This window comes from Schistocerca gregaria, chromosome 4 (genome assembly GCF_023897955.1).
Source record: "Schistocerca gregaria isolate iqSchGreg1 chromosome 4, iqSchGreg1.2, whole genome shotgun sequence".
Lineage (NCBI taxonomy): Eukaryota > Metazoa > Arthropoda > Insecta > Orthoptera > Acrididae > Schistocerca > Schistocerca gregaria.
In genome coordinates this window covers 193,681,432-194,834,864 of record NC_064923.1, presented here as the reverse complement: position 1 = coordinate 194,834,864, position 1,153,433 = coordinate 193,681,432, and the positions used below count along the sequence as shown (strand labels likewise).

Here is a 1,153,433-nt window from a genome sequence, read left to right as displayed (position 1 = left end):
TTACAAGTAACTCAGCCACTATATTCTTGTAGATCGATAGTAGGCAATGTCTCCTACACTTCAGTGATAGTTTGCTGTCCTGTACCTTCTTACCATGTGTGTATGTACATGTACAACTTCCTCAGTGCCAAATTCACTTGTAGCTCTGTAGGAGGTTACTCTTCCAACACTTTTTTTGTCCTATCCCTTCTTACCATGTATATGTGGACAAGTTCCTATACACTATACACTTGTAGATCGGTAGGAGGAAATTCCTCTGGGAGCAGCTTTAGGACAGTGTGCCATCATTTTAGAGTGGAATTGTGGACTAGGACACACAGTAAAGTGAAGATATACACACGCAATTGAAAAAGGAAACAGAACCTGTTTAAGTGTCCTCAGTTGAACTGCATACAATGGGGTGAGCACAGTTCTCAGGACAGTACCTTATGTGCTTCATCTCCAGCAGCTCAGTTAAGATTGAGTCTTTTTTCCCACCAATTCACAAGTGGAGGAGAGTAAAGGTGGTGATGCCAACAAAGCGACATTCCCCCCCTCCTCCCCTCAGAGAGAAGATGAGGGGACCATCCAGGAAGAGCCGCCATCTTGAATAAATGAGAACTGCGCCAGAATAAACATCATTCCCCTAGTAGTCATGCCATTAGAAGGAGGCGAAGGTCCAGTGAGGTCAATGTGAACAACACTGAAACGTTCATCACGTTCTACTTATTTTTCAAATTGCGATTTTCTGCTGTGAGTGATCTCGGCTTTCTCACGGCAAACACAGGATTTAGTCCATTGACATGCATCACTTTTTATGTTTGACCAAATAATTCTACTAGTTTGAAGCAGGATGAGCTAAACTATGGAAATGGAGAAATAATTGATAGCAAAAAGCTTGATGAATCTGAGGTCTGATATTTGCCTTTGAAGTGTTACACCACATTGTTTTTCCTGATGGAAGTTGATATGATTTGAAGTTAAAGGAGTTGTCCCCTATTCAGAGGTGCTGCAAATGTTTATCTTGGAGCTGGCTCTTGGCGATTTCATCATAGTCAGTTTTCATTGCTTCATAAGCCCAGATCAGGCTCAGAAACAATATTGTCGTGGCCACTGACATGACGAATATCAGTCAAAAACTGTGAAAGGTACTGCCACTGCCTCATCTGTCGAGGAGACGTCTTTCATTGCTTTACTCAAAGGCAAATGTGAGTGGCTTATGTTCAGTGAAGGCTATGAAGTCTCTTCCTTCCAGTAAATCCATTTTTACAGAAAGGTAAATACCCAACAATTCAGAGTCACAATTACTGTAAGCTTTCTACGACTGGCTCAGTGTCTATGGAAATAATGCAACAGGTTTCCAGTTTCCCTTTTCCAGTTGTTGGATTACAGAACCAACGGCAACATCTGATGAGCCTGTGCATAGAGCTAGTGGTAACCTTAAGTTAGGAAAAGCCAGTAATGCAGCATTTGCCTTATAATTTTTACAATTCTGAAACATCTTCTGTGTTTCTTCAGTCAACTGAATTTCTCTCTTATCCTTCCTGTTGCTCTTTTAAGATAATCATACAATATCGCCTAAGTTTTAACAGCATTTTTATGGTAATGATGACAGTAGCTGTCAATACCAAAAAATGTACAGATCTCATGCAGTTTGTCTGGTAATTTGTATTCAAAAATTCCTTGCACTTTCTCAAATAGCAGACGAGATACCTCTGGTGTTACCTAGTGGTCCAGGAATTTTATTTAATGTACTCCAAAGATGGATTTTGAGACGCTCATTCGAAGTCTGTGATTAGCCAATCCATCTAGAACGAGTATGAAGAGCGCACAGCGTTCTTCAGTACTGGATGAGGAATTAAAATATCGTCTAGGCAAGGAAACACAAAAAAACAATCCAATCATAACTTCATTAATGAACTGCTGGAATGCTAAAGTTGTATTCCAAAGACTAATACTCATTACATTAAAGTTATGCAATCGAAATGGTGTGATTATAGCTGATTGTGCTTATTCTCTTGAGAAATGGGTTTTTGATAAGTCTTAAACAGATCAATTATAGAAAACGTGTTTGTGCCTTGCAGAAGACAGTGCAATCCTTTATTAAAGGTGCAGGATAATGGTTAGGAGGTCTTCTTTCGTTTAAACATCTGCAGTCTCCACACAGGCATAATAAGCCATCCGTCTTGGGTGCTATGTGAAGAGGACGCCACTCTCATACGATTGGAGTGTAACCCTCTTGCTCTAGAAAACATGGGTGAGCTTCAGGGTAATGTTGTATTTGACTTCATGTTTAATTTCGCCAGGTACCAAATTAGGTATAGCTATATATGAATACTGCATCAATAGATTTATTTATTTTGTGTTTTGACTCATGGTACTTACGACTTTTTCATCTGAGATTGAAGTAACTTTATTTGCAGAACTGAGCTTGGTTACATCATATATTAATAACTCTTGAGTTCATTGGATCAACAGAAACATCACTACTGCCATCAACAGAAAGTTCGAAACCTTCAGTTTTGCCGCATTTGTCTTGGACAGCAGAACTTACCTCTGATTCAGCTGTTGTGTAACGTTTCCTTGCTCAGACCAGTTGCATAGAAGTACACATTTTTCAGGTTTGCAGTGCTGTAGGAAGCGAAAGAGGTACTAAGAGTACCTGCCCTTGAGTTAGTACTTATTTAAAGACTTACTGCAGCATTGTTACATCGATGGTCGAAGCATCTGTGTTGAGACATGCCGCAATAACCAGTTGCCAACCCAGTTATTTGTTGCTCAAGCCCCGAATTTATTGTCATTAGGTAGTCATTGTTACCGGAACAGGACTGGCTACAAGCATCACTTTGCATGACGAACAATTTGTTATCTGGATTCATTTCAATTATTCTTTCAGCCGTTATAGCCACTTTCTCAAGTTCCTCTTCACTGAAAACTAAAATGGTTCTTATTGAATCCAGAATTTTTCATAGCCACATTGTCTTAAGGATCTTTTCTGACGCATCTACTTCTGCCAAGGATTGCAGCTTGCGTAGTAACTGGATATGGTGTCCCAAATCAATTCAGTGACTAGTTTCTCAATAGGCTTATCTTCGCTCTCTTTGAGTATGTTCAGTAGATGTTCCTTAGCCAATGAATCTTTATTCACCTCTGTGCTACGAATAACGTCCGAAATGTGCTCAATGTGTTTTGGGTATAATTGTGATACTAGAGGGTTAAATTTAGCCTTTTCTGTAACAATTTTGCAAATGACAGAACTAAATTTCGAGTTATTCACTCCAAAAAGGCAGAATTTTGATGCTGAACTTATTTGCTTCCAGTCGATCCTCATGCATTTCCACTAATCACCATTCTTTGTTATTATCACAGTCTAATAAAAATGGTCACGACATTCTCTGGTGTGAAAGTTGTTACCGGTCGAGAGCTGGAACGACGCTAGCGGACCAAGTGGTGAAAAAGCATACAGTTACATGCGCCATAAGGATAATGTTTGATTTTGATTTTTTCTGCTTTATTAATGGAATAGTTGTTATATTTTTTTGTGTTCCATGTGTTAGTAAGTTACCAAGAGACATGAAATATCGTGAAATACATGTAAAAAAGGACGAATCAGTGACATAAGTTACAACCCATTTATGAAGAAACACTTCCAAATATGTCTATATTTGGAGCTCATTCCACTTAAAAGCAAGAGTATATAAAAACATTTCATGTGTGAGGAGCATGTATTTATGTTGTTGTCCGTTGTTATTTTCATAGGGATTTTGCTTGAAAATTTAAAAAAAATGGGATCGAGTAATTCTCCCTTTCTAACACAGCACTCGACTTTCTAATACACGTGTATTTTTGTTAAAGTAGTTACTTTTGCCTCAAAAACAAATGTGTTGGAGATTCTTGCCATTTGCAGCTCAGATCTAGCACCAGTTGTGAATCAGGTTTCTCTATGTTGGGAAACAGTTTTATTGATTATGACGATTTATTGTCAACTTTGTTTGATTTTCCCTTATGCTACAGTTGTGGTTGCTTATTTGATACGTTAAATGATGTAGCTAAGACATTCCGTATGGGTTTCCTGCTTTCCACATTAACTGATTTGGCTAAAAGTGTAGTGGACCAAACTCTGCTTTACTGGATAGTTATACGACATTATTCAGGAAGTGTCTGTCCTTAACAGGAGAACAGTAAATAAAGTGCCCTGTAACGCATCATTTCGTATCTTCTGGGGTCCTTTGGTAGTTAAATAACCATAAATATTGTGCAATTTTTTAGTTATTGTCGATCTTCTTGACTCCACATACACTTCCTATTGTAAAAACTGTGTTAAGCTTAGGATTCGAATTCATCCCAAATCGTATTCACAAGTGTAGCTTGCTATCCGCTAGGGTTGTTGCTATTGCTAGAGGTAACAAAAACGAGAGGGAATGTCGCGATTCTTGTGTAAAACTGTATATCATCAAGTTGTTAAGCCAGAGAATCATATTTGAAACTATTACTATAAGCTTCATAATTGTGTCTGATGTGGCGTACAGTTCTAAGAGGCTACAAGCTAAGGAAGTTACCTGAATCCAACAATCCTCAGGGCAATCTCATGTCCACGAGAAGTTGGATGCAGAACTTCCGGTGGCTTTAAGAGCTGGAGAGGCACTAGAACAGTCACAAGCCTGTAGCGTTTTAGACGCTGGGCGTCACATGTCTCTTACAGCTTCGAAGATGGTTGAAGACTCACAATGACGGCGCCATTTAAAGTCTGTACAACAAACAGAGAGTTGTACCTTTCCTTGTGGAATGTGCGAGGCTTCTAGTGAGGCTGCATTTCATTATGATCTATTAACTGATTATGTTAATCATAAATTAGTCATTATATGAGGATGGATTAAAAATGTACGTGCCATAAGACCATTAAAGTGGAAGAGAGAAACGGTTGATTTGTGTTGCTCTGATGGCAAAACCTCACACCCAGTTCTAGGTGATCCAGATAAACCTATAAAACTTCAGCACGAATATAATGACTTAAGGCAAATAGTAGTGGGACAAGGTTCGTTTCATGCATTTTGTTAGTGCAGGTTGCCTACATCAGGGTCAGGTATACATTCAGGGAAAACTATTGTTGTCCTTTGATTGAGAGATATTTAACCCATTGTTCTTCTTCAATTGACAGGTTCTTAACCTATTGTTCTGCTAAAAGAACCCTTCCTTTTTATTGAAAGGTCCTTAAACTGTTGTTCCCCCACCCACCCATCAGGAAACCTCCAACTAAAGGAATAAAAACACCTTGTAACCACAAAAGGGAACTGTATCTAACAACATGAAAGAGTAATGACCCAGAAACAGCCAAATACTATAAAAACTACTGTGTTACATTAAGGGAGGTTATTAAAAAGTCCAGAAGCATGTGCATCATGTCTGAGATTAATACCTCTGATAACAAAACCAAAACAATTTGGAATATTATTAAAAGGGAGACAGGGCAACAAAGAGTACAGGATGATGGCATCACCATCAAAGTGAATGGGAACTTGATAAACAACAAGCCGGAAGTTGAAAACACTAAGAATAATCATTTTTTAGATGTTTTAGAGAAAATAGGATCTAAATGTTCATTAGAAGGAGCAAAGCAGTTAATGGAAGAGGCCTTACCCACACCATTTGATACAATTGAAATTCCACCCACTTCTCCTTCTGAAATTAGGAAGATAATAAACACTCTCAAGAATAAAAGCTCACATGGAATTGATGGTATTTCCAGCAGGACAATAAAAGCTTGTTCGCAAGAAATAAGTGGGATTCTTAAACACATATGTAATAGCTCTCTGAAGCAGGGTATTTTCCCAGATATACTGAAGTAAGTCATTGTTAAACCACTGCATAAAAAGGAGATACGTCTGATGTCAACAACTACCACCCAATCTATCTTCTGACTGACTTGCCATTCTATATTCATGAAGATGCAAAGCTGGTACTGTTTGCTGATGATAAAAGTATAACTATCACACCCAACAGACAAGAATTAACTGGTGAAATTGTAAATGATGTTTTTCAGAAAATCATTTAGTGGTTCTCTGCAAATGGGCCCTCATTGAACTATGACAAAACACAGTATATACAGTTCCACACAGTAAATGGAATGACACAATTACTAAATATAGACTTCGAAATCGGTAGCTAAGGTAGAATATTCCACATTTCTAGGTGCATGCATTGATGAGGGGTTGACCTGGAAAAAACACACTGAGGATCTGCTGAAATGTTTGAGTTCAGCTACTTATGCTATTACGGTCATTGCAAATTTTTTCGATATACATCTCAGTAAATTAGCTTACCATGTCTATTTCCATTCTCTGCTTTTGTATGGCATCATATTCTGGGGTAACTCATCATTGATTAAAAGAGTGTTCATTGCACAAAAGCGTGTAATCGGAATAATTGCTGGAGCTCATCCAAGATCATCCTGCAGACACTTATTTAAAGAGCTAGAGATCTTCACTGTAGCTTCACAATATATATGTTCACTTATGAAATTTGTTATTAACAGTCCAAACGAATTCAAAAGTAATATCAGTGTACATGGCTACAACACTAGGAGAAAGGACGATCTTCACTAGTCAAGGTTAAATCTAACTTTGGCTCAGAAGGGAGTAAATTATGCTGCCACAAAAGTCTTGGGTCACTTACCTAATAGCATCAAAAATCTGACAGATAGCCATATAGCATTTAAAAGGAAATTAAAAGAATTTCTTAATGGCAACTCATTCAACTCATTAGATGAATTGTTGGATATAGTAAGTGGGAATTTCCCCAACACCCACACAAAAAATTAAAAACATTAAGTGTCATGTAATATTTTGTGTAATGTAATATCTTGTATAGACACCTTTTATTAACCTGACACGTTCCATATCATTACGAAGTGTCGTATTCAAGATCTATGGAACAAATACTAATCTAATCTAACCTAATCTAATCACTGTCGCTGATACAGGTATACTTTCAGGTCCGAGTTATTGGAATAGGCCCTCGCAACTCTTATCAATTTGATTAACTGTTTAATTAAATTCAGCAGCGCCTCTCCTGGAAATTGATGTCAGAAAAAAGGTCACTTGGGCTGCTTCCACTAACCTAAGTCATCTGATGGCCACTTCTTCCTTGGAATTGGTGGGAAAAGGTGCTGGGCTGCTGGATAGGATGGACATAAGTCTTTATTTTTCAGACAGTCTTTATTTAAACAAGCTCCATCCAGTGTGTTAACCATGAGGTCCAGAGTCCAACTGACCTAGTGCATAGTACTGCCACCAGAGGGCACTGTCATTCCATGGCAGTCTGGAGAAAAAATGGCGGGAAAAGGACTCAGCCTGTTCTAGGCTGCTAGCGAGAGAAAGGAGTGCATTTCATTTATTTTGGAACAATTTATTTAGCGATGGATTTCACGTAGTTCGTTTATTACACTGATACAAAACACTGGCTTTGACGTGCTTGGGGTCACACTACATAACCTACAAACCTGCAAACTACTCGTAAATCACCGAAATAATGCACTACACTGATGTACAGACATGAAAACAACTCGTAAATTGTCAAAATAATGCATGTAAAACGCTCTGCAGATACGTTCACTAATTGTAAACTGTCGAAATAATGCGTTGTGTGGCGTACAGACCAGCAAACTACTCGCAAATTACCGAAATAATTCAGTACACTGATGTACAGATACGTAAACAACTCGTAAATTGTCAAAATAATGCATGTAAAAGTCTGTGCAAAAAACAATACAGTGCACAAACACTTTCGGACTATCGTCAACCGCAAAGTATCAGTGAACTGCCCCTCTACAAAACTCCAAGGTGTACATGCCGGTGGCACACTCACGCCCCTTCTATACGGGAGATGGCTCTGGACCGTGGGCATGTGTTTACTGTTGCTGCTGCGATGCCTCTGTACCTGCGGTCCAGCAAAGTCCTAATTGCTGAGCGACTCACCATCGTAGGTGCAGATGAAAGGTTCTCAATGTTGTAGTGATGTCCCATATCTGTGTAAATAAGAGTAAAGTCTCTGAACCCGCTATAGAAATGTGTTGCAATGCTTCCCAGAACAGCACAGAGTGAATTGTTCCTAGCAAACCTAATGGGACATGCAAGATGTGTGTAGCTGTGCATGTGTTTACTCTGGCCGACTCATCGCCGCGAAATGTTCGCACAGCAGCTCACCGTCGCAAGGTTCAAATGGTTCAAATGGCTCTGAGCACTATGGGACTCAACTGCTGTGGTCATTAGTCCCCTAGAACTTAGAACTACTTAAACCTAACTAACCTAAGGACATCACACACATCCATGCCCGAGGCAGGATTCGAACCTGCGACCGTAGCAGTCGCACGGTTCCGGACTGCGCGCCTAGAACCGCGAGACCACCGCGGCCGGTACCGTCGCAAGGTGCCAGTAAAAGGTTCTCAATGTTATACCGTCCTTGTGGGAAATATCTAGTGCTGCGGGGAGTATATACGGTGCATGTGCTTACGCTATCTGTCTTCGCGGTATATGTACAAGTGTCTCGCGGTCGATAGCTATATGCATGACACAAAAGCGACGATTTGGTACGGACCAAGATACGAACTGTATGTTTACTTCATGTACATGGTATGTGATGATATATTGCCAAGTTGGAGATCGCTTTCATGTTGTAATATTCAAGCTTCCATCCTCAGTGGCAGAGCAGCGTAACTGAACAAATGTCTCTCCTTATATGACGATCTGTACATCACTGTTGGAGGGTTTAAATGCCAGCGCTATATGGCGATCTGTACAAAATAGTTTTTCTGCTGGAAGTCTCGTCTGCAGAAAAAAATGGCGGACAGTGCTCCTGCACCCGCAGCAGCAGCAGTTTGGCGGCTAAATTCATTAAAAACCAATCAGAATGCTCCATTCATTCACAAGATATCTTTTGTGCTGGGGCGTAGGAGCTTCTACAAACCGGCGAGAACGTTTACCGTTTCTGAGATGTATGTTGAAAGCAGGACGTAGCGATTTCCAGTAAGGGTAACATGTGACGAGCAGGGTGCCTCGTTAGGACCATCAGGAAGAATGGAATCGGCGTTATTCTAAGCTATTTTCGTAAACAGATCCGTTAAGACATGAATTTCCATTCAGACAAGTTGAGACATTACGAAATCTGCTACAAAGGCGACCGTTAACTATTTCTGTGGCACTTTACAATTTCCGAGAGGTAAACTTTGCTCTTATTTACATAGCCACGTGATGTCAGCATAACATTGAGAACTTTTCATTTGCACCTACTATGGTGAGTCGCTCAGCAATTAGATCTTTGCTGCACTGCAGGTAGAGAGCCATCATACCAGCAACGGTAAACACGAGCATGCGGACCAGAGGCGTTTCACATATGGGACCAGTGTGAGTGGGACACCCGGCGTGGATGTCTTGGACTCTGCAGGGGGCAGTTCACTGATACGTGGCATTTGATGATAGTTCGAAAGCGTTTTTTACGTGAGATGAGAGTTTGTGCACTGCATTAATTTCGGCTGTTTAAGTGTCGTGAGGGTGTTTGCATAGCATTACACATGCATTATCTTTTGACAATTTACGAGTTGTATTCATGTTTGTTGCATTATTTTGTGAACAAGTCTGTAGGCTCTGCAATGCATTTTTTCTACAATAGACAATTAGCAGACGTGTTTGCAGAGCCCTTTAAATACATTATTTTGACAATTTACGAGCTGTTTGCTTGTCTGTACATCAGTGCACTGCATTATTTCAGTGATTTACGAGTAGTTTACAGGTCTGTAGGTTATGTAGTGTGACTCCAAGCACGTCAGAGCCAGTGTTTTGTATCAGTGTAATAAATGAACTACGTGAAATCCATCGCTAAATAAATTGTTCCAAAATAAATGAAGTGCACTCCTCTCTCGCTAGCAGCCCAGAACAGGCTGAGTCCTTTTCCCGCCATTTTTCCTCCAGACTGCCATGGGATGTGTACTAGGTCAGTTGGACTCTGAACCTCACAGGTTGGAGCTACTGCCTGTGACAACTGGAATTGTTTAAATAACGACTGCCTGCAAAATAGAGACTTATGTCCATCCTATCCAGCAGCCTAACATAGGCTGAGACCTTTTCCCACCAATTCCTAGGATGAGGTGGCGGTCAGATGACTTAGGTTAGTGGAGGTAGCCCAAGTGACCCTTTTTCCCACTATTTTCTTAGGTTATTGGAGGTAGCCCAGATGACCTTTTTTCTGCCAATTTCCAGGAGTGGGGCTTACTAGAGGGGAAGGGGTTAATTAATTGATGAATTTAATTGAATAGTTAATGAAATTGATAAGAGTGAGAGGGGCTATCCCAATAACTCAGACCTGAAAGTGTACCTGTATCAGTGAGGGCAAGGTGGTGGGTTGGAGGTTTCCTGAGGGGTGGGTGGGGGAGGGGTGTGGGGAACAACAGTTTAAGAACCGTTATATCAAAAGGAAGGATCTTTTTAGCAGAACAATAGGTTAAGAACCTGTCAATCAAAGGAGGACAATGGGTTTTCCCCCCTAAGTGCATACCTGACCATGATGCAGACAACCCACACTAATAAAATGCATGAAACAAACCTTGTTACACTAACAAGGCATTTTTAAAATACAATCGGAAAATATGTTGTATGATTTCAGATTTGACACACAGCAAAATAATAGAAACATGTTCCTTATGTACCTACATACCTGCACTTCATAATATTAACTGCATTATATACACATACCTCTCATAAAATGACTAGCTTGCTTACACTGCATCACTCATCATAACAAAATTACTGTTATGTGAACAAAGCAGTGGTAACAGCTAGTGTTCCCATAAAACTCTCATTATCTCTAGATGGAAACAAGGAATATAAATGTGAATGTCTGTTGACATCATATGTAAGCCGAATGTGAACATTAGCCAGACTTCTGGAACAAAAAGATGGAGAAAGAGTTTTAGAATTGAAATATACCATGAGTCTCAAGCATTTCCATAGGAGACCAGTCCAACTTATCACTTGTTTCAAAACTTCATGAGAACAGCTGAGTACAGTAAACTTCGCTTTATCATTGGGCAGATTACAATGTTTATCAGGCAAGAAGAGTTACAAAATGCTTAAGTGTTAGTGTCTTGCAAATGGGAATTCACCTGACTTGCCTTTCCCTTTGATCTTGTGGCTCTACTACAAGAAATGCATTGCTCACATTATTGAAAGCCAGAGGAAGAAGAAAATGTCTCATTGTAAAACTCCATGTCGACAGTTTATGGGATGACAAGCTTCATGAAGGTCTAAATAATATAATTTCTCTGTTGTGCACAATATGGAACATCTTGGTGACGATACCACCACTGTGGTAGTGCTCTTCTACAAAATGTCAGCACCAGTTATACTTTTATTTTTATTTTAAATCACGACTACTTTCGTGTCTCTGATATATTCAGTCGTGTTTTAAAATAAAAGGAAAACTGCATCTAGTGCTGACATTTTTTTCAATACAGTTTACATTAGTGTTGAAACTTTCAACATAGGGTGCTAAGTACATTTCTCATTACATGAAAGCCAGTTTTTCATGCGCAACAAATTTGGAAGGAGCTAAAGTTCTCAAAAACGATGACATTTGCCTAGAAATTATTTAAATTATATGAATTGCTTCAATATCATGTGCTTTTGTGGGTTACCAACAGAGCAACCGATATCTCGTGGTGGTACCAGTGAACTACGGAAGTCAACACACTTTCTCTTCTTTCTCTGTGAATGAAAGCAACAGTGAACTATCATCACTAGGACCTTGACTCTTGTTACTTCTTGATGAATTCTTTGGCACAGTATTCTTTGTAGTAATATCAGTATTAACGGTCAGGGAATTAAACTTGTTTCACATGTACAGTTTCCCCCTATTAGGCTTGCTCTCTCACTTGTCTGACTCACCTGAAATAAAATATATCACAGGAGCCTCAAGCTATAATTTTAGTGTAAGTAATTTTAGTGTAAGTTGGGTATAAATATCTGACTTAGTCTTTCCTAATGGAAGGCAACTAGATGATCTGACTTTTTAATGGGTACCTGTGTTTTCTTCTTTACCGATTACACTCAAATGATTCCAATACTAATTCTAATTACACCAAGAGACGATTATTTTTTCCTCTAAGATCTTGTATACTGATTATAGTCATGTTTGGATCATAGTGATGAATCACTATGAACACTTGCAATTTTGTTATTGATCTGGTCCTAAATCTTGGATGTAGACGTTTGGAAACGATAACTTTACTGATCAGCCTTCAGAACAGGTGATGACAGCAATCTCGACATTAAACACTGAAATAAACAGTACTAATGTTGCGCAATAACATTTATTTGATAGTTAATTGTGAACTAGCTTTCGGATTTATAGGCCATTCTCAGACAACTAAAGACGATTAACGTGTCTGATAATGGCCTAGACAGCTGAAAACTGGTTCACAGCCAACTATTAAATAAATATTATAGTGGATGATCAGTATTGTGTATTTCAGTTTTTAGTGTGTTTATGTTGCCGAAGTACCGGCAGAACATTCCATAAATGTTATTCTCATCCGTTTCGCCTGTGGTAGCTTGAGCCAGCTACCTGGTATGTTATTTACTGCTCCAGGCACTCAGAGCATTCATGGTTAGCCTTCACATCCGATGGGACACAGTTCCTTCTATATTGTTCTGATTCTTACATAGTCTGTGCCCTTGGCAATGACAGCCTAAAGTCATTTACAAATTGGACATGGTTAAACAGAAAAAAATTTGAAAAAGGTAATACCACAAAGTGCTTCAATATTATCAAACAGACAAGGTAAACAATAATGCTGGAGAGAGATGTCCAAAGTCAAGAAAGTTTGGAAACCAGTATTATTACATTACTTACACATGAAAATTAAAAGTACCACATTGGTTTCGGTACAGTAGTGGTTAAGTTTATTTAACTGTTGCATTTACCTGATGCCACTGAGAAGTTAAGGACTGTATAACGATTTGTTGTTTAAAGTCAATGACGTAAGTATTCTCCAGAGAATACGTCACTGGCGTATATAATGAAATCTATGTAAAATGCATGAATAAGCTGTTTTCAAAAGTTGATCTATGACTTAATATTGCTCCATCACTTGTCTTCTGCCTCTTGTACACTCTCTCAAATAGATGTATACAGCAAGACACTGTGTATTTATTTTAATAATATACTGAATAATTAGAAATGCATTTTGTTTAATTCGGTTTCATAATTATAATGATCTTGTCTTACTAACTATGAACCATCTGTATCTTTCTAGTTCATTAGGCCATTAAAAGTGGACGGTTTGATGATGTGACAATTGTGCGCCATCAGTACACTGTCATAGGTAGCCTTATGATCTCTCAAGTCGAGCCTGCAGTCTTATTTCCTTTTTTATGAAGCCTGATTATCACTGATATTGACATGCAAACTATTTATTACATTGCAATTTTATATTTTGAGGTACGCTCTCCAGTGATGACTTCTGCACATGACTTTTGCAAGAACTTGAGTTATCAAGTAACTGAATATTCATCAACATGGTAGGAGTTCCAATTTCATCTTTAATATAAAATTATACCTTTTCACATCATCTCTTTACTCTTGCTGTCATCAATGTGATATTTCTCACCTGTCAAGCAGTGAACATTCAAAAATCCACTTCATCATTTTATTTATTCCATTTTTATTGGGCACATAACATCTGTGATATTTTATGAAGAGATTAATTGAATAGAAATAGCAAAAATGCTTTACAAAGTAAGTTATCTATCACATATTTAATCTACTGATTAATCTTTAGTATGATTAAACGAACAACATATTGACATACCAGGCCCTGGTTTGGCTTCTTTGCATTCACTTGAACACTATTGACTTTGTGAGCTTGATGATGACTCTTCTGTAACCAAGTGTGGCATAATAATATTAAGTTACAATAGAATAAGTAATCATCCAGAAATTTTTTGCTATATATGTAACAATTCTTTTAGAGAAAGGTTTACAATACAGCATGGTGTGAAAATTGAACTCAAGTCAAACTAAATAAGTCATAGAAGAAAGTAAAGCAGCTAGTGTAGTCACTAAAATGGATAGAATTTGGGGTTGCTAATAGTGATGTCAAAGTTTGTGAAACATCTGTCCAACAAAATAGTAATAACATCAAAAATTTTGGCATCTGCTGTCTGAAAACCTTACTAGAGTAGAAAGCGAATATGCTGTAGTTATTAAAGCTAGTACAGGTAGGCAGGGTACATTAGGATCCTATTTACATTTTTAAGTGGGCTCACACAAAACATAGAGAGCTTTATATTTTTATTTGCAAAGAGATATACAGGAATTTCTGCAATTATGAACTACAGCATCTCTGAATTTAGATCTTAGGTGGAAATACATGAGAGTGGCAATCCCATTCGACCTTTGGTTAACTATTGGACATGTTCCAACTGTAAAGCGAAATTGGGAGGAGGATTCACATTTCATGAATATTTTAGAGTTTGGAGTAGCTGTGCGATGGCTAATGGCGTTATAGATATAACCATTCTTGATGACACAATTCTGGTGTGACTTGATTTCACTAATCTTTATACTAATGTCCCTATTAATGGATCCATTGAGATTATAAAATGTATTACTGACTCATGAGAAAATTAGTATATTAGAAAACTAATGGACTTGTTGTAATTCTAGAATTCATCCTTTACCACAACTTTTACATGTTTAATGTGCAGCGACATCACCAACGAACGCACTTTGCTGGAATAAATGAGTGAATCCATCGCTGACTATAAAAACATCTTTGCCATAGTCAGTATAGGAACTGTTGTTATTGCTAGTTGTTTACCTGTCGTTGGATATCTACTCGAGAACAATAAAGTTATTAGTGAAATAATCCAGTAACTATTTTTGCGGACAGAGGTAAGATATGAGTTCCCATAAATGACAAGATATGTTACCCAGAAACAAGGAAAGTTAAGCTGAATGCACGTTTTCAACAGATTCAGATTTCCAGTATCACTGATAGATTTAAAATCGTAGTTTCGCATCCGAATTTAGAAGTGATAGAGCAAATCGAAGAAAGCTTGTCACAGGAAAGTTACACTGTACTAATGCAAGCTCTCTCGTGGCGCTACACAGTGCACCAGAGCGGCAATTACAAAAATAACTTTCGCAAATGAAAATATGATCAGTCACAAGTGCTCATTGCACTATGTGTTAGCAAGCTCTGAACTTCTGCCTGAACAACCTTTACGTGTATTATGCCTCACAAACTTCCAGCCACCATTCGCACTGTCACTGCGTCTGTGTGTGCAAAAACAAGCAACAGCCAAGACTCGGACTCAGGAACGTGGATAGTTGTGGAAGCTGACGTCAGTAACCCTGGAACGTGCATGAATAGTTCACACCAGCAGCACACATCGACTGAACCCACAATAGAGCAGCTAGCAGCACAAGTGGCAAAACTCAATGTGCATGCAGCCACGCACCAACAGCAGCTTCAAAGTACAGTAGGAAAAAACGGCGAGAAGTCCTCCCACAAAACTCTCCAGGACAATAGTACTGGTAGAGTCAGCGCAAAATACCATCACCACTAGAAAAACAGTCGGCAGGCACGTGTGGGGCGAGCGGAAATGGTGGAGATTACGGGCAGGCGTTCTAGGGGAAATTGCGAGCGCCGGAGGGGAAGTGCCATTATAAACTGAAGCTCACATTTTTTTGTAAATGTTAAGTGTGGCCCCTCTCCACCCTCACTTGCATGACGAGCATTCAAAACGGTCTGTTACCTCTGATTTGGTCAGTATCGAAAAAGACATCCGTTGAAAATGCAGCGATTTATTTTCGCTTGGCTTTTTAACCATTTGTAACTTTCAGAGAAGCGACATGAGTGGCGAATTTTGAGTAAAACCTCGATGTTTCTCTTGTTGTTATGTTAATTTGCTTCTTTCGCCAATACACAGCGGGTTACAAAATGTCTCCTCACTAACGTGTTGTGCAGACACAACTGCGAGAGAATTCTGAAATAGTTGTTTATTAAGTGTGGAACTGATACGAAGTAAGGTCAGAAGCTTATGAGAAGCACATCGTCGCTACAAAACAAGCGTGTAATGTCTTCAATTATGTTGTTCCCAAACCCATAGCATCTCTCGTTTCGTCAGTTATTGATGGCTCTTAAAAATTACTATCTTTCATTGAAAAAGTCTGTAGTTAGTGGAATAACATGTTAGATAATAAACTTTTGCACAATAAACATATGGCAAAATAGTCTACTCTTTCCCTGTCATTTGCCAAAATCTCTTTTCTATATCTCAAATCATTTACTAAATATGAGGAATGCTGCAGGTTTTCACTCCAGTTTTGTCAATGGAGTGGCGCGAGCGGAAATAAGTGTGCTACATCAGATCAATTTTCTAGAGATTGGTGACAGATACAGACCTCCACCCGAGACTAAACAAAAATTCGATATGTTAGCTAAATATCATATGCAGCAACATATGTAATATGCACCAAGCGAAAAATCATAGCGACCCCTATTTTTCATTGTTAACTTTATTCATTGCTAACTTTTACTTCAATGCAGATATCACAATAACTATGACCAATAAGGAAATGGTGATCATACCATTATGAACCTGACATATAAAGCTACAAGTAACACAAGATTTTTTTTTTTTTCAAATAGTTTAGGTAAAATCGTCTGAGAAAGATTACAGGGCTTGCGCCCCGATTCTGTCATCGCTGACTGCCTGAAAGGTGGCAAACACTGTCGGCCTCCCTTTCTGAACAAACGAATGAACTCGTCCAGCGCTTTGGACTAAACCTCGTCACCGTGCACCGGCCACCGTATACTGTTCAGGCTCTATAGCATTGGCATTTCAGCAACTCAGCCCGTCAATGCGCTCAGTCCTGAAACTAACCAAATTTCAAAGCCGGGCATTAAAGTGTGTAACATCTGTCAGCAACAGCACAGGTGTCTGGTATGAAGATATGCAAACGCGATGTTAACAGGAGTCAACCAGTCTCACCGATTGTTTATGTAGGACCAATTATCAGGTGAGGTGTATCGTGCTGATACAGATACGGGAATCAGTGTCTATCCAAGAAGGACCAGACACACTGCCGGCAACAATGCTATCTGTGCTTGTTGTGGCCAACAACTCCAAGGTCACTACCTATCATGAGAAACAGTTAGCATTGTATCTGGATTCAAAGTTCCGCCTCACATGCACTCCTGTGATTCAAGATGTGCCTGTGGCTCGGCGTATGAATATGTCTGGCACCTCTACGGCTACTTCCACGACGGAGTTTTTTGATTCGGTTCCATGCCCAAAACAAATAGGGTGTACATGTGCGCATCATGCAAAAGAATCCCATGGTTCGTAGCGATTTGTGTACTGCAGGCAGTATCACAGAGTTAACTGAGGAGCCACTTTTTCAAAACCTGCATCAAGATTTTGAGCACTCACCAAACTCTGCTGTGACACCAGGTAATGCACACAATACTCAACACTACATACGCGTAACACCATTTGCATTCTGCTCTCGGTACCTGCATCCAGAGAAGCTACTTGCGGCAAAGAGTTCGGCCGGCTTCTGAAAGCAGATGTGACCAGATCAGATAGTCACTGGGCATCCCCAATCCACATAGTTCATAATAAAGATAATTCCTGGAGAATTTGTGGCGTTTATGGGGTACTCAATACCCACACAAATCCAGATCGCTACACTGTACCCGACGTTACTGATTTTAAAATCACCAGTGGCAATGCCAAAATATTCAATGTGATAGACCGCGCCAGGGCACATTCGCAAATTTCAGTGGCGATCACACCGTTCGGTTTGTACGAGCAGTGATCACACCAATTCAGCTTGTATGAGGACAATTTTATACCATTTGGTGTCTGGAATGCATCCCAAACTTGGCAGTAGTTCAAGCACGAAATGCTTCGAGAATTCCGTTCGAATTTCGCTACATGGAGGACATTCTTGTATATTCTACTTCATCAGAAGAGCAAGTCACACACCTGCACAAGCTCTTCTCGCCACCTACAAGAATGTGACATAATTATTAACGAAGTGAAGTGTGGTTTGGGAAAATGTTAAGGTTAATTTCCTGGGCTACTTTGTCTCCCCGGCAGGGCGATCACCATTACCTGAGTCGGTCAAAGCTGTACAACAGATACTCCCTTTCACAACTTCCTCCTCTCCAAACTTACAAGGGACTTTGCACATTTCTAGGCATGCTGAACTATTGCGGACGTCACTTGCCTAAGCTAGCAACCGTTCTAGAGCCGCTCACAGCGTTACTCGCCGGCAGAAATACTATAGGAGATCGTAAAGTACCTTGGAATTTCGGATGACGAAGCAGCTTTTCATCACCTCAGGAAACATCATCACAGGCAACGTTGCTGGGACACTCAAGATTGAGCGCCTTTTTGGCACTTACAGTAGATGTGAGCCAAATATCAATGGGAGCAGTTGTGCAAACAAAAAGTCGATGGCAAATGGCAGCCGCTCACCTTTTTCTCTGTGAACCTGACACAACAGCAGCAAGTATGGAGTGTTACTGATCTAGTCTGGCTACATTTCAAAGAGAAAAAAGGAGAAATTTGTGCTTGTACTTCATACTTCATCACTGCATCTTTCCTGTCTGTTATTGTCATATTTTTAAATCGTTTATAGACTTTATTACTGCACCTTTCTTGTCAGTTATTGTGTTATTTTGCAATCGACAATAGGCCTCAGGTGATGCAGCATCTGAAAAACCCATAGCGAGAATCTTCAGTTTATGAATTAGAAAGGAAAATGTAAGTACAATACAGACAAACACAATCAGTAATAAAAAAGGACTGGTATATATTTTTCTGTTAAAATATCTTGGGTGTATTTTCTACACTGTCTAGTCACTTACTGTTTTAAATAAGTACCAGTTGTTTGAGTTTAATGGATGAAAGGAGAAAATATAAAAATGCAGTAAATGAAGCATGCAGAAAAGAATACATACGTCTCAAAAATGAGATCGACAGGAAGTGCGAAAGGGCTGAGCAGGGATGGCTAGAGAACAAATGCAAGGATGTAGAGGCATATGTCACTAGGGGTAAGATAGATGCTGCCTACAACAAAATTCAAGACCCCTCAAGAAACGAGAACCACTTGTATGAATATCAAGAACTCAGACGGAAAACTAGTTCTAAGCAAAGAAGGGAAAGCAGAGAGGTGGAAGGAGTATATAGAGGGTCTATACAAAGGCAATGTCCTTGAGGACAATCTTATAGAAATGGAAGAGGACGTAGGTGAAGATGGAATGGGAGTTATGATACTGCATGAGGAATTTGACAGAGCACTCAAGACCTAAGATGAAACAAGGCCTCAGGAGTAGACAACATTCCATTAGAACTACTGATAGCCTTGGGAGAGCCAGCCCTGGCAAAACTCTACCATCTGGTGAGCAAGATGTATGAGACAGGGGAAATAACCTCAGACTTCAAGTAGAATACAATAATTCCAATCCCAAAAAAAGCAGGTGTTGACAGGTGTGAAATTTACCGAACTATCAGTTTAAAAAGTCACAGGTGCAAAACACTAACACGAATTCTTTGCAGACGAATGGAAAAAATGGTAGAAGCCGACCTCAGGGAATATCAGTTTGGATTCCGTAGAAATGTTGGAACGTGTGAGGCAATACTGATCCTACGACTTATCTTAGAAGATAGATTAAGGAAAAACAAACCTACGTTTCTAGCATTTGTAGACTTAGAGAAAGATTTTGTCTACGTTGACTGAAATACTCTCAAATTCTGAAGGTGGCAGGGGTAAAATACAGGGAGCGAAAGGCTATTTACAATTTGTACAGAAACCAGATGGCAGTTATAAGAGTCGAGGGGCATGAAAGGGAAGGAATGGTTGGGAAGGGAATGAGACAGGCTTGTAGCCTGTCCCTGCTGTTATTCAATCTGTATATTGAGCAAGCAGTAAAGAAAACAAAAGAAAAATTTGGAGTAAGAATTAAAATCCATGGAGAAGAAATAAAAACTTTGAGGCTTGCCGACGACATTGTAATTCTGACAGAGACAGGGAAAGACCTGGATGAGCTGTTGAACGGAATGGACAGTGTCCTGAAAGGAAGATATAAGACGACTTCAATAAAGGCAAAATGAGGATAGTGGAATGTAGTCGAATTAAATCAGGTGATGCTAAGGGAATTAGATTAGAAAATGAGACACTTAAAATAGTACATGAGTTTTGCTATTTGGGGAGCAAAATAACTGATGATGGTCGAAGTAGAGAGGATACAAAATGTAGACTGGCAATGGCAAGGAAAGAACTTCTGAAGAAGAGAAATTTGTTAACATCGAGTATAGACTTAAGCATCAGGAAGTCTTTTCTGAAAGTATTTGTATGGTGTGTAGCCATGTATGGAAGTGAAACATGGACGATAAATAGTGTAGGCAACAAGAGAATAGAAGTTTTTGAAATGTGGTGCTACAGAAGAATGCTGAAGTTCAAATGGCTCTGTGCACTATGGGACTTAACAGCTAAGGTCATCAGTCCCAAATGCTGAAGATTAGATGGGTAGATGACATAACTGATGAGGAGGTACTGAATAGAATTGGGGAGAAGAGGAATTTGTGGCACAACTTGACTAGAAGAAGGGATCGTTTGGTAGGACGTTCTGAGGCATCAAGGGATCACCAATTTAGCACTGGAGGGCAGCGTGGAGGGTAAAAATTGTAGAGGGGGACCAAGAGATGAATACATTAAGCAGATTCAGAAGGATGTAGGTTGCAGTAGTTACTTTGAGATGAAGGAGCTTGCGCAGGGTAGAGTAGCATGGAGAGCTGCATCAAACCAATCTCTGGACTGAAGAAAACAACAACAACAACCATTTGTTAATCCTAGAAATTGTGTAATATTATTAATCAGTAATCAGATACAAATTATATACTTTATTCAAAAGTTTATCCTTGCTACATTTATCAGAAGAGTGAATTGATTCTGGCAGTTCCTTGTTACAAAGAATGTAATCCTAATAATCCGTGCAAGGTACATTGAAATGAGTGTCACAATAACAGTTGTCATTTTATGAAAACTAGCAAGACCTTTTTCATCATACTACTACATGTTAATTAAACTGAAAACCCTTTTATGGCAGTATTTGTATCTGACATACACAGCACAAAATTAAGTACTTTCTTTACATTTTCCACAGAAAACATTTAAAATTTCAAATTATTTAAAATATGATGGTCATCTTTCTTCAGGAGCCACTTTCTTCGTTGCCCAATCTTTTATATGTTTGAGAGGTTACTACCGTTATCTTTTTCTGTAGCAACTCTCCCACCAGTTGCATCTAGCAGTCAGGCCTACAAGATGTGTGGCCTGCCAAGGCGAGTGCTTTTAATATTTATGCATAGCAAATGTTGATATGACGTATCGTAGCCACTGCTACTGTACATTGATAGCAAAGCCCTGTACTCAACTGTTGTACTATAATTTTTGCTTTTTAGTTATCTCAACCCAACGGAATTAAATGCATCTGACGTGCAACCACACGTGGTTTGATTGTGACCGTTGGTCAATACCAAGAATCCTAAGTTCCCCATGAGTTTCACCTGCCTACCTTTGCATAAACCTTCCACCAAAAAGCTTTCTTCTCGTCGATATTATGAAAAGGGAAATAATTATTTCTAGCTACTCTTAAATATTCCACATGCATACCGTTCTCATAGTCTTTAGTTTTACGGAGCACACTGAATATAGGTGTTTCAACTTCAAGAACCAGCGACCAAATGTCGGAACATGGCCGCTCACCAGACCATCCCACACTTCCTCAGAAGTGGGGGAGGATCCTGTTACCGTGTTGGTCAGCCACACTCGAAGCCCTCTAGTGCTCTGGAATACATCCTTTCTTTGGTTCTGCCAAAGGTGACCAGAGGACTGTCTCAAAGATAATTACAGATTCTACATTCACTATCTGTGGTCCGCAGACAACAAACGATAAACTCATTTCTCAAACATCATGAAACTGGATATAGGGATCTGTTTTGAAGGAACTACACATATGAATAATTAAATATACAAATTGTCCTCCTTTTCTACATCAATATGAGGTTTCGGTGTATTAAATAAAAATTGTGTTACCATAAAACTGCTGTTTCGACAAGGACAACAAAGAATATTGTTAGACAACGGACAGTACAGTACCCAATGAGACAATTCTTTTGTATGTCGGGTAGTACTGTACCCTTTCGTGTTGTCGCACTTTGTTCAAAGTCATCGAATAATGAAATCTCATTAAATGCAGACAGAGGAATACTACATTGAGACAAAACTTAGGGGAATCCTGAACATCAGTCCAGTGAGGTAAACGGTTGCAACAAATCCATGGTAGATCCCAAATGTTTGAATACTGGCCCGAGGTCCACTTTTTTGTATAATTCACACAGTCACCAAAAAATGGTTCGATTGATTTGAAGAACTCTTTTTCTGTAATAATTCCTTCTTCCACAAGATCATTCAACATTTCTTTAACTGCTGTTATCATAAATCTATTGACGTCTCTAGAAATTAACTTTTGTATAAGTCTGTCAATTAAATTAGAGGTATCAATGAGTGAGATATTTTGACTCTCAGTTTGTTTAATCGTAGCAACATAAACTTCTAACTGATCATCTACAAACCTCAACCATTGTGGCGAAGAGCTATTAGAGAAGAAATTTAGCAACATCTGAGAGCAGTTGTCAAGGGACAAAGAGTCTAACATAAGTCCTTCAAAAATATCCAGGACCCTCTGCAAGGAGGGAAGAAGAGACAGTCAACGTGTTTTGCTGTTACTTAACAGGGACTTGTATTGAACAACAGCAAACTGACAGAATTATTGCAAGGCATGGATTCCAACAGTAAACGTGTGAAAATATTTGTAAATTTGAACAGAATCCTCTCAACAGCAGTTAGCGGATCATCTGCTGCTAACTGAACATTATTGTGCAAAACGTGGGCACCACAGCCTGAATAAGAATTATTAAGTCGGAATTATCGCCAGCTAACCCAAAAACAGGTAGACTTGAAGTTTTATCACTGAGTGAGTGAAATCTGTCAACAATCCGCTGCGCTTTCTTTTGACTGCTTACTGTTAGTTAAATCGTGCATACATGCCACACACTATTCATAAGCACTGTTAACACATGCTGTGTCGCTCACTTGCTTCACAAAATTAATTTCTATATGGCTACAGCTCCGTTAGGAGAAATGTTTCAAGTGTTGCTTCTTAATACTTCATTTGGATTTGCTTTTACTTATCTCGAAGGCCATGAAGTGGAAGGTCGGCAAATTAGAGGCGGGGGTAGGATAATATCTGCTCTTCTTTTCAACATAATCTCTTACTATTTCTTTAGGCATAAGGCGAGTTAAACGAAATGCGGTGTAGATTCTGAAAATACATTTCTATAACGTGATACTTCTAGGAAATTTGTTTTTCACAAATAATTAATTAAATGAGAACTGATACTACAGCATTTTGCTTCTAGATTAAAAACCGGGACAGTTACGTGTCCCGAATGATTTTCCCGAGACACCGGGACAGTTACGTGAAAACTGCGACTGTCCCGGCAAAAGCGGGACGTTTGGTCAGCCCATACTGATCGCGAATCGCATTTCCACCCACCTATCGAAGGGAGACATTTTGAAATTTTTATAGACCACAAGGCTCTAGTAGCTACACCCCTGGAAATGGAAAAAAGAACACACTGACACCGGTGTGTCAGACCCACCATACTTGCTCCGGACACTGCGAGAGGGCTGTACAAGCAATGATCACACGCACGGCACAGCGGACACACCAGGAACCGCGGTGTTGGCCGTCGAATGGCGCTAGCTGCGCAGCATTTGTGCACCGCCGCCGTCAGTGTCAGCCAGTTTGCCGTGGCATACGGAGCTCCATCGCAGTCTTTAACACTGGTAGCATGCCGCGACAGCGTGGACGTGAACCGCAAATTAGAGACACTGTTGCTCCTGGGGTATCGGCGAGGACCATTCGCAACCGTCTCCATGAAGCTGGGCTACGGTCCCGCACACCGTTAGGCCGTCTTCCGCTCACGCCCCAACATCGTACAGCCCGCCTCCAGTGGTGTCGCGACAGGCGTGAATGGAGGGACGAATGGAGACGTGTCGTCTTCAGCGATGAGAGTCGCTTCTGCCTTAGTGCCAATGATGGTCGTATGCGTGTTTGGCGCCGTGCAGGTGAGCGCCACAATCACGACTGCATACGACCGAGGCACACAGGGCCAACACCCGGCATCATGGTGTGGGGAGCGATCTCCTACACTGGCCGTACACCTCTGGTGATCGTCGAGGGGACACTGAATAGTGCACGGTACATCCAAACCGTCATCGAACCCATCGTTCTACCATTCCTAGACCGGCAAGGGAACTTGCTGTTCCAACAGGACAATGCACGTCCGCATGTATCCCGTGCCACCCAACGTGCTCTAGAAGGTGTAAGTCAACTACCCTGGCCAGCAAGATCTCCGGATCTGTCCCCCATTGAGAATGTTTGGGACTGGATGAAGCGTCGTCTCACGCGGTCTGCACGTCCAGCACGAACGCTGGTCCAACTGAGGCGCCAGGTGGAAATGGCATGGCAAGCCGTTCCACAGGACTACATCCAGCATCTCTATGATCGTCTCCATGGGAGAATAGCAGCCTGCATTGCTGCGAAAGGTGGATATACACTGTACTAGTGCCTACATTGTGCATGCTCTGTTGCCTGTGTCTATGTGCCTGTGGTTCTGTCAGTGTGATCATGTGATGTATCTGACCCCAGGAATGTGTCAATAAAGTTTCGCCTTCCTGGGACAATGAATTCACGGTGTTCTTATTTCAATTTGCAGGAGTGTATTTTTCAGTGAGACACTGATCTCAATGCAGGCGGATCGAGTACATCACACAGTCCACAAATTATACGCAGCACAAAGCAGCCGTCTAATACAGGAGCAGCGAACAGCGTTGCAGCTCAGATGTGCGTCAGCCCATACGTGCCTGCCGGAATTTGGTGTGACGTAGCGGAAGGGAAGCAGCGACCCCCACATACCAGAACAGCCTCGTTGTGAATTTTTGACGAACACCCTCGGCTTAGAGTCACAGCCAGTCTCCACCGACGTTGTGTGGCCCGGATAGCATGAGCTCGTGTATCACTTACATGCCAGCGTAGTAAGATCGGTAGGCATATCTTTGTACCTATTTCTCACTTCCCGACGCCATGAGCAAGTTTTTGGACATCGTGGAACCGCTACCATACTTTGCGGGAGTACATTGTTTGCTAACATTATCAGTCGTTTTACCAGGTGACCATAAGTCGTCGAAATACAAGATATGTCTGTTGAATTGCCTGCGAGGACCCTATTGCATGCTTCGTTCTCCAGCTTTCCGCGACACATAACTGCAGGTCGCGGTGACAATGGGGAAACCAACGGGTTCACAGCATGCTCAAAACTGCACTAATTTCCAGCTCATCGTGATCCTCCGAAACACTGGTACTAGATTTACTCGGATTAGAAACAACAGTGAAAGAGGACATACAACATTCATCAGTACAACTAGTCTATGGCGAGCAGCTAGGTGTGCCAGGAGAATTACTCTTGCCAGTATCTGAACAGCCTGTCACCTCTGAGCTTTACAGGGTGGTCCATTGAAAGTGACCGGGCCAAATATCTCACGAAATAAGCATCAAACGAAAAAACTACAAAGAACGAAACTCGTCTGGCTTGAAGGGGGCAACCCTGCGCTATGGTTGGCCCGCTAGATGGTGCTGCCATAGGTCAAACGGATATCAACTGCGTTTTTTTAAAAAATAGGAATCCCCATTTTTTATTACATGCTCGTGTAGTACGTAAAAAAATATGAATGTTTTAGTTGGACCACTTTTTTCGCTTTGTTATAGATGGCGCTATAATAGTCACAAACCCATAAATACGTAGTATCACGTAAAATTCCGCCAGTGCGGACGGTATTCGCTTCGTGATACATTACCCGTGTTAAAATGGACCGTTTACTAATTGCGGAAAAGGTCGATATCGTGTTGATGTATGGCTATTGCGATCAAAATGCCGAACGGGCGTGTGCTATGTATGCTGCTCGGTTTCCTCGACGACACCATCCAAGTGTCCGGACCGTTCACCGGATAATTACGTTATTTAAGGAAACAGGAAGTGTTCAACCTCATGAGAAACGTCAACCGCGACCTGAAACAAATGATGATGACCTAGTAGGTGTTTTCGCTGCTGTTGCGGCTAATCCGCACATCAGTAGCAGACAAATTGCTCGAGAATCGGGAATCTCAAAAACGTCGGTGTGCTACATCAACATCGATTGCACCCGTGCCATATTTCTATGGCACGACTTTGAACCTTGTGTACAGTTCTGCCACTGAGCACAAGAGAAATTACGGGACGATGACAGATTTTTTGCACACGTTCTATTTAGCGACGAAGCGTCATTCACCAATAGCGGTAACGTAAACCGGCATAATACGCACTATTGGGCAACAGAAAATCCACGATGGCTGCGACAAGTGGAACATCAGAGACCTTGGCGGGTTAATGTATGGTGTGGCATTATGGGAGGAAGCATAATTGGCCCCCATTTTATCGATGGTAATCTAAATGGTGCAGTGTATGCTGATTTCCTACGTAATGTTCTACCGACGTTAATACAAGATGTTTCACTGCTTGACAGAATGGCGATGTACTTCCAACATGATGGATGTTTGGCACATAGCTTGCGTGCGATTGAAGCGGTATTGAATAGCATATTTCATGACAGGTGGATTGGTCGTCGAAGCACCATACGTCCTCACGCTCACCGGATCTGACGTCCCCGGATTTCTTTCTGTGGGGAAAGTTGAAGGATATTTGCTATCGTGATCCACCGACAACGTCTGACAACATGCGACAGAGCATTGTCAATGCATGTGCGAACATTACGGAAGGCGAACTACTAGCTATTGAGAGGAATGTCGTTACACGTATCGCCAAATACATTGAGGTTGACGGACATCATTTTGAGCATTTATTGCATTAATGTGGTGTTTCCAGGTAATTACGCTGTAACAGCATGCGTTCTCAGAAATGATAAGTTTACAAAGGTATGTGTATCACATTGGAATAATCGAAATAAAATGTTCAAACGCACCTACGTTCTGCATTTTAATTTTAAAAACCTACCTATTACCAACTGTTCGTATAAAATTGTGAGCCATATGTTTGTGACTATTACAGCGCCATCTATCACAAAGCGAAAAAAGTGGTCCAACTAAAACATTCATATTTCTTTACGTACTACACGAACATGTAATAGAAAATAGGGGTTCCTATTTTTAAAAAAAACGCAGTGATATCCGTTTGACCTATTGCAGCGCCATCTAGTGGGCCAACCATAGCGCCATTTGATTTCCCCCTTCAAGCTATACAAGTCTCGTTCTTCGTAGTTTTTTCGTTTGACGCTTATTTCTTGAGATATTTGGCCCGGTCACGATCAATGGTCCACCCTGTATACACAGTTTGCTCAACTCAGCACAGAATGAGGAACATTCAGCCTACCAATTCCGTCACATGTGGAGACTGGGAGGTGTTTGTTCACAGAGACGTAAAAAAAGCCCTTCGTGTGGCTCAGGGATGATGCCGTGCATCCGTTCATTGTTGAGTCATACTCTGGACCATAGAGAGTAATCGCAAATCTCTATTTCAAGAATAAAAACGATGGCGAAGAGAGACAGTCTCAATAGAGCGGCTCAAACCCATGTACGCCGGTGAGGTTGCACTCATTACTCAATCTACAATGTCGCTCTCCAACGTGGAGGCCGATATTTCTGCCGATAGTTTTTACGAACTCTCGGTACCAGAAGAGGAAACCGAAGTGACAACCGTAGTCACTGTTAGAAATTTGAAAAAGTTAGCAATGAAAAATAGGGGTCGCTATGATCTTGCATTCGGTGTTGCTGCGTATGGTTCACCATGATATGACCATCATTTCGTTAATGTTCATATTAGTGTGACATTTACATGGAGGTGAGTCACTGTTAGAAATTTCAAAAAGTTAGCAATGAAAAATAGGGGTCGCTATGATCTTGCGTTTGGTGTTCAGCGTATGGCATTTAGTTTACATATCGAATTTTTCTTTAGGCTTGGGTGTAGGACTCGATCTGTCGGCAATCTCAAGTAAATTGATCTCATATAGCACACTCATTCGCGACCGCGCAGCGCCTTTGATAAAACGAGAGTGAAGTACCCACAACATTCCTCATATTTCGTAAATGATTTGAGATATCGAAAAGAGTTTTAGCAAATGATAGTACGGAAAGAAGAGAGTTTTGCCACATGTTTATTACTCAAAACTTTATTTTCTGCCGCGATATTGCACTAACTACAGATTTTTTTAACGAAATAATTAAATTTTAAGGGCCATCGATAGCTGCTGAAACGAGAAATGCTATGGGTTTATGAACAACATAATTGAAGACATTGCACATTTATTCTGTACGGAGGATGCGCTTTTTCGTAAGCTGCTGATCTTACAATTCCTCAGCTCCTCACTTAATAAACTTAATAAACTACCGTTTAAGAACTATTTCGCAATTATTTCTGTGCAACATGTTATTCAATGTAGAGAAGTTACATAAAACTGCAACCAGTTTCTATTTTTGAATAATTATGTTTTATTCCATTAACCAGCTTTCGAATCTTTTCAGGTTCATCTTCAGATGGTTTCTAGAAGTTACATAATTATTTGTCGCATAATACTGAGTGCTTGCTTGCGACAGTATGGGTGGCTTTGCCCGTTAGTGTCCATCTGTCTGCCTCCATTCTGATATCGTCAAGACCTTTGTTACAAACAACAGTTGTATAGCACATGCTGCATGCTGGCAAAGTTTCGCTGTCAGAATGCAAAATTAATATATATATATATATATATATATATATATATATATATATATATATATATATTGGGTAACAGAAGAAATATTGAATTTAATTGATGAAAGGAGAAAATATAAAAATGCAGTAAATGAAGCAGGCAAAAAGGAATACAAACGTCTCAAAAATGAGATCGACAGGAAGTGCAAAATGGCTAAACAGGGATGGCTAGAGGACAAATGTAAGGATGTAGAAGCTTATCTCACTAGGGGTAAGATAGATACTGCCTACAGGAAAATTAAAGAGACCTTTGGAGAGAAGAGAACCACGTGTATGAATATCAAGAGCTCAGATGGCAACCCAGTTCTAAGCAAAGAAGGGAAGGCAGAAAGGTGGAAGGAGTATATAGAAGGTTTATACAAGGGTGATGTACTTGAGGACAATACTATGGAAATGGAAGAGGATGTAGATGAAGACGAAATGGGAGATACGATACTGCGTGAAGAGTTTGACAGAGCACTGAAAGACCTGAGTCGAAACAAGGCCCCCGGAGTAGACAACATTCCATTAGAACTACTGACGGCCTTGGGAGAGCCAGTCATGACAAAACTCTACCAGCTGGTGAGCAAGATGTACGAGACAGGCGAAATACCCTCAGACTTCAAGAAGAATATAATAATTCCAATCCCAAAGAAAGCAGGTGTTAACAGATGTGAAAATTACCGAACTATCAGTTTAATAAGTCACAGCTGCAAAATACTAACGCGAATTCTTTACAGACGAATGGAAAAACTGGTAGATGCAGACCTCGGCGAAGATCAGTTTGGATTCCGTCGAAATGTTGGAACACGTGAGGCAATACTGACCTTATGACTTATCTTAGAAGAAAGATTAAGAAAAGGCAAACCTACGTTTCTAGCATTTGTAGACTTAGAGAAAGCTTTTGACAATGTTGACTGGAATACTCTTTTTCAAATTCTAAAGGTGGCAGGGGTAAAATACAGGGAGCGAAAGGCTATTTACAATTTGTACAGAAACCAGACGGCAGTCATAAAAGTCGAGGGGCATGAAAGGGAAGCAGTGGTTGGGAAAGGAGTGAGACAGGGTTGTAGCCTCTCCCCGATGTTATTCAATCTGTATATTGAGCAAGCAGTAAAGGAAACAAAAGAAAAATTTGGAGTAGGTATTAAAATTCATGGAGACGAAGTAAAAACTTTGAGGTTCGCCGATGACATTGTAATTCTGTCAGAGACGGCAAAGGACTTGGAAGAGCAGTTGAACGGAATGGACAGTGTCTTGAAAGGAGGATATAAGATGAACATCAACAAAAGCAAAACGAGGATAATGGAATGTAGTCAAATTAAATCGGGTGATGCTGAGGGAATTAGATTAGGAAATGAGACACTTCAAGTAGTAAAGGAGTTTTGCTATTTAGGAAGTAAAATAACTGATGATGGTCGAAGTAGAGAGGATATAAAATGTAGACTGGCAATGGCAAGGAAAGCGTTTCTGAAGAAGAGAAATTTGTTAACATCGAATATAGATTTATGTATCAGGAAGTCGTTTCTGAAAGTATTTGTTTGGAGTGTAGCCATGTATGGAAGTGAAACATGGACAATACCTAGTTTGGACAAGAAGAGAATAGAAGCTTTCGAAATGTGGTGCTACAGAAGAATACTGAAGATAAGGTGGATAGGTCACGTAACTAATGAGGAGGTATTGAATAGGATTGGGGAGAAGAGAAGTTTGTGGCACAACTTGTCTAGAAGAAGGGATCGGTTGGTAGGACATGTTTTGAGGCATCAAGGGATCACAAATTTAGCGTTAGAGGGCAACGTGGTGGGTAAAAATCGTAGAGGGAGACCGAGAGATGAATACACTAAGCAGATTCAGAAGGATGTAGGTTGCAGTAGGTACTGGGAGATGAAGAAGCTTGCACAGGATAGAGTAGCATGGAGAGCTGCATCAAACCAGTCTCAGGACTGAAGACAACAACAACAACATATATATATATATATATATATATATATATATATATATATATATATATATATATATATATATTGTCTAAAAACTGTGTGAAGTGGTAGTCTATACTAACTGGCCATCAAAATGGGGACAGACAGATGAACACTAACGGAAAAAAAGTCGCTCATACTGCCGCAAGCCAACACCCAGCAACGTGCTAGAAATAATGATGTAACTTCCAGAAACCACCTGAAGATGAACCTGAAAAATTCGAAAACCGGTTCATGGATAAAACATAATTATTTAAAAAAATGACTGGTTGCAGTTTTATGTAACTTATTTACATTCAATAAACAGTCTCAGGTTCTAAAATATCTGTTATGGATAAGCATAACATGTTAGTGAGGTGACATTTTTTAAACTCCACTGTGTTTTGGCAAAGGAAGCAGATTTTAACATGGCACCTTGAAAAATGTGAAGGTTTTACTCAAAATTCGCCACTCATGACGCTTCTTCGAAAGTTACAAACAGCTGCATTTTTAGTGGAATTCTCTTTAGATTGGAACCAAAGCAGAGGTGAGATACTTTTTGAATGGTCACCATGGTGGAGGGACACTACTTAATATTCACAAAAAAATGCGAGTTTCACTTTTGAACAGCACTTCTCCTCCAGTGCTCGGCATTTCCCCTACAGCGCCTATCTGTAACCCCCACCACTACCGCTCTCTCCACGCGTGCCCTGCCGACAGCGCCTCTAGGGGCCACAGCATTTTGCGCAGATTCTACAGTGCGGCTCCCCCGAAAGCGTGTTGCCCGTAGCATGTGCTACACGTGCCTCAGAGCAGCTGGGATAATTGATAGTCTGTGACTGATATCCTCCGACGCCACGGATACGCGCAGTCTGCCGCTGTCCTGAAATTCTTCCGCTTCAGCGCGGCCACTGCAGCTTCTCGTGATCGAGCGCTCTTGAGAGAACGTTCGCTGGCGGCTCCTCTTGTCCCGACGCCAGCCACCTGGCGCGCCACTGCGCATGCGCGGGAATTCCTGGCAGCGCGCGCTGATCACTTTGCTGGCCGCCGCCCACGCAGCGCTTTGATTAGCTTCTGTAGTGACCCAGCGCCCGTGCCGGGAGCAGATAGATGGGAAACACTGGCCGCTTTCAGGCACTGCCTCTCCCGGGGTGAGGAAAGCGCGTGGGCCGCTCAAAAAAATTCTCCCCTGCTTTCACCACCAGTTCTCCACAGATGCAGCTGTGTGACGTGATCCAGCCTAGAATCGGATTTCACAAATTCTTGCCGCTTGTGTTACGTAAAACTAAATGCATTCTGCAGTTCGTGAGCCATATCAATGCTGAATAATTCTGGTGGGATTTTGAAACACATGTATATACGGGCTTTTCAAAATAGTACAGATGCATTCAAGTGACTGTAAAAGCGAAAAACACGTTTCGCTTTCTAACCAAGGATATATCAAAATTCTCGACGGCAGGCTCTAGGTATTTAGATTATATTCCACAGTTAGTAATGAACAAAATACGTTTTGATCCAGCCATGTTTTCACATAATACGGTTTGAAACGTTCATTTCACTTTTCATATTGATTTTAGTGATGCCACAGGCCATGACGTAAGAAAATAAAGTTATTAACATTTTGTTGATGGTAAAACGATCTATTATCAGATGCCCGACTCTTTTTGTTCTACAATAATGAGTTACTTAGCTGTTTACTGCAGAATGAAAATGATGTCTCAAAAACAGCGAAACAATTTAATGCTGTAGTAACAGTATTACAAACATGTGACCTGCCTCACACGACGCAACAATGGAATTCCGACTGCGCTGTCCTGCATAATGCTTCGCAGTTCTTCATGGTTGTAACTTAGGAAGTGGGGATGAAGGGTACACTTAGGATGGAAGGTCAAACCCCGGAAATGTCACTCCTAAAACAACAATTACCAAATTCATTGTTTATTCAAAACAGGTAAGAGACAATCAACGTGGGCATCTTTTATAAAATATTAGAGATGTCTTACTTCTCAAGCAAGACAGCAGACAACAATTAGCAACATACTTAAAGAGATGACCCACAGAGATTTCAAATAAATTACAGTCTGAAGTTGATTCAAAGAAATGGCCAAAAATTTTTTTAAAAAATTTACAACATGAAGCCGGTTTACGAAAATCATCAGTTCGTTTAGAACCCCCCCCCCCCCCCAAAAAAAAAAAAAACAGCACAACAAGTGAGTAGAATTACAATTCACACTCAACAAATTTAAAACCTTTTTTTTTAAATATCTCACAAAATAAGCGTCAAACGAAAAAACTACAAAGAACGAAACTTGTCTAGCTTGAAGGGGGAAACCAGATGGCACTATAGTTGGCCCCATAGATGGCGCTGCAATAGTTAAAACTGATATCAACTGCGTTTTTTCAAAATAGGAACCCCCATTTTTTATTACATATTCGTGTAGTACGTAAAGAAATATGAATATTTTACTTGGACCACTTGTTTCGCTTTGTGATAGATGGCGTTGTAATAGTCACAAATATATTGCTCACAATTTTAGACGAACAGTTGATAACAAGTAGGTTTTGTAAATTAAAATACAGAACGTAGGTACGTTTGAACATTTTATTTCGGTTGTGTCAGTGTGATACATGGACCTTTGTGAACTTATTATTTCTGATAACGCATGCTATTACAGCGTGATTACCTGTAAATCCCACATTAATGCAATAAATGCTCAAAATGATGTCCGTCAACCTCAATGCATTTGGCAATACGTGTAACGACATTCCTCTGAACAGCGAGTAGTTTGCCTTCCGTAATGTTCGCACACGTATCGACAATGCGCTGACGCATGTTGTCAGGCGTTGTCGGTGGATCATGATAGCAAATATCCTCCAACTTTACCCACAGAAAGAAATCCGGGGACGTCAGATCCGGTGAACGTGCGAGCCATGGTATGGTGCTTCGACGACAAATCCGCCACCTATCATGAAAATATATGCTATTCAATACTGCTTCCACCGCACGCGAGCTATGTGCCGGACATCCATCGCCATTCTGTCATGCAGTGAAACATCTTGTAGTAACATTGGTAGACCATTACGTAGGAAATTAGCATACATTAGATTTCCATCGATAAAATGGCGGCCAATTATCCTTCCTCCCATAATGCCGCACCATATATTAACCCGCCAAGGTCGTTGATGTTCCACTTGTTACACTTACTGTGGATTTTCCGTTGTCCAATAGTGCATATTGTGCCGGTTTACGTTACCGCTGTTGGTGAATTACGCTTTGTCGCTAAATAGAACTTGTGCAAAAAATTTGTCATCGTCCCGTAATTTCTCTTGTGCCCGGTGGCAGAACTGTACACGACGTTTAAAGTCGTCGGCATGCAATTCCTGGTGCACAGAAATATGATACATGTGCAATCGATGTTGATGAAGCATTCTCAACACCGACGTTTTTGAGATTCCCGATTCTCGCGCAATTTGTCTGCTACTTACGTCCGGATTAGCCGCGACAGCAGCTAAAACACCTACTTGGGCATCATCATTTGTTGCAGGTCGTGGTTGACGTTTCACATGTGGCTGAACACTTCCTGTTTCCTTAAATAACGTAACTATCCGGCGAACGGTCCGGACACTTGGATGATGTCGTCCAGGATACCGTGCAGCATACACAGCACACGCGCGTTGGGCAGTTTGATCACAGTAGTCATACATCAACACGATATCGACCTTTTCCGCAATTGGTAAACTGTCCATTTTAACACGGGTAATGTATCACGAAGCAAATACCGTCCGCACTGGCGGAATTTTACGTGATACAACGTACTTATACGTTTGTGACTATTACAGCGCCATCTATCACAAAGCGAAAAAAGTGTTCCAACTAAAACATTCATACTTCTTTGCGTACTACACGAATATATAAAAAAAGGGAGTTCCTATTTAAAAAACGCAGTTGATATCCGTTTGACCTATGGCAGCGCCATCTAGCGGACCAACCATAGCGCCATCAGGTTTCCCCTTCAATCTAGACGAGTTTCGTTCTGCAGATTTTTTCGTTTGATGCTTATTTCGTGTGATATTTGGTCCGGTAACTATCAATCGACCACCCTGTACAGGGAAGTACATATAATTGACTATCTTCACAAATACAAGTTTTACTAATAACAGAATAACAGGTTGCAATTTTTTTTCTTTTACAGCAATATGCCAGAGACGTCGAGTGATGGCAATAACCCTAAATCACACGCGCGCCTTCGTGCTAATCTGCCTTTTAATAGTCATCCAACCAGCGGATTTTAAAGCAAATAGTAACTGCTGGTCTGCATACAGTCACACAGACTCTGCTGGCTGCTCCTACTTCGACAACACGTACATTAGAACCAACCGACCAACAAATACACTCTGTGCAACGCAAATCGTTTGATGAAACGAAGGCAACGAAACCACTTACACGTACGATGGAGAGCGTTGTTCGCGATGGTCTCGAGGGATGAGTCTCTGCTAGAAAACGCCCCAAAGCAATGCGACGAGCAGCGTCCGAAGTTGACATCAGACAGGTCGACCACAAACTCGCGACCGTTTTGCAAGGTAGACCGGCCGCGCCACCCCTGGCCGAGTCCGCGTGTATGCCCCGTCGTCCCCTCAAGCACGTCCTAGCACCTCGTGGAGAGTCCGACGACCAACAGGGGCAAAGATCGTAGTAATAATAAAAAAAATGGTTAAAATGGCTCTGAGCACTATGGGACTTAACATCTGAGGTCATCAGTCCCCTAGAACTTAGAACTACTTAAGCCTAACTAACCTAAGGAGATCGCACACATCCATGCCCGAGGCAAGATTCGAACCTGCCACCGTAGCAGTCGCGCGATTTCAGACTGAAGCTCCTAGAACCGCTCGGCCAAAGAGCTGGTATGCCAGAAAAGGAGCACCACGGCTCAATGGTTTTGGATGTGTAGCTTTCATCATATAACTGAGTCTGCGATCTTGTTCCACTTCGTTCGGTACTGTAGTAACAGTATTACAAACAACAATGTACCTCACACGACGCAACAATGGAATTCCGACTGCGCTGTCCTGCATAATGCTTCGCGGTTCTCCATGGTTTTGGATGTGTAATTTTCATCATATAACTGAGTCTGTGACCTTGTCTCACTTCGTTCGGTACGTTGTGAACTTTATTTTTCCCATTCGCCAAGTAGAATACTGGTATACATCCACACTTTAATCTGTCTTCTCAGTGATTACAAGAGAGCTCAATATTACTTAAATGTGGATCCTGGTTGAAGTACGTAAAGCGAAACACGTCCCCTCAAGTCATAGGTACAGATAGTAAAGCTCTTTCAAAATATAAAAACATGCATTTATGCAGTCTTTCCCACACAAATAACATATCAATGCACCGATATTATATATTTCTCTGAAAATGATCATTCGTAAATTACATCACGTGTTATTACTTGCTGAGCTTCCATTTTGACGATGTCGTAATTTTCGCAGCTCTAATCCTCCGTGTACTTCCTTTCGATCGCTCCTCCGCGGGTAAATAGCCCCTCCCCGCCCCATGGTGATCGAGTGAACAGAACTGTGCAATCAACACCACACTGAGAACTGCAAGATCAAAATACAGAGAGCAGCCAACAAAAGACCGGGCTAATAACGCAGGCTGGGATATATCTCTCGAGTAACACCATCTGAACTGTCGGCTGCGGTGTATGTAATTCGATTTGATCCGATTCATGTTTGTCAGCACTAAATTACTATGGGAAAGAACACGAAACGCCCTGATTTGACTCAACAGCGTTAAAGAGCATACCACAGTTGGGGTGCAAACGCATCAAATTGTACTTTTACCTCGGCTGCATTTAAAACGCTTGGAACGATACCCCTCATATAATTATACAAGGGTCACTCCAAAAGAAATGCACACTATTTTTTTAAATCCATCTTTTATTCTACATGTTTGAAAGTTTTACAGTGTGTAGATACATCCTCTAGGAACAATATTTTCATTTCTCCACATAATTTCCATCCCTCTCAACTGCCTTACGCCATCTTGGAACCAGCGCCTGTATACCCGCATGGTAAAATTCTGGACCAACCTGTTGGAGCCACTGTTTGGCAGCGTGCACAACGGAGTAATCATCTTCAAACCTTGTTCCACGAAGAGAGTCTTTCAGTTTCCCAAAGAGATGATTGTCACATGGAGCCAGGTCAGGACCATAAGGCGGGTGTTTCAGTGTTGTCCATCCGAGTTTTGTGATCGCTTCCATGATTTTTAGTCTGACATGTTGCCGTGCATTGTCGTGCAACAGCAAAATATCCTGCTTTTGCAGCTGTGGTCGAACACGACTCAGTCGAGCTTGAAGTTTCTTCAGTGTCGTCACATGTGCATCATAATTTATGGTGGTTCCTCTTGGCATGATGTCCAGAAGCAAGAGTCCTTCGGAATCGAAAAACACCGTAGCCATAACTTTTCCAGCAGAAGATGTGGTTTTGAATTTTTTTTCCCTCAGGTGAATTTGCATGATGCCACTCCATTGACTGCCTCTTCGTCTCTGGTGAAAAATGATGTAGCCATGTTTCATCACCTGTCACAATTCTTCCAAGAAATTCATCTCCATCATTCTAGTACTGTTCCAAAAGTTGGCTGCATACCGTTTTTCTTGTTTCTTTGTGAGCCACTGTCAACATCCTGGGAACCCACCTGGCACAAACCTTTTTTAACGCCAACACTTTCAGTATAACACAAACAGCCATTCCCCGAGCGAAGAAAATCTCCGACCCGACCGGGACCCTGCGACTCAGAGGCGGCGAAGGGACTCTTATTTGAGGTGGTGATACGCAAAGGCGGTCACGCTCACAATTTAAAACAAATGAGATTCGAAATCGAACGGTACGCGTAGGATAAGCATAATGTAAATAGATCACGAGGTTTAAATAAATTCGAAAGTGCCTCATTATACAATTCCCGTAAAACAACGTGGATCAGACCAGACACGAGACCGCCAACGTATACATTTCGTGCAAAGACGAACTAGTAGTCCATTACGGCCAATAGGAAACACTGATTCCAGTCACTTGACTTCCACTCCAGTCACGGAGAGTCGTTCCCGGCAGAGCAGCTGTTAGCGTCAGTTTGTGCTTCTGCGCTCCCTCGTAATAATATTGCATAGTGCCAATCCTTATAATTATTATTACGGCGACACAGTTACTTACCTTCTGAGACCATTTCAGGAAGAACAGAGAAACTTCTACAAAAAAGGCCAACGACTGTAACAGAAGAGTTGTTGTTGTTGTTGTGGTCTTCAGTCCTGAGACTGGTTTGATGCAGCTCTCCATGCCACTCTATCCTGTGCAAGCTTCTTCATCTCCCAGTACCTACTGCAACCTACATCCTTCTGAATCTGCTTAGTGTATTCATCTCTTGGTCTCCCTCTACGATTTTTACCCTCCACGCTCCCCTCCAATACTAAATTTATGATCCCTTAATGCCTCAGAACATGTCCTACCAAACGATCCCTTCTTCTGGTCAAGTTGTGACACAAACTTCTCTTCTCCCCAATCCTGTTCAATACTTTCTCATTAGTTATGTGATCTACCCATCTAATCTTCAGCATTCTTCTGTAGCACCACATTTAGAAAGCTTCTGTTATCTTCTTGTCCAAAGTATTTATCGTCCACGTTTCACTTCCATACATGGCTACACTCCATACAAATACTTTCAGAAATGACTTCCTGACACTTACATCTATAATAGATGTTAACAAATTTCTCTTCTTCATAAACGCCTTCCTTGCCATTGCCAGTCTACATTTTATATCCTCTCTACATCGACCATCATCAGTTATTTTGCTCCCCAAATAGCAAAACTCCTTTATTACTTTAAGTGTCTCATTTCCTAATCTAATTCCCTCAGCATCACCCGACTTAATTCGACTACATTCCATTATCCTCGTTTTGCTTTTGTTGATGTTCATCTTATATCCTCCTTTCAAGACACTGTCCATTCCGTTCAACTGCTCTTCCAAGACCTTTGCTGTCTCTGACAGAATTACAATGTCATCGGCGAACCTCAAAGTTTTTATTTCTTCTCCATGGATTTTAATTCCTACTCCGAATTTTTCTTTTGTTTCCTTTACTGCTTGCTCAATACATAGATTGAGTAACATCGGGGATAGGCTACAACCCTATGTCACTCCGTTCCCAATCACTGCTTCCCTTTCATGCCCCTCCACTGTTATAACTGCCATCGGGTTTCTGTACAAATTGTAAATAGCCTTTCGCTCCCTGTATTTTACCCCTGCCTCCTTCAGAATTTGAAAGAGAGTATTTTAGTCAACATTGTCAAAAGCTTTCTCTAAGTCTACAAATGCTAGAAACGTAGGTTTGCCTTTCCTTAATCTAGCTTCTAAGATACGTCGTAGGGTCAGTATTGCCTCACGTGTTCCAACATTTCTACGGAATCCAAACTGATCTTCCCCGAGGTCGGCTTCTACTAGTTTTTCCATTCGTCTGTAAAGAATTCCCGTAATATAGCTTAAGAAGGTCTACCAGTCACTGGCTGAAGCAGAAGAACCTTGGTGAAGACTGGAGAGTGATAGACGTGAAATCCCCATCTAAAGGACTACGAAATTTAAATCACTTAAATGCAATGAAACGAATTTTCGTAAACAAACACGAAGATATGGGAAACCCTCATATTAATATGGATCAACTGAAATCTACATGCCACAGCAAGATGTACAATGATGGAATTCTCTTCTGAAACGTGATTGGACAATAACAAAGGTCTTTTCTTAACCACGAGCTGAAGTATTTCTCTACCCTCTAACCGCAGTGGACAAGAAGAAATAAAGTTAATGGTTTATTGTAAACTGTTTTCGGACAAAACTAGCGAACTCAAGAGAACTGAAGTTGGTATGTATCTATATATCCATCATTGGCGATATATCCATGTTGTTCAACACGGAGATAGAGGAAATTGGTTGCTAATATTTGGAAGATGACTCTGTTTTATATGTTTAAGCAGTGCTGTTTTCTGGGGGAACGATGGGGGATGAATACCCCTAAACGTTTTAGTCGACAAATTAATTTTTTTACAATGCTGCCGAAGATTTATTTCACGGACGTAAATTTATAATTTCATTTTTTCGTGTTGGTAATTGCCATACGAACGATACCAGTGACGTTTTTGGTGGGAAAAGCGATGTCATTGACGGTTTCAAGCATTTCGAAGCTGCGGAAACCGTTCTCGACAACTGAATCTCTGGCAGCCAGTTCGACAAGCATGTAATGTCCTCACCCGCTAGTAGTAGGCGATGGTACCGTTAAACGGATATGGGTACGCTCAAAAGCCGAGCTACCATTAGATTACGGTCTCACTACCATGATCCTTCGGGAGCCAAACAAGGTTACAAAAGATTTTTGTAGTGTAGTTTCTATTGTTGTTGATGATAGGTGTGGATTGTTTTTCTTGTATTGTCTTTTAGTGGTGTTTTATAGGTTAAAATATGTGTTGGGTAATGTTTCCGTGTATTGTTTTGTATGTCAGAGGGTTGATTGGAGTCACCTGTTTCATTTGAAGTGTATTATAGGTCAATTGAAGTGTACGATACCATTTTCTTTTATTTTTCATCAGTTGATGGGAATCGCATGCTTCATTTGAGGTGATGTAAACTGAAGTGTTCGATACCACATTCTCTGCTTCATTTGAGCTGAAATCAACTGAAGAGTCCGTTACCATTTTTTTTTTGTAGTTCTACATGTTGGTGACATCATGGCTAGAAACAGACGAGTGGTATCCCATGCCTCAGTTACAAGTGATTTTCGCTGCATTGTATCCAATATTGGAGTACCCTCCCGCTTTTTTATTTTTTTTTTAGTAAAAAAGCACTGTGTTTAAGTGTAACAGTTACCTCAAAGAACGTTTCTAGTAACAGGAAATACAATTGTTGCTCACTCTATTCTGTCATGATGATTTGAAATATTTTAAATAATTGTGAAGCGATAATAAAATCAGAACATTCCATAAAATACTGAAAAGGAATACCTGTGTTACAAGTCAATACATATTTTTTTTCTATGGTATCACACAGATTTTTATAAATACGCAGTATGATATAGTATGGCAAGCATTATACAATAATACGTAAATTATTTTGAAGGAAAAAAAACAAGATTGCTTTTCGGAACCGTTTAAAACGGAATATGTCCAAATGGTTCATTCAAATGAGAACATGAACACGTTTAAATCTAGTTGTTAAACGAGTATTTTAGTTGCAAATTTGATTCACAAATATGAACTGCCTTTTGACAAAAAAGTTAAGACCTCTGTATTAGTTTATTATTTTCATTAATATATGTGTGCCTGAAGTAAGTTTTATGCTGGTTGCTCTGGAGCAACGTCTTCAGAGTCTTTGCAGATGATGCCGTCGTTTACCACTTAATAATGTCACCGGAAGATCAAATCGATTTGCAAACTGATTCAGAGAAATTATCTGCATGGTGAGAAAGGTGGCAAATTGACCCTAAACTATAAAAGATTTGAGCTGCCCAACACGACTACTAGACGGTAAATAACAGAAGTTTAAAGGTTGTAGGTTAACTAAATACCTACGGACTATATTTACAAACAAGTTAATGGATCTGAAAAAAAACTTTATTTGTCACTTGGAAAAGTTAAACGTCGCGCTGTTTTAAAAATGCAACGAAAAGCGTTGTATCGGCCGCTAGATACATTGACTGGATTCTCAGTTTGTGTAAACCATATTTATGAGCAAAGCCTGATGTCGCAGTTATTGTCGAGAATTACTAAGCACAGCACGAAATTAAATTAAAATCTTACATTTTTGTCTCTGAACAGCACATATCCTTTACAGCTAAGTGGCCGAGGCATTAATAAACTTGAAATTTCACCATAGAAAGCGATTGCTCCCCAAATACTTGCCCACAATCGAAGCAAAACTAGACTTCCCCATCAGTTTGTTAGAGACATGAGATATGTAGAATTCTGTAATTCTGTGACATCACAGATGACTGCATTTGTTCTCATCATGTATTTATGTTCGTATGCATATATTAAACTGGGAATCTAGAAACGACGGGGAGGCTTCGTCCCGCTGCAGCCCTCGGTGGTTCACAACCCCACCACAGGCACAGCAATCCATCCACCCCACTGCCGCCCCACACCGAACCCAGGGTTATTGTGCGGTTCCGTCCCCAGTGGACCTCACAGGGAATGTCTCATACCAGACGAGTGAAACCCCAAATGTCTGCTTGGTAGAATAATTATGGTGCATGCGTACGTGGAAACGGTGTTTGCGCAGTAATCACCGACACAGTGTAACTGAGGCGGAATAAGGGAAACCAGCCAACATTCGCCTAGACAGATGGAAAACCGCCTTAAAAACCATCCACAGGCTGGCAGTCACACCGGACCGGCCCGCCTTCCCCCTCGGGAAGCTTCTCGTTAGACCACGCGGCTAGCCGGGCGGGCATTTTCATCATGCTTGATTCTCCAAAGTAAAAGATTCTTTGTCGCCTCAGGAATCAGCTGATTTTGAAACTGAGCCGAGCTGTAATATAATGTCATTAAAAGTTTATACGTTATTAGAATGGTGAAGACTGGGCGCCCGATCCCGGAGGATGTTCGAGTCCTCCCTCGGGCATGGGAGTGTGTGTTTGTCCTTAGGATAATTTAGGTTAAATAGTGTGTAAGCATAGGGACTGATGACCTTAGCAGTTAAGTCCCATAAGATTTCACACACATTTGAACAGAATAGTGAAGAGCATCACTGGATGAGTTTGTTTCGCTTGGTGAGAATATGTTTATAGCGCCGATTATGGCAGGCGATGACAATCTTGTCATCGTTCAGAGCTCAAAAGATCGGATCGATATATACAATGAAATCAGCACTGATCCAACTGTGTCATAAATGTGAAAAGCATTACCAGCCACTTAGATGCATATTTGAATGGCTAAATGAATAAAACAATGGACGATATCGAACAGTTTTTTTGAAATTTGGATACTGAAAACATACTCAAAAACAACAAGATATTCGCCAGAAAGCTGTTATACTATGTATTATATATAGATTTACAATGAGCAGTGTGAGCCTCTCTCGCAGTAAATATTAGGAGGAAACAGAACTATTGTACACAAATAAAGTTTGACAAAATCGAAAATATGGCATCACTAAACAGGAAATTCTTTAAACGCGAAAAAATATTTCGATTTCCTGAGTACCGTGTTAGATATTTTACACTACTGGGCCATGTTATCTTGCTATTGGAGGAAATGTTATGTGTTCCGCTATGTTGGGGATCTTTTTGAAAATGTAATCTTAATTTGCGCAGTTTTTCTCATTATTTTGTGAAGAGTATGTTACACTCCTGGAAATGGAAAAAAGAACACATTGACACCGGTGTGTCAGATCCACCATACTTGCTCCGGACACTGCGAGAGGGCTGTACAAGCAATGATCACACGCACGGCACAGTGAACACACCAGGAACCGCCGTGTTGGCCGTCGAATGGCGCTAGCTGCGCAGCATTTGTGCACCGCCGCCGTCAGTGTCAGCCAGTTTGCCGTGGCATACGGAGCTCCATCGCAGTCTTTAACACTGGTAGCATGCCGCGACAGCGTGGACGTGAACCGTATGTGCAGTTGACGGACTTTGAGCGAGGGCGTATAGTGGGCACGCGGGAGGCCGGGTGGACGTACCGCCGAATTGCTCAACACGTGGGGCGTGAGGTCTCCACAGTACATCGATGTCGTCGCCAGTGGTCGGCGGAAGGTGCATGTGCCCGTCGACCTGGTACCGGACCGCAGCGACGCACGGATGCACGCCAAGACCGAAGGATCCTACGCAGTGCCGTAGGGGACCGCACCGCCACTTCCCAGCAAATTAGGGACACTGTTGCTCCTGGGGTATCGGCGAGGACCATTCGCAACCGTCTACATGAAGCTGGGCTACGGTCCCGCACACCGTTAGGCCGTCTTCCGCTCACGCCCCAACATCGTGCAGCCCGCCTCCAGTGGTGTCGCGGCAGGCGTGAATGGAGGGACGAATGGAGACGTGTCGTCTTCAGCGATGAGAGTCGCTTCTGCCTTGGTTCCAATTATGGTCGTATGCGTGTTTGGCGCCGTGCGGGTGAGTGCCACAATCAAGACTGCATACGACCGAAGCACACAGGGCCAACACCCGGCATCATGGTGTGGGGAGCGATCTCCTACACTGGCCTTACACCTCTGGTGATCGTCGAGGGGACACTGAATAGTGCAAGGGACATTCAAACCGTCATCGAACCCATCGTTCTACTATTCCTAGACTGGCAAGGGAGCTTGCTGTTCCAACAGGACAATGCACATCCGCATGTATCCCTTGCCACCCAACGTGCTCTAGAAGGTGTAAGTCAACTACCCTGGCCAGCAAGATCTCCGGATCTGTCCCCCATTGAGCATGTTTGGGACTGGATGAAGCGTCGTCTCATGCGGTGTGCACGTCCAGCACGAACGCTGGTCCAACTGAGGCGCCAGGTGGAAATGGCATGGCAAGCCGTTCCACAGGACTACATCCAGCATCTCTACGATCGTCTCCATGGGAGAATAGTAGCCTGCATTGCTGCGAACGGTGGATATACACTGTACTAGTGCCCACATTGCGCATGCTCTGTTGCCTGTGTCTATGTGCCTGTGGTTCTGTCAGTTTGATCATGTGATGTATCTGACCCCAGGAATGTGTCAATAAAGTTTCCCCTTCCTGGGACAATGAATTCACGGTGTTCTTATTTCAATTTCCAGGAGTGTACTTACTTTATCTATATTAGAGCAAACAACTGCCACATCGACGCAACGAGTTCTCAGTCACAGAATAGCAGAGAAATAGGCAACAGAATACTAATCAGTCGAATTTGTGGAATGAAAGATCAGTATAGTTTTTAAGATCATGCATTGTTAATGAATATTGTAGCTTCATTTTCTTAATTTTCACCTTTAACGAAATTTTGGACTTAAAAAACCTACGTACAGTAGTTCATAAATGATTCAGAATGCTTTTCCGAAAGAATGTTGAGACAATAATAAGATTCATTCGTTCAATTTTGAAAGATCTTTTGTTACCAGCTTTTACTTTTCCAGTTTTTCGAAACTTTGGGCGATGTGGTCGCATTGCACAAGGAGCATACAGCTTAATGAAAGGTTTCGCTAAATCTAATATGTCACAAAACTTGCACTTACTAATGAAGGAAAACGCTGTATGCACATTGCAATCTGAATTTATTTCCTATTTTTTTTAATTATCTGCATCTGAGAAATTGTCTAAATCATAACGCCGTGAGATATGCTGCATGCAGGTTATTCTTCTCAGATGTAAAACAGTACTACGACGAAACAATGAGGGTAAAGAACAAAAAGTAAAATTATGAATACAATAAACTGTGGCTTGATGACGCAAGGAAATCACTGTAGAAGGGAGAAAACTCCTAGACGCTTATTATTACAACGCAATCTGAAGCATTCGTGAGGTGTTCATGCCTTGAAGAAATAATTTTATTGCTCAAAAAATGGTTCAAATAGCTCTGAGCACTATGGGACTTAACATCTTAGGTCATCAGTCCCCTAGAACTTAGAACTACTTAAACCTAACTAACCTAAGGACATCACACACATCCATGCCCGAGGCGGGATTCGAACCAGCGACCGTAGCAGTCCCGCGGTTCCTGACTGCAGCGCCTAGAACCGCACGGCCACCGCGGCCGGCTATCGAAGTGCACACTGTGTCTAACTTCCTGCACGTGAATCAGAATACAAATGTAATACTTACAAGTCCACCTATTATCAAATAAAGCAAGTTTTATTTATCGTCTCATTGTTACTATAAGTTCGCCACTAAACGACGGGATTGCTATTAAATACTGTTTATTGGGGACGTATCTGTTTGGTCTTGTAGTATCGCAAGTAGTACTAATAGAGTTTTTTCTTTTCTGCAAGAGAGTAAAAAATTATTGTTCAAAGACATGGCAAAGACTCAACATGCAAAGGAAGCCTACATATAGAGCTGCACCTGTTGATGTGAGTCATGACAAACAGAACTGTGGGCATGCTGCCACATAAAGACCGTGAAAAGCTTGCTCTGATATTACAGTTCAGCGATGCAAGACGGACTTGGAGAGCAGCGGCTATATTACTTGTTTCGCTTTCTACAGCAGACGCTCTCGGGGTACCGGCGAAAACGTCACGTGAGGATGTCTCTCTTCAGCAAATAAATACCCGACCGTTTGGGCGGACCTACAGCTCGTATCTCGCCGTTGAATCCATCGATATACCGATGTCGAATACAGCGATTATCTCTCTTTTCTGTATACGGAATTTAATTAAGAACTCTGTGTGTTGTGTAAGACGAATCTGACTTTGTTCATAGCTACTGACGCCCGCGCACTCACAGAAGACGAAACGTTCGCTTTCTGTGGCATTTTCGGCCATCGTAGATATTGGTACCCATCCCCCCATGGTTTGAGGCAATGGTCTGACTACAGTCTGATTAAAATAATTTGACAATTGACGTCTGTCAATTGCCGATACAGTGTTGCCACGTCGATCGGCTGCCGGCTACAGCTCGGCTATAGGCGACACACAAACACAGCGGGTCACTTCACAAAATGTGCAAAGAGGAACAATGTTGGAAGCGATCGCCGCGAGATATGACGAAAGGGTGAGACGTTCTGTGGACGGCTCATTTTAAATGACCAATGGTTGAACTGCTGCCGACAAAGCATTTTTTAGCCGTGAATTTAAACTATTATCCTAACCTAACCACAACCTCTTGTGTCCAAAGTATTCGAGAAAACGGCGATCATCAGTCTGTGGCAGAACTAAAATCAAGATCTCTTTGTTCACGGCGATTACAGCTAACCTTTACGAGTAACTCAAGACAGAAAAAATCAATTTTAGCGTTAAAATCAAACTGAAATTTCTCGGTATTGTTGGTTAATCTATCCTCACGCTGGCAACAAGAGCTGCAGCTTTACCAACCAATGAACAGTCCTGGTTGGCACTTGCTTGCAGACTATAAGCGACACAGGCAGATTCCAAACGAAGTAAAAAAGATAGGACGAAAAATGAGAGCAAAACAAAAACGTCGATACGATGATGAAAATGCCGCGACAAAGTATTGGAAATAAAAAATTATATTTCAATCAATTAAGTGAATAAAAATAATAAAAGAAATATTTTTATCAATCGCTGTGTTTGACAAGATGCTAAAGTACTACCTCGTACACGAATTGTTTATATGCTGACTACTGCACTACTCCACGACGTTGCTTTAGGTTTTTGTATTTATGAATATGATGACACAGTCGCATCGACGAATTGCAGCCTTTCAAAATTCGGCGTCACTCAGTGTCATGTGAAACTTACGTAATGTAAGGCGACGTCTGTGATTGTAATAACTCTAAATGTGACGCTGAACAGCGTCTTGCGCGGAAGAATCCAGTGGTGTTTGCTTAGTGCTGCGTATGTATTTCGTTAGCGCACGCGTGTATAAAGTATGTGTGTTTAGTTAGCGCACGCGCCTGTGCGTGTATGTATGTAAGTGTGCGTGTTGCTTTTGGGTGTGGTTATCATGTGTGATGAGAAACGGAATAAAAGGGTCGGACCCAAGATTCGGTATCTAAATACATCAAGAAAGAAAGCCTGATAAGGAACTGAAAAACTGACCAATCGTTGTTAGGCAACGGCGAATGATTTGGGCGTGAAGATGAGCGCACTGATTGAAAAAATGCTTCAAATGGCTCTGAGCACTATGGGACTTAACTTCTGAGGTCATCAGTCCCCTAGAACTTAGATCTACTTAAACCTAAATAACCTAAGGACATCGTACACATCCATGCCCGAGGCAGGCTTCGAACCTGCGACCGTAACGGTCTCGGGGTTCCAGACTGTAGCGCCTAGAACCGCTCGGCCACTTAGGTCGCCGCACTGATTGAAGGAATCCAGCTATTAACTATCAAGTAATTTTAATCGGACTATAGTTTGCATCAGGCTACGACACAAAACTTGACTACCGGAAAGTACGTGGAGTAATCACAAAGTTTAAATTGCCGCCCTTGAAAACAAGGTCATGTAATTAATTTTTTGTTTGTTTGCGGATATAGGTCTGCAGTCCTGAAATTCTCGCCTCGAAGTACAGTAGCACGTCGCTAGGGAAACCGAAACAAGATGGCGCAGTTCATTCTCTTCCGGCAGCAGCGTAAATGTTTCAGCTGTGTCATGCCAATCCAAACGGATTAAAAAGGCAGCTGGATTGAAGTGGCACAACTGCAACGTTTCCGCTGCAACTAAAAACGAAATACCGCACGATACTACACCTTATCGACAATTTTTCGCCTCCTCCAGCGCACAGTGGGTCGGAATCCCAAAAACCTGGTCAAAATATAAGTAGTTCAATTTGTTCCAAACTTAGTATGTAAGGGTTTACGGAGTTTCTGATTAAGAATATAATATCAAAAAGTAAAAAAAAAAAAAGAACAAAATGGCGGACCCAAGATGGCAGGCTGTATGTACACTACTACCATTTTTTAAGTATAAAAGTAATTTTTAGGGAATTATCGAGGTTACTGATGATGAGAGTTCAAAAAATTTAAAAATGGTGGATCCAAGATGGCGGTCAAAATCTATGTCTTTTTATTTATTTATATTTATATATTTTTATTCATATTAAAGTCAGTATTTAGGGGTTATTGTAGTTAATGCTTAAAAAATAAACCAAAAAAGTGGAAAACTCGAAGAAAGGACCAAATATAGGTTACAAGATGGTGTAAAATTTTACAAAAAATTATTTAATTTTAATTACAATTATTTATTTTGTAAATTTTTTATAACTTAATTTACAAGTTTTCATTGTCTTATTCTTTTCATTTTCTGCTTCAACTGAATCGTCATCATCCTCAAACACTGTTTTCTCATTATCTGCATCTGCATCTAAATCTTCATAGTCTTCCGCCACAGGAACTAAGAGGGCAACGGCTTCCGGCGACAAACTCTTCAGTTTCTTCGGCGAAGATTTGCGTAAGGAAGAAACGTAGGGGTCTGTCGTTGCGAACAATCTCCTGAACACGTCTTCCATAGTCTTAACTCTTGAAAACTTCCGAGAAAAACTCAGGTGATATTGCTTTACAACTTATTGGTTGATTCCTGAGCATCCTTCGATAGTTGACCGATGGGTGAAATGCCCGAAGAAATAATGTCTGGACCGTGAATCAACAATCTATGGACTGCTGTTGGCATGTTGTACCAGGGGTATTCTTTGACATAGTGCCTGGCAGTTGCTAAGGCGTATACTCGAAACTTTTCATCGTCGATCTAACGTCCGCTCGAAATCGTCTGCAAAATTATATGGAAACGGTGGATTAGTTCTTCGGAAACTCCAGTTATCAGCGCTGATGTTGGAGTGTTTTCAAAAAAACGTCGAGCGGTGTTGCCGTCATTCGTACTGCCAAACCCTTGTTTCAGCATGTCAATTACAATTCCAAGCTGCTCTTTGAAAGCTTTTTGAATGTTGGTTTTCAGTATTGCTTTTTCCTCTTTATCTTCTGCTTTATGTGCCTGCCACTTTTTTGTTTTCATTTGGTATGCCAAATGAATACAACATTCAAAACATCGAATCCAGGCGTGAAGAATTGATAGCCCGTACTGCAGATAATAGGCGGTAACTTGTTTTTTCAAAACATCGTCAATGTTATTAAATTGGGCAGACGTAGCCTTGCAGAGATAGCACCGTTGCGCAGATTTCGTGTTGGTGATTCGATCTGTTTGTCGTAATACGCTTTCTCATTTAAAGACGTTTGCTCTGTTTCCTTTGTAAATTCTAATTTCAGTGGTCTGCAAAAGAGGGTTGAAGATGGCTTCGGATTAATCCATAAGATCTTTTCTTCTTTAGTTTCTTCATTTACACCTGCAAGTTTCAGTGGAACAAGCGAAGTGAAAAATAAAGTTGCTTCTGAAATACTCGAATCTGAAAACTTCATTTTATACATGCTTTGCCCGGGGGTTCCGTCAAAGCCCCACTTACAAAAAAGGCTATATTAGACATTTCTGAATCACTCATATGTAAAATATCGTCTCGTTTCAGCAGTAGAACACGTTGAACAGTGTGGTCTAACAAAGCTTGCAACCGTACCTTAGCTTTTGATTCGGTAAAAGTGAGGGTTACGTCTGGAGGGGAGCAAGATTTTTTTGCTACCAAAACAGCTGAATACGGTGGAAATAGTGTGTTTAAGCCTTTTCCTTTAGCCCCATTTCTCAAATGCTGGTAAGATTCTTTTGACAATTTAAAGTCGAAAAGGAGTGCTAGACCTTCATTTGCATCATATGAGGATGGCGATGATGTCGAAAATCGCAAGCCTGCCTTGTATTTTTTCACCTTTGATAGACTTGAGCGTGCCGCGAAGATCGAAGACTTATTTGCGCGGCGAACGATAATTCGACAGGACTGAACTTCGTACGAATCTCCTCAGTTCTCCTTCATTTCCACCTATCAGATAATGTTTCAAATTTTGTGGCAGGTCGGCCTGTTGATTTAGTCACACTTGCAGGTTTCGAACCAATCGGAATATATACTATTGTATTTAACCAGGTTTCGTTCTTCTTGAAAGAATATCCTTGTCGCCGAGTTGCTTCATTATACTTGTTTCTTAACTTCGTTAACAAAATCGAAATGGTAGGCCTCATATCATAGGGAATTTTAATTGTATGTCCACTTTTTTCTGTCAACGACCTTTCCAAATGTTCTATGACCCCTTCCAAATCATTTGACAAATACTCTTTTGTTATTAGAAAAATATCTTTCCTCGAAAATCCTATTCTGGAATACGCTGGATCAGATGAACCTGAAATTTAAAAAAAAACCGGTGTTACACTTTTCGTCATTTTTCTAATTATTTTATTCTTTACAATGCTTCTACGTGTCGATTGTAATTTAAATTGTACAAATAAAAATCATAATTAATTGATTATACTGTCATTTTTGAAGATGTCTGAACAATGACATTTTACAAGTGTCACTTAAAACGTGGCTCAAAGCCAGAGTCGCAACTAGTCGCAAGATTTGAAGCTTAATTTACAAAGGTAATAATATATACTTGCGTACACAGCGCAAAAGAAAGAGGAATGTCGTGGAATTCGTAACTTATCTCTATTTTTTAAGCGCATTTTACGATTTTGTCATTCATTTCCCTGTAGTACGTTAACTGAAATGTAAACGTCCGTAATTGATGATTTAATAGTGATATCAGTGTTTTTTCACTAGTACATACCTCCTGGAATACATTCCATATTGAAAGTATTGGTTTGGCTTGCAAAACACATAAGTAACTTCCTTCAACAACACGACTGCTTTTGTAGCTTGGCTAGCTGCGCGCACGGTAACGATGAACTGCCGCATTTGACCTGAGATATTACCGAACAAATGAACATCTGGTCGTCCACACAGCCGGCATTCAGTTGTCCCAGCCTTGCTGCTGCCAACCTAATAGTCCAAAATCCCCATCTTAAAACTTTTTTTTTCTTTTTGGCCACGTTTTCAAGATTCTGGCCCACTGTGCAGCGGCGTGATTCGGTAGGGTGGCGTGGGGATTTCAATGTGTGGTACGGCAGTGTTGCGCGGGATTTCGGTGTGTACCATGGCTAGAAACAAAGAAAACACTAATTATGTAAATACACTCCTGGAAATGGAAAAAAGAACACATTGACACCGATGTGTCAGACCCATCATACTTGCTCCGGACACTGCGAGAGGGCTGTACAAGCAATGATCACACGCACGGCACAGCGGACACACCAGGAACCGCCGTGTTGGCCGTCGAATGGCGCTAGCTGTGCAGCATTTATGCACCGCCGCCGTCAGTGTCAGCCAGTTTGCCGTGGCATACGGAGCTCCATCGCAGTCTTTAACACTGGTAGCATGCCGCGACAGCGTGGACGTGAACCGTATGTGCAGTTGACGGACTTTGAGCGAGGGCGTATAGTGGGCACGCGGGAGGCCGGGTGGACGTACCGCCGAATTGCTCAACACGTGGGGCGTGAGGTCTCCACAGTGCATCGATGTTGTCGCCAGTGGTCGGCGGAAGGTGCACGTGCCCGTCGACCTGGGACCGGACCGCAGCGACGCACGGATGCACGCCAAGACCGTAGGATCCTACGCAGTGCCGTAGGGGACCGCACCGCCACTTCCCAGCAAATTAGGGGCACTGTTGCTCCTGGGGTATCGGCGAGGACCATTCGCAACCGTCTCCATGAAGCTGGGCTACGGTCCCGCACACCGTTAGGCCGTCTTCCGCTCACGCCCCAACATCGTGCAGCCCGCCTCCAGTGCTGTCGCGACAGGCGTGAATGGAGGGGCGAATGGAGACGTGTCGTCTTCAGCGATGAGAGTCGCTTCTGCCTTGGTGCCAATGATGGTCGTATGCGTGTTTGGCGCCGTGCAGGTGAGCGCCACAATCAGGACTGCATACGACCAAGGCACACAGGGCCAACACCCGTCATCATGGTGTGGGGAGCGATCTCCTACACTGGCCGTACACCTCTGGTGATTGTCGAGGGGACACTGAATAGTGCACGGTACATCCAAACCGTCGTCGAACACATCGTTCTATCATTCCTAGACCGGCAAGGGAACTTGCTGTTCCAACAGGACAATGCACGTCCGCATGTATCCCGTGCCACCCAACGTGCTGTAGAAGGTGTAAGTCAACTACCCTGGCCAGCAAGATCTCCGGATCTGTCCCCCATTGAGCATGTTTGGGACTGGATGAAGCGTCGTCTCATGCGGTGTGCACGTCCAGCACGAACGCTGGTCCAACTGAGGCGCCAGGTGGAAATGGCATGGCAAGCCGTTCCACAGGACTACATCCAGCATTTCTACGATCATCTCCATGGGAGAATAGCAGCCTGCATTGCTGCGAAAGGTGGATATACACTGTACTAGTGCCGACATTGTGCATGCTCTGTTGCCTGTGTCTATGTGCCTGTGGTTCTGTCAGTGTGATCATGTGATGTATCTGACCCCAGGAATGTGTCAATAAAGTTTCCCCTTCCTGGGACAATGAATTCACTGTGTTCTTATTTCAATTTCCAGGAGTGTATATTTTTTGAAGTTATAATTAAAATGTTATCAGTGCCCCTTGAATGTAAAATGCAGGTGTAATGCCAGATGACACCCTATTTGAGAAAGAGAACATTGGAATTATGCACAGACGTGCACATATGTTTATGACCTGGAAATGAAGACTCAATCATAGAATGGATTCACACTTCCTCTTCAGGTAAGGATTTTAAGACGTGGTAATCAACAGAGAGTCGTGTCAAGTTTTTTGGGATTGTACGGGTGTTATTCTTCTGGAATTTCTAGAAACCAGCCATCGGTACATTGAGGAATTATTTAAGTGCAGAGAAGCCATAAGTAATTCAACTACGTAGTATATTTTTAGCAATGCGTTGGAGGATCGGAAAATAGGGTCGTAATGTGGCCCACTATGCGCCCTCTGTTCGATGGAATGAAGAACAGTTTACAGATGAACAGTTTGCTGAACAGTTTACAATTTACAACAACTATTCGATGACACAGTCGAGGTGAAAAAGTCTGTGTAGAAGTGGACACGACAATGCCAACCTGACGTTTATCAAAGGGGATTCAAAAATTTCTTTTAATGAGGGCCGCTAATGCATAAAGGTAGATGTTAATGGAGACTGTGTGGTATACACTTTGTATAATGTAGTTACATCTTGTAACCTCCCCCTTACTAATCGGCCTATCCTGCTTGCGATATAAAATATGACCGTGGGTCGCGCGTATGCCTAATGGGTTTTTACTATTTGGATAAGGCTTTCCCCAAGAAGTAATACCGCTAAGTGTACAACCGACCCTTCTGATGGAAAAGTCTACTAAAATTAAAAGTAATTAAACCCAACAGGGCTATAATTTGGAAAAATGGAAGTTATTATGTGCATTCACTCACGAACAACGCCGTACACAACCACTGATCACGAATCCAAAAGTTACACTAATGAACGAAAAGGAAATAGTTAACGGTCGCCAGCCCACTAGGGCTGTTTACATCCAAAATCCCGTACAAGATGATGGGAAAGAAAAACATGTATTATTAAACACTGACATGGCAACTGAAGGTTGTTACGTTTTTTGACGCTAATTTTAAGTGAGTATGTAATGATAAAGAAAACTGAGAAACCACTCTTACGTTATGTTTGGCATTAAATTTTGACAAAGGCGATCGAGTAATGATATGAAAATATGCATTTAAACTGTATGTTGGTACTGAACTTTGTCAGGTGAACAATGACTTTCATTGACCTCAACATAACGCCATCAAAGAAATTTAATAAAAAAAAAAGCAAGCACTTTTTACTTTGCTGTTACTTATTTTGCAAGTGGATTTCATATTATTGTCTGAACAACTGAGCCTTTTTTTACTGACTTGAACAGAATTAAATACTAGAATACGTACCAAATCAAACGGCCATGTGCTCCAAGCTATAAGTATAATAAATAAAACTTCCGCACTCTTAATTTGTGCATTTTCTTTAGATTTGGATTTTTTCCAGTGATAGCTTCTCAAACCTGAAAAATGAAAATGCTTTGCTTTAGTCATATACTGAAGCTTCTGTTGTACAACAAATATTTGGAAGTAGACTGAGGCTGAAATTATTAAAAGTGAAATTATTCATTAATAAACTGGCTGTAACTATTCAATTTGTTTCTTATGACACTCGGTTAGTATATAAGGGAAAAAAAGGAATAAGGATCCTGCTTGGTAACAATGTCTGGGGGCAATGAAGGCACAATCGCTCTGTTATTTAAATAAATGTTATCAATCAAATCACATTCAGTTGTGCTGCTGGGTTAGCCATTAATACTTTCTACCAATGAACAGTCTCATTTCAGAGCTGTGCATACGACGAAACTCGGAGCCGACGACGAAATGGTGTTGCTGAAACTGCTGCTGTTGTTGAAGGCATCTTGTGGAGCCACGACTAACTACAGGAACGGGCAATCGTAATTTATACAGCCTCTTCCGCCCGTCCACTGTCCATACTCCTGTTACAAGACATCTGGCCGGCGCGTGTACATGATGCCGCCGAAAAAAATACTCTCTACTGAGAGAGCGTTAACGCCATTCTTCCGCACACTACAAGCGCTGGAACCCGTCTCCCTCTATCCACGCGCTCTGCGCAACAACTGCCTCCCCAAAGATTTTACACCGCACAAGCACTGGTATTATCGTTGCTAGAAGATGCAAATAACAATACCTTTGGCTTTTTCCCAGAGCTTGTAAGTTTCACAGTAAGACACAGATGAAACTCAACAGACTTCTACCTACATTTACACATACGGTGAAGCAATGTTCTTACTTATTAAAAGAAAACATTTAAAATACAAATATTTACACACAATTTAAAAAAAATTATATACCGGTAGCAGGTGCCATGCATCCTACATTTTCGGTGCACTTTCACTGACCTACATCAGTTACTGACACTCCAAGCAGGGTGACGTAGTGATCGGAAACGCATCCGGCACAATGGCGATTTGAATCCCTGTGGAACCGCCTAGATTTTGCTCTTCTGTGGCTTCCCTTAATGCAAATGTCAGGACGTTACCTCTGAAAAGGACACGGCTGATTTCATTCCCCAGTCTTCCTCAACGCAGGTTTCAGCTCCATTTCTAATAAGCAAGTCGTCAATGGGGCAGTAGAACCTATTGTTCCTTTTCTTAGTTTGTGACGAAGTTATAAGCATTTTGGTAAAAATTTCGATACAGTCCTCACGTGTCGGTGCAAATACTCCTGGTCTACCTAATGACACAGATTCGAGAAGGGGGGCTCATATTAGAGATGAGCAGACTCGTTTATCCTTGGGAACTGGATTAAAGTTAACTGTCCCTTTGGGACCTTTTCAATTTTACTCATTCGTAGTTAATTTTCTTCTCTAACTGTTTAATGTTGCGTGTGGTTTAAAAAAGTCAAAATTAAACTAGAAGAATCGTGCCCAAAAACGAGAGTGCAGCCAATATGAGAATGAACTGTTGGTAAGGCAGAAGGGGCGTGGGGGAGGGGAGAGAGGGTAGGGCATCGAGAGGGAACAAGTTATGTTAGTTTCACAGTGAATGGCGAAAAAATTTTGAGATTTCAATAGAAATGGTTCTGGGAACTCTTGCTACTAAATAATACACATTACATGTTAACCCTTATTTCGACTGGTACCCAATTTATACATCTGGTTGTGTGGTGGGTCATGGTGGGAGGTCAGTTTGTGAAGATTAGTTTTTTCTAGGAATGGGAGGAGTTTCAACTGTGTCTTTTCCTGCACATGCTCTATAACAAAAATATTGGATAATATTATTCAAGAAATTTTTAAAATGAAAATTCACGAAATGTTTGTAATGAAAATTTCTCTCGTGACACTCCATTCGAATAAGAAAGTATATTCGGATTATACTACTACTGTAGCTCTTTGATGTGAAGTTGTTACTCAGTTCGTGTATACAGTTTTGAACGTTTTCTCTGTAGCATAAGAACTATCTATTAACCTGTACACTAATTTTTCCCTTTTTTATTTTTGTATGATCTATTGTGATTGCAAAAGGAAATGTTAACCAGAGAATCTACGACATGCAATATTTACTTTCGAGCACCAAATCCTATAGTCCATGAATTAAAAAGTGGATCATGGTCTGGTTCAAATGGCTCTAAACACTATAGGGCTTAACGTCTGAGGTCATCAGTCTCCTAGACTTAGAACTACTTAAACATAACTAACCTAAGGACACCACACACATCCATGCCCGATGCAGGATTCGAACCTGCGACCGTAGTAGCAGCGCGGTTCCGGACTGAAGCACCTAGAACCGCTCGGCCACAACGACCGGCGATCGGGATCTGCTATCTATGCTTGAAGAAGGACGTTCTGGAGAATGCCAATTAAAAAGTGAAATGATCGTTTGGTATTGTTGGCCGAGAGGTCTCATTCGGGTTCGTCCGCCAAGTGCAAGTCTTATTTCAGTCGGCACCACATGGGGCGACTTGCAGCTGATGATGAGGACAACACAACACCCATTCTGCGAGCGGAGAAAATCTCCAACTCCGCCGGGAATCGAATCCAGGCCCAACGCATCGAAGACAAGCACGCTACTACTCAGCTTTTTTTTCTGGTTGATCTTTTTTTGTTCTATATTGTTTGGAGCGGACGTCAGAAGACACCCGTTTAGGTTCTTCGTTGATCCGTTCACTCAGTTTTTTTATTACAGAGAGTTGCTAACCCTCTGACCGAGCACGCTGAGCTACCGTGCCGGCACCCAGCTAAGCTGGCGGACAATGCCAAAAAAGTGCTGTGTTTTACTTCAACATGGCAACGAGCGCTGGTTGACTGCGTCGCTTCTTTCATGGTGCGTTTTGTGCAAAGATAACTAAGTTAAAGAAGAAACCACAATATGTCGTTTTGAGCTGCAAATTATCTTTGTTCACTTTGCCTTTCGACAACAACTGTTGACATAAAAACCTAGTATCGACTGAACAACCATGGTAAATCGTATTAGAATTTTTTTCGAACCTTGGCACCACTTCTGTACTTCTTTCATTATTTTACTTGTGATACTTGCGTCTTTCTTGCCCCCTCGACATTCTATCTCACCTGTTAACCTCACTCTCACATCATCCGTTTTAACTCCCATCAGTGCTACTGTCCGACTCACACTAACCTGACGTCCTTTTTGCCAGGGCATCTGGTTGAGTCGCACCCTGTTATCACCTGAAAAGCACACAGGGGTCGACAGCAATGAAACATGCGCATTACACGTGTCATCAGAGAAGTGCAATACCTTCTTTACGGAACTGTTATAATAAAAAGGGTTCCATCAAAGGAACACTGAGTACAGATTCGAATTTAAATATTCATTTACATATAAAGAATACTAGTCGCCTGGGCACTAACAAAAACGAGAAGTGAGAGCTGAGGTGTTTGAGGAAATGGTTACCTTACAAGTTAATGAAAACATTGTAAATTTGCACATGGAAATATCTGCAGAAATTTCGTACACACATCAAAATGAAGTGGTATCAGAAATGCTCGAAATTCGAAGTAAAAGAATTGGAGAGTTGAGCGAACAAAAGTGAGATTAATATGGTCTCCAGGTAGTCAGACAACGCTTTAACCCTTTCAAAGGAATACCAGCTGTGTCTCAGAATCAGGAAAGTGAAAACTGAGGAGGAAAGTGTTTGATAAATTCATTTAATTTGATTTGCAAAACTTATTTCTAACGACTAGTAGAACACGCATACACAAAACCCAAATTACCATTGATAATTATTATTTGTGGAATTTAAAATGCAAATTATACTCACTTTGATTTCAAAAAACGTGCACTGGCATGCCAAAAGTTCCAATGAATATTTTAATTTAATATATGCATATTTATAAGGAAGTTATAAATTACCTGTAGTGGACGTTGAATGGAGTACGCATAGAAATAGACGTCTAGATGTCGAAAACGGTCTGAAACGGCACAAAAACGGAAGGACGAAATAAACCAAGAAAATTAAAAAACGAACCTGAATTAAGCACGATGGAAGTAGAACGAGGAACGAGTAGCCACCCGAAAAAGAACGAGACCGAGGCGAGGACTAGAAACGTCGGAGATAGAACGAGGGCAGACGAACGAGTGACCACTCATAAAAGAATGAGACCCACCGAAGGAGACCGAGGCGGGAACGAGATCAGCCTGAAGCGAACGCTGAAAAAGTTTAGTCCTTCTTCGTTCCTTTCGTTCAAGTAAGTTAACCGTTCCTTTGCACCCGTTCCTTAACGAACAACTTACCTCTAGAGCGTAAAACCTTGGAAGAAACGTTTGTCTTGTACAGCCGGGGGCAATATTTCCTTGGTCTAGACTGTTAATATTTCGTGACACATTCTCAGTTTATGACTTCCATCAAGTCATTCCGGGCAGAGGCTAGGACGGTTCTTAACAACACACCAAAGCTGTCACCCTCGTCATTCGTTGCCAGTTATTAGTGATGTGTAATTAACGCATTACACAGCCACTTTATTATTATTTTATTATTGTACATATTTTTCACATGCGCCTTCCCTACTGCAATACAGTACCACTTTTACAACTGTTGTAAAAGAAATCATACACTATGAACAGAGACCCATCGGCTGGTTTGATTCATTACCTCATTGCTCAACGGTCAGCATACTACTATCTGTATAGAATCAAAAGATACGCCCTCCCGTCGGAGGTTTGAGTCCTTCCTCGGGCATGCGCGTGTGTGTTGTTCTTAGCATAAGATAGTTTAAGTTAGTTTAAGTAGTGTGTAAGTCTAGGGATCGCTGATCGCAGCTGTTTGGCCCCTTAGGAGTTCACACACATTTGAACATTTCAAAAGACACGTAAAAAATACTGGTGGGAGTACTGGTACTGGATAGGGCATGTCGTGTGATTGTTAGCCGAGAATACTGGCGGCAACTGTGGCCAGGACCCTAATGAAGCACCGAAGAACGACTGGTCGGTCTCACTCAGTTCGTGTTCCGCCACGGCCGATTTCTGCACCCGCCGCAACCTGCAGTGTCGCTTATGTCTGGCGATTCTGATACTGATTGATCGGCCAGTTATTCCAGCATAGACTTACGCGCATGTACAAGGTATGCGGTATATTCCCGACACTGCAAGTGGGTCGCTTTTCTCCTTTGCCGAGCTGAGACACTTTTTGATCTTATGGCGTATCTTGGACGATATTGCAACTGCAGTATCCAGGAAGAACGGGGAAGAGTTTCAAGAGATTCGTCTCCATGACATTATCTACTCTGTCAGTCACATGCAGTGAAGACAGTTGTGGTCTGCGGTGACAAAAGAAAACGGTTGACAAGTCTGTCTATAAGGTAAGTCGGACTGATTGGAGAAACACACACATCAAAAAAAAGTTTTGCATCACCCCTGTTCCCAGAACTTCTGAAGGTAGACGTTGACTGTGGATATTGTATCACAGACACGTCCCTTTGACTGGTCAGAGATGGCTCTAAACCCGCCCAAACACCCCATGCATGCCGGCCGAGGTGGCCGAGCGGTTCTACGCACTACAGTCTGGAAACGCGCGATCGCTACGGTCGCAGGTTTGAATCCTGCCTCGGGCATGGATGTGTGTGATGTCCTTATGTTAGTTAGGTTTAAGTTGTTGTAAGTTCTAGGGGACTGATGACCTCAGAAGTTATGTCCCATAGCGCTCAGCGCCATTTGAACTATTTGAACCAACCATGCATGGGCAGCGCCTATTAGACGGAGGGGGTCCGACAGCCGATCAGTTCCAGTCATTCCACCGGGAAGGACGTACGCAGCTTGGCATGTGTGTAGTTCAACCAAGCCTAGACGGTCAATAACGCGGTTCGATCGCGTCCGCATTGTTACGTTGAGCCAGGAAGGGCTCTCAACAAGGGAAGTGTCCAGGCGTTTCGGAGTGAACCAAAGCGATGTTGTTCGGACGTGGAGGAGATGCAGAGAGACAGGAACTGTCGATGACATGCCTCACTCAGGCCGCCCAAGTGCTACTACTGCAGTGGATGACTTCTACCTACGGATTGTGGCTCGGAGGAACCCTGACAGCAACGCCACCAAGTTGAATAATGCTTTTCGTGCAGTCACAGGACGTCGTGTTACCATTGAAGCTGTGAGCAATAGGCTGCATGATGCGGCACTTCACTCCTGACATCCAAGGAAAAGTCCATCTTTGCAACCACGACACCATGCAGCGCGGTACAGATGGGCCCAACAACATGCCGAATGGATAGCCCAGGATTGCCATCTCGTTCTCTTCATCGATGAGTCTCGCACATGCCTTCAACGAGACAATCGTCGGAGACGTGTTTGGAGGGAACCCGCTCAGGCTGAACGCCTTATACTGTCCAGCGAGTGCAGCAAGGTGGAGGTTCCCTGCTGTTTTGGGGTGGCATTATGTGGGGACGATGCACGCCGCTGGTGGTCATGGAAGACGCCGTAACGGCTGTACGATAAGTGAATGCCATCCTCCGACCGATAGTGCAGCCATATCGGCAGCATATTGGCGAGGCATTCTTCACGGACGGCATCGTGTACATCTTGTGAATGACTTCCTTCAGGGTAACGACATCGTTCGACTAGAGTGGCAAGCATGTTCTTCAGATATGAACCCTATGGAACATGCCTGGGATAAATCGAAAAGGGCTATTTATGAACGACGTGACCCACCAACCACTCTGAGGGATCTACGCCAAATCGCCGTTGAGGAGTGGGACAATCTGGACCAACAGTGCCTTGATGAAGTCGTGGATAGTATGCTACGACGAATACAGGCATGCGTCAATGCAAGAGGACGTGCCACTGGGTATTAGAGGTACACCGGTGTGTACAGCAATCTGGACCACCACGTCTGAAGGTCTCGCTGTAGGGTGGTGCAACATGCAATGTGTGGTTTTCATGAGCAATAATGAGGGCGGAAATATGTATATGTTGGTACCTATTCCAGTTTTATGCACACGTTCCGGAACTCTCGGAACCGAGGTGATGCAAAACTTTTTTTGATGTGTGTGTGATTATCTTTTAGCCACAGTTATGACATAGGTGCAAACGCTGCTGACCATCTGTCCTGTGCTACAGGCTACAGCATAGGTCTGAATCGTACAAAATTATTAAGGCTTTCGAGGCCTTTTGTTAAAATTTGCCTGTTGGCTTCTGCTTTGGGTTCCGACGTTTGTTTGATAATTCCTCTTGACATTTTGTCAGCACGAGTGGCTGGCATTCTCCAAGCTTCACGCTCCATTGCTGGTGGCGACTTCAGTCGAGCTAGCGGTCGCAGACTATATGTACCTGCCGCGCCAACACCCAAGGGCTTTTCCGTGGTCTTTACCGCTGCAGTTCTCCTCTTCCTGCCTGCAGCACAGCAATCTAGGTTCCTTTTACATGGAAGTTTTTATCTTTCTTTTTAAAGCTATTGTCATGTTTTTGTATTTCTGTAGCTTCTCTACAGCAAGAACTTCCGTGTCGGCGAATTTCACTATATAGTCGGTCACACACAGTGCGTGCTCCACCACGGCCGATTTCGCCACCTGAACCAACCTGCAGTGTCGCTTACGTTCAGTGATTGTGGTGCTGATTGCTCGGCCAGTTATTCCAGCATAGACTTACCCGCATGTACAAGGTATGCGGTATATTCCCGATATTGCAAGTGAGTCCGTTTTCTCCTTTGCCGATCTGAGACACTTTTCGATCTTCTTTGTGGGTTTATAAATAGTCTTTACATCGTGTTTGCGCAATATACGGTGGATTCTGTCCGTCACTATGGAAATGTGTAACAGAAAGGCCAAACCCGACATTTCCTTTTCCGATATGTCACTTCGCCGAGCGTCTGATTCTGTGACATTACTTATATAACTGGTGGAGAACCCGTTGCTCCTCAGAACGCTTTCCAAGTGTTGCATCTCGCGTCTGAGGTTATGCGGCCCACATATTAGTCATGCTCGTGTTACGAACGTGCTAATCATGCCTCTTTTCTGATTCGGATGGCTCGTACAGGTCCGCGTTTTTCGTTTTCCGATACACGCTGTGTCCCAGTTTTTGACCATCTCACGTCACCAGCATATCTAGAGAGGTTAACTGTTTGTCTTTTTCTACCTCCATGGTAAATTTTATATAGGCATGAGGACTGTTCAGGTATCTTAGCAAGTGACCGAACTGTTCCTCACAATGACTCCGCACAACGGAGGTACCGTCGACTCATCTGCACTAAACCTTAGGTTCACAACGTGACAAGTTCAGCGGCTGTGCTTCGCAATGTTGAAAAATGAAGAAGTAGGCCACCACTGGACTAAGTGGACTATCCATGTGAAACGACAACTTCTTCGAACAGCTGGAAGGCCTCGCCACGGGCAGTCCATTTAGTTCACTTCTTCACGGAACATTTCGAAGCACAGGTGCTGTACTTTGCACCTTGTACAGATAAACCGACGATACCTTCCTTGTGTGGAGCTATTGTGAGGAACAACTCCATCACTTCCAACATAAAATTTACTATGGAGGTAGAAAAGGACAAACAGCTAACATTTGCAAATGTGCTGGTGACGTGGGACGGTGAAAACCTGGGACACAGTGTGTATCGAAAACCGATACACACGGACCGATATCTGCACCAACTACCAAAGCCAGGAAAGAGGCATGATTAACGCTCTCGTAACGCGAGCATGACGAATGTGTGTGCTGCAGCGCCTCAGACGCGAGATGAAACACCTGGAAAGCTTTTTGAGGAGCAACGGGTTCTCCACCACTTACATAAGAAATGTGACAGAATCAAACATTCGATGAAGTGACATATCGGCAAAAGAAATACTTGGTACGGCCCTTCTACCGTAAATTCCCACAGTGACGGACAGAATCCGCTGTATACTGCCCAACCAACGCCAAGATCAATGTTAGTTATAAACCGTCTCGAGTGCAAAAATGTTTATTCACATGAGCGGTTTCGGTATCTCTAGAACCATCTTCAGATCTGCAGTTTCGGTTACAAGAGTAACCTGTCCACACATAGCAACCTCCACATGCTGCGTCACATGTGATAATGAAAAAATGAAAAGAATTTGTATCAATAAAATATTAAAAATGATTTATTAACTTTGCTTTGAACATCTACATTTTAAGAAAAACTTGTGATTTCTGTCGCGGCTAAATTCAATTAACAATGTCATAAATAAGGTATTGTAACTATAAGCAAACAAGTTCGTTACGAAAGTCCAATAGAACAAAATGTTTTTTTCAACTAAGCAAACTTTTCCCATGCTTAATTTAAATACAATACTTTCCCAAATAGTTAATCAGCGTGGCAGTGGATGTTTTACGTTATCTTGTTGCCATATTGTCTAGCACCTGCACTTCCTCTTAATGAAGCAACTTATAATGTTATAAGATCGTTGTCTTAAAATAACATTTTCAGTGCTGACTGAAACCAAAACTTTGAGCCTGTCATCTAACAAGGGGTTGCCGTTCAAGAATTTCGAGTCTAAAAATTTCGTGTCTGCTTGTCTAGCGGTAAAGCGCGTGTGTTGAAATCAGGAGGTTACCGGAACGGATCCTGGTAGGACAAGGAATTTTTTCAGTCTGCCTTTAACCTACCAATCACTTGTGAGTGATGTGAAGATTCGCCACAAACGATATGCAATTAGGATTTCACGTTAAACTGCAGCTCCCCTTTCTCCGTTTCGATTACTGGGGTTAATTAGGGACAGGCGAGTAGCCGAAGATTGAGACTCTTGCACGAGGCCATTGAGCCCCATGAAATTATGATTGGCGATAAAACAGTTGGCGTTAGAGGGCGATGCTGCAGCGTATATGCAACGTACCGCGACTCTGATGCGAGCTTCATGATAACGCATGTCCGCATAGCGCAACTGTCGTAACGCAAAAGTTACGACATCTCAAATGGAAGACACTCGAGCACCTACCCTATAGTCCTGATGTCTTTCCATGCAATTCTCGCGCCATCTGCTCCTTAAAAGAGGCGTTGAAGGGTTGACTATACCAGTCGGACGAGGACTCTGCGCAGGCAGTTACTGACTTCTTCCCTCAGCAAGACCCGGTGTTTCACCAAATGGGTATCTTCAACCTAGCCCGCCGGTGGGATCATTGTCTGAATCTAACAATGAAGACTTTCACGACCGGATGTTTCAGCCGCCGAGAATTCTTCCTGGTTGTATGGCCGCGGTTCATGGAACTCTTCTATCCTTGACGTTTCGTCCAAAGCTACGTTGGACATCTTCGGAGGCGCTCCTGGTTGTATTAAGTCGGCAAGACTCAGCACAACTAGGAGCACCTCCGAAGATGTCCAACGTAGCTTTGGACGAAACGTCAGGGACAGAAGAGTTCCATGAATCACGGCCATACAACCCGGAATAATTCTCGATTGTCTGACTGCCGACAGCGATTTTGCATGATTGACATACTGATTCTGGAATGTACGGCGTTAAAATGGAAACTTTTTATCGTCGCTTACATTATTATAATGCTGAAAATGAACTTTTCCCACAACGGTGATCATGACATTTTATATATATGAGTTTCTATGAGTGTTGGGCTGAATGAAATGAGGTACTTCAATGTCGGTTTCCTGTGAAATCTAGCTCATTTCAGGCTATTAATCCTTCGTTAGGGACCTTAATTATTATGTTCTTTTTGAATGAAATTGCTGCAGTTTGAAAGTTTTTTATTGCTCATTTATTTGACACTTCCTCTACTTCGGCGTATTGTCATTATCAAGTGCGAAGTTGAAACATTGATTAAATATTCGTCAAGTCTGTATGACGTGTCCTCATCGCAATATTACGACACGTACGTGCTCATCTACATCAGTCGTCGTATGAGAAGATCTGGCTGCTAATATGAAATAGGTATTGCAGCAGACGTTACGCACAAAGGGCACACTTTAACGCCCATTGCTGTGCTAATAAACATAAAATTAGGCTCTGACATGGTTGATGTCTGCTATAGCACTGTTAGTATCTGTTGCACGCAATGGCTGCTGCAACACTTATATTGAATTCGCACTCAGGGCTTAACAATAGAACGAGTAGCGTATATTACCACATATGCGTAGTAATATTCCCACGGCTACATGTCTTTCAGACGTGTCAGATGTTTAATGAATATTTCGTCCTTGAACTGGATAGTGGCCGCAAAGCCGAAATCGCTACAGTGTCAAATAAATGACGATAAAAGAACTTACAGACAAATGAAGGTGACTTCATTAAAAATCATTGCAACTGGCAAAATTATGTTAATCATTCTTTTAAAAAAAATCTTAGCGGGTTTGGTGATTCGTTCCTAGATAGCACAAGATCTGAGATAGGAATGTTTACTTAATTTGTATCAACTGCCTGCCGCAAAATTCAGTCGAACAACGTCATGTAAAATAATTACGTCTAAACCCCCACCGCAGTATTAACCTTTTATGCGACACTGGTAAATACACATACCACTGCTAAAAAAACTGGAACTACAATGAATAATTTTTTCCTGATTCATTGTTATGAATTTTTACCAACCCATACATCACGATAGACTTAAAAATACCTAATAAATTGAGCAGGTTTATTCCATCCTGTTTCTAAAGAGTACGTATTGACATGTATTTCACTGTTCTGCTAAAAAAGATCTTTTAGCACTTAAAGGGTTAAAGCAAACGTTTTTTATCTTAAATTTTTGAGTCCGTAGGCTGCAGAGTAGATACTACGCGTAAATGCGACCCTAGGCTGAGCCACTATTTTGCCGAGGCGCTTATGATCGGACTTTAGGTTCTTACGCCTTATGATCTAACAGTACGTTCCTACACCGTTCGACGGTAAGAATGTGCACCATTTCATCCCAACTAATCGAAAACATCCCCCACGCGAGAATACCTACGCTGTCCGCAGCTCGTGGTCTTGCGGTAGCGTTCTCGCTTCCCGTGCACGGGGTCCCGGGTTCGATTCCCAGGGTTTTTCTCTGCCTCGTGATCACTGGGTGTTGTGTGTCTTTCATCATCATTTCGTCCCCATCGACACGCAAATCGCCGAAATGGTGTCAACTCGAAAGACTTGCACCAGGCGAACGGTCTACCCGACGGGAGGCCCTAACCACACGGCATTTCCATTTCCATTTACCTTCGCTATCTCAATAATAGAACCATGCTGACAAGCGGGATGCATAGTCTTAAGACGCGTGCACACTAGGCTAACGGAGGCCAACGGACGACAGCCAGTGGATTCGGCCGATTATTTCTATTCTTAAAACAGCTTCATAGCTTTGATTGTCAGCCATGTATAAAACTTTTTTTACAAATATCTGTGAACTTGATACAGACAAACTGCAAGTGTCTCACTCTGAGGACATGTAGCAATTAATTTTCCGAAACTAGTTAAAAAGTTGGCAACATAGTGAAAGAACTGGAAGCGAGGTGTAGCAAAGCTAATGCAGTGAGCGCTCAGCTACGATCTACTCTCTTCTCTTCTGCAAGAAGGAAGTCAGTACCAAGACTAAGTTATCTGTGCACCATTCAATCTTTCGATCAACTTTGTTGTATGGGAGCGAAAGCTGGGTGGATTCAGGTTACCTTATCAACAAGGTTGAGGTTACGGATATGAAAGTAGCTAGGATGATTGCAGGTACTAGTAGATGAGAACAGTGGCAGGAGTGTGTCCACAATGAGGAAACCAAAGAAAAACTGGGAATGAACTCTATAGATGTAGCAGTCAGGGCGAACAGGCTTAGATGGTGGGGTCATGTCACACGCATGGGAGAAGCAAGGTTACCCAAGAGACTCATGGGTTCACAGTAGAGGGTAGGAGGAGTCGGGGCAGACCAAGGAGAAGGTACCTGGATTCGATTAAGAATGATTTTGAAATAATAGGTTTAACACCAGAAGAAGCACCAATGTTAGCACTGAATAGGAGGTCATGGAGGAATTTTATAAGGAGGCTATGCTCCAGACTGAACTCTGAAAGGCATAATCAGTCTTAAATGATAATGATGATGCGTTAAAAAGTTAATTTAGTAAAAATTTGGGCATCTGACGACTGTTTATTTTAAATAGTACGTACACATGACATTTCTGCTGAAGTGGACTTTACAAAGTTAAGTAGTTCTTATTATCTATGTTGCAATAAGGTGAACAAATATTTTGTGTGTTACAGTATCTACTCGGTCTCCTCCCGGAGCAGATCAAGGAACCCAGTCATCGAGTACGTCACAGGGTATACTGTTCTGAGTAATAACTGTTCAGAAAAAAACCGATACGTTGCGCCTTTCCCAATTTAATTGGCATTGAAGTTAGCCAGTTAGGTCTTTGGGCACGCAGCCAAATTCAAGCAGCCTGCTAGAGGAGGTGCTACCAAACGTGTTCTTCCTTTGGTTTCCTAAAACAAGAAAGCAATAGATGTGATGGTATTAAGGATCGAAGCCGAGGCAACTGCTCAGCAGTCTCGTGCGCCATCATTTACGTCATGAGAACAGCTAGCAGTAATTGTATCTGGATGGCTGCTTGAATTTCCTCGCGCTGGACCTGAATGGCAACTTCAATGCTGATTAAATCTGAAACTGCGCAACTTATCGAGTCTGTTTTTGATCAATTATTTCTCAGCACAACCTACACTGTTGCATCCTTACAAGATTTTCATACTGTTTATAAACGCACTATATACAATACAAGCAAGGAGACGAGTAAGTATAAAATGGATGGACCAACGACGTCAAGAAAAATTTTGAGTCGTAACAGGTTATAACAGATGATTAGTGAAGAAGGTAAATTAATTTTTCAGTAGACTACAAGTCGGTAAATAACTCAGTCATTTGTGTTGTCAATTTAAATGTAAATAATACACTACTGACCATTAAAAATGCTATACCAAGAAGAAATGCAGATGATAAACGGGTATTCATTGGACAAATATATTATAGTAGAACTGACATGTGATTACATTTTCACGCAATTTGAGTGCATAGATCCTGCGAAATCAGTACCCAGAACAACCACCTCTAGCCGTAATAACGGCCTTGATACGCCTGGGCATTGAGTAAAACGGAGCTTGGATGGTGTGTACAGGTACAGCTTCCCACGCATTCAACACGACACCACAGTTCATCGAGAGTAGTGACTGGCGTATTGTGACGAGCCAGTTACTCGGCCACTATGGACCAGACGTTTTCAATTGGTGAGAGATCTGGAGAATGTGTTGGCCAGGGCAGCAGTCGAACATTTTCTGTATCCAGAAAGGCCCGTACAGGACCTGCAACATGCGGTCATGCATTATCCTGCTGAAATGTAGGGTTTCGCACTGATCGGATGAAGGGTAGAGTCACGGTTCGTAACACATCTGGAATGTAACGTTCAAACTGCCATCAGTGTGAACAAGAGGTGAGCGAGACGTGTAACCAATGACATCCCATACCATCACGTCGGATGATACACCAGTATGACGATGACGAATACACGCTTCCAATGTGCGTTCACCGCGATGTCGCCAAACACGGATGCGACCATCATGATTCTGTAAACAGAACCTGGATTCATCCGCAAAAATGATGTTTCTCAATTCGTGGATCCAGGTTCGTCGTTGAGTACACCATCGCAGGCGCTCCTGTCTGTGATGCAGCGTCAAGGGCAACCGCAGCCATGGTATCCGAGTTGATAGTCCATGCTGCTGCAAACGTCGTCGAATTGTTCGTGCAGATGGTTGTTGTCTTGCAAAGGTCCCCATCTGTTGACTCAGGGATCAATACGTGGCTGCACGATCCGTTACAGCGATGCGGATACGGTGCCTATCATCTCGACTTCTAGTGATACGAGGCCGTTGGGATCCAGCAATGCGTTCCGTATTACCCCCCTGAACCCACCGATTCCATATTCTGCCAACAGTGAGGGGATCTCGACCAACGCAAGCAGCAATGTCGCGATACGATAAACCGCAATCGCGATAGGCTACAATCCGACCTTTATCATAAAGTCGGAAACTTGATGGTTCGCATTTCTCCTCCTTACACGAGGCATCACAACAACGTTTCACCAGGCAAAGCCGGTCAACTGCTGTTTGTGTACGAGAAATCGGTTGGAAACTTCCCTCATGTCATCACGTTATAGGTGTCGCCACCGGCGCCAGCCTTGTGTAAACGCTCTGAAAAGCTAATCATTTGCATATCACAGCATCTTCTTCCTGTCGGTTAAATTTCGCGTCTGTAGCACATCATATTCGTGGTGTAGCAATTTTAACGGCCAGTAGTGTAGTAGAAGATTTCTAAAGATACGTCCATTACAGTTTTCTATACCAGAGTCGATCTGAGCAAATTGCTTCATAGATTTACTGAACGCAGGCTAGGAAGTAAAGAGCTTTCCGTGGTATTTCTCCGCTGCTGCAACACGTTTCTATTGGTCCCCTGTGGCGGCTTTGTTCGATGACGACAGTGTCGGCGGAGGCACTCTGGTCGCACAATCAGCATAGCAAGAGCTTGCTGGCTGCAATGTCAGCAGGCGCTCCAGCAGTTAGCTGTGCGGTTTCCTTTGATGGCTCTCGCCGCTGTTGTCGCACGTGCTGGCGCCTCCTGCAGGCCAAGTCGGCAGCGCCATCAGGTAATTGATTTCGCCCACAGGACATTTGACCTCTGTCCTACTTACCATACGGGTGTATCAACTTAGCGTGATCTATACACCTTGGACTAAATCCCGACTAATCTCGCTGATCAGGACTATAAGGGAGGTGCTCGAGTGTTTGCTACATGAGTTGGCGTAACTTATTGGCGTAACTTACGCGTAACGGCAACTGCGGCATGTGGACGTGGGTTACTCGTACCATTAAGCTCCCATGGGAGTCGCGCGCTACGTTGCATATACGTCACAGTAACGCTATCAAATGAAAACTATTTGATCTCCCGTTGTGTTTTCGCATAGCTCAGCGGCTTGGTGCAAGTGTTTCGGTCTTCGGCTTCTTGCAAGTTCCTAATCTATCCCAATAATCCAAACGGGCAAATTGGACTTGCAGTTTCAAGTGGAATCCGGACTGCGTGTCTTGTCTTTTCTGAAGAATCGACGCAGATGTGATTGGGAGGTTAAAGACAGACTGAAAAAATCCTTGGTTCTACCAGGTTACCTCTTGACTTCAATACACGTGCTTTACCGCTAGACAACCACACCCTGCATTTTCAGACTCGAAGTTCTTGAACGACAAGTTTCAAAACGAAAAGTTAGAAGACAGGCTCAAGTTTTGGTTTTGGTGAGCACTGAAAATGTTATTTTAAGACAACGATCTTATAACATTATAAATAGCTTCGTTAAGAGGAAGTGCAGGCCCTATTCAATTTGGCAGTAAGATAATGTAAAACTTCCATTGTCACGCTGATTATTTGAGAAAGTACTGTATTTAAATTAAGCAAGGGAAAAATTTGCTTAGTTGACATATCCCTTTTTGTTCTACTACACTTTCGTAACGAAAGTATTTGCTTATAGTTACAATATCTCAAGTCTGAAATTGTTGTATTGAGTTTAGCATCGACAGAAATCACAACTTTTAAAAAAAAATATAGTTGTTCAAACTATCGTTAATAAATCATTTTTAATATCTTTTCATTTTTTGTGTCATTATTTTGCCTGTTGTCTATTGTTTCAGATACTGGACTACTGTACTAAGTAGTATATTCAGACTTTGATTCAGTGAAAATATGTCTCATAATAAATAAAACCATGACTCGATAACCAGTTTCATTAACGCAATTTGAGTTCCAGGCTAGAAAAAGGAATAGTCACACTAGCACACACAATAAATGGTGCAACCTGCAATTGTCAGGTATAGCTTGTGTAATACTGAACCTCAAGTACTGTCCGTCAGACGAAAAATCCGATTAAAACAGTAGAATGTGTAATGATTACCTTATAGCTCAACACTGTACAATGAGATCGTGGCCCTTGATTGTGGTCGCATTGAGGTAACATGAAACATCTACATCTACATTCATACTCCGCAAGCCACCCAACGGTGTGTGGCGGAGGGCACTTTACGTGCCACTGTCATTATCTGCCTTTTCTGTTCCTGTCGCGTATGGTTCGCGGGAAGAACGACTGTCTGAAAGCCTCCGTGCGCGCTCGAATCTCTCTAATTTTACATTCGTGATCTCCACGGGAGGTATAAGTAGGGGGAAGCAGTATATTCGATACCTCATCCAGAAACGCACTCTCTCGAAACCTGGCGAGCAAGCTACACCGCGATGCAGAGCGCCTCTCTTGCAGAGTCTGCCACTTGAGTTTGCTAAACATCTCCGTAACGCTATCTAACGCTATCTAACTGCTATTAAAACCTCTCGAAATCGTACGAATAATAATGCGAGTTGAATGACTGAATTTGTACGAACTGTTAGTTATGAACTATGAACTAATGAACTGTTATGATGCTGAGCCCTTGTCTTCGACGACGAGTGTCCATCAGAGACAAGGGTGTCATCAGTAATGCTCTAGAGAAGTGTGACACGACCTCTCTGACTCTCCATTTATATAAATGATCTGACAGACAGGGTAACACCCGTTTACGGATGACTGCTGATGACGCTGTGGTGTACGGAAAGTTGTCGTCGGTGAATGACTGTAGAAGCATACAAGATAACTTAGACAGAATTTCTTATTCGTGTGATTAATGGAAGCCTGCTGTACATTAGTTGAATGTAAGTTAATGCGGATTGCCGACGAGTAGGAAAAACAATCCTGTAACGTTCGAATACACCATTTGTCGTGATTTAAAATGACGTCCAAGCACTAACATTGTTTAAAAATGGTTCAAATGGCTCTAAGCACTAGGAGACTTAATATCTGAGGGCATCAGTTCCCTAGACTTAGAGCTACTTAAACCTAACTAATCTAAGGACATCACACACATCCATGCCCGACGCAGGATTCGAACCTGCAACCGTAGCTATCATTGTCTCTCGAGGTCAGTCTCATCAAGGCGAAATTGATGCCATTAGGTAATCATGTTTAATTCACTTTAATTTCGAGCAGCTTGTAACGGTAATGCATAGCAGAGTAGTGCCTCTAAAAATTTGTCTCAATAATTTTGTTTATTCCACTATCTGAATCAATAAGACTTGGGGGAAGATTTTGGATAGTACATGTGGTATGTACTATATGCTTGAAGTGTACTACTTTCGTTCCCACAAATTGTTCACTGCTGCTTTCACTCGTTGTTTGTGACTTCTGCAAGTTTTGTACGGTTGTCGGTTTAAATATTAGACGAATTCTTATACAAGGTTATGGATATGAAAGTAGCTAGGATGATTGCAGGTACTAGTAGATGGGAACAATGGCAGGAGGGTGTCCACAATGAGGAAATCAAAGAAAAACTGGGATTGAACTCTGTAGATGTAGCAGTCAGGGCGAACAGGCTTAGATGGTGGGGTCATGTTACACGCATGGGAGAAGCAAGGTTACCCAAGAGACTCATGGGTTCACAGTAGAGGGTAGGAGGAGTCGGGGCAGACCAAGGAGAGGGTACCTGGATTCGGTTAAGAATGATTTTGAAGTAGTAGGTTTAACATCAGAAGAAGCACCAATGTTAGCACTGAATAGGGGATCATGGAGGAATTTTATAAGGGGGCTATGCTCCAGACTGAACGCTGAAAGGCATAATCAGTCTTAAATGATGGTGATGATGATGATGATGATGATGAGTTATCCACAATTATATGAATTTAGCTGTTACGACATTGATTTAGGATGATTGTAGTATGTTCTCAATCTCAGAATAACTTAATAATCAGATATGCGTACAACACAATATACGAAAAGCGAAAACTGAATTTCGGAAGTCTGTTTCCTTTGTCCTTTTTAAGCCCCGTTTACACAGCTAGGCGAACACAAGCGAACGTGCAACATCGTGTCTCTAGGGTAAAAACTAGGTGCGGTGAGCGAACGGCATTCGGTCGTGATCGATTCACATTCGGTTATGTTGGCTCCTCTTCCGCTCGCTGTCGGTCTGTTAGCGAACCATCAAAAGAAGTTAGTGTCCTCTTCGTTTCGGCTCTTGTAGCACGGAAAGCTTTCTGCCTGCAATCGTGCCTACTTTTGTTGTTGTTGACATGAGTTGCTTGAACGATAGAACGGTTAGAAGAAAACGTATTCGTATTTCTGGGATTCAAGAGATCAACAATACAAGGAAAAGTAATATTAGTAAAAATATAAGGAAAAGAAATGTATTGATTGGCTGTGTGCACAACAACCATATGATAAATAAAATTAGAAGGAATGTTAGCATTGGCCGTATTTTTGATGATTTATTAACAGCAAAATCGATTTTCTATCCCATAATGATCATCTTCAGTGCTTTAGCGTACAAATTAAGGCTCGTTGGCACTGGTGTTAAGTTATTAGCAGTAACACAAACTATGAAACGATCACAATAATTATGTGATCATTGTTTGCTGTTAATAAATCACCAAAATTACGGTCAATGCTGACCTTCCTTCTAATTTTAAAAGAAATATAGTTACTCTCGAATCTCCTACTGGGAACGTGAGAAAAACGATAAATTCATAACATGTGTACATTGGGCAAGAATGGCGTGAACAGGCGCAAGCTTTGTAATTCTTTTTATGAAAAAGGAAAAGCACCATAAATTTCTTTGGAAGTAAACACATACAAATACAAATACACAAGCGGTTCTTAGTGAAACTGCGTGCTTATGGAATATTGTCTCAGTTATGTGACTGGATTTGAGATTTCCTGTCAGAGAGGTCACAGTTCGTAGTAACAGACAGAAAGTCATCAAGTAAAACAGAAGTGATTTCTGGCGCTCCCCAAGGTGGTGTTGTAAGCCCTTTGCTGTTCCTTATCTATATAAACGATATGGGAGACAATCTCAGCAGCCGTCTTCGGTTGTTTGCAGATGACGCTGTCGTTTATTGACTAATAAAGTCATCAGAAAGATCGAAAGAAACTTCTAAACGATTTAGAAAAGATATCTGAATGGTGCGAAAAGTGGCAGTTGACTCTACATAAAGAAAAGTGTGAGATTATCCACTTGAGTGCTAAAGGGAACTCGTCAAATTTCGGTTACACGACAAATCAGTCTAATCTAAAAGCCGTAAATCCAACTAAATACCTGGGTATTACAATTGAGAACAACATAAATTGGAAGGAACACACAGAAAATGTTGTGGGGAAGGCTAACCAAAGACTGCGTTTTATTGGCAGGACACTTAGAGATTGCCTACATCACGCTTGTCCGTCCTCTTTTAGAATACTGCTGTGAGGCGTGGGATCCTTGCCAGATAGGACTGACGGAGTACATCGAAAATGTTCAAAGAAACGCAGCACGCTTTGTATTATCGCGAAATATGGGAGAGAATGTCACAGAAATGATACAGGGTTTGGGCTAGACATCATTAAAAGAAAGATGTTTTTCGTTGCGACGGAATCTTTCACGAAATTCCAATCACCAACTATCTCCTCCGAATGCGAAAATATTATATTGAGGGAGGGTGAGAGAGAGAGGGAGGGAGAGAGAGAGAGAGAGAGAGAGAGAGAGAGAGAGAGAGATAGAAAGAGAAGATGGGCAGAGAGAGAGGGGGAGGAGGTGCCGGACAGAGAGAGGGGGAAAGAAGAGCAGCTGGACAAAGGAAATGGGAGGGGAAGATGGTCAGAGACAGGGGCAAAGAAGAAGATTCCCACACATATTAGAACGTGTGCTTTCTATTTTCTTTCTTTTTCATTTGCGAAGACTGAACCACAGCAAAGGGTGGCAGGAAACAGCTGGTACAAAAATAATCTTTATAAAAATAAAATATTACGAAATTTATTACTCTGGCTACCAACAGATGTCGGGAAAATACGTGTAAGCAGCTTGCGACAGCAATTCTGCACCAGCCACTAACATGGCGTGAAAATGTACATTTTTCAAAATTAAGAATGACGTGCAAGTACTACACTAACATATAATCCATAACACGTGTAGTGTCGAAAAGATGACGGTCACGGTAAATCAACGAAACGGTAAGAAACGATCAAATGCGATTGGACAGCCAACGGAAGCATCTCTGCTGGCGAATATTATGTTTACTGGACGCTAGGGAGAACTATAGAGCTATACAGCGTGTCCGGAGTTTGCAGACGAAGGAGATCCAGAATATTACGAAGAGCCAGGAATACCTGCGGTGGGAGGTGATAATTCATTTGCATCATAGCACATCAAAGAAGTTTAGAAAAGACTTACCATACACGACGTTTCTCAGATCTTTCTGTTCAAAGACAACCCTTATTTTTGTGATATAATACATTCAATCTCTTCGAGAATGTTCATAATGGCATATTTTTCCATTTAAGTAAAATGGTGAGACGATTACGTATGCTTGTGACATGTGCCCGTCTCTGATTAGTTGGCAGCAAAGGTACATTTTTCAGATGTGTTTTTCCTTCGTATTTAGGTATGTTCTTCATATCAGATATTAAAATTCCTGCTGGCTTAGTCGATGTTGCACGCTTCACATTCAGTACTTTGGATTCTGTATGTACCTGATGGTCAAAAATTACTCAGTGGTCAGCAAGTCTGATTGCCGCGCAAGGATCTGGGTTCAATTACTCGTGTTGTGGGGGAGTTTGTGAATAAAACAGTCAGCATACTTGTCTCTCTGAATGAATTTTAACGGAAAATGAGAAGAAAACCGGAATTTCAGTATAATGTCTTTTGCATTTCCTAAAAGTTTAGGTTTTTTTTTTTTACATTAGGGGTTCCTCAGTGCTCCCATTCAATTGTGCTTACAACCAAAATAACTAACACGTTAGCAATGACAAATCCTATAGAATTATATAGAAGATGGCTATGGCATGCCAGCCACACACATGGTGATTAAGATAATACAACACCAACTACCCTTCTGTACGAATTGGTTGTTCTTCAAGACTGTTTATCTATGTCATCATTTAAGCCGCAACAGACATTTTAAATAAGATCAGATTGAAACATAAATAGACTGAAATTTTTAATGGTAACCTGCAAAGGATGCCATTTCATTTGGTAAGGAATCATTATTTCAAATTACTTGGGGAACTCCAATTGCAAGAAGAAGACGACGTGTGACATAAAAAAAAACTCCTCAGAGTTTAAATTGTCCAAAGAAATTTCAGTGTATGTCGTTTATTTCAAATTTGTGTGTAAAAGTATTTCTTGGCATTAAAATTTTGGCGCATTAATCAATTATGTATACAACAAATTGCGAGTGCACCTTTTTATTTATTTTCGATTTCCTTTTCCGAAGTAGTTTGAAACTGTGCATCAACTGTAAAAGCACAGTCACTCTGGTATGTGAGCTAATCAGAATGATATGTAGATCTATGCAAATTACCTGTCTCCCAAAAAGTCAATGATGTCATTATAAATTAAAGTTTTCTCCATTGTTCGTATAAATGTTGTTATATTTTGGCGTGTACACAAAACAGAAACGTCAACCTACGTATTGTATTCACTAAAAGAAAGAACAGATTTCAGTTATTTATTACAGACAAACTATGAAAGGTAGAAACACATTGTGCATGTCACTGGGTAGAGGAAGATTCAAAGTTTAATGTTCGCACAGACACTGTATCATACACTCAATATGAGCATCATTCGTTGCTCGAGAAAAATCGAAACAGTAGTCAATTTCATTTCACACACGAATCAACAGACCCTTGTTTATTTAACGGACAGCTTCCACAATTCATTTTCTCAGCTGTTGAATGGTAGCTGCCATAGCTGGGACAAAGACTCTGTCTTTTAAAAAAATCGCAATATGTGAGATCTGGTGACCTGGCAGGCGAAAAGCAATAAACAAGACCTTGTTGTCCACCTCCTCTAATCCACCGTTGTAAGATGGTGTCGTTGAGGTAACGCCGCACCTCAAGGTGAAGGTGACACGGCGTGCCGTCATGCATAAAAATGAAATCACTGGAATCTTTGTGAAGTTAAGGTAAGAATCAATTTTGCAGCATGTCCAGATATGACATTCCTGTCTCAGTTTCTTCCGTAAAAAAGGGTCCATAATTTTTTTTACAAAAACGGCACAAAACCCATTCCGTTTCAGTGAGTCTCCTTCACGTTCGACAACGATAGCACGATTTCGTGATCCTCAAATTCTTACATTATGGCGGTTTACTTTACCCGATGGATAAAACGCCGATTTGTCCGAAAAGATGAGTCGTTAGGAACAAGTACCTCTGGCATATCTTCAAGTACTGTATGCGAAATTCGTATCTTCTGTTATGGTCACTGTGGCGCAATTACCGCAGTCGCTGCAGCTTGTCAGCCTTCATATGCAGGCGGTGTTTCAGAGCACGCCACACCGTTGTCTGAGGAAATTGAACTTCCTGCCCTGCTCGTCTTGTGGACTTCCGAGGGCTGCGTGTGACGGCATCTCGGATACGCCCGACATTTTCATCAGACATGCACGGCCAACCATTGCTCTTCCCTTTGCACAAGCAAACCATCTTCCAGGAATTGCGTATTCCAGTCATAAATCACTTGTGCAGACTCGGCTTTTTACTGAATCGACGACGGAATGCACGTTGCATTCCTACGATGGATTTACTTCGTGCAAATTTCAACAAACAAAATTATTTCTCTTGTGGCGTAGTCGCCATTTTGCTGCACACAAACAAAAGCGTAGTGGACATGGAAAAAGTGAAAAGAAGGGCAGCCCGTTTCGTGTATCGTGCAATAGGGGTGAGAGTGTCACTGATATGATACGCGAGTTGGCGTGTCAGTCTCTGAAAATATTTCAGTCACCAGCTTTCTATTCCGGATGCGAAAGTATTTTGTTGACATCCGCCTACGTAGGTAGAAATGATAATCATAATAAAATAAGAGAAATCAGAGCTCCAACGGGAAGATTTAGGTGTTCCTTTATCCCACGCGCCATTCGAGAGTGGAATGGTAGAGAAGTAGTATGAAAGTGGTTCGATGAACCCTCTGCCAGGCACTTAAGTGTGAATTGCAGAGTAAACATGTAGATGGTGAAGTAGGTGTAGATGTAGACGTGTCACAGCTTGAACCTTCCTATACCCAATGACACGCGCAATGTGTTCCTATTTTTCATCGTTCGTTTGTAATAAACAACTGAAATCTGTTCTCTCTTTTTGAGTCACCCGAGTTTTGGTATCAAACAAGTTATAAAATTACAGGGAAGATGTCGATGATACTTTATATTGTGCGCAGTCCAAATTTAGCTGAAAAGGTACATGAATTCATTTTAAAAGATTTAATTTTCCATTTTTAACTGTACGTGTTTTTTATAACCGAGTTCTCTATGGTCATGGACTCAAATGTTTTATTGCTAGCAGTTAGTTTAATCAGTCCTGTCACGTTAGGATCTTTCACAACCTGACGTCGTCCAAACTGGCTGAGCGCATTTGACTTCCACGAATCATGAAAAAAGACTGATGGGATAACGATGAAACGTAGTGTTTTGTATTTGGTGTTTCTCGCCTTGCAGATGACGCTCTTTATGTTGCACACCTGGTATGTGATGTTCTGACGTTGACATTTCGGGGAGATAAGGTACGAACAACTTTCATCTTTCGGAATTTAGGGTTCTGAATATTGCGCAAGCCAAAGCTAACGATGGAAGTAATTTTCGGGCAGCAGTGTTTGTACACAGTGAAAGGATTTAATGTTATTATAGAATTAACTAAACATAAAAGAAGTAATGCAAAGTGGAAATGAGCAAAATTTAACTGTGTGTCCACAATAAATTTACAATTGTGGCTTTCTGGTTAAACTGGATATATACAAACACATGTACACACATCATCAGATTTAAATTTTAAAACTGACAGTACACATACGGTGAAATTATTGCTATTTCAAAAACCACGTTAATAACAACGTGTGTTTTTTTCCAACTTCCTCTCCTCTCCGTAATTCTGTCCGCTTATCATCCTTCTTGCATCTACATAATTTTTCCTGCAGCTTCTGCATCGCCTGTTCCTCACTCTCGCGATCCCCCCTCTCCGTCTTTGTCTCTTTCTCTCTCTCACCCACCACACCCATCCACCCACCAAATCACACACACACACACACACACACACACACACACACACACACACACACACACACAATATATTTACATGAATACAAACACACTTGACAATCATGTCTTCTTATTTATGCACTGAAGAGACAGAGGAACTGGTACACCTGCATAATATCGTGTTGGACTCCCGCAAGCCTGCAGAAATTCCGCAGGGCGACATGGCATGGACTGTACTCGACTAATGGCTGAAGTACTGCTAGGGGGAACTGACACGATGAATCCTGCAGGGCTGTCCATTACTACGTAATCTTCTGAACAGCACATTGCAGGGCATCCAAGAAAAGCTTAATACAGTTCACGCCAGGGGAGTATGGTGGCCAGCAAAAGTGTTAAACTCAGAACAGTGTTCCTGAAGCCACTCTGTAGCAACTCTGGAAGTGTTGGGTGTCGCATTGTCCTGCTGAAATTTCCCAAGCACAATGGACATGAATGGGTGCAGGTGATCAGACAGGACGCTTTGGTACATGTCACCTGTCAAGTCATATCTAGACTATCAGGGGTTCCTATCACTCCAACTGTACACACCCCACACCATTACAGAGCCTCCACCAGCTTGAACGGTTCCCTGCTGCGATGCTGGGTCCATGGATTCATGAGGCTGTCTGCAGAGATGAGACCACTCACATAGTGGTTCTTGAATGGTTCCGTGATCAACGAGTTGATTTTTCATCGAGAATCGAACCAGTGGTAAAACGTTCCGATTGTTGTTTACAAAGATCTGATGATTACATTGAACAATAGTATCATGTATCTGTGTCACTCTGAACTGTAGTGCAGCAGTCAATACCAGTTACTTGTCCCACCATAATAATGTGTAACTTACTTTTTGAAGCCACCTGTTTCTGATATTTCGTTTTTCTTCTTATTTTTATATTAAATCTTTTTGATAAAACATTGTTTACGCCTTCTATGGACATTTGGAGATTGTTTTCAGATTTGGCTGACACCTTTATGTCATCTACAAATGTAAGCATTTTTATGTTTTCTCCATACACAGTTATACCTTCAGTAGATGTATATTTATATCCGTTTATTGCATTCTCGATGTCTATGTCGAAGAGTAATCAGGAAAGTCTACATTTCTTTCTTATCTCTTTCTCTACGCTCGCGTATTTCGCATTACTTTCTTTTATTTTGGCAACTGCTGCGTGATTCCCATACAATTGCAATGTTATTTCCATGTCTGGGTGAAAAACTTACTTCACATTAAACTGGTATCATTTTGGACAAATCTACATTGTAGAAAACTTTTCTAAACCAATAAAGCCTACGAAAAGTAGATTTTTAATGCTGATCATGAGAATTTTTTGCTCAGTCTCTTAAGCTAATTATTGAGCCTGTAGTCTCTCTATCATTAATTTTGATTGATATTTTGTTGCTCATGAACTTCGTCAGTACCTTCGAGACATGGGTTAGCAAGCTTAGTGTACGTTGGTCTTCAGATTTGTCTGATGTGATTTTGAAAGGTGCTGTAAATCATCATGGATTTCTTCTTTTTCATATATGTCATCGATGAGAACAGAAAAACTTTTTTTTGGTTATCTAATACTTGGAGCCATAGCTCCAGTTGTTGCATCATGATCGGGAGCCTTTTTTGCTGTTATATTTTATTTTCTTTATAGAATTTTCCGGTGAGTACTTATGTTAACTTCTTTATTGAATTCTTACCTGAATATTTTTGATCCAATTTAGTCCGGTAATACACCTAGTGCCTTTTCTATCATCTCATCGTTCATCCTGGGTTTACCATATAAATTCCCTATACATCTCTTACAGCGTTTTGGGAAAGCGTTATTGGGTATGATATACACACATAAAAAAGTTTCGTATCACCTCGGTTCTGAGAGTTCCGGAACCTGTACAGAAAATTGGAAGAGAGTTCAACATAAACATCATTTCCGCCCTTTTTATTGCTTATGAAAACCACACATTGCATGTTATACCCCACACAGCGAGACCTACAGAGGTGGTGGTCCAGATTGCTGTACACACCGGTACCTCTAATACCCACTAGCACGTCTTCTTGCATTCATGCATGCCTGTATTCGTCCTGGCATACTATCCACAAGTTCATCAAGGCACTGTAGGTCCAGATTGTCCCACTCTTCAACGGTGATTCGGCGTAGATCCCTCAGAGTGGTTGGTGGGTCACGTCGCCCATAAACAGCCCTTTTCAATCTATTCCAGGCATGTTCAATAGGGTTCATGTCTGGAGAAGATGCTGGCCACTCTAGTCGAGCGAGTCATTCACAAGATGTGCACGATAGACACGTAGTGCAATCAAAAGCTGCACAAATTTTTTCGACATTAATTCGCTGATTGCGAATTCCTTGACGTCAGCTGTATTAGGTATAGATCTAGCTACTCAATACATATATTTGTGCAAAAGTTAAGGAAGAAGACAGCTTTCGTAACATTAAAATAACACAGCCAACCAGCAAATAATTAATTGTTTAATACATTTATCTAGGTATCTACACCTGCTCCAATTCAGAGTTCAGGAGTTTATAAAAATCACTTGTGATATGGGCCCTGTTTATTACATAGGACAGACTGGAAGATCCTTCCGTTCAGTGTCAGGTATAAGGAACATTTATTGGGTAAAAGAGACACTGATGTACATAATTTCACTTTTGATGATCATCTGTTAACTTCCGGTCACAAACTGAAAAGTGTTGAAGAAATTTCCGTTTGACATAGGCTAAAGGAAGGTTGCAACTTCTAAGTACTCGAAGAGCTGGAGATTTTTAAGCATATTTCTAAAAACGATGGCCTCATCCTCAACGAACAGTTACAATTACGCAACAAAAATTTTTTCGATGGCTTTAATCCACTACTCGCGGATTTTTGATTGCTTCAATTTTTACTATGTCTTCCTGCCTCTAGTGCCGAAACATCTTTTTCTTCAACTCTCATACAGATGTGTACTACTGAAGTTTCCCTCATGCAGATGTTTTTGGATTGTGTAGCTGTTTATGTAAATATTCTACAATACTCTGCACTTTACGAAAAGGTTATTTCAGTAAAGCATACGAGATGGGCCTTAGTTGTGCTCCATTTACTTTACTACTTTGTATTTTCAAAAATACATTAAGCTCTCGTCTTTTAAATTTTGCTTTTTTTAAAATTAACTGTTCCTTAATTCGATTATTTGTGTTATAATGGCTCAAATGGGAATATGCCACTGTCCGCGCTCGGTAGGCGCCGTAACTTGTGTTTTGTTTTCGTAACAGTAATGTACGACACTGGGCCGCTCAATCTGATGTTGTTCCTTGCAAGGTGTACGTACCAAAGGCTGTAACGTTTTTAATTATTAATTTTTGACCTGAGCATGTCTACTCTAAACTTCGACTACTGCTTTCACACAATGTAGGTTTAAGTAAGGAACCTTTTTATGTGGAACGCTTTCTTCTATGTGTAATTTTATAGGGACTTTAAATTTTCATTCTGAGGAAGACATCCTTATAGGTGTCCAAGCCTAGGTAAATGTATTAAACACTTATTTTCAATCGATAACTGTGTTATTTCTCCTTTGAAACTTGTATATGGTTGCTGAAAGACAGTCATGTTCAAAACTATAACTATCGCATAAAGTGTCACTGTCACTCATAGCTCGCTGAAACTTGGGCCATAAGTAGAAAGATCTGCAACAGTATTATACTACGGAAGGCACCTGAAAAAATACGCCATGAACGAACAGAAATAACACTGCTATTGCAAAACAATACATACAATGAAGCGACCGCGATTCATGACCGTTCCCTAGACATTACAGAAGCCAGTAGATGGCTCTATGAATGATCTCACCACGGATGGCAGATCATGCTGTGTAGTGTGCTCGCTTGTTGGCCTCAAGTTTGGTAAGTCGTTCTTGCAGTAAGGCATTCCATTCCTCCACTAATGTGGCTCATACCCGCTGGATGATCGTTGGAGCATGTGGACGTGGTGCGATACGTCTCCTCAGAGCATCCCGCACGTGCTGCATTAGAAAACGCAACAGACCTCCACCCTGGCCTCTAATGAGCTCTCACTTGTTGTTGTTGTTGTTGGTGTCTTCAGTCCTGAGACTGGTTTGATGCAACTCTATCCTGTGCAAGCTTCTTCATCTCCCACTACCTACTACAACCTACATCCTTCTGAATCTGCTTAGTGTATTCATCTCTTGGTCTCCCTCTACGATTTTTACCCTCCACGCTGACCTCCTATGCTAAATTGGTGATCCCTTGATGCCTCAGAACATGTCCTACCAACCGGTCCCTTCTTCTTGTCAAGTTGTGCCACAAACTCCTCTTCTCCTCAATTCTCTTCAATACATTCTCTTTAGTTAAGTGGTATACCCATCTAATCTTCAGCGTTCTTCTGTAGCACCACATTTCGAAAGCTTCTATTCTCTTGTTGTCCAAACTATTTATTGTCCATGTTTCACTCCCATACATGGCTACACTCCATACAAATAGTTTCAGAAAGGACTTCCTGACACTTAAATCTATACTCGATGTTAACAAGTTTCTCTTCTTCAGAAACGCTTTCCTTGCCATTCCTAGCCTACATCTTATATCCTCTCTACTTCGACCATCATCACTTATTTTGCTCCCCAAATAGCAAAACTTCTTTACTACTTTAAGTGTCTCATTTCCTAATCTAATTCCCTCAGCATCACCTGACTTAATTAAATTACATTCCATTATCCTTGTTCTGCTTTTGTTGATGTTCATCTTATATCCTCCTTTCAAGACACTGTCCATTCCGTTCAACTGCTCTTCCAAGTCCTTCGCTGCCTCTGACAGAATTACAATGTCATCGGCGAACCTCAAAGTTTTTATTTCTTCTCCATGGATTTTAATTCCTACTCCGAATTTTTCTTTTGTTTCCTTTACTGCTTGCTCAATATACAGATTGAGTAACATCGGGGATAGGCTACAACCCTGCGTCACTCCCTTCCCAACCACTGCTTCCCTTCCATGCCCCTAGACTGTTATAACTGCCATCTGGTTTCTGTACAAGTCGTATATAGCCTTTCGCTCCCTGTATTTTACCCCTGCCACCTATAGAAATTGAAAGAGAGTATTCCAGTCAACATTGTCAAAAGCTTTCTCTAAGTCTACAAATTCGAAAAATGTAGACTTGGCTTATCTTAATCTACTTTCTAAGATAAGTCGTAGGGTCAGTATTGCCTCATGTGTTCCAACATTTCTGCGGAATCCAAATTGATCTTCGCCGAGGTCGGCTACTACCAGTTGAAACGGCCCCTTAGAAAAATTCTACAAGACTGTGCCTAAACTGACACACAATATTTTTAGCGCAACGCAATCTGACTTTCAATAATCCCTACAAAAGAATGGCCCTGACTAACAATAACCTATACCTTTCACAAATCACTTACCTCACCAAAAATCTTCGTTACTCGAACTACTGCAATACAGCGAGTGCCACTACCGCCAGCTAAATAAAAGATTCAAACTATGGAAGTCACTAACTACTTATAGGCACAGTTAGCAAATGAAAGATTTTAATAGAGAACAAACAATGTATTTACCTTAATAGTCATTATATATATATATATATATATATATATATATATATATATATATATATATATATATATATATGTTCATGACATCCATTCTTACAAATTTCAAAACTCCGCCATCTCTCTCCCCACGTCCACCACTGCTGGCAGCTCACCTCCAACTGCGCAATGCTACATGCTATTAACATCCAGCTGCCCAACACTACAATGGCGAGTATTACAAGAATGCCAACCAGCCACTGACTGCACATAGCACAGCCAGTGATTTTTCATACAGAGCACTATGTGGCGTTACCAATAAAAAAACCTAAACAGCCTACTTACATAGCCCCCATGCTCCCCACAAAAAAATTTCAAATTGTTTTGGGCAGTGGCCAATACAGATTTGAAAATTTTTTTCATAATCACAATAACAAAGAAATGAACTGCACACACGTATCAATACAATGTTGGTCAAAAGCTAAAATTTTCTCACAGTCCATAAAGACAGTCCTGATCGTTCATCACAGTAAAATAGCAGAGTATTTGCTCAATGTCTGAGCAGTGAAAGAAAATGCACATGGAAGTAGTGGATTTCCATGCAAATCTTGAAGAAGTAGTGTTGTCCTTCCAACGGAAAGACAGTGCTAACTCTTGACATGCTGACAGCTAATGGGCCACAACAGAGCAAACCCACAGCAGAGTCAGTCGAAGTTTTGCAGAATATTGGTAGGTAGGTCATAACAGAGCAGACCTACTGCAGTCCTTGTAGAAATAATGGTATTGGTGGGCCATCAAAGATGCAGACCCACTGTAGTCCTTGTAGAGCTGGCCAGCAGGCATCTGTTTGACTGTGCAGGTGCACAATCACCATTGAAGAGTCTTGCAGATAATATAGCAAGTCCATAACCACCACTTGTGCACTCACAAAAAAGTTTTTTTGAAATGTCCTTAGAACCAGCAATGCTGTCCAGTCCCTTGCTGACTTATTAACACACGTCCAAACACTGTCCCTACTTCTCACATATTGTCTATATACTATGACCAACAGAAACGTGTGCAGTGAAATGTAACTTACAAGTTACTTAATTTGATGAACTGGTGTCAATTACAATTTTATAACATAAGAATACAATAACAAAGGTACAAAATACATTATTAAAGAACATAACAATACAGATAAATTTGTAGAAGAACAGGATTCACAAAAGAATAGAAAGAAACAGATACATCCATGTTACAGGAATTTTGACATAAGTGAATATATAAAATAATGAGAATAGTTTTCGAAACATTAATTTCACACACGAGCATTAAAACAGAACAGAATAAATAATGTCTAAACATCTTTACATAGTATTTGAAAAATTCTACAACATAAATCTTATTAGCCAAACACATAAAAACAGGAAAAAGACAAATACACAAGGATACATAAACACATAGCGGAATAAACACATGAGGAAAGGACAGGGTTGGTTGTCAGTGTAACATTTGGTACTGCTGTCCAACCCAAAACGTCATTCCATAGGTCTTCCGTCTTATCTCAACATTTGTTTCCACCAAAAAAATCCTATCCAAGCATGCTTTCTGTATTCTGTTCACGTCCTCTTTCAAAATATTTTTTTGGCCAAACGGTTTTCTTAAAGGTTCTCAATGCATTCCTTCCAATTCATTGCAACTCATTCTCTTATATAGTCTACCCCCTCTTAAGCTAACTTAAATCCACTGAGCTCAGATGCTTAACTAAGGAACGATACAATGCAGCAGCACAAAACAATTAATACAAACAGCAATGACAAAAAAATTCAAGTAAGCAAAGCAAGCAGCAATAAATGTAATAACTTATACCTAAACATGACAAACCCACAAGCAGAAAAAATAGTACACTAAAGAAAAAAACGCAGATAAGGGAAATGTATATTCACATCTTAATATCTACGTCATTAAAGTGGTGCACCACAAAACTAATTCTACAAAAAATATTACCAAGTAATTGAAAAGAAAATTAAGTATGCAGTAACTGTTATTAATCCCTTCTTATTGATTTTTCCTTTCCAAGTGCTCCTTTTTCGAAGAACGTGGATCATAAAATGATTATTTAATAGATCAGTTGACAGAAAGTGTTCACATTAGCAAATGCATTTAATTTTATTTAATAAAACCAATGCTGCAACACAGCTAGAAACCAGATATCAAATGAAATAAGCAACTTTGAAAGGCAAAGCATAAAAATATCATTCAATAGTCATGTGACATTTCATAAGTTAGTACAAATTCTCTCAACTCTCGTAGAAAGACGCTTGTCATTATCAGGTGTGCAGCTGTAAGAAAGTATCTTTCCAAGTAATGAGCGTGTCGTTTTTGCGATGCTTTCTACAAAGGAATGTCAATAGTGATGATAATGGCCTCTTTTTTTTCTCCACCTGTGCCTCTGAAAGGCACACACTAATGGCTTGTTTCCAGGTGGCTGTCGCCCAGCTGGGTGCCCACGACGCATTACGTGTAGGTGGTCACTTAACTTTCTTACCGAAATATTTACGACACCAGTTTCCGCTACAGTGGCAGTCTCATACAAAAATTTTCACAGGTCAAGAATTTGCGCTACACATCTGTAGAAACAAAATCCTATTGATATAACAGTGGCCAAAAAATTTTCGTCGGCATTGTAATACATTCACGCAATTACGTACATTTAATAACTCTTAAAGTACGATTCTTGGTTTCCAGCAACCTTTTTCACAAATCAGAGTCCCTAACCACTACTCATTATTCCTTAACTTATTCGTCGACACGTCTTCAATATTTCATCATAACAGATGCATAGCATTATCAAATAACTCATATAGCATCAGCTTATTGATCATAAACATACCGCAACAGCGTAATACACATCGTCATCATAACATCATGAAACCTCAGCAAATTCTCAAAATCGTCGTAGCTTCCACCAATAAATTCAAAACCTAAAAAAAATTCTCTGCTCATGTCAAAAGTGTCATCTACCTCAAACGTACTTTAAAAATCATGATCTCATACCAAATACATCATTGAGAGCTCTCATAGTATCACAATGGTTCCGAAAAAATATGAACATTTCACAAAGTACAGACCAAATACAATTTCATAAGTGTGAAATTATCCAACTGTGTAATTGCGTACACATGTGTCACTGACGTAGTAAAAAAAAATATTTGTCTTTCAGTTAAATAATCAGATAGCTGTGTAAAGTTGTATAAGCAAATACCATATTAGCTAGGGCTCCTTGTGCTTGCCATACACATGGTACACAAAGCAAGCGTGTACCCCCTGTGGATTAATGTAATTATATCCTCAGGTGTTACAGATTACAGCAATGGAATGAAATGTATCACGGAAAACTTTCTTTGTAATTCAAATATGTCGAAAAATAAATGGTTTAAGTACAAACTTTATCACTCAAATGCGTGTCCTGTAGCGCTAAATGTGCATCTTGCTGTAAGACAATCTCTGTGGAAGTGTCGTAGTTATTGTCCTCCGAAAGCTAAGTTCTGCAGAAGTCAATGTACTTACCTTATGATAAACAAAAGTGAAATGCTTTGCGTATAGATATCTTAGTTATTACGCTTATTGCCGTGATGAAGTAAGTACTGTACTGTACGTATTGTTGTGCTACAGAACGGCTGTCTCATTGTAGCTATACCACAAACGTTACTACTAAAACATGTTTTACTTTGTAGAATAATACAGAAAAACTGTGCAGATATAAAACAGATACAGTGCAAAAGCAACATTGTAAATTGTGTCACACATTAGTAGCATCGTGATATAATCGTGTAGGTGTCACATAAACTAACCATTGACTCATCTGGTATCTCACAGAAAGTACTTTAAATCCAGAATGTATTTTCAAGTAAACCAAAATGTTGCATTAAAATCTCATTAGCAGTACTGGTAAATGTTCTAAGTATGTCAGCCTTATAGTCGTTATGTTTAAATAAGTTCTCTTGGTTCTTGACTGGATATTTAACTTCAAACATTGTTGCATGTTAACAATTTCTTAGTCTGACAAAGCATACTAGTAATGTAAAGTGAAATGTTTTATGGCAAAGACAAAGTTAAAAAGCAGATTATCTCCCAATAAAAGGTTTTATATGTGAAATGTGGTGCAAGCCGTTACTCTTCCTAGTACGCAGAGTTCCAGTTTCAACGCAATTATCATGTCGTATACGTCGGTAAGGAACACTGGAATTTTGCTCAAGGTTAGCGTCTATGTTATTTTTCTCTGAGCCAGCCGGCCCACGCGGCTGCCTGCGGTGCGAGTCATTCATTGTCTGTCTCTTTGTTGGCGCGCGCCGTTATTGGAATTAGGAGACCTAACTTCTACAAATTCACCTTGACGAGAAGGCCCTGCCCTGTTTGAAGCTCGCCAGTTCTGATGGAATTCAGGTCTGTCATTTTGTCGGTAGTTTACATTGTTTCTTGTTTGTCGGTCATGTGGTGGAGAATTTCTCCCTGAATCGTAACTACGCGCTGGACCGTTGCGTCTGAAGTTATTCTGTCTCCCTTGATAATAATTGTTTTTGTTCCCATATTGTCTGTTACTACGGCAGTGCAATCTTTCTCTGTAACTATTATTCTGCCAACGGTTGTCATACGGGTGGTGTCTGTTTTGGTCACGATTTGCATTGTAAGAATAGACTTGTCGTGTCCAGTTATTATTTCTGTCATCGAGGAATTGTGACGGATGTGACTTGTTATTGTTGTGTTCCTGTTTTCGCGTTCCGCGATTGTCAGTGTCAATTTCCAGTTCTTGTAACAGTCCCTGAAAAGCTTCAATGTCGTCTTTGCATCGTCCTGCTAAAATAATATGTCGTAAATGTTAAGGCAATTTGATTAAGCAAATGCGGAAGAGTTCTGAGGGGCTGTATGGATTTGAAAGATATTGATTCTTATGTAACATGTCTTCAACATATTTCACAAGACTGGAAAATTCAGATTGGTCAAAATGTTTCATCATAATGATGCTATGTTTTACTCGGTCTTGTGTAGCTTGAGACCAATATGCTGAGAGGAAGGCATGATAAAATTCTCCTTCACTGTGACAATCGTGAATGACCGATCGCATTCTTACAGCTGGTTCATTCTCCAAGTAGCCACACATAGATTCTAATCTGTGGTGCAGTGACCAGTTGGGAGGAAAACAATGAGAGAATTGATGAAGCCATGCTCGTGGATGAATGTCGTTGCCAGAATTCTTAAATGTTTTGAATCTACGTGTAGTAATGAACAGCTTATAGTCAAAATCAACGTGCCGGCGAGTAGCATATCGGTCATTGTTACGTCGTGTCGGCGTTTCCATCTCAAAATTCGGTGCACCTTGCCAATTTCTTTCATGATTTCCGAAATGCCCTGTGTTATTGTTTTGTGGCTTTTCCGTATTTCTAAGTTCCTCTTCCCGTGTTGGAGCGCGAGTGTCCTCTGAAATATGTAATTTTTGTATTACCTGCGTCAACTGATCTTGTACTTCCCGGATTTCTCTTTTGTGTTGCGTATTAATTTGATTCTGATTTTGTTTGAATTTCTTAATTTGTTCATACTCTTCTGTGTCAGTGATGGCTACAGGTCTTGTGTCATTCAGATCATCATCTACCTTTGCAGATAAATTAGTGAACTGATCTGAAAGTTCGGCTACTTTCTCCGATTGTGAACACATTTCCTCAGTGTGTTTTTCTGAACCAAGTTTCAGAGTGTCCGTTTGTGTGGAAATCGAATCTACTGTGTCCTTTGAGTTTTCCTGAGTTCTTGCAAGTTGCGTAACCGAATCGGTGGATGCAACTGAGTCCATTTTGGCTTGCAAGGTGCCGTGATTTTCACGAACAATAGTTTGCAGTTCTTTTATGTCTGCTTCGTGATTCTGTAATGCATTTTCATGCCGCGAAAAAATAGGTTGAAAATGCTCACAAATTTGTGTTTTAAGTCATTACAGATTTTTTGACATTTCGATTCAATGTTATGTAACTCAGTAGTTAAATCTTCACGTGTTTGTTCAAGTGTGGTGTCTAACTTCCAAAGATTTTGTTCCATTGTGTCTAACTTTTGAAGCTTTTGCTGTGTTTTTCTATGATTTTGTTCCATTTGTTGCATTAATTGCAATAATAATGTATTAGTGTCGTGAATCTGTTCCTCTATGCTTTTCGGTAGTGCATTTGCACCAGCAACATTCACATTTTTACAAGCAGAAAATGTGTCTTGACTTATTTGAGAAAACGGTGAGGACGCAAAACCTGAATGTACAGTATTTGCAAGACTGTGTCCTATCATTTCGGATTCCTGGCGCGAGCTGTTGCCGACCGATCGATCGATAATGCTTCCCTATTCACTAATTGTTTCACTGCCTACACCATTATTTGCAGCCCGCTCCATTTCCCTGTGCTCTATTACCAAATTACTACTTTGAACATTAGTTAATTCATTACATAGTTGCGCTAAAACACTGCTTTCGTCTTCACTGTCATTTCTCAGTTTACTTTGGAGCCTAGTATTACGTTTTTCACACGCCGTTATTGTCACAATATTTCATACGACAACACATAAAAACACAATTTGAAGAGCAAAAATAAGATAACACATTAACATAGCAAATAATATCTAGTTAATTGCAAGCGCAGCTGCGAAATACTTGGTGCAACTCTACATGCATGCCACAACTTTTTACTTTACAACAATGAAAGACTACAACTACAAAGGAGATTTTCTCTATAATCACGTGCTAACAATAAACAAAATCTACACTAATTACACAAACTACAAGAAAAAAATCTGAAGATTCCAGTGAGGTATCCTCGGCTAAGGGTCGACATATGAAACGTCCCCTTAGAAAAATTGTACAAGACTGTGCTTAAACTGACACACAATATTTTTAGCGCAACGCAATCTGACCTTCAATAATCCCTACAAAAGAATGGCCCTGACTAACATTAACCTATACCTTTCACAAATCACTTACCTCACCAAAAGTCTTCGTTACTCGAACTACTGCAATACAGCGAGCGCCACTACTGCCAGCTAAATAAAAGATTCAAACTATGGAAGTCACTAACTACTGATAGGCACAGTTAGCAAATGAAAGATTTTAATACAGAACAAACAATGTATTTACCTTAATAGTCATTATATATATATATATATATATATATATATATATATATATATATATATATATATATCAGTTCATGACATCCATTCTTACAAATTTCAAAACTCCGCCATCTCTCTCCCCACGTCCACCACTGCTGGCAGCTCACCTCCAACTGCGCAATGCTACATGCTGTTAACATCCAGCTGCCCAACACTACAATGGCGAGTATTACAAGAATGCCAACCAGCCACTGACTGCACACAGCACAGCCAGTGATTTTTCATACAGAGCACTATGTGGCGTTACCAATAAAAAAACCTAAAAGCCTATTTACACAGTTTTTCCATTCGTCTGTAAAGAATTCGCGTTAGTATTTTGCAGCTGTGACTTACTAACTGATAGTTCTGTAATTTTCACATCTGTCAACACCTGCTTTCTTTGGGATTGGAATTCTTATATTCTTCTTGAAGTCTGAGGGTATTTCGCCTGTCTCCCACATCTTGCTCACCAGATGGTAGAGTTTTGTCAGGACTGGATCTCCCAAGGCCGTCAGTAATTCTAATGGAATGTTGTCTACTCCCGGGGCCTTGTTTCGACTCAAGTCTTTCACTGCTTGATACCAGTGAAGTCTTAAGTGGCGGTAGTTTGGGCTCAGTGGTAGGCACGCCAGAGGGAGTCTGGTTCGGAGCTGTCCTGCAGGTAACTGATTTGTAACAGTTAGTTGTGCCATTGTGGTGCCAACTACTTGTGTCGGTCTGCAAATGGGGTGGCTGCAAATGATTGTATTCCGGACAAGCCTTCAATTGCGACGGTCGGCTTAATTGGAATGGGGCTGAAAAAGCTTCAGTCCCTGACGAGCCCCAAATTGCGACGGTCGGTGGGATGGGAGTGGGTCTGCAAATGCTTCTGCTCGCTGGCTCTCGTCGTCTCACTCGGGGATGATTTCATACCTTTTCTTCCTTCAGACATGTGCGCTTAACACCTTTTAAAGTGCGCAAATAAAATACTCTCGATGCTGCTGACCGCCAAGTACAAATGTTAACTAGGGTACAACCTAGGAGACTGAAGTCGAATGACGAATCGAACGCTTGTGTTAAGTTCCTTAAAACTCACAAGTTTTTATTCATAACTGAATGTAGTTCACTGGTGGTATTTTCTAAACAGTCATGTGCCGTTTTAATTATTACTCGAGTCCCCAACAGCAGTACTGAAAACGCTATAAATTTCGATAAAAGTTGTTGAATGCTGAAGAATATCGATTGAAATTTAACACATCGATCAGTTCGCTAAAACACTGCCTAATACCGATGCTTTAAAGTTCACTCGACACTGGTGTGAATTATTGAGTGTCGAGTACCACAAAATATTGAAAGTCCCGACTGCTTTAAAGTCCAGTGGCACTGCTTCAGAATCAATCACCTAAATGTGGTGAAAATAAATGGAGTCCAGCCTGGCCGTATCAGAAACTAAGTCTCGCAAAACACAGTTCGGAATGCTCAAAAGTAAAGAAAGTCCCACAGTAGCGCTTCAGCGGTTAAGTGTGGCGGCATTCGAATGGAAACAGAGTTCCACAGCTATGATTTTGCAGAAGTTCCGTTTGCTTACAAAAATAGTCACCGAAAGAAACAAGTGTGAAAAAAAAAACACGAGTCCCTACTGTGTTCCACACCGATAATACCGGAAGTCCGGATTCTTCGCGAAGAATTCTGTCTTCTACTTGCGCGCACACGCGAAATTCGGCAAAGTTCAACACTTCTAGAATAGCAAAACTATCACCAAAGTGTCGCGTCCAGCCACTGCTTTGTATAAGTTTTAACATAGAAGAGCCGGCCGGTGTGGCCGAGCGGTTCTAGGCCCTTCAGTCTCGAACCGCGCGACCGCTATGGTCGCAAGTTCGAATCATGCCTCGGGCATGGAAGTGTGTGTTGTCCTTAGGTTAGGTACGTTTAAGTAGTTCTAAGTTCTAGGGGACTGATGACCTCAGAAGTTAAGTCCCATAGTGCTCAGAGCCATTTCAAACTTTTTTTTTTTTTTTTTTTTTTTTTTGACTGAGAAGAGCATTCTCAGTTCTGTTTTCACCAATACATGTGCGCTCCAATTCTCATCAAAAAACATACATTACACAGATTTGTAGCTGCAATTGTCTGCCAGAAATAATGATTAAATGTTTTGCAATTACGTTTGCACATTGCGAGAATAATTATGTCCGTTTGTGCCACTAAATTACATTACAGTTCTTTACAAGGCACCGCTTTCCATACGGATTTGAGGTGCTCCTTCAGATTCACTGATCAGAATTTATGTATATAGAAAAGTTAAACAAATACGGACAAAACTACGCAAAAATTATTAATAAACAAAATACAACATATAATAATACTTACAAATATCGCAAACTAATCATTACGAAATGTGTATAGCGGCACACAATATCATACACTGTTCATGTGTCTGTCTTGTATTATTTGTTTCAATTAATGCTTGGCAAAAAATTGTTAATGTTGGTGTTTCACCTGCGAAATATTAACGCTCCAAATTATTCAAGTATGTCAGTTGTTGTGTTTCGACGAGATCTTTAAAATGAACACTCGCTCTACTCTTTACTTGCACTCCTTCAAAAGTTATCAATTATTCATTAGCATGCACATGCTGCAGATTTGTTTTTTTAATATTTTCTGATGTAAAATTCGCATATATCGTATCAGCGTCCTGGCTGTTTCGTCCCAACCTCCCCCCCCCCCCCCTTTTCATTTGCCGTACGCTACTTTGTTGTACTAATTTCCGTCCGTGTCCGATCAACGCAAAGTTGGATAAAGTACTGTCTTGAGGCCATGCGCTGGAACGGGCTAAACCCTTGTGACGTCACGTAACCGACAGCCGCTTGAAACTGACAGGTCCACGTGGAGCAATCTGCCACTGATCTCTCGCTCGCCGCCCTCTGCCTCCGCCGCCTCGCCGGCCGCCATGCGCTCGCCCTTTAAGTGCGACCCTCGATCATTCTTCTCTCACCAAATGACAGTCGCGTCACGTGCTGTTCAAGTTGCTGCTGCAGATGCAGTACGATACGCCCAGGCCCCCACAACTGCACGAGTGGTCGACTGTGGAGAACGGACAAATTGAATAGCTGGCTGCCGGCCATTAGAGTGGTAAACTGACGCGCGGAGTTCGAATGTTTATACATCACTTTTGGTTATAAAATGCCTTCCCTTGAGTTAGGTCATAAACATAATGCCTCATTTAAATACGTTACTACGATAGGGTACTTTTTAATTTATGAACAAACAGCAACTAGTCACTGTTTATGGATTTATCTTACGTACTACATGGAATCTGCTGTAGCTAAAAGTTATGTACTGGATCCCTATCATTTTTCGTAGTTCATTTACAATAGATGTAGGCAAAATGCATCAAAGTACTTGAAGATTTGCCCACTGTGTTAATAGATATGTTCTGACTCTACCTTGTTTTAGATTTTAGGACGAGAAGTGCGTTATATATGGCATAGTGCTTTGTCAACTCACGACCAAATTATCGAGTTTCAACCTAACTTAGACCATGAAAACACTACCGATCAGCCAGCTACAACAACACGACTTCAGGCAGACATCCAGTATTGCACTAGTCGCAATATTTACTGTCGAAGATGTACACTTCAGTTTATATGTGTGGTTTTTTCATCAGTTTCTGAGCAACTTCATAGCCCTACAGAATGAAACATGTACGCCCCAACAAATATACAACGTTGAATCAGGGTCTTCATAAACAACAATACTACGCAACACATCGGACTACAACCACTACAATGGCGTCCAGGCGAAGGTTCAAATTATGCCGCGACTGCAGGGAAATCAGTGAGTCTAGTTATTTTTTACAAGGTCTTTGGATGCGCCAGAGCCATACGCCGGACACAATGTCTTCTCTCTCGGTAGTGCCACGTGGCCGTCTGCAACCCGTTTTTTTTTTGCGACCGAATATACCCGTGACCACCGCTGCCACCACTCGCGGGCAGTGGCTACATCCCTGTCAAGTCTTTCTGCAATATCAGAGAAGGAACATATGAGTAGAAACACAGCTACAACCCTTTCGTTTATGTCACACAACACCGTCTGCCTCGGGCGTGGATGTGTGTGATGTCCTTAGGTTAGTTAGGTTTAAGTAGTTCTAAGTTCTATGGAACTGATGACCACAGCTGTTAAGTCCCATAGTGCTATGAGCCATTTGAACCATTTTTTTGCTGTGATTTTTTTCCCGTCAGTGTATACGTGAGTTGTTAGGGAAAGCACGAGAATCGATAGGGGAAGAGTAACAAATGAAATGAAAGTAAGGAAACAGGATAGTGTTGCCAATGCAATAGGGACATTGGTTCACCGTTGGAAGTGAAACAGTTGGGACGTACAAAAATCAAGCGTGCGCCAGAGCCGTATGGATTAAATAGAGAAGGAGATGGAGAAAGATTTAATGTTACATTTAGGCACAGGCAAGATTCTCAAAAATGTTCAAATGTGTGTGAAATCTTATGGGACTTAACTGCTAAGGTCATCAGTCCCTAAGCTTACACACTACTTAACCTAAATTATCCTAAGGACAAACACACACACCCATGACCAAGGGAGGACTCGAACCTCCGCCGGGACCAGCCGCACAGTCCATGACTGCAGCGCCCGAGACCGCTCGGCTAATCCCGCGCGGCCAAGATTCTCGTTGTACCCAATTTGCCATTGCCGCTACAGAATGATGTGGGTGTTTGATGCACAAGGATGGGTACTGAGAACACAAGTGATTAAAAAATCAAGAAGAAACCAGAGCACGTGAAAAATACTTTTCCTATCCGGCACGTTAACTGGTAATAGGAAGGATCGATAGGATGAAACAATCCACATTACAGACATATCTTACGCAAGCATTCATGGCTAGTTCGAATTGCCTGGACTTTTTATTGTTTCTGCCTGGTTGAACCACATCACTGGACCAATGTTGAACTTCGCATGTACCAAATCAGTCAGTTTTTTCCGTGGTGTAAATAGTATTACATATCCATATAAGTGCTCCACAAGTCCTTGCGCTTTATGTACAGGAGGGTGCACAGTGTATTGAAATTATTTCCACCCTTGCTATTCCTCTTGCGTGTGGTGTGGGCAAAGACAGATTGTCTCCGTATAATAACTCGTCAGTTTCTAATTTTAGCTTCATGCTCGTTATGCGAGTGGTATGCCGGAGATAATGGATTTCTTTATTCTTTTTGGTATGTGGTCTCATGGAAATAAGAGACTAAGAATATTGGTAGCTCATTTGGTGGCGGTAACAGAATTCATTTGATATGTAAGATACTCCAATCTTAAAACAGCCTCCCACCACTCCAAAGATCACTAATTTTCTTATAATCAACTGATAATGAAAGACAGCAAAATATAGCAAAATCCAGTTCATTCAATCAAAACATATTTAAAACTCCCCAAATAATACTCATTTTAATGCATGAAATATAAAGAATACTCAAACCACATCACCATCTACCCTAAAATCTCTTAATTTTCTGAATTTTTCTGTCTTATTGAATGACTAATTCCTTTGGGACAGTGATGAAAATATTAAGTAGGTGTGTTACTTACAATAAGGTGTTGGTTATGAACTTCAAAGTCGATAGTTATTCAGCTTCATATTAACAATATTGTAGAAAAAGATTCATCTGGTTAAAAAGGGGGCTTTGAAAAAATAAACCAGTGTAAGAAGCTTACACTATTATATTAATTAACACTGTACTTTCCTTTAATAGGAATTATCACAACAATAGAGAAAAACTTTCTGGCTAACAATAATTATAACTTCCGTATTTTTTAATATTTAACGTTAATAAGTTAGAAAGTTAAATTTAGTTCCAATTTATTACTATTAAAAACATCAATCAATTTCCAAATTTCTCCCATGCATTCCTTCTCAGTTGCAACCAACAGCTTCCCGCTGCTTCTTTCCTCTGTCTTGGAAGTCCAGTCTCCCTAACAACCTCGACTACTAACGTAAGTATTAGAAATGAAACGGATACCCGGCAACAGTCCGATATCAGGCCTGATTTCAATATATGGCCAGATGCCGAATAGTAAGTCAGTGTCCGGTGGATAGCGGAATTTCTATAAATTATAAACAGTCATAAAATCGACTTAAACTAATTCGCTTGTAAGATACTCTAAACACAAAAAACACAGTATATTCAAAGGAAATATCGTTTACTTTTTAACAAAATGTTAATATTGTTACTGATCTAGAGAAAAATTATGGTGAATGAATTACGAAGCAATTAGTGATTTCGTTAATCTTCATAAACAAGACCAGCTTCCGAGAAAAGTCTTTCGTTATAGGCACTGCTGAACGATAGTGCAGTTTCTGACAAACTTTATCAAATTCGGTTACATCTGTTGATCACCGAATACACTGGTGTTCAAAATTAAAGCAACAAACCGCTATCCTCAGTCCTGTGTCTAATCCCCGATACAAGCATACAGACTGTCAACCAGACGTCCGTACGATCGTGTTCTATGCAGAGGATGGCACTCCAGTCAACAGAAAACCTTACCAACGATGACGTCAGGGCAACCAAGAAACGAGGTAGTGTCTGCCGAGTACCCCCCCACATCCATAATCGCTGCGTACACAGTCACAGGCGGTGCAGTAGGTGCAGAGAAAGTACCTACCAGACTCTCTACGGTGGAGCGCCGTAGAAAGGAAGGAAACAGAACAGTTTGCAAAGTGATGTGGCCTGATGGCTTAATGTCAATTGTTCTGTTATTTCTCGGGTGTGGCGACAGTTTACAGAGACCGAAACCGTTTCGCAAAGACCAGGACAGGGGCGATCACGTGTGACATCAGAAGAGAGGACCGTTATTTGGCTGTGAGGGCATGGCAGTACCGCCTTAGAACTACACGGCAACTAGCTTGTGAGCTAGCAGCATCCACTGCACGTGTTGTATCGAGGAGAACGGTGTGGAGAAGGATTCGGAAGACTGGCCTTTATTATCCTGCTTTATGTCTACCTCCAATTAGTCTTTACGGAAGGGAACGTCTAGAGTGGACCCGTCAACGTGGCACCTGGACGGTCGAACAGCGGGCCAATGTTCTGTTCACAGGTGCATCCCGATTTGGTCTGGACACGGATTCTCGACGGATTCACATCTAGAGGTAACGTGGAATACGATTTTGGAACCAACCATTATGGAAAGAGACATATCGAGAATGATCCCTAATGGTGTGGGCAGAGATTATATAGACCACTAGAAAATCGCTTCATGAAATTGCTCAGTTAAATCGTCAAGGTTTAACTGCTGTCAGATATCGTGAGGAGATCTTGGGATCTCATGTGCGGTTGTTGTGAGGTGTTGTGGGCCTAGACTTCATACTGATAGACGATAATGCACGACATCATACAGGAAGGGTGGTTGATGTTTTCTTGGAAAGAGAAGGTATTGCACGCATGGCTTGGCCTGCTCGATCTCCCGATTTGAATCACATAGAGAATGTGAGGGACACAGATTGCACCACTTCAGCATCCACCCTCTCTCCACGACTGCGAGCAGCTCTGCAGGAAGAATGGGCCTTATTGGCTCAGCATGAGACTGATGACATCGTTCACAGCATGCTCAGTCGTTGTTAGGTCTATATTGTTGCCAGAGGTTGTCATAGCCCATACTGAACACATTAGTCAGTTATTGGAATGAGTGGGCAAATCCGTTAAGTTGCAAAAACGAAGAAAATTTTTGTCTACCGTTATGAATGTTGCAGTTGTTTACGTTCTGTATTCTCCACATTGTGTCAACTTTACTATCACCTGTTTATTATGTTTTGTAGAAAAATAAACGCAAACTTGCAAAATTTCTGTTTGTTGCTTTAATTTTGCGCGCCAGTGTACGTCGCGGCTGTAATCGATTCAGACCGTCTTCAAACAGTAGCCAGTCTCATTTGTAGTCGCGTTTGTTCTCGACTGCTACACCGAAAATTATTATTGTTTTGATTTGCCACATCACTAAAGCTGTCGCAAAACGAGTAGTGAGCTTCGCGGGGCACAGTTTATTCAGTCTCGTCTCCTCTGCTTCCTTTAACAGGCAATGGAGCGAGCTACTTCTGCTGGAAGATTTTTCGTACAATTCCAGTTGGATTTTATGTCGTGCTCTTTCATCTTTAACAATCCCGAAACCATTTTGAGTCTTGGGTCTAGGTAGGTTGCAATCACATAATTTGGATCTTCATTAAAAGAGATGAAATAAGTTTCTACTTAAGCTTTCTAAAGGTCTCACACCTTTGGTAAGTAAGGGGTTCTTTCTGCTCTCTCATTCCGATCTAAACACATATTTAATGCAGCAACACGTGGTAATACGTCGGATATCCAATAGACACAATAACTTATTTTTGTTATTTCTTCAAAGGACTTCAAAAGCTGAACGCACTGCTCCACCAAACACCACTGACGAGACGTCAAATTAAATAGCGTATTTTGCTGAACAACATACAGCGCAGTAGCCCACTTTTGTACCAACAGGAGCTCTATTGTATAAAAGGTGGAATTCTACCTCAGACAGATATCTTGCATCTACTGATGTTTCGGTGAATTTAGTTGCTAATTAATCACCAACAGTTTTTCTTAAGCTAAACACTAATGGCTGAAGTGCCTTACCAGATGTCTACTACCATTCCCGCTATTTCAGCTGGACTTTCAGTGACTGAGTTACAACCCTGTGACGCGAATGGATGAAACATCTAGCAGAATCATAGACAACCACTAGAACACATTTTACCATGTCAGCGCCACTGTCATGAATGACTAAATGTACATACATAAAGCGCCAAAGAAACTGGTATAGGCATGCGTATTGAAATACAGAGATATGTAAATAGGCAGCGTTGCGGTCGGCAATGCCTCTATAAGACAACAGGTGTCTGGCGTAGTTAGAGCGGTTACTGCTGCTACAATGGCTTGTTATCGAGTTTGAAGGTGGTGTTACAGTCGGCGCACGAGCGATGGGACACAGAATCTCCCAAGTAGCGCAGAAGTGGAGATTTTCCTGTACGACCATTTCATGAGAGTACCGTATCAGAAATCCGGTAAAACATCAAATCTCCGACATCGCTACGACCGGAAAAAGATCCTGCAAGAATGGAAGCAAAGACGGCTGAAGAGAATCGTTCAACGTGACGGAAATGCAACCGTTCCGCGAGTTACTGCAGATTTCAGCGCTGGGCCATGAGCGTGCGAATCATTCATCGAAACATCATCGATATGGGCTTTCGGAGCCGAAGGCCCACTCATGTACCCTTGATGACTGTAAAAAACAAAGCCTTACGTCTCGCCGGAGCCCGTCAACGTCGATATTGGACTGTTGATGACCGGAAACATGTTGCCTGTTCGGAAGAGCCTATTTTAAATTGTAACGAGCGGATGGAGGTGTACGGGCATGGAGACAAGCTCATGAATCCATGGAACCTGCATGTCAGCAGAAGACTGTTCAAGCTGATGGAGAATCTGTAATGGAGTGGGGCGTGTGTAGTTGGAGTGATACGGGACCCTTCATACGTCTAGTTTGCGGCTCTCACAAGTGACAAACACGTAAGCATCCTGTTTCATCACCTGCAACCAGTCATGTCCATAGTGCTTTCCGACGAACTTGGGCAATTCCAGCAGGACAATTCGACACCCCACACGTCCATAATTGCTACAGAACGGCTCCAGGAACACTCTTCTGTGTTTAATTACTTCCGCTGGCCAACAAACTCCACAGACATGAACATTATTGAGCATATTTGGGATGCTTGCAACGTGGTGTTCAGAAGAGATCTCCACCCCCTCGACCTCTTACGGATTTATGGACAGCCCTGCAGGATTAATGGTATCACTTCTTTCCACCGCTTCATACGTTAGCCGAGTCCTTGCCACGTCCTGTCGCGGGGACCCACACGATATTAGGCAAGTGTAACAGTTTCTTTGGCTCTTCGGTGTAGTTTGCGTGGGTGAATATCCTAGCCACCTACTGTAGTATTAACCTCCGTTGCTTTATTTCGTCCAGTGTGAGATCCTAGAAAAGGCTGCATAGCAATTGCTCCGTGTTCCAGTTGGAATTGCGAAGACACCCTATGAGCTGTGAAACCTGGAAACCCGGCGTTGGTAAGCAAATAGTTCCATATATCAGAAATTACAGATAACTTAAGACAACTTACATGTTTATTCTGATTATTTCATAAATTGTGTCACAGTTTATGTACGGCTTGTCATTTTAGAGCGGTGTAAAGCTTACTCTAAGAGCTTTGTAAATCTGAATCTTTCTATGATAGTTAATCCCTCGTTGTCTAGTGTAATAATTTCTGATTGTATCTAATGATATTATTTGGCTTTTGCATCATTTATACCACAAAATAATTTACTTTCAAAATATGCTGACAAAGCAATTGCTTTTCAGTAGATATTGAAGACGAACCTGTACCAGCAATGGCTGAAGACGGCGAAGACAAGGCAGCGGATGTATGAATACCTCTATTAATTGCTTGCCATTGGACTGGATGATTCGTTCTCAAATGCTTTTTCGTAGCTGAAGTACCTTTTAGAAAAAAAACAAAGATTTCATTTGGTGTAAGGTAGGTTAGGTATTTTAGATTATTTGCAATGGTACTTTATAACTACGTATCACAAAAATATCCGCTCATTCCAAACAAGTTTAATTAAAATGAGTATTCTAGAAATATATACATACTTAACGATATTAATGATAATTTTTGTGGATAAACACTGTGTTGATAATTTCTGTGGATAAACACTGTGTTGATCAGTGTAATAAAATAACTAAAAACAAAAGTGTTAAAAACAAGAGAAGGCGTAAACAAAAATATAGAAACACCAAAAACAGAACACTGTCTCACTTAATATGGTGTAGCAAAAGCTTTGGCATTCAAAACAAATTTCACTTGTAGCGGATTGGTTAAATACAGATTGCCGGCAGATGTGGCCGAGCGGTTCTTGTCGCTTCAGTCTGGAACCACGCGACCGCTACGGTCTCAGGTTCGAATCCTGCCTCGGGCATGGATGTGTGTCATGTCCTTAGGTTAGTTAGGTTTAAGTAGTTCTAAGTTCTAGGGGACTGATGACCTCAGAAGTTAAGCCCCATAGTGCTCAGAGCCATTTTAACCATTTCATAAATTTGCCCTTCTCCATCGTCCCTGAAAGACCGTATCATCATCACGGAATCACCCTGGAATCATACTGGAGAAGGGAAAATCTTTATAGCATTTTCAGTATTAGAGAAAGTTTATGGCACCAGAAAGCAGACTGGTTCATAGAGTCGAAGAACATGAAAGGGAGTCAGGAGTTGGCATGGGAGTGACACGGGGTTGTGGCCTACGAAGTTACAAAGAAAATCAAGAATAAATTTGTGAAGAGAATCGTAGTTCAGACAAAGGAGGTAAAAACTTTAAGGTTTAATGACGACGCTGTAATTCTGTCAGACGTTATAGGGCTTGCAAGAGCAGCTGAACGGAGTCGTTGGTGTCTCGAAGAGTGGTTATAAGATGAACGTCAACAAAACTAAAACGATGGTAATGGAATGCAGCCGAATTAAATCAGATGATGCTGAGGAAATGTGAGGATATGAGACACCAACAGTAGTAGATAAGTTGCACTCCCTTCGCAGGAGATTAACTGATGATGGCTAAAGCTGAGATATTATGAAATGCAAAAAAGCTTTTCTAAAACAGAGAAACTGGTTAATATCTAGTAGAAATCTAAGTGTTAAGCAGTGTCATCTGAAGGTATTCATCCGGAGCGTAGTCTAGTATGGATGTGAAACGGGGACGACACACGAGAAAAAGAATAGAAGCTTTTGAAATGAAGTACTATAGAAAAACGTTGAAGAATTAATGGGTGCATCGTGAATCTAACGAGAAGTTACTAAACCGTTGGGAACGCTGTAACTGATTGCTACTGTTAACTCAGCCGAAACACAAATTGTAACAGAAAAGTGGTTCTACTGCTATTGTTGTCTAAAAATGCAAGTGACTGTAACTATCAACTTCAACACTTGCTTGACAGGGTAGCACTAGCACAGAAATTTGGTAACACAATAAAAAATAACAAATAACGTCTACTAAGAGTTATGATACAACAAGGTACTTAGCTTTGGTACAGTCTGATGCGTTGCACTTGAAGTTGTACACCTAATACAACGAAATGTAAATAATTTTGCAGTCTGTAGTCATTACATGATATTGTCACTAAGAATAAATGTGATCATGCAGACCCGCATGATTATCCCACTACTCCGTCAACAGATTACTGAGTTAGAGCTGTAAAACTACAGTAGGCTACCGTAGAGTATCGTAAGTAAGAGTAAACTACAGAAGTTTTCCTAGCAGCTTTGGTTAGTTAAGATCGCAATTGCGTTAACTGTACATTATGTGTGTTGCGTACCTTTCGACCTTGTCTGATTTCGATCGCTTTGTTTGTGTATGCGATCAGTGTCTCGCAAAATTTCCCTAGAAACAGGAAGCAGTGAGCCGTCTACAAACTGAGGGTATATAAAGGGCAGATAACTTATGGAAATTTTTGTTCTAGACAGTTGGTCTCTTACGTAAAAATAAACAGTATTTATGACAGAATTGAATTTTCAGTTTCAATTTAGGTTTGAAACGTAAAACAGAAGGACATTATAAAAATGAAAAAGTTTGTCATATAGCGATAGAAAACAAAGTTTCCTAAAGAAGGGTAAAATGGAAAAAACGCAAAACAGAAACATATCAAACAACGCCTCAATAGTTCGTTGAGCTTATAGAAAACATATTTCAGTATTTCTGAACAATTTTCGCACCTGTCTACAATAACAAGAAACTCTTGCCTTTGATCATGATGAAAAATGATCTATAGAATACAAAATAACAACAACAATTATATAGAATTTTTGTGTTTGTGCATTAAAATGTATTTCCATTAAAAGTATTTGCTTTGGTTACATAAAAACACAGAAGCTACATGGCCAACTAATTTCAATTGCTTATGAAATGCAATTTGTATTCTGTGGAGATATAAAATACACAACAGACCAGTGCTGAACGATATGGGATTCTGATTACGTGCAAAACTAACAAAAAATAAAGAGGAGTCGTCAGATCCTAGTTTTTCTCTCACATATTCATTTATGTCTCTTTCCCTGCCAAAAGCTACCAACACAGTAATTTTACTATTCATGTATGCACTGTACCAAAATAGCGAACCTTAGTTTTGTAAGAGTGCAGCTCTAGTCGTATAGAGCGTCATAGCTGGCCGGGGTGGCTGAGCGGTTCTAGGCCCTACAGTCCGGAACCGCGCGACCGCTACGGTCGCAGGTTCGAATCCTGAGTCCGGCATGGATGTGTGTGATGTCCTTAGGTTAGTTAGGTTTAAGTAGTTCTAAGTTATAGGGGACTGATGACCTAAGAAGTTAAGTCACATAGTGCTCAGAGCCGTTTGAACCATTTTGAACCTCAGATGTTAAGTCGCCTAGTGCTCAGAGCCATTTGAACCATTTGAACCAGAGAGTGATATTTTGTGCCTGTCGGCGTAAGAAATTCCACCTCCGCCAGTACAAGGCGGAAGCAGTGTACTCTACGGTCGACAGGGCTCCCTTTGGGGGGCTGGAAGAACTATCGGCGAGCGAGCAGGACGCACTGATCGGATGTGGTGCGAAAGCAGGAAGTGGTCCAAATTTGTGAGTGCCCTGTGGAGGCTGCTGCTAAGAACTGAGATGGGCCAGGCGAGTGATTTGTGCCGATTCGATGGCAGCCTTTTATGGTATTTGCTGTGTACCCTTAATCATGTTTACTGCGTTGGAATAATACCCACGTATTATTTTCTAAAATCTTTTCCAAGGTTATTGACATTACTTTATGCACTGAATGCATGAGGTGATATCTTAACAGTGATCTTCAATTACTTTGTACATTGGTGGACAGCTAATCGTAGCAGACACCAGTATTGCATGAACTAAATCAGAACACAGGGTTTAAGACGTTCGTATATGTATGAGGAAATATTTATGTATGCCCTGATCATGAAAGGGATTTTACTCCGTGCCAGTGCAAGATTAAATTAAAACTATCCTTCTTTGTGTTTAAACTCTTCATTTCAGTGTTAAAAATACACTACCGCTACACTTTTGCATCCCTGTGCTGTAGGGTAGGTAGTACGTTTTAGTAAGCAATATACGTAGTTTTACTGATGTGAGAGACGTAGTGATATATCTACTCTGTATAAATAACCATCGTTATCTTCAGCTGTTTATGCATTAATAATATTTTGCCGTCTTTACATAAACGTAGCCATATTTCATTTATTTTTAATAATAGTCAATTGAAATTTGTCCTGTAGATATTTAGGACCAGACAATAATTATACAGCGTGTCATGATGAGCAGTTCGAACGCAACTACATCGCTAATCGCTGTGAACAGCTCACACACTTAATGATTAATTTCTCTCTCTATGTATGACAGACTACTGTCTTTATTTAAAAAAGGTTAATTAATTCAGGGCAAACCTACTGCTTAATGAATTGTTTTTAATTACAGTCTTTTACAATACGCAATTGCTATAGCTTCTCTGTAGTGTGCCCTTTAATGTTGCTCACTCAAATCAAATAGACAAACTCCGAGTCAGTGATATAACATTAGTCGACACCGTGTTATCTCTTCTTTCTTCTTTCTTTCTTTCATTATCTTTTCCAAAATATTTACAACGAAGTACTTCTGTTATCACAAAATTCCAAACAAATAATATCGCCCAGCTAGACGTAGTACTAATAAATGACATATCTGAATTTTATATTTTTCGTTAAAGTAACGAACAGCCAACTATTAATATATCTGCGATTATATCTTTTCTTTTCCATCAATTTAAATTGTCATTTCTTTAATTTAATTTAAGTCTTTCTTTTCTCTTGGGACTCATTTGACTTTGGAGTAGTTTTGTTTCCCTTCAAGTCATATTTCTGGACCTATGTTTATTTCTTTTCATTATACTGACGGTTTAATTCGTTTTTATGTGCACATAGAAATCTATGGCAGTGGATGTGAACCAACAACACCACGACCCGACGTACAAAGTCTAAAATACGAAAAAATACAAAAAAATACCTCAGTGTCACCACCACTTGGTCCCTGAAGTTAAACAATCCAAGGAAAATTAAGCCTCTTCAGATGTTTTCAAATCGTGTCTCACTATAGTTCCCTAATTCGATGGTAGGTGCCATTTCAAAGCTAAAAGTAATGATAATACTATGATGTGCTTGCATGTATGGCTGCAATGGATTACTATTTAACTGTTACTGGAAAGATTTTGACAATTTGCGAGCAAGTTTCACTGAACGACCAAAGTATAGTTCAGTTTCGAAATTTTGTACTGCCTATTCAATCAAATATTTTGCGAATTGAGTCACTACCGCTCAGTGCAAACCAGCAATCAATCCTTTTCGCAAAGAGAGCACTGACACTATCACCTTAGAGTGTGCCAATCCTCCAAATAAACACAGGAAACACATTATCTCAGAGTGCGGTAATCATACAAAAAACACCACTCCTAAACAGAAACACTGGTCAAAATACACCGAATAATTCAGGGCAGTATCTGCCAGTAATCCTACTCACGTACCAGCAGTAAATGCTTGGGTTAAGTAAAGTTCTCTCAGTGAAATTACACTGAGGCACTAAGGTGACTATTGTCGTGAGATACCTTCTAATATCATGTCGGATCTCCTTTTTCCTGCGTAGCGCAGCAGGTCGACATGGCATGGATTCAACAAGTCTTTGGAAGTCCCCTGCGGAAATACTTAGCCATGCTGTTTCTACCTTCGGCCATAATTCCGAACGTTTTGTCGGTGCAGGCTTTTGTGCACGAACTAACCTCTTGTTTATGTCCGATAAATATTCGATGAGTGGCAAAATTCGCTCGAACTGTCCAAAATGTTCTTGAAAACAATCGCGAACAATTGTGATCCGCCGCGCGGGATTAGCCGAGCGGTCCGAGGCGCTGCAGTCATGGACTGTGTGGCTGGACCAAGTCAATTCCATGTAAACTCAGCCCACACGATTATGGAGCCACCACCACTTCCACAATGCCTTACTGACAACATGGGGCTATGGCGGGTTCGTGGGATCTGCGTCGTATTCGAACCCTACCATCAGTTCTTACGAAATGAAATTAGGTCTCATCCGACTGGACCACGGTTTTCCTCTAGGGTCCACCCGACAAGTTAATGAGCCAAGCAGAAGCGCTGCAGGCAATGCTGAGCTATTAGCAATGGCACTCGCGTCGTCCGCCTGCTGCCATAGCCCACTAACGCCAAATTTCGACGTACGACCCCCATTGATTTCTGCCGTTATTTTATACAGTGTTGCTTGTCTGTTAGCATTGACAACTCTAAGAAATGCCACTGCTCTCGGTCGTTAAGTGAAGGCTGTCGGCCACTGCGTTGTCCGTGGTGAGAGATAATGTCTGGACTTTGGTATTCTCTGTACACACCTGACACAGTGGATCTCGGTTTATTGGACTCCCTCACGATTTTCCTAATGGAATGTCCCATGCGTATACCTCCAACTAACATTCAGAGTTCAATGTCTGTTAATTCCCGTCGTGAGGCCCTAATCACGTCGGAAATCTTTCCTCATGAATCACCTGAGTACAGATTACCGCCATGTATATACTGTATGTGCATATTGTCGTCTCATGACATTGTCACCTTAATTAACTACGTAAGCCCGTTCCTTACATTATTATTTAGCAAGATCTCACGCTTCAGCAACTCAATTACAAACAAGGGGAACCCATTCAAATGTAATTCGTCGCCAGAAACTTGCGTAGCAAAACAAATCAGAGGGTAGTCACTATATGCAGCCAACTTACCAAACCTGCAAATATACTTCCGACTTTATTGCAAGTTCCGCCACTCCAATGTGACTATCCCCCCAAAGGATGACGTTTAGCACGACACCGCCAGCACGACTATGGGACCCATGTTGAACCATTTTGGAACCACTTCCGCAAACAAACATACAGCGCCACCATTACTTTTAACGATTAAGTCATTATTTCAGATGGTCATCATATCTTCTTCTTGTAACCAGATACTGCTTTCTGTAGCATCTTTGCTATTCGAACTGCTATTGCTGTCGGCAACCGATTCCTTTGTCATCTTTGCCGCTCGATTCGCTATTGATGTAGATAATCGCTCCTGCCTTGGTACTTTATAATATATTTTAAACAATTACTTTCAAGCAAATACTTATAATGACATACGATCAATACCCAAATCATATCATAGTCCTCTGCTGCGTCAACTAGTTAAGAGGCTAAACTACCGTGACGACAGCTAAAACATGCGAAATCTTTCTTTGACTCGTCGTATATGGTACCCAACGCTATAGAATTGGGGAAAAAAGGATTTTGTAACGCATCTAAAAGAAGGGATCGATTGATAGGCTGGATCATAAGGCATCACTGAGGCGTCGATTTGGTAATAAAGGGAAGTGTAGGGTGTAAAAATTGTAAAGGGGTACCTGAGTATGAATACAGTAAGCAGGTTCAAATGGAAGTAGCCTGCTGTAATTATTCATACATCAAGAGAATCGCACAGGATAGAGTGCTGCAGGAAACGTGTTTTTGGACAGAAGACCATAACAACAACATCTACATTTACATCGATACTCTGCAAATCATATTTAAGTGCCTGGCAGAGGGTTCATCGAAACACCTTCACAATTCTCTATTATTCCAATCTCGTATAGCATGCGGAAAGAAAGAACACATATATCTTTCCGTACGAGCTCTGATTTCCTTTAGTTTATCATGGTAATTTTGCCTCCCTATGTAGGTCAGTGTCAACAATATATTTTCGCATTCCTTGGAGAAAGTTGGTGATTAGAATTTCATGAGAAGATTTCATAGCACCAAAAAAAAAAAAGCCTTTCTTTTAATGATGTCCAGCTCAAATCCTGTATCATTTCTGTGACATTCTCTCCCATATTTCTTGATAATATAAAACGTGCTGCCTTTCTTTGAACTTTTTCGATGTACTCCGTCAGTCCTATGTGGTAAGTATCCCACACCGCGCAGCAGTATTCTAAAAGAGGACGGACAAGCGTAGTGTAGGCAGTCTCCTTAGTAGGTCTGTTACATTTTCTAAGTATCCTGCCAATAAAACGCAGTCTTTAGTTAGCCTTCCCCACAACATTTTCTGTGTGTTCCTTCCAATTTAAGTTGATCGTAATTGTAATACCTAGGTACTTAGTTGAATTTATGGCTTTTAGATTAGACTGATTTATCTTGTAACCGAAGTTTAACGAGTTCCTTTTAGCACTCATGTGGATGATCTCACACTTTTTATTATGTAGAGTCAACTACCTCTTTTTGCACCATTCATATATATTTTAGAAATCGTTTTACAGTTCGTTTTGATCTTCTAATGACTTTATTAGTCGATAAATGACAGCGTCATCTGCAAACCACCGATGACGGCTGCTCAGATTGTCTCCAAAATCGTTTATTTAGATAAGGAACAGCAAAGGGCCTATAACACTACCTTGGAGAATGCCAGAAGACACTTCTGCTTTACTCGATGACTTTCCGTCAGTTACTACGAACTGTGATCTCTCTGACAGGTAATCACAAATCCAGTCACATAACTGAGATGATATTCCATAAGCACGCAATTTCACTACGTGCCGCTTGTGTGGTACCGTGTCTAAAGCCTTCCGGAAATCCAGAAATACGGAATCGATCTGAAATTGCTTGTCAATAGCACTCGACATGTGACGAAAGAGCTAGTTGTGTTTCACAAGAACGATGTTTTCTAAACCCGTGTTTTCCTTAATACGTGTTTTCCTTTTGTTGACGTCTAGCTTATAATCTTTTCAAGACACTATCCACTCCGTTCAATGAACCTTGCTGTCTTTGTTCCCGATATAATTAGAAGTGAAGAACGAAACTCAATATTTGTATTTGTCTACTTGAATTTTAATTACCATTCGATTTTTTTTTATTTGACTTACTTTACCGCTTGCCTCATCTGCAGGTCGCATAACATGAGGCATAGACACTCATCTACAGACATCCACACAGGTCTACAACCATTATGTGGTTGGTCACTTACATATATCGAGAAATGTAAGGGGCCTATCATACCCACTGTAGATACGCCGAAAGTAAATTTCACTAGTGACGAAGCCCCCCCCCCCCTCATTAATAATACTTTCTCTTTACTAGGAAGTCTTCTGCCCAATCGAATATTCGGAGAATTCATACTTTCGTATTTTCTTTTGTAGACGAATGAGATTGAGCTGTGTGAAAATCCTTTTGAATCCGATTAATAGAAAGCTACTTCCAGAAGTTTTACAACGAGGAATAATAAGTATGAGTGTCTCTATTTCATATTACTCCATCTCACCAACTGCGCAGAAAATTTTTCGAAATTATGAACGTTTTTGGAAGTAACTTCTTCGTTGGAGAGATTGGTTCAAATGGGTCTGAGCACTGTGGGACTTAACGTTGGCGAGAAACTATGGTAGTTATAACACTCTGGAATCTTAAGTGTATTATATCTTTACATACAGATTAATAAATAGCTGAAATCTGATAAGTGTCTCAATCTGAATTTGTTGTCGGCAATAAGAGACTTTTCCGAATACCTCTTAAGAATGAGGAACAATGTAATTCCTGCACTCAAAGATACTCTCTGTTTCTCAGGAAAGTTTTCGTGGACTCCGTGCTGCTGGTTTGGATACGAAGTTTTAAAATTTCCCTGCGAAAGGAAGATTAATGTTATAGGTCCATCAACGACGAACACATTAAGAACATCCCACAAACTCGGATTGAGGTACAACGGGGAATACAATCCACTTTGTCATTTTCAAAGGAACCACGCCAGCGTTCACTGTAATGCAAATGAGTGAAAGTAATAAGCAGGGGAGTCATAGCAGCTGTACCCAGCTCTTCTCGGGTGCAAAACCAGGATGCCAAAAAATACTTGTTCCAAGAAAGCATAATACATATCAATTCAATAGAACGAAAAACCAGTCCACGTTGCAAAGATTTTATTTTTCATTCGATGACTAGTTTCGGGCAGAGACCCATTTTCAAATCAAACTAGTCATCGAATGAAAAATAAAATATTTGGAAGTTGGACTGACTAATAGAAATTGCCGGCTCAAATTCGTGCATACCATTTCACATTGCTTTCGTGATACAGATACAAGAGAGGAACAGTGGTTCTATGGCCCGCTTATTGATAACAGTCGTTTGTTCTCCCTTACATTCCTGTCAGACTGCTCCCTAAAACAACCAAGCGGGATCGTGCAGCGATTAGCACACTGGACTCGCATTCGGGAGGACGACGGTTCAAACTCGCATGCGGCCATTCTGATTAACATTTCCCGTGATTTCTCCAAATGTCTTAAAGCAAATGGCGAGATGGTTCTTTCAAAGGGCACGGCCGCTTACCTTCACCATCTTTCCCTAATCAGAGGTTGTGCTGCGTCTCTAATGACATGGTTGTCGACGGGACGTTAAACTCTAATCTTTTCCTCCTCCTCTGAAGCAAATCTACCACGTAAATCAATTAATAATGAAGATAATTAGACTACATGCCTGATGTGAGAAGGTAAGAGTAATTTCGTCTGGTCCCAGAAGCCTGCATGTCGAGGGATATTGAGGACTGATACTTGATGTGGAAAAATACCGAACTGATACGTCACGCTAGCCGTTACGGAGAGCTGCTAATGAGAAAGGCTACGAGAGACGCTGGTAGCAATTTGGATAAGGAGCTGTCCGCTTTTCTACGGACGCAGTCGAGGGCGCCCACTGCTGCTATCTGGATGTGGGAACAGAGCGGCCACTGTCCGCTCCCCTGTAACCGCGCTACCAAAAAATGCGGCACCACAGTGGCCGGCAGATACCCATCTCGTGGACCGAGAGGCCCTTCCCTGAACCGCCTCGCCGGTCCTCACTCATTGTACGGCGGGGTCGCAGAGCCTGATGGAGCTGTCTGCAAAGAGGGCCAGTAGTTTTGTTCTCCGACAGCACTGCCATAACAAACAGCGCGGCGCCTGTTATTAATGTTTTTAGAGACCACCGTTCGTGCGAAACTCACCTTGTTCATTTTTCACATGATACGCTGTGAACTATGGATGAAGGACAACAGGCAGATACAACACTGGTGTCCAAAATTAAAGCAACAAACGGAAATTGTGCAAGGATGCCTTTATTTTGCCACAAAATTGCTTAACCTGTGATAATAAAGTAGAAACGATGTAAAGAGTAAAGATCGTAATCAGCTGGAACATGCATAACGTAGACAAAAATGTTCTTCGTTTTTTCCCAACAATTTGCACATACTATCCGATAAGTGGTTAATGTGTTCAGTACGGGATGTGACCACCTCTGGCAGCAGTGAATGCCTGACAACGACGGGGCATGCTGTCAATGATGTCATCAATCTCACGTTGAGGCAATAACGCCCATTCTTCCTGCAGAGCTGCTCACAAGTCTTGGAGAGTGATTGGTGGATGCTGACGTGATGCAACCCGTCTCCGCCGGCCGCGGTGGTCTCGCGGTTCTAGGCGCGCAGTCCGGAACTGTGCGACTGCTACGGTCGCAGGTTCGAATCCTGCCTCGGGCATGGATGTGTGTGATGTCCTTAGGTTAGTTATGTTTAAGTAGTTCTAAGTTCTAGGGGACTAATGACCACAGCAGTTGAGTCCCATAGTGCTCAGAGCCAATTGAATTGAACCAACCCGTCTCCATAGTGCATCCCAGACATGCTCTATGGGATTCCAATTGGGAGAGTGAGTGGGCCTCGCTATGTGTGCAATAACTTCCATTTCCAAATAAAAGAACATCAACCACCCGTGCTCTATGAGGTCGAGCATTATCGTCCATCAATACGCAGTCTGGGCCCGCAGCACCTCGCAACAACCGCGTATGAGATCCCAAGATCTCCTCACGGTACCTGACGACAGTTAAATCTTGCTGATTCAACCGTACAGTTTCATGAAGAGGTGAACGCAATCCCTGCTCACACCATTAGGGATCCTACTCGATCTCGGCCACTTTCCACAGTGTTTGGGTCCCGACATCGTGTTCCACGTGTCCCCCAGGCGCGAATCCATCGATAATTACTATCCAGACCAAATCAGAACTCATATGTGAAAGAACAATGGCCCACCGTTCGACCGTCCAGGTGACATGTTGACGGTGTAACCTTCCAACAGAATATATATATATATATATATATATATACATATATATATATATATAGGGTGAATCACCTAACGTTACCGCTGGATATATTTCGTAAACCACATCAAATACTGACGAACCGATTCCACAGACCGAACGTGAGGAGAAGGGCTAGTGTAATTGTTTAATACAAACCATACAAACATGCACGGAAGTATGTTTTTTAACACAAACCTACGTTTTTTTTAAATGGAACCACGTTAGTTTTGTTAGTACATCTGAACATATAAACAAATACGTAATCAGTTCCGTTTGTTGCATTGTAAAATGTTAATTACATCCGGAGATATTTTAACCTAAAGTTGACGCTTGAAACCTCCGACGTTCAGTTGCGTGTTGTAACAAACACGGGCCACGCTTGGCGAGCAGCATCTGCAGAGACATGTTTACGATGACGACCGTGTTTACGAGTGTGGCTGTAGTGCACTGTTGTGGTTTGGTCTAGCTGTCACAGTGTCCGCTGCTATTGTTATTCTGCATTCGTCTCTGCAGTGTCTTGCTGCTATTGTTATTCTGCATTCGTCTCTGCACGCAGACCAACTGTAGTACACCGTGTTACCAGACGTCTGTGATAGTGTAGTGTTGTAGGAACTGTGACCATGGTGTATTCGAACTCTGAAAAGGCGGAGATGATACTCATCTATGGCGAGTGTCGACGAAATGCAGCTAAAGACTGCAGGGTGTATGCAGAACGGTACCCGAGCAGAGAGCATCCAACGTGCCGCACATTGCAAAACATCTACCGCCAACTGTATGCAACAGGTATGGTCGTAGCACGCAAACGTGTCCGTAACAGGCCCATCACAGGAGAAGCGGGTGCAGTTGGTGTGTTAGCTGCTGTTGCCTTGAACCCACACATGAGTACACGGGACATTGCGAGAGCTGGTGGACTGAGTCAAAGTAGTGTCATGCGCATATTGCATCGTCACCGCTTTCACCCGTTTCATGTGTCGCTACATCAGCAATTACATGGTGATGACTTTAATAATCGAGTGCAATTCTGTCAATGGGCATTAACAGAGAATGCGTTGCAGTTCTACCTGTTTACCGATGAAGCGAGTTTCACAAACCACGGGGCAGTGAATCTACGGAACATGCATTACTGGTCCGTGGACAATCCTCGCTGGCTCAGACAGGTAGAGCGACAGCGACCGTGGACTGTAAATGTATAGTGCGGAATCATTGGCGACCACCTCATTGGTCCTCGCTTCATTGCAGGGGCCCAAACAGCTGACACATACATCGCGTTTCTACAGAATGATCTGTCAACGTTGCTCGAAAATGTCCCACTGGAAACGCGTCGACGTATGTGGTATCAGCATGATGGTGCACCTGCACATTCCGCAATTAATACTAGGCTGACCCTTGACAGGATGTTCGACGGGCGTTTCATTGGACGTGGAGGACGCATAAATTGGCCAGCCCGTTCTCCTGATCTTACACCTTTGGACTTCTTTCTGTGGGGTACGATAAAGGAGAATGTGTACCGTGATGTGCCTACAACCCCAGAGGATATGAAACAAAGTATTGTGGCAGCCTGCGGCGACATTACACCAGATGTACTGCGGCGTGTACGACATTCATTACGTCAGAGATTGCAGTTGTGTGCAGCAAATGATGGCCACCACAAAGAACATCTATTGTCCTGACATGTCGGGACACACTTTATTCCACTCCGTAATTGAAAACGGAAACCACGTGTGTACGTGTACCTCACCCATCATGGTAATGTACATGTGCGTCAGTGAAAAAGACCAATAAAAAGGTGTTAGCAAGTGGACGCAATGTGCTGTTCCAGTCTCTTCTGTACCTAAGGTCCATCACCGTCCCCTTTGGATCCCTACGTAATTCGGTGCTCTCCGATACACACGATCGAACAGCGGAGGAGTGGTACTCAAGCGTCAACTTTAGGTTACAATATCTCCGGATGCAATTGACATTTTACAATGCAACAAACGGCACTGATTACGTATTTGTTTATATGTTCAGATGTGCTAACAAAACTAACGGGGTTCCATTTAAAAAACGTAGGTTTGTGTTAAAAAACACATCCGTGGATTTTTTATGGTTTGTATTAACTAATTACACTAGCCCCTCTCCTCACGTTCGGTCTGTGGAATCGATTCGTCAGCGGTAATGTTAGGTGACTCACCCTATATATATATATATATAACATTCACATTTAGTGTAACCTCGCAACAGTTTATCATTCTGTAACCTCGCAATAATAACGTGACTAACCTCCCAATAAAAAAATGTGACTCATATGTAACCTTTCAACAGTTAACTGACTGTGAATCTAAAATGGTGAATTTGAACGTCAGCATTGCTGTGTCATGGCCCTGAAAGATAATTCTGAATAAACAGAAAATTCTTACCTCTATGAAGTAGCCGGATAACGCGTATATATCTGCTCCTGTAAGAAATTTTTCTGGCACAGGCCAGTGCAATGGTGGCCGCTAGATTTGTCATGTATAAAAAGAAACAACTGATTTTTCTTTACGATAATCGGGATGATCATGAGTGCAGTAGTTTGTAAATTCTTTAAATTCAGATGAATGATTGTCAAAAAGTTAATTTTATAAAAAAAGATTATTATTAAAAGGTTTTTTAAAACATTTATATGGGATTTGATACAAAAATAGTACAAATTTACTTGTAACAAATTAGATATGCACGCGGCTATTTTTACCCTAAACTACATCGCCCAAGCACGACCGGCCCAACCGCCCGACTGCCAGCTACCACCACTACTGCCCACACTGCTCCTGCTGCAGCCGACACTTCTCTCGGGTCTGCGATTCTATTATAGCTTACATATCGCAGCTAGCGCGTGAGCAATCCATCGAAATTACATCTGCTCGAGTGCTCTAGCAATAAATTCCTTAGACATGGACCTCTTACAACGGGTTCAGTCTAGACGTTCCCGTCTGTGAAGACACGCCAGAGGTAAACAGACAGCAGGCCTCCAATTCTGCCGGAGCCTTCTGTGCACTGTTTGCCTCGATACAACACGACCAGGGGATGTTGCGAAATCCGATGCCAGTTGCAGTGCAGTAGGAAAGCGGTACCGTGTGCCCTTACAGCCAAATAACGGTCGACTCTTTCTGATGTCACGAGTGTCGCCCCTGCCCTGAACTTTGGGATACAGTTTTCGTTTCTATTTAGCGTCGCCTCATCCCAGAAACAACAGAACGATTCGAACGGAACGATCTACCTCGAAGGGAACGATCTATTGACACGTAATCAGCATGGCTTCAGAAAACATCGCTCTTGTGCAACGCAGCTAGCTCTTTATTCGCACGAAGTAATGGCCGCTATCGACAGGGGATCTCAAGTTGATTCCGTATTTCTAGATTTCCGGAAAGCTTTTGACACCGTTCCTCACAAGCGACTTCTAATCAAGCTGCGGAGCTATGGGGTATCGTCTCAGTTGTGCGACTGGATTCGTGATTTCCTGTCAGGAAGGTCGCAGTTCGTAGTAATAGACGGCAAATCATCGAGTAAAACTGAAGTGATATCAGGTGTTCCCCAGGGAAGCGTCCTGGGACCTCTACTGTTCCTGATCTATATAAATGACCTGGGTGACAATCTGAGCAGTTCTCTTAGGTTGTTCGCAGATGATGCTGTAATTTACCGTCTAGTAAGGTCATCCGAAGACCAGTATCAGCTGCAAAGCGATTTAGAAAAGATTGCTGTATGGTGTGTCAGGTGGCAGTTGACGCTAAATAACGAAAAGTGTGAGATGATCCACATGAGTTCCAAAAGAAATCCGTTGGAATTCGATTACTCGATAAATAGTACAATTCTCAAGGCTGTCAATTCAACTAAGTACCTGGGTGTTAAAATTACAAACAACTTCAGTTGGAAGGACCACATAGATAATATTGTCGGGAAGGCGAGCCAAAGGTTGCGTTTCATTGGCAGGACACTTAGAAGATGCAACAAGTCCACTAAAGAGACAGCTTACACTACACTCGTTCGTCCTCTGTTAGAATATTGCTGCGCGGTGTGGGATCCTTACCAGGTGGGATTGACGGAGGACATCGAGAGGGTGCAAAGAAGGGCAGCTCGTTTTGTATTATCGCGTTATAGGGGAGAGAGTGTGGCAGATATGATACACGAGTTGGGATGGAAGTCATTACAGCATAGACGTTTTTCGTCGCGGCGAGACCTTTTTACGAAATTTCAGTCACCAACTTTCTCTTCCGAATGCGAAAATATTTTGTTGAGCCTAACCTACATAGGTAGGAATGATCATCAAAATAAAATAAGAGAAATCAGAGCTCGAACAGAAAGGTTTAGGTGTTCGTTTTTCCCGCTCGCTGTTCGGGAGTGGAATAGTAGAGAGATAGTATGATTGTGGTTCGATGAACCCTCTGCCAAGCACTTAAATGTGAATTGCAGAGTAGTCATGTAGATGTAGATGTAGATTTACATTAATGCATCGGGTCATATCGGTTTACGATTCTACCTATGACCCTCCACAGTGGAGAGTCTGTAGGCGTCTTCTCTGTGGCATACTGGACCGTCTGTGACTGTGTACACAGAGATTGTGGATGTAGGACTACCATGCGAACACTATCCCGCTTGATAGGTACCCTGACGTCATTGCTGGCGTGGTTGTCCGCTGATATGAATGCCATTTTCCGCGCAGAATACGATCGTAACGAGATCTGTTACGGTTTGTATGATTACATCGTGAATTTGACACAGCACGGGGCAATAGCAGTTTTTTGGTTTAATTTTGGACACAAGTGTACATTCATAATTTTCGAAAATCTACGCCGACTGTTAACGAAGGTACGAGCATATGGAATAGGTTCCCAGATATGTGCCGGCCGCGGTGGTCTCGCGGTTCTAGGCGCGCAGTTCGGAACCGTGCGACTGCTACGGTCGCAGGTTCGAATCCTGCCTCGGGCATGGATGTGTGTGATGTCCTTAGGTTAGTTAGGTTTAAGTAGTTCTAAGTTCTAGGGGCCTGATGACCACAGCAGTTGAGTCCCACAGTGCTCAGAGCTATTTTTTTTAACCCAGATATGTGAGTGCCACGTCGACTTCTTAAATAATAGGACCCAGTAGGTTGTTCTCGAGGGCCAGTGTTCATCAGAGACAAGGGTATCGTCGGGAGTGCCACAGGAAATGTGATAGGACTGCTGTCATTTTCTACATACATAAATGATGCGGTGGAGAGGGTGAGCAGCAATCTGCGGGTGTTTGCTGTTGATGCTGTAGTGTACGGAGAGGTATTGTCGTTGAGTGACTGTAGGAGGATACAAGGCGACTTAGACAAAATTGCTAATTGCTGTGATGAATGGAAGCTGGCTGTAAATGTAAGAAAATGTAAGTTATTGCAGATGAGTTGGAAAATCAAGCCCTTAATGTTCAAATTCATCACTAATAATGTCCTCCTTAACACGATTGCGTCGTTGAAATATCTGGGTGTAACGTTGCAAAGCAATACGAAATGGAACTAGCAAGGCTTGTTGTAGGGAAGGCTATTGGTCGACTTCGGTTTATTGGGCGAATTTTGGGAAAGTTTGGTTCATCTGTAGAGGATACCGCATGTAGGACGCTAGTGCGACCTATTGTTGAGTACTGCCAAAGTGTTGGGAACCGCACCAGGTTGGATTAAAGGAAGATATCGAAGTAATCCAGAGGCGGGCTCACGAAAGTGTTATGGATATAGTTCGGGAACTCAGGTGGGAATCCGTGGAGGGAAGGCTAGGTTGTTTCCGAGGAACACTACTGGCAAAACTTAGAGAGCCGGCATTTGAAGCTGACTGCCAAACGATTCTACTCCCGCCAGTATGCAATGCGCGTGTGTCCCACGAAGATGTGATAGGAGAAAATAGGGCTCTTCGGTGGTTTATAAATAGACGTTTTTTCCTCGCACTGTTTGCGTCTTGAACAGGAAAAAAAACGACTATTAGTGGCACAGAGTACCCTCCGCCACGCACCGTACAGTAGCTTGTTTAGATGTAAATGTAGATGTAGACACTGTTTCAAGTGTCACCTTAAGAACAGAAAATTTCTCTTTAGTTGTAGGCAACTTTCGAAGAAACAATAAATAGAAGATCTTTCACAAACAATGCAAGCACTGTGTCTGACCTGGGAATTCATCCCGGGAAAGTAGGCAGGCTCCGTTCGCTACATACGCGCCTGCCCGTTGCTCGGATTTCGGCTCGTAGCTGATCGGTTTGCTGTATCACCTTCTTCCCACCACAATCCTGTTTTGCTCGTCATGCAGAGGATCCTGAGGCACTGATGTGAATGAAAGGGTACTTCACATTCCACCACGCGAGCACTTCCTAATTTTACTAGCGACACGGTTTGATAAAATTATATGCGCCCTCATCCGCACTTCACCGTTGGAAACGCCGTGTGGCCAGGGCCTTCCCTCGAGTATACCGTTCGCCTGGTGCAAGTCTTCCGAGCTGGCGCCACTGCGGCCATTTGCGTGTCGATCGGGATGAAATGAGGATGATAAGGAAAACACAACACCCAGTCCCTGAGCGGAAGAAACCTCCGACCCAGCCGGGAATCGAACCCAGGCCGTCCGGTATGACATTCCGTCGCGCTGACCACTCAGCTACCAGGAGCGGACCATTCAGGCTTGCACACAAGGTACTTAAATCAACGAAATCGATATCATCTTTGAAGCGATCGTACAAGGTACCCAATTTATACAGGGTGGTCCATTGATCGTGACCGTGCCAAAAATCTCATGAGATAAACGTCAAACCAAAAAACTACAAAGAACGAAACTTGTCTAGCTTGAAGTGGAAAAGCGATGGCGCTATGGTTGGTCCGCTAGATGGCGCTGCTATAGGTCAAACGGATATCAACGGCGTTTTTTGTTACATATCGTGTAGTACGTAAAGAAATATGAATGTTTTAGTTGGACCACTTTTTTCGCTTTGAGATAGATGGCGCTGTAATAGCCACAAACATATGGCTCACAATTTTAGACGAACAGTTGGTAACAGGTAGGTTTTTTAAATTAAAATACAGAACGTAGGTACGTTTGAACATTTTATTTCGGTTGTTCCAATGCGATACATGTACCTTTGTGAACTTATCATTTCTGAGAACGCATGCTGTTACAGTTTGATTAACTGTAAATACCACATTAATGCAATAAATGCTCGAAATGTCCGTCAACCTCAATGGATTTGGCAATACGTGTAACGACATTCCTCTCAACAGCGAAGTTCGTCTTCCGTAAAGTTCGCACATGCGCTGACGAATGTTGTCATCCGTTGTCGGTGGATCACGATCACGATAGCAAACATCCTTCAACTTTCCCCACAGAAAAAATCCGGGGACGCCAGATCCGGTGCTTCGACGATCAGTCCACCTGTCATGAAATATGATATTCAATACCGCTTCAGCCGCACGCGAGCTGTGTGCCGGACATCCATCACGTTGGAAGTACATTGCCATTCTGTCATGCAGTGATACATCTTGTAGTAACATCGGTAGAACATTACGAAGGAAATGCATACATTGCACAATTTAGATTTCCATTGATAAAATGGAGGCCAATTATCCTTCCTCCCATAGTGCCGCACCACACGTTAACTCGCCAAGGTCGCTGATGTTCCACTTGTCGCAGCCATCGTGGATTTTACGTTGCCCAATAGTGCATATTATGCCGGTTTACGTTACCGCTGTTGGTGAATGACGCTTCGTCGCTAAATAGAACGCGTGCAAAAAATCTGTCATCGTCCCGTAATTTCTCTTGTGCCCAGTGGCAGAACTGTACACGACGTTCAAAGTGATCGCCAAGCAATTCTTGGTGCGTAAAAATATGGTACGGGCGCAATCGATGTTGATGTAGCTTTCTCAACACCGACGTTTTTGAGATTCCCGATTCTGGCTACTGATGTGCAGATTAGCCGCGACAGCAGCTAAAACACCTACTTGGGCATCATCATTTGTTGCAAGTCGTGGTTGACATTTCACATGTGGCTGAACATTTCCTGCTTCCTTAATAACGTAACTATCCGGCGAACGGTTCAAAAATGGCTCTGAGCACTATGGGACTTAACTGCTGAGGTCATCAGTCCCCTAGAACTTAGAACTAGTTAAACCTAACTAACCTAAGGACATCACACACATCCATGCCCGAGGCAGGATTCGAACCTGCGACAGTAGCGATCGCGCGGTTCCAGACTGCACCGCCTAGAACCACTCGGGCACACCGGCCGGCTCGGTCACTATCAATGGACCACACTGTATACTGAATATGCACTTTCCAGTCACATTAAAGTGACCACGGTATATGTTCGCGGTCAACGTGCAATAGGCATGGCAGCTGGAAGCATTGGTGACAGAGGGTATACAAAGCGTGTCTTGGCTTTCGGGCAAGAGTGGGAGCACTGCCGAAAAAGCTACGTTTTTAAACTGTTGGCGTGCCGCCGTGGTGAAAGCACACCACACGTGGCAAAGTGGCTCTGTTCAAAACTGGCATCGAGGCAACTGTGGTGCAACTCAGAGCATAGAAGGCGGCGGTGAACGACGGCTGTCGAGATGGGCGGATAGACGAGTAACTGTTGAGCAACTGACCGCCCAGATGAACCAGGAGGGTACCAACAGTGTCTCCTCAACGAACGTTGCTACGTGTGGTTCTCCGCAGTAGGCGCCTGGTTCAAGCATCCATGCTGACTGCTGTTCACGGACGACAGAGGCTGGTATTTGCTTGCCAACACAGCAACTGGACCACCATTGAGTGTCGATAGGTGGCCTTTGCACACTGCGGTGGCGCGGCTCCTTTCGTCCCTTTACGACGAACCTGCACCTACCTGTGAACATTGTCTCAGCAGATCATCAGTAGGAAAGCCGAGCGAAACCTACTGTACTTCGACGTGAACCAGCTGCAATTACCGGCCGAAGTGGCTGTGCGGTTCAAGGCGCTTCAGTCTGGAACCGCGCTATCGCTACGGTCGCAGGTTCGAATCCTGCCTCGAGTATGGATGTGTGTGATGTCCTTAGTTTAGTTAGGTTTAAGTAGTTCTAAGTTCTAGGGGACTGATGACCTAAGATGTTAAGTCCCATAGTGCTCAGAGCCATTTGAACCAGGCTGCAATTAAAGTCACTAATCTACGTTTCGGGATAAAGTTTTCACACGAAATGAAAGGTTGGAAAATTTGTCCTTTTCTAATATATTCTGAAACTTAGATGAACAAGTATCTCTGCCAAGCCCGTGCTAGTCTTAACAGTCACTCACAATCCCTTTCTCTCACGTTAGCAAGTTTATGGTGTTTCATTTCTCGCAAAACGTAATAGCTACAAAAATACGAATTGTTTTTGATTGAGAATGCTCGCCAAATATTAAGTCTGTCGGTACCTAATGCAGTCACAGTTTTTAGCCACCGACCTGCTCAATACGCCTCACGAAATTTATGTCTTTTCTCATCACAAAATTCACTTAAGAATTTCGAAATTTCTACACACCCATCGGAATAATTATGCCGTCACTCTGCAACACTTTTGATGTGTGAAATACTGCTACATCCGGCAACTTATCATTTCCATTGGAACTACTACTACACACGTCCGAACTGTTTCATGGCTAGGCTCCGACTCCTCTCTAGAATACCTAGAATACTATGTCTTCTCTACCAGCAAAGAAAGGCGCACGAAGAATATTGCTTTACCATTGGTCAGTTTACTCAACAGCCGTTAGCAAAACAACATTCTCCCGCGTCAGTCCGTGCTTTTCATCAATAACCAATCGCAAAATAGTAAACCAAACGACTGCACATTTTACCGACGTAAATACCTAGTATGCTGAAGTTTTGTTTATGCATAAAGTTATTTACTATTGTTATATATACCTGAATAAACTTTCCCTTTACCATAAACTTACTTTACAAATCTATTCTACAAAAATCCCCTTTGTCCACATCCATACTTCTTCGAAATGTTCCCACACTAAATCCCACTACATAACCCGTTAAACAATTATCTTCATATTAACCTTAAACCACACTCACGCATCATTCATACTGCTAAAACATATTTATAACATTTTACATACACAAAAAGACACAATAACCCTTTATGAAAATACTAGAACAGTTTATGGAAAACATTCTATTACTTTAGTGCACTCTAGTGGGCACAATCGAAACTAAATCACAGTCCCCTATCCAATACTGTCCTCTATCGGCTGATACATGAACTACGTGCGCGTCCAGTCTCGTGTCACCATCTGTCACTATGCAGCTCTGAGACACACCTCCCACTTAGCCGCCTCCAAGGCAGGATCGGTATACGGCGCTACGCCTCAAGATGACTCATGTTTGAAGCTCCATCGGACAGAACCATTGGTGAGTATGGCGTGAAACATCTGAAAGCAAACACGGGAAAAACGTCCAGGCCGTAGGAGGAAGCTTTATAATGTGGGAAATGTTTTCTTGGCACTCTCAGGATGATATCGTCATTCTGGAAGGGGAAATTGATCAACGGAAGTATGCATCTATCCTTGGAGACTATGTTCACTTATGCATGCAGTTTGTTTTTCCTCGACACAATAGCATCTTTCACCAGGACAATGCAACGTGTTTCAGAGCTCGCAGTGTACGTCCGTGGTTCGAAGAGCAACAGGATCAGTTTACGGTACTCCCCTGGCCACCAAACTCCTCGATTTTAAACCCGGTCGGAAATCTGTGGAAGAATCTCGATCGGGCTCTACGCGCCTTGCACCCTCAGCCGAGAAACCTGGAGTTGGCATGTCTCAAAAAACGTCCAAACGTGTCTGAATTCCTACGGGATCAAACTGCTGAGCTCATCGGTCCCTAAGCTTACACACTACTTAAACTAACTTATGCTAAGAACAAAACACACACCCATGCTCGAGGGAGGATTCTAACCTCCGGCAGTAGGGGCCACGAAATCCGTGACATGGCGCCTCAAACCATTCGGCCACTCAGCGTAGCGTTGGCATGTCTCGTCATCCCCGTCGATAACTTCCACAGTCCCTTTGACTCTCGTCCTGCGCATCTCACGCTGCGATAGGTGGTCATTCAGGATCTGACAGATGGTCACAATAATGTGAGTGGATAGTTTACATACTTGGTTGAATAAACGGTATGTTGACGTCCTGTGAAAGGAAGTAGGTTACATAACTGTACAGAGTGTAAAATATATATATATATATATCTTACCAGGGGACTTAGAGATGGTGTATTGCGCTGTCGTTATTTCCGAAGTGGAGATCCAGTGCCACGATATACGTTTCAAGATACGGCTCCTACTGAAACACAATGTAACGTTAGGCCGAACGTCGTTTCTCGGGCAGCTTCGCTTTCTGAATGAGATACCGTCTTCACTGGAGCTCAAGAGGCCCTGCTGTTCCCATTAGAAATATCTCATTTGGTGGCTGACAGCCTGTTGGCCGGCGATAAGTTATGCCGATGCTCGCGGTATTGTGAGTGAGAGGAGGAGCCGTTGTTATGTGGAACAATGGGAGCGGCCGGGCCACGCCGGTGCACCTGCGGCGTACCGCGTCACTGCAGGACACGCGACTACGCCCACGCACGGTAGGTCTGCTGCTGTTCAGATGGCATCTGCGACAACAGACAACTCACCTACTGACGGGCGGGTCGGCCTCCGGGAGGACAGTATGTCGTCTGAGGGCCAGGGGTAGAACGCCATACTACACAGCGACGAACAATAATAGCTGCTTCAGTAGTACCACAACCACGTAATCTTTCATTCCATACGTCTCTAAATCTGGGGTAGTGCTTCGTTGCAAATAGCCTTGGCGTCGAAAAAGCTGTTACAATCTAGATAATCTAGAAGTATCGCTGTTTCTTTTGTCAAGTAAATGACTTAGTGATGTCGAGATGAGTGCCATGCTCGTTGCTATTAGGAATGAAATAATGAGTAAACTATCATCTAATCTGGGCAGCGTAAATAAAGACAAGGCCGACAGAGAAGAGCTCAGCTTTGCAGTATACAGATTATACTTGCCTTGTAATGGGTCGCCTAGCCAGGGAAGTTGTAGGACAAATTAAGGATATTGAAATTAAAGTCACGTTTTCTTTAGCATTCAGTTCCACAAAGGTGAATCAAAAGTTCAAGTGGCTCTAAGCTCCACGGGACTTAACATCTGAGGTCACCATTCCCCTAGACTTAGAACTACTTAAACCTAGCTAACCTAAGGATATCATACACATCCATGCCCGAGGCAGGATTCGAAACTGCGACCGTAGCAGCAGCGCGGTTCCGGACTGAAGCGCCTAGAACCGCTCTGTCACAGAGTCCGGCAGAATGAAAAGTCATCTTACAAGGCAATGGTCAGACTTGTCATGCCGAAACATGTATTGCTTTTTTTAAGCACTATTATTTAACTGTGCAAAAGGTCCGTATGCAAAACTGTAGCTGCTGACATGAACTGGAAGTCACCTAAAAAAATCACGAACATGGCTGTGTTTCCAGCTTGGCGCTTGCAGTGACGGCTGGCCACCCCTGGAAATGGCGAGTCGCGAGCGTTGTGCGCGTGGTCGGGAGGTGCGGCCGTCTTATCGCGGCGTTCACTGAAGAGGAATATCGCTGCACGGTTTTGGTGGAAAGGGGGAACGAATATTCGTTTCTGTGGCATGCACGTACTTTTAATTTCTGGTTCGTATTTCGAAACATACCGTCCTGAAACTGGGTAGAGATGTGAAAGATGTTCTGTACATATTCATCTATACTTCGCAAGCCGTTTTACGGCGAACATTCAATCTCCCCTCACAGGTGATGGCGAACCCTGTGAATGTTTTGCTGCTTGCCATGCAGAGATACAACAGACGCCAAATGAAGCAATCAACAGAAAATGCGCGTGAAGACTATGTGTTGTGCGACATGGTTGTTAAGCTTCTAGACGAGCATGTAAATGGCGCAGACATGTGACTAGAAACAACTGAAACACTCGATGTTGCAGACTGTGAATCTACAGACGGTAAAGAAGACACCGACGAAAGTTGCACTCATGAAGATTCTTCGAGTGATAGTGCCACGTACCATCATCAATTATCTCCGAAAGTAACACCAGCAACGACAATTACCTTATCAGACAAACAAAAAACGGTAACGGATTGGTTGAACGAAAGTGGTAAGAAACGCCTACGTGTCAGTACTGTTCAAAATAAGTATCGCTTTGTCCGTTCTGAACGTGAATTGTATAGATGGAAAAGGGAAGTCGCTGGACGGCGTAAGAGTCGGCTGGAAATTGCGACGGAGATAAATGCGCGACTTTTTGACCTATTTACAGATGCCGGACAACAGTCATTTAGTGTCAGCGATACAACTTTGAGTGATTGGGCGTTAGTGATTGCCAACGCGATAGGCGCTAAGGAATTTACAGTTTCTCAAAGTTGGATTAATCGCTTCAAAAGATCACATAAAAAAGTGGCAAGAAAAATAACAAAATTTGTATCGAGAAACAGGTCGGAAAATGAAGTGACATAAATCGAAATGATAGAATGCAAAAAATAAGATCGCTATTTTTAATGAATCATACGTGTACAAAGCAAATCAGTCAGGTTTTCAAAAAGAAATGCGTGCGAAAAGAACACTGTCATTCAAAGGGGAAAAACATATTGAGGAGATTGCGCAGTCCACGACTGCACTCACCCATTCATACACTATAATGCCCATAATTAGTCTGGATGGTTCAAAAAAAAAAAATGGTTCAAATTGCTCTGAGCACTATGGGACTCAACTACTGTGGTTATTAGTCCCATAGAACTTAGAACTACTTAAATCTAACTAACCTAAGGACATCACACACATCCATGCCCGAGGCAGGATTTGAACCTGCGACCGTAGCAGTCGCACGGTTCCGGACTGCGCGCCTAGAACCGCGAGACCACCGCGGCCGGCAAGGATGGTTCATTGCTGCCTAAACTATATGCGTGTCTTCAAGAACCAACTGGACGTTTTGGACCACGAGTCAAAAGAACAATCTTGTGGTAGACCCATTGAAGTCTGGAAAAATGGGAAATGAAAAAGTTACACTTTTCATGCGTCATGTTTTTCTTCCGTTCTGCGGGAACAAATCTCTTCTCCTTCTAGATTCGTGCTCAGGTCATAAAAGGTCTGATTCATTAAAAGCTGTATTTCGAGCCCATCCTGACAACAAAGTAGAGATTCTTCAGATTCCACCCGGCACGACGAACGTAATTCAACCTTTAGACAGAGAATTTTTCCGCCAGTGGAAGGCAGTTTACAGAAAACTAACAGAGAAAATTATTGTGTGCAGATCACTGCAATTTCCTGTCTATCACCGTGACAATATTCTCAAACTGCAATCGGTAGTACATTATCAATTTTCCTCCCCACGGTTTTAGAGTTTGATTAAATATGCGTGGCTCTCCTCGAAATATACTGATGCTAGGCCTGATTCATTCCTAACACCAGCCAAGTTTTGTCTACGGACATCTAACAACGTCTGTGATTCGCAGGGCTGTCATATGTCGTCTTTGCTTGTATGTTCTTGGTGCACAAAAAACCTATGTTTTGAACATTGTATCAATATTTCACACTTTTGCGGTAATTACAAGAAATAAAATTTGGACATGTTCTAGACCGTATATTTATTTGTGTCTATTTCATGGCTATTTGGAAAGAATGTTGTAGACAACATATCAGCCATATTTGTCAACGAATGTTTAATTATCATACGATCGCTTTCACTGGGGGAATCAGCTCTCTCACTGCTGTGGCAAGAGAGCGGCGAGTAGCTAACGCCACCTATAACCCTAGATGGCGTTGGTATAACGTAGCGAGAGAGGTCAGGGTTGTACAAGAGGCAATTATAAGCGCGGAAACCATGCGACAATAATGTATTACTTCATAAAATTGTTTTCAGACTTCCAGGTCATGTCAGCAGCTAAAATTCTGCATACAGACTTCTTGCAATGTTAACTTACAGTGATAAAAAAAGCAACACAGGTTTCGACATGACAAGTCTGACCATTCCCTTGTTAGAATAAGAGTAATTGAGTTACGTTACATTAGCAAAAAGCCACGCTAATAGTGTACAAGCTCCTCGTCTAGGCCGTAAAGACCCAAGCGGTGTCATGCTCTGCCTTGCGGCGACATGCGGATGAGGTATGGAGGGGCGTTGGTCAGTACACCGCTCTCCCGGCCGTTTTACAGCTTACCAGACCGTGGAGTCTCATTCCCATGGCCAAGTAGCTCCTCATTTGACATCAGGAAATTGGGTACACCCCGAACCACTCCTCTCACCGAGCAAAAACCCTTTGCAGTATAGCGAATCGAACCTACACTGATCACTCTGCTACGCAGGTGAACATGCTAGTACTGTGGGGGGCAGCAAATGAAAGAAAGACAGTCGGAGGATTAAGCAACAAGATGTTTTGATCCGTGCAGCTCGCGGATACAAGATAAAGAAACAAAATACAAATTAGAATTAAATCTGCGACTCAGGTTGCGTAAACGAAACATAGGAGGAGCGAGCTGCTTAGATTATCGCTGCTTGCGAAAACTCACATCTTGATCGAGACCAGAAAAGTCTACCAATCACCTCCAGATGGTGCTCAGCTCCCGATTCCTCCAACGGTCTGTCACTTCATGCCCAAAAAGTTACCTCCCGTTACTCAGTTTCCAAACTTTCAAAAATTCTCTAAGGTAATTCCAACTCTCATCTCCTCAAGACCAGCCCCATATGGTGGTCACTTCCTGGTATGCTCCTGGTCAGCTCCCGATTCCTCCGACAGTCTGTCTCTTAAAGTCCAAAAAATTACTTCTTTCTGCTCAGTTTCCAAACTTTCAAAAACTCAACATGGAGGGGATGACTTTAAGCTATTGCCAATGTGACAGACGAGAAATGTAACACAATTTACCATCCCAAACTCAGTGAAAGGACAACAAACTTCCAACTTTTTGCTTACAAAATGTACCTTTCACCATCATGAGGCTGGCACTCGATGGAAGCAATGTCACCTTCAATTGTCGGGCCGTGCACACCATGCGCTAGGCGGCACGACACAGTCTCATCAGATAAACCAAATTTTGGAGCGAAACAGGACCGATGTTCCCCATTATCCGAGCGGCGCAGCTGTGTCCTGTTAACACAGAAATGCGAAAATGTTGTGCTCAGATTATACCGAGGGGATGGCAATGCGTGCGCGGTGTTCAATATCCAGCATATTGGCAGGTGTCGGGTAAGTTCACACATAAGCAGCGGAACGGGCTGCACAACCTGGCTTTTGCGAAAGTGATTCACCACCTCAGGGAAGTGTGCTTGACCTAATGAGATACACAGACACTGTCCTCTGCAGACAAGGGAGATTCGAGATCGTTCTGGGGTTCACAGGACCTGTTAGGAGTGTGGAAAGCTTTCTCTATAAGTACGCATTTATAGTTCCCACAAATTTAAACGAAAAAACCGGAAAAATGATTTGGTATAAAAATGATTTGTTGGAGGGGGGGGGGGGGGAGGGCTATATGTGAGATTGATGTTACATCATGTACTTCACTTTCCAGCTCGTCTTACAAAATAGTGGTCAGCTCCTTAGTAAAGTACGCTGTTGCTTTGGAGCACTACAGGTGGTGTAAGAGTGTCACCAAGTGGTCTTGTGGTCCACCATCGCTGATCGTTATTGGCAGTAAAGTGGTGTGTATGTGGCAGTCCGTTGTGTGGTATCAGTGTAATAAGGTGGATCGACGTTGAGGCGTGACAGAATACTAGAAAGATGCTATTGTGGTAGAAAGTGCTCACTGCCACGCCTTGAATCGAACTGCCCGATCTGTAGGTTTTTCAACGCAGAATGTCTATCGTATCTGCAAGTAAAGGTATACCACTTGCAGCCACGTAACAGAGGTGAGTCCCGGGGGAGTCATATTTTTTGTTCCCCCCCCCCCTCCCCCCCCTCACCCTCCTCAAGTATGTAGATGATATCTTGGGTGAAATATATAATGATATATAAATTGTGGGAAAACCAGAAGAGAAGAGAATCGAAGCATTTGAGATGTGATACTACAGAAGAATGTTGGAAATTGGGTGGACTGGTAAGGTAAAGAATGAGGATTTTCTGCGCAGAATCGGAGAGGAAAGGAATATGTGGAAAACACTGACAAGGAGAAGGGATAGTATGATAGAATAACTGTTAAGACATCAGGGAATGACTTCCATGGTATTAGAGGGAACTGTAGCGAATAAAAACTGTAGATGAAGACAGAGATTGGAATACATCCAGCAAATAACTGAGAACGTATATTGCAAATGCTACTCTGAGATGAAGAGGTTGGCACAACAGGAGAGGAATTCGTGGTGGGCCGCATGAAATCAGTCAGATGACTGATGACTCAAAACAAAACAAAAATGTAATAGCTTGAGACGTAATTGAGATATATTGTCGGTTTTCTTCTGCAGGTATTGTAACTCAAAATGTTTTCTGCGTTCCTTGAGGTAGTTGGTACCGCGTGCACATGCGCGTAACTGCTTTGTTCAAGTAAACTCTCGTCAGCAGCCATGTGGACCTCACAGAAGAAGGTGTTCTGTGTGCTTTCTCTCGAGCAACTGAAAAGTCTGTTACACTGATACAACGTCGTTTTTTGTGTGAATATGGACTGTGAATAATTGACGATGTTCCCACTTAATAATCAAGAAATGGGACAAGCGGCTTCTGCGAACGAAGAGTTTCCTTTCAATGTCGAGCCACTGCATGAACAATATAGTTCCAGAGGCTACTGTTGACTTATTCCGTACGTCATTCCAACGGAGCTCTCATAAATCAACCCGACAAGCAAACAGGCAGTTACTGTTAGCTCGTTCGACAGTACACGGGTCGTCCATAAAATTTTGCGGCTACGGGTGTACAAATTGCAATTTCGTCACAAAATCAAGCCCGAGGATAGGTCGCGACGGAAGGCGTTCGCGCAGTCAATTGTAGTAAATTGGTTGAAAAAGAGACTTTCCTCAGTTTCGCCTGTTTCTCGGACGAGTCTACATTCCATTCCGGCAGCGTAAACTCGCACAGTTGCCGCATATGGGGAACTGAACCTTCACACATGACGATAGAGTGCGATTGCTAAAGGACCAAATTGTAGGTCCATTCTTTTTTGCGGAGCATGCAGTTAATGCAGCAACATACGTAGACATATTGGAGCTTTACGCAGTGCCACCACTTCCTTTTGATGGATTCTTTCGAGAAGACGGCGCACCATGCCATTTTGCGAACATTGTGAGGGATTTCGTGGGTCATGAGTTCCCAAAAAATGGCTTTGAGCACTATGGGGGACAACATCTGGGGTCATCAGCCCCTTGAACTTTCAACTACTTAAACCTAACTAACCTAAGGACATCACACACATCCATGCCCGAGGCAGGACTCGAACCTGCGACTGTAGCGCTCGCGCGGTTCCGTACTGATGCGCCTAGAATCGCTCGGCCACCGCGGCTGGCATGAGTTCCCAGATCCCTGCATTGAGAGAGGTACTCCATCCATTGCTTGCCCTCCCCCCCCCCCCCCCCTCTCCCAAGTAGCCCCGACATTACACCGCTTATCTTGTTCTATGGTTGTTTATCAAGAATCAAGTGTACCAGACACCAGTTCGTGACCTACCAAATCTACGCCATCACATTCGTGCAGCTATCGTCAATGTTAAGACTGTAATGTTCAAATCACTTGGGAAAAAGTGGAATACAGATTAGATGTCTGTCACGTCACTAACGGGGCGCATTTAGAGGTGTATTAGGTGGGGAAAAATATATTTTGAGTTACTATACTTGAACAAACATACTTTCAATAAAGATGTCAATTACGTAGCAAATTATTATATGTTCAACCTGGACATCCTGTACAATTTTCTGCCACGCCCTTTTCTACCGTACAACAGTTTCTTAGTGTTTAATAATAATAACAGAGCATTTATTTACTACTATCATAATACCAGTCCTCCTGTGTGTAAAGCAGGCAGTACAATAAATGTAGTACACATTCAGTACGTGAAAGCATACACTTCCTCATAATTCTAATAATTAGATGTTAGTATACTAATTTATATAATATAACTTCATAATTTATATAATATAACTTCGTATATACAGGCTGTCACAGAAGAAGGGGAACTTTTGAAATGTGTGGGGACACCCGTATAAAGTTGGCTGCATTGCGGAACAGGGAACTTGAACTGTAAACAATCTCGCCATTTATTAATCATGCGTCGGTGGAACTATCAACAGCGTGCTTTTGGTGTAAGAATATTTTACAAAAACAATGATGCCTCGGAAAGTGCGCAGACGGAGTTCTCGTGTTTTTTCAACGCAGCGCATCGTGCGAGAGTTGCCTCGAAACACGCTATAAAAAGTTGGATTTGAATTTTTGTAAAGAATGAACTGCTCTAAAAGAAGAAACCGACAGAACAACCGAGGTGTACTCGTACTCTACACAGTATCGAAGCTATTACGTGTTTCAGTCTTACGTAGCCCACGGCGATCATTTCTTAAGCAAACAGCGGGCAGTGTTTCCCGCGAGATTGTTAGCTGAATTTTCCGTTTTTATTTAAAATTTCATCTGAACAAGCTGCAGATCGTGCAACAGCTGAAGCAGACTGGTTACCAACTGCAGTTAGAATTCTGTCAGCAAACTACGACGAAACAGACGACGACAAGGGATACCGTAAGAGTGGGGTCTACACAACTCAGGCAAGAACACTGGATAAATTGAAACAAGTAACTCGAGATGAAATTCGTGGTATCCCAGCTGAGATGTTGCAACACCTAATGAGTAATCTCAAAAGAAGATTTTAAGGATCTACACAGACAGGAGGACACCGTGCACAGGATGTAATTTTCAAACATTGATAAATCAGATTATTGTCTCTTAAAAGATAAGTTGTAGTGGTTCAGTTGCTGCCAAGAGAAGTTGTTGTACGATTTTTTCTATTTTTATAGGGTGTACAAAAATTTACTGGCTTCCGTATCAAGTTGTGTATAAAGATAACATAATTGTTTATGCAATATATCGCCGGTACTCGAAAGAACATAGAGATATTAAAAACTTTAATACACAGTATTGATATTACACAATAATATTTATTTAATAGTTCGTTGTAAACCGACTTTCGGATTCCAGGCCACAGTCAGATTCCTTAATACCAAACACGTAGTCCACATACCTTCAACGAGATGTCTTATGTGTACAAAGATGTTTTGTCAAAGTTATGTGACACCTTACGACTGTATATCGATACAAAACCACAGGTGTATTATAATACCCAAAGAAGCTCTGAAAAAATAAATCATATATTACAGTACACTCAACGATTAAAATTACGGGAATGTATAAATCAAAAACTTTGTACAAGTGAGTAAGGGCACAGATTGAGCACTATTGAGCCGTGGCGTCTCTAACATTGGCTATGTAGCACTCCACTGATGCCACTAACTATTTAGGTTACCAGTATCGCGTCTACATCTACATTTATACTCCGCAAGCCACCCAACGGTGTGTGGCGGAGGGCACGTTACGTGCCACTGTCATTAGCTCTCTTTCCTCTTCCAGTCGCGTATGGTTTGCGGGAAGAACGACTGCCGGAAAGCCTCCGTGCGCGCTCGAATCTCTCTAATTTTACATTCGTGATCTCCTCGGGAGGTATAAGTAGGGGGAAGCAATATATTCGATACCTTATCCAGAAACGCGCCCTCTCGTAACCTGGACAGCAAGCTACACCGCGATGCAGAGCGCCTCTCTTGCAGAGTCTGCCACTTGACTTTGCTAAACATCTCCGTAACGCTATCACGCTTACCAAATAACCTTCTGACGAAACACGCCGTTCTTCTTTGGACCTCCTCTGTCTCCTCCGTCAACCCGAACTGGTACGGATACCACACTGACGAGCAATACTCAAGTATAGGCCGAACGAGTGTTTTGTAAGCTACCTCCTTTGTTGATGGACTACATTTTCTAAGGACTCTCCCAATGAATCTCAACCTGGCACCCGACATACCAACAATTAATTTTATATGATCATTCCACATCAGATCGTTCCGTACGCATACTCCCAGATATTTTACAGAAGTATCTGCTACCAGTTTTTGTTCCGCTATCATATAATCATACAATAAAGGACCTTCTTTCTATGTATTCGCAATAGATTACATGTGTCTATGTTAAGGGTCAGTTGCCACTCCCTGCACCAAGTGCCTATCCGCTGCAGATCTTCTTGCATTTCGCTGCAATTTTCTAATGCTGAAACTTCTCTGTATACTACAGTATCATTCGCGAAAAGCCGCATGGAACTTCCGACAATATCTACTAGGTCATTTATATATATTGTGAAAAGCAATTGTCCCATAACACTCCCCTGTGGCACGCCAGAGGTTACTTTAACGTCTGTAGACGTCTTTCCATTGACAACAATATGCTGTGTTCTGTTTGCTAAAAACTCTTCAATCCAGCCACACAGCTGCTCTGATATTCCGTAGGATCTTATTTTGTTTATCAGGAGGCAGTGCGGAACTGTATCGAACGCCTTCCGGAAGTCAAGGAAAATGGCATCTACCTGGGAGCCTGTATCTAATATTTTCAGGGTCTCATGAACAAATAAAGCGGGTTGGGTCTCACACGATCGCTGTTTCCGGAATCCATGTTGATTCCTACAGAGTAGATTCTGGGTTTCCAGAAATGACATGATACGCGAGCAAAAAACATGTTTTAAAATTCTAAAACAGATCGAAGTCAGAGATATAGGCCTATAGTTTTGCGCATCTGCTTGAAGACCCTTCTTGAAAAATAGGACTACCTGTGCTCTTTTCCAGTCATTTGGAACCCTCCGTTCGTCTAGAGACTTGCGGTACACGGCTGTTAGAAGGGGGGCAAGTTCGGTAGTATGTCGCGGGTAAGTTTTTTAGTCGAGGTGTATGTGTTGTTGGTTTTGTGGGGCCTGGAGAAGCGAGTTGGCTGCAGTGGCCTTTGGGGACTCTGGTTGTCCGGCGTGGGTCTCGAGGAACGGCATAAGGTTAAATCGGCCGGCGGCTAGCCTAGCCGGCTCGCTTTAAAAACTGGTAACGGCGGGCGGGGCGAAGACACGGACGTCACGTGCTGCCTTGTCGGCAAGTTCCCTGCTTACTCTGCAAGTTAAGGTTTACGGCAGCTCGACAATCGCCTCTGTGGTTTGGAGGCAGTATCGGCCTGTCTGGAATCCTGAAGTCGCGGCTCCTTCTCATCCAAATGGAGTTCAGTATTCCTTCTTATTTAAGTACTTGATATTGTAAGGCAATGCCTGTGTTGTGTGGACCTGTCGTATTAACGCAGCTACCAGAGTTTGATCGTATCACTTCGGTCAGTAATACTAACTGTAATTTGTGTTCTAGACCATATCCCGTGCAAATGTAAGAGTATTCTCTGCCATAGGTTCTGTGAAGCAAATAAATTGTGGCTGGATCTGTGTGGCAGGCAAGGTGATACAACGGTATGCTTGTGTTATTGTACCAGCAGGAGCTGATATGATCACTCGAGCATACTAGTAATTTCTACTGATGTTAAGTTTAACGGAATAGGTACTCGCTTTTCCGTTACTTTCTAGTATGTTGTGTAGATAAATTGGTGAATGTGATAAACTGGTCATAAATGTGGAGGGGGCTGAAGCAGAGGGGAGAAAAGAGTCTATAGAACGTAGGTGTAAAACAGTCATAACGAGCATGTTTTGTAAGGACGAGAAAAATATTAACTACCTGCTGTTACTTTTCCATTTCACACGCATACAATTCTGTCTCGCTTTTTTCTTCCATCATCTCAGAGTAGCACTTGCAACCTGCTCCTCAATTATTTGCTGGATGCATCCTAGTCTCTGTCTTCCTATACACTTTTTGTTCTGTACAGTTCTATGTAAGTCATTCCCTGATGTCTTAATAACTGTCCTACCATCTTGTCCCTTCATCTTGTCAGTGTTTTGCCTACATTCCTTTCCTCACAGATTCTGCGGAGAACCTCCTCATTCTTTATCTTATCAGTGCAACTAGTTTTCAAAATTCTTCTGCAGCATCACATCTCAGATCCTTCGATTCTCTTCTGTTCTGGTTTTCCCACCGACCATGTTTCACTACCATACAATGCTGTGCTCCAAACATACCTTCCCAGTAGTTGATTCCTCAAATTAAGATCTACATTCGAAACTAATAGACGTCTCTTGGCCAGGAAGGCCCTGTTTCCTAGTGCTAGTCTATGTCCTCATTGCTGCGTCCGTTATGGGTTATTTTGCAGCTTAGATGGAATACTTTAAGTTCATTTACTTCGTGATCAACAATTCTCATGCTAAGTTTCTCGGTGTACTCATTCTACTACTTTTCATTAATTTCGTCTTTCTTCGATTTGATCTCAGTCCATATTCAGGACTGATTAGAATGTTCATTCCATCCAGTAGATTCTGTAGCTCTTCTTCACTTTAACTGAGGATAGCAATGTCATCAGCGAATCTTACCTTTGATATTCTTTCACCTTGAATTTTAATTCAACTCTTGAACCTTTCTTTTAATTCGGTCATTGCTTCTTCGAAATATAGACTGAACTGTAGGGGCGGAAGACTACATCCCTGTCTTACAAGCTCTTTAATCCGAACACTTCGTTCTTGGTCATCCGGTCTTATTGTTTCCTCTTGCTTTTTGTACATTTTGTATATTAGCCATCTTTCTCTATACCTATTTTCATCAGTATTTTTAACGGTTTGCACTATTTGAAAGTGCTGATGTTTTCTTTCCAGGTCGACAAATCCTATAAAAGTGTCTTGCTTTGTCTTTAGTTTTGCTACCAATGCAACGTTGACATTGCCTCTCTGGGGCCTTTACCTTTCTTAAAGCAGAGCTGATAGTCGTCTGACACATCCACAGTTTTCTTTCCCATTCTTTTGTATATTATTCTTATCAGCAACATGGATGCATGAGCTGTTAAGCCGATTGTGCGGTAATTCTCGCACCTGTCGGCTCTTGCAATGTTCGGAATCGTGTGGATAATGTTTTTCCGAAAGTCAGATGGTATATCGTCAGACTCATACGCATCAACGCGAATAGTAGTTTGTCATCAGACAAGTCTTCCACTCATAGAGGCATTCAGTGCACTCTTTCCACCCATCTGCTACCTCCTCTGCAGTCAAGATACGAATTACCACTGCACTCTTTGTTACCACCCTTACTTGTAATTTCACCGAAGATTGTTTTGACTTTTCTGTACGCTGAAGACTGAAAAAGAAAAGCTCATTCAGTCCTTCCGACATCATTTCTTCTCCGTTTCTTCACATTTTTCATGCAGCCATTTCGATTTAGCTTCCCTGCACTTCCGTTTTATTTCTTTCCTAAGCGACTTGTATTTTTGTATTCCTTAATTTACCTGAACATTTTTGTATTTCATTCTTTCATCGATCAGCTGAAGTATTTCTTCTATTACCCATGGTTTTTTCGCATTTACTTTCTTCGTACCGATGTTTTTCTCTCCAACTTCTGTGATTGCCCTTTTTAGAGATGTCCATTCCTATTCAATTAAACCGCCTACTGAGCTAAGACTAATTGAGTTATGCTGCTGCTTTAATAAGGGTGAATAACGAATTTTTGGTTGGTCAGTAAGGGATAGATCAGGATTCTTTGCTTGATATGTATTAGTGGCCAGAATTTCATGTAATATCTGTTTTCTGCATTTATTTCATTTACTGAGATCACATTTAACATCACACGAATGACATTCATTCAGAGCATGTTGAGCAGTAGTGGAATCACTCTTTTTCTGTCTCCAACTCATTTAATGAGCAGTCAGTCTAGTAGTTAAAGCCCTACCTGATTGAGATACACATACTGTAGATTTAAAAAAAACATTTTTGGATAAAGAGCCCCTAAATTCAAAAAATCAGTATCGGTCTAGGTATGTGGCTGATGTACTATGTATCACCAGACAATGAAATGCATTTTTTCAAGATCTGAATTCACACAACGGAAAAATCAAGTTGGGAGGAGACTCTAACTATTTAAACCTTGCCATTCACATCAGTAAGCTATAGTATCTATTCAACATATGCAGGAAAGTAACCTCTACACACACAGTGATACCCTTCAGCTGCCATCCCACAACACACAAACATGCAGCCTTCCACTCCATGATGCACCGTTCAATATCTGCGCCGTTAAACAAACCAGATTTTAAAAATGAACTGAAAACAGTTAAAGAAACAGCACATAGCAATTGTCATAGTCCTACCCTAATTGACAATATACCTTGTGGAAAAAAGAGGATAATGGCACATCTATATCCTCCTCGTAAAACACTGAACAACACTGATAACAAATGGGCCTCCGTGATAGGATAGATGTAGGACTTCCCAGGTACCTGCCAGCAGAGTAAAATCCAGTAAATAAACTCCAGCTTTTTATGCTAGGAATGCTGTGGTTCAAATTCTATAAAACAATAAAGATAAGATTCCATCTCTAGACAGTCGAATTAATAGAATTTTCTGAAATCTATGTTGTTAATTTTATGTAGGTCAATCAGGTAGGGCCATACCTACTAGAATGACTGACCATGAAAAGAGTTGGAGACTGAAAAATTCCACCTTTGCTGAATATGCTCTGAATGACTGTCACTCTTATGATGTTAAATGTGATGTTCTCCTTAGATAAACTAAAGGCAGAAAACCAACATGAATCGAAATACTGGCCACTAATAAACACCCATCAAGTATCCTGACGTGAGCCTTAGTGACCAAGCACAATTCCACTTTTCACACCTACTAAAGTAGCAGCAGCTAGTCAATTTTTTTTCCCCACCGTTACATAACATGCTCATTATAACTGTTTAACACTCACCTTCCATAGACTCCTTTCTGCCCTCTGCTTAACCCACCCTTTTTTTTTGACCTGTTCATCACAGTCGCCAATTTGTCTATACAACATAGTAACCTACGCCATTATTCACTTGTGCAAAATTTTTGGCTTATAATTCCTATACCTTTAATCTTCGAGTGTAATGTAATTAAGATTTATTTGTTCAGAGCGTCTTTGGGTATTTCATTACTATTGTTTTTGTGCCGATGTGTAGTCGTCAGATATCACATAGCTTGAAAAAACAAAACAATCTTTTTGTAATGACTCTCGCTGAAGTTATATAGACTATCTGTTTGGGCTTTACGTACCTGACTATCGCCTAGGAAATCTAAAGCCGATTCATAGTAGACTATTGAAAAAAATTACTGAACGTCGGTACTGTATATTCAACTTCCTAAACATAATAGGTTAGGAAGAAAATAAGACGAAGATAAGTAATGAAACTAAATGAAAGAAATGAATATATGCGCTACTTCTTATGTGAATTTCTCTAGCTGACCTTCGGTTTCTGGCTGCCTCGGTACATCTTACAGTTATTGTTGTGCTGATTGGGAAAACAGCCTACACTTCACCCACCTGTTAATGTGCTATATATATTACACCAATGCAGCTAACGTGAAACATTTAAAACTGTAATTGTAAATTATTGTCCAGTTGTTGAGCGACTCACCAAAACATGAAAGCATGACAGTGTCATGCTTTTACTAATAACTAATCTATTTATGCTGTAAGTTTTCTTACCCTTATTACGTACCCTCAGCTCACAAAAATTTATAAAATTCAAATGGTCAGGATGTGTAAGGTAGTGAAATGAAATATTGCTCTTTTTAGACTTAGCGGCACACTGAGTGGCCGCACAGTTTGAGGCGCCATGACACGGATTGCGCGGCCATTCCCGCCGGCCTCCCTCGGGCATGGTTGTGTGTGTTGTTCTTAGCATAAGTTAGTTTAAATAGTGCGTAAGTCTAGGGACCATGACCTCAGCAATTTGGTCCCTTAGGAATTCACACACATATGAACATTCAGACTTCGTTTACTACAAATCCCACACATGCATTCCCAGACTTAGCATATATATAGATGTGGAACAAAAAACACAGAGATCCTATCGATGACATACAAAGTTATTAAAGGGGAGGGGGGTCAAGCTAAAACGATGCCTCTCTCAGGGTAATAGCAACAGCGCATTCTCAGTATATGTGAGGTGTTGACTGAGATTGTGAAACGCTAACTGAATGTCAGTCAGATCAATAAGACATAGTTGACAGGGGTGCAGGTCAGATGGACTCACTGCAGTGAAGACTAAGCCCTCAAAGATCGCTAATAGCCCCGGGGCGCCGATATGCTCACCACTGAACTGCCCAACGGGTGATATGGAGGCTGGTCATAGGTGAGCAACGGTAGAGGTCGCAGCCGACGTACCCTCGCACTGAGATGTGCAGAGATCACGGCTGGCGCGCCGAAACAATCAAGACTGCGCTCTGTGGCGGCGCTCCGCCAATTTGTCTAACATACAATGCACCTCGACCGGACTGCCCTGATCGTCTTCTATGGCCGACATCCACCGAATGCCTAGAAAATCTCTCCTCTCTTCCCTCCTCAACACCAAATCCTTACGGAATTGCGCAAATTGCGCCAATGGTGTACTTACGACACTGTTCCAGAACTCCCGCCTATAGCGGTATTCCTCCAGTGAGAAAGTTTGCCGCCGAAATCTATGCTCTCCCCCATAAAACTTGGCGCTAGAGAAACGTGTGTGCATTCCATACCTACGGCGGACATTGCCCTCCTTCCCAGAGCAAATCATACAACTCTGTCCATCGCTCATTCATGGTGGAAGGCAGGCCGTTGGCCATTGTCGGAAGACAGGGTTGCCGTCATGGGCCGACTTTATGACGAGATACCACTGTCTGCGCTCACAAGCAACGATGTCACGCTTCCGTAAAAGCCCGAATGTTTTCCTGAAGACCCTAAGGTTGTTGTTTTTTTTTTCAATTCTGTCACTCTGGGCACGTCTCACTGCCGTCCTCACCAACAAAGCAAAAACCTAGTGCCATAAATGTTATTGCTAGCGGGAAACAAACTCTGTTATCCCCTTCCACACCTATATTTTCGTCCTGATGACTCGCTACATAGCTGAGATGGCTGCAGTGCCTCTGCAGGGACTATTCTATTTGTCTTACTCTGAAACTTCCTGGCAGATTAAAACTGTGTGCCCAACCGCGACTCAGTTGGACCAGCGTTCGTGCTGGACGTGCAGACGACGCTTCATCCAGTCCCAAACATGCTCAATGGGGGACAGATCCGGAGATCTTGCTGGCCAGGGTAGTTGACTTACACCTTCTACAGCACGTTGGGTAGCACGGGATACATGTGGACGTGCATTGTCCTGTTGGAACAGCAAGTTCCCTTGCCGGTCTAGGAATGGTAGAACGATGGGTTCGATGACGGTTTGGATGTACCATGCACTATTCAGTGTCCCCTCGACGATCACCAGAGGTGTACGGCCAATGTAGGAGATCGCTCCCCACACCATGATGCCGGGTGTTGGCCCTGTGTGCCTCGGTCGTATGCAGTCCTGATTGTGGCGCTCACCTGCACGGCGCCAAACACGCATACGACCATCATTGGCACCAAGGCAGAAGCGACTCTCATCGCTGAAGACGACACGTCTCCATTCGTCCCTCCATTCACGCCTGTCGCGACAGCACTGGAGGCGGGCTGCACGATGTTGGGGCGTGAGCGGAAGACGGCCTAACGGTGTGTGGGACCGTAGCCCAGCTTCATGAAGACGGTTGCGAATGGTCCTCGCCGATACCCCAGGAGCAACAGTGTCCCTAATTTGCTGGGAAGTGGCGGAGCAGGTCCCCTACGGCACTGCGTAGGATCCTACGGTCTTGGCGTGCATCCGTGCGTCGCTGCGGTCCGGTCCCAGGTCGACGGGCACGTGCACCTTCCGCCGACCACTGGCGACAACATCGATGTACTGTGGAGACCTCACGAGCCACGTGTTGAGCAATTCGGCGGTACGTCCACCCGGCCTCCCGCATGCCCACTATACGCCCTCGCTCAAAGTCCGTCAACTGCACATACGGTTCACGTCCACGCTGTCGCGGCATGCTACCAGTGTTAAAGACTGCGATGGAGCTCCGTATGCCACGGCAAACTGGCTGACACTGACGGCGGCGGTGCACAAATGCTGCGCAGTTAGCGCCATTCGACGGCCAACAGGGCGGTTCCTGGTGTGTCCGCTGTGCCGTGCGTGTGATCATTGCTCGTACAGCCGTCTCGCAGTGTCCGGAGCAAGTATGGTGGGTCTGACACACCGGTGTCAATGTGTTCTTTTTTCCATTTCCAGGAGTATATATATATATATATATATATTAAAATGGTATCTGTTCTTTCGGACGCACAAATCCCATCAGTCGCACTATCCTCTGTGTCCACGGTGGCTCAGATGGATAGGGCGTCTGCCATGTAAGTAGGAGATCCCGGGTTTGAGTCCCGGTCGGGGCGCACATTTCCCCGTTGACGTATGTCAACGCCTGTAAGCAGCTAAGGGTGTTCATTTCATTGTAATTTCATCCAGATTTAGGTTATCCGGGATTTCTCTAAATCGTTAAAGGCAAACACCGTAATGTTCCTTTGAAAGAGCATAGCCTTCCTCATTCTTGTGACGTTTCAAGCTTGCGATCCGTCTCTAATGACCTCTGAAGTTGTTTAGCCCATTTCTAGATGTGATTGTTACTGTGTTCAGTAACCGGAGTATGTTACCAGTCCCAATTAGGAATGTCATTAGGCCCTGCTTGTGTTCAAGTCTCCTAGCTTCCACTTGGGATAAACATTTGAACGCCACATGCCCAGGGGATCCTAAATCACTGTAGTCAGACAGTGCTGAAAGTATCTTTCCTATTATGTGTACGTATTGGGACAACAGTCTGTCACAAAATCAACCATACCTCAGCTGGGAACGGTATGATTCTCTGTCTAATGTTTGGAAAGAGACTACAACAACCATCCCGGATTTTCAATGTCCTAATTCCGTCACCGTTTGCCAAGTATCCAGTCCTTTCTGATTTAACCTATTAGCTTTTCTGGAACCTGTGTATTCTTAAGTGAGAAAAGTGTGAGGAAAGGAATGACAATGATTTTTTTTATCTACGTTGTTATTTTATCTACGTTATTATTTTTCCAAACAATAATACTGTCCCCATCAAATTAGTTCCCTTCGGCAGCTATACATCGGTGGAGTCGCAGCGCTGAAATTCTTTAACTTGTAGTCCTTTTAATATTGTCGGCCCCGTTCTTTTGAATATTCTCCACAGTCTCAAACTAACGACCTTTTAAGACATTTATCAATTTCGGAAAATGAAAAAAATCCCAGGGACTGAGATTATGTGAACAGGGAGCTGTGGGCAGCAGGAATGTCCTTTGAGGTCAACAATTCCTTGATGGAAGTGGCTGTGTGACATGGGGCGTTGTCACGATGAAGCATTCACTTGTCTGCAGCGCCCAGTTTCACTCGATTCACTCTTTTCCTGGGATTTTCAAGTAAATCTTTGTAAAACATGTGTTTGACACTTTGTCCAGGAGGAACAATTGTTTTATGTGTAATAACCCTAGTGTCAGAAAAGCAAATCAGCATTGTTTTGATGATTGATTTACTGATTAGAATTTTGATCGATCGAGGACATGTCTCAGTGCGCCATTCCTCACTTTGCCACTTTGTATCAGGATCGTACTCAAAAGTCTAGGATTCATCACTTGTGATCACACGATGAACCGTTCTCGGTCAGTGGCAGTCCTCTCAAGAAGATGAATGCACACGTTTCTTGGATTGTCCGTCTCAGTTGTGATTTTTGATACAAACTTTTCACACGTGCAAAACTTCCGTCAAAATTTGATGAATAAGGGAAATGTTCAAGTTTAACGGGTAGTCCATCATCAGTATTGTCAAAAGTCTGTGTGATGTCAAAAGAGCGCGCACACTGTCGAAATTTTCGTCAGTTTTTAAAGTTGAAGGTTTTCCTGAGCGAGATTCATGTTCAGCGTGTTCTCGACCTTCCAAAAATGATTTGTGACAGCGAAAGGAATAGTCTCCAAATGCCTGTTTCAACTTTTTAAAGGTCACACTGCGGGTTTCCCGAGTTAACAGAAAACCGATGGAATAATATTGCTCTATAATCCGCTGTTCCATTTTCACAACACATGACAAAAACTCGACAACAATGATGGCACTTTCAAAAATTACGTGACGGCTGTACAGAGCTAAAACTCGGACTGAGCATCTGGAAGGGATGAACACACCGGTCTACGTGAGTAGAACAAAACAGCGTTGCCAGAAAGCTCGCAGTATTGTCAGGCTCATTACTTTTCTCATACATCTCGTATACAGAATTGAAACCGTAGGGAGCTATGTTGAACAGTGGTATGATGCTGGATCAAATAAGTTGATACGGTTTCAGTTACTTATTTTAACAATAATACCAAACACCAAAAACAATCTCTTAATGTTCCAGGCAGACACTTTAGACAAGCAATTTGCACGCCAGTGTATTTTCTGTTCTGGTAAACTCGGAATAATGAAGGGACAGCAACCAATAAAATATGAAGAAATTGAAACTATTGGCAGTCTTAAGGCAATAGAATAAAGAAAGAAACTATCCGTGACAATAGACAGATTACAGTACCAAAGCAAAGAACATCTGAATTTACCTATGCACCTCAGGTGGACAGCTACGTTTCATATGAGTTACCAAAACTTACAAAGCAGCTCTTGAACAGAAACCTTTAGGAATGAAGGCCCATAAAAAACAATAGTCTGCCTGAAATACACAAGAAGTCTTTAAGCTTTTAAAGGCTACTTCAACACGCACTGATTTTAAAGTGCAACGAGGAGATAAAATATATTAGTCTCCAGAAGTAAAACATTAAGTAAGGATTACGCCAAAGAGCAGTCGCCAAATGACCAGCAGACTGAGAGGCCACAGGACACAAAATATAAATACCAGTTAACGCCAAACTGGCACAGCTAAAGTCGAAATACAAATAATAATAAATGTGATTAGTACTTCTGTCAGTGCCACCGGCATCACAAGGTTTGAATACGACGTAAACAAAAATAAAACGGATTACATAAAGACAACGTCCACCCGCCAGCTTACTGCATGTGTACTGAGAAGGCAACCCTCCGCCCAGTGTGAGGCAGAACTTTATTAAAATTTTACACGAAGTAACAAACTTGCTTATTAAAAGAACAGAGCGTAACCAATGAGCGGACACAGGTCAGGACAGCACTATATTACAACTCGATGTGTCTCGATCACCAAGATGGCGGAACCTTATAACAGAAAACTGGGATTTTCCAAAATTTCCCTCCCCGCATCCAATTGGTGTAGACCGTACTCTCCACGTTGCTTCTGGATGAAATTAAAACCGCGACGAGCTCCTTGTCCACCAGGCAAGGCAGCGTATTTAGGGATCACATCAATGTGGTTCTATTATATCGAAGCATACCCTGAGAACAGAAGTCGCAAACTACCTAATTCTACAGAAAAATCAATGCGAAACTGATTAGGAATAACGTGATTTTGTGTAAAATACGTTATACAGACAATTGAAGGCATGCGTTGCAAGAAATTGGAAATAATTACTGAAAGAGAATAATAATTTAATAACTATAGTAAGGGATTGTAGTGTAATTTATATCCAACCCTGTTGACTGTCTTTACACATTATGCAATATATTAGTGCACAAAATGCCGAGCAGATAAAAGAGACAGAGGAAGAACACTGATCATCAGGTTTGTTTGAGACATTTTGATACCTACAGATAAATCTTCAAAGAAACTTAGAAGACACGAATTCGGTAACAAGAGATGATAACAAAAGACGAACTATCACAAAAAATACAAAAATTCTAGTGTGCTCCAAGGAATCAGAAAAAGTGAGAACAAAAATAGAGGAGGTACACTAAAATAAAAAGGATCGTACAAATAAGTATGTAGTAAGATAACTGAAGATGGAAGAAGCATAAAAGAGAGGAGTAAAAGTAAAGTTTAAAAGTAAAATGAGATTGCTTCGTTAAAGAAAATATTCAGAGGAGAAAAAATACGGTTTAAAATCTCCAGGGGGACATAGCACTTTATGTCAGTGAAAAGTGGACCATAGTAAAGAAAGGAGATGAAACGGCTTAAAACTTTTGGGTTATATTGTTGGAGATTTATGTTAAATATGAAATGGATCAACAGAACCAACGAGCAGGAAGCCCTTCAAAGCACCTGTGAGGAAAGAACACAACAGAAGAGAATCGAATGAAGACGACACGACAGGATAGGTCACATAAAACGCCATTCAGTTCCTTGGAAACATTCGTCACGGAGCAATACAAGGAAAGAAAGGGCCAGAAAAAACTGCATTGGCGTTTGTAAAACAAGTCTTAAATAATTCGGCAGCCAACAACAGTGCCGAAATAAGAAGTTAGCTCGTAACCGATCAAGATCGAGAGCTGATAAACAATCGAACGACTGATGCTAATGAAGAGGAAAACGACTATACTGTGTTCACCATAAACCTGATATAACATTACCATGTTCGCACCCGCGTTTACTGGAATCTCATTGGATTTAGTTTCACTTGGAGCGGAAGCCAAGTTCTCTCGAATACAGTCAAGTACTATAATAGTAATTCGTTTTATTCTCCGCATTATGAGACTGAGCGATAATACGGGTCAAAAGCTTTACCGGCGCATTTAATTTGGACAGCACTGGTCAGCTAGCTGGTCCAAAGAATCTTCAGTGATTTGAGAAGTTGAAGCTAAGACGTTAAAAAGAGACGAGCAGGAATCGTCCTTTAACTTTGATACAGAATGGAAAAATCTTTAGCAAAACACCAGTCATACCACAAGCTTCTTAAGAGACCAGACGGAAAGCTAAACATTCTCTCGTTCTTAGCTAACATAGTAATGTTACTAAAAACAAAGGCGATCAAAATTTCTAACACAGGGTAATTTTTTTGCGCGAGCTATGTGTGGCTCAAAAGCATATTGCAGGGTTTTCATCGTGTAGTTAAGTGTTGAAGCACTTCTTTTATGACATGCTGTTCTCTACCCACCAACGTTCGGCACTGACGTGTGACAAAGCTCCATGTGTTAGTTACAGTGCGTCTGGCAGCATAAATGTCTTGCTACTGCTCGCGACAAACTCCTTAACTTGGCTCCAAATCAGATCTGTTGTGTTCATAATGTAGTGGGATGAGTAACATTTAATCAGAATTTCTAAAATAATTGGAGGAAGTGGCAACAAAATGACTATTCACGTTGGTGTGTAGAATGTGTGAGTCTGGCGACATACCATCAGACTTTCGGAGAATATTATCCACACAATTCCGAAGAATGTAGAAGCTGACAAGTGCCAGAATTATCTTAACTGCTTATGCATCCAAGTTGCCAGCGAGAATAATATACAGAAGAATGCAAAAGAAAACTGAGGATGTGTTAGATGGCGATCAATTTGGCTTTAGGAAAAGTAAAGGCAACACAGAAGCAATTCTGACGTTACGATTGATAATGGAAGCAAGACTAAAGAAAAATCAAGATACGTCCATAGGACTTGTCAAACTGGAAAAGGCGTTAGACCATGTAAAATAGTGCAAGATGTTCGAAATTCTGAGAAAAATAGGGGTAAGCTATAGGAAGATACGGGTAATATACAATATGAACAAGAGTCTAGAGGAAAGACTAAGAGAGGACGATCAAGAACGAAGTGCTCGGATTAAACAGGGTGAAAGACAGGGATGTAGTCTTCTGCCCATATTGTTCAACTTGCACATCCAAGGAGCAATGATGGAAATAAAAGAAAGATTCAAGAGTGCAATTAACATTCGAGGTGAAAGGATATTAATGATACGGTTCGCTCATGAGATCATAAGTGAAACTGAAGAAGAATTTCATGATCTGCTGAATGGAATGAACAATCTAATGAATACAGAATATGAACTGTGAATAAATCGAGGAAAGACGAAAGTAATGAGGAGCAGCAGAAATGGGAACAGCGAGAAATTTAACATCAGAATTGATGGTCAAGTAGTAGATGAAGTTAAGGATTTCTGCTACCTAGACAGCAAAATAACTAATGACGGACGGAGCGAGGAGTTCACCAACAGCAGACTAGCACTGACAAAAAGGGCATTCCTGGCCAAGAGATGTCTTTTAGTATCAAACGTAGCCATTAATTTGAGGAAGAAATGTCTGAGAATGTATGTTTGGAGCACAGCATTGTATGGTAGTGAAACTGCACTGTGGGAAAGCCGGAAGAGTAGACAAAGCATTTGAGATGTGGTGCCATAGACGAATGTTAAAAATTAGGTGGATTGATAAGGTAAGTAATGAGGATGTTCTGCGCAGAGTTGGAGTGGAAAGGAATATGTGGAAAACACTGACAAGTTAGGGACAGGATGACAGGATATCTGTTAAGACATCAGGGAATAACTTCCATGGTAGTAGAGGGAGTAGAGTAAAAACAGTAGAGGCAGATAGAGATTGGAATATATACAGTAAATAATTGAGGACATTGATTGCAAGTGCTACTCTGAGATGAAGTTGAAACAAGAGAGGAATTTGTGGTGGACCGCATAAAACGGTCAGAAGACTGAAGACCAAAACAGAAAGACGGTGGGCAAATGATTGTTTTTCGATTTTTTAATATGCTTATCAATCTGTCTCCTGAGATCACATTTGCGGCTTAAAACAGTGGACACAGTCCAAATAAAGTGTATTCCATTCTTTCCTAAAAATTTAAAATGTATTTCCTTAATTTAAAAAACCTTTATTAACAGTCTTTTATAAACTATCGATACTTAAGAATTTATATTTACGATGATAACTGGAATTTTGCATGGAATTTATATTTACGATGATAACTGGAATTTTTCATGCAACATGAAATTAGAAAGAAGACATGCATTTTTCATGAAAAAAATGATGATTAGATATCTATCAATTAGCATATATTTGATGAATTTTATATTAAAGAGATGTAGGTATTCCGAATTGAACAAAAGAAGATCAAAGTGAGATTTCAACTAGCGATCCATGGACTTACAATGCTACCTATTGTTTCCCCTTCATTTTGTTCGCCACTGTTGTGGAGTCTTGCCCGTTTAGCACTACCATCGCCCACTATTAGCGGGCGAGGGCATTACATGCTTCTCGAACTGGCTGCCAGCGATTCAGTTGTCGAGAACGGTTGCCGCAGCTTCGAAATGCTTGAAACAGTCAATGACATCGCTTTTCCCACCAAAAACTGAACTGATAACTGCACTGCAATTACCAATACGAGAAAATGAAATAAAAAATTTACGTCCGTGAAATAAATCATTAGTACGCTTCCAAGTTCTCAACATCGTAAAAAAATTACTTTGTCGACGAAAAAGTTTAGGGGTACGCATCCCCCCAGCGTTCCCCCAGAAAAACAGCACTGACTATAGCACTACGTTCATCGTTGAATATTTCACTCAGTTTTATTGCCGAGTGCAGCCAGCCTTCCGACTGAGCTACCGTACTGGCTCCTGTTCAGCTACACATCCCGTTTACAAAAACTTTTTAACTTCAGTAACGAAAACATCAAAGCTGGTTTTTCTGTAAACTTGTGAAGAACATTAAGAACAGTCTGTTTCTCCCCATTTTTAACGGAGTTTGATTACCGACCAGGAAGCAGCGCCAGCCATGTTCACACTACATGTTAACAGCATGAGAACCGAAGCAGTGTGGAGACTGCGACAGTACACGATTTTTGAAATAAAAAATAAATAACTAAAGTGTTATTAAGAATAACGTTAACGGCTATTAATACATTAGAATATACGAGGGGACGCCAAAAAGTCAAGGAACTTTTCAGAAAGGAATATTTATTCTAATAACACAGGCCAACGAAAACGTTTTTTTGAAAAACTTTTTTACTTTGATAGCTGATCTTTATAGATTTTTATGAGCTGAATCCAAATCTAGCCTTAGTTTTTTTGTATCACCCATGGTTTTCGAACAGTATGCTTTTTACTATATAGTATAAAAATCCTATGCTGTACGGTAAATGAGGAAATCAACGAAACACTTTGTTACAATATAAGCATGGTTTGTATTTACAGTAGGATACTTAAAACAATGATATGTGCTAATAGAGGTTTCACCTGTCAGCTGGAATTGGTTTGTATTTTCTTTCTCTTTTTTCTCTGCAGCTTCTTGTGTAACCTTTTCTACGATGAGTCGCCTGCTGAACTTCTCGGTGAAGTGACCAACACTAGTCCCCCATCATGTCGGTGTTCCAGCGGCCTAGGTAGCTTTGTCCTATCACTTAAATGCCCAGGTGACAACGCTGTCCTTGCTCCTCACTAATATCTCCCATATTGTCCGGGAAGTAATCAAGGTGGCTGTTCAAGAAGTGTACTTTCAGGCTTATTAAACATCCTAAAGTTTTAAACTTCTTTAACACTGTAGCTATAACAGAAACATATTCTGGGTCTTTATCATGTACTAAGAAGTTTTTAAGGACTTGCTTGAATGATACCCACGGTTTTTTCTCATTTAAGGTCATTGTGGATTCAAAGTTAACATCAAACATCCGTTTTCTAATGTCAGGTCCGACAAAGACGCCTTGTTTCAGTTTATCTTCTGAAACGTGTGGAAACGTTTGGCAGAGATACTTTATCTTTTAATCTAGAGCCAAGCAATTCAGCTTTTTCTTTCGAAGCCCTAACCAAATCGTTAAGTTCGGTCTGAGTAAACAGTTTGGGCTCTAGATTTTCTGTATTACAATGGAATTCATCATCTGTTTCATGTAAATCACATTGTACACCAGGAAATACTTCTGTTGGAGTAGAATTTAAATCATCTGGTGGTTCAGGAACCGGCAAATCTACACCATACCCTACTGGTCGGATGGCGGATGGAAGGTTAGGGTAGCTTATTACCTTCTTGTTTTTCGAATTATGACCACTAATATCAACAGTACAAAAGTAGCAATCATCGGAATGGTTTCTTGGCTCCAGACACATCATAGGAACAGTAAATATAAAGGCTTTTTTTTCTCGTTTTTAGACCATTTTCTCAGATCTTCAACACACGCATAACATACCTTGTGCGGCGCCCAAGATTTATCTTCATCACCAAGTTTAGATCGCAAGCATGATAGATAAATCTTTTTCACAAAGTCTGTAATGTTTCTTTGGTATTTTTTAATGACATGAATATAACAAAAACAGTCAGCATGTTTTTACGACCATCATTAGACACTGTAGTGAGCACATGTACAGGAAATGGGAAGTGAGGTTAGGTTGACAATAAACAAAACACCATCTGTTGACAAAAAAATAGAATCGATCTTTCTTTGCCAGCAAATGTTTTTCAGCAGTGCTACCAACGTCATCTACATTCATTACACCTCCTTTTTAAATTATTTTAACTATATAAAATCTGTTAAATTCTTTAAAAAAACAGCTTAATTTAATAAATTTAACTGTAAAATGTGAAGAAATGGTGGGCGATACAGTTTTTATAAGATCTCCCACCCTGAAAACATAGAATAAGGTATTTTCAGCAAAAAAGTTTTTCCATCGTTGGCCTGTGTAATAGAAAATTGAAATATACATAATTTTTCTGTATGAAGTCCCTGCAATTCAACGCGGTTTGTCCAACGTTTCACAATTTTTTTGATTCTTTCAGACAAAAGGTTTTTTGGTTGCACATGTAACCAATTTCGCACAGCATCAGTGACTTCTGCATCAGTGGCAAATCTTCTTCCCATGATCGCTTCCTTCAATGGTCCAGACATACGGAAATCACTTGGAGTGACTGTATGACAGGCGTTTCAGCAGTTTGAATCCCAACTCCTTTGTTGTTGCAGCCGTCCATTTGGCAGTATGTGGCCGTGCGCAGAAAGACACGTTTTCACAGTTTCCGCAACGTTTGGATCTGATTGCCGGTTTCAGTTTAGTGTGCAACACATCACAATAGTTCTCACTCTTGACAGTTTCGCCTCTTGGGGCGAAATGAATAGCTGCAACACCTCCCATGTCCCAGAACAGTGTTATAACAATCTTATCAGCTGATGGTTGACGTATAAATTTCTTAACTTCTGGTGATGATGAGTGTTTTCAATCTATGGTTGCAGCCTTATTTTCCTGTCCATGAATATGCACTCACGTTTTGTCAACAGTAACTATTTGCTATAAAAATCTTTCTCCATCGTGATGATAATGGGCCACATGTTTACGAGAGATGTCCATCCCTTGAGCCTTATGCTGTGCTGACTATTCTTTCGCTACCCACCTTGTACATACTATCCGAGGGTTTAGTCTGTCGTATAAAACGGAATACGCTGAATCATGACTGATATGTAAAGTATTCGCTATTTCGTCCACTGTGTTTCGTATGTTTCCCATCCTACAACACTCTTGTGGATAAGTGCTTGGCGAGCACGGGGCGCTGAGCTATTGAAGTCTTCCTTCTTTCCAGGGCTGCATTTACTTCCCCTTCCCTTACTTGCTCCTTCCCCCTCGCCCTCTCCTCTCTCTCTCTCTTGGTGTCCTTGCTTATGTTGGCCTCCTGGTTATGTTTGTTTCGCAATTCAGATTTGTTGCGTAATCACCTACTCCTTTTGGCACTCCCTGGTCCCCCTCTGGGGTTTGACCTCCATTACTACTCTTCCGTAGTGTAATCCATGTGGGGAAGAGCACCTTACCTAGTGTCTCCGACGTGTGCCCTCCTAGTTCATTCCATCTTTTCTTTCACGTCATTGTCTGATGCTAGGGTGCATAGCCAGCATGGTAGCCAGCACGTGTGGTGGGGTCGCTGTGACCCTTTGAGTTGATCCCCCTGAACACACAGGGATCACACTTCTGATGCCTGAGCTGTGACCTCCTCATGCAAGCCTTGGAGTAGTTGATCGTCATCCTGGAGTATCGGAACTCCCGGCAATGGCCGCCATGTCAGACGGCCCTTCCTGTTGCAGGGTGGCGCCCGTGAGGAGAGCCCCTGATCGGAGTGGGTGGTATCAGGGCGGACGCTATGCAAATGAAACACATACAGGTCCAGAACTGTGGCCGTTCTTCTGCGGCCGTCTCTCAGCATGGAACTGATTCTTCTAGTGCTGCTTCTCCATCCCCTTTGACCTTCCCTTCCATGGCTATCCCCTGGGAAGAGGGTCAGGCCCGTCATCTAGGGGCAAAGTCTTTCCCCCACTATCTGGTTTGCACCAGGATTAATGGGGATACTTTCACCAATACCAAACCTTTATTCTTTGTGGAACACATTGAAGACAAGTTTGGCGAAGTGGACTCCCTGAGCAAGATGCGGTTTGGTTCGTTGCTGATCAAAACTGCTTCAGCTGCCCAGTCTGCGGCCCTTCGTGCCTGGACCCATCTTGGCACAATTCCTGTGTCCATTACCCCCCACCAGTCTCTAAATATGGTTCAAGGTGTGATTTTTCAAAGGGACTTCATGCTTGAAACCGATGAGGAACTTCGGGAAAATCTCGGACAGTGGGGCGTTCACTTTGTTCGGCATGTCCAGAAAGGTCCTAAGGACAATTGCATTGATACTGGTGCCTTTATTCTGGCCTTTGAAGGGGATACCCTCCCTGAGAAAGTAAAGATTATGTTTTATCGATGTGATGTAAAGCCGCACATCCCAACTCCTATGAGTTGTTTTAAGTGCTTGCATTTTGGGCACATCTTCCCGCTGTTCGCAGGGTCCTGTGGTGACTGTGGACGTCCACTCCGTGAGGGGAGTCCCTGTGTTCCCCCTCCTACATGTGTTAATTGTCATGGGAATCATTCTCCACGTTCACCAGATTGCCCAGTATATAAGAAGGAAAAGAAGATACAGAAGTCCCTTGATCGTTTAACCTACACAGAGGCTCGTAAGAAGTATACATGTCTTCACCCTGTGTCCATGATGTCTAGTAACGCTTTAGTTACATCTTCACCCCTTCGTCCCCCTTCCTTACCCCAGTCCCGGACCCCTCTCCTCCCCCCTCCCCAGCAGCTCCCACACCTCCTCCTCTGGACGCTGCTCCCCCTCCCCAGCCAGAGAAGTGTCCCACTCCTTCGGCGTCTGCCGGTCAAGCCCCCCCCCCCCCCCCGTGGTATGCCCCTTCCTGGCACCTTCCAGGCCAAAGGTCTGCTGCCAGGCGACGACCGCGAGAACCGCGGTCTGTCGGCACCCAGGTCGCTCGATCTCTTTCTGTTCCCGATCTTGCTGCAGCTGGCTCCTTTATGCCACACAGCCCTCCTCGATCTCAAACAGAAAAGAAGAAGAAACATAAGTCCCAGAACAAAGAGCCTCTGGTGTCACCAGAGGTCCCATTCCCAGCTTCACAACCAGATCCTGACCTTTTGTTCATGGATGTCGCCCCCTTCTTGTCGGTGACGGGTGGTGACCCAGCAGTATGACTGGCTTTAGCCTGTTCAACCCCCATTTAAATCATCGTTGTGTGGTTATCCAATGGAATTGTAATGGATACTACCGTACCTTTCGGAATTGAAATCCCTTATTTCGTCTTACTCTGCAGCTTGTGTGGTTCTACAGGAATCTCATTTTACTGATGGCCACTCACTGACCCTCTGTGGGTTCCAAGTTTTCTGTCGAATTCGGGTCGGACCCCTGTGTGCTTCTGGTGGCGTTTGTACGTTGGTCCGTACAGACATTGCTAGCACGTGGATTCCTCTTCAAACTACATGGGAAGCAGTTGCTGTTAGTGTCCACCTGGACTCTGAGGTCACGGTTTGCACCCTTTATCTCCCTCCTGACAGGACTCTTACACCTGCTGCTTTAACTGCCCTTCTTCAGCAACTTCCTCCTCCCTTCCTCCTTCTCAGGGATTTCAATGCTCATCATCCCTCGTGGGGCAGTGCATTTCCATCTAGACGAGGTCTTCTCTTAGATCAGTTTATTACAGACCACGACTTGTGCCTTCTTAATGATGGCTCCCCTACTCATTTCAGTGCCGGTCATGGTACCTTTTCTGCCATTGATCTTTCTCTTTCTTCTCCCTCTCTCCTCCCTTCAGTACACTGGTCGCCACACAACGACTTTTCAGATAGTGACCATTTCCCGTTGATTCTCTCTCTCTCTCCCTTCCTGCTCCCCGATGGACAGGTTACCTCGTTGGTCTTTCCAACGCGCTGATTGGCCTCTACACACTGCACAGGTCGTGTTTTCTTCCTCTTTCTCGGGTTGTATTGATGACGTCCTACGTGACGTGTCTGACGCGATTGTTCGCGCTGCTAGCCTTGCTGTACCGAGCTCATCTGGACCATTTCGTCGCCGGCAAGTCTCGTGGTGGAGTACAGCCATTGCCATTGCCATTGCCATCCGTGATCGCCGTCGAGCTTTGCAACACCTTAAGAGGCACCCATCCGTTACCAGTCTTAATACCTTTAAACGCCTTCGCGCTAAAGCCCGTTATTTAATCAAATAGAGCAAACAGATGTGTTGGGAACGATTTGTTTCTTCCCTCGATTCTACTGTCCCTATGTCACGGGTATGGGCTACACTTCGCTCTCTCCAAGGTTGTCATGGGCAGTCTTCCCTTCCAGGCCTTCACCTCCCAAATGGCGTTTCTATGGACCCATTAATTCTTACGGAACATCTTGCGACCCATTTTGCATTGGCATCAGCGTCAGCCGCCTATCCTACTGCTTTCCTTCACCAGAAACAGCAGGCCGAAGCTTCCACCTTATGTTTTACCCCTTGTCAGTCCGAATCTTACAACGAACCTTTTACTGAATGGGAATTTCTTTCTGCACTTTCTTCTTCTCATGATACGGCCCCTGGCCTAGACTCATTCATAAGCAACTGCTTCAACATCTCAGTGCTCCACAACGGCAACATATTCTCTGGGTGTTTAACCGTATCTGGCTCCAGGATTACTTCCTTTCTCAGTGAAGGGATAGCATCGTGGTTCCTGTCCTTAAGCCTGGTAAGAACACCCTGTTTGTTGACAGCTATCGGCCAATTAGTCTGACCAATGTTGTTTGCAAGTTACTTGAACGTTATGTAGCCCATCGGTTCAACTGGGTCATCGAATCTCGGGATCTATTGTCTCATTATCAGTGTGGCTTCCGAGAGGGACGGTCTTCGATCGGTCATTTACTTCGCTTGGAATCCGCAGTTTGGCAGGCTTTTTCCCAGCGCCGCCAGTTGGTTGCAGTATTTGTTGACCTTCGCTTGGCCTATGACACGGTCTGGTGCTATTACATTTACTTACACTTCATCAGTGGGGTCTTCGGGGCCCACTCCCGATTTTTATCCACCCATTCCTGTTCCAGTGGTCATTCAGGTTTCAGGTTGGTACTGTTTTTAGTTCTACACGGACCCAGGAGACGGACATCCCACAGGGTTCTGTCTTGTGTGTACTTCTTTTCCTCATTGCTATCGATGGACTTGTGGCCTCTGTCGGTCCTTTGGTCGCCCCTGCCCTGTATGTGGATGATTTGTGCATTTGGGTTGGTTCCTCTTCGATGGCCTCTGCAGAGCGGCAGCTCCAGGGAGCTATACAGCGTGTCTCTGCATGGACCCTCTTTCACGGGTTTCAATTCTCTCCTTTAAAATCGCGGATGGTCCCCTTCTGTCGCCGTATTACGATCCACCCTGATCCAGAGCTCTACCTCGATGCACAAAGATTGTCTATGGTCCCACAGTTTCGTTTCCTGGGTTTTCTTTTCGACTACAAGCTCACTTGGCTGCCCCATATCACACTTCTGAAGGTAGGATGTTTCCATAAACTCAATGTCCTTCGCTTCCTTGCCCACTCCTCTTGGGGTGTGGACCGCTCCCTCCTTCTTCGTCTTCATTGTGCTTTAGTTCTGTCTCGCTTGGACTATGGTTGTCAAATTTATGGTTCGGCTGCTCCTTCCACACTGCACATGCTGGATCCAGTCCATCATCGTGGTATCCGTTTGGCCACCGGTGCCTTCCCTACTAGCACTATTGATAGTCTTCTGGTGTCTTATGCACTCGCTGTCCATTCCTCTCCCACTCATCCTTCCTATTCTATCCTGTTCCAAGACCATGGACGTCGCCCACCTGATTCCCGCCCTTGGGCTCCACCTTGCGTCTCTTTGCCTTTATTTTCAGCTCCCTTCTTTCTCCTGTCTTCCTCGCTCCCTCCCCTCCACCCTTCCACCCTTGGTTAGTTCCTCGGCTTCGAATTCTGATGGATCTCCGCTGAGGTCCGAAAGAGTCCATCCCCCCGATGGTGTTCCGTTCCTTTTCCCGCCGAATTTTATTGGAGTTTCGGGATGCTGTAGTTTTTTACACTGATGGCTCTAAATCTGCTGATCATGTGGGGTATGCCTTCACGTCCTCTGTTGGAACGGAAAATCATCTGCTGCCACCTACATGTGGGGTGTTTACTGCGGAATTGATGGCAATTTCCCAGGCCCTTACCTTTATTAAACAGTCCCAACACAACCGCCTTTATGTATGTAGTGACTCAATGAGTGGCCTTCTGGCTGTTGACCGGTGTTTTTCGCGCCATCCCTTGGTGTCTGTCATCCGTGACCATCTCGCTAATATTCACCATGCTGCTTGTTCTGTTGACTTCCCTTGGGTCCCTGGCCATCTGGGTATCCCGGGTAATGAACTCGCTGATCGTTTGGCTGGGGGAGCAGTCACTTACCCCCCGTTTTCTGTAACCCCTCCTGCAGCGGATTTATCGCTTCACATCAAATCCCACTTCGCACAATCATAGGCCAACTCTTGGGAGGCTACTTCCCTGTCTAATAAACTTCGTGCGATTAAGGTGATACCAGGCCCGTGGCGTTCTTCCTTTCGGCTCTCCCGAAAGGACTCGACCACACTTTGTCGTCTCCGCATTAGCCATACCAGGCTGACCCCATAGTTTTCTTTTGCGCGATGAGCCACCCCCCCACTTTGTGGTTGTGGAGCCTTCCAGTCAGTAGCCCACGTTTTGGTTGAATGCGCCCTTCTTTTGGCTCTGTGTACTAAGTACAGACTCCCCCACACTTTACCTTTGATGTTGGCTGACGATTCCCGGATGGTCGACCTGGTTCTCGGTTTCCTCCGGGAAAGTGGTTTTTATTCTCAGTTTTAAGGTTTTTAATCTCTCTCTGGTGTTGGGGCAGGGCGGTGAGTGTTGGGGTATCTCCCACTGTAAGCCGTGTTTGGAAATTCCAGACTCCCCTCCCTGGCCGAGATCCTCTTTCCGTCCCCTTTACTCTGTTTTTATCATTTTTTCCCATACACAGTTCTACATTCTAGCGGTTGCACCTTTTAAGTCGTAGGTGGTCTTGCCTCTGGTGCTTCAGAGGTGGGATATTTCCTGCCTCTAGCATAGCGTTGGGTTCGCTCTCTTGCTGACTTACCTCTTTTGTTTTTACCATTGACAACATGACTGGCCTTTTACATTTTTTAGCCTTTTCCCTTTTATCCTTTTGAGTTTTCTGAGATGTCACACTATCGGAATGGACCACATTTGAAACAAGGGACTGATTATCTTGCTGTTTGGTCCCTTCAACCCCAACCAACCAACGAAAACGTCCTCTGTTGTTGACGTCGATGGCGTGCCCGAGCTTCCCTCGTCACCCAGAGAAGCTCTTCCCTGTTTGAAGCGCTCTACACATTCGTCGATCGTGTTTCGCGATAAACAGCTGTCACCATGCTGCGCTTGCACTCGACGCAGTTTAACACCTTCTGCAAACAAAATCGATTCACTGCCCTCATTTCCACGTCGGGACTGATCGACATTGCCATATATACGGTCATCTTCAACGACTAACGCTGTAATAAGAGTGACACGTACAGAACTGTTGCAGACAGTACTTCAGCCCTTGATACTAGCAGTGTTACCAAGCCCTGCGGCGAGAAATTGCAAACGTCCCTTACTATTTGTCTTTCTATCGTATTAAAATTTCATTTAGGGGTAATGTAACATTGTCTACTAAAATCAAATACCGGCCTTAATTTGAGGAAGACATTTCTGAGGATGTACGTCTGGAGTACAGCATTCTATGGTAGTGAAACATGGACTGTGGGAAAACCGGAACAGAAGAGAATCGAAGCATTTGAGATGTGGTGCTATAGACGAATGTTGAAAATTAGGTGGACTGATAAGATAAGGAATGAGGAGGTTCTACGCAGAATCGGAGAGGAAAGGAATATGTGGAAAACACTGATAAGGAGAAGGGACAGGATGATAGGACATCTGCTAAGACATGAGGGAATGACTTCCATGGTACTAGAGGGAGCTGTAGAGGGCAAAAACTGTAGAGGAAGACAGAGATTGGAATACATCCAGCAAATAATTGAGGACGTAGGTTGCAAGTGCTACTCTGAGATGAAGAGGTTAGCACAGGAAAGGAATTCGTGGCAGGCCGCATCAAACCAGTCAGTAGACTGATGACTAAAAAAAAAAAATACATTGTAATAGTATATACAAACTGAAAGGAGTACTTATATCCAAGAGCGTAACAACACCAATGTGCCAATGCTAAGTCAGGTTTATTCTTGTGATGACCGAAGTACAGGTGAAGACAGTAGGTCAAGGTCATCTGTTTCTAATCAAGCGTCGCGCTGTGAACAAAAGTAGTAGGAACTTTATTGACAACAGCGTACACGTTTTGAAGCGGCTCATTTTGTTCCAGGGCACTTCACTATATCATTTACCGCGGAGTGAATACCAAGAACGCAATCTCTCCACTGTCAGCTGTCAGGCTTCCGAACTCTGCCACCGCCCCTAGGACCGCATGGCGGAAACGCCCAGCTGCTTTGCTAGATACGGACCCAAGGGCGGCGTTCGCCGCTCCTCCAGCGTCCACTTTGAATGAAGTTTGCAAATCCTTGTCTGCGCGAAATCCGATCCATGGCGCGGCTCGCTGCGCATCGGATTTCGCACAACTTCGGGGACGGTGCAGAGTTTCCTGCAGGCAAAGCACGTCCTGGCCATTGTCTCCTACTGACCACGCTAAAATGGAGTAGTCTTGTTGGAGTGGTAACGCGATAACGATTTTAATTAGTTCAAGAAATATTTTGGAGACGAATTCATACTTCACACGAAAGTCTATAGAGAGGAAGAAAAACGAAACATGCATTACGTTAATGTACCGACTGTCATTCGCACCTCAAGCTCTGTTTTCTGTATAATTCAGTGCGAAAAGATTAACCTCATCTTTATACCTTTCGGAACAAAATTGAGGAAATAAACATGAAAGGTATTTCTGCTTCAGTAAAATGAATATTTTCAAATTTTATTGTAGCAGTATCCTGCTTACAACCGGCAGTACGATACCATACCTGAACTGATTGCATTAGTACATAGTTTTCATCATGAAACTTTGCGGTGAAGTGTATTGTGTCATAAAACCTTTTGGTGCGATAAAACACTGCACCATATGGGGAATGTAGACTCTGCTCGTAACTTTCATTCATTAGTTCTTTCATTCACTTGTCATGTTCCGAAAATTTCGTCAGAAACACAAACCTCCAGAGAAATGAAATGAGCGTGTGGCATTGTTGACCTTCAGATACATGCAACGAGTCAAACAATACGTTAATAAAAGAAAAAAAGTGTTAACTTTATTTTTATGCTCTATTAACAATAAACTATGACTACGCTGCTTAAAGCTGTACATGCTTATACCTTGCGAATTTCATCAAGTAAATTAGTTAGGAAATATCTACTTTTAAAAAATAAGCCTTCCCCCGTGAACCATGGACCTTGCCGTTGGCGGGGAGGCTTGCGTGCCTCAGCGATACAGATAGCCGTACCGTAGGTGCAACCACAACGGAGGGGTATCTGTTGAGAGGCCAGACTAACGTGTGGTTCCTGAAGAGGGGCAGCACCCTTTTCAGTAGTTGCAAGGGCAACAGTCTGGATGATTGACTGATCCGGCCTTGCAACAATAGCCCAAACGGCCTGCGAACGGCTGAAAGCAAGGGGAAACTACGGCCGAAATTTTTCCCGAGGGCATGCAGCTTTACTGTATGATTAAATGATGATGTCGTCTTCTTGGATAAAATATTCCGGAGGTAAAATAGTCCCCCATTCGGATCTCCGGGCGGGGACTACCCAAGATGACGTCGTTATCAGGAGAAAGAAAACTGGCGTTCTACGGATCGGAGCGTGTAATGTCAGATCCCTTAATCGGGCAGGTAGGTTAGAAAATTTAAAAAGGAAAATCTATAGGTTAAAGTGAGATATAGTGGGAATTAGTGAAGTTCGGTGGCAGGTGGAACAAGACTTCTGGTCAGGTGACTACAGGTTTATAAACACAAAATCAAACAGGGGTAATGCAGGAGTAGGTTTAATGATGAATAGGAAAATAGGAATGCGGGTAAGCTACTACAAACAGCACAGTGAACGCATTATTGTGTCCAAGATAGATACAAAGCCCACACCTACTACAGTAGTACAAGTTTATATGCCAACTAGCTCTGCAGATGACGAAGAAATTGAAGAAATGTATGATCAAATAAAAGAAATTATTCAGATAGTGAAGGGAGATGAAAATTTAATTGTCATGGGTGACTGGAATTCGGTAGTAGGAAATGACAGAGAAGGAAACGTAGTAGGTGAATATGGATTGGGGCAAAGAAATTAAAGAGGAAGCCGCCTGGTAGAATTTTGCACAGAACACAACTTAATCATAGCTAATACTTGGTTTAAGAATCATAAAAGGAGGCTGTATACATGGAAGAAACCTGGAGATACTAAAAGGTATCAGATAGATTATAGAATGGTAAGACAGAGATTTAGGAACCAGGTTTTAAATTGTAAGACATTTCAAGGGGCAGATGTGGACTCTGACCACAATCTATTGGTTATGACCTGTAGATTAAAACTGAAGAAACTGCAAAAACCTGGAAATTTAAGGAGATGGGACATGGATAAACTAAAAGAACCAGAGGTTGTACAGAGTTTCAGGGAGAGCATAAGGGAGCAATTGACAGGAATGGGGGAAAGAAATACAGTAGAAGAAGAATGGGTAGCTTTGAGGGATGAAGTAGTGACGGCAGCAGAGGATCAAGTAGGTAAAAAGACAAGGGCTAGTAGAAATCCTTGAGTAACAGAAGAAATATTGAATTTAATTGATGGAAGGAGAAAATATAAAAATGCAGTAAATGAAGCAGGCAAAAAGTAATACAAACGTCTCAAAAATGAGATCGACAAGAAGTGCAAAATGGCTAAGCAGGGATGGCTAGAGGACAAATGTAAGGATGTAGAGGCTTATCTCACTAGGGGTGAGATAGATACTGCCCACAGGAAAATTAAAGAGACCTTTGGAGATAAGAGAACCAATTGTATGAACATCAAGAGCTCAGATGGAAACCCAGTTCTAAGCAAAGAAGAGAAAGCAGAAAAGTGGAAGGAGAATATAGAGGGTCTATACAAGGGCGATGTACTTGAGGACAATATTATGGAATTGGAAGAGGAGGTAGATGAAGATGAAATGGGAGATACGATACTGCGTGTAGAGTTTGACAGAGCACTGAAAGACCTGAGTCGAATCAAGGCCCCCGGAGTAGACAACATTCCATTGGAACTACTGACGGCCTTGGGAGAGCCAGTTCTGACAAAACTCTACCATCTGGTGAGCAAGATGTATGAGACAGGCGAAATACCCTCAGACTTCAAGAAGAATATAATTATTCCAATCCCAAAGAAAGTAAGTGTTGACAGATGTGAAAATTAGCGAACTATCAGTTTAATAAGTCACAGCTGCAAAATACTAACACGAATTCTTTACAGACGAATGGAAAAACTAGTAGAAGCCGACCTCGGGGAAGATCAGTTTGGCTTCCGTAGAAATGTTGGAACACGTGAGGCAATACTGACCCTACGACTTATATTAGAAGCTAGATTAAGGAAGGGCAAACCTACGTTTCTAGCATTTGTAGACTTAGAGAAAGCTTTTGATAATGTTGACTGGAATACTCTCTTTCAAATTCTGAAGGTGGCAGGGGTAAAATACAGGGAGCGAAAGACTATTTACAATTTGTACATAAACCAGATGGCAGTTATAAGAGTCGAGGGACATGAAAGGGAAGCAGTGGTTGGGAAGGGAGTGAGACGGGGTTGTAGTCTCTCCCCGATTTATTCAATCTGTATATTGAGCAAGCAGTAAAGGAAACCAAAGAAAAGTTCGGAGTTGGTATTAAAATCCATGGAGAAGAGATAAAAGCTTTGAGGTTCGCCGATGACATCGTAATTTTGTCAGAGACAGCAAAGGACTTGGAAGAGCTGTTGAACGGAATGGATAGTGTCTTGAAAGGAGGAGATAAAATGAACATCAACAAAAGCAAAACGAGGGTAATGGAATGTAGTCGAATTAAGTCGGGTGATGCTGAAGGAATTAGATTAGGAAATGAGACACTTAAAGTAGTAAAAGAGTATTGCTATTTGGGGAGCAAAATAACTGATGATGGTCGAAGTAGAGAAGTTTTAGAATGTACGCTGGCAATGACAAGGAAAGCATTTCTGAAGAAGAAAAATTTGTTAACATCGAGTCTAGATTTAAGTGTCAGGAAGTCATTTCTGAAAGTAGTTGTATGTAGTGTAGCAATGTAATGAAGTGAAACATGGACGATAAATAGTTTGGACAAGAAGAGAATAGAAGCTTTCGAAATGTGGTGGGACAGAAGAATGCTGAAGATTAAATGGGTAGATCACATAACTAATGAGTAAGTATTGAATAGGATTGGGGAGAGGAGAAGTTTTGGCACAACTTGACCAGAAGAAGGGATCGGTTGGTGGGAAATGTTCTGAGGCATCAAGGGATCACCAATTTAGTATTGGAGGGCAGCGTGGAGGGTAGAAATCGTAGAGGGAGACCAAGAGATGAATACACTAAGCAGATTCAGAAGGATGTAGGTTGCAGCAGGTACTGGGAGATGAAGAAGCTTCCACAGGATAGAGTAGCATGGAGAGCTGCATCAAACCAGTCTCAGGACTGAAGACCACAACAACAACATCAAAAAATAAGCTCCGGTTTCAGTACATTGCTGCTTTTTATCTGCCGTTAGTAGCTATATATTCGCTTGATTACAACAGCGTTTATGAAGGATAGAAGAAAATATTCTCCTACATCTGTAAATACTAAGTCCTAGATTCACGGTCGTTGTCCATATTATATTGGTTGGTCTATTCAATCAGGTATCAAGCACCCTCCCCCATGCTCTCCCTGGAATTTCTCCCTAATTTCCAATCTTCCCATTTTAATAAAACACAATAAATACGGCTGGTGGAAAAAAGTGAAGCACGCAAAAGAGGAGGTGGAAATGACAAGAAATTTCTGTTGTTGGTAGTGTATGAGGTGTTCAGTGATTACAAACTCGATTTAAATGTACAAAGAACTCAGTATGACGTTTGCACAAAAATGGTTCAAATGGCTCTGAGCACTATGGGACTTAACATCTTAGGTCATCAGCCCTCTAGAAATTAGAACTACTTTAACCTAACTAACCTAAGGACATCATACACATCCATGGCCGAGGCAGGATTCGAGCCTGCGATCGTAGCAGTCACGCGGTTCAAGACTGAAGAGCCTACAACCGCCCGGCCACCGTGGCCGGCTATGACGTTGCACACATCTGGACTGACTGTTGGGTTGGGTGTCCCACAGTCATTGTATTCTCTCCTGAGCCAAGCTAGCGTACAACTTTTGCACTTGGTCGTCGATATCGCAGATAGTGGCAATGGGACAGAGTTGACGCCCGAACATGTCCCACACGGCTTCCGCTGGGGACACATCTGGGGCCTTTGCTGACTGTGTGAATACCCCAACATCACGCATGCTGTTGATTGAGCCACGTGTCTATGGACGAGCATTGTCCTATTCAAAAAAAGGCACCACGATACCGTCACAAGAAAGGTAACACATGTGGACGCAAGATGCCGTGAGGTACCATTGTGTTGCCAGAGTTCGCACCCTCTACCAACAGTGATCTGAAACTATACCCTATGGCTCCCCACACCATTACTCAAAGAGTAACGCTGTTATACTTCTCCAAAACATTGGAAAAAACGGTGTATACCACAGAGCGCCGCCATACTCGTCGATGATTACCTGTGGAAGTGCAGAACAACGATTTATTGAGGGGCGTTTGAAAAGTCCATGCAAAAATAAAAACTCCTTACATATTTGGGGTAAACCTTTTTTATTTTTCGACATAGTCTCCTTTTAGACTTACACACTTCTTACAACGCTGTTCTAATTTCTTGATCCTTTCCGAATAATAGGAATTGTCCAACTCTGCAAAATAGCCACTAGTTGCTGCAATCACCTCCTCGTTTGTATAAAATTTTTGTCCTGCCAGCCATTTTTTCAAATTAGGGACAAATAGTAGTCCGAGGGAGACAAGTCTGGAGAGTAGGGGGGATTTGAAACGAGTTGGAATCATATTTCCATTAATAAAGGACTTTTTTGAGGTCTAATCGCCGGCGTTTTTCTTGCAAGCTCGGTTTTCAAACGGTCCAATAACGATGAATAATATTCACCACTTAAGTTTTGTCCTTTTCCGGATAGTTGATGAGGATTATCCCTTGCGAATCCCAAAAGGCAGTCGCCATAATCTTTCCGGTCGAAGGAATGGTCTTCGCCTTTGTAGTGCAGATTCTCCCTTGGTAGCCCATTGTTTAGATAGTTGTTTGGTCTTAGGAGTATAGTAATGTATCCATGTCTCATCCACAGTGACGAAACGATGCTTTAAGTCCTGCGGATTCTTCCTGAACAGCTGCAAACCATCCTTGCAACGCTTCACACGATTTCGTTTTTGCTCAAGCGTGAGCAATCGCGGAACCCAATTTGCGGATAGCTTTCTCATGTCCAAATGTTTATGCAAAATATCATGTATCCGTTCATTCGAGATGCTCACAGCACTAGCAATCTCACGCATCTTATTTCTTCTGTCATCCATCGCCATATCATGGATTTTATCAATGATTTATGGAGTCGTAACCTCCACAGGGCGTCCAGAACGTTTAGCATCACTTGTGCCCATATGGTCACTCGGAAAATTTTGAAACCACTTATAAATTGTTGCAATCGAAGGCGCAGAGTCACCTTAATGTTTATCAAGCTTCTCTTTAGTCTCCTGAGGCGTTTAGCCGTCCATAAAGTAATGTTTAATCACCACACGAAATTCTGTTTCGTCCATTTTTTGACAATCACTCGACTTCCTTGATTCACACGAATGCCAAACACAAATAAATAGACCAATATGGCTGAAACTTGGTGTGTATTCTTTTCAAAGATGCTACGAACTAAGCATGACCTCGATACACGCCTGTGGTGCCATCTCTCGGACTTTGCACCGACTTTTTAAACGCTCCTCGTATCACTGAACAAAAAGCGAAGCGATTCATTAGCGGTTCATGCCTCTCAGTGACGACACCACTCCAAACGCAGCCATTTACATTGTGGTGTTAACGGTAGCCTGTGCATGGGACGGGTAATTCCATAGAATGGCTGCTACTGGTCTCTGACCAATGGTGCGGGATGAAACAGAACGTTGCAGGAAGTTCATTACTTGCTCTCGAATGGCGAGCACAAATGTGAAGGGCTTACAAGGTGCTCGGTATAAAATCATACCGTGGTGTGGTCGATCGGTACGTTTACAAGGACAGTTTCCTATGCATTCCAACACTAGCCACTGTCAAATCCGCATGCCCAAAAAATATGGATATTGCACTATTCGACTAACCAGCCAAATGGAGCGCCAAAATTAGGCCCCTTTCAAGGTTTGTCAGATGATTTTAACGCTGTATCACACAGAGAGGCGTTTGCCTTGGTCTGGACTGCCACCTTCCATATTTTATTTCTTTGGTGGAGAGCTGGATATTAATGAGACTGATTTATTAAGAGTCCTAATATCTAGGATTGACCCTACGACACACATCTTATGTAATTTCATGTCAACCTATTTAGCTGCTTGCAATTAAGTTTATTGAATTCTGCGGAGTTGACTGAGCCTCGGCGTAGGCGGACTGGGTGGTCAGGCCAAACCGGCGACAACTTTTCAAACAACATTGCGTTCCTGCAAAAGACTACATTCTCAGATGTTCGCGTAAGATTTGAAAGTTTCGTGTTAAAAATTATTTTCATTTGTTTTGATTTCTTACGGCTTGGTTGGTTGATTGTAGCTTTGCTGTCCGCAGCTCGTGGTCGTGCGCTAGCGTTCTCGCTTCCCACGCCCGGGTTCCCGGGTTCGATTCCTCGTGATGACTGGGTGTTGTGTGATGTCCTTAGGTTAGTTAGGTTTAAGTAGTTCTAAGTTCCAGGGGACCATAGATGTTAAGTCCCATAGTGCTCAGAGCCATTTGAACCATTTTGTAACTTTGCTGTTATTTAGCTTTGCATGACTTTGTGCCTTTCCGACTGCTAGAGAAACCATATATATCTGTCCGCGAGAGTACAACAGCAATTGGGACCTCTTTTATAATCTTTCTAAGAACATGTGCAAGCTGATTAAATCCTGAACTTTATTATTAATCTCGTTAATTAAACAAAGCGGTCCCTGTGGGTTAATGATCTGCCTAGTAATGCTGTTCATGATATGGTCCCTGTGCGTTGATAATTTTCGTAGCAAAAATCCTGAAATGAAAATATCTTAGCTCGTAATGTAATTGGTTGGAAATGCGGTGATTGCTGCTCTCTATGAATCAGCAGCAAATTTCTAACTACAGTTGCTGAAAGTTTAGTGCAGTGCTCCTGACAGCCGGCCACGGTGGTCTCGCGGTTCTAGGCGCGTAGTCCGGAACCGTGCGACTGCCACGGTCGCAGGTTCGAATCCTGCCTCGGGCATGGATGTGTGTGATGTCCTTAGGTTAGTTAGGTTTAAGTAGTTCTAAGTTCTAGGGGACTAGTGACCACAGCAGTTGAGTGAGTCCCATAGTGCTCAGAGCCATTTGAACCATTTTTTGCTCCTGACAAAAAGCAAAATATTTTATACACATCACTGAGTGAGACATTCCTTAAATAAAAATGAGTTAGGTGGAGGATGTGGACACTGTTCCGAGGTGAAATATTCCTTTAACAAACTGTTTTTAAGCAATCTGATATATTATTAATTGTATGAAATTCATGTTACAACACTCATTAACATTGACAAAGGGCAACATTTATATCAAACTCTTACTCTCACAAATGTTAGACAAATAACTGATAACATAAAAAAATCTTACAGTGCAAAATTACTCAACCTTTAATGAAAAATGTAAAGTTCCCTGATACGACTATCATTCAACAATGGTTACGAACTACGAGAGACCACAGAGCCACTAAATAAATAAGAAATGTTACCTTCATTCCTCTTCATACGGTTTTCCAACATCACTCCATCTCTTTTCATTCCAAATCAGAAATCGAATATTTCTCCTGTGTTTCACAATATTCAAACACAAATCATTGTATTTAAACAAAGATGCACTTAACTTTGCGTCTACATTGCCACATGTCCTCTACTCGGCGTCTCTCTCACTACTGTCTAACGACAGAACTCGCGCGCTGATCGCTACCAAGCAATGATGACAAAAACAACACATCTTCCAACGGCACAGCTACACTGACAAAAGACTGAGCGCGAATAGTAAGCGATTCAAAAATGTGATAAATGGCTCTGAGCACTATGGGACTTACCTAAGCACATCACACACATCCATGCCCGAGGCAGGATTCGAACATGCGACCGTAGCAGTCGTGCGGTTCCGGACTGAAGTGCCTAGAACCACTTCGCCACCGCGGCCGGCTCAAAAATGTCGCTTAGCGTTTGAGACATCTGTACTATGTACAGATAGGCTTGATAATACTCTTCACGAAATGGTCCCTATGCGTTGACAATTTTCGTATGCAAACAACGAACTCTCAACAGACCTGATTCACAGTTTTTCACAAAGTTTGCAACAGTCACTCTGGGAATAACTCTAGGGGGGGGGGGGGGGGGATCCATGCAAAAGATAATACAGCATTCTCAGGCGCTCGGGCGTTCTAGTGTGAACACTACGTGGCACCTTGAGCCAAAGTTTATCTCACTTTTTCATTTACTTTTTTTTGGGGGGGGGGGGGGGGGGGGCGGTGAATGGCGCCAGTCAGACGCGAAAACATGCAAAGTAACAAGTTCCTTGTTACGCTACAGGGAAAAGTAAATCATTGGGTAACTTAAAATTTATCTTCTAGGTGGGATGCTGGAGCTCTGAGTCTAAAAAACTGATTGGACGGTCTTTCATTGAGCCTTTCCTCTGGCTGGAATATTCTTTGGAAAGCGTTGGAGCAGAGAGGTGAGACAGTAGTCGCTGTAGACTAAAGATGGGGTAGAAATTAGATGGCTGACAGGAGACGACAGCATTGGTAACGGACTTGCATCTTGCGAGCCAGCATCCCATCCTCTGAGTGATGGAGGACGGGTGCCATCAGGCTGCTGCGAGAGCAGGATTTGTCGTCCTGCTCTTCTGATGCTAGTAAAAATTGATTGTAACTTGGGATACCACAACAGAAAACGGATTAGAATCTTTGGATCCGATCTATAGATTTGAATAGTAAACGCGCCGTGATATTAGGTTTTTTGAACATGGGCTCACTCATTTTTTGGCACTAATAGACTTTGCATGTGCAACCTTTCCTTAATTCCCACGCGCGATATATGCGTACATTACACGCCCAGCGGTTCTTACTACTTAGGCAAGGGACTTGATAAGACATTTGCCGCTTCAGCCTCATCGTTTCCCAGGGGTTTGCCTAAGACAGCTTCAAGTCGGATGTATCAATGTATTTGATAATTAATTCAGGTTTGTTTCCATAAGACACAGCGAGCTCCATGACCGTATTGATCATATCCTTGACAGGAGGAAGTGCAGCATCGGTAGTAAGTGTTTGATCTGTTTATTGCAGGTCGATTTCAGCTAGTGTGTAGCTATCTTCAGTGCTGCAAGAAGATAATGAGAATGAGGCGTTAAAATATAAATGAAAATCCCATCACAAATGTATCAGCTTGTAAAACGTAAATTTACTTATAATTATAGCCAAGTCATGATGACTCATCGTAAAAATAATAACACTTGGTACTACTTGATATTACATATAACAAACATCGGTTAAACTGAGTTTGCTGCTTACATTGCCGTGCAATCAGCCTCGGCATGTGATGTTGATAGTATTTAGCGTCCTTTTTATAAGTGTCGTTTGTGTTCGACTTTAAAAAAAAACTTTGGATCCGATTGATAGATTTATTTGGTTATATGGGCTAACGAGCATTGTCGTGCTGAAAAACGGCACCACAGTACCGTCTAAGCGATAATATGAGGTTACAGGATGCCATGACGTATCACAATGCCGTCAGGGTTCCATCAATCACTGTCGTCAGTGACATTATGTTATATTCGATGGCTATCCATACCATATCGCCAGAAACACCACCATTGCGCATGTCTAAAACATTGTAAGAATGGATCTTCTCTCCAGAGCGCCGCCTAAGCCGCCGATTATGGTTATCCTGGGTTCTGCAAAACCACCGTTCATCACTGAACAAAATGCGCGCCATTAATTAGCATTCAATGTATCCCTGTGACGGTACCACTCCAAACACAGCCATTGGTGTTAACGGCAGGCGGTGAATGGTACGGTAATTCCCTTTCTTGGCTGCTGCTAGTGTCCGACGAATGGTACAGGATGACACAGAATGTTGCATGAAATCCATTGCTTGTTCTCTGATGGCAGGTGCAGATGGTGAGGTATTACAGTGTGCTCAGTGCATCATCCTCCATTGGGGTGGTCAGATGCGGTCGATCGAAACCTTGAGGAGAACTATGCTTGCCCTGAATTTGCCACACAGTCCTGAATCAGGCTACTGTCACATCTGAATGTCCCACAAATCTGGATATTGCACGATTCGCTCTAGTCAGACAAATGGAGAGCGAAATTAGCACCCTGTTAAAGTCTGTCAGATGCTGATAGCGCTGTCTCACACGAATACGCGGCATCTCCGACGCCCTCACAGTGGTCACTCAGCATACGTCGCTGTTCATGGCCCTTGTATATCCTACGAAGCCCGGTAACAACACTAAGCGCGAACAATGCTAATGCACTCCAGTCGCCGTTCTACAAGGAATACGCAAATCTAATTATTTACATATCTGCCGACGGTGTGTGTGTGTGTGTGTGTGCCGATCATTTCTTCTAGCTGTTTCACATTTTTCCCATAATACAGTTGATGGCGAACATGCTATCATTTAAAAAATTCAAGGACACTGTAACCACAAAACGAATGCAATTATGCTCAAAGTTTTTTCACCTCCTGTATGACAGTGAAAGTTCGTGGTCTTGGATTCAATGTGAGGAGGGAATTATAGCGTCCCCAGTGCTATATTACGAAAAGACTTAGAAAACGGAATTTATAAAGAAGAGACATTTAAAACTTGAATAATAAGTGGACACTAGCCGCTCAGGCGAACATACATTTTTATCTATATTATAATAATTTCTCTGTGTAAGTTTCGAGGGCAAAGAAATATAACAAAATGATCTAAAGAGACGACAAGATACGCTCTTTTGTTAATTTTTTAGTCGTCTTCACTTCTTCTCTTGTCTTGGTTGCGTGTAGACGGACATCTTGCGAGTGCTGGCAAATGTAAGCATATTTGTATGAATTAAGCAGATAATATATTGATTTAATATTATTGTTCAGTTTTAATTTGTAAGAGGTGATCCCGATTTCATGTCCGCCTCCCTTTGAATTAACCTGCATTCGAGTAATTAACAGTTCAACAATCGCAGCGGCCGATGCAGCCAACCACGCCATTACGTGGCGATATTAACTTACAGAAAATTAGCGGAAGCGAAAAACTCGCTCGCTATTAACATAATATTCATTTTTCTCCACAGCCTCACGAAGTTGCAGAAAATACGTATCTTTAAGATTCTTATTTTCAGTACCATAGCCGACAGCCAGAGCCATGACTCCGACTACGTGGCAATGGTTAACGGAGGTAAGAAAAAATACTTTCGTCCGTGTGTGGGCCGCAATTGTAATTAATAACTAAAGATTTTGTGCTTTAAAGTGAACTGACTAGCCGAGGAAATTAATATGAAAAGTTTATTGCATTGTTCAACTTATATGTTCATGTTTTAAGATTCAGCGAGTCCAACGTTTATTAACGTAACAAGTAATTTGAGATTAATATTGTTAAAAAGGAGAACTTCAGGAAAGCATTTAATCGTAAATCGAAATCGAATGAAATATCATTTTTATTGAGGCCCACCACGTAAGTCGGCAACAATCAAAACAATGATAATAATATATTAAATTACGACGGCCAACGGACGCGAGAGAATGATAGAATAAACGGTACGCATGTAAGAAAATAGCTTTAGTATGGTTAGAAACAAAATATAAAAATGGTTCAGATGGCACTGAGCACTATGGGACTTAACTTCTGAAGTCATCAGTACCCTAGAACTTAGAACTACTTAAACCTAACTCACCTAAAGACATCACACACATCCAGGCCCGAGGCAGTATTAGAGCCTGCGACCGTAGCGGTCACGCGGTTCCAGACTGTAGCGCCTAGAACTGCTCGGCCACCCCGGCTGGCAGAAACAAAATATAAACTATAATTAATGTCGCCCGTTTGAAACTGCACGTGTGTGAAATATTATTCTGCTCCTGGGTAGCATTCAGCAAAGTGTTGCTGCACATGGTTGTATCATTCTTGGCACTCTGCCCACGAAGTGGTCGATTAGTTGATGATCCGGCCACTCTCTTTCTTCAACGGAAGTTCTGCTCATATCATCCAGTCGGTGAGGAGTGTTCCTGCGACAACCTGTTGCCCAATGTGTTCAAACGGTGTCGTGTGAGAAGAAGCCACATGCCATTCCATTCAATAGATTGCTGCTCGCTGCAGGATGGAGTCAACGAACTAGTGGCGGCGTCTTCGTGCAATATCTTATTGAAAGACAAACCTATTGCCTAAATGTCGACTGTGGGACATAACCACAGGTTGGGGGATCATGTCCACCTCTCAGTCTACCGTCGACAGACATGAAAGGCGTCCGACATCCGAAAGCGATACCTGTACAAAACATCCGTGTGGAACCTGATACATCGTGTCCACTTCCCACACACACCATTAGCTTAGTGATACGAGGCCTGCCGCTTGACTGCCTTAGTGATGGAAGGACTGGGAAAACAGGATTCCAACACCATTCGTGACACAAACAAATTTCAAATACACTTTATTACAATGACAAAGTTCCTTAACAAATATACAGGGGGTCCCAGCTATCGTGTCCACCCAAAATATCTCTGGAACAATAACAGCTATTGGAAAACATCTTCCACCGGTATCAATGTAGGGCTGGGGCCCATGAATGTACCCATGAATGTACGTATTTGGAAACATTCTAAAACGAAAGCATATATGTTTTTTAACACAAACGTATGTTTTTTTTAAATGGACCTCGTATATTTTTTCTTCAGCAATCCATAGCATGACAAAGCACATACACAATGGCGTTGACTTCATCGCAATATTCCCATTACATCCCGAGATATTGAGACGCGAAGTTGACGCTTGAAACACCCGACATGCACTGCTAGCGCACGTCCTGAGGCTCAGGCGTGAACCCCATGCTGCCCGAAATCGCGATGTGATTGTCATGCGTAATCACACTTCCATACTTATCAAGAGGTCCGAAAAGAATAATACTGTCTGCTGCCATCCTGCATTAACGTCGAACATTCCAGCAGGTATTTATCCCATAGGCTAGGGGTGATGCGGTTCTGTAACATATCTGTGTACCGCAACGTTAGTCACAAAGTTAACTTCGCTTATCGTTAATCCGTTACTAAAAAGGTAATGCCGTTCAACGTTAAAACTTTACTTTACTGTAGATCTAGTGCAGGTGACAGTTAATCATTCACTCGTAATAGTAAAATTCATGTTGATGGTTTTAGTGAAACTAGCAAGTGGACTAAAAGTTTTACCGTTGTTTCGGACCTCTTGGTAAGTATGGAGGTGTGATTAGGCATGTCAATCACATCGCGATTACGGGCAGCATGGGGTTCACGCCTGAGCCTCAGGACGTGTGCTAGCAGCGCATGTCGGGTGTTTCAAGCGTCAACTTCGCGTCTTAATATCTCGGGATGTAATGGGAATACTGCGATGCAATCAAGGCTATTGTCTATGTGCTTTGTCATGCTATGGACTGCTGAAGAAAAAATATAGGAGGCCCATTAAAAAAACATAAGTTTGTGTTAAAAAACACGTATGATTTCGTTTCAGAATGTTTCCAAATATGTACATTCATGGGCCCCAGCCCTACATTGATACCGGTGAAACTCGTTTTCCAATAGCTGTTATTGCTCCAGAGATATTTTGGGTGGACAAGATAGCTGGGACACCCTGTATATAACTTAACAATACGTCAACTGAAGTCAAACGGAATATGTCTCTGCCCCGACGCTACTGGCTAATCGAGACGCAACAGCCGGCCGTTGTGGCCGAACGGTTTTAGGCGCTTCAGTCTGGAGCCGCGCGACCGCTGCGGTCGCAGGTTCGAGTCCTGCATCGGGCATGGATGTGTGTGATGTCCTTAGGTTAGTTAGGTTTAAGAAGTTATAAGTTCAAGGGACTGATGACCTCCGATGTTAAGTCTCAGAGCCATTTGGACAATTTTTGAGACGCAATATATGCAAGACCGTTCAAGGAAGCGAGGCACAATCTCATTCTAAAACACAGACGTAAAATAACATTAAAGTACGAGTGGTAAAAACTGATCAGATTTACGTCTTACATACTGCCATTAACTACAAGAACCACTTTTCGCCAAAAAAAAGGTTAAATTTAAATTGAATGCAACAAACTCCTAATACTTTCTAATGGCCCATGGGTGTTAGAGACGGCAAGGAAAACGCTCAATTCAATGTAATTGCCCACAAAATCTGATAGAAAAAATGGACACGCATCAATATTTGACAGCATGCTGTCCTATTTCAATGAACGGATATGCGCTTAGACAGGAACTGAAAGCTTCACACAGAACAAGAAATGTAAAAAGTACTTAAACTCGAATTTGAAGCCAAATGATATAAATAAATGCAAGTGCAGTCACACCTGAAATAGAGGAAACAGGCTCAATTAGTATAAAATTCAGTGATTAAATAATGAGCGGAAACAGGTGTTGAACCAACATCAAAATTAATAGCTTCATAAAAATAAAGCACTTCATCAAGTGAATTAAGTGCCAACATAAGTTGCACTCGAAACCCGGTTTGCCGTATAAACACCAGTTAGGGCTTGCTGCCCCCCGAGATACTTTGCCAAGAAAAAAGGCAGCTTCCGTCAGCACACCAGAAGGGAGGAGAATTGATCCACAAATTTCTCTTACAAATTACCCAGATCAGAGAGCCCATTGAAACGATGCACAAGCGGGGAGTGCATTGAAGGGACGTTCTACGAACAACAAAATTTAAAAGAGAGCGGTTCTTAAAAACATGATTACAAAAACCAGAAATTCTAAGAGAAACTAGTTGCACCGCGCACAGTTTAACTAGCCAAAACATCCTTGCCCGGCCTCAGAAAATCAGATCTACACCGGCCTGTAAGACGAGGAGCAGAATACACTGGACCGTCGGTTAAAACCATTGAAGAGATTGACCGAACTGGTCGCGCAGCAAATTTTGTTGTGCCAAGATGACAACGTTTGGCAACGACGTTAATGACAGAGAATTAATAAAATCCGGCAAGCTGCTGGAAAACGCAAGCTGACTTCGCTGTGAGAGCCGTCTTCCCTCAGTGGAAGGGCCGCTCTGCTGGCCGCTGGCCACAAGAACGCTGCCAGTCCGCATCTCGTGATCGTCCGGTAGCGTTCTCGCTTCCCACGCCCGGGTTCCCGGGTTCGATTCCCGGCGGGGTCAGGGATTTTCTCTGCCTCGTGATGACTGGGTGTTATGTGCTGTCCTTAGGTTAGTTAGATTTAAGTAGTTCAAAGTTCTAGGGGACTGATGACCATAGATGTTAAGTCCCATAGTGCTCAGGGCCATTTGAACCATTTTTTTGAACGCTGCTACGGTGGTAAACGGTAGGCGGCTTTACTCCTTCCTTTACTGATCCGTCCAAGTGGCCACGGCCAGCTCGCCCCTCGTGCACCAGTAAGGAATTCGGTGATGAACCAAGGGTCCAGAATATGAGGCCACTCCAGCCAACGCAGAGTGTAACTGAAACCCCAACCTTGTCTCTGCTCCTCGACTAACATTCCAGTTCCACCACCGAACTCAAGAGCGAGGACGCTACGGTGCGTCATGTTAGGGCGCCACTGCCCAAAGATGAATACAATTGAGAGCGTGAGGCGACGTATCGATTCACGGCATGGCTCACTTACTACCATACAGTATTACCCGTAGATTCTTAAATGAAGCGACGGGCTCCACAGAGATACCGCCAATACTCCAATCGTGTGCTATTGACTTTTAACTATGGAATACAAAGTACAATATTATGTGATAGCTTCGGCTCTAGTAAATAACTCACCAGCCAACTCTAATTCGTCTGCATTCAGAATTTTAGTTTTCAATGAAGTCTTGTAGCAACTACACTGTTCAACGAGAAATTCATATTTGTGACTCTTCCCATGACTCTGCTCAGATGTACCAGAAAAGTACTGTAGCAGTTGACACTTAATTGAGAACATAAGCATTCACAGCATCCCGGTTTAAATTTTTCGCGGTTTCCCCCTAAAGCACTTTGGGCTAAAGAGGGTTCGTTACATGAACAAATCCGCAGCTGGTTTCGTTCTCCAGTCTGAGTTAATGCCCTGTCTGTAGTGCAGTATCCGTCGACAGCATCGATAAACTTTGACCTACTCCTCTCTTTCGATGTCTGTGTTTGGATCAACAAGCAGCTACACACCTTCTGTGTGTCATCTCAACGAGCTGTAAGTATCTTGACTAAACTTACTGTGGTAGATTCAACTTCCGTCAAGTATAAGCGAGATGCAGGCGTTCTGTTCTGGTCTACATTTATCACTGCTCCCGCTATTAGATTTCTTTTTATCATACGTCATGCATCGTGCAATGAACGTTTATTCTGTGAGCCTGTGGATGCTGATAACGAATGGTAATTCTAATATATGTATATATCACCTCCTAAAACACTGGATCGATTTCAGTCAACGTTGTTGCACATAATGCTAATTGTGTGGAAAGAGGCACTGTGGGAGGGAGAACTGCCTACCTCAATTAACGTGGCGGTGAGGATGAACCTGTGTTGACATAAGAGAGGGACAAAGAGATGAGGGGTGGAGATGGAGAAGTGGAGGAGGTTGAAGTGTAAGAGGCATGTGGTAGATGGAGAGGAGTAGTGGGCAGGTGGAAGAAGGTGTGGTTAGGCTGGTAGAAAAGGGGGAGGGTTTTAGATGGAAGATGGAAAGGGAGTGAGGAGGAAAGTGGTAGTGGCAGCGGTTACAGGGAGGCAGGTGGAGGACGGACAGTTTGTGAGGAGACAGATAGATATGTTCTGAGGCGGCAGGTGAAAAATGGTTCAAATGGCTCTGAGCACTATGGGACTTAACTTCTGAGGTCATCAGTCCCCTAGAACTTAGATCTACTTAAACCTAACTAACCTAAGGACATCACACACAGCCATGCCCGAGGCAGGATTCGAACCTGCGACCGTAGCGGTCTCGCGGTTCCAGACTGTAGTGCCTAGAACCGCTCGGCCACCTCATCCGGCGAGGAGGCAGGTGAAAGAGGCACAGGGTGGAATAGGGGCAGGGTATGAGGAAGCAGGGGAAAGAGGGACTGAGCGTGCTGAACAAGTTTGAAGAAGGAGCTGTTAGGGAAGGGACTTTTTGTCAACGTATTTTGGGAGCAAGATCGTGTCACAGGACAGAATACTACAGATAACTTCAACATGGTCTGTAGATTAGTTTGGTGTAAAACAGCAGAGATTCGGACATACATGGGTGCCATATTCATATGCGTATGCAGGGGAAGTCGCAATTGGAAAGCTACTAACGAATAAAAATTATCAGCCTTTCCACTATACATTATTCATGGAAAGAGTAGAGTATGTCCGCAATGTTATGACCTCTGGTACTCAAATGTGTGGTATCAGGTCACATAGTCCATCAACATAACACGCAAGTTACGTTGGTGGCTAAAGCACTGGCGCACAGGCGATGCGCCTTCCACAGCCGGTCACCAATATTAACAACACTAGGTTGTTTACAAGGGCAACTGTGACAACAACCCGCTCGACAAGCTGCCTACAGGCAGCACCCTGACTCCAGCATTCAGGCCATTCCGGCCACAGCACAGACACGCCAAGTCAATTCCAGCCACCTGCGTCTATACTACTACTCTTGATATTTTTAAAACATCGAGAGTTCGATACATTAATAAAAAAAAAACAAATTATCGGCCCTCGATATTTCGACAACAAGTGTCCCTATATCGAAGGAAATCATATCGACATATCAACCGTAAAAATATCGTCTGCCCATTGTACATATACTGCTAGTTTTAGAGTTGCCTATTTAATTATTGATTTATTATTAGATGTCGACGAGCTAGTAGGCTGTATATCCCGCAAGAAAATTTTTTGCGTTAATGAAGGAATTTTGTGCAGATAAAAAGCTTCTGTTACAATACTTTTTTGGTCAACTGTTGGATTGTTAATTAATAGCTGTGTACATGCTGTACTGTCATACAATATTTAATCCCAATTAACCTCCTATACCTTATTTTCTTAATTTATCATTGGCTACGTGACGAAATAGACCGTTTTTCACGCTGGTGTAGGAAAATTGCTTGGTGAAGCTAAACGTTGCAGTTCTGTTTACGTCAGCCGCAAAGACCAACTTGATCATCAAGATAGTTGCATTAGTGCATGGTGTCTGTTCTTTCAGACATGTCTGAAGGAACAGACACCACGTATTCAGATAGCTGATTCGCCTAGATGGGCAATGGATCTTCTCCAGTGCATATGCACAAGTACGTGCAGCCTCCTGCGGCAGTCTCAGAGTAGTGAGCATGGACAGGGACTTCAGATAGGGGGCGCTCGGGGGGGGAGGTTGGCGAGGAGAGGGGGTCGGCCGTAAGGCGTGGCGTTAGTTCCCGCAGGGGCGACAACGTTATGTCACGGCTGGCGCAGTGGTTAACGTTCCTGCCTAGTAAGCAAACGATATTGGAATCGAATCCCGGTCCGCTATATATTTTCACTCGTCGCCACTGATTCCGCATGATGTTCCGATGCAGCTGACATCAATAATCCCTACCCTTTCCTTTCCTTTCTCAACCCCCTCAGTTTACATACGATATTAGATTTTTATTCATCATTTTCAGCAAATGTTTTTGGAGAATACCGATGTAGAGGAATAGCACACTAGGTGCATAATTTTTTTTTAACGCAGGTGGTATGCGGTTTCTTCAGATCGGAAGTCTTGTTACTCCGTTCACATCCACATCCCCCCCCCCCCCCCCCCCCAACCCTGAAAGCAATCACAATTCTTCTTTTGTGCCACACATACTTGCTTCACACCGTTAAAGAGAAAGACAGCCCGCGATAAAATCTCAAAAAGTAGTAAAACGACACAGTGAAAGTAAAAGTATGTTCTACTACAATTTCAAAAGAACACTGTCAAATACTTGTCGAAAATTGCGAAAATAATATAAAACAAAACATCTGCACTCGATGTTGCCGTTCTGATAGCTATATACCTGGGAAGGAAATATCGCCAACATATATCGATATACAGTGTGTAAAGTATCGATATATCGATATTTTGTCAACAGCGCTACTCTTCACTCCTTCGCGAGATTAGCCGAGCGGTCTTAGGCGCTGCAATCATGGACTGTGTAGCTGGTCCCGGCGGAGGTTCGAGTCCTCCCTCGGGCGGGTGTGTGTGTGTTTGTCCTTAGGATAATTTAGGTTACGTAGTGTGTAAGCTTAGGGACTGATGACCTTAGCAGTTAAGTCCCACAAGATTTCACACACATTTGAACATTTGACTTTTTGACTATAGGAAAATGACGTCTGATAACGATACGCAAGAACATAGTGCTGTTATTCATGACCTTCTGCAAATGGAAAGCCCAGAAATCTTCGAGGGTGATCCCAAAAGTTAGGTCTCCTATTTTTTTGTAAGTATAGAACTCTGCGTGGCAGTTGTTCACACTGTTATGAAGGGTGCTCCACGCGCTGTGTGTAAACATGGGCACGCCATGCTGAGGCGTTCAGTCTTGGCTTGGCAGCCGTTGAGAATGGAGCTCCTGTTGGATGTTACAGCCAAGCGCGAATGGCGCGCACTTATTCGGTTTTTGAACACAAAGGGCACTGCGCCGATTGAAACTCATCGCCAATTGACGGAAGTATATGGTGAGTCGTGCGTGGATGTCAAAAATGTTCATAAGTGGTGTAGAGAGTTTGCAGCTGGTCGGACCGAAATCCACGACGAACAAAGGAGCGGGAGACCGTCAATTTCTGAGGAGACACTGTTGAAGGTTGAGCAAAGCAAGCTTGAAGATCGTCGAATCACCCTGGATGATCTCTGCACGTTGGTTCCCGAGGTTTCCCGAAGTACCGCTAACAGAAGTTTAACGGAAACATTGAACTACCAGAAGGTGTGCATAAGATGGGTGCCACGCATGCTGACTGAGGACCACATGCGGCAACGAGCTGATGCTTCCTGCGCATTTCTTCACCGCCTTGCAGCCGAAAAGGACAACTTTCTGTACTCAATTGTCACGGGTGACGAAATCTGGGAATAGCACTTTACGCCTGAGACCAAGCAACAATCACGCCAGTGGCGGCATCCTTCTTCGCCAAAGCCGCGGAAATTCAAACAAACACAGTCTGCCGGTTAGTCATGACAACTGTTTTTTGGGGTAGGAAATGGGTATTGTTGGTCGACTTGATGCCCACTGGGATCACAATTAATGCTGGCAGGTACTGTGAGACTCTAAAAAAAAATCAAACCGGCAATTTAGAACCGGAGAAGAGGAATGTTGAGCAAGGGCGTACACGTTTTCTATGACAACGCTCGCCCACACATCTCTCGGCAAACCGTTGCACTCCTGCAACAGTGTCAGTGGATCGTAATCACTCACCCACCCTATAGTCCTGACTTGGCTCCCAGTGACTATCACCTATTCCCTAGATTATAAGGACATTTGGCCGGAAACCGATTCAGCTCCGACGACGAGGTGAAAGTAGAGGTTCATAACTTTCTGAACAGCGTCTACAAAAATCCATCGACAGAAATGGTGATTATGTAGAAAAATAGCTAAATGTTCAAGCTGTAAACTTATGTAAACCATTGTAGAAATAAACAGTTCTATGTACTTATCAAAAATAGGACGCCTTGCTTTTGGGTTTACCCACGTAACTGAAAAACAAAAAGATAAGTGGATGTGCATGACTGTTATATGAATTTCTCCTGTGCTGTCAGTTGCGTTGTCCTGCTTTATGTCCATATGTCACTGAATGCATTTTATTTCTTATTAGCAGCCCGCCCCTGTGTGAAATGCCTATCAAAAGAAATTTCGGCTGAGAGAGACTTTGGTTTTGCTGTCACATCTTCGAATTTTTTTAAAGATTTTTCCCCCTACAGCATGCACGCAGTCGGAAACAAGAATCGTCACAGCACTGTTTTTACGCAATTTGTACAAGGGAACTGCTATTTTAATCCCCCCTCCCCTCCTTAATGGTTTAGGTTTTCCAGTCCATCCATGAGCGTCCACAGATAGCTCTATAATTAACATCACTCGAAATTAATATCGCGCAATTAATTACAAGGAAGAGGAGTGTGGGACAGATATAAATTGTAGTAGTAATTACTCAGTTAACCGCATACAAAATTATACATTTATAAAAAACATTGCGGCACATTCCGAAATGTTTCAGTTTTATTCATGAATTAATGAGGCGGCGGTATTACAGAGTAATACGATTTATGGACTAATGTGTCCAAAATACTTTCCCAATTACCAATCCCTATGTAAAAGAACGATATTCTGTAGTGAATTAGTCCCTCTTCGTTATGATGTGGTTGGGATTTTGTCAGGACCAGAATGAGTCGCGGTAACGTGGTACGAATCTGTAATGTTATATGTACAGGGCGGATTTCAACATATGAGTGTGTGGGTGATGTATCAGACAAATGCATATTACCATTCGTAGATTAATACAACGTTTCTTCCGCCAAATTTGTCAATATATTAAAGGAATATTAGGAAGACATGCTTGATTTGGAGACGCAGTGACAACCAGTATACCCATGAAGTCTCCCAATTTTGTAACAGTATGTCTCCACTTGTTAAAACAAGCCCTCTATATGGTTGAATCGAAGAATGGTTCCTTGTGTTCCTTGCCTGAAAGGGGGGGTAGGTGGGATAGGTCAATCAATAAGTACGTATAAAATCACAAACGAACATTCAGTACGCTTCGTAATATTTATATTTTAAGTAATTTATTATAGGCTATCCTTCAAATGGTTCAAATGGCTCTGAGCACTATGGGACTTAACATCTGAGGCCATCAGTCCCCTAGAACTTAGAACTACTTAAGCCTAACTAACCTAAGACATCACACACACCCATGTCCGAGGCAGGATTCGAACCTGCGACCGTATCAGTCGCGCGGTTCCGGACTTCGCGCCTAGAACTGTCGCCTATAGGCTATCCTTACACGTATCAACTTTGTTTGTGTACCAGGACATACGACACAGATTCTACCGCACGATATTTATTTCTTAGAAGATGTGCATGTTATCGAATGTGCTGCCAGTTTCAAAACCAAATAACTCGTAACAGCCACAGAGGAATTTAACATCAGAAGCAGAAGTTCCTTTAGCTGTATTAATTAAGTATCCGAATGTTTCGATTTTCACTGTGAAATATTATGCTTGAGATATAAATGAAATCGCTGAATAATTTTTTGCCAGTAGTTCTATAATCACAGAATTTAATCACCCTCTATCTGGGATCGGCCTCGTTTGATCTATTCCCTTAAATAGACGTGTAATAGGGAAACTGATTTTTATAGTTCATAAGATTCTTTAGGTACTGCCGAATTTTGTCAGTCAACAATGTATTCTGCCTCTTCATCATACTGTGAAGTTAATTTGGAAATGCTATCTCAGCACATATCATTATTGTGAAAAAAGTCATTTTGTTAATAGTTTTTCTTTTCCTTTAAATACAATTAGCCTAACTCACTGTAATTCTACAGACGCAAAAACGTATGTACTTTATCTTTCTATTTCTATTATTTCTAGTAATAGAACAATTATGGAAGTAAAAATTTTTTGGTAATTACTGAATCAGAAACTGAGCCAAATTAATTTCAAACATACAGGGAAAATTTATATGAAATAAAATAAAAGACCTGTGAAACTGGCTATTCTTCTATCGCTGTATATCTTTGCTTTTTATTACAAAAATTAAACATAAAAGGTAAACGCTTTTGGAATGTGCAATCATTCAAAAATACATTTTTTTTCTGTTGCATGCGTATGATCCTAACTATTTGTTCCTGTAAGACAAACCTAAGCCCGAAACTAGGACTGAAAATGAATCCTTGCCTTTCTATTTTTTTCTCTATTGTATTTCAATGCCCCATATAGAGCCGGATGGCAGCACCATAGGCATCGCTCTTCAGCCGAGACACAAACAGTAGGTACAGGACATGGAGGCAATAGAAACATAAAGGAGGAAATACGACGAAACAGACATATAAAAGGAGAAACATAATGGAAGACAGAGTAAAAAAAAGGGTGACTGTAAAAATGGTGATAAAAATCTAAAAATTGTACACAAAAAACGACACATTGTGACAATTAAAAGAAACATAAAACGAAGTACGGCTGGAGCATAAAAGTAGCGATGGGCGGTGTAGCACATAACACTCACTGCCAGCAACACTATGTACAAGTCCAGCACACGATTAAAATCACAGCTCATGACGTCACGGAAGAGCAGCTACAAACACAGCACTGACGTAGGACGTGGGAGGGACACAGACGAGGAGGGGGTGCAGATGCTCAGGGGGGAAGGAGGAAAAATCTGCTCTGGGCTGCCGAATTCTGTAGATACTTGCATACGCGCAACTATTTCTAATTACGAGCGTCAGCTTAAAGCGACTGTTCAACATGAATCTCATTCAAAGCGAGAAAGTCAAAAGAATGTCGAATTCTTCTCTGCTCACTGTACTTCGTTATTAACAATAACAATAGTTGTCAGTTTCTTGCTGGCACTTCCCGACACAAAAATATCAAGAGTTCACAGTGTGAGCGACTGCACTTGGTTCAAGTTCTGCATTTTACTTGCGCCAGTGATCAACAGATAGCTCTGCCCCGACTAAGGGAACGTTGTCGTCAACTTCTGAGTGCCGATAACGTGGTAATGACTCAAGTTTCACGCAACCATTGTACAAGGCTGAAGCGGTTGTTTAAAAACATACGCAACCCACCAGAGTCTTTCATTACAAATTACTTTTTTATACTAGCGATACGGCGATAGGATTTTGTGATTTTTGAACCTTAGAAATTGTATGTCACAGTAAGAGGGCTCTTCCATCCTCTCAGGCCTCTCCCTCGGCAGGTCCCTCCTGGCAGTTTTTATTCTTTGTCATGTGTGCTTCTTCTCTTAAAGTGGTTTTAAGGTGTCTTTGTTTTGGAGTGTTTTAATACTGCGGCCAACGTCGAACCTGTGTGTGTTACTTCAGTGTCTTTTGTGCTCTACGAAACGCCAGCTGTATTTTTTAACATTGTGTAGACTTTTTTAATTGTCCCCCATGAACGTCTCCGGGTCAGTGTATTTTCCCTCCATTGTATCCCCTTACTCTGTTTTTATGAACCCCTTTTAATCGCCTTTATATGTATAATTTTCTCCTTTCACTAGCTGTCATGTCACTCTGCTGAAGAGCGGCAGACTGTGCCACTGCCAGCCCTCCCCTGCCCATGTGGGGCAGGGGAATGAAATCACAATAAAGGAAAAAACAGTGTGCTCTGTTAGAGTGTGTTGGGTATGAAACTACACTACTGGCCATTAAAATTGCTACACCAAGAAGAAATGCAGATGATAAACAGGTATTCATTGGACAAATATATTATACTAGAACTGACACGTGATTACATTTTCACGCAATTTGGGTGAATAGACCCTGAGAAATCAGTAACCAGAACAACCACCTCTGGCCATAATAACGGCCATGGTACCTCTGGCCATTGAGCCAAACAGAGTGTGTACAGGTACAGCTGGCCATGCAGCTTCAACACGATACCACAGTTCATCAAGAGTAGTGACTGGCATATTGTGACGAGCCAGTTGCTCGGCCACCATTAACCAGACATTTTCAATTGGTGAGAGATCTGGAGAATGTGTTCGCCAGGGCAGCAGTCGAACATTTTCTGTATTCAGAAAGGCCCCGTACAGGACCTGCAACATGCGCTCGTGCATTATCCTGCTGAAATGTAGGGTTTCGTAGGGACAGAATGAAGGGTAGATCCACGGGTCGTAACACATCTGAAATGTAACGTTCACTCTTCAAAGTGCCGTGAATGCGAAAAAGAGGTGACCGAGACGTGTATCCAATGGCACCCATACTACGCTGGGTGATGCGCCAGTATGGCGATTACGAATACACGCTTTCAATGTGCGTTCACCGGGATATCGCCAAACACGGATGCGACCATCATGATTCTGTAACCAGAACCTTGATTCATCCGGAAAAAATAACGTTTTGCCATTCGTGCACCCAGGTTCCTCGTTGAGTACAACATCGCAGACACTCCTGTCTGTGATGCAGACTCATGGGTAACCGCAACCATGGTCTCCGAGCTGATAGTCCATGCTGTTGCAAACGTCGTCGAACTGTTCGTGCAGATGGTTGTTGTCTTGCAAACGTCCCCATATGTTGAGTCAGGGATCGAGACGTGGCTGCACGATCCGTTACAGCCATGCGCATAAGATGCTTGTTATATCGACTGCTAGTGATACGAGGCAGTTGGGATCCAGCACGGCGTTCCGTATTACCGTCCTGAACCCACCGATTCCATAATCTGCTAACAGTCATTGGATCTCGGCCAACGCGAGCAGCAATGTCGAGAAACGATAAACCGCAATCGCGATAGGCTACAATCCGGTCTTTATCAAAGTCGGAAACATGATGGTACGCATTTCTCCTCCTTACACGAGGCATCACAACAACATTTCACCGGCCGGCCGCGGTGGTCTCGCGGTTCTAGGCGCTCAGTCCGGAACCGCGCGACTGCTACGGTCGCAAGTTCGAATCCTGCCTCGGGCATGGATGTGTGTGATGTCCTTAGGTTAGTTAGGTTTAATTAGTTCTAAGTTCTAGGCGACTGATGACCACAGATGTTAAGTCGCATAGTGCTCAGAGCCATTTGAACCATTTTTTTGAACATTTCACCAGGCGATGCCGGTCAACTGCTGTTTGTGTATGAGAAATCGGTTGGAAACTTTCCTCTTGTCAGCATGCTGTAGGTGTCGAAACCGGCGCCCATCTTGTGTGAATGCTCTGAAAAGCTAATCATTTGAATATCACAGCATCTTCTTCCTGTCGGTTAAATTTCCAGTCTGCAGCACGTCCTCTTCGTGGTTTAGCAATTTTAATGGCCAATAGTGTATTATGATCATGCCACGGCGTATTAATTCGTTAGACGTGGCGCAATTTGCAATGTCGTGTCGCTACGAGCTAAATTTGTCAATTCTCTTTAATTTCACCAGTAGCTGAACATTCGCTTCGTTATCAAGTCATGGAAACTACAGCATCAGCGTCGCCACTGTTGCGCCCGTCCTCGTGAACGCTGCCCCGTACTCAAACACTATGAACCCTGCGTATTTGACACCAGTAGATATTTGCTGCAAAACTGCATCGAGCCGACGAGATGGTCAGTCGGTACGAGTTGTCTTTGGAGAATGGCAACTATCAAAATTCCAGAGACGCTTTCAGGTCTCAAGCGTCTGTGATGTATGTAGACTGAAGCGACAAATGGAAATTTGTACCAAGACTGAGTCGAACCTGGGCCTTCTGCTCACAAGGCGGATGTGCTAGCCGCAACGCCACTCCGGCACAGTGGCGTTGTACAACTTTACGGACTACCCGAGCACACCTCTCTCCTCGGTCCAAATTCCCATTCACGCCCACTTGGTATTCCCCCTAAACTCGAATAGCATTATGCTGAGGTGCTAATCCAATACACTTGAAGAGCCTCTGCAATGCTGTTCGATTTTAGAGGGAGTATCAATTGGTCCGAAGTTTGAATAGGATTTTCAGTTGAGGAGGGAGGTATACTAGGATAGTCCGCGCAATTGTGGAAAGCCATTGTATCAGGGTGGCGTAGTGGTAGGCGCATCTACAAAATGGCTCTAAGCGCTATGGGACTTAACATCTGAGGTAATCAGTCCCCTAGACTTAGAACTACTTATACCTAACTAACCTAAGGACATCACACAACACCCACCCATCACGAGGCAGAGAAAATCCCTGACCCGCCGGGAATCGAACCCGGGAACCCGGGCGTGGGAAGCGAAAACGCGACCACGAGATGGGGGCGAGGAATCTGAAATGAGTTACGAGTACAAGCTTGCGCCAAGACCTTAAAAAGATGCAGACATGAATGGTTATCTCCTTTCAGATGAATCAATGTCTGGAGACCACCAAAGGTTATCGCGAAATATCAGCCAAACGGCAGTAGAGATGGAGGCCATTCCTGAATCCTGTTGTCGTTGGAGCAGACGTATCTTAATCTGTGATTCTAAGTTTTTAACAGTGATGTCAGTTTAATCTGAGAATCAGAGAACTGGTAAATTTTCGAATGTTCCAGTTTTCGCTGGGTCACGCGAGTACAGGTGCCCTCGAGCAAACGTCGTTGTTTAGGCTAGCGTATACACAATCAGCTGGCGTCAAAGTCACAACTAAACAGCGGAAGGAAGGTCGACAGTTGACAGAGGAAGTCGGGAGCGCGAAATATGTGTCCTCTGTCTGGCTGCCAGCTAACAGACAGGCAGTCAAACATCCGCATCCGTGGGGCTCCGAAAATAGAACATTTTGCGCTGTAAACATCCTTCATTTAAGAATACAGCTCTAACTGTTCTGGCAGCAAATACTGGACTGTCAATTGCTTGTTGCTCACAGCTCAACAACATTACTACGATTAAGAATGTTCGTGTCTGTAGTGATCGAATATATTGAACTTGACGCTGCTTAAAAAACCTAAAGATGAGTGAAAAAGAAAAGAAAAGCTTTGGTGTTTGCCGATGATAGAGGCTGCCAAGGAGTTATAAAATCCGTGGACGGAATGAGTAGAGTCTAGTAAGAAGTGAAACAAGTGTAAAAGAATGTAATGGGATTAAATCAGGCGATGTTGAGAGAATCAGATTGACAAATGTCACTAAATGTAGTAGATGAGTTTTGGTATTATTGCAGCAAAATAACCGACGATAGCTGAAGTAGAGAGGATATAAGATGAAGACTGGCTACAGCAAGAAAAACACACCTGAAAACGAGACCTATGTTATCATCGAATATAAAAATGTGTGTTAGGAAGTCTTTTCTTATGGTATTTGCCTTGTCTACATCATAGTACGAATGAGAGACGTGGATAGTTAACAGCTCAAATAAGAATAAACTAGAAACTTCGGAAGTGTGATACTTCAAAACAATGATGAATGATAAATGTGTAGTAGGATAAGTAATGAGTATGTATTGAATCCAACTGAAAAACGGAAGAAATGTAGGACCAGCTCTACTAAAAGCTTGGACTGGTTGTTGGGATACATTTTTAGGTGTCAACAAATAGCCAGTTGATAATGGAGGGAAATTCAGAGGTTAAAAATAGCATAGGGGCCAAGGTTTCACAACAGTAAACAGGTTCAAATGAATGTATGTCACAGTAGTTCCATATACACGAAGAAATTTGCTCAGGATAGAAAGGCGTGGGAGGAGGAAGATGAGGAGAGGGGGGGGGGGGGGGCCTTCATTAAACCAGACTTCGTACTGAAGACCACAACATAAAAGTTTTACAGGATTACTTTTGGTAACGAATTATGAATTATCTACCGTAACTGCAGGAAAGAAATCAGAATAAAAAAAAGGTCCAAATGGCTCTGAGCACTATGGGACTTATCATCTATGGTCATCAGTCCCCGAGAACTTGGAACTACTTAAACCTAACTAACCTAAGGACATCACACAACACCCAGTCATCACGAGGCAGAGAAAATCCCTGACTCCGCCGGGAATCGAAACCGGAAACGCGGGCGTTGGAAGCGAGAACGCTACCGCACTACCACGAGCTGCGGACTTAGAATAAAAAGGTGAAAGATTAAAAAAGACGTTTTGAGAAGTGCGGAAGGCAGGAGTGCAAGTCGAAAACGTGACTAGTCGAGTGGAAGCAAATTTCAGAAGAGGCACTAAGGTAGAAGAGGAAAAGATAACATTTGCAGGTGACGTTGCCCTTCTAGCAAGTGTATAAAAGACACTTGTACAAAATCGACCTCGTAGTTTGTGAGGAATGTGAATTAAGGATAGACAAAAGTGTGACGGAAGTGTTGAACTATAGAGATCCTCTACATCAAATTTAGTGAAGGTACGATAGGACAAGAACGGAGCGAATTTTCCAATCTAAAAAGCAAACTTGTATTAGTATGTTCAACACAAGGAAAAGTCGGAAGTTTACTGAATATAAGGTGCGCTTGTTTCGCAAATAACTGTTTTTCATATAAGCTACAACATGTTTCAGCACCTTTGTCATCGTCGGTGGGTTTTCAGTTCTGTAAAACGTAAATACATTTTTAGTCAAAATTATCCAGACAATTAGTACTTCTCAAAACAGTTTTAGTCTGCTGTGATCACCTTAATTTTGCTACTTTATCGAATCTGTACTTTATTGGATATTGGTGGTGTGTCATCTGCAAGTCACTGCCTTTACTGTGAGCTGCGTAGAAGAGTTAACAAAACCACTTTACCTCTAAACGTAATTTCATTGTGCGAAGACAACGCAATCTTCCAAACTCACACACACACACACAAACACACACGCACACACACACACACACACACACACACACACACACACACACACACACACACACACTAAGCAGAGCAATGGAGAAGTGCATCAAAGTGATATGAGAACAGGTGAAAATCAGCAAACTCCCAGAGAATGGACAGAAGTAAGTCTGACTATGTTTTGGAAAGTGGAAATGGGTTGTCCACAAAAGAAGTTCCATATATGTGCAGTGCTTGTGTGTGCATCTCAACAAATGATGCAAATGAGACAGCATTTTCTAAAGCTGGCTGTAATTGCAAAATTGCAAAATGTAGTCGCGAAATAATTTCATATCACAAAATTACGTTTATAGATAAACTGAAAAGTTAACACGCCAACTAAATTCGCAGTGACATAATTTAACAGGAGATGACAAGCTGTCACCATCCGAGAAAGTACCGCAAAAAGCCCTAGTTACGAAGTGTTTTTGCAGATACGGTATCGGCTCGATGAAAATTTTGTCAACATAACCCATTACGCTATACCCGACTGCGAACATACTACAGAAAAGAAAATGATGTCAAGGTGTGCTCCAAGGAAGCCTAATAGGATTTCTACTATTCTATCAACACGTAAATGAGTTATCAGACGGAGTCAGCAGCACTGTAAGGTTCTTAGGTCGTGAAGTTGTCGTGTACGGGAAAGTTTCGTCATTGGATGATCGTAATGAACTATAAAAATACTCATACTTGAACAAATTTTTTCAAAAATGTTCAAATGTGTATCAAATCTTTTGGGGCTTAACTGCTAAGGGCATCAGTCCCTAGGCTTACACACTACCTAATCTAAATTATCCTAAGGACAAACACACACACCCATACCCGAGGGAGGACTCGAACCTCCGACAGGATCAGCCGCTCAGTCCAGGACTGCAGCGCCTTAGAGCGCTCGGCTAATCCCACGAGGCGACAAGGTTTTTACTCACCGTAATAAATAGCAGCTCTCTTCAAATGTTGATGAATGCAAAATAATGACTATAATTAGCAATGATATTACGCGAATTCCTTACAGACGAATGGAAAAACTGGTAGAAGCCGACCTCGGGGAAGATCAGTTTGGATTCCGTAGAAATACAGGAACACGTGAGGCAATACTGACCTTACGACTTATCTTAGAAGAAAGATTAAGGAAAGGCAAACCTACGTTTCTAGCATGTGTAGACTTAGAGAAAGCTTTTGACAATGTTGACTGGAATATTCTCTTTCAAATTCTAAAGATGGTAGGGGTAAAATACAGGGAGCGAAAGGCTACTTACAATTTGTACAGAAACAAGATGGCAGTTATAAGAGTCGAGGGACATGAAAGGGAAGCAGTGGTCGGGAAGGGAGTAAGACAGGGTTGTAGCCTCTCCCCGATGTTATTCAATCTGTATATTGAGCAAGCAGTAAAGGAAACAAAAGAAAAATTCGGAGTAGGTATTAAAATCCATGGAGAAGAAATAAAAACTTTGAGGTTCGCCGATGACATTGTAATTCTGTCAGAGACAGCAAAGGACTTGGAAGTTCAGCTGAATGGAATGGACAGTGTCATGAAAGGAGGATATAAGATGAACATCACCAAAAGCAAAACGAGGATAATGGAATGTAGTCGGATTAAGTCGGGTGATGCTGAGGGAATTAAATTAGGAAATGAGACACTTAAAGTAGTAAAGGAGTTTTGCTATTTGGGGATCAAAATAACAGATGATGGTCGAAGTAGAGAGGACATAAAAGGTAGACTGGCAAAGGCAAGGAAAGCGTTTCTGAAGAAGAGAAATTTGTTAACATTGAGTATAGATTTAAGTGTTAGGAAGTCATTTCTGAAAGTATTTGTATGGAGTGTAGCCATGTATGGAAGTGAAACATGGACGATAAATAATTTGGACAAAAAGAGAATAGAAGCTTTCGAAATGTGGTGCTACAGAAGAATGCTGAAGATTAGATTGGTAGATCACATAACTAATGAGTGAGTATTGAATAGGATTGGGGAGAAGAGAAGGTTGTGGCACAATTTGACCAGAAGAAGGGATCGGTTGGTAGGACATGTTGTGAGGCATTAAGCGATCACCAATTTAGTATTGGAGGGCAGCGTGGAGGGTAAAAATCGTAGGGGGAGACCAAGAGATGAATACACTAAGCAGATTCAGAAGGATGTAGGTTGTAGTAGGTAGTGGGAGATGAAGAAGCTTGCACAAGATAGAGTAGCATGGAGAGCTGCATCAAACCAGTCTCAGGACTGAAGACCACAACAACAACAACAACATTACGAAAATAAAATGGATTACTTAAGTTTTTTCGGAAGGACTGTGGGAAACTGCATCGCAACTGTAAAGAAAACCGCGTTCATTAAGCGGCATTTCGTCCAGTTGTAGAGTGGTTTTTCAGTGATTGGAGAGCTAATCAGTTAGGTGCGACAACAGACATGGGACAAATTTAAAGACGCTGTGTTAGGTCAGTAACAGGTCTGTATAGGCCACGCGAAAGTGTAACAGAATTTAGAATAGGTCCATTGGAGGAAACAGGAAGTTGTTCCGGTGAAAGCCTCCATTTAGGTGCGTTGTATCCGCAGAGATGGACTGGGCAAGGTGGTCAGGTTCCCCGGCTAGCTCGTACACCACATCTTACACCTTTAGATATTTATCTGTGGGGAAAGGCGAAGAAAATTGTCTACATTACTCTAGTAGACACCGTCCAAGAACTTGTTGCGAGGATAATTTTAGCCTATAATGAAATCAGGGAAACCTTTGATTTCGGATCGCAAGTGGAGGACGTTCACACGGAACGCTAAACACGTCCATCTGTTTAAACGGGGAGAAAGCAGGACTGGATCCAACAAACAGTTTCCTAGCATACCACTCGAAATGTTCACGCCAAACGTATGCTTATGTTGGTTCACATTCTTGCTATGTGTATTTTCGTCATTCCAAATGTGGCTGTTTCTAGAGCTATTCAGTCCTTCTCTGGGGAGACATACCTCGTCTGTCACAACACCTTGCTTTCCCAATTTGGAATTTCCATGAATTTATTTAACTACACAGGCGATACTGATTACGAGGGGGATTATCCTCTTCCACCAAATCTTGCACTTTCTGTAGGTATCACGGAAATACGCTTTTGTTGTATTGGAGGCCCAGTATTACAGCGTGCGAAATATGAAGCGACAAACGGATGCATTTTACCAAGTTGACTTGTAAGACATAATTTAAGAAGATTAATTTTGCTTATTCCTGACGAATTACCATTGGCCCTCCATCTGGAGGTAGGATTCGCAACAGCCATATCAAGTTCAGTTTTCTTCAAACTGAACGGTCCACAGTCAGCGTTCTCGTTTAGTGTGCACCATAAAATTTCGGATCTAGGTTAATCATCTGTCAACCGCTACAAACGCATTAGAGCATGGAATAACGCAGTTCTTAAATCCTCCGTTGTAAACTGTACATTTTGACCTGCATCGTAGTATGATAATGCATATCGGCGTATTTGTCGAAGGAATACAGATGATGCTCATTGGTACTACCAACAATGGGAGCACACGACGTTGGGATCACAGATTTACTTCTAATTTTGAGCACCTTTAGTAGGGTGTTAAAAACAACATAAAGGTGCTGGTAGTAACGTGCACTACTCTAGTAATTCAAAGACAATCGCAACAGAAATTTTACGCGTCTATTATGTGGCCTATGTGTATGTACGTAAGTGTCGGACGTTACAGTTCATGGTGGTCAAGTGATTAGAGTTCTAGCTTCGTCAAAAGAGCGTGTAATAGGCGACGGTTCGACTCTCGCAAAAACTTAATTACTTATCTACTTTTTTCAACATTGGTCATTTAATTTGATTTATATGCCATTTACGAGGTAATAAAATTAAAAAAACACGTGCATTTGTATTAAGTTTCAATTTGTTTTCCATGTCTACATCACAAGTACCATCATGCAACGTGTAATGTCGAGAGCACATCCGACGAGTAACTGCACATTACTCCTGTTTTCTAGCACACTGTGACTTACTACATACATCAAAAAAGGGTTTGCATCACCCCGGTTCCCAGAACACCAGAAAATAACGTTGACTGTGGATATTGTATCACAGACACAGTCCCTTTGATGTTCACAGATATCCTTAAACCAGCACGAAGATGTAAATAACTATGCATAAGCAGCGCCTATTATACGGAGGGAGTCCGTCAGCCGATCAGTTCCAGTCATTCCACCAGGAAGGAGGTACGCGGTTCGTGTTGTCTGTGGTTCAAAAATGGCTCTGAGCACTATGGGACTTAATGCTGGGGTCATCAGTCCCCTGGAACTTAGAACTACTTAAACCTAACTAACCCAAGGACAGCTCACACATCCATGCCCAAGGCCGGATTCGAACCAGCGACCGTAGCGGTCGCGCGGTTCCACACTGTAGCGCCTAGAACCGGTCGGCCACTCCGGCCAGCTTTCTGTAGTTCAACCATGTCTAGATGGCCAATACCGCGGTTCGATCGCGTCCGAGTTGTTACTTTGTGCCAGGACGCGCTCTCAACAAGGGAAGTGTCCAGGCGTCTCGGGGTGAACCAAAGTGAAGTTGTTCGGACATGAAGTACATAGAGACAGAGAGACAGGAACTGTCGATGACATGCCTCGCTCAGGCCGCCTAATGTAATGGATGACCACTACCTACGTATTATGGCTCGGAGGCACGCTGTCGACAACGCCTCCATGTTGAATAATGCTTTTCGTCCAGTCAGAGGACGTCGCGTTACGATTCGGACAGTGCGCAATAGGCTGAATGATGCGCAACTTCACACCCAACGTCCATGGTAAGGTCCATCTTGGCAACCACGACAACCTGCAGCGCGGTACAGAATGGTCCAACAACATGCCGAATGGACCGCTCAGCACTGGCATCATGTTCTTTTCAGCGATGAGTGTCGCTTATGCATTCAACCAGACAATCGTCGGAGGCGTGTTTGGAGGCAACACTGTCCAGCAACTGCAGCAAGGTGGAGGATTGCTGTTGATTTAGGGGGGCATTATGTGGGGCCGATGTACTCCGCCGGTGGTCATGGAAGGCGCACTAACGGCTGTATGATACGTGAATGCCACTCTTTGACTGATAGTGCAACCATATCGGCAGCATACAGGCGAGACATTAGTCTTCATGGACGACAATTCGCGCCCCCATCGTGCACGTCTTGTGAATGACTTCCTACTGGATAACGACATCTCCTGACTAGAGTGGCCAGCATGTTGTCCAGACATGAATCTTATCAGACAAGTCTGGGATAGATTGAAAATGGCTGTTTATGGACAACGTGACCCACCAACCAGTCTGAGGGATCTACTCCGAATCGCCGTTTAGAAGTGGGACAATCTGGACTATCTGTGTCTAGATGAACTTTTGGATAGTATGCCACGACAGATGCAGGCATGCATCAATGCAAGATGATGTGCTACTCGGTATTTGAGGTTCCGGTGTGTACAGCAATCTGGACCACCATCTCTGCAGGTCTTGCTGTATGGTGGTACAACATGCAATGTGTGGTTTTCATGAGCAATAAAAAGGGCGGAAATGATGTTTATGTTGATCTTTATTCCAATTTTCTGTGCATGTTCCTAAACTCTCGGAACCAAGGTGATGCAAAACATTTTTTGATTTTTGTATATTACTACTGATTGTGGACAACGTCTACTCGCACAATTATTAATCGAAATTTGACTTAGGCTTTCCAAGCTTGCCCCTCGTCCTTGAAACTGTAATTGCAAGTAGTGTTCTCAAATAACATAAGAAATTCACCACAACTTCATGAAAAAGCACGTAGGACTTTTGTCATTGTATTACCTCTCAAATGCCATATAAACTAAATAATATGACTGTTGTTGTTGTTGCGGTCTTCAGTCCTGAGACTGGTTTGATGCAGCTCTCCATGCTACTCTATCCTGTGCAAGCTTCTTCATCTCCCAGTACCTACTGCAACCTACATCCTTCTGAATCTGCTTAGTGTATTCATCTCTTGGTCTCCCTCTACGGTTTTTACCCTCCACGCTGCCCTCCAATACCAAATTGGTGATCCCTTGATGCCTCAGAACATGTCCTACCAACCGATCCCTTCTTCTGGTCAAGTTGTGCCACAAACTTCTCTTCTCCCCAATCCTATTCAATACTTCCTCATAAGTTATGTGATCTACCCATCTAATCATCAGCATTCTTCTGTAGCACCACATTTCGAAAGCTTCTATTCTCTTCTTGTCCAAACTATTTATCGTCCATGTTTCACTTCCATAAAATCGGGTGATGCTGAGGGAATTAGATTAGGAAATGAGACACTTAAAGTAGGAAAGGAGTTTTGCTATTTGGGGAGCAAAATAACTGATGATGGTCGAAGTGGAGAGGATATAAAATGTAGACTGGCAATGGCAAGGAAAGCGTTTCCGAAGAAGAGAAATTTGTTAACATCGAGTATAGATTTAAGTGTCAGGAAGTCATTTCTGAAAGTATTTGTATGGAGTGTAGCCAAGTATGGCTACCTTCCATTATCCTCATTTTGCTTTTGTTGATGTTAGTGACTCAAAAACATAAATTAAAAAATAAGTGTTGGCCGGATTTGAACCTTCTACTCGTCTTCAACCCTCTTCCTTAATGTGAATTACAAAAGGCAGCTAACCCACTGACCGAAAACGCTGAACTACCTTGACCATGTTATCACAATGAATTCTTACAGTCGGCACCTCCGCACACATACATCAGTTACATAATAGAGCGTAAACTTCTCTTGTGATTTTCTCAGGATTCCCAGAGTAGTGCACCTAGTACTAGGAAATTATGATGCTTTAGTGGCCTAGTCGCTCGAAGTGGCTGCGTTGTTTGAGGCACTATGTCACGGATTGCTCGGCCCCTCCTGCCGGAGGTTCGGGTCTTCCCTCGGGCATGGGTGTCTGTGTTGTTCTTAGCATAAGTTAGTTTAAGTAGTGTGCAAGTCTAGGGTCCGATGACCCCAGCAGTTTGGTCCCTTAGGAATTAACACACATTTGAACATTTTTACTGGCCTACAAAAGGGGTACGAACTTTGAAGTAAATCCGTGATTCCAACGTCGTTGCTCCCCCCACCTTGTAAGTTCACTGCTGTAGAAGTGAGTGTTCCAAGTAAATCAACTGTTAACGAATTCTTCCGACAACGATCGATGGTGTCAATACAATTTCTGAAGGTGATTGAATGACCGATGTATAAATGTCTCCTACACAAGCCATACCTGTAATGTCAGTTGTTTTCATATCGTAGATGGTAGTGCACGAGACTCTTGACACACTGGCTCGGGTTCGATCTCTGATACCGTCAATTGTTTGGTTTTTATATTGCTCTCTTGTTCGTCTTGAGGAAACTAAACGAAGAACGCCTCTGGAACGCTGCTCGACGACCCCATTGGCTAATTTTACTGCTAAGTAACTCGTAAACGGCACAACGTATAGAATTTTTTTCTTAACAAGTATTTCTCAGAACAACCTCCACTGCAACACCATTACAAACTTTACAGAGTGTTTCTGACCGCCCTGTATTGGTATACAACTTTTTTACGCACCTGCTGCTAGCCATCCAAGTACATAATTTTTATTCATCTTTCATTTTAGTTGGAAGGAGTGGCCGAGCGGTTCTAGGCACTACAGTTTGGAATCGCGCGACCGCTACGGTCGCAGGTTCGAATCCTGCCTCCAGGCATGGATGTGTGTGATGTCCTTAGGTTAATTAGGTTTAAGTAGTCCTAAGTTCTAGTGGACTGGTGGCCTCAGACGTTAAGTCCCATAGTACTCAGAGCCATTTGAACCATTTTTCATTTTAAAGTACCAAGACTGTTATCAAAGTCGAAGAAAATGGTAACTGCACTAGAATATATACATCAAGAATAATTTCTGACATTGTATCAGCTATAAATATAAAAAAGTCTGATATTGTGTAAAAAATTATAGCATTTAGTTTGGACTGCCACAGGAGATGTAGTAGTTTTAAAAAAAAATGATAGTTATAACAGTGCGTATACCAAAGGAAATGAATCTTTGTAATTTTTTGTTGTCATTGGTATCTATTCATTAATGGATATGCCAAAAAAAGTATCCCTGCAATTTCTAGTCAAAGAAGAAAACGAAAGAGAAAATACTGTGATAGAAAAAAAGATATCATATATTTGAGTAGTTCCACAGCACGTAAAAATGTACAGCCACTATATAGCTTAGAACCGGTTGGTGGCGGAAGAACTGTCATTTGTTCTCTTAGTGCTAGTACAGTATTTACTTAGCTACAATGCCCTTGTTTCCCCATATTAAATAAAACACAAAAAATTTTTACATGTCATTTATTTTCTCAGCCGGCCGCAGTGGCCGAGCGGTTCTAGGCGCTACAGTCTGGAACCGCCCGACTGCTACGGTGGCAGGTTCGAATCCTGCCTCAGGCATTGATGTGTGTGATGTCCTTAGGTTAGTTAAGTTTAAGTAGTTCTACGTTCTAGGGGACTGATGACCTCAGATGTTAAGTCCCATAGTGCTCAGAGCCAGCCATTTATTTTCTCTTTTAATTTTGGATAACGTTGAGGGAATATGAGCATATTCAAGTATGCATGTATTTCTTTGCTCATACCATACATGCTGCTACTGCATCACAACACATCAAAAATTTTAGTGAAAATTTCTTCAGAGGTATTCTATTTGGTCAGCTTTGAAAGAGGACACCCACCAGAAATTGCCAAAAAACACTTAGATATAACCACACCACTTGACGTGGACATTCACAGCACACTGGATGCCAGAACTAAAGCCGGCCATTGTGGCCGAGTGGTTCTAGGCGCTTCAGTCGGGAACCGCGCGACCGCTACGGTCGCAGGTTCGAATCCTGCCTCGGGCATGGGTGTGTGTGGTGTCCTTAGGTTGACCCAGAACTAACACACCAAGTTTCTGAATATTGCATCCTGTAAATGAATATACTCTCTATCATATGCTCGTTGTTGTAAACTTTGTTTTCGAATAGTCACCAACATGCTCTGTGTGAAAACAAAGAAACATGGGGCCGAAGGGTGGGGAGGGGGGGGGGGGGGGAGGGCGATTTGAACACTGAAGTCTAGTCACCTTCGAGAAATTCTCAGGTGACTGCCACCATTCATGTGACGAAAGCATAACATTCGTGCTGCTAAAATGAGGACTTCTAAACATTATTAGAGTGTCGAACTCATGACCAGAGGACAGGCACACCAGTACGCGTTTATTGCCATTCATATTTACACTGAATCGTCAAAGAAACTGGTATAGGCATGCGTATTCAAATACAGAGATATTAAAACAGGCAAGATACGGCGCTGCGGTCGGCAGCGTCTATGTCAGACAAGTTTCTGGTGCAGTTGTTTGTTCGATTACTGCTGCTACTATGGCAGTTTATCAAGATTTAAGTGAGTTTGAACGTGGTGTTACATTCGGCGCACGAGCGATGGTACACAGCATCTCCCAGGCAGCGATGAAATGGGATTTTTCCGTACGATCATTTCACGTGTGTGCCGTGAATATAAGGAATCCGGTAAAACATCAAATCTCCGACATCGCTGTGGCTGGAAAAAGCCGGCTGAAGGGAACCGTGCAACGAGACAAAAGTGCAATCCTTCCGCAAATTGCTGCAGATTTCAAACCTGAGCCATTAACAAGTGTCATCATGTGAACGATTCAACGAAACATCATCGATATGGGCTTTCGGAGCCGTAGTCCCAGTCGTGTACTCTTGATGACTGCATGACACAACTTGACGCCTCGCCAGGGCCCGTCTGCACCGACAATGGACTGCAAACGTATTACCTGAACGGACGAGTCTTGTTTCAAATTGTATCGTGCAGATGGACGTGTAGGGGTATGCAGACAACCTCATGCTCGCGGTTCTAGGCGCGCAGTCCTGAACCGTGCGACTGCTACGGTCGCAGGTTCGAATCCTGCCTCGGGCATGGATGTGTGTGATGTCCTTGGGTTAGTTAGGTTTAAATAATTCTAAGTTCTAGGGGACTGATGACCACAGCAGTTGAGTCCCATAGTGCTCAGAGCCATTTGAACCATTTTTTTGAACAACCTCATGGATCCATGGATCCTGCATGTCTGCTGGGGACTGTTCAAGCTGGTGGAGATTCTGTAATAATGTGGAGCGTGTGCAGTTAGAGTGATATGCGACCCCTGATACGTCTTGATACGACTTCGCCAGGTGACACGTATGTAAGAATCCTGTCTGATCACTTGCATCCATTCTGCATTCCGACGGACTTGGGCAATTCCAGAAGGGCAATGAGACATTTCCCATTTCCAGAAATGCCACAGATTGGCTCCAGGAACACTCTTCTGAGTTTTAACACTTCCGCTGGCCACCAATCTCCCCATTGTTGATCGTATCTGGAATGCCTTGCAACGTGCTGTTCAGAACAGATGTCCACTCGCTAGTATTCTTATCGATTTATGGAGAGCCCTGCAGCATTCATGGTGTCAATTCCCTTCGGCACTACTTCAGACATTAGTCGAGTCCATGCCACGTCATGTTGCGGCACTTCTGCGTGCTCGCGGTGTCCCTACACAATATTAGGCAGGTGTACCCAGTTTCTTTGGCTCTTCAGTGTAGATTGCATGAGAAACATTTTGATATGGAATTATGCCATTCTAACCACATTGCTGGTGGTGCTGACATCAGTGATAGTGGGTACTCACGATAATAGAAGAACATTTTTTTTTTTGGTATTGTCTTGTGATATGTCACCGGTGGACCACTACTGCTGCTGTGCAAGAGGCTCAAATTTGGACCAAACTGGCGGTGGAAAGCTTAAGTCGGTATGAGAACGTTTCCTGAGTACGTTACCGACTTGTACTTACAGGCTAAAAGTTGTCACCATCCGGATCAGCGTGAAAGGGTACTTCGTACCTTGGTACACAGGGCACATGTCGTTTCTGACGCTGAGACTTTGCCAGCTGAGCTGTCCCATCTTGAAGTTACATTTCGTCAAAATGGTTATAGTGATAGACAGATTGAACGTGCGTTGCGCTGTCGACCAACTGTACATCGGGTGATTGATGATAACTCTGAGTCAACACCTAAGTCTACTGCCTTTTTGCCTTACGTAGGAAACACGTGCAACAAGATCGGTCGTATTTTACGGACATACGATGTGAAATGTGTTTTCCGACTTCCATCTAAAATTAGAGCACTTTTGACTTCCATTAAGGATGATTTTGGACTGCGTAAGGCGGGTGTGTATCGTATTAAAAAATGGCTCTGAGCACTATGGGACTTAACATCTCAGGTCTTTAGTCCCCTAGAACTTAGAACTACTTAAACCTAACTAACCTAAGGACATCACACAACACCCAGCCATCACGAGGCAGAGAAAATCCCTGACCCGGCCGGGAATCGAACCCGGTAACCCGGGCATGGGATGCGAGAACGCTACCGCACGACCACGAGATGCGGGCATATCGCATTCCTTGTAGCTGCTGCATGGCACATATTGGTCAAACTATCAGGACCGTGGAGGACCGATATACTGAGCATAAACGGCACACACAATTACAGCAGCCAAGTAGATCTGCTATTGGCGAACATTGCTTGGATACTGGTCACCCCATGTTATATAATAACACCGAGAAATTGGCATGCACGTCCAGCTACTGGGACAGTGTTATTAGGGAGGCAGTTGAGATTAAATTAGCGAGCAACCTCTTTAACAGGGATGGAGGTTTCTGTTTAAACTCTGTTTGGAATCCCGCTCTCTCCCTTGTCAAAAAACAGAGGGTCAGAGTCAATGCTGCCTCACCTGCGAATTCATAGTCTCACTATCGATAGCTCTGAGTTTGGTCACCTTTGGTGATACCAGTGGCCAGTGTGTGTGTTATCTCTCCTGCTTCAGTCCGAAAACCGAGGTTTTAAATTTGCATGCACGCCGCCTGTCCGTTGCAGTTTGCCTTGAAAATGGCGGGTGTTCACCCGCCGAAATATCGGCGGTCGCTGAAAGTGTTACCTGGCTGAATTCTCCGAAGTTATTTGGAAGAAAATATTTGTCAATAAGAAATAATAATAACAAGAAACACCAGTACTCCTCCTCCTCTTCCTCCTCCTCCTCCTCCTCCTCCTCCTACTACTACTAATAATAATAATAATAATAAAGAGACAGAGGGATATTAATTATCTTATATTCGAGTGAAACAATCTTCTCTTTATTTTCATCGGAGGTGGATGACTGCTGATGCTTCGTCATTGTACCGTTGCCCAAGTGAGGTACAGGCTACGAATTATAAGTCCCCTCTCAGGATGCCCGGGATCCAAAGTGGGAGACTAGTGGGGGGGGACTAATAGGAACACACTGCACGAGGGGGAAAGGGAGATGCCATTTTTTGGCCAAAAATTACCTTCTTTATGATGATACTTATCATTTTAGGCTAAACGTATTTCTATATATCGGCGTAATTGTAAGGAGTGTGTCAGTCCTACATGAGAGTATAGTGTGTTTTGAGATTATTTTTTCCGAACGTAGTAATATTATATGCTGCACTCTTTATGGAAGCTTGCTGTGCTTGACACACTTACGACTTGTGAATTTATATCAGCCGTACTACCGTTGTGTCAGAGTAGGACACATTGCAAGAATCTTGGCAATTTTTACCCTGGTGTAGTTTTTATCTACTCTACATTAGAACATGGAACGAATGGTCGGGCAAGCATGGGCGTAACTTGTAGCGACTTGTTTGTGCCACCACTGTCTCGGTTGCCTGGTCTCATTATTTCTCGTAATTGTTGTCAGATGTACGGTCATAATTCCCATTATATATTCTTCAACTGGTGTTTTACATTTGAAAATGACGACGTAGTTCGTTGCAACCGGTAATGTAACGCCCCTTTTTTTTTAAGAAAATTTTTATGTACTGTGACTATGGCTTCACTGTTGTACTGTCAAATAAACGTTAAACGGATTTGGCCATTAACTAACACCTGGCTAAACATGAGAGGGAGTGCGCTAAACAGCCGTTACCTTGCCTTATGATAATTATAATGATTGTATTTATGATGACCGTTATAGTCCCTTAATTATATCCTAATAAGTAAAATAAGAGACCATAAGGGAAGGTAGGGCAAGTGACTGGCTTGTTAACTTAAGACCAACAATGGACCATTTGTCGTGAAACACTCATAGCCCACTGCTTGTAAGAATACAGATACCGAAGCTTCTAAATGGCTCTGAGCACTATGGGACTTAACATCTCAGGTCTTTAGTCCCCTAGAACTTAGAACTACTTAAACCTAACTAACCTAAGGACATCACACACATCCATGCCCGAGGCAGGATTCGAACCTGCTACCATAGCGGTCGCGCGGTTCCTGACTGAAGCGCCTAGAACCGCTCGGCCATCAGAGGCCGGCGATACCGAAGCTGTCTGGTGTACAAGAGTTAACAGATCCGTGATTTGTAAAGTATGTAAAATATAGATCATATGCCACATTTAGGTACACAGAGCACAGCTGGCGTCTAACAGTTCTTGCGAATGTTTCAAAAGCTGGGCCTCCTTTTTGTATGCTAGGAATAAACATCTTTTGTTTCTGCAAAAACGAAACGATGATTTCCTTAAAACAGCAGACCTTTTCAGAGGTATAGCAAGGGAAGAAACAAATCTACATCAATTAACACGCAAATTTAAGTCGCAATTTATATTTCAACATGAATAATCAGACGTCTGCATTGCTTTCTTCAGTTATCTTTTCAGAATTCAAGAGTATGTCTGTGAAGCTTGTTAAGCAGAAGCAAGTTACTGATAGACGTAAAGCTGTGGGTGTACGTTGCGGGTAGTTCCTGTGTAGCGGCGCTGCGTGAACTTTTTCAACAATCGTTCAGACGACGCTAGTGGCGGCTGGCGAGGAAACGTTCATGCCAATGCAAGAACGTTGACTCAATGTTCCATCTACACATACGAAACATAGTCTTTAACAAGTCGATCAGATTTTCAGTTCCCGGGCGGATTCTGTCCTATTGATCACACTTGCTTTCGATTTTGGTTGCAGTAACGCACAAAATTCAGGGATCACTCTTTGCCTGGTCGCACTTTATGGTCACTGAATGAAGCACTTCACACAGTTCACGCGCAGTGATGTTTGGGGAAATGTCAGCTACTGTCAAATCTTGGAGAAAAGTCGCCACACAAAACCTGACGTTGAGTCCCTGTTCTTTAAATAAGATTATTTTACACACAGTTCGTTGTGGCAACCTTCGGTTTTTATATCAGTTTTATAGTTACGATATCTAAGCATTCGTTGAAACACAGTTCTGTGGAAATTCATTGCTGTGTACATTTATTTATATTCGCGTTGGAGGTCAATATACTGAATTTCACGGTAACGGTCACTGACCAGAACATCATCATTACGGTCTATAAAGAATTACAATGAAATTAGAAGTATAAACCACTCAAAATTCAGTTACTCGTAACCATTCACGTATTCAGAGATAAAAGCATAACTTACTTTCTCATTCAGATGATACTCGTTGCTCGGCCAAGTAGAGAAAATTTCGCGATTCTGCGTCCTAGTTACTAATTTAAAATTGGAACGAAATTTAGCCAAAAGGCTACCACGTATACATCAGAAAGATCTATAGTTTCATTTGTAAGTAGGCTGTTTAGTGCTCTGTATAAAAATCACTAGCTGTGCTGTGTGCAGTCTGTGGCTGGTTTGCATTGTTGGCTATTTTAGTGTTGGGCAGTTGGCTGTTAACAGCGCGTATCGTTGTGCAGTTGGAGGTGGGCCGCGAGCAGTGGTGGATGTGGGGAGTGAGATGGTGGAGTTTTGAGAGCGGATGATCTGGACAGAGACAGTAAATTTGTAAGACTGGATGTCATGAACTGATACATATCTTATGACATTTGAACACTATTAAGGTAAATACATTGTTTGTTCTCTATCAAAATCTTTCATGTGCTAACTATGCCTATCAGTAGTTAGTGCCTTCAGTAGTTAGAATCTTTTATTTAGCTGGCAGTATTGGCGCTCGCTGTATTGCAGTAGTTCGAGTAACGAAGATTTTTGTGAGGTAAGTGATTCATAGAAGCTATGGTTATGCCATTCTTTTGTAGGGGTTATTGAAAGTCAGATTGCGTTGCGCTAAAAATATTGTGTGTCATTTTAGTGAATGTCTGAGTACGTTCAGTTTTGCTCAGCTGAAAATCTAATAACGTGATAGGTTTACCAGCACAGTAATTCATCAATTTTTCTAAGGGGATATTACAAATGGTTTAAACAAGGTAACCCTTTGATTCTCTAGAGACTACCGTAGGGTTTCTTATGCATACATTGCAAATAACAGATTAGTACAAAAATTGAAATTTTTTCATAAATAATTGGAAAAATGGAATTTACTATCCATCAAGCGACTCAAAGTTTGAGTTTACTCATTGACTTCGTAAAGAAAGTCCAAAAGGTTTTTTTCAACTTTATGACATGACTGTGTATTCATATCCATCGAAGCAATAAATAATGTTTGAGGGCTGGACTGGGGTTGTTTGGGAGAAGGAGATCAGACAGCAAGGTCATCGGTCTCATCGGATTATGGAAGGACGGGGAAGGAAGTCGGCCGTGCCCTTTCAAAGGAACCATCCCGGCATTTGCCTGGAGCGATTTAGGAAAATCACGGAAGACCTATATCAGGATGGCCGGACGTGGGATTGAACCGTCGTCCTCCCGAATGCGAGTCCAGAAACTAACGACTGCTCCACCTCACTCGGTCAACGTTTGAAAAAGTGCTGTTTGAAATATTATCCTTGGTTATTGAATGAAGTTATCTCTTATTTTATTGAGAAGGAAAAACTTATAAGCTAAATACTGAAAGAAAAAAAATCACATTTGCTATACATACATCACGAAATCTATATACAGGTCACATACATGGTAAGGTTGTTCACATACAAATACTTGTACTCCTTATATAAAGGTTATTACTTCAAGTAGGTAAGTAGCACTTTGTCTACTAACGTTTGATCATTCATAATGCTTTTTAAAATCTATCTGGTTTTATAGTCCCTTGACTTTGTCACTGTACAGTATTTTCAATGAATAGCTTCCTTCTTACTCCACGGCACTGGATATGATGTCCTACAAAAATTTTCGTGTGTGACAACCTCTATATTAAGTGCCAGGTTTATTAGCAAATATTCGCACATAATTTTCAATGAGCTTTGCGTGTCCAACTTTCTGTGTTTGGATCAGATAGTTCGACTCTGATCCTTTTGCTGCAATTGATGATGAATTGTTAAGTATTGCTGCGTTATTACCTTCCAAGTGAGGAAATTCTGACGTCTCGAAATCCTTAGAAATGTGGAGTATTCTTGGGCCTACTAATTTGTTTGCAGATGACGCTGTAATTTACCGTCTAGTAAAATCATCAGACGATCAAATCCAATTGTAAAATGATCCAGAGAGAATTTCTGTATACTGTGAAAAGTGGCAATTAGCACTAAACAAAGTAAAGTGCGAGGTCATCCACAAGGGTACTAAAAGAAATCCGAAAAATTTTGGATATACGATAAATCGCACAAATCTAAGGGCTGTCAATTCAACTAAATACATAGGAATTACAATTTCGAGCAACTTAAATTGGAAAGACCACATAGGTAATATTGTGGGGAGGACAAAACAAAGACTGCGCTTTGTTGGCAGAGCACTTAGAACATGCGACAAACCCACTAAAGAGACAGCCTACATTACACTTGTCCGTCCTCTACTGGAATATTGCTGCGCAGTGGGGGATCCTTACCGGGTAGGATTGACGGAGGACATCGAGGGGGTGCAAAGAAGGTCGGCTCGTTTCGTGTTATTGAGCAATAGGGGTGAAAGTGTCACTGATACGATACGCGAGTTGGGGTGACAGTCAATGAAACAAAGGCGGTTTTCTTTGCGGCGAGATCTATTTACGAAATTCCAGTCACCAACTTCCTCTTCCGAATGCGAAAATATTTTGTTGACACCCACCTACGCAGGGAGAAATGATCATCATAATAAAATAAGAGAAATCAAGCCTCGAACGGAAAGATTTAGGTGTTCCTTTTTTCCACGCGCCATTCGAGAGTGGAATGGTAGAGAAGTGGTATGGAAATGGTTCGATGAACCCTCTGCAGGCACTTTAAGTGTGAATTGCAGAGTAACCATGTAGATGTAGATATATGTGCATTTGGAGTCCTAATTAACCGTAGTGCAATTATTTTGCATTTGTTTGTAACCACGCATTTTCCCGAAGGTATATCAATCTTTGCAATTCTACTGTGTAGAAAATCCACTCCCAGGATGCAAGGAACCGCTAAATTTTTAATTAGTAAGAAGCGGCACGTACGTTGCCCGTCTTCTGCCTAGAGATCGGCCTACATCTGTTGCTTAACTACCTGTGTGGCAGCGTCTAATGCACCAGAAACTATCCAATATTGTACGGGCAATATAGGTAATCTCTTTATGCGATTAATTTGGTCGAACAAGGTCTGATTTGTAACACTTGTAGTGGCACCAATATCAGTGATTGCTTCCACACTAACACCATTAATAGTGACCATAATTGCAGCTTGCACCATGTATTCATCGTCATGTTTACAGACATTAGCTTCTTCTAATAATTCGTCCCTGATGTCGGCACCGTCGTTGTAACGAAGTGCTTTCAGGTTGATTGTGGGGTTGCCTCCACTTATAGATTCGACCGCGCTCGGGAGGCCGTTCAGAACGGTCGGCTCTAGTTTGACTGTTGCTGTTGGCCAGATTGTTATACGACTTCGCATATTCGCGCCGCAATAGAGCGACTACTGTCGATATGGTTTTGACTGTTCTTGTGTGGAATGACGGGCACAGCTTGCATTATGTTCGGCGTCTGGTTACTGAACCATAAAATTGATTGCTGGTTTGACCATTAATTGCCGTTATTACTATTCGGATACTGGTTGTTGTTCCGTTCATTTGTGTTTGTCTGATTCCCAGGATTATTGTTGTTGCTTCATTGATTTACATTCCGCATTTTCCACGGTGCCTTTTTATCGTGGTTAGCGCCATGGTAATTATTTCCATCTCCGAACTTGCGCTTATGATTCACACCGTTTCCCCTAGTTACTATCGTCATAATTCCATTTACTGGCTACGTAACCGGTATTCGCGTCATTCGAAGCATCGTTTGGATTATTTTGTAACCAGCCACATTCGTTTTGTAGTATTGACCTTTTCCGTGCTGATTACGTTTACTCTATTCATTACTACTCTGATTATCAACAGTGTCAATTGTTGCAGTTATTCGTGAATGCTTGGTAGGACTTTGCGCCGTCTTGCATTAGGTCTAAGGAGTCGATCACCGAAAGGGGAGGCTCCAAATCTTCATCTGATACATTTGTTAACTTCTCCCTAACGTTGATCGGTAATTTTGTCTTTAATATACGTAGCACTACTTTTTGTGAGATAGGCACAGACCGGTATCTCGTTTTCTCAGTGTATCGTTCAAAGTACTTGCGCAAGCTCCCTTTTTTAGGATTGTTCAGTTCAGGGGAATACACTTTGCGCAAACGTTCTTGGATTCCTGGGGACCAATATTTTGCAAGGAAAGTTTTCTCCAGTTCAGCGAGCGTATTACATAGTTTGGCGGTTTCGCTAGGCCATAGTAGCGCGTCACCGCTGATGTGTGGCATCACGAACTGAATTTTTTGATATTCAGACCAGTATCTGGGTAAGACATTCCTGAATGCGCGTATAAATACAACTGGATAAATGGACTTCTGTCCTCGGCAAATGTTTGAAACTGGCGATGCTTGAATAGACTTTGCTCAATTTTCGCTGAATTCATTATACGTTCGTCTTCGTAATTACATTTTGCTGGCGACAAGTCGGGCGTTTGGAAAATTCTTTCATTCCCGAATGTCGTCTTTCGTGCATTGTTGTCGTTCGGCGGTTGCATAGGAAAATTCATTTCCGTTCAGCTGTCCGTCAAAACGGCTTTCTCCAGATTTCGGACGCGAGCGTTCCTTTCCCACCGCCACATACGCATTTCTTCGTTTGGTTCTTTTTTTCGCCTCGCGCATTGTGCGCGGTGTCTGAATTCGCTTGTAGGCAGAACATATTTCTTCCTGCACGCGCTGCACAGCGTTGTCGACGGCAATATTAATTTTTGCATCAAGTTCCGTCTCTTTAGCGGTTTTCCAATTGGATATTTTAATATTTATGATTTCAGATAGATTATATAATGGTAAGACAGAGATTTAGGCTCTGGCTCTGAGCTCTGGCTCTGAGCACTTAACAGCTATGGTCATCAGTCCCCTAGAACTTAGAACTACTTAAACCTAACTAAACTAAGGACAGCACACAACACCCAGTCATCACGCGGCGGAGAAAATCCCTGACCCCGCCGGGAATCGAAACCGGGAACCCGGGCAAGGGAAGCGAGAACGATACCGCACGACCACGAGCTGCAGACAGGCAGAGATTTAGGAACCAGACTTTAAATTGTAAGACATTTCCAGGGCCAGATGTGGTCTCTGACCATAATCTATTGGTTATGAACTGTAGATTGAAACTGAAGCAACTGCAAAAAGGTGGGAATTTAATGAGATGGGACCTGGATAAACTAAAAGAACCAGAGGTTGTACAGAGTTTCAGGGAGAGCATAAGGGAACAATTGACAGGAACGGGGGAAAGAAATACAGTAGAAGAAGAATGGGTAGCTTGGAGGGATGAAATAGTGAAGGCAGCAGAGGATCAAGTAGGTAAAAAGACGAGGGCTAATAGAAATCCATGGGTAACAGAATACTGAATTTAATTGATGAATGGAGAAAATACAAAAATGCAGTACATGAAGCAGGCAAAAAGGAATACATACGTCTCGAAAATGAGATCGACAGGAAGTGCAAAATGGCTAAGCAGGGATGGCTAGAGGACAAATGTAAGGATGTAGAGGCTTATCTCATGAGGGGTAAGATAGATACTGCCTACAGGAAAATTAAAGAGACCTTTGGAGAAAAGAGAACCACTTGCATGAATATCATGAACTCAGATGGAAACCCAGTTCTAAGCAAAGAAGGGAAAGCAGAATGGCGGAAGGAGTATATAGAGGGTCTATACAGGGGCGATCTTCTTGAGGACAATATTATGGAAATGGAGGAGGATGTAGATGAAGATGAAATAGGAGATACGATACTGCGTGATGAGTTCGACAGAGCACTGAAAGACCTAAGTCGAAACAAGGCCCCTGGAGAGGACAACATTTCATTAGAACTACTGATAGCCTTGGGAGAGCCATTCCTAACAAAACTCTACCATCTGGCGAGCAAGATGTATGAGACAGGCGAAATTCCCTCAGACTTCAAGAAGAATATGATAATTCCAGTCCCAAAGAAAGCAGGTGTTGACAGATGTGAAAATAACCGAACTATCAGTTTAATAAGTCACAGCTGCAAAATACTGACGCGAATTCTTTACAGACGAATGGAAAAACTGGTAGAAGCCGAACTCGGGGAAGATCAGTTTGGATTCCGTAGAAATGTTGGAACACGTGAGGCAATACTGACCCTACGACTTATCTTAGAAGAAATATTAGAGAAAGACAAACGTACGTTTCTAGCATTTGTAGCCTTAAGGAGTGCTTTTGACAATGTTGACTGTAATACTCGTCCAAATTCTGAAGGTGGCAGGGGTAAAATACAGGGAGCGAAAGGCTATTTACAATTTGTACAGAAACCAGATGGCAGTTATAAGAGTCGATGGGCATGAAGGGGAAGCAGTGGTTGGGAAGGGAGTGAGACAGGGTTGTAGCCTCTCCCCGATGCTATTCAATCTGTATAATGAGCAAGCAGTAAAGGAAACAAAAGAAAAGTTCGGAGTAGGTATTAAAATCCGTGGAGAAGAAATAAAAACTTTGAGGTTCGCCGATGACATTGTAATTCTGTTAGAGACAGCAAAGGACTTGGAAGAGCATTTGAACGGAATGGACAGTGCTTTGAAAGGAGGGTATAAGATGAACATCAACAAAAGCTAAACGAGGATAATGGAATGTAGTCGAATTCAGTCGTGTGATGCTGAGGGAATTAGATTAGGAAATGAGACACTTACAGTAGTAAAGGAGTTTTGCTATTTGGGGAGCAAAATAAGTGATGATGGTCGAAGTAGAGAGGATTTAAAATGTAGGCTGGCAATCGCAAGGAAAGCGTTTCTGAAGAAGAATAATTTGTTAACATCGAGTATAGATTTAAATGTCAGGACGTCGTTTCTGAAAGTATTTGTATGGAGAGTAGCCATGTATGGAAGTGAAACGTGGACGATAAATAGTTTAGACAAGAAGAGAATAGAAGCTTTCGACATGTGGTGCTACAGAAGAATGCTGAAAATTAGATGGGTTGATCATATAACTAATTAGGAGGCATTGAACAGAATTGGGGAGAGGAGGAGTTTGTGGCACAACGTGACAGAAAGAAGGGACCGGTTGGTAGGACATGTTCTGAGGCATCAAGGGATCACAAATTTAGCATTGGCGGGCAGCGTGGAGGGTAAAAGTCGTAGAGGGAGACCAGGAGATGAATACACTAAGCAGATTCAGAAGGATGTAGGCTGCAGTAGGTACTGGGAGATGAAGAAGCTTGCACAGGATAGAGTAGCATGAGAGCTGCATCAAACAAGTCTCTGGACTGAAGAGCACAACAACAACTACATTTACCTTTTGTGAGATTCTTGCTGTTTACCCGAAATCTCATGGTTATTTATTTTGAGATTCGTAATGGCAGATGTTAAGCCTTCCGCATCCGACTGTCTTGCGGATGCGAAGTTTTTAGATTTTCAACATCACTCTCCAGTTTATTGACTTGGCTCAAAATTGGTGCATACGCTTGCTTCATATTCATTAACATTTTTAAATCTTTGTCACTTTGTTCCTGTTTGTTTGCCCACTGATCGGGTTCGCGATCGCCTCTCTCTTCCCACTGATCGCTTTCGCGATTGCGTGATTCCAACGTTTTCAGGAAAGCAGTAAGCGGGTCAAGCGCAATACTGTCTGCCGTCGTACCACTAAATTGATCCGTACCCGCCGCAGTTTCATTAATTGCGGTGGTCGGACGACCATTTTTGTTATTTTGTGCGATCGCTGAATTAGCGTTGGACATGTTCAAGTCTGGGGTTTGATTTTCTAACTCATTTGCAGTGAAATCTATGAGTGATTCATTTAGATTTACGCTTCATTTTCGAAATCTGATGGTGAAGCCATGGTTTCATTTGGTAAATTCTCTTTTCTACCGACTTTGATGACAATACGAAATTTTGAAAAATAGGGAAAAATTCCTCACACGAATGTTAATATTTAACCGTAACACACATATATAAATAAAGTTCCTGACTACGATGCTCTTTCATCATTGTACGACTAAATGGGCCATTTTGTGTTCTCTATCTGCAAAACAATCATACGTCGATTTTTGCAAAATTGTATTTTTCTTAATATACCCTTCCAAAATCACTGAGCTAAACTACAACTAACTACGATTTTACTTTTTGTAGGGAATCAAAGGAAAAATGCTATAGACGAGAGTTATGATCTTGACTGGGCAAAAAAATTCTTTTAAACGAGTTTTTACGCTACAGATGTACAAGTTGTTCTAAACTGGATTGATTGACCTTTTTCCACGTCGTGGTGAAGTACATAGGATGGATATATGAAATAGAAATACAAATTCTATATTAGAAATAGGAATTAAATTTTTTTAGGTACACTTATTCTTTTGTTGCGGCCACTCGTTTTGAGCGCAAAATATACTGAATCTTTTTGACTATGGTATATTTTATAAATATGGATGAATATTATTACTGAGTTGTGGAAATATATGCTTCGGCTAGTGTAAATTACGATGGATGGAACTTAAGCGTATAGAATATTCATATATTGGCAATAGTTCAGTAAGTGAATAACTGTTAATCAAAATTTCTTCAAACTTAATGTACCCCCAATTAAATTTTCTGTTCTACTATTATTTAAATATACTTTTAATACTTAAATATTCACCCACAACTATTAGTACGTGGAAGAATTAGAGGTATCACTTCTTATCCTTAATTAAAAGTAAATGAATTAGATATTTCACACACATGCCACTTTTTTTGACTTCATAATAAAAATTATTGAACGCACAATGTTATCACTTCACTTCTTAATTTATTTTACTCTTTTTACCTTTTTTGCTTGAAGTAAAGAGAAGTAGACAACAATCGTGTTGAAAAACACTTAATTTGTGTTTTTTGTAAACCCAGGGGAATTTCTGTCTTCTCGCCTCGCGATAAAATACATAATAATTTGATTTAATCTCGTGAGTATCACGTTCGCACCGTCAGAAAAAAAATGTAGCAAAGAAATATCTGTAACATTTATAAATTGGAAAGTTGGAACTGCTGTTACGAAATGAAAGAAAAAGTGTTAAACCATTATTATTTAACGAAGTAAATAATTCGTACAGAAATCTAACATTTTGTGAATAAGTCTCACAGCCGGTCAGAGTGGCCGAGCGATTCTAGGCGCTACTGTCTGGAACCGGGCGACCGCTACGGTCGCAAGTGCGAATCCTGCCTCGGGCATGGACGTGTGTGATGTCCTTATGTTGGTTAGGTTTAAGTAGTTCTAAGTTGCAGGAGTCTGACGATCTGAGAAGTTAAGTCCCATAGTGCTCAGAGCCATATGAACCAGTAATTCTCACAGTTTTGAACATAACAAAGAACTGTGCCGTATTTCGACGAAATACTAGGAAATTACAATTATCTTAGCTAAACTCTGGAACAAAAGAATAAATCATTCACAATAAGGTCATATTAGTACTCGCAATTGGCGATAATAACAGGATGATTAAATAACTTCCCAACAGGAATACAAGTTTAGTTCATTCGAACAAAATGGAAGAAAATAGGAGTCTAACAGCACAAGATGCTGTCGGAAAGGCGCGCGATTAATGAAGAGAGAGAAAATACGAGCGTATATTCTGATATAGAACAAAATACACATGATAATGAATCGCCACTCTCAATATACTGGGCGCAGTTCATTGACTCAGTGGTTAAATTATATCTTTAAACCTTAATATTCCGCTAGAAAAAGAAAATAGTCTGTTATTAAGTCGCGGGCAGGGCACTATATTGTACCTCTTGCCGTGCACGCAGCCGTTACATGACGATTATAATTACAATTTCAAACTTACCGATAGTTTCTTCCGACTGTTATACAGTTGTGGTGCCTCTTGCATTTGGAGGTCGTATTCTGAACTTCGTACGGAACATATAGATAGCATTGTATCGCTATTTCACTTTTCGTAGTGCGCACATATTGATATAAAACAGAAGCATACTGTGATTGAGAAGACATTGTCAGTTTTTCTTGGCGTTTCCTTAGGCGAATATCCTTCTCTTGCCACAAATTTCCTAGTGTTTAGCTTTCTGTCATTTGTAGCATCACTTATTTTGCTAACACCTTTCTTGGTTTCATTATTCTTCTTCTCTCTTGGGGCTGTCATTCCCACACTCTCCTTGGGCATTGTCTTGTATCGTATGTTTCAGCATACACTCCTTTATTTACACTGAAGCGCCAAGAAGATTTAAGTGAAACTTGTCCGCGAAAGGCAAAGGTTCCGAGTTCGAGCCTCGGACCGGCACACAGTTGTAATCTTCCAGGAAGTTTCATATCAGCGCACACTCCAGTGCAGAGTGAAAATCTCATTCAAGATTTAAGTAGTCTTATAGTCGGCGCATGAGCGGTAGGGCTCAGCATCTCCGAGGTAGCGATGAAGTGGGGATTGTCCCGTGCGATCCTTGCACGAGTGTACTGTGAATATCAGGAATCCGGTAAAACATCAAATATCCGACATCGCTGCGGTCGGAAAAAGATCCTGCAAGAACGGGACCAACGACGACTGAGGAGAATCGTTCAACGTGATAGAGGTACAACCCATCCGCAGATTGCTGCAGATTTCAATGCTGGGCCAACAACAAGTGCCAGCGTGCGAACCATTCAACGAAACGTCAGGATATGCGCTTTCGGAGACGGAGGCACACTCGTGTACCCTTGATGACTGCACGACACAGATCTTTGCACCTCGCCTGGGGCCGTCAGCATCGACACTGGACTGTTGACGACTGGAAACATGTTGCCTGCTCCGAAGGCTCTAGTTTCAAATTGTAGCGAGCGGCTGCACGTGGAGACGACCTCATGAATTCATGGATCCTGCATGTCAGCTGGGGACTGTTCAAGCTGATGGAGGCTCTGTAATGGTGTGGAGCGTTGGAGTGACATGGGAGCCATGATACGTCTAGATACAACTTCGTCAGGTGACACGTATGCAAGAATCCTGTCTGATCACTTGCATCCATTCATGTCCGTTGTGCATTCCGACGGAATTGGGCAATTCCAGAAAGGTAATGCGACACCTCCCATTCCCAGAACTGCTACAGAGTGGCTCCAGGAACACTCTTCTGAGTTTAAATACTTCCTCTGGCCATCAAAATCCCCAGACATGAAGATTATTGATCGCATCTAGAATGTCTTGCAACGTGCTGTTCAGAAGAGATCTCCAGGGTGTTGTGTGATGTCCTTAGGTTAGTTAGGTTTACGTAGTTATAAGTTCTAAGGGACTGATGGCCATAGATGTTAAGTCCCATAGTGCTCAGAGCCATTTGACCCATTTGCAGAGATCTCCACCCTCTCGTAGTCTTACCGATTTATGGAGAGCCCTGCACGATTCATGGTGTCAGTTCCCTTCGGCACTACTTCAGACATTATGTAAGGTGTCAGGCAAATCGAACACCTTCCATGAAAACCCCGACATGATAAGCAAATCCAGTAGTGTGTCACATAGCTCCGAATAAATCGTGACATTAAATTAACCAAAGTAATACGAGTAACGAGTGAGCAAATGAAATACCACAGACTAACACAAGAATGCCTAAATGCATATCACACCTTCCCACCGTGAGACAGACGCAGTTCCGAGGGGAGAAACGAGAACAGAAGCCGAGGGCATAACCGTGTTGAGCTGGAAGGCCTTACGATAAGGGACAGACACCCACGTCGCCAGCTAACCGCTAAGACCACCCCCAGCCCATGTTAAAAGCTAGAGCCCTCCAGAAGAACGGTATAGATCTTACGATAACACTTAAAGGACCACACCAGCTACAAGTTTTAGCGTGACACTTTTTCGCGTCTCTGTTACGTTGCAAACTTTATGAACATTGCCCCACCACGAAAAGAATAACGTTTCTCATTGGATAGACAGAATTTTTGCAGGCGGAGCTTAAGGTTAACATTGAGACCCCGATTGGTCAGATGAAAAAAGAGCCAGATAGTTTTTTTAAACCAACTTCGGTAAACTGTAGCAAGGAGAAGTTAGGAGAGAGTTGCTTCCGAGACGGCGAGGTGAGCGGAGCTGTGCTGCCCGCCGCTCCCTGACGAACACGACAAGGTAATGAACGCAAGCGATGCCGCATAACAGCGCATAAAGCTTCACTCAGAACTGTAGAAGTCTCGTCTGTTACATCCTCTTTTTGCGTAATACTAGTGTCGATCGTCAATTAAAGCTCATGGTGTTCACATTTGTCACTTGAAGTAAAAATCTGAAGCACGATGATTTTTCTGTTATATCGTTATTGAGAAGCCACATCAGCCACTGTAATTTACGGCAAGTTAGATAACTAATTAAAGATAATTGAGGGTCACTGTAGGCCATTTTGATAGTTTTCTCTTTTGTGAAACTTAATTTAAACCTAGATTATAGATGTGATATGGCATAGGTTATACTTCGATCCATTGTAGAAGTTGGAAACCCATTCAGGGAATATTCGTTCACGTTTTTGTTGAACGCAGTTGGTTCTTACCATCCTGTATTAACTCATTCCCTTTTATCAATAGTGCAATTTATAAAAAATGTTTGTGAATAGAATAAAATTTCCAATTGCAAACATAACTGCTTTTTCGACGTTATTTTACCAGCTAACGAAAATTAGGAGAGCCTTGAACCCCTTCCATTAAATTTAGTTAGTATTAAGTTTCTTTTATAGGGCGTGCAGTGGAGCTGACGCTGAAAGCATTAAGTATTTGGTTATATCATCTCTAGTCTCACTGAACTCTTCTGAACTCTGCATGTCATGTGTGGTCTGACGTCTCCTTACCAGCAACAGGTCCCAGGTTCAAACTAGTCAATTCCCTAAAAAACACGCTCAGAGCGTCGTTGCGCGAAAGTGGTAGGGAGACACGATATAGAACAACAGACACCAAGCAGAATGTTAGAAAAATATCCCGTTAAAAAATTTTCGTAATAATTTTTTTTTGTAAGGCGTAAATAGTTGATAACAGTAGCTGCAGCGATAGATAGTGAGGCATTCTAGCAGAGAAAATAGCAAAAGTAAGTTATGAATTTTAAAAATTGTTAGAATTAAGTGTTCTCCTCAATGCAAGCGTACAGGTGGCGGCTACATCGTTGACAAGTTGGTTCTGACCCAACAAGTAAGTGAGTGGATTGTCAGTCTTGGGTATAATAAGTGTCAAGTCGTGTGAACAAAAAGTTTATGAAACGCGTGAGATCGTATGAGCGCAGGTTGACTCGAAGTAGGGTTCATGAATTGCTTTTAAAACAGAAAATAAGGGATTCGGAAAGATTAGCAATGGCAGATCGAGACCTTGACCGAATTGAGGTAGAGACCCAGCATGATAATGGACAGAGATTTGAGCACAGTACAACAGACGATGCAGTATCGCGAGAAATAGGACATATAAAGCACCATAACGAGGATAATGTACGACAAGGCCTAGAAAACGTAAGTCAGCATACGACAGAGGAACAGGAAAGAAGAGAGACAGTCGATGAGGATTCTACCTTGCGTCTTGGGTACGTAGAACCCATAGCACAAGTAATCAGAGCTCCCTCACCACAGAGTACAAGGAATGCGAGCAGAAACGTGTCACAGCACAGTTCAATGCAATCGGTTGCGAACCAACACTTGTGCGAAAACACAGAGCATAGGACGTCGGAAGAAAACACAATAGGACCCATCTGTCTGGCTGAATTATTACAACAAATTACGGAAACCATGACAAGGCAAAATAAAGACATAGCCAACCAAATTCAAATTCAGAATGTAGAAACCACGAGACAAATGAGTGAGATTAAAGAACAAAACAAAAAAAATCAGTTACACCTAAGTCGTATTGAAGACGAGGCAAAAGAATCTCGAGAAGTGATAGGAAACTTAATAATAGGTCACAATCAATTGTAAACAGACATTGACAAGGTACAAGCGGACGTACAAACATTGCGTAATGACATTCAGGACGAGATCAAAACATTACGTAACAACACCCAGGGAGAAGTCAAGAACCTAGAGAAACAGATAAACGAAATTACTAGACACGCAGCAGGTACAGCGGGTGAAGTTGTTGAAAACAGTGTGTTACACAAACGTATCACAAAAGCAGCGCTGAAAAGATATGATAACCGGATAGTCAAAATAAAAGCGCAAACGAAGCGAAAATTTCAGAAACTGCGAGCAGAGTTGTTGCAAACCATTGAAGAGCGTAGTGAACAGGATTGCACAGAGTCTGCAACGACATCCGTATCTGTAACAGCACCGGAAAAACAAGTAATTAACGAAGATATTACGCATTTGCGATTCCATTCACAGGCGGAAAGTAACATACGTGAAATCAGACAACCTGCTCAACAACAAACACGTTTCGAAATTCTTGACGAACAAACGTCATCACAAACACATGCGGAACCACAAATGTATGTGTCAAAACAGATTGGATCGTGCAATGAAGCAGCAAGGTCAGCCAGACAAGGTACCGAACCAATGCCTGACAATGGAAAGCCAGGTCGCGAAGAGTACAGTGCAATGCATTCAGCTACACGTTCACAACCGATGGAAGAAAATTATTGCGTACCACTCCAACGATACTACGCAAGGGTAGGTGAAAGTTACAGTGGACAATATCCAATGGATCTACCACAACCGGAAAGAACGACGGGAGAAATGATCAGAAACAAAAGTGGCGAAGAATCGCGAATTTCATATAGAACTATGACGAAGTACGACAACGATCATTTCCTCACAGTCAGAAAATTTCAACACTTTCGAGAAGGAAACTCATAATATCCACGAACTTTTATTGATCAATTCCGAGTAGGATTACCAGAACACTGGACGCTAGCACACAAATTGGACTTAATATGTGCACACATGTCAGAAACAGTTGCAGAAACCTTGCAGAATGTTGCAGCGACATGCCGATCATACGAAGATTTCAGAGAGAAGTTTCTCTCACGATATTGGTCTAGCGAAGCACAGATCAGAGCGAAGTATGAATTATTACAGAACCCTTATTTTGAAAATTCAGGAGAGAAGAGTCCTGTGAAATTTTTCGAATTAATGACAAAGAAAAATCAATGCTTAGATGTACCATACAGTGACGGAGAGTTGATTAAATTATGCGCGATGATGCTACCATTGAAATACCAGCAATCATTAGTAGGTCGCGGAGGCAATGACATGGAAGCATTTAAAGGTATTCTAAGGGAACTAGAGCACGCAAGAAAAAGACGAAGCGCACGTGAAAACGAAAGCAAAAAGCAGTGGAATCCACAAGACACAGTACGAAGAAACAATAATTACGAACCATGTGATAGCTTCGCACCAAGAAACGACAATAGATTTCAACAAAGAACCGGTTATGGATTTAGAAGAGAATATGGCAATAACTATAATTCATCCAGGAACGGCAACAACTATTACAGAGGGAATAACGACAACCGGAACGGGTACTGGAGAACCAATAGACCAACAAATTATCAACAAAGAAACCAACATCAACAAGCGGAGAAAGAAAAGAGAATACAGATAGAAGAGGTGGAGGCACGACCACCAAACCCCGAAAAACGTTCGAATTGACAGCTAAGCGCCCATGCCAAAGAGAATGATACACCGACCCAGGACAATAGCAGCACCTTGAACAGAGAAGTAAAAATCTTATCACGAGGAGAGAAGAAGGAAGAAACAAATCCACAGGGACCAGATGAAAACGAAGACAAGAAAATAACAATATTGTGTTGGGATGAAATTAATTGGGAGAATACTGACGAGGAAGATGAATTACCAGAGGCATGCACAACGAATGTAGGAGGAAAGGACGAAGTAATGAGTATTGCAGAGCTATTTGAGATGGAAACCAGGGAAAGCGAATGCAAATAGGATAATGCACAGTCGACAGAATTTGAAAATAAGTTACGAGTGGGCACACAACCCAACGTATATAATGAAGGAAGTTTTGAAGCGATAATTGGAGCATTTAGATGCGATTATGTGGAAGTAGCGATGAAGAAGGAGAAGATAGACGAGGGTGAGGAAAAAGTAGAGGATGTTGAAGAAAGCGTAAATGAAGGAAGAAATAGAGAAGAGGAAGTAAAAGAGAGAGAAGTAGCAGTCGAAGCTAATCCTACAGAAAGTTCGAATTCACAAGGGAAATTCCTAAAAAGACTCATGTATGATTCAGTGGAGGATTCGTTGATGCAAGAAGAAGAAGAAATGAACCAACCCTTTCAAATTCAACCAATTGTGAAGGCCATGGTAAAGCATACCCCAGTCAATATTGTAATTGATAGCGGAAGTGAACTGACTGCGATCTCAGAAAATTTATTCATGCAGTGTAATGCCAATGAGTAATTGCCAGTTCTGAAAACACATAAGATTAAAGTAAGATGTCCTATCAGAAACAATGCTGCGGTAGTTACGACACAAACAAGGTTATCTCTTTCGTGTCAAGGTCAAAAGATCGAAGCCAACTTCGTGGTTATACCTAAACTAACTGTAGATTTGATTATAGGTGAAGATTTTTTAAATGAGAGACGAGCGATAATGGATATGGGGAAATGTAGTGTAACATTCTGGAATGTCACACTTCTCTTTGAGCAAAAGCTAAAATTAGAAGAAATACCAGCCATATACAAACAATTAAGAATGACACGAGGTAAAGAGGTTGAAGAATTAGAATGGTATGCACAAAAGGGGGAATCGCCTCAACTCATGTTAGAAGTCCATGAAGAAATCGACAAAAAATTGCAAGAATTTCAAGGTATTTTGGAACACAGTAAAAGAGAATTAGAGGGTATTTTACTAGATAAAGCAGAGGTATTTTTACCTAAGACTGGCAGTATTAAACACTTTCAGTACAAGTTTGAAGATTAATTTTATTACTGGTAAATAATCAGCACAATATTTCAAGATTATGCTGCAGATAAGATCGTCAGGAGAAAGAAGAATGAAGAGAGAGGAAGGTGGGAAAAAGAATGTAGTTTTAATAAAAACAAAAATAACACCAATAGTACCATAGATGAAGGTGAAGGAATAAAATGTAGATAGTATAACAGCATGAAATACTATAATGCTATACAACACGACACTACACAAAAAATAAAAAATAAACGAATTTGAGGATTCTTTTAGAAGCGATGACTCAAAACATTTTACAATTGTAACATGGAAAGGGCGCCGAAATTTGTAAAGCTTTTTAGAAGCCGTAAAACAATGTAGGTACTAGACATATGTTAGATGATTATAAGTAAAACTTTTTGTAAGAACTATTGTAAAAACTCCAGCAAGGACAACATGCAACGACCCACTAGTTGCAACAAGAGAAGTATTAAGAAAGAAAAGGATGTAATTAGCAAGACACGATTCCTACAAGCAGAAGTGTCAAGAGAAAGGAAAGGACAGCGAGACCAACAGAAGGCCCTTGTATCGGAAGTGGGCCGTAAATCTGCCCGCTAAGCAGAACCACACAGTGGCGGAACCCTCCAGAGACACGACAGGACACCGTACGCCAGAAGGGACCGGTGCAGGGACTGACAAGGAAACACCGGACTTTCACCGCTCGTAAACCCCGGAACGCCCTGACTCAGCGGAGCTAGCAAAAAACGGCCGGACGAGAAGACTGCTTGGGCAAGCCACCGCTGGCAAAAAAATATGCATAAAAGTCACACTATTGCTATTAAACAGTACGCTGATGCACGAAACTGAAGAAAACTTCCACAAAGTAAAAATGACACGCCCAAACAATTTATCAAACTGTTACTAAGAGGAGAACTTCAAAGCGACTAGTTATCAATAAATATTTCCATATCCTGCCCAGAGAAGAACCAAGAAGCAAGTAAGAAGCAGAGAAAAAGCAGGAAGAACAGAAGCTGAAGATTCGCAAGATCGAGACCAAGAAAGAAGATGGGTGAAGAATAGACGACATACCTTCCCAAATCCCTATCCTATTGTAAACTAGTTGTCTGCGAAGTATTATAATGAAAAACGACCGCTTTCAGCGACACATAAAGATGACTTTCATGCATACAAAGCCAATAAACCACAAGATTCTGCACCCACAGCTCCATTCCATTATGGGACCTCCACAACAGCAACACACACTTGCAAAGCCAACAAGGAACGACGACCGAAGCTGTACATCAAATAGTTGCCCACATTCATCTAGCTCAAGTCCGTCACCTTTGTGCAAAAAACATTCGTCAACCTCATGCTTAAACATTCATAGCATTGTGTGAATGTGTGAAACCAAATTATGTGATTTAAGAATTGTGCAAAAGAAACGTGTGAAAAACTAAATAAGTTAAGCACACCAGACAGCTAATAAACTACAAAATAACAGTTATTGACTATGGACTAAAGTAAAAAATAGACTATCGATAAAAATAAGTCATTAGTTCTGAAATGGACAGTATATAAAGAACAAAAGTAAGGCATAATAAACACTAAAACTATATGCCACTTATTTTCTCCTCATAAAACTAAAGGAATAACTATATTTTACTTATTCTCTCCTAATAAAAACAAAGAATAAAAAATTATCGTGTTGGAAGTTTTCCCTTTTTTTTTACATTTGTACCATTTGTTAGGATAATATCTCAATAGTTGTGTATGTATATTTCTTTGTCAAAACAATTCTTATTTGTTAGTGTAACAATATTGAAATGAGTATCTAGAAACAAAAACCTTTTTACTTGAACATGATATTTAGAAAATCTGTCAGGAAAAGATTTTACTTAATTACTACATTTATAAAAACAGTATTTCTAAGAAAATCGATGTGAAAGACTTCTTACTTGCGATAACAAACTTCTTAAAAAAAAACTTCACTATTAAATGAAGAAAGAAAATAATTTAAAAAATAATAATTATAATAGAATAAAAATATACTTCCCTTGTGAATATAAACATATTTTTGATAATGATGTGGAAGAATATAAAAATATAAAATAGTAATACAAACTAGCATAGCACAGAATAATGTGGCTTTACAGTAGGCAACAAAATTTAGATACGGATACCTGAAGTAAAAATCTGAAACGCGATAATTTTTCTGTGATTTAGTTATTGAGAAGCCACATCAGCCATTGTAATTTACGACAAGTTACATAAGTAATTAAAGATAATTAAGGGTCACTGTAGACCATTTTGATAGTTTTCTCTTTTGTGAAACTTAATTTAAACCTAGATTATAGATGTGATATGGCATAGGTTATCCTTCGATTCATTGTAGAACTTGGAAACCCATTCAGGGAATATTCGTTCACATTTTTGTTCAACTCTGTTGGTTTTTACCATCCTGTATTAAAACATTCCCTTTTATTAATAGTGCAATTTATAAATAATATTTTGTGAGTAGAATAGAATTTCCAATGTTAAACTTAACTGTTTTTTCGACCTTATTTTACCAGCTAACTAAAAATAGGAGAGCCTTGAACCCCTTCCATTAAATTTAGTTAGTATTAAGATTTTTTTACAGGGAGTGCAGTGGAGCTGACGCTGAAATCATTAAGTATTTGGTTATATCATCTCTAGTCTCACTGAACTCTTCTGAACTCTGCATGTCATGTGTGGTCTGACGTCTCCTTACCAGCAACATGTCCCAGGTTCAAACTAGTCAATTCCCTAAAAAACACGCTCAGAGCGTCGTTGCGTGAAAGTGGTAGGGAGACACGATATAGAACAAACAGACACCACCATGAATGTTAGAATTAGTCGAGTCGATGCCAAGTCGTGTTGCGGCACATCTGCGTGCTCACTGGGGCCCTACGCGATATTAGGCAGGTGTGCCAGTTTTTTTCGGCTCGTCAGTGTATATAAGCACTCATCTACGTACAAGCATTACACGTTTGTCATTAGTTTTGCAACGCAATATAAAAAAAATTGGTAGATTTTCGTAGAATAATTTCTCCTGCCAGCTAATCGTCGTCGATCTCTATGAGTCATAGCCCAATTTTCTGCTCGATAGGATACCGTATTTTTAATAACCATCTCACACAACCTTTTGGTATCAACACTATTTTATTCAGACCGTATTAGGAGTTATTTTTATTTCCAGTTACTGTGGCGAATATATCCTTGCTGTTCCTCTCTTATTAGACACTTCTTCACAAATTATGTAATTCCTAAAAAAATTATAGTTCGTCCGATTACGCCAATACTTTGTTCTGCTGTCCTACTTTCAGATTTTTTTTTGACAGGTACTGGTTTTAAATATCTGCTGGAATTCACGCTTTATTTTAGTGGAGTGGACAAAAGCAATAGGGCAAGGGGACGAGTGTCCATCATTCTAAATAAACGGTGGTCAAGATATGTAGCCTTGTGGGAAGCTCTTTATGAAAGGCTGATGAAACTCAGTACGAGGGCTAGAGTTATAGATATATTGATGTAGAAGTGTACGTCCCTACTGCAGACTCACCCTTGAAAGGAAAAGATTTTGAACAGATACTGATAGAGACTCTGGGAGCTGTTGCAAGTGGTCATGAACCGTTACTGCCAGGAGATTTTAATGTGGTATCTCCGTATATCCGTAGAAGAGGGTTGAAATCAAATAACGATTACGTAATTTTGAGGCAAAAGACCAATCTAAAGGTTCTGAATGTCAGAGTTAAAAGAAAGGCAGTTTATGGAAGTGACTATCATCTGGTGGAATGCAAAATTTATGTTCCCTATACTTTCAGAAGTAGCGGCGAACAAAAGATGTCGCAACACGCTGACAGGCCTGAGATCATAAGGTACAACTTAGACAGTTTAAGGGAAGATACTACTAAGTACATATACCAACACCGACTGACAAAGAAATTGGAGAACGCAGAGAGAACATTAGAAGAGGAATATGAGCATATAAAGAAAGCCATAGATGAAGCAGCGAAAGAAGCCCTTTGAGAACATGGCAAGAAGATGAAACCACTTTGTTGGGATGCATAAATAGTGGAGATGACTGAAAGGGAAAAAGCTTATTTGACGTTCTCGAATGTGAATGACGGTCAGAGTAGAGACAGGTGTACGACAATAAATATAGAAGTTAAGAGAGAAGAGGTAAAAAGCAAAAACAGTAAGTAGGAAGAAAGCTGTGAGTATGTGGAGAGGATGATTGGTGGGGCTCGTAGAGCTGAGGTACAGAGAGCAATCAAGTCGATGAGAGTGTCACGTAGTGACAAGTTACATCATGGTCAATGGAGAGCGTAGTTTAAGGATTTATTCCAGAAAATTCGTCCTGAATTTGCACATAGTTGTGTGGCGAGGATGCAGCAGGAGGAGGAGTTGGGGCGTTTAGATATAAAAGTTCGTCAACAGGCTGTGAGGAGCTGTAAGATGAGGAAGGCACCAGGATATGGATCAATATATCCAGAGATAGTGAAATTTGCCCACAAAAATTGATGCGGATGTTAAGGAGGGTGTCTGAATGAGTGTTGAATGGAGATGATGTTACATAAGACGGTTGCGTAAGAAAGGATCATGTAACAAGTCAGATAATTGTAGGGGATTGCAGTGATCCCTTTCGTTGGAAGAAAATGGGGATCAAATGGCTTTGAGCACTATGGGACTTAACTTCTGAGGTCATCAGTGCCCTACAACTTAGAACTACTTAAACCTAGCTAACCTAAGGACATCACACACATCCATGTACGAGGCAGGATTCGAAGCTGCGACCGTATTGGTCGCACGGTTCCAGACTGTAGCGTTAGAACCGCTCGGCCACCCTGGCCGGCTGTTTAGATTAGTCCAAGAGTGTAGTTTTGTACGGAGGAAAAAGAAAAAAAAATGAAAACAATATCTGTGACAAAATCCAACAAAAACTGCTGATGTAGTTTGGCCACGTGAATAGGATGAATGAATGCAGTATACCATATATGATACTGCAGAGGGTACCATCCTAGAGGAAGAAAAGGGGTCCCCCACAACGCAACTGGCTAAATGATCTGGAGACAGCGGAAGCAATGAATTTGAGCGTCGAGGAAAGTCAATACATAAGAAGATGGCGACTGGGGGGAGGAAAAATGGCTCCAGTCGTAGATAATCTGCAAGAAGAAGAAGTACCGTGCCCCTACTTCTGCCTCTTTATTAATGTATTTAGTAATTTTCTCATAATTTATCATTCTTCATCAATACCTAAGAGTCTATTACCATCTGGTGCTCTAAAAATAACATATCTCCTTTTATATCCCAATTTCTCTGTACATTACTATTGTATGGAAGCAAAAATCGAATAAATAAAAAGAAAAATGACAGTAAAATGTTGGCAGCAGAGAGTCCTGAGGTGAGGAAAGCGTTGCACAGGAAGGGTGTTAATAAGGAATGAAGATGTTCGAAATAATTCCTCTGCACATGATATTATTGAGGAAACAGCTGTATCAGCCCGACTTAGTAGACTGGGTCGCTTAACCACGCCTGTACTGCGGCGTTCGATTCGGAGCCGGTTCAAATCCTGGTCGTGAATGAAATTTTCACTTCCAGTATTTGGCTGGCAAGGGGAGGTCATGGCGTAAAGTTCTTGATCACCGGGCTTTGCGCCGATGTCTCAGATTAAATTCCAAACCTCTCCTCAGTGTCTCGTGAAATGAGGGCACGTAATACTGTTGATGGTGATCAGTCTGCCGGATGGGGACGCTAAGCTTGTTGCCATCCGAGAGAAGTAGACTATATCCCGACACCAGCCTTCATCCGCTCCCTTCTCTCAACAACGTCATCGTACTACACAGACGTAACAGTAGACTATGCGACACCTGATCAAAATTATCCGGGAACTGCTATGTAATGCGGAATTTAAGACTAGATGTCACGATAGGCGGATCCGGCAGTATGAAAGGAGACGCGGAGAATCGCGTTGTCAGAACAAAAGAGCAGCAACAGCAGATTCAAATGGTTCAAATGGCTCTAAGCACTACGGGACTTAACATCTGAGGTCATCAGTTCCCTAGACTTAGAACTACTTAAATCTAACTAACCTAAGGACATCACACTCATACATACACAAGGCAGGATGCAACCGTAGCAGCAGCGCGGTTCCGGACTGAAGGGCCTAGAACCGCTCGGCCACAACGCCCGACCAACAGCAGATTGTGTCCGGCGGGAGAGCTCCGTGACTTCGAACGTGGACTAGTCATTGGATGTCATCTGAGCAACAAATGCATCGGGGATATTTCAAACCTTTTAAACCTACCCAAGCCGACTTTTTGATATGTGGATGCGAAGTGGAAACGCTAAGGAGCATGCACAACTAACCCAAGAACAGGCAGATCTCACGTACTAAGCGCAACGAATCGTCGATCATTGCGGAGGGTGGCTATAAAAAATAAACAAATAAATACAAAATAAAAACAAACAAAAAAACAATCGCACTTGATCGTGAGTTTCCGAGCGGTAACAGCAGCCGAGCTAGCATAATGATTGTGCGTAGAGAGCTGAAAAACTGAAAAGAGTGCCCATAATCCCCACATTTCTGTGGTGAGTGCTAAGTGATGCTTGAAAGTGAGTAAAGGACGATGTGATTGGTCAGCGCATGACTGAAACGAGTTTTTTTTTAGTAATATAATCGCGCTATACCCTGAGCGAATCCTTGGTGAATAGATGGAGAATGTCAACTGCCATAATGTGTAGTGGTAACAGTGAAGTATTTTAATGTAACACAAAAAATGAAATTTTGATTATTTAGATGTTGTCTGTTATATGAAATTTAATTGCAGTAGGAAAGATAATGTCCTAGCTATGTATGTAATATTTGTTATACACTGGTATCCAAAAAGAAACAGATATTGCAAGGTTGTGTTTATTTTACCACAAAACGGTATAAACAGGCGATAGTAAAGTAGAAGTAATGCAAAGAATACAGAACGTAACCAACTGCAACATACATAATGGTGGACAAAAATGATCTTCGTTTTCTCGAAATAACGGATTTGTACATACATTCCGTCCACTGACTGGTTAATGTGCTCAGTATGGCGTGTGACCACCTCTGGCAACAATACAGGCCCGACAGAGACGGGGGATGCTGTGAACGATGTCATCAATCTCATGGTGAGATAATAAAGCCCATCCTTCCAGCACAGCTGCCCACAACTCTTGGAGAGTGGTTGGTGGACCATGAAGTGAAGCAACCGGTCTCCCTAGTGCAGCCCAGACATGCTCTATGGGGTCGACGTCGGGAGAGTGAGCAGGCCAAATCATGTCTGCCAGGTAGGAGATGAGATACTGGCAGAAGTAAAGCTGTGAGGAAGGGGCGTGAGTCGTGCTTGGGTAGCTCAGGTGGTAGAGGCCTGCGAAAGGCAAAGGTCCCGAGTTCGAGTCTCGGTCCGGCACACAGTTTTAATCTGCCAGAAAGTTTCATATCAGCGCACTCTCAGCTGCAGAGTGAAAATCTCATTCTGAAAACATTAACTACCCGTGCTCTATGAGGTCGATCATTATCGCCCTTCACTACGAAGTCTGGGCCCACAGCACCTTGCAACAACCGCACTTGATGTCCTAAGGTCTTGCCATGATATCTGACAGTATTTAAACCTTGGCGACTCACCCACATAACTTCATGAAGAGGCGTTCGAGTGGTCAACATATTCCTTGTCCCTCTTCCTCGATATCAGTCTCTTTCCACAATGTTTTGACCCCGAAATGGTGTTCCACGTTCCATCCAGAGGCGAATCCGTCGAGAATCACTCTCCAGACCAAATCGGAACTCATCGGTGAAAAGAACATACGCCCACTCTTCGACCGTGCGGCTGGCCTGTTGACGACTGCACTTCAGACGTTCTCTTATGCGAAGACGCATCAGAGGTACACATACAGCAGGTCTCCGACATACAGGTCACTCTGCTGAAGCCTTCAGTACACCGTTCGCCTCGATGCAAAACATCCAATGAATACTGCGAGATCAGATGCCAGTTGCCGTGCATTACCATGACAGCACAGTCGGGCCCTTACAGCTAAATTATGGTCCTCTCTTTTTGACCTGACACGTGGGCATCCCTGCCCTGGTCTCCAGGATACAGTTTCGGTCTCTATAAACTGTGCCCTCATCCGAGAAACAACAGAGCGATTCACATTAAGCCATCGGGCCATATCAGTTTGCGACTGTCCTGTTTTCATTCTCCTTATGTCCCTCCACTGGAGAGTGTCTGGTTGGCGCCTTCTCTGTGTCATACTGCACCGTCTGTGACAATGTACAAGCGATTGTTGAAGTGGGACTATCCGGCAAACATTACCACGTTTGGTAGGTGCACTGACGTTATCGTGGCCGTGGTTGTCCGTCGAAAGGAATGTCATCTTCCGTGCAGAACACGATCGTACGGACATCTGTTGTTTGTATGAGTATATCGTGAATTAGAAACAGGACGGGGAAACAGTGGTTTGTTGCTTTTATTTTGGACACCAATGTATGTAGCAGAGTGATTATTAAGTGACACTCCTTTCTGGTATTATATTTCTGCAGCTTGGTGAATTTAATCATCTGCTGCCTGACGTCTCGCTGCTAAGTTCCTAGTAGACTACAACTCAGAATTAAATTAGGCTATTTCTAATAGATCATCTGGAAGTCGTCCCAGCAATGAGACGACTCTAGACTCAAATCTAGTAAGCATTATCCGTCCTAGGATAACCTAAAAACAAGAAGGAAAATAATTTTTCCATCAGTAAAAATTCTCCCAGAAAAGCTCTGACCGTACGCAGGCTCCAGGATTGCTACGAGAATCCGTCCGAAAGTCCAATCCCATGTGAACTTGTCGGGATTCCTATATGCTGCATCACATGAATGGGGTTGTCATCCGTCCCGATATACTGGGGCCGTCACCGTGGACCGTCACCGTTATGAACCTTCTTGTCCCGATATCCCAACAAGTCCTACTTTTGCCCCGATTTTGCAAAATGCAGTAACGCCGTCTGAGAGCCGGCGTTGTTTGTTGTCTTTCCTGTTTCGACGATGCAGGTGCCTTCTAGATCTAGCGCCATCATTCCAGAAAATACCAGACTTCTTCAGTAGTATGGGGCTGGAACTATTTAAGCAGCGCCAAGCCCACGAATCGGGCAGATTACATTTTAATTGTGATCTGATAAGACGATTCTTTATAAACCTAATACGAATAACGAGTGCAAGTTAGTAATGCCTGAAGTGTTCACTAGTGGTATACAGTGTGTGAAGTTCATACTGACTTTTACTTTGATGACAAAAGTGTTCTTGTCGACTGTTTACCATCTAATAAACTTATCATAGCTTACGAAAACACCCAAGGATGGATGAGAAAGTCACTTTTCGGATGATTACACAAAAGAGTGGTCTTTTGTCATGAAAGGCCGTACGGATCAGGAAGCGTTGTGTGAGATTTGTAGCTGTTTCATTTCAATACCTCACGGAAGTAAGGCAGATGCGAGGCATCACATTCCAAAGTAGAATCATAAAAATAGATTCGTGGTAGCATCGACATCAAAACCTACTTCTCCACTCATGATTAGAAAGGATACCCTGGAAGAACTTTTCGTTGCTCCTGTAGAACTAACAACAGCTTATAAACTTTGTCAGGTCTTATCAGTCCATCAGTTCTCTTGACTGTACCGTAAAACTGAATACCGCAAATTAACCTGACTTCAGAGTCATAGCAGATCAATCTACAGTCAGGACGAAAGCTACAGCGATTGTTAAAAATATTCTCGCACCACAAACCGTGTCGGAATCCATAAAACAATTGCAAGAAATTCCATTTTACGGCATAGACACCGCTGCATCCTTTCGTTGTTCAATACTTTACTGAAACTGACAGAATACACCAGAAGCTGTTGAAGTTTGATTCACTGAATAAAGAAACATTCGAAACAACTGCAAAGTTTTGTCTAGGCACTTTAAGGTAATTGCAAATTCCATTAGATAAATTAATCGCTTTTTGTGGAGGCAATAACAATACCAACGTCGAAGGGCTTCTTCGGCTCGGCCAGCGGAATGTGTTTCAGCAAATTAAACAAGAACGAAGAAAAAGAGTAGAAGGAATTGTATACTCTGCCCATATTCCCCACAACACTACATTAAGCGCTGCTGGAGTCTTAACTGTCGATGTTGAAATAATCGTTATGAAAGCATTTAATTGTTTTTCAATGAACACGGTAAGCATAGAGAAGCTGAAAGAGTTGTTGTTAAATCCCGTAGCTTAGAGAATTCTTGGGCTTTGGATTCCATTAAAACAATTTTTGACGCTGAACACTGATCACATAAAATAATTTCAGATTTTTTCAGTATTCCGATTTGGGAAATTTACGTGTTTCTGCAGTCAAACTTGGCTCTGTTTAAAAAAAATATAAAAAGCATGGAGAGGAATAAAGTCTTATTGATAACTGAAATAAGAAATATATTTATCGACACTCAAAGTTGTATAAATGAAATGAAGACTGCCAATTTTACTGGCACGCAAACAAAGATGAATTTGAACGAATTAAAGAATGACAACCCTAACCAAGAAATAATTTCTTTTAATAAATGCCAAGTATTTGATTGGATGACGCTATATGAAACCCCAGACTAGGTGATGATTGCAGGCAATATTATATACCTGACTAAAACTGATGTGAAGGTTTCAGGCGACAACTGTTTTCAGCAATTATGTATCTGAAGAGCTCTTTAGAAACTACGTGTGACTCGGAAGAATGGAAGTCTAATCACTCCGTGGGAGAAATATGGATTTACTTTCTTAAGGAAACCGAAATCCTGAATGGAAATGCCTGCTAAAATTATGCGAGCACTTGTTTTATATTTCCACACAGAACTCCACTGTGGAAAGACTATTTCGCTGATGTCGGCCAGTGGACTGATGAAAGAAATCGACTGCTGCCAGGCAGAATGGAATCAATCTTGCAGTTCCAGTTTACTGATTGGCGACTCCATGGATGTGTGCACAGCGACCATATACGTGAAATTAGAGGGAAGGCCAACGTTCTATAAATATGTAAAAGGGAAAAAAAGTACTTGCTGAAAAAGATGAAATCTTCCGAAAAATGTGGTGTACCAACTACTTCTACCGCAACGAGTTCCATGTAGTTGTTCTAAATAAAAACTATATTAAATAATTTTTTACTTCATTACTTTACCCACATCTCAAAGTGTCCCAACGAGATCTCAGCTACATGTGGCATCCCTGTACTAGAAATAAGAAAATCGTCGTTACCTTTTCACAATAGACAATGGCGTATTATTCTGTATTCTTCAGGTACAGTCACAATTATCGTTCATATCTAACTTGTTACGATGTTATCAAATTTTTAGAGTACCACATTTTGAAAGGTGGCTGACTTTCAACACTGCCTTAATTAGCTTCGGGCAAATACTCAATCGGAGAACTAGCACCAGAGTGTTCTATTACAGTTCATGCATTGCTGACTTGCAAAGTCCAGAGACAAGCATTGTGCGCCACGGAGCGCCTAGCTTCTCTCTCCGTCACAAAACCCGATTGTCCATTAAGTAATTATTTTTGGTATCAGTACCTGCGACTTGCGCGTCACCATGTACAATGTATGTTGTTTGAATTCTCACATGATGTCACAGGAATTTCACTCATAAAAATATAACTACTCACGCTTCACAGCTGGAAAAATGTTAAGGAGATGCGGAAGTTATGGGTGGGAAGGGTGTGTGTGTGTGGGGGGGGGGGGGGGGGGGGGGAGGTGCGGGTGGGATGTGCTCTTCATGGTTAGGATGTGGTCTCTTCATTCCGACTAAGAAAATAGTAAATACAGAAGTATATGAACACAGTTTACAACACTGCTTACTGCGTGCAGCAAAGGAACTGTTCGGAGACGATGACCGTGACGTCATGACAATGCACCCTGTCATAAAGCAGCTTCTGTCAGGCAATGGTTTGTTGACAAAAACATTCCTGAAACGGACTACCGTGCCCAGAGCACCAACCTAAACCAAATGGAACACCTTTGGGATGAGTTATAACATCAAGTTCGCAGAGTTCAAGCAGTCATTGAGTCGCAAAATGGACACACGCCATTTTAAAGTCCACTAATAGACGTCCTCATAGTTTTGATCAGATAGTGAACACGCATCCAGTACACTCGTCTACACTCCACAAATGGACATGTGACTTAGCTCTCTTGTATCCGCATGAATAGAGGCCAATTCGCACGAACGAATAACACCCTCAGGCGGCTGAATCCACCCCGTTGGATTTCTCAGTCATCAGTGCCATACGACATTTACGTTTCACTGATAGGAAAAGAGCTGGAACATTATGCCAATAGAATAAGAGACGAATAGGCCTTTACTTCCAGGAAAATCCTGAACTGTAACTCGAAAGGAAACGGAGACATACTAGGTAGACAAAGGAAATGACACATGTAACGTCTTTGAAGAGTGAATAGGCATGTAACTAATACCTGCCTGTACGGTGCCAACGACGATTAATGTAAATGTTGAAATGCGTCGGGACAAGCAGCAGTCTCAACACAGACCTTTGGGATAGCCCCATTGTTGTAAACAGCTGACTTCCCAGCTCACAAGCTGACTATCGCTCCCATACCTTGATTATTACTGATATGTATTTTATAGTTAGCCTGCAGTTTTCTGACACCCTACATAAATTTCCAGTTGGTGCTTTATCATACACTTTCTCTCAGACGATGAAAATTAGATGCACTAATCCACCCAGCGTTTTGTTATTTTCTGTCACCTGTTTTATTGTGAACGCTTCTAACAGTATACCATCTATGCGAAAGATGCTGCACTGTTATTCCACAATGTCTATTTCTATATCTATTCTTACTTTCATGACACGTCCATATTATCTTCGATAGGCGAAATTACACTGACAGCTCGAAAATTTCTTAGAGATGAAGGTATTAGGTGGAAAACATGTGCTTGAGGAGCACAATAATGATTATATCGCTGAATCCTGTGAAGTCTTATCTGAAAATTCTCACTTTGATTCGACACAGAGAGACTGCTTCTTACCTCACTCGCTGCTGTTGAGACCACTTCTCTGCTCTCTTCCTTCATCCCAATGTCCATGCCTTTTTTTCGGGCATCTTTATATTTTAGAACTCGCCTTATATCATTAAATGCTGCCTGAGGAAAGTTACAGCAATTAATACTTTCCAACTTTGCTACAGAATCACTCTTTTATTTAGCTCGCAATGAGTTGCAGTAACAGCTAAGTTATCAGGAACAAATTCTCCGCCCGTGGGTGGACGAATGTTTTCGGAGAACTCCGCTAATACTCTTCTCTTGCTATTTCACTTTATTAATTTCCGTAACTAAAAAAAGCACATTCACTTACGTTCGAGGACCCCGAAGCACTTCTACAAGTCATGTGGTATTTCTCCTGCTCTGAATTCTGTTTCTCGGACATGGGTTTGCTTTGTATATACTGTTTCCAGAAAGAAATTTTGTCTTACGTCACCGTAAACAAACACGATTTGCTACCTAGTGCTAATTTAATGTATGGAAGCATCTTATTTAAATCTCGACACCTGTTCAAAATTCTTCTTGTAATCAAAGAATTTTTCTAATTTGATCGCTTAAGAAGCTATTTTCCGTGACATTGTTCAAAAAAGTTGTCATGATTGACCTTTCGACGAAATCTTTATCGCAAATGAAATTTCCATTTCTTTCAGCTTGCCAATCAAATGAGACACAGTTTTCAACATCCTTCACTACATTACAGTTCGTTGAAATGGTTGCCCATTCTAAACCGATCGAGATGGTTAACATTCGGCGTGATCTGGTTTTAGATCGGTTTTCGGCTACGTGTATATGGATTTTCCACAGTTTGACTAGAGATGAATAGCTATTACAACCATCTTTTCAGCATCTGTTCCTTTCTTTCGAACCACGATCATACGGGCGTATCATTGGATCGAGCTCGCCGCACTAGGGTGCATCAGCGACTTCTCCTTAACGACGGGTATCAGAGTTCCCAGAAAATACTCGGCGGTGACGTCTTCTAAGCGTGAGGAGTTCCATTGAGCAGACCAGGGCACGTTCAATTATACAGAATATGACAGCTCTCCGTTGCTAAAGGCTAAGTCATTTATTGCGCGCAGACCATGATATATGGAACTGGGGAAGAACGTGACCATGATATTTGGAACTGAGGAACAACGTATCAGTGATACATAATGATTATAATGTCAGTGAACAGTCCAAGCACTTAATGTGCAATCGACAGAAAATTTCGCTCCATTTTTCCAGTAGTTCAAGTACCTCTTAATAATAATTAAGTTAGCCCTGTTTTAAGGCAGTGATCATTAACGAAAAATGGGTAAATCCTGGGTTGTCAAGGTCACTTTGACGTTGCTTTCTTTCGAACCATGATTGGAATTGGCTCGGCAGGGTTGAGTCTCTCGTATTGGGATAGTGAAAATGAATCGATGCATTTTTATTTGTTTGCATATATTGTTTATATTTGTTTTAAAGAAGGAAATGATGTCATTTGTGTTAGGCAGAGCGACTTTCAGTTTGTAGGAGTGAGCATTTTTCTCAATTTTAAAGAAAGAAGAATATTCAGTAATCAAGTTTGATAAAATTTTAGGTTTTTTAGATTTTCTTAAAAAGCGAAAACTACATGGCTTACGACGAATGAACACGAGCAAAAGCAAAAGAGGGCGAGCGCGAGGAAGAACTGTAGCGGAGGGTGACATCTTTATAAGAAACATAAACAACAGCTGCAAGAAATTATAGTAAAGAACCCGTGACAAGCGAATTTAACTTCGAGTTACGACACACACGTTTAACCCGTTCTATATTTTCATCACAACGTATTATCAGGTAAAGAATAGGATAATGTCATCTCAGATAGTTTGTTGCTGAGCAATTCCGAGGGATGTTCTATAAGTAAAGCAAAACATTCTTTTTCTGAAATCAGGTTGCTTTCATTCAGGATTCCAGTACGCCACATTATTTCTCAATCTTCTGGCTACAAAACCCTATTTTTCAACATCATCTCTGTTCAATGAGACGGCCTTACGCTGCATGGTACCCCTCTGCTGGTCAACGTCGGAGTCACCGTCTTGCTGTGTGAATAACCCCCCAGCATCCAAGTTCTTTTGTTGTGGAGTGCATCCTTTATTGAGTCAAAGATATGGGAGTCGGAAGGTGTGAGATGCGGGCTATAGAGAGGATAAGAAAAAACAGTCCAATGACATTTTGTGAGGTCCTCTCTGATGCACAGACTTCTGTGAAGCTTTGTGTTATCACGAAGAAGGAGAAGCGCGTTTCCATTTTTGTGGCGCCGAACACGGTATGGTTGTTTCTTCAGTTCCCTGAGGGTGGCACAACACACTTCAGAATCGATCGTTGCCACATGAGGGAGGAACATCAAGCAGAACAACCCCTTCAGAGTCCCGGAAGATTGTTGCCATTACTTTACCCGCTGAGGGTGCGGCTTTGAACTTATTCTTTTGAGGAGAGGTTGTCTGCCGGCACTCTATGAATTGCAGTTTTGTTTCCGGTTCATAGTGATGAACCCATGCTTGACCGCCTGTGACGATTTTCGACCGAAATTGCACGGTCAGCCTGGTAAACGCAGTCCACTCCGCCCAGATGGTCTTTCGTCGCTCTCTATGGTCTCTGTTAAGCGGTGAGGACCCTAGCGAAAACACACCTTTGAGTACCCCAGCTGGGGGACGAGAGAGTGTCAGCACCACCAACAGAGACGTCCAGTGGCCAGCGCGGTGTTTGTTTGTGATCCGTTTATCACCACGAAAGAGAATGTCTTCACGTTCCAACACTGCAGGAATCACAGCTGTGTGCGGCCAGCCGTCCCGAGAGCGATCGGTCGGGCCTGAGCGACCTTGTTGCGATGATGACAGGCGCCTTGCCCAACGACTCACCGTGCTGTTGTCAATAAAATTCTTCTGAGGCGTTGACCGCATTGTCAATATATAAAGTTATGGGACGTTCCGGCCACTTGCAGTAGTGACCGAAATGTCGGACAATTTTATATATTGACAATGCGGTCAACAGCCCAGAAGCCGACGGTGTGGCCGAGCGGTTCTAAGCACTTCAGTCTGGAACCGTGCGACCGCTACGGTCGCAGGTTAGAATCCTGCCTCTGGCATGAATGTGGGTGATGTCCTTAGTTTAGTTAGGTTTAAGTAGTTCTAAGTTCTAGAGGACTGTAGTGCTCATAGCCATTTTTCAACAGCCCAGAAGAATTTTATTGATAGTGACAACGGCCGCGGATACTTACCATTACATTCACCGTGCTTTCTGTTCACTGCCGGTCTCCGGACATTCTGCAGGCGCCTATGAATGAATAGCCGCTCGGCTCCCCCTGTCGGAGGTTCGAATCCTCCCTCGGGCATGGGTGTGCGCGTCGTTTTTAGCGTAAGTTAGTTTAAGTTAGATTAAGTAGCGTGTAAGCTTAGGGGTGATGACCTCAGTAGTTTGTCCCATAAGACCTTACCACAAATATCCAATATGAATGAATATCTGCAACGCCTGGGCATTACATAAAAAAGGTCCAAGAGATTTTTACAACAGTAGTGAACATGGTGAAAATTAATAAGGTAAAACAAGGGGAAAATGTTTTAATTGTAGACGTGGCAATGGAGAAGGACAAGGAAAAATTGTTAAATAATCAAATGTTATATAAGGTGGTAATAAGTGCACCACCTAAAAAGTGAAATCCTCTTGCCATATTTTATGATGTACCTTCTATATCGAAAGAGGAGGAACTGTATGAAATGATAAAAAGACAAAACTTAGAGGACATGGAGGATCAGGAATTCAAAAAGAACTTTAAGCTGAGATTCAAAACAGCAGCTTGTGAGCCTAACATCGTCCATGCCGTTGCTGAGGTCTCTGGAGCAAAGCGGCGGAAAATAACAACAATGGGAAGCAGTGTACAGGCTTCCGTGTGATCAACGTAAGAGACTATCTTGCGGTATCTCGCTGTCAGAACTGTAGAGACCTGGACCACATTCTCAAGCACTGTAGCCAGGGGGTCGACTTGCTCCAAGTGTGGTGCGGAAAACCACACAAGAAAAGATTGAAATGCACTAAGGGTATGCAGCCCATGCAGAAATGAGGGGCAAAAGATCGTGCGGTGTCACTGGGAGAAACTGCCCTACCCACAGAATGCTTGAACAGAGATTAATTTCACAGAATCGGTAATCACTGAGACCATAAACGGGGGAACATGATGCCAAAGAGGAAATCCCCGAGTAAATGGAGGAGGAACGCGATGAGGACAAGCAAATTCAAAGAATTTTTGAGGGTGGTTTCAGGCACCCAGAGAACAGAAATAGTTGACATTGGAATACAAACTGAAGTGCCCACACCGGCTGAAGCTTTCTACTCACAAAGCCGGGGGCATAGGCGGACTGAAGACCAAGGGCGGCAAGGGCGTCATGTAACTGTTGCCCCACCAGTGGTTAAGCAGAGGAGCGAAACGCGCACAGAGGGACAATATTCAAACCAGGAAAATACAATAACAAGCACTAGCGTGCTTCCATCTGTGCAGGAACCCTCTCCTGTTAGAATACCACCCGTAGACCATATTAGAATATACCCAAATCTCGAACACGCCATGAAACTAGCTAGGCTGGAGCAACCGATTACCCTGACCACGGTGTTGTGACATGTAGTCCGGGTGAGGCATAAATATGGCAGGAAAGTCACCTTCTCGCCACCGACTTCGGAGCCCTGCGAGATCTGGTCAAGAAAGTATTCTAAATAAGAGGCGAAGAATTTGATCTAGATGAAATTTATGAACAATCAGTATTGCCAAGTGGGCGCATTGCATTCGACTGGTGAAAGAACTGGCCAGAAAGTCATGCACATACCTACTTTCCATAATGGCTACAATAACTATTGGATAGCTAAACACACATAACAGCAGACTCGTGATGCAGGAGTTGCGCAATGTGGTGGAGGAGAAGAGACTAGATGTGTGCTGCCTGCAGCAGCCGCACTCCCAAGCTTAGGGAATAGCCTTTGGAGCCACGACATGGCAGTTAGTCAGTAGCGGAGACGAGCTGAGAGTGGCGATAATAATAACGAACAAAGCATTGCGATTAACAGTTCTCTCGCAGCTATCAAATAGTCACTGCAACTTCGTGGAAATACAGTCTTCAAAATGTTCAAATGTGTGTGAAATCTTATGGGACTTAACTGCTAAGGTCATCAGTCCCTAAGCTTACACACTCCTTAACCTAAATTATCCTAAGGACAAACACACACACCCTTGCCCGAGGGAGGACTCGAACCTCCGCTGGGACCAGTCGCACAGTACAGTCTTCCGCGGGAGTGTTATCTCTCGCCAATATGTCAGTACGGAGACGACATTGAGTAGCATCTGAACCATTTCACTTGGGTAATCACGGGGTTGCGAGGCCGAAATGTGATAGTGACTGCCGACATAAATACAGAATCATCCCTATGTTTCAGTAGCACAAGTGACGCAAACGGAGGCAAGGCGGAAGAAACAATTATGGCTTTGCAACTTGTGGTGGCCAACAAGCCTAGTAACCCTCCCACCTATACAGCGGGAGGGGGACAAGGCACAAACATCGGTTTAACACTCACCACACAGTAAGCATCGTGAGAAATTGGTAAGTAGAAGATAAGGCCATCACAAGTGACCACAATCTGGGTGACAGAATGTGCCACTGGGACATTCGGTAGGAAGTGCAATTGAATTACAACAGAACAGACTGAGAGCACCTAGCAGGGGAGTGTGACATTCCTGTATTACCAGAAGATGACCAATATCAAAACAAATGTGGATAGATGCGCCGAAGAGCTGGTGAGGGCGATTACCAGAACAGTGAAGGCAGCCGTAAATCAGGAGGAGGGCCATAGCGGCCTCTCCGTCACCATGGTTCACCGAACTAGAGCATATGCGCCATTCTATCAGAAGACTAAGGAGGCACTACCAGCGCAGTGTCGTCTGGTGGGAAAAAGAACGATGGTAGCAACAATATAGGGAATTAAAGAAAACATTCCAGAAAGAGCTTTGGGCGGTTAGAGTTCGAAGTTGGAGGAGGTATGATATAAATCAACTAACTACTGACTCATGGGGAGTGCCCTTTACGTTGGTGAGGGACAAGATCCGCACCCCAATGGTATTATCCACATTTAGGTATGGAGACAGGATGATGGAATCCTGGCAGGAAACTGCTTAGGTTCTCCTGTGATTCCTGTTGCCTGACGACAGTGAGGAAGGGGAAACGGAGGGCCAGAGCCAGATGAGAGTAGCTGATCTTCTAGGATATACAAATGACAGGGCAGTATACCCCTTTTCTGAAGAGGAGGTGGCTGCCCAAGTAACACCTTTAAAGAGAGGAAAAGCTCCTGAGCCAGACGGCATTGATGCGGAGGTAGTGCAGTTTCTCGCCCTCAGTTGGTAACACCATTTACCAAATTATATGACGAGTTCCCCAAAATCTGGAAAACAGCAAATGTGGTCATAATAAAGAAAGGGCAAGAAAAAGACCCAACTGAGAACGAATCGTAAAGACCGATATGTTTCTTAGATCTCTGTGGAAAACTGTTCGAGAAATTGGTGGCTGACTGACTGCCCGTCGACTACTGTGCAGGATGAGTGACGTTCGACTTCAAGTCTGGGCTGTCAGTGGCTGACGCAATCGCCCTGGCGGCCGAGGTCTGTGACTCAGCCCCGTAAAAGTACACAGTTGGCATCGTGGTAGACATCAGAGGCGCCTTTGACCGCCTGTGGTGGCCTTGGCTCTTCTGTTTACGGGAGAAGGAGTGTCCAATGCTGCTATACGGTTGTCTGAATAGTTATTGCGAGGATTGGGAGGTCTCGCTATCATACCCTAGTGGGAGAGTTAGGAAATTAATAACAAAGGGGTACCCCTAGGGTTCTGTGTTGGGCCGCTTGTTTTGGGACATCCACAAGGAACCATTACTGGAAGGCACGCAACACAAGATGTGGTAGAGGTGATAGCCTACACGGTTGACCTCCTCCTGTTGGTGGCCGAATGTAGCCGCGAAGACATCGACACAAAGATTAAAGAGGGCTGTGGATATATTACTACAATGGTGCCAAAACACTAAAATGAAAATATCACCAAATAAGTCAATGTATCTCCAGGTGAGAGGACAACTAAATAGAAACCCAACAATTAGAACTGAGGGCTCACCAGTTCTCTGGCCACGAGAGGTGCATTACCTGGGAGTTATCATGAAAGGTGGAACTTCGCTAAGCACTTTGAAACCATAACCAATAGAAGTGATTAACAATCTAATATTCATTAGAAGCAAAATATTCCATCCCCCCCCCCCCACACCCGAATTAGTAAAGCTATATCACAAGAGTGTACTAACATCAATAGTGAGTTACGGCTCGGGAGTTTGGGCACTCAGGCTCACGAGGATGGTGGCTGCCATGGCAGTGAGAAGGGTAGAGACAAATACGTCATTAAGATCAGTTGCAGCCTACAGGACATGTCCGGTTGGGGCCTTTTTTGTTACAATGGGTCTTTGCACCCTTGATATCAAAATTAGAGAATAGCCAGCATGGTCCTGGGCGAAGAAGGGAGAGATCGTGAAAACAGGGGATATTCTGGGTATTCAGGCTGGGGACAATGGTGCAATCAAGAGAAGAGGAATAGAGCTGCGGCAGGGAGCAAGGGAAGTCGATGGCACTAGACGAAGAGCTTTCCAGTTCCTACTAGATGTAAGAGAATGGTTAGGTTTGGGATACTTTAAACCGACAAGGTGACTGTTCCATTGTCCCACTGGTCATGGGCCCTACCCGACATACCTGTGTCGGTTTGGGAGCAGGGCTACGCCTTCGTGCGACTTTGGTGCACCAGAGGGTACTTCCGACCATGTGATTTACGAGTGCTCCCTACACAATGATGTAGCAGCTGCTCTGAGACAGCAACTACCGAGTCACGACACCTTTACCCTGCTACGACAGGAGGGTACATTTCGAGTAATGAACGACCTGGCCTACAAGGTGGTGGTGTAGCGGTTCTAGGCGCTCAGTCCGGAACCGTGCGACTGCTACGGTCGCAGGTTCGAATCCTGCCTCGGGCACGGATGTGTGTGATGTTCTTAAGTTAGTTAGGTTTAAGTAGTTCTAAGTTCTGTGGGACTGATGACCACAGATGTTAAGTCTCATAGTGCTCAGAGCCATCTAAATCCAACACGTCCAGGACTAAGGGGATTGGAGTACAACACCGAATTAGACAACGCAGCGGATTTGATGTAGAGTAGGTTTTTTCTAGTAAGTAGGATTTAGACATAAGAAAATGAACAATAGGAACCTGCAGCGAATAGTCAAGATGTCTTGGGTTTGCCCAGTGCCAGGGGAACGCTGATCGGGATTAGCTCGGTGAGCAAGGCCATGCAAAGTAGGTTTATACGCGACCGGCACATCTGTGCAGGTAGTGTGGAGGTTAGTATTTAAGTGTACCACTAGCGAAAGTAGACAAGAATCAATAGTAATGTATTTTGACCATTGTAATTAACACTACTTGCAGTTCGTTTTAAACTAGCCGCAAAAGCTCATTGTCATAATTTTAGGACCCACTAATTGTATAAGGTAGTGGGTTATTATGTATAATAAAAGATTAAGAAAGTTCTCTGGTTTTCCGTCTCTCTGCTAGGAGCGCGATCTGTTACAGACGCCATTTTGAAGGCTACGTATAGCGCTGTAGGTGCTGAAGCGGTAATATACCTCGATGTCTCAGAAATAAATCCACACTTTCGGACCGAATCTGGCTGAGGAAAAAAATGTGTTACAATAGTTACTGAACACTCCTCGTATGTACACTACTGTGCTGTGTTTACTTCGAACTTTTCCTCTCTGTGGCATACAGCGGATCTCGTAAAATTCCATCAATTTTGAGATAGTGGAATCATCATCATCATCATCATCATCACCTTCACAAGTAATTGTGCTCGCTTGCTGAGCGTTGCGACCCCATTGACGAAGCGTCTCTTAGAGCCTGCTAAAGAGCCAGACCGGAAATCCTCTTGATATGATCTATCGGCGTAACTCGCTGCTCAACCCTTGGTCCCGTACCCTCAATCTTTCCTTCTATGATTATTTCTCCCTCTCTTCTCACAGTATGGCCAAAGAAATGGATAACTTCTTGACTGACACGAAAGGAAAGGCGCCTGAAGATACTGAGTTGCTCGATAACGGACACATCTGTCCTTCTCTCGGTCCGTTTTATGCGCAGCATTTTGCGCCAGCACCAGAGCTTAAATTCATCAATACGCTGCTTGTCTGGTAACCATAAAAGAAGACGAAAAACAATAGCCACACGTCCTAGCGAAATCGATCGTCTTATCTTCACAGGCTTCCGTGCCACAGATGGTTCACTCAAGATAGATGAAAGAATGCACGACTTCCAGTTTCTTTAATCGGCCTGTAATTTGGTCTGTGCATTTCGACCAATGATCATGAGCTTGGGCTTGCTGAGACTGAGGTCTAATCCATATTATAGACTAATGCCCTTCACTTTTGTTAGCCGCTCAATAAGTTCGTCTTCGTTGTTCGGTAGAAGCACGGTGTCACGAGCAAATTGGAGATTGCTTACATTTCTTCCGCCAACTCAGATGCCTTTAGTCCAACCGCCAAGAGCGCTCCAAATGACGTGACCTGCATAGATGTTGTACACATGGGGGGATAGGGCACAACCATGTCTGACAACTTTTGGCACTGAAGAGGTCGAACATGGCAACATTTGTCTTCACAGCTGCGAGGTGTTTATTGTATAAATTTCTGATCAGTACTATCAAGTGTGCTGGGATACCGAACTCTGGAAGCACCTGCCACAACTTCACCCCTACAACACAGCTGAGGGCTTTCTTGTAGTAAAAGAAGCAGATGAAAACAGAAAGATAGAACTTTCCCAATTTTATCAGTTACTTCTCATAGTCGAGGATCTGTTCCTTTGTTCCTTTCACTTAAAAAAAAACCGTAAAATTTTACTTGCGTGGAAAATGAGAATTGTAGATCGGTGGTTGGAGCAGTTCCTGATTGACTATTTTCTGTTAAGGGTAAAAATTTGACTGTACTGTTTGCCATGTCGATTTTCAAGAAGTTTTGGTCATAAATGCGAACGAAGTTGTGAATTTGATAAATGTATTCAACCTCTGTCATATGAGTATAACCACATTCTTTGTAAGTCTGTTCCTGGGACCACGGATATTGGTAAGACAGGTTACTTCTTTTGTAGAGAGTAGCAGGCACTTTATTATACAGTCTGTCAATGTACTCAGTTTAAAAAGGATGGAAGCTGGCCTGCCGTGTAGTGGAGGCGACATTATTGAAAAAGGATTTGGTAATAATATGCATTTCAGGTATATTGAGATATACAGGAAATATTAATGAAAGAACTTCAAATAAAGTCAAGTGTTAAGGTAATCCACTTTTTTCGTATTTGTAACTGAGTAGTTTCTTATTGTTAGGAAATAGCGTGTGGCTGAAGTTTGCACTAGAACTTTTATAATGCAACACATGGCTTTGTCTTATAGTTGAAACAAATGTTAAGCAAGGTAATTATATACAGGAGAGTTATTAAGAAATACTTTTGCTAACTTGCCTAGTTGTGAGAACTTCATGAAAGGGTGTATTATTGTTATGGTTTAATGAAGCATAGTTATACTTCCCATTTATCAGTTGTTAAGTTTAGGCCCTCGTTTTCCATTGTTGACCTTATTGAATGTTTTGCACACTCGCACTGCACAACGCGAGATGTGTGCTGCAGAAGCATTTTTGTGAAAATTAATGAAATACCGTCTCCCATTTGCATATCGCAAGTACGGTAAATGAAACTTAGTTCTGGACAGTCACATCACTATTCCTACTAGTAACAGGTCGCAGGACAGACGAGCTTTCCGTGCGCATACGTAGGCCAACAAATTTAATTATCATCAAAATTCATGTCCACTCTAAGACATAGTGATTGTCGGAATGTACGTCGTATTTGTGAAACTATCATAGCAGTCCAGAGGTTTAATATCAATAAAATTCTTGAAAGTGCTATCTTGTAAGTTTTCAAGCAGTTTCTCTGAAAATCAGATGCGTAAATTATATGTTCATATGCTCTCTAATTACAATAACTGTTTTGGTACAGTGATTGTTTGCAAGGCTAAAGATAAAGATTAACAATATCCAGGGCCAATATTTTAATCTGTACCATTTTGTTTGCAGTTAGATGGAATATGTAAATCTCACTGAAAACGGATTACTGTCTCGCAGACGAGTTGTTTAATGTACCGGCTAGTGTGGATTTCACATCGTGTAGCATGAGCTCAACGTGTTTCCATTTGAAATTAAATTTCCATTTAGTTCTGTTGCTCTGCACTGCAATTTATACTGAGTGGCCGAGCGGTTCTAGGTGCAACAGTCCGGAACCGGGCGACCGCTTCGGTCGCAGCTTCGAATCCTGCCTCGCGCATGGTGTGTGTGATGTCCTTAGGTTAGTTAGGTTTAAGTAGTTCTAAGTTCTAGGGAACTGATGACCTCAGAAATTAAGTTCCTTTGTGCTCAGAGTCATTTGAACCATTTTTTTGCAGTTTATATATTTAGATATCAAAATAAGTTTTGTATATTTCTCAGATGTCAACTTGACACATACAAACACGAGTTTACATAAACCCATCGCACCTATCGACCTTTTCTGCCAGGATACGTAATTATACCATAGTTTGCTGATTTTTGCCGTCAGATAAAGTTTTGTTTTGGAACCATACACAAACAAAAATTTCAATTTTAGGCTTTGATTTAGTAATTACTTTCAAGCTCTGTGGAGAAACAACTGGATTAATAATACACTGTATGTCGTTACAACACAGTTTTGAGTATTTATGACCAGTGAACAATGTAGACAAATTTTCTGTGAAACAGTGAAAGGTGGTCTGTGCAGGAATAGAGTTCTGTGTTCTTCCTGGAATTCTGAATACCGATTTGTAAAAGTATTTTGCAAAGTGTAGTACAACTGAGGTTCTTTCATTTTTATGGATTTATAATGTTATATTGTGTTTATAATGAGCGGTCTTTGCTATTGATCCTTGCTGCTGCTAATGATACACTCCCAGTTAAAAGTATTCTTTTTATTGAATCTTGAAGTGTTATATGGTTAGACAGACAATAATTTTTCATGGTATATGCTACCTTGTTTCCTTTACTGAAGTATACATGTTACTTTGCACAGTGATGTTGTCAGAAGTTGGGTTTGCATTTGTTCAGTGAATTCTGTCAGCGGTAGTTTAAATATTTTTCTATCAACATTTGTAGGACCTGACTTTTAGCGTTTATCTATGTAATGTTTATCTTCTGTTTGTGAGAGATTTCCTTTTTGTTTGCTTTGTTACTGTAACTGGTTTAAAACGTCAAAAGTTAGCAGAGCTAGGTCAAATGACAGAGTTGCAGCTGATGTAGCCTTTGCTGATTCTGCGAATAGGGAAGAGACAAGTGAACAAGGATTCTTTCACAGAATTGATTTAACTGAGACAGATAGGACAATGCCGCATGGAAACGATCAGAGTAATTTTTCGGTATCGAACATTGGACAAGAAAGTGCATTTGGGGATTTTGCTTTGGAAACTGAGTCTGTAGGATATAATTTGTCACAGCAGTCAGGTTCTGTAATGAAAGATTCACGTTTTGCACCCACAGCTTTTAATCAAAGTAAGCCAGTCTCTACTTTTTCCGATAGTAATGCCAAAGATAAGGACAACGATCTTTTGCAGATACTAGTATCAGAATGATATTTTCACTCTGCAGCGGAGTGTGCGCTGATATGAAACTTCCTGGCAGATTAAAACTGTGTGCCCGACCGAGACTCCAACTCGGGACCTTTGCCTTTCGCGGGCAAGTGCTCTACCAACTGAGCTACCGAAGCACGACTCACGGCTGGTCATCACAGCTTTACTTCTGCCAGTATCTCGTCTCTCACCTTCCAAACTTTACAGAAGCTCTCCTGCGAACCTAGCGACAATAGTAGATTCCGTTGCGTAGTGTCTCCACAGCAGTGTTGCCACTATTTAAGATCCAACCTACGTATATTAGTGGTGACTTCGCGTTGCCTTCCACTGACTTACAAATTCTGTCTGCGCACCGACAGCGGTTAATTACCCAACCTCCCGCTTATTTGTTTGGCTTAACAGGGGCACAACGTATAGGTAGGGAGTTGGAGAACAGAGATGACGATAGGATCTCCTGCTGATCTCTTGTAAACGCCTATCAACCAATTTTTTTGCCATAGTCTCAAGGTTTTTGCAGAGAGTCCAACAGGTCATTTCCTGGGCCCACGGAAATAAATAAAGTTATTACGAGACTGCGCAGTTTTAAATAATTTTCGGTGTTCTGAGACCATCACATATATAGGCCATTGGTTAACGTTCCCAAGGACTGCATCATGTTTACAAAATATTGGTTTGGTGCATAAGTTCGTATCGTTTTTTCCATAAGCACAACAGATACCCATAACAGAGACTTTAGTCATCAATAATATACACTCCTTAACTATTAGACTAGTCTCGCAACGTTGGGGCAACTTTGGATTCAGTGACTATAAAAATCACGTGGTTTTGAGGCGAAGAACTTATCGAGCTATGTTCCGAGAGTTTTTTATCCGATAAGGAAGTTCCTTGAAGGTTGTTCGATAGAGAGCGGAAAAGGTGAAAATCTGAGGACGCTAGATCAGATCAATGAGGTGGATGCGGCATGTTTTCCCAGCCTAATTCCTGTATAGTGTTTTTTGTCAGTCGAGCAGAATGTGGGCACACTTTATCGTAAAGTAGCATCACTTCACATAGTCTTCCTGGACTGCGTCTGTAAGACGTCTCAGTTGTTGAAAGTAAATGTCAGAAGTGATGGTTACACCTAGGGGAAGCAATTCGTAGTACATCACACGGTCTCTGTTCCACAAGTTGCACAGCATTGTCTTTTGTGGATGTGCACAGGACTTTGTGCGTGGAGTTGCTGCTTTGTTTGGGATCGACTATTACTTTCTTTTACTTATGCTAGGATAAAGACACCATTTCTCGTCACCTGTAACGATGCGGGATAGGAATGGTCGGTGTTGTTCACGACCCAATTGACAACGAGCAAGCAGAGATCCACGTACGCCCAACTGCCCAACAGCTTTTTTTTTTGTTTTTTTGTTTTTGTTTTTTTGAGCATGTGGTACCCTTACATCCGATTTTTGAACCTTCTCCGTTGTATGCAAATACCGCACGACGGTGGAATGACCACAGTTCATCACATTTGCCACTTCTACATTGACGCCGATCATTGTGGATTAATGAGTTTAAACAATCTTCGTTAAACCTCGAAAGTCTTCCTGGACGTGGAGAGTCTCTAATGTCAAAATGATTCGTCTTAAAACTAGAAAACCATTTTCTTGCCGTGCTCTGTCCAATGGCATTGGCGATACACGACGCAAATATATTTCTGGCCGCCCCCATTGCTGTCAGTCCCCTACCGAGTTCAAACGGAAGAATACCCGCAAGTTGGAAATTTTCGTATTTCTCCACTTCTGACTCCGTTTCCTAGCGTCCAGAACTCCACTTACTGTCTCCAAATGACAAAATAACAATATGTAAACTCAAATAGCAACAATGAACTACATATAATAAATGACAATCGATAAATAAACCTAAAGAAAACCGGAATACCAGTGTGCAAAACAAACGCTACGAAATTTTGCACCAACTTAATACGTGTCTTATATACAGTTGTAGCGAGTTATACAATAACAAATATTTTTGTTTTATGCCAAGACAGCTTAAAGTGTGGGTCTACAAGTAATTTCATTATTACGAAGCAAAGACGTATAGCATGGTATAGTTATTTTCAGTTTGGTGATATTTTTCCTTCTGTCGTCTGTTAAAAATTCAACAGCTGTTGGAAAGTATAAATTAAGTTTGATCTTGAATTGCTATAATAATAATTATGAAAGGTGGCAATTTTATTTACGCACTGTCTTTTAAATAGATATGATGGTATCTGATACTCAAGTACTAATGCAAAGAAACGTAATGATGCTAAAATGCTTTAAATTCTTGCTATGATTTAATCTTTAAAATTTAATAATTCTCTTCCTGTTAATATTTAATTAATTAACTTACGTCGTTCATATTTCGTAACGCTGACGGCGTAAAAATTTGAAGTTGTTCAGTCCCTGTTTTGTTTTCTTGTAATTGTTGCGAACCAGCGATGGTGCAATGCTGTTCGCTTTCAAGTCTACACATTTAGAAAAATCAGGTCCAGGAAACACTTTTAGATCACGGTTGCGATTTAGTCGGTATTCGCGTTATTGTACTGATTAAGAGTTATCCTTTCCGAAAGATGCAGGTTCGATTAAAGCTGTTTGCACTTTTGAGCGTATAATGAAAATATTCCTAACACGTCGCGTAACAAAATGTAACATGCGAATCACAACCGTGGTCAAGCGAAGAAAATATATGATGACATAAATGTTCTTCTCTGTTATTCAGGACAGGTTTAGATTAAACACCGCAATTTTCAGTCTTTAGAAGTCACAAGACGATACACTTAAAGAGATATTTGTTTTGAATAACTTGTATTTACCTTTTCTTATACAATATAGTGATTGTCCGCAAGGATTATCTCTATCTCTCCTTTTTATTGCTTTTATACATTCACATTACATACATCGATTAAGAAACTTTTCTTTCTCTACCGACCAGTACGATAACAAAATCCGCCCAGACCAAATGTCTTACATAGAATCAGTTCTCACTTAACAATCATATATAGTTTCGTAGTACAAACAATGCTAGTTTATTCCGTGCACTAGAAAGTCCTTGATTCACTGAGCACAGAAATTAAAATAATAAAATTAGAATAACATTTTTAATATCGTCAGTTCTTCTTTATATCGTGAAAATAAGGTTTGACATCGTCGTAATATTAGTTTTCATCGTTGTAGCGCTATAATCTCCTGCGTTACATAGTGTAGTTCACTGTATGTTTCACTTATATGCGAACTGAGGTCAAAATTCAGGTAGTAGTGACTGTTAACAGAACATGCATAAACAGTTTTGAAGTCCTAAACAAACATATGAAGGGATTATTTCAATAGTGGTACAAGTCCATTTTTGTTCCTCTTGAGATACAGAGTCCTAAAGTTAAATGAGCGCTAAAAAAATGTGTACTTGAGATACCAGAAATATTCAAGCATATGGCTTCTTGCTAGAGATGAACCTTTCTTTCTGTTTGTTTGGATAATTACTTTCAGAAGCATTATAGACAGAGAAGTGGAGGTAATGGACTTGTACCGCTATTGAAATAAGCCATTCTTGTGTACAAGGCTATTTGGTTGCTTGCACTTGTTCTTTGCTAGCACCGCTAAAGGAAGTCGACATTCACAACTCAGACAGGAAATTCAGGAAGTTCTGCTGTCACAGTGGCCAGGTTCGGGTGCGTTTTATCCGTTCAGTATAGCTTCTGTGAACTCACTCTCAGTAAATTAAGGAAGTCTACGATTTCAAGTGAAACACGGCTTTCATTCTAATAATCAATTTATCACCCAGTGAAATGAAGGCTTATATTTGTTCCTCGTGGATTTGAGAGTACTGCTTTGGTAATCCTCTTAGGGACAGTGCTCGTGCATGCGGTTGTGTATGCGTGAGAGAGAGAGGGAGGGGCAGACAGAGAGGGAGCGGGTAGATCAGAGAGGGGTTGATATATTAATATCGCAAAGGCAGCACTGTTGCTGTGTTTCATTCCAGAAGCTCTGCTGTTATTGGGTCTGTTATAAATTCCACAGTGCTTCTTATCCCCTACTTCACGCCTGGCAAAAGATTCAAGCTACCTGATATTTCTTTTTATCTACCAGTAATATCTATATCGAGAATCCTTTTTATTATGTGCAACAGTTTTACTTTCTCTCACGTTTGTACGGTGAGTTGGATGGAACTCAAAATAGTAGCAGATGAAAGTCAGACATTCATATCAGTGACATATTATTCGCATATAAATATCATAAAACGAGGAAAAATAAACAAGCACAATATGGAATTCATGTTTCACTTGGCAATAACCCTTTTGTGGAATAACAAGAGTCTAGCTGAATGATTCATCCATATAGGAAAGATACGTAATGGATGCATATGTATATTTTTGTCGAATTTACATATTTAATTATTCTGTACAGCCACATTATTAGCTGCAAGAGATTCCACTGGAATGTATAGTTGATTTAAAAATTAGAATGACAGCAAAATCACTCAGCCCATACTAAGTTGCAATTTTCTTTCGTGTATAAATATGGAGTTGTTCAGAAATATTGTCCGCCTCTATGTCATGTCCAAGTCATTACACACTGAGTGAGTGACGTATACGCCGTCTTCTGTCTTTCTAGTAAGCCATGACATGGATCGAATGACTTCCCGGGGAAACTACGACTCTGAACATCTCCGTACATAGCGATCCAGTTGCTACTCCCTCTTAAACACGCTGTTACCATAATCACCATGATCACCATTATCGCTATCATGGCGTATGGCTCTAGGTTATTCCGGTTCCTTATTGAACCTATCGTACAACCTCCATTTCGTTCGTCTTGTTTCGCTTGGTCAGGTAAGTCCAATTTTCACTCTCACATAGCAATAACTGTACTTCAGTTTCTCAAGTCGAGTTAAGAGCACAATTCACACTGCGTTTAAACTAACTAATCCAAACCAAGGATATTAGAATTCAAAGTCTTCTGTTAGGCACGACAGGAGAACACAGATTGCAACTGAGGAGCGCTCAAGAAGTAATGCAACAATTTTTTTTCGAAAACAGGTTGGTTTTATTCATGATTCCAATACACCATATTTCTCCTCGCTCTTTTGGCTACAAAAAACTGTTTTTCAATATGGCCTTCGTTTACTTCGACGATCTTACGCCACTTCACTTGGAGGGCCCCTATGCCCGTATGGTAAGACTCCTCTAGCCGAAGGCAGAGCCAACGCCTTGCTGCATCAGTAACCTTCCATATCTCCACGTACTGCTCCATTGAGACAAACAGATGGAAGTCGGAAGGTGCGACATCTGTAGGATAGCATGGGTGAGGAAGAACAGTCAAATGAAATTTTGGGAATCCTCTCCAGTGCCCAGACTTGTGCGACGCCTTGTGCTCTCATGGAGAAGGATTCATCGATTAGCTCGAATGAGAGTATCCGCACGTTCCAATACTGCAAGAGTCACAGCTCTGTGTTGCATTACTTGTTGTGGATCCCTCGTACGTGTAATCGGCTGTGGGCGGGAGACACGATTAAACAACACTGCTGGCAGGGTAGTAGCATTAACTAAAGGATGTGCTTATATGTTTATTCGAAAATAACCTGACGGGAATGAAATATGTTGCCCCCATTAAGCACTAATCCGATATATATCAAAATTTGTGGAGATGTTCATCATATGACGTGTGTTAAAAGAGAAAATGTTCAGTCCGTTCCGAATTGATGTCCATCGTTAACATCAGTAAGAGACGTGACCCTCACGACCACGAATACTCTCTTGCAGTCGTTGTAGTATGGAAGCAAACAGGTTCGAGGAATTTCTTGCCTTGCCTGAAACACATGACGTGTCCGTTTGCACTGCAACAGCGTTACATTGTGTTACATAGTGTGTTGGCAATTTCTGAAACGATTATTAATGATGATGCAAAGAGGAATCCAGGGAAAATAATGTCATAAAATGATCTAAAAATTTTAAACTTGTCTGAAGCAGCAACTGTTGAAAATCTTCACGGTGAATGATAACAGCAAAACAGTTGCAGAATAAAGGTTTATTGAAATCCTTGACCTCGGTTTCGGGATATCTAAATATACCTTCATCGGAAGTAAAAATACACCTGAACAGCAAGACACCTGCATTAGCAAAAAACTTAGCAACAAACATGACATAAGAGAGAAGACACTTATAGCTTTAAGTAACCAAGAAAATTACCAAAGGATTACAAGCACAAAAGCTTTTAGACACTTACTAAAATCACACCCTGCAGGGAAGATGCATATAACAATCATGCCAAAAGCGTCGTCAGTAGTTAAAATTAAAATATCACCTCCATCTGTACAGCATAATTACAAAGAGATGGTCGATGTGAACACGACATATTATCAGTACTTAGCCTGTGAACTAACGTGGAGAGGTTGTGGAAGCACTAGGGCAGACAATTTCACTCAGAGAAGGCACTTGTGGTACGCCCGAGGCACTCTAGCACATGAAAACACCAGATACATACTCATGCGCATCAAAATTTTAAAGGTAGTGCTAATTTAAGCCCTCTGTCTTAATAAATAAAACATATGAGAACCATTTAAAACAGCCGTATACAACAGAAAATATGAACACCAATTTGCCTGTGTCCTAGCGTCAAGCAGGTGAAGCTTGCGCTAAGGAACATATCCCACGAGAGAGGGCACTAATGTTGTGCGCCAGAATCTCGCGCATATTAAAGGCTAGGATACATACTAGCGAAAACGAAGAATTTTTTTTGTAGTAAATCGAAACAATCTGTAGTCATAAATAAAAAAACATAACAGAATGATTTAAACCACACATACACATCGAAAACTGTGAACAACAATCATCAAAAATACGTAAAATCTCAACAAGACAGGAAAGGAGCATCTCACCAGCACCAACAGAGAAGAAAACTAGCTTCTAGTCAGCCAGGCTATATTACGTTGGAGCAAGAAGGGCTTTGAAACTATTCATTTTTTTTCTTTCTAACCTGTACCTCGTTAAGAATAAATCCATCTTTTTGAGGCAGATGTTTGAAAATTTCTAATTCCTTGAACAGGTCCAGTGTGTAACCCTTACTCACTTCGTGTAGCAATTCTACGTCATCCAGTTTACGTGGCGTATGTTGTAAGAGCAATAGATGTTCAGAAAACGTGGAATTTTACACGTTTTCCCCATTTCTACCTAGCACGTGTTGCTTATATCTTACTTTAATGGATCTACCTGTCTGTCCAATGTAACAGTTGTGCAGTCGTTACAAGTAATTTTGTAAACTCCGCATTTAATGCCAAGTTTTTCCCGTGCCCCAATAGTATGAATCACTCTTTGTTTTAAGCTATTGTTTACGGAAAAGGCAACTCACATCTTTGTGAATGCTTTAGAATGGAATTTTTAAAAAAATAATACTGTGTTGGGTAATATCATTTCTTTCTACGCTCGTTACGTTGATGGCATTCTCATAATATTGCAAGGGAGTGACCAAGATTTGCAACTAATGTTTCATGTTTTTAACGGTTTTCAAAAAAAAAAAAACGAATTTCACAGAAGAGTTGCAAAACGAACAGAGAGAACTCATTTTCTTGATTTGAAGCTTAAGTTATTTGACAATGCAAATAGCTTAGGCATTTTCATAAAAATACTTTTTCTGATAATGTTATCCCAGCAGATTCTTGTCATGCACAAACTCACTAAATTGGCTTATTTCACTCTGTAGTTCACCGTGCCGTGAACACACCTTTAGAACAGGATTGTTTATATAAAGAAATATCTTTAGTAAAAGCCATAGCTATTAGCAACCCTATACGACCCTATGTTAACTGACCAAATTGTTAGGAAAAAATAGCTGTAAAATATTCAACCTTAGGAGATAACAGGGCGATAAAGAATGAGGGTAATAACTTTATTTCTATTCCATTTTTGGGGAACGTATCATACAAGATAAGGAGACTTCTACACAGGGTGAAAAGTATTTAAACCGACAAACTCTGGGAGGTTGTAGGGGACATCAAAACACATTTTTTCCCTAAAGTCTTTTTTCCTACAAGGTTTATTTAAACTGATGTAGGCCGTATTACGCTCTTCAGTTATAGGCAACTGCTGTCCACCAGTGTAGTACTGCATCGTCTCTGTTTACTAATGGAGCGATACATCTGGAGTGAGTACACTGATATGGTTGGTGCGTACTACGTAGCTCACCACAACGGACGAGCTGCACAGCGGGTTTATCAACAACAATATCCTAATCGCCGTATCCCGCATCATACGACCTTTGCTGCTGTGTACCAACGTCTGCGTGAGACAGGGTCATTGAGCAGATTACCTGGACAGCGACGCCTTCGCACAGTAAGAACGCTGCAATTTGAGGAAGCTGTCTTGCAGCAAGTGGAGCGGGATCATTTAATCAGCACTCGTGCAACTGCACGTAACATGGGGACGAATCAGACGAATGTAAGAACAGTCATTCGAGAACAGTTGTTACGTCCATTTCACTTACAGCGTGTCCACAATCTGGAACAAGTTGATAATCCACCCAGAGCACAGTTTTCGCAGTGGTACCTGGAAGAGTGTGAAATGCATCCTACATTTCCACCCTCTGTGTTGTTTACCGATGAAGCAACGTCTGGGAGTGATGGAGTCTTCAACATGCACAATTGGCATGTTTGGAGTGAAGATAACCCACATTCGCTCATCAAGTGCGGTGTGACACCGTGTTGTTGGGGACTGTTTAATTGGGCCATATCCACTACCTAGGCCATTAAATGGCAGGCACTATTACAATTTTTTCGCCAGAGCATTGCCAGAATTGCTGGAAGACGTCCCGCTCCCTACAAGACAAAGTACGTCGTTCCAACATGACGGGGCACCGGCACATTTTAGTCGTTGTGTGCGTCGGTTCCTGGACCGACGGTTCCCAGAAACGTGGATTGGCAGAGGTGGTCCTGTGCCATGGCCTGCTATATCCCCAGATACGCCCCCTCTGGACTTTTTTGTGAGGGGAGAGATGCGCAATCTTGTTAACGCAACTCTTGTTGCGTCAGAAGAGGATCTGGTTGCCCGGATAGTAGCAGCAGCAGGAACAATTCAGGATACTCCTGGGGTTTTTGCCCGTGTCAGACAGAACATGATCCGACGTTGTAACCTTTGTTTACGTGTCAATGGAGGAATTTTTGAAAATCTACTGTAATTGAAATTGTGTTGTGTTAATGTGCTATCTCTTGGTCATAAAAAAGTATTTGTTGGTTTAATTAATCTGCAGCCAGAGAAATTTTCGTCTACCAGTTTAAATACTCCCCATAGGAAAAAATGACATTAGAGAAAAATATTTGTTTTGATGTCGCCTACAACCTCCCAGAGTTTGTCGGTTTATATACTTTTCACCCTATAGAAGCAGTACGGTTAAGCGACACTGGCTCTAACAGACTCTGTCGAATCATTGACACACGCAGACGTCGAGGTCAACCATTTGTCCCCTAGGGGGGAGGGGCAGAAAGCTGTATTGGAAAACACAGCCCACCAACGTAACAGGCTGGTCCAGTGGGTTGCAGAAACGCCTGCCTGCAGGCATTCCCAGATGACAACAACAACGCCAGGGACAACTCTGGAAGCCGCCACTACGACAAGTGATGCCCGATTCGCCTGCAGGCAGCACCCACCATTAACTATGAGCCTCAGCCTCTCAGACATTAACCTCCATGGACTCTGGCATTAGGACTTAGTATCCTAGTTTATGTATGTGAAGCCACGTGGCTACAATCATATAAAGTATTCAGTAATGGGTGCCCTACTTCAATTGTCTTCAGCACAGCTAGTAATTCCGTGAGAAGAGCTTTTCGTTTGATGGAAACCACCACTGGAATCACTTCCCTAGACGCTCATGCGGTGGATCTCTCTGACGAGGTTTCGCCCATGACCAGACCTGCCGTAAGGCAGAACACATAGTTTAAGTTTAGTTTGATGCATTCACTCAGTCGGTGTTGTATTTTTAGTAAGATTAGATTAGGTTCCAGAAGGTAAGTTTTCTTCGAGATCTTCAGAACAGTACGTACCTTGCCATTATTTCCACAAAAATACAAACACTACATATTCGTATGAGACAGTGCTGCCGCCATAACGTAATTAAATTAGTTTTCACTTGGCTGTCAGGGAATGGTTGGAAATGGTGACGCTTTGCAAATATACTCAATTTGGAACTACTTTGCCTCACTAAAATTGTGTGAGTTTTTGCTGAAAGGATCCAAAATTTCTACAATTTTTGCGGCTTCTCTTGACGCTGGCGCGGAGAGTGGCACACATTTGCTACAGTGGTGACACCCCATCGTCTTTCAGACTCATCTCGGCTCTATGTACAGCACTATAATGGACGTAATTGCGTATGGAGACTCGGAGAAGAAAGAACGTTGCCATATTGGATTTGTCATATAAACTCAGGACTTCGCGTGAGATTATGGAATATCGTTGGGTAAGCAATACAGTCACTCCTGCTTCTCATAACTAATAATTTTGACATGAGACATCACATTTCTAGGATATTAAGGCTGGTGGCTGTGCCCTATCTTCGAGGTGCCTATGTTATTTCCCAAGTAGTAACACAAAACCGCATGTTCGCCCATGCTGTCCTGACCAGCCTCGATTCAGAGGGTGTTCGATTTTGCGATGGCGAGCGCTTTCACTAGATCTCTGACCACTGACAAATGCAGTTCTCTGTTGCCTACAATACTGTACCCGTTGCAAACAATGTGTGGCCTCTCGTGATCTCAACACGGCTTCCAGAAAGGTCATCCCACATAGTTCATAGTGTCACCCTGCCTATAACACTATCCCACATTTTAGGTTTTGCTGTCACAGCATTTTTCAGAGGGAGGCGTACCGTCCTATGATATGGTGTACTCCCTCGGAATGACTCATGCCTGCTCTTGTTGCTGCAATTTTGTGCTGAGTCCATCTTCTCGCCAGTGACAAACCGAGGGCGGGAGAATGCAAGGGTTGTCTCTCTATCATACCCCGTAGCCACTTACAGACGGGCGCCAAATCGTCTCCAAGACAGACAAGCATTATTATTAAATTCAGTACCTTATATTACTATATGTGTTTCTGTACAAAGGAGGGTCAAGAAAAAACTGTAGTGGTGTACTCTGGGAGGAGTGGGTGAGGGGGAGTCCAATAAAGTGTTGTGCCCCAGCCGGCCACTGCTGGCCGAGCGGTTCTGGCGCTACAGTCTGGAACCACGCGACGGCTACGGTCACAGGTTCGAATTCTGCCTCGGGCATGGATGTGTGTGTTGTCCTTAGGTTAGTTAGATTTAAGTAGTTCTAAGTTCTATGGGACTTATTACCTCAGCAGTTGAGTCCCATAGTGCTCAGAGCCATTTTTTTGTTGTGCCCCAAGCGCCGATTGGGGGTGGGGAGTGGGGGGGGGGGGGGGAGCTGGCGCCAATAAACTGTTGTGCCCCGGGCGCCAGTATGTTCGCTACGCCACTGCTCGTTGCCACTGGTTCTGCAGTCCTTGCACTAGAGTTACCTGTGTATGCGATCTGGCGCTTCGATACTCCCATGTCCCGCATGGTAATACGACGGTTATTCGGAAAGTAAGGCAATACGCCGGCTATTCGGAAAGTAAGGCACAGATGTCTAGTACGCCCGTCGATCGCATCATGTCGCTCTTTTCAGTTCTGAGCTCACAGTGAGAACGTAAAGATGGCTAGAAATTAACGTCTCTCGCCAAGTATTAGGTCTTAGCGAAAGATTTCGCCTCAAGCTATGCAATCCACATGACTTATCATGCGGTTCGTTCTACACGACAATTCTCGGCCGCACTCTGCAGGGGCAATGACGATGCTCCTGCAGTGTTTCCGATGCGCAGTGTTTGATCATCCACAACACAGCCCGTAATCAGCTATTCCTTAGGTTCATCTCTGCTCGAATAAACCGCTGGCGATGAAGACAATGTTTTGACACATACAATAAGCTGCAGTCCAGAGTAGAAAATTGTCGAAAAGCACTGGCGGCTGTCTTTTATAACGAGGGAACTGAAAAGTTGGCACAACGCTACGACAGATATCTAAGTCTGAGCGGCGACTCTGTAGAGAAGTAGCTGGAAGATATAGCTAACCGTTGCAAATAAAACAGTTTTGATTCTTACTGTGGTTTCCATTTCGCGACCTATCGTTCCTTACTTTCTCAATAGCCCTCGTAACTTGCCCTTCCTGAAAGCCCGTAAAATTGCGATAAATTGGAAGTGCAGGTCCTCTGGATATGCTCCGTTGCAATCTCCATCTCACAAGGTCTGTTATGTTAAACACACCTAATAGCCATAATATAGGCACATCTGTAAGAACAGCGGCTTTCTGTGCTGACTATAAGGTCGCTCAAGGATGAAATTTTAATTAGTGCAACTGCAGATACGGAAGCACTGGAGTATCAGTTTCGTAGAGCTGTCGGCGTATCACTTTCCATTTCCGTCAGTACTTATACTCTACTGGATATTAAAATTGCTACCAACGAAGATGACGTGCTACAGACGCGAAATTTAACCGACAGGAAGAAGATGCTGTGATATGCAAATGATTAGCTTTTCAGAGCATTCACACAAGGTTACGCCGGTGGCGACACCTACAACGTGCTGACATGAGGAAAGTTTCCAACGGATTTCTCATACACAAACAAGAGTTTACCGGCGTCGCCTGGTGAAACGTTGTTGTCATGCCTCGTGTGAGGAGGAGGAATGCGTACCATCACGTTTCCGACTTTGATAAAGGTCGGATTGTAGCCTATCGCGATTGCGGTTTATCGTATGCGGCATTGCTGCTCGCGTTGGTCGAGATCCAATGACTGTTAGCAGAATATGGAATCGGTGGGTTCAGGAGGGTAATGCGGAACGCCGTGCTGGATCCCAACGGCCTCGTATCACTAGCAGTCGAGATGAAAGGCATTTTAATCGCATGGCTGTAACGGATCGTGCAGCCATTTATCGATCCCTGAGTGAAGAGATGTGGATGGTTGCAAGACAACAACCATCTGCACGAACAGTTTGAGACGTTTGCAACAGCATGGACTATCAGCTCGGAGACCATGGCTGCGGTTACCATTGACGCACCATCACAGACAGGAACGCCGGCGTCATTTTTTCGGGTGAATCCAGATTCTGATAACAGCATCATGATGGTCGCATCCGTGTTTGGCGACATCGCGGTGAACGCACATTGGAAGCATGTATTCGTCATCGCTATACTGGCGTATCACCCGGTGTGATGGTATGGGGTGCCATTGGCTACACGTCTCGGTCACCTCTCGCTCGCAATGACGGCACTCTGAACAGTGGACGTTACATTTCAGATGTGTTACGACCCGTGGCTCTACCCTTCATTCGATCCCTGCGAAACCCTACATTTCAGCAGGATAATGCACGACCACATGTTGCAGATGCTGTACGGGCCTTTCTGGATACAGAAAATGTTCGACTGCTGCCCTGGCCAGCACATTTTCCAGATCTCTGACCAATTGAAAACGTCTGGTGAATGGCGGGCGAGCAACTGGCTCGTCACAATACGCTAGTCACTACCCTTGATGAACTGTAGTATCGTGTTAAAGCTGCATGGGCAGCTGTACCTGTACACGCCATCCAAGCTCTGACTCAGTGTCCAGGCGTATCAAGGCCGTTATCACGGCCAGAGGTGGTTGTTCTGGGTACTGATTTCTCGGGATCTCTGCACCCAAATTGCGTGAAAATGTAATCACACGTCAGTTGTAGTATAATATATGTGTCCAATGAATACCTGTTTATCATCAGTATTTCTTCTTGGTGTAACAATTTTAATGGCCAGTAGTTTACTCTGAGACAAAAAAAGCGGCACATCACGAAGGAATTATCCGAACTGGACGGAAATCGGTAGATGTAATGTACATCTACAGGAATACAAATCATTACAATTTCAGAAAATGTGATGATTTATTTAAGAGAAACAGCTTCAGAAATTCAACAAGGCAATGACAAGGTGGTCCACCTACGGGCATTAAGTAAGCAATTATTAGGCTTGTCACTTATTGATAGATTTGTTGGATGTACACCTGAGGGATACCACGCGAAATTGTGTCAGTTCTGAGTATTTAACGGTTCCGTTGGACAGAATTTGGCACAATATCTCTTAGCAGGACATCGAAGAACTATCAAAGACTACCAAACCGAATATTTAATTCTTGCGTAAGGGCCCGAGGCGGTGTTATTAACTTACTCAATTTGTGAAGCTCTTTCTCTTGAATAAATCATCCAAATTTTCTAAAATTGTTATTATTAGTTTGCCTTTATATGTACATCACATCTACCAATCCGTTCCATTTGCATAATTCCTTCTTATGGCATGTTTTGTCTTACAGTGTAGTTCCATTCAAGAGTGTGATAATTCTTTCGAAACTGTAAATACATTCACAGCTTTTCTCTACGACACTGGACTGAACACAGAGGTCGTAATTGTTCACAAAAATAAGAAACATGCTGACAAATTCATTTGCTAAAGAAAAAAGTAATTCTGATTGGAAGTTGCCTCATATAATGGTCAGTTTCCAGTTTCTCACCTTTTACACATATGGTAACTCACGTGCAGCTTTTTATGTGATAGTCTGTGCCCACTGGTCAATATCCGTGGAGCAGTCTGCCTGGTTGAGCTGCGGTGGTTCAACTTAACTACGTCTAGTTTAACAATTGTGTGAAGTAAGTGTTGCCTGTGATAAGTTATTTATGAAGTGAAGTCAGATCTTGTTCTAATAATATTGGGTCGTAATAGTAATTCGTCAACATTCACAGAGACAAAGACAGCATTTTAGTCAGGGCATTTTTTTTTTTTCTGTTGTCATTTCAGTGTCCACTCAGTTTAATTAAAAAAAATTGGCACCCTACAAGTTACTCAGCAGTAATACACAGTTTGTGAAGCTTTCAAATGAAACAATGAGGGCATAACTACCATCTGGTATCTGTACATATTGTAAGTAGCCTTTTGCTCCCTGTATTTTACCCCTGCCACCATCAGAATTTGAACGAGAGTATTCAAGTCAACATTGTCAAAAGCTTTCTCTAAGTCTACAAATGCTAGAAACGTAGGTTTGTCTTTCCTTAATCTAGCTTCTACGATAAGTCGTAGGGTTAGTATTGCCTCACGTGTTCCAATATTTCTACGGAATCCAAACAGATCTTCGGGGAGGTTGCTTCTACCATTTTTTCCATTCGCCTGTAAAGAATTCGTGTTAGTATTTTGCATTCGTGACTTATTAAACTGATTGTTCGGTAACTTTCACATCTGTCAGCACCTGCTTTCTTTGGGATTGGAATTATTATATTCTTCTTGAAGTCTGAGAATATTTCGCTTGTCTGATACGTCTTGCTCACCAGATGGTAGAGTTTTGTCAGGACTGGCCATCCCAAGGCCGTCAGTAGTTCCAATGGAATGTTGTCTACTCCGGGGGCCTTGTTTCGGCTCAGGTCTTTCAGTGCTCTGTAAAATTCTTCACGCAGTATCATATCTCCCATTTCATCTTCATCTACATCGTCTTCCATTTCCATAATATTGTCCTCAAGTACATCGCCCTTGTATAGACCCTCTATATACTCCTTCCACCTTTCTGCTTTCCCTTTTTTGCTTAGAACTGGGTTTCCATCTGAGCTCTTGATATTCATACAAGTGGTTCTCTTTTCTCCAAAGATCTCTTTAATTTTCCTGTAGGCAGCATCTCCTGAGATAAGCCTTTTCAACCTTACATTTGTCCTCTAGCCATCCCTGCTTAGCCATTTTGCACTTCCTGTCGATCTCATTTTTGAGACGTTTGTATTCATTTCTGCCTGCTGCATTTAATGCATTTTTTATTTTTTCTCCTTTCATCAATTAAATTCAATATTTCTTCTGTTACCCGAGGACTTCTACTAGCCCTCGTTTTTTTACCTACTTGATCCTCTGCTGCCTTCACTACTTCATGCCTCAAAGCTACCCATTCTTCTTCTACTGTATTTCTTTCCTCCATTCCTGTCAATTGTTCCCTCATGCTCTCTCTGAAACTCTGTAAAACCTCTGGTTTAGTCAGTTTATCCAGATCCCATTTCCTTAAATTCCCTCTTTTTTGCAGTTTCTTCAGTATTAATCTACAGTTCAAAACTAATAGATTGTGGTCAGAGTCCACATCTGCCCCTGCAAATGTCTTACAATTTAAAACTTGGTTCCTAAATCTCTGTCTTACCATTATGTAATCTATCTGAAACCTGTCAGTATCTCCAGGCTTCTTCCATGTATATAACCTTCTTTTATGATTCCTGAACCAAGTGTTCGCTATGATTAAGTTGTCCTCTGTGCAAAATTCTACCAGGCGGTTTCCTCTTTCATTTCTTAGCCGCAATCCATATTCAGCTAGTACGTTTCCTTCTCTCTCTTTTCCTACTACCGAATTCCAGTCACCCATGACAATTAAATTTTCATCTCCCTTCACTACCTGAATAATTTGTTTTATTTCATCATACATTTCTTCAATGTCTTCGTCATCTGCAGAGCTAGTTGGCATATAAACTAATACTACAGTAGTATGCGCGTGTTTCGTGTCTATCTTAGCCACAATATGGCGTTCACTATGCTGTTTGTAGTAGCTTACATGCACTCCTATTCTTTTATTCATTATTAAACCGACTGCTGCATTACCTCTATTTGATTTTTTATTTATAACCCTGTATTCGCCTGACCAAAAGTCTTGTTCACTAATTCCTACTATATCTAACTTTAACCTATCCATTTCCCTTTTTAAATTTTCTAATCTAGCTGCCCGATTAAGAGATCTGACATTCTACTCTCAGATCCGTAGAACGCCAGTTTTCTTTCTTCTGGTAACGACGTCCTCCTGAATACTCCCCGCCCGGAGATCCGAATGGGGGACTATTTTACCTCCGGAATATTTTACCCAAGAGGATGCCATCATCAGTGAACCATACAGTAAAGCTGCATGCCCTCGGGAAAAATGACGGCTGTAGTTTCTCCTTGCTTTCAGCCGTTTGCAGTGCCAGCACAGCAAGGCCGTTTTGGTTAGTGTTACAAGGCCAGATCAGTCAATCATCCAGACTGTTGCCCCTGCAACTACTGAAAAGGCTGCTGCCCCTCTTCAGGATCCACACGTCTGTCTGGCCTCTCAACAGATACCCCTCCGTTGTAGTTGCACTTACTACGGCTATCTGTATCACTGAGGCACGCAAGCCTTCCCACCAACGGCAAGGTCCATGGTTCTTTGGGCGCAGAGATCCATAAATCTGCTTTATCGTTTTGTCTGAAGAGCTGGGTGATTTGGTTAGTCTCCACTTCTAATAATTCCGTCAGTTTCAGAATATCATCTTGCAGTGTTCTGACTAATTATGTTTGTAACACTACGATGAATATTGTTTATAACTTGTACTGATTAATTTCGAATAATGTCAAGTGTATATTATTTACTATGAAATGTCTTTGATCTACTCTAAAGAAATGCAAAGGTAGTGTGACATATTTACTCTTTGCAAGTTATGTTCTTTATATTATTAGGAAGGAAGTGGCATTTAATTATGTATGTTCGTGTTGACTTCTTAATATGTTTAAATAATGTTATTTTTAAAAATATGTTTGCTGGCAACTATGTAATAACTGGTTCATACGTAGGGACTTTGTATTGTATAAAGAGAAACCCAAAGTAGTTCCCTCAATGCTACGGAAGTGAGTTGGCGCGCTAGGAAAAGGTGGATGTGGCGCTCAGTTTGCGTGGCAAGTGAGAGAGCACAGTAGTCAGTCGGTAGTAAGTAGCCGACGAGTAAACAGCGCAGGTGCCGAGTGAGACTTACAGTATTGTAATTGGAATGGAATGGCGTCGGATTTAATATGTGACTGTAAAATGGAGCTCTCGATTTGGAAAAAGCTCTAAAAATGATAATAACGACGCAGATAACGCTTTGTCCTGAGGTTGTCTGCAGTAAAATTTTACTGGAGATTATCCCTGTTTTGTAGAAGTTATTTATTGTCAGGGTAAAGAGTGTTAAATTAGTACAAACTTAATGATCTCAGATGAAAGAGTAACCCAACTCTACCTTAATGCTACATAATTCTGAAAGTGTGTATAGTTTTGTTGATACAATGAAACGGATAGTTTGTGGGACCATATATCTATATTCCATCATAACAAAAAGGATAAATCAGATTGGTAGGTTTCTGGCTAATGAATTCTGAAGTGATTACTAAGAAGCAAAGGCAGAAGGTTTATATGCTGTGTCTCCTTTCTGCTTTTGTATAATAAATGTGTGTATTAATTGTACTTGACTATTATCATGTGCTATCTGGTCTTGTGTGGGTTTTGAAGAGCAAGTTTAGACTATATTAGTTAAACGCAAAAGTAATGATTGAAGTAAACAAGAGAAAGGGATAATTTGCAAATCTTGTGACTACTTTATTGCTAAAGTGACAACTGTGGCTATCCACTGTGTAATTGTTCCATTTGGATGTGTTCATTGCATTTCACAGAACAGTATTTAATGAAAGTTCGTTCTGAATTAGTAAAAATAGGTTCTTTATAAATAATGTTTTTACATTATTATGCCTAATTAGACTGACGACCGTATAACTGTTTCATATAACAGTAGTCAGTTGCTGTTACTGCTTGCACAATTATTTTCTCTCTTTTAACTACCTGCAGCTATTCTTACGAAATTAAGGTTCGATACCAATTATCCGCTGGGCAAACTCGGTCAGTTTTATAAACCCCTCGCAGAGGGTAACATTTACTGCACTACCGCAGCAGTGTTATACGTGGTTGTCTTGTGACAGAAATAAACGCTGTCGTCACCAGGTTAAAATGCATGCCGGTATAACACGCGGAGCAGTAGCGTCAGTGTGGCAATGATCTGTCGTTTAGGACTTCCTTTCTTCGTCTGGATTTTCTAGAAATCTTCGTACAAGTTCGCCTTTACCACGCAAGTAATCGGTAACTTGGTGTGAGAAGCTGCAGGGAAGGCGGTAGCGCAGGGAAAAAATCTATGTTAATTCTGCCGTCAGTTCTCTCGTCCAACAAAGTGCAATGTAGGCAAAAAGATTTTATATAAATTTGAAATTCTTTAGTAATTTCCTCTGTCCATAAAAGATTTCTTCTTATCTGGTATTTTTAAAAAGTCTACATTCAATCTCCCCTCGGTAAAATAATGGTAAAGAAGTTTCTATATAGGAAACCTGTAAATGACCCTCAGCGTATAGTTAAGAATCAAATTACCCTATTAATGTTTTGTATTAAGTGAGAACTCTGCAAATGAACTTCAACATGGATATTTATTGCACGACTGATTACATAACTTGATGTATATTGATGAAACATGTGACAAAGACTAACAACAGTTTTGTTAGTTGTCAAAATGGAAGTTCGCATAACAGTTTTAGAATTTTTTGCATAACAGCTCGCGTGAATTCTGTGGACAACGGGTGCTTATCTCGCAGTGACCTCTATACGCGGCCTAGCTCTTAGTCTCAATGTCTCGTGCGTTGCCGTCGTTATCCGAACACACGAAACAGGGATCAAACATTCTCTTCTGCAGTGGCCTATAGATATAATATTCTAATAACAGACACAACGTATATGCAGTTTCCTCAATTAAATCAGTCGGCTAGCCGATTAGCTGGTAACCGCATAAATTTGGGACACTACAGCCTATGAATGCCAGACGACCTATCTGTATTCCTTTTTAACTGAACCCCAGCCATATAACAACTATCCTTTTCACCGCTCATCACCATTCCATGTTTAACTCATCAAGGATACAGTTAAGGAGTCGTTTCGTTGTCGGAGTTTGATCTTGGAGGACCCTGCAAGTGTTATTCCGAAAATGACCTTGATTGGCGTGTTGGTTAAGGCCTGTTTAACTTCATCCGTGGATTTTGTGTGCAAGCTCCCAGTGTTTTACATTTTGGGCATCCGCAGGTGTTGGAAGGCATGATGAGAAGAAAGGTGCTGACAGCTGATAAAATTGTTGTTTCATTGGAACACAACCGGTTTCGCGGCCTGAAACCGCATCATCAGATGCCATCTACATTATAAACAATAACATTAAGTGTCTCAACTTTGTTAATATTAAAATTAATAAAGGTAATATCTAAAATATACTCCCAGTCTTAAAATGTCGTAGGTGTACCCATCACTCCTAGGCAAGATACATTATTCCGTGAATATCACACGAAGGGTTGCAATGATGTGATCCGTTAATTTCGTAGAAATTGCTGGTGGGTGGATCATGAAATTTAGACCCTTCTTTTAAAATGTGCCTGCATATAAAGAAAAAAAATAGTTTATGGTCACAGACGGTTGATAATTTTTTAAAAATCCGAATTGATTATAATGAATAGTTACTATCAACGTGATTCCCCCCCCCCCCCCCCCCCCCCCCACACATGAACCATGGACCTTGCCGTTGGTGGGGAGGCTTGCATGCCTCAGCGATACAGATAGCCGTACCGTAGGTACAACCACAACGAGGGGTATCTGTTGAGAGGCCAGACAAACGCGTGGTTCCTGAAGAGGGGCAGCAGCCTTCTCAGTAGTTGCAAGGGCAACAGTCTGGATGATTGACTGATCTGGCCATGTGACAAAAACCAAAACGGCCTTGCTGTGCTGGTACTGCGAACGGCTGAAAGCGAGGAGAAACTACGGCAGTCATTTTTCCCGAGGGCATGCAGCTTTACTGTATGATTAAATGATGATGGCGTCTTCTTGGATAAAATATTCCCGAGGTAAAATAGTCCCCCATTCGGATCTCTCGTTATCAGGAGAAAGAAAACTGGCTTTCTACGGATCGGAGCGTGGAATGTCAGATACTTAATCGGGCAGGTAGGTTAGAAAATTTAAAAAGGGAAATGGATAGGTTAAAGTTAGATAAAACAAGTTTTTAAATTGTAAGGCATTTCCAGGGGCAGATGTGGACTCTGACCACATTCTATTGGTTATGACCTGTAGATTAAAACTGAAGAAACTGCAAAAGGGTGGAAATTTAACGAGATGGGACCTGGATAAACTGAAAGAACCAGAGGTAGTACAAAGTTTCAGGGAGAGCATAAGGGAAAAATTGACAGGAATGGGGGAAAGAAATACAGTAGAAGAAGAATGGATAGCTTTGAGGGATGAAGTAGTGAAGGCAGCAGAGGATGAAGTAGGTAAAAAGGCGAGGGCTAGTAGAAATCCTTGGGTAACAGAAGAAATATTGAATTTAATTGATGAAAGGAGAAAATATAAAAATGCAGTAAATGAAGGAGGCAAAAAGGAATACAAACGCCTCAAAAATGAGATCGACAGGAAGTGCAAAATGGCTAAGCAGGGATGGCTAGAGGACAAATATACGGATGTAGAGGCTTATATCAGGACATACTGCCTACAAGAAAATTAAAGAGACCTTTAGAGAAAAGAGAACCACTTGTATGAACATCAAGAGCTCAGATGGAAACCCAGTTCTAAGCAAAGAAGGGAAAGCAGAAAGGTGGAAGGAGTATATAGAGGGTCTATACAAGGGCGATGTACTTGAGAACAATATTATAGAAATGGAAATGTACATGAAGATGAAATGGGAGATACGATACTGCGTGAAGAATTTGACAGAGCGCTGAAAGACCTGAGTCGAAACAAGGCCACCGGAGTAGACAACATTCCATTGGAACTACTGACGGCCTTGGGAGAGCCAGTCCTGACAAAACTCTGGTGAGCAAGATGTATGAAACAGGCGAAATACCCTCAGACTTCAAGAAGAATATAATAATTCCAATCCCAAAGAAAGCAGGTGTTGACAGATGTGAAAATTACCGAACAATCAGTTTAACAAGCCACAGCTGCGAAATACTAACACGAATTCTGTACAGACGAATGGAAAAACTAGTAGAAGCCGACGTCAGGGAAGATCAGTTTCGATTCCGTAGAAATACTGGAACACGTGAGGCAATACTGACCTTACGACTTACCTTAGAAGAAAGATTAAGGAAAGGCAAACCTACGTTTCTAGCATTTGTAGACTTAGAGAAAGCTTTTGACAATGTTGACTGGAATACTCTCTTTCAAATTCTAAAGGTAGCAGGGGTAAAATACGGGGAGCGAAAGGCTATTTACAATTTGTACAGAAACCATATGGCAATTATAAGAGTCGAAGGGCATAAAAGGGAGGCAGTGGTTGGTAAGGGAGTGAGACAGGGTTGTAGCCTCTCCCCGATGTTATTCAATCTGTATATTGAGCAAGGAGTAAAGGAGACAAAAGAAAATTTCGGAGTAGGTATTAAAGTCCATGGAGAAGAAATAAAAACTTTGGGGTTCGCCGACGACATTGTAATTCTGTCAGAGACTGCAAAGAACTTGGAACAGCAGTTGAATGGAATGGACAGTGTCTTGAAAGGAGGATATAAGATGAACATCAACAAAAGCAAAACGAGGATGATGGAATGTAGTCGAATTAAGTCTGGTGATGCTGAGGAGATTAGATTAGGAAATGAGACACTTAAAGTAGTAAAGGAGTTTTGCTATTTGGGGAGCAAAATAACTGATGATGGCCGAAGTAGAGAGGATATAAAATGTAGACTGGCAATGGCAAGGAAAGTGTTTCTGAAGAAGAGAAATTTCTGAATGTATTTGTATGGAGTGTAGCCATGTATGGAAGTGAAACATGGACGATAAATAGTTGAGACAAGAAGAGAATAGAAGCTTTCGATATGTGGTGCTACAGAAGAATGCTGAAGATCAGATGGGTAGATCACATAACTAACGAGATAGTATTGAATAGGATTGGGTAGAAGAGAAGTTTGTGGCACAACTTTACCAGAAGAAGGGATCGGTTGATAGGACATGTTCTGAGGCATCAAGGGATCACCAATTTAGTATAGGAGGGCAGCGTGGAGGGTAAAAATCATAGAATGAGACCAAGAGATGAATACTCTAAGCAGATTCAGAAGGATGTAGATTGCAGTAGGCACTGGGAGATGAAGAAGCTCGCACAGGATAGAGTAGCATGGAGAGCTGCATCAAACCAGTCTCAGGACTGAAGACCACAACAACAACAACATCAACGTGATTAGTCTGAGCACAATACAAATTACTTTGAGAAATGATATAATGTAGCACTTTTCTTAACACGGCGCTGGGAATGGTAGAAACGGCCTGTAAAAATGGGTAAGACGGAGTGGCAGGTTGACGGAACGGAAACTGTCTTGTGGGCCGTGTGACGTCAGATACTAGAAGCGCTGTGTCCCTGTGCTTCCAAGCCAGCACAGTACTGAATTTTGTTACGCACTAATACTTAATCGCGTAAACAGAATTAGCCATAGTGATATTGTGCGTTAATACTAATTGATTGTTCAACGTGAACTGTGCATTTTATTTTTTATATAGAAAAAAATTACTTCCTCTAATATATTCAAAATAGAGCTTTTTTTCTTTTTATGAATAATTTTTAAATTTTCTGATGAGCTTTGGGTGGTGTACCCTGATTCGCTAAAATGTGTCGTTAACGCAGACCGCGACTTATTTAAATTAAGGTGTTTTTGAAATCTATTTTGAAATGATCGGCCGGTTTGCCCTATACATGTTTTATAAATACGCTTCATATCACTCTCTCATATGTAGTTGCACCTGATGATGCGGCTTTAGGTGGCGAAACCGATTTTGTGTCAACAAAACAATTTTACCAGCGGTCTGAATCATTTTCTTTCTTGATGAGCACAATTGTGAGTTTGAAATTCTTGCTTCTTAATTTTTGATACTTAGTTACCCGTTTCAGTATCAGGATTCGCTACAAACGTCATAAATTTGTTTATCGAATGTAAGTCGAAAAAGCCTGATGCGCATTTGTCGGTTCCTCGTTATATACATAATGGCTTAACGCCTCTACTTCCTTTCATAGCAAATGAAGCAGCCCTGTCTGAAAATTGATACGAGAAAACGATAGTCGTGAACAACTAAAATATTTTATAGCTAAAAATCATAATTTTAGGAAAATAGTACATTATATTACTCCCGTCGTTGTTAGATCTGCAACGGATTACTTAGTATACACGGACATTGCTGCGAGGGGTACACATTAAATTTGAAAAATGTTACGCGATTACTTTTTTCGTTTGTTTGCAGGTATATGCCTGTAGGCTTAGTACACACTGAAATTCCCGCACATTGCCTTAGCATGCGGCAGGAGGATATACGTTTCCTATTTTTTGGTCGCGGCAACGCAAAAAGTCTCATTGAAGATGGGGAGCTGAATACTGCTTACTACACCTTGTAATGCTGCATGAAAGAGGTAAATCACTTTTATTTAATAACTTTTACCTTAAAGGCTCCTTCTTCTCTTACATGAGACTAGTGAAGCCCGATCAACTTATTACAATTCTTACGAATAATATTGCGTAAGCTATTGAAAACTGATCGATATAAAGTATCTCAGGCACGCCTTAGCTTCATTTAAAGCAATAAGCAACGGTAAAACGCGGTTGGCGTTCGGTCGTTCGCCCTCTAATGATTCGTCACTAATCTCCCATATTTGAAACAAAAGTCTAAAAACGCAATGAATAGTATTTGTATGAGAAAGATTCGGCTAAATGATAGAACTGAAATAACTCACATGGCCATATATCAGACATTAACAGCAATTATTCACCTAATTCAATATACAGTGCAAAACTTACGTGGTGTGTACAAGAACAACAGAAGGGTCCGACAGACCGCAGGGAGGCTGAAGACCGCAGGCTTAGCCACAGCCTACGGGATGTTTCCAGATTGACATTTGAGATAGGAGTTTGGGAGGTAGCACATGAAGCATTGGCTGAAATAAAGCTGTGAGAGTGGTCGCGACATATGCTTGGGTAGCTCAGTATTGTGGTGCAAACTCTTCCGGTTCCGCACACCCTGGCTTGCTGCGATTTCATTTGTTAGCCGGGGAATGTTCAAAGTCCACTACGAGACACTTACACTTTCCCAGGCCCTTGGTTGTGTGGGTCTTTACTATGTTCCGGGCAGGGCTCGGGCCCTTTTTGTCAGCTCATAGTTGGTGTGGCGGCGCTGCCCCACGTGTCTTGCCAACTTACTGCTCGATGCATGCGCCCTGGTCACGTTGGCCGACATCCCAGGGCCCTCCTATCACATCGAACTATTTTTTTCTGGAGCACAGCTATCTTCCCTCTTTGTCACCTGTGCTCTTGTTGTCGACGAAGGCGGTTTACATTGAGATGCAACTGGCCAGTGTCCCCAGTGAGATAGAACAGAAGTACCCGTACTACAGGTGACACAATATGTGGCTGGAGGTGAACGCCCCTTTTCTTGACACTACTGCATGATCCACATGGCATGTCACTGTCAGGGTGAAACACCCAGTCGTTCTCGTTTCACCTCGCCGACTCTCTACTTTGCATCGCATGTGGGGCGCCGGACGTAGACAAACGTCGCTTCTTTTGTGACCCAGCAGTAGATGTCCAGCGAATTCTGGCCTTCCTCACACGTTAAGTTCCTGACTGTATCACACTGCTCATGATGTTGTTCCCGGATGAATTGTACTACCCGCAGACGAAGACCAGCTCTGTGAATTGGTTCCGGGGCCTTGCCTCGCCTGTAATCCGAAATAAAGGTAATACTTTTCCTACTTTTGAGTGCTTTCAACAACTCGCCACGTAGTTGGAATGTCACTGCTATGAGCAATTGATGTGATCTGGTGCAGTACATTTTTTGGTACGGTATTCCCCTTTATTTTCGAGAAGACGTGCATGGTTTCTCCACGGCTATGAGCGGTTTCATGGTTCACTCCACTGGTTTAAAAAAGTGACACTATAGAAAAAAAAATGAAAAATCAGTCAAACACAACATAATCACTCGGAGAAGAGAAAAAAATTCGTCTCTGATACATACATGTGATACCCTCTCCCCCTTTCCTTTCCTCCTCTCGTACCTTAGGTAGAACTATTGGAATAGGCTTAGTTGGGGGCCGATGCCTGAAGTGGCAAAGATATTCTTTTAGGGTCAAAGTGGCGGTGGCAAATAGACCTTATTGTGTAGGTTCCATTAAAAAAAAAGGGGGGGGGGGTAGCGTCTTGGAAGAAACAAAGTCGGTAGAGCGCTTACCCGCAAAATGTTGCGAGTTCGAGTCTCGGTCAGGCACACAGTTTTAGTCTGCCAGAAAGTTTCATATGAGTGTATACACCTATGCAAAACGAAAATTTCATCCTGCATTCAGCAACTCATCATCATACGACGCAGTGTTTAACTGATGCGGACGCCTCTATTATGGTCTAAAAGAACGAAGTCCCTTGGAGAATCAAAAATCGGGAGAGAAGCGGATGCCCTGGTGTTTGAAGATCACCCCATCAAAATCGAGGCGACAGCGAAAAAGTGAAAATCAGTTACGGATACTTGGAGGACATTTGCTTGGTGACAAGCTGTCCAAAAAGCTTCTCTGATCCACGCAAACGCATCAGCTCATTCTGCACAAGACACAGGTCATAGACAGTGTAATAAGCTGCAACGTAATCAAATTCATTCTTAATTTAGAGTAATATTTCTTGGTCCTGTACTTTCATTACTGCCTCCGTGGCCGAGGTCGCTAACGCACGCTTGTGCGATGTCATAGGTCTCGGGGGTAAGACGTTCGAATCCTGGTGTTGGATGAAATTTTCACAGCCATATTAGGCTGGCAAGAGGGGGAGAGTTAGTGGCGTAAAGTTCGTGATCATGAGCGTTTGCAACAATATTCTGTCCGCGGTGTCTCATGAAATGAAGGCATCCAACACTGTTGATGGGCACGTTAAGCTCGGCGGCCTTAGGCGCTGTTCGCTAGAAGTATGCTATGTGCCGGCACTGGGTTTCGTGCCTCTACTTCTTTCATCATCTTCAACACGGAAACCACACTACACTACACACACAACCATTTCAGTTTCCTATACTTAACAGTCACACTTATCTGCACGGCTCGTACTTCGCAACGGAATGCGCCTCCGGACGCGAAGCGAAGGGGAAAGCTTTCCAATTAGGCGACTGAACCTGCTCTTCGGGATCCCCCAGCCATTAATGCTATACGACTTTACTTTACTTTGTTCTTAATTTTCTTTTTTTTTAATACTGCGAAATACTTCTCTCTTTCTCTACTTTATCCTTGCCCCAAATCTAAGTATCTTACTTGACTTTACACTATCGAATGAAACAAACACTATAAAGAGTCTCGATACTTGATGCTCCTTTCCTCTGTTTTCATTCCCAAAACTTAAGGAAGTACAATGTCAGAAAAGCGTCTACGATATTATTATGTTTGAATCGGCGATTGTAGACCGCATGTAAGTCAGGGATTTTTCGTAACATATTTTACGGCATTGATGGATTTGTTTGGTTTGTGTAGGAATTACCTTAGAAAGATGGCTCTTCCAAATTCATAGACACCTAGAAAACTGCGATAACTGCATAACAACATAAGTGAGCGACTCCGATGATTTTGCCCTTTGAGTCCCGACAATAATAAAATACATTATTTTAAAATTTTTCACAAAATTAACATTTCTTATTACAGCAGGCATTCAAAAAGAAGTTGGTAAAAATAAACAATCAATTGTTTTAAGTAAGTGGTCTCAAATTGAAACCACTGGGATGTACCGATTTCAACCACCCATCATTTCATGTTATATGTTTGAAGCCATTTCGCATTTTTCCTAGACAGAATCCAACATCTCGAAACTCCCATGAACTCACAGTGCCTAAAACAAATTGGAGATCTAAATAACAGGCAAAAACTGACCTACAATTTAATAAATTAACATCAAAATTGGATAATGTCCCAGCGGGTTTATTTCGAAATTATTCATAAAATCAGTAGTACAAACGCAAATTTACCTTTCAATAATTTTAGATATACTTGCTTTCACTAGCACTGCCCTCCTCAAAGCGACTATTTAAAAAAATGTCACATGTCATCTTCTATAACCACATAGCACAATCTCCTCGCCAACTGTTCCTTGGAACGCCGTAGGTGATTGCTACGCTGCACTACATCGTAGAAGTAGCTCAGTGTACCACTAGACGGCCGGCCGCGGTGGTCTCGCGGTTCTAGGCCCGCAATCCGGAACCGTGCGACTGCTACGGTCGCAGGTTCGAATCCTGCCTCGGGCATGGATGTGTGTGATGTCCTTAGGTTAGTTAGGTTTAAGCAGTTCTAAGTTCTAGGGGACTGATGAGCACAGCAGTTGAGTCCCATAGTGCTCAGAGCCTTTTGAACCACTAGGCGTCTCTGTCTTGCGGTGGTTTCATGCGAAAGACACTGGTACTTCAAAACAAAATTAATGAAACCAGACGCAGAAACCACTGGTGCGGAATGGGTTAAACGGCAGATTTTCCGACAAATCCGTACAGTGGCCCATTTGTGAGATGAACAAAGACACTAAAATTTCTTCAAACAAATTTATCAGGCTCACATAATCTTTTTTGTGTTTATTGCTTCTAATGTAGTAAATTTGCGGGCATATCATTTTTTATGGCATCTTAAATATGACAAGTATTTATAGTTAAAATGTGAAGTGTTTCGTAATATTTGCATATTTGTTTTCCATTTGGAAAATACAGATTGAGTTAAGCCGGCCGCGGTGGGCGAGAGGTTCTAGGCTCTCAGTCGGGAACCGCAAGACTGCTGCGGTCGCAGGTTCGAATCCTGCCTCGGGCATGAATGTTTGTGATGTCCTTGAGCTAGTTAGATTTAAGTAGTTCTAAGTTCTAGGGACTGATACCCAGAGATGTTATATCTCATAGTGCTTAGAGACATCTGAACCATGTTTTTAGACTGAGTTATATTGTGAGTTGATGAAATTTCCGCCTTCCCTACGAATAACTGTTCGATTTTGTCTTTGTCAGTGTCGGTATTTATTACAGAAAGAAGGGTCTTTGCCGAAGTTTTATTTCTACAAAATTAGAAAAACGACTTACCCCCTTCCTGCAGTTACCGATTCATTTGTGCTTTGATTTTCAGAGACGCCATAGGGAGGAGCCCTGTTAATTGGTTGAAACGCGACAGCGTGGCGACCTGGTACAGATGCGCTGCTAAGTCCCACCATTTGGACTGTGTGTGTGTGTGTGTGTGTGTGAGTGAGTGTGAAATGGAGGCGAGCGCGCGGCCGGGTCGCTTATAGAACACCAGTTGGGGCTGAAGGCAGCCAGCCGGTACAAAGAAAACAGCGGAAGGCGGCGAATCGTGTTGCTGGACGCGAGCCGGGCCTCCTCAGCGTCAAGGCGGTGGGCTAGGGGAAGGGGCGGGGCGGTGGAGGAGGGGAGGGGAAGGACCTCTCAGCGGCCTGGCCGCAGCCCTTCTGGGCCCTGGAATCCCATACCGCAGCTACCGCACTCTTACAACAGCAGGGCGTTCAAAAGAAGTCCAGCCCTCCACTGGTCTCACAACACAGTCTCGTGGTTCAAGCTAATGAATAAACAGGACAAAAAACGGTACTCAGCAAACACCAGAGTGAACGCCACGTTACTTGGCGGGTGAGGTCTGGCAGCTCAGAAGCCTCATATCTACCTCTACTTCTACATCTACATGATTACTCTGCAATTCACATTTAAGTGCTTGGCAGAGGGTTCATCGAACCACAATCATACTATCTCTCTACCATTCCACTCCAGAAAAGCGTGCGGGAAAAACGAACACCTAAACCTTTCTGTTCGAGCTCTGATTTCTCTTATATTATTTTGATGATCATTCCTACCTATGCCGGTTGGGCTCCACAAAATATTTTCGCATTCGGAAGAGAAAGTCGGTGACTGAAATTTCGTAAATAGATCTCACCGCGAAAAAAAACGTCTTTGCTTTAATGACTTCCAACCCAACTCGCGTATCATAACTGCCACACTCTCTCCCCTATCACGTGATAATACAAAACGAGTTGCCCTTTTTTGCACCCTTTCGATGTCCTCCGTCAATCCCACCTGGTAAGGATCCCACACCACGCAGCAATATTCTAACAGAGGACGAACGAGTGTAGTGTAAGCTGTCTCTTTAGTAGACTTGTTGCATCTTCTAGGTGTCCTGCCAATGAAACGCAACCTTTGGCTCGCCTTCCCCACAATATTATCTATGTGGTCTTTCCAACTGAAGTTGTTCGTAATTTTAACACCCAGGTACTTAGTTGAATTGACAGCCTTGAGAATTGTACTATTTATCGAGTAATCGAATTCCAACGGATTTCTTTTGGAACTCATGTGGATCACCTCACACTTTTCGTTATTTAGCGTCAACTGCCACTTGCCACACCATACAGCAATCTTTTCTAAATCGCTTTGCAACTGATACTGGTCTTCGGATGACCTTTCTAGACGGTAAATTACAGCATCATCTTCGAACAACCTAAGAGAACTGCTCAGATTGTCACGTAACGTGTCAACCAATAGCAGTGAATCAACCGTAGCGTGCGCTCAAGTTCATTTCGTTCTGTCGGGGTGTGTTTACGACTGGTTTTAGCATTCTGCTTGGTGCTTTCGAAAATTACTCTTATTTCGAGGCAGTGAAAAAATGAAATATCACCCAGTGTTACACAAGCAGGCGAGGGAAATAGTGTTTCGCGATATCAATGCTTATACGGTAGCAGAAAGCGACACCCACGTCTGATCACAACACGTCTCCTGATGTTGGTAAAAAATCACCATAATAAAATGAGTTCTCTGGACCTGAAACGTTATTCAGTAGACGTAAAATTAACTTTGGTATTTACAGGAAACCTACCTCAACAGATAAGATCAGTTATGCCTCTTCTTGTCAACCCTTTAAGCACGGACAGGCACTCTTTCATCCTATGATCGACAGTAAGCCTTTCTGCTATTGCTACTGAGCTTAATAACTTAAAGTCTATAGCGGTGAATAATGGATATGAAGCAAACCTTGTACAAAAGATTTGTAACACCAATAATTTAAATTCATTTACACTCAATAAAAATGGCCTTACTGTTAATAAATACACCAATTCCATTTTTAAGTAACATTTCATTTCCATTTTTAGGTAACATTTCATATCTGATAGCCAACTTATTTAAAAAAATATATATATCACTGTGTCCTTTACCACCAATAATGACACCAAGTTGTCCTTATACGTATTGAGAAACTTCCAGCGACCAATTTCTTGAATCTCGAGTATATAAAATATAACACAACGTATGTCTGAGGTTTTATATAGGACAGAAAGGGAGGGCATTTAAGACCTGCTTTTATGAGTACTTGCTCAACAAAGATGGCGAGAATTCATATAAGTCAACTTTTGCAGAACATCTCAGAACAGAAGAAGACGCTTCTTCCCCCATTATAGCTTAGTATGGAAATGTTACATGTAGCTGAAAAAGGCTACAAAATTAACATTTTAGAAGAACTGGAAATATATAAACACTCTCAGATTTGTTGAAAAATCAACTAGCATTAAAAATAAACACTGTGTTGATTGCATATAATCTCTTATAAAATGTGAAAATTAGCACATACCTTTCATATATTAGAAGTATGGTTCACGCTTTCTTCATGTGTTTTATATACAATTTCTTCATATGACTTGGTAATATTTTTTTATTTATGCTTTTATATATGTTTCTTGTTGATAGCACAACAGGTACATAGACGTGATTCAGTTATTTTAAACTGTCAAACAGTGTTTAAAATAATCATACACAATACGTCAATTTCTTAACATACCATGGCAGTATCCTTCTGCGAAGAAGATATCGACTGTCTGCCAAATTTAGTAAGTTTCTGTGGCACACTTTTTATACTTCACATACGTATACATGCTGGTCCATTGATATTGACCGGGCCAAATATTTCACGAAATAAGCATCAAACGAAAAAACCACAAAGAACAAAACTTGTCTAGCTTGAAGGGGAAAACCAGATGGCGCTATGGTTGGCCCACTAGATGGCGCTTCCATAGGTCAAATGAATATCAGCTCCGTTTTTTTAAAATAGGAACCCCCATTTTTATTACATATTCGTGTAGTATGTAAAGAAATATGAATGTTTTAGTTGGACCACTTTTTTCACTTTATGATAGATGGCGCTGTAATAGTCGCAAACGTATAAATACGTGGTATCACGTAAAATTCCGCCAGTGCGGACGGTATTTGCTTCGTGATACATTTCTCGTGTTAAAATGGACCGTTTACTAATTGCGGAAAAGGTCGATATCGTGTTGATGTATGGCTATTGTGATCAAAATGCCCAATGGGCGTGTACTATGTATGCTGCTCGGTATCCTTGACGACATCATTCAAGTGTCCGGACCGCTCCCCGGATAGTTACGTTATTTAAGGAAACAGGAAGTGTTCAGCCACATGTGAAACGTTAACTACGATCTGCAACAAATGATGATGACCAAGTAGGTGTTTTAGCTACTGTCGCGGCTAATCAGCACATCAGTAGGAGAAAAATTGCGCGAGAATTGAATCTCAAAACCGTCGGTGTTGAGAATGCTAAATCAACATCGATTGCACCCGTAACATATTTCTATGCACCAGGAATTGGATAGCGACGACTTTGAACGTATTGTACAGTTCTACCACTGGGCAATCGAGAAATTACTGGACGATGACAGATTTTTTGCATGCGTTCTATTTAGTGACGAAGCGTCATTCACCAACAGCGGTATGGGTGTTGTGTGTTGTCCTTAGGTTAGTTAGGTTTAAGTAGTTCTAAGATCTAGGGGACTGATGACCATAGATGTTAAGTCCCATAGTGCTCAGAGCCATTTGAACCAACAGCGGTAGCGTAACTCGGCATAATATGGACTATTGGGCTACAGAAAATCTACGATGGCTGCGACAAGTGGAACATCAGCGACCTTGGCGGGTTAATGTATGGTGCAGCATTACAGGAGGAAAGATAATTGGCCTCCATTTTATCGATGGCAACCTAAATGGTCCAAAGTATGCTGATTTCCTATGTAACGTTCTACCGGTGTTACTACAAGATGTTTTACTGCATGACAGAATGGCGATGTACTTCCAGCATGATGGATATCCGGCACGTAGCTCGCGTGCGGTTGAAGCGGTATTGAATAATAAATTTCACGACAGGTGGTTTGGTGGTCGAAGCACCATACCATGGCCAACACGTTCACTGGATATGACATCCCCGGATTTCTTTCTGTTGGGAAAGTTGAAGGATATTTGTTATCGTGATCCACCGACAACGCCTGACAACATGCGTCAGCGCATTGTCAGTGCATGTGCGAACATTACGGAAGGCGAATTACTCGCTGTTGAGAGGAATGTCTTTACAGGTATTGCCAAATGCGTCGAGGTTGACGGACATCATTTTGAGCATTTATTGCATTAATGAGGTATTTACAGGCAATCACGCTGTAACTGCATGCGTGCTCAGAAATGATAAGTTCACAAAGGTACATGTATCACATTGGAACAACCGAAATAAAATGTTCAAACGTACCTATGTACTGTATTTTAATTTAAAAAACCTGCCTGTTACCAACTGTTCGTCTAAAATTGTGAGCCATATGGTTGTGAGTATTACAGCGCCATCTATCACAAAGCGAAAAAAGTGGTCCAACTAAAACATTCATATTTCTTTACGTACTACACGAATATGTAATAAAAATGGGGGTTTCTATTTTAAAAAACGCAGTTGATATCCGTTTGACCGATGGCAGCGTCATCTAGCGGGCCAACCATAGCGCCAGCTTGTTTCCCCATTCAAGCTAGACAAGTTTCGTTCTTTGTAGTTTTTTCGTTTGACTCTTATTTTGTGAGATATTTGGCCCGGTCACGATCAATGGACCACCCTGTATAATCGGGGTATATAGACTTATAATATCCCTAATTGTGCAGGCTTTTGAAGATGACAAATTAATTTGTCGAAACTGGTAAATATAACAAAATTTATTTGCAACTGATGACTGAAATTTATACTGACAAAATAATATTGCAGTTGCTGATAATTACAGGCGTGAATAAAATATTAAGGGAAATTGGATTCTAAATACAGAAAGACCAACGACGGAAGGAAACTGATCTTGGAGAGAGTTGTAGCAGCAAGAACTATGTTCTTGAGATCAATGCACGAAACGAAATTTGGTAAATAATATTAAAATACATAATTCCGCTTAAAGTGTGTCCAGACTCACAAAGATGTAGGCCCCAACCTGATTTAACGTTTTCGCGTTGCAAATTTTCTTGGAGTACCGCTCCTGTATAATACCATGTTTGGTTTTTTATTATGGCGTAATGCCGTATGTGCCGGCAGACGAAAACGTGCATTTGAAATTTAGCAAATAGTTGAAACTAGCCAGTAGTGTGGAATGAAACACTTCGTTTCAAATAAATTTACTGCCTCTGCGAAAAGATTAATAAAAGGCAAACTTTTTTAGCAGACCGACAAAAATAACTTCATTGTTCTGCCAGGCGATTAATGCTTGTCTACCGAAAACGTGGAAATAAAATAACATTCGAAGACAGAAACTAATTACATATTTTAGCCTTCCGTAATTATGTGAATTATTTTAATTCTCCTGATAGCTCCCGGCCACAGAATTATATTTTGTTTTCATTTAACATGAGAGCCGTAAAGAGTAAATAGCAAAATCACTAAAACTGGAGCCTATTCTCCTTCCCCACTACAACTCCGACTGCTCTGCGCATGTGTGAATCTGGCAGCTAGGGCCCACCAGAAAAAATTTTCTGGGTAGCTGTTCAAATGTGAGTGAAATCTGTAAGTAGGCTGTTTAGGTTTTTATGTTGTTATCGTCACCTAGCGCTCTGTATGAAAATCACTGGCTGTGCTGTGTGCAGTCTGTGGATGGTTGGTATTGTTGGAATATTCGCCATTGTAGTGTTGGGCAGTTGGATGTGAACAGCGCGTAGCGTTGGCGGTTGGAGGTGAGCCGGCAGCACCAATCTTTTTTAAATTGAAGTCAGCTGATAGGTATTCCTGCTTAAGGGAAGTCTCTCTAACGAAGAAACCACTTTCGACAAAGCTTAGGAATCCGAGTAATGAGGGAATTCGTATATTTCATCAAAATATACAAGGTATTAGAGATAAAGTTAGTGGACTGCTCATAGATGTTGACTCTGAACACTACTTAAATAAGGAGATAATTCAGAGGCTTCCTTTACCAGGGTACAGGTTAGCTGGCATCTTTTCTAGGAGCTCTTTGCGGTGTGGGGAAGTAGCCATGTACGTGAAAAACGGTATCCCATTTGAGTCAATTGATGTTTCAAAGCACTGCACTGAAAAGGTGTTTGAATGTTGTGCAGGTGTGGTTAAATTTAGTGGAGTTAAACTTCTAACTGTTGTTATTTTTAGATCTCCACACTCCGATTTCACAACATTTTTGCTAAAGCTAGAGGAGGTTCTTGGTTCACTTAATAGGAAATACAAAAATTAGTTATATGTGGTGACTTCAATATTAATTGTATAAGGTTTATGTGTTCGTTTTTCCCGCGCGCTGTTAGGGAGTGGAATGGTAGAGAGATAGTATGAGTGTGGTTCGATGAACCCTCTGCCAAGCACTTAAATGTGAATTGCAGAGTAGTCATGTAGATGTAGATGTAGTGGAATTCTTGACACTGTATCACACGCCAGTGCAGAGTTACTCGTGCTCACGAATGCATACAAACCTAAATACCTCCCTCACAAGGTAAATTAACATGTAAGACAGCATGGTCACCGAGAAATCAGATTACCACCTACAATACTATTGAGCTGGTATGGGCGCAAGTTAAAGCCCATCGTCATATCCTGAGAGGGAGTAAGAAGGACTGCTTTAAGCGAGACTGAAGAGCATACCTAGTGCGGTGGAATGCCCTGAGATTAACTGGTGGCGGGTCGGCTGCCGATTCTCCGACCTCGGCTGAAAAGCAAGCTTTGAGTGGTGCAGAGTATGGCACTCGAAGCACTGCTGGGTAACAGTGGCTAACTATCGATATGTTTCCATTACATGGAAGTACTTTTTGGCACATTTCTCTGTTTACAATGGCCCGACTACAATGTCTTGATTCGATATATGCTTTCCGCTTTAGTAGAGGCTAGCGAAATAAACTAAGTCCTAATCAGATTGACGAGTGTGGTGGAGACGACGTCATCTGGACGTAACTCGTTCTAGTCTCCCCAGTGGTACAGGAGGGGCCCATTTACATGGTTCATTTGGACGCAGCACTACTGCTAGATGGTTCGGTGATGCTGAACTGTGCGTGGTTGATCACGCGATTAACACGTGATATCCTCCATATTTGGTACATTTGGAATTTTTCTGCCGTACCCCTTCAAACCCTGCAACCGAGATGAAGTCGCATGCTACCGTTGAGCCTCCTAGGCTCGTTTTTTTTTTTTTTTTTTTTTTTTTTTCAATCTTGTGACTGGTTTGCTGCGAATTTCTCTCCTGTGCTTACCTCTTCATCTCAGAGTAGCAGTTGCAACTTATGCCCCCAATTATTTGCTGGATGTATTCCAATCTCTGTCTACAGTTTCTATAGCTTCCTCTAGTACCATGGAAGTCATTCCCTGATGCCTTATCATATTGTCCCTCCTCCTTATCAGTGTTTTCCACAGGCTCGAGTTCAAGTGTTAGTTTGCCTCTACCAGAGTCAACGCAAGCGCGCGATTGTCTATCGGTCATCAAGAACTTCTTCTTAAATTGAATTAATGGATTGGTTGGAATATTTCTTTCATTCGAGACACTATATCACAGAAGGAAACAGCACCTCCAGAATTGCTGACACATGAAGTAGTGAACAGCATTACTATTTCTACATGGACAAACTGCGTCTGACATTCAAAAACTCTACAGGAAGAAGTTTTTAAAAATGAAATGTACAGAGATGTGATGGAGCCTTTCATAATTAATCTTTACGATATTGAGCCGTCTGAATCACAAAGTGAAGGTGATGACTATGGTTTGAGCTAGCTGTGTCAGTACTGCTTATTACCTCGTTTCAAGTTATATCGTAAAACTTAAGCCTATACTACGTAACTTGAGACTAGGTGTGCTTGGCTGGTAACGGAGTGATAAAAAGATATTTATTCCATATGCAAAGTGAACTTCGTTTAAAGCTTGTCTTCGGCCTTCGACAACTCGCAGATTTTATTGTGAACTGTAATTAAAGTTTGACTAATTCTAAAATTACGCAAAATTTATTTTGTATTCGTCCTAGTGGACTACTCTCTTCACTTTTAAAACAGTAATTATTCGTTCGTTGCATATGTTATATCTCAATGATTAAATATTGTAATATCTTCTTCGGAAAGTTGTGCTGGAAAGATTATAGAAATCTGTCCTTGAATTCCTCAAGATTAGCCCTAACAAATAGCGAGTGGAAACTGGTTTTGTATTACGTACAGTGATAGGTCGGTACATGAACCATGGACCTTGCCGTTGGTGGGGAGGCTTTTGTGCCTCAGCGATACAGATAGCCGTACCGTAGGTGCAACCACAACGAAGGGGTATCTGTTGAGAGGTCAGACAAACGTGTGGTTCCTGAAGAGGGGCAGCAGCTTTTTCAGTAGTTGCAGGGGCAACAGTCTGGATGATTGACTGATCTGGCCTTGTAACAATAACCAAAACGGCCTTGCTGCGCTGGTACTGCGAACGGCTGAAAGCAAGGGAAAACTACAGACGTAATTTTTCCCGAGGGCATGCAGCTTTACTGTATGATTAAATAATGATGGCATCCTCTTGGGTAAAATATTCCGGAGGTAAAATAGTCCCCCATTCGGATCTCCGGGCGAGGAGTATTCAGGAGGACGTCGCTATCAGGAGAAAGAAAACTGTCGCTCTACGGATCGGAGAGTAGAATGTCAGATCTCTTAATCGGGCAGCTAGATTAGAAAATTTAAAAAGGTAAATGGATAGGTTAAAGTTAGATATAGTAGGAATTAGTGAACTTCGGTGGCAGGAGGAACAAGACTTTCGGTCAGGCGAATACAGGGTTATAAATACAAAATCAAATAGAGGTAATGCAGCAGTCGGTTTAATAATGAATAAAAGAATAGGAGTGCATGTAAGCTACTACAAACAGCATAGTGAACGCCATACTGTGGCTAAGATAGACACGAAACACGCGCCTACTACAGTAGTATTAGTTTATATGCCAACTAGCTCTGCAGATGACGAAGAGATTGAAGAAATGTATGATGAAATAAAAGAAATTATTCAGGTAGTGAAGTGAGACGAAAATTTAATTGTCATGGGTGACTGGAATTCGGTAGTAGGAAATGGAAGAGAAGGAAACGTAGTAGGTGAATATGGATTGGGGAAAAGAAATGAAAGAGGAAGCCGTCTGGTAGAATTTTGCACAGAGCACAACTTAATCATAGCTAACACTTGGTTCAAGAATCATAAAACAAGGCTGTATACATGGAAGAAGCCTGAAGATACTGACAGGTCTCAGATAGATTATATAATGGTAAGACAGAGATTTAGGAACCAGGTTTTAAATTGTAAGACATTTCCAGGGGCAGATGTGGACTCTGACCACAATCTATTGGTTAGGACCTGTAGATTAAAACTGAAGAAACTGCAAAAAGGTGGGAATTTAAGGGGATGGGACCTGTATAAACTGAAAGAACCAGAGGTTGTACAGAGTTTCAGGGAGAGCATAAGGGAAAACTTGACAGGAATGGGGGAAAGAAATACAGTAGAAGAAGAATGGGTAATTTTGAGGGATGAAGTAGTGAAGGCAGCAGAGGATCAAGTAGGTAAAAAGACGAGGGCTAGTAGAAATCCTTGGGTAACAGAAGAAATATTGAATTTAATTGATGAAAGGAGAAAATATAAATATGCAGTAAATGAAGCAGGCAAAAAGGAACACAAACGTCTCAAAAATGAGATCGACAGGATTGCAAAATGGCTAAGCAGGGATGGCTAGAGGACAAATGTAAGGCTGTAGAGGCTTATCTCACTAGGAGTAAGATAGATACTGCCTACAGGAAAATTAAAGAGACCTTTGGAGATAAGAGAACCACTTGTATGAACATCAAGAGCTCAAATGAAAACCCAGTTCTAAGCAAAGAAGGGAAAGCAGAAACGTGGAAGGAGTATATAAAGGGTCTATACAAGGGCGATGTACTTGAGGACAATATTATGGAAATGGAAGAGGATGTAGGAGAAGATGAAATGGGAGATACGATACTGCGTGAAGAGTTTGACAGAACACTGAAAGACATGAGTCGAAACAAGGCCCCGGGAGTAGACAACATTCCATTGGAACTACTGACAGCCTTGGGAGAGTCAGTCCTGACAAAACTCTACCATCTGGTGAGCAAGATGTATGAGACAGGCGAAATTCCTTCAGACTTCAAGAAGAATATAATAATTCCAATCCCAAAGAAAATCAGTTTAATAAGTCACAGCTGCAAAATACTAACGCTAATTCTTTACAGACGATTGGAACAACTAGTAGAAGCCGACCTCGGGGAAGATCAGTTTGGATTCCGTAGAAATGTTGGAACGTGAGGCAATACTGACCCTACGACTTATCTTAGAAGCTAGATTAAGGAAGGGCAAACCTACGTTTCTAGCATTTGTAGACTTAGAGAAAGCTTTTGACAACGTTGACTGGAATACTCTCTTTCAAATTCTAAAGGTGGCAGGGGTAAAATACAGGGAGCGAAAGGCTATTTACAATTTGTACAGAAACCAGATGGCAGTTATAAGAGTCGAGGGGCATGAAAGGGAAGCAGTGGTTGGGAAGGGAGTGAGACAGGGTTGTAGTCTCTCCCCGATGTTATTCAATCTGTATATTGAGCAAGCAGTAAAGGAAACAAAAGAAAAATTCGGAGTAGGTATTAAAATCCATGGAGAAGAAATAAAAACTTTGAGGTTTGCCGATGACATCGTAATTCTGTCAGAGACAGAATGTAGTCGAATTAAGTCGAGTGATGCTGAGGGAATTAGATTAGGAAATGAGACACTTAAAGTGGTAAAGGAGTTTTGCTATTTGGGGAGCAAAATAACTGATGATGGTCGAAGTAGAGAGGATATAAAACGTAGACTGGCAATGGCAAGGAAAGCGTTTCTGAAGAAGAGAAAATTGTTAACCTCGAGCATAGATTGAAGTGCCAGGAAGTCGTTTCTGAAAGTATTTGTATGGAGAGTAGCCATGTATGGAAGTGAAACATGGATGATAAATAGTTTGGACAAGAAGAGAATAGAAGCTTTCGAAATGTGGTGCTACAGAAGAATGCTGAAGATTAGATGGGTGGATCACATAACTAATGAGGATGTATTGAACAGGATTGGGGAGAAGAGAAGTTTGTGGGACAACTTGACTAGAAGAAGGGATCGGTTGGTAGGACATGTTCTGAGGCATCAAGGGATCACCAATTTAGTATTGGAGGGCAGCGTGGAGGGTAAAAATCGTAGACGGAGACAAAGAGATGAATACACTAAGCAGATTCAGAAGGACGTAGGTTGCAGTAGGTACTGGGAGATGAAGAAACTTGCACAGGATAGAGTAGCATGGAGAGTTGCATCAAACCAGTCTCAGGACTGAAGACCACAACAACAACAGGTCGGTACAATAGAAACAATATCGACAATAATTATAAATTATTTGATATAAGCGAGGTGTCTAGAAACAGAAAAGGCCATTGTTCTTTTAGTAATTATTTTTAATTTATGACTGACCATTTTTATATTTTCTGAAATAAGATTCTTTCAGCAGTGCGCCGAAAAGGTTCTGTACATGTAGATCACTCAGATGTTTGGTTAAGTCACTTAAAAAAATGACGGTTATAAATTTCATATATGCAAATATTTACTCTGCAACTCCAAGTAAATAACTGGGACTACAGTGTGCGAGCCATCACAAGGTGAATGTAATCTACAGGTTCGAAAGGGAGGGATAAATGCTCGTAAATGCGTCGCAGTTTTTCCTATTAATCACACATTTTATGAGGGCTATAAAAATTGTTTGAGGGTGGTCGCTATGTTGCTTTTCTTCTTCTTTTTAAATTTTCTTTTACAAGACATCACAAGATGAAATAACTTCCGAGTTTGAATGGGAAAGACAAATAAATGCACTGCGACATTGCCCATGTTCATCGCGGTATTTTCTTGCATTCAACGATCGAAACGACAAACAATGCAAATCTGACAACTGTTGTTGGCACTGTTCATCCTATTAGCCTGCGTTGTTATCCTCATATATAAAATTCTCGTTTCACAGCGTTTGTTGCCACACTCCTCCGAAACGGCTCGATCGATTTTGATGAAATTTTTCATGTCTATTCGGCAGGTCAGAGAATTAGTCGTAATCTACCACTAAGTGATAAACGTGGTCCACTCCAAAACTTTTTTTCTTATATTTTGGACAGAACTTTTTATTTTTTTTTTTATGACGTGGCATTACAAAATCCACGCAACGCTAAATTTTCATCCGTCTACCACCAACCCCTATTTTTTAATAGCGATTTTAGTAATTTAATAATTTTCAACCCCAGTCGATAACTGATCAATTACCACTTGATCAGTAATCCCCGCCAGGTGTCTACCGGTGATAGTCTTTCACTATTCAATACATATGTAATTGAAGAAAACGTACCAAAATCAACGACTCGAATATCACTCTTTGAATAGACGTAACTAGGTATCAATCGTCATTCGCCAAACCGACATTTAGGCCTAGCGCACACGCATCGATTTTTATCGTAAGGAAATGTATCGTACCATCAAATACTTTTAGTGTAACACAGGAGTTCCTATGTTCTTTGTTCCTCGAAAAGAATTTAACCGCACAATATTTTTACGTACGATAAAAATCGATGCATGTGCGCTTGGCCGTATTCATAATGCTGGCGATCACGTTTCGACGCGAAATTGCCGCCATGTTTGTATGCTGATTGACGAAGCGTGTATCGGCTGCAGTTGTTAAATCCGCGTGATCTACCGTAGAAACGCTAGAACTAACAGTGAACGATACTGCCGGACGTCGCCCTAAGGCTTTTCTAACTCCCTACACAGTTTCCGGCAATTATTATTGTTTGTGTCACGAGCTCCCGCCAAGAACGACTGTTGTGTTACACGTATACATTGTGTTACACGTATACATTATTCTTATAGACTAGAGATAATTGATGTGGCAAAATAACGTTTGCCGGGTCAGCTATAACATACAAAGCTTTTCAGAGGCGGAACGAAGTTCGCCAGGTATAGCTAGCTTTCCTATGTAATTGAAGTCCCGTATTTTAAAGACACACAATTTTGATGACGTGGCCTTCTTCACTAAGGCGGAAATCATTGTACTTGTCACCTTTCTTGTACGCGAATGTAACGTTAATGGTCGGCAGTCAATAGCCGACTGCCGAATTCAGCGTAACTAACGCAATGTCGTTACATTCGAACAGCTGGTTCCCTCATCACTAGTAATTGCAGGCTGCAGTCTCCTGGCAGCCGCCAAGTTACGTGGCGTGGACTCTACTATTTGCGTATACAAGCTACTCCTCACTCCCTCCAAGTCAAAATCAAAATTCACTGCTTCAAAAGATTCCTCAAGAAAAAACAAGAAGACAGCGATTACTGTCCCCTTGTCAACGACGTCATAGGACACGCAGCACAGTCTCAGATTACTTCAAGTAGGGGGATGGAAATCGACTTCGAACTTTCAAAGGATCCACCCCAGCTATTGTCTGAAGCAGTTTATAGAAATGAGGGAAAGCCTAAACCTGGATGGTCGGACAAGGATTGAAACGTCATACTCATGAAAGCGAATCTGCTAACCATTGCGCCATGTTACTCGGTGTTTCTCAAGAGTAAAGATGGCGGGAAATCCGACATTGTTATGTCGCAATTGAGAGCAGTGTAAATATTTTCATATGTCCGCTCCCATCACATCTCCCTTTGTCTGCCTCATTACGAAATGGGACAGCGTGTACCGTAGAAAACACGGCTATTTGCATTAAATGAACGTACTGCAAGAAACACTATACATTTGAAATTATATTCATAGCTTCTTTTGTCACTTTTTCAACAATTTCAGTGTTAAAGTTGAAAAACAAACTGTTTTTTTGTTCTTACTAATATTTGTTCATTCCGTACCAGTTTTCAGCTCATTGGGACAGTCAGAAAGCAACTGATTTGCATCCAGAAGAGACACTAGTGAGGAAGAAATCAAACATTAGAAACGAAGATGCTATCAACACACACAGTTTGTTTCGTCATGACATTAGATGAGCAAACTCTTTACCTTTTTCGGCTATATGTCGCACTCCTGTGTTGGCTATGTATCAACATAGAGGTGCTAGAAGCGATCGCAGGACATGTAACATGCAAATCGATTCACTAGCCTAGATACAGAGCCACACGGTGCTTCATTTCAAGAATTTTAGATTTTGGGTGTCGGAACCTCTTCAACCATATAAACGAAAACTGTTGTCCCCTCCCTCCCCACCCCCTCACTCCCCGCCTTAAAAATAAAAAAAAAATGGAAGGAGACTATCAATAGCAGTCAATTAATGTATAAAATGCATGTTTGACCATCAGCTGCTTTTATTTTAAACCCAAATATCGACCGCTTTCAGTCATGGACCGTATTCACGGATAAGGGTTAAACGGTTTAAGCCTCAATATTACATTTGTTCAAATTCAGATGGCTCTAACCACTATGGGACTTAACATATGAGGTCATTAGTCCCCTAGACTCAAATCTAACTAACCTAAGGACATCACACACATCCACGCCCGAGGCAGGATTCGAACTTGCGACCGTAGCAGCAGCGCGGTTCCGCACTGAAGCGCCTAGAACCGCTTGGCTACCGCGGCCGACATTACATTTGTCATTACTTAAATAATGTGTAGAGCGCGCATGAATATCGACATACGACACAGGACTTTCAGAAGCAAACATGCTAATACCAAGTGTAAACAGAGCAGTACAAATGTAATGTTGTGGCTTAAACAATTTTAAGCCTTGTCTTTGAAGATGGTTGATGACTGAAACCGGTCCATATTTGGATTTCAAATAAAAGCACCTGATGGCCAAACATGCAGTTTATATATTAAAAACAAAAATCATAAGTTACACTTTGTGATAAAACTTACAATGAGAAATATTTTTAGACAGTACGGTTTTGAAATTCGGGCTTTTGAAACAACAATAAAACTATAAGATTTAATACAAACAGCAGACCCCCTGTCTGTGCCTGTAGCAGCGTCAGTTTGCCCCCTAGTTCTGATCGATACGTATCGACACACCTCGGTAATCTTCGTGACTACGACGTCAGGTTTCCAGTTCCTGGCAATCGCAACGTACAAACAGTTGCACTGTAGCTGCTTGGTGGACGTGGGAGTAGTATTCAGTAATACAGTATTCAGCAATGAATGACGATGAAAATATTCCTGACCCATCGGAGCACTTACAATTCCGTATTCACGCGATGTGGCATGAGACACGGAGTAAAATGTTGAGTAAACGCTTTAAATGTCGTTTGCCCTCCAATCTTCGAATTACGTTACAACTGGTTTGATTTAAGCTCCTATTCATTACTACAAAGAAACATGAAATTTGGACACGAACGTCTAGTGCGTGGCGCCTGAGTTGGCAGCGTGCAAGATAAGAAGAGAAACATTCCCCCCTCTCACCCCGCAGCTGCCATTATTTTCTTCCGTTCCTCCACATCTCGTGTGACACTGCTATGGGGAGGGGCTGTAGGTGATATTCTTCAGACAGGTTTTGTTGTTCGCAACTCTCATAATACCAAGGGAAAAAGAAGTCACAAGTTTTATGTATTCATGTAATAAATAAATAAGCTTTTAAATGGAAAAAGTAACCAATCGAATAACAAGTATCTGACATGTTTTACACCTTTTTAATTTAACAACTACAGAGCTACATTATCTTGCTGCGCGCCGCAAAATTATTTAGTTAAGCAGACATATTATGAAAATAACTCCACAAGACATAACAACGAAGAAGGAGCAAGGCGATGAAAATGGTGTGTAAATAAATAAATGACTCATTGGCAATATCTGTGTATTTGTAGCTTGTAAATTAAATAATAATATGGACCATGGGGGAGCGGTAGAGAAGCAGAATACAGGCAGTTGAGGTGGATGGAGTGAGGAGGGAAGGCAGGATATCCAGAACAGAGAGGAGAAGAAATAAGGAAATTAGGGAATTAATGAATGTGGGACAACAAGTCGGCGGATGGTACAAAGACGATGACCAAAATCAGTCATGAAATAGTCGCCTCCAGGAATCGGGCACAGCCGAGAGTAACATGGAGAGGGGAATAATTACATTGATGAGGGAACGAGATCCGAAAGAGGAAGACTGTCACGGTCCAGCGAATGGGAATAGAGGGCAACTGCTGAAAAGTGGAGAAGCTCTTAAAAGTAAGTAAATTAAATAATCAGTTTGTATGTTGGTAGTCAAAGACGTCACTTAAATAACTTGACTGTCCATGTGTGCGGGTGACACTCGCTACTGTTACCATCGTAAGCTAAGAACGTTTCCACTATACTCAGATTTTCTTCTTGTTATCTTTCTTTCTGCAGCTACATTTCTATGTAATCAGGCTACAGTGTTAAACCCTATTAAGCATTATAATGTGGAAAGTAACTGTGAATCTGTACGGAATGCAACTGCTGCAGCAGCGGCTAAAATGTTGTATTCGGCTGTTACCAGTCCTAAAACCACCTTAGCATTGGACTTAGTACAATGCTGCACGCGTCTCTGAAGATCAAGTGAAAATTTCATTCTAGAAACGTGTTCTAGGATGTGGCTAACCCATGTCTCAACCATATCGTTTATTCCGAGAGTGCTAGCCCAGGACGTTTCGCAGGAAGCGTTCTGCGATGTTTGGAGGGCAGGAGATGAGTTACTGGCGGATACAAAGCTGTATGAGCCGTGCTTGTGAAGCAGCTGGTGGAGCACTTGCCCACGAAAGCCGACGGTCCTGAGCTCGAGTCTCAGTACGGCACACAGTCTTGTTCTGCCAGGAAGTTTCACTCGTCACGTTATGAATTATTCGTTGACACACATAACATGAGACATCGCCATGCTACTAGATCGCTGAAGTTGTTGGCAGTCGCAAACAAAAGATGACGTTTACCTATCACAATTCCAGGCGAAGCTCAACTTATTTTAGTTCTCTGTGGTTGATAGCGGTCGTAACAAGACGCTCGATACGAAGGTTATCGACATGTACCGATCTTTACTGACATGCACGAATCACAGGTGCAGAACGAAGCCGAAATTACTTTGAGTACACTGTTCACACACACACACACACACACACACACACACACACACACACACGCACGCACACACACACACACACACGCACGCACGCACAGAGAGAGAGAGAGAGAGAGAGAGAGAGAGAGAGAGAGAGAGAGAGAGAGAGAGAGGAAGTTCCTGGACCCACCCCTTGCCCATTACATCTCGTTGGTCACCCATTGTCATGGCAATGGTGCCGGCGCAATGGCAAATTATAATAATATTTTAAATCTCCGATGCTGGTTTATTCCAGTGATTAAAACAAATTACCTGGGAGGTGTCGGATCACCGTTCCGGCACGTAGCAGCCGAAATTAAGCCGTGGAACCACTTACTAACGAGATCAACATCATTTACTACACCAAGCAGAATGAAGTACAAACCAGCCGTTCCAACGTACAGCAAAGCAATGAAAAAATGGTTCAAATGGCCCTGAGCACAATGGGACTTAACATCTGAGGTCTTCAGTCCCCTGGACTTAGAACTACTTAAACGTAACTAACCTAACGACAACACACATATCCATGCCCTAGGCAGGATTCGAACCGCAAAGCAGTTACCAAGTCCTTTATTGCACTATGGCTTTATATCAGTAATTTATAGCTTATAACTGACATTCGTTAAACATAGTCCCCTATTCATGGGGTAAGAAATGGCGATAATTTCTTAGTTCAGTTTCGAAGCACACTGCACTATCTGAATAAGAGTATCCGGACACTTCTTAGTGGACATTACTGCAGAGTGTCCAACCTTCGCCCCTACGACGTATTGTACTCTGCTGTGGACACTTTTCTGGAGGTGTCTCAATGTGAGGAATGGCCGCCCATTCTTTCTCAGGGGAAGGTAGTTTAGGTGGACACTATTGTCAGGATCGAAGTCGACATTCTACCTCGTCAAGAAGGTGTTCCATTTGGTTCAGATTGAGACTGGGACACACCAGTTCATTTGAGAAGTGTATTGCACACAATCAGTTGCATCACTACTTTATCACAGGGTTCTTTGGTATATTTATACAATCTACGCCTGCAAACCGTTACTCTACTGTACTTAGTACACAATGCTGTAAAACATGTACGTGTCCTTCCGCACTTAGAATTTTCTTGGCGGACCACACCCTAACGACGAAAAACATCCTCATAATGTGACACCACCTCCTCCACACTTCACTGTTAGTGCTACACATATTACCAAGTAACATTGTCCAGGCTTTCTCTAGGCCCAAACCCTCCCATCCGATTGGTACAGTTAACAGCGTGACCCATCACTCCAAATCACTTACTTCCGGTATCCACTGTCCAGTAGAGTCTCTCTTTGCCCTACCTCGAGTGTCGCTTGGTACTGAATACAATGTATGGGCTGTGAAGCAAAGTGGCGACAGCAAAAGTACCAAGAAATAAAAAGAAGGTAAGATCTTCAAAAGGTTCAGCTCACTGCAAAGAAAAATTGTAACAACTAGGAGGCGTCAGCCTTGCTTATACTGACTCCTCTCACTTTTAAATCAATAAATCTAGTTTACGCGAGTTCGTTCTAATTTAATATCAGGTCAATTTACAAACAGTTTATGAGTAATTACTGGGCTCTTCAGATGATTTCATCTCCTTACCTTCCCCTTGCATTTAGAATAGCATCAGTGCCTGTGATACAGTAATCAGCAGGCTAGCGTTCGCCAAAAGTTCTGTTGTCCCGTGCTGGTGGAAAGAGACGAATTGAGGCACTGACCTGGGAAAGATGAAAAGTCAAAACAAACCATTTTACAGATTTTTTGTATCGAAAAGGTAATAAGACGTGTGACCAGTGGCATGGAAGTAGCGGAGTGTCAAAGTTGAGAGCGGCTGCGGTTTTACAAACGACGCAAGAATGTACTTGCAGTATAACACCATGTGTACTGGAATGGATATAGCAGTAAGTCAACAAGCCATCGAGTTACCAGCTTTTACTTTGTAACCAATTGTTCAATACTGATTCGATAGTAACTTTTGTAGGTGTTGCTAGTGCAATAAAATGCTTCCGAAACATGTTCTATCAAACAGGTAAGTCATATTTTCCGTCTGCAAAGAAATTTACTTGGTTGCATTCCGTGGTAAAGCCTAGTTTTCTGTTTTATTATGACCTGACAGATTTGTATACTTCTTTTGCACAGGCCACTTGTAAATATAAATATAACTGCGTAGTTTTGAAGAGAATGACGTGCGGATACTGCACTCAGAGTTTTGGAATTAAAATTGGACCAGTCAAGATAATTTTGTTTCTGGTTTAATCAAAATAAAACAAAGATAAAACAAAGAAGGCTGCGTAGCATCGAAGATCTTGCTTTGAACAGAAAACAAATATCTGTCACTGACTCCGACTCTGACTCTGGTGTAACAGCTGCGCCCACCAAAACAAAAATCAAATAGTTTTAATGGCTTTATTCTACGTAGTGGTAAACAGTATGGTTGATAATTTTAGGTTGAAATTTCTAGCGTCCGTGTATCCGTACATGACTTGTGACCGAGATATCGGCCTAATAGAGACGAGAAAGAAGTTTTACAACCAATGACTCCTGACGAAATAGCTGATACGATTAAAGAAGCAAAGAATGTACAACCATTCAGTGTTGTGAAGATGACGGAGGAAAATTTCTACGATTTCGCTTTGCTACGCGTTATACACTCCTGGAAATTGAAATAAGAACACCGTGAATTCATTGTCCCAGGATTGGTAAACTTTATTGACACATTCCTGGGGTCAGATACATCACATGATCACACTGACACAACCACAGGCACACAGATACAGGCAACAGAGCATGCACAATGTCGGCACTAGTGCAGTGTATATCCACCTTTCGCAGCAATGCAGGCTGTTATTCTCCCATGGAGACGATCGTAGAGATGCTGGATGTAGTCCTGTGGAACGGCTTGCCATTCCGTTTCCACCTGGCGCCTCAGTTGGACCAGCGTTCGTGCTGGACGTGCAGACCGCGTGAGACGACGCTTCATCCAGTCCCAAACATGCTCAATGGGGGACAGATCCGGAGATCTTGCTGGCCAGGGTAGTTGACTTACACCTTCTAGAGCACGTTGGGTGGCACGGGATACATGCGGACGTGCATTGTCCTGTTGGAACAGCAAGTTCCCTTACCGGTCTAGGAATGGTAGAACGATGGGTTCGATGACGGTTTGGATGTACCGTGCACTATTCAGTGTCCCCTCGACGATCACCAGAGGTGTACGGCCAGTGTAGGAGATCGCTCCCCACACCATGATGCCGGGTGTTGGCCCTGTGTGCCTCGGTCGTGTGCAGTCCTGATTGTGGCGCTCACCTGCATGGCGCCAAACACGCATACGACCATCATTGGCACCAAGGCAGAAGCGACTCTCATCGCTGAAGACGACACGTCTCAATTCGTCCCTCCTTTCACGCCTGTCGCGACACCACTGGAGGCGGGCTGCACGATGTTGGGGCGTGAGCGGAAGACGGCCTAACGGTGTGCGGGACCGTAGCCCAGCTTCATGGAGACGGTTGCGAATGGTCCTCGACGATACCCCAGGAGCAACAGTGTCCCTAATTTGCTGGGAAGTGGCGGTGCGGTCTCCTACGGCACTGCGTAGGATCCTACGGTCTTGGCGTGCATCCGTGCGTCGCTGCGGTCCGGTCCCAGGTCGACGGGCACGTGCACCTTCCGCCGACCACTGGCGACAACATCGATGTACTGTGGAGACCTCACGCCCCACATGTTGAGCAATTCGGCGGTACGTCCACCCGGCCTCCCGCATGCCCACTATACGCCCTCGCTCAAAGTCCGTCAACTGCACATACGGTTCACGTCCACGCTGTCGCGGCATGCTACCAGTGTTAAAGACTGCAATGGAGCTCCGTATGCCACGGCAAACTGGCTGACACTGACGGCGGCGGTGCACAAATGCTGCGCAGCTAGCGCCATTCGACGGCCAACACCGCGGTTCCTGGTGTGTCCGCTGTGCCGTGCGTGTGATCATTGCTTGTACAGCCCTCTCGCAGTGACCGGAGCAAGTGTGGTGGGTCTGACGCAATAGTGTCAATGTGTTCTTTTTTCCATTTCCAGGAGTGTATTATTGCACACAGCACTAGTGAAGATCAGTACTGTTTCTTGGATTAAAACTGTGAGATACAAGCTGCCCATCGTAGAAATAAAAGATTTGTTCCATGAAATGGAACCGTGGAGGAAGTACAAACTCATTCAATGGTCGACGGTTCCTCTCCGTCGATACATGAAGGCTGCCTTATGATTGTTTAGTTGGATTGTCCTTTCACGTTTCCTCTTTACAATCATGGTTTGGACCGTTTTACACGGATTGAAATGTCCTTGATGGATCCAGTGACGAACCCACGCTGGAAGAGTCTACTGTTTATGTTTCTCTGATGATAACAGATTACTCTCCGCCTCCTTATATACCGACTGGTTCGCTTCTCGTTGCATCTAGTGGTCAACTGTGCAATACATAAAGTTGTCCGGACACTTTTCATCACATTGAGTATAAATATCTCCTACACACACCAAAAAAAGTTTTGCATCACCCGTGTGAATAGACGTTGACTATGGACATTGTAACACAGACACAGTTCCTTTGACTGTTCAGACATGTCACTAAACCCGCCCAAATATGTAAACAAACATGCATGAGCAGCGCCTATTAGACGGAGGCGGTCCGACTGCCTATCATTTCCAGTCATTCCTCCAGGAAGGAGGTACACGGCTCATATTGTCTGTAGTCCAACCATGCCTAGACTGTAAATACCGCGGTTGTATCGCGTACGAATTGTTACTTTGTGCCAGGAAGGGCTCCCAACAAAGGAAGTGTCCAGGCTTCTGGAACTGAACCAAACCGATGTTGTTCGGACGTGGAGGAGATACAGAGAGACAGGAACTGTCGATGACATGTCTTTCTCAGGCCGCCCAAGGGCTACGACTGCAGTGGATGATCGCTACCTACGGATAATGGCTCAGAGCAACCCTGACAGCAACGCCACCATGTTGAATAATGCTTTTCGTACAGCCACGGGACGTTGTGTTACGACTCAAACTGTGCGTAATAGGCTGCATGATGCGCAACAGCCGGCCGCGGTGGCCGAGCGGTTCTAGGCGCTTCAGTCCGGAACCGCGCGCCTGCTACGGTCGCAGGTTAGAATCCTGCCTCGGGCCTGGATGTGTGTGATGTTTAAGTAGTTCTAAGTTCTAGGGAACTGATGACCTCAGATGTTAAGTCCCATAGTGCTCAGAGCCATTTGAACCATTTGATGCGCAACTTCACTCCCGACGTCCATGGCGAGGTCCATCTTTGACACCATGCAGCGCGGTACAGATGGGCCCAATTACATGCAAAATGGACCGCTCAGGATTGGCATCACGTTTTTTTCACCGATGACTCTCGCCTATGCCTTCAACCAGACAATCGTCGGATACATGTTTGGAGGCAACCCGGTCAGGCTGAACGCCTTAGGCACACTGTGTAGCGAGTGTAGCAAGCTTAAGGTTCTCTGCTGTTTTGGGGTGGCATTATGTGGGGCCGACATACGCCGCTGGTGGTCATGGAAGGCGCCGTAACGGCTGTACCGTATGTGAATGCCATCCTCCGATCGATAGTGCAACCATATCGGGAGCGTATTGGCGAGGCATTCGTCTTCATGGACGACAAATCGCGCCACCACCGTGCACATCTTGTAAATGACTTACTTCAGGATAACAACATCACTCGACTAGAATAGCCAATATGTTCTGGAGACATGAACCCTATCGAACATGCCTGGGATAGATTGAAAAAGGGTTGTTTGTGGATGATGTGACCCACCAACTACTCTGAGGGATCTACGCCGAATCGCTGTTGAGGAGTGGAACAATCTGTACCAACAGTGCCTTGATGGACTTGTGGATAGTATGCCTCGACGAATACAGGCAGGTGTCAATGGAAGAGGACGTGCTACTGGGTGTTAGAAGTGCCGGTGTGTGTAGTAATCTGGACCACCACCTCTGAAGATCTCGCTGTGTGGAGCTACAACATTCAATATGTGGTTTTCATGAACTATAAAAGAGCGGAAATGATGTTTATATTGATATCAATTCCAATATTCTGTACAGGTTCCGGAACTCTCGGAACCGAGGTGATGCAGAGCTTTTTTTTGATATGAGTAAATGTATGTATTTTACTAGGCAACCCAGCAATGTTCTGCAATTACTAAATATGCATGGGAATTGTATATTCGTCCTAATGTCCCGCTGCCCCCTTGCTGTGTACATCTCCTCCTTCCATTTGCTCCTCTTTGTCCATCTCATCCTCTTATCATTTTCTTTGTCCATCTCCTCCTACTCCCCCTTTATCATTGTTGATATCCTCCAATCCCCCCTCGTCTCCCCTCCCTCAAAAGTCTCTCGCCATCTCTACCTCACTCCTCTTTTCTGTCCAGCTCCTACTTCCAACTCTGTCGATTTCCTCTCACTCCTTCGCTCTGTCCATCTCCTCTCCCCTCCCCTTTCTCTCTCTCTGACCATGAGCTTGTTTATTGTTATTGCTAACGAAAACTCGATTGGGAAACGAAGTCACTTAAAACAAATGGGTAAATCGATTGGAATCATTAATATATCGCATGTAAGGGTTACTGTTTTTGGCTTCAGTGGCAGTATTTTTCACAGATTTAATCTGTAACCGGATTTTGACGCTCCCGATGATTCAAATTCCTTAGTAGTATTTTAATTGTAAGTCGGTAAGCCATAAATACAACATTCTTTTTGTCTCTCAAAACTGGCTGTTACGAAGAAAACAAAGCAGCACTCTGTTGTGAATAAAAATTTTTGTTTAGAATTAGACATAAGTACGGTATATATGTGGGGGAAACAATAAGGCTCATGATTTAAATGCTCTGATATTAAAGTTAATACTGACTGCAAGAAAGAAAACGAAACCGCACATTTTCAAAGCGCAGCATCTCCTTTCTCATTGTCGGGTTCAACAGAAGATCTGTGCATTGTTGTTTAAAAAACTAATAGCCTATGTTAATCTGAACGTTAGGAGAGTATCGTATGGCAGTTTGTAGTAAGACTATAAACTGGTAGAAACTGGTAGCCAATATCGCACGAATTCTTTTTATTCCTAATCATGGATTACCGGCTTCGGCGCAACTAAAGCCGCCATCACCGGATCTTAGGACATCTCGGAATACAAAGAATTCCTGCGATCTTGGCTACCAGTTTATTGTTTTGCAAGCATCTAGATCGCTCTCACATGAACACAATTTGCTCCCTACAAATTGTAGTAAGACGGTCAAGAACTTGTCGAGATTTTTGCTGACAACTTTTCGTCTTCTTTCTGAGTCATCACTCTACTGACTTAATTCGGCTCGCCAGTAAATCCTCTCCTGTGCAAACCTCTTCATCTCGGAGTAGCACTTGCAACCTATGTCCTCAATTATTTGCTAGATGCATCCAAATCTCTGTTTTCCTCTTCAGTTTTTACCCTCTACAGTACCCTCTAGAAGCATGGAAATTATTCCGTGATGTCTTAAAAGATATTCTACCATCCAGTCCCTTCTTCTTGGCAGTGTTTTCCATATATTCCTTTCCTCCCCGAACCTCCTCAATACTTACCATATCAGTCCACTTAATTTTCAACGTTCTTCTGTAGCACCACGTCTCAAATGCTTCGATTCTCTTCTGTGCCAGTTTTCCCACAGTCCATCTTTCACTACCAAACAACAATACTCTTCAAACGTATAGTCCCAAAAATTTATTCCTGAAATTAACGGTTATGTTAAACAGCAGTAGACATCTCTTGGGCAGTAATGCTATTTTTGCCAGTGCTAATCTGCTTTTTACGGCCTTCCTGAATCGTCCTTTATGGGTTAGTTTGCTGCGTGCGTAGCAGAATTTCTTAATTTCATCTACTTCGTGGTCATCAATCCTGATATTAATTTCCTTGCCGTTCTCATTTGTGCTGCTTCTCGTCACTTTCGTCTTTCTTCGATTCACTCTCAGTCCATATTCTGTCAGCATTATACTGTACTTTCCACCCCTGTAATTATTATACACTTTCACTGAGGACAGCATTGTTATCAGCGCATTGTATCACTGATATCCTTTCACCCTGAATTTCAATTCGCTCTTGATACAAGCTGCCCATCGTAGAAATAAAAGATTTGTTCCATGAAATGGAACCGTGGAGGAAGTACAATATTTTGAAAAAGGATAAATCTGTCAGAACATCTCTGCCGTTCGTTCTCTATCGCCAGTTGGTCCATCAATAGTAATGCTATAAAAGGACGTCCTCGTGATGTTGGACTACATGGACATAAAATATCATGCCTTTTACCGCAGTCTTTGTATAGCATAATTTTTTTTTATACAAATGTGACTGGTTGCTTTAAATATATTTGTAACGTTACATTCGAGTTTGTGTAACCGTTTTGTAAATACAACTTCGTATTTTGTAGAGTCAAAATCGTTTTTTGCTTATCCTGTCATGGCTTACTGTCTTCCCCAAGTCAACGACCTAATTTATGGCTGGTATCCTAGTTATTAAGCTGATGGGCTGAGCTCCCGGGACAGTGAGACAGGCAACGTCTGGTCGGGCCGCTTGCTGAGGTGCTATGGCGTTTACCTGTGTCTGAAACTGTCAGTAGCTGTCGCATTGCTGATCATCTGCAGACTCGCAAGAGAACGCCTTTTAAACAAGGAGTGAACAATGCAGAAAAACCTTTCAAGGTAATAAAACTGAGCCTTGAATGATGCTCATCCAGCCGAAGGGATGCCAGAAAACTTTGTTTGCTATAAATTATGACCCTTAGGAAAGCAGCTGCTGAGTGTTTGAGGACGCATAACATCTTTTCCAGTCTCGTGAAAGCATAGAGTCGTGAAGCATAGAACACATAGTTACATGTTTGGTTATGGGCTTCTGTTCTTGTGGGGGAGGAACTCGACACCTGCGTGAGAAGCTGGAGGGGTGAGTTTGGGCGCACATCTGCTCGAGGCAGGACTACAGTCGACTGGCTGCGTTAAGTTTACTGGTCGAAGTTATACATTATTGTGAGTTATTTTGATTGGGAGCTGCGCCTCTTGTCTGCCTAACGACTGCTCATGGTGGCAGAAAGGGCGTACTGTTCCGATAGCCATAGAGAGCGACGTATTAATCTACGCTGAGAACTATTATAGCCTGGTCTGTACAGGGCAGTTGCTCGTATTTGGAGTTAGAACGTTTTCGTTGAGCAGTAGCTTGTCTTGATTGGAGACAGAACTGTTCCATCCTGCGGTGGGTGGTGCAGTGGACTTCAGGCATTAGCGTCGACGACTTCCAGTAGCATAATAGGGTAGTAGCCTGTCTGCTTACTCGTACGCTACAAGCAGTCGAAGAGAGGCCGCGTCTTGCAGCACCATCGCATCTCCTACAGCCATAATCTTCGAACTAACTGTGGTGAGAACGACGTGAAATGCGAAGTTTAGAGTCAGTAAAGAGGGGTAGGATGGTTACATTCTTTGCTTCTATTATTAACCGAATCAGAGCTACCTCTCTGGTGCCTCTCCCTTTCCTAAAGCCAAATAGATCGTCATTTAACACATCCTCTGTTTTCCATTCTTCAAAAAAATATGTGTGAAATCTTATGGGACTTATCTGCTCAGGTCGGCAGGTCCCAAAGCTTACGCACTACTTAACCTAAACTATCCTAAGGACAAATAGCACACCCATGCCCGATGGAGGACTCGAACCTCCGCCGGGACCAGCCGCACAGTCCATGATTGCAGCGCCTCAGACCGCTTGGCTTTCCATTCTTCAGAATATTATTCTTGTCGACAACTTTAACTGATGAGCCGTTAAGCAGGTTGTGCAATAATTCTTGCACTTGTCGGCTCTTGGAACCTTCGGAAGCGCCAGACTCATACATTCTTCACACGAACGTGAATAGTCGTTTAGTTCCTATTTCCTCCAAAAGATTTTAGAAATTCTGATGGGCTATTATCTACCCCTATTACCTTATACGATCATAAGTCTTCCAAAGCTCTTCTAAACTCTAATACTGGATCCCCTATCTCTCCTATATCTACTCCTGCTTCTGCTTCTGTCACGTAATCAGAAAAGTCCTCGGCCTAATAGAGCCCTTCAGTGTATTCTTTCCACCTACTCGCTCTCTCCTCTGCATTTAACAATGGAGTTCCCACGCAATCTTAATGTTACCACTCTTGCTTTTAATTTCACCTAAAGTTGTTTTGACTTTTCTCTATGCTGAGTAATCCCTCCGACAATCAAGTCTTTTTCGGTTTCTTCACATTTTCCATGTAATCATTTCACCTTAGCTTCCCTGTACTTCCTATTTATTCCGTTCCTAAGTGACTTGTATCACTGCATTCTTGAATTTTCCTAAACACTTTTTTCCTTCTTTTTTTCATTGTTCAACTGAACTGTTTCTTCTGTTATCAATGTCTTCTTCGCAGTTACCTTCTTTGTGCTTACGTTTTTCTTTCCAGCTTCTGTGATTTCCCTTTTTAGACATGTCCATTCCTCTTCAGCAAACTGCCTACTGCGCTATTATGGCAGTATCTATAGCTGCAGAGAACTTCAAGCGTAACTCTTCATTCCTACTTTTTTGAGCACCGATTCTTCCTGACTGGTCTCTTGAGCTTTCGTCTACTCTGCATCACTACTAAATTGTTACTTGAGTCTATATGTGCTCCAAGGTATCTCTTATAATCCAGTATCTGACTACGATGTAATCTGAAATCTTTCCCGTATGTTCTGGTCTTTTCCAGGTATACCTTCTCCTCTTATGAGTCCTAAACATTGTATTCACAATTAGGTGCAGAAATTTACTGCAGAATTTAGTCGTTCTCCTTTGTCATTGCTAGTACCAAGCCCATATTTTCCCTTAACCCTTTCTTCTTCTCCTTCCCCTACAATCGCATTCCAGTCCCCCATGACTATTAGATTTTCATCTCCCTTTACGTATTGAATTATCTGTCCGATATCATCACACAGTCTCTTATCTTTTCGTCTTCGGCTTGCGACGTCGGCAAGTACACCTGAACTATCGTTGTCAGTGTTGGTTGCTGTCGAATCTGATGAGAATACTGAACAGGTTACATAAACTCACTCTCTGCCCTACCTCCATATTCATTACTAATCCTTCCCACGTTATACCATTTTCTGCTTCTGTACACTGCCCTATAAAAATCTGACCAGAAATCGTTGTCTTCTTTTCATTTTTCTTCGTTGACGCCCTCTATATCTAGACTGAGCCTTAGTATTCCCTTTTCAAATTTTCTAGTTTCCCTACCACATTTAACCTTTTGACATTCCACGCCCCGACTCGTAGAACGTTATCCTGTCGCTTGTTATTTAGTCTTTCTCTCGTGGTAGAGGTAGGTTGGTGCCGGGCATGCAAACACAAGGAGGGACCCACTTCTATGTCTGATGCTCTGCTATTGTCGACATTTGTTTCGGAACCTTCAGTGCACATTCTCTAGGTGTAAGCAATCCAACTTGGTAAACTCTTGGAATATGATTAAAAAATAGCTGGAGCTTTTTAGCCTTAAAAAAGTGATTTTGTTCTGCTATTACCCTCATTGTTATTCGCAGACCACTCAAGCAGTTTATGCGCAAACGTTTAGGGTGTGAAAGACGCTGCCGCTGTCGTTTGTTGCTGGGTTACAAAGCCACTGCAAATACAGGCTCTACGAGATGCGTGAGTAAAGCGCCTTCTAATTTTGTGACGATGAAAGAAGCTGCCAGTAACTAAATGAATATTGATTTTCAGCGTGTATGCACAAAATAATTTCCAAATTTTAATACGATTACAAAAGGCCGGATTTGGTTTGTTCGTCAACGTGGTAAGTATCTTTCATACAGTTTCAAACTATTTGGTAAATATCCTCCATCCAGTTTCGAACTACACTCAACTTTAGGTGAACGCCAATGAGGCCATTGAGTTGGCCGGGGCGAAGCATAATTCGAGTAGCCTCTTACTCACCTCCAAATAGGACAGTGTGATTCCTGTCGAGAGGACCCGCAGCTGTGCGATACTTATTATTATTATGTAGTATTCTGGCTAGTGGCAGGTATCTGTCTTCGTACGGAGAATTTCTAATTCCACTGTTCCCCGTCTTCAGCTTCTTCCTTCAGTCTGTTGTATCTCCTTCCATCTTTCATGTCGTCCAGATGTTGAATTCTTCTTCTTCCTGTTCCTGAGTTTCCTCTGAGTTTCCCTTCGATGACATCTTGTATGAGTTCCTCGTGTCTAAGTACATGTCCAATCCAGTTGGCCTTTCTCTGAAGAATTGTACGCATGATACTTCTCTTCTCTCCTACTCTTGGCAGTACATCGTCATTTTTTATGCGATCTGTCCACTTGATCTTTTCCATTCTCTTCCAGCACCACATTTCAAAGCTCTCTAAGTATTTTTTTCTCCTTCTTTCTCATGGTCCATGTGGTGTCACTGCCAGACACCACACTTGCTAGGTGGTAGCCTTTAAATCGGCCGCGGTCCGTTTGTATACGTCGGACCCGCGTGTCGCCACTATTAGTGATTGCAGACCGAGCGCCGCGACATGGCAGGTCTAGTCTAGAGAGACTCCCTAGCACTCGCCCCAGTTGTACAGCCGACGTTGCTAGCGATGGTTCACTGTCTACATACGCTCTCATTTGCAGAGACGACAGTTTAGCATAGCCTTCAGCTACGTCATTTGCTACGACCTAGCAAGGCGCCATATTCAGTTACTATAATCTGGACAGATAATATTGTGAATCATGTACCGTGAAGAGCGACGTTCATCATTAATGGATTAAAGTTAAGTATCAAACTAATTACGTCCGCTTTCTGAATTCTAATTCCTTGTCATGTTCCAGACCTCACGTCAGTATAGTCCGTCCCTCCTCACGCCAGCCTGCGTGAGCTAAAACGCGTGCATTTCGGCCTCCACTAGTAACACGGTGTTGGCTCTTCTGCCAACACAACAGTCCATGTCTTGAAAAGTGGCTACACTGACTCACAGCGCCAGACATTGCGCCAAGGATTATTATTCCGCCGCCACCACTGGGGCAGTAGTAGTTCAGAGGTTGCCGTGGGCGGTGCTTGTTGAGAGGATGTCGAGAGCAGTACTAGTTCAGAGGATGTCGGGTGCATTTGTTGTTCTGTTGGGCGGGACAGTAGGTGCTGTTTGGTTGGTGTAATGTTTAGATGGAAGATGTTGCAATGATCACAGTGTATTTTTCGTCAATATATATGGAGGTGAACAAAAAAAAAGCAAAAAAAATTATTTCACATTTCCTTAATGACAATGCCTCTTGGTGACAGGTTCAGTCAACAAAGCATCTGGCTCGTGTTCATGTATTTGACTTGTAATTCTGGTTTCTATGTGCAATTATAGTATTTCTGTTTTTTTTTCAATTAGTTCATTGTAAATGCTGTTTAAAATATCTTTTCGTATTGAGGAAGAACCGTGCCAGATACATGTACGTTCAATCACACTACCACACACAGAACAGTTACACTTGTGCTTTGTTGTTTCGTAGCCTTTATAGTTGCAGGGGAATTACTTAATCAATTGTGTTAACCGAAATTTCCTTTCATTCTTTATTGTTATTTCATGCAGTCAGATTGCGTACTAATACTAGTCAGGGCCAACCGATTACGAGACGTCTTAACCGGACACATAGCTACTAAAATTATTTCATAATAATAATTAAACCCCCAAGCAGTGTCTTCTCCATACAGTACAGTGCTCTAAATGTAGCACTTTATCAGTTTTTTCCTCAATGCCAAACTCAACTTGCTGGTCAGCAGAGTCCACTTCTTGTTGAAAGCAGCTTTGGCCATGGCGATTCTTGCTCGGATTTCGTTGGTGCAGTGGGCATCTTTTGTTATAAAACTTCCTAGGACCTTGAACTGATTCACATCTTCCAGTTCCCGATTGTCAACAATTATCTTCAAGTGTTTCTCACGTTTTGATATGCGCATCACTTATGATTTTTCGATGTTGATTTCCGTGCCGTATTTTCTTCCCGCTTCCACCAAATTGTTCATCATGTGTTGCATCTGTCTCTGATTTTTGGCGAGCACTACCAGGTTGATTCTTACAGTGTACAACTATCCGCACACTACATTTTGCCCGTAATTTTACTGGGACCTTTTATTTATTTTTGGCTACTGCATGGATACTGTTAAAGTTTCCCTTATTCTTTTATCTATTTTCTCAACTCCTCCTTGATAACTGCTCTGACCTTTTCTCAAACATTTCTGTAATCTAATCCATGAATATACTAAATACGCCTCACTTTTGCGCTTCTGAAAATTTATAGGTTTTTAAATTTGTGTGCTACAAATTTTGAGCAAGTACTGCGTAGGTGTTAATGTCTACGCTAGAGAAATCCCGGCTAATTTATTGTACTGTCTGCAAATTAGTGATCCTTCATCTCTCGTCACAATGTTGATGGGGCGCTGAACTAAAGCTCTTCCGCTGTCCGGCTGTACTTGGAAATATAGAGAGAGCACCGTCCGCTAAATGCCTCGGATCGCCTCTGCAGTCTTTTCTTGGCTCGATACCATCCCCCTCCACCCCACTCCCTCTTTCCCTCGACCACCACGCCCCTAAACAAGCCACGTTACGTAAGGCCACGAGAGGTGAACAAGCCTCGTTAATGCGAACGTCCCACACAGAGGCGGGAACCGACGAAGGATAGACCATTGGGGCCACTGCCTTCAGCGAGAACAAGGGATGATGTCGTCTGGCAGGGTGTACACCGGGCCCTGATGTGAGAGAGAGAGAGCTGGGGCGAGGGAGAGCCGTAGTGTCTCCAGTCGTGTCTCTGGGGAGCCGAGACTTGCAGACCGCCTCGTTACGGCGTAACAAAGCTGTCCATAACGTGTCGTAGGACAAATAAATGTGGACGAACTGGACGTCCAGGAAAAACTGTACCATTTCATAGTTACGAAATGGTTTCGGCAAACAACTACTTTGATTTGCGTCACCTAACACGTGCCTGAATACTGATTTCCTCTTCAAGTATTTCTCGGTGCCGCTAAGAGCATACACTTTACATTCACGTAAAACAGTATTTCGCTGTGAAAGCTAACACAGCAGTTCCTGACGCATGTTAATGTTTTTGACAACGTACCACCTGATCTATTTGTCATAAAATCATACAATTTTGTAGGTAAATGCAGTGGCAGCTGTGGTGTGAATAGAATTATTAAGAAAAAGGTAATGAATTTAAACGCACAATGCTACATTTTTTCAAGCATCTGATAGTTTATGACGCCATATCTGCTAAACCATGATAGGTAGGTGGTTGTTACCCCCACAGCGATTGTTACTTAACGGATACGTGTACCACGTTTGGTTGAAATCTGTCCAGTAGTTTATATACATCCATTGTATTGTATGTTAACCGGGGGCCTAGAAATGACGGAGCGGCTCCGTCCCCTCCGGAGCCGCGGTGGTCCACAACCCCACGACGACTACCGCAGTCCACTTCACACCCCTCCGCCGCCCCACATCGAACCACTCTTCCAGGGTTATTGTACCGTTCAGTCCCCATTGCCCCCCCCCCCCCCCCACCAACGCCCCTCCCCCCCCTCCCCCCCCGGGTAACGTCTCACACCAGACGAATCTAACCCCTACGTTTGCGTGGTAGAGCAATGGTGGAGAACTTGTTTGCGCAGCAATATACGACATAGTGTAGCTGATGTGGAATAAGGGGAACCAGCCCGCATTCGCCGAGGCAGATGGAAAAATGCCTAAAAACCATCTACAGATTGGCCGGCTCACCGGAGCTCGACACAAGTCCGCCTGGCAGATTCGTGCCGGGGATCAGGCGCTCCTTCCCAATCCGAAAAGCCGTGCGTTAGATCGCACACCTAACCGGTCGGGCTACATACATCCATTTTTATAATACTTACGGGTCCTCCTGAAACGCACGAGACAAAGTGTTAATAACGCCGAGAAAATAATCTACTGATACTGTGTAAAATGCTTCCATGGACTTGTTAATGGCGACAATTCGGTGATAAGTTTCTGCAGGTACGCCACATCGAGCCGAGGCGGAGCAGTCGAGTTGTGATAAGGCGCATATGCAAACGACTGTCAGCGTGATCGTCTTACAAGGGGAACCCGCCAAATGTTCCTCTGATACAGTCGAAACTTGGCACAGTGAAATAAGGAAGAAAATAAAGGAATACTTTCACTCATCAGACAAAACATTATGACCACTAAGCGTGCAAAATCGGATTTCTCCTGGTTTGGTTGTGGGTACGTGACGCAATAACAAAAGTACACTATGTGATCAAAACTATCCGGACACTTGGCTGAAAATGTCTTACAAGTTTGTGGCACCTACCATCGGTAAGGCTGGAATTCAATAAGGTGTTGACCCACCCTTAGCCTTGATGACAGATTCCACTCTCGCAGGCATACGTTTTTTCTTTTGTTGTCACATCAATTTTTTGTGACATGGTGGAATACGTAAGGGGATTAATGGTGAACGAAATAAACATTTCAACCCTAATTAAAAACGGATTTTATCACCAAAGCTGACATGGACTGTCACTTCCCATAAAACTGCTACCAACAGTTTTTCTTTGTTTCCAAGAACTTAGTGACAAATTTTGTCCGAGTCCATCAAGACGTAGACGGCATTAGAAAGTGCACTCTACAGACAAAAATATCTGGAAAGCTCACAAAAGAAACCTATCATCAGCTTCCGGGCAATGTTTTGGGATTTAACGTAGAAATGGAGCCGTTTCTACACTACTGACTCGTGGGATGTATAGAACCATCCCTTCTTATATGGCAGGCTGTTTGTCAATGAAATCAAGAATACCGACGTATTCACTAAAAGTAATTCCGCTAAAGTACATGCCGTTATATAAATATTACGAAGTATACTTTTAGCAATAGGTGAAGAATTACATTCACCGATTACAGAAGTGCACTGCTCTTATCGCTCAGCACAGTAACACCAGGAGTACAAGCAATGCAAATAAAATACATACTTTGATGGACAGTCAATAATTGCAAGCTTCAGCTTTCGACAAAATGCTTCGGTATGCGCTGCTTATCGTGAAATTATCGCCAAATGGCGAGGCTGTTTTTGTAACGGCATTCACACAAAAATATATGATTCTGTGCTATATGCCTTCGCACCTTGCTCGTAGTGCTCCGAATTTTTATTGAGATTATTTAGGACCTGTGATGACACCAACTGTTTATAATAAGATTTTAATTGCTTATTTCTTTTGTTTATAATTCCATTGTATTTTACGATGTCACAATCAAATATTGATGTGACATATTCCCGTGACAAAATAAAAAGAAACTTAAGTTTGATCACAGGGTGCCAAAGTTCTTCGCCACTGTTACCAAACCACTTGCTTTTACAAAGTGCGAGTGGACAAATGAAGTTACTTCAAAGGTCATCCTTCATTTTATTGGAAACTATTGAGTGTTGGCAGCTAAGGTGAAATACATTCCATTTATTTTCTTCCTATTACCTTGTCAAGTTTCGAGTAATGAGAAATCGACCTAAGGCGGGTTCCCCTTGATAGAAGAATAGCCCACAGCACACTCGTCATGAAGATGTGGAAAGTGCAACTCTTTGTGACTGAGAATGTTGGAATAATTATCCTGGTTCATCTAGAATGAGTTTTTCACTCTGCAGCGGGGTGTGCGCCGATAGAAAACTTCGTGGCAGATTAAAGCCGTGTGCCGAACCGAAACCTGAACTTCTCCCAGGCTGTGGCTAAGCCAGAACTCCACTGTATCCTTTGTTCCAGGGGTGCTAGTCTTGCAAGTTTCACAGGAGAGCTTCTGTGAAGTGTGGAATGTAGGAGGTGAGGTACTGCTGAATGTGAAGCTGTGAAGATGGTTCTGAGGCGTGATTGGGTAGCTCAGTGGTAGAGCACTTTCCTACAAAAGGTAAACGTCCTGAGTTCGACTCTCGGACGCACACACTCACAAATTTCTCCATTTCGCTAAACAGTGCAAAAAACGACTTTAAATCTTATCACTGCACAAACTCCTATTCTGTTTTAACAAACTTAAAATACCGAGTTCAAATGTTTTCCTCCAAAAATTATTGCTTGACTGAACACAGTACACTGTATTATTTAATTATTACAGGCAGTAATAATTTACCAAGGTTGGAAATGAGCAATCCAATCCCTGTTCACATCCTGGTTCATGTTCATGGTAACCTAAATGACTGTGTCCATTTAATAGAGTGAAGAACACCCGCACACTATCACAGAATCACCTGCGTCCGCCACACGGGGTAGCCGAAATGTATCAGAAATGAGAGCAACAAGAAATTTACCATCTCACGAGGCAGACGAAGTTCACAAACTCGACTACCTAAACAGCAAAATAACCAATGACAGACGAAACAAGAGTGACATCAAAAGCAGACTGGCGCTGACAAAAAGGGCATTCATGGCAAGAGAAATCTACTAGTATCAGACATAGGCCTTAATTTGAGGAAGAAATTTCCGAGAATTTTCTGAGAATGTATGTCTGGGGGATAGCATTGTGTGGTAGTGAAACATGGACTGAGGGAAAACCGGAATAGAAGAGAATCGAAGCATTTGAGAAGTGGTGCTGTAGACGAATGTTGAAAATTACGTGTACTGATAAGGTAAGTAATGAGGAGGCTCTGCGCATAATGGGAGAGGAAAGGAATATGTGGAAAACACCGAGAAGAAGAAGGGATATCGACATAGAACGTAAGCGTCAGGGAATAACTTACATTCCACTGCAGGATGCTTTAGAGGGTGGAAACTGTAGAGGAAGTCAGAGATCGGAATACATCTACCAAATAATTGAGGACGTGTGTTGTACGTGGTAATGTGAGTTGAAGAGGCTGGCACTGGAGCGAAAATCGTGACCGGTCGCATCAAACCAGACAGAAGGACGATGAGAAAAAACGAAAATAAAAAGAATGCTTGAAAGGCAAATGAAGTGAACTACTGAGGTGTGTATTAGATTACTCCATACAGCATCTCGTATTATTAAGGTCATGTGTCAAGATAAGTTATCGATGTCAATTAAAGCAATGGGCAACTGAAACAGAATCTGACCCTGTATTTAACGCACAAAAGCTCACTGATACATAGATAAGCAGGCGTGAATATAAGCTAGTTAAACATTTTTCTTTTATACAGGATTGCATTTGGGCAAAGCCCATCATGTACTTAAGAAGTTAACATCTATTCCAAACGCCCGTCTATTAGCTCGCATTCCTGCTCATGCTATTTTGTGAGCGCTAGAAGTAAAAAAGCATTAACCCCACCCCCTCTCCCCATACATCACTTCAGCAGCACATGGAATTGCTAGACTGCTTGAAAGAAATTACTTTTTCCTACAGGAATTTATTTTTCTATGTGTTCTGTTAATGGGACAGCCATTATAGTTACAGGAAATCCGTGCTGAAAAGGAAAAAAAAATGAGGCTTGTACGGCTATTGTTACTGCGCCAGCCTACAATAAATTAAAATACGTTACTGTGTCCTTTAAAAACAATTTGCACCGCCTGTTCAACATCTTAAAATCACGACACACATTATTACGTACATATAGTTATACAACTTAATCTCTGAGAAATCGAAGAATTAGTGATTTCGATTCACTGCAGATGTACTCGAGAAGGAAAAATGATATAACACCCGCATTAAGATAACAGTTAACTTCCGTGAATGTGGGAATGATTTACATTTATTCCTGTAACTTTTATTCTTTTGTGTACAGCAACATTGTTTAGCTATTTATAAAATAGACTCCAAGTCCACTCGACTGTGTGTTGATATAATTACTGGTGACGTTGGTGTGAGACTGCAATGATTACTCCTGTTGTAAAACCGGTCAAAGAAGTTCAGAACATTTTGGTGACTACTTCTGTGATTACACTTTCTCAGGAATCTTAGTTTGACTTAACCGTGTCGTAAGGAGAGGTAGGCTACAGAGAAGAGAGGCAACTGTCGTCGCAAGAAAGTTGGACAGGAACAGAAGTGATTAGCGTACAAGTTAACACCACAATCAGAAGATTCACCTACCTTTTATTTCTCCAAGTGAACGAAGACTCATTATATATAAACAGCAGGAATTACAGTCCAGCTCATACAACAGCAACTAGGATGAGAACCGCTATCCTGAGCTCAAATGAAGGTTTCGTAGCGTAGTGACCCTAAACGCAAGTGATGTGAGCGGCTACTGCTGGGCGTCCTGTATTGCAGCGGCAAAGCGTACTCGTAGAAAAAAAACTGCTGGAGGCTAGCTCCGTATTGTCCACCAGAGCCGGCGGGGCTGGCCGAGCGGTTCTAGGTGCTACAGTCTGGAACCTCGCGACCGCTACGGTAGCAGGTTCGAATCCTGCCTCAGGCATGGATGTGTGTGATGTCCTCAGGTTAGTTAGGTTTAAGTAGTTCTAAGTTCTAGGGGACTGATGAACTTAGAAGTTAAGTCCCATAGTGCTCAGAGCCATTTTGTCCACCAGATCCCGCACGACCACTATCGGCGTTGGACGGAAACTTGCTGTTCCATTACCAATCTTGATCTGCCATGGAGTGGTATCAATACGTGATACCACATCCCTTTCCCCCCAGGCGTCCTCACCGTCCTTGTTTAGCGTAGATGAAAAAAAAGATTCTTTGATTACAACGAAGTTAATATTCCTGTAGTTATATTATCTATGTAGTTTAAGCCAAGAAGGACTCGCAGCCTTTTGTTCTCTCTCTCTTCCTGGCCAGCCATTGTCTGGTACGGTCATAAAAATATTACGTGGTTTATGTTAGGTAGAGATTTTGTTGTTTGTGCTCAATTTGCATAATAATAACTGTTTAATTTCATTATGCTTGTTATTACGACTAATCATACCTTTTTTCCCCCGCTTTTTTTCATGAATTTTATAGTTAAATGTGGTTTACTTTGTGTGGGGATGTCTGTTAGTAAATGATCGCGTATTACCGGCACCACTCATTGTAATACGTTCGGTTTGCTCTCAAAATAGAACCTGCACCTAAAGTTTCACTTTTCAAAAATCGAAATCCGATAGCTTTTAGGCGTAAATTCTTTCTTTCTTTCGCTTACGCCATAGTCACGTAGCGATAACAGGGTCGGCGTGGTTAAAACGTATTTGACAATGTTAGAGTTAGGGATGGCCGGATTCCCTTCCTGCCGCCACCCCGTATCCCCCAGGACAGAATCAGTGTACACTAACTGTCTGTGTCGAGTGTAAATCGTGAAATAGTGCGGACGTAACTGTCTGCATCTAGTGTAAATCGTGAAATAGTGCGGACGTGTTACAAATGTCTGCGACGAGTGTAACTGAGACGAAACGTGGGGAACAGCCCAGTATTCACCTAGTGGGATGTGGAAAACCGCCTAAAAACCATTTCCAGGCTGGCCGGCCCACCGGCCCACGTCGTTAATCCGCCAGGCGGCTTCGACCTGGGGCCAGCGCGCCTACCCGAGTCCAGGAAGCAGCGCGTTAGCGCTCTCGGCTATTCTGGCGGGTAGCTTTTAGGCGCAATTCACGTCCCAAGAATATATTCGCCAACAGACAATCCTGGTAGAGGAGCCTAGCTATATGAATCATGATGGTGGTAATTAAATCGCAATTTCAATATTAAAAAAATTATTTTTACAATATTTTACAAGTACATAATTTTTCTTAGTTTAATTGAAGATTCAATTAGCATAAGCCAGAATAATAGAAAATTAAATAATTTCAAAACCCAATAAATAAAAAAAATAAAATAAATAATAATTTAAAACCACCAGTAAACTCTCTGAGCGGAGTCAGCGCCGATCGCTGGTATGAGAGCAGCAACTGAAGCAAGGTATGATGGCACTGTCCATGTAACAACTTTGCGGGCGACGGTCTGTCGCGTGTGTGGGATCGGTAGAAAGACAAGAAATTTTTCCATCTGTTTCCTGAATGTCCGAGCAAAGCGTTCGGACCATGCAAAGAACTGCTGAGGCGGAGATAACACATGTTCAGCACTGAGAAGTCAATTGCTCGATTTGCGCATAAAGACCAAGTAAAGTGCAATGACGTCGCACAAACTACTTGCTGAGAACGATGTCTCATTGACTTTAGTATAGCAAACGAAGCACGGCAGGCTGGAGAGCCTAAGGATCCACAACAAGTGACTCATTATCAGTGGGAAACAAAATTGTATTTGGTAAATGGCAAGGGTGTGCCGGCAGAGAAAATACTGGTGAATCACAGAGCTACGAATCTGTATGGCTGAACCCATCCAACCAGTGCGGATGTAGTGTAACAAATCTGTAAGTCAAGATCTGCAGCTGTGGTCTTGCAATATTCCGGAAAAAATGAAATGATTGTATGGCATTGTTGGCCGGGAGGCCCCTTTAGGGGGAGTTCGGCCGCCAGCGGCGGTAACGCTACTGCTACGCTACGGAGGCGGACAATATTCCGGAGATTAAGCGATAAGGAACGCAAACTGTCTTTGGATTGTGCATAAGTGAAGCAACAAGAAGTAGAGGATTCATAGACTGTTGAATCTGAGTCAAGAGGGCAGAGAGATAGAGTATCTGCGCCGGCATGCTTATAAGTGGGCCGATATACAATCTCACATTGGTAATCTGACAAACGAAGAGTCCACCGTTGCAGCTTCTGCACTTGGTGAATTTGGACTGACTGAGAAGGTGTAAACAAACACTGTAGAGAATGAGATTTTCCCTCTGCAGCGGAGTGTGCGCTGATAAGAAACTTCCTGGCAGATTAAAACTGTGTGCCCGACCGAGACTCGAACTCGGGGCCTTTGCCTTTCGCGGGCAAGTGCTCTACCAACTGAGCTACCGAAGCTTTACTTTTGCGAGTTCGAGTCTCGGTCGGGCGCACAGTTTTAATCTACCAGGATGTTTCATATCAGCGCACACTCCGCTGCAGACTGAAAATCTCATTCTGGAAACATCCCCCAGGCTGTGGCTAAGCCATGTCTCCGCAATATCCTTTCTTTCAGGAGTGCTAGTTCTGCAAGGTTCGCAGGAGAGCTTCTGTAAAGTTTGGAAGGTGGAGCCGAGGTACTGGCAGAAGTAAAGCTGTGAGTACCGGGCGTGAGTCGTGCTTCGGTAGCTCAGTTGGTAGAGCACTTGCCCGCGAAAGGCAAAGGCCCCGAGTTCGAGTCTCAGTCGGGCACACAGTTTTAATCTGCCAGGAAGTTTCAAACCTGTAGAAGTTTACGGTCAGTCACTATGTAAACTTCGTAACGCCTAACACAATGGCGAGAGCATAATTTAAATTTACGAATAATTACATTGAGCATTGTTCAATAACTTCGAAGCAGAGGCAGTCGACCTTTCAACACCAGCAGATTTATGCGGCAAAATTGAAACGATGCCGTAAGAGGAAATCACCGCAGCCAAGACCACAGACTTGGCTGGATCAGAATCAACAAGAAACTGAACACTGCGAAGCATCCTTCAACTTCTGGAAAGTGGACTGACATTCTTGCGATTAAAGGAAAATTCTGCCTGCGTAAGCGATGCAAGGGAGCAAAGATTTGAGCCGCATTAGGAATAAAATTGATGTAATACGTGAGTTTCTCAATTCAGACTGCAATTACCACACATTGCGTGGTGGTAGAAGGTCAATGATAGCAAGCAAATGTCGTTGCAAAGGGGGAACATCCTACCTATTGATGACATGTCCTAAATACTCAAGTTCAGTCTGAAGAAACACATATTTATTTCTGTTACATCTGAGAGCAGCTGCAGGCAACACTTGAAACAGAATACGAAGGTTGGTAATGTGTTCTTCTCGTCCGATCTGAGATGACAAAGTCGTCAAACAATTTGAACAAAAAGGAACTTCTGCAGTCAGCTGCTCCAGAAAGGACTGAAATATGGCGGCTGCGGAAGCACTGCCAAGTGACAGTCTCAAAAATATGAAGAGACCTCTGGTGGTTGTTAATGACAAAGACTTCTTGAGATTGCTCATCCCCGGAGATTTGCAAGTAAGCGTCACGTAAATCAGTTTTGGAAAAGTTACAACCGGGACCCAATTTCCCCATTAATTCTGTAAGTAGGCTGTTTAGGTTTTCTTATTGGTAACGCCGCTTAGCGCTCGGTATGAAAAATCACTGGCTGTGCTGTGCGCAGTCTGTGTTTAGTTTGCATTGTTGTCTGCCATTGTAGTGTTGGGCAGCGGCAGCTGGATGTTAGCGGCGCGTAGCGTTGGGCAGTTGGAGGTGAGCTGCCAGCAGTGGTGGACGTGGGGAGAGAGACGGCAGAGTTTTGAAATTTGTAAGAATTGGTGTCATGAACTGCTATATATATTATGACTAGTGAGGTAAATACATTGTTTGTTCTCTATTAAAATCTTTCATTTGCTAACTATGCCTATCAGTAGTTAGTGCCTTCAGTAGTTTGAATCTTTTATTTAGCTGGCAGTAGTGGCGCTCGCTGTATTGCAGTAGCTTGAGTAACGAATATTTTTGTGAGGTAAGTGATTTGTGAAACGTATAGGTTAATGTTAGTCGGGGCCATTCTTTCGTAGGGATTTTTTAAAAGTCAGATTGCGTTGCGCTAAAAAAAAAAAAAATATTGTGTATCAGTTTTAGCAGTCGTGTATAATTTTTCTAAGGGGACGTTTCATAATTCTTCCTGAGTGTAACTGCCAATGACTCCTTGAGGATTAACAGCTTTCTTAAAATCGATGCACAACCAGAGTCTGCCGGAGAGCTTCTTTAGAATAACGAGAGGGGACGTCCACTGATTAGCAGTAATGGGTGCTATGGCCCCAGTGTCTTGCATATCAGCATGTTAGTGTGTCACTTGTGAGTATAAGGGACAGAATGAACTAACAAAACATGGCTGTGCAGTGTCCTTCATTGTGACACAGGCAACAAAGTTATTACGCAAGACTTCAGAAAACAAATCCTGAAATTCCGCATAAAACTTGGCAAGACTGTACCTAGAATCAAAGTAAGAAACAAAAAGTACAGTGTCTTGAATGCTTAACCCAGACAACTGAAGACCAAAAATATTAGCAATTTATCAGGAGTAAAACACTGAATGTCATTGTCTTTGTCAAATTTTGGAAACCAGCAGGAAGGCTACAAGTCCCTAAGACAGGAGTACCTTAATCGTCGAACGCCGTGAGCATATGGAGCGATGTGCGCAACTTAGGTTTGCAAGGAATTCGTATGTGCAACGGTTGAGCAAAGCCACTGAAGCTCCAGTGTCAAGTTGCTGACGGACTGATTATCCAGCAACAGCAAGTGACACAAAAATTTTTTCGTCTTCTTGTAGCAGTGCAGATGAGCTGGGAGCCTATCCTGATTGGTTATTACACTGTTGTTTTGCACTAACGACACGGTGGTGCTTTGAATACACGCTACACCCTATAAATTAGATTTGCGAGAAGGTGTAGCAGAAGGGATGCCTTACGCTTCTGTAAGCACACAGACTGCGTATGTCCCCGTTTGCCTCTTTACAGCGAGGGCTCTACTTCACACTCTGCGTCGGACGCGACACTTGTTGACGTGAATGCAGTCGCTGTGGCTGATTGGGCTGCCGTTTGCGAGCTGGCTGTGAGGCCTATTTGTCGCGGCTATCTACAGAGAAAAACTGGCACCATCTTCAAAATGCCTGTTGCACTGCTGCAGGAAACCTGATAGTCCGGAATCTGTAGAACCTGCTGGGTGTCTAAAAAACTGTACCCAAATTCGAGAGTCAGCAATATTGTGTGTAATGGCATCACGAATCATGGCATCGCTGCAGTACTTACTACCACAGTCACATTTGAATCTGCACTGTCTAGTACAGCTCTGCAATTCAGTCACCCACTGACGGTATGTTTGTCCTTGTTGCTTTCACAACCTAAAGAATATGTAATGGGCAGCCACCACTTGAACCCTGTTCTTACAATACTTTGAGAGAACCCTCGTAGGGTACCAACACTGGGCGCAAAGTGGGAAACAATTTTGCACACAGATGATAAACAGTCACTCCCGCCTTTATCAAGAAATAAGAATAGTTGTCAATAACTTGTATGTGATGTGCTGCAATGTGCTTGTTGAACTGTGCGAGGTACTCTGTCCAGACTTCTTTTGCCTCATTAAACTCACGAAATGCCGGCACTTACGCAGGTGGTGTAGGCGGTGACACTGCTGTTGACTCCAGCGTCTTGTGTGAAGTCATCTGCGCCGTCATGAAGCGATTCACAACTTCAAGGAGTTGGCCATTTGCTGACTCTAAACCTGAATAAACTGAGTTAGATCAACAGGAGGCGGCGCAGCAGGCGATAGATGCTCTGTAGCCAGCTTCTATCAAGTAATGCACAAATACAAACAGCAAACAGCAAAAATAACAATACAAAAAACCACAGAGAAGGCACAAATAGATGCAAAAGTAGCAACTGCAAAACCTAAAACATTAAGAGCACATGCCAAGCAAACACTGAGAACAAGGCAACCGGATAAAAGCAACAAAAAAACAGCATAAATCAGTCTAATAAACGATAGAACAGGAGGACAGCAGCTCTAAGACTCCCATACATAGGCTCGATAACTCGTCGCCAGATGTTGAACTCATCGTACACAGCGGTAAGGAGAGATGAGTTAAGGTCGGTTCCCACTATGGCTGCCACGCATCAAAGCCGCGCGGCAGCGGCGTGGTTGCCATAGAAACGCCGTAAGCGGCACGGCAGAGCGACGTCTGCGTCGTGGTTTGCCCGTGTCGAACTGCTGCCGCTGCTGCGTGCCGCGCTCCAGGTCCGCTCCGCCAATCACAAAACGCACTGAACGTGACGTCAGACAGAACCCCAGTTACATGAATTTTCGCCGAAGCTCTGGCGCGGACGCGGCGGCATCTAGGAAATACTTATCATCCGATTCCAAGGAAACTATTTGGTGAAAAAAATTCATTCGTCTGTATCTTACAGACTGGTATCTTTGCTCGATAAAGGACTTCTCGTTATTCGTCGTGATTACTTGCTGTATCGCTTTTATGTTTACCACTACCCGAAATTTTGTCAAAAATTGTCAAAACCTTTCTCTAAACGTGAAACAGCTTTGTAGTTCTTCAGTCTGTCTACTTAGCTAAGTGGTAGGATCACTTGCCTTGCATGTTCAGACATTTCATTGGAATCTAACATTGTGCTTATGTTAGTTTGTATAACCCCTCCCCCTCTCCTCTCTACATTCCTTCCATTTTCTAGCCTTCTCTTATCTGCTTACTTCTGGCATGCCAAATGAGTTCTTGGCAGTTGCGTCTTCTTTGAGCAAACATGTCTTTCTTCTTTCTCATTTTCATTCTCCTATGTTTTCCAAGTGTAAAATTGCGTTATGATTTTTGACTGTCTGTCAACGTCATGTTTAGACACTTATATTTCCCATGGCCTACTTTATTTGGTGCATTTTTATATTTTTTCCCATTTTCAATTCAATTCAACATATCACGTTTTATCCAACGATTTCTACTTCCCCTTTTTCCCGTTCACATACTCTGCAGCATTCCCACTTTTTCTCTAAAAGATATCCATTCGGATTGTAGTGGATTCCTTCCTCTGTTTCAATCAGTTGTTGCATTACGATAACTTTAAGATTATCGAAAAACTGTGGGTCTTGAGTTATTCAAGTTCCATATCCTTAATTTATTAACGTTTACTGTCTCTTTAGTTGCAAACTGCAACTCGTAACCAATAAATTATTGTTGGCTTGCTCTGGACCGGGAAATATCTTACAATTTAAAATCTCGTTTCGGAAATTCTCTTCCAAATATGTATTATTCTTTCATGATTCTTAAGCAAGGTTTTGGTAATGATTACATTATGCTCTGTGCGAAATTTTATCAGGTGGCTTCCACTTTCATCCCACCCCCCAAGCCTTTGTGTTCTTATTGTTTTCCTGTACCTGCTAGTGTATCACATTTTAAATTTTTGTCTCGCTTAACTATCTCAATAATCTCTTTTATCGTACCTTGTTTCAATGTGTTGGAGATAATGAACAATCATGAACGGTAGTCATGAAATCTGATTATGGTGAAATGAGAAAACATGAATAATGAAATATGTGAAAGAGTACATTGTACAGAAAATGAAAGATTGGTATGTCTTCACCCAACTTCGTCTTTCCGTCATGTAGGTGCAAGATATAGTTAATCAAACGCTCCGGGCGTTTCAGTGGGTCCCGCCCCTTACCTCAGTGGCTGTCCGTCATTGACTACCGCTAGCGTCTGCCGTTTCCGGATGGGAACACCAGCTTCGCGAGCCGCAGCGTCAAAGCGGAAAACAGAGTAGTGCCGCAAGTGTCGTCGTAGGAAAGCTGGACAGGACGACTAGCGAACAAATTAATACAGTAAATAGGAGATTTACTTATAATTCACCAAGCGAACGGAGCCTCAATAAAAATAACGCAGCTTTTCTAGCGATTGCTTTGTCCCCAGTGCTTGCCTAGCTTGTGCTCTTTATGTTCTACTTTGTGCGGTTGCTTCTTTTGCACCTCTTTCTGCTTTCTCTGAGCGTCTTTGTCCTGCTATTTTTGTTTTCCGCTGTTTGTATTTTACGGTACTTATTAGAATGTAAACTGGGACGAGGATCCCAAAAGTAAGCACGGTTTATGGTATTGTAGCGATGAGGCTCGAACTGGCCGAGCGACTGCCACCGGCCACCCTACACTGCAGCGGCAGACGGCACCCGTGGTACGAAGCCACTGGGGGTTTGGCTTAGTAGGCGCGCACCATTGAGTCCACACCATCCCGCACGACCATTGTCGGTGTTGAAAGGGAACTTGCAATTCCGTTATCAACGCAACGACGCCAATGGGATGGTATCATTACGTGATATCACATGCTGGGCACACCTGCTTCCCTGTGGAATCCAACCTGATAACTGTCATGAGCTATGACGTACAGTCGTGGCTTTTAGAGGCCAAGCATAATTGTTATAAATGATCAGGAAACAGAGAGAGTAACTGAATTCAGCTACTTGGGAAATACCATCTCCTTCACAAACGATAAAAACATAACGCAAAAACTGATAGATTCGGTTACAGAACCCTTAAAGAAAAAGTGAGGAAGTAAACCCTAATGGAGTTCAACAACACAATGCAATACCATTTCTATAAAGTAATCCTGGGCAATAACAGCTAGTAAAGGGCAAAGAATGTAGGCTACGGAAATGATGAAACTTCCTGGCAGATCAAAACTGTGTGCCGGACCGAGACTCGAACTCCGGACCTTTGCAGGAGAGCTTCTGTAAAGTTTGGAAGGTAGGAGACAAGATACTGGCAGTAGTAAAGCTGTGAGGACGGGGCGTGAGTCGTGCTTGGGTAGCTCAGGTGATAGAGCACTTGCCCGCAAAAGACAAAGGTCCTGAGTTCGAGTCGCGGTCCGGCACACAGTTTTGATCTGCCAGAAAGTTTCATATCAGCGCACACTCCGCTGCAGAGTGAAAATCTCCTTCTGGATACGGAAATGATGTTTTCAAGGAGAGCAACTACCTAATGACTAACTGATGTTATAAGAAATATATAACAATCAGACTGGACCAAGGGCTTTAAAGTACAAATGAACAGATCAAGGACTGAATGATAATAGAATGCCCAAAATAACAATGAATTCTCGGCCAATAGGGAGAAGATAAATAGACAGATGAGAAAGACATGGAGAGATCAATCAAAAACAAGGCACAGACGATAGAGGGAAAGGCTATTGCCTAAACCTCGAAGAAAGAAAAATAACAAGACAGTGAATCCCAGTTTATTCTTTCTTCTCAGAGTTTATATACTGTGTACGTTACAGTTGCTTGAGAGGTTCAGTAACATGCAGTGTGAGATGATTAGTATGCACTCAAATAAAGAGGACGCAACATAAAATTTTGTATTGTTTATTGTAAGAGCATCTACTGCGTCTATAAAAAATATTTTAAATCGGACTCGGGTGTGGTTTTTTCTCTTTACGTCGAAATTAAATTTTATGATTCAAACACCGACTAATTTCGCTCGAAACAGGACCATCCGATACGTTAGCTGCATTTTGCATTCGTGGTAGCCTCGTTGCTAGCAAATCCGGGTTTTTCCATTTATTTTGGAATGTATTCTACACCACTGCACAACATTTCGTTTTACTCTTGTTGCATCTCGCGCGGTTTGACTTTCGTGTTTGTTAGGATCGGTGATGCGCTGCTTTTAACTGGTAATTGCATTACTGACACGTTCCTTGTTTTGAATGCGAAATTTCCAGTGACGTGGACGTCTATTTCAACCGACTGCTTACGTTTTCTCAACAACTCTGATAGTCTAACTAGAGTTAGAGCATGTGCATTTAATTGCCGTTAGTATCTACTGGTACAGTTTATTTCGTGTTTGCGTCTGACGTGAAGTACATCATGTAACTGGGATATTTGGTCGCATGATACATAATATTTATGTTTTTTGATCGCGTTTGTGACTCTAGTTGTAAAGGATATGTGGAATCAAAATCGGAAACAGGCAGTTGCAATGTTTCACGAAACTACCACCCGAGTTCAATCGCCTCTGTCTGTAGGAAAACATATTATGAGGATCATATCTGAAACGAAATGGACTTCGCAGCAACCAGGGCCGTTGAAATATATTTTGAGTGAAAGATGGGTGGTTTCGATGTTTCTGGACTTTCGAAACGCTTCCATCTGAACATACGCACACACACACACACACACACACACACACACACACACACACACACACACACACACACACACACATATATATATATATATATATATATATATATATATATATATATATATATATATGTGTGTGTGTGGTGGTCCATTGATAGTGACTGGGCCAAATATAAGCATCAAACGAAGAAAACTACGAATAACGAAACTCGTCTAGCATGAAGGAGGAAACCAGATGACGCTATGGTTGGCCCACTAGATGGCGCTGTCATAGGTCAAACGGATATCAGCTGCGTTTTTTTTAAAATATGACCCTCATTTTTTATTACATGTTCGTGTAGTTATGTAGTACGTACAGAAATATGAATGTTTTAGTTGGACCACTTTTTTCGCTTTGTGGTAGATATCGCTGTAATAGTCACAAGCGTATAAGTGCGTGGTATCACGTAACATTCCGTCAGTGCGGACGGTATTTGCTTTGTGATATATTACACGTGTTAAAATGGACGGTTTACCAATTGCGGAAAAGGTCGATATCGTGTTGATGTATGGCTATAGTGATCAAATGCCCAAAAGGTGTGTGCTATGACTGCGGCTCGGTAACTTGGACGACATCATCCAAGTGTCTGGACCATTCGCCGGATAGTTGCGTTACTTAAGGAAACAGAAAGTGTTCAGCCACCTCTGAAATGTCAACGGCGACCTGCAAGAAATGATGATGCCCAAGTAGGTATTTTAGCTACTGTCGCGGCTAATCCGCACATCAGTAACAGACAAATTGCACGGGAATCGGGGATCTGAAAAACGTCGGTGTTGAGAATGCTACATCAACATCATTGCACCCGTACCATATTTCTATGCAGCCGGAATTGCATGGCGACGACTTTGTACGTCGTGTACAGTCCTGCCACTGGGGACAAGAGTAGGTAAGGGACGATGACAGATTTTTTGCACGCGTTCTATTTAGCGACGAAGCGTCATTCGCCAATAGCGGTAACGTAAACCGGCATAAAAGGCAGTATTGGACAACGGAAAATCCACGATGGCTGCAACAAGTGGAACATCAGCGACCTTGGCGGGTTAATGTATGGTGCGGAATTATGGGAGGAAGGATAATTGGCCTCCATTTTATCGATGGCAATCTAAATGGTCCAAAGTATGCTGATTTCCTATGTAACGTTCTACCGATGTTACTAAAAGATGTTTTACTGCATGACAGAATGGCGATGTACTTCCAACATGATGGATGTCCGGCACATAGCTCGCAGGCGGTTGAAGGGGTATTGAATAGCATATTTCATGACAGGTAGACTGGTCGTCGAAGCAACATATCATGGCCCTCACGTTCACCGGATCTGACGTCCCTGGATTTCTTTCTGTGGGGAAGTTGAAGGATATTTGCTGTCGTAATCCACCGCCTGACAACATGCGTCAGCGCATTGTCAATGCATGTGCGAACATTACGGAAGGCGAACTACTCACTGATCCGTCAGTAACCCAACCAAGAGACAGTCACAGATCGACCGACCAAACGACTTGCTTGCCACCAATTGGTACATAAAAACTCAAGGACCAAACTGTTATGGACGTGATTATCCCAAATGAAATATGTATTAAGCTGTCAAAGCTACACACCATGTTCGACAGCGACAACAGGCGAGGAAAGGATTCCACCACATGGCGGCTCAATTTCCCACTGCAAACACTTGGTGTTGCTCACAGGAAAAGCTCCCCAACAGGGAACCACGGAAATGGACGACACAACATGAATGGACGTGGCTTGGGTACTTAACACGCCATTCAACTTCGACGTCCTGGGTCTTTGAGCCACGATTCTCGTAGCGATCGGACAGCTCCACACACGCTCCGACACTGCGCAGGGACCGCCAGCGAACTCAGCCGACTGCACCGCACGAAGATATCCGCCCTGGTCCGCATCAACCGACCGACCCCCTTCAGAATGCCGACAACATCTAAAATATTCGTCAGTGGAAATAACGCCAACTACACAGACAACGTGCCAAATACTTGTACGAAGACCTGAACGATACCCAACAGTAACTAAGCATACACGAAGACAAATCAGGAGTCGATGCACACAAACACAGCTAAATCATGAACGATCGGCGAGCCAAAGCGCGCCGTCCAGTGGAACGACCGATCGACGATCCACCAAGACCTTGGCCCGGCTCAAGTGATGCGTGGCGGCAATGGTCAGGATAGCCATGTCGGTGCAGACCTCACTGCTCCAACCTGACTGCACTAGGGCCGCATTGCAACTCCCCGACTGGCATGTCCGGACTGCAGTCCAGACGCATTTCAACTGACTGGCAGCCTGAACTCGCAACCCGAACTGGCTTACGACAGACAACGACTGGGAAATAATAGCAGTCGAGCAAAGATACTAAGAGAGAGGGTATATTGATATGCACTGCTGGCGCCAATGACGGTCAGGCAAAGCAGCAGCTTAATGACACCACCAATTTAAATTAATGTAGTGAGGTGGAAGTACGTTAAAAACAGGGTGTAAAATACGTGATGGTGGGAACATGAGCCACGCACAGCTCAATGAGTTTCCAAAACCTTAATGTGGTTCAAAAGGCTCTGAGCATTATGGGACTTAACTTCTGAGGTCATCAGTTCCCTATAACTTAGAACTACTTAAATCTAACTAAACTAAGGACATCACAAACATCCTTGCCCAAGGCAGGATTCGAACTTGCGACCGTAGCGGTCGCGCGGTTCCAGATTGTAGCGCCTAGAACCGCTCGGCCACTCCGGCCGGCAAAACCTTCATTCCCTAAGATGTTCGTACAGAGGTTGATGGTAGCGACTCGGTGGCGTACGTAAGGGCGCCAGGCAGCAGCCGCTAGCTCGGCGGTGTACATGGCCGCGACAGTGCAAGGACGCCAGGCAAGATAACGGCGTTAGTGGGCTGGCAGTGGCTGGATCGACCTTCAAGACGCAAAGAGGCGACTAGCACCCGACGAGCGCATATACTTGACAATCGGCGGCTCCAGCAGTTGGGCAGAGACGTGATGTGCCAGGCTCCCTTCGAGGTAGCCAGTGTATGTGTGTGTGTGTGTTTGTTCTGGTCTTCAGTCCTGAGGCTGGCTTGATGCAGCTCTCCATGCTACTCTATCCTGTGCAAGCTTCTTCATCTCCCAATACTTACTCCAGCCTACATCCTTCTGGATCTGTTTAGTGTATTCATCTTTCGGCCTCCCTCTACGATTTTTATCCTCCACGCTGCCCTCCAATACCAAATTGTTGATCCCTCGATGTCTCAGAACATGTCCTACCAACCGATTCCTTCTTCTAGTCAAGTTGTGGCACAAGCTCCTCTTCACCCCAATTTTATTCAATACCTCCTCATTCGTTCTGTGATCTACCCATCTAATCTTCAGCATTCTTCTGTAGCACCACATTTCGAAAGCTTCTATTCTCTTTTTGTCTAAACTATTTATTGTCCACGTTTCACTTCCATACATGGCTACACTCCATACAAATACTTTCAGAAACGACTTCCTGACATTTAAATCTATACTCGATGTTAACAAATTTCTCTTCCTCAGAAATGATTTCCTTGCCATTGCCAGTCTACATTTTATATCCTCTCTACTTCGACCATCATCAGTTATTTTGCTCCCCAAATAGGAAAACTCCTTTACTACTTTAAGTGCCTCATTTCTTAATCTAATTCCCTCAGCATCACCCGACTTAATTCGACTACATTCAATTATCCTCGTTTTGCTTTTGTTGATGTTCATATCATATCCTCCTTTTAAGACACTGTCCATTCCGTTCAATTGCTCTTCCAAGTCCTTTGCTGTCTCTGACAGAATTACAATGTCATCGGCGAACCTCGAAGTTTTTATTTCTTCTCCACGGACTTTAATACCTACTCCGAAATTTTCTTTTGTTTCCTTTACTTCTTGCTCAATATACAGATTGAATAACATTGGGGAGAGACTACAACCCTGTCTCACTCCCATCCCAACCACTGCCTCCCTTTCATGCCCTTCGACTCTTATAACTGCCATATGGTTTCTGTACAAATTGTAAATAGCCTTTCGCTCCCTGTATTTTACCCCTGCCACATTCAGAGATAGCCAGAGGCAGGATGAAGTCTCTCTGGAGGTCGTTCCCCTCTGAAATCACTGGCTGACTCTCTAGAATCCCGTGTATCAGCGGCTGGCAGATGATGTGGCTAGACGTAGGCGAAGCTGATTGTCCCATATGGGACTGCTGAATGTCTCGGCATCAACAGAAATTGAGTATTAGTTACTGCTATGGTCTCTGGGAGGGGACTGCCAAGGGGGAGGTTACCATGAGAAAAGGACTGAATAATCAACGAAAGGATAACGTTCTACGAGTCGGGGCGTGGAATGTCAGAAGCTTGAACGTGGTAGGGAAACTAGAAAATCTGAAAAGGGAAATGCAAAGGCTCAATCTAGATATAGTAGGGGTCAGTGAAGTGAAGTGGAAGGTAGACAAGGTTTTCTGGTCAGATGAGTATCGGGTAATATCAACAGCAGCAGAAAATGGTATAACAGGTGTAGGGTTCGTTATGAATAGGAAGGTAGGGCAGAGTGTGTGTTACTGTGAACAGTTCAGTGACCGGGTTGTTCTAATCAGCATCGACAGCAGACCAACACCGACAACGATAGTTCAGGTATACATGCCGACGTCGCAAGCTGAAGATGAACAGATAGAGAAAGTGTATGAGGATATTGAAAGGGTAATGCAGTATGTAAAGGGGGACGAAAATCTAATAGTCATGGGCGACTGGAATGCAGTTGTAGGGGAAGAAGAAAAGGTTACAGGAGAACATGGGCTTCGGACAAGGAATGAAAGAGGAGAAAGAGTAATTGAGTTCTGTAACAAATTTCAGCTAGTAATAGCGAATACCCTGTTCAAGAATCACAAGAGGAGGAGGTATACTTGGAAAAGGCCGGCAGATACGGGAGGATTTCAATTAGATTACATCATGGTCAGACAGAGATTCCGAAATGAGATATTGGATTGTAAGGCGTACCCAGGAGCAGATATAAACTCAGATCACAATTTAGTAGTGATGAAGAGTAGGCTGAAGTTCAAGACATTAGTCAGGAAGAATCAATACGCAAAGAAGTGGGATACGGAAGTTCTAAGGAATGACGAGATACGTTTGAAGTTCTCTAACTCTATAGATACAGCAATAAGGAATAGCGCAGTACGCAGTACAGTTGAAGAGGAATGGACGTCTCTAAAAAGGGCCATCACAGAAGTTGGGAAGGAAAACATAGATACAAAGAAGGTAGCTGCGAAGAAACCATGGGTAACAGAAGAAATACTTCAGTTGATTGATGAAAGGAGGAAGTACAAACATGTTCCGGGAAAGTCAGGAATACAGAAATACAAGTCGCTGAGGAATGAAATAAATAGGAAGTGCAGGGAAGCTAAGACGAAATGGGTGCAGGAAAAATGTGAAGACATCGAAAAAGATATGATTGTCGGAAGGACAGACTCAGCATACAGGAAAGTCAAAACAACCTTTGGTGACATTAAAAGCAACGGTGGTAACATTAAGAGTGCAACGGGAATTCCACTGTTAAATGCAGAGGAGAGAGCAGATAGGTGGAAAGAATACATTGAAAACCTCTATGAGGGTGAAGATTTGTCTGATGTAATAGAAGAAGAAACAGGAGTCGATTTAGAAGAGATAGGGGATCCAGTATTAGAATCGGAATTTAAAAGAGCTTTGGAGGACTTACGGTCAAATAAGGCAGAAGGGATAGATAACATTCCATCAGAATTTCTAAAATCATTAGGGGAAGTGGCAACAAAACGACTATTCACGTTGGTGTGTAGAATATATGAGTCTGGCGACATACCATCTGACTTTCGGAAAAGCATCATCCACACAATTCCGAAGACGGCAAGAGCTGACAAGTGCGAGAATTATCGCACAATCAGCTTAAGCTCATGCATCGAAGCTGCTTACAAGAATAATATACAGAAGAATGGAAAAGAAAACTGAGAATGCGCTAGGTGACGATCAGTTTGGCTTTAGGAAAAGTAAAGGCACGAGAGAGGCAATTCTGACGTTACGGCTAATAATGGAAGCAAGGCTAAAGAAAAATCAAGACACGTTCATAGGATTAGTCGACCTGGAAAAAGCTTTCGACAATATAAAATGGTGCAAGCTGTTCGAGATTCTGAAAAAAGTAGGGATAAGCTATAGGGAGAGACGGGTCATATACAATATGTACAACAACCAAGAGGGAATAATAAGAGTGGAAGATCAAGAACGAAGTGCTCGTGTTAAGAAGGGAGTAAGACGAGGCTGTAGCCTTTCGCCCCTACTCATCAATCTGTACATCGAGGAAGCAATGATCGAAATAAAAGAAAGGTTCAGGAGTGGAATTAAAATACAGGGTGAAAGGATATCAATGATACGATTCGCTGATGACATTGCTATCCTGAGTGAAAGTGAAGAAGAATTAAATGATCTGCTGAATGGAATGAACAGTCTAATGAGTACACAGTATGGTTTGAGAGTAAATCGGAGAAAGACGAAGGTAATGAGAAGTAGTAGAAATGAGAACAGCGAGAAACTTAACATCAGGATTGATGGTCACGAAGTCAATGAAGTTAAGGAATTCTCCTACCTAGGCAGTAAAATAACCAATGACGGACGGGGCAAGGAGGACATCAAAAGCAGACTCGCTATGGCAAAAAAGGCATTTCTGGACATCTGCTAAGACATGAGGGAATGACTTCCATGGTACTAGAGGAAGCTGTAGAGGGCAAAAACTGTAGAGGATGACAGAGATTGGAATACGTCAAGCAAATAATTGAGGACGTAGGTTGCAAGAGCTACTCTGAGATGAAGAGGTTAGCACAGGAAAGGAATTCGTGGCGGGCTGCATGAAACCAGTTAGCAGACTGATGACAAAAAAAAAAAAAAAAAAAAAAAAAAAAAAAAAAAAAAAAAAAAGGTCTCAGTGGCGGCACCGCCCAGATTTGCTGCGACAGGGCCCCGCCTTTATTCATGGAGGAGACCAAGACGGCCCAGCATAGGTCCACAGCAGGAGGAAATTCAGCTGTCTACGGCGGTGGACCGGGTCTTGCACCATGCTGAGCCAGCAGTATTCCCTGTCCTGGCAGCAGCCCGCTTGCCCACCTCGCCACGCGTTGTGGAGTCTGGATGGTGCTCACCGATGCTGATTATTCATCGTTAATCCCATTTCTGTTGATAATATTTTTGTCTTTCTTTGGTTTGCTTTCAATCCGTATTATGTGCTCAGCAGACTACTTATTTATTTAAGCAGATCCTGAGGTTCTTCCTTACTTTCACAGGGGGCATCAACATCGCATGTTGCTTTGATATGCTACAGCTACAAAGCTATCATTCTATCCCCGTCATTGCTTCGTGGATGCACTGGTTGAACGAGAGGGGGAAATGAGAGAATGTCTGCAGCACAACCTTTTTAATCCAAGCACTTGTCTCTCAGTTTTCAATTTTCATCTTTAGCTTTTGTGTCTTGTATAAGTAGTACATTATGTGGCTTTCCGTGCAACTTATACCAATTCGCCTAGAATTTCAAACATTTTATTCCTCTGTTCACTGACAAATTCTCGCTCCATAACTGATGCAGAACGCATGTAAAACATTAATGCCGCAATGAATTACACAGCGTGTTAAAAGTATCCTATATGTTGAGAGGCAATGAATTACACAGAGTGTTAAAAGTATCCCATATGTTGAGAGGTATTACTGTAATATGGACCAAAACAGGACACAAATGTCCAGTACATTTACATATACATCTAGAGGGATATTCTGCGAATCAAATTTAAGTGCCTGGCAGAGGATTCAAAGAACCAGCTTCACAGTAATTCTCTATTATTCAAATCTCGACCAGCGCGCAGAAAAAACGAACAGCTATATCTTTTCCTGCTAGCTCTGATTTCCCTTATTTTATTGTGATGATCGCTTCTCCCTACGTAGGTCGGCGTCAACAAAGTATTTTCACGTTGGGCGGAGAAAGTTCATAATAGAAATTATGTGAGAAAATTCCACTCCAAGGAAAAATGCCTTTATTTTAATGATATCCACCACAAACCCTCCTGATCTTCGTTGAACTTCTTCGACGTACTCCACTAATTCTATCTGGTAAGGGTCCCAGACCGCACAGCAGTACTCCAAAAGAGGACGCACAAGCGTAGGCAGTCTCTTTAGTAGATCTGTGACGTTTTCTAAATGCTCTGACAGTAAAGCGCAGTCTTTGGTTTGCATTCCCCATAACATTTTCTATGTATTCTTTCTATTTAAATTGTTCATAATTGTAATTGTTAGATATATTTAGTTTAATTTACGGCTTTCAGATATGACTGATTTAGGTTTAATGGGTTCCTTTCATCAGTCATACGGATGACCTTCAATTTTCATTATTTATGCTCAAATGCCAAATTATGCAGCATTCAGATATATTTTCTAAATCGTTTTCCAATCCCTTTGATGTTCTGATGAGTTTACTAGACGATAAACGACAGCATCATCTGCAAACAACCTAAGACGGCTGCTCAGTGTGTCACCTAAATCGTTTATATAGATAAGGAACAGCAGAGAGATTATAACACTACCTTGGGGAACTCCAGAAGTCACTTCTGTTTTATTCGACGACTTTCTCTAAATTACTACGAACTGTGACCTCTCTGACGGTAAATCGCGAATCCAGTCATATAGCTGAGACGGTATACTAAGCACGCAATTTCATTGGAAGCCGCCTGTGAGGTACAGTGTCAAAACCATTTGGAAATCTAAAAATACGGAATCAGTTTGAAATTCCATAATAACACTCAATACATCGTATGGGTAGAGAGCTAGTTGTGTTTCACAAGAACAATGTTTTGTGAATCCATATTGATTGTGTGCCAATAGACCATTCTCTTCGAGGTAACTCATGATGTTCGAACATAATATATGTTCCAAAATCCTGCTGCATATGGGCAGTAATGACAGGAGCCTGTAATTTAGTGCATTTCCCTTCTACCTTTCTTGAATATCGGTGTGATCTGTACAACTTTCCAGTCTTTGCTTACGGATTTTTCGTCGACCGAGCGGTTGTATATAATTGTTAAATATGAACCTATTGCATTAGCACATACTGAAAGGGACCTAACTGGTATACAGTTTTGACGAGAAGACTTACTTTTATTAAGTGATTTAAATTGCTTTAATACTCCGAGGATATTTACTTCTAAGTTACCTATGTTGGCAGCTGTTCTTGGTTCGAATTCTGGAATATTTGCTTCGTCTTCTTTGATGAAGGAATTTCTAAAGCATTTCGATTGCTATCGTGTGGAGAAGACATTAACTGCGTCTTGACGCTAGCATGCTTTACTTACGACCAGAATCTTTTAGGATTTTCAGCCAGATTTCGAGACAAAGTTCCGTTGTGAACGCTGTTATAAGCATCTCGAATTGAATTCCTCCCAAGATTTCGAGCTTTCGTAAAAGCTGTGGCTGTGCCCTCTTGTAATGTGTTGTGGTTCTTGGCTGGATGAGGAGTGGGTGGTATGACAGGTAGGTGGCCGGTTTCCTCTCACTACAACACAAAATATATACGTGGTTACAATACACTTCATTACAGGAAGCAATTGAGTACTCAACTTCAGTGATATCCAGTCTGAAGTTCTGTGGTTAACAGCAATCAAATAAAATGTACTAATTCTTGAATCTTGTCCAGGCGAGGCGACGACTATCACTATGGAAGACTAGAGAACAGGGCGACTTATTGCGGTGCAATGGGAACTGAGTCCCGATGCGACATACTGAGTTACTGAGACTGTGACATTGAGACAGCTTGGTTGGCGGCACCGGCCTATATGCACACTGCCCAGGGGGCGTTATCGGAGCGTAAATTGGTGGCTAACTCAGTCTTCTCTTGAAATAGGCGCGCCTAGTTCAGCGCCTGTTATACGATGTTTCCTAGTGCCGACTGGTGTGGTGGCGAAGGCGTACGCCAGCACATTGAAGGTTTTGCGTCCGTTTAAATTTATCATGCTTTCTTCGCAGTATCTGCAGCAGTGCTCTGACCCTTTTTGTGTACCAAGGTGGATCATTCCGTCGTTTATTAATTTACTGTGCATAAATCTCTCAATTGCTATCGATACCATTTCTTTGAATTCAAACCACATTTGGTCTACACTTACACTGTTAATTTGGAAGACGTGGAGATTGTCTCTAAGGAAGACGTCCCGTGAATATTTATTTGCTTTTTTGGATAGGTATATTTTTCGTTTATTTTTGAAGGATTTGGGGATTACAGTAATGAATATCGTTACGACAACCGTGTTTTCACTAATCCCTGTATCCGTTTTGATGCTCGTTAGTAGTTCAGGATTATTTGTTGCTAAGAGGTCAAGTGTGTTTTCACAACTGTTTGCTATTCGCATGGGCTCATGAACTAACTGCTCGAAATAATTTTCAGAGAATGCGTTTAGCACAATTTCGGATGATGTTTTATGAGTACTTCCGAATTTAAACATGTATTTTCGCCATCGTATCTAAAGTAAATTAAAGTCACCACTATCTATAATTGAATGAGGAGGGTGCGTGTTTGAAATTAAACTCAAGTTCTCTTTGAATCTTGCACCAATTGTATTATCTGAGTATGGAGGGTGGTAAAAGGATCCAATAATTATTTTATTCCAGTTGCCAACAATGACCTCTGCCCATACTAACTCACATGAGCTGTCTGCTTCAATGTCGCTACAAGATAAACTACTTCTAACAGCAACAAACTCGCAACTACAACTGTGTTTATCCCATCCTTTCGGAACACAGGTTCTTCGCAAAAATTTCGTCAGAACTTATCTTCCGTATTAGCCAGCTATCAGTGCCTATAACTGTAAGTAGGCTGTTTAGGTTCTCTTATTGGTAACGCCGCTTAGCGCTCGGTATGAAAAATCACTGGCTGTGCTGTGCGCAGTCTGTGTTTAGTTTGCATTGTTGTCTGCCATTGTAGCGTTGGGCAGCTGGATGTTAACAGCGCGTAGCGTTGCGCAGTTGGAGGTGAGCCGCCAGCAGTGGTGGACGTGGGGAGAGAGATGGCGGAGTTTTGTAATTTGTAAGACTGGATGTCATGAACTATCATATATATTTTGACTATTAAGGTAAATACATTGTCTGTTCTGTATTAAAATCTTTCATTTGCTAACTGTACCTATCAGTAGTTAGTGCCTTCAGTAGTTTGAATCTTTTATTTAGCTGGCAGTAGTGGCGCTCGCTGTATTGCAGTAGCTTGAGTAACGAAGATTTTTGTGAGGTAAGTGATTTGTGAAACATATAGGTTAATGTTAATCAGGGCCATTCTTTCGTAGGGAATTTTGGAAGTCAGATTGCGTTGCGCTAAAAATATTGTGTGTCAGCTTAAGCACAGTCTTGTAGAATTTTTCCAAGGGGACGTTTCATAACGATTTGAGAACCAGTGCTTTCTATCAGCGCTTGGAGCTCTGGTACCTTCCCAACACAGCTACGACAACTTACAACTATTGTACCCATGGTTCGTATCTTCGATCTGGACCCTTTGAGATCGAAGCCTCTTTCGTATTTCCCCGAGACTCTCTAACCTACAAAACCTCCCTGTCGAGGCCACACAGCCCCTGCTACCCGTGCAGCCGCCTCCTGCGTGTAGTGGACTCCTGATCTATTCAGCGGAACCCGAAACCCATCCACCGTATGGAGCAAGTTGAGGAATCTGCAGCCTACACGGTCGCAGAACCGACTGAGTCTCTGATTCAGAACCTCCACTCGGCTCTGTACCAGAGGTCCGCAGTCGCTCCTATTCACTACGCTGTAAATGGTCAGCTCTGCTTTCATCTCGCAAGCAAGACTGGCAGCCTTTACCACTTCCGTTAGCCGCTCGAAACCAGAGAGAACCTCTTCTGATCCAAAGCGAGACACATCATTGGTACCGGCACGAGCCACCACCTTCAGCTGGCTGCACCCTGTGCTCTTCATGGATTCACTTCTTCCCCTTCTTCGGAGCTATGTCTCTAATGGGCCCCTAACGTGCCTAACATTGGAGCTCCCAACTACCGATAATCCCATCCTCTGTGATTGGGTTGTAAATGATATTCCTTAAGAGCTATGAGCACTTGTTCATTTTTACAACTATGAAAGATGTATCTATTGTAAGCTCTATGCTATAACGAATGACATGTAGTAAGCAGTAAACAAATGAGGAAACATTGTTCACCGGTACAGCGTGCAGCAAACATCTGTTGTTACTGTAAACGGTGTTCGCTATTCTGGGTAAGTACTGTGCATCTATTGTATCTAATGGAACCATTTTCCATGTTGACAGGCCTCCTATGCTATAATAACACTACAATGTATAGGCGACAAAAATTGATACGTTAGAGCTAATGTAGGCGCTGTATGTACCCAACGCTGTGAATGCAATTTATAGTAATAACCCTTAACAAATAATTACTACCTTCTGTATCCATGGACAGTAACATATGTGTGTGTCCACATTTACTCGTATTTACTGCACACTTGCAGTGGGGAGGAGGTGTTTCACAATAGCGAAGATCAGCAAGTGCTCATACTCTTTAAGATCTACGTTTTAGAGCCCATGTTTACTGGACATTTTTGTCCTATGTTGGTCCATACTACCAAATCTCAAACGGGAATAGTTTCTTTAGCCCCTCATACAGGGCGTATCGAAAGGGTAGGTTACAAGGCCTGGTGGTTGTTGGTTGGGTAACTCGGGAGCATATATTGATAAATAAACTTATTTCGCACGTTATGAGTTACTTCCAAGAGAACGGTATTGACAGACAGTCAACACGGACACGAAGTGCTGAGTGCTATTGACAAGGTGTTTCAAATTGATTCGGTATTTCTAGATTTCCAGAAGGCTTTTGACATTGATGGCTTGTAATTAAATTGCGTGCTTATGGATATCGTATCAGTTATGCGACTGGATTCGTGATTGCCTGTCAGATAGGTCACGAGCTCGCACGGAGAGATATAGCTGTTCGTTCATCCGCGCTCTGTCCGAGAATGGAATAATAGAGAATTATTGTGAAGGCGGTTCGATGGACCCTCTGCCAGGCACTTAAGGGTGATTTGCAGAGTGTCCCTGTAGACGCAGACGTGGATGGACACGACAAGCATATCTGTGTCCTCTCCTGTTGAGGACACGACCGCCAGTGTCCATTCTGATTTTTCGATAGAAATACGAATGATTGCAAATAGGTACCATATGGAACTATGGAAGACAAGACAGTACTGTGCTCTACCGTTGCCTGCTTAAGACTGTGGAATACCGTATGTGCCTTGTAGCAAATAAAGCAGTACCAGTGGTATAAACACACCGACCAAACAATACACACAATATGCCCTCTATACTTGTTTTGTGTTGGTTTGTTTAAACGCAGTCTATTTTCGGATGCCCTAGCCCTTCAGCAGTCTCAGAGCAATTGCTATCTGCGTTGCCCAGCTTCTTTGGTCCAAACTGCGTATGTCCTCCTCCACATTTCAGAGATGCTACTACACAGACGAAACGTTTACGAATATATCGGGTGATCAAAAAGTCAGTATAAATTTGGAAACTGAATAAATCACGGAATAAGGTAGATAGAGAAGTACAAATTGACACACGTGCCTGGAATGACATGGGGTTTTATTAGGGAAAAAAAACGAACGTTCAAAAAATGTCCGACAGATGGCGCTTCATCTGATCAGAAAAGCAGTAATTAGCGCAACAAAGTAAGACAAAGCAAAGATGATGTTCTTTACAGGAAATGCTCAATATGTCCACCACCATTCCTCAACAAAAGCTGTAGTCGAGGAATAATGCTGTGAACAGCACTGTAAAGCAAGTCCGGAGTTATGGTGAGGCATTGGCGTCGGATGTTGTCTTTCAGCATCCCTAGAGATGTCAGTCGATCACGATACACTTGCGACTTCAGGTAACACCAAAGCCAATAATCGCACGGTCTGAGGTCTGGGGAACTGGGAGGCCAAGCATGACGAAAGTGGCGACTGAGCAAACGATCATCACCAAACGACGCGCGCAAGAGATCTTTCACGCGTCTAGCAATATGGCGTGGAGCGCCATCCTGCATAAACATCGCACATTCCAGCAGGTGTTTATCAGCCAGGCTAGGGATGATGCGATTCTGTAACATATCGGCGTACCTCTCACCTGTCACGGTAGCAGTCACAAAACCAGAATTACGCATTTCCTCGAAGAAAAAAGGCCCGATAACGGTAGGTGTGGTAAATCCAACCCATACCGTGACTTTCTCGTCGTGCAATGGAGTTTCCACGACAGTTCTAGGAGTTTCGGTAGCCCAAATTCTGCAGTTGTGGGCGTTGACAGACTCTCGGAGCGTGAAATGAGCTTCGTCAGTCCACAACAGGTTACGCAACCAATCGTTATCTTCCGCCATCTTTTGAAACGTCCACACCGCAAATGCCCTCCGCTTCAGTAAATCGCCAGGTAACAGTTCATGATGCCGATGGATTTTGTATGGATAGCATCGGAGGGTACGCCTCAGTGCCAATCAAACAGTAGTGTATGGAATGCCGGTGCGACGTGCGACTGCACGAGCGCTGACTTCTCTGTGCATAGACGAACCCGCTACAGTCTCCATTTCTTCATGAACTGTCTCAGCAACATTACGCCTTGTGCTCGGTCGGCCACTACGGGGTCTGTCGTCTATACAATCCGTGGCTTCGAATTTCGAAATCATTCTCGCCACAGCTGAATTTGTCAACGGACCTTTACCCGTTGGAATCCCCTTCCTATGGCGATAGGATCGTAGCGCTGAACTAGTACATTTCCCATTCTGATAATATAGCTTCACTAAAAGCGCCTTTTTAGGTAACGTCAACATGCTGCGACTGCTGGCGCATCTGATTCTCTCTCTTTTTTGTTTCTTTATTGTTATTTTAAAACCCGTACAACAAGCAGGCTGTCGGCAGCATTCTACGCTGCTCTTCAGCCATAGAATACACAATGAGAAAAAACAGAAAGAATACACATAAGGTACAGAACGGTGGGTAATAAAACAGGAGACACATAAAGACAAACACAGAGCCGTTCACACTCGACGATAATCCACACTACAAACTGTTGACACAACGCACAAACACTGAAGATGTCGATGGCACAGGTGAACGATGGAGTGCGATGGTGAACACTGAACACTAAACACGACGGCACACACGAGACACTGATGATATCCGGCGCACGAATGTCCACGTAGTGTGTGCGAGTCCGGGAACCTGCCAAGAGGGGAAGAAGGGTGAGGGGGGGGGTGCGGGGAGAGGGGAGAACAAAGATGCCAATGGCTGAGGAGATGGGAGGAGGAGAAGAGGGACAGGGGACGGGAAGCCTGGGGGAGGAGTGGGGAGAAATGGAGGAGGGAGGGAAGGTGGAGAGAAGGGAGGGAGGGTGCCCAAAGGAACAAACACAGGAAGAGGGAGGGAGGATCAAAGTTGGTATTAGGGGTAGATGGAGGGGAGGAGGGTATCATCAGGAAGGGGGAGCTAGCGGAAGCCACCTTGGGAGAGGGTAAGGAGGGTGGAGAGATGGAGACCGGGTGGGACGTGGGAATACAAGTGCGGCAGTGGGCGGGGGTGGGAGAGGATGGGGGAGACAAGCGGGTGAGGAGGATCGAGTTTACGGGAGATGTAGAGGATCCGTATCCGTATTCTCCCTCTCATTGCAGCTCCTTTTATACACGGTTGTCATGCTCAGTCACTGACGTTTTGCTGTCCAGCGCCATCTGTCGGACATTTTGTGAACTTTGTTTTCTTTTTTTTTTGGTTGTAATAAAACCCCATATCATTCCAACCATGTGTGTCAATTTTTACCTCTCTGTCTACATTATTCCGTGGTTTATTAAGTTTTCAAATTTATACTGACTTTTTGATTACCTGGTACATTTACCAGAAAATATGAACTCGTGGTACCCATATACCAACCAGCATCATCATCATCATCATCATTTAAGACTGATTATGCCTTTCAGCATTCAGTCTGGAGAATAGCCCCCCTATAAAATTCCTCCATGATCCCCTATTCAGTGCTAACATTGGTGCCTCTTCTGATGTTAAACCTATTACTTCAAAATCATTCTTAACCGAATCCAGGTACCGTCTCCTTGGCCTGCCCCGACTCCTCCTACCCTCTACTGCTGAACCCATGAGTCTCTTGGGTAACCTTGCTTCGCCTATGTGTGTAACATGACCCCACCATCTAAGCCTGTTCGCTCTGACTGCTACATCTATAGAGTTCATTCTCAGTTTCTCTTCGATTTCCTCAATGTGCACACCCTCCTGCCATTGTTCCCATCTACTAGTACCTACAATGATCCTAGCTACTTTCATATCCGTAACCTCAACCTTGTTGACAAGGTAACCTGAATCCACCCAGCTTTCGCTCCCATACAACAAAGTTGGTCGAAAGATTGAATGGTGCTCAGATAACTTAGTCTTGGTACTGACTTCCTTCTTCCAGAAGAGAGTAGATCTTAGCTGAGCGCTCACTGCATTAGCTTTGCTACACCTCGCTTCCAGTTCTTTCACTATGTTGCCATCCTGTGAGAATATGAATCCTAAGTACTTGAAACCGTCCACCTGTTCTAACTTTGTTCCTCCTATTTGGCACTCAATCCGTTTATATTTCTTTCCCACTGACATTACTTTCGTTTTGGAGATGCTAATCTTCATACCATAGTCCTTACATTTCTGATCTAGTTCTGAAATATTACTTTGCAAACTTTCAATCGAATCTGCCATCACAATTAAGTCATCCGCATATGCAAGACTGCTTATTTTGTGTTCACATATCTTAATCTCACCCAGCCAGTCTATTGTTTTCAATATATGATCCATTAATAATATGAACAACAGTGGAGACAGGATGCAGCCTTGTCTTGCCCCTGAAACTACTCTGACCAACCAGCATGCCCTGTAAAGTACCACTGGTTCACCCAGTATCTAGTGCAGTCCAATGGATAAATTTTTGATGATACAACACGTTTTACATTGAAAAGGATCAGAAAATGATGTCTATTCCATAGCACTTCTCGCAAAAAATGTGGGTGAGTAAAGGATAACGATATGAGATTGCAGGAGGTCATTAGCCGTCAGGCAGTATAGAGGTGCCCATGGATGTGGAACGGGCGCGGAATCTTTCATTACGCAAACCCCGGCGCGATGCGGGTCGGCAGCTGTCGCGTTTAATACGAACGGAATTCCCGGCGGACAGGATGGCGCCTGTAGCCGGCCTGGAATCCTGAAATTGCGGCTGGCACCCAATATCGGTGTGCTTTGGACGTCGTTTCGCGTGCGGGACGTTTCGGCCCGTCGCGGTGGCGGCAACGTCTGTTCAGAGCGAGCACAGCCGACAATACCGCCGTCAGCGGCGACCAGCATGCGGAGTCACTGACAGACGGACGATGCGACGCCTTTCTGTCTGCACAGAGCTACGCTCGACTCACAGACAATGGGAATGGCTGGCACTCGAACGGAAGACATTCGCTCACAAAGCTATTTCAGCCTTATTTCACGCACACGCTTATTAGTAGACAGTGTGGAGAAACTTAAGTTTCTCGCGGCTAATACGCTACTGACCATTAAAATTGTTACACCAAGAAGAAATGCAGGTGACAAACGGGTATTCATTAGACAAATATATTACACTGGAACTGACATGTGATTACATTTTCACGCAATTTGGGATTTCCTGAGAAATCAGTACCCAGAACAACCACCTCTGGCTCTAATAACGACCTTGATACGCCTGGACATTGAGTCAATCAGAGCTTAGATGACGTGCACAGGTACAGCTGCCCATGCAGCTTCAACACGATACGACAGTTCATCAAGAGTAGTGACTGGCGTATTGCGACGAGCCAGTTGCTGGGCCACCACTGACCAGACGTTTTCACTTGGTGAGAGATCTGGAGATTGTGCTGCCCAGGCCAGCAGTCGAACATTATCTGTATCAAGAAAGACCCGTACAGGATCTGCAACATGCGGTCGTGCATTATCCTGCTGAAATGTAGGGTTTCGCGGGGATCGAATTAAGGGTAGAGCCACGGGTCGTAACACATCTGAAATGTAACGTCCACTGTTCACAGTGCCGTCAGTGCGAACAAGAGGTGAGCGAGACGTGTAACCAATGGCATCCCATACCATCACGCCGGGTGATACACCAGTAAGGCGATGACGAATACACGCTTCCAATGTGCGTTCACCGTGATGTTGCCAAACATGGATGCGACCATCATGATGGTATAAACAGTACCTGGATTCATCTGAAAAAATGACGTTTTGACATTCGTGCACCCAGGTTCGTCGTTCAGTACATCATCACAGGCGCTCCTGTCTGTGATGCAGCGTCAAGGGTAACTGCAGCCATGGTCTCCGAGCTGATAGTCCATTTAGCTGCAAACGTCGTCGAACTGTTCGTGCAGATGGTTGTTGTCTTGCAAACGTCCCCATCTGTTGACTCAGGGATCGAGACGAGGCTACACGATCCGTTACAGCCATGCGGATAAGATGCCTGTCATCTCGACTGCTAGTGATACGAGGCCGTTTGGATCCAGCATGGCGTTCCGTATTACCCTCCTGAACCCACCGATTCCATATTCTGCTAACAGTCATTAGATCTCGACCAACGCGAGCAGCAGTGTCGCGATACGATAAACCGCATTTGCGATAGGCTACAATCCGACACTTTTCAAACTTTCTTCATGTCAGCACGTTGTAGGTATCGTCATCGGCGCCATCCTTGTGTGAATGATCTGAAAAGCTAATCATCATATCATAGCATCTTCTTCCTGTCGGTTAAATTTCGCGTCTGTAGCACGTCATCTTCGTGGTGTAGCAATTTTAATGGCCAGTAGTGTAAATACGAGGGTCGCGAAACCACTACGGAAGGATTGGTCGCGAAATGGAACCACAGTGAAAATCCGACGAAGCTTCGCACAGGTGTGTCGGGCAGTGTCTCTAATATCCTCGTCGATCGCGTTACGTCGTTCCTTTTAGTTCTGAGCACGCAGGGAGCTCATAAAAATACCTTGAACAATAGTGCCTCCCGCCAAGTACGAGGGTCTGGTGAGAAATTTCGCCTGTAGTTATGCAGCCAACATTACATAAATGCCGTGCGTTTTCTTCTTCAAAACAATTCTCAGCCGCATTGTGCAGGGCCAATGAAGATGCTCCTGCATCGTTTTCAGTTGGGAATGTTAGATAACCCACAATACAGCCTGTAATTGTGTCCCTCTGAGTTTCATCTTTGCTCACGTGAATTGCTGGCTATCAAGACAACATTTTGACACAGACAACGAGCTGTAGGCCAGCGTAGTATTTTGGCGGAAATCACTGGCGGCTGCCTTCTGTAACGAGGGTATTGGAAAGTTGACTACTGGACAGTGAGAACAGCAGCTGTGCAAATAACGATGACATTAAGTGGAGAACATTCTTCGGTATGCTGTCTACATTATTTAACTTCTCGGAAATTGTATTGATATTACAATATGATATCGAATCATCGATGTCGGGACATCCTGTCAAATAATCAACTATGTCTCAAAACTCAAGTACTACAATTACAATCGAAAACAATGAGTAATGAGAATGAAACACAGAATCTACTTACAAGGAAAATTCCCCATCGCACCCCCTCAGATTTGGGTTGGATTTTTTGGGGGGGGGGGGGGGGGGAGGAGACCAGACAGCGAGGTCATCGGTCTCATCGGATTAGGGAAGGACGGGAAAGGAAGACGGCCCTGCCGTTACAAAGGAACCATCCTGGCATTTGCCTGGAGCGATTTAGGGAAATCATGGTAAACCTAAATCAAAATGGCGAGACGCGGGATTGAACCGTCGTCCTCCCGAATGCGAGTCCAGTGTGCTAGGCATTGCGCCACCTTGCTCGGTCAGATTTAGTGCTAAGATGGTACAGTGGATAGCCTATCAGTAACGGAACACAGATCAAGTGTGAAAATAGAGACAAGGTGTACTGAACTGTGAAAAAAGAAGCAAAATAGAAACAGTCGCCGACGATGATAGGATGATGATGAGGACAACACAACACCCATTTCCTGGGCGGAGAACATTCCCTGACCCAGCCGGGAATCGAACCTGCGTCCAGAAGATTGACAGTCCATCACGCTGACCATTCAGCTACCGGGGGCGGACACAGAAACAGTGAACTCCAAACTTAAGAAATGCAACACCGAGCAAAGGGGAAGAGAGACAGCATCATGGATTACTGATCGCGGTGTTGGACTGCAAAGCGGATGAACCTTGTTCGAAAGTCCCTGGTTTTATTTTCATTTTTTTTACGAAATTCTTTCTGTAATATCTGTAGTCGTCGCACTGTAAATTGGTTATAGAGTCACGTGGTAAGAATGTTGTGGTTGGCAGGAGAGCCAACACCGTGTAACTAGAGGAGGCCGAAAGGCACGCGTTTTAGCTCACGCAGGCTGGCGTGAGGTCTGGAACAGGAAAAGGAAACTAGAATTTAGAAAAACGGACGTAGCTGGTGGAATACTTAACTTTAATCCATTAATGGTGAACGTCGGTCTTGATGGTACATGTTTCACAATATCAGTAGTAACTGGTAATGGGGCCATGTAGGTCGTAGCAAATAACGTAACTGAAGGCTATGCTAATTATCGCCTCGGCAAATGAGAGCGTAGAAGTCAGTGAACCATCGTTAGCAAAGTCGGCTGTACAACTGGGGCGATTGCTAGGAAGTCTCTCTAGACCTGCCGTGTGGCGGCACTCGGTCTGCAATCATTGATAGTGGCGACACGCGGGTCCGACGTATAGTACCGGACCGCGGCCGATTTAAAGGCTACCACCTAGCAAGTGTGGTGTCTGGCGGTGACACCACAAAGAATACGTTACCGTAGCAAATAAATGTGGTTAATAGTGTGAGCACGAGTGATACAACACAGATGTCTCACAGAAACGAAAAAAAATGGGTGTGAACTATGTTACAACAAAGGAATTCAAGATTCAAAACGGAAGGCAACATCAGCAACGTTAAAAACATCTGTTTTCATAGAGAACATGGAAAATTGTATGATTTTTAAAGTGTTGGGTTCATTTCTTGCAACTTATATGACAAACAATTATGTTTTCATCTTTTTCTTGGGAGTAATCAAATTCACAATCATACGAGCACCTAAATCGGGCAAACAGGGGTGTCTCACTCACTGACCATGCGTACAAGTTAGATGCGTCGATAAGAGATTCCTGTCATATGACACATGTACTGTCACTAATGCCGTCTGTGACACACCAGATATGTTTTCCGTTGAAGGATTCGGTCGATTTGCCTTCTCACGCAAACGTTTGCAGTTTTCATTCAAAAGCCACTTCCTTTCGGATGCCAATAGAGCAGTTGTGCAAAATAAACTTTCGTTATAGATCCCTTCCTTACACTTCGCTGCTGCAAACGGACGTTACATCACGACATAGACACAAATCTGAACACAGCGAACAGAATGATGGGGATGGAGAGCGTTGCATGGGCGCACGACGGCAAGGTCTTCAGCGGCCGCTCGGTAACAGATTGAGACGGGTGTCAAGAAAAGACTCAGAACAATAAGAAAAAAACAGAACGTAAGGCACAGGAAACTAGCTTAGAAAAGTATGTGCCTACCCACACCGAAGCGTGGGACGAAGCATGTCGCCAGCAGTAAGACATGGACAACACAGGAAGAAAGTGGTAGAGGGAGCTAAAACAATAAAGCAGATGGAAGTGTGTGTGTGTTGGGGCTTATGGGCGCTCAACGTCGAGGTCATCAACGCCAGCAGATGGAACTGGCTGGCTGACTGCAAGGAAAAAAGGGAGGAGCCAGACTCTTTGCAATACACTAAAACCTCGAGCCTAAAAATTTAGGCCAGAGTCCAAACACATCACAAATCTTTAAAACCCTAGACACACACGTCTCATCATTAGCTAAAACACAAGGCAGATCCCCATCAACTTGTGCTTCTGCCCTTGCATCACGGTATAAAATGCAGTCTGTTAAAATGTGGCGGACAGAGATGTGCACATCACAAGCATCACAAAACGGGGGATCCTCCCGCCGTAATAGAAAGCTATGTTTGAGAGGACAGTGCCCAATCCGAAGACGTGTGAGGGTAACTTCTTCCCGCCTGAGCAAACGGCAGGAGGAACGCCACGGGCGAGTTGTTGACTGCACCAACCGCGCAGTTTATTGGCCGTCACCGCCAGCCATTCTTCTTTCCACAACTCCATGCACTTCTTGTGGAGTGCACAGATGACAGACTGCAAGGGAAGAGGACACTGGACCTCATCCTGCTCTCTGCAGGCCTCCTTGGCAGCGAACAGAGGGAAAATAGGGGGGAAAAACGAGCACGAGAGAGATTCGAACACTGTTCGCCAGCTTCGAAGGCCAACACCGCGACCACTTAACCACAAGTGTGGCTCTTCCTCATTGCTCTATGTTGCACTTCTTGCCCTTGGACCGTTCACTGCTTCTACTTTGCTTCTTTTCACAGTCCGGTACCACTTCTTCCTGTTTTCATGCTTGATATGTGTTCAGTTTTTGACAGGCTGTCCACTTTGCCCTCTTACCACAAAATCTGAGCTGGCTGCGATGGGAAATTTCCCTTGTTAGTAGTTTCTAGCACCTAGACTTAGCGCCGACTATTTCTGAAGTGAATAATTAGGAGCTAAATCTGGGTAGATACATCGTGTACAGTCGGTAAATGCAAGAATATTTAACAGGGGTAGATACAACCCAAGGGAAAGATACAGGTAAATACAAGTATATTTAACAGGGGTAGATACAACTCAAGGGCATGATACAGGTAAAGACAAGTATATTTAACAGGGGTAGATACAACCCAAGGGCAAGATACATCTTGTTTTTCAGTGTGATCCATCATTCGCCAGTTTCCAACAAAACGCAGCTATTCTGTGTCTGCCTACCATCGCTTCATATTCTCTCGACCCACTGCACTCATACCAAACGTTAGTTGCACGTAGAGGATAGTGACGCGCAGGTCATGCTAGTTTAAGAGCCTATTATCGACATGTCTTACAGTGAAAGTGCAAATGTCAAATGCCAAGTGACAAAGCACTGTCCGTAAATTTGATGTCTAGTAGCATGACAGTGTCACAAAAATCGAGAACACCGAAGAAATTGTCAGGAACGAAGAATGCACGGAATACTATTGCACAGGAATACTCCCACGGTACTGGCAAATAATGCAGTGTTACACTGCTCAGCAAGCAAACGATGAAGAGTCAAATGAAAAAGAAAACTGATCTCAATGAAACAGGAAATAAAGCCATTAAACTTAAAGACTGGGAGTCAAGATGACGGCCGAGTGAGATCACAGGTATTTTCTTCGTCCGCTAAAATAATTTATTTAAGAGGAAATAATGTCAAATTTAAATTTTCTTTGTTTTGTATACTTGCTGTAGTGTCCGTTCTTGTCACACAACTGAATATTAGCGTCCCAGCAGTGCTTGTTCTTGAAAAAACTTGATAGTGCAAAATTCGTTTAAAATAGACTGCTACCAGTTTCATCAGTGTCTGTTGTCACAATGAAAGTGTAATTAAACGTTTCTAAATTGTATTTAAGTAACACATTTCGTATTGTTTACTAGTTAGATAGACGCGACCGGCCGACGTGGCTGAGCGGCTGTAGGCGCTTGAGTCTGGAACCGCGCGACCGCTAAGGTCGCAGGTTCGAATCCTGCCTCCGGCATGGATGTGTGTGATGTCCTTAGGTTAGTTAGGTTTAAGTAGTTCTACGTTCTAGGGGACTGATGACCTCAGATGTTCAGTCCCATAGTGCTCAGAGCCATTTGAACCATTTTTTTTAGATAGACGCCATCTAGGCCAAAATTTTCCGAGTTATAAACTTTTAAAAACCTGACCAAACACGCCTTATGACGTAAATTCTCTAAAAACAAATTAATTACATTACATTACATTACATAAGACCTTGGTGTCATTTTTTGTTTACACACAGCCAATCTCGCGTCCTTGGCAAATTTAAAACATTCTTTAAACTTAATTATTCTTTCGAAATTGAATATGCGTGAGAAATGTGGGAGCTGTTATAGGGTAGTGAGTAGAGGAATTTGTTGCCAATCTTGCAGGAAATATTTTCACTGGGGGGGGGGGGGGGGGAATGCAGTGGGGAGAATGTTGGAAGAGCAGAACAGGCTCTCTCCTCGAAATGTAGAGTATACAGTAGGAACATTTTGACTGGGGAACAGGAAAAGGAAAATCTGTGCCCTTCAAGCACAGTTGGAGGAAGCAAGGAAGGAACTCATAAAGATCAAGGGAGGTAGAGGGGAGGAGGGGGGTTGGGAACTGGCAGCTGGTAGGAGGACAGGAAAAAAGATAACGAGATCTGACAATTTTATCATAAACAGGAAAAAAACAGGTATCTACCACTGCCAGAGTTAAGTGGAGAAGAGCCTCAGGTAGAGCGAGGAGCAGGAAATGTGCAGTACACTTCAACCGAGGCCAAGAAGTCTAGGAATGTACAAAGTGTTAGGAAGAAGAATATGCTGCTGCTAGGTAGTAGCCATGGGTGAGGTGTAGGCCTTCAGTTTGTAACACCATATCTTAGCCACTACATACCTTTTGTTGATTCATTTTGCTTTCTGCTTTGTTCAACATTCCATCGTCGAGGTTCTGTAAATGTTGTTTGAATGAATCAATAACAGAAAATTGTATACTCCATTCTTTGTAAAAACTTTGATGTCATGATTTGATTCTATGAAATGTAGTGTATATCTATCATTTAAATTCTTTGTCTCATTTGGAGGGAACAAAACTTACTGTATATAATTGTAATTTCTGTGCAAATAATTTTTTGTAGAAATACCAATATGTGCAAATGTTATGTTTTAATTAATATGTTTGGTTGTTGTTATGTAATTTCTGATCTATGAAAACAGTAACTTCTTTTATTCAAAGGTCAGTGAGAAATTGTTTGTTAGTGAAATACATTTAACTTTCATTCTAAATAGAAAAGTATTTAGTTGAGAGAGACTTAACCTATGGCTAGTTCATAATTTTGCAGTGATCTAGATTTACAATTTTTTGTGAGATAGGAAAATGTTTGAAAAGTAATACTGAATCTACATCCAATTTATGATTCTACAGTGAATATTAATAGAGACCATACAGTTCGACTAAGTCCTGAAGGTAATAGTGTGTTTCATTATCTGTTATATTTATGCAAATAGTTTGTTTTGCTCTGTCACCTCCAACCTTAACATTAACATATGCAGGTGCCAGAGGTCATTGCACTCTCGTGTGACAAAGTATAGGCTGTGTTTGCCCATTGAAGTTACTTATTTTCAGTTTCTTGAACAAGAATGTTACTCATCCTAATGTCTAATTATCATTTGGAAACTGAGGATAGGTAAATTATTATTTGTTACTGTTTAAATATTTACGTAATTCTGACTTTCACTTCCGATAAGCCACCTCTGTTAGGTACATCACGGTCAACACAACAAAATTCCTTTCAGTGGGTAACACTGCTCTGCTTCTTTGTACTATAATTGCTTTAATAAAAATAATTTCATTATACGAATTGCCTCCAGCTTTGAGGTTATAGTATAGCAGTAGCAACGGTAGTGTTATAAGTTACAGGAGAATTTTAGGTGCAGCGTACCAGGCCATCAGTGTCTTCAAACCAAATGCAGGACTAAGTCATGTGATGGAGGATCTAGGGTTTTTATGTAAGCACTATACAAAAGAGGACCATGTAGTTATAGTGGGTGGGGCGGCAAACAGTTTGGACCGAGATGGGGCATATGACATAGGTGGCGACCTGGGCAAGATAGCTTCCCTGATTCATGGCACCAACGTACATTTTGTTGAGCTGTACTGGTGTCATGATCAACCACACCTTGATTGGGCTGTGAGGGGAAACAATGTGAGGTTAAGGATGGCTCTGAGGAATTTGCTCATGTTTCTCTGGTGCCCGTTGGGACTATCAACAGTTTCACTAGGCATGGCCTACACCTAAACAAGACTGGGAAGGGAAGATTGGTGCATCTGATTCTTGAAAGTATAGAGGTGGATCTCAGGCCACACATGGTCAAATACCTGTTGTCATAGGTAGGAAAAGTAGGTATTTTTTAGGATAAATCCAGACAACAGGTTTCCCTGCCTAAAGGGTTTCTCTAGCACTTTAAAAAATACTGAAACAATCAAAGAGGCTCTGAGCACTATGCGACTTAACATTTGTGGTCATCAGTCCCCTAGAACTTAGAAGGACATCACACACATCCATACCCGAGGCAGGATTCGAACTTGCGACCATAGCGGTCACGCGGTTCCAGACTGAAGCGCCTAGAACCGCACAGACACTCCAGCTGGCTGGAACAATCACTCAAAAGACGCATTTTAACACATCAAACATCACATATATACCAGATGTCACAAAGAAAAACAAACCATTGGAAAGAGTAACATGGGGCATTTCACAGACTTAACAATCCTCCAGCAAAAGATGCAAGCAATAAGAAATAAAGTACAACTATTAGAGGTTGAGCTCCAATCTTTGAACCGCACAGCAGTTTGTATTACTGACACTGGTGTAGAGACACAGAAATCCAACATGTAGTATTATCATTGTATGAAAAGGCAAACGCTTACTGTAGAACTACTTCAAGGGGTGGAGGATCATGCATTTATATCAGAAAAGGAACACAGTTCAAATCAAGACTTGACCTCAGTATCTTAAGTGAAGAGAAACATTTTGAAATATCAGCTATTGAATTAATAGGGCTTGATACAACCAAGAAATTAATAATTTTGTGTGTGTATAGATCTACCAGTGGTAGTGTGGACACTTTTTTTCAATAAGTTAACTGAAGTTCTAGAGAAAGTCTCAAGTACAAAGGTCAACATAATTCTGTGTGGGGATATTAACACCAACACTAACATCATAAATGAATCCATCAGCACCTTCATAAACATCCTTCAAAGCTTTGGTATGTCCCTTGTGCAACGAGGGTTACCACATCGACTTCATCAGTAATTGACGATGTGGCCACAAATTTGGACAGGGAAAAATGTGATGTAGCTGTAAAAGATCTCACACTATCAGATCATCTCTCTCAAATAACAACAGTAAAGTCAGGCATCGAATCACTCCCTAAACTACGAGCCTACAAACGACATCTGTCAGAAACCAAAATAAAAGATTTTTCAAAAGAACTAGAAAAACAAAGCTGACATGATGTGTATAAGGAGACCAATGTGAATATGAAATTCTCTAAATTCTCCACATTGTTTCAAATAAACTTTGAAAAGGCATTTCCAAAAGTATGCATGTCTTTATCAACATCTCACAAAAACAGCCGGATAACAGCTGGTATTAAGAAGTGCTCCCAAACACTTAAACACCTCAGTTCCATGAAAAAGATTTCTCAGTGATCCATAATTCTTAAATTTGTATCATAGATACATAGATACATAGATAAATTTGTATCATAGATATCATAGAAGGTGCTGACTGCTGCAAAAAAGTCATTCAATGGCAAAATAATATATTATGCAGAAAATCAAAAGCAAAGCAGTCTGAGATGTTATAAAAATGGAAATGGGGAGAGGCAAACAAACGCAGGATAACATACTGCTAAAGGAGGGGGATAAAGTAATAAATATCCACAGCACTTAGCAAACTATGTAAACGAGCATTTTTCAAGTATTGCAGAGCAGTTGCAGTAAAAATTCCCCCAAACAAATATAACACTTGTAAATAATGTTGCACTAAATACAATGATGTTAATTCAAAAACTAAAAAATAAAAAGTCAATAGGCTTAGATGAGTTACCAATGTGTGTACTGAAACACTGCATAGGGATTAAACAAGGCCCATTAACAAATATAATAAATGAATCTTTCTCATCAAGGACATTTCCAAAGCAGTTAAAACAGGCAAGTGTTGTACCTTTGCTTAAGAAAGGTTATGCAGAAGACACAGGAAATTACTGGCCCATTTCCTTGCTCTCAGCATTCTCAAAAATAGTTGAAGCAATTATGAAAGACAGATTAATGAATTAACTGAATAAGTACAATAATTTCAGCGAATCATAGTTTGGTTTCTGAAGTGGCAAAAATATGGTGTCAGCCATAGTAGAATTCACAAAAGTTGTACTTGATGCTCTTGATAAAGATGAGTGTGTAACAGGCATATTTTTGGATCTTTCTAAGGTGTCTGATACAGTCGACCACACGATTCTATTAAACACATTAGAAGCTTTAGGAATAAGGGGGTTAGCTAATGACTGGTTTTGATCATACCTAACACATAGGATACAAAGAGTAGGGATAATACATACTTCAAATAGATCTAAACACTTAGTAAAACACTTATCAGAATCAATATACATTAATATAGGGGTTCTGTAAGGTAGCATATAATGACCAATACTGTTCCTGATATACATCAATGACTTTCCCAGTAGTGTTACTCATGGTGAAAAAATCCTATTTGCTGATGACAGTAATATTATAGTATCTGGGAAAACAAGAGAACTCCTTGCCAAGAAAGCAAATGAAACTCTCAGGGAAGTTTATGATTGATAAAGTGACAATGAAGATAAAGAAAACTAATGCCATGAATTTCAGTTTGAACAGGAAAAAAGACAATGTTAAATTAAATGTGGATGGCACCTCGATGGACTGTGTAAGAAATGCAAAATTTCTAGGAATGAATATTGATTCTCAGTTGAAGTGGTGTGAACACACAAAGGTACTTGCAAACAGAATGTCATCAGCATGTTATGCCCTTATAATCCTATCATCAGTGTGTAGCATGCACTGTCTTTAGGTACATATTACTCATATGTACACTCAGTTCTTAGCTATGGAATAATTTTTTGGTACAAATGCACAAAATATGAACACAATTTTCAAACTCCAGAAAAGAGCCATAAGAATAATAACCAAAAATACTAGACGAGCTCAATGTAAATATCTTTGTGAACACTGGGGATTTTAACTGCTCCATGTGAATACATTTACCAGTCAGTTGTGCACATCAAAAATAACATTGGTAATTACTGCACAAACACCTCTGTCCATGACCATGCAGCAATAGATAGACTCAACCAACGTTTACCAAGAAAAAATATACATAAAACTCAAAACAGCCTTTTCTACCAAGGAATAAAACTGTACAATAAAGTACCGAAAGAGATTAAAGATATTACAAAAATTCACTTATTTAAAAGGCAGCTAAAAAGTACCTCTCATGCAATACATTTTATACATTGAAGGATGACTTAGCTAAAACAGAGTAGGCGTTTGGTAAAAAATGTTATACAAATAAATAATGATAATAATGATTATAAAATATCCAACATTCCACATAACACCTTCACTTTGTTTTTTCCTTCTTTTTTCCCTTTCAGGAAATACTTGCCCCCAAGCTATGCATACCTCAAAACGAACACCTCTTTCTGAGCTCAACATCTCGCTCATTATGGATTGATGCTGACTCAGTTTTTCAGGATAGCAAATGGGAAGTTGCAGTACAGAAAATGGCCCAGAGATCATCAGTGTGTGAGTGAGTGTGTGTGTGTTTGTGTTTGTGTGTAGTGAGTAAAGTGTTATGAAACAATGTGTGTATAGTTTGTGCAGTGACTGATAGTGAGATATGATTGAACAATGTGGCATTACATTATTTAATAAGTTGGTTTCAGAAAAAATTGTATACCAGGAGTAAATCTAATGATTGTCTCTAACTAGAAGTCTGTAAATGTGTGTATACAAATTAGCTTATTTTAAATTGATCTAAATTTGTAAAAATTTTGACATGTCCTATATCCTAGTAAAAAGAGATCTACAGATGAATAAAGCTACTACTACTACTAAAAGGATTTATTGACGTTGCTTTCCTGCTTCTAAAAAGGGGTTCCAGGAGCAACTTAGGTTGGTGTCAAGTATGTATCAAACGCTGATAAGGACCGCGACAGAAATGAAGGTCAGAGGTACACATGCCCAATTGTTGCTCTTCCGGTTGCGGAACCATCACCTTCAACATACACCCAATCCTAAAGCAAAAGTGCATGATTAACAAACGATTCAGGCTCTTCGGATACTTCTGAGTGCAGGCTACATAGTGACTGGCTCTTGCCCCAAAGCAATGAGGCCTCCTGGAGACTGGCCAAGAGCATAATGAATTTGCCCTAGAGCAGAAAAGGGGAGGGCCAGTAGATCAGTGACAGGGGTCAGTGACCTCGAATATAACACGGACATTTGCCTCACCATACTGGACTGCTGTTTCCAGAATACTGACACTGGGATTAACTGACATCAGTGGAATTCTTGGAATGCTGACACCAAAAAGTACTGATATCATCACTTTTCGGACCAGTAAGTACACTGCTGCACTACTTATGTGTTACTGATACTGTGGTTCGCTGATTTAATGGTTGTGCCATTAGAAAATTGCAATTGGGTCAGTAAGTATTTATGTCGCACTGTCCCCAGCCACTTACCACTCCCAGCCTTACACACCCACAGTATTTTAGTGATTTGTTTTGAGAAAATTATTTTGTAATTGAATCCCTGACAGAAAATTTTATTTCCAGTTTTTAGGTTGATTTTCCTTGGTAAATTTAAGCACAAACTCACTTATTGCAATGATTATGGACAAAACTATTTTTGAGATGCCCACAACAGTTTTTCTGGTGTCCACAACAGATAAGATGAACTTAATTAAATCAGTAAGTTTTGAAATATTTCCTTGTAATTAGCCTTTCTGTAAGTTTAAGTTATTATCGTTATGCTCCTCCTCTGTAATTTCAAAATTGTGCCCACGTTACATGCACTTGATCCCCAGAAAGTCATCCTGTAACGATGAATTAAGTGTATATAAGAATCTGTCATGAGTCTCAAAATGAATGCAGTGGACACTGTGAATAACAACTGCAACGACGTTTCATTTAATTAATTTTACTTCATCTGATAAACTGGTGCATTAATTTTGCATTTTTAACAGCATTAGACTACAAATCTTTTATCTGGAACAATCTCATTCTGAAAACTTACTTATTGTAGAACTATTAGAAATCGCCATCATCTTTGAAAGGCCTCCGTATAGTACCCTCTCTCCTTATCAGAAATTACTATTTAGCGTGTGTGTTGGAGGATTTCTTAACAGCGGTAATTATGTGTATTGGCCGACAGGAGTCGACTAACGATTGCACACTTATTGTAAATATACTAGACAGTCTGTGCACGAGAGTTGCTCCATGACTGTTAATCGATTGTGTACATGTATGAAATGTGGTCGATACTGAATTGTGAGGAGAAAGAGCAATAAAATTCCAAGTCATCATATATGGGACGGCTGGTGATACTCCAATTCAATTACACCATCTACTCGTTTTATTAACCACAAAGCAAATTTTCAGGTAATACGGATTCTACGGGAAGTTTGATGCCGCAGACGCGGCTGCAGCACGATCACATCTCCGCTACCACGGTTGTCCACCTTGACAGTTTGGACCCGCACTGTCCCTCCAATCGTAAATTGGCCTCTGTTTACAGGTTCTGCTGACCCACCTGGAGATTCTGTGGAGCATTATACACTGGATTAAGAACTGAATCTAATATTCATACTAACAGACAACATACGAAGATGTAATTCAACCAGAACTACTCTTCTCTATTTTTAGATGTTCTCTTTATTTTAAAGTTTTGTTACTTCAATAAATCTGATATTTTTTGTTTGCCATGTTTCCTTTCCCAACGTTTTTGTTTCGGAAATATTTCTTAAGATTTTTTCGCATCTAAATAAAAATTTTCGTTTAATTTTTCTCAGCAGTTATAATGAGAACATCTGTCAAAATATCTTCATTTGTTTTCTCTCTATGCCGTGCCCTTTCTAAGGAACCATGCCGGCATTTTCCTGAAGCGATTTAGGGAAATCACGGAAAACCTAAACCAGGATGGCTGGACGCGGGATTGAACCGTCGTCCTCCCGAATGCGAGTCCAGTGTGCTAACCACTGCGCCACCTCGCTCGGTGAGAAAAAGTGTTATTAATAGTCAGACAGACAGATGGATGGAGGACAACAAAGCGATCTTATAAGGGTTCCGCTTTTTCATATTGACTCACAGAAACTTTTTTTTCTTAAAAAAGGTGCGCGTTTCGATTTTCTTAAGAAATCTTAATTCGATTGCAGTGGTGCATACTTGTCCAGTAGTGCGACGTCATTTCAGTCTTAGACCGATATGATGTGTGCTGCACCAGTTCGCGCTAAAGAGTGATCAGACAGTGACACATTTTTTCAGATATTGCTTCTGTGGCCTTTTAATATGTGACAGCGATCCTACCTAGCAGTCAGGATGAAATAAAATGGGTAGCGCTCCCGAAGCTACGTTTATGACATTTTGAACCGGTGTAGTTACTTATATCGACTTAAAACTAAACTACTACCCATACTGTCCGAAATCGTGGTCTGCAAAATTTCCCCTGCGTGACTCCACTTTTGTAAATAGCTCTCTTACTATCGTAATGGTATAGATGACGAGTTAAAATGTATTTTCGAACACATGTTTCCACGTTTTTAGTGGACGGTCGTATTTATACCACACGGTAATGTCACACCTTAAAATGGGTCTCCCATTATTGCAGTTATCTTATAAATTTTATCTGCACAAAAAAATGTCGGTGGAATTTTCTGTAGAATTCTTCAGGAACTGTTCGGAATTGTTGTCATCATTTTTTCGTAAATTCGCAAGCAAATTAAAATTTCCCCCAGCAATACAAAATACCTATCAAGAAATTTTCTTGGATTCCGGTGCCAGCTACACTGGACTCACAATATGTTGGAGTAACCCCCGATGCTGACATCAGTCCACATAGTTTTGATGCATGTATATGCCATAATCGAAGATGCTCCGTTGCCGATTCGTTGGTTCTCTGAAGGTGCGCCGGGAACGCGGAATAAGAATATCCGACATTACCCAGAGGAATTTCCACGCAAACATTCTCGTGAGATAACGATGCATGTAGTATTATATCGGCCTCTGACATCTCTAGATCCATTCATCTCGAGAGTCCAGAAAATGACAGTTCAAGAAGGTAAACAGATTCCACCTGAGGTGAAAGTTCTGCTTTTCGAATTACTTTCCAGTGGGCTCCTGACAGTGCCACTTCTGAAAGTAATTATAACACGAGCGACTAATGTGACTATGATTTCTATTGGAAGTGTAAAATACCGAATCAAACATTTCAATACTTTTAATTCATTTTCAGCGACCTCGCAATACTTTATACCCGAAGTTTTATTGCAGTCTGCTAAATTTATAATCGTTCTACGTCATTTTGAATATTATAATTCCAACATCGGATTCATAATCAGCGATCCAAATAATCGTAAAAGAACACAGTTTTGTAGAATTTTATGACCATTTTGTATTATGCGCAGGATTTGAAGCGAGTTGGCCCACTGTGAAGCATAGCGAGATGTTCTTGGCTGTGGCTCTGCTGTCGTCGCTCATTTGTCGCGGCGGCTTGCGTTGGCTACCTTATTTCTTTTTTTTTTTTTTAATTGGATTTCGAGGTAGCAATTTTGCTTTTGCTCCTCGCTCTGCGGACGATGCCACAGCCTAAACGTAGACCCCACACTATTTAAGATCTTTCTTCGTAATTATTAGTGTTACCATAAGGTGGAAAATTGGCCTAAAGTTATGATCGTGGTGGTTGGTGGCGTTGACAGGTTGGATGCAGTTTGGCATCTCTGATGTGGGCTACAGACAGCGTCAGATGCCCATGGAAAACACAATACAGGATGCAAGCCTTGTGTTCGGCGATGATAGGAGTCAATAACAGGGAGGCAGGTTTCAGTCGTCAAATAAGCCATGAATTGCTCAGGCGGTGCCTTCCCGCAACACTGTATTGTTTCAGTTCGAGTTCGTGCACGGATTTACGAGCAGATCCTACACACACATCACTCTGATGCGCTGAATGGCGCAAAGCTTTTATCGGATTTCTTTCCAAAGTCAGTGCTAGCTCGCCAAAATTGATAAGGTACCCGGCAAAGTTCGAGGAACCGGCCGGAGCATACGCAGTCCGCCTCCCCAGTGTTGGTTTCCAAGCAATGCTTCAGAAGGCTATGCATTGTTTGTGAATAAACCTTCTTTACTGTCAAACGCATCACCGGTCCTTGCTGCAACTGTCACTTTCACTGTATCACTTGTTCTATTCATACGTAGCCTAACCGATCGCGATGACATTTGGTAGTAGTATAGGTTGGTGGATAGCAAATCAGCATTTCTGTCACTACGTTTCGCGTTGGAGCTGAGCCAAGTCGCGAAAACCCTCTGCTCGTAAGCCATACGAGTAACTTTAGGCGCAGTGGATAAATGGTGCGTTCAACAATGTGTGTTTGCTACGAAGGGATTTATTCGAAATGGCGTGTCTATCGTGGCTACTCGGCGAGCTTTCCGTCGTCACTTTAACCTCTGTGTGCTTGATGTACTTCCTTCTCGTAAAACAATTTTGAAGTAAAGTCAAAGTGATAAAAAACTGACCCTTGTCGGATGGTAGTGTCTCCAGAAAATGTTGGTCGGGTCAGTGTCTGGTATTGAAAATCCAAGCCGGTCAACCAGACACAGCTCACAGGCAGTCCCAATTTCTCGTCGGAAGTCTAATTACGATCTTCAACAAACATTTGAAATTTCGCCCTAACAAAACACAGTTCATACAAAATCACCTTCCGCCTGACTACCGACTACGATGTAACGTCTCCTTAGAAAAATTTATGAATTACTGTGCTGATAAACCTCTTACGTCATTCGATTTACAAACAGCTGAACAGAACTGAACGTACTCAGACATTTCTCTCTTTACTTATTCTGATCAACACTAAACTGACACACAATATTTTTCGCGCAATGCAGTCTGAATTTCAATAATCCCTACAAAAGAATGGCCTTACTAACAATAACCTATACCTTTCATGAATCACTTACCTCACAAAAATCTTCGTTACTCGAACTACTGCACTACCAGCTAAATAAAAGATTCTAACTACTGATGGCACTAACTACTGATAGGCATAGTTAGCAAATGAAAGATTTCGATAGCGAACAAACAATGTATTTACCTTAATAATATTCAAAAGGCATTATATACATATCAGTTCATGATATACAGTATTACAAATTTACTCTTTCTGATGGACACACGTCCAGCTCGTCCGCTCTAAAAACTCCCGTCATCTTTCTCCTCACATCCACCACAGCTGGCGGCCCACCTCCAACTGCACAACGCTACGCGCTGTTCACATCCAACTACCCAACACTACAATAGCAAATAGTCCAACAATGCAAACCAGCCACAGACTTCACACTGCACAGTCAGTGATTTTCATATAGAGCGCTACGTGGCGTTACCAACATAAAAACCTAAACAGCCTACTTACAACGAGAAAAGTTCCGTGAACGCGTGTTGGAAATTTCAAAAGATGAACGTTGGGAGCTGATGTTTACAGATGAGGCTCACTTCCGCTTGAACGGTTACGCCAACAAGCAAAATCGCTGTTGCTGATAGCCTAACAGTCATCGTGAATTACATCGATGGCCTCTGCACAGTGGAATAGTCAAGACGTGGTATCGAATTCCCAAAATCGAAATAAGGTCGCCTCATTTTTTATGAGATAAATTTGGCAGTGACGGTTATGTCCGAGAGTTATGTCGCTGTGCTTGCAGACTTGTACATCCTTCATGCTGAGTAAAATGAATTAGGCATTTAGAGCATGTGGTAACAAAACGGTGGCACTGATCATACGGCACGGATTTCCCTGGGATCGGTGCAGCTGATTTTCCCCGAATGTGTTATTTCACAGCGTGCTGACATTCCGTCGCCTCCGCGCTCCCTTTGGGGCTACTTCAAGTCAAAAGTGTACGTCGGTATACCACGAACGGTCTCAGACTTGAAGAATTCCATCAGAAATAAAACGGAAGCAAAACTGGACGATATGTTCCAGCTTCAAGGACCGCCTTGCCTTGACGAATACGTTGCCAGCGAAGGTCATCATTTGCTGATAGTACTTTCCTCATTTGATTTGTTTTCCTTCTGTTAGTAAAATTTATCAAGTCTTTCCAAACATTGCGCTTATTCTCAGACCTGTACTATAAAAATTGAAAATTTGGCGAGGTTTCAAATTCGTTCGTTTCCTGTCCACTGCCCTGTAGTTTCATTCATCCAGGGATTACTTTTACGAGAATGTTGGAAACTTCATGGTATTACATGAAAAAAATAGAATTTTAAAATTTTTCACAAAATTAGCATTTATTGTCTTCGCAAGCAATGAATACAACAGTGCCTTGATGAGCTTGTGGAAAATATGCCACGACGAATACAGGCAGGCAGCAATGCAAGAGGACGTGCTACTGGGTGCTAGAGGTATCGGCGTGTACAGTAATCTGGACCACCACATCTGAAGGTCTCGCTGTATGGTGGTACAACATGCAGTGAGTGGATTTCATGAGCAATTAAAAGGGCGTAAATTATGTTTATGTTGATCTCTATTCCAATTTTCTGTACAGGTTCATTTTTTTATATGTGTATTATATACAACAACCTGGCCTTCTATGCCTTGACTTCAGCACAACTCGACAACCTGAATATGATCAAAGAAATGAAACCTGTCATAATACAATAAATGTGTAATAGTACAGCTGAGTTGGTTTATCAATCATTAAAGTTGTGTGAAATGATTTATGTTTTATTATTATTATTAAATAATTATTATTACTAATTAATTTTTAATATTGTTATTAATATAATGCCCGTGGGGAGTTTGCTGGTCTCCCATCGGGCGCCTCCCCAGGTTGCCGATAGGGAATGCTCACCAGATATGGTGGGTACCAGGGAAATAAAATACCCGGGATGGACCAAAACTAGCAACTGCTGCCTTGTAGTATGATATTGGCTTATCAAAGGCTAAAGGAAGAAAACCTTGAGTAAAAATTACCTGGTCCTCCAGGTTGGGGATTGTGCAGTGGGCCAGCTCCTCACTCACATAAAAACATAAAAATGCTAAAATACCTAATAATATGCCTCGGAAAAATTGGAACTTTGGATAACGAACTGGCAATGAGAAACGGAAAATTATGTTTGGATGCTGGAATGTGCAAGGTATTTCCACTGAAATAAATTTACTACCTGCAGAACTTGACATGTTCAACATGGATGTTGTTGTACTTTCTGAAACAAAGAAGAAAGGCCAAGGAGAAGAAGAACTGGATAATTATGTACATATCTGGAGGGGGGTATCAAAACCAGCAAGAGTCAAAGCAGGAGTCTCCATTATGATAAAGAAATCATGGAAAGAAAGAATCACAAATTGGACATTCATCAATCAACGTATTATAACTGTTGAAATGACATTATTTGCTAGGGAAGTTGTGATTATTGGCGTATATGCACCCACGAACGACACAAAAGATAAGGAGAAAGATACATTTTGGGACACCCTCAGGGAGACTATTGAAAAAATCTCAAGAAGAAAGGAACTGATTATCATGGGAGATCTGAATGGAAGGGTAGGAATTAGAGAATCTTGTAGAATAGTAGGAAAACATGGAGAGGATGAATATAATGACAATGGGGAACGATTGATTGCAATTTGTGAACAATTTGATCTAAAAATTGCCAACACATTTTTCAAACATAAGGACATTCATAAATATACTTGGCAACAGAACACCAAAGAACTTCGTTCTATAATAGATAATATTATCATTAGGCAAACAAGTAGTTTCAAAGCAGTAGACGTCAGATCTTATAGAGGAGCCCAGTGTGGATAAGACCACTATCTAGTTAAAATGAAGTCTTTCTGGCCATGGAAGAATGCAAGGAGTGATACAAGTAACATAAATAAAACGAACCAGACTTAGAAAGATGAAATTTTACCTTTTAATATTGACAGCCTCTAAGACAAAAGTATCAGAACAGTCTTTGCGGCCAGGATGGAAAGGAAACTTGTTGAATCATTTGAAGGAAGTACAGAGGAAATATATGACTATATAAAAGCTAATGTGAAAATCATAGCAAAGGAGGTGTTGGGTAAAAAAAAATAGCAACCACAACCGTGCAGCAGAGTGGTGGTCAGAGGAACTAGAAGTCCTCGTTAGAGAAAAACGAAATGCGTTCCTTCAGTGGTTGAATGATAATTTAGAAGAAACAAGATCAATATACAAGGAAAAGAAGAATGAAGTGATGAAAAAAATGAGGATGGCAAAAAATGAAGCATGGGAAAGAACATGTGCCAAGGTGAATAGCAAATTAGGATTTGGGAGAGCAAAAGAAGCATGGTCAGCATTGAAAGGGCATAGACAGGATCCAAAAAGCAAAACTAATCTCCAACTGATAACACACAAGGAATGGGAAGAGTATTTCTAAAAATTATTAAATGAGGACAGAGAAGAATATCTAAAAGAAGGAACAGGGGAAGATGAAGGACATGAAGATGATGAGATCCAGATTTTAGAAAGTGAAGTACTTCAGGCGTTGAGAACAGGAAAGAATGGTAAATCACTGGGACCAGGCAATATCAATCTGGAGTGTCTGAAATATGGTGGTGACAAAATTGTGAAACTGATAACACAGCTCTTCAACAAAATGATACTTGGAGATTCAATACCCAACGAGATGAAGCTAGGTTACATTAATAGAATATTTAAGAAAGGGGATCGCAAAATTTGTTCAAACTATCGAGGAATTTGTGTTACAAACACATTAATGATAATTTTTGCGAAAGTAATCAAAAACAAAATGGAAAAAATTTTAGAACCCAAGAAGAACAATGTGGATTCACGGCTCGGAGATCATGTGTAGACCATATTTTCACATTACGACAGATTTTGGAGAAACATAGGGAAAAATCAAAAATATAGGATTAATTTTCATAGATCTAGAAAAAGCGTATGATGCTGTTCCAAGAAAATTACTTTGGAGAGCACTACATATGGCAAACATAAACCCTTCCTTGATTAAAATAATACAACAGATGTATAAAGATAACATTTGCCAAGTGAAAGTTGATAATAAACTTTCACAGAAATTTAGAACAACCAAAGGCCTTTTACAGGGCTGTTCCATGTCACCATTATTATTTAATATCTATATAGATATTAGCCTTAGAACATGGCTCGTGAATGTAATAGTATGGGATTAGAAATAAGAGATGGAGTTTACCTACATCATTTATTATTTGCTGATGATCAAGTAGTCGTAACACAAGATGGGGAGGATGCTAACTATATATGAAATCAACTAGCAGTAGCAAACAAAACTTGGGGTGTGAAGATTAATTACCCAAAAACAGAATACTTGACTAATAATTCAGATGAGCTATACATTGAAGGAAAGAAAATCGAAAATATATACACTTTCTGTTATTTGGGATCCATTTTAGAAATTGAGGGAAAATCAGAGTCAGAAATCAATAAAAGAATTAGTAGCGGACGGAGGGTCATTGGGATGTTTAACTCAGTCTTATGGAGCAGGAATGTAATGAGCAGAACAAAAAAAAAAAAATATACAAATCCATATTAGAGAGTGTGGCTCTGCATGGAACGGAGACCTGGACAATTAACATGAAGCACATTAAAAAATTACAAGCTATAGAGATATACTTTTGGAGAAGATCGGCAAGAATCTCCAGGAAAGAAAAGATAAGGAACACCGAAGTAATAAGGAGAATGGAAATAAAAGAAAGAATATATGACGTAATGAATAGGAAGAAATTACAGTGGTACAGGCATGTACGGTGAATGGAGAAAACCAGAATACCAAAATTGATGCTGGAGTGGGAACCGGAGGGGAGAAGAAGAAGAGGACGACCTATGACCACCTGGCTCCGAAATGTACAGCACACAATGAGGAGAATGGGCGCAGAGGAAGAAGACACACAAGATGGAAACACCTGGAGAAATATTTTGAGATTATAGTTTAAGAACGTTTATTGTTTGTATTGAAATTCCCAGGTAAGTTATTATGTTGGAGATAAGCCTCTGTAATGAGGAAAAGCTCAAAATAATAATACTAATAAATAATTAATATAATGAGAAAAATCGGCACAGACAGCCGTGCTTGTTAACGCGTCGCTTGTGGAAAGGAAATGTGCGCTGGCCTTGGATCTAATCCAACCAGCTGATTAACGACAGGGGTCGGTGTGCCGACCAAGCTGGGCGTGGTTTTTAGGCGGTTTCTCACATCCTGCTAGGTGAATACTGGTCTGGTACCCAAGTCCCGCCTCAGGTAGGCAATTCACAAACATTTAGAAAACTTTCAACCACTTTCACACGAATAACACTACTCAGAGACAGTTACAGTTCACATATCCCTTCTGGGGTGGGGGTAATAGCGTGGCGACAGGTAGGCCATGCAGCCATCCTTAAATTAACGATCCCAAATATGTTAATTATCATTCCGATTCTTTTCTGATGCGACACAAAGACCAATAAAAGGAAGAAGAAAAATACCACAACAATACACAAAGCAAATTAGTTCACTATGCTGGATTTCGTAATTTATCACTAGTCCACACTTCCAAAGCGCCTATGACTGTGTATTGTTTCGGCAGACAATTTAGATCTACATCTACATCCATACTCCTCAAGCCACCTGGCGGTGTGTGGCGGATGGTACCTTGAGTACCTCTATTGGTTCTCCCTTCTATTCCAGTCTCTGCGGTATACATTCCAATCTGAGTTTAGGATTTCATTACTGTTTTCCTAAACTCAGATTGGAATGTATACCGCAGAGACAGGCTGGACGGTGAAGGGGGAGGCGTGTTTATAGCGATAAGAAGTGCAGTAGTATCGAAGGAAATTCACGGAGATCCGAATTGTGAAATGATTTGGGTAAAGGTCACGTTTAAAGCAGGCTCAGACATGGTAATTGGATGTCTCTATAAGCCGCCGGGCTCAGCAGCTGTTGTGGCTGAGCACCTGAAGAATAATTTGGAAAATACACTCCTGGAAATGGAAAAAAGAACACATTGACACCGGTGTGTCAGACCCACCATACTTGCTCCGGACACTGCGAGAGGGCTGTACAAGCAATGATCACACGCACGGCACAGCGGACACACCAGGAACCGCGGTGTTGGCCGTCGAATGGCGCTAGCTGCGCGGCATTTGTGCACCGCCGCCGTCAGTGTCAGCCAGTTTGTCGTGGCATACGGAGCTCCATCGCAGTCTTTAACACTGGTAGCATGCCGCGACAGCGTGGACGTGAACCGTATGTGCAATTGACGGACTTTGAGCGAGGTCGTATAGTGGGCATGCGGGAGGCCGGATGGACGTACCGCCGAATTGCTCAACACGTGGGGCGTGAGGTCTCCACAGTACATCGATGTTGTCGCCAGTGGTCGGCGGAAGGTGCACGTGCTCGTCGACCTGGGACCGGACCGCAGCGACGCACGGATGCACGCCAAGACCGTAGGATCCTACGCAGTGCCGTAGGGGACCGCACCGCCACTTCCCAGCAAATTAGGGACACTGTTGCTCCTGGGGTATCGGCGAGGACCATTCGCAACCGTCTTCATGAAGCTGGGCTACGGTCCCGCACACCGTTAGGCCGTCTTCCGCTCACGCCCCAACATCGTGCAGCCCGCCTCCAGTGGTGTCGCGACAGGCGTGAATGGAGGGACGAATGGAGACGTGTCGTCTTCAGCGATGAGAGTCGCTTCTACCTTGGTGCCAATGATGGTCGTATGCGTGTTTGGCGCCGTGCAGGTGAGCGCCACAATCAGGACTGCATACGACCGAGGCACACAGGGCCAACACCCGGCATCACGGTGTGGGGAGCGATCTCCTACACTGGCCGTACACCTCTGGTGATCGTCGAGGGGACACAGAATAGTGCACGGTACACCCAAACCGTCATCGAACCTATCGTTCTACCATTCCTAGACCGGCAAGGGAACTTGCTGTTCCAACAGACAACCTTAAGACAAATCTCTTCGAACCGAGGTATAATTCACTTATTAATAGAGGAAAATCTTTGTTCACTGCAACCACTGAATTTAGCACTGAAAATAAGACTGTTAAGTGTAAAACTTCAACCCCCCTCTCCTGCCCCTGTCCCTGGCACACAATTATGGAGAAAAATAGAGTGTTGATCAGTGACAATCGCATTCCAGGTGATAGCAAAATAGACGAAAGTCAACTTGAAAAATTTACCAGATGCAGAGGCTTGAAAATCAAGCTACAGCGAAAGAAGTTCCAGTGGTACTCGGTACACTGCCAATTGTGCCAAAAGATCTTCTCTGGCGCTTCAAAAGCATTGGCATTGGTAAAAAAACATCCGCAAACTACAAAAGGCCACTTCAAAGGGAGCTGTACGAATTGCATGGGTCCCGAAAAAAACGACCGTGTAAAACCCAGCTCGCGCTATTCGTCTACGAGACTCAGAGGACTATAGACGGGTTCCCGGGTAGATGCCGCGTTTCTTGACTTCCTCAAGGCGTTCGATAAAGTTCCCAACAGTCGTTTAATGAACAAAGTAAGAGCATATGGACTATCAGACCAATTGTGTGATTGGATTGAAGAGTTCCTAGATAACAAAACGCAGCATGTCATTCTCAATGGAGAGAAGTCTTCTGAAGTAAGAGTGATTTCAGATGTGCCGCAGGGGAGTGTGGTAGGACCGTTGCTATTCACATTATAGATAAATGACCTTGTGGATGACATCGGAACTTCATTAAGGTTTTTTGCGGATGATGCTGTGGTATATCGAGAGGTTGTTAACAATGGAAAATTCTACTGAAATGCAGGAGGATCTGCAGCGAATTGACGCATGGTGCACGGAATGGCAATTGAATCTCAATGTAGACAAGTGTAATGGGCTGCGAATGCATAGAAAGAAAGGTTCTTTATCATTTAGCTACAAAATAGCTTCTCTGTCGCTTCAAAATCATTGGCATTGGCAAAAAAAAAAAACATCCGCCAACTACAAAAGGCCACTTCAAAGGGATCTTACGAATTGCATGGGTTTAGAAAAAGACGATCGTCTGAAACACAGCTCGCGCTATTCGTCCACGAGACTCAGAGGGCCATAGGCACGGGTTCACAGGTAGATGCCGTGTTTCTTGACTTCCGCAAGGCGTTCGATACAGTTCCCAACATTCGTTTAATGAACAAAGTAAGAGCACATGGACTATCAGACCAATTGTGTGATTGGATTGAAGAGTTCCTAGATAACAAAACGCAGCATGTCATTCTCTATGGAGAGAAGTCTTCCAAAGTAAGAGTGATTTCAGATGTGCCGCAGGGGAGTGTGGTAGGACCGTTGCTATTCACAATATAGATAAATGACCTTGTGGATGACATCGGAACTTCATTAAGGCTTTTTGCGGATGATGCTGTGGTATATCGAGAGGTTGTTAACAATGGAAAATTCTACTGAAATGCAGGAGGATCTGCAGCGAATTGACGCATGGTGCACGGAATGGCAATTGAATCTCAATGTAGACAAGTGTAATGTGCTGCGAATGCATAGAAAGAAAGGTTCTTTATCATTTAGCTACAAAATTGCAGGTCAGCAACTGGAAGCAGTTAATTCCATAAATTATCTGGGAGTACGCATTAGGAGTGATTTAAAATGGAATGATCATATAATGTTGATCGTCTGTACAGCAGATGCCAGACGGAGATTCATTGGAAGAATACTAAGGAAATGCAGTCCTGAAACAAAGGCAGTAGGTTTCAGTACACTTGTTCGCCCACTGCCTGAATACTGCTCACCGGTGTGTGATCTGTGCCAGATAGGGTTGATAGAAGAGATAGAGAAGATCCAACGGAGAGCAGAGCGCTTCGTTACAGGATCATTTAGTAATCCCCAAAGCGTTACGGAGATGATAAACTCTAGTGGAAGACTCTGCAGGAGAGAAGCTCAGTAGCTCGGTACGGGCTTTTGTTGAAGTTTCGAGAACATATCTTCACTGAAGAGTCAAGCAGTATATTGCTCCCTCCTACGTATACCTCGCGAAGAGACCATGAGGATAAAATCAGAGAGATTAGAGCCCACACAGAGGCATACCGACAATCCTTCTTTCCACGAACAATACATCTACATCTACATCCATACTCAGCAAGCCACCTGACGGTGTGTGGCGGAGGGTACCCTGAGTACCTCTATCGGTTCTCCCTTCTATTCCAGTCTCGTATTGTTCGTGGAAAGAAGGGTTGTCGGTATGCTTCTGTGTGGGCTCTAATCTCTCTCTGATTTTATGCTCATGGTCTCTTCGCGAGATATACGTAGGAGGGAGCAATATACTGCTTGACTCTTCGGTGAAGGTATGTTCTCGAAACTTTAACAGAAGCCCGTACCGAGCTACTGAGCTTCTCTCCTGCAGAGTCTTCCACTAGAGTTTATCTATCATCTCCGTAACCCTTTCGCGATTACTAAATGATCCTGTAACGAAGCGCGCTGCTCTCCGTTGGATCTTCTCTATCTCTTCTATCAAGCCTATCTGGTACGGATCCCACACTGTTGAGCAGTATTCAAGCAGTTGCCGAACAAGCGTACTGTAACCTACTTCCTTTGTTTTCGGATTGCATTTCCTTAGGGTTCTTCCAATGAATCTCAGTCTGGCATCTGCTTTACCGACAATCAACTTTATATGATCATTCCATTTTAAATCACTCCTAATGCGTACTCCCAGATAATTTATGGAATTAACTGCTTCCAGTTGGTGACCTGCTATTTTGCAGCTAGATGATAAGGGCTCTATCTTTCTATGTATACGCAGCACATTACACTTGTCTACATTGAGATTCAATTGCCATTCCCTGCACCATGCGTCAATTCGCTGCAGATCCTCCTGCACTTCAGTACAATTTTTCATTGTTGCAACCTCTCGATTCACCACAGCATCATCTGCAAAATGCCTCAGTGAACTTCCGCTGTCATCCACCAGGTCATTTATGTATATTGTGAATAGCAACGGTCCTATGACACTCCCCTGCGGCACACCTGAAATCACTCTTACTTCGGAAGACTTCTCTCCATTGAGAATGACATGCTGCGTTCTGTTATCTAGGAACTCCTGAATCCAATCCCACAATTGGTCTGATAGTCCGTATGCTCCTACTTTGTTCATTAAACGACTGTGGGGAACTGTGTCAAACGCCTTGCGGAAGTTAAGAAACACGGCATCTACCTGTGAACCCGTGCCTATGGCCCTCTAAGTCTCGTGGACGAATAGCGTGAGCTGGGTTTCACACGATCGTCTTTTTCGAAACCCATGCTGATTCCTACAGAGTAGATTTCTAGTCTCTAGAAAGGTCATTATACTCGAACATAATACGTGTTCGAAAATTCTGCAACTGATCGACGTTGGAGATATAGGTCTATAGTGCTGCACATCTGTTCGACGTCCCTTCTTGAAAACGGGGATGATCTGTTCCCTTTTCCAATCCTTTGGAACGCTTCGCTCTTCTAGAGACCTACGGTACACTGCTGCAAGAAGGGGGCAAGTTCCTTCGCGTACTCTGTGTAAAATCGAACTGGTAACCCATCAGGTCCAGCGGCCTTTCCTCTTTTGAGCGATTTTAATTGTTTCTCTATCCCTCTGTCGTCTATTTCGATATCTACCATTTTGTCATCTGTGCGACAATCTAGAGAAGGAATTACAGTGCAGTCTTCCTCTGTGAAACAGCTTTGGGAGAAGACATTTAGTATTTCGGCCTTTAGTCTGTCATCCTCTGTTTCAGTAACATTTTGGTCACAGAGTGTCTGGACATTTTGTTTTGATCCACCTACCGCTTTGACATAGGACCAAAATTTCTTAGGATTTTCTGCCAAGTCAGTACATAGACCTTTACTTTCGAATTCATTGAACGCCTCTCGCATAGCCCTCCTCATTCTATATTTCGCTTCGCGTAATTTTTGTTTGTCTGCAAGGCTTTGGCTATGCTTATGTTTGCTATGAAATTCCCTTTGCTTGCGCAGCAGTTTTCTGACTCGGTTGTTGTACCACGGTGGCTCTTTTTCATCTCTTACGATCTTGCTTGGCACATACTCATCTAACGCATATTGTACGATGGTTTTGAACTTTGTCCACTGATCCTCAACACTATCTGTACTTGAGACAAAACTTTTGTGTAGAGCCATCAAGTACTCTGAAATCTGCTTTTTGTCACTTTTGCTAAACAGAAAAATCTTCCTACCTTTTTTAATATTTCTATTTACGCCTGAAATCATCGATGCAGTAACCGCTTTATGATCGCTGATTACCTGTTCTGCATTAACTGATTCAAATAGTTCGGGTCTGTTTGTCAGCAGAAGGTCTAATATGTTATCGCCACGATTCGGTTCTCTGTTTAACTGCTCAAGGTAGTTTTCAGATAAAGCACTTTAAAAAAATTCACTGGGTTCTTTTTCCCTGCCACCCGTTATGAACGTTTGAGTCTCCCAGTCTATATCCGGCAAATTAAAATCTCCACCCAAAAGTATAACATGGTGGGGAAATCTACTCGAAATACACTCCTGGAAATTGAAATAAGAACACCGTGAATTCATTGTCCCATGAAGACTTTATTGACACATTCCTGGGGTCAGATACATCACATGATCACACTGACAGAACCACAGGCGCATAGACACACGCAACAGAGCATGCACAATGTCGGCACTAGTACAGTGTATATCCACCTTTCGCAGCAATGCAGGCTGCTATTCTCCCATGGAGACGATCGTAGAGATGCTGGATGTAGTTGTCTAAGGACAACACACACACACCCATTCCCGAGGGAGGATTCAAACCTTCGACGGGGGGAGCTGCGCAAACCGTGACAAGGCGCCTGAGACGTAGCGGCTATACCTCGCGGCGACGCAGTCTTGCTCGGACGTGTAGGTGTATTTAGACAGTCCTGATTTTCTGAAAAACGTTTTCATTCCAGAATGAGATTTTGAACACGTTGGCGGAGTGTGCTCTGACAAAGAGACTTCCTGGTAGATTAAAATTGTGTGCCGGACCGAGAAACGGACTAGCGAGCTTTTCCTTTTGCGGGCAAGTGCTCTACAAACTGAGACCGAAGCACGAATCACGACCCGCCCTCACACCTTTACTTCCGCCAGGATGTCATCTCCTACTTTGCTAAACTTCACAGAATCTCTCCTGCGAAACTTGCAGTACTAGCACTCCTGGAAGAATGGATATTGTGGAGACATAGCTCAGCTACAGCCAGGATGATGTTTTCGGAATGAGATTTCCAGTCTGTAGGGGAGTGTGGGCTAATGAGGAACTTCCTGGCAGTTCAGAATTGTGTGTTTCGGTCCGAAACACAGTTTTGACATGCTAGGAAGTTTTAAACGTTTTACTGTCGGGACACAACCGGGTTGTCAGTATAAAATTAACTTACAAAGCAACCGAATATTTTTAATGTGTAAAAAGATTAGGGCGCTGTTTGAGTAATGTGTGTATGTTTGTTTGTGTGTGTGTGTGTGTGTGTGTGTGTGTGTGTGTGTGTGTGTGTGTGTGTGTGTGTATTACCTTTCCGGATTTGCTCTCCTAAGAGGATTTAAAGTCACTTGCACAGGACTCTCTTGCTGCAGTCTTGCCTTGAATATGACACGGGTGACATCACCGGTCTGCATTTTCTTAAGTTATTTGAATGCTTTGTTGTTGCTTGCATACTAACTGCTTGCCTAATGCTCCTCAAATTACTGGAAGTTAAAGCATTGTATCCGTGATCGCTGTTCAAGAGATACTTGGAGGGCGTCCACTTGACGTACAAATGCGAAATAAAACATTGTAAGTAAGCTGTTTAGGTTTTTATGTTGGTAACGCCACGTAGCGCTCTGTATGAAAATCACTGACTTTGCTGTGTGCAGCCTGTGGCTGGTTTGCATTGTTGTAATATTTGCTATTGTAGTGTTGGACAGTTGGATGCGTACAGCGCGTAGAAGTGTGCAGTTGGAGGTGAGTCGCCAGCAGTGGTGGATGTGGGGAGAGAGATGGCAGAGTTTTGGGAGCGGACGATCTGGACGTGTGTCCGTCAGAAAAAGGAAATTTGTAAGAGTGGATATATATAATGACTTTTAAACACTATTAAGGTAAATACATTGTTTGTTCTCTACAAAAATCTTTTATTAGTGATTGCCCGAATAAGTAAAGAGAGAAATGGGTACGTTCAGTTTTGCTCAGCTGTTTGAGAATCAAATAACGTAAGAGGTTTATCAGCACAGTCATTTCATAATTTTTCCAAGGAGACGTTTCAACACCTACACTCCTGGAAATGGAAAAAAGAACACATTGACACCGGTGTGTCAGACCCACCATACTTGCTCCGGACACTGCGAGAGGGCTGTACAAGCAATTATCACACGCACGGCACAGCGGACACACCAGGAACCGCGGTGTTGGCCGTCGAATGACGCTAGCTGCGCAGCATTTGTGCACCGCCGCCGTCAGTGTCAGCCAGTTTGCCGTGGCATACGGAGCTCCATCGCAGTCTTTAACACTGGTAGCATGCCGCGACAGCGTGGACGTGAACTGTATGTGCAGTTGACGGACTTCGAGCGAGGGCGTATAGTGGGCATCCGGGAGGCCGGGTGGACGTACCGCCGAATTTCTCCACACGTGGGGCGTGAGGTCTCCACAGTACATCGATGTTGTCGCCAGTGGTCGGCGGAAGGTGCACGTGCCCGTCGACCTGGGACCGGACCGCAGCGACGCACGGATGCACGCCAAGACCGTAGGATCCTACGCAGTGCCGTAGGGGACCGCACCGCCACTTCCCAGCAAATTAGGGACACTGTTGCTCCTGGGGTATCGGCGAGGACCATTCGCAACCGTCTCCATGAAGCTGGGCTACGGTCCCGCACACCGTTAGGCCGTCTTCCGCTCACGCCCCAACATCGTGCAGCCCGCCTCCAGTGGTGTCGCGACAGGCGTGAATGGAGGGACGAATGGAGACGTGTCGTCTTCAGCGATGAGAGTCGCTTCTGCCTTGGTGCCAATGATGGTCGTATGCGTGTTTGGCGCCGTGCAGGTGAGCGCCACAATCAGGACTGCATACGACCGAGGCACGCAGGGCCAACACCCGGCATCACGGTGTGGGGAGTGATCTCCTACACTGGCCGTACACCTCTGGTGATCGTCGAGGGGACACTGAATAGTGCACGGTACATCCAAACCGTCATCGAACCCATCGTTCTACCATTCCTAGACCGGCAAGGGAACTTGCTGTTCCAACAGGACAATGCACGTCCGCATGTATCCCGTGCCACCCAACGTGCTCTAGAAGGTGTAAGTCAACTACCCTGGCCAGCAAGATCTCCGGATCTGTCCCCCATTGAGCATGTTTGGGACTGGATGAAGCGTCGTCTCACGCGGTCTGCACGTCCAGCACGAACGCTGGTCCAACTTAGGCGCCAGGTGGAAATGGCATGGCAAGCCGTTCCACAGGACTACATCCAGCATCTCTACGATCGTCTCCATGGGAGAATAGCAGCCTGCATTGCTGCGAAAGGTGGATATACACTGTACTAGTGCCGACATTGTGCATGCTCTGTTGCCTGTGTCTATGTGCCTGTGGTTCTGTCAGTGTGATCATGTGATGTATCTGACCCCAGGAATGTGTCAATAAAGTTTCCCCTTCCTGGGACAATGAATTCACGGTGTTCTTATTTCAATTTCCAGGAGTGTATATAGAGGGCTGCAGTCCAGTGAATAATTCATATGAGTGCAGGGTACAAACCGAAAATAAACAATCGTGGTCTCATGATAATGTAAATGTCAGCCATATCAAGATCAGGCTAGTAACCACGCAAGGCAGGTATCACAGCCGGCGTAATAGTCTAGGGGTGCGCGGGGGAGGGGGAGGCTAAATATTACTATATCCGGTCCATTCCAATTGTGGTACGTAGAACCTTAACGAGCCAGCGTTATGTTGATGAAATTCTTCAATCCTATGTAGGACTTTTCCTATATGGTCTACCACTGGAGCTTTTCCAGCAAGATAAAGCTCGTCCGCACACAGCTCAAGTGGCTCCCGACTTTCTACGTCATAGTCAATAAAAATTTTCCGTGTTTGTGATCAATTATCAATATGCAAAACTATCGACGTTTCGGTCACTGTCTCAAGTGACCTTCTGAGTGTTTTTGTTTACCTACAGTGACCGAAAAGTTGGCAGGTTGACTTGACATATTGTCAATGCGATCACAAATCCAGAAAAAAATTTATTGATTGAGCCAGTGACCGCGGAAGCCTACGTTTATATTTCTACATCATGTTTCAACTATTCCTTAGCCGGTCTTCTCTCCAGACTTGTATTGCAGCAAAAGGTGGACCAACGCCCTATTGATGATGCATTTTTTTATGTTCACTTGTCCTCACTGTATTTGTTTACTTGTCTTGATCTTGGGGTCGTGTGGATCTCTCATCTAAATCATTACATCTAACGAATTTCATTTTGATCCGATCCACCCGTGGTGCGCTGTTTTTATTGTTTCTGAGTGTATTTGAATTTATGGTAATAAAGTCTAGATATGTACAATAGCATAGACAATGGTTTTAATTATTGTTGTTTAAGTATATTTTCATGGTGTCAATATTTAAAGGCTTAGACAAAGGTAGTGTAACGAACAGAGCTTGTGTCGCGCAATATGCCATGACTCAACCTACTTCAGTAAATTGTACGATATTTTCCAGCTGCATACTCTCTGTGTTGTTAACAGATCGTCACTGACGACCGTCTCGTCGCGACTTTGGAGGTTAGATTTAGTGTCTTTGTGAATATGGTGTGACTTGTTGCCAGCACATCCAAAACTATCCTGGTGTGTGGAAGAGCAGCAGTATTATGGTAATTTTATACGTGAGAAACTATATTGGTCGTATCTTTGTATTGATTAGTTTTTCGTCGCACATGCCACTTTTAGCTTTGTATAAATTATGTACACCAACCAAATTGGCGGACATATAGCCTCAACAATATACAGTATTAAGGTATTACTAGAATAGTTTATATTATGTGACAGGATTTGCGATTTCCTGTCAGAGGGGTCACAGTTCGTAGTAACTGACGAAAGTCATCGAGTAAAACAGAAGTGATTTCAGGCATTCCCCAAGGTAGTGTTATAGGCCCTTTGCTGTTTCTTATCTATATAAACAATTTGGGAGACAATCTGACCAGCCGTCTTCGGTTGTTTGCAGATGACGCTGTCGTTTATCGACTAATAAAATCATCAGTTGATAAAAAACTGGTAAACGATTTAGAAAAAATATCTGAATGGTGCGAAAAGTGGCAGTTGACCCTAAATAACAAAAAGTGTGAGGTCATCCAAATAAGTGTTAAAAGGAACTCGTTGAACTTCGATTACACGATAAATCAGTCTAATCTAAAAGCTGTAAATTCAACTAAATACCTAGGCATTACAATTACGAACAACATAAGTTGGAAGGAACACGTAGAAAATGTTGTGGGGAAGGCTAAGCAAAGACTGCGTTTTATTGGCAGGACACTTAGAAAATCTAACAGACCTACTAAGGAGACTGCCTACACTACTCTTGTCCGTCCTCTTTTATAATACGGCTCCGCGGTGTGGGATGCTTACCAGATAGGACTGATGGAGTACATCGATAAAGTTCAACGAAAGGTAGCACGTTTTGTACTGTCACGAAATTTGGGAGAGAGTGTCACAGAAACGATACAGGATTTGGGCTGGAGATCATTAAAAGAAAGGCGTTTTTCGTTGTTACGGAATCTTCTCGCGAAACTCCAATCACCAACTTTCTCCTCCGAATGCGAAAATATTTTGTTGACACCGACCTACATAGGGCGGAACGATCGCACGATAAAATAAGGGAAATCAGAGCTCGTACGGAAAGATATAGGTGTTAATTCTTTCCGCGCGCTACACGAGATTGGAATAATAGAGAATTATGAATGTGGTTCGATGAACCCTCTGCTAGGCACTTAAATGTGATTTGCAGAGTATCCATGTAGATGTAGATGTAGATTTAGATATTTATTTTATTCTGTACCAAACCCTCCCGAAGTACTGTTGTGTTAATGCAACGATTAATCATGTTTCACATATCGGAGCGCAGCATATGAACAGCTGCGTAATGGGTAAGGGCAGGTAAGGTTAACAGATCGGGTAAGGGCGGATCAACTTTGGGGACAAAGTGTTAGAAGGTATCTCCGTGTTGGTACTCAGTCATGCATTAGAGTTAGATCTTCTCTTACTTACCGGGCAGTTTTTTCTTTGATATATTGAAAGTTTAAGGTTTTGGCGTTTATTGTGCCTCCACATAAAGCTATTTGTGGATAAGTCAGGAATGCTGATTGTGGCAGGTCTTACTCCGACTAGCATCAAATACTAATAAAATAAAATTTATAAGAGGGATAAATACAATTTTCCATCTTTGCCGCTGGCTGCCATTTTCTGAACACTGCTATAGCCGCCACTGACTGTATAATCGATGGAGAATAAAACTTCGACAGTTTGTCTATCCATTGCTTCAATAATTATAAACTTACGTTTTCTACTGTGTCAAAAAACGTGCAATTAAATGTCAGCACATATTAATTAGGTTGCAGGTTAACCGCATCATGCTTTGATATCATTTTGTGACAATGAATCTTCTTCCATTACCCTGGCCCCACTATTTCATGACAGTGCATTTAACTCAGCCTCGTAGTTCGTGATATTTTACTTCGGAGTATGTTGCAAGTGAAATTCGTATCTCGTTTGTCATAAACAAAGGGCCAAGCCTGGAACTGCATTGCAGTTGCGTTGATGAAGTTGGACAACGAGAGCCTCTAACGTGTAAGTAATGAATTCGAACATTTCATATTATACACCATATGGAACTATTCTTTAGCTATCGTAACATAGTGCGTCCCTCTTAATTATTTCGAAATGCTGCTAAAGATATGATTTTTTTCTAGACGAGTGGTCAAAGGAATACCAAATAATTGCCAGCGTGCTGCATAAACTTAATAATCACGTGGCTAAAGTCATAAATTTTAGTTTTGAAAATTAATTATGCTGTGTTATAATTGATTTGTATCTTTCAACAAAAACACCAATCCAAGATTACATTAATTGTGTGGTATAACTAGATGAGAAGAACTCGTGAAAATTCGCAGCAGCTTTGTGTACAGAACAGTTGGCGATTACATGCTCTCCGGTTCGCCCCACCTTCATCGTTAGTATCAAAAATATTCACAAGTATAAGTTTTCACCACAAAAAACATGTTCTAATGAAGCATCAGTTTTAGCAGCAATATCAAGCGCTAACTAGTCAGACGTAAGTGTAAATGATTTACAGAGGACATTGTGTTACTGTGCGGGTTATCCAGAAAGTAATGCGACACATTTTTTTCTTCGACAATTCTTCATTGAACATAATGAGAATTACACACACTGGTGTTTCCTCTACACACCCTAATTCTCCACGTAATCTCTATGCCGTTCTATGGCCTTCCTCCAGCGCGAAACACGTGTATGTCCTGTCGGTACCAACCCTTATCCTGGTGGCGGAGCCAGTGGTTCACTGTGTGAATCACCTCCTCACCGTCCTCAAAATGTCTTCCACGTAATGCTTGTCCTCGCGAATGACAGCATCAGCTCGCTGCAAAATGTCAGGTTTGACAGCGGCGGATGGTCTCCCCGAGCGCTGCAAATCGTTTAGCCCCGCCGAACAGTCTTCTGATGACCTCACCCTCCGTGCCCAGCGACCTATTGTACTTCTGTCAGCAGCAAATGCTCCAAAGACTTTGCCCAAGCGTTTGTGAATATTCCCCACAGCTTCTTTCTCTGCAGTGAGAAATACAATGGCGGCACGTTGTGTATAACGTACGTCACTTACAGACTCCATTTTGAAACTTTCTTGTCGCTACGCTATCTGTAGGAAATGATGGAGGCTTGGGGCGCTCACTCAGGAGACTTCAATCAATACGTACCTAAAGTTTCACATTCGTAGAATTCTTTTCAGTTGAAAAAAAAAAGGTGTATTACTTTCAGGCCAAACCTCGTATTTTAGGTACATCTTACTACAGACATGATTACTTAGATATTGGTTGGACTCTCTGATTTCTAACTATCCCAAAATCTGAATATAATTGTCGTTTGAGATCAGTCAAGAAATTATGATAGCCATAGACGATGATTCTGTAAACTTTCCGGAAAAGCACGTCTGGGATTGAATGTACAAACTGAAAAAGGTTTAGTAAGGCGCAATGACCTAATAAAGACTTGCATCGAAAAGTGATATTACTATCAGAGAAAAATAACAGACCCATGAAATGATTGGTTAAATGTTTTTTAGCGAGTCTGACTTCGTACGTCGAAAAACGTGGACTTCAAGGAAGGAAGATGAAAAACAACTGGAAGCCTGTCAGACATGGGTATGGAGGAGGATGGAGAAGATGAGCCAGAAAGACTGAGTTAAAAATGGTGAAGAATTAAGAAGGGGATAGCAATAAGCGACAATTATTACAGGATATTTTAAAGAGACAAAAGAACTCGTAGGCATCTATCTGAGAAAGATGCTGTACAGGGGATTGTTAAAGGATAAGGAAAAGAAGGAGCAAAATAGTGTGAAAGTGCACAACAAATAAGTAGTGGCAAAAAGAATAATATAAGACAGAGATAGATGTAGCGCGCACATTAGAGGAGTATCTAAATAAATAGAATTTATAAAAATAAATTTCTTTGTCGAACCGAGAATCTTCTCTTTGAAGTAACTATTTTTAACAGCGAAAGCTTTATCCAGAATGGTTGCGGACCGAATTCAGCCCGTGGGCTTGAAAACAGGACGTAACAGACCAATAATGAAAATAGAGATCACATATCGCAATGTATCGTGGCTCACGTCAAAGTGAAACGTTTGTCGGGCCACACTAAATTGTTCATCGTTTTGTCCCACTGCATCAGCACAGGTCACACGTCACGGATGAAGGCATTCCATCCCCGATACAGCAGCGACTCTCCTACGTGGCAACAATGGCCGCACGTGTCGCATTGCCCTCTTCTATTGTAGCTGCGTGAGGCTTAACTATGACGGACTTTATCCTCCTTTTCATTGCGGTGCACACATCTTCATCGATTCGTATCAATGCCTGAGATATTCTGATGATCAGCAGTGACCATATTCGATGTCAGCTCATATTCATGACACGATCTTCATTAACCACGCTTCCCATAGAGACTACTTCCCATGGCATTCGATGTCCCGCATTGTCTCATGGCCAGATGAGAGACAGTGATGTACTATTTATAACTCCCCATTCCTTGTAAATTTTTGGAAAACGGTTGTTGAAGCGATAAGCACGATCTAAACATCTGGTGGTTGGAAAAGTGGGTGAGGTGTTCTACAGCGACATTGTATGAATTACATACCACTTACAAACAGCATCAAACGAAGACAATACAAAGCAATTTACAATATAAGTGAGAATCATTTACAGAAGATAAGTGTAATGTAAAATAATGTACTCAGCGTAATTCACGGCATTTTCATTGTGGCTATTGACAAGGGTACACGAGTTCGACACCAGATGGCGTAGCACACGCAAGTGTGACGCTACATAGTGACATACACTACTGGACATTAAAATTGCTACACCAAGAAGAAATGGAGATGATAAACGGGTATTCATTGGACACACATATTATACTAGAACTGACATCTGTTTACATATACACACAGTTTGGGTGCATAGATCCTGAGAAATCAGTACCCAGAACAACAGCCTCTGGCCGAAATAACGCCCTTGATACGCCTGGGCATTGAGTCCAACAGAGCTTGGATGGCGTGTACAGGTACAGCTGGCCATGCAGCTTCAACACGATACCACAGTTCATCAAGAGTAGTGACTGGCGTATTTGTGACGAGCCAGTTGCTCGGCCACCATTGACCAGACGTTTTCAATTGGCGAGAGATCTGGAGAATGTGCTGGCCAGGGCAGCAGTCGAATATTTTCTGTATCCAGAAAGGCCCGTACAGGACCTGCAACATGCGGTCGTGCATTATCCTGCTGAAATGTAGGGTTTCGCGGGGATCGAATGAAGGGTAGAGCCACGGGTCGTAACACATCTGAAATGTAACTTCCACAGTTCAAAGTGCAGTGAATGTGAACAAGAGGTGACAGAGACGTGTAACCTACGACACCCCATACCATCACGCTGAGTGATACGCCAGTACGGCCACGACGAATACACGCTTCCAGTGTGCGTTCACCGCGATGTCGCCAAACACGGTTGCGACCATCATGATGCTGTAAACAGAACCTGGATTCATCTGAAAAAATGACGTTTTGCCATTCGTGCACCCAGCTTCGTCGTTGAGTACACCATCGCAGTCGCTCCTGTCTGTGATTCAGCGTCAAGGGCAACCGCAGCCATGGTCTCCGAGCTGATAGGTCATGCTGCTGCAAACGTCGTAGAGCTGTTCGTGCAGATGGTTGTTGTCTTGCAAACATCCCATCTGTTGACTCAGGGATCGAGACGTGGCTGCACGATCCGTTACAGCTATGCGGATAAGATGCCTGTCATCTCGACTGCTAATGATAAGAGGCTGTTGGGATCCAGCACAGCGTTCCGTATTACCCCCCTGAACCCACCGATGCCATATTCTGCTGACAGTCACTAGATCTAGACCAACGCGAGCAGCAATGTTGGGATACGTGAAAAGCGCAACCGCGATAGGCTACAAACCAACCTTTATCAAAGTGGGAAACGTGATGGTAGTCATTTCTCCTCCTTGCACGAGGCATCACAACAACGTTTCATTAGGCAACGCGTGTCAACTGCTGTTTGTGTATGAGAAGTCGGTTGGAAACTTTCCTCATGTCAACACGTTATAGGTGTCACACCGCCGCCAACCTTGTGTGAATGCTCTGAAAAGCTAATCATTTAAATATCGCAGCATCTTCTTCCTGTCGGTTAAGTTTCGCGTCTGTAGCATCTCATCTTCGTGATGTAGCAATTTTAATGGCCAGTAGTATAGATCTAATTAGTGGTATATTTTAGTATAGTACACTCCTGGAAATTGAAATAAGAACACCGTGAATTCATTGTCCCAGGAAGGGGAAACTTTATTGACACATTCCTGGGATCAGATACATCACATGATCACACTGACAGAACCACAGGCACATAGACACAGGCAACAGAGCATGCACAATGTCGGCACTAGAACAGTGTATATCCACCTTTCGCAGCAATGCAGGCTGCTATTCTTCCATGGAGACGATCGTAGAGATGCTGGATGTAGTCCTGTGGAACGGCTTGCCATGCCATTTCCACCTGGCACCTCAGTTGGACCAGCGTTCGTGCTGGACGTGCCGACCGCGTGAGACGACGCTTCATCCAGTCCCAAACATGCTCAATGGGGGACAGATCCGGAGATCTTGCTGGCCAGGGTAGTTGACTTACACCTTCTAGAGCACGTTGGGTGGCACGGGATACATGCGGACGTGCATTGTCCTGTTGGAACAGCAAGTTCCCTTGCCGGTCTAGGAATGGTAGAACGATGGGTTCGATGACGGTTTGGATGTACCGTGCACTATTCAGTGTCCCCTCGACGATCACCAGAGGTGTACGGCCAATGTAGGAGATCGCTCCCCACACCATGATGCCGGGTGTTTGCCCTGTGTGCCTCGGTCGTATGCAGTCCTGATTGTGGCACTCACCTGCACGGCGCCAAACAGGCATACGACCATCATTGGCACCAAGGCAGAAGCGACTCTCATCGCTGAAGACGACACGTCTCCATTCGTCCCTCCATTCACGCCTGTCGCGACACCACTGGAGGCTGGCTGCACGATGTTGGGGCGTGAGCGGAAGACGGTCTAACGGTGTGCGGGACCGTAGCCCAGCTTCATGGAGACGGTTGCGAATGGTCCTCGCCGATATCCCAGGAGCAACAGTGTCCCTAATTTGCTGGGAAGTGGCGGTGCGGTCCCCTACGGCACTGCGTAGGATCATACGGTCTTGGCGTGCATTCGTGCGTCGCTGCGGTCCGGTCCCAGGTCGACGGGCACGTGCACTTTCCGCCGACCACTGGCGACAACATCGATGTACTGTGGAGACCTCACGCCCCACGTGTTGAGCAATTCAGCGGTACGTCCACCCGGCCTCCCGCATGCCCACTATACGCCCTCGCTCAAAGTCCGTCAACTGCACATACGGTTCACGTCCACGCTGTCGCGGCATGCTACCAGTGTTAAAGACTGCGATGGAGCTCCGTATGCCGCGGCAAACTGGCTGACACTGACGGCGGCGGTACACAAATGCTACGCAGCTAGCGCCATTCGACGGCCAACACCGCGGTTCCTGGTGTGTCCGCTGTGCCGTGCGTGTGATCATTGCTTGTACAGCCCTCTCGCAGTGTTCGGAGCAAGTATGGTGGGTCTGACACACCGGTGTCAATGTGTTCTTTTTTCCATTTCCAGGAGTGTATTTAGAAAAATTACAGCAGTCGCAATCAAATTAAGCGTGGCTTACAGATGTCAAGCAAAAAGAAATGACCCAGAAATGCAGTTTTCTGCCTGTTTGAGTCTGGTCATTGTGTTACAACATGTAACTCTTATGTCCAATGGTTACTTGAAGTTCCAGGGTATCTGATGATGAGAAAGACCAAAAGCTTAGTATCGGATTAAGAAGGCAATTTTTCATTCAGTTCGTGACTTACCCTCAGTTACCTATCCATCATTTTGCAAATTACACGTATTTTTCCATGGTCGCATACCTGCTCTGTGAGGCTATGTCACAGCTATGTTATGAGTCACTGAATACGGATTAATTAAGCCGAACCGGGCATAATAAATAATTTCTGATTAGGTCGTCTTTATTTAGTTCTAAATAACGTTACATCCAGTAACCCCTTTGGTACTCTTTTGAAAGCTATCCAAGGGTGCAGTTGCTAAGGCTTCTCCTCAAAATATTACGTTTTACATCCTTGACTCGCCGCAGAAACTATTGAGGGTGGTGAATGGCTTAGATTTGGTCGACTGTAAATCAAAAGACAGAATGTAAAGTTGTAAGGTTCTGGGGTCAGAACAACAACTGTGTAAGCTGTAAACAGTTTTGGTTCAATGATGCAATCCTGTCACAGAAATACAAGCATTTATTCAGTTTACAATGTGACAATGTTACAACAGTTGTGCAATGAACGCATCTCGTCCTCAGAAAGTGAAATAATCCTAAACACAACAATGGTAAATTTTAACTAGAAGTTTCTTTAGAAAATTATTCTTATGACTACGTCATGATGTTGGCGAGTACTATGATAAATCAGCAGATTTCGGTTCAAAGTTTGGTACTATTTAGGATGACAATCAAGTCTACCGAGGATGGTTAGTTTTGTGATACGTTGAGCAAAAAGATTACCCAAGGTCGCTCGAGTTTATAGTGGATGCAAGCTGGTGAACCAACAAGTATAGACCTCTGCTCGTGGTATTTCCCTCAGCTGCGATGAGCTGTCGTCTGCATGGCTGCTCTCGTCCTATGAAATTCCTATAAAATCTAATTAAGCCTTTGCTGATTTTTCCAGCAGATACTCTCCCTATACATAATTTTGAAAAACACAGCCCTCAGTCTCGAACACAATTAATTTTTGACCTAGGTTTCGGTGTCACAAGGGACACCTTCTTCGGACAAAATGTTACAGCATAACGTTCAAAAAAATACGAAAGCTGCGGTCATACCTGACAGCGTCAGATAGTCAGAATTAAAATGAAATGCAACGGAGGTGCAAGCCACTAGGGGCTGCCATGTTTCTCGTTATGTGAAAAAACATACAGTCATCCCTAGTCTTGGAATATGACGATATGCACATGCATGGCTGGAGCAGTGTGCATGTTGCCCTCTCAGTCCTCGCAAGGACAATTAACTAACTGTCTGGTCCGTTTCTCCACAGTTGGAGCTCAACGATGCTACAGCTAATATCTAGCTGAATGTCAGCTGCAGCATTTGAGCCAGTTCCTAGAAGAGTCCTCCCAAAATTTCCCTCTCGTCTTTCTCGTAGCCGAACTATCTACTCACCTGGGTTCTTTCAATCTCCACATCACGTTTTTTTTTCGACCAGTAGGAGCGTTCCTCTTATTTTGTGGAAACTCTGTCTCCCAATTGCAAGGGCTCTACCATTGAACTGCGTCGAAATCCTGGCACTTTATTCCTTTATAGTTCATTTCCGCCAATTGGACATTTTGTGCCCACTCCAGATGCCTAAAAGTTACATATGTACATCACATGTGTACCATTTGCTGTTTACTTGATCAACTGCATCACTGGTTTTGTTTGTATCCATTTGGAATTCCGAAACTCAGTTTTCTAAAGCTTCTCTCTGTGATACTTCTGGTGGCGTGTTACTTGTTCTCCAGTATGTGTCACCCGTCCGGTCGCTGTCTCGCTCCGTGGGATGCCCCCTAAGAGACTTTCATGGTGCCTCCCATGGTGCAGCTTCTGCCAGCGCTTGCTTTCACACAAAACGTTTCCTCTCACTGCTTGTTTCACCTTCTGCTCATTGACATGGATTATATAGGAGAGGTGTGTTAATACCGTCGATTGAGTGTCATCCCTTATGCATTACATACTTATAAGCAAATCTGCTCATTACCACCGAAGTAAGTTAGGTGTCATATTCACCTTCCTGTTACGATGTATAAAACTCTTATGTAAGGTGCGAAATTGACCTTAATTCATTCTGCCACCTTACAAAGTAAACAAGACTGATTCAGGTTTCCTGCAGCCGATCCTTAAGAACATCCATTAGAACAATTAATTCAATTTTCCACTCTAAGACTCTGGCATTTCTGTAAAAATTACCTGCAAAAATTTCACTAGAGTTCAGAATGAAGGTCGAAAACCTTTCTCGATTTCTTTAATAATGAGCACTCGTTGGCTTTCAGTTTATGGACGAAATAAAAAGGAGGCTGGTTGTCAACAGGATTTGACGGACGCATACTGTAGTCGGTTTTCTACTTACATAAGGTATCAAATGGTGGTACAAAGTTCTTGAAGGGTTAATGAGAAGCCCTCATGTGTGCTGCCGAGTGTCGCTGTGTCACTGTTGAAATACTGTGACGCTCTGACAAATGTCACACTCATCATCTTCTCTACTGTTTGTCGACAGATGTTCAAAGAACAACGAATAATTTACATATTATGTGTCAGGCATTAACCGATGAATGTCAGAAATGTGAATAATAAAAATCGGATTTATTTTCTTTCATTTTAAAAGACGAATTTAATCACGTTAAATACTTACTTCCTTGGGATCGTTTTGTGTGGTACATCGAAGAACAGGGTATTCGTTCGGCAAAGCGAACTTTAGACCCACGAGAACTAAACTGGTATTGAGAGTAGGTACAAGCATGAGAAGGAATCACAGGAATTGGCGCAACTGCTTATCGTCAAGGTCATTATATTTATTGATCAAGATGATGCATTATCAGTGCCAGGGAAGACTTCATAAGCAGCCAAAGGGCGTGCAGTAACCCCACCACCACCACGATACCCTGCAGCTCTTAGTGGCTTTCGGTTTGAGCACATTCAGCCATCTCATTAATGGAAAGACCCTTTTTTTTGAGTCATCGGTCTTCTGACTGTTTTGAAGCGGCCCACTACGAATTACTATCCGGTGTCAAGCTTTTCGTCTCATAGTAGCATTTGCAACCTACACCCTCAATTATTTGCTATACATATTCCAATCCAATCACTGTCTTCCTCTACCTTTTCTACTCACTACAGCTCACTCTAGTGTCATGGATGTTATTTCCTAATCCCTTAAAACATGTGCTATAATCGTGTCCTTTTTTCTTGTCAGTGTATTGGATATATTCCTTTCCTCGCTGATTATCCAGAGAACCTGCTCATTCCTTACCTAATTTTCGACATTCTTCTTCAGCCACGCATCTCAAATGGTTCGATTGTCTTCTGTTCCAGTTTCCCCACAGTACATATCTCACTACCATACAATGCTGTGCTCCAAATGTACATTCTCAAAATTTTCTTCCTCAAATTGAGGCCTCTGTTTGAATTTCTTAACTTCATCTCCTTCGTGATCACCAATGCTGATGCTAAGTTTCTCTCTGTTCTCATTTCTGCTACTTCTCATTACTTTCGTATTTCTTCGATTTACTCACAGTCCGTATTATGTACTCATTAGACTATTCATTCCATTCAGCAGATCCTGTAATTCTTCTTCACTTTCACTGGTGATTGCAATGACAACAGCGAATCTTAGCAGTGTGATGCGGGACATCATGAGTGGAACTTTACGGTTCATCGATTTGCCTTCACACCTATACGCGGTTGCATCTATCCCCAAAATGAATTGGGATTCATAACCAAACCCCACCTTTTGCCAATCAGTGGCAGTCCATGTCGATCTGGTTTGGCACCACTGTAGACGGAGTCGTCGAAATATTGGGGTTGAAGACAGTAACACCAACGGCGTTTGGACTGCAACTTCGCATTCGCAAGGCGTCTGTAAATGATTTTTGGAACAACTGGCACTATTACATCTGCTTGTATCTCGAAGCGAGACACTGTAGGACTCCTGGTCACTTGCCGCACGATCCTTTGATCCTATGGCCTCGTCGTCTACCTGTTCGGTCCAGGCCCAATACGTCACATGTGGGTGGCATCTCGTGTCCACTGCTCTCAAAGACGTCTGATGTAACAATCCGAAAGATCGATATGGCGAATGAGACGACGTCTCGACTAGTCTACAGTGTTCATACCTTTGTTTAGGCCCCTATCCAATTGTCGTAACTGTGAGAAACGTTGTCCAACACTCTACCCAGTATTGTCCACCTACTAACGTCCCCCTCAAGTCGCGATGTGATCGTCACGTGTATGACTGCCCACTATGCACCGTTTACATAGGGATCCCTGCCCTATTGCAGTGCTACTGTATGGGTGGAACTGCCATTTGACGCACCCTATAACAATGCATCCTCTTTCAGACAATGGCCTGGTGTTCATAGCTTTTTGGACTATTGTGGCGTCAGACGAGCCACTTTACTAAGATTTTCCTTTTTAGTACTGTGGTGTTCTACACTGCTGGCCATTAAAATTGCTACAACAAGAAGAAATGCAAATGATAAACGGGTATTCGTTGGACAAATATATTATACTAGAACTGACATGTGATTACATTTTCACGCAATTTGGGTGCATAGATTCTGAGAAATCAGTACCCAGAACAACCACCTCTGGCCCTAATAACGGCCTTGATACGCCTGGGCATTGAGTCAGAGCTTGGATGGCGTGTACAGGTACAGCTGCGCATGCAGCTTCAACACGATACCACAGTTCATCAAGGGTAGTGACTAGCGTATTGCGGCGAGCCAGTTGCTCGGCCGCCACTCACCAGACGTTTTCAATTGGTCAGAGATCTGGAAAATGTGCTGGTCAGGGCAGCAATCGAACGGTTTCTGTATCCAGAAGGGCCCGTACACGACCTACAACATGCGGTCGTGCATTATCCTGCTGAAATGTAGGGTTTCGCAGGGATCGAATGAAGGGTAGAGCCACGGGTCGTAACACATCTGAAATGCAACGTCCGCAGTTCAAAGTGCTATCAATGTGAACAAGAGTCGATCGAGACGTGTAACGAATGGCACCCCATACCATCACGGCGGGTTATACGCCAGTATGGCGATGACGAATACACGCTTCCAATGTGCGTTCACCGCGATGTCGCCAAAGACGGATGCGACCATCATGATGCTGTAAACAGAATTACAAGTGAGACGGTTTTTCATCCGAAAAAATGATGTTTTGCCATTCGTGCACCCAGCTTCGTCGTTGAGTACACCATCGCAGCTGCTCCTGTCTCTGATGCAGTGTCAAGGGTAACCGCAGCCACGGTCTCCGAGCTGATAGTCCAACCTATTGCCAACGTCGTCGAACTGTTCGTGCAGATGTTTGTTGTCTTGCGAACGTCCCCATCTGTTGACTCAGGGATCGAGACGCGCCTGCACAATCCGTTATAGCCATGCGGACAAGATGCCTGTCATCTCGACTGCCAGTGATACGAGGCCGTTGGGATCCAGCACGGCGTTCTGTATTACCCTCCTGAGCCCACCGATTCCATATTCTGCTAACAGCCATTGGATCTTGACCAACGTGTGCAGCAATGTCGTGATACGATAAACCGCAATCGCGATGGGCTACAATCTGACCTTTATCAAAGTCGGAAACGTGATCGTACGCATTTCTCCTCGTTACACGAGGCATCACAACAACGTTTCACCAGGCAACGCCGGTCAACTGCTGTTTGTGTATGAGAAATCGGTTGGAAACTTTCTTCATGTCAGCACGTTGTAGGTGTCGCCACCGGCGCCAACCTTGTGTGAATGCTCTGAAAAGCTAATCATTTACATATCACAGTATCTTCTTCCTGTCGGTTATATTTCGCGTCTGTAGCACGTCATCATCGCGGTGTAGCAACTTTTATGGCCAGTAGGGTACATCGCTTCCTCCAGTGGGCTCTCTTTTGGAACACTACTTGAAATAATTTTTCCTTCATACTAACTCTTCAAAAACGTAGTCTTCATTTCCCGTGCTTCAATGCCTGTGATAGGACCAGCTGCATGTTGCTAAGGTGGGTCTCTCCCCGCAAACCGTCTCACTTGTAATTCTTGCAGGATGAACAATATTATGGAAAGGGTAGTTGCTACTCACCACATAGCGTAGATGCAGAGTCGCAGATAGGCGAAACAAAAAGACTGTCAGAGAGTGAGCTTTCGGCCTTCGTCAGAAATAGACAACATAAAAACATACACACACAGCCTCATGGAAAGGCAGCTCATACACACATGACTACAGTTTACCAGACCCACCACGCCTCCCACCCCTCCCACAGTGGTATTCCATCGCCCACCAAAACTACACAATAACCTCATCCCTCCCAACACAACCCCTGCTGCCAACCCCTAGCATCATTGTTTCATATCCCTCTAATAGACCATAAAGCAAGACGTGCCCAATACTTCCTCCCACCATCGCCTATCCTAGTCCGGTCACAAGCATCACCCATCCCATCAAAGGCAGAGCTACCTGTGCTATTAGTCACGTGATCGCTGACACTGCACTCCTTTTCACGTTCGTCAGACATCAGCAAAAACACCCTGTGAGTGCGTTAGCCTCATTAGAATAACTTTTTGGAGTTAGGAGCGGGCCCTTATTCTAAGACAGAGCACAACGGTGTTTAGCTGTAAAATTGGTTTAATTTCTCTATTATCGCCAAATAAAACACTAGTTTACATAGATTGTGACATGACAATTTCAGGACAGTTGTCAATGCAACGCATTACGTACTGTTTAGCAGAAATAACACTGAACACAACAATATCAAATTTAAATAGACGGTTCTCTACAAGGTTTTTCTTGCTTCTAGGCCGTGAAGTTGGCCGATATTACGACAAATCATCCGATTCCGGTCTTAAGTTCGATACTATTTAGGATGACAATCAAGTCTACGGAGGATGGTTGGCTTTTTGTGACAATATGAGCAAAAGATTGCTCAAGGCTGCTCGCGTTCACATAGGTCACAAGCTGCCTCTGCAAGCGGCATTTACCTTTAGCTGCGACGTGCCGACTGTATGGCTGCTCTCGCCCTCTGAAAATCCTATAGAAAGTTAATCAAAATGATTACTGACGTTTTTCAACTGAAACTGTCCTATGTTTCTCGTTAGGAGAGAAAACATACATTCACCGCTAGTCTGAAAAATATGGCGGTATACACGTGCATAGATGGAGCAGCATGTATGCTTCAACATCCTCCCAGTTCTCGCAAGAACGATTAACTACATGGCTGTTTCGTTTCTTCACTATCAGAGCTCAACGACTCTTCAATTAACTTCTAGCTGATTGTCAGCCAAAGTGAACGCAGTGTTCACATAAAAATTCCTCTTTTGGCATCGTACAGATCGTGATGCGCCCTGTTCTACACTTGACTCTGGTTCAGAGGAAAGCCCTCAAAGTTTCAGGTATTGTGTCCTTCGTAGCAAACTGTCTCCTACCTCTGTCTTTTCTTGTTTCACGCCAAGGCTTTTTCAGACCAATGGGAGCGTTCCTTTCATTTTGTGGAAACTACTCCTGCCAATCGCAAAGGGCCTACCTTTAAACTGCGTTGCAACATCGCCCCTTTTTATGCTTCCGAGTTTATTTCGGCCAATCGGACATTTTGAGCTCGCTCCTGATGCCTACAAGTTACACTCGTAAATCACGGGGGTACCACGGGCCTTTAACATGATCAGCTGTGTCGCTGGTCTGTTTGTATCCATCTGGAAATTCCCCAACGCAGTTTTCTAAAGAAATTCTCCGTCGCAATCAACGCTCGGCCGCTAGCTGCTCCCCTCGCTGTATCGCCCGGCGCGTTCGTTCTCTCTCTCTCGCTGCAGGTCACCATCCCTCTTAGAATCCTTCCGTTGTATACAAGCCATGACGGCGCAACTCGTATCTGCCCCAAACTAAAACGTTTCTTCGAGTAGCTTTTTTCACCTTTTGCTCATTGACATGCAGGATCTGGGTTGGGTGTGTTAATACCGTCTAACCGAGTGTCATCCCTTTGCTTTACATACTGTACACGCCCGAGGGAGGACTCGATTCACCGGCGGTAGGGGCCGCACAACCCATGACAAGGCACCTCAAACAATGCGGCCACTCTGCGCGGCGAAGTATGTCAGGTGACATATCCTTCAACTTGTTATGCCGTAAAAAATCTCTTGTAAGGTGCGAAATTAACATTCATTCAAACTGACATCTTATATATCCGCCTCCTTCCGTGTTAAATTTTGCGCTAGGTAAATTAACAGTTGAGAAGTTGATTGAAGTCAAGCCAAAATTGTCCTCAACTGCTGAATGCAGCAATTGTTATGTATTTATATTGACTAACTCTCTATTTTAATATGACATAGTCAAACAGTTGTTGTTTCAGTTTCCCCTTTTTTTTCATCGCAATGATTTACTATGTACTACCGATTTTAGCACTAAAGTAATGTTTTTTTTTTCAAAATCTTATTTAAATAATGTGAGGCATATTCTTTCAATTCTATGGTCGTCTATATTTAAATTTTAAACTTACACAAATTGGTACCACTCATAAATTTTAAATATGAAACTGATTTTTTTTGACATCAAGACTTATGTTAAATGATGATGGAGATGTATGGAAGTTGAAAAAACCTTCACTTAAAGTTATTCTCCCCTTTTTCAATACTTACGTCTTATTCTCAACCTCAATTTCTATGTCTGTTAGTAGCTTCTATGGCAATTACAATTCAAGAAAGTTTCATCTCTTACAATAATTTCTCAATTTATCTTACACTTAACAGCACGCTTATCATAACTTTACAAGTTCAATCCCAGTGACAAATACACTACTGGCCATTAAAATTGCGACACAACGAAGATGACGTGCTACAGACGCGAAATTTAACCGACAGAAAGAAGACGCTGTGATAGGAAAATTATTAGCTTTTCAGAGCATTCACGCAAGGTTGGCGCCGGTGGCGACACCTACAACGTGCTGACATGAGGAAAGTTTCCAACTGATTTCTCATAAACAAACAGCAGTTGACCGGCGTTGTCTGGTAGTTCAAATGGTTCAAATGGCTCTGAGCACTATGGGACTTAACACCTAAGGTCATCAGTCCCCTAGAACTTGGAACTAATTAAACCTAACTAACCTAAGGACATTACACGCATCCATGCCCTATGCGGGATTCGAACCTGCGACCGTAGCGGTCGCGCAGTTCCAGACTATAGCGCCTAGAACCGCTCGGCCAACCCGACCGACGTTGCCTAGTGAAACGTTCTTGTGATGTCTCGTGTCAGGAGGAGAAATGCGTACCATCACGTTTCCGACTTTGATAAAGGTCGGATTGTGGCCCATCGCGATTACGGTTTATCGCATCGTGACATTGCTGCTCGCGTTGATCGAGATCCAATGAGTGTTAGCAGAATATAGAATCGGTGGGTTCAGGAGGGTAATACGGAACGTCGTGCTGGATCCCAACGGCCTCGTATCACTAGCAGTCGAGATGACAGGCATCTTATCCGCATGGCTCCAACGGATCGTGCAGCCACGTCTCGATGAGCCAACAGATGGGGAAATTTGCAAGACAAAAAAACATCTGCACGAACAGTTCGACGACGTTTGCAGCAGCGTGGACTATCAGCTCGGAGGCCTTGGCCGCGATTACCCTTGACGCTGCATCACAGACAGGAGCGCCCGCGATGGTGGACTCAACGACGAACCTGGGTCCACGAATGGCAAAACGTCATTTTTTCGGATGAATCCAGGTTCTGTTTACAGCATCATGATGGTCGCATCCGTCTTTGGCGACATCGCGGTGAACGGAGATTGAAAGCGTGCATTCGTCATCGCCATACTGGCGTATCACCTGGCTTGATGGTATGGGGTGCCATTAGTTACACGTCTCGGTCACCTCTTGTTCGCACTGACGGCACTTTGAACAGTGAACGTTACATTTCAGATGTGTTACGACCCGTGGCTCTACCATACCGCATGTTGTAGATCCTGTACCGGCCTTTCTGGATGCAGAAAATGTTCGACTGCTGCCCTGGCCAGCACATTCTCCAGATCTCTCACTAATTGAAAACGTCTTATCAATGGTGGCCGAGCAAGTGGCTCGTCACAATACACCAGTCACTACTCTAGATGAACTGTGGTATCGTGTTGAAGCTACATGAGCAGCTGTACTTGTACACGGTCTGTTTGACTCAATGCGCAGGCGTATCAAGGCCGTTATTAAGGCGAGAGGTGGTTGTTCTTGGCACTGGTTTCTCAGGATCTATGCACCCAAATTGTGTGAAAATGTAATCACGTATAAGTTCTAGTATAATATATTTGTCCAATGAATACCCATTTATCATCTGCATTTCTTCTTGGTGTAGCAATTTTAATGGACAGTAGTGTATATTTATATCCCTCAAAGGTCTTAAACGTATGCATTATAACTTTACAGAAGAATTAAATTATTCATTGACTTTTACAATAATATTACATTCCTAATCCTACTAATTACTTCGAAAATATTAAATCAACATCATGAAATTGGAAAACTCTTTTTTGTACATATATTTTAACAAACACATTAAATACTAGAATCTTCGCCTCCATATGTCGTGGTTGGCCTGCGCCGCGAGAGAGTCAGCTGTTCCGAGGCACCACGGTTTAGTCGGGCACAGCCAGTCGATGTGGTTTATTGCGCAGGCAATCTAAGAACGTATTGTTTTCAGTTTTTACTGGTGCGGTTAGCGTTTTTTCCCTGCAGTTTTTCTCTGTTGTGGGACTGAAAATGGAAAACAATCGTGACACGGCGGGCCCTTCAGAACCTAAGAAACGTAAAATACGGGACACAATAAACGTACAAAAACTAACGGATGCGCAATTATTACGAATATTAGAACAAAGCAATTCGGAAACGGAATTGGCCAGTGGGGAGGACGGGTGGGAATCCATTGAAGAGTCTGACGGAGCCGAGTTTGCTTTAGATGAGACAGTAGAAATGGCTGTGAATCCAAATGACAGGGAATGGACAGGAGTGGTAACAAGTGGTAACGTAGCTAATACAAGTGTTGCATGGAGCCAGTTGGAATGGTAAATAGCCCTTAAAAAAATCACTGATAATTCAACCAACGGGAAACACTCCCTTAGATTATTTTCGTCTTTTGCTGACGAGCGAATTTCTATTGAAAGTTGTAGAAGGAACAAATCGAAACGCAATTGAATCATTCCTTTCCGTGGGAACCAAAGAACAATCACGAATAAATTGTTGGAAAGATGTGACGGTTGGGGAATTGTTAGTGTTGTTTGGAGTTTTCTTGCACATGGGAAATGTAAAGATGTCAAATTGCAGGACTATTGAAAAAAGGACACTTTCTTTTACGTGAAACGAATTGCCGATAGTATTTTACGAAATGGGTTTCTTCTAATACTACGTGCATTGCATTTTTCTGATAATCCAAAACTGGGGGAACCGAATCCATACGACAGGTTGCTTAAAATACGTACAGTTATCAACGTTTTCTATGAAAGGATGTGCCAAGTGTACTACTTTGGACGGGAACTGTCACTGGACGAATCAATGATCCTTTGGCGTGGAAAATTACTTTTCCGCCAATACATAAAAAATAAAAATCACAAATATGGCATAAAGCTATATATTTTGATAACACCCACTGGAGTGGTCCTAAAATTCGCGGTATACACTGGCATGTTGGACGATTTAGGAAGAAGAGGCCAAGCGCAAAAACATTTTTCTTCATTTACTGGGTGAAAAGTTGAATGCTGGTCACCACGTATATATGGACAATTACTCTAATAGCTTCGCACGGCTAAGTTTACGGGCTCTCCTGTGACACGGGGTCAGTGGAATGCACTTTACAGGTCTCTGGACGAATAAACCGTGTCTGTTCAGTCGTCTGTAGACTGTGTGTCTGGAGACAACTGTTCCAGTGGCTTTTAGGTCCCGAGCAAAGCTACCTGCAGTACTCCGTGGCCGTCTGCGGGCACTGATGGTGAGATATCGGTCTTCTTGTGGTGTTGTACACAGTGGACGTCCCGTACTGTAGCGCCTGGACACGTTTCCTGTCTGCTGGAATCGTTACCATAATCCTGAGATCAAACTTTGTGGCAGACTGAGGGCCTGTGCTACGACCTACTGTGTTTGACCATACCCCAGTCGCCCTATTATTCTACCCCTCATAACGTCATCAGTATGTGTTCTTTGAGCCATTTTCGACACACAGTGACCATTAGCATGTATGAAACGTCTGCACACTTACTAGCTGCACCGTACTCCGACATACACCAACACACCTCTGCGTATGTGGACTGCTGCCAGCGCCACCGTGCGACAACCACAGGTCAAATGCATCGCATGGTCATATCCTGAGGTGATTTAAACCCGAAAACCGCCCATCAGAGCGTTGTTTCACCATGTATCAGCATTATCCTTAATTTATGAGCATGAGTGTAGAACCAAATTGTGTCTCAAGTGCTAAATTGTTTCTCCTGAACTTTATTGTTTCTCAAGAATCAAATAGTGACGTCAAGAACCAAATGGTATCTGCGAGAATTTAATAAACGAAAAATTCGTATCCATACATCTTTGTTGTTGCTATTAACAGAAAACCTACAGTAATTGCACGAGGGTTGCCTGGAAAGTAATGCACCACATTTCTTTTCTTTAACAATTTATCGAACATAATGAGAGCTACTCACACGGAGAATGGTGTTTTATCTACGCACCCTATTTTTCCACGTAATCTCCATCCCGTTATGTGGCCTTCCTCCAGCGCGAAACAAGGGTGTGTATGACCTGTCGGTACCAATCCCTGTGTGAATCATCTCCTCATCGTCCTCAAAATGTCTTCCACAAAAGGCATCCATTAATGGCCCAAACAAATGGAAGTCTTTTGGGGCTAGGTCAGGGCAGCAGGTATGACAGCTGTGGATGGTCTCCCTGAACGTTGCAAATCGTGGAGCTCCGCCGAACTGCCTTCTGATGACCTCGACCTCCATACCAAGCTACCAACTGTACTTCTGACGAAGCAGATGCTCCATAGACTTTGCACAAGTATTTGTGAATATTCTCCACAGTTTCTTCCTCTGCAGTGAGAAATTCAATGACGACACGTTGCTTGTAATGTACGTCACCTACAGACGCCATTTTGAAACTGTCCTGCAGCTACGCTATCTGTCGGAAATGACAGAAAATTTGGCACCCTCGCAAGGAGATTTCAAATAATACACACGGAATGTTTCAAATTGATAGCATCGTTTTCGGCTGAGCAAACAATGTGGTGCATTACTTTCTGGGCAACCCTTGTATATATATCAATGACGGCAGGGCATAAATGACATTTGTTTTTATCATGAGTGCCATTAAGAAGTTGAGGTTTAAGGTGGGGAATAGTAAAGTAGACATGATGGTTGCGTGGGATTATGTCTATAGTTCTGCGTAAGTATCCTTATGGGAGCAGGCAGCAAGTGACCATGTTCACTTTCAGAAGCACATAATAAACATGTCTAGAATTACATCTCCTCTGCTCAGGAGAATCAGAGGCTTGTTGTCAGGGTAAAGTTACGTACTAGCATAGTGTGAAAGTAATAAAATACGCAGATTATGAGGCGAAAATTCATTTATTTTTCCCCGAAGTTTAAAAGTAATTTTACTTTTTCATAAACAGACACATCTTCTTTTGAGTCAATGGAGGGCAGAGCACCCATAGTTCAAAAGCTTCAAATGGCTCTGAGCACTATGGGACTGAACATCGTAGGTCATCAGTCCCCTAGAACTTAGAACTACTTAAACCTAACTAACCTAAGGACATCACACACATCCATGCCTGAGGCAGGATTCGAACCTGCGACCGTAGCAGTCCCGCGGTTCCCGACTGCAGCGCCTAGAACCGCACGGCCACCACGGCCGGCAACACCCATATAATTCCAGGTCTAGAATAGTGGCAAATTTGAAGATTTGAAGTATAAATGTGATCTATAGTGACATCGCGGTATCTTTAGGATATACAAGGAACATCCCGTGAATTCTATGGAAGAAACACATTAACTACTTTGCACACCTCTGTCCATGCAATGCTTGCTAAAAATGTCTTTATTATACGAGCATCGGCTGTGTATACTACGAATGCAACTTCTTTAAATATGGACTGCCTACACTCATCGTCATAGGAACTCTAAGCGCCTGTAATGATGTTCACATCTTGAGATCTCATTGTGACGTGCCCTGGGTATGATGCAGCACTTGTTCATTGCTTAAAACCAGTGAGTAGTTAATCTCAGTCATGTGGAACTAGAGTATATATTGCAGTGTGTTCTGGGAAATTTACAGAAGATTCAAATTCAATTCGTACATCTAAAGGTCCAGATTTAAATATCTCTTTCCATTTTGAGTGGTCTGTTGTGATGACTGGCGTCTGGTCCTTGAATTTCCATCGGATTACTAGACACCCTTCCTCTTCTTCATAGTAAGAAGAACCGAAACTCACATATATGTCATATGCTAGACTGCGTACATTTGCATCCAGGTGCAGGTGTAAATCATATTACGGGTAGAATTCAGAGTTGTGGCAGATTCTGGCATTAGCTAATCTGTAATTGTGAAATTTGGTGAAATCATTTCCTATAACCCTCTTCTTTCGGTCTGAAAGGCAAGTGTTATGAACCTTAATTTTTAATTGAGAAGATGTTTTAATGGGCAATGTTTGTTTGCTTGCAGTTAGTGCCACTGGGTACTTAAAAACCACCCATGAATTGAAAAAATGGTTCAAATGGCTCCGAGCACTATAGGACTTAACTGCTGTGGTCATCAGTCCCCTAGAACTCAGAACTACTTAAACCTAACTAACCTAAGGACATCACACACATCCATGCCCGAGGCAGGATTCGAACCTGCGACCTTAGTGGGCCCGCGGTTCCAGACTGTAGCGCCTAGAACCGCTCGGCCACTCCGGCCGGCATGACCTGAAAGAATATGGTATAAATACACCAGCAGTAGGAACTTTTAAAAGCTTGAAACACCACTCATCCAAACAGTGATTGTGTCATTTTTATTGACGTTATCGCATTATCTTCTTGCGCCCCTTGAATATATGAGTTATTGTCTGTTGCAGTCCATACCAGAATAGGTTCCTGTTTATCAAACGTCACAAATTGCTGCATGTCCTCAAAGTATCCCAAAAGCAGTTTAAAGGTATATATCCAGTAAATCTTTTATACTCTACCACTGTTCTACCCATCTGATCGTCCATGAACCATCCAGCATTTTCTGAATCATTCAGATCCGAGGGAGAAACGAAGATATATGTTTTCAGAGTTTATGTTAAGCCTACATTTCGTGGACGGTCACTCTCAACCCCATTGAGTTCGTACTGTATGTCATGACACAGGAACGTTAAAGCATTACGTGTTAGGTTGGATGCCACTGTAGTAGTACCATCCGTTTTCGCAAATCATCCATCGAGATATGTGAAACTGGTACATGGGAGGGTTAAAGTGTCTTATTATTGGATGACAATCCTAATTTCATCAGTCTTGTTAAATCTGGTTGTTAGAAAATTTTTATGTGAGACGTATTTCTGACGTATAACACATTCGTCATATTTCGCCATGCTAGCTATATCGAATAACATAAGTATGAGGCTTCAGACCGACTGATTTAAAAAAGTCATAGTTCGTACATGTTATCACTTTGTTGTTCTGTTGTGAAGTCTTGCGCTGTGCGTAGTGCACTTCGGTTTTATACCTTACGATCATAATGTCTTCTTTGACAATACAAGGATGCTGGGAAGCTGGTGGCTGCTGTAAGTTCCGGCTGGTTGAAGGTCACTGCCGCTTCCATTCCTTACAGGTACCAAGTTGAAGATCGTAGTCGTCGCTTCTGCTTTCACCAGCTCCCGGTTGGTTGAAGGTCACTGCCGCTTCAAGATCTCTGTACGTTCGAGGGCACTGACGATTCCGCATTAGATGTAGTCGCAAAATGATTTCCTCACCACTAAAGTCGACAAGTTGGTTATACTGGTCCACAATACGCAGGTCCAGGTAGTCCAATATTTGAACTGTTACTGGGTGGTATATACCATTGATATGGGGTCTCAACGATCTTATACCCTGCTCCAACGGATGGGAAAAATCTGTAAATTCTATGAATGAATCTATTGTTGAGATGGGAGTTAGTCGCAACGTTGCGGTCGACGTGTACTGTACTGAAAAGAAGTACATCCACTGGCTAGTCAGATCTGTGAAATTTATAAGGATCCTTCTTAAAAACCTGTCCTTTTGTGAAACCGAGTAGCTATCTTATTGAACCCTTCTGTTTTACTTCAATCTGTGCATTCACTATCTTTGTTCCATATTTAAGTGTATTGATGTTTGCACATAGCACAACCTCTTTTCTAGACCGTTTTAAAACGTCGTTTCAATCGTCAATATCATATTGACCATGTTCTATTTCCACAATTCCTTTTCTACCATAAATTTCCAGATGAAGTTTATTGCTAGCTTCTTTTATATTGTATGCCTCCAGTCCAATAAGTACAATACTCTATTTTCCACTGTTTAAGTCAACCAGTGAGAAGTAATTCTCTTGTAACATTGACGGTCGTTCTTTTAAGATGCGACTGAACCTCATCTCGCGTATGAACCTCCTTCTTCGTAAATGTTAGGAGGAACATAACAGACAGATGTTCACACAGCTAAGTGTTAAAGTCTTGATAACGACGAGAATTGCAGAAAATACGTCTTCAGTCGGTGAAGTATCGTTGTAACTCTGCCGGAGGTTGTAGGTCGCCAAGTCGAAGTAGTAGGTGTTATCTGTATTTTTCTTAACATACGCCTCCCAGGAAAGTATTGTTCTTACACTCACCCAATATCCGTGCTTTAGAAGCCTCATGCAGAAAGCTATGGACACAGTCCTCAGCTGCGTGGTTACAGGTAATATGGCTGTTAAACTCCTGATTGTCTGCCACCAAATTTTCATCTACAGAACACATTACACACACAACTTGTGAGATCCTTACAAACCAACAGCTGAGAAGAGGCTGTTTTCTCCCACCAATATGCAAGTGGGTAAGAGGGGCAGCGGAAGAGGAGAGTGGGAGTAGGTAAGAGAAATAGTGGAGGGCGTAGAAGTAGGGGAGGTAGGAGGAGAGGCCAATATTCACAAGATTATTAGAAGACAGTTTTACATGTTCTAAAACAATTGGTACACCCATTCTGTGACGCCAGTATTTAATATAAATTATCAGAATACCATCAGAAACACATGAATCAATCTTCACCACACATTTCAACATTATTTGAAGCAGTTTTTTGGTTGTAAGAGGTAGCTAAAAATCACAAATTGCATGAGTATTAGCAAAATAAGTCTTACAAAACATGAAGAAACAAAAATTTAAAAAAAACAATTATTCTTATACAAATAAGTTAATGTAAAATTATGGTTATTCAATTGCTTTACAGATATTAAGTTTAAAACAGGAATGTCAATTTTTTGCACAGTTTTGTTCTGTAAGAAATGACATAATAGTCAAGACACAGTCCTTGAAACTGACATGGAACCTATATATAATATTTCAAGACTGCACTTAACACCCAACTCCCCCTTCCCCCCTCTGCACTTAATATCCAACACCCCTTTCCTCTCTCTTGGCCCTTCTTTCCTCCAAAACCTCTCAACCTTCCTACCTACAGTTTTTAAATTGATTTAAATTTTTATATTTTTAGAAATTAACTACATTTATCTCATTTTAAAAGGCTATTAATTATACACCATAGTAATACCTATGAGCACTCGTTTGTACAATGTATTTCATGTATTAGTACTTTAAAACAAAAATGGATTAACGTATTCATTTTTGCCATTGAGATATATGTATACAAGATGTTTTTGCTTCAGTGTTTCATATTATGATTTTGAGAAAAACATGTCATTATATATAGGTTCTAGCGTGGTTATATAGATCACCACTTAGGTATTTATGTATAGTTCAGCACTTGGCTATTATGCCATCTCTAACACAATATGACCTGACATTATGTCAGTCCTCTTTTAATACTAATATTTGCAAAACAACTGTATTCATACTTAACTATACATAAAGAATTATCGTCTGTACAGTTGTCTTTTCCAATTTTTATAAAGATTTGTTATATTTCCTAATCCTCATGCAGATTGTGGCTTTGCTTGTGACTTATTAAAATTAAAATCAGTTTCAAGTAGTACCGCAATGCATGATCTATTTATGGTTACATATATTTCCGATAGTATTATAATAATTTACTGGCACAAAATGTAAAACTCTTTTCCAGTAATCTTGTGAACATTGCCCTCCCCTCTTCCTTCCACTACATCATATGTGCCTCAGACCATCCCTCCTCCCCTTTACACACACTCCACTTCCACACACCACTCTCCCAACTCTCTTCTTGGTTTTCATCTTTATCTTCTCATAGGTCTCATCTACAATCCTACCAACAATAATCACGTTGCTATAGATAAGTTCTAACTTGTTTACATTGATTATTTCTTGGTTATTATGTCATTGTTTACAGAATATAATCTTGAAATTTTTTTATCTCATTCGTCTTTTAATCCTAACATTTATATAAAATTAATAACTATGCCTTTCGACATAATTCGTTTATATATAAAGAATTATATTCGCTAACAGTCAACCAATTTCTGGTTTGCTTGCTAGTTATTACATTTAAACACTCGCTTCAAATAATATTTCATGTATGATGTACATGTATTTCTGGTGTAGTATTCTGGCATTACAGAAATGGTTACACAAAATGTTTTAGAAAATGTAAAACTGTCTTCCAATAGCCCTGTGAACACTGGATCACCCCTCACCCCACCCAGTCAGCTGTGTCCTTAAACGCTCCCCTACTTTTCTGTCACCACCACTTCACACCCTCCACTTCACACCCTTCACTCTTTATTTATGATCTCTCCATTGGCAAAAGATTTCTGACTAGTCCTCCATTTAGTTCTCCAGGAGGGGACTATAAAGAGGGAAATGACCAAGAGAAAAAGATTGAATGAACGAAAGGGTAAAGTTCTACGAGTCGGGGGTGCGAAATGTCAGAATTTTGAACATAGTGGAGAAGCGAGGAGAAATTATAATTTCTGTTAATAATAGTGAATACTGTCTCCAAGAATAATAAGAGCAGGAGGTGTATTTGGAAAAGGCTGGGAGGTACAGGAAGATTTCAGGTAATTACAGTATGGTCAGTCAGAGATTTCGAAATCGGATGCAGACTCAGACCACAATTTAGTAATGATGACGAGCAAACTGAAATTTGAAAGAATTGTCAGGGAGAATCTGTGGGAAGAGAAACGGGATACAAGAGTTATTAACACATAAAGAAGTACGCTTGAAGTTCTCTGCAGCTATACATACTGCGATCGGTAATAGTTCATTAGGAAGTTCAGTTGAAGAGGAATGAACATCTCTAAAAAGGGCGATCACAGAAGTTGGTAAGAAAAATATAGGAAACCGTGGGTAATAGAAGAAGTAATTAAGTTGATCGATGCAAGAAGAAAGTACAAAAATTTTCAGGGAATTTCAGGAATAAAATAAATAGGAAGTGGAGAGAATTTAAGGTGGAATGGTTGCATGAAAGATGTGAAGAAATCGAAAAAAAGAGATGATTGTTGGAAGGGCTGACTCAGCATGTAGAAAAGTCGTAACAACCTCCGATGAAATTGAAGAAGGCAAGTTTGATAACGTAAGAGTGCAATGGGAATTCCACTATTAGATGCAGAGGAAAGTGCGGATAGGTGGAAAGAGTACATTTAAGGCCTCTATGAGGGGTAAGACGTGTCCGATTACTTGACAGAAAGAAAAACAGTAGTTGATGTAGAACAGACAGGGGATCCAGCATTGGAACCAGAGTTTGCAAGAGCTTTGAAAGAGTTACGGTCGCATATGGCCTTAGGGATAGATAACATTCCACCACAATTTCTAGAATCATTTCGGTAAATGGCAACAAAACGACTATCAAAACGACTATTCTCGTTGGTGTGAAGAATGTGAGTCTGGCGATATACCATCTAGCTTTTGGAAAAAAATCGTCTACACAATTCCCAAGGTTGCAAGAGCCGATAAAAGCGATAATTATGGCACTGCCCCTTAACAGTTAATGTATCCAAGATGCTAATAAGAATAACTTATAGAAGAATGAAAAAGCAAATTGAGGGTGTGGTAGATGTCGATCACTTTGGCTTTTGGAAAGGTAAAGGCGTCATAGAGGCAGTTATGAGTTTGCGGCTGGTAACTGAAGCTAGCCTAAAGAAAAATCAAGACAAGTTCATAGGATTTGTCAACCTGGAAACGTGTTCTAGAATGTAAAGTCGTGCAAGATGTTCAAAATCCTGTGAAAAGTAGGGGTAAGCTATAGCGAAAGACGAGTAATATGCAATATGTACAAGAGCCAAGAGGGAACAATAAGAGTGAAAGAGCAAGTGCTGCATTAAAAAGTGTTTCAATGTATGTATCAAAGAAGCAATGACGGAAATAAAAGTAAGATTCAAGTATGGGATTAAAATTGAAGGCTAAATGATATCTAGAATAAGATTCGCTACTGACACTGCTATTCTCAGTGACAGTGAAGAAGATTTGCTGGAGCTGCTGATGGATTGAACAGTCTAATGATTACAGAATGTGGATTGAGAGTAAATCCAAGAAAGATGCAAGTAATGAGAAGTAGCAGAAATGAGCGAGAGACTAAACATCAGGATTATCGATCATGAAGTAGATGAGGTTAAGGAATTCTGCAACCTAGGCAGCTAGGGGGATGTACAAACAGACTAGCACTGGCAGAAATAACGTTCCTGGGCAAGGTAAGTCTACTAGTATTAAAAATAGGTCTCAGTTTGAGGAAGAAATTTCTTAGTATGTACTTTAGGAGCACGGCATTGTATGGTACTGAAACATGGACTCTGGGGGAACTGGAAAAGAAGAGAATCGAAGCAACTAAGATGTGGTGCTGCAGAAGAATTATGAGAATAAGGTGGACTCTAAGGTAAAGAATAAAGAGGTTCTCCATGGAATTGGCGAAGAAAGAAGTGTATGGGAAACACTGACGAAAAGAAGGGGCTTGGTGATAGTACATGTATTAAGAAGTCATCAATGAAACTCCATTGCATTAGATGGAGCTGTAAAGGAAAACAGAGATTGGAACACATACAACAAATAAGACAGGCCAATGATGGAAAAACTTTTTTGCTGAAAATACCTTATTCTTATATTTTTTATGGTGAGAAATCCAAATATGGTACTTAAAAAACTGTATCACCCACCATTTCTTCACATTTTTACAGTTAAATTGATTAAATTAAGCGATTTTTGAAGAATTTAACAGCTTTTATGTAGTTAAAATAATTTAAAAACGAGGTGTAATGAATGTAGATGACGTTGGTAGCACTGCTGAAAAACATTTGCTGGAAAAAGAAGGTCGATTCTATTTTTGTGTTAATCGGTGGAGTCTTGTTTACTGTCAACCTAACCTCACTTTCCCGTTTCCTTTACATGTGCTCAGTGCATTGACTAAACGTGATTTTAAAGACTCTGCTGACAGTTTTTGTTATATTTTTCGTGAATTTGTGATTAAAAAACACCAAACAAACATTTGAAACTTCGTGAAAAAGGTATCTAAACTTGGTATCAAGATAAATCTTGGCGGCGCGTAAGGTACGTTATGTGTGTGTTGAAGATCTCGGAAAATGGTCCAAAAAGGAGAAAAAGCCTTTAGATTTGCTGTACCTATGATATGAAGAGAGCCAAGAAATCATTCCGATGTCTGCTACTTTTTCCGTGTTGATATTACTGGTCGTAATTCGGAAAACAAGAAGGCAATAAGCTACCCTAACCTTCCATCCGCCATCTGACCAGTAGGGCGTGGTGTAGATTTGCAGGGTCCTGAACCATCAAATGATTTAAATTCTATTCCAAGAGAAGTATTTTCTGATGTATGATCTGTTTTAGATGAACCAGATGACGATGAATTCCATTGTAATACAGAAAGTCTAGAGCTCAAATTGTTTACTCAGACCGAGCTTAACGATTTGGTTAGGAATCTGGGCTTAACAAAAGAAAAAGCCGAATTGCTTGGCTCTAGATTAACAGGAAAGAACTTATTGGGAATTGGAACCGGCATATACGTGTATAGAAAGAGAGGGCAGAATTTTTCCAAGTTTTTTCAACAAGAAGGTGATTTAGTGTAATGTTCAGACATTGCCAGTCTGATGAATGAGTTTGGTACTGACTACCAAAAGGAAGACTGGAGGCTGTATATTGATTCATCCAAAACTAGTTAAAAAGTTGTTTTATTACACAATTGTAACATTTACGCATCTATACCCGTTGACATTCTGTACATATGAAAGAAAGCTATGAAAACCTAGAAATAGTGCTAAATAAAATAGCCTATACTGCTTATGGTTGGCTGATATGTGGCGATCTAAAATTAACATGCATGCTCCTTGGTCAGTAAGGTGGCTTTATCAAATTTCTATGTTTCTTTTGTGAATGGGGCATTAGGACTAGGTATCAACACTGGTGCAGAAAGAACTGCCCTTTGAGGGAGGCTTTAAAACCTGGTGAGAAGAACATTCTATGAAAAAACCTTGTAGATCCACAAAACGTGTCCACTGTACGGTACATTGCTTGGTCGAATGTATTTGTGATAATATCAAACCAGTTCAGAGGTTTTACTCCAGTAAAATATTTTAGGAAAGTGCTATCTTATAAGTTTTTAAGCACTTTATCAGAAAGTCAGATGCGTTAAATTTTATGTTCATTTGATCTGTAATTAGAATAACTGTTTTGGTTCAGTGATTGTTTGTTAGGCAAAAGATGAAGATTAGCAATATTCAGAGCCAACATTTTAATCTGTACCATTTTGTTTTTCAGTCAAATAGCATACGTAAGTGTCATTCAAAATGGATTGCTTTCTCTCAGGCGACTTGTTTGATGTCCTGGCTAGCTCAGATTTCGCATTGTGTAGCGTCTGCTTCACATACCTAGGTTCAAAATTTAATTTTAACACAATTCTGTTGCCCTGCACTGAAATTTACGTGTTTCAATACAAAATTAAGTTTTATAAATTTCTAGGCTCCAACAAGACACATAGACACACGAGTTTCAACAGACACAAAAACAAAGACAAATAGTTTAAGTAAAAATTTTATACATTAGTTTCACTTTTTAAGTTTTATGACCTAGGCAGTCCCAGTGGTGCAATAATTCCGAGTGTCCTATTTCTAATGGTCTGCAGAATCATTATTGTGTTAGAAGTGTTTGTTAACTTTCATAGAACTATAATTTTCTCAAATGTTTAGTTACTCTTTGGTATGATGTACTTAACGTGATCAGTAAAAGAAAATAATTAAAGTATTCCAAAAAATGAGTGTAAAGGCAAAGGACTAAGTACATCATTTAATTTTTCATTCCTATCAAATATTGCTCATTAATCAGAGTTTGATTTCTCAAAAACGATATTCTTTAAAGTAAAACCCACCACCACGATTCGTAGTAAAGTTTTGAGTTTTTATCGTTTGCGCATTGCACCTTACGCCACCGAAGCAAAAGATTGTTTTGTGGCAAAATGAATTTAGACTACATTTTTCATCTTTAGATGCTGCATCTTCTGATTTGTATTAGCTTTGGAGAACATCATTACTCCAGACACAAAAATAACATTCTAAGGATCAGCTAAGTCACTTTTATTTCAGGGCAGATCTCTCCCGCATTTCTGAGAAAAGCAAGATTGACAGATGTGCTAGGAAGGACATTAGTTTGCAGTGAATAATTTCAGTAATTTCAGACAGTTATTTTCTTCAGAGTAGAGCAGTAATTTATTTTTTGTGGATATTCTTAGTCTACTTGGATAATATTGGGCCGATTTCCTTTAAAATAACTTCCACTTCATGTCAATAAGTGATCTTCCTGGTGACGAAACAGTAAGATTCCATCACATCGCTACGATCACGGTCAACCTGTCACTAACACTATTGGGGAGTTACTGATGTAGTAATAACCAGTAGTACGATATTACTTTCGAAGCAAGAGATGTCAAGAAAATTAAGAGGAAAAAAGCCTGTGCGACATCGTGTGAGGTCACTTGCCTAAGATGATTACTGACGATACCCGTTTGAGGATGTATGAAACCAGTGTTTGAGCTCGACGTCATGATTCAAGACACTTTCGTCCAGTTAAGGCCCGGTGTGTGTGGTTTCCAACGCGAAGGTGACAGCGTCTGCTTAGATAAAACAATTACTTTGTCATTGAACCTTGAGCAAAGGCCACACGTCACATAATGAGAGGGTGCTGCAGAAGTAGACCATGGATGAAAACTGCCGAGCGAACGGGCATAAGGCACGATCTGAAAAGACTGCGACTTTGCACATGTGCCACCAAACTGGGATTCAGTCACAAAAGAGGCAACCCGGGTTAGATTATAATGTATAAATTTTAATCGAAACCAACGGTACACAGACTGTAGGGTATGGCGCTTTGGACACGGCGCAAAGAAGGCATAGGTCCGCGAAGCCTGACACATGTAGGGAGGCAGGTCTGGCATTTTCATCCGGTTTTGTCGGTGATACAGAGCTACCATGAGCTACGCCCGGCCATGTGTCCCTTCTACCTTGAGGTTTTATACGCTACTTCCCAGTCTATAGAAGAAAAATATTGTGTCAAATCCGGCAGTCAGCATACGTTATTCTTAAAAAACAAAGTGAAAGGACAGTTATGGAGAGCTCAAGAGTGTTATCTACACTCCTGGAAATGGAAAAAAGAACACATTGACACCGGTGTGTCAGACCCACCATACTTGCTCCGGACACTGCGAGAGGGCTCTACAAGCAATGATGACACGCACGGCACAGCGGACACACCAGGAACCGCGGTGTTGGCCGTCGAATGGCTCTAGCTGCGCAGCATTTGTGCACCGCCGCCGTCAGTGTCAGCCGGTTTGCCGTGGCATACGGAGCTCCATCGCAGTCTTTAACACTGGTAGCATGCCGCGACAGCGTGGACGTGAACCGTATGTGCAGTTGACGGACTTTGAGCAAGGGCGTATGGTGGGCATGCGAGAAGGCCGGGTGGACGTACCGCCGAATTGCTCAATACGTGGGGCGTGAGGTCTCCACAGTACATCGATGTTGTCACCAGTGGTCGGCGGAAGGTGCACGTGCCCGTCGACATGGGACCGGACCGCAGCGACGCACGGATGCACGCCAAGACCGTAGGATCCTACGCAGTGCCGTAGGGGACCGCACCGCCACTTCCCAGCAAATTAAGGACACTGTTGCTCCTGGGGTATCGGCGAGGACCATTCGCAACCGTCTCCATGAAGCTGGGCTACGGTCCCACACACCGTTAGGCCGTCTTCCGCTCACGCCCCAACATCGTGCAGCCCGCCTCCAGTGGTGTCGCGACAGGCGTGAATGGAGGGACGAATGGAGACGTATCGTCTTCAGCGATGAGAGTCGCTTCTGCTTGGTGCCAATGATGGTCGTATTCGTGTTTGGCGCCGTGCAGGTGAGCGCCACAATCAGGACTGCATACGACCGAGGCACACAGGGCCAACACCCGGTATCATGGTGTGGGGAGCGATCTCCTACACTGGCCGTACACCTCTGGTGATCGTCGAGGGGACACTGAATAGTTCACGGTACATCCAAACCGTCATCGAACCCATCGTTCTACCATTCCTAGACCGGCAAGGGAACTTGCTGCTCCAACAGGACAATGCACGTCCGCATGTATCCCGTGCCACCCAACGTGCTCTAGAAGGTGTAAGTCAACTACCCTGGCCAGCAAGATCTCCGGATCTGTCCCCCATTGAGCATGTTTGGGACTGGATGAAGCGTCGTCTCACGCGGTCTGCACGTCCAGCACGAACGCTGCTCCAACTGAGGCGCTAGGTGGAAATGGCATGGCAAGCCGTTCCACAGGACTACATCCAGCATCTCTACGATCGTCTCCATGGGAGAATAGCAGCCTGCATTCCTGCCAAAGGTGGATATACACTGTACTAGTGCCGACATTGTGCATGCTCTGGCCTGTGTCTATGTGCCTGTGGTTCTGTCAGTGTGATCATGTGATGTATCTGACCCCAGGAATGTGTCAATAAAGTTTCCCCTTCCTGGGACAATGAATTCAGGGTGTTCTTATTTCAATGTCCAGGAGTGTATATTTAATACCGAGTAACATTTACTTAGATCCCCTGTTAGCTGTGTGCATCGACTAACAAGTGGGCATCAAAGCCAGATACAGCAATGGTTAACATTCGTATTCACGATCGGCTTTGCGGATATAGGTGTTACTAGTGTTGTCCAGAAAGTAACGCACCGCATTTTATTCTTCCACAATTCTTTATTGACCATGATGAGAATTACACACACGAAAGAATAGTGTTTTACCTAAACACCATATTTTTCCATACAATCTCCATCCCGGTCTATGGCCTTCCTCGAGTGCAAAACGCGTGTATGCCCTGTCGGTACCAATCCTTATCCTAGTGGCGGAGCCAGTGCTTCACTGTGTGAATCACCGGCGTCTTCAAAATGTCTTCCACGAGTGGCATCCTTTAATAGCCCAAGCACGTGGAAGTTATCGTGTTGCAGCAAATTATCTAGTGGGTTCCTGTGGCGTCGAAGTCAACGCGGAAGCGCGTCTTGAGTTTTGTTAAAGTGTTGACGTAAGCTTCTGAATTAATGGTACCGCCTCTTGGCAGCACATCGATGAGAATCATGCCTTCACAGTTGCAGGACACGGTGATCATGACGTTACCGGTGGAAGCAGTTGCATTGAATTTTTCATTCGTGAGGTGTGGGAATGGCGACATTCCATTGACTGTCGTTTTGTTTCGGGATCAAAAAGGTGAACCCAGGTTTCATCACCTGACAAAATGTGGGACAGGAAGGCCTCCCCTTCAGCTTCAAAACTTTGCAACAAATCAAGACAATGTTTTTTCTGTGCGATCTGTGATCAACCGGCAGACACCGCGGGATTCATCTTGCACGTACTTTTGAATATACAAGAGTGCGGATCTACATCTACATCGACATTTATAATCCGCAAGCCACCCAACGATGTGTGGTGGAGGGAACTTTACGTGCTACTGCATTACCTCCCTTTCCTGTCCCTATCACGTATGGTTTGCGGGAAGAACGACTGCGTGAAAGCCTCTGTGCTCGCTCAGATCTCTCTAATTTTACGTTCGTGATCTCCTCGGGAGGTATAAGTAGGGGGAAGCAATATATTCGATACCTCATCCAGAAACTCACCTTCTCGAAACCTGGACAGCAAGCTACACCGCGATGCAGAGCGCCTGTCTTGCAGAGTCTGCCACTTGAGTTTGCTAAAGATATCCGTAACGCTATCACGCTTACCAAATAACCCTGGGACGAAACGCGCCGCTCTTCTTTGGATCTTCTCTATCTCCTCTGTCAACCTGACCTGGTGCGGATCCCACACTGATGAACAATACTCAAGTATAGGTCGAACGAGTGTTTTGTAAGCCACCTCCTTTGTTGATGGACTACATTTTCTAAGGACTCTCCCAATGAATCTCAACCTGGCACCCGCCTTACCAACAACTAATTTTATATGATCATCCCACTTCACATCGTTTCGTACGCATACTCCCAGATATTTTACAGAAGTAACTACTACCAGTGTTTGTTCCGGTATCATATAGTCATACAACAAAGGATCCTTCTTTCTATGTATTCGCAATACGTTACATTTATCTATGTTAAGGGTCAGTTGCCACTCCCTGCACCAAGTGCCTGTCCGCTGCAGATCTTCCTGCTTTTCATTGCAATTTTCTAATGCTGCAACATCTCTGTATACTACAGTATCATCCGCGAAAAACAGCTGGGAATTTCCGACACTATCTACTAGGTCATTTATTTATATTGTGAAAAGCAATGGTCCCATAACACTCCCATGTGGCACGCCAGAGGTTACTTAAACCTCTGTAGACGGCTCTCCATTGAGAACAAAATGCTGTGTTCTGTTTGCTAAAAACTCTTCAATCCAGCCACATAGCTGGTGTGATATTCTGTAGGCTCTTATTTTGTTTATCAGGTGACAGTGCGGAACTGTATCGAACGCCTTCCGGGAGTCAAGGAAAATGGCATCTATCTGAGAGCCTGTATCTAATATTTTCTGGGTCTCATGAACAAATAAAGAATTGCTTCCAGAATTCCGTTACTGGTTGACAGATGCAGCCCCAACTGCCGAGTCGTAATTTGTCTATCCTCGCGAATGACATCAGCTGGCTGCAACATGTCAGGTGCGACAGCCGTGGGTGGTCTCCCTGACCGCTGCAAACCGTAGAGTTCCGCCGAACTGCCTTCTGATGACCTCACCATCCGTGCCCAACGACTAACTGTACTTCTGTCGACAGCAGGTACTCCAAAGACTTTGCACATGCAGTTTCTTTCTCTGCAGTGAGAAAGTCAGTGACGACACGTTTCTTGTACCGCATATCACCTACAGAGGCCATTTTGAAATAGGCCTACAACTACGCTATCCGACGGAAGTGACGGAAGCTTAGCGCGCTCACTTACTAGATTTCAAATAATACATACGTAACGTTTCGAATTTATAGCATTGTTTTGGGCTGAGAAAAAAATGCGGTGCGTTACTTTCCGGGCAACCCTCGTATATTGTATTTATGTACCACGCCCAATTATAGCTTTCGCTTCTTCTTTAACCATACGGACATTAGAAATGGAAAAGATTCTCAGTTCACTTTTTTTATCTTTACAAAACGTGTTTTCAGTGCTGTTGTGCTCCCGGTACTCTGTTACAAATCCCCAGATTTTGTCAACGCGCAAAACCATAGTTAAAGACTTTTAAACATACGTTAGCAGTTGACTCATGGTCTTTTTGCCAAGCTGTCTTTACCTCTCGAGTTGTAAAATTTACAAAATATGAGAATTAGATCCGTTGACCACAGTTTTACTAGTTAAAATACTATTGCTGTACTTCTGTTCTTGTATTATCAGAAACAAAACTTAGTGCTTCACTATTAATGTCCCTTGGAACAAAAACTTTATTAATGCAATTTTGTCAAAAACTGATGTTTTTGATACCGTGGATGTGTACAAATTACAAGTACCTTCTTGCAAAGAAGGAAGCAGCAACCACTGTTAACAATCCTGTTTATTTACTCAAATTGCGCCGTGACCGGTTTCGAATGACCAGTTCATCTTCAGAGGGCTGTTCACTTTTATATTACATTTGTTGTTGGAAAAAACAGCCGACGACTAATGTAAACAGTTATGTAGAAACAGAAATAATTTTTCGTCACTCCTATAACAAATATCCGATTCAGCAAGTATAACTTTTGCCACTTCCACTGGTCTGAAGCTGCCCGCCAAGAATTTCTCTGCTGCGTCAACCTCTTCACTTCAGAGTAGCACTTGCACCCCAAGTGTTTAGTTAGCCTCTGTAATACGTAGAGGTTATTCCCCGATACCTTAACACACGTCCTGTCCTGTCATCTTGTCAGTGTTTTCCATACGTTCCTTTCCCCGCTAATTCTGTAGAGAATATCTTATATTACCAATCCACCTGATTTTAAACAATCTTCTATAGCACCACATCTCAAACGCTCCGATTATTTTGTGTTCTGGTTTTTCCACTGTCCATGATTTACTACCATTAAATGCTGTGCTTCAAACGTACATTCTGAGAAACTTCTTACTCAAATTAAGAAATTGGAAATTGGTGGTAAGGTCTTATGGGACAAAACTGCTGACGTCATCGGTCCCTAAACCTACACTCTACTCAATCTAACTTAAACTAACTTACGCTATGGACAACGCAAACACCCATGCCCGAGGGAGGACTCGAACCTCCGATGAGGGGAGCCGCACGGACCGCGACAAAGCGCCTCAGACAGCGCGGCTACCTCGTGCGGCTCAGTTTAAGACCTACGTTCGATAGTAGTTTAGTAAACTTCTCGTGGCCAGCAGTGCCCTACTTGCCTGTCCTAGTCTCCTTTTATGTCCTCCTAACTTCGTTCGTCATGAGTTACTTTGTTTCCAGGCTAGCAGAATTCCTTAAATTCGCTTACTACGTGATTGCAAATTTTGATTTTAAGCTGCACACTTTTCTCATTCCTACTATTTTACTTTACTTTTGTCTTTTTCTAGTTCACTATCGATACATATTGTGTAATATCAGATTGTTTATTCCATTCAACTGATCTTGCAATTCACTTCACTTTCACTGAGCAAAGCAATGTTATCAACAAAGTTAATCTTTGATATTCTTTCACCCTGAATTACACTCCTGGAAATGGAAAAAAGAACACATTGACACCGGTGTGTCAGACCCACCATACTTGCTCCGGACACTGCGAGAGGGCTCTACAAGCAATGATGACACGCACGGCACAGCGGACACACCAGGAACCGCGGTGTTGGCCGTCGAATGGCGCTACCTGCGCAGCATTTGTGCACCGCCGCCGTCAGTGTCAGCCAGTTTGCCGTGGCATACGGAGCTCCATCGCAGTCTTTAACACTGGTAGCAGGCCGCGACAGCGTGGACGTGAACCGTATGTGCAGTTGACGGACTTTGAGCGAGGGCGTATAGTGGGCATGCGGGAGGCCGGGTGGACGTACCACCGAATTGCTCAACACGTGGGGCGTGAGGTCTCCACAGTACATCGATGTTGTCGCCAGTGGTCGGCGGAAGGTGCACGTGCCCGTCGACCTGGGACCGGACCGCAGCGACGCACGGATGCACGCCAAGACCGTAGGATCCTACGCAGTGCCGTAGGGGACCGCACCGCCACTTCCCAGCAAATTAGGGACACTGTTGCTCCTGGGGTATCGGTGAGGACCATTCGCAACCGTCTCCATGAAGCTGGGCTACGGTCCCGCACACCATTAGGCCGTCTTCCGCTCACGCCCCAACATCGTGCAGCCAGCCTCCAGTGGTGTCGCGACAGGCGTGAATGGAGACGTATCGTCTTCAGCGATGAGAGTCGCTTCTGCCTTGGTGCCAATGATGGTCGTATGCGTGTTTGGCGCCGTGCAGGTGAGCGCCACAATCAGGACTGCATACGACCGAGGCACACAGGGCCAACACCCGGCATCATGGTGTGGGGAGCGATCTCCTACACTGGCCGTACACCTCTGGTGATCGTCGAGGGGACACTGAATAGTTCACGGTACATCCAAACCGTCATCGAACCCATCGTTCTACCATTCCTAGACCGGCAAGGGAACTTGCTGTTCCAACAGGACAATGCACGTCCTCATGTATCCCGTGCCACCCAACGTGCTCTAGAAGGTGTAAGTCAACTACCCTGGCCAGCAAGGTCTCCGGATCTGTCCCCCATTGAGCATGTTTGGGACTGGATGAAGTGTCGTCTCAGGCGGTCTGCACGTCCAGCACGAACGCTGGTCCAACTGAGGCGCCAGGTGGAAATGACATGGCAAGCCGTTCCACAGGACTACATCCAGCATCTCTACGAACGTCTCCATGGGAGAATAGCAGCCTGCATTGCTGCGAAAGGTGGATATACACTGTACTAGTGCCGACATTGTGCATGCTCTGTTGCCTGTGTCTATGTGCCTGTGGTTCTGTCAGTGTGATCATGTGATGTATCTGACCCCCAGGAATGTGTCAATAAAGTTTCCCCTTCCTGGAACAATGAATTCATGGTGTTCTTATTTCAATTTCCAGGAGTGTATAATCCCACTGTCGAACCTTTCTTTTATTTCCGTCATTGCTTCTCCGACCTATAGACTGAATGGTAGGAGAGAACTACTGTATCGTTGTCTTACACACTCTTTAAATCGAGAACTTCGTTCATGGTCTTCCAGTCTTATTGTTCTCACTTAGGCCTTGCCCATATTGAACATGCCACGCCTTTCTCTGTAGTTTACTCCTATTTTGCTCACAGTTTCGAGTAAGTTGTACTATTCCACATTGTCGAACGATTTTAGTAGATCAACTAATCCTGTGAGCCTACCTTGGTTTTTCTTCAGTCTTGGTTCCATTATCAAGAGCTAATTCAGAACAGTCTCTGGTGCCAAACTGATCGTTAGATAACAGATCCTCAACTTAATTTTCCACTCTTCTGTGTATTATTCTTGTTAGCAGCTTAGATGCATGACATGTTAAGCTGACTGTACCATAGCTTTCTCACCTATCTACTCTTGAACTCTTCGGGTTTGTGTAGGTTACATTTTTCCGAAAATCTGATGGTGCTTCGCCAGTCCCAGGTATTCTACACACCAACTTGAATAGTCATTTGGTTGCCATTTTCCTCAATGATTCCACAAATTGCGTTGGAATATTATCTATCCCTTCTGCTTTATTTAGTATCAAGTCCTCCAGAGCTCTTTTAAATTCTGGCTCTAATACCGGGTCCCCTAAGTCTTTCTTGTCTACTCCAATTTCTTGTTCAGTCAGGTCATCAGACAAGTCGTCCTCCTCACAGAGGCCTTCAGTGTACACTTTCCGCCTATCCTCTCTTTCTTCTGCGCTTAACGGTGGAATACCCATTGCACTCTTAATGTTGCCATTCTAGCTTTAAATTTCACCGACGTTATATTGACCTGTGTATATCCTGAATCAGCCCTTACGACGATAATTCCTTTCTCCATTTCTTTACGTTTTTCATGCAGATATTTCGCCTTGGCCACCGTGCTCTTCCACTTATTTCATCTCTCTGAGATTTACATTGCAGTCATGCCCTTCTTTGAACAATTTGTACTTCTGCCTTTTGTTTCTTCGGAGCTACCTTTGTTGTACCTGTACCTGACTGGCCAACATCTGTGACTGCTCTTTTTAGAGATGTCCACTCCTCTTCAGCTGAACTGGCTACTGTCATATTATTTATTGCAGTATTCACAGCCTTAAGAAAATTCAAACGCGTCTCATCATTCCTCAATACATCAGTATCCCACTTCCTGCCACACTGATTCTTCCTTACGATTGTCGTAAACTACAGTCTACTCTTCATCATTACTAAAATAAGATCTGAGTCTATATCTGCTTCTGGATACGCCTTACAATCCAACAACTGATTCCAAAATCTCTATCTGACAGTGGTGTAATCCACGTGAAATCTTCTCGTGTCTTTGCGTCTTTCCCAATTATATTCCCGCCTTTTGTAATTCTTGAACAGGCTCTTTGTTATTGTCATCTGAAATTTATTGCAGAACTCAATTAATCTCTCTCCTCTTTCATTCCTACTGCCAAACCCGTATTCTTCCGTAGTCCTTTCTTCTATACCGTCCCCTACAACAGTGTTTCAACCCCTCATGATTATTATATTTTTATCTCTTTACATACTAAATAACCGCTCGGTATCCTCGTATACTTTCTCTATCTGTTCATCTTCTGCTTGTGACGTCCTCACACAGACATCAATAGGTGAAATTCTAATATTTATTTCTTCAGCAGATGGACAGAAAATTTCAGATGAAGTATTAACCCACGCACTTTCAGTTGTTGCACAATGTTCTCATGCACCGTTACAAATGGGACTGGGACATGTACGTGTCTGCATACAGGTAAACTGCTTTGCGTAGTTTTTGATTTATGGTCGAATATTTCATTCTCAATATACTTTTTACCAAAGGTAATCGGTACATACGACCACCTGTGTAATGAAGGTAAGAGTAAATTCGTATTAGCAGTCCAGTTCTTTAGCGCACGCTCCGTCGTAAAAGCGTTGTGTTTATCTGTGTAGGGTGGGATCTGGTCAGGACAGTAAGGGACGTGGGCATCTGGAGCGATTTTTTGTAATATAATAGTTAAAGGTCCACAGGAACAAACAACCTTCGTTGAAGCGATGATCCTATTCGGCACGTAGGTCACCACGAACTGTGATTGTACGCTGCCGGGGGGTATCAACGTGAAAAATTAGGAATACGAAAATTGAAATACCAATTAGACGGGCAAGGTGGCCTGTACAGTGTGACGTCACAGTGCGTCTTGTGTACACTCTTCAGCGTATCGATACCCTTAGAAGGCTCTGTTCGATCATATTTTGAGTCCACGACGTTAGCATTACGGCAACGAAGGTTGTCGTTTCGAGAAGTTGCATGCCCATTAATTGCCCGCTGCTGTCTGGGTGAACACCTAACGCCTGCCTAGAAGTGGTCGGACAACACCACCATTTGACGACGCAGTCTATAAACTATGGCTCTTTGGAAAAATCTAATAGAACTGATGACTGTCTCTTTAACAGAAACCAGGCGTCCATGTGCACTAGACGAAAGACAACAGCAGGCAGAGCTGAAAAATTCATCGAGCAGCATAAAACCGGAAGCTGTCTCATCAAGAGAATGCATATGCACCATTATTTCTCTCACCAATATGCTGAGCGTTGTCCTTCTTCCTTTTTTCCTTTTTTTTTTTTTTACAGAATGCAGACTGGTTTGCCCGTTGTGTGGACGGTGTTACGAGTGGCGACTGACAACTATTGTTCGTGTGCTGAACTATGCAACGTTCCGAAAGCTCAATCTGTGTATGGATTGAAATAAACTGACGGAAAAAAATAATTAATGTAGAGTAATGAAATTTCGGGGATATATTTGTCTCCGTAACATACTTAACGTCCCAAAAATGAGATCGACAGGAAGTGTGAAATGGCTAAGCAGGGATGGCTCGACAACAAATGTAAGGATGTGGAGGCTTATCTCACTAGGGGTATGACGGATACTGGCTACAGGAAAATTGAAGAGACCTTTGGAGAAAAGAGAACCACTTGCATGAATATCAAGAGCTCAGATGGAAACCCAGTTCTAAGCAAAGAAGCAGAAAGGTGGGAGGAGTATATAGAGGTTCTATGAAAGGGCGATGTTCGTAAAGACAATATTATAGAAATGGAAGAGAATGTAGATGAAGATGAAATGGGAGATATGATATTGCGTTAAGAGTTTGACAGAGTACTGAAAGACCTAAAACGAAACAAGGCCCCGGGAGTAGACAACATTCCATTAGAACTGATGACAGCCTTGGGAGAGCCAGTCCTGACAAAACTCTACCATCTGGTGAGCAAGATGTACGAGATAGGCGAAATACCCCCAGACTTCAAGAAGAACATAATAATTCCAATCCCAAAGAAAGCAGGTGTTGACAGATGTGGAAATTACCGAACTATCAGTTTAATAAGTCACAGTTGCAAAATACACTCCTGGAAATTGAAATAAGAACACCGTGAATTCAATGTTCCAGGAAGGGGAAACTTTATTGACACATTCCTGGGGTCAGATACATCACATGATCACACTGACAGAACCACAGGCACATAGACACAGGCAACAGAGCATGCACAATGTCGGCACTAGTACAGTGTATACCCACCTTTCGCAGCAATGCAGGCTGCTATTCTCCCATGGAGACGATCGTAGAGATGCTGGATGTAGTCCTGTGGAACGGCTTGCCATGTCATTTCCACCTGGCGCCTCAGTTGGACCAGCGTTCGTGCTGGACGTGCAGACCGCGTGAGACGACGCTTCATCCAGTCCCAAACATGCTCAATGGGGGACAGATCCGGAGATCTCGCTGGCCAGGGTAGTTGACTTACACCTTCTAGAGCACGTTGGGTGGCACAGGATACATGCGGACGTGCATTGTCCTGTTGGAACAGCAAGTTCCCTTGCCGGTCTAGGAATGGTAGAACGATGGGTTCGATGACGGTTTGGATGTACCGTGAACTATTCAGTGTCCCCTCGACGATCACCAGAGGTGTACGGCCAGTGTAGGAGATCGCTCCCCACACCATGATACCGGGTGTTGGCCCTGTGTGCCTCGGTCGTATGCAGTCCTGATTGTGGCGCTCACCTGCACGGCGCCAAACACGCATACGACCATCATTGGCACCAAGGCAGAAGCGACTCTCATCGCTGAAGACGATACGTCTCCATTCGTCCCTCCATTCACGCCTGTCGCGACACCACTGGAGGCGGGCTGCACGATGTTGGGGCGTGAGCGGAAGACGGCCTAACGGTGTGTGGGACCGTAGCCCAGCTTCATGGAGACGGTTGCGAATGGTCCTTGCCGATACCCTAGGAGCAACAGTGTCCCTAATTTGCTGGGAAGTGGCGGTGCGGTCCCCTACGGCACTGCGTAGGATCCTACGGTCTTGGCGTGCATCCGTGCGTCGCTGCGGTCCGGTCCCAGGTCGACGGGTACGTGCACCTTCCGCCGACCACTGGCGACAACATCGATGTACTGTGGAGACCTCACGCCCCACGTGTTGAGCAATTCGGCGTTACGTCCACCCGGCCTCCCGCATGCCCGCCATACGCCCTTGCTCAAAGTCCGTCAACTGCACAAACGGTTCACGTCCACGCTGTCGCGGCATGCTACCAGTGTTAAAGACTGCAATGGAGCTCCGTATGCCACGGCAAACCGGCTGACACTGACGGCGGCGGTGCACAAATGCTGCGCAGCTAGCGCCATTCGACGGCCAACACCGCGGTTCCTGGTGCGTCCGCTGTGCCGTGCGTGTGATCATTGCTTGTTCAGCCCTCTCGCAGTGTCCGGAGCAAGTATGGTGGGTCTGACACACCGGTGTCAATGTGTTCTTTTTTCCATTTCCAGGAGTGTACTAACGCGAATTCTTTACAGGCGAATGGAAAAACTGGTCGAAGCCGACCTCGGGGAAGATCAGTTTGGATTCCGTAGAAATGTTGGTGCTACAGAAGAGTGCTGAAGATTAGATGGGTAGATCACATAACTAATGATGAGGTATTGAATAGAATTGGGGAGAAGAGGAGTTTGTGGCACAACTTGACCAGAAGAAGGCATCGGTTGGTAGGACATATTCTGAGGCATCAAGGGATCACCAATTTAGTACTGGAGGGAAGCGTGGAGGGTAAAAATCGTAGAGGGAGACCAAGAGATGGATACACTAAGCAGATTCAGAAGGATGTAGGCTGCAGTAAGTACTGTGAGATGAGTAAGCTTGCACAGGATAGAGTAGCATGGAGAGCTGCAACAAACCAGTCTCAGGACGGAAGGCCACAACAACAACAAGAACAATTAATACACCAAGTCCACTCTCCAAGGTTACTAAAGCTCACGGCCGTTACAGCTTTTAAAGCAAACCTGACTTTGATCCTCATAGTGGCGCTACTAGCTCCATTCTTACGCGACTGACATGAAATTAGAATATACATCATGTTTTCGATGTAGAAACACGCTCTCCAATTTTCGTTTATCTCGCGCAGCTCCTTCTTGGCTTTACGATTATCTTTCATCAATGTAGTTAAAGAGTGAATACCAATAAAAGAGACGGCTGGCCCTTGAAAACACGAAGCTTTGCAATCATCCATTGTTAAGCTATAGAATTGTCTCTGAAGTTTTTTTAGCACTGCGTAATCTAGTCCCGCATCCTAAATGGAAATACCTTCAAAAGTTTACAGTATGCATTTATCCACGCAACGACACATCAGAACAGTAACTGAAATGTTGTTTGCTTTTTATTAATTTGTTTTCCTGTTGACAAGATAGCGACCCCTATCCTTCTGTGGTCCAGCGAGCGTCAAAAACAGATGCAGCGCGCTGTAATCAAACATCAGCCAACTGAATGAATATGAAGCCATGTGAGTATCCTAACCAGAAAGAGTTTAATCACACAGCGTGAATTCAACCACGTAACGACGCGTCAGAATAGCAGCTGAAATTCTGTTTGCTTTTTGTTAATTTATTTTTCTGTTGGCAAGATAACACCTCCATCTTGCTGTCGTCCAGTGATCGTCGAAAACAGATGCAGCGTGCTTGTAACAAAATGCGCCCAACTCAGTGAATATAACGCCATGTGAGAGAGACTGATATTCCTGAGCCGGCTGGGGTGTCCGAGCGGTTCTAGGCGCTACAGTCTGGAACCGCGCGACCGCTACGGTCGCAGGTTCGAATCCTGCCTCGGGCATGGATGTGTGTGATGTCCTTAGGTTAGTTAGGTTTAAGTAGTTCTAAGTTCTAGGGGACTGATGACATTAGAAGTTAAGTCCCGTAGTGCTCAGAGCCATTTGAACCATTTTTTTGATATTTCTGAGATTTTTACATCACAGTCAACTTTGTTCTGCAACATATGAAAACAGTACTTTAACGTATACGTTGATAAAAACAAAAGAATCATATTTTGCAATCCTTAATAAAAGAAATGAACGAAAGTTCGTTGTATGTCATACATATAATAGTAAACGTAAAAATTCCTTGGAATTAGAATTCGTAGTCATGCCGCATAACAGAAACTGCGTAAGCTTTGGAGGTTGTGTATAAAATAACTTCTTCTTAGCAAGAATAAGTTTAAGTGCGTAACATCACCCGACTTACGTCACTAAAATATAGGAGTATAGCGTACACTTTCCAAGTATTTTCAGTCCCAGCTAACTCAGGATATCTTACTCAATATCGAGTTAACCATTTATTCCTTTATTATACTCATTGATATACTGCCCTTTGTTCTCGACATGTCTGACGTAACCGTTACTCTTATTCACAAAGCCGTCTTCCATAGCAAACAATTGAACTTTTAAGTAGTTATAGTTACTAAAAAATGTTGATATAAAATATATGTATACATTTGTATTTCCTGTTTTGTGAGATTATGTGTCTTACTTTCTTCATTACAAACGGAAGTTGGAGGAAAGCTAGTCACAAGTAGATTATATAGACATATTCACATAGCATAGAAGCGTCGTGCGTTGAACAGAATCTGACTGAAGGTGGCGTGGAACTCTGAGAGAATTTTGATTTGGGAGGTACAATTGTAGCCTCGTTGGACACTGGTGTACTAAATACTGGAGGTAGCACGCCGAATTCTTACTATTGGAGTATATAGTCAGTGAGTTGGAGTATTGTGTTCGGTTACATTAATCAGTTGTTCAAAGCACGGAGCGTTGAGAAGAAACATCAAGACTTGATGAACCTTTTTGTCGCCTACCAAACTGCAAGCTGTGTTTTTATGTGGGCATTGGAAATTAATTGAAGTGATTACGACACGCACTGCATGATATCTCAAAAGTGAGTATACAGTCCCTCTTTGTGTGTTTGTTTCTGTATTTTTTCGCGCGAGAAGACAACTGTTTATTTCAGAATTTCACTGAGAGTCGTTCGATTGAGGATCATATTTTGTATTATGATTCTTTCTGTATTATGTGTTTCTTGTTGTCGGAAGAGAGCTTCGATTTAAGTATGTATTTGTATCACATTTCACTTGAATGAATACTGGGTCATCGCGACTCGCATCGATTGTGTTTTCCCAGTATAATCTGTGGTACTTAACAAGAAATGGGTTCTGCTGTATACCACGAAAAGGCACATCCTGTCCTCCTGTGATGTTTTTACAGGGTTCGCCGTACAGGCTGGAGTTGGTTCTGTTTTGGTGTTCTGACTGACGAGGAGTGACAAGGCAGCGCCTCCCTAGGGCAGCGCACAGGACTGTGTAGAATCGAATGAAGCTTTGGACTTGCTGCCAGGACTTAATTCTCAGAAAATATGTGGGTCTCCACTAGCACCAGTTAGTGGCTGGCAGAAGGTGGGCGGACTGGCAAATTTGCTGCTGCTGACTCCATCTGGTGCGTCAGCTGCCATCACCAGGGGATTTGAAATTGGTGACCGCGTTTCGGAATATCTGTTTCTGAGATTTCTGCATTCTGTACACCATGTCTGTTGACACCGACGCTGTCCTGTTTTGCCAAGAAATTTGGAAATTTGTGGTAAGGACTATGGGACCAAACTGCTGAGGTCATCGGTCTCTAAGCTTACGCATTACTTAATCTAACTTAAACTAACACGGCTACCCATATCGCCTTTTGACAAGATTTATCAGTTGCTGCAAACACTGGTTCTGATATAGTATTAAGTGCCTGGATCTGCCTTTTCTCCTAGCTGTAATAAAAGTTTGTGAGCTTGGATTAAATGAGACCTCTTATTTATTTTGCAGCTCGACAAACTGAGCAACTGCGTAACATACTCCTTGCGGGAAAACATAACTATTGATAAAATTTTTCATGATTAATGAATCTGTCCCAATAGTACTTGATAAATCCTTTATTTGGGTTTCAGGATGTAAATCCCATCTTCAGGCCGTACAAAAAAACAAGTAAAGCTAAGAAGGATTCTCCATAAAGTTAATTAACATTAAAAGGGTCCACACAAATGTAACTGATTACACCTTGATTGCATACGAGAAAGTCGTACGGGGAAACTTGGGTCAAGTTTTCTTGTAGTAGGCTCTACGTAATATATTGTTCCTCAGCATAATCATCATGTTTAACTCTGCAGCTATGTATATATTTAGCATTTTTTGGTGTTTACTGGTCGCGCTGGATCACTGTAGATTTTATGCAATTACTTAGGTTACTCTATACGTCGTGTTGCACTACCGATATCCATAGCCTTTCGTTCTTAATATGACGTGCTTACATATTGACATATCTTCCGCTAATATGATTAATTTGTGGTATGTCGGTCTAGCCCCTTTTAAATTTTATACTATGGTTTTTATTAATTTTATATTTTGTAGTACTGTTTTTATTAATTTTATTTATTGATAATTTCATCACACCATTTTATTATTTTTATTTACTGATAATTGCATTATACACTTCATTTCTTGCTGTTGTCGTTTGCTCTGTACTAGGCGTATCTTAGCTAATGCCATGCATAAGCGAGGTAGTTTAGCGTTATAAGCAGCGGGTGGCGTTTGGAGGAAACATGTGGATGCGACCGTGTTATTAGCTATGAGTTCTTGGTTCCTCCCGCCCTCGATATTAGATCCTCTGACGGCCGCTCTCTGACATACGAGTATACCGTGTGCACACAGGAGCCTGACTGTGGTTCGTGCGGCAGCCTGTTGACCGGTTTTGCTGGACTTCCGCGATATGCGGCGGGCTCTGCACTTAACATGGTAAGCTACTTCTGAGATTCACAAATTGGCGTTCCACGGCTTTTATGCCTTGGTTTTAATACCTTAAGCCCACGCCACATGTCTAGCAGTTCGTAAGTGCCGCGGTGGTCTCGCGGTTCTAGGCGCGCAGTCCGGAACCGTGCGACTGCTACGGTCGCAGGTTCGAATCCTGCCTCCGGCATGGATGTGTGTGATGTCCTTAGGTGAGTTAGGTTTAAGTAGTTCTAAGTTCTAGGGGACTGATGACCACAGCTGTTAAGTCCCATAGTGCTCAGAGCCATTTTTAGTTCGTAAGTTACATTAGGCTGACAATGTGTGATTATTTGCTGTTACATTCATGTTTCTTTCGGTTAGGCCATGTTCACTCAGTGTTGTACTGTTTGATGTTTCAAATGACTTTACATCTGAGGTCATCAGTCCTCTATACTTAGAACTACTTAAACCTAACTAACCTAAGGACGTCACACACATCCATGCCCGAGGCAGGATTCGAACCTGCGACCGTAGCAGGAGCGCGGTTCCAGACTGAAGCGCATAGAACCGCTCGGCCACAGCGGTCGGCGTACTGTTTGAATCAGAGAACAATTTCATGCGTCACCCGCACGGGATCTCGCGCGCTACTTGATAAATTTGCTAGATTTTTTACGTAACTAGTACGATTTCCTCGTGCGCTACCAAAGTATAACCTGATATTCATATTTGTGTGGTCCCTTTTAATGTTGACTAACTTTTTGAAGAATCCTTCTTAGTTTTACTTGTTTCTTGCAGTGCCTGAAGATGGGATATATATCCAAAACCGTGTATACGATTTTATCCAAATAAAGGCCGTGACTTGTATAAATGGAGCGGATTTATTCATTATGAAAAAATGATTAACTGTTAATTCTGTTTTTCCTAAGATTCAAAACTGTTATTTTATTAATGTTGCTGCGTGTTTTGGAGCTTTACATGTTGATCGTTATTTTATGTTATTTCTATAGCTGAGAATTGTAACTGCTATCATTTAGCTGGGTGTTTCACAAGGACTAATCTCGCTGTTGATTGTATTAGCTAACATAAGGGTGTTTCATTGATGTTTACTGATGTTTTAGTCAATTTTTGGATCCTTATAGAGGTGAAGAGTTCATAAAGTTGTTCGCTATGTTTGTTTTGTGAAAAATTGTTAGGTCTATGCTTTAATGAATCCTTTTTACAATGGTACATTACGACAAGATACTGCGGAAACGTAGCCAGAGAGTCGCGTAGAGTGTAGGTCCAGCACCGCTGACTGGTGCCGGCTCCTGCCTGTGTGGTTTATTCATCCTGTTGTAAACGTATTTTGTGTCCCTATGGCAATATGCGTTTTCTGCTGTAAGCATTTCGATAACTATTAGTGCTTCTTATTTGATTAGATTAATGCTGTGCTGGCCAGAATAAATGAAATTTTGGTTTCTTTTGGGGAATGATGCTTTTTTTTGTCCTGGCATCTCTCTCTCCCAGCTCCTCTCTCTCTAACTTTCCAGGACCATACATTTACACTCAGGAGCCCAGGAAACTGGTACATCTGCCTAATATTGTGTAGGTCCCCAGCGAGCACGTAGAAGCGCCGCAACACGATGCGGCACGGCTTCGATTAATGTCTTAAGTAGTGCTGGAGTGAACTGACACCATGAATCGTGCAAGGCTGTCCATAAATCTGTAAGAATACGGTGGGTTGGAAGTCTCTTCTGCACAGGACGTTGCAAGGCATCCCAGAAATGCTCAATAATGCCGAGCGGGGTAGCCGAGAGGTCTGAGGGCCTTGTCGCGGTCCGCGCGGCTCCCTCCGTCGGAGGTTCGAGTCCTCCCTCGCGCATGTGTGTGTGTGTGTGTGTGTGTTGTCCTTATCCTAAGTTAGTTTACGTTAGATTATGTAGCGCATAAGATACAGGACCAATGACGTCAGCAGTTTGTCCCATAAGAACTAACCACAAATTTCCTTTCCTTTCCTCAATAATGTTCATGTTTATGGAGTTTAGTCGCCAGCGGAAGTGTTTAAACTCGGAAGAGTGTTCCTGAAACCACTCTGTAGCAATTCTGGACGTGTGGAGTGTTGCATTGTCCTGCTGGAATTGCCCAAGCGCACCGAGGACATGAATGGGAGCGGGTGATTAAATAGGATGCCTCTGTACCTGTCATCTGTCAGAGTCGTATCTAGACCGATCAGAGGGTTCATATCACTACAACTGCACAAACCCCACACACTTACAAACTCTCCTCCTGCTTGAACAGTCCCTTGTTGCCATGCAGGGTTCATGGATTCATGAGGTTGTCTTCATACCCGTACACGTCCATCCGCTCAATACAATCTGAAACGAGACTCGTCCGACCAGGCAAGGTATCACTACTTATCAATAGTCCAATGTCGGTATTGACGGGCCCAGGCGATGCGTAAAGCTTTGTGTCGTGCAGTCATCAAGGGTATACGAATGGGCCTTCGGCTCCAAAAGTCCTTATCGACGATGTTCCGTTGAATGGCTCGCATTCTGACAGTTGTTGATGGGCCAGCACTGAAAATCTGCAGCAATTTGCGGAAGGATTGCACTTCTGTCACGTTGAACGATTCTCTTCAGTCGTCGCTGGTCCCGTTCGTACAGGATCTTTTTCTGGTCAGAGAGATGTCGGAGATTTGATGTTTTAATTATTGATATTCAGGGTGGAGTCGTTGGTCGTATGGGAAAATCCCCACTTCATCGCTGTCTCGGAAATGCTGTGTCACATCGCTCGTGTGCCGACTATAACACCACGTTCAAACTCACTGAAATGTTGCTAACCGACCATTATATTAACGGTAACCGATCTAACAGCTGTTGTCGTATATAGACGTTGCCGACCACAGCTCCGTATCCTGTCTTTGCATTGTATGGAACTGGGGACCAAGAAACGACGGAGATGCTCCGCCCCGCCGTAGCCCTTAATGGTTCACAACCCCACAACAGGCTACAGCAGTCCACTCACTCCACCGCCGCTCCACACCGAACCCAGGGTAATTGCGCGGTTCGGCCCCCAGTGGACCACCTCCCTCGCCCTCTCCTCCCCGGGAACGTCTCACACCAAATGAGTGTAACCCCAAATGTTTGCGTAGTAGAGTAATTATGGTGTACGCGTACGTGGAGACAGTGTTTGCGCAGCAATCGCCGACATAGTGTAACTGTGGCACACCTTCCCGTCCGCAAAGCAGTGCGTTTGACCGCACAGTTAACCGGGCGGATTCCGCCTATTTACGTATATCTGTATTTGAATACGCATATCTAAATCAGTTTCTTTGGTGCTTTATTTCATCTACCTAGTAACTGGTAATCTTATATTTTATGTTTGACAGATTTTTGAAGAATTATAGTAGTTTGGCAAACATATTTCCTGAACACACACATTTCTGCTTTTGCATTTGGTTTATATTTGTGGGTATTTTATTTATGTGTACATGGTGGGGTTCTTTACCGAATTTCGATCTGTGTTTTAGTAACGTCATTTCATGTAAACATGTCAAATGCATTTGTGCTTCAGATAATATGCAAATATCACATTTCAGCTGTGAACTTTAAGGGGCACAAGAGGAGGGTGGAGTTAGAATTTTGAGGAACGATTCATAATGATCCTATATATAATATTGAAAAAATGTGTTGTTACGAAATGAAATTCCATTTTAATATTATCTGCATTGTATAAAGGATAATTAGGAAAATTTTCGTGATGATTACAAGAGTTAGGGTTCCCTTTTGTGGTCTCATCAAAAAATTAGATGTGGTAGAGAAAAGAATAAGAAAAAAGTTCCTTGGTCTTCTGATCACATGTAATAACAGGTGCGGCATGTTTTTTCTAACCCGCATGGAGAGTAATGAAGGGCGGCAGTCTGCCCACCATACATATGACGTTCTAGTTTCGTCAATCCCTTCAGAGTGTCTTTTTCCTTTGCGTATGTTTTCCAATATTTTTATCATGCCTGGGGTGTAAGGTCACACTAAAAACTATTGTATTTCTATCACGCTTGATATTCGGCACTGCATGTGTCTTTACCAAGCGAGGTGGTGCAGTGGTTAGCACATTGGACTTGCAATCGGGAGGACGACGGTTCAGATCCTTGTCCAGTCATCCGGTTTTAGGTTTTCCGTGATTTCCATAAATCCATCCAGGAAAATGCCGGGATGATTCCTTTGAAAAGGACAGGGCCGACTTTCTTCTCCAGCCTTCCGTAATCCGAGCTCCAGGTCCGTTTCTAATGACCTACTTGTCTACAGGACGATAAACTGTAATCTCCTCGATTGAAGTTTCTAATTTTTAGAAGACAGAAGGGGAAATTTCTGTGTTATTCACTAAAAACATTCTATAGCCAAGATCACATAAATATTTCTTTATTTAAAACAACCGGTTTCGACAGACTTTACTGGCATCCTTGTTCATATTAAGTTGGACCTCTCGTCACGTAGATAAAAAGCAGCACATTATAAAAGGATTGTCATAACTAAAATATTTAGATTTTGTGAGATAATCATCATACGTGAGTGGTGTATGTATGGGCATGGCTATTTGCTCAAGATGCTGTATATTCTTAAATATTTTACTTATGACCGTCCTTTTATAATGTGCTGTTTTTTACCGACACGTTAACTTGGCGTGAGGTCCGGCTTAAAATGAACAAGACATAATAAAAAGATTTTTAAGACCTGAAAATGGCAGTAAGGTCTATCGAAACCAATTGTTTTAAATAAAGAAATATTTACGCGACCTGGGCTTCAGAATGTTTTTAGTTATAATCTCTTCCTCCTCCATGTGTCTTACACCACCTTTTCTAAACATGGATAGTTACTAGATTGTATGAATGTGAATGTAATTGCAAATACAAAATTATTAGGGCTTTCATGGCTGCTTGTTGACAAACTGCCTGTTGGCTTCTGTCTGACCTTCTGTGACCGACATTTGTTTGATGGTTTTTAGGGAGGAGGTATCGCAAACGCTTGTTCAGGGAAGTTATAGAAATACAAAAATATGACAATAGAAGAAAGCCACAAGGTGAACGGAGCCTTGATTTCCGTGCTGCAGCGAACTACCGTTGCAAGTAGGAAGAGAAGTACTATCGCGGTAATGACCACGGAATAGCCAGTGGGCGTTCACGCGTGACGTACACATAATTTGCTCCCGCGAGCTCTACTCCAGTCCACCAGCAATGGACGGCGAAGCTTATGTAAGTAAGCTGTTTAGGTTTTTATATTGGTAACGCCACGTAGCGCTCTGTATGAAAATCACTGACTGTGCTGTGCGCAGTCTGTGGCTGGTTTCAATTGTTGGAATTTGCTATTGTAGTGTTGGTCAGTTGGATTTGAACAGCGCGTAGCGAAGTTGGAGGTGAGCCGCCAGCATTGGTGGATGTGGGGAGATAGATTGCAGAATTTTGAGAGGGGACGATCTGAACGTGTGTCCATCAGAAAGAGTAAATTTGTAATACTGGATATCATGAACTGATATATATATGATGAGTTCTGAACATTATTAAGGTAAATACATTGTTTGTTCTCTATCAAAATCTTTCATTTGCTAACTATGCCTGTCAGTAGTTAGTGTCTTCAGTAGTTAGAATCTTTTATTTAGCTGGCAGTTTTGGCGCTCGCTGTATCTCAGTAGTTTGAGTAACGAAGATTTTTGTGAGGTAAGTGATTCATGAAAGGTATAGGTTAGTCAGAAATCAACAGGTGATTCTTAATTGATAATGCATGCATTCTTGGTTCATCTTTGTATCAGGGCCTGGGAGTTTAATTTTCTGAGCTGGCTTGAGGCGTCATCTAGGGTTGGCGTGCATCTGCCCGGTGTTTCTTAATGGGCAGCTTCACGATTGGTTCCCTCAGACGACGGAGGCGAGGTAGATTGGATTTTGTGCAAAGTTAGGGAGTTGCTGTGCTGGCATCTCGTGAGTACGACATGATACTTCTGTGCACATCTGGAACTTGATTTTTGCTAGGAGTTAATTCCAATTTTCCTGTCAGGAATTTTCTATAATTTTTAAAGTGACCATTCGGAAACATTATGGAACTCTCCTGAGTGATAACTTCGCTATTGTTCAACTAGATTCTGATGTGGTTGATTCTTTTCTTTATCCGGTCATGATTCACCCTAGACGTGGTGGCCTCAATGAAGTTTTGTGCCTCTTCTTGCTGTGAGCCAGAAGCCAGGTTTGACGGCTCAAGCTTGACTAGAAAATGGTGAATTTTGACTTAGTTATTCATTGAATGTTTGAATGTTTGTGTGTGTGTGTGTGTGTGTGTGTGTGTGTGTGTGTGTGTGTGTGTGTGTGTGTGTGCACATGAGGATCCATGTTGCATTCCTCACTTAACCTATTCCCCACTGAGTATTGTTGATTAATATAATGATATTGTTCACTTTATGGAAACATAAAATTTTGTAAGTGTTAAATGTTTACTGAAGAAGAGAAAGCTACATTTTGTGGATAAATGTCAATTTGGAATAAACTTAGTTCCTTAAACGTTTCACTGCTGCGCATACCAACACATTATTCCACCTCTTGTGGTCATTAACCTCGTCTACCGAGTAAGAGAAAGATGCAAGGAAGTATTTAGTGAAGTGACTTCAGACAGCAGTGAAAGTTAGAGAATGATATGCTCAGTTCGTTCAGTAGGTTGTTGTTATATGGCTAACATTCTTCACAACAATCCATTTATCAGTATGTCGGTGTCTTATAAACACTCGGAGCCGGCCGAAGTGGCCGAGTGGTTCTAGGCGCTACAGTCTGGAACCACGAGACCGCTACGGTCGCGAGGTTCGAATTCTGCCTCATGCATGGATGTGTGTGATGTCCTTAGGTTAGTTAGGTTTAAGTAGTTCTAAGTTCTATGGGACTGATGACCTCAGAAGTTTAGTCCCATAGTGCTCAGAGCCATTTGAACCATTTATAAACGTTGGGCGACTTTTAAACAGGAATGGGTGGTTAAGTCCACTGATTGTTCTCAGATCTGTATTTAACTGGACAGCTATCTAGCCAAGATGAGCATTCGTGAGTTCGGTTCCATTGCGTTCAAAATATGAGCGTTCTATTTAGGCAGCCTACGACGTATTTCGTCATCATATTTTGTTTCGATTGATCCGATACTTATCCGAATGTATGTAGTCGATTTCGTAGGGGAAACAACATATTTAGATTTTCCATTTAAATTGCTTTCTGAAGAAGAACTCACAAATTTAGATAACCACCTTCGTAAAATGAAACTGGACACTGCCACTGCCAACAACCGAATAGTTCCTCTAATAGGTTTTTTTTCTTTTTTGTAACAGCATTTGTGATTTTGGAAAGCTGCTATACGGCAGCTGAGGTAAAGAGTTGTATGACACTTCTCCGGCAGTGCAGTGTTAGAGGTTACATCTCATTACTGCTTTGTATGTATCTACTGTTTGAGTAGTTGACTCAAATGTCAATTTGTTTTACAAAATAAACAAGATCGTTGTGTCGGAATGCCGAAGTATCCAATTTTTTCCTTTGAAGCTTACTCACCATTATTTCTACTGAATTTTATGACAGGTTTGGCACAACAACAAAGCTATAGCTTTACCATATGTTTTGCAATGTGTTTTGAAAGCTATATCTTTATTATCTTGAGTCTCGGAAAGAAAATTCCTTACGTTAGTGTAGGAAACAGGTAACACTTTATTCCACATAAATACATCCAGACAACTTAACATTAAAATTACTGAATGACAAACAACACATATAATTGTATTTGAGAATTTCTTACTTCTATAATAGGTCTAGGTGTTTTAATTATTGGCACAATAGTTTAATGTAGTTTCTATTTTTTGGTACACAGGACAGGACTACTATTTTTTTAAATATTTTTAACGATTGGTTTATTTATATAAACTCAACACTGCACAGCGTAAAACACGCAACAACGTATTTGTATACGAAAATGAGTATAAAGGTGTATTTGAGCAAAGATTTCTCTGTAGAAAGGTACACACATTAAGAGAAAAACTGTCAGGTGAGTGCCACAGTTTCCCATAAACGGAAGACGATATTCATCGCAAGAGACATGAGGTATTTCGTGAAGCACTCACCTATTATTGACTAGGAGTCTTTATGATGCACTGCAGTCCCTCTGAAGATGGAGATGAAGAACTTCTTTGGTATTGTTCCAACGGAGGCGTATCCGCACGTATTTCACTTGACGCTATTGTACTTGTAACGCACAGTACTCTAGTATAGGACAGGTCTCGACGAACACTGACACATAAAATGTAACAAATGACACTCGTGAGATGGCTAAGAGAGATCGATATGGCTACATGGTAATTTGTTTTCACGACTTTCTTGCATATCCTAGTTTCACGAAGAAGAATCAGTATTTTCAAGGAACTCTTTCTCAGAAGTGGCCGAACGTCGGGTCTTAGATGAATTTCTGAGGTAATACCGGCTTCAAAAACAAGGGATAAGGGCGTCTGACGACTGTCAGTTTTGGGTCCATCATCTGCAGATGGTCCGAGGAGGTGGAAATTTACATGACAGGAGTGGTAGGTACGAGTAGTATTAAGTAGTGAGTTACAGCTTACTGCACAATTGAAGACAGTGGACAGTAATTAATTCAAAGGAGGTTAAGGAACAGTACGTCGCTAACTACTGTAAAGCACACGTCATGAGTTCTGGGTTTTCAACCAGTTTTAACAATCACTCAAAAGAGATGCATCTTTAACACCTCTCACTCAAAAATTAGGCAATTTCCATGCAAACATGAACCGCGTATTCACAACTTAACAATAAAGATTCGTGAAACGAACTTGAAGTATTTCACAAAGACAGTTCAAATTACTTTGGACGCGACGCCCATTAACAAAACAATGGGATGAAGATTCGTGTCCTCTTTTTCTCACATATTTTCGCTGAGAGTAGCTACTGAATCAGCCGCCAAAGACGTGGATTTAAATACGGCATGTGTTTGTCGTGAACAGAGTTGTGTGAAATGATACGAAAAAACTCATTGCATTGCTGGCATTTGGCATGGCCGGTGGCCAACAAGTTCTCCATCAGCTGGTCCGGCAGCTATGTAAACCACCTGATCGTTTGTACTATAGACAATGGAGTCCATTACGGGTCAGACATCCGCGCACGAGGTGGGCGAGGCAGGACACGACGCTAAGTGGGTGTACGACACCGTGGGCAAGACCGATGCCTTCAGTGGTCCTGAAAATCGTCCGAGGCAGCCTCCACCGAGGCGGGCCGGTTGGCGAGTTTTTGCGGAGACCTGAGGGCGAGATCCACTGTGCGGCAGGCAGAATCTCCCCGCCGTGAGGGCGGTGGGGGAGTCTGCACTGGGGGCGGAGCCTCAGTCTGGCAGCGGCTGCAAGTAATCCCTGGCGGAGGGCGACGGCAGCAGATAGTTGTCGCCGTCCAAGATGTCCGCGCTGTTGGGAGACGTCGCGCCGGAGGCGGAAGAGGCGGCGCCGGGGGCGGAGGTGGAGGCGGAGGCGGCGGGGGCGGGCAGCGGGAAGCCGCCGGGTGGCAGTGGGAGGCGGGGCTGCGCCTCGGCCAGCCTGGCTGCCATGTCCGGGAAGCGCGGGCGGTCGCGCGGCTCCATGCGCCAGCAGTGCAGCATCATCTGGCTCGCCAGCGGCGGGCAGTCCTCGGGTGGCGCCAGCAGCTGACCCGCCAGCACCAGCCGCACCACCTGCATACACCATCCGCTCTCTGTGTTTCTCATACAGCGATGCGTTATATTTAACTTAGGGTTTACTATATATATATATATATATATATATATATATATATATATATATATATATTTTGTTCTCCTTTATTGAATTTCGATTCCCCCCGAAGGGGGCAGGCTGGCAGCAGCTTAGTACCCCGCTCTTCAGCCTCAAGACTTTGTTAAAAAGATGAAGAGAATAAATAATAAAAACAGGCGATAAAGACGGAGACTTAAAGAGTAACATGGCGAAAAAAATTGTGGAGTTTAAAACATAGAACAAAGGGATGATGATGCTAATGAAATACAGAGGAAGCAGACAGGTAAAACAATAGACAGACAATTAAAAAAAAACACGGCGACAGTTTGGTTTCTATTCGCAACACGAGAAAGACGAACAACACTGAACATTCACTGGAACACTGCACTAAAAAGTTGGCAAATGTGACATACTACAGCCGAGAGCAGGTGGGGGGGGGGGGGGCGGAACTGGACAGATGATGGGAAAAAAGGGGGGAAAGAGAGGAGAAGCGAAGGGGGGGGGGGAGACGGGAAAGGAGCCGATGGAGGATGAGGACCCGTAAGAGGAGTGGGGGGGGGGGGGGTTGCTGTGCTGGGCAGACACGACGTGGAGTGGGGAAGGAAGAGGAAGGGAATACAAAAGGACTCGGGGGGAGAGGGAGAAGGGAAGTAGGGAGAGGTTTGGTGGCGAGAAAACAGGATGGAAGAGGGGGGGGGGGGAAGAGGGAGCCCAGGGAAAGGATGGAGGAGAGGAGGGGGGTGAGGATCGCAGTTGACAGGAGGGATAGATGGAGGGAGAGAGGGCATCATCCGGGAGGGGGAGTTGACGGAGCACCTTGGGAAAGGAGATGAAGGGTGTAGAGATGGACGGTAGGGGGGGACACAACAGTGAAGGCGTGCAGGGGGCAGGGATGGGAGAGGAAAGGAGAGGAGAGGAGCAACCAGAGGTTGAGGGGGATCAAGGTGGCGGGAGGTGTAGAGGATGCGGATATGTTCGAGGAATAGGAGCAGATGGGGGAAAGGAATGAGATCATAGAGGATCCGCATGGGGGATGGGTAATATATTACATGTTTCTCTCTATTTGTAATCTAAATTGCAGAATATGATCCGAGGATGACCCACATAGGGTCGAAACCTTTCGCCGCTTATGAATAAAAGGTTTTTTATGGGATCAAAACCGTTCTGTACAGATTGTTTCAGAAGTGCTGGTCAGTATACAGGGTGGCCAATTGATAGTGACCGGGAAGAATATCTCACGAAATAAGCATCAAACGAAAAAACTACAAAGAACGAAACTCGTGTACCTTGAAAGGCGACGCTAGATAGCGCTGCCATAGGTCAAGAGGATGTCAACTGTGTTTTTTAAATACCATCCCCCATTTTTTATTACATATTCGTGTAGTACGTAAAGAAATATGAATCTTATAGTTGGACCACTTTTTTCGCTTTGTAATAAATGGCGCTGTAACAGTCACAAACGTATAAGTAGTGGTATCACGTAACATTCCGCCAGTGCGGACGGTATTTGAGTCGTGATACATTACCCGTGTTAAAATGGATCGTTTACTAATTGCGGAGAAGATCGATATCGAGCTGATGTATGGCTATTCTCTTCAAAATGCCCAAAGGGCGTGTGCTATGTATGCTGCTCGTTATTCTGGACGACATCATTCAAGTGTCTGGACCGTTCGCCGGATAGTTACGTTATTTCAGAAAACAGGATGTGTTCAGCCACATGTGAAACGTCAACTACGACCTGCAACAAATGATGACGCCCAAGCAGGTGTTTTACCTGCTGTCGCGGCTAATCTGCATATTAGTAGCAAGCAAAAATTGCGCGAGTATCGGGAACCTCAAAAACGTCGGTGTTGAGAATGCTACATCAACATCGATTGCTCCCGTACCATATTTCTACGCACCAGGAATCGCATGGCGACGACTTTGGACGTCGTGTACAGTTCTGCCACTGGGTACAATAAAAATTACCTAACGATGACAGATTTTTTGCACGCGTTCTATTTAGCGACGAAGCGTCATTCACCAACAGCGGTAACGTAAACCGGCAAAATATGCACTATTGGGCAACGGAAAATCCACGATGACTGCGACAAGTGGAACATCAGCGACCTTGTCGGGTTAATGTATGGTGCGGCATTATGGGAGGAAGGATAACTGGCCCCCATTTAATCGATGGCAATCTAAATGGTGCAATGTATGCTGATTTCCCACGTAATGTTCTACCGATGTTACTACAAGATGTTTCACTGCATGACAGAATGGCGATGTACTTCCAGTATGATGGATGTCCAGCACATGGCTCGTGTGCGGTTGAAGAGGTACTGAAAAGCATATTTCATGATAGGTGCATTGGTCGTAGAAGCACCTTATCATGTCCCTCACGTTCACCGGATCTGATCTGACGTACCCGGATTTCTTTCTGTGGGGAAAGTTGAAGGATATTTGGTATCGTGATCCAACAACAACGCCTCAAAACATGCGCCAGCGCATTGTCAATGCATGTGCGAACATTACTGGAGACGAACTACTGGCTGTTGAGAGGATTGTCGTTACACGTATTGCCAAATGCATTGAGGTTGACGGACATCATTTTGAGAATTTATTGCATTAATGTGGTATTTACAGGTAAAAATGGTTGATATGGCTCTGAGCACTATGGGACTTAACTTCTGAGGTCATCAGTCCCCTAGAACTTAGAACTATTTAAACCTAACTAACCTAAGGACATCACACACATCCATGCCCGAGGCAGGATTCGAACGTGTGATCGTAGCGGTCGCGAGGTTCTAGACCGAAGCGCCTAGAACGGCTCGGCCCCACAAGCCCGCCTACGATAGAACATAGAGCCGCGCCGCCTGACCGCGGCCCAGTTCAAGACTAGCCGTTCTACGAGCTCCACAGCACCGACTTAGGAACTACGTCATTTCACATGTATTAGGCATCGTTTCCGTAGCTCTTGGTCTAGTGGCTAGCGTTTCTGCGTCTGGACCGCGTGTTCCCGGGTTCGATTCCCGGCCGGGTCGGGGATTTCCTCTGCTCGGGGACTGGGTGTGTGTGTGTTGACCTCTTCATTTGATCCTCCTTCTCCTCCTCCTCATCATCATTCGTGACGGTGTCTAGATTGGACTGTGAAAAAAATGAGACTGTGTAAAAATTGGGGCTTTGTACGGGCTCCGATGAACGCTTGGTTGAGCGCCCCACAAACCAAATTTATCATTGGGCATCGTCTATACTAATGAGATTTCTTATTTTGTCTGTCGCCCAATTGCTTGCGACATATCATTTTAAATTCTTTTAGTGTTCTCATTTACCTTATTGTAATAAAAATTCATTAATAAGGTTTGCTTGAATTGTTATCTAGCGATCCGAGGAAGCACGTTCCCTAGGCACCCCAATCTCGACGAGTAGACAGGACACAACAGTTATGAGGACCTGTCCGTCAGAAGTTTTGTGTTTCAAACTAGCGAAGATGGACAAGTCGTCGTAGCTCTTAAGGTACGCATTTTAGAGCACATGTTAACCGGACATTTTTTCTTGTTTTGGTGCATAATACCGCCTCCCAAAATATGGAAACCAACGATCTATCAGTAGAATAGATTTGTAACACAACATAGAAGATCAAGTATTGGTCGTAGCCCTTAAGGTATGCGTTTTAGAGCCTACGTTTATTTGACTTTTTTGTTTTGAAAGAACATTCCTGCCATATCCCTAAAAATTCACTATAATCTCTGAAACACTTTGTACAGTATTTGATTACTGCGATCGCTGCTACACGCAATATGTTTACACAAATTACACGTCAGACACTTTACATCGCTCTCAAACGTGACATGAAAGTGAACACGTCTCAGTCCACATCGAGAGACGTAGCTTCTCATGTTCTCCGCTTTTTCGACATGTCAATGAATGAACGTAATGCCTTCCTGAATTCTCAACGCAATGAGTATGTAACCTAGTTCATATTACAACCAGACTGGTGGCCCTGTGGACAGGTTGAAGAAGCCTGTTTGGCAGGCTGAGACTGTAATGCTCTAGAAGTACCCCTCGCATCCAAAGTCGTGCACATTCGGGATCTGGGCGGGAATGTGAACTGAACCCATGAGACTCCTGTACGCCTTAGGCCAGACCTGCTCTGTTGCATCTCATCGTATGTAGCGTTCGTGAACTTCAAAAGTTGTCGGTATGGATGACTGACTTCCAATTGGAACACTAGTATTTAGTTTGCCCATTGCAGCGAGTTACTACTCTGGCGACAACAATTTGCTGTGGCTTCGGGGATGTTTTCCACAACTGAATTCTCGAAGGCGTTGCAAATGCTTACGAACTGTAAGGTATACTTGTAGCAGCAGCGAATCTGGTGACTCTTGAACGGGTCAGTGCACATGGATGAGTTATGTATGATTGGGACCAGGTTTGTGAGTCACACGTCTTTCTAAAACTACTCTTCAATACGAGGATTGCTCCATAAGGATGATAACAGAATCTCTCACAGACTGATAAATACCTCGTGTGAATTAAACTCTCTGTCTAGATAGAACGGATGATCAAATATTTCAAGCGTTATCGGTAGAGGGAGGTAATTGCACCACAGTAGTACGAAATGTGGTTTGAAGACGGAGGTGGTGGTGGATACGTATTCTTCGATTTAAGTGCCAAGTGTAATAAGGAGTTTAAAGCTTCATTTCATCGTCAACTAGTGAAAGTTTACGGAGCGAGTGCAATGTTAGTACAACGTGTTATTTTAACAGTGCAGGACAGATATACCAAACGAGAAAAGATAAGGCCAGGAGAGGACGTCCGTCGCATATGACAAAATGTGCCGTGTCGAAGAGTAGACTGAAGCCAATCGCCACATCTGAGTCATGTTACACACAAACTTGACATCTCCACTGGCAATGTAATGCTATGCGTATCATTCAAATACCAGCAAAATTTGGTAATGTTCAGCTCCCGATGACTCGTCAATGGCCCCTCTAAACAGATAACATCGAAGTGTCGTGCGTGCAAGAGTGTTTTACGTGCAACTGTGCTCCTAATATTCACGTAATTAAATCATAATTGGTGACCGCGATATAGTCAAAATTAATGACCACAAAGCAGACGAAGATACGAAATTCAGCTACTCTGTATGCAAAATAAAAGGTGACGGATGAAGCAAGTAGGACCCTACACAGTCAAACAGAGCATTCTTGGCTAAAAGAAGTTCCTAGTATCAAACACAGACCTTAATTTGAGGAAGAAGTATCTGAGAAGGTATTTTCGAGCACAGCATATTATGGCAGCGAATCATGGACCGTGGGAAAATAGGGAAAGAACTGAGCTGTTTGAGATCTGGTGCTACAGAACGATGCTTAAAATTAGGTGGACTTATAAGGAGCGAGGTGGTTCTGTTCAGAATCGTGGAAGACAGAAACGTACGAAAAACGCTGACCCCAAAGGAAGGACAGGATGATAGAGTATTTGTTAAGACGTACGGCATAATTTATGTAGTACGAGAAGGAGTTGTAGAAGGTTAAAACTATAGGGTTAGAAGAGAGATTGGAATACGTGCAATTGAGATCGTAGGGTGCAAGAGGCTGCTACAAGAGCGCAATTCGTTCAAAAAATGGTTCAAATGGCTCTGAGCACTATGGGACTTAACATGTATGGTCATCAGTCCCCTAGAACATAGAACTACTTAAACCTAACTAACCTAAGGACAGCACACAACACCCAGCCATCACGAGGCAGAGAAAATCCCTGACCCCGCCGGGAATCGAACCCGGGAACCCGGGCGTGGGAAGCGAGAACGCTACGGCACGACCACGAGAGCGCAATTCGTGGCGGGCCGCATCAAACCAGTCAGAAGACTGACGATCTAAAAATAAAGGAAAGCAATTTTCAGCTAGGAAGTGAGGAAAAAGGCTGGAAGTCGTTTCGGTTATGATCGTCTTACACTGCCACTATGATATGATAATGTTGCACACCGAGATTTCTATAAGTGCTGCATGATACTCACACCCATGGCAGTCAATTGCACCCTTTCACCATTTCAACGCATTAACCATGCCCCCAGTTCAGCGAAAGACAGACGGAGAGTTTGTTGGGCTGTTGCAACTCTTCTGCAACGTTAAATGCTGGGCCAGGCTTACGCCTCTGCGACTTCACAAGTGATACTACCGCTGGCAAATCGCGTGGCTAAATTTTTGTTCAGTGAATGATACGGCTGTTTCGTTACCCTTCTCACACGATGCGCACGCTGCAGTTTTCACCATTTATACGTCATGCTTAGAGTCACATTCACTGCTGTAACAACTTTTTGGCTTTTAAATAGTGTCAGTTACCTGTGTGTCACGTTCATTGGAGGAACTATTTTGTTATTTTCAAGCAGTCTGTTTATAATATACCGACAAGCAAATAATATGGTCTTGAGAAAGAAGAGGAAGACTATGTGGATGAGAAAGATGAGAACTCTGATGAAATTGCAAAAAATAAATGAATAATGAATGACTGAATGGATCAGGTATTTACAAGAATGCTATGGGGCACGAGGTCGTCGCGGTGCTTTGGATATGGAGGACGAACAAGGATTGTTCAAAGAGGAGAAAGAACCTCTAGTATTATGGAAGAAGTGAAGGACATGACATGTGGAAAATAAACTAGTGGAGATGGGGTTCCGAATGAGCCTACCAGAGGTTTAAGCCAAGAAAACGCAGAAATACTGAATTTTTACATTTAAATTTATGAGAAAAATCAGTGGACAGAATCAGTGTTGCGAAGAAAACAAATGCCATGAAATGCTTACAATATATGAAAATAAGTTTGATATATCACTCAGCAAAAATCCTACAAAGAAAAACAGACATTTGCAACCGAAAATTGATGAAGAATAGTTCAGCTTGAGAAGGGGAAAAGGTACAAGAGATTACACGGAACTTTTACGAATAATGAGGGAAACATAAAAAAAGAAAAATAGGTAGAGAAATTCCTGAAGCTCTTGTTGAGTTGGAAAAAGGTTTTGACAGAGTTAATTGGGTGAAATTTTTTTATCCCTGTAGTAGATCTAAATTAACTGGAAGGGACAGTGACTAATAAGCAATTTATATCACTCGAAAAGTATAAAGATGCGATGAGATGACAGAAAGAATTAAAATTGAGAGAGGGAATAACGTTGTTTTTTAATTACTCTTTTAAACATCCATTTAGATGATTCAGTTAAGCGATGGTACTAGAAGCACCCACAGCCACACACGGCTGGGTGGTTTGTGGAGAATGATGTAGATGTGCGAGCGTGATCCCAAAAGTAAGGTCTCCTATTTTTTATAAGTACAGAGCTCTATTTGCGTGGCATTTGGTCACACTGTTACGGAGAGTGCTTCACGCGCTGTGTGTAAACATGCGCACGCCGCGCTGAGGCGCTCAGTCTTGGCTTGGCAGCCGTTGAGAATGGAGCTCCTGTTGGATGTTACCGCCAAGTGCGAATGGCGCGCAGTTATTCAGTTTTTGAACACAAAGGGCACTGCGCCGATTGAAATCCATGCCAATTGATGGAAGTGTATGGTGAGTCGTGCATTGATGTCAAAAATGTTTGTAAGTAGTGTAGAGAGTTTGCAGCTGGTCGTACCGTAATTCACGACGAACAAAGGAACGGCAGACCGTCAATTTCTGAGGAGACAGTGTTAAAGGTTGAGAAAACCATGCGTGAAGATCGGCGGATCACCCTGGATGATCTCTGCACGTTGGTTCTTGAGGTTTCCCGAAGCACCGCTTACAGAATTTTAACGGAAACACTGAACTACCGGAAGGTGAGCGAAAGATGGGTGCCACACATGTTGACTGTGAGGACCACGGCAACGAGTTGATGCTTCCCGCGCATTTCTTCACCGCCTTTCAGCTGAACAGGACAACTTTCTGGACTCAATTGTCCCGGGTGACGAAACCTGGGCATACCACTTCACACCTGAGACCAAGCAACAATCACGCCAGTGGCGGCATCTACTTCGCCAAAGGCGCGGAAATTAGAACAAACACAGTGTGCCGGTAAACTCATGACAACCGTTTTTTTGGGATGGAAAAGGGGTATTGTTGGTTGCCTTTATGCCCTCTGGGACCACAATTAACATTGACAGGTACTGTGTGACGCTGAAAAAACTCAAACGGGCAATTCATAACTGGAGAAGAAGAATGTTGTGCAAGGGCGTACACATTCTCCATGAGAACGCTCGCCCACATATCGCTCGGCAAACCGTTGCTCTCCTGCAACACTTTCAGTGGAACATAATCACCCACCCACCCTATAGTCCTGACTTGGCGCCCAGTGACTATCATTTGTTCCCTAGGTTAAAAGAACATCTGGCCGGAAAGCGGTTCAACTCCGACGACGAGGTGAAAGAAGATTCATAACTTTCTGAACGGCCTGGCGGCGAGCTGGTATGACATGGGCGTACAAATACTGCCACAGCGTCTAAAAAAATGCGTAGACAGAAATGGTGATTATGTCGAAAAACAGCTAAATGTTCAAGCTGTAAACTGATGTAAACCATTGTAGAAATAATCAGGTCTATGTACTTATAAAAAAATAGGAGACCTTACTTGTGGGATTACCCTCGTAGATGAATGAGGAGTTTTTTCTGTTGTCTATTAAATAAAAAATTAAGGCGTGTAGGCCTCTGTGGAATCGTGATGTGGACACTGCGGTAGTGAGAGCAGAAAGTTTTTAGATGTGAATTTTGAGGAGAATAAAAGTTGTGAAATAGAAAGAAAAAATTAGGAACGTGTTGTGTTACAAACGGCGAAATAGAAAAGGCAAATAGGGGAAAGAAATAAGAGGAGGAAAATAAATTGGCTAGCACAGTAGATGAGCAGAGACTGCATCACAAAGGATGGTGCATTACTTTCTGGGCAACCCTCGTACGATTCTCGGTTGGTGATGTAAGGCGCTATGAGCTTGATCGAGGTAGTTCTGCAGATGCCCGACTGCTTTTAAATTGGGGAGTTTAGTGGCCAGAGGAGTACATTAGACCCATCCAGGTGCTCTTCGAACCACGCACATACCTTGGGAACTGTGTAGCGCGTTGTATTATCCTGCTCGTAGTTGCCATTTTTCCGAGGAAAAACAAGCTGCATGTAGGGGTGGGTATGGTCCGCAAATATCTACTGTGCCTTTCAGAAACCGAGAGAATGTCATGAAAACATTCCCCACCCCATAACGCTCCCCCTCCTGTTTGGACCAAAAAAATGGAGCAAATGGATCTAAGGACTATGGGAATTAACAACTGAGGTCAACATCCATGCCCAAGGCAGGATTCGAACCTATGACCGTAGCAGCACCGCGGTTTCGGACTGAAACGCCTAGAATTGCTCGGACACAGCGGCCGGCTGCCTGGACTCTTACTGCGTACACGCCAAAGCCATCTGTCCGATGCAGTTTAAACGTGATTCATCGGAAAAGACTACCTGTTGCCAATCAGTGGACGTCCATTTGAGGTATTGGTGTGCAAATTCCAGCTTCGTCGCCGATGCAAGTTAGTCATCATGGATGCATGTACCAGGCGTCTGTTATGGTGGCCCATACGCAGCAACGCTCGCTGAACGGTCATTGAGAGGACACTGTTGGTAGCACCTTGTTTCATCTAGGCGGTCCATTGTTCAACAGCAGCACAATTGTTAGCCCGCAGCCATCGTCCCTCCTTTCATTATGGTCCGTTGTGGACCACAGTTGCTTCGGCACAGGTTTAGCATGCATGGTATACTTCAACCACGGCGACAAAAAATGGCTCTGAGCACTATGCGACTTAACCTCTGAGGTCATCAGTCGCCTATAACTTAGAACTAATTAAACCTAACTAACCTAAGGACATCACACACGTCCATACCCGAGGCAGGATTCGCACCTGCGTCCGCAGCGATCGCTCGGGTCCCGACTGTAGCGCCTAGAACCGCACGGCCACTCCGGCCGGCCCACGGCGACACCCGAACAGTATACAGACGTAGCCGTTTCGCAAATTCTTCCCTCTTGTGCCGAAAGCCAATGATCATGCCCTTTTCGACATCACATAAATAGTTCCGTTTCCGCATTACAAGAGCGACTGCACAGTTTTCCGCGTCCCACTTCACGCTTTTTGTATTCTCCCTTGCTAGTGCAACTACCTGCCATCTGTGAGTAGTTACTGAACACTAACGTCGTACCTTGGCGGGGGTTATATTAATGTGTAAGTGTGCGTCCATTTTGAAGTACATCGAATCGTAAAAAGGAAACCAACTGAACGCGACAGTAATGTAAAAGAACTGGAAGTAGTTAAGTAGAAACAGATAGTCCATACGAAGTAATTATACGCACTTATTCGGTACGTCAGGAGTGAAACAGCTCAATTCATGGAATCAATACTAGAAATAAGAATAATCTTCACAAGGATTTAAAGTCACTTAGTCTTGTGTAAAAAGGTGTGCATTATTCAGGAATACACTGTGTGGAGGGAAGGCCTTATATACAAATTTCTCCGCATCATACCCTGCAGAACAATGGCCCGACTGATTAACAGCATGCTAAGTGATCGGAAGTTCCAGGTAATCACTGTAAGCAACATAAGTAAGGACAGGAAGCTGAACAACGGATTGCCTCAAGGATCAGTTCTTTCACCCTTACTGTTCAACCTATATCTATCTGATCTATCTGACACTTCGTCCAGAAAATACTGCTATGCCGATGACCTGGCTCTAACCATAAAACACCAGCAAATGAAGACAACAGAAGAGATTTTAGCCAATGACCTGTCTGCATTAGACAATTACTTCAAAATCTGGAGACTCCAACCCAGTGTGAGTAAAACAGAAGAATGTTGCTTTCATCTAAATAACCAGTTAGCGAACGTAAAACTGGAAGTAAGTTTCAGAGGCAGAACTCTTCGTCACAATTGGAACACAAAATATCTTGGTGTCATCCTGGATCGTACACTATGCTTCAAACAACACCTTCTTAACTTAGCTCAAAAGCTGAGGACTCGAAACAACATGCTCTATAAGCTATGCGGAACTACCTGGGGATCTTCAGCAACCACCCTGCGAACTTCAGCTCTGGGCTTGGTGTACTCAAGTGCTGAGTATTGTGCACCTGTTTGGATGAACAGTCATCATACAAGGCTTGTTGATACCCAGCTGAATACGACAATGCGCATAATACCTGGCACAAGCTGATCTACTCCAGTTTATTGGCTTCCACTGTTAACCGGTATAATGCCTCCTGATCTACGCAGATGTACTGCCCTTATGAGAGAATTCCACAAGATCTCCAGGAATTCTAACCTACCCGTGCATAGCGACCTGCCACTTTTAAATCGCAAGAGATTGAAATCACGCCATCCAACTCTGTGCGATGCTGCTGACATGGTTGCTAAGAATTTCAAACCTCTTGAAGAATGGAAAGGTCGGTGGGAAGCAGTGACAGATGTGCACCTGCATAACATCTTCTCAGGTGCTAAACTTCCAAGTGGATTCGATTTACTACGCAAGACCTGGTCTACTCTCAACAGAATCCGTACCAGCCATGGGCGATGCAGGGATGCTCTCTTTAAGTGTAAGAAGCTGCCTGATCCAGCTTGTGACTGCGGGACTCCATACCAAACTGTTCACCACATTGTCAGTGAATGCAGGATTCGAGCCTATCACGGTGCCAAAGGGGACTTCGTGCTAGCATCTCCAGATGCAGTGCGCTGGATTGAAGGACTGGATATTCAGTTGTAAAGACAAACTTAAGTTTCTTGTGTGTCAATATGTTCATATGTATACACTCCTGGAAATTGAAATAAGAATACCGTGAATTCATTGTCCCAGGAAGGGGAAACTTTATTGACACATTCCTGGGGTCAGATACAACACATGATCACACTGACAGAACCACAGGCACATAGACACAGGCAACAGAGCTTGCACAATGTTGGCACTAGTACAGTGTATATCCACCTTTCGCAGCAATGCAGGCTGCTATTCTCCCATGGAGACGATCGTAGAGATGCTGGATGTAGTCCTGTGGAACGGCTTGCCATGCCATTTCCACCTGGCGCCTCAGTTGGACCAGCGTTCGTGCTGGACGTGCAGACCGCCTGAGACGACGCTTCATCCAGTCCCAAACATGCTCAATGGGGGACAGATCCGGAGATCTTGCTGGCCAGGGTAGTTGACTTACACCTTCTAGAGCACGTTGGGTGGCATGGGATACATGCGGACGTGCATTGTCCTGTTGGAACAGCAAGTTCCCTTGCCGGTCTAGGAATGGTAGAACGGTGGGTTCGATGACGGTTTGGATGTACCGTGCACTATTCAGTGTCCCCTCGACGATCACCAGAGGTGTACGGCCAGTGTAGGAGATCGCTCCCCACACCATGATGCCGGGTGTTGGCCCTGTGTGCCTTGATCGTATGCAGTCCTGATTGTGGCGCTCACCTGCACGGCGCCAAACACGCATACGACCATCATTGGCACCAAGGCAGAAGCGACTCTCATCGCTGAAGACGACACGTCTCCATTCGTCCCTCCATTCACGCCTGTCGCGACACCACTGGAGGTGGGCTGCACGATGTTGGGGCGTGAGCGGAAGACGGCCTAATGATGTGCGGGACCATAGCCCAGCTTCATGGAGACGGTTGTGAATGGTCCTCGCCGATACCCCAGGAGCAACAGTGTCCCTAATTATCTGGGAAGTGGCGGTGCGGTCCCCTACGGCACTGCGTAGGATCCTACGGTCTTGGCGTGCATCCGTGCGTCGCTGCGGTCCGGTCCCAGGTCGACGGGCACGTGCACCTTCCGCCGCCCACTGGCGACAACATCGATGTACTGTGGAGACCTCACGCCCCACTTGTTGAGCAATTCGGCGGTACGTCCACCCGGCCTCCCGCATGCCCACTATACGCCCTCGCTCAAAGTCCGTCAACTGCACATACGGTTCACGTCCACGCTGTCGCGGCATGCTACCAGTTTTAAAGACTGCGATGGAGCTCCGTATGCCACGGCAAACTGGCTCACACTGAAGGCGGCGGTGCACAAATGCTGCGCAGGTAGCGCCATTCGACGGCCAACACCGCGGTTCCTGGTGTGTCCGCTGTGACGTGCGTGTGATCATTGCTTGGACAGCCCTCTCGCAGTGTCCGGAGCAAGTATGGTGGGTCTGACACACCGGTGTCAATGTGTTCTTTTTTCCATTTCCAGGAGTGTATGTAATTTCATGATATGTCTGTATTAGCCATACGCTAAATAAATAAAATTTTCAATTACTTGCCAGCAACCATAAAAAGCTTAACGACCAATGAAATTCACATTAAGAAAAGAAGGATTTATTGGTGGCCAACTCCTTCTACTCCATTGATGAATTTCTCAATAACGTCTGCACAATTACAGTGCAGTAAAGTGTTCATTGTAAATAAGTATTATAGTAGTTGTATTAAATGTTTATTATCTTATAAATAAATAAATAAACTTATTAATTTTAAATTCAGTGCATTAGTATTTGTAAAATGACTCTTTCATATGGTGTTCATTAAAAAAATGGCGATCATTCCACTTGGGACCTGTGGAATGGTACATTAGGTTATTTGTTTTAGTTGTAAATATTTGTCATGTATTGTTTTTCCGACATGTTCCACATCCTGGAGGACCTCCTCACTACGGATCAATTGGAATGAAAGTAAATATAATCTACTCTAATCTGGAAGTGAAAAATAATTTACGTCAGATTAGGACGAGAAATAAAAAAAAGAATTTAAAAAATGTTGTTACCCTCGTCGTAATTCCACGAGAGGGCAAATTCCGATCTCTCGTTGCAATGGGAGCTTTTATTCTTGTACCTAAATGCGACATTGCTAGTGTAGTGACCTATGGTGCAGTAAAACCCGGCCATAACGTCACAGACGGGCAGTGCATTGGCAGAGGAGGAATTTACTGGAGGCAACGACCGGCATATGAACTGCAGTCGGATTTGCAATGGACGCCACGCTTACTCCCGGTATGCGCAATTCACCCGCTGAGCTCCAGGCTGCATCGCAAATATCTATCCGTAGGAAGCTGAGGTGAGTGAACGGGGACGAATCGTTGCTTTCTCTTGTCACACTTTCAAGCTCCACATTTCCGATTTCACTTTTCTTCAGAGTATCGCGAATAATACTAATTTTTAATATGTTGTCCACTGAGGGACCGTCAGTGTGGAATGAGGGTAACGAAGACGGAAAGAGCTGTCAATAGACACTCGTGTTCGTTGTGGTTTGCTACGCTTGTAAGGTGGACATAATGTCGCACCTTACAAGCACTCATCCACATACTTTGCCGTGATCTGCAAACACAATTAGGTATCATGTGATAGATTGCACATCGTATATATGAATATATAAAGGAGACTGGCATTGTCACGTACGTCTTGTAAATAACTGTTAACGTTTATTGCATGAAAGGTGACGGAGTGTCTTTACTATAAAAACGGCGTAATGAATGATTGCCTATACTAGTAAAGGTTGGAACGTCAATAGAAATGAAACGGCTGGCGGAAATGAAGCCCTAGGTGGAAGGCCCACACAGATGTGTTGGTCCTGCTTAAACAAAGGAAATAGCAAGGCGGATGTCGTAACATCTAAGCGCTTGAAGCACAATAGGGTCGCGACCGGCCGGTTTTGTAGCCAAACCAGAAGAATTATACTTCGGAAACGCTGAAAATCTTGGACGCAGGTGGGAGGAACGAAGAAGCGGCACCTCGGAAAATACGCATGCTGGTTTATTTCCAAGGATTTTTACTCAGAAGCGAACCATTGTACGAGTGTACGTTTATCCTTGTAAACGTTCCGCGCTGGACGACAAAAGACTGAAATATGGTTGGTTGGCGTTCGGAAGAATCTGTAGAGAGGGAGGATATTCCGTGGTTTCGAGAATATGATTCGTTTTCGGAATTACGAGGGTGGGGAGCCAAGTCTTGCTGGGAAGCCAGCGCTGGAGAGACGTGGTTTTCGTTGTGAGCGCCTGTGTGTGACAGTCGGTAGAACACAGCTTTGCTGAGACAGACGGACATGCTGTCTTTGCTCTCAGGAGAGATTATAGTTAGAACAGTTAGGCACTGCACTGTTGCGAACTTATATGATTGTGGACTAAGCCTCTGGATTGGAAGTCGTCGTTGAGTACGCAGCGTTCAATGATTGATAGCACTTCTGCCTATACTTAACGTTGAGACGTTATCTGAACTCCGTCCTTTGTGGTTGGGAGTTCGCTTTACTCGTCTGTAGAACACAGAGAGAAGAAGACAGTATTAGAGTATATTAGTCAGAGGACCGCCTTTGCCGTCCTAGTGTTTGAAAGAATTTTATTGCGGCTGGAGTTCTTCCATCGTCGTAGACGAGTACGAAAACCATCACTTCGACGCACCGGACGGAGTACACACGATGATATCGCAAATTGCTTCGGCTTAATAGGGCTATAAAAGCTAAACAGCTGTGATCACGTTAGTTTATTCCCACTGAGGTTCCACACCACCGTAGATCATCTCTGAAAATAGTGTTTTCTAATGTTTGGTATGTAGATGATGTCAGTCATTATTGATATTAGGCCACGCAGTCTTAACAAGGGGCAGCATTGGTCAATTGATTAGTAATTTTACTTAGAAAATGTAAACTTTGTAATCTAAATGGTTTTTTAATCTACAATAAATATATAAGCAGGAACGATGTTTACCATTTGGTAGGATTAGTCGCCTTCATTATTCATTTATCTTTAGATTGTAATTTATAGAATTAAGAGATCCTAAGATCTGCTTCAGGGGGCAGTCAGACAGGGCCAAATCTTCATTTTAACAAGCCGGCCGCTGTGGTCTCGCGGTTCTAGGCGCGCAGTCCGGAACCGTGCGACTGCTACGGTCGCAGGTTCGAATCCTGCCTCGGGCATGGGTGTGTGTGATGTTCTTAGGTTAGTTAGGTTTAAGTAGTTCTAATTTCTAGGGGACTAATGACCACAGAAGTTGAGTCCCATAGTGCTCAGAGCCATTTGAACCATTTTTTTCATTTTAACGTTTATTATTTTCCGTTGCCCACATTCATTTTTACACCCGCCTGGAGTAACATCTTGGACACTTGAGGGGAACATCACGTTTCTTGGCAAAGAAGTGTTTCCAAGGAACTAGCACGTAAAATTTCTTTTTTTATACTTTATACATGGCTAAGACTTTGTCACATTTTAATTACTTTGTAAATATGTCAGTCTTGTCCATGTTTTTTATTCTGAGTGGTAATTTGTTTTACCACATGATCAACGTGTTTTCAGTATTTACTCGATTTGCAAGCTTCGTGTTTAATTTGTAAATTACGGAGAGTGACCACTCACTCATGAGATCCGCGCGGGCTAGCCGCATGGTCAAGGCACCTTGCAACAGTTCGCACGGCTTCCCCCTTCAGAGGTTCGAGTCCTCCCTCGGGCATGGTTGAGTGTGTGTTGTCCTTAGACTAAGTTGGTTTAAGTTAGATTAAGTAATGTGTAAGCCTATGGACCACAGGAACTTACCACTAACAATCATTCCCAAGAGAGCATTGTTGTATAAATAGTGCATCAAACATTACAGAACATACTTCAACTAAATTAGGAGAGAAGTCACGGAATATTTCATAAATGCGAAAGCGAAAAAAAAAGAAAAGTATTAAGACGGGTGAACACGAACCATCTGCTTCACACGTCGTTACTTTCATAAATCAACACACATAACCACTACACCACGATGACCTGACTGAACCTCTTAGATCTCATGAAGGATTTAACTGGCGATATGTCATTAATTATACAAATCGTACCAATAAAGAAATGTTTTTATAAATCTTGTATGTGTGGTTGCTCTGAAACGGCATACTTTCATAACATGGAAATACGCAGGTGTTCATACGATTCAATATGGTGAGTCCCAAGACCCTACATCGAACGCTAGGGAAAATCTATACTGCCAAAAGATCAGAAGTTTTACACGTTGACAATGCGGTCTCAGGCTCAGAAGAATTTTATTGAATATTGCCCCAGATAATTGAAAATGAAATCGAAAAATGTATCAAATATGAGGTGAGTAATGTACTTGCCTCGGGAAATGCACACCCGTGTGGTTGAGCTCGATCGGTAGTAACCGATAGGTGGCAGAAAATTTCATCACATGTACTTACCCGACGAGTGCAGGGAAAGTGGTGGTGCCAAGTTTCCGATTACCAGTGTTCACACCATTCTCGTGGATTAAATTGTGTCCTACGGAGTGAGGGCACGTAACGTTATTGATGAAAATCCATTATTCTGATAAGGACGTTAACTTCAACAGCCCCCTTAGTGCTATTCGAGAGGAACAGAGTGCGTACAGATGCCGGGTTTTATCCTCTCATCTTACAGCACATCATCACACCAAACTATATACAGTCACCTACACTCAAGAGATACGTTTAAGAAGACACAACCAGCACACGTCGCTATGGAAGGGACCATTGTGACACAGAGGAAAAAAAAGACGACGGGGTCTCTCGTCTGACAGCGCCCTTTCACTCCGCCATTCATCCAGTACTTTAATTCTGCAAAGAAAATGTGTCCTTTATTGATTGGTTCTTATGTCTCATAAAAATGGTACTTCTCATTTTTGAATTATATTGTTCTTGTGTTTCATGAAAACATAATTGCTTGATGCCTGTTCTATGTCACTTATTCAGCTGAGTTAAATTTTAAACAAATGGTGTTTCCAATACACTGATGCTCTTTTTGTGTGGCAATGTTCTCGGGGGACCTTGAAACGTTTTTCGATATTATGATCCATTACCAAGATCCAGAGGTTGAAAGTTACCGTGGTTATTAATCTAATATATGGTCAGAAGCGCAAATTTTATTTTAACTGACGTATTGAACAGATGACAAGGTTTCTGGGGTCATCAAAAGGGTTCTGGGGTCACCAAGCTATGGTTTTAGTATTTTTTCACCAATAAAACAAAACGCGCAGTCTCTGCACAATGGACGCTTTACCGTATACACATATGCTCAAAGTGGTGCGCCAGTGACAAAAAGGGGGCTACAGAGAATATTAACGTGCCCGAAAGTAACTTAAAATGACGGAAAAGTTATTTAAAACTGGAAAGACTGCAAATACTAAAAAATGTGTCTAATAACATTTTTATGCTTTTAAGACACAAATTATAAGGCGGGAGTTTTCGATGAATTCCTATTAACGAGCAAAGTATCCAGAAAAATATGTAAAGCAAACGATTTTGTGTTAATCTCATATTCCTCGTACTTGTTTGTTATTCATATGTATCAAATTATATAAATACGTCGAAGTACATAAATAAACTGTCAAAACTTTACTGAACTATAGAATTCGCTTTATATAAGAAGCACACCTCGCTGTAGCAGGCAGAGGTCGCAAAATAAGAAAGACTTTGAGAGAAAAATGGGGAACCAGCTGAGCCAGTTCTCATTACGTCGTCCTCAACAACAGTTTTGACATGCCAACATATTTGCGCTGTTTGTGTTGAAAAAGAGTAGCAGAGGTACAGTAACGGTGGAAGGGAGAGGAGATAGTGCCAGTGGGAAAGAAAGAGACAGTGTTTGTGACAGAGAAAAGCTGCCAATGAAAGTGAAACAGAGATCGACGAAAACAATTGCGGTGGGAGTCAGATAGAGAGGAGATATTAATGTTTAGCAGACCACGCCATTCCCTGGGGCCTGAGACTCTTATCCGCCTTTAGTAATCATAGCTCTGTCATCAACAAATCTTGATATTCTTTCGTCATGGACCTTAGTCTCACTCCTCAAAGCATCTTTTATATCCCTCATTGCTCCAGTTCGGATTATACCAATTGAATTTTGACTTAAGTCTTATTGATGGTTTTGTACGTTCTTGGTGGATTACATTAATAATTCCTCACTGAATTTAATGCTGGTTTCGCAATGCGCAGTTGGCTGTACTGACCTCCTCGTTGGACTGTCCGTAGTAGGGCTGCTTGCCGAGGCTGAAGATCTCCCAGAGGACGACGCCGAAGGACCAGACGTCGGACTCTAGCGTGAAGCGGCCGTACAGCACGCTCTCAGGTGCCATCCAGCGTACAGGTAGCATCCGCGACCCGCCCACCTGCAGCAGAGGTTGCGGTTTACTAGCGGTGAGATATTCGTTTGTAAAATTGTCATATGACTCAGTACACGCCTATTCTAACAGGGCACATATTCAATAAGTGACAGCTATCCAGTGTGTTGTGATCGATGAGGAAGCTATTCTGTGCACACTCACACTCATAAATTAAGGATAATTGCAGAATCCGGTGCAACACAACGTCGCACTACACAAAACTGGCGCTAATAGCATAGGCACATAGGGAACACACACGGCACAGATCTGTAACTCCACGGTATTGGTGATAAGTTGAGAAAACCGTCCTGAAACACATGTGCTACTGTTTCCTGCGCATGTACCCCGCACCAATACGTACAGAGGCCGCACAAGAGGTTTGCATACTCTGTACCAGGTGCTCGAGCAGCTGCTAGAGTATAGCCTCCCATTCTTGCACCAGTGGCTGTCGGAGCTCCTGCAGTGTCCTAGGGATTTGAAGAAGTGCAGCGATACGTCGAGCAAGAGCATCCCAGACGTGCTCGATGGGGTTTAGATCTCGGGAACAGGCAGGCCACTCCATTTGCCTGATATCTTCTGTTTCAAGGTACTCCCCCACGATGGCAGCTCGGTGGGGCCGTGCGTTATCATCCATCAGGAGGAAGGTGGGACCCACTACACTCCTGAAAAGGCCTACTTACTGGTGCAAAATGACGTCCCGATACACGTGACCTGTTACAGTTCCTCTGTCAAAGACATGCAGGGGTGTATGTGCACTAATCATAATCCTACCCCACACCATCAAACCACGACCTCCATACAGGTCCCTTTCAAGGCCATTAAGGAGTTGGTATCTGGTTACTGGATCACGCCACATTACAACCCGGCGAGAATCACTGTTCAGGCTATACCTGGACTCGTTCGTGAACATAACGTGGGACCACTGTTCCAATGACCATGTACTGTGTTCTTGACGCCAGGCTTTACGGGCTCTCCTGTGACCAGGGGTCAGTGGAATGCACCTAGCAGGTCTCCGGGCGAATAAACCATGTCTGTTCAGTCGTCTGTAGACTGTGTGTCTGGAGACAACTGTTCCAGTAGCTGTGGTAAGGTCTCGAGCAAGGCTACCTGCAGTACTCCGTGGCCGTGTGCGGGCACTGATGGTGAGATATCGGTCTTCTTGTGGTGTTGTACTCTGTGGACGTCCCGTAGTGTAGTGCCTTGACACGTTTCCCGTCTGCTGGAATCGTTGCCATAATCTTGAGATCACCCTTTGTGGCACACGGAGGACCCATGCTAGGACCTGCTGTGTTTGACCAGCCTCAGGTCGCCCTAGTATTCTACCCCTCAAAACGTTATCAATATGTGTTCTTTGAGCCATTTTCAACACATAGTCGCCACTAGCACGTCTGAAAACATCCGCACACTTACTCGCTGCACCGTACTCTGACATGCACCTACACACGTCTGCGTATGTGCACCGCATGGTCAGACACCGAGGTGATTTAAACCCGCAAACTCCCCCACCAGAGCGTTGTTTCACCATGTATCAGCATTATCCTTAATTTATGAGCATGAGTGTATTATTGGTAGCTGTTCTTTGTATTCAATGTGTTATACGAACTGTCAGATTCAGTTTAGAATAATTGGCACCACACACATTAAAATTAGTTTATACAGTTAATGTTCGCGTTCAAAAGTAGGACAGAGAAGGCTATTCTAGATCAGAAAGGAAACTTTTAAGCTGAGTGAAATAAGGCAGGAAGAGATTGAGGACAACACGGAACTGCTTGACGTCAGCAGTGGTGCTGACCTTGTAGTAGTCGCAGGTGTAGACGTCGCGGCTCATGCCGAAGTCTGCGATCTTGACGCAGAGCCCGGCGCCCACGAGGCAGTTCCTCGCCGCCAGGTCTCGGTGCACGAAGCGCTGCGCCGCCAGGTAGCTCATCCCGTCCGCCACCTGTCGCGCCACCAGCAGCAGGGACTCCTGCAGGAACACGGGTCAGTGCTCAGTTCTGGCCAGTAAACGAGGCTCCATTCTTATTAAAAAAGAGGTGAGCACAACGTTGATTTACTTTCATTTCGTGAAATACAGGGACAATTAATTAATGAAACACAACCACATACGGCAATGGATGCTGATTGTTTGTACATACCTCATTAGCCAAGATCGCATATAGCAAAACAGATACTAGTTTCGACCGTTCCAGGTCATCTTTGGAGCTGAAAGATATCGAAGAGGAGAGTTACTAGATAGGAATTGCAGTCAACATTAATGGTATTTACAAGAATTTAGACAAAATGTTTGAACAGTACGCACCAGGGTATTAAAAGCGGTCTCTAAGATAAGAGGACACTTTTTTGTCAGCTATTATAAGAAAATGAAACGGCTGCAGCCGTCCTTATTTATTGTGTAGCTACCAGTTTCGGCGCTTCATTGTGCCATCTTCAGGCCTTAGTTGATGCTTCAGGGATTATCACGATTTATATACGATTCATATTCCATTGATAGTGACCGGGCCAAATAATTCACGAAATAAGCATCAAACGAAAAAACTACATAGAACGAAACTCGTCTAGCTTGAAAGGGGAAACCAGATGGCGCTATAGTTGGCCAGTTGGATCGTGATAACCCCTTAAGCATCAACTAAGGCCTGAAGATGGCACAATGAAGCGCCGAAACAGGTAGCTACACAACATATAAGATCATAAGGACGGCTATAGGCGTTTCAGTTTCTTACAATAGTGAACAGCCCTCGTCCCGAAGACCTCCAGTAAAAAGCATGGACATACAAAAATTTTATCAACTGGCTGTTAACAGCCAACTGGAAATGTGTCCCCTTATCTTAGACAATGCTTTTTATATTCTGATATGTACTACTCAATAATTAAAAAAAAGACTTTTTTAAATACCATTAACGATGAATCCATTTTTCTGTTGTAACCTTCCACTTATCTTTCAGATCTGAAAATAACCGGAAACGTTAGAAACTAGTTACCTATATTCCTATACGCGATCGTGGCTAGTAAACATTTTACAAAAGGATCAATATTCGTTCAGACAACAGATCGCTGTCTCTTCTCTGACAATGGCAGGTAATGGAAACATATACAACGTTATTATAAACGACTGAAACTATTTCATAAATTCAGTGGAGTTACGCAGCGCAGAGTGGCCGCGTGGTTTGAGGCGTCATGTTACGGACTGTGAGGCCACTCCCGCCGGAGGTTCGAGTCCTCACTCGAGCATAGGTATGTGTGTTGTTCTTAGCGTAAGTTAGTTTAAGTTAGCTTAAGTAGTGTGTAAGTCTAGGGACCGATGACCTAAGCAGTTTGGCCCCTTAGGAATTCACACACATTTGAACATTTTTGAACTGTAGTTACATTAATTTATATATTGTCACAAACACTCAACACACATATATAAAAACTCAAAAAGTTTTGTACTGCTACAATCACACTTCAGATTTCTGCATGAGAGCGCAGCAGTGAGAAACTAAGTAAGGTGGTGAGAGACGCCAAGAAAATCTACTTAGTGCTCGAAAATTATTCATTTCAGTCTCCCGTAACATGCAACGACACTTCAGAACGAAGTTCAAGGAAGATCCATCAACTGACGTCTGATTCGGCGATGTGTACCTCTGAAAGGGGAAATCAGTGGGTTTACCTGCACTGAGTGAGCAATTGGTCGAATTAGTGCGGGCGAGTTTCGTACGTAGCACACACAAGCCGACGAACAGAGCAAGCAGCTGTGTGAACTTCACGTACCAAAAGGACGGTGCTCCACTTCGTCTCCATTACGATGTTCCTGAATTATTGAAATGGAAACTGGCAAGTAACCCCTTGACGGCGAGTCGCGAAAGAGCTGTAATGTTTGCGGCATTCGATGCCCCACATACTGTGTGCCATGCACCCGCAATATTGGCTGCTGTTGGCAACAGGTGGCGGCACTGGGGGTTTCCAGTGGTGGGCAGGGTTTGAGTGTAAGGAGCGTAACTGAACTCCATACTCGACGAGTAGTTCACGTCATTGCTGTAGTGCTGGTGGTGTTGACACAAAGCAGAGCAGTACAAACGATAAAGGAAAAGCAAACGTTGCATTATATCGACAACAGTTACCGAAGACAAGGAACTTCGAAGAGTGAGAAACAAGTGGTAGATGCAATATTAGCGTTTCTGCAGATCTACATCTACATCTACGTGATTACTCTGCTGTTGACAATAAAGTGCCTGGCAGAGGGTTCAATGAACCACCTTCAAGCTGTCCCTCTACCCTCCACTCTCGAACGGCACGCGGGACAAACAAGAACTTCAATTTTTCTGTGTGAGCCCTGATTTCTCGTAATTTATTGTGATGATCATTTCTCCCTATGTAGGTGGGTGCCAACAGAATGTTTTCGCAATCGGAGGAGAAAACTGGTGATTGAAATTTCATGAGAAGATCCTGTCGCAACCAAAAACGCCTTTGTTTTAATGATTGCCACTCCAATTCACGTATCATGTCTGTGACACTATCTCCCCTGTGTTAAATCCACGTGATAAATTTTTGGCTACAGTGCGAAGAGAGGAAATTATGCCTCTAACAGTTATAAACATTACGTATTCGACGTATGAAAAAACAGTGAAAACTTATAAATATTAATTATTTATATAATATTCTATGATGTAATTAGACATATCGATGTGTATCATACAAAGACAATGATAATTGTAAATTCCTTTTATGATCTGCGTTTGTCTTCCTTTGTTTTTACTTTTTATTGGATGGTTTTTGTAGGTTCAGCACGCAAGACGCATATCAAACTGAGGTCTGTTAAGAAATTATAATTATTTGTTAATTATTACTTGAAAATAAAGTTCATTATTATTATAAACATGAGTGAATAATTATTTGTAACTGTAATTCCTCTCTCAGTAAGCATTATCTGTGTTAATTGTTTCTTTCCGCTGCAAGGAGCGCAGCCATTGATGATAGCGATTTGTATCGCGTTTTTGTCTGTGCTTTCCTTAGAAACAAATCAAATGTTTGCTTGATGAAGTCTAAATAGTGCACAATACGAAAGTAGAGTTTCTGTAAAGTTTAATAAGCAGTTAAAATACTTATTTGGTCTAACAATAGAAAGTCTCTATCAATTCTCTGCCGCCATCTTAACAATTGTCTCAGCGTCAAATTCAAATTACGCAACTCTGCAGACATAAATGCTGAACGTAATACAAATGTGTAAAAATAAATGTGCACCGGTGGTTCCGAACTCATTTTAATGAAAATGATATGAATCAGATTGGTTCTTTAAAAACAGTGCTAATAACACGATCGTTATAACAAATTTTTCTAGCTGATGTATGGAGCCGAAATTAATTACGCACGAGTTGCGAAGAATATTGTTTCAGGTAACATACGTCAGTGTTGTGCGCGGCTGATACTCGGTGGTTTTAATGATCATTTTGCTGAAGATAACTGTTTCCATCATAATCCATAGCTGTATAGAAGCCGTTGTATGAACTGTGATTTAGTGACACTCACACAACTTACAGACAACCCTTTAACATGACGTTAACTTGGAGTTCTTTAGCAACTTGATCAAATCTTTAGCCGGGAGAAAAATTATTTAGTAATTACTCAATGTAATAAAATAAGATTATCATTTCCATTTACAAATTAGTTTAATGCTAAACCACTGAAGAACCCAGCCAACGCCACACCTGTTTCACGAAAATACAAAATGAGCTGCCCTTCTTTGTACTTTGTCATTCGTCAGTCCCACCTGATGCGGATCCCACACCGCACAACAATATTTCAGAGTACCGCAGATGAGTCAGTGGAATGTGTGTTGTCCTATAGGCTCCATTGTGTGTAAAACGTACATGAGGAGTACAACGATGAACAAGTGAAAGCGATGCTGAAACATGCGTCGAGCCATGCAGTTCATCATCCTTGTCGTACAGACATGGAGCCACAGATCCCGTTTACAGTGATACGTAGTAAAGCGCAATGTTGTCCAAGAAGCGGGTACTAAACATAAGTACGTACGTGGAAGACCATCAGCAATGTAGTGAAAAAACAATTATGAACAGGTTTTGAATAAGTTCGTTGCAGTATGACCATGTAGTGCATAAGAAAAACTACGGACATTCAAGGGAGGATAAGGCGCCAGGTGTTATCGCGTTTAAGTGGTGCTTGATACGATTTTCAGGATGTGCAAGACGGTGACCTTCTACCTTACGCATACCCAATTACACGCAACATAGATTACAGTGATTTTAAGGGAAGCAATAAATGGTTACATTACTTCATACAGTGTTATAGAGTTGGAAGACATAAGATAGCGACATTCCAAATAAAGCGTGAACTTGACGATGCACAGCAAACTGCAAAATTTGGTCTAACAGTTATAGATGATTTAAACAAACTTATCTCCTCGTCCAGTAAGGAATTGGTCACGACCAGTCGGGACCTGGGGAGGTAATGGTTTTGAAAGGAATCCTGAAAATCAGAGGTGTCTAAATCAACTGACATCAATGCCTCAAAGCATTCATAGACAGTTATACAGAGTGTTAATCAGGTTGGTAAAGTGGGTAGAAAGTTATTTATTGTGCTGCGAGAAGTTGGAGGTGCTCTTCCCTCTACTGTTCTTTCTTGTTTGCGTGATCTTGCAACAGCAGTAGGGAATATGTATGTAACAGCAAGCGAGAAGGGGGAAACGGGCGTAACAGAATTAGAGCTATGGTATAAGAACTGATTTGGCCAGTAACTGGTCGAAATAACATGCTTTTTCTTGATTCATGGTCTGCGTATGAAAATCATGCTCCTTTAGAGCAAAATATCCCTCCTGAAGAATGTGTAACGTTGTCATTCATAGCACTGGGAATCACAGTTTAAAACATATTATTGCACTATCTGCTGCTACCCGCCAGGGTAGCCGAGAGCGCTAATGCGCTACTTCCTGGACTCGGGTAGGCGCCCCGGACCTAGAGCGAATTCGCCCGGCGGACTAACGACGGGGATCGGTGTGCCAGCCAGCCTGGATGTGGTCTTTAGGCGGTTTTCCACATCCCGCAAGGTGAATACTGGGCTGGTCCCCACGTTTCGCCTCAGTTACACGACTCGCAGACATTTGAAACACGTTCGCGCTATTCCGTGGATTCCACTAGACGCAGACAGTTGGGGTACACACATTCCATCGCGGGGGGGATATGGGGTGGCGACAGGAAGAGCATCTGGCCACCCTTAAAATTAGCACGCCAGATCTTTTTAACCATAACAGCAGCCCCTGCAAATCGGCATTAATGCTTGGAAAGAGAGAGAGATCGCACTATCTACTGCTGTGCCTTAAAATATAGCCGGTTTCACGATAAGCTCCATGAGAGACTGTTCTGCATTTGGATGCATGTCATCACATTCTATCGCTTCTCATCACCCCTATATACCAACAAGCTTCTATATGGATTCTTTAAGAGTGGATATCTGGCTGAACGCCCCACAAGCTTTGGAGTTCGCTTTCGATCTTGATAACACGAATATTTGTGATAACTGTGGCACGCCATTTTTCATTCGTAGTTCATGGTGCAAGTTAATGGTTTGTTTTGAACATTTCTTGAATGTGGGTGATGTCCATTTTGTGAAATGTGGTACTTTCATCCCAGAGAAGGTTGATCGCTGCACCTCCTTTTTTGCCGCCCTCCTGATGCATATGATGAGTTACAACAGCTAATATTTTTTTCTTGTCATAATTGTTAACATAACACTTTCAAAAGTGTCTTGCTAAAGAGTGAAATTGCAATCTCGCATTCAAGGGGTTCCTTGTGAGAAACCGACTGTTTGGTCGTGATATGATTGTAGATCGGCACTTCAAACAAAGCGTCAAACTGATGATGCACAACGAAGTTCGGAATCTGCCTGAAAATTTGTAGATTTGTGTGGGTGTTATATGAAAGATTCAGTGTTTACACTTCCTCTAGCAACAAACCTACCAGAACTGCGGGCTCGCATCAACAGTGCTCTTGAGGAGACTGACAGAGACATGCTGAGTCGAAAGTGTGAAGAACATGATTATCCTCTCGATATCTGCAGAATCAGAAGATGGCCACAAATGGAGCACTCGTAATACGTGAGAAGAACATGATATTCGACTTGATATCTACAGAATCAGTAGGAGGGCAGGTATGAAGCACACGTAATGTGTCAAAAACTTTTTGAGTTTTTCCATGTGTGTATGTCAAATAATATAACAACGGCAGATCTGTGAAATCGCCTCCGTCTTTTATAATAGCCCCGTATAGGATGTCCGATTTATCTTGAATAGCCCAAACACGATTAAAAACCTATTAAGCAAATGCTGTTTATTTAGCTACTCTTTTGTAACTTTGTTCGTTACGAAGATAAAAATAGCACCGCTTCTTTTTTATGTAACACCCTATATTTTTTATTCAATGATCCACTTTTTCTCCTCAGGACATGTTCAAAGTCATATCACAGTGGACCACTCTCGTAAACATCATGTTACTGAAAACGTAATACAAAACTGACTTTGACGCTCCTGTAGTAGCATGCGTTGCAGGTATCCGAGGTAGCCTAACTGTCCAGTTGCTGAATTTGTCAGTAAATAAATAAAAACGCGAGAAAAGTGCTCACTATTCATTCTGCCGTATTCTGTTGAGGGTTTGTGTGACTGCATTGTACACCAACGAAGAGAAGTGAGAAACGCTACTCATTTCTGAAGTATGTATGTTAGCATAACAGTAACTGGAATACTGTGTTATTTACGTGTAGATGTATTACAGTATTCCGGAACTTTAAAAAAGTTGAATAAATTTTTATGGGAAACGCATTACTTTTGCTTTACTGTTCGACCAATTAGCTCCTTGTCAGCTGGTAACCAAGAAATGGTTTTGTGGAGTATCTATCTACAAATATGAGACTGGTTCGAGGATTGTTCGGCTGACAGACCGTACCTCTAATTACAAATATTTATTTCGAAGAAACTATGCTAGAAACATGTATGTGGTTCGCTGTAAATAGCGGCTTAACTCTGATGTTTTTTAGGAATTCATATTCACATGTGCATCGATTGTTGTCCCTAAGTGATACTCAATTTATGCATGTCTTTGTCAACAGCTGTTCCGTCATCGCCTCTACAGCATCTGGAATACGTGCAGTAAGAATTTGTGCATTAGCCAGTAGTGAGCGCTTAACGTAACTCCATGAAAAAGATCGATTATGTCTGTAGCGCCTTCATCGCCAGTGTAATATCCTCCTTGCCATTGTAGTCTTGTACCATAGGAATCAAGGGAGAGGACGTTGTTTGGTCGCCGGTATCCTCTTTCTACAAAACAACCGCACACTTGGATTAACAGGATTCTTTATTTACATGAACAGGAAGCTACTTATCTCTAAGAGAGGCAATGTGGTGTGGTACAAACTTTTCCGTCATAGTTCTCTTATAGACAATATCGCTATTACAGCTATTACATCCTTTAGAATCGCTATGGGTGAAGTACAAGTCCCGCTATGTAATGTTGCTGCTTAAGCCCACTCTGCTATGAATGACAGACGGCAGACTAGAATGTGAGTGACAGTGAGTTAATCCTTCAGACAGATTGACAGAGACTGAGTGACTGAGTGAGCTAATCACTGAGGCCCTCTGGTCAGCAGCGGCGATCTAAATACTTGCAGTCGAGAGGGCGTTGGAGGCCTGTTGCTTGCGAGTCTGTCTTCGGCCTCTCTCCTGATAGGCGCGCTTGATACAGCGCCTAATATCGATCTTATCGCTACATCTTTTGCATACGGGTGTGCTGACGACAGCTTACACCAGCACATTGTCTGTTGAATGTGGTGACCATGATGTTAGAACGTCTGTTCAGACAGATTTCATTTATGAACTGGTGAACAAATAACCCCCAGTGTGGCAACACACCATTTGCTGAATCACTACTCATGGCTGAGTTTCCTGTACCTGAAGTGTACATGTGGAAGTGTATTAATTCGACGCGCAAGTCGCCGAAGGGGCGTCAAATCGAAAGACTTGCACCAGGCGAACGGTCTACCCGACGGGAGGCCCTCATGCTGCACGCCAAATGGGATGAGATCACAGTGGCGTTGCAACCCTGTGTTATCCTCAGAGAAGGATTGATTCATCTGGGGATGCCAGCAGTGTTAAAGATTGTCAAGAACATCACCATGCTGGACATCGCACAGCAAGTTGTCGTTTTCCATTGCTAAATGTGTGTAACTGAACCCCCTGGGTGAAAAGATGGTTTTATTGACGCGCTTTATGACTCTTCCTGAGGCCCTTTCGTGTCGATTCTGTGCATTAGTGTGTCCGAAATGTTTACCTCGGCCATCCATAATAAAACTGCGTGATTTCAACGCCGGCCACCGTGGTTGAGACCCCCGTAACAGGGAGATCAATAGAAGGAGTAAGATGTGGGTTGGTGGAGATGTGATGCCCTTTTCACGTGAGAACCGTCTACTGTGGCGCTTGGTAGAATTCTGGTGAAATTTAGTGCCAAAGTGACTTCACTGACCGTCATGAACGTGAGAGCTTGCTGTTTGAAGGGCAGGTGTCGTCACAGGGCGCCACGCTTTTGCATCATTACACAGGAGGCTTGTAGGTACGTTTGATCCAAATTTCGAACTTCAGGGTCGCAACTGGGAAAGAATGGTAAGGTTAAAAAAAAGTTGTGCTCTAATTTTACTGTGCAGCGTAGATGTGGATGTAAGATGCCGTACAAGAGGACTACAGGGAGCGAAGGATTCAATACTGTGAGCGATTCGAAGGCTTAATTCATGACGATTGCGACTTTTTAAGGAAAGTTCACTTAATGCCAAGAAGAAATTGAAACGGGAGAGGAGCTGTAAACTCCATTCTGTGCACAAGGGTTCGGTATATCCACATGTACAAACAGGTAAGGAATTACATGCACTATTAAGTACGTGATATTGTCTTTCAACATGTGATTCGGTAGTATCGTACCTAGCGAGGTATATGTCGACATGAGACATCGATTTACCTTTGATTCAAAACCTGGTTGGAGGAAGAGATATGATATAGAGGAAAATGTGCACCACCTCATTACCACCGATACGTCTGATCTTAATTGGATAAGTATCTGTATTGGCAATGGGAACATGGAAGAGCAACTATCTAGGTCTTACGTACTAACACCAATCTCTTGGGGAACATTAAAGTGTAGAGATAATTAACTAAAAGTATACTTCACTGAAGACGCTACAGTGTTTAAACTCTGATGGTGTCTTCAGACTGAAACAAATACTCAACATTGAGGCAACAATGGAGATATTTAAGTTTGCTTAACCATAGTGTATCTAGGAATAAAAGATGTTTGCCTATCGGCATTTCATCCTAGCAACCGACTGTAGAATCATATGAAGGCATACGCACTTGAGGTCATTATGAGCAGGATCTGGCGCTTTCTGCTATATTTGTTATCGTGAGACAGCATGTTGTGTTTTGAGTCCTACACAGTAAATGCTACACAATATGTTAGTGCTATCTGGAAGATATTGTTGATTCCTAAGCGACAGAATTTTATGGCTAGTAAAACTGAATGTATTTATAAAAGTAGATGTATCACATGTGGACTATTAAGCCGCATTTCACCGGTCGCGCAGTATCTTTTAACGTGAAACGGAAGAAGGTCTTTCACCATTGAACATGTGATATTTGCAATTAATTGAGTTTATTTAATATCTTGCTAAATTTACCTGCCTTCAAAATGAAAAATTGTGTTAATTTCTAGTAGCTTCTACTGCAAAATGTATTTGACTTGTAACAGGTGTTCGATAATATTTCAATTTAATTTCATGTCATTTAGTAACTGTTGGTGTCTATTAGAGTAATAATGTATGAGATAGAGTTTTAAAGACCGTATTTACATTATTATCTCGATTGCTACGCTTATTTCAATTGAATATTTGTTCCTTGGTAGAAAACCATTTTGTACCCCGGAGCATTCGTCACATTTCCAAAAACCTAATTTTCGGGAGTAATTTTTATAATTTCAGAAAAATACTGTGACACACAAAAAGTAAAAGGCATCATTTAAAAGTGGAATAAGGAAATACCTAATTTATCTTACAGGACTGGGTATTGTCTGAAACCTGCTCCCCGCCACTCTTTCTAGTATCCTCTTGTGTACATGAGCAAACGTGCGAAACTTCCTGAGAGATTAAAACTGTGTGCCGGACCGAGACTCGAACTCGGGACCTTTGCCCTTCGGGGACAAGTGCTCTACCAACTGAGCTACCCAAGCACGACTCACGACCCCTCCTCACAGCTTCAATTCTGTCAGTACCTCGTCTCCTATCTTCCAAACTTCGTTGCAGAGTGAAAATCTCAGTCTGGAAACATCCCCTAGGCTGTGGCTAAGCCATGTCTCCGCAATATCCTTTCTTCTACGAGTGCTAGTTCTGCAAGGTTTGCAGAAGAGCTTCTGTGAAGTTTGGAAGGTAGGAGACGAGGTACTGGCAGAATTGAAGCTGTGAGGACGTGTCTTGAGTCGTGCTTGGATAGCTCAGCTGGTAGAACACTTGCCCGCGAAAGGCAAAGGTCCCGAGTTCGAGTCTCGGTCCGGCACACGGTTTTGATCTGTCAGGAAGTTTCATATCGGCGCACACTTCGGTGCAGAGTGCAAATCTCATTCTAATAGACGTGCGATACAGAAAAGATTATCTGAATGTAAGGCTACTGACCTGGACAGCGTGAAATTCGTCGCAAGTGTTTTCTAACAGCAGAAAAGAAAATGTCATTGACTGTGATTACTTTTGTTACGGCGTAAAGTTAAGCGCCGGCACGGCAGTCGGAAATGATGGAGAAGAGATGGCTATGAGAAGACGTCAGGTAATCGCTCGCTGACCTACCGCTCTCCAGGACAACAACGCGACAGCAGCGGCCCCTATGCGAAGAAGACATATGCGTCGCGGCCGACTGGCTTCGCTCCAGTTGAATAGTAGCTTCAAGACTAGCGATTTGGTTTGTAGCACAGACTTGGAATTGTTTATGCTGAAGAAGTTTGGTTATTTCGTATATCGCCCTTTGTTTGCGAAACAACTGTGTAACTGCAAAAGCTAAGTACTGTAATTTACTTTTTGGAATAAAACTCATTAATACGTTTTGTTTGAATGTTTGTCCAGCAAACCGAGCAAGTGGGGTTCCTAGACACCACAAGTTTCAGACAAAGCCAAGTGTCTGTATTGAAATAGGTGATACAAGAAGTAAAGAATATAAACTGAACATTGCAAACAGATTAGCATTCGCAGATGCTGGTGCAAGTAACACCACACAGGATGCGAGAGTGGAACTGTTCACTGTTTGTCGGATGTTGGTAAGGAGGTTAGCTCAACTGGCAATACTCACTTTGTTGAGTGGCGGCAGTCCTGGCAGCGGCCGCCAGAGCGCTCTGCTGTTGGCACGCAGCACCTCTGCCAGGTCTCCGTGAGCCATGAACTCGAACACCATCCACGGGCTCGCACCCGGTCCGTCTCCTGAGGTAAAAAGAAAGCGTCACAGTTATAATCACTAATATTATCTCTGTAATTAGTTCTATAATGGATCGCTGAGCATTTGTCTAATAAAAGGGCGACTCAGGCAGGCTAAGAATACATATCAGAATAATAACGTATTTAAGAGGGCCGCACAAGTTCGAAACGTCTTGAGATACATTACATTCAGGAGACGACTCGTTGCTTCTCAATACTAAAAACAAAAGAGTAAATCCAGAAACCACAAGCGGCGCAGAATGGAGGGTTCTCTCGCTATATACCTGTTGTGGGGCCACATTAAGTAACATAAATTTTAAGTGGAAATAAATAAGCTCATTTCTCTGAAATGCACCACCTCTTTCTCCAAATGACACATTATACCCCAATGAAGAGGTGGAAACATGTAGAGGAACTTCATTTTCTGATACAGTAATTCACATGCAATGGTCGTCATCATCTCGTTTCACTCATTTTCTACGTGTGCTGCTGAAATGAGTCACATCATATGATCCTGCTAGATAGCAGTGCGGATCCGTGGCCAGGCGTAGGGGTAGCATATTTGACTAGTAATCTGAATGTCTCTGGTCGCGGAGAAGAACCCAGCCACGGCGATATGTCCGACGCACCAAATAATGTGATTCAACTGCAAAAGACATCCAGTTGCGGTACTGGCGTGCATATTCCAGACTTCCAGACAGTCAGCATTGGTGCATTAACAAGACTTATGCTGAGGGGGCTCATACACAGCAACGTTCGCTGGACGATCGTTGAGGAGACACTGTTGGTAGCCAGATGGTTCATCTCGGCGGCCATTTTTTGAACAGTTATACGTCTATTCGCTCGTACACTCCTCCGCAGCTTTCACCCCTGCCATCTAAGGTCATCAGTCCTCTAGACTTAGAAGTACTTAAGGGGGGCAGGACGTCAAACGGACCGACTTGGAGCAGGAGAGGCATCACAAGAAATATTAATTTCCAGTGTCTATACTTTTACAAATAAATTCACTAAACTTTGTCAGCATCACCAGGAAGGATTCAGGATTCACACTCATTGCAGTGGAAGTTCGAAAACATAACAAAATATTTTTTTTACGTGTGAAATTTCATCTTTTTTTTCACTTACTAATGGCTGAATTTCTTGCTATAGGTACACTTTTCTTCAGAAGTTAGAGAGATTCTCTGATGAATTTTGCACAGCATACATACCATACTTACAGGTGTATGAAACTCTAGAATTTATTTAATTTATGAAAAAACGAATGATCTGTTGTATTTTAAACTTCATGTTTAGAAAAAAACCAAAATTTTGTAGTTAATTACCTCAACTTTTACCACAGTTTTGAATAGATTTGGAAAATTTTGGAGTTTCATATACCTTTAAGGATGGTTTGTATGCTGTGCAAAATTCATCGAACCATCTCTCTTCCTTATGAAGAAAACTGTACCTATAGCAACAAATGCTCCCATTAGTAAGTGAAAAAAATGATGAAATTTCACATGTAATAAAAATTACTTCGTTATGTTTTCGAACTTCCACTGCTATGAGTGTGAATTCTGAATCCTTCCTGGTCATACTAACAAAGTTTTATGAATTTATTTGTGAAAGTATAGACAGTGGAAATTAAAATGTCCTGTGGTGCCTCTCCTGCTCCAAGTCGGCCCGTTTGACGTCCTACCCCCGTTAAACCTAACTAACGTAAGGACGTCACACACATCCATGCCCGAGGCAGGATTCGAACCTGCGGCCGTGGCAGCAGCGCGGTTCCTGACTGAAGAGCCTAGAACCACTCGGCCATAACGGCCGGCTTGGATAGCGCCATTTGGCCATGCACGATGCACTTTAACCACGGCGGGAAGCGAGCGGTTTGCAAACTTAGCCGTTTCGTAAATGCTTCCATCTTTTGCACGAGAGCCAATGATCAAGCCATTTTGGACGTGTGGTGTGCATACTGTAAGACCTTCAGTACACACACCATCAGATTATTTGACTTGTCGCTCTAACGAAGTAGGCGAGTGTCAGCAATATGTCTCATGGTCTTATTGTGGCGTGTTTATCTTCTGCCGTTAGGTCAGACGATAGAAATGCCACTTGCACGCTTAGAGTAGCAGATTGACGGTGACCAACTTTAAACAGAAGTTGATTAATTTACACAAACCTTTATTAAAATAATAACAAGCATAAAAATTACTTAACTTGGTTCTGGATGCTATTTACAATTGACAATCTGAAGTTCCTTTGGTATTGGTACGTTAATCTGATTCTCACATATATCTCTGATATTTGACAAAAGTGTCTATATATTTATCTTCATGGCTATGTACAGGAATATGGTAATCTTATTGGGCGCAGACTGAAACTTGACTATAGACTGGTACAGACAAATGTAGAACTCATACAGACTGGTACAGACTAATGCAGACTGTTACAGACTGGTGCAGGCAAATGCAGACTGACAGATCGGAGGTCTGTGCACTCGTTATAATACCTCGCGCGTTCATGTATTACTGCGCGAGTGTGATCTGCGAGGAGAAAAGGTTGTACATTAGCAGCAATCTCATTGGCTGCGTTACATATTACTACGCAGATCGGCGGAAGCAGAATTTGGTCCGTCTCTATGGCAGCGCCATCTCGTAGTGCGGAGATGGACGATCGCTGTGCCTGCGCTGTTGTGCTTAGCAGGGCGCTCCCTAGTGGGAAAGTTGTGTACGCGCTGACTATGCGGAACTATGTACACAACAGGACGTCAGATAAATAGGCCCGTTCCTGCATTATGGCTAAGACTGCAGTGTTCTTTGCGTCCTCCTGACATGCTTTATGTAACCTCCATTGCCGCCACTTGCCGTCTGTGAGTGTTTATTACATGTTGACCTCTAGCACTGGCAGTAGTCACTTGTGACTGGACCGTGTATTTTGCACACCCTACAGATGTACAGTACTGGAGTAGCTCGTTTTCAGTTCCCCAGACTGTCAAAAACTGTAGCACGATGGGGGGGGGGGGGGCGGAGGAAACGCAATACGGGGCTGTGGGGGGGGGGGGGGAGGTGTCGAGGGGGTGGGAGTACTCACCTGTTTGTGCCGACTGCGCCTGCAGGTCTGCAGAACTGCCCATTTCACGAACGTGCCCCCAGCAGCGGCGGCGGGATTAGCTGGCGGCGACCACCGCGGCCTCCCTCCCTATCTGTAATTACTCCGCCATCTTAATTACCTCCCGACCTGGGCGATGAGGGCAGCAGCCGACAATACCTCACCCTAACCACCGAGCCTTCACGTGCGCTCCCAGGTCGGCTAGCAGTCTACCGCGGAAAATTGCTCGCTAGCATTTATCGCTCGTGCCGAGTCCGTCTTAGGCGCCTGCTAAGTTTGTGACGCGTTATGATGGAAGTTGAGAAGCTAATTTCGGAGTTTCCCCGCAACAGACGGGGCTGAGAAAGAGCAAAGGGTGCTGCGCTCACTGTGTGCAGACTGCAGCGCCATTCAGCCGACCAACAGGCTAGCAGCTTACGGTACCGCAAACTGTGCTCCCCAGTACTAACAGGGACTTGTCGTCAACCGCATACGACAAAGAAACTTTTTTAAAAATTTACTCAGATAATAATTACAGCTGCTCTTACCTTTGTAATAACATATGAACATTTATAAGAGAAAAATGTCTCTGAGCACTATGCGACTTAACTTCTGAGGTCATCAGTCACCTAGAACTTAGAAATACTTAAACCTAACTAACCTAAGGACATCTCACACATCCATGCCCGAGACAGGATTCGAGCCTGCGACCGTAGCAGTCGCGCGGTTCCGGACTGAAACGCCTAGAACCACCGCCAATGGCTAGGATCGATGTTCAGGAAGTAGATGAAGGAATTCTACTACCTAGGTAGCAAAATTACCCACAACGGACGGAGCCAGATGGACACAAAAACAGACCGGCTCGAGCGAAAAAAGCATTGCTGACCAAGAGAAGTCTGCTAGCATTAAACATAGGTCTTAATTTGGGGAAGAAATTTCTGAGAACGTGCATCAGGAGCACAGCAGAGGATCGAAGCATTTTAAATGTGGTGTTACAGAAGAAAGTTGAAAATTGGGTGGACTGATATGATAAAGAATGAGGCCGTTCTTCGCAGAATCGGCGAGAAAAGGAATACTTGAAAAACACTGGCAAGCAGAAGGCACAGTCTGATAGGACGTTTGTTATGATATCACCGAATAACTTCCGTGGTACTAGAGGGAGCTGTAGAGGGTAAAAAGTGTAGAGCAAGAGAGGGATTGTAATACATGAAGCAAATAACTGAGGTCGTAGGTTGCAAGTACTGCTATGAGATAAAGAGGATGGTACATGAGAGAAATTCGAGGAGGTCTGCATCAAACCTGCCAGAATCCTGATGGAATAAAATGTACATTTATTTAAACAAAGACGTAATGTGACTACGATTCTTTTGAGTGTCATGCCGTGTCATCACAAAACACTACAAAACGACGTTACTCTAGTTAGTTGCCCTGAAGAATAGCTCTACAAAGAGGTCGAAAGGTCGGTTTGGTAGTAGTTGTTTGTTTTCTTAATGACTCCGACATGACAAGCAACCGGACTTATCTCAAATTTACACTGGCAGCTGTAGTGTGTCAGTCACAAAAAATGGTTCAAATGGCTCTGCACACTATAGGACTTAACTTCTGAGATCATCAGTCCCCTAGAACTTAGAATTACTTAAACCAAACTAACCCTAAGGACATCACACACATCCATGCCCGAGGCAGGATTCGAACCTGCGACCGTAGTGGATTCGCGGTTCCAGACTGAAGTGCCTAGAACCGTTCGGCCACAGCGACCGGCTGTGTCAGTCACACAATACTTAAAATACTATACTTTACAAGAGAATAAATAACAAGGATGTCTCCGGCATAGCAGTGTATGTCTGTTACAATAAGGATGCAGCGTGGCTATTTTAAATCTCTGACATCATATATACTTTAGCTCGCCGACTTAGATCTAGTAGGGCAAGACAAAAATTAACATCATTGTCTTTTTAACCATTATACTGCCAAGACACGAATATTTGTTATTCGCTATTAACTTACTATTTTAAGCACGGAGACCACAAAGAACCTTATAGCCCATTGAGCATTACAAAGTGGATTCATCTTATTACGTTATTATTGTTCGATACCTCAACAGTTAAAAACGGAACCGTTATAGGATAATTTTTTTGTCTGTCTTTTTGTCCGTCCATTAAGGTACCCTTTTCTCAGGAACGGGTAGAGGTATCAAGCCGAAATTTATGTCAAATACCAAGGTCTACGATCCTTTGACGATGCAGATAATTTAAGCTTCTAAAGTAATAAGGAAATAGAACGAAACACAGATATACATGGTGACATGAGAATACGAAGACATAATTTTATGTCCACGTTTAAAGAATGGCACCCACTAGGTTGACAAAACACACAGTAGAAATCTACGAAAACAGAAGTAAACCCAAAACTGAGCCAATTAAATGGATAGCTGTGTTTAAGGAGGATATTACAGTAGTCGGTATAATTCAGGCAGACGTTACAGGCAGAAATACGTTCAGACCAAAGATATTTAATTAGAAAGTTGGTCAGAAGGAAACTAGAAAACGAACTTGAGCACCGTGGACTGATGAAAGAAAGACACTTCATTCTGAAAGGATGAAACAAATTTGGACACAGAGGAATGCCAACCACCAAAGGCGACATTGATTGATTGTACCTCGTTTGGTCCTTTTGGGCCCATACGTGAATAATAATAATAATTATTATTATTAACATCAACACACATAATAATTTTATACGGAACCCTCAGAGTGCAAGTCCTACTCACATTTGTCCAGTGTTTTGTTCCATTAATGAGTTTAAAAAACTAATTTTTCCAATTAATATATGTTGCGCAATTCTACATGCAACATACACTTCAGTCATCATAGAGGAGTTGCTCAGAGATGTTGTGTCCCATCGCTCGTGTGCCGATTACAACACGACGTTCAGAGCCACTTAAATCTTGATAACCTGACATTGTAGCAGCAGTAACCTATCTAACAAATGCGCCAAACACTTATTGTCTGATAGAGGCTTTGCCGACGCCAATGCCTTCTTCTGCCTGTTTACATTGTATTTGAATAGGCATGCCTATACCAGTTTCTTTGGCTTTTCAGTGTATAAAGCTAGTTCAAGTGCATGTCGGTTGCAGTGGCTAAGCGCAAGTGAAGAGGCTTAGAAAGGACAGATTAACAAGGAAGGTACATTGCAGACGTCTTCATACTGAATATCTCAAAACACACAGTCAACATGGGTTTAGAAAACATCATTCCTGTGAAACACAACCAGCTCCTTTTTCACATGAAGTGTTGAGTGCTATTGACGAGGAATTTCAGATCGATTCCGTATTTCTGTATTTCCAGAAGGCTTTTGACACTGTACCACACAAGCGGCTTGTAGTGAAATTGCGTGCTTATCGAATATCGTCTCAGTTATGTGACTGGATTTGTGATTTCCTGTCAGGGAGGTCACAGTTTGTAGTAACTGACAGAAAGTCATCGAGTAAAACAGAAGTGATATCTGGCGTTCCTCAAAGTAGTGTTATAGGCCCTTTGCTGTTCCTTATCTATATAGACAATTTGGGGGACAATCTGAGCAGCCGTCTTCGGTTGTTTGCAGACGACGCTGTCGTTTATCGACTAATAAAGTCATCAGAAGATCAAATAAACTGCAAAACTATTTAGAAAAGGTATCTGAATGGTGCGTAATGTAGCAGTTGACCCTAAATAACGAAAAGTGTGAGGCCATCCACATGAGTGCTAAAAGGAACTCAAACTTCGGTTACACGATAAATCAGTCTAATCTAAAAGCCGTAAATTCAACTAAATAGCTAGAAATTAAAATTACGAAAAACTTAAATTGGAAGGAACATACAGAAAATGTTGTGAGGAAGGCTAACCAAAGACTGCGTTTTGTTGGCAGGACACTTAGAAAATGTAACAGACCAACTAAGGACACTGCCTGCACTACGCTTATCCGTCCTCTTTCAGAATAGTGTTGGGCGGTGTGAGATACTTACCAGATAGGACTGATGGAGTACATCGAAAAAGTTCAAAGAAGGGCAGCACGTTTTGTATTATCCCGAAATGTGGGAGAGAGTGTCAATGAAACGATACAGGATTTGAGCTGGACATCATTAAAAGAAAGGCGTTTTTCGTTGCGACGGTATGTTCTCACGAAATTCCAATCACCAAGTTTCCCTTCCGAATGCGAAAATATTTTGTTGACACCGACCTACATAGGAAGAAATGATCACCACGATAAAATAAGGGAAATCAGAGCTCGTACGGAAAGACATAGGTATTCGTTCTTTCCGCGCGCTGTACGAGATTGGAATAATAGCGAATTGTGAAGGTGGTTTGATGAACCCTCTGCCAGGCACTTAAATGTGATTTTTAGAGTAACCATTTAGATGTAGATGTAGACGTAGATGTAAAACCAACAATAACAGTGAAACGTGTAATGCCGGAAATTCATATCCTCCTATTTCCATCTATTGTACTATAATTTTTTTCCTTATTCTGTTACCTGAAGATATGACATTTCTGTGTCTTTATATATTGTAATTGTTTTACAATTTATATATATATATATATATATATATATATATATATATATATATATATATATATATGTATTTATGCATTTATGTCGATGTATAATTGGGTTCTTTTGTAAATATTATTTGTATCGAACGATTACATCGGTAAGTCGTGTGGAGAATTAAAGTGTTTAGGATCTTTGGTAGTGCTAACTCTGCCGCGTGGAGCGCGGGCAGAGCAGAGTCTGGCTGGAGTAGGGCGGTGGAGCAGGTGTGTTGAGTGACGCTCCCGCGAGTTGCCGCGCTTTCACGGTTTGGCAGCATGTAATTGCGCTTGACGTGCTGTGATAGTTTCTGGCACGGTGTCGTGGACGGGAAACATTAGCTGGCCCACATCAAGAGCTCGTTTCGCCTGGTGACTGTGTCGAGAAGAAGGCGCGGCAACATCCAGCTTTTGCAACAGCGACGGCCGACAGTATGTGATAGTCGCCACCTCCTCGATCGACGACTTTAAACCTTCAATCAACCAACAAGGAAGACTGAAAGCATGTAAAGTCTTAGAACTGTATGGAAGACCTCAGCTTTTCAAACTGATCCATTGGCATCACTAAAATACAGGAACTTAACATGAACCTTTGTTGCTCATTGTCGCAATTGCATTACCAAGCATGGTCTCTTCCTTTTCCGAAATGAACCCGAGTGTCGTTGAAATTGAAACGCCAACATTAAAGTAATATCAGTCCATTTCACTGCTTTAATTTCAAAGTTCAGTTAAAGTATTCATAGCTGGCTACAATAAACAAGCAGAACTATATTTAGATTACACAAGCGCAAATTAAAAGCGCGAGTTTTGTTACCATATTTTAGCTTACCTGTGACTACAGCTCAGATTGGTACTTACTAAATTTTACTATTGTTAATTGTTCAGAATCATTAATTCTAGTTCAAAGTTAAATCTCTTATTTTTAAATTGCGTAGATTCAAGTTGCTTTTGAGATGATTGTTGAGGTAGCCTAAGACTAACCTCATTTTATTTTATTTCGTAGTGCATCAGAAACAAAGTTCACGATTAATTTCAGTCACTAAATTAACTTTCAATTTTCCGATTTTATTAGTTCTTTTGCTAAATTAAGTCAGAGTGTAGCGAAATTTATTACTTCTGACAAACATTCAGTTTTCACACAACACGTGTCAAACTTCAGTTGCCTCGCTTTTAGTGCTAATTATATGTGCATAACCCTTTCTTTTTCAGTTATTATAGTAGTTGTCCATAGGACTGGCGACCGTAATTTTCCCCCAAATCTCAAATATCTAATTAACGCCAGTTAATTGTTAAAGTAACGACCGCAAATTTACTTTCTTTATTAACTTTACCCTTTTTTCAAAAAATTACCTTCCACTAATTTCATTTGCATTTTTCTTTTCATTTAGATGTAACCCTTCCTCCCTCTTTAAGACCGATTAACTTGGGTGGCGATTGCTTTTCCCAAATTTCCATTGGGTACACGCGGTTTTTAATTTTTCATTGTCATTAAGGTCGGTAAGTGACGGGGAGCTTACATACGTTCCGAAGAGGAACGAAAATTCCCGTATTTCACCGACCACAACGGAAGGATATTCAGTGCCCTTATAGGACCTCGTGGCAGTGAATGCTGCAGTCAAGACTCACCCCTGGGCACGACGCCGAGCAGGGCGAGAATGTTGGGGTGGCGGAAGGCGCTCATGGTCTCGACCTCGCGCATGAAGTCGTCCTCCGCCTCCCGCGTGGCCGCCTCCTTGAGCACCTTCACCGCCACCACCTCCGCCTGGCGGCCGTCGCCTCGCCGCAGCTCTCCTGCAACAAAGCGAACGTGTCAGCCCACACCACACTGGGCGAGGCGGGCAGGCTCAAAGGTGTACCTATTAGGACAAATGGTTATGGAAGATTTACGTGGCATGTGAACCGACAGTTTATTCGGTACATTTGACACTTTATTTGGAATTTTTGGCCACTGTGGGCAACTTTGCGTGGCTGAACACATGAGTCATTCTTTGGCTACCAGAGGTTATTATTGACCAGAGCTCAGGCGAGCGAAGTCGGAAACATTTGTCGGGTAGAGAGAGTTATTGAGCCGTGCACGGCTCGTCTTCTTGCCATTTATTGTTTGTCATCTTCTATTACGGTACTGCCGCCACGTTTTCTTATTGCATTTGGTGGCGTCACTAACTTCCTGCCTTACTTGCCCGTGAGTGGCAGCAGCAGCGCGTATCGATAAGTGCACTATCGTACCATCTCTGGAGCGGCCGATGGTATTTCCGGGTCGTCGTGTGTCTGGCAGTCAGGAAGCAGCACCAGTGAAGTCGGGGACGGAGCGCCGGTGAGGCGCGGACAGCCAGTGCTCGCCGACCGCTGGCGACACACGTGTACTGTCCGACGGAGGGAGATTGGAGCGGGACGACCGTTGGTTGGTCGTTCGGTTGGTCGTCTCATCGGCCGACGTATATTTGGTCCTTCCTCCGTTTCCGGGCCTGGGCAGTCGGCCGGTTGGCGTGGAGCAGCAACGAAGTCTCCGTCGCGCGTACTCTGGCCAGGGCCGCTGGCGGTGTGCACGTGAGGTGCTGCTCGCGAGTGCTACGAAGTTCGTCGCCCACCGATCTTGGACATGAAAGTTGAGTCCTCACTTAACCTACTGTCGAGCCTCAACTGTTTACATTTCTTCGTTTGATCCTGGTTGTGGTGTGCGTACTGTAAGACCTTCAGTACACACACCATCAGATTATTTGACTTGTCGCTCTAACGAAGTAGGCGAGTGTCAGCAATATGTCTCGTGGTCTTGTCGTGGCGTGTTTATCTTCTGCCGTTATGTCAGACGATAGAAATGCCACTTGCACGCTTAGAGTAGCAGATTGACGGTGACCAACTTTAAACAGAACTTGATTAATTTTCACACACGTTTATTAAAAATAATAACAAGTATAAAAATTACTTAACTTGGTTCTGGATGCTATTTACAATTGACAATCTGAAGTTCCTTTGGTATTGGTACGTTAATCTTATTCTCACATATATCTCTGATATTTGACAAAAGTGTCTATACATTTATCTTCATGGCTATGTGCAGGAATATGGTAATCTTATTGGGCGCAGACTGAAACTTGACTATAGACTGGTACAGACAAATGTAGAACTCGTACAGACCGTTGCAGACAAATGCAGACTGACTAATCGGACGTCTGTACACTCATTATAATACCTCGCGCATTTATGTATCACTGCGCGAGTGTGATCCGAGAGGAGAAACGGTTCTATGCTAGCAGTAATCTCATTGGGTGCGTTACACATTAATACCAGGATCGGCGGAAGCAGAATTTGGTCCGTCTCTAAGACAGCGCTATCTCGTAGTGCGGAGACGGACGAGCGCTGCGCCTGCGCTGTTGTGCTTAGCGTGGCGCGCTCTGGTGGGAAAGTTGTGTACGCGCTGACTACGCGGAACTATGTACACAACACTGGTTGTCGCTTTTGGGACATTCCCGCTAGTAACAACGTGTGTGTATTCAAGTCGGCTGAGATGCTAGCCGTCTTGCTGTGGAGTTTAACTGAATTTATTCCCTGTTATTGAAGTTGACCAGCGGTATCTCCTGCCTTGTGGCCGTTGACGTTCCGCTTACTAGCCCTGGTCATTGACGTAATTTTCGGCAGTGTATTTTCCTCGTCGTGTTGATACTGTCCAGCGTGGAGTGTAGTTCGACAGCTGACGTGTTGCTGGTTGTTGTCGGCGCCAATATTATGTGTGTCGTTGTATTGAAATCTTGTGGTCGTTTTTCTGGTTGCGTGGAGCGGATCTGATTTTGTTGATTGGTCGGTCGGCTGTCTATCGGTTGGGTTACCTTCAGATTAAGAAGTCGTTGGACAGGCTGCCTGTCTCACCTAAACGGACGTTAGTGTTATTATCCCAGGCTGTTCCTTGTCTGTTACATAGTAATTTCCCTGTTTAGGTTTTAGTTATTTGGTTGATGTGTGGCCTTCAGCTGAGTATCAATATCTCTTAAATCAATGTTATTCTCTTGCTCTTAAGGCATGAGATTGTTATTCTTCATAGGGACCTTCAGCCGAATTTTATATGAAATGTTTTAAGATACGGCCTTCTCCCTTTTAAAATTGAAACTCTTCTTTCTAGGGCTTAAGCCGCGGCCTTCAGCCTAGTTTTAATATCACTGAAATTAAAGTTCTTGTCTTGCCCTGAAGGCGTAATATTTTTATGCTTTTGTATGGGGGCTTTAGCCGAATTTTGCATGAAATGTTTTAAGATAAGGCCTTCTCTCCTTTGGTTGAAACTCTTCTTATTGCTTAATATGCGGCCTCCAGCCAGTTCCATTAAAATTAAATTGATGAGGCCTTCAGCCTGTTTAGATTGAAGATTTAGAAAGTACTCTTGGGTGAAACCTTCAGAAGAACCTTGTATTTCAATTTCTTGCGTAGGCCTTGTGTCTTGGATTCTGAGTGTGGCCGATCTAATAAAAAATAAATAAATAATAAAATAAATAAAAAAATAATAAAAGGAGGTCATTAAAGTTTTGAGTGTTTTGCGTCCTTGTTGTAATATTGTGTGTTGATAAATGAAGTTTGTATGTTGATTGCAACTAACAGCAACTTATTTTGGCCTCTTTCCACAACCGAACCCGCTCTGTCCTGCTAGCCCAGCCATTTCATCTATGTAATGCAGAATAAAAAGTGTTGCTGGCAGACGTATCGCACAAAGAATTGAAATGCTTTTCCGTAATACAAATGAGGATAGTGGATCACTTAAACGGCTGTGTAGAGAAGTTTTTATTCCGGAAAAAAAGAGAATTTGCACTGCAAGCACTAGCCAAGTAATTATTCTAGAATATAGAGTTCATTGTGTCTAACAGTATCTACGTGTTAGTATTCAGGATGAATTACCAGTCATCGACGTTCGGTACCGCACTTGTCAGGGGTTGCAGATACCGACCGCTGTCCGTACTAGTATCCCTGGACCCGCGAGACGAGACTAGCGCCGCTCCGCGGCTTGCAACAAGTCTGTAGCGAGCTCTCGGCCACTCTTGCTCGGGGCGTCAAGTAGGAAAGTGGTGTAGCCTTCAGCTGATAGGAAGCAACCTCTAACGAGGCGCTTAGTTAAAGTAGGGCCTATGTGATGCCTCTGTTTGTAATTATATTCCTCCTGACCATGAAGACTCCTGTACCACCAGTTAAGTACAATATATTATTTTTTACCAACGACTTCTATTTATTTTAGTCGTTGTAGACCCAGACCATGCAGCCAGCTCCTTATTGGCTTAACTGAAAAACCTGAGGTATACAGAAAGAAGATATTTTTATGTTTCTATTTAGCATTGGCCACCAGTCATTTACAATGGCGAAGATTCGTTCGTCATCATAACGATCTGTTCAATACCTAATTACATTTGTCTCGCCACTATTAGTTAAGAACAGCAAATAGTAAATTTTACATAATGAAGTAGTGTGTATAACAGTAATTTATTATTGTGTATGAAATATTACAAAAAGTGGTTATAGTTCATGTTAGTTTCAGTCTTCTCCGTGTTATTTATTTGCTGTGATTACCTGTCATTGCTTGCTTTGAACTAGAATGTTCACAGCTGGTGTGTGTTTTGATTGGCACAGCATGTTTCACACGTTGCATACGTTTATTTTGACAAGTTTCCTTGTTATTTTACATTGTGTTTTAAAACGTCGTTTCTTTTGACTGACAATCTACTTTCATTTCACTGCTCGATATGACAGTCATGACAGATGCATTCGTACGTATGTGCTTAGGTTTCACTTAATTCACGTGCCAGCTGTATTTTATTTAATCCATTTTTTGTCGTTTCCGTTACTTTTTGTGTATATGTTCATAAACGTATGATGTCAACTCTGGCTACATCTTTGCGCTCTCAGGTTTATGCTCGCAGTCAGTGTGATATTTGTCACTTTCCCGTCATTCGCGTTTATTCCACCACGCAGGTTAGAACGTAGTTCTCATCATGTCAAGTGTTGGCCACTTCTTAACATGTGGTGACATCTTTTCGGAACAATGGACGAATTTCTACATCTTCATCTACCTACATATTCCGTAAGCCAATGTAGGTGCGTGGCGGAGGGTACCCTGTACCACAACTAGTCGGTTCGTTTCCTGTTCCACTCGCAGACAGAGCGAGGAAAAAATAACTGTCTGTATACCTCCCTGTGAGCCCTCATTTCTCGTATCTTATCTTCGTGGTCCCAACGCGAAAGATATGCTGCAGTTAGCTTCATATGCCGGTTCTCTAAACTTTCTCAGTAGTGTTCTTCAAAATTCATGTCTTCTTACCTCCAGCGATTGCCACTTGAGCTCCCGAAGCATACTGGTAACACTTGTATTCTGATCGAACCTACCACTAACAAATGTAGCAGCATGCCTCTGAACTGCTTCGATGTCTTCTTCGAATCCGACCTGGTGCGGATCCCAAACATTATAGCAGTAATCAATTACATGTCGCACCAGTATCCTATGTGCCATCTGCTTTACAGATGAACCACACTTTCCCAAAATCCTGCCAATAAACCGAAGTCGACCGTTCACCTTCCCAACCACAATCCTAACATGCTCGTTCCATTTCATATTACTTCACAACCTTACGCCAAGATATTTAGACGACATGACTGTGTTAAGCAGGACACTGCTAATGCTGTATCCAAACATTACGGTTGTTTTTGTTTTCTACTCATCCGCATTATCCTACATTTTTCTACATTAAGGCCACTTGCCATTCATCACACCAACTAGAAATTTTGGCTAGATCATCTTGTATCAACCGACAGTATACCTTCCTGCACACCACAGAATTGTCAGCAAAGATTGCTGCCTACCCAGTCTGCCAGATCATTTATGTATGTAGAAAATAGCAACGCTCCTATCACACTTCCCTGTGGCACGCCTGATGTTACCCCAGTCTCCGTTGAACACTCGCCGACGAGGACAACATACAGGGTTCTATTACTTAAGAAGTCTTCGAGCCAGTCACATATCTGGGAGCCAATTCCGTATGCACGTAGCCTCGTTAACAGTCTGCTGTGGGATACCGTGTCGAATGCTTTTCGGAAATCTAGAAATAATGAATCAGCCTGCTGCTGCCCTTAATCCACATGTTGTTGATTTCATAATGTTCGGTACCATGTTGCCTTACATGACAACTACATGTTGTTAGTTGGTACCATTGCCTTACATAAGTAATTTTTCAATTTTTTTTCTTTGTGGTCTAGTATATAAACTATGAGTATACCTGTGTGTGTGTTTATGTGTGTGTGTGTGTGTGTGTGTGTGTGTGTGTGTGTGTGTGTGTGTGTGTGTGTAAGTGGGGGAGGGGGTGGCGACTGATTGCTTCCAGATCACCTGATGCTGACGTACTCCAAACTGCTGAAATTGTACTCGTGAATACGAACAATAAAGAATTTTGGTAGAGCCTAAGCGCAATGACAACTTTCAGTTTCAACCATTAAAGAGATTAAATATAATTTCAAAATACTATCTTTTATCATTTATAAGTATTGGACTGTAACTTATCGTCACTGAAAGATAAAAAATTGTAACTGACAAAACCTTCACTGTCACGCCTTGCACTGTTGCGTGGACAATGAATCGTATTTCCAGAAAAGAAACAAAGGTTTTACTTTATAATGCAGCCTGATAAACAAAATAAAACAGTTGCTCCCGAAGTGATTTCTTCCAGGAAAATGCAGCTAAGTACTTCACAATCTTGCAAAATGCAGACAGACTAGAGCTGAGTTATCCGTTTCTAGGTAAGAATCTACTACAAGGTCTAAACGAACTTTTCTAGAGGAAATTAGAAACATTATACACTAACAAAAAATCATCTAAATTCAGGGGGTGCATTTTATAACACGACATAGTTTTTGTTACCAACATTTAACTATTGTTTGCAACTGTTTCCTGACAAAGATATTCTGAGCATTATTGGTGATCATGCTTTATATTCAGCTTCATTTATAAAGAACCAGACGCAAGTTAGTTTAACCAGTACACATACATCAAAAGTGATTTGCACAATTGTATTCGTGTTTAAAGGTAGGTTAGGAAAGGCGTTCGTAGATCGGAATCAGTAATCGGAATCTTAAAAAGTACATGCTTTCACATTGCTAGCGAGAAGTTTTGTCATACACAGTTACCATTTAACAAGTTTCAATCTTCATACCGGGACCAGCGGGGATACAATACAAAGCACTTTGTTCAGGTGTGCAGACATGTACAATTACTGCACTAACAAGTGAGGTAAATGGGTTCCAACCCTTCACGTATACAACAATTGCGCTGTGTGCCGTGTTGGACGCCACGGCAATTTCCCAGGCGCCAGAGATAATGGTGAGTGGTGTGTTCCGCTGCAGTCGCCAGAGGACGGACGGTATGGTCACGTGAGTGCAGCGAGCGACGCCGCAACCGAGCTGGAGGGGTGGACGAGCTGTGAATTGTCACCACTTGCAAACAACTTCTTGGACAGAAACTTGTAGGCGCTATATAATTACACGGATGGAAGAAAACAGCAGTGCCGAGAAGGAGTTGTGCGACATAATCGAAAGTTGGTAGGTGTGTTTCTACATTTGAAAGACGATTTGTACTCAAATTTCGCTTTAGTCGCTTAACCCTAGGACGCACAAGCCTTTTTTTCTAACTTGGATGCCTAAGGGGGGGGGGGGGGGTTCGGCGAACCCACAGGTATTAAATAAGTTTACTGACGAAAAATTACAGCTTTCATAATGGTTTATGTATTTTAACTAAGACATCGGTTTATAAATGTTGTTAATTGTTATAAATACTGGATTGAGTGAATAAAAAATTGACATATTTCAATACAAAATACAGATGTGTTCATTTACAATAGACTGCTCTGAGTCTTGTTAATTGTTATAAATACTGGATTGAGTGAATAAAAAATTGACGTATTACAATACAAAATACAGATGTGTTCATATACAATAGACTGCTCTGTGTCTCAACTGCAAGGCAAGAGACACGCTTCACAATTTTTTCTGAATGTGTGTTACACACATGTTTACTACACTGTCCACAATATTGTTTTCATTTACTTAGATTGTTGTACTTCTGCTTCTTTGTTTTAGCTTCTCTTACACAAATATGGCACCGACCTTTTCGTACAGGAGACTGACGTGCTTCTGTTGTCACTTCTTTGATTTTTTGTAGAATAGTCTCCATTGCTTGAACAATTTGTTTAGATAACCCTCTTGCAATGGCACTTCTTTATTCTACCCGCAATTTCACTAGTTCCGGTGCCCTCTAAACAAGCTGAGCATCTCATCAATGGTGAGGTGGACCCCTGGTTTATACAGTAGTGGAAACCTATCATTCACTTTGTTGAAAACATCACAGATTGCTGTGAACTTGTCTGCTTCCCTTCTTAGCTGGCGGGTACTTTCGTCATCAAACCTTATGATTGCAATAAGTTCCGTGAAACGTTCTCTTGCTATAATACCCTTGTAAACTGGCTGACCCATTAGGTCTGACAAAAGATCGTGTACACTGACAATTGTCCTTATTTGCCCCCATAAGTATCGGGAATCCTATAAAGGTCTACAATTCTTTCTCATTAGTCAAAGTAACATTTCGCCTAACTGCCTCTTCATTTGAATGTTTTACTATAACATCCCTGATGTCAGGTGTAAGAAGTATCTTCAAGGCTTCTCCAGGCGAATGGCAAACACCAGCTGGAGTTACTCCTGCCTGCTCTCTAACTATATTAGCAACAGACCTCCGAGGAATTCTAGGCTTTGTGGTTACGTACCTTCTTCCAGACTTGGCCACAATGACATCCTGATGGTCACTGCCTGAAGCTGCACTATCTTCATCTTCTCTAACATCCACATCACTTTCCCGATTTGAATCATACTCCATAACACCATCCTCATATTCACTTTCACTCACCGAGTCAGAATCTTCATCTAAAATTTCATTCAGAACTCTTTCTAAAGACGAGTCACGTATTCTTTTAGTCATTTCTAAGTCTGGGTGTGAACAGAAGGGAACTGCACTAACTCTTTGCAAGTTTAGAAGATAAATAACAGCTGACTGACATCAACAATCACTTCCTCTCAAAGTAAACCGATTGTTGTGAACATCAAGAATACCAACCAACAAGAAACTAACTTGTTGTAGAGATGAGAAATATGAAATACTACTAAGGGAAATTTTCTATAGCATCGAAGCCTAAGGGGGGGTTTGTTGGACCCATAATAAGTTTTTTTTTCTTTCAAAGCAGAAATTTTCTATAAAATATATTGACACTAATGTTTCATAAAATGGCCAACAAACAATAACTCAAAGGGAATATGTAGTATGAAAGTTACTTGGCCAAAAGCAAGGGACATAAAAAAAAGTTGCCCTCTCATGGGGAAATTAATGTGTTTCTTTCAATGCCTTATTGTTTCTCTTACGTATGTTTCTACAAAGATTCGTTGTCCTAAGATCGCTCGTTTTTCATGGGGAGGGGGGGGGGAGGATCTGACGTAATGAATCTTTAATTATAACCACCCTCTTGGCGATGTGCGATGCGAGAGACAAATTAGGCGACGTACTTCTCGACAGATTTCACCGGGAACGTTTATTGACGGTGCTGGCTTAATTCACTGCACCGGTGCACATGCAAAATCGATAGCCTCACCTAGACCCGCGAGAGACGATTAAACATTTCTCAACTTCAAAGTCAATAATTAGAAGTGCTGTAGCTATCTATCTAGTTTCATGAGATATTCTAAGATCCGACCACTGGAACGGATTACCGAACCGCTAAATGTTTAATAGATCGCCTTCATCTGGTTACTAGCAAACTCCAACGATACTTACCACAAAAAAGAAAAAACAGTTTCAAGAAAAAAGGGAATACTACCAAATTCCATTTGATATGGAAAAAGAATAAAAGTGACAATTGTTGATTTACGCTTACCTCTTTTTATCAAAAATCCACGCCTACTAATTCGCAACACACACCCCTATAGAAACAAGGAAGTCCTAAATAGAATTCCACAACCGCACACAGGAGCGCAGTTCTCACTATCTCGTAGACTTTCCGTTAGAAAAAAATAGCCTCATTGATCACGAAGAATCACCAACCCTAGTCTATCGAAATGATAACCACTTTAAAACAGACACTCAGTCCCAGACTCCGCGATTTCAGGAGAACCAAACCTCTCTACGAAATAATTTAACGTGCAGACAATCCAGCCAAATCAGAATCAGGAGCAGAATGTGGATATTAGCGTTGCCCATTTCCTGAACATGCCTATAGTCCTTCTGTAAGGTGGTTATGTGACATGACCATTTTCCCCAAACTATGCCGTAACTGATATAAAATCTGAAATAAGAAAAAATTCGAAATCGCAAAAAATTAATGTCTTGCGATAAATGAAATATGAATCAGTATCAGTGATTGACAGCAGTTATCTATGTAGATTACAACTTCCTGTACTGAACTGCATGTGCATGTAAACAAGAAGGCTCTATGAAAGCATCTTGCACATGGCTGTAGGCGAGGGTATCCGCTGTGGGGTCATAAAACCCTGCAAGGCAAGAGCCCTCACCGGAATTCGTGAAATGCCCAATGGTACGCTCGAACACGTGGAAGGATTCTCCAAGAGTGTCAGACTGGAGAGTGCTTTAAATTAAGCCGCCTCGGTGCCAGACTCTCGCAAATTCACAGTGCAGCTCATATGTGTGTATGTATAGGCTGCACAGGGACAACGGAGACTTGAAAGTCTCCTCGAGTTTGCTGCCGGACCCTGAAATCACCGTAATCCAATATTTCGGGGGTCAAACTGTCCACGATCTTCAGCAGAACGCTGTTGCTGCTATCCCCCGCTGAAAACTGACGCCAAGCCTGCGTATCGTCGTCCTAAGTAGGCCTTCGTACCGTACATGGCGCATGCGCCGCCCGCCACAGTTGCTGCCCTCCAAGCCTGGGCTGGTGACACCGCCCTTAGTAAAACACCGGCGGCAACGATATATCGAACTCAAAGACTATTTACAAGCGCTCGGGCTGGCTACCCCGAAAAACTGTGTGATTTGATGCCGGCTAGCGCAGGCTTCTACATCATGCTAAGAGGAAAACCATTGGCTCTATTAATACACTTGTCTGACAACCCAACGTCATTTGCCTCTTTTATAAACAGTTTCAGAAAACGGAAGTGTTGGCAACTATCACAGTCACGTCAAGTTTCACCCCATCTCCCTCGTTAAGGAATGTTCTGCTAGCGCCGATTTATCCAGCTGTTGCAGCCTCGTATGACGGTGATGTTCCACGCATCTGTCCTGAACTTTGTGAAACGAACGGCCGATCTAAGCCGTACCACAGACACAAAATTTTATATATCCCAGGCTTCCTAAGTCCCAAATCATCTTTCACAGTGCCCTAATTTTGGAAGATTGTCGGAACACAATCATAAATGTTAAAATTCCTTAAAATTCTTCTGATCTTAAACGATATGCACCCGTCACAAGGCATAAAGACCACAGACCTGTGCTTCTCTTCACGTAACTGCGAAGGTGGTACAAATTCCATAGGCCGACGAATCTGCTTCTGAGAGTATCACTTTTCCTTGAAAAAGAGCCATCAAATGTGTGAGTTCTTGGGTTAAACTGTCTGCGCCGGAAATGGCATATGCTCTGCGTAGCAGGGTCTTACGGGCACCATTGCTTTGTTATGGCGGACAGAAACTCTTAGCATGCAGATACCAACCGGTGTGTGTCGCCTTACTGTGAAAGCTGTGTCCCAGTGTACTACTTGTTTTTTGTGCAGCACGGCGTCCAAAACCGAAGCCTCCCGTCGCTTTCAACCACTATGGTAAATTTAATGTTGGGGTGGAGACAGCTGAAATAGTCCAAAAATCTGTTGGGAGCTTCACGCCCATGAGCTCAGACCAAAAAGGTATCACTTACATATCACCATAAGCAAGTTGTTTGAAAAGCTGAAGTCCTCAGTGCCCTATCCTTGAAGTCTTCTACACTCCTGGAAATGGAAAAAAGAGCACCGTGAATTCATTGTCCCAGGAAGGGGAAACTTTATTGACACATTCCTGGGGTCAGATACATCACATGATCACACTGACAGAACCACAGGCACATAGACGCAGGCAACAGAGCATGCACAATGTCGGCACTAGTACTGTGTATATCCACCTTTCGCAGCAATGCAGGCTGCTATTCTCCCATGGAGACGATCGTAGAGATGCTGGATGTAGTCCTGTGGAACGGCTTGCCATGCCATTTCCACCTGGCGCCTCAGTTGGACCAGCGTTCGTGCTGGACGTACAGACCGCGTAAGACGACGCTTATTCCAGTCCCAAACATGCTCAATGGGGGACAGATCCGGAGATCTTGCTGGCCAGGGTAGTTGACTTACACCTTCTAGAGCACGTTGGGTGGCACGGGATACATGCGGACGTGCATTGTCCTGTTGGAACAGCAAGTTCCCTTGCCCGTCTAGGAATGGTAGAATAATGGGTTCGATAACGGTTTGGATGTATCGTGCACTATTCAGTGTCCCCTCGACGATCACCAGAGGTGTACGGCCAGTGTAGGAGATCGCTCCCCACACCATGATGCCTGGTGTTGGCCCTGTGTGCCTCGGTCGTATGCAGTCCTGATTGTGGCGCTCACCTGCACGGCGCCAAACACGCATACGACCATCATTGGCACCAAGGCAGAAGCGACTCTCATCGCTGAAGACGACACGTCTCCATTCGTCCCTCCATTCACGCCTGTCGCGACACCACTGGAGGCGGGCTGCACGATGTTGGGGCGTGAGCGGAAGATGGCCTAACGGTGTGCGGGACCGTAGCCCAGCTTCATGGAGACGGTTGCGAATGGTCCTCGCCGATACCCCAGGAGCAACAGTGTCCCTAATTTGCTGGGAAGTGGCGGTGCGGTCCCCACGGCACTGCGTAGGATCCTACGGTCTTGGCGTGCATCCGTGCGTCGCTGCGGTTCGGTCCCAGGTCGACGGTCACGTGCACCTTCCGCCGACCACTGGCGACAACATCGATGTACTGTGGAGACCTCATGTCCCACGTGTTGAGCAATTCGGCGGTACGTCCACCCGGCCTCCCGCATGCCCACTATACGCCCTCGCTCAAAGTCCGTCAACTGCACATACGGTTCACGTCCACGCTGTCGCGGCATGCTACCAGTGTTAAAGACTGCGATGGAGCTCCGTATGCCACGGCAAACTGGCTGACACTGACGGCGGCGGTGCACAAATGCTGCGCAGCTAGCGCCATTCGACGGCCAACACCGCGGTTCCTGGTGTGTCCACTGTGCCGTGCGTGTGATCATTGCTTGTACAGCCCTCTCGCAGTGTCCGGAGCAAGTATGGTGGGTCTGACACACCGGTGTCAATGTGTTCCTTTTTCATTTCCAGGAGTGTATAAATAATTTGGTAGCTATGGGCGATAAAAGGCTTCTGACAAGATCTCCGTCATTCTGTTAAAAACGTTTCCATTAAATGAAAAATACGTGGCTGTTAGCACATGACGACAAAGTTTCCCCAACTCTTCATCTAGTTTTTAATTTTTTAAACCCAGGAACTCTTGCAGAGGGGCTTGTGAAAATAGGAAAATGGATTCTCTGAGAAGCAGATTCGTTGGGTTATGGAGGTTGGACCATCCCCTCAGCTGAATGAATAGGAGCATAGAACTGTGATCTTTATTCCTTATGCTGGGTCCATATCCTTTAAGACTGGGAGTGTGTGTTCCATCCACTTTCCAAGATCAGGGCGCTACTCGGCTCTGTGAAAGATTGTTTGGGGCTCAGGAAGGCTGGCATATAAAAAATTCCTGTCAGCTTGGGAAGGCTTACATTGCCCGTTCGTTTTGCACATTTCAGGATAGGTGCGTGGAACATCGCCGGCATAAGAGGCTAGAACAGCCAGAAAAATTGGTGGTAGCAGAACATTACCAAAACTAGGGACGTTGGATGAAATATGATGAGACTATGATAGTTGCTAACACGTCCGGCTTTTGAAACAGAGTTTATAAAGCGGGAATTGAAATTAGGTTGGCTCATAATTTGATTAATAGAGACAGTGGCTTTCGTCTTAGGACTCGGAACCCTGTAATGTCTCTTATCAAAACAGAACGTTCTTCGGTGTGGCCAGGCACAGTGTTTAAAAATAGTAATGTATCATCACCGCCGGTGTTCTAGCAGGGGCATCGCCTCCAACCCAGTCCTGGAGGGCAGCAACTGTGATGGACGGCCCTTGCGCCTGTACGGTACGTAGGCGTATATAGGATGACAGTTTGTACTCTTGGAATCAGCTTTCAGCGGGACTCAGGAGCAGCAACTTTCTGCTGACAATGGCGGACAGTTGGCTCGCCGAAATATTGAATCATGTTGGTTTCAGAATCCAGCAGCAAACCCGATGAGACTTTCAAGAGTTAAACGGTGGGAGAGCCTACGACGTGAAGACGACGCAGGCTGTTTTCAACAATCTATGCGTGGTCTCGGGGATGTGTGCCGGTTTGTTAGAATGCCGGAAGAACTCATAATGTGAATGGTACGGCTGGCAGTCAGAATTTGTCGAAATACACGGACCTCTAGGACAAAATTTGAGAGTGGAGTGGGACTCAAAAGGCTTAGGGCGACTTCGAAGATTGTGAGACACAGCCACTGCACTCAGGTCCCACAGAACAATAAGCAGTGGTGAACCTAAAGAATTTAGAAGCGAGTATCAGAAACACGACTGCGCTTACAAAAGTTCACCCTTTATAGCCGACTCGAACGTAGAGAGTGGGAGAGTGTAGGACGCAGTTTTAGGGTACTAAGTATTACTGGTTAACCACTGAAATGAGAGTAAGGGAGGGAGAGCCTTTTGATTTTGTCTCGAAATTTGGTACAAAATCCGAAGAAATTCTGGTCGTATGTAAAGTACACAAGCAGCAAGACGCAGTCAGTACCTTCGCTGCGCAGTGCCGATGGTAGAATTACCGACGACTGTGCCGCTGAAGCGGAGTTATTAACGCAGTTTTCCGAAATTCCTTCACCAGGGAAGACGGATGGAATATTCCAGAATTTGAAACAAGAACAGCTGCTAGCACGACTTTCTTAGAAGTAGATACCTTAGGGGTTGCGAAGCAATTCAAATCGCTTGATACGGGCAAGTCTTCAGGTACAGATTGGATACCGATTAGGTTCCTTTCAGATTACGCTGATACAATAGCTCCCTACTTAGCAATCATATACAACCGCTCGTTCACCGATAGATCTGTATCTGAAGATTGGAAAATTGCGCAGGTCGCACCAGTTTTTAAGAAGGGTAGTAGGAGTAACCCATCGAACTACAGACCTATATCATTGACGTCGGTTTGCAGTAGGGTTCTGGAGCATATACTGTATTCAAAAATTATGAATCACCACGAAGGGAACGATCTATTGATACGTAATCAGCATGGTTTCAGAAAACATCGTTCTTGTGCAACGAAGCTAGCTCTTTATTCGGACGAAGTAATGGGCGCTATCGACAGGGGATCTCAAGTTGATTCGGTATTTCTAAATTACCGGAAAGCTTTGACACCGTCCCTCACAAGCGACTTCTAATCAAGCTACGGGTCTATGGGGTATCGTCTCAGTTGTGCGACTGGATTCGTGGTTTCCTGTCAGGAAGGTCTCAGTTCGTAGTAATAGACGGCAAATCATCGAGTAAAACTGAAGTGATATCAGGTGTTCCCCAGGGAAGCGTCCTGGGACCTCTGCTGTTCCTGATCTATATTAATGACCTGGGTGACAATCTGAGCAGTTCTCTTAGGTTGACGCTAAATAACGAAAAGTGTGAGGTGATCCACATGAGTTCCAAAAGAAATGCGTTGGAATTCGATTACTCGATAAATATTAGAATTCTCAAGGCTGTCAATTCAGCTAAGTACCTGGGTGTAAAAATTACGAACAACTTCAGTTGGAAAGACCACATAGAAAATATTGTGGGAAGGCGAGTGAAAGGTTACGTTTCATTGGCAGGACACTTAGAAGATGCAACAAGTCCACTAAAGAGACAGCTTACATACACTACACTCGTTCGTCCTCTGTTAAAATAATGCTGCCCTGTGTGGGATCCTTACCAGGTGGGATTGACAGAGGACATCGAGAGGGTGCAAAAATGGCAGCTCGTTTTGTATTATCACGTAATAGGGGAGAGAGTGTGGCAGATATGATACGCGAGTTGGGATGGAAGTCATTTAAGCAAAGACGTTTTTCGTCGCGGTCAGATCTATGTACGAAATTTCAATCACCAACTTCCTCTTCCTTAATAGCATAGAAGACAACGTAGAAATATTGCATGTAGAAAAGAAAGGGAGTAAACTTGATTTACTATAGGAATTCGAGATAGCTATCCATGAAAAGAAACAAAGCAATATTCTAAATGCACAAGATAATTTTAAAGAAATGAGATTTTTTAGCGGGTTTTTAGAATTATTTTAGGGTAGGTATGCGATTTTAAACTTGTAGCATGTCACTGACGGAGTTGCGAGAGGCTAACGATCGCAGACCAATGCAATAAGGAAATCAGGCGCCCAATAGCAGAGCGTTACCGTCAAGCACACGGCTGTAACCACGCCTCAACACCTAGGCACGTCAGTCCACAACAGCTCCAGAGCCGGCACAGTGCGACAGCATATTTGGTAGCTATGGGACGGCCCTCAACTTGTGTCAACAACTTCAATTTAAGACGAGGACCCACAGTCCAATATCCCTTTAATTCTGATTTACTCTATGGACTTCCCAACTATTTGTGATGGTACTTTGTCTTTTTAGTCCGTTTAATTTCATGACATAGACTTTACAACCTGACGACGAGAGCATTGTCTGTTGAAACGCGTTGTTAAAATATATCTATAAGAATCGTGGTTGAATGCCAACAGTGATAACCAGTATAACGATAACTGCTACCTCGACTCCATAATGGATTATATTAAAAAGAGAAATCAGAGCTCGAACAGAAAGGTTTAGGTGTTCGTTTTTCCCGCGCGCTGTTCGGGAGTGGAATGGTGGGGAGATAGTATGATTGTAGTTCGATGAACCCTCTGCCAAACACTTAAATGTGAATTGCAGAGTAATCATGTAGATGTAGATGTTGATGTAGATACAGCATATTATTGGTGTGTACTTGCTCTGTTCATCATTCAGCCAATAGAAATTACGTCACGCTATTAAACGTGGAGAACCGAGTTTTCCTTGTCGGAAGCAGACTGCAGAAAGTTACTCTCCGTGCAGGCACCATTTCGGGTAGCGCTTGACAGGCAGGCGCCACTTCGGCAGATTTCACGTCAGCAGCGAGTGACTTTCGTTGCCGAAGCTGAAATTAGAGGCAAGTTGTTGGTACAGAGCCATTTCAGCCGCCACTTGCAGATTATAAGTATTGAGAGATTCAGCCGCAACTGTGAGGTGGACTGTAGGGAAAATAAAGTTAATCAGGAAGACTTTTTTGCAGTTAAAAGTTCATCATGCTTTCAACCCCAGCCGTAGAAGAAAACACGTACCTTTCTGTAGCGTTTTCTACCTTTAAATTCTGACCTTCAGCAATCACACGACGGCTTACGCGAATACAACTATTTTGTTCAAATATTCTTTCATTTAAGTCACATTCCAAATCCAGTGTCCAGGTGTCTCAAGGCACTACCTTATGATTATTAAACCATTTATTTTGCATTTTTGTGTAATAAACTGAGTTAATTGAGATCTTGTTTGCCGCGCGGGATTAGCCGAGCGGTTTGGGGCGCTGCAGTCATGGACTGTGTGGCTGGTCCCAGCGGAGGTTTGAGTCCTCCCTCGGGCATGGGTGTGTGTGTTTGTCCTGAGGATAATTTAGGTTAAGCATTGTGTAAGCCTGGGGACTGATGGCCTTAGCAGTTAAGTCCCATAAAATTTCACACACTTTTATTTGAGATATCATTTTTTCATGGAAAACGATTTAATTATGTCAGATATACAGGGCCGTTCTAACATATACAATTAAAGAGTCACGACCTCTACTAACAAACTTAAACGGCAGTTTACACTTGTACTGGCCTCCCAAGGTCTCACTAATCGAGAACGAGCTCCCAAGTACATAAGTAATAATTAACACTTTATTGGCAATAAAAGAGACGCTTCTATTTAAAATCTGTGGGCTACAGTTAATATTGACACAGAAACGTAACAAAAATTCTTATATCAATCGGAAAACTGTCAGACTGTTTGATAGTTGTATCACTTACCATGTGTACCGGTATTAAATGAGCATTAAGATACAAATGTGTCGATAGGGATCATTTGTTGTAAAGGAGCCTTAATTTTTGTTTTTTTGTTTGGTATGACATCTGTCAAAGATATTTAGTATACATCAAGTCATGGAACAAACATATGTTTTCGTCGTGTTAGCAATGTCGAATTTTGTATCAAAAAGTGATGATTTGTGGAAAGCATTAATTTTTTGTTTTCATCTGAAAAAAAGTGCTGCAGAGTCGCATCGAATGCTTGTCGAGGCATATGGTGATTATGCACTATCAGAGGCAACATGCAAAGGATGGTTTCAACTGGTCAGAAATAATGATTTTGATGTAAGAAATAAAGAATGTGGAAGAACACCAAAAATGTTCGAAGACGCCGAATTGCAAGCAATATTGGATGAAGATGATACTTTGAGTCAGAAGCAAATAGCAGCAATGCTAAATGTTGCACAAAAACCATTTCTGACCGTTTGAAAGCTATGGGAAAGATTCAGAAGTGTGGAAAATTGGTGCCACATGATTTGAATGAAAGACAGATGGAAAACCGAAAAACCATTTGTCAAATTTTGCTTAAAAGACATGAAAGAAAATCAATTTTGCATCGAATTGTTACTGGCGATGAAAAATGGATTTATTTTAAGAATCCTAAACGGGAAAAATAGTGCGTTAATCCGGGACAACCATCAACATCGACTGCAAAACCAGATAGATTCAACAAGAAGACAATGCTCTGTGTTTGGTGAGATCAGAAAGGTGTGGTGTATCATGAGCTTCTAAAACACGTAGCTGGGAGCTGCTACCCCACCCGCCGTATTCACCAGACTGGGCCCCTTCCGTCTACGATTTGTTTTCATCAATGGGACACGCAATGGCAGAGGAAGAAGTCGAAAATTGGGTGTATGATTGGTTTCCTTCAACAGACGAACATTTCTATTGGCGTGGTGTCCACAAACTGCCAGACAGGTTGTATAGAAAGCAATGGTCAGTACTTTGAATAAAATGTTTTTACTTTACAATTAAAAATTGGTGTTTCATTTTTACAACAACCAAAAAAAAAACGCTCATTTCATACCGGTACTCCTGGTTCTAGTCTGAAATTAAAGGTTCGTAGTTCAAAACTACCACTGTGCACCAAACAGTGTGAATTCTATGTCCAGGCAGACCACTGTTTGAATGGCTGTCTAGAATTTACAATCATGGAAAAAGTGTAACACAACTGGATACCAATTCCTGGCACTGGAGTCTGCAGAGGCCAAGGTCGCACGTGGTAGACTGCTGGAGGCTCACGAGCGCTCCGAAGGTGATCATCTCCAGGATGGTGCGTTAGCTTCAACTTGCCTGGCTGTGGCGATACGGGGTCTTAAATACAGTCCAAGTGACATCAAGGGGCAAGAGGGCAAGTAGGCCCACTATAGCCGCACATGTTAAAGGCTACGTGGAGGCCACCTGCTGGCAAAGCGGGTGCCTCTTTTCGTAGCGGCGGATGCTGGAATTTCGAATGACAACAAGGCGTTCTATTTGTCATTCCTCAGAACTGTTTGTTTTTTGGCTCAAGATGCCGTGGCGCCTACAGGACCACTCTTAGACCACCCGCCTCATTGCCCTGTTACGCTGGTGGACTACACATCCCGATACAGCACTGCTGCTTCCTACCATTATTCTTACAAGACAAACGGTCCATCGTACCCCCTCAGGTTAAGTAGTAACAGGGCTCAGTGGACAGCCGTTAAAAAAATGAATACATATGAAGCCGAGGGTTGCACGGATACTAATGCACTGAATTTTTTTTCTCAGTCGAAAACAATGCTACGAATGCGAATCGTTTACGTATGTATTATCTGAAGTCTCCTGATTGAGCGAGCCAAGTTTCCGTCACTTCCGACATATAGCGTAGCTACAGGACAGTTGGCGTCTGTAGGTGATGCACGTTACAAGCAACGTGCCATCACTGAATTTCTCACTGCAGAGAAAGAAACTGTGGGGAATATTCACAAACGCTTGTGCAAAATCTATGGAGCATCTGCTGTCGACAGAAGTCCAGTTAGTCGCTGGGAATGGAGGGTGAGGTCACCAGATGGCGATTTGGCTGAGCTCCACGATTTTCAGCGGTTTGCGAGACCATCCAATCTGACATGCTGAGGCGAACTGATGTTGTCTGACATTGGCGAGCACAGACGCATTCGTGGAAGACATTTTGAGGATGATGAGAAGATGCTTCACACGGTGAAGCACTGGCTCCGCCACCAGAGCGAGGACTGGTGCTGACAGGGCATACTCGCCCTTGTTTCACACTGAAGGAAGGCCATAGAACGGATAGAGATAACGTATGTAATTCTCATTATCTTCAATAAAGAATTGTTGAAGAAAAAATGCGGTGAATTACTTTCTGGGCAACCCCCGTATGAAAGAAAAGCAAAACGGAAACAGTGTACTGTCCAGGGACAGGAAGTGCAATATCCAGCAGACTGAAAGCCGACGGCGTCCTGGATAATTGGTTTTGGTGTTGGACTTCCAGAGGGGCGAACCGTGTGCCAATACTTTTTTTTCACTTTATCAAAATTTTTGTCTGCGTCGTGGTATAACGTTCGTTTTCAACAGCGACCTGTAAGGTAGGGATCTATAATAGTTGGTTCTGCACAACTACTCTATTAGCAACCTAGTAAGCGGCTTTCGAGTGGCAACCGGAAAATTTTGATGACAAGGCGACAAGTTGTCCGAATCCTCCACCAGAAAACATGTCTGGTGTGTCATACAAGGAATTAGTGACCGTGCTTGTGTCATATGATAGGAATCCCTTATCGACTCACCTAATTTGTATCGCTGGTAAGTGAATGAGTTATCCTTCCTACCCGAATTATGTATGAATGTAAATGTGATCACTCCCAAGGAAATGATGAAAACATAATAGTTAGTCACATAAATAGCAACAAATTGGAGCAATGGTTTCACAATCAGTTTCTCTGTGCTCTGTCAAAAACATGTGATTTTAACGTTTATGAAGTTGCTTTCCGTTTAAGAAGTTTTAACTCTTGAATTCCTTTGTTGTAGAAAAGTTTATTTGTTGTTTTCATTTCTGTGAGATGTCTCTGTGGTACCACTCCCGATCTCACTTTTCATCACATTTACTTGCGACGGTAACGTATTCGAACCAGATGACTCACAATCTATAACCAATGTATAGCATGACAACTGCCAAGACTACAAAGAAGAGAACTAACATTTCAGCGACCGGACGGATAGTTCATAATATCTTTGAAAAAAAAAAAAGTAGATAAATAAAAATAAAAAAATGAATTGCAAAACGGAGTTTCGAACACGGCTCGTTGGGTTTAGAGTCCAATACCGTGACCACTTAATCACGACGCCGCGGCTGCCCAACTTCTCTCAATATTGAACTTGTTAGGCTTGGATCGTTCACGGTTTTTATTTTGCTTTTTTCACAGTTGTTGGTAGTTTCTCTGCAACACCCGACATCGAGGTGGGCGATTATTGCCAGATCAGTATATGTTTACGGGCGCTAGGGAATGACTGGCCAGTTACCCCAATTAACAGCCACAGAAACGAGGGAACGGACGCGATACGGAACAGAGATGTTACAGCTCACAAGCTCTCCTGATACCACGTGCAAAAAACAGAATGCTTCTCTTTTCTGAACCACGACGTTCTCCACCATCAAAGCAATTTCATGGTTACTACGTTACTCAGCAGCTTTGTGAAACATTACACGGTGCGTCATGTGCTCATTATCCACCAAAGATGAAATTACTACTGAGCTCACCACCTTACTGGTGGTGTTTTAGGACGTATCTGTGGGCAGTATTGCTATCAAGCATGTACAAGCTGACTGACGACAGCGTATACTTATGTGCCAGTCCTAGTATCATTTAATTTAATTCTTTCATTTAACACATATTAAAATTTTAGCACGGTAGTATGGGCATACCCCAGCAAATTGGCTACGCTTAAGTAACCTTAATACAAGGACAGAAAGGCGGCGAGCATAGTCAGGGGAAAGTAGTCCAACTTCACTGCACTAACGTGTGTGGTGTGGCAAATCCCTTAGTCGTTTACATTTTGGCAGGAATGTAAACAACTTGGCACCCATCTCGGGCCGTAGGCTGTCAAACCTCTGTGTAAATAACTCAAATCTTCCACCCTCATTTGCAAGTATACGCAAACAGCTACACTGAAACTGAGTCTGGCTTATAATAATTATCAAGGTGCTGTTAAGTGTGGAGATGTCCAAACAAAGCTAAGGTACTTGTTACTAGTGCAGAAGAATTAAGTCGTAAGTATGTAAAACGCAGTTATTAGTAAAGAATAAATATCAATTGTTATAGCAGAGCCATAACAAATACCGAAAAATCCTGGTTATTCAAAACTAAAAATTGGTTTCACATGCCCAGATCAAGCTTGCCTCAGCAGACGATACAGCGGCCCTATAACAGCCCTCGCTGCCGAATCATTGTATAAATTCAGGCCAGAGGGAGTATCACACCATACCAATAACTGGGATCGAGCTGTCAGGTTCTTGGTAAATTGCACCTGACATTGTAGATACTGAGATTACACCACATAACCTCTCAATGCCGAAGTTCCAGTTCTTCATCTCTTCCTTCCCTTCTGCGTACTTCACTGCGTTGACAGGCAGTGTATGTTAAAAGACAGCGACTAAAACAAAACAGCGTACCTCGAAGTTATCGATAAGCGATCAGAAAGGATTGCGGATGTGAATGATCCTTTTTTGTGATCGCGTCCGGAAATTAAATTCCCTCTGAAATTACAGCATACAAGCCAGGCGCTGCTGCTAGGTGAGCACTGTTTGATGTCCCGTCGCGCTTCTCATTAAACCGGTCTGCACTGGAAGTACGTGGAGTCAGAGTGGCCGTGTGTCGCAGGAAGCCTAGATTGAGCGGCGCAATCCGCTGTGCGTGGGACGTGACAGGGAGGTGCGTGGGCGGGCGCCCGCCAACAGGTGATGACGTCACGACTCGTTTACCAGCGCCGCGCCGCGCCGCGCCGAATAGCAGAACCAACAATAAGCGATGGGCGGCTGATGCGTTGTTTGACACGGCGCCGCCGCCCGGTTGTTTACTCAAGTGCCCGCTATCGGCTGTGTACTGCAGCGCGCGACCCTGTTTTACGATACTGCGGAATGGGTTGGCTCCAAAGCACAGCAAGCGTAGAAGGTTTCGATTACTAGGCTAGCGATCGGCCACTTTTTTTATGCGTTTGACTGCTGCGTGCTGCTCTTGTTGGACCATGTCTCGAGTGCTGCAGTGGCACACGACTAAACAAAGGTACCAAATGCATCCAGTGCAGCCGGCCTCGATAGCACGTCTACTGGGATCTGTGAAAGATGATACGTATTTACGAAAGGCCGGTATTTGTGGAATTCATTGTCAGCGTAAAAAACTTACATGGGACAAAATATACGCACTGTACAAAAAATGGTTCAAATGGCTCTGAGCACTATGGGACTTAACATCTATGGTCATCAGTCCCCTAGAACTTAGAACTACTTAAACCTAACTAACCTAAGGACATTATACAACACCCAGTCATCACGAGGCAGAGAAAATCCCTGACACCGCCCGGAATCGAACCCGGGAACCCGGGCGCGGGAAGCGAGAACGCTACCGCACGACCACGAGCTGCGGACGCCCTGAACACGAACGGTGTATCGAGAAACAGTGATACACCCTCCTTCTACAGCCCAACTAATTTGCGGTGACTGAACGTAGAATTTCGCTGATCATTCCACGGAATACGGGGAAATTCAAGATACTCACCACAATCTCACCCAGTTGAGATTCTGAGGTCAAGGAACCTGTAGAAACACAATTAGCAGACGTCAACCGGGATGAGGGTTTCCAACTAGACGAAACATGGAAATCACACCTTTCACGCCTGCACTTTCAGAGGATGAAGGCACAGACACCAGCTGCAATCGAGTATCGAAACAATTCGATGGTGAGAGTTAAAAATTTGTACCACACCTGGAATCGAACCGGGATAATCCTACTTAACACTAGACTGCCTTAACCATCTTTTTAAAATCTCATTTTGTACATTATTATTCGCTGCATTTTTTCGGGGCGGACGTCTCAAAACACCTGTTCAAGTTCATCATGGATCCTTTCTTTCAATTTTTTTTATATTACAGAAGGCAGATAACCCTCTGACCGAACACACTGAGCTACTGGGCCGGCATCTCTCGGCCATCCAGATACGCTTGCCAGACAACCCAAATTCTGAAACTGTCCCACACTAGTAGCTTCCAAAGTCTATTCACGCACTTGCTTCCAGGTAGTCCTGTATTCCCGCAGATGGCACGGAACCGCACTGGCGTCTCCGGATCGTCGAGGCGTTTAAGGCAACTGCTTGCGTTAACCACAGGATCTGCGTATGAGTTCCAGTTGGGTACAAATTTTCAGTTTTCGCCATCGAATTATTTCGATGTCCTACTGCTGCTGGAGTTCGTTTCTCTTGGAAAGAACAGTGGAATGTCTGTTCTGTACGATATGTCCGACAGAACAGACACCACTCTCTCTCACACTCTCTCTCTCTCTCTCTAACTCTCTCCCATTCACACACACACACACACACACACACACACACAGTATTTCAGAGGAATTATTGTTCTGAGTGTTCGTGGCCTGGCATTCCAACATGTACTCTTCATTTTTATAATCAACCACGTAATGCGTAAACACTGTGGATTTTCTGAGAGCGTTATTTTATTCTTAAATGTATAAAAAATTTTGTCTGGGAGTAACATTCTTGTTGATGACTGTCTTACCTCTGACGCACGCACATTTACTCCACAGTACTCTGCCAAGCGATTTTAACTCAGTCAACGACTCAGCTTAAGAATGCTTTATGGTCATATGGAGAAAAGTCGAAAGGAGAGATATTGCTCACTTCGATGAGCGACCAGAGACGTGATAGAAAGAGTGAGAGTCGGTATGGAAGACATTGACGAATCGTTGTTAGAGTCAGTACGTAACAGAAATTTGATAGACTAAGATCATATAGTGCAGAAGGGAATTTCCGAAATCATTTGAGGGGGTGGCAACAGCACAACTATTCAAATTGATGTTCGTTCATCAAGTATGTTGGATTCGTGCCTATAGGACTAACAGGAGATATTGCACTAGAGGTCACGGTCTGATTTGATTTGCGAGAGTGTGAGAGGGATGTTGAAAGAACTGAATTGGTTCAAACTATCCCGGCTTTAAATGAAGTCTAAAAGTAATCTACAAACTCCTACACATCGTACTTGTAGGGAACGTGAGGGCAAGATTCGATTAATTACAGAATGCACATAGGCATTTAAACAGTCATTATTCAGGTAGTCTATATGCGAATGGAATGAGGACAAAATCTAATAACAGGTACAATGGTATGTACCCTCTGCCATGTACTTCGCAGTGGTTTGCAAAACATAGATGTAGATGTAGATTGACGATTAGAATTTATGAGAAAGGAGACATACCGTCCGACTTCCAAAGAAATATAACCCATAGTATTCTGAAGGTAGTAAGTGCGAGAAATACCGCGCAGTCAGCTTAGTGTTTAATGGATCCAAGCTGCCGAGACGAATAATAACAGAAGAGTGGGAGAGAAAATCGAGGATCTTTTAGATGACTATCACTCTGATTTTAGGAAAGTTAAAGGCACCGTAGATGCAGTGATGACACTGCTATTGACAATGGAAGCCACATGCAAAAAAAATGAAGATAGTGTCATAGGATTTGTTCACCTACAAAAAGAGTCCGATTGTGTAAAATGGTGAAAGATAATAGAAATTTTGAGAAAAATAAGAGTAAGCTACAGGAAAAGTGCAATATGTACAAGAACCAGAGGGAACAGTAGGATTGGAAGAACAAAAACGAAGACGGGGATACAGTTTCTCGCCCTACTTCTCAATTTATCCGTCAAAGATACAATGATGGAAATAAAAGAATGTTCAAGAGTAGAATTAAAACTCAGGGTGTAAGAATTTCAGTAATAAGATTCGCTGATAAACTGCTATCCTCAGTGATGTGAAGAAGAATTACAGGGCCTGTTGAATGGAATGAATTGTCTAATGAGAACAGAATATGGATTAAGGGTAAACAGAAGAAAGACGAACTTGTGAGGAGCAGCAGTAATTAGAATAGCGAGAAACTTAACATATAATATGGTGACCAGGAAGTAGACAAAGATAAATAATGCTAATTTGGAAGTAAAACAGCATATGACGGACGAAGCAAGGAGGATGTAAAATAAGATAGCAGCAAGGAGGAAGAGGGCTCTCCAGGCGGAAACAAACCTGCTTGTGCGAAAGACAGATGTTAATCACAGGAAAAAGATCTGATAAATTACTTATTTAGTACAGCACAGTATGGTAGTGAATCACGAACTGTGACAAAATTGGTAAAAAAGGGATTCTAAGTTTTTGCGATGTGGTGCTACAGAAGAGTGTTGAAAATTAGGTGGACTGATAAGGTAAGGAATGAAGTTCTGCGTAGAGCGGCGAAGAAGGGAACATGTGGAAAGCACTGACAAGAAGAAGGGACAGGATGATAAAACATGAGTTAAGACATCAGGGAATAACTTCCATGGAGTTAGAGGGTACTGCAGAGTGTGAAAAATGTAGGAGAAGACAGAAATAGGAAAAGATCAAAAAAATAATCGAGGACGTAGGGTGGAAATGCTGCTCTGAATTGAAGAGGTTGGCACAGAAGTAAAATTTGTGGCGCGCATCAAACCAGGCAGAAATTTGATGAGAAAAGACAAACTGTTCTGGGGTCTCAGAAATTATGCAACTTTGGTGAGATGATTTTATCAATTACATTGTCTAATAGCGTTTCATTTTCTCATCAGTTCGTGTCTTAGCCATTTAGTACAAAAAACGGTGGCACATGATATAAATAGTTCCATCGCAAAGTTAAACAATCGTGTTGTCAGACTTCCTGGCAGATTAAAACTGTGTGCCGGACCGAGACTCGAACTCGGGACCTTTGCCTTTCGAGGGCAAGTGCTCTACAGACTTCTTTTTTTTTTTAGCTCATTAATGGCCAGAGACGCTACTTACTACGCTTTTTTTTAAATCTCATTTTGTTCGCTTGTGTTCGTTTTATCTGCTCGGGGCGGACGTCGTTATACATCTGGTTAAGTTCGTTGTTGGTCGATTAACTCAGTTTTTTTTATTACAGAGGGCAAGCCGACTGAGCTACACAAGCACGACTCACGCCCCGTCCTCACAGCCTTAATTCCGCCAGTACCTCGTCTCCTACTTTCCAAACTTCGCAGGAGAGCTTCTGCGAAGTTTGGAAAGTAGGAGACGAGGTACTGGCGGAATTAAGGTTGTGAGGACGGGGCGTGAGTCGTGCTTGTGTAGCTCAGTCGGTAGAGCACTTGCCCTCGAAAGGCAAAGGTCCCGAGTTCGAGTCTCGGCCGGGCACACAGTTTCAATCTGCCAGGAAGTTTCATATCAGCGCACACTCCAATGTAGACAGCTGGAGAGTGACGATTGTGATTAAAACAGTCTCAACCTCAATTAGCACTTTTTCTGGGTGGGCAATCTTGGCGGTTTTAGCAGTTCCGGCAGATGGTGTTGAACTTGCTACATGTAGAACGTAGGTGAAGGTCACGTGGTGAACACGTGCAAGCACAATACAATAACCGCGTTATAAATCACTAAAGCACAGGCATTATCTTCTTTGTAAGGGTCAAGGCAGCGATAAGAGCAAATATAGTTCTTTGAGAGTTCAATATTTTCATTGTTTAATTCTACGAATGTTACTGTCTGCCAAAGTATAACAGTGCGTAGTTTTAAAAATGTAAAGAGGGAACATTTTCTAATGACATACGATAGTTGACTATTTATTAGTGTGACAGCACATGTTTCATCATCTGTACTTCCCGGGACGTGCAGGGCTGAAATCTGCCGCAATGGCGCAGTTTGGTACCTACTAGGCTTTGTTTACAAAATCGTCTACTTGAAACTATACTGTTTGGCTATTTTGGTCTTTTGCGATAGATATTTTTCACTTTTTTGGAAAAATTTACAAGTAACAACACTTCGCAATCTCTCTGTAGTCTTCTTTTCACAAGCTGTTACAAACGTTAAAAACAGACGGTGTGTTCCATGTTTCAGTAACACGGTGGAGAAAAAAGTAATGAACTATAACTACATCACTAAATATTCGGTAATTTCCGCGGTTTCATTAATTTCGATATACTTTATTGTTGTTATCACCTTGGCACCGTAATCCTGCACACATACTTGTTTAGTGAATGGTAACGTTCATATTAGCGTTGCGTTGTAATGATAGTCATTGTACGTTGATCTTTGGCAGGCAGTCATGCATTTCGCAACAATTTTCTAATAACGCGACACCCTTCTATAAAACTGTACTGTTTGCAACCGGTCTGTGAAACAGTTTTATGTTGCCGACTTCTGATGCAATATCTGCGTGTCTGACGTCGTCGGAGGGGAAAACATATTAAAAACTGCAGACGGCTGCTCTTTGATGGCGAGGGTACTTTATTCTTTTTGAGGTGAACGGTATCTTTTGAAGATCACATCAGAGTAATGAAACTGGATTTCTAAGAGATTTCGCGAAGTTCATATCTACAATCTCTAATATTCGCTTCATTTTACTTGTAAAAAGTCTGCCTCTTCTTTACTGAAAAATCTGTCGAGACTTTCGTATAGTTAACATTGGACGTTATTTGGAGCGCTTGCATAGTGAAGAAAAGAAGAATGATTGTTTCTTCCGTTTTTTATCCAAACATCCATTTAGGGTCGAGACGTTATGACGCTAAACTGCTTTATTTACTCTATAATTCTCAAATCAAGACTAAGTATTTTTAGTAATTCGTGTAGTCGATTTGTTTTAGTACTTCCTTGTGTTATCTTGATCATAAGGGCAGTCATAAGGCTTTACTTATCACTTCGCAAAAATAACGCCCTGAACATAAAACTTGGGGATGGTGTTAGGCGTTCTTTACCCGTGAAAGAGGCACATCTTTCATAATTGCCGATATCTTGTAAAAATCTAAATTTTGGATGTTCAAGAATCGTTCGAGTATCAGCGCATCTTCATAGTTCAGGAGCCCACTCACTGCGTAAACAGCTACGAAAACATACTTGAAATCTTATCAGCAGATAATACCGCTGAAATAGGGAGCATCAAAACTGAAACAGGAATTAGTGATTACAAGGTCGTTATAGGAAGACTAAAAATAAAAGCAAAACGTATCTTTTTGAAAAAAACTGCTCAGGTACGCACATTACTTGCGAACTGAAGTTTCCTTGTAGACTTAATTAAGATTATAAAGAATCCACCTCGATTGCAAATATAAACCGGATGTTGAGCTAGGTTTCGGCGCGGATAACCACGCCTTCTTCAGAACACACTAAAACTACAAACTGCCGTTCGGGCGTTCTGTTTTAATGTTGGATCATGCCTCTTTAGGCAGTTTGTAGTTTTAGTGTGTTCTGAAGAGGCCGTGGTTATCCGCGCCGAAACCTAGGTCAACATCTGATTTCTATTTGCAATCGAGGCGGATTCTTTATAATCATTAAATTATCGATTGCTGACGCGCTGCAGTGTTAAAAGTTCTCAAGACTTAATTATATATGGCCGTGACTTTTGACTACACTGATTTAGAAGCTTCAAAAGACCGTAACTCTTAGTATGTGACAAAAATTTCACTTGCATACATCTACACGTACCTGAGAATAGGGTTTTTAACAGTTGTATAGACAGACAGACAAATGGACAACAAAATGATCCTATAAAGGTTTCGTTTTTACTGACTGAGGTACAGAATCCTACAAGCACATAAAAACTTGCTTTATGCCTCCCAAAGAGACAGTCTCCACTACTTACTGTCTGCCTATGTAAGTGTATACGCGAAGTAGTCACAATTGAAAGAAGTAGTATCGATGAGACATAGGCCAAATAAATTAATACCAGATGATACTAATCCTCCGTGGAACACAAAAAAGGTCAGAATACTGTTGTAGAAGCAACGGAAAAAGCAAGCCGAATTTAAAAGTACGCAAAATACCAAAGACTGACGAATTTTTACAGAAGCGCGAAACTTAGTGCGATCTTCAGTGCGAGATGCTTTCAGTAGTTTCCACAACGAAACCCTCTCGAAATATGGCTGAAAACCCAAAGAGATTCGGTTTGTACGTAAAGTACATCAGCGGCAAGCTGCAAGCAATATCTTCACTGCTTGACAGCAGCCATAATGTTACTAACAACAGTGCCACTAAATCGGAGTTACTAAACACTGTTTTCCGAAATTTCATTTTCAAAGAAGATGAAATAAATATTTCAGAATTCAAATCAAGAACAAATGTCTACGAGAGTAATTTAGAAATATTTTTATTTATTCATTTATTTAACCTGATGGTACCAGAGTTTCACACAAACAGTACCTCTTTTATTACCTTATAAATAACAAAATGGTTCAAATGGCTCTGAGCACTATGGGACTCAAATGCTGTGTTCATCAGTTCCCTAGAACTTAGAACTACTTAAACCTAACTAACCTAAGAACATCACACACATCCATGCCCGAGGCAGGATTCGAACCTGCTACCGTAGCAGTCGCACGGTTCCAGACTGCCCGCCTAGAACCGCGAGACCACCGCCGCCGGCTATAAATAACAGTTTTAATGTGACAAATAGTGTTAAAATTAGTTGAGCGTCTCTAATGGCAATATGAGTAAACACTAGTATATGCCAATAAAAGTGACATTGGCAGTACTTGAACTATTGCTGTTATGACAATGACAATAAGAATGACAATAACAACAATAATATCGTCGATATATCGAAGCAGCTTAAATCACTTAATAAAGGCAAGGCCTCTGGTCCAGACTGTAAACCAGTCAGGTTCCTTTCAGAATATGCTGCTACAATAGGTCCACACTTAGCAATAATATACAATCGCTCGCTCGTCGAAAGATCCTTACCTAAAGACTGAGAAACTGCTTAGGCCACACCAGTTCCTAAGAAAGGAAACAGTAGTAATCCGCTGAGTTACGGACCCACATCACTTATGTCCATTTGCAGTAGGTAGACAACCTTATAGGTAGGGCAACCACAGCTACAGGTTATTAACAACCGCTTCAGCTAAAAGCCACATATGTTCACCTGAAGATGTGGCTTTTAGTGCCTCGAACCGGTAGTGATTCAATAATAAAGGACTAAGTACAGATGAAGTGGTTATAAATACTCAAAATGATTTGCAGTAGGGTTTTGGAACGTATACTGTTTCCAGACATTACGTATTACCTCGAAGGAAACGATTTATTGACTAACAGCCAACATGGATTCAGAAAATATTGGTCTTGTGAAAGACAACTAGCTCTTTATTCTCACAAAGTAGCGAGTGCTGTAGATAAGGGACGTTAGATTGCTTCCACGTTTTTAGATTTCCAGAACGCTTTTGACATCGTTCCTCAAAAGCGACTTCTAATTAAATTGCCTGCCAGTTGTACGACTGGATTCCTGAAGTCTACTCAAAGGTCACAGTTCGTAGCAATTGACGGAAAATCATCGAGTAAGAGGTAATATCTGGTGTTCCATAAGAAAGTGTTATAGGCCCTGTGCTTTTCCTGATATATATTAACAATTTTGAGACCATTTAAGCAGCCCTCTTGTATTGTTTGCAGATGATGTTATCATTTACCATCTTGTAAAGTCATCAGACGATAAAAAACCAATTGGAAAATGAGTCATAATGGTATACTATAGTGTGAAAAACAATGAAAATTGTAAAGTCAGCGACATGAGTACTAAAAGGAAACCAGTAAATTTCGTTTATGCAGTGACACACACAAATTCAAAAACTCTCACTTCGAAAAAATACTTAGAAATTACAATTACGTATAGCTTAAATTGGCACGATCACATGGAAGGGGAAAGGGAACCAAAGACTGCGACTTATTAGTAGAACCGAAAATGTAACATGTCTACTAAAGAAACTGCCTACACTACCTTTGTCCGTCCTCTTCTGGAGCATCACTGCACGGCATGCGATCCGCTGCAGAAAGGATTGACAGAAGACATCGAACAACGTCAAAGAAGGGAAGCTCGTATTGTACTACTGCAAAATAGGGGAGAAAGTGCCACAGATATGATACGCGAATTGAAGTTTCAATTATTGAAACAAAGGCGTTTTTCCTTTTGAGGCAGAATTTTCTCTCGAAATTTTAGTCACGAACTTTCTCTTATGAATGTGAAAATATTTTGTTGGTGCCCACCTAGGTACTGAGAAATGATCATCATAATAAAATAAGAGAAATCAGAGCGCGCACAGAAAGATTTATTTGTTCGTTTTTCCCGCGCGCTTTTCGTGAGTGAAGCGGTAGAGAAGTTTGTTCCATGAACCCTCTGCCAAGCGCTTAATTGTGGATTGCACAGTAACCATGTTGATGTACATGTAAATGTAGATATGCACAAGAGTATGGAGATATCCGGAATTTAATCTCGCACACTGGTGCAGTCTTGTGATCAGGAACTTTGCGGTACCACTCCCTTCCACTTTTCCGACCTCATACTAGCTGTAAAATTTCTTGCAATACCAGGGCTCGATTCGACTACTTCCGGGTCGAGTGCCAGCACACAAGAGTGTGTTGCGATCTTGGCCCGGAGGCGCAAATGAAGCCTGGAATGGAGCAGCCATATCGGAGATTCCTGATATTCACAGTACACTCTTGAAATGGTTGTGCGGGAAAATCCACACATCATCGCTACCTCGGAGATTCTGTGTCCCATGTCTCGTGCGGCAACTATAATTAAATCTTGATAACCCGACATCGTAACATCAGTAAGTGATCTAGCAACTGCGCCAGACACTTGTTGTCCTATACAAGCGTTGCCGACTGCAGCGCCGTATTCTATATTTGAATACTCATGTCTACACCAGTTTCTTTGGAGCTTGAGTGTATAAAATTTGGCTCATCCATATAAAATTCTTGATATGATTAGAAGTCATACGAAGCGATTTGAGATCAGAATTTTATCTTCAGGTTAAATAATCTATACATGAATGTTGTATATTTTACCTGAAGATGATGCTTGCTCTCGAAACACGTCGTGTGACTTTTTTCATGAATTTTACGTGGTTGAATAAAATATGTATTGTCAATATTTCACAATGATGATTTTACCTGCAATTAAAACTGAAAATTTTATAGGTGTGCTTCCGAAGACTCCGAAGCGTCGTTCAATTTGGGACGTTAGGCTCAGGGAAACAACTTGCACTGGAACCGCATATAGGGCGCCTTCATGTCCAACTCTTCATTATAGTGTCCCTGCAGAATCAATTATCCCTTGCGAATTATTTTTTAAATGATCCCTCATTGCTGCCGAGGAGAAAGGCTACAACTCGTGTGCTTCTGCACTGCCTTTTAGCTGACCACATAAGACGCAAAACAATTGCACAATCTGTACGAACTTATTCCAGTCCAATTGCTGAAATAAAACGTTTATAGGTAGCAGCGCGGCCTAACACAAATTACGAATGATTAATAGAAATTTATTTCTACTATCTTTCCTTCGTACATTCACGGAATAGGCTGCACCGTTGATCTGTAAATTTGCCCTACTGTATAATAGTAGTGATATATTCGTATTAGATTACGACAATGAGAAGAGGGAAACACAGCAGACACACACACACACACACACACACACACACACACACATGCGGCTGCGTTACCTATCTGTCAGGGACAAAATACCCCACCGCCGAACGCATCCATCCATTCGCTGTCACTGATACACTGTTTCGTTTGAATATGTGAGGAGTAAAAAAAAAAATTGCGGTGCGGACGCTCCTACCCCCAAGAATGTAACTGTTTGATTGCCAAACCCACGAATTTATATGTAGCCGGGCTGTGGTCATCATTCAGCTTTTATTAACGTCGCTCCGACATACACACGCACACAATATGGTCATCAAATGAACCAGAAATGCCAGCTGTATTACTGCGATCAATGTTAGCATTCAGCGTCCAATAAGAGCACAACCACCGTATAATGCAGGTGCCGTCCCTGTACTTAATCATTCTGCTCATATAAATATCAGGCATAATGACTACATTAACTCTCATTAGCAACCAACAGTAATCACAACATAGGAAAATTGCGTAATATTTAATAAATCTATTAATAACAGTTGCCCAACGGTATTATTGAAGCTGAATTAATAATACTATTTATCCTGAAGCAATACCACTGGGTAGTTTAGGTATAGAGTAAATTACGAATATACGGAATTAAATGTGGTCACATCGTGGAGCACAAGATCTCATTAATGTATAAAAAATTTTACCGTCGTGTCTAAATCGTCACACTTTCTGTACATAAGGGGTCTAGTTTCGACCGCATCACTTAGTCGTCTTCAGCCGATAGGCGTTACTTCAGTAACTCGACAATTCAATGAAACTGGCAAATTGGGATTTAATGAACTAAAGAATTACGGCGGTAATCACTACACTGTCTCATCGAAAATATCCGAACACCTGTATGTGCTATTAGTACATATCAGCAACGGATATCATTCCCTCTATGAAAACTGGAACTTTTCTGGGGACATTTTCAACGAGGTGTATGATTGACAGCCCATTCTGCCGCAAGTGTAGGAACAAAACGTATAATGATGTTGAACGCTGAGGCCTGGTGCGAAATCGACGTTTTGTCTTATCCCAAAAGTTTTGAGTAAGGTTCAGATCGGTACTTTAGACAGGCAAGTCCATTTCCGTTTCTACTCCATGATAGGATGCATTGTCACGATCACACAAACGATGATTGTCTCCGAGCTTTGCCTGTACTGCGTCCAGCGCAAAATACTGTGAAATGAGGTCACATCCTTTCTCGGTTAGAGTTTTGTGAATTGTAATAAAGGGACCTCATCATAGCTATAAAACACACACAGGTCACATATACGCCTTGTAAGGTGGATCATCAGTGAATATACTTCAAGGTAATGTAAACAAATGTGCTATTGTAAATTTTACTGTTTTTTTTGTGATTTTTAAGATTTAACAATTATCTGTGAGCGCTACATATACGAACATGACCATGATTTAAACGTTTATTTCTGACATGCCGTTGCACAATGGGCTACATTTTATCCACTGATTGCCACTTGGCATGAGGTTCCAACTCACAAGGAACACGTTTTGTAACAATAATGTTTGAAGACCAGATAATCACAGTAAAGTCCGTCGAAACCGGTTGTCAAGCATAAAGAAGTATTTATGAGATATTAGCTATAGAAAGGTTTTTTCCAAAGAAGCACCGTGGATCAGGACCTCTCTCTTTGCAGCATCTTTATAGACATACATGTGCTTTGGGTTGCAGAATATATTCCACAGGAATCCGACGGCACTCACGGACGAAAAATCTGGCTCAGCTATATACGTTAGCCTATGAATGATTAATACGATATTTTACCAACATAGATATTTAACTTTTAGAGCATCATGTACAAATGTGAATAGCTCATGAAAATCGTAGTTGTAAATTTTCGTTAGTGTTTTGTGCTCTTACACTAATAATCTTGCATTTCCTTCGTGGATAACAAATGAGTCTACCTCATCTTGTTGTGTGCTTCAGTCCTGAGACTGGTTTGATGCAGCTCTCCATGCTACTCTATCCTGTGCAAGCTACTTCATCTCCCAGTACCTACTGCAACCTACATCCTTCTGAATTTGCTTAGTGTATTCATCTCTTGGTCTCCCTCTACGATTTTTACCCTCCACGCTGCCCCCCAAAACTAAATTGGTGATCCCTTGATGCCTCAGAACATGTAGTACCAACCGATCCCTTCTTCTAGTCAAGTTGTGCCACAAAATCCCCATCTGCCCAATTCTATTCAATGCCTCCTCATTAGTTATGTGATCTACCCATCTAATCTTCAGCATTCTTCTGTAGCACCACATTTCGATAGCTTCTATTCTCTTCTTGTCCAAACTATTTATCGTCCTTGTGCACTTCCATACATGGCTACACTCCATACAAATACTTTCAGAAACGACTTCCTGGCATTTAAATCTATACTCGATGTTATCAAATTTCTCTTCCTCAGAAACGCTTTCCTTGCCATTGCCAGTCTACATTTTATATCCTCTCTACTTCGACCGTCATCAGTTATTTTGCTCCCCAAATAGCAAAACTCCTTTACTACTTTAAGTGTCTCATTTCCTAATCTAATTCCCTAAGCATCACCCGACTTAATTCGAGTGGATTCCTTTATCCTCGTTTTGCTTTTGTTGATCTTCATCCTATATCGTCCTTTCAAGACACTGCCCATTCCGTTCAACTGCTCTTCCAAGTCCTTTGCTGTTTCTGACAGAATTATAATGTCATCAGCGAACCTCAAAGTTTTTAATTCTTCTCCATGGATTATAATACCTACTCCAAATTTTTCGTTTGTTTCCTTTACTGCTTGCTCAATACACAGATTGAATAACATCGGGGAGAGGCTACAAACCTGTCTCACTCCCTTCCCAACCACTGCTTCCCTTTCATGTCCCTCGACTCTTATAACTGCCATCTGGTTTGTGTACAAATTGTAAATAGCCTTTGGCGCCCTGTATTTTACCCCTGCCACCTTTAGAATTTGAAAGAGAGTATTCCAGTCAACATTGTCAAAAGCTTTCTCTAAGTCTACAAATGCTAGAAACGTCGGTTTGCCTTTCCTTAATCTTTCTTCTAAGATAAGTCGTAAGGTCAGTATTGCCTCACGTGTTCCAGTATTTCTACGGAATCCAAACTGATCTTCCCCGAGGTCGGCTTCTACCAGTTTTTCCATTCGTCTGCAAAGAATTCGCGTTAGTATTTGGCAACCGTGACTTATTAAAATGGTAGTTGGGTAATTTTCACACCTGGAATTATTATATTCTTCTTGAAGTCTGAGGGTATTTCGCTTGCCTCATGCCCCTTGCTCACGAGATGGTAGAGTTACGTCAGGACTGGCTGTCCCAAGGCTGTCAGTAGTTCTACTCGAATGTTGTCTACTCCCTGGGCCTTTTTTCGATTTAGGTCTTTCAGTGCACCTCATAGTACTTGCTGAAAGGCGCCTGTTTACGAAGCGCTTTCATTTCGTCACGCTACATTTTATTTTCTGTGGGTTGCATAGTCCAGTCACATCAAAGAGAACATCTGTCGTAAGGCTGAATAATCACCGCTGTGAAACGTGCGGAAGAGAGTCAGTGGGGTTATTCAAAGTACCGAAAGGGATGTACAGCCATGCCGAGTCCAGCGCTGTGGCCGGCTGCGTCAGGTTTCTCGGTCAAGGATCCATCCCGCAAACTGCCCGGTCGAGGTGGTTTCACAGATTTTCGTTTGCTGGTCAAGGGAGAGCGCAAAAAGTCATCATGGCTCTCTTCGAACCTCGCACTTACACTGCGAGCTGTGAGACACTTTGCATTGTCCCGCCGGTAGATGCCAGCGCGCCGAGAAAAAACGACCTGCATGTGGGGGTGGACGGGGTCCCCAAGGATAGACGCATACTTGTGTTCATCCATTGTGCCTTCCAGCATGACGAGATCACCCACGGAATGCCACGAAAACATTCTCCAGACAATAATGCTCTCTCCTCCGGGGTGCACACTGACTACGATTCTCGCAGTGTGTTCGCTTTCAGAAGTTTCACGCCGTGCACACATAAAACGCGATTCGCCTGTAAAGGTCAGAGACGTGTCGTTGTGGTACTAGCATGCAAATTCCATCCTTTGTCTCCGATGAACAGCAGTCAGCGTGGGTGAATGGACAAGGCGCCCGCTGCGGAGAGCCATATATAGCAATGTTCGCTGGAATGTCGTTGAGGAGACGTTATTCGTAGTCCCTTGGCTTATCTGGACGGTATGTTGTTCAACAGATGCACGTCTTTTCACCAGTACACATCTCCGCAGCTGTTGTTCACCCTTGTCGTCTATGGTCCGTGATGCACCCCAATTTCCCTCGGCGCCGATTTTGGATAGCGCCATTTTGCCATACACGATATACTTTAGCCATTGGGACATACGAACAGTTTACAAACTTAGTCTTTTCAAAAAGCTTCCAACCTTGACCGACAGTTCATTATCAAGCCCTTTTGGACGTCAATTACATCACTCCGTTTCCGCATTACGACAACAGACAACGACTGCACTGTGGTTCTTCAGTTTTTCCCGGTATATTTCTTGCCCGAAGAGTCCACGGGTGTACTGCCGGTCCATAGTGTCATACGGGTACAATATTTCGGTGATCAGATCAGACATATCGCCATCGTCAGGTGCGTTGACGAACTGAGCTCCTGAGGGCGGGCGGTTGTCTTAAATCCCCTCCCCTCGCGAGACGTTCTCTCCATTGTCTGCGACCACGCGTCAGGGGTCGATAAGCAAAGGAAACGAACGGGTGACTAGGGCGGACGAAGCAATTACACCGGCGCAACCCCAGACGCCGAGACCAGCGTCTCACCTACCACTGACGCGCGGGGGCGAACCAAGGAGAGAACGCCTCGCGAGAGGAGGGGATTTAAGATGACCGCCCGCCCTCAGGAGCTCAGTTCATCAGCGCACCTGACGACCACAACATGTCTCATCACCAAAATATTGTGCCCGTTGCATACTATGAACCGGCAGTACACCAGTGGACTGTTCGAACGATTTCACTGTTTACCACATTCCTCCCCCCCCCCCTCTTCCCCCCCCCCCTCCCCAGAGACGCTTTATTCATCCTCTGCTGCTATTATTCCAACCTTCCGTCTGTGAATGGTTGTTCCACGTTGACGTCGAACATACGTGGTGATCAATTTAATGTGACTGGACTACGTATTTTCAAGATTCGATTCGAATCTGCGATAACCAGTTTCGGTCATTCGCTACGAGATATCTAACAACTTCAGTACCAGCTCTGTAACAAGCTCTTTGCTTGTTCACTCTTTGGGAGTTTCGTCTTGCTTTCGGTGAACAGGAGTCGAAGCTCTCCGCTCAGTTATAACACGTACAGTTAATGTAACATACTGTAATACCCTCTCCCATTCAAGCGAGCATGAGTGTGGAAGAGAAACTACGAACTTATCATGAGTAAAGCCGTTATATCTGTCACATCGTTTATAGTTGATTCAGTCGCGCATTTTAGAAGTAACACGTGTCTTACACTGTGTTTCACAAGAGTTCATGGGCCAGCGGTATGTGTATTACATGTAACTGAGACAGTTTAATACTTCAAGTGTCTCTTCTTGTTTAGAACGAAGACGTTCGTCATGTTAAATTTGGCACATACTTGTAGACTAATCTGAAATAAATGTGCAGTAATCGAATTGCTTTTGATACCATTTCGGTAGTTAGTTAACCACACATCACTCTGATTATGGATTAACCAAGGCCATTAGCCATAGTTAAATCTAGATTACTAAACTGTCGTAAAATAACTGCAGTTGGTACGAATCCGCAGTTCCGGCCCATCTCGTATTGTCAGTATAGGGTGTAAAACATGACATTCTGTGCTTACTTTGTATGTGACATAACATTGGAGACCTAATTGTAATTAGCTAGTGAATAAACTATAAATTATGAGTACAATGGAATAAAATACTGAGTAATATAATTCACGAGGATATGGTAAGAATGTAACATTTCCCCTCCTTTAGTGTTCAAAGATAAAATATGAAAGTCGTTATTTCTTACGACAGTCCCGTGGTGCAAGTCTTTTCCAAATCACATATAACATGCAATCAGCCAACATGCCATACGATATATCCCTTTCTTTACATTGGTCATTGGTGCTCAGGCGTCTGGCGATCATTGTATTGAATCGTTAGTAAAATGGTTCAAATGGCTCTGAGCACTATGGAACTTAACATCTATGGTCATCAGTCCCCTAGAACTTAGAACTACTTAAACCTAACTAACCTAAGGACATCACACAACACCCAGCCATCACGAGGCAGAGAAAATCCCTGACCCCGCCGGAAATCGAACCCGGGAACCCGGGCGTGGGAAGCGAGAACGCTACCGCACGACCACGAGATGCGGGCGAATCATTAGTAGAATAAAGTATGAGGCCAATTTCTACAGTAGTAGAACTCCTTCATTTAATTTAAAAATGGGTTAAAAAAAGCCTTGACCGCAACAAAATACAGTTGTTGCCGATTTCGATCAGAATGTGAGCGTCTTCAGACCATGTAAATGGTGGTAGGCGGCGGCGGCGGCGGTGGCTAACAGTGCAGGTGGTGCTCCATGAACGTCAACTGCTCGTGCACTCACTACACCTACTCCGTTTACCGCCGTTGAAGACGGTCTCATTCTGACCGAAACCGGTAAGGACTGTTTTTAATCAATTTCAAAATGTTTTAGACAAATCTCCACGAGAAATGTTCTCAAAAATTGCTCATTCATATACACTACTAGCGATTAAAATCGCCACACCACGAGGATGACGTGCTACAGACGCGAAATTAAACCGACAGGAAGAAGATGCTGTGATGTGCAAATGATTAGCAAAGTAAAGGAGCTCACACTGTCGAGGACCTGCTGAAAACATCGAAGGAAAGCTAGTGACGGGACGTACCTTTGTAGACTTTGCCGAAGCAGCCCTCGCCGATCTCGTGCAGGAAGCTGATGCTGTCCCTGTCCAGTAGAAGCGCGGGCGCCGGACACACCGTGTACTGCGGGTTGGGCGTGTAGCGCTCGGCCTCTAGCAGGCCCTTGCTGGCGCTCAGCGATCCCACGCCGGACACCACCACGCCGCCCGCCTGCACAAAGTACGCTCAAATGTACACAACACGAGCACACGCGCACCACACACATACACACACACACGCCTGTTTACGCTGCACCAGTGCAAGCTCAAACATTGCTCTGTACCACAAAGCTGGCCGCCAAAGCATTAACGTTTCAACTGCGTTTTGTTTACCTTACTTCCATTTACACTGATGATACCACATACATTTTGAATGCTAAAATACGCACTAAGGAACGTCCACGCGGTCATTCATTGCTGAAATCAGACATTTACAATAATAATATTTATTGATACAACAAAAGTGTAGGAAATAAACTAGTGAAAATAATATGGAAGTTAATATGGAAGTTAAACTACGTCGAAGTAACTAACACAAGACTTGAATTCTCTCTTGTTGATACTGTGTAAGGGGCGATCTGTTTTACTTGCTTCATTTTTGACAACCGGTTTCGACATCTTCTGATTTTCAAAAATTTTTTGTTACAAAGCGTGCTCATTGAGAGTTACACACTGGACTCGCATTAGGGAGGACGACGGTTCAAGCCCGCCTCCGGCCATCCTGATTTAGGTTTTCTGTGATTTCCCTAAATCGCTCCAGGCAAATGCCGGGATGGTTCCTTTGACAGGGCACGGCCGCCTTCCTTCCCCGTCCTACCCTAATTCGTTGACCTCGCAGTTTGGTCTCTTCCCCCAAACAGCCCAGCCATTGTGAGTTAGAACCTCATGCCATGGTGTCGTAATGGTGGATAAATTTCATCTGCACCATATACCTCGTCTAAGGTGGTTCATCAATTTATGGAACATATCACCCAAACGTAAACGGATGTGCAAATGTGCACTTTATTGTCAATTGTAATTTTTAAGACTTAATAATCGCCGGCCGGGGTGCCGAGCGGTTCTAGGCGCTACAGTCTGGAACCGCGCGACCGCTACGTACGCGGGTTCGAATCCTGCCTCGGGCATGGATGTGTGTGATGTTCTTAGCTTAGTTAGGTTTAAGTAGTTCTAAGTTCTAGGGGACTGATAACCTCAGAAGTTAAGTACCATAGTGCTCAGAGCCATATTTTGAACTTAACAATCTGTTGGCAATATGTATACTGTCATGGACACGAGCACAAAGTGCTTCTTAATTGTAAATGTTTTATTTTTGACAAACTTTTATATAATGTACTACGTTTTATCCACCATTGTGACAACATGGCATGAGACTCTAACTTACAATGAACACGTATTAAAGAAAAAATTTTGGAAGATCACAAAATGACAGTTATATCTGTCGAAACCGATTGCCAAAAATAAAAATAAATATTTTTGCGATTTTTGAGATAGAAAGTTTTATAATAAATGTACTACTGTAATATGTGTTTTGATACGACCTTTGCAACAACAAGAAAAAGTATGCTTTTGTCATTGAACGTGTTTCCCCGATTTGTTAACATGAAACATTTGTGACCTGTACTGTAAAATATGTACTGTCTGGTTTGATTTTTAGGTTGAAAAACAGTTAGTTAAAGAAGAGTTGATTTTACTCCTGATTTTCCCTCAGATCAGGGAACGCCGTCTGATTGCTCGTTTTGGAAGTATTCTTTCTTTTAACATTGTTAATTCTTGCCTGATACCACATGTTTTGCAGAACTACACATTTTATTTGTGAAACGCACCACAATGTAGCACCACCACTATTTATTTGCATGTTTCAGGTTAAATATATCACATTTGTTTTCTGTAGTGTTATCAACATTACCGATAGTTTTTCGTTGATATAAAAATGTTCTCTTCATCTGCGATTCGTTAAACTGAAGAAAAATCAAGAAACGTTTATAGGATTTGTTGACCTGGAAAAAGCGTTTGACAGTGTAAAATGTTGCAAGGGCTGCTAAAAATAGGGGTAAGGTATAGGGACCGACGGGTTATATACAATATGAATAAGAGGAAAGTGCGAACAGTAAGAGTGGAAGACCAAGAACGAAGTGATGAAAAGGGTGTAAAAGACAGGAGTGTAGTCAGCCCTACTGTTCAGTCTATATACCGAAGAAGCAATGATGAAAATAAAAAAGTTTCAAGAGTGGGATTAAATTTCAGTGTGAAAGAATGTCAACGATAAGATTCGCTGATGACATTGATTTCCTCAGTGAAAGTGAAGATAAATCACAGGATTTGTTGAATGGAATTGGCGAATTAGTATAGAATATGGACTGAGAATAAATCGATGAAAGACGAAAATAATGAGAAGTAACAGAAATTAGAACAAAGAGAAACGTAACACTAGAATTAGGGATCACGAAGTAGACGAAGTCAGGAATTAAGCTACCTAAGCAGCAAAATAACGCAAGAAGGACGTGGCTGTGGGAAATCCGCAACAGAAATATATCGATGCTTTTTAGATGTTGTGCTACAGACGACTGTTGAAAATTAGGTGGACTGATAAGATAAGAACTGAGGACGTTCTCCGCAGGAGAAAACACTGACAAGAAGGAGGGACAAGATGATAAGACATCTGTTAAGACATCAGGGAGTCACTTCCATGGTCCTAGAGGGAACTCCAGAGGATAACAACAGTAGAGGAAGACAGAGATTGGAATACATCTCGCACATATTTGAGAACGTAGGTTGCAAGTGCTACACTGAGTAAAAAGGTTGGCACAGGAATGAAATTCATGGTGGGCCGCATTAAACCAGTCAGAAGACTGATGGCTCAAAAAAATTATCATTTTGGATTGGAGCATTGTTTTATAGCAGCTTCTACGTCGCGGCTGTTTTTTGGTTTAATTATGGAACGTACTTTGCAGACGCAAAATCACACATCGTTTTTCAATGAATAAAACAAACAGTGTAATGAGACCTCGAAATGGCCAGTCCCTTGCAAATCACAAATTGTGTGGAGCGGTTTATGGAAACCAGATCTGACACCCAGATCCAGCAGCACTTCCTGACAAATTAAAGAAACATCTTCATGAAGAGGACGAGGTCTGGATGTTGGAACATGAGTGACATAGGTGTGGAGTGGGTGCAACGGTATTTATCTAGAGCTCAACTAAATCAACACGTCAAGTGTCTCGATAGGTGCAGCTACCACCAATTACGCTCCACAGTGTGCTACACAAGAGGGTGAGGCTTCATGCCTATAAGATGCAACTGCTGCGTGCACTTCCACCTGATGACAGGCCAAATTGTAAAGCATTTGCGGTTGTGATTGTGAGTAGCATCGACGGTGACCCAGAATATCTGAAAAAGACGATGTTCACGGGCAAAATGTGCTTCATTGTGACTATGAAGGTAAAGCGTCACATTATGAGGATATGGGGCTCTGAGGGTCTCCACTTAAGCATGGCACTGGTGAGCTACAGCCGGCCGGGGTGGCCGTGCGGTTATAGGCGCTACAGTCTGGAACCGCGGGACCGCTACGGTCGCAGGTTCGAATCCTGCCTCGGGCATGGATGTGTGTGATGTCCTTAGGTTAGTTAGTTTTAAGTAGTTCTATGTTCTAGGCGACTGATGACCTCAGAAGTTAAGTCGCATACTGCTCGGAGCCATTTGAACCATTTTGGTGAGCTACAGTCGAAAGGTAAACGTGTTGTGTAGTCTGATTATGGCCCCGTGGTGAGACCATTTTTCTTTGCAGACGCGTTAGTTGCGTCGCCTGTTTATCTGGGCCTGTTGGAACGGACTGTACAGGTCGAACAATGGCAATCTGACACCATGCTGCAGAAGAATGGTGCCCTTCCTCCCTTTTTCACTGGGCATGTAACACTTTACTGCCGATGTGCTCTTTGACCATTTATTGTTGTATATATACTTGCTTTTATATTTATGTAAATTTATATGTACACGATGTATGAATTAATTTGCTTATTTCGCTATATAGTCAATTATGTATATTATGTCAACGAATAAGTATCGTTGGAGTAGCGGCGTCTCTGGAGGCGGGAGCATGTTACGTCAGAGCGCGCGCTACACAGAGAGAGGACTCTGGTGTGAGGAGACCTGGTGAAGTGCGGACTCATGGATGGCGTGCACTCTACTGAAGAAGTGACTGTTTAGCGGCACGTGGCAAGTGATGAGCGTGGGCAGTGGAAATATTGGCTGCAGCAGCATCAAGAACCCGCCACGCCAATATCATTGCCAATAACTCCCGTGCTCGCTAATTATCGTGGAAAGGAGCTAGCAGCAGTATCTTCGTCAGTAACTTCGTCACGGCGAGAATGGACTGAAGTAAGATTACTGCATCACAGCTTACTTTCAACTAGTTTTGTAACGGCGTTACTCAGCTTTGTGGTGTTTTGCGATTGAATAATTACCATAGTTTAATCAAAACTGTTTACCCGTGATTCTCCTAAAATCATTCACCAAGTCGGTTCCTGTCCTGTCCTATTGTTACAATAATTCGAGTACCGTTTATGAAAAATGAAAATTACAGTGCCAGTTAATTTTGCTTATGAACTAAATGATTCAGTTAGATTAAACATTTGAACTTAAAGCATTCAGTAATTTCAGTCTCACTAACTTTAAATTTGAACTTTAATCTGAGGCCGTCTAATTGTTGCAAATAGTAAATCAACTAATCAAATTAAAATGAGTCCTGGCACTATGAACAAAAGCACTAACTAGAATTAATGAGTGAGTGCAAATATCAGTGATTATTGTAATTTGTTGTTAGTAAAGTTCTGGTTCACATTTTGACTTGCAGTCGTGCTAAAGTATAGTAATTACCTTTTGATACAGTAATTATCAATTTCTATTTTCCTGTTCAGAAGTCAATAGAGTTTCTTTTAACTATTTTTTGCCATTTTCCAAAATTCATTTGAAAAAGACGTTATTGTGAGGTAGCGCCATTGTCACTTACAACAATAAGTAACCATTAATCTAAGTGTTATCTTGTATGTTTTCAAAATTTCTGCTCTATTAGTTAATGATATTTCGAGTGCAAACTATTTTCTTTCTCGCTTTATTACATAAATGTTTAAATTGTTATTCCTAACGTGCGTGCAGCCCTCTGTCGCCGGGCGTGTTCGAGTAATTTTTGACATTGACTGTTCGCCTCATTAATTCACCTACCGAACAGAAATTTTGCGCAATTGGGCTGGGACCGTATTTCTCTTAGCTACAAATATTTCAGTAACACTTATTATTCTGTTCTGATCCACGTTGTACCCCTTCTCGTTGGCACAGTACGTGAATGATAGCACAAACCTTTCGAACAAGCATACTAAATTATACAGTAATTAAGTAGGCGGAATAAGTTGTCCTAGAAGGCATCTTGCCGGCCGATGTGGTCTAGCGGTTCTAGGCGCTCAGTCCAGAGCTGCGCGACTGCTACGGTCGCAGGTTCGAATCCTGCCTCGGGCATGGATGTGTGTGATGTCTTTAGGTTAGTTAGGTTTAAGTAGTTCTTAGTTCTAGGGGACTGATGACCATAGATGTTAAGTCCCATAGTGCTCAGAGCCAGAAGGCATCTTGTTGTTAACCTCCCCCTCATTTGTTGTTGTTGTTGTTGTGGTCTTCAGTCCTGAGACTGGTTTGATGCAGCTCTCCATGCTACTCTATCCTGTGCAAGCTTCATCTCCTAGTACCTACTGCAACCTAAATCCTTCTGAATCTGCTTAGTGTATTCATCTCTTGGTCTCCCTCTACGATTTTTACCCTCCACACTGCCCTCCAATACTAAATTGGTGATCCCTTGATGCCTCAGAACATGTCCTACCAACCGATCCCTTCTTCTGGTCAAGTTGTGCCACAGACTTCTCTTCTCCCCAATCCTATTCAATACTTCCTCATTAGTTATGTGATCTACCCATGTAATCTTCAGCATTCTTCTGTAGCACCACATTTCGAAAGCTTCTATTCTCTTCTTGTCCAAACTATTTATCGTCCATGTTTCACTTCCATACATGACTACACTCCATACAAATACTTTCAGACCCCCTCATTTATCGACTTTATATTGAATCTTTGGAACGATAGCCTTTTCAAAATTTTATTTCAATTGTTTAGGCACATGCTTACACGGTCATATATTTCTAACATTGTCGATAGAAGGGAAGAGGGACGTTACAGGCCTCTTTCGTTATGAAGCCTTTCGATGACATTACCAGCTCGCTGGATTGACGGAGGAGAACTCGTTTCCTGGCCCCCAAGGTCTGCACACGTAACCCCATTACTCTTTCTCGTTCGGGTTTTGTGAAGGATGCCCAGTGTGAGAACTGCAGGAAATGTCAGCTCGCTTCAGAGCAGCAATTGCACGCCTCTATGAGCGCATGTTAAGTCGGATGTCGGAAGAACAGGAACATAGCTTAGAATACAGGTGATTCACACAGTGATGTCTGTTAAAAGGATTCTAAAAATTTAGGTGTGTGTGAACATTATGCCGCAAATCGCAGATCTGTACGTATCCCTGTTTCTGAAATACACATGAGAAAAGTTGTAAGGATCATTTTGGATGACCCTGCACTGTTCCGTTACAGTGTAGCAGCAAATTAATGCGCACTCACGAACACGCAACAGAATTGTAGACGGTCGTTTCAAGCAGTTCGTTGCTCCCAGAGTTCGGGGATGCGTGTGTTTGGAGCGACGCGTTCATTGCAGCGTTCGGATGGATTGCGCACAGCGGATTTTGCATGGGATTAAGCAGGACCGAGCGCCGACGGCTCAGGAACGCTCGCTTTCGCTTTCTAGTCGGGCGTAAACCAGTGAGAGTAATCCATGCATGTGTTTGAACGGGAACAGCAGTCCGAGCGGATACATTAATACTCTCTAAAAGTGAAACGTCTGGACTGCTCTGGGATATTATGTTCTGAAGAAAAAATGTAATCGCACGCGGGGGGGGGGGGGGCAGCACAATAGGACGAACAGCTTTAGAAGACAGACACAGACACTAATCGCAAAAATTCAAGGACCTGACGCTCTGAGAACCTTCTATCGCTGTCATGTAACGGATTAAGCAAGTTTTTAATTTGTTGGATATATAGTAACGCCCTGACTTAAGTTGTCCCGTTTTACGTAAATCCGGATTTCCTCGATTCGTCTGTTTGAGCGCCGCGCCCCTATGTTACCCCACTCCGCCCACAAAGTTCAGCTTACGGCAGGTTCGGAGGTGTCTCGTGCAGAATCGTTTTATCCACAGATCGGGTGTGATTGATAGATTCCGTGTCATCCAAACGAAGTGGAACTGTGATCTGCATCAAAGACGAAAAGAAAGTCGTTGTCTTTGGAAAGTAAACTTAATGTAACCAAATACTTGCCGGACGGAGTGGCCGAGCGGTTCGAGGCACTACAGTCTGGAACCGCGTGACCGCTATGGTCGTAGGTTCAAATCCTGCCTCGGGCATGAATGTGTGTGATGTCCTTAGGTTAGTTAGCTTTAAGTCGTTCTAAGTTCTAGGGGACTTATGACCTCAGAAGTCCCATAGTGCTCAGAACCATTTGAACTAAATACTTCGATAAAAAATTAAAACTGGCAAGGCAGTCTGCTCGAAGCGAATCAATAGTCACAAAAATTATAAAAGGAAAAAAATTCGCTAAGTTGTAATAATGTTGGTTTTTTAAATTGAAGTTTATCTCTAAACGTCATTTTATTAGCGCTCAAGTGTAAACAATGTCAAAATTACAATGTGATAAAGGCCTCGCTTAAACTGCTTACCACTTGCCAATTTGACTGTATTTAAGTCTGTGGCAAGCAGTATTTCTTTACATTTTGCGCGAGTGCACGACATTTATTAAATCACGCCTTAATTTCAGTAAATTTTTACAAGTCAGTTATTGAATGTTCGTTTTACGATTTTAATCAGTTGTGCGTCTTGAGAAATGATTGTTTCCGAAATGAAATGACTAACTGTGTTATTTGTGTTGGTATTCTTAATGTTATAAATTTAATCATTTTCTTAACGTCAGCATTTATTAGTCTTAAATTATGGTACCAATTCAGTGTGTTTCTAGTAGTTAACGATGATGATTATGTAAATAATTACTAAATACGTAAAGCAAACATCTTACTTCAAACACAATTATTCTGAATTCTCTTGGTATTTCTTAAAGGTATTTATGATACAATGTTTAAAAAATTATCCCTTTTTAAGAGATCAAGAAGTCAGTATAAATTTGAAAACTTAATAAACCACGGAATAATGTAGATAGAGAGGTAAAAATTGACACACATGCTTGGAATGACATGGGGTTCTATTAGAACAAAAAAAAATATTGCTAAACGCGTGAAAGATCTCTTGCGCGCGTCGTTTGGTGCTCAGCCGCCACATTCGTCATGCTTGGCCTCCTATGTCCCCAGACAGATTATTAGCTTTGGGGTTACCTGAAGTCGCAAGTGTATCGTTATCGACCGGCATCTCTAGGGATGCTGAAAGACAACAGCCGACGCCAATGCCTCACCATAACTCCGGACATGCTTTACTGTGCTGTTCACAACATTATTCCACGACTACAGCTATTGTTGAGGAATGATGGTAGACATATTGAACATTTCCTGTAAAGACCATCATCTTTGCTTTGTCTTACTTTGTTATGCTAACTATTGCCATTCTGATCAGAAGAAGCGCCATCTGTCGGACATTTTTTGAACGTTTGTATTTTTTTTGGTTCTGATAAAACCCCATGTCATTTCAAGTATGTGTCTCAATTTTTACCTCTCTATCCGTGATTTATTCAGTTTTCAAATGTATACTGACTTTTTGATCACCCAGTATATGACACTGTTCAAGCTCAGTGTGATTTGAAAATAATTCTCGTTAAAATTTCCAATTGTTAAATAAATTTTGTGTTAAAAATCCCTAACTGTGAATGGTTGTGCTGTTGTTACCCTTGGGTTCACCTCCCACCCGCAGCCCTTGTGCTGGACTTTACCTTCTGCCTGGTAAAACCCTTTTCATTGTGAATGTTTAATGTCAAAAGAAAGGAATTTATGAAAATCTGTAATGTATTGGTTTGCAGTATTTTAGTAATAAATTTATGAAGATATGATTTTAAAGAAACAAACGATGTTCAAGTTGATTTCCAGTCCTTCCATTAGGACCTGTTCATTTTGTCCTCTCATTTACTAAAATCCCTGTTAAGGCCATATTAAAAACACTTAAAGCTCACTACACTTGACGACTGTTTGCGCATCTACACGTGCATTTAGCTTTGAGGCAACACAATAAGCTCTCTGTTGAAGACTCGAAGCAATTCAATGTTTTAGATACCGCAAGAATTACTGGGCAGCCTTGGAATGAAGTTTCACAAAAAAGCTTTAAATGGCGGCCGGAAAAAAATGTGTATATTTCTTTTTTCCACCACTAAAACCCATGGGTAATCAGCAACAGATACATATCAAATTGATAATGTGAATCAAGAAGTGGTTGATGTAGCCAGACAAATGTGGAGGTGGATAGCTACGACGTTCAAGAACTACCTGGGTTTACAAAATCGGGAACTAAGAATTAACGAGCTTACAGAGATATATGAGCAACAGCAAAACATTCAACAACCTTGTTCATTAGACCCAGCTGAATCAGAAGTTCAAATGACAGTTGCAAACTTCAAAGTCTTAGTTCAATTAAACAGGGATTAAAAATTTTAGAAAAATAGATTCCAATGAAATGTGCAATTCTGCAATAAAAATCGGAATAAAAAATTTACCAGCGTGCTACGAGGAAACTGTTAGCTTTGTATGAAGCCTTCTCCGTCATAGTAACTTAGGTTTACATTACAACTTGGGTTACAATACTGATCTGTAATAAAATTTGTTGTATTGTTCAACATCTTATTAAACATTTTTTTTCTAAATTATTTTGTTTCCTTCAGTGTTACGTATTTATATGAAAATTGGACCCCAACCTACGCGAATTCGATTTACATTTATGCGTTTGAGGTCCAAAAATGAATCATGCTGCGGCGTCTAAATATTTGAAGAAATCAAAGTCGTTTGTAGAAAAGTGGGTAACACACTATAAATCGGTTAAAAACAAGGATGACTCTATCGGTGAAGTGACACCGGAAGTGGAAGAAAATTATTATTAAACTATTTTCAGGAAACGCATTCTTAACATTGCATCAAGTGCAAACATAATTCACTTTGAAACAGCCATTAACACAAATTAGACGCATTTGGATCTCTCTTCCACGTGAATGTTTAGAAAACTAAGGACATCACACACATCCATGTCCGAGGCAGGATTCGAACCTGCAACCGTAGGGGTCGCGCGGTTCGACTGAGGCGCCTAGAACCGCTCGGCCACCGTTGCCGGTATTTGACATCGTGAGAGAGCAGAATGGGGCGTTCCGCGGAACTCACGGACTTCGATCGTGGTCAGGTGATTATGACTTGTGTCATACGTCTGTAGGTGAGATTTCCTCACTCCCAAACATCCCTAGGTCCCTGTTTCCGATGTGTTAGTCAAGTGGAAACGCGAAGGGACATGTACAGCACAAAAGTGTACAGGCCGACCTCGTCTGTTGATTGAGAGAGACCGCCGACAGTTGAAGAGGGTCTTAATGTGTAATAGCATGACATCTATCCAGACCATCACACAGTAATTCCAGACTGCATCATAATCCACTGCAAGTACTATGACAGTTAGGTGGCAGGTGAGAAAACTTGGATTTCATGGTCGAGTGGCTGCTCATATGCCAGACATCACGCCGGTAAATGCCAAACGACGCCTCACTTGGTGTAAAGAGAGGAAAGACTGGGCGATTAAACAGTGGCAAAAAGTTGGGTGGAGCTACGAACCACGGTACACAACGTGGCGATCCGATTGCAGAATGTTAGTGTGGCGAATGCCCGGGGAACGTCATCTGCCAGCGTGTCTAGTGCCAGCAGTAAAGTTCGGAGGCGGTGCTGTTATGGTGTGGTCGTGTTTTCCATGGAAGGGGCTTGAAACCCTTGTTGTTTTTGGTGGCACTATCACAGCTCAGGCCTACATTGATGTTTTAAGCACGTTCTCGCTTAGACTGGCATGCACAGAGTCCTATCTTTGGGAAGATTTGGAACGCCGACTTCGTGCCAAGCCTCAAAGACCGACATCGGTACCTTATCTCGGTGCAAAAAATGGCTCTGAGCACTATGGGACTCAACTGCAGTGGTCATTAGTCCCCTAGAACTACTTAAACCTAACTAACCTAGGGACATCACACACATCCATGCCCGAGGCAGGATTCGAACCTGCGACCGTAGCGGTCGCACGGTTCCGGACTGCGCGTCTAGAACCGCGAGACCACCGCGGCCGGCTATCTCGGTGCAGAACTCCGTGAAGAATGAGCTGTCATTCCCCAAGAAACCTTACAGCACCTCACTGAACGTATGCCTGCGAGAGAGGAAGCTGTCATCAAGGCTAAGGGTGGGCCAACACCATACTGAATTCCAGCATTACCGATGGACGGCGCCATATGTCCAGATACTTTTTATCATGTAGTGTATGATTCATGTAGATGTTTTAGTTTGTAATCTGTGCTGGTGTACGATGGCGCCTGAACATCATGCATCATAGTTTGCGGTATAGAGGTTAGGAGAGTATCAGTAGAGGCCAAAGACAAGACTCAATGGAAATGCGGAGCCAACGTCCTCTCAGTCGCCAGTATTTAGGATCACCGCGGCGGACTGGATGCCCAGTTAGTTAACTCATTCGAGCCCGTTACGTCAGTTAGTTCGAGTCTATATGCCACGAAAGTCCCAGCGTCACACTGAAGTCGGGCCGACACTGTGGTCGAAGCTGTTCTATGGATAATGGTCATATGGGCGAGATGGCGGTCATCACGCACTGTGGTCGCATTATGAGGTCGAGTGCCCGCTCATATGCATGTCTGTCGTAGTAGCGTGCTCTGCACGAGTCACTATGTCACAGTACGACAAATCCCAGTCGAAAGTTCTGCCCCGTTCAAACTCACTCAACCAGTGATTTTGGGCCCTTTGACACTGACGTGGCATTGCTTGTACGTTGCCACTTCGCCTGAGGGCTCTGCACCAACTGTGCGTGTTCTGTCATACAAAAGAGGGCGCTGCTGTGTGTACGTGCACGCCAATTCTCTGCAGCTTTAATCACTTATTGGGGATTCACTCTTTCGCATATCCTTCGATTACGGATTGTTTACGACCATTTCTTCTGCATGGTGCAGTCTTCGCAAACAGAAGCGTAGCATGTGGTATGTTGTCAAAGTTTGCAGTGGTTCTCTATGTCGCAATCGAGCGCAGATTGGCGAAGACGCGTAGCCCGACAAAAGAAACACTCCATCCCCAGAGTAGTGCAAAAAATGTCTCTGAGCACTATGGGACTTGACATGTGAGGTCATCAGTCCCCTAGAAAGCTAACTAACCTAAGGACATCACACACATCCATGCCCGAGGCAGGATTCGAACCTGTGACCGTAGCGGTCTCGCGGGTCCAGACTGAAGCGCCTAGAACCGCTCGGCCACACCTGCCGGCCATAGTAGTCCTGGCATGGTTTTTTATGTACTGTTATGGCAGTGGTGTACTGTCAATTGTAGCTTTTTGTAACAGCATGTTGCTTATAGCACGATAATGCAGAAAATAACTCGCTAGTGATGATAATGATTTTGGTTCGCGGGCGGCCAATAGCGTCGTTATCAGCGCCCGTACAAAGTCCCAATCTCTGCAGAGTCCAGTCTCGCCATTTTCACTAAGAGATGATGAAATGATGAGGACACGGCGAACGCTCAGTCGACATGTGGAGAAAATCCCTGACACGGCCGGGAATCGAACCCGGGACTCCGTAATCCAGTAGCAGATACGCCGTCCACTAGACCACGAGCTGCGGACGTAATAGCAGTAATAACAGGTGAGCAGACACACCACCTCTCCCTAAGAGGTACATCTGCAACCCATACGTTACAGGACGCAGAAATTAGTCTGAAAGCAGGCCCGCGAACACTGGACAAGTATGAGCCATCAGGACTGACCAATGGGGCAGTACCAAGAGGTTGGGGATAAGCAGACACAGACTGAGCGCATTAACTGCCCGCAAAAGAAACAATTCAGAAAAACATCAACACTTAAATGGGAGAGGTGCATGAGTTTTCAAGTACCACTTCTCCCACGGTCTGGCCTGCTTCAAACCAAGTTTTCCGAGTATTTACGTGGAAGAGAGCTCCAAATGCATGGACCTTGCGTTAACAGCTGTTTCAAAGTGAATTATGAAACTTCCTGGCAGGTTAAAACTGTGTGTCGGACCGAGACGCGAACGCGGGGCCTTTGCCTTTCGCGGGCAAGTGCTCTACCAACTGAGCTACCCAAGAACGACTCACGTCCCGTCCTCACAGTCTTACTTCTGCCAGTACCTCGTCTCCTACCTTCCAAACTTTTCAGAAGCTCTCCTGCGAACCTTGCAGAATTAGCACTCCTGAAAGAAAGGATATTGCAGAGACATGGCTAAGCCGTGGTTCGCAGGAGAGCTTCTGTAAAATTTGGAAGGTAGGAGACGAGATACTGGCTGAAGTAAGGCTGTGAGGACGGGGCGTCAGTCGTGCTTGGGTAGCTCAGTTGGTAGAGCATTTTCCCGCGAAAGGCAAAAGTCCCGCGTTCGAGTCTCGGTCCGACACACAGTTTTAATCTGCCAGGAAGTTTCATATCAGCGCACACTCCGGTGCAGAGTGATAATCTCATTCTGTAAAGTGAATCATGCTTCCGTTTGACGCAATGGTAAAAATGAGTTTCCCGAAAATAGGTTAATAATAATTTTTTCCAGTTTTGTAATCAGTTTAACAATTGAGCCACGTTCTTCAAAGTCATCCGCACTTTTAACCGAGTTATGGAGTGTTATCCAGTTCTGTACAAACGACTTTCATTTCCCCTAATATTTAGGCGTCACGGCATAACTCATTTTTGGGACATTTGGAGTAGCTATAGGAAAGAACAACCTCAAACGCGGAGCGTAAGCTACACTAAAGTCCCTTCTTATGTATCTCGACCAAGAATTAAAAGTACACTAATGTTTTGTGGGCAATGGATGAAAGACAAAGGTTTCCTCTACTGGACTGTGAAATAACTAAGGCGACGTCTTTTACCATCTGTGTGTATTGCCAACCACGCTCTTACTTAACAGACTAAAAATGTAAATGTCGTGTAACTAGGGCCTCCCGCTCGCTAAGTGTCCCACGTGACCGCCGCTACTGCATCATTCTTGAATGAGATTTGACCGAGGAGTGTCCCCGCTGCATGCGGTATTTTCTACCGTGGGAATATGAAAAGAGAGAAAGAAAGAATACGAAAAACGTTGGGCTAGATGCTGAACAAGTGGCCAATGCGAGTGACCGTCATCCCAGGGACTTTGTTTTTAGAAAGCTTTCGTGATTGATATTTCCCGCAGAAAGTTTTTCTCTTAAGAATGGCTCAAAAAACTAGGCGTGTTGTTTACCAAATCCTGTTTCCACAAGGAAAACGTTTCACAGATTGTCCCTAGCAGCAAAACGTTATAGAATGTACGTGGCTGGCAGTCTTACCAGACTGGGTGTTTGTGTCGCCCTTATCATTTCATCATCATCAAGAAAGTGGCGAAATTGGGCTGAGAAAAGGTTAGGAATTTGTACGGGCGCTGATAAGGGTGAGTCACCTAACATTACCGCTGGGTATATTTCGTAAACCACATCAAATACTGACGAATCGATTCCACAGACCGAACGTGAGGAGAGGGGCTAGTGTAATTGGTTAATACAAACCATAAAAAAAATTAACCGAAGTATGTGTTTTAACACAAACCTACCTTTTTTTAATGGAACCCCTTTAGTTTTGTTAGCACATCTGAACATATAAACAAATACATAATCAGTGACGTTTGTTGCACTGTAAAATGTTAATTACATCCGGAGATATTGTAACCTAAAGTTGACGCTTGAGTACCACTCCTCCGCTGTTCGATCGTGTGTATCGGAGAGCACCGAATTGCGTAGGAATCCAAAGGGAACGGAAGAGACTGGAACAGCACATTACGTCCACATGCTAACACCTTTTTATTGGTCTTTTTCACTGACGCACATTTACATTACCATGAGGGGTGAGGTACACGTACACACGTGGTTTCCGTTTTCAATTACTGAGTGGAATAGAGTGTGTCCCGACATGTCAGGCCAATAGATTTTCAATGTAGTGGACATCATATTCTGCACACATTTGCAATCTCTGGCGTACTGAATGTCGTACACTCCGCAGTACATCTGGTGTAATGTCACCGCAGGCTGCCACAATACGTTGTTTCATGTCTTCTGGGGTTGTAGGGACATCACGGTACACATTCTCCTTTCACGCACCCCACAGAAAGAAGTCTAGAGGTGTAAGATCAGGAAAACGGGCTGGCCAATTTATGCGTCCTCCACATCGTATGAAACGCCCGTCGAACATCCTGTCAAGGGTCAGCCTAGTGTTAATTGCGGAATGTGCAGGTGTACCATCATGCTGATACCACATAAGTCGACGCGTTTCCAGTGGGACATTTTTGGGCAACGTTGGCAGATCATTCTGTAGAAACGCGATGTACGTTGCAGCTCGCCGACCGTGGCCCGTGTTTGTTACAACACGCAACTGAACGTCGGAGGTGTCAAGCGTCAACTTTAGGTTACAATATCTCCGGATGTAATTGACATTTAACAATACAACAAACTGCACTGATTACGTATTTGTTTATATGTTCAGATGTGCTAAGAAACCTAACGTGCTTTAAAAAAAACGTAGGTTTGTGTTAAAAAACATACTTCCGTGCATTTTTGTATGGTTTGTATTAAACAATTACACTAGCCCCTCTCCTCACGTTCGGTCTGTGGAAACGGTTCGTCAGTATTTGATGTGGTTTACGAAATATATCCAGCGGTAACGTTAGGTGACTCATCCTATATATTTGTATGGTTTGTATTAAACAATTACACTAGCCCCTCTCCTCACGTTCGGTCTGTGGAATCGGTTCGTCAGTATTTGATGTGGTTTACGAAATATATCCAGCGGTAACGTTAGGTGACTCACCCTATATATTTGTGCTGCAGTTCTCAAAACTGTAATGGATATATCACACGTCCCATCAAACTATCATTCATCTTGGTAATGGGCGCTTTTCCTACTTGAATTGCTCGAAATAAACGACATATTTCTGGGACTGTTTAACACAGCCCTAGAGAATAGCAGTACGGCGCACACTGCCCGAAGAAGGTAGTGAAATTTCGAAAGTTTCCGCATTTTCTATCAGTTTAACACTAAGTGTGAAGTATGAGCCCATTTGGACAGGGAATTATTTGAAAAGTTGACATTTCTAATACATCTGGCCGTGGTGGCCGTGCGGTTCTGGGCGCTTCAGTCTGGAAGCGCAGGACCGCTACGGTCGCAGGTTCGAATCCTGCCTCGGGCATGGATGTGTGTAATGTCCTTAGGTTAGTTAGGTTTAAGTAGTTCTAAGTTCTAGGGGACTGATGACCTCAGATGTTAAGTTCCATAGTGCTCAGAGCCATTTCAACCATTTTTGAAGCCGCAACGTTGGGATCACAGATTTACTTCATACTTTTTACACCTTTAATATACCATTAAAACAATGTAACGTTTAAGTAGTAAGGTGCACTACATTGGCAGTTCCGAGAAAATCACAAGAGAAGTTTTATGCGTCTATAGTGTGGTTTATGTACCTGTGCGTAGGCGCTGGATGTTAAGAGTTGATGGTGGTCAAATGATTAGCGTTCGAGCTTCGGAAAAGGAAGATGTATGAGGGGACTGTTAGACTCCCGTTCAAATTTAATTATTACTCTACTATTTGTCATCACTGATCATATTACTTGATTGTCAAAATGTCAAGGAGGTGTGCTTTTCTTTAGAAACTCTGAATATTGCTTAAATGCGGGAAAACTGCATTCATTGGATGTAGTAGATGGCGTTTCAGTTTGTTTTCTATTTCTGTATGACAATATCATCCAGCAACATATGATGTCGAGAGCATATCCGACGAGTAATTGTACATTACTCTTGCGGTCGGGCATGTTGTGACTTACCCTGTTACTGATTGTGAATAACGTCATTGGCATCAACATTTATCGAGGTTTATCTTGGCCTTTCGAAGCCTGTTCCTTGTCCTTGAAAATTTAATTAAAAGTAGTAAATAGTCAAATAAAATATGAAATTCATACAACTTCATGAAAATGCACTTTTTTCATTATACAGGGTATTTATAAATGAATATCTGGGTTTTAATGCTTTATAATAGTTATTATATTAAACTTACAGTTATAAATGATATATCAAATGAAAGAGCAACTCAAACAGCTTTACCAAGAACCTAATAAATGTTCAACGTGAGCACCATTTGTCACACGGCACACATCAAGGTTATAGCTGAGTTCTTCCCAAACATTGATAAGTGTGTCTTCAGTGATTGTAGCAACAGCTGCTTCAATCGGGTTTCTTAATTCAGGGAGGTCTGCTGGTAGCGGAGGCACACACAATCCTTCATGAAACCCCAAAGAAAAAAATGTCGTTAGGTCGAGTGAACGTGAAGGCCATGCAAAGCCAGCCCTGTCATTGGGCCCCTTGTGGCCTATCCAGCGCTTGGGTACAGTGAAGTTCAACCAGTCGCATACTTCGTTATGCCAATGAGGTGGCGCAGCATCTGGCTGTAAAATGAAGTTCTCTGGCTCACCGTCTTCCAACTGAGGGAAGAGCCATTGCTCTTGTGTATCAAGGTAAGAAGTGCCAAAAAAGAAAGGCCCATAGACATTCTGGTGGGATATGGCACAAAAAACAGTCACTTTAGGGGAAGCTCGTTGCATTTGTACCACTTGTGAGGATTTTCTGAGCCCCAGATTCGCACATTGTGAGTGTTAATATGTCCACTAAGGCGAAAGGACGATTCATCACTGAAGAAAACATGATCCAGAAAATCTTCATCGTCATGAAACAACATTTAGTTTGCAATGTTGGTACGTAATCCACGGTCTACCGGCTTTAGGGCCTGTAATAACTGTAAATGGTAAGGATGTAGTTGTACATGTTTCCTTAAAATTTTCCAAACAGTCGACATGGAAACTTGTAATCCACGATTAGCCTTCCGGACTGACTTCTTTGGGCTACGAGTGAACGACTCTCTCACTCTCTCAACAGTCTTTTCACCAACTCTTGGTCGTCCTGTGCTCTTCCCTTTACAAAGGCAGCCAGTATCTTTAAACTGATGATACCATCTACGAATATTATTATCACTTGGAGGATCACAATCGAACTTCAGCCGGAACGCACGTTGCACAGTAACTACAGATTCGGTCTTTGCAAACTGCAACACTCAAAACGATTTCTGTTCACTAGTCGTCATCTTCGCTACTACCGCTGTCTAGCGGATTGCTGCGGAAACATTGCGCCCTTCGCATGAGCACTGGTACCAAACACAACTGTCTGAGTTGCTCTTTCATTTGACATATCATTTATAACTGTAAGTTGAAGGTAATAAATATTATAAAGCGTCAAAACCCCAATATTCATTTACAAATACCCTGTATTACCTCTCAAATGTCATATAAATTAAATAATGTGACCAGTGATGAAAAAATAGATTGAAAAATAAGTGTTGGTAGGATTCGAACCGTCGCCTAATGCTCAACCTTCGTACAAAGCTCGAACTTCATCCACTTTTTTTCGGTATTGTTCGTTGCATTTAGTCTGGGTGGACGTCACGTGACAGCCGTTCAATGCGATAGTTGATCCCTTTATTCAGTTTTTTTTTTATTACAGAGGGCCACCGGCTCTCTGGTCAAACACTCTGAGCTACAGTGCCAGCAATCAACTGAACCACAATAACTTATAACCACTCGGCTCTTCGCACAGATACATGAATTACAAATGGTTCAAATGGCTCAGAGCAGTATGGGACTTAACATCTGAGGTCATCAGTCCCCTAGAACTTGCAACTAATGAAACCTAACTAACTAACCACATCCATGCCTGAGGCAGGATTCGAACCTGCAACCGTAGCGGTCGCGCGGATCCAGACTGTAGCGCCTAGAACCGCTTGGCCTCTCCGGCCGGCCATGAATTACAGAAAAAAGGAAAGAACTTCTCTTGTGATGTTCTCGGAGTCGCCAGGGTAGCGCACCTTACTATTTGCACATTGTGTTGTTTTAATGGCCTACTAACGGTGTACAAAGGTTGAAGAATATCTGTGAACCCAACGTCGTGGCCTCCCCTTGTAAGTAGGCCAATATATCGTGCATAAGACAGCGAAGGCTGCGAACCACAATTTTGTAATTAACTTGCAAATGGTTAATTTGTTGATCCAAGTTAAATGGAACTTTTTCGCTCTACCATCCTTCTCGTATTTACGTCTTAAAAACAAAGTAGCCTATTGTTTACACGCTTCCCACCTTGGCGAAGGAGTAACGGTAGAAAATAATTTTTCATTAGGTGCCAGAGGAAGAGTTGAGAAAGCGATTAAGGCCGTTTGCCCAGCGGAGTGGGCCGCCACGGAAGAACATCCAGCGGGCACGTCAGTTATTTTCCAGTAAATGACAGGCGGCCTGACGGCTGATCGACCGTCGCGGGTTTCGCCGCGATGTAAACAGCCCTCGCTTGCCTTGCCTCCCCCCCCCCCTTCCCTTTCCTTCGCTGCCATGCTGCAAGATGAACAGACAGCGCCCTGAAGGGCGGCGTATACAGCGACCCGGCGAGGCCAAACTGTGTGGCTTCAGAGAGCGGCTGCCGAAAGGCGGACCAGCCCAAACACGTCCAAGCCGGCGGCCTGATTAGCGAGCTACTTTGGGAAGCTCGTCACAAATATTTCCGTGTGCTCCGACTATCAGTAAACAGTTCCAGTCCGTACGAATGGAGCAGGCTTGAAGGTCTCTTACAGCCTATTATTCCGCCTTCTTCTTTATAACAAAAGCAATCGTAACGAGCTATAGGGAGTACATGCACGGTGTACGTAGTTAGTGACGTCTTACGTGCCCACAAGCGACCTCAAAATGGTTCAAATGGCTCTGAGCACTTTGGGCTTAGCATCTGAGGTCATCAGTTTCCTAGAACTTAGAACTACTTAAACCTAACTAACCTAGGACATCACACACATCCATACCCGAGGCAGAATTCGAACCTCCGACCGTAGCAGACACGCGGTTCCGGACTGGAGCGCCTAGAACGGTTCGGACACCGCTGCCGGCCCAAACGACCTCAGTCAGCCCCAGGATTCATCACACTAACACAGACACACAGAAAATTGACACATATCACTGGGCAGAACAGCACAAGTACTCAATATGGGCTCCATAGGTGACGCAACAAACATCAATATGTGCGTGCAGTTTACTGAAGTTGCTGTCGATGTGGTCGAGAAGGCGTTAACAACAGCAACCCACTTTGAAATCTGTACACTGGGTTGCGTATCTGCAAGCGTGAACAAATTTCACTCGACAATATGGAATGGTTGATTTGCTTACGTGTCCTGATTATAGATCAGCAACGGAACGTGTACTAGAACACCAGTTTAATATTGAGGGCTGCATACATTAGAAATCAAAGCACCGGTGTTACGTAAGTGATAAACGAGCTTCCTTCCTTAACGTTTGCGTCCAGCGAGTCTCGAGGCGATGGCACTGAGGGCGCTTCCTACTCGTTCCCTCTAATGTAACAGGAGTGTAAGAGTGGTAATGTTTCTGTTCTGAAGTAGCCCAGACAGCGCTAAATTAGTAACTATCAAATGGCCTCCTATAAAGCTGTGTTTTGAGAGACTGTGGTGTATTGTATGTTAACCGGGAACCTAGAAACGACGGAGAGGCTCCGCCCCCGCCGCAGCCTCAGTGGTCCACAACCCCACGACGACTACCGCAGTCCACTTCACCTCTCCGCCGCCCCATACCGAATCCAGGGTTACTGTGCGGTTCGGCACCCGGTGGACCCCCCAGGGAACGTCTCACACCAGACGAGTGTAACCCCTATGTTTGCGTGGTAGGGTAATGGTGGTATACGCATACGTGGAGAACTTGTCTGCGCGGCAATCGCCGACATAGTGTAGTTGAGGCGGAATAAGTGGAACGAGCCCGCATTCGCCGTGGCAGATGGAAAACCGACTAAAAACCATCCACAGATTGGCCGGTTCACCGGACGTCGACACAAATCCGCCTGGCGGATTCGTGCCAGGCACCAGGCGCTTCTTCTCGCCCGGAAAGCCGTGCGTTAGACCGCAAGGCCTACCTGGCGCGCTTCTGTGGTGTAAGACGAAAATTAAATACTGTAATGTATAGAAGTGCAAATTTAACTCATTAAAGCAATAGTGGTGTCCGGAAAAAGTTCGATGCTACAGTGCAGACGAAAGTCATAGAAAGTTAGACCAATGGAAAGAAAATTTATTCTTGTTTGTTCTTCGTCCTCCCTGGGATAACATTTAAGCCCTGTCAGACGAAATCAGAGCAACGTCACTCTGATGAACCTGCACCAAAAACCGCGTCATTTGTATATCCTTTCGGTCATGAGATCCTGCATTTAGGGACTAACAGCGAGTTGTGTAGATTTTCACTCAAACGCGTAACTTTTTCTAAATTAATCACCATTTAGGAAATACGTTTCTTGCTCGTATCCTGTTTTCTTTTACTGTCTTCACAGACCTGATAACGTACGAAAATAAATTTCTAGCAATCATCGAAAAAGTTTTGTACACACAAACACACACACACACACACACACACACACACACACACACACACACACACACACACACACACACACAGTGTGTTTGAATAAAGTGGACAATATTCATGCTAACCGATCATTCACTTGTTGTTTTCAGATATGGCTGCACGTGTAGCGGCAACGCTGCGAGTTCTCAATTCCACTCGCAAGTTCGTCTACGCACTATCCTTCCTACGCTGGTATAGTCCACTTGTACCAGACAACAGACTCAAGTGACGAGTTTTCAGTTAAATGGGCAGCAGTGTAGACTGGCGCGTCGAGTCTCTGAGTGTACGGAGACGGGGAGTTCGGCGGTGACGTCATAGGACCCGCTGGCGAGCTTAAAGCGTGTATACAGACGTCGTTTCTGATCTCTGGTTCTGACAAGCCTACTCTCTAGCGATGCACTCTGCAACAACGCCACAGAAATAATTACCAACTGAGACGTGGAATGTCCTGTACGTTGTTTTCACCCAGTCGTCTTATGAAACCGCAAAGCTACTTATGAATAACTGTGTACTGTGTCACAAGTCCTCTAATCTTGATTTTGTGAAGAAAAGACTACAAAAGTTTCTTCAGATATGCCATATACAGCTGTAGCCGTTCATTGTCGTGTCGACCTCTAGAGCCATCAAACTGCGAGGACGCTACTTGCTGCTTTTCACTTGCCGTTTCACACAGGACCCGATATTTTCTATGGAGTTAAGGTCTGGTGATTAAGCATATCAGTCGAGACGTCTGAGTGCTCTTGATAGTAGGGACGTGTGGGTGTAGTTTGGTGAACATGTTGTTGTCTCCGTAGAAGATAGGAGTGTCCATAGGATGAAGGTGCACGCGTGTCACATTAATGCGACCACCTGTCAAAACCCTGAATAATCACCTTTTGGAGCGCAGACCGCTGCGAAACGAGGAGGTAAAGAGTAAGTGAGAGTGTGGAAATTACCGACAGGGATGACCAGCTGCGCTAGGTTTTCCGATTGAGACTTCACGGCGCGAACAGTCCTAAAAAAGTGATCACACAGATTCTAGACTGGGTTTGAATCCGGGGAATTTGGTGGCAAGGGGAGTGCAGTAAGCTTTTCCCGGTCCTTTTCGAACCACGCACATACACTGAGAGACGTGTTATACGATTCAGTGTCCTGCTATCGTGCCGAGGGAAAGCGAACAGCATGTAGGGGTATACATGGCCCCCAACTATAGATGCGTATTTGTGTTGATCCACTGTTCCTTCCAAAATGACGAGACCACCCAGGGAGTTACACGAAAACATTTCCCAGACCATAAAGCTACTTCCAACGATCTGGACGCTTCCGACGATTGTTGCGCGGCGTCTGCTTTCGTCCACTCATAAAACGTGATTCACCACCTGTCGCCATTCAGTGGACGCCATTTTTCAGTACTGGCGAGCCAGTTGCATGTTTCGTCGCCGTTGAAGAGCAGTCAGAGTGGCTGCAAGAACAAAGTGCCTGCTGTGGAGGCCAATACACGGCAATGTACACTGAAAAGTCGTTGAGGAGACACTAATGGTAGCCCCTTGGTTCGGCTTGGTTGTCAGTTGCTCATCACTGTACGTCTATTCGCCTGTGCACATCTCTGCATCCGTCGTTCAGATGGTTCAAATGGCTCTAAGCACTATGGGACTTCTGCGATCATCAGTCCCCTAGAACTTAGAACTACTTAAACCTAACCTAAGGACATCACACACATGCATGCCCGAGGCCGGATTCGAACCTGCAACCGTAGCAGCAGCGCAGTTTCGGACTGAAGCGCCTAGAACGGCTCTGCCACAGCGGCCGGCCATCCGTCCTTTTTTTATATGTTTACTCTGCAATTCACATTTAAGTGCCTGGCAGAGGGTTCACCGAACCATTTTCATACTACTTCTCTACCATTCCACTCTCGAATGGCGGGTGGGAAAAAGTAACACCTAAATCTTTCCGTTCGAGTTCTGATTTCTCTTATGATGATTATTTCTCCCTACAGCGACTGCAGTGTTTCCCGTGCTGGAGGAAAAGGAGGAGATTAGTTGTTAACGTCCCGTCGACAACGAGGTCGTTAGGGGCGGAACACAAGCTCTGCTTTGGGAAGCATGGGGAAGGAAAGCTGCCGTGCCTTTTCGAAGGAACCATCCAAGATTTTTCTTCAGCGAGTTTGGGAAATCACCAAAAACCTAAATGAGGATGGCAAGACGTTGGTTTCAACAGTCGTCCTCCCGAATTCGATCCAGTGTGCTGACTACTGCGCTATTCCCCATGGTTCCCGTATCCTCGCGAAACACTTTATATACCCTCTACAGGAAGTCCTGCCATCAGACGTCGAACACAGGCAGTCACATAAGTGAGAGTGAACTGTGCCGAAATCAACACTTATCAACCAGTAATGTTGAAACAAATACCTCGAGCTAACCTGAACAAGTGCGCCCAAGTCTTGTAATCAAAACTCTGCCACAACATGACAGAACCGCCTCAGTTACACTCTTTGCACACTTTGGACTAAGCGCCTCATTTGGCCGTCGGTTCACGACGCCCTGTTTCATTTGATAAGAGGCAAAATCGCCCCCTTATCTGACTACACTACAAGCCTGCACTCAGCTATTATCCTATTTCTGTGTTGTTTGAACCAAACAAGCTTTACGTGCTAATGCGAACAACGTCGTCTCTTGAGCAACGCGATGCAAACTGCAAGGAGCTCCTTTAAAATGTTGAGATAGATATTCATTCACGTGAAGAGGAAATTCCTGTCCGAAACTTAAACTGATTGTCGTTGACAGTCTCGTCTCCCCTCTTTTAGTATACCGTGCTACAAGGCTACGAGGGTCACCCCTTTGCCTGAAGACACGTTCGACAGTACACGTTGGTTAACAAATGCAGCAACTTTAGTCAAGTTCCGGTAACGGACATGTCCAGAAACTACAGCACCTGTCACTCTCTCATGTCTCGAAGGAAGGAAGGAAGGAGTAAGACTGGGGATAACTTCCCGTCGACATCGAGCTGATTAGAGTCGGAGCACAAGCTCGGTCGTGTCGAGGACTGGGAAGGAAATCGGCCGTGTACTTTCGAAGAAACTATGCCGGCATTTGTCTGGAGCGATTTAGAGAAATCACGGAAAGCCTAAATCAGGACAGCCGGACGCCGATCTGAATCGTCGTCCTTCCGAATACGATCCAGGAAACGTTCAAAATGTCCTCCGTTAGCGAGAATACATGCATCCACCCTCCTACGCATGGAATCCCTGATGCGCTGATGCAGCCCTGGAGAATGGCGTATTGTATCACAGCCGTCCACAATACGAGCACTAAGAGTATCTATATTTGGTACCGGGGTTGCGTAGGCAAGAGCTTTCAACTGACCCCATAAATGAAAGTCAAGAGGGTTGAGGTCAGGAGAGCATGGAGGCCATGGCATTGGTCCGCCTCTACCAATCCATCGGTCACCGAATCTGTTGTTGAGAAGCATACGAACACTTCAACTGAAATGTGCAGGAGCTCCATCGTGCATGAACCACATGTTGTGTCGTACTTGTAAAGGCACATATTCTAGCAGCACAGGTAGAGTATCCCGTATGAAATCATGATAACGTGCTCCATTGAGCGTAGGTGGAATAACATGGGGCCCAATCAAGACATCACCAACAATGCCTGCCCAAACGTTCACAGAAAATCTGTGTTGATGACGTGATTGCACAACTGAGTGCGGATTCTCGTCAGCTAACACATGTAGAATGTGAAAATTTACAATTTTATCACGTTGGAATGAAGCCTCATCCATAAAGAGAACATCTGCACTGAAATGAGGATTGACACATTGTTGGATGAACCATGCGCAGAAGTGTACCCGTGGAGGCCAATCAGCTGCTGATAGTACCTGCACACACTGTACATGGCACAGAAACAACTGGTTTTCCCGTATCACTCTCCATACAGTGACGTGGTCAACGTTACCTTGTACAGAAGCAGCTTCTCTGACGCTGACATTAGCGTTATCGTCAACTGCACGATGAATTGCCTCGTCCATTGCAGGTGTCCTCGTCGTTCTAGGTCTTCCTCAGTCACGAGTCATAGGCTGGAATGTTTCGAGCTCCCTAAGACGTCGATCAATTGCTTCGAACGTCTTCCTGTCGTGACACCTTCGTTCTGGAAATCTGCCTCGATACAAATGTACCGCGCCACGGCTATTGCCCCGTGCTAATCCATACATCAAATGGGCATCTGCCAACTCCGCATTTGTAAACATTACACTGACTGCAAAACCACGTTCGTGATGAACACTAACCTGTTGATGCTACGTACTGATGTGCTTGATGTTAGTGCTGTAGAGCAATGAGTCGCATGTCAACACAAGCACCGAAATCAACACTACCTTCCTTCAATTGGGCCAACTGGCGGTGAATCGAGGAAGTACAGTACATACAGACGAAACTGAAATGAGCTCTAACATGGTAATTAAGCGTTTCAGGACACATGTCCACATAACATCTTTTCTTTATTTGTGTGTGTGGAATGTTTCCTGAAAGTTTGGCCGTGCCTTTTTGTAACACCCTGTATAAATGACCTGGGTGACAATCTGAGTATTTCTCATAGGTTGTTCGCAGATGATGCTGTAATTTACCGTCTAATAAGGTTATCCGAAGACCGGTATCAGTTTCAAAGCGATTTAGAAAAGACTGCTGTATGGTGTGGCAGGTGTGACGAAAAGTGTGAAGTGATCCACATGAGTTCCAAAAAAAAAAAAAAAAATGCGTTGAAATTCGATTACTCGATAAATAGTACAATTCTCAAGGCTGTCAGTTCAACTAAGTACCTGGGTGTTAAAATTACGGACAACTTTAGTTGGAAAGACCACATAGATAATATTGCGGCGAAGGCGAGCCAAAGGTTGCGTTTCATTGGCAGGACACTTAGAAGATGCAACAAGTCCACTAAAGAGACGGCTTACACTACAGTCGTTCGTCCTCTGTTAGAATATTGCTGCGCGGTGTGGGATCCTTGCCACGTGGGATTCAAGGAGGACATCGAAAGGGTGCAAAACAAGGGCAGCTCGTTTTGTATTATCACGTAATAGGGGAGAGAGTGTGGCAGAAATGATACGCGAATTGGCATGGAAGTCATTAAAGCAAAGACGTTTTTCGTCGCGGCGAGATCTATTTACGAAATTTCAGTCACAAACTTTCTCTTCCGAATGCGAAAGTATTTTTTTGAGCCCAACCTACATAGGTAGGAATGATCATCAAAATAAAATAAGAGAAATCAGAGCTCGAAGAGAAAGGTTTAGGTGTTCGTTTTTCCCGCGCGCTGTTCGGGAGTGGACTGGTAGAGAGATAGTATGATTGTGGTTCGATGAACCCTCTGCCAAGCACATAAATGTGAATTGCAGAGTAATCATGTACATGTAGATTGCCCGCTAGGTTGGAAATACCTATCAATGGTGAGTAAGGAACATAAACAACTAACCAGCAACCGAGCCGGTATTACAAAAATTATGAACTCACCTTCTCTTTCAATATCTGTTTTCAGTATTCACCCAATGACGATGACTCCTCAGCAGTATCCTAAAGTTTTACATCCACTAAATGCACTTCTCCAGAGGGTATATAGCACTTTATTAATGAACGCGACATTGCGTTTCGGCGATTTTCAGCCAACCAAGGCACCAATGGAATCCTGAAGGAGACACCAGCTGAGTGAAACTTCGAAATTTTGAAGAGGATTATGACGCTGCCTGATGAGTCAAAAGGCTATACCGTCAGTCTGCAGCAATTGTTACACAGAATAGTTTAGAATTTATCGGAGGGGGCGGGGAGGGGGGGGGGGGCGATCTCAGAGCCACACTGAAAAAGTATATGTATATTAGTGGAAGTACTGCCGAAAATTCTGAGCACGTGGTACAATCGGCGTCTACCAGTACTGACCGTGGAGCAGGTGGCGGCCGCGCGGTGCTTGCCGTGGGCTGCGAGACACCTGGCCAGCTGGTGGCGCCTCCACAGGCAGGCGACGGCGGCTCCCAGCACTAGCACTACCAGCCCCAGCGACAGGGACGCCGCCAGCACCCCGCCGTCCCACGGCGCCTCGCTCACCTCGCTCGTCATCTTGTCCGGCACCTGCAGCAACACCATAACCACTGCCTTTCACTCCACCATCTGGCTACATCTACAATCTCCGTTCAACAACTAACTAATTATGCCCCATTTCTTCATCAGCTGGTTCGACCTGTCTACTCACCTCACCAACTGCTACACCTCCTGTCTATCGTCACCAGCTGGCTACATCTACCCTGTCTCAACCACTGGCTACATGTCCCCCATTACTTCACCAGGCAGTTGTATCTGCCTACCCACTTCACTAATGAGCTACATCTACCTTAAAACTTCGCCAACTGACAGCGCGTGCATCACCACTACAGTACAACCTTTCCCTCCACCATCTGGCTAGATATACCTTCTCAATTCAGCAACTAAATGCATAATTATGTCCCATTACTTCACCAGCTGGCTACATCTGCCTACTCACCTCACCAACTGGCTACATTTACTCTCTAATGTCCCCTATTACTTCACCAGGTAGCTGAAACCACCCACTCACTTCATTAACTAGATGAATCTGCCCTCTAACTTCAACAATTCACAGCACCTGCAGCACTACCACAACCACTGCCTTTAACTCCAGCATTGCCACATCTACCCTCTCTCTTCATCAATGGACTAAATCTACCACATTACTTTAAAAGCCAGCTATATCTGTGTGGTGTGCATACTGTAAGACCTTCAGTACACACACCATCAGATTATTTGACTAGTCTCTCTAACGAAGTAGGCGAGTGTCAGCAATATGTTTCGTGGTATTATTGTGGCGTGTTTATCTTCTGCCGTTAGGTCAGACGATAGAAATGCCACTTGCACGCGTAGAGTAGCAGATTGACGGTGACCATAAACAGAACTTGATTAAAATAGTAACAAGCATTAACCTTAAGTAAATTGATTCTGCATGCTATTTACAATTGACAATCTGAAGTTCCTTTGGTCTTGGTACGTTAATCTTATTCTCACATATCTCTGATACTTGACAAAAGTTCGAAAATCGTTCAAATGGCTCTGAGCACTATGGGACTTAACATCTACGGTCATCAGTCCCCTAGAACTTAGAACTACTTAAACCTAACTAACCTAAGGACATCACATAACACCCAGCCATAACGAGGCAGAGAAAATCCCTGACCCCGCCGGGAATTTGACAAAAGTGTCTATACATTTATCTTCATGGCTATGTAAAGGAATATGATAATCTTATTAGACGCAGACTGAAACTTGACTATAGACTGGCACAGACAAATGCAGACTGGTACAGACTATTGCAGACAAATGCAGACTGACTAATCGGACGTCTGTACACTCGTTATAATACCTCGCGCGTTCAGGTATAACTGCGCGAGTGTGATCCGCGAGGAGAACTGGTTCTACGTTAGCGACAATCTCATTGGCTGCGTTACATATTAATACGCAAATCGGCGGAAACAGAATTTGGTCAGTCTCTAAGCAGTACCATCTCTTAGCGCGGAGACGGACGAGCGCTGCGCCTGCGCTGTTGTGCTTAGCGGGGTGCGCTCTAGTGGGAAAGTTGTGTACGCGCTGACTACGTGGAACTATGTACACAACAATCTGTCCACTAACATCACCAACTGGCTGTCGTCTTTCACCAACTGGCTGTGCATATCCTCCCTCTTCATTATTCTATTATATAAGGGGCAACACAAAAGTTACCGTTTGACGGTGATGCTATAAATTGCAAGCAATGTAGCACGATTCCGATGCAAGTATATAAACAACGAAATGTAGGCAATGGATTAGTGTAGCATTTGTGTCTTTCCTACGTGTGTGCAGTAAATACGAAAACTTGACCTCTAGCGATGTTATTACTAAATGTATCCAAATAGGACCAACGTGCTGTTACTACATCTTGGTTGCCATAGGATAAACACTTGTAGAAAAAATGGTTCAGATGGGTCTAAGCACTATGGGACTTAACATCTGAAGTCACCAGTCCCCTAGACTTAGAACTACTTAAACCTAACTAACCTAAGGACATCACACACATCCATGCCCAAGGCAGGATTCGAACCTGCGATCGTAGCAGCAGCGCGATTCCGGACTAAAGCGACTACAACTGCTCGGCCACAGCGGCCAGCAAACACTGACAGACATCCATCGGAGAATGAAGAATGTATGTGGGGCAGCATGTCTTTCGGAAACCACAGCTCCAAGTTCCGTGTTGTTTCATGATAATGCACATCTTCATATCGCTTATGTTGTAACTGACAATTTACGCCAAATAAATGCGAGACACTCGAGCACCCGCCCTATAGTTCTGATCTCTCCCCACGACATTATCATGCCTTCCGTCCCTTAAAAAAAGATGATTTGTGTTGCTTGAGGATGTGCAGCAGGCAGTTACAGACTTCTTCTCGCAGCAACCTTGTGCGTTGATGGGGTGATTGCCTGAATGTTCACGATAATTTTGCCTGACTGGCATACCGATTCTGGATTGTAAAGCCTCCTAACGGAAACTTTTTGATCGCCCGTTACATCTATTGGCAGCTGTTCTGGCGAGAGTAGCAGTTTGTTTGTGATGTGGGATGATTTTCAAAGTCTGTTCCATCTGTGGTGACTAAGCGGGAGGCAGGATGAGAGTGACACATAAAGTCCCTTATAGCTTTTTTATGCTCTTCAGTATGTTGGTTACTTTTGCCGTGCACAATGTGCACAATTTCTGTCTCTTCCCCCCAACTCTCTCTCGTCCAGCGCAATGTACAATTACTCGAAGTTTTGACATGCCTACGATTGTAATTACAATAAAAATAAGGTACGTAAAATCTATTAATATAATAACTTATCTCCGTCAGCACTTACTATATCTCCATAGCATAAAATCAAAGAATTACGAAAGTCATGCTACTAGATTGATAGCAACAATGCGAAACAACGTTCACAACTTTTACAGCGTCGTAGTTTACGTGTGTAAAATAGAAATGCGCCCTGCAAATTATCAACATTTTACTCACCACTACGATTCTAATTTCCAGTTCATCAGACAGTGGTTGTGCAAGCGGGGAAATGGGAAGACTGGTTTTGTTTCCACTGTTTTCCGATACGTTTGGGAACGGTCAATCTCTTCGTTAGTCTTTTTTATACTACGACATTTTCCTTTCTGTCTTGTCTGACTCATGTTCCTACGTATCAGGAACATTTGCTGTTGCCTGCAGATAAGGTCAAACTGTGCATGTGCTCCCTAGCTGGTTAGAGCATTTTGTACTGCGAGACAGGCAGGAAAGCAAGGCGAGTGGGCTACCCCTCAGGCGTGCAAGTAAAAATTTCAATTGATAGCCATTAACATGTATTGCACCTTTCATCCAAAATTACTATCGAGACTTTGCCAAAAAACTTTGGAAATAGAAAACATTGTATTAGCGAAGTGTTCCCTGCAGGGGGCCATGAGCCTGTGATCCTCTCTTTGAGTCTGAACGTGACATCTGTCTTCTCCCTTCACTAAATGGCCACCACTATCCACGTAGTGAAATCACCATCGCCGAACAAACAGACCCGATGCCATAAACGCACTCTGCACAGTTACCCACACGTGACAGTTACACTTAAGACACCTGACAGCGAAGTCACACAACTGTCAAAAAAAAAAAAAAAATGGCTCTGAGCACTATGGGACTCAACTGCTGTGGTCATTAGTCTCCTAGAACTTAGAACTACTTAAACCTAACTAACCTAAGGACATCACACACATCCATGCCCGAGGCAGGATTCGAACCTGCGTCCGTAACAGTCGCACGGTTCCGGACTGCGCGCCTAGAACCGCGAGACCACCGCGGCCGGCCACACAACTGTCATTAATTAGAAAGTTTTGCAGTAGTTCGTGAAATACACAGGGAAATAAATAAGCCTGAGAAAATGAATTACGGACGAACCAATGACACTGACGTTCCGACATTACACGGATCGTAGGACAATGTATTGAAGCCAGGAAATAGTAGTCTGCAATTTTATTTGCTGAAGGCATCTTAACTATGTGGTCAGATCCAAGAAATTTGAGAACCACTGATGGATTAGAGCATCGTCCAGATATTTCCATGCACTGCGACCTCCGGTGACACGATCCCTGTTCCTGCAGAATATCTTCTGATGTCGCCGGCCTACCTTCCATAATTCTTCTCTTATTTCCTGGAATCCAAGAAGAACTTCCCTTGCACATAAACCATACATTTTCTTGGTTAAATCCTGCCATCACTTTTTCAGGGGGCTCCACTGAGGGCTACGGCGGGACGAAGACTCTCCCTCGTTTATAGAACCCCGGTGTAATACACAATACACGATGCTACAGATTGGTATGTTGCTTGTAACTTTTCTCCCTGTGGTTCTTTATTCAAGACCCTCATTAGTTATGCTCGAGATATAAATGTAAAGCCTCCCACCAAGGAAGACTCCTTAGCAATACGAGCAGCAGAACGTGTTTACTTCACATGAGGCTGACATAGAGCTACGGAATCGAGCGTCGACTGCTCCTGGTACAAATAAAATTTATCACACTCTATATATAATTTTATTATTTTTATAAATAATGTAGCAACCAGTCGCGGAAACATAATTTATTTATCTTCTTGCAGACCGTTATCGACTGATATCAGTCATCATCGGTGCATTTTTCTAACCGATACATGCCATAAGTAGAAGTACTGTCCTTGGCAGATTTCTATTCGCCTTATGGAGCCCAACATTCATAACCCTCTATATATCCCTGTCATCCACAACATTAATCATATGTTCGTCCTGTATTAGTTACAGTAAGTGAAATTTCGTCATTTCAAGTCCTTTCCGGTGTTGTAATTTTACTACGTAACGTTGTAGACATCCAAAAATTGATTGCAAAGCCATACCGAAAGGTAGAGAAAATGGAGAAACCAATTTCAATATCCTTGAAAAAGAAAAAGTCCTTAATGACTAATCCCTGATGCTGATGACGACGTAACTGACACCATTCCGCGTTCACAAAAATATTTATGCACGCGTGAGTACCGCCTAGTGCTTTGCCCTCCTGGACTGGACAAGGAGATCTGACACCGCCAGTCCACAGCATGTGACACCTCTGCAAAGCGCTACCTCTGGGCAATGTCTCCATCCAGCGCGACTCCTCTGTTTGCTTTAGCGGGGGTATTTGTGGTCCGAGATGAAAGGATCGAGGTGTAATTTCGCTTTCAGTCCCCGTTGACCCACCAAGCTTCGTTGAAAGGCATAGCGGGTGCTGTGGGGTAACAACGTCTATCAAAGCCCTTGAAAGCGAATCGCCGCAGAAGCTTCCGATCCTAACACGAAACATATTTTATGTCTGCTACAATGAAAGATTTCCATCTCGAATGGAAGAAATATGAGACAATCGAAAAACTTAATAATTCCAATTCCGAAGAAAGCCGGTGATGAAAGGAGTGAAATTTACAAGAAAAAATGTTAATAAGCCATGGTTGCAAAACATAGACACCAATTATTTGCAGGCAAAAACAAAAGAAATAAATAGGAAACTGATCACGAACAAGATCAGTACTGACTCCGTCACTTACCTCTAAGGAGACACTGATGAACGGCAAACGTGTAGCACTTGTAGATTTAGAAAAATCTTTTGACGATGTTGAATTCTGAATTGAAAAGAAAACAAACTGCTGTTATTAGTGTCGAAGAACATGGAAGGTAAGACGTAATTGAGAAGGTAATGAGACACGTTGAAGGCCATTCACAATGTTTTTCAATCTTTATACTGCGCAAGCTGTGAAGAAAACGGAGTAATTTGGAAAGAAAATAAATGTTCCAGAAGAATAATTTAAAACTTGAGGTTTACCAGTGACGTAGTAATTGTGTCAGGGACGGCAAAGGACTTAGAAGAACAGTTGAACGGAGTGGATAGTTTTCAAACAACTTATGGGAGTGCAACCGGTTGACGTCTTCGACGACTGCAGTTATTTCTTCAGGTGAACAGTCCGTCATTTTTAAAGCACAAATGTAACGACAGAGAGCTTGCAAGGAGGGTTTAAACACTCGGTAGGCGCGGCTACGCTGACCAAGAATCATAATACGGCATTCACAGATAATGTCTTGAAAACAGATTATAAGATGAGCACCAGAAAAAGTAAAAGAAGTGTAATGGAAAGGAGTGTAATTAAATCAGGCGATGCTGAGGAGATTATAAAATGAGGTACTGAAAGTAGTGGAAATTTTGAAGGTAGAGCAGCAAAAGAACTGATGATTCCCAAAGTTGAAACGATATAAAAGGTAGATGGGAAGAACAGAAAAAGTATTTATGAAAAACGGAAACTTTTTAACATCGAAAATGAGATTTAAATCTTAGGAAGCACTTTCTGCTGGTATTTGTTTGGAGTGTAACCCTGTACGAAAGTGAAACACGGACACTAAACACTTCAGACAAGAAACGAATAAAAGCTTTTGAAGTGTGGTGCTACAGAAGAATGCCAAAGATTATACAGGTACTTCAAATAACTGCTAAGGAGATATTGTATCGAAATGGGGAAAAATAAATTGTGGCTGGTTGGTAGGATATATTCTGAGGCATCAAGGAATCGTTAATTTAGTACTGGAGGGAAGTGAGCGTATGTATTCGGCAGCTGTTGGAAATGGTACAGGGAGATCAAGCTTGAATGCAGGAAGCAGGTTGAAATAGATGTGGGATGCCGTAGATAGGCAGAGATGAAGAGCCTTATACAGGGTAAGCTAGCGTCGAGAGCTGCATCAACAGAACAGGATGTTTCAAAAGAGGACAGAGACACTGAACCGAAAATTAGGGAGAAAGTTACCGGAATATCGCACATCGAAGAAGAAGATACGGAGGTGCTATTGTCGGTTTAAAAAACTGGGAGTATTTTCGCCTTCATTGATGTCCATTAAAGACTTTCAGTATAAAGTAAAAGAGTGTACAAAGTGAAAAAACAACAATCCCTATCTCCTTACGTATTCTACTATATCAATAGAGCCAAATGAATTAAGAATATCACTCTATTTGGTCGCTCTATGGATATAACATATATTTTCGAAAAATTCAAGTTATATCGTGTTTCGGAGTTTTCTTTAACCTGTACAAGCCGAGCTGATCAGTAACTGTGCTCTCTGCTTCATCGATCGATGGAGGCACCAGATCTTGGCCTACCAACGCACCGGTCCTCACACTGCTCTTCATGTTGATGGCGATTTCCTCTTAACATGCTATGGAATATTTTTTTTTGTTCATAATGGCCAGACGCCAATCTGTATTGCGAGAGAGAAGCTATGCGCTCTGTGGCGCGCAGCAATTGTCTCGGGATTTTGATAATGAACGGGCCATGTAGGACATTCTGGTGCGAGTATTTCTATCGAGTAGATGCTTCTTAAGTTATTGTGTAGAGCTAATTTGCTGCACTGTTACAGTAAGCCTGATAATTCTTGAATTCCGGAAGTTAAACGATCTGGTACATCTACATCTACACCTACACTCTGCAAATGACCGTGAGGTGTATGGCAGAGGGTACGTCAGGTGGTACGTCCCTCTGCACCAATTATTAGTGTTTCTTCTTGTTACGGTCACGTACGGAACACGTTTACATCTACATCTACATACATACTCCGCAATCCACCATACGGCGCGTGGCGGAGGGTGCCTCGTACCACAACTAGCATCTTCTCTCCCTGTTCCACTCCCAAACAGAACGAGGGAAAAATGACTGCCTATATGACTCTGTACGAGCCCTAATCTCTCTTATATTATCTTTGTAATCTTTCCGCGAAATATAAGTCGGCGGCAGTAAAATTATACTGCAGTCAGCCTCAATGGCTGGTTCTCTAAATTTCCTCAGCAGCGATTCACGAAAAGAACGCCTCCTTTCCTCTATAGACTCCCACCCGTGTTCCTGAAGCATTTCTGTAGCACTCGCGTGATGATCATCCCTACCAGTAAGAAATCTAGCAGCCCGCTTCTGAATTTCTTCTATGTCCTCCCTCAATCCGATCTGACAGGGATCACAAACGCTCGAGCAGTGCTCAAGAATAGGTCGTATTAGTGTTTTATAAGCAGTCTCCTTTAGAGGTGAACCACATCTTCCCAACATTCTACCAATTAACCGAAGACGACTATCCGCCTTCCCCACAACTGCCATTACATGCTTGTCCCACTTCATGTCGCTCCGCAATGTTACGCCCAAATATTTAATCGACGTGACTGCGTCAAGCACTACACTACTAATGGAGTATTCAAACATTACGGGATTCTTTTTCCCATTCATCTGCATTAATTTTCATTTATCTGAATTTAGAGTTAGGTGCCATTCTTTACACCAATCACAAATCCTGTCCAAGTCATCTTGTGTCCTCCTACAGTCACTCAACGACAACACCTTCCCGACGGGAAGAATGGCTGTCTGAATGCCTCTGTGCATGCATTAATTATTCCAATTTTATTCTATGATCTCTATGTGAGGGATACGTAGAGGATTGTAGTATATTTTGTAGTATATTCTTCAGATAGTACTTCATTGTTGATAACTGCACCATGTACAAAAAGCCTGATCTTAATATTAATGTCGTCTGCAAGGTCATTAATGTACAACATTAATCACAAGGGTCTTTCCCTGGGGTACCGGGGTACCTTGCCTCGGGCATGGATGTGTGTGATGTCCTTAGGTTAGTTAGGTTTAAGTAGTTCGAAGTCTAGAGGGCTGATGACTTCAGATGTTAAGTCCCATAGTGCTCAGAGCCAACTATTCTGGACAACTTTTTTCTAGGACGGAAAGTACTAACCAGTATCCAGTCTCTATTCTTGTCACTGCCTGGGCAAAATGCGAACTGTCCATTACGAGTATTCTTATATAAGTTTTAGCCTACAGCGAACAGCAGAAGATCATTTTCGCCGAGCTGCAGGATTCCGGATAGTAACTTCCAAAACAAGAATAGATCCACATAACGGTTTTCTGATATCTCAACGAGCAGGTAAAACATCATCAGAGTCATTCCTCAGAGATTTGTGTAATGACTCAGAACATTATTCAGATTGGTCCTTCACATTTTAAAATAAAGAGTAAACTGCATCTCATTTCCAGTAAGATAAGTTTAGAGTATAGAGAGGTTCTCTTTGATATTTCAAGATCAGCTGTTCAGTTAACTCAGAAACCTAATAATGCTTCTCAGTCGGACAGTTTACGGAGTTAACACGAATAACGTTTCAAGAATCAACATTGCACTACCGCGCTGTGATATGAAATGCTATTAATTATGTTTTTGTTTGAAACATATCGTTGTAAATCCAGCTCATTATTCGGGGTTGCAAGTTTAATCTTTCCATACGTAGTGGTAATTACATCAGTACGTTTACCTGTAAATTCAAAACAAATAGCTGTGTTTATTCAATAAATGTGTATGCGGACCGTATCGAACTCGGAATCCTATACTGCATCGTCGTTCGGAATTGTAAATAACCGCGTTTTCATTAAATTTTGTACATTCGACACACGAAGAAAAAACATTCCTGATGTGGCGCAACACTTCAGATACCCGATACCCTAGCGCTTTAGTGCTGCCTTTCTGGATTCATAAATTCTATTACATTCACAATTGTATCTGCATTTTTAGTTGTGTGATCAAATACGGTGTTCGTGCGGTCTGGACTGCATCAAGAAATAACAGCACACATAGTTAAAAGATACTAATAAACACTGAAAAATGGCATCAATAAATAACGCCAACTGATTTCGCAGAAAATCATGTTAACCGATAACACGCTGGTACTGCACGTATGTGTACGAAAGCAGAAGCGTAATAGCAGAAGATTGACACAGGAATACGGAAATTTAAATAATTCTTGAAAGAGTCGTATTGACGAAATCGTTTTCATGATAGTACTCATCGTTTCGTATCAGTTCTCGAAGCCAGTGCTCGGCTACAATGTTAATGATGTTCCTTACTTCTGGCGTGTTCTAATAGACCTTCTCCAAAGAATCATGGCTGTCTACCATGATGGATTACGAATCTGTTCATAATACACGTTGAAATAAACACGACCGACAATGCAGTATGATATTCACTTCCCACTCACCACTGAAGTTGCAGACGTAATACTGGTATTATTGGATCCGTAACGCTGGCAGTACTAAGACACCAAACACCAACAGCGGCTGGAAGTTTTCCTACTTGTGCTGACTTCTATTCACTTGTAACTGAATAATCTAGAGGTAAGGCAAATTATGACACACATCATTCTTTAGTGTAACAGTATCGGTGTGGAGAGATTTGAATAACTTACGGATAATGTCGCAGTTAGCCCCCTTCTCAAGATCGATGTTCTACAATGAATATTCATTCTCATCTGAATTTATGTAGTCGAACATAACATAAAGTTAGCAGTTCAGTATAAATAAAGCTTCAGATGAGAAATTTTTTATTGTCATGACCGCTTGTATGTACATCGGGTTTCTAGTTTCGACAGGACTAAGCTGTCTGTCATCTTCACCATTCACAGAGTCCGCGTTATGAAATCATGCTGTGCTGTGTGTACCTGATGATGGTAGCTTAGTCCTATAGAAACTAGTAATCCGGTATACATACACGCAGTTAAAGCAATAAAAAAACTTCGCATCTCAAGCTTTCTGTACATTGCATTAATGGATCACTTTCCAGCCGACAGTGACAGGTATTTATAAAACTAAGAATTGTCTAAAGGCATCCACAATTGCGACTATTTTTTGATGTACATAGCAGGAAACGACGTTGTGATATAAACTCAATGTGAGTGCATAGTCGCGTTGTAATTTAGACCCGAAATCGACCAAGTATACTGCCTGACGAAAAAGGTGAAGCGCCCAGGAAAAAACGAAATGAAACTTCACAGACTGAGAAGGTATGTTACTATTTTTGTAATTACAAAATTGAGTAAAATTTACAAAGAGCTTGGCAGTATGGACCCACTTATAAGTGCAACGATTCACCCCTTCTACAGTGGTGTATGTCGGTTGGGAAGCATGACATAAAGTCGCTGTCACCTCTCCTGAGGCGTATGTTCTATCGGCGACAGCTCTGTGGAGCTTGCGGGTTGCAAGAGTAGCTCAGTATCACGAGCTGTCCTTTTGAAAAAAGGCACCACGATATTGTCGCTTGAGGGGTAACGCATGAGGGTATAGGATGTCCGTGACATATGGATATGCGTCAGAGTTCCATCAGTCACTACCAGCCGTGAACTGAAGTCACATCCAGTCGTTCCCCAGCATGATTCCATTAATGACAGTACTCTGCATCTCAAAAAATGTTGGCAAAATGGGCCGCGATTCCTCGCTGAACACAAAGCGACGCCATTTGTCGGCAGTTCATGCTTTCCGGTTATGGTAACACTCCAAACGCAGTAATTTTCGTTGCAGTGTTAACAGCGGCCTACGCATATGCCCGTAATCGCCAAGTCCAGTTGCTGCTAATCTCCGTCCACTGGTACTGTGTGGCACAGAATATTGTAGGGTTGCTGGATGTTTGATGCGCAATACGGCTATCCTGCCTTGTGGTGCTCGTGCGTGGTCGATTGGGACCTTGAAAATAGAATCGATGTTTCGTTAATGTTGATATACCGAGCGAGGTGGCGCAGTGGTTAGCACACTGGACTCGTATTCGGGAGGGCGACGGTTCAATCCCGTCTCCAGCCATCGTGATTTGGGTTTTCCGTAATTTCCCTAAATCGTTTCAGGCAAATGCCGGGATGGTTCCTTTGAAAGGGCACGGCCGATTTCCTTCCCCATTCTTCCCTAACCCGAGCTTGCGTTCCATCTCTAATGACTTCGTTGCCGACGGGACGTTAAACAAGACTAACCTAACCACTAACTAATGTTGTATCAACTTGGAAATCACTAAAACAGCAGGTAGGCTCACTGCGCATGCCTCTGTCCTCATACGAGGTAGTCCTTCATGGATACTGGGGTGTCACAGCAAGGCAACGCACTGGTTAGGTTGTAGGCTTCAAATCGGCCGCGGTCCGTCAGTACACATCGGACCCGCGAATCGCTACTGTCGACGCTGGCAGACCGAGCGCCGCCACTCGGCTGGTCTTGCGAGATAAGCTAGCGCACTGCCCAGTTCTACAACCGACTTTAATAGGAATGGTTCACTTTTTACAGCTTCAGAGATCTCATTTGCAGAGACGCTAGTTAGCATAGCCTTCAGCTAAGTCAGTAGCTACGACATAGCCAGGCACCACATACAGTTTATGAATTGACAATTTATCTGTATGTGTGAAGCAATCAGAATTGTAAAGAAGCCTATAACTGCACTTGTAAATATTACTGTACAAAATCAAGATCGACGGTCACCGCTGATGCTGGATTAAAGCTAAGTATTTAATTGTATTCCTGTCTACTAACCTTCTAATCACCTAAGCTGTTCCAGATAGATCCCGTCAAGTATACTTCATTGATCCTCAGGTCAGCCTACGTGATCAACGCGTGCATTTAATGGCCACACCTCGTGGTCAGACTAAGAGCCGAATGGCGTGACTCAGACGGGTCACCCTTTTTCCATGAGGCCCATAGTTCCGCCTCATATATAACAGATACGTCTGGAGCGCATGGTTCTAGGAAAAAACTAAAATTAAAAAATGTTCAAATGTGTTTGAATTCTTAAGGGACCAAACTCCGGAGGTCATCGGTCCCTAGACTTACACAATACTTAAACTAACTTACGCTAAGGACAACACACACACCCATGCCCGAGGGAGAACTCGAACCCACGGAGGGAGGGACCACGCGATTCGTGACATAGCGCCTTTAACCACGCTACCACTCCGCGCGGTACTAAAATTAACGCCAGTCCCACACTTGAAGGCTTTCCGGAGGGTTCATTTGTTTGTAAGGCAAAAGTTGAAACAAAATCGAAAACTAAAACTATAAACCTCCGTCGGAGTGGATCTCGGAAGGCCCAACGGTACTGATCGACCGCCGAGTCATCCTCCAACTGTAAGTGTCACTGGATACGGATTTGGAGGAGAGAGAGGTCAGCACACCGCCCTCCCGGCCGTTGTCAGTTTTCGTGACTGCAGCCGCCACTTCTCATCAAGTAGCTCCTCAGAGTGGCTGAGTGCACCCCGCTTGTCATCAGCGCTCAGCAAGTGGGACGGTCAAACACCCGTGTGCTGGCCAAGCCCAACAGCGCTTAACTTCGGAGACCTGACGGGAACGGGTGTTACCACTGCGGCAAGGCCGTTGGTCGAAACAGAAAATTCCCTCCCCAGAATTCCCAGCTTATATTTCTTTTACACAACTATGAGATTGCCTAGTATTTTGCTGATGAGAACTGGAATATTCAGTTAGTTGTTCTTCGGACATCTCGGGCTCTCCTTCACTGTAGAACATATGTAGTACATAAAAAAAGTTACTTCCTCCTGTCATGATAATTTTTATCCAACATTTATAACAAGGCCATAAAAGAAACTACACTACTGGTCGCTAAAATTGCTACACCAAGAAGATGACGGGCTACAGACGCGAAATTTAACGGACAGGAAGAAGATGCTCTGATATGCAAACGATTAGCTTTTCAGAGCATTCACACAAGGTTGGCGCCGGTGGCGACACCTAAAACGTGCTGACATGACGAAAGTTTCCAACCGATTTCTCATTCACAAACAGCAGTTAACCGGCGTGGACTGATGGAACGTTGTTGTGATGCCTCGTGTAATGAGGAGAAATGTGTACCATCACGTTTCCGACTTTGGTAAAGGTCGGGTTGTAGCCTATCGCGATTGCGGTTTATCGTATCGCGACATTGCTGCTCTCGTTGGTCGAGATCCAATGACTGTTAGCAGAATATGGAATCGGTAGGCTCCGGAGGGTAATAGGAACGCCGTGCTGGATCCCAACGGCCTCGTATCACTCGCAGTCGAGATGACAGGCATCTTATCCTTATGGCTGTAACGGATCGTGCAGCCATGTCTAGATCCCTGAGTTACAGATGGGGACGTTTGCAAGACAACAACCATCTGCACGAACAGTTCGACGACGTTTGCAGCAGCATGGACTATCAGCTCGGAGACCATGGCTGCGGTTATCCTTGACGTTGCATCACAGACGGGAGCGCCTGCGATGGTGTACTCAACGTCGAACCTGGGTGCACGAATGGCGAAACGTCGTTTTTTTCGGATGAATCCAGGTTCTGTTTACATCACCATGATGGTCGCATCGGTGTTTGGCGACATCGCGGTGAACGCACATTGGAAGCGTGAATTCGTCATCACCATACTGGAGTATCACCCGGGCGTGAGAGTATGGGGTGCCATTGGTTACACGTTTCGGTCACCTCTTGTTCGCATTGACGGCTCTTTGAACAAGTAGACGTTACATTTCAGATGTGTTACGACCCGTGGCTCTACCCTTCATTCGATCCCTGTGAAACCCTACATTTCAGCAGGATAATGCACGACCGCATGTTGCAGGTCCTGTACGGGCCTTTCTGGATACAGAAAATATTCGACTGCTGCCCTGGCCAGCACATTCTCTAGATCTCTCACCAATTGAAAATGTCTGGTCAATGGTGGCCGAGCAACTGGCTCATCACAATACGCCAGTCACTACTCTTGACGAACTGCATGGGCATCTGTACCTGTACACGCCATCCTAGTTCTGTTTGACTCAATGCCCAGGCGTATCAAGGCCGTTATTACGGCCAGAGGTGGTTGTTCTGGGTACTGATTTCTCATGATCTATGCAAACAAATTGCGTGAAAATGTTATCACATGTCAGTTCTAGTATAATATATTTGTCCAATGTATACCCGTTTATCATCTCCATTTCTCATTGGTGTAGCAATTTTAATGGCCAGTAGTGTACATTAAGATTTTGCGAAGTAATAGTTCTCTCTTACCTTTCCCATTGGTTGGATAAAAAGAAGTGGCAACACTGTTGTAACATGAAGGATTTGCATGCGCTCTGTTTGTATCTGATAGCAGATCAGCTGTAGTGGAGCTGTGAGCAGCGACGGCTGTGTTTGAGTCAGTTGCCGCTGTACTGTCTCAAGCTGTGAGAGGCGAGGTAAAGCGCCGTAACCGACGGTCACTGTCGCCTACTACTGCGATTTCTTACATCTCCTTCCTCCCGCTCTGAGATGACAGCGACGGTACGCTGCCACACGGCGAACCCTGTGCGTTAGTGGAAGTGGGTGGTACAGGAACATCCGCTCCATTCACCCGATACGTATCCGTGCGGTTACGACCTGTTCCCCAAAATTAAGGAAGTTCTTCGTAGCACGCGTTACAACACAAGAGAAGACATTATGCGCAGTATAGGGTGGTTCTTACGTTACTTGGACCGAGATGGACGCGCTGACGTTATCCGACGCCTCCTATCAGTGTAGGAGAAGGTGACCGGGATGAGGGGCGATTATATTGAGAGCATGTAATACACTGAGCGTCTGTCAATGAAAACTGGTATGACTCACAACATTGTTGCTACTCCTTGACATCCAACCCATGTATATGAAAATATGTGTTAAGCACTCAGTACTACGAGAAAATGATATACCTTCACAGTTAATACACTAAACATAAAAGTTAGGCCATGATTATACACTGAAGAGCCAAAGAAACTGGTAAACCTGCCGAATATCGTGTAGAGCCCTCGCGAGCACGCAGAAGTGTCGCAAAAAGACGTGACATAAACTCGACTAATGTCTGAAGTGATGCTGGAGGGAACTGACACCAAGAATCCTACACGGCTGTCCATACATCCGTAAAAGTACGAGAGGGTGGAAACCTCTTCTGAACAGCTCGTGCCAAGACATTCCGGATACGCTCAATAATGTTCACGTCTGGGGAGTTTGGGGGCCAGCGAAAGTGTTTAAACTCAGAAGAGTGTTCCTGGAGTCACTCTCCAGCAATCATGGACGTGTGGGATGTCGCATTATCCTGCAGGAATTGCGCAAGTCCGTCGGAATGCACAATGTACTTGAATGGATGCAGTTGATCAGATAAGATGCTACGTGTCACCTGTCAGAGCCGTATCTACACGTATCAGGGGTCCCATATCACTAACTGCATGCTCCCCAAACCATAACAGAGCCTCTATCCGCTTGAACAGTCCCCTGCTGACATATAGGGTCCATGGATTCATGAGGTTGCCTCCTTACCCGCACATGTACATCCACTCTTTCTATTTTGAAACGAGTCTCGTCCGACCAGGCAACGTGTTTCCAGTTATCAACAGTCCAATGTCGGTGTTGATGGGGCCAGGCGAGGCGTAAAGCTTTGTGTCGTGCAGTCATCAAGGGTACGCGAGTGGGCCTTCGGCTCTGAAAGCCCATATCGAAGAGCTTTCGTTGAATGGTTCGCATGCTGACACTTGTTAATCGCCCACCATTAAAATCTGCGTCAATTTGCGGAAGGGTTGCACTTCTGTCGCGTTGAACGATACTCTTCAGCCGTCGTTGGTCCCGTTCTTGAAGGATCTTTTTCCGGCCAGAAGCCGGCCGATGTGTCCGAGTGGTTTTGGCGCTTCAGTCCGGAACCATGCTGCTGTTACGGTCGCAGGTTGGAATCCTGCCGCGGGCATGGCTGTGTGTGAGTTCCTTAAGTTAATTAGGTTTGGGTAGTTCTAAGTCTAGGGGACTGATGACCTAAGATGTTAAGTCCCATAGTGCTTAGAGCCATTTGAAGCGTTTTTTAACGGCCAGAGCTATGTCGGAGGTTTGATGTTTTATCGGATTCCTGATATTCAGGGACACTTGTGAAATGGTCTTAGGGGAAAATCCCCACTTCATCGCTACCTCGGAGGTATTGTGTCCCATCGCTCGTGCGCCGACTGTAACACTGCGTTCAGACTTACTTTTATCTTGATAATCTGCCATTGAAGCAGCAGTAACCGATCTAACAACTGCGCCAGACACTTGTCTTATATAGACGTTGCCGATCCAGCTGCATGCTCTGCACGTTTACATATCTCTATATTTGACTATGCATACCTATATCAATTTCTTTGGAGCTTCAGTGTGTGTCATTTACGGGGCAAAAGGCTGTAAAAATTCTTTGTCAGGACACACTGAACGAAAAAAAAAATGTTCAAATATGTATAAAATTCCATGGGACTTAACTGCTAAGGTCATCAGTCCCTAAGACTACACACTACTTAACCTAAATTATCCTAAGGACAAACACACACACCCATGTCCGAGGGAGGACTCGAACGTCCGCCAGGACCAGCCGCAAAGTCCATGATTGCAGCGCGCAAGACCGCTCGGCTAATCCCGAGCGGATGAACGAATAAAATCGCTTAGATAGGGCAAATTACTTCTGTAACACAGAGGTGAAGGTTCGACAGCACATCAAATACGTCGAAGATAGGTTGGGAAACAGACCAGGTATGAAGAAGATGAAGAAGAATCATTAGATCTGAGCCGTTTGAATAAACGCTAAAAGTATGAAGAAAATGAAAAAGAAACATTAGGTCTGAGCCATCTGCAGGAACGCTAGAGAGGTGGTAGATATCGAACAAATCATACTACTGCTCACTCTAAGACGTTCAGGAACACATATTAGTATCTACTTTTTTGTTTTAGATATAGTGTTGCGGGAACAAATTAGAAGCAATCTCATTTCCCCGGCTTCGCAAAGATGTCGGGTATTTACCAACTTATCGAGTGAAATGTCGGAACTGGCAGCTCCTCCTCAGTTTGAACCCCTTGGCCATCCGGCCGGTGTGGCCGAGCGGTTCTAGGCTCTTCAGTCTGGAACCGTGCGACCGCTACGGTCGCAGGTTCGAATCCTGCCTCGGACATGGATGTGTGTGATGTCCTTAGGATAGTTAGGTTTAAGTAGTTCTAAGATCTAAGGGACTGATGACCTCAGATGTTAAATCCCATAGTGCTCAGAGCCGTTTGAACCATTTTGAACCCTTGGCCCACTTTCAGATCGCAGGCATTTGGATGACAAGAACGGAGCTGCTCATAGTTCACAGTCCGATCTCTTAATTCGAATGTGTACTGGTCATCAATGTTAGCATTCTACCAGCATAATGACAACTGCTATCTCCATAATGGATTACATTAAATCGAATGTGTACGATTAGCCGGTCGGGTGTCAACTAATCGTAATGGTGTGGAACGGCGATTTTACGTTCGTATTACACATTACTCATATGTGAATATGGCTAGATGCTGACCATTCACAAGATTGATTTTTCATACTTATTTTTTACCATAAGAGATGTGAATTGGCAATTTCAGTCCATCACCTTTTACTACATAAGTGGAAATGCTTCTACAGAAAAGAAGTCGCCGTGAAGGAGAGACTTTTCCATTTATTTTATCAGACACCGTACATCACTTGACATGTGATCAGAAGCTTTGATGGCATCACAATGCACCCATTTTTGCGCTGAAGACAAACTTAATGTGGAATAACGAACGTCATTTTAGATTCTGATATTGTAATTATACACATCATTGTTCCTTCTGAACAGTAATCAGTTATTTAAAATAAAATTTATAAAGGAACACATATCTTGTAAAATAGTAGACAAAAAGCCAATACCTTGAAACAGATATCTACAAGATGAAGGTGGGTGACCACCTTACAGAACGCCTCTCCCCAAGATAAGCAATTAATCGGAGTGAAAATTTGACTGAAATAAATTGTTTTTAGGAGTTTTTCAGTTTAAGTCTTATCAATATGAATATCCAAATATTTTGAATTTTCCGCCTTAATTACCATTTCCTCACGGTGTGTTACATTTACCACTGGTGCGGTACATCTAGATGCTCACAACTGAGAGTGGGAGTATTTCTTGTATGGTGTATGTATGTTTGGCTTGACTGCAATACCGGCGTAATCTGCAAAAAGAGCTAAGTATAGTCGGAAAGTCGTTTTCATATGTGAGATGCAGTAGTGGGCCTAAGGCTGAATGATTTCTACGCAGTCTAAACAATCTCCGCTGCTTGGATTTGGTTGAATTATCATATAAATCTTTCTGCTTTCTTTTGGTTCTGTATGACATGATCCACCGTTTGGCGATATAATCAATTCCGTTAAACATCCGTTTATCTTGGAGACTGTTGTACTTTACACAGTAAAATTCCTTAGATACTTCACTGCAAGTACTAGCCTATGCTGTTTTGTAGTTTAATGCTTATAAAATTGGGTGAATGAATATGTAAGTGGTATTCCTAGCTGAACAACTCTTCTGACATCTAAACTGTGCTTTACTAAGCATAATATGGTTGGTCAGTCAGAGCACATTATCTTCTCAAAAAATTGGGAAACAATTGGTGCAGTGAAAGGAGTCCCTAGTTATCGACATCTCTTTCATCAGCTTTCTTATAGAGGGTTTAATAATAATATATACTAATTTCTTTTAAATTTCCTTATCAACCGATAGTCGACAAAGAAAACATCCGTGGATTTTTTTCGAAGTATTATGGAAATTCACAGATGCTTCTTTGCTTTTCTCTTGTCCCTTGCGTTGAAATCAGAACACCACTACTCAGCAAAGTGGAGAGGTATGCTGGGAATTATGTCTTTTTGTACGTAATGAGCAAACAACTGGATTTGTTTGAGAATAGTGGAAATTAGATTTATTTAAACGCTGCTCAGATTACTCTTTTCTGGCAGTGCTTCGTAATAAAGCGAGACGCGGCAAAGTTAAATAGATATACTGGAGTCGTAAATACGGCTTCCTCAGTACTTTTGCCGTTTTTCCTTTCATATTAAATTCCGAAATACGTCCAAGAAAGTCTGAAACAAAAATGCTCGTTGCAATTCCGGCTTTATTATCAACATAGCCTATATGTAACTCATATTTCTTTTCTTTGCTGTAGTTTAAATTGAACTGCATGCTTTTACGACTTAAAATCTGTTTCCCATTGTCGTGATTACTCCTTTCCCCTATGCCGAGTTAATATTTCTATGATTACAGTTCAGAGGTATTCTGCTATGAATAGAAAAGACTGAAGTTAACAGATGTTTCTGTTAGCACACAGCTTTATGACGAAAAGCAGATTTCAAATAAATAAAAGCAGAAATACGAATAATGAGACCAATATAAGAAGTCGTTACATCCTGTATCACCGAACCTCCAACTATATGTGCATAGTGAAACGTCAGTCTATACAACCAAGGTTTTACAAGCGTAGGTAGAAATTGTCATAGAAAATTCGTGACTAATTAAATGTTGTTCTGACTCGTGATCTGAAATCAGAATACTTCCTTTCACTGCCAGGGCACTACCAATGTCGCAAATTATGCACGCCTCAGAAATAGACTCCTTTTCAACCTGTCACTTGTTTCTCCGAAATTTATTCGTCGTTAGACGCAAAATACAGAGGTCCGGGTTCCAATAACGGTAGTTCACGCTTTTCCTCCCGTCAAAAATGTCAACGTTTAGCTACAAACACAAAATGTTAGAATAGGTCATCTCCGAACATGTCGACCTTATAGACGTGTTTTATGCCTCATCTAGATCTTTATCCATGTTCCTCAAGCCACCTTAACGGTGCGTGGCGGAGGGTATATCTGCTACCACTATCCTTTCCCACTTTGCCAATACCATTCTCGAATAGTGCATAGGAATAACGATATTCGGTAAAGCTCCGTATAACATGTACTTTCTTTGATTTTCTCGTAGTGATAATTTCATAAGAGGTAGGGTGGAGTAAGCAATATGTTGACCAGCTCTTCCCGGAACGTATCCGCTCGGAATTCCATCAGTGAACCTCTCCGTTACGGACAAAACTTATAGCGTTTGCCATTGGAGTTGGTTGAGCATAATTGTAACAATAACGCGCCGAGTAACCGATCCCGTGACAAAATGAAATTTTCTGTTTTTTTCCGATATTCACACGTGCAAAGGATGCCAAAACGTTATAGGTCGGACGAGTACTTTGTAACTTTCCAGAATGAGATTTTCGCTCTGCAGCGGAGTGTACGCTGATGTGAAACTTTATGGCATATTAAAACTGTGCGCCGGACCGAGACTCGAACTCGGGACCTTTGCCTTTCGCGGGCAAGTGCTCTACCATCTGAGCTACCCAAGCACGACTCACGCCCCGTCCTCACAGTACCAGTACCTCTGGCTGTGGCTAAGCCATGTCTCCGCAATATCCTTCCTTTCAGGAGAGCTAGTTCTGCAAGGTTCGCAGGAGAGCTTCTGTGAAGTTGGGAAGGTAGGAGACGAGGTACTGTCAGAAGTAAAGCTGTGAGGACGGGGCGTGAGTCATGCTTGGGTAACTCAGATGGTAGAGCCCTTTCCTGCGAAAGGCAAAGGTCCCGAATTCGAGACTCGGTCCGGCACACAGTTTTAATCTGCCAGGAAGTTTCTATTTTAACTCTGATTCTCATATTAAAATTGTTATTTCTAAGGTAATAAAAGAGGTACTGTATGTGTGAACCTCTGGTCTGATCAGGTTAAACAAATAAACAGATAAAAATACTTCTAAGCTACTCGCGTAGGCAGTTGTTCTTTATTTGAATCCTGAAATATTTATTTCATCTTCTTTGGTAATGGAATTTTGGAAAACAGTGTTTAGTAACTCCGTTTTAGTGGCACTGTTTTTAGTAACATTATGGCTGCTATCAAGCAGTGAAGATATTGATTGCATCTTGCCGCTGATGTACTTTACGTACAAACAGAATCTCTTTGGTTTTTCAGCCAGATTCCGAGAGGGTTTCGTTGTGGAAACTACTGAAAGCATCTCGCACTGAAGATCGCGCTAAGTTTTGCGCTCCTGTAAAAATTTCTTCAGTCTTTGGTATTTTGCGTTCTTTTAAATTTGGCATACTTTATCCGTTGCTTCTACAACAGTGTTCTGACCTTTCTTGTGTACCACGGAGGAATTTTCACATCAGCGCACACTCCGCTGCAGAGTGAAAATCTGATTCTGGAAACATCCCCCAGGCTGTGGCTAAGCCATGTCTCGGCAATATCCTCTCTTCCAGGAGTGCTAGTTATGCAAGGTTCGAAGGAGAGCTTCTGTGAAGTTTGGAAGTTAGGAGACGAGGTACTGGCAGAACTAAAGCTGTGAGAACGGGCCGGGAGTCGTGCTTGGATAGCTCAGATGGTAGAGCAGTTGCCCGCGAAAGGCAAAGGTCCCGAGTTCGAGTCTCGGTCCGGCGCACAGTTTTAATATGCCAGGAAGTTTCGGTTTGTAACTTACTCGTTTTGAGGGTGAATTACAAGTCCTTTAAATTCTCCCTGTAACTCTCAGTTTGGCGTTCACTTTTGCTACTACTTGCTATCTGTATGCTTATGACAGCATACGATGCTCGGTACGCATGCGCTACCTAATATGTTCCCAAACACCGCGCATGAAAACGGAATTTTTGTGGAGCTCATACCTCGGGTCCTACTGGTGATACAAAGGTGGGGCCAACTGTTTTGGATAGCCCTTCGGCTAGGGCCCATTTGTATTTCCAACAGAACGATCGCCATACTGTAACTATCCTACAGTAGACGGCCAAAGTTTGAATAATACACGCATCCTCCAGCTTATACAAATGGATGAAATCGGTTGGTCCTTTTCGGATTATATGTGGTCTGCAGTGTGCCGTAAGGTGCTTATGGAGGCACCATTCAGTTCATGGGCGGTACCAGAGAAAACCTGAAAAACATGTTTTTGGACACTAAAACCGAGCTGCGGATCCCAAGACGGCTATGCACAGAAAATAGCTGAAATTTTGACGATGTACTCCCGGTCTCGAAGAGTGCTGAAATGTTTCTTCATAATTTCATCCGTTTCCGAGGTACATTTGTTCAGAGTTACCATACTTGTGCACATAAAATCCGATGTGAGACGATAACGTTGTTCATAAAGTGGTGCGGCACGGTGAAGCTGTTGCAGGAAAAAGAATGAAGCCAATGGAATAATGCTGCTAGCGGAGCACAGAAAAAGGCGACAATTCTCCTGTTTAAAAGAAGACTACGAGCCGGGGCGTTGAATGTCAGAAGCTTGAACGTGGTAGGGAAACTAGAAAATCTGAAAAGGGAAATGCAAAGGCTTAATCTAGATATAGTGGGGGTCAGTGAGATGAAATGGAAAGCAGACAAGGATTACTGGTAAGATTAGTATAGGGTAATATCAACAGCAGCAGAAAATTGTATAATGGGAGTAGGATTCGTTATGAATAGGAAGGTAGGGCAGAGAGTGTGCTACCGAGAACAGTTCAGTGATAGGGTCGTTCTTATCAGAATCGACAGCAAACCAACACAGACAACGATTATTCAGGTATATATCCCGACGTCGCAAGCTGAAAATGAAGAGACAGAGAAAGTATATGAAGTTATTGAACAGGTAATTCAGTACGTGAAGGGAGATGAAAATCTAGCAGTCATGGAGGACTGGAATGATGTTGTATGGGAAGGATCAGAAGAAACGGTTACAGGACACTGTGGGCTTGGGACAAGGAATGAGAGAGGAGAAAGATTAATTCGGTTCTATAATTAATTTCAGCTAATAATAGCGAATACTCTGTTCAAGAATCACAAGAGGAGGAGGTATACATGAAAATGCCGGGAGATATGGGAAGATTACATTTAGAGTACATGATGGTTGGGCAAAGATTAGGAAATCAGATACTTGAGTATAAGACGTACCCAGGAGCAGATATAGACTGAGATCACAAATTTGGTAATGATGAAGACTAGTCTGAAGTTTAACAGATTAGTCAGCGAGAATCAATACGCTAAGTTGTGGGATACGGAAGTAGAAAAGAATGAAGAGATACGCTTGATGTTCTCTAAGGCTATCGATAGAGCAATAAGGAATAGCTCAGTAGCTAGTACAGTTGAAATGGAATGGACATCTCAATAAATGGCAATCGCAGAAGTTGGAAAGCAAAACATGCTACAAAGGAGGTTACTGCGAAGAAACAATGGGCAAATAAAGAAACACTTCAGTTAATCTGTGAAAGAAGGAAATACAATAAAATGTTCCGAGAAATTCAGGAATACAGAAATACAAGTCGTGTAGGAATGGGATAAACATGTAGTACATGGAAGCTAACATGAAATAACTGCATGAAAAAAAGTGAGAATATCGGATAAGAAATAATAGTCGGAAGGACTGACTCAGGCTGTAAGAAAGTCAAAACAACCTTCGGTGAGCCGGCTGGGGTGGCTTAGCGATTCTAGGCGCTTCAGTCTGGAACCGCGCGACCGCTACGGCTGCAGGTTCGAATCCTGCCTCGAGCATGGATGTGCGTGATAGGATAGTTAAGTTTACGTAGTTCTAAGTTATAGGAGATTGATGACGTCAGAAGTTAAGTCCCATAGTGCGCAGAGCCGTTTGAATCAACCTTCGGTGAAAATAAAGACAAGGCTGGTAACATTAAGACTGCAATGGTAATTCCACTGTTAAATGCAGAGGAAAGAGCGGAAAGCTGGAAAGATTGCACTGAGGACCTCTATAAGGAGGGAGATAGGTCTGATGTAACTAAAACAAACAACAGGAGTCAATAGCGAAGAAAAAGAGGATCCGTTATTAGAATCAGAATTTAAAAGAGCTTCGTAAGAGTTAGGGTCAAATAAGGCAGGAGGGATAGATAACATTACACCAGAATTTCTAAAACAGTTGGGGGGAGTGGCAACGACTATTCGTGTTGGTGTGTAGAATGTATGAGTCTGACGATATACTATCCGACTTTCGGAAAAATATCATTCACAAAATTCAGATGATTAGGGGAGCTGACAAGTGCGAGAATTGAGAAATGTGTAAGTGGAAGTTGTAGTCTTTCGCCCCGAGTGTTCGTCTACACATCGAAGAAGCAATTATGGTAACAAAGGAAAGTTTCAAGAGTGCTATTAAAATTCAAGGTAAAAGGAAGTCAACGATAAGATTCGCTGATGACATTGCTATCCTCGAAAATGAAGAAGAATTACAGCATCTGCTGAATGGAATGAACAGTCTACTAAGTACAGAATATGGATCGAGAGTAAATCGAAGAAAGTCAAAGTAATGACAAGTGTCAGAAATAAGAACAGCGAGAAACTTAACATCAGGACTGATGGTCGCGAAGTAGGTGAAGCTAAGGAATTCTGCTACGTAGACAGCAAAATAACCCAAGACGGACGAACAAGGAGGGTATCAAAACCAGTGAAACACTGACAAAAGGGAATTCTTCGCCAAGAGAAGTGTACTAGTATAAAAAATTGGCCTTAATTTGAGGAAGAAATTTCTGATAATGTACGTTTGGAGCATAGCATTGTATGGTAGTGAAACGTGGACTGTGGGAAAACTGGAACAGAAGAAATCGAAGCATTTAAGATGTGGTGCTACAGACAACTCCTGAGAACTGGGTACACTGATAAGGTAAGGAATGGGGAGATCCTTCACAGAATCGGAGGAGAATAAAAGGGAAACTCCGACAAGGAGGAGGAACAGGATGATACAGCACTCCGTCTTCAGGCCACAAGTGGCACATTGGGACCATCCGACCGCCGTGTCACCCTCAGGTGAGGATGCGAATAGGAGGGGCGTGTGGTCAGCACACCGTTCTCCCGGTCGTTATGATGGTTTTCTTTGACCGGGGCCGCTACTGTTTGGTCGAGTAGCTCATCAATTGGCATCACGAGGGTGAGTCCACCCCGAAAAATGGCAACAGCGCATGGTGGCCCAGATGGTCACCCCTCCAAGTGCCGGCCACGCCCGACAGCGCTTAACTTCGACGAGCTGACGGGAACCGATGTAACCACTTTTTTTTTTGTAATCTCATTTTGTTCGTTTTAGTTCGTTGCATCTGCTCGGGGCGGACGTCGCAAGACACCAGTTTCAGTTCGTCGTTTATCCATTAACTCAGTTTTTTTATTACAGAGGGCAGCTAACCCTCTGACCGAACACGCTGAGCTACCGTGCCGGCTCCACTGCGGTAAGGCCGTTGCCCCAAATAGAGTGATAGGACATCTGTTAAGACATTAGGGTGTAACTTCCATGGCACCAGAGGGAGCTGTAGAGGGTAAAAACTGTAGAGAATGACAGAGATTGGAATACATCCAGCAAATATCTAGGACTTTGGTTGCAAGTGCTACTCTGAGATGAAGGGGGTTTGCACAGGGGAGGAATTCGCGTCATCATCCTAAGTAGTAACCTGAGAAGTAACAGGGGTAGTTATGATAAATCATTTTAAGAACACGTGAATTAGAAGAGGGGTCACTGAACTCGTTAACTGCACGCAGAAGGTCTCTTTTTGAGAGTGATCCAGGAAAATAACGTGGTTGTAATAGCTTTCGGTCCCATCGAAATGCTTGGTATCGTTGAACTCCCTAGCCTCTCACGATTAGGAAGCTTGATTCCAGTGAGGATCCATGGAAGCTGCGCCCGTCATTATTACTTCACTGAACCTTATGCAGTGGTTGTGGTTTACATTCCGCCAGTAGCCGCTGAGAAGCCAGCAGGGAAGTCGGGGTGGCTGAATGGAAACACACACTGAAATCATTCATAAAACTATTGTCTCGACTTTTCCCTACGTTTTATTAATCCAATATGGAGACATTTTGGAGTGACGGGATACGTACGCTGACATTTAAGGATGCATTTCTTGCAGAGCAGAGTGTTGTAACAGCATACAAATTAAGAGCAATGGTAACCAGTGCGAGGAGAGTAGTGGTCAACACGCGACGGTGCGGCTGCTGAAAGAAGGACCAGCCGTGTTTGGGCAGTACTGTGCAGTAGCACACGCCGGCCACTGTCGGAGGGTTCCAGAAGTCCCCTGCGGACAGACAGAGCTCTTGTGTGACGCCCGAGCCTGTCTGTGGAGCAGAGAGGGGGGAGGGGGGGGGGAGACGCCGCGGCATCCCTCGCTCATTCTCCCCATCACAGTCGCTCTCGGACGCCGCGATGACAGCCCGCCAGTAACCGGACACCGGCGGAATGTGGGTGGAGCAGCCCGCCTACTGTGCTCATTATTACGCTGGTCAGTGACCGACCGCATTTCTCTTTCCAACGACACTGTAGCTCATTAATCAGGGTCGATAAGAAGCGGTAGTTGCTCGTTGCTCTCCCAAAGGAAGGGTTGGGCGGAACCATAACTACGAGTGCGCAGTTAAGGAATAATCTTAAAAACACTACTGGCCATTAAAATTGCTACACCAAGTAGAAATACAGATGATAAACGGGTATTCATTGGACAAATATATTATACTAGAACTGACGTGTGATTACATTTTCACGCAATTTGGGTGCATAGAACCTGAGAACTCAATACCCAGAACATCCACCTCTGGCCGTAATAACGGCCTTGGTATGCTTGGGCATTGAGTCAAATATAGCTTGGATGGCGTGTACAGGTACAGCTGCCTAAGCAGCATCAACACGATACCACAATTCATCAAGAGTAGTGACTGGCGTATTGTGACGAGCCAGTTGCTCGGCCACCATTGAAAAGACGTTTTCAATTGGTGAGAGATCTGGAGAATGTGCTGGCCAGGGCAGCAGTCGAACATTTTCTGTATCCAGATAGGCCCGTGCAGGACCTGCAATATGCGGTCGTTCATTATCCTGCTGAAATATAGGGTTTCGCAGGGATCGAATGAAGGGCAGAGCCACAGGTCGCAACACATCTGAAATGTAACGTCCACTGGTCAAAGAGCCGTCAATGTGAACAAGAGGTGACCGATACATGTAACCAATGGCACCCCATACCCTCACGCGGGGTGATACACCAGTGTGGCGATGACGAATACACCTTCCAATGAGCGTTCACCGCGTTGTCGCCAAACACGGATGCGACCATCATGATACTGTAAACAGAACCTGGATTCATCTGCAAAAATGACGTTTTGCCATTCGTGCACTCAGGTTGGTCGTTGAGTATACCATCGCAGGCGCTCCTGTCTGTGATGCACCGTCAAGGTTATAAGGTGTCAGGCAAATCGAACACCTTCCATGAAAACCTTGACATGATAAGCAAATCCAGTAGTATGTCACATAGCTCCGAATAAAGCGTGACATTAAATTAACCAAAGTAATACAAGTAACGAGTGAGCAAATGGAATACTACAGACTAACACAAGAATGCCTAAATGCATGTCGTACCTTCCCACTGTGAGACCGACGCAGTTTCGAGGGGAGAAACGAGAACAGAAGCCGAGAGCAGAACCGTGTTTAGGTAGAAGGCCCTACGATAAGGGACGGACTGGACACCCACGTCGCCAGCTAACCACTAGGGCCTCACCACCCACACGTTTTAGCGTGAGACTTTTTCGTGTCTCTGTTACGTCGAGGAGCACCCCCCAGCCCATGTTAAAAGCTAGAGCCCTCCAGAAAAACAGTATAGATCTTACGATAACACAAAAAGTGCCACTACCACCCGCAAGTTTTAGCGTGAGACTTTTTCGCGTGTCTGTTACATTAGGACCACCCCCCAGCCCATGGTAAAAGATAGAGCCCTCCAGAAGAACAGTATAGAGCTTACGATAACACTAAAAGGACCACACCAGCTGCAGGTTTTAGTGTGAGACTTTTTCGCGTCTCTGTTACGTCGCAAACTTTAAAAACATTGCCCCACCACGAAACGTATAACGTTTCTCATTGGATAGACAGAATTTTTGTAGGCGGAGCTTAAGGTTAACATTGAGACCCTGATTGGTCAGATGAAAATACAGCCAGATAGTTTTTTTAAAACCAACTTCGGTAAATTGTAGTAAGGAGAAGTTAGGAGAAAGGGAGTTGCTTCCGAGATGGCGAGGTGAGCGGAGCTGTGCTGCCCGCCGCTGCCCTGACGCTGCCTAAACACCGACAAGGTAATGAACGCACGCGATGCCGCATTTTTGAGCGCATAAGGCTTCACTCAGAACCGCAGAAGTCTCATCTATTACACCCCCTTTTTTGCGTAATACTAGTGTACATGGTGTTCACATTTGCCACTTGAAGAACAGATCTGAAACGCTATGATTTTTCTTTATATAGTTGTTGAGAAGCCACATCAGCCACTGTAATTTACGACAAGTTAGATAGGTAATTAAAGATAATTGAGGGTCACTGTAGACCATTTTGATAGTTTTCTCTTTTGTGAAACTTAAATTAAACCTAGATTATAGATGTGATATGGCATAGGTCATCCTTTAATCCATTGTAGAACTTGGAAACCCACTCAGGGAATATTCGTTCACGTTTTTGTTGAACGCAGTTGTTTTTTACCATTCTGTATGGAAAAATTTCCTTTTATCAATAGTGCAATTTATAAACAATGTTTTGTGAGTAGAATAAAATTTCCAATGGTAAACTTAACTGCTTTTTCGACGTTATTTTACCAGATAACTAAAAATAGGAAAGCCTTGAACCCCTTCCACTAAATTTTGTTAGTATTAAGATTCTTTTACAGGGAGTGCAGTGGATCTGACGATGAGATCATTAAGTATTTGGTTATGTCATCGCTAGTCTCACTGAACTCTTCTGAATTCTACATGTCATGTGTGGTCTGGCGTCTCCTTACCAGCAACAGGTCCCAGGTTCAAACTAGTCAATTCTTTAAAAAAAAAACACGCTCAGAGCGTCGTTGCGAGAAAGTGGTAGGGAGACACGATATAGAAGAAACAGACACCACCATGAATGTTTAGAAGGTTAACCGCAACCATGGTCTCCGAGCTGATAGTCCATGCTTTCGCAAACGTCGTCGAACTGTTCGAGCATATGGTTGTTGTCTTGCAAACGGCCCCATCTGCTGACTCATGGATCGAGACATGGCTGTAGGATCCGTTACAGTCATGCGGATAAGATGCCTGTCATCTCGACTGCTAGTGATACGAGGCCGTTGGGATCTAGCACGGCGTTCCGTGTTACCCTCCTGAACCCACTGATTCCATATTCTGCTAACAGTCATTGGATCTCGACCAACGCGAGCAGCAATGTCGCGGTACGATAAATCGCAATAGCGATAGGCTACAGTGCGATCTTTATCAAAGTCGGAAACGTGATGGTACGCATTTCTCCCCCTTACACGAGGCATCACAACAACGTTTCACCAGGCAATGCCGGTCGAATGCTGTTTGTGTATGAGAAATCGGTTGGAAACTTTCGTCATGTCAACACGTTATAGGTGTCACCACCGGCGCCAAACTTGCGTGAATGCTCTGAAAATCTAATCATTTGTATGTCACAGCATCTTCTTCCTGTCGGTTCAATTCCGCGTCTCTTCGGGGGCGTTAAATGCGCGCTCTTTCGTACAGAAACAATGATTCGAAGCAAAGTCAACAGATAGTAGCACATGTAACAATTACAGAATATGTGGACGCAATATGATAGACTACAAGCTAGTCTTTCAAAATTTAATCAAGAATTAAAGGCTATTGCTCTGGTATTCTGTGTATAACTTATGCAACAGAGTCCCAGTACTACATCAACAAAACTGAAAAGTGATGCTTACCTGTTTCAGTTGGGGAACAGAGGATTTTTTCACACGACTTCTACAAGTTGTTTCTGATACCACTCTGCACACAACGTACTCAGTGGCGAGCTGATCAATTTAGTTAACTGCCAGGAACACATGCTGCTGCGGTCTGTTTGGGACTGCGCCCTCTTTGATACATTTACGCTATCCGTTGTAGGGAGGGGGAAAACCGACAGTTTAAAACCGCTACCGGTATTTAGTTCTGAATAACCAGAATTATTCGGTAGATTATTGGTTTCGGTTTTAACAGGTCTTTTTATTTGTTGCTAATCTGACAAAAATAAATGTGTATCAATCTGCCACCAAAAACAGTACTACAATTTTTGGTTTCTGATTTTTTTTTGGAGTGATATTTATTCGTAAAATTTCCATTCCTTTGAAATATTCGGTTATTATTCAAAATGGGAAAAGCGATCAGTGCTATTTTAATAACAACGCCAGCAGTTAGAAACGAGCTACAAACACATGACATAAGATCTAGAATAATATCCGCCATCAGTCACAATACAAGGTGATTTTATTTAACACACGACTGGTTTCGTGCTTGTGCCCATCTACAGGTAATTAACATTCATACATGTATTCCCATACTCAGTTTCGGACATCATCGTTTAAATACAAAGATAAATAATATGATGAGACTTAACAGCCACAAATGAAACATTTGGAATGGCTAAGCGACGTGTGTTGTACAGTATGTCTAGGTTATCTTTAAGGGCTGTGTCTGAATGACTATATTCTTTCAGATGTGTAGCAAAACTGGATATATCGAAGTTATTTTGCAGGAAGTTCCCAGTATCTTATAGTGAAATTCCTTCCTGTCTCGTCCATGTACTACTGAGGGCAGCTCTCAAATAAAAGTTTGTTAATACTGGTTTGCTGTGACACTGACCAGCTGTCTTGCTGCAGTGAATGATGTGCTGTTGTAGCCTATCGTTAGTGCTGATACATATTTGAATACGACTGTTACGACAAAAGTTTACGGAAAAAATGCATCACATAAGAATCGGTACAACATTTCCGAGACGATAATTTATCTCTCGCAACATGGAGAGGCCTACTAGATGATGCAGTGTGCACGATTTGCTCACACCTGCTAAGATAATAAGTCATTCATAGTTCATAACAAAAACAGAAAGTAGGTGATGGGCTACATGTGTCTACATAAAATGCCTATATCTGTCTGTAGTCCTTGGAAACGGACAGCATAACACGAAAACAGAGTTCTCCAACCTCAGTTTTCAGCCTTTAGCACTGAGTATTGGTAATGCCCAAGCAGTCGTATGATCCTCGATCATGATTTTTAGCGGAGATAAAAAAAATTAGAATCAGTAAAAGAATACTACTGATTTTTTGAACTATTGAATCCCTCTTCACTTAAAACTTACGGGCCGTGGTCGAAGTATAAAACTCTCCCCTGGCGTTTCGTTTCCGACTGCGGGAGACATCCTCGGAGGTACAGCGGCGAACTGAACCCCTCATTATTCTTTCATAAAATCAGAGAACAGTGGTCAGACAAAGATTTTTTTTATCTGCCTATTTGATTTGATATTTTGATTCTACGTTCCTTGAAACTTACTGTGCAAAAATTGGAGTTTTTCAGTCTTTGCTAGATTACATTTATTACTGGAATTAGAAGCGATAAAAAACTCAAACTCGGTTATTTCAGAAACTGAGCGCTTTTAATAGTCAGACTAAATTGATGATGAAAAAAATCGGTTGTTCCAGCTATGTCAGTCATCTCTAATACGTAGTATTAAAACTAAGAGAAGGAAGTAGAGGGCGGGGGGAAGAGGTATAACGAAAAAGAGAGATCTTCAGTCGTAAAAGTACCTTCGGGCGTATCTCAAACAAACGCAAACGACCATTACTTTTCAAAACATATATAAATGATCCAGCGGATAACGGTGGAAATTCCTTGAGGCTTTTCGCGCTTTATGCTGTTGTATACACAGAAGTCGCAAGGCTAACAAACTGTATCGAAATTCAGTAAGAGCGTGGAGGATCGAAGCTACCTTCAGGGATTTGCAGTTGACTCTGAAAATAAACAAATACAACGTACTGGGCACAGAGCCATACCAAGATCATCCTGCGCCCAAAAATACCATTCTGGAATTGTTTCTGCACTTATTTAGGGAATTTCGTAATTTGTAAGGTAGGGTTAATTAAAATTAAGCGTTATTGAAAAAAATTGTTAAATGAGCAATATAAATAAAAAATACAGCACACAGCAAACGAGATTTATGATTATACTAAGTAAATAGTGAACTGTATGAACATTTAAGAAAATTAACTGAAACAAAACCTATGTCTTTCTCTTTATGGCAGATACTGTATAAAACGGGTGGCGCACGAAAAACCGGCTTCGAGTACTGAATGCTAGGCAATTACGATTGAAATGCTGTGCGCCACGAGCAGATAAAACAGCAAATAGATACACATACATTAATCAGATTATAAACAATAACAAATAAGTTAATGCAAATGTATTTACTGAATTGATGACTATTGGTGAGCGACAATGAACAGCCTACAGTTTGGCGCCACCCTGCAATATGATGTACAATAAAGAATAGATTTTATTAATGTGGATAAATTATTAAGTGGAAATAAAAGAAAAATTCAATAATTATGTGTTGAGAGCACATTTGTCCCAGAATGGAGTTTCTAATATAATTTTGCTTCACATTCTCTTTGAGTAAGAAAATTCATTGAATATGTCACTGAAGTCAAAAATACCTGAATCTGATAGCCTGCTTCGCCTAAGCACGACCTTAAGTAGTTTTTTATCATCTCTGTCTGAAACAGCGTTGACAGGATGCTGCAGTGACTGGTTCAAATGGTTCAAATGGCTCTGAGCACTATGGGACTCAACTGCTGTGGTCATCAGTCCCCTAGAACTTAGAACTACTTAAACCTAACTAACCTAAGGACATCACACACATCCATGCCCGAGGCAGGATTCGAACCTGCGACCGTAGCAGTCGCACGGTTCCGGACTGCGCGCCTAGAACCGCGAGACCACCGCGGCCGGCGCAGTGACTGGAATTATCTTAAATATGCCCGAAGCTATTTCGATGTTTGGATAAGGATCTAGTTACGCATACTTAAAAATACTTCAAAATAACGAAATTGGAGGCTGTTTCATTGCTCTTCATCAAATCTTTCTACTTTATGAAACATGGCAAATTTATTAAGCAGCTCACCTGTATCGATATTTCTGCAGTATTCGACACCAACATCTGTTGTACATTTTTCAGGTAAAGATACAGAGCTATCACTTAAAGTGTTCCCAACAGTACATAAAACTGTGATGAAATGGTTTATTACTAGGGGCGTTCACAAAGTAACGCAACACATTTTTCTCGGCTGATTCGATTGAAAAATCCAGAAATTTATTTTGGGACATCGTGGAATATTCACTGGGCGAGGCGTCTGTCACCATCCAAACAAGTTCGCACGCACCTGTCCGATCTCCCGCGTGCCGAAACTGAAGACGCAACTGCAGTATGTTCGTCGCCACAAAGATGCAAACGAATTTCTCCATAATAGCGCAAGGCCTCACGTAAGTCTCCACACACGACAATAGCTCACAGTACTTCACTGCACTGCTCTTTCTCATCCACCCTACAGCCCGGATATGGCACCTTCCAACTTCCATCTTTTTGGCCCAATGAAGGAAGAACACCGTGGGTGACATGGAGGTTGTTGATGCATCAATAGGGTGGCTTCGAAAAGTCGACCAGTCGAGTAGTACCTTGCGGGCATACAGGCCCAACCAGTAAGCTGGCGTAAATCCGTCGCAATGAAAGGAGATTATGTTTAAAAATAAGTTTAGTAGCCAAAAGAGTGTGGTATAATAAGGTATATCGGAATCCTTGATAAAACCAGCCTGTTTTCAGAAAGAAGTATTCTACATTACTTCTTGAACGCCCCCCGTATATGTCAGATGTGTTTCCTAGTTCAGTCAGTATTGTATCGAACATTTCGAAGCACTCTAACCTAAATGAATTCACTTCAGTCTCCAGCTGACAAAAATCTGAAGCCTTCAGTCAAATAGCGTATTTGATTCAGCAGTCTCACGTCAACCTTCGATATCTTACACTAACATAGTGAAATACACTCCTGGAAATGGAAAAAAGAACCCATTGACACCGCTGTGTCAGACCCACCATACTTGCTCCGGACACTGCGAGAGGGCTGTACAAGCAATGATCACACGCACGGCACAGCGGACACACCAGGAACCGCGGTGTTGGCCGTCGAATGGCGTTAGCTGCGCAGCATTTGTGCACCGCCGCCGTCAGTGTCAGCCAGTTTGCCGTGGCATATGGAGCTCCATCGCAGTCTTTAACACTGGTAGCATGCCGCGACAGCGTGGACGTGAACCGTATGTGCAGTTGACGGACTTTGAGCGAGGGCGTATAGTGGGCATGCGGGAGGCCGGGTGGACGTACCGCCGAATTGCTCAACACGTGGGGCGTGAGGTCTCCACAGTACATCGATGTTGTCGCCAGTGGTCGGCGGAAGGTGCACGTGCCCGTCGACCTGGGACCGGACCGCAGCGACGCACGGATGCACGCCAAGACCGTAGGATCCTACGCAGTGCCGTAGGGGACCGCACCGCCACTTCCCAGCAAATTAGGGACACTGTTGCTCCTGGGGTATCGGCGAGGACCATTCGCAACCGTCTCCATGAAGCTGGGCTACGGTCCCGCACACCGTTAGGCCGTCTTCCGCTCACGCCCCAACATCGTGCAGCCACCTCCAGTGGTGTCGCGACAGGCGTGAATGGAGGGACGAATGGAGACGTGTCGTCTTCAGCGATGAGACTCGCTTCTGCCTTGGTATCCCGTGCCACCCAACGTGCTCTAGAAGGTGTAAGTCAACTACCCTGGCCAGCAAGATCTCCGGATCTGTCCCCCATTGAGCATGTTTGGGACTGGATGAAGCGTCGTCTCACGCGGTCTGCACGTCCAGCACGAACGCTTGCCCAACTGAGGCGCCAGGTGGAAATGGCATGGCAAGCCGTTCCACAGGACTACATCCAGCATCTCTACGATCGTCTCCATGGGAGAATAGCAGCCTGCATTGCTGCGAAAGGTGGATATTCACTTTACTAGTGCCGACATTGTGCATGCTCTGTTGCCTGTGTCTATGTGCCTGTGGTTCTGTCAGTGTGATCATGTGATGTATCTGACCCCAGGAATGTGTCAATAAAGTTTCCCCTTCCTGGGACAATGAATTCACGGTGTTCTTATTTCAATTTCCAGGAGTGTAGCAGCAAACGTCCACTAATGGACATGAGCTAACGGTGTAGGTGGCAGCTGCATAAACTTAGCACTGTGTGACAGACATCACATGTCACACCTGTCTGTTGGCACATAGCCCGTGGGATACCTGTTCCGTAACAGTAATTTATTTATGATGCTGCTTGAACGAAATGATAACAGTGTTCGTTTACATCTTGAGCAGAGGGAAAGGCTTCTTCTCGCAGGCAGCATTTATAAACACAAAGTGGTAGGAGAACTCAGGTGTATCTCCCGGTTAATTCTTAGACTGGATTTCTTACCGGCCAGTTTTTGCGCCCCCTCTGTGCAAGCCTTGACGGAAGCCTGTCTCGCTATGACCTCGGTACCAATCACTGAAAGTAGTTGTGTCAATTAAAGAACCACAGCACCAAGAAGGAGTTGTGTGACATGTTGGTAGGCGTGTTTCTATGTCTTAGAAGGAGTGGTCGCGGACCCTCTCGTCGAAAGCTCTAGTCCTCCCTCGGGCATGGGTGTGTGTGTTGTCCTTAGCGTAACTCAGTTTAAGTTAGATTAAGTAGTGTGTAAGCTTAGGGACCGATGACCTCAGCGATCTGGTCCCATAAGAACTTACCTCAAATTTTACCATCATATTTTATCGTTTTATTTTTGAAACTGAAAGTTCTCCTATAAGCGTTATATGAGTTTTATAATTATGTATAATATTCTGTAGGATGAAAGGCATAACTTTATCGGATCTTTTATCTTTACCTGTTTTTAAATATATATATATATATAAAAGATGGGTAATACTCCACTATTTTTCCAATTTTCATTCTTTGGTGCTTCCACAGTACTACATTTGTTGCTTTCTTATTCTCTTTCCCTTATTCCTTCATTTACTTCGCATCCATCCACCAAGATAATCTGTTGACTTTGTGAACCTCAGTGTGTCACTTAACTCCTAGATCACTAGCCTCCGTGCCCTCTTAACGTTCCTTGATTTGCCAACGAACAAATCCTAGATATAATGTCACAAAAAGACCCTTACTTTTTTTTTACTGTAGTCTTCGGATTGTTTTGATGTGGTCCAACATGAATTTCTCTTCTGCGTCTCCCTCTTCTCTCCGGCTAGCATCGAACGGCGCCAGTTATTTGTTGAATGAGTTCTAATCTGTCTTCCTCTACAGTTTTTACCCTCCACAGCTCCCTCTAGTACCACTGAAGGTATTGCGTGATATCTTAACAAATACCATAATATCCAGTCCCTTCTTTCTGTCAATGGTTCCTTGCTTCATCAATTCTATGGAGAGCCTCCCCATATTTTACTTTTCAATACTCCTAACTTTCAACGTAGTTCTATAGCACCACATCTCAAACGCTACGATTCTCTTCTTTTTCGGTTTTCCCGCAGTCCGTTTCACTACCATGCAGTACAGTGCTCCAAACATTATATTCTCAGAAATTTCTTCCTCAAATTACGGCCTACGTTTCATACTACTAGACTTCTCTTGGCTCCTTTCCTATCCTAATATGCTTTTTACATCCCCCTAGCATCGTCTGCCATGGGTTATTTTGCTTTCAGCATGGCAGAGTTCTTTTACTTCGTCTACTTTGTGATTACTGGTTTTCATGTTAAGTTTCTCCCTTTTCTCATTTCAGCTACTTTTAATTACTTTCGTCTTTCTTCGATTCACACTCATTCCATATTCTGTATCCATTAGACTTTATATTCCATTCCAGATCCTGTAATTCATCTTCCCTTTCACTGAGGATAGCAATGCTGTCAGTGAATCTTATCACTGATGACCTTTCAGCCTGAATTTTAACCCTGCTCTTAAATTTTTCTTTTATTTCCGTCATTGCTCCTTCGATTTTTAGATTCAACAGCAGGCGCGAAAGACTGCATCCCTGTCTTACATCCTACTGAAAATGCGACGTTCCTTCTTGCGCTTTCAATCTTTTGGTACTCCTGGGCTGTTATACATATTATACACTACCTGCTATTCCTTACGTCTAACTTCTACTTTTCTCAGAATTTCTAATATCTTACACCATTTTACACTCCCGAACCTTTTTTCCAGGTCGAAAAATGCTATTAACATGTCTTGATTTTTCTTCAGCCTTGCCTTCATCACCAGTCGCAACGTCACGAGTGCCTCTCTGGTGCCTTTACCTTTACGAAAACCAAAGTGATCGTAATGTGACAGCTACTCAGTTTACCTTTTCATTCATCTATTTGTTATTCTTGTTAGCAACCTGGTTGCATGAGATGTTAAATTGATACTACGTTAGTTCTCGCACCAATCTGCACTAGCTATCTACGGAATTGTGTGGATAATATTTTCCGAAAGTCTGATGGTATGTCGCGGGCCTCAGATGTTCTGCACGCTAATTTCAATCATACTTTGGTAGAAATTCCAATTGGATGCAAACTGATTTAAGCTCAAGAGTTTACAAGCTCTTCTAAATTCGGACTGATACTGGATCCCCTATCACTTCCATATCGATTCCATTTAATTCTTCAGTCACATCATCCGACAATTCCTACCCCTCAGAGGCCTTCACTGTGCTCTACTTACATGTCTGCCCTCTCCTGTGGGTTTAACAGTGGAACTCCCATTGCACTCTTAATGTTGCCACCCTTGTTTATAATTTCGCCCAAGGGATTTTGGTTATCAATATGCCGAATCAGTCTTGTCGATGATCGTATCTTTTTCGATTTCTTTACATTTTTCCCGCTGTTCTGCAGTTTCTATTTATTTCATTCCATGTAATATTTAGTCCTTTTCGTTCCTTCCCTTAACAGAACTCTTCCTCCTTCTTCCGTCGATCAGTTTAACTATTTCTAATGTTACCCAAAGTTTCTTCGCATTTACCGTTCTTGTACCTAAGTTCATCTGCTCAGCATCTGTGATCGTCCTTTTCAGTTGAACTTCCTACTCTGGTATTTCTCTTTGCAGTATCCACACCCCTGGCCAACTACAAACGCATCTCATCATTTCTCAATACTTCAGCATCCAACTAACTTCCGAGCGCTTATCACAGACTTGAGTTTACTGTTCACCACCATTAAATTGTGATCTGAGTGTTTATTTGTTCCTGAGTACGCCTTAAAATTCAATATGTGATTTAGGAATCTGTGTCCATGATGCAATCCAGCTGGAATGTTCTGTGTCTCCTGTTATTAGGTGAAATTCAGTGCAATATGTTATTAGCCTTTTCATATTTCATTCCTACGAAAAAGTCCATATTCTCTCGTAAAACTTCCAACTCCTGCCCCTACAACAACATTCCAATCTTCCTTGATTATTAGAGTTTCATCTCCCTTTACATACTGAATTAACCGTTCAATATCCTCACTTATAGCTTCTATCTCTCTCTCCTCTCTCTCTCTCTCTCTCTCTCTCTCTCTCTCTCTCTCTCTCTCTCTGGCGACGTCGGGACGTGTACCTGAAGTATTGCTTTCTGGGTAGGTTTGCTGTGGAATCTGATGAGAACAACACCATTACTGAACAGTTCACAGCACCTCACTTACTGCCCTAACCATCCCATCATTACGGAACCTACTACATTTATACCATTTACTGCTGCTGTTGATATCACCCTATATAACTTCGACCAGAAATCCTTACCTTCTTTCGACTTCATTTCACCGATTCCTACTATATCTAAATTAAGACTTAGTATTTCCCTTTTCAGATTTTCTAGCTTTCCTATCACATTCAAACTTCTGACATTCCACTCTCCGACTTGTAGAACGTTGTCGTTTCGTTGGTTACTCACTCTTGTTCTCATGGACACCTCCCCCTTGGTAGTCTCCTCCTGGAGATCCGAGAGGGGCCCAGTCAGGAATCTTTTTTGCCAACGGAGAGATCATCATGACACTGTTTCTAACTACAGTCCACATCTCCTGTGGGTACACATTGTGTGCCTTTAATTTAGTGGTTTCTATTGCCTTCAACATCTTCATGCCGTTGATCATTTTTGATCATTCCGTCTTTAGGAGCCGTTTCCACTACCAAGGCAACAGAGAGACCTGAACCTGTGTCCGCCCCTCCGCCCTGTTTGATAAGGCAGTTGGCAGAACGAAGGTGATTTCTTGTGCCATTTAATTATCTCTAAGTAAACTTTCTTCTAGTTGGCTTTGTATTTCCTTCTGCCATCAATCCTTTCTAGTTTCTGGTCACTTTGTTCTTTGTGTCCACTTAGTTGTAATATCGTTTTAGGGTTTCAAATTTGCAATTCTTCGCGTTTCTTCCTGTTCATATTTCCCACGAGCGACCTGCAATCCTTATAGTTAAAGGAACATCTTCCTAAATTCCATACCGAAATTTGTTGAAAGAAAGCTCTCTTCGCCTGAGGTAAATTTCTTTTGAAAAGTCTCTCCATTTTTGTTAAAGTTTCGAGAACATACCTTCACCGAAGAGTCAAGCAGTATATTGCTCCCTGCTACGTATATCTCGCGAAGAGACCATGAGGATAAAATCAGAGAGATTAGAGGCCACACAGAAGCATACCGACAGTCCTTCTTTCCACGAACAATACGAGACTGGAATATAAAGGAGAACCGATAGAGGTACTCAGGGTACCCTCCGCCACACACCGTCAGGTGGCTGGCGGAGTATGGATGTAGATGTAGGTCATGTTCTTTTTTCTGCTTTCTAGACAGAAAAGAATTTCATATCTTCTACAACAGTGTCTTCCTTAGTTTCCTGTTTACGAAAACTATATCCATGTTTCTACTGCTCGTTCTCAGTTCCGTATATTGCTTGTGATGGCTCATTTCGTCCAATATCGATTTATTACTTACTTCATATTCTCACTTAATTAATTCATTCACTCTAAATAGTACACAGTGTGCCACGTGTGTGATGGAGGACACAGTTTTTGACTACTGAGCAACAACGCTTAATGTGAGATATTTAAATACCCAGTTTGGAAAAAGTTAAGTCATGCAACGGAGGAACTGTGGCATTTTTAACAGAATGTGGACGAAACGTTCATAAACCACTAAAGTGCTAGACAAATCTGCTCTCAAGTCATAAAATTTGCCAAGGATGAAAGTACAGAGAAAAAAAAGGCTCAAATGGCTCTGAACACTATGGGACTTAACATCTGATGTCATTAGTCCCCTAGAACATAAAACTACTTAAACCTAACTAACCTAAGGACATCACACACATCCATGCCAGAGGCAGGATTCGAACCTGCGACCGTAGCAGTCACGCGGTTCCGGACTGAACCACCTAAAACCGCTCGGTCACAGAGGCCGGCGTACAGAAAAAATTGCAGTTTTTAAAAAGGTTCAATTTGAAAACTTGGAAAGAAGAAAGTTTAAAGAGCTTGGGATATTTTGACCTAATTCTATGAAGAGGGGAAAACAAGAAAGCGGAAGCTTCTTAAACGAAATCTATTGAATGCATTGGACAATATTTTGAGAGATAATTTTTTTCTGACCAGCATCACACACAAAAATTAAAAAAAGGAAAGAAAAATGTGACAGGGACGTGAAGTTCCTCAAGGATGGTTTGGAATAATTATACACTCTGAGGTGTTTGCCATCGGAAATATTAATATATGTAATCGATACGATGAAACAATTGTCTACTATATTGCTTGTTCAGCTTGGAAAGAAGAGAGTCTGCATGGCTTTATAATATCCCTCAGTCGATATATATATATATATATATATATATATATATATATATATATATCGTTGTGGAACGTGCGTCTATTCAGCACTAACAGTAATATTTAAAAAGTGTCCAGGTACTTTAAGGCCACACGGAGCAGCAAATACAAAAAGCATCGTCGTCTGTTTTCCTTGTATGTTTGTGTAATCTTTGTTCTTCGGATGATGATGTGTCCATTATCTTGGGAAAGAACGACAGTGAAACACATAATGACAAAAATGATCCAGAAAATGCATTTTGAGCAAAGTCATCCGGATATGGAAAAAGATTCTGGAACCGGATGACTGACAGCACTTGCCAACAGAGACTGGATGTTGTCTCTTGCTTCTAGAGAGTGTACTTACCTCTTGCGCGAACGGTGGTGAGATGGTGCCGTTAGTCTTGTTGGTCGGCACGATCACAGGGATAGGCTGTGGTGTCACCGGGACTACAACAAAAATCAGAAAAATCATTATCAAAATTAAATATAGTTAATTATACACGCTTTTTTATTAATATCTACGTAACGTCTTCTGTACCCATATTTTAACAACGATTTAATTAAATTATTAAATGAAATTTGTAAAATAAATTAAAGGTATTCTCTCTAAAAAACACACTTTCAATGTTTTTGTTATATCATTGTCGTAATGAAATCTGCATCTACTTCTAATGAGTTAGTTTATACACAAATGAGAGAACATTACAGATATGCTACCGCAGAATTACATGCAGTCTGCTCTGACTTGTAGCGAAATGTAGGAAGATCTGCAGCGGATAGGCACTTGGTGCAGGGAGTGGCAACTGATCCTTAACATAGACAAATGTAATGTTTTAAGAATACATAGAAAGAAAGATCCTTTATTGTATGATTATATGATAGCGGAATAAACACTGGTAGCAGTTACTTCTGTAAAATATCTGGGTATGCGTGCCGAACGATTTGAAGTGGAATGATTATATAAAATAAATTGCTAGTAAGGCGGGTACCAGGTTGAGATTCATTGGGAGAGTCCTTAGAGAATGTAGTCCGTCAACAAAGGAGGTGACTTACAAAACACTCGTTCCACCTATACTCGAGTATTGCTCATCAGTGTGGGATCTGTACCAGGTCGGGTTGACGGAGGAGATAGAGAAGATCGAAAGAAAAGCGGTGCGTTTCGTCACAGGGTTATTTGGTAACCGTGATAGCGTTACGGAGATGTTTAGCAAACTCAAGTGGCAGACTCTGCAAGAGAGGCGCTCTGCATCGCGGTGTAGCTTGCTCGCCAGGTTTCGAGAGGGTGCGTTTCTGGATGAGGTATCGAATATATTGCTTCCCCCTACTTATATCTCCCGAGGAGATCACGAATGTAAAATTAGAGAGATTCGAGCGCGCACGGAGGCTTTCTGACAGTCGTTCTTCCCGTGAACCATACGCGACTGGAACAGATAAGGGAGGTAATGAGAGTGGCACGTAAGTGCCCTCCGCCACACACCGTTGGGTGGCTTGCGGAGTATAAATGTAGATGTAGACCTGTTTAAGCATGTGGCTGGAGGGAGCTGTAAAACAAAACCTATTGTTATTACACGAAATTTGGGACAGAAATTAAAAATACTCTCTTAAAATTAAACAGTTGTGTAGTAGTCGAATCTGCATGTACTCCTAATGAGTTACTTTATACACAAATGAGAGAAAACTACACGCTACCGCAGAGTTGTGTGCAGTCTACTCTGAACTGTTGAGTAGCTGGCTGTAGGGACATCCGGTTGTGATGTTTATACAGATTTCTGCATGTTGTATCCGCCTGGTAGTTGTTTCCTACGCACACCAGGTAGTTTGTGCGAGCAGCCTCTCCGCTAGGGTCATAGGCGCAGCCGACTCGCATCAGAACAGAGATATTTCCTTGCGTGTCCTGGGTTCTACCTCGGAGTTACACATCGCTTCTATAGCCTCTGGGAGCGGCAACCTCGTCGACAGGCAGCGCACCGTTCGCAGCAGAGACCGCTGGAGGCAGGTCACTAATTTGCTACTCCAGACCACGCGTCCTCGCAGCGCCACGCCAATATCAATCGCCGCCGACTGTTTTGGGCTTCTGCCGGACCGTGCAAAGTCAGTTATGACCTACGTGTCAGATCGGCAGTACCAGCGATTATGTTTCCGTGCTCCCCGCCCCAGTTCACAGTGGTTGTCACCAGCCGTACGTCAGCCGTCATACGCTAGCTGTACAGGCGTAGTACCTTCCCAGACCTTCAGGCGGCCGGCTACCACGACTCATGGGTTGGTAGTATTTGAACATCACAGACAGCGTCCCTACATCTACATCTACATCCAAACTCCGCAAGCCACCTGACGGTGTGTGGCGGAGGGTACCCTGAGAACCTCTATCGGTGCTCCCTTCTATTCCAGTCTCGTATTGTTCGTGGAAAGAAGGATTGTCGGTATGCTTCTGTGTGGGCTCTAATCTCTCTGATTTTATCCTCATGGTCTCTTCGCGAGATACACGTAGGAGGGAGCAATATACTGCTTGACTCTTCGGTGAAGGTATGTTCTCGAAACTTCAACAAAAGCCCATGCCGAGCTACTGAGCGTCTCTCCTGCAGTCTTCCACTGGAGTTTATCTGTCATCTCCGTAACGCTTTCGCGATTACTAAATGATCCTGTAACGAAGCGCGCTGCTCTCCGTTGGATCTTCTCTATCTCTTCTATCAACCCTATCTGGTACGGATCCCACACTGCTGAACTGTATTCAAGCAGTGGGCGAACAAGCGTACTATAACCTACTTCCTTTGTTTTCGGATTGCATTTCCTTAGGATTCTTCCAATGAATCTCAGTCTGGCATCTGCTTTACCGACGATCAACTTTATATGATCATTCCATTTTAAATTACTCCTAATGCGTACTCCCAGATAATTTATGGAATTAACTGCTTCCAGTTGCTGACCTGCTGATAAGGGAACTATATTTCTATGTATTCGCAGCACATTACACTTGTCTACATTGAGATTCAATTGCTATTCCCTGCACCATGCGTCAATTCGCTGCAGATCCTTCTGCATTTCAGTACAATTTTCCATTGTTACAACCTCTCGATACACCACAGCATCATCCGCAAAAAGCCTCAGTGAACTTCCGATGTCATTCACAAGGTCATTTATGTATATTGTGAATAGCAACGGTCCTATGACATTCCCCTGTGGAACACCTGAAACCACTGTTACTTCGGAAGACTTCTCTCCATTGAGAATGACATGCTGCGTTCTGTTATCTAGGAACTCTTCAATCCAATCACACAATTGGTCTGATAGACCATACGCTCTTACTTTGTTCATTAAACGACTGTGGGGAGATGGGATCAGAGGGAAGATGTGTATGTTGTCTGTAGTTATGTGGATATTGTTAATAAGGACATTATAATTGAGATTCATTTTATTAATACAATATCTTCGATGGGCGTCCAGTACGGGGCTACGACATTAAAAATATTAACATGTCAATTAAACCTCAGATGTAAAGAAAAAAAAACAGATTTAAAAATTTACCCTGAGTAGTTCATTGTGACCACATTCATTGAGCCGGCCGCGGTGGTCGAGCGGTTCCAGGCGCTCAGTCCGGAACCGCGGGACTGCTACGGTCGCAAGTTCGAATCCTGCCTCGGGCATGGATGTGTGTGATGTCCACAGGTTAGTTAGGTTTAAGTAGTTCTAAATTCTAGGGGACTGATGACCACAGATGTTAAGTCCCATAGTGCTCAGAGCCATTTGAACCATAGCCACATTCATTGAATCTATACAACTTGCGACACGCCTAAGCCTATACCAGACCTATTTTTTTTCTCTTAATGTGCATGTTATTGCTTAATTATCTTTCTGGGCGTTGTTGTTTTTCTGGTCATCAGTCCTGAATTGGTATGATGCAGCTCTTCATACTACTTTATCCTGTGCAAACATTTTCATCTCCCAGTACCCACTGCAGCCTACATCCTTCTGAATCTGCTTAGTGTATTCATCTCTTGGTCTCCCTCTACGATTTTTACCCTCCACGCTGTCCTCCAATAGTAAATTGGTGCTCCCTTGTTGCCTCAGAACGTGTTCTACCAACTGATCTCTGCTTCTAGTCAAGTTATGCCACAAACCCCTCTTCTCCCCAATCCTATTCAATAACTCCTCATTAGTTATGTGATCTACCAATCGAATCTTCAGCATTCTTCTGTAGCACCACATTTCTAAATCTTCTATTCTCTTATTGTCCAAACTGTTTATCGTCCATGTTTCACTTCCATACATGGCTAAAGTCCATACAAATACTTTCAGAAGCGACTTCCTGACACTTAAATCTACACTCGATGTTAACAAATTTCTCTTCTTCAGAAACGCTTTCCTTGCCATTGCCAGTCTACATTTTATATCCTCTCTACTTCGACCATCATCAGTTATTTTGCTCCCCAAATAGCAAAACTCCTTTACTGCTTTAAGTGTCTCATTTCCTAATCTAATTCCCTCAGCATCACCCGGCTTAATACGACTACATTCCATTATCCTCGTTTTGCTTTTGTTGATGTTCATCTTATATCCTCCCTTCAAGACACTGTCCGTTCCATTCAACTGCTCTTCCAAGTCCTTTGCTGTCTCTGACAGAATTACAATGTCATCGTCGAACCTCAAAGTTTTTATTTCTTCTCCATGGATTTTAATGCCTACTCCGAATTTTTCCTCAGTTTCCTTTGCTGCTTGCTCAATATACAGATCGAATAACATCGGGGAGAGGCTACAACCCTGTCTCACTCCCTTCCCAACCACTGCTTCCCTTTCATACCCCTCGACTCTTATAACTGCCATCTGCTTTCTGTACAAATTTTAAATAGCCTTTCGCTTCCTGTACTTTACCCCTGCCACCTTCACAATTTAAAAGAGAGTATCCCAGTCAACATTGTCAAAAGCTTTCTCCGAGTCTACAAATGCTAGAAAGGTAGGTTTGCCATTTCTTAGTCTTTCTTCTAAGATAAGTTGTAGGGTCAGTATTGCCTCACGTGTTCCCATATTTCTACGGAATCCAAACTGACATTCTGCGCGTTAATTATATATATAATCGTTCCCTCATTAAATATCATAAGCCCACAGTGTCCCATTATCCCACAGGAGCAAAAGAATAAATAAATAAACGAAACTGAATACGCCGTTGATTGATCAAGCTGATGATAATAAACGCACAATTTACATGCCTGTTCAAAAATAACGTTCCAGCAGAAGAATTTCCTTCCTTATAGCTTCTAACGAGCTTCATTAAAGATGTTTTGGCATTTGAGTTGGGCCTTTGTTTCCTGCGCAGCTTTCTCACTGGAAAAACTAATCTGTTCCCGGAACAGGTGCTTTGCGCGTGCCGAAATATCCCTTAATTTGCCTTCAAGGTCGAGAAGGACGAATTAAGACCCTGGGCGCTGTACCGGAAGCAGGGGCAGCCACGTGTTCAAGACTCCAGTTTTCGATGTAATCCGGGATGAGTACTACGTTTCACTTCTACCTCGGCGCTCTTACCTATAATCCCGGGCGCAAACTGACGTGCTCGTGTGATAAGTTCGGTACAGGCCTCGACAGGTTTCAGAAACAGCAAAAGACTAGGGTGGATGTTCTAGTATTGAGAACTCAGGAGCTATCTATGTTTTACTTGGTAAAAAACGTTCAATAGTCTGTATCATATAAACAAATCTTCATTGTTGACAACCGGTTTCTTCAGTTGTGACTATCATCTTCCGGTCTCAAAAATGTTTTTGTTGTACGAGGCGTGGTTCACAAGTGAGTACAGTTTTTAAATAAAGCAATAAGCAAGCAGATTTTTCTTAGCAGTTTCTTTTACATGAAAGTTACATAATTCCTACCGGTATTAAGGTACTTACGAATCGTACAATCAGCTTTTGAATATCATTCTCATAGAAATCTTTGGTATGATTAGGTAATAACTGCATAAATGATACTCTTCACAATTGAAGAAACTCATAACATAACGTCAAAAACTTAAAGCGTCTGTTCTCTCTATCTTTCTCTCTCTCTCACTTTTCATCAACTTCCTGCACCGAATCCTCAGTAACGACTGAAAGTCAACCACTTCGTTCCTCATCATGCACATTCGTACATCCATTTTTAAAAACTCTCGCCTATTTTCGTACCAGTCCATCGCTCATAATGTTTTCTCCACACACGTCACTGATCTGAAGATGAATTTCAACCGCTTTCACGGCTTTAGCACTAAGAAAACATATCACAGTGCGTATTCCACACTCGTCTGGATTCTCAATTGGAGGAGACTTTTCACATGATCACAAAAAACGTAAACACGCCTAATAATGGTGGGAATTATATAGAATAGAAAATTAAACTACAGGATTTCATGGAAAAAAGTCTACTTGTTTTATTTTTATGTCAGAGCGGTACTGATTTAAAAACGAGCCTCATGTAACGTATTCTATTGTGAGTTGCTATCTCATGCCATTTTGTCATTATGCTGGATCAGATACAAACATTAACATAGATTTGTAAAAAAAAAAGCATTTACAGTTTAAAACCACGTTGTGCACATGGGCTTGTTCGTAAACCTCTCTTGAGTGCTAGATATCCGAACATGCCCCAGTGTACGAGGTGCTTTTTAACTCTAAATAATTTTATTTTTGACAAATCTATGTATAATGTGCTGTTTTATCCAGCGTAATGACAACATGTCAGGTAATAACTCACAATAGAACACGTTATACAGCACTTTTTTTTTGAAGACCGGGAGATGGAAGCTCCAACTGTCGAAACCGGTTGTCAGTAATAAAGAGTAATTTGTATGAGTTTGGCTACTTATTCTCACATACAGGGCGTTTCAGAAACGTCATCAGATTTCGCAGTATTATATCTACATAAATGTAGAAATCTGGAATGAATTTCCACGCATGCATCGAAATCAAAATTTTTATAATGGCGCCATTTGTATGTTTCTTAACTTGCAGCTAGTAGAGATGGAAACAGCGTAACTACAAAAGGCGTTTTCCGTTCTCCATTTCAGCTCATGCAATTCAGTTGCAACTGTGTTGCGTGATTTTCGTCTATGCAGCGATGATCTCCAACAGCTCAAAAAATTCGCGATGTCATCAGCAATTTTAAGAAACTAGTTGTTAATGTAAGGGGAAATTCTTAGTTCGTCCCCCGGCCCGTACTCTTTCAACATGTAGAGCGCATTCAACAAGTTTTTTATGTAGTCCATTGAAGTCTACTCGCAGTCCTCACGTGTCTGTCGGGTTTTTCAGCGAAGTTTGTGTTTCGAAACGCTTACAGGATTCATTTGGTATAAGCGTTTGAAAAGTGTCCATTACAATCGACCATCTTCCATGTATCCCATTTTTACGTAGGTTCATCTCACATGGAATCTTGCTGTTATATCTGTGGCACGTTAATCGATATCCTCATATACACGGCTGCTACGGCTACACACTGTATCTACCTGTGGTGGTCGAGATTAGCCGGCCTTAGAAATTGTGTAGCGAGGGCGTGGTCGCCACACATGATTTGTTTACTTTGAAGGGAAACAGGGTGTTCTGCTTCAGTACATTCCTTTCGGCTGCTTTGGGGAAAAGATGTTTTGCTCGTGCAACGAGTTGTAAAGTATGGCAGTATTAGCAGATACTGAGAGAAAAAGAGGGAGCCATGTATGAAAGCAGCAATGGGCTTATATTGATGAAGTGACTATAACAATCATATAGAGCTCCTCTCTATGCACCTATTCCTCAGTTCAAGGTTATACTGGAACAGTTTGGTTATCGAATCAGTAGTAGGGTGGCACTCGCGGTCACGATCAATGTGGGGCAGATTCTGCTTTGTTTACGTACTGTTTCCGATTCGTCATCGGGATTGGCATGCCGATGTCTTATTCACCAAGTAAGTTTTAAATTTGCTATGCCTTTTCTAACAAATGTTAAAAGAACTGGCCTTTGAATGACTGTGGGGAGAGTAATAGATGTTTTGACTACAGTAAATCGGATTGAACAATGTAAGACTCTTGTCATTCTGAAACATAATAATTATTAAGTTTATGCAAATCCATTACTTGTACGTCAAATTTGCACCTTTCATAAAGTGCTAATTTTATCAGATAATAGATGCCAGAAACCATAAGACGTAGCACAATGCCTATGTGGGATTAATTGAACTAAACATTGTCTTGTCCAATCTAAACCAGATTTTTCCAACTAAACAATTTCTGCTCGTGATAGACGCTCAGAAAAAACCAGTCTTTTGATTAGTAAATTAGTTTCAGATCACGGATGGTAAGTCATCTCGAGGTCATAGAGGTGGCGGCTATTCAACATTTTGTTTACTTTGTTTGCGATACATTGGCGTTGTATGATCATTTCAGTGAAGCACGAAAACTTATAAATGAAAGCATAGATGTGGATTTATGTGATGCTAGGTAGACAAATGTTAAATATTCTTAGGAGGATTCAAGTTGGGTTCAGCAACGTATTACTAATATTACTGCTACTAAAGAAAAGTTACGTTGCGCTGCGGGTGTCCATAGGGCCATAACTGAGAACAGTCAGACTGCATTTACCGGCCGGCCTGGTAAAACAGATGCACATATTATTCACCTGATATAAAAATCAGAACACTAAACCTCTTTCGGCCATAGACTTTCAGATTATATCTCACAGACTTTTGTGGGGCGATTCCCGCTCGCGTTGGCCGTACCAAGGCTACCATTACGTCCAGCGCATACACAGGAAGTGTCTTTTTATAAGCGCAGATAATTAAACACGGGTCATAGACTCTAACAGCTGATGAAATTACAAATCGAATATCCGCAATCAAGAGTAGATTAAATGTGTATTAAGCAAGTATCTGAACTTCATATGCTACTCTCTCACAAAAATAGATTATGCGCCACGTTTGGAAATTACCCATGTGTTATGGAAGTGTTGGACTATCAGACAGTGATGGCAGAACAATAGCGTGATTACAACAAATAACTTTTATTAAAATTCGCAGTATAGCGATAGCCGTTAAGAAAAGCAGTTTGAGGTGTAGCACTTCATATCGCGCCTATATTAAGTAAGACACGGTAGCGACTAGACAGTGCGGGCAGTAAGTCATGGTTATTGCGTGACAGATGCGCTCTGATCCAGTAGCTACGACTGTGGCCGAAAGGTGTCAGCTTCTTACGGACTATGAACTAATCAAGTAGACGAAACAAATTTTAGAAACAAAACGGTAGTTATTGTGATTACTTCAACTGTTATTAATTATTGCTAATTTGTTTATTAATGCGAATGATGAGCTGCATGTAAAATAAGATAAGAAAAGAATTTTGTTATTTCTCTGAGCATACGTTTGCACGAGAACTGTGATTGTACAAAGAAAGTGAATTATACTCTCAAGTAATATTGTAACGAACAACTAGCCTGTTCATGGGACTGAGGAAACAAGGAAAAAACTTATAATAACTCTGTTATTTAAAGAGATATTTATTTTGATATTCGTGCTGTTCAGTTTCTAAATTTTTCGTTTATAAACTGTTCATAAGAGATTATTAAGTTGTGATCGGGCAAATCTAAAAGAGGCGGAATTGCAGCGGTTTAGTACTCATCTAGCGCTGGCTATGAAGTGTATCAGCCAATCAGAGGACAGTACGTTCGCAAGTATTTTTTGGGCTAAGGAATTGCTTTGTGATGTCAAGAAAGTTCTTTTAAGAGCTCAGCCATCATCATGTACGGATGCAGATGTAAGGAGTTCTGAAGAGATATCATAATTTTGCAGAATAAGATTGAAACTTGGCCGTGAAATGCCACAAATGGTATGAGAACGGATGAGAAAAACGAACAAGTGAAATTAATATTCTAATACGTAAACTCTAACTTTTGAGTAGTATCACAATTTGAACATTGGCAGAGCATTCTCTCATTGATAATCCGTTTGGTAATCCTTTAGGTAATGGGTTCGGTTAGTTACCATAAGCTGGCTATTACGAGAAAATGACTTAAGATTAGCTCGAGCATGGCGGAGAGTTTTTGTATCAAAAAGTGCCAATATATCGATGTTTCCACTCACAAAGTACATTGCAATCATTCGCTCAGCTAATTTAATGCTGAAAACATTTGTTCCATCCCTTGGCTTTGTACAATGCTACTGTTTCTACAACAACTTTTGCAGTAGAGGAACGTCACCCATTTTTAACAGAAGAAATCACCGCAAGGTGAGTGAACATTATTTTTGTACATAGTAAAAATTGATGTTGCAAGTTTATGCTCAAATTTTGTGCGTGGCTCACGCAGTCGCAGAGGGAGAGATGTATCTCCATGCCTTCGCGATGGCGACACTTGGAGAGTGCTAACAAGCTCCTCGCCCCCACTATGAAAATGTAATAGGGTAATAGGGGAAGACTGACACTCGATAATTGGCAATGCGTACTCGCCTTTCAGCCCTGGAGGTACACATTATCCTAGTTATAAAACTGTTGGAAACATTATCCTAGTTATAAAACTGTTGGAAACACTGCAGTCCACTTCGCCCACTTACCTTCACTATCGAATCACTTGCGGAGTTCACTCACGCGTTTCGTCTCTAGTTACACATTGGCGCAGCAGTCACGAGCCGTGATCGATAGCCACATACTATTTGATCACCTTGGAGTAGGCCTGTCAACGGGCATGTCAAAGAGGGCGGAGGAACGGACGGTGGTTCAGGACACTCTCCTGTCCTTGGGGTGGGAAACTGCCCCCAAAGGACGAATAGTCAGCGATGATCAATTGCATAGGAATGCAGAGGGCAATGGAAATCACTGCATTAAAGACACGTAACATGTATCCACAGGACATGTGTCCCATAATAGAAAAAGTGTCACGATGATCTCTCCACTGGCGAAAGATTCGGGAATAGTCCCCCAGTGGCATCTCAGGGAAGGAAATGCGAAAGGGGAGGTGACCATGGAATAAAGATTGAATATCAAAGGAAAGGTAACGTTCTACGAGTCGGGGAGTGGAATGTCATAAACCTGAACGTGGTAGAGAAGCTAGAAAATCTGAAAAGGAAATGCGAAGGCTCAATCTAGATGTAGTAGGGGTCAGTCAAGTGAAATGGAAGGAAGACAAGGATTTCTTGTCAGAAAGCTATAGGTTAATATCAACAGCAGCAGAAAGTGGTATAACGGGAGTAGGATTCGTTATACATGGGAAAATAGGGCAGAGAGTGTGTTATTGTGAACAGCGATTCTTACCAGAATCGATGGCAAATCAACACCGTCAACGATAATTCGGGTACACATGCCAACGTCGTAAGCTGAAGATAAAGAGACAGAGAAAGTATATCAGGATATTGAAAGGGTAATGCAATAGGTAAGGGGAAGTGATAATCTAATACTTATGGGGGACAGAAATGTAGTTGTGATGGGAGGAGTAGAACAAACGGTTACAAGACAATATTGGGCTGGGACAAGTAATGAGAGAGCAGTAATACCAATTGAGTTCCGCAATAAATTTCAGCCAGTAGTAGCGAATACTCTGTTCAAGAATTACAAGAGGAGATGGTATACTCGGAAAAGGCCGGATGATACGGGAAGAATTCTGTTAGATTTCGCCGTGGTCAGGCAGAGATTCCGAAATCAGGTAGTGGCTTGTAAGGCATACCCAGGAGCACATATAGACTCAGATCACAGGAGGAGTAGTTTAAGAGATCAGTAAGGAAGAATCCATAGTAAAAAAACTGGGAAACGGAAATGTTTAGGAATGAGGAGATACGCTTCAAGTTCTCTAAGGCTGTAGATACAGAAATAAGGAATAACTCAGTGGGCAGTACAGTTGAAGAGGTATGGACATCTCTAAAAAGGGAAATCACAGAAGTTCGAAAGAATAACATAGGCGCAAAGGAGGTAACTCCGAGGAAACCATGGGTAACAGATGAAATAATTCATTTGCTCGATGAAAGAAGGAAACACAAAAACGTTCTGGGAAATTCAGGAATACAGAAATACAAGTCGCTGAGGAATAAAATAAGTAGGAAGTGCAGCGAAGCTATGATCAAATGACTGCATGAGAAATGTAAAGAAATGATTGTCGGACGGACTGACTCAGCATATACGAAATTCAAAACAACCTAATGGGAAATTAAAAGCAAGGGTGGTAACATTAAGTGTGCAACGTGAATTCCACTGTTAAATGCAGAGGAGAGAGCGGATAGGTGGAAAGAGTTCACAGAAGGCCTCTACGAGGGGGAAGATTTTTCTGATGTGATAGAAGGAGAAACAGTCGATTTAGAAGAGATGCGGGATCCAGTGTTAGAATCAGAATTTACGAGTGATTTGGAGAACTTAATATCAAATAAGGCAGAAAGAATAGCCAACATTCCATCAGAATTTCTAAAATCATTGGGGAAAGTGGTAACAAAACGATTATTCTCATTGGTGTATAGAATGTATGAGACTAGCAACATAACACCTAACTTTCGGAAAAATATCATCCACACAGTTCCGAAGCCTGCAGGAGCTGACCAAGACGAGAATTATCGCACAGTCAGCATAACACCTCATGCATCGAAGTTGCTGGCAATATAGTATACAGAAGAATGGAAAAGAAAAATTAGGCTCTGTTAGATGACGATCAGTTTGGCTTTAGGAAAGGTAAAAGCACCAAAGAAGCAACTGTGATGTTGCGGTTGATAATGGAAACAAGACTAACGAAAAATCAAAACAAGTTCATAGGATTTGTCGACCTGGAAAAGGATGTAAAATGGTGTAAGATGATCGAAATTCTGAGAAAAATAGGGGTAAGTTATAGGGATTTTATATAGAATATGTACAAGAGCCAAGAGGGGATAATAAGAGTGAACGACCAGAAACGAAGAACTCGAATTAAAAAGAGTGTAAGAGAGGGATGTGGTCTTTCGTCCGTACTGTTCAATCTGTACATCGAAGAAGCAATGATGGAAATAAAAGAAAGGTTCAGGAGTGGAATTAAAATTCAAAGTGAAAGGATACCAATGATACGATTTGCTGATGACATTTCTATGCTGAGTGAAAAAGAATAAAAATAACATGATCTGAGTAACGTGAAGTCTAATAAGTACAGAATGTGGACTGAGAGTAAATCGAAGAAAGACGAAAGTAATGAGAAGCAGCAGAAATGAGAACAGCGAGAAACTTAACATTAGGATGGTCACGGAGCAGATGAAGTTAATGAATTCTACTACCCAGGCAGCAACCAATGACAGACGGAGCAAGAAAGGCACCAAAAGCAGATCAGCACTAGCAAAAAGGGCATTCCTGGCCAAGAGGAGTCTGCTAGTACCAAACTTAGCCTTAATTTGAGAAAGAAATTCCTGAGAATGTATGTTTAGAACACAGGGGTGGATCATGGTGAAACATGAACGGTGGGAAAACCGGAACAGCAGAGAAACGAAGCATTCGTGATGTAGTGCTACAGAAGAATGTTTCAGGTGGACTGATAAGGTAAGGAATGAGGAGGTTCTGCGCAGAATTGGAGGAAAGGAATATGTGGAAAACACTGACAAGGAGAAGGGGTAGGATAATAGGGAATGACTTCTGTAGTAATAGAGGGAGCTATAAAGGGTAAAAACCAGAGAGGAAGACCGGGATTGGAGTACACCCAGCAAATAATTGAGTACGCTGGTAAAATAGATATGCCGTGAGGCTAGGGCCTCCCGTCGGGTAGACCGTTCGCCTGGCGCAAGTCTTTCGAGTTTACGGCACTTCCGTGACTTGCGTGACGTTGGAGATGAAATGATGATTATAAGGACAGTCCCTGAGATGAGAAAATCTCCTACCCAGCCGGGAATCGAACGCGGGCCGTTAGGTATGACATACCGTCGCGCTGACCACTCAGCTACCAGGGACGGACAGTACGCTGTTTGCAAGTGCTACTCTGAGATCATTAAGTTGGCACAGGATAGGAATTCGTGGCGGGTCGCATGAAACCAGTCAGAAACTGATGACGTGGAAAAAAAAACTGTATCCATGCTTGCTGTATGTCCCGTCACCTCATGGGTTACAGCATACTCCCGATAGTGGAGGAGAAAATAGCATACCTGGATTCGACGCTACGACTTGACGCCCACGTATGTACTGTTGACACGTTGATGAGCTCTGCGGTCTATGCTGCCACTTGTAGCGAATTCATAGAAACCTAATGGCTCTCTTAGCATAGTTTTCTCTCGAATTTGTTTGAAATTCAAAGGGTTTTCTCTTACCGTTCCACTCTCGAACAGTGCGCGGGGAAAACTAAACCCGATCTCTCCGTGCGAGCTCTGATTTCTCTTTTTCATCACAATGTTCTTTTCTCGATATATAGATGAGCGTCAACAAAGTATTTTCGCTTTCGGAGGATAAATGTGGTGATCGAAATTCCGTAAAAAGTCTTTGTTTGAATGACTGGTACCCCAACTTGCGTATCGTGTCCGTGACTCTCTCTCCCCCCTATATCGTGGTAGTGCACCACGAGCTGCCCTTCTTTGAACTCTTTCGATGTCGTCCGTCATTCTTACCTGGTAAAGTTCCAACACCGCACAGCAGTACTCCAGCAGAGAAGGAGAAGCGCAGTGCAGGCAGTCTCTTCAGTGGGTCTGTTGTATCTTGTAAGTATTGCACGAATAAAACGCTGTTCGGTTCCTCTTTCTCGTAGCATTATCCATGTGATCGTTCCAATTTTTGTTCTTGATTGTTACCTATAGGTGGTTAGTTTAGTCGACAGCCTCAGATTTGTATGCTTTATCGTCTCACAGAAATTTAATGGGTTTCTTTTAATATTCACTTGGATGGCTTCACACTTTTCATTTTTTTAGTGTCAAATGCCACTTTTTTCATCATAGAGATATACTAGGTTAATGTCCGCCCCCCGATACCTGAATGGTCAGCGTGACTGATTGTCAAGCCTCCGGGCCCGGGTTCGATTCCCGTCTGGGTCGGAGAATTTTCTCCTCCCAGGGACTGGGTGTTGTGCTGTCCTCATCGTCATCCTGTCATCCTCATCGACTGCAGGTCACCGAAGTGGCGTCAAATTGAAAGACCGGCATCCGGCGAACGGCCTGGACGACACAGGGGCCCCAGCCATACGATTAAATAAATAAATAACTAGCTTAACCCTAGGATGCATATACAGGGTATCCTAGGCCCTTGTATGTCTTCATTAAAAAAAACTGTTATTTTTTGTTCGGTTTCAAACTACTTTCCAGTACTCTTTCACTAACACTGTGACATTCCTCGTATCAAGTCTGAACGAGATACCTTTTTAAGTTTTTTGTATAATTCAATACGTTTACCCATACACCGCGAATGCATAAGCAGGGCATCAGAAGCCCTCACACATTTATAAATGTTCTTTAGCCTATATTGTCTTCAACATTTGTTTGGGAGCAGTTATTCATTCAACAATAACTGTAGTGATATTTCCAGCAACAGGAGTGCCAACAGCAGCAGTAGCTGTAGTAGTAAGAGTATAACTAAAAACTAATACACACTACTTTCACATGTCGGCGATGTTGGTGTATCGTTGATCTTTTTGCTATCAAAAGTTTTATTATTGCATAGAATTGTTATCTTGTACTGCTCTTGTCAGCCTCATTGTTACTGTAGTCTGTTTGTCGTTGCAAGGCCCATATTGTTACGATAATAAATCGTTTAGTGCTGCACAAGCTGCCGTTCGAGAGACATGCCTTTTGCTATAGCTTAGACACGAAAAGCAAGAGAGTCAGTACGTGCAAATGCAGCTGATTTTGAATGTGTTGTGGCTCATTGGTTTGAAAGATGCAAGTAGTGAAGAAGCAGCTAATGATCCTGCAGATGTGAATATTGAGGCAGATGACAGTCCTTCCGATAATATTACTTCATCAGAGTCTGGAAATGAAGAACCACCACAAAAATTTATAAAAGACCACACATACATTAGTCGGAATGGAACGATTTGGAAATTAGATCCTCCTGCAACTTTTCGTATGCCTGTCCATAATATCGTAAAGAAAGCACCTGGTGCAGCCCGTGATTTGAAAACCTGTAAACATAAGAATGCCTGGGACTATTTAATCTCCAAGGAAATACTAGAGGAAGTCGTCAACTGCACAAATATTGAAGACAGAAGAGTGGCTGCTTTACGTAGTAAAACGTGGAAAAATGTTTTGCTTGCTGAAATGGAGGGTTTTCTTGGTCTTTTACTGTTTTCTAGTGTTGAGAAGAGTTGGGATGTCCCTATTAGAGAATTATTCTTGGATGAAAAGGCAAATCCTACATATAAGGACACCACGTCAGTCAATTGATTCGATGATACAAGGAGAATGATTAGATTTAATGACAGGCGTTCACTCACAGTTGACGAACAGTTAGTCCCATTCCGTGGAAGATGCAACTTCACCCAGTATATGACCTCTAAACCAGCCAAGTATGGCATAAAAATATTTTGGTTATGTGATGCTACATCTGCATATGCTTTAGACGGAATTGTTTACACGGGAAGGAAGCCCCATGAAGCGATTCAGAAAAATCTAGGATTGAATATGGTGTAAGATCTTGCTAAAAGCATTGAAGGATCATAAAAAATATTACTGTTTACAGCTTCTTTACTAGTGTGCAGCTTGCAGAAGAGATGCTTCAGAAGTAAATTACAGTGGTGGGAACAATCAAACAAAATAAACCAGAAATTCCTAATGAGATGAAACCATCTGCCTCAAGAGCGATTCATTCCTCTTTGTTTGCATTTAGAGGTGACATTACAATGGTGAGTTATGTTCCCAAAAAGAATAAGTATGTAGTTCTCATTAGCACAATGCATCATGACAGAAACATTGATGAAAGTCATGCAAAAAAGAAACCAGATATAATAAAGTTCTATAACTCTACGAAGGGTGGAGTAGATCAAATGGACCAGAAAATTCGTTATTACACTTGCAAGAGACAAACAAGAAGATGACAGTTTGCATTATGGATGAATATGATGGACGTCGCAGCAATGAACAGTGAAATTTTAGTTTCCGCCCAACATATGACATACCATAGTGGGAGAAGTGATAAAAGGCGTTTGTTCCTAAGAGATTTAGCAGAGGAAATGGCAAGACCACTAATGGAAGACTTAATTACCGTATGGCTCATGTATCGAAATTTATCGATTATCGGACACTACAATGTAACAAGTGTTTAGTTACTTATCTGTCAAAGCATTACACTAGCTAAGTCGCCATTGTGGTGTCAAGCGATAAGTATTTGCTGGATCATCATCACAAGTTGTACGTTTCCATTGTATGTTGAGTGTGACATGATGATGTTTCCTGCCACTATTTATTACAGTTTGGCACAATATCCTTATGTGATTTTTAGTATTGTAACAATCACGTACATCTAACAACAGTATAAGGTACGTTCTAATGTTGAAGTAGTGTAAACAGTGGTTTAATGAAATCGTGTGTATTTGAACCACCTTCACTTGGGATGTTTGTTTTTGTGACTTTCAGATCCGATGATGACAGTGTAGATCTGTCAAAACTGGCCATAGTAATAAAAAGAATTGTTAACTCCTTACTGCGTGACTTTGATATTGTTGTGAAAAAAAAGTCACATGTTAATTTCAGTGTCCTTATGTCAGGAAAAATAATTAAAAAATTGTATGTCTTATGTGTGGTCTGTTGGTTTTGATTTAAGGGTTAGTGTCATATATGGGACAGCACACAGTTACGGCTAACATTATGTGATACTAGTTTCAGGCTGGATGAGAAAACACTTTGAAAACATACAACGTACATTAGCAGAACTAAGTTTATCTTTTTAAATAATTACATGTGTTTATCAGAAATCAAACAAAATTATTTATCATTTAGTCTACTCATTATGAAATTTCATGAAACAGTTTCTCTCCATATCCAAATCTAAAGATGCACTGCACTTCAGACAAGCTATGTAGGATTTTCCATTGCAATCTGGATACTTGCATCGACCACGGTTTTCGAGCCAGCCTGGCATGTGATTTATGCCATACTGTCATACCTGATGCTGTCGAAGATCTGCCACAGGACCTTTCTTCTACTCACTATCCAGCTGTTTTTGGACTTCGTTGCTTGACCTACCTCGTTTCTTGAATAATGCTTTACCCCTTTTAGAGGGCATCTGCAACTGTTACCTTGAAATACACTATGGGCATATAGTCTATATTTCTCCTTCTCCACAGTAGCCATCTATTAATACAAGCTAGATTAATTAGATGAAAGAATATCGTTGTTGTTGTTGTTGTTGTTGTCTTCAGTCCTGAGACTGGTTTGATGCAGCTCTCCATGCTACTCTATCCTGTGCAAGCTGCTTCATCTCCCAGTACCTACTGCAACCTACATCCTTCTGAATCTGCTTAGTGTACTCATCTCTCGGTCTCCCTCTACGATTTTTACCCTCCACGCTGCCCTCCAATGCTAAATTTGTGATCCCTTGATGCCTCAAAACATGTCCTACCAACCGATCCCTTCTTCTAGTCAAGTTGTGCCACAAACTTCTCTTCTCCCCAATCCTATTCAATACCTCCTCATTAGTTACGTGATCTATCCACCTTATCTTCAGTATTCTTCTGTAGCACCACATTTCAAAAGCTTCTATTCTCTTCTTGTCCAAACTAGTTATCGTCCATGTTTCACTTCCATACATGGCTACACTCCAAACAAATACTTTCAGAAACGACTTCCTGATACATAAATCTATATTCGATGTTAACAAATTTCTCTTCTTCAGAAACGCTTTCCTTGCCATTGCCAGTCTACATTTTATATCCTCTCTACTTCGACCATCATAAGTTATTTTACTTCCTAAATAGCAAAACTCCTTTACTACTTTAAGTGTCTCATTTCCTAATCTAATTCCCTCAGCATCACCCGATTTAATTTGACTACATTCCATTATCCTCGTTTTGCTTTTGTTAATGTTCATCTTATATCCTCCTTTCAAGACACTGTCCATTCCGTTCAACTGCTCTTCCAAGTCCTTTGCCGTCTCTGACAGAATTACAATGTCATCGGCGAACCTCAAAGTTTTTACTTCATCTCCATGAATTTTAATACCTACTCCAAATTTTTCTTTTGTTTCCTTTACTGCTTGCTCAATATACAGATTGAATAACATCGGGGAGAGGCTACAACCCTGTCTCACTCCTTTCCCAACCACTGCTTCCCTTTCATGCCCCTCGACTCTTATTACTGCCATCTGGTTTCTGTACAAATTATACATAGCCTTTCGCTCCCTGTATTTTACCCCTGCCACCTTTAGAATTTGAAAAAGAGTATTCCAGTCAACATTGTCAAAAGCTTTCTCTAAGTCTACAAATGCTAGAAACGTAGGTTTGCCTTTTCTTAATCTTTCTTCTAAGATAAGTCGTAAGGTCAGTATTGCCTCACGTGTTCCAACATTTCTACGGAATCCAAACTGATCCTCCCCAAGGTCTGCATCTACCAGTTTTTCCATTCGTCTGTAAAGAATTCGCGTTAGTATTTTGCAGCCGTGGCTTATTAAACTGATAGTTCGGTAATTTTCACATCTGTCAGCACCTGCTTTCTTTGGGATTGGAATTATTATATTCTTCTTGAAGTCTGAGGGTATTTCGCCTGTCTCATACATCTTGCTCACCAGCTGGTAGAGTTTTGTCATGACTGGCTCTCCCAAGGCCGTAAGTAGTTCTAATGGAATGTTGTCTACTCCGGGGGCCTTGTTTCGACTCAGGTCTTTCAGTGCTCTGTCAAACTCTTCACGCAGTATCGTATCTCCCATTTCGTCTTCATCTACATCCTCTTCTATTTCCATAATATTGTCCTCAAGTACATCACCCTTGTATAAATCTTCTATATACTCCTTCCACCTTTCTGCCTTCCCTTCTTTGCTTAGAACTGGGTTGCCATCTGAGCTCTTGATATTCATACACGTGGTTCTCTTCTCTCCAAAGGTCTCTTTAATTTTCCTGTAGGCAGTATCTATCTTACCCCTAGTGAGATAAGCTTCTACATCCTTACATTTGTCCTCTAGCCATCCCTGTTTAGCCATTTTGCACTTCCTGTCGATCTCATTTTTGAGACGTTTGTATTCCTTTTTGCCTGCTTCATTTACTGCATTTTTATATTTTCTCCTTTCATCAATTAAATTCAATATTTCTTCTGTTACCCAAGGATTTCTAGCAGCCCTCGTCTTTGTACCTACTTTATCCTCTGCTGCCTTCACTACTACATCCCTCAGAGCTACCCATTCTTCTTCTACTGTATTTCTTTCCCCTATTCCTGTCAATTGTTCCCTTATGCTCTCCCTAAAACTCTGTACAACCTCTGGTTCTTTCAGTTTATCCAGGTCCCATCTCCTTAATTTCCCACATTTTTGCAGTTTCTTCAGTTTTAATCTACAGGTCATAACCAATAGATTGTGGTCAGAGTCCACATCTGCCCCTGGAAATGTCTTACAACTTAAAACCTGGTTCCTAAATCTCTGTCTTACCATTATATAATCTATCTGATACCTTTTAGTATCTCCAGGATTCTTCCACGTATACAACCTTCTTTCATGATTCTTAAACCAAGTGTTAGCTATGATTAAGTTGTGCTCTGTGCAAAATTCTACTAGGCGGCTTCCTCTTTCATTTCTTAGCCCCAATCCATATTCACCTACTATGTTCCCTTCTCTCCCTTTTCCTACACTCGAATTCCAGTCACCCATTACTATTAAATTTTCGTCTCCCTTCACTATCTGAATGATTTCTTTTATTTCATCGTACATTTCTTCAATTTCTTCATCCTCTGCAGAGCTAGTTGGCATATAAACTTGTACTACTGTAGTAGGTGTGGGCTTCGTATCTATCTTGGCCACAATAATGCGTTCACTATGCTGTTTGTAGTAGCTTACCCGCATTCCTATTTTCCTATTCATTATTAAACCTACTCCTGCATTACCCCTATTTGATTTTGTGTTTATAACCCTGTAGTCACCTGACCAGAAGTCTTGTTCCTCCTGCCACCGAACTTCACTAATTCCCACTATATCTAACTTTAACCTATCCATTTCCCTTTTTAAATTTTCTAACCTACCTGCCCGATTAAGGGATCTGACATTCCACGCTCCGATCCGTAGAACGGCAGTTTTCTTTCTCCTGATAACGACATCCTCCTGAGTAGTCCCCGCCCGGAGATCCGAATGGGGGACTATTTTACCTCCGGAATATTTTACCCAAGAGGATGCCATCATCATTTAATCATACAGTAAAGCTGCATGTCCTCGGGAAAAATTACGGCTGTAGTTTCCCCTTGCTTTCAGCCGTTCGCAGTACCAGCACAGCAAGGCCGTTTTGGTTAATGTTGCAAGGCCAGATCAGTCAATCATCCAGACTGTTGCCCCTGCAACTACTGAAAAGGCTGCTGCCCCTCTTCAGGAACCACACGTTTGTCTGGCCTCTCAACAGATACCCCTCCGTTGTGGTTGCACCTACGGTACGGCCATCTGTATCGCTGAGGCACGCAAGCCTCCCCACCAACGGCAAGGTCCATGGTTCATGGGGGGAGGAGAATATCGTTAGGTACCATTTTTGTCAGATTTGAATTCTGTAATATCCAAGCATAGAATCTAACAGATTGACACCACCCATGTAGTCATTGTAGATCATTACAGAGCGTGGACAAGGTACCATTTCGTATTTCTTTTCCTTTCTGAAAAGCCTCTTATTTTCGCCTTCTGGCTTGGATCCAAAGTGTTGACTACTCTATTGTCAAACCAGGATACTACTGACATTTGTACACCATCTACTGATGCAACCTTCTCCTTCATGCTACCTCAGCCATTCTTCTTCATTTCTGCCTCTTTTTGGTGCACGATTGGCACGGACTGTTCCTAGTGACTGTATTCCTTCCTTATTCAAATACACTTCCAAAGGTAAACTAGTGAACCAATTGTCAAGAGAAAGCTTGTGGTTCACATGTCGTGGGACTGTTTGTGTAAGACGCACAACAACATTGCTGCTAACTCCTAGTTCCACAGCAACAGGTATTATAACATTATTCTGAGCTCCAGCAAAAATTTCGTAATCGTAGCTAAATCCTGACACCCCACTAGGAAAAAAAAGCTTTGAACCCCCATTTATGTGGTTTACTATGATTGTATTGTTTCGTGAAGATTTGCACTTTGTTGGAATACTCTGTTCAACCACAGCAAAAAATTCCTCTTTTGGCACTCGCAACAGTCTTTCACCCGACTGGTGTAGCAGTGGACGAATTTTGAACGGTATGCCATGGTTTTGGTCCCTAATGGGGACTAAATTACTGTTATCACAGAAGTGTATGAAGCATTTTATTTCTTCCAATCGGTTACAGCTTATTATGTCACTTACAGCAGGGTTGCCTATATGTTGAGACCAATAATGCCTTGTTGCTGGTAGTTGAATAATGGACATAAGCATGGTCGAACCAATAAATTGTTCCATTTGTTCTACATTAACATTTACACGTTTATTGGGTTGGCATTGTACAGAATTCAAATTAGTTTGTTTGACTATGTACTAAACTACGTCTTCAGTAAAGAAATACTGAAAATATTCCACAGGAGTGTCAAGAGCCAATATTTACTCATGAAGTTTAGTATTACTGGTGAATGTTATCTCTTCAACTTTTCAAATCAAGTGTCCTACTTCCCAGTGTATTGTAGGTTTCTCCACCTTAGTAGGAGGTTTTGAAAATCATTGCTTTGCTCTAACCCTATCTGCAATACAATTATCGTCAAGGTTACAATCAGCAGTAAGCCTCATGTCACAGTCATCTTCTGACTCTGATTCCGTTTCTGGTATCATAGTTCTTTTCTTTGTTATATTATAGCTCTTAGTTCTAATACTATCATCACTACCTCACTCTGAAAAAAGCACAACAACTTCACTTTGAAAATATTATTCTGCAGAAAACGTTTCGTCATCTGACATATCTGGGTCTTCACTAACATTTCCATCGTCAATAAATCTTATTGTGGCAGAACAGCCGTAAAACTTCGTTACATTCATTGCACTAACACAGCTCTAAAGAAAAGATATAATTTGCTACGAAAGTTTGGTTATGATGAATGTTTACTCTATGCTTCCAATAATGCATGTCACAAACCGGTTTTTCAGTATTATATGTATTCTAATTGACAAATATATAAACTTATGTCTTTACGATTATCCACAGACGTCTTTTCACCCCTAGAAATTATATAAACTCCGAACTCAAATGTTTACTTTTCGTATGACCAGTCTTGACGTGAAAAGCTCGCAGCGCAAAGCAAAGATTCTTACTACGTAGTTCCTTACTCTCTCAACAGATGGCATTCATTGCTTGCAAAGATACCCTTAACAGCGTACTGTATCTGTCCCATCTTGCGTTTAGGAAATATATTTTTAAATATGAGCTCCACAATGAGAAAAATGGTATGTGCTATATCTGACCCAATAGGCGGTAATGGGTTAACTACATTAGGAAACTTGATTCGTCAAGAATGATATAACTTTTACATCGCCTCCCAACTATGGACGCAATGTCAAACGGAAAACAATAATGTCGTTATTGTCCGTTGCAGTCCCACTAATATGAAGCGAATACTCCGTTTACTTTTGAGACCTCTGGAATATCAGGCTGCTGCGTACCTACAGGCCGCTACGGCGTGACAGCTTCGCGTCTCGTCTCGTTACATGCGCCTCGCCGGCGCTCTGTTTTCAAATGAGAGCCCGGCATCTGACCGAAGCTCTTGATTGCGTAATTCGTCATGAGCCTAATCTTACGCACGCTGCTGCTTTTCGTTATTTTTTTCCTCAGAGACGTTGTTTATCAGTCCTCCGTACGTTACGCCGCAAAACATGCCGAGTACACACTGTTGCCAACTTGCTCGATATTTGAATCGCTAGCGATTTGGCTCGGATATTTCCGTCTTTTCTTCGTAGTCTCATTTCGCTTGGTGAAACATGATTCTTTCGATAACCAGCGTAACCTATAACGTGATTTGGAAATTTATATCTCATTTTTGTATGGATTTCAGATTTTAATGAAAGCCAGTAAAGTTTTTTTTAAAGTATGCATACCTACTAAAAAAACGTAACTTTTAACGAAAATACGAAACATAGGTGAAGTTTCAGGTATTGAATTTTTGTGAACAGTTGAAACGACTGAGTCAAACGATTCCAAATTTTCTTTAGTTCACCTGATGTATGTTCTGTTATTTATTACTAAAGTTGCAAAAATGAACTACAACAAACTAGAATATGTGTAAATTACTTCTGGAACCTCCGTTTTTCGAATTTGAATGTAGAGTACATGACACAAAGAAAGACTTACGTACGGAACCAGCTTCACACAAGGAAACAACGACTTCAATGACGGAAGAGTGAAATTATACACGCAAAAAAATAAATACTACAAGTAATTTATAAGTAAAAACTAACAGTGAGATTGTGTGTTTAACTGAACTATTCTTTGGCGATGAAACAGCTGTTATAGTAGTAAAAAGCATTAGTCAACATATTAAGTGCTACTGATATTGACAGAAGATAAAATATTTTATACATCGTATGAGATTACTTATAGAATAATGAAAGATACATCGTGTGAGACGTTGTGCAAGCATTGACAGATATGAATGTACACGACCACAACTGCCATATACTTCAATTACATTTATTGAATTTGTAATGTTCTGAACTGACAGTGTACTGGGACTGGACAAAAGTAAGCAGTCACCGCGAAAAATCCATGCTTGAACAAAAATACAGACGCTCGCCAAGCGTGCAGTTTACATGGTTGTATTTGACCCCGAACGGCACCTTGCAATGTTCTCACTACGTTACAAGCGTTAGTGGTCAAACGAGTGTAATGTGAAGCTGAGTACATTACATCGCAGCTCAGTGTTTTCGAACGTGCGCAAATGTTGGTGCTGGTATTGTGGATGCTTCTGTAACCAAGACAGCAAAGTGTCTGGTGTTTCAACAGGCACCGTGTCGAAGATTTATACCATATACAAAGAAAGTAGAAGAAGAATGGGTAGCTCTGAGGGATGTAGTAGTGAAGGCAGCAGAGGATAAAGTAGGTACAAAGACAAGGGCTGCTAGAAATCCTTGGGTAACAGAAGAAATATTGAATTTAATTGATGAAAGGAGAAAATATAAAAATGCAGTAAATGAAGCAGGCAAAAAGGAATACAAACGTCTCAAAAATGAGATCGACAGGAAGTGCAAAATGGCTAAACAAGGATGGCTAGAGGACAAATGTAAGGATGTAGAAGCTTATCTCACTAGGGGTAAGATAGATACTGCCTACAGGAAAATTAAAGAGACCTTTGGAGAGAAGAGAACCACGTGTATGAATATCAAGAGCTCAGATGGCAGCCCAGTTCTAAGCAAAGAAGGGAAGGCAGAAAGGTGGAAGGAGTATATAGAAGGTTTATACAAGGGCGATGTACTTGAGGACAATATTATGGAAATAGAAGAGGATGTAGATGAAGACGAAATGGGAGATACGATACTGCGTGAAGAGTTTGACAGAGCACTGAAAGACCTGAGTCGAAACAAGGCCCCCGGAGTAGACAACATTCCATTAGAACTACTGACGGCCTTGGGAGAGCCAGTCATGACAAAACTCTACCAGCTGGTGAGCAAGATGTATGAGACAGGCGAAATACCCTCAGACTTCAAGAAGAATATAATAATTCCAATCCCAAAGAAAGCAGGTGCTGACAGATGTGAAAATTACCGAACTATCAGTTTAATAAGTCACAGCTGCAAAATACTAACGCGAATTCTTTACAGACGAATGGAAAAACTGGTAGATGCAGACCTCGGGGAGGATCAGTTTGGATTCCGTCGAAATGTTGGAACACGTGAGGCAATACTGACCTTACGACTTATCTTAGAAGAAAGATTAAGAAAAGGCAAACCTACGTTTGTAGCATTTGTAGACTTAGAGAAAGCTTTTGACAATGTTGACTGGAATACTCTTTTTCAAATTCTAAAGGTGGCAGGGGTAAAATACAGGGAGCGAAAGGCTATTTATAATTTGTGCAGAAACCAGATGGCAGTCATAAGAGTCGAGGGGCATGAAAGGGAAGCAGTAGTTGGGAAAGGAGTGAGACAGGGTTGTAGCCTCTCCCCGATGTTATTCAATCTGTATATTGAGCAAGCAGTAAAGGAAACAAAAGAAAAATTTGGAGTAGGTATTAAAATTCATGGAGACGAAGTAAAAACTTTGAGGTTCGCCGATGACATTGTAATTCTGTCAGAGACGGCAAAGGACTTGGAAGAGCAGTTGAACGGAATGGACAGTGTCTTGAAAGGAGGATATAAGATGAACATTAACAAAAGCAAAACGAGGATAATGGAATGTAGTCGAATTAAGTAGGGTGATGCTGAGGGAATTGGATTAGGAAACGAGACACTTAAAGTAGTAAAGGAGTTTTGCTATTTAAGAAGTAAAATAACTGATGATGGTCGAAGTAGAGAGGATATAAAATGTAGACTGGCAATGGCAAGGAAAGCGTTTCTGAAGAAGAGAAATTTGTTAACATCGAATATAGATTTATGTATCAGGAAGTCGTTTCTGAAAGTATTTGTTTGGAGTGTAGCCATGTATGGAAGTGAAACATGGACGATAACTAGTTTGGACAAGAAGAGAATAGAAGCTTTCGAAATGTGGTGCTACAGAAGAATACTGAAGATAAGGTGGATAGATCACGTAACTAATGAGGAGGTATTGAATAGGATTGGGGAGAAGAGAAGTTTGTGGCACAACTTGACTAGAAGAAAGGATCGGTTGGTAGGACATGTTTTGAGGCATCAAGGGATCACAAATTTAGCATTGGAGGGCAGCGTGGAGGGTAAAAATCGTAGAGGGAGACCGAGAGATGAGTACACTAAGCAGATTCAGAAGGATGTAGGTTGCAGTAGGTACTGGGAGATGAAGCAGCTTGCACAGGATAGAGTAGCATGGAGAGCTGCATCAAACCAGTCTCAGGACTGAAGACAACAACAACAACAAAGAAAGTGGAAAAACATCATCAGCTAAGTTACGACGCGGACGAAAATGCGTGTTGAGTGATCGTCTTTGAAGAGGACTGTGACGAGAAATAAGTTGAACGACACTCGTGAAAGTCACAAAATAATTGTCTTCGTCGCGACCGATTCAGCGCCAAAACAACACGAATGGAGGTCCATCAGCAAGGAATTGTAGGGCGAGGTGGAACGCCGAACTCCACATCAGTGATGCAAATGTCCTAAACTGGAAAACGTGGTGCTTAAAGTATACAATCTGTACTCTGGAGCAATAGAAGAGAGTAATTTGGCCGGATGGGTCATGTTTCACAGAGTTTCAAATTTTTGGCCGAGGTTACTCCCCAATAGTGAAATTCAGCGGAGGTTCGGTGATACTTTGGACAGCCATATCGTGGTATCTCATGGGTCCCGGCTAAGACGTCTATTTTTTTGATGATGTTATTGGATGTGTTAATATTTGTGAAGGAAAATGATATACTTGAAGAATTGTGGCCAGCGAAACAGTTATTAGGCAACAGTATCGTGCCTGCGACGGCAGCACTGTGGAGCTGTATAATCTTTGACAGTCAGTAGTTAACAGATGCCGTGTGCAGCAGGCGGGATTCGTTGAGTGTACAGTCTAATGCATTGACTCACTTTTGGAACTACGTGAGTTGCAGATATATTACGTGCAGGAATGATGACTCAGAACAATGGTTGGATAGCGTACGAACATGTTTTTTAAATGAAGAAGAAGGTATTAATTGATGAGGTAAAAAATTTATTTTAATTTTCGTAGACTTGTATTGTTGGTCCACTTACCCTCTTCACAGTAGAGGTTTTGATAATTATTCTATTGACTGATCTTCTCAGTTAATTTACTGTACCATGGAAGTTATTAGATTAAATGAATTTTCATGTTAGAGTATATAAATGTTTTTTATATTAATTTCCTTCCTAACTGTAAATTCAGATCTTAAAGTTTGAGTCATGTGTTTCAGTGGCATTCTGTGTCAAGATTATGAACCCAATTTCTCTGGATCAATTGTAGTTAATTTTTAACAATATTTTTTTAGCTGTTGCGGAGTCTTGCTGAGTTGCCGTTTCTGCCAGTACTTCATTTTGTAGGTGAGATTCGTAATAAGTGATTGTTTCGTCTCCTTTGCGCAATTTAGGTTCTGTCAGTTTATTTATTTTACCAGGGCTATATGTCATGCAGAAATTTTCGTGTGTTTCGGTTTACATTCTTACACAGATCGACATTACAGTCTTCTTTTTATATATACAGATACGTTTTTCCCAACACTTCGCACTGACCTAGTCTACTGAGCGTGAAATTGTTGATTTGCTTATTATGAATGAAATCCGTTTTCACACACACAGGATACTTTTCAATTACATGTTGCTTTGAGCTGAGTTGCACATTTTGGTCGCCAGTTCACATTCCCAGGTTTGTAATGACGATAACACACACAAGTAAAGACTACTTACTCACTAACGTCGTTACTCGACAAGGTCGCATTACTGTTGAGGATTATGTGACCATTCTAACTGATCAAGTGCTTTCGATGGTACAATGTTTGTTAGCCAATGGTTAAGCTCTGTTAGAAGACGATGTGGCCACAGTTCACACAGATCGCCTCGTTGAGGATTTGTTTTGTGAGCACAAGGAGGAATCTCAATATTATTACTTTGGAGAGAAGGGTTAGTGGCCTCTAGCCATATAGACCACCGGTCTGAACTTTTTACTACGATCGCGAAGATGGTCATCGAAAACTCGAGGATTTTATTCGAATTAACGTAGCTGGAAAACCGAGAATGTTTCATTCTTGCCAATATTTAGCATGAAGAACTATATAAGATTCCCTTGAAAACCATACAGCACCTGTATTTGGATCTGTTTTGAAAGCCAAGGGGTTTCCTATGCCGTATTAGGCAAACTAACGTAATGTGTAGCTTTTGGGGTTGGCATATTTTTGTTCACCCCTGTATATAGCTCACAGTAATTCTTTATTATATTCCTTACAATTTCTGCTCTGCTGATTATCACTATTGGACTCTAGTACAGTACTTCGAACAACTAAAGATAGTAGCTGATCTAATTAGTTTTTCCGTACCTGTAACCCATCTAAGGCTTATGCTATCTACATTTGTCTATCTGCACCCCACAGGAGAGAACAGCGTCTGCAAGGTAGCAGCAGAGCATACAGTAATTCCTGTTTTGTTGAGAACTCGCTTAACATTCACAACGCTACAACCATAGTAGTGGAACCAAATTTATGTAGCTTAGGCTAAAATACATGCTCTCAAAATATTAAAATGATGCCAGTGCATTCTGATGATGCTTTTCTGCTAGTATCTCCCATTATAATATGAAAATACCATGTGTTTAAAAAACGATGATGTCACCTGCTCCTATCGAACGTGGTATTGGTCATATCTAGAAGAAAAGTTCCTGTTGCGTTGTAAGTTGTCAGGCATATCCAACACCTTCCATGAAAACCCTGACTGATAAGCATATCTAGTAGTATGTCACATAGCTCTGAATAAATCGTGACATTAAATTAACCAAAGTAATACGAGTAACGAGTGAGCAAATGGAATATCACAGACTAACACAAGAATGCCTAAATGCACGTCGTACCTTCCCACCGTGAGACCGACGCAGTTCCGAGGGAAGAAACGAGAACAGAAGACGAGAGCAGAACCGTGTTAAGCTAGAAGGCCCTACGATAAGGGACAGACTGGACACCCACGTCGCTGGCCTACCTCTAAGACTACCACCTGCACGTTTTAGCGTAAGACTTTTTCGTGTCTCTGTTAAATCAAGGACCACCACCCAACCCATGTTAAAAGCTAGAGCCCTCCAGAAAAACAGTATAGATCTTACGATAACACAAAAAGGGCCACTACCACCTGCAAGTTTTAGCGTGAGACTTTTTCCCGTGTCTCTTACATCAGGACCACCCGCCACCCCATGTTAAAAGATAGAGCCCTCCAGAAGTACAGTATAGATCTCACGATAACGCTAAAAGCACCACACCAGCTGCAGGTTTTAGTGTGAGACTTTTTCGTGTCTCTGTTACGTTGCAAACTTTAAAAACATTGCCCTACCACGAAAAGTATAACGTTTCTCATTGGATAGACAGAATTTTTGTAGGCGGAGCTTAAGGTTAACATTGAGACCCTGATTGGTCAGATGAGAGCACAGACAGATAGCTTTTTCAAACCAACTTCGGTAAATTGTAGTAAGGAGAAGTTAGGAGAAATGGAGTTGCTTCCGAGATGGCGAGGTGAGCGGAGCTGTGCTGCCCGCCGCTGCCCTGACGCTGCCTAATCACCGACAAGGTAATGAACGCACGCGATGCCGCATTTTTGAGCGCATAAGGCTTCTCTCAGAACTGCAGAAGTCTCATCTGTTACACCCCCTTTTTGCATAATACTAGTGTCGATCGTTAATTAAAACTCATGGTGTTCACATTTGCCACTTGAAGAACAGATCTGAAACGCGATGATTTTTCTTTTATATAGTTGTTGAGAAGCCCCATCAGCCACTGTAATTTACGACAAGTTAGATAAGTAATTAAAGATAATTGAGGGTCACTGTAGACCATTTTGATAGTTTTCTCTTTTGTGAAACATAAATTAAACTTAGATTATAGATGTGATATGGTATAGGTCATCCTTCGATCGATTGTAGAACTTGGAAAACCACTCAGGGAATATTCGTTCATATTTTTGTTGAACGCAGTTAGTTTTTACCATCCTTTATTAAAACATTTCCTTTTATCAATAGTGCAATTTATAAACGATGTTTTGTGAGTAGAATAAAATTTCCAATGGTAAACTTAACTGCTTTTTCGACGTTATTGTACCAGATAACTAAAAATAGGAAAGCCTTGAACCCTTTCCACTAAATTTAGTTAGTATTAAGATTCTTTTACAGGGAGTGCAGTGGAGCTGATGCTGAGATCATTTAGTATTTGGTTATATCATCGCTAGTCTCACTGAACTCTTCTGAATTCTACATGTCATGTGTAGTCTGGCGTCTCCTTACCAGCAACAGGTCCCAGGTTCAAACTAGTTAATTCCCTAAAAAACAGGCTCAGAGCGTCGTTGCGCGAAAGTGGTAGGGAGACACGACATAGAAAAAACAGACGCCACCATAAATGTTTAGAGCGTGACTGAGGAGATGAAAGTGAGGTGAAAGTAGAGGCTTTCCAAACGGTAGGAAATGCTGAATACTTAAACAGTCTGACCTACAGATTTGAAGTGTATAAGAAATTTATATGAATCTTACTTAACAAAGTCGTAAAATGGAGCGATGTTTAAATGTGTGTGCCTGTGATTAGAGATGATTCTGGCGAATCAACAAATATCGATGATAATGCCATTTTCAGAGGATGTGTTTCAGCAATTTGCTACTGCAGCCAAAATTGCTCACTGTAATAATGAGGGAAAAGTAGTTGTTTTGTGTTGGACAGAAATGTTTCAGTATTTTCCTCTCACAAGTTATTTTTCAGCAACGTTCTAAAGTAGTAGAATTTGAATTATCACTGGCGGGTATAAATGTGCCCGTAGAAAGGGTTTTTGCAAGCATGAACTGAAAATGAACACCAGAAAAACGCAATTGAAAATTGAAAGGCTAAAAACAAGGTTGCTTACAAAAATAAATTTCAAATACAGTTGACTTGAGTTTATCAATTACATGAAGCAGAATGAGAAAGGTCTGAAGAAAAATCATTCTTCAGAAAAATGTAGCCGTGCGCGGGGTAACCGCGCGGTCTCGGGCGCCTTGCCACGGCTCGCGCGGCTCCCCCCCCCCCCCCCCCCCCCTCCCTCGGGCATGTGTGTGTCTGTTGTCCTTAGCGTAAGTCAGTTTAAGTTAGATTAAGTAGTGTGTAAGCCTAGGCACGATAACCTCAGCCATTTGGTTCTATACAAACTTACATTAACTTTCCAATTTCTTTTCAGAAAAATACCTCCAACAACAACCAATTTCATGACTTACGACATAGTTTTTTTAATGTTTATAGAGATAGTAATGTTTCACATTTATATTTTATTTACTGTAACAAGACTGCCGCTGTTATAACGAATACGTCTAGTCCTCTGATACTTATATTTTGTTTATTAATAATAAATACAAAAATAAAGTTTTAGATTTACTAATTGCATTAACTTAACGACATAAGGTTAACGCTACTTAAAACAAAAAGTCAGTTGAGAATTCTCCCGTTTTCAGCTTCAGAAAATACGCTCACATTAGATATGGGCCAGTCTGCCCTCATTCCCAGCTGTAAATTACGTAGAAATATGCGCTGTAGGCAGTACTGCACGTGGTTACCTTGTGTCATAACGCGTCCTTCAGCCCTTCGTCGCACTCGATCACGCAACCTTGAAAACACAGCTGGCTCCATTCGGATTGCGTCACAGGCATTGATCAGGCGCTTCTACAACGTCCGCACGATGTTGACAGGTTGGATGTACACAAATGTCGTTTAATGCCCAGAAATAAAACGGATTCAAATGCGAAAAACCAGGAGGGCGTGCTATAGTACCTGCTCGACCAATCAACCGCCCATAAAATGTTTCGCTGTGATATGGTCGCACGATGCTTAGGAATTAGTGAGCTGCTGCGTCATATGTAAACCAAAGTCGTTGTCTTTCCGGGAGGGTAACATTCTCCAGTAGCGCTGGTAAATACTGTACAGTGAACTGCTGCTGTAATTCGATCTACATCAACGAAACTACATATTACTCGTCACAACTAAAACGGCCCGTATCTTAGCACATATTTGTTTCCGGGCATAAAATTATAGCAACTTTTCTTGTAGTTTTGACCAATAGCACTTCCTGGCTATTTTCATACTTCCAGCTGCTTATAAGACGTAGCCAGACTACCTTTGCCGAACACATGCTAAATATGGACACGAACCATCCAACGTGGAGCAAGACATGAAAATTACAAGAGTGAACGACCAGAAAAAACTCCTGACTTAATAAGAAAACTTTCATATACAAAGAGCCCTTGCAATGAAAAAGAAAGTATTTAATGACCAAATGAATATAAGCAGTAACTCACTGATCATGTTAGCAATTAGAACAATATATGTGTAACATAACCAGAATAAGTAATTAATTAATTATCTCCTCGCCCCTTCTCTATCTCTGTTTCTGTTCGTCCCTCCCCCTTCTCCGCTCTCTCACTCTCTGTCTCTCTCTCCTTCTCTCTCTCCCTCTCTCTGTCCCTGGCCCTCCCCCACTCTCTCTCTCTCTCTCTCTCTCTCTCTCTCTCTCTCTCTCTCTCTCTCTCACACACACACACACACACACACAAAACATAAGAAAAACACATACTCAACACAAAGAAAAGACGAAAAATAATCATATGACGACAGTTGGCAACTAGACACTGTAAACACACATAAGTTGATCACACAATGAAAAGTGCAAGTGAAGTGTTGTAATAAACGTAGGTGAATGAGTTGAAAAACGACGTATATTTGCCAATTGTAGTATGGGGACGGAATAAGGACAACTCCAGCACTACACATGTGGACTAGCAGCAATACTGGAAATTATAAGTAAAACCAAACAACAATTTAACATCACAAAATCTGTGCTACAAAGACAAGAGGAAAACAAGAGAAAACGTAGCATAGCAATATTTATAACTATTACATTGTATATACACTGAAGAGCCTTAGAAGCCGGCCGCGGTGGTCTCGCGGTTCTAGGCGCGCAGTCCGGAACCGTGCGACTGCTACGGTCGCAGGTTCGAATCCTGCCTCGGGCATGGATGTGTGTGATGTCCTTAGGTTAGTTAGGTTTAAGTGGTTCTAAGTTCTAGGGGACTGATGACCACAGCAGTTGAGTCCCATAGCGCTCAGAGCCATTTGAGCCTTAGAGGCTGGTACACCTGCCTACTGTCGTATAGGGCCCTCGCTAGCACATTGAAGTGCCACAACACGACGTGGAATGGACTCGACTAATGTCTGAAGTAGTGCTGGGGGGGGGGGGGAATTGACACCAAGAATCCGTAATAATGCGAGGGGGGTGGAACTCTCTTCTGAACAGCACGTATCAAAAAAGTCCCAGGTATGTCTCGGGAGTTTGGTAGCCAGTGGAAGTGTTTAAACTTAGAAGAGTGTTCCTGGAGCTAATCTGTAGCAATTCTGGACGTGTGGAGTGTCGTATTGTCCTCTTGGAATTTCTCAAGTCCGTCGGAATGGACAATGGACATGAATGGATCCAGGTGATCAGACAGGATACTTGCGTACGGGTCATCTGTCTGAGTCGTATCTACACGTATCAGCGGTCCCGTATCACTCCAGTTGCACACGCCCCACACCATTACAGAGCCTCTACCAGTTCGAACGGTCCGTTGCTGACACACAGGGTCTGATTCATGAGGTTGCCTCCATACCTGTACACGTCCATCCGTTTGATACCATTTGAAACCATATGGCTCCGACCAGGGGACCAGGCAGCGGTCCAATATCAGTGTTGTTGGGTCCAGGCGAGGCGTAGGCCTTTGTGTCGCTCCGTCACCAAGGGTATATGAGTGGGCCTTCAGCTCCGAAAACCCATATCGATGATGATTCATTGAATCGTTCGCACGCTGACACTTGTTGATGGCTCAGCCTTGATATCTTCAGCAATTGGCGGAAAGATTGACCTTCTGCCACGTTTTACGATTCTCTCCAGTCGTCGTTGTTCTCGTTCTTGTAGGATTTGTTTTTTCTTCCGCAGCGATGTCAGAGATCTGATGCTTTACCGGATTCCTGATATTCGCGGTACACTCGTGAAATGGTCGTACATGAAAGTTCCCACTGCGTAGCAGAGGCTGTATACCGTCGCCCGTGCGCTGTCTGTAACACCACATTCAAACTCGCTTAAACCTTGATAACCTGCAATTGTAGCAGCAATAACCGATCTAACAACTGCGCCAGGTACTTGTTGCCGTACTAAGAACACATCTCTGTACCTTACCGAACCAAAGATTTTGTTCCTTTGTGAAGGAAATGGGGAGATCGGACGTGTGAGAGGAGGAGAGAGATTGTATTGTTGTGAGACGCCATTACGGTATATAGCAAATGTTCAAATTTTTTTGCAGAAAATAAAATCCAATAATTAACACCAAGTATTCAGGGTGAGTGTATCTCCATTTCGGATTTAGTTAATTATCACCGCTTTGCCGACCGTAACGCCATGTTCTGTCTGTTTACATATCTCCATATTTCAATACGCATGCCTATACCAGTTTCTTTGGCACTTCAGTGTATATATATATATATATATAAAGGTATTACAGGCCAGTGGAGATCTTCATAAATAAAATAAATGACACACGTGTATGGAAAAAAATGCATTTCATTTATTTGGAAAGCCGGAGCATAGCTCCATGAATTTCGAAGTAATTAACGAACGACAGAAAACGGAAGAAATGAGGATAGTGAATTTTTATTGAGGGAGCTGAGAGGCACGGGGAACGGCTCTCTTTTATAACACTTCAATACAACAGCAAGTAGACACAATTGTTAACAAATTATTACTGTGAAGTTTGTAGAGCAGATTTGCCTTTGAGGCCACTGAAATGGAATGAGACATGCAGATAAATTCGAGTGATAAATATCTCTTTACTGCGTTGATCAAAAGGTTATTGTGGGTCACTTTAATAATTTCGTATTATTAATTAGTGCAAAGAGAAATGTTGCTGCAACAGATACGATGGGCGGTGTGCCAGCAGCTACACAGTGGTCTTGTGTCTGAGGCTATATAATTCTTCTTTCAACGGAAAAATACGGACAGAGTGCCGTTATAATTGCTGTGCCAAGTCTGGGGAGCGGTGCGGTACTGAGGCAAGAGATAACTCATATGTGAATAATTGCCTCAGTATCACTGTCTACTGGAAAAGGCACAGGGCGCATATGTATAATTCGATTTTCAACCAAAACTGTAATGCCAATGAATAATCTCAGATCTGGTTTATTATTTACAGGAAGAATATGAAATAACTGTGGATAACATCTCTGTAAGTACTGATCTCTAGTATTGATCGCCATTTTTTAGTTGCCGAATGATAGCCATTGGAAAAAACATTTAAGGACTGCGTCCGTCGTGTTCATGTACAACAGTATGCTATGGCGGTTTTAATTGGATGAAATCAGCACGCTATCCTTGTTCTGCTTAGCCACGGCCTATTCAGTTTACGTAGGCACATGGTCCTTCAAATAAATACTACACTGTGCATACGCTACCAGTCAACACGTAAGCCATTAAATTCTAAACTCCTACGGTCCGTGGTGCTGCGGAAATCTGCGTATAAACCAAATCGAGACGCTTAATTACATTTAGTGTCCCCATAACAACAGTCAAAATTGTTATGAGGTTCTGTGAGAACCATCGTTAAGTCTTCCTAATCAGGCGTATTGAATTTGTGATCGAGGCAACCCATAGTGGCAGAAATTTGCTCAGAGTGTATTCAGGCATATCGTCAGGGAATTCCAATATGAAAGGGTTCGCTCCCCTCCCCCCCCCCCCAATCTCCACCCGACGCCCCCCCCCCTCACCTCCCCTCCCCGACCCACCCCTCCCCAGCTCTAGAGGATCTGCTGTCCGTAAAGTCCCTCTATCATTTCCAAAACCCATAATTTGGAAACGATTAGGGATAGAGAATCGTAACTTATTGTAAAGCGTTTACAACTCTCAGCTTTCTTTCCGTTGTCCTCTGTTGCACATTTGTCTTTCTGTTCACCAGAATAGCGATAGACTAGAACGCCCATTGTGTCACATTATATGAGATTTGGAACTTTAGCAGAGATAACAATTTATGTACAGCTTATACAATATACACTCCTGGAAATGGAAAAAAGAACACATTGACACCGGTGTGTCAGACCCACCATACTTGCTCCGGACACTGCGAGAGGGCTGTACAAGCAATGATCACACGCACGGCACAACGGACACACCAGGAACCGCGGTGTTGGCCGTCGAATGGCGCTAGCTGCGCAGCATTTGTGCACCGCCGCCGTCAGTGTCAGCCAGTTTGCCGTGGCATACGGACCTCCATCGCAGTCTTTAACACTGGTAGCATGCCGCGACAGCGTGGACGTGAACCGTATGTGCAGTTGACGGACTTTGAGCGAGGGCGTATAGTGGGCATGCGGGAGGCCGGGTGGACGTACCGCCGAATTGCTCAACACGTGGGGCGTGAGGTCTCCACAGTACATCGATGTTGTCGCCAGTGGTCGGCGGAAGGTGCACGTGCCCGTCGACCTGGGACTGGACCGCAGCGACGCACGGATGCACGCCTAGACCGTAGGATCCTACGCAGTACCGTAGGGGACCGCACCGCCATTTCCCAGCAAATTAGGGACACTGTTGCTCCTGGGGTATCGGCGAGGACCATTCACAACCGTCTCCATGAAGCGGGGCTACGGTCCCGCACACCGTTAGGCCGTCTTCCGCTCACGCCCCAACATCGTGCAGCCCGCCTCCAGTGGTGTCGCGACAGGCGTGAATGGAGGGACGAATGGAGACGTGTCGTCTTCAGCGATAAGAGTCGCTTCTGCCTTGGTGCCAATGATGATCGTATGCGTGTTTGGCGCCTTGCAGGTGAGCGCCACAATCAGGACTGCATACGACCGAGGCACACAGGGCCAACACCCGGCATCATGGTGTGGGGAGCGATCTCCTACACTGGCCGTACACCACTGGTGATCATCGAGGGGACACTGAATAGTGCACGGTACATCCAAACCGTCATCGAACCCATCGTTCTACCATTCTTAGACCGGCAGGGGAACTTGCTGTTCCAACAGGACAATGCAGGTCCGCATGTATCCCATGCCACCCAACGTGCTCTAGAAGGTGTAAGTCAACTACCCTGGCCAGCAAGATCTCCGGGTCTGTCCCCCATTGAGCATGTTTGGGACTGGGTGAAGCGTCGTCTCACGCGGTCTGCATGTCCAGCACGAACACTGGTCCAACTGAGGCGCCAGGTGGAAATGGCATGGCAAGCCGTTCCACAGGACTACATCCAGCATCTCTACGGTCGTCTCCATGGGAGAATAGCAGCCTGCATTGCTGCGAAAGGTGGATATACACTGTACTAGTGCCGACATTGTGCATGCTCTGTTGCCTGTGTCTATGTGCCTGTGGTTCTGTCAGTGTGATCATGTGATGTATCTGACCCCAGGAATGTGTCAATAAAGTTTCCCCTTCCTGGGACAATGAATTCACGGTGTTCTTATTTCAATTTCGAGGAGTGTAGATAAGTTTCAAAGCAGTCACCACCATTGTGTACCCCCGTTTACTAGCGATGTGGAAATCGCAGGAGACACTTAGCAGCACCAGTTGTGTTGATAGTTCGAGTGCAGCTGTCTGTTCAGAAAAGTTCAAATGTGTGAAGTCTTATGCGACTTAACTGCTAAGGTCATCAGTCCCTAAACTTACTCACTACTTAACCTAAATTATCCTAAGGACAAACACACACACTCGAACCTCCGCCGGGACCATCCGCACAGTTCATGACTGCAGCGCCTAAGACCACTCGGCTAATCCCGCGCGGCAGCTGCCTGTTGCCCGACCAGTCCCAGAAGTAGTTCTGAACCGAACCTCGTTCTTTCAATTCTGGAATCCAGTTGAAGTCATAAGGGCTTAAGATCGCGGAGTGTGGTGTATGGAATAGCACTTCCCATCCACATCGATCGAACAAAATCAGTCCCAACTTGAGCCATATGCACCCAGCATTCTCCTGCAAAATTATGCGCGGATCCTGCAGAAACTGTCACTCTTTCTTTCAAGCTGGTCGCAGGAGCTGTTACAAAAACTAATAGCAGACAACATAATGAGGAAGGTGATTTGCAACAGTGACCGAATATGACACATTACATATATATCATTACAAATTTATAATGTGGTCACATATCCTGACAAGGGAACCTCCCCATCGCACCCCCCTCAGATTTAGTTATAAGTTGGCCTTGAAAAACTGAACACAGGTCAATCGAGAAAAGAGAAAGAAGTTGTGTGGAACTATGAAAAAAATTAGGAAAATAATACAAACGGAGTAGTCCATGCGCAAGATAAGCAACATCAAGGAGAGTGTGAGCTCAGGAGCGCCGTGGTCCCAATGTTAACGTGAGCAGCTGGGAAACGAGAGGTTCTTGGTTCAAGTATTCCCTTGAGTGAAATGAATACTCTTTTTATTTTCGCAAAGTTATGATCTGTCCGTTCGTTCATTGACGTCTCTGTTCACTGTAACAAGTTTAGTGTCTGTGTTTTTCGACCGCGCCGGAAAACCATGCGATTAGCAGACGAAAGGACGTGCCTCTCCAATGGGAACCGAAAACATTTGATCGCAAGGTCATAGGTCAACCAATTCCTCCACAGGAAAACACGTCTGATATATTCTATGCGACACTGGTGACGGCATGTGCGTCACATGACAGGAATATGTTGTCGACCCACCTAACTTGTACACTTGGCGAATGGGTAATAAGATTCTTCTACCTTGCCCGATTTAGGTTTTCTTGTGCATGTGATAATCACTCCCAAAAAAGTGATGAAAACATAAGAGTTTGTCACATAAACTGCAACAAATGAATGCAACAGTTTCACAGTCGCACAGTTTTCCCTGTGCTCTGTCAAAACATATGTTTTTAACGTTTCCAAATTTTTCCGTGTGTAGACAGTCAAATCCTGCATATGCCCAAGCAAATCTGAACATGTCCTGGAATCTTGGAGAGCGAAGTTGGTTATGTGTGAGTGCCTGAACTTTGATAATTGTCTGAAAATAAAAATTTCAACTTTTCACTCAAGGGAATACTTGAACCAAGGACCTCTCATTCCGCAGCTGCTCACGCTAACCACTGGACCACGGCGCTCCTGAGCTCACATTATCCTTGATGTTGTTTATCTTGTGCATGGACTACTCAGTTTGTATATATTTTACTTATTTTCTTCATTGTTCACACAACTTCTTCCTGTTTTCTCGATTGATCTGTGTTCAGTTTTTCAAGGCCTATCCACTGTGCCGACTTATAACTAAATCTGAGGGGGGTGCGATGGGAGGTTCCCTTGTGAGGAATATTGTTGACAGTTTCGTGAGACTCCGCTGCAGTATTCATAAATAATTAATTTGAAAGGGAAAGACGAGTAGAGGGGCAAAATTTTAAGTTTTGGCTAAGATCATAATATGCAAAACAGTGCAGAGAGAACAATGTTGGTAACAGCTACAGCCTGCAGCGCCTCTCCTGAATTCGTGAACTTATCGGTTGGACTCTAGACGTCTGAAAAACAGTGGCCTGTTCAGATGAGTGCCGATTTCAGTTGTTAAGAGCTGATGTTAGGGTTCGAGTGTGCCACAGACGCCTGAAGCCATGGAGCCAAGTTGTCAACAAATCACTGTGCAAGATGTGTAATGGTGTGTAGTGTGTTTTCATAGAGTAGACTGTATGCTCTGGTCTAACTGAACCTATCATCGGCTGGAAGTGATTATGTTCGGCTACTCGGAGGGAATTCGCAGCCATTCACGGGTTTCACGTTCCCAAAAAACGCGATTGTTATTTTATGGTTGACAATGCGCGATGTCTCTATGCCACAATAGGAGATATTCTTTGAATGTTTTCTGGGAACATTCTTAAATGGTTAACACGTCATTTTATGCTCCTAACACGCTTCTTTGCCCTTGAAGTTTAGTATACTATTATACAAACGGAAGTAAAATTCAAATAACTTGAACGCCCGCTGCAACGCTGCATTCGCTTCATGTGATGCCTGTAACGTCATTGGCTAGCTCGCGTGCCCCTATTATCATAATGCTGGTTCACAGTGATGTCTTGTTTTGGAATTTTCGTTTGCGAAAATGGGTTACAAATGGTTTGTAGTACCATAATGTACAAATACATATACAAAAATTCTTGAAAATTTGTTTTTGAGTGTGAGAAGATACGTAAAATGTTTCTGCACACTACCGGAAAACTGACACCACGCCAATATACAAGTTCACTAACTTATTAAAGAGCTGTTACAGTGTGAAGTTAACAGTAACTGATCTCCGAGAGATATGTTCTCTCATTATTACAGAGAAGTAGAGCACCATTCAACGCAATTAAACTCCACTGAACATTGTCGTTTTACCTAACTACATCTCAATTATTCGGCACCACAGTTGATAGAACGATAAACTGTCTAATTTTATAAAACGATGGCTATATAGATTGATGGTTCGAATCTAACCCGAAAGAACATTTTGACTTTTTTGTAAAGTGACTCGTCAGTCCTCTCATATGAAAACCAAATCATAATTACATAAGTTCATCATGCCGAGCAGTACCGGAATATTATTGTGTTTTCCTTGCTGTTTAGATGCGCTTACATTTGCAATCACTGTTCACACACGTCACGCTCATAAAGATGTTTTCTAGTTAATGTGACCACACACTTTTTACTATATTAGAAAGTATATATTTATCTTTGTACTGTCTAGCTACGATCCTTATTGTTTGAACTTTTGCAGTTTCATCATGTTAGATTAAGATGAAAAAGTCTGCTTCAGACGCTAGCGTTGGTTTACACCCACAAACATCACAGCCCTTATCTTTTTGTCAGCTCAATGTTGAACATGCTTTATATCTCTTCGTATAACCTCGTCGTCCCACACCTCGGTGTACTGTGGACGTATTGTTACGTCATCACTACTAGCGACGCTTCCTAAAAAAGCGAATTGTTTGTTCACAAAACAAACACATTTATCTTCTGTTGTCCTTTTCTCAGACTAAGACTAATGTAAAGCTATGTATGACACATCGCTCAATCGAAACATCTTCTACAGTCAGTTCTTACTAACGCTATTTTTGTATTCCGTGTAAAAGTTTTAAAATTAAATGACTTTTCCAGGATTTGAACATGTTACGTCTCACATTGCATTGTCCGATGCGGCACGGAACGTTTTACAGATGCAGTGTCTCTGCAAGGTGCCTTCTACACAGGAAATCAGGACTAAGTTTTAGCAAGACTTCAAAAACGGTTCAAATGGCTTGAGCACTATGGGACTTAACTGCTGTGGTCATCAGTCCCCTAGAACTTAGAACTGCTTAAACCTAACTAACTTAAGGACATTACACACATCCATGCCCGAGGCAGGATTCCAACCTACAACCGTAGCGCTCGCACGGTTCCAGACTGAAGCGCCTAGAACCGCACGGTCACTCCGGCCGGCTTAGCAAGAGTAACTCGTGCTTTGAGTCATAGATCATGACTGATAGTCGACAATCTAACTGCAACATACGGACCCATTCGGAAAAGCTCCAAAATTCCTTACTTTTGAGCGAGTTTAATGATGTTACAAGTAGCACGGAAAGAAATGCCCGTCGTTGCCCATATTGCCGCTCTAAACGGGTGGAGCATAAACGCATTAACTTTCGCAAGGTTTCTACTATCAGCTTTCACGAAATTCCTTTGGATTGATACGTAAAAGTCGCAATTGCATTTTCCGTTACTGCTAACCTGTTTGCAGTAAAACTACGTGAAAACCTCGTAACTTCGGCTAAGGCTACTACAACACAAGTATAGAGCTGCATCTTATTTCTAGCCTGTGACGTCACCAGAGCATCAGCGAATAACAAAGTGTTATCGATCTCGTTACTGATATTGATATTTAATGATTTTTAAGCTTTAATTAAACCAAAATACCAAATGTTTGTGACAATATTGACCGCAAATGCTATTTAAATGTTATAATCAACCAAAATAACAGCAACCCGAACTATATTTTTAACTTAGGAAAATAGCTTATTGTTCGCTATTGGTTTGAAGAAGATTCTGGACTATTTGAGCGAATGATTTTGCCACCCAAAACTTTTATGGGACATAATAGAGAGGTCGCACGGTGCGCAAAATCCTGCACTGCCCAAACTTTCGTAATTATGGATGGCTTTAGAGGCAAAATGGTTCAGTATTTCTGCAGGGGACTTTCAACGACTTGTATCCATGGGATGTCGAGCTGCTGCACAACCCTGGTCAAAAAGAGGTCTGACACAGTAGCAGGACGTATAATAAGTGTACAAAGGGACGTGATCATCTGAACTTTGATTTCATGTTATGCTACGAAATTTCTCCTACAAAATCTCTTAACTTGAATGGGTCCCTGAAATCTTACCACTTTGAAACTCATTCAGTTCTCTACGATGACTCGATTTAGTCGATCACAACATTATTGCTCCTCGGAGTGACCGCGGTTCGGTCGGCTTATCGTGAGTTTTTTTTATCGTGATAATTCACTAGGATAAGCTCAACCACTTGATAACATATGTACAACTGTCCTGAAGGCATTCATGGTGCACTGCGATGCCATTAGCCACAACTTTACTTTAACGTCACGTCATGTTTCCGGCAACAGTCACGGGAGGCCAAGTGCTGGGTTGGGTAGTAAGGATAGATCTATGATGGTGACATTTTTTTTCTTGTATTTACATACCCTCGGATGCATAGGCTGAAGCCACGAAGAAGAGTACAAGGTCAGGATATAATGTCTCCTCAACGGCATGGCGCGATTATTTTCTTTCTGGAGACTTTTGGCCATATATGTGAGAGAGTGCGATATAAAGATGTTCGGATTGTGAGGTAATGAGAAATTATTGCCGGGTGGATTGTAGCCGGCAAGGGTAGTGGAGGCGCGGGTCCACGCCTCGGTGACCCAGATTGCAGATCCCGACGCGGTCCCTGCGGACACGTTCCCAGCAACAGTCAATTACCCGGCGCCCGGGAGGGCCCAGAGTGCCTTCCGTATTTATAGCGCCGCCCTTCCGCGAAGCAAACAGCAGTGCACCGCGCTAGCCCTCCTGCTGTCCACGGCAAGGCGACGATTGTGGAGTGTCTGCCTAGGCACTCAGTGGGATTGCCGTGGTGGCCGGCGAGCTGCCGTTCTCTCTGACCGGAATGGTGTCGCTCTTAAATGTAGCTTCTTCGTGTGCCGATCTTGCTGCTAGTTCTAAAACGAGGCACGGAAGGGAAAAATTATTTATGCTTCCACTGTGAGGTAACAATCGCTTATCATAACACAACTGAAACATTCCTTCCCCCCGCCCCCACCCCTCTTCTCTCAGCCCACAAACACGTCTTCAGTATAGTATCCGCCACGTCGCTAGGTGTCCCATATTTAAACTGTTCTGTGCATCTCCCTCTACATAGTCCCAGCATACATAGGAATCCACAGAAATTCATCCAGGAAGTGGCAGGATTCCAAAAGTGCCGTTTTTGACATTCCTGATTTGTTGACCATGAGAACGTGTCGTGTCCTAGGAAATAAATTGGGCAGGAAGTACCCATAGCTTACCAAGTCAATATTCTTCTGAAGGTAGAATACTGTTATACCTTAAGGGTAAGCATATTTTATTAGTACATCTGAAGTACTTCTTTTCATGTTATTAATACGAAACTGCATGTAGGAAGGAAGACAACCAACCAGCTGTTAACAGCCTAGGACTGAAGCAAAATGATCTTCGTCTCCCTGGTTTGGCATGTTATTGCCGAGCCATGACAAAGACTTGTAACTCTATGGCTGGAAGTCTCTCCAGGATAGAAATGGTTCAAATGGCTCTGAGTACTATGGAATTTAAAATCTGAGGTCATCGGCCTCCTAGAACTTAGAACTAGTTAAACCTAACTAACCTAAGGACATCACACACATCCATGCCCGAGGCAGGATTCGAACGTGCGACGGCAGCGGTCGCGCGGCTCCAGGTTGAAGCGCCGAGAACTGCTCGGCCACAACGGCCGGCCCAGAGTAGAAATTAGTGTATCTTCTATACTTGCGTCCTCAGATAAAGTAGAGGTGAGTACCCCTACAGCGTGCCGCGCGGGATTAGCCGAGCTGTCTTAGGCGCTGCAGTCACGAACTGTGCGGCTGGCTCGAGTCCTCCCTCGGGCATAGGTGTGTGTGTTTGTCCTTAGGATAATTTAGGTTAAGTAGTGTGTAAGCATAGGGACTGATGACCTTAGCAGTTAAGTCCCATAACGTTTCACACACATTTGAACATTTTTGTGCTGCAAATCCGCACGTCAGGATTTCTGGCTCTGTCCATTTCTGCAGCAATGTTCTGAAAAGATTCAGAAACATCCACGATTGCAAAAGAACGCCGAACCCACTTATACAACTAGAATGTGGTATAAATTCCCGTGCAGAACGTGACAACCAAAACAATGTGATATTTGCTAAAGCCAATGTGTTACCACTTGCATTCGCCAATACTTTGTTACTCTGCGGTTCAGAAGAATCAGAGATAATCATTCACAAAAATAAGTAACATTTATGTAATGAACAAGAGGTCTGTACCTTCGATTCCAGAAAGGAAGATGGGCCCCCTCACCCCCTCCCCCCCTCTAACCCTTCTCTCTTGCGCACGCTTATATCACCATCCACTGAGGCTTAGTCTTGAGATTTTATAGATTAACGAAGTAATTTAGATTACAGTCTCTAATTCAAGGTTTTATCATCTGATGTTAATTATTTCATATTTCACCTAACACGATGCTGTGAATAATTTAAGCCCATTAAGATGGTCAGTGGAGCGAAACTAGTTGCGTAAATAAAGAATTTTATCGGAAGCTCATTTTGCAAATACACTGCCGAAAAAAGAATTTAGTATACCTGGGAATACGATGTCGATTTGATCCAATGACGGTATATGCCACCTGGAGGATAGCAGAGGTACTAATAAAGGTTTCATCGACCACCAACAGATAGCGTAGTGGCATAGCTACCAGAGCGCCATCTGTACCTACCCTTTAACGAGTAATGCTCACAGACAAAATTAGAAACCTCTGAAAGGGTAGCCCCCCCCCACCATGAACCATGGGCCTTGCCGTTGGTGGGGAGGCTTGCGTGCCTCAGCGATACGGATGGCCGTACCGTAGGTGCAACCACAACGGAGGGGTATCTGTTTAGAGGCCAGACTAACGTGTGGTTCCTGAAGAGGGGCAGCAGCCTTTTCAGTAGTTGCGGGGGCAACAGTCTGGATGATTGACTGATCTGACCTTGTAACACTAACCAAAACGGCCTTGCTGTGTTGGTACTGCGAACGGCTGAAAGCAAGGGGAAACTACGGCCGTAATTTTTCCCGAGGGCATGCAGCTTTACTGTATGATTAAATGATGATGGCATCCTCTTGGGTAAAATATTCCGGAGGTAAAATAGTCCCCCATTCGGATCTCCGGGCGGGGACTACTCAGGAGGACGTCGCTATCAGGAGAAAGAAAACTGTCGTTCTACGGATCGGAGCGTGGAATGTCAGATACTTAATCGGACAGGTAAGCTAGAAAATTTAAAAAGGGAAATGGATAGGTTAAAGTTAGATATCGTGGGAAACAGTGAAGTTCGGTGGCAGGAGGAACAAGACTTCTGGTCAGGTGACTACAGGGTTATAAACACAAAATCAAATAGGGGTAATGCAGGAGTAGGTTTAATAATGAATAGAAAAATAGGGATGCGGGTAAGCTACTACAAACACCATAGTGAACGCATTATTGTGGTCAAGGCAGATAAGAAAGCCCACACCTACTACAGTAGTACAAGTTTATATGCCAACTAGCTCTGCAGATGACGAAGAAATTGAAGAAATGTATGATGAAATAAAAGAAATTATTCAGATAGTGAAGGGTGATGATAATTTAACAGTCATGGGTGACTGGAATTCGGTAGTAGGAAAAGGCAGAGAAGGAAACGTAGTAGTTGAATATGGATTGGGGAAAAGAAATGAAAGAGGAAGCCGCCTGGCAGAATTTTGCACAGAGCACAACTTAATCATAGCTAACACTTGGTTCAAGTATCATAAAAGAAGGCTGTATACATGGAAGAAACCTGAAGATACTGACAGGTTTCAGATAGATTATATAATGGTAAGACAGAGATTTAGGAACCAGGTTTTAAATTGTAAGACATTTCCAGGGGCAGATGTGGACTCTGACCACAATCTATTGTTTATGACCTGTAGATTAAAACTGAAGAAACTGAAAAAAGGTGGGAATTTAAGGAGATGGGACCTGGATAAACTGAAAGAACCAGAAGTTGTACAGAGTTTCAGGGAGAGCATAAGGGAACAATTGACAGGAATGGGGGAAAGAAATACAGTAGAAGAAGAATGGGTAGCTTTGAGGGATGAAGTAGTGAAGGCAGCAGAGGATCAAGTAGGTAAAAAGATGAGGGCTAGTAGAAATCCTTGGGTAACAGAAGAAATATTGAATTTAATTGATGAAAGGAGAAAATATAAAAATGCAGTAAATGAAGCAGGCAAAAAGGAATACAAACGTCTCAAAAATGAGATCGACAAAAAGTGCAAAAGGGCTAAGCAGGGATGGCTAAAGGACAAATGGAAGGATGTAAAAGCTTATCTCACTAGGGGTAAGATAGATACTGTCTACAGGAAAATTAAAGAGACCTTTGGAGATAAGAGAACCACTTGTATGAACATCAAGAGCTCAGATGGAAACCCAGTTCTAAGCAAAGAAGGGAAAGCAGTAAGGTGGAAGGAGTATATAGAAGGTCTACACAAAGGCGATGTACTTAAGAACAATATTATGGAAATGGAATAGGGTGTAGGTGAAGATGAAATGGGAGATACGATACTGCATGAAGAGTTTGACAGAGCACTGAAAGACCTGTGCCAAAACAAGGCCCCAGGAGTAGACAACATTCCATTGGAACTACTGACAGCCTCGGGAGAGCCAGTCTTGACAAAACTCTACCATCTGGTGAGCCAGATGTATGAGACAGGCGAAATTCCCTCAGACTTCAAGAAGAATATAATAATTCCAAACCCAAGAAAACAGGTGTTGACAGATGTGAAAATTACCGAACTATCAGTTTAATAAGTCACAGCTGCATAATACTAACGCGAATTCTTTACAGACGAATGGAAAAACTAGTAGAAGCTGACCTCGGGGAAGATCAGTTTGGATTCCGTAGAAATACTGGAACACGTGAGGCAATATTGACCCTACGATTTATCTTAGAAGCTAGATTAAGGAAGGGCAAACCTACGTTTCTACCATTTGTAGACTTAGAGAAAGTTTTTGATAACGTTGACTGGAATACTCTCTTTCAAATTCTAAAGGTGGGAGGGGTAAAATACAGGGAGCGAAAGGCTATTTACAATTTGTACAGAAACCAGATGGCAGTTATAAGAGTCGAGGGACATGAAAGGGAAACAGTGGTTGGAAAGGGAGTGAGACAGGGTTGTAGTCTCTCCCCGATTTTATTCAATCTGTATATTGAAGGAAACAAAAGAAAAATTCGGAGTAGGTATTAAAATCCATGGAGAAGAAATAAAAACTTTGAGGTTTGCCGATGACATCGTAATGCTGTCAGCGACAGCAAAGGACTTGGAAGAGCAGTTGAACGGAATGGACAATGTCTTGAAAGGAGGGTATAAGATGAACATCAACAAAAGCAAACGAAGATAATGGAATGTAGTCGAATTAAGTCGAGTGATGCTGAGGGAATTAGATTACGAAATGAGACACTTAAAGTAGCAAAATAGTTTTGCTATTTGGGGAGCAAATTAATTCATGATGGTCGAAGTAGAGAGGGTATAAAATGTAGACTGGCAATGGCAAGGAAAGCGTTTCTGAAGAAGAGAAATTTGTTAACATCGAGCATAGATTTAAGTGTCAGGAAGTCGTTTCTGAAAGCATTTGTATGGAGTGTAGCGATGTATGGAAGTGAAACATGCCCGATACATAGTTTGGACAAGACGAGAATAGAAGCTTTCGAAATGTGGTGCTACAAAAGAATGCTGAAGATTAGATGGGTGGATCACATAACTAATGAGGAAGTATTCAATAGGATTGGGGAGAAGAGAAGTTTGTGGCACAACTTGACCAGAAGAAGGGATCGGTTGGTAGGACATGTTCTGAGGCATCAAGGGATCACCAATTTTGCATTGGAGGGCAGCGTGGAGGGTAAAAATCGTAGAGGGAGACCAAGAGATGAATACACTAAGCAGATTCAGAAGGATGTAGGTTGCAGTATGTACTGGGAGATGAAGAAGCTTGCACAGGATAGAGTAGCATGGAGAGCTGCATCAAACCAGTCTCAGGACTGAAGACCACAACAACAACAAAAGGGTACACAAATTTCTTTTTTCCGGTACTTTATTTACGAGCTGTTCGACACCACCCTCTTAAAATACGTGAAGATTGTGAGGTTTCTAGTCATACCTATGTGAGGTGCTGCAATGACGGTACATGTTTATAAACACTCTGTGTTTGTACGTCATTGTTTAATGTCCTTGTTTGCCACTGATCACAATGTAATACGCAATATTCGTAAAAAATTATGGAATCGTCATGAGTAAAAGTTGTCAGTTATTCGTGTAGGAGATGGAAGGGAGGAACAGCAGAACACGACGCAACCTTACAGTTCTCGGAAAATGTGCCTAGGTGTTTAGCGGAAGGCTGGATCACTGGGGCACTTTGTGGCTTCTCGCGTTGTTCGCGCGCATTGTGACACAGATAAAAATATCTCCCAGCATCGCTGTGAGGAGTCCAGTGACACACCGGCAGAAAGGGAAGAAACCTCAACACACTGGCACAGAATGCTTTCAGAGACGCGTGGTAGCTCAAACAATGCCGAATTTAAGAGACTGTAATATTTTACATAGTCACCGCTTCTTGTGCTTTAGTGTTTATTTTTGAAATTCAAGTCTGGCTGTCCAAGTTAAGTACTCATTGACTTCCCCAATTCACTTACGCTAAATCACCCGATTTTTGTTTGTTTGTTGAAAAGGAGGCTGTCAGTATTCTTTCCCATCCTTCCCCAGTTGCAGCTATTCCTTCGTCTCTAATAAGCTTGTCGTTGACATAATAATTTCATACTCAGTTTCCCGTTACTATTTACCAAGAAGCACACCCTAAGGACCACAGAGTTCTATTGCCTGACTTAAGTAACAGGATTCAAGCAATGTGTCGGAATGAAAACTGTAGAGCAGGCAAGGGGGTGGTTGGAGAATCGTTACTTATACGCATAGAACAGACGTATGAAGAAAACCTTGCTTCTAGAGAACAGCACTCTATGGGAACTGTAGAAACCGTTAAATAAAAATAAAACGTTTACTACATTCGTTCAGAAGACTTTGGCCGGTAGTCATTTCCAGAAGACAAATATTTGTTGAGATGTGGGATATTTTACTTGTGACAAGAAAGATAAGTATTCTCTGATTTACACAGACTCGTTGTTGACCTTCACTGCTCATGCCGTACTGGTTGTGTCAGTACATAGCCCACAGACTGTGAGCCCTTTGTCAGACATAAAAGTTTCTCCTACAGCATCCATGCCGTAACACGTATTCCTTTGAGTTCTGGCACCAGTACAATATTAGAGGATTGTGAACAGTATAAACAATGTCCTGTTATTCCAGGTGGGAAAGTACAGCCGGAGTATTGAACTACAGTTTAGGATAACAGCGAAAAGTGGCAGGCACATCTCATGTTCTCTGGACGCCACTCTCAACGCTACATTCCGTCTGAATAAAGAAAAGAAATATTCAGCAAGTTGTTCCAGGGACTTGTCGACACATGGTCATACTCAGCAATGGCAGGTGATCGCGGTAGACCTCGGACACTTCATGCGTCGGACATGGAGGGCCAAAGGTTGCGAATAGATGATGATGATTCAGAAACCAGTTTACGAAGAACTGGTGCTGTTGAAGGCATTAACTACGGTCTCACATGGTCGGTATTGCGCAGCAACACTGAGCACTTATTGTCGTGACGACAAACAGGCAGAATGGCCCATATCTCAACAAGTATTTGTTTGCGAGCGTGTATTAATACGAGCCTTTTTTCTGGTTTTGGTAACTTCTGTAGGAGCATGGTACACTATTTTTAAGGTCTGAATTTGTTGTATAGAAGTATATTAAAATTATATTCAAAGATAGACATAATTCACATACTTGTGAAATGTTGTCCTAGTTAGACCAAGGGTAACAGAAACGTGAATGTTTCGATTAAGTCCCCATTTAATTGGAACAAATTTCAGTCATGAACTACCTTAACAGGAAATACAAAGGTACACTCCTGGAAATGGAAAAAAGAACACATTGACACCGGTGTGTCAGACCCACCATACTTGCTCCGGACACTGTGAGAGGGCTGTACAAGCAATGATCACACGCACAGCACAGCGGACACACCAGGAACCGCGGTGTTGGCCGTCGAATGGAGCTAGCTGCGCAGCATTTGTGCACCGCCGCCGTCAGTGTCAGCCAGTTTGCCGTGGCATACGGAGCTCCATCGCAGTCTTTAACACTGGTAGCATGCCGCGACAGCGTGGACGTGAACCGTATGTGCAGTTGACGGACTTTGAGGGAGGGCGTATAGTGGGCATGCGGGAGGCCGGGTGGACGTACCGCCGAATAGCTCAACACGTGGGGCGTGAGGTCTCCACAGTACATCGATGTTGTCGCCAGTGGTCGGCGGAAGGTGCATGTGCCCGTCGACCTGGGACCGGACCGCAGCGACGCACGGATGCACGCCAAGACCGTAGGATCCTACGCAGTGTCGTAGGGGCCCGCACCGCTACTTCCCAGCAAATTAGGGACACTGTTGCTCCTGGGGTATCGGCGAGGACCATTCGCAACCGTCACCATGAAGCTGGGCTACGGTCCCGCACACCGTTAGGCCGTCTTCCGCTCACGCCCCAACATCGTGCAGCCCGCCTCCAGTGGTGTCGCGACAGGCGTGAATGGAGGGACGAATGGAGACGTGTCGTCTTCAGCGATGAGAGTCGCTTCTGCCTTGGTGCCAATGATGGTCGTATGCGTGTTTGGCGCCGTGCAGGTGAGCGCCACAATCAGGGCCAACACCCGGCATCATGGTGTGGGGAGCGATCTCCTACACTGGCCGTACACCTCTGGTGATAGTCGAGGGGACACTGAATAGTGCACGGAACATCCAAACCGTCATCGAACCCATCGTTCTACCATTCCTAGACCGGCAAGGGAACTTGCTGTTCCAACAGGACAATGCACGTCGGCATGTATCCCGTGCCACCCAACGTGCTCTAGAAGGTGTAAGTCAACTACCCTGGCCAGCAAGATCTCCGGATCTGTCCCCCATTGAGCATGTTCGGGACTGTATAAAGCGTCGTCTCACGCGGTCTGCACGTCCAGCACCAACGCTGGTCCAACTGAGGCGTCAGGTGGAAATGGCATGGCAAGCCGTTCCACAGGACTACATCCAGCATCTCTACGATCGTCTCCATGGGAGAATAGCAGCCTGCATTGCTGCGAAAGGTGGATATACACTGTACTAGTGCCGACATTGTGCATGCTCTGTTGCCTGTGTCTATGTGCCTGTGGTTCTGTCAGTGTGATAATGTGATGTATCTGACCCAGGAATGTGTCAATAAAGTTTCCCCTTCCTGGGACAATGAATTCACGGTGTTCTTATTTCAATTTCCAGGAGTGTATTTCACGACATCGCATGTCACAATGCCTGTGTTGATTGTTAAGGGAGGTGTTCTACGTGTTGCCCTCATGTTTGGCTGTAATACTACAGTCGCCTCTGAGTTAGTCTTGAATACTTTCAAACATCCTCGTATCAAGCCGTAAACTTTGAGCAAACATTACTGTTCATCTCTAGTTCTTCAACGTTATTTCTTCAACCGTATCGAAAGTAGTGCTGTACATTTCACTTCTGAAATGACCACTGACAGAAAAATCTGGAGGATTGAGGTGACACGATATTAGAGGTCATGGCATGTACTATAAATCGTTACATGCAACGTGCTGAAGCATTACTGTGTTTTTTGTTACCGTAGACCCTGTTTGAAATATGAGGCCAATTAAACGGGAACTTAGTGGACCCATCCATTTTAAATCACTATGGCCCATTAGATATCGTCTTACATCAGCAGAAAAATCTGTCGGTGCGTCATAAGTCGTGTACCATATCTCCAGCTGAGGGCCATGTCAAACATTTGGGCCCAGCTGGAAGGGGACTTGTCGAAACGTTTACATTTCAAATAAACCTTTAATAACTAGGACAGAGGGAGAGAATGTTATACCAAGAGGATAGTTTACCTAGGAACACACGATGTTTCTTTTGGTCGTTACTTCAGTTTAGTGATTTTAGGATAACATGAAAGAATCTGCACTAGAGACCGCCATTTGCAATTTCCTTCATGTTCTACAAATTCCGTTGTTGTTAGAAACGTGGTTGTGTTTCACGCAGCATTTGTAAATATTTCCTGTTCTACAGATTTAAGTGCGATACAATACATTAAAGTTGATTAATTCTTCAGGTACAGAATTTGATGAGAAAAATACCACGAAATTTTAGGTGTACTTGTACAATTTGTGTACAATATTTTGTCGTCGTGCACATATTCTTTGTCGGTTGTGCACCATTTTGTACCTTGAAACAAGAAAAGGCCTTTTCGCGTGGAACATGTGGTGCTTGCAAATGAAATGACTTCTGCAGAAAGCGTAGCCGCTTCTTTCCCTAAACTTGAAACGTCCCCTTAGAAAAATTTATGAATTACTGTGCTGATAAACGTCTTACGTTATTTGATTTTCAAACAGGTGAGCAGAACTGAACGTACTCAGACATTTCGCTCTTTAACCTATTCTGATCAACACTAAACTGACACACAGCATTTTTAGCGCAACGCAATCTGACTTTCAATAATCCCTTCAAAAGAGTGGCCCTGACAGACAATAACCTATACCTTTCATGCATCACTTACCTCAAAAAAATCTTGGTTACTCAAACTACTTCAATACAGAGAGCGCCAATACTGCCAGCTAAATAAAAGATTCAAACTACTGATGGCACTAACTACGGATAGTCATAGTTAGCAAATGAAGGACTTTGATAGAAACCAAACAATGTATTTAAGTCACTATATATATATATATATATATATATATATATATATATATATATATATATATATATATATAAGCAGAAAGGTGGAAGGAGTACATAGAGGGTCTATACAAGGGCGACGTACTTGGGGACAATATTCTGGAAATGGAAGAGAATGTAGATGAAGACGAAATGGCAGATACAATACTGCGTGAAGAGTTTGACAGAGCACTGAAAGACCTGAGTCGAAACAAGGCCCCAGAAGTACACAACATTCCATCAGAACTACTGACGGCCTTGGGAGAGCCAGTCCTGACAAAACTCTACCATCTGGTGAGCAAGATGTATGAGACAGGCGAATTACCCTCAGACTTCGAGAAGAATATAATAATTCCAATCCCAAAGAAAGCAGGAGTTGACAGATGTGAAAATTACCGAACTATCAGTTTAATAAGTCACAGCTGAAAAATACTAACGCGAGTTCTTTACAGACGAATGGAAAAACTAGTGGAAGCCGACCTCGGGGAAGATCAGTTTGGATTCCGCAGAAATGTTGGAACACGTGAGGCAATATTGACCCTACGACTTATCTTAGAAGCTAGATTAAGGAAGGGCAAACCTACGTTTCTACCATTTGTAGACTTAGAGAAAGTTTTTGATAACGTTGACTGGAATACTCTCTTTCAAATTCTAAAGGTGGGAGGGGTAAAATACAGGGAGCGAAAGGCTATTTACAATTTGTACAGAAACCAGATGGCAGTTATAAGAGTCGAGGGACATGAAAGGGAAGCAGCGGTTGGGAATGGAGTGAGACAGGATTGTAGCCTCTCCCCGATGTTATTCAATCTGTATATTGAGCAAGCAGTAAAGGAAACAAAAGAAAAGTTCGGAGTAGGTATTAAAATCCATTGAGCAGAAATAAAAACTTTAAGGTTCGCCGATGACATTGTAATTCTGTCAGAGACGGAAAAAGGCTTGGAAGAGCAGTTGAATGGAATGGACAGTGTCTTGAAAGGAGGATATGAGATGAACATCAACAAAAGCAAAATGGGGATAATGGAATGTAGTCGAATTAAGTCGAGTGATGCTGAGGGAATTACATTAGGAAATGAGACACTTAAAGTAGTAAAGGAGTTTTGCTATTTGGGGAGCAAAATAACTGATGATGGTCAAAGTAGAGAGGATATAAAATGTAGACTGGCAATGGTAAGGAAAGCGTTTCTGAAGAAGAGAAATTTGTTAACATCGAGTATAGATTTATGTGTCAGGAAGTTTTTTCTGAAGGTATTTGTATGGAGTGTAGCCATTCATGGAAGTGAAACATGGCCGATAAATAGTTTGGACAAGAAGAGAATAGAAGCTTTCGAAATGTGGTGCTACAGAAGAATGCTGAAGATTAGATGGATAGATCGCATAACTAATGAGGAGGTATTGAATAGAATTGGGGAGGATTTTGTGGCACAACTTGACCAGAAGAAGGGACCGGTTGGTAGGACCCGTTCAGAGGCATCAAGGAATCACAAATTTAGCATTGGAGGGCAGTGTGGAGGGTAAAAATCGTAGAGGGAGACCAAGAGATGAATACACTAAGCAGATTCAGAAGGCCGTAGGTTGTAGTGAGTACTGGGAGATGAAGAAGCTTGCACAGGATAGAGTAGCATGGAGAGCTGCATCAAACCAGTCTCAGGACTGAGGACCACAACAACAACATATATCAGTTCATGATATCCAATATTACAAATTTACTCTTTCTGATGGGCACACGTCCATATCGTCCGCTGTCAAAATTCTGCCATTTCTCTCCCCACATCCACAACTGCTGGCGGCTGACCTCCAACTGCGCAACGCTACGCGCTGTTAACATCCAACTGCCCTACACTACAATGGCGAATATTCCAACAATGCCATCAAGCCACAGACTGCAGCAGCGCAGGCAGTGATTATCAGAGTGCTATGTGGCGTTACCAACATAAAAACCTAAGCAGCCTTTTTACAAACTGGTCGAAGTTTGTGTTCCCAAAACGGAAATTTCGGTTGTTTTCCCGTAGCTTGCACTTCATAATATCTTTAACTTGTAACTGTTTTTTTAATAATGCTTGCACTTAATTTGATTTCACTTAGTGATTTTCTATGTGTTACACAATAATAATGAGGAGAAAATAAAAACCGGAATTGAAAAGATTTTCTCTATCGCAACGTTATTAAATTTTAGTGGAATATTTGTTCCTAGGAACATGGCCATGCTGCACCTTGGAACATGTTTACACATAAGGAAAAACATTAATTTTCAGGAATAATTTTTGTAATTTCAGGCAGAGAATGCAGCACATGAAAGGCGAAGAGCATCATTTAACAATGGAATATAAGAGTTGGAACTCAAATAGCGGCGGCAATTTATTTAAAACTTATACAAAATAGATACATGTTTCAAAGTTTTACTCTCCCTTAAAGTTATCATTAGTATTTTGTATAACCCTTTGCCTGCGATGTGTAAGATGTAAATTACTCTTAGCAGTGCCAGTTATGTTGATAGGTTCGAGTGGAAATATCTACTGCCCGACGAATCTCTGTAAAAGTTCTGAAGGGAATACCATGAAGTGCTTCATTTATGTTAGGAAATAAGTTGAGGACACAAGGGCATACCTCCGGGGAGTATGGTGGGTGGTACAACACTTCCCAGCCCCATCGATCAAACAAATCAATCTCGTCTTGCGCCATGTGCACCCGACCATTGTGTGCAAAATTATGGGCGCGTTCTGCAGAAAGCGTAGCCGCATCTTTCCCTAAGCTGGTAGAAGGCTGTGTTAACAAAATGAACCCTCTTACATTAAATTTCTATAAAATTTTAGGACAGAGGCAAGTCTGATCAGTGTACCAAGGAATAACAGTCTCCAGTACGTACTGAAGTCTGTGGAGGTTAGTAACCAACTATTCGCAATTACACGCGATGTGTTTTCGCACCTATGTTTACTGTAATCTTTGAGATCGAAGTAGCCGCGCCGGTGTTTGCTTAAAAATCAATTGGTTTTTTGATAGGAGCCACCTTTAGCATAGACGAACAATTGCCTTTGATCAAGGCTGACCCCATCCAAAAATAAATTGGAATGGTTTTGATTCTGTTGTGGTACACTTTAACCTGTATCAATTTCTGGCATTAATTGTGATACAGCCTGTAAGCACCGAAGATGGTGAAGGCAGACGGGCTAAATACGAGGCGTGTTTTTGAAGTAAGTACCCTTTTGAAATTAAAAAGAATACGTGCTAAGATAGCTCAATAATTTTATTTTTACATGAAAGCCTGTACCTTAATCTACGTTTCTACATAATTTCCGTCAATATTGAGGCACTTGACATAACGCTGTAAGAGCTTTTTGAATACCCTCCTCATAGAAGTCTGCTACCTGACTTGTTAACCACTGCATCACCACTGTTTTGACTTCATCGCCTTGAAGACACTGACCGCCCAGGTGTTCCTTCAAGATGAAACGTGGGTGGCCTACGTCACACCAGAATCAAAGCAACAGTCCATGGAATGGCGTCATTTAGATTCACCCGGAAAAGTTTAGTTTAAGCAAACAATTTCTGCTCGGAAAATCGTGTGCACAGTTTTTTTTTGGGACAGAAAAGGAGTATTGCTTGTGGAATTTCTGCCTCGTAATGAGACAGTCAATGCAGCAGTTTACCGTATGACATTGCGCAATCTGCGCCGTTCCATTCAGAACAAAAGACGTGGCAAGTTGAGCAAATCGTTTTGCTGCAAGATGATGCCCGACCGCATGTGGCGAATCAGACCAAAGATCTCATCACATCTTTTCGATGGGAAACTCTGGATCATCCTCCGTACAGCCCCGATCTTTCGCCCAGTGACTACCATGATTTCCCGCACTTGAAGAAACTCCTGGGCGGTCAGCGTCATCAAGATGATGACGAAGTCAAAACAGTGGTGATGCAGTGGTTAACAAGTCAGGTGGCAGACTTCTATGGGGAGTGTGTTCAAAAACGCGTACAACGTTATGACAAGTGGCTCAATATTGACGGAAGTTATGTAGAAAAGTAGATTAAGGTTCAGGCTTCACGTAAAAATAAAATTATTGAGAAATCTTTGCATATCTCTTTTTAATTTCAAAACGGCACTTACTTAAAAATGACGCCTCGTATAAAGAGCTAGAAGACTGGACAAATCAAAGTACTTACACATGTTGTCACAGCAAGCACTTGACACCTCGTATGGAACTACTGGTCGCAATGATGAGGGCAAGGCAGCGGCTTGTGTACACTGGTGGCAGCGTTCGGCCCCTCGGCGAGGTGATAACTCTTGCCGCGGGGTCAGTTGTTTACTGCCACGGACCGGTGTGTTCCCTGCCGAGCTCTGTGGTCCAGCCAGCGCGCTCCCACGCAGTGTTGACGACGTTGATGGGGGCGGTGTTGAGAGGCGCAGAGCGTCCTGGTGCAACCCGTCCGTCGCCACCCTCTGTCATCCTCTTGTCCCAAAATACCAGTCGGGAGCACAGCCCTGTCCAGTTTGTTAGTGTCGGCAAGTTACTCCTGGCGAATGTCGCTACTGTACAGCGATACCTTTGACAGCATCTTTCATTGAAGGTTAACACCATTTGGCATTAGAAGCGTATTTCGAGTCCAAGTAAACTGTCTCAATAAAGGTTCTTTTAAATGATTTCATACGAATACTCCTTCAAACAGGTGTGACAGTGAATTGGGTGATTTTGAAACGTACACCAGCGATTCAGATTTATTCACAGAGATGTAAAAGACATATACAACATGATTTACAATCCGCGGAATTTAAAATGTCCATCACTTGAGAAATAGGTGGCCGCCATTTTACTCAACATACATTTCAAGTTTTTTTACGGAATGTAGACATGACACCTTCCTCCAGAATTTGATCCTTCAGTTCCTGGACTGTGTGTGGTGGGGCACACTCGACGATCTGAGATTTCAAATGACCCCAAAAGAATAAATCACAGGCTGAAAGGTCAGGGTATCTTGAAGACCAGGAAATACCCCTTTTCTTGTAGATGAGCTGACTAGGGAAGATGTATGCCGCGAGGTATGGCACGAGGCCCCGTCTTGTGTGAAGAATGTTGTAATGTCCCCTTAGAAAAATTTATGAACGGATAGTGCTGGAAAACCTATATGTTATTTGATTTTCAAACAGCTGAGCAGAACTGAACGTACTCAGACATTTCTCTCTTTACGTATTCTGATCAACACTAAACTGACACACAATATTTTTAGCGCAACGCAATCTGACTTTCAATTATCCCTACAAAAGAATGGTGCTGACTAACAATAACCTATACCTTTCATGAATCACTTACCTCACTTATCTCACAAAAATCTTCGTTATTTGAACGACTGCAATACAGCGAGCGCCAATACTTCCAGCTAAATAAAAGATTCTAACTACTGAAGGCACTAACTACTGATAGGCATAGTTAGCAAATGAATGATTTTGATGGAGAACAAACAATGTATTTACCTTAATAATATTCAAAAGTCATTATATATATATATATATATATATATATATATATATATATATATATATATCAGTTAAGGAAATCCAGTATTACAAATTTACTCTTTCTAATGGACACACGTCCACATCGTCCGCTCTCAAAATTCTGCCATCTCTCTCCTCACATCCACCACTGCTGGCGGCTCACCTCCAACTGCGCTACGCTACGAGCTGTTTGCATCTACCTGCCCAACACTACAATAGCAAATATTCCAACAATGCAAACCATCCACAGACTTCACACAGCACAGTCTGTGATTTTCATATAGAGCGCTACGTGGCGTTACCAACATAAAAACCTAAACAGCCTACTTAAATATGTTTGCAGTTTAGGGAGCTGTGCAAGTTGTCGCCCTAGGAAACAGTTCGACATGTGAACACACCGTTCTGTGTTCACTATAACAGAATTGCCACTATCGCCTTAAAAAGAAAATCCTGAGACATAAAAACTGCCCTCATCGCTAATGATCAATTTGTCGCATTCATTAGTACAAAACAATTCCCGGCAAAAGCGTAGTCTAGTTGCGAGGTCGTCCGCATTCAGTTAGTAAGTTTGTCATGTCATTTCGATTTTTGTACGTTATCGACGTGAGCGTGAGAAAGAGAGGAAGTTACGTTTCCTGTTAGCAATCTTTGGTCTCGTCGTGGCGCGGACTTTGCCTCTGCGCACTCAGATACATTCTGAGTTGAAGTGTGGTAGGTGATGGATCCATTCCGTAGTGGTCTGATGACTTGAGATGGTATCTGTTAGATGAAGGAAGATTCATTGTAAAGGAAAGATAGGATGAGTAAGATGAATATACACTACTGGTCATTAAAATTGCTACACCTCGAAAGAGACATGGTACAAACGCAAAATTTAACCACAGGGAGACGATGCTGTGATACGTAAATGATCAGCTTTTCAGAGCATTCACACAAGGTTGGCACCGGTGGCGATACCTACAACGTGCTAACATAAGGAAAGTTTAAAACCGATTTCTCATACACAAACAGCAATTGACCGCCGTTGCCTGGTGAAACGTTGTTGCCTCGTGTAAGGAAGAGAAATGCGTACCATCACGTTTCCGACTTTGATAAAGGTCGGATTGTAGCCTATCGCGATTGCGGTTTATCGTATCGCGACATTGCTGCTCGCGTTGGTTGATCCAATGACTCTTAGCAGAATATGGAATCGGTGAGTTCAGGAGGGTAATAAGGAACGCCGTGCTGGATCCCAACGACCTCGTATCACTAGCAGTCGAGATGACAAGCATCTTATCCGCATGGCTGTAACGGATCGTGCAGCCACGTCTCGATCACTGAGTCAACAGGGAGGGACGTTTGAGAGACAACAACCATCTGCACGAACAGTTCGACAACGTTTGCAGCAGCATGGACTGTCAGCTCGGAGACCACGGCTGCGGTTACCCTTGACGTTGCATCACAGACATGTGAGCCTGCGATGGTGCACTCAACGACAAACCTGGGTGCACGAATGGCAAAACGTCATTTTTTCGGATGAATCCAGGTTCTACTTACAGCACCATGATGGTCGCATCCGTGTTTGGCGACGTCGCGGTGAACGCACATTGAAAGAGTGTATTCGTCATCGCCATACTGGCGTACCACCCGTCGTGATGGTGTGAGATGCCATTGGTTACATGTCTCTGTCACCTCCTGTTCGCATTGACGGCACTTTGAACAGTGGACGTTACATTTCAGATGTGTTACGACCCATGGCTCTACCCTTCATTCGATCCCAGCGAAATCCTAAATTTCAGCAGGATAATGCACAACCGCATGTTGCAGGTCCTGTGCAGGCCTTTCTGGACACAGAAAATATTCGACTGCTGCCCTGGCCAACACATTCTCCAAATCTCTCACCAATTGCAAGCGTCTGGTCAATGGTGGCCGAGCAACTGGCTCGCCACAAAACGCCAGTCACTACTCTTGATGAACTGTGGTATCGTGTTGAAGCTGAATGGGCAGCTGTACCTGTACACACCATCCACGCTCTGTTTGATTCAATGCCCAGGCGTATCAAGGCCGTTATTACGGCCAGGGGTCTTATATCTGGGTACTGATTTGTCAGGATCTATGCACGCAAATTGCGTGAAAATGTAATCAGATATCAGATCTAGTATAACATATTTGTCCAATGAATACACGTTTATCTTCTGCATTTCTTCTTGGTGTAGCAATTTCAATGGCCAGTAGTGTATTAGGAAGTGAACAGAATTTTGAATAATGTTATTATTTTTTAAGAGAAGAATTTTGAGGTAAGAGTCCAGCACTGCGCAGCTAGGAATGATTATTGCCACGTGGGTAACTTTCTCAGAGCTGAGAGAAAGACCACCCCACTTCCCTGACTCATGCATTAACATGTAAACTGGTTAATCTGTTTGGTTTTTACAGACATTCTCTGATTACACTTTACCCGTTCTAAATCAATATTTACTTTGTTAAAATACTATTGTTTAGACCAATGTTATGTGTGAAGATTCCGCAAAGTTTTCTCTGTGTTTTTGAACGTGTATTTCATTCTAAAATCGTTGTCTTGGAACATCATTTCATTGGAATAGCTACTCTCCGCAGCCCACTGCTTATCATTACGCACTACCACATGCAACAGTTTGAAAAGGTATTTAGAACAAGAAATCTAGCTTAGCCGCTGTCTGCTTGCTGTTTATTGTTGTGCTTCTGAGAAATCTGCTACAGTGTCGTCAAGACGTGAGGTAAGTATAAATTTTCATTAGGGCCAGATAATTGTTTTAATTCAGTTTCGCATTTAATATTGTTTTGTACATAGTTCCGCGTAGTCAGCGCACACACAACTTTCCCACTAGAGCGCGCCCCACTAAGCACAACAGCGCAGGCGCAGCGCTCGTCCGTCTGCGCACTACGAGATGGCGCTGTCTTAGAGATGGACCAAATGTAACGCAGCCAATGAGATTGCTGCTAACGTAGAACCTTTCCTCCTCGCGGATCACACTCACGCAGTGATACCTGAACGCGCGAGGTATTATAACGAGTGTGCACACCACCGATTCGTTCGTCTGCATTAGTCTGTACCAGTCTACAGTCAAGTTTCAGTCTGCACCTAAGAAGATTATCATATTCCTGTACATAGCCATGAAGATAAATGAATAGACACTTAGTCAAGTATCAGAGATATGTGAGAATAAGATTAACGTACCAAGATCAAATGAACTTGAGATTGTCAATTGTAAATAGCATCCAGAATCAAGTTAAGTAAGGTTTATGATTGTTATTATTTTAATAAATGTGTGTGAAAATTAATCATGTTCTGTTTAAAGTTGATCACCGTCATTCTGCCACTATAAGAATGCAAGTGGCATTTCTATCATCTGACCTAATGGCAGAAGGTAAACATACCACGCTAAGACCACGAACACATTGCTGATACTCGCCTGCTTCGTTAGAGCGACAAGTCAAATAATCTGATGGTGTGTGTACCGAAGGTCTTACAGTACGCACACCACAAATATAAAATACAATTGCATTCAGATCAGTCACAGTTCAGTTCAAATTAGGTTCTGTTTAATCAAAAGTTATCATACGAGTTTAAGTTGGATAACAGTTTTTGGGGTCATAGTTTTCGTAATACGTAGACGTTTATAGAGAGGGGGTAAACGCGGGCTAAATTTCAAGGGGGGAAACAAACATAGTAGGGAAGTTACAAGTTCTCGCACTATCTACATTTTGTATGTGTGGTATTGCAGGTCCTGTTCAATATTCGCCGTACCCTGTGAATGTTCTCTGGTGTGCACTCGCATTTTGGACGTCCGCCCCTCTTTCACATCTTATGAAACGGTTCCTCAAACTTCTGTACCCACACATAGGCAGCATGTGCCGATGGGACTGGGGGATTGTAAAATGACTCTAAGCACTACAGGACTTGACATTTGAGGTCATAAGCCCCTTAGACTTAGAACTACTTAAACCTAACTAACCTAAGGACATTACACACATCCATGCCCTAGGCAGGATTCGAACCTGCGACCGTAGCAGCAGCGCAGTTCCAGAGTGAAGTGCCTAAAACCACTCGGCCACAGCGGCCGGCTCTGGGGGACTGTAATGAGCACGAAATACACCCTGCGAGGCCACGTAGCCGTCGTTGTTTTTGTAAAACGACTTTTTCACAACAGCGCGTTGTTCATCTGCACACGACGTCGTGCTGACTTAAGATCGATATTAGAGTTAGTGGCAAAGGTTAATTTTCGAGAACGCTAGCCCCGGTTTCTCATTCCTAACGTAACGTGCTATTTCCAGGATTGCCAAATCGCCCGTTCTCCTACCGCTCCTGCCACATGACTGAAGAAAAAAACTGCGCTAAAATCTAAGTTACCCACCGAAACTATGAAAGTAAATCTTGGTACTAGCTGTAAATTCCAAAATCTTATGGTTGCCTGTAGTGGTATTCCTGAAGCAGCTAGCTCGTTCATTATTCAATGTGCATCGAGCAGAGATGACGACAATACAGCAAAAAATAAATAAATAAATAAATAAATAAATAAAAAAAAATTCTTGCCTTCTTCAGTTAATCAGGTGGCATTCATCGTGTGGAGAACTCCTATTTACAGTATCGTCAATTTACAGAAAAAAACTCTATCGATACCCTTTGGGTGAATGCAGCAATTCCAGTCACGCTTGAAAAAGTATGGGAGGAGCTGGGATACCGTTTTGGTGTATGTCGTGCGTCCGGTGGAAGTTACACTGAACTAGGACTGTTGATATTTTAAAAAATATCGGAAATCTGATACATCAGTAGTTGAAAATGTCCCGATATCGGGCCTCGACATATCGAAGAAGAATTATCAATATATCGCCGGAATAAGCACCGACGTACCGGCAAAGAAAGAAAAAAATGTCGGCTGCACATTGTAAATCTACTGCCAGTTTGAGAGCTCTATATTTAAGCATTGATTTATTATTGAATATTCTGTGTATCGACGAGCTAGTAGCCTGCGTATCCCCCTTAAAGCAAGAACGGAAAGGAAAACGATGCAGATTCATGCTTTGCTAACATGGTAACTGCATGTAAGTGGCACAATAAAAGGTGTCCGAAGGGTCCGCCGTTCGATTTCGTCACATATCGGATTTGTCTGGAACACTTCAGGTGGACTTCACTATTTTTTCGTTTCTGTGAACACCAGCGACCTAGCAGTCTTAGTGTCAAAATTGCGTGGTGAAGCTCAACGTTGGAGTATCTGCTGGTAGCGCAGAACGACAGCATTTCCCTCTCACGTCTCCATACCGAAAAGAACTATCTTGTCATTTAGATATTTGTTCATTAGTTTCAGCAACTGTTTTTGAAGCATAACGATGTGAAGAAATAGCACACTAGTTGGGTTAAAAGTTGTTCTTTCTCGTAACTTATGTGCTATTTTTTTATATCTGATATCTTGTTATTCTATTCCCATCACCACTCCCCGCCTCCCCTTCCCCATAAGTGCAATTGGACTTCTTCTTTGTGCCATTTACACTTGCTTCACAAAGTCAAAGAGAAAGACTGGATGTGATGAAAGCTGAAAAAGTAGTAAGTCCTCTAAACACTGAGAAAGTACGATTTGTTGTACTAACACTTCAAAAGAACAATTTCATATATTTACCGATAATTGCAAAAAAATATAACATAAAATAAAAATATATTGTCATTTCGGCATCGATATATCGATTTATCTGTGAAAGAAACTTCGCCGGTGTATATCGATATTTTTTTGAAAAATGTTGATATATAGATATTTTATCAACAGTTCTACAATTTGCAAAACACAGATGAATTTTATGTAATGTAATGTACGAAGCGTGTTTTTTAAGTAAGTACCGTTTTGAAATTAAAGAAAGACATGCTAAGATATCTCAATAATTTTATTTTTACATGAAACCCTGTACCTTAATCTACTTTTCTACATAATTTCCGTCAATATTGAGGCACTTGTTATAACGTTGTACCAGTTTTTGTATACCCTCCTCATAGAAGTCTGCCGACTGACTTGTTAACCTCTGCATCACCCTGTTTTGACTTGGTCATCGTCTTGAAGACGCTGACCGCCCAGGTGTTTCTTCAAGTGCAGGAACAGTTGGCAGTCACTGGGCGTAAGATCGAGGCTGTACGGATGATGATCTATCGTTTCCCATCGAAAAGATGGGATGAGATCTTTGGTCTGATTCGCCACATGTGGACGGGCATTGTCTTGCAGCAAAACGATGCCCTTGCTCAACTTCCATGGACAGCTGCTTTGATTCTGGTGTGACGTAGGCCACCCACGTTTCATCGCCCGTAACAGTCTGTCTTAAGAAATCATAACCGTCGATGTGGTACCGCTCAAGGAAAGTCAACGCACTGTCTAAAGGTTTGGTTTTGTGCACATCTGTCAACATTTTCGGTACCCAACGTGAGCACAATTTTCGGTAATTCAAGTGCTCGGTCACAATGCCATACAAAACACTACGAGAAACATTAGGAAAGTCATCCCGCAAGGAGGAAATCGTAAAGCGTCTATTTTCTCTCACCTTGTTGTCCACTTCCTGCACCAAACTTTCATTACCGACCGAAGGACACACACTCCGTTGTTCATCATGCACATTTGTGCGGCCATCTTTAAATGCTCTCACCAACTTTCTTACCATTCCATCACTCATAAATTTTTTTTTCCGTAAACTGCACAGATCTCACGATGAATATCGATCGCTTTTAAGCCTTTAACACTAAGAAATCTTATAACAGCCCGTACTTCACAGTCGGCGGGACTCACGATTATCGGAGGCATCTTAAATACTTTAGTACACAACGTAAACAAGGAAGAATCAGACTGCAATGGCGCCAGTGCGTAGATTAAGGTACAGGCTTCCATGTAAAAATAAAATTATTGAGGTATCTTAGCACGTCTTTTTTTAATTTCAAAACGGTACTTACATAGAAAAAACACGCCTCATGTTCCAGTCCATTATTTTATATCCTTCTTAATAGGCTTTGCGGGAGTGATTTCCTTCTTGTTACTTTTAGCACAACCGCAGCTCACTGAACAGAGCGGCCGACCAGCGCTGCACAGTTCAGAAGGCGAAACTCCGTACCACGACAGTGTCTGCCATCGTCCCCACCAAACGGCAAACGTCTATGAAGAACGGTGAGACGATTCAGTCCCCCCCAACGTCCTTGCTCTTAATAACTGATTCGCGTCCAAGCTTAGCGAAATAGGCCCTAACATTTGTACTGAAATAATTTCAGTCATTTCATGTTTTATTCATCTTTTACTGTCCATTCCATTCGCTTATCAGCCACCTGATCTCATAACCATTTGTGCTTAATTTCATTTAATTACTGATCTCAAGTATTGACTCCCAACGTGGGGCAGTCTCATTAGTCACCTACATGTCATTTCATATCAGAGAGTAGGGAAGAATCATCAGTTCACTGTATTCTGGCGGTCAGCGTAGAGCGACCTCATTGGTAATTTGCATGCTATATGGTATGACAAACCATGTTCGACTATGAAAACATTTTTACGCAACCTTTTTTTTCACGACACTGTTCATCCATGTATTACATACCGTTTTAAGATATGCAGGCCCCTTTCCTTCTTCACTTATGCAGGATTTTTGAACATGTGTGCTGTTTCAGTACGTTAGAGATGGCCGACCGGTGTGGCCGAGCGGTTCTAGGAGCTTGTCTGGAACCGCGCGACCGCTACGGTCGCAGATTCGAATCCTGCCTCGGGCATGGATGAGTGTGATGACCTTAGGTTAGTTAGGTTTAAGTAGTTCCAACTTATAGGTGACTGATGACCTCAGATGTTAAGTCCCATAGTGCTCAGAGCCATTTTGAACCTTACAGATGTTTTTTGTGACATAGCGCTTGAAACTTATTATCTGGCCATCACATATTTCAATTAGCATAGTACTGAAATATCAGGTCATATCTATTGCTGTTTAAGAGAATAGCCTTTGTTCTTTGCACGACACGCCCTTCAGATTGTTTAACAAACAGAGTTTGTCCAATCTGATCGCTGACTGAATTTAGAAAAAGCTTTACTACTTTGTTGTGGGTTACTCAAAATTTCGCGATATTTCGTGTCGTCTTTGGTGCGTGTGATTTGCATAACTTTACAATGATTCTTCAAAATTTACGTAGGAAGAAAGTGGAGTAAGTTAGTTGTAAAGATAAGTTGGGAATTTTCTCCAGGAATCATTACTTCGTAAACGGTGGCCTTAATTTTCTGATCCGACTAGGCTCACTCGATTGTCATCATTCGCATTACCGATTAGAGAGTGGAAGGTTAAAAGTATACACTTGAATGCATTCGGTGTTCATTCTGTTCAACACTGTCGTATCAGTCCGCTCTTCTTTCCTTTCTCAGCTATCCTCCAACGATCGCTCACTTCCAACGATTTTACTTCGACATACGTCCGCCCCCGGTAGCCGGCACTGCAGCTCAGCGTTTTCGGTCAGAGGGTTAGCTACTCTCTATATTAAAAAAAACTGTGGTCAGCGAGGCAGAATGTCAATCCTAAGGGTCCGGGTTCGATTCCCGTCTGGGTCGGAAATTTTCTCCTCTCAGGGACTGGGTATTGTGTTGTCCTAAGCACCATCATTTCATCTCCATCTACCCGCAAGTCACCGAAGTGGCGTCAAATCAAAAGACTTGCACCAGGAGAACGGTCTACCCTGCGCGAGGCCCTAGTCACACGACATTTATTTTACTTACTTTCACATACTAATTTCTTCTAACATTTTGCTATGAAAATTACATACAGTATTTCATATAAAGGTTTACAAATGTTGCTTGTACGTTATGCAGTAGTGTTAACAAATTATTGTGTTACGTTCACTGATAAGAGAAAACATTATGACCACTGCCCATCGCGATGTTGGATGCCGACTGTCGACTAAGCGGGCACGTGACGCGGTAACAAAAGTATGCAAGCGGAAGAGACACGAACGGGCGATCACCGTAGCGAAGATATGGGCTGCGAATGGGGAAGCCCATTAACATAAATGACTTTGACAAAGGCCAGAGTATTGGTACGCAGAGCCAGTGAACAAGGATCTAGAAAACGTCGAAGCTGGTCGAATGTTAACTGTTGCTGTCGCGAGCATTTACGGAAATGGGTAGGACAGTGAAACTACCACTACGTACGAAATGGTTGGACATCCACGATTCTTCGTGGGGTTCGGAGGGCTGTCTGTCCTATAAAGAGCACAGTGTTTGTGCGTGCGGAAGTGTTTGGAACCACACCTTCATCGTACACTGTTGAACGTGAAGCTCCGGAGCAGACCACCCGAACGGTTCACATGTAGACCCTGCGACATCATCAGTTACTATTGCAGGGAACATCGGGATCCGACAGTCGATAAATGGAAACATGTCAGCTCTTCGGCGAATCACATTATTGCTACACCACATCCATGATTGTCTCCACAAACACTGTCATCGACGTGAACGTCGGCTGTAAATGGGCAGAAAGCCATGAACGCAGCTGGTGGGAGCAGTATTATGCTACGAGAGGTATTCTCCTGCGCTTGCATGCGAACGTTGTTGACAGCTCTACCCTTTTCTTGATGTCATCCCCGACAGCGATGTCATCATTCAGCAGTATAATTGTCCGCGTATCGGATCCAGAACCGTGGTACTGTGGCTTGAGGAGCACTGTAGTAAACTCACGTACATGTCTCGGCGACCAAACCCGCCTGACGTATATCCTACGGAACCCATCTGGGTCGCTGTCGGGCACGGTCACCGTTATTTACGCATATTACACAACCTGTGAACAGACATTTAATGCCACATACCTCCACAAAACTAAAAACAACGTTCCGGATCTCTGATACACAGAATGGATGATATATTTCGTTCCAAACACGGACAAAGAAGTTATTAAGCAGCTGATCATAATGTTTTGACTGATCAGTGTATATTAACATTAATGTAAAAATAAAGACAGTTTGCGCCAATACAAAATCCGTGCCAGCTTGTATTCTGTTTACGTCGCAGCAACCTAGAACTGTGTCAGAGCAAAAATTAAGTTCCGGAAATGTTACAGAATGGCGGAAGTCGTTAACGGTTGTGATGGGAAGGCAACGCCACACAGGTTTACTTTCTCTTTCCAGTACGCGAAAGAATATATTCTTTTGCAACCCAGATTGAATTTTCTTTGTGCCCGTTTATTGAAGTGGAGCTGTGGAATAGAAAACGTATCATTTGTTCTTCCAGAAGTTGGTTGATTAACGGTTGTGTAAGGAAAGTTTCCAATGTAATTAGCAACAGCTACTTTCGGTGGGCTCTCACTGCTAAATTCTGTGTAGAATTAAATTTACGGCGCAACACCCTTTGATTAATTAAGAATTTAATTGCCGTCGGGTGTAATTAGTGAAATCTGCGGATCGCCGATAAAATGCGCGCAGACCTCGGCACCCCTAATTGACCTTTTCGCTTCCTCTTGTAACTAATAACCTTTGCTCCCTGTAAAATGCTTTGAGTGTAAAGAATCTTGTAGCGAAAACTAAGATGAAGAAATAAGTAAAGGCACAGAAGCGATGCGATGTAGATGGCTATCAGAGATATCTTTCTCAGGAGATAATGCCATATTTCTGTATTCCTAACATTACCTTCTGGAATTCATCAAATAACTAGAAGATAGTGTCGCGGTATCGTTTCATAACTATGTGTTCTATTTGAGAAATTCTTTCTAATTTCTTCCATACCCAAACCTAAAGTTCGTATATGTACTGTAAGACACTCTATTCTGTGAAGTAAAAAGCAAATCACAAGGAAGAATTGTCTGTTTTGTTGTGAGAAGTGGAACTGTATTTTCACTACAGTTGATATCTGCAAATGACGTGGGGCAAGCAGTGTGTACGAGTTTCTGTGTACAACTATAAATCAATAGATATCTTATGTAATGTGTTTTCTAATATGTTTTTAGTAAACCTGAAACTACACCGTTAATTTGCAACGCAGAGTTAAACGAGAAAATAAACTGTATGGATGCAAAGTAATTGGCACAAAGTCTTTAGAGCATGTTGAGTGAGTTTTTAAGAAAGTAATTTACATGATGTTTGCCAATTCTGTCAGTGCTTTGTATCTTGTAGGTATTTACTACTGGTTTGGTTATATCTTTTTGTAAATGTATTTGATCTGTTGAACCAAACAATCATGTTCTGCATTAGTACTCTGCAACGAAAACTTTAGATCAATTCAGCACCTTAGGATGCTGTGGATCTTCGTCCAGATCTCCGGGTGACGAATAACACAGAATTTTAACGTTGTGGGCCTGGATCCCGCAGAGGTTAATCTCTACAAAGTACTCTCCTTCCCGTGTGCTGGCAGTAGGTAAGTTCTGTCAGTGAAATGTGGAACTCTAAACAAACAACCATGTGTCTCGACACACATCCTGACATGAAATTTTGAGGTACTCGAGGGTGTACGTCTTTTACCTGCCATAATAAACGGGATCCTCCACGAAAGAGCTCGTAGTGGTACCTTTCAAACCCGAATAGTATGAACCGTGACAAGTAAACTAACGCATGAACATAATGAGTTACACAGCACACCACATTGTGACATCTGGAGTTTGGTCATCCAGATTTTTGTGTTCCATGCTTCTAGATCATGTAACAACGCCAATCGTCCACCTCCCCCCCCCCCCCCCCTCAAAAACCTCCGAAATGTCGATTAATTCAATCGCAGATTTATTTATGTGCAATGTGGAGAAAACATTAGCTCGAACTGTCTGGGAGGACATCAGAGTCTTGCATGCGCCCCTGGCTCTTCCAAGAGTCTGCACGCGACTGCGGTCTAATAGAAAGAAAGAAAGAAGAGAGAGAGAGAGAGAGAGAGAGAGAGAGAGAGAGAGAGAGAGAGAGAGCTAAGTTCTAGGGGACTAATGACCACAGCAGTTGAGTCCCATAGTGCTCAGAGCCATTTGAACCGTTTTTTTGAGAGAGCGAGAGAGACAGAGAAAATAAAAACAGCCGAAGTTGCCGACGATGACCGATACTGCTTCCTCTACGGGAAGAGCCGCCTGAACGCTTCCTACGACCACGCACAGTATTCAATTGCAGAAGGCTGCGATTAGCGGTGTGCGCGTATACGGTGCCATTCTCATACCTCTAGGTCTTTGAAGTCCTTCGCCCTCTGGCCAGTGAAATTAACATTGTATAATATAACGAGTTTTATTAGTTCATCTGCTCGATTTACTTACCATGTAGCTAGAGCCTACCATGTAGCTGGAGTGGAGATTATTTGTTAATCATAAATAAAGTTGAAAATCATAACCAGTTGTCAGGTTCCCCAAACGGTTCGAATGGCGTAACCGTGTGAATGGTGCATTAAGTGTTTGTTCCTTATGTTCTGTCTCTAGTTTCACATTAATTGAAAACTGCCGGCCGGCGTGGCCGCGTGGTTCTAGGCGCTTGAGTCTGCAACCGCGCGACCGCTACGGTCGCAGGTTCGAATCTTGCCTCAGGCATGGATGTGTGTGATGTCCTTAGGTTAGTTAGGTTTCAGTAGTTTTAAGTTCTAGGGGACTGATGACCTCAGATGTCAAGTCCCATGGTGCTCAGAACCATTTGAAAACTACACAACAATCAAAAAGACACTATTTCCACTAGCGTGCGTATGAAAATTTTGTGGATTAACGTTACTATTAAATAACATGAATGGATGATCTTTTAAAGGAAATATAGGAACTTGAGACTTGGTTAAAAAACAATTTAAACATTCGAGACTGGTAATATGCGTACAAAAAAAAAAAAAAAGGTTCAAATGGCCCTAAGCACTATGGGAACATCTGAGGTCATCAGTCCCCTAGACTAGACTTAGAACTACTTAAACCTAACTAACCTAAGGACATCACACACATCCACGCCTGAGGCAGGATTCGAACCTGCGACCGCAGCAGGATCGCGGTGCCGGACTGAAGCGCCTAGTACGGCTCGGCCGCAGCTCACGTTCCTCGATGTAAATCTTTTTCATTTGTTCTTTCATAGAAACTTCTCAGTATCAGTTGGTATTTCAGCTGTAGACTGAATGCAAGCATTATTTTATCAACAATTCATTCACGCAAATTTAGTGTTCCACAACTATATCAGTGACCCTCTATAACATTCAGTATTCGACAATCACTTTAATTTACATTATACGTAATAATAACCACCGTGGTAATACTTTGTGAATGTCAGGTATACAGCATACACTTTCACCATAGAATACTTGGAAAGTCGACAGCTAAAAAATTCTAATTCAAAAGGCATTCCAACACTTGGCGGGCCCATTAATGCCATGAAGCTGTATGGAGCCCATGAAGCCCTTGCAGCGTGCAGGACCACACGCCTGTTGTCGCTGACTTAAGCATTCGTCAAACAGGATGAGGCAGCAAACGCCGACGTGGACGCGGACGGGTCTGCGCAGTCAGCACATGGTGCGAGCTGGTTAACGTGATTTGAGCTTTCTAGCGGCAATTGTCGGCTACATTTGGCCCGAAGACCACACCGTCTGTTCAATAACATCGACGCGACTAAAATTCTTGAATTAGCTCTGTTAAAACTCACATTTCCTCATTTGTTGATATGCTAGTCGTGATGTTGTGTCTGTAGCGTAGAGAAATAAAAGCTTCAATATCCATTAATATTTTATAAGATGAGGTAAGTCCCATGTCCACTCAGTAAGGACATCAGATTATAGAACTTCACAAATTGGAACATATGTACCTCTGAGAGGCAGCCCACCAACTTTTAGATAACATAAATACTACAGATAATATTTATTTTAATTTAATCAGGAAGTCCCACAACATTTTATGAGAACGCGAAGGTGAAAAAACGAATCTGGATACAGCCGTACGCGAAGCCACTGTACACTGTTTCTTAACTCAACGCCTCAGCAAAGTACGGTGCACTGCAGCTCTTCAATGAAACACCAAGTATTTTTTGTTACCATTATCTGAAGGATACAGCGTCGATAAGTTATTAATTGGCGAGTAATTATAAGAGATCCTACCAACAACATTTGAAAACGAGCTGAATAGAAAGACAAAATCTACAAACATATTAAAGCTCATGTTACCATGAAATTAAAAATGACCACTGGAAAGCATACGTTTAAGAATAAAACATCGGGCGATTGTCATAAACCTGGCGCACTACAACATTATCTGGCAGAATCAATTCCAAAAAAACAATAAGATTAAATTGCATACGAGTACAGAAACACATGAAGACGAATCATATAAGCAACTTAATATCGCTGTTAAGAACAAAGCTATCACCATAGAAATCATGGAGGTAAAAAACGAAGGGAGGTGGCACTACACATGCACGCTGTACGTTGTATAAAGCCAGAGAGGACACGGCTTTCTGCCATTTTAAGTAGCCTACCTTACTGGTCATTAAAATTGCTATACCAAGAAGATATGCACATGATAAAATTGTATTCATTGGACAAATATATTATACTAGAACTGGCATGTGATTACATTTTCACGCAATTTGGGTGCATAGCTCCTGAGAAATCAGTACACAGAACAACCACCTCTGGCCGTAATAACGGCCTCGATACGCCTGGGCATTGAGTCAAACAGAGCGTGGATGGCGTGTACAGGTACAGCTGCCCATGCAGTTCGTCAAGAGTAGTGACTGGCGTATTGTGACGAACCAGTTCCCCGGCCACCATTGACCAGACGTTTTCAGTTGGTGATAGATCTGGAGAATGTGCTGGCCAGGGCAGCAGTCGAGCATTTTCTGTATCCAGAAATGCCCGTACAGGACCCGCAACATGCAGTCGTGCATTATCCTGCTGAAATGTTGGGTTTCGCAGGGATCGAATGAAGGATAGAGCCACGGGTCGTAACACATCTGAAATGTAACGTCCACTGTTCAAAGTGCCGTCAATGCGAACAAGAGGTGACCGAGACCTGTAACCAATGGCACCCCATACCATCACGCCCGGTGATACACCAGTATGGCGATAACGAATACTCGCTTCCAACGTGCGTTCACCGCAATGTCGCGAAACACGGATGCGACCATCATGATGCTATAAACAGAACCTGAATTCTTCCGAAAAAAAAATAACGTTTTGCCATTCGTGCATCCAGGTTCGTCGTTGAGTACACTATCGCAAGCGCTCCTGTCTGTGATGCAGCGTCAAGGGTGATCGCAGCCATGGTCTCCGAGCTGATAGTCCATGCTGCTGCTAACGTCGTCGAACTGTTCGTGCAGATGGTTCTTGTCTCGCAAACGTCCTCATCTGTTGTCTCAAGGTTCGAGACGTGACTGCACGATCCGTTACAGCCATGCGAATAAGATGCCTGTCATCTCGACTGCTAGTGATACGAGGTCGTTGGGATCCAGCACGGCGTTCGGTATTACCCTCCTGAACCCATTCCATATTCTGCTAACAATCATTGGATCTCGACCAATGCGAGCAGCAATGTTGCGATACGATAAACCGCAATCGCGATAGGCTACAATCCGACCTTTATCATAGTCGGAAACGTCATGGTACGCATTTCTCCTCCTTACACGAGGCATCACAACAACGTTTGACCAGGCAACGCCGGTCAACTGCTGTTTTTGTATGAGAAATCGGTTGGAAACTTTCCTCATGTCGCCACCGGCGCCAACCTTGTGTGAATGCTCTGAAAAGCTTATCATTTGCATATCCCAGCATCTTATACCTGTCGGTTACATTTCGTGTCTGTAGCACGTCATCTTCGTGGTGTCATGTGCGCGCAACAACTGTTTTAAATACTCAAAATTATAGAGCTTGCGTGAATAACATTGTATCAGGAAGGCAATTTCGAACGTTTTTCTATTCTTGATTGCGGATATTCTCTAATAATACTACAGAGTCAGAGTGACCACACGGGGAAGTTCAACCGCAGTGAACTACTGGTGTATGAATACGGCGAACCTAATGTTTTGGTCTAGTTCAGATGGCAGTTTTCTTTCAAGTTTGTGAAGTAGAAACAGAGGCCTCCCACTATATAACATCGCTGATTCAATTGTCAATATAGCAGTCAAGTAACGTCATTATGGAATAAAGTTTCATAATTCGCCTACTTCAGAAATAACTGCTCCAGTTAAAATTCAATATTTACTAAATCCCCAACAACAAAGAAGCAAACTTACGCAATAGTGACGGCAACTTAGACACTGATTTCATATGGATATCAAGACCATCTCATGTACGTATAAAATGGTTCAAATGGCTCTGAGCACGATGGGACTAAACTTCTGAGGTCATCAGTCCCCTAGAACTTAGAACTACTTAAACCTAAATAAGGACATCACATACATCCATGCCCGAGGCAGAATTCGAAACTGCGACCGTAGCGGTTGCGCGGCTCCAGACTGTAGCGCCTAGAACCGCTCGGACGTACCTAGAAAAGCATAATTTCACAATAAGTTAAATTAAAATCGGAATTACTGTGCTGAACTATGTACTTTCCACAGATAATCTGAAGATAGCAATGGCGTCGAAACAGGCCTATTGTAATAAAAAAATATAATCGAACACAGTAGCGTTTCGGTCTCATTGCATAATAAGTAACGAATGAGTTTGCCCATCGCTAGGACCTCCCTCAACCGTCCCCCCCGCCCCCCTCCCTCCCTCGTCCTGCCAAACCGGTCCACAACGCAGCTTGCACCCATGGCGCGGTGCAGGACGACAGCGTGCTAGGTAGCGACCACGGAGCTGGTGTAACAATGAAGGCTATTCTTCCTACCAGGCGACACATTTCCATTGATCCATGGTGCAATCTCGTCTGCCCGGTGTCCACAACAGTCGTAGTTGTCAGAGTCGTCGGGTCAACATGGGAACACGTAAGGGGTCGCCCGCTGTGGAGCCTCCTGTTCAGCAATGTACGCGGAATGGTGCGCTCAGAAACACTTGTTCCTTCACCAACAATGTACCGTCGTCTGTTTTGCCACAGATGGCCACCTCTCGTGGAAGCCTTTGACCCCCACGTCCTGAGACGTGGACGTGCGACACTCCTCGCCTTATTGTCCATTAATCACTTTCCAAAGATCCTGATAGCGGTAGAGCAGGAACAGTCAACCATCTTCATCGTTTTCGAGGTACTCGTTCCCAGGAGCCGGTTGGCAACAATATATATTTCGTCAGACTTATTATGTGAGTGGGGTTTTCCATTCCGTCGCTAGAATGATTCCCCTTTCGTCTCTGTTCCACTTATTTACTTCCCTTACAGCGCCACGCGCACAAAACGCCACCACGTGGCATTCAGCCTGGTGGTGGACAGTGAGTCGTCAGGTTATAAGCTTGTCCATGAATGTTTCTATTATAAAGTGCAAGATCACAATACTTCGCTTACTTTTTATTATCCTACAGATCTCTTGTCACGTCGTTGAATTTGCACGTCTGGGGTTCTAGACGAGGCTAACAACGTCATTTACACTAATTGCCTCTAGAAATGCAGTGAGATAAAGAAGGGTTTAATGTAGTGTGGACAACGACTTCCCTTTTAAGTGAACGACCCAACGCTGGGCTCAAGCAATTTTGGGAAACTAAGTCTCGGTGGCTCAACGGTGATTTGAGGTAATATCAACCCGATAAGAGTACAATGTGTTACTCACTTCACCACCTCGTCTGCTAAGAATGTACTGAAATAAAACTTACAGTATAATTTGGGGAGAGGACAAAGATGGATATAATTATCTCGCCAAGCGGATACAGTGAAACGTGCGTCCCTCACATAACCCTTAAACTGTGATCTGAATTTTGTTATACATCAACCCTGTATCGATACATGCATTTTGCAATACTTGGCATTTTAAATGTCAGAATCTAGGGAAAGATGGGTAACATATGAACAAGAACTAAGAGGGAACAATAAGCCTTGGAGGCTAAGGACGAAATTCTTGGATTAAAAAGGAAGTAAGATAGGAATGCAGTCTTTGATCAGTAGGGGTGGATCTACATATCGAAGACGAAAATAAAGGAAAGATTCAAGAGTGGGATTAAAAAGTGAAAGGATATCAATGACATTTTATCCTCAGTTAAAATCAAGAAGAGTAGCAAAATCTGTTGAACGGAATGAACAATATGATGAGTACAGAATGGAGATTGAGAGTAAGTAGAAGAAACACATAAGCAATGAGAAGTAGTAGAAATGACAACATTAGGAAGCTTAATATCACAATTGGTGATTATGAAGGAGTTGAAGTTAAAGAATTCTGCTAAATAGCCAGCAAAATATCATATGACGGACGGACCAAGGAGGACATAAAAAGCTGACTAGCAGTGGCCAAAAGGGCATTCCTGAGAACTCCGCTAGTGTCAAACATAGGCCTTAAAGTTAGGAATAAATTTAAGAGCATGTACTCAGGAGCACAGCACTATATGGTAGTCAAACATGGCTGTGGGAAAATCGCAACGTGCAAGAGCTACTCTGAGATCAAGTGGTTCGCATCAAATCAGTCAGAAGATTGGTCACTCAAAAAAAGCTACATACACGCTCTGCAAGCCACTTCATGGTGCTTGGTGCTCCACTCGTAAATGGAGCGAGAGTAAAACGACTATGTATATGCTTCCGTACTAACGCTGATCTTGTATTCGCGGTCCCTTCGCGAAATGTACATTGCCGGCGGTACAATCGTTCAAAAATGGCCTATGGCCACAACAACCCTCTGACCGAACACGCTGAGCTACCGTGCCGGCGATCCATCTAAACCACCGGAGGGCAAAGAGGATAGCGCGACTGCAGGAACTATCTCGCTTACGCCTCCCGCGAGACTCACATTCTCATCTTGTATGTCCACACACTACATTCGTAGTGTCTCACCCCAACTCGATATATGTAAATAGTAACGTTACTGTCGCCTCTGTGGTATTACGTTTAATAAGTGACCGAATCAGCTAGCATATTTACATCGAGACGGTGGAGGGATGTTACAGATTTCTTAATGGGTCTTACAATATTAAGAATAAATGAAGAATTTTGTCTTTTGTTGTCAAGTGTGGCGGCTTTAACAACGCGAATCGTCAGAGCGCACGTGTACCAAGCGAACAAAACATGTTCCTGCCATGATGGTGAGAAAGATGATGCCATGTAGTTGATGACGCCAACTGTGAACAGGAAGAGGAAGTTGCAATGTGACAAGTCCCGCAGTACGCAGCGTAATTGCTTGCTGCTCTTAGAAGGCTGGTACGCATTTTACAACTCTTGAGACAGACCGTCAGCGTGAGATTTGCATACTGCAGTTGGGGACACACTGTAACGGCTGAACCTGCTGTCCGCGCGGCCAATTCTACATGCGGGTTGCCTGCCAACACGGCGCACCGGTTTGCTTACACGGTCGTAGTCGGTCACGGGGTACACTCTGGAAACCGCATAGCTTTCAAGAGTAGGACAGTTTAAATGCTACTCAGCAAGTTTCCGTTTAGGGGCACGGCATTTTATATTCCGTTCGTACCCGTTGCACTTTAGTTTCGAGTCCGCAGCGCTCCCAAAACGTACCACACCCACCCCTGGCAGTACAGGTAAAATACTTCTGGAGCACCACACACAAAAAGGTTATTGAAGAATAACGCTGCCAAGTACCTTTCCAATAATGCAACAATTCTCAGCACGACTTCACAGCTTCGTCACTCATTTCTTCTGCAAACTCCTTAATTTTTGTAATTTCTAGTTTACATTTATGCCGGCCGTTGTGGCCGAGCGGTTCTAGGCGCTTCAGTCCGGAACCGCGCTGCTGCTACGGTCGCAGGTTCGAATCCTGCCTCGGGCATGGGTGTGTGTGATGTCCTTAGGTTAGTTAGGTTTAAGTAATTCTAAGTTCTAGGGGACTGATGACCTCAGATGTTAGGTCCCATAGTGCTCAGAGCCATTTGAACCATTTTTTAAAAATTTCTTGAAGGTGGTTCTATACATCTCGTAAATATTTCAACTCGTCTTACTTTAGAACAATCAGTAGCTGATGAACCCAACCGTTACGGAAGTGAAGCATAGGTGACGACAAGACACAAATAAAGTAGAATATCGGCTCAAGAATTGAGGTTTCTAAGGATAGTGGAATCACGTACGAGTGAATATCGTAATGGTGTTTACATTTAAATGGCACGTTCGATGGATACGCGGTATTCAGGGAATACTTACTATTTGCACGATATACGAGGGGGAATTGTCAGAGCATGTACTTTGATAAGAGCCGCAGTGATGAGGAATACCACTCAATCCTTGATAAGAAGATTACAGCACTGCTCTGATACCAATGGTCATCACTTCGAACACCTTCTGTAAATGCCACCTTTGTGACCTTCGTTGACCTTCAAAGACCTTACTATTACACATCATTGGATTCGTCTCGATAGCTGCTATCAGAAAATAAGTACCAAACTATAGCATCCCATTAAAAAAAAGTTGACCTTCATATCTCTGACGCGATCCCACCTAGCAACAAAGAACCAATTATGGTCCCCTTTATCCCATGCAAATTTGTCCCACAATTTTTCCAGCTACCATCGTACTTTCGTAGTTACTCTTGGTGGCAATAGTTAGTGACTCACGCTGTATATTCTCTCACATTATCCACGGTGTTTGATTGAACCCCAGTTAACTAAATATCTGGAAAACGACGCAGCGTACGAAATTATACGAGAAAAAATACTACGATTTACTCACACCATTGTTGCCCATTCGTGACAGATGGCGCTGTAATCGGCAAATATCACGTGTGCTTCTTTTTGCAATTAAGAACCGAAGCACCTAGTAACAATAACAATTGTAATAATAACAATAATAATACACGTACTGCAGCCACAGAGCATGTTAACAACCCATTCAACACGGTAAAAAGAATAAGGCATATTTTGTGATATTAATTTTTTTAATACGGCCTAATATCACAATTGGTATATATAATAAGTTAAGCGATTGTATATCAGGGTTGTTATGCTTAAAGCCATAATAATTCTGTCAGATGTGAGGTTGTTATACTCATGTTTATTCGTGGTACACTTTCTAAACATGTTGAAATCTGTGGGCATTAAGATTCCGAAAGTACAAGTTATTTACATAATCAATCTTAATTTACACAGGGCATTTTTAATTACGTGTTTTGTGTCTACCTACACTTGTGTTTATACTTTCTCTTAGGAGGAGGCATACTCCTCTGTGATTCAGACCCCATCACATGTGAATGACGTAGGTATTACGAAACATAATTCATGTTCCCACGTGTCCTACGGGACTTCATTTCCACTGTTTCATAGACACGATTAATCATGTGTTGTTGGATTTGGCAGTAACGTTTAATTTACTCTGTCTTTCTGGTTTGTGCGTGATGTGGGATAATATATTTTGTGTCATTCTACTGCATATGGTTCATTATTGAGAGTTTTTCAGTCTTGATATGCTTCAGATTCGGAAAGAGTAATGCGAGTTAATAGCAGCAGATATTTCCTTGACGCCGGTATTAATTTTTGGTACTGAATATTAAACTGTACACTTCTGATACATATATTTTATAGACCATGACACTTCGAAATGAAACTGTGGGCTGAAACTGCTGGAGGTGTTTTCCTTTTAAGTTATAATAAAAATAATTTTATCAGGGCTATTGCAATTGCGAATACACTACCTCAGTTTGCGAATACACTATCTCAGTTTCTGATGGCAGCAGAAAGAAAATATATGGAGTGAAATATTACCTACAGGTTTTACAGTAACCACTACAGTTAGGAAAGTGGACTGACGCGAAACGGACGGAGTCGTCGAAAAGGTAGTGAGCCTTGGTGCAACTTAACGCCTCTGGGTCCTAACATACATATGGAGCAAACAGTAAGAGAAATCAAAACTAAATTTGAGCAACGTATTTAAGTTGATGGAGTTTAAATACAGACATTAAAGTCCTCTTAGTCTGGCTGTGGTCAATTTATTTATGGAGAACTTAAAACACCGGGCCTTGCAGACTGTTAGTAAAAGACAGCCAGGTGTCACTGCTATGTGAATGATACTTTCGTAGTACGGAGACATGGTGCAGAGGAATTGGATGCCTTCCTGATACATCTCAACAGTATCAATCCAAAACTACAATTTACTATGGAGACGGAGAATAATGGTCAACAGAGTTTTTTGGATGTGTGTGATATCAAGTGAGGGGATTGGACGTTGGGTCATAGGCTATACAGAAAAGGCGCACATACTGGCCGTTACCTGCACAAAGATTCTAAACACCACGCCATGCAAAAATGAGTCCGATTAAAACCTTGGTGGGCAGAGCGTAGAGAATTTGTGAACCGATTTACTTAAAAGATGAACTTGAACATCTACTTTCGACATTCAAGAAGCACTGTCATTCTAACAAGGCGATAGATGAGCACTGCGCCAAAGGGAGAGAACCAGGTCGATGAGGAATGACAGACACGCAAAGGGTAAATTTTCTTTCCGTTCATCAGCACGACTACAGCTCAGTTTGGGGAAGTGTTGAGCAAGCATGGTGTGGAAACTACCTTCAGACACATCAGAAAGATCGGCAAAAGATATACCACATCCTCTGGTTACACTGGGTGTATATAAAATTCCCTGTAGTTGTGACGTTTATATACACTCCTGGAAATTGAAATAAGAACACCGTGAATTCATTGTCCCAGGAAGGGGAAACTTTATTGACACATTCCTGGGGTCAGATACATCACATGATCACACTGACAGAACCACAGGCACATAGACACAGGCAACAGAGCATGCACAATGTCGGCACTAGTACAGTGTATATCCACCTTTCGCAGCAATGCAGGCTGCTATTCTCCCATGGAGACGATCGTAGAGATGCTGGATGTAGTCCTGTGGAACGGCTTGCCATGCCATTTCCACCTGGTGCCTCAGTTGGACCAGCGTTCGTGCTGGACGTGCAGGCCGCGTGAGACGACGCTTCATCCAGTCCCAAACATGCTCAATGGGGGACAGATCCGGAGATCTTGCTGGCCAGGGTAGTTGACTTACACCTTCTAGAGCACGTTGGGTGGCACGGGATACATGCCGACGTGCATTGTCCTGTTGGAACAGCAAGTTGCCTTGCCGGTCTAGGAATGGTAGAACGATGGGTTCGATGACGGTTTGGATGTACCGTGCACTATTCAGTGTCCCCTCGACGATCACCAGAGGTGTACGGCCAGTGTAGGAGATCGCTCCCCACACCATGATGCCGGGTGTTGGCCCTGTGTGCCTCGGTCGTATGCAGTCCTGATTGTGGCGCTCACCTGCACGGCGCCAAACACGCATGCGACCATCATTGGCACCAAGGCAGAAGCGACTCTCATCGCTGAAGACGACACGTCTCCATTCGTCCCTCCATTCACGCCTGTCGCGACACCACTGGAGACGGGCTGCACGATGTTGGGGCGTGAGCGGAAGACGGCCTAACAGTGTGCGAGACCGTAGCCCAGCTTCATGGAGACGGTTGCGAATGGTCCTCGCCGATACCCCAGGAACAACAGTGTCCCTAATTTGCTGGGAAGTGGCGGTGCAGTCCCCTACGGCACTGCGTAGGATCCTACGGTCCTTGCGTGCATCCGTGCGTCGCTGCGGTCCGGTCCCAGGTCGACGGGCACGTGCACCTTCCGCCGACCACTGGCGACAATATCGATGTACTGTGGAGACCTCACGCCCCACGTGTTGAGCAATTCGGCGGTACGTCCACCCTGCCTCCCGCATGCCCACTATACGCCCTCGCTCAAAGTCCGTCAACTGCACATACGGTTCACGTCCACGCTGTCGCGGCATGCTACCAGTGTTAAAGACTGCGATGGGGCTCCGTATGCCACGGCAAACTGGCTGACACTGATGCGGCGGTGCACAAATGCTGCGCAGCTAGCGCCATTCGACGGCCAACACCGCGGTTCCTGGTGTGTCCGCTGTGCCGTGCGTGTGATCATTGCTTGTACAGCCCTCTCGCAGTGTCCGGAGCAGGTATGGTGGGTCTGACACACCGGTGTCAATGTGTTCTTTTTTCCATTTCCAGGAGTGTAGATACAAAAAAAGGAAGTGTCAACACCTATCTGGTTGAACACTAGAGGAACTGTCAACTGGAACGCACGGATAAGTCGATCGTTGCGGAACATATTTACGAAGAGAGTGATCATTAAATAAAATGCACTGAGACGAGTGTTACATCGAAAACATCGCATTATCATGTCCTTTTTTTTTTAGAGAGGCTATTGATATTTGTAAACACCGTAATAATTTTAAGAGGGAAGAGGAAAGTTAAATTAGATAAAATTTGGATGTCAACATTGCAAGTAAAAATGACGACCAATTACTTTCATTCGCGAATGTTGGCACTACCAGAGATAATCTCGTAACCGACGTCACGTGATGGACTGTGGTGCCCTCTACACTGCCCACATATTCGGCGCTCCCTCTAGCTCTGTTTCCACTTCGTCATTCTACCTCTGAAGATGTCTCCCGCAGTCGGATAGAAAACGTAAGGAGAGAGTTTTATATATATACCACGACCTATAAGCCCGGAAACTTTAGGTGATATCAGCTCCATCCGTGCAAGCTTACATTGTATGATCAAACATTAATTTTGGCTGATGTCATTTTAATTCTGTCAGAAACGGCAAAGGACTGGTAAAAACCAGTCGAAGGGAATGGACAGTGACTTGAAAACGTAGGGTGCACTCAAATGGAAACGAGACATTTTCCCACCGTGAGACAAAGCATTGAATACCTTCATGCAAGAACGTCTACGGTTGCCTACAAAACCAAACTGAAACCAATGTGAGCACCTCTTGGTCCGAAGAAAGTAGACGACCACAGGGCTCCAGGAATATGGAAATCCCGTGAGGAGAGGTCGGGACTCTAAGGAGAATATTTAAGGACGTCCTAGTGAAACGTCTGCAGCTGAGTGGAACTGATCTTGGCAGTATGTTGGAGGGCACTTGCCTGCAACAGAATGGTCGCGTCTGTCAACTTACCTAGGCATTTTGACTTGTGGACACGCTTGAGGTTTTGCAGTGTGTCCACATATTGTTACGCCATGTTCCAGAACGTAAGCACGGCTTTGGATGCCTTCGGCGGGGGTGAATCCCTTGACGCTTGATCTATGGCTCAAAATGACGACGCCATGTGATTTCCTTATTTTCGGAGTCCTGAAGAAAGGCAGTTCTACTTACCTTAGTTTATGCAGAGGGGAATTACGTTAGGAAATTAGAAACTGAATACAGACGACTAGTTTATCTATATCGGGGGTATTATAAATTACGATGGGAGAAGCAGAGAACAAAAAATGCCTGCCGGTAAATGCAGAAAAATCATTTCTGAAAAAGAGAGACATGTTAACATCTAACATAAATTTTCGTGTTACATAGTCATTCCTGAAAGTATCTGCCTGGAGGGTAACCTTGTATGGAAATGAAAGATGGAAGATTAACAGTTCAAACAAGAAGAGAAAAGAAGCGTTTGGCATAAGGAGCTGAAGAAGGATGCTGAGAACAAGATGGGTAGTTCAGATAACTAATAAAAACGTACTGGATGGAATTGGGGAGACAATTTTTGGTTATTAGTCATTTGACAGAGCATGAAAAAATGTTTTATGGTAAATCATATACAAGAATTCATTAACTACCGATAAAATCAGGTAAAGCGACTGAAAACGTCGCATCATTTTCGTCATATCAATTCCAGGTGTGACACAACACGTCCAACTGCCGATTATTTGATCATTAACCCGTCATCATCGTATCTATTGCCAATGACTTTAATCTATTACGTAAAGAAAAAACAGAGGACGGATGATTGTCTTCACTTCTAGCAGCATTTGAATTCCTCCAAAGCAGCCCCTTTGAACCTGCAACAGTAGAGTGAAAGAAAAAAAATGTTTCCAGAATTGAACCACAGATATGCATCGTCTCCTTTTCATTAGTGTTTATTCCGCATACATTTTTGTTTTTGTTAGTTGCCTGGATAGCAGATTCATACAACGATATGACTAGTGTCGATTGTGTTACTTACTATCTTCAGATAGTAAAATTATGGTTACCGTATACCATACTGTACGGTTCAGAACTGAGTCATTATATCGCTTACCACGGGACATACATTCTTTCCGGATGTGCCAAATTTTATTTTATTCTTTAACTTTGTGGACGAGTGCCCTACCTCGTACCAAAGTCGTCAGTGTTACGTAAGGGATCTTTTCCATTCGCGTGTGCTGTCCTTGATTAGTGCACACTTTGTCTTGTGTGGTAATGTGTTTTCACTGTCTAGTGTATCGTCTTCTCTGTGCAGGAATTTGGGGACAAGCGTAGCATTTGTCTAAACGAGTGTGTGAAACAACCTAAAAATCACAGTCAGTCTGATCGGTCCACCTGCCCACGGTAGTTAATCCGTAGCGTTGAAACGATTCAGGTCTGGGTCAGCTCTCTGTCTCGCAAGCCAGTTAGCTATTACTTACGCTATACGGCCACTTTTGAACCGTACTGATGCAAAAGTGCATACACATTATGCGATCAGAAGTATCCGACACCTGGCTGAAAATGACTTACAAATTCGTGGCGCCCTCCATCGGTAATGTTGGATTTCAGTATAGTCTTGGTCCACCCTTAGCCTTGATGACAGCTTCTACTCTCGCAGACATACGTTCAATCAGGTGCTGCGGAATTGCAACCCACTTTTTACCGAGTGCTGCACTGAGGAGTGGTATCGATGACGGTCGGTGAGGCCTGGCTCGAAGTCGGCGTTCCAAAACATCGCAAAGGCGTTTTATAGATTCAGGTCAGGACTCTGTGCAGGCCAGTCCATTACAGGGATGTTATTGTCGTGTAGCCACTCCGCCACAGGCTGTGCATTATGAACAGGTTCTCGATCGTGTTGAAAGATGCCATCGCCATCCTCGAATTGCTCTTCAATAGAAGGTGCTAAAAAACGTGACGTTCAATTGTCCAACTTCGTGTGGAGTTTATAAGGACTCTGCCACAAAGCAGTTAATGTTGGTACTAAGTGGACTATCCGTTCCAAGATGCACTTCTACGTTTTAGAGAGTGGCAGATCACCATTCTCCCAGCGCACCAAAATTCTACAAAGTAAAATGAGAGTTTCTTTGTTAGGAAAATATTGTGCAGCTGTCACTGGCGCTTGTTTTGTGTAGCCGGTGGCAAAGTGTTTACCCGAGGGCACACAGCACAGAGGGGCCACTATAAGAGCAATCTTATCCGGAGGTCGACGGTGGCTGCAACTCGCAGCGCTTGACCCCACGACCCGTTTATCAAAGCTGGTAAGCATGCGCTCTCTGACAACAGCGGGCGACAAAATGGACGCTCTGGAACCTATCAACGAGAGCAAAAGAGTACTTCAAACTATCGTTATCAGTATCACACAATTTCTAATGCTTTCTTGGATAACTGCTCTTAATGTAACAGTCAACGAATGAGGTCGATAAAAGAACAAAGGAGGTCCAAAAAATTGGAAAACGTATGTGCTGTTATATCCTGGAACATGTTCTAAGCACTAAATTACTCTCCAAATATCAAAAAATGTGTGAAACCAATGGATCTTTCACCCCCTCCCAACCCCCCACCCTCGTAGACAGCTCATTATTAGTGTTGTTGTTATGGTCTTTAGTCGAAATGCTTATTTGTTACAGCTCTCCACGATAGTTTATCCTCTGCAAGCTTCATCTCCCCATAACTACTGTAACTGTCATGCACTTAGACCTGCATAACCCTTGGTCTCTCTCTACAAATTTTATACCCACGCTTCCTCCCATTACCAAAGATGATGAAGCCTCAAGCCGTGTCCTGTTAACTGATCCCTTCCTTTAAACAACATGTACAACAAATTTATTTTTTCTCCAGTTCGATTCAGCACATTCTCATTAGCTGTTCGATCTACACACCTAATTCTCAACGTTATTCTGGGGCACCACGTTTCAAAAGGTTCTATTCTCTATATTACACCGAAGAGACAAAAAACTGGTACACTTGCTAATATCGTGTAAGGCCCCAGCGAGCACTCAGAAGCGCCACAACACGACGTGGAATGGACTCGACTAACGTCTGAAGTAGTGGTGAGGGAATTGACAACGCTCCTAAACATCCATAGGCCCACTGTTTCCGACGTGATAGTGAAGTGGAAACGTGAAGCGACACGTACAGCACAAAAGCGTACATGTCGACCTCGTCTGTTGACTGACAAAGAGCGCCGACACTTGAAGAAGGTCGTAATGTGTAATAGGAAGACATCTATCCGGACAATCACACAGGAATTTCAAACTGCATCAGGATCCACTGCAAGTCCAATGACAGTTAGGCGGGAGGTAAGAAAACTTGGATTTCAAGGTGAGCGGCTGCTAATAAGCCACTTAACACGCCGGTAAATTCCAAGTGACGCCTCGCTTGGTGTAAGGAGCGTAAACATTGGGCGATTGAACAGTGTAAACACGTTGTGTGGAGTGGCGAATCACGGTACACAATGTGGCGATCCTTTGGCAAGGTATAGGTTTAGCGAATGTCCAGTGAACGTCATCTGCCAGCGTGTGTAGTACCAACTTTAAAATTCGGAGGTGGTGGTATTACTTTGTAGTCGTGTTTTTCATGTAGGGGGTTTGCGCTCCTTGTTGTTTAGCGTGGCGCTATCAGAGCACAGGTTTTACTGTATGATATAGTAGTATTCAAAGAACAGTGCCTGACGCCCGAACAAAAGGGACTTACATGCAATAAGAATACAAAACAGCGCATTGAGAATGGGTAGCTGCTAGCCGAAATCTGGATTTGTATAGTAAAATCTAAAAAAGACGACTGATTGCAACAGCCAGCCGTTGTGGTCCAGCGGTTCTAGGCGCTTCAGTCTGGAACCGCGCGGCCGCTGCGATCGCAGGTTCGAATCCTGCCTCGGGCATGGATGTGTGTGATGTCCTTAGGTTAGTTAGGTTTAAGTAGTTCTAAGTTCTAGGGGACTGATGACCACAGATGTTAAGTCCTATAGTGCTCAGACCCATTTGAACAATTTTTTTGATTGCAGCACTCTATAATTTGTATGTCACATACAGTCGCTGAGTGCATCCGCTTTCCGGATGGAAGGTAACCTGAGTTGTCGGAATGTGTGAGCAAATCCGTTAGGTTGGAAAAAAAGGAGAACATTATTGTCTACTGTTATGCATGGCGCAGTTGTTTGCGTTCTGTATTCATTACACTGTTTCTGATTTACTATCAACTGTTTATACCGTTTTGTGGCAAAATAAACGCAAATTTCCTTTTGTTTCTTTAATTTTGGACACCATTGTATTTCACAACGGATGTAGTTACCTCAGTGCCTGTTCCTTAGAACACCCAAGCATGTCCGAAAGAACATTTCATCGTACTTTTGCACAATACTGGCACTGCAATATCATATTATGAAGAGGCCTAAAAATGAAAAAGGAAAACAGAACAGAAATTAGTACGTCAAAGGCTGTTGCTTTGTTCCTGAATATTATCGCTCACTGCAGGCAGGTTTTTGGCAACAAGTATCATCAGTACAACGTTAGGAGAGTCTGCAGATCTGTCGCACGGTTCCAAGGGAATATTGAATGCAGTCATCAAATTAATTTAAAACTTTAAACTATATGAAACTAGTTTGGACTGTCATTACCATCTCACCCTTATCAGTTAAGGACTACAGCACTGGTACTGACAAGAAAGTGAGTTGCACTGAATCCAAAATCAGAGATACAGGCGCCCATATTGACACTAACATGACAATGACAAGCCTACGAGTTTAAACTTTTTTTTTTACAACAAACACCACATTCTTATACAATTTGATGAATATGGGCGCTGGTTACCTTGCTATTGAGCGCCCCATACAAGTCGCTACCACAACCAACAACAAGAGGCCGTGAGGAAGTTTTAATGGATTTTATTAATTCTTACGAATCATATCTTAATGCAGTGCCTAATTTCTAAAATTTTAGGTGCCAGAATGCACCTCTTCAACCATATGACCCCCCTCACCATCCCCATCCCCTGCCCCTCCTCTTACCCAGACACAAAAATCAAAAGTTCTGATACATAGAGAAATCATGTTTTGCAAAATGCTTTTCCAAATTTAGGATTTTAAAACATAATTACTCATAATCAAAAAACAAAACCACAACATATAATATAAACAAAAGGTGTCCCCATAGCAAAAAAATGGCTCTGAGCACTATGGGACTTAACTTCTGAGGTCATCAGTCCCCTAGAACTTAGAACTATTTAAACCTAACTAAGCTTAGGACATCACACACATCCATACCCGAGGCAGTATTCGAACCTGCGACCGTAGCGGTCACGCGGTTCCAGACTGAAGCACCTAGAACCGCTCGGCCACTGCGGCCTGCTCTCCCCGTAGCAGTGTCGTTTCATTAACATTAGCATTAATCATATGTATATACACATCCTGTAAAATGACTTGTTCCACATCATTTCCATAAAGGAATATTTCAAATGATTTATGGAACATGTAACTAACTGTCACCTTGCTCCCTAGCTTTGCTATAAACGTATCAGTACAATTCGGTAGACATGATGCCTATGACGTCATGTTTCAATCGCTGACAGCTGGGACGTTTAAACAGTTGTATTGCAGCAGCTCGGTGAGGCAAAAGTTCAGGGTGTACATTTGTATTCCTAGGTTTGAGAAAAGCCGAGCATGAATTTTCTGGGAACTCACATTTTCTGACTGGAATTGCCACTAACTTCAATGTTTTTCTAGTTACACAGTAGCTCACTCAACACCCCTGCTCATCGCAACGCTTTGAGCACCCGCGGTCACGTTCACTGTGGCCAGCGCGGCCGCAAATTTTACGTACGCTACGATTTAGGACACGTGTTCTATTTTAAATGTCCAGTGATGACTTGTTCCAGTGCGTTCAAAACAAAATTCTGTGGGAGGTGCCATTCAGGCCGAAATTAAGCCATGTCTGTATGTTACACGCTCAAAAATGAGCCTAGATGTGCAGCCTAATCTTTGTTACAGAAAGAGCTTATGAGCATAAAAAATTAATTTCAAAAGTTTACAATCAGCATTACATGTTAAGAACTTAATGTAGGAGCCTACACTGAGATGACAAAAGTCGGGGGGTAATTCCTAATATCATGTCGGACCGGCCTTTGCCCGGTGCACTGCACCATCTCAACGTGACAAGCATTCAACAAGTTGCAGGAAGTCCCCTGCAAAAATATTGAACCATGCTGCCTCTCTAGACGTCCATAGTTGCGAAAGCGTTGCTGGTGCAGGATTTTGTCCACGAACTGATATTTCGACTATGTCCCACACATGTTCCACGGAACTCACGTCGGGCGATCTGACTGGGCAAAACACTCGATCGAATAGTCCGCGCCCATTTCTGTCTCGGTGACATGACATGGTTGTTTGGGAACGTGAAGTCCATGAATGGATCCAAATGGTCTATACGTAACTGAACATAGCCATTTCCAGTCAATGAGATGGGTTCAGTTGGACCAGAGGACTCAGGCCATTCCACGTAAACGCAGACCACACCATTATGGAACCACCATCAGCTTGCACAGTGCCTTATTGACAACTCGGGTCCGTGGATTCATGGAGCCTGAGCCAGTCTCGAACGTGCCACTAGCTTTTTCCAACTGGAATCGGGACTCATCTCGCCAGGTGTTATACTGGAGCCGAGAAAGCCCCTGAGGGCCGGCAACCCACATTACACCGCTGAGGACGGGGTTGTCTATGCCCAAGGCGTACCAAAAGCACCATGTTAAACACCGGCTATTTACATACAAGATAATGGAAAAAGACATACCGAGCACTACTTCCTGCAGAGGGAGCTCGACCCCAGGCCTGTAGGATGTATCACTACGCCAAAATCTGACTGGCTGGAGACAGCTACTTGGGGGCTAGAACCAGCCCCGAAGTTCAGTTCTTGCAGGATGCCGACCTCGTGTACTGCGACCGTTGAAGACTACTCCGTGTCGGAATTGAATTGTTGCTAGTGTGTGAGTGTGTTATTACGAACCTTTGTGGAAAATTATAAGTGAACTTTTGTTTGTCTCAATTAGGAGACTTTTACAGGCATCGTTATTGTCACCTTTCGTTTGTATGTTCAGTCATCAACTTCGTGAACTTCCATCAATAAACGTTGTGTTTGTGAAAAAATGCGAATTGTCAGTCACAACACCAGGCCAAGGATTTCCGATCGTCTAGTGTCCAACCGTCACGTTCCCACAAGAGGCGCTGCAGGCGACGTCGTACAGTTCCGTAAAAGCACTCATGTCGGTCGTCTGATGCCGTAGCCAATTAAGGCCAAATTTCGCCACACTGTCCTAATGGATACGTTTGTCGTACGTCCCACATTGATTTTAGCGTGTTGCTTGTCTATTAGCGCTGACTACTCTACGCAAACGCCGTAGCTCTAGCTCGTTAGGCACCACAGCGCTATCCGTGGTGAAATCTGGTATTTTCGGCACATTCTAGACATCTTGACACAGTGGATCTCGGAATACTGAATTCCGTTTTCTCGAATGGAAAGTCCCATGCGTATAGCATCAACTACAGTTCCACCCTAAAAGTGTACAAATTCCCGTCGTGCGACCATAATCACGTCGGATACCTTTTCATATGAATCACCTGAGTACAAATGACAACTCCATTAATGCACAGCACTTTTATATACCGTGTACGCGATAAAACCGCCATGTGTTTATGTGCAAATCATTATCCCATGATTCCTGTCAACTCAGTGCAAACAAATGAATTACACATAAAGAGACGGAAATAACAAATCGCTATCCGATGACTTTCATCACCACTCTGTAAGTGATTATAGAATATAACGCTCTCATGTCCTACATAAAACTGGACATGTACCTACTTCATAAAGAGTGAACCCTTTATTTTTAAAGGGGAAAAACTATTAAAAAGATTTAGAGCCCAGATCTCGACGATGACATTTCAAGGATTACAAACAACTGAAGAGCAGCCTAACAGAAGTGTTAAGAACAATGACTAAAAAATGTGTAGGGGCAGTCGCATCTGAATCAAATTTACCCCCTTGGTGTCTGTTCGTGTTGTTGTAATTGCAACAAGAACATGACAACTAGGACTCGCTTCGACCACTTAGATCTGAAATTGTTTAACGGACATAAAGTAGTTCCCATCGTTGCATGATTATAGGTCCCTAGAGGTGATTAGGAACAGTCTTTCGTCTCTGGTCTGTAAAGGTTTACCTCCTGCTGGAGTTCCGCATGTAACTCATTTTGCAGAGTTATTTCGGATAAGGGATCTCAGAGGATGTCTTATTTCCAAGAATCTCACAAAGATATTTGTTTCTCAGCCGTTCCTGTAACTACAAACGTGTAGCACAGCCACAATAAACTGGACGCTACGGAAGACAAAGGCCGACAGGTGTTGACAGAGGAGGTTTACAGGAAAACTGAGGTACAATTCCGCTGCGCTGTCACTTCTTCACCGGAATAATTGTCACTAATCAAGAGCCAAACCGATAGGGGAGGCCTGCGGCAGGCATTTCTTCAGTGATGGTGTAAAGAGTTACTCTGTTGGGCAGCTGGTGTCGGCGTGTGTGATTTGGAGTGGTTATCTAGGTGTCTCTACGAAGATACGTCAACGGGTAAAACATTGCAATATAAAAAATGATTAATGTACCGTAATGAAATTTCGGTAATACATTTGTCTAGGTAACTTATATAAGTGATTATCATTGCGATATCACGAGATAAGCCATGGCAAATTTGAAAAGCTGCTACATTAATAATCGGTGTAACCGCCAGAATGTTGAATGCAAGCATGCACTGTGAAACATCCTGGTAGATTAAAACTGTGTGCTGGAGCGAGACTCTAACTCGGCATCTTTGCCTTTCCCGGGCAAGTGTTCTACCATCTGAGCTACCAAAACACGACTCACGCCCCGTCCTCACAGCTTTACTTCTGCCAGTACCTCGTCTCCTACCTTCCAAACATTACAGAAGCTCTCCTGCGAACCTTGCAGAACCAGCACTCCTGAAAGAAAGGGTCCCGAGTTCGAGTATCAGTCCGGCACACACTATTAATCTGCCAGCAAATTTCATATCATGTATTGTATTGTACAGAGGCCGGGTGTCAGTTTGTCGGCTGAAGTTTCATGCCTGGTGAGATTGGTCGGTGAATACAGAGACCGCTAATGCTGTTTGTGGGTGACGCTGAACTTATCGATTAATGATGTTCCATTTGTGGTCGACTGGAGATAGATCCGTGATCGAGCAAGCAAAAGCAACAAGCCGACACCTTGTGTAGCATATTGGGTTGCAACAGTGGTATGTGGGTGAGCGTTATCCTGTTGGAAAACATCCCCTGGAATGCTCTCCATGAATGGCAGCTCAAAGGGTAGAATCATGAGATTCACATAGAAATAGGCAATCGGGATGCCTGCTGTCGTAAGACATCGCACCCCAGATCATAACTCCACGCGTGGGTCCATTGTGTCTAGCACGCAGACAGGTCCTTAAATGGCGCCCTCCTATGCAAAACGCAGCCATCAATGCCACCGAGACAGAAAAAGCTTTAATTAGAAAACACACAGACCTACAACCATACCTCCAACGAGGTCTCACTTGACGTCGACGAATGAGGTTTGGGGTCATTGGAACGCACGCTGCAGGGCATCTGCCTCGGAGCTGTTCTTGAGTAACCGATTTGTAACAGTTAGTTGTGTCACTGTGGTGTCAGCTGCTGCTCAAATTGCTGCTGCAGGTGCAGTACAATGCGCCAGAGTCATACGCCGAACACTGTGGTGATCCCTGTCATTAGTGCCACGTCGTCGTCCGGAGCCCCTTCTTCCTGCGACTATACATTTTCGTGGCCACCGCTGCCATCAATAAGGTACGGTGGCCACTTTCCTGTCAAGTCTTCCTGCAATATCACAGAAAACACCCAGCTTCTCGTAGTCCTATTACACGACCTCGTGCAAACCCAGTGAGGTGTTGTGAATGGCGTCTTTCTCGCCTTAAAGGCATTCTTGACTAACATCAGCTCATCATGTCCAGTCTCAAATACACTCGTGGCCATTAAGATTGCTACACCATGAAGAAATGCATATGGTAAACGGGTATTCGATGGACAAATATATTATACTAGAACTGACATGTAATTACATTTTCACGCAATTTGGGTGCATAGATCCTGAGAAATCAGTACTCAGAATAACCCCCTCTGGCCGCAACAGCGGCCTTGATACGCCTGCGCATTGAGTCAAACAGAGCTTGGATGGCGTGTACAGGTACAGCTGTCCATGCAACTTCAACACGATACCACAGTTCATCAAAAGTAGTGACTGGCGTATTGTGACGAGCCAGTTGCTCCGCCACCATTGACCAGACGTTTTCAATTGGTGAGAGATCTGGAGAATGTGCTGGCCAGGGCAGCAGTCGAACAGTTTCTGTATCCAGCCTCTACAGGACCTGCAACATGCGGTCGTGCATTATCCTGCTGAAACGTAGGGTTTCGCAGGGATCGAATGAAGGGTAGAGGCACGGGTCGTTACACATCTGAAATGTAATGTCCACAGTTCAAAGTGCCGTCAATGTGAACAATAGCTGACCGAGACGTGTAACCAATGGCAACCATCACGCCGTGTGATACGGCAGTAGTGCGACGACGAATACACGCTTCCAATGTGTATCCACCGTGATGTCGCCAAACACGGATGCTACCATCATGATTCCGTAAACAGAACCTGGATTCACCCAAAAAAATGACGTTTTGCCATTCGTGCACCCAGGTTCGTCGTTGAGTACACCATCGCAGGCGCTCCTATCTGTGATGCAGCGTCAAGGGTAACCGCAGCCATGGTCTCTGAGCTGATAGTCCATGCTGCTGAAAAAGTCGTCGAACTGTTCGTGCAGATGGTTGTTGCCTTGCAAAGGTCCCCATCTCTTCACTAAGGGATCTAGACGTGGCTGCAAGATCCGTTACAGCCATGCGGATAAGATGCTTTTCATCTCGACTTCTAGTGATATGAGGCCGTTGGCATCCAGCACGGCGTTCCGGATTACCTTCCTGAACCCAACGATTCCATATTCTGCTAACAGTCGTGGATCTCGACCAACGCGAGCAGCAGTATCACGATACGATAAACCTCATTCGCCATAAGCTACTATCCGACCTTTATCAAAGTGGGAAACGTGATGGTACGCAGTTCTCCTTCTTACACGAGGCATCACAACAACGTTTCACCAGGCAACGCCGATCAACTGCTGTTTTTGTATGAGAAATCGGTTGGAAATTTTCCTCTTGTCAGCACGTTGTTGGTGTCCCCACCGGCGCCAACCTTGTGTGTATGCTCCGAAAAGCTAATCATTTGCATATCACAGCATCTTCTTCCTGTCGATTAAATTTCTCTTCTGTATCACGTCATCTTCGTGGTGTAGCAATTTTAATGGCCAGTAGTGTGTAACTAACTGTCACGAGCATTAGAGCGTATATTTAAAGCAAACCTGATTTTCATCCTGGTAGTGGCGGTCCTAGCACTAGTCTTGTGCGACTGGCGCGAAATTTGAATATACATTACCGTTCAGATGTTGAAGCACGCCTACCAACGTTCGTATGTGTCCAATCAATCATTCTTGGTGTAGTGTTTTTTTTCCTTCAGTGTATTTATTACTTTTACACTGTAAATTTCCATGTCGACGTAACTGCACATGGAACCCTTCGATTAATTTATCGTGTAGGGGCTTAGAAGTGAAACAGCAATATACACAACTAAGAGTAAAACAGATATTAATGCAATATACACTCCTGGAAATTAAAATAAGAACACCGTGAATTCATTGTCCCAGGAAGGGGAAACTTTATTGACACATTCCTGGGGTCAGATACATCACATGATCACACTGACAGAACCACAGGCACATAGACACAGGCAACAGAGCATGCACAATGTCGGCACTAGTACAGTGTATATCCACCTTTCGCAGCAATGCAGGCTGCTATTCTCCCATGGAGGCGATCGTAGAGATGCTGGATGTAGTCCTGTGGAACGGCTTGCCATGCCATTTTCACCTGGCGCCTCAGTTGGACCAGCTTTCGTGCTGGACGTGCAGACCGCGTGAGACGCATCCAGTCCCAAACATGCTCAATGGGGGACAGATCCGGAGATCTTGCTGGCCAGGGTAGTTGACTACACCTTCTAGAGCACGTTGGGTGGCACGGGATACATGCGGACGTGCATTGTCCTGTTGGAACAGCAAGTTCCCTTGCCGGTCTAGGAATGGTAGAACGATGGGTTCGATGACGGTTTGGATGTACCGTGCACTATTCAGTGTCCCCTCGACGATCACCAGAGGTGTACGGCCAGTGTAGGAGATGGCTCCTCACACCATGATGCCGGGTGTTGGCCCTGTGTGCCTTGGTCGTATGCAGTCCTGATTGTGGCGCTCACTTGCACAGCGACAAACACGCATACGACCATCATTGGCACCAAGGCAGAAGCGACTCTCATCGCTGAAGACGACACGTCTCCATTCGTCCCTCCATTCACGCCTGTCGCGACACCACTGGAGGCGGGCTGCACGATGTTGGGGCGTGAGCGAAAGACGGCCTAACGGTGTGCGGGACCGTAGCCCAGCTTCATGGAGACGGTTGCGAATGGTCCTCGCCGATACCCCAGGAGCAACAGTGTCCCTAATTTGCTGGGAAGTGGCGGTGCGGTCCCCTATGGCACTGCGTAGGATCCTACGGTCTTGGCCTGCGTCCGTGCGTCGCTGCGGTCCGGTCCCAGGTCGACGGGCACGTGCACCTTCCGCCGACCACTGGCGACAACATCGATGTACTGTGGGGACCTCACGCCCCACGTGTTGAGCAATTCGGCGGTACGTCCACTCGGCCTCCCGCATGCCCACTATACGCCCTCGCTCAAAGTCCGTCAACTGCACATACGGTTCACGTCCACGCTGTCGCGGCATGCTACCAGTGTTAAAGACTGCGATGGAGGTCCGTATGCCACGGCAAACTGGCTGACACTGACGGCGGCGGTGCACAAATGCTGCGCAGCTAGCGCCATTCGACGGCCAACACCGCGGTTCCTGGTGTGTCCGCTGTGCCGTGCGTGTGATCATTGCTTGTACAGCCCTCTCGCAGTGTCCGGAACAAGTATGGTGGGTCTGACACACCGGTGTCAATGTGTTATTTTTTCCATTTCCAGGAGTGTATATGTTGCTGCGGACAAGTAACACGCCCTTATTTTTAGGAGAGGAACAGCTTGAAATACAGTACCAAAATTACCTAACGTCTCAGTGGTTGCTGATCCTACAAAAGGGCAAGTAAATCATTAATTACAGTTGGGCCGAGACAAATGCGCAGTATAATAACCCAGATACGCAGTCCGAGTCAAAGTCTGGAATAATCTTTAAACGCGACATTAGTAGTTCAGCCGGGTAAACAAGAGACGGAGATGGACAAGCCGTCAGTGAAGTATAATAACGAGCAGAAATTGCTATATTAAAACGAACCTTTCTGTGCAGCCGTGTGACGTCTTGCGGTTAACCCCCTACAGAGAGGGTGTGACGGTCAACAACACCTCTCTGCGTAGATGTTGGCTAGGCTAGCTGTTTTATTGTTAGACTTGGAGTACACATCACTTGTCGATTAAAATTTGCTACTCATGTTTTCTGCATCAGAGGGGAGCAAGGAAGGTGCCTCCACGTGTGCATTTTACTTACATGCTACATAGAAGAAATTAAAATGCCGGCGCTCCAGGGAAACGTTGCCCAATCGGACAACAACCAAACCTTCCACCACCGGAAACCAATGCAATGAAAAGTACTACAAAAAGAATTCTCTAAAACCTAATCCCTCCAAAACTCAAGTGAGTGCATTCCATCTCAACTCGAGGCAGGAAAAGTACTGGCTCAATCTTACATGGGATGGGAAATTACTAGAACACACAGATACTCCCACCTACCTTGGTGTCGTGCTGGACAGAACATTGACATACAAATATCATTGCGAAAAAATACGCAAAAAAGTAGAAGCACGAAATTCCCTAACAAGAAAGCTGTCCAATAGCAAATGGGTTGCCAAACCTACCGTGGTCAGAACTTCAGCCCAAGCTCTGTGCCTCTCAACTGCCGAATATGCCTGCCTGGTATGGTGCAGATCCGCCCACGCAAAAAGGTAGATATTATCTTGAATGAAACATGCAGGATAGTGACAGGCAGCATGAAACCAACCCCCACAGAAAATCTTCACAGGGCCACAGGTTTCATAAACCCTGACTCACATAGGAAAGCCCATGAACATACCGAGAAGGTAAAACAAACCTTTGATGCCCGTCACATAATATTTGGCCTAGAGTGTGGCCCCAGCAGCTTACGTCCAGACGCCGTTTCCTAAGTTGCGCCTTAGATGAGCCCCCCATCCACTATCCACTAAGAGAGGACCCACCAAGCGGCGTTTCTGGTGATTGGAAAACCTAGAGAATGCTCAACCGCATCAGAACTGCGGTGGCTCCTGTGAAATCTGATCTGATCAAATGGGGTTTGTTGGACGAAAATGACGACAAATGCAACTGCGGCACTCGACAAAACATGGAACATCTTCTACAATGCCCTGCCTGCCCCCAAAGATGCACCCTCGACGATCTATGGCTGGCTAACGAAGAGTACTGGACAAACAAATTGTAGTTTCCGGACACGAAAAAGTAAAAGTAAGTCTGCATCACAATCGTATAAGGGAAACTGTAAGAAGTGTCTCACGAGACTAGTTCTGCTATCTCTCGCTGAATCTAATAATTTCATTCACTGTAGTTATCCAGTATCCTTTCCATTCCAAAAATTCGAGTTCAGAACCCCACTGCATTCGGTAAAGTTGCAGCTATGTGCCGCTTTGGTTATAAAGGATATTAAATTACAATAAATGACAATTAGAAGGAGAAACCGACCTCAACCTTTGGCCCTATACACAATCCTATTACCTGTTCTCCCCAGCGGAAATAGCGGGCGTATCAATAGCTATTATCCTGTCATTTGTTTCCGCCGCGATTTACTCGGTGAAGGCAACCCCTCAGTTAGACAGCAGGAGCGATGCGACACTTACTTGGCACCCTGGGGCACTTGCGGCCCTCTGTGGCGGCGGACGAATCGTGCACGCATACGCAGCGAGACGTGTTGTTGGGGAAGCGCCGGCACGCAGCCTCGGGACCGCACGGCGGCACGCACTTGCCAGCTGCAAATAACGCGCACACATTAGGTCCAGTCGCTCACGTCGCCTGCTTCGAGAAGTATGTTTACAAACAAGCACTGTTGATAAACAGTCGTGTTAACAGGGCAACACTGAAAACATTATTAGGACAGATGACACACCATTAACGACGAAAAATCTTAGAAACTTACTGGAAAGAAAGCATAATTTCCTAATTTTCTAATTTACTAGCTGACAACTGCGGCATATTTTATCATGCCAGTGTTCTATTAGAAACGAAAACAAATAAAAAAATCGCCAGGTGCGATGAGGACTCACGCAATGAGAGTTCCTCACGAACTTAATTATGCATGGAGACAGTTCAGCCATTTCGGGAATCGAGGATACTGACGGTTTTGTGTGTTATCAACACTGATATTGGCGACATATCGGTCCCAGGGATTCCAAAACTTGAGAGAATTTTTTAATTTTGATGTCCGATAACAAAGTACAAAGGAAATGTCTTTCTGTGCGATTTAATTAAAAATTAACAGGTGTGGCCCAGCGGTTCTAGGAGCTACAGTATGGAACCGCGCGACCGCTGCCGTCGCAGGTTCGAATCCTGCCTCGGGCATGGACGTGTGTGATGTCGTTAGGTGAATTAGGTTTAAGTAGTTCTAAGTTCTAGGGGACTGATGACCGCAGGAGTCATGTCCCATAGTGCTCAGAACCATTTGAACCTTTTTTTAAAAAATAACAATTTTAGATTTCCCACTAAGCTGTATTGTGAAACCTTGTTTCTTGGCTAGTTTCTTGATTCTAGTTAACGAAAAATACCCTATGTGTTTCGATGAGTGAGTTTTCCATTGCCAAAGTATGTGATATAAATGGCCGTATCTTCTGACTGAATTGATTTAGAAGCTTAAAATTTTTACACTGTCTAGGGATCATAGACTGTAATGTGACATAAATTTGAACTTTAAACGTCTACCCGTTCCTCGTAAAGAGTTCTTAACATTCAGACAGACAAACAGACGGACGGACCGGCAACAAAGCGTCCTACAGGAGTTTTGTTTTTACATACTGAGATACGGAGCCCTAAATTGTTTGTAGTGTAATCTGGGAAAAAAATTCATTTCCATGTATTCGTAAAACACATTTGAAATTAAGAATCAGCCTTACAAAGAAATATGCATGATCTACAAATGTATAAGTACAGTATCCAAATTAAGAAACATAGTATGCAAATTACAAAATCTCTGTAATGTTTGTTTTACTCAGAACTTGATTACATATAATATTGACAGTTAGATGACAAAGAGACTACGAAGAGCAAATTTTTGGCTGAGCGACGTAAAGCTGGGCGCAGCTGCTTTGTGCGTCTACAAAGCAATTCTGTAAACGTCTCTACGGCAACGCTTCTTAGTAGCTGTTGTTTTCGTCTATAGCCGTTGGCGCTTTGCGGTTGAAAGCTGTCAAAAACGCTATCGGGTATCAAGGATTTCCTTAAGTTTACCCGACTGTGCAAGTGTCTTGACTGTCTTAATAATAAAGAATACATGTATTAAAAATTAATGCAAGATGCTGCATTTCTTCGCTCATCTATTTGATTTTGACGTCATATTTGTTGGACTATGTGTCGTACAATAATATTCCGGTGTAGGTACATTCAGAGGCATGTTTGGATACTGTCTACAAACTTTATTCAGATTATTGATAGCGGCACAGCTGTAACGAATTGAAACGTCATGCATACTGCCGCAGTGCTTTACGTATCGCATTGTTTATGATGTCACATCGTCTGAACTACGAGTATAATAAATAGATAGTTCTTAGTCCAGCAGCGATTGTAGCCTGACGGCAGTGGGTGCGTGTGCCACGTTTGGTTGAAATCGGTGAAATATTTTAGATGCAGATGCGGAACATACATACATACACACATAAATAACCCATTTTTGTAATATTCAAGGATTTTGCTTCACTTTTGTACTTATTTTGTAATGGTCACTGCTGGCAATTAACGCTGTGACAGCTGAAAAAAGAAACAAATGGACATACAGTATGTTAGGAACAATATTACATATTTGAGTCACCAGACTTCTGACGGGTTTGACGCTGCCCTCCTCAAATTCCCCTCCTGTGCCAACCTCTTCATCTCTGAGTAACACTTTCAACCTACTTCATTTATTTGCTGGATGTGTTCCAATCTGTCTTCCTCTACAGTTCTTTCCCTCTGGGGCTCTCTCTAGTACATGGGAGTCATTCCCTGATGTCTTAACAAATCCTTAACAGATCATTCTGTCCTTTCTCCTTGTCAGTGTTTTCCGCACATTCCTTTGCTCTCCGATCCTGCGCAGAACCTCCTCATTCCTTACCTTTCCAGTCCACCTAATTTTCAACTTTCATGTGTTGCAACCCATCTCAAACGCCTCGACTCTCCATTTAACTATAGTTGCGAAATTTATTAAACAGATATGCCATCTCGGTCAGCAACAACCGCAGTCGTAAGACAACCGAGCGTAGGCCTTACTTACGTGTTAGCTATTTTGTTGTGACTGCAGTGCGAAAGATACTCCGACACAATCTAATTCTTTCCCTATCACTTTGCTAAACGCTTAATCCATTAATTCTTGTGTCATATCTCAATGTACAGTGTTTCGCTGTGCTTCATTTTCAATAAACCTACTTAAAAATTGAACTTTTTTACACAAGAAAAGGAAATATTTTTAGGGGTGGGGGTGGGGGGGAAGGTGGTTTATTATTTCTGGGTGACACTTTTCTGAGTGGTGACAGCGTTCAAATCCTTCGTATGGTGTCAACAGGCCGCCAAATATCACAGGATAAAATGGCCCATATTTGAACAAGTATTTGTTTGCAGATATATATTCAGGACCTTAATTTTGGTTTCGATCGTAGTGTCTTCTATTACGTCATTGTCAGAATGTACATCCTAATCTCAGGATTGATACGTCTATCGCTAACCTTCAGAGAGCCCTTGTTCCTCTTCTATGGTCCTTGTGAAGAAACACCACATGTGGTATTTTTGCATTCATTACTGACAACTGAGCAAAATCATGAAGAAGATGTCTACCCATTGTCTCACATTGATAGCACCCAAGACTGAGTGAAAGGGGCAAAGTATTTCTCAACTGTGGGCATGCAGACAGTCTACTAGAAAATCGAGGTTGACAAGGTTCACCTTGAAAAGGCTGCGTTCATAACACTTGACAGGCTGTATGAGTTCAATGTTATGCTGTTTGAACTATGTTACACTCCAGCCATCTTGGAGAATAAGATACATCTTGTTCTGACACCTTAAATGGATGAGTTGTCTTTGCTATCTGGATGACATTCTCATTTTTAAGATATTTGAAGATGATCTAAGTTGCCTGAGAAACATATTGAAGTGTGTCCAGACTGCAAGTTTCCAACTAAATCTGAAAAAAGTGTATTTTCTTTGACCAAGTAATAAAAATTATGGACACCTACAAAAAAAGAGTAGTTGCGTATTTTCCAAATTATTTGCATATTCATGAGATGAGAAGTTTTCTCAGGCTTTGCACATAAAGGATTTCTGACCAGGGACGCCTTGTGCAATAACTGCAGGGAGATGGCAAATTATCCTGGACTGAGGCACAAGAAAGGTCTCTTCTTGTCTTTAAAGAAGCTGTAACGTGTTCTCCAGTTCTAGCTATGAAAATGCCAGGACAGAACTTCACACTGATTCTAACAGTTTTGTGGCAGGGACAGTTCTAGTTCAAAAATAGTGGGGTATTGAAAAGGTGATAGCTAATGCTTCACAGTTCTTTTCTAGTATGAGATGAACTACTCTGCAACTGAAAAAGAGTTTGTGGCAGAACGGCCAGAAAATATTAATATCTTTGCTTCCTTGTACTTCGTTTTACTTACTTTGGTTGTTGACTAGTTGGTGTGAGACATTCGTCGTGACTGTTACCGTGAAAAATCACTGAAAAAGTATATGTTTGTCTACAGCCGAAGTTTTATTTATTTTGCCTACTGGCTACCTGTTTCAGTAGAAAGCACCTTCCTCAGGCCATCCCCTTACGCGCCATCACGCTTGCTTCCCAAGTATGTGTGGCAAAGTGCATTTTCCGCATCTACTTGAGGAATAAGCGCGACGACTGTGTGTGAGGCAGTGGTCTGAAGATTGTACTGTGTATCGAAACCGGTAGCCAGTAGGCAAATTAATTAAAATTGTGGCTGTAGACATAAACAAATACATTTTCAATACAGTATTTTTCGGTGTTCCGCCCGCAGTACGTCGGGAATATGCACTAACAAACAGACTGATTCGCGAGGAAGTTTGTGGGCAGAACGGATAGGAGCTGGAAATAGTGAGTGGAACGACAGATATCACGGAGCTTTCCCAGGGTTGCTCGTGCTGAGGCTGTTGCCGCTGCTGCATCGCTGTATCATGGAGACACTGGGGCCATAGGCGATGACCGCGATGACGTCAGACACTTTGAGCTCCAGGGCCTGCAGCGTAATGGTCTTTTACCGATACCACGGCCCAGGCAGTGGTGGCTGGATCCTCGCGCCCTACTCCCAGGACGGCGGCAAAGTGTAAGGGCTGCTTTAGCGCAGGTGCTTTCGCGTCAGAGGGAAGTTCGTGTCCCAGCGGATGTGGAGCAGCACAGACTCGACGCCTCGTAATTGCCCAGCATTTCGATGGTGACGAGCTGGATCAGCTGAATTTAAACACTGCCGCTCCGTGCTCATTTCATGGTAACTGCGGTGTTAGTGTGCCATCCCGAGTAGTTCGGAACGGGGCGATAACCCAGTTGTCGAAATCGGGCTGCAGTTCTCCATGCAGCCTGGCCCGGAGACGGCACGTACAACCTGGATCGATATCTGTACGTGCAGCCTGTTGTCACGGAGGCTGTTGCGAAGCTGTTGACCATGCAGTCCTCTGGCCAGTGCCCGGTACCCTCTATCAAAATTTCGTTTGGCATATGGCAGTCTTACCCGCTTGGTTAAAAAGTCATCAGAATTCCCTTTTGCAGATAAGAAGCATTTCTCTTTGAACGTGAACTGTCCTTTTTCCTGCGACCGACGTAGCACGCCTGTTGGTTCCTGAGGATGTCGAAGGCTTGCAGCTATCATTCATTAATGTACTTCTTGCAGCATGCTTCAACTTCACTGAGCGTTTTCAAAAACGGGTGTGAGCAGACTCCCTGCGTTTAGCAGTACAATCGATGAGTGTGCTCAGTCCTTTCTTTTTCACATTGCATTCACCACTCACCACAGTTTTTTCGCAAATGAAACACAAATTCATGTCAGACATACTCATTTTCAGCTCCACAACATATACTCAATGGAAGCGACTCGAAACTGCGGGACCCTTATTACTGTGTGCTAATAACTGTCAGCGCGCTGTGAACAATCACTAGAGATAATTGTCTTCCACCCGCCAAAGAATAAATACGCTTTTGTCCGCAAAGAACAATTCCTACATACTTTTTCTTATAACTGATCATTAACGTCAATCAACTGTAGAAAATGTACGGCACCTGCAAGCGATCGTATTACATATCGTAACACAAATAAACTTCACGCAATCCGACGTGAATGTGTTCGCAGATACTGAATATGATGCTGTGTGTCCTGGCCCTGCACAGAGTGAGATGGTACATTCCAATGAATAACGGAATGAGTAATATATTTATACCACACAAATAGAAACTGAAATAACAGTGTTCAAAAATTAGGTAATTTGCCACTTTGCTCGAAATTTGAAAAATGGTATTTTTGACGCGCTGTATCGCCTTAGATATTGGGAGTAGAAGAAAATGGTAAAAATCAAATTTGTAGAGAATTTTGTGCTCTTTAAAAAAGAAAATAGACGTTAAACCGATAGGAGCAAATGAAACTGAGATATTTTGAAAAAACGGAAAAAAGGCAGAAATTTTCCAAGTTTTTTGACTGCAGAAAGTTTTCTCAAGGGAAATTTTGCTGGCAGAACTCGGTTTTCTAATATTTCCAACCTTATGAATGAGTTGAAAAAATAAAGTCTTCTACCCCACCTTTTGCAAGGTATTTCTGCAATTTGACTGGACTAATATGGAAGATGCGAGATCTGATCCGTAGAATGGATAAGGACGAATAGTTCAGTGAAGTTTTGAGACCGCCACAAAAAATTATCACGATCAACCTCGTAGCGCGCAAGCAATTCCGCACAGATTTCCCTTCTTTGCTTTTTATGATCTTCTGTCAGATGGAGAAGAACCCAGCAGTCAAACACTTTTGTGTACTCATCTGGTGGACGAGTATGTAAGCACAACCAACAGAGACGCCTAGTTGAGCAGTGAGGGGTTTGTTTGTGATCCGTCGAGCACCTCGAATACTGTCTCTGCACCTTCCAACATTGGAGGAGTCACTGATGTATGCGGCACGTCGGCACGCGGGAGATGGGACAAGTTTGCGCGACGCCGAGCCCAGCGACTAACGGTGTGTTTTTCAGTGTGAGGCCTCCGTAGACTATTTCCAATGCGCGGTTTTTCCCCAAAAAGAAACTCAATGATAGCTCGCTGCTTGGAACGCTCCTCTGCTACAGACGTCATTTTAATGCTGCATACAGCGCCGCCACCTATCGGAATTTCTTGAAACTATAGGTGCTGAAGCGGAAACATTAAATCATGTCCCCCAAAAAATTCAGATTTTTGGCCGAGAAAAATAATTTGTTGCCTTACTTATTTGACTCCCCTCGTAGTAATAAGTAAGGAGAATGCACCAACAGATGATGCCGTTGACAGAATCAAAGAGGAAATTGTATGTGACTTTAATCGGAAGTAAGAGATATGTCTGATGGTTGACGCTGATGCGCGGACAGGAAAGCCAACAAACAGCGAGGTCGTAAGATATGGGTAGGAAATAGAGATTGTAAATGGCAAAAGACGGCTACATTACTCACAAAGAAATACATAAACATACCTGTAAGGAAATTAAGATTGATAATAGATTACATGACACAATTGCAAAAGTCAGAATTAAAGATACGAGTCTACAGAAGTGCAGACTGTGGATCAGCACGTTTTACAGTCCATGCAAAAGTTCTAGTTCGTCAGAAGAGTGTTCCTTGAGACACGTACTCATGTTTGTAGGAGACTGTAATGTGAGGATTCAGACTCTGTATAAACATAGACATTGTGACTGTGGTTCAAATGGTTCTGAGCACTATGCGACTTAACTACTGAGGTCATCAGTCACTTAGAACTAATTAAACCTAACTAACCTTAGGACATCACACACATCCATGCCCGAGGCAGGATTTGAACCTGCGACCGTAGCGGTCACGCGGTTCCAGACTGAAGCACCTAGAACCGCTCGGCCACAACGGCCGGCAATCTGTGACTATGTCTTGACATTTCTTCAATCATGTTTGTATTCCGAAGCGCAACATCTGAACTGCCTCCCTGGTGCAATTATCTTTCTGAAAGCTAAACTGCTCTCCATGTGACAACATTAATTTTGTGTTCTGTTCTGCATTATATTACTGTTTTCAGTGCACTTAACTCAAACTAAGGCAGCTGCCAGTGAAGAAAAAATACCGCACTTGGTGGTCGGCATACGATTCCTCATCTCATTTCAAGATACAGATCTCGGCACTGTGCCGGAACGGCCCCATTAGTTCATTGAGATGAGGAAATGCCGCGAGGGACTGACATGCAGACTCGTCAATGTTCGAGTCACGTACGCGCCAAACTTTTCTTTGTCAGTTAAATGATCAAACTGTATCCAATTTACAGGGTGGTCCACTGATAGTGACGGAGCCAAAGAACTACAAAGAACAAAACTCGTCTAGCTTGAAAGGAGAAACCGGATGCCGCTATGGTTGGCCCGCTAGATGGCACTGCCATAGATCAAACGGATATCAACTGGGTTTTTTAAACAGGAACCCCCATTTGCTGTTACATATTCGTGTAGTACGTAAAGAAATACGAATGTTTTAGTTGGACTACTTTTTTCGCTTTGTAATAGATAGCGCTGTAATAGTCACAAACGTATAATTACGTGGTATCACGTAACATTCGGCCAGTGCGGGCGTTATTTGCTTCGTGATACATTACCCGTGTTAAAATGGACCGTTTACCACTTGCGGAAAAGGTCGATATCGTGTTGATGTATGGCTATTGTGATCAAAATGCCCAACGGGCGTGTGCTGTGTATGCTTCTTGGTATCCTGGACGACATCATCCAAGTGTCCGGACCGTTCGCCGGATAGTTACGTTATTTAAGGAAACAGGAAGTGTTCAGCCACATGTGAAACGTCAACCACGACCTGCAGCAAATGGTTATGCCCAAGTAGGTGTTTTAGCTGCTGTCGCGGCTAATCCGCACATCAGTAGCAGATAAATTCCGCGAGAATCGGAAATCTCAACAACGTCGGTGTTGAGAATGCTAAATCAACATGGATTGCACCCGTACCATATTTCTATGCACCAGGAACTGCATGGCGACGACTGGGCACAAGAGAAATTACGGGACGATGACAGATTTTTCGCACGCGTTCTATTTAGCGAGGAAGCGTCATTCACCAACAGCGGTATCGTAAATCGGCATAATATGCACTATTAGTCAACGGAAAATCCACGATGGCTGCGACAAGTGGAACGTCAGCGACCTTCGCGGGTTAATGTATGGTGCGGCATTATGGGAGGAAGGATAATTGACCCCCATTTTATCGATGGCAATCTAAATGGTGCGATGTATACTGATTTCCTACGTAATGTTCTACCGATGTTACTACAAGATGTTTCACTGCATGACAGAATGGCGATGTTCTTCCAACATGATACTCGTATATGTCCGGCACATAGCTCGCGTGCGGTTGAAGCGGTATTGAATAGCATATTTCATGACAGGTGGATTGGTCGTCGAAGCACCATACCATGGCCCGCAGGTTCACTGGATCTGATGTCCCCGGATTTCTTTCTGTGGGGAAATTTGAAGGACATTTGCTATCGTGATCCACCGACAACGCCTGACAACATGCGTCTGCGCATTGTCAGTGGATGTGCGAACATTACGAAAGGCGTACTACTCGCTGTTGAGAGGAATGTCGTTACACGTATTGCCAAATGCATTGAGGTTGCGGGACATCATTTTGAGCATTAATGTGGTATTTATAGGTAATCACCCTGTAACATCATGCGTTTTCAGAAGTGATAAGTTCACAAAGGTACCTATATCACATTGGAACAACCGAAAAAAAAATGTTCGAACGTACCTACGTTCTGCATTTTAATTTAAAAAATCTACCTGTTGCCCATTGTTCGTCGAAAATTGTGAGCCATATGTTTGTGACTATTACAGCGCCATCTATCACAAAGCGAAAAAAGTGGTCCAACTAGAACATTCATATTTCTTTACGTACAACACGAATATGTTATAAAAATGGGGGTTCCTATTTTAAAAAACGCAGTTGATATGAGTTTGGCATATGGCAGCGCCATCTAGCGGGTGAACTATAGCGCCATCTGGTTTCCCCCTTCAAGCTAGACAAGTTTCGTTCTATGTAGTTTTTTCGTTTGACGCTTATTTCATGAGATATTTGTCCCGGTCACCATCAATGGACCACCCTCTGTACCTACAATGTGCGGTCTCTTGTGTATTTCTTTCTGTTACTGTTACCTGCATTTTAATATGAAGACAAAACGTGAACTTTGGTTTGACTTAGTTTGGTTTGGAGCGAAAGGGAATAAACTGCAAGGATGTCACTCCCTTCATCCGATAACTGGCAAACCAGGAGTAGTCATCAAATGAAGGAAGCGAAAGGCAGATCCTGGAAAGTCTGAGTGTAACTAACACAATAACAAACAGAAGTAAATGCCCAGCAAGAAGACATGGCAGACAAGTCATAGTATCTTACAGACATAAACGATTTCTTTGTTTCGTTCATGACACAAATGAAGCCTACGGAAAATAGTAGTAGTTACTGGAACACCGTCTGATCGAATGAAATGCATGAAAATCAATAGGTAGGCTACAGCAGATTGCACGTTATACTACGCACAGTAATTCCATTCTGTACGTTTGACGTCCAGGGTTATCTTCATAGAGCTGGAACGTACACGTACGAGCAGTGTTCAGATGAGATGCTCAAAGCGACCACCTTGCATCTGCAAACACTTCGCCTCTCGCTGGATCATACTTGGCTAGACGCTACGCAAAACAAGTGCACCACTGGCAAAGCGGCATGCACGTGATTTATTAAGCCGTTTACATATTTGGGTGGGACACTCTTAAACTGTCACTTTCAGTGGCCCCACAAATAAAAATCTAATGGATTAAAGTCCAGGGGACGGGGAATTCGGAACACTGGACCCCCTGAAGACGCTTCATTTAAACAGCTCTGCACATTTATTCCAAAGTGTGACAGCGCATCATCGTACTGACACCATTGCTGTCGATGAATACCAAAAGGAAAGTTCCCTAAAGCGTCAGGAAAAGTATTGTAAAGAAACGTGTGATACAGAGGTGCATTCAACTTGTCGGGCAATAGATAAGGGCTTAAAATCATTCATACTACGATTGCAGCCCGCAGGTCTATATCAAATCGAGCCTGAAAGCCACGTTCACGGGTGACATGTGGACTGTGTTCCGATCAATAATGGATGTAGTGGAGGTTGAAAATACCCTCACGAGTGAAGCTAGATTCGTCAGTCCATATAAAATGTTCCTTATCTTCCACTTGGTGCAAAAATCATTCACAAAACAGTACTCGTCGAATGTGGTCTTCTGGCCGCTGGCCTTGAGCTAACGTGTAAAGATATGGATGCAGTTCTTCATCGTGCAACACTTCAACACCCAGTTTTTGAGATGTCTGTAACTGCTTTGCAATATCATGGGTACTTCGCCGAGGTGATTAGTGAACGGTTTCAAGAATCGCGTCCCCAGTTTGTGGATTGCATCTAATAAAAAAAATGGTTCAAATGGCTCTCAGCACTATGGGACTTAACTTCTAAGGCCATCACTCCCCTAGAACTTAGAACTACTTAAACCTAACTAACCTAAGGACATCACACACACCCATGCCCGAGGCAGCATTCGAACCTGTGACCGTAGTGGCCACGCGGTTCCAGACTGTGGCGCCTAGAACCGCTCGGCCACTCCAGCTGGCACAGCATAAAAAGCATATCATCGTATTCATCGTTTGTGTACTCCATCGGGTTTTTCTTTTTTTTGTCATCTGTCTACTGACTGGTTTGATGCGGCCCGCCACGAATTCCTTTCCTGTGCTAACCTCTTCATCTCAGAGTAGCACTTGCAGCGTACGTCCTCAATTATTTGCTTGACGTATTCCAATCTCTGTCTTCCTCTACAGTTTTTGCACTCTACAGCTCCCTCTAGCACCATGGAAGTCATTCCCTCGTGTCTTAGCAGATGTCCTATCATCCTGTCCCTTCTCCTTATCAGTGTTTTCCACATATTCCTTTCCTCTCCGATTCTGCGTAGAACCTCCTCATTCCTTACCTTATCAGTCCACCTATTTTCAACATTCGTCTATAGCACCACATCTTAAATGCTTCGATTCTCTTCTGTTCCGGTTTTCCCACAGTGCATGTTTCTCTACCATACAATGCTGTACTCCAGACGTACATCCTCAGAAATTTCTTCCTCAAATTAAGGCCGGTATTTGATATTAGTAGACTTCTCTTGGCCAGAAATGCCTTTTTTGCCATAGCGAGTCTGCTTTTGATGTCCTCCTTGCTCCGTCCGTCATTGGTTATTTTACTGCCTAGGTAGGAGAATTCCTTAACTTCATTGACTTCGTGACCATCAATCCTGATGTTAAGTTTCTCGCTGTTCTCATTTCTACTACTTCTCATTACCTTCGTCTTTCTCCGATTTACTCTCAAATCATACTGTGTACTCATTAGACTGTTCATTCCGTTCAGCAGATCATTTAATTCTTCTTCACTTTCACTCAGGATAGCAATGTCATCAGCGAATCGTATCATTGATATCCTTTCACCTTGTATTTTAATTCCACTCCTAAACGTTTCTTTTATTTCCATCATTGCTTCCTCGATGTACAGATTGAAGAGTAGGGGCGAAAGGCTACAGCCTTGTCTTACTCCCTTCTTAATACGAGCACTTCGTTCTTGATCGTCCACTCTTATTATTCCCTCTTGATTGTTGTACGTGTTGTATATGACCCGTCTCTCCCTATAGCTCACCCCAACTTTTTTCAGAATCTTGAACAGCTTGCACCATTTTATATTGTCGTACGCTTTTTCCAGGTCGACAAATCCTATGAACGTGTCTTGATTTTTCTTTAGCCTTGCTTCCATTATTAGCCGTAACGTCAGAATTGCCTCTCTCGTGCCTTTACTTTTCACCTAGCGCATTCTTAATTTTCTTTTTCATTCTTCTGTATATTATTCTTGTAAGCAGCTTCGATGCATGAGCTGTTAAGCTGATTGTGCGATAATTCTCGCACTTCTCAGCTCTTGCCGTCTTCGGAATTGTGTGGATGGTGCTTTTCCGAAAGTCAGATGGTATGTCGCCAGACTCATATATTCTACACACCAACGTGAATAGTCGTTTTGTTGCCACTTCCCCTAATGATTTTAGAAATTCTGATGGAATGTTATCTATCCCTTCTGCCTTATTTGACCGTAAGTCCTCTAAAGCTCTTTTAAATTCCGATTCTAATACTGGATCCCCTATCTCTTCTAAATCGACTCCTGTTTCTTCTTCTATCACATCAGACAAATCTTCACCCTCATAGAGGCTTTCAATGTATTCTTTCCACCTATCTGCTCTCTCCTCTGTATTTAACAGTGGAATTCCCGTTGCACTCTTAATGTTACCACCGTTGCTTTTAATGTCACCAAAGGTTGTTTTGACTTTCCTGTATGCTGAGTCTGTCCTTCCGACAATCATATCTTTTTCGATGTCTTCACTTTTTCCTGCAGCCATTTCGTCTTAGTTTCCCTGCACTTTCTATTTATTTCATTCCTCAGCGACTTGTATTTCTGTATTCCTGATTTTCCCAGAACATGTTTGTACTTCCTCCTTTCATCAATCAACTGAAGTATTTCTTCTGTTACCCATGGTTTCTTTGCAGCTACCTTCTTTGTACCTATGTTTTCCTTCCCAACTTCTGTGATGGCCCTTTTTAGAGACGTCCATTTCTCTTCAACTGTGTTGCCTACTGGGCTATTCCTTATTGCTGTATCTATAGAGTTAGAGAACTTCAAACGTATCTCGTCATTCCTTATAACTTCCGTATCCCACTTCTTAGCGTATTGATTCTTCCTGACTAATGTCTTGAACTTCAGCCTACTCTTCATCACTACTATATTGTGATCTGAGTCTATATCTGCTCCTGGGTACGCCTTACAATCCAGTATCTGATTTTGGAATCTCTGTCTGACCATGATGTAATCTAATTGAAATCTTCCCGTATCTCCTGGCCTTTTCCAAGTATACCTCCTCCTCTTGTGATTCTTGAACAGGGTATTCGCTATTACTAGCTGAAACTTGTTACAGAACTCAATTAGTCTTTCTCCTCTTTCATTCCTTGTCCCAAGCCCATATTCTCCTGTAACCTTTTCTTCTACTCCTTCTCCTACAACTGCATTCCAGTCGCCAACGACTATTAGATTTTCGTCCCCCTTTTCACACTGCATTACCCTTTCAATATCCTCATACACTTTCTCTATCTGTTCATCTTCAGCTTGCGACGTCGGCATGTATACATGAACTATCGTTGTTTGTGTTGGTCTGCTGTCGATTCTGATTAGAACAACCCGGTCACTGAACTGTTCACAGTAAAACACCCTCTGCCCTACCTTCCTATTCATAACGAATCCTACACCTGTTATTTTCTGCTGCTGTTGATATTACCCGATACTCATCTGACCAGAAATTCTTGTCTTCCTTCCACTTCACTTCACTGACCCCTAGTATATCTAGATTGAGCCTTTGCATTTCCCTTTTCAGATTTACTAGTTTCCCTACCACGTTCAAGCTTCTGACATTCCACGCCCCGACTCGTAGAACGTTATCCTTTCGTTGATTATTCAATCTTTTTCTCATGGTAACGCCCCCTTGGCAGTCCCCTCCCGGAGATCCGAATGGGGGACTATTCCGGAATCTTTTGCCAATGGAGAGATCATCGTGACACTTCACATCGGGTAGCCGCGCTATGTGAACTTGACAGGACCAGTTACGGTTACGCACTATACAGTTAGCAGACACATCCGTGGAGTTAAATGAATTCCACTATCATGTGATAGTCTATTGTCATACGATAAAATGTATTCCTGCTTATAAACGACGAAAACTAGAAAACGGCCGCCTTATATATATATATATATATATATATATATATATATATATATATATATATAACTGACTAGGATTCGAGCCATAGCTCCTTGTTGGATGTGGGCTTGATGTCCCAGCAGTCTACTTTTTTATTTTTTTAAAAAAATTTCCATATTGTTAGGTTCGTTTGGTCTGGGCAGATGTCATATGACATTCGTTCCAGTTGATAGTCGACCCTTTAACTCGGTTTTCTTTTTTTTCGTGGACAATCGGCCCTGTAACCGAACGTGCTGAGCTACCGTACCGACATCTTATTTTGTTTGATACTTCATTGCGTCTACTCGGGACGGAAATCCCTTGACACCCTTCTAGTTCATCGTTGATATATTCACTCAGTTGTTTATTACAGAGCTGGCAGCTAATCCTCTGATCGAACACAATGAGCTACCGTGTCGGCTTCGTTGCGTTTGGTGTGGGCGAACGTCACAAGACATCCGTTCAAGTTGATCGTCGAGTCCTTTACTCAGTTTTTTATTACAGAGGGCGAGGAGCCCTCTGACCGAACACGCTGAGCTGCTGTGCTGGGACCAGTGTGCTGCGGTCGCTGATACAGTGGTGTGTGGAGATACACGTTCCTTTGAACATTATGACGCGTTGCACAAGTGACAGTGTTGTCAGTTTCTCGTTTATATACCGGATGATCAAAAAGTCAGTATAAATTTGAAAACTAAATAAATCACGGAATAACGTAGATAGAGATGTAAAAATTGACACACATGCTTGGAATGACATGGGTTTTTCTTAGAACCAAAAAAATACAAACGTTCAAAAATTTCCTACAAATGGCGCTTCATCTTATCAGACTAGTAACAGATAGCATAACAAAGTAAGACAAAGCAAAGATGATGTTCTTTACAGGAAATGCTCAATATGCCCACCATCATTCCTCAACAATAGCTGTAGTCGAGGAATAATGTTGTGAACAGCACTGTAAAGCATGTCCAGAGTTATGGTGAGGCATTGGCGTCGGATGTTGTCTTTCAGCATCCCTAGAGATGTAGGTCGATCACGATACACTTGCGACTTCAGGTAACCCCAAAGCCAATAATCGCACGGACTGAGGTCTGGGGACCTGGGAGGCCAAGCATGACAAAAGTGGCGGCTGAGCACACGATCATCACCAAACGACGCGCCCAAGAGATCTTTCACGCGTCTAGCAATATTGAGTGTTTTTTTGGTTCTAACAAAACCCCATGTCATTCCAAGCATGTGTGTAAATTTTTACCTCTCTGTCTACATTATTCCGTGGTTTATCAAGTTTTCAAATTTACTCTTTTTGATCACCCGGTGGTAGCGAATTTGTACATGGAGAACGTCGAGGGGGAAGCCCTGTCGTCATCCGAATGGAAACCTACTTGCTTTCTCCGTTACGTGGACGACACGTTCGTCATCTGGCCACGTGGTATGGATTAACTCCTTGACTTCCTTACACATCTAAACTCCATACACCCCAAAATCAAATTCACTATTGAGACTGAAACGGGGATAAATTACCTTTCCTTGACGTCTTGGTCAAGAGAAGGGCTGACGGCACCCTAGGTCATGGGGTGTATCGGAAGACAACGCACACTGATCTGTATTTGCACGCAGACAGCTGCCACCACCCTTCACAGGGGAATGGGGTACTTAAAACTCTAATACATAGGGCGCGCACTATCTCTGACGCAGAGAGTCTACCCCAGGAATTGGAACATCTGAGAACTGTGTTTCGAAAAAATGGGTACTCAGAGTGGCAGATCCAACGTGCTCTCCGTCCAACCACTGTATCACAACCTGTTGAGATGGATGAAGTCACGAGGGAGGAGGTAGGCACTGCATTCATTCCATACACAGGCGCACTCTCGGGGAAAATCGCCCGAATTCTGAAGAAACACCGGGTCGGAACTGTGTTTTGTCCTGCGAATAAAATTCGTGCACTGGTGGGGAGCGCCAAAGATGACCTCGGTTTCAGAAAGGCCGGCGTGTACCAGATTACGTGTCAATGTGGCGAGTCGTATATTGGTCAGACGATGCGTACCGTCGAGGATCGATGCCGTGAACACCAGAGGCACACTCGACTGATGTATCCGAGCAAGTCGGCGGTGGCTGAACATTGTCTGTTGGAAAATCACTCTATGGAGTATGAACGCACGAGTATTCTGGTACAGACGTCGAGATACTGGGACAGCGTTGTCAGAGAGAGCATCGAAATTCTCACCAATGACGACCTCATAAACCGTGACTGTGGCCATAATCTTAGCAAGGCTTGGGAACCAGCGATTGGGTTAATCAAGAGTAAATCGAGCAAACGCATAGTTGTGACGACCACGGCGGACAGAGCCATCACTCCGAGTTCATCTCAGACGCCGTCGCAATCTGTTCCACCGCGAGACCGTCCCGCGGGGCGCGGACAGCCGAAGGAGCGCGCCGCGGGCGGAGGGTAATTGAATCGGCCGCCGCCGCGACCGAACCCAGTTCCCTCTGAGCAGCCATAGCATACGGATCTCCGTGCCGGCACGTTCACAGGCGCTCAGTCCGTCAGTTCACCTGATGATGGCTACATGTATGATCGCCGAAATATTGGGCCCGTTGGACACTGTAGACCGGCAGTACACCCGTGGATATTTTGATTATCAAATACGCCGGGAGAAACTCAAGAATCTCACCCGGTACATCTGTTCTCAAATTCACGGGATGTAATTTTGCTAGATGACCGTTCGCCTTGTATCTGGATGAGAAATCACATGCCGACCTGCAAGTGCGGTTGCAGGGAAACAGTCTCGTGGGTTATCACATTCCATCCCCCGCGCTGTTGCCGTTGGGGAGCACAGGAGGAAATGGGAGTCGCATCAGACCGATGGGAACTGTACGGTGAGTTTGTTGTCCAAATCTTGTGGAGCTCCGCGCGGAGTCTGCTGGGGAATATGTGACTGGTGGCATTGGCCATGCCGGTCGCCTGAGGCCCCAGTGACCCGTTTCCCCGCTGCCGCCCCCTTATCTGCTGTCACCGAGGGGCAGCAGGAGGAGCAGGAGGGGCCACGTTTTTCGTCGCAGCTCGTGGCCAAGCTATCTGCGGACACCTCGTTACGGCGCGTCCGCTGCACCAGAGGCCTAATGAGGGCAGCCGCCGCCAGGGGCGCACGTGCCGCTCCACGGCCGACACAGTTGGAGACCCAGGGCCGGCCGACACTCGATCCTTCCCAATTGTTTTTCCTGGCCGGGTGTTCGCCGTCAGCTCCAGCTGGTGCGGTCTCCGCCGCTAGGGGGTGCTCTTCTCTCTCGGCAGCGTTAAGGGCCCCGCTTTTACGCGCCCGGAACAAAGGGGGAGTTTGTTTACTGCCTGGCGGCGGCAAGTGGCAGGGACCCAGCCGGGGAGGTGTCTTATGCGTTGGTGCACTCAGCCACAGTAATACTCTTACACAAAACAATAGGACGCTTCCAAATGGTGTGACATCTGAGAGACGGGCAGGTACACTGACTCAAAATGATCGCAGTTTTGGCGTCAGTCCATAACAATAACTCCACGACCGAGACTCGAACTCGGGACCTTAGCCTTTCGCGGGCAAGTGCTCTATCTACCAACTTTTTTTTTTTTTGCATGTGCTTGGGGCGGACGTCTTAAGACATCCGTTTAAGTTCGTTGTCGATCCATTAACTCAGTTTTTTTTTTATTACAGAAGGTAGCTAACCCTCTGACCGAACACGCTGAGCTACAGTGCCGGCTAACTATGAACTGAGCTACCCAAGCACGACTCACGACCCGTCCTCACAGCTTCAGTTCTGCCAGTACCTCGTCTCCTATCTTCCGAACTTCACAGAAGCTCTTCTGCGAAACTTGCAGAATTAGCAGTCCTGGAAGAAAGGATACATCTCATTCTGGAAACATCCCCCAGGCTGTGGCTAACCCATGTCTTCGCAATATCTTTTCTTCCAGGAGTGCTAGTTCTGCAAGTTTCGCTGAAGATCTTCTGTGAAGTTTGGAAGGCAGGAGACGAGGTACTGGCAGAATTGAAGCTGTGAGGACGGATCGTGAGTCTTGCTTGGGTAGCTCAGTTGGTAGAGCACTTGCCCGCGAAAGGCAAAGGTCCCGAGTTCGAGTCTCGGTCCGACACACAGTTTTAATCTGCTAGAAAAGTTTCAGTGTGGTAAATATTGTTGCGGAGGTAATTGCTCAAATAAAATAGGGATAAATAAATGATTGTCAGATTGCAATGGAAATAAAAATGGGGTGATTGAGGGAGAGAGGGGAGGGGGAGGGGGGGGGGGAGGGCGGCAACGTCCCACACCTAAATATATTCTCCGCAACCTATTCCTTGATAGTGGAAGCCATACCCTCTATCATGCACTTTTTGACCACCTTGTATAGGCGTACGGTTCAGTAACAGTACGCCTATACAAGGTGGTCAAAAAGAACCTGAAAAGCTTGTAACGGTGCTCTGGGTAGGATGTGCTGAGAAATAATAGTTAATGAAAAAATTAGATACCTTGCACCGTTTCCGAGTTAATCGCCATTGAAGTTAGCCAATCAGGTCGTTGCACGTGTAAATTCAAGCAGAGCGCACAGACTGTCACCCTACGTGTTTTTCGTTTCGTTTCCTACAACCGAACAAGAAAGCGATACAAAAATTGGACATAGAATCGGAATAAGGACCCAAACCGACTCAAAGACTGAGCAATCTAGTGCACTATTATCTGCGCTATGAAAACAACTGAAAATAGTTGTATCTGACCGGTTGCTTCAATTCGGGCGCCAACTGGATGATTGTGTAACTTCGATGAGAGTTAAATCGGAAACGGTACAACCAAACCTGCAACACCCTTGTAAACGTTACAAAGTATTTCTGACCACCTTGTTGTTGTGGTCTTCAGTTCAGATACTGGTTTGATGCAGCTCTCCATGCTACTCTATCCTGTGTAAGCTTCTTCATCTCCCAGTACCAATTCTCTTCTTGTCCCAACTATTTATTGTCCATTTTTCACTTCCATACATGGCTACACTCCATACAAATACTCTCAGAAACGACTTCCTGACACTTAAATCTATACTCGATGTTAACAAATTTCTCTTCTTCGGAAAGTCTTTCTTTGCCATTGCCAGTCTACATTTTATATCCTCTCTACTTTGACCATCATCAATTATTTTGCTCCCCAAAAAGCCAGCTGGTCAGCCGAAATATTGTGTCTGGACGACGACATGATCCGGCTGCAAACCCGTGAAGAATATCAGAAGTTATTACGCCGGGAAAGTCTACGAAATCAAGTATTTGCGTTATTCACATTAATACGAGAAGCTTTTTTACTAACAGGCACCCATCTACCCTATAGTTCTCCATTTTGGTAAATCTATGATAAATGACATCCGCAATTTTAAACTATACGAATCTGCAACAAGAGTCTAACCTGCATTGACCATGCATGGACTGCACATGAGTCACGACGCAACGCAACGCAGCGCAATTGTTAGATCCGTTACTGCTGCTACAGTGGCAGGTTATCGAGATTTAAATGAGTTTTTACGTAGTGTTATAGTCGCGCACGAGCGATGGACACAGCGTCTCCGAGGTTGCGATGCAGTGGGGCTTTTCCCGTACAATCATTTCACGAGTGGTCCAAAAATGGTTCAAATGGCTCTGAGCACTATGGGAGTTAACATAGGAGGCCGTCAGTCTCCTAGAACTTAGAACTACTTAAACCTAACTAACCTGAGGACATCACACACATCCATGCCCGAGGCAGGATTCGAACCTGCGACCGTAGCGGTCGCGCGGTTCCAGACTGAAGCGCCTAGAACCGCTCGGCCACACCGGCCGGCCTTTCACAAGTGTACCGTGAATATCAGGAATCAGGTAAAACATTGAATCTCCGACATCATTGAGGCCGGATAAAGGTCTTTCAAGAACGGGACCAACGACGACAGAATAGAGAATCGTTCAGCGTGCTAGCCTTCCACAGATTGCTGCAGATTTCAGTGCTGGGCCATCAACACGTGTCAGCGTGCGAACCATTCCACGAAACATCGTCGATATGGGCTTTCGGAGCCGAAGGCCTACTCGTGAACTCTTGATGACTGCACGACACAAAGCTTTACGTCTCGCCTGGGCCCGTCAGCAGCGACACTGGACAGTTGAAGACTGGAAACATGTTGCCTGGTCGGACGAGTCTCGTTTCAAATGGTATCGAGTGGATGGACGTGTACGGATATGGAGACAACCTCATTAATCCACGGATCTTGCATGTCAGCAGGGGACTGTTCAAGCTGGTGGAGGCTCTGTAATGGCGTGGGGCGTATGCAGATGGAGTAACGTAAGACTCTGACAGGTGGCACTTACGTAAGCATGCTGTCTGATGACCCGCATTCATCCATGTCAATTGTGCACTGCGACGGACTTGAACAATTCCAGCAGGACAATGCGACACCCCAAACGTCCGAAATTACTACAGAGTGGCGTCAGGGACACTCTTCTCTGTTTATACACATTCACGTGTCACCAAACTCCTCAGACATGAAAATTATTGAGCATATCTAGGGTGCCTTGCAATATGCTGTTCAGAAGAGATCACCAACCCCTCGTACTCTTACGGAGCTATGGACAGCGCTTAAGGACTCATGGTGCAAATTCCCTTCAGCACTAATTCGGAAATTAGTCCTGTCCATGCCACGTCGTGTAGCGACAATTTTGCATACTCGCGGCACCCTACACGGTATCGGGCAGATATGCCAGTTAGTTTGTCTTTTCAGTGTTCAAACAAACGTAAAACAAAGGATATTGGAGATACCAGTTTCTCTTCTCTATACATTGTTAGATTTAAAATTTTATTTAATTAAGTTTTGGAAAGATGTATTTAAGGCAACTCCTGTTTTGCTCAGTGCATCCGGGAGTTCGTATCGGAAGTTTTGGTCCACTTTGTCCAATATGTCACTACGTTGGCAACAGCAGCGCTAATATTGTTCCGCAGCTCACCTACGGTCCGTCGATGATTGCATACAGCAAGGATTCAAGGCAGCCCCATAAAAGAAAGTCACAGTGATCTAAATCCGTCGTGCCTATTGGCCACCGAAGATAGCAACTCAAAGAGATGAGGCGGTAGGAGAAGTGTTCGCGCAAGAGAGTCATTGACGTTCATGTGAGCCGTGGCACCGACTAGTTGGAACCAGATATCCCTCACATCCATTTGTTCACGTTCGGGAAGAAAAAAGCTCCTCAGCTATCTTGGCACAACGCTCAGAAGTGACCATAATTGCCCTACCGTTCTCTTCGAAAAACCATGGACCTACAATGCCAAGTCACACGTTCTGTATGTAGGGGCTGCTAATGAAATTCTTCTCGGGGGTCCGTGACACTCCAATATCCCATGTTTTGTTTATTCACGCATCCAGACAAGTGTGTCTCGTCGCTGAACAACACAAGGGAGTTATGAGGCAGGTCTTATATCAAGACTTCATATGCATTTTTCGTGAAACAAAACCGCGTGGACTAAGTATGTGCAGCACTTCCTGTTTGTATGAATGAAATTTCAAGTCCTTACGAAGAAATGGTCTCACTGTGTGACCATAAATCCAAGAGCAGTTGCAGGTTTGCGTTCAGATCGCTTTGGGGGAATTAAAAATAGTCATCCTTATTTTTTCCGACGTTTTCTGGTGGCTGGTGGTTCTTGAAGCTCCTGGTTTCTTTTTCTGCACACTGAACTATTCATAAACGTATCCACGCACATAAAAATCGATTTTTGATCAGAAACACGACCTGCAAGCGGAAATGTGGAGGTTCGTCACAGAATTGCTGTATATGTCGGAAACACAAGGTGGCAGGACATGTATTAAGACGTCAGGGTATTACACTGAGATGACAAGTCATGGGATACCTCTAAAACATTGTGCCGGACCTCCTTTTGCGTGGCATAATGCAGAACCGCGACGTGGTATGGACTGAACAAGTAGCTGGAAGTCCCCTGCGGATATAATGAACCGTGATCTCTCTATAGTTGTCCATAATAGCGAAAGGATTGTTGGTGCAGAATTTTGTGCATGAACTGACCTCTCGATTATTCCCAATAAACGTTCGATAGCGTTCATGTCGTGCAATCTCGATGGCCAGATCATTCGCTCGAACTGTCCAGAATGTTCTTAAAATCAGTTTCGACAAATTGTACCCCTTTGACATGGTGCATTTTCATTCAGGAAAATTCCATCGTTGTTTGGGAATATGAAGTCTACGAATGGGAGCAAATCGTCTCCCAGTATCTGAACATAACCATTACCAGTCAAGTATCAACTGTACGAGTCCATTCCATGTAAACACAACGCACAACATTATGGAACCACCAGTGGCTTGCTCAGTGCCTTGTTGACAACTTGGGCCATAGCTACGTGAGGTCTGCGCCACACTTGAAAACTGAGCAACTGAAATCGCGACTAATCGGACCATGCCACGGTTTTCCAGGCTCCAGGATCCAACCGATATGATCAAGAGCCTTGAAGAGGCGCTGTGGTGTTGTCGTGCCTTTAGCAAAGGGACTCACGACGGTCGTCTGCTGCCATAGCCCATTAACGCCAATTTCGCCGCACTGTCCTAACAGATGCATTCGTCGCACGTTCCACGTTCCATTTTGGTTTCTGTGGTTACTTCAAGTAGTGTTCCTTGTCTGTTAGCAAACGCCGCTGCTGTCGGTCGTTAAGTGAAGGCCGCCGGGCACTGCGTTGTCCGTGGTGAGAGATAATACGCGAAATTTCGTATTCTGGGCACACTCTTGACACTTGAATCCCGGAATACTGAACTCCGCAACGATTTCCGAAATCAAATGTTCCATGCTTCTGGCTCCGGTTATCATCCAGCGTTCAAAGACTTATAATTCCCGTCAGAAACGTCTTCACATGAATCAGCTGAGTACAAATAACAGCTCCGCCAATGGACTGCCCTTTCATACCTTGTGTATACGATATCGCCGCCATCTGTACACGTGTACATCGCCAGCCCATGCCTTTTGCACTAACTGGGAGAGGTTGTCAGAAGTGAGAAAGTCATGGTCGGTCACACCAAATAGTCAGAGGATCGCACAAGAAGGAAAAAGAACTATAAGCTAAAATGAAATAAATAATTCGGTTGTAGATACACTACTAGCTAATAAAATTGCTGCACCAAGAAGAAATGCAGATGATAAATGGGTATTTATTGGACAAATATATTATAGTAGAACTAACATGTGATTACATTTTCACGCAGCTTGGGTGAATAGATTCTGAGAAATCAGTACCCAGAACACCACCTCTGGCCGTAATAACGGCCTTGATACGCCTGGGCATTGAGTCAAACAGAGCTCGGATGGCGTGTACAGGTACAGCTGCCCATGCAGCTTTAACACGATACCACAGTTCATCAAGAGTAGTGACTGGCGTATTGTGAAGAGCCAGTTGCTCGGCCGGCATTGACCAGACGTTTTCAATTGGTGAGAGATCTGGAGAATGTGCTGGCCAGGGCAGCAGTCGAACATATTCTGTTCCCAGAAAGGCCCGTAAAGGTCCTGCAACATGCGGTCGTGCATTATCCTGCTGAAATGTAGGGTTTCGCAGGGATCGAATGAAGGGTAGAGCCACAAGTCGTAACACATCTGAAATGTAGCATCCACTGTTCAAAGTGCCGTCAATGCGAACAAGAGGTGACCAATGGCACCCCATACCATCACGCCGGGTGATAAGCCAGTATGGCGATAACGACTACACGCTTCCAATGTGCGTTCACCGCGATGCCACCAAACACTGATTCGACCATCGTGATGTTGTAAACAGAACCGAAAAAATGACGTTTTGCCATTCGTGCACCCAGGTTCGTCGCTGAGTACACCATTGCAGGCGCTCCCGTCTGTGATGCAGCGTCAAGGACAACCGCAGCCATCGTCTCCGATCTGATAGCCCATGCTGCTGCAAACATCGTCGAACTGTTCGTGCAGATGGTTGTTGTCTTGCAAACGTCCCCATCTGTTGGCTCAGGGATCGAGACGTGGCTGCACGATTCTTTACAGCCATACGGATAAGATGCCAGTCATCTCGACTACTAGTGATACGAGGCAGTTGGGATCCAGCACGGCGTTCCGTATTACCCTCCTGAACCCACCGATTCTATAGTCTGCTAACAGTCATTGGATCTCGACCAACGCGACCAGAAATGTCGTGATACGATAAACCGCAATCGCCATAGGCTACAATCCGACCTTTATCAAAGTCGGAAACGTGATGGTACGCATTTCTCCTCCTTACACGAGGCATTCGCATTCGCACGCACATTCAAGTAACTTCCCTAGTCTTGCGCGTGTGCATAGATCGCGGGTCAGGCTTGTAAGTGAGAGACCGTTTGTAGTTGCAGTTTATGGCGGGTCATGGCCCATCGAACACAGGCCGGTGTGAGGTGGAGCGTACACCATGAAGTTAAGTAGTGGTTTTGACTTTGTACATATGTACTGTTTATGTTTTCCTATTCTTTTCCGTAAATGTATAGCTTTGGTGTTCTTTTAATCATTAACAAAGATCTTCTTAGGCACTTGTCGGTTTTATTGTTGTTCTGAAGAAGATGTAGTTATCTACGCCGAAACCTGTGTTAACACTTAACACTACGTGCTTTTTTAGCAATCGAGGCGTGTTTTTAGTTTTTTTAATAAATCACAACAACGTTTCACCAGGCAACGTCGGTCAACTGCTGTTCGTGTGTGAGAAATCGGTTGGAAACTTTCCTCATGTGAGCACGTTGTAGGTGTCGCCACCGGCGCCAACCTTGTGTGAATGCTCTGAAAAGCTAATCATTTGCATATCACAGCATCTTCTTCCCGTCGGTTAAATTTCGCGTTTGTAGCACGTCATCTTCGTGGTGTAGCAATTGTAATGGCTAGTAGTGTATAAATCTGGGAAAACGTGACTTCGATTCCCCGCGGGGTCAGGGATTTTCTCTGCCTCGTGATGGCTGGGTGTTGTGTGCTGTCCTTAGGTTAGTTAGGTTTAAGTAGTTCTAAGTTCTAGGGGACTGATGACCATAGATGTTAAGTCCCATAGTGCTCAGAACCATTTGAACCATTTTTGAAAACGTGACTTACATGCACATAAATGAAGACAGAATAGTAGTTTCATTTCCATTATTCGTTTAATTGCATGTAATTACAATTTCAGTGGAGCTAGTGAGGCATTTAATTAGCCGTTCCGACATCCTTAGTACCTCATTCCTTTCGGCGACGTACGACGTAAGAGTCCGATGCTGGGAACGCTGAGAATTATCATACGTCCCGAGAGCACCTGTTAGCTTTCTCTCGTCTGCCGGAAGCACGGCCGTAACAAACCTCTTCACGAGACAGGTGCTCCGGGATCCAGTTACTGGTACGAGCGAAAGTTTTATGCCCGCGGCTAATGCGAATAACAGACAATCCGGTAAATCTCGCGAGATTTATCGCCTCCTCCGCTGCAGCTTCTTCCAACACAACGGATAGCCTAGGACGTTCTTCCCGTGAATACAGCTCCGTCCCACGACGTCTGACGGGAATGAACACCATGTTCGACTTGATTACAGCGTCTTCATTGCGAGAACCGACAAAATAAACGCTTTATAGCTTGCTTAAAGAGTCATTTTTTTCATTCCGCATATGAATGTTAAAAATATTTATTGCTACTTCGACATATTATCACTGTCAAGCATTGTGGAATGTTAAAGCCCCCTCTACAGCGTAAAGTTATGACATACTGGAACTGAGGTCCCAGCAGCCTGAAGCCAAAAATCTGAACACCAAGGCATTCATCGATGCGGCAGCTCCGTGTTCAAGAACCCACGAACTTCAAGACGAAAATGGAATGGAGCGCCATCCAAGATGAACAGAGAATCCGATTGAATTTGAGCCATCAGCGCCTGCTGTAACATGTCCAAGTCGGAATATCGAGTGATAGTGCTCTCGGCGAGGAAGAATGGCCCATACAGTTGTCGGCGTGACAAGGCACAAAAAAACATTTACCTTTGGGGAATCACGCTCAAATTCAATGCCTTCGTGTGGATGCTTTGTACCCCAGATTCGACAATTATGCCTGTTCGCTTTCCCATTAGTGTGAAAAGTGGCTTTGTCGCTAAAAATTAAGCGATCAACAATGCCATCTTCATCCTCATTCAGTTGTTGCAACTGCGAACAAAACTAAACACGCTTGCCTCTGACGTCGTCACTGAGCTGCTGTACTAGCTTCAGTTTGAATGGTTCTATAGACAGCTTCCGTCGCAGGACTTTCCATAGTGTCATTGGAGCCATTTAGAGTTCACAGGATGCACGAGGCACCGATTTCCTGGGACTCCTTATGAATGTCTCTCGTACGCGCCCCACTTCACTTCACTTTGCTTCTCTTTGCTGGGCACAAGCAAACTATCGTAACGAATTTGTTGTGCCAATGGTAAATGGCCTTCATTGCTGATGGCTTCGTACCGTACTTGGTTCTAAACATCCGTTGAACAGCTGTACCACACTTGTTTTTGTAGAATCCCAACACACAGAAAACTCGCACCGCACCTGAACTCGCCATGTTTGCGACTAGCGTTGACTAGCGGCAAATTATCAAACTACACTGTGGCGGTATACATGAAAAAAAACTTTCAGGGTTTCTCTTCAAAATGACATACCTATGATATCTGTACAATGTTGGTTCTTATGCCAAAAATAATTGAAAGTGTTCCCGGACTTAATGTACAACCTGTATTTCTAGCTACTTACGAAGTATTGTGTTAGTTGAGGCAAGGGTAAATATTTCATAAACTGGTTAGACACTGTAATAAGACTCTTTGTCCTAACAGTATTTAGATTGTAAGACTTTATTCAAAACTAGCTGTACCTGGCAAAGCATAGCTGTGACTGAGTCTTGGTAGATGGAAAAGAAAGAAAGAGGAAGCAAATGTTTCTAAAATGGATATACGTCCTAATGTCCTTCTCCTCCCCCCTCCCCTCTTTGCCCATTTCCTCCTTCTTCCCCCCCCCCCCCAAATCCCTCTCCCCGTCCACCACAGATATCAATTATTTATTGTAGAAAAACTACAAAAGATAGAAACACATTGTTCATGTCACTGGATAGAGAAAGGTTGCATTGATATCCATCTCCTCTCCCCCCTCCACTCTCTATGACCTTGAGCCTTGGCGACTCCACGGCGTGTTGTGTGCCCCACGACCACATTCTGGATAGATTTGGAAGAAAAAACAGCATTGGCCGTATTTTGTTGTTTTATTGTCAGGAAAATAGATCACACCGAGGTCTGCTGTACACATGCATGTAAACAGCGGCCTCTGATTGTGTGATAGGTCTAAGCTTGTGGTTATAGCTTGATACCAGTGCCTACCAATTTTAATTGTATATGACAGGTGTGTTGGTACCAACTCTTATGTTCATATGCAGATGTAGTTGTGAATTTCTGTTTTATACTCTCTGATAGTTGTGTAGAAATTTTTAACCTTTAGCACTGAGGATGGTCACTAAGTGACCGAAAATCGATTTTGCTGACAATAAAACAACAAAATACGGCCAATGCTGATTTTTCTTCCAATTCTAGCCTTGTTTATTGTTAACACGAATTGAGATTCTATAGCAGTATTCCAATCATAAGCCGATAAGCTAGAAATACAACGTTTCTGTGAAAACGGTCTGTAAGTGGAAATAACCACATTTTATGTATATAATTTATGTTTAAAAATGTGTATTATGAGACAGAACATACACATTTGGGAGAAATAGTTCGTTTAATGGTTTAAATGCACCCCTATCGAAATTAAAACTGCCTGTAACACAGAACACAAAACTGCAAATTTTTACTCCAGAATCCAGAAAACCGGAGTATTTTCTTTCTTGCATTCAGTTTTAGCAGAAAATCAGTACATTATTGGGAACTGTCCGGATGTTGGTGTACGTTTGAAACTTCAGAGAAGAGTGATTTGAATAAAGATGAATGTAAAATGTCTCTCGCACTTAAATGTAACGTAATGACTTAAATTTCAGCTCGATCTCCGAGCTCCACGAGTAATAACATCCACCAGAATTTTAGTAGTTGAAATTTTTGCGAATGCTATGTTACATGTTACAGACAGCTATTGCAGAAACCTTTAACAAGACTCATGTGAAAATTCATCTGCACAGTTTGATCAATTTCTCATGGCTCCTGTTTCGTTTTCAGGTAATCACTACAACCCCATACCATCGACGGGGATATGAGTCTGTGTGGCCGCTGCAGCGTGGCAACCTCTGGGGAGGGGGTGGGGGACGAGGCGGCAGCAGCGCGGTGACGAGTGCTGTGCTGCTGGGGCAATGATCGCTGGCGTGGGCGTGCACAAATAGAGGAGCCACTGGCAGTGTGAAGTTAATGAAGCGCTGGGCTACCAAAGTCCCGTGATGAAAACCGGCGAATTCACATCGTGCCAGCGAGCCCTGAGGACCGGTGACACGTTGCTGGACACGTGTCCTACTCATAGTGGCATGTTGCTCTCCATTGATAAAGCAAAAACAAGAGTTGTCGCTTCTGGTGATTGATCTAAGAGGCTCTGCAACGGAAGAGTCGCCATAATGTTTTACGTCGCGTGGCCACCTATCAACGTACTATCATATTGTGTTTGCAAAGAAAATTGTTATCGTGACAGCGATTCCCAGATGTCGGAAGATTTTTTTCGTTTATTCCATTCTCTGTTGTAAAAATAATCATTTTTCTTCTCATATCGCCAATTTTGGAATCTGTTCACTCCCAGGCAGCCTTTAATTGATCCCAACAATCTCAGTTCTGTGTCTCAGAAAGATGATCGTTTCCAGAATGAGATTTTCACTCTGCAGCGGAGTGTGCGCTGATATGAAACTTCCTGGCAGATTAAAACTGTGTGCCGGACCGAGACTCGAACTCGGGACCTTTGTCTTTCGCGGGCAAGTGCTCTACCAACTGAGCTACCCAAGCTTGACTCACGCCCCGTCCCCAAGGCTTTACTTCTGCCAAAGGTCCCGAGTTCGAGTCTCGGTCCGGCACACAGTTTTAATCTGCCAGGAAGTTTCAACATGCTCGTTATTCGTCCCTCTTGTCTCTGAGCTTCCATTCTCAAATTAAATCATCCACATAAATGTTAAAAATTGTAAGTGAGCCGCTGAGATGAAATTATTAAATCAGTATGGTTTTGCTTTCAGTATCAAGGGGGAGGGGGAGGGGAGGGGGGCGGCGGGGGTGAGAGGAGGTGTGTAAGGGCGAATAGACGTGAAACTGTTCAGCACTTGACAGCCCAGATGAACCTACCGGCTACCAACAGCATCTGCTCAACGATCGTTCAGCGAACGTTGCTGCATATGGGTCTTCGCAGCAGGCGCCTGATTCGTCTACCGCCATTCACTGATTTTTGTGTCAGATGCTACGCTTGAATCGCCAGCTTTGTTATGGGTGTGCGGTGGTATCTGTTTTGCTTCTGTAGATATGAGTGTTTGCAGTGACACATTTTGGTGGTCGTCAGGACATCTTCAGTGTCTGTTGCATCGATATGTATTTTAAGGGACGAAGCTAGTATTTCCGGTCTTTTATGAATGTTCTTGAATATTAAAGAATGGCTTAGGATGCACTAAAACATTCTCAAATGTCAGAGTGTTCTAGAAAGTTCCTGGATTTTTTTAACGTTTTTGAACGTTTCGGAATGTTCTCGGTGCTCTATAAACAATTAATTGGCAGAGTACTTTATTTCAAAGCATTCTAAATACTTCAGTGAAATCAAGAGTACTGGAAAGTTTTTTGAGCAATCGAGAATACGTTTTAACGTGGAATACTAAAGTTTTTACAATTTTTGAATGTCCATTTTTACGATATTCTCGAGTGATTTGGAGTGTTCGCAGAAAATAAACGAAAATTAAATGCAAAATGGGTGTTCCTTAACTACTACTACTAATAATAGTAGTAATAATAACAATAATAATGATAACAGAACAGTGTAGACGCTACAGCAGAGTAGTGGCCATTTCATAGTCACTTCTGTGTTGTGCTATCAACTAGTTCGGTTATTTTTGTGAAGTGAATGTCTCTGAGCACTATGCGACTTAACTTATGAGGTCATCAGTCGCCCAGAACTTAGAACTAATTAAACCTAACTAACCTAAGGACATCACACACATCCATGCCCGGGGCAGGATTCGAACCTGCGACCGTAGCGGTCGCTCGGTTCCAGACTGTAGCGCCTAGAACCGCACGGCCACTCCGGCCGGCTGTGAAGTGAATAATGAAGCAATTTATGATCTACTGTGGGTCTGTTTCGCAGCTATCCTCTGCAGGGACAGAAAGTGAAGAACGTAAGCAAAGGTCGTCAGCGCCTATCAAGCATCCACTCATGCTTTGCAGAAAGTAAAGTTTGCTTCAGACGTGAGCTTCCAAGCAACATATTTTCATAGAAATACATTTAAGATGCCGTAGGTACAGTATACGAATACGCGGAAGCAATTTTCCGACAGATTCCACAAAGGATATTTCCTTACATTCCTCTTAGCACAGCGTTATTCTACAGGTAGCCTGAACTCTTTCCGGATCGGCCACGGTTGTAGGTGAGTACAGCGTGAATCACCTAAAACTTGTACCGCAAATACTGCAAAAATGGGAAATGCCACTCGTGAAGTTTTCGGAAAGCGGATTGGCAGTCAGTGGCTGGTATTAGAAAAAGTAATTTTTGGGCTATATTCACTTTTTTAAAGGGAACAATAATCTATTAACGATAACAGGCTAAAAATAGGGCAAATTAAAACGTCAGTGGTGTTTGTCGCAGGATTCTAGTGCGAGTCGTTCACGAGATATCGTATTTTGAAAAGTTTCCACACCAATACTTGTTTGAGCCATTCACCCTGTGTATTTGTTAGGTACGATTGTAAGTGGACTGCTTCTGTATTGGCAGCTCTGTGTAGCGCTTTGCATTGGATCTCTGACTGCGCTTTCTTTGTAAGAGACTCTGTGGCTGGTCGGACGCATTGCAAGTTAATCGCCAGTACTGTTTGGCAGTTGGAAGTTAGTCGCTAACAGTGATAGTTCTATTGTTGGGCAGTTGGAGGCGAACATTTAGCAGTGATGGATGTTAGATGTGAGAAATTAGCATCGATGGAGAGTAGAGGTCTGAAGTGTTAGCGTAGGCTAACGATCTGTACATGTTTGACCTGGAGACTGAACATGATTCATGATTATATACCTTTGTACTACATGTCAATGACGATTTATATTCGTGTTTGAACTGGATGTCACATTATTAACGTAAAAAATACATTATTTGGTTTGCCACAAAATCTTTCCTTTGCTGACCACATGCCTATTAGTAGTTAGTGGCTTTAGCAGTTAGAATCTTTTATTTAGCTGGAAGTATTGACGCTCGCTGATTCCAGTAGTTCGCGTAATGAAGATTTTTGTAAGGTAAGTGCTTAATGAAATGTACAGGTTACTGATAAGATTTCTTTTTAATCAGGGCCGTTCTTTTGAATTAATTATTTCAAGTCAGGTTGTAGTTTTTTTGAGCAGTCAGATTTCTTTGCCCTAGAATGTTGACATGATAAGAACAAGTAAGTAGGCTCAGTACTTTCAGGTTTACTCAGCTGTTTCAGAATCAAATAACCTGGAAGTTTCTTCTTCTCAGACAGTCTGCAATTTAAGTACAGACACACTCTTTTAAATAAAAAAGTTTCACGATTTTATTCTGTTTTGCTTACAGTGTACATGTGTGTTTCTTGAGTGCATCGAGACTTCCTAGTTAATCAAAACTAGACATTGCCGCGATCGTTCTTTGAATAAATATATGGCATTTCAGTCTTTGATCGCTATTTTTATTTTATTTTGAATGGCCGGTTTCAGGCTAGCTGCCCATCTTCAGATCATATATTGCAGTTACAGAATAACCTTAATTTCATTAGTTCTCTACTGACAGTTTGCTCTGTAACTGCAATATAAGATCTGAGGGTGGGCAGCTAGCCTGAAACCGGCCATTGAAAATAAAAAAAATTGCCATCAAAGACTGAAATGCCATAATTTTACTTCCTAGTTAGTCAGTGTGCGACACTCCAAACAGTAGACCGTGGGTGGACGGTGGGATTTACCAGTGCAGAAAAATCCGACATGCTCACCGTGTGTGTAGAATGTAGAAAGATTCAGTTCCTTCTTGCACAGTGCAAGCGGCGAGATATCCCAACACAGTTCAACCATCTCGCAAATTATTTATCAATCTCTTCTACTAGTTATGTGGAAGAGGTAGTGTAAAGACGTAGTGTAATATATAGGCAATGTAACAGAAGGAAACAAGTGACGACAGAAGAGGGAGAAATTAATGCTCTTGCTGCTGTTGCAGTTGACCCTCAAGTTAGCTCCCTCACAATCGCATGGGGAAGTGGCGTGAGTTAGGAAAGTGTCCTACGCATTCTCCATCTGCACAGGTTCCGTATCTATTATACCTCTCTCCATCACGAGCTACATGGAAATAATTATTGGAAATTTGTTAGCTCCTGTTCATGGGTATTAAGACAGGATACTCAAGATGTATCACTTATAGTCATGAAGCCACATTTACCAGTCATGACCAGGTAAACCGCCAAAACATACACTATCGGTCTGTTGGCAATCCCAGTTGGCTTCATCTGTCGGAACTAGAAGAGTAAACGTGGAGTGCAAACATGTGGTATGGGACAGCGAACTATCAACTCATAGGCTCGTTTTTCATAGACCGATCACTGCACATCCACAAGTACCACAGTTTCCTGACAGACGATCTTCTACAGTTGCTGCATTCCGCTGCAGTCTAGGAGAAACCTGTGGTACCAACGTAATGGCTGGCCAACCGATAGTGTACGAGGTACTACAATGTGTATATTGTGTTGGCAGAAGAACCAACACCGTGTTACGAGAGGAGGCCGAAATGCACGCGTTTTAGCTCACGCAGGCTGGCGTGAGAAGGGAAGAACTATACTGACGTGAGGTCTGGAACATGACAAGGAATTAGAATTCAGAAAGCGGACGTAATTAGTTTGATACTTAACTTTAATCCATTAATGATGAACGTCTCTCTTGACGGTACATGATTCACACTATTATCTGTTCAGAATACATTCTCTAAGTAACTGAATAAGGCGCCTTGCTAGGTCGTAGCAAACGACGTAGCTGAAGGCTATGCTAAACTGTCGTCTCTGCAAATGAGAGCGTAGGTAGACAGTGAACCATCGCTAGCAAAGTCGGCTGTACAACTGGGCGAGTGCTAGGGAGTCTCTCTAGATTAGATCTGCCGTGTGGCGGCGCTCGGTCTGCAATCACTGATAGTGGCGACACGCGGGTCTGACGCATACTAATGGACCGCGGCCGATTTAAAGGCTACCACCTAGCAAGTGTGGTGTCTGGCGGCGATACCACAGTGTATTCACGAATTGTTTCGAAATCATTTAACTGGAGGCAGGGGACCTTATCTTGGCCAGCCTGTTCCCAGGATTTGATGCCTGTAGGCATCTTTCTGTGAGGAAGTTAGCAAGACGCTGCCTAGGAGGACATACCTGATGATATGCAACGACGTGTTACTGCAGCTTGTTCGGAAATCTCCGCTGAAATGCTAGCACGTGTGCAGCTGTTGTTCCATACCAGACTGGAAGCGTGTATTACCACTGCTGGTGGTCATTTTGAACACAATGTCTGAGGGTCAGTTGTCTCGTTACTGGTCGGAATCCACATAACTGGTGAACGCACTTGTGTTATTCTTTAGTGTGTTCTATCACAGGTATTGTACTAGTGTCGGCGTGGTAACTTTTCAAAATACGATATCTCGTAAACGACTCGCACTAGAATACTGTAGCAAACACCACTGATATTCTAATTTACCCTTCTTTTAGTCTGTTGCCGGCAGGTGTGGCCGAGCGGTTCTAGGCACTTCAGTCTGGAACAGCGCGACCGCTACGGTAGCAGGTTCGAATCCTGATTCGGGCATGGATGTGTGTGATGTCGTTAGGTTAATTAGGTTTAAGTAGTTCTAAGTTCTAGGGCACTCATGACCTCAGATGTTAAGTCCTATAGTGCTCAGAGCAATTTGAACCATTTTTTTAGTCTGTTAATGTCAATACGCATTGTTCTATTTAAAAATGTGTAGGTTTGCTCGAAAAATACACTTTCTAAATATTGTTACAATCTGTTTACTGGCTAGCAAAGCGAGCCCTGATTGCAAATCCAGTTTCTGGAAGTAGCACATCAATAGCACTTTCTATTTCCAAAATATTTGCAGTGCAAGTTTTAGGTGTTTCACCCTGCATATTACAAACGTATGCAGCGGCTGTAATTGCCTTACATGTCTCAATGGGCTGGATCAATGTAATACGCCGTGAACGTGATATACTCTCTGTTTTTGGTTACTTTTCAGTTTCTCGTACCATGACTACCATTATTTACCTGGAAGTACCATTGCTGTTGCTGATCTACAACTACATATTGACAGTTAACTGTTTGGCAGAGGGTTTGTAGTACTCTGACCGTTCGACTCTCGAACCGCAATTGGGAATAATGAACACCTAAATCTTCTATTACAAGCTCTGACTTCTCTTATTTTATTACGATGACCATTTCTCCCTATGTAGTTGGGGGTCATAAAGTATGTTCACAATCACTGGAGAAAGTTGCTGACTGAAAATTCGAGAAAAGAACTCGCCTTAATGAGAAACGCCGTTGTTTTAATGATTACCATCCCAAGTAACTTATTATATTCACGACACTTTCTCCCCTATTTCGCGATAATACAAAGCTAGTGGCCCTTCCTTGAACCTTTTCGATCATCTGGCAACAAACACAGCACAGAATACTTCAGAAGAGGGCGGTCGAACGTAGTATAGGCGGTCTCTTTAGAAAATTTGTTGCTTTTTCTATGTGTTCTGTAAATAAAATGCAGTCTCTGGTTCGTCTTCTCTGGGGCTTAAGTTGTTCGTATTTGTAATGCCTAGGTATTTAGTTCGATTGACAAACTTAAGTTTGTATGATTTATCGTGTAACCGACATTTATAAAGGGATAGAGAGTAGCTATAACCGAACTTCCGTTACTCCAGCCAGCTTAAACGGAAATCTATTTATCATACACGTTTCTAGCATTATACGAATGGTATTTAGACTGTGCGCAGCAGATTTGCGTCGTTAGTACTGTTAGTGTCACAACTTGCTGTTAGGCGCCGGTATTGGTTGATGTAAAGTTGAAACACAGGCATGAGTGCCGACGGTTGACATGGGTCTGGACAAGGTGAGCAGGGCTTTACTTGTAAATCTGTTTTAACAAAAAATGGCAACAATGCTGCTCCTCACGAGTGTCGACACAGTAAAGGAAAAACGGAGAGGTCGTCTTTCCGCTCCTGGGTTGAAGAACATGATTCAGAAGTTCGAATTTACTGGCGGCCTGAGAGTTGGGAGAGTCCGACGGCAAATTGCGCTACAAATTGTTGAAGAAGTTGGCGATCTTCAGGCAGTGCACGAGCTGTGTCACAACAGCTGAACATTCCATGGTCCACTGTTCGAAAAGTACTGCGAACAATTGTGAACTGGTATCCGTACAAACTTCCAGGCAGTCGTAGATGCAGAAGGCTGTCACACTGAGCAACGTCTATTATGTGGAACGTAGACTTGGAACGCAGCTAACAAATGTTAATATCTCGCGTGGAACTTAAAATGTGTGCCTTTCATTTGTTTATACTTTCTCTTCCGTATTTGCTTAAAAATGTTTCCATTAAGTTTCTTAGTCCGTGGCTACAGCGCCTTATACCTCTTTATGAGGCCAACACAACAGCCAATCCATGAGCGGATTCCAACCCGGACCACCGCATGGGAGGCAAGCACGTTACCCTATTTTTTTTATGTGTCACCGCCACTCTTCATTCTATAACAAAAAAAAAATCTGGTCCACTTCAGGCATTGGCTCCTGACTAAACCTACCCCAGAGAGCTGCTTATATACCAGGGGAAATATGGGGATTCAAGGTTAGGGCTATCCTTACAAACAAAACAAAATCTTCCTTTTTCTATATTTTGTTTTGTTTTTTATTTTTTTAAATTTTTGTTGGGTAATTGATCAGAGGCCTTCTGCGCCCCGCTGCGAATATGTTGGGCCACGTCTTCTCGAAATTGATGTGTTCCGTTCAATTGTTCAGAAATGTTCGTTGGTCAAAACAGGAAACCGTCTTCTCTCTTGGCTTAACACATTCCAGCTGCGAGGCGGGTCATGGGAAGTACTCCCAAGGGAGTTTGAGAAAAATTGTCTGTATTTTGGGTGACCGACAACGACATAATGACGGTCATTGAGGTTATGAAACGTCCCCTTAGAACAATTATACAAGACTGTGCTTAAACTGAAACACAATATTTTTTAGCGCAACGCAATCTGACTTTCAAAAATACCTACGAAAGAATGGCCCTGACTAACATTAACCTATACGTTTCACAAATCACTTACCTCACAAAAATCTTCGTTACTCAAGCTACTGCAATACAGCGAGCACCACTACTGCCAGCTAAATAATAGATTCAAACTAATCAAAACTCCGCCATCTCTCTCCCCACGTCCACCACTGCTGGCGGCTCACCTCCAACTGCACAACGCTAAGCGCTGTTAGCCTCCAGCTGCCGCTGCCCAACACTACAATGGCGAGTATTACAACAATGCCAACCAGCCACAGACTGCTCACGGCACAGCCAGTGATTTTCATACAGAGCGAGCGCTACGTGGCGGCGGCGTTACCAATAAAAAAACTTAAACAGCCTACTTACAAGGTATGTCCAAAAACCGACCACAGAGTCTACAGTTTGTCCAAATAAGTAGTGAATGGCATGTCCGTGAATCAAATTCACAGCATTGGTCTTTGTCCGAGGAAAATAGTCAGTTCCCGAAATAATAATGAAAGGGGAGTAATCCGATCGGGAATGACACGCGTTAGAAAAGCCACAATACGACGAATCAATTGCCAAACCTCCGCCACCGGTCCGCAAATAAACCGAACATCGTCGGCATTACGTAAACAGATGACTATATCGTCAGCATAGCTCGTGCAACAGAATTGGTAGCGATCTATGGAAAACCCTACCAAACGTTGTCGTAGTCCACATAGCAAGGATTCCAAGGAAAAGGCGTACAAAATCGCTGACAGAGGGCTACCTTGACGTACGGCTCGACCTATTGTTATCGTAGGAGTGAGTCTGTACATAATCCTGGATGAGGCACCACGCAGAAGGCGCATCTCTACCGCGATAACGGCGACTGGGAAACCCATATGGTGGAGAGCGGTCGTAAGGAACGAGTGGTCAACCCTAACAAAAGCTTGACTAAAGTCCAAAGACGGAAGTGCCCCAGAGAGGCGTTGTGCCTGGGTAACGGCGAGCATATCCCTGTAGCGGCATAAAGCCGTGCGGATATTATTATCCCCTCCCAAAGATGCTTGGTCTGGCGACACAACATATCGGGCAACGGTTTTAAGTCGTGCCGCCAAAAGGCGAGTGAAGATTTTCATATCACTGTTAAGGAGGGTGATGGGCCGATAATCACTGATATTGTTGCCACCATGCGGTTTATGTACAGGAATAATAAATCCTTCCATGAAAGCGTCCGGCACAGGTACTTCCGGAGACATCAGTTCCCGACAGATGGAGGTGAAGGTGGACTCCAACAAATCACGGAAGGTGCGATAAAATTCGAAGGGTAGACCGTCGGGTCCTGGGGAGCGATTGATAGTTCCTTCCCGGATTGCATCGAGGACTTCATCACCAGTCACCTCTGACACCAAGTCAATCGCCGCATCTCCTGGGATACCACTGAAGTTGAGCCGTGAAACTTCCTCGATCAACTCTGGGGAAAGTGGAATTGCGGCGTAGGGCTGCTGGTAGTGGGCGTGAAGCACATTCCCTATTGCAGATTGGGTTACGTAGCGACGCCCTTCTTGGTCTGTTAGGTCGTGAATCAATTTTCGGCGTCGGTTTTGGCGCTCTTGGATGATATGGTACATCGACGGATGTTCATGAGCCGTGTGATCAGCAGTACGAGATCGTACTACAGCAGCGCCTTAGGCCGCTCGGCTAATCCCACGCGGCGCTCGTTTTTCGTGGGGTAGTTTAAACACATTTTATTGGTTAACGTCAATAGTCGTTCTTCGTGCCATGGAAATATCTTGTCTGATATCTTGTCTACATCATTTTTCAATGTCTTCTGATCTTCTAATGACTTTACTAGAAGGTAAGCGACAGCATCATCTGCATCCAATCTAAAAGGCTTCTCATACTGCCTCCTAAAACGTTTATATAGATTAGGAACAGCAGAGGGCATATAACAGAACCTTTTTTTCTTTCCGAATGGAAATCACGAACACAGTCGTGCTACTAGCACGATACTCCTTACGCACGCAATTTGATTAGAAGCCGCTTGCGAGGGTTGGTATAAAAAATCTTCTGGAACTCCAGATAAATGGAATCAACTTGAAGTCCCCTGTCGATAATACTCATTACTTCGTGTGAGTGAAGTGCCATTTGTATTTCTTAAGAAAAATATTTTCTGCATCCGTGCTGGTTATGTGACAGCAGATAGTTTTCTTAGAAATATTTCATGATTATTGCTCTGCTGCCAACAGATCGTTAAATAGACTTGCTTTATTGTGAGGCATTATGTCGCAGCTGTGTCTTTCTGCGAGTAATTTGAGACACGTCATGGTAAAGGCATGTTTACTGGTGTTTCATCCGTTATGAAGTTCTAGAGAAGTAAACAAGTATTTAGACAGTGTAATAACACAGTACCTAGTAAATAATAATGAGCTACTCACTCATGCCAAATAAGAGAGCTATGGCGAAGCAACGTTCAGTTTCTGCCAATTTACAAGGTATAACAACTAAGTGCTAAGCGTGGAGGTTGTGAATTGACTATTTATGCTTGAAAATTGCGTAGGTAATTTTGCAGGACAGCTGGCAGTTTTAATGAAACAACCTTCTCGTGGTTAGATGACGCTAGGAAGGTCAAAAAAGGCCTAAGATAAGTTCACAACGAAACTAAAACTAAAGCAGTCCATGCACCTGTGACTGAAGTGGGTTTAAATTAGGCAGTCAATGCACTTCACAATAAATGAATGAGTCACTGGAAGATAGCAACACACAAGTGTGACCAAGAAAGCAGCAGTAAATCAGGAGTCTCAAAACGGAGGGAGTTGCTTTGAATTAAGGTGAGGGAAAAATATTTTATCTGCAACGAGAGGATTGTCGGCAATTTCCGCATTTACCTCAACCAAGTGTATAGAAATAAATAAAATTTTCGAAATCAGAGAAAGAACACCAATTTTGGTTCTCTGCTGCCACATAGTACACTGGTGTGCGAAAAGTAAGGACGAAAGCAACATTCACATGATCTGTTACTAACAAGTAACGTATCTCGATGAAACGTGGATCCTAAACAGAGAGAAATGGTATAGTGTAGCACAGAAGGTAACTGAAATACGCAGAGGGAGTAACAGAAATGACGCAGTTACACTGCGGTCACCGCAATTCCTGGTGTTCTTCTAGACATTACAAAAGGCGGGACAGGCATATTACTAGTGTGTGCGACCATGACGGACGGCAGTGGATGCTTGTCACGTGCCCCCATGTTGCCCACAAGGTAGGTGAGGTGTTCTTCTGGTGGAGTGGTCCAGTCCTCCACCAGGGCAATTGACAATTGCTGGATGATCGTTGGTAAATATGGACGTGCTGCAATACGATCCTCAGAGGAGACCACCCATTCCCACCCCAGAAGCTCGATGGCCCTTTATTCGGGGGAATGGAGAGGCCAGTCCATTCTCCGAGAAACCCCTCGTTTCAAGAGTCCTCCACCTGAGCTGTTCATTCGTAAAAATGAAGTAAGAGCTGAATGCACCCTTGAAAAGACGCATTGGAAGTAGGCCTACATTGTAAAAGTAACGTCTACTGGTGAGTGTTCAAAGATTTGGAGATCAGTACGGCAATGCAATATTATACTTCCCCAGGTTACAGCACGTGGACCACCAAAACGATCATGTTCGTCAATGCTGGACGCACTCTCATATGGCGAACGTAACACAGAATGTGAAACTTATATTCGTCCGTGAGTTTTGCTCACAACTGTGTATTCCACGTGGGTTTAGTGGGCTAGGTCCGCCGTTGCATTTCCCATTTCATCAAGCTCGTCAGATGATTTTAGGTCCGCAAACAATAGTTTTGGGGTCACTCTGTTTGTAATTTTGTGATGAACGGCATGAACATGATGTTGGTGGGTGGACTGAAACATGAAACTTCCTGGCAGATTAAAACTGTGTGCCGGTCCGAGACTCGAACTCGGGACCTTTGCCTTTCGTGGGCAAGTGTTCTACCATCTGAGCTACCCAAGAACGACTAACGCCCCGTACACACAGCTTCACTTCTGCTAGTACCTCGTCTCCTACCTTCCAAACTTTGCAGAAGCTCCTGAAGGAGATCTTCTGTAATGTTTGGAAGGTAGGAGACGAGGTACTGGCAAAAGCGAAGCTGTGAGGACGGGGCGTGAGTAGTGCTTGGGTAGCTCAATTCTTTGCTGCCACGGTAGCTCAGCGTGTTCCGTCAGAGGGTTATCTGGCCTCTGTATATATATATATATATAAGTTAATTGATCAACGACGAACTTAAACGGGTGTCTTACGATGTCCGCCACGAGCAGATGCAACGAACGAATGCGAACAAAAGGAGAATTTTTAAAAACAGAAAAAAATACTAGAGCACTTGCCCGCGAAAGGCAAAGACCCTGAGTTTGAGTCTCGGTCCAGCACACAGTTTTAATCTGCCAGGAAGTTTCATATCAGCGCACCCTCCGCCGCAGAGTGAAAATCTCATTCTGGACTGAAACATATTGTTAAATAAATAAATTTTATCAGTAAATCTGGTGGTAATCATGACGTTCAACAACTCTGAGTAGTTATGGGGAATCACTTTCTGAAAATATACTGTAATTTTTTGTTCATGCACACTTTTTTCAGTTCAGGTTGTGCTTTTTTCACATACTTCGGTTTGTTTTTTTCAGTCTAGTTATAGTAGTTAAAAAGTTCTTAACCAGTAACTGTATCCATTGGAACCTGTCGACTTGCATCCACCAGTTACAAATTTAAAAGAAGTCTTCGTATCAGAAAGCAACGGACTGAAGTTCATGATCCCATACTTCAGCGCCAATCATATTCAAAGCTCCTTCTCAGTTGTAAATGGAGTGCTACATCGTTGTTTATGGCTCGTGTGTGGGATAGATACGTTAAAATCTGAGTTCCTCGTTTTTGGTTGGTTAGTTGGTTGAGTTTACGGGACTAAATAGTGAAGTCGTCAATTACTAGTTACGTTTATAGTAAAGCGTTGAGTACGCAATGAAAACTACTACGCCCTTTGCCTCTCGTTCAAAACAACACAAACACAGTAGTAAGCTATATGACCCAACCTCACTAAAATAACAAAAACACCCTAAGGAATGAACGTCATTTAGTTTATACTTCTGATTACAGAGAACTATGACGAACTTATGTATATGAAGAGGGATGAAGTAATTGCCTCGAAGGGAATTAAGTGATATGAGTCGCGAATTATTTCGTAAAAGAAAATCTGAAATATTGTGAACATAGAAAGCATGAGAGCTGTAGGTTGAATTGAAATATAAAAGACTGAGGAACAGTGCCACGTGTCTCAAATTGACGGAGGGAGCAAAGAGAAAAACAAATCCAGTGAGAGATTTATGCTTCAAGGACAAACGCTGTACTTTCACGGAGCTTTTCACATTAACAAACGCACTGATTCACTTCTTTGGTAGAGGAGCGGTATAAAACAAAAAAAGGGAGAAATCGTCGGAAGGACGCTTATCGGTCCAGGAGTATTTACATAATGCCCTCGTGATCACAATTTGAAAACACTGCCGATTCAGCTGTGCTCTAGCCAATAAAAATTATGTAAAAACGTTAACGATGCGAGACTCCAAGACGGCCGTGCTCATTATAGCGGGACCACAAGAGAAAACATATAATGACTGGGAGCGTCTTGTTAGGGACTAGACTGTATGAGCCGCCCCTAGCTCGCGCTCGAAAAACAATAAAACTTTAATCCCGACGAAGATAACGAAGGTGAACGTTATTTAAATTCTTCATCCACTTTCAGAAACACTGTGTGGCAGATTTATTGCATATCCAGCAATTAGTGGATACTTAACATAATGCTATCAATGTGCAATTATGATTTTCAAATACAGTTGTATTTTGTCTACGTAGGTGAGTAAATATTTCTGATTTGTCCATGCAATTAGTGACGTATAACATATACCATCACTCCATGAGAAACGATGTTTTACACCATTCATTCCGAAGGAAATGTTCCAGATGAAGGAAGGAAAGAAGGAAGGAAGGAATGTCTCGATTTTATCGTGATGTATAAGTTCATTAGAGTTGGAGCAGAAGCTCGTATAGCCGGCCGCGGTGGCTGAGCGGTTCTAGTCGCTCAGTCGGGAACCGCGCAGCTGTTACGGTCGCAGGTTCGAAACCTGCCTCGGGCGTGGATGTGTGTCATGTCCTTAGGTTAGTTAGGTTTAAGTAGTTCTAAGTTCTAGGGGACTGGTGACCTCAGATGTTAAGTCCCATAGTACTCAGAGACGTTTTTAGGAGATCGTATAGAGTACCATTGGGGTATGACTTGCGTCTTATAGCTTTCACAAATAACATCTTCTCATGCATCTTAAAGGATTCAGATAAAGTATGTAGAAACTAGGTCTGGACAGATATACGGAGATCTGAACTGTTTACGTCCAGAACGCGAATTGTTGGATAATGTTTCGTTGCCTGATAACTGGCAAACTGCTAGTGTTGTCTTTTTTTCATTTTTATTTATTTATATGCTTAATATGACCTGACAGGTTTCAGATAGCTTATATAATGGTAAGACAGAGATTTAGGAACCAGCTTTTAAATTGTAAGACACTTCCAGGGGCAGATGTGGGTTCTGACCACAATCTATTGGTTATAACCTGTAGATTAAAATTGAAGAAACTGCAAAAAGGTGGGAATTTAAGGAGATGGGACCTGAAAAAACTGACTAAACCAGAGGTTGTACAGAGTTTCAGGGAGAACATACAGAAACAATTGACAGGAATGGGGGAAAGAAATACAGTAGAAGAAGAATGGGTAGCTTTGAGGGATGAAGAAGTAGTGACGGCAGCAGAGAATCAAGTAGGTAAAAAGACGAGGGCTAGTAGAAATCCTTGGGTGACAGAAGAAATACTAAATTCAATTGATGAAAGGAGAAAATATAAAAATGCAGTAAATGAAGCAGGCAAAAAGAAATACAAACGTCTCAAAAATGAGATCGACAGGAAGTGCAAAATGGCTATGCAGGCATGGCTAGAGTACAAATGTAAGGATGTTGAGGCTTCTCTCACTAGGGGTAAGATAGATACTGCCTACATTAAAATTAAAGAGACCTTTGGAGAAAGGAGAACCACTTGTATGAATATCAAAAGCTCAGATGGAAACCCAGTTCGAAGCAAAGCAGAAAGGTGGAATTAGTATATAGAGGGTCTATACAAGGGTGATGTGCTTGAGGACAATATTATGGAAATGAAAGGGGATGTAGATGAAGATGAAATGGGAGATATAATACTGCGTGAAGAGTTTGACAGAGCACTGAAAGACCTGAGTCGAAACAAGGACCGGGAGTAGGCAACATTCCATTAGAACTACTGACAGCCGTGGGAGAGCCAGTCCTGACGGAACTCTACCATTTGGTGAGCAAGATGTATGAAACAGGCGAAATACCCTCAGACTTCAAGAAGAATATAATAATTCCAATCACAAAGAAAGCAGGTGTAGACAAATGTGAAAATTACCGAACTATCAGTTTAATAATTCACGGCTGCAAAATACTAATGCGGATTCTTTACAGACGAATGAAAAAGCTAGTAGAAGCCGACCTCGGGGAAGATCAGTTTGGATTCCGTAGAAGTGTTGGAATACGTGAGGCAATACTGACCCTACGACTTATCTTAGAAGCTAGATTAAGAAAAGGCAAACCTACGTTTCTAGCATTTGTAGACTTGGAGAAAGCTTTGACAATGTTGACTGGAATAGGCTCTTTCTGAAGGTGGCACGGGTAAAATACAGGGAGCGAAAGGCTATTTACAATTTGTACAGAAACCAGGTGGCAGTTATAAGAGTCGAGGGACATGAAAGGGAAGCAGTGGTTGGGAAGGGAGTGAGACAGGGTTGTAGTCTCTCCCCGACGTTATTCAATCTGTATATTGAGCAAGCAGTGAAGGAAACAAAAGAAAAATTCGGAGTAGGCATTAAAATCCATGGAGAAGAATTAAAAACTGTGAGGTTCACCGATGACATTGTAATTCTGTCAGAGAAAGCAAAGGACTTGGAAGAGCAGTTGCATGGAATGGATTGTGTCTTGAAAGGAGGGTATAAGATGAACATCAACAAAAGCAAAACGAGGATAATGAAATGCAGTCGAATTAAGTCGGGTGATGCTGAGGGAATTAGATTAGGAAATGAGACACCTAAACTAGTAAAGGAATTTTGCTATTTGGAGAGCAAAATAACTGATGATGGTCGAAGTAGAGAGGATATAAAATGTAGACTGGCAATGGCAAGGAGAGCGTTTCTGAAGAAGAGAAATTTCTGAAAGCATTTGTATGGAGTGTGGCCATGTATGGAAGTGAAACATGGACGATAAATAGTTTGGACAAGAACGGAATAGAAGCTTTTGGAATGTGGTGCTACAGAAGAGTGCTGAAGATTAGAAGGGCAGATAACATAACTAATGAGGAAGTATTGAATAGGATTGGGGAGAAGAGAAGTTTGCGGCACAACTTGACTAGAAGAACGGATCGGTTGGTAGGACATGTGTTGAGGCATCAAGGGATCACCAATTTAGTATTGGAGGGCAATGCGGAGGATAAAAATCGTAGAGGGAGACCAAGAGATGAATACACTAAGCAAATTCATAAGGATGTAGGTTGCAGTAGGTACTGGGAGATGAAGAAGCTTGCACAGGATAGAGTAGCATGGAGAGCTGCATCAAACCAGTCTCAGGACTAAAGACCACAACAACAACATGACCTGATTACGGATGTCAGATTCTCTCTTACACTGGAGCAGGGTTTCACACAAACAATTCATTTCTTTACATCATAGATACCTAAGAAATAACAATTTTAATATGAACAATAGTAATAAAGTGATTTGAGTTTGTGTAGTGACAATCTGAGTAAATAATAGAAAATGTGAACGAATAAAGCTGCCGCCATTAATAGCGATAATAGTAATGATAATAATAATGACTACAAAAGTTTCTTCAGCTTTATCCAACCTAGCTCAACATTGATTCTTAGATCTCGTACAGCCACCAGATTGCGGAGATATGCCACTACTCGCTGTTCCATATCGTCCTTTCCTATAAGCATAAAATCGGACAATTTAGTGGGCCAGTCGAGGAGCGATAGATGTCCTAAGTGTTCATCTGACAAGGAAAGTACGCGTGAGGCCATATGAACAAAACTGTTCTCATCTTAGGAAATGGGAAGCTCCGCAGGATAACAATCATGAAGATGCAGATGAAGGGGCAACACGTCGTCAGTCAGAATTAGGAAAAAAAAAAATTACTGGTTCCCGTTCATGGTCAGCCAAATGGGTACCCTCAAATAGTGGTAAGTGAAACACCCACGGAACATCATCACACAGCCACCTGAAATGTTGGTGCAATTACCGCCTTTAATCACAAAAAAAGACAAAATCGAGACTCTTCGGACCCGATTCGCCGGTGTATTAACGTGGATGTACAACTTGTCTACAGGAAATAGTACACCACTCGCGGCCATGGAACACAGATTTTGGAAACTTACCACTATCGTCTAGGAGCACCAATATCTTGGAGCACCAATATCTCCATTTCTCTTAATATTCCCGGTTTTTCACAGAGATGTAGTCTAGCACCTCGGTTTTCGACATTCAGACCTGTTTGACCACATTGAGAGTGTTTGTGCCACATAAATACTCTTATGATGGTGCATTGTTGTTGTATATTTCCAGCACTTCAGCTATGGATGCCACCGATAAAATTCTTCATAGCGTTGGCAAAAGCATCCTGGGGAAGGCCATTTGCAATAGTGGCCGAAACGCCGCAGAATTTTACACAATGACAATGCGGTCATGTACCTAAAAGAACTTTATTGACTGTCACAATGGTCGCGGAAGCCTACACGTCACTCGTCCAAACAGCTGCTTTACACTTTCCGTGTCTCGAGAATGAGATTTTCACTCGGCAGTGGAGTGTGCGCTGATATGAAACTTCCTGGTAGATTAAAACTGTGTGCCGGAACGAGACTCGAACTCTGGACCTTTGCCTTTCACGGGCAAGTGCTCTGCCATCAGAGCTACCCAAGCACGACTCACGCCCCCTCCTCGCAGCTTTACTTCCGCCAGCACCTCGCCTCCTACCTTTCAAACTTCACAGAAGCTCTGCTGCGAACCTTGCAGAACTAACAGTCCTGGAAGAAAGGTTGTTGCGGAGACATGGCGTAGATAGAGCCTGGGCGTGAGTCGTGCTTGGGTAGCGCAGATGGTAGAGAACTTGCCGCGAAAGGCAATCGTCTGCAGTTCGAGTAATGGTTCGGCACACAGTTTTAAACTGCCAGGAAGTTTCAGTTTCCGTGTTGTTTGGCTCACTGAAGGAGTGCAGATTTATTTGCTGCTGTGACAAAAGGCCTTCCGCGAGGTACCCGACCCAATTGCTTGCAGTTCTTGTCACAACTACATGAATGCGTAGACATCACGCATTCATATAACTGATTCTTCTAGGCTATGAATCTAGCACTTTCAGTGCGATTGTACAATCATGTTCGGCCTCGTACAGGAATCTGACAGTAGGGGGCACCAAGGGGCAAATGGACGGTAACTCCGAACTGGAGTTAGGTGGAAATGTTAGTTGACCGTGTGGCGTAGCGAGTTAGTTCGCGCAACGGCGATAAACATTGTGCCCGGGTGACGAGGTGGTTAATGCAACTGCCAAGTGAGGAGGAGATTGTGGCTTCAAATCCCGGTCCGGCACATATTTTCACTCTTCGCCTTTAACTACGCATAAAGTTCTGATATATATGACATAATGAATTCCTTCCCTTTCCTTCCTCCCTGCCTCCCCTCCAGTTTACATAACCTCCTCACAATGTTCGCTTGAAGAAATGAGTGAGGTGGACCTGCATTCACGCACAGTAGTAGCTCCTCTCGCTGCTGAAACCGATTGCTGATTCCCATTTCCTATCGGTCAGAATGTTTTTACTACCTTATCTTACACGGCCGCTAGTGATGTGCTATTTCTTGTGGACATGTTGGACAGTCTACGATGGCATACAGGCAAATCGAGTTCAAACACAATAGCTCCTTCCTGCTATTCTGCCACACCACGTTGACCCACCCGACTCTCACGAGAAATACTGGCCGCGGGGTGTACGTCACATGCCGGCTGCGGTGGCCGTGCGGTTCTAGGCACTTCAGTCCGCAACTGCGTGACTGCTACGGTCGCAGGTTCGAATCCTGCCTCGGGCATGGATGTGAATGATGTCCTTGGGTTAGTTAGGTTTAAATAGTTCTAAGTTCTAGGGGAGTGATGACCTCAGATGTTGAGTCCCATAGTGCTCAGAGCCATTTGTACGTCACAGCACGTGATACTACACTCCTGGAAATGGAAAAAAGCTCCATCACAGTCTTTAACACTGGTAGCTTGCCGCGACAGCGTGGACGTGAACCGTAAGTGCAGTTGACGGACTTTGAGCGAGGGCGTATAGTGGGCATGCGGGAGGCCGGGTGGACGTACCGCCGAATTGCTCAACACGTGGGGCGTGAGGTCTCCACAGTACATCGATGTTGTCGCCAGTGGTCGGCGGAATGTGCACGTGCCCGTCGACCTGGGACCGGACCGCAGCGACGCACGGATGCACGTCAAGCCCGTAGGATCCTACGCAGTCCCGTAGGGGACCGCACCGCCACTTCCCAGCAAATTAGGGACACTGTTGCTCCTGGGGTATCGGCGAGGACCATTCGCAACCGTCACCATGAAGCTGGGCTACGGTCACGCACACCGTTAGGCCGTCTTCCGCTCACGCCCCAACATCGTGCAGCCCGCCTCCAGTGGTGTAGCGACAGGCGTGAATGGAGGGACGAATGGAGACGTGTCGTCTTCAGCGATGAGAGTCGCTTCTGCCTTGGTGCCAATGATGGTCGTATGCGTGTTTGGTGCCGTGCAGGTGAGCGCCACAATCAGGACTGCATACGACCGAGGCACACAGGGCCAACACCCGGCATCATGGTGTGGGGAGCGATCTCCTACACTGGCCGTACACCTCTGGTGATCGTCGAGGGGACACTGAATAGTGCACGGTACATCCAAACCGTCATCGAACCCATCGTTCTACCATTCCTAGACCGGCAAGGGAACTTGCTGTTCCAACAGGACAATGCACGTCCGCATGTATCCCGTGCCACCCAACGTGCTCTAGAAGGTGTAAGTCAACTTCCCTGGTCAGCAAGATCTCCGGATCTGTGCCCCATTGAGCATGTTTGGGACTGGATGAAGCGTCGTCTCACGCGATCTGCACGTCCAGCACGAACGTAGGTCCAACTGAAGCGCCAGGTGGAAATGGCATGGCAAGTCGTTCCACAGGACAACATCCAGCATCTCTACGATCGTCTCCATGGGAGAATAGCAGCCTGCATTGCTGCGAAAGGTGGGTATACACTGTACTAGTGCCGACATTGTGCATGCTCTGTTGCCTGTGTCTATGTGCCTGTGGTTCTGTCAGTGTGATCATGTGATGTATCTGACCCCAGGAATGTGTCAATAAAGTTTCCTCTTCCTTGGGACAATGAATTTATTTCAATTTCCAGGAGTGTATATAGGGGCTAGCAGCCGTGTGCGACGGGGAGCGGGTGACGATTTCAGACGAGTTTAATAATTCTTGACACCGTGTTTAAATGTGTGCAAGTTCGCGATAGCACCTGACAAAATTAAGACTTTTAGAGGATACGTGTCCAAGTAAATATTGATTTCCCAAGGGCCCTGCGCACCCGAACTTTCGGGAAGTGTGGCAGACAAGGCAACTAGCATTGCGTTACAAGTTTCATGGCCACTCCGGACCCATCTCACTAAGCTGATTTCATACAACGATCTCCCACAGTCAGCTCACTCTACGGCCATGACTTACGTCCATGGTAGAGAGCCACCAAGTAACAGTTCCACGCCTATAATTCTCCACAGAGACTAGTGTGACATTTTAAGGGTGTACCTAATATTTGATTGGTGGGCTTACTAACATCTAAGCCTGCAGACGAAACAATACGCTGGGTGCATGTTAGGTCTCTCTACTGTACGTCAGAGTGCCGGGGAGCCGTTTTCCAGCTAGTCCATCTATTCATCTGTCTCTCTCCAAGTGTTTGCAGTACCTTTGAGTGTAAACGTTAGGGCCATATAGAACAGGTAGTCACATCAAAGATGAATTACGTAACAACTTTTTTGTTTGTTTCCAGAACTACAAATAGAGCTTATTCCATTCCAAGACAGGATGATTGGTGTAGCAACCAGTTTTCATAATTCTATAAAAAGACAGACTCTGTTACAAAGTTATTTTTATTACAAATCAGTCAATTCGCCTGGTTAAAGCTTCGCCATATTTTGGAAAGGCTATCAATGCAAGACATATCACCTGCTGGTAGGGCTGTCAGTCAGAGCGGTGGTAACGACGATCTAAAGGAAGAATCTACGAACAAGATACACTCGACGTAATCGTACCCTCCAAGTGAAGCACACGTAAAGCGAATGAACCTGGACAGACGGTGAGTAAATGGTCTAATAGACGGCCATATGTAATAAACGACCACATTAAGTTTCAATGTGGTCTTCTATTGCTACGAGAGTGCCTATGTACATAATTATGTGTTCAATTTGAAATTCCTGCGCAGCGGATTCATAAAGTGTAGTAGTCCATTTAAAGTGGACTAACGATGAAACAATCCATGCTGACTGCAAACGTAGGCTTCCGCGGCCGTTGTCATAGTCAATAAACTTCTTCTGTGTATGTGACTGCATTGTCATTGTGTAAAACGTACGACGTTTCGGCCACTGTTGCAAATCACATTCCTCAAGGTGTTTTTGGTAACACTCAGAAGAAATTTACCGTCTGAATCCATACTGAGCTGGTGGAAGTATACCACAACAGTGTACCATTATAAGAGATACTGCTTCGGCACCTCATTTAAACCATCTTTAGGCCCCTATGCACGTCATCTACAGGGTGTCACAAAATGGTACGGCCAAACTTTCAGGAAACATTCCTCACACGCAAAGAAAGAAAATATGTTATGTAGAGATGTGTCCGGAAACGCTTACTTTCCATGTTAGAGCTCATTTTATTACTTCTCTTCATATCACATTAATCAAAATAGTTCAAATAGCTCTTAGCACTATGGGACTTAACATCTGTGGTCATCAGTCCCCTAGAACGTAGAACTACTTAAACCTAACTAACCTAAGGACATCACACACATCCATGCCTGAGGCAGGATTCGAACCTGCGACCGTAGCACTCCCGCGGTTCCCGACTGAGCGCCTGAACCGCTAGACCACCGCGGCCGGCTGCATTAATCATGGAATGGAAACACACAGCAACAGAACGTACCAGCGTCACTTCAAACACTTTGTTACAGCAAATGTTCAAAATGTCCTCCTTTAGCGAGGATAGATGCATCCACCCTCCGTCGCATGGAATCCCTGATGGGCTCATGCAGCCCTGGAGAATGGTGTATTGTATCACAGCCGTCCACAATACGAGCACGAAGAGTCTCTACATTTGGTTACGGGGTTGCGTAGACAAGAGCTTTCATATGCCCCCATAAATGAAAGTCAAGAGGGTTGAGCATGGAGGCAATGGAATTGGTCCACCTCTACCAATCCATCGGTCACCGAATCTGTTGTTGAGAAGCGTACGAACGCTTCGAGTGAAATGTGCAGGAGCTCCAACGTGCATGAACCACCTGTTGTGTCGTACTTGTAAAGGCACATGTTCCAGCATCACAGGTAGAGTATCCCGTATGAAATCCTGATAACGTGCTCCATTGAGCGTAGGTGGAAGAACATGGGGCCCAATCAAGACATCACCAACAATGCCTGCCCAAACGTTTACAGAAAATCTGTGTTGGTGACGTGATTGCACAATTGCGTGCGGATTCTCGTCAGCCCACGCATGTTGATTGTGAAAATTTACAATTTGATCACTTTGGAATGAAGCCTCATCCGTAAAGACAACATTTGCACTGAAATGTGGATTGACACATTGTTGGATGAACCATTCGCAGAAGTGTACCCGTGGAGGCCAATCAGCTGCTGATAGTGCCTGCACACGCTGTACATGGTACGGAAACAACTGGTTCTCCCGTAGCACTCTCCATACAGTGACGTGGTCAACGTTACCTTGTACAGCAGCAACTTCTCTGATTCTGACATTAGATTTATCGTCAACTGCACGAAGAATTGCCTCGTCCCCTGCAGGTATCCTCGTCGTTCTAGGTCTTCCCCAGTCGCGAGACATAGGCTGGAATGTTCCGTGTTTCCTAAGACGCCGATCAATTGCTTCGAACGTCTTCCTGTCGGGACACCTTCATTCAGGAAATCTGTCTCGATACAAACGTACCGCTCCACGGCTATTGCCCCGTGCTAATCCAAACATCGAATGGACATCTGGCAATTCCGCATTTGTGAACATTGCACTGACTGCAAAACCACGTTCATGATGAACACTAACCTGTTGATGCTACGTACTAATGTGCTTGATGCTAGTACTGTAGAGCAATGAGTCGCATGTCAACACAAGCACCGAAGTTAACATTACCTTCCTTTAATTGGGCCAACTGGCGGTGAATCGAGGAAGTACAGTACGTACTTACGAAACTAAAATGAGCTCTAACATGGAAATTAAGCGTTTCCGGACACATGTCCACATTACATCTTTTCTTTATTTCTGTGCGAGGAATGTGTCCTGAAAGTTTGGCCGTACCTTTTTGTGACACCCTGTAGATGAAGTGCATAGGGGCCTGAAGATGGTTTAAATGATGTGGCGAAACTGGTCGTGTAAATAAAATAACTACTTCTGAAAATATACTGCTATTTTCCTTTCTTTGATTAAGATGTTTGTTCTATAGATGATGATGTATACTTCGTAAATCTTGCAAATGCACATCTGAAAAATTATGTTGAATAATAAATAATTATCTTATTACTACAAATTTTGTTTATCCTAAGAGTTATGCTGGTAACTGTTCACTAACATTTGCGGAAAAATGTGTACCAAAATTAATTTAATTAAATACGGTCCTGGAATAATAAACTGTAATGTACCATTGGCCTACGCCCAAAAATGTAGGTAGCCTTCGTTTAGCTTTCGCGTAGGACAGTCTTTGTAGTGCTCTCGGGATTGCAGTCATTGTTTTGCGACTTTCAATGAAAAATATATTTGAAAGGTGATACAGCCCCGTCAGTTTGCGCACGGGGTCATTTATAAAAATTGTGGCTCTTCTCGGCAAAGTGCGTCAAACAGAGGTATGAAGTTAAATGATTGCTATGTGTGACTGTAAATAAACCATGATGTCTTGAATATGATAGTTAAGCATCTTCACTATAATTTATAACGCTGGATATGAAAATTATAACCTAGACAAGAAGAAGACTCATCTGTAGCCACATAAGCTTCGATAAAGCTGGACGAGTCTTAAAAAAAAAAAAAAAAAAAAAACAGTTTTTCTGCATTGCTACTTCTCGTTCTGTTCAACTATGCATTTACACAGCATATCTTCTTGCTGAAGAAATGCAAATAGGTCAGAAACAGTTTGCGTAATCTGGTCTGAAAAAAAAAAGGCTCTGAGCACTATGGGACTTAACTTCTGAGATCATCAGTCGCCAAGAACTTAGAACTACTTAAACCTAACTAACCTAAGGACATCACACACACCAATGCCCGAGACAGGATTCGAACCTGCGACCGTAGCGGTCGAGCGGTTCCAGACATCAGTTCCCGTCAGATCACAGAAATTAAGCGTCTTCGGGGCTTAGCTAGCACTTGGATGGGTAACGGTCCGGGTCTGCCTAGTGCTGTTGGCAAGCGGGGTGCACTCAGCCCTTGTGAGACCAACTGAGTAGCTACTTGACTGAGAAGCAACGGCACCGGTCATTAAAATTGATAACGGCCGGGAGAGTGGTGTGCTGATCACACGCTCCTCCTTATCGGCATACGGTGACGTCTACGGGCTGGGGATGACACGGCGACCGGTCGGTATTTTTGGGACTTCCAGATCTGTTCAGACTCCGTTCGCTGTTGGTTAGTGATGGGATGACCTGTCTCAACAGTAATATTATGGAGCACAGTACGAATACCCCAACTGCCATTTATGGTACCCAGAAGAATGACAAAACTTTTCCCGGTCTTTGCAAAAGGAAGACATGCGCCTTTGATGTGTCGGTGTTACTTATCTTCTGGCAGCCGCTGGAGACAGATACCCTCGTAGAACACGTCAGTAACAAATTTTCTTTTCCTTCGTAAATACGATCACATCAAAAGGACTGTAACAATTATTTCCTTTTGGAATAGATGAATCATCGAGAGAACGAACTGCACGCGTCAGCGTCCTTCGGCGAACGTTGCCGGAATGGCAACCGCCGAGCCACGACTCCCGAGTCCCTCCTCAGAATGGGGCGGCCCTCAGTAGGAGGGGGAATCCTCTTAGCGCACTGCGTTTGAGAGGGAAGGAGTGAGTCGTGGCTGCGGGCTTTGCGCGTCCACAAGTCAGACGCCAGTGCCAGGCGGTAGTCTCGCTTTGCCGTAAGAAAACGGCAGTCCTCCGCCAGCGTCTGAGAACCGAGGCGGTGGAAAAGGTCGAGCCGCTTGCCATCTTTATTTTACCTCTTTGCGCAGTCGGGTCTTTCGGTGTATAAAATGAATCGCCAAAGGCCAGGAAAAAAAGAAAAACTAGACTCGTTTCGCTTTACATGCTTTACAGAGGAATAAGTAGTCTAGTGCTGGAAACATGCAGAGCACCTGCGACAGACAGTTATAGGTCTATATTCTACAGAATTCTGTTACACGTGTCTGCGTCCAATGTTACCTTAACTTATATTTTATAATAATAGGTTCAGCCTTTTTGCAAACACACTGTATTTTGTTTTTACCCAAAAATGCTTCAGCACCTCTACGCCAAAATCAATGGGTTTTTGTTTAATGAATACTATAAAATATGAACAGATTTTAGGCTGTATCTAATCTAACAAAGTGAGGCCTAAGCAAAGTTTTTTTTTCGTTTTGCTTCTTACCGTTCTTTTACATTATATGGTTTTGCAGGACCAACTGTGTGGTGTCCTGCACTGATAGTTTGCAGTCGGCAAACCAAACGATGTAAGTGTGAATATCATCGACGAGTTAACACAAGCCTTGAAATATATATATATATATATATATATATATATATATATATATATATCAAAATGTTTCGCGCATATACACTAATGCGCAAAAGAAACCCCTACAGGAATGCGTATTCAAATACATAGATGGGTAAACAGGCAGAACACGGCGCTGCGCTCAGAAACGCCTATATAAGACTACAAGTCTCTGGAGCAGTTGTTAGATCGATTACTGCTGCTACAGTGGCAGGTTATCAAGATTTGACTCTGAACGTGGGGTAATAGTCTTCGCACGAGCGATGCGAAGCGGCATCTCCGAGGTAGCGATGAAGTGGGGATTTTCCCGTACCACCATTTCACGAGTGTACCGGGTATATCAGAAATCTGGTAAAACATCAAATCTCCGAAATCGCTGCCGATGAAAAAACGTCCTGCAGGAACGGGACCAACGACGACTCAAGAGAATCGTTCAACGTGTCACAAGTGCAACCCTTCCGCTGCAGATTTCACTGCTGGGCCATCAAGTGTCAGCGTGTGAATCATTCAACGAAACATCATTTACATGGGCTTTCGGAGCCGAAGGCCTACCCGTGTACCCTTGATGACCGCACGACACAAAGGTTTACGCCTCGCTTGAACCGTCAACACCGAGTGTTGATCGTTGGAAAGATGTTGCCCGGTCGGACGAGTGTCGTTTCAAATAGCATCGAGCGGATGGACGTGTACGAGTATGGAGACAGCCTCACGAATCCATGGACTTTGCATGTCAGCGGGGGACTGTTCAAGCTTTTGGACGCTCTGCAATGGCCTGGGACGAGTGCAGTTGGAGTGATATGGAACCCCTGATACGGCTTTGACATGTGACACGTACGTAAGCATCCTGTCTGATTAACTGCATCCATTCATGACCATAGTGCATTCCGAAGGACAACGGCAATTCCAGCAGGATAAGGCGACACCTCACACGTTCAGAATTGCTACAGAGTGTTTCTAGGAACCCTCTTCTGAGTTTAAAAACTTCCGTTGGCCACGAAACTCCCCAGACATGAAGATTACTTAGCATATCTGGGATGCCTTTCAAAGTGATGTTCAGAAGAGACCTCTCCCTCCACCCCCCTCCCCTCCCCTAATACTCTTACGGATTTATGGACAGCCCTGCAGGATTCATGGTGTCAATTCGCTCCAGCACTACTTGAGACATTAGGCGATTCCATCTCACGTCGTGTTGCGCCACTTCTGCGTGCTTGAGGGGATCCTAAACGATATTAGGCAGCTGTACCAGTTTCTTTGGCTCTTCAGTGTCTTTGTTCCTATTCACGTTTTGTTGTGGCTGTTCCTTCGTTTTCTGCGTTCTGAGGACACTGCGCCGGCCGCGGTGGCCGTGCGGTTCTGGCGCTGCAGTCCGGAACCGCGGGGCTGCTACGGTCGCAGGTTCGAATCCTGCCTCGGGCATGGGTGTGTGTGGTGTCCTTAAGTTAGTTAGGCTTAATTAGTTCTAAGTTCTAGGGGACTTATGACCTAAGATGTTGAGTCCCATAGTGCTCAGAGCCATTTGAACCATTTTTTTGAGGACACTGCGCACACATTTTAACGTACTTTGTGTGATTTCGTTTTTTCTAAACGCCTTTTTACTTCGCAAAACGCGGTGAACACTATGTTGTTGTGTTTCCTAACCCTGTCGGCTTTCATTTGTTCCCGAGGGAGCCTGGCGCCGAATTTAATTTGTTTTCTTTTTCTCTCTCTTTCGATGTGTGTGTGTGTGTGTGTGTGTGTGTGTGTGTGTGCGTGTGTGTGTCCTTTAGCTGTTTGTGTTGCCATTTTCTGTAAAGTTACTTTAATGTGTTAAAAAATGTGCCTTTACAGAATAAAGTGTTTCATTAAAAACTTGTTTTGTATGTAGAAATTCTCTTATATTGGCTGCGGCTGGATTTCAGTATTTTTAAATCTGTTGCTATTGTAGTTGATTGATGGTTATGGGCTATTAGGTGTCAGCAAATGTGTTATGGGTACTTTACTTTTTTAGGACTCTGAGTCGTTTTAAAATTCCTGTGTATTTGTCCTATGTATACTGCTTGACAGTTGTTGCATGCGAGTTCATACATTCATGATCTGTTGAATTTACCTATGGTTGTCCCTCGGGTTCTGAATTTTCTCTGTAATTATAAATATATATGTATTCTTTTTACACTGATATCTCTGATGGTTCGCATTCGATGTTCGAAGGGCGCTTCCTTCCTTGGAAATATTTCGCTGTAGTGAATATGACATTTAGTGTTTCCGTAACTGCAACCATGACATTAAACAATGAGATACAGCACACGTTCCAGGCAATGTCGGCAATAAAAGAGAGATTGGTTAACATGGTGCTACTCTTTTCTTTCCTTCGTTCGAAATACCGCGTCATTATTAAATTGATTTATTTGACCTTTAGTTCTACCGCACCTACATACATGACAATAAACAATAAACAATAAATATTTCTTTTGCAGTATCATCAATGAAAGAAGGGTAGCGAACATGGCGCTATTAGTAGTAGTGTGCCGCGTCCGGCAATTGCAGTAAATGGAAGAGAAATGGACAGAGGGGAAAGGAACAGATGGAGAGAGGGGAAGAAACTGATGGACGAGGGGGGAAGAAATGGAGGAGAGTGGAGTGGGGAACGTGGACAGTTAGGAAAGGTGGTGGAGACTGTTGGAAGGAAGAGAGACAGACAAAGAGAGGTGTTGGAAGATATGGACAGAAGTAAGGAGGTGTAAGAGATGGACTAAGAGAGAGGGGATTAAGAGATGGAAGCAACTAGAGGGGAAAAGGAGATGGTTAGAGATGGAAAGAGCTGATAGATGGGGGGAGGGGGGAGCAGATGGACAGAGGGAGGCGCAGAAGGTGATGGACAGAGAGAGGGGCAAGAGCAGATGGACTGGGAGTTGGGGGTGGACAGTTGGAGGGTGTGGTGCAGAGAGGCAGAGAGCTGGAGTGGGAAGGAAGAGAAGGACACAGAGATAGGGGGAAGCAGTAGGTGCACTAATAGGCGACTGGAATTACTGCGTACCCTGGCAATGCCGCATACGCAGCTAGTTAGAAAATAACATTTGTTATTGATGATGGAGTATTATTAATTACGAATCCTTAATCTAGGAGTTAAAGTTACAGAGAGCCCTTGGTTTAATGTCTATAAATGAACGTAGATCGTTACTACAAATTTACTTCACAGACATACTCAGAACTTTTAGTTCAAATGTGAAAAACGCTAAACAGTTGCATGTCGCTGCAGTTTTAATAACTAGCTGTGTATATCATGTAACAGGGAGCGTGGATAAACTTCCCTTAAAGCATACTGAATGAAAACAATGAGTAAGATGAAGGAGAATCCAGGCAATAACAAATAAGTCTGCCTTACACGAATCATCTGTCGCTTAACAAGTGCAAATACATCTCAGCCGTTGAATGCCTAAGAGTTAATCATGATCTGTCCCGCAGTCCCCTTAAGTTACTCAGGACATGTAGACTGTGTATGACGTGACAATATACGAGGCGTTCCCTTCTAATTTTGGCTTTTTGCTCATCCACAATTCACAAGCACTCTTCATAGACAACACTGTTTGCAAATACACACCTGAGACTACATAATATATCGGAGGATGGAAAAATTAATTTCAGCAACTTGAGTTCCACCCCTCCCCTCTCCTCCCACCCCAACAACCACCAGCACCACCACCACAACCAGCACTACCAACACAACCACCAGCAGCACCACCACTACCACAACCACCAGCACCACAACCACCAGCACAACCACCACCAGTAGCACCACCACCAGTAGCACCACCACCACAAGCAGCACCACCACTACAGCCACCAGCACTACCAGCACCACCACCACCAGTACCACCACAACCACCAGCACTACCACAACCACCACCATCACCACCACCACCACCACCACCACCGACACTACCACCACATCCACCACCACCACCAGCAGCAGCGGCTCCTCCACCACCACTACCACCACCACCGCCACCACCACCATCACCACCACCACCACCCAAATAGCAACTGAGATAAAATTGCATTTTGGGTTTCTAGCAACACTCAACCATCTGATTATGGCACGCACTTTACATTTTAGATGCGACCAGAAACGTAAGCGAAAATTCAACGTGGTAGAGCCAAAAGACACAAGTGAAATATCGGTGTGGTCAATGGTTCCGTGTTACTTAACAGACTCAAATGCACCACTAAAATGTAATGCGTTCATCGGGGAATTTGAGTTTGCTGGTTGTCTGCGCTTTATTTTTGTCTATGATTTCTCTGTGAATTTACAACCTTTTCAGTGACGATCGTGTTCTCCTTGGTAATTATTGTAAACGATGCCATTCTGTGAATTCAAGTTTTGGAGTTAAGACTACTGGATGAAAAGTCTTTGAAGCACTGACTGTAATCTTCTTAAATGACTACCATTAGTTACAATCCCGACCAAAAACATATTATAAAATTTAACAAAAGACAGAACGAGAATCTGAATAATTACATAAGAGAGAGGTAAGGGGAGGATAGTAAAATGGTAAACAGAACGAGGAAGTTCAGAACTAAAGAGAAACATTGGGACAGACTAAGAAACAGCTGAAATAACCGTAAAGTTTTAGTCTTGCAAGTAAGGTTGTGCAGATCAATGCAATGTGAAATACAATGAGAAGGTAAGCGTTAACAAGCAAGGCTTGGCAGCAATATATCATCAACAGGAGGAGCAAGGTGAGGTGAGTAAAGAGGATGCACTTGCAAAATTGCAAAAGGCAAGAAATCAACTAAAAAGTACAGGAATACTGAGAATGGGAAGAAGGCCTCGCACATGGCCAAATGATTAGGCTGATGCTAGGCAGGTCGCCTGTGTAAAATCTATAATGAAAGGCTAAGATATTTTGGCTCACAGCACAACCTTTTACGAAAAAAAATCCATAAAGTCGATGACATACAATCCACTCAAAACCGACAGCATAGATAGATAATTAACTGAAAACTCAGCATTTTCCATAATCATGGATGTGGTCTGAAAACGCATAATTTTCGAGAAATCGAGAAAAGGAACTTTTACTATTGTTGCTTGTGTACCCAGCTAACGCTGTTAGATGGAAATAGCGCTAGCCAAGCGACCAATGCATTTGATTGAAGACCGGAGGATCTGTCTTGCTGTCGTGCCTGTGTTTTTGCATATCCTTTTATACACGAGGTTAGTCATTTAACTTACAGTTAAAAAAATGTTTCCGTCACGCACTCCAAATACGGGAAACCTTTTAAAATCGTACGCTGCTGATAACAAGTTCTGTTACGTACTGGAATCCTGTGGTGGACAAACTGATATTGTCATATACGATGCGGCGTTTTATGAATAAAGACGATTAAATTAACTTGCCCGTTAAAAGCAATACCGTCAAATTACACACCTGTTTTCCAGCTGTATGATGTTTAATTTTATCGCCAAATTAATCACTTTATTTCGAGACTTGGTAATTGGAGTTAGCACCTGGAAATAGGCTCATTCATTACGAGTTTTCAATATCGATTTCTCAGGCTACATTATGGTATGCGTAATAAGCATCATAATTCCCGAAAAATAAGTAGGCATTGCGGCGACTACAGCCGTTTGAAATACATGGAATATATTCACAGTTGCGGATTTGGACAACCAACAGCTGTGTAATGGAATGCGTGACAATGAAAATTTGGCTTGGGCCGGGACTCGGTTTACTATTAGGTCACCTGAGCACGTTAAAGGTCAGACTCAGACTTCCATTCTCGTAAACAACTTTCACTCATACATTTATTATGTACATACCTGTACAGGAGAGACATTTTAATTGAAATCGCTTGCCCACTGTCGGCGGATAAATACGATACTGCAGCGCCTGTGTTATTCCGAAATACCATGAAATGTTCCACGCACGCATATCCGAAGGAACAGGCACTGCGGCAACTACATGTTACTATTACTCCTGATGCATATTAAGAAGTGGAATTTGTATAGGATTGAAAGGTTGAATTTCTACTATTCCCATCAATTCAATACGGGGAAAATCACAATTTAAAAAAAATGCAGAATGCATGTATAGGAATAAAAACAAGTGTACCGTTACCCATTTAATCGCTGTAGTCGCAAAGTCGCCGCCGTTTTCGTCCAATGGCTTTATCTTATAAGTATGTAAGCAGCACTCTGAGCGTTTCTATTCTTAATTTCTCGCTAAACATGCTATTGCGGACTGCATGTATGATGGTGAAAAGTACTCAGTTTTTCAATTATCAGTTGTTCCTTTCCATTTTTAGTCGATTGGTCGTATTTTAGGATTAATCCTCCGAAAAATTGTAGTGACCCAAAATACACCCTAAGACATAAAAGGAAAAAGCGATTCGTTGATTTATTCAAGAGAAAGCGCTTCACAAATTGAGCAAGTCAATAACGTGTTGGCCCACCTCTGGATCTTATGAAAGCAGGTATTCGGCTTGGCATTGTTCAAGGCGTCCAGACCCCTCTTCGGCCTGGAATCTCAATGACTGGAGCAGAACTGTTTTCAGAAATGAGTCCTTCTTCGAAATGAGCCTCAATGACCAGGGAAGTCATGTCTTGAGACTCACCGGACAGTGGTGAGGTACCAGCCCGATTGTCGTTGCCCACCACACGGGCCGACAAACAGGGTGCCATTTATTTTCAAAGCAGGACGCCTTTGGCTGTCATCCGCAGCACTCTTAATCACAGCGGTACGTCTACGCCCTATTTTGTTGCCTTTCATGGCAAGCCATGCTGCGCTTTAAGTTCTAGCAAGATCATTCCCGCCCTCACGCGACGAGAGTTTCTAGTTCTTGTCTTCCTGCTTGCCAAACACTGCTTTGGCCAGCAAGGTCGTCGAATCTCTCTCTTTTGAAAACTTTTGGAGCATTATGGGCAGGGTCCTCCAGTCAGCTAAGGATTTCGAAGATCTAACACTCCAGTTGGTCAGAATGTGGAATGATATCCCTAGAGAGGATATCCAACAACTCCATCAATCATTGAAACTTCCCGGCAGATTAAAACTGTGTGCCGGACCGAGACTCGAATTCGGGACCTTTGCCTTTCCCGGGCAAGTGCTCTACCAACTGAGCTACCCAAGCAAGACTCACACCGCGTCCTAACAGCTTTAATACCGCCAGTACCTCGCCTTCTAACTTCCACAGAAGTTCTCCTCCGAAACTTGCAGAACTAGCACTCCTGGAAGAAAGGATATTGCGGACACATCGCTTATCCACAGCCTGGGTGATGTCTCTAGAATGAAATTTTCACTCTACAGCGGAGTGTGCGCTGAGAACTTCTGTGAAGTTTGGAAGGTAGGAGGCGACGTACGGGTGGAATTAAAGCTGTGAGGACGGGGCGTGAGTCTTGCTTGGGTAGCTCAGTTTGTAGGGCACTTGCTCGCGAAAGGTAAAGGTCCCGCGTTCGAGTCTCGGTCCGGCACAGAGTTTTAATCTGCCGGGAAAGTTTCATATCAGCGCACACTCCGCTGTAGAGTGAAAATTTCATTATTGAAAGAGCCCCCAGGCTGTGGCTAAGCCATGTCTCCGCAATATCCTTTCTTCCAGGAGTGTTAGTTCTGCAAGTTTCGCAGGAGAACTTCTGTGAAGCTTGGAGGGTAGGAGGCGAGGTACTAGCGGAGTTAAAGCTGTGAAGACAGGGCGTGAGTCGTGCTTGGATAGCTCAGTTGGTAGAGCACTTGCCGGAAAAAAGCAAATGTTCCGAGTTCGAGTCTCGGTCCGGCACACAGTTTTAATCTGCCGGGAAGTTTCATATCAGCGCATACTCCGCTGTAGAGTGAAAATTTCATTCTAGATCCATCAACCATTGCCAAGCCGAACAATTGCTTGCATAAGTGCCCGTGGTGGACCAACACGTTATTGATTTGAATTTGTGAAGCTCTTTCTGTTGAAAAAATCATCTACATCTACATCTACATACATACTCCGCAATCCACCATACGGTGCGTGGCGGAGGGTACCTCGTAACACAACTAGCATCTTCTCTCCCTGTTCCACTTCCAAACAGAACGAAAGAAAAATGACTGCCTATATGCACCTGTACGAGCCCTAATCTCTCTTATCTTATCTTATCTTATCTTTGTTGTCTTTCCGCGAAATGTAAGTTGGCGGCAGTAAAATTGTACTGTAGTCAGTTTTTGTGAAACTGTGAATATATGCTTGTCTGTACATGTACATCACATATAGCGACATCAGTCCCATTCGAGTAATTCCTTCGTGGTGTGTCTTTTTTTGTTTCAGAGTGGAGTGTATCTTAAGAGTCCTTAATTTTAGATGGTGCACAATCGATCTGTCACACATGAGTCGAATCGGCTGGCTGTGTCTAGGCTGTGGGCTGTGTCCTTCGGTTATTATCGAGTCACAAAACAGGCAGAAGGCTTGCGAACGTTGAGCTGGTTATAAAAATAAGTTTCGAAAAGAAGAGTGCACGGAATGAAAAGGAGAATAATCCGATATCAGTGTCGTCTGAGGGACGAGCACTTAATTACCTAAATATGACGACAGCATTCTCGGAAGCTGTGGTCGGGCAGTCGTGACGGGAGGATCGCCTGCTGAGAGGGGGAAGATGATGTGTGTCGGCAGCCTTGGTGGCGTCGTGTTCTGCAGGGTGGTGGGAGTGGGGTTGAGGTCGTTGGGGGGGGGGGGGGGGGGGAGGGTCCGAGCGCTACCCGATCCTGCCTAACGACGCGGGCCATCACTCAGGCTTGCAGCTAGAAATCCGCGGTTGCTGCCGCCTCCCACACGCTGCGGTCACAAAAAACAGATAAGGATACAAGGCGATTGGCTCGGGGCTTCCAGAAACTCTGAAACTGACAAGGCGCTCGTTTTGTGGATACTGTTATAAAGCTGCCAAGGGTTCAGATTACTCCAACAAAACGGGCTTCTCCTCCAGACAATAATCCGCTCACTGCACACGGTTAGCGATGCCGGCTGCAGATTTGTAGCGTGTCAGTTTCGCTTTCCCCAGTGACTCCCGCAGAGTCTTTTCCGGGAGTGAAATGCCAGCGGTGGGATATATTCAGCATCGTGGAGATAAATGAGGATCTGTTGGAATTAAGTAGCTGTAATACTGCCACTCAACGAATCGAGTTAATCTCAAATAAGAAGACTGAAGCCACAAGGTTGCTGCAGTCCAAAGAAGGTCTCGGCTTTGAAATTGTCACCACAATGGCGAAGAGGGACTGGAGATGTAAGCGAATGGGAAATTCCTTCTTCATGTTTCCCACAGGAACGAGTATCGATCGCGTTAGTCAATTTTTTTCTTTGTTAATTTAAACTTTAAGACATTTTATTTTATTCTGAAAGCAACCAGTTTCGGCAATTCATTTTGCCATCAACAGGCCCCATACGCTTTTTTCAAATCAACGAACTTATTGTGTAGGGCCATGAAACTGGATATCGTGAATCCCAATCGTTGTATACATGCTTCATACGAAGACATAACAATTTCGTATGAGCATCTGTACAACGATTGGTATTCACGATATCCAGTTTCATGGCGTTATACGATAAGTTCGTTGATTTGAAAAAAGCGTATGGGCCTGAAGATGGCAAAATGAAGTGCCGAAACTGGTAGCTTTCAGAATAAAAGTGTACTGCTGTTGTTAAAGTTTATTGACACAGAAAAGTAAGTACCAGCCGATGTCCCCTGGCGTGATGAGACATTAGCCAGTTGCTTTCATCCTCTATCTCACAACGGGACCTCTTTGAATTTCTTCCCACTTTGAAGATCAGTGTCCGAAATATGTTTCCTAATGTTGTACTATGCACTTCTCAAAACTGCTCGAAACATTTTTTTATTTATGTGTATAGTGTATGGTTCTGATGAGGTGGTGAAAAATATTAAAGATATTTTACTGGTCTGTAAAAAGCAGAAAGGTAAATAAAGAAAATAAAGTAATGGACAAGCAGGTGGTTCAAATCGCTTACCATATTTACTGTAACAATTGCATAGTTCCAAAAGCGTTGTTTTCTTCATGACATTTCGGCGCCGTCTAGAGTGTCATTGTGATGTAATTAATTAAAACAGTGATTCAAACATGTGCAATAAAAAACGTAACAAAATAGTGTCGGCTGTCAATTATTATGCCGAACTGGAATCTGAGCTATGATACTGTGGCAAAAGAGCACAATAACACTGCTCTTCACATCTTTAAGCCAACTTCGGTTCCTGGTATCAAATCGTTAAGATGTCTGTAGAACGCGCATACATAGCTTCAGGGTACTTCGGCAGGTGTTCTGTTTGTAGCAGCGAAGTAATAACACTCAATATACGCTAAGCGTTACACGGGCCAAATTCGTCGTCCAGAGCCAAACATAGCGAGGGTTCGATGATGATTTGAGCAGCCATATCGTGCTATTGCCTAGGACCCATGGTTACTGTGCAACGCCGAATTTCTGCCAAGGATTATGTGACCATTTTGACTGGTCGCATGATGCAAGATTTCTCCTCCAATGACAATGCTGTGATTTAAGACGACAGGAACCCATGTCCCCTTGACTCTTGCTACATATGTTTCAAACAGGATTCTCATCTGCATATCCGAATGCTCACTCCATAGATTTCTGTGTTATATGAGTTTACGGTTTTATTCGTGCACGAGTCTGTTTGTACAAATAATACTAAGGAAAATAAAGAAGCCATGCATTTCTTAATTAACATTTCTATTTATTGATATAATGAAAATCAACTAAAACTAAAAAAGATGCTACTAGCGAGATTCGAACCAGCGACTTCAGAATCACCACAGTTTTACCCTGCGCACTCACCAACCGACAATGGTAGTGTCACCCAACAAGTCTTCTGATCTTTAAGGTGATTTTTTCTTATCTTACAGCGTTACGGAATTGATGTCCAGACATAGACCTTGTAATGTCTTTGAGTCTGTTACTAGCCTACTTGGTAGATAGAAATGATTTTGTGTTCGTCATATTTCCGTTATAGTGTGTCTATGTCACACCAATTATCGTGAACTTCTGATGTTCACAGTTAATTTCGAAATGTGTGAAATATGGTTTATCTATTTACTACAATTTAACCATGTTCTGCGAATTAATATTGAAGTGAATGGCACATACGACTGCGAGAATTGGGCGTTCCGTGCTACGAACTCATCTCTGTCTTTAGCGACATCAGTCCCATTCGAGTATTAAAACCAATAACTAAACCAATAAATAAAATAAAAGCACACATAAAGAATATTTATTTATAATAATAAATAAAGAATAATTTAAATTAACTAACTAATCATAATAATATATTATTCACTTCGTGTTGGTACTCGATCGCACTTCAATTCAATTGAGCAGTTCTTTGTTTCCTCTCAAACTCTGCATCCAATTATACAGCACACGGGGAGTGTGCTACCATTCTCTTTCATACACGAATGAAGAAGTTATCATCACTCCTTGAATGCTCAAAACTATTATCTTCCTCTCACAGCCCTACCAAGTTGTATAAGGTAGAAGCAGGAAAACTAATTCGAGAGCCAGAGGCCCAAACAAATAAGAGACAAAAATTGATAAACTTGAATTGGACAGATAGATTGCAAGTACTACATCTGATTTCTTCGCCTGCTTTCCTCCAGTGGTCAAAATCAAATGATCCTATGGCATTTATTGGTCGGGATATTCTCTTTGGGGTTCGGTCGCCGTATTGCATGTCCTTCTAACTGACGCCACTTCGGCGACTTGCGTGTCAGTGATGACGAAGGACATACAACACCCAGTCCCCTGCCGATAATCGAACCCGCGTCCTCTTGAGTGGTAGGCAGTAACGCTACCGCTGCGCCACGGAGGCGAACAGTGATACCTCTTAGATAGTGAGAAAATTTACGAAATGCAAGTTATTGCGGAAAATTTTCAGCATTAGATCCCCTTGTGACAAGAGTGCATATCCTTCTCTTCACATTCTGTATCACTTTTGTTGATACATCACCCAGCTTACTTAATCGACCGATTCATATAGTACATTTCTGAAACAAATTATACAAACAAAAAATACATTTTCAATCCCATTTTTAAGGTTCCTCGTATACGTGGATAGTCATAAGTTTTTAACTGTCGACTAAAATGCTACAAAACCTTAGTACACCGCTAGTGGAGTGGAATATTGTGCAATACTTACTTTCCGGCAGCAGCGGAAATACTGCTGATGTGTTATCCAAACAAGATGGCGTCTTTAGCAGTATCAATTGAACTTACACAGTTGCAACATTTCCACTGCTGCTGGAAACGAATTATCGCGCGACATTCCACTTTTATCTGCGGGATGCGGCGTTTAGTTTTGGCTGGCTTGGTGGCGTGCTGCAGCGCTGTGGCCAGGGGATTTCAGTGTATTCCACGTACCAGCTAACAGACAGAAAATTAATTACGCAAGTTTATTTTTTCCAGGGTGTAATTAAAACTTCGTGATTACTCCTCGCATACTTGTGCCTTTGTTCCCTGCCGGCGGACGACTGTTCCAGCGGTATACGTTGTTTGCAGTCGTTTTTCACCATGAACTACCTTCAAGTTAACTATCACTAATTTATTCATGAAATCATTTTATCATTGTATGATAACAATGAAAAGAGAGAACCAATGAAAGAGCCAAGCGGGGTAGCCGTGCGGTCTTGGACGCCATGTCACGGTTCGCGCTGCTCTCCTAGTCGGAGATTCGAGTCCTCCCTTGGGCATGTGTGTGTGTGTGTGTGTGTGTGTGTGTGTGTGTGTGTGTGTGTGTGTGTGTGTGTGTTTTGCCCTTAGCACAAGTTAGTTTAAGTTAGGTTAAGTAGCGCGTAAGCTTGGGGACCTATGAGCTCCGCAGTTTGGTCCCATGGGAACATAACACAAATTTACAAAAAATTTCCAGTAAGGGAAGTGAAGGGGAGGAAAAGAAAATAAGAATACAAAAGAAGAAAATAGGGAAGTTCTGTTCAGTGTCTGCACTGCAGCCTCGTAGAGAGCGGTGTTGATCCAGTTCTATGTGGTGAAGCATGCTGAAACCCACCCCATTACGATGAAGCTCCATTTAGGAAATTATGGCCATACTTTCCACTCCTCGCGCTGTCGTCTGCAACGAGTGATTGGATGAAGACGATTTCCGTGACACTACGATCAAATACAGCTCACATGTTGTGTGGAAATGGGTACAAAACTATTGTCGGGTCTCGAGTGAAATAATTCCACAGTGTTTTGTCGGGTCCCGAGTGAAATAGTTCCACAGTACAGTGATTTCGGCAGTGCTTATCATGTACTGAAGGGAGGAAAACTACGTAACATTACTACCGAAGGGAGAGACGCAGACAGCTGCTTTAACCATTCAAGAGAAGATAACGTGCAGCCAGGACAACTGATTATATCTTTCATAGCCAATCTCAAATTTATGAAGGCAAGCGATTGCTTTTCTTGTTTGGTGTGTCGCTAAAGCAAATAAAAAGCAAATGAAGATAAGCAAAACATAAAAGAAGGGCAAATGTAGTCGAGGAATGCAGTCGAAGTTCATAACGACGCACACTCCGATGGAGAGTGAAAATTTCATTCTGTAAACAGCCCCCAGGCTGTGGCTAATCCATGTCTCCGCAGTATCGTTTCTTCCAGGATTGCTAGTCCTGCAGGTTACGCAGGAGAACTTCCGTGAAGTTCGGAAGGTAGGAAGCAAACGTGTGAAGACGAGTCTTGGCAGTTCACAGGCCTGCCAGACGTAAAGGTTCCTAGTGCGAGCCTCCGTTTGGCGTGAAGTTTTAATCTGCCTGTAACTTTCAACTGCTAATCCAAACTTGAAAACTAGCTTTGCTGCCGGAGGAGCGTTGTTTCTGTAGTAGATATCAGTTTTGTTCTGGCCTGTTTCTCTTAAATTTCTTTAACGAAGACTGCTCCAGGAGTCTCTTGTTTGTCTCACAGCTAACATTTTTTCTTGCAAAAACGATGTTTTCCGACGTAATATTGACTACATTTCGCTGCTGATATTGCTGACGGTTCTAGGTAATCACTTTAAACTTACAGTACTGGCCATTAAAGTTGCTACACCAGGAAGAAATGCAGACGATAAACGGGTATTCATTTGACAATTATATTATAATAGAAATGATATGTGATTACATTTTCACGCAATTTGGGTGCACTGATCCTGAGAAATCAGTACCCACAACAACCACCTCTGGCCTTAACAACGGCCTTGATACGCCTGGGCATTGAGTCAGAGCTTGGATGGCGTGTACAGGTACAGCTGCCCACGCAGCTTCAACACAATACCACAGTTCATCAAGAGTAGTGACTGTCGTATTGTGACGAGCCAGTTGCTCGTCCACCATTGACAAGACGTTTTCAATTGGTGAGGGATCTGGAGAATGTGCTGGCCAGGGCAGCAGTCGAATATTTTCTGTATCCAGAAAGGCCCGTACAAGGCCTGCAACATGCGGTCGTTCTTTATCCTGCTGAAACGTAGGGTTTCACAGGGATCGATTGAAAGGTAGTGCCACGGGTCGTAACACATCTGAAATGTAACCTCCACTGTTCAAAGTGCCGTCAATGCGAACAAGAGGTGACCAAGACGTTTAACCAATGGCACCCCATACCATCAAATGCTTCAAATGGCTCTGAGCACTATTGGACTTAACATCTATGGTCATCAGTCCCCTAGAACTTAGAACTACTTAAACCAAACTAACCTAAGAACATCACACAACACCCAGCTATCACTAGGCAGAGAAAATCCCTGACCCTGCCGGATCGAACCCGGGAACCCGGGCGTGGGAAGAGATAACGCTACCGCACGACCACGAGATGCAGGCCCCCATACCATCATGCCGGGTGATCCGCCAATATGGTGATGACGAATACACGCTTCCAATGTGCGTTCACGGTGATGCCGCCAAACACGGACGCGACTATCATGATGCTGTAAACAGAACCTTGATTCATCCGAAAAAAATTGCGTTTTGCCATTCGTGCACCCAGGTTCGTCGTTGAGTACAGCATCGCAGGCTCACCTACGTCTGATACAGCATCAAGGGTAACCGCAGCCATGGTCTCCGAGCTGATAGTCCATGCTACTGCAAACGTCGTCGAACTGTTCGTGGAGATGGTTCATGTCTTGCAAACGTCCCCATCTGTTGACTCAGGGATCGAGACGTGGCTACACGACCCGTTACAACCATGCGGATAAGATGCCTGTCATCTCGACTGTTAGAGATACGAGGCCGTTGGGATCCAGCACGGCGTTGCATATTACCCTCCTGAACCCATCGATTCATACTCCGCTAACAGTCATTAGATCTCGACCAACGCGAGCAGCAATGTCGCGATACGATAAACTGCAATCGCGATAGGCTACAATCGGACCTCTATCAAAGTCGGAAACGTGTTGGTACGCATTTCTCCTCCTTACACGAGGCATCACAACAACGTTTCACCAGGCAGCGCCGGTCAAGTGCTGTTTCTATATGAGAAATCGGTTGGAAACTTTCCTCATGTTAGCACGTTGTAGGTGTCGCCACCGGCGCCAACCTTGTGTGAATGCTCTGAAAAGCTAATCATTTGCATATCACAGCAACTTCTTTCTGTCGGTCAAATTTCGAGTCTGTAGCACGTCATCTACGTGGTATAGCGATTTCAATGGCCAGTAGTGTAGAAACATGTACTCTAGTCGGCATCCAAGTTTCTAATTACTGAATATCTAGTAATAATGAAATACAAATCACTGAGAAACGCCAAAGAAACTGGTATAGACATGCAGATTCTGATACAGAGATATGTAAACAGGCAGAATACGGCGCTGCATTCGGCAACGCTTCTTAAGTCAACAAGCGTCTGGCAAACTTGTTATATCGGTTACTGTTGCTACAATGGCAGGTAGCCGAAGAGTTTAGCGTTTAAAGAGACACCGCATTGAAGATCTATATCGCCTACAGGGAAAGCGGAGAAACATCTTGCAATACGTCGCAACGCGGACCGAATTGTGTGTTGACTTACCGTGACAGACGCCCGTTGAAGAGAAATGTGCTGAAAAATAAGAGACGATAGCCTCAAAATGCAATGCAGATCCGAATGTCGTACTCGCGAATCCTGTCAACACCAAAGCAACACGAAGCAAGCTCCATAAGCAGGGAATTGTAAGATAAGCTGAATTTCCAAAACCTCAGTGATGCAAATGTCCGGCGTGTCACAGGCGTGAAACCTGGACTGTAGATCAGCGGGAGAAAATAATTTGGTTGGGATAATCTTGTTCCACCCGTTTCCAACTTCTGACCGAATGTACGTCCCAAGAGTCAAACACGGCTACGCTTCGGTGATGATTTTGGCAGCCACATCGTGGTTTTGTATGTGCCCCATGGTTACTCACCAAGGTGGCGTTTCTGTCAAGGGTTATGTGACCATTTTGACTGATCGTGTATATCTCACGGTGCAATATTTCTCCTCAAAAGACGATGCTATGTTCCAAGACGATAGGACCCCCTGTTCACAAACCTCAGATCGTGCAGAATGCAGAACGTTTCGTGAGTACGAGGACGAATTGTCTCATATCCACCGACCGCCAGATCTAGTATTATTGAGCCTTTGTAGTCTACTTTGGAGAGATAGGTGCGTGATCGCCAACCAAATCCATCATGTACTTGCCACTGTTTTGCAGGAAAAATGGTATAACATTCTCTTGAAAACTGTACTGGGCCTTTATTTTTTTTTTATTATGAGGCGGTTGGAAAATGTTTCGAATGCCAAAGATTTTCCTGCACCATGTGAGGCATATTAACGTGTTTTGCTGGTTACAATGTAGGAAATCGCCATATGTCACCTGCACTGACATGTCGGGTGCCATACAGTAATTGTGTTATTATTGGGACTGTTTTCAACATAATTTAATCTGCGTAACATGATTTTAACAGAAGACGAGTTCACACTACATTCTTTCTTGTTCTTTTTAATTTGTGGCTTTTATGAATGTGGACGAGTTGTTTAGAAGGTTTATGTATTTGATTTGTTGCTGATGATGCCTCCTAGGCGCGCAGTCCGGAACCGTCCGACTGCTACGGTCGCAGGTTCGAATCCTGCCTCAGGCATGGATGTGTGTGATGTCCTTAGGTTAGTTACGTTTAAGTAGTTCTAAGTTCTAGGGGACTAATGACCACAGCAGTTGAGTCTCATGGTGCTCAGAGCCATTTGAACCATTTGATGATGCCTCTTGCTACATTAATCCAATTTGACTAATTTCATTGTACTTTTTTTTTAACTGTGTGGACGTCACTGCATAATGGGTGGTTCAAATGGCCCTGAGCACTATGGGACTTAACATCTGAGGTAATCAGTCCCCTAGAATTAGAACTACTTAAACCTAACCAAAGGACATCACAAACATTCATGCCCGAGGAAGGATTCGTACCTGCCACCGTAGCAGTAGCGTGAATCCGGGATGAAGCGAGTAGAACCGCTCGGCCACAGAGGCCGGCCATAGTGTATGACAATAAAAAACACTTAACACTCAATAACTAATTAAATTATCATAAAAAGTAAAATAAAAGAAGTCACGAATGGTTAGGTGTTTTTAAAAGCTCCAAAGCTCTTTTCACGTCGGTATTATACACATCTTCAAGTTTGGGACGGTTGTATTATCACGACGTAGATAAACAGTTACGGAGTGCCAGGGATCGAGAAGTTATCCACATTGGTAGGTTTCCTTACACTGGGACTCCGTAACGGTCCGTAGCCATTATTAACCTGAAAATGCGTCTATACTGACATGAAACCGATAGTGGCCAAAAAGCACCTGCATACAGCTACGTGGCATTTCGAAACACCTCATCACTTCTGACTATCTTAATTGTTATAATGTTCGTAATTATTTAAGTGGTTATTGAGAGTCGAATGTTTCTTATTGTTATCCACAATGCTTCTTGGCTGTGATTGCCCTCCCCAAAAAGTTGTTTGCACTACCGAACGGCCCCGGCTGCAGAAACCGGCCTGGTTTACAATTGAAAGACTAGTGCAGTTGGCGCCGATATTTTCCCCCAAATCTTGTAAGGGTTGAAACGTCCCTGTCCACGTTCACGTCCGGAGGCACTGAGTTCCACTCTTGACAGCCGGCCTGGGTGGCCGAGCGGTTCTAGGCGCTTCAGTCCGGAACCGCGCGACCGCTACGGTCACTGGTTCGAATCCTGCTTCAGCCATGGATGTGTGTGATCTCTTTAGGTTAGCTAGGTTTAAGTAGTTCTAAGTTCTAGGGGACTGATGACCTCAGAAGTTAAGTCCCATAGTGCTCAGAGCCATTTGAACCATCCACTGATGACCCATTGTGCAGCTACTGCTTCTCTGACAACGCAATGCACCCCCCCCCCCTCCTTTTATACTGGTAGATCTGCATCTCTGTACATATAGTGGTCATTTATGCATCACATACGGGTGCCCTGATCCATTTGATTAGTGAAAAACTGGAATGACCGTACAGCATTAACTGCTGGAAGTTTCCACCTGGGGAAATTCGACCGCCAAGTTGCAAGTCTTCAGATGACGCTACATTGGGCTACTTACGTGTCGATGGTGATGAAATGTTAATGTGGACAACATAAAACCCAGTCCCCGGGCGGAGCAAATCGCCGACCTGATTGGCAATCGAGTCCGAGCCTACTGCATGGCAGTCACAAGTGCTCACTATTCAGCTAAGGAGACGGACCATTTGATTAGTGTATAGCATCTACATCTACATTTATACTCCGCAAGCCACCCAACGGTGCGTGGCGGAGGGCACTTCACGTGCCACTGTCATTACCTCCCTTTCCTGTTCCAGTCAAGTATGCTTCGCGGGAAGAACGATTGCCGGAAAGCCTCCGTGCGCTCTCGAATCTCTTTAATTTTACATTCGTGATCTGCTCGGTAGGTATAAGTAGGGGGAAGCAATATATTCGATACCTCATACTGAAACTCACTCTCTCGAAACCAGGACAGCAATCTACACCGCCTCTCTTGCAGTGTCTGCCATTTGAGTTTGCTGAACATCTCCGTAACGCTATCACGCTTACCAAATAACCCTGTGACGAAACGTGCGGCTCTTCTTTGGATCTTCTCTATCTCCTCTGTCAACCCTACCTGGTACGCATCCCACACTGATGGGCAATACTCAAGTGTCGGTCGAACGAGTGTTTTGTAAGCCACCTCCTTTGTTGATGAACTGCATTTTCTAAGGACTCTTCCAGTGAATCTCAACCTGGCACCCGCCTTACCAACAATTAATTTTATATGATCATTCCACTTCAAATCGTTCCGTGCGCATACTCCCAGATATTTTAGAGAAGTTACTGCTACCAGTGTTTGTTCCGCTATCGTATAATGATACAATAAAGGATCCTTCTTTCTATGTATTCGCAATACATTACATTTGTCTATGTTAAGGGTCAGTTGCCATTCCGTGCACCAAGTGCCTATCCGCTGCAAATCTTCCTGCATTTCGGTGCAAATTTTCTAATACTGCAACTTCTCTGTATACTACATGGCTTCAGAAATCATCGCTCTTGTGCAACGCAGCTAGCTCTTTATTCGCACGAAGTAATGGCCGCTATCGACAGGGGATCTCAAGTTGATTCCGTATTTCTAGATTTCCGGAAGGCTTTTGACACCGTTCCTCACAAGCGACTTCTAATCAAGCTGTGGAGGAGCTATGGGGTATCGTCTCAGTTGTGCGACTGGATCCGTGATTTCCTGTCAGGAGGGTCGCAGTTCGTAGTAATAGACGGCAAATCATCGAGTAAAACTGAAGTGATATCAGGTGTTCCCCAGGGAAGCGTCCTGGGACCTCTACTGTTCCTGATCTATATAAATGACCTGGGTGACAATCTGAGCAGTTCTCTTAGATTGTTCGCAGATGATGCTGTAATTTACCGTCTAGTAAGATCATCCGAAGACCAGTATTAGTTGCAAAGCGATTTAGAAAAGATTGCTGTATGGTGTGTCAGGTGGCAGTTGACGCTAAATAACGAAAATTGTGAGATGATCTACATGAGTTCCAAAAGAAATCCGTTGGAATTCGATTACTCGATAAATAGTACAGTTCTCAAGGCTGTCAATTCAACTAAGTACCTGGGTGTTAAAATTACGAACAACTTCAGTTGGAAGGACCACATAGATAATACTGTCGGGAAGGCGAGCCAAAGGTTGCGTTTCATTGGCAGGACACTTAGAAGATGCAACAAGTCCACTAAAGAGACAGCTTACACTACACTCGTTCGTCCTCTGTTAGAATATTGCTGCGCGGTGTGGGATCCTTACCAGGTGGGATTGACGGAGGACCTCGAAAGGGTGCAAAAAAGGGCAGCTCGTTTTGTATTATCACGTTATAGGGGAGAGAGTGTGGCAGATATGATACACGAGTTGGGATGGAAGTCATTACAGCATAGACGTTTTTCGTCGCGGCGAGACCTTTTTACGAAATTTCAGTCACCAACTTGCTCTTCCGAATGCGAAAATATTTTGTTGAGGCCAACCTACATAGGTAGGAATGATCATCAACATAAAATAAGAGAAATCAGAGCTCGAACAGAAAGGTTTAGATGTTCGTTTTTCCCGCTCGCTGTTCGGGAGTGGAATAGTAGAGAGATAGTATGATTGTGGTTTGATGAACCCTCTGCCAAGCACTTAAATGTGAATTGCAGAGTAGTCATGTAGATGTAGATGTAGATGTAGACTACAGCATCATCCGTGAAAAGCCGCATGGATCTTCCGACACTATCTACTATGTCATTTATGCGCCGGGTGATCAAAAAGTCAGTATAAATTTGAAAACTTAATAAACCACGGAATAATGTAAATAGACAGGTAAAAATTGACGCACATGCTTGGAATGACATGGGGTTTTATTAGAAAAAAAAAGGCGCGTGAAAGATCTTTTGGGCGCGTCATTTGGTGATGATCGTGTGCTCAGCCGCCATGTCCCCAGACCTCAATCCGCGCAATTATTGGCTTTGGGGTTAGCTGAAGTCGCAAGTGTATCATGATCGAACGACATCTCTAGGGGTGCTGAAAGACAACATCCGACGCCAATGCCTCACCATAACTCCGGACATGCTTTAGAGTGCTGTTCACAACATTATTCATCGACGACAGCTATTGTTGAGGAATGATGGTAGACATATTGAGCATTCCCTGTGAAGAACATCATCTTTGCTTTTTGTTACTTTGTTATGCTAATTATTGTTACTCTGACCAGATGACGCGCCATCAGCCGGACATTTTTTGAACTTTTGTATTTTTTTGGTTGTAATAAAACCCCATGTCATTCCAAGCATGTGTGTCAATTTGTACCTCTCTATCTACATTATTTCGTGATTTATTCAGTTTTCAAATTTATACTGACTTTTTGAGCACCCGGTATATTGTGAGAAGCAATGGTCCCATAACACTCCCCTGTGTCACGCCAGAGGTTACTTCAACATCTGTAGACGTCTCTCCATTGAGAACAAAGTGCTGTGTTCTGTCGGAACTGGGCGTCGATTATCCACGAGCAACACGCAAAGGCCGGCCCGATGTGGAACTATGGTGCTGGGTCGCCATCGCTGGGACGTGCAGGCAGCGGGTAGCATTCATGTCACACTAGGTGAGGAGAGCCCTACGTCATAGTGACGTAGCCACGCGTCATCATGAGTTACACGAGTTGTCCGATAGACTGTTGTGTGCATTCTTATATATCGACTGTTGTGAACGTCTTGAATATGCATTGTTATTTGTTTATGTGCTTTCATTGTCCTATTGTCCGGTGTTACCAGCGTGTACGTCGTTCTGAACATGGGCTCTAACGGAGATGAGAGAACTTTCGAGCAGATCCATGAAGATAGTCTGAAAGATTTCACTATCTCTCTTAGATGAGAGAACTTTCGAGCAGATCCATGAAGATAGTCTGAAAGATTTCACTATCTCTCTTAGTTGATTTACAACACAAAGGCAAAATTAAATGGAACTAGATGGTTCAATGTTTCTAGCAACATTCGGAATTATCTTCAGAACCACTTCAGTTTCTCAGTTTAACGTTTCTGCCCCCATAAATAATGTACAATTCATTGGATTTTTACTAAAATACGAAACACTGTAATTTCTTCTTATTTCACGTTTTTATCCACATGATTTATTAAATATTAATCGGATTGAAAACATGACTAGACACTTTTTTAACTTTCGTTGTCGTTATGATTCCTTCATTCAGATATTCGTTATGTTCACGAAACACACAATAACATCCCACATTCTTTGGATTGCAGCTTAATAATTAATTACTTCACTTTTCTGTCCACACGATTTATGCACGTTTCATCTGATTTAAAAAGAATGACAAGCTTTTTTTTAAATTTCGTTATGGCTCCTTCGCTCAGACATTAATTATGTTCATGAAATACATAACAACATCGCAAATTGTTTGGATTACATTTAACAATTCATTCAACTGGGATGAGCATATCACACAACTCCTGCCACTTCGTTTGTACACAGGTATTTACATTTAGCTTTGACGTTATCGGTACAACTGCAAAGATCGATATACGTACTCAGTTAGTCGATTTAGGGTATTTACGTCACGATGACGTAGCGTTACGTCATTATTACGTAGTGTTCTGCTCATCTAGCGTGAGATGAATGCTACCCGCAAGGCAGCTACGCCGGGAGCTCCGGACGCTTTGTTTTCGGGAGGTGGGCGCAGCTGCACGCGTGGAGCTGCTCGGAAGGCCGCGATAAGCCTCCCAGTGGCAGTAGGGTCAGAGGGGTATCTTGGACCAGCAGACCTTCGGACCCCCAGCCTCTGGAGCGCGCGTTGCTCAGGATCAAGGGCGCGCCGGCCCGCCAGGACAACAGCCCTACTACAGGAGAGGAACGAATCGTACAATTGACGAGACTTTTCAGAAATCCAGCATCGATCGTTCTGCAAGTTCGTGTAACCCATAAATGCCACCACGCTGCATCACGCAAAGACTGCAAAAGCTAGTTACATTACTGACTGACTGACGGCGAGAAACAGTATAGATGAAACTTCCTGACAGATTAAAACTGTGTACCGGACTGAGACTCGAACTCGGGACCTTTGTTTTCGCGGGCAAGTGCTCTACCACGACTCACGACCCGTCCTCACAGCTTCATTACTACCAGTATCTCGTCTCCTACCTTCCAAACTTCACAGAACCTCATACGCCAACCTTGCAGAACTGGCACCCCTGGAAGAAAAGATATTGCGGAGGTGAAGGCTTGAGACCAAATAAAGCAGAAGACATAGATAACATTCTATCGGAATTTCTAAAATCTCTGGGAGAAATGGTAACAAAACGCCTATTCTTGTTGGTGTGTAGAATCTGTGAAATTGACAACGTAATATAAGACTTTCGGAAAAAATTCACCCACAAAATTCCGAAGATAGCAAGAGCAGGTAAGTGCGAGAAATATCGCACAGTTAGCTTAACAGCTCATGCATCGAAGTTGCTGACAAGAACAATATACAGAAGAACTGAAAAGAAGGTGACGACCCAGTTTCGCTTTACCTAAGGTAAAACCAAGAGAGAGGCAGTTCTGAGGTTGCGCTTAGTAATGGAAGCAAGATTAAAGAAAAATCAAGATGCGCTCATAGAATTTACCGACTTAGTAAAAGAGATAAAGCAAAATAATGCAAGATGTTCAAAAGTGTGAAACAATAAAACTACAGGGAAAGACGGGTGTTGTAGAAGATGTGCAAAAAACAAGAGGGAACATTGAGTTCGGGAGACCAAGAACGACATCCTCGGATTGAAACGGGTGTAGTCTTTCAACCACGGTGTTCAAGCTACACATCGAAGAAGCAATGACAGAAATAAAAGACGGGTTCAAGAATGTGATTAAATTTCAGGGTCAAAGGCTATCAATGACAACATTCGGCGATGACACTGCTTTCCTTAGCGAAAGTGACGAAGTATTACAGGATATGTTGAATGGAATGAACAGCCTGAGGAGTACAGAATATGTTCACAATGGCTCTAAGCACTTTGGGACTTAGCATCTGAGGTCATTAGTCCCCAGACTTAGAACTACTCAAATCTAACTAACCTAAGTACATCATACACATCCATGCACGAGGCAGGATTCGAACCTGCGACCGTAGCAGCGCGTGGTTCTGGGTTGAAGCGCCTAGAACCGCTCTGTCACAGCGGTCGGCACAGAATATATTTTGGGGGTAAATCGGAACAAGACAAAAATAATGACAATCAACAGACATGAGAATGTCGAAAAACTGAACATCAAATTGATGATCATAACGTAGACGAAATTAAGGAATTCTGCTACATTAGAAGCAAAATTATGCATGACGGACGAAGCAAGGAGAACATAAAAAGGAGACCAACACAGGCAAAGATGGCATTCCTGGCCAAAGAGAAGTCTATCAGTATGAAACATAGGCCTTAATTTGAGAAAGAAATTTTTGAGGACGTACATTTGGATCACAGCATTGCATGGCGTGAATCATGATCAGTGGGGAAACACGAACACACGAGAATCGAAGCGTTTGAGATACGGTGCTACAGAAGAATGTTGAAAATTTGGTGTATGTATTACATGAAGAATGAGGAGATTCTCCACAGAATCGGTGAAGAAGGGAACATATGGAAAAACACTGACAACAAGAAGGGAAAGGATGATAGGAGATGTATTAAACAATTAGGGAATAATCACCATGGCACTAGAGGAAGATGTAGAGGGTAAAAACTGTAGAGAAAGACACAGATAAGAATACTTCCAACAAATAATTGGGAACACAGGGTGCAAATGATACTCTGAGATGAACAGGTTAGCACGGGAGAGGAATTTTTTGCGAGCTGCATCAAACCAGCCACAAGAGTAAGGATTTGAAAGAGATATACATCAAGCACTATAGCAGATACTATATTAGTTCACTTTATTACAGCATAGGTAAGATTAATTACTTAACTTTGTAGTATCCATTTCCACAGAAATGTCATGAGTTTTTACAACTGTCTTTGAACATTAACGCATGACATGATACAGAGAAAATAAAAGTCTCTCATTCAGAGTACATTTAAGAATAAGTTTCACGTAGAGTTCTGCGTAAGATATTGATCAGACAGCTGCGCTACTAGAAGACAATTCTGTCGTCTTAGTTGATGATAGTGCTCTGGGTTGAGAGGTCCTGTGCGGCGGCGTTGCGAAACGTTTGTGGACGTGGCTAAGACTACGTATCCCATTGGTTGATGCGACTTGCAGCGACTATATTCTCTTGTGATCATGTTGCGAGGTACTAACTTTGCTTTGGGACCTCGCTCTTCGGACGACACAACAAAACCGAATCGTCGATGAAATAAATTTATAGGGAAACTGTACATAGGTGAGATCCCATGCTATACCCGCAGGACAGGACAGATAGTTTAATTTGTGGAAAGGGGCCAAAATGAGTGGCGGTCAGTTACACTTGAACATACTACTTTATTCATTTGGTAAACATTACAAGAGAGAGAGGATAACAGCATACTAACGATAACCGCGGGAGACTAATCACAGAATAGCAACCAATGTTTAATGCAAAGCATAACACGAGCCAGCCACGGCTCAACAAGAATAAGCTGACTGGACACATCCAGAGATATCAAAGAATAGGTAATTTGGAAGTGGAAAGAAGTGTGTGCGATAAAAATTGTAGAGGGATATTAAAGTCTGACATCGGTGAACAGACTCAAATTGGTGTGTAGTATCATTTAAATAAGTTAGCATCTTACCTTTAAAGTTCAAAATTACGTCGTGACAGCTAATCTGGAGAAATGACGCCCTCTGGACATGCTGATCTTTGTATCGCATTACCTGATAAAAGTCAATGTTTTGGTCACATGGCAGTCAGGCCCGGATTGAGGAGGGGGTCGGTGGTACAAATCGGGGTATCTGCTCCGAGCGGAAATTTCAGGGGGTGGCAAATTCATATTCTTGAAGAAAAACATCTTGTTTCACATAGCGACTAGCTTCAATGGCACGTTGATCTATCGATTATTCGTATGATTTTGAAATGCATCCCTGTTGGCTTTTGATCATTTTTGAGTACATTGTAAGTTGATATTTGAAGGAACCATAAGCTGATTTTTGAAAGCGTGCATAGTGTACGTGATGTCTCTGCTAGAGGGGAATATCTGTCGCATCTAGGGATAAAAAATTTTCCCACAGACAAAAGGAGACGGGTCTGTACGAGCTGGGCCGAATAAAACCGAACGGATGAATTCCGATCGCTGTTTGTCTATGTGGTTGATTAGGTGTGCGAGTGATAAGCACTGCTATGATTACTAGCGAAATCCATAGATTCACACTACAAGAGTAGACATAAACGACTAACAGGAGTAACAGGTAAGTAACATAATATATTATCTTCTCAGTGCATCCAAGAAATTGAGGCAGAAAATTTTTGCCAGATCGCTACACGACTAAGGGCCAGTTGTACAGTCCCCAGTTAGCAACCACTCAAGTTCTGTTCTTGAAATAGCGTGAAAAAGCGTTGTACGAACACGTAACAACGCCTAACCGGAGAATAAAGTGGGATAACTAAAGTGGTGACTCTGGCAGGGTCAGTGAAGTTAACTGGAGAATAAGTTTTGGCAATGGCAGGAACAGTTACAGAATTTGTGCTGGTGTAAGCTGTCGCCAGTACACCAGGTGGCAAAGAGGTTGAGAGAAGATGGACAGTAGGCCCAAGGAACGCGCACATCAGGAGAGAGGCCGAAAACAGACTCGCAGGCACCGCGCCACCAACGCCCTCTCGACCGCCAGAGTTTAGATCGCCGCCGCAGACCGAAGCGCCCAGTCAGTTCCAGTCAATCATCCAGCGAGTCAATGAATCAAGTCATTAGTCGCATTCCAGTGGGAGTCGCAGTCGCAGTTAGCTCAGCCTCTAGCTCAGTCAGTACATAGCGACCAGAGTAGTCTACATAGCGGGACTTGTACTTCACCAGCTGTGAGGCAAACGTGGACTATTACGGAGGAGCTTATACCGCAACACCTGAGTTATCTTAAGTTAAATAACTTGTTCTTATAAATAAAGAATCCTTTTAATACATGTGTGCAGTTTTTGTTACAGAAGAGGTACTGGCCACCAAACAACATCCTCTCGTTGCTTCCCATGGTACAAGCCTACGTTGACAACGAGACGATACAAAAGAAATAGTGATGAAAAGATTGTTAGTTAGAACAAGGAGGGGGAAGGAACGGGGACATCACCCAATTACAGAGAAGAATGCGACGATACCAGATTTATAAAAAAAAATCTTACTACTACTATTCGACCTCATGCTTGAGAAACTGAATCTAGGTTTTATGGTTTCCGTTACAAAATATACATAGCGAAACACAATGAAGTGGGAAAAGAGAATGCTGTGTGAGGAGGCGTGGCGTGGCACTGCACTTTGGCACACTTAAGACCAAGTAAGATGTCTTACATTTCTTCGAACATACACTACTGGCCATTAAAATTGCTATACCACGAAGATGACGTGCTACAAACGCGAAATTTAACCGAAGAAAGAAGTTGCTGTGATGTGCAAATGATAAGCTTTTTAGAGCATTCACACAAGGCTGGCGCCGGTGGCGACACCTACAAAGTGCTAACATGAGGAAAGTTTCCAAGTCTCATACACAAACAACAGTTGACCGGCGTTTCCTGGTGAAACGTTGTTGTGATGCCTCGTGCAAGGAGCAGAAATGCGTACCACCACGTTTCCGACTTTCATATAGATCGGATTGTAGCCTATCTCGATTGCTGTTTATAGTATCGCGAGATTGCTCCTCGCATTGGTCGAGATCCAATGGTTGTTAGAAGGAAATGGAATCGATGGGTTCAGGAGGGTAATACGGAACGCCGTGTTGGATCCCAACGGCCTCGATACACTAACAGTCGAGATGACAGGCATCTTATCCGCATGGCTGTAATAGATCGTGCAGCCACGTCTCGATCCCTGAGTCAACAGATGGGCACGTTTACATCTGGACGAACAATTCGACGACGTTTGCAGCACCATGGACTATGACCCAGGAGACCCTTGACGCTGCATCACAGACAGGAGCGCCTGCGATGGTGTACTCAACGACGAACCTGGGTGCAAGAATGGCAAAACGTCATTTTTTCGGATGAATCCAGGTTCTGTTTACAGCATCATGATGGTCGCATCCGTGTTTGACGATATCGCGGTGAACGCACATTTCAATCGTGTATTCGTCATCGCCATACTGGCGTATCACACGGCGTGATGGTATGGGGTGCCATTGGTTACACGTCTCGGTCACCCCTTGTTCGCATTGACGGCACTTTGAACAGTGGACGTTAGATTTTAGATGTGTTACGATCCGTGGCTCTACCCTTCATTCGAGCCCTGCGAAACCCTACATTTCAGCAGGATAATGCACGACTGCATGTTGGAGGTCTTGTACGGGCCTCTCTGGATACAGAAAATGATCGACTGCTACCCTCTCCACCACATTCTCCAGATCTCTTACCAACTGAAAAAGTCTGGTCAGTGGTGGCCGAGCAACTGGCTCGTCACAATACGACAGTCACTACTCGTGATGAACTGCGGTAACGTGTTGAAGCTGCATTGGCACCTGCACACGCTATCCAAGCTCTGTTTGACTGAGTGTCCAGGCGTATCAAGGCCGTTATTACGGCCAGAGGTGGTTGTTCTGGGTACTGATATCTCAGGATCTATGCACCCAAATTGCGTGAAAATGTAATCACATGTCAGTTCTAGTATAATATATTTGTCCAATGAATACCCGTTTGTCATCTGCATTTCTTCTAGGTGTAGCAATTTTAATGGCCAGTAGAGTATATTTCTTATATATCAAACTCTTCAGAAAGACGTACGCTATAAAATGAACATTGTTTTGAAAAATCGATTTTTTAAAGATTTTTTGACATTCTTTCTCACGAGGGTGAGAAGGAGAGGGGGAAGGGGCACCACTATCGAGGATTTGCATTGCATCAATCAGCAGATCTAAAAATTGTAGCAGTGATAGTCACTACATGGATTCTAGCTTAAGGGGGGTAGGACGTCAAACGGACCGACTTGAAGCTGGAGAGGCACCACTAGACATTTTAATTTCCATTGTCTGTACTTTTACAAAAAAAAAAAAGTCATAAAACTTTGTCAGCATGACCAGGAAGTATTCAGAATTCACACTCATAGCATTGGAAGTTCGAAAACATAAAGAAATATTTTTTTTACATGTGAAATTTCATCACATTTTCACTTACTAATGGCAGTATTTGTTGGTACAGGTACACTTTTCTTCATAAGTAAGAGAGATTCTTCGATGAATTGTGTACTGCATAAAAACCAAACTTAAAGGTGTATGAAACTCTAGAATTTTCGAAATCTATTACAAACTGTGGTAAAAATCGAGGTAATTAACTATAAAATTTGTGTTGTTCCTAAGCATGAAGTTTAAAATATAACAGTTCATTCGTTTTTTTATAAATTAAATAAATTCTAGAGTTTCATACACCTGTGAGTATGGTATGTATGATGTGCAAAATACATCGAAGAATCTCTCTAACTCATGAAGAAAAGTGTACCTATAGCAACAAATGTAGCCATTAGCAAGTGGAAAAAATGATGAAATTTCACACGTTAAAAAATTTATTTTGTTATGTTTTCTAACTTCCACTGCAATGAGTGTGAATCTTGAATGCTTCCTGGTGATACTCACAAAGTTTTATGAATTTATTTGTAAAAGTATAGACAGTGGAAATTAAAATGTCCTTTGATGCCTGTCCTGCTCCAAGTCAGCCCATTTGACATCATACCTCCCCTTAAAGACCTTCCTTAAGGTGGGCAATGCGAAACACACTTTAACAAGTTACACAGAGTCGCAGCCGGACAGCCATACTGCCACATATCACTTGCGATCTGTCGGATTCCTTGGAATAACGAGGGACTCGCGATGGATCGCTGCTATTCGCCTACACGCTTGAGACCTGTTCGGAGATCGCGCAACCAGGCGACTGATGGCCGTGGTCGGTGGCACTCGTACGTTGCCCCCTTCCGGCGAATATTTCTCCGCGCGAGGCTGGCTTTAGCGCCGGCCCGGCCTCTCGGTCTCCGGTAAGGCGACCACGTGGTGCGGCTCGGCGCGCTGTCCGCCTGGGGGCGCTCTGTCCATTGTTATGACAGGCGGCGTTATTTCCGGCGCCGCGGCCGTTTGTTGGCGCCTGCCGGCTGCTGCCGCGCCGTGACTGGCAGCCGCTGAGGGCGCGCAGGTGGTCGCCGATGTGTCGCCGGTGGGCGGCGCACAGCGGACGCCTTGTGCCGCCATCCGACGCTCGATTTCCCGCGGAGCGCCGCCAGTGTAAACGCCTAACGACGCTAATTCACCTTCAAACAGGCCCAGAAGACAGCCGCGTCTTTGTGCACCGCTGCCCACCAGCTAAATGGCACGTGCCACGCTCTCCCATACCGGCTCTCCACACGAGGGGAGACCCGGCTGGTTATATGCTACGGCTGTCCAAATTTATAATTTATCGATATATCGATTTAAAAGAAAATATGATGATCGGCTGTCAATATATTGAAAATAATAACGATATATCGATGTCTCGATGCGGAAAAGTTACCGTCATACTGTGGTGTGCGTACTGTAAGACCATCGGTACACACACCATCAGATTATTTAACTTGTCGCTCTAACGAAGTAGGCGAGTGTCGGCAATATGTCTCGTGGTCTTATCGTGGCGTGTTTATCTTCTGCCGTTAGGTCAGACGATAGCAATGCCACTTGCACGCTTAAAGTAGCAGATTGACGGTGATCAACTTTAAACAGTTGATTAATTTTCACACACATTTATTAAAATAATAAAAATCATAGATATTACGTAACTTGATTCTGAATGCTTTTTACAATTGACAATCTGAAGTTCCTTTTGTCTCGGTACGTTAATCTTATTCTCACATATCTCTGATACTTGACAAAGTGTCTATACATTTCTCTTCATGGCTAGGTACAGGAATATGATAATCTTATTAGGCGCAGACTGAAACTTGACTATAGACTGGTACAGACTAATGTAGACTCGTACAGACTGGTGCAGACTGACTAATCGGAGGTCTGTACACTCGTTATAATACCTCGAGCGTTTAGGTATCACTGCGCGAGAGTGATCTGCGAGAAGAAAAGGTTCTACGTTAGCAGCAATCTCATTGGCTGAGTTACATATTAATACGCGGATCGGCGGAAGCAGAATTTCGTCCGTCTCTAAGACAGCGCCATCTCGTAGTGCGGAGACGGATGAGCGCTGCGCCTGCGCTGTTGTGCTTACCGGGGCGCGCTCTAGTGGGAAAGTTGTGTACGCGCTGACTATGCGGAACTATGTACACAACACATACCTGCCAATAAAAATATCGGTTGGACGTAGTAAATTTACTGCCAATTTTAGAGATGCATATTTAGGTGTTCATTTTGCCGTGTCGTCCGAACAAGTCACAACCAGGGCAAAAGCACCATAGGCGCAAATATGCGAGATGGTGTCAGTGCCGTGGAGACCCGACACTTGCGCGAGTTCCACCAGCGTCACGGGTGGCGCTGAGAGTGAAGATATCGACTTCGCCTCGGCCAATTGCCGGCCGAGTTCAATCCGCCGATGATCGGATGACAACGGACAGAAGCCTACTCGGAAGACAGAAGAGCAGATCTCGGCCACTTGGTTCTAAATCATCGACCAGGGCTGTCTTAGACAAGGAACGTCGTTTAGTGAACTCCTGAAAGTGAATAGAGAGTTGTAAATTGCATTTGCTATGTACTGTGAAGTTTACGTACGATTACTTGCACTTAGCCGTAGAGGGCCCTTTTTGAATTACACACTGAATCGCCAGAGAAATTCGTATAGGCAACCGTATTCAAATACAAACATCAACGTCTAAGTAAGGCAACAAGTGTCTGGCGCAGTTACTAGATCAATGGCAGCTACAATGACAGGTTAACAAGATTTAAGTAAGTTTGAACGGGGTGTTATAGACGGCACACGAGCGATGGGGCACACCATCTCTGAGGTAGTGATGACGTGGGGATTTTCCGGCATGACCATTTCACGAGTTTACCGTGAATATCAGGAATCCGGTGAAACATCAAATCTCCGACATTGCTGCGACGACAGACAACCGAGCAAGACACAGAGATCAACAACAAAGTACTAAGCTAAGGGGGGCACAAGAGACAACCTCACGAAATCAAAACAACGCCCGCTCGTAAACGGGAAGCAGGCACACACAACGTAAACACGATGTCTGTAAGCGAGATGTCAACAGCATCTACGCGAATACCAGACTATCTCGCTGAGTTTTTTTTCCTTTATTGAATTTCGATTCCCCCCTAAGGGGGCGGGCTGGCAGCCGCTTAGTACGCTGCTCTGCAAACTACAGACTTTTTAAAACGTAAGAAAAAGATAAAAAACAATAAAAGCAGGTGAAAAAACGGTGACTTAAATTGTAAAACGGTGGAAAATTGTGGAAAGTTAAAACATAAAACAAAGGGTTGGCAAAGTTAATAAAATACACAGGGAGCAGACAGGTAAAATAGTAGACCGACAATTAAAAAACATGGTGACATTCTGGTTTCTGTTCGCAAGAGATATAATAATCACACCCAGCGACAGTATGATTTTCGTTCGCAACACTTCGGAAAAGACACACAACACTGAACACAGACTGTAAACACTGCACTAAAATGTCAGCACAAAGATGACACACCATAGCCAAGGACCGATGGGAGGGGGGGGGGGGGGGGGGACCTGGACAGATGAGGGGGAAAACAAGGAGGGAGGAGAGGAAAAACGAAAGGAGGGGGGGAACCAAAGGAGATAGACGTCTCATAAGGGGGGGAGGGGCAGGGCAGTCGTGAGAGGGAATGGGAAAGGGAGAGGAGGACTTAGGGGAGGGAAGGGGGGCAGAGAGAGGGTAAGTGGGGAAAAAGAGAGGATGGAAGGGGGGAGAGGGAGCCCAGGAAAAGGACGTAGAAAAGGAGGGGGGTGAAGATCAGAGTCGATAGGAGGGATAAATGGAAGGAGAGGGGCATCATTCGGAAGGGGGAGTTGATGGAAGCCACCTTGGGAAAGGAGGTGAAGGGTGTAGAGATGGAGGGTAGGGGGGATACAACAGAGAAGGTGTGTCAGAGGGGATGGGAGAGGAGAGGAGCAACCAGGGGGTGAGGGGGATCAAGTGGGCAGGAAGTGTGGAGTATGCGGATATGTTCGAGGCATAGGAACAGATGGGGGAAAGGAATGAGGTCATAGAGGATCTGCGTGGGGGACGGGAGGCACATATGGAAGACGAGGTGGAGTGCATGACGCTCAAGGATCTGGAGGGATTTACAGAAGTTGGGGGGGTGGGGGGGTGGGGTGGGCAGATATCCAGGCAGGGCTGGCATAAAAGAGGACGGAACGGATTAAGGATTTGTATGTGTGGAGGATGGTAGAGAGGTGCAACCCCAATGTCTGCCCAGAGAGGAGTTTGAGGAGTCGGAGGCAGTTATGGGCTTTGGATTGGATGGAGCAGGGATGAGGGATCCAGGTGAGGTGATGGTCAATGGTGACGCAGATGGTAACGGAGAAATCCAGGAACCAGAAGTTGCGAGTGGTACGACCTTGATCTTCAGGAGCCACTGGCTACACCAAGTGGCAAAAAGGTCAAGGTGATGCTGGAGAAGGCGTTGGGACGGTTGGAGGGTAGGAGCGAGGGCGAGGAATGCGGTGCCATAGGCATATTGCAAGGGGTGTACTGGAGGGGGGGAGGGGGAGTTGGGGCATATCTGCTGTGTACAGGAGGTAGAGAAGAGGGGAGAGGACAGAGCCCTGAGGCACACCTGCAGAGGGGTAGAAGGTGTGGGAATTGGCATTATAGATGGTAACATAAGAGGGGCGGCGGGAGAGGAAGGAGGCTATCAGAGGGATGTAGTTGACAGGAAGGGCGTAGATTTGGAGTTTAAACAGGAGACCGAGATGCCAGACACGACCGTTGGCGTTTTCGACGTCGAGGGAGACAAAAATGGCGGAGCGACGGGAGTTAAGCTGGAGGGAGAGGAGATGAGTGAGGGGGAGGAGTTGGTCATCGGCAGAGAAGGAAGGTCGAAAGCCACATAGCCTCACTGAGTGAAATGCAGCCACCTAAATACGTGACAGAATGTGTCGCTATTGGCCGCTGGGACCACGTGCTCCACAGCGGCGCCCTCACGTTAGACTCGGGGCTAGGAGGGGGCGCAGCTACGGCTTACAGCGCGACTGCTGCAGAGACCTCTAGTGGTCATCGAGTTCCATGCCATCTTGTGCTCTACGAGTATTTTATTGACAGTTCTTTTTTTAGTATCCATGTACACCTCCCCACAACTACACGAAATCCTATAAATTCCAGCTTTTTCCATTGGTTGCCAAGCATCCTTAGCCGATTTTAGGTGCTCTTGTTTCTTCCCTGTGGGTGAGTAAATCACGTCGATGTTCCCCTTTTTCAAGATTTTTCCTCTGCGGTCAGTCACATCCTTAATGAATGTCAGGGAAACTTTCGATTTCACCAGCGCTCGAGCGTCAGTATGATGTTGCGGAACATGCTTTACAACCAGGAGACCGCCACAGCCTAAACTCACAAGGAACACACGGCACATGGACAGAGAAACTGTCAATCGGCAGTGTCACCTGCGGTGCAACGATGAATTTCCAGACACATGTACATAGGACCTTCTTTCCACCATTTCCAGTCAAGAGTCCAACCTTGCAGTTTTTCGGTTTCATTAACGTTCACCTTGCATAAATTCAGGGATAGTTGCACATATTAATTACAACTTATGCAGTTAGAACTTTCGTATGGCCTATATGAAAACTTGCCAGCAATCTCCTTACGCAACTTTATATTTATATGGCACTTGGTTGTACGGTGGCAAAGATACTCAACTTCACTGGAGTCAAACAGTTATTCTAAAAAAAAACAGCTTTACCTCTCACATCACTAATCCTCCACCTACACTCGAATATTAATCTTCAAGTTACGTAACTTCTTTCTCGTGGTGGTAGTTATAACTTTGTGACCACCCCCTTGTATTTAGCGTCGTGAGAGCGGAGCCTCCCTTCACTGATCTGCTTTCGGCCAATCGTTCTAAGTCTACTGATTCATCAGTAAACAATAAAAATACGTGTGTTCATCATTTCAAAGAAAAGAAAGGTTGATAAATAGTTACATGTAAAGGAGAAGAGGAAGCTTATAAGGCCGATCTTTGTGTGGTCTTTTCAATGGTGCTGTCAACATTTACATATTCGTGTTATACCATTTTTAATGACGAGCAACTATATTAATGGTTAAATAAGTAATTACTCAACTACTAAGTATATCTTAAATCTATAAATTTGGTAATTTTAAGAACGGGATTTGTCAGGGCTGTGTTTATGAGGTGTTTATGTTACTTGCATGCGTTGATAATTAAGCGTTTTACATATTTGCATAATTAAATGTACTTACAGTCAGCTGTAATATTGATTCTACTACAGTTCGTGATAAAAGATGGTCACTTAATCTAATGTTTGAAAACTCGTTTGTGACAGTTCCTATGTGCGTCTGTGGACTGTTTTATATGTATTTTGTACGAAAGTTAATTAATGCACACTATGATAACTTATTTAATTTCCGCAGCAATGTTATTGATTACGTGGAAATGTGTGACTTGTTGGCATGGACGTTTTAGTGTGTGTGCAATTTTTTGATTATTCTGAGCCGCAGACGTAATATTCTGCACAGCAGGTTAGCTTGCTCGCCAGATGTAGTATCGGTGAAGCTAAGCCGCCCCCAGTCCCCCCTCCACACACACACACACACACACACACACACACACACACACACACACACGCATTGGCTAGGGAATCCAGAGTCTCCGCCGGTCTTAATGTTCGCTGAGACTTCTCACACCTACCTGCTATGCGACCGCCAGGGCCCACGTGTTTACAACGCTCAGTTCCTGACAGCCAAGGAATAGGCGTCAGCCTATACTGCTTTAGTGGCTGTTGAGTCAAAGGTGATGTTTTTACACAATGATGGCCCTAAATTCACTAAAATGTATTGCGTTTATGATATTCCGTGAAGTTTTTTTTATTTTTTTATTTTATTTATTTATTTATTTTTTGGGTCATCAGTCTACTGACTGGTTTGATGCGGCCCGACACGAATTCCTTTCCTGTCCTAACCTCTTCATCTCAGAGTAGCACTTGCAACCTACGTCCTCAATTATTTGCTTGACGTATTCCAATCTCTGTCTTCCTCTACAGTTTTTGTCCTCTACAGCTCCCTCTAGTATCATGGAAGTCATTCCCTCATGTCTTAGCAGATGTCCTATCATCCTGTCCTTATCAGTGTTTTCCACATATTCCTTTCCTCTCCGATCCTGCGTAGAACCTCCTCATTCCTTACCTTATCAGTCCACCTAATTTTCAACATTCGTCTATAGCACCACATCTCAAATGCTTCGATTCTCTTCTGTTTCGGTTTTCCCACAGTCCATGTTTCACTACCATACAATGCTGTACTCCAGACGTACATCCTCAGAAATTTCTTCCTCAAATTCAGGCCGGTATTTGATATTAGTAGACTTCTCCTGGCCAGAAATGCCTTTTTTGCCAAAGCGAGTCTGCTTTTGATGTCCTTGCTTCGTCCGTCATTGGTTATTTTACTGCCTAGGTAGCAGAATTCCTTAACTTCATTGACTTCGTGACCATCAATCCTGATGTTAAGTTTCTCGCTGTTCTCATTTCTACTACTTCTCATTACCTTCGTCTTTCTCCGATTTACTCTCAAACCATACTGTGTACTCATTAGACTGTTCATTCTGTTCAGCAGGTCATTTAATTCTTCTTCACTTTCACTCAGGATACCAATGTCATCTGCGAAGTTAATGAGCAAAAAAATACTACTGATACGTATCCATTGATTATAACACAATTTCACTTACTTTCCGTAACTTGTTATACAGTCGACAATGAGAGGCCCATATGTTTGACAACACGGTTCTCAGTTACAAAATGTGCAACGGTTTCTTGGAAGGTAGGACGCGGAATGTTGCCGGCCGGACGTTTCAGTCTGGAACCGCGCGACCGCTACGGTCGCAGGTTCGAATCCTGCCTCGGGCATGGATGTGTATGATGTCCTTAGGGTAGTTACTGTTAAAGTAGTTCAAAGTTCTAGGGGACTGATGACCTCAGATGTTAAGTCTCATAGTGCTCAGAGCCATTTGAAACACGTGGAGTGTTATCTTGGACGCATAAGCACGGGGCAGTGCTGGATAGTAAGGCTCCGACCTTTTTATCTTCTCCTCAATTTCGGTTCGAGTATTACATGTCATGCGTATTATTCGGTTGACTTTCTCGCTTCGTCTACGCATGTTGCAACCCTATGTCGGTAGAGCGCTCCAAATTGTGGCGTGTGACGATTGGCATAAGGATGCAGAAGGCAACGTAAACCACTGCATTAAAGGCACTTAATGTGTATCCACAGGATATGCGGCCTGTAATTGAAAAATTGCCATGATGATCTCTCTGTTGGAAAAAGATTCCGGAATAGTCACCCATTCGAACTTCGGGGAGGAGACCTGAAGAGGGAGATGACCATAAGAAAAAGACTGAATAACCAGAAAAAGGATAACATTCTACGAGTCGGGGCGTGGAACATCAGCAGCGGGAAATGCAAAGACTCAGTCTAGATACAACAGGAATCAGTGAAGTGAAATGGAAAAAAAGATAAGGATTTCAGTTCAGATGAGTAAAGGGTAATACCAACAGCAGCAGAAAATAATATAACCAGAGTAGTATTCGTTGTGAATAGAAACATAGAGCAGATAGGGTGTTACTGTGAACAGTTCAGTGATAGGGTTGTTCTCAACAGAATCGACAACAAACCAACACCGAAAACAATAGTTCATATATGCGTGCTGACGCTGCAAGATGGAAATGAAGAGATACAGAAAGTATATGAGGATACTGAACGGGTAATTCAGTACGTATGGTGAGATGAAAATCTAACAGCCATGGGGGACTGGAATGTGCTTGTTGAGGAAAGAATAAAAGAAGGGGTCACAGCCGAATGTGAGCTTCGTACTTGGAATGAGAAAGGACAAATATAGAGTTCTGCAATAAATTTCGTGTAGTTATTGTGAATACTTTGTTCAAGAATTACAAGAGGAGGTGGTACATATGGAAAAGGCATGGAGATAATGGAATAAATCGGACAGAGATTTAGAGATTAGGTACTGACTCTTAAAACGCAGTCAGTAGCTGCTATAAACTCACATCACAAAGTAGTATTGGTGAAGAGTAGGCCGAAGATTAAGAAATTAGTCAGAAAGAATCAATACGCAAAGAACGGGGGTACGGAAGCACTGAGGAATGACTGGATACACTAGAAGTTCTCTAAGGTTATACACTACTGGGCATTAAAATTGCTACACCAAGAATAAATGCAGATGATAAACGGGTATTCAGTGGACAAATATAATATAGTAGATCTGACATGTGATTACATTTCACGCAATTTGGGTGCATAGGTCCTGAGGTATCAGTGCCCAGAACAACCACCTCTGGCCGCAATAACGGCCTTGATACGCCTGGGCATCGAGTCAGAGCTTGGATGGCGTGTACAGGTACAGCTGCCCATGCAGCTTCAACACTATACCACAGTTCATCAAGAGTAGTGACTGGCGTATTGTGACGAGCCAGTTGCTTGACCACCATTGACCAGCGTTTTCAGTCGGAGAATGTGCTGGCCACGGCAGCAGTCAAACATTATCCAGAGAGGCCCGTACCGGACCTGCAGCATGCGGTCGAGTATTATCCTGCTGAAATGTAGGGTTTCGCAGGGATCCAATGGAGGGTAGAGCCACAGGTCGTAACACATCTGAAATGTAACGTCCACTGTTCAATGCGAACAAGAGACGACCGAGACGTGTAACGAATGGCACCCCATGCCATCACGCCGGGTGATATGCCAGTATGGCGATGACAAATACACGCTTCCAATATGAGTTCACCGCGATTTCACCAAACACGGATGCGACCATCATGATGCTGTAAACGGAACCTGGATTCATCAAAAAAAAAAAAAATGACGTTCTGCCATTGGTGCACCCAGGTTCGTCGTTGAGTACGCCATCACAAGCGCTCCTGTCTGTGATGCAGCGTCAAGGGTAACCGCAGCCATGGTATCCGAGTTGATAGTCCATGCTGCTGCAAACGTCGTCAAACTGCTCGTGCATATGGTTGTTGTCTTGCATCAGCCAATGGGCGTTCAGATCGCTGTTGCTAGGCGGATCTGACGTCACGTTTGCGGACATTGTGACAGAAGTTTGTATCGGAACACTGTCTCAGTTTGTATGATCCTACTCCCAAATAGTCGGATCTTGTTCCTACTAAGGTTTGCACAACATTGCTCCTATGATTCCACCACTTATGCTCTTACTGATGTTTAATTGTTAAATGTACATGTAGCCTGGCTGTTACTGAGGATTCCCGATCGCATAAATGTGCATAATACTGGGCTTAAACACGTGAAGGGAATGCTCATATGCATTACATTACGGCGAGCTTCACCGTAAATTAACAACATATCGATGTACCGCGAACGTATTTTTTTCATTTCATATGGCTCTGAGCACTATGGGACTTAACATCTGAGGTCACCTAACTGACCTAAGGACATCACACACATCCATGCCCGAGGCAGGATTCGAACCTGCGACCGTAGCGATCACGCGGTTCCAGACTGAAGCGCCTAGAGCCGCTCGGCCACAGCGGCCGGCCGCGAACTTATACTGAGGCCTATTGTTACTGCAATACTAGTCACTGTAATGCCAACTGACGCTCCACCTGGAAGCATGAAAACAAGACAGATAGAAACAGAAGACATCACGCGACATCGCGTCATACTATCATTCATGAATGTGCGTAGCCTACCATAATAGACGAACTGCGTAAGAAACATGTAGCGAGCGACTGGGTAGCTCTTGTTTTTCTCTTATCTCGGAAACGAAACGTTTCCAGAAGTAGGTTTCTACGTAAGACTCGATCTACTAAATCCCCTCAACGACATAGAGAAGAGAGTACCGTGAGACAACCTTTACATCTCTTCGATCAACAGCCGTCATGCGCTCACACCGTTCACGTACGAGTATAGCCAGCCGCAGTGGAATGCGTGGGCGGCTCCAAGTGGGGCTGAATTTGTGGCGGGGGCGCGCAGGTGCCGGGCTTCCCGCGGGGGCGAAACTCACAGTCCCGGGGCGCTTGTGGCCGGAGTCTCTTTCTGGGTTGCGTGGGAGGAGATTGCGCAGCAGCAACATGCGTTCTCTCCCCTCCTCCCCCCCCCCCCCTCTCTTCCTTTCACACACACACACACACACACACACACATGCAGCCTTTTTCTCTCGCGTTAAGGAAGTTACCGGAAGAAAATTCCTGGCGCAGGAAGCAGCGTCAGGGGGCATCTTGCCCGCCAGTAATGGGTCGGTTTTCAGACACACTGCTCCTTCGACATTTTCTCTTTTAGTACGTTTGGCTGGAAGTAGATCTCCTACCGTTACGTCTTTTCCTTAATGTCTGTGTGGGAGTTACTGCTGGCGTATTATGTTTCTCTTTTTACTTCAGTCATAGTCGTCTTCCAGTTCATTTTCCATTGATATATTGTCAATTTTATGGCTAATTATTCCTGTACGTCATCTACAGTAAAGAAGCTGTTTCAGGGCTTGTTTTTGTAAGGCGCCTCTTACGCGAGGAAGCCATTTTTACCATTTTTAATAAATTATTGTTTGTTATTGATGTATTCACGATAGTGAGGAAGTGCTGTAGTCCGTAGTTGGCCATGAGACGGAGAACATTTCCCACGCTCGCTGGCTAGGTGACGAAGCGACCATATGTCGCACGTAGTGGGGTGGGGCTCGGCGCTGGACTGTAGCAACAACCGTCAGCCTGGGAAATATACATGACGGGAATACCGCCATCTTAGCGCCAAGGTCGCCGATTTTGTTTAGTTATATTTAATAATTAAAGTCATTTACGACAACATGAATACTAGGAAGAGCCTCCGGATGTTTAAAACTATTTATCATAATTTTGCCTTGTTAAAATTCACACCCGTTCATTGTTGTTGTTGTGGTCTTCAGTCCTGAGACTGGTTTGATGCAGCATCCTTCTGAATCTGCTTAGTGTAGTCATCTCTTGGTCTCCCTCTACGATTTTTACCCTCCACACTGCCCTCCAATACTAAATTGGTGATCCCTTGATGCCTCAGAACATGTCCTACCAACCGATCCCTTCTTCTGGTCAAGTTGTGCCACAAACTCCTCTTCTCCCCAATCCTATCCAATACTTCCTCATTAGTTATGTGACCTACCCGTCTAATATTCAGCATTCTTCTGTAGCACCACATTTCGAAAGCTTCTATTCTCTTCTTGTCTAAACTATTTATCGTCCATATTTCACTTCAATACATGGCTACACTCCATACAAATACTTTCAGAAACGACTTCCTGACACTTAAATCTATACTCGATGTTAACAAATTTCTCTTCTTCAGAAATGCTTTTCTTGCCGTTGCCAGTCTACATTTAATATCCTCTCTACTTCGACCATCATCAATTATTTTGCTCCCCAAATAGCAAAACTCATTTACTCCTTTAAGCATTTCATTTTCTAATCTAATACCCTCAGCATCACCCGATCTAATTCGACTGCATTCCATTATCCTCGCTTTGCTTTTGTTGATGTTCATCTTATATCCTCCTTCCAAGACACTATCCATTCAATTCAACTGCTCTTCCAAGTCCTTTGCTGTCTCTGACAGAATTACAATGTCATCGACGAACCTCAATGTTTTTAATTCTTCTCTATGGATTTTAATACCTACTCCGAATTTTTCTTTTGTTTCCTTCACTGCTTGCTCAATATACAGATTGAATAACATCGGGGAGAGACTACCACGCTGTCTCACTCCCTTCCCAACCACTGCTTCCCTTTCATGTCCCTCGTCTCTCATAACTGCCATCTGGTTTCTGTACCAATTGTAAATAGCTTTTCGCTCCCTGCATTTTACCCCTGCCACCTTCAGAATTTGAAAGAGAGTATTCCAGTCAACATTGTCAATAGCTTTCTCTAAGTCTACAAATGCTAGAAACGTAGGTTTGCCTTTCCTCAATCTAACTTCTAAGATAAGTCGTAGGGTGAGTATTGCCTCACGTGTTCCTGTATTTCTACGGAATCCAAACTGATCTTTCCCGGGGTCGGCTTCTACTAGTTTTTCCATTCGTCTGTAAAGAATTCGCGTCAGTAATTTGCAGCCGTGACTTATTAAACTGATAGTTCTGTAATTTTCACATCTGTCAACACCTGCTTTCTTTGGGATTGGAATTATTATATTCTTCTTGAAGTCTGAGGGTATTTCGTCTGTCTCATACATCTTGCTCACCAGATGGTAGAGTTTTGTCAGGACTGGCTCTCCCAAGACTGTCAGTAGTTCTAATGAAATCTTGTATACTCCAGGGGCCTTGTTTCGACTCAGGTCTTTCAGTGCTCTGTCAAACTCTTCACGCAGTATCATATCTCCCATTTCATCTTCATCTACATCCTCTGCCATTTCCATAATATTGCTCTCAAGTACATCGCCCTTGTATAGACCCTTTATATACTCCTTCCACCTTTCTGCTTTCCCTTCTTTGCTTGGAACTGGGTTTCCATCTGAGCTCTTGATATTCATACAAATGGTTCTCTTTTCTCCAAAGGTCTCTTTAATTTTCCTGTAGGCAGTATCTATCTTACTCCTAATGAAATAAGCCTCTAAATCCTTACATTTGTCCTCTAGCCATCCCTGCTTAGCCATTTTGCACTTCCTGTCGATCTCATTTTTGAGACGTTTGTATTCCTTTTTGCCTCCTTCATTTACTGCATTTTTATATTTTCTCCTTTCATCAATTAAATTCAATATTTCTTCTCTTACCCAAGGATTTCTGGCAGCCCTCGTCTTTTTACCTACTTTATCCTCTGCTGCCCTCACTACTTCATCCCTCAAAGCTACCCATTCTTCTTCTACTGTATTTCTTTCCCCCACTCCTGTCAATTGTTCCCTTACGCTCTCCCTGAAACTGTGTACAACATCTGCTTAAGTCAGTTTATCCAGGTCCCATCTCCTTAAATTACCACCTTTTCTTGTAGTTTATTCAGTTTTAATCTACAGTTCATTAACAAATGCATATCTTAGTAAGTACGTACTTGATCGGAAATCCACGAACTGTGACGAAACTAGTAAGAGATACGGACTGCGCGCCCAAAGTCGGCAGTCGGCGTTAAGAGCTCTTCCTGTCTTGTTCGATGGTAGCCATGCTCTCGGTTACGAGTAGTTTGTGACATGAGTGTTTCATTATTGATCTAATAGGAATACGATATTACGGCATTCTGGATGTTAATTTCGAGTAAATAGATACCCCATAGTTGATCGATAGCAATTTCAGATAATTAGCTTCCATCAACAGAGACATCCCTTGCGCCAATGAAGAATCTGCACGGGACGACATTTACGAGAGCGGCACCGCGCACAGGTAGGAGGAAATCCGACGACACGACCCACCAAGGCGGATCAAGGAAGGTTCGACTTACACACGCAAATACCGGGTAGAAATGCTGACCAGTTATACTATACGTCACATATACCACCCTCTACGGACTCGTGGCTGAGTAATAACAGTATCAGTTTTGAAGCGTGGGGTCCTTGCAACTTCTTTAAGATGCAGCACTATGGGATGCGAACTGCAATCACAGTCAAACGCTTTCCACGTGGTGAGACATGTACTGTGTTTAAAGGTAGCATGACACTTTATTGCCTCCCACTTGTGGATATGAGGTCACAGAAAAAAAACGGATTCTGTTATCTTATGAATGACAGTGGTTTTTAATTGCCTGTGCTTGGCTGAGTGAGAGAAAACAGATCAAATTGGAGACAAGCGACGGGTAATTGTTTACATTTATTGGGCTCCGGAAAAATCCTTTATTTGTGAAGATCGCAAGTTATTATTTTCTGTGATTACTACTTTCGGCTAAAGTAGTTAGCTACCTCCATAACAGGATAATTTTTTTCAGTGTATAATTATCAACCAATAGGACACATCGTCATAATTTTGTGCAGGCTGCGTAGCTCAATCTTATTACACAGCTCAGTGAAACATTAATGTAAAACCACCCAAGACTAAGAGATCGTCGCATTCACTGTGTAGTAATATTACATCACATGATCTCCACATGGGCAGTGTGAGATCACAATTAACACGCTACGGTACTCTGGAGAGGCAGCAACACGTAATTTTCACTCACATATATGAAGATGTCACATCCACTGTGCAAATATTGTGTTAGACAGACGCCATGTGTGAAGCATGCAGAACACAGTTTGTGGAATAAGTTACATATGACACGTAGCATCTGTGAACAACAGAAACAGGCACGCGTCGTATGAGACAGGATACGTAAAAAATGAAAAAAAGGAAGAAAGGATCCTGTGCTGTGAAGATGGCTAACAACTTTAGCCGAAATTAGTTGACAGTGGAAGTAACAAACAGCGGTCTTGACCAATGAAGTGTTTTTTTCTTAATACAAAAATTGTAAAGAAAGAAGAGAGGCCCTTGGTATTCACTTTTCAACTATTATTATTTGTAGGAACCTATCATGTCTCGACAGAACTCGTCTCTGTATGACAGCATTCCATAAACTCCTCTCCTCTCGTTCTTCATCGGGGGTCTTATCACACCATTTGGTATTATAGAAGCACCTGTAACAGCCTAATCTCAACAGAGTTCAGATTTTTCGTTTCATCAGTCTGCTAGTCCACACCCAAGAGCCATACAATATTCCACTGAAAACATATGCTGTCAGAAACATATCTATACACTGAAGTGGCAAATAAACTGTAAAATTTCTTGCAATACCACGAGTCGATTGGACCATCTCCCGGTCGAGTGCCAGCAGACAAGCTTGCGTTAGCGGTCTTCGTTCGGATGGGCAGGTGAAGCCTGTAATTGATGATACATAATTCCTGATCGTCGTATATTTCGTCAACATTCTAAATGTCACGACAGTGCGCTGTTTGATGGAATGAAGACATGTGGTACAAGCAAAATACACTGAAGAACCGAAGAAACTGGTACAGTTGCCTAATATCGTGTAAGGCCCTCGCGAGCACTCAGAAGTGCCGAACAGGACATGGTATGGACTCGACTAGTGTCTGAAGTAGTGCTGGAGAGCACTGACGCCATGAATCCTACGGGCTGTCCACAAATCAGTAATTGTATGATGGGGTGAAAATCTTTTCTGAACAGCACTTTGCAAGGCATCGCAGGTATGCTCAATAATGTACATGTCTGGGGAGTTTGGTGGCCAGTGTTCAAACTCATAAGAGCGCTCCTGGAGCCAATCTGTAGCAATGCATGGTGTGTGGGGTGTCACATTGCTCTGCTGCAACTGGCCAAGTACGTCGGAATGCACAATAGACAGGAATGGATTAGGGTGATCAGACGCGATGCTTACGTACATGTTATCTATCAGAGTGGTATCTAGACGTATCAGGGGTCCCATATCACTCCAACTACACACACCTCACACCATTACAGAGCATCCACCACTCTGAACGGCCTCCAGTTGACATGCAGGGTCTATGGATTCATGAGGTTGTCTCCAAACCAGTACATGTCGAACCGCTCGATACAATTTGAAACGAGACTCGACCGATTAGGCTACATGTTTCCAGTCATCAACAATTCAAAGTCAGTGTTGATGGACCCAGGTGAAGTATAAAGCTTTATGTCGTGCAATTGTCAATGGTACACGAGTGGGCCGTCAGTTGCGAAAGCCCATATACACGATGTTCCATTCAATGGTTCGCACGCTGACACTTGTTGATGACCCAGCAGTGAAATCTGCAGCAATTTGCGGAAAGGTTGCACATCTATCACGTTGAAGATTCTCTTCAGCTGTCGTTGGTCCCGTTCTTCCAGGATCTTTTACGGCCCCAGCGATGTCGGACATTTGACGTTTTACTGGATTCCTGATGTTCACAATACACCCGTAAAATGGTCATACGAGAATATCCCCACTTCATCACTACGTCGGACATGCTGTGTTTCAGCCGTCATACGCCGACTATAACACCACGTTCAAATTCACTTAAATCTTCTTAAGCTGCCATTGCCGTTGTAGAAGCAGTAACCGATCTAACAACTCCGCCAGACACTTGTTGTCTTATATAGGCGTTGTCGACAACAGTGCCGTATTCTGCCTTTTTGCATATATCTGTATCTGAATAGATTATATCATGCCCTGAGTGAATTGTTGAACATAAACTCAATACAGCAACGAACTGTCCCATAAATCCACTAAAATATCTCTTAAAACTGTTCGAATGCTAGAGAGAAAATTGTTTTTGTATACGATTTTGTCCAGCTTTCGAGAACCGTCCGTCTAGTACAGAGGTACTTCACTGTTCATTCTACGAGTAAACCAGGTCGATGGGTGTGTCCAGGCACGCCGGAATCCAGGCGAACGGCTGCTGGAAACAAGCAGCGCGCAACGGACGCAGGTCGGTGGGCGTCGTACTATGTTATGGGGGACATTCATCTGGGTTCCACGGGACCTGCGATAGTGTTCAAAGACACAATGACATCTGTGGGCTATGTAAACATTAACGTTATTAGGGACCACCTGTAGCCCCTTATCCTTGATGTCTTCCTCAACGGCGATGGCATGTTCCAGCAGGATAATTGTTCGTGTCACAAGGCCAGAAACGCGCTGCAATGGTTTGAGGAGCATGATAGAGAACTCCCGTTGATGTCTTTGCCTTCAAATTCCCTTATCTGAATCCTATGAAAACTGGGACGCTATCGGGCTCTAGCTCCGCTCCCACAAACCAGTTGTCCGTATATTACGGGAAGTGTGTGTCTGTGCGTAGGCATCTGGTGCCACTAACATCTGGAAACCTACCAAGTACACTACTGGCCATTAAAATTGCTACACCAAGAAGAAATGCCGATGATAAACGAGTATTCATTGGACAAATATATTATACTAGAACTGACATGTGATTACATTTTCACGCAATTTGGGTGCATAGGTCCTGAGATATCAGTACCCAGAACAACCAACTCTGGCCGTAATAACGGCCTTGATACGCCTGGGCATTGAGTCAAACAGAGCTTGGATGGCGTGTACAGGTACAGCTGCCCATGCAGCTTCAACACGATACCACAATTCATCAAGAGTAGTGACTGTCGTATTGTGACGAGCCAGTTGTTCGGTCACCATTGACCAGACGTTTTCAGTTGGTGAGAGATCTGGAGAATGTGCTGGCCAGGGCAGCAGTCGAACATTTTCTGTATCCAGAAAGGCCCGTACACGACCTGCAACATGCTGTCGTGCATTATCCTGCTGAAATGTAGGGTTTCGCAGGGAACGAATGAAGGGTAGAGCCACGGGTCGTAACACATCTGAAATGTAACGTCCACTGTTCAAAGTGCTGTCAATGCGAACAAAAGGTGACCGAGACGTGTAACCAGTGACAACACATACCATCACACCGGGTGATACGCCAGTATGGCGATGATGAATACACGCTTCCAATGTGCATTCACCGCCATGTCGCAAAACACGGATGCGACCACCATGATGTTGTAAACAGAACCTGGATTCATTCGCAAAAATGGCGTTTTGCCATTCGTGCACCGAGGTTCGTCGTTGAGTACACCATCGCAGGCGCTCCTGTCTATGATGCAGCGTCAAGGGTAGCCGCAGCCACGGCCTTCGAGCTGATAGTCCGTGCTGCTGCAAACGTCGTCGAACAGTTCGTGCAAATGGTTGTTGTCTTGGAAACGTCCCCATCTGTTGACTCAGGGATCGAGACGTGGCTGCACGATCCGTTACAGCCATGCGGGTAAGATGCCTGTCATCTCGACTGCTAATGATACGAGGCCGTTGGGATCCAGCACGGCGTTCCGTATTTCCCTTCCGAGCCCACCGATTCCATATTCTGCTAACAGTCATTGGATCTCGACCAACGCGAGCAGCAATGTCGCGATACGATAAACCCCAATCGCGATAGGCTGCAATCAGACCTTTATCAAAGTCGGAAACGTGATGGTACGCATTTCTCCTCCTTACACGAAGCATCACAGCAACGTTCCACCAGGCAACGCCTGTCAACTGCTGTTTGGGTATGAGAAATCGGTTGGAAACATTCATCATGGCAGCAAGTTCTAAGTGTCGCCACCGGCACCAACCTTGTGTGAATGCTCTGAAAAGCTATTCATTTGCATATTACAGTATCTTCTTCCTGTCGGTTAAATTTCGCGTCTGTAGCACGTCATCTAAGTAATGTATCAATTTTAATGGCCAGTAGTGTATTTGTGAGTCCATGGTACTACTGCTGGATTGTGTGGACTAGCACGCTTTTAAGTAGGCGATCATAATGTTTGAGCTCATTGTATATAGTTCTGTAAGCTTTGTCTCACGCTGTGCTGCTGGTATGATTAAGGTCCATCACTCATTTTGTATGACTCTGTGACGGATGGTTAGTTTTACACAACTGATTATGCCCCAAAAGATTGAAACGCGTTATTGAAAAAAATAACTTTGCAACCCAGACTGTTTTTCAAACTGAGGTAATTCTAAACAGTGTATTAGACGTCCAGAATAGAGTGTAAAATTTTTTACAGCATCCACCTTTCGCCACACGGGTAATTTTCATTATAAATATATCTTCATAAGTTGTTAGTCACTCTATTGTTAACAGCAAAAAGAAGGGACAGATGTCTTTTAATAGACATAAATTTTAAATGTATTTGTAGTGGTATTAACGATGCAATGCATAGAATTTTACGACGACATTGCGGTTTATCATTTTGGACGAAGCACATAACCCATCCACAAACAAAACACGACCATTAAAGAAGAAGCGCAGTAACAACATTTTGCATTGATTCAAACAGACGTTTCAGTTACGTACTTATTTAGGAATCAAACCTTAGCGTAACAAAAACAAAACTGCATTGACATCGGTAGCATCTCTATGTCAAGCTTAGAACTTTTTATTTTTACATGGTGAGGTATTCTACAGTACAGTAACAGAAAGAATTCTCCAGACACATCAGAAAGAAAATGGCGGTGCCCGAAGTATTTGGAATGTTTAGAACCACATATGTTAGAGTACTTATTAACGCTCACCCTTTCCACTGCCATCAATATATTTTTGTCGATGCGTTGCTTTGCGATTCATGTGTAGTTCCGAGCTACCGAGAAAAGACGCAAGATATGAAAAACATAATACAAAATGATTCAAATGGCTCTGAGCACTATGGGACTTAACATCTGAGGTCATCAGTCGCCTAGAACTTAAAACTACTTAAACCTAACTAAGCTAAGGACATCACACACATCCATGCCCGAGGCAGGATTCGAACCTGCGACCGTAGCGGTCGCGCGGTTCCAGACTTAAGCGCCTAGAACATAATACATCAAGTAAATTATCTTAGAAATGTAGAAAGAAATAGGTGTGTTTACACTGAGGCCAGTAATTTTCCAGTGGCTTACAAAGTAATCAAGCGCCGCAAGCATATGGGGAAATTTGTGAAGGTCCTCTCTTTATTGAAATTTTACTCGTTAAAACGAACAGTTGCGCACTTACTTCTGTGCTTGGCTTTCCCCACGCCGGCCATTATAAATAACGAGCATTATCTGCAAGTTTTAATCACGTGGAGCATGACAGTACAGAGCAGCATGGATATGAAACGATAAAAGCGAAGCGAAAGGTCGTGAGGGTCATTAGAGTTCGCTGCACACTATAATACAAACGAGAAGCCCGCTTTCGTCTCTCTGACGATGCCCTCTCTCCCCCTCCTACACGGAACCTTTCCTTCTCTTTTTCCCCACCTCCTCTAAGTATGAGAAGAAGATCAAACATAAGAACAAAGGCCAGAAGAAATGTAATCCTATAATCAGATTGGAAACTGTATTACGAAATTTATAAAGTTACTCTTCTTCAGACTGAATTACATTAATTTTTCAGTCTTTCTTGGTACAACGCTTTCGGCATCATGTTATCTTCATCAGGTGCCTTTTATTTATACTTTAGTTGTGATGTTACATATTCCTGTGAAGTACGAAAGACTAGCACACCCAGCAAGAAATTCTCTTGAACTTGACGACTGAAGTCATGAGAATGTTTGGAGGCTGATTACATATTGGCTGTCTCAGAACCATCTCCATTATTACGTGAAGAACTCAATTTAATTTCCATAGCTTTTCACATTACACTTTAATGAAAGCCCTATAGCATATCAAGTGGTATTCTGAAAAATAAAAATTAATCAGGATTTGAAGTAGGGTCGCCACTAGGTTTTATTACCTACAAAACAAGCAAATACGTTCAGTTGGTCTTCACGTCTAAGTCAGAAAAGCAAATCAACTTCCCTAATAGCATATCGACATTGGGATCCTTCAGGTTATGATTAAACATTTGTCGTCAGACACAGCAAACACTGATATTTGACTAAATATGTCTTTCGGTGCTTGGCAGAACGTGATAACAATATTTTTCTTTTTTAATATTAGTAGTTCGTACTGATAAAAACATCTTAGAAATATTAAAAAACAAATAAATAGCAGCAAACTATTTAGACATCCAAGTCTAGGCACTCATCCATGGATATTACCGCAGTTACATGGAATTTTTTGCTCATCCGCGACTGTACTCAATCATTCTCATGGAGTACCTACGGCACGTAACTCGCCGAAAAGTGAGTCATACCTAGCGGGTTTAGCAAGCTGGCGACCGCATCGTCCTCAACAGCACGATTCTGAACTGTGTTATCTAGACCGAGTATAGCGGCCATCTCGTCCCATTATGAAAATATTTTGGAGAGGCACAGTGGAGTTACCCCTCGTATCAGAATGTTGGGAGCCATCGTGTATGACTTCAGGTCGCGACTGGTAGTGTCGAAGGAGACGATGAGGGAACAATGGTACTTCACAGACATCCTGCAGCCTCATGCGGCAGTATCGCGGTTCCGTTCTTTCAAGAGGATAATGCTCGTCCACACATGAAATGTGGATCTATGAGCTTTCTGGTGATCTTAGGTTACTTCTGTAGTTTGAAAAATCCGAAGACAAATGAAACGACACAATTTCAAAGATTTTACTGGTCTCATTCTGATGAGATTTTATGTTACTGGACTGAAGCTGCGAGTGAAAATTTGTAGCAGGGACGGGAATCGAACCCGGGTGTCCAGATTACTAGGAAGGAGCGTAGGCGCTAAGCCGCCTTGGCACAGCAGTCCACGCAACTGCACGGATAATCCTGGCACGCCTCCCTCCTCAATCCAAATTCTCACTACCACCCTAGTCCACTTTAAATTCCCTTGTACACACGAACATAATTTCCGAGGATCTCCATGGTCCAGAATAACACCTCAGCACCTTCACCTGCGTTTCAAGCTGGATTCCCCATTTAAATCCAATCTGGAAGCGCTATTCCAGAACATGGAGTGCTTCGGCGATTCCGTTCGTGTTTAAGCTGGAATTTAAAAGTAGACTGGCGTGACAGTCAGAATTTGTATCGAGGAGGGAGCCATGCCAGGGTAATCCGCGCAGTTGTGTGAACCACTGTGCCACGTTGGCTTAGTGGCTAACGCAGCTGCTTAGTAAGCAGGAGACCTGGGTTCGATTTCCAGCCTTCGTGCGGATTTTCCCTCGCGGCTTCGGTCTATAAACGTAAAATTCCAAGATTTGTCCCCTGTAATGGTATCATCTTCTACATCAACTACGTCCCAGTGGCGGTCTCTAGGATGTCAAAGACCAGCTACAATACATGTGGTTATTTTTCTCAGGTTAGTGTAGAACAACATTATGACAGAATTCCCAACCGATTCAGTGTATACGTCCAGGTCAGAGGGGGTGCAAAATGATATTGGTAAGTCGGCTCATACTGACATGTTCTTTGTTAATTTGACTCTATTTAAAATCACATACATTCCCAGTCCGCGTATCGTTTCACCGCGCGAAGATGTATTTCGTTTCTTCCTCCCTCTCTGTATACTTCACTTTTTTTATCAAACAGTGTAAAATGGCAACATGAACAATACTACTGGAATATCAAAGCCATCGGACAAAACTACATCCGCTGTTACTTTGTGTTCCTGTCGAATATACGGTTAATACGACCCTTCTAGGGGACCATGTCTAAAAAAATTTCAAACTACCTTTACACTGTTTAAGAGGAATGCTTTTGTTCCGTGGTTGTGAAGAGGGAAATGAGTGCTAGCAGTAGCTATACCGATCGCTGTCAATTTCAATAATATCCTTGTGTGTAGAACTAAGTGACTACATCACGAACTTCCATGCAAGTGGCCTTCATTGGAGCGAATTTGTGTGTCAAAAATAGCAACTTGATGAGGACACCTGTAAGAGTGACCAAAACGTTAGTTCGTAAAGATAATTCGTAACAGAAGTAACTTCTGAAGTCTAGCAAATGGCGCAACTGCCTAGTAAGTAGGAGGCTCGGATTCGATTCCCAGCCTTGGTAAAGATTTTACCCCGCCGCCTCAGTCTATAAACATAAAATTCTAAGACTTGTCTCCTGTAATGGGATCATCTTGTACATCAGCTACGTTCCAGTGCCGGTATCTGATTAAAAATATCCTAGGTTTCCACCTGAGGTAGGCCCGTGATCGTGCGTGATTGTGAGGTCGTGTGAGTAGCGTCCACCATACACTTTGTCTTGTACCACTGACTCGTTATACATCTCTTGCGCGGACTTGTAAATCGCATAAATTTCTGTAAAACAGAAATCAAGTTGCCTCTGGTATGTACGAGTCTTTCACGTAAAGTTCCACATTACCGTAAATCTCCGTGCGCTGATGAAGACATCAGTTTTAAATACCTTCTGAAACTGTGACAGTTACTGATTAAATACAAATTAATACAATCGGTGTGAACTTTACGAGTAATGGTGTATGTACTCTGTATAGGTTACTAGCCTTCAGCAAATTAAGTAATGTGAATGGGCTGCCACCAAAAGTCCTCATAAACGGCCCGGTTTTCTTCGAGGATTCTTTCCACTGTTATAATGGTTGTTATGTTGTTTCTATAAGTGATTGTATAACAGTCCACTTTGGTAAGGAACCCAAGAAATGGCACTGAGCTGCTTTCATCACAGTTCCAGAATCTCATCTACCCTGGATTTAAACCCCTTCCTATAGTAGGTAGCTTTGGATCTTCTGTCAACTTCGCCATATCAGAGTCACTCTCTTTCGCCGCCGCTACCGTAGAGATTTTTAAGAGAGATTAAGGATTACTGATGATTAGACAGAGTATGTAACGAACATACATGGGCAGAACTTAATGTTGACAATATTGGGTAAAGAGTGAACGCTTACAGAAGAAAATGGAAAAGACACATCAACAGAATAGATGAAGATATATTGCTCAAACTGTATAACGGCGATGCTCAATATTCCATTATACACTGTGCGATATGAGGGCGACTCGTGGAGGACAGAAATCGCTGAAATTATGAAAGTCTCTTACAACCTGCTGTAGATTCTGACAGGGACAAATTACATGAGGGTGAAGGCTTAGACGGTGGCAGACATAAAAATAATTGCGCAAGCAACGTGCATTCTTCTATTATTTATTCAGAAAAATTGAGAGCAACGCAAAGTTAAAGAAATATAAGACAAGAATTTCAGTAATAAAATCACTTTGGAAACGCCACACTTCATTCCACGCAACATCAAGAAGAACGAAAGAGAACATAGAAATAAGTTTCATCCATTTATCAGCTGCATTTTCGATTAGGTGTAATAACGAGAACAAGAAGTTTATATTGTAAGACGTCGTGGTATCCTGACCTTCATTGCTTACATATTCCGCCCTCACAATCATATTCCACACATCAAGACACTTCATTCGAACCCAAACTCGATAAGATAAAGTCAATGATGTATGAATTCATGCAAACGATATGCAAATAACAAGTAAATTGCAAGTGAACGCCGAGGTTGAAATACTTGAGGCTGGTGTACTCACACACATTCAAGACACGGCGGTCACAAAAGCTTTTAGTTCGGGAGAGGCAAACCGCACACCAGGAGGCCAGTCCTTTCAGAGGACGAGTCAACCTATCTACGTCGGCCGGCGACCACCCGTAGAGCAGACAGCATTTGCCCAAGTGAAAGGGAGAACGACCCCGGGTTTGTCTTAAAAGCAAATTCCGCTACATTGTGTGGGAGCACCCAGCCTTTGCATTCTTTATGAACATAGCACGCAGTTTCAGAGGTTTTCACAGGGAGACAGCCATTGTGATTTCTCAGAATTTTTTCCAAAAAATAATTATTTTCGTTAGTTTCATGTTTTTCTTACACTAACTAGCACTACTCCAGTACCCAAGTATCGCACTAGTTACGTAAGAAATTTTGTGAAGTTTTTGGCATTTCCTTACAGCGGACGACTCCAAAAGATATTAATTGCCGAAAGTTTCTCAGGCATTTCTCTTTAGAACGTTAGGAGCGTCTGTCTGACTTCTGTAGTAGTGTGGGGGTGGAAATTGCATCTTGCAGGGGCCACATAGTAAAGGGTACATCTCAGATTAGTCCATTGCGCAGAATGACAGAATAGCACCCACACGTTCACCACAGAATATTTGTTATGTGATCTTTGGTGTATGCCGCAGCTGGTCGCCAAATTATTTGTGGCTGCAAGACGTTCGCCCTCAGAAGGAACGTGTAGCCAACTTATAGTTCTTAATGAAGCGAAACACGACTTGTACGCATAATTAATTGCTAAGAGTCTGCTTAATGAATCCTCATTAGCGCCTCTCAAAGAAAGACACTGTAGTCTAATGGTGAGATGTTGTTGTCTTCTCTGAAATGTTGCCACGACCAACTTACGCATTTTGCAGGCTATCCTATACATTAGTGCATAACGCAAGGAAGATCTATGCTCATTGAGAAAAGAGGGTAACGTTACAAGGTCCACATACATAGATCCTGGAGAAGACTGAAAACCATGGCACTGTAGCTACACAAAGAACTAAATTCTTACGAGGAATCCTTTTCTACAACTTTGATTAGTAATTGTTTACTATGGTACACTGAGCAAAGAAACCAACTTTTTGAAACTAATAATCATCATGCACCCAAAGAAACGTAAACATTGCTCAGGGAGTAGGGCTTACTCCTGTAACGACTGGTCTAATGCTATCTGTGGGGAGTACGAGGAGCGATCTACTCTCGTGGGACACATGATCAGCATGTCGCCAGCGACTCTAGACGCTATTACCAGTAGATCAATCCTGATGATAACGCCCCTTCATTCTTCAAATACACTCCTGGAAATGAAAAAAAGAACACATTGACACCGGTGTGATAGACCCACCATACTTGCTCCGGACACTGCGAGAGGGCTGTACAAGCAATGATCACACGCACGGCACAGCGGACACACCAGGAACCGCGGTGTTGGCCGTCGAATGGCGCTAGCTGCGCAGCATTTGTGCACCGCCGCCGTCAGTGTCAGGCAGTTTGCCGTGGCATACGGAGCTCCATCGCAGTCTTTAACACTGGTAGCATGCCGCGACAGCGTGGACGTGAACCGTATGTGCAGTTGACAGACTGCGAGGGCGTATAGTGGGCATGCGGAAGGCCGGGTGGACGTACCGCAGCGACGCACGGATGCAAGCCAAGACCGTAGGATCCTACGCAGTGCCGTAGGGGACCGCACCGCCACTTCCCAGCAAATTAGGGACACTGTTGCTCCTGGGGTATCGGCGAGGACCATTCACAACCGTCTCCATGAAGCTGGGCTACGGTCCCGCACACCGTTAGGCCGTCTTCCGCTCACGCCCCAACATCGTGCAGCCCGCCTCCAGTGGTGTCGCGACAGGCGTGAATGGAGGGACGAATGGAGACGTGTCGTCTTCAGCGATGAGAGTCGCTTCTGCCTTGGTGCCAATGATGGCCGTATGCGTGTTTGGCGCCGTGCAGGTGAGCGCCACAATCAGGACTGCATACGACCGAGGCACACAGGGCCAACACCCAGCATCATGGTGTGGGGAGCGATCTCCTACACTGGCCGTACACCTCTGGTGATCGTCGAGGGGACACTGAATAGTGCACGGTACATCCAAACAGTCATCAAGCCGTTCCACAGGACTACATCCAGCATCTCTACGATCGTCTCCATGGGAAAATAGCAGCCTGCATTGCTGCGAAAGGTGGATATACACTGTACTAGTGCCGACATTGTGCATGCTCTGTTGCCTGTGTCTATATGCCTGTGGTTCTGTCAGTGTGATCAGGTGATGTATCTGACCCCAGGAATGTGTCAATAAAGTTTCCCCTTCCTGGGACAATGAATTCACGGTGTTCTTATTTCAATTTCCAGGAGTGTAGCTTCTCATTTGGCGCCATGAAGCTGAATGGACCCTCACACAACCAAACCTCAGAAAAAGTCTGGGGAGTTACCAGGAATGGAAACCCGGTCCTTCTGCAGCGAAGTCGACGACCTTAACTGTCTTTTTAATTTTTTGTATCCAGTTACGAAGTCAGTTTTTAAGTGATCGTCATCATCATTATTAGGTATTTCACGCACATACGGATGGATAAAAAATCTTTACCTTTCCAAGCATTACAGTCTTTAAATTGTACGCATTGACGCTTACCCTGCAGGCTTTCAATTTACCAAACTACTATCAGCTCGTCGTCTAGTCGTGATACAACCGTATATCTACGTCTATACACCAAGCAACCGTACGGTGTATGGCAGAGGTTACAATGTACCACTATTAGTCATTCCCTTTTCCGTTTCACTCACAAATGGAGCTAAGGAGAAATGACTGCCCTGATTTCTCTTGTCTTCACGGCCCTTATGCAAAATGTACGTTGGCGGCAGTAGAATCATGCTGCATTCAGCTGCAGATGCCGGTTTTCTAAATATTCTTAACAGTGTTTTGTGGAAGTAATGTCCTTCTTGCGATTTTGCCTTCACTGATTTCACGAAGTATCTCAGTAACATTGTCGTGTTGATTAAAACTACCAGCAACAAATCTAGCGGCACGCCTCTGATTCGCTTCGGTGTCTTCCTTTCATCCGACCTTTTGGATGTCCCAGGCACTCGAGCAATGCAAGTGTATTATACGCGGTCTCCTTTGTACTTGAGCTACACTTTCCTAAAACTCTCCAAACAAACCGAAGTTGAACATTCGCCTTACCTAATGCCATTCTTACGTGCTCGTCCATTTCATTCCGCTTTGCAGTGTTACGCCCGAATATTTAATCGATGTGCTTTTTTCCTGCATCACACCACTATTACTGTATTTCACTTACACTGTTGAGCCATAAAATTATGACCACCTGATTAATAGTTTGTTTGTCCGTCTTTGGAACGAAATACACCACTGATTCTGCATATCAGGGATCCGACAGTTTGCTGGTAGGTTCGTCGGGGTATGTGGCATTAGATGTCTATACGCAGGTCGTGTAATTAGCGTAAATAATGGGCCACTGATTTGCGTATATGGTGATAGCACTACTCAACTGACAACATGACTCGTGCATATGATGTTATTTATATGTATTTAACGATGCCGGTGCTGATTTCGCATTTAACATCTGACGATGCCACTATGGCTGCAGTACATTAGGACTTTGTTATTATGGAACAGATCTGATGATAGTCATTAAAGACCGAAACCGGTATTCTGTTAACAAAAAGTTGGTGACCATAGACGTAAATTAAAGGAAACCTATAAAATAGAACTTGGCGAGACAAGTTCAAGCGGTATTAAACATCGAAAGTCTCGTCGAGTACTGTTTTTATTTTACTTGATTCACTTATTTAATGCAAACTGTTAAAAAGGCACAGTTTTTGAGTACAGTGTTAATGTCTTTTCCGTTTAATCCCTTTATATTTATTTATTGTTCAACTTTTTACTTTTTACATTGCATTACCAACATATTGTCAAATATGTCATGTCATCTAATGAGCGTTTGTGCTTCAATCTAAATGTGTAATTTCTTTTGCGATGTCGTTTACAAGCATTATAACTTCAATGGGGACAGTAGTCAGCAAACGTCTGATGATGGTCTTGCAAGCCGAAAATCGGTTAACAGAATAAATTAACACTGTAGAACAAAAGCACACTAGCGCTTTTCATTTATTATGATGTTGTGCTACCAAGGACCTACGGAAGATCCAGTTAACATGAATCGAATTTTACTAAGGGGTGATTCGCTTCACAAAATTATTTATGTAATGATTCTAAGTGCTGCCAACTGCCAGAGATGACAGAAGACGAACACAGGAGTACAGTGATTGTGGACATACAGGTGGTTGAACCCACTGTCATATGGCTTGTGGTACAAGCAGCAAAAAACATCACAAAGCGTCACAGTTAACGCTAAAAAAATGTCTCTGGAAATGAGATGTTTTGCCAGACCGTCCGTATGCACAACGCCCCAGCGCCAACCCCCCGCCCCCCCCCCCCCCCTTACCAGTAACAATCCCCAGTTTAGTTTGGTTCATAGCTGCCCCTTTGGTGCCACGCATTTTGTAGGCGTTGCCTGCGTACAAAGCCTTCTCGAGGCCGCATCTGAGCCGTAGCGCACTAGCCCGTGTAACGCTGATAGCGCGTCCTACGCTGCCGGTAGAGTATTACGCGACGCAACAGGTAAATCTCCTCCTACTCAGACAGCCTACTTTCACCGCCTGTGGCCGTTCCAGAGTATTTCCGTGGCAGTAGTCTCATTTTTGTTGCCGACGTACCACAACCACGCGAGTAATGACGTCACTGGCGAGACAATTTAAAAACATCAACATCGGATGCTCAAGAGGTAAATTTTAGGCTAACGTTCCAGTTCTATTCAAATGTAGCAGTGGATGAGGACAGCGGACTTCTTTTGTGGACGTAGTAGGAGAGTTAGAAGCTACAGCTGAGCCCAACAGTCGCCTAGATGGGTGCTGGCAGCCAAGGTCTCGCACTCCTCGTCGCATAAAGACCATTTCTGAGACGCGTCATACCACTAAATCATAGAAATGTGGGACTTCACAGTCTTCTCATAACTTCTGCCAGACTGGGGCGTAGCTTGCTTGGTCAAAGGTCACTGTGACTATAAAGAGCAATATGAAAACTGTGCCCATTCAACGATACGCTAGATAACCTTGCTACTGGAGACTGACTAAAAGATTTTAAACTCTGATTACAATAGGAGGATTAAGAAAGGTTCACTTTAAGCTTGGTGTTAATTTTATCGCTACTTTTGTACATCTTGCATCACTCAGAGACAAAGTTACGAAATAGGAATGAAAGTGAGACAGCATAGCTTTTCTGTCTGAAAGTACGAAAGATTTCAACGAGGACTGAATCTACATCTACATGTAGATCAGCCTGCATACTCTGCAGGCCACCATACTGTTGCATGGCGGAGAGTACCACGCACCATTATCAGTCATTTCATCTTCTGTTAAAAAAAAAGAAAAAAAGTGGTTCAATTGGCTCTGAGCACTATGGGACTCAACTGCTGTGGTCATTAGTCCCCTAGAACTTAGAACTACTTAAACCTAACTAACCTAAGGACATCACACACATCCACGCCCGAGGCAGGATTCGAACCTGCGACCGTAACAGTCGCACGGTTCCGGACTGCGCGCCTAGAACCGCGAAACCACCGCGGCCGGCCCTCTCCTCTTCCATGGCAAAAAGATCCAGGGGAAAACGACTGTCTATAATCGTCCGTACGAGCCCTAATTTGTTTTACTTTATCGTCGTGGTTCTTACGCGACATACGCATTGGTGGCTGAGGAGTCTTATCTGCAGACGGCCTGAAACGCCGGTTCTCTAAATTTCCGCAATAGTGCCTCGAGAAAAGAGCGTCGTCTTCCCTCCAGAAATTCCGATTTGAGTTCACGAAGAATCTCCGTAATACTCGCGAGTTGTTCGAACCTACAGGTAACAGATCTAGCGGCACACCTCTGAAATGCTTCGATGTCTTCCTTTAGTCCGACCTGGAGGCGATTTCAAACACTAGAGCTGCGCTCAAGAATGGGTCGCACTGGCGTCGTATACGCCGTATGCTTTATAGATGAGCTACACTTTCCCAAAATTCACCCACCTTACTTCGACCGTATTGTCACCTAAGAATTGCTTCGCGTGAAGATGGAAGTTCAGTTGTACTGCTAAAGAAAATGAACAGTAGGGTTTAACGCCACATTGACTACGAGTCCTCTTGATAAGTAGCACAAGCAGTAACCTGGGGAAGACTACAGATTAATACCTGCCGTCACCTTCCGAAAGAAACTCTCCTATATTTCACCTTAATCGTTTTTGGTTCAAAATGGTTCAAATGGCTCTGAGCACTATGGGACTTAACTTCTCAGGTCATCAGTCCCCTAGAACTGAGAACTACTTAAACCTAACTAAACTAAGGACATCACACACATCGATGCCCGAGACAGGATTCGAACCTGCGACCGTAGCGGTCGCGCGATTCCAGACTGTAGCGCCAAGAACCGCTGGCGAAATCATTGGTAAAACAACTGCAATAGGCCAGTCGCAACTTAGATGCACGATCCTTCTAAATGCGAGTGCAGTGTCAGCTAAATCCATGCTTGCCGAGAGTACAAAGAAAGAAAGAAAAAATCAGTGGGGAAAGAGGCCGCACTGCTGAAGACAATCAGTCTTGTGAAGGTCTATGTTGAGACGACAAAGAGTACCTTAACACAGTTTTGCCAGGTCGCTTTCTTCTCTGCCTGTCTGTTCGGTACAAATTTTGCAATCGACGTTAAGCTAACCTTCCGATGAGCTAGAGACTTGAAATTCCAGAATGGAATGACAATGCGATTGCGCATCCAATAGGGGAGAGAGTGTGACAGAAGGGTGGGGGGGGGGGGGGGAGAAAGAAGAAAGAAGCATAATGCGGAATATGGCCTGTCCATTTGGAGTTTCTGCTCGGTGGCTGTGCTTAGCAGATTGCGACATACCCCGTACGGGCGTAATGCGCGTAAATTACCTGCTATAGAAAGAGTCCAAGACAAGTCAGTCGATTTATAGGAGCATCTTTCTAACACCTGAAGCAATTTCTACCAAAATGGGTGATCTGGATAAAATTACTGTGATGCTAAGGCCCTCCACCCCACTATTACCTCCGCGGCCGAGGGTTGATGTAAAAAGTGGCGATACAAAAGCATAACTCATGGTCGTCTGCAGCAATTTCCATCAAACACGGCATATACATAACTCGTTTGATTATGTTTTATTGACTCGCTCTCTTGTTTGCCCGTTTGTCTATTCCGTACCAATTTTGCAGATGATTTTGAACTAACTACCCTGAAACATTTAACATACCTCAGAACTAGATGAGAATGCAGTATTACTTAGCTTTTTTGCCTGGTTCGCTCGAATAACGATTGCTGATATGTCTCAGTGTGAGCTCGAATCTCTCATTTATCTTCATGGTCTTTTTTCGCGAGAGATACGTAGGAGAAAGCAATTATTTCGTACCTAAAGTGAAGAGAAACTGAAATAAACTCGAAATTTACCAGCTGCCTATCTTATAATCTTATCAAGATGTTTGAAAGCAGAGAATAAATATACAAATAAAAATAAATTTTTAGTGCAACAAGTTTTTATATTGAATTAAAAGGTATAAAGCAATTTCTGCAAGCCCCATGCAGACTCCTAATGCCATATAGACAATTTTGCAAATTTGTGGTTGTGAATTTACGATAGCTATGAAAATACTTTGTGAGAATTACAATGAAATGCGTTGGTGTCTTAATATATGATAGTACGTGAAATGCTGATGCTCAATTACATATTGCATGCGCTCCACATTTTTCGTTATATATCTCACAAATATATTTTATAGCTATTATAAATTCTGGATCACAAATTTTCAGAACTATCTGTATGGGGTTACGAATCTGTCTGAGACTAGGGGAAATTGTTTTATACTTTTTAGTTATGCAAAAAATTATTATTTTTTAAACAATTACTTCTTTTTTATACCCGAGCCATACTCGATATAGTGACTGAAAATCTCGCGACTATTAGCGCAAAGCATGTAGCGATAAATTTTTGGTATAGCCCTGGCAATTTACTGATAATCAAATAGCTTACAGGAACGCAGATTGGTAACTTTCTCGAACAACCGCCGATATTTCGACTCGTCAACATCACGTCACGGCGGGATGGAAACATAGCTGTTTGTCGAGGAATTCGTCTGACGAAATGTCGGCAGTTGGCGAGGAAGATACCCAGCTGAATTTGAACATCCTGTACACCAGCAGGGAATCAGGTTGACAATTTGCGCATTCTTTGAACGCTTCTGTTCCAGTTAGTTGCTATTTACTCTCAGAATACGGATTAAATAGTAGATATTATTGAAAGACATGATTACACGAAACAATATCGACATACTCGCGCAAACATGGTATTTTGCATCATATTGCTTGCCAAGAGCCGTGAACCCCAGCGAACAAGATCATTCTTGTGTCTCACTCGTTTAAAATGTATAGGTTTCATTGTGATGAATCTGTCATTTTCCATTTCGCAAAGGCTGAAGAGTTTTCATCAATTGCGGAAGTTGACTTCCAACCTAAATGCGACACGATGCTGCAGTCTCAATGCCGAAACTTCTGAAGCTAGTACAAATTACCACTATGATTCATTCTTGTGTCGACTGACAACTTACTGAACAAGGTGCAATCGGTGATGCTGAGTTATCCCCGTACTTTGCAGTTCGACACGATGGTCATCCTAGGTGCCTTACCTGAAACAATAAGAAACAAAAATTAATGTAAGTAAACGGTAAAGACTTAGTGCTCCTACTTACAAGCTTTCATTTACCAGCTGCAGCCAATAACTAGCTACAATTGACTGTAACTTTTAGAGACACTACATATCGGTGCATGAAAGTTAGGACAAGTAAGATTAAAGAGTGTGCCATATCAGAAAGAAGGAAAACAGAGATAAACAGGACGAAACGGACAGCAACAAACTAATACAAATACAAACTGACTAAGGAAAAAAATGAAGAAAATGGACGAACAAATGTTTTGTGAAATGATTTGTCTGAAAGAAAGCAAAGAAAGTAGATTACAGAAATATTTGACGTGTCATTGAATGATGCTAGAAATCCCCATACAATGTTGTAAAGAGATCACTGAGTGAAATTCCACCAAACGACTACGTTCTAGTACTCTTTAAAATTCAGATTTAAACACAGAACTCCAAGTTCTCAATTGGCTCGACAATTTCTGCACATGAATTCGAGCATCATTCAAAGGTGCGTCAAATGTTTCTTTAATCTATTCTATTTCTTACCATTAGACAAATCAGCCCTTGAGATATTTCACCGTTCTTTTTTCCAAAACTTACTCAATTTTGATCAGAAAGCAAGATATGGAATAAGAATAGGTATCTATCGATGTTTTGCTATTAGTATTCCTATTTTTATTGTACACCTATAAATTATTTTTCTATCTGCTATTATCATTGTTATTTTTATTACTGTTATTTATTAGTGGTAGTAGTGGCTATCTTAGAGGTACTGCTACTATTAACTTCATTAGTTCATATTCGGTTTTATTTACTCTCATTGTTACTATAACACTCAATTCATTTCAATACTATTTGTCATATTAAAATTGTTATTTCTTATATAACTACGACATTATAAAGGTGCTGTATATGTGAAACACTGTTCCGATGTAAGAGAGCATCTGATGGCCATAATCAGATCAGATTAAATAAAATGGTTCAAATGGCTCTGAGCACTATGGGACTTAACTTCTGAGGTCATCAGTCCCCTAGAACTTAGAACTACTTAAACCTAACTAACCTAAGGATATCACACACATCCATGCCCGAGGCAGGATTCGAACCTGCGACCGTAGCGGCCGCGCGGTTCCAGACTGTAGCGCCTAGAACCGCTCGGCCACTCCGGCCGGCGTCAGATTAAATAAATAACACATCAAGAGAAAGGACTTTTCAGTTTATGCTATGATTTGTTTTTGGCGAATCATTTATATAGCTAGAAACACCTGTTCGTGGTATTTTTAAATTTTTGCTCATCTTCAAATTTGTCTTAACTATCTTGATTATTTTCATGCTATTACACTTTTTATTTTGAAAAACTAGGCCTCACGCTGGTGAATTTTATACCCTTTTTGTCTATTTCCCACTCTTCTTTCGGCTACGAAATTCGGAAAAAATCTGTTGTGTAATTTCCAGGGAGTTTTGTTTTCGCTCCATTCAAACATTTGACCGAAAAAAAACACACTACAAGTGAAACTTCCTGGCAGATTAAAACTGTGTGCCCGACCGAGACTCGAACTCGGTCGGGCACACAATTTTAATCTGCCAGGAAGTTTCATATCAGCGCACACTCCGCTGCAGAGTGAAAATCTCATTCTGGACACACTACAAGTATTTATCTTTTTCACTGATTTCTGTAGGCAGGGATACGTACAGCACCTGGACGACAATGGGGACAAATAAAGTATGACGTTAATTTTTTGTGTAGAAATTATCCGGTAATAACTTAAGGAATCTACAAAAATTGTAAATTTGAGTGACTTGACAGAATTTAAAACACGGATAGGAATCCAGTGTGGCTTGACAAGGCGGGTGGGTAATTACAAGCGTCTTGATTCATGTTTGATTATTTCGCACAACATGAAGCTATTCAAGAGTATGAATACTTCTCGCACTTGTGAAATTCGCATTTAAATTTGTGTTTCATGGTCTGAAGATGGCCAGTTGGTCGATTGTCGAAACAAAAATAAGCACAGATGTGTGTAGCGTGATACTGGACCAAACCTTTCTTAAATCCGTTCAATACCACCAACATAAAACATTTCTAAGGATTGACGACGTAGTGAGTAAGCGCTGCTGTAGTATGAAAACGTTGGAACACGAAAGGAAGTCATGTCAGGTCACGCCAAATAAGAAAGAAATCAAAAAGAAAAAGCCAACAAACAATAGGTGCCCAGTGCACGCTTCATTCCACGTCGGAAAGACAGAGGGATTTTGTCGGCTCTGTCTGCATGCCGCTGCTAACTCATTTGTCTAAAACCGCCTCTCGACACTTGCCTAGGAACGGGCCGTAGCAAATGTGACGATCGTAGCATGCCTTTCCAGTATTGGTTCCTTGACATATTGCTTGTGTCGTAAGAGCAGAGTCCTATATGTCCCTCCTTAGGTATTTCGGTTGGTACTAAAACAGAAGAACATAACAATTCCAACTCGAAAGAAAGCAGGTGCTGATAGGTGTCAGTATTACGGAAATATCAGTTTAATAAGTGATGGTTGCAAAATACTGAAACGAATTATTTACAGAAGATCGGATAAACTAGTAGAGGCCAGTCTCGAGGAAGATCAGTTTGGGATGCGGAGAAATATTTGAACACGCGAGGCAATACAGACCCTACGACTTAGCTTGGAACATTAGTTAATGAAAGCCGTTCCTAGCACTTATAGATTTCGAGGAAGCTTTTGGAAATGTTGAATGGAATACAGAGTTTAAACTTAAATAAGAAACGAAAGGTGAATTACAAATTTTAGAGGAACCAAAGGACAGTTATAAGAGTAGAAGGGCCTGAAATGGCACCAGAGGGTGGGAAGGAAGTGAGGCAGGTATGTAACAAGTCGGGACAAGCTGTGAAGGAGAAGAACGAGAAATTTGAGCTGAGAATTAAAGTTGAGGGAGAAGAATAAAAAGTTTGCTGTTTGCAGATGACAGTGTAATTCTGTCAAAGACAACACAGGACCTGGAAGTAAAGTTGAACGCAGTGAGGGTATAAAACGAATATTTGAAAAAGCAAAACAACAGTCGAAGTGAATCAGGTAAATCGATTAAAAAATGAGACAGTAGAAGTAGCAATGAGTTTTGTTATTTGCGCTGTAAAATAATTTACGATGGCGAAGTAGAGAAGATTTAAATTGTAGAACGCCAGCTCCAAGAAAAGAGTTTGTGAAGATGCATACGTAGTTAACTTCATAATCACTACTGGCCATTAACATTGCTTCACCACGAAGATGACATGCTGCAGACGCGAAATTTAACCGACAGGAAGAAATGGTTCAAATGGCTCTGAGATCTATGGGACTTAACATCTATAGTCATCAGTCCCCTAGAACTTAGAACTACTTAAACCTAACTAACCTAAGGACATCACACAACACCCAGTCATCACGAGGCAGATTCCCGCCGGGAATCGAACCCGGGAACCAGGGCGCGGGAAGCGAGAACGGACTGGAAGAAGATGCTGTGATATGCAGATGATTAGCTTTTCAGACCATTCACACAAGGTTGGCGCTGGTGGCGACACCTACAACGTGCTGACATGAGGAAAGTTTCCAACCGATTTCTCATACACAAACAGCAGTTGACCGGCGTAGTTGTGATGCCTCGTGTAAGGAGGAGAAATGATTACCATCACGTTTCCGACTTGGTTAAAGGTCGGATTGTAGCCTACCGCGATTGCGGTTTGTCGTATCGCGACATTCCTGTTCGGGTTGATCGAGATCCAATGACTGTCAGCAGAATATGGAATCGGTGGGTTCAGGAGCGTAATACGGAACGCCGTGCTGGATCCCAACGGCCTCGTATCACTAGCCGTCGAGATGACATGGCTGTAGCGCAACGTGCAGCCACGTGTGGATTCCTGAGTCACCAGATCGGGACGTTTGCAAGACAACAACCATCTCCACGAACAGTTCGACGACTTTTGCAGCAGCATGGACAATCAGCTCGGAGACCATGGCTGCGGTTACCCTTGTCGCTGCACCTCAGACAGGAGAGCCTGCAATGGTGTACTCAACGACGAACCTGGGTGCACGAATAGCAAAACGTCATCGCCATACTGGCGTATCACCTGGCGTGACGGTATGGGGTGCGATTGGTTACACATCTTGGTCACGTCTTGTTCGCATTGACAGCACCTTGAACAGTGGACGTTAAATTTCAGATGTGTTACGACCCGTGGCTCTACCCTTCATTCAATCCCCGCGAAACCCTATATTTCAGCAGGATAATGCACTACAGCATGTTGCAGGTCCTATACCGGCCTTTCTGGATACAGAAAATGTTCGACTGCTGCCCTGGCCAGCACATTCTCCAGATCTCTCACCAATTGAAAACTTCTGCTTAATGGTGGCCTAGCAACTGGCTAGTCACAATACGCCAGTCACTACTGTTGATTAACTGTGGTATCGTGTTGAAGCTGCATGGGCAGCTGTACCTGTACATGCCATCCAAACTCTGTTTGACTCAATGCCCAGGCGTATCAAGGCCGTTATTACGGCCAGAGGTGATTGTTCTGGGTACTGATTTCTCAGGACCTATGCACCCAATCTGGGTGAAAATGTAATCAGATGTCAGTTCTAGTATAATATATTTGTCCAATGAATACCCGTTTATCATCTGCATTTGTTCTTGGTGTAGCAATTTTAGTGGCCAGTAGTGTATATTTAAGTGCTAAGAGGGCTCATCTGAAAACATTTGTTGGAGTGTAGTCATGTACGGAAGTGAAACGTGGACGATGAACGGTTCAGACAGGAAGAGAATAGAATGTGGTGCTACGGAACAAAGCTGGATAGGTAGATCGTTTAACTAAGGAGGTACTGTAAAAAATTCGGTATAAAAAGTAATTTGTGGCATACGTTGACTAAAATAAGGCTTTGGTTGACAGGATACATTCTGATACAGCAACTAATTATGAATTATTAGAGGCGAGTGTGTGATTGTGTGTGGGAAGCGGGGGGGGGGGGGGGGGGAGGGGGGAGAATGTTTACAGTGAGAGAGGCTTGCAGAGAATAGAGTAGCGTGAATAGTTATCCCAAATACAAGAGGCACAACAAGTAATGTGTGACCTGGAAACGTCGGGTTCTTTCTCAGTGTACACGCGACGCTCGCCGCTGCCTGATGCCAGCGAGCCTGGCTGAGCCGCACACGTTCCGGCCGTTGCTAGCGCCGGTGTCGTCAGGCGACGTGAGAGATGGCAGTGCGCAGGAGAGAGCTGGGAGGCCCCCCAAACAGACCTTACAGGGCAGACGTCACCTCACCTGGCCGCAGCCGCGTCCCCGTAAATAGCGGCGTGTCGCGCCCGGCGTGTCGCGGCCATTGTCATGTAAATGCCAGCCCACCCCGGCCGCGCGCGTCCTTAATCCGTCAGACGTCGCCGGCTGCCGACGGCTCATTCGCTTCCCTCCGTCCAAACAACGGCCGTCGCGGGGCTGCAAAGCCGCCCACGGAGAGCGCGTCCAGCAGGTCGCCGCGTCCGGTGCCACTGGCCGCAAACAGATGCCGTCACGGATTACTTCCCACGCCGCACTCGGAGGCTTACAGCAGAGCGGCCTGGACTTCTGAGACCGTGTTGTGTTTACTGCCTTGACACTCTGATGCCTGTTGAGACTCAAATCGCATTACTTTGCTTACTGTGAGGCAGGGCCACTTGTTTACAGAGCTGAATAGCCAGGTCTGGCTCTATCTCATTCCCGAGTCACAGATGTTTCGACATTTCACGACTATTCGGAATCAAAATGAACAACAGTATTAATAGGAGCACAACGGCGCACGGTCTTCCTGAAGATTGAGACAGTGTCGGAAAGGTAGAAAATTTTGGTGACGGACGTAAATTTTTTTTTTTTTTTTTTAAATCACAAAGAGAGTCCCACAGGCTTCAACATTAGGGCCACTGTTATTTTTTAAATGTGTAACTGACCTTCCATTTAACATTCAACAAGCAGAATTGGTATTTTTTGTTAGTGTTATAATAGATGGTATTAGAGAGAAAGCTGTAGAAGAGTTGGTATATGATATTTCCAAAGAATTATTAAGTGATCCTCTGAAGATGGAGTCTCGCTAGAGAGAACAAAGAAATGGTTCAAATGGCTCTGAGCACTATGGGACTTAACTGCTGTGGTCATCAGTCCCCTAGAACTTAGAACCAACTAAACCTAACTAACCTAAGGACATCACACACATCCATGCCCGAGGCAGGATTCGAACCTGTGACCGTGACAGTCGCGCGGTTCCGGACTGAGCGCCTAGAAACGCTAGACCACCGCGGCCGGCGCCAGAGAGAACACACTATATTCACTTCTGTACGACAAACAGAGTCATGCCAACAACGGATGTAGCACATCAGTAGGAGTCAGTACCTTGTATAGAATGCTACAAATTTTTTGTTATATTTACGGATGAAACTTGAACTGGAAGAAGCATATTACTGAGCTTCTCAGACAATTAAATTCAGCTACTTTTGCTCTTCGCATAATTGCTGATTTTGGAAACAAACCTATCAACGTCCTGACGTATTTCCTGACTGTAATTTTTCATGGAATCATTTCTGGCGTAATTTGTCACTTATAAAAAAAGTATTGATTGCACAAAAGCGAGCGTTACGATATTATGTGATTTTCACCCACGGACGTCTTGTAGGCACCTCCTCAAGGAGCTGGGCATTTCGACTATGCCGTCACAAGACATACGTTCGCTAATGAAATTAGTTATAAATAATCCATCACAATTTGAGAAGAACAGTGATGTTCGTACAGAACATCAGAGGGAAAAATTACCATAAAGCTGTTAGTGGCTCTGAAAGCAGTTCATCGCGGAACAACAGAAATTTTTGATCATTTTCCCAATAACATGAAGTTTCTGACAGGTAGGGAAGCAAGATTTAAATCTAATTTAAAAGCATTTCTCCTGGACAACTCCTATTCTACTGAGGAATTTCTACATAAAAACTGGTAATTAGTTAAAAACTTTAAATATAGTTGCATGAGTAAAACTGCAAATAATACATCTACATCTACATTTATACTCCTCAAGCCACCCAACGGTGTGTGGTGGAGGGCACTTTACGTGTTACTGTCATTACCTCCCTTTCCTGTTGCACTTGCGTATGGTTCGCGAGAAGAACGACTGCCCGAAAGCCTCCCTAACTTTACATTCGTGGTCTCTTCGGGAGGTATAAGTAGGGGGAAGCAATATATTCGATACCTCATATCCAGAAACGCAACCTCTCGAAATCTGGACCTCAAGCTACACCGCGATGCAGAGCGCCTCTCTTGTAGAGTCTGCCACTTGAGTTTGCTAAACATCTCCGTAACGCTATCACGCTTACCAAATAACCCTGTGACGAAACGCGCCGCTCTTCTTTGGATCTTCTCTATGTGGTACGGATTTCACACTGATGGGCAATACTCAAGTATAGGTCGAAAGAGTATTTTGTAAGCCAGCTCTTTTGTAGATGGACTACATTTTCTAAGGACTCTCCCAATGAATCTCAACCTGGCACCCGCCTTACCAACAATTAATTTTATATGTCATTCCACTTCAAATCGTTTCGCACGCGTACTCCCAGATATTTTACAGAAGTAACTGCTACCAGTGTTTGTTCCGCTATCATATAATCAAACAATAAAGGATCCTTCTTTCTATGTATTCGCAATAGATTACATTTGTCTGTGTTAAGGGTCAGTTGCCACTCCCTGCACCAAGTGCCTATCCGCTGCAGCCGGCCGGAGTGGCCGTCCGGTTCTAGGCGCTACAGTCTGGAGCCGAGCGACCGCTACGGTATCAGGTTCGAATCCTGCCTCGGGCATGGATGTGTGTGATGTCCTTAGGTTAGTTAGGTTTAATTAGTTCTAAGTTCTAGGCGACTGATGACCTCAGAAGTTAAGTCGCATAGTGCTCAGAGATATTCCTGCATTTCACTGCAATTTTCTAATGGTGCAACTTCTCTGTATACTACATAATAATACAACGCATAATAATGCATTCTTTATTGCTAACACCAAAGGCATACAGAGTGAATCACCTAAAACATGCACCACAAATATTCCGTAAAAGGAAGGTGCTACTGATGTGCAGTTTCCACAGCATGGATTGGTAGTCAGGGAGTTGCACTGTTAAGTCAATCAATAGATTGTAATAATGCTTAGAGTTTGTATTTTTTCTGCAGACATTCACTTGTTAAATGTTACAATGCCTAATGATACTGGCAAACTAAAAGTAGGGTAGATTAGAATGACTGTGGTATTTATTACAGGATTCTAGTGCGCCTCGTTTACAAGATATGCTATTGTACAGAAGTTATCATGAATCTCATAATCGTTCTCACACATTTCTTGTTGGAGAGACGTGTTTTAGGGATAGAACCTATCGATGGAGAATGCGTCGGACACTTGCCTGATTCATGCCGGCCGGCCGCTGTGGCCGAGCGGTTCTAGGCACTTCAGTCTGGAAACGCCTGACCGCTACGGTCGCAGGTTCCAATCCTGCCTCGGGCATGGATGTGTGTAATGTCCTTAGGTTAGTTAGGTTTAAGTAGTTCTACGTTCTAGGGGACTGATGACCTCAGAAGTTAAGTCTCTTAGTGTTCACAGCCATTTGAGCCATTGGCTCATGCCACTTCCTCGAGCGATTCCGCGTGAGGTAATGTGCGGCTCAACTTGCAACAGTATCAAGAACATTAATCCCCTCCCCCCTCCCCCTCTTCTGTCGTCACTTGTTTCCTTCTATTTCGTTGTCTAGATGTTACATTACCACTTTTCAAGAGGTTGATAAATAATTGCGGACGTGCTTGACGTCTATTCGGATATCTTGATACGTTCACCATACAAGAACAAACTATATTCTCATTAAGTTACCTTCCATTAGGAATGTTGACGCCCTCAACGACTGTGATATGAATTTCAAAATAAGAGACACAGCAGTCATTCGTCCTTTCCTTTCGGGTTTTATTAAGCAAATCTAGATTTGCGCTAGTGCCTAGCCATTATCAACGCTCTATTTCATAGTTTCAGTGCATGCCGTAGTATGTCAGTCCCTGATGTTTGGTCTTCTCTCACATTTCGTTCAAGACTACATTCTTCCTACACTCTCTCTGCGCCACGGCTGCTTTTTTTGCATTGGTGAATCGTATCATCCACTCACGATCTACTGCTACCATTATCACACACTAATTGCTAGCAAGTCACATCTGAAGTAATACATCTGAAATAATAAAAAGTTAGTTCCCCTTTTGTCAAAGTGTCTTGTTTTCATTTGACAGCCCTTTTCAACTTCTTTACTTCAGTTACAAAGATTTTAGTGAAAACAAATGCTCGAACGAACAGAGAATTGCTCTACGAGGTGCATTCAAGTTCTAAGGCCTCCGATTTTTTTTCTCTGGACTGGAAAGAGATAGAAACATGCGCATTCTTTTAAAATGGGGCCGCGTTCATTGTCAATACGTCCCAGAGATGGCAGCACCGTACGGCAGATGGAATTTTACCTCCAGCGGCGAGAATGAGAACTGTTTTAAATACTTAAAATGACGACGTTTTCCTTACTTGAACAGCGTACAATCATTCGTTTTGTGAATTTGCGTGGTGTGAAACCAATTGAAATTCATCGACAGTTGAAGGAGACATTTGGTGATGGACTTATGGATGTGTCGAAAGTGTGTTCATGGGTGCGACAGTTTAATGAAGGCAGCACATCGTGTGATAACAAACCGAAACAACCTCGGGCTCGCACAAGCCGGTCTGACGACATGATCGAGAAAGTGGAGAGAATTTTTTTGGGGGATCGCCGAATGACTGTTGAACAGATCGCCTCCAGAGTTGGCACTTCTGTGGGTTCTGTGCACACAATCCTGCATGGCGACCTGAAAATGCGAAAAGTGTCATCCAGGTGGGTGCCACGAATGCTGATGGACGACTAATGGCTGCCCATGTGGCATGTTGCCAAATAATGTTGACGCGCAACGACAGCATGAATGGGACTTTCTTTTCGTCGGTTGTGACAATGGATGAGACGTGGATGCCATTTTTTAATCCAGAAACAAAGCGCCAGTCAGCTCAATGGAAGCACACAAATTCACCGCCACAAAAAAAAATTAGGGTAACCGCCAGTTCTGAAAAAATGATGGTGTCCATGTTCTGGGACAGCGAGGGCGTAATCCTTACCCATTGCGTTCCAAAGGGCACTACGGTAACAGGTGAATCCTACGAAAATGTTTTGAAGAACAAATTCCTTCCTGCACTGCAACAAAAACGTCCGGGAAGGGCTGCGCGTGTGCTGTTTCACCAAGACAACGCACCCGCACATCGAGCTAACGTTACGCAACAGTTTCTTCGTGATAATAACTTTGAAGTGATTCCTCATGCTCCCTACTCACCTGACCTGTCTCCTACTGACTTTTGGCTTTTTCCAACAATGAAAGACACTCTCTGTGGGTGCGCATTCACCAGCCGTGCTGCTATTGCCTCAGCAATTTTCCAGTGGTCAAAACAGACTCCTAAAGAAGCCTTCACCGCTGCCATGGAATCATGGCGTCAGAGTTGTGAAAAATGTGTACGTCTGCAGGGCGATTACGTCGAGAAGTAACGCCAGTTTCATCGATTTCGGGTGAGTAGTTAATTAGAAAAAAAATCGGAGGCCTTAGAACTTGAATGCACCTCGTACATTAACACCTACACAGATATTTCACAACGCCACCGTACGGTGCTTGGCGGAGCGTCCCATCAACTACTAGTCATTTCCTTTCCTGTTTCACTCACAAACAGTCTGGGGGGAAAACGACTGCCTATATGCCTACGTATGAGCTCTAATTTCTTCTATCTTATCTTCATTACACGCAGTGTATGTTGGCGGCAGTAGAACTGTTTGGCAGTCAGCTTCAAATTCCGGTTCTCTAAATTTTTCCAATAGTGTCTCTCGAAAAGAACGTGCCTTCCATCCAGAGTTTCCCATTTGAGGTCCCGACGCATCTCCGCAACACTTGTTCAAACTTACCTGTAACAAATGTCGCAGACCGCCTCTGAATTGCTTCGATGTTTTCCTTCAGTCGGGCCTGGTACGGATCCTAAACACTTGAGTAGTACTCAAGAATAGGTCCTATAATCGGTCTCCTTTACTTGTGAACCACACTTTCCTATAATTCTCCCAATAAACCGAGGTTGACAACTCACCTTCCCTACCACAGTTCTCACATACCCGTTCCATTTCATATCACCTTTCAACGTCACGCTCAGACATTCAAACGACTTGACTGCGTCGAGCAGGTCACCAGTAATACTGTGTCAGAAAATTACAGGTCTGTTCTTCCTACTCATCCGCATTAACGTAAATTTTTCCACATTTAAAGCTAACTGCCGTTCATCAATCCAACTAGAAATTTCGTCTAAATCGTCTTGTATCTTCCTACAGTCACTTCGGCTTCTTACTATACACCACGGCATCATCAACAAACAATCGTAGTTTGCTGCCCAAGCTGTCCACGGAATCATTTATGTATCTAGGGAACAACAGCAGTCCTATCTCACTTCCCTGGGGCACTCCTTACGATACCTTTGTCTCTGATGAACACTCACAGTCAAGGACACCATACTGGGTTGTACCACGTAAGACGTCTTCGAGTCAATCACATATCTACGAATTTATTCCGTATTTTCGTACCTTCGTTAACAGCCTGCAATGGGGCACCAGGTCAAATGCTTTCCGGAAATCTAGAAATATGAAATCTGCCTGTCGCCCTTCATCCATAGTTCGCAGTATATCGTATGTCTGTCTTTCATCCTTTCTGAAGGTATGAATTATGTACCCCTTGACTTTTGAAAACTCTGGCACATTGAAATTGCGCGCCGGACCGTGGCTCGAAACTGGGACTTTTGATTTTCGTGGACAAGTACTCTGCCGATTGAGCGATCCCCAAAACTACACACTACCGTCTTAAGAGCTTTACTTCCGCCAGTACGACACGTCCTACCTTCAAAACTTCACAGAAGTTCTCCTGCATATTTTTCGTGACTAGCACTCCAGGAAGACAGGATCTTGCAGAACTATAAGTTGCCCTTGAGAGGCAAAGATCCCCTGTTCGTGCTCTGGTCTGACACACAGTTTCAATCTTCCACGAAGTTTCAAACCAGCGCACGCTCAGCTGCATAGAGAAATTTCACTCTCGAAACAACACTGTTGCCAGTAGCTGCGCCATATGCTCGCAGCTATGAAGGCAGGTAGTGAGTCGTTCTAGGGTAGCTCAGTTGTAAGTAGGCTATTAAGGTTTTCTTATATTGGTAACGCCACGTAGCGCTCTGAAAATCACTGGATGTGCTGTGTGCATTGGAGTGTTGGGCAGCTGGATGTTAACAGCGCATAGCGTTGCGCAGTTGGAGGTGAGCCGCCAGCAGTGGTGGATGTGGTGAGAGAAATGGAGGAGTTTTGAAATTTGTGACTGGATGTCAAGAACTGATATATATATCTTATGACTTTTGAACACTATTGAGGTAAATACATTGTTTGTTCTCCATTAAAATCTTTCATTTGCTAACTATACCTATCAGTAGTTAGTGCCTTCCGTACTTTGAATCTTTCATTTAGCTGGCAGTAGTGGTGCTCGCTGTACTGCAGTAGTTCGAGTAACCAAGATTTTTGTGAGGTAAGTGATTTGTGAAACGTATAGGTTAATGTTAGTCAGGGCCATTCTTTCCTAGGGATGTTTGAAAGTCAGATTGCGCTAAAAATAATATGTGTCAGTTTAAGCACAGTCTTGTATAATTTTTCTAAGGGGACGTTTCATACAGTCGGCAGAATGCTTACCGTGAAACGCAAAGTTTACTTAATATACGATTACAGTGTCATCAATCGCGACTCGAAAAACATTTTCCTCATGAACTTTGCGTACGCAGTGTGTCATTCCGATTGCAATAAAATATGTCGGTGAACTAAAATGTAATGTTGTTTTCATGGATAATGGTGTCAGCTATGAGAAAACTGATGGTGCCGTTTTGCATCTCCATTTCATGACATCACTTGTACTTGACATGAGACATATTTATGGAATTATTTGAATATCTCAAATCAAATGGACCATAGCATAGGCTATCATTTAACGAGACTACGATCATGTCAACTGAGACAATAAGGCAGTCGTTATGTAAATCCAGTAACATAGTTAATCAAGTATGCTAATATATTTTACCTTTCCTCGCAAAGGGTGAAATAATGAGCCAATTCAGAAGGAAATTATGACGTTTGTTATATATTGTGTTCCTTCTACTTTTTCTCCTTCGTCTCTGTACTGTGTTGATAGAATGAGCTGGTTTCCACGAGCAGTCCACACCATCAACGTTAAAGGAGGATCACAAACTTGGATTCGATTAAAATAGGACAAGGAATCCTGTGTGTTATTTTGAAGCAGATCATTGTAATACTTTCCTCAAATGGTTTTGTGAAACCGATGAAAGTATTTCCACTGCTTTAACAAATGCACCACCTTCAGTTGTAGCGTAATGCTAAGACTTTTTTCTCTCTTTGACGAATCAGTTTTAGCAGCCGGTGCTTTGGTGTCATAGCGGTAAGCAGATCACGAATGGAAGGACTGAAAACCTGTCGATAAAATTTCATTATAGATGCAGAATTATTTTAGATGGACAACGAAGGGAAAATAAACCAAAACTACATTTCTCTAAGAAGGATGGGGAGTTATTACCTTTAAGCCAGCATTCTCAACTTGGATGTGAATGCAACTTCATCAGTAACAAATTTTGTCTTGAATTCATCAACGCAACACTAAAGTGTGAACAACGAGCACCCTACAAATGTTATTAGATTGAAAGCTTTAAAGAAATGCTTTCGTATTGTAGTGAGTTCACTGGAACTGTCGTCCGCCTCCGGTAGCTGAGTAGTCAGCGCGACAGAATGTCAATCCTAAGGGCCCGAGTTCGATTCCAGGCTGGATCGGAGATTTTCCCGGCTCAGACTGGTTGTTGTGTTGTCCTAATCGTCATCATTTCATCCCCATCGACGCACAAGTCATCGAAGTGGCGTCCACTCGAAAGACCTGCACCAGGCGAACGGTCTACCCGACGGGAGGTTCTGTTCACACGATATTAATTGGAAATGTCCAGAATTTTAGATTCTTAAGAAATATGTAAAACTTATGTATTCTTACTATGTGGCATGGTTTTGTTTCACAGTTTTTTCGACACGATAGCTTGTGCTCAACCTCTGTCTTCTAGTTTCGGAATAGAACACTGGTATCTTCATAGGATATAAATTCTATCTCTACGGCTAAATGAAAATTTGTTTGTTAGACTCTCAGACACATATTGCTTAATATATTTTCGAAGCATCGTCATGGCGATTTCACGGCGAACATTCCGCAAACGAGCCGTGAAGAAACTGTTTGGTTGCTGTATACAGTCCAGGATGACCTCACATTTATAGCATTTTTAACGTGTGTCAAGTCTGAATATCTATAGCCTATAGTCTACACAATTTAAAATCGAGTTGTTATTTTGCGTCCTTATCATGTAAACGCAAAGGCGAAGGAGAAAGACATCCTGCACTTCACAGCCCAAATAAATGCTGTTCCATGACGGCGGCACATACGTGGGAATGCTCACACGAAGTTGACGCTTGGAAAATAAAAGAAGCAAAACCCAAGTCTCAATTAGACAAACAGCCATTCGTTTAATAGCAAAGATGAAACTCTTGTTATTAAGTATCGGCAATTTATGCTCTTTGAGGTCTCACCACTGGCGGACAGCAACTGGAACATTAAGAAGGAGCAGTTGCAACTACAAGTCAGGGCTTAATCAGGAGATTTCGGTCTCCTTGCAGTTGAAGTTTAGCCGGAGCAGAAGGCATTGCGAGAGTTGCCGTCCGAACACGGGTGAGGGCTTTTAGCGTCGAGCGCCATGGGATTAACGGCTCACCACGACTGACGGCTGGTGCGAGCATACGACCAGGCGGTGGAGACCGTTGAAGATCCGCAGCTGCCCCCTTTCTACACAGTGGCGGCACAGTAAGCTCGCTGGAGGAATGAGTGGATGAGTGGAGCGACGCGCAGCGCAAACCACAGTTGGGGAACTACAGCACTGACAGTGACTCCCTAGGAAGATTTATCACAATGACTGTGCAAATGAAGTCATGTAGTCTAAGAAATGATACATAGAAGTATATTAACGGAGTGTCCCTCAAGGATCAATGTTGGGACCACTACTGTTCCATATAAAGGGTGGTTCAAAAAGAAAGAACAGGTTTCAGTTATCTGCTACATACAAACTATGGAAAATCGAAACACATAGCATATGCCACCAGGCAGGGGAAGGTTCAAAGTTTTATCTTGGCACATATGCTATAACTATACTGCTCAAGAAGCATCGAAACGCTAGTCCATTTCATGTTCGACGATGACATCAAGATTCTGTGGTCCCCAAATTCTTGCATTATGGTGGTTTGCTTTACCCAGTAGATGAAACGTCGATTCGTCCAATAGGATGAATCGTTCGGAAAAAGTGTCCTCTGCCATATCCTGGAGAACTGAAATGCAAAATTTGTACTTTCTGCTACGGTCGCCGTGACGCAGTTGCTGCAACAACTGCATCTTGCAAGGCTTCATATGGAGGCCACAATTTCGTTTGTAGAACCTGAAGTTCCTGGCCTGACCGTCTTGTGAGCTCCCGACGGCCTCTGTGTGAACGCATCTCGGATATTCTCCACATTTTCAACTGACATGCGTGGAACGACTGCTCTTGCCATCGCATATGCAATCAATTGCTAAGTCATAAATCTGCTTGTGCAGATGCGTCTGCTGATCGAATCGACGCCGGAATGCATGCTGAAATTGAACAGTGGACTGATTTCGTCCAAATTCCACCACACAAAATGATTTCTCTTGTCGGGCACTCACCACATTGCTATTAACAAGCAACAGTGCTGCTGTTTCAAAAGCTTAAACCTTCCTCTATCCAGTGACATGCGCAATGTGCCTCAATTTTTTTGTAGTTGTCTGCGATAAACAACTGAAATTTGTACTTTTCTTTAATCATCTGGTACAGGGAGTAATGACTATCAGTGCATATATTTGCACTGGTGACTGAGGACGGTGTACTGAACATTACATCAGTAATTACGTCATTTGGAGACTAGTAATTATAGTTATTTCAAGTGGAATGTTTTTAGGTTGGGTAGTACCTTGAAGTACATCCGGAAAGCGCAAGATATTAATGCTTATTTTCCCCTGGGCAGCAGATAGGGTGTTGAAGTGTGGACATGTGGACGGAAATGGTTGGTCTATACTGCCAGGGGTAGTCTTAGTGGTACATTTACGACTGTACAGAAAACATCAGGCAGTAAGTAATGTGACGTGTTTGCAGGAAGATTGTTCGATGCAGAGAGAAAACAACCACCACACTGATATGAACATATTAAAGCACCACATATAAGAATATCTGCTCCGATGCCCATTACACCCATTACATAAACTAGAGGCCGTTCTTCGATTATCGCCAGTATTTCTTTCCGAGCACCATTTCGAAATGAGCCAAGGAAGAAGATATCTATGGTGATCCCAGAAGTATTATTCAGCTGACACCGTAAGATACGAGGGTCACTGCAAAAGAAATGCACACAATTTCTTTAAAATACATGTTTTATTCTACATGTTTGAAAGTTTTACAGTGTGTAGATACATCCTTTAAGAACAATATTTTCATTTCTCCACATAATTTCCATCCCTCTCAACTGCCTTACACTATCTTGGAACCAGTGGCTGTATACCCGCACGGTAAAATTCTGGAACAACCTGTTGGAGCAACTGTTGGTAAGCGCGCACAAGGGAGTCATCATCTCCAAACCTTGTTCCACGAAGAGAATCTTTCAGTTTCCCAAAGAGATGATAGTCACATGGAGCCAGGTCAGGCGGGTGTTTCAGTGTTGTCCAGCCGAGTTTTTAATCACTTCCATGGTTTTTTGACTGACATGTGGCCGTGCATTGTCGTGCAACAGCAAAACATCCTGCTTTTGCCGATGTGGTCGAACACGACTCAGCCGAGATTGAAGTTTCTTCAGTGTAGTCACAAATGCATCAGAATTTATGGTGGTTCCACTTGGCACGATGTTCACAAACAAGAGTCCTTCGGAATCGAAAAACAACGTAGCCATAACTTTTATAACTTTTCCAGCAGAAGATGTGGTTTTGAATTTTTTTTTCTTGGATGAATTTGCATGATGCCACTCCATTGATGGCCTCTTCGCCTCTTGTGAAAAATGACGGAGCCACGTTTCATCACCTGCCACAATTCTTCCAAGAAATTCATCTCCACCACTCTCGTTCCAAAATTTCGCTGCATGCCGTCTTTCTTGTTTCTTTGTGAGACACTGTCGACATTCTGGGAACTCACCTGCCACAAACCTTTTTTAACGCCAACACTTTCACTATTCTACAAACACTTCCTTTCCCGATCCCAGCGTAGCGTGACAATTCGTTCACTGTGATGCGTCTGTCAGCAGTCACCAATTCGTTAACTCTCTGCACATTGTCTGGAGTGTTAACAGTACGAGACCTGCCTCTGCGAGGACAATCCTCAATATTGCCATGCCCGCCTACATCACGTAATCAGCTTTCCCACCGACTAACTGTACTGCGATTGACAGCAGCATCTCCATACACCTTTTTCAACCTCTTGTGGATATTTCCCACTGGCTCGTTTTCACAGCACAAGAATTCTATGACAGCTCGTTGTTTCTGACGAACGTCAAGTGCAGCAGCCATCTTGAAGACATGTTGTGACGGCGCCACTCACGGGAACAGGTTGAACTAACTTTGCAAACAAGCGGGAAGGGTGTATACAGGGTATTACAAAAAGGTACTGCCAAACTTTCAGGAAACATTCCTCACACACAAAGAAAGAAAATATGTTATGTGGACACTTTCCATGTTAGAGCTCATTTTATTACTTGTCTTCAAATCACATCAATCATGGAATGGAAACACACAGCAACAGAACGTACCAGCGTGACTTCAAACACTTTGTTTGCAGGAAATGTTCGACATGTCCTCCGTTAGCGAGGACACATGCATCCATCCTCGGTCGCATGGAGTCCCTGATGCGCTGATGCAGCCCTGGAGAATGGCGTATTGTATCAGAGCCGTCCACAATATGAGCACGAAGAGTCTCTACATTTGGTACCGGGGTTGCGTAGACAAAAGCTTTCAAATGCCCCCATAAATGAAAGTCAAGAGGGTTAAGGTCAGGAGAGCGTGGAGGCCATGGAATTGCTCGACCTGTACCAATCCATCGGTCACCGAATCTGTTGTTGAGAAGCGTACGAACACTTCGACTGAAATGTGCAGGAGCTCCATCGTGCATGAACCACATGTTGTGTCGTACTTGTAAAAGCACATGTTTCAGCAGCACAGGTAGAGTATCCTGTATGAAATCATGATAACGTGCTCCATTGAGCGTAGGTGGAAGAACATGGGGCCCAATCAAGACGTCACCAACAATGCCTGCCCAAACGTTCACAGAAAGTTTGTGTTGATGACGTGATTGCACAATTGCCTGCGGATTCTCGTCAGCCCACACATGTTGATTGTGAAAATTTACAATTTGATCACGTTGGAATTAAGCCTCATCCGTAAAGAGTACAATTGCACTGAAATGAGGATTGACACATTGTCGGATGAACCATTCGCAGAAGTGTACCCGTGGAAGCCAATCAGCTGCTGATAGTGCCTGCACACGCTGTACATGGTGCGGAAACAACTGGTTCTCCCGTAGCGCTCTCCATACAGTGACGTGGTCAACGTTACCTTGTACAGCATCAACTTCTCTGACGCTGACATCAGGGTTATCGTCAACTGCACGAAGAATTGCCTCGTCCATTGCAGGTGTCCTCGTCGTTCTAGGTCTTCGCCAGTCGCGAGTCATAGGCTGGAATGTTCCGTGCTGCCTAAGACGCCGATCAGTTGCTTAGAACGTCTTTCTGTCGGGACACCTTCGTTCTGGAAATCTGTCTCGATACAAACGTACCGCGCCACGGTTATTGCCCGGTGCTAATCCATACATCAAATGGGCATCTGTCAATTCCTCATTTGTAAACATTGCACTGACTGCAAAACCACGTTCGTGATGAACACTAACCTGTTGATGCTACGTACTAATGTGGTTGATGCTAGTACTGTAGAGCAATGAGTCGCATGTCAACACAAGCACCGATGTCAACATACCTTCCTTCAATTGGGCCATCTGACGGTGAATCGAGGAAGTATAGTACACATTGACGAAACAAAAATAAGCTCTAACATGGAAATTAAGCTTTTCCGGACACATGTCAACATGACATATTTTCTTTCTTTGTGTGTGTGAAATGTTTCCTGAAAGTCTGGCCGTACCTTTTTGTAACACCCTGTATACACTGTAAAACTTTCTCACATGCAGAATGAAAGCTGTATTTTTACAAAAATAGTGTGCATTTCTTTTGGGGTGACCCTCGTAGCTTGTATGGAACAAATGTCCTATCGGAAAGTGTGTGTAAATTTGCGAGTTTAGCAGTGACGATTTAGTTAGTGAGAAGGGCCTTCGAGAAGGAGGCTGAAGGCATCTACTTTTGTCCCACCTCCCTCAAGACGTCGTGATATCTTCGTGTGCAGTCCTACAGCTTGTCTCGGCAGCTTCAGGAAGGCGCCAAGCGGAACTCTGAGTTCTGCGGTGAAACGACCTTCCGCCGTCTGTAAGCGCTAGGCAGACCGTGAAGGTCCGCCACTCCGGCAGACTGCGTCTGTGGCTCGTTCGCTGGTGATAAGACGCAGAGCAGAGCAGAGCAGAGGAGTCACTAACTGGCCCTGGAATGCCGGCCTGACACACAGGTGCCGGCAAACACAGGGCTGGTAATGAGCGCTGGTGGGCAGCGCCGAGTCTGTTTGCCCAGAACGGTAGGTGTTAACGCGCCCACACACAGGTGGCCTGCGCTGAGAGAATGGACGCGACAGCCTAATCAGGAGTCAACACTGGACTCCAGCCTCCAGATTAGCTGTTTCCAGACCGAGGTCTTAAATGAGTACAATGAGGTCTTTGGAAGTAAGCGATAAACCAACACCGGAGGCACCACTGTTGGACTTTGATGCAGTGATTCCTTCTCATCTTGTAACTCACTTTATTTGCTGTACTTTGTTTCGAGCATCAAATATTTCCCTAATCTAATGTATTGCGAATACATAGAAAGAAGGATCCTTTATTGTATGATTATATGATAGCGGAATAAACACTGGTAGCAGTTACTTCTGTAAAACATCTGGGATTATGCTCGCGGAACGATTTGAAATGAAATGATCACACAAAATTAATTGTTGGTAAGGCGGGTACTAGGTTGAGATTCATGGGGAGGATCCTTAGAAAATGTAGTCCATCAACAAAGGAGGTGGCTTACAAAACGCTCGTCTGACCGACACTTGAGTATTGCTCATCAGTGTGGGATCCCTACCAGGTCGGGATAACAGAGGAGATAGAAAAGATCCAAAGAAGAACGGCGCGTTTCGTTACAGGGTTATTTGGTAAGCGTGATAGCGTTACGGAGATATTTAGCAAACTCAAGTGGCAGACTCTGCAAGAGAGGCGCTCTGCATCGCGGTGTAGCTTGCTGCCCAGGTTTCGAGAGGGTGCGTTTCTGGATGAGGTATCGAATATATTGCTGCCCCCTACTTATACCTCCCGAGGAGATCACGAATGTAAAATTAGAGAGATTCAAGCGCGAACGGACGCTTTCCGGCAGTTGTTCTTCCCGCGAGCCATACGTGACTGGAACAGGAAAGGGAGGTAATGACAGTGGCACGTAAAGTGCCCTCCGCCACACACCGTTGGGTGGCTTGCGGAGTATAAATATAGATGTCGATGTAAAAAGTATCCATAAACCGTTGGTCATGTAGAATAGCTTTATTTACTTTAACTGAAGATCACAACCAGAAATGTTATTTCGTAAACCGACAGTATTAACTTTTTTTTTTTTTTTTTTTTTTTTTGATCATCAGTCTTCTGACTGGATTGATGCGGTCCCCCACGAATTCCTGTCCTGTGCCAGTCCCTTCATCTGAGAGTAGCACTTGCAACCGACTTCCTCAATCATTCGCTGTATGTGTTCCAATCTCTGCTGAATTCGTCTTCCGCAAAAAGGAAATAACACATTTTGTACCAGCCTGGCGTCAGACACTAGGGAAAAATTATTCATACATATAAAGAAAAATACAATGTACATTAATATAATGACGATGTTAATACTTTGTAGGCACTCCTCTTCCATGTGTCATCTTAAAACTTTGTAGACATTCCTCTTCTGTGTGTCACTTCTGATAACCACTTTGACATGCTATGAACCAGTTTTTTGGGAATCTCGAGGTAATATTTTGACATTTTTGTTGGAGATATTGTTTCAGAGCAATCTTACTTCGCATTTCATGTTTTCTGGCCATTCTTTCAAACATACTCTAAAGATGTTTAGTTGGATTAAGGTCTGCGCTCTGTGCTGGAAACGTAAGAAATTGAACAAAGACGAACAATTTCCGCTGTTTGCTTAGAGTCATTGTCTTGCTGAATGTGGTAATCTGTGTCCAAATTCGAACTATCAACCCTTTGTTGCAGGTTGATTGAAATTACAATGAAATCCAGACCATTACCTGGTGAGAGGCGTTGATAAATATCAACGGGGACAGTTGAAAATGTATGCCCCGAACGGGACTCGAAGCCGACATCTCCTGCTTACATGGCAGACGCTGTATCCGACTGGACTATCGAGGACACAGACGGGTGTGCGACTATAGGGAATTATCTCTGACAAGCTTCCTGTGAGACTCTCATTTCCAGCTTACTGTCCACACACAACATTTGTAGTGACCCTGTCCACTATATTCATTACTCAGTGCAGTCAATCTACCGAGTCCCGTAAGAGTTAGAACAATGTGAGTGCACCCGCACTGAAGAGGGTCATTGGCCGGTAAGCCTTATCAATAGAAGATGGTATCTGTTCTTTCGGACATGTCCATAAAAGATGCACGGAGAACAACATTTACCCCAAGACATTCAATCAGAATAAATATTTTTGCGTTACTGCACATTTCAGGACGATTTCGGCATTTGCACCATTGATATATGCACATCTGTTTTGTAAAACTTTCAACGATTTAGCCTTCCTCAGGGTGTTCCTTTTGCTACCCAAAAAAGAAACACGAACAGCTGCTAGCATGAGTTTCTTAGAAGTAGATACCTTAAGGGGTTGCGAAGCAACTCGAATCGCTTGATACGGGGAAGTCTTCAGGTCCAGATTGTATGCCGATTAGGTTCCTTTCAGATTACGCTGATACAATAGCTCCCTACTTAGCACTCATATACAACCGCTCGCTCACCGATAGATCTGTACCTACAGATTGGGAAACTGCGCAGGTCGCACCAGTGTTTAAGAAGGGTAGTAGGAGTAATCCATCGAACTACAGACTTATATCATTTACTTCGGTTTGCAATAGGGTTTTCGACCATATACTGTATTCAAACATTATGAATCACCTCGAAGGGAACGATCTATTGATATGTAATCAGCATGGCTTCAGAAAACATCGTTCTTGTGCAACGCAGCTAGCTCTTTATTCGCACGAAGTAATGGTCGCTTTCGACAGGGGATCTCAAGTTGATTCCGTACTTCTATATTTCCGGAAAGCTGTTGACTCCGTTCCTCACAACCGACTTCTAATCAAGCTGCGGGCCTACGGGGTATCGTCTCAGTTGTGTGACTGGATTCGTGATTTCCTATCCGGAAGGTCGCAGTTCGTAGTAATAGGCAAATCATCTAGTAAAAGTGAAGTGATGTCAGGTGTTCCCCATGGAAGCGACCTAGGACCTCTGCTGTTCCTGATCTATATAAATGACCTGGGTGACAATCTGGGCAGTTCTCTTAGGTTGTTCGCAGACGATGCTGTAATTTACCGTCTAGTAAGATCATCCGAAGACCAGTATCAGTTGCAAAGCGATTTAGAAAAGATTGCTGTATCGTGTGGCAGGTGGCAGTTGACGCTAAATAACGAAGAGTGTGAGGTGATCCACATGAGTTCCAAAAGAAATCCGTTGGAATTCGATTACTCGATAAGTAGTACAGTTCTCAAGGCTGTCAATTCAACTAAGTACCTGGGTGTTAAAATTACGCACAACTTCAGTTGGAAATACCACATAGATAATATTGTGGGGGAGGCGAGTCAAAGGTTGCGTTTCATTGGCAGGACACTTAGAAGATGCAACAAGTCCACTAAAGAGACAGCTTACACTACACTCGTTCGTCCTCTGTTAGAATATTGCTGCGCAGTGTGGGATTCTTAACAGGTGGGATTGACGGAGGATATCGAAAGGGTGAAAAAATGGGCAGCTCCTTTTGTAATTATCACGTAATAGGGGAGAGAGTGTGGCAGATATGATACGCGAGTTGCGATGGAAGTCATTAAAGCAAAGACGTTTTCCGTCGCGGCGAGATCTATTTACAAAATTTCAGTCACCAACTTTCTCTTCCGAATGCGAAAATATTTTGTTGAGGCCAACCTACATAGGTAGGAATGATGATAAAAATAAAATAAGAGAAATCAGAGCTCGAACAGGAAGGTTTAGGTGTTCGTTTTTCCCACGCGCTGTTCGGGAGTGGAATGGTAGAGAGAAAGTATGATTGTGGTTCGATGAACCCTCTGTCAAGCACTTAAATGTGAATTGCAGAGTAATCATGCAGATGTAGATGTAGATGTAGATGGGACGTCAATTGCCGCAGTGGACGAAACGTCGGAATTTTTAACCACTGACAGCGCGGTCACAGACACAGAAGAGTTTTATTGACCAGAAACGTTATTCTCCGAAACACGCTGTCACCTACAAATTTATGAACAAAAATAGCTGCTGTTCCCGGCGCAAAACCTTTGTCCCTTCATATCAGCTGCAGGCTCTTCTCAGTTCAGCGGCAATTGTATACAGCCGCAGAGCGGGTGTAACAAAACCTGGACACGCGTGCAGCTGTGCATTATCCTAGTTAGTGGTCTGCAGGCCGGCTCTGGCAAGAAGGCAGTCTTGTGGAGAGTGCAGACAAGAAGAGTGTGGTGTGCGCCTAGGAATGAGGGTACGCTATCTCGCCGGGGTAACCGCCTCATCTCATCTAGGGTCGCTGACCTTGATGGGCGTCCGGCCGCTGACGTATCGGGAGCGGAAGCGCGAAATATTTTACTGCCGAAATTAAGCCTCCACTGGCTTGAGACCATTCGAAAAGAAGCAGTCCGACACCATCCACATGAGGAAAGAAATTAAAAAAAAAAAAAAAACATGTGAGATGCACAAAATTTAGTGAAAATGGGATCCTGTAGAGTAGTGACGGTAACAACCGAACAAAAACGATCGATTCACTCGAATGTTGGAAAATAATCTACTCATTCAGTTGTATTTTTACTTAAGTTGGGCTACTCATTCTTTTGAGTGAAACTGCGAGAGAAGCCGAATGAAAACAGTCAACGCAGTCCGACGCATTCAGTTTCCAGTGAAAGCATTCGATCGCTTTCCCTTTGTTAAGTCACTGTTACTGAGTGCACTCTGTTATCGTATCTCTCTCCAATATTTGCTTAATGCTGAGTGCCAATAGTAGCTTTTAGTCAATTTTTTCCTCCATGTTTATGAACAGCTGTTTTCTTAGTAGCGAATTTTGGATCAACATGTGGAAACGGCATGCGAATGGAAGAAACCGTGTGACTGCATAAAAATTGATCCTCAAGGTAAATTCAGAGCGATGCAAGGCGACTGAAAAGAGTGTTGAAATTATTTAAATACATTAGTTACAGAAATGCTGAGAAAATTAACGAGTAATGATAAATATTTCTTTAAAAATACTTCCGAAAAGTTACAGTATTCGTCTAAAAAGCAAAGGATTAAGCGACCGCCGGCCGGTGTGGCCAAGCGGTTCTAGGCGCGTCAGTCTGAAACCGCGAAACCGCTACGGTCGCAGGTTCGAATCCTGCCTCGGGCATGGATGTGTGTGAAGTCTTTAGATTAGTTAGGTTTCAGTAGTTTTAAGTTCTAGGGGACTGATGACGTCAGATGTTAAGTCCCATAGTGCTCAGAGCCATTTGAACCATTAAGTGAGCAAACAATTTAAATAATCATATCTTCATATGCTTTCTGTTGACGACACCTCATCATTTACGTCAACAGAATTATCAGTGAGGAAAGAGAGAGAGAGAGAGATGAGAGAGAAAGAAATAGAAAGAGAGAGGGAGTGAGAGAGAGAGAGAGAGAGAGAGAGAGAGAGAGAGAGAGAGACAAAGTTTCAAAAAATTTATATAAAAAAGTAAGTTTTCATTTATTTAAATTTACGATACAAAACCAGTTATACCTCTTTAGAACCAACCAAAAATCCACATTTCATGCCAGAAGTACGGAAAATTTGAATTCATGTAAAGATATAGATAAGTATTGATACACTTAATGTTTTGAAATATACTTTTTATTCACCCGGGCCGGCGTGTGGACCGAGCGGTTCTAGGCGCTACAGTCTGGAACCGCGGTACTGCTACGGTCGCAGGTTCGAATCCTACCTCGGGCATGGATGTGTGTGATGTCTTTAGGTTAGTTAGGTTTAAGTAGTTCTAAGTTCTAGGGGACTGATGACCTCAGAAGTTAAGTCCCATAGTGCTCAGAGCCATTTGAACCATTTTATTCACCTGTCCTTGAAATAAGCTACTATAATTGTTTCTAGGTATAAGATTGGCCTGTTAATTAAGACGTCTTTCTTTTCATATAAACCAGACATGTTTTAAACACCTTTTTGCCACCGTCAATGCGTTTCTTAATTCAAATCCGTGAAATGTGAACATACTGTAAACGATAATTAATCTACGTAAATTAGACCTAATGTTTTGCCTAAGAGGCAAAATAATTTTATCTGAAAGAAAAACAAAAAAATGAAAGAGCAGCAAATCGAATGATGGCTATACGTTATGCAGGTCTAAAAATTGTGGCAAACCAACTCATGGTTCAAACATTGGCGAAGAGGCTGGAAAAGTGGAACGACGCAAACCTGGAGACTGAGTGAAAACATTCACATAACTGTCAGACACTTGTGTCAGTGTATTGTCTCACAGTGAGTGATGGTTCAAATTGCCCTGAGCACTGGACATCGCACACATCCATACCCAAGGCAGTATTCGAACCTGCGACCGTAGCAGTCGCTCGGTTCCGGACTGAAGTGCCTAGAAACGCTCGGCCACCGCGGCCATCACAGTGAGTGAAACGAATGAACACGGTGACTAAAAATGGTTCAAATGGCTCTCAGCACTACGGGACTTAACATCTGAGGTCATCAGTCCCCTAGACTTAGAACTACTTAAACCTAACTAACCTAAGGACATCACACACATCCATGCCCGAGGCAGGATTCGAACCTGCGTCCATGGCAGTCGCGTGGAAAGAGACTAAAAGAAAACATTCATATAGCTGGCGTGGCCGCATTCGACTGAAAAAAACTGACTGAACGGAAAACAATCGACTTGCCAATCGGTTGCTAAAAGCAGTCGGTTGTTCCATCACTAGTGCACAACACACGTGTGAAGGTTGTTGTCTCCTCTGCATGCGCGTCGTGAAGCGGGAGAGTTAAAAGTGATTCGACCTTCAAAATTATTTGGTATCCGTATTGCGCATATTTAGTAGAAGTATTCTTAGCATATTCCAAAGGTCTTCTTCGCTTTAGGTCACCTCGCAGTCTCCCACAATTCGTGTAGGGTATAAGCAAGGCAGCCATTGATATTCGCTTGTCTCGCTTCTATTATATACGTTTTTATTTTATTTTATTTTTTACCGAGTCAGTTTAATAAACATATTGACGACCCCAAGAAGTATCGTGACATTAGTGGCACTGAAGGAGTGTACATTTACGTCAGTACTTCGCAAGATACCTGACGGTGTGTGATGGAGGGTTCTTCCGATACCACTTACAAAGCCCTACTTCCCTTGTTCAGTCGCGGTTGGCGCATGGGAGGATTGATTGCCGGTAATCCTGTGTATTAATTTCAGTTTCTCGAAATTTCTTGTCGTGGTCGTTTCGCAAGATGTATGTAGTAGGAAGTGATATCTCGTCCTTCGTTTCCCGGAAAGTAATCTCTCGAAATTGCAGTAGTAAACCTCTCAGTGGTGGGCGACGCCTCACCTTTAGCGTCCGCCACTGGAGGTTTCTGAGTCGCGCCTGCTAAATGACTCCTTGACGAAATGAGCCGCTCTCCCTTGGACTTTCTCTACTTCTTCTACTATTTCTATCTGGAAAGGGTCCTATATTGGTGCACAATGCTCAAGAATTGGTGGAGCAAGCGCTTACAAGCCACTTCCTTCGTGGATGTGTTAATCTCCTTAAGATTCTTCCCATGAATCTCAGTCTGGCAGCTGCTTCTCCTGCTATTCTTTTCATGTGGTCATTCAATTTTGGGTCGCTCTGGACAGTTCAAATGGCTCTAAGCACTATGGGAGTTAACATCTGAGGTCATCAGTCACCTAGACCTAGAACTACTTAAACCTAATTAATCTAAGGACATCACACACATCCATGCCCGAGGCGGGATTCGAACCTGCGACCGTAGCAGCAGTGCGGTTCCGGACTGAAGCGCCTAGAAACGCTCGGCAACATCGGCCGGCAGCTCTGGACAGTTACTCTTAGTCATTTTACAGCGGTTACCGTTTCCAACAATTTACCATCAATAGTGTAGTTGTACAGTAGTGCATTGCTGTTCCTATGTACGCGCAACATGTTACAATTCTTTACGTTCAGGGTCAACTGCCAGTTCCTGCCCGATGCATCACCCCTCTAAAGGTATTTCTGCAAGTCGTTACTCTCTTCTGGCGTTGCCACCTTCTGATAGATATCCACGGCATCTGCGAACAGTTTAGAGAGCTGCCGCTGCATTCTACCAGATCATTTAGATGAATCGAAATCGTAACGGTGCCCTCACACTTCCCTGCGGGAATCTCAGTGAGGTTGGAGGGCATGGAGGCGGACTTTGGGTAAGTGGCACTACGTGGGAGTCGGTCGGAAGCGTGTCAAGATAGGCCTCGTAAGTGGGATGAACACTGTGTATAGATGGCGCAGTGATTAACACAACTACCTCGTAAGTAGGAGATACCGGATTCGTATTCGCATAAAGTCCCAACCCAGGTGTCCAGTAGTTACTTTACTTTCCTCCTTTCCCCGCCCCCCACCACCAATTTACATAACCTTTACAAGTGTCGATTTTGTACGGTTAAGAGCAACGTATTGAGTTCTGCCTGCAGGAAAGTCTTGAATCCAGCAACAAATCTAGTCAGATATTCGGTAAGCTCGTGCTTTCTTCAATAAACAGATGTGCGGGACTGTCAAATGCCTTCTTGAAGTCGAGGAACGAGGCATCTATCTGGTGGCCGATGTCTACAAGCCTGAGAACCTCATGGAGGAAAAGAACGCGCCGAGTTTTGCAAGGTCTCTGTTTGCGGAATCCTTATTGATTTTCACAGAAGAGATTTCCGTTCTCTAGAAACATTATAATACATGAGGACAAAACATGTTCCATAATTGTATGGGCCTATAATAATCTGCATCTGTCCTGAGAGCGTTCTTCAAAACGACAAAGACTTCCCCCTTTTTCTAATCGTTAGGTACCCTTATACAAGAATCAAGAGGAAACAATAAGAGTAGAAGATCAATAACGTAGTGCTCGGGTTAGAAAGGGTGTAAGACAGGAATGTAGTTTTCTACCTTACTGTTCAAACTACACGCCGAAGAGGCAAAGACGGAAATAAATAAAGGTTAAAGAGCGGGGTTAAAATTCAAGGTGAAAGAATAAAGATTCACTGATGGCAGTGCTGTGTTCAGTGAGAGTGGAGAATCGAGAAGCTTAACATAAGAATTCGTGATCACGAATTGAACTACCTAGGCAGCAAAATAACCAATGACGGACGGAGCAAGGAGGACATCAAAAGCAGACTAGCACTGGCAGATAGAGCATTCCTGGCCAAGAAAAGTCTAATAGTATTAAACACAGGACAAAACTTCTGGGAATGTACGTGTTATAGCACAGTGGTGGTTCAAAATGGCTCTGAGCACTATGGGACTTGATATCTATGGTCATCAGTCCCCTAGAACTTAGAACTACTTAAACCTAACTAACCTAAGGACAACACACAACACCCAGTCATCACGAGGCAGAGAAAATCCCTGACCCCGCCGGAAATCGAACCCGGGAACCCGGGCGCGGGAAGCGAGAACGCTACCGCACGATTACGAGATGCGGGCACAGTGGTGGTGAGACGTGGACTGTTCGAAAAACCAGACGAAACAGGATAGATGTACTTAAGATGTGCTGCTACAGGGAAATGTTGAAAATTAGGTGGACTGATAAGGTAAATAATGACGAAGTTCTCCGGAGAAATGACGAGGAATGGAATATCTGTGGCAAACACTAACCAGAAGAAGGGGCAGGACATTTATTAAGACACCACTTCCTTCGTACTAGAGAGAACTCTAGAGAGAAAAAACTGTAGAGGATGACAAAGATTGGACTGCATCCAGTTGTTGTTGTTGTGGTCTTCAGTCCAGGGACTGGTTTGATGCAGCTCTTCATGCTACTCTATCCTGTGCAAGCTTCTTCATCTCCCAGTACCTACTGCAGCCTACATCCTTCTGAATCTGCTAAGTGTATTCATCTCTTGGTCTCCCTCTATGATTTTTACCCTCCACGCTGCCTTCCGATACTAAATTGATGATCCCTTGATGCCTCAGAACATGTCCTACCAACAGATACCTTCTTCTAGTCAAGTTGTGCCACAAACTCCTCTTCTCCCCAATTCTATTCAATACTTAATCATTAGTTATGTGATCTACACATCTAATCTTCAGCATTCTTCTGTAGCACCACATTTCGAAAGTTTCTATTCTCTTCTGGTCCAAACTATTTATCGTCCGTGTTTCACTTCCATACATGGCTACACTCCATACAAATACTTTCAGAAACGACTTCCTGACACTTAAATCTATACTCGATGTTAACAAATTTCTCTTCTGAATAAATGCTTGCCTTGCCATTGACAGACATTTAACCATACAGTAAGCCTGCATGCCCTCGGGAAAAATTACGGCTGTAGTTTCCCCTGGCTTTCATCCGTTCGAAGTACCAGCACAGCAAAGCCGTTTTGGTTAGCGTTACAAGGCCAGATCAGTCAACCATCCATACTGTTGCCCCTGCAACTACTGTAAAGGCTGCTGCCCCTCTTCGTGGCTCTAGAGACATACTATAAATAACTGCTAGAAGGAGAGCAAATTATTTCGCATAGTATCTGTAGAGTGTCACAGGTATCTTATCTGGACCTGATGTCTTTCCACTTCAGATATCATAGAATGTGAAATGCCCCCACAGAAGGAAGTAACGAGGCAGGGAGGCGCGTGTTTCTCGTCAGGTGGGCGACCCCCTTGCGTTGCGCAGCAGGGCCCGGAGCAGCTGACAGCGAGATGCGGCGATAGCGGCGCCGCTGCAGCCGGCCTGGGCGGCGCGGGCGTGGGCGGCATGGCCCACTGGGCACAAACAGCGGCCGCCACTGTGCGGACACGCGACCGCCCGTTTCCCGGCAAACGCAGGCCCACCGCGGGCCGGCGCAACGCCATGGCCCCACCCGCTTGTCCGGTGGAAACCCTAGCGTGCACGCTACACGTCTGTCCGTCACAATAAATTCTAAACTACTAAATGGAATAGGCAAAATTTTGCTAACATGATAAAAATCACGAATATAAGGACTGTGAACTCAGTTTAACAGGGGTTGCCGTTACTGCTGTGTACATAGTTCCGCGTAGTCAGCGCGAACACAACTTTCCCACTAGAGCGCGCCCCGCTAAGCACAACAGCGCAGGCGCAGCGCTCGTCCGTCTCCGCGCTGCCATAAAAACGGACCAAATTCTGCTTCCGCCGATCCGCGTATTAATATGTAACGCAACCAATGAGTTTGCTTTTAACGTAGAACCTTTTCTCCTCGCGTATCACACTCGCGCAGTGATACATGAACGCGCAAGGTATTACAACGAGTGTAGAAACCTCAGTTAGTCAGTCTGCCTTAGTCTGCAGTCAAGTTTCAGTCTGTGCCTAATAAGATTATCATATTCCTGTACATAGCCATGAAGATAAATGTATTGACACTTTTTCGAGTATCAGAGATATGTGAGAATAATCCAATACCAAAGCAACTTCAGATTGTCAATTGTAAACAGCATCCAGAACCAAGTTAAGTTATTTTTGTGCTTGTTATTATATTAATAAATGTGTGTGAAAATTAATCAAGTTCTGTTTAAAGTTGGTCACCGTCAATCTGCTACTCTAAGCGTGCAAGTGGCATTTCTATCGTCTGACCTAACGGCAGAAGATAAACACGCTACGTCAAGACCACGAGACATATTGCTGACACTCGCCTACTTCGTTAGAGCGGCAAGTCAAATTATCTGATGGTGTGTGTACCGAAGGTCTTACAGTACGCACACCGCAGTTACGAATAACTTAAACTGAAGCATCACGTTTATAATATTGTGTGGAAAGGTTGTAAGCTTATCAGTCCGTCGCTGACGTAGAAGACTGCAAACATTCTTTCCTTCCCATCTGGGCAAGCTGTGCAGTGACTACATGTAAAGCTTACTGGGACAGGGTAAAGTCGATAATACGATCGTAAATTTGGCATTTTAATTTAATATTCCCCACAACAGACAAAATTTACAACAACAAAAAAGTGAATCTCTTTGTCCACCCACACACTCCTGAGAATGGCACATTAACAATTTGCAATTACGCACCTCTATTACCGACAGCTGCGTTGATAAATATTCGGCACCTCGCAAGGATAACTTCTAGATCGAGAATATTAGGTAAGTTGTTGGAAGTGATTAGGTGTTGGTGAAAATCTCGCATCTGAGCACACAAACAGCTCTAACCGCAGAACTCTGTACAGAACACGCGTTGGTGCAATGCTGCGATACAGACTGTATTTCTCACATCGAAGACGATGGCCAAGACACCGTCTCCAAATCCATACCGCTCGATGGCTGAAGGCGAAGTCCTTCTACAATTCTCTCGTCTCCCATGCGTACGAAAACGCGGCGGAAGAATACTCAGTTTGCCGGCCGTTGTGGCCGAGCGGTTGTAGGCGCTTCAATCTGGAACCGCTCTACGGCTACGGTCGCAGGTTCGAATCCTGCCTCGAGCATGGATGTGTGTGGTGTCCTTAGGTTAGTTAGGTTTAAGTAGTTCTAGGTTCTAGGGGACTGATGACCTCAGATGTTAAGTCCCATAGGGCTCAGAGCCATTTGAACCAATACCCTGTTTTGGCCATGTCGAACGCTCTATCATCGCTGAAATCCCTCCACTGAGATCTACCCGATGATCAAGTCATAACGCTCCTAGGCAAACGAAATTCCCGTCTCCGCCACGTATTGCCCAGCACAGGTGGCTCCGGATGCCGGGCTACCCACGCTTCCGGTGACCGCTACCTGCCGCCCATGGCGGCCCGGCGAGGTACGGCCATCTACAGACTTTACATTCCACAATTCTCAACTTCCGACGCTTTTCACCAACGCTTTAAGTTAGTGTCTCAATCCTGCAGACGTGCAGCGAGTACTGCTCGAGAGTGCCTCATATTTATCGTAATTCGATAGAGTCATGATCTGATGCCCTTGCCAGTCCTTTTATTATTAATGCTAATGTTGGTAAGCTAACGTGTAAGTGCCCGTGTCCTGGCACCTTACAAGGTAACCAAAGACTACAAGTAATTGGTAGAACACGTAGAAGTCATGGAATATAACAGAAGTGATATCTAGAGTTCCCCAAGGTAGTGTTATAGGCTCTCTGCTGTTTCGTATCTACGTAAACGATTTATGAGACAACCTGAACAGCCCTCTTAGGTTACTTGCGAATGATGCTGTCATTTATCGTCGAGTAAAATCATCAGAAGATCAAAACAAATTGCAAAATGCTTTAGAAAAGATATCTGTACGATTCGAAAATTGGAAATTGACCCTAAATAATAAAAGTGTGAGGTCATCCGCGTGAGTGGTAAAATCAATCCGTTAATCTCCGCTTGCACAATAAATCAATCTAATCTAAAGGCCGTATATTCAACTAAATGCTTACGACTGCAAACCACTTCAACTGGAAAGAACACAAAAAAAATTGTGGTTGGGTGAACCAAAGACTGCGTTTTATTGGCAGAACACTCACAAAATACAACAAACCTAGTAAAGAGACTGCCTACACTACGCTTGTCCGTCGTCTTTTGGAGTCCTGCTGCGTGGTGTGGCATCGTTAGCAGGTACGATTAACGGAGTAAGAAAGTTTAGAGGTAGGAGCACGTTTTGTATTATCGAGAAATAGGGGACAAAGTGTTACGGACATGATACAGAATGTAGGGTGGACACTGTTAAAACAAAGGCGTTTCTCTTTGTGGACGGGATCTTCTCAGGAAATGTCAGTCAGCAGCTTTCTCCTTTTTCGAATGCTAAAATATTTTGTAGACGGCGACCTACATAGGGGGAAACGATCATCAAATAAACTAAGCGAAGTTAGAGCTCGCACTGAAATATATAGGTGTTCGCTTTTTCCGCTCGCTGTTCGAGAGTGAAATAATAAAGTATTATTGTGAAGGTGGTTCGAGGAAACCTCTGTCAGGCACTTAAGTGTGATATGCAGTGTATCCATAAAAGACGTAGATGTAAACGTGAAGATGTACATTTCTCTTTTAACTATATTGTAACACGTAATTTCAGTTCCTCTGTACAGCTCAATGTAGCTGGTATCTAATCTACATCTACGTGGTTACTCTGCAATTTATATTGAAGTGCTGGCAGTATGTTCATCGAACCATATGCAAGCTATTTCACTACCTTTCCACTCTCGAAAGGGGGGCGGGAAAAATGAACACTTAAATCATTCTGTGTGAGCTCTGATTCCTCTTATTTTATCGTCATGAGCTTATCTCTCTACGTACGTTGACGTCAGTTCCATACAGTTTCCATACAGTGAGGAGAAAGTTGCTCATTGATATTTCATGAGAAGATCCTGCTGCACCGAAAAACGCCTTTTTCTAATGATTGCCACCTCAACTCTGTTATGTTCGTGGCACTCTTCCCCTGATTTCGCGATAATAAAAAACGATATGGCCGCCTTTGAATCTTATCGATGTCCTATGTTAGTCCCATCTGATGTGGATCCCACACGGCACAGCAATACTCCAGAAGAACACGGACAAGTGTAGTGTAAGCAGTTTCTTTAGTAGACTTGTTGCATTTTCTAAGTATTTCTGCCAGCAAATTGCCCTCCCCACAGCACTAGCTATGTAATCGTTCCAGAGTTATTCGTTACTGAAATCTCTAAGTATTTAGTTGAATTTACAGGCTTTATATTTCTATGATTTATCGTGTAAACGAAATTTAGAATACACCTTTTAGTACTCATGTGGCTAGCTTCAGACTTTTCATTATTCATAGTCAATTTCCACTTTTAGCACCATGCAGACATATTATCTAAATCGTTTTGCAATTGATTTTGATCATCTGAAGACTTTACAAGGCGGTAACTGACAGCATCATATGCAAAAAATCGAAGAGGTCTGCTCAGATTGTATCCTACGTATGTAGATCAGGAACAGCAGAGGACCTATAACACTATCTTGGGGGAACGCCAGGTACTCGATGATTTTCCGTCAGTTACTACGAACTGTGGCCTCAAGAATCCAGTGGCACAACTGAGGCGACACTCCACAGGCAGGCTATCTGATTATAAGTGTCTTATGAGGAACTGTGTTAAAAGTCTTCAGGAAATCAAAAAATATGGAATCAAATTCTCATCAACTGTCGATAGCACTCATTAGTTCGTGAGAATATACAGTTAGTCGTATTTCAGAAGATCGATGTTTTTTGAATCCGTACTATCTGTCGGTAAATCATTTCCTTCGAAGTAATTCATAATCATTGAACACTTTATTTTCCAATATCCTACTGCAAATCGGCGTCTCTAATTCAGCAGATTACTCTTATTTCCTTTCTGGGGGTTTTGATGAGACTTGTGCAACTTTCAAGTATTTAGGTACGAACCTTACGACGAGCTAGCGGCTGAATATGATCGTAAAGTATGGAGCTATTGTGTCGGCAGACTCTGGAAGAATCCTGCCAGGTATACAATGTGGACCGGAGGCCTTGCCTTAATTAAATGATTCAACGTGCTTCGTACACCAACGATATCTACGTCTGCGTAACTAATGTTGTTACTCGTTCTTGAGTCGAATTCTGCAATATTTATTTCGCCTTCTTTGGTGAAGGAGTTTGAGGAAACCGTGTATAGTATACAACTGCTTTAGCGGCACTGTCATCGATGACATTACTACTGTCATTGCGCAGTGAAGGTATTGCTTTAGTCTTGCCTATGGTATCCTTTACACTCGGCCAGAATCTCTTTGGGTTCTCTGTGAGATTTCGAGACAGACTTTCATTGTTGAATCTGTTAAAAGCTTCTCACATTAATGATGGGCTGTCTCGAAATTCTTGATACTCAAGTCATTCACATGCAGCATTCTTCCGATCACGTAATATGCTCACGTTCTTCTTGTACGACTTGTTGCTTCTCCAGTGACAGGGAAGGAGTCCGTTACTTCTCGGGTGGCAGGTGCAGATGTGGTTGGTTTACGATGTGCTTGATCCGCAATACGGCAATGCTCCAATGTGGTGGACGTGGGCGACCAGAACCTCGTCGGCAAGTATTCATGTCCTCGCGTTCCCGCAGTCCAACATCGCGTCAGTCCAACGTCCGATTGCCCTAAAAATCTGAATGTTGTACGAATCGAGCAGCAGGAGAAAAAGAGACCCACAATACGGCCCAGCTGTGTCAAGTGCTGATTGTGTTATCTCATACGAATTCGCGTCATCTCCGATCCTTCAGTTATCTATATCTACATATATACAACGCTAGCCACCAAACGGTGCGTGGCGGAGTGCACTATTCGCGCCAAAGTCGTATTTCCCTCCCTCCCCGCCCTCCTCCCCTCTGATCCACTCCCACGAGGGAAAAACAAGTGAAAGCCTCAGTATGAGCTCTAATAATTCCCCTTATCTTGGAATGGTGGTCATTGCGGGATTTGAAAGATGGTGGTGATATAATATGTTCTACATCCTCGGAGAAGATCGGATTTTGGAACTTAGTGGGCAGCCCCTTCCGTTTAGCGCGTAGTCTGTTTGCAAATGTGTCCCACTTCAAACTTCCTATGAGATTTGTAACACTCTCGCGATGGCTACATGTACCAGTCACGAATCTTGCCGCTCTTCTTTGGACCTTCTCAATCACTTGAATCAGACCCAACTGGTAAGGGTCCCACACAGACAAACAATACGCTAAGGCTGAACGAACTAATGTAAGCTATTTCCTTTGTTGAAGGACTGCATCGCTTCAGGATTCTACCAATTAACCACAATCTAGAGTTCGCCTTACCCTTTACTTGTGTAATCTGATCGTTCCATTTGAGATCATTTCGAATAGTCACAGCCAGATACTTGAGGGATGTTACTGTGTGAGGTGTCGGGGCTAGCAGTGTATTTAACACTAAATTCTTCTAGAATCTTCTTATGAAAATTATGCTCTAAGCCCTTCGTTTTCTAATTCCGACTTTTGCTGTTGCACATGGATTAAGAAGAAACGCGAACTGACTGTAATCGACCTTGCAAGTGGAGTAGAAAGTAGTTTGGCACCTGCAAAAAATTAATGTGAGAGAAATTAATTTGATAAAGGAAAGTTTCATTAACGTAGTAAGAAATGAAAGAGTTGCTCTACCGATCAACAAAATGAACGTTCTGTCCAAAATAACAATTTGATTTATTAGGACTAAACTGAAAATAATAAACAAAACACATGAAACATTTATAATACGTCAAATTGGATACTCAAATAAATGCTGTGAAGGTGAAGTTGTCCATAAACTAGATAGTGACATTTATGACCAAGTGGTATGTGGAGCCAATTCTCTGCAACTCAAATCTTAAGAGAAACATCCAGCCAACCCAAAATTAATTGCTGCTACAGTAGTGAGAACTCAGACGCAGTAGGTTACACGTACTAATATTGAGAGATAACTGCCGGTCATTACACCACGCATTTATTTTCTGCAAATCCTCATTGATTTGTTCACAATTTTCGTGTGATACTACTTTCCTTTAGACTACAGCATCACCGGCAAACAGTCTAATGCCGCTGTCAATACCATCAACCAGATCGTTTATGTAAATCGTAAAAAGCAGCGGACCTATTACGCTGCCCTGGGGCACACCTGAAGCTACGCTTGTTTCTGTTGAAGTCACCCCTTTCAGGACGACATACTGTTCTCTGCCTGTTAGAAAACGTTCTATCCAGCCGCATGTCATCGGATAGACCGTAAGAGCCGTACTTTTTGGAGCAAACGACGGTCCGGAATTGAGCCAAGCACTTGCCCGCTAGAGGCAAAGGTCCCGAGTTCGAGTCTCGGTCCAGCACACAGTTTTAATTTGCCAGGAAGTTTCAACTAATGGATAATTTGGATATTTATTTCCTATGTACTCAAGACTTTCCCTGAAACGTTCTGAAAAGTTTGCTGCGGATGCCGTTGGTCTATAAAAACATCTTAATACAACGGCCAATCACTGTCTCATTGACGTCTTTATCCAGACTATTTCACAGTCCGACCAAGTATCGATCTCAGCTGCGCTTAAACAGTTTTTAACTGCAATGAACACACCACCTCCCATACCATCAGTCCTATCCTTCCTAAACATTGTCCAATCCGAGTTCAAAATTTCACTGCTATTTATGCCTGGTTTGAACCAGCTTTCGGTGCATCATACGATATTGGCATTGCTACTGTTTATTTCACTCAACATCTGAAGCTGTTCACGCCCCTTACACATTGTATCACACCTTGTATCAATACTAAACATGAAAAACACTAATGCGCCCTAATTGCACGCTTGTCGCAATGAACTGCAATCCGTTTACATACCCGAGCGTGTAAGTGCACAAAATTACGTTGACTTTCTGCCATGCCATTCGGGTGCTTTACTTTTATTGCGAGGCAGGTAATTTTCTTTGCCTTTATTTGAATCCCACTTGCGTACGTTTCTCTCTTCCACCACGAAGATCATCGGATTATCGTTAATGCACCTGTTCACTGCATACAGCAACCGCATCTGGCTTAATTAGGCATACCGGGTTTGGAATACGTGTACACGGTTGCGAGCTGCCTCCTGAATTAGCTGTCTGTTACCTACTATCACCCTCTGCTTGCTACCTGCCCAGTAGAGCCGTAATTAGGCAGCAATAACTCACCGATGGCTGCAAATCCTTGTATTCTGCTGTTGCATAACCTGTTAAGCATTCACCCTACACTTCTGAATGTAGAAATGTTTACTTTCAATGAGATACATGACTTCAGATTCTGAAAACAGATTAAAGGATAAGCTCCTCACACAATTTGCAGTTTATGTCACTCTGAAATCCTTCCTTGGAGAAATAGTTTACCTCTACCCGAAAAACTAATACAAATTTACGAAGGTATCACTGATTTTGAACTTAATGAGCAAACATTTTCCATGCGCTTTCATCTGAAGTTCGTAAGTTTTCACTAATGAATTGAGTTGTATCATACACAACAGTCCATCCAAAGAAACTCATATTCCGCCTTCAAAAGTATAAAACCATTCTAAAGGTCTGTCCGCAGTTAACTTGTCCACGCGGGGCTTTTCTTGTCAATAAAGGCAAGTGTACTACAATATCTTACGACTTTCCTATGATAAAAGGATCTGGAAGAGCAGATAAACAGATAGATAGTTTCTTGAAGAGAGGTTACGTGTTTAACATCAATAAAATTAAAACAAGATTAGCGAATTATTCGAGGGTGAGTCAAATGAAAACCTTAAATTTCTAATAACAAATCGAAATTTCGCGCGGTTATCCTGTAAGTAGGTAAGTGTGCTACAAACAGCGTGCAGAATGGCCTGTAGGTGGCAGCATAGTGCAGATGCACACATACCTTCACAGTTTCAGTATAAAGATGGCCGCCCCATTTAAGACTTGCACCAGGGAAGAACAGCGTTCTGTTATTCGGTTTTTGCGCAGTGAAGGGGTGAAAGCTATTGAAATTCATCGACGAATGAAAGTTCACTACGGTGATGCATGTTTGTCACAGCAGCAAGTCTACGAATGAAGTAGGATTTTCGCAAATGGTGTGACTTCTGCGTAAGATGCTCCTCGTTCAGGCCAGGCACAACCTATTGAAATTCATCGACGAATGAAAGTTCACTACGGTGATGCATGTTTGTCACAGCAGCAAGTCTACGAATGAAGTAGGATTTTCGCAAATGGTGTGACTTCTGCGTAAGATGCTCCTCGTTCAGGCCAGGCACAACTAGTTGTGACTTCACAGAACATTGCAGCAGTTGAAGCCATAGTGAAAGAAAACTGCAGAGTGAGACTGAATGACATTGCAGCATGTTTACAGATTAGTCATGGGTCAGCATACCACACTGTGCATGATGTGCTCCAGTTTCACAAAGTGTCTGCAAGATCGATGCCACGGAAGCTGACTCCTGAAATGAGAGAACGACGTGTTGATGCTTGTGAAGAACTTCTTCGGCGCTTTGAACGAGAAGGTGATGGCTTCCTTGCAAGAATCGTTACTGTGGACGAAACCTGGGTTCACTTCCACCAACCGGAAATGAAGAGAGCGAGCATCCACCATACTCACCTTGCCCCAGGTGATTTCCATATGTTTTGACCACTCAGACAGAATGGGAGGAAAGAAGTTCCGTTCTGATGAAGAAAAAAAATGGTTCAAATGGCTCTGAGCACTATGGGACATAACATCTGCGGTCATCAATCCCCTAGAACTTAGAACTACTTAAACCTAACTACCCTAACGACATCACACACATCCATGACCGAGGCAGGATTCGAACTTGCGACCATAGCGCTCACGCGGTTCCAGACTGAAGCGCCTAGAACCGAACGGCCAGCGGCCAGCTTCTGATGAAGAGGTACGCCACGCGGTGCATGAGTGGTTGCGCGGACTATCAAAAGAATTTTTTTCTAAAAGAATTTATGCACTTTGTAAGCGCTGTAGGACTTGCATTGAGCGTGGGAGAGATTATGTTGAAAAGTGATACAGCTTTGTACCAATTCTGCACAATAAATAATATTTAAAAAAATATTTCACGTTTGTATTTGAGTGACCCTCGTAGTTGATTAAAGAGAGCATGCTGAATAGTAATGACTCCGATTTTTTACACGAAAACTCTTGAAGCTTTTTAAATAAAAGAAACGTTATCAAAATTCTGCCGGCCGCGGTGGTCTAGCGGTTCTAGGCGCGCAGTCCGGAACCGCGCGACTGCTACGGTCGCAGGTTCGAATCCTGCCTCGGGCATGGATGTGTGTGATGTCCTTAGGTTAGTTAGGTTTAAGTAGTTCTAAGTTCTAGGGGACTGATGACCACAGTAGTTAAGTCCCATAGTGCTCAGAGCCATTTGAACCATCAAAATTCTACAGCTTTATTCTTCGTGTCTACATGTTTATATTTCAGCGTAGTAACATGGGTGTGCCTCGGGCATGGATGTGTGTGATGTCATTAGGTTATTTAGGTTTTAGTTGTTCTAGATTCTAGGCGACTGATGACCTCAGATATTAAGTCCCATAGTGCTCAGAGCCATTTGAACCATTTTTTAAACATGGGTGAAGAACACATTTCTCCCAACGAGACATCAGTTTGTTGATAGCACCAATGCTACATGTTTGCTTGAAATAACCGCAGAAATCAATATGGGGTGTAAAACGAACGTGTACGTTAGGACAGTGCTGCGAGATTTAGCGTTAATGGGCGAGTGCCTCTGCTAACAGCGCGGCATGGCCTTCAGCACCTCACCTGGGATCGTGACCATATCGGTTGGACCCTTAGACTGGAAAACAGTGGCATGGACAGGAGAGTCCAGTTTGCAGTTAATAGGAGCCAAGGATAGGGTTCGGGTGTGGTGCAGACCCCACAAAGCAATGGTTCCAAGTTGTCAAGAAGGTACAGTGCAAGCTACTGGCGGCTCTGTAAAGGTGTGGGCTACGTTTACATGGAATGGATTTGGTCCTCTGGTCAGATTGACTGGAAACGTCTATCTTCCGCTAATGGAGAAAATTTGCAGCCATTCATTCATGGAATTTTTATGGATGACAATGCGCCATGTCACCGGGCCATAGTTGCTCGCGACTGGTTTGAAGAACGTTCTGGACAATTCGAGGGAATGATATGGTCGCACATCGCCCGACATGATACCATCGCACATTTATGGGACCTAAACTAGAGGGACAGTTCATGCACAACATCCTGTAGAGGCAACACTTTCGCTATTATGGGTGCCTATAGAGGCTGCAAGGCACAGTGTTTCTGCAGCGGTTTTCCAACGGTTCGAGTTCATGCTACCTCGAGTTGCTGCACTACGCCGAACGAAAGGAAGTCCTTCACGATGTTGGGAGGTATCCCATGACTTTTGTCACCTCATTGGACGTTAGCAACATAGCTTTGTTACATCCTGCAATTTAAATTGTTCTTGTTCTGCCCATTCTGTTTCTTCTAAAATATCTCCTTCCTTGTGGTTTACGACTGAGCACTAAGTGTAACCTATTCTCTTATTGTTCAGTGTTCAGGTGTCACTCATTTCGGTACATTTATGAAACGTCCCCTTATAAAAATTGTGCAGGACTGTGCTTAACCTGACACACAACAGTTTTTAGCGCAACGCAATCTGACTTTCAATAATCCCTACAAAAGAATGGCCCTGACTAACGTTAACCTATATGTTTCACAAATCACTTACCTCACAAAAATCTTCGTTACTCGAACTACTGCAATACAGCGAGCGCCACTACCGCCAGCTAACTAAAAGATTCAAACTACGGAAGTCACTAACTACAGAGGCACAGTTAGCAAATGAAAGATTTTAATAGAGAAGAAACAATGTATTTACCTTAATAGTCAAAATATATATAATAGTTCATGACATCCAGTCTTACAAATTACAAAACTCCGCCATCTCTCTCCCCACGTCCACCACTGCTGGCGGCTTACCTCCAACTGCGCAACGCTACGCGCTCTTAGCATCCAGCTGCCGCTGCTCAACACTACAATGGCAGACAACAATGCAAACTAAACACAGACTGCGCACAGCACAGCCAGTGATTTTCATACAGAGCGCTAAGCGGTGTTACCAATAAGAAAACCTAAACAGCCTACTTACACATTTGACTTCCTGGTATAGCTTCTTATGTATGCCGTAACTATTTTTACTTTTATTTCTCATCCTGTCTCTCAATGTTATGCTACCTACGATGTGTAAAAATAGCCACGAAGCACATTTTTTTGTGTCGCCTCACAACCTTGCTGTAAACGTAACTGCCATATTGCAATTGTATCTTTTCTCCTCCTGCTGTCTGCCCACAAGAAGCAATACAATTCTCCCAAAATCTCATTCTGCCCGAACTCAAACTCAATCAGTCTCTGCTCTACAGTATCCAGTTCTGTCTCTCCCAGCTCAGTTCAAACTCCAGTGCACCAGTGCAAAACAACGAACAACTCCTCCTCCTCCTCAAGAGTGAACCACTGTAGTGACCATCGACGTATTCTAAGAGCTGACCCTCTCAACATCACCATCGAATCTACTCAACATAACTATTGTTATCAACAGTAGCGTCGTCTTCAAAGCTATTATGTCAAACTTTATGTATCCACCGTGAAGCACTTGGCCGCACGGGGTGGTCGCGCGGTTTGAAGAGTCATGTCACGGACTGCGCCCCCCCCCCCCCCCCCTCCTACTCCCCCGCCGAAGGCTCCAGTCCTTCTTCGGTATGTGATATTCTTAGCATAAGTTCGTTTAAGTAGTGTGTAAGTCTAGGGACCGATGACCTAAGCAGTTTCGTCCCTTAGGAAATCACACACATTTGAACACTCTTTTGTGAAGCGCTTGTTCTCATCGACAAATCATCACATCAGCTGCATCACGCCACAAAACTGTACCTTACTTATAAGGACTGAAAACTACGTATGATCTCGACAATTCGTTAATGGATTTTAACCACTTACGGCAGTCGTGCCTCGCTTGCAATCTCCTCAAAGACGGAAGATACTTTGTGAAACAAAAATGGTGAAATTAGATACTAGCTTGTGCCAAGATTGTTCGTTACCAATGTCATTGTTACAAGTGGTGGTCAGAAACTAAGGTCACAAACTCTGCATTGAAACGTTTACATTTTATTTCATACAACCAATACAGCCATCTGATAGAATATATTGTACATTAGGTTATTTTTCGACATAGTCTCAATATCGGTTTAGACAACTGTCGCTATATATTTACGTCCCGGTAAAAATCCTGTCCTTACGTGTAATCCCACACTGACGCGAAGCAGTTCACTTCCTCGTCTGAAGGGATTATTCGGTCTCCTAGGTGCTCCTTCAAGTGAGTCAAAAGGTGAATATCTGGAGCCTGGCCTGGGCTGTACAGAGGTTGGTCGATGATGTCCCAGCTAAACTGCTTGAACACCGTGGCTGTTCACGTGGCTGTAGGGAGTCACGCCTTGTCGTGAAGGATGTTGACGTCCTCGGTGAGGCGTTTCGTCCTGATTCCTTCACGAAAACGAGTCAAGCTTTCTCACTGTCGGTCAGCAATACTTGATTCCCTCTTCCCAAAATCCATATGCATGACACCTGCGCTGTCCCAATGCATTATGACCGTCATCTTCCTGGCAGATGGTCTCACCTTAAACTTCTTTGTTTTTGGAGAGGAAGAGTGTTTCCATTCCACTGACGACCGACTAGCCGCTTAAGTGTAGTGGTGGATCCGTGCTTCGTCATCCATGGCAATGCGGTGAATGAAATTGTTTTCTTTCGTCAAGAACCGTTGTAAAAGTAGCAGACTTACCTCCAATCGCTTCTCCGTGCATTGGTTGATCAGATTTCGTGGAATCCCTGGGGAACAAACTTTCCGGCACTACCCATCATCATGAAGAACCCTTCCAAGCGAAATTCCCAGTTCTACCAGAATATGCCTTAACGGGATCCTCCTGTTGTCCTGAATTAGCTCCTCCGAGCGGCTGTGTTCAGACCTGTAGCTGCCGCGCTGGTTCAAATGGTTCAAATGGCTCTGAGCACTATGGGACTTCACATCTATGGTCATCAGTCCCCTAGAACTTAGAACTACTTAAACCTAACTAACCTTAGGACGTCACACAACACCCAGTCATCACGAGGCTGAGAAAATCCCTGACCCCGACGGGAATCGAACCCGGGAACCCGGGCGCGGGAAGCGAGAACGCTACCGCACGACCACGAGCTGCGGACGGTGCCATGCTGGATCGGCCACTGCGGTCGTCGTCGGCGAAATTTCCTGTACCGACCGCAAACTTTCAACACCATTCCACTACATGCTGACGAGCATTACATTCACCCCATAAACTTCCACCATCTGCTGGTGAATTTCAGTCGCGCTTACTTGGTTCGCTCACAAATATCCAATAACTGAGAAAATTCATACGCGAGACCAATTTTCGAAACGGGTAGCCATTTGCGTTTAACTACAACTAGCGCTGTAGATGGCGGGCGGCTGCACAGTAGCCAACCGCAATTGTCATTATAACCGCACACTAATAATTTCTGTGTAACAGACGAAACTCCAGGAACATCGACCATATAATATTTGTTTTTGACCAATCCTCGTAATATCGATCTCCTTTACCAACATACACCAAACGTACTTCGTGGTTGTTTCAGTCAGTCAGTTCCCATGGGCTAGAAATTTGTTGACGTTGTGGGCTATCTGGATATCGTCTCTACAGATAATAAAAGGAATAAGCTCTGGCTAAATGGAATGAACTCCATCTGATATGAGGAGGGAATGGAACTAGAATATTGGGCAAGTTAAAAATGGATGGGGTTACAGTGTTCCAAGTAGCACTGTATAGAAACTGGCTGCTAGGAATAACTTTGCACGCGAAACTGCACAAATAACGAGTGGAGTGCAGGCAGAGACTGAAGAATGTGTGACGTCGCTTTGTGCTACTTTAGAGTTAAAGGAAAGCAGAAAGGAATGAAGACAAGGACTTACCGTGATGAAGACATATCATTAGAGATGGAGTACAAGCTCGGATTAGGGAAGGAAACGTGCAGTGTCCTTTTGAAAGGAGTCATTTATCTTAATGCAAAACTTAAATCTGGATGTGAGAGGGGGAATTTTCTATCTGTCATCCTCCCAAATTCGAGTCAGTGTCTTATCAACGCGCCACTTTTTCCGTTATTACAGCTGCCTATGGGTACGCACGCTCTGTATGACGTAGATTCTACGCGTAACACACGTTCATGAATAGGGACTCATGAGGAGTCTATTGTGAAATGTTGGGAGATAGACAACAAAAGAAAATCGCTGTAGAAGATCATCAATATCACTTCCACCAAGGCTGTTACTTTTCCAACAGATAAAGATGTTCGTTACATCGACCCAACTGTTTAGAGCACAACAGACAGTTCTCGAGTATTAATGAAAATTTCAATTGAAGCCCTTGGAAATAGCCTGCTGGGATGGAATTGGGTAGTTAGTTGTGTCCATGGAATATAAGGAATTCTATAGGCGAGGTGAAAATCATTTTTAATTATTTACCATTTGCAGTAAGTATGTGACTGTTGTACCCTATGCGAAAAACAGGTTTAAAAACCGCATTTCCAGTAGTTCTTATTAAGTGTCTGTGATTTGACTAAATGGTTTTTTAATGATTCGTACTGATTCATTTTATTACTTACAAAGTTTTGAGCAATAACAGCCTCCGAAACAGACTTGTTTTAGAAATAAAATTTTCTCAGACAGACTTCGTTTTTGTTTCATTTATTTAAATTTCATTTTTTGATACTTCTTCAAGCTTGCTGCTCCATTCTCAAATGCTCCAGATATAGCACATCTTTCATGATGTTGTGCGTTATTTTCGAAGGATAATACAGATCCGCAGACAGAATTAATCTTCGACAATAATGGGTAGGATCTTGGCCATCAGTGCAAACACGCAGTGGTTCTTACTCTGCTGTGAAGGTTACAGACCCTGGTGTCGCCAAACAAACGCCGAGGTTAGGGTGTGACTGTCACACGGCACGCGCTGTGGGGATAGAACCGCCCTCTGGCTCGCCCCGATCTCGCAGTAAACAATTAGACAGGAAATCCCTTAATGGAATCTGCCCACGAGCGTGACGATGTGGGCGGGGCGGACAGGGGGCAGCTATCTGCTCGCTCCCCTCTCCCTTCTCCCCTTCCCCCTCCCCCCCCTTGCCCTCTCTGCCACTCCCTCTCATCCCACCTCCCAGAGGTCGGCTACTGTAGCGAGCTTCCAGAGGGCAGAAACAGCTGCCTGCTGTGGAACCAGGGCTCAACATTCACTTCAGCTGAGTGCTGCCACGGATTTGTTCCCTTGTTGGAAGCAGCAGAGTCAGGTCCCGTGCTGCCCTCAGTTGCTACAAATCTCAACAGAACTGGAAGGTCAGAGTTCAAGTAGCTCTTCATTTATAGTGATGACATCACCACGGCGAACCTACAGAAATCATGGAGAATACCCCAGCTGCACAGTATTTATTTAGCCGGCAGGTGATTTTACAGCAATATCACCTACCTTGGTTCACCACGGAAAAGGAGCCCATTACATTTAATCCTAACAGAGAACAGATAGGTGACATGAATATTCATTCCATTTTGGGTCGTTACTGACAGGATTACATCCAGCCATTTGATAAAACTGGGTTAAAATAAAGAATTCCGTATTTAAAAGAACTCAAAATCTTCAAGATCGACCGTGTTTTAGTGATGTCTCTAATCTAGAGGACTTCAGTCCGAGATGCTTTTAATTGCTTCCACAACTAAAACTGTCTCGAAACCTCGCAGAAAATCCGAAGAGATCCTGGTCGCATGTGAAATATACCACCTGCAAGACACGATCAATACTTTCACTGCACAATAGCATTGGTATTTTACTGATGATAGAGCCACTAAAGCGGAGTTACTACTTACTGCTTTTCGCAGTTTCTTCACCAAGGAAGTCGGTGTAAATATGCCAAAATTCGAGTGGTGAATAACTGCCAAGGCGAGGAACTTAGAACAAATAGGCATCCTCGTTGTAGCGAAGCACATTAAATCAATGAAGGCAATTCTTCCGGTGCACATTGTTTTTCAGTTACGTTCCTCTCTGAGTATACTGATGCACTGCCGGAAATAAAGTGGAACACTAGAGAGGACATTCCTTGCTCGCTCTCTTCGTTTCCGGTTGGTGGAAGTGAATTCAGGTTTCGTCCGCAGTAACGATTCTTGCAAGGAAGCCATCACCTTCTCGTTCAAAGCGCCGAAGAAGTTCTTCGCAAGCATCAACACGTCGTTCTCTCATTTCAGGAGTCAGCTGCCGTGGCACCCATCTTGCAGACACTTTGTGAAACTGGAGCACATCATGCACAATATGGTGTGCTAAGCCGTGACTAATCTGTAAACATGCTGCAATGTCATTCAATGTCACTAGGCTGTTTTCCTTCACTATGGCTTCAACTGCTCCAATGTTGTGTGGAGTCACAACTAGTTGTGCCTGACCTGGACGAGGAGCATTTTTCCACTGAAGTCACACCATTTGCGAACTTCCTACTCCATTCGCAGACTTGCTGCTGTGACAAACATGCATCACCGTACTGAGCCTTCACTAGTCGATGAATTTCAATAGGTTTCACACCTTCGCTCCGCAAAAACCGAATAACAGAACGCTGTTCTTCCCTGGTGCAAGTCGCAGATGGTTCAAAATGGCTGTGAGCACTGCTCATCAGTCCTCTGGAAATTAGAACTACTTAAACCTAACTAACCTAAGTACATCACACACATCCATTAACGAGGCAGGATTCGAAACTGCGGCAGTGGTGGTCACGCGGTTCCAGACTGAAGTGCCTAGAACCGCTCAGCCACACCGGCCGCCTAAAGTTGAATCAGGAGAGTTCTAGCCTGTCGAATAAACTCACTCTTTGGAAAGAGCGCACTTGTACTTAGATACCATAGAATATAATACAATAAGCTTTTATTAAACTAATAAGAAAGTATCGGGACCTATTGTAAAATACGAAGATCGGTAACTTTTTTCTCTATCCATTGGTACGCAAACCAGTAACAGGTCACCAACTACTCATCTCTACTCATTACGCTAACACGGACCATAAACATAACGACAACACTTTGCATCTTGACGTCCCCTGAAAGCTTTAATCGTAGATATGTTATCAACTGTCATTTACTTACGACAACTTGTACCAAGTGCAAAGCGGTTTGGATGGATCCTCAATGAGCCGTTGCCTTCAAACGGCATACTTTAGTAATGCGGACGTCATGATAATACACTCTTGAAAATGGAAAAAAGAACACATTGACACCGGTGTGTCAGACCCACCATACTTGCTCCGGACACTGCGAGAGGGCTGTACAAGCAATGATCACACGCACGGCACAGCGGACACACCAGGAACCGCGGTGTTGGCCTTCGAATGGCGCTAGCTGCGCAGCATTTGTGCACCGCCGCCGTTACTGTCAGCCAGTTTGCCGTGGCATACGAAGCTCCATCGCATGCCGCGACAGCGTGGACGTGAACCGTATGTGCAGTTGACGGACTTTGAGCGAGGGCGTATAGTGGGCATGCGGGAGGACGGGTGGACCGGGTGGACGTACCGCCGAATTGCTCAACACGTGGGGCGTGAGGTCTCCACAGTACATCGATGTTGTCGCCAGTGGTCGGCGGAAGGTGCACGTGCCCGTCGACCTGGGACCGGACCGCAGCGACGCACGGATGCACGCCAAGACCGTAGGATCCTACACAGTGCCGTAGGGGACCGCACCGCCACTTCCCAGCAAATTAGGGACACTGTTGCTCCTGGGGTATCGGCGAGGACCATTCGCAACCGTTTCCATGAAGCTGGGCTACGGTCCCGCACACCGTTAGGCCGTCTTCCGCTCACGCCCCAACATCGTGCAGCCCGCCTCCAGTGGTGTCGCGACAGGCGTGAATGGAGGGACGAATGGAGACGTGTCGTCTTCAGCGATGAGAGTCGCTTCTGCCTTGGTGCCAATGATGGTCGTATGCGTGTTTGGCGCCGTGCAGGTGAGCGCCACAATCAGGACTGCATACGACCGAGGCACACAGGGCCAACACCCGGCATCATGGTGTGGGGAGCGATCTCCTACACTGGCCGTACACCTCTGGTGATCGTCGAGGGGAACTGAATAGTGCACGGTACATCCAAACCGTCATCGAACCCATCGTTCTACCATTCCTAGACCGGCAAGGGAACTTGCTGTTCCAACAGGACAATGCACGACCGCACGTGCTCTAGAAGGTGTAAGTCAACTACCCTGGCCAGCAAGATCTCCGGATCTGTCCCCCATTGAGCATGTTTGGGACTGGATGAAGCGTCGTCTCACGCTGTCTGCACGTCCAGCACGAACGCTGGTGCAACTGAGGCGCCAGGTGGAAATGGCATGGCAAGCCGTTCCACAGGACTACATCCAGCATCTCTACGATCGTCTCCATGGGAGAATAGCAGCCTGCATTGCTGCGAAAGGTGGATGTACACTGTACTAGTGCCGACATTGAGCATGCTCTGTTGCCTGTGTCTATGTGCCTGTGGTTCTGTCAGTGTGATCATGTGATGTATGTGACCCCAGGAATGTGTCAATATTCCCCTTCCTGGGACAATGAATTCATGGTGTTCTTATTTCAATTTCCAGGAGTGTAGTTTAACTACGAATGTCGCGTTTCACGCCATTTAAGTACAATAAATCGTATAATTAGTTGCTGGTTTTCAAGAGATCCTGAATTTTGCAGGTGCTTAAAAAAGGCATAAATAAGTATCGGCTTCAACTGAAAGCAATTATGGCGTCTCGGAGCTCTGTACTGAAGTGAGGTGGCGTGCATATGACGAAGGTGGCGTTCTTCTGTCTCATTGGTGAATGTTCAAACGCACGATCCTAACATCTGACATGCTAGATATTGTACTGCATGTTCCGAAAGACTCCCCAATATGCTTTTTCCACAGTATGACGTCAGGAACTCTGCACGCTCCACGTTCGAATACACGGTTCGTGTGCTGACGGGTTTAGACTTTTCTGGATTACGTGCAAAAACCTTCGACTGTCGTTGTCGCTACTGTGAAGTGCAAATATGAAGGAACAATCACAGCTAAGATAAGACCAGGCAGATCTCATCTACTGAAGGACAGTGGCTGTCGAGCATTGCTAAGGTAGGTGATAAAAATCGTATGAAATCAGTGCAGAAAATTTCTCGTGAGTTCCAAATTGCTACCAGTAGTCCAGCTTGGACAGTGAGCGTAGGGAGTTAAAAGTGATGAGGGACAAGGGACAAGCAGTTGCTCACAAGTCGTACATTTCTATGCCCTTTAATAAGCGACGCTTCAGGTGCTGTAAAGTGCGACGCCACTGAACAATCGAGGAGTAAACGAGAGATTTTGGAGTGGTGGATCACTGTACACACTGTGGCAATCCCATGGAAGGGATTGGATTTAGCTAATGCCTGGAGAATTTTTTGGATATTTGTGGTAAGGTGTTATGGGACCAAAGTGCTGAGGTCATCGGTCCCTAAGCCTACGCACTACTTAATCTAACTTAAAGTTAGACAACACACACACCCATACCCGAGGGTGGACTCGAACCTCCGACGGGGGAGGGCCGTGACAAAGCGCCTAAGACAGCGCGGCTAGACTGATGACCACAGCAGTCCCATAGTGCTCAGAGCCATTTGAACAGCGTGGCTACCCAGTGCGGCCTGAAGAAACTTAGCTGCCATCACGCATAATGCCAACAGTGACGCACGGACGCAAAACAGTAAAATACACATCTGTTTACGTTTTCCTGACAAAAAGTGAAATGACCGTGTCGAATTGTTGGCCGTGAGGTCTAATCCAGGGAAGTTCGGCTGCCGGGTGCAAGTCTTATTCCATGTGAAGCCACGTTGGGAGAGTTGCGCGTTGGTGATTATGACATTATGATGAGAACACATCACCCAGTCCACAGACGGACAAAATTTGCAAGCCGACGGGCAATCGAAACTGGGCCTGCTGCGTTGTAGGCAAATTACCACTTTTTTTAGATCTAATTTTGTTCGTAATTTCTCGTGCTATTTGTTGTGGGTGGACGTCCCATGACGCTTGTTAAAGTTAGTTGTTAATCCATTAACTCAGTTTTTTTCATTACAGAGAGCAACTAACCCTCTGATCGAACACGCTGAGCTACCGTGCCGGCAATCAGGTGGACATTTGCCTGATATGTTCAATGCACCGAGGATGCTCTTTCGACGAGGTATATGAAGCAACGCACCATACCTCACTGTACGTGTAACAGCTATAAAAATGTGGATTTTACCATATGTTGTGATTTCTAAGATTCAATAACCATCTGTGAGCGCTACGTATATGGACAAGATCTTCTGCACAAGGTGCTTCTTAACTGTAAATATTTTGTTTTTGACCAACTTTCGTATAATGTGCTACATTTTGTCGACCATAACGATAACGTGGCGTGACGTTCTAACACACAATGACCACGGTTTATAACAAAAATTCTTTGAAGATCAGAAGATGACAGTGACATATGTCGAAACAGGTCCGTTCTTGGCTATCGAAAGTTTTATTTTAAATTTACGGCAACAGTTCAGAGACGATGATTGTCTTTATGGGTGTGACAGTGCCTACTATCGTGAGGCAGATTCTGTGGGGCAATGGTATGTGGACAATAACATTCCTAAACTTTCCACAAAAACGTCAAAAGAAAAATATTTAGAAATGTATTCATAATGAACCATCATTTATCTTCTTTAAAACTGTACTAACAGTTTGTTGTAAATCATTAACATTTCATTATAAATCATTAAATGTTACCGTATTTGACAATAGACCGAAGAAAATACATTGTTAAGGTATATACTGAACTGTGCAAAGCACTTGAAGTATGTCTCCAGTGTAATGACACAAAGTCTGCAACAGGTATTGTGTTGTCAATGGTGTTGGTAGAAAACAGTTTACATGTGAATACCTTAGTAAATGCTCATGGGACCTACTTCTGCTATTAAAAGGACTCATCAGTGCATTGCAAAATACGATTTTTGCATCCAGATTTTCATTACGTCCGAAATCCAGGCAGATCTGCAATGTACATTCCCTAATGGACGAAACCGAGCGAGGTGGCGCAGTGGTTAGCACACTGGACTCGCATCGGGAGGACGACGGTTCAATCCCGTCTCCGGCCATCCTGATTTAGGTTTTCCGTGATTTCCATAAATCGTTTCAGGCAAATGGCGGGATGGTTTCTTTGAAAGGGCACGGCCGATTTCCTTCCCAATCCTTCCCTAACCCGAGATTGCGCTCCGTCTCTAATGACCTCGTTGTCGACGGGACGTTAAACACTAACCACCACCACCACCACCACCAAATGGACTTTTTGGTGGATTCGGCAGTTGAAAGCAAAGTTTTCCGCTGCAAATCTACAGTACTCTCATACTATGACGAACCTCCCGTAATGAGAAGCTTTTTACCCAGAACTGCAATTGGAGTTGCATTAGAATGTATAACAATAAACGCGATGGTCACCTTGTAATTTCTTGTACGTTAGGAGCAAAACAGAGACTCGGTATGTGCTGTGACAATGAAACACCAAAGGACTTAAAAATTAATTGTATGTTTTTCATTTAAACCATAAATGGTATTGTTAGGAGAATAGTGGGTTGCACAGTTCTGTTGAAGTCGCGACCTTAGCTCGATTTAATAGTTGTTAAGCATATCAGTGTGAAGTTAAGGATATCTAAGTAGTATCTTAGATATCTTTAACGCTGATAACGCGTACGACGTTTTATTAAGAAATAAAATTGTGCTCCATGACCATATTTCACATCAGTTTAAAGTAGCTAACATAGGCCTTTAAAGCATTTCTTGTCTGTATATTAGCTTGGTGTTTCATAATTCCCTGGGGATTTGGAGGAAGTTGGATTTTTGTACGCGTTAGAAACGAATGGCAAATCTCTCCATTACGGAACAGTGATGTGAGTGTCAAATTATGCAGAAAGGCTCTCGTAAATATGGATAGCAGCAGTTCTTCCCACGGAACGCGTTAGAAGGAATTTCTTACAGGTAATTAACTTAAGAATGAGATTCGTTTGTCTTCTGTATAGCTTGACGTTCACGGCTGAGGGGATTCAATGCTAATGACTGCAGGCACGCCCTGAAGATGACACATATTTTACACACAAATGGTAGTTTGTAATCTACCGGCGTCCCTGTGAAGTACACTGCTAGAATCGCAAATATTTTGTAAATGGTGACACCTCACGACTTGTTTGTAATGTAGTGCAGAATGTGACTAAAAGTCTGCTGAATCCCTTTCAGCCAGGCACTGGAAATAATTGAGAGCTAAATGAGTTCCTTTATAGTTGATCACTAGTTTGGGCACTTCTTCAAATACGTTTCAAATGCAAAAATTCATTTTTTGATAGTATAAACGACAACTCGTTTAAGGACACGGTGTTCACTTATTATGAAGTTTTGTTTATTTTTAACACAATCACTTTTTATGCCACAACTAGTTTTAACCTTATGGCTTGTTGGTAACGGTCCGAGCATGGAGGTTATTGCACATGAAAGCACAAAGGATAATGCCTTGAAACTGTCTTATTACATAATAAATAAAACTGGATGAAGAAAAAAATATATTATTAAAATGACAGCTTTCGGTGTTCTCCTTATGTCGTTAACACGGCACGATGTCATGACGCTGCAGTTTGTGTGGTTGATAATCACTAAGTTCCCCGCCGTCTAAAAAATTAAAATAAAAACTCCTGCCCTTCTGAATTATTTTCTTGCTCCTGAAAGTGAAGGAAGACTTCAATGGTGGAAATTCACGCTAGACAGCGATTAGAGCATCTGTGTTGCAGATCTCACGATTTTGATGTCTTTTCCCATGAATCACAAAAATACAGTTAACTTGAAGTGATTTCAGCGGAGGGTCGCGTTGAAGACTGCTATCAAATTATTTTAATTTATCTATAATTATCATTGTTCCAGAATCTGAATGTAAATGTTTAGTTTCAGGTTGGTGTATTGGAACTCGATTGAACTTACAGAAAACGTAACTGGAACTCTTCAATTGAGAGTTTCTTAATACGGGTACGCACAGTATATTACAGCCCATATAAAATACTGAGGGACGGGTAGAGAGTGTATTGAATCGAGATCTCATCAAGCATTATATTTCATAGGATTCCTGTGAAATACTCTAGAAGGAATCGACAGTGCCCTCTCCAACATCGATCTTGGAGGATTATTTTTCACCGGCCGGGGTGGCCGAGCGGTTCTAGGCGCTACAGTCTGCAACCGCACGACCGCACCGGTAGCAGGTTCGAATCCTGCCTCGGGCATGGATGTGTGTGATGTCCTTAGGTTAGTTAGGTTTAAGTAGTTCTAAGTTCTAAGGGACTGATGACCTCAGAAGTTAAGTCCCATAGTGCTCAGAGCCATTTGAACCATGTTTTTATTATTATTGTTTCTCGCATACCTGTAAAACCTGTAGTGCTACCGCTGACAATGTAAATATCGAAACCGTTAGTGAACTTGTAATGAACTGCGATACACTTAATCAGCTAATAAAATACAGAGACAGATTTTCTGTCGTGTGTGCATAAGTGTTGGTTAGAACTGTTTTCCTCGTGTTCCAATAACTGCAGGAAGATTTTCGCACTAGATTTTAGTGGCGACTTCTGGATTTGGGGAATGCATTACCGGCGAATGATTTGAAACTACTGGAATCCATTCGGCGTACCGTGTTTCGCACCTCCAGGAAGACCAGGGAAATGTGTGGCCATATCGAGCTGTCACGAACAAGCACCCTACACTATGAAAGGCGGCATTTGACGTTCGTCATGCTGTTCAAAATTCATGGAAAAATACGCCGAGGCACAACACGCGCACAGCCGGTGTCCGCGGTGACGTAGACAAGCGTTCACTGTCAGAAATAAAAAATGGAAGAGATCGTCTAGTATTTTGCTGACCAGCATGGTACCCAGTTGCAGAAATACTGACTGTTGTTTTAGTTGCAGTGCAACATAAGGAGATTCAGAATTCCGCAATACACAATACGACATCCTCTACTATTCACTTCAGTTCCGATTACTTTAACGAAACATCAGTGTGGAGAAGCTACTTATTTTCAGAAACTATTTCACGTCCAAAATGAAGTACGAAGAAATTAAAGAACTGCAGGATTTTAAATAATTAAAAAAGGGATAGGTACACAAATTTATATTTCTTTCCTGGCATTTATCCAATAGTACAGGGACCTCTGTTTTCAATGAGGTGGCAAATTTACATTAGCTCTGTGGACGGTTGCCTTTCTGACGCCAGAGGCAATCGTCTTCTTTTTTCCTTCTTCTTCCACTTCTTCTTCTCTTCATATATTCGACGAAATTACAGGTTATGTACTCATCTGTCGCTTCTTTCTTCCTTGGCACTTATAATTTCTAGCCTTTAAGTGAAGTCTGTCACTTTCCATCCTCTCTAGGTGTTTGTTCCATTTTATTATATACTTCAGAATTTTATCGTTTATACTGAAAATGTTTAGTTCGCCTCTAATATCTTGATTCCGTAGACTGTCTTGTATTGTACAACTTTTAATTGTATAACGTCCCTTTCGAAAATTAAAGACTGACTGTGCTTGTAAACTTTTGCGTTATTTGATACTGAACTAGCTTTCTCTTTACTTATTCTGATCATTTATAAATTGACACTCAATATTTTAGCGCAACACAAACTGACTTTCAATAATCCCTACAAATGAATGGCCCTGACTAACAATAACTCCAATGTTAGGCGCGTAATGGGGCCCCTTAGGGATATGGCGGCTAAGGAGGGGAAGAAATCCAGTGTGCACTCCGTGTGCATTCCGGGAGGAGTCATTCCTGATGTCGAAAGGGTCCTTCCGGATGCCATGAAGAGCACAGGGTGCAGCCAGCTGCAGGTGGTGGCACATGTCGGCACTAATGACGTGTGTCGCTTTGGATCTGAGGAAATTCTCTCTGGATTCCAGCGGCTATCTGATTTGGTGAAGGCTGCCGGTCTTGCTTACGAGATGAAGGCAGAGCTCACCATCTGCAGCATCGTTGACAGAACCGACTGCGGACCTTTGGTGCAGAGCCGGGTGGAGGGTCTGAATCAGAGGCTCAGACGGTTTTGCGACCGTATTGGCTGCAGATTCCTTGACTTGCGCCATAGGGTGGTGGGGTTTCGGGTTCCGCTGAATAGGTCAGGAGTTCACTACACTCAGCTGGCGGCTACACGGGTAGCGGAGGCTGTGTGGCGTGGACTGGGCGGTTTTTTAGGTTAGAAGGCCTCGGGAAAGTGCGGGATGGGCTGCAATGTCAAAGGGTGCTTGGCAATTACAGGACGTGCTTGGATCAAGGAACAGTCGGAATTATAGTTGTAAATTGTTGTAGTTGCGCTGGAAAAGTCCCTGAGCTTCAAGCGCTAATAGAAAGCACAGAAGCTGATATCGTTATAGGTACAGAAAGCTGGCTAAAGCCTGAAATAAGTTCTGCAGAAATTTTTACGAAGTCTCAGACGGTGTTCAGGAAAGATAGATTAGGCAGAATTGGTGGTGGAGTGTTGGTGTCTGTCAGTAGTGGTTTATCTTGTAGTGAAGTCGAAGTAGATACTCTGTGCGAATTGGTGTGGGTGGAGGTTATACTTAACAGCCGAATTAAGTTAATAATTGGCTCCTTCTACCGACCCCCAGACTCCGATGATACAGTTGCGGAACAGTTCAGAGAAAGTTTGAGTCTCGTAACAAATAAATACCCCACTCATACGGTTATAGTTGGTGGGGACTTCAACCTACCCTCGGTATGTTGGCAAAAATACTTGTTCAAAACCGGTGGTAGGCACAAAACGTCTTCCGAGATTGTCCTAAATGCATTCTCCGAAAATTATTTAGAGCAGTTAGTCCACGAACCCACGCGAATTGTAAATGGTTGCGAAAACACACGTGACCTCTTGGCCACAAACAATCCAGAGCTGATAGAGAGCATCATGACTGATACAGGGATTAGTGATCACAAGGTCATTGTAGCTAGGCTCAATACCATTTCTTCCAAACCCATCAGAAACAAACGCAAAATAATTTTATTTAAAAAAGCGGATAAAGTACCACTAGAAGCCTTCCTAAAAGACAATTTCCATTCCTTCCGAACTGACTATGCGAATGTAGACGAGATGTGGCTCAAATTCAAAGATATAGTAGCAACAGCAATTGAGATATTCATACCTCATAAATTGGTAAGAGATGGAACGGATCCCCCGTGGTACACAAAAAAGGTCCGAGCGCTGTTGCAGAGGCAACGGAAAAAGCATGCGAAGTTCAGAAGAACGCGAAATCCTGAAGATGGGCTAAAATTTACAGACGCGCGAAATTTGGCACGTACTTCGATGCGAGATGCCTTTAATAGGTTCCACAACGAAACATTGTCTCGAAATTTGGTAGAAAATCCGAAGAAATTCTGGTCGTATGTAAAGTACACAAGCGGCAAGACGCAGTCAATACCTTCGCTGCGCAGTGCCGATGGTACTGTTATCGACGACTGCGCCGCTAAAGCGGAGTTATTGAACGCAGTTTTCCGAAATTCCTTCACCAGGGAAGACGAATGGAATATTCCAGAATTTGAAACACGAACATCTGCTAGCATGAGTTTCTTAGAAGTAGATACCTTAGGGGTTGCGAAGCAACTCAAATCGCTTGATACGGGCAAGTGTTCAGGTCCAGATTGTATACCGATTAGGTTCCTTTCAGATTACGCTGATACTATAGCTCCCTACTTAGCACTCATATACAACCGCTCGCTCACCGATAGATCTGTACCTACAGATTGGAAAATTGCGCAGGTCGCACCAGTGTTCAAGAAGGGTAGTAGGAGTAATCCATTTAACTACAGACCTATATCATTGACGTCGGTTTGCAGTAGGGTTTTGGAGCATATACTGTATTCAAACATTATGAATCACCTCGAAGGGAACGATCTATTGACACGTAATCAGCATGGCTTCAGAAAACATCGCTCTTGTGCAACGCAGCTAGCTCTTTATTCGCACGAAGTAATGGCCGCTATCGACAGGGGATCTCAAGTTGATTCCGTATTTCTAGATTTCCGGAAAGCTTTTGACACCGTTCCTCACAAGCGACTTCTAATCAAGCTGCGGAGCTATGGGGTATCGTCTCAGTTGTGCGACTGGATTCGTGATTTCCTGTCAGGAAGGTCGCAGTTCGTAGTAATAGACGGCAAATCATCGAGTAAAACTGAAGTGATATCAGGTGTTCCCCAGGGAAGCGTCCTGGGACCTCTACTGTTCCTGATCTATATAAATGACCTGGGTGACAATCTGAGCAGTTCTCTTAGGTTGTTCGCAGATGATGCTGTAATTTACCGTCTAGTAAGGTCATCCGAAGACCAGTATCAGCTGCAAAGCGATTTAGAAAAGATTGCTGTATGGTGTGTCAGGTGGCAGTTGACGCTAAATAACGAAAAGTGTGAGATGATCCACATGAGTTCCAAAAGAAATCCGTTGGAATTCGATTACTCGATAAATAGTACAATTCTCAAGGCTGTCAATTCAACTAAGTACCTGGGTGTTAAAATTACAAACAACTTCAGTTGGAAGGACCACATAGATAATATTGTCGGGAAGGCGAGCCAAAGGTTGCGTTTCATTGGCAGGACACTTAGAAGATGCAACAAGTCCACTAAAGAGACAGCTTACATATACTACACTCGTTCGTCCTCTGTTAGAATATTGCTGCGCGGTGTGGGATCCTTACCAGGTGGGATTGACGGAGGACATCGAGAGGGTGCAAAGAAGGGCAGCTCGTTTTGTATTTTCGCGTTATAGGGGAGAGAGTGTGGCAGATATGATACACGAGTTGGGATGGAAGTCATTACAGCATAGACGTTTTTCGTCGCGGCGAGACCTTTTTACGAAATTTCAGTCACCAACTTTCTCTTCCGAATGCGAAAATATTTTGTTGAGCCCAACCTACATAGGTAGGAATGATCATCAAAATAAAATAAGAGAAATCAGAGCTCGAACAGAAAGGTTTAGGTGTTCGTTTTTCCCGCTCGCTGTTCGGGAGTGGAATAGTAGAGAGATAGTATGATTGTGGTTCGATGAACCCTCTGCCAAGCACTTAAATGTGAATTGCAGAGTAGTCATGTAGATACCCTTCATGAATCACTTGCGTCACAAAAATCTTCGTCATTCGAACTATTACAATACAGCGAGCACCAATACTGCCAGCTAAATAAAAGATTTAAGATCCTAACTGCAGGCCGGGGTGGCCGAGCGGTTCTAGGCGCTACAGTATGGAACCGCGCGACCGCTACGGTCGCAGGTTCGAATCCTACCTCGGGCATGGATGTGTGTGATGTCCTTAGGTTAGTTAGGTTTAAGTAGTTCTAAGTTCTAGGGGAGTCATGACCTCAGAAGTTAAGTTCCATAGTGCTCAGAGCCATTTGAACCATTTTTGAAATTTGGTTAGCGTATTGTTGATGTTACACTGTAGACATCGTTTACTTAGGGACTGTTCGAAATTCCACCTCTAAGGAGGAGAAGTAAGGGATGAATATTTTTTAAGTATGTCACTGTTGCGGCAATTTGGAAGCAAGAACAACAAAAATTGGTATTTGAAATGTCTGTCAAAACTTAAAGTAAGTGCTTCAGCATAATGCAACCGCTAAGGGGAAAATATTGGGTGACAGCTTTTCGGGAAAATTTACCAAATACTAATAAATCATTTTTAAAGCTACATGTATGAAGACTTATACTTGCCTTCTCGGTCAGAAATAAAGAAAGAAATAAGTGTTTCAGTGATTTTGGAAATTCAACCGCTAAAGGAGTGAAACGGGATGAAAATTTTTAGGATAATATTTCGTTACATAAAAGTATTTTTAGAGCTGAACCTATGAAAATATGTATTTGGCACTTCACTTCTAACTAAGTGTTAGGTGAGGAACGATTCTATGGGAACATCACCATAAGAACTCAAAGGGCAGGATTGACAAAGATCTCCTACTTTAGCTGCCAGAATCGCTTTTTGGTCAGTAGTAAATTCGGAAAAGACCATAATTCTATGGCCTTCATTAGCGTGCAAAGTTTAGATATATTTACTTTTTGGACCACATAAAAATTCGATTAAAGGAAAAAAAAATCTGTGCAGACGATACAGTCAACACAGGCGATGCTTGCCCGCTGCAAGTTAGTAAGACACTGAAGTTGTGCCGCACATTTTGAGACACCCTTTAATTTCAAAATTTTGAATTTGGTTGTTTCAAACCAAGACAACAAACAATGTGCTCCAGCATCCGGAAATTATTAACTTTTAAGTTCACATTGAAAGAGCATTGTCCAATGACAGATTTCTGTATGCAGCTGGCATCTCTCAATAACTGTTCACTACTACAGCCAGAACAGCTTCTACATGCTCTTGAACTACATGCCATTCGCGGATTTTACACCGAAAAAAATACCGGAATCTATTACGAGATTCCACGAAGCGTCGACGAAAATTCTCTGCATGTGAAACATCAGCTGCAAAAAGCATAGTTTATTTCGACAGAACTGATGTTCTGTGAAAGTCCTGAAATTTAATTCTCACTAGCTAGCCCTCTCTCATGCAGTAATGAATAAAGTGGTCAAAGCTACCGTTGTCTCATCGCGGAAAAATCACATGACTCATATAATCGATAAGAAGCGTGTTCTGCGAAACGAAAAACAGCCGGTAGTATATTGATATTAATGACAGCGTCAAATAATTTTTTTTCGGTAATAACCAAGAACACTTCCGACAAATGCTTCTTGCGTTTGTGTGATGTACGCGGCCCCCAAAGGTAACTACAGTAAGTTTTTCTAACGTTTCTAACAGTATTTAAAGGACTGTATAAAAACTAATAAAGTAGCAATTGGCAGTATTTGGATCTGCTCTCTTCTGTTACGTGGTAGCAAGCTCTGAATTAGTATTGCTTTCTAGTAGACTGGTTATGCAGTGTGTTAGCGACTAGGAACAACCCCGTTACTTGGCCCCAACACAAGTCATTCAAATTGCGGTGAGTTGCAGCAGCTATGTAAGTTTGAAGCAGACCCATGATTGGTTGGCGCTCCAAAGCGCTCTCTATTCATAGCCTGGGGGAGAAATTTCTGTTAACCTGAAACATCTCGAGGAAGAACAGAGGAACTTTAGCCATTCATAAGCTATCAACTCGGAAACATGTAATATGCTGGTGTATCACGTCGATCCAGTTGCATGAAAATGGTTCAAAGACCATTGACCGACGTCTTCTTATAAACAAGAAAGCAGAGGTGTTCTTGGTTGTGAACTGTGTTGTAGGAACAAGTGGTACTTTTTAAGTTGCACATGTTTGTGTACCCAGATAAGCGTTTCTGGTCATGTGGCTACAGAGCGCTTTGTAAGTCTACGACTCTATACAGTAAGGGGTGAACTTCGGATGATGATACTGAAAAACTACTATGCTCCAGAACAGTTTACAAAAAAACTGCGGGTTTTCAAATTGCTACAAAGTATGGAACTGACCTACAAATACTCAGGACGGGAAGGTGACAGATGGTTTTAAAGTTTTCGCTGTGGGAGGATAATGGGACTAAAATTCATTTCCGAACAGGTTCTAATCCTTCGAAAGAGAAAAAACTGAAAATTTCTTCGCTGATTGGATGACAAAATGTTACGTGACTTACATCTGCCACTTTATGAGATGTATCACCGGAGAAAGGCTTTATACCCCGGAAAACAATGAATATCGCGTCCAGTGACAAATATTCCTGTTTTGTGGCCTTTAGAGACGTCGTCAGTGATTTACGATCTACACATTTTTGAGTTAGCTCTGTTCATGTCGCACTTTCACTAAGATTAGGAAATGTCAAATTTCATGCTATCAAATAGTATAGAACAACTCACATGACAACTGCATATTGCAAAGCTCCAAGACTCACGTGTAGCGAACATTAGGGGGTTTAACTTGCTCATAATAATGGAAACAATTCAAAAACAAATGTGCCGAACACGGTCATACTGTGTCCGAAATAAGACCTATCATGGTTGCTTTGATAATATCTTACATTCTGTCGGCACAAAATTATTAAGAAACGATTTTCGAGAAACTCTTAGAAGAAGACAATCCAAGTGTTGTCAAAAGTCACAAATGTCTTTATGGTACTTGATAACATCAAATTTTGACGTATGAATTGGGGATAGCGAGACCAAACTCTGGTATATGGACTTGGGTTGTCGTCTCTGGAACAGCTAAAGACACATGAAACTCATTGCTGCATGGCTCGCATTATTACTAAACACGGTTTTCCGAGATTCCTTCACCAAAGAAGACGAAATAAATATTCCAGAATTCTAATCAAGAGCAACTAACAATATGAGCAACTTAGACGTACATATCATCGGTGTACTAAGTAGGTTAAATCACTTAACAAAGGTAAGGCCTCCAGTCCAGATTGTTATCAGATATGTTCCTTTCAAAGTATGCTGATAAATAGTTCCATACTTTACGATCGTGTATACCTGTTCGCTCGACGGAAGATCCTTGCGAAAAGACTGGAAAGTTGTACAGGTCACACCAATACTCAAAAAAGGAAATAGGAGTAATCCCCTGAATTAAATGCATAACACTAACATCGATTTGCAGAAATTATGAATTACTTCGACGAAAACGTCTTATAGACAAATAGCCGTCTTGGATCCAGAAAACAACATTCTCGTGAAATACAAAAGCTGTTTACTTTCACGAATTAATGAGTACTATCGAGAGTGATGTCAGATTCATTCCATACTTCCACTTTTCCAGAAGGCTTTTGACACCGTTTCCCACAAGCTACTTCTAATCAAATTGCGTGCCTACAAACTATCGTTTCAGTTGTGCGACTGCATTCATGATGTCCTGTCAGCAAGGCCACAGCTCTTAGGAAAAAAGTCATCGAGGAAAACAAAAATAATGCCTGGAGCTACATAAAGAAGTGCTAAAGGCAGTTTGCTGTTCCTGATCTATATAAGCAATTAAGGAGACAATGTGAGGTGTCCTCTTAGATTCTGTTCAGATGATACTGCCACTTATCGCCTTGTAAAGTCATGAAATGATCGAAACCAACTGCAAAATGATTTAGACACGATATCTGTCTGGTGCGAAAAGTGTCAACTGACTATAAATAACGACAAGTTTGTAGTCATTCAAATGAGTACTAAAAGGAATCCCCTAAATTTCCGTTGCACGATAAATCACACAAATCTCAAGGTTATGAGTTCAACGAAGTACTTTGAATTACAATTACGAATAATTTAAACTGGAACTACCATACAGATAACGTTGTGGTAAAAGTGAACCACTGACTGCGATTTACCAGCAGAACGCTTAGAAAATGCAACAGATCTACTAAAGGGAGTGCCTATATTTCCGCCTTCTTCTGGAGTATTGCTGCGCTGTGTAGGATCCGTGTCAAATATGATTGACTGAGGACATAGAAAGAGTTCAAAGACATCAGCTCGTTTTGTGTTATCGCAAAATAGGAAAAACTGCCACGAGTACGATATGCGAATTGTGGTGACAATCATTAAAACAAAGGCTTTCTTCGTTGCGACAAGATCGTATCATGAAATATGAATCACCAACCTTCTCCTCCGAATGCGAAAGTATAGGGAGATATGATCATCATAATAAAATAAATCAGAGCTCTTACTGAAAGATCTAAGTATTTGTTTTAACGCTCAATGTTCGACAGGGGAACGGTAGAGAAATAATTTGTACGTGGTTCGATGAACCCGCTGTAGGAACTTAACTGGAATCATGTAGATGTAGATTGGTCTCCACGCGTGGACTACGTACCTGGATCGGAAGCTGATGAAAGCCAGTAAATTAGCTAAGTGGGTTCTTACATCCCCGTCATTTACTGCGTTCACCAATCTCCTTTAAAGGGGTTACTGCTCATATTACGGATTCATGAGATATATTATCGCAACAAGAGAGAAGATATACTAAATTCAGCGGAATGACTATCATTTAGACTTTAGATTGAAACAGAAGAGAAACTGCCTTTAAATGGGAAAAGAAAGAAGGATGCAGGATGCAGATCACAATAATGACATTTTATTAATTCCTTTAATGAACCTCCTGAGGTTAAAAACTAAAGCTGAAGTAGATCGATTTAATTCTGTAGACGGTAATGCTTTGTGAATGTGGAAACCACAGAATTTACAAAGAAAGTGCATACTGCGGAAATCTGTAGTTCTGCAACGAAGACATTGATTTATAGCACAAGAAAAACTGATCAGAGTAGATCTACCTATAAAGTCCCTGAAGAAGATAACGAACTGTCCACCGCAAGAAAGGGTCTAATGACCCTGTCAAAGACAAGGTCTTTAAACATGAAAATTTCATTTAGTCCTGAGTTCGTTCTAGTATAGAGCCTTTTGGTCCTTTATGTTCCTTGTGTGTGAATTCCTGTAAATCTGAGATGTCTCACTTAATGAAAATCAAAGTTCGTGCACTGTGTAGGTACTTTCATCGAGTGACTTAGGCATCGAAACCTGAAGAATAAAATTAGTAACACGTATTCACATCAAACATAAGCTATAATTAATACGAAGCTGCTCCTCTACACTTTTATCAACGAAGCGCCTTTTAACCGGTAGCAATCATCAAGATGAACACTCACAGATTATGAACCGGTCGTAACCACAGACATACTGCCCATCCTTCTTCGAACCAAAGAACTCTATCCTTCCGACCTCCCTCCCCCCCCCCCCCCCCCCTTTCAACCGTCGCACACACACGCGCACACACACACACACACACACACACACACACACAACACAGATACAACAACACATACACATATAAGCTGTATTACATTCTGCGATCAGCCCCTGAGGACGACACGGTGGCGACCGACCGCCGTGTCATCCTGTGCCATGCGGCGTCATGCTGTTGTGGTATGGAGTGGCGTAGGGCCAGGGCCAGAACACCACTCTCCACATACCCAAATAAAACATGAAATGCATTCGCAGCTGAGGATATGGACAGCCATCAGCTTTATAACGGAATGAAAATTTGTGCCGACCGGGACTCGAATTCGAATTTCCCGCTTGTCGCGAGCGGTCGCTTTACCTTGAGGCTACCGCAGCACAACTCACTGACAGTCCCGAACTTTCATATGTCGTCAGCGTTTGTCTAGAGCCTGCACTTGTATATCTATTATGTTTATACCCGTACGGGGGAGGAATTTTAATTGAAACTCGTTCACCCGATGTCAGCAGATACATGTCATGTCCGAAGGGATATTGCATCCTACATCTGAGCGACACAGGTACTGTAATATTGTATTTATCCACAGACAACGGGCAAACGACATTTAACTAAAATGTCTCCCCTGTAGAGGAATATATGTAATGAATGAACAAGTGCAGATTGTGGGCACATGGATGACGACATATGCGAGTTGGAGTCTGCCCTTGAGTCGCGCTTGGATAGTCTAATAGTAAGGCAAAAGTACATATGTCCATAGCAGCTTGCTGCGATCTTGAAGGTGTTGCAGTGGCTAGATTATGTCAACGTATATCTGACACTGTCTTCCCAATGCCAAAGACGACAGCTCTCAGTTAACAAACAATCTTTGGTTACTTTGCCAGTGCGGGTATGATGATCAAAGTGCGATACTACTCGCTCATACTGCTTACCAAAAAAAGGCGGTCTCGGAATGTTCAATGTGCGGATTAGAGTAGTTGCGTTATATGTCGCCACAGTGATGAAGATGTGGAACCACGGTCAGCACCGCTACGCACGAACTCTGACTGAAGAATTGGCCCCCGCCTCACACGAATCAACCATTGCAGTGGCGCATATTTCGCCAACACTATGTCATCCAAACGAGTTTCTTGTCGTCTTCAGTTATGTCAAAGCTGTCTGCCGAGTGAGTGACTGGAGAGAGCCCTTGATGTGTCCTGTCATACGACGAGGCAATTCCCGAAATCCGATTGCACGCCGTCTACCTTCGGCTACTTGGCCGGCGGTCTGGCGTTCAGTGCGTGCCGCTCTTTCCGATTCCGATGCCGGAGCGGCCTGGTATTTTGTGGTAAACCACAAATATATGAATCACCAGAGATTCCTTTTCATATGTATAGCTCATACAGATGAAAACTGTCTGAAATGTGGGTCTGCCGTCGACGTATGTAGACTGGCAAGACTGATATTGGCCCTCTTTCAGCGAACAACCTCTACAGCAGTGACTCCGACATCCCCTCACGAGAGTATCACGTGAACATTCGACCAGCTTCGCTATTTCCGAGATACTCGTTTCACAGACTTTGCGTAATAACAAACTGCTCTTTGTCAAAGTCACTTGTCTTAATGAATTTTCCCATTTGCGTTTGTATTTGTATTTGCTAGCGTGATGCTCCATCCGTGTCTCTTCCACTTACATACTTTTGTTACGGCGTCACGTGCCCGCAAAGCCACCAGGCGTGGTCCCACCGGAGGTTCGAGTCCTCCCACGAGCATGGGTGTGTGTGTTGTCTTTAGCATAAGTTAGTTTAAGTAGTGTGTAAGTCTAGGGATCCATGGCCTCAGCAGTTTGGTCCCGTAGGAATTGACAGACATTTGAAGTTTTTGTAAAATCCCCTCTCATCCAAGATATGGTTTTTTATTCACATACTAAGGTGATATCAGTGATAAGGATCAAGGGATTGACCATATTGCACTTTTACCGTGATGATGACAAACACTTTATCGAGTTTTGGTCCTTCCTATTGGAACGATTCAGTCGTCTACGAAGCCACCCGAACTACCGTCAATACTTCGCAAATTATCTGGGTGGTGTCTTCTTGCACACTCTTCACAGTTCGGGTGTGCCGGGTATGAGAAGTTAACTTTACGTGTATGTTAATTTTACGAAACTGACCGGAACAAGTGACTGATTCTGATGAACCATTTCTCCGTGAAGAGGTGCCCAGCGCGAATGATGCGTCCGAAGGATCCATGGACATGTTTATGGATGGCGGCAGTGGGTGTAGTGTCTACATCTACATCCATACTCCGCGAGCCACCTGACGGTGTGTGCTGGGGGGCGGGTACTTTGAGTACCTCTATCGGTTCTCCCTTCCATACCAGTCTCGTATTGTTCGTGGAAAGAAATATTGTCGGTACGCCTCTGTGTGGGCTCTAATCTCCCTGATTTTATCCTCATGGTCTCTTCGCGCGATATACGTAGGAGGGAGCAATATACTGCTTGACTCCTCGGTGAAGGTATGTTCTCGAAACTTCAACAAAAGCCGATACCGAGCTACTGAGCATCTCTCTTGAAGAGTCTTCCACTTCGCGATTACTAAATTATCCTGCAACGAAGCGCGCTGCTCTCCGTTGGATCTTCTCTATCTCTTCTATCAAGCCTATCTGGTACGGATGCCACACCGGTGAGCCGCATTCAAGCAGTGGGCGAACAAGTGTTCTGTAACCTACTTCCTTTGTTTTCGGACTGCGTTTCCTTAGGATTCTTCCAATGAATCTCAGTCTGGCATCTGCTTTACCGACGATTAATTTTATATGTTCATTCCATTTTAAATCACTCCTAATGCGTACTCCTAGACAATTTATGGAATTACTGCTTCCATTTTCTGTCCTGCTATATTGTAGCGAAATGAAAAAAGGATCTTTCTTTCTATGTATTCGCAGCACATTACACTTGTCTAGATTGAGATTCAATTGCCATTTCCGGCACCATGCTCAATTCGTTGTAGATCCTCCTGCATTTCAGTACAATTTTCCATTGTTACAACCTCTCGATATACTACAGCATCATCCGCAAAAAAGCTCAGTGAACTTCCAATATTATCCACAAGATCATTTATGTATATTGTGAATAAGAACGGTCCTAAGACACTCCCCTGCGGCACACTTGAAATCACTCTTAAATGGAAAGACTTCTCTTCATTGTTGGTTCCGCCGGAACGGCGGTCTTTGTGTTCTATTTATGCTTTAATGTTGTTGCTGTTTAGTTACTTTCTTTACCCCTAGAAGGGTACCAGTGTAATAATAAAGATGTTTTGTTCAACCTGTCTTCCTGCTCCACAAAAAAATAAATAAAAAATAGTCAGTGCTTCTGGCTGCCATGTGGGGGACCGAATAATGATAAGGCAGACGCTCACCATAAACATGAAATCAGGGTTCGAGCCCCATTATGGACAAATTTTCATTGTCGTCATTCCATTATATAGCTGATGGTTGTCCATAATCGCGACTGCAAATACATTTCATAATGGCTGTAGTTAATGGAGTGTCCAGCCCTTCGGACACGCGTGTATGGACGAAGGAACATTGCTCCGTACTTCTGAACAGCACAGGCAGTACAAAATCGTGCAAATTAATCAATTTGAAATTAGCCTTTAGCACATGGTAGCACCACATTTACCGTTTTTTCCGCGATACATTCTTCCATCAATTATTAACAAGTACACTTGCCCCTGCTTGCTTCTATAGAGAGACGAGCTGACCTCTGGTGATTACATGGAACAGTTAATGCAGCTACTGAGGCTGCCAGGTGCATCGCCTCGCAGTTCGCAACTCGGTGAAACTACAGGCGGACTGAACGCTGACCACAGGTTGCAGTGACGTACTCACGTCGGTGGAACTGCCCTCAGGTTGAACGCTGACAGCGGTGCCTAGCGGCAGTAATGCGTTAACTGAAGCGTAACATCCGCGGTGCGTTAATTAGTTTGCGTCGGATGCGGTGCTACGCGGGTCGCCATTCTCTCCTCCAGCTACCTGGCTCCAGTATATCACCTGCAGGGACGTTCGGTAAGCGCGCAGCTCCATGGTCAGCCAAGGCAGGCGTCAAGCTACCCATACCTCTCACTGTTATTATCTAAGACCAACCAGTATAAGAAATCTCTTATGACATATACAGTAATATGGGGCACTTGCCCCCCTTCGACATAAACACTCCCATCACAACACAAGACGTTCAAACGCAACACGGCCCCTGGTCACGACTGTGTAACCTATCGCCACCTTCGAGAAAGCCCCTATTCCATCCTGACTGTCCTCGCCCATGTAATCCTCTGTACTGGCTTCTGCCCTGATCTGTGGAAGACCTCCCGCGTCCTCTTATTCCTCAAGCCCAACAAACCCCCTTCTGCCGCCTCTTCCTATCGTCCCATCTGCCTCACCTCCATCTTCAGTAACGTCTTTGCATCCATCCTCTCCCACCATATCCATCAGGACCTTACTCAACACCACCTCCTCCCCCTTACCCAGTGTGGCTTCCGACCCTCCTTCTCTGCTGAAGACCAACTCCCTCCAGCTCAACCCCTGTCTCTCCGCCATTTTGGTTCCCCTTGGCCTCCAAAATGCCTAAGACCATGTATGGCATCTTGGTCTCTTCTTTAAACTCCAAACCTACGCCCTGCCTATCAATTTTGTCCATCTGGTCGCTTCCTTCCTTTCGCACCGTTCTTCCTATGTCATCCTCCACAACACCGACTTCTGTATCTTTTATCCCATGGCTGGCATCCCCCCAGGGTTCTGTCCTCTCCCCTCTCCGTTATCTCTTGTATACAGCTGATATGCCCAAGCCAGCCCTACCAGTCCACCTTCTCCAGTATGCTGATGACACTGCCTTCCTGGCTCTCTATCCTACCCTTCAACGGTCCCAACGTACCCTCCAAACCCACCTTAACCAGTTCACCACTTGGTGTAACCAGTGGTTCCTCCATCTCAACCCCTCCAAAACCCAGGAAATCATCATACGCCACACCACTCGCTCCTTTCACCTCCATGATTTCTACCTCACCCTTTATGGTCGTCCCGTCCAGCTCACCCCCACCCTGAGATACCTTGGCCTCACCCTTGACCGACACCTCAACTGGACCCCTCATCTCCAGACCATCCAGCAGAAAGCCCATTCCCACCTCTACCTTCTGAAACTCGTATCTGGCTGGACATGGGGATTCCATCCTTCTACCATCCTCCACACCTACAAATCCCTCATCTGCCCTATCCTCTGTTCTGCCAGTGTTGCCTGGTTCTCTGCACCCACCCACTTTTACAGGGCCCTCCAAATCCTTGAACCACCATGCGCTCCACCTTGCCTTCCGTATCCACCTTCCTTCCCCCACACGGCTCCTTTATGAACTGATCCCCTTCCCCCACCTCCTCCTGTTCCTCCAACATCTCTGCATCCTTTACATTGTCTGCAGGATTGATCCCCACCCCCCACCCTCATGTTTCCTCCCCTTCCTCTCCACCCCCCCCCCACCTGTTGCTGCGCCTCTATTGCTGTATCCCTCCCTCCCTCCACCACCACACCCTCCATCAGGGCAATTTCCAGCACTTCCCCTCCCAGATGTCGAACTTCGCCGTGACATCTACCCTTCCTTCCAACTATAACCTGGCCTTGTTTCCCCCCTCGCAAGGGTCCCCTTTTACCTTTCCCCTCCTTCTCCCAGAACGGATTTTCTTCCTTCGCCCCCCCCTCTCCTGAGACCCTGCACCCCATACTTGCCTCTTTCCTTCCCACATCTCTCCATACCTGGCTCTCTCCAGTGCGCCCCCCGCCCATCTCCCCCCTCTCTTCCACTCCGTCCCTACCTTCTCCCTCATCTCCTTGCGCCTGGCATATCCTCTGTTTTGATCGTCAGTGTGCCACGTCAGTGTTGTGTTTAGTGCTGTTTCTCCTGTGCGTCTAGAGGTGTGATTTTAATTGTGTACTGCGTTGAGGCTCACTGTCACTGTTTGTTATGTGCTACGCCATCCGTCGATACTTTTTATGCTTGAGTCCTACTGTGTTCTTTTAATTGATGCAGTGTGTGGCTTTTTGTGTGCGCTACTTTTAAACAGGTTTTTATCTCCATTTTAGTCTCCCCTTTTTTGTGTATTGCCTTCTATGATGTTCCCCCTTTTTTATATCTATGTTCACCATATTTTCTCTGTATATTTTTAAATGTTTTCTCTTGTTTGTCCTATGTCTGTAGGCTGAAGAGCAGCGTCTATGCTGCTGCCAGCCCGCGATGGGGAATTGAAATACAATAAAGAAAAGAACAAAAAAAAGATGTACAGTAATAAGCCAAAACATGACAACCACTGCCTGCCACTGCATTGAATGCCGCCTGGTGGCTTTGGGGGCACGTGACGCAGTAACAAAAGTATATAAGCAGAAGAGATACGGATGGATCATCACCCTTGCAAATGCAAATGCAAATGCAAATGGAGAAATCCATTCAGATGCGCGACATTGACAAAGAGATTACGCAGAGCCTGTGAAGCGAGTTTCTCGGAAATAGCAAAGTTGGTGGAATGTTGGGGTGAGAGTCTTCGGAAACAGGTAAAAGAACAGTGAAAGTACCACTAAGTGCTAAATGGTTAGACGACCACGACTCTACACAGAATGTGGGGTTCAGAGGTTTGTCTGCTCTGCAAAGTAGGACATTTCTACCGAAATAGCAAAAAAATGTCCAAACGTGTGTGAAATCTTATGGGACTTAACTGCTAAGGTCATCAGTCCCTAAGGTCACACACTACTTAACCTAAATTATCGTAAGGACAACCCACAACACACATGCCCGAGGGAGAACTCGAACCTCCACCGGGACCAGCCGCACAATCCATGACTGCAGCGCCCTAGACCGCTCGGCTAATCCCGCGCGGCCCCGAAAGAGCACAATACAGGTGCACGCACAAGTGTTTCGGACCACATCGTTCAATGTACATTTTTGAACGTGGAGCTCCACAGCAGACAGTACCAAAGTGTTCTCATGTTGACCCAACTAATACGTCAATTACGATTGCACTGGGCAGGGGACCATCGGAATTCGGCCTTCGATCGATGAAAACGTGTCAGCTTCTCAGGTGAATCACATTTTTGCTCCACAAGGTCGTTGGTCGTCTTCACAAACGCCGTCATCGAGATGAACAGAGGGTCACGTGCACTGTGCCATGAACGCAAGTTGGTGTTAGCAGTTCTATGCTATGGGAGGCATTCTAAATGGTTCAATTGGCTCTGAGCACTATGGGACTTAACATATGTGGTCATCAGTCCCCTAGAACTTAGAACTACTTAAACCTAACTAACCTAAGGACATCACACACATCCATGCCCGAGGCAGGATTCGAACCTGCGACCGGAGCGGTCACGCGGTTCCAGACTGAAGTGCCTTTAACCGCACGGCCACACTCTGACATCTGCGAACCTCCTGCATCCCTTCTTGCTTGATGACTTCCCCGAAGGCGATGTCATCTTTTAGCAGTACAATTGTCCGTGTCTCCGAGTCAGAACCTTACCCCTTGTTACAGTGGTTCGAGGAGAGTTCTAGTCAACTCATGTTGTTATCTTTGCGACTGGACCTCATCTCGGTAGCTATCGGATGCCATCACCATTTACGCAATTCAGCGGCCCGTAATTTACGCGAATTATATGACCTGTGCGTAGACACCTAACACCACATGCGTCCACAAATCTAAGAACAAAAAGACGGACAAACAAGCTATTAAGCAGGTGGTTACAATGCTTTTTCTCATCTGTGTATACTCATTTTTACCGAAACTTGGTCTTTAACCTGTCCAAACGTTGCCTACAACTCCGCATCCTCCTAAATTCTATACATCTATTGCGATGGTAGAGATAAAACAGTCTGCGTCGTTTTACACAACCACTTTGCCTTCCCAGATTCGTATCGTGTAGCGATGTCCATCTCGTATGTCTTCTTTTTTTGGATCGTCTTACAATGCTGTACTGTAGCCGGTAAATACAGAGCTAGCGTCCAATACTCTGCCATATAACCAACAGTCCAAGCAACGTGATGCGCTATCACACCCGTAACCATCCTTAGATGCACGCAAGAACTTTACCCATCCCACCTGAACGTAAGCCAGCCCTTATTTTTCAAACACGAAATCCCGACATGCACTCTTCTACCATCCTCGGAAAAAGTCACTGTAATCTGCGTTTCACTCTTCCCATTGCAATACACATTTTCCCATAATCGCGAAACGATAATTTAAATATACCACAAATCATCAGCATACTGTATCACATCAGCATCAACAATAACTTTATGTATTTTTAATCATCCTAGTCAATCCCATCTTGGCTTTTCAAATAAAATTAGTCATCGTCATGTAAAAATTGAAAGCCACTATAAACTTTTCAACTTTTTCTAGCGAATGCGAACCCCATAATCTTTACGTTGAAGAGAGATTACAGCTTGAGACGATTCAGCTACGAAAACACAGCCACACTGTGCACAGGTCCACATTATGGTTTACAAATCAACTTGACAAACGTGTGTCGAAATAACAATGCGAACACGAATACAACGTGTTGATATTTTGCATCTTGAACATAAACTGAAAATCCGAAAACACTTGTAAAATGAAATCTACACAACTACCAGCTCTCTTGGGTTATAATTCCAATATTTGTAACAATGCACTGAAACACGATCGGTAAAATAACAAACCACAGTGATCGGCTTAAAACAGCTATAAATCCAACACCATAGGCCGTTTCATGTTGTCGCAGAACTGGTAACAGGACCTTTTTTTTCATATGGTACTGGTTCTCCGGCGAATTTAAGAGAACATGTAAATTTCTGTTATTGATAATCGCTTAGTGTCTGGGAAGGTAAATCAGCTGCTACTCATTCGCTTTTTCTTGACAAACACGATGCGGGTGTTAGTCTTGCTATACCATTTTTTTATTTCAGGCGCCGGTTCATAATCACATACTCCAGTGGTAGACAGTACAAGAGAGGTGTTGTGTATCACAGAGGTTTACTTTTGAAATTTCGAGAGCTTCCAAGAAGAGACGGCTAATTACACCCTCTCGTATACATCTCGTGAAATGATAACAACTGGAAATTTAAAGAAATTAGATGTCATACGGTACTTTACCGACAACCATTTTCCTTATGTGCCGTTTGTCGTTCGTGAATGGAACACGAACGTGGGATAAGCTGATGCTACACCCCCCCCCCCCCCCAACTCCCCCTTCCCCCACGCCGCATGCAGCGATGTGACTAGCAGAATATAGCTGTGGATGTAGATAGATTTGGTGAATATGGGAAGAAAAGTGAAGAGACACACACGGCATAAGACAGACTAGGAGAAATTTCAGAAGGGAAAGCGAAAACTTTATGTAATTCATTAAGTCTGTAGTTTACATCCAGAAAATCAGCTTTCAAATAACAGAAAAATCTAAGGCTCATTGTGAATCTCTTTGAGCAGCAAAGTGACAAATGTTTTTCTTCCTGTTCCATTACCTACACGTTAAAATTTGCAACAATATATAGATTTCTGCTCAGGACATGGAACAATGGACCAGTATACACTCATTCCCAAAACTTCCAGAATAGCACACGTATTTGTGCGTCGTACTGTCAGTAACCTAAACCAATGCCCACCCGGTTAGGGAAGGAGCGCCTGGTCCCCGGCACGAATCCGCCCGACGGACTTGTGTCGAGATCCGGTGAGCGGGCCAATGTATGGATGGTTTTTAGGCGGTTTTCCTTCTGCCTCGGCGAATGCGGGCTGGTTCCCCTTATTCCGCCTCAGCTACACTATGTTGGCGATTGCTGCTCAAACAAGTTCTCCGTGTACGCGTAAACTACCATTACTCTAGCACGCAAACATAAGGGTTACACTCGTCTGGTGTGAGATGTACCCTGGCAGGGGGGCCAACGGGAGCCGAACGGCACAATAACCCAGAAAGAGTGGTTCGTTTTGAGGCGGCGGAGGGGCGAAGTGGACTGCGGTAGCCGTCGTGGGATTGTGGATCACTGTGGCTGCAGCGGGGACGAAGCCTTCCGTCGTTTCTACCCCCCCCCCCCTCGCCCCCCCTCGGTTAACATACAGTACAATACAATACAACCTCTACCACCAAAGAAATAATTATTAGACTCTGCAACAAGACTTATGCCAGCCGGAGTGGCCGAGCGGTTCTAGGCGCTACAATCTGGAACCGCGCAACCGCTATGGTCGCAGGTTCGAATCCTGTCTCGGGCATGAATATGTGTGATGTCCTTAGGTTAGTTAGGTTTCAGTAGTTCTTAAGTTCTAAGGGACTGATGACCTCAGAAGTTAAGTCCCATAGTGCTAAGAGCCATTTGAACCATTTTTGAACCAAGACTTATGGAGTTTATTTCCAGCTAAAATGAATTTTATATCATACAGAAGATCAGTTTCTACTACATTCCTCGCAGACTATGTTTTGACTGGGGGTTGCATAACCTTAAAAATCATTCCTCTATCGTATTCCGAAAATTTGTGCTACAAATGAGGAAGTCTTAGAATATTTGTTGTATATTGTAATACCAATTTCTGAATGGAAGTGACTCATTTACTGTTTGACGCCTAGCTTCAAGTTCACGTCATACAGAGGGCAAACATCGTATAAGAATTATCTGGCACTTTGGTAATAATGTACCAACAATAATAACTTAAGCTAATAATAAACTATAAAAGAGTATTTTTCACGAACGGATAACTAGAAAAAAAACGTGGAACCGTAATTTCAATGAGGTCCCATTACCAGCAAAGAATTTTCAGTGACACGTGATTCTCCTACAGAGAATACAGTATAGAGGACGAATCTGTGCCCCAGAGTCGTGGTACTGTTAATGTTACAGTAATCCACTATTAATTTATGGCGTGGCTACTAATCCATTTCGTTAACAAGTAATTTATTTCTGCACCTGAACAAAGAGACCGAGGCCTTCTCACAATTTCGACAGCATGTCAGCTTGCATCAGTACAAATTAGTGATGAGTACACTGCACTGAATCACAGTCGGCACATCAAAGTAAATTTTAACAGGCAGCTTTTCTATCTGTACGTTCACCTCGTATCTGTTTCAGTGGAGATATAATTTTTGGCTCTGATTTGCGCTTTAATAAGGCAGTCAAGAATTGCCTCGCCTGCAAGTCGAAAATCTTTCCAAACATCACCGGGAAAACTGTCACTGGTCGTAGACAAAGCAGTTATCTTCAAAAATAATACAGTAGATAACAAAGTACGCTATCATGAATATTTAAAGTATAAAGGGTAAACAAAAAATCTTCCGTTTGAGGCCGTTGCTGCAGAGTATGCTACAAGTGGTGCGACTCTGAAGCAACTATATAAGCCGCGACGTGTAGGAAAGGGATTATTGTGGCATTTGTGTCTTTCCGTTGTGCGTGCGTTAAATGCGGAGAGCCGGCCGCGGTGGTCTCGCGGTTCTAGGCGCGCAGTCAGGAACCGTGCGACTGCTAAGGTCGCAGGTTCGAATCCTGCCTCGGGCATGGATGTGTGTGATGTCCTTAGGTTAGTTAGGTTTAAGTAGTTCTAGGTTCTAGGGGACTGATGACCACATCAGTTGAGTCCCATAGTGCTCAGAGCCATTTGAACCATTTTAAATGCGGAGACGTTAATTGTGTGACGTTATAACCAAATATGTCCAAAGAGAACCAATGTGCTGTTATTCATTTCTTGGCTGCCCAAGAACAAACACGAGGGGGCAGGCATCGGAACATGTGTATGGCGCATCATGTCTGTCCAAAACTACGGCTGTGGAATAGTGCCCCAAGTTCCGTGCTGGTGTGATTCGATACAAGACGCCAGTCGATCTGCGAGACCAGCCTCATACATTACCGACAGCAAGAAGGGGGCAGTTGATGATGGCATTAGGACGGACAGGCGCATAACCATTCGTTTGCAGGCAAAGACTCTCGACATCAGTGCAATTGTATAGTGCAAGTCGTTATCCGCCAGGAGTTACGCTACCGCAAGGTCTGCAGCCAGTGGATACCCCGGGATTGGTATGCTGAACAAAAAGCAAACCAGATGGCTTGTTGCCTGGAGCACCTGATGTGTTTCAGAGTTCCTTGAGCGCATTGTTGCAGGGGACGAAAGTTGATGCCTCCACTGGGAACCGCATGCAAAAACGTCAATGATCTGGTATCATCCACTGTCCCCTCGTCCCAAGACGTTCAAGTGCCGGCCATCAGCTGGAATGGTAAGGCTCACCGTCTTCTTCGTTTACCGCAGCCCATTGCTTATTAATTCGAACGAACCTGGTGTCTCCATGACTGGGGAACGGTATACTGTGCAACACTGGACAAATTACAGCGTTCAATTGAGGCGAAACGTCTGGGAAAACTGCGACAAGTAGAGTTGCTACTTCATTATAAGGTACGACTCAACATCGCCTATGTCGTGACGCAGACTAAGTCTAGGGTACTGTTGACCATAGATGTTAAGTCCCATAGTGCTCAGAGCCATTTGATCCATTTTTTTGTTTCCTTAACTCAATCCTTGAAGAGTCGGCGATTCCTGTCGGACGAGGATGTGTAGCAGGCAGTTATAGACGTTAAGAAGGAAACACATGATACGTACACTGTGTGGGGTTGAATGAAAGTAGGCGAAATCTCTCACCCATACTTGACGAGAGACATTGTTTACCAAACGGTGTTCAAAAATGGTTCAAATGGCTCTGAGAACTATGGGACTTAACTTCTGAGGTCATCAGTCCCCTGAGAACTTAGAACTGCTTAAACCTAACTAACCTAAGGGCATCACACACATCCACGCCCAAGGCAGGATTCCAACCTGCGACCATAGCTGTCGCGCTGTTCCAGACTGTAGCGCCTAGAACCGCTCGGCCACACCGGCTGGCTTCCAAACGGTGTTTTCAACCTAGTGCGTCGATGGGATGCTTGTCTCAACGTTCACGGTGATTTTACGTGACTGGCATACCGATTCTGGACTGTACGGCCCTCGACCGGAGTCTTCTTAATTACCCCTTGTAATTAGGAATAGCAGAAGGAAGAAGCCATGAACTGGTTACGGAACAACCCAACCGTTCGTGAGAAATGATTTATCGAAATCTTGGGAAACAAGAATAGGGAATGCGGGCAGGACCTCACTAATTTCTATTTATTAAGTTTAAGGAAAACAAAATGTGTACCGTAGGATAAGTTTCCTGTAAACGAAAACAAAATGCACGATGATTTGTCCATCGGAAAAAGATTCCAGATTAGTCCCCCAATTCTGATCTGCGGACGAAGACAACCTCGGGGGATGAGGGGGAGGAGAAAAAAACTGAATAACAAAAAAAAAGAGCACATTGTAATAGTCAGAGTATGATCTCAGATGTTTTTACATGGTAGAGAAGCTAGAAAGTGTGAAGAGTTAAACGCAAAGGCACAGTCTAGATGTAAGGCGGTCACTGAAGTGAAGTGTAGAATTTCTGGTCAGACGAATATAGGGTACTAGCAACAACGGCAGTAAATGACATGAAGGGAGTAAGATTTCTTACGAACAAGAAGATAGGGCATACAATGGCTATTCGTAAAATGAGGTCCGTTCAGTCGCGAAATGGAAACCACGGTGAAAATCTGATAAAGTTTTGCAAAGATGTGTTGGACAGTGTCTGTAGCATGCCTATCGATTGCGTCACGTCGCTCTTTTCAGTTCTGAGCACAGGATGCCTAGAGCAACAGTGTCTCCCGCCAAGTATGGGTGCCCACTGAGAGGTTTCGCCTACTTTCATGCAACCCCACACAACGTATTCATCATGCATTTCCTTCTTCATAACAATTCTCGGTCGCACACTACAGGGGCAATTCGATGGAACGTGTTTGATCACCCACCATACAGCCTGGACTTGGCTCCCTTTGATGTTCTTCTCTGTTCACGTGAACCGCTGGCTGCAGAGACACCATTTTGGCACAGACAACGAGCTGCGTAGAGAAATGGCAGAAACCACAGATAGCTAGCCTTCTATGACGAGGGTGTTGGAAAGTAAGTAGTAAGTACAACGCAATGACAAATGTCTTAGTCGGAGAGGGGACTATGTAGGGAGGTAGCTGGAAGGTCTAGCAAACTGTTTCAAATAAAACATTTTCGATTCTCACTGTGGTTTCCATTTCGCGACCGATCGGACCTTACTTTCCGAATAGCCCTCGTAAATTGAGTTATTGTGAACAGCTAAGTGACATGGTTTTTCTCATCGAAATGCACAACAAACCAACGCCAGCGACGTATACATGTCGACGTCGCAGACAGACGATGTAGGGACAGAGAGAGTATATGAAGGTACTGAACATGTAATTCAGTTTATAAAGGAAGATGAAAGTGATGAAAGTTACGGAGAATATAAGCTTGGTATTAGGGATCAGAGAGTTCATCTAGTAATAGCGAATAGTTCAAATACTAGAAGAGGAGGAAGTATGGAAGTCCTGAAGACAACCGGAAGTTCCAGCTGGATTACTTTAGGGTGAGAGAGAAATTCCGAAATTAGATATCGTACTGTGCGATGTACTGAGGAGTGGCTCACAACCTAATAATGATGAAGAATAGAATGATGTTAATGGGAATCGTACGGAAATAAACACGATACCGTGGTACTTGTTCAGAGCTCTCAACTACCAGTGTAACTCTCTTCGCATCGACATTTAGCAGAAACACGCAGATTTAGTCAGCGTTAGTGAACAGAAACAGCGCGATGCATTGTTCCACTGTCATCTAAAACAGAAAACAAGTGCATACGGAATATCGAAACAGGTGTACGATTTAATTAAATTTTTCCCAACAAAGAGCTGTCTTTTTTAAAGAGGAAGCAAACGAAGGCGGTGTTAGGCGCGCCTTGCGGTATTCTGATAGGGCCGTTCATTAAATGAATAGCATTATTTTCCACTTTTGGGTGCAATTGTGTTGTCGACCTATGTGCCACTGTCACGCTTTATATTCGATGCCATGTTACAGTATAGAAACATGTTAAAAATAAAACGAACTTGTAGAGCTGTGTCGACAAGGGCACTGTTATTTTTAACTTACTTGCCGTAACATGGTATCGAATTTTATGCTTAACAATGGCACACTGGCCTAAACTACTGCGGCACAATAAAAGAGGTTACAGCCAACATCTGAAAATGACGCCATTTAAAGAATTTATAGAAGCTGTGGACCCGCATTTCAAAAAACTAAATTTGTAGATCGTGTTCGGAAATTCCAGTTACAAACTTCTAGGACTTATAGAGGGGAATGAGTGCATAATATTTTGAGTACGAACCCATGTCCGGAAAGGTACCGTTTCCGTTCTACGACCGTTTCAATTCAGATGTTGACACCAATAGTTGAGGCATACATGCCAAAGTAGCAAGGCGAAGATGAACAGGTAGAGAAAGTATGTGAGAATAGTGAATGGGCAATTCAGAACGGAAACGGAGATGAAAATCTAATAGTCATGGCGGATTTGAATACGATTGTAGGGAAGAGAGCAGAAGAAAGAATTACGGGAGAATATACGCTTCGTACTAGAAAGGAGAAAGGGTAGCTGAATTCTGCAATAAATTTCAGCTAGTAATAGCGAATACTCTGTTCAGGAATGACAAATGTGGAGGTATATTTGGAAAACGCAGGGAGATACAGGAAAATTTCAGTTATGTTGTGGCGAGGCAGAGATCCCGAAAGCAGTTACAGGATTGTAAGAAACACTCAGAGGTAGATGTAGACTCAAATCACAAGAGTAGGCTAAAGTTTAAGAAAGAATCAGTGCGCAAGAAATTGGAAAGAAAACATAGATACGGAAAAGTAACTGTGAAGAAATCATGGGTGACAGAAGAATTTCTCCGGTTGAACGATGAATAAAGGAAGTACAAAAATGTTTGGGGAAACTCAGGAACATACAAACACAAGTCTCTTAGGAATGAAATAAATAGGAAGAGCAGGGAAATTAAGGCGAAATGGCTGTGCGAAAAATGCGAAGAAATCGAAAAACAAATGATTATCGGAAGGACTGGATCATCATAAAAAAGTCCAAAACGGCCACCGGTAAGATTTAAGTTATGGTGGAAACATTAAGACTGGAGTGGTAATTACACTGTTAAATGCAGAGAAGAACTCGGACAGTTGGAAAGCGTACAGTGGAGGCCTCCACGAATGGGAAGATTTACCTGATAACGTGATAGAAAAAGAAGCAGGAGTCGATATAGATGACGGATGGAAAAAGGACGACATAAAAAGTAGACAACCATTGGCAAAAAGGGCATTCCTGATCAATAGAAGCCTACTAGTATCAAACATGGACCTTAATTTGCGGAAGAAATGTCTGAGAATGTACGTTCGAAGCACAGCATTGAATGTCAGTGGCGAAACCGAAAAAAAAGAGAATCGAAGAATTTGAGATGTGGTGCTACAGAAGAATGTTGGAAATTAAGTGGGCTGATAAGGTAGGGAATGAGTAGGTTCTCCGGAGAATCAGCGAGGAAAGGATTACAAGGAAAACACTGACAATAAGAAGGGACAGGATGGTAGGTCATCTAGAGGGACCTGTAGAGGACAAAAACTGCAGAGGAAAACAGGGACTAGAACATCGAGCAAATAACTGAGGACGTGAGGTGCAGTTGCTACTGTCAGATGATGAGGTTGGGACAGGAAAGGAATTCGCGGCTGTCTGCGGCAAACCAGTCGCAAGACTGATGATTCAAATGAGAAAGGAGAAAAACGGCCCCGTCTGCTTAGAGAAAGGGAAAAGTCTCAGAGTTGCTTGTTCTGGTATGCAGTAGTGTAGACAGGGTGACCTAATGTCACTTAACGTCTCTCTGCTGCCGACACTAGTTCTGGTCGCTGCACTAGAAATTAAAAGAGACAGCAGCTGGGAGGGGAGCACACATGCTTCGTAGGTACAATGTGTGGAACAAGGGCGATGGTCGCTACGTCTAGCCGCTATTGTAAAGCATCAGGACTGTTCTGTACGTACAGTATTTTTTGTTTTGGAGAACTGTAAACTGGTAATGTTTATGTGCTAATACAAACAAATGTATAAAGTCATAAATGGATAAATGGATATTTCGTTATGTTCCCTTTTGAGTTGTTACCTAATAACTGCACTGTGTCGTGCCTAATTCAGTTCCTCACGCACAATATCTGAACTGAAACATAGTATAAGAGAAACGATTCGTTTCGGGTAATGGTTTCTTATTCAAAATGTTATGTATTCACTACCCTCTACAAGTTCAAGAAGTTTGTAACGGGAGTTATTGAACACCTTGATTATTAAAAAGTCGTATGAGGTTGTTAACAAACGATGCAAATGTGTACAGGGATGTGACTTCTTACAAACGCAAAGAAATTTGCAGATGATCGGCACCTATACGCCAACAGTTGCAGCTGTCTGTAAACAGAAGGTTAAACGAAATGCCGTACTGAGATCCAGTGTAAGAAATTTCAGGAAGTGTAATTCACACACGAAAGAAGTTTCTTACTAAACCCTCTTCCGCCTTATTCCTCATCATTATTGTCCTGGAGACTAAAATTTAATTAAAAGGAGAAGTAGAAAAAATTCAAAGATAAGAGGACTATTCCACACCGATTCGTATAGTCTACGTTGGAATATGAGACGTTTCACATACCGTTGCACGGGATGCCATAACGCTGGCATTACGCAACACGAAGAGCCTAAGGATCTACGTTCCAACAGAGGAACACAGTAATGGTTCAAATGGCTCTGAGCACTATGGGACTTACATTCTGAGGTCATCAGTCCCCTAGAACTTAGAACTACTTAAATCTACCTGACCGGGGACATCACACACATCCATGCCCGAGGCAGGATTCGAACCTGCAACCGTAGCGTTCGCGCGGTTCCAGACTGAAGCGCCTAGAACCGCTCGGCCACATCAGCAGGCGGAACTACAACTCAAGTAATAATCACTGTGCCAAAAGTAGAGAAACCTGGCGTCGAACTGAAGGGTAAAGGCAGTCTTGGTTATCGCGTACCATACGTGAATGGAACAGAGAGGAAAAATTGTTTTTGTTGCACTGTATAGCCCCGTGACACAGCACGTCGTAGCTTGTAGAGAACTCACACCGATCGGCCATACGTTATGAGCGATGACCATCGCAATACCAAAAGCCATCTGACGGCATTATGGATCCGTAATGCGCAAGGTATATCTGTAAGCAGAGCAGAAATTAATGGGGAATAATTCTCGAAACGATAGGAGTGCAACTGTCGAAATCCACTGACACAGTCGGCCGGAGTGGCTGAGCGGTTTTAGGCGCTACAGTCTGGAACCGCGCGACCGCTACGGTCGCAGGTTCGAATCCTGCCTCGTGCATAGATGTGTGCGGTGTCCTTAGGTTAGTCAGGTTTAAGTAGTTCTAAGTTCTAGGGAACTGATGACCTAAGAAGTTAAGTCCCATTGTGCTCAGAGCCATTTGAACCACTCGAACCACTGACACAGTCTGAGGTGACAGAAGTCATATCATAGTGATATGCAGATATACAGATGGCGGTAATATCGCGTACACGATTGCAGTGAATTGGCGCAGCTGTCATCTGTACCCAGCTGATTCGCGTGAAAAGTTTCCTGACAGGATTATGGCCATACGACAGGAATTAAAAGACTTTGAACGCGGAGGGTATTTGGAGTTACACGCTTGGGATATTCCAATTCGGAAATCGTTAGGGAAGCCAATATTTTGAGATCCACGGTGTCAAGAGCGTTTCAAGAATACCGTATTGCAGGCATTACCTCTCACCAACGACAATTCTGTGGCCGACAGCCTTACTTAACGACCGAGAGCAGCGGCGCACTGCGTGAAATAACCGGAGAGATCAATGTGAGACGTACGACTAACGTATGTGCTAGGACAGTGCTGAGAATTTTGGTGTTAATGGGCTGTGGCAGAAGGTGATAGACGCGAATGGCTTTGTTAACAGCACGACATCTCGTGCAGCGTCCCTCCTGGCTCGTGACTATAGCGTTTAGACCCTATATGACTGTAAAACCGTGGCCTGGTCAGACGAGTCTAGATTTCAGTTGGTAAGACCTGATGGTAGGGTTCGAATGTGGCACAGATGCCACGAAGCCATGGACCCAGATAATCAACAAGGTACTGTGCAAGGCAGTGGTGGTTATGTCAGTTGTGTTCTCGCAGAATGGAGTGGTTCCTCTGAACCGATCATTGACTGGGAATAGCTATGTTCGGCTACTTGGACCACTCATGGACTTCATATTCCAAAACAACGATGGAATTTTCATGGATGACCACGTGCCATTGCACTGGGCCACAGTTGTTTGCCATTTGTTTGAATAACATTCTAGACATTTAGAGTGAGTGATCTGGTCACCCAGATCCCCAACCAGTCCCGTAGAACATTTATGGGACGTAACTGAGAGGCCAGTTCGTGAACAAAATCCTCAATATTTCTGCAGGAGACTTCCAACGACTTGTTGAAGCCATATCACATCTAGCTGCTGCTCTAGGAGGTCCGACACGGTATTAGGAGGAATCTAATCACTTTTGTCACCTCAGTGTAAGTAGTGACAAAGGGGAGATTACTATGGTCCAACGCCTGGGCTTGAGCTTCTACGAACCGGGGCAGTTCTTCTCATGCTAATGTGGTGTGGAAACTGGTTGAAGGACAGTGAAACCACGAGTAGGAAAACGAACAGATCACAGGCTTTCTCGCTTTTTAAAGTAGGATGAGTAGCGACCTGAGCCAAATATGAAAATGTCCATGTGGGAAAGGTTTTAGGGAGTACACCGTTGAACGTACGCGGTGGAACATCGGGTGCCGCTGCAGACGACTTCTCATTATGACCCAGCAACTTCGCTAGTTGCGATTGGAGTGGGCAGGGGTTCGTCGAAATTGGAACGTGGATCAGAAGAAACGCTTCGCTTGGCCGAATGAGTGGCTTCTATCGTTACATGTGGAGGCTTCAAATACAAAAGAACGTACAAAACAGCTGATATTTTAATTAGTACTGTGTAAAAAATCTAGCCCCATCGGAAGGTCTTCTCATTTAATGAACTGTACGATACCAACTAAATTTTGGTCAAACTTGAGTTGATTTCCGTACTTAAGATGTACACTGGTATAGGCATGCTTATTCAAATGTTGAGACATACGCAGAATATGGTGCTAAGGTCGGCAACGCCTATATAAGACAACAGTGTCTGGCGCGTTGTTACATCGGTTACTGCGATACAGTGCCAGGTTATCAAGATTTAAGTGAGTTCGAACGTGGTGTTATAGTCGGCGCGCAAAAGATGGAACACCGAAATGAAGAGCGGATTTTCACGTACGACCATTTCACGAGTATATCGTGAATATAAGGAAACCGGTAAAACATAAAATCTCCGACATCGCTGCTGCCGGAAAAAGATCCTGCAAGAACGGGACCAACGACGACTAAAGAGAATCGTTCAACGTGACAGAAGTGCAATCCTTTCGCAAATTGCTGCAGATTTCAATGAGTGCCATTAAAAAGCGTCTGAGTGCGAGCCATTCAAGGAAACATCACCGATATGGGGTTTCGGAGCCGAAGGCTCACTCGTCTACCCTTGATGACTGCACGACACAAAGCTATATGCCTCGCCTGGGCCTGTCAACACCGACATTGGACTGTTGTTGACGGGAAACATGTAGCATGGTCGGATGATTCTCATTTCAAATTGTATCGAGAAGATGGAAGTGTACGGGTATGGAGACAAACTTGCGAATCCATCATGAACTCATGGACCCTGCATGTTAGCAGGTGACTGTTCAAGCTGGTGGATGCTCTGTAATGGCGTGGGACGTGGGCAGTTGGAGTGATATGGGACCCCTGACACGTCTACAACGGCTGTGGCAGATGACACGTAGGTAAGCATCCTGTCTGATCACCTGCATCCATTCACGTCCTTTGTGCGCTCCGACGGACTTGGGCAACTCCAGAAGGACGATACGATACCCCAAACGTCAGAACTGCTACATAGTGGCTCTAGAAAAACTCTTCTGAGTTTAAACACTTCCGCCGGTCACAAAACGCCCCAGACACGAACATGTATGGGATGCTTTGCAAGGTGTTGTTCAGAAGAGATCTCCAACCCTCGTACCCTTACAGATATATGGACAGTCCTGCAGAATTCATGGTGAAAGGTGCCTCCAGCACTACTTCAGACATTACTCTAGTTCATGCGCTTCTGCGTACTCGCGGGAAACCTACACGGTGTTAGGTAGGTGTACCAATTTCTTTGGCTCTTCAGTGTATATTTCTTATCTGAAGATGTTGATAGAGTTTTATGTTTGTCAGGTACAATTTTTCCGTAAATGTATATTTGCTATATATGTATCGATATGCATTATGTATCGATTATACTCCGTGAAAATTACTGGGCGCATTACGCTCTGAAAACAATTCTACATTAGTTATGCTATTTTTATCGGATACTTTTCCGTAGAAACAAAATTTCTCTTTCAATTTATATTTTTGTTTATTTTACTGTCGGTATGAAAACGATATCGTAAAATAATAGGAAGTTTCTAATTTTCGTACTTACAAATTTGGCAACATTTGTAATTTGATAGTACTACGAAAAATCTATACATAAATGTAAACTTTTTGAAAACATTATGTAATTTAAATTTGTTAGAGAATCTAAAAGATTGGAAGTTATCTTTGTTCTATTTTGTGTACGGTTTGTTCTCGAAGGTTCTGGAACATCTATATATTTGGCGCCAAGTGTATTATATTGTTTTTAGAGACACTTCGGTTCAGTTCACTTTAGTCGGAGATCGTTTTAATGTTGAATGACGTCAGATTTGAACATCGAGAAAATATCTTTGGAATTGTTGATGAGTCTGGAAGTGTTATGTTTGGTTTTGATCTGTAATGTTTTGGAAAAACTGTGAAATATTCAAAAAATGGTTTAAATGGCTCTGAGCACTATGGGACTTAACATCTATGGTCATCAGTCCCATAGGACTTAGAACCACTTAAACCTAACTAACCTAAGGACAACACACAACACCCAACCATCACGAGGCAGAGAAAATCCCTGGCCCCGCCGGGAATCTAACCCGGGAACCCGGGCGCGGGAAGCGAGAACGCTACCGCATGACCACGAGATGCGGGCTGTGAAATGTAGTATGGAAATATTAATAAACTGTAAATGTTATCTTAGAGCTATCAAACTGTCTGTCCGTTCATTTCAAAGAACCCTGTATTATATTGTAATATCTCTCTAGACGCTGAACCCACCATAGAAAAAGCTAAGTACAGTTTGTAAAATAATATACACTACTGCCCATTAAAATTGCTACACCACGAAGATGACGTGCTACAGACGCGAAATTTAAGCGGGAGGAGGAAGATGCTGTGATATACAAATGATTAGCTTTACAGTGCATTAACATAAGGTTGGCGCCGGTGGCAACACCTACAACGTGCTGACATGAGGAAAGTTCCCAACCGATTTTTCATACACAAACAGCAGGTGACCGGCGTTGCCTGCTGAAACATTGTTGTGATGCCTTGTGTAAGGAGGAGAAATGCGTACCATGACGTTTCCCGGGTTTGATAAAGGTCGCCTATCGCGACTGCGGTTTATCGTATCGCGACATTGCTGCTCGCGTTGGTCGAGATCCAATCATTGTTAGCAGAATATTGAATCTGCACGAACAGTTCGACGACGTTTGCAGCAGCATGGACTATCAGCTCGGAGTCCATTCCTGCGGTTACCCTTGACGCTCTATCACAGACAAGAGCGCCTGCGATGGTGTACTCAACAACGAACCTGAGTGCACGAATGGCAAAACTTCATTTTTTCGGATGAATCCAGGTTCTGTTTACAGCATTACCGTGGTCGCATTCGTGTTTGGCGACATCGCGGTCTACGCACATTTGAAGCGTGTATTCGTCATCGCCATACTGGCGTATCACCCGGCGTGATGCTATGGGGTGCCGTTGGTTACACTTCTCTGTCACTTCTTGATTGCATTGACGGCACTTTGGACAGTGGACGTTACATTTCAGATGTGTTTCGACCCGTGGCTCTACCCTTCATTCAACCCCTGCGAAACCCTACATTTCAGCAGGATAATGCACGGCCGCATGTTGCAGGTCCTGTACGGGCCTTTCTGGATACAGAAAATGTTCGACTGCTGCCCTGTCCAGCACATTCTCCAGATTTCTCACCAACTGAAAAAGTCTGATTAATGGTGGCCGAGGAACTGGCTCGTCACAATACGCCAGTCATTACTCTTGATGAACTGTGGTATCGTGTTGAAGCTGGACGGGCAGCTGTACCTGTACACGCCATCCAAGCTCTGTTTGACTCAATGCCCAGGCGTATCAAGGCCGTTATTACGGCCAGAGGTGATTGTTCTGTGTACTGATATCTCAGGAACTATGCACTCAAAATGCGTGAAATGTAATCACATGTCAGTTCTGGTAAAATATATTTGTCCAATTAATATCCGTTTATCATCTGCATTTCGTCTTGATATAGCAATTTTAATGACCAGTAGTGTATGTAATGTCATCTGTCTTTAAACTAGGAAATCATGCTTACATGTCCGCAGCTCGTGGTCGTGCGGTAGCGTTCTCGCTTCCCTCGCCCGGGTCCATGGGTTCGATTCCCGGCGGGGGCAGGGAATTTCTTTGCCTCTTGATGACTGCGTGTTGTTCCCGTCCTTAGGTTTGTTAGGTTTAAGTAGTTCTAAGTTCTAGGGGACTGATGACCATATATGTTAAGTCCCATAGTGCTCAGAGCCATTTGAACCATGCTTACATAATGACGAAAATTACGTAGTAATGTTAATAGAAAGGATACATCAGCATTGAAATTTAATATTTAACGCAGGTACACTACAAATGGAAAGGTCAGAATTTTAAATTAACTACTACTCCAGGGGGATATATCATTTCACCCACATTGTTCAACAAATACTTTGACGACGTCGTTAAGGAACGGAAAAAAGAGATAAGCTTTCTGTTTTCATAACAGTTATACGAGAGATAATAAAATTGAATAGTCCTTGTCAAAGCTATTTCCACTCTTGTTTTCGTTCATACCGACGGCAACCAAAGACGTTTCACGTTAGAAGTGGTCACCACGAGCTGCGGATGACGTTACGGCTGCCAGCTGTCTCCGCCAAGCAATCGGTCGTGCCCTACATTTTCTAACAGCGAGAGACGATAGCTGTCAAGGCTTTACGGGCTCAGATGGAAACGCAGGACGTGTTACGCTGTACACTGAAAGGCACTGTAAGCACGCCGACGCAGCACCGGCAAACTGTTGCATGGCGGATTGTGGACCGAGGGCAGCGACAACGCAGTGTTTCGGTTTGCGAGGGCGATGTCAAAGGCAGCGGTAGGTGGTGGTGACGCACGCATGAACAGAATGCGCCTTTGTCTGCTATGGGTCACCACTCGCCGCTGCAGAATGTACCCGCTTCGCGGCCGGTTGAATCACGCCAAACAACTTGTGTGAGGGACGGGGTAGTGGTGATGTCGCGGCCGGTGATTAACTGGGCTAGCGCTAGTTTTGCGAGCTCCTCCTCACGCCAATGACGAAGGACATTCGCCTGGCTAATAACGAGACAAGTCCAGACGGATTCTTAAACGACCAGATCAGGGGCAAAGGGGTAAAGCATTATGACAACGCGGGTGGAGTAAACTGTGTACCGGTTTAAAGAGAAAAATTACTTTCGGACGTAACATGCCGATAAGTGTGATTTTGTATCACAAAACATTGTACGGTCAATACTAATAATTTTGGAAAAAAACGGCACTTTGTCTACGGAGTGCGTGAGTTTGACAACGCATGAACCTGTGTTCAATGTATGCCGCCTTTAGAATCTAAAGATGTATGGCCGGGCCGGCCGTAGTGGCCGAGCGGTTCTAGGCGGTGCAGTCCGGAACCGCGCGACTGCTACAGTCGCAGGTTCGAATCCTGCCTCGGGCATGCATGTGTGTGATGTCCTTAGGTTAGTTAGGTTTAAGAAGTTCTAAGTTCTAGGGGACTGATGACCTTAGCAGTTAAGTCCCATAGTGCTCAGAGCCATTTGAACCATTTTTTTGCATGGCCAAAACTGGTTATGACTGTGTCATAAACAAGTGATTACGTCTATAAATAAACAAAAAACTAATACTAATAATGTACCAAAAATTAATTTGATTAGAAAATCAAGAGGATACGGTACTATCAATTCTTTTTCCCCTGGAAAGATAGAACTGTTTATCGGGAACGTCTACATCCACGCACTACAATCAGCCTTGCGGTATGTGGCGGAGGGTATTCAGTGTACCACTATCATTAGCCCCCTTTCCCGTTCCTATCGCCGTGACTTTCTCCTCAGCAGGCGTGCATGCTGTTTGTCTGCCACACGTGGCCATCCATGCTTTGCCTCTTTCTTCGATGACTCCGCCAGTATGGGGCGGGCGCGTCCTACTCTGTTACCTCCTGGAGTTCGCTTTCGGCACTTGCTCCGGCGGCTTAACTTCCCGCTACCTGCAGCTTTCCTAGTGGGTGTGAACCCTTCACCACCTTGGCTTCGTGCGGCGGCCCCTGTTCATCTCTGCGTTTATTCACTTCCTAAGGACATTCCTACAGCCTCGCTCTGCCGCCATCAGTTTCAGGACCTTCGCATGGACCTTCGCGATAGTACCTTTGTGCATTCTGATGGTTCTCGGACTGACCGTGGTGTCGGGTGTGCCTCCGTCATTGGCACCGACGTTTTTCCGTATTGGCTTCCAGAGCACTGCTCAGTATTTACAGGCTAGTTCTTCGCCCTGTATCAGGCCACAGAGTACATCCGGCGCCACAAAAATGGCTCAAATTGCTCTAAACACTATGGGACTTAACATCTGTGGTCATCAGTCCCCTAGAACTTAGAACTAGTTAAACCTAACTAACCTAAGGACATTGCACACATCCATGCCCGAGGCAGGATTCGAACCTGCGACCGTAGCAGCAGCACGGTTCCGGACTGCAGTGCCCATAACCTCTCGGCCACAGCGGCCGGCTCCGACGACACAGGCTTCTCAATTGTGTCCTCTGCTCAGACTCTCTTAACGCCTTTCAAAGTCTCTGTGCGCTGTACACTTCCCATACCTTAGTGCAACGGGTTCAGGAAAACTGTCACTGGCTCTGTCTTGAAGGAGCCAAAGTGATGTCACGTCGATTCGCAAGGAAACGAGGCTGCTGACGCTGCTGTCAAGGCTGCAATCCTCGTACCTTAGCCCACTAGCTGCTATATTCCTTTCGACGATGTTTGTGTTGCCGTCTGTCAGAAGGCATTATCACTGGTGCTCCCCTCATGGGAAGAAGCTCCAGACTGTTATCACCCAGAAGCTTGGACAACCTCCTCGGGGCCCATCCGTGAGGAGGAGGTCATCGTAACCATGTTGCGTATAGGGCACTGCCTTTTTAGCCATCACCATTCGTTAAATGGCACTCCCCCACCACTTTGTGCACATTGGACCCAAATTTTAGCTGTCACATATCCTGACGGAACGCCCATTTTTTATCCGTTTACGCCCCGCCTGAGTTATCGGCCTTTTTAGCGAATGACGCACGGGCTGTCGACCGCGTTTTACTTTTTGTCCGTCATAACAATATGGCGAAGACCACTTAAATTTTAGTTCTAGACCTCCAACTGTCTATGGTGTATTTCTCCACGTCTCTGTTTTTAGCTGTCTTCTCGTACGTCGACTGGGATTGACGTGTAGTCGTTTTTAACTCCTCTCTGTCTTCGTGTTCTATAGTTTTGACTTGGTGGAGTATGACCTCAGTTGTTTTTGCGCCATAAAACAAAACAAACCAAACCCGTTCCAGTCGCGTACAGTTCGTGGGAAGTACGACTGTTGCTAAGTCTCCGTGTGGGCTCGAATCTCTCGCATTTTATCTTCATGGTCTTGTCGAGAGATGTACGTACCAGGAAGCAATACATTTGTTGACTCTTGTTGGAACGTCAGCTCTCTTAACAGTAAACCACATTCAGTTGCAGAACAGCTCTTTTGCAGCGCCTTCCACAAGAACTGGTTGATCATTTTCGTGAAGTTTTCCTCCTTACTAAATGAACCTGTGCCGAAAACCGCGGCTCTTCTTTGGATTTTATCGATTTTCTCTCTCTCTTTTTCTCTCTCTCTTTCTCCCAATCAATGTCAGTCTCGTCTTATCTGCGGCTGATTTTGTGTGGTCGTTCCACTTGTAATCGCCCTTTTCATATACTTCTCGATGTGTTCTGTACCGTATCACTGCTTCCAGTGATTGTACTTCAGTCTTGTAATCATGCAGTAATCTTTTTTGAGTCTAAGTACATGCATCACATAGCATTTGTTTATGTTCAAAGCCGGTTGCCTCTGCCTGCATCAACCGTGGATCCTGCGCAGGTTTTCCTGCATTTGGCTAAATTTTTTTAGTGCTTTAAGTTCTTTGTACTCGACAGCGTCATCCTCAAAGAGCAGCATGAACTTCCAATGTTGTCTGCTGTGTCGTTTGTATAGGTTGTCTCACAGAAACACCGACAAATTATAGGTGGAGGTTACTTACAGAAAAATTAGTAAAAAAGTACAGGAAATATGGGCTCTAAAACATATACCGTAAGAAGTATGAGGCTTTGTTTATCTACAAAACCGTGAAACAGATCTCTTCTACTGCAAAGTCTTTGCTTTCCATATTTCGGGGGTGGAAGTACTGTGCAAAACAAGGAAAAAATTTCTAGTAAACATGGGTTCTAAAATGCATGCCTTAAGAGGTATGAGCACTTGTTCACCTTCTCTAGTGTGAAAATCATGTCTTCGACTGAATAAGGGCTCGTAGAAGGCATGCGTTTTAGAACCCACCTTTCTTGTTTTAGTCCATCCTCATCGCTGAAGACGACACGTCTCCATTCGTCCCTCCATTCACGCCTGTCGCGACACCACTGGAGGCGGGCTGCACGATGTTGGGGCGTGAGCGGAAGACGGCCTAACGGTGTGCGGGACCGTAGCCCAGCTTCATGGAGACGGTTGCGAATGGTCCTCGCCGATACCCCAGGAGCAACAATGTCCCTAATTTGCTGGGAAGTGGCGGTGCGGTCCCCTACGGCACTGCGTAGGATCCTATGGTCTTGGCGTGCATCCGTGCGTCGCTGCGGTCCGGTCCCAGGTCGACGGGCACGTGCACCTTCCGCCGACCACTGGCGACAACATCGATGTACTGTGGATACCTCACGCCCCACGTGTTGAGCAATTCGGTGGTACGTCCACCCGGCCTCCCGCATGCCCACTATACGCCCTCGCTCAAAGTCCGTCAACTGCACATACGGTTCACGTCCACGCTGTCGCGGCATGCTACCAGTGTTAAAGACTGCGATGGAGCTCCGTATGCCACGGCAAACTGGCTGACACTGACGGCGGCGGTGCACAAATGCTGCGCAGCTAGCGCCATTCGACGGCCAACACCGCGGTTCCTGGTGTGTCCGCTGTGCCGTGCGCGTGATCATTGCTTGTACAGCCCTCTCGCAGTGTCCGGAGCAAGTATGGTGGGTCTGACACACCGGTGTCAATGTGTTCTTTTTTCCATTTCCAGGGGTGTATTTTCTTTTCTGTCAGTGTATTTGTACAGCTTTATGAAAACTCATATTTTATTGAGTCGGTAGTCGACTCTTATTTAAAGTGTGATAGGCCCTTCTGGCCGCAGTCAATCACTGCTGCCGATCATTTCAGAAGACAGGCTGAATCTCTCCCGCAAACGGAGATGGAATCGATGGTTCAGGCACGGTCGGGGCAGGGAGTAGGGTAGTAAGTACTAGTCTCCAAGACACACAGCAAGGAATGGGCTTCCAACTTCTCACAAAACGTTCTGAATAGCGGAAGTTAAGACAATAACACGCGGCTGGGGAGGCTCTGAGATGGCTCCTTCTTGTCCATTCTGGGAATGCTCCACTGCTAACACTGATCGTTTTTCTTAACAAAAAAAGTAAAATAATGAACTTGTCTTCGATGTATTAATCAGAGAAACAAATAATTGCAAAATTGAATATAGGTTTACCAACTGATATATAGCATACCAAATTGCAATTGTTAAACTTTAATAAAGTTCACAGAATGATTCGTAGGTTGGTGATAAGGTTCTACCTGATTAAGTGACCTGAAATTAGCTCAATCTTCAGTATACTGGTTAGCTAACACACACTTTTTTTAATCCTCAGTCATCGGTTTGATGCAGCCCACCACGAATTCTTCTCGTGTGCCAACCTCTTGATCTTAGAGTAGCGCTTGCAGCTTATGTCCTCGACTATTTGTTCGATGTATTCCAACTCCATCTTATTCTAGTTTTTACCCTTTACCGCTACCTTCAGTAGCATGGAATGTATCCACATAAGTGCATCTTAACATATGTTCTACCACTCATCGGAGAACCTCCTCATTCCTTACATTATCTGTCCACCGAATTTTCAACGTTCTTCTGAAGCACCTCATCTCAAATACTTCGATTCTCTTGTGTTCCCGTTTTCCCACAGTCCTGGTTTCACTACCATACAATTCTATGCTCTAAATGTACATTCTGAGAAATTTCTTCCTCAAATTAAGCCCTACCCTTGATTCTGGTAGTCTTCTCTATCCAGGAATGCCCTCTTTACCAGTGCTAGTCTGCTTTTTTTGTCTTTCTCAGTCCGTCATGGTTTTTTTTGCTGCCAAGGTAGCAGAATTCTTTCACTACGTCTGTTTCATGATCACCGATTCTGTTCTCAATCTGCCACTTTCCATTTTATTCGTCTTTCTCGATTTACCTTGAATTCACTTTCTATTCTCACTAGACTGTTCATTCCATCCAGACCCACTATTTCAATTAAATAGAACAGCTGTAAGAAAACGGCAATGTTCACAGATAAAATTAACTTAGGATAAAGTCCGACCTATCTCAAATAAATAGGAGTCCAGTAGACATAAAAGGTATCAATAGTAAGTGTCGATTGTAAGAGAAAACATTGGAAGTCCCACCCTCGAAAACTGACTTAACGTACAGACTCAGTGCGACTAATTCAGAGTCCAAATCGACATCATAAGCAAAATTACACGTTCTGCTGAACAATGGACCTAAATGAAATAGTATAATACTAAGTCCCCAATGAACACACGCGAAATATTTCAGAATGCTGTGACTGACGGCGCAAAATATTTCCATCACTGAAAAGGGCGCGGCTAGATCACCGCTCGGACCAGCGTAGACCTCACCTCTTCAAATACAATCCCAGCAAAGCGCAAGAGGAAGATGGCTGCCGCCCGATCAAGCACTTGGCCTTCCCGTCCAAATACATACTATGTATCTACGTCGTTTAACAACTTCATGTTCCCATCAGCATGATTACAGCAGTTGACACATGGAAGATAACGAAAGACTGAATTATCCGTGTGTTTAAAATCTAAACAAAACTGATACCTTATACTTAATTTTTCATGGAGTTGTTCACCCAAAATTTAAACTAATGCAAATTTTGTTGCACTGGAAAAAACGGTTCATTATTTCTGTGGAATCAATTATTAAAGTGAAAACGAATATGGCACCTCTTTCTTATCGGATTTTTCCTCCTCTTTCTTCTTCCAAACTCAGAATGTAGCTTTAATACATTTCAGGTTGAAACGCTTCAAATTAATAAACGATTAAACCGATAAAAGAAATAAAACTCATGAACTAAATGTTGCATGTGATATATCGTTATTTCTTCCAATGTATAATGCCTTCCTAATTTTGTAGGTATCTTGTATCAAATGATATACTGACTTTAATTAAAGTTCAACTAAACAGGGTTCACAAGTTAACATATGAGTAATTTAGCCGATGCGCATTAATGAGCGTTGCAGTTTGATGACTTTATCTCTTTTGAACATAAATGTTATGAGTTATTAGTAAATTATTGAGTTTCAGGTTGATAAATCTTCTCGGTACGTTTAACTCCCCACACCTGTTAATTACAAAACCTATATGCATACTAGCAGAATGGTACGCATCTCATCTTTCATTGGACACAACGTCGCCCTCTGTACATCCAATAGTTTACACTACACATGTGCAAACATCGACAGTATAAACCATGCTTCGGTGCGCTCAACTGACATCACGTTCGTCCTCATTTGCATTGGACAGGAATACGTGCTGCCGCGCTGGTCAGCCACACCGCCTCTGCGTACCGCCTACTCACGCCCCCCCCCCCCCCCCATAGATAACGCTGGCTGTAGCCGTGCACCTCCGGCCTTTGCGCTCAAAACAAACACCGACGTTGACCGAAACCAATCACCCTCATCAGGGTACGGCAGGGAAAAACCGAAATACTAAATGCCTTTTTCCAAAACCGTTTCAAGGAACAAGACTGCACTACAGTATCACCTGTAAATCGTCACACGAACGAAATAAGGGGATCCGACAGCCAGTCAGTTCCAGTCCTTCCACCAGAAACGGAGGTACACGGCTCGTTTTGTCTGCAGTTCAACCATGTCTAATGGTCAATACCGCGGTTCGATAGTGTCCGCATTGTTACTTTGTGCCAGGAAGGTCTCTCAACAAGAGAAGCGTCCAGGCGTCTCAGAGTGAAGCAAAGCGATGTTGTTCTGACATCGAGGAGATACAGAGAGATAGGAACTGTCGATGACATGCCTCGCTCAGGCCGCCCAAAGGCTACTACGGCAGTGGACGATCGCTACCTACGAATAATGGCTCGGAGTAACCCTGACAGCAACGCAACCGTGTTGAATTACGCTTTTTCGTGCAGCCACAGGAAGTCGTGTTACGACTCAAACTGTACGCAGTAGGCTCCATGATGACGCCCATGTCGAGGTCCATCTTTGCAACCACGACGCCATGCAGCGCGGTACAGATGGGCCCAACAACATGCCGAACGGACCGCTCAGGATTGGCACCACGTTCTCTTCACCGATGAGTGTCGCATATGCCTTCAAGCACACAATCGTCGGAGACTGTTTGGAAGCAACTCGGCCAGGCTGAACGCCTTACACACACAGCGAGTGAACGAAGGTGGAGGTTCCCTGCTGTTTTGGGGTGGCATTATGTGGGGCCGACGTAAGCCGGTGGTGGTGATCATGCAAGGCGCCGTAATGGCTGTACGATAACTGAATGCCATCCTCCGACTGACAGTGCAACCATATCGGCAACATATTAGAGGCATTGTCTTCACGGACGTCAATTCGCGTCCCCATCGTGCACATCTTGTGAATGACTTCCTTCAGGATAACGACATCGCTCGACTAGAGTGGCCAGTAAGTTCTCCAGACATAAACTCTATCGAGTATGCCTGTGATGGATTGAAAAGGGCTGTTTATGGACGACTTGACCCACCAACCACTCTGAGGGATCTACGCCGAATCGCCTTGAGGAGTGGGACAATCTCGACCAACAGTGCCTTGATTAACTTGTGGATAGTACGCCACGAAGAATACAGGCATGCATCAGTGCAAGAGGGCGTGCTACTGGGTTCAAATGGTTCAAATGGCTCTGAGCACTATGGGACTCAACATCTTAGGTCATAAGTCCCCTAGAACTTAGAAGTACTTAAACATAACTAACCGAAGGACATCACACACACCCATGCCCGAGGCAGGATTCGAACCTGCGACCGTAGCAGCCCCGCGGTTCCGGACTGCAGCGCCAGAACCGCACGGCCACCGCGGCCGGCGTGCTACTGCGTATTAGAGGTGTGTACATCTGAAGGTCTCGCTGTATGGTGGTACAACATGCAATGTGTGGTTTTCATGAGCAATAAAAAGGGCTGAAATTATTTTTATACTGATCTCTATTGCAATTTTCTGAACACGTACCGCAACTCTCGGAACGGAGGTGAGACAAAATACTTTTTAATGTGTGTACATAGAGTACTTGAAGGAACTTGTCTCTCTTCTAGCAGCAATATACCGTGCGTCTTCGGAAGAGCGAAGCGTTCCTGTTGATCGAAAAAAAGCATAAGTCACTACTATTTGAAGAAGGGTTTTCGAACAGAGGCACGAAACTGTAGGCCTATATCTTTGACATAGATCAGTTGTAGAATTTCGGAACATGTTTTACACTCACCTAGTAAGATATTTCTGGAAACCCAATATCTGCTCTATAGAAATCAACATGGGTTCCAAATACAACGATCATATGAAACCCAGTTCGTTCCGTCCCGTTCGTACGACCCAGAAGGCGTTAGATCTATGCGAAAGAACTTGCCCCCCTTCTAACAGCTGTGTGCCGCAAGTCTCTAGAGGAACGGAAGCTTCCAAATGATTGGAAAAGAGCACAGGTACTCCCAGTCTTCAAGAAAGGTCGTCGAGCAGATGCGCAAAACTATAGACCTACATCTCTGACGTCGATCTGTTGTAGGATTTTAGAACATGTGTTTTGCTCGAGTATCATGTCGTTCTTGGAAACCCAGAATCTACTCTGTAGGAATCAACATGGATTCCGGAAACAGCGATCGTGTGAGGCCCAACTCCCTTTATCTGTTCATGAGACCCAGAAAATATTAGATACAGGCTCCCAGGTAGATGCTATTTTCCTTGACTTCCGGAAGGCGTTCGATACAGTTCCGCACTGTCGCCTGATAAACAAAGTAAGAGCCTACGGAATATCAGACCAGCTGTGTGGCTGGATTGAAGAGTTTTTAGCAAGCAGAACACAGCATGTTATTATCAATGGAGAGGCGCCTACAGACGTTTAAGTAACCTCTGGCGTACCACAGGGGAGTGTTATGGGACCATTGCTTTTCACAATATACATAAATGACCTAGTAGATAGTGTCGGAAGTTCCATACGGCTTTTCGCGGATGATGCTGTAGTATACAGAGAAGTTGCAGCATTAGAAAATTGTAGCGAAATGCAGGAAGAACTGCAGCGGATAGGCACTTGGTGCAGGGAGTGGCAACTAACCCTTAACATAGACAAATGTAATGTATTGCGAATAAATAGAAAGAAGGATCCTTTATTGTATGATTTTATGATAGCGGAACAAACACTGGTAGCAGTTACTTCTGTAAATATCTCGGAGTATGCGTGCGGAACGATTTGAAGTGGAATGATCATATAAAATTAATTGTTGGTAAGGCGGGTACCAGGTTGAGATTCATTGGGAGAGTCTTTAGAAAATGTAGTCCATCAACAAAGAAGGTGGCTTACATATCACTCGTTCGACCTATACTTGAGTATTGCTCATCAGTGTGGGATCCGTACCAGATCGGGTTGACGGAGGAGATAGAGAAGATTCAAAGAAGAGCGGCGCGTTTCGTCACAGGGTTATTTGGTAACCGTGATAGCGTTACGGAGATGTTTAACAAACTCAAGTGGCAGACTCTGCAAGAGAGACGCTCTGCATCATGGTGTAGTTTACTCGCCAGGTTTCGAGAGGGTGCGTTTCTGGATGAGGTATCGAATATATTGCTTCCCCCTACTTATACCTCCCGAGGCTTTCAGACAGTCTTTCTTCCCGCGAACCATACGCGACTGGAACAGAAAAGTGCCTCCGCCATACACCGTTGGGTGGCTTGCGGAGTATAAATGTAGATGTAGATGTAGATACCGGCATCCAGGCAGATGCCGTGTTTGTTGACTTGCGGAGGGCATTCGATACAGTTCCGCAATTGTCTCCTAATGATCAAAATACGAGCACACGGAATATTAGACGAACTAACAGTGCTGTGGGACTGAAGATTTTCTAGCAGGGAGAACACTTACGTCGTTCTCAGTGGGGTGTCATAATCCATTAATGTTTACAGTATGTACAGGAAATGCACTGACAATCTATAGGACAGGAGGACAGGTCACTTATACAGAAATTAGCAAAAAAAGTCTAGTAAACAGTTCCTCCAAAGGGCTTCCCTGAAGAAATATGAGAGCTTGTTCATCCTCGATACCATGAAGAAAACTCTCCTACTACAAGATCTTTGCTTTCCATATTTTGGGAAGACGTAGGATGGACTAAAACAAGAAAGGTGGGTTCTAAAACGCATGCCTTCTATGAGCCCTTATTCAGTCGAAGACATGATTTTCACACTAGAGAAGATGAACAAGTGCTCATAGCTCTTAAGGCATGCATTTTAGAACCCATGCCTTGGTGCCAATGATGGTCGTATGCGTGTTTGGCGCCGTGCAGGTGAGCGCCACAATCAGGACTGCATACGACCGAGGCACACAGGGCCAACACCCGGCATCATGGTGTGGGGAGCGATCTCCTACACTGGCCGTACACCTCTGGTGATCGTCGAGGGGACACTGAATAGTGCACGGTACATCCAAACCGTCATCGAACCCATCGTTCTACCATTCCTAGACCGGCAAGGGAACTTGCTGTTCCAACAGGACAATGCACGTCCGCATGTATCCCGTGACAACCAACGTGCTCTAGAAGGTGTAAGTCAACTACCCTGGCCAGCAAGATCTCCGGATCTGTCCCCCATTGAGCATGTTTGGGACTGGATGAAGCGTCGTCTCACGCGGTCTGCACGTCCAGCACGAACGCTGGTCCAACTGAGGCGCCAGGTGGAAATGGCATGGCAAGCCGTTCCACAGGACTACATCCATCATCTCTACGATCGTCTCCATGGGAGAATAGCAGCCTGCATTGCTGCGAAAGGTGGATATACACTGTACTAGTGCCGACATTGTGCATGCTCTGTTGCCTGTGTCTATGTGCCTGTGGTTCTGTCAGTGTGATCATGTGATGTATCTGACCCCAGGAATGTGTCAATAAAGTTTCTCCTTCCTGGGACAATGAATTCACAGTGTTCTTATTTCAATTTCCACGAGTGTAGTATAACCTTTTAGAGCATTTCCTTCTAGATTTATTGTTGCAATTGTGCTTATGAAATATATCAAATGATTACAGTTTAAGTTCAGTGGCACAAGCGGTCCAGAGGCACCAGGTATTGACCCATCCTGAAACAATATAGAACGTGGTGTAGTCGTCTCCACAGGCGCTGACTCTGGTATTCAGTCGATCGTTCCAGATAGCGAATACTATCCTGGGATACGTTATACCACACCTCCAGCTCAACCAGTTCAGATATTTCTGTAAGAATTGTTGGTTGACGAGTTGCAAGAGTCACTTCTCGTCACCCCATATTCCTCACGTGTTCGAATGGAGACGAGTCCAGAGAAGTTCTGGCCAGGACAGTTCTGGCACGTCTTGCAGCCCACATTGAGTTTCGCAGGCAGTTTGTGGGCGAGCATTATCCTGTTGGAACAACACATCACAGTCCTGTTGCAAGGATGGCAAAAGGATGGCTCTAACAACATTCTGCACGTACCGAGCTCTGGTTAACATTCGCTCCAGAAACACCAAAGCGGAATGAAAGATTTAGCTTAGCGGAACAAACACTAGTAGCAGTTACTTCTGTAAAATACCTGGGTGTATGCGTGCGGAACGATTTGAAGTGGAATGATCATATAAAATTAATTGTTGGTAAGGTGAGTAGACTTAGAGAAAGCTTTTGGCAATGTTGACTGGAATACTCTCTTTCAAATTCTGAAGGTGGCAGGGGTAAAATACAGGGAGTGAAAGGCTATTTACAATTTGCACAGAAACCAGATGGCAGTCGTAAGAGTCGAGGGGCATGAAAGGGAAGCAGTGGTTGGGAAAGGAGTGAGACAGGGTTGTAGCCTCTCCCCGATGTTATTCAATCTGTATATTGAGCAAGCAGTAAATGAAACAAAAGAAAAATTTGGAGTAGGTATTAAAATTCAAGGAGAATAAGTAAAAACTTTGAGGTTCGCCGATGACATTGTAATTCTGTCAGAGACGGCAAAGGACTTGGAAGAGCAGTTGAACGGAATGGACAGTGTCTTGAAAGGAGGATATAAGATTAACATCAACAAAAGCAAAACGAGGATAATGGAATGTAGTCAAGTTAAATCGGGTGATGCTGAGGGAATTAGATTACGAAATGAGACACTTAAAGTAGTAAAGGAGTTTTGCTATTTAGGAAGTAAAATAACTGATGATGGTCGAAGTAGAGAGGATATAAAATGTAGACCGGCAATGGCAAGGAAAGCGTTTCTGAAGAAGAGAAATTTGTTAACATCGAATATAGATTTATGTATCAGGAAGTCGTTTCTCAAAGTATTTGTATGGAGTGTAGCCATGTATGGAAGTGTAACATGGACGATAACTAGTTTGGAAAAGATGAGAATAGAAGCTTTCGAAATGTGGTGCTACAGAAGAATGCTGAAGATAAGGTGGATAGATCACGTAACTAATGAGGAGGTATTGAATAGGATTGGGGAGAAGAGAAGTTTGTGGCACAACTTGACTAGAAGAAGGGATCGGTTGGTAGGACATGTTTTGAGGCATCAAGGGATCACAAATTTAGCATTGGAGGGCAGCGTGGAGGGTAAAAATCGTAGAGGGAGACCAAGAGATGAATACACTAAGCAGATTCAGAAGGATGTAGGTTGCAGTAGGTACTGGGAGATGAAGGAGCTTGCACAGGATAGAGTAGCATGGAGAGCTGCATCAAACCAGTCTCAGGACTGAAGACGACAACAACAACAACAAGGTGAGTGCTAGGTTGGGATTCATTGGGAGAGTCCTTAGAAAATGTAGTCCATCAACAAAGGAGGTGGCTTACAAAACACTCGTTCGACCTATACTTGGATATTGCTCATCATTGTGGGATCCGTGCCAGGTCGGTTTGACGGAGGAGATAGAGGAGATCCATAAAAGAGCGGCGCGTTTCGGCACAAGGTTATTTGGTAAGCGTGATAGCGTCTGGAGATGTTTAGCAAACTCAAGTGGCAGACTCTGCAAGATAGACGCTCTGCATCGCGGTGTAGCTTGCTGTCCAGGTTTCGAGAGGGTGCGTTTCTGGATGAGGTATCGAATATATTGCTTCCCCCTACTTACACCTTCCGAGAATATCACGAATGTAAAATTAGAGAGATTCTAGCGCGCACGGAGGCTTTCCGGCAGTCGTTCTTCCCGCGATCCATACGCGACTAGAACAGGAAACGGAGGTAATGACAGTGGCACAAAAAGTGCCCTCCGCCACACACCGTTGGCTGGCTTGCGGAGTATAAATGTAGATGTAGATGTTATCACACCCTAAACCATATGGCCTGGGGTGGGGCCAGTTTGTCTTGGACGAATGCATTCTAAGAGACAGGTATCCGTCGTATACGCAAGAGACCATCTCTTGCAAATGATCCTCTGACGGCACCACTCGAACCGTGCTAGATACTGCAACGAGAGTGAAAGACGAGTGCGTGCCTGTTGTTGCACTGCTAACAACCAGTTCGCAGCAGCTCATGGTGAAACGTCTGGGTTCACAAGCCCTCTTATCTCTACTACTGTATTGCACAACTGACGCAGCAGGTCCAACACGTGTAGCACGTCTCCGAAAGGACCATTCCGCCATTCAAAAAGCCACAGTTTGACCCCTTACAAACTCGCTCAGTTGTCGGTAGGAAGCACGTCTCCGTGGCAAGGTCGCCTACTTACTGCACATGATTAGATCACGCTGAGCTGTGAGAATTCCCTGTTAAAGAGTAAATACAGATGGCGCACTGGTGCTATGCCACTACGCTACCTATTGGGCGACGAGTAAAAAAAAAAAAAAAAAATCAGTACTTCTACTATCCCCCAGGTGGCGTATGACATCATCAGATCAAAATCAACGTCGTCTTTCCAGGTGCACAAATTTTTTTCCTTCAGTGTACATTAATAATGAACAAGGTATAACGACAACGATATAGGTGGAAAAAGTGCTTGGGCATGATACGAGATATTTATTAGTGGATTCAGTCAAGAGAAACCACACATAGAAGTAATCACTGGACAATGACAAGTACAAAATGAGGAAATAGAACACTTAGGTGAGCGAGAGATATATTGTCTAGTTATGGCACATGGCAGCAGATCGTGGCAGACCATATTGACGTGGCATATAGGCTGCAGGGGTCTAGAAGTGATCGGAATAACGAGCTGCCACTGGTATAAGTGTGGATGATTTTGGTGCTGCAGCTAGTCAGCAACAAGATCGTTAACTTTTTCTCCAACTAATCAGCAATCTATTATCGACTTCCTGGTGCCTGCAAGACTCGGTTAACCTGTCTCAGCAAGACGCTGAATCGGTAAGACCATGTAGTATGTAGACGATTACCAGCCACAGAAAATCTCTTGCAGCGGTGCTATGTAAATCTTGGGGAAAGCGGCCGACAGCTCAGGGGCTCTACTCATCGCAACCAACATTGAAAATCGGCGATACTTTCGGCTGTCCTTTTTTCGTGTACTATGAGAATTAAGCTCTACTAAGAGGATAACGAAGAGGCAAAATATTGTAGTAATTGGCTATAAAATCAAACTGGACTAGAGTGATGGTATGTACTAACCTCTAAATGGATCAAATGTCTCTGAGCACTATGAGACTTAACTTATGAGGTAATCAGTCACCTAGAACTTGAACTACCGTAGCGGTCGCGCATCTCCAGACTGTAGCGCCTAGAACCGCTCGGCCACTCAGGCCGGCTACAGACCTCTAATTAAGGTTATATCTCAAATACATTTAACAAGGTGCAGGCCTTTCTTCTTTGTTTTCTGGAAGTGTTTTGGGAACAGGGTGCACACTGGATGTTGGACAGATAAGACAGTGTCCAACATAAAGAAGGTGTTGGCTTCAGCAGCCTTTAGGAAGTCTGCCATTTACTCAGGGCACTAGTGTAAGGTGTTGTCTCTGTGAAAGGTGCCTGGTTGGGCGAGCTCTGGGGATCACGTGCTATTGTTCATTTACAACTGGTCTCCTGTCTAGCAGATTAGTAGTGCCAAGAGGAGGAACTTTGATCAGAGAGAGACCGGCGCTGTGCCTTGTTTTGAGGAGAACCTTCACAGACAGGTCTAGCGCTTTCCTAAATAAACACGGAACGCCGCAAAAGGAGAGCCTAGCCTCGAGTGCAGTCTTTCACAGTCTGAGGACCCCTGATGCAACGCTAGCAGCTGGGCGCGACAACGCGTGATTTTTAAAAATGTTTCTGACATCAGATAATGGTTCAGAGGGAGAAGTCTTTCTGAAAAAGACACGTGGATCGAAAACTCATAGAGTGTTAACTCTAAACGTTTTTGTCGGTGGGATTTTTGGGGAAGAAGCAGCCACTCCATTGGTGTGCTGAGTGTTCTTATGAAGAAATTGGCGGTCGTGTCTTGTTGAGCGGAAAGGAAAGACCACATTCACTAAGAAAACTAAGAATTCGTACCTGGATGGAGGCGACTGCACGTGGAAGTCTGGGGATGGTGATGAGAGACTCGGTGTTTGTATCATTGGGACCACTACCCTCGTCATGTACTTCAGAGAGACAGCCGTGATGGCAACGTTCTGCACGACTGTTGGTGATAGTTTGTGGTGAGGATTGTTAGCACCCTTGGTCAGAATTTACTGATAACTGCAATTACCTGTCTCAAACCCAGCAGTGCTTTAGTAGATGCACGCTTTCCTTAGTCCAATGACAGACCAATAATCCATGTGTTCATTTAGTTAGAAGCTCGTGGGTCAGTTTTAGAATGTCAATTGCATATAAATACCATGTTCTCAAGACCATCAAGTAACTCCGAGAACCAGCAGGTTCATTTGGTGTAATCCATGCAATGCTGCTTAGTAGAAGTTGTTAGTAAAATATGTTCATTTAATACTTGTTTCTGTTAACTTATTTCTGTTAACAACTTCAATTACTCTCGTTTTTAATATTATGCAGTTATCCACTTTAGGATCCACAGCCAGGGGTGTAAATTCTTCGCGTTAGTTAATTCGTTTGTGCACAGCAGTTCAGCTCTAGTCTTAAAGGTGTGTCCCGCTCTTAACTAATTTTCAGGTTCCGTATAACTACTTGAAACACTTACAGGTTTCTGCAACCTAACTACTACTACTAGCTCCTGCTATTCAATACTTTTATTAAATAATGTAATGCCACACTGCTCACTCATATCTCACTATCAGTCAATGCACACACTATACACACATTGTTTCATAACACTTCACTCACTACACACACACACACACACACACACACACACACACACACACACTGGTGATCTCTGGGCCTTTTTCTGTACCGCAACTTCCCATTTTCCATCATGAAAAACTGAATCAGCTCCCTGCATAATGACTGTTGAGCTCAGAAAGAGGAGGAGGTGTTAGTATTGTGCTATACATAGCTCGAGAGTAAGTTTTTCTAGAAAAGGACAAAAGAAGAGAGGAAGACAGTGTGAAGATGTCATGTTGAATTCTGGATGTTTTATAATCATTATTATTATTTATTTCTATAACTTTTTTAACCAAACTCCTACTCTGTTTTATCTAATTAATCCTTCAATGTATAAAATGTATTGCATAACAGGTACGTTTTAGCTGCCTTTTTAAATAAGCATATTTTTGGTAATTTCTTTAATCTGTTTTGTTAATTTATTGTACAGTTTTATTCCTTGGTAGAAAATGCTGTTTTGAGTTTTATATCTATTTTTTCTTGGTAAATGTAAGTTGAGTCTAGCTCTTTTTCCATGGTCAGGGACAGAGCCGTTATTTAGATGTCTACAACTGACTGGTAAACGTATTCACACGAAGCAGTTAAATTTCCCATTGCTCTGAACAGATCTATACAAGGTCTGCTGAACTGCACAGTTTCGGGCTGGCTGACATGTTACATTATGTTGCCAAACACTGATTGCTTCTAATGGCCTAGCCGCTTCTCTGGTACCTCCCTGGTGTATTCACTCGCGAATGAGCATTCAAACTTAGAACAAGGGACTCGCTACGAACGGAGAAGGTTGTTTAAGTGAAAATTACCAGCGTCTGAACTCAACTGCAATTACAACCAGCACGCATTATGGACAATACCTCTACACTTCGGCATCACCACTGTATGTGTCGCGTCTGCCTTAGAAACACACAGAAAATAGCAAATAAAATTAAAAATTAATTAATTCACTTAGGACTATCGTTGCTAGTCTCAAAGATTTCGCTTCTGATGTAGTGATAACAGTTTGCCACCCACGGACAGAGCTGCATCACAATTTGTATAAAATAAAGAGTAATTGTACAGAGAATGAGTGCAACGTGAACTGTAGAAAGTAGAGAAGACTTTTTGTAAATGTGGAATCCAATATCTAGCGCACGTAAAACAGAATGCAAGTGAATAAAAACCCCGCAATTGTAAAACTAATGAACAATAACGATTGAGTAACTTCGTCACAGATAACGGTAACTGCTGAATTAGTTTTCAAAACAATTTTTTTAAGCAAAAACCTAAACTATAGGTTTCCAACGAATAAGAACTTACAAAAGCTAATCAAATATTCAGTCTAATAACATAAGTAGCTGAACAGCCAAGATACTGAGGCTCAGAGTAACTAAACAAAGCAGATAGAAGTCCCTGGAATTAAATTTAATTTTTCAAAGACGATTTCGAAATATCTTTTCACGACAGTATTTCGACACTCTAGAGAACTACTATTCTTCAAATGCAGATCTTCATCCAGAGTATTATGTATCCAACGATATATGATACCTGTCATATCATTATACATATTAATGCGACCGTATTTTCTCGCTGTAACTTAAATTTATTCTCAAATTCTTAATGTTATCTGTAAATGAGGAGAAGAGAGTTTATCTGGTCACAAGTAAAAAATTTAGAAGTGATGCACCTTCCACGTCGGTGAATTCACCTTGAAGGCAGTTGAGGGCTTCAAGTACTTCCTTAGTTACAAAAACAGAACGGATGTAGAAATAGATCACCGTCCAGGAGCCACGAACAAAACAGTTTTTTATTGTATCTTAATGAAAAGAAGACTTAGTACAAACTTCAAAATTCGTCTATGTCAGTCAACTATTGTAGCAATAACATTATATGGATTTGAAGCATTAATACTTAGAAAGCAAATGAAGAAAAAATTCCAAAGAAAAACGATAAGGAAAATTTTTGTACTTGTGATAAATGAATAGGCGTCAGTACAGAGACGGACATTAGTGTGGTCGTGATGTCACCATAGAAACTAAGGCTATGAAAGTCAAAAATCAGTCAAGAAGGCTGGGAGAGTGTTGTTTCTGTTGAAAAGAGGAGATAAGTAGTCGTTAGCATTTCACTTAGACGATGAACTGAGATTACGTAGCTTCACTATGATGGACATAGAGGAATTATGAGGAAACTTTAAACATATTGTAAATCATTCTTTGACCAAGTATGTGCCAAGCAAGTAAGTTAAGCACGGAAAGGACCCACCGTGATTTAACAACGGGAATCTGAAATTGCTGAGGAAGTAAGGGCAGCTGTACTCTGAGTTCAAGAGAGAACGCTGAAATGACGACAGGCAATGGTCATTATGGGTTCGTGAGTCTGTGAAAGGATCTATTCGCGAAGCATACAATAACAACGACCGCCATACTTCAGCGAAATAACCAGAGAACATTCTGGTGCTAAGTAAAATCGCTAAGGCTTTTTTAGAGTCACTCGTTAACCGTTCAGGTGTAGCAGTAGAAGATAGCAAAACAAAATCTGCAGAATCGTACAGATACACCGTCACTTGACAGTCCCACCGCCCCGTACGTACGAAGTAGTAATAAGAGGACGTAGTAATAAGCATTCTTGGGGTAGAGAAACAACTGAAACGATTGAAAACAAATAAGCTGCCAGGTGCGTATGGAATCCCAACTCGGTTTTTCAATGAATACGCTGCGGTATTTGCACTTTACTTAGATTGTATTTATCGCGTATCTCTTACCCAGCGCAGTCCCAAGCGACTGGAAGAATGCGCATGTAAGAGGGGAAGAAAACGGACCCACAGAATTACAGACCAATATCCTTAACATCTGTTTGCTGCAGTATTTTTGAAGATATTCTTAGTTGCCACGAGGAGTGGCCAAGCAGTTTGAGGCGCCATGTCAAGGATTGCGCGGCCCCTCTCACCGAAGGTTAGAGTCATTCCTTGGGCATGGGTGTGTGTGTTGTTCTTAGCATACATTAGTTTAAATAGTGTGCAAGTTTAGTTACCGATGACCTCTAGAGTTTGGTTCCTTAGGAATTCACACACATTTGAACACACACATTTATTCTTTGTTCGAATACAATAAATTTTATAGAGATCGAAAAGCTTATGTCAAATCATCACGGTTTCGGAGATCATCCCTCTTGCGAAAGTCAGCTTGCTCTTTTCTCATATGATATACTGCGAACTATTTCTAAATTCCCCAAAAGCATTTGACACGGTGCCCCACTACAATCTGTTAACAAAGGTACGAGCATACGAAACAGGTTCCCTGCAATGTGAGAAACTCGAAGACATATTAAGTAATGGAATGCAGTACAGCGAGGCAGCGAGGACAGCAATCTACAGTTGTCTGCTGATGATGTTTTGGTGTACGGGACAGGGCCGAAGCTGAATGACTGTGGAGGATATAAGATGACTTAGACAAAGTTCCTTGTTGATGTGATGAAAGGAATGTAGAAAAATGCGGATGAATAGGAACAACAAACCCGTAATGTTCGAATACAGCATTATAAGTGTGCTGCCTGTCACTGTCACGCCTTCTAAATATTGGACGCACCGTTGCAAAGCGATATGAAATGGAACGAGCATGTGAGGATTGTGGTAGCGAAGGCGATTTGTCGACTTTGTTTTATTGGGAGAATTTTTAGGAAAGTGAGGTTCAAAACAATGTGTGTGAATTCTTATGCGACTTAAATGCTAAGGTCACCAGTCCCTAAGCTTACACACTACTTAACCTAAATTATGTTAAGGACAAACACACACACACCCATGCCCGAGGGAGGACTCGAACCTCCGCTGAGATCAGCCGCACAATCCATGACTGCAGCGCGTTTAGACCGCTCGGCTAAACCCGCGCGGCAAGTGAGGTTCATCTGTGAAGGTGACTGCGTATAAGGTGTTAGTGCGACCTATTCTTGGGTACTGCTCGTGTATTTGGGATCTCCACGAGGTCAGATTAAAAGAAGACACCGAAGCATATCAGAGCCAGGTTGCTAGATTAGTAACAGACAGTTTCGAGCAACTCGCAAGTATTGCAGAGATGCTTCGTGAGCTTTTAAACGGGCACAAGATGATTTTGTTATTGTGGAAATTTAGGGAACCGGCATCTGAGGCCTATTGAAGATCGATTCTACTGTCAACAAAGTACATTTCGCACAACGATCATGAAGATAACAAAAGAAAAATTGGGTCTCGTAAGGAGTTGTTTTTCTCTCCCTCCATTTGTAAGTGGAATAGTAAAGGGAATGAATAGTAGTGGGAGAGGATACCCTCAGCAGCGCACCGTATGGTGACTTTCGGAATATACCGGGTGATCAAAAAGACAGTATAAATTTAAAAACTTAATAAACCACAGAATAATGTAGATAGAGAGGTAAAAATTGTCACACATGCTTGGAATGAAATGGGGTTTGATTAGAACCAAAAATAAAATTAAAAAAACAACAAAGTATTGCTAGACGCGTGAAAGATCTCATGCGCGCGTTGGTTGGTGATGATCGTGTGCTCAGCCGCCACTTTCGTCATGCTTGGCCTCCCAGGTCCCACGACCTCAGTCCGTACGATTATTGGCTTTGGGGTTACCTGAAGTCGCAAGTGTATGGTGATCGACCGACATCTCTAGGGATGCTGAAAGACAACATCCGACCTCAATGCCTCACCATAACTCCGGACGTGCTTTACAGTGCTGTTCACAACATTATTCCTCGACTACAGCTATTGTTGAGGAATGATGGTGGACATATAGAACATTTCCTGTAAAGAACATCATCTTTGCTTTGTCTTACTTTGTTATGCTAATTATTGCTATTCTGATCAGATGAAGCGCCATCTGTCGGACAGTTTTTTTTTCTAATAAAACCCCATGCCATTCCAAGCATGTGTGTCAATTTGTACATCTCTAGGCGGCCGCGGTGGCCGTGCGGTTCTAGGCACTTCAGTCCGGAACCGCCTGACTGCTACCGTCGCAGGTTCGAATCCTGCCTCGGGCATGGATGTGTGTGATGTCCTTAGGTTAGTTAGGTTTAAGTAGTTCTAAGTTATAGGCGGCTGATGACCTTAGATGTTGAGTCCCATTGTGCTCAGAGCTATTTGAACCATTTTTGTACCTCTCTATCTATATTATTCCGCGATTTACTCAGTTTTTAAATTTATACTGACTTTTTGATCACCCGCTATATGAAAATGTAGATGTAGGGCACCAAATGCTGAATGGATCTATGAGACCAATTGAAAGTCGTGATGAAGAAACATTTGTGAGAGAAGAGTTTTTATTGAGTTTCAGTACACAGTGGGTAATGTTAGGTGTGATTTACGGCAGGATTCTTTGCGTAGGAGGTCGTGTCCCAATTCCCTGCATACGGCGGTACGACTTGGCCGAGTTCCTAATGGCGGCGTCGCGAGCTGCTCAAGTAACACAGAGAGCGGCCGCGCGGTGCCTTGTACCGTAGCGAGAAGAAACGAGCAACAGGGAATCGCAGGACACGCCGGTCAGCCCACACCGGCTGCGTCTGCAGCCCGGGTGCCGGCCAGAGCCACGCTGGCCTATGAGGGTGGGGCGGGACCAGCTGTGTTCGGGATTTACTGCCGGCCCAACCAGGCTGATGGATGGCGGGAGGCCAGTCGGTCGCAGGTGGTCCTGGTGCTGACAGCCGCCAAGGCAGTGAGCTATGACAGGGACAGTAGCAGTAACAATGTGCCAGCTGCAGGGGGCGGCGAGGCTGTTCACTTGCTGGAGCTTAAGCTTCGGCCTCATTAAAGAAAGCCGCAACATCAACGCTTCAAGTCACTCGAAATTTTCATTTTCTTATAAATAATGTTTTACCTATATGTTTTTAATGTTTACGTCAGTGACATCATAGACAATGAGTCAAGTAAGTTTTGCTACGCTGATGGCATGGCTATAGCTACTCAAAGCAAATGGCTAGAAGATGGTGAAAGAACCCTAACCTGCTGACCTAAAAGTACTAAACCAGTACTACAGAAAATGGAGACTGTGCCCAAACCCAAATAAAACACCTGCGCCTTCCATTTGAATAACAGACTAGCAGACAGAGAACTAAATATTACTTTCTGCGGAAAACGAATTAAACATAACAAGTTCCCCAAGTATTCAGGCATAACTCTTGACAGGTCACTTACCTACAAGAAATACCTGGAACTAACTAGACTGAAATTGAAAACCCGAAATAACAACATCCAGAGATTAGCAGGCACCATATTGGGAACTGATGCAAATGCACTACGTGTTGCAGCACTATCACACGTCTATTCCGTGGCAGAGTACCGTGGCCCTGTGTGGAGTAGGAGTGCCCATGTAAAGAAGATTGACGCCCAGATCAATGAAGCCATGAGGACAATAAAGTCAACACTAAAGACAACATCTCTACAATGGCTTCAAGTCCTCTCAAACATCACTCCGCCTGAAATGCTTAGGCAGCAGGCAACAATTCAGGAACGGCAAAAAATAAATCGTGCAGATAAGGCAAGAGTGCCACCGATACACCAAGTACTAGATGACCGCTGTCCATATCGCCTTAAATCAAGAGCGCCAATATGGGAAGACAGAACACTTGCCCAAGGAAATACCTATGACTGCCACAAATCCTGGAAAACCAAGTGGAACAACAGTGCCATTAACGGACACAATACAGAGGACCCCAGCCAACAACTCCCAGGAATGCAGCTTCCTCGTAAAATCTGGTGCCAGCTTATCCGTGTGAGAACTGGACACGCTAGAACTAAATCCATGCTGTACCAATGGGGCGCCAATGATAACCCAATGCGTGACTGTGAAACTGATGAACGAACATTACAACATCTAGTGCAAGATTGCCCACTGCGAAGATTCTGTGGTGACTGGAGTGACTTCGTGCAGGCCAGCCCTGCTGCCATTAAATGGCTGTCACATTTGGACAGAACTTTTTGACGAATTGTAGCTGTGATTATATTTCAACTTTGCTCAGATTTAATAATGACTGGTGTTTGTTCTGTTTATATTATTATGTATGTGTGTATATGTATATTTGTATTTATATATTATGTTATGTAAATTTACGATGTCAATACCACACATGCACTGGTAAAGCCATACGATAAATAAAATAATAAATAACCTGTATTTTGTGCATATTTTTTTAATACTGTTACGCCACAGAACAGAAAGACGAAGACATAAATTTTTGTTAAGCTCTCTATAACACAACCACAAACAATACCAAGCTGAGGCAGTAACATTGTTATGCAGGAGAACGAAACAGTCACCATTGTACTTCAGTCACGTACATGAGGACATTCTGATACATTGGCATCAGTGTAGATTACTTATTGTAGTCCATTCGTATTCAGTTTACATTGGTTCATGTATACGGTTCATAGGACTGTAGCGATAGAATATTAGAAAGTGGAGGGAAATCCCTCTGTGTTGTGGGGCAAAAGCAGCCTCTGAATGAGTGTGAGGAAGCGTAGACCCATACTGATGTGGATGCCAGGCTAAAGTATCTTCAATTCCAAGGAATTAAAGCATCAGACAGGTGATGGTTCTGCACTGAAAGATGTGGAATGCTAATATTGTGCTCCGTGGCAGCTGGTAACTGGAAGAAGAGCCGTGTGTGTGCCATACGTCTAAATAATGGTTAAATTTTGTTCAGCATTCTGTTATTTTGATGTGTCACAGATCTATATATTCATATATAAAAAACTGCAAATCTGTACAACACCTTCCATGATAACTATATAAGTTTATTTGTTAAGAACCACAAAGGTTATTTTCGTATTTGTTGATGTGGGGAAATGATTTTCTTGTTAATCAGTCTCTAACAGCAAAGAGTAAAATTAATATTGTTGCGAAGAATGAATTTAATCTGTTTATTGAAACTTTATGTTTAAAGATTGAAACTGCCTTCTTTACTAAAACATGTCTGACTTGGTCTGGTGGCTGTACTGTTTTCTTGTTAAATGGTTCAAATGGCTCTGAGCACTATGGGACTTAACATCTATGGTCCCCTAGAACTTAGAACTACTTAAACCTAACTAACCTAAGGACATCACACAACACCCAGCCATCACGAGGCAGAGAAAATCCCTGACCCCGCCGGGAATCAAACCCGGGAACCCGGGCGTGGGAAACGAGAACGCTACCGCACGACCACGAGATGCGGGCGTGTTTTCTTGTTACAACTACAATAGTAACAGCTGACCAAAAAATGTTTCAGAATCTGCAGTTTTCAGAGTACTGATTATAATTTGCTGATGAGGAGTAAATAATAGAAAAAATGAAACAATGGAAAGTCCAGGATGGAATGTAACAATACGAGAGAAGGAAAGTTGCTAGTCACCATATAGCGGAGGTGCTTTATCGTGATAGGCACAATAAAAAGACTCACACAATATAGCTTTCGGTCATTAAGGCCTTTGTCAGCAGAGGACACACATACACACACGCACACACACTTTCCTTCTCTCGTATTGTTACATTCCATACTGGCTTTTCCATTGTTTGATTTTTGCCTGACGGCTTTTCTTTGATCCTAACCCTGTGCTGTTTTCCTTTGTAACCACTCTCTTTTGCATCGCTATACTGAATGTCCATCCGTCTTTCTTTTCTTTCCTGTGTTTCTCTTGTTGCCTTACGAGTGTGTTTGTACGTGTGTGTACGTGAGTCTACCGCTGACAAAGGCCTTAATGCCCGAAAGCTGTGATTGTGTGAATCTTTTTATTGTGCCCATCGCGATTCAACAAAGCACTGGCTCTGAGCAATATGGGACAACGTCTCAGGTCATCAGTGTCCTAGAACTTGGAACTAGGTAAATCTAGCTAACCTAAGGACATCACTCACATCCATTCTCGAGGCAGGATTCGAAACTGCGACCGCGCGACTCAACACATCCACTATATGGTGAGTAGCAACTTTCCTTCTCTCGTATTATTAATAGAATAAATGACTGTTTTTGGCGATAATTTTGCATTGCTTCATAAATTCTGTTGCGCTACGCAATGAAAGGATGCTAATACCTAAATATCACTTATGTAAGTCAGCTCGCGTTGCTGTTCATTCATGGGTCACAATTTTAAAAAAAATGGGAATACTTTAAAGCCATTAATTATATACTCAGATAAAAAACTAACAGGTAGTAGGCTAGCTTTCAAATACTAGAGACGTAAATTCTAAAAAATTTCTGCCTCAAATTAACGCCTGTATTACAAGCCACTAGAGTTCTTTTGGAGGGGAACGCTATATTTTGCACGATATTTCTCGTCTGCTTTAAGCTGCTTGTCCACTTGTACTGCGTTGAGAGACGAATAATCTGAAACAGTGTATTTAAACAACTGAAGAGCTCACTAAAAAGTTGTCCCCACCACTGCTTAGTAAATAGCGTCAGATCTCTCCAGGCTGGAGAGCAGGAACGGGATTTAGTATATTTCCCATACTGCAGACGCAGCACGTCATCTGACGTTGTTGTTGTTGTGCTCTTCAGTCCTGAGACTGGTTTGATGCAGCTCTCCATGCTACGCTTTCCTTGCCATTGCCAGTCTACATTTTATATCCTATTTCGACCATCATCAGTTATTTTGCTCCCCAAATAGCAAAACTCATTTACTAGTTTAAGTGTCTCATTTCCTAATATAATTCCCTGAGCATCACCCGACTTAATTCGACTACATTCCATTGTCCTCGTGTTGCTTTTGTTGATGTTCATCTTATATCCTCCTTTCAAGACACTATCCATTCAGTTCAACTGCTCTTCCAACTCCTTTGCTGTCCATGACGGAATTACAATGTCATCTCTTGGTCTCCCTCTACGATTTTTACCTTCCACGTTGCGCTCCAATACTAAATTCGTGATCCCTTGATGCCTCAGAACATGTCCTACCAACCGATCCCTTCTTTTGGTCAAGTTGTGCCACAAACTTCTCTTCTCCCCAATCCTATTCAATACTTCCTCATTAGTTATGTGATCTACCCATTTAATCTTCAGCATTCTTCTGGAGCACTACATTTCGAAAGCTTCTATTCTCTTCTTGTCCAAACTATTTATCGTCCATGTTTCACTTCCATACATGGTTACACCCCATACAAATACTTTCAGAAATATCTTCCTGACACTTAAATCTATACTCGATGTTAACAAATTTCTCTTCTTCCGAAACGCTTTCCTTGCCATCGCCTCTCTACATTTTATATCCTCTCTACTTCGACCATCATTAGTTCTTTTGTTCCCCAAATAGCAAAACTCCTTTACTACTTTAAGTGTCTCATTTCTTAATCTAATACCCTCAACATCAACCGACTTAATTCAACTACATTCCATTATCTTCGTTTTGCTTTTGTTGATGTTCATCTTATCTCCTCCTTTCAAGACACTATCCATTCCGTTCAACTGCTCTTCCAAGTCCTTTGCTGTCTCTAACAGAATTACGATACCATCGGCGAACCTCAAAGTTTTTATTTCTTCTCCAAGGATTTTAATATCTACACCGAATTTTTCTTTTGTTTCCTTCACTGCTTGCTCAATATACAGATTGAATAACATCGGGGAAAGGCTACAACCCTGTCTCACTCCCTTCCCTACCACTACTTCCCTTTCATGTCCCTCGACTCTTATAACTGCTATCTGGTTTCTGTACAAATTATAAATAGCCTTCCGCTCCCTGTATTTTACCCCTGCCACCTTCAGAATTTGAAAGAGAGTATTCCAGTCAACATTGTCAAACGCTTTCTCTAAGTCTACAAATGCTAGAAACGTACGTTTGCCTTTCCTTAATCTAGCTTCTAAGATAAGTCGTAGGGTCAGTATCGCCTCACGTGTTCCATTTGACTTAATACTTAGACTTAATACTTAGATTATCTACTGAAGGTCCTCTACAGATTCTAAGAATTTATGAGGTAAATTTAGAAACAGTCCGCTCGTTCCCTAGTTTTCAGACAGACATCTGTGGCTGTTGGCTTATCCGGACGGAGGTTACTACAGTTCAGACCGTTCAGATATATCGGACGGAACCTGTACCAGGCGTATATGTGAGATCTTTTGACAGACGGGATGCAGGAGAGTAAAAACTTCGGAGTGCGGTGCGGACGATGTTTACGGTCGAGTTACAAGTCGATAAGTTGATCCCTGGTGAAGCGGGCCGGCTGTGGAGAAGGAGGAGGGACAGCAGCTCCGGCGTGGCTTTTTCTGTGGCGCAGCTGCGCACTGGAGCACAGGCGGGGGGGTTCCTCCCGCATATGAGGGGGCCCGCGACCCGCGACCACTGATAGCCCAACGGGGCCCACTCGCCACCGGCCTAATCTCGCTCGGAGCTGCCGCTTGCCTCGAAAACTGTATTATTCAGTCGAGCTTGTTTGAGTACTGCTCGAGCGTTTGGGGTCCCTATCAGGTCGGATTGAGGGAGGACATAGAAGCAATTCAGAGGTGGGCTGCTAGATTTGTTACTGGTAGGTTTGATGATCACGCAAGTGTTACGGAAATACTTCAGGAACTCGGGTGGGAGTCCTAAGAGGAAAGGAGGCGTTCTTTTCATGAATGGCTACTGAAGAAATTTAGAGAACCAGCATTTGAGGCTGACTACAGTACAATTTTACTGCCGTCAATTTCGCGGGAAGACCGCAAAGATAAGATAAGAGAGATTAGGGCTCGTACAGAGACATAGGCGGTCATTTTTCCCTCGTTCTGTTTAGGAGTGGAACAGGGAGAGAATATGCTAGTTGTGGTACGAGGTACCCTCCGCCACGCACCGTATGATGGATTGCGGAGTATGTATGCAGATGTAGATATAGATGAGCTTGTAGAGCAACTCGAGAAAATACGGACGCAAGTTCAGTTTATCAAGTCCTATTCACTCATAAAAGTCTTCCACATCGATCGGCGTAGACGTGTCAATGGCAGAGACCGCGGACGTCGCAGGTTTAGCGATTCCGCGACAAGTGCCGGTTACTACGCTATCGCGAGCACTGGCTACACGGTTAGTGAGCCTCGCCAACGAGAATGGGCACACAAAATGGTAGTACAATTCTTTCTACCGACTAGACACAGAAACCTAATAATAAATAATCTAAGAAAATCAGCCAACCGGTTGCAGCTATAAAGATTTATTAACAACCCTTTACTATGGTTTTAACAACTGTAAAATTGTCTTCTTCAGAAGCACATGGACCCGTAAAAATCGCATAGTGGCGACGACAAATTTCAGGGTAAAGAAACTTAGTTCAAGTAATATGTTGTGTAAAACCAAAGACGATCAGCTCCAGTGGTTGAAAAAATGGTTGTTGAGCCTTGGCGCGGCTCTCGGGAGCAAGACGCTATCGATTACTCCTCTGGTTCAGGTTGGCACTATGTGCGATCGCGAGCGCCTCCTGTCGGAGCGGTTCCTAACGGGGAGTGAGTACGAGAAAGGAGAGTCTGGGGCGGACAGCAGGGGAGAACGGACATTGCGGCCGCACTCTGAGGCGAGAAGAGTTGTGCACGGCCGAGAAAGGCGGCAGTCAGCATCGCTTTCCGGGGGACAGAGAGTTGCGGCAGTCCAGCGAGCAGACACCAGCTCCGGGAGCAGTGCTCCGGTTTGTGGACGTGACGTGGGTCATATTTTGGCGCAGTGGAGTTTGCTTGGTACGCATCTGCTGCTGCCTTTATGCCCACGGGTGTTGTTCTGTCCGTATGTTCATTAAGAAGTTTACGCTCCGGCTGGAACAGTGGCTTGTGCTTTACGTTCATGCACCCTGACTAATTTGTTTTGCTGCAGGCAGCTGTAATTTCAGAGATTTTTTTTCGCCGCGATTGTCTTAGCACGGTGGCGCCTAGTATCCGAGAACTAGACAGCTAACGTGTGACCTGTTTTGGGTTTTGGGGTCCTGTTTGGGCAACCTAGTTATCATGCACACAAATGTATTGCTGCCGAGTGAGGTTATCCCAATCTTATGAAACTGAGCTTTCAGTGACTGGCTCGTCTGCAAATTAATTAATTTAACCTTTGTGGTGTGTTTTTGCTTTCAATGGTGAATTTCGCCGTTAATGACAACTGTAAGGTAGCAAGGTCTTGATGGGCTTGCGTATGTTGACTGTATTTTGGCTACTGTTTAATATGATTTCTTGTTTATCAGTCTGGTGAAAACTTATGCCAAGTTTACTAATTTTCGCCTGTGGTCCGGAAGTTGGTTTGAAGGTTAATCCGCGGGAAAATACTTACTGGACCTGACTGTTAACTGATCTTGCGTTGAACTAATGCCATTGTTAAATCGTTTCTGGTGTGCTATAAATTGTATTACCATAGACAAGGAGACAGGGCACATTCAGTGGTCGAGGGGTAGGCACGGTTGCTTCTCTGCGCGTGGCGTCTTGTCGCTCGCTGTCATTTCCCGCTTTAGTACGAGCGGCGTGAGATTTGTTTGCTCGCGGTTGTATGGCCGCTAGTCAGCTGTGCCTGCTCCCGCTTCAGGGTGTGCCGTGTTTCGTAAGGCGTACGCCGACTTTCAGTCACTGTTACTCCTGTGTTGCTGTCGGTCGCTTACCGAATCGCTAGTCTGCTTTAGCACGGTGGCCACTGGGCCATGGCGATGTCGGTTGATGACCAGCGTTGGGGCGGTCGTCCGCTCTGAGTGGCTTCGGTCGCTTGGACTTGGCAGTTACCTTCTGATTAAACGGATCAAATTTGTTTATTTGCATTAAATTCCTAAGTAGTTTGTGACAAAGGTTGTAACTTAGCTTTTCATGATTTTATACAATTCAAGCATTTTGGTAAGACATTTTCCTATCTGTTTTATTTAAATGAGACTTATTTATTGGGGTTATTCACCTGTTGAATCTTAACATAAAATTTGTAACTTAGCTTTCATGATTTATTTAATTTAAGCATTCTTGTAAAGCAGTCCTTTATCTAAGTTTTATTGATTGGTAATTCTTTATTGGTGTTATGCACCGGTTGAAGATTAACATATGTTTGTAACCAAGTTTATGCCCTTGCTTAATTGAGATTTGTTAAGAGCCTTTATTGCTGGAAGATCATTAAAGCTTGGGTGCTTGTAATTGTGAATACTGTTGTCTGTTGTGGGCTATCCTTCCACTTCCACAGCCCAGCTGTCCTACCAACCAGTACAGTTGTTAATAAATCAGACCAAAGTAACCATCCATTTGCGACTAAAAGGTTTTTTCAACCTTTGACTATGTGTGTATGTGTGCATTAAACTGGGGACCTACAAACGACGGAAAGGCTTGGTCCCGCCATAGTCCTAAGTGGTTCACAACCCCACAGCAGTTCACCCACCTGACCGCCACCCCCAGTGAACCCCCCCCCTCCCCCCGCCTCCTTCACACCCCATTTACCCCTTCCCCTCCCCCCCTTTCCCGCCCTGGGAACGCCACATACCAGACGAGTGTAACCCCAAATGTTTGCGTACGTGGAGACAGTGTTTGCGCAGTAATCGCCGACATAGTGTAACTGAGGCGGAACAAAGGGAACCAGCCCTCATTCGCTGAAGTAGATGAAAAACCGCCTTAAAACCTATCGACAGGCTGGCCGGCACACAGGACCTCGAGACTAATCCGCCGGGCAGAAGCAGCGTTAGATCGCGCTGCTAGCCGGGCAGGCATCTTTGACCATGGTTTCGACGGATGTAAACCCGTCTTCTTCAGAAATACAACTAAAATTTCGAATTGGAAAACACCAAATAATGAAACGATCTGATATTTGCCCAGTGGAACAATTCTGCCAGAACGCTATTTAGTGTTTACCAAATAATGAAGTGATCTGTCATTTGTCTAATAAAAATGTGCTGTCAGATCGCTTCATTATTTAGTGTTTTTATAAGGTGAAAGTATTTGTTACAGCTGATTACTGCTTTGGATCATTAACTGATCTCTTAACGTTACTGCAGAGCAGCCATTTTACAATTATTGTTTATAGTAATCATATATATATATATATATATATATATATATATATATATATATATATATATATATATGTGTGTGTGTGTGTGTGTGTGTGTGTGTGTGTGTGTGTGTGTGTGTATTGTGTGTCATCAGAGTAGCACAGAGCGGTGTTATCTATAATCCTGAATGAAGAGTGGCAAAACAGAGGAAGATGTCCTGAAAGTGACTTTAAGTAAGCAAGAGCAACCAAGAAAATGCTAAAACTCTTATATTTGATGTTCTAGAAAAGTAGTTTCTCTAGACGAATTCGAGAGAGTGCTTATTATATGAAAATATTTGTAGCGTTTACACCAAATGAAGAAAATAACAAAGTTAGCAAAGATCCTTATATTTTCAAAAACTACGGCAAATTTTCCGAAGGGAGGAGAAAACCTGTATGAAATTATGAAAGCGATGGGATTTCATTTCAAAAAATTTGAAGATAAGAGAACCATCCTAACAGCACGTTCCGAGATTGTTGCAAAGCGTGCTGAATACCTGAGAGCAATCAGAAATAATCAAAAGGGGCCAAATAAACCACTCGTATTCGCAACTGTGCTACTAGCATAAAGAAGTTCCGGGTGCAATGATAATGGTAGTGCCGGCCAAAGAGGTATTGTCCATGCTCGAGGTGCTGGTGGTTTCGTAGAGGGAGCAGAGTTAATATTTATGATTCGAAATCTAATTTCCAAGATTGTCACGATAGTTTGTTAGAACAAACTGATTCGCAACACCCCAACTGCTAGTATTGTTCTTCTTGATAACACACAGTATCACATTGTTCCCACCACTCGTAGAAACGACGCATATGAATGAGTGTTACAGAAAAAATTTTGTTTTGAACCAAGCTTAACATCAACTGAGTTTCTGCGAATTATGTGTTGTAATAAGCCAAAGCCTGTTTTTAAGGTAGATGCAGTTTTACAGCGTAAGGAATATACTGTTCTGAGGTTGCCACCATACCACTGTGATTTGAACCCTATACAGCTAACCTCAAATACAAAGAACCTAAAAAGTGTAAAAAATGGAGTCTTCCTTTAATTTAATAATGACCAAAGGGTCATTTTTTTATGGCTACCCAACATGATTGGATACAAGTTTATGTACATGCAAAAGAAATTGAAACTCAGCACTGGTACAGAAATTGTTTAGTTAAAGAAGCAATAGAAAATATAATAATCAATGACGGTCGTGAGAGTGAAGATGAATATGCAGCACATGAGGACGACAGTGATATGGAAACTAGCACGACAGATGGAGTTGGAACGGATTCCAGTAAATCAGAATGCAGCAAATCAAAGACTTGGCCTCTACCCCTTGTGTGACCGACCATCCACTTCATAGCTCTAATCACCAAGATTAGTACGGTCTTCATAGCTCTAATCACCAAGATTAGTACGGTTTCCAGTGCATAATTGTGGCAGTTCCGTTCGTCCTTTTCCCCGCAGCCCGGATTAAGCGCTGACTCACAATAAGCCGATCAAAGTGCCCTCACTGCCAAGTCGAATAACATTGCGCTCTACAGATCGGCACGGCAGTGGGTAGCGCATAGTGTGTGCGCTTGGTCGAGCAACCAGTGAGACCAGCTCTAAACTGCGTTGCAGTATTAACAGCTGTTACTTCCAATGCAAAAATAGCCTCAGTAAGCCACACATTTCTGAAGGCTGTTCGTCAAGATGTGTGGCCAACGGCTGTCGTTCGAAGGTTGTTTCAAGGAAATGTTACAACATCAGATCGCCATTAGAATCACTACTACCGTCGTACGGCATGTTGAATTTTGTTTGTTCCTTACTTATTAACGACTTTGTTGGCTAAGAAGCTCCTTAACGCGTTGCTGATCAAGCACTCTCTTAACAATGTTGTGGTCCCAGCTCATTAGTTATTACCTGACTTCTTGGTTTTGCATTTGCTTCCTAGAAGAAGGTGGTCAAATCTGCAGGTATTAGAACCTAGCTTTACGTCTAGGCCTTTAAAGAAATTTTTTTGAGACACATCAGTACCTGTTAAGATTTACTACTTATTTTACTCGTTTATTTGCTATGAATTAAACTTCAGGGATACGAAATAAAAATTTTAAAGTGTGCCGATAGCTTTGAAATTTTGTCAGAGACAACAAAGGTCTTGAAAGAGCAGTTGAACGAAATGGAAACTGCCTTGAAAGGAGGATACAAGATGAACATCAACAAAGACGCGTTCCTCAGGGTGTACTGCTAACAATACACCCTGAGGAAGGCGTCTTGCAATAGTCGCCGAAATGTCGGAATTTTATAGTTGACAATGCGGTCCCAAACCCAGAAGTACTTTATTGAGAGTGCAAAAGCGGCGGAAGTCTACGTTTACATAATAGAACGTAGTCGAATTAAATCGGGTGATACTAAGGCAATAAGTAATAGATAAGTTTTGCTATCAACAAAAACAACTGATGATTGCTGAAGTAGCGAGGATATGAAATGTAGACTGGCAGTGGAGAGAAAAGAATTTCTGAAGAAATGTGTTAACATCGAATGTAGATTTAAGTGTTAGGAATTCTTTCCTGAAAATATTTAGAAAGTAGCCTGTATGGAAGTGAAACATGGACGATAAACAGTTTAGAGGAAAAGAGGGTAGAAGCTTTCGAAATGTGGTGCTATAGAAGAATTTTGAAGATTAGGTGGGTATATCACGTAACTAACGAGGAGGAACTGAAGAGAATCGGGGAGACAAGAAATTTGTGACACAGCCTGAAGGAGAAGGGATTGGTTGATAGGACACATTCTGAGACATCAAGGCAACAGGAATTTAGTACTGCATGGAAGCCTGGGTGGAAAAATCGTAGAGGGAGACCAAGAGATGAATGTAGCAAGCAGATTCAAAAGAATGTAGGTCGCAGCAGACATCTGGAGATGAAGAAGCTGGTGCAGGCTAGAGTAGCATGGAGAGCTACATCAAATACGTCTTAGGACTGAAGACCACAAGAACAACAATTTGCTATTTACATCCGTGCCCTTCAAAAATTTAAAATTGTAAAATTCTAACAGCTTACCTTGCATATTTTTAAAATTTTAGTTTAAGATCAGAAATTGTTAAATTAACGTTTATTAGATTTATTGTAACAGAAATTATTAAGGCTGTTACAGTTTTGGTTATTCTTTTGTGGGATTGACTACTGGAAAACAGTTACCGAAAATCGTAGATTCTTGTCCAGAAACTTCTTACTATTACTGCAATGAGTGGTAATTGTTCTTTTAATATTGTAAGCTATAAATATAAGGAGGATATAAGATGAACATCAACAAAAGCAAAACGAGGATAATGGAATGTAGTCAAATTAAATCGGGTGATGCTGAGGGAATTAGATTAGGAAATGAGACACTTAAAGTAGTAAAAGAGTTTTGCTATTTAGGAAGTAAAATAACTGATGATGGTCGAAGTAGAGAGGATATAAAATGTAGACTGGCAATGGCAAGGAAAGCGTTTCTGAAGAAGAGAAATTTGTTAATATCGAATATAGATTTATGTATCAGGAAGTCGTTTCTGAAGGTATTTGTATGGAGTGTAGCCATGTATGGAAGTGAAACATGGACGATAACTAGATTGGGCAAGAAGAGAATAGAAGCTTTCGAAATGTGGTGCTACAGAAGAATGCTGAAGATAAGGTGGATAGATCACGTAACTAATGAGGAGGTATTGAATAGGATTGGGGAGAAGAGAAGTTTTTGGCACAACTTGACTAGAAGAAGGGATCGGTTAATAGGACATGTTTTGAGGCATCAAGGGATCACAAATTTAGCATTGGAGGGCAGCGTGGAGGGTAAAAATCGTAGAGGGAGACCAAGAGATGAATACACTAAGCAGATTCAGAAGGATGTAGGTTGCAGTAGGTACTGGGAGATGAAGAAGCTTGCACAGGATAGAGTAGCATGAAGAGCTGCATCAAACCAGTCTCAGGACTGAAGACAACAACAACAACAAGCTATAAATAGAAAAACCAGCAATCTCTACTTCCAAAATCCGACTCTCTCACATTTCAAGTATTGTGTTATGTGTTTTGTACTGCTCGTTGCCATTGCTTTGGATTGATGACACGAGTACCGTCGCCAAGGGATTCACTGCACAGCAACCGAAAACGTACTGGATTTCAGTGGTCAGGAGAATTCCTTCACTGGGGAGCGGAGTAACGTAATATTACTTTTTCGGACGAATTCCACCTTACTATTACAATACTGGAATGGCCACATGTCTTAAACATTACCACGGTGAACGTAAACAACAGGATGTATTGTTGAGCGACATACGGCGCAAACTTCAACTGCGATGGTTAAGGCGATAATGGAATACTATGCTTATCGAAATGTGATCATCAGTTGCTACATAAAGGAGTTTATACAGCCCTTGCCTCGGGAAGTCCACATGCCATATTTCGGCAGAACAATGGCCATTCATATGTAGCAGAAAATAAGCAACTCTTCTAACAAACTAAAAGACATCCAGAAACTTAGATCGCGTAAAATATTTCTTTAATGTGTCTTATACAAAGAAATATTTTATGCGGCCTAGGATGTTGAAAGTTTTCTAGAAAGTAGATTCAGATTCGTTTCTCAGTACTTTCAAAATGAAAGATACGTCTGAAAAACGGTTCGTCGGCAACCTGCACAACACGGAACACGGTTCTTCAGCAACTCCTGTTGATGCCATCTGCACAGGCAAAAAAAAAAAAAAAAAAAAAAAAAAAAAAAAAAAAAAAAAAAAAAAAAAGAGAAAGAAATGTGTGTCATCATGAATTTTTCGCTCTGTATGTGAAGGGCTAGTGCCCAGAAACAAATGTATGTCATAAATGTCATAATGAGTTTTTCACTCTGTAGCGGAGTGTGCGCTGATATGAAACTCTGTGGCAAATTATAACGATGTTCCGAGCCGATACACGAACTCGGGACCTTTGACTTTCGCGGACAAGTAATCTACCGACTGAGCTACCGAGGCGCGACCACGACCCGATCCCACACTAGTACTTCCGCCAGTACCCCAGTAACCCCCGAGAATTTACTCCACAAAACAAAGATCCCGAGTTGGTGTCTCGTCCGGCACGCAATTTTAATCTACCAGGAAGTTTCATATGTTTGCCATCTTTGGTCGTATGCCAGAAGGTTAAAAGGCCCTGATAACAGCGCGCCCTTTACGCCGCATCTTTCAAAATGGTTCAAATGGCTGGGAGCACTCAGGGACCTAACATCTGAGGTCATCAGTCCCATAGACTTAGAACTACTTAAACTTAACTAACCTAAGGACATCACACACATCCATGCTTTGAGGCAGGGTACGAACCTGCGACCGTAACAGCAGCGCAGTTCGAGACTTAAGCGCCTAGAACCGCTCGGGCACTGTGGCCGGCACGCCGCATCTTTATATGAATGTTCTGAAAGTTAAATATCACGTACAATGAGGTGACCAAGTCATGAGATAGCGATATGCTCGCATACAGATGGCGCTAATATGTTGACAATGTATAAAAGGCCAATGCTCTGTTCGGGGCTGTCACTTGTACTCATGTGACGCATGTGAAAAGGTTTACGACGTATGGCCACACGTGAGGAATCAACAGACTTTGAACGCGGAATGGAAGTTGGAGCTAGAATCATGGGACATTCTACTTCGGAAATCGTCAGGGAATTCAGTATTCCGCGATATATAGTGTCAAGAGTGTGCCGCGAATACCGCATTTCAGGAATTACCTCTCAGCACGGACAACGCAGTGGCCGAGGGCCTTCACTTAACGACCGAGAGCAGTCGCGTTTGCATAGGGTTGTCAGTGTTAACAGACAAGCAACGCTGCTCGAAATAACCACAGAAAGTCCGTCCCGATCGCTCCCGGCACGGTAGCTCTGTGTGTTCGGTCAGAGGGCTGCGCTCAGGGTGTTTTGTTGACTTCATCATCATTTCATCCCCATCCGGCGCGCAGGTCGCCCAATGCGGCCGGACCTGCCCCGTACGGGGCCTCCGGCCAATGGCGCCAAACGCTCGTTTCCATTTTACCACAGGAATGAATGTGGAGCGCACGACGAACGTACCCGTTAGAGCAGTGAGGCGAAAAATGTTGCGTTTACGGACTATGGCAGCAGACGACCGACGCGAGTGCCTTTGCTAACAGCACGACCTCGCCTGGAGCGCCTCTCTTGGGCTCGTGACGATATCGGTTGGACCCAACACGACTGGAAATCCATGGCATGGTCAGGTGAGTCCTCATTTCAGTTAGTAAGAGCTGATGGTATGATTCGAGCGTGGCTCAGATCCCACGAAGCCGTGGACCCAAGTAGTCAACAGCGCAGTGTGCAAATTGGTAATGGCTCCTTAGTAGCGTGAGCTGTGTTTACGTGGATCATTGACTGGAAATGGTCGATTTGGAGACTATCTGTAGCCATTCATGGATTTCATGTTCCCCGACAACTATGGGATCCTTATGGATGATAATGCGAAATGTGACCGGGCCATAACTGTTCGCGATTGGTTTGAAGAACATTCTGGACAATTTCAGGGAACGATTTGGCCACCCGCACCGCAGGGCATGAACACTCGTGGGACATAATCGAGAGGTCAGTTCGTGCACAAAATACGGCACCGGTAACCATTCCACAATTATGGACGGCTATAGAGGCAGCATTGGTTCAATATTTCTGCAGGCTACTTCCAACGATTTGTTGGGTCCAAATGGTTCAAATGGCTCTGAGCACTATGGGACTTAACATCTGAGGTCATCAGTCCCCTGAACTTATAACTACTTAAACATAACTAACCTAAGGACATCACAAACATCCATGCCCGAGGCAGGATTCGAACCTGCGACCGCAGCGGTCGCGCGGTTCCGGACTGAAGTGCCTAAAACCGCTCGGCCACAGCGACTGACCTTGTTGGGTCCATGCCATGTCCAGTTGCAGCAATGCACTGGACAAAAGGAGGCGATACCTCATCACTTTGGTCACCTCGCTGTACTCTAACCATAACCATTGATGATGTACAAAAATCTGGCCTACAAAGTTACTGTGACTGTTAGCTTACGAAAGCGATCAAGGTTAAAATCCCGTCCTGGCACAAATTTTCTTATTTCCAAAAGGTATTTGCTGATGCACTTGCATTTTATTGGATTCATCGTTAATGATTCCATATAATTCTATTCAGGAAATGTAGTTCATTAGAATATTGTGAGTAATCGAAGAAATAGCTACTTTAGTATACTTACTGTACAATGGTACCTAGAGGGAGACATTTCTATCAAGGGAGGTAGACTTGGCGAGGGAGAAGTAGGTTAGTGCGGATTGTGCCATGAAACAGCTATCTTCTACCTTCTCTCTGAAGAGACAATTGAAATGGGGAGCCAGCTGTGAGCAAGAATAACGCAATGCAGGATATACTCCGCAAGCCACCTGACGGTGTGTGGCGGAGGGTACCCTGAGTACCTCTATCGGTTCTCCCTTCTATTCCAGTCTCGTATTGTTTGTGGAAAGAAGGATTGTCGGTATGCCTCTGTGTGTGCTCTAATCTCTCTGATTTTATCCTCATGGTCTCTTCGCGAGATATACGTTGGAGGGAGCACTATATTGCTTGACTCCTCGGTGAAGGTATGTTCTCGAAACGTCAACAAAAGCCCATACCGAGCTACTGAGCGTCTCTCCTGCAGAGTTTTACACTGGAGTTTCCTTCATATATGTCTACAACCATTCGTTGTAAGTACTAACTTGCATTGTTATACGGTCTGCAGAGCATTACCACGTGTTATCAATATTGAGTAACTTGAAATCATGACGGAGTGTCTCAGAACGAAAGGTCAATAGAATGCAGATAACTGCACTGTCTGAATTATTCCAAGAAACGCTGTAACTACTCACTCATTTGAACAACAGACGAACTACACCAACTCCTTCTTTCACATTTACGAATGATTAAGTCTGTGACGTTACAAAAATAATAACTTATTTGGTTGTCACTGTCGTGAAGAATGTTTGCAAATCATAATGCATGAAATACATATTGGCTCACGTTGACATTAGTCTGTAGAAACAAAGAGGAAGCTTAAGTCAGCTGGAGACTGCACCAGGTTTGGCCACAAGAGAGAGTATACAGTGATTCATACATACGGAGTTCTGTACCGCATGCATTTTTACGCGACAGTGCCAGAATTTTATGTGGTTCCTTCATTTTACACAAACTCGTAGTTTAGTCAGGACGTATCTATGTTTCACTCACTTCTTCTAATGCATCATGATTTAAACATGTTTAAAAAAATCTTGGTGGCACGAAGCCGCATCAGTTAGTTTACTGTCCAAACAGTTTCATGCATAAACAGACTATTTTGCGGTGTATTGTTAAATCGTAATCAGAACTGATGTTAGCTTGTGACATGATGGTTGAGAGTGTTTATGGGTTATCAGACATTTAATTACGATTTCACAGGCGACCGGAGTGGCCGTGCGGTTCTAGGCGCTACAGTCTGGAGCCGAGCGACGACTACGGTCGCAGGTTCGAATCCTGCCTCGTTCATGGATGTGTGTGATGTCCTTAGGTTAGTTAGGTTTAAGTAGTTCTAAGTTCTAGGGGACTGATGACCTCAGAAGTTAAGTCGCATAGAGCTCAGAGCCATTTGAACCATTTGAACGATTTCACAATGCACCTGTTGAAGACGGTCTGTTTACGCTTAAACTGGTTGTGAAATAAACTGATTGATACAACTGTCTGCAACCGTGGGTTTTCAACAACTTTCACAAGCTATTAATAATCGCCTCTCCAAAATAATTGAAATATGTCTTTGGTCAAATAACTTGTGATAGTAGTCTTAGCAAAATGTGAGCGTACCGCTTTCCACTAGTTATGTATGTGAAGATCCGGCAGCTGCGTGATCAGATGTTCAATCAATGAGTGCAAGATAGATGAAGTATTGACGAAAAGTGGAACCAAGACCATTTCAAACCAGGAATAAGACAAAATACGCACGAATATTTTATTCATTATTTTGTCGAAATGTCAAATGATAAAAAGCTATTATAGCATGCCTTAAATGTCCTCTCAAGAAATTCATGAAAGAAACAGCGAATATTGTTGATATCAGAGAACATCGTCTTTCTACATCGCACGACGGCACAAGTTTGTGTGACAGACCTACCGGTGCTCTCCGGTTAGTTACTTCTAAATACGTATTTCAACACATTATTATTTATACCGTCAGAAAGGAGCTGCAATACCTTATTTGCTGCAGCTGGATTCGACTATTGCGTCGTCCTCTGAGAACCTTGCAAATGTTAGAGCGGTTCAAGCTACGTATCCAAAATTGCGGAGTATGTTAATCATGTCATTAACGCTGTGGAAGCTAGCACACAGGACAAGATCCTCCAGCTGTTGGAAACGATATAGTCAATTGTTATGCTTGGTGTTTACTTTTAAACCAACGTTACGAACACTGCAGTGTGAAGCTTCAGTTGAAGTATGCTCTGAAGATCTACAAATTTCAGGACAAATAGAGTCTGAACGGTGGACTAGAGAAATTTGTGACAGTAAAGTCTAGCAGGAACGCAGCGAGAAAGAGATAGGAGGCTAGAAGACAGATACAGAGAGAGGAAGATAGACAACGAAAACTTGATAGGGAGAGATCAAGCGGTTATGAACTAGTGGAAATTCCAGCGACGTGATGAAGTGGTCAATTAGGTGCGCTCGCACTGTTCTGGGTCCATTATTCGGGGCACACCTTGTTGGCAGTGACAATGGCTGATTTCCATATACGAACGTGTTATGCAGGGCAAGGTTCTGATGGGTTTCCAAGCACGTGCGGCTCTAAAACAGCTGATTAGGTACTCTTAACGAACCGAACACGCATTGGGCGGCGGCGCAAGAGTGAAATTCGATGCAGCGCTAGTCCCGTGGCGACAAAAAGCGAGTTTAAGGATTCTTATAGCAGCTTGAGTTCAAACTTTCAGATTTATAATTTCCACCATTTCTAATTTGGCGCACATGCGCACACAATCGTCTGTATGGAGTCAAACAATGCGGACGTTCTCCACTTTCAGAAGAGTTCTCAAATCAATATTGAAGAAACATTTATGTTAATTAATTAATCTAGCTCCTTGTGATGTGAAGGATAATACATCAACAGAAACAGCTTTTCACTTGTGTACCTTCTTATCATTTTCCAGAATCAAAGGAAGAATGCTATCATCCGTGAAATAAATTTGCTGGTATTACTAGCATAACTGGGAACGGAGCGTTTAAGATGTTTTATATATGGTCCAGAACGAGATTTTCACTCTGCAGCGGAGTGTGCGCTGATACGACACTTCCTGGCAGATTAAAACTTTGTGCAGGACCGAGACCCGAACTCGGGACCTTTGCCTTTCGCGGGCAAGTGCTCTACCATCTGAGATACCCAAGCATGACTCACACCCCGTCCTCACAGCCTTACTTCTGCCAGTACCTCGCCTCCTACCTTCCAAACTTTACAGAAGCTCTTCTGCGTTTACATATGGTGCTATAGCATGATTGTAAAATTTAAATGGAAAGATGATCCAATGCAAGAAATGATAAGGAAGGTGATTTTAAAGTATGGCGAAACACGTATGGAGATGGTAAGCACTCGTATCTGGAGAGGAATATGCACCTTGTATTAGGCTAATGAAGGAGAGGAGAGACTTTCAAGTAGATATCTGAACTGAAACATCTGTCTCACATTATCATGAACGTTGTTTGTAGAAGTTATATGTAGATAACGAGCATTATGTGGATGCCGAGACGCTACAGGATATTAATTACGGAAATGTTGGCCGCTATAAACGTACGAAGGTAGGAAACGTATACGTTAACGGAGGTAAAAGTAGCAGTTTGTATATCTGCGAGGTTGTAGAAGAAATGGTTCAAATGGCTCTGAGCACTATGGGACTTAACATCTGAGGTCATCTGTCCCCTAGACTTAGGACTACTTAAACCTAACTAACCTAAGGACATCACACAGGGCATCCATGCCCGAGGCAGGATTCGAACCTGCGACCGTAGCGAACGCGCGTTTCCAGATTGAAGCGCCTAGAACCGCTCGGCCACACCGGCCGGCCGATGTTGTAGAAATATACCGTTCAGTCATACATGTGATCAGGCTAAGCCATGTACTGAATTGTACGTAGTACATGGAAAATAATTAGGGAATGCATTATCGCAGGCGACATTCTAATTGCTTGATTGTAACACGAAAACTCATACTAATGAGTTTTAATAAATCCATCTTTAAAGGAGTTCGATTTTAGCTGTAACTGTTTTATTACTCCATTGCAGTTACAAATTTGGTGCCATATTCAAGCTTACGATTTGATTTTATATTATGGGACAGAAATAAGTGAAAAATAACGTTCTTGTAGGGCTATGTCACTCTCCATAGTGATATAGGCAATGGTTGTTATCAGTGACACAAGTAGATTTGCAATTTACCATCAAGAGTGACACACACCTATAAGAATGTTATTATTAACCGTTTTCCGTGCTATGGCATATAAAATGGTACAAAATTTGAAATTGCAGTAGCGCAGTCATATGGTCATGTCGTCATTGAATCTATAAATGCCTGAAAGCATATCACAAAAGGTTAATAAATCCATTGCAGCATTTATTTTTCTATTGTCCCCAAGGAGACTGATGGCTGATTGAACTGAACTGTACAACTGGGCAATACAGTGACTATCCACGAGAATAGCTTAGACATTGTATTAACAAATTATTTGATGTACGTGTTAACTAACACGACTTCTTACCACCTGAGTACGTAGTATTTCCATCCCATGTAACGAAGTTTATAGTTCCATTGAAAGTAAACGGCGATCCAATAGGCATCTTGGTAGTCAGTGCTCCCAGGGATATGCGCACACACACACCAAACACAAAACAGGTGCTACTGCACTGTACTAAATTCGTAAATGATCAGAAACTACATTAGGTAGAACTACGTGCAGACGTCGCAGACCGTTCCTTACACCGGTCACCATATCCACACCGCGGAGACGCTCGCACGACTGACGCCTATGGACGAAGCAGTGACAGAGGCCATGTTCAGTTCAGATACGGCGGGCATGTCAGAGCCTGCCAGACCCCAGCTGCCAGCGCGAGTAGAGGCCCCTGAGGATGGCTGATAAGAGCCGCCACAAACCTCCTACAGACTTGGAGCTCTCTTCAAAAGCTTCAGTATCTGTCATTTGCAGGTGTAAGCAAAGGCGTTCCCTATTACACAGTACCTTCTTATCAGCACCCGTTAGCGTATTTATGCAGTTTGTCCGCTTCACAATCTAAACTCTGGATGACGTTTGATATCCTAACCCATTGCAGACAATTCGGGGGGCATATAGTCAAGAAACGGTACTTCCGTTAAGCACTGAGAGTTACAGTGGGTAAGCCAAATGTCAACACATATTCAATTAGCGTGCATAACATATCGTATGAGAAAATGACGACGCAAGTAAACACAATGAGGAATGAAATTTTCACTCTACAGCGGAGTGTGCGCTATTATAAAACTTTCTGGCAAATCAAAACTGTGTGCCGGACCGAGACTCGAACTCGGGACCTTTGCCTTTCGCGGGCAAGTGCTCTACCAACTGGGCTACCCAAGTACGACTCACGCCCCGTCCTCACACCTTTAATTCCGCCAGTAGAGCACTTGCCCGCGAAAGGCAACGATCCCGAGTTCGAGTCTCGGTCCGGCACACAGTTTTAATCTGCCAGGAATTTTCAAACACAATATTTTAAGCTTGGTGCAAGATGTTTACTGCATGTGTAAGGCTGTACATCATTTTGCCGTTGCTTAGTTGCGTTTGCCGTTCCGTATTTGTTGCATAGACCATATGTAGGGGATAGGCAAAATAATGTGAACTGTACTTACTTGGGAATTACGGTATATTGATAATTCTTACTTATGGACCGTCTGACAGCAACTGAATAAAACACAATTTTAGTGCCATACACGTTTCGCCTTTATTTTCTGCAAGGCATCATCAGTGGCAGGTTGCGTGGACTGTTTCCTACATATAACGCTCCTGTTGCACTCTTGGTGTTGTTCTTCTTATGAATGCCAATTTTCGGTTTTTTTCTCACATTCAAAAGCACTATGAACTGAAAACTTTTTGCGATGCAATGTTTTGGTTGCTGTCAGACGGTCCATAAGTAAAAATTATCAATATACCGTAATATTAATCGCAACTGAGGAAGACAGGACTACAAAAGTTGTAGATGTCAGTACTTGGGAATGGCTTATTAATAAGGTTCAAAATGGTGCAAATAGCTCTGAGCACTATGGGACTTAACTTCTGAGATCATCAATCCCCTAGAATTTAGAACTACATAAACCTAACTAACCTAAGGACATCACACACATCCATGCCCGAGGCAGGATTCGAACCTGTGACCGCAGCGGTCGCGCAGATCTGGACTTTAGCGCCTTGAACCGCTCGGTCACCCCGGTCGGCTATTAATAAGCGGTTGGACTCGCATTTTCCCGTAATACAGCTGCGATTCTTATTGGAACACTGGCGTATAAGGATTTTATAGTCTCTAGTGGAATGATGTGCCACTCTTCGATCAGAACCTCTTCTGACTCCTATAGTGACGAGGGAGGTGGAAATCTCTTCCGGAGTCTGCGCTCCAATACCGCCCACAAGGGTTCGATAATGTTCAAGCCTGGGGATCGCAGTGGCCAGGGAAGACGCTGCAGTTCAGTTGCATGCTCCTCATACCGCGGTTGCACTGTTTGGCTGTGGGAATGGGTGCATTATAGCCCTGAAATATTGCATCATTGTTGGGGACCACATTTGAATTAACGGGTGCACCCGATCACCTAAAATGTTCACATAATCGTAGGCTGTAACACGGCCTTTGAGAGTAATGATGGGTCAAGCAGAATACCATGATATGGCTGCCCACACCAATACACTTCCACCTCCATGCTTAACCGTTGGAATCAAGCACTCACGATAGTAGGCCCCTTTTGGCCCGATGTTGAAAGTAATGAAATCGCTGACTCATCGGACCATATTACGAGTTTCCACTGATCAGCCGTCCAGGATTCGTGCTCCTGACACCGTATGTTACGCTTGTTTGCGTTGGATGTCGTCACTAGTGGTTTCGGTATAGCAGTTCGTCCGTGAATATTCGCTTTATGGAGTTCTCGTCGGACAGTGTTGACAGAAACCGGGTCTCTAAGATGGCTACTCAGCTCTGCAGTCGCTTTAGCCACCGTATTTTTGTGTTGTTTTGACACAATTCGTGTTAGCGTAGGACGATCTCTGTTATTTATTTTTGATTTGCTCCCACTATTACGTTTACACAATGATGTCTTTCCATGTAGTGACTGTTGAAACAGTTTATCTTGAAACATTCAGTACGGCTGTTGTCTTGGTTGCTGATGCTCCAGCTAATCGTGCCCCCACAGTTTGCTCTCTTTGGAACTCTGTTAGGTCTTCCACTGTACAACAACCTCGGCCTCTGAATGCAAATACAAAGTGTGCACTAGTCATAAACAGACTGCATTGATGCCTATTCCCTACTGATTACGCACAGTCCAGCGCGACACGTGCCGTATCTGCGTTGTTGACCGTCAGACACAACCATCCCATTATTACCACTGTTCACATTATTTTGCCTATCCCCTGTACATCACCGAAATGGCTAACCGCACTCATATTCTTCGCGTCACATTTCTACCTACGGTGTGAGGTGTCTATGACATTAGTCCGAATAAAGGTCTGACTTAGTTGGGAGGGGGAGTTGAGTATACATCTGTGATGTGATGTCGGTGATATATATGTGGTATCCCTGAAATGCAATACTAATAAACAGTTTCACAGAGTTCGTTGTTTGTTTTCTTTCGGTTTACTTATGGTCGTAATCCTTTTGTTCATAAATTTGTATCTACTACAAACCACAGTATCGAAGAGCTCATTTCCACCTTCTAATTATTGTCCGCTGCTACAATTTTCCCTGTCTCATGCAGTGATTTTCCAAGCATTATCTGCTCAGGCTATTTATACCGCGACGATATAGCAGATCTGTTTAAATATCTCCATTTGCTTCTCCAGCAGGGAGTAGGGTGCTATTCTCGTTGACAAATCTCTTGAAATTTTTGGGTACGCTATGTTTGATTCCTGGTTGAGTTAACGACTTCACAGGAAATAATGCGTTAGAAAGTACGTTTAAAAAAACCTATCCTAGTAACTTGAAAAACAATCTTAAGTATTAACAAGAAACAACAACAGAATAAATTAAAATTCAAATTGCTTTGAGCACTATGGGACGTAACATCTATGGTCATCAGTCCCCTAGAACTTAGAGCTACTTAAACCTAACTAACCTAAGGACAACACACAACACCCAGCCATCACGAGGCAGAGAAAATCTCTGACCCCGCTGGGAATCGAACCCGGGAACCCGGGCGTGGGAAGCGAGAACGCTACCACACGACCACGAGATGCGGGCAACAACAGAATAATATGAAAATAAATGTACAAAAATAACTTCCTTGGAGGATGAGTAGGGGCCAAGAAACCAGTTGCAATCAGGGAGATATTCCATTCTAAAAATCTGCCCAACTTCAAAGTTTCACTTGCTTCGCTTGTTTAAGAACTACTGTACAACTACAGATACACAGACAGAAAAGAAGTAGCAGCACAAAAAAAAATTATTGTTAAGTAATAAAATTTCGGATTTACATTTGTCAAGGAAACATATTTAAGTGATTAACATTGCAGGCTAATGTAATTGCGAGATGAGCCATTAAAAATGTGAAGTGCTGGTACATTAATAACCTGTATAACCACCACATTACTGAATGAAAGCAAGGAAACGGGCATTCACTGTGTTGTACAGGTTCCGGATGTCAGGTTGTCGGACGGAGTTTCATGCCTGTTGATCTACGCCGGTCAATACAGGAACAGGTCTAGCCAACATGTCGACACTCTGTGGAACATGTTGGGTTACAGCAGCCGTATATGCTCGAACGTTATCCTATTGGTATTTTCCCTTGGAAGGCTGTTTATGAATGACAGCACAACAGGAGTAATCACTAGATTGACGTACAAATTTGCAGTGAGAGTGCGTGGGGAAACTACGAGGGTACTCTTGCTGTCATACGAAATCGCATGCCAGATCGTAGCTCCAGCTGCAGGACCAGGGTGCCAAACATGAAAACAGGTTGGTTGCACTCCCTCAACTCGCCTCCTTTTAACCAACACACGACCATCACTGGAACCGAAGCAGAACCAGCCTTCCACACTGTCCTCCAATGAGCTCTCGATTAACGCCACTGAAGTCACACATGGCGGCGATTTGGGGTCGAACTGCGAGCAGCAGGGCATCTGGTTAGTTGCTGTCGAAGTGACCGATTTGCAACACTGCATATGTTTATGAATGACAGCACAACAGGAGTAATCACTAGATTGACGTACAAATGGTACCAAATGACGTATATATGGTGCCAACTACTGCTCACATTGCTGCTACAGGTGCAGTACAATGCACCAGAGCCATATGCTGAACAAAATGGTCTCCCCTCTCGGTAATGCCACATGGCGGTCGGGAGCCCGGCGTCCTTGCGACTGTACATTCTGGCCACTACCGCTGCCAGCACTCTTGAATAGTGTCTACAGTCCTGCCAAGTTCTTCTGCAATATCACAGAAGGAACGTCCAACTCCTCGTAGCCCAATTACGTTCAAACTGAGTGAGGTGTTGATAGTGTCGTCTTTGCCCCCTTTGAGGGATTCTTCACCATCATCAACTCATCACACCCATCCTCAAAGGTAACTATCGCGCACGACCTGTACAGCGTGTATTTAAAGCAAACCTGATTTACATCCTTTTAGTGGCGCTACTAGCGTGTCTTATGCAAAATTTGATCAGACATCTTTCAGATGTAGAATCACCCTTACCAACTTTCGATTATGTCGCACAACTGTTTCTTGGTGTTACGATTCTTTTTCGCTCGTCTAATAAAATTCTTCTTTGTACCTACAAAATTTCAGCTCATTCCGCAAAATTCCAAAATCATACGATTTTATGTTACTTTGAAAATTTGAAATTTGTGGTAAGTTCTACGGGACAGAACTGCTAAGGTGACCCTAGGCTTACACATTACTTAATCTAACTTCAACTAACCTACGCTAACGACAACACACACAAGGGACGACTCGAACCTCCGAAGGGGGGATTTATATTACTTTATATGTTTGAAACTGAGTTCTGCATAATGTGCATTTGAAGCTTTACTCTGTTACTTGATAACCAATTTCATCCTTCTCAGATCGTGTTGGCAAATGTTTTGTTTTTCATTCTCTAATCGTTGTGTCAGTCTGTAAATGAAATCGGTAACAAAGAAGATCCTAGAGGTACATCTACGCTTATAAATTATGAAAAGATATGCCCTGTTTTGTTTTGTGCACATATTGAAGTGTTATGGAAGAGATTTTCCAGTATTATTACATATTTCTCTTCTGCCCATGATCGCCTCGAGCTTGTTTGTACGTGCTCTATCACAGGTTTCAAAGTAATCATAAACTAAAATGTTGCTGCCGTTCCATTTCTACCTTTCCTAGATGATATTTCTCGTGACAAAAAATGTTGCTTAAAATCAGTTCAAATGGAAACTAATCTGTTCTTCAAGCATGGTATATACGACATTTAATCAGGAGTGATACATATCTACGTGTAAGATATTTAATCAGTGAACTGTGGGCTCATTGTTCTGTAGATATTTGGAATGATTACACCTTTTTAATATATATAGGGTCTTACAAAAATCCAGTGTTGTAAAAACATTTATCCCTCCCTTAGTAGACTCATCAAACCTCATAAACTCTCCCTCTGTAAAATTCCACCTCAGAGTCCTATCCCATTTAGTGCGGAGTGCTCAGAATCTAGTTTGCCCGGAACATCTGGTAACGTGATACGCTGTGGGCTTCATCACTCGTTGGACGTCACGTTATGGAGATGAAAGGAAGGAATGGTTAGCGTAACGCGAGAAAGCCACGTCGCCTGATGGCCAATCCGTCTGTGTCACGACGGATCGTCGCCTCAGGCGAAAGAGGCGTTACCAGAGGCAGTGGCAGGGAGGACAGGGCATAGGACACAGTGTTGGCTCAGGGAGCAGGTACCACTTCTCCCCCGTTCCACCAAGGGAATAGTGAAACAAATGTATCCCACTAAAGCTAAATTAGTGCCCAGTTTATTAGTTAAAAACATTGCTTCATTCCTCAGTAATTTTGACGGTTTGTTCATTTCTAGGTAGTGGGGTGTATATACCTCAGAAAACTTCATAGAATGTAAGATACGTTGATATGATTTATGATACGACATACGTTAAATCCATCTTCAAAGTTTATGCTGAAAATTTTTATGTGGTATGTGTCCTTTTTTTAGTATCATGAGTATGAGTTTTGGCAGTGACGCGCTATGATTACTTTCATACTTAGAATCCTGATAAGTCTATCAGCAAACAAAAACAGATCTTTGGACCTACAAAGGTACGTGGAACTCATTTGTAGCAACCAACTAATTTTCAAAATTAAAAACTTTCTGTTGGTGGAAGTGTAACCGTTTTCAGCTTTCATTTGTCAATTGTGTAAAAGTAATTTCGACCATTAAAGGGTTAAAAAATAAAAATACAGAGCCTCTAATGGATCCCCTACAATTGTCCTGCGAAAGGGCTGAAAGTTAATCCAAATAATATGTCTGTGAGTGGGATTTACCTGTGCTAATTTCAATCATTTATTCGAGCTTCCCTAAGTCGATATCCAAGTCCACATCTTCCGTGGACGTACTTATCTTAATCGATTTCGTTTCTGCCAGTGCAGCAGGCCCACAGCTTCATCGGATGTCTGATACTGAGATTTAAATAATAAAAAAAAATTACAAATAGTTTATTATTAACATCTGAATCACTTCAGCACGGCTGCCACTAAGGTCTACACCGCGCGGTTACGCAAAACGAAAAAACATCACGTGAAGTGATACACGGTACTACTGGCGATACTCTGTTAATCTCTGTCAAACTCTACCACTCACTGCACACTGTCGGCTGAAGCAACTTCTTTTACAGTGATGGCTTGTGGTGCTATTATTATAATGGTGGCTATGGCTTTAACCGAGCTAAACATGTAAACATCAGGCATAAAATGCAATGGTTCAAAATATGTCATATATCATTTGAAATTTCACTGAAGACGGATTTTATGGAAGTTTCAGTGCAGAAAAACATAAATTGAATCCCTGTTCTGTTCGAATGCAAATCATATTTTGATTGAACGGGACTGACATAGAGGTTTGGAAATACACAAAACCAAAAATCGCTATAAAATGTCGCAGTAAAAATCGAATCAAATTTTGTTCTTATGCACATCAGATGCTTCCCTATGATAAGAGCAGTACAAATCTGAAATCATATTTTATCCAGGCAAAGTATCTGGAGTGTTATCGATGTCGCCGGCCGGAGTGGCGGTTCAAGGCGCTACAATCTGGAGCCGCGCGACCGCTACGGTCGCAGGTTCGAATCCTGCCTCGGGCATGGATGTGTGTGATGTCCTTAGGTTAGTTAGGTTTAAGTAGTTATAAGTTCTAGGGGACTGCTAACCACAGCAGTTAAGTCCCATAGTTCTCAGAGCCATTTGGTTTGTTATCGATGTCCTTTCATATTGAAATCAAATGGCTCTGAGCACTATGGGCCTTAAGTGCTGAGGTCATCAGTCCCCACACACATCCATCCGCGAGGCAGGATTCGAACATGCGACAGTAGCGGCCGCGCGGTTCCAGACTGTACCCCCTAGAACCGGCCAGCTTTCATATTGATATGCTAATATTACAAATTTATCTACTTGATATAACTAGATATATGAATTGAGGTATTTGGACCTCGTTTAGGAATTAAATATCTCAATTTCTTCAACTTTTATAATCGATTCATGTTTTATCATGTTTTATCAGGCTGCTAAAATCTGGTGCGCCCCAAGAAAGGGCGATAGAACGTCTAATATTCTCAAAATACTCAAATGATTTATCAGGACCAGCAGCGGTATGAGATTGTAAACTGATGATGGTGCTGTCAGCTGGAAATTATAATTGCTGTACCATCTTAGGAAATGCAGAAAAACTTGAACTAATGGCTACATTGTGTAGTGACTGACAACCCGTTTAAATGTAGTTAATGCAGTACAACCCGTATAACAAAGAGAAAGAACCATCTAGGTTACTAGAGAACACTGAGCACGTCACATCACATAAATAATTAGGTGTAATACTAAGAAATGGCATGAAACAGGGCGATCGGGTAATATAAATATTAGGAAAGCCAAGTGAAAATTTATAAAATGCCCTTTAGATGTAGTTTTATTGTTTCTGTCTGTCAAGAGTCTGGCACAGTGAGCAAAGTGTAAAGCGACTGATCTTTTCTTTTTGCTGTTTTGAGCTTCTAAGTGTTATTTTAAAATTTTTATTTGTCAATAGTTTTTTATATGAAGATTTTATGTGATGTAATTATCAATGAAATGTTAGTTATAGAATCTGCAAGAAGCAAACATTAATCTTCATCACTGAAATTCCAGTCTTTATCGTGTATCAATGTTCTAATGGATTATTTACTTTGAAGAAATATTCTGCTGCACATGAGGATCAGCTGCTCTTCAAGATGACGAACGGCTCCGCTAGAATGGGTATACCTTTCTTTGACGTTGATTCGTAGACGGTGGACTTAGTAAATTTTTCATTTGTCTGATCACTTACACTCCTGGAAGTGGAAAAAAGAACACATTGACACCGGTGTGTCAGACACACCATACTTGCTCCGGACACTGCGAGAGGGCTGTACAAGCAATGATCACACCCACGGCGCAGCGGACACACCAGGAACCGCGGTGTTGGCCGTCGAATGGCGCTAGCTGTGCAGCATTTGTGCACCGCCGCCGTCAGTGTCAGCCTGTTTGCCGTGGCATACGGAGCTCCATCGCAGTCTTTAACACTGGTAGCATGCCGCGACATCGTGGACGTGAACCGTATGTGCAGTTGACGGACTTTGAGCGAGGGCGTATAGTGGGCATCCGGGAGGCCGGGTGGACGTACCGCCGAATTGCTCAACACGTGGGGCGTGAGGTCTCCACAGTACATCGATGTTGTCGCCAGTGGTCGGCGGAAGGTGCACGTGCCCGTCGACCTGGGACCGGACCGCAGCGACGCACGGATGCACGCCAAGACCGTAGGATCCTAGGCAGTGCCGTAGGGGGCCACACCGCCACTTCCCAGCAAATTAGGGACACTGTTGCTCCTGGGGTATCGGCGAGGACCATTCGCAACCGTCTCCATGAAGCTGGGCTACGGTCCCGCACACCGTTAGGCCGTCTTCCGCTCACGCCCCAACATCGTGCAGCCCGCCTCCAGTGGTGTCGCGACAGGCGTGAATGGAGGGACGAATGGAGACGTGTCGTCTTCAGCGATGAGAGTCGCTTCTGCCTTGGTGCCAATGATGGTCGTATGCGTGTTTGGCGCCGTGCAGGTGAGCGCCACAATCAGGACTGCATACGACCGAGGCACACAGGGCCAACACCCGGCATCATGGTGTGGGGAGCGATCTCCTACACTGGCCGTACACCTCTGGTGATCGTCGAGGGGACACTGAATAGTGCACGGTACATCCAAACCGTCATCGAACCCATCGTTCTACATTTCCTAGACCGGCAAGGGAACTTTCTGTTGCAACAGGACAATGCACCTCCGCATGTATCCCGTGCCACTCAACGTGCTCTAGAAGGTGTAAGTCAACTACCCTGGCCAGCAAGATCTCCGGATCTGTCCCCCATTGAGCATGTTTGGGACTGGATGAAGCGTCGTCTCACGCGGTCTGCACGTCCAGCACGAACGCTGGTCCAACTGAGGCGGCAGGTGGAAATGGCATGGCAAGCCGTTCCACAGGACTACATCCAGCATCTCTACGATCGTCTCCATGGGAGAATAGCAGCCTGCATTGCTGCGAAAGGTGGATATACACTGTACTATTGCCGACATTGTGCATGCTCTGTTACCTGTGTCTATGTGCCTGTGGTTCTGTCAGTGTGATCATGTGATGTATCTGACCCCAGGAATGTGTCAATAAAGTTTCCCCTTCCTGGGACAATGAATTCACGGTGTTCTTATTTCAATTTCCAGGAGTGTATTTTCATTATATTTTATGACACTTACTGATATCATACAAAATATGTATTGATTACATCACATTATTTCACTACGTTCAGCATTTTTTTAAAAAATAAAATTAGTTGGATAACAGTCTTATCCAGTAACCAGCACCGCGCGGGGTATCAGAGCGGCCCAAGGCACCTTGTCACGGTCCGCGCGGCTCCCCCCGTCGGAGGTTCGAGTCCTCCCTCGGGCAATGGTGTGTGTGTCGTCTTTAGCGTAAGTTAGTTTAAGTTAGATTAAGTAATGTGTAAGCTTAGGAACCGATGACCTCAGCTGTTTGGTCCTATAAGACCTTACCACAAATTTCCAGTTTCCGGTAATGAGCTGACCTTACGCCCTAGGTAATCTGTTTAAAACCTATAATTATCTCAAATATATAGTGCACTTCAATATAATTTGTGGTTGTTCACTCCTTTATCTACCACTCGTCGTCTGAGGCCGTTCTCTATATATGTCGTGACGCTACCTTGGCACCTTTTCCAACAGTTTAGCATCAGTGCGTTGCATGTTATGTTTTTCGCCGATTTCACAACATGGCTTCACGTGATTGACCATGATTACGATATTCTCACAAACCGTTTCCTTTTACTAGTGGTCCTTTTTCTTACAAAACGTCTACATGAAATTTAAGCTGAGTGAAGGGCAAATTTAACTTTTCATTTATTTCTATGAAAGTTTTAATTATTTTTCAGTTATAAAATGCTAGGCAACATCCAAGGTCAACTTGGTACTTAGAATTGTTTCTAATCGAGTGTGGTGCATCTGTAAAGGAACTCACATACAAGAGGCTTGTGCGACAAATTCTAGGATATAGTTCCAATGTTTGGTGTCGCCGCGTGGGATTAGCCGAGCAGTCATGGATTATGCGGCTGATACCGGCGGAGGTTCGAGTCCTCCCTCGGGCATGGGTGTGTGCGTGTTTGTCCTTAGGAAAATTTAGGTTAAGTAGTGTGTAAGCTTAAGGACTGATGACCTTAGCAGTCAAGTCACATAAGATTTCACACACAGTTTGGTGTCCTTATCAACAAACATCGAATACAGAGAAGCACTGTTAGGATCAGGACACATGGGTACAGCCTATACAAAAATTTGACAGAAACACACGGCGAGCTCAGACGAAAAACCTTGGAAGAAGGCGCAGTTCTTGTAACTCTCCTTTGGATAAATTTAGAGAACTTGCATCCGAAGAACACTGCTGTCACTATGTCTCCGGCGGTTTGTGTATCTTGTAGCGATCATGAACATAGGATGAGACAGATTAGAGACCGCACAGCCACATACAGATATTTTATCGATGCTCAATATGCTGGTGAGGCAGGACAGAAAACAATATACCATCTAACTTTCAGTGTACAGCGTGTCGCAGATATAGGTATAGATTTGGATAGTTTATACGGTAAGATCACTGACCACCAATGTCGATCCCCATCAGGTGCATAGTTGCAGTTTGCCAGGAAGTTGAAGGTTCTGGAGTGGACGTGCAGTTAAATATTGCTCTGCCTACCTCTTGTGATAAATCTGTTACATATGTGAAATGTGTGACTGCGCAATTGATTCGTCAGCGTCACGGCAATTTAAAGTCGCGTATCGTACGATCAGTTCACTTTCCTGGAATACATGTCATTTACTTCGAGAATAACTGCAAGAGAGCAGGTATTAGACGTATGACTCGCATTAGGAAATGTGTGGAGAACTGCAACTTTATACCTCTCATGTGTTAGTAGCATTGTTCCTTCCTTGCTTTAATCCGAACTGCCTCACAATTTGGTATAAAGCGTGATTGCCATGTAGCTGTCAAGATTTGTCGCGTGATTTTTCAATAGTTAAAACTCCTGTATGTGACAGCACACAGTGCATAAATTGTAATGTGTTGCTGCGGTCAACGCGCTGCGAGGCCTGTCATGTGAGTGCGAGTTGGAAGTGCTTTTCCGCGAAGCTGGCAGTGGCAGCGGATGTGGTTAGCGGGCTGCAGAGCCTCTAGGAGCGTTGCAGCACGCACCACAGAAGCGCTGGCTCTCAGGCTAAAGCAACGGCGAGTTCAACGCAGAAGTGCGACATAAATAACGCATTTACGTGGTATACGTGGCTATTAGAGCAGCCAACACACAGACTCCTCTAAAAGTCAATAGAATACCAAGTTTTACATACACGTTCACGTTCTAGCTTTAGCGCTGACTGTCTGATCTGTCTGTATCGGAATACGAGCATGAAAAACTGTAAACACATTTCAGGCTTCTTAAGGTTATGATTCTCAGTCCGAAGAATGATTCGACGCAACTTCCCATGACAGTCGACTCGTGATAGCCTGTTCAGTTTTGTCTGATACACCTACATCCACATAGACATCTACATCTACATACGTAGTGTGATCAAAAAATAATGGGTATTTTTTTTTTAATTTCGCGGGCTTCATACATCCGGTTTTCAACATTTTTATCACAAATGTTCCTGAAAAATGTTTATATTTTGAGCGCTTTTGAATATTTTGCTTATTGTTGACAGTCGAAAAGATTATATGTGTTTTCGAGTGCATAGAGAATTTTTAGGATCGAAAAAGATAGATAAAACAATCTGCATTAAATTTTGCTTGAAAAATGGACTAAAGTGCACCACAGCGTTCGAAATGTTGATTGTGGCTTTTGGCGAATCTACTATGAGTAAAAAAAAAGTTTACTCGTGGTATAATGGTTTCAAATAGGGCTGACAAAACGTTGAAGACTGTGACCGCTCTGGACGCCCTAGCTTATCAAATGCTGATGATAGTGTTGAAGAATTGAAGAAAATGGGTCTAGAAAATCGTCGAACCACCATCAAGGAGGCTGATGTCAGCATTTCTGTTGGCTCATGACAAGCAATTTTTTCGCATGTTTCGGGCATGAAACATGTAACATCAAAGTTTATTCCAGAATAGTTGAATTTAGACCAAAGACGAAGTCGCTCAGCAACTGCTGAATGAGGTCGACGACGATCAAGAAAACGTGATGAGACATGGGTATACAGGTATGACGTCGGAAACAAGGCCCAATCGTCCGAGTAGAAGCCACCTGAAGAACCAAGACCGAAAAAAATTCGACAAGTTCGATCACATGTGAAGGTCTTCCCCAATGCTTTCTTCGGTTGCAATGATATAGTTCCTGTCTTACGGTCGTACGGTCAGTAAGGAATACTACCTGAAAATTATGCGCCGTTTGTTGGAAACAATCCGAAGAAATGATCCAAATTGTGACAAAACCACTAGGCGAAATTGCATTGCTCACACCTCAGTGCAGGTTTTTGGCTTTTTTGGCAAACAAACAAAACCATTATGTTGCCTTAGCCTCCGTATTCGCCAGTATGGACGCCTGCGACTTCTTTCTATTTTCCGAGGCTGAAGAGAACCATGAAAGGACGTAGTTTTGCCACCACTGATGAAACAAAAACAGAATCGCTGAAGGTGTCTGAACACCATTACGAATAGTGGGTTGCAGAAGAACTTCCATGATTGAAAAAAGCACTGGCAGAATTGTATTGTTTTTGAGGATATTTGCGTTGAAGAGGACAATTTTGGTATTCATGAATAAATAAAGATTCTTTAAAAAAATGCAGTTGCTTTTTGATCACACATGGTGTATACTCTTAAGACCGCTGTGAAGTGTATAACATGGTAACACGTCTTAGAATTTCTAGCAACTCAACACGTGGATGGCGCTTAAATAGTTCTGTGAGCATTATTATTAGTCGAGCCTTCTCTTCATGATGCCTAAGGTGAGGTCATGATGTAGGCTATTGAAGAACAGACGTTTCACTTAGTAGTGGTTGCTGAAATCTTGTGAATAGGTTTTCGTGAGATAACTTACATTTATCTTCAAGAGTATGCCAAATTTTAAGCTTTCAACTACTGAATAACGCACTTGTGGCTGCCTCATCGCGGTCGCGAAGTGAAACCGAGGCAGTGTCAGGTAAGTTTTATAGTCTGACGATAATTTATGGAATTGTAGTTTTAGCTTGACGATGTCCGCTATGGACAAACGATAGTTACTGTTATTCTGAAGAAGGTTGGGTTAACCCGACTGAAACCTAGGTAAATTTTAGGTAAACGGTGCAACAGAGGCTGTTAATTATTAAAATTAAAATTAATACATACCAGTATTACATTATCATGATTTGGCTCTCTCATTTACATGAAGGGTTTTTCGTACTTCAAAATTATTTTAGTGAGTTAGAGGTTCATTAAGATGACCTAAAGCACTCACGCAGATTCTTATTCGCCGTCAGTAGAAAGTGTGCACCTTGCAAGGAGAATTTATGACGGTAATGAATCTGCTATGCCTTTTATACGGGGTTGCTGCAAGTCTACCACACGTCTGAAGTTAAACGCGTGATGTACAACGAAAAGTTAAGGAAGCAAGAAAATGTCGAAAGGGTAAATATTAGTGATGCGACAGATCTCTGCTTCCGCTTCGGCACATTTTTTCACACGCGCTTCTGCATCAAGTTCCGAACTTTTTATATCGGAAGTTTATCTGAACTTCCAGCAATGGCGAGATTTTCAATGCGCCCGCTTATTGGCCCAACGCGCCAGCTGCTGCTCAGACGGGAGTCCTTTGGGTGGGGCGTGTGCAAGTCGACAAGTGCCCGTAGCAATTATTGCGTTTATTCGATCACTACGCAGCGAGCTCCGTCCATCGCCATGAAAGTATAGCGTTTTCTCGCTCGTCAGCCTACTTTGTGTTGCTGTATAACATTACCATGTTGTATAGTGTCTTTTAGTCGATAGTTTTGTAGTGTAATGATAGAGAACAATAATGAAACCCGAAACAAGCCCCTTTTTGGAACTATTATTTGACATTGATGATTTAAGCGCCAAATGCAAAATCTGTGAGAAAGTATCGCATTAAATAGTCATCTAAAATCATTTACATATCGAGAAATTTGCAGAATTTGAGTAGTTAGATGGAACTATCAAACTTTCAGCAGAGGCGCAAAAGTAAAGGTTACTCAATATTTGTATTGTAGTGTAGTCGGTACTAATAACGTAGTTCGATTATTATTGGGTGAGGACTGTGCACCACTGGTGAAAAGCTTTTCCATACTATCGGTTCACAATACGATAACATTTTGAAGTGCTCACACCACCCTTAGCCCTGGTCGGGCTTTTAACTCTTTATAATTTGAACTAATACCAATCATGTTACATTTACTCAGTACAATGTTAATTTATTTATTGCATTTTATCCTCCATATTGCATACCATATAGACATAACTTCTTTACCACAATAATGATAGTAAATAAGTTATCAAAACCAAGTATGCAATATGAAGAATATCCAATATTTATAAATTAACAACCTACTGAGAAATTACAGCTCGGTTTATAAACTGATTCAGAAACGTTTCTTTTACAATTGTCACTGTAGCTGGGCAATCTGTGAATTATTAACGTGCTCTACTTAACAACTTCAAATTTTATTTTTATATTAATTTTTACGTATTTAATTTATAGATGTACTTTACTATTTTTGTTGTGTTGATTTTATAGGTATCTTTTATTCCGGCCAAAGATGCTTAACAACAAATTAAATTGCAACAAAATCTGCAACACAATGATTATTGGGATTCCTCAAACCTGAAGTCTCAAAAAAATGATCGCGTGTTGCTGAAGTGATTTCCTCCAGAACTTATCGTTTAATTTTATCGAGGGTACCGGCTTTCGCAGAGTAATGAATGCTGCTCTTCCAAGGTATAAGTTGAAATGGTGTGATTTTTTTAACTTCGTATTTGCGCTATAACTTTTACAAGAAGTTGAATATAAAAATAAAAAAATGTACTTGAAGAATTTGAAAAAATATCTTTCACAACTGACATTTGGTCTGATCTACATCCTGGAATTTTATTACGTAAATTGACTTTTATTATATTTAAAAGGATTTTTGCAAGATGTCTATCATTTTGAAATATGAAGTCATGATTGGGCGTCATGCAGGTGACGTAAAATCGACAAAATTTGAAACGATATATCAAGAATGGTGCATAAATTATTGGATTTTATTGTTCGTGGATCTAATATGGCTGAAGCTTTGCAGTTGTCTAATTCTGATGATGTGAAGTGTGCAATACATCAGTTACAAACTTGTATTCGAGCTGCTATGCCACCACACGACTGGCTCCTACAACTTACTGTTAAACTGAAGGAAATGCCACCAATTTCAATCATTCCTTGGTCGCACAGACGAAGCTGGCAAAAACTGAAAGGAAACTCCTTAATCAACCTGCTTTATTGGTCATTCAGGATTTCCCAACACAGAAAATATTTCCAAATATACATTAATGAATTTGGTTTTATGTTATTTCTGTAGTGTAAATATTTGTTTTTATGAAAATTGTTTCTGTTAATTTAGTTTCTTATGTTTGCAGCTGGAATAGCACATTCTACTTGATGGAACAAGGTTCAAACTCAAAGATTCGCTAATTTTGTACTTATGTTCAAATCTGATCACCTTGTTCCCTTGGATAAATGTGTGAAAATTTTTAGAAGTAATGAAACCATTCGAGAAAATTATTACAAACTTAAAAAGTGCTCAAGCGACCATTTCACCAGTGATACGGCTACTTCAAGTACTTGTAACCACTTTACTATAAGAAGAAACAATATCTGATACTTCAGCACAATTTCAAAATTTTACGAGAAAGTTACGTGATGAATTGCATTCAAGCAAGAGATTTGGAGAATTAACCAAAACCGATAAGTACACAATTGCGCTATATTTAGATCCATGGTAAAAGTAAAAAATTTCGATGGCATCGTCACAGAACAAGCTGAGTCCCAAATAATTTCATGGTAGTGAAATTTAATAAAACTGATAGAAAATTAAAAAAAACTGAAACAACCTTGGTCAAAATTAAAAATTTCAGCATAAAGCAAATCCCATGTTAAAATCCTGGATTTGTGACTGATTGCTGAATTCTTTTTCCTTGTTTAAAACATATTCCACAGTCGCTGTGCACGACGATTCCCACAGAATCAAATTTTGTTTCATTCAGTATCAGAGTTTACGTACGGATGTGGCAGCACCTGCTAATAATGTCGAAGGTATCACTTATACAAAGTGCCAAAATATGGTTTGCGAAACACGTCGCTAAATATAAAAGACAAACTCAGAAAAGAAACAAAGAAATAAGGAAGGAGTAATGAATATGTACTATAAATTTAAAAAGGACGATTCGTTGTGGAAGGTTTGCGGAACACGTCGCTAAATATAAAAGACAAACTCAGAAAAGAAACAAAGAAATAAGGAAGGAGTAATGAATATCTACTCTAGATTTAAAAAGGACGATTCGTTGTGGAAACTATTAAAAGCATCTCTCATTAAAATCGGCGCTAAGTTCAGGCTTCACTAAAAGTCGCGTCTTGGAGTTTAGCGTTCATTTAAAGTTGGCGTGCTTTTTCCGTAGCTTCTGCATTGGCTTTTTGTCCTGTTTTATATACAATGGGGGATCAGTGCCATCTCCTATAAAATTATTTTATGAAACTCTCAACTTCCGTCGACACTATTTTTAAAAATTTAAACCACGTCTAGTCTACACTTACATAGTCTGGAAGGAATTGAGTCTCTTAGTACGATTTCGGACGGTGTTTCATACGTTCCACCGACTTTAACCAGGTACTTTTACCGAACTACCGAGGGTAGATTGAAGTCGCCACCAAATAAATGTATAAGAAGGGCCTACTTGAAATGAGACTCAAGCTTTCATTGGACAGTTTAGCAAATGTATTATTTGAGTGTCGGGAGGGGGTCGTTATAAGGAACTAATGCGCAGGAACTAGCTACTTTCATTTCGCTAGAAGATAAACTATTAGTACCAGCAACAAACACGTCATCGCCAATTGCATTTAATCTATCCTTTCTGAATGAAGTAAGATCCTTTGTACGGATTTAAGCTGAAGTTTTATCCTCCTTTATCCACCTTGCAGTACCTCTAGCGAATTGAGCTTCAGTGCTTCTGTTAGGTTTTGGAGTTCAGATATTTTCCGATACAGCTGCGACAATACCGATTGTTACTGGGTACACCCTCGTCCTGTGTTTGCCCAGCACCTTTTGAGACTCATGGCCTTTGTGTACCTCCTGAGACTCTCGGAAAAAGCAACCGCCCAGCCCACACCAAAGAGCCCCTCACCTACTAAGTGGAGCCCAAAGAATAAGCACACTGGACTCGCATTCGGGAGGACGACGGTTCAATCCCGTGTCCAGCTATTCTGATGTAGGTTTTCCGTGATTTCCCAAAATCGCTCCAGGTAAAGGCCGGGATCGTTCCTTTGAAAGGGCACGGCCGACTTCCTTCTCCGTCCATCCCTAAACCGATGAGACCGATGACCTCGCAGTTTGGTGTCTTCCCCTAAAACAACCCAACCTAAACAATAGCTTGAGTTATTGGCGTAAAATTTTTGTAAAAGCCTGTAGTTTGTTTGGAGTTAGAATATTTATCCTTTACTCTCTACCTTTGTAATTCATGTTAAATTTAATTTTGTTCACGAAAACATACTATTAATTTCATATTTAGTTTTATGTCCTAAGAATTCCTTTTGTCTTCAGGAAAGGCTTAAAAATACACTAATCCTCGACGCATTGCGACACTCTTGGTACCTATATTTTTGTGCCGATATTGTAAAATTATCGATTAATATTTAGCTTTGAGTGTTGATGACATTTATCGAATCTGGCATTTAAACGCCCCTAACAGTGTGTGCGTCGTTGTAGTAACGCGATACAGAGACAACAATGTAAATGCAGATCTGAAGACGGCTGTATCTAGTCGAAACCAGTCAGAATACATTGTGAAGTCATGGTTCAAACGGTTCATAAATCTACATAGAAAATATAGATTGCTGAGTAAGAATTTTCTTGTATAACTTTAAGCGAGCATAACAAAAAAAATTTCTGTGCTTGTAAGGTAAGAAAACGAATTTTTGTCCTGATACTTTGGTCTGCAACCCTGAAATAATGGTTATAATGTGTCATGATTTCGATGAGGATGTCTTATTTGAATGGAGTTGTGTGTTCGTATCTTCCTGATCAGTTTCGCCCGCTAGGTCATTATCATGTGTACACCTACGTGACACTTTATAATAATCACATTTACTAAGAGGGGGGGATGTATGCAAAATTTTGAAATATTTATTGATATCAGTTCTGTAGCATATCAAAATATTCTCTGCAATTTTCAGAGTTTGATTGACCGGCCTTTGTCACCGAGCGGTTCTAGGCGCTTCAGTCTGGAAACGCGCGACCGCTATGGTCGCAGGTTGGAATCCTGCCTCGGGCATGGATGTGTGTGATCTCCTTCGATTGGTTAGTTTAAGTAGTTCTAAGTTCTAGGGGACTGATGACCTCAGATGTTAAGTCCCATAGTACTCAGAGCCATCTGAACCAATTTTTTTTTGTAGTGTTTGATTCGTGCTAAAAATGATACAAAAGCCATCTTCTTTAAATCAATGCGCAGTGCAATGCCCCATTTTCTACTCGACTCTGTCCTTGTTTGCGGTATTTTATTGTTTCCTACTGTCAGAGAAAACATCTGTAGAGTATATGCGGCTAAAAATTTTGGAAATTTGTAGTAAGTTCTTATGGGACCAAACTGCTGTGTTCATCGGTTCCTAAGCTTACACATTACTTAATCTAACTTAAACTAACTTACGCTAAGGACGACACACACACCATTGCCCGTGGGAGGACTCGAACCTCCGACGGGGGGAGCCGCGCGGACCGTGACAAAGCGCCGTAGACCGCACGGCTACGCCGCGTGGTATGCTCGTTTACGATTCCATTAATTACGATTTATTAAAGAAATGTGGACATGGTGCAACACACAGCCGGGATGCAAGCTATAATAACCTCACTTAGGGAGACGCATTAAGACAACATTTTGCCCATATACTATTGCAAGAACTTCCTCATATGATGCTTGTCTGATGTTCAGTTATGGGTAGCTCTGGAAGATTCAGGATCCTTATGAGACTAGAAATTTATTTAGTTTGCTTCACTGATAGGTGTATTGATAGTTCGCGAAAGTCAGTGAAGGATGTTGCCAACAGATCATACCAGAAGAATCAGTCAAGAAGAAAAGAGCTACATGAAGAACAAGAAAGCCATACGTAAGGTCGTGGCCAACATTAAAGTATTGTTTCGGGCATAAATGCTGAGAAAATCTTTTTTTTTTTTGCATTTACCACAACTTCCAGTTTTCATTGGATAAGGGACATTTTCTGCTGAACCGTTGCGATAAAAAGGACTTTGTGCATACTATACCAGAACTTCCTGTGGTATAATTTTTTTTCAAATAGTATTACTGTCAAATTTATTTAAATTTGTGTGAAATATATGCATATCACACACATAAATATATAAATCTATTGCGAGGGTTTCTAGACTGATATTTAGAAACTGGTGCACAGATTTGTTAACGTAATGACTGTGTTTAACATGCCTCATTGTGAAGTCATGAGTGAAGCAATCATTGAGAGAACGGTCCCCATGTGATGTAATGTGTTCTAAAAGTATACACAACGTCCCGGTCAAAGTAATTGAAAAAAAATTCTGAAAAATGAGATTACAGCCAATACAATAAAGTCAATTAGTGCAGCAGGCTGGTGTGGCCGTGCGGCTGTAGGCGCTTCAGTCTGGAACCGTGTGACAGCTACGGTCGCAGGTTCGAATCCTGCCTGGGCCATGGATGTGTGTGATGTCCTTAGGTTTGTTAGGTTTAAGTAGTTCTAAGTTCTAGGGGACTGATGACCTCAGATGATGAGTCCCATAGTGCTCAGAGACATTTGAACCATTTTTGAACAACAAGTGCAAAATTTGGTATACTTATCTGTCAAACAGTGAAAGCTACATCATGTACCCATAATTCTCATGCGTCCTCCCTCTTCACGTATAAGATATAATATATTGAAACAAGACTGCCTCTGCTGAACGAAAAAGGCCTATAAACTGTAACAAAACGCCTCAGAAGTAAAATGAATCAGGTGTGGTGCGCTTCCGGCTGTTCATACGTGTTCCTGTCTCCATTTTGCGCACAGTATGTCGACGACCGACCCACTCGTCTTGTTCACACGGTGCGAGTTCTGCTGTTATGTGTGGCTGAAGCACCTGAAGTAGACGAGTTGGTCGGTCGTCGACATACTGTGTGCGAAAAGGAAGTCGGCTGAACACCCGAAAGCAAACCAAACATCAATCACACCGACAAAACCGCAGAGATGCAGAACGAACCTCTCGCGGCTACCACAAACTGTTCAAGAACCCTTGGTGAGCTGTTTGGTCGTTGCATTACGCAGCCCCGTGCCGGCACTGTGTCATGCCGCGTCGGTGAGTCAGCGGGAAGGGCCCAGACGGAGACACAGATCTGCAGTCGATACTGCGTGCCTCTTCTGGGAGCGATGCTCCGGCAGCAGCAGCAGCGAGGGGAGCAACTGAGAGTCCGGGACGTCGGGAGTGCGCACGTGAGCGTGTCAGAAACAACGCTAACCACCGTATGTAAGCCTACGAGGAAACTGCATGCTGTCCACGGAGATTTACCGATTCGTCATCTACTTTTTTTTTTCATTTTCGTCTTCAGTCTGTCGATATATAACAACAGGATAAAAGGAATATCTACAGAAACTATAAAATCAGTTAAGTAACTAATTAGGTAATCATAAGAAGCACTAAAATTATAATTTATAGTAAATAAACATGTAAATATACCGGGTGATCAAAAAGTCAGTATAAATTTGAAAACTGGATAAACCACGGAATAATGTAGATAGAGAGGTACAAATTTGAATCACATGCTTGAAATGACATGGGGTTTTATTAGAACCAAAAAAATACAAAAGTTCAAAAAATTTCCGGCAGATGGCGCTTCATCTGATAAGAATAGAAATAATTAGCATAAAAAAGTAAGACAAAGCAAAGATGATGTTCTTTACAGGATGTGCTCAATGTGTCCACCATCATTCCTCAACAGTAGCTGTAGTCGAGGAATAATGTTGTGAACAGCACTGTAAAGCATGCCCGGAGTTATGGTGAGGCATTGGCGTCGAATATTGTCTTTCAGCATCCCTAGAGATGTCGGTCGATCACGATACACCTGTGATTTCAGGTAACCCCAAAGCCAATAATCGGACGGACTGAAGTCTGAGGACCTGAGAGACCAAGCATGACGAAAGTGGCGGCTCAGCACACGATCATCACCAAACGACGCGCGCAAAAGATTTTTCACGTGCCAACTGTCGGACATTTTGTGAACTTTCTTTTTTTTTCGGTTCTAATAGAACCACGTGTCATTCCAAGCATGTGTGTCAATTTTTACCTCTCTATCTACATTATTCCGTGGTTTATTATGTTTTCAGATTTATACTGACTTTTTGATCACCCTGTATATACTGTCCGACAAGATAATAAAGCAGCAAAAGAGGAGGAGAAAATTTGGAAAGGGAGGAAGTAACTAAATAAAACTACACACGCTGACGGGGTATGTAACGGTATTTGAGTGACAGCAAAATCAAATCAGACTTAGAAAGAACTTGACAGTATAAACCTACTCATCAGTACGACAGGAAAAAAAAAAAGAACCGGAATGACATTGCTGCGGGCGGAGCTTGTGTAGTACGAGTTCCTGCCGCGTGTAAGAAGCAACTCATTCCCAGTTCAGTGCCGCCTGTGTTGTCGACCTACTTTCTTCTGTTCATTTGAAGTGATTGTTTTGTCGACCTAGCTTGTTCTGTTCAACTGAAGTGATTGTTTTGGCTAGCGCTGTTTTGTTCTTGTTTCGCTTTTTATTATACAAAGTTGAAGCGAACAACTTTCAGCTGTGAAATTTTGCTTTCTACTCCGTAAAAATGCGGCCGAATTTTTTAAATGTTGAAAACAGCTTACCAAGATGACGCTATGGCAGAAATTCAAGTATATGAGTAGTTTGCGCTATTCAAAATTAATAACATATCGATTGATGACAAACCTTGTTTTGGACGTCCATCAACTGCTCGAATCGACGACAATATTGAAATAATTCGAGAGCTTGTGTTCGCAGACCTTCGACAGAGCATTGATCAACTGTCAGACATTTGTATGTTACTTTGGAGCTGGGTTCAGCGAATTTTAAGGGAATATGTGGGATTGAAAAGGGTTGCTGATAAGTTAGTTCCTCGTGTTCTGAATGGCAGCCAAAGGAACGTCGAGTTGAAATATGTCGTGCTTTGAAACAACAGCTCGAAACTGATTCAGATTTTTTGTCAGAGATCATTAATGGTGATGAGTCATGGTGATATGGTAAAGACCCAGAAACAAAGCAACAGTCAAGCCACTTGAAGACTTGAAGACGTCATCGTCACTCCGTCCAAACAATGTTGTCAAGTCAAATCAAACATCAAAACAAAACTAATGTGCTTTTTTGATGCCAATGGCGTAGTTCATTCACAGTTTGTTCCCTCAGGTCACACCGTCAATAAAACCTTTATATGGAAGTCTTAAGAAGATTGCGGAACAGTGTCCGTAAAAAAGACCCAATATGTGACAGACACGAGACTGGTTCCACCACCACAACAGCGCTCCTGCAGACGCAGCCATCTGTTACATAGGTTTTGGCTAAAAATGGCGTGGTTCCACTGTGTCAGGCACCTTACTCGCCTGACCTGGCTACGTGCAAGATTAGAGACCTGAAAGGACACCGATTTGACAACGCTGAAGTAGTCAAGAAAAAAACCAGGGAGGAGCTGTCAGAAATTTTAAAGATACTTCAAAAAATGTTTCAACAGTGACATTATTCCGAGGGACATAAGGTTGTTTTGTAAACTAATTGGAAATATTACATTACTGGCCATTAAAACTGCTACACCAAGAAGATGACGTGCTACAAAGGCGAAATTTAACCGACAGGAAGGAGATGCTGTGATATGCAAATTATTAGCTTTTCTAATCATTCACACAAGGTTGGCGCCGGTGGCGACTCATACAACGTGCTGAATGACGAAAGTTTCCAATCGATTTCTCATACACAAACAGCAGTTGACCGGCGTTGCCTGGTGAAACGTTGTTGTGATGCCTCGTGTAAAGAAGAGAAATAAGTACCATCACGTTTCCGACTTTCATAAATGTCGGACAGTAGTCTATCGCGATTGCGTTTTATCGTATCACGACACTGCTGGTCGCGTTGGTCGAGATCCAATGACTGTTAGCAGAATATGAAATCGGTGGGTTCAGGAGGGTAATACGGAACGCCGTGCTCGATCCCAACGGCCTCGTATCACTTGCAGTCTACATGACAGGCATCTTATCCGCATGGCTGTAACGGATTGTGCAGCCACGTCTTGATACCTGAGTCAACAGATGGGGACGTTTGCAAGACAGTAACCATCTGCACGAACAGTTCGACGACGTTTGCAGTAGCATGGACTATCAGCTCGGAGACCATGGCTGCGGTTACCCTTGATGCTGTATCAGACGTAGGTGAGCCTGCGATGCTGTACTCAACGACGAACCTGGGTGCACGAATGGCAAAACGCAATTTTTTTCGGATGAATCAAGGTTCTGTTTACAGCATCATGATAGTCGCGTCCGTGTTTGGCGGCATCACCGTGAACGCACATTGGAAGCGTGTATTCGTCATCACCATATTGGCGGATCACCCGGCATGATGTATTGGGTGCCATTGGTTACACGTCTCGGTCACCTCTTGTTCGCACTGACGGCACTTTGAACAGTGGACGTTATATTTCAGATGTGTTACGGCCCGTGGCTGTACCCTGCGAAACCCTACATTTCAGCAAGATAATGCACGACCGCATGTTGCAGGTCCTGTACGGGCGTTTCTGGATATAGAAATTGTTCGACTGCTGCCCTGGCCAGCACATTCTCCAGACTCTCACGAATTGAAACCGTCTGGTCAATGGTGGCCGAGCAACTGGCTCGTCACAATACGCCAGTCACTACTCTTGATGAACTGTGGTATCGTGTTGAAGCTGCATGGGCAGCTGTAGCTGTACACGCCATCCAAGCTCTGTTTGACTCAATTCCCAGGCGTATCAAGGCCGTTATTATGGCCAGAGGTGGTTGTTCTGTGTACTGATTTCTAAGGATCTATTCATCCAAACTGTGTGAAAATGTAATCACATATCAATGTAATGTCCAATTAATACCTGTTTATCATCTGCATTTCTTCTTGGTGTAGCAATTTTAATGGCCAGTAGTGTAGTTGGGCAGGAGAAATTTACCTACTGATTAAGAGCAGACAGTTCTAAAATCTGGTGTGTATGGTTCGTTATCTTCAACTTGAATATTTTGTACCAGTTCGGGAGCAAGAAATCTCCAGGTACTGACGAAATACCAGTAGAACTCTTATGGGCATGAAGCCAAAAGTCGAGACAACAATGCTTTATAGAAGCAACAAAGAGGAAACTGAATGTTAGGGAACGATAGTTTAGTTTTAGGTTAAGTAGGAGCAATCAGTAAGCATTTCAGGTCTTGGCCTAGTAGTGGGGTCATGTTTGGGAAAAGGAAGGGAAAGCTCTTAATGGAATAAAATGTCCTCCATTTATAGGCAGTGTGACATCAACCGTAGGGACAAAAGGGGAATTCATGTTGTTTTTTACGAAACAGACTGATGTATTCACTACAATGTAAGGTATTGTTGCTCGTTGTCCAGCAGTGTACTCATTTATTGACATGTCGATGAGGGAAGAAAAGATATGTTTAATATGGCCACTTATGACCGCGTAAAGATATGAAAGATTATTCACTAGTGATGCTGTTCTCTACAGAATCATTGTTGGGCGATGGTTAGGAAATGCAGAAGCAATGGACAAAATTTGTCCTTGGCAGAATGAATGGCAGCTTGCAAGTGGCCGCATGTGAGCGTCGATGTAACTTATCGGCTTTAATGTCCGATGCCTGCCAGAGCTGCCCGGCACTCAGAACGTCCCCCATTTATTCGAATACGTTATGTAAGATCTGCGCAACGCATTACAACTAAAAAGGTCCTCGTAAATGAATAATGAGTGCCTGATTTGCAAAATTACTGAATAATGATGGTAGCGGCAAGGACTGTCTAACTACAAATTTAATACACAGATAAACAGAGAGACTGTTACTGAATTATTTTAAATAAAATCGTCATAACTTCTGAACAGTTTGCGTTAGGACATTCAAACTGCACGGCAGGCCTCGGGGCGTAATGGGAATTAGTTTGGTTTGGTTTAGCGACGAAGCCCACGTCTATTTGTATGGGTTCGTCAATAAGCAAAATCGGCGCATTTGAGGGACAGAGAATCCGCATTTCGCGATCGAGAAGTCCCTTCACCCTCAGCGGCTGACTTTGCGGTTGTGCATTGTCCAGTCACGGAATAATCGGCGCGGTATTTGTTGATGGCATGGTGACTACCGAATGATACGTGAAGGTTTTGGAAGATGGTTTCATTCTCATTACCCAAAGTGACCCTGATTTCGACTAAACGAGCTTCACGCCAGGCGGAGCTCGATCCCATCTGATCTGATGTCCCGGAGAAGAACGCTGGGGACCGCATTCTGGCTCCGGGGTACCCATAGGTCACTGGCATGGTCCTCGTTTGGCGCCATATTCTCCGGAACATATGCGACTCCGTTTTGTGGAGCTATGTTAAAGACAAGGTGTACAGCAATAACCTCAAAATCATTGCTGAGCTTAAACAGTCATTCACGAGGTAGTCGACAGAGACGATGTTCCCACGCTTCAGCGGTTCATGCACAATTTCGCCATTCGTTCGCGCCACATCATCGCCGACGATGACAGGCATATCGAACATGTCATAACCTAAATCCGAAATCTGTAGTGAAGTTTACATGTTGAATTAAGTGTGCGCACACAGTAGTTTGTAAGTAATTTACGTTTTTCTCGTGTAGTCCAATAACTGACACCTTGTAGAAAACAACGTAAAGAAAATTACACTCTAATATCATCAATATGCATGGGAAAGTGTTAAATTATGTGGATCACACTTAAGACGTGAGTGGCCCCGCAAGGTACGAAGAAAACGAAACGGAAACATTGCCTCCAGAGATGCCTCTCAAATTTACATTCACCAATACTGCAGAAAACATTCACCACGCTGTAAGAGTGGGCTGCTAGGCAGGTACGCAAAGGAGTCAGCGGTATCTAGTTGGCACTGTAATGAGAAATTACATGGAAGCATATGCACAAAGAATCACACAGATAAAGCCCGTACGCGGAAAAAAATATCCGGTGCTAAACAAATCAGCGATGCCTGATCGAAACTACATATTGTCCACTCTCGGTTCAGGTCAACAACTTGAGCGAATCAGCAGTTATTGGCTAAGTGTGGACCTCACAGAGCCAACGCCCAGACTGATGAACTTGCTTATCTCTCCTCCCGGTATCTCCGCGGAAAAAGCGTGCCTATACAAGAAACGGTCAGTGAGACATGTGACCTGTTGTCACCCCACAACATGAGGGGATATCGCACTCGGGAGTCCCTCTCCCCAGGGAAATCCGGAAGTAACCGACCAGGCGTCACGGTGGAAGATAAACCGCGCCCAGACTGGTAACGGTTAAGCGAGGTGCCGAGCTTTCGCCATCTTAGTGAACGTGAGATGAAACGCTGTTGTAAATCCCTCTGCCCAGAGGAAACGTGAAATGACCAACTAAAACGAAACGCAAATACTTAACGTCTCTTTATGGAGCAACTGTTAGTACTTTGAACGTAATTGTTTCTGTTAATCCTGATATATCCTTGATGGCAAGTCGAATCAACGGGCGAAATTAATCTTTATAATGACGTGATTAATCTTACAAGAAACAAGCCAGCCAAAAGTCGGTGGATGCATTTCAAGCTCTCTTTAACGCTTTGAGTCCCAACAATATAGCCGGCCGCGGTGGTCTCGCGGTTCTAGGCGCGCAGTCCGGAACCGTGCGACTGCTACGGTCGCAAGTTCTATTCCTGCCTCGGGCATGGATGTGTGTGATGTCCTTAGGTTAGTTAGGTTTTTGTAGTTCTAAGTTCTAGGGGACTGATGACCACAGCAGTTTAGTCCCATAGTGCTCAGAACCATTTGAACCCAACAATATACAAATATTAAAATTTTGCACAAGCCTTGCGTTTATTATCATAATGAACAACGAGTAAAAGAAGAAACTGGCAAAATGTAAACAATCAATTACTTTAAAGTTGTGGTTTCATTTTGGAACCACTGGGACATACGGTTTTCAACCACCCTTTACGTATTTCGTGAGATATATTTGAAAGCATTTTCGACTTTCTCCTAGACGAAACTCGACATCTCAAAACTTCCATAAATTATAATGCCTAAAAAAACTGTTATCCTCAATAACGCGCAAAAATTGACCCAAAATTCAATAAATTCATTTCAAAAGTACATACTGGTCCAATGGTTTCATTCCCAAATCATTCATCACAGTAATAGTACAAACTCAAATTTATATTACAATAACTTCAGATATACTTACTTTCAATGTCAATGATCTCCATAATATGATCACTATAAAAGTACCACATGTGACAATCTTCTACAATTCCGTAGCACAGTCACAGATGTCTCTGTCTTCCAGTAGCATCGGTGGTTTTTTTTCCAGTTTCAGCAATTTATTCATACAGGGCCAGGAACATTTTTAAAAAATATTCCTGAAGCGCTCGTTAACAAGACTGTCGCAGCTGTAGTACACATGTTTGGCGACTAGTTTCGAACGAGACCTATTGGTTCATTCTCAAGCTTGTCCTACTGAGGCTACACCGAAAGTGCCGACCACAACAAAAATGAAGATGAAAATAAACGGTTTGGAAAATAATCGTAGATGACCGTCGCAATCAAACTGATTGTGACTTGATAAGTAGGAACACGTAGATTGTGACAGTCATCTACGATTACTTCATAATGCTAGTTTCACGTTCGATATTGAGAGACTTTCACAGTAGCCTCAGAGTAGATCACGGTTTAGAATCATCCAAATGGTTCGATACTAATCGCAAAACGTATGTACTCCAACTGTGACATATCTGTTAACAAACGCTTCAAGAAAAAATAAAATTATGGTTTCAGGCAGAAACCATTGGTACTCACAGGGTTACATGGTGGAAAACAAGCAGCGCGGAGTTGCGCCGTGGTTTGGGGCGTCATGTCACGGACTGCGAGGCCCCTCCCGCCGGAGGACTGAGTCCTCCCTCGGGCGTGGTTGTGCTTGTTGTTCTTAGTATAAGTTAGTTTAAGTAGTGTGTAAGCCTAGTCACCGATGACCTAAGCAGTTTGGTCCCTTAGGAATTCACACGCATTTGAACATTAGATGGAAAACGCATGGTAACGCATTAACAAAGAGCGAACTCTATAATATACAATTACAGTATTAGTGGCTTACATCTGGGGTAGTTTACAACTTATAAGTACTACTAAAAAGGAATATGAAATGAGACGATTCGTTGTAAGCATTCTAGGGAATTTCGGTATAAATGGCTCTGAGCACTATGGGACTCAACTGCTGTGGTGGCGGCCGCGGTGGTCTCGCGGTTCTAGGCGCGCAGTCCGGAACCGTGCCACTGCTACGGTCGCAGGTTCGAACCCTGCCTCGGGCATGGATGTGTGTGATGTCCTTAGGTTAGTTAGGTTTAAGTAGTTCTAAGTTCTAGGGGACTAATGACCAGAGAAGTTGAGTCCCATAGTGCTCAGAGCCATTTGAACCATTTTTTTGGAACTGCTGTGGTCATCAGTCCCCTAGAACTTAGAACTACTTAAACCTAACTGACCTAAGGACATCATACACATCCATGCCCGAGGCAGGATTCGAACCAGCGACCGTAGCAGTCGCACGGTTCCGGACTGCGCGCCTAGAATCGCGAGACCACCGCTGACGGCGAATTTCGGTATATCTGTAAAAGTTGGGTTGGGTTGTTTGGGGAAGGAGACCAGACAGCGAGGTCATCGGTCTCATCGGATTAGGGAAGGTTGGGGAAGGAAGTCGGCCGAGCCCTTTCAAAGGAACAATCCAGGCATTTGCCTGGAGCGATTTAGGGAAATGATGGAAAACCTAAATCAGGATGGCCGCACGCGGGATTGAACCGTCGTCTTCCCGAATGCGAGTCCAGTGTCTAGCCACTGCGCTACCTCGCTCGGTCTATCTGTAAAGGAAATTACGTCTGAGACATTAATGCGAACAAGTCTTTATCAAGTACGCGTGACAATAGACACTGAAAGAATTCGGAAACGTAGAGTAGTACACTCCATACAGAAGTGAAATGGTCGGGGTAGTGTAAACGGAAACGTTTGGAATCAAGACACAGTTCTGCAGATATGGTGCAGGGTTAATTTATAGAACATGTATTCGAGACTGACTGCGTGACAAAACTGCTCCTAACATCGCATGTCTCGTAGAAGGGCCGTGAGAATAACAACGAGTGATTAAGTGACATACAGAAGCGTGGGGGCAGTCATTCGCCCCAAGTTTAGTGCACGAATGGGATAGGACACATTGGCTTGCTGAGTGTACATGTAGGTGTTGATGTAAGTTATTTTTGATGGACAAGTAATTGTCTTGCTACTTTTTGTTTATGGTATAGCAGTGAGCAAGGATTGGAGAGATTTTTTACGCTGTAGTTGCTGAAAGAGGAAGAGAAGGAGGGATAAGGAGGCGGAGGGGGGGGAGGGGGGGGGAGAAGGGCCTGTGCACTTACAAGTGCTAATGTTAGTTGTTCCTTTCTGGGAGGATTTATTGTCGATGCCGGTTAATATGCTCCACACGATCTGTTGGGTGGAGTACCTGCTGCGGTCCTTGGGTTTGGCCGACGGTCCGGGAAGCACTTTGCGCTTTATTTACATGGCGGGCTGACAGCTGCGGGCACGCGGCAGTGTTTATCCCTCGGCCTGTGTTTACGGCGGTCATAGGATTGCCTTGCCAATCACCCGAAAGCAGCGCGCGCCGCTGTCCAAATAGACACCGCTGCCGCTCGAAAAAGTGTTCCTCCCAGACCTGCAGCCAACACGGCTCCGACAACACTCTGCAGGATTTGAGTAACGCAACGCGAATAATGTCAGGAGCAGCTCCTAACAATCTTCAAAACAATATTAACCCTAGGGCGCACTTTACAGAAGGTAGGGCGCAATAGTATCTTACGAGTTGTACAAACGAGAATGAAAGGCGTGTTCAAAGAATTTCGTTGAAATATATTTGAATGTTCATAGTTCAGAATAAATTTGCACGAGTACGGAGTCACCTGTTGACTTCTCGTGAAGCCAGAGAGATCATTGCATTAATTCAGTAGTAGTCTGACTGCAAGCGAAGGCAAACAAATATGGCTTGAATAACGGTTTCTCTTGCTAGTTGCGAAAGTTGAATCCGTTTTTGTTTCCAAATGCTGCTACAGCTTATCAGATACACCAGGATTTTGCCTGCTGTATGAGCCTCCCAGAAGGAGTGAAGGACAGTGGCGTCTAGACGATTATCGCCGAAAACTCAGATGTCGCAACTTGTCTGTAATGTGACTACCGGAAACGCTTATCAACCAACACGAGAAAACAATGACATCCAAAAGTGTGTGAATTCCTGAGAGACCAAAGTGCTGAAGTCATCGGTCCCTAGACTTAAACAATTTAAACGAAATTAAACTAACTTATGCTAAGAACAACACACACACCCATGTCTGAGGGAGAACTCGAATCTCCGGCGGGAGGGGCAGCTCAATTCGTGACGTGGTGCCTCAAACCACGCGGCCACTCCGCGCGGCAAACAGTGCAAGTTTTTGGAACCCTGTCGGCGAGATGGAGATCACTGTTTTTCTACAATGTTATGGGTGCCAAGTACATCCTATAGCAATGCAGAAATATGATCAGGAAATGATGACAGCCGTTAACAACTAGTTCAATTCATGCTTAAAAGTTAACGACGAGTTCGAAAGAAGAGAAACTAGTTTGTAGAAAACTAGAACTGACAATAGATATACACGTTGATTCAGCTGCCCCTACCGATGTCGTTTTATACAACCAGCAGTGCTATATCTGGTCTTCTCTCGCTTACTATGGGCAAGCAGTTAGAGCCAGAGCCAATATTACCAGTAAATTTTTGGACGTAATTTAATTTAGTTAAATTTTATACTGGGATACGTTTTCGCTGGAGGGCACGGTTTTCAAGTTATTCAAGAAAAAAGTACGAAAGTTACCTTCACACGCACCTCCACTCCTTCCCTCATCCATCACCAGGCAGGGTTTCCCTTTCACCACAATACAAAAATTTCCTGCTACAAGAGCTATTCCCAACCTGCGACATTTTTGGTTCAAAAATGATTCAAATGGCTCTGAGCACTATGCGACTTAACTTCTGAGGTCATTAGTCGCCTAGAACTTAGAACTAATTAAACCTAATTAACCTAAGGATATCAAACACATCCATGGCCGAGGTAGGATTCGAACCTGCTACCGGAGCGGTCGCTCGCCTCCAGACGACTTATTTTTTTTTCTCCTGTATTGGTTGGACCATTAATGCACAAGCATAGTCGGCTGTTTCGTTGAACGTTAAACGTTGTTGATTTAAACGTGCCCGTGAGGGTAATGAAAGTAAAATGACTTTGTAAACGTTACGCTAAAACTAATTATGTTGATAACTCGATAGAAACTTAACCCGTACAAGCACAATGGTTTCGTAGTCAAAAAGCCTGACGAATACAAGGATATAATTCTTTATTTTATGCTTCTAAAATCCACAAAATTTTTAGGAAAAATTGAAACACTTACAGTTTGCTGGAGCTCAACTAAGCCGACGGCAAAATAAGGACAGTCAATGAAGACTAAAACAGGTCGAATGTGACAAAGTTTTGTACGATGATGGGAGGGAAGAACATAATAGAAATCCTTGCTGAGTGCTGGAGAGGTGGGGGGGGGGGGGGGGTGCGTTTGAAGGTCACTTTTGTACATTTCTCTTGAACAGCTTGAAAACTACGGCCTCCAGAGAAAACGTATGGTTCAAATGGCTCTGAGCACTATGGGACTCAACATCTGAGGTCATCAGTCCCCTAGAACTTAGAGAATTATTTAAACCTAACTAACCTAAGGACATCACACGCATGCATGCCCGAGGCAGGATTCTAACCTGCGACCGCAGCGGTCGCGCGGTTACAGACTGCAGCGCCTAGAACGATAACGTATGCAAAAACAAAATTTTACTACTTTAATTATCCTGTAAACAGGACTAATAGTTAGCGCGTAGCGCGCGAGAGAATGTGAAAATATCGGCGTGGTTTCTAAAAACCAGATATACTCTGTGGGTTGCATAGAACTCACAAATTCAAACGTTCAGCCAGGTACAATTAGTTGTTCTCATACGTAGATACAGCGCATGAGACTGGTCACTCAATGGCTTCGGTTCGATCCTTACAAATGTTCCATATCCAATTTTTGATCACTTTGTAGTCCGGCGTTAGGAAACCAAACGAAGGACACTCTTGGCGACACCGTCTCTTTATGGCTGCTTGAAATTGGTGCGCAACGGCCTAACAGGGTATCTTCAATGCTAATTAACTTGAAAACGGTGCAGCATATCGAATGTTTTTCTTAACAATTATTTCTTCTGAGCACAACCTACCCAAACACCCTTACAAGCTTTTCACACTGTTTCTGCGTACACTGTATAGTGCCTAAAAATATACCTCGCATAAGAGATTTGAATGAATAACGTTTTGTACGGTGGTTTAGTTACTTCGATAAAACTTGTTTGCCAGGAATCCAGGCGGTAGGAAGCTTTACCATCTTGTGTTCGCTTAATATCAAAACTTATTTCGTTTAAAGAGAAATCGAGTTTGACTGAAGAATTTCTACACTGTTATGCATGCTTCACGATATTTCCCGCACCAGTAAAATTTAATTCTGAGTCCCGGATGGCGTGTCATTCGCCAGAGGACAACACAGTGTCCAACGGGAAATAACAGCTGCATCACGGAGGGTGCAGGAAAGGCAGCCCTGTAATCCAGAGAAAAAAATTATGGTACTTAAATTATATGTTTATTGTCACGTGAGCAATTATACATGCTTTTTTTAAAAGTTCAAAAAACTGTGTGTTGTCTACTAGCACCTTTCTCGTAAAAGGTGCTTGGGTGGTATCATATGAAGTAACAGAACGTTGTTCGTGTGGTTGAAAAAAGGTTGGATTTTGCACTATTACATATGAAATGTTTCAAAACAGTTACTTTTTCGTACAAATCGCAGAACCATTCCATATTTTCCACATATTACAGTCGAACACTCCTAACGGAAATGCTTTCATCTTCTCTTTGTCCCACACTCTGGTAAGTGACCAAAACTGTCGTATCGTAACTCATTTACTGGCACAGAAGCTGCCGTTTTCGTCTTATTTAGGACTGGCCGTCCATCCAGTGACGGTCTGCCAGGCTTCTCACCTCGGAAAACACGTCCGTTTACAATGTCGCACGTAATAATTCGCTACATATTTGTATAGCTCCCCTTCAAGACTTCGTCTATCCGTTTATGAGCAGTTTTTGTTTCACAAAACAAAACAGCGCTACAAAATCGAAAGAAACTGCTCCACGGGTCTCTGATGCTCGCATAAAATAGCACGATGTCTGCCATAAACGCACTCTACTAAGAAACTTTGCATCACAGAGAAAAGAACAATGTGCGTTGGGAGAGGTGAAATGTTGCAAACATCGAAGGACGAAACTTGACACACGTCGCGGAAAAAAGTGTGCAATTTTCACGTTATTTGAGATCAACACTGCTGCCCCATAAAGCATTGAGTACATCGAGAATGGAAAAATTAAAAACTAGAATGAAATCTGCTGCTGCTTTGAAATGTACTTTTTTAAATCTTTGCGTTGAAATGAATATAGAGCGATGCATTAATGAACATTATCTAGGTCGCCTTCTATCTGCGAATAATATTGCATTATTTGATCTAACTACAGAACTGTGACTTCATTTTGTGAGACTCGCAGTGTGTGTTCACCTGCCTTGCCCTGGGGTTAACCGACCTACGCCGGCTTGGGCGGAGCGGTGGGGCTCGCCTGACATTCGTGTGCGAGAAGAAGTGCGAACAATGTCTCCAGTCATGGGTTAGATGTGCTACTCTGTCATATCGCTTCCTGTTGTGGACGAGCGGTTCTACCTGATGCCTTTGTTTCTGCTGCGCTTCCTGCAGTCCTGGCCGGGCTGAGCCCGAGTGCATTAACATTGACACACAACACCGACAGTTATGAAATCTTTCTACCAGGACGGTTGATAAAAATAATTTTAGTGAGAACCTTATGTTAAACATTGTTTTTTCGGATCCCACCGGAGACTGCATTGAACTTAACTGTTACTGCTACGGCAAGCACGGACATAAGAACTGAAACGCCACAAGATGACTTAATGTTAGATTTTCCCATTGATATGACTGTGGGCTTTCTTTGTACCGTAGTATTCTTCCGCTAGGCGACAACAGGGAGCGAAATGACAGAGTAGCACATGTAACCCATGAGTGGAGACATTTTTTGCACTTCCTCCTGCACACGAATGTCAAGCTGGCCCAACCGCTCCCGTCAAGACGGGGTAGGCCGGTTAACCTCTGTGCATGCCAGGTGAACACGTACTGCCATGGTTGTCGTTTCGTGTTTGTGTTCACCAGTGCCATTTTATCCTGAGTGATGTCACGTACTGATATTCCTTTTCAGTCGCTCAGCTATGGAATCATTTTGTAACATAATCATTGTTTGTTGCCAAAGCAGAATATAGTTTACAACTTTTAGCCATAGCTCACGTAACTAATGAGGAGGTACTGAATAGAACTGGGGAGAAGAGAAATTTGTGGCACAACTAGACAAGAAGAAGGGATCGTTTGGTAGGACATCTTCTGAGGCATCAAGGGATCACGTATTTAGTACTGGAGGACAGCGTGGAGGTTGCAGTAGGTACGGGGAGATGAAGAAATTTACACAGGATAGAGTAGCATGGAGAGCTGCATCAAATCAGTCTCTGGACTGAAGACCACAACAACAACAACCATAGCTACCTTGTTTATATTCTGCTATGATTTTAAATATTTTAAAGTTTTATTCAGCGTATATTTGGGTATATGCCGTTTTTTTAGTAGCCAGATTTGATCTGTCTTTAAACTGATGTTTTAAACGTCTAAATGCTGTTTTTAATTATGTTGCCTTCCGTCTGGTATAGTAAACCATTTTTTTTCCTGTCCAGTCGACTGGTTACACCAACATCAGTGAACCAGAAGTATTATTCGTTTATTGTTTTTTGTTGCTTAATAATCTCAACTATATTCTGAGGTAATGTTTGTTAATAAATTCAGCTAACCGAAGGTTCTACTTGTTTTTGGTGATGAAATGTATAAATATATTTGCAAAATACTTTTATGTTTGTCATATAATTAATTAAAAACTTGGTGCTAATATCTTGGTTAACAATATCGTCGACACCTTACTACTTCAAACACCCCCTCCCCCCCCCCCTCCCCCCACCGCAACCAAGCGTTGTTCTTCGGCAGAGCTTCCCACATTTCGCTAAAATTTTCTAGCGTTGTGATTTTTCCCTCTACAGCAGCAGCATCTGTGAACAGCCTCGCAGGTATAATCAACGAATACAGAGTGCTTTTGTACATTAAATCCAGGGTGTGCATAGGGTAAAAGTTAGAACCATTGTAAAACAGTACGACGGATAGCGGCTTCAGCTGTTTGGTCAGGCATCAATTCTGAGATGAAAGTCGGGTGAATCCAACTTCTTTCAATGCAGGGAAAATTCATATCAAGGCACGACGCTATCTTCTAGCTGGTAGTCCTTAGACTGATTGACAGCCTCAAGAGGTCGAGGTCTCCACCCAAATCCCGTGTCAGAAATGACGCTGTGCAGTCGGGGCCGATGGGCGCGAGATACTGTCTGCCTCAAGTGGGCTTCCACAGGCACTAGTTTAGTGTTTCACGAGACCTGATATATCGATGGACGGTTTTCCATTACAGGTAAATGTCGAATTGTTTTGCTTCATAGATCACGAGATTAGAAATCCGAATAACAGTCGTTTCGTGAGGAAGGTCTGAGGAATCCGTGGTACTTCCCCTCATCCATTGTACATTGCGGTCCACTCCAATACGAGGAGGAATGTGCAAATGTCCTTGTATAGTTACGGGCACGACTATCTCTCTAGCCTTCAACGTTCACCTTGTATGTCAACGCTTTGAGTATGCCAAGAATATGAAAGGTCAACTTGCTCATCAGGATCAATTAGAAGGAGGAAACTTACTATAGACCTGACGACTGGGCAATGGTGAAAGCTTCTGAGAGTCAATTAGTTGAACCTACTAGAAAAAAAAATTCAAAACACCGCAAACGTAAAATCTCGGCAACATGAAGTTCGTGTCATTGTCTGGGAAAGACTGCAACCAATAGAAAATTTTTAATGACAGTGTGATATTAGAACCGGTGTTCTGTGAAAGTAAGACATCGGAGCGATATCAATAAGATCTATTCCAGATGTTCCTATTCAGAGTAAAAGCTGCTCCAAATGAGGCCACATAAGTGATAAATTAGAGGAAAGATAGACTTTCATTTCCTTAGACAAAAAATATATTACAAACAGAGGCATCAAACCTGCAGTGTAAATAGATAGAGAATCCACAAGAAAACAAACTTTTCTCACTCTTGGTGTATGGCAGCATAGAGAGAAACAAACTGTCATACCGGGACAGGCATTGCAATTGATCCACTAAACTGTCTTGATGACTGTGACGACGACGACGGCGATTGCTGTCACTATGGAGAGTCACATTAAGATGCAGGAAAATATTTCGTTTGCAACGTCAGATATCGGTGTCGTATCTGATGAAGAATTGCTGAACATTATTTCTATTCAGACGAATATATCTGAACGATAATTCTTTTCTCATATTCATGCTTCCAACTAGTTAACGTGAGGAGGAGGTCCATGATGCAGCAGTTTTCAGCGGGCTCTTATCCGGAGACGACATAGTGCACTATGATTGGTGATGTGATTCTGCTCAACCAAACCACTTCATTTTATCTATCTGAAAAACCGTAACTGATAAATGCTATTTATGAAACCAAGCGTTAATGTACTTAGCTAAAACAACAACTAACTACAAAAAATGGCTCTGAGCGCTATGCGACTAAACTTTTGAGGTCATCAGTCGCCTAGAGCTTAGAACTAATTAAACCTAACTAACCTAAGGACATCACACACATCCATGCCCTAGGCAGGATTCGAACCTGCAACCGTAGCGGTCGCTCGGCTCCAGACTGTATCGCCTAGAACCGCACGGCCACTCCGGCCGGCAACTAACTACAGTCCCTGCCTATGGTGTTAATTGAGATCCAGTTACGTACGTCACTACACCATTTCCATTGACCAGTGACAACTGATTTCGCAAACCTAGAGGTTCACCACTGCATGGAAACATCATGCGACCACAAGTGTTATGATCCTACAATGATTCACAAGTGTTTACCAGCAGTCCGTAAGTGCTCAAACACACAAAGGCAGCGTTCGAGTACTTTTGACTCTCGATAACATTCCGTATCATCCCAAAAGCGTTAAGATAGGGAGAAGTCGATTGTCAGGAAATTTAGCCTGTTTTCGTCTTCACCAATCCATAGGCTTACACAGAAATGTTTTAAAAATTTGGCCATGACATTTTACACAAGCTCAAAGTCTTTTACGATAAATGAGATGGTATTTATCCTGGATCAAAACATAAATGAGAGAGTTCTCATTCGAAATCGCAAATTTGGTCATAAAGTGAAGCGAAACCAGTATTTACAGAGATACAAATAGCAAGGCACGTGATTAAGAAATCAAGACAGCAGTTACTGTTCGACCTTCAGAATACAGGTTTGCAGCATCGATACCCGTAGCCGACGTCCAATTTCGTGCCGGAACAGGTGTCCTTGCAGCCTGTCCTTCATTTCTTCCGAAACGTTTATGCACAAACCACCGCAAGGATTATTTGCAAGTTATAGGTGTTAAATGTCCCGGAATCACAGAATTCTGTGAGCAAGTGTGTTAGCTGTGGATCAAGCACTGTGGATTAAGCACTCTAACAACAAAATTAATATAAAGCGACAGCATGAATTTTATGGCCTCTACAATTTATATTACGACTATGCATGTAACTTTGGGACCTATTTCTGCAGTATTCGACACTAAGGTTTTTACTAACTGAATTTGATCATCTACTTTGTGTGAGGAATGTTTTAGCAATTGAATCATCGAGGGGAACTCTACGGATAGATTAGGAAGTTCACTTAGCTAATAGTTTCAAATTCAGTTCGTTCACCCAGAAATGTCAGTGGTTAAGACAATGAACCGCCTGCATTCAGGGTTCAGTAGCAGAGATTAAGATTTTCCGTGGTTTCCCTGAACTACATTGGACAAATAGTGAAACTGTTCCTTTGCAATTTACGGCCGATATCTTACGCTATCCTTGTACAACTCGCGCTTTTGTTCTATTTCTTATCACCTCCCCGTCGACAACAACTGAAATCATAAGCTTCCTTCTTCCGAATCGACAGCATCAACACATTTTTGAGAGAGTGTGCTGAGATTATAGTGGGTGATACGTGTTTCAACACAAGAGTAGTGCCTGCCTGCGAAACAGAAGGCATCATCCAATTTTCAGCATTAACTTCAGCTTTCCCTTGGTTCTGGGGACATAAACTGCTTTTGAGTATTGGCGGCGTTCTTGTCATAATTGCTGATTATTCAGCTAGCACTTCACAAAGTTGGAACATATAGTGTCTAATCAAGGCACATAACTACATTTATCCGTTTGAATATTTGTGATACCGTTGCTGCACAAAGTGCTGTTGTGCCCATTCGCCCATTCCCGTAGCGTTCGAACAATGCCACATTGTGCGCGGATTTTTCTCAGATCCTCTCCATTCTTTACGGGTGTCTCGTACAAAAGATTTTTCACGCGGCCCAACAAGAAGAAATGATGTGCAATGAGATGAGGTTCACGAGCTAGTCGCGGAATATGACCGTCAGTACCGTGAATTTTTCAGGGAACATCGGATGCAGGTATTTACGAGCAAGGCAATGAGGCTCCCCACACTCGCCATTTGTGAATCCACACAAGGATTCTATCTAAGAGACAGTTGATAGTAAATAAGCTATCCATTTCATTACAGATTATGGATTCCATTCTCATTATCCACCCACAGCTGAAATCCTTGTAAAACTGTTAATTTTATTGCGAGCTTCCTTAAATTTCAAATCTAAATTTCAAATCTCTTTATATAAACTTCAATCAAAAGCAGCCCAGAATAAAGAAAACCCTATAAAGTACTGAGAAACTAAAATCCGGAACAGAATTTCGGGGGGGAAAATGGATAATTTCCTCAAAATGGCACTGTCCATTAAAGATTACATTAAGTCTGAGACGGCTTCTAACCCGTAGAAACGGCACATGGTGTGGCCACAGATACTGACCATTCCAGTGCGAGAAACAAAGAGTGAGTGTGATATAAAATTAATTCAGTTAATAATCTGATTACTGATTCACATTTCTGTTGCAAGAAAGACTTGGTTAATAAGTTGATGCCTTACACGGACCTATTAGTTGATTAGTTTAATGAATTTAAAAGTTCCTTAATTTAATCATTCGTTTTGACCATCAAACATAAGTTTTTCACCCACTCAAACCAAACCGAGGTCATGTCTTCAAAGCAGACCTTCATGTCGAGGTTTCTAACTATTTTTCCTGTTTACCATTTGATTAATATTAAATTTCCTCGAGATGGTGGGATGTCAAAAAAATTGTAACCGTAAACTCAAATATACCTAGAGAGAAAGCGGTCGCTCTGGAACACCATTCGCCTCTTGCTTCGTAGAGTTGGCGCTCAAAGAGGCCCGGTAACCTAATATCCAAACGTCAACCCGCGTCTCCACTCCGGGACATTAATTCCTTCCCCTGCAATTATGTTGGCTTGTGGCACCTTATAATGTATCGTTGACGTCATTGTGGGGAGGTGCTTGTGGTACCAAAAGCTCCGGAGACAAGCTCTCAAGCCGGCCGGTGTGGTCGAGCGGTTCTAGGCGCTTCAGCCTGGAACCGCGTGACCGCTACGGTCGCAGGTTCGAATCCTGCCTCGGGCATGGATGTGTGTGATGTCCTTAGGTTAGTTAGGTTTAAGTAGTTCTAAGTTCTAGGGGACTCATGATCGAAGTTAAGTCCCATTGTGCTCAGAGTCATTTGAAACATTTGAACCAGCTCTCAGCCCAGTTGTACGTAGTTGTTCCATCACTTGGGAAGCTTAAATTTCTATTATTTCCATCTACGATCACAAAATCGTTTGGTCCTTAGATTACGTTTCGCTCATCAATGAGCATCTTCGGATCTGCTTTAAAACATGTCCTAATATAATGAACAGAGGCGGTGTCGACAAAAAATATACACGATGCCACTATGACTTCATTATATTAGGACACGAGTTGAAACAGATCTGAAGAATGTCATTGCTGAGCGAAACAAGTAATCTAAAGTTCAAACAATTTTGTGATCATAGACGGAAATAAAATAAATTTTGTCTACACTTTCAGGCTCACTGTTCAAAGTCGTAGCTAGTGAAACTTTGGAAGCAGTTTCGTGTAGCTTCCATTTGCTATCTACATCTTCATTTATGCACTGTGAATTACTGTGAAATGCATAGCAGTGGATACGTCCCATAGTATCAGTAGGGATTTCCCCATCCCATTCACGTATAGAGCCACAAATGATTGTTTAAATCCCTCTGTGGGTGCTGTAACTAAACTAATCTTGAGATCCGTACGTGAACTTTAAGTGGGGTGTTGTAGCATATTCCCATAGTCGTTATTTAAAGCCGTCCGGCACTTAGTAGACTTTCTTGCGATTTTTTCCGTTTATCTTCAAGAGTCTTCGAGTTCAGTTCTTTCATTATCTCTGTGACAAGGTAAAGAAGACTCACCAACACAGCCGTATCAAACTAGTCGTTTGAAATAAATTTCTTTGATAAGACTGTGGGGCCACGCTTTCTTTACTTACATCATCAGCCGCTGTCCCGTGTCCACTACAACGATGGTCTTCCCGTGGTCCAGGAAACCTCTGACCATGAATGCTGCCCTTCTCTGAGTTCGTCCAATATTTATTGCTAGAACTCTTGTTCGGGTCCCGCACTGTTGCGCAATATTCTAGGATGGGTGGCACGAATGATTTGAAAGCAATCTCCTTTGTGGACTCACTACATTTCCCTAGTATCCTACCAATAAACCCATGTCTGCAGCATCCTTTATGCATGAGTATGTGATCGTTCCATATCCCTACTAAACTATGAATGACTAACATAATATTCAGCGGATACTATGTTTCTTCGATATATGAAGCTCACAGTTTTATATTTCTGAACATTTAATGCAAGTTCCCAATCTTTGTACCACTTTGAAATCTTTTGAACGTCTGACTGAATATTTGTGCAGTTTCTTTTAGACAGTACCTCATTATAGATAACTCCATCATCTGCAATAATGCTGAAGCTACTATTAATATTGTCCGCAAGATCATGGCTATAGAACGTGAACAGGAAGGGGTACATTCGAAGTTACTCCACATCCGCCGATGATTCTCTATCCAAGATAACATGCTGTATCCTCCCTATGAAGAAATCCCAGTACAGTCACAAATTTCGCCTAATCCCTGACGATTGTAAATGGAAGTAGGCATAAGTGTGGTACTGAGTAAAATGCTTTTCGGAAACCGAGAAATACTCCATCTATCTGATTGCCTTGATACATAGCTTTCTATTTCGAAAAAAAGTGCGGATGAGCTTTGACGTGATCTATGTTTTTGAAATCCATGCTGGTTGGTATGGAAAAAGACGTTCTATTGGGCGTCATAAATATGATCGGGATCTTGCACCTACTCCGGTGGATGCTCAGGCACCGTTACGTGAAGTATCATGCGCGTCTCTACAACCGTGACTCAGTTAGCAGTAATGTAGTAATTTACACCAAGCTGCTACTGTTTCTGGTTTTGCATTTCATCTCCTGCCGCTTGCATTTACTATGACCAACGAAGAATCCTCATAGTCATTTCCACTCTCTCGCCAGCGTAGAAGTGTTTCTGGGAGACATACTTCGCACACTCTTGGGTGATATCCCACTTGATCTTCGTTCAAGTACGTAGGTAGTACCACAGCGATGAAGCCACAGGTCACTTCGCCGTTGTTGGGGCTACCGTCTACAGGACTAGTAAAATTAACACAGCGCTCAGATTTAAATTAACTTCCTTCTCTGTCTCGACCGTGGAAAGCATCGGATTCGTACACTTACATCTAGATTTACACCTAAATTTACATGTACGTACATACTCGGAAGCCACCGTAAGGTTCATGGCGGAGAATACCTTGTAACATATTTCTTTTCATGTTCCAATCACAAATAGAGTGGGGAAAATGACTATAAGCCTTCGTAGTTCTCAATTTTATTGCTTCCTTGGCGTTTATTCTTGTACATTTCCTAGCCTACAGTAGGATGAAAGCTCGCAGTCAATATTTGTGATGACGCTGTGACGACTTTTGTAACAGGGTTACTTCAAATTGTGTTCTCTTTCGCTATTATATGTTTTCAAATTAAAGTGTAAAAAGACCTCTGGCTGTAACTTCCCCTCTCTGCTTTCTATTCATTCCAGTCAAAACTATGCAACAACACACCTCGCCAGTAGCAGAAGAATCCGGCGGCCACGCTGTGAACGGGCTGTACATCTGCAGGTGAGTGACTATCTCTCTGTCTAGTGGGAAAAAGTGTGAGGTGATTTAACAGTCATTAACTCTAGTCTCGACAGACGCGACGATTTTATCGATCACAGCGACAATTCTTTAATTACAAGTGATTAACCGAATTCCTAATAGCTACAGGTGCATTTCTCTTCTTGTGGGGGTACAGCAGTAGAGTAATGACCGTTTTTTGACAGTTGGAACTGATTGGAATTTAAAACCCTCGTCAGCAAAAGACGTGGTCTGTTTCCTAGGCATTAGCAGGTAGTGCCCGGGATGTGCTCCTCCCACTGTGTTGGCATCGGTTCTATTTTTTAGGTAGGGAAATTCACTGAAGTGCAGCTATTCCGGCACCATAAAAACCGGGGAGCGCAGCCGCCACTAGCTTCATTTCCTCATTCCTTATTCTGTTAGGTGCATCCGGAGTGCCGGCTGCCTCGAGATGACGACATCGCGAACGCGCTTCACCCTTGACACGTGGCTTCTTGCAGTTACTCACAGTTCGTGTAGATATTATTAATTTCTGGGTCAGGTCTCTATTAAGGACGCTGTGTTTCTTTGTTTGATGCAACGTCAGTGAAGGCTGCTGCCAATCCATTTCTGTAACTCGATAAAAAATTCGTGTTGTGACCCGTATCTAACTCTTTCAGTCTCCTAATTAATCAAGGGCCCACTGCAAGTAGGTAGGAAGGCGAATGGTCGATTTCGTTTCATTGGGAGAACTTTGGGTAGCTGTATTCCCCATCCGTAAAGGAGACGGCGTATAAAACACTAGTGCGACATAATCTTCTGTACAGCTTGAATGTTAGGGTTCCTAATCAGGTCTGATTACATAAACAGAGATCTTGCGAAATTCAGCTCACTCTTTTCGTCTACTGGAGTCATTCCCAATGTTTCTTTGACCACTACCCCTGAGTGCAATTAATCATTAGGTTGCACCCTCACCTTCTCTCTCTCGTGCTGTCTGTGGCCTCGCCTCTCCCCCACATTATTACCAGCTTTAGCACATTACTAAACTGTAGAACGGAAGACGTTTCTCGGAACACTTCTATTTTTAAAATAATGAAAGATGAATGATATTTTGTTTGTTTGTTTGTGTGTTCGAATGACTGACAAAGAAATTCACAGAACATCGCAAGTACTACTCACAAATAACTATTGACAGTGATGTAGACACTTGTTACGCCGGCCGGAGTGACCGAGCGGTTCTAGGCGCTATAGTCTGGAACCGCGCGACCGCTACGGTCGCAGGTTTGAATCCTGCCTCGGACATGGATGTGTGTGATGTCCTTAGGTTAGTTAGGTTTAAGTAGTTCTAAGTCCAGGGTACTGATGACGTCAGCAGTTAAGTCCCATAGTGCTCAGAGCCATTTGAACACTTGTTAGAAAACATACTTCCCGTGCATTACTCCTATCCACTGCGGCACTCGCTTGAGGTGCACATGTGCAGCCCCATTTAAAATCAACGAAACAAATGTTTGCGCTACACTTACTCTTCGTAAATCATTTGATTGCACCACTTCTGAACCGACAGAAATTAGAAGACTTCAGGTTGTTAATGCTTTGTGTCTGACCACAACCACTATTAGTAATGATAATATTAATAATAATAATAATATGTACAGTAGTGTAGCAGTTCTTATCTAGTTACTGCAGTATTGTGTGTCAATAAATTCATATATGTGTCTCGAGGCGAGTAATGAAGCAATTTCTGGACTACTGCAATTACTATCTACAATTTGGAGAAGATATTTTCATGAGCTATTTGGTACGTATATGTCTCATTTTTGTAACCAGCGATATACGGGACGAAGGACAACGTATGTGTGCAGTGGGTGGACTATGTGAGGAAACTGTAACCTCCATCGGATTAACGAAAAGAGACCACTGATAATTTATATAATCAATATTAGATACTTATTATTGTGATAATAGTAATGACCATTTGAAAATACTTTAGTTTATTGACTGAAACAGAATATTTTAGCTTCCGTGGGGATACATAGCCTCCATGTTTCTAATAAAATACACTGACCGTTACAGGCTGTATAGTGCTTTATTAAAATCGTGCTATACGCTAATTTCAACCGTGAGCCATTATCAAGCACATTTACTATGCCGTGTATTACATATCCTGCTCATTGTGTGCTGAGCACGATAAATTATACATGACAAAGCAAATGTGCTCGTTTTATTAAACTCTTGTCGTTAGCTAATTTTGGCAGTGAACCATTATCAAGCAAAGTTTTAAACATGGCTGCTTGGTTCAGTGATCGTTTCTAAATTAAAAGTTAAACAAATGAGCCCTCAGTCACAATTGTTTTTAGTCTTATTGACCAGGTTTCAACACTTCTAAGAGTACCTTGATCAGAATTAAAACAATTAAAATGACCTATAACATAGTTACAAATTTATAGGAAAAGACATTTTTTATATAAAAAGTGTAAGTACTGACTAACAATAAAAGAAGAGGCAGTACTTACATGTAACATATAAAATAATTACCAGGCCAGAAGGACTTTAGTCACAAAATATGTAAAAGGGAATAAGTGAAAGCGAGCCACTATGGGCTGCTCGTACCTGTACAGCCACAGGTTTTAATTATTTAATTCTGATGAAGGCACTCTTAGAAGTGTTGAAACCTGGTCAATAAGACTAAAAATAATTATGACCGAGGGATCATTTGTTTCAATTTAATTATTAAACACATTTGCTATGCCATGTATTAATTTCGTGCTCATTGTGTGATGAGCACGATACGTTATACATGACATACCAAATGTTCCTGATAATGGCTCACTGCAGAAATTAGCTAATAGCAAGAGTTCAATAAAACACAATACAGCCCACAATGGACGATGTACTCTTTTACCAAACAGAACTGGTTCGTTTAGTTTTTACCCCTCAGAAAATTTCATTTTACCTCTCAGAGGACCCACTGGCCTATCACATCCAGTGCGCTGTAGACATGTGCGCTCAGGTTGATGCCGTGTTTCTTGACTTCTGGATGGTCGTCTATATATATTGGTTACCGAGTATCGTAACAGATATATGAATGGATCCAGAACTTCATTGCGCACATAATTCAACACGTCGCTGTTAACGCAATGAAATATACAGACGTAAAAGTATTTACATGAGTATCTAAGGGAAGTCTGATAGGACCATTGCTGTCTACAATCCATGTATATGAAGCAATGGAGAACATAGGATACTCTATAACGCTGTTCATAGATGATAGCGGTTGCCTAAATGAAGGCAGAAACAGCAGAAGATTGTGAGATTGTGGCGAATTACAGGAAAACCTGCAGAGTACATAGTTACAAGCGAAGAAATCTGATACTGTACGATCACACTATTGACGACGATCAGTCGTAACAACAACTACCGTAAAATACGTAGGAGCAACCATCTGCAGCAACCTAAGTGAAATAATCACAAAAACAGACTGTAAAATAATTGAATGTCTGGCTGAGATTGATTGGAAGGAACTTAAAGAAACCTGTGTGGCGGGTCTCGGCGGAGGTTCGAATCCTCCCTCGGGCATTGATGTTTGTGTTTGTCCTTAGGATAATTTAGGTTAAGTAGCGTGTAAGCTTAGGGACTGATGACCTTAGCAGTTAAGTCCCATAAGATTTTACATACATTTGAACTTTTTTTTTTTAACTTAAAGGAACGTAATTCATCCAAGAAAGCAGTGGCTTACTCTTGCTCAAGCGATTATTGAGTAATAACTGAAGAAAACTCACCATGCAAGATGCCTAATAATGCATTTCACCGGATCTTATGCTTTAAAATATTACGATGTACTGTTCATCAGTGTTGCAAGTTGTATCGCATTGCATATACACTTACCACTGTTATGATCACTACAAATCGGCAAGTCAAATGTAAAATTGTTGTGCACTAACATAAATGTAACTGCATTGCTCCAATTGCAAGTGGTGTATTGATCGTTATCCGTAATGTCAGTGTTGTAATTTGTACCGGTTTATTTAAGATGAGTCATCTTAACTTGGATATAATTGTCCTGAAGATAGCTGTATAACAGGTGAACTCAATCTACAGTACGCAGATTAAAATTTACGACTGGTGTGGCCCTTCGCCCTGTCTTGGACAGACAAGTGTCTCATGCTACGCTCATACCGATTCATCTTGCAATTTAACACTGAAAAATATTAGCAACATAAAAGGGAACACGCAGTAATGATCACGAGAGACATAACAGTTCGTCGCCGAGTGTGGCAGTAAATGCAGCTGTAACAGCACTGTTTCAGGTAGTGACCAGTCGGCTGTTGTCGAGGTGCTCATTTGAATAAGGGGCGTGCACGTCCCAGTTCAGTGACACGAGGCGCGTGTTGAAACAAACGGTACGTCAGCGCCGGACTGTTCGGCCCGTGGCGCTGACAAGAGCGCCTAATGGTAATTGTGGTCTGGTCTCTTCCAAACTCTCCCCTCCACGGTAGCAATCAGCACTCGGCCGACAACGCTAGCTGTAGACGGGGCGCTACCGGCCGTCACCGACTCCGAACGAGAGTAGTTTATGCTCTGCTCCGTCGTGGCTGCTGCTTTGCATACTCGCCCGGACTAGCGTAAAGACGAGGCAGTGCAGTGAGGAGCAGCGGCCCGCTGACGTATGTCGCAACGTGCCAGAAGACACCAGGCGCAGTGGCTCCGGGGCGCCGCTATCTCTTCCGCCGGTCGCTTGTCGACAAGTTGCAGATCGCTAACAGGGAGCCGCGGTCTGGTAAGTGGCGACCGCTGTTACCGGAGCGGGACACTGGCCAGGAATGACCACCTGTCTCCAAGGAATTCTACTGCAGTCCGGTCCATTACAACAACGAGCATAGCGTACCTACAACAACCGCGTTTCACTCCTCTCCCACACCTTTTTTAGCTTCCACATACATTGCTCTGCAAAATTTAGGTGCGACAAAGATATAGACTGAAGCGCTAAATAAATGGTTCAAATGGCTCTGAGCACTATGGGACTTAACTGCTGAGGTCATCAGTCCCCTAGAACTTAAAACCACTTAAACCTAACTAACCTAAGGATATCACACACTTCCACTCCCGAGGCAGGATTCGAATCTGCGACCGTAGCGGTCGCGCAGTACCAGACTGTAGCGCCTAGAACCGCTCGGCCACTCCGGCCGGCACAGAAGCGCCAAAGAAACGGCTATAGGCGTACAGAGGTATGTAAACATGCAGCATACGACACTCCGGTCGGCAACACATATAAAGGGTGGTCTATTGATCGTGACCGGGCCAAATATCTCACGAAATAAGCGTCAAACGAAAAAACTACAAAGAACAAAACTTGTCTAGCTTGAACGGGCAAAACCAGATGGTGGTATGGTTGGCCCGCTAGAAGGCGCTACCATAGGTTCAAATGGCTCTGAGCACTGTGGGACTTAACTGCTGAGCTCATCAGTCTCCTACAACTTAGAACTACTTAAACCTAACTAACCTAAGGACGTCACACACAACCATGCTCGAGGCAGGATTCGAACCTGCGACCGTAGCAGTCGCGTGTTCCAGACTGAAGCGCCTAGAACCGCTTGGCGACACTGGCCGCCACGCTGCCATAGGTCAAACGGATGTCAACTGCGTTTTTTAAAAATAGCAACCCCTATTTTTATTCCATATTCGTGTAGTACGTAAAGAAATATGAATGTTTTAGTTGGACCACTTTTTTCGCCTAGTGATAGATGGCGCTGTAATACTCACAAACATGAGTCTCACAATTTTAGACGAACAGTTGGTAACAGGTGGGTTTTTTAAATTAAAATACAGAACATAGGTAGGTTTGAACATTTTATTTCGGTTGTTCCAATGTGATACATGTAACTTTGTGAACTTATCATTTCTGAGAACGCATGCTGTTACAGCGTCAAAAAGTGGTTCAAATGGCTCTGAGCACTATGCGCCAACTTCTGTGGTCATCAGTCGCCTAGAATTTAGAACTAATTAAACCTAACTAACCTGAAGACATCACACACATCCATGCCCGAAGCAGGATTCGGACCTGCGACCATAGCGGTCGCGCGGTTCCAGACTGTAGCGCCTAGAACCGCTAGGCCACTCCGGCCGGCCTACAGCGTCATTACCTGTAAATATCACATTAATGCAATAAATGCTGAAAATGATGTCCGTCAACCTCAGTGCATTTGGCAATACGTGTAACGACATTCCGCTCAACAGATAGCTCAACAGCTCAACATCCACTGCCCTTTGGTGGCGTGAGCGAGGCATGTCATACGCAGTACTGACCGTCTAGGCATGGTTGAACTACAACAACACGAGCCGTGTACCTCCTTCCTGGTGAAATGACTGGTTGTTTACATATTTGGGCGGGTCTAGTGACATTTCTCAACAATCAAAGGGACTGTGTCTGTGATTTTAGGAACCGGTGTGATGCAAGATTTTTTCTAATGTGTGTACTTCTCTTCTAACAACACAATAGACCCCTCCTCCTTTTATACTGGCGGGTCAACCTGTCGTGACTACTAGTGGTCCGTTCCACGTTGCTGTGGAGGTGTACACACAGTTTATATCAAATAGTGTAGCTGCTCATTTTATTATGTTTCTTTCTTCGCCTTGGAGCATATAATATAGCTTTTTCTCCAGTGAATTTCCTATTGAATGTCTCGGTGAAACGATCAACTGTAGGCTCTCATCATATAGGTACTCCAGGCAGTTTTCATACCGTCTTTGCGTCAATCTGAGTTCTTCACTAAAGCACTAAACTTGTCCCAAGTTTTTGGGGGTAAATCAAAGCGGCTGTTCCAAATGCGAATCATAAAGGTTATCGCAGCCTTTTTTTCTGAGTAATCAGTCTTCCGACTGGTCTGATGCGGCCCACCACGAATTCTTCTCCTGTGCCAATCTTCTCATCTTAGAGTAGGACTTGCAACGTATGTCTTCAATTATTTGTTGGATGTGTTCCAGTATCTATCTTCCTCTACAGTTTTTACTCTCTACAGCTTCCTCTGGCACCATGGAAGTTATTCCCTGATGTCTTAACAGATCATCCTGTCCTTTCATGTCGGTGTTTTCCACGTATTCCTTTCCTGTCTGATTCTGCACAGCCTAACATGCTCAAATTTTGAACAATGTTGGGTACAACAAAATTATGAGTCCTTTTGTTGGGTATTAAAATAGCTACAATCTCCTTGGAAGACACCTAAACCTCACTCTCGCTCACTGTCATTTTTGATTCAAGGTTCGAGTCAAGCTTCATTTTCGGAATGTCTCTGAAGTTTAAAGTTTTGCTGTCACATTTTCGGAGTTTTGGAATGTTAGCTCCAACAAAGAAGCTTCTGCTTCGCCCCTGACAGATGATGAAACGTCCTCCTCCAGTGAGGCTTGTAACGTCCCCCATCTTTGGTTGAGGCTAAAACAAACGATTCCGTTAGGCCAACTAAATGTGTGATATTTTTTTTTCAAATACACGAAAATCTCGAGCAAAAGTTACAGCCAGAGAGCATGTCATGGTAGTTGCTGTATATATTAACCCGTGCAACCGCTGCCACCGAAATTTTATCTCTATATTTTTAACAGAAATAATTATAATCTAAAGGGGTAGGAAGGGAAGGGGAGGGGAGGGGAGCGGAGGAGCGGTAGCTGTGGAGAAGGGTTAGGGGATTAATTTCCGGCGTCTGCCACTTGCAGCAGATTATCTTCCAGCTTCCATTACCCAGAACAAAAAAGGTGAGGATGTAGAAGCAGAAAATACATGTGTTTTAAAAATAAACCTCGAGAACAGGTAGCCTAAGGTTTTAAAAAACAAACCAAAGTAATTACGAAAATTTTCCCCAGAATTAATAACTATGTGGCTTCTTCACGCAGTCCCTAAAATGGTGCATTCATCTGGTGAGAAACATTGCATTTGTCAAATTATGATGTAACCTAAACTGTTCCATGTACGATGACACATCTCTGTATAAGCGGAAGAAAACGTAACATTGTTCTTACATTAAATTTTCTTTCCTCTCTTTGGATCTGAAGATGTCCACATCCACCGGAAACAGGTGACTTTAACAAAACTGATTGGTTACGATCACTGACTGCAAGTAGTATCGTTCTCTAGGAAGTTTCTTTCGGTCAGTAATTCTCTCACATACATCGTCTGCTTTTCAGGAAATTCATAAATCAATTCAAGTATCCAATATTGGTTCGGAAAATCTGACAGCAGTATCGTTCAAAGCTTTATACTACAGTGGAAACGAACTAACTCCACATACGGTTGAAATTTACGCTCTATCTAAAAAAAAAAGAATTTCTCATTCAGTCAGATCCGCACACATATCTCTCAAAGGCATCGTCTGATTATTAGGAAATGCTTAATTAAATTTGTGTATGCTATATTATCTATTCCGAAAATCTGACTGGAATATCATTCAAAGTTTTAAGTTACAGTGGCAGCGAAACATACGTGATATACGTTTACGTTATCCGAGGTTTTATGTTTTATTTTTTAAAAATTCTCATATGTCAAATTAGCATACGTGGCATATCTGTAAAACACGTACACGTGTACACACACACACACACACACACACACACACACGACAATCAGCTACAGAAGAGAGACAGAAAAGCGGACACCCTGAAATTCTTCATCTGGCGTCAACAAACTTACACCTGTCGTAAAAACGTGATGCTTGTTACAGCGCACACGCCACATTCCAGGGATATTAACAAATTGGTAACAGGTGATGTAGGGAAGTGTGTGGGGTAAAAATTATAGAGGGATTCCAAGGACTTAATACAGTAAACTGGTTCAAGTGAATATAGGTTGCAGAATCCACGCAGAGTTGGAGAAACTAGTGCAGTGTAGACAAGCTTGGAGAACTGCATCAAACAAGTCATAGGACAGAAAACAAGACGTGCCACACGTTATCTGCAGAGGCATGTTAAATCACTGCGATCCATTTGAACCATGCAACCGCTGTCGTGTCCGAAAGAACAGATACCATATCCATATAAGTATATAGTTCTGGCAATACCGGCCCTGACCTCCTTCTTCTGTGCAGATGCACACATATTCCCCGAACTCTTACGGGACTTGATAGGATTGTCTTCCACGGGTAATGAGTGTGTTGAGGTGGGACACTACGAATGTAGTGTGTGGACATAAGAGGTGAGAATGTAGGTCTCGCGGGAGGCGTACGCGAGATAGTCCCTGCAGTCGCAATATTCTCTGTGCCCTCCGTGGCTCAGATGGATAGAGTGTCTGCTTTGTAAGCAGGAGATCCTGGGTTCGAGTCCCGGTAGAGGCACACCTGTCCCCGTTGATATATATAAACGCCCGTTAGCAGCTGTAGGTATTAATATAATTCTAATTTCATTGTCTTAAACGCTGCCACGCGACGCTCGGTGTCAGAGCTCCAGTGGCGTACTGTATATGTGACAGCAGCGCACACTTTCGCATGACTCATACACACTTGTAAATGAATATATCGCTGTTATTCTAGCGCCAAAGACTGAATAAATTTTTAAACGCTCCAAGTATATAGGATGATGCTGCTAAACAGGATCAAATTGCGGGGTCCCTGAGACGATTTTATTGTATTGTATTCTTGTCAGTGGTAGATCCGTGTCTTCGTCCAGAGAATCAATGCGTTAAAGTTCATATGCACACGTGGCCAGAAATTCGTGGTCTTTATGCTACTGGGTATTTTTTAATTTCTCATGCCTGTACAGTACAATGTAGAGCACGATATGCTGTGTGTTTAAACTGGCCCACACGGGCCTTTTTCAAATGTGAAACCCTGCTAATGAATGGCGCCACAGGCAGCATGAACGTGTTGTTCTATCCAACACATTCAAGGTTTGAGGATCGCAAAAAGGCTGCCTATGCGGCTGCAGCATATAGTGCGATCCATCGGCCTTGCAAGATGTCTCCATAGAATGCCGAAGTGAGCTGGAGCACCATATATATAGTAGCTATTTTACCCTTCGGATGGCAAAGCCACGTACTGCAGTAGAGGAAGCTGTTACTGCAGATACGTCTCGTCTGTGAAGTGTTGAATTAAGGCTGAAATGGTGCTGATTTTTCCCCGCCACCATACCATGGGGATTGTCTGCAGCCCAAAGTTAGTGTTGTGAAGGGTGGCGATGCTCCCCCTAATCAGGGGGATGGATGAGAGATAACACAGCACCACAGCGGTCTGTGGGAAAAAACATCGCCATGGAAGGAAGTCCTCGAGGTTATAAGGCTTGCGCTCATCATAAGTGATATGGTTAGTACACTTGTTGTGGAGAATGTTCCTTAAGGTCGTCTGCCCTACGCAACACTGGTGGTGATACATAGGTCATATTCTACAGTGTTCATCACCAGTTCCTCCAAGGAAATTGTAGGTACCAGGTGTATCCGCTTTTCATGGTTACCCATTCCCGTAGAAGAGCCTGTTTCACGCCTATGCCAAAAAAGGCAGATTTCGGTACGACTGCTATCGGTGGGGATACGTTCCCCACTAAGTCATGCTATCGCCCGCCCATTAAATGCATTTGCCTGTTCATATGTAAAGACCATGTTGGCTTGTCGTGACCCGTCATGCATAACATTAGTATCTTTGAGTGTGGAGCTGCAATTTTAGTAAAGACAGAATATTCCTACTTTCCTTGTGTATTCTCGTGTATTCTTTCACTCATTAGTACTTACAAAGATTATTCATGGCTTGGCACACATTAGCAGCTGTCCATCCATGTGAACTTCCTCGCTCCCTTCCCTCTCAGCAGTCGTTTCCTGCAGTATGTGCCCATTTAGCAGAATCATCCTGTAGATCCTATTACAATCACAAGTGCTGGAACAAATGCTTCCTCTTTCATATCATCCTCATTTTCAGTATCCTTGTGAAAACTATTGTGATTATGTATGCACTATGAAAAGGTGTCAACAAGAAATTCACATATGCATCTGCAGGACATTTGATGAATCACAGGTGATATAATAACAATAACAGGCTTCAGTTACTTAAAAACGTTATCTTTGTAAATCAAGTGTCAATGGTACTTTTAAGAATATTATTTAGCAGTTGTTCTTTTGCTGTGTGTATACTTGGATTTATACCAATACTATTGTCATCCACCGAAAGAAACATTCCTGCTTCTTGTGTGTTAGACAACCGATCCTTTACATGTTTGAGGAACAATAGTGGACCTAGGCTTGAGCCCTGGGGTACCCAATACGTTATTTCTCCCCAGTTAAAAATATCTCCCCTGATTACACTGGTTAAATTACTAAGTTCAAGTTCCTGCACTCTTTTGGTTAGATATGACTTCATCCAATGGTTGGCCACACCAACAAACCTCAGCTTATCTTGAAGAATATTTTGATTAGTATAATCAAACTAGCCTTATTTTATTATAGTGTTCGTAAATTTGGTGAGTGAACATGTAAATAGCGTTCTCAGTAAAGCAACTGTTCTGATATCTAGACTGTGAGTTACTGAAGGTATTATTGTTTTTCAGCTGGGATACTATTCTAGAATACGCCACCTTCTCAAAAATTTTAGAAAACGATGTCAATTGCGAAACTGGTCGCTAGCTATCGACGACTATCTTATTACTTTTCTTATAGACAGGTATCTTGAGAGGGTATATCTTGAGCTAGTGATGCATTACGTATTTCTTCAGTATTCTGATGGGAACACCATCAAATCCAGATGAGCTTTTCTTTTTGAGAGAATATTTAATTTTCCTAATTTCAGACGGAGAGGATGGTGGTACATTCATATGATTAATTTTATGAGGGTTGCTTTTCCACTTACTGCTCCGATTATTCTCTGTTTGTCAATGTATTTTGTACTGCATTTAAGAAATTATTATTAAACATGTTTGCTACCTGTGACTCATCACTCACAGCCATCCCATTTAATTTATGTACTTCTAATGAATATAGGCTGAAGTAGTGAATTAATATTTGCATCAAAGAAAGATTCAAACCTAAGTCTCCTTGTCACTACGCAAAAGCGCTAACCATTGCATCACCATGGTACTGCAGTTAACACACCTGCAGTGATTACCCTACCACGTCTGTCTTCCTATATAAACTCCATTTCACGCCTCAGCCCTTCTTAATTCCTGTCAGTATTTGAACTGCTATCAAAGATAGAAAGAGCGCCTTAACCCTGAAATAAATGGGAATAATTTCGCGTGTGCTCAAATTACATAAATTATATGTTCCTGAGACATATGAAGTTGCTACTTTATCTATGATAATGGTTACAGGCCAAAGGAGGGAGGGAGTTGCACCAGAATAATCTGTGCAGGTGTGTTAGCTGCAGTGCCAGGGTGGTGCGGTGATTAACACATCTGCCTAGTGGGCGGGAGACCTGGGTTCGAATCCCTGCCTGGAATGCAGGCAGACGGACAGACAACAAAGCGATCGTATATAGGTTCCACTTTTACAGATTGAAGCTCTGACATCAGCAACCACTGGATGTTGCTTTGTGTGACGGTTGCTTCCATACTTTTACTGTAACACGCACAACCACCCTACCTATCTCGCTCTCTCTTATTGAACTTACATTCCCATCTCCTAGTTGTAGCAACAGACACTGCGCTCAAATCAGATTTCATTTCAGTGAGCAGCAGCCTGCTCATCTCAGTGTTCACAAGGTTCGCAGCAGTGTTAACTCAGGACTGGTCACTCGTGCATCGAAATGTCTCTGCTGTTCCGTCCAGGTCACTCCTAACTCTGTAATCTCTCTCTTTAGCTAGGCCCCTGCTCTACCTAGTATGACCCTCTTTGCAAAAAATCTTTACACAAACTCCCTATGTCCGCTGCCACCTGGCTAAGGCCAGCACTTGGTTTCACAATACTTGTGTCATGGTACCCTGTTTCTGATTTGTCCTGAAGCACCTCACCTAGAATCGTCCCATGGCTACCGAGCTAGGTGGCGCAGTGGTTAGACACTGCACTCGCATTCGGGAGGACGACGGTTCAATCCCGCGTCCGGCCATCCTGATTTAGGTTTTCCGTGATTTCCCTAAATCGCTCCTGGCAAATGCCGGAATGGTTCCTTTCAAAGGACACGGCCGACTTCCTTCCCCTTCCTACCATAATCTGATGAGACCGATGACCTCGCTGTCTGGTATTCCCCAAACCAACCAACCAACCTCCCATGGCAACTACTTAGCAACAACACTCATTTCTTCATACCCTCTTTTGGTACCGACCTACACTTCGTTTCCTTGCTGGAAGTCATCTGCACCCTACATTTGGATGAGGGTCTTATCCTTTTGCTTCAGGTGGCAAGTCAAACTTATTGGATATTGTATCGGTAAACGTAAACGAAGAAGTTGAAGAGCTATTTCCACCCACCCATTGTTTAATTACTTGTTACCTTTACCCAGTTCCGGCAATCTCTTACCTCTCAACCTGTCTTGCGCAAATTTCAAATTTCACGTAATCTAAATCAGTCTGAAGGGCACAAATCTTAGCCTCCTGTTCAGCATTTCTCTTTGTCCGGCTACTGTACAGCAACAGCTACATTTATCACATCATGTATAACAACACAGATTAAACAATTAAAAATAGATTTCCTTTACGAAACTCATTTTACACTAATCTTCGTTATGTGGCTCAAAAATTGTGCCCACAAGTTAGCACTTCAGGTGTATGACATAACGTAATTCTTCGATTATTTCCGCTTAAAAATCGAACTCAGGACTCATGTAAGTGCTGTATCTATCAATTAATTTATTCACAATAAAATATAACTTCAATGTAGCAAGCTGTATACAAACATACTTCTAGTATAAAGTTTCTGAAGAAACGACTTAAAATTTAGGCAACGATTTAGAAACGCAAACTAAATAATGAAGGAATAATTAAAATGATGGAAAGAAAAAAAGAAAAAAGAACAGTTAAGCGAGATTTTAAGATTTTAATGGGGCAAATTAAACAAGAACACCACCTCAACCTGACGTTATAATCTTCTCATATCTTGCGTAATAATACACAAAGGAAAGTAAAACTTTTAGTGGTAAATTTAAAAAAAACACACTAATTTAAGTATTTAAGGAGTTATCTGAACTAAACTCACTGTTAACGTAACATAAATAACTTATCTCTAAGGGAGCACAAAAACTCGCGCGTGTCACCTGGTGCAGGGCTGCCAGCCATAGTCCATAGTAACTATGAATGCAGGAGATCTAACGTAGGAACGGCTTTATTTGGTAGTTACCGAATCAATGAACATGTCAACAGTAAACTTTCTTCGTACATGCAACCCTTGCAGACACTCTCATGTCCTTTCGAAAGGCAACAAAGCCGAGTATCACGGTTGACTAAAACGAGGGAGTTACATCTGGTGCTTGGTAATCTATTTGCCTCGAACCATATTGATATTTCAAATATTTCATGTGCACTATCATTAAGCGGAATGGTACAATATGTTATTCCCACAATTATACAATAAATCAGATTCGGATTTTGTGACACTGTGAAGTGAAATTTTGTTAATGTACTTTTGAAAAAGAAATTGGGGCGAAATAAATATTTGTTGTACACCGTGCTCAACATCAGAATGCTTACTGCATTGTGATGGACTTACTGCATTGTGATGGACAATGGAAACTGATACACTCATACACTCATACAAATACGCTGATACACTCGTGGAGAAAAAGAGGGAAAATAGGAAAATTTTGTGTCAACTCTTCTACATTATTTATTTTCATGAGTCACGTAATCAAAAGCTAAGCCATAATGCCCTCACCGGTTCCGCGTTCACTCCCAGAGTTTTGTCTCCAGAACCGGTGGTAAACTGCCTGCCAACGTCCATTACAAAGCGAATTTCTCCCGGGCCCGTAATGACACAGCGCGGCTCTAAACAAGAGTTACAAGGGCTGTAATTTGTACTCGCTAAACGGCGTCCTGCGGTCTCGCGGGTCGCGTCCTTGAGAAGTGAACGCAGTGACCCGGTAGCGCAGGGAACCTGTTCCCCGCCTCCAGATGTCGCCACTCGGAGGAACGCGGTGGGTTCGGACCTGGTGTGCAGCAGCCGTTCCATCAACACTGTCGACAGCCGTCACTGAACAACTGAGCGGCCTTCATTTGCCGCCATCACTACTTCCGCTCGGAATATGTCTCATGGGTTCCAGATGACTGTTTGTGGTTTGAGGAGCTCCGGGGAATGAGTACAATTCTCAGACCGTAGCTACAGTGTAATTAGTTCAGAATCTCATTTGTCATCTCAATGATCACATGCGATAGCCTCTTACACACTAGAGAGCCAAAGAAATTGGTACAACAAAATGGCTCTGAGCACTATGGGACTCAACGTCTTAGGTCATAAGTCCCCTAGAACTTAGAACTACTTAAATCTATCTAACCTAAGGACATCACACACACCCATGCCCGAGGCAGGATTCGAACCGGCGACCGTAACAGCCCAGCGGTTCCGGACTGCAGCGCCAGAACCGCACGGCCACCGCGGCCGGCAAATTAGTACACCTGCCTAATGTCGTGTAGGGCTCCTGCCAGCACGCAGAAGTGCTGGAACATAACATGGCATGGACTCGACTAATGTCTGAAGTAGTGCTGGATGAATCTGACACTATGAATGCTACAGGGCTGTCCATAAATCCGCAAGAGTACGAGGAGGTGGAAATCTCTTCTAAATGGAACCTTGCAAGGCATCCCAGATATGTTGAATAATGTTCTTGTCTGGGGAGTTTAGCGGATAGCGAAACTATCTAAACTCAGAAGAGTGACCCTACCGCCACTCTGTAGCAATTCTGGACGTGCATAGAGTCGCGTTGTCCTGTTGGAATTGCCCAAGTTCGTCGGAAAGTGCAATGGATGTGAATGAAGGCAGGTGATCAGACAGGATGCTTACGTACGTGTCACCTGGCAGAGTCGTATCTAGACATATCAGGAGCACACGCTCCACACCAATACAGAGCCTCCATCAACTGAAATGCAGGGTCCATGGATTCAAAATGGTTCAAATAACCCTGAGGACTATGGGAATTAACTTCTGAGGATATCAGTCAACTAGAACTTAGAACTAACCTAAGGACAAGAATAATATACAGAAGAATGGAAAAGAAAATTGAGAATGCGCTAGGTGACGATCAGTTTGGCTTTAGGAAAAGTAAAGGCACGAGAGAGGCAATTCTGACGTTACGACTAATAATGGAAGCAAGGCTAAAGAAAAATCAAGACACGTTCATAAGATTTGTCGACCTGGAAAAAGCATTCGACAATATAAAATGGTGCAAGCTGTTCAAGATTCTGAAAAAAGTATGGGTAAGCTATAGGGAGAGACTGGTCATATACAATATGTACAACAACCAAGAGGGAATAATAAGAGTGGACGATCAAGAACGAAGTGCTCGTATTAAGAAGGGAGTAAGACAAGGCTGTAGCCTTTCGCCCCTACTATTCAATCTGTACATCGAGGAAGCAATGATGGAAATAAAAGAAAGGTTCAGGAGTGGAATTAAAATACAAGGTGAAAGGATATCAATGACACGATTCACTGATGACATTGCTATCCAGACTGAAAGTAAAGAAGAATTAAATGATTTGCTGAACGGAATGAACAGTCTAATGAGTACACAGTATGGTTTAAAAGTAAATCGGAGAAAGACGAAGGTAATGAGAAGTAGTAGAAATGAGAACAGCGAGAAACTTAACATCGGGATTGATGGTCACGAAGTCACTCAAGTTAAGAAATTCTGGTACCTAGGCAGTAAAATAACCAATGACGGACGGAGCAAGGAGGACATCAAAAGCAGACTCGCTATGGCAAAAGAGGCATTTCTGGCCAAGAGAAGTCTACTAATATCAAATACCGGCCTTATTTTGAGGAAGAAATTTCTGAGGATGTACGTCTGGAGTACAGCATTGTATGGTAGTGAAACATGGACTGTGGGAAAACCGGAACAGAAGAGAATCGAAGCATTTGAGATGTGGTGCTATAGAGGAATGTTGAAAATTAGGTGGACTGATAAGGTAAGGAATGAGGAGGTTCTACGCAGAATAGGAGAGGAAAGGAATATGTGGAAAACACTGATAAGGAGAAGGGACAGGATGATAGGACATCTGCTAAGACATCAGGGAATGACTTCCATGGTACTAGAGGGTGCTGTAGAGGGCAAAAACTGTAGAGGAAGACAGAGATTGGAATACGTCAAGCAAATAATTGAGGATGTAGGTTGCAAGTGATACTCTGAGATGAAGAGGTTAGCACAGGGGAGGAATTCGTGGCGGGCCGCAGCCAACCAGTCAGTAGACTGATGACCAAAAAAAAAAAAAAGGACATCACACACATCCATGCCCGAGGCAGGATTCGAACCTGCGGCCGTAGCGGTCGCGCGATTCCAGACTGTAGCGCCTATAACCGCTAGTCTACCCAGGCCGGGTATTTGAATATGCATACCTTACCACTTTCTTGAGCGCTTCAGTGTACCTTAGTTAATAGAATTATAAAACTCGGTCTCATACCAATTTACATTGTATGACAAAAATGTGAAGCACCCAAAAGAATGATCAGACGTCATACTAACTTCGCACAAGGACGCACCATCCGCGGCCTTGTAATTGATTAGAGTTGTAGATCACTGTGACAGAACTGCCACCAGAGTACATTGATATTGTTTGTGTTTACTGTTGTTATCAGGCCTGGTAGGGCATGAACATTATCAGATGAGTGATCAGTGCGAACTACACGGAGATGCTACATGCTTGTGAGAGACTGTGTTTTCAGCACCTGGTAGAGTCTGAAAGGCGCCACAAGGTAGACCTTCATTTGGTCAACTGGTCGAATCGTGCAATATCCAGATTTGTAAGGCTCGATGTTGGACTGAATGGGACTTGCGGCCCTCCGAGCACAACTAATGCATTCTCTGCAAGATCCCGGATTGCTCAGAGATTAGCAGCAGTTGGGGACTTACCCTGCCACGCGTAGACTTGTATGAGCAACACAACACAAACATCTGGAGTGATGCCGTGACCGGGACATATGAATGCTGTCGCATTCAGGTCAGGGATGAATTAAGGTTCCTAGAACGATCATCGCCGAGGAAAAGGGTGCCGACTTGGAAAGAGGTCCCATCTTCCAATGTTTTGGAGAGACACTGTTGTGTTATTTCTGGCCATTGGGTATGATTTCACATCAAGTCTAGTAGTGCTTGAGTGAAAAATGACAGCGAAAGATACATCAGGAGCATAGTGTATCCTCATGAGTTATGTGTCTTGCGATAGTACATGGTGCCATTTTTCAAGAGGACAATGCTCGTCAACACACAGCGCATACCTCTACGAACTGTCTGCGTGATGTTACTGTACGAAATATGGAAGTAACTAACTAAGTAGTACTGGGTGTGATTTACCACAAGTGTCATATCCATATTTCTAAGTTATGTTTCAAAAATGTTCAAATGACTCTAACCACCATGGGACTTAACGTCTGAGGTCATCAGTCCCCTAGACTAAGAACTACTTAAACCTAACTACCTTAAGGACATCACACAGATCCATGCCCGAGGCAGGATTCGAACCTGCGCCCGGCCAGAGTGGCCGAGCGGTTCTAGGCGCTACAGTCTGGAACTGCGCGACCGCTACGGTGGCAGGTTCGAATCCTGCGTGGGGCATGGATGTGTGTGAAGTCCTTAGGTTAGGTAGGTTTAAGGGTTCAAAGTTCTAGGGGACTGATGACCTCAGAAGTTAAGTCCCATAGTGCTCAGAGCCATTTTTTTCGAACCTGCGACAGTAGCAGGAGTGCGGTTCCGAACTGAAGCGCCTAGAACCGCTCGGTCACAACGGTCGGCTCTAAGTTCTGGAAACTTCTTGCTAATTAATATATCTTTAAAAAATGTATTGTGAATAAAAGTCAACGACAGTTAACGAAATTTGTATTTTTTTAATGTATTTTTGGTATTCGTGGTGGGCACAAAATACCCTCCGCTCCTCCCCAGAACTCCCCCCTCCCCCCACATAGATAGCACACGTTAAGGAAAACGCGTTGGTATTGCCCAGGTTAACCTCATTATTACTACTTGGGTTATACATTGTCACAACCTGCAGTACAGAGAATAATATGAGATGTATCTAGAGACAAGAGCGTAAAATTACTTACTTTCAAATAGGATACAACACTTTTAAATTAAGTTTGTGCGCCATAAAACTAGCTAGGAATAGAAAAGTATTGAAACCCGAAACACAGTGTTGTAATTCCGTTAACTATCTTTTTTCCTCCACAGTCCACACTACAGTGACAAGTCAGACTTGCGCTAGTGTTTCGTCTGACACAATCCACAGACCCATACGATCCATCTTTCGCCGACCCGGTGTTTGTAGTTGGGTGTCATGTTCCAGTTCTGGGACGGAGAAGGGTAGCAGCACATAACTTAGGACTGGCTGTGACACCGAACTTAACCTCTAAGGGAAGAATCACCATCAACAATGTCACATTCCCCCACTCTGTGAGGTTCAGGGGAAAGGTTTGGAATTTGTCTCGTGATTAGGGAATTTACGTTGACTCCTCTCGCCTCATTCCGGCCAACTATTCGTGGCGTAAATTTATTCCTCCACCAGGTTTCGAACCAGAAACCTCTTACTGATGTGCTTCAGTAACGACTTCGACGTAAACAAATAGCTATACAAAACGTCTCCACAATTCGTAATTTAGTCAGCTGGCAATGCTGTAGGGATTATCTCTCTCGTTGTTTTGCATACTCATCTATAACAACACAAAAACGGCGCTACATACAACAAGGTTCATTACAGTCACTCGCTGGGTACTTTCGCTAACATACATTTCCAAATACGTCTATGAAAGGCAAATACATACTTTTTTAGATACTCTTTTCTCGTTATTACTTGTCCGTATATTATATTCGCCCCACTTCTACATCTACATCTTCATCTACATATATACTTCGCAATTCACCGTACGGTGCGTGGCGGAGGGTACCTCGTACCTCAACTAGCATCTTCTCTCCCTGTTCCTCTCCCAAACAGAACGAGGGAAAAATGACCGCATATATGCCTCTGTACGAGCCCTAATCTCTCTTCTCTTATCTTGGTGGTCTTTCCGCGAAATGTAATTTGGCGCCAGTCAGCCTCAAATGCTGGTTCTCTAAATTTCCTCAGTAGCTTTCCTCTAGAGTCTCCCACCCGAGTTTCTGAAGCATTTACGTGACACTCGCCTGATTATCAATCCTACCTGTAACAAATTTATCAGCCGTCCTCTGAATTGCTTCTATGTCCTCCCTCAATCTGACCTGATAGGGATCCCAAACGCTCGAGCAGTACTCAAGAATAGGTCATATTAGTGTTTTATTAGCGGTCTCCTTTACAGATGAACCACATCTTCCCAAAATGTTACCAATGAAGCGAAGACGACTATCCGCCTTCCCCACAACTGCCGTTACATGGTTGTCCCACTTCATATCGCTCTGCAGTGTTACGCCCAAATATTTAATTGACGTGACTGTGTCAAGCGCTAGATTACTGATGGAGTATTCAAACATTACAGGATTCTTTTTCCTATTCATCTGCAGCAATTTACATTTATCTATGTTTAGAGTTAGCTGCCATTCTTTACACAAATCACAAATCCTGTCCAAGTTGTCTTGTATCCTCCTACAGTCACTCAACGACGACACCTTTCCGTACACCACAGCATCATCACCAAACAGCCGCACATTGCTATCCACCCTATCCAAAAGATCATTTATGTTCGGCATTGCTTGTTATTTTTCTGCCCAGTAGCAAACTACATTAATTGTCCCTTTCCTTACCCCTATTCCCTCAGAATCGCCAGATATGATTCGACTATATCCCACTGCCTTCGTTTTACTTTTGCTGCTATTCATCCTTTATCTTCTTTTCAGGATAGTATCGGTTCCATTTAAGTGATCTTGCAAGTCCTTGGTCGCCTTATAAGAAATAGTCCAATATAGCTAATTAAACTGTTCAAAAATTACGGAAGTGTTGTTGTGAGCTAAGAATTGTTCATCTAATGTCAGTACGGTTCACCAGCAACAAGATTTGTGGGGCATTCGAATGTTGGACTGCCTGAGAACGTGATGGCACACAAACACACACACACACACACACACACACACACACACACACTTGTGGTCAAGGTTCCGGTCTGACCACAAGGGGAGTAACACAGCAAGCACATCGTAACTCCTTCGCGCCTGCGCTCGCCATCCGAGAAAAAGTTAATGGACTCTCCGCACCATTCTGTGTCATACGACACCACTGCCGAGAGTGTAGCAGAAGCCAGACTATGGAATTACCGTCCCACGCATAAGGTGGTCATTAACACCAAATAACAAACGGCTGCGTCTGGAGGACTGCCATTCCCGGAGAGCATCGGCCGATGAAGAATGATGGCGTATTGTGTTCAGCGACGAATCGCGTCCTGCATTACACTGGATGTTGGCGAGTATGGAGGCTACCTGGTTAAAGACTCCGTACGTAAGCTCAATCGCTGGAAGTCAAATTAATCTCGGGATGATTCCTTAATATGCCATGCTCCTGTTGCCAGGTTTGGCTCACACCCATACTTTTTACTGCCTTGTATGCCAACAGACAGGACTTGAACACGATATATACCATGCATGGCCTTACTTATCAATACTTCTAGAGTTAATCGTTATTATTATTAGTATCTTTTGGAGATCCAGAAAGAAATGATTGAGACAGGTAAACTGCATTGAAATGTAGGGCCGATAAACACTTCAATATATTTTGGTTGTACTGCTGATTTATTACGTCTGTTCGACAGGGTCTTCTCAATGTCTCACAAAGATCCAACACAAAATTCTATATGAATCTAACATTAAGTCAACATTGTTCAGTGCATAGCCATGAAAGAGCTAGTGTGTGACTTAATAAAGTAGAACCCATTCGTCAGGGTTTGGAGATCGAAGCAACCATCAGACTTCCGCACGAGACGTACGGTAAGGATATAGGCAGCAGTTCATCTGCTGTGATCTGAATAAAGTGAACGTGCTATAGAACCTAGAGAGCAATGAGGAGTACCAGGGAGGTGCGCGTCGATATCCTCCACGATTCCTCGCCAGCCATTGACAAAGTTGCAAAAACATAAAAGTCAGTGACATGCAAAAACCTTCCATCCATGTACGTGAACATTTCGTTCATTAGCTCTAGAAACACGTTTGGACTGATGGTTAAAAGCTAACGGTTTTGTAAATATTTTTGATTATTTTTGGGTCATCGGTCTTCTGACTCGTTTGATGCCGCCAGCCACGAATTCCTCTCCTATGCCAACCTCCTCATCTCAGAGAAGCACTTGCAACATATGTCGTCAACTATTTGCTGGATTTATTCCCGTCTTTGTCTTCCACTACAGATTTCACTCTTCTATACTCTGAAATTAATAAATTTAGGCAGACGTACCAGTATTGACAGAACTCAGAAAGAGAAGATCAATTAACATGGTTAAATTGAAGTAGTAGGACGTTGGAGGACACTGGACAGCTGAAGGCAGATATCTATCAGCTAAACAGTGGGAAAGCAATGAGAATTTACTCCGAACGAATAAATACACTCCTGGAAATGGAAAAAAGAACACATTGACACCGGTGTGTCAGACCCACCATACTTGCTCCGGACACTGCGAGAGGGCTGTACAAGCAATGATCACACGCTTGGCACAGCGGACACACCAGGAACCGCGGTGTTGGCCGTCGAATGGCGCTAGCTGCGCAGCATTTGTGCACCGCCGCCGTCAGTGTCAGCCAGTTTGCCGTGGCATACGGAGCTCCATCGCAGTCTTTAACACTGGTAGCATGCCGCGACAGCGTGGACGTGAACCGTATGTGCAGTTGACGGACTTTGAGCGAGGGCGTATAGTGGGCATGCGGAAGGCGGGGTGGACCGGGTGGACGTACCGCCGAATTGCTCAACACGTGGGGCGTGAGGTCTCCACAGTACATCGATGTTGTCGCCAGTGGTCGGCGGAAGGTGCACGTGCCCGTCGACCTGGGACCGGACCGCAGCGACGCACGGATGCACGCCAAGACCGTAGGATCCTACACAGTGCCGTAGGGGACCGCACCGCCACTTCCCAGCAAATTACTGACACTGTTGCTCCTGGGGTATCGGCGAGGACCATTCGCAACCGTCTCCATGAAGCTGGGCTACGGTCGCGCACACCGTTAGGTCGTCTTCCGCTCACGCCCCAACATCGTGCAGCCCGCCTCCAGTGGTGTCGCGACAGGCGTGAATGGAGGGACGAATGGAGACGTGTCGTCTTCAGCGATGAGACTCGCTTCTGCGTTGGTGCCAATGATGGTCGTATGCGTGTTTGCCGCCGTGCAGGTGAGCGCCACAATCAGGACTGCATACGACCGAGGCACACAGGGCCAACACCCGGCATCATGGTGTGGGGAGCGATCTCCTACACTGGCCGTACACCTCTGGTGATCGTCGAGGGGACACTGAATAGTGCACGGTACATCCAAACCGTCACCGAAACCATCGTTCTACCATTCCTAGACCGGCAAGGGAACTTGCTGTTCCAACAGGACAATGCACGTCCGCATGTATCCCGTGCCACCCAACGTGCTCTAGAAGGTGTAAGTCAACTACCCTGGCCAGCAAGATCTCCGGATCTGTCCCCCATTGAGCATGTTTGGGACTGGATGAAGCATCTTCTCACGCGGTCTGCACGTCGAGCACGAACGCTGGTCCAACTGAGGCGCCAGGTGGAAATGGCATGGCAAGCCGTTCCACAGGACTACATCCAGCATCTCTACGATCGTCTCCATGGGAGAATAGCAGCCTGTATTGCTGCGAAAGGTGGATATACACTGTACTAGTGCCGACATTGTGCATGCTCTGTTGCCTGTGTCTATGTGCCTGTGGTTCTGTCAGTGTGATATATCTGACCCCATGAATGTGTCAGTAAAGTTTCCCCTTCCTGGGACAATGAATTCAAGGTGTTCTTATTTCAATTTCCAGGAGTGTATGAAGCAACTTGCGCATACAAGGAAAATGGAATCTGATATTCAAACTGCAGCGTCTGGCGTAACGGTCATTTCCTGGAACAAAGTAAAGTACGTGAAGTTCCTTCAGTCACATATATTTACATAAAAATACCGATAATCAGGATTCGCAAGTACTGCGCATCTTTTAGTGAGCAACTGTTCTGAATTAAGCATATACCAGGTAGATGCAAATTTACAAAATCCTGTATTCACAGTCTCAGAGTAGTGAAAGCACATCCATTGCTTACCAATCCCGAAGGCGCAGTGAGCCACAAGCTTTCAGCACGCCTCTGCCTTGGGCGGTAGGTGAGAAAAGGAAGGGGCACTTGTTAGCCATACCTAAAACTTATACCAGAACGTGGTATGTTTCTGTTCCTACCACAAGCAGTTGTAACGTTACGTCAATGACACAGTCATATTCTTTGTATATAGGGCAACGTGCTTCAAAACGATCGAATATTCCCAGTCACATAGATACTCTCGCACACTGGGTGGAATTCGAGGGAAAACGGACTGTGCCAGGAAGAAAAACTAGGTGTACGCATGTGCAATCTCTTTGACTAGAGGCTATGCTATTAGGTTTACTATGAAATGAAAGAGATAAACTGAAAATGAAAGCAACAAAGTACTGATAGGAAGCGGTGACAGAAGTGCCACACAGCTCCTACTCCTTATACATGTGAATCGCCTTCCACTTACCATTCAGCATGCAGAACTGGTACTTTTTTCAGACAATGCTGAGAATTGCAACAGAAGAGATGGTAAATGGTGCTTTGTTAAGCGTTATAGAGTGTTTGTCAGAGTACAGACTCGCACTAAATTTTGAAAATAAACACGCTATATTCAGTGATGCGGTCAACAAGGACGTATATGTAGATACGGTTCTTACTTAGCAATTATTGTAACCAATTTATTTAATATCAAAACTCTTTACTAAGGTGTTACAAGGGCCAAATATAAACCTCTTCTTTTAGAACAATAATGGCTTTTGAAGAACTCAAAACATGAATGTCTCCTTTCTTTAGAACAATACAAAATTTAAAGAATCGAAAGCATAATTGTCTCTTTTCTTTAGAGCCAACTAATATTAAGGAACACAATTTTAGTCGAGACTCATTTTAATCTTTAACCATGTTTCAAGATTTTCCTAGCACTAGAAGGAAGTGTATCAAACACAAGTAAATTACAGTTGGGCAGACCGACGTCGGATCATGCAACAAACCCCGGGCAGTGCAAGAGACTGAGAGGTCCCAACGAGACAAGAAAAGCACTACAACACATAGAAAAGTTATCTTAGGTAATGAAAGAACGCAACAAGAAATTTTTGATCCACCTCAAGGATCCCAAGCTCGAGGCAAATACAAATCGGGACGCAAAAAAATTCAAAAATTATTAAAGCACTAAATATAGAAAATAATGAAACCATCTTAACAGATATAAAAATATGCCTCAGAACATACCCACACAAGCTGCAAGGACACAATCATAAACGTCTGTCCCGTTCCAATGACGTCACATTTAAAGCAAATACAAATGCGCGCACAGAAAAATTCAAAAATTATTAAAACTAAACATCGAAAATATTCAAAGCACCTTGGTTGGTTGGTTTGAGGAAGGAGACCAAACAGTGTGGTCATCTGTCTCATCGGATTAAGGAAGGAAGGGGAAGGAAGTCGGCCGGGCCCTTTCAGAGGAACCATCCCGGCATTTGCCTGGAGTGATTTAGGGAAATCACGGAAAACCTAAATCAGCATGGCCGGACGAGGGATTGAACCGTCGTCCTCCCAAATGCGAGTCCAGTGTCTAACCACTGCGCCACCTCGCTCGGTCCCAAAGCACCTTAACAAATGTTAAAGTAGCCTTCAGAAAATAGCTTCCACAAGCCACCAAGCACCTTAACCGTCGCTGTATGAACGGTTTACTCTAACCAGATAGTCAAAAATGGCTCTGAGCACTATGGGACTCAACTACTGAGATCATAAGTCCCCTAGAACTTAGAACTACTTAAACCTAACAAACCTAAGGGCATCACACACATCCATGCCCGAGGCAGGATTCGAACCTGCGACCGTAGCTGTCTCGCGGTTCCAGACTGTAGCTCCTAGAACCGCACGCCCACTCACCAGATAGTCTAGACAAATTTTAGACACTTCAGTTATATTTTTAACAGCTACTGGAACAATTTAGCCAGAAACGTAGCAGGTGTTAAAACCTACTACTAATCGTTCTGCAAGGGGACTATGTCAATTTAAAACACAGCCTATGCTACTATGTACAAATAGCGTGGCTGCCACAAAGCAGAGCGGACCTACCTTCGTAATCCAACACAGTTGTATGGTAAGATCCCGCTTGCAGCACAGCCAAGCCCGCTAGGTATCAAAATCAAAACACAAGTCACAGTCAGTTAAAACAGGGCGCCCACAGTTTTCTTACGAGTAACAAATTCTCAAATGGGCAAAACAACTGCTTTAGGGCAGAGACCTGAGCACGTGTTGCCCTTTCCTTTATCAAAGAACCAATCGATCACCGTGCGGCCGTATGACTGCTCCCACGCGCAGGGGCAGGCGCCAAACTGCTCCAACACTCCAAGCTGCCGACAAAGACGGGTTTTTCAAGAATTCTGACACCGTGGACTAAGTGGCGGCAATTTCGCGGTTCTATTCCAGAGCAGGGTAACCAAGGAAGACACAGGCCTGAAGCAGGCCGGGACAGCAGCAGCACCGGCAAGCACGCCGCGACAACAGCCATACCGCTTCGTCCCGCAAGCCTGGCTCTCAGCCTTCCATTAGAAAAATGCCTGGCGGAAATACTGGCCACGTCTCCCGAAGAAACAAGTACATTAGCCCTTCCAGAATGAGATTTTTACTCTGCAGTGGAGTGTGCGCTGATATGAAACTTTGGCAGATTAAAACTGTGTGCCGGACCGAGGTCGAACTCGGGACCTTTGCCTTTCGTGGGCAAGTGCTCTACCATCTGAGCTACCCAAGCACGACTCACGCCCCGTCCTCACAGTTTTACTTCTGCCAGTACCTCGTCTCCTACCTTCCAAACTTTACAGAAGCTCTCCTGCGAACCTTGCAGAACTAGCACGCCTGAAAGAAAGGATATTGCGGAGACATGGCTTAGCCACAGACTGGGGGATATTTCCATAATGAGATTTTCACTCTCCAGCGGAGCTCAGATGGCAGAGCACTTGACCGCGAAAGGCAAGGGTCCCGAGTTCGAGTCTCGCTCCGACCCACAGTTTTAATCTGCCAGGAAGTTTCATATCAGCGCACACTCCGCTGCAGAGTGAACATCTTATTCTGGAAACATCCCCCAGGCTGTGGCTAAGCCATTTCTCCGCAATATCCTTTCTTTCAGGAGTGCTAGTTCTGCAAGGTTCGCAGGAGAGCTTCTGTGAAGTTAGGAAGGTAGGAGACGAGGTACCGGCAAAAGTAAAGCTTTGAGGACCGGGAGTGAGTCGTGATTGGGTAGCTCAGATGGTAGAGCACTTTCCTGCGAAAAGCTAAGGTCCCGAGTTCGACTCTCGGTCCGGCACACAGTTTTAATCTGCCAGGAAGTTTCACATTAACCCTTGCACGTCTGCTCGCAACGACCGCCAAGCTTCGACACCTGCAGCTCCACAAGGACCTGTCTCTCCTGCCTAGAGACCGCCAATCAAAGATCCTCTCATGAGAAAAGACAGTGTACAACTCACACATAATAAAACGTTCACTGCTACTATGCCATGCGCACATAGACTTCATGTTTAAACGGAATTTTGCTGCAGTCAGTGGCGAGCCAGGGTGTGAAACAGACATTCAATTAATTCCTCTACAGACGGGGACGAAAATTAGGACTTTGAAATCCGATCGATTACGGCATAATAGCACGGAACGCTTCCTCCTTGAAAGTTTACATTTTACACAGTGCAATTTACTGGACGCAAGGTATCGACCACGCAGAACGCCTCCTTAAGTTGTGTGCAACAATAGTATCATATCAGCAACTGATGTAGCTATTGATTAGCGGGCAGAAAATAAGGTAGAATACTCCAAATTAATGTGTGTAGTTATTGATGAAATCTGGTCCTGGAAGAAGTATATTAGCTTATCGAATAATTAATTTCAGCTACTTATGCTCTTCTTATAATTGCTAATTTTGGAAGAAAACGATTCAATCTCCTGTCATTTGTGCCCACTGTCGCTCTCTAATGGCTTACAGAATAATATTTTAGGGTCACATATCACTTAGATAGTACTGATTGCACGAAAGCGAGCAGTAAGAATAGCATGTAGCGTTCACCCATGGGCGTTATGTAAGTACCTGTTCAAGGAGAACTGCACAATCACAATAGATTTATTAGCTAACTAAATTCATCGTAAATAATAATCTCAATTTGAGAGGAGGAGAAATGTCCATACCTACAACACAAGATGGAAAACTAACCTTTATTATCCACTATTAAAGGTATCAGTGGCTCACAAAGGAGTTCAATATACGGCAACAAAATTTTGTGATCGTATCTCCAATAGTATAAACCCTCCACCGACGCTGTAAAAGACAGGACTGAGGAAGAAACAGGAAGGAGGATGAAGTAAATCTGCCATATTGTTATCAAAGGAACAATCCCAGCATTTGCCTTAAGTGATTTATGGATAGCATGGAAGCCTGTATCTGAATGGTAGGACCAATTATTTGAAACGTCTTTCTCTCGATCGCGCGTCTAGTGTGTGCGACCTAAGTCTTTGTACACTCCAAGAAAAAAAAGTGGAAGAAGAAGATGGAAAAAATCTCACCACGAATGAATTGTCCGAATGCTACAGAGGTCGGTAGATGTGATGTACATGTAAAGACAAACATAATTTCAGAAAAATTTGATCATTTATTTAAGAGAAATAGTTTTCAAAAATGAACAAGTCAGTAACGCGTTGGTCAGCCTCACAGTCTTTTGAAAGCAGTTACTGGGCTTGAAATAGATGTGCAGTGTTGTTGGATGTCGTCTCGAGGAATACCCCGCCGAATTCTGTCGAATTGGCGTGTCAGATCGTCAAAATCCTGAGCTGGTCATTGGGCTCAGTGCGAAATGGGACTCATGACTAAAGACAAGTCTACTCCTGTCAATGAGATTCCAGCCCAAAGACGTGTCTGGAGAAGCTAGGGACAGTGATGAGATACCAACCAGGCTATCACCCGCCATGCGGCCTGACAACTATGAGTGATGGTTCGAATGGTTCAAATGGCTCTGAGCACTATGGGACTTAACATCTGAGGTCATCAGTCCCCTAGACTTAGAACTACGTAAACCTAACTAACCTAACGATATCACACAAATCCATGCCCGAGGCATGATTCGAAACTGCGACCGTAGCAGCAGCGCGGTTCCAGACTGAAGCGCCTAGAACCGGTCGGCCAGGGCGGCCGGCCTATAGGTGATTGTCTTGGGTGCCATTTCTTACAGCATGTCCCCGTTTGGTTGTAATCGGCTGTATGCTACGCCGCGTTTTGTTGCCCTTATTGGCAAGCCATCCTAGGCTTACATTTCAGCAATATAATGCCCGCCCTCACACGCCAGGAGCTTGTGATGCTTATCTTCACGTTTGCCCAACGGTACTTTGGCCGACAAGGTCATCGGTCTTCTCTCTACTTTGAGGCATTATGGGCAGGACTCTACTACCAGCTCGGGATTTCGACGATCTAATGCGCCAGTTGGACAGAAGTCAGCACCAAATATCTCAGGGGAACATCCTGCAACTCTTTTAATCAATTCCAAGCCAATAGCTGCCAGTATAAGGACCGGAGTTGGACCAACGCGTTATTGACTTGCCCAATTTCTGAAGCTCTTTCGCCTCAATAGATCAACCAGTTTCTCTGGAACTGTCATCACTTGTTTTCCTGTACATTTACATCACATCCACGATTTCCATACCTTTCGCATGATTCCTACGTGGGTTTTTTTGTCTTACAGCCCATAAAATCGACAGAATATAATTAGGTAGTATTTTTATATGGCAAATTTATTGGTTACAAAATCCCCTCACTATCTTTCTCTTTGAAGGAGGTGTTTTTCTTTTTGCAACAAAGAGACTTGGGGTACGATACTGCACGAATCGATACTTATGTATTTTCAGTGCTTATGTTGCTCAGAGGTACGATGCAATATTCCTTTGTGGACACATGGTTGACGACATATGGAAATTTGGATGTGGCTGCCGTGGAGGATGCTCGGATACCCTAATGGTAAGGCGATCGCTCGTAATACGCGGAAAATCCGGCGTTATGTCGTCATTCTATTACACAGTTGATGTTGTCCACACTAGCGATAGCAAATAAATTTTATGTATGAACAGATTTGCTTCTGTGCAGTTGGTAAACAAATGCCATTAGGAGTATGAAGCAATTTTCAAACGAAACTTACATTTGCAAGAAAAAAGAAACAAAAAAAATCATGGACGTTGCCTCCTTGAGTGTTTACATTAGATACATAAGTAAAAAGTCAAAAGCGTATAATAGAAAAAAGAAACAAAAAATCAAAGACGTTGCCTCCTTGAGTGTTTAGATTAGATACATAAGTAAAAAGTCAAAAGCGTATAATTGGGTACCATTACTATTTATCAAATTTCTTAGTTGCATCTGGTAAGTCTGCTTCTACACAACTGTCAAATAAACGCCAATTTCTTGTGTTCATGTGTTCCTGTTCATCATGTACAAGATCTACCAACTACATACAGTTTTTGCTTAAGTTTCAAAAAGCATTCTCATGACAATCGTTTTACCATTCTTTTGTAGTTCTGGGCCGGTGATGAACAGCATCATGTATCTAGCTCCAGTCTCAGTTTTAGTTGGTGGCTATTTCTGTTCATCAGTACAGAGAAAAAACTAGAAAGATTACATCGTGGTAGATTCATTTTTTAGTGAGTGATTGCAGGGCTTCAATCACGTTTCATATTGATAACTCTACGGGCATGCTTTGGTTATTTAGGCGTTACTTTCTAATTAGATTCTCTCGATTTTGTAGATGCATGTCACCAAATTGGCAAAAAGTTACACAGTTTTAATCATTATATCTCATTATTTAATATTGTGTACGTTGGCGACACGAGGTCTACTCAGTAATAAAACGGTAGTGACGACACAGATATCGTGAATAAAGAGGATTCATTGCACCTGATTGGCAAAAATAGTTTTAGAAAATGGTTCAAATGGCTCTGAGCACTATGGGACTTAACATCTTTGGTCATCAGTCCCCTAGAACTTAGAACTACTTAAACCTAACTAACCTAAGGACATCACACACATCCATGCCCAAGTCAGGATTCGAACCTGCGACCGTAGCAGTCGCGCGGTTCCGGACTGAGCGCCTTAACCGCGAGACCACCGCGGCCGGCAATAGTTTTAGAGTGCCTTAAGATCTACAGGGTCGTCGGAAACAGTCTGCAATGCTTGTAGTGGTGTTTCAAGGTATAATGTGCTGAGAAATAGTTGCTATGAAAAAGTTCGGTACATGGTGACGTTTTGAAGTTAATTAGCATTGAACGTAGCCATTCAGGCCGTTGCTCGCGCACAATCAAGCGGCACGCCTCTTGTTCAGTTTTAGGAAACCATATGACGAACATATTTGCAGACACCATCTCTGACAGTACCCTTGAATTTGCGCGCGCAAGAACCCGACTGGCTAAGTTCAATGCTAATTAACTCAAAAACGGCGCAATGTATCGCATTTTTTCTTAGCAGCCATTTCTCAGCACACCTTATCCTGCAGAACCCTTAAAATTTTTTCAGATTGTTTCTGTCCATCCTGTACAGGGGTCACAGTCCATCGAAGATCGCTAAGATATGTATCTAACACGTGACGCAATACTGACCCTACGACTTATCTTAGAAGCTAGATTAAGGAAAGGCAAACCTACGTGTCTAGAATTTGTAGATTTAGAGAAAGCTTTTGACAATGTTGACTGGAGTACTCTCATTCAAATTCTGAAGGTGACAGGGGTAAAATACAGGGAGCGAAAGGCTATTTATAATTTGTACAGAAACTAGAAAGCAATTGTAAGAGTCGAGGGTCATGAAAGGGAAGCAGTGGTTGGGAAGGGAGTGAGACCGGGTTGTAGCCTATCCCCGATGTTATTCAACCTTTATATTGAGCAAGCAGTAAAGGAAACAAAAGAAAAATTTGGAGTAGGAATTAAAATCCATGGAGAAGAAATTAAAACTTTGAGGTTCGCCGATGACATTGTAATTCTGTCAGAGACAGCAAAGGACATGGAAGAGCAGTTGAACGGAATGGACAGTGTCTTGAAAAGAGGATATAAGATTAACATCAACAAAAGCAAAACGAAGATAATGGAATTAAGTCGGGCGATGCTGAGGGAATTAGATTAGGAAATGAGACACTTAAAGTAGTAAAGAAGTTTTGCTATTTGGGGAGCAAAATAACTGATGATGGTCGAAGTAGAGAGGATATAAAATGTAGACTGGCTATGGCAAGGAAAGCGTTTCTGAAGAAGATAAATTTGTTAACAACGAGTATAGATTTAAGTATCAGGAAGTCGTTTCTGAAAGTATTTATATGGAGTGTAGCCATGTATGGAAGTGAAACATGGACGATGAATAGTTTGGACAAGAAGAAAATGGTTCAAATGGCTCTGAGCACTATGGGACTTAACATCTATGGTCATCAGTCCCGTAGAACTTAGAACTACTTAAACCTAACTAACCTAAGGACATCACACAACACCCAGTCATCACGAGCCAGAGAATATCCCTAACTCTGCCGGGAATCGAACCCGGGAACTCAGGCGTGGGAAGCGAGGGCAAGAAGAGAATAGAAGTTTTTGAAATGTTGTGTTACAGAAGAACGCTGAAGATTAGATAGGTAGATCACATAACTAATGAGGAGGTATTAACTAGAGTTGGGGAGAAGAGAAATTTGTGGCACAACTTGACTAGAAGAAGGGATCGGTTGGTAAGAGATGCTCTGAGGGATCAAGGGATCATCAATTTAGTATTCGAGGGCAGCTAGGAGTATAAAAATCCTAGAGGGAGACCAAGAAATGAATACCTTAAACAGATTCATAAGGATGTAGGTTTCAGTAGGTACCGGGAGATGAAGAGGCTTGCACAGGATAGAGTAACTGCAGCAAACCAGTCTCTGGACTGAAGACCACAACAACAACACATGTATCGAACTCTGTAAGTTCATCTTCAGTTTGGCTTTATGCTCATGTAATGCTACATGATGATGAACGTACAGTTCCAGAATCTCGCGTCTTACTTATTTTTATTTTGACAACTTTCTTTTCCCGGGTTGCAACCATTCGGTAGTAAATAACGGAGATGTTGAGCAATAAATCTGAAATACTGTTCCTCAAAATTTTCGTTCAAAGACAATAATTGTTTGCGAATTGCAACACACACGCAGAAGTTTATGTGGCCAAAGCGAGAAATGTTTTAATGTCTCTGAGTGACTTCTCCATCTGCTCCTGCTTCTGTTTCTCTTCCCTCTCGTACTTCCATAATTACCAGCACCTCTCCGTGACACCCCAAGAGGCCACGCGATGCTGGCCGTGCGCATCTCTTTGCGGCCACCTAGACGCGAGTGAGAGCTGTTTGACGGCAGGTCTCACTACTGTTCCACGGGATTCTTGGAAGTCTGGAACCGCTAAGCATCGCTCAAGCAGCTTCCAAGTTTTTCTCACAAGGCAAAATGCATGCGATTTTCAAACCGTACACAAAAAAAAGTTCGTCAACTATGACGGGAATCGAACTAGTGTCCTCTGGTTGAAAGAAGATGCGCTGATAGCTCAGTTGTGGAGCTGAACTTTGTGAAGTCTCGCACGAAAACTTGCACAAGAGGTGTGTGTCCCTTTAATCGCGGTATAATGCTTGCCAAGGATTTTGTTACGGACCACAGCCAGACAATAAAACCATTACTTTACAGCTGCAGACAAAAGATTTATACAAAAATACCTGTATCTGTCTACGCTTTGTTGTGCCTCAGTCTGCTTAAATGGAAAAGAAAGAAAAGAGAAAGCATACATTTTTAATATGTTTGGAAATTATATATATATCCTATTCTCCTTCCCTCACCTGTCGCTTTTCCCTCTCTTTCTCTCTCACCTCCTCCTCCCTCCTCTCTCTGTACATCTTTTACTCCCCCTCTTTCTCTATCCATGCCTTCCTACCCCTTATCTCTCCACCTCTCTCATCCCATTACCTCCTCCCCCCTTTCTCTGTCCCATCCCCCTCCTCTCCCTCTCGTCCTACCCCATCTCCTCCTATTTAACGCTTTCCGTCCATTCCATCCCACCCCTCTTCAAAAAATGTTCAAATGTATATGAAATATTACGGGACTTAACTGTTGAGGTCATCAGTCCCTAAGCTTACAAACTACTTAACCTAAATTATCCTAAGGACAAACACACACACCAATGCCCGAGGGAGGAGTCGAACCTCCGTCGGGACCAGCCGCACAGTCCATGATTGCAGCGCCTCAGACCGCTGGGCTAATCCCGCGCGGCCCCACCCCTCTGTCCATCCCCCTTTCTCCCTCTCCCTGATCTAGAGCCTCGTTCATTGTTACTGAAAATTCACAGCTATCGTAATATCCTAAACATACGACTTACCTGTTTTCTAACAACGTTACACCATTGCACATTTTATAACGTTTTCCTCTTATTAATTTTGTATAAATGTATGTATTACATAATGAGATTTTCACTCTGCAGCGGAGTGTGCACTGATATGAAACTTTCTGGCAGATTAAAACTGTGTGCCGGACCGAGACCCGAACTCGGGACCTTTGCCTTTCGCGGGCAAGCGCTCTATCAACCGAGCTACCCAAGCACCACTGAGGCCCTGTCCTCACGGCTTTACTTCTGCCAGTACCTCGTCTCCTTCCTCACTTTACAGATCTCCTGCGAACCTATGAATTATATATATTAGTTAAATAAAATCATGCGCCTAAATCAGTGGAACATTGTGTCAAAATTTCAAAGTGTTCGGTCAAGAACTTTCTGAGATATACGATTTTCAACAACATTAGCATTTTTATTTATATAGATTATATGGTCACTAACAACACAAATTAAACCACCTCATGGGCCATCAATGTAGATGTAAAGTTAACCAGAAAGGTAATATTATATTTACATCAATTAGGCTAATTTATTTGTATAAATCAAATAAAAATAACTAGCGATATATTACATGCTCGTTCAGCAAACTCCGTAAAGCCACAAATATGCGTTGTTGTAATCAGCAATAATAGTACATCGCATGTCCACGAGAACAAGCGAAACATCATTCTGAGGACACATAATCCTTTTCTGTTAGAAAATAAAATATTGCGACCAAAGTTACAGAAAAAGTCATATTCACGCAAGTTGCGAAACAGCCGCACCAAAACCTGTGATGATACAGGAAAGCATTTATGCCTTTATTCCAACTACGGGTCATATTCTATCTACATAATACCACATTCAGTCAACGAGCCAACCATACAAAAGTGGTATTTACAGTTATAAAAAGGTCGCGATGTATACATACAGGATGAAGCAATGGTTGTTAGGATGAAACCAGCACGGCGCCTGACAGGTCGACGGTTTTCATGAGCGGTCCGGAATTTTGATTAAAACTGCTCAAAAGTATCAATTCATAACGTTATATGTATATATACACAGGTAGGAGAACTTCCCTTCACGTAATTCAAACATTCACAGCAAACGGTAACAAAAGAAACAAAATTGTCACGCCGGAATATAGCATCTGTCTGAGAAATAACGTCCTTTGTTAAATCTGTTTCTGGAAAGGAAAAATGTAATCGATAGCAAAGCACTGAGAGTCACAATTTCCAGGAAAGAAATTTTAAAAGAGCTATAAAACTTTCTCGCGCTCTGAGGCGCGTTTGTTCGTAGTATGGAGGCAACGTTTCGAGAAAGATTATTGTCGTCTGACGAAGGATTGTAACGTGTACCTATAAAACAAAAGCTTAACGCGATGCTGACCAAATAAGTACTCGGGGTGTTCGCGAAGTTTCGAGATGAATAATCTCTCATCGCTTCTTCCGCGAAGTTTGCGCCAAAGGTACAATCGGAATAATGGATAACGTTTTGTTCGGTCACTACAGGAAAATATTCTGCAATATTCCGTTCCAGCATATACTCCATTTCCACCACTTTCCGAGATAGACTGCATTTGTTGTTATTGACGCTGTTACGTTGGAAGGGGCGCTTGGCGAGATACAATGCCGTGGACTGTTTTCTAGAACACTTTAGTGAGCAACCATTGGCAGTTTGAATTCCCGCTGTTGGCGAAGACGACCAGTAGTTTGAACTAGTGCAGTACAGTGGACACCTGCACGAGATGGCTGCTTCTTGCGGAGAAGGTGACAGCAACTAGCCAATTTTTATAACGATATTTATTTACACAAATAGCTTCGTTACCGGTTTAGAATTGATAGGCTCATCGACAGACGGATTATTCATGTTAATTATCATTATCTCTCATTTAATATACTCTGTAAACAATGAAACGTTTGTAGTTTGTAAATTTCTGCTGTTACCTCAATGTATATATCGAAATATCTGTGAGAGGAATTCTTTGACATTGTAATTGTTGTGGTATTGCCATCTTTGTGAACATCCTTACATGCGGCAAAATGATGTTTATGAGTGGTGCTTCACATATGCGTGTGCATATGCATAACAATTTGCTTCATGTACTGTTAGCTACTGCATGATCACAAGCACTCAGTATTGCAAAGTAATTGCGCCGAAGTTTCGGCGAAAGTAACTAAAACATTTTGCCTTTAATAATTTGTTTATATCTTTCGAAATCGTTAAGACGTACAATTACAGTCAAGAAGACGGTTTCTCACATCATGTTTTGGTTTTATGGAATCACCACGCTAAAGAATTTTCATTATACGGGGGAATGAAAGTTGGAAAGTAATGTGAGCTGCAAGGAAAATGTATCTTAATGTGAACAATCCGTCTGATGATCGAAACCGGTAACGGTAGTATTTGTGTAATTAAATAACACTATAAAAAGTGGCTGGATAGTCTTCTTTTCTCTGCAAGAATCAACCAGTATTTTGTACACAGCCTTGGTGTCAAAATGTCAGTTTTCGACAAAATAGCTGAAACGTTAGGCTTTAAGATCTGTGTGTGACTTTCGAGTAAAGTGAAAAGACCACACAAATTTAGTGGCTTCAAAATGTCGGACTATGTACCTGCAAAACAGCATCTGCAGAGAGTTTTGCTCCTCTGCTTTTGAAGATATCTGCTGCCGAAAGTAATCGTTTGCTAATGGAAGCGTATGGAGAACATGCCCTGTCGGAAACAAAATGTGCAGAGATTGGTTTAAGGATTCAGAAACAGCGATTCTGAGGAGAGTGACAATTTGTCCTGGTCGGTTTGGTATACAGTTAGTTGCTTCAACTGGATCAGTAGACGAATACTAAAAGTTACGAAACACAGTTACTCAATCTGAATCGAGCAGTTAAACTCCCACAATTCCTCGAAACCTGACGTTTTAATTTCATAGAATGGGCATATGATTAGTGAAACGGAACAGTTCAAATTTCTAGCCCACGTTCAGGATCTTGTTCCAAGACTTAATGATGACATTTTTACTATTCTAACGGTATCTGAAGTAAGAGATCGTTCGACACGAAAAATAAGTCTACTTTGATTATTTTCATTCGCTTAGTTAAAACTCAGCAGAAATCAAACATGCATTTGGGTCGGACTCTTGTGCAGAAAGGTGTACAGTATACTGCTGTATCCATTTTCAATAAGGTAGCACTAGAATTCATATATATTAGCAGTAATCCACTCACTCTCAAATCGAAAGTGAAGAGTTTCCTCATGGGTCAGTCCTTCTATTCTGTCGAGGAGTTTCTTAAAAATTAAGCTGATTAATGTTGTATTATTGATTGCGTTTACTTAAACTTATGGCTTGATTTTTTCTGGTTTCATAAACATTTTATTGTAATCTGTTATTACTTTTATGTTGTAATTTCATGCACTGACACGTTCCATGAGCTTGGAGATTTGCCCTTGAATTTGGTGCTACGGAACTTGACGTGTAAATAAATAAATAAATAAATAAATAAATAAATAAATGCTCAGATACATGACAAAGTCATCTTCTTCATGACAATGACGAGCCACATGTAGCAAATCTAGTGAAGGAAATGTCGACGGGACTCCCATAGGATATTTCCCCCCCCCCCCCCCCCCCTCCCCCCTCGGCATATTCACCAGACTTCTCTCCTTCCGATGGCTGTTTGTTTTTGAAATCGAAAACTAGCTTCATGAGCGGATCACCCCTAAAGAATCTACATTTCTTTATCGGGGAAACAATCTGTTAACCGAAAAGACGAAAAAGATTGTACATGCAGAAGGACACCACTTTTAGTAAATTATCTTCTAGCACGCTTTTGAAATAAACGTATTCCTGTCCAAAACCATAATTAATTTCACGAAATGAAACGTAGCTCCCAATTGATGGGCCTTCTCCACATCCTCTCACTCGTGTGAGGTAACGTCTCAGTTACACCAGGCCGGCCGCGGTGGTCTCGCGGTTCTGGGCGCGCTAAGACATCACACACATCCACACCCGAGGCAGGATTCGAACCTGCGACCGTAGCAGTCGCGCGGTTCCGGACTGAAGCGCCTAGAACCGCTCGGCCACCGCGACCGGCGTATGATTGATGTGACATTGATATTTAAACTTGAATAGTTGTAATTCGACAGATGTCTGTATAATACAACATATATCTTTATATTACAACAAATCTCTCTACAATAGTATTGGTACAATAGTACTGTACTGTACAACAGACAGACGCTCTTAACAGCTCTATTTGTATATCCCATCAGGGAGTCATGGAGCATGGAGCAGAGCATTGTTAACTGTAGCAAAATTCAGTGCTAACTACCGGAAATATGAACCACTGAAAATTTAGTAGTTTATAAATTTATAACCCCACAAACAGATTATTCAAGGGCGTATTGAAAAGCAATACCCCAAAATTTTTATCTAGAAACTCTTAAAGTATTTTAAATGAAACAAACGCCATTAACATTGTACATATTTATTCTTATTGTCTACATATTCCAGCCCACTGCCCCTAGAGGGCTCCAAATTGTCGCATGTGACACGTCGATGTGTAAGGGAACTATGTTGGTACGTGAGAAACAGTGTGCTGTATTGGAGTATCGAATTCGAACATTGCATCCACACATGGAGTACTCTGTCCTTCAGCACGACAATGCCAGACTACACACGATCTCTGTGACATCTGCAACAATCCGGCGCCTCTCGTTCACTGCCATTGATCATCCTCCACACAATCCCCCCTTGGCCTCGTCTGTTTTTTATCTGTTTCCAAAACTTAAAGAGCATCTTCGACGACTTCAATTCGGCAGCGATGAAGCGCTAGAAGCACAGGTGAGGTTGTGGCTCCGTCAAGAAAGTTAAACATACTACAGTGAAGTTATCAATAAACTCGTCACTCGGGAGAAATGTGTTCGTGGACAGGGTGCTTATTTTGAGGAATAAATATGTAGACACGAATAATAAAGATGCAGAATGTAAATAAAGTTATATTTATTTAAAAAGATTTCCTATTTTTCATATAAAGTGGTGGTGGGAGGCTGCTACGGGACCAAACTGCTGAGGTCATCGGTCCCTAGGCTTGCACACTACTTACTCTAACTTACGCTAAGGACAACACACACACACACACACACACACACACACACACACACACACACACACATGCCCGAGGGAGGACGGGGGAGAGCCGAGCGAACCGTAGCAAGGCGCCTTTGACCTCACGGCTAACCCGCGCGGCTACATAAAGTCAGAGGCTGTACCTTTGAGTACTCGCCTGTAATTACTAACATCATAAAAGTAAGTAAAACCATTTTATTGTGATATTAAACATTTACAAGTGTTTCTTCGTGGAGATAGTCAGAACATCTGCTTAGCATGACCAATTCTGTCATCCAGAATCCTCGCTTCTTCTCCGGGGATATCATATATACCAGCAGTACGCTATCATTAAAACATACACAAAATAAACATAATCTGCGACAAAGATATCAGTGATGCGAGAACGCTGTACGTCGCACTTGCAAATAACTGCAATCTCTATGTTCAAAGAGGTTCAGTAATTGAACGAAACCAGTAGCCAGTGTAAAAACTACGACATAAGACTGCAATGGAAGATATTTCAAGAGTTGTAATATTCCATGTTTCTTCACTCAGCACAAAAATACCACCATCGCATAATTAAACGTCGGAGAAATTTGTGATGCCGTATTCTATATTTGCAGCGAAACCTCACTACCTCATTAGTAAATACTAAAGAATTTCGTACTATATCGTTTCTCACTTACACAGCGAATAAAAAACGTGGCTTCTTTGTGATATCCAGCGGTCTCCTATGAGAAAATTGTAAGGAAAGCTACATATATTTTAGAGTCAGTGCGGCAATTAACCCAACATGTATCAAATGTACATATAAACATCGCGAAAGAATATGGAATTATACAGAATGAATTTTTTTGATTCTGGAAAATATTCTCCAAGGTGTGGCTAAGCCATGTCTCCACGATATCCCTTCATCCAGGAGTCTTAGTTCCGCCAGTTTTGCATGAGATCTTTTGTGAATTTTGGAAGGTATGAGAAGAGGTACTGGCGGAAGTACGGAAGTACAGCTGTGATGATGATGATGATGTCTGGTTTGTGGGGCGCTCAACTGCTCGGTCATCAGCGTCCGTTCAAAGTTCCAATTTTTACACAGTCCAGTCTTTTTACACAGTCCAATGTAGCCACTGTCACTAATGATGATGATGGTGTTGATGATGAAATGACGAGGACAACACAAACACCCGGTCTCCAGGTGGGGAAGGTGGTGAGTTGCGCTTGGGGTGCTCATGCGGCTGTGCATTTTGCCGCGACAGGTAAAGGTTCCGATTTCCAATCTCGGTAGGGCACACAGTTTTAATCCGCCAGGAATATTCATTTGGAATTAAAGTTTAAACAGCTTGCTTCGAAGAAATGACGATGGCGATGCTTGCGACATACGAGCCATATCTTGCATAGTCGGATCACTTTGAATCATTTTGTTTCTTGTAGCAACATACGCGGCGGTTGTAATAACAGACTACGTAGATGACGCATTTTAGCACCCGCTGACTGTACGATCTGAAGTCACAGACTACTTAATAAAAGCATCAGTTGTCGGCAGGTGTAAACAATGGCCATCGCCGAACACATCAAAGTTGCACAGTACTGGAGCTCTGAAAGTTTTTCAATAACGTTTGTTTCTGTACACGATCTAGATTGCAGCTTTCACACAAATGTCGATTACAATGGTCTGACACCATTAACGTATTTTGCTGTGTACTGTGCAGGGTGACGTATTATTTCACCCCATCATCGAGTAAAATATTCGTAGACAGTCAACATCATTTTGCTGTGTACTGTGCACAGTCCGACATATTTGGTTAACACGATATAAATGGTACGAAACTGATGCCTTGTCTTGTATTTATCTGCGCCTATCACGCATTAAAACACATATTAAACGCTTAAAAATAGACTTAGATGACTTGACGCACTACACGAGTTTCGGCAAAAATTATGCCTACAAACTTTTGCATTTATCTACTTTGGGCTGTAAGATAATGTGCTGCACTCCTACAGGACGGTTATTTCGTGCCATTTAGATCATGTTCAGAAAACTTGTTAAACTGTTTCGATGTCGTCGTGCACAGTACACAGCAATGCCATCTTAATGGTCTACGACCGTTGTACTCGATAATGGCGTAAAATAATACGTCAGAACGTGCAGTACAGAGCAAAATACGATAATGGGCTAAGAGCATTGAACTCGATAACGCCGTGAAACCCGAAAGCTATATTGTACATCTACATCCACATGATTACTCTGCAATTCACGTTTAAGTGCTAGGCAGAGGGTTTATAGAACCACAATCATACTATCTCTCTACCATTCCATTCCCGAACAGCGCGCGGGAAAAACGAACACGTAGACCCTTCTGTTCGAGCTCTGATTTCTCTTATTTCATATTTAATGATAATTCCTACCTATGTAGGTTGGGCTCAACAAAATATTTTCGCATTCGGAAGAGAAAGTTGGAGACTGAAATTTCGTAAAAAGATCTCGCCGCGACGAAAAAGTCTTTGCTTTAATGACTTCCATCCCAACTCGCGTATCATATCTACCACACTCTCTACCTATTGCGTGATAATACAAAACGAGCTGCCCTTTTTTGCACCCTTTCAATGTCATCCGTCAATCTCACCTGGTAAGGATCCCACACCGCGCAGCAATATTCTAACAGAGGACGAACGAGTGTAGTGTAAGCTGACTCTTTAGTAGACTTGTTACATCTTTTAAGTGTCGTGCCAATGAAACACAACCTTTGGCTCGCCTTCCCCACAATATTATCTATGTGGTCTTTTCAACTGAAGTTGTTCGTAATTTTAAACACCCAGGTAGTTAGTTGAACTGACAGCCTTGAGAATTGCACTATTTATCGAGTAATCGAATTCCAACGGATTTCTTTTGAAATATACAGTTAAGTGGCGGTTTATTCCTTAAAAAAGAAAAAAAAAACAGTGTATGACTGTGGGCCAGCATAATCGAAAACTGATACTCCATTAGTAGCCGGAAGTTTATCAGAGCAGGTTATTGAATCGCACACGTAAAGGCTGAAAACTCTATGGAAACATCTTTTGCAGTCCACTTATTGCGATGAAACGTTTTGCCGCCTGTGACACTCTGGACGGTCGACACCGGCGTGTTCGGAGAGCAGTGAAGTACCAGCGCTTCGCCGCAGGCCGGCACGCCTCCCGCCGACGCTCAGCCAGTGGCGCACTCACCGTGGTCGGCGCTCCTGCGGAAGAGCGGCGGCCCGTCCATGTCGGCACTCCACTGGCGCTGCTGGATGCTGCTGGACGCTCCGCCGAAGCACCACTACTGCGGCTCCCGCGCGCCACTCGGGCTGCCGCCGCGGCCGCACGGCGCATGCGCAGATCCGGCGCCCGCTCCGGCACCCGGTCGCAACAATCGCTCTCTTTCAGCGCCGGCCGAACACTGCGCGGCAGTGTCTCCGCGGACGGGGAAACACCCTCTCCGCTCTGTGACGCGCCCCTAGCCGCCCACGTCTCAATTAGCGGACCCTGCGTCCTCCTCCTCCCCAGATACACATCTCGGCCGACTGGCTGCCAGGGGTGTCTCTGACGAATGACCTCCCGCTACATCTCGTTACACAGCCAGTTTATATACACCCTTCCAAACGTTCGAGTACACTAAGTGAAATTGCAGTACGCAGAAAGATGCTGAGAGATTCCAGTGACCAAAAGAATTGCACAAGAAAGTGTGATAGTAAATACACTACTGGCGATTAAAATTGCTGCACCAAGAAGAAATGCAGATGATAAACGGGTATTCATTGGACAAATATATTATACTAGAACTAACATGTGATTACATTTTCACGCAGTTTGGGTGCATAGATCTTGAGAAATCAGTGTCCAGAACAACGATCTCTGGCCGTAATAACGGCCTTGATACGCCTGGGCATTGAGTCAAACAGAGCTTGGTAGGCGTGTACAGGTACAGCTGCACATGCAGCTTCAACACGATACCACAGTTCACCAAGAGTAGTGACTGGCGTATTGTGACTAGCCAGTTGCTCGGCCACCATTGACCAGACGTTTTCTATTGGTGAGAGATCTGGAGAATGTGCTGGCCAGGGCAGCAGTCGAACATTTTCTGTATCCAGAAAGGCACGTACAGGACCTGCAAAACGCAGTCGTGCATTATCCCGCTGAAATGCATGCTTTCGCAGGGATCGAATGGAGGGTAGAGCCACGGGTCGTAACACATCTGAAATGTAGCGTCCACTGTTCAAAGTGCCGACAGTGTGGCACCCAATATCATCACCCCGTATGCCAGCATGGCTATGACGAATACACGCTTTCAATGTGCGTTCATCGCGATGTCGCCGAACATGGATTCGACCATCATCATGCTGTAAATACAACCTGGATTCATCGGAAAAAATGACGTTGTGCAATTCGTGCACCCAGGTTCGTCGTTGAGTACACTATCACAGGCGCTCCTGTCTGTGATGCAGCGTAAAGGGTAACCGCAGCCATGGTCTCCGAGCTAAAAGTGCATGCTGCTGCAAACGTCGTCGAACTGTTCGTGCAGATGGTTGTTGTCTTGCAAACGTCCCCATCTGTTGACTCAGGGATCGAGACGTGGCTGAACGATCCGTTACAGCCATGTGGATAAGATGCCTGTCGTCTCGACTGCTACTGATACAAGGCCGTTGGGATCCAGCAAGGCGTCACGTATTACCCCCCTGAACCCACCGATTCCATATTCTGCTAACAGTCATTGGATCTCCACCAACGTGAGCAGCAATGAAGCGATACGGTAAACCGCAATCGGGATAGGCTACAATCCGACCTTTATCAAAGTCGGAAACGTGATGGTAAGCATTTCTTCTCCTTGACACTAGGCATCACAACAACGTTTCACCAGGCAACTCCGGTCAAGTGTTGTTTGTGTATGAGAAATCCGCTGGAAACGTTTCTAATGTAGGTGTCGCCACCGGCGCCAACCTTGTGTGAATGGTCTGAAAAGCTAATCAAATGGTTCAAATGGCTCTGAGCACTATGAGACTTAACGTCTAAGGTCATCACTCCCCTAGAACTTAGAACTACTACAACCTAACTAAGGACATCGCACACATCCATGCCCAAGGCAGGATTCGAACCTGCGACCGTAGCGGTCGGGCGGTTCCAGACTGAAGCGCCTACAACCGCTCGGCCACTTCGGCCGGAAAAAGCTAATCGTTTGCATGTCACAGCATCTTCTTCCTGTCGGTTAAATTTCGCGTCTGTAGAACGTCATCATCGTGGTGTAGCAATTTTAATGCACGGTAGTGTACATTGGTTGATCCTGTATTACGCGGAGTTACCAGTTGTCAGAAAACGGAAAATTCAAGTATAATGTCAAAGAAACCACTCGTGCATGCATGATGTTGCCATCTGGCAACGCACATGGTCTGGCTGGATCGAGATAGGCAGTCTTTAGCGTCATTATTTTGGCATAAACAGCCAAAAATCGATAATCTTTGCTGAAGGTCTAAAGTACGTGAACACACACGGAAGCACAAAGAGTTATTCTGATGGGGCAGCCGCAACTGTACTAGTCCATTTACATAGTTTTCCTGTTTGTGTTCCCGGAGGCACAGCACGGGGGAACGGTTGTTACGAAATTTTTGCCCTTTTTACTTTGATACGGAACATTTGCTTCCAGGACAACATTGGGGTGAGGATGACTTCAGATGATTAAATAATTTTATTTCTTACAACAGATGACGGAACTTTAAGTGTTCCGATACCGATCTAGAGTACACAATAAAAGATTGCGGACTAAGCAAATGTCCTTCGGTTTCTTTATTTTTCAAAATACACACAGAAGCAGCCGAAAGAGTGAACTTTTACTTTAGAATTTTAAGATGTATTAAATGATGCCTGAAGTTTGGTATTCTCGGCACTCTCTTGACCCTGTGGATCGCGGAATACCGAACTCCCTAATGATTCCTGAAACGGAATGTTACATGCGTCTACCTCCAAATATCATTCCTCATTCACAGTCTATTAATTCCCGTCATGCGACCATTATCATATGTGAAACATTTTGACAAGCATCACCCGAGTACAAACGATAGCCTAGTGTACTCGATACTGCCGCCATCTGTATATGTTCTTACCACTATACCACTATGGCTTGGCCGCTATTTGGCGCTGCCATAGGTCAATCGGATATCACTACGTTTTTTTAAAAATAGTAACCCCCATTTCTTATTACATATTCGTGTAGTACGTAAAGAAATGTGATTGTTTTTGTTGGACAGCGTTTTCCGCTTTGTGATAGATGGCGCTGTAATAGTCACAAACATATGGCTCACAATTTTAGACGAACAGTTGGTAAAAAGTAGGTCTTTTAAATTAAAATACAGAAAGTAGGTACGTCTGAACATTTTATTTTGGTTGTTCCAATCTAATACTCGTACCTTTGCGAACTTATCATTTCTGAGAAAGCATGCTGTTGCAGTGTGATTACCTGTAAATATCACGTTATTGCAATAAATGCTCAAACTGATCTCCGTGAACCTCAATGCATTTGGCAACACGTGTAACGACATTCCTCTCAACAGCGAGTAGTTCGCCTTCCGTAATGTTCGCACATGCATTGACAATGCGCTGACGCATTTTGTCAGGCGTTGTCGGTGGATCACGATAGCAAATATCCTTCAACTTGGAAGAGCAGTTGAACGGAATGGACAGTATCTTGAAAGGAGGAAATAAGATTAACATCAACAAAAGCAAAATGAAGATAATGGAATTAAGTCGGGCGATAATGAGTCCCCAAACCCAAGAAAATGTTTGCAAACCTTGTCACCAAGGAAGTTGACGGCATCAGTATTTTGGGATAGGGAAGGTGTGCTTCTTATTGATTTTCTCGGACGTGGAACAGCCATAAATTCTGCTCGGTACTGTCAAACTTTGCGCAGCCTTAGAAGAGCAGTTCAAAACAAACGCCGAGGAAAGCTGACGCCCAAAATTATATACATCTGAAAGAGCGACTGACATACTGCTTATACTGCTTATTTTTTACAATGCCCGACCTCACACGGCAAACCGCACTAAATAACTCTTTAATTCATTCAGATGGGAAATTTTCCCTCATCCGCTCTACAGCTCCGATCCTGCACCAGGCAACTTCCACTTGTTTCCCAAGATGAAGAACTGGTTTGCAACGCAGCGCTTTGATGACGACGCGGGAGTCCAGGCGAGCGTGACTCACTGGCTGAAGTCTCAGGCGGCAGAATTTTACGTCGAAGGTCTTTCAGAGCTTGTCCAACGCTATGATAAGTGCCTCAATGTGGTGACTATGTGGGAAAGCAGTATGTCAGTCGCTCTTTCAGATGTATATAATAAAATGTATTTCTTGTACTTAGTTTTATTATGCCAAAACGTTCGCTACTTTCTGAATAACTCTCGCATATAATCTGGTTTTTGGAGCTCTTCGATGGTTTCCTGCCTCCGGGCAGAGCACGTTACGACCCAAAAGGAAATTAGTATAGAAATTTTGGACTGCCTTCAATATGACAACACTGTGCACAATAGTATGTGTCAACATAACTTACTATTACGAGAGGTTCAGATTGTCTTCAATTTTGTTGGTACTACCCAATGTTATATAGGTTTTATTAGCAAACAAGTAAAACGCTATTCAACCATTAGCCTTAGAGGCTAGATATAAGGCTATTTGTTATGTTGTTTTTTGGAGCTACACCACACGCTATGTTAAAAACTTACATCAGTAAAAGACCTTTGTATGTTTTATGAAATGTACCTAGTTAGATTAGTCTTGACAGGTTGACCTTCAGCATTTTACTGCAATGTTAACAGATCTGTTTCTTTTATATGACTTAGTGGATCACTTGACCACAGTGAGTGACAACACTAGATTTTAGCTTTTGACGAATTTCAGATTTGTATGAAACTATTTTTATCAAGACGACCTATATAATTTCTTTTTAAATTTTTGTATCTAATGTGATGTAACAGTTCTGTATAGGATCGTTGTATGTATGTAAGTCAACCACCTCAGTTTCCATCTATACCACAGTAAAGTCATATGGTGACATGTACTACTGCGAGTTTGTTGAATGGTAACTTAATTAAATGGAATGTTGACTACTGTGGGTAATTGCTGTTGGATAACGTAGAGTTTTACATATTGTTTTATGTAAGTCACTTCTGATTCTATAATTTCCTTATATTCTTCGACTGAAGATGGCTGTTCATAGCTGAAATCTGGATGTACAAGAATAACAGAAAACCAGCGGGTTTGCGGCTTATTGCTGTCTTCCATTTCCTGTGCCAGCCTTTGTCCTCAATCATTGGCGGGATAAATTTCAGTCTCTGTCTTTCTCTACGGTTTTTACCTTCTGCAGCTCCCACCATATCCATTCATACTATACCCTGATGTCTTAACAGATGTCCTATTATGGTATCCCTCCTCCTTGTCAGTGTTCGCCACATATTAATTTCCTCTCACATTCTGAGCACAATCTTCTTATTCCTTACCTTATCAGTCCATCTAATTTTCAATATTCTTCTGTAACAGTACATCTCAAATGCTTTGATTCTCTTCTTTCCTGTGCCGGCCTCCGTGGCCGAGCGGTTCTAGGCGCATCAGTCCGGAACAGCGCGACTGCTACGCTCGCAGGTTCGAATACTTCCTCGCGCATGGATGTGTGTGATGTCCTTAGGTTAGTTTGGTTTAAGTAGTTCAAAGTTCTAGCGGACTGATGACCTCAGGTATTAAGTCCCACAGTTCTCAGAGCCATTTGAACCATTTTTTTCTGTTTTTTCGACACTTCATGTTTCACCAACATAAAATGCCGTGCTCCAAGCGAACATTCTCAGACATTTCTTCCCCAGATTAAGTCATGTTTGATACCAGTATACTTCCCTTGGTCAGGAATGCCCTTTTTGCCAGTGCTACTCTGCCTTTGATGTCCTCCTTGCCCCGTCCGTCATTGGTTATTTTACTGCCTAGGTAACAGAATTCCTTAACTTCATCTAATTCATGATTACCAATCCTGATGTAACGTTCCTCACTGTTCTCATTTCATCTACTCTCATTACTTTCGTCTTTCTTCGATTTACTCTCAATCCATATTCTGTACTCATTAGACTGTTCATTTCACTAAGCAGATCACGTATTTTTTCTTCAATTCCACTGAAGATAGCAATGTCATCGGCGAATCTTATTATTGATATCCTTTCACCCTGAATTTTAACTGCACTCTTGAACCTCTCTATTATTTCCGTAATTGCTTCTTCGACGTGTAGACTGAATAGTAGGGGCGACTGACTACATCCCTGTCTTACACCCTTTTTAATCCTAGCAGTTCGTTCTTTTACTCCTACTCTTAAACTTCCTGTTGGCTCTCGTACAGACTGTATATTACCCTTATTTCCCTATAGCTTATCCATATTTTTCGGAGAATTTGGAACACATTGCATCGTTTGACACTGGCAATGGTTTTTCCGCGTAGAACAAATCCTATGAACGTGTTTCGATTTTTCTTTAGTCTTGCTTCCATTGTCAACCGCAACCTCATAACTTCCTCTCTGATGCCTTCACCTTTCCTAAAGCCGAACTAATCATCATCTGACACATCCTCAATTTTCTTTTCAACTATTCTGTACATTATTCTGGTCAGTAACATGGGTGCTTGAGCTGCTAAGCTGACTGTGCGCTAATTCTCGCAATTGGAACTGTGTGGATGATTTTTTTTTCCGGAATTGAGATGGTATATCGCCAAACGGTATATCGCCGGCTGTTTTCCTGTCCTTTCTTAGTTGATCCACGGCCGTTGTGTACAATGCTTCCTTGTGGAATGAAAGTTCGTTGCCAAAATCCGTCATGACGCAATGGAGTCCCACCGCATTCTCAAACACTTTCATGTAGACCACCAGGTAAAACAGATACTCCTCGCCAAGATGCAATTACCGACACTCGGGCCTGGCACTTGCAGTTCTTCCAACTCGTGCCCGCCGCTTTTTCTTCCGCCCCGGACAATACGGGGACTGCCACCTCGCTCCCCTATGAGTCAGTGGTGTCACTACACTGCCACCAAGAACTTTAAATCCCCTTTCAGGACAATTGGGTCCGTACCGTGTTCATGGTTGGAGAGAAAATGCAAAGAAATCTAAGTGGTAACGCGAAATAGCAGTATCTGTGTTATTACGAACTACGACGAAATGTTCCTTCGGACATGAATGCGAGTCCGAAGGAACAGCCGCTGCAGTGATTAGAGCCGTCAAGAAATGCGGCAAATACCGGGTAATCGAAAAGTCAGAATAAATTGGAAAACTTAATAAACCACGGATGAATGTTGATAGAGAGGTAAAATGACATGGGGTTTTATTAGAACAAAAAAAAATCACAAAATGTCCGACAGATGGCGCTGGACAGCAAAACTGCTACCGTGACGGGCGAGAGGTACGTCGATATGTTACAGAATCGCATCATCCCCAGCCTGGCTGATAAACACCTGCTGGAACGTACGATGTTTATGCAGGATGGCGCTCCAACCTATGTTGCTAAACGCGTGAAAGACCTCTTGCACGCGTCGTTTGGTGATGATCGTGTGGTCAGCCGCCACTTTCGTCATGCTTGGCCTCCCAGGTCCCCAGACCTCAGTCCGTGCGATTATTGGCTTTGGGGGCACCTGACGTCGCAAGTGTATCGTGATCGACCGACATCTCTACGGATGCTGAAAGACAACATCCGACACCAATGCCACACCATAACTCCGGACATGCTTTACAGTGCTGTTCACATTATTCCTCGACTACAGCTATTGATGATGGACATATTGAGCATTTCCTGTAAAGAACATCATCTTTGCTTTGTCTTACTTTGTTATGCTAATTCTGATCAGATGATGCACCATCTGTCGGACATTTTTTTGAACTTTTGTATTTTTTTTTTGGTTCTAATAAAACCCCATGTCATTCCAAGAATGTGTGTCAATTTGTACCTCTCTATCTACATTCTTACGTGATTTATTCAGTTTTCAAATTTATACTGACGTTTTGATCACCCGGTATATTCGTAGTTGCGAATATGAACCACCATGCTTCGTACTTCTTATTAGCACAGGCACCGCTGTTTCGTATTTATTGGCCAATATCAGGCTGTCAACTTACAATATACAGGGTGTAATTTTTAAGTTGACATACCAGAAGAACTCGAAAAATAAGCTTAACACGAAAAAATGTGTAGAATCCAAAGTTGATTATTTTCAAGGGGGACATCTCCCGGTTCTAAAATTATCCCGCCTCCCCAACCCCCTGTGAGTGGGACGGGAGGCAACTTTAAAATTTCAAATGGGAACCCCCATTTTTTATTGCAGAATCAGATTCTTATAAGAAACTACATACATTTTGTCTTAAACATTTGTTTTGAATCTTTGTAGTTAGCGCTGTAATTAAAGAAAATCCATGTTCTCATTTCTGCGTGGAAAATGGTTACGGATAAATAAAAAATACGTATTTACTTCCTAAATTTTGATTCGGTGAAACTAAAACTCTCCCTCGTTCCCCATGGAGTAGGGTTTGAGAGAGAGGAATTAGAGTTTTACAAATGTTGACCCAAATCTACGGAAAAAATAATATTTGGGCCAACATTTGTAAAACTGTAATTCCTCTCTCTCAAACCCCACCCTATGGGGAAAGAGGGAGAATTTTAGTTTTAACGAATCAAAATTTAGGAAGGTAATAAGTTTTTTTTTATCCGTAACCATTTTCCACCCACAAATGAGAACATGGATTTTCTTGAGTTACGGCAACAACTACCAAGAATCAAAACAAATGTTTAAGAGAAAATGTACGTAGTTTTTTTTATGAAGAATCTGATTCTACAATAAAAATGGGGGTTCCGATTTTAAATTTTAAAGTTGCCTCCCGCCCCATCCCCAGGGGGGTTGGGGTGGCGGGCTAATTTTAGCACCAGGAGGTATCCCCCTCGAAAATAATCAACTTTGGATTCTACCCATTTTTTTTGTGTGAAGGTTATTTTTCGAGTTATTCTGGTTTGTCAACTTAAAATTTATACCCTGTATATGTCTTTCCTAGGTGAGAACATGCGTAACGCGTGAATTTAATATGTTTGTCTGTTCTGGATGGGAATATACGTAACGTACGTAAGGAGGTTCTGACACGTGGACGGCGACACGTGGAAGTTTGGATCTGACGCTAACTGGTATTCGGAGATCTGGATCGGTGCCGTCCCGGTAGCTCAGCGTTTTCTGTTAAAGGATTAGTTGTAATTTGTAATAGAAAAACTGAATGAATGGATTATCAACGAACCTCAACAGGTGTCATTGGACGTCCGCCACGAACAAATGCGACGAACAATAACTAACAAAATGAGATGGAAAAAATGGTGAATATGGTGATCGTGCGTGTAAAGCAGGAAATTCGAGTTCAAGTCTCGGTCCACGACAAAATTTTCGTTGCTGCTATGCCCATATGTAGCCGATGCTGGTTCACGTTCGCAATTGCGAATACATTTCCTGAAATGGCAATGGTCGTTGGAACAAGAGATTCAGCATATAAAAGGAACAAAATAACTTTTGACAAATTAAAAGCTAGGGGGTCAACATTAAAATTGAAAATGGAATTGCACTGTTAAACGCAGAGGACAGGTCAGATAAGTCGAAAGAACACACTGACTGCCTGTGCTAGGTGGAAGAAGAAATGTGAGACATGTACGGCTTTAGTGTCAGTGTTTGGCAGAACTTCGGAAAATGTGCGATCAAACAAGACCGAGGGAATAGACACCAGTCCCTTGTAATTTCTCAGATTAGAGGATGTGGCAACCAAACTATAACAGAAATTTGTTAGTGAAATCTGTGAGACTGGAGACATAACATAGAACTCTCAGAAGAATATCATCCATCCAGCCGTGAAGTTAACGCAGATAAATGCAGTATTTTAGCAGGATCAGTTTGAAACTGCACGTACCCAAGTACTGACACGAAGGGTACACAGAATAATGGAAAAGAAAATATTTTTTTTGCATTATGATCATTTATGATTTAGGAAACGAAAAAAGCACTGCGGAAGCAGTTGCGACGATGCACTTGATAATGGAAGCAATATTTACGAGAAATCAAGAGACTTTCACACCATCTGACGAACTAAAATAATTTCCACAGCGTTAAATAGTGTAAGATGCTCGAAATTCTTAGAAAAATAGATGTAATCTAAAGAATAAGACGTATAATACGCAGTGTGTCCAAGAACCGTGATAAAAAAACGAGAATGGATGAGAAATAGAAACGTTCTCGGATTAATAAGGATGTAAGACGCTTATACACAACTGTTCGATGTATACACCGAGGAAGCAGTGACAGAAATAAGAGAGAGGATAAGGAGCATGATTAAAATTCAGAGCGAAGGCTTATTAACGACGATTCATTGATATTATTCTCAGTCTCATTCAAAGTGAAGAAAACTTAAAGAACCTGTAGGCTGTAACGAACAATTTGAAGAGCATAGAATATGAAGCTGGAGTAGAATAATGGAAGATCAGTGTATTGGTGCTATAATTTCCAGTTTTAAATGTCGTAATCTTCGTATCTTATCTAACATATGTTCTCCACAAAATTGCATTTAATTGTTTGGTTTATGACTACGTTGGTATCAACGAGGTTCCTAATTTCGCTTTTACTGGATCCGTCTTTGTTAATCTTGACTCGTAAATAGTTGTAAGTTTCCATAGACCTTACAACCCCAAAATCTAAGGCTGGGTCTTCGCTAATTGCTACAGTAAACAAATATACCTTTTCTCTAAATTGTTGGTTAAATTCCACTTCTGAAACTATCTGTGCAATTTTCAAACCATATAACTCATATCAACTTAGTCCTCTCGAAAACTGATTTGTATATCAGCAAAATGCAAAGTGTACAGCATGTCATTATTTACAGGCTTACCCATAATAAGATAGAAATAAGGTAGAGTACTAGTATACAGAGTGGTTATAATCGAACTTTCGCTACTTGAGGACCCCAATGAGAAACGAATAACTGTATGACAATAAAACTTTGTGCAAACATTTGTACGGACACGCGGAAGAGAAATAACGCGAAAACCATTGACAGAAACACATTTTAGTTTCCACGAGAGTGAGTAATAGTTGTCAACTGGGTACCATGTTTACGTTCCATGTTGTAAACATTGCTCAGCGGAGGTCAATTTGTATCCAAGACAGCCTGCAACCGCGCTAGAGTAACCGTTTCACAATCAATTGCTTGCAGCCGGTGGACCGTGGAAAGTTACGCTGTCGTGACACAGCTCGTGCACTTTTTGGAGCTCGCACGTTTCGTCCAGCATTCACATTCATGGCAACAGCAACTCCTTCAACAATTTATGGCGCAACTTTCTTCTCGAGGAGCAATTCCCAAATTGCCAGTTAATTCGAACTTCCAAGTCATGTTCTTTGGCCCCGGTGCACTACAACGGCCTCTGCGTATTTCTGTAAAGCGTCGAATCTCCCGAAAAACAGCAGCACTGTTGCGGTTATTTTGATGAAACAGCTTTACGAGTCTTTCTCACATTTTCCAGGCCAGTGTTGACTGTCTGCATATGTAATGCACACTGTTGCTTGTGTTTCAAACCTACATCTCTGGACCAATACTACTGCCTAAAGACAAGTTATGACACCAACATTACTTACAACTTATATCCTGCAGAGCGCAATCTAAACATAATCCCTATCAAGCTGGGTGCCTATACGGTAAACATTTTCGTCTGGGCTGGCTCAATTAGCGAAAGTAAATCACAACCACCCAGTATTTTAAATAATGTAGATGCTATCATATATTCTTGTCGCAGCTCTTTGGCCACGGGAATCTCTCGAAATTTTTAAGTGTTTTAAATTTTCACGTATGCTAGTGTACTCGAACGTTCAGACGCCTGTATGTATACAGGGTGGTCCAATAATACTGGCCGGGCCAAATTTCTCATGAAATAAACGTCAAACGAAAAAACTACAAAGAACGAAACTCGTCTAGCTTGAGGGGGGAAACCAGATGGCGCTATGGTTGGCCCGCTAGATGGTCAAACGGATATCAATGGCGATTTTTTTTAAATAGGAACCCCCATATCTTATTACATATTCAAAAATTCAAATTGCTCTGAGCACTATGGGACTTAACTGCTGTGGTCATCAGTCCACTTAAACCTAACTAACCTAAGGACATCACACACATCCATGCCCGAGGCAGGATTCGAACCTGCGACCGTAGCGGTCACGCGGTTTCACACTGTAGCGCCTTTAACCGCACGGCCACTTCGGCCGGCTTATTACATATTCGTGTACTACGTAAAGAAATACGAATGTTTTAGTTGGACCACTTTTTTCGCTTTGTGATACATGGCGCTGTAATAATCACAAACGTGTAAGTACGTGGTATCACGTAACATCCCGCCAGTACGGACGGTATTTGCTTCGTGATACATTACCCGTGTTAAAATGGACCGTTTACCAACTGCATAAAACGTCGATATCGTGTTGATGTATGGCTATTGTGATCAAAATGCCCAACGGGCGTGTGCTATGTATGCTGGTCGGTATCCTGGACGACTCGCCGGATAGTTACGTTATTTAATTATTTAAGGAAACAGGAAGTGTTCAGCCACGTCAACCACGACATGCAACAAATGATGATGCCCAAGTAGGTGCTTTACCTGCTGTCGCGGCTAATCCGCACATCAGTAGCAGACAAAAAGTGGTTCAAATGGCCCTGAGCAGTATGAGATTTAACTTCTGAGGTCATCAGTCCCCTAGAACTTACAACTACTTAAACCTAACTAACCTAAGGACATCACACACATCCATGCCCGAGGCAAGATTCGAACCTCCGACCGTAGCTGTCGCGCGGTTCCAGACTAAAGCGCCTAGAACCGCTCGGCCACTCCGGCCGGCAGTAGCAGACAAATTGCGCGAGAATCGGAGTCTCAAAAACGTCGGCGTTGAGAATGCGACATCAACATCGATTGCACTCGTGCCATATATCAATGCACCAGGAATTGCATGGCGACGACTATGAACGTCGTGTGCAGTTCTGCCACTGGGGATAAGAGAAATTACGGGAGGATGGCCGATTTTTCGCACGCGTTCTATTTAGCGACGAAGCGTCAGTTACCAACAGCGGTAACGTAAACCGGCATAATATGCACTATTGGGCAAAGAAACATCCACGAACCAGTGACAGAATTACAATGTCATCGGCGCACCTCAAAGTTTTTATTTCTTCTACATGGATTTTAATACCTACTCCGAACTTTTCTTTTGTTCCCTTTATTGCTTGCTCAATATACAGATTGAATAACATCGGGGAGAGGCTTCAACCCTGTCTCACTCCCTTCCCAACCATGGCTTCCCTTTCATACCCCTCGACTCATAACTGCCATCTGGTTTCTGTACAAATTGTAAATAGCCTTTCGCTCCCTGTATTTTACCCCTGCCACCTTCAGAACTTGAAAGAGAGTATTTCAATAAATATTGTCAAAAGCTTTCTCTAAGTCTACAAATGCTAGAAACGTAGGTTTGCCTTACCTTAATCTTTCTTCTAAGATAAGTCGTAAGGCCAGTATTTCCTCACGTGTTCCAACATTTCTACGGAATCCACACTGATCTTCCCCGAGGTCGGCTTCTATCAGTTTTTCCATTCGTCTGTAAAGAATTCGCGTTAGTATTTTGCAACTGAGACTTATTAAACTAATAGTTTGGCTGTTTTCACATCTGTCAACACCTGCTTTCTTTGGGATTGGAATTATTATAGTATATAGTATATTATAGTAAGAAAGATAGTTCCACAAAATGGTTTAACCAGGGAATGCAATAATCTTCACCTGTTGGCCAAGTTACCTCACCCACTCCTTGTTGTATCAAGGGAGGACACATGAGAAATTACACGGATACATCTAGGCTAATGTAACTATTACTGTTTGAGGGATAATTGGACGAAATTTTGCACACGTTGTCATTATATAATTGGTTATAATTACATTGGTTCTAGAACACTTACATGTAGAACATTTTTTGAAGATTACTTTTCTTACCGCTTTCAGAATGTGGTGGGCAGGTTATTCTTAGTAATTAGATAAGCAAATCAGTGTACCAGTCCATCGCAACAATTTTTTAAATTTATATCTATGGTACATGATAGCTATTTTTACTTCACAAAAATTTGAATAAATTTGACAAACACGTATTTTGAATTCTTTTGTACCACTGGGTACTGTATTACGGTATACACAAATTCTGTAGCAATTTCATCCTTTTATCTGCAATGGTTCTGTAGAAAATGATCCCTATACACTTAAAAATGGAAGTTGCAGGAAACGCAGAAAAAATATTTCATTAGGATATATGCCAGAAGCAGGTACTTTAATCTTGGCCCGAATCATGTATATGGACTTTTTGGTCTTCTCGTAGCTCATTTTTCCTATTCTGGCCCCTTCTGGAGTGCCCTTTTGGCACTATCCTTCACTGACATTTCAAAACTAGCAACACACAGTTCATTAATCTTCTTCAGTAGGTTTTTAGTGAAGCAGCCTTCATCAAATCATACTATCATCAGGGTCCTGATTCTTCCAGTATTAGGATCATTGAACAGCAGACAAGCATCATACGAGGAACAATAGTAGATGAGCGAAATAAAATATTTGGGCGTCCTTTCTAAATGAGATTATCAAAGCTCAATGCTTTCAGATATCTTTGCGCACAGTCAAAAATGCAGCAAGATAGACCCTTTATGTAATTTTTTGGTTAGATTCTTTTGAACATGACACAAAAAAGAGTTCAGACAGTTTTGAGCACAGTCAAAAATACTGTAAGCTACAAATTTTACGGAAATGTTTGGATAAATACATTTGAAAAAACAGAACGTTCGAATACTTTTGAATATGAAGATGACTGTATTTTGATTGGCTATTTCATTTTAATGGTCTGTAGAGTACAAGGCTCTCATAGTTCAACAAATATTAATTTTTAAATTTACCACCGTCCACCATCATTAACTTTCAAATTACCCGATAAATGCAATCTTTAATTTCAAAATGTCCCACCATCCGCCATCTTTAAAGCTTGTATTTATTGCCATATACTATCTTGATCAAATCTTTGAAGGATCTGTTGCCACAGATATGTCGACTTGGCTTGCGATGTCACTGCTAGCTAACTGACCCAGGTCACGTGAATTCACAACTGTAAACAATGTGACGCAGAATGTCTACAGCATTCCTACTAAGTGTTGCGGAAATGTACGAGGGTCATTCAGTAAGTACACAGACAAATATTTGCAACGACGGCAATATCAAATTCAAAGAACTGAAACGTCTGATAGTATTCAGTGGTAACATTCTAAAGTGTATTAACAACTTTTACATTAATAATTACGTAAATATAACGTCGTAGGTGTTAGATACGATGGTGTGTCTACTGGAAGAAAGGACCTTTGAAGCGTTCTGTAATCCGATTTTTACAACTGGAATGCGTGAAACCATTATTTCGGCGAATAAACAATACGGCAGCAATAGCATGAATATTACGAGCTTTACGCGTGGGCGCAAAAGTTCAAAAGCTGACGTAAAAGCGTAACCGTCCAATACCGCTCCGAGCGTTCGCCATCAATATCGACGTCGGCGTTGCAAGCTCGTACTGATCCATTTATCCAAAGATAAAATTTTCGGGTACGTGTTGATGCAACCCTTCCCATCATTTAAAAGAAAGTGAACCACCACAAGATTCGTGCAAATTTTGTCCCAGAGAGATTACCATTCACCACATAGAACAAAGATTTCTCATTTGAGTCGAGCTAAAGAATCGTTTCTGTTGCGTAAGTGGTGCATTATTGACCAAAATTTTAACCTGTAATGAAATATGGATACGTAATTTTGGCTCGAATCCAAGCATCAAAGCATGTAGCAGGAACATCTTGAATGGCCTGTCCGTAACAAATTCAGAACTTAGCTATCGCCTGTTAAGTTCATTTTAACCATCTTTTAGTGCACCCATGGTCCTATTTCCTATAAATGTTTTGCAGAAGAAATTGCTATCAACAACCTATACCATTCAGGTAGGATAGAGAACAAAATCAAGGACGTACTGGAAAGGAAATATGGGGGGTGGCAGAGGAAAGGCGTGCTTCTTCCGCTCGACTTCATACGGCACATCTTACGCTGGAAAGTATTGAGAAAGTGGCTTCAGAACCCCTGCCTTGTTCTTCTTACAGCCTTGCCCTTGCTTCTTCGAATTCTTTCTTCTGTTTGATCCTATGAAAGAGGGTTTGAGTGGCATAAAGTTCTGCAGCAACGAAGAGGAAAGGAAAAAGAGAGTACTTCAAACCTGGCATCGAGATAAAGGTAAAAATGTTTTTACTGATGGGCAAGGAGACTCCTGAGAAGAAGGGACAAAAGCACAGATATTGAAAAAATACGCAGAAAAACAAACTTATTTAACGAAGTATTTAGCTGTACAACTATTTGCCTGTTTAATTATTCACTGAACCTCTTCCTTCAGGTTGACAGACAAATTAAATCGTTAAAGCACCGAAGCGCTTATCTGGCAGTCCGTTAATTGCCTCTTTGTTGCATGGATAGGGAATGTTCGATCCCTCCAATGCTGCATCATTAATGCCATGATTCACTACATAAGTAATTTGCTCCATTTCTCACTATTGATTGTAAGTATAATTCGATCACAATTGTGGCGAACACATTTTGTAATTTAACATATTTAACTTCATGATGTGGCGCCTAGACTAAGAAACCTATCGTTAAATAAATAACAACGAAGCGTTTGTTACTAAACAGTCTACTTATGGTTGCGACTATTCTTCATACAAGAGTTGGACTAAAAGGTTGCTGATTAATCCCGGAGCAGCGGCCATTTCTATATCCATTCGAACATCTGTCTTGATGTAGCTGTGTTAGTGTATTCAACAGAGTTTGATGAACTGACCTCAGCTGGCGCCCAGGAAGATTGTGCGAATCGATTAAGTCCTTTTGGACAATATTTTCATTGGGCTGAAATTAATGCTCAGTTAATTGCACTGTTTGTGCGGGCACCGTTCGGATTTTACGTCCAAAAAAGGTAAGCCTCAGGAAACTTCTGGCTGTAGCGAATCTGATGGTTCAAATTTGGTCCACTGGTCTATCACACGTTGGTGTAAGATAAGTTTTAACCGTTTGAAAAATTCTTTCTAATTTGGATTTCACTTGCAAAAAATAACACGATTCCTAGGAGATTTCTGAAGCGCTCCACATCTACATTTTGAACTCGTACTAATCGGTTAAAACTTTTCACGAAACTAGATAAATGGATAAAGTCAAAACTAAATACTTTTCATCCAATAATCATTATCCGTTGTTGAGATACAATGTTGTAAAGTCGAGCTAAGTGTAACTCATACAATTCATTCTTATGTGAGTTGAATGCACGGAAACGGTTTCAAGTGAATCAAACAAACAAAAATGCATTCTTACGGTAAAATTGAATGCTCCCATTGGAAAATCTAACTTCATTTGGATTTTGGTGAAAAAAAAAGTTTTTTTGTAAGTTTTTTATGCGGGCTACTTCTATGTTTCAACCTTGTGCGAAACTTTTGACATTTTGTACAATGTTAGACAAATATATGTGATTCATGGCAGAAGGGAATTAATAACGTTATTTGCCAGGGTTGTTGTTGTTGTGGTCTTCAGTCCTGAGACTGGTTTGATGCAGCTCTCCATGCTACTCTATCCTGTGCAAGCCTCTTCATCTCCCTGTACCCACTGCAACCTACATCCTTCTGAATCTGCGTAGTGTAGTCATCTCTTGGTCTCCCTCTACGATTTTTACCTTCCACGTTGCACTCCAATACTAAATTCGTGATCCCTTGATGCCTCAGGACATGTCCTACCAACCGATCCCTTCTTTTGGTCAAGTTGTGCCACAAACTTCTCTTCTCCCCAATCCTATTGAAGACTTCCTCATTAGTTATGTGATCTACCCATTTAATCTTCAGCATTCTCCTGGAGCACTACATTTCGAAAGCTTCTATTCTCTTCTTGTCCAAACTATTTATCGTCCATGTTTCACTTCCATACATGGTTACACCCCATACAAATACTTTCAGAAAGTACTGACACTTAAATCTATACTCGATGTTAACAAATTTCTCTTCTTCCGAAACGCTTTCCTTGCCATCGCCAGTCTACATTTTATATCCTCTCTACTTCGACCATCATTAGTTCTTTTGTTCCCCAAATAGCAAAACTCCTTTACTATTTTAAGTGTCTCATTTCTTAATCTAATACCCTCAACATCAACCGACTTAATTCAACTACATTCCATTATCTTCGTTTTGCTTTTGTTGATGTTCATCTTATCTCCTCCTTTCAAGACACTATCCATTCCGTTCAACTGCTCTTCCAAGTCCTTTGCTGTCTCTAACAGAATTACGATACCATCGGCGAACCTCAAAGTTTTTATTTCTTCTCCATGGATTTTAATACCTACTCCAAATTTTTCTTTTGTTTCCTTTACTGCTTGCTCAATATACAGATTGAATAACATCGGGGAGAGACTACAACCCTGTCTCACTCCCTTCCCAACCACTGCTTCCCTTTCATGTCCCTCGACTCTTATAACTGCCATTTGCTTTCTGTACAAATTGTAAATAGCCTTTCGCTCCCTGTATTTTACCCGTGCTACCTTCAGAATTTGAAAGAGAGTATTCCAGTCAACATTGTCAAAAGCTTTCTCTAAGTCTACAAATGCTAGAAATGTGGGTTTGCCCTTCCTTAATCTAGCTTCTAAGATAAGTCGTAGGGTCAGTATTGCCTCACGTGTTCCAACATTTCTACGGAATCCAAACTGATCTTCCTCGATATCGGATTCTACTAGTTTTTTCATTCGTCTGTAAAGAATTCGCGTTAGTATTTTGCAGCTGTGACTTATTAAACTGATAGTTCGATAATTTTCACATCTGTCAGCACCTGCTTTCTTTGGGATTGGAATTATTATATTCTTCTTGAAGTCTGAGGGTATTTCACCTGTCTCATACATCTTGCTCACCAGCTGGTAGAGTTTTGTCATGACTGGCTCTCCCAAGGCCGTCAGTAGTTCTAATGGAATGTTGTCTACTCCGGGGGCCTTGTTTCGACTCAGGTCTTTCAGTGCTCTGTCAAACTCTTCACGCAATATCGTATCTCCTATTTCATCTTCATCTATATCCTCTTCCATTTCCATAATATTGTCCTCAAGTACATCGCCCTTGTATAGACCCTCTATATACTCGTTCCACCTTTCTGCTTACCCTTCTTTGCTTAGAACTGGGTTTCCATCTGAGGTCATGATGTTTGACATTTGCCAGTGTATATTGACTTAAATGAGTCGGTAAACTTGAAACTTTGTGCTGGACTTGAATTAGAACCCGCGTCTCCCAGTAGGCATATTGCTGATCACTGCGCCATCCGGACGCAGTGGTCGTCGCAACTGCACGGTCTACCCTAGCATACGTCCCGTCAGACCCAAATTCTAAACTTATCCGCACACTACTAATGTAGTGCGCCTTGCTCATCATCCACATTAGTCGCTGCATTTCGCCGATTCCCATAAGAGTTCTAGCATGCTGTGCATCTGCACTGAACTGATCAGTTCGTATTTCGCACCTCGCCTCAATCATATGTGGTGTTTGATCTTTCGAACACGTCCGAAAGAACTGACAATATATATATATATGGTCGTCACGCTCTGTGAAAGCGGTCTGGATTTGTACATTAGATGCATGTAAAATCCGGTTGCACGCGAATCGTAACGGCTGAGACGGTTTAAAGTGATACAGATGATCCTAAAAATTATATTCTTACAGTAATGACAAGAAATTTTGGCAAAAGTCTTTGATCGTGCGGGTTTTACGTGCTAAAAATCGAGCATTTGTACATGAAACCGTGTTCTGTAGAAATATGTTGCGTTTAAATGCATTGCAATTGAGTATGATTAAAACCTCTGGTTATTACAGTTCGCTGTTTATACGTTAAAGATTTTGATAATCTGTGGTTTAAAATCATCGAAAAACTTTTGCACGTGCATGTACCATACCAGAATCATGCCCAGCCCTGTAGAAAATGAGATACTGTTTGATCGATCATTTAATGCTTTATCGATGACACGCAAAGAATTGAACTAATCTAAAAGTAGCTAAGAAATAATGGTCAGCAAAAAGGTCACCTCTCTAACCAACAGAAAACCTTGTACTGTATTTTTTTGTAGAACTACTACGATATATTGTAGAACATTTATTTTCGAGAAAAACTAACATAAGTTCGTCAATTTTCGTACGATATTGAAAAGTTGATAGTATTTTGTTATGGGTACGTTTTTCGCACTTCCTCTGCTTATTTGAGCCAATGATACAATTAATTCGGATTGGTTGTCGCAATATCTCTTGTCAAAGTAATTCATGTCAATTTGTCTAGAGGCGGTTTCATAATTTTCAATTTTTATTATTGTATACTTTAAATAAACAGTGACAATCATTTCGAGATAAAAGATAATAACCAGATATATGTTTGTCAGTAGTTTATTAATTGTTGGGCAAATCGTTACCCTGCTTTATCTTAAGCTTTTAGGTAAATTTTTTTCTGTGCAACATGGTTCTATCTTAAGTTTATATACGTAATATAAACCACTTCATACAGTATTATCGTGAACTTCACACAGTATTTTATATTCGTTCGGTATCGTATTTATATTTGCTGTTATTTTGTGCACTGTATGAACTATTTATGGTTATTTTCATCAATTCGTTATGCACACATGAGTAAAATGTGTATCACTATAAGGAATTTAAAAACAATAAGAATAAAACAAAATAGAAACCTAAAAGATACAAAACAAAATAACAATAATAACAAGCAATGAAAAATAAAAAATAAAGACAAAAAACAGAAAATCTCCCGTGGGGATGCCACTGTGACATGGTGGTGAGGCTTGTGGCTCTGAGGACAATGTAGGCATTACTGGGACACGTTCAACAATACCAGGAAGTTAACTGCAGAGCAGCTAGATTAACGATACAAACACCTGAGTGAGCAAAAACTTACATCAATTGGCAAGCTATGGCAATCTAATGCCAAAATTAGGGTAGAGTAAAAGTTGGGATCCAGAATGAAATATGCTCCTATCATAGCACAAAAAAGATGAATATGTCCTGGGCAGAGGTAGGGATGGAAAAGAACTAGCTTTTCGACTTATTTGACATCTTCAAAGACACTTAAATCAAACCATATTCACATATACGCATTTTGTTTTACCAGTTAACCCTGCTTCACTACAGGGTGAGCTCTCTTAGCTGCAGGGTGTTGACACACCTGCATCTTGCAATTTAAAGGCTAAAGTCCCTAACCTTGGGCCCTAAATCCAGGAATCGCCAGCCATAATAAACAATATGTAATATCATTTGGCTGAAGCACATAGTTATCTATGCGCGGTAGGGGGGGGGGGGGGTGAGGGGAGGGGTAAAGTTTCTATGGATGGATTTTTTCCTGGAGGGGACGCTTAAACAATTTTGATTTCTGCTTGACGGAGCTGACTTCTTTTCCCTGAGGGGACTATTTCTCCCTCTAACCCACCTTGTACTACATGTGTCGTGAGGGATGCAACAATAACTAGACACAAATTTATGTGCTTCTAGAGAGTAGGATGTGTCCTAAACAGGAAGCATCCGAGAGTGAGGATGCATCTATAATAGGAAGTATCGCAGAGTGAGAATGGATGAATCCTAAAGTTTTCATACAGCACGACATTTGAAATGCCATGTTGGATGACATGATGGCATGTCTCATGCTATACGACAGAGCATTATGTATCATGTTACTTTACTTGACACGATGCATCACTCATATTACCTGAAATGCGTACTAATACTTAATAAGTAAGAAAGCTCGAAAATATCAAGATTTTTTGATTTAAATGTCTTTGAAGCTGCTGGACTCACTCCATGTAAGTCAGGTAACTAGTTCCTTCCTTTTACATCCCAATCTCTGCCCAGAAAAATTCACCTATTTTGTTCCTCAAATGAGCATCTTTCAGTTTTGTAAAATTAATGTTCACCTGCCACAGCATTGTTTATTTCGGGTTGGGAGACGGGTAGCAATTTTGAAGCTTCTGTAGACCCCACTTATGTGGTTTACATGCTTCACGTTGTGTGGTGCACAACAACGACACGAGAAGCAAGTCTTTTCTGTCGCCAGCAACACACTTGCTACGATTCATAACATCACGTGCAAAGTTCTCTGATTTGTTGTAACCACCCATTATTATTAGCGATTGATGTCATTAAGCTAAAGTACTGGTTGCTTTAAAGAAAGACAGACAACGAATATTGTAGTGACATTGTTGAAGAAATCATTGGGACACTTCCCCAAAGTATTACTGGGAAGGAGAGAAAACTTTAATCTGGACGTTCAGATATCAACTGCGACTGCCGTACATTCAGGACGGTGCCGCCATCGTTGAAGGAACATGGGACCTTGAAACTTAGGAAGTTGGAACTCTGTTCATCTGTTTTTCTTTTCCACTCTGTATCTAATGCGGATGCACAACTAATGCGTGGGATATGAATGAATCTGTCAAATGGTTACATAGTCAATATTACATTTAAATTCGTAGTTCATTTGCTTTTATTAATCTTTCTTATTCCAAAAATGCTATTAGTTTCATTAGAAGTTCAGTCAATTGAAAGTTATAGCTAATTGAAATGTAGACTGCGGTAAGCAATGGGGAAACACTTTGAAATGATAGAACAATAAGCATACTTTAAATTACTTGAAACTAATTAAATTCTGAGATAAGTGGCATTGAAAGTTCGAAATCTCATGATTTTAATTGACTGTTTGGCCTTAACTCTTACAGAATGGTGAACGTCAGATCAGTACTTCGGGTATCGTATTTTTTTCGGAATTAGACGACACGTCTTTCTAATTATCTGAGACATCTAATTAAGGTTCTGAATAATTTAGCACTACAGGAGATTATTTGTTTCAAAATGGTTGCCATACCTATAAGTACGGTATTTCTAACGACGGAAACATAAGAGTGTTTCATGTACTTTTGTAATTTACAAACCTTTAACATTTTTCAAAACACAAGATAATATGAGAGTCTTATAGTCTATACGAAATAAAAAAGTATAACATAGCCGATTATCAAAACATGAATCAGTTTCAGAAAGCACATTACGCTTGTCTTAAAACAGCAATCTCTACCACAAAATTACTAGTCTGCCATCAAAACTAGCGTGAGTAAAGTCTATGTATATAGGAGTCCGTGACCGGCAAGCAATCACGAAATATCATTATTACGGTTCCAGTTAGAATACGACTTCAGATACGAGATGCGTAAATTCTATGCTGAAAGTAGGTCTGGCCCGAAACTATGTCAATCGGTACAGTCGGGTTTGCCGTAGTTCCAGCAGAGACAGTGTTAATTAGTGCAGGCGTATTTAACTATGGTGTTTTTCGCCGAGCCTAAAATCTCTGTGTTATTCTGGTGAAATTATTATATCACTCAACAGTGTGAATGTGCTTGTGACATTTAATTTGATTGTACTTTGCCACACTGAACTGTTTTTAATTACTTCATGAAGAACGTATCTACAGCACAAAAACTCGGCAGCAGTTACATTAACAAAGCACATTATGGGTTTTTTCCTTAACCGCCTACAACAGAGAATTGTGAAACCTGAACTGGTCATTGTTCACGGATCCGTCACAGGTGATAATGAAAATGATTGATTTTCAACATTAAATACTGCGTGGGCTGTCCATGTTGCCATGTATCTGCTACAATGTGTGAGAGAAGAAATGTAAGCTACCCAGAGAACAAAAGTGGATTAGTTGCATTTGTTGCCCTGGGTAGAGTTGTTATAGCCTGTCACAGTGACTACGAAACTACGAAGGGTGAGCCAAGTGACAGACAGAGACATTGGTAATTAGGAGTGAGAGACAACGGCTAGGAACAGTGATAATAAGACTTAGTAATTCAGGTATTTAGAGTAGACAGAAACAGTGAATAACAGACAGTGCAAAGTAGACGGGGATTCCGTAATGATGTTTCAAACTGTGAGGTATGATGGCGAATGGTAAATGAAGCAATTTGAGGAAGGGAACCCTGGTCCAGAAACGATGTGTTGAAACGTATATGCGAAAATCATTCTGTTACCTCTGGTAGGGGAGTGTTGTTAAGATTGTAGGGCAGACAACTTTCAGAGGAGATAGTATGGACTAAAGAAAAAATGTGTAGTAGCCATGGGCTCTAAGGTGCATACCTTGAGGGCTATGAGAACTTTTCATCTTCATTAAGGTGAAACACATCTCTTTCACTGACCTTGTTTTGGTCTGTAATATTCTCTGAAAGTTGCCTACCCTAAAATCTTAAAAACAACAGTAACGGTACAATTATTCCACTGTAAGAGGTATCAAAACGATTTTCGCTTATAAATTTACATCGGTCATCCCTGACCAGAGTACTTGACTTCTAAATGAAACAATTACCCTCCTCTATCATCCGTGAAAGCTTCTAACATCATCAAGGAATCACCTTGTATTGGGTGTAACATTAATGTCGTGTGGCAGTTTGTGACGGAATACACACTTTAAGCAGAAGCTGCATTAAGAACGCAGTTGTAACAGCCAGTCAGCATAGTAGCCCAGCCAACGTCACCTCTCAGAGCAAGGCAGCCAATGGGAAATCAACGCAGGAGGTAAAGAGGTAAAGAGCGCAGCGATATGAGGCGAAATGGGCAGACGAACAGGTTTCTGCTGGCCGACACAAGGTAAAGTGTCGCTTTATTGAGTTTTATCAACTATTTTATTGAAAGGAGCGATACAGAGGAAAACGATAAATTGTTTAGTAGTGAGGAACAGTTAGTAAACATTAAGAATGAACCTTATGGCGACAATATGTCTGAACATTGAGATGGGGAGTTAATATTTGTTGATCAACAGGATGTAGTTATTAAAAAATGAACCTCGTAATGGTAGCGGGGTAAAAATGGAGGGCAACTTTTTATCATGAACATACTGCTACTCAAATAGATGAAATGTCCAAGCATCTCTAACGTAACTTGTAAAGGCCAGAAACGATGATAGCGTTAGGGGAGTAGTGTATAAGAGAATTGAGTTTTTATGTGTGTGTTTCTAGTAATGAAGAAAAATAATAGTACAGTGGATAAAGACATTATTAATGTTAACTCAAACTTGAATAAAAGATAAAATTGAAAAAAGTTAGACAATTGGATTCAAAGTAATGAAGGCATGCTGGTTGCTGGTGTTGATCCAAATCAGGACGAATTAACAGACGTATTACGAGCTAGTCCTTATGTGGGTGTTGATGAAATGAGTTTCGTTACAAAACAGAGGTAGAGTTAGTATACAGAATCTGTGGGCCGATCATCAAATTAGTGTTGTAAATATTCATGATTTTGATTATATGGAAATGGAATGAGTGAAGTTGGTAAATGATATGGTTCAAAAATTTAGTAATCTTGTTGAGAAGGAAAGTGAAATTTGTGCGTTTAGTAATAAGGAAATTTGTAACGCAAGTAGCAAAAGTTAATATAACATTGTGATGCAGTTTGGTATTGTTGAAAGGAGGAATGTTGAAAAGAGACAGAAGAATCTTGATAAAGTATCTTGTTAAATTTACAAAGATAGCTATGACGAAGTTATTAAAATTTGATGATTACGTACATAGTCTACTGGTGGCAGGAATAATTTATGGAATTGACAGTAAGGCAATCAGTCTGTCAAAAGTAATGTTTGATGTAGCGATGCATAAAGTTGTTTTTTAAGGTAGATCTAATGGCCAGTGCTGTTGTGATTAGTGGATTGAAAATGTTCAATGTTTCTGTTTTTCTTGGGGGTCCATTGCACAGGAAGTTTTTTCTGATTTTCGCTTCTATGAAAAACGATTTGAAAAATAAGGGTGAAAAGGCACCCATTGTTGCAATAATACGAGGCATGTTCAGAAAGTAAGAGAGCTTTGACCATATCGGGGTGGGGCTTTTGTTTTCTATGGGTTGGTAATAAGATGTGGTCGAGGGGGATCTCCTGACCACAGCGAGAATCGCAGGAACACAGTAGTACATAAATTCACGTTGTATTGTCCAGTTGCGTGAAAGATGCCAGTAAAAAATTCCACCAAGTGCGAGCCACGTGCTGTGACCCGCTTCTTACTTTACCGTAACTTATCCAGAATATTATACGAGACAGTTACAAAAGCTGTGAGGTATATAGGTCTCAAAACAGCTGACAGAGCAGCACACAAGGAATAACGCCTATCGATTTTTTTAAAAATCAAAACGGCTTACAGGGAATGTGTTATGAACAAAACAAGTGTGTTCGAGTGGTGTAGGGTGTTTGGTGGCGGCTGAACTAACGTTCATATTGAACAGTGGAATAGAAGACATTCCATTTTAACTGATGCGTTGGTACAAAACATCAAGAAAACTCTTCATGAAGACCAACGGTTGACAGTGGAAGAAATTTCTGCCATTTTCCCATAACTTGTCCAGAATATTATACGAGACAATCACAGAAGCTGTGAGCTATATGGGTCTCAAAACAGCTGACAGAGCAGCACAAGAAACAGGAAGTTCATAGTGCCCGTAAATTTCTTTGGGAACCTGGCATGGAAGATGAAGATTTTCTTAGTTCTACTGTGACATGGGGATGAAACTTGGGAGGCTCATTGAACGTATGAGAAGAATAAGGCAGTCATCACTCTGGAGTAACACCAGTTCCCCATCCGCCAAAGACTTGAAAACCACAATTTAGTGGCAATTATAGTCTCCTTTGGAAACGAGATGTATCATTTTGGTAGAATTTCTGCCTCAATTATATTGTGACGAGAGGATTGTGCTTGTTGCACGGCAGTGCTCGTCCTGAGACAGAGATAACCATCATAAGGCTCGATTGTACTCATATCGTGGGGTGTTTTGAACTACCTCACCTATTCCTCTGACTGCACTTGGCGCCTTGTGATTATCATCTTTTCACCTCTCTGACAGCAACTTGAGTGGAATTACATTTTCAACCGACGAGCGGGTGCAGAAATGGATTCTGAAGTTGGGGTAGGACTAACAGGTGAGTTCGTCGAGGAGGGCATAAAGGAACTTGTATCACAGCTCAGCATATGCATTTGAAATGGATAGCAGTTATGTGGAAAAATAGTAAACAAGTATATTAAAAAATATCCTGTAATTTTCAAGTACACATTTCCAATATATATACGAGGGGCATTCAAGTTCTAAGGCCTCCGATTTCTTTTCTAAGGACGGGAAAGAGATAGAAACATGCGCATTGTTTTAAAATTAGGCCACATTCATTGTCAATACGCCCCATAGATGGCAGCACCGTACCGCAGATGGAATTTTACCGCCAGCGGCGAGAATGAGAACTGTTTTAAATACATAAAATGGCGACGTTTTCCTTACTTGAACAGCGTGCAATCATTCGTTTTCTGAATTTGCGTGGTCTGAAATCAATTTTCAATCCAAAAACAAAGCGCCAGTCAGCTCAATGAAAGCACACAGATTGACCACACCAAAAAAACTTCGGGTAACCGTCAGTGCTGAAAAAATCATGGTGTCCATGTTCTGGGTCAGCGAGGGCGTAATCCTTACCCATTGCGTTCCAAAGGGCACTACGGTAACAGGTGCATCCTACGAAAATGTTTTAAAGAACAAATTCCTTCCTGCACTTCAACAAAAACGTCTGGGAAGGGCTGCGCGTGTGCTGTTTCACCAAGACAACGCACCCGCACGTCGAGCTAACGTTACGCAACAGTTTCTTCGTGATAACAACTTCGAAGTGATTCTTCATGCTCCCTAATCACCTGACTTGGCTCCTAGGGACTTTTGGCTTTTTCCAGCAATGAAAGACACTCTCCGTGGCCGCACATTCTCCAGCCGTGCTGCTATTGCCTCAGCGACTTTCCAGAGTTCAAAACAAACTCCTAAAGAAGCCTTCGCCGCTGCCATGGAATCATGGCGTCAGCGTTGTGAAAAATGTGTACGTCTGCAGGGCGATTACGTCGAGAAGTAATGCCAGTTTCATCGATTTCGGGTGAGTAGTTAATTAGAAAAAACATAGGAGGCCTTAGAACTTGAATGCACCTCGTAAAGTATACTTACTTTTTGAACATGCCTCTTAGATAAGGGAGCAGTGGATCAGAGTCGTTCATAATCTATAATTTGGTAGGGCGTTCACTAATCTTCATTGACAACACTTCCCTGAGCTGGGTGATTTAATTTTTCCTCTTTTTTTAATCACTCGATCCTCTAACAATCCTATTGTTTCTTGTAAAAAACAAAAGACAAGTATCTCCTACTATCTGTAAGTGTAAATAGATATACACTCGTAGGTGATCAGTGAGCATACTCATATCGATTGGTGTCCTTGCGGAAACATTTTGCCTAATGTTCTTTGGCTATGGTCTCTCAAGCATTTCATGAGGTGGCGTCTTTGCAGCACTGCGAACTGCATTTAATCTTCTGCGCAGTTCACGCAGTGGCTGTCTGCTGGGGTCGGGAGGCTAAGGAGCAGTCTTATTGGGTCACGGCCTGGTCTTGCTTCCCGTGCACGTCCGCTGGCTGGATTTGGATGGCGCATGTTTACTGTGTGGAACATGCAAAAGCATACTGAAGAATCGCCGGTTTCTTCTTTCCGTGCGGCGCTGAGAAATACCCTGGAGTTCGACTTCCCCTGCTGCCTTTCTTAGTGGATGTGCAGACATACACTGCCCTACATTCTTCTAGGCCTGAAGCAGCAATAACGGCGAGACTCATGCTGTTTAGTGTCCGCTATGGTTTGTGGAAAACTCTGTGCTCTTGCTGTTGAATTTTGTTGGGTTCTTGCTGTAAGCTGTCCCGATTTTGTTCTGCTACCTTTTATTTGGCCTACTCTTTTTATATGGATCAACTTCCTGGTAATAAGAATGAGTCCAAACTAAACATTGAGACGTTTGTTTTATGTCCACTGTTGGTGTGAATATTTTTCTGTTTCGAATTAAAAAAAAATTCTTCATTTGCCTTTCTTTCTTGTATTACCAGTGCGTGCTTTTGTTTGTTCAGATGTAGTTAACTGTTATTGTCAGTTAAGGTTAAAAGAGCCGTGTGTGTTGTAGTTTATTTAGTTACGCAAATTTCTACTATGCTAAAGTACGTGTTAGTCGAAAGGACTCACTTATCTGCTTGCATTATCTGTCATGTTTGGCCAAATGCACTATTTTATATCACGCGAATTCAATGTATTTTTAATATATTTGTTTTAGAACGTGAACTGAACTGAGCAAACGTTTGTGGAATAGGCCAAGCTCAAGCCAGTTACCGCGGGGATTAGTTAACATATGTGTTTCAGTCACATTATTTTCGGATTTTCCCTTGATTAATTATGCTTGTTGATTTACTAATGTTCACCTTTTATCTGTTATCTATAATTTTCCTTTTTTTCAGATTTTCCTTTACTATCAAAGCGTATGTGTATTGGCATTCTTGTAACAGTAAGGAGTAAAAGGATACTGAATTTCAGTTAGTATCTATGAGACTGTTTTGCAATATTACGGAATTCAGAATGTTGGTTATGTTTAAAATTCTTTGTTATATAGTGACAAAAATAATTTGAAGTAAGGCAGCTGTAATAAATAAATGTTTAAAAATTTTTATCTATATTTCCAGCACCTAACCCCGTCCAGGTACCAACACCCCACAGTTTCATTTGAAGCAGAGCATGTTTCCAATGAGTGTTGGGTTTCTGTTCCTGTTTGTTGGAAGGGAAGAAAATTTTGCCTTAGCTAGGTGTGCTGCATACTTCTGTTGATTTCAGATGGCCGCAAAACTTGGAATCGGCCGTGTACCGGAGATCTCTGCCGAGAGTATAGTACCTCACGCAAAACCAGCTCCTGTACTATCTTACAGCGTTTATTGGTAGAAGACAGTGACCAACTTACGCCAACGCCTGCGCGAAGCATTTGGACCGCTGTCTCGGCATTACGGCCGACACTATTGGCGAGGCCAGTGGAACTTGCACTGTTTGTGATAGTTTGTTGACTGGCATGACGGCAAACACAGAACCATTGCAAGACAGTATGCGCTCATAGCTACAGTTTTCTAGGATTCAGGCACACTTGAATGGCATTCAGTAAGGTAAAACCAACCATGAACGAGCCACTGTTATTGAAGAGCTGAGCGTTAAAGTTATTCAGTTAAAGAAGAGGTTTCTTTTCCTGATCCAGCTAATCGCGATGAGGGGGTTACAGCCTCAAGTGTGAATTGTGAGAAAGGGTAGAAATTTTTACATACGTTTCTTAATCCGCTTTTGCCAATAATACTTTGAATCGATATTTTGTCATTAGACATGTGTACAGAGGTTATAGATCCTTTATGGTTAACTGATCATTTGCAAAATCTGGCTGAAGTTCTGCAAATTTCCCAGCCTTGCGTATTCCAATTTATACACCTTTTAACTCATGTAAATTGAGCAGGATTTTACCTGAGACCATTGGTAACGGAGAGCCGTTGGTCCAATTCCATGGAAACTTGCTAGAGTATAGTTTGTCAAGAATTAGGAATGAGTTGACCAGCCAATATTTCTGTCTTCAAACTCATAGTGAGCCACTCGTCCACTATATTTAGGCTATGATAGGCACGTCGAATCTCTGCTAAAGGGTAACCTAACTAGAAGCGGTAAACAACATTCTAGAAGACATGAGTCCAGAAGTTTGGTCGCGTGTCTCATCACTAATTAACGCTACACGTTTCCTTCATTAAACAAATTAATGGCAAGTAGAGGAAAAAATTGTTTTAGCGGATGAAAGGCATGGTGTCCATGAATGTACGTTACAACACTTTGCAGCGAAGAACGCACTTTCTGATAATAAATCGAAACAGGTGGAATGCGAGAGAACATGTCCTCAATCCAGTCTTCAGGACGTCTAGCGCGAAACTGTCTGGTACTACGATATAGGGGGAACGGAGCTGTCGCTGTAGAAAGGCGGATAAAGGCAAGAAGTCTATTCATTTATTTAGTGTTTACCTACGTTAAAGAACAGTCCGAATGTTGCGCACTACATAAAATTTTAACCTAATTTCAAATGTGTTAGTAATAACTCAGAATCATGCTGTTTAAGGGGAAAAATCTATACAGAGTATCTAAATAATAATAATAATAATAATAATAACTAAAAACATTAAAAAAGTCTACATACTACCATTTGGCCATCTGGCGCACAGATATCTGTTCATTCGGAATGTTACACTATGCAGCACTAGTGATCACAAATTTCGTAATTTACAGTTCTTGAGTACACTACCATACAATACTACACTACCCAGCATTACATTACAGTACTCTACACTGCACTACACAACACAACACTACTACTTGGCATTAGAACAGTGGTGAATTTCTCATTTGTCTAACCGCCAGAGCGCTGAGGCGCAACTCAGGAATCACAGGGGCTGCGCTGCTGTGCCACCCAAGGTGTAGACATTGGGAAATGGCTATCAGGGTCTCAGGAAATCCTTCCTGGTCCTCTCCTCCTTGCTGCTTCCAGAAGGTCGATGTAGGTGAATGTTTCGCCGTGGCGCGTCTCGTTATCATGATGTATGGTGTCTTCTTGGTCGACTCTCAGCCACCAATATTTTTAGTTCATTAGCTAAGGTTCTGGTTGTCACCGAGTTCAGTTTTATTACGGTTCCTCATTCCTCATTATAGTACAGACCGTTGCATTCCCAAATGCGTTCCTGTCCTGGTCTGTAACATCTTGTCTAATGCGTCATTCCCAGACGATGTGTTACAGGGTCGCGGTTGCTCCACATCCTCAAGTTACTGTGGAGCACTGCCGTATTTTTAGTAAGTAACTGGAATACGGACCATCTCCTGACAGGTAGTGTATAGCTCCCTTGGTCGGAAGGAAATACGTCAATTTTGTTCTTTCTTTTATGTTAGGAAGGAACTGGTTGGTTCCATGTCACGACAGGTATTGTATAGCTCCGTTGGTCGGAAGGAAGTACTTCATTTTTGTTCGTTCTTTTATGTTAGGAAGGGACTAGTAGACTCTCCTCCACGATTCTGCCCTGTCCCTGATGTCTTGCCACTCTCTGTCAATGCGTGTATTTGTTTCCTTTTTCTATAACGCTCTTGTGCCCCGTATCTCCTTTACCTTATCGTACTCTCGCTTTGTGCTTCTCTCTTTCTTACTGCAAGGTCAAGAGGTAGCGAGTCTAGTGTCGCAAGCAGAGTATCAGCCGGTGCTGCTCTATACGCGCCTGTCAGGTGCAGGGGTACACTTCTCTGTGATCGCCGCAAAGCCCTTTTGCTTCTACGAACCCAAACGCCCCACCGGTAGCCCACAATCGCGAGTGAGATTGCTTTCTGGTACGTTATTATTGCACTTAGTGGCAGCTGAAAACTTCTTTGGCCATTTGTTACTGTTCTATTTATCATTTAAATGCCTCTCTGCCACACGATATCTACATGTGCATGAACGTTTTGCTTTTCGTCAATGCTAGGAGATTCTGAGGTACCTACACATGTCTTTTCTTTTCACAGGCTGGTCATTTATTCTGATTTTACGATTTCTCGTTTTTGATAAAGTTCCTTTTAGTAACATAGATCTGTTCTGTGCTCTACTATCGTTTGTTTGTTTCCTAGACTCCAGTTCCTTCGTCTTTCAAGACCTACGTATTGTTTCCCTCTATTTTATCCCTTTTGTAAGGAGTTCCAGAGACCACTCAAAGGCTGCAATAAAGTAAAAGACCATCATAAATCACGAACCAATACGCGCTTTACTTGATTCGGGTAGCCACATCTCTTTGCTCTGTTTTCAGTGATGTAGTAAGGATATACAGAATTGAAAAATAAGGAACGTTATACAGTCAATGGCGAAATGTTACAGATGTTGGGCGAAATCCGTGTTAATTTTGGGATTCATGTGCTGTCGATGTATCGCTGCACGTATTCAAACCCCTAGGACACTTCAGGAGCTCCGACAACACTGGTGCAAGAATGGGAGGCTATACCCAAGCAGCTGCTCGATCACCTGATCCAGATTATGTCAACCCGCTGTGCGGCCTGTGTACGTTTGCATGGTGATCATATCCCATATTGATGTCGGGGTACATGCGCAGGAAACAGTGACGTTTTGTAGGACACGTGTTCGGGACGGTTTTCTCAACTTAGCGCCAATACCGTGGACTTACAGACCTGTGTCGTGTGTGTTCCCTATGTGCCTATGCTATTAGCGCCAGTCTCGTGTAACGCCACGTTGTGTGGCACCACAATCTGCAATAATTCTTAATTTATGAGCATGTGTGTAGATCTCAATCAGGCATGTGAGCAGGTGCTGTTGGCCGAAGATTCGAAGTCCGTCCTTGCAAACCGGCCGCTGTGGCCTAGCGGGTTTAGGCGCTTCAGCCGGAACCACGCCGCTGCTACAGTCGCACGTTCAAATCCTTCCTCGGGCATGGCTGTGTGTGGTGTCCTTCGGTTAGTTAGGTTTACGTAGTTCTAAGCTTAGGGGACTGATGACCTCAGATGTTAAATACCATAGTGCTTAGAGCCATTTGAACCCTCATTGCATTTTATACTGACTGGAATCCGTCTGAATATAAACGCATCCCTTTTGAGTAAGCCACAAAGGTGTTTCTGTATTCAGTGTCAGGGCAGCTCAAATCTAACGTTCAGAATTGTTTAGTAATGCTGCAATATAAAGTAAAACTTTTGTAGAATATCTTGATCATCTGTGTAAGTCTTTATTTATTCGAAGCTGGACTGATTGCGAATCCTTCCAAGGTAAATTTAACCTGCCGGGAATTTTCCTTTTTAGGACAGATTGTGTTGACTTATGGCATCGGAATCGGCCACCGTCGTACTAGAGCAGCAGTAACAAGTAGTGCACGGTTGCGTTTATGGGGATGGTAATTTTTTTCGAGAAGTTATCTCTAATTTTGCCCAACCGGCCGCACCTCTGAACAATTCCAACAAAAGAATGACAAATTTCAGAGACCTGACAGCCAGAAATCCGTTTTTGACACTGAAGACGGCTTTGGCTTTTGCACCCATTTTAGGTTCTTCCTGAATTCCACGGTGAATTTATCTTGTAAACGGATGCCTCTAAATCACGGATAGCGGCTTTGTTACTCCAAGAGTGTGAGAGAGAGCTTAAGCCAGTGGCCTACACATGAGTTCCCATCTTCCGCTGAAGTCTGCCTATGAACTGGAGGCCTTGGCTTTCTTGTCCGGACTCGAAGAAATTAATTTCTGTTTTGCGTGCAAATTCTTCCTACTGGAAACTGATAAACAGACTTCGACCAGAATGATAGCTTGGCTCTGTAATACAGGAAGGGTCTCCTGCTAGCGGTTACAGTTCCCACTTCTGTTTTCATGTGAAACAAGTTAATGTTGCGGATAACCAAGTGGCTGATGCTCTCAGTCACATGTTTCTACACGACGCACAAGTTGTGGAGTCCCCACAAGTTATCCAGCAATCCGTATGTGTTTCTGCTGTTGTGGGAGAGATCCCTGCACTGTTAGAGAACTTTCAAGATAAACAAAATTAGTATGTGCGATTAATGGGCATCAGGAAACAGCCTAGATATGACCAACAGATGCCAGATTATTTATTAACAAAGGACTCTTGTGTTACCCACAATACAGGAAGATCATGTTTTATCTTCGGAAGGACTTGATTCCAGCGAGTTTTGGATAGTTTCACCAATATCTATGCGGGAGATAATTCCCTATTTACGAAACAATCATAACAATTAAAGAGTATTTAACTAAGCAATCTTTGAATGGAGTCGTAAGGAAGCTAGTCGTCCACTGAAAAGGAAACCTAATGCTAGTATCCGCACGAGGTTTCTGCATTCCAGTCGGTTTGAGAATCCTATCGACTTTCTGAGACGTCTACCACGTGCATGAAGTGATAACTGACATATATTAGTAGTGGTTGATGAATTTAATCGTTTCGTTTGGCTGTTTCCGAGTAAAAAATCTATGACAATAAGAATTACCAAAATATTTTCCGTGTTTTGTGTACCATTCGTTTTATTGAGCTATAATGCGGTAGCTTTTTTGTCCAGGGAATTCAGAATATTTCGTTTTAACGTTGTTATTTCTCAAATCAAAAGACCATCAATCCCTTATTACTCGCAGCCTTCACTTGCGGAACGAGTTAACCGTAACTTACAATCAGTCCTGATTACTTTCCACTCTGTAAGACCCCTTCTACAATCACTTATTCTTCGGTGTAAGATGTTACGTAACGATTCAGGGCCAAAGAGTTTATATATCAACAATTATACTGTAACTCTTCAGGATTTTTCGGTGAGTCGTTGCTGCCAGTTATTGGCTCCTCTCTTGAACGACATTTCAATTGCGTGACTCGCAGTCTTCTTCAGGTCTCTCTGATACTGATTCCAGTGACTGACTTTGACTTTAGGAGATCTGGTTTCTTTTGCAGTTCTGGTACTTGTAGTGCCTTACGTGCTTAACTATTCTACTCATTCGGGTTTTTAATTCTTCTCTTTTGGTGTGGCCGCTCAGTGTGTCATTCTTCTTTTGTTACACTATTTCCCTTATTGCGCGCTTTATTCACGCAACAGGTGCGGCCACCTTGTGGTCGGACGCCAAGGTATCTCTTTGTCCAGATTGCCTATTAGTTGGGTTTTCAGACCGCTGCGCCTCCTCATTGATTTGGCGAGCAGTCTGTTTGATGCGGTCATTTGACAGGGCAACGCCAGCCTGCTCGAGAAGCTCCCTAGCAGGGAAGCGTCTGGGTAGGTGCAGAGCAACGTGGAGAGCATTATTATGCACTTTCTGCAGTTTTCCATGTGGATGTGGGCAGTAATGCCCCATACCACAGAAGCGTACTCTATGACGGGCCTAGTAAGTGTGAAATATAAAATTAATCTACATTGGGTGGATAGTGTCGTAGGATTTAAAACTGGGTAATGCGTGCTAAGGCGACCCAATGTTTCCCTTCGTACTTCGCGGACGTGAGCTCCCCAGGTCATGTGCCGGTATAGCGTCACACCGAGGTACTTCCCAGTTCGTGACTATGGGATGAGGCCACCCACGATACGAAGCGGCTCTAAATCTGAAGGAAGCTTTTTCCTGGTAATGAACAGAGCTTGGCTTTTACCCGCATTCATCCTGAGTTGCCATTTGTTCGCCGAAGATCCAAGGCTATCGCATGCTTCTTACGGACGGCGCTTCATTATGCGAGCGCAAAGAGCACTGTGTCGTCTGCATAAAGACGCAACCTCGACTCTAGGAGTTTTCGGCATGTGAGACGTATATAGAGTGTACAGCAGGGGGCTGAGAGCAGACCTCGGCATTCCCGTCAGGATACGTCTCGCTGTGAATTTCAATCCCTCCGCTCGAACGTGCGGTCACTTGGATAGGTTTCGAGCAGGCGGACATTTGACACTAGTAACCCAAGTATAAGAAGCTTGTACAGGAGGCCGTTATGCCACAAGCTGTCGAATGCATTGGACACGTCGAGAAGTACCGCCGCAAGGTAATCTCTACTGTCCAGCACCCCCACTGCTTGTGCAGTTGTTGTTGGGTTCAATGCCCCCTCAGGAACCCGAAATGCTCATCAGGGAGGAGGCGCCCATCCTTCACGCGTCTGCACAGCCGTTTGGCATAAGACCTTACGAAAGCTTTAGAATGGGCTGGCAGTAGGCTTGTCGGCCTAGACTTGTGCTAGAGCCTTGTATGCTTACCGGATTTAGGAATGGCAACAAGCTGCCAGTTCGTAAGCTGTTCTTAAAGATACCGGTCAGAATATGGACTGCGTCTAGCGGCGTTTGCCTGAGAATGGTGTTTTCGATCTGATCGACACACCGTTTGCTTTGCATGGGTTGAGGCGGGAGAGATATACCTGTACTTCTTCCTCTGTTACTATGGCAATGACATCGTCCTCGTCCCAATTTCCCAGAAAAACTAGTAAACGCTCTTCCACTAGTCTTGGGTAGCTCAGTCGGTAGAGCAATTGCCCGCGAAAGGCCAAGGTCCCGAGTTCGATTCTCGGTCCGGCGCACAGTTTTAATCTGCCAGGAAGTTTCATATCAGTGCTCACTCTGCTGTAGAGTGAAAATTTCATTGTACTCTTATATTGTTGTCATCAGCTATTTCGTCGACAGGCGTGACATTCTCCGTGAACGCTTCCACCAATGCATCTTCCTTGGCTACAGGTTCGCAAACAACCTCACGCGCGACTTGTAGAGGCGGTATGCGATGTTTCGTCCGCAGAAACTGTTTGCTTATGCGCCATGCGCTGTTATCATCCATTGGCAGGGTTGCTATTTTGCCCTCCCAAGCTCGATTTCCATGCTGGTCGACAACGATTTTTATTTCACGGTGAATGCGATTTAATCGTCATTTTGTCGCGAGCTGCCGTGTCAACGGCCGTCCTCGAAATATACCGTTTTTCTCCGTGATAAGTTTCAAGATGTATGGCGGAAGCTGTCGGGAGAAATCTCGTTGCTGTTGTTGAGGCCGCCGGGAGTGGCTGCATCAACGGCTTGCAGGATGAGGTGCGTGAATACTGTGAGCGCCTCCTCCACACCTGCTTCGTCAGCGGCAAGTACTCCGAACTCCTTCCACATATCAGTCGAGTACGCGATGCAAAAGCGAACGGATCGACGCGTGCACCCGGCCGAAGTGCTCGCCTCGGCCTCGCGGTGGCCAGCGGTGCTGGCGCCGCGGCCGCCTTCGTTACCACCCGCTTACGACGACAAAGGCTACGGCGGCCAGGAAACAGCTTGTGACGTCATCGGCATCATAAACGGCAGACTCTGCCAGCACTACGAACGACAACAATGATGGGCCCAGTCCCCGGCGACGGCCGGTCAGTCCGTGTCCTCCTCGTCAACGTTCCCGTTCTGACACTAGACACAGCTTCACGGGCAGGATTGTTGCTCTGGAAAACGATGACCTCATGACGATTACTATCGGATCGCAATCTGAACACACAAGCCAGTCGATCACTGAAGACGACAGGAAACGATCAACATTCCCGGGACCGCGCCGCCAGGCGCGTCCTGTTAACGTCAATGAGATGGATACATTAGTCTAACGAAGTCCACACACGCGAGTCCGTCTCAGACTCCGACACCTACCACCTCCTCGCGACTGGCGTTGACACTTGCTGCAATTTGCAATAATCCAACGGAAGAGGACTGGACGCAAAAGGAAAAGCTCACAGAACATCGACGATATCGGCAAACGTCAGTTACCTCTTCCGACGTCTTATAAATTCAACCCTCTCCAGACGGAGGTGGAAGAAATGGACGTCACAGCACAACTGACGACTACGGTAGTAATTACTCAACTTACTCCCGGACCGTCTACGTAAGCTCTGATGCCATTTACAAAAATTCCACCTATCACAATTCAGTATACAGGCCGATTTCCCTCTCTGAACGCAGAGTTGAAGAAATACATCCATGGACCTGTCAAAGCCATCTACAAAGAAGACACCGTCAAATATGATTTTGAATCGATCAGATCAACGAATGCGAACACCCTGTTCTTTACGCATCAGCCACTACCTTGTAAATCACTGAAAGTCTTGGTTAAGTACCTGCCAACAGAGATCGCGGCACAATCTGTTGAAAAAGAACTTCAATCCTTGGAATATCCGCATTCGTCGGTTCATCGGTTCAGACGAATAATCTTGTCCCTCAACCAGTGTAGCGTGTTACGCTCCCAGCAGATTCAATAAGTCAGTCCATCGACGATGTTCGACACATACTGGTCACTAAGATACCAGTCGAGACTCATCGCCCAATGGAAGGACCGCCACAGCGCACACGCTGTCGGCACTTCTTCCACATGGCAAACTACTGCTCAATTCCAGCCCACTGGGTCAAGTGTACTGGCAACTGCACCAACACCGCAGTTCAGAAACCCAAGGGTATCAATTGACAAAGCGAGCATCCTAATACACGGGAGAGCTGTCCAACGTTTCAGCAGGCACTGAAAATCTACACAGCACAGCGTCAAGCAGCACTATCCCGCCAGCAGCAACAAACCTCAAACCCACCAGCACCACTCACGGACACTCAAAAGGATTTAATATCATTGCAAGTAAAGGTGGCATCATCAACTTCAAATTCAAATGGTTCAAATGGCTCTGAGCATATGGGACTTAACTTCTGAGGTCATTTGTCCCTTAGAACATAGAACTACTTAAACCTAACTAACCTAAGGACATCACACACATCCATGCCCGAGGCAGGATTCGAACCTGCGACCGTAGCAGCAGCGCGGTGCCAGACTGTAGCGCCTAGAACCGCTCCTCCACCGCGGCCGGCTCATCAACTTCCACAGGTCGTCTACCCAACAACTGGAATAGACAGCGGCAGGAGGCGGCGTCTTCAGGGGAACTTGCCATCAATTTCGGTGAACTGTCTTCGATGCTGTCTAGCATTTTTCAATTTGTGTCCACACTCCGCCAGAAGAACACCTTCTCAGTCCCCTGGGAAACTTTTCAAAAGTTCTGCAGTGCACCAGACAAAACATTTCATCCTCATTGACAGTGCTATCAAGATCTTCGTCCCAACAATGACTATTAGCCCTCCAAGGATACAAAACGTCACGTTCTGTATCTTCAATGCCAATGGAGTACTTCGCAAGAAACCGTATTTCGAAGAGTTCATCCTCTGCCACAATGTGGATGTTCTGTTTCTGACAGAGACCCACCTTAGGCTAACAAATCGCTTCAAGCTCAGGGATATGAGTGGTTACCTTACTGACCGAGATGAGGGCACGGCCATATTTATAAACAAAGCCATCACTCACACACACACACTGTTCACGTTTCCTCAACTTACCACCTTGGAGGCGACAGCTAACATCATCATTATAGCCCATGGCATTGTCAAGCTGATACCAGCCTACTTGAGTCCACAGTGACAATTCAACAAACCAACGAATTCAGTTTTTGACCATATCCATCTTATGCAAAGGTCTAAATGCGATGCACTACAGGTGGAACTCCCACCACAGCATTCCAAAGGGAGAAAAGTTCCATGCCATTCAAGAACGCATGGGGGCAGTTACCTTGAACTCTGATAATCTGACACATGTTCTGCACAACAGGACTCATCACCTTGATGTTCTCGATATGACGATGCCAAAGAGCCTAGGTCTTAACCTCCAACTCATCACCATTGGAGATGTTGCTTCGGACCACCACCCAGTGATTGGTACAATTAGGAATGCCCTGGACTGCAAGTGACTGCCCGCATCTATTGTCATAAATTGGAATGGCTCAACAACAATGTCTGCCAAACAGCACACATCTCCACCATTGAGAGGATTGATGAGGCCATCTCAACTCTATGAGGGAAAATCAAATGAGCATTTTGACAAGCGTCAATTTACACCATATACCAACCCCAGCACCATGAGAGTTCCTCTCCCTTCTTGCAAGGCCTCAAGACGCTCAAGAATAGGGCCCAATGGTGATAGAAGCACTTTTGCAACCCTGCTGATCGCAGGGAGATGAAAAAACTGCAAGGGTGCTTCATGTCCGAGCCATTGAACACCAGATAGAAGTATGGGAGGGATAGCTGCCCACTCTCATCCTGCAGTCTAGGAGCGAGTGGGGTCTGGTACGACTCTCCGAAACCCACGACCTCCAAAACTGGCCATCCAGTTGCCAGCAGGCCATTTTTATGATCCTCCCGTGGTCTAGGGGTAGCGTCTGCGGTCTAGGGTTCAAACTCCGCCGGTGTTTAAATTCTGATTAATAATCAGCGTTGGTGGCCGAACACTACCGGCATAAGAAGTACCCTCATTCTGACAACGGCCCTGACAAAGGGGGAGGAGGAGCGGACATAGTCTCAGGGCACTCTCTTGTCCCAGGGGTGGGAAATTGTCCGTAAAAGCAGAAGAATCAGCAATGATCAACGGCACGAGGATGCAGAAGGCAATGGAAACCACTGCATTAAAGACACGTAACGTGTTCCCACAGGACATGTGGCCTGTAATTGAAGAAGTGTCATGATGATCTCACCACTGGCAAAAGACTCCGGAATAGTCCCAAATTCTGATCGCCGGGAGGGGATAACCAAGGTGAGAAAAAGATTTAATAATCAACGAAAAGATAACGTTCTACGAGTCGGGACGTGGGATGTCAGTAGCTTGAACGTTGTAGTGAAACCAAAAAATCTGAAAAGGGAAATGCAAAGGCTCAATCTCGATATAGTAGGGGTAAGTGACGTGAAGTGGAAAGAAGACTTTCTGGTCAGATGAGTATAGGCTAATATCAACAGCAGCAGAAAATGGTATAACAGGAAAATGGTTCAAATGGCTCTGAGTGCTATGGGACTTAACATCCATGGTCGTCAGTCCTCTAGAACTTATAACAACTTAAACCTAACTAACCTAGGGACATCACACAACATCCAGTCATCACGAGGCAGAGAAAATCCCTGACCCCGCCGGGAATCGAGCCCGGGAACCCGGGCGCGGGAAGCGAGAACGCTACCGCACGACTACGAGCTGCGGACTGGTATAACAGGAGTAGGATTCGTTATGAATAGGAAGGTAGGCTAGAGAGTGTGTTACTGTGAACAGTTCAGTGACAGGGTTGTTCTTATCAGAATCGACAGCAAACCACACCGACAACGATAGTTCTGGTATACATGCCGGCGACGCAAGCTGAAGATGAAGAGATAGAGAAAGTGTATGAGGATGCTGAAAGGGTAATACAGTATGAAAAGGGGAATGAAAATCTAATAATTACGGGGGATTGGAATGCAGTTTTAGGGGAGGAGTAGAAGAAAAGGTTACAGGAGACCATGGGCTTGGGACAAGGAATGGCGCTTATGAAGAATGGTTAGTTTGAAAGGAGATGTAAAATAAATTTTAGAACATGTATTATTTAAGAAAATAAAATAATATGTCATTTTTAAAACTGTGTAGGGTACTCAAATCCTTAAGAAGGCGAAAGACCCATTTCATTAATCAGTAGGAAGAAGAAGCATGAAAGAAATGCGGTAGTCTTACTCCAGTGGAACGAAGAAGCATGAAAAAAAGACGGCACAAATAAATGGATCAAAGACACTGGAGACTATGTAGTGCAGGAACGAAGAGATATGAGAAACACCATACAGCAGAAGTAACCGAGATATGAAGAACCGCACCAAAGATGTGTCTCTGGTAAGATTCAACGTGTTTTCCACAACTGTTGAGTGAGAACTTCGCATACAAAGAACTGATAAGCATCTATAACTGTGATGTATTTATTGAACAGTTTACCTACGGACAAAATACTGAGAACATGGTGTCACAAATTTAAACCTTTCTTGTTATCGTGGTGTAAATTAATTTATTACTAAAGCTGCTGCTCCTGGCCACACTTTACCTTGGCCCAGTCAGGTTAAGTGAAAAAGAAAGAAAAGAGAAATCACACGTCTCCAATATGTGTTGGAACTGGATATGCGCCCTAATCTCCTCCTCCCCCTCTGTCTACATCTCTTCCTCCCTTTCTCCATCTCCTCCTCCATCCCCCTCTCCCTGTCCATCACTCCCTCCCCCCTTTGTCCATCACTCCCTCCTGCGTGTCTTTGTCCACTTCTCCCCCCTCACTCCGACTCCTAATGCCTTCTCTCTCTGCCCATCTCCTTCTTTCCGATTTCTATGTCCATTTTTTCACACCCTTCTCGCCTTCTCCTCTTCCCCAAACCACTCAACCCCCACCCCTCTCTGACGTCAAACCTTGTTTATTCTTGCTGAAAATTCTAACCATAAGCCCATAAGCCCCAAATACAATTTTCCTGTTTGCTACAAAGTTCCATTATTCTGTATTTTGTATATAAGTATACTGTAAATCGATCAAATATTTTTGGAAATGTTTGGTTAAAATGTTTCCTGTTTATATATTACATATTAATTGATGTATTATATATATTCAAAAATAGATGTATAAAAGACGTGCGTATTCGTTTGTCAAAATTTCGTAGCAGTCGGTGAAGACCTTTCGGCAATTTAATTGTTTGAACAAACGAACCTTTACATTTCACATGCATTTCCCCTATAATTATTAAATATAATTATATGTATTATACGAGGTGATCCAGTAGGCATATGGAACACGCATCTGTTTGAATGCAGTCCTGTGCCACAATTTCAAAGCAATCGGTGAAAAACTTTCAGAGATATATACGATATTGAAAAAACGAACATTTTCATTTTTATTTACATAAATGAGGTTTGGAAAAATTATACCTACCATTGGATTACCATCTTATCACGAAATTGAAGAAGTTATTTGGTGGAAAGCGCCTTAAGAAGAACGAGGACGTCATGGGGACTGTGACAAGTCGCTTCAGGGAGATGTAGCAGACAGTATGCGATGAGAGTATATAAAAGCTAGTGCCCAACCTTCAAAAGTGGATTGATTTTGACGGCGATTATGCGAAGAAATAATAAAATATTTTGTCACATACTATGTAAGTTTCACTGAAATATGTTCATTTTTCGATGTGGACCTTAATAAAATCAAACAAAAAAACCCTAATGAAACCTTTGGCAGCACGAATCAGCTAGGTACGACATGTGTGTCGAAAGGTAAAGACCCAGTATTTAAGTGGATCCGGTGCAGATCTTTCTAATTACTCAATGTATGTTGACCAAAATTGCTACAAAGTTACACATTAACTTACGTTTGGAATGCTCGTGGAAGACATGAGTTAACAACCGCAACACGTCAGTGTTGATTCACGTGTGTGAGAGCAGATTTGACAGAAGAAACTAGGGCAAGCCAACATTATACATTTAACATCTAAAGAAGCATCACATCGTAATTCGCAGACTGCTAGCAGAAAGTAAATACCGCTGTACCAACAGTCAAAGCCAGCGTACAGCCGGGAAAAGGGCTGGAGCCGAGTTAGACGGCACTGGCTGGACAGGGCTGCCAACTATGGTGTTGTCAACAGCAACAGTGCGGGCTATGCTGGACGACTATCTAGATATTAAAACTGAAATTTAATATGCCACTTTATTAATGTTGAACGTTCTTGGTTCCAATATGACTACTGACCAAACAACGTCCCCAGCGGTAAATTACATGCAGAAAGTGCGTCATTCACAACAGTATATACTGATATATACTGTACATAGAACTATCTCGATTTTAGAAACACCGAGTAGTCGCAAACAAACAGCTACTAGTTGTTTTGTTCGTGCATTTATTCCAAATGGTCTGTATCAGGCTCCGCCAATCATCGAATTTCATCGTGTAATTAACGTAACAAGCAACTAGTCATACAATTTTTTAAAACACCAAATGTTAAAAAGAAAGTGCAAAATCAAAGTGAGTGTCAGAATCAAAACATACCATATCATAGCAAAAGTAACTTTGACAGTCCGTTCCTTGCTCATGCATTCATGACCCGAAACGTATGACATATAATTTTAACTTGGAAAATGGAAACGATGGTCGTGAGAAGGGCTACAGAAATTTGCAACTTCAGTGCGCTCACACCTTCTAAGTACACCATGCGGTGGAAGAGGGCATCACAAAACGGTATTGCGGCTGTGCAAATGCCGATACGTTCACTAAAAATTAAAACCAATAACTAAAAGTACAAGTTGGCATGTTAAAACACACATCGCGGTAGTACAAAGTACAAGAAAGTACATTACAAAAGAGTGAAAAAAATGTTTTGTCTTGCAGTTACTCTTCTGGACTGTTGGTCAAACATAAAATCTTAGGACATTTGTCCCGTCCTGTGGTTTATTGTTACGGCTACCCACAAACCAAAATATTTACTGTCCTTTGAAACAGTAAAACCAACAACAAAAATATATGTAGTATGCTTGCACGTAAAAAAATAGTAAAGGAAAGGTTGCCCGCACTTAAGTACAATAAAAGAAACATCACTGTAACACATGGGGACGAGGTTGTACCTTTAACATATTAAAAAAATTATGTATCTTAAAACGATAACGTATCAAAATTACAGTGTCGGAATTTTAGCAACAGTATAACCAATTATTTGTCACATTGTTTACACCAGGAAATCTGCTGGTATTCACAGCCCGAAACATATCATTTCGAATAAATGTACCGAAAATCAACGAGTGCCTGTTTGTTTGAGACTACTCAGCTTTTCTAAAATCGTCTCAATTACATTAATAGTAGCGGTCGCATAGCTCTACCGGCAATTTCAGGACACTGTACACACCTGTAACTGCGTAGTAAATGTAAAAATTCTCAAAAAAAGATCAAAAACTACATTCCTATTTCTATAATCGTATCTGTACATGTCGTCCAAGAAATATGCAAATAACGTCTTAAATAATAAATCTGATTATGCCGGGCAACTAGATGGTAGTACGACCAACGCAATGTTTTGCCCGTTTCGAGCATTTGAGGGGACGGCCATAGTAAGTCATTAGAAAACATGCAAAAGCGATATGTATTCAAGGATTTTAAAGATGAAGAAAATAATTTAGCTTTTCTCTGCAGTTCACGCTTTCGAAATGGCAACGACTCCGTTCCTGCTTAAACAAGACATGGCTAACATAAATCGTCTGATCAATAGTATGTGAACATCCGTTAGTGCACATTGATAGGGATAGTGTCCAGCCCTCGCCTTTATGATAGCTTCAGCCCTGCTGGAGGCACTTTCAATGAGGTGTCTTAATGTCTGTGGAGGAGTGGCAGCTTATTCTTCTGCAAGAGCCGAAATGCGGGAAAGTTGTCATGTTGGACACTGGGCTCTGGAGCCAAGCCGACGTCCAAAATCATCCCAAAAGTGTTCCATTGGATTCAGATCGAGATTCTGGGCAGGTAAGACACTACCAGGAATTGTACTGTCCACAATTGATTGCCTCGTACGAGACCTGTCTAAAAAGTATCCGACCTTTGTCCAGAAAAAATATTTCGAATACCTGACGGGTTTGGGACCCAAATCCCCTTCAAAGTAGGCCCCTTGTACTTGCACACACTTAGCCCACCGATCCTTCCACTGCCGGAAACACCTCTGGATGTCTTCCTTTGGAATGGTGTTCAGGTCCGTCTTCTCCACTCTCAAAACAGGATTCTTTCAGTGGCGTCTTCAATTTTGGAACAACCAGAAGTCGCAAGGAGCCACGTGTAGAGAGTAGGGAGGTTGGCGAACGGCTGCAATTCCATGTTTGGCGAAGAAATTTTGGATCAAGTGGGATAAATGTGTGGTGCAGTTGTCGTGGTGCAGTTACCAGTTTTTTGCCGTCCACATGTCTGGTCTTTTGTACCGAAATGCGTCATGGAGTCGCCGGAGAACGTATTAATAGTAATCCTTTGTCACTGTTAGTCCTTCTGGGGCGTATTCGTGATGCTCAATTCCACGGATCTCAAAGAAGACAGTCAGCATCACCCTGATTCTGCTTCGCGCCTGCCGCATTTTCTTCGGCCTTGGAGACTCGGGATGCTTCCATTGCGACGATTGTCGTTTTGTTTCTGGATCGTGCCCATACACCCATGACTCACGTCCAGTTATCGTGGTGTTCAGAAACTCAGGATCAGTGTTGATGGTGTCCAAGAGGTTCTGTGCAAAGTCAAAACGGAGGTCTTTTTGTTCCAGCAGCAACAACGGGGGCACGAATTTCGCAGACACTCGACGTACGTTCAAATCATAACGCAAAATTCCTTGTGCAGAATTTTTACTCACTCCAACGTATTGGACAATCTCCTGCACGTCAAACGACGATCCGCCATCACCAAATTTTGCACCCTCTCAACAACAGCTGCACTCCGAACAGTTTGGGACCTGTGAGAACGCTGGTCACTCTCCGCTGATGTGCGGCCATTTTTGAGTCGGTTGAACCACTTCTTCATTTGTGTTACACCCTTCGCATCTTCTCGAAACGCCTGCTGAATCTTACGAATTGATTCGCTTTGAAAATCACCTTGCTTTTGACAAAATTTGACGCTGCCTCTTTGCTCAACAAGTTGAGTCATCTTGAGAGGATCAGTAATCCGACGAACACGTTGTGTAGCACCTCACTCAGCGACGGACAGGCTGCCACTGACACGCTGGAAGGCGGGGACAAAATTCACGCATGCACCTAAAGGTCTCTTCCTCTACTGTGTACAGTGGAGCCGCTGTTTCGTCTCTATTTTGTGTTGGAAAATCATAGGTCGCACGCTTTTTAGACAGGCTTCTCAGATGCTGCCGTATAACAGGTTGAATTATCATGCTGACGCAGTCATCGACTCCGAACTGTGCATGTAGTATGAGTAGAACACAATGCTGTACAATGAATACCTCCACATTTAGCGTCCTCTTCAGTTCAACAAGAGGCCCACACCATATTGTTGAAGTGGTATTCAGTTCAGCGACTGGCTTGCTGCAGCTCTCCATACCACTCTGTCCTGTGCAAGCCTCTTCATCTCCGAGTAGCTACTGCAACCTACGTCCTTCTGAATCTGCTTAGTGTGTTCATCTCCTGGTCTCCCTCTACGATTTTTACCCTCTACACTGCCCTCCATTACTAAATTGGTTATCCCTTGATGCATCAGAACGAGTCCTGCCAACCGATTTCTTCTTCTAGTCAGTTGTGGCACAAATTACTCTTTTTCCCTAATTCTATTCAGTGCCTCATCATTAGTTACATGATGTATCCATCTAATCTTCAGCATTCTTCTGTAGCACCACATTTGGGAAGCTTCGGCTCACTTCTTGCCTAAACTATTTATCGCCGATGGTTCACTTCTATACATGGCTATACTCCATACAAATACTTTCAGAAGCGGCTTCCTGACACTTAAATCTATACTCGATGTTAATCAATTTCTCTTCTCCCGAAACGCTTTCCTTGCCATTGCCAGTCTACATTTTATATCCTCTCTACTTCGACCATCATCAGTTATTTTGCTCCCCAAATAGCAAAACTCCTTTACTACTTTAAGTGTCTCATTTCCTAACATAATTCCCTCAGCATCACCCGACTTAATTCGACTACATTCCATTATCCTCGTTTTGCTTTTGTTGATGTCCATCTTATATCCTCCTTTCAAGACTCTGTCCATTCCGTTCAACTGCTCTTCCAAGTCCTTTGCTTTCTCTGACAGAATTACAAGGTCATTGGCGATCCTCAAAGTTTTTATTTCTTCCCCATGGATTTTTATACCTACTCCATATTTTTCTTTTGTTTCCTTTACTGCTTGCTCAATATACAGATTGAATAACATCGGGGAGAGGCTACAAACCTGTCTCACTCCTTTCCCAACCACTGCTTCCCTTTCATGTCCCTCGACTCATAACTGCCATCTGGTTTCTGTACAAATTGTAAATAGCCTTTCGCTCCCTGGATTTTATACTTGCTGCCTTCAGAATTTTAAAGAGAGCATTACAGTCAGCATTGTCGTCTACAAATGTTCAAATGTTTGTGAAATCTTAACTACTAAGGTCATCAGTCCCTAAGCTTACACACTACTTAACCTAAATTATCCAAGGACAAAACACACACACCCATGCCCGAGGGAGGACTCGAACCTCCGCCGCGACCAGCCGTACAATCCAGCGTCCTTGACCGCTCGGCTAATTCCGTGCGACTAAGTCTACAAATGCTAGAAACAAGGTTTGCCTTTCCTTATTCTAAGATAAGTCGTAGGGTCAGTATTGCATCGCACGTTCAAAATTTCTACATAATCCAAAATGATCATCTCCGAGGTCGGCTTCTATCAGTATTTCCATTCATCTGTAAGGAATTCGCGTTAGTATTTTGCAGCCGTTACTTATTAAACTAATAGTTCGGTAATTTTCACACCTGTCAGCACCTGCTTTGTCTGAGATTGGAATTATATTCTTCTTGAAGTCTGATGGTATTTCTCCTGTCTCCTACATTTTGCTTACCAGATGGTAGAGGTTTGTCATGACTGTCTCTCCCAAGGGTATCAGTATTTCTAATGGAACGTTATATACTCCAGAGGCCTTGTTTCGACTTACATCTTTCAGTGCCCTGTCGAATGCTTCACGCAGTATCATATCTCCCATTTCATCTTCATCTAAGTCCCCTTCCATTTCCATAACATTGCCCTCAAGTACATCGCGCCTGTATAGAACCTCTACACACACGTTCCACCTTTTTGCTTTCCGTTTTCTGCTCAGACTACACCATAATCACCAAAATCCACATGTAACATCACCTCCTCAGGACTTCAGTGTTCGTACTACATATGATGGCACGCAACGGTCTCCAGGCATTGTCAAATCCAAAACCTTCCATCCGACTGCCACAAGTATAGGGTGATTCATCACTTGAAATCACACCCCTTTACAGTCATTCGCTCTTCAGTGGAGTCATACTTTACAACATCTCAAGCATCGCTTAGCATTGCCTACACAAATGTGTAACGAGGAACTGCTCGACCGTTGTATACAGTACTTTTCAACTCGCTAGGTATAGTCATTCTGCTATCTGGACTCCTGGTAGCGTTTTGAAACTCACGAGTGATTCCTTCGTCTGATTTCACGCGTTGTTTTCACAACCACTCTTTGCACTTCTCGACTGTCCCTCACCGTCAGTACATTAGATCTGCCTGGTCTTGGTTTTGTTGTTGTTGTTCTTTCGCCTTCCTACTTCACAATCCACTCATCAGCCATGCTTTGGAAGTGTTGGAATGTCTCTGATTGATTTTTAACTCAGGTAACATCCAGTGACTAGTCAACCTTCGAAGACAATGGGCTCTCCTGGCCAATCCTTTCTGTACTGCCAGTACATTAGATCTGCCTGCTCTTGGTTATGTTGTTGTTGTTCTTTCGCGTTCCCACTTCACAATCCACTCATCAGCCATGCTTTGGAAGTGTTGGAATGTCTCTGATTGATTTTTCACTCAGCTAACATCCAGTGACTAGTCAACCATCGAAGACACTGGGCTCTCCTGGCCGATCCATTCTGTGTTGCCGTCCGCTGTGGCCGAGCGGTTCTAGGCGCCTCAGTCCGAAACCGCGCTGCTGTTACAGTCGCAGGTTCGAATCCTGCCTCGGCCATCGATGTGTTTGATGTCCTTAGGTTAGTTAGTTTTAAGTAGTTCTAAGTTCTAGGGGACTGATGACCTCAGATGTTAAGTCCCATAGTGCTCAGAGCCATTTGAACCATTCTGCTGTTATTCGGCTGACAACACAAAACTCCCCGCCCCTTTTTATTGATGGGTCCACCTCTCGTAACGGCAAGTGGTTAATTCCGCATTATCCAGGATACTTTAGATCTTTTCATTAGATACTGTGATTTTTGAAAGCAGGCTGGAATTCTCACTCGGATCCATGCTATTCGCGAATGACGCCTGCACCATTCCAATACAGACGCACCAAAAGATCAACAGCCACTAATTTTTCTCATTACAGTCCAGTCACACTACAGGGTCTGTGGTTCATCAGAAACCTCCACTCTGTTGTTGACTCTCAGAAGTGATAATCTCACAGCATTGCAAGGAAACTACTATGGTGACTGGACAGTATCGAACGGGACTAGTCCTGAGGAGCATTCGGGTAGCGCCATTGGCAACACACTCCACAGAAAAGCAGGAACAGAGGTTGGAGTACCTAAGCAGTACATAGTTTTGTCAGTAACTTTCACGGTTCATACGTAAATGAGCCACAGCGGACTTCATCTCTAAGGTAGCAGTAAAGAAAGAGTTGAAATTTAAAAATAATAGAGGTGCGTTCACACAGTTACATAGCATATTCATCTGCATCTACATCTACATTTATACTCTACAAGCCACCCAACGGTGTGTGGTAGAGAGCACTTTACGTGCCACTGACACTATCTCCCTTTACTGTTCCAGTCGCGTATGGTTCACGGGAAGAACGACTGAGGGAAAGCCTCCCTGCGTGCTCGAATCTCTCTAATTTTACATTCGTGATCTCCTCTGGAGGTATAAGTAGGGGGAAGCAATATATTCGATACCTCATCCAGAAACTCACCCTCTCGGAACCTGGCGAGCAAGCTACACCGTCATGCAGAGCTCCACTTGCAGAGTCTGCTACTTGAGTTTGCTAAACATCGTAACGCTATCACGCTTACCAAATAACCCTGTGACGAAACGCGCCGCTCTTCTTTGGATCTTCTCTATCTCCTCTGTCAACCCGACCTGGTACGGATCCGACACTGATGAGCAATACTCACGTTTATACTTGAGTATATAGTCTATAGTTTTGTGCATCTGCTCGACAACCCTTCTTGAAAACTGCAGCTACCTGTGCTCTTTTCCAATCATTTGGAGCCTTCCATTCCTCTAGAGACTTGCGGTACACGGCTGTTAGAAGGGGGGCAAGTTCTTTCGCGTACTCTGTGTAGAATCGCATTGGTATCCCGTCAGGTCCAGTGGACTTTCCTCTGTTGCATAAAGCATAATAAAAAAGGTTTCACGTAGCACTTGTGAGCGTGGAAATATTTGTTCCAGAACAATTACCTGCATACGTCCATAGTGTGGCAAGTCTAGGTGGAAACAAGTTCGTTGGAAGTAACTGGAATAACTTAGTGAATATGTCAGTACTGTATTTTTTACTGGCTGCGTATCTACATCTACATCTACATTCATACTCCGCAAGCCACCCAACGGTGTGTGGTGGAGGGCACTTTTTTGCCACTGTCATTACCTCCCGTTTCTGTTCCAGTCGCGCATGGTTCGCGGGAAGAACGACTGTTTGAAAGCCTCCGTGCGCGCTCGAATCTCTCTAATTTTACATTCGTGATCTCCACGGGAGGTATAAGTAGGGGGAAGCAGTACATTCGATACCTCATACAGAAATGCACCCTCTCGAAACCTGGCGAGCAAGCTACACCGCGATGCAGAGGGCCTCTCTTGCAGAGTCTGCTACTTGAATTTGCTAAACATCTCCGTAACGCTATCACGCTTACCAAATAACCCTGTGACGAAACGCGCCGCTCTTCTTTGGATCTTCTCTATCTCCTCCGTCAACCCGATCTGGTACGGATCCCACACTGATGAGCAATACTCAAGTATTGGTCGAACGAGTGTTTTATAAGCCACCTCCTTTGTTGATGGACTACATTTTCTAAGGACTCTCCCAATTAATCTCAACCTGGTACCCACCTTACCAACAATTAATTTTATATGATCATTCCATTTCAAATCGTTCCGCACGAATACTCCCAGATATTTAACAGAAGTAATTGCTACCAGTGTTTGTTCCACTATCATATAATCATACAATAAAGGATCCTTGTTTCTATGTATGCGCAATACATTACATTTGTCTGTGTTAAGGGTCAGTTGCCACTCCCTACACCAAGTGCCTATCCGCTGCAGATCTTCCTGCATTTCGCTACAATTTTCTAATGCTGCAACTTCTCTGTATACTACAGCATCATCCGCAAAAAGCCGCATGGAACTTCCGACACTATCTACTAGGTCATTTATATATATTGTGAAAAGCAATGGTCTCATAACACTCCCCTGTGTCATGCCAGAGGTTAAATTAACGTCTGTAGACGTCTATCCATTGATAGCAACATGCTGTGTTCTGTTTGCTAAAAACTCTTCAATCCAGCTACACAGCTGGTCTGATATTCCGTAGGCTCTTACTTTGTTTATCAGGCGACAGTGCGGAACTGTATCGAACGCCTTCGGGAAGTCTAGGAAAATAGCATCTACCTGGGAGCCTGTATCTAATAATTTCTGGGTCTCATGAACAAATAAAGCGAGTTGGGTCTCACACGATCGCTGTTTCCGGAATCCATGTTGATTCCTACAGGGTAGATTCCGGGTTTCGAAAAACGACATGATACTCGAGCAAAAAACATGTTCTAAAATTCTACAACAGATCGACGTCAGAAATATAGGTCAATAGTTTTGCGCATCTGCTCGACGGCCCTTCTTGAAGACTGGGACTACCTGTGCTCTTTTCCAATCATTTGGAACCTTCCGTTCCTCTAGAGACTTGCGGTACACGGCTGTTAGAAGGGGGGCAAGTTCTTTCGCGTACTCTGTGTAGAATCGAATTGGTATTCCGTCAGATCCAGTGGACTTTCCTCTGTTGAGTGATTTCAGTTACTTTTCTATTCCTTGGACACTTATTTCGATGTCAGCCATTTTTTCATTTGTGCGAGGATTTAGAGAAGGAACTGCAGTGCGGTCTTCCTCTGTGAAACAGCTTTGGAAAAAGGTGTTTAGTATTTCAGCTTTACGCGTGTCATCCTCTGTTTCAAAGCCATCATCATCCCGGAGTGTCTGGATATGCTGTTTCGAGCCACTTACTGATTTAACGTATGACCAGAACTTCCTAGGATTTTCTGTCAAGTCAGTACATAAAATTTTACTTTCGAATTCACTGAACGCTTCACGCATAGCCCTCCTTACTCTAACTTTGACGTCGTTTAGCTTCTGTTTGTCTGAGAGGTTTTGGCTGCATTTAAACTTGCAGTGAAGCTCTCTTTGTTTTCGCAGTAGTTTCCTTACATTGTTGTTGAACCACGGTGGGTTTTTCCCGTCACTCACAGTTTTACTCGGCACGTACCTGTCTAAAACGCATTTTACAATTACCTTGAACTTTTTCCATAAACACTCAACATTGTCAGTGTCGGAACAGAAATTTTCGTTTTGATGTGTTAGGTAGTCTGAAATCTGCCTTCTATTACTCTTGCTAAACAGATAAACCTTCCTCCCTTTTTTTATATTCCTATTAACTTCCACATTCAGGGATGCTGCAACGGCCTTATGATCACTGATTCCCTGTTCTGCACTTACAGAGTCGAGAAGTTCGGGTCTGTTTGTTATGAGTAGGTCCAAGATGTTATCTCCACGAGTCGGTTCTCTGTTTAATTGCTTTAGGTAATTTTCGGATAGTACACTCAGTATAATGTCACTCGAAATTTTGTCCCTACCACCCGTCCTAAACATCTGAGTATCCCAGTCTATATCTGGTAAATTGAAATCTCCACCTAAGACTATAATATGCTGAGAAAATTTATGTGAAATGTATTCCAAATTTTCTCGCAGCTGTTCTGCCACTAATGCTGCTGAGTCGGGAGGTCGGTAAAAGGAGCCAATTATTAACCTAGCTCGGTTGTTGAGTGTAACCTCCACCCATAATATTTCGCAGAAACTATCCACTTCTACTTCACTACAGGATAATCTACTACTAACAGTGACAAACACGCCACCACCGGTTGCATGCAATCTATCCTTTCTAAACACCGTCTGTGACTTTGTAAAAATTTCGGCTGAATTTATCTCTGGCTTCAGCCAGCTTTCTGTACCTATAACGATTTCAGCTTCGGCGCTTTCTATCAGCGCTTGAAGTTCCGGTACTTTACCAATGCAACTTCGACAGTTTACATTTAAAAAAATCGATTGCTGTTTGGTCCCCGCATGTTCTGACTTTGCCCCGCTCCCTTTGAAGCTGTTGCCCTTTCTGTACTTGCCCGAGGCCATCTAACCTAAAAAACCGCCAGTCCACGCCACACAGCCCCTGCTACCCGTGTAGCCGCTTGTTGAGTGTAGTGGATTACAGTATCAGGTTTACAGTCTTCTTGTTCGTTGAGAATGAAAACTATCCAGATTGGCTGTATCATTTTTTTTGTCTAAGCGACTGGACAGTTTCGACTTTTGGTTATTTTCAAACACATATCTTAGTCTTGGGTCCACAAAAAAATAAAATTTTAAAACTTCTTCTTCTTATCTATGCTTCAATAAGGTGAAAAAAAATTGATCTCTTTTTCAGATAACTGAATGTGAGTTGTGCATCGTTTGAGAAGATGAAGGAGAAAGTACATCCGCCCTTCTTGACCGTCATTTCCCAAAAAACAGCTCTGTAATTCGAGTTAGCTTGACTCTCGTGTGTCGGCAGCGGTGGCCGTGCGGTTCTAGCCACTTCAGTCCGGAACCGCGTCACTGCTACGGTCGCAGGTTCGAATCCTGCCTCGGGCATGGATGTGTGTGATGTAGTTAGGTTAGTTAGGTTTAAGTAGTTCTAAGCTCTAGAGGACTGACGACCTCAGATGTTGAGTCCCATAGTACTCAGAGCCATTTGAACCACTTTGACTCCCATGCGATTGTCGCAATGGTCAGCTGCCGTAAGACTGCTCTCGTGCTATGCAAGTGATCTTACTTTGGTGAATAGAGCCCTTTCGCAATCTTACTCAGGATAATCTCAGTACGAGAAGTATAATTGTAGAGGAGGAATTAGAGGCAGTTTTTTAGAGGTACGTATTTGATCGGATACCCAAACTCATCGCAATACGACCCACACTGTTGGATATCGCTAAGCTTTTCGACTTCATACAATCCACATACGTAGCTCCTTATAAAAAGTTATTAAAATTGTTGAATTTACACTTCCAAATGAACTGTTACTACTCTTATATCCGAAGTTGGGAAGAAGGCCAGGAGAATAATAAATACCTGTCTTGGCCCGTTCAGTTGTACTTTCGCAAGGAACTACGTAACCTATTCAAATAATACGATGGTGGCTTTATGATCAGTAAATGAAATGAGCGTTTGGCGTCATTGGATGGGAGGCCTCTTGCAGGGGACGTCCGGCCGCATTGGTGCCGGTCTTATTACATTCGATGTCACATTGGGCGACGTGCGCACCGAATGAGGATGAAATGATGATGACAACACAACACCCACTACCTGTGAGGAGAAAACACACGACCAAGCCGAGAATCGAACCCGAGTCCGTAGGACGGCAATCCGTCACGTTGACCACTCAGCTAGCGAGACAGACTTTGATAAGCACAAATAGACAATCATATCAGTCGTGTGACTGGAGTCTGAAATACGTATTTTAAAAATTCGTTAAGTTTTTCTGTATTGATCTGTGTTATTTATTTCTGTTCAACTTTATAATGACCATTTATCTCTTTGCTTTAGTATCATCTGTTCCACATATGATTTTCTGTTTTGCTGTTCTTTCCTTATGTGTGCACTGCTCTAAGCAGTAGCTACTCGCTGACACCTCATGAGTGGAATTTCTTTCCCCTCGATCGTTCGGTATACGTCAACAGTAACCGTAGTACGAAGCTGACACTGTCTTGTTACCTTAATTCGGGAGATAAATTGCTTGTTTCATACTACGTGCACCCACGCACTAAACGCCTGCCATTTGTTTCTTCAAATAAACTCGGACTTCTGAGAGTTTGTCTGCCAGCGAGTTGTGTCCTGGGCGACAGCACGTGACGTCTCCTGTTCACTCACAAAGCTTTGATCTGTGTTGCTGTGACAGCCAATCAGGAGACTGACCGCAAAAATTTAGTTTATGGAACAAAGTAGCACTAATACTTCGCTCTCTGCACCGGAAGGTGGGTGAAGCTTCTGTGTCGAATGGGTTTAAAAGTAGATGCTGCTGTTGCGTCTTTCTAAATGGGTGCATTGAATGTGTTGTTTCAAAGATTTGGTGAGACCGCTGCTTCCATCATGCATTCAGGTCTCATTTATGTTCTTGCAAATTTTACTTTTGATTCAAGCTATGCTAAATGGAACTAAATTATCATGCATTTTTCGTAGGATTTGCTGAGGGAACTTAGTATTCTTTTGTTCTTCTTTTAATTTCACTTGTTCACTTAGAAACCGGTGCCATGGTTTAGTTCATTCGTCCGTTGATGTAAGTGTCTTATTGTCTCTCTGTCTCTTGTAAAATCACGGTAACCAGTTTTATGATGCTATTCTGATTACCTCTTCTATGACGATACACATTTACGATGTCTAATACGATGGATCAAATGTACTGTATTTGCCCATGAGGGGTAACTCATTCTGTACTACAATTTAGATTATTTTAATATTTATTCAGAACTTTAGGCGTTTGTGAACTTATTGTTTTACACATCTTTCTTTGTACCGACAGCGTGATCATCACCTTATCATATTTATATCAGAGTTGCTCCATGACGGCCGCTGTGAAGGAGCGGTTCTAGACGCTTCAGTCCTGAACCGTGATGCTGCTACGGTCGCAGGTTCGAATTCTGCCTCGGGCATGGATGTGTGTGATGTCCTTAGGTTAGTTAGGCTTCAGTAGTTCTACGCCTAGGGGACTGATGACTTCAGATGTTAAGTCCCATAGTGCTTAGAGCCATTTGAACCATTTGAACCACTTAGTTGCTCCATGCAAATGGGTCCCAGTTGCCTACGCTGTGTTATTTTTATGCACAACAGCAAATAACTATGCAGCGCTTTCGCCATTGCCTTTCTTAGAATTTTCGCAGCTTTACAGGTAATGCTACCTGATTTTGCTCTAAAAGGCATACAGTTGCTGAAACAGCTTCACTGGAATTCAGTCTCTCCCAGCTCCAGCTCATAGATATCCCAGATTTAACGTGCATTCAAGCTTACAGATGATAATCACATTTTCCACGCATGATTCTATAAGCAATAAACGAGGGTATTTTATTTCGCAGTGGTTTTAGTCAGTGTTTGAACGTAACTCCTTCAGAATCATTTCCCAACACCCTCTTGCTGCGCTTGCGAAAATTGTACCCCATCCGAAATACTATTATTTGAGTCAGATTACATTTACTGGGACAATGTTCGGTAATTTTGTGGGTAAATTTCATGGCAAGCCATGTACAGAATTTTTCATGAACATTTTCAAGTTGAGGTAGACTTTTAGAGTTTAGGTGTCTTCTAACGCGTTGATATTCATGAAATGGTGTAATAACCACATGATACTATTCAAAATACATGTCAGTAGCATTTGAGATACGAAGTAATATTGTCGGTTGATTTATTCTTATAACTAAGACGCAGCTAAGGAAAGTGAGCTATAGCTATTCCCTCTAATAGCCACCAGATATTGAAAAAGTAGCCTTGAGAGAGAGCTTAGTACACAACCAGTGGTAATTTGGGGCAACTCTATAAAGCTAGTTTTTGTCCTGAATGGACTACTAATAAAAGCAAATATTACTTTAAGGCATAAAGGCCACCACAAGGGGATGTGATCTCAACTGCTCACCAGGTGGTGTCGCTGGCTTTGCAGTCTCACAAATCGCTGCTGCGTTTGCTAGAAACTGGAGTCAGCCTGGACCCGAATGTTGGCTTCGTTTGTTTTCCAAGCGACATATCAGACGAGGAGGGCTATTTATCCTGGACGGCGCCGATGCGTTTATCTCGACGTGTGTGTACTTTTGCTAATCATTTATTTGTTTGTCGCTGGGCGTACAACGTTTCCGGCCACATGTTTTCATTCAGCTGCGGAGAGAGACATTCTTTCTGCTCCACCTGCTCTCATCAGAACCTGTGCCACTGAAAAAAAAAAAAATAATAAATGACGGCCAAGCCCACCCCGACTGCAACTCACACTTCGAACTGCAGCCTGTAAACGTTGGTTTCATACACTCTGAAGTTATCCGAGTACTGTAATGGTCGAGGGCCCAGATACTTAAAGGTATGACTGATAATGTACAAGATTACTGCTGGCAAAAATAATGCGTGTCATAACAGAAACTGTTAGGTTTTATATTTTGAATGAAACTGAAACGTTGTTATGCAGGAGAGTCTCTGGATTACAGAGTTTATATTGTTGTGGTGTAGTCAATCTGCTTGAGTATTTGAGAGAGAGAGAGAGAGAGAGAGAGAGAGAGAGAGAGACTTGGTTGTCGAGCGTGTTTCGAGGCAGATTTGTGAACTGGCGCCGAGGCCAAATTGGGAAATTCTGTTTCTGTAAACTGGAATTTACTAAATAAGGTAGTACCTAGCGGTGGGCACTATCTTTGCAGAAAGTGTGTGCCACGTTTAGGAAATGTTTTCACTTTCTGTTTGTAAATCTTCGTAGCTTGCATTTTTTGACTTTTAGGGTGCTACTGTTTCATTATCTCGTAAACTGATCTACTCAGGAAACGAATATACCACTCTTTATCGCTTTTACCTTTAACTACCGAATGTAAATTTTGTTTAAAGAGTTAACACTATGAATGTTTTAACTGCTGCCTAAGATGTTAATTTGAAGCGCTTTGTGTTTGGTGTTCACATCATCGTACCAATGATAAGTAATGCGGTCTTGTTTCCACCTTTTTAATTTCGTTCATTACAACAAAAATTTGTAGTGCTTTTATTTTTTTCAAATTATTCGATATTAATCCTCCACATTACACTTGCTGTTCAAACGGCTGAAAACAAAAGCAGTTCACGACATCCGACTTTTAACTGTATGTTAAGGTCGCGCAGTATCTTGCACTGCACATGGAAAATATTATTTAAATGATGCCAAAGCAGAGGGATTTATTTCAAGCAGGCAGCTGGAAGGCATTGCTATTCATCCGTTGTCGCACAGGTCGCCAAGTGATTATTACGGCCAGACTTGAACATCGTGTTGCGCATTTAAGGAACAGATATTGTCCATTCACATTACTTTCACATTCTGATGTTATGTAAGTCAGTAAGTATTTTTCATCGCAAATCTAAATACTCAGTTTACTTACAAATTGAAAGAGCTACAGAGTTATCACATGAGATAGGTGAGATGCGCTGTATTCATCTGGATTACATGCAGTGTACGTAATTATGCGCATAGGTACTTCCAGCACACAAGCTCCATAAGAAATATAAGTAATGCTTAAATATAGCCACCAGTAGCATAAAGTTGAAGTCTGAAAGGTTCACTGAGATGCAAAAGTAATAACTGTTTTGAAAAATTACTCTTAAACACTTACACTTACGTAGATGGAAAGTTACACCTGAGTGCCAGTAATCTTACACATAAAAAACTTACAAACTTGGTGAAATGTGAAAGTGGCGCACCTTTTCAGTGCTCTTACTACGCCATTTTTAACACCATGGAAAGGAACTATTTATTCTAACGTTTGTTAGAAGTAATACCGTGTGGTTTCAGAACTAGATCCCGGATTTGTAAGTGCTATTAAATATTGAAGGAAGGAAGAAAAATGAAATAATGAAAAAATCCAAAATAAAATAAATAAATTCCCTTACGTTTTGCTATCTAATAAAGACTTGTTGTCTTAATGGGAAGCTATTCTAACATTGTTCGTCTGTACTAGTTGTTATAAAGTACGTTTATTCTTAAACTTTTTCTTAGGCCGTTTGCTACACAGTGTTATATATATTTCTTCACAGGTTTGCCGTCCTCATCGAAAATGTGATATTTATATTCATGTCTGTAACAAAGGTGAAAATGTTTCATAGGTAGAAATAAATGATTACCGCACAGATTACATGCACTGATCAGACGCACTGGAAACTCCCCGGAACTTAGAAGCTTTCCACTTTAACAAATTTACGCCACAACGGTTCTTAACCTACAGACCTTCTCATTCGTCGAAATTACTGTTGCCTATATCCATCTAAATGTTTTAATCAATAGAAAGGAAATCAGTGCTGTTACCTACATTCCGTTTATGTGTTTAGTTTAATCGGCAAACCACAGTGAAGTACATTGCAGAGGGTAAACATTGTCCCACATGTTAGCGTTCCCTCCTGTTTCCTTCGCGTATTGAGCGCAAATATTGACTCGTGAAATGTTTCTGTGGAAGCTATAATTAATCAGATTTTGTCTTCTTGGTCTTTACTGCAGTAATACTTGGGAGAGGGGGAAGGGGCTAAAATGTACACTGGTTCTTGAAACTTTATTAGAAGGCCTTCGTTTGGTACATGCATATCTCTTGAAGGAACCGCCAATTCGGGATTTTCAACGTATTCCTGACGCTCTACCGCTAGGCAAACAAAATTGTGACCCTTCGTGCCTCCCTTCTTCGTATACGTTCGGTATTCCCTGTTAATCCCATTTCATGTGGTTCCCACATAGTTGAGTAGTATTTTATCATGCGCACGACTATTGTGTAAGTAATCTCATTTTTTAGATCGACTTTATTACCCGAGCAGGCTGTAAGTGAACTTCCCGTCAATGAGACTACGCCTGGCACCTGCGGCACTTACAACTGTTCCTACGTGATCATTCTGTTTCATATGCCAAGAAATTATTACACGCAGGTATCTGTATGGGTCAGCTGATTGTGACTGTGGCATTGATGTTATCATAGGATGCAACGCTACGGCATTTTTGAAGTGTACAGTTTTAAGTTGTTGAATGGTTCAAATGGCTGTGAGCACTATGAGACTGAACTTCTGAGGTCACCAGTCCCCTAGAACTTAGAACTACGTAAACCTAACTAACCTAAGGACATCACACACATCCATGCCCGAGGCAGGATTCGAACCTGCGACCGTGGCTGCCGCGCGGTTCCAGACTGTAACACCTAGAACCGCTCGGGCACTACGGACGGCTATGCTGTTGAACATTTAAAGTAAGCTGACAGTCAGTGCACCACTTTTAAATCTTAATGAGACATGGCTACTTATTAACACATTTTTATTAGATCATTTGGTCATTTCTGTTTGTCTGTAAGAAACTAAGTTTAGGATTGATGTTACACTAACTTCCTGATGAGCTACAGACTTGAAACTGTCAGCATAGCTCAGAACTGGACGACAATGCCGCCTCACCTGGCTTTCGTGTCTGGTTTGTGGTGGAGGGAGCTTCGTTTTTCTATTTGTCTGTCTGTTCGGTACAAATCTTCCAAATGATTTCAAATTAACTTGTCGATGAATTAGAGATTTAAAACTTTCAATGTAGCTCAGGACTGGGTACAATGCAATATTAATTCGGTGTTTTGTCTGGTGTGTGGCAGAGGGTGGTTTGTGTACCATTGCTATAACCCACCTTCCATGTTCTAATTCCGAATGGTTCGCTGGAAGAGCGGATGATGGTAAGTCTCCACTTGAATTCAATTCTCTTTTATTTTTGCTTTCCCCTTTTTCTTCATGAGATGTATGTAGCACGAGGCACTGTTTGATTCAAGTGAAGTGAAACTGAAAGAAACCTGAAACTTACGCGTCTCTGTTTTAATCTCATCAAAGTGTTTGAAATCGATTGAAAAATTTCATCACTCAACACTAAAAAGCAGAAATTAATTGCTCAAACAAAAATATTTTTAATATAACGAGTTTATTAAACAGACTAAAACCCGTTACAGACTCCTAACAGCATAGAGAAAGTCTTCAGAATTTGAGCTTGTAAGTTTTTAAGAGCTATGAAAATACTTGTAAAATTAAAAATTAAAAATTTGGGGTACATGCAATAGATAATAGTAAGTTGTTTAGGGCTAGCTGTTGTTCAGAAACATCATACTGTAGTTCACATCATTCTGCACTGCAGTAAACTCGTCAGAGATGTAGGTGAAATATTCCTGCATCAGTTATCTATTGCATGCAGCCCACGGTTCTCTTTTGAAATGTTGCAAATATGGTCAGAAGTAATAAACGTTCACAAGCAGACATGCCCATTTGTATTGGGTTAGAGATTTGTATGGTTCTAGGTTAAATTGTTTTCTACTTTTTAGTCAGACTTAAAAAAGTGTTTTGTTAAAGACTTTTTATCTATATAATTTATACTTGATGATAAAGGTACAAAGTTATGAGACACAACAAAGATTAACTTATGGAGAAGAGGTTCTTTGGAATGTAAATTATAGTAGTGTTGCGGAGATGAAAATACTGGAAGAGAAAAGGAAGCCATTTGGCTTGGAATCGATTCAACAGATAATAATATGACAGAAAAGAAGATGCTGTTTCTTGCGACATTGTAGATTACATCTATAACTACTCAAGGTAGTGCGATTAAAAGTCTTTGTGCTACATATTCTGATCAGTTATCTGTGAATCAGCTATGTATTTTAAACGACACTTACCTTCGCGGGTCCGTTATCTTCCTCACTGTCTTCTAGGAATTTCAGATTAAAGTTTTTTAGACAATAACTAGCATCATCTCCAGAGTGCAAGAAAGGAGCTTATTTTGTGAGCATTGCAGGTCCTCTGAACATTTTATTTATAACATGTAAACGACTTTGCAATTACTAAGGCATTGAATCTACAAAGATGGCAATATCCATTAGACGTCAGGGTCACTTTGCATTTCCCTGCGTAAGAAAATAAGACCGAAGTCAACAGAGCGCAAACAAACAGAAGAGGTTAACCTCTCTGTCTCACAATGAGGGCTGTGCTCCCCAGTAAAAGAACGCTGAGAAAACTGAAAAACTGCTACACCGAGACTTGCTAACAATGAAAGGCAACCCACTATACTGCGTAGCACGATCTCACAAAGTTTCTGTCTGTCTCGTTATTTGACTGCGCATGATACGCTGTGGAAACGGTAGCTGTATGCCTAGCCATTTAAAACTCGGCATGCTAACGCGCCCGCTCCGACTGTACGCAACAGTCGTATTCCCGCAAACGCGCAGCAAAATCCAGAGGGTGTGCTGTAAACTAACGTCTCCGAATTTTTTATGTGAAAACTCTTTAATTGTTTTAAATAAAACAAACATTATTAACATTCTAGATCCTTATTATTCATGGCAACACATTCATCTCTCATAGTAACAATGTCGACGATCACATTTCTGCACACGAGAGACCAGTTTGTTGATACCATCACAGTTCAATGTTTGACTACGTCGACGGTGCCACAACCTCACTTCTGCTTGCATCACTTCATCACTATCAAAGAGAAGTCCTCTGTTCTTTCAGTTACGGAAACACATGAAAATCAGATTTGGCCAAGTGAAGATGGTATGGAGGATGATCGATGGCTTTAAATGCGAACATGTGTAACGGAAAAATCGTGTAACGGACGTAATGAGAAATGAGAAGAATGCCAGGTTAGATGAAAGAGAGTACCTTGTGGCCCTAATCTCCCGAGGATAGAGAAATCAATAAATGATACATGGTGAAGTGTCACACCTAATGCACACAGGATGGTAAATATGAGTGCGGTATATGTTTGAATTCGATATAAATTTTATTATAAATTTTCTTTTTACACTTTCACACAACAAATCAGTCATAAGCTACATTTATTATTATTATTATTATTATTACTTTACATGTTCACACATATACAAAAACCAGCTTTAACTTTGTTCTGCAGCACAGATCGACTGTCATCTTACGGTGTCACACAGTGGAAACATATCAGCTTAATACATCCAGAATCACCTTCAGCTCTTTTACAACTTTTTCTGTTCTAAACCGTAATTTATTAGAATTCGAGTAAAGATGTGAAACACCTCCAGCAGCTAAGGAAGTTTTAACAGCTGTATCTGCCTTAATAAAATCGAAGTGACACTAAACTATACTTTGTGGGCAAACATTCTTCAGTATGGACACATGTTTATCTACTAAGCTATATCATTCTCTGACATCCTGCTTGTAATATCGGCACTGTAATTACGCTCGTATGTTCAATTTTCTTTGAAATCGAATATGATATCTCTTCATCTGTTCCCAAGATACAACGCTTGCTGTTCAATGTATAAAATTCCAAACAATAATTACGAAAATAGTTTCCAAATGTCTCAACTTTGCAAAATGCACTTTTCTGGAAGTCTACAATTGATAGAATGTTTTCACACGCAACCTCCCGTTCTGTAATATAGTCTTCCTCCTTACTTTCGACAGTTATCGTAAACTTTCAGCAATAATCACTGCTTCCCGAAGTCCCTGTTCAATAGATATTATTTCATTTTTGTGTGAGTTATTGCTTGGACTTCTGAAACTAGGAAGAAAAGTAACCACTCTCTCACTTCATTCTGGTTATACCTTACATTGTTAATTATTAAAACATTTCCACCAATCATCCACACTTTTCATATTGGGTCTTATCACATACCGGGTGCTTATTATCTTTATTTTAGCACTTTATAACATGGACACTAATTACTATACGAGTACCAAACTAGGTAGCATTAATGTCAATGACATACAGAATAAATTCGGCTGAAACACTTTTAATGTGCTGCTACTGTACATCATACCATTACATACCTGTACCATTACTGCTACAAAAGGAACTCAGTACGGCGCCCATCGGCCTCCACAACAGTCTGAAAGCGCAGGATTGCATTCTTCACTGAACAACGATGCATGTCGGTAAGTATGCTGGCTCCCTCTCTGGATATTCTGCGCTTCAGGTCAGCACATGTGTGAATGTTCCCCTGGTAAACCATGTACCACAAGTAGCCCCACAACCAGAAACCACAGGTGGTGGTGCCGGCCAAACTTTTCAAATTATCAGCAGATCGTTGCCAAATGCGTTTCGGCGAAGCAGGCGAACTTCACGAGCGGTGGGCCCCGTCTTGCATGACTGTGCAATTCAATGCGGCTCTCCTCTAGGGGCGGGTATGACATGCTTACGGAACATACCGCAGTAATGTTGGCCAGGCACACAGCACGTCTTTGGTATTTGAACGCCAAACTGTTAAAAATAATGGGCCAATGATGAACGGTGAAGCCACACCATTAAGTGACACGTTCAAAATACAGAGGAACTTCATGCACAGTGACTGCAGGTGAAGATACCCACACTCGGCAATTCTGTCAACTTCAGTCCTTGCGAGAAAGTGGAGAGCGAAGACAACACGTCGTTGTGCGTCTTGTGGTGGAGGCTGCTGTAGGATATGGATCTCGTACGGATACCATTTGAGAATGGATCGAAGCACCTTCCGTACGGTCGACCACTGGATGTTCAACTGTCGTGACACAGTACGCGCACTGCCTGACAATCGGAAACTGCGCGCAGCGTTGTCTGCCATGGCAACAGCGATATCATCAACCACTTGTGGTGAAACTGGTCGTCGGCCTCTTCCCGGAGCGACGCCCAGTTCTCCAATTGATTCGAACCTCTTCGTCATGCTCCGCACAGAAGGTAGAGAAAGAGCACCCTTCCGCTCAAAGCTTTACTGGCGTTTTCCTAACAGCTTCACCAATAATGCCCTGCTACTTTAGTCCAAGGTTATGTTGATACATCAACAAGTGCACTGCGACTGGTCAGGTATGTGAGACTATGAATTACTATGACTGTTCACGGAACCTGGTGGTCATAGCTGGAACTGGACGGTGGCGCTGTGACACATGGAAATAATGCACCCAATACTCTCGACATTAATACTTACGAAGTTAGGTACTGGTAGGTTTATTAGTTTCCGTGTTACAACGTGTTAAATAGGGGAAATTTAATTATAAACAACCGGTACTTTGTCCCTTTGTTTACTTAAATTGTGCCAGTCTACCTCCTGTCTCTTCAATAATTTTCTTCATAACTCTTTACGATCTTCATCACTGCCACTTTCATCGTCATCCTCATTGTTGTCATCTTCATCATCATCTTCATTATTGTAATGCTTATTTTTGCCTTTATCATTATAATCATCATTTTCATTGTCATTTTTATCATCGTCATTGCTATAATCATGTTCTTTATCATCATCATCTTCTTCTTCTTCTTCCTTTTCAGTGTATTCATCACTACATTCTCCTATGATATCACCACTTCCTTCACTGCCTTCTCTCTTTTATAAATACTTTGTTTTCTTTGGGTTTACCGTCTGCATCTTCTTTGTCTTGGTCTGTCTTCTCCTTCTTTGAGAATACCTGTCCTTGAATAAATCCCGGTAGTGTCTGAGATATGATTCTAAAGGGAACTTGAATCATATCCTCTCCTTTGACATAACGTGGAGTTTTTTTCTAACTTCAGTCACAGCTGGATTTTGGGGTGAAATTCAGAAGAATGTAATATCCCAATAATACCGCGATTAAATGACAGTGACAGACTAAATAAATACTATGTTTAACGTTCTTTTAAATATTAATTCGCTGTGTTTGTAGAGGATGATAGTAATCAGTTAGAAAATTAGTTCCCCTTAAAATGATCACTCAATTTCTTCACATAAAATATCGTTTTCTTAGCTGGTTAACTATAGAATTACATATATAATTATAAATATTGTAAGCAGTAGAAGCAGTTTGTATTTTTAGCAAGAATTACAGGGTGGTATCAAAGTTATTCCATATTTATTAGAGGCCTTCCTAAGTGAAGAACTTCTTTTATGGATTGCTAAATGTTTCTTTTTGTTTTTACTTCCGTATGTCTTCATTTTGTAATGTCTTATGTTGACTTCACATGCCAGATCTTCTCTTTATATGAAAGGCAGTGTCTGACTGACTGACTGATTGACTGATGGACTCATCATCACCCAGCCCAAACCCCTGAGGTTGCTATAATGTAGGTGTCATTGAACAAAGGGTTTTTAGGAATTTCAACCTTAAGGAGGTGAAATAGGGGATGAGGGTATTTTTTTCTTTTGAAAAATGTCGCCATTAAGGTTATTTTGAAGTTCAACCTAATAAAACTGTTATTTGGTTTCTTGGCAAGAAATAAAGAAATACGTGTTTCAGTAATTTTGGGGGTGAAATTGTGAGTGAAACATTTTTTAAATATATTTCATTATTAAAGTACTACTAAAGTATTTTTAAAGCTACATATATGAACATTGGCATTTGACTCCTCAGTTACAAATAAAAAACAAAAGTGTTTCATTATTTTGAGAAATTGAACCCCTAAGGGTGTGAAATAGGTGATGAGATTTTTTGTGAAAAAATTTATTATAAAATCATTTTTAAATTTAAATCACTGAAAATTTAAATTTGGTCTCTCAGTTAGAAACAAACAATACGTTTTTCACGTTTTTGGAAATTCATCTTGTACGTGCATGGAAGAGGGTATGAAAGTTTGTATGGAAATATTTAAATGTGCAAGCATTTATGAAGCTAAATCAATGAAAATTTGTATTTGGCTTATCTGTTAGAAATAAAACGTACGCAAGTCATTGTGTTAGGACATTCAACCGCTAATAGGGAGACAAATGGGATGAAACGTTTTCAAACACTTGCATTTAAAAATGCTTTCGTAGTGAAACATTTTCATATAAACTGATGTCTGACTTCTCAGTTAGATATGAAAATATACGTGTTTCACTGTTTTTGGAAATCCATCTCCATGAAGGGTGGAAATAGGGTCAGCCTAATTCACTGACTCATCATTGCCCAGTCCAAACCGCTAAGGACAGGAACTCGAAGTTTGGAGAGGATGTGGATCTTATACTGTAGGCAACTTTTAATAAGGGAGTGTCTGAAATTCCACACCTAAGGCGGTGAAATAGGGGATGAAAGGCTCTTTGAAAGTAGCTAGAATTAGAAAAACTGCTTTTTAGTTTCTCAGTTACAAAACAAAAAATGAAAGATTTTTGAAAATAAATAATTACTGAAGAACAGTTAAAGGATTTTTAAGGCTACATCTGTGACCGTTGGTATTTTGATTTCTGAGATAGAAATAAAAAGTACGTGTTTCAGCATTTCTGGGAATTCAACCCCTAAGGGAGTGTAATAGGGGATGAAAATTTTTAAGAAAATATTTCGTTACATTAAAAATTTTTAAAGCTAAATTTATGAAAATTGATATTTCACGTCTTGGCTAGATATTAGGAAATATTTGTTATGGGATGAAATTTGTTATGGAAATATCTGCACAAGAACGCAGAAGGCAGGTTAACAAAATCTTTGGAGTCCATCTACCTGAATAGCTTTTTGGTCAGAAGCACATTCTAAAAACATTACGCATATATAGCCTCAATTGTGGTGAAAGGCTTAAACCTGCTGCAATTTGTGGACAACACAAAAATACGATGAAATAAAAATTAAAAAGAAGTATTTGCAGGCCGTCCAGTTTTTGAGAGCGAAGCAACAGGGGCTAAGCTAGTATATAATAAGAAACTGCGTATGACACTGGGCTTTTTGTTACGCCGTAACAAATTGTAACAAAATGTAACATATCGGTCTATACATCACCAATGCTACTGTGAAGCTGAAACACCATACCACATATTACAGCAAAATTGTATCAAATTGCCCTATACACCACCACTGGTGTGAAAAATACCAACAAATGGTTCAAATGGCTTTGAGCACTATGGGACTTAACATCTGTGGTCATCAGTCCCTAGAACTTAGAACTACTTAAACCTAGATAACCTAAGGACATCACACACATCCATGCTCGAGGCAGGATTCGAACCTGCGACCGTAGCAGTCGCGCGGTTCCAAAAATACCAACAAATTACCCTCACACGTTATAAGTGTTACACAAAATTGTAGTAAACTGCCCGCCAGATGTTATATTCAATTATAGTTAACTGTCAAATGAAACTGTAAAAACTTGCCCTACCTTATAGCAAAGTTGTAACAATTTACCTTATGTTACAGCAAATTTTAGAAAATTACCCACTTTAGAACAAATTGTAACAAACTGCCACATAAAACCCCACTGTTATGCAAAACTGAAATTAACTGCCACCTCATTCGGTGGAGACGGTTGATAGGACTTGTACGGAGATGTCAAGGAATTGCCAGTTTACTAATAGTTGGAAGTGGTGGAGGTAAGTATTGTAGAGCAAGGGATGAATACGGTAAGCAGTAAGTAGTTTCAAACGGATAGAATCAGCAGTGACTATGCAGGTAGGAAGAGACTTACGCATGGTAGATTACCATGGTGAACTGCATAAACCAGTCACTCGCCTGCAGTCCCCAACAATAATAATTGATTCTATTTAAGTCTGTGGCCTCTTCTTTTGAAGTAGTGTAGCTGTAGGGGAAAAAAAACTATAGAATATGTCAGATGGAATTCAGCAACGCTGTCATTTTTATTTCTACTCACCCTGTGTGGTCTTTATCAATCTTGTGATATGTTGGTTCACTCTACAAGCTAATAAATCTTCTCGTCATAAGTACCACGTGGCAACACCATAAGGGAAATGTCACTGTGCTGGTGCCACGTGAAATCCATGACCAGTAGATTTATAGGCTGTTGAGTGAACCAGAGTAGCGGAAGAATGATACAGAGATCGAAAAGAGAGTAGAGAGAAAAATGACAGGATTACTGAATTCTTTTTCCCTTTCTTTTTAAGCCCTCGTAGCTCTGTCCCATCACGGTTGTGTTGTCTTGCAAAAAGACGCAAAGAACGTCTAACGTGAGCAGTGTCGGCGCTCCAGCGTATTACTAAGCTAGACATCTTGCGTCTTTACTAAGACCATTTGTGGGGGATGGCTCACATCATATTTCCAACTCCAGCCACTTTATTAATAGACTACAGTCATTGCAACTCAACAAGTCGGACTTACTGGTAAGTTTCGATGTCGTCTCGCTCTTCACTAGGGTCTCTCTGATCGATGCACTGTCACTCAATCGCCAGCAGTAAATTAAAAACTTATATAACAACGCTATTTTATCAGTGTCTTCCCTCAATCTACTTTCTGTTCAACCGTGAATATTTTGAACAAATTGGCGATGTTGTAACGGATAGTCCTTTCTCCCTGTTATGGCAAATTTTTGTATGGAAGACTTCGAGAAGAAGGCAGTCGACTCGGCAGAACTTAAAAAAAAATTCTGGAGATGTGTGGATTATACTTTTGTAGCGGGGCCCAGCGTTGAAGAAGAACTGTCACGCTTTTTCCAGCACCTGAATTCTGTCCACGAGAATATCAATTTTTTTAGTGTGGCCCCGTGTTGAAGAACTGTCACGTTTGTTCTAGCATCTGAATTCTATCCACGAGATAATCAAGGGTGGCTGTCTGCCATTGCTGGATGTCTTGGTGAGATGGAATGTGGGGCATTCCGTTTACTACTAGCCCTTACAAAGAGATATGTTTTTGGGGGCGCCTAGCTGCCACCACCCATCACAGACTATGGGCCTCCTTCGTACTTGGTACCTGGGGCACGTTGCGTCTGATTGAGACAGTCTTGCAAAGGAGCTGGAATACCTGCGATCAGTGCTCAAAGATAACGGATATTCTCCACATGAGATAACCACAACTTTAAGGAAGAAGAAACTTGACCACCCACAAGATTAAGAGGAGAAGTCCCGGGTGTTCCCCCCGTGCGTAGTCAGAATCTTAAGAAAACTTCTTGTCAAAGTAATTTTCGCTCACCTAAGAAGATTGTGCTCTTCTCGGTTCGGCAAAGTACAACCTTGGACTGCGGCAGGCTGGAATACACAGAATACCTTTGCCAGTGCGGCAAGCCCGCATTGGTCATACAACGCGCACAGTGAGTGAAACCTCCTTTGAACATGACCGCCACACTCGCCACACTCACACAGTAAGTCAGCCGTAGCAGAACATTGCATCTCCACAGGACGTTCCATGGATTACTCTTCCACGGAAATCTTGGCTTCGACGAGATTCTTCTGGGATTCAGGTATTAAAGACTCGATGGAAATACGTTTAGCGCAAGATCTTATTACTCGTGATGGCTACTTTCAACTGGATAGGGCGTGAGATGCCATGATTTCTTTAATTTCTCGAGAAAGAAAGCATTTTATGACCATTGACACACTGAGTGCCATTTGATTTTATTAATTTCTACATTTAAACTTTGACTCCGCGGTGAGCATTTCGACAGAGAGGGCGCATGTAGTATCACATTACGCACGCGCCTGCGTGCCGTGGGTGGAGCAATATTCGAAGAGTGCGCATAAGTCGACAAAGGTCAGTCATGTACCTGCTGCCTTTGCGCCAATTTTTGGTATAAAGGTAGCGATGTGAACTAGCAACTACCAACGCGAAACACTCACCTGCAATCCGGAAATTTCATGGAATATGCGATCAGTTACGTTATTTGCACGTTTTCCATTTTCTTGGAAGATTCAGGCTATCTCTGTGTGTCCACTGCAAATTTTTTTTCGAATAATTCATTTGTAGATTACAATTTTTCCCCCATCAACAAAAACTTTGCAGTCTTTGCACAGACATGAAAGTGTTAGAAAGATATTCTCTCATGTCAATAATAGTTAATTTTCGCAATTTCTGCATTTATTGAGATCGAATAGATGCTATAATGCTTTATTACTTACAAATATGTTGGCAGGGATTTTTACAACAAAGACGAATTAATGTGGACCAATGTTTCATTTCATAGGTAGTTGCTCACCCTGTTTGTTATCTTTTGTGAGGTGCAACAACTATGTCTCAAATTTTCTAGGACCACCCTTGTCCTGTTAGTTATTCACTGAGTGACACCTTGCGTTAAGTGTATATGAGTCCATGAGGAGCGATCTGATTGTTGGCCAGTTCAACTGATGCAAATCACTATGATGTCCACAGAGGTAGGTCGAAAGATCAGCTGCACTCTGACGCACTGTGTATATTATTTATTGCAGTAAAGTGAATAACATAGGGACAATTGAGAGTGAAAACAGTAATATGAACTAACGAATTGCATAAGATGTGTATATAAAATGTCAGTTCCTGTTCATAAGGTATCAGAAAAGAGAAATTAATGTCCACTCTGTAAAGGCCGACTGGTGGTTTTTTTTTTTTTTTTTTTTTGTGAGACAGTTTACGTTTACAAGCAAGGTTTTTGGTTTTGGCTCTGATCTAAATGCCTTTTCAGAAATAAATGTGAAAATACCGCTTTCTGTCGTATGATGAGTATTAAGATACTTATTACATTGAACTGTTTTTGTTCCAGTACAGCAGATCTGTTGATCATTACACCATGGAAATATTATTTATACTGCTGTATACTGCTTGCCCATAAAATGCACTTTAGGATCAATTTGAGTTTATAATATGTTAAAACTTGGTTAGCTGCTTGAGATATTTCACATAATTACTCAAATTGTAACACCCCACTGTTCGCAATAGATTATTTTCTAAAAAGTCCCGAAGGAGTAAATATGTTTAACTGTACAACTCCAATGAAAGAAATCTTACTTTTGTAATGTTATTATATGTGGAGTATTTTTGTTCGTTTTGTTTGATTTTATCACACTCCCTCTAAAACTTATTTCATTTTTTGTAGCCACATGTAGTCGTTGTGCACTCCAATTATCATGACCTGCCACTCTAAAACTGGTACTGATATTGCATATGTATTGCAATGATAATACAGAAGAAGCGGTAGGATTCTGAATCATCTACAATTTAGGTAAGCGTCATTACAAAAACGTAACTCACGTTTTAAATAAGAAGAAGGTATTTCACAACCATTATTCATCACTGAGGCAGAAAACAGAGAATAAAGGAATTTACTGGTAAATCTGCACAAACTTGACAAACATTTTTAGTGAAATGTAGTGATACAGTGAGATAGAGCGATAAGCAGTGTGTGTGAGAGTGTTAAAAAAAAAAAAAAAGATCTTTCAAATACTTTTATGGACATAGTGCCAATTTCCATAATTTAGTTAATTGTTCTAATTCTTTTTTGGGCATGGTACTAATTTACACAATCCAATTATAGCTTTCTTAATTTTTGATGTGGTAATATTGTGGGTATTGTGATAAATAGTTAGATGGTTTTGAACACAGTGGCTACATATTGATTGGCTGTCTTATTTTAATTGCTTGTAAAATACTGCACAGTGATAATCTGTTTCCCTTTAACGTTGTTAAGAGTTGTTTTAAATGTACTTACCAGCTCCATCTCTTTTTTTATAAAAGATTTACGCCACTGCCATCTTATGATTGTAGATTTTCAACCTCTGCCATCTTGATGACGTCATTTCCGCAGGCATGTCGCCAACTCACACTAGTGCTTGCACTTTTTGAGATCATTCAAGTGGAAAGTGACCCAGAAGCCCTATTACTATAGTACTGGAGGTAGAATTCCAATTCTTTTGCTGTCATTATGTATTTCAATGGATTACTTGATTATAATACACGTTCGATATTGTTAACAAAACAACCTGAAAACTTCTGCACTTGATAAAGCTTTGGCAAAATGTGGGTGGGTATTATGCTGCAACAAAATAAGTCTGTGGACTTCGTGGTATACTTCAGTTTCTGTGTAGAGTCCATATACTCCTGTCCATTAACTGTGACACAGTGTTCCAGAATGTCCGCAAACAGCGTGAGCAGTGAGCGCCTACTGTCATAGGAAACGTCATCATGACTTACCCGGAGCTGGCGTGCCTCTTTCAACTACGCTACAGAAGTTTCATTGGGAAGCACTTACATATCTTCCATACATTTCCGATCTCTCCTCAAGCGATTTCCATAAATTTGGAGCCCTGAAATATAATATTCGTGGCTGTCGATTTCCTCCTGACACAGTTAAATGTATTAACGTTTATGGTGATTGATTTGAAATAACAAACAGTTTACTTACTTCTTCCTTTTTCTCGTTTTCATTTGACTTCCCCTAATATGTATGTGTGAGGGGAGATAAATGATTATAGAGAACATAATGGGATGAGAAAAATGGTGTCTTCCATTCCACTTCAAAATTCTAAAGAGTTCTGTCCATTTCTAAATATTTGGAAGATATTTTAATGAGTCATACTAGGAAAAAAACTCTCAGAGTTCATGCCGTGAGGCATTCTGCTCAGTTCAGTGAACCCAAGAACTGTTCATATGACACAAATATCGGTTGTTTTCGAAGTGTGTGTCACACTTCATGCTGACAACTCCACCAATAAGTGTACAAGGGACATGCTTTTGTCCAGATAGTATGTAGCAGCGAGTCTGCGTGATACTGCACCAAGCCTTCCACAGATCTGCAGAAATTTCAGACGTACTTTCTTTCAGTATACTCATTGTTATCAAATTACCCATATATTATGCGATATTTTCGTCTGAATGCATTTGCAGGTAGGAAAATCACACGGAATTCAATTCAGACGATGGTTGACACCATCTCTCTGACTGATGAAGGGTACGTACTCAGGAATGTATTGAAATCCATGCACACAGTGCACCCGATTCCGTTACCTCCGAAATTTAGTTATTTCTTCTCCCCAAGGCCAAAGATAAATTTCCCCTGATGGCTCACCATGGACACACTAAATCAAGCGTCGTGATGTTTTCTGGTGGCATTTACACGTTATTTCTGAGCCGTGGCGGCTCGGTTTGCTGGACTAACTACCCTGGCACCGGTATCGATAGTCACCTCCCTTGAGACTTATCTTTGGTTTTCCTGGTTGAGGTGTCGAAGCTCGGGGGCGGGGTTGAGTGAACGGCACGTGACGGAAGGAGGAGGGCTGGAGCAGCAGTGCCTGGTGGCGGGGTTCGGTTGGGCAGATTTGGTTTTGACAACATATGCACCATGTCGGATCGCCGAGCGACTTGTCGAATGTTGGGCAGCCGCTATAGAATGTGACGAGGGTCGTGAGAATGTTCACATGACCACTGATACCAGCGTCGTTGCACAACTGATGCAGCACGTCCAACTCGTGTGGCAATTTTGCAAAAGGACCATCCCGCCGTTCGGATGGTCACAATTTGATCCCTTTCAAACTCGCCCAGTTGGGTGTCGAAAGCACGAGTGCGTCTCTGTGGTAGGGTTGCCTACTTGCTTCACATGTTTTTACCACAGTCAACCTCCTGGTTTTTGTTCCTTTATAGGTTTTAGATTGCCCCATCCCCCCCCCCCCCCCCCCACCAGAGGGGGATGGGCTGGCAGCAGCTTAGTAGGCGATGAGAGTCGCTTCTGTCTTGGTGCCAATGATGGTCGTATGCGTGTTTGGCGCCGTGCAGGTGAGCGCCACAATCAGGACTGCATACAACTAAGGCACACAGGGCCAACACCCGGCATCATGGTGTGGGGAGCGATCTCCTACACTGGCCGTACACCTCTGGTGATCGTCGAGGGGACACTGAATAGTGCACGGTACATCCAAACCGTCATCGAACCCATCGTTCTATCATTCCTAGACCGGCAAGGGAACTTGCTGTTTCAACAGGACAATGCACGTCCGCGTGTATCCCGTGCCACCCAACGTGCTCTAGAAGGTGTAAGTCAACTACCCTGGCCAGCAAGATCTCCGGATCTGTCCCCCATTGAGCATGTTTGGGACTGGATGAAGCGTCGTCTCACGCGGTCTGCACGTCCAGTACGAACGCTGGTCCAACTGAGGCGCCAGGTGGAAATGGCATGGCAAGCCGTTCCACAAGACTACATCCAGCATCTCTATGATCGTCTCCATGGGAGAATAGCAGCCTGCATTGCTGCGAAAGGTGGATATACACTGTACTAGTGCCGACAATGTGCATGCTCTGTTGCCTGTGTCTATGTGCCTGTGGTTCTGTCAGTGTGATCATGTGATATATCTGACCCCAGGAATGTGTCAATAAAGTTTCCCCTTCCTGGGACAATGAATTCACGGTGTTCTTATTTCAATTTCCAGGAGTGTATTATAACTGAGTGCACCTATTACGGTTTACTTGGAAACGACTTTCAAATGTCAATTAAGTATTACGATCTACAATAGCCTTAGCTACCCTACTTTTGAAAACGAACATATTTTTGCAAATTACTTGCGATATGTGTGGCAGCAGTTAATCTAAACCGCTAAACTATTTGTAAATTAGACTGAATATAAAGAATAGTTATCAACAGTACTCAGAATGGCTTTGACATGAAATACTCACACACACACACACACACACACACACACACACATACACACACACACACACACACACACACACTACCAAGCTATTGCATATGTAAAATATTGCCGAATTTGTATGAAAATTTACAAACGAAAACAGTTCCTAATTTTCTCTCTAAAATTTCGTTTGGACCCTGCCATAGATTCTTATATTAAAAGCAGCTCTGCAAGTTCCTGAAATAAAACACCACGTAGAAAACTGCCTTCTCTTAGGCTGCTTTCGTGAATTAGACTTTGGCTGCCTTTCAAAAAATGCAGCCCACTGTCCACGCAATAGCGGAACGCGTGATAGTCAATTTTGAGCGGATTTACTTTTCATTTAAACTGTAATGATAATCTTCAGTGGTATATTTGTAAATGAGTAAAGGGTACTTTGAAATTATGCTGAATCCTTTTAATGACATAGAAGAGACGTACCAACATGAAGTGTATGATTTTTACTTGACATTTTCATTTCATAAAATTATTTAAACGTATAACATTCAAATTATGGAAAATCTACTCTTGGCATTTATAATGAAATGGTTTTAACTAAGAGTGGAGCGAGGAATGTAAGCAGAATACTGAGTACATGACTGATAATTCACCCTGGATACCAAAACATAGATGTTGTTAAATTCAATGAAATCTTAACACCACAATAACCACTCAGCTAGCGCTTGCAGCTAATATCGCTTGAAGCAAATTACCCTTTCCAGTGTGAGCTAGGTCTCTGTAAAGGCCTTTTAAAAATCATTCTTTAACCTTAATCCTCATTTATACATCTGGGGCCATCTCAAATGTAATTTATTGTCTGTGCAGCTCGTCCGCCATTCCAGCTCCTCAGTCTGTCACGATTCTCTCTCTCTCTCTCTCTCTCTATCTCTCTCTCATCTGACTCTTTCGCTAGCCCAGTTCTAATCAATAATACGACCTTTGACAGCCAAAGAACACGCATCACTCACGTGTTAATGCATGCAAAGACGCTTATAGTGGGAAACATACCAAACAAACTAATATTCCTCGTGCTATGTATACCTTTCAAGTGGTTTTTGCTGGACAGTTTCACCATCGAACCCAAGTCAGATTCTTACACCACCTGCTTACTCTCCACAGCTGCAAAAATAGAGAAATATATACTGCTGCAAAATATTAGTACACCCTCTTACAGGTGCCAAGTGCACTCAAGATTTATTGTTGCAACACTGCATATGGAGTACAGAAAGTAATTACACTTACAGATCAAGCGGGTCTTACGTAACACATATCGACCTATGCTGAAACACCCATATTAGTACATGGTGTGGCTTCCATGGGTGACAAGGAGGGAGCTGACTCTGGCGTCCAGTTGATCGCGCACAGATGATGAATACCTGTTCGCCATATACACGTAGTTTTGTAAGAGTTGTTGGTTGCACGAGTCACTTTTCGATCCACCGCTTCCCAGACGTGCTCGATTGAAGAGTAGTCTGGATATCGTACTGGTCGGGGAAGTTGCCGAATGTCCTGCAGATCATCTCGAGTTTCACAGGCATGTTTTGTGCAGAGATTGCCTTGTTGGAACAACACATCACTTTCCTGTTGCAATAATGGCAAAAGAACAGGTCAAAAAACAGTCTATACGCGTCGGGCGCTAGTTAGAGTCCCCTCCAGAAACACCAAAGGTGAAAGAGAGTTAGCCGGCGGCGGTGGTCTCGCGGTTTTAGGCGCGCAGTCCGGAACCGTGAGACTGCTACGGTCGCAGGTTCGAATCCTGCCTCGGGCATGGATGTGTGTAATGTCCTTAGGTTAGTTAGGTTTAAGTAGTTCTAAGTTCTAGGGGACTAATGACCACAGCAGTTGAGTCCCATAGTGCTCAGAGCCATTTTTGAAAGAGAGTTATAGCTCATCCTACCACAGATATGATGGCCTGAGGTGCGGCCCATGTGTCTTGGACGAATGAACTCTACAAGATAGAGTTCACTAGGTATCCGTCATACGTGCAAACGACCATCACTAGCATGCAAGAAGAATCTGCTTTCAAGACTGAAGAACAAGGAGCGTGTAACATTACAGGACATATTGGGACATATTGAAGTATTCGATACTGTAGACTTTTAGGGGATGTCGATACAGATATGCAAAATGTAAAGGGAAACTTTGGTGATGTTTAAATATTGTACTGTGTCAATATTAGGACATTTTGCACAGAAAGAACAAAAATAGAATTAATGTAAATATATATTACTGTTAGTAACCTATTTTCATTCAATTTTGTAATTATATTTCATTTTGTAAAAGAAAGACTCACTGTTTGCTGTAGCTCTGATTAATTGTATAAATTATCAGTTTTGAGCTAAATTATTTCGTATAATATGGACAAGATACTTTTAAAAACTCACCAGCTAAGGAGAAAATCTGTAAATGAACTTTTAATGCACACTTCAGGAGCTTTCTATGGAGAAATTCTATATTATGATCGCAAAAATACGAAAACTTGTGAAAACTGTTTCATAACCTAATTTCGAAAGACGATTTGTATCAAGAAATATTGCTGAAAAGATTTATTTACGTTTTGAAACACGATTTAAATCATTTTACATATAAATAGTTGTTCTAAATCACTCAAGAAATATCCAGAATCAAATGTCAAGATATTTCTGGAAACATCGGTACAAATCTGGTGAAGGTTATCCAGAAGCTGGTAGAAAAATGTCATAAAATCTATTTGGAAATTATGCTTGTAAGAATTTATATGTACCGATCCTTTTACTTACTTTAATCTGTACTAAAATTCTGTAATGTCTAATTTAGTTTTAAGTCGTTAATTGCTATCGTATTGTAAACAAAACATTGCCAAGGACTCTCATTGTTTGGAAAGATATTAATACACCTAGGAGTTGTCAGTTGTCAGTTCGGATATGCAGTGCGGTTAGCTCGGAGAGTCAGTTGTTGAGTCTGTGAAGTCTGTCAGTTCTGTTTGTAAATAAACGTCTGTAATGAAGAATTACTTGTTGTCGTCAATATGAACTCAAGACCTTTTGCACGAAGCAGACACCTCCTAATGCAACGTTTTAATTTGGTGTTGAGGAGCTGAAATGTTATAATTTGGTGCAGAAAGTCCTGGGACGTTATAATTTAGTTGAGGAAGCTGGGATGTTATAAGCGCCATTCTATCTTCCAAGTAATCCTCTAACGGCATCAGTAGTGCTGTGGTGCGAGTAGAAGGCTGGCTAGAGTAGAGCGTGCCCATAGTCCCAGTGCTAATAACCGGTCCACAACAGTCCGTATTGACACGTCTTCGATAACAAGCCCCCTTATCTGTGCTTTGGAGGCTGTACGATCTGCCGCTGTTGCTCTTACAATACGACGATCCTGACGGGCGTCTGTGCTGCGTGGAAGTGGAGAATCTAGTCTACGTTTATGAGAATGTTCACATGACCACTGATACCAGCGTTGTTGCACAACTGACGCAGCACGTCCAACTCGCGCGGCAATTCTGCAAAAGGACCATCCCGCCGTTCGGATGGTCACAATTTGATCCCTTTCAAACTTGCCCAGTGGGCTGTCGAAAGCACGAGTGCGTCTCTGTGGTGGGGTTGCCTACTTGCTTCACATGTTTGTACCACACTCAGCCTCCTGGTTTTTGTTCCTTTATAGTTTTTCGATTCCCCCCAGAGGGGGATGGGCTGGCAGCAGCTTAGTAGGCCGCTGTTCAGCCACAGAATATTTAAAAACGTAATAAGAACATAATAAACAATAAGAACAGGCCATAAAAACGATGACTTTTTAAACTGTAAAATGGCGGAAAGTTGTGGAAGTTAAAATATAAATATAAAGGGGATGGTGATGCTAATTAAGACATACAGTAAGCAGACAGGTACAATAGTAGACAGACAAAAAAGATGGCTACAATCTGGTTTCTGTTCGCAAAAGATAAAACAGAAATGACACATAGCTACAGTATGCTTTCCGTTCGCAACACTCCAAAAAATACAAACTACACCTAATACTCAAATAACACTGCACTAAAGGGTAGACATGAAGATGAAACACCAGAGCCTAAGCCCAATTGGGGGGGGGGGGGGGCGGGGTAGGACCTGGACAGATGAGGAGAAAGAAGGAATGAGTAGGAAAAAGCAAAAGGGGTGAGGAGACAGTGGAAGGAGAGGACACACAAATAGGGGGAGGGGAGGAGGGTGGAGGTGAGAGGGAGTTGGGAAAGCAGGGGGGGGGGGCTACACAAGGATTCGGGGTAGAGAAGGTAGTCAAAGAGAGGGGTGGTGAGAAACAGGATGGAAGGGGGGAGGGGAAGAGGGAGCCCAGGAAAGAGGCACTGGTAAGGAGGCGGGTGAGGATCAGATGAGGACCAGAGGCGATAGGAGGGATAAATGGAAGGAGAGAGGGCATCATCCAGGAGGGGGAGCTGACGGTAGCCACCTTTGGAAAAGAGATGAAGGGTGTAGAGATGGAGGGTAGGTGGGACAACGATGAAGATGCGGCAGCAGGTGAGGGTAGGAGAGAAGAGGAGCAACCAGGGGATGGGACAGTGGCGGGGGTGTGTGGGTGGGGGGGGGGGGGGAGGCGGGTGGATCAAGTCTGCAGGAAGTGGACATGAATATTATCGACGAAGCCTTCTGGCAGTGAACAGTCCCTATTAAAGGACAGACACAGTCTGGGAGCTCTGTCATTACGCTTTCTGTTGGCAGACGATGCTGAAAACACTATCAGTATATCTACCCCCTCTCCTCCCACCCCCTGGGAGCCATGTGCCATCACGGATCAAAATTGGCGTCGTCTTTCCATGTGTACTAATCTTTCTTTCCGGCAGTGTATGTCAGGACTGGCTCTTATAGTAATCTTTTGACGCCCAAGAATTTAATATCGAGGACCTACGAGAACTTTCGTATTGTATAGAGCTGTCCTTGCCATTCATAAACTAGTTTTGTTGAGCATTAATACAGCCTATTACAGCGTCCGCTTGTACTCAAGATTTGGCAGTTTCACTTTTATTTAACTTTGCAGCAGCATGCCCTTTCTATCATCAGTTACCTAAGGGAGGGAACTTGCATGCGTTATTTAAACTACGTAAATTTTGTTCTGTGAGTGATCGTATTTTAATTGTTTGTGAATCGTGTTGTATGAGGCGGAAACTGGGTGTCAGGTTGACAGTTGCCTAAACTGGCGTGGGAAGCTGCCTAAAAAGCACACGCAGCCTCGATGCGTAATCCGTCGCGCAGATTCGAACGTGGCCTACCTCGCAAGTTACCGCGTTGCGCGTTACACTATAGGAGCAGGTCCTGACTTTTCAGAATAACGCTAATAAGTCTCTTTCGTGGAATACTCAAAATATGTGTCTCCGATAATAGTGAACAAGAACTTGTCTTAATTGATTCAATCTGACAGAAAACACGTATATGATGCTGCAGCAGTTACGTAACCCCTAATCAGTATCTCGTCGTCACAAAAAACTCGCTTGCTGCAGGGCACGGAGACTATTCGACCGCGTAACATGTGTACTTGTTTAGCGAGGATGACCAACAGCTGTGTGCTTGCGACCTGCAGTTTCTGTGTTCATGCTGTGGACGAATGTAGGCTCAAGAGCAAGGGAGGGCGAAACCATACATCGAACGAAGGACTCTTGTGTTAGATTAGCAACTGTGCACGTATTTAAGACGTTAGAGGTCCAACTATCATACACCAAGATTTTTCTTGAATCCCAGTAATCACTTCACTCAAGAGCGACATGGAACATTCATCAAGTTGATGGCGTAGTTAGTTTGGAATTACTGATCGACAGGTAGTAGACCCCAATTCGTAATGACCCATATATCGAAAGATTACAGCATTATAGCATTAGATGCACTAAATAAACGGACGGAACAAAATCGCAGCAGAAAGGAGTTGTGTGACATGAGCGAAAGTTGGCAGGAATGTTTCTACATCTGAAAGATGAAGTATTTCGCGGCAGTCACATAAGTGTGGTGCTAAGAGCGCCACTACGAGCAGTAAATCAGCCGCGCGAACTGTGGCATAGGGAGAGAAGAGTTCCATGGACCACGGCCATACAACCCGGAAAAATTCTCAGCAGCTGAAAGTTTTGAGGGCCAGCATTTTCGACAGACTGCTGAACGATATTGTTGCCATCAACAAACATCGATGAGCCAAACCACTGTGATCACCTGCTTAATAGCTTCCTTGTCCGTCTTTTTTTAACGGTTCTAGGCGCTTCATTCCTGAACCGCGCTGCTGCTGCGGTCGCAGGTTTGAACATGCCTCGGGTATGGATGTGTGTGACACCCTTAGGTTAGTTCGATTTATGTAGTTCTAAGTCTAGGGGACTGATGACCTCCTTTTTTATGTCCTACAGTGCTTGGAGCCATATGAACCACTGATTCTGCATACCTGGGACCCGTCAAGTTATTGGTAGGTTTGTGGAGGTATGCGCCATTAGATGTCTATGCACAGGTCATGTGTTTCGCGTAAATAACGTGTGGTATCGACAGCTACGATGCCACAACGTAGTTCCACTCTGCTAGGTTGGCACTATGAGAGAAACCGACGACAGCACCCTCTAGCCGGCGCTGTCGAGGTTTACGAGCTCCGCGACTGCTTAACCCCTTTTCATCAGGTGCACCCAGCCAGGAAACTTCGCTTCAGTTTGCTCTACATACGACGGGTCTAAGACTTCGCATCTATACGAAGTTATGTATTCTTCTTGCTCCACTAAACCATTTTCTTGCAGTACCGACTTGTATTACCTTTTCCCGTTTCTACCCACGCGCCGCCTCCCAGGCGGGATACAAAATAACGAGCCGCTGAGTTGTGTATGCGGTGATGGTACCCAATAGCGATTGACATGTGTTCCATAGGATTTAGGTCAGGCGAATTTGGTCCCGGAGGTATCAATGTGACTTCACTGTAATGCTCCTCAAACCACTGTAGCACGGTTCTGGCTCCGAGACACAGACAATCATTTTGCTGAAAGATGACATTGCCGTTCGGGAAGACGTCAAACTCTAAGATGTACAAGTGTTTCATAGCAACCAGTGTGTCTTCCATTACCACCACAGGTCCCACACTAGCGCACTAGAATGTCTCCCGTGGCATAATAACTCCTCCCACCAACCTGCGTCCATGGAGCGCCTCACGTCTCGAGCCACCGTTTAACACGATGATGGCGTTTGCGGAGACGACCATCGACCTAGTGTAGCAAGAATACGATTCACCCGAAGAGCCAACACATTTCCATTGATCGATGGTCGAATCCCGATAGTCCCGTGTCCACTGCAGCGGCGATGACTTTTTGTCAACATGTGAACCCATAAGGTTGGTCTGCAGCGTAGCTCCGTGTTCATCAATGTACGATGAACAGTTGGAAGGTGGCTACACTGAGTCACAGCGCCAGAAATTGCGCCAAAGATTATTATTCCGCCGCCTCCACTGGTGCAGTAGTAGTTCAGAGGTTGCCGTGGACAGTTGAGAGGATGTCGAGAGCAAAACAAATTTTTATTTCACATTTCCTTAATGATAATGCCTCTTGGTCACAGGTTCAGTCAACAAAGGATCTGGCTCTTGTTCATGTATTAGACTTGTAATTCTGGTTTATATGTGCAGTTATAGTATTTCTGGCTTTTCAATTAGTTCATTGCAAATGGTGTTTAAAATTTCTTGTCGTATTGAGGAAAAACCGTGCCAGATACATGTACGTTGAATCAGACTACCACACACAGGACAGTTACAGTTGTGCTTTGTTGTTTCGTAGCTTTTATAGTTGCAGGGGACTTAATTAATCAATTGTGTTAATGGAAATTTCCTTTCATTCTTTATTGTTATTTTATGCAGTCAGATTGCGTACTAATGCTAGTCAGGGCCAACCGGTTACGAGACTTGGCAACCGGACACACAGCTGCTAAAATTATTGCATTATAATTAAGCCCCCATGCACAGTGTGCTCCGAAACTCTTGTGCGTGCACCATCATTGTGCTCTTTCGACAGAGATGCCACAGCTCACACTCTATCCTTCTTTACAAAGCAGCCAAGCCTCTGGATCCCATGTACTGTGGAGTGCCGTAGACGTCCAACCATTTAGCTTCTAGTGGTTGTTTCATTGTCCTTCTACCTCTTTCTCTAGATGATAACGACAGTAGCACGTTAATATTCGACCATATTCGCCGCTTTAGAGATACCCGTTATAGACTCTGCGTAATAATAATCTCAATGGTTCAAATGGCTTTGAGCACTATATGACTTAACATCTGTGGTCATCAGTCCCCAAAAACTTAGAACTACTTAAACCTAACTAACCTAAGGACATCACACACATCCATGCCTGAGGCAGGATTCGAACCTGCGACCGTAGCAGTCACGCGGTTCCGGACTGAGCGCCTTAACCGCGAGACCACCGCGGCCGGCCTATCTCAATGCCCATATCTTCGCTAGGGTACTCTCCCGTCCGTGTCTGCTTCCCTTACATACTTTTGTTACCGCTTCACGTGCCACAACGCCACCACGGGGCATCCAACGTGGGTTGGTATCAGGTCCCGCACGAACGCAAAAATCCCGTCGTTTTCCCCTCGCACCACTTGCGAGTGAACAAGAAAGGAAATGATTAGCTGTAGTAAAAGGTACGGTGGCTCGGCGAGGTATGTCTTTAGAAGTGTACAAGTTGTCCCAAAAACGCCTACAGAGCTTAGTAGGTTGTGTGGGAATGCAGATTGATTGGTTTTCAAGAAGGAATCCATACCCGAAAACGCAAGGCTAGGGTGCTGTGGATCGTCGAAGTCTGAGATCAAACGGTTGTCACTGTTTGTACCGATCAGTTATGTTGCTTGAAAAGGGATGTTATGCAACCATTCAATGCGTTACATTTCTTCACACAACCTTGTGCGTATCCTATTGCTGACCTTGTGTGGTCTGCCGGTAAAGTAAGGTTGTTGACAGCAGAGCGACATGCACCAATACACAGCTGCAGAAATTACCGACATGGTGCTTGCATATAGCAAAGCGGATTACAGTGGGAGAAATGTTGCAGGTTCGTACGAGAAACGGTTTCCAAATAGACATCATTCAACGTTCGCGGCCATCGAGAGACGCCTCAGAGAAGCCAGAAAGTTGCACGTAGGTTTTTAGAGCATGAGGTGCGTTCATTGGACAGTAAAGTAGTAGCACTTGGTGCTTGAAACTTGCGATTTCTGTCCCCAGTCTACTGTTTGGTATGTGTCCGCACTTGGTGCTCGAAACTTGCGATTTCTGTCCCTAGTCTACTGTTTGGTATGTGTCCGCACTTGGTGCTTGAAACTTGCGATTTCTGTCCCCAGTCTACTGTTTGGTATGTGTCCGCTCTTGGTGCTCGAAACTTGCGATTTCTGTCCAAAGTCTACTGTTTGGTATGTGTCCGCACTTGGTGCTCGAAACTTGCGATTTCTGTCCCCAGTCTACTCTTTGGTATGTGTCCGCACTTGGTGCTTGAAACTTGCGATTTCTGTCCCCAGTCTACTGTTTGGTACGTGTCCGCACTTGGTGCTTGAAACTTGCGATTTCTGTCCCCAGTCTACTGTTTGGTATGTGTCCGCGCTTGGCGCTCGAAACTTGCGATTTCTGTCCCCAGTCTACTGTTTGGTATGTGTCCGCACTTGGTGCTCGAAACTTGCAATTTCTGTCCCCAGTCTACTGTTTGCCCTCGGGTATGTGCTGAAACGTGATGCGAGTCGTCCACAATCGGCCCAAACAGTTGGAGTACATGCTTACAATGTCCGAAGAGCACCCGACCACCAGCATTCGGCTGGTGGTATAGGCACTGCACTCATCTAAAAGTGCCGTGTGACGTATTGTACATGAATAACTGCTACACCCATATCATCTGCATAAAATCCAGGCATTACGGGAGGAATACAATCCGAGATGGATACAGTTTGCGCATTGGTATTACAACAATGCATACCCCAGCCACAGTTCCCGAATTGGTGCTACACAGATGAATGCACAATTACCAGAGATAGAGTATTAAATTTAATTAACATGCATGTTTGGGTGGACGAAAATACACGTGCGCAGATGATTCAAAATTAGCAACAGAAAATCGGTATTAACAACTGGGCCGGGATAATTGGTTATCACATCATTGCACCACATATACTACAGGAGGACTGAAATACCTCAAATGTATTAGAGATACTTTGCGTACGCTATTGGATATAGGGCCACTAAAAGTTTGGCTCGACACGTGCTGCAACATGACGCAGCTCCATGTGCTAGAAGTCACATATCCCATTCGATGGACTATTAGGAGTGGAAATGTCCCATGACAACCACGGTCGCCAGATATGACATCTGTCGACTGTTTCCTGGGGACAGTATGAAGAGCACTGCGTACGGTACAACTGTACCGCCAGAGGAGGAAATTATTGATGGAGTCCATGGAGCAACTGAAATACTATAAAGACAACCGTACGTAGTGGCTCATATGCATGAGGCTGAGCACCACCGATATAGACTATGCATTGACATAATAGGTACACAGTTCGAAAACCGTTTGTAATGTAGGCAGCGGAATGTGTTAGTCACATTGGGTTCATCGACGCGATGTGCAACGGACGCCTTTATCAGACTTCGGCGCTCTCCAGTGCCCAAGCCGTGCGTTAACGGACATGGGTTCCTTCTTGAAAACCGATTAGTGTGCCTTCCAGCACAAAAGCTAAAAGTTGCCTATGTCTTTGTTTTTTTTTTTTCTTTTTTTGGGGGGGGGGGGGGATGGTGGGACACACTGTATAAATTAAAAGAATCAGTATTCGTGGTAGACTGCAGTAATAAGTTACTTGTACCGAATACGTCGTTTTAGGAGCACAGGCTCATCCCACACACATTTTCCCTCGATCGATTTGTGATTGAAACAAGGGAGTCACGCCGGCCGGTGTGGCCGTTCGGTTCTAGGCACTTCAGTCTGGAATTGCAAGACAGCTACGGTCGCAGGTTCGAATCCTGCCTCGGGCATGAATGAGTGTGATGTCCTTAGGTTATTTAGGTTTAATTAGTTCTAAGTTCTAGGCGACTGATGACCTCAAAAGTTAAGTCGCATAGTGCTCAGAGACATTTGAACCAAGGAAGTCACTAGTAACTTACGTAGCTGTAGCGACTGCCCGCGAGGTTTATTATTGTGATATCTTGATGAAGAGGTTCCGATGCAATTTCTCTCCTGTATCAGTGCCGTCCGATGAACAGCGACGGCCGCTGCGAGCAATAAGCTCCCGTATCGCTGGCGATGTAATTTTGTGCCTGCTGGCGCGAAAACACGAGAATCCTTCAAGCAATTTCCGTCGCTCTCGGGCACAAACAGCGCAGCAGCGGCAGCGGCGGTTGATACGGCGCTCGCAGCGCCACGCTGCGTAGGACCGCCACACTTCACAGCGCTGCGTCCCAGCGGTATTTGCGGCTACAACCAATCTGTGAGCTGGACCGCGGGGAGGGCGGTTGTGGGGCTGCCTTTCGATTAAACGGCACAGAGAAAAGTACGGCCGGTGTTCCCAGCGCCTGGCTTCCCCTGGGCGGCGCTGTTTCGTTCCTCCCTTACCCCCATACCTACACAGTCTCCGCTGCTTTCTGCTTTGCTAACACTGCGTGACCTTCTGACAAAGAAGTTAAAAAAATAACACTTTCTCTCACCTGTTTTATGCCCTTTTGTTCTCCCTCCAAAGATCGTTTTCGAGGGTGTCGACAGCAGTCACTGTCGCCTGAATAAAATCCAATGCTAGCTTCAAAAAAGAATGTCTTGAACCCTCAGAATGCCACTGACAAGTGCACCGGTGACCAATGAAATGCCAGTGGCAGGAAAATAGCAACCAACGAAACTTTAATTTTGTGCTTATAACGGGTGTTTATACACTAAAGTGGCAAAAGTCATGGAGTACCTCATAATATCGTGTCGGACCTCCTTTAGCCCGGCTTAGGGCAGCAACGTGTCGATAGAAGTCCCCTGCAGAAATAATGAGCCATGCCGTCTCTCCAGGGTGATCCACTGATAGTGACCGGGCCAAATACCTCACTAAATAAGCGTCATACGAAAAAACTGCAAAGAACGAAACTTGTCTAGCTTGAAGGGAGAAACCAGATGGCGCTATGGTTGGCCCGCTAGATGGCACTGCCGTAGGTCAAACGGATATCAACTGCGTTTTGAGAAGTAGGAAATCCAATTTTTTATTACATATTCGTGTAGTCCGTAAAGAAATAAGAATGTTTTGTTGGACCCTTTTTCGCTTTGTGATAGATGGCGCTGTAATAGTCACAAACGTATAAGTACGTGGTATCACGTAACATTCCGCCAGTGCGGACAGTATTTGCTTCGTGATACATTACCCGTGTTAAAATGGACCGTTTACCATTTCCGGAAAAGGTCGATATCGTGTTGATGTATGGCTATTGTGATAAAAATGCCCAGCGGGCGTGTGCTATGTATGCTGGTCGGTATCCTAGACGACATCATCCAAGTGTCCGGACTGTTCGCCGGATAGTTACGTTATTTAAGGAAACAGGAAGTGTTGAGCCACATGTGAAACGTCAACCAAGACCTGCAACAAATGATGAAGCCCAAGTAGATGTTTTAGCTACTGTCGCAGCTAATCCGCACATCAGTAACAGACAAATTGCGCGAGAATCGGCGCTCTCAAAAACGTCGGTGTTGAGAATGCTACATCAACATCGATTGCACCCGTACTATATTTCTATGCACGAGGAATTGCATGGCGACGACTTTGAATGTCGTGTACAGTTCTGCCACTGGGCACAAGGGTCACTATTTAGTGTGAAGCGTCATTCGCCAACATCGGTAACGTAAACCGGTATAATATGCATTAATGGGCAACGGAAAATCCACGATGGCTGCAACAAGTGGAACATCAGCGACCCTGGCGCGTTAATGTATGATGCGGCATTATGGGAGGAAGGATAATTGGCCCCCATTTTATGGATGGCAATCTAAATGGTGCAATGTATGCTAATTTCTTACGTAATGTTCTACCGACGTTATAACAAGATGTTTCACTGCATGACAGAATGGCGATGTACTTCCAACATGATGGATGTCCGGCACATAGCTCGCGTGCGGTTGAAGCGGTATTGATTAGCATTATTCATGAGAAGTGGTTGGTCGTCGAAGCACCATACCATGGCCCGCATGTTCACCGGATCTAATGTCCCCTGATTTCTTTCTGTGGGGAAAGTTGAAGGATGTTTGCTATCGTGATCCACCGACAACGCCTGACAACATGCGTCTGCGCGTTGTCAGTGCATGTGCGCACATTACGGAAGGCGAACTACTCGCTGTTGAGAGGAATGTCGTTACACGTATTGCGAAATGCATTGACGTTGACGGACATCATTTTGTGCGTTTATTGCATTAATGTGGTATTTACAGGTAATCACGCTGTAACAGCATGCGTTCTCAGAAATGATAAGTTCACGAAGCTACATGTATCACATTGGTACAACCGAAATAAAAGTTCAAACGTACCTACGTTTTGTATTTTAATTTAAAAATCTACCAGTTGCCAACTGTACGTCTAAAATGGTGAGCCATACGTTTGTGACTATTACAGCGCCAAATATGACAAAGCGAAAAAAGTGGTCCAACTAAAACACTCATATTTCTTTATGTACTACACGAATATGTAATAAAAAATGGGGGTTCCTATTTTAAAAAACGCATTTGATATCGTTTGACCTATGGCAGCGTCATCTAGCGGCCAACCATAGCGCCATCTGTTTCCCCTTCAAGCTAGACAAGTTTCGTTCTTTGTAGTTCTTTCGTTTGACGCTTATTTCGTGAGATATATGGCCCGGTCACGATCAATGGACCAACCTGTCTAGTGGTCCGTAACTGAGAAAGTATTGCAGCTGCAGGAAGTTGTTCGTGTACTGACCTGTCGATTATGTCCCATAAATATTTGATAGCCTTCATGTCGAGTGATCCTGGTGGACAAATCATTAGCTCGAATAGTCCATAATGTTTTTCAAGCCAGTCGTGAACAGTTGTGGCCCAGTAGATGGCGCATTGACATCCATACAAATTCCGTCATTCTTTGGGAACATGAAGTCCATGAATTGTTGCATATGGTCTACAAGTAGCCGAACATAACAATTTCGGGTCAGTGATCGCTTCAGTTGGACCAGAGGGCCCACCATTGCACAATGACGTGTTGACAACCTGGATCCATGGCTTTTTGGGGTCTGCGCCACACTCTAACCCTACCATTATCTCTTACCAACTGAAATCGGGACTCATCTGACTAGGCCACGGTTTCCCAGTCGTGTACGGTTCAACCAACGTGGCCACGAGATCAGGGGAAGCACTGCACGTGATGTCGTGCTGTTAGCAAAGGCACTCGCGTCGGTCGTCTGCTCTTTAATGCAAAATTTCGCCGCACTGTCCTAACAAACACGTTCGTCGTACGTAGCACTCTGATTTGTGCGGTTATTTCACGCAGTATTGCTTGTCTGTTAGCACTGAGAACTCTACGCTAACGCCACTGCTCTGCTCTCAATAGTTAGCTGAATTCCTTCGGCCACTAGTTGTCCGTCGTGAGAGGTAACGACTGAAACATGGTATTCTCGGCACACTCTTGACACTGTATATCTCTGAATATTGAATTCTCTGAAATGGGATTGTCCCGGAATTCAGATCCAACTACAATTACGCGTTCAGAGTCTGTTAATCCCCGTCGTGCGGCCATAATCATGTCGGAAACCTTTTCACAGGAATCATGAGTACAAAAGACACTTCCGCTAATGCACTGCCCTTTTATATGTTGTGCACCGGGTACTAACGCGGTCTGCACATGTCCATATCGATATCCGGTGATTTTTATCACCACAGTGCAAGTTAGTTATACGGAAGTAACCTTTAATTGCGAAAGGGGCAAATAACTAACAGGGATGTTTGGTACAGCGCTGAACGAAGTACGTCTTCAGGTTTCATTCCCTCATAAAATTATCAGTTCCCGACGTTCCAATAGGCGGTATGCGAGAATGAGTTACTCCAACAGTCATAATAGTGCAGAGCAACCACAGTGTTGTTTACGGTTTCAGAAATTCAAATCCGCTACAGAATTGCTCAAATTAAAAGACTATAGACATTTTTTTCCAAAACTTTACATTTATTATACATTTACATCCACATACACATTATATTTGTACATTCAATACTTTGTATGTATACCTTTGTTCTTAATCAACATTTTTATCCTGTTTGGCATAGTTTTTATTAACTTTCCACATGACATTTTAATATCATTGTCATGGTACCAGATTTCCTCTAGTTTCTCCATGAGACCTTGTTTGGTGGTTACTGTAAATTTCCTTATCCCCTGTTTCACAATAAAACATGATTTTCAATTGGGATTATATCGGGGCTATTCCCTGGCCAAGTAACACTTTCAGTTGTTTTTGTTCCAAGCACTTCGAAACACTTTTGGCTTTGTTGCAAGGTGCCCCATCATGCATAAAAACGGCATCTTTATTAGGAAACCACTCATTTATTTGGGGGAAAGTTCGTTTGCAAGGATTTCATTCCATTGTTCTTGCCTCATTGTCGCTTCAACAATGTGTAATCTGCCAGGACCTTTCACAGACATCACACTCCAGACCATAGTGGAAGTTGGATGCTTCTTACATTGCTTTCTCTAGGTCTACGAGGAACGTACTGGCCGCCTTCTTCCATCACAGAGAATACAGATTCTTCACTGAAGCATACCTGAAGGATATGTACAAAACTGCAAGTAAGAGAAGTTGCGAATAGTAGCATAGGAGACCTCAACAGCCCCAAAATTCAAATTTGCATTTCTTCAGTATCAATAAAACATCACAACTAAAGGACCAAAACTCCTAATTTTTGAGGTCAGACCCAATTAAGTTACTATATCATTGCACATACCTTAAGTCAGTCCTCACTTGTCCCCTCCTGAAGTTGTTTAGTCCACTGAAATCTTTTTGTTTTCAGGACACGTGTGATTTTCTGTTTTATCCTTGGGCAGCATTCATTTAAACCACATTCAGACAGCCTCCTCCTCACTGTCGCAGGTGAAACTTCAACACCCAAATCGTTCAGCAGATGGCTCATGTCTGTAGAAGTCACTTTTCGGTTCATTTTTGATATTACAATGAAATGAACACCCTTATCAGTTTACAGACCTTGACATACGTCAACGGGGTCATATGAAAACGTGTGCCCCGACCGGGACTCGAACCCGGGATCTCCTGCTTACATGGCAGATGCTCTGTCCATCTGAGCCACCGAGGACACAGAGGATAGGGCGACTTCAGAGATTTATCTCTGGAACGCCTTCCGCGAAACCCACATTCTCGACGTATCGTCCCGCACTATATTCGTAATGCCTCTGCCCATCATACTCATTACTCGCGGCGCGTTGCCGATTCCTGTAAGTGTTCGGGCACTGTTTGTGTATTCGCGCAGAAGAAGAAGATGGTCAAGTGGCCGGTGTGGTATCTGCCCCGATCGGGGCACACATTTTCATCTGTCCTCGCTGACGTGTGTCAACGCCTGTAAGCAGCTAAGGGTGTTCATTTCATTGTAATTTCATTCTAACGAGCTGCAAGGTCACCGACGGTATCTTAGTATACATCATTGTTTTTCTTTTACGTCCACATTTTCCTTTTCTGTTTGGTTTTTATTTACCACGATTCTGCACTAAAAGTTTGGTTGTGCTGACAGTTTTCTGTGATATTTTCATTCTGTCAGCACTTTCTTGCTGTGTATGACGCTTTTCAGCAAGAAGTGCTACCACAGCCGAAACTTTCCGAGGTGAAACATCTTTTATCTTCCCCATAAACTAACTTTCTTTGGAAACTCCGCAATTTATTCCTGTAGCTAAAAACATGCAAGTTCACAAGCTATATAATGTCTTGTTAATGTAGCAAGAAGTTGATAGAATGAATAACAAGCTGAAGTACACCACATAAACATAAAACCTTATCGTAAACACAGTTTCAAAGCATGTAGACAGTCAACTGACACCAACACGATTTGGAAGGAAAATGACAAATGTTACCAACTGTGAAAAATTCAGTGATTTGTGAGTCGCTTGCAAGGGAAGTTTCGTGGCATCAATCAAATCATTAAAAAAAATCAATTGTTACACTTATCTCTCCTATTTTTACATAAGAGTTTAAAAAAATAATAGTTTATTCTAATAATTTGTACACGTCTGTACTACATCGCGGAGAAAATTCGGGTCTAAATATTGCAGCAATTTCCTTTCCTTTCTGCCTATTCAACTATAGCTGGCATATCTTAGTTGGGCGTGCTTGAACATTATCTAATGTCTCAATTACAACGGGATATGGGTAGATATGGAAAACAGAGAACATTCAAACAGAGTGTAGAGAATCATTAATAGTCCCTATACATAAAGAAGGAGACAGGGAACATCTCAGAAACTATAAAGGAATATCATTAGTAGTCAATATGGGCTATAAGATCTTATCTTGTTTATTGCCCATGCCGCTTAAAATCATATCCAGAAAATATAATTGGGGATTATCAAAACGGCTTCCGCAAAAACAAATCCACCACTGACAACATATTTTCAGTAAAAACCAATAAATGCAAAAACTGGAAATATAAACAAAAAATCTTTTCATCGATTTCATGAAAGATTATGACTCCATTCATAGACGAAGCTTGTGGATTGTAGTGACTGAATTTGGTTTCCCAATTAAATTTTTAAATCTCTGCAAAGTATGCATGGATGAAAATAGAAAGAGGGTTTCACTAAATGGATTAAAGTCTGACCATTTTAAAATAAAACTGGGTCAAGACAGGGAGATGCTTTGCCCCCCCCCCCCTTTCTCTTCAATATAGATATAAAAAGAGATGTGAGGGAACTCAAACTGTGTACCTAATGGGATCCTCCAAGAAAGCAAAATTAACGTGTTAGCATACGCAGATGACATGGTGCTCATTGGAAACAGTAAAATAGAGATTAGGCAATTATTTGTGGAGCTTGCAACCGAAGCATCAAGTCTTGACCTGAAAGCAAATGACGCGAAAACTAAATACATGATAGTTCAAAGATGTAGAGATCAATGGGATAATCAATCACATCTAATAGTTGGTGAACACAAATTGGAGCGCATTGAACAGTTCAAATTTCTGGGATCAGTGATAGATGAACAAAATCAGAGACAGAAATAAAAGGGAGACTGCAAAATGCTAACTGAGCCCATTATCCAATACAAAATCTCTTAGTGTCCAAACTGCTGACTAGGAAAACTAAAATAAAGTTACCTAATACAATCAACAGATCAGTTCTAATCTATGGGGCAGAAACATGGAGCCTAACGAAAACAGAACACCACCATTTACAAGTGTTTGAGAATAAAGTTTATAGAAAAATGTTTGGTCCATATTATGACAATGAATCACAATGCTGGAAGAGAAGACACAACATAGAAATGCACGAGCTATTACAGCAACTAACGATAGTGAACATAATAAATGCTAGAAGACTGCAATTGTATGGACATCTGATGAGAATGAAAAAAGACCAAATTGTGTTAAGAATATTCAGGGAGAAGCCATATGACGAAAGACCAAGGGGAAGACCCAGGAGTAATTAGCGCAATGAAATTGATTGTATATGAGAAAGATTGGGAATAAATAACTGGCAAGAGGCAGCACAAGACAGGAGCATCTGGAGAAATCATGTGATATCGGAACAGGAGCTTCGAGTTCCTTAGGAGCCTACTACTACTACTACTAAAACTACTATGGGTAGAGTCTGAGTAGCTTGAACATTATCTAACGTCTCAATTACAAGGGTATATGGGTAGAGTTTTTATTTTGTAGCAAGATGGAGCGCCACCATATTGCCATTGTGAAGTTGTCGTGAATTTCCATAGTAACGTGCCGAACTGGACTGGATGGGGTGGAACAATATCCTTCTTACCACGACCACCTAATTTAACTCCAATGGATTTCTGTGTGTGGGGCAACATTAAAGCCAGTATGTTTGTTCCTCCGCTTCCATGAAGCGTCGACTTGCTGCGACAGTAGATAACAGAAGCAGTTACTATCAAGACTTGCTTCATAGCATTTGCCAGGAAACTGATTACAGACGGAACATTTGTCGTGTTATAAAAAGTAGCCACAATGAACATCCGTAAATAAAACTTGAAGATATACTACATTCAATAAATCATTTCTGTAAATTATTTGCTTTTTTCACAAGATTCACAAAGATTACTTTTGTACAACTAGTTTAGAAACATGAAGTAGTGTACAGTGAGAAAATACATGATTAAATTTGGTAGTTTGAGGTGTATACGATGTCAAATTTAATGAAAAGAGAGACTTCCTCTGGCAGCAACAACGACTCTACCCGTTTGGGCATCGAGTCAGCCTGACCATGGCTGATTGATCCGTCATTCGATGCTGTTTCAACTCTGCGCCAGATTTCGTCAATCACACTGGCTGGTGAGTGATTGTGTACGCCTCGCCGCAATCCAAGACCAGATGATTTCAGTGTGCGAGACATCTGGGGAAAGTTCAAGCCAGGGGAGCACCCGAATACCCTGAAAGCCAATCTCCTAGTCGTGAAAATAATCACAATGATCTGCGCCCATCGTCTCGTTTAGCGCTTATTGTTGTACGGGCCAGTAAAAGAGGCTGACGACAAAGTGAGGCATTACAGTCATTGAGGTGGGTCGTTTGCCGCTGAACTCCTGTCACAACAGCCCCGTCTGTCTATAACAAGTTTTGCCACAACATACGGAGGCTGCAATATGTTGCAGTTATTAACGAACAATAAAATAAGTCAAAGAAATTATAAATGCCAGTGGATGTTAAACTTTAAACAATGTAGTCCATACTGCGGATAATTTAAATTGGAAACTGAATACTATATTTTCAGCATTAAAAAGAAAGAAAAGAAATTAGTTTTTTCATGTGAAGCTCGAAGGGGCGATCTGTAGTGATTATTTAGGAGAAGAAGAACTGAGCTTTCGTAGGTTCGTCATTCAGGATTGCGTTTTGTTTCCTAATGTTGACAATTCTTTGGCTACAGGCTTCCATGTACTCAGTCTAAGACGCGGAATGTAATTATAATTGACGATTTCCGTTGGTAGCCTACGTATGGTCCTGATACAGGCTATCACGTTGTCAAATATTTTTGGTGCTCTGAATATGATGCGTTTCGCTACAGTGGTATAATTTTCAGTTTTGTTACTCCAGCTTCAGATGTGTGGTTGAGCACAGCTGTAGTTTGATTTCAATAATTTACTAAAAATTTTTTTAGCGTACACTCTGGCCTCTTGTCTCTCATAATAAGGTTAAAAAGACTGTTTCTTTAATCTCTATGATTGTCGCTTACTTAGCGATACTGTCAAAATGGAACTTGCAGTTTTTTTAATAATATAACACAGGTATTGTATATACGGTGTATAGAGTTAGTAAGCTGTATTCCGTTACGAGACAATCATTTAATATATTTTATGAATATATTCTTACACGTGTACATTTGGAATATGGTTGTTTTTAAATTAAGTATTTGACTTTCTATGTCTGCTTGTGGTCGGTTCGTCTCAAGCGTTGGCTGTTGACAGGTTCCTGTGGTGTCCTGGTAGGCATGACGCGTTATGTTGTGGGAACGATGTAATGGCGAATTGTGATGTACATAGTAATTTTAATTTTAGCATTCTAACACATAGCTCATTTTATGTTTTATGTACATGGAAATTCAATGGAAGGATTCTGTGTGTAGCTGGACAAGATGTTTGTCATAACCTTTATGAAGGTTTGTTGTCATTTGATTCTTCTGTGGATTTGTTTTGTTCTCTCTGTATAACAGTTTGTACAGATCTGTAGATGGTACCTTAGTTTTACCGACACCGGTTATCGACATCTCGGCTAAGCAGTTCTCTTTCTCCTCCTCCTCCTCCTTCTCCTCCTCCTAAGTAAACAAAAAGAAATATTATGTCCTTACATATAATTACGAAATGTGCGTCAGTTTCCACCTTAAGTTAAACAATTAAACTAGTGACCAACCATGGAATGGTTGCCGACTCAACAGCATGAAGGTGCAATTGGTTCACCTACTGACATTAAGAAGAAAACAGCTACTGATTTATATTATAATGAGACAAAAAACGGTGTAGACACAATCGATCAAATGGTGAGAAAATTTTCTACTAAAAAGGTTACAAGAAGGTAGCCGCTGTCTATTTTCGGTATTCTTGTGGACACACTAGCGAGAGTGGAATTAGACAAAGTCTAATAAACGACTCTAACTGGGGCTGCATCTCACGAAACTATACGATGAAGAAAGGGCTACGGATATTTAAGGACTCCAGAAGTGAGTGGTTTCAGCCATGGGAGGTAATGTCGGACGAGATATCAAGCAAAACTTCTCTGGAAAGGAAGCTGAAGAAGGAAGGAGACGATATCTTATGTGTTGTCTTGAAAGCCTGTCAAAAGCAGTGAAGTGCAATAAAGGGAACAAAACAACCGTGATCTGTAACAACTGTAAGGGATACACATGAAGTAAATGCAGTAAAAGAACTGTTACATTTCCTGTTACGGCGTACAGTCAGTGCCGGAACGCCAGTCGGGAACGACACAGAAGTGGAGGCTGTCAAAAGAGGTCAGTCAGCCAAAGACACCCTTACTGACATCCCTCCAGGACGACATCTACATCTACATGATTACTCTGCTATTCACAATAAAGTACCTGGCAGAGGGTTCAATTAACCACCTTCGTGCTGTTCCACTCTCGATCGGCACGCGGGAAAAACGAGCACTTAAATTTTTCTGTGCGAGCCCCGATTTCTCTTATTTTATAGTGATGATCATTTCTCCCTATGTAGGTGGGTGGCAACAGAATGTTTTCGCAATCGGAGGAGAAAACTGGTGATTGAAATTTCATGAGAAGTTCCCGTCGCAACGAAAAACGCCTTTGTTCTACTGATTGCCACTCCAATTCACGTATCATGTCTGTGACACTATCTCCCCTATTTTGCGATAATACAAAACGAGATGCCGTTCTTTGTACTTTTTCGCAACAACAGCGGCCCCTTAGATGAAGACGACATAAGCGTCGCCCCAGACTGGTGGAGGCCCACTTCGACAGCATCGTCAACGTTAGCCACTTCGTCATGAATCTCTATGTAGCACAGATTTGTGTTGGTATATTCTGAAAAAGACTAATTACTTCGTATGTCGCCCTTTGATTGCAACACATATCAAAGTTAAGTAACTGTAATTATCATATAGTAATAAAAATCGTTAATACGAATTGTTTGGTTGTTTGTCTATCGAACTGAGTATGCAGGATTCCTAGACATAACATTTACAAAGTGTGAGGATGTTTCTGAAGAAAATGACGAACAAATGATCCCAGAAACTATGTAGTAGAAATCGCTTTATTTAACGTAAAATATCAGTAATATTTTTGAATCATAATGAAGTGTTCTTCAATAACACTGTAATGACTTTTAGTACCGATGTAACGAGATACTGCTCAAGAAAACTTAAATGATAAAAAAAATGAAAAATATTAAATTAGTTTTTTTAGAGAGTCGTAAAAGAAATTTACGGTTTCTGAACCTTTATTACACATCAATAACTCTTATATATATATATATATATATATATATATATATATATATATATATATATATATATATATATATATATATATATATATATATATAAGAAAGTCGTGTTAGTTACACTATTTATAATTCAATAACGGCTGGCCGATTTGGCTGAAAAGTGGTGGAGAGGTAGCTTAGAACCAGGAGACGGATAAAGGATACTTTTTATCCCGTTAGACCGCTATAAAACGTGGTATAACAAAAATGCATCTGGTATGAAATAACGAAGCACAAATGTCAGCTAAACGACGGCTGGACCGATTTGGCTGAAAATTGCTGGAGAGGTAGCTTAGAAACAGGTGACGGACATAGGATACTTTTTATCCCGTTTGACCGCTATAAAACGTGGTATAACAAAAACGAATCTGGCATGGAATAACAAAACGTAATGTCAGCTAAACGTCACTATAAAACGTGGTATAACAAAAACGCATCTGACATGTAATAACGACAGCTAATCGTCGAGTGAGCAACAGAGATCAACATGTAGATAATTTTCGACCCACAAGAAGAGATTTATCACGTGATGGCTTGAATCGAGCAGCAATACGAACTTATCAACAAAGTATTCCCAAACATCATTATTAACTACAAAAGTAATGAATGGTTGAGTGAGCGAGCAATTTTAGCGGCTAAGAATAAAGGTGTAGATGACCTAAACTACATAATTCAGAATGAGATCATTGGTAAAATACATTCATTCAAATCTATTGACTGCGTAACAAATGAAGATGAAGCCACCAATTATCAAATTGAATTTTTAAACTCCTTGGATGTGCCTGGCTTACCACCGCACAATTTACGGCTAAAAGTTGACTCCGTAGTAATCATGCTTCGCAACATCAACCAACCAAAACTGTGCAACGGTACGCGTTTGGTGGTAAGTAAATTGATGAACAATGTTATTTTCGCGACGGTACTCTAAAGAAAATTCGAATTTCAGGTAGTTCTTATTCCGAGGATCCCTATGATCCCAACCGATATGTCGTTTGAGTTTAAAAGACTTCAATTTCCGATCCGTCTTGCATTCGCCATGACCATTAACAAATGAGAAGGGCAATTCTTGAAAGTTTAAATCGGGAATACCCATGTTTTTCACATGGTCAATTATATGTGGCATGTTCGCGGGTCGGAAGACCATCTGCGTTGTTTGTTCTTGAGCTTGATAATAAAAAAAAATGTCGTTTATCACATGGTACTTCATTAAAGAGAGGAAGCTAGGCACCAAAAAACATAAAGAATCATCAAAATAATTAGGTTTTTATTTGTATTTCCTAATTAAAAATTGAGCTTAACATCCAAAATCTGATTATTTATTGGCTCTAAGGCGGAACAGAGTTGGGCGGGTCAGCTAGTTTTGTCGATAAAAGTCAATAAAAATTAAAGAAATTTGAATTACCAAAATTTTTCGTGGTGGGCACAAACTACCCTCCCTCCCCCTCCCTTGGTACTGTGCTTTGTGAAAAATACGTTGGCATGTTAAGGGTAAATTGGGCCACCCGGAGTTATCCATTATGGCGATAGACTGCAAAGGAATATGTTGCGGCAACGCATCACCAGTTATTAGGGAAAAATTTTTATACTCTGCGTTAAGCAGAGCTAGGGGTCGGTAATGTACGACCGTCGTCGGTGTTGGTTTGTGGATGGGTATAATAATTCCCTTGACAAAGTCTGGCAGTACAGCGGGATTCGTTAACAGTTCATGAAACATTTTCGTCCACCTCGACTCCATCAACGCAATGAAGGCGCGTTAAAATTCTATCGGCAATCCGTCGACGCCAGGTGACTTATTCAAAGCACCTACGTTAATTGCATCGTGGATCTCCTGCACGTAATCACCTTCGTTAGCTCGTCCATCTCGTCGCCAGCGAGACTGCCTGCGACGGGTGGTAACACAACCTCCTCAGCACGTGTGTCGTTAGGCTCCTCGTGATACGCTGTGCGGTAGTTATCTACAAAGGCGTTAACGATTTCGGTCTGACTACTGATGCGCTGAGCGCGACAGGTGTGGAGCTCGGTAATGTCGTCGTTGTCGTCGTCGTTTTGCATAGAAGGCGACATTGCGCGTGGTGGTGAGCTCCTGTTCCGTCAAATATTGACGCCTGGTAATCACCACCGCCCCCTGCCGCTTACGACGTGACAGTGTTACGATTTACGCTTTAATCGTGTTACATTCCCTCTGGGTGTCACGGGTGGATAGCTGGGCGTCTAGGTTGCGGAGAACGGCGTATTAATAGTCGGTAGTGTGCCAGCGCCACGAAGCAGCTACCTTGCTATATTGTATCAAAGTACGTCATATGGCCGGTTTAGCACATTACAGCCACCAATTCAAGGTTGTGTGGTACTTCGGCAAGTGACATTCGCAGGTGGTCCATGTCTCGGTAGCGTGTTGAAGACATTCGGTATCATGGAGAAGGGAGGCGTTTAACTTCCAAGGCGGACGACTGCACCAAACGACTTACCGTGGAAAATTGCAAATGTAGGCATAATGGACAGAAGGGCTAAGGGCCAAAGTTCTGCACCTTGGATGCAGGTGTGAATTCTAAAGAGACATAAATCGTGTCAAGGTTGCTCACGGAGTGACCTGTCTGGTAAGTTCGTCCAGCTGCGTCACCCGACCGAACTTCTCACGGAGCAACAAATCACGGACGACTAGCTGCAGTTGTTGGCAGTTATTGTAGTGAGGCATTTGATACTTAGGGTGCAGGATACAGTTAAGATCACTCCCAAGCGTATAATGGTCACACTGCCCAAGAAATAAAAGGGCGACTTCTTCTGAGTAGAAGCGTGCTGTGTCATGTCTACGGTGGAGCCTGACGGGGCATAAATGTTGACAATACGCGTCCTAATGACGGTGATCGCCATGCCTCTGGCGGACAGATGGTAACTGACATCAGTTACTGGGCTCCCTCGCACGTGAAGGCTGCCGGTCTTGCTTACGAGATGAAGGCAGAGCTCACCATCTGCAGCATCGTTGACAGAACCGACTGCGGACCTTTGGTGCAGAGCCGGGTGGAGGGTCTGAATCAGAGGCTCAGACGGTTTTGCGACCGTATTGGCTGCAGATTCCTTGACTTGCGCCGTAGGGTGGTGGAGTTCACTACACTCAGCTGGCGGCTACACGGGTAGCGGAGGCTGTGTGGCGTGGACTGGGCGGTTTTTTAGGTTAGAAGGCCTCGGGAAAGTGCGGGATGGGCTGCAATGTCAAAGGGTGCTTGGCAATTACAGGACGTGCTTGGATCAAGGAGCAGTCGGAATTATAGTTGTAAATTGTTGTAGTTGCGCTGGAAAAGTCCCTGAGCTTCAAGCGCTAATAGAAAGCACAGAAGCTGATATCGTTATAGGTACAGAAAGCTGGCTAAAGCCTGAAATAAGTTCTGCAGAAATTTTTACGAAGTCTCAGACGGTGTTCAGGAAAGATAGATTAGGCAGAATTGGTGGTGGAGTGTTTGTGTCTGTCAGTAGTGGTTTATCTTGTAGTGAAGTCGAAGTAGATACTCCGTGCGAATTGGTATGGGTGGAGATTATACTTAACAGCCGAATTAAGTTAATAATTGGCTCCTTCTACCGACCCCCAGACTCCGATGATACAGTTGCGGAACAGTTCAGAGAAAGTTTGAGTCTCGTAACAAATAAATACCCACTCATACGGTTATAGTTGGTGGGGACTTCAACCTACCCTCAGTATGTTGGCAAAAATACTTGTTCAAAACCGGTGGTAGGCAGAAAACGTCTTCCGAGATTGTCCTAAATGCTTTCTCCGAAAATTATTTCGAGCAGTTAGTCCACGAACCCACGCGAATTGTAAATGGTTGCGAAAACACACTTGACCTCTTAGCCACAAACAATCCAGAGCTGATAGAGAGCATCATGACTGATACAGGGATTAGTGATCACAAGGTCATTGTAGCTAGGCTCAATACCATTTCTTCCAATTCCATCAGAAACAAACGCAAAACAATTTTATTTAAAAAAGCGGATAAAGTGCCACTAGAAGCCTTCCTAAAAGACAACTTCCATTCCTTCCGAACTGACTATGCGAATGTAGACGAGACGTGGCTCAAATTCAAAGATATAGTAGCAACAGCAATTGAGATATTCATACCTCATAAATTGGTAAGAGATGGAACGGATCCCCCGTGGTACACAAAAAAGGTCCGAACGCTGTTGCAGAGGCAACGGAAAAAGCATGCGAAGTTCAGAAGAACGCGAAATCCCGAAGATGGGCTAAAATTTACAGACGCGCGAAATTTGGCACGTACTTCGATGCGAGGTGCCTTTAATAGGTCTCACAACGAAACATTGTCTCGAAATTTGGTTGAAAATCCGAAGAAATTCTGGTCGTATGTAAAGTACACAAGCGGCAAGACGCAGTCAATATCTTCGCTGCGCAGTGCCGATGGTACTGTTATCGACGACTGTGCCGCTAAAGCGGAGTTATTGAACGCAGTTTTCCGAAATTCGTTCACCAGGGAAGACGAATGGAATATTCCAGAATTTGAAACACGAACATCTGCTAGCATGAGTTTCTTAGAAGTAGATACCTTAGGGGTTGCGAAGCAACTCAAATCGCTTGATATGGGCAAGTGTTCAGGTCCAGATTGTATACCGATTAGGTTCCTTTCAGATTACGCTGATACTATAGCTCCCTACTTAGCACTCATATACAACCGCTCGCTCACCGATAGATCTGTACCTACAGATTGGAAAATTGCGCAGGTCGCACCAGTGTTCAAGAAGGGTAGTAGGAGTAATCCATTTAACTACAGACCTATATCATTGACGTCGGTTTGCAGTAGGGTTTTGGAGCATATACTGTATTCAAACATTATGAATCACCTCGAAGGGAACGATCTATTGACACGTAATCATCATGGCTTCAGAAAACATCGCTCTTGTGCAACGCAGCTAGCTCTTTATTCGCACGAAGTAATGGCCGCTATCGACAGGGGATCTCAAGTTGATTCCGTATTTCTGGATTTCCGGAAAGCTTTTGACACCGTTCCTCATAAGCTGCGGAGCTATGGGGTATCGTCTCAGTTGTGCGACTGGATTCGTGATTTCCTGTCAGGAAGGTCGCAGTTCGTAGTAATAGACGGCAAATCATCGAGTAAAACTGAAGTGATATCAGGTGTTTCCCAGGGAAGCGTCCTGGGACCCTACTGTTCCTGATCTATATAAATGACCTGGGTGACAATCTGAGCAGTTCTCTTAGACTGTTCGCAGATGCTGCTGTAATTTACCGTCTAGTAAGGTCATCCGAAGACCAGTATCAGTTGCGAAGCGATTTAGAAAAGATTGCCGTATGGTGTGTCAGGTGGCAGTTGACGCTAAATAACGAAAAATGTGAGATGATCCACATGAGTTCCAAAAGAAATCCGTTGGAATTCGATTACTCGATAAATAGTACAATTCTCAAGGCTGTCAATTCAAATAAGTACCTGGGTGTTAAAATTACGAACAACTTCAGTTGGAAGGACCACATAGATAGTATTGTAGGGAAGGTGAGCCAAAGGTTGCGTTTCATTGGCAGGACACTTAGAAGATGCAACAAGTCCACTAAAGAGACAGCTTACAGTACACTCGTTCGTCCTCTGTTAGAATATTGCTGCGCGGTGTGGGATCCTTACCAGGTGGGATTGACGGAGGACATCGAAAGGGTGCAAAAAAGGGCAGCTCGTTTTGTATTATCACGTGATAGGGGAGAGAGTGTGGCAGATATGATACACGAGTTGGGATGGAAGTCATTACAGCATAGACGTTTTTCGTCGCGGCGAGACCTTTTTACGAAATTTCAGTCACCAACTTTCTCTTTCGAATGCGAAAATATTTTGTTGAGCCCAACCTACATAGGTAGGAATGATCATCAAAATAAAATAAGAGAAATCAGAGCTCGAACAGAAAGGTTTAGAAGTTCGTTTTTCCCGCTCGCTGTTCGGGAGTAGAATAGTAGAGAGATAGTATGATTGTGGTTCGATGAACCCTCTGCCAAGCACTTAAATGTGAATTGCAGAGTAGTCATGTAGATGTAGATGTACAGATGGCTACGCCAGGCCCGAGGTTCTCACCACGGGAGAAATAAGTACTGTAGCCAGCGACATCCGGAAGTGTGGCCAAGTGCACTTCCTGTAGTAGTTAATGTCGACGTCCGATGACCATATCATCGGCTCGGGTGCTAAATTTGTTAGTGTTAATCGTTGCCTGTTTGGCGTTGAATGCTGCCTTGGAGGATTAAGAAGAGGTGAGGTAGCAGCGAGCCGCGCCTTGCATCAGTTGGAGGCGTCGGCGCAGGAGTAACAAAGTCTCTGTCGGAGCTAACTCCGTCACTAGCGCGAGATTCAGGTCGACGTCATCATTCCACGACACCAAGAAAAAAAAATAGTTCAAATGGCTCTGAGCACTATGGGACTTAACTTCTGAGGTCATCAGTCACCTAGAAATTAGAACTACTTAAACCTAACTAACCTAAGGACATCACACACACCTATGCCCGAAGCAGGATTCGAGCCTGCGAACGTAACGGTCACGCGGATGCAGACTCTAGCTCCTAGAACCGCTCGGCCACCACGGCCGGCTCCGACACCAAGAGCGCCGCCGTTTGGCCTCCATGCATCCTACCTAGTCCGCAGAAGTGGAGGATGTCTTCTAAACATTCATGGTGGTGTCTGTTTGTACTATATCGTGTCTCCCAACCACTTTCGCGCAACGACGCTCTGAGCGTGTTTTTTAGGGAATTGACTAGTTTGAACCTGGGACCTGTTGCTGGTAAGGAGACGGAAGACCACACATGACATGTAGAATTCTGAAGAGTTCAGTGAGACTAGCGATGATATAACCATATACTAAATGATCTCAGCGTCAGCTCCACTGCACTCCCTGTAAAAGAATCTTAATACTACCTAAATTTAGTGGAAAGGGTTCAAGGCTTTCCTATTTTTAGTTAGCTGGTAAAATAACGTCGAAAGAGCAGTTAAGTTTACCATTGGAAATTTTATTCTACTCACAAAACATCGTTTATAAATTGCACTATTGATAAAAGGAAATGTTTTAATACAGGATGGTAAAATCCAACTGCGTTCAACAAAAATGTGAACGAATATTCCCTGAATGGGTTTCCAAGTTCTACGATCAATCGAAGGATGACCTATGCCATATCACATCTATAATCTAGGTTAAATTTAAGTTTCACAAAAGAAAAAACTATCAAAATAGTCTACAGTGACCCTCAGTTATCTTTAATTACTTATTTAACTTGTCGTAAATTACAGTGGCTGATGTGGCTTCTCAATGACTATATAAAAGAAAAATCATCGCGTTTCAGATCTTTTCTTCAAGTGGCAAATGTGAACACCATGACTTTTAATTAACGATCGACACTAGTATTACGCAAAAAAGGGGTGTAATAGATGAGACTTCTGCAGTTCTGAGTGAAGCTTTATGCGCTCAAAAATGCGGCATCGCGTGCGTTCATTACCTTGTCGGTGTTTAGGCAGCGTCAGGGCGATAGCGGCTGGCGCACCAGCCATCCAGCTCGCCGTCTCGGAACTAACTCTCGTAACTTCCCCTTACTACAATTTACTGAAGTTAGTTTAAAAAAACTATCTGGCTATGTTTTCATCTGACCAATCAGGGTCTCAATGTTAACCTTAAGCTCCGCCTACAAAAATTCTGTCTATCCAATGAGAAACGTTATACTTTTCGTGGTGGGGCAATGTTTTTTAAAGTTTGCAACGTAACAGAGACGCTAAAAATTCTCACGCTAAAACCTGCAGCTGGAGTGGTCCTTTTAGCGTTATCGTAAGATCTATACTGTTCTTCTGGAGGGCTCTTTCTTTTAACAAGGGCTGGGGGGTGGTCCTTGACGTATCTGAGACGCGAAAAAGTCTCACGCTAAAACTTGCGGGTGGTAGTGGTCCTTTTTGTGTTATCGTAAGATCTATACTGTTTTTCTGGAGGGCTCTAGCTTTTAACATAGGCTGGGGGGTGGTCCTTGACGTAACAGGGACGCGAAAAAGTCTCACGCTAAAACGTGCGGGTGGTAGACTTAGAGGAAGGCTGGCGATGGGGTGTCCAGTCCGTCCCTTATCGTAGGGACTTCTAACTTAACACGGTTCTGCTCTCGGCTTCTGTCCTCGTTTCTCCCCTCGGAACTGCGTCTGCCTCACGGTGGGAAGGTACGACATGCATTTAGGCATTCTTGTGTTAGTCTGTGGTATTCCATTTGCTCACTCGTTACTCGTATTACTGTGGTTAATTTAATGTCACGATTTATTCCGAGCTATGTGACATACTACTGGATTTGCTTATCATGTCAGGGTTTTCATGGAAGGTGTTGGATTTGCCTGACACCTTACAGTCTCCGTGGCAGTCGTGACTGTGGAGTCCATTGAGCAAGAGGAGCTGGTGAAGCCGGCGAAGCAGGTACCGGCGCCGTCAGATCCAGCATCGCGTTGTAGTCATTCTTGTCGTCGCGCAGGTTCTCTGAAGCCTCGTTGGGCCGGACAGCCTCTGAATCTTCAGTAAGGCAGTGAGGTGTTCTGTTCAAAAATGGTTCAAATGGCTCTGAGCACTATGGGACTTAACAGCTGAGGTCATCAGTCCCTAGAACTTAGAACTATTTAAACCTAACTAACCTAAGGACATCACACACATACATGCCCGAGGCAGGATTTGAATCGCTCGGCCACACCGGCCGGCGCAGGAAGAGTATTCTGCCGTAGTAAAGTTAGTAGTATCGTTAAAATAAAGTTAACTTTTCAGGGGTGCGAAAATTTCACTGAAACGTATGGGTTTCCATTACAAAACGCTAGACGGACGGAAAGTCCTGTTAGAAAAGGCGCATGTTGTAACGGCTCGAACCCTATTCTGCACAAAATTGTGGAAGGAAATTCATTGCATTATATGGCTAGACGAAACGTGGGTTAATGCCGGGGAAACTGTCAATGAAAACTGGACAAATGACATTCCAAGCAGCAGTGGTTACCAACAGACGGTAAGAGGAGCAAGATTGTAATCCATGCACGTTCTTCTGGTGGTTTTGTTCCTGTTGCACTTCTAGTTTTCCGGTCGAAAAAGACAGGTGATTAGAATGAAGACATGAACCACACACGATTTGATGAGTGGTTCAGGAACCCTTTAAAACTGTTTTCTGTCCCTACAAAAATTGTAATGGACAATGCTCCATATCATGCAATGATACTGAACAAAGCCCCAACAACAAAAGGTGGCAACGAAGTTATGGTGCAGTAGTTACAGGCACGAAATATTGCTGAGGATATGAGCATAACGAAGCTTTTGTTATATTTCCTTCTTAAAGAAAATTAGCCTATTAGACGAAATCGCCAAGGAGCGGCATCATACTGTAATAAGGCTGTCACCATATCACTGCCATTTCAACACCATCGAATTAGTATGGCGTGATGTAAAGACGTATATAAGAAACAATAGTAAGTACTTTACATTAACGGAGATGGAAAGACTGCTGTGTGAAGCTCTTGCAAATGTAGCTGCAGTATCGTGGAGGGAAAAGTTCGAGCATGTTGAAAAACTTATTCGAATAGCACAGGCAGAAGAAGGTAGTGTCCATGAAGAGCTAATGATTTGTGTTATTGGTGACGACGATGAAGATAATTTCGGCGCTGATTCCGACAACAGTGACAATGAGGTGCTGGATGGAATTGCACCATTGTCTCCTTAAATTGGTGAGTAAAAATCTACGAATATCTATTATTTACTGCATGACTGTCATAATAAAGCCTAGAGAGAGAAGTTACTACCTTGGTTGTTATTAATTTTGTAAACTATGTACCCTACTGTTTTGAAGACATCGGTCATCATCAGATGCTTCCTTCCAGTATGTATTTGCTCCGTTATCGAAAGTGTATGCTTTGCTATCTCTACAGTATTTGGGATTGTTTATTTGCTGTTATTGTGGTATCAACTCAAAAACGAATTGTGACTACTCAGTAGCAAGCATTTACGAGGTGGAACGGAAATCGTCATTGCGTGCTATGTGTGTAGAGGCTGCTGTTTCGACATTGCTATTGCAGTATAGCCAATCTAACCTGCCATAACACGAACTGTCATGTGCAATGTTTCACCGACGCAGGTATAGAAGATTATGATGTCTGTCAGCTTTCAATATGACGAAACTTTGTAATGCTTGTCATGTTGATCTGTACACCTTCCTATATTTTCTGTCATTTCCATTTTGGTTTCCAGACCATCTGATGACAGGTGTCTCCTGAAACGGATCAAATAAAGTCATTGATTTCTAAACTAGCAGAATGTCATTTAACGACCAATACCGCAACTCTGCTGCTCTCATATGAATATCCGTTTGTTGACGATGTTCTTCACATGACGGACCGGAAAGAAATTGACATAAGCGTCTGTGGTTAGGCTACTTACTCACCTGCGCACGTTATAGGTCTGTAGGATCATGAGGATAGAGCTTTCAGTAACTATTTGATTCAAATGGTGGGGTAGATCAGAAGTACCTTATGTGTGGATTCTAGGTATTGATTATCATGGGGTATAGTAATTTGGTTACTCTCAGGAAGTACTCTTGTTCAGGAAGTAACTCAGGATAGTTTTGTGGGTAGAGCGCACTGTTACTCTCAGGCCGATATGTCTGAAAAATGTAATTAAGTCGTCAGTACCGCTATGGAGGCAAAACATTCTTCTGAGATGTGTTTAAATCTCAGCTCTCGCGCACGCGCGGTAAACTGAATGTCACGTGGTATCGCAGTGGCAGCCGAAAAGGATGTGTCCAGTTTCTCCTTCGCGGCACCATTACACAGTAGTGTTTCACTTCTCTGTAGGCGATAGAGGTGCTACATGTATCTCCAGTGATTAACGCAGAGACGAAAAACTATAATGCATCCAAAAGGTGTACCATTGTTATACACAGACGTTCTGCATCATAACTGCAGAATTTCATTCCTAAGTTGGTATAAGGGTGCCACTTGTCTTCCCATGAGGCTGTTTTATGGTCATGCTCTTCACAGAGTTCTGTTTACGACACATGTCATACGTTTGTGACCCATCGTGGAGAGTTCTCTTAGGGAAAACGTCGACCTTCTCATTTCCTCTCATACCATAGTGCTTCATCACCCATAGTAAACTCTCTTGCCGTGGCGATGTAACTTTTCAGTCCGTCCTACTCCGGTCCAGACTGTAGACCAACTGAGTTCCTTACAGAGTATGCTGATGCAATAGCTCCACACTTAACAATCATATACAGCCGCTCGCTCGACGAAAGATCCATGCTCAAGGACTAGAAAGTTGCACAGGACACACCAATATTCAAGAAAGACAATAGGAGTAATCCACTAAATTATAGGGCCACAACATGAGCGTCGATATGCCGCAGGATTTCGGAACAAATATTGTTTTCGAACATAATGTATTACCTCGAAGAGAACGGTCTATTGACACACAGTCAACATGGGTTTAGAAAACATCGTTCGTTTGAAACACAAGTAACTCTTTAGTCACACGAAATGTTGAGTGCCAATGACAAGGGATTTCAAACCGAATCCGTATTTCTAGATTTTCAGAAGGATTTTGACACTGTACATCACAGGCGGTTTGTAGTCAAACTGCTTGCTTATGGAATGTCGTCTCAGTTATGTGACTGGGTTAGTGATTTCCTGCCAGAGAGGTCAAACTTCGTTCTAATTGACGGGAAGTCATCGATTAGAACAGAAGTGATTTCTGGCGTTCTTCAAGGTAGTATTATAGGCCCGCCGCTGTTCCTTATCCATGTGAACGATTTAGGAGACAATCTGAGCAGCCGTCGTAGGTTATTTGCAGATGGTGCTGCCGTTTATCGTCTAATAAAGTCATCAGGAGATCACAACAAATTGGCAACTGACCCTACGGTAAGTAATGAAAACGGTGAGCTCATCCACAAGAGTGCTAAAAAGAATCCGCTAAACGTCGTTTACACGCTAAATCAACCAAATCTAAAGACCGTAAATTCAAACAAATACTTGGGAGTTACAATTATGAACAATTTAAAATGGAAAGAACACGTAGAAAATGCTGTGTTGAATGAGAACCAAAGACTAGGTTCTATGGGAGACACGTACAAGAAACAACAGATTTATTAAAGAGACTACCTACGCTACGCTTGTCCGTCATGTTTTGGAGTCGGCAGCTCTGTGTGGGATCTTTACTGCATAGGATTAAGGGAGTACATCGAGAAAGTTCACCCAAGGAGAGCAGCATGTCCTTTTTGTTATCAAGAAATAGGGGAGAGAGTGTCACAGACATTATACATGACTTGGGGTGGACATAATTAAAACAAAGGCTTTTTCGGAATCACGTCACGAAATTTCAGTCACCAACTTTCTCCTCCGAATGGGAAAATATTTTGACGCCGACCTACATAGGGAGAAATGACCATCATAGTAAAATAAGGGAAACCAGAGCTCGTATGGAAATATATAGGGTATATAGAGTGCTGTTCGACCTTGGAATAATGGATAATTGTTGTGAAGGTGGTCCGATGAACCCTCTGCCAGGCACTTAAGTGTGATTTGCAGAGTAGCCCTGTAGATGTAGATGTACTAGCTGCTGTTGCTGACTGCACGACTGTGTGTGAGCAGCAACGTTGGTCGCAAGTGAGACAGTGGGCTCCACTCCAAGGAAATACGACTTTCTAAGGAAAGTGGAACCACTGTGGTGTGTCGTTTCTTCATCTCATCCGGTGTAAACCCCGTATGAATCATGTGACTTGTAAGTATAGAGCAGCAAGCCTGTTTCCATCCACATAACCAAAGGTTTGATATTCATACGAAGTTCCATAAGTAGTAAGTGCGCAATCCTTCATCGCGATGAAGCAGAACTGAGCGTTGTTGAACAATAGGTTAATGTTGCGACAGCATTAAAGGAACTGCGGGCGAAGGCACAGATTCTACACACAAGGCAGATATAATAATCGTAAGCACTTGTGTATTGACAACACACTGTTCTGAGTGACATATAACATTGCATTCTCTTAGAGAAACATTCAGGATGAGACGTTAGTTAGCGACACAGGCATATAACTTTGCATACTCTTAGGGGGAAACGTTCAGGATGAGCTAGCTACACAGACGAAATCATGTATAAAAACTATTACTCTTTATGTCCTGTAGATTTTTATACATTTCTGGGAATTATTTTGGCTTCTCTGGTAAAAACTGTGAGCCTCAAACTATTACATCTCCCATTAACTACCAATATTGCAGATATAACGCATGCAGCTTTCATATTTCAACTTAAATATTTCTTGTACGTGATCTGTGTATGTATAAGTGTGACAGGAAATACCTTGATGTGTCTGTTGATAATTATGAGCCGTAAACCAGTACATTTTCTATATGTCTAATACGATAAAAGAACAAAATCAGTTTTCTTAGCTGAGTTTTAATTTTATTTTAATTCTTTTTAAAGGTGTATTAATATTGTAACCACAGTGTCTTGAAATACAGTGCGTAAGCGTCATTTTCTTGCCCTGTCAGGTACAGCTCAGTTTGATTGCTCCTCCGCCACCCCAACGTGTTTGTTACTCTTAATGGCTTCCAGCGACTTGCACCTGGCAACAGCTTCATCATCGTGCTGAAATAAATGTAAGTCTCTGAAAAAAAGGGAACAAATACGATAGCACATGAGCAAAGCTGTGCGAGTTCGTACCACGGCGTACCTTCATTTCCTTCACAAGCAGCTTCGACGCCACTACTTTCTCAGCTTTTTCGCTTCCAGCGACTTTTACAGGGCGGAGGCGTCGTCGTTGTACTCACATAAATGCAATGTATTGGAAAAAAAGAACAAAAGTTTTCTGCTAACCATGTTAGGACATCAAGTCATACCTTCGTATCGTTCGCGAACAGCTTCCACGTCGCAACCTCCCCAACTTTCTCGCTTCCAGCGATTTCTACCCAGCAGCGGCGGCATCCATGTGCATTGGCGTTCAGCAGCATTTTGTCTAATCGCAACGGTCTGTCTCTAAAATTGTGCCTAAGTTGCCAAGCGACATGCCTTATATAGAAGTGTGACAATGCGAAGAGCGGTTTCCATGGGAATCTGTTCTGACGTCATTTCTTTGCTCATTGTCCACTACAGTTTCGCGTATACGTATCGACACTACATTGATAAATTCTGGTGTTCAATACCACTCGTCGGCCTTGACCGATGACGTCATACGTAAGGCAAAGATGCTGCAATGGACCATCTGTGAATGGAACGAATCATTACTCTTAAACAAACGAATATAGCATGCCATAAAATAATACATTTAACGCGTCTATTATTTCCGCGTGAATTTCATTTAAACGAGTTGAAGATGACTGAAATAAATAAAAACACGAGAATAATTATGAGTGCATATATTATATTTTCCACAAGTACTGCAAAAACAATCTTAATAATGGAATCTGTAACTAGAAGCAAATTATTTAGAAGGTCATTTCTAGTTCCCGATTCCAATATTACTGTTTGTTGCGCAAAAATCTTACAACATATCAGAAACGTGCTTAAAAAATTATCTTATTAGTGAACTACAGAATAGGAGAAGACTTTCAAACGATGAACATCTTTACACACATTACTGCACACGCAAAGAAATAAAACGCAAAAATGACCAAACCTTGCAACCGATAACTATACTACCTACACGAAAGGCACACCAGCTACAGTGGCTCTAAATAACACTCAGTAAAACTGATACACCAGGAGTGACAGTAAAAATAAGAGAAGCGTAGCAGAAAAATCGAAAAGGAAAACATAAAAGTGGCTACATAAAAAGAAACTTACCGCATATGAACTTCCAAAGGAGTCAAAGATCGATGCTGACAAGAACGAAATAAGGACATAACAAGAAATAATAATGTTAGAAGGTCAAACTGTAACGAAAGAAGCTAAATCCAGAATAACTAATGATAAAAAAGGAACACAAACTGCCAGGCACTAATGAGGTACCACCCAAATCAATGCTTCCATAACACCCGTCCTCAATCAGAAGCAAAATTTTATAATAGGAAAAAAAAGAAACCACTAGTCTATAACATAAACCCTTCGGAAAAGACACAGCAATACCCCTCGACCCACCATTGTAAACAGAAAATATGAAAACGACAAAGAAACCTCCCTCCAGAGAAACCAAAAAAGTAGCAGTGGCACAATACAGTAACATAAAAAAACACAACGTAAAACAAGAAAAAAGTATCAGACCCACCAACACCTAACTAACAAAACGAGGCTTGTAAAATTTTCTGACTAATTTCATAAATGCAAGAAATAAACAATAACCTTTAGGAATACTTTTCCTCCAACAGTATTCGTCTAAATGGCCTTGCAACACAGAAATTCGTCTTTTTTCCCGCCCGACAAAAGATTTTACAGCCTCCCTCCCGCAATACCCCTCGATATTATTAGTACATTTCCTCATCTTATAATCTTTAAACTGAATATTGTGATTCACGATCAAATGATGATAACCCCTTTCACCCAACCCTTCGTACGAAGCAAACCCATCCGACATAGCTACAGAATCTTCTTCCAAATATTCTTCTATTAAAGATTTACGACTTACTTTGTCCGATTTGGTACAACCCTAAATACCACGCCGGCCGGTGTGGCCAAGCGGTTCTAGGCGCTACAGTCTGGAACCGCGCGACCGCTACGGTCGCAGGTTCGAATCCTGCCTCGGGCATGGATGTGTCTTATGTCCTTAGGTAGTTAGGTTTAAGTAGTTCTAAGTTCTAGGGGACTGATGACCTCAGATGTTGAGTCCCTTAGTGCTCAGAGCCATTTTGAATCTAAATACCACATCAGCACAATCTCCTCCAGTCAACTACAGTCAACACGAAACCTCTGTTTCATGCATGACAGATTTGCAAGAATATTCATAGCAAAAATAGTAGGTTAGCATGATAATTACTTCTAAATCAAGCCTCGATCTTTCGAACCACGTCCCCTTGCGTATGGATCTCCATATGTTATTTTTTCTGCAACTCCACATGAATTCGTCGGAAGTTCGTGATGACGCAAGCTTCGTCAAAACCATGTAATTTCCACAGACACTGCACTTGCAAAATTCAGCAATGACGCCAAAGATTTACGGTCACTCATTTTCTGAAGCAGAATTTTCGCAGAAAACACAACTGACACATCCATAACGACCAACGGCAGAAACCAAAACCTTATACATCACGACTACTTATATATCACTATTGCTTTCATTAACAAAAGATTCCAAAAACAAATTACAAGATGAAAACAAAACAATCTACATCGAATTTTTAATATACGCGCGTAAGGAGGAAATCCAGAGAGATTATTTAACATTCATCGGCAGCAATCTGCGGCCAAAGACAAAATAACATCACACATTACGTCATTGGTCAAAGCCGACGGGTGGTATCGGACACTAGAATTGACCCTACTACACAACCATTTGTGGAAGGTGAAGCGAGAAATTACACACGGCTCAACCACTGATTCTATATGCTCGATATCTAAACTGAATCTCCGTATTGTATACACAATTGTGCCAGAGTGTTCCTTGATTTTATTAAGGATTCGTACAAAGGCCTTACACAATATTATGTATTTTTAACATTAGTGAGAGAGATGGAACCGTTCTTAAGGCACAAGAGTGATATTCGGATTATACTAGGAACAATCTGGAGATAGTCGTTTTTATATTCTTATTTCTTGAATTCTGTTCAAAGCTTAACACAGTCAGATCCCGTTCAACTAATCGTCATATAACTCATCCTCAGTTCTCTTTTCCATTCTTCTGTATATTGTTCTAGTCAGCAACTTGGGTGCACGAGCTGTTAGGCTGATTGTGCGGTAATTCTCGCGCTTATCAGCTCTTTCAGTCTTCGGAATTGTGTGGATGATGTTTCACCGAAAGTCAGACGGAATATTGCCAGACTCATTCATTCTACATACCAGCGTGAACAGTCGTTTCGTTGCCACTTCCCCTGATGATTATACAAATTATGATGGAATGTTATCGATCCCTTCTGCATTACTTGATCTTAAGTCCTCCAAAGCTCTCTTAAATTTTGATTCTTATACTGGATCCTATATCTCTTCTAAATCGACTCATGTTTCTTCTTCTATCACGTCACACAAATCTTCACCGTCATAGAAGCCTTCAATGTACACTTTCTGTCTATCCGCTCTCTCCTCTGCATTTAACAATGGAATTCCGGTTGCACTTTTGATGTTGCCATCCTTGCTTTTAATTTCACAGATCCCTGCCGTTGTGACAGTTATATGTGGCCAAGATGGAGTCCTCCTTCAGGTATTATCTACCTTTCCTGATGCTGCGTCCTCACACGCTGCTACAACCTGCACGTCACACTTGGATATATTCAAAACACGCCACCATCGACTACCAGAGACTGCTCGCCATGTGAGCACACGACACGGCACCAGCTGCGCCGTCTAGCAGGGCTGTTCCCTGTGTGTACTACACGTATTATTTTGACCACTCTGTGAAGTCTGTTTCTTAAGTAAATATCGATATGCGTAGCTCACACAGAGCAAAACCTGGCTGTTGACTAATCTCCATACGTAAGAGACAATGTCCCAACTGGCTGACTCACCCACTCACTGACTCATCACCGCCCAGCGACCAAACCGCTAATGAGATAAACGTAAAATGTGAAGAGGGCATTTATCTTATTTTGTAGGCGTCTAAGGGGGCGAAATAGGGGATGAACAGCTTTGTGTTAATTAAACTTTAGAGCTAGAACTATGTAAACCGTTATTTAGTTTCTTGGTCAGAAATAACAAAAATTCGCATTTCGGCAATTTAAGAAATTCAACTCCTAAGGGGTAAAATAGGAGCTGAAAGGTTTTTTGAAAATAAATCATCATTAAAAGACTACTGAAGTATTTTTAAAGTTACAGCTATGAAAATTAGTATTTGACTTCTAGATTCCAAAGTTTCACTGTTTTCGGTTATTCATCCGCTAAGAGGGTGAAATAGGAGATGAAAATTTTTTATGAAAATATTTTATTTAACAAAAATTTTTGAATCTCAGTTTATGAAAATTTGTATTTGCCTTCGCTGTTAGAAAAACAGAACACGCATTTCACTGGTTTTGGCAATTCAACCCCGAAAGGAGATAAGCCGTGCGCGGCTGTCGGTCATGCCATTTGTTGCTCGTAATATTGTTTTTGGTTCTGTCGCCTCTTTCTTATTCATTTTTTTTGGCATCACTAAATTGCTGATTTGCTCGCCCGTGAGTGGCAGCAGCAGCGCTTATCGATAAGTGCACTGTCGTACTAGCTCTGAAGCGACCGATAGTATTTCCTGGTCGTCGTCTGTCGGGAGTTCAGTTGGGGGACGGAGTGCCGTTGAGGAGCGGATAGCCAATACTTGCTGAAAGCTGGTCACACATATGAACTGTCCGACGGAAAGAGATTGGAGCGCGAACGACCGCCGGTTGGTCGTTCGGTTGGTCGTCTCATTGGTGACGTGCATTTGTTATTTTGACCATTTCTGAGCCTCGTCAGTTGGTCATCTTGCCGGACGTGGATCGGTTTCTTCCTCGTGCAGAGATGTCGTCACCGATGGGCAAGATTTACCTCTGCATGGGTGGATCCGAGCCAGTGTGTCCGGGTCGCCGTGTCTCCAAGTTCCGAACGGACGTCGAGTTGAGTCGGGTTGGAGCTGCAGTGAGCTCCATACAGCGAAGATCGCCCGACCGTTGCCGACACTCATAACTTGGGTGGGGACGACCTTGACTGGTCGTTCGGTCGGTCGTCTCATCGGACGACATGTATTTGGTCGCCGACCGCTTATGGAAACTCTGTGTGAGTGTGACGTGTCATTTCTCCTTGTTGTTCCACGGCGATCGCTTTTAGGATTGTCGAAGTTCTTGGTGCAAGTGTTTACATGGAACTTTGTGTAGCTTCTGTGATTTCGGCTGAGCAGATCAATGCTGTCAGCATACTGGAGTAGCCAGTTGGTCGGTTGTGACAGAGCAGCGAGGAAGTCTCCACGGCGTGTGGTCCAGCTGGGGCCGCTGGCAGTGCGCACGTGCGGTCGGAGCTGTGAGGCACTAAGCTGCGAGAGCTGCAAAGTTCGTCGCCCACCGAACCTGGATACTGGAGTTGGGTAACCAGTTAACCTGTTACGAGACCTCAATTGCTGTGAGATCTCTTCGTTTATTGCCGGTTGCTGCTTCCTGGACCATTCCCGCAAGCAGAAACGCATGGTGTGCTGGAGTTGGCCAATTTTACAGCTGGCATTCTGCATGGTGTTTAACTATTGGAATGATTGTAACTTATTAGTGAAGTGCACGAGCGGTATCTTCTGCCTTGTGGCCGTTAACGTTCTGGTTACCTGCCCTGGTCGTTGGCGTAATTTTCCTCGCCATGTTGATGCTGCCCGGCACAGCGTGTACTTTGACAGCTTGTTGTTGTTGTCCTTTTTTTCCTTTGAGATGTTATTGCGGCTTGACTGTGTTTAGAAGCAAATTATCAAGACATAGTGCTGCTATGATGTTCGTCCTCGCTGATGTTTTCGGTTGTAGTGCCTCTGGTTGGGTGGAAGGAAATTGATTAGGTTGTTGGTTGGTTCTTCTGCCGTCCCTAGGTCGTGCTGACACCCGACTACATAGTGATAACGCTTGGCCGACCCTTCAACACTTCTGAGTACCATTGTTCTGTTGTTTGGGACTGTGATTTTCTTAGTCTCAAGTACTGTGCCAGGCCATCAACCGTGTATTAATTTAGTTTGTTTTAGTGTTCAGTATATGGCCTTCAGCCGAGCCTTGTGTGAAATATTTTAAGACATAGTCTTCAGCCATCCGAAGTAAAAAAAAGTAATCGTTTGACGATTTGAAAATTTTCTCTTCTATCTTAATTTTGCTACCCAGGCCTTAAGCCTTGAATTGTTCTATGTTCAGTATGTGGCCTTCAGCAGAATTAATGTGAAATATTTTAAGATAAGGCCTTCAGCCTACTTAAATTAAAATTTGAAAGATCTTTAATTTAAAACCTTTTCAAAATTTTCTTACTAGAGTTCTTGTTATCCAGGCCTTAAGCCCTCGGTTCTATCATGTAACTAAGATCTTCAGCCACGTGTATTCCTTAACGCAATTTTAATAACTTGTGTGCTGGCCTTGAGCCATATTGTTTCTGAATTCTTTTAAAGGCTTGTATGATTAAGCGTTTTTAGCAAATAAAGTTTGTATGGTTGTGCAATTAGCAGCAACTGATTTGGGTCTCTTTCCACAACATGATCCGCTCTGTCCAGCGAAACCAGATTTCAAGAGTGAAATAGGGGTCAAATGTTTTACGAAAAATTTCATTGGGAAAAAATACGAGGGTTGTCCAGAAAGTAAGTTCCGATTGGTCACGAAATGGAAACCACAGCTAAAACCTGAAACGTTTTATTTGCAGCAGTTCGGTACACCTTCCACCTACTTCTCTACATAGTCGCCGCTCCAATTTCGAGTGCTGTCGTAGTGCTGTATCAATTTTCCAATATCCTCGTCATAGAAAGCAGCTGCCTGTGCTTTTGGACAGTTATCTGCGCTGGTCTGCAGCTCGTTGTCTGTGGAAAAAATTTGTCTTCATAGCCAGAGGTTCTTATGAGCAGAGATAAGACTCAGGGGGAGCCAATTACAGACTATATTGTGGGTGATCAAACACGCTGCAGGAGCGTCTTCATTGCCCCTGAAGTGTGCGACCGGGAATTGGCATGAAGAAGGAACTGCTGAACAGTTGTGTTATGTGGGCTGCATGTCACAGGCGAAATCTTTAACCAGGCTCCCATACTTGGCGGCAGGCCCTATACCCTACGCATCTTTACGTGCTCACTGTTCACTCAAAACTGAAAAGAGCGACGCGACAGGATCAACGGGTGTACTAGAGTCACTGACCAACACATCTGCGCAGAGCTTTACCGGATTTTCCCAGTGGTTTCCATTTCTCCACCTATCGGAACTTTCTTTCTGCAAATCCATCGTATTTAAAGCTAAATCTTTGAAAATTGGTGTTTTGCTTCTCAATACTCCACGGTTTTTGGAAATGCAGCCCGTAATGGGGTGAAATACGGCCATCTTAACCCGCCAAAACCGCAAATGATAGAAAGTTTAAATTTGGAAAGGGTGTTGATGTTACACTGTAGGTATCGTTGAGAAGACTTCCCAATTCCTCTCGTAAGGGGGGGGGGGGGGGGGGAACTAGGATATGAAAAGTTTTATGAAATTATTTCATTATGTAAGCATTATCAGAGCTAAATCTGTCTAAATTTGTGTTTGGCTTCTCTGCTAAAAATTGAAAAAATGCCTGTTTGACCGCTTTTGGAAATTCAATTGCAAAGGGGATGAAGTGAAGGATTAAAAAAAGAAAATTTTGAAACGAAGAAAATAGAAGAAATATGTGTTAGGGGATGAAAGTTTCTATGGGAATATCACCACGAGAACATAAAAGGGATGGTTACCAAAAATCTTGGACTCCAGCGACCAGAACTTTTTTTTCAGAGTACGTTCGTAGAACTTTGGGCGTAAGTGACATGAAGTTTCGAAGGTGATAAAATACATTCTACGCAAGCGAAGCACCGGGCGTTTAGCTACTATTTGACTATTGACACAAAATCTTGTGTTGCTACACCGCCTCTGTCTGAGACCGCTTTCAAAGTTACACGCATTCTAAAGTGAGCAGTGCTCTGTAGCAGACTTATTTTGAAGAATTGTCAGGAAATTTTCTTTACGAAAGTGATATGACATTGATGGAGTTGAAGTATGAATAGTTTTGATGTAGTTGTGGAGAGAGAAGCTTTTTAGGAATTTTGGGAGACTCAGGTAAGCACACAAGCACTAGCATTGTTTTATGTTGTTGAGATTGTAGTAACGAAGCCCAGATAGTACGACTATTGTATACATTACTCTGATAGCAAGATGGGATTCCCTTTGCTTAAAGTTATTTCTTAAATTCATGTAACGTAAATACTATTGCGAACATTCAGTTGATTTTTGAAGCATTAATTTTGAAAACAGAGTTCCATTTGAATTTTGTAAGAAGTCATTTCTTACCAGTTAAAATTACCACCCTTCACTCAGTTTATTACATACGTATACACATAGCACTCTGAGGTACGGAATTTTCAGTCGCAGTTTTAATGTTGCTTTGGTGTTGTATGCTCATCGCTGCTTTAGACAAATCTGCAAAAATGTTTGTCAGAGCACGAGGTAAGTGAAAACACAGTTTTAGAACCAGGAATTTGTTTGTAAGTTCAGTAGTTCATTTATGTCAGAAGCCAGCTTACATTCATGGTAACACCGCAGTTTTATAGCAACAGTTAGCTTCAGTTTGTACACAGTGTTGAAAAAATCATATTAGTCCTTCGTATGATTCAATATAGTTAGAGTTTCGCACAGTATACGAGTTTATTTACGAATTAATTTGTTTGGTAATCATTTCTGAGAAGTTTCGGTAGACAGTTTTAGGAAGATTCACTCAGATACAGAGAAACAGAGAAGCGGTTAAGTTACACCTATAGAGCCTGCCCGGTTAGCCGTGAGGCCTAAGGAGCGCCTGGTTCAAATGGCTCTGAGCACTACGGGCCTCAACAGCTGAGGTCATCAGTCCCCTAGAACTTAGAACTACTTAAACCTAACTAACCTAAGGACATCACACACATCCATGCCCGAGGCAGGAATCCAACCTGCGACCGTAGTGATCGTGCGGTTCCAGACTGAAGCGCCTAGAACCGCTCGGCCACACCGGCCGGCACGGAGCGCCTGGTCCCCGGCACGAATCCGCCCGGCGGAATTGTGTCGAGGTCCGGTGAGCTGGCCAAATGTGGATAGTTTTTAGGCGGTTTTCCATCTGCCTCGGCAACTGAGGGCTGGTTCCCCTTATTCCGCCTCAGCTACACTATGTCGTCGATTGCTGCGCAAACAAGTTCTGCACGTACGCGCACACCACCATTACTCTACCTCGCAACCACGCAACCATAGGTGTTCCACTCTTGTGGTGTGGTGTGAGACGTTCCCTGGGGAGGGGGAGTGGGTGACCACAGGGGGCCGAACCGCACAATAACCCTGGGTTCCCCTGGGTTCGGTGTGGGGCGGCGGAGGAGGGAATTGGACTGCGGTAGTCGTCGTGGGGTTGTGGACCACTGCGTGCGCGGCAGGGACGGAGCCTCTCCCTCGTTTCTAGGCCCCAGTTTAACATACAATACAATACAATACACCTATAGAAGGACGGCGAGGAAGCGCCCGTTCTCAGATGTTCTACTCCACGGCGTGGAAGCGAGCGGTCGTTGTTGCGGTTTCCAAACCTAGCAAACATCGGGCAGATCCAAAGAGCTACCGGCAAATAAGCCTCCTGCCAACAGTGAGAAAGGCCTTTGAGGACGTTTTCCTTGACCGGGTTGACCGCCTCCTTAACAAAGACGACGTCCTAACTGTACAGCAATGTGGTTTCAGATCGCAGCAGGCACTCCGCTTATTAGAAGAAGCCAGACAAGCCTTCAATAAAAAGTTATACTGTGGTATGATATCCTTAGATGTCACGCGCGCGTTTGACAGTTTCTGGCATCGTGGGCCCTTATACGAGCTTTACACGCAAGGAATGACAGGATCGCGGGTGAAGCTACTTGGTGATTGCCTCGAGGGCGAGACCTTCGTCGTCAGGACTCCAATCGGTGAATCAACGCCCCGAGAAGTAAGTACAGGAATACCGCAGGGATCGGCGATAGGCCCCTTCTTGTGTAATGCCTGTACCGCCGACCTCCTTACGTCGCCACCTGTCACCAATCATGGCCACGCCGATGACACCTCACTCAGCTGCCGACGTCAGTGGCTAGTAGCCGTCCATCGAAGACTACAAAATGCCTGCACTGGCATCGAACGATGGGCAACAGACTGACGCATGGGTTTTTATGTTGCAAAAAGTCACCCTCTACCACAGACTAGAAGGCATCCGCTGCACATCCCCCACATTACGATCCTCTACTTGCCGATTCCGTGGACACCAGTTGTGAAGTATCTTGGTGTGAGACTGGACCGCCAATTCCTATGGAAGCACCGAGTCGTCAAGGAAGTGCATAAGAAGATGACCAACATTCTGGACGCTCATTGTCCGTTCACCAACGAGTGTTCAGCTGTCTCCAATGCATTTGGCCTTCAGATTTCTAGGTCTTACATCCGGCCAGTAATGGACCAAGCGCACCCCGTCTGGAGAACAGCTGCGAAAATACATCTTACCAGACCTCAGCGTCTCGAAAACAAAACTCTACTATGGATGATACATATCCCAAGGAACTTCCAAGCGGCGCACCTGCACGAGGCAGCTGATGAGAAACTCGTGCCTGACAGATTTAAAGAGCAGGCAATGAAGGTTTACGAAAAGGCGAGAACTTCCCAAAAACCTTTGATCCATTGCCTTGGAACGCGCAGCGACGTTGTCAACCGCTACAAACGACCCGTGTCCCTGATTGACAGACAGTACGGTCTCAAGGAGCTCACCTCTGAGTAAAGCCAGATAGATACCTAGCACCATGCAGACACATTCAAACAGGAGAAGTAATAACTAAACAGTATCACACAGAATAGTAGGGAATACCCACCTGGTAAACACTGCACTAACAGTGCAGGGTAGTTTCTGCTAGATACGATGCTTACCTGGCTCGTCCTCAGATGACTTATGCTGTTTATTGGACTGTTTATGTGCTGGTGTGTACTTGAGTGTGGCCGCATTATCACTTGTGTCTTATATTATGACAAACTACATGTTTGTAATCCCAATCACTACGGTGCCGCTGTGAGTTCCCCACATAAAAAAAAAAGCTTTACAACACCTCAGTTGCGAGAAATCAGCAAACTGTACAGAAAATTGCAATAGAATTAACATCATTTCCGCCCATTTTAATGCTCAAGAAAATCACTCATTGCATGTTGTACCGCCATACAGCGAAACCTTCAGGGGTGGTGGTCCATATTGCTGTACACACCGGTACCTCTACCACCCAGTAGCAAGTCATCTTGCATTTATGCATGCCTATATTCGTCGTGGCATACTATCGAAAAGCTCCTCAAGGCACTGTTGGTCCCAGGCATTTTCTATAATGTCTGGAAAACATGCTGGCCGCTCTAGTCGAGCGATGTCGTTATCCTGAAGGAAGTCATTCACAAGATGTGTACGATCGCGGCGCGATTGTCGTCCATGAAGACGAATGCCTCGCCAATACGCTGCCGATATGGTTGCACTATTGGTCGGAGGATGGCATTCATGTATCGTACAGCCGTTACGGAGCCTTCCATAATCACCAGTGGCGTACGTCGTCCCACATAATGCCACCTCAAAACAGCAGGTAACCTCCACCTTGCTGCAATCGCTGGACAATGGGTCTAAGGCGCTCAGCCTGACCGGGTTGCCTCCAAACACGTCTCCAACCATTGTCTGGTTGAAGGCACATGTGGTGAACAGAACGTGGTGCCAATCCTGAGCGGTCCATTCTGCTTCTTGTTGGGCCCATCTGTACCGCGCTGCTTGGTGTCGTGGTTGGAACGAAGGATCTTGTCTTGGACGTCGGGAGTGAAGTTGCGCATTATGCAGCCTATTGCGCACAGTTTGAGTCGTAACACCACGTGATGTAGCTGCATGAAAAGCATTATTCCACATAGTGGCAATGCTGTCACGGTTCCTCCGAGCTTTAATCCGTAGGTAGTGGTCATCCACTGCAGTAGTAGCCATTGGGCGGCCTGAGCGAGGCATGTCATCGAGAGTTCCTGTCTCTCTATGTCTCCTCCATGCCCGAACAACATCGCTTTGGTTCACTACGAGACGCCTGGACATTTCCCTTGTTGAGAGTCCTTCCTGACACAAAGTAAGAATGCGGACGTTATCTAACCGCTGTATCGACCTTCTTGGCATAGCCGTGTACCTCCTTCCTGGTGGAATGACTGGAACTGATAGACTGTTGGACCCCCTCCGTCTAAAAGTCGCTGTTCATGCATGGTTGTTTACGTCTTTGGATGGGTTTAGTGACATCTCTGAACAATCAAAGGCACTGTGTCTGTCATAAAATATCCACAGTCAACGTCTATCTTCAGGAGTTCTGGGAATTGGTGTGATGCAAAACTTGTTTTGATATGTGTGTAAACTCCTTTTAGACTTCAGTAGTATACGTGATTTCTGGTACCTAAACTAAAGATGAAATTCCGGTGCTGTGCTCTGGTCTATTTTCATTTAGCTAGCACTTATGAAATGACGTCATACGTCTCGTTCACCGATAGATCCACGGCTTGGTGAGGGAGGCGGAAGGGGGAGTAATTTGTCACAAACAGCGCGCCCATATTGGTAAGTAGGTAAATGCAAAGAAAGTACAACGGAGAAGTCCTCAGAGCTTCCGGTTCTGTTCCACAGGTTGTTCGTGCAGTTCTGCACACAGCTCTGTTTCCGTCTTTACAAGGCTAGTGCTCACGCAATCCTGCTTCAAGAACAAGATACGGTCCAGTGACCCAGTTCTGTAGTTGCACAGTGCTTCAGTATTTTATTGGTTTGGTGTGTAAGGTTGTAGCTTTTCTTGCGTAAGTTTAATAAACATAATACATACACATAACAGAGACTTACGTCTTCCATAATAAATTGTCCTTCATTTTTTACAGCAGTCTACGACGCTGGGGTAGCTTTGCGATTCCGTGACTGTAGAAATCACGTGGTTTTGCGACGAAGAACTCGTTGAGCAATGTTCGGAGCGCATTTTCATTCTTGAAGGAAATTCCTTGAACGTTGTTCACCGGCCGTTACGCTCGGGCGGTTCTAGGCGCTTCAGTGTGGAACCGCGCTGCTGCTACGGTCGCAGGTTCGAATCCTGCCTCGGGTATTGATGCGTGTGATGTCCTTAGGTTAGTTAGGTTTAGATAGTACTAAGTTCTAGGGGACTGTTGACCTCAGATAGTAAGTCCCGTAGTGCTCAGAGCCATTTGATTTGAACGTTGCTCGATAGAGAGCGTGAAGGGTGAAAATCCGATGGGGTAAGATCAGAAGAATAAGGTGGGTGCTGAAATCCTGTACAGGGTTTATGTTAGTTTAATAGAATGCGGATGGACGTTATAGTACAGTAGCATCAGTTCGGGCAGTTCCAAAATGGTTCAAATAGCTCTATAGCACTATGGGACTTAACATCTGAGGTCATCAGCCCCGTAGACTTAGAACTACCTAAACCTAACTAACCAAAGGACATCACACACATCTATGCCCGAGGCAGGATTCGAACTTGCTACCGTAACAGCAGCGCGGTTCCGGACTGAAGCTCCTAGAACTGCTCGACCACAGCGTCTGGTCTTCGGGCAGTTTTCCTGGTCGTTGTTCATGAATTGCGTCTGCAAGACGTCTCAGTCGTTGACAATAGACGTCAGCTTGATGGTTACACCTCGAAAATGCAGTTCGTGCTAAACCGTACTCTCGCTGTTACACCAGATGCATAACACTATCTTTTGGCGATGCGCGCAAGTCTTTGCACGGGGTGCTGATGCTTTATTTGGGCTCATCCATTCATTTCTTTTCGTTACGTTAGCATAAAGACACCATTTCTCGTCACCGGTAAGGATACAGGGTAGGAAAGGTCAGTGTTGCTTATGTGCCAACTGACAACGAGCAAGCATAGATGCACACTTGACCTCCCTCTGGTTTATGTTATTTTGGCTTAGAACATGCTCTACGCATATACACAATTTTTGAACCACGTTGCATGTAAATCTCGCACGATGGTGGAATGATCACAGTTCACCACATTTTCCAGTTCTTGAGTGGTTTAATTGGTTTAATGCGTTTAAAAGGTCTTCGTCAAACCTCGAAGGTCTCCTACAGCTTGGAGAGTCACTGATGTCGAAATGATCCCTCCGAAAACGAGAAAACCATTTTATTACTGTGCTCTGTCCAATGACATTATCCCCACACATGGCGCAAATGCTTCTGGCTTCCTTCGCTGCTGTCACTCCTCTACTAAACTCAAACAGCAAATATGTCAGAAACGTTCCGATTTCACCACTTGGAACTCCATCTTCTAGCGTTCACAGCTACAAATGATAAAATGATACTATGTCAATTCAAATAGCGACAGTGAATAAAAATGAGAGTCGATAAATAAACCAGTAACAACCGGAATACCAACATGTGAAACAAAAACGTTACGAACTTATGTCTCGCCGTTCCTCAGTGGGATGGGGTTTAGTTGGTCCCTTCCGTGGTATATGGACAACGTGTCTAGGCAACAGTGTCTCCTCTTATCTCTCAAATTTTCTGTCTCGTGAGCAATTGTTTGACTGGTGGGCCTACGTATGTTATCTAAGTCACGTGTTTCCAGTAAGAGATGTTATAAACGTTTTTCACTGTATGAAGATGAGGCAGAGAGTGGTATACGCATTTCTTAGATTATAATACGCCATCTACATGCAGGGAGCAAGAAACAAGCCAGATGTAGGTAATTCAGGACATGCGGGTTCTAATGAACTTGGCGTTAAAATACAGACTGGAGGCGGACGCAGCAACAAGTCTCTCTCCTACGGTTTGTGTGTGTGTGTGTGTGTGTGTGTGTGTGTGTGTGTGTGTGTGAGTGAGTGAGTGTGTGTGTCAGAGAGAGAGACATAGAGCAAAGCTGTGCTGTTTCACACAGCACAGCTTTGCTCTCTCTATGTCTCTCTCTCTGACACGGGGCTGATGACCTCAGATGTATAGAAGGCAAAGGACGGGCGTTGTGGTGCAAGTTCTCAACCGTGTAAAGGAGTTGTGAACTATTCTTCAGGTAAATGGAAAGCAAGAACATATCACTTACGACCCGAGAATCCCTGTAACAGCCCTGTCACGTTCAAACAAACGTTTATATTCGTGACTAATTCCGTCAAAATTAGCGGACGGACTCGTGATTTCATCGTCTTCATCCCTTGCTTCTTTGTTAACAGACAAAGGGAGATACAGTCTTCATTCATGCTTATTCTTGTTTTTTACTTCAGACCACAAAATGTAACGACTTTTTAGATGTATCACTGAACGTCAACCTACTAGTAACTGTAAACAAACAAAAATTCCTCTCTTTTATCATGGAATTCCTATTTTAAAATGAGCCAACACAGGTTGGGTATAATACAACAGGGTAGGAAAATATTTCATGCACCTTACGACAGGCAACCCGTCTTACACTATTCACGCTTAAGGTGAATAATGTAAGTTGAGCTGCCTGTTTTACGGCGCAGAAGTATTTTCCAGGCCAACTTTATTTTCTCCAATCCGTATCTTTGAGACTGTTGGCACTGTGGTAGTAAATACCACAATAGACAGTGAAGCTGAATAGGAATGAGCATCGGTATTAAGGGCAATCAAAGGGCTTGAGGGGGCAAAGGTAAATACATGGAAGTTAGCTGCGAGGAAATCTTCCGTGACAGAAGAAATTTTTGAGCTGTTAGAATAAAGAAGGAAGTGCAAAGCTGTTCAGGCTCAGTAAGAAACACAGCAATGTAAGTCATTTAGGAATTAAATCAATTGGAATGCGGGAAAGCTAAAGTTAAATGTTTGCAGAGAAGAAAGTGAAGTACTCGAATAAATGATCGTCATAACGAGAGCTTCAGCGTAAGGAGAAGTCAAAAATCTTTCCGTGAAATCAAAAGCGGAAGTATTAACATGAGTGTCTTCCACACAATCATGACGACAAAAAGAACAATAAATTCCAGAACTAATAGCGCAATCAGTTTAACGGTTCTTGTATCCACGTTGACGATGGTAATAATCTGGAGAAGAAAACTCAGTATCTGCTAGATGACGGTCAGTTTGATTACACGTGAGAGGTAGTTGTGACGATAAGTTTGATAAACGAGGCAAGACGTAAGAGGTATCACGACATCGATCTCTAATACTTTCGAGAACACAAAATTCATCATGTTTAAATTTATCAGAGAATTAGGTACACGCTATATGGAAGCATGGTAACATACAATAAGCGCAAGAGAATATGTACAAGATCCACAATGGATGTATTCAAAACCACGAGAGAACAATTAAACCGGGAAAGAAATGCTCGGAGTAAAAATGATAAAAGGCAGTGTAAGATAAGAATGCACTCTTCCACCTCTACATTTCATTAGCATATCGAAGAAGCAATGACGGAAATAAAAGGAAGTTTATGAATGACAGGATCCGCTAATTACACTGCTATCCTCAGTGAAAGTGAGGAAAAATTACAGAACCTGTTGAATGTAATGTGCGTACCCTATGGCTCGAGAGTAAAACAAAGAAAGACCAAAGTAATGAGGAGCTGTACATATGAAAATAGCCATAAACTTAACATCGAAAATGCTTGGCTAGTAGCTTGTTGAACACAAAAAATCCACGATAAACGTTATGATGTGGAATGTGTCAGCAGAAAAAACATAGAACAATTATATACAACTTAAAAATATACAAGTAAATAAATAAATATTCGATGGGCATTTATAGTATTTTTAAATGACTAATTATATGTATTCAAGAATTCCTGTATAGTATAGAAGGAGTTGTTAAGGAGACGCATGCTTGATCTACATTTTAAAACACTTTTTCTATTCATCATATACTTTATGTCGATGGGTAGAGTTTTACAACTCCATATACCATTTCATTCTGTGCCGAAGTTAGATTCATTAAAGGGTAGTGTAGATCATTTTTAATTCTAGTATTGTAATTATGTACCTGCAAATTTAGACTGTGGATCTCTCTGAGAAGCTGTCCGGGCACCTGTTTTGCAGGTTTGTCACATTACTGCTTAGTATATGTTCTGATATTTACAGCTTCAGTTCATGACCTACAAATGGAGTCTTTTAAGCAGAAAGCAATGCCTTACTTGTCACCCATTGTCATCTAGAAATGACAAGATTCTATGAAATCACTGTACCGCATCCCCAAAATGAAACGCCATGAGTACTTCTTAGTATCCACGCGGATAATGAGCTACATTTGAACTAGTACACTAACAAACTGATCAGGAAGCACAATAGTGCTTCTTTTTTATGTAGATGAATCCCTTATTGTGTTGACATGCAGACAAATTTGTTTGTCTATTCTGCAATTCGCTTCCTTATGTCTGATTCAAATTATCTTCTGGCTTGATGCAGCTGAATTCCGCAAGGTAATTATTTTACGTAATTGCCCGAAGAGCATAGTACAAAGCACATAAGGCATCTTCAAATGACATGGAATTGTTACGTTAGCTTCACATTGCTGATGCTGACAATAAGCATAGAAAAAATTTTGAAGTCAACTACTGTTTATATAATCTTAAACGTGAACATAAACATAGTTTCCATATAAGATTTTCAGCATTTGCCTATGCTACTGAACGGACTTCAGTATTGTGCTGCAATGGCATCTGAGCTGCTTTTCAAAATAAAGTAAGAAACTACGAATCCTGAAAAATTCGAAGGAAAGTTATCGTATATCCGGCTTCCATAATTAAGTGATCGAATCTGGATAATTATTGCAACTTGTTATCAATCTGATAAGTACCACCGCTAACTTCAAATACAGCACATAAATAAATAAGCGAAGCAAATGCACACTGCAGGCTGGTTCTAAGGAGATAGTCTACGAGGAAATGGAACCAGTAATGACCACGAAGTAGGCGAAGTGGAACAACACTTCATTGGAAACACAATTAAGCATTATGGACGAAGGAAGAATGATATGAGAAGCAAACTGGCACAGACAAAGAGGGTATTCCTCGCTAAAAGAAATTTATCAAACATAGGGCTTAATTGTGAACGTACGCATGGAGAACATCTTGTGTGTAAGTGAGTCATGCGCAGTGGAAACATCGGATGTGGTTTTGGAATAGGTGTTACTGAAGGACGTTGAAAATTACATGGACGGATAAAGGTCTAAACGAGGAAGTCTTCGTAGAACTGGCGAGGAAATTTGCATGCTGACTATATGAAGCGACAGGACTGATCAGCGAATAGCGTACGTGGTACTCTAGGGATTTGCAGTGGGTAAAAACTGTCAGTAAGACAGAGATTTGAATGTATTTTGTATATATAACATATATATACAACAATTGAATACATCGTGTGTAAGTGTCAGTCTGAGACGAAGAGTATGGCAAAAAGTGAGATCAGCTGTCAGTGACACATTTTTCTATAATACCAGATCCATCATATCCTATCATTCTTTTCCACACTCACCGGATTCAATGTTAATCAC

The 1,153,433-nt window shown here is 42.9% G+C and overlaps 1 protein-coding gene and 5 non-coding genes across 9 annotated transcripts; 4 read left to right on the top strand and 2 right to left on the bottom strand.

The window, feature by feature from the left end:
• Positions 1–432,308: 432,308 nt before the first annotated feature.
• Positions 432,309–1,022,731, bottom strand: LOC126267068 (muscle, skeletal receptor tyrosine protein kinase-like). 4 transcript variants are annotated; one of them, XM_049971918.1, is made up of 11 exons: positions 1,022,515–1,022,606; positions 685,027–685,155; positions 585,953–586,035; positions 549,861–549,935; positions 544,159–544,347; positions 516,467–516,650; positions 476,274–476,438; positions 466,892–467,019; positions 455,330–455,503; positions 453,385–453,543; positions 432,309–434,401 (listed from the first exon to the last, which is right to left on the bottom strand). In XM_049971918.1, exons 1-11 carry the CDS (start codon positions 1,022,552–1,022,554, stop codon positions 434,060–434,062), a joined length of 1,668 nt encoding a protein of 555 aa, XP_049827875.1. In that variant the 5' UTR covers positions 1,022,555–1,022,606; the 3' UTR covers positions 432,309–434,059. The 4 variants fall into 4 exon arrangements, with proteins under 4 accessions (XP_049827875.1, XP_049827874.1, XP_049827878.1 ...); XM_049971917.1 differs by lacking the exon at positions 1,022,515–1,022,606 and adding an exon at positions 935,423–935,682; XM_049971921.1 differs by lacking the exon at positions 549,861–549,935 and having other exon boundaries at positions 1,022,515–1,022,731.
• Trnas-cga (transfer RNA serine (anticodon CGA)) lies at positions 503,264–503,338 on the top strand. The gene has a single exon. It is a non-coding gene; the product is annotated as a tRNA-Ser (tRNA).
• Positions 566,326–566,400, top strand: Trnas-cga (transfer RNA serine (anticodon CGA)). Its single transcript has one exon. It is a non-coding gene; the product is annotated as a tRNA-Ser (tRNA).
• On the top strand, positions 703,486–703,560 carry Trnas-cga (transfer RNA serine (anticodon CGA)). The gene has a single exon. It is a non-coding gene; the product is annotated as a tRNA-Ser (tRNA).
• On the top strand, positions 988,827–988,901 carry Trnat-ugu (transfer RNA threonine (anticodon UGU)). The gene has a single exon. It is a non-coding gene; the product is annotated as a tRNA-Thr (tRNA).
• Positions 1,022,732–1,114,792: 92,061 nt separating the features above from the next.
• Positions 1,114,793–1,114,866, bottom strand: Trnat-ugu (transfer RNA threonine (anticodon UGU)). The gene has a single exon. It is a non-coding gene; the product is annotated as a tRNA-Thr (tRNA).
• Positions 1,114,867–1,153,433: the final 38,567 nt, after the last annotated feature.

Excerpts from the sequence above, each read along its gene's own strand:
- LOC126267068 (XM_049971917.1), bottom strand. The coding sequence starts at position 935,501 with ATGCCTATTGGATCGCCGTTTACTTTCAATGGAACTATAAACTTCGTT. Across the intron at positions 544,348-549,860 it reads TCATCAGTGTCTCCTTAGAG|GTGCCGGACAAGATGACGAG; the intron begins GTAAGTGACGGA and ends GTGTTGCTGCAG. Across the intron at positions 476,439-516,466 it reads CTTCGGCAAAGTCTACAAAG|GAGAGCTGCGGCGAGGCGAC; the intron begins GTACGTCCCGTC and ends GCTTTGTTGCAG.